General features: G+C 42.6%; 2 protein-coding genes, 2 long non-coding RNA genes, 1 other non-coding gene and 2 pseudogenes across 19 annotated transcripts; 4 read left to right on the top strand and 3 right to left on the bottom strand.

Annotated features, from left to right (window-relative positions):
• The first annotated feature begins 97,994 nt into the window (after nucleotides 1-97,994).
• LOC123785396 (large ribosomal subunit protein uL30 pseudogene) lies at nucleotides 97,995-98,583 on the top strand (annotated as a pseudogene).
• Nucleotides 98,584-202,069: 103,486 nt separating this feature from the next.
• On the top strand, nucleotides 202,070-202,966 carry TAS2R1 (taste 2 receptor member 1). The gene has a single exon (XM_045795950.1). It carries the CDS (start codon nucleotides 202,070-202,072, stop codon nucleotides 202,964-202,966), a length of 897 nt encoding a protein of 298 aa, XP_045651906.1.
• Nucleotides 202,967-249,737: 46,771 nt separating this feature from the next.
• On the bottom strand, nucleotides 249,738-251,252 carry LOC123791272 (uncharacterized). Its single transcript, XR_015726888.1, has 3 exons — nucleotides 251,120-251,252; nucleotides 250,995-251,033; nucleotides 249,738-250,080 (listed from the first exon to the last, which is right to left on the bottom strand). It is a non-coding gene; the product is annotated as an uncharacterized LOC123791272 (long non-coding RNA).
• Nucleotides 251,253-271,362: 20,110 nt separating this feature from the next.
• LOC148108882 (uncharacterized) lies at nucleotides 271,363-274,511 on the bottom strand. The gene is made up of 2 exons (XR_015726889.1): nucleotides 274,197-274,511; nucleotides 271,363-271,771 (listed from the first exon to the last, which is right to left on the bottom strand). It is a non-coding gene; the product is annotated as an uncharacterized LOC148108882 (long non-coding RNA).
• LOC123791276 (small nucleolar RNA SNORD123) lies at nucleotides 271,871-271,940 on the bottom strand. The gene has a single exon (XR_006779317.2). It is a non-coding gene; the product is annotated as a small nucleolar RNA SNORD123 (small nucleolar RNA).
• A 152-nt stretch (nucleotides 274,512-274,663) lies between the features above and the next one.
• SEMA5A (semaphorin 5A) lies at nucleotides 274,664-750,522 on the top strand. 14 transcript variants are annotated; one of them, XM_045795936.2, is made up of 24 exons: nucleotides 274,664-275,161; nucleotides 439,493-439,690; nucleotides 482,022-482,121; nucleotides 498,080-498,125; nucleotides 570,284-570,346; nucleotides 580,966-581,064; nucleotides 582,656-582,869; nucleotides 600,107-600,392; nucleotides 603,256-603,391; nucleotides 609,897-610,101; nucleotides 637,987-638,194; nucleotides 655,857-655,974; nucleotides 664,912-665,093; nucleotides 671,078-671,221; nucleotides 680,927-681,074; nucleotides 718,956-719,181; nucleotides 722,009-722,227; nucleotides 731,092-731,262; nucleotides 733,045-733,200; nucleotides 734,601-734,648; nucleotides 739,165-739,376; nucleotides 742,081-742,123; nucleotides 742,717-742,821; nucleotides 742,967-743,044. In XM_045795936.2, the coding sequence occupies exons 2-23, from the start codon at nucleotides 439,570-439,572 to the stop codon at nucleotides 742,806-742,808; spliced, it is 3,237 nt and encodes a 1,078-aa protein (XP_045651892.1). In that variant the 5' UTR covers nucleotides 274,664-275,161; nucleotides 439,493-439,569; the 3' UTR covers nucleotides 742,809-742,821; nucleotides 742,967-743,044. The 14 variants fall into 14 exon arrangements, with proteins under 14 accessions (XP_045651892.1, XP_087724112.1, XP_087724111.1 ...); XM_087867986.1 differs by having other exon boundaries at nucleotides 742,789-742,821; XM_087867985.1 differs by having other exon boundaries at nucleotides 742,701-742,821; nucleotides 742,967-743,028.
• Nucleotides 681,011-718,946, top strand: LOC123791269 (large ribosomal subunit protein eL31 pseudogene; annotated as a pseudogene). The gene is made up of 2 exons (XR_015726890.1): nucleotides 681,011-681,074; nucleotides 705,738-718,946. The product of XR_015726890.1 is annotated as a large ribosomal subunit protein eL31 pseudogene (transcript).
• Nucleotides 750,523-1,153,433: the final 402,911 nt, after the last annotated feature.

Genomic DNA, 1,153,433 nt, shown 5'->3' on the forward strand with positions numbered 1-1,153,433 from the left:
TGACTCATGTTCCCCACACATGGCGTCTCAGTGCTTCCCATTATTGGCTTTCGGTGGAGCCAGTTTTAGTGGATTATGCCTAATTCTGGTGGAAGGAAATGACAGCCACATGCCGTCATGTGTCCTCCTGCTCTGGTTCCCTCCCGTGGTGCGATTTTGATCTATTTCTCCCTTAGGAGGTGAACAACAGCTGACTTTAGGGCTCCTCTTTTTCCCTCCTAACCTATGATAGGATTTGAAGGACGTGGTATTCTATTGATGTTCAGTTTGGGGGGTAGAAAGGAGATGGCTTACCAAAAAAAAAAAAAAAAGAGGAAAAAAAAAAGAATAACTTTTATACTTTTATCTCGGTGGGAAATTCATGCTGAGTTCTGATACGTTAAGCGGTCCCTAGACAGAAATTTGAAAATACTTCCAGCTGCTTAATTTCCGTTGGCTCTATGGAGATGTGAGGCTGCCCAGAGCTCATGCATGTCAGCCATTCACCCAGAGGACAGCCGTTAACAGGCCAGATAGCCCTGCGCAGTGTGTCGGGGACCACTGTCACCGCCAATGACAGAATTAGTTCTTGGAAGCACCTCTAAGTGTATTAATCAGGAGACTGAATGTGTGTATTCTAATACCTGTGGCTATTCAAACAGTACAAAGAACCGAAAGGTAGAAAGAGGCCTATTTTGCATACATATTGAATTTTATTCATAGAGGCAGTATTAAAATTTACTGGAAAGTTGGAAATATTTCTAAAATTTCTCTTGTATCCAGAAAGAGGGAAAGAGAAGCATTAATCAAGAGTCAGAGGTATGGCTTAGTGAGAAACCCAACTACTTCCTACAAAAATGAGAGCATGCCTAACCGTTCAGTCCTCATGAACAGTGGATTTCAAGAGAGGCCAGTTGTGAAACTGTAAAGAGACCTCTGTGTTAAATTCCCATTTCAGGAGGAGACTAACATCTGGGTAATTATATTTGAATCAGCAGCATTTGCACACCGTGGTTTCCTATTCCTGTCTGAGGCGTTGTGCCCAAAATGTGGAGGATGGACTTTAAATGTGTATCTCTAGGACTCTATTCCTCATGGCATGTGTTGACGCATTTGGGAATAATTTGCATCCTGAGTTTGCGTTGCGCCTTTGTTCCTTTCCATTACCAGAGTAAATGCTTCGGAGCTGAGCACGTGTGAGGGCTCAGCCCACCGCGTTTGAAGACGAAGAATATTCCTTAGCATCTCGGCAGCTCTACAGCCTCCCTTTGGTTTCTGGACCCTGACTACTTCAGATGCGTCTTCCACAGCTGTCGTTACTGTCTTTTTTAGTCCCTCCTGGGAAGTGGTATCCATAACTTTTAAAATTAAGAAATCATTATGATGTTATGATTTGCATTTTTAGGTTAGCTCCTTCCATCTGTTTTCCATAAAAGATAATTCTGCAAAGTAAATTTGGCAAGGTTTTATTTAATAATAATATTTTTAAAAACCCACTAGCAAAGGCAATGATCATCACAGATAGAATGGGAGAAAGACCATACTGCTGGAATGTGACAGATTTTGCTTTAGGAATAGATGGAATGTTCCATGTGGCTTCTGTGAAGCATGGATTTCCGAGCCAGATTTGCAAGGAAACCATTATGGACATCAACAGTTATCACTAGAGGGAAAGGAGCCTGGCAGATCTGGAATTCCCATTTTAAGGATAATATAAAGAAGTGAATAAAGGAACAATCTCATTTGCTCTACTCTGGGCCTCCTCATATCTTCTGAGTGCAGTAACTCCACTGGTTTGCCATCTCAGAATATTGGCTGAATGTTTGAAACTCTCAAACAGCCTTGGGTGTCATCCTTTTCCCCCTACACTTTTCAGGGGTCAGCTTCCCCTAGCAGGTGGCTGGTTTCCATGAGTTCCAGGTTCCTTGTCCTTCTGGAGTGTCTGTGCAGGAAAGGATCCTTTCTTACCACATCTGCTCTTCCCTGGATGCTGGATTTCTGGTCAGCTCTGGGGGGTCCAGATGTCACCACCCCCTCTGGTGCGTCTCAGTAGATAGCTGGAGTGGGGCAGGGTCCCTTTCTTCTTTCAACCTGGCCTCTCAAATGCCCCAGGAGCCACCACACTGGTGATATAGTGTCTTCCCTGAAGAGTTGGGAGCAATTTAAGATGGGAATTACAATGCGGGAATGGAGAGGTTAAATGTAGGTTCACCATAGAAGAGTTGCCAGAGGTCTACAAGAAAGCATCTAAACGGTTAAACCATCTCCAAAAAAGTTCACCATAGCCATCCTGTCCCCACCCCAGGGCTCACCTGTTGCCCTATCCAGTATGTGCCAATCATTAAAAATCTCTTTCTTCTGGGGGCTCCTGGGTGGCTCAGTCAGTTAAGCAACCGACTCTTGATTTCAGCTCAGATTGTGATCTCAAGGTTCTGAGATAGAGCTCTGCATCCAGCTCCGCACTCAGTGGGGAGTCTGCTTGAGATTCTGTCTCTCCCTCTGCCCCTCTCATAACCCCTCCTTCATGTACTCTCTCCCTCTTAAAAAAAATCTCTTTCTTCTAGCCTACCACAAAAGAATTGCTACTCACTTTTGGGGAGTTGTCACACCCCCTGTTCCCATACATCCCCTCTCCCCTCCGAGCAGCCCTCATATCTGAGACATGGGGTCATGGCTGACATTGGAGTTTCAGCAGAATGGTCAGTGCTGGCTAGTGATGCACAAAGTTCCCCTTCTTCCCCACAATGCCCAACACAGTTTTCAGGGGGAGACTAGGGAATCTCACACTACGTGGTGGACCTATGAGAGCACAGGTCCTTGTGGCTCCCACAGCCCTGTGTATGCCCACATGCAAATCCTCTACTATTGTAGGGGCTGGACCAAGCTAACACATGCGTGTCTCCCAAAGACCAACAACACTCTTTCTCAGTGACCTAACAGTCTAGATCTGACGTAGCAAGCTGGCAGCAGGAGGCTGAATTCAGGTGACAACACAGAGTTAGAAAATATCTAAATTTGGGTTATATCTGTTGACAGGTTGTCCACTTTCCAGTTCACTATGGTCCTTACCAATCCCTGTTGACTCCTGCCTGCTCCCTTATTGATTTTACCTACCAGGGTCCTAAAGTCATTTCAGGGTGGATCAAATGGAGCAAGGAGATGATGTCTAACCACCTCCCCCTTCCATGAAGTCTGTAAAAGCATTGTGCACAATAGGTTTTCTTGCCCCTGTTTGGACTTCACCGACTCAGAAAAGAGCCACATCCCCCTTCATGGTGTCTCCATTAGCAAACAAGATGTTTTGGAAGGGTGGTTGTTGTCTGGACACCAAAAAGCCCAGGTCTCAGGGATAAGGGTCTTATGCTTGAAATGGACCGATTTGGTATCGAGACTGAAGTTGACAGTATCACCTAAAAGGTGAAATCAAAGTATGATCTTTAAAGATCTCTCACCTGGACTTAGAGATGGAAACAGAGAAAATGGAGGAGATTGAGTGATCGCTCAGACAGAGTGGAGATTCCATGTAGGACTCCAAGTCTGGTGCTTTCACTTGTGTATCAACAAAGTCTCCTGTCATGGAGATTCAGACCCAACATGAACCCAACTAAACTTGGGCCAGGAATAAAAATAATTAAAAAAAAAGATTTTAAATTTTAAAAAAGAAAAAAGAAAGGAAAGAAAGGGAAAACCCTCTGGCAGTGAGCTCTTTGTGGGACTTTGAGATTCCACTCTGGCCCTGATGGTCTGACCCAGAGCACAAAACAGGACCTGAGTGTCAGCCTGAGGGGTGGGTGCTCGGGACCCAGCAAAGAGAATGCAGTAGCTTCTAGAAGTCTAGACTTTTAGATTTTGCAAATTTGTTTAAAGACAATCACAGCAATAGTTTTTCCTGATGAGTATAACATTGTCAACATCTTTTTTTTTTTTAAAGATTTTATTTATTTATTTGACAGAAATAGAGACAGCCAGCGAGAGAGGGAACACAAGCAGGGAGAGTGGGAGAGGAAGAAGCAGGCTCATAGCAGAAGAGCCTGATGTGGGGCTCGATCCCATAATGCTGGGATCACGCCCTGAGCCGAAGGCAGACGCTTAACTGCTGTGCCACTCAGGCACCCCACATTGTCAACATCTTACATTGCCATATAGGTAAGCTTGAAAACCAAGTAAAACCAGTGCCACCTACTAGTTCCATAATTTCCTAGCAGCAAGGACTTTTAAAACCAAAGAAGTAAGGTGGTCATAATCTCAAAGTGAGAACAGTTCCTCCAAAGGAAAATAATTGTTCAATTTATACCAATAATGGAAGAAAAATGAAGGACATAGTTTAAAATATCATTACATCAAAAACTGGGGATGTACTGTATGGTGACTAACATAACATAATAAAAAATTATTATAAAAAAATAAAATAAATAAAACTTTGATATTCAATAAAAAATAAAATATCAAATGCAGAGAAGATGCATTAGATGACTTTATGTTGCGTATTTTGCTTTGACGATAATTTTGTCAATTTGGGAAGATATCGTTGATGCTGTAAAATAAGGTGACCCTGAATTACCCAACTTGTTCCATGTAGTACTTTGTTTTTATCAAAGTCACTATTGAGAATTGGGTTGTATGAGAGTTTTGATAATATTTGACATATTTGGAGTATTCTTGCAATGTGAAGGGAGGTTAAACAACCAACCACACAAAACAATGGCCCCTTTCCTCCAGTGACTTCTCTGGCTCTCCCTGTGCAGGGCAAGAAGAAAGTAGGCTAGATACTTAGGGTTATGTAGGATCCAAGGGGAGGCCAGGATTGCCAGTCTGGAGTCCTGAGGGCCCATCAGAGACAAAGAGAATCTGCTGGAGAGAAATGTTGGGGAAAGATAGGGGGTTGGTAGCACGGTGGGTTCCAGAGGCGAGTGCCACATTGACTTCAGGACCTCCTCTCATTAGTTTCAAACTCAGGACAAGTTATGTAGCCTTCTGAATTCTTTACTTTCTCACATATAAAATAAAAATCAGAATGGCCCTACCTCGTTGGGTTGCCGTGAAGATTATCTAAACGGTGACGTCTTTGAAGTTCTTAAGAGCAATCCTGACGCGCCATAAACCCTCAAAAGATGGTTCCATTTATAATTAGACCAGAACATTATCTGACAGATTAATGATTAATGAAATTAATGGATGACTTAATGATAACAGGGCACTGGTGAATTTAAGATTAGACGTGCTGTTTCCCCAAGTCAATATGGTTGTGCCTGACAGGTAGTGTGATTATGTTTTTTTGCCTGCATATATTAGTTCCCCAACTTAATTAACAAATTATTTCTTCATGTGCCAGAATTAAACTATTTAATTAATCTACCTAACTGATCTTTGATTAGTGGTCCAAGAGTGGGATACATTTACAGGTGAAATTTATTTCCAGACATATCTGTCTTTCTTTGCATTCATGCATTGTATTTCAGTTTTAGATAGAAAATCCCAAAGTTGCTGTAAGGGCAGTAGGAAATAAAAAGGGGGAGGGCCATTTGAAAGTACCTAATTGAGTGCCTAATTCCAGCCCACTCATTCTGCTACCCAGATTATAATAAGGGTTTTGATTTTTGAATTATTAGAGTAATTACACTGGCCCCAGTGGTGGACTTTTTCAAAAGGGGAAAATGATTATGAAAATTAGAACCTGTTGCCATATATATGATTCTCTCTTTGTTGACGTGAACTGTTCTGGGGGAATTCATTCTTCAATCCAGCTCGTGGTAACAGTCTAGAAAGTAAAAAGTTACATAGCTGGGTGTGAATTGCATTGCTATGTGTATATGCCTATTGCTAAGTTCTCTGAACTACATGGAATCTTTTGGGAAAAAATTGCAGGAAATATTTTCTTTCTTGTTTTTTTAAGAGCGCAATATTCTAAAAACTGTCTATAAGTCTGGAAGCAAAGATAAGTATACATAAATAAAGTTATTTTTTTGGTCTAGAGAAAAAGACTATATACTAAATTAGAATATTTAGACACACACACATATAATATATATATATATATATAACTTTATTATTTAATAAAATCTATAGTTTTGAAGTCAGCAATGAGTCAAGATTATTTGTAATCATTTTATTTCTGTTGATTTTTTTTCTGCCCTGAGCACGTGTCCGTATTGGAGATTTACTCTTCGATCCTTGTGTTTGCTAACAATAGACTAATTATAATACTTCGGTTGAACTGTTCATTTCCAGGGACGTGGGCAGAGATCATATCTTGGACATGGTAAAATGCTCAGTGCATTTTAGTATAGCCACTTACCCACAGAAAATGCTTGACAGTGGTTGAACTGAACAACCACTATCAACCTAGTGTTCTCCTTGTCTGGGCACCATTTTGGGCAGAGAAAGAATTTCAGGTGGCACTTTCTCACACATGAAGAGACAAAAATTGTGGGACAAAATTCCTCCCATAGGATATGCTTCCCCGGGCTGAGTCTGAGCAGTGAGGGAACAAGAAAGAGGGATTCTATTGTTGCTCTGGTGAGCTAGGGTCTGGAGTCCTTATGCCTGTGTCCAGGAATGTAGTTGGGTTGGGCAGAGTGGACACTGTGGTGTCATTTGAGTGCTGTGGGAAAAGTCTTTCATCATCCACACCTTGCCATGAGTAGTAACTGTGGCGTTGGCTACAGGAAAACATGATGTTGATATGAAGGCAGCCAACCTCTGAAATGACAACTGCTCTTTACCAGCCTGGGAAAGAACATGGTCAAACAGAAGTCCTGCTCAAGTGTCTCTGCTCCATCCAAACTGCGGTCATTGAAAATTGTCTGGGGAAGAGGTCCTGCCTCTCCAACTGGGATCTTTGGTTGGCTTCCTCATCTTAATTCTCTCCTTTTTAGGATTTCCTCTGACAATCCTTTTTGGTCTCATTCCCTTGGTTGTCTCCTAGAGTTTGAATTTGGCTCTTGTCTTTTACTCTCATGGAAGGGAGGATGCATACCAGCTGCTCTTATGAGATCTGAGAGACAGACTTGTCCAGAAACTTAATCGTTCAAACCTTGCATCATTCAGCGAAACTCTAGAAACACTAGTTCTTTCTTATTTCCTTACATTTTTCTCGTACTTGGGTTTTCAGATGCTTTCTGTTTTAAGAAAATTAATACCCTGAATTTTTAATTAGTTTAGTTCCTGCAACATCTTCTGTTGTGGCTTTCCATAGAAATAGTGACTTTGACGTGTCCCTTTCTGCCTACAGTGCATTTCATCCTCTCATCCATCCTGTCCTTATGGAGAAGAACCACTGAGCTTTCAAAATGTAGCTCAAGCAACTTTTCCTCCATCTTCTGGGAAATCTGATCACTTCCCCTTTTGTGGGCTCACAGTAGTCCTGACTTTGGTCTGTAATCACATGTATCATACTTTATGGTACTTATTTACTTGTATGTCTGCTATTATTTATTAGTCTATTAAGTCCTTGAAAACTGAGTCCATGTATGAATCATTTTCATATCTCTAGTGTCTAGCAGTATGTGTGTAGTAGACACTCAATAAAGTCTTATTGTCTGAGCCTAGAAAACATCATGTGATAGATAACACACAGGGGACCCAGGGTGCAGACCTGTTGAGGAACAGGAGGTGGGGAAAAGTGGAAAAGAGGAGGTGCACTGGGGCAAAGCACTTGGTTTTCGTCTTCTCTGAGAATGCTGGCATGGCCCAGCGTTTGAGGTAACTCTGAGATTCCTGAGAGATAGGCAGGCTGGTGAGGATCCAGTTATAGAGCTTGACAGGGAGAAAGAGAGATCAAGGCCAAAGCTGTAAATGTGAGTTCCTTTTCCCTAAGACGTATTTGGAGCCATAGGTGTGGATGAGATTGCCCAGGAAGAGAGGATAGAGTGAGAAGAGATGAGGACCCCAGAATCTAAAGCCATGGGCTTGCAAGTTTGTCTGAGGAAGAGAGTAAGAAGTGAAGTTGGTGATAGCTGTGTCACAAAAGGCAAGTATGTCATGTTTCTGCAAGGATGGATGGTCAATGATTTTGGTGATCAAATGAAAACCAAAGAAGGACTTGGTAAAATAATGAATAAATAACGGGACAAGTAAGATGAAGAGTACCTCAAACTTAATCTATCCAAATCTGAAATCATTATTTTCCCCAACACAGTTGGTCTGTGTTGAAAGGTCCTTAAGAACAGTGGTTCACTAGAAGGGCTAAGGGACATAGCATATAGTCAAACCTGTGGCTATGATCAATTATAGAGAAAGAATACCAATCAAAAGCAGCAAAGGAAAAAGCACATGGGATGAACTCTGGGGGAAAGCAGGTGCTAGCTTTCAAGAGTCCTCTCCCAGTGGAGCCACACAGGATGCACTTAATTTCTCCCAGCAATGAGTTATGACAACACGTGTGGAATGTTGCCATCCAGGGAAGCTCATTAGAACTTCAATGCCCAGGGTTTTTACTGGGAGCTGATCACATATGTACCCCCTGTCTGGCACATACTCAAATTCCAGACTCCAAGAAGGAAAGCAGATGTTCAGCATAAACCAATTGTTAGTAAAATAGTTTAGGCCCAGTGAGCCACTCTTATCAGTTAATGGCAGGAACCTGCCTGAAATCAAGTTCCCAGATGACAGCCGAGGGCCAACCTTGTAAACAGACCTTTCAAAGGGTAGCAGTCAGGCCTGCTATGTTAACTCTTTTCTGTACAGAGTCTTTTTCTAGGATTCCCTGTCATGATGAATGACACTACCATCAATTTTATTAAGCAAGTCAGAAGCCTAAGCATCATCCTTTGCCACCTTCTGCTTTTGGCTGACTAGGCAGTTTTGGATTTATGAGGAATAATGAAAAAACCTAGGACACACATGCACACACACAGGCAGACATGCATTGGAAGGCTTCAAAGAGCTACCAAAGCAGTGAGCATTTCTAGGACTAAGATACAGAAAAAATAAAAAATGAAGAGAGGTGTCTAATGTTTGGAGCTGCCTTTGCCCACAAGGCAAATGCAAAATCAGGAAAAAAAATGGGGGATCTGAGACGTTAAGGTTCTGAGCAAAGCTTTTGGGAATGTCACAAGGCTGGAGGGTGAAAAACTGTAGTGTAGGACTTTCTAAGAAGAAGAAGTCAATTACTTCAGGTTTTTGGTTGTTAAGCTAAAGGCTACACCCCCTCAGGGTAAGACTGGACTGGAAACACCAAACAAGTTGCAAAGATTAAAAACCAACTCCCAACCAGCTTAATCCCAAACAGGGATAAGATGATCTGCCAGAGGAAAAATTAAATCCACTCTGGAGGGTGAAAATGTTACCCAAAGCCTTGAATATCTATATAATTTTTCATATACAACATTGGCACTCAATTAAAAAAAAAGCCTTCAGATATACAAAAAGGTAAGACCTGGCCAAAAAGAAGAGAAAAACAGAGTTCTTGTACAGGAACACTAAATACATATGTGTTCATATGTTTGTTATGTACATACATAATGTGTTCAAGAAATAAAATGGCAAGGGGCACCTGGGTGGCGCAGTCATTAAACGTCTGCCTTCGGCTCAGGGCATGATCCCGGCGTTCTGGGATTGAGCCCCACATCAGGCTCCTCCGCTGGGAGCCTGCTTCTTCCTCTCCCCCTCCCCCTGCTTGTGTTCCCTCTCTCACTAGCTGTCTCTCTCTCTGTCAAATAAATAAATAAAATCTTTTAAAAAAAAAAAAGAAATAAAATGGCAAGATGAAGAATTTCAGCAGAGAACTAGGAACTACAAAAACAATAACAACAACAGCATTGGAATCCTGTAATGGAAAAATAAAAATCAGCGAAATTCAGATCTCAATCAATGGGCATAACATTATGCTGAGGTACTGTAGAAAGAATTGTGAGCTCGAAACGAGTCTGTGAAAGATGTCCAGACTAAAGCACAGAAAGACAAAAGACCAGATGGAAAGAAAGAAAAGTAAGGACACATGGAACGTAATGAAAAGGTGTAATTATAGTTCCAAGAAGAGAGGAGAAAGAAGAAATGGACAGAAGCAATATTTGAAGAAACAATGGCCAAGAATTTCACAAAACTTAGTTGCGTATAACACCCAGTTTTATACGCAACTAACGAATCATCGAACTTTACATCGGAAACCGGGGATGTACTGTATGGTGACTAACATAATATAATAAAAAATCATTAAAAAAAAAAAGAATTTCACAAAACTTTTAAAGAATGTTGAAAGACATCTATCCTCAAAATCAAGCCTGTGAGCCCCAAGAGGATAAATACAAAGAAAACTATGCCTTGGGCCCATCACTGTAATTTCTGAAGACCAAAGATAAAAGGAAATCTTAAAAGTAGTCAGAGGTGTTGAAAAGACAGTTCTTTGAAACAGCAAGACCAACGACTGACTTCTGATGGGAAATCATGGGAATCACAATGCAATTGAACAATTTCCTCAAAGCAGTGAATGAAAATAGCTATGAGCCTGGAATCCTTTACGCATCACAACACGCTTCAAAAATGAAGGTGAAATACAGACACTTCCAGAGAAGCAAAAATTAAGATGACTTGTGAGGAACACATCTGCACTAAAGGAAGTAACGCAGGGAGTTTTCATTTGGGAGGAAAATGATCCCAGATGTGGACCTGGAGCGCTGAAAGGAAGACCAACAGAAATGGGAATGTGTTGACAAAAATCCACAAAAATAATGTGTCGAGATGTTTAGCATACATGGTAATTACAAACATGAGAAGAACAGCATAAGCTTTGGGAGGTAAGTGAAGTTGAAGTATACTAAGGTCATTGCATGGGGAATCTACAGGCCGAGTGGGAAAATTGATCCTCCACAATGCATGACCTTGTTTTGTTGGTTTCGCATCCTGTATGTCTCTTGAATCTGTGTCCTCCTCTCTGTTCTTCCCCCCACACCTCAGTCCCGGCTGCCATTATCTGTTTCCTGGAAGACTGCAGCCATGTGCACCGGCCTTCTGCTTCCCCTGGGCACCTCACACAGTCTGTTCTCCACCCAGCAGCTGGACCCATTCTGCAGAGTTACTTCCCTTGGTCCAGCTCCTGCTCTTCCTTCATCCACCTGGAGGTGGTCCCCCCTGCAGAGCCACCTGACCTGAGGACAGGAGAAGGAACATGGAGGCCAACCATCATCCTCCTTTGCTGAGTCGCCGCAGGGTTGCACCTCACTGGTGCCCTTGTGATCACGGCCCCAGGTTGGCTCCTTGGTCATGGGGGCAGTTTGGTGTCCCTCTTTCTGGGGGGCCCTCCTATGGGTCTTGCTCTTCACCTGTGCCCTGTCACTTGCCATCTTTCTGGAATGCCTCACGGTGTCTGATGCAGCAAGGAATGCCTTCTTTACCATTACACTAATGAATTTAATCTTTTAGGTGTGTAGAAACTGGGTGATGATGTGGAGGCTGTAAGGTAGGCCACCTTGCCTTCCTAGAAAGGAAGGGAAACTTCTGCGGAAGCTACCTCTTCCTGTGAGGTGGGAAAGTTGGCATGAATATGCTCTGTCTCTTGCCTCTCCCTCTTGGGCAGATGGTGGGCCACTCACCAGCAGAGTAGGGCCCCCTGACTGCTCCCTCAGGTGTGTATTCAAGTACAATTGGCAGTCTGTGCCTTTGCCCAGAGGGAAACGCAGTAGGACCGGGTTTCCTCTTCCCACCCCTAGGGAAGTTGCCCTTAGCTTGTTGTGCTGCTGCTCAGTCTTGTGAGACCAGTTGTCTTCAACTGTGGGGGCGGAAAACTAGGGTTCAGATTAGAAAACCCCCATTGGTCTCAACAACTAGGCTCTAGCTTTGGCCAGAGAGCCCAGTCCTCCGCTGGTCACTGGGGGCTTGTTCAGCCATTCATAGAGACCAGACCCTGGACTCTATTAGGCTGACTGTTCTGTAAACACGTTCTTTATTGGCCAGAGCTTTTTGAAAAGGAAGAGTGGGTTCATATGGGCCCTTGCATACCAGCATCACCACCAAGGTGATGCCAACTGAGTGATTACTGTTTATATGAACATCTCCACAGTTTTCTCTAACTCATGGGCTTCCATGTTTGAAGCCATGGGTTTGGAAAACAGAGTATTGAGTACTGAGTGAGTACTGAGAGAGCAATCCTCAGGAAACTGCATCAGAAAACACAGGGGTAGGTCCCAGCAGTAGGGAGAAAAGGTCAGTGGCCATCTGTGGGCCCTAGCAGCTCTCTGTGCAATGTGAAAGGCTGAACCAGTTGAGCAACGCCTGCATCAGGCTCTCGCTTGGGGGAAAGTGTTTGGTTTGAAAAGTCTATTTAATATTGCACTATAGTTTTAATTTAGGAGAAAACTGTTCCTTGTTTCCATTTTACACTCTATAGAATATAAAGATTTAAAATCTATTGGCTGCTGGGAATATACAGTAAAAAGACTCTCAAGATGGAGGTGGAGTAGAGCTAGGAGCCATGTTGGGATCTTTTGAAGATGTGTACTTTTTTTTTCTTATTAAAAGGTGATAATGGTTTTAAAATAAGTCAAAGAGAAAGATGGACTACACAACTGCGAAGATTCCTCCTGTTAACATAGCGGATTCTTATTAATTTAATTTAATTTTGGAAAGAACACTTCACATGAGATCTACTGTCTCAACAAAATTTTAAAATACATTATCATTGACTATACGTACAGTGTCGCATGGCAGATCGCTAGAGCTTTTCGTCCTGCTTGACTGAAACTTTACGACCATCAATCAGTAACTCTCCACCCCCCACACCTGGCAGCCACCATTCTGCTCTTTGATTCTATGAGCGTGACTATTTCGGATATGTCCTGTAAGTGGAATCATGCAGTATTGCCTTTCTGTGATTGGCTTGTTTCACTTGGTATAACATCCTCAATTTTTGTCTATATTGCATTCCATTGTATGTATAGACAGAGTTTCTTTTCCTCTTTTTAGGGAGGGAGGGGGAGATGGGGAGGGGCAGAGGGAGAGGGAGAGAGAGAATCTTAAGTAGGCTCTGCACCCAGCATGGAGCCTGATACAGGGCTTGATCTCAGGACCTTGAGATCATGACCTGAGCTGAAATCGAAAGTCAGATGCTGAAATGACTGAGCCATCCAGGCCCCCCCTGTATATGCAGAGTTTCTTTATCCAGTCATCTGTTGATGAGCATTGAGGTTGTTTCCATATCTTGGCTATTATGGATAATGCTACAATGAATATGGGAGGGCAGGTATCTCTTTGAGATCTTTTTTTAAAAGTTAAAGTATAATTGACATATAACATTATACCAGTTTCAGGTGTCCAACATAATGATTCAATATCCGTATGCTATGAAATTGTCACCACAATAAGTCTAGTTAACATCTACCATGTCATGTAGTTATAAATTTTTTTCTTTTGATGAGAACTTTTAAGATTTATTCTCTTAGCAACATTCGAATGTGCAAACAGTATTATTAACTATAGTCACCTTGCTGTACATTACATCCCTGGGACTTATTTATTTTATAACTAGAAGTTTGTACCTTTTGACCCCCTTCGTCTATTTGGCCCATTCTCCAGCCCCCTCCTCTGGCAACCACCAATCTGTTCCCTGTATCTATGAGTTTAGTTGTTTTGTTTGTTTGTTTGTTTTTAGATTCCATATATAAGTGAGATCATATTGTACTTATCTTTCTCCGACTTATTTCATTTAGCCTAATGCCTTCAGCTTCCATTCATGTTGTCATGAATGGCAAGATTTTATTCTCTGTTAAGGCTGGATAGTATTCCATTGTATAGATACACCACATCTTTATCCATTCACCCATCAGTGGACACTTAAATTGTTTCCATGTCTTGGCTATTATAAATCATGCTGCAGTGAACATGGGGATGCATATATCTTTTCAAATTCTCATTTTTGTTTTCTTTGGGTAAATACCCAGAAGTGGAATTGCTGGATCGTAGGGTAGTTCTATTTTTAATTTTTGAGGCACCACCATACTGTTTTCCACAGTGGCTGCACCAGTTGGCAGTCCCACCAACAATGCACAAGGTTCCCTTTTTTCCCCAAATCCTTGCCAGTGCCTAATTCTTGTCTTTTTGGTAATGGTCATTCTGACAGGTGTGACATGACATCTCACGGTGGTTTTGATCTGCATTCCCTGATGGCGAGCGACGCTCAGCATCTTTCCATGTACCTGTTGGCCATCTGGATGTTTTCTTTAAAACTATGTCTGTTTAGATCTTCTGCCCATTTTTAATTGGATTGTCTTTTTGCTCTTGAGTTTGTATGAGTTCCTCTATGTTTTGGATATTAACCCCATATCAGACAGACGGTCTGCAGATATTTTTTTTTCCCCATTCAGTAAGTTGCCTTTGAGATCTTGATTTCAGTTCATTCAGGTAAATGCCCAGTGGAAGGCTTGCTGGATCATTTGGGAATTCTGTTTTTTATTTTTTGAGGACCCTCTATACTGTTTTCCATAACAGCTGCACTATTTTACATTCTAGTGGATTCTTTTTTTTTTTTTTTTAAGATTTTATTTATTTATTTGACAGAGATAGAGACAGCCAGCGAGAGAGGGAACACAAGCAGGGGGAGTGGGAGAGGAAGAAGCAGGCTCATAGCGGAGGAGCCTGATGTGGGGCTCGATCCCATAACGCCAGGATCACGCCCTGAGCCGAAGGCAGACGCTTTAACCGCTGTGCCACCCAGGCGCCCCACATTCTAGTGGGTTCTTTATAAACCTTCTTCACTCTTGGAACAGGGAATTACGTGACAAAAAGTATGCAAGGACTCTGTAGTCAGACGCTTTGAAAGTGCTCTGTCAGAGTCCCTGCCCTTTCCCCTGACTGATTTTCTGCATTTTCTGATTTCCCCCCACATAGCAAGTTGCCCAGAAGCAGAAGGTTCTAGCTCTCTGCCTTGTGTCAGGCTTTGATCCAACCTTGTTTTTTTAATAGCAGCAAAGTTGGGTCTCAAAGCACAAACCTCTATTCTTTTAGCTGGAAATGGATGCAGCAAATATAAGATAGTGAGAAATGAGATGAAAAACGGACTCCTTTTTTTAAAACTGAACATTGCTTGTGTTTAGCGGGTAAAATGGCCTTGAAGGAGCCCCATTTTCTCCTAATGGATTCGCCAGTCCCTCCGGCTAATCACACTGTGTGGGCCTGCGGGCCCTGGTCACCTGGTAGTCATTTTCTGAACGAGTGAGACCCCACGGGGGACTTGCCTCTGGCAGGCAGTTCTGCTCTGCTTTCTGCCATTTGTCCATGTGCTTTTTATGCCATTTGAGGCCCGCATCCCACATCATCACAGAGCCTGAGTCTTTCCATTCGCCCGAAGTGTGTGTCAGCTCTGCGGTGAGGACCCCTCACACCCGGGCCTCCCTGGAACGCGGCCCAGGGAGGATTTTGTAGCCATGCTTCAGGCCGAGCAGGGGCTGGGGCAGGAGCTGAGATAAGCACGGTTTTCCCGTGCAGACCGACTCCTTTCTTCTCAGCCTGGGGGAGAGAGAGAGAATTCCCGTGTGAGAGGACGGACGTGCAATCCTAGTTTCTGCTGCTGCATGCAGCCTCTTTCTGCTCCGTCGGGGGCTCTGTCCGTCCCCCACCCCACCGCCCTGTCTGGGGTCTCATCTTCTTCCCCAGCTGCCAGCTCGGCTGTGGGTGGGTTGAACAAGCTTACGTCCTGGCAAAACTCGGAAACAAGCTCTTTTTCGTCACCACTGCCAACCCAAGCGATTTCTTCCAACACTCTGACCGTAGCACGCCACTTCGTAGGTCAAATGCTTCATTTAGCAGCTACTATGTGCCCAGTACTGTTCCAGACCAGTGGTTGACATCAGTGATCCAAAGAGACAAAATCATGCCTCGGAAATGCTTGTATTCCGACAGTTACACACGCAAGTCAAAAGCTCACATGACCAGAGTGAAGGGAATGAGTGCATGGGCTGGAGGAAGCATGCGGGGCGGTAGGGGCTGTGGCCCCTGGAGCGTGAAAGGACACCTATGGGGACAGTGCTCTTCTACCAACATGAGGGGATGTCAGCCCCTTGCATTTCCTTTCAAGAAAAGCTGGAAATCTGGATTTTTAAAAAAAGATTGTGTTTATTTATTTGAGAGAGAGAGAGAGAGAGAGAGCACGAGCAGGGGGAGGGGCGGAGGGAGAAGCAGACTCCCTGCTGAGTAGGGAGCCCGATGTGGGCCCATCCTGGGACTCTGGGATCTTGACCTGAGCCGAAGGCAGATGCGTCACTTACTGAGCCACCCAGGCGCCCCTGGAGTTTTAACAGGTAAAATTTCTTGCTTTTAAAATGTTGGTAACTAGCTCAGAAGTTTTAAAGAACATTATTCAATCCTCAGATCCCAAACCAGACAGACAAAAAAATTAAAAACTGTTTTTTCCAGATTCTGCCCATTGCTGTCAGTTTGTGACCTCAGTGCTGTGGTTTAAGCAATAGAAGTGGGCTTTTTCTTGTCAGGTGACCCATAGAGAAAGGAACATGTTTCCTGAGAGGCATGTGGTCAGACTTCTCTTCTGCGGCAGGAAGAAGCAATCGACCAATGGCCGGTCTGCTGCCCCTTCTGATCTCCCCCACATTTCCACCGCTGGTCCGTCCTGCAGACCACAGAAGGCCAGTGCCTGGGATGACGAGGGACTGGGATGATGCGGGAATCCTCCAGTGGGTGACATAGGCCTCAGCATTAACCGTAAACTTGGCCAAACCTTTCTTCCTGCACTCTGAGATTCTTGCTCCCCAGTCCTTCTCCCCCCCGACCCCCAGTAACAGCCCCGCAGTCTCACGCCTCCTCCTGCCTCCTGCTCTCTCCCCATAAACCCCTTGCACACAATCCTTGGCAGACCCAAACTAACCCAGGGCGCCAGGAGCTCTGATTGCAAGGGAGCCTTCTTCTTAGTCTGGGTTCCTTAGCTTTTTAATTCCTATTAGTTTTTATCTGGCTTGTTATTTGGTGCCTTGGGCAGTTTCAAAGCCTCCCAGAGCCTGGGAGATGAGCTGCGCGGCAAGCGGATGGCTCACAGTCGGAGGGGCTGGGGTGAGGTCAGAGTGGCGATGACAAGCCTCCCGTGGCGGGGGCAGCACTGGCTAAGAGCACAGGGAGGGCAGGTCTGGACAGCGGGCTGCCGTGGCCGGTGATGTCTCTTCTGGCAAAGGGCAGCAAGGACATTTGCCACAATAACCAGCTTTGGCACCTGATTCCTCAAAGGTTCAGGGACTATTTGCTTCTTTAGTGGAAGGAAGGGTAGTTAGATCATGGTTTCTCCTGTATACGTTTCTTCTTCAGATTCCTTTCCTGCCTCTCTCTCGCCCCCTTCACTTAAAACTGAACACACACACACACACACACACACACACACACACACACACACTTTCTCTCTCTCTCCCTCTCTCTCTCTCTCTCTCTCTCTCTCTCTCTCGGATTAGGTCTCTGGGAATTCACAGCCTGCCAGGTAATGTGTTAGACTTCCGGGGCAGGCGATCCACCGGGAGTCTGTTGACTTAATATTCCACAACAGTACACACGGTACTTTTAGCTCCTTTTTACTACTGGTTTCAACTCATTTGTATTCACTCAGTTTTTCGGTGAATCCTGTGAGAGGTACGGATTACCGTCCTTGCTGTTCTAATTGTGAGTCAGACGTCCACCCACTCGTTCGGGTTCTCGGGGCCTGTCATCCAGACGGTGAGAATACTGTGTCGATGCGTGTTTGTTGACAATAGCTGGAGGAATGTATTCAATTCTGTGGAAGAAATAACCAGTACCTGAGGGTTCTAATGGCCAGCTTTTATCCGGTCCCTCGGCATTTTGCTTGTGTTGTGTGTGACTCAGGACAGAATTGCTTTGAAACCCAAACAACAGACACTCCCCAGTCAGTTAGATTCCAGTAGATCTACGGTTTGCAGGGAGCAGAGCACAATAATCAATGGGACGCTGTAGGCAAAGCATCCGGGGCCCTCACATCGACTTGAAAATCATGCACCTTCCAAAGAAAGCTGAATTTCCAGGTCTTAAGTGAGAATGAACTCACTATCTGAAAAACAAAATGCAGTTTGTGAATGGAAGTGTGTCTTGGCTGTAGAAAGTTCTTTTCGTTGCCCTTAATTCCCGAAGATTTCTCTCTACCACTGACATCTCCCATCGTTCTGTATCTTTGTTTTTGTTTGATTGCTGTTGTGGTTTCTTCCTCGACTGCCTTGACCACGTGGTGATTCCAGTCCCAGCTGGATAGGATTGGAGGTCGAGTCCAGGGGCCAAAGGGAGGGGCTGACAAAAGACCTTGGCCGCTGCTAGGTGGGGGGTTAATTGTCTCTGATAGACAGGAAAATAGACCATTATAACGAAAAGGTTCTTGAGCTTGGAGGGAATTAGTAAAAAATAAGACTATTACTGTTCTTGCGTCTGACACTTTAAACACAGCTATTAAATCTGTCTGCCTCTTGGTGACTGGGACGTGAAAACCAGCAGCTGACACCACATCAGACACCCAATTGGCAAAATTACACAGATTACCTGCTACCTACAAATTCTCGCTTTCATGAAGTCCAAGACTTCCTAGACACACTTTCTTTGTAAATTATTTTTCCTTGTTTTATTTTGAAATATAGCATACAGCAAGTGCATACAATCTGTATAAATTGTTGTTTGATGAACACTTATAAAGCAAACACCTTTGTAACAGCCACAGAGTCGAGAACATAGAGACTTACCAGGCTCCAAATATCGTTTTCAAATCCATCGCTCCCCCAGAGGCTAACTCCTGTATTTTTGATAATCACATCCTTGCTTTTTAAAAATATTTTTTGTCTCTTACAAATGCATCCCTAAACCATCTAGTTCAGATTATCCTGTTCTTGAATCAAACATAAATGGCATCATAGTGAATGTATCCTTTTGTCTGACATCATTTATTCAAAATTGTTTGTGAGCTCCATGAAGATGCCAAGGGTGACTGTCGCTCCTGTAATCTCATTATTATAGAATATTCTATCAAGTGAATATAGCACCGTTTCAAACAATCTAGCTGAGTTTTTTGCACATTAAATTGCTTCCAGTTCTACCTGTATGCATATATACATACTAGAAGTTTCTCTGGGTTTATACCTAAGAAAAAAGCTACCCAGTCACAGGATATGTTTATCTTCAACTTTCTTAGGTAATGCAAATTGTTTTACACAGTATTTGTACCGTGTGCACTCCCCTCAGCACTGTGCGGGATGCTCCTTCACTACACATCCTCAGTACTCAGTAATTACAAGACTTCAAGTCTTGCCAATTTCATTTGCATTTCCTGATTAGGGGGGAGCTGGAGCACCTTTTATTGTGTATTTTGGATATTTGATTTTCTTCTTTTTGAAGTTCTTGTTCTGGTCTATTGCCCTGTTTTCCCCCTTTTGAGTTGTAGAGGCCTTATGCATTGTTTTTTTTTTTTTCTTATTGGTTTGTAGAAATTCTTTTTATATTCTATATGGCAGTCTCTTGTAGGTTATAAATGCAACAAAAGCATTCTCTTCTAGTTTATCTTTTTATGAGGTTTATAAGAGAAATTCTTAAGTGTAAATCAAGCACATTTATCAATCTTTTTATGGTTTTTGCATTTTATGTCTTGTTTTAGCAATCTTTATCTACCCCAAGGTGTCTGTTATGCACTGAATTATGCCCCCCTCCCCAAGTTTATACCTTGAAGCCCTAACCCCCAGGAGCTCGGAATATGGCTGCATTTGGAGGTAGGGCCTTTATGGAGGTAACTGAGGTTAAATGAGATCTTATGGGTGGGCCCTAACCCAATCTGACTGGTGTCTTTATTAGAAAAGGAAAAGTGAGGGGCACCTGGGTGGCTCAGCTGGTTAAGCATCTGCGTTCGGTAGGGTCACGATCCCAGGGTCCTGGGATTGAGTTCTGCGTTGGGCTCTCTGCTCACTGGGGAGTCTGCTTCTCCCTCTCCCTCTCCCTCTGTATTCTCCCTCTCTCTCTCTTTCAAATAAATAAATAAATAAAATCTTAAAAAAAGAAAAGGAAATGTGGACAGACACCAAGCTACGCTGAATGCACACAGAGAGAAGATCTGATGAAGAGGCAGCAAGAGGGTGATCTTCTACAAGCCAGAGAAGGTTTCGCAAGAAACCAAGCTGCTGGCACTTTGATCTTGTCCTTCCAGATTCTCAAATTGCAAGAAAAAAAAAATTCTGTTGTGTAAGTGACCAGTCTGAGCAGACTAATATAGTATCAAAAATATTCTCCTATTTTTTCAACTAAAAGTTTTATTATATTTTGTGTTTTGTCACTTAGCATTTAAATTAAACTGGATTTTTTTTTTTCTGTTCTTGGTGTGAAGCCAGGGTTCCATCTCCTTTTTCTCCTATGGAGAGCTGATGATCTCTGCACGGTTTATTGAACGGTCCATCTTCTCCTACTTCTTGGCAATGCTACCCCTGCCATTTATCTACTATCCACACGCACATGTGTATGTTTTCAGGCTCTATATTCTGTTCCCTTTGTCACGTTGTCTGTGCGCACACCAGGTCCGATATGTCTTCGTTACCTGAGATTTATAACCAGTCTTGACATCTGAGGAGCACGTCTTAACACCTTGCTCTTCTTCTTGTGTGCCTTGGCTCTCCTGGGGCCTTGGCATTTTCATCTGTGTTCTAGAATCAGCTTGTCAACTTCCACTCACACTCACACCCATGTTAACCTGCTAGTGTGTGATCGGGGTTGCATTTAGGGTATCATTAACTTGAGGAATGGACATCTTTAAAAATCCTTAAAATATTGAAACTTTCCTTCCATGAACATGGTAATTCACTTATTTAGAGCTTTTAATGTCTTTTGATAGAGTTTAATGATTTTCTCCAAAGAGGTCTTATACATGTTTTGTTACAGGTTTTCTTTATATTTTTCTACTTTTTTGGTTATCGTCCATGGCATCATTTTTCAAAAGCTATATTTTTGTGTATTGTGATATTTGTGTAAAACTATTTCATGTGTATATAAAATGGATGTTTTACAACGTCACTGAGGCTTAACTGAAATAAAATAAGCCATATGTATTTAAGCTCTACAACCTGGGAGCGCCTGGGTGGCTCAGTTGGTTAAGAGGCCGACTCTTGATTTCTGCTCAGGTCATGATCTCAGGGTCATGAGGTTGAGCCCCCAGCTGGGCTCCGTGCTCAGCGGGGAGTCTGTTTTAGGTTTCTCCCTCTCCTCTTCTTTCTCTGCTCCTCCTCTCCCCCCCTTCAAAAGTGAATAAATAAATCTTTAAAAAAAATAAAATCTACAACGTGATCAGTTTGACGTATGTATACACCCATGAAACCATTACCACAAACGTGGTAAACACTTCTATCAACCCTACGAGATTCTCTGTGCTCCTCTGGGATCCATCTCCACCGGCATCTCTGTCCCCAGGCAGCCACTTAGGTTATTATTGGCCATTTATGTATCTTCATTGGTCAAGTGTTTGAATCCTTTGCCCCAAAATTGGGTTCTTTGTCTTCTTAAGCATTGACTTGTGGCAGTTCTTCATATAGTCTTTCTACAAGTCCTCCGTCAGGTAACAAGTCTTGCCAATATTGTCTCCCACGCTGACTTTTGCTTTTTACCTGTTAAATTACATCTAAGAACAAAAGTTTTAATTTGGATGAATTTTTTTCTTTTTCCATTTTATGCTTTTTGAGTTCTAGTTGAGAAATCATTGCCTACTACAGGGTCACAAAAATTTTTCTGCTGTTTTCTTTTAGATTTATAGTGTAGGCTTTACACTTTGGTCTATGATATATTTTGAGTCAATTTTTATTCTATATGGATATCCATTTGATCCAGCATCATTTCTTGAAGCCTTTCCTGTCCGCACTGAACTGCCTTGACAACTTTGTAAAAAGACCTATTAACATTATAGCTGGATCTGCTTCTGGACTTGCTATTCTGTTGCCTTTGTATATTTCTTTTTGTCAGTACCAAACTGTATTTATTATTATTGACTTACAGTAAGTCTTAAACCAGGTTGGGTAAATCCTTAAACTTTGTTCTTACCTCACAAAATTGTTTTGGTAATACCAGGTCCTTCCATTTCCATACAGACTTTAAAAAACCTGCTGGAGTTTGGGACATGTGGGTGGTGCAGTCAGTTAAGCGTCTGACTCTTAATTTCAGCTCGGGTCATGATCTCAGGGTGGTGAGATCGAGCCCTGCATCAGGCTCTGCACTCAGTGCAGAGTCTGCTTGAGATTCTCTCTTCCTCTCCCTCTCCCACTCCCACTCGTGCTCTCCCTCTCTCTAAAATAAATAAATCTTAAAAAAAAAAAACACAAAAACAAAACAAAAACCTGCTGACGTTTGATTGGAAATGGATTATATCTTCACAGTGATCTGGAAGAATTGGCATTTAACTGTATCGACTCTATTAACTTTGTTGAGTGTTACAATTTAGAAACATGGCGTATCTCTCCATTTATTTAATTCTTTGATTTCTCTAGGCTATGTTTGTAGTTTTTTTTTTTAAGATTTTATTTATTTATTTGACAGAGATAGGAACAGCCAGCAAGAGAGGGAACACAAGCAGGGGGAGTGGGAGAGGAAGAAGCAGGCTCATAGTGGAGGAGCCTGATGTGGGGCTCGATCCCATAATGCCGGGATCATGCCCTGAGCCGAAGGCAGACGCTTAACTGCTGTGCCACCCAGGCGCCCCTGTTTGTAGTTTTTACTGTAGAGATCAGGGTGCCTTTTTAATAGTGATTCCTAGGAATATTACGTGTTTTGATAAGTGAAATTTTTAAAAAATTAATTTTCCAAATGTTTGATGCTAGTACAACATACTAATTGTATTAGTACAAAAGATCTTATGTGCTTTTGATTTTTACATATGCTTTTGCATATTTTTATATGGCCCTCATTGAGCAAACTTACTAAACTCATTTATAATTTCTAATTGGTATCTTTAGATTATTCTGTGTTTTCTACAAATGCAATCATACTGCCTTCAAAGAAACAGATCTTTGAAACTCCTTTTAAATTTTTATGCATTTTTTAATAATTTTACCATGCTGGATAGAATGTAGAATACAACTTTAAGCAGATAAAGTGCTAACAAGCATTATTTTCCTATTCCTGATTATATAGCAAAGTTTCATCATTTTACTTCCAAGTAGGAAGTGGCTTTTAGATACCCTTTATCAAATTTAGGAAATGCTTTCCTATGCTATATATATATGTATGATTTTTTCATGACTAGATGTTGAATTTTGTCAGCAGCATTTACTGGGGTAATCTGTATCTACTTGAGATGAAGGACATTAATTTCTAATATTAAATCAAGCTTGCATTCTTAGAATAAACACACTGATGGGGAACCTGGGTGGCTCAGTCGGTTAAGTGTCCGACTCTTGGCTTCGTCACAGGTCATAATCTCATGGGTTATGAGATGGAGCCCCATGTAGGGCTCCATGCTCGGGGTGGGGGGGAGTCTGCTTGAAGATTCTCTCCCTCTGCCCCTCCTACTGCTCTTTCTTCCTCTCTCTCTCTGAAATAAATAAATAAATCTTTTTTTTTTTTTTTTTAAGAATAAACCCACTGGATGTATTCTTGAACATTTGGTACCCTATTTTAAAAAAATAAATTGCTGAATCAATGTACTGATATTTGTTTAGGATTTTTAATTCTTGATATTGGCCATTTGGGTTTTCTTGCTTTTAATTATTTTTAATCATCCTCAGGATAAGTTTTCCAAATAAGGTAGCATTTACCAGTTCTGGACATTATGATGGAGAAATATCTTTTTAGGAGCCGCCATTCAGCCCACTATAGGCACATATGAATTAAAATGTTTATGTATTCCCAATGAATTAAATCCTTTATAACTAAAGAGAACCCTCTTTATCTGTAGAAATACTTATTGCCTTAGAGTCTATTTTACCTAATGGTATAAGAGCCGTGGATTTTCAGTAAAATATTCTGTCTCTTTTTAAGAGCTATCTTAGAAATCACAACCTACATACTAATTTATCACCGTATAAGCTTAGTGTCTTTCCTTTTCAAAGAGTTGGTGTCTGAGGATTTGAGAAAGTAGAACTCAATTCCTGTTAATGTAGGATTCTCAACCCTGGTTGAGATAGGCCGTATATCAGTCCATAAAAGCATCAGTAGGCCTTTGGAGTGAGAAAATACCAAAACTTTAGTTTGATAATTGTACATTTATTTACCCTTCCCTGCTTTTTGTATATTTATGTTGAATCGAATTTTACAACTTCCTTTATTCTTATCTTAACTTTGATACTTGTTTCTGGTCCTTTTGGCTTGGCAACGCATCAGACTTTCTTTTTTTAGCTCATGGGTTTCTGATTTCCTTTTTGCTTCTGCAGTTTGAGCATGTCCCTGAATCTGTGGTCTTATATTACATCAAACAGCCTCTGTCCCTTATTATAACTCTGATTAGTGAGGCCCTGATCCCTCCGCCTGAGAAGGAAGATACAGACTGTTACAGAAATGTTACTTTAGGGAGTGTTACGAGTTGAATAGTGCCCTCTTCAAATTTATATATTGAAGTCCTAACCCTCAATACCTCAGAATATGACCTTGGAAATAGGGTTGTTGCAGATATAATTGATTAAGATGAGATCATAATGAACAGGGTGAGCTGCTAATTCAATATGATTGGTATCCTTATTGAAAGGGGAAATTTACACACAAAGACACACACACACACACACACACACACACACAAGGAGAATGACATGTGAACATGAAGACAGAAATCAGGGTGATGTTTCTTTGGCTGAGGAACACCAAAGATTCCATCTAGCTGACCTTCAGAAGCCAAGAGAATGTCCTGGCTCATAGCCTCAGAGGGAGCCAGCTCTGCTAACATTTTGATCTTGGATTTCTGGCCTCCAGTGCTGTGAGACAATAAATTTCAGTTGTTTAAACCACCCAGTTTGTGGTACTTTGTTACAGAAGCTCTAGCAAACTAATATAGGGAGATGGCGTGAGTTATACTGAAATGAAGAGTAATTAAAAAGAAGGAGAACCCTTTTAATTTAGGCCAATCGAAATGATCGGGACGTGGATTTGGGATTCAGTACTTGTTAGTACCTCTGACCTTCTCGTTGCTCTCAAACATTGTCTCCTATCGTGGTCCTCCATTATTGGTCACTCTGCCTCCCTTTTTCTGCCTCAAATATTTTTACACACCCATTTGCGTCCTGCCGGGAGCCTCTGTTACCCCAACAAAGTTATATTCCTGCAGATGCACCCCTAGTTCCCCCAGTTTGAGGACCTAGAGAACTCTGATGGCTTCATGTGTATCCAGGGGTACAACCAATTTTCCATTCTAGGATATCAAAGATTATGTGGACCAGGAGAGGCAAAGGCAGAGCTACTTTGTCTTAAATGTCCTACCTTCCCTCCAGGTACAAAGTAAAAGAATGGTTTTATTATGTATTTTCCAATGCAAAACATTTTCTGCACTAACTAGCTCAGTTAGAAAACTTTGAGATGGTTACCTGGGAGAAGTGTCATCCTCATTCATTGACTGGGAAAGATGCCAACGGAATAAATGAGACATGTTTTTGTTGCTGTTTGCCTTCAAGAAGGAAGCCAGAGACAGAAGCCACCAGTTCAAGTCAAGCCAAGGCTGAAAATCAGTGCCATCTGTCATCATCTGAAGCTGTGCAGGGGTGTCAGTGCTGTGGGTGAACCTACTAGTCCTCATGGGCTATTCCCTGGCTGTCTCATTTTAGAGAGGATTTATATTTTGGAGTCTTGCTGTAGATTACTTCTGAGACAGATGAAAGGAAACAATTTATAATTGTTTAACATGTGTGCACAGGTCAACATATCTGCCCAAATTATCTGCCTTCCTAGGAATCACAGTTCTCTGGAGATTTATAGAAGGCCCTGGGTTTCAATCACGGTATTAGATTTAGTGACCTTCAAGGGAAACGGGGAGCAAATTATAGCTTCTTCAACTTGTATATGCCAGGAGTTGGCCATTCATCCTGCTACCAGACAAATGAACATTGTAGTGACTTCCTGCCCAAAAGAGTAGTGAATGAAAAAAAAAAATTCTGGGCAGCAAAGTTGAGTTTGGACACACTTATGATCTAAAATTAAGTCATCCAAAGATCCTAACGTCAAACTCTTGGACTAACTCTAACTGAAAAACAAGTGAGTCCTGAATACTCTTGAAAATCTAAAAATGCATGTGTATCAGTAAATAAAATTAGAAGTTAATTTCTTCAGAACCTTTTATGTAAAACACCCCAGAGGCTAAGGCTTGACTCATTATTAAAAATATTTTTTTTCTTGCAGGAAAAGCTTTCGGGTACCACCGTGATGCACTGTAGGGCTGTATATTACCCTCCATTGTTTAAGAAATGCAACATCTCAAGCTGTCACAGTGAGATATCCCTTCTACTGTGATTGTTTAAACTTTTCTTCTTTTTCTCTCTTACTCTTTTTTAATGTCTCTAAACCGCCTTCACGATGGATACTTAATCCCCAGTCAGGCCTCTGTCTGGTGCTGTCTGGAAACAAAGAGTGACTTTTAAAAAGCAGACAGTAAGTAGACTGGATGGATTTTATCTACAGAGAAGCACCTGACACCCTTGTGTGACCAGCAGAGCTGAGGTCTTTAAGGCTCTCAGCTTCCAAATGGTGCTGCTCCGAATGAACATTTATAGCCCATTTCTGAGATTGAGCACCTTCCAGTACTGGGCGGCATATTGGTCCAGCAACTGGGTCACCTGCTAGCCATTGGATGGTTGTTTTGCCAGATGATCTGCTCTTCATTATGCGGCTTCCCCGTGGTCCTGTAGCTATTTGGCACGTTCTACAGATGACCGACTGGGAGATTCAAGCTGCACTTCTTGTGTTCCAAATGAGTCATGGGGACATTAGAGTTTGGAAAGGAAAAGCAAAAACGCAAATCCCAGCGGAAGAACTTACTTGTAAGATCTATCGACTAAGTAGATCAATACGGTTCCTATCTGTCTTTGGTGTCTCAAAGACCCCCCACAGCCAACCCAAACCAAAAAACAGAATTAAAGTGCTTTAGAGTTGTAGGTGGTATTATTTCTTTGTCAATGGCAAGCTTTTAAAATTGTAATGTCCTCCAAAGGCCACAGTGGCTGCTCCCACCACTGACTGTTTTGTCTAGCCAGCTCAGGCCATCAGACGATTAAGATAACCTCTGAGTCAATAAAGGTTTTCAGCTTGAGTTTGGACATGACTGCAACCAGGTTCTCAGTAAGGCGGGCTAGAGAGTGCCCTCTGCTCTCTGAACCCACACCGTTGGAACGTGGTTTACAGATCTTGGCTCAGATGTGAAGCATTTAAACTTTTATTCACCCCTGTGTGTGGAGGCCCTGAGAGACACCAGTCCCTGAGAGAAATGTCTCGTGTCCTGCCGCCTCGCTGGCAGCCACTGAAGTCTTAGTCGAGGATTTAGCTGCTGCTTGACAGTCTTAAATCTGAACTCCACCTGGAAAGAGAAAGCATCTCTCTCCAGCTCCACGGTGTCACCAGCCCAACCTTGAAAGGGAGATGGTCTTTTCTTTCAGCTCTTTCCCGTCCTCTCTCCCACTTCCGGATCTGGGACTCTTTAATTAATGGGTCCCAAAATTAGAGTTCGAGAGTAATTCCTTTGCAACACCTCATATGACACAGCAGTGTGCTTTGCTGTTTGGACGGGGTGATGCCATGTATGAGAGACAAATCTTTTATTGGGAGCTCCAACCGGATGCACATACTTGCTGCCCGGCGCACTTACATTTGTGCCCATCTGTTTGGGTGGCAGGAGGCCTTTGGAGGGTGGCACAAGCCAGTTCTGAGAAGGCTCATTTGCCAGTGGAGGAGCTGGCTCAGGGGCGCAGCCTGCAGAACACAGAGTGTGCCAACACTCCTGCCAAGAGAACCTTCTGTTTGGCAACAGCACCTGAACCAGGCCGCGTGCTGCTCTACAATGGGCAACATCTGCTGATGGGAAGCTGGTGGTGATGTGCCCTCGGTGATGGATCCTGCTGCACGCCGTCACTCAGCTCCCTTTAGAGCAAGCTCACAGTGAATACCTCATTTAAGCAAGCGAGTTTTACCATCACTTATGCATGGTGGAAATATTTATCAAATGCCTACTATTTGCAAGTCATCGTGCTAGCTGTTTCCGGATGGTCTAGAAGAATTTGACATGGATCCTAGCTTTAAGAGGCTGATAGCAACAACAGAAATAGGCATTCACAAAGAGCGTTGGTTGACTTGAGCGGAATGCTAAAAGCTAAACACAAACACACTGGAGTCAGAGATGTGTTGTTGAAGCCCGGAAGAGGGGTGAAGATGCTCAGCTGAGGGGCTGGAGGAGAGTGGTGTACAGACAGGGCCTTCAGGGTGGGAGCATTTGCACCTGTGGTTAGAGTGGAAAGGGCCACTTGAGCTGGAGGGAATTGCGTGTTCAGGGGTGAGAGAATGTTGTGCCTGAGTGGAACTCAGGGAGAGGAGGAAAAGGAGGTAGAAAAGAGATTCTGAGGACAGATCACAGAAGACCAAGACATCAGGATGAGGGCTTGGCCCTGGAGAGTTGGTTGATAAGACGGAGACAGAGCTCTGCTGCCTCTGGGGCTTGGGGAAGGACTGGGGGGGATGGGAGCTCAGTGGAGAGGCCACAGCTTGGTGCCAAGAGCCAAGTTAGGGTCTTCAGAGGCTGTCACTTAACCATTACTTATCAAACTCCTTTTCATAGGCTCCTCATGTGGACCAGGCCATATCTGGCCCCTCCACATGGCAGGGAGATATATTAAGAGTTCTTTACAACTCAGTACCATGGGATCAGGGCAAAGCTATAGGAATTCCTATGGAAATCTGGGAACCCAGGGAAGAGGGGACACAGAAGTAACCAAATGCCTGAAATGTTGCCCACAGAATAGAGGACAGAATGGCCTTCAGAACTAGGTGTCTTGGTTGTATCCCATCAATGTGGCTTTGGGCAAGTCACGTCGCTTTTCTTGTCTCATTTGTAAAACGAGCTGAATCATGACACCCATTTTGTAGGGCTGCTGTGAAATTACATGGGTTGGTGCATGTACTGTGCATACAACACGCTGGCCTCCAGCATCCGATCAGTACACACTGAGTCCTGTGGTGGTCGTGGCCGTGATGCAGCAGACTACCAAACGGTGTTTCACTAAGCATCCGTCCCCCATGGGTCTGTGGGCCAGCCGGGGCTCTGGTGGGCTAGATTTGCCACACTCAGGTTTAAGTCTGATGCACATGTCTCAGTGGTCCAGGTCCCAAGGGCACCTCCTACTTGAGACTTGCTCTCGTAGCAGAGAACAGGAGTGCTGGGGTCCGAACAGTGTGCCTTGACTTTGTGTACATCGCATCTCCGTCTGCTCCACAGCCAAGGCCAATGCCAAGGCCAGTGGAGCAAGGAGATGTAGTCTTCCCAGAGAGGTGGGGCAGAGATAGTGGATATTTGATAAATAAATAACACAATATGCCACATCTGTCATGGATATTTTCCTGGAGGAGGTCATGGAACTCAATTGAAAAATGTTAGGCAGGTGTGTTAATTGCAGCTAAAAACACAACAAATGTATAAAGGTAAAGCCGAGCAAGTTGTGACTAAGTGTTATAATGGATTCTCTTAATTTGGAGCGACGTTGGCAGAGTACATCACAAAAAGCATTAAACTTGCAATAAGGAGACCCACGTTCCATTGTATCATGTTGGTTAAGATGCTTATAATTTGGGGAAGGGGGCTCTGTCATTTCATTTGCAAAAAGGAGGGAGCTAGATTAATTAATCTCAAAGTTCTCTTCCAATACTCTGTGATTCTGTGAAAACTAGCCACAAAGAAAAAGGGGTGGCTGAGATAGGCTTTTGGGGGGACAGAAGGTGTCTAATTTGGTGGAAAGCCTTTATTGTTAACCTTGGGGGTTTGTTTCTGACATAGGCAATAATAAAGAGTTACTGTGGGCTCTCGATTTGTGGAGCAATACTCATACGGGGCTTCAGACATATTTACATGCTCTGTGTTGGACGATGTCGATGATTCAAACTTGAGTGTGTATCAGAATCCCCTGGAGGGCGGGCTAAACCACAGATCGTTTTGTCCCACCCCAGCGTTTCTGACGCAGAGGATCTTGGGTGGGGCCGAGGAATTTGCATGTCAAACAATTCCTGGGTGGTGCTGCTGCTGGTCCAGGCACCATACTTTGAGAACCACTGGTGTCCGGGATGTTGGTGCCCTGCCCCGATGCCCTCCATCACAGGCTCACCCATCCCCGTGCTGCTCTGAGGATGACCGTACCCCACCACTGTCCTGTCTCTGGAGAGCTGCCCTTGACTATTGGAACCCTCTGAAGGGGGGATGGGGTAAGTCACCCACCCCATTAGGTAAACTGACTGACAAAAGCTTACAAATGGCTGGTGCCTTCATCTCTAGATGGAATCAACTCAAGATGGAATCTATCTTGTCATTGATTCTCCAAAGCTTCCCTGTGTCATTGAGTTCCCAGACCCAAGCTGGTCTCTGGCTGGCAGTGTAATTTTTGTGAGCATTCTGCACCTGCTGATACAGCTGCCCCTCCTCCCCTTCTCCTGAGAGGACCCCTTCAGTCAGTCACATGAACAAGAACTCTCATCTCACAGTCTGCTTCTAGTGAATCTGACTTCAGACAGATGATCTCGAGCTCAGATAGCCCAGAGGCAAGGAAGCCTTGTCGTAGGTTGTAGGGGTCTTGACATTAAGTGTTGAGGATATAATTTTAGGGAACAAAAATGGACAATCCAAAGAACTTTTGTTTAAAAAGGTCTAAAATAGATCCACTCACCATGTGTAATGTTTTATGAAAGATTACACGTGGGGTGAAGGAAAAGATGTACAGATGTTTCCAGGTGGTTGAAACCTGATGCCTGTGACTATGATAAGGCTCTTTGTAATAAGGAATGATTCGAAAAGTTGGTTTTGAGAGAGGAAGATCAGCTTGGATTTCAGCTGACGAGATTTGTGTGTTTGGGAGAAATCTGTGGGCTTTCCGATAGGTACCTACACAAATGGGACTTGAGAGATGGTGAGTGGTTGTAGCTGGGCTGTCCCTTTGGGAATCGTTTGTAGTTAGACATTGGGGTTAATCATGCTGCTGGGACATTCAGCAGTAAAAAAGCAGAGGGTCTGGGACAGAGATTTTGAGGCCTCCCTCAGTTATACCTGAGGGAAAAGCCGACTTCAGAGGAAAGTAGATAGAGAATCTAAATAAGATGGAGGGTCAGTGAGACAGAAAAATGTGGCCCTGATTTTGTCTTCAGTTGGCCAACTTAGTTTGGCACATATTGAAATATTGGTGTTATGAAGTTCTGAGCCCTCAAGAAATGTTAGCCTCTGTAAGCGGTGTTCATTTTTGTTTGTTTGTCTTTATGTGTGTGTGTTTGGGGGGGGGAGATAGTGACTGGTGTAGACATAAGCAAACATTTTTCCGTAAATGCAGTTTCCCAGCAGAGTGAATAAACGTGTTCAGAGAAGGTAAATGTTGATCACTTGTGCAGAGAAGCTAGGCATGCACGGATGGAAAGATGTGGGAAGGTTACGGTCGTTGTTCTGGTCCTTTCACCTATTCCAAGAGGGAGGAGAGGCATGTGACGAGGCAAACCCTTTGAAGAACAGTGTCGGGGAGGCAGGATGGCGTGACTTGGGGTTTGTGGAACACGTATTGTGTGTGGGGGGGGCACTGGGCCAGCCTCTGAAGGAGGGTCCAGGATGCTTAAGGCGTGCTCACTGCCCTCCACAAACTTGGTTTCTTGTCCCGGAGACACAGTGTCCTGGGTACAGAAATGATGTACCAGAGGCTTCAGAGATAGGTGCTCCCAGTTTCGGGACTTTGTCAACTTTGCACCCTGTCTCTCTCCCCTTGCGGTGAACAAAGACCTTCTCTGTTCTCTCGCCCTTCTTTTGGAAATCTTCTTGGTTCATATAAATCTCATCTAATTATATTTATGTCTCCCCCCTTTTTTTTGCTCTTTTAAAAAATAGTTTTTTGCTTCCATTTTCTCGCTCCTTCCTTGTAGTAATTGGTCCCAGAGTGAAACATTATCCTCGAGCTTATGCTAATAAATGAATAATATTTTTTTCATTTCTTCTTTTAGATTTTATTTAGCATCTGACATTGCTTCTCGTGTTTCTGTTTGGTTTGGTTTTATTTTTGTTCTTGTTTTGGATTGTTTTCCCAGAACGTGCCTCTTTATTTCCCAGGAAATGCCCGATGCTGTATCAATAATTATTAAGTCCATTAATAAGCCAAATTAAAAAGAATAACAGTAATAATCCATTGCATTTGGAGGACACTGTCTAAGCATTTTCTCATTTCATCACTTGTTTTGGCCTTTAATTTAGGCTGGATTTGCAAATGCGCTCATTTCAGTTTGGCTTTAGCCTCTTTTCTTCCTCCCGTGTTTTGCTCTCCTGTGTGATGTCTCGTTCCTGTCTGTCACATTTCTCAAGTACGTGAGGCTCGAGTCTACTTCAATTAATGCACCGTCCTCGGCGCCTTGTGTCTTTTTCAAGTTTGACAGCTAAGACACATTGAATGTCTTTCTTACCCCTGGAGATGACACACATTACTTCTGCCTTCAATGGGAGCTTCTCCAGAAACTAATTTCACTTGCAACTAATTTCTTCAACCAATATTATTAAATGTGCACTGGATGGAAAGCATGAATCTAGGTTCTATGGGGGAGACAAAGCGGAATGGACTGAGCGTTCGATGTCATATTAATTTGGCAGACAAATGTGCCCAGGCTACCCAGTAAAGGCTGTCTGGGGCAAGGCTAAATGAGACGTACAAACTCCATGACCTAGAGTGCTGAGAAAAAGAAACTGGTGGAATTCATTGGCAGTGATTGTTTCTTTGCAAACAATGGAGGAATTCTGCTTGCTGTCTCTCTGGTCAACCGACCCAGCCCCATTTATATCTCGTTATAGACAGGGATATGCTCGTCAATGTTTAAGAGTTCGGCTCTCTGGAGCATGGGGAAAGGAGTTCCTATTGTGGTGTTTGTCCATGTCCATGGTGTTTGTCCATTTCTAGTATGGCTGACTTGAGGACACCGACCTTAGGCTACTGAACATGCGTGTGGGAGGAAATGCACAGAAGTGCTCTCTGGAACGAGTTGGAGTGGCTCCAGTGCACCACGGAACGTGGGCCAGAAATAGTCACTGATCGAATATTTGGAATTGTCTTCAAACTTTTCCGAATTCCCCATCGGTTCCCTATAGGAAGCAGTAGTCAGGTAGTTAAACAAGGAAAAGGAACGCTGTGATTTTTGTAGAAGGAAGGCCATTGTTTACCACTTTATATCCTGAGAAGTGGCCTGTGTGCAAACAGGGGCAGAAGTGAGGGCAGTGGACCTAATTTGGGGGCCACTGGGACTCCAGGAAGAAAAATCGATGCAGTGTGTGACACTGGTCTTGGGAGCGCGTTCTGGGGTGTAATCGGGCCCTAGATAACATTTGATGTTGGCCCCAAAAATGGATAAGATTTATTATTGTTACTTCTAAACATTTTTATTCTGTATTCAACAGTGGGGAAAAGAACAAAGTTTCATGTAAAATGTAAAATCCCCACTATGAATATCTAATGACAGTCTATTTTGACTTTTATTTCTCTATCATATACTTTAATGGTGGTGACATTCACGGAGAATATAATATTTTTGTGTTCCTTTTAAAAAATCAATTGCTGTTACTTTGCTTAGACGTTCCCAAGCATCCTCACATTTTGCATTCAGTTTTTAAGGATCGACGAAGGCCTGTATGTGTTTAATAGTGAGAAAAACTCTTCAGACATGGACACGAGTTGATAGAGATGGGAATGAGCAAAGACACCCAAATGGAAAAGCCCAGTTTGTGTGTGAGGAACAGTGACGTGCCCAGGAGAGCCTGGAATTTAGAGAAGTGTGTCTTATTCACCTGGGGCTGCTTTATCAAAACACCATCAACTGGGTCATTTAAAAGGCAGAATTTCATTTCCCACAACTCTGGGAAACTGGGAAGTCCAAGTTTAAAGTGCCGGCAGAGAGGGCGCCTGGGTGGCTCAGTCGACTGTTAAGCATCTGCCTTCGGCTCAGGGCGTGATCCCAGAGTCCTGGGATCGAGCCCCACATCAGGCTCCTCCGATGGGAGCCTGCTTCTTCCTCTCCCACTCCCCCTGCTTGTGTTCCCTCTCTTGCTGCTGTCTCTCTCTTTCTGTCAAATAAATAAATAAATAAAATCTTTAAAAAAAATTAAAAAATAAAGTGCCAGCAGAGTCAGTTCCTGGCTTGTAGACAGCTGCCTTCTTGCTTTGTGCTCACATGGCCTTTCCTCAGAGTGTGGAGAGAGACAGAGACAAAGAGAGACAGAAGGAGAGAGAGTGAGCCAGCAAGCACATAATAGGGATGAAGGATTTAATTAAGAATAAGAATTCTGGGGGAACACAAACATTCAGTCCATAGCAGAGTGTGATAGGAGACAGGTTTGGAAAAGCTGGTTGGGTCTCGATTATAGAGGGCCTTTCAAGTCCAATAGGGAATGTAGAAAAAATTTGAAGGTTATCAATGCTATTGAAGGCATTAATCATGAGGATATCATGATCAGACCTCAGCTGTGGGAAAATACCCCTGGCAAGAGGCATTTTCTTCTTGGCCTCTGTTTCATCCTGGGTCTGTTCTCAAGAACCAGCTGGCTTCGGAAGTACTCTGACTAGATTCTTTTTTGTGGAAAATTGTATCCACCGCAAGAGGCCTCAGGGATACACTGGACAGTTCCACAGATAACACAGAATTCATAGCCACTGAGGAAGTGGACCATGGTGCCAGTCAGATCTCTGCTGATGTGTAAAATGTTTGCCGCTGGTCTACAGTGAAGTAAGTATACTAATTGAGAGTAAGCATTTAGAAATCTTTATCTTAATTTGAGAGGACAATTTTATGTTTGCTGAATCTAAAAAAATGGATTCATATTTGGTATTATTTATTTTATTTTATTTTTTATTTAAATTCAATTAGCCAACATATAGTACATTATTTTTGATATAGTGCTCAATGATTCATCAGTTGCGTATAACACCCAGTGCTCATCACAACACATGCCCTTCTTAATGCCCATCACCCATTCACCCCATCCCCCACCCACCTCCCTTTCTGCACCCCTCAGTTTGTCTCTCATTGTTTGTCTCCCTCTCTGATTCCCCCCCTTCAGTTTTCCCTCCCTCCCCTATGGTCCTTTGCACTATTCCATATATTCCACAGTGCATGCCTGAATAGTGAAAAGAAATTTGGTAGAACCTGGATATTTTTAGAGGTGAGGTTTTCTTTGCAGAGATGCTCAAATCTTTCCCTGATAATTACCTCTTCTCCTTATTAGGTTCTTGTGAAAGTAACATCTGAAACGATAGATAATTAGGAGTTGAAACCCCACTGTATTAATAGTTGCACATACCTGATGCAGCTGTGGTAAAAGCCTGAGTTCATCTGTTGACCCAGTGTTCAGCAAATGCAAATGCATCCCGAGGGTGTCCTGCATGCAAGATACAATGGACCAAACCAGAGACAGCTCCTGTTTATGGAGCTGAGTCCCTAGAGGAGGCCGATGAAACAAAACCATGGTAAACAAGTGGGTGCTCTATGGGAAGTCACAAAGGAGATGTATCTGGGACCACGTAACATGGGATTTTTTTCCTGATTAGGAATGTCGAGGAGACAGACCTTCTAGAGGAAATTAGGCTTAAATGGAAACTTTAAGAACAACTGGCATTTGCCAAGTAAAAATAAAGGGCCTGTGCAAAGGCCCTGTGATAAGAAGGAACAGGGCAACCATGAAGGACTAAAACTGTGGCTGGAGTACTGATAATGAGGGGTGGCACAGCATGAGATGAAAATAGAGGGCTCGGTTTAGATCGTGTGGGTCTTTATAAGTCATCCTAAAGATTTTTTTTCCTAATAGCAATAGGAAGCCATTGGAGAGTTGTTTTTGTTTGTTTGTTTGTTTTAAGTAAGCTCCATATCAAGCATGGAGCCCAACATGGGGCTTGAACTCATGACCTTGAGATCAAGAACTGAACTGAGATTAACCCAGCTTAACTGCTTAACTGACTGAGCCACCCAGGAGCCCGAGGAGAGTTTTAATCTGAAGAAGCTAATGTTGTATAATTTGTGACCGGCAGACTTCCAAGATGATCTCTGCCCCCTGGTGTTACACCCAGTATAGTCCCCTCTCCTTGAGTGTGCGTGGAACCTGCAACTTGCTTCTAGCCAATAGAATGTGGAAAAAGTGATAAAATATCACTCTTATGATACCATTGTATCATACAAGACTCCACCTAAACTAGAGCAAGAAATTATCTTTGCTGGCTTGATAAAGTGTGCAGGCATGTTGAAGAAGGCCACATGGCAAGGGACTGAGCGAGACCTCCAGGACCCGAGGACCGCTTCTAGAGGTCAGCTAGCAAAAACCTGGGGCCTGCTGTCATCCAGCTGCAAGGAAACAAATCCCACCAACAATTTGAATGATCCTGGAGAAGTATTCTTATAAGTCAAACTTTCTGATAAAAACACAGCCCATGTGATGACTATACTGTGGCCTGGTGAGACCCAGAGTAGAGGACATACCTAAGCTGTGTCTGAATTTCTGACTCAGGGAAACTGTGAAATGATGCACTGTAATGCTTTAAGTCCCTAACTTCGTGGCAACTTGTTATGAAGCAATAGAAAACTAATACTTTGTTTTAATGTAACATCCCTGTGGTTGCTTTTAGAGAACAGATTAAGGAGAAAAGATTGGATGGGGACGCGTCAGTAACATAGGTAAGAGACAAAATGGTAATGCTGCAGGAGATGGAGAAAGTGGAATGATTGGAGAAACAGGAAGTATTGCTTTTAGAAGGTAAAGGAGAAGGGCATATCAGAAGTGACTCTTTGGTTTCTGGCTTGTGGCAGATCAATGGTTTCCTGAAAAATTGAGAAAAGACAGATTGAATATATTTTTAAAAATCCGACTAATGACACTGAAGAAATGCTAAAGCAACTAAGACGTGAAGGACAAATAATTCAGAGGGAAGGGACTTACCGAGAAATAAGCAGACTTTATGAGCCACTTCTCTCCTCAGAGCATTTACAGTGAATGAGGAGTTGAGAAACCAGGAACAGATCCCTAGATAAAAGGCAGAGACAGCAGCTGAACTTTTAGCATGAAGTTGCGGAACAAAAATTTGTAATTTGAAGTTGCCAAGAAAGGCAGAATAAAAGATGCCAAGGTCCTGGAAATAAGCACGGCATGGAGAAGCAAGTCCCACCTTTACTGGTTCTCCCCCTTCAGGTATTCGCCTGATGATTGAGCTGTGTTGGGCTAGATTTAAGAAGCGGAGTAGAAAGCTACTGAAAGCCAAGAGGAGGTTTCGGCAGGCTCAAGGTGCTCAGGAGACAAAAACTGGATATCAGGACTTATCAAGGAGGAGAGGCCCAGATACACAGTACATGCCCCTGGCTTCCACTCAGAACCCATGGAAAGCTATATCCCAGGAGCAGAGATGAACCAGAGACAACAGGGACTTACAAAAATTGCAGCTTTGCCTCAAATCTGTTTAATGTCTAGTTGGATTTAGGTGGTCTGCTTCAATACACCTTGGCCACCAGAATATAGGAAAACCTTCCCCGGAGGAAGATAACGTGTTCTAGAGCCTTTGCTACTTTTAATAGACAATGTCTGACTTTCAAGAAAAAATTACCAGACATATCAATAAAGAGGGACAAGGACAAGAGGACATTAGAAACATACCCTCAGATGATAGAGTTTCCACACATGTGGATCAAAATACCTTCGCTTGATTGTCTGGTCTCAAATCTGATTTTACCTTACTAACAAGGTAATACCATCATCTGCTGTGTTTCATGGATGCTGGCAGACGACATGAGGACATAAGGCTCCAGGGTCAGAGAAAGGACTTTATCGCACTGGCTCAGCAGGCAGCCTGAGCGTTCCGCATATTTGCATTGCTGCTTTGCTCCCAAGCTCCTCAGGGACAAGGTAACATGACTCAGAGGAATGCTACACACGCAGTGCGCTTGCACGGCCGCGGAACACTGGCCCTAGGGATCCACCGCTTTATCACCGTCAGTAAGAGAGCCTACTCTCTGTCCTGGACAGGGACGTGACATCTCCCCTGAAAATCGCTAGCTGTAAACACCATCTTGAGAGATAGCCCAGGTAGAGGGTGGCCAGTACCTTTCATTCTTGGCATCCCCAGCAAGAACAGAAAGGGATGCTTAAGGCCCATGAGAGATTGCCTCTCCCAGCAGGTTATGTTCCAGAAAATAAATGACAGAGCGGAGAATACTATTAAAAACCAAATCTGATAGAATAGAATTATGTGGAAACTCTAGAACTGCAGTATTCAATAAATAAATTATAAGCCCCTTAGATGAGCTTAATGACAATTATAAGCAATTAGAAGACAGAATTAGCAAATTCAAACTAAGAGAGTAGAAAATATCCAGTCTAAAGCACAGAAAGGCAAAAAGTTGAATGTACATAAATAAATTAAGAAACACATGAAATTAATAGATCATTGTTGTCCTGGAAGAAGAGAGTAGGGAAGGGACACCAACAGTATTTCAGGACGAAATGACAGGTGACACACATTCAGCCCATATTGAGAAGCTCTATGATTCTCAATCTGGACAAATTCAAAGTAAAATTTCAAAAACCAAAAGACAAAGAGAAAATCCTTGAAGGGATCCAGAGGGAAAAATTATACACGTTATGCTCAAAGGAGCAAAAATAAGGCAGCAACTGGCTTCTCAATGAATATGGTGGAATTCAGATGGTAAGAAAAAAAAATAACATCTTTAAAGTGCTGGAAGAAAATAAGGATCAACCTGGATTTCTGTGTCTTGTAGAAATGTCTTTTAAAAGCCTATGTGAAGGGGCACCTGGGTGGCACAGCGGTTAAGTGTCTGCCTTCGGCTCAGGGCGTGATCCCGGCGTTATGGGATCGAGCCCCACATCAGGCTCCTCCGCTAGGAGCCTGCTTCTTCCTCTCCTACTCCCCCTGCTTGTGTTCCCTCTCTCGCTGGCTGTCTCTCTCTGTCAAATAAATAAAATCTTTAAAAAAAAAAGCCTATGTGAAGTAAAGGCATTTTTAGATAAATAAGAACTGAGAGATTTTGTCACTAGCAGAACTTCACTGAAGGAATTCTAAAGGGAGTTCTTCAGGTAAAAGAAAAAGAATCCCATTGGAAACAAATACGGTTAGAAATGAAGAGCAATAGAAGCGATAAATATAAATGAGTATCGACTGTATGGAATAATAGCAGTGTCTTGGGATCTAAATTATGTGTATCGAGTTAAAATGCATGACAATAATTAAGACATTAAGGGACTAATGGAGTTCACATGTTGTAATAGTATTTGGATAGTGGCAGAAAATCATAATTCATATTAGACTTTAAAAAGTCAAGGGTGCATGCTCTAATATTTAGAATTGCCACTAAAAGATAGTGAGGTAACTAAAACTAGAGGGGAAAGAAGAAATGTGAAAAACAGGTTGAATATTGGTGCTATTCATTCAGTGGTGAACTCTGGAAAGTTTTAAGAACTGGGTGTTATATGCAACTAATGAATCATTGAAGATTATATCAAAACTAATGGTGTACTATAAGTTGGCTAATTCAATTTAAATTAAAAAAAAGAGGGGTAAACTTGCTGGCTGGATAAATTCATGTGGCTCTCACAAGAGATGTCAGAGCTGGAAGCAAATTCTTCTGAGGCATCTGCCTTCCAGGTACAATTGAAGAAGAGTGAGGAATATTCCATTTGTGCAGGTCAGTCCTTAGTTTTTCTCACTTTCTCTGCTGCTTGCATTCAAGTGATGACTAGAATAGGTAGCAGAGCCCCAGGAGGAAATAGGATGCAGCGACACAAGGCTGTAAGGACACAAGGGTCCCACGCTCTCACTGCAGAGCCATCTCGTCTACCAATAATCTTGGTCCTTTCAAAGGTGAGCAGAGCTCACCTGATAGGGGACAAATGTCATAACACATAATAGATCACATTAACTATCCCATATTAAAATGGCCAAGATAGGAATGCTTAATTGTTAAATATTGGAAAGCAAGAATAATGATTATGATTTTCAATATATAATGCTTGTAATAGTCTGCTTTTTTTTAAATATGTTTATCTTTACTCCTTCTGGCAGCCCTGTACATAAAAAAAATAACCATCTGTGGTTCAGCCTTGCGAAATGCTCAATACCTCTAATGTTAAGCCTGAGAAGAATTTTGCTCGTTCATTCTTTATTGACATCCGGGATGGAGCTTTGAGTCATTTTGCATTTATTGGGTTCCTTGAGCACAATTTCTCATGTTTCAATGTAGAAAAACACCCTCCCTGTTGCGAGATCGTCGAGGCTGTTGTGATAGTCATTTTAAGGAGTTTCATCACTCCGCTGAAAGCTTCTCCTCTTTATTTTGTCTTAAAGAGTAATGGAATGGATTTCATTCACTCATGAGATCTGCTTGGATTTATAACAGACTAAGGCTGGTCTTCAGTGTATTTCATGGTTTTGTAAAAAAGGACGTTATTTTATTGCTGACATTATGTATGAATTCTTACCCCTTGTCTCCTCATGGCAGCTAGAGTGTCAGCGACCTGGGAGTTCAGCCCAAATTATTTTGCCTTTGTGCGTATCTGCGCTGGATTTCCCTCGTCCTCTTCCACATTCACCACTGACCCCCTGCTGCTGTGACCAGACCCGGTCGTGACCTTCTGCTCAGGCTCCCCACAGCTGGCACACAGCCCCTACGGCCCCGGTGCCCGCGCAGCTCAGGCTCCCGAGTTCAGTGTACCACGTTATGTCTTTGCACTGGCTCCTGTAATCAGCATCCCAGCCTGCACATCTATAACCAGTAAGTCCAGATCAGAAACCCGAGCCTCCCAAGCTCCCAGTGTGGACTGCTGGGTTAGCCCATGGCTGAGGCTTAAATGCGCAGCAGAGAAAATGTTGAAGGTCAGTGTTCTCAACGTGAATTGTTTCCAGCTCTGCAGATGACCTCGAGGGACTGAGCTTCCTTCACAATGAGATCATTGCACCTTCCTCTCGTCCTAAAATATTCATATCAAAGAGGCCCTTCCCTGGGCTTGCTCTGACGTGATGCAGAGGAGAGCGATGCTTTCAGGATGAAACTCTTATTCGGCTCTTAAAGCTCTCAGAACTTCTGATTGATTCCATCTTGGGAACTGTGGATGGGAAAATCAGAGGCGAATGTCATTAATGACCCACAGTTGCTGAAAAACAGGAATCTCTGCATCTTGAGGTGTCACATCGCTTATGCATAAGCTGTCACACCTGCAGATGCTGGTTGCAGCTTTTTCTTTCTGTATTTAGGGCGAAAAAGAAAGCCACAGCTCGAGAGATGTCTCAGCTGGCACGATGGGTGGACTTCTCCAGGGACATTTAGTTTACTAATGCATCTACAGTTTAAGAGGAATATTCTGTTCTCTTTTCCAGTCTCCTGTGTTCCCAAACACTTTTGGTCCTTCTCAGACTTGGGCTCTGGGGAAGAAGAGGGAGCCCACTGACTCTTCTGGAAAAGAGCAAAGATAGAGTGAGGACGCCAAGTGTATGTGGGGTTCAGTGCTCTACTCTGGGTACTTTGATGGATTCCTGGACCCTATCCCAAACCGAGAGAGTTAGAATGTCAGAGAGCTATGCCCTGGGATCTGTGCTCTTTCAAAGCTCCCCTAAGTGATTCTGATCATCGTCTTGATTTGGAAACCACTCTGCCGGACCACTTGTCCCTGTGTTGTCACCCATGGACTTGACGGAGATGCTCATCATGACCAAGGCTGGGTCTGGGGTATGATCAGATTGAGTGCGCAAGGCTGAGACTCAAAGATGTTAGCAAGAAGGGGAAACCATGAGAGAGACAGACACTTTTCTCAGCTGGAAGCAGATGATCTAGTCATTCATTCAACACCTATTACTGTGCACCTAGGATATACCAGGTGCTTTTCTAGATGCTAGGGACACAGCCGTGCACAAGACAGACGAAATCCCTGCTCTCAAGGACAATACAATCAGGGAGCTATGTAATAAACCAGCCAAACACAGGGCTGCTCTACAAGGTGGGGATCTCGTTTTGTTCACTTACGTAATCACCCAAACTAGAACAATGCCTGGTGCGTAGAAGCTCATTGCTTCATAAAGGAAGAAAGTATTGCAGATAGAGCTAATACTCTGGAGGATAACAACACAAAGAGGGAGGTGAGGGGTCTGGGGTGAGGGAGGGTGGGAGGAGCCAAGCTTGTAGGCCCAGCTTCCTCGCAGGTCCTGAGCTTGGAAACTGGGTGAGGAGCTACCCCTCCATTCTGGCCACCATTTGCTCTAGTTCTATAGATCAAGGAACAATTTAGGGCACCGCTCATCTCTTTCCTCGCAAGGGATGCTCTGAGCCATTAGCCACCACCTTAGATTCCTGTGGATCAAACATGCTGATGACCGCCTTATCCTTGCCGCCCATGTGTACATATGCCCACATGTCTTCAAGTCAGTCACCTGGCCCCTGCTGTTCTGGATCCCATCACGCCCATCTTAGTCACCAGACTGGGCCCACAGAGAATAGCCACCACACAACTTTTTGAGGACATTGATGTTCTCATTTCTCAGTAACTAAGAAAGAGTCTTTGGACACTCTCTGTGGATGCAGTGATGTGTGTGTGTGTCTGTACGTGTGCTTGTGTCTGTGTATCTGTGTGTGCATGTGATGCATTCCAGTATATTCTATTTTCCTAAGCCTTTGGATGTATCCTCTGCAGTTTCCCAGGGTAGTTCTGGGAACTCAGCCTCATTAAGAGTAGTCCATGGTTGAGTTTAATTTTAGCCAACCCACAAAGTAAACCGTTAGAGCCACTTTCATCTGCATGAGTTATTATATTAAACCCAGAATCACTCATCAGTACACCCTGATTGATAAACTAGGACCAACCCAGCATTGTATTCCATGCTCCTTAGTCTCCTGCCATCAGAACCTGTTCTCATGTACACTCTGCAGGTGTCTGCTGATGTGAATGGGCAAAATCTTGCAATTCTTTTTTAGTGTAAGTCATTTCCTCCTGGCCAGACTTTGCTTGTGTCTCTGGAGCATGCTGAGGTCTGACCCCAGTTACGGGTCCAAGGGCAAGTGGTGGCTTTTTTGTTTATTTATTTATTTATTTATTTAGTTAGTTAGTTAGTTAGTTTTTATTTGAATTCCAGAATACTTAACATACAGTGTTATACTAGTTTCAGGTGTACAATATAGTGATTGAACAATTATATGCATTACTCAGTGCTCATCATGGTAAGTGTACCCTTTAATCCCTATCACCTGGAAAAGTTACTACTAACTATCAAGAAAAGACGATTTCCTGATTCTACTGCTACCTCAGTGTGTTTAATATGCAGTCTATAGGGAGCAAAGAATATTTTTTGCCATCACCTTCCTAACATCCCATGATTATCATATAAGGCAGTGATTCTCAGCTGGGAGCAATTTTGCCCCGCAGGGAACATATGGGAAAATGTCTGGAGACGTTTTGTGTCTGTCACAACTTGGGGGCAGGCATGCCCCTGGCATCCAGTGGGTAGAGGTCAGGGATGTTGCTGAACACCCTACCATGCACAGGATGGCCCTTCGCAACAGAATCATGTTGGCGAGGATGCGGAGAAAGGGGATCCCTCTTACACTGTTGGTGGGAATGCAAGCTGGTACAGCCACTTTGGAAAACAGTGTGGAGGTCCCTCAAAAAGTTAAAAATAGAGCTACCCTATGACCCAGCAATTTCACTACTGGGTATTTATCCCCACAATACAGATGCAGTGAAAAGAAGGGACACATGCACCCCAATGTTCATAGCAGCAGTGTCCACAATAGCCAAACTGTGGAAGGAGCCGAGATGCCCTTCAACAGACAAATGGATAAAGAAGATATGGTCCATTTATACAATGGAATATTCCTCAGCCATCAGAAAGGATGAATACCCACCATTCACCGTTTGCATTGACATGGATAGAACTGGAGGGGATTATGCTAAGTGAAATAAGTCAAGTAGAGAAAGACAGTTATCATATGGTTTCACTCATATGTAGAACATAAGGAGTAGCAGGAAGATCGGTAGGAGAAGGAAGGGAAGAATGAAGGGGGGGTAAACAGAAGGGGGAACGAACCACGAGAGACTATGAACTCTGGGAAGCAAACTGAGGGCTTCAGAGGGGAGGGGGTGGGGGAATGGGATAGGCCGGTGGTGGGTAGTAAGGAGGGCACGTATTGCATGGAGCACTGGGTGTAATACGCAAACAATGAATCATGGAACACTACATCCGAAACTAATTGTACTGTATGGTGACTAACATAACATAATAAGAAGAAAAGAATTATTCAGCTCCAGTTGTCAATAGTGCTGAGGTTGGGAAACTCAGTATAAAGGGATTTAATGATAATAGAATTTATTCAACGTTGAAGATCCAAATGACACAAACACACAACTGGCTTCATCTGGGCTCTCACGATGAATTTATTCTAGATTCATGTTGAACAAACATTTACTGGGTTCTTGCTGGATGACCCTTCCTGCATAATCATCCCACACCAAGAGCCTCTTTTTATAAAAAAGAACCCTAACTGAGAGAGGGCCTTGCCCAAGGTCAGAGCGTCAGCAAATGGGGAGCAAGGATTTGAACTCAGAATCTTTGCTTCCGAGACCCGACTCGGTAGGGAATGGCTGTCATGGTGGCACCACGGGTCCTTGCTTGGCAGTGCTGCTCACTCACGAAGCCTCGGCGGTGCTCAGGGTCTGGCCGTCTGATGTCATTCGTGGTGTCAGCATCCTTCTGAGAACGAGTGCTGAATTCCTGTCTTTCAGAATTGGCTCTCTGAGAGACTGAGTGGGTGACAGCCAGCAATTATTTCTTTCCTTCTTTTGCCTGTGTCCTCTGGTCTGATTCAGAGGCACAAAGGGAAAACCTTCTATGGGTGTGGAGTGCCAGCGCATGGCTGTGAATGGGTCTGAGCCACATGACGCGGGATGAATAGGGAATGGGCAGTTTCGAGGCGTTTCTCATGGGAGGCCACATCTGCTGGTTTCACTTCAAGAGTATGGTGACTGAGGGGCTCCCCCGGCCACCGTGGAAGGGCGCTCTGGGAGGTCCCGGCTTGCCCAGACTCTCGGAGCCCCAGAACATCACAAATTCCTGCGTGCACATGTTTCTCCTCCCCTGAACCAAATATGGCCCAGTGGGGCTCTGTGCTGACTCCTTGAAACTTGCAACTGCCTTGGAGAAGGAAACTTTTCATTTCCTTTGGCATCGATGAGCTTTAGCGAGCGGGGCAGATGTTTCTCTGAGCTGCAGCACTGCCCCTAGGAGCAGGCAGACGATCAATGTCTAACCTGTTGTCGGGCAGCTCAGGCATCATGAAAGAGACTTAATCTCCAACGATTAAACATTAAGTGCTTTCTAACATTTAAACATTAGGCTCGTTTTACGATTGTGAAAGCAGCAGTAAGCAAAGGGGAGAGAAGTTTACTGCTTCTTAACTTGAGCAGCAAATTGAATTTCTATCGATGAGGAGAAGTGCTTCTCCCTCTGGATGGAGAAGATGGGCAGAGGTTTGTGGGTTTAGAAAAAATACAGTAATAACGTTTATAGAGATGAAACTGTCAACACTACCCCTAATACTGCAGATGAATTTTGACAGTCATGTTTATAATGCAGGGGAGAGAGGGATCGCCGATGTCCCTGGGGAATATGTCTAGAGATGAAACTAGAAAAACATAAGTATATGCTGTGGTTGCTTTGCTGTATTTAATATTTAATTTTTTTTTCTCATTGTACAAACTTTCATCCATAGGTGCCAACACATTAGCATAAATGACTCTGTACTCTGGGCATATTTTTATGTATGTTTTTATGCCGGCTCACATCACAAAAACAGCTAGCATTGACCGAGTTTCTTCGTGTCCCAGGCACTGTTTGGTGGAGGGACTGGGTACGTGCAGACTCCCCCAGGACTCACGCAACCTCTGAGACAGGCTTTCTGTGGCTCTCTCCTCCAGGAAAGGAAGTGAGAGCAAGATGTTGTGAAGATGCTGGGCAGCCCAGCTGGACTTGAACCCCAGCAATCTGGCTGCTGGGTCTGCTCTTGTGAGCCTTGAAGTGGGTCATGCTCTCTGCTTGCTTCCCTCTATCTATGTGCGGGGGGGGGGGGGGGTCCATGCTCCTACAAATTGCTGGGCTCCCGGCCATGGGGTGGAGATGGGGTGGGGATTAGGGGAGAGGGTAGGGAGCCAAGTAATCTTCACACTGAACAAAGGAATCACCAGCCAGGAATCACTCACTTAAGATGTCCTGCTTTGCTGCTTTACTTGCTCGGGGCCAAGCGAGCCAGCACGGAGCCTTGTAGGTTGTCTTCACCCCAGGGAGTTTGGCGCTATAGCAAAAGGCTTCCCTTGAAGCGTCTCCATTCTTGCTCTCAAAGGAAGTATATACACCTCATATATTAATTTATTTGGTTGTATTAAACCCTTTTTGACCTCCCAAAACAGCAATTTCTTAGGGTGCGGTCATAGTTATGTTTCTGTTATATTGATATTTACTACTTAAGACACAACCACCTTTAATCAGATTTGGCAATTTGATGGGAGGGTTTTTCCTTTGTACCAATCCTTCCCTCATAGACGCTTGTTCCTGATCCTGTTTTCCTGTGTCAGGTACCCTAATGTCACTCCTTTTCATCTGATATACGCTGTCAGCCAGCTGTGCTCCAGTTTGCATTATCCATGAACATTTGTCCCCCTTTTGTCACCCTGCTTTATGGGTTTGCAATTTACAGTTTGTGACTTTGTCTTGTCACAACTCACCAAGAAGAATCTTACACAGTTGAGGATATTTCTAGCAGCAATGTTGGAAGAGTTAAAAAAAAAAGTTATAACACATCAAGAAGTGTTTTTAAAGCCCTTCAATTCTATTAACCATATTTTGGTTTGCTGTGTCTTTTCCACGTCTTTCAAATTATCTTATTTCGAAGTTCTGCAGCTTGCATAGAATCATTCCTTCGTTGACATGTCCTACTTTTGGCTCACTTTTGCTTTTTTTGCATGTATGCGATCTATCCCACAAGGGAGACCTTCTGACTCTCAGTGGTTAACTTTCTTTGCTTCAAGGAGTGCTTGAGAAGTGGGGGTTCATGCAGATTAAGGCCTGGCAGGAACCAGCCCAGGGAGTAGCTGCGGGGAGCACCTTGGCTAAGAGTAGATGTTGGCAGAAATGGCCAGCCTTCCACTTCCTCAAGAGTTTTGCTTTTTTGCCTCAGTTCATGATTCGTCCTTTGAGTAAAGTTGCTAACATCAATACATAGCTATTTTCAATCAGGAGTCTAAGACCATGTTTCAGGACAAGCACAATTATCCTTCAGATGAGTCACCTCCAGGATTCTGCCAAGCCTCATCTCTGCTCCTCTCCAGTATGTGAATAAGTGTGAGTGTGTCCAAAAAAATGGGAGGGAAATGGTGCTCATTATCTGATTGAGAACCGGGGGACTGCAAGATATGCATGTTTGCTTTATCCTCCTGTTCCATAAATACGTGAACGATGAGCATGAGACCCAGAGTAGGCTGCAGATCAGAGAGAGAGAGGAGGAGAAACCAACATGGTGCACTGGGCATGCTAACGGGTCAAGTAGGCAACAGGGTGAGAGGAGAGGCTGGCCGCGGTGCTCACTGGCTCTGGGAAAACACGAAAGGCATTTTGTTTCTCTCAGCCTCAATTTTTTTTTCATTAAAAAAAAATGTCAGAGTTAAATAGAAATAACTTTAAGGACTTCCTCGCATCTTAGAGATCCTTTGAGCTCTCTCATAATATGCCAGAATTTTCTTTGGGAAGTTCTTAAAGAAGGACCTGAGACCTTTTCAGAGAAGGATACCAAATGTAATTAATTGATTTGGTAAGACTGAGAAGAAAAGGTTTAAGGAGCAAGAATTATTTTGCCTTGGCAAAGGAGGGACGAGAGGTTGGTAGTAATTTTAAGATAATACAGTGATCGACAAAAAATGAATCTAGTAAGAACCCTAGCTATTCTTTAAAGTTAATGTGTTGTGATTTGAAAAAACAAATGCACTATGCTCATTAGAGAGAACTATAAATTGCCAACGAATTCAGACACGCAAAGGCAAAAACATAATTGTATCCCTCAAAATCACCTTTTAATCCTCCATTGGATTTTGTCTTAGGATTGTTCTCTAGTTTAAAAAAGTCTAAATGTTGTGTGTTATACAATTCAGTATCTTATTATTTTAAATTTATACTAAGATAAGCATTTCTAAATGTTATCACTTTTTGTAAACATTTTATAGCTTCTTCTTATTCTTTTGTGAGCTGATTCCATAGCTTAGACAGCTATAAAATCTTTTGCTTCTAGTCATAACCCTGCAGAAAACATCTTATATAACACTTTGCTCTGTATTTTCACTGTTTCTCCCTAACAGAATACGATTCCTGAGCTTCCCGGGTCAATGGAAATACCCATGTTCGAGTTTGTCGATAATACTGTCCAATTGCTTTTTGAAAGAATTCTGTCCAGTTGCGTTCCCAACAGCAGTATCCTGTCTCACCCATGTACTCTGTAGCAGTTATAATTATATAATTTTATATTATATTTTAATTATATAATTATAATTACAGGCTAATTTGATAAAGAAAACTATTACTTGCTTCAATTCTCTCTCTCTCTCTCTCTCTCTCTCTCCCTCCCTCCCTCTCTCTCTCTCTCACACACACACACACACACACACGAATACTTTTCCATGTGCTTGTTAATAAGGTTTGTTTCTTCTTTTTGTAAATGTCTCTTCATGACCTTGGTGCATTTATTTGTGAAGTCTTAGTGATTTTGACCAATTACCAGATGAACTTAGATTTTTCCAAGGACATGCAAGCATGGAATGATTTTTTAAAAATCCCCCTGCTTTGGAATGTGTTGGAAAGACTTGTGCCTCTGAGTGAATGCAGCCTCAGGGAAAATGCCACAGCTTGAGTGAGTCACTCGCTTTTCTACATCTGTGTTCGACTCTGTTAAATAGGCATCAAATGAGATTATCTTTATGACCATGAAAATATGCTCTTGGAGAAGAAGGAAGCAAGAGCCCTCAGAGCTAGTGCCCTGTTGGTCAGAGACACCAGAACAATGACCCTCACTACGGTGTCAGGTAGGCACCTCCAGACCCCTTCCAGCAAGTTTTCTGCAAAGGAATTTTCCAGCAAAAATTCAATAGTTTGATACTTACATGTGTGTCTTGCCTACCTCTCTCATCGTCTATCATCTATCTATCTATCTATCTATCTATCTATCTATCTATCTATGTATCATCTATCCATCTATCATCTATCATCTATCTGTCTATCTATCATCCATCATCTGTCATCATCTATCCAATCCCCTTCTGTCTTTACTCAAGAACTCTCGGGGCAAACCTAATGTGCACTTACTGGGCACTTCCCTCCACAGCCAAAGCTGTAGGGGGTCTGCATAACAGCCTTTGTGCCCTCATACCTGTTGCTCAGGTAAGCTCCCCTATCTCTGTCTCCTCTTCTGAACCCCCTTTTCCCTTCTGGTGTGCTGCTTCCGGTTTTGACTTACACTTCGATGACACCTCTCTGTCCTGATCTCTGAAGAACATCTTTCCTCAGCTAGTTGGACCATTCTGGAGGGGAAGGGACAGTTCCCTGTCACTCCTGGGGCCAAAGCTTGCCTCCTCTGCGGAGATTTAGCAGAACTAGGTTTCTGTCTTCTCAGCAGGGCACTGAGGCAGAAATTACTGGTGGTCATTGTTCTCCCTTGCAATTGAAATCAGAAAAAGAAATATATCTGGATTCTAATTGCAACAATCAGAGAAATTAATTGTTCATCAAAAGGAGATTTTTATTTTGAATCACATAAATGATTTGGAGGATGAGAACTTTCCTTGTCTGTGATTGCCAAGATAGGATAGAGTGTCGACACCCTCAGATGTTCTCAGAGGAGCAACCAGGTGGTCTGCGTCTCTTCCCCCTTCCATAATTCTTATCTCTCTTGCCACTTGCCATGGCATGGTGAAGATCTGGTATTTTTTGTTTTCAGTAAGAATTATTAGACCTCTGTATTAATAAAACAAAAGCTGGTGAAGTTAACATTGTAATGCTTTTGATTATTCAAAAATTTCTATTTCACAGCTTTTGCAGAAATTTTAGCCTCTAGCTAAACAATCATTACTTCGTGGTAATTTTTTCCCCTGCAGTATATAGCCTTATATTCACTGGCTTACCTTCCAACATAAATCCATTTATTTCAAGCTCTTCGCGCAGCTGAGGTTCTTTATCAGTTCCTAATTATCACTCACACTCTGCAGAAACACATTTGCTCTGTATTCATGACATAGCACTTCTAGAATCTCAGCCCCACAGTGAGTGTTCCGACAGAGAAAGGTCCCTATACCAGGTAGATGTGATAAAACTCTTCTCCACCAACCTGAAGTAAAATAGAAGGCTATGCGTTATTTGGGGGTCTTGTTGTTATTAAGAAGGATGTTTCAAGGCTGGTACATCATCTCTGATTTACAGCAGCTTGGGAATATGAGCATCTGATAAAGCATAATTTATAGCATTTAATTAAGAATGGGCAGCTGTTTACAATGGTCTGGAATCCAACTGTATCGTTCCGAATGAGTTACCCCCACTTACGTCTATATGATGCTGCAGGTCAGGACGTCACATGTGTTTTAGCTTCAAGGACACAAGAATGAGGATATGAATGAAATGAAATGAAAAGTAGTTGATGAATCAAATGCAAAGTAATCGATCTTAAGGATAAATTTTGTTTGGAGAATACCTTGTTACCCATGAACTACCTAAATAATATTCATAGCTCACAGTTATTAAGAGCCTACCTCATGTCAGTCCATCAACTTGGTGCTTTGGGGGCATTTAACATTATACTCTCAATGCCTAATTCCCAGGACCCAGATGTAGTAATTAGGATGAGACCTAAAGAATGAATATGAGCCAAGCATTTGAAAGAGGGGTAGAGGAGAAAAATTATACTCTAGGTAGGGGCAACAGCAAAAATATAAAAGCACTAGAAATGAAAGTTTAGCAAAGCTGAATTTAGTAGAGGGGCTATAATAACAAGGTTTGTAAGAGGATAAATTAGTTTAGGGGGTAAGTAGACAAAGTTTGGACTTTATTGTAAGGATAAGTTATTGGATTTTAATCAGAGACATGCTGAGATTTAATTTGTGTGCTAAAATGATGATTCTGAGTACAGTGTGGAGACTGAGTGAGAGAGGATGAGAACTGGAGGCTGGGAGTCCAGTGACAAGGGATTGGGGGACCCAGACAAGGGCTGATGCCCACCTGCCCCAGCAGAGGGGCTGGGTCAGGACGAATGGATGGGTTGGGGTGCTGTGTAGCAGTTGGGACTGAGAGCATTTGGGATCGGCATGGCCTGGAGGTGGGTAAGAAAGGAGGTGACAGCGGAAGGGAAGGCTGATGCCTGGGCCATTAGGCTGGCGCCTTGTCAAGAAGACTAGGGGACATGGGGCGCCTGGGTAGCGCAGTCGTTAAAGCGTCTGCCTTCGGCTCAGGGCGTGATCCCGGCGTAGCGGGATCGAGTCCCACATCAGGCTCCTCCGCTGTGAGCCTGCTTCTTCCTCTCCCACTCGCCCTGCTGTGTTCCCTCTCTCGCTGTCACATAAATAAATAAAATCTTTAAAAAAAAAAAAAAGAAGACTAGGGGACAGAGGGAGGGGGGCAGGAGGATGAAATCAGACTGGTGCATGCTGGATGTCCTGTGCACGTGGCTGTGGAATGGAGACAGCCCATGAGCCTTTGGATACATGTCTGGGGCCCAAAAGTTAGGTCATGGGTAAAGTTATAGAATTTAGATTCACTAATATATAGGTGAAGATCGAAACCAGGAGAGTGGATTAAATTGCCCAGGGAGGGGTTGTAGAGAGAGAAGCATGGAGGATTATGAAGAGCACTGGTATTTAAGAGGTGGTGAGAAGAGAGCCTTCAAAGGAGCCTGAGTATGGGGGCAGGAAAGTCAAGGGGTGTGTTCCATGGACATGAAAAAAAAAGTGTTTCTGAAAGGAGGGAAAAGCCAAATGCTGCCTAGAGCACGTGCTAGGGCTAATGTGTCCCTTTTTTTTATAATATTTTTTTATTATGTTAGTCACCATACAGTACATCCCTAGATTTTGATGTAAAGTTCCATGATTCATTAGTTGCAATACGTGCCCTCCTTACTTACCCATCACCAGCCTATCCCATTCCCCCACCCCCTCCCCTCTGAAGCCCTCAGTTTGTTTCCCAGAGTCCATAGTCTCTCATGGTTCTTTCCCCCTTCTGTTTACCCCACCCCCTTTCTTCTTTCCTTTCTTCTCCTACCGATCTTCCTACTTCTTATGCTCCATAAATGAGTGAAATCATATGATAATTGTCTTTCTCTGCTTGACTTATTTCGCTTAGCATTATCTCCTTCAGTCCCGTCCATGTTGCAGCAAATGTTGAGAAATCGTACTTTTTAATGGCTGAATAATATTCCATTGTATATATATGGACCACTTCTTCTTAATCCTAATAAAACAAAATTTTAAGTATGTTTTAAGGTCAAAAGTAGTACATGATCACTAAAAAAACCCCAAACTGATGCATAGCTATAAAATGATTGCTTGTATAGGTTTTAAAGAGATGCTAACTTACCTTTAATATATATTAGATGAAAATTCTGCTAACTAGTAAAATTAACTTTGCCAGAATAAGTAAGAGATAGTGTTATGTCTTATATACCTATTTGTAAAAACAAACAGTGGAAGAATAAACAAGAAACCCATGAAACAGTTACCTATTGAGACATTTCAGTGTGTTCCTTTTGCACTGTTTTGACTCATAGAGGTATTAGGAATTTTAAAGCAAATTGAAACAGATATAATTGTATGTCAAATAGGCGACGTGACAGAGAATGGATTATTTCAAGTGACTTCAGTATATTGTACTAAATGGAAATCTTTAATATGATACATCTCAAGATAAAGCATTATAAAAATCATAAACTTCAACTGCTGTTTTATTATTAATATTAGTCTCACTATTTAAAAATTATTTTATAAATATTGCAGGATAAAGCCAAGAACACTGTAATGGTAAAATTAAATAGAAAATATGTTACATCTGCATTATTTTATTTTATTATTTTTCAATTTATTATTGCAGTCCCGTTGACATACATTGTTATATTAGTTTTGGGTGTACAACATAGTGATTCAACAATTCTATACCATAGGCAGTGCTTAGCATGATAAATATAGTTGCTGTCTGTCACTATACAGTGTTATTACAATATTATTGACTGAATTCCCTGTGCTGTACTTTCCATCTCCATTTTTAAAGTACATTTCCTATTTCGGACCCCTGAAATGGCCTAGAAACAATATCACCTCAGCAGCAGTGAGCACCCCTCCCAACCAGCTCTTGGCCTTTAACACCACTCACCTCTGTAAGTAATTGTGGCTCCTTAGAGAAATGACTTATTTCAGGCCAGGAAAGATACAAGCCGAGGCTAGAACTCTTCGTGACTCTGGAAAGCGAGGAAGGTTCTCAGATTAGTGGACCAAAGGGCAGAGGATTAAGCTCAACAGTGCTCCCATTGGCCAAAGTCATAACAGCTTGAGCATAAGAGTGATTTTAGCTGCTTTCTGCAGAATGACTACGTGAAAATCCACGAGCCTCTAATACCGTTTATGTGGGAGTGGGTGGGGAAAGTCTTGTCCCAGTGTCAAGAGTATGGCCACGTACACATGTACAGTACACAAACAGGGACTCAGCACACCTGGAGTTTTCAAATTTCACGAGGAGGGGAGATTAGGAAGGAAAATGTCTGCAGTGTCTAAAACGGCTCCCTGTGGGGAGGATGATGAAAACAAGAGGGGACAGGTCGGGAGGCACAGTGACATACTGCCAAACTGTGGCCTCCTGGGAACCATGCAGAATTCTGCACTCCCACCAACAGAGGGAGACTCCTTTCCTTTCTAGCAGGTCCTCTAATCCAGAAAGATGGAAACATAGGTCTTATTCACCTTTTTTTTTTCTTTTCTTTTCTTCGTGAGGTCTTATGGTTATTTTTCAGACACACAAGTCCTGTACTGTTCCTGTTCTGTGTTTCCAAGGTCGGATCTTTGAGGGATGGAGAGGGTGCTTTTATTTTGAGAGAGGAGTCTGCTTTGGGCCGGCTCATTGCTGTGTGATTAGGTAGTGTTTCCCTGCCTTACAGGATTAACTTTGCACAGCACCCCGAATCTCCTGCAATCCTACTCAGCCGTTTCCCGTTTATTATCAGGCTCATGTTTTTCTCATCTCAGATCAGTTTCGCCTCCTGGATATTCTGCAGGTGTTTCAAGATAGCCAGGCCTTCTTTCGTTCTGTGGAAGAATCATAACTTCAAGGTTTGTCTGCCTAATGCAGAAGATTCATCAAAGATCTGTTCCTGTATTGATCTTTCTAGATTTGAAGTGGTTTTTTTCATTAATACTCACGATCAGACAAGAAGAACCTCTTCCAACTTAGTGTTTGTGAGGAGAGAAGGCAAGGTGGGGGGTGGGGATGGGGGTGAGAGGGTGTGCTTGAGACTTCTCTGCTCTCTTGTGAGATGGATGGCTCCCTCCTCCAGTCCACAGCTGTGTGGGGGTCCCGCTAGGATTCCCAGGCTCTGAGTCTTTCACCTAATGTCCATCTGTTCTCCCAAGACACACCCTCCCCTGTTGTTTTCTTGTAGTCAGACCCAATGAAGTACATGAAAAACTACAATTCTTGGCCTGTGCTGCTGTCGGGACCCCCTGTCTCCACCTATAAAGCTTGACCCCTGAGACATCATCAGCCAGGAAGCACCAAGATTCTGCTAGCATCCCCTCCTCCTTACTTCCTGCCAAATTGTTCCCTGGATTTGTATTTCTGCGTAGAAACAAGTTGACAATGGCAGGAGAGTGTAGTAATGTTGGCAGGAAGGAAAGTCCGTGTATCTCCCAGGGCTTCCAGAATGGGCTAGGATTATGGGCTTGAATGCTAATTAGTTCAGTGTTTTGGGACAGATGTTTGAAGGATGGAAAACGACTTCTTGTTTTGCTCTTTTGTTTTTATTTTTAGGAGGAATTCTTTTCATAAAGTAGAGTTTGAATTTGACGTGAACTCCAGCCTAGATGGATTTATCTTAATCATTCTTTATGCCACCTATGGTTATTGCCTTCAAGATTGGGGACTTGGTCTGTCTTTCAGTCTAAGTTCTTAGTGCTTTGGGTTTTTGAGCTTTATGGCTATTTAAGAGAGAAGGTGGAAGAGGCTAGACACTTTATTGAACTGAAAATGATTGTGTAGTCTCGGTAACCACCCTTTCTGATGATTGTATATTACTTTATTAAATTGATATTCATAATGACTTTCTTATTGTTAACCATTTAATGTTTTTCCAAATACTAACTATTACAATTGGCCCTTGAACAACATAGGTTTGAACTGCAGGGGTTCACTTATATGTGTTTTTTTAAAAATAAATACAGTACATTATTGTAAATATATTTTCTCTTCCCTCTCATTGTTTAAGGGTGAATTGTATTATCAACAATTCTACAATAAACACCTTTGTGCATAAAATATTTTCTAGGCTGTAAAAACAGGTTCTGGTTATGGCAGGGATTTCTTGTCCTACAATTTCTGTTTCTCCTTTTTCTGTAGAAATTCTCCTTTTTCTGTTCTTCCCATGTCAGTCTAGAATAGAAATTATATCTACAAATCTTGCTTTCTAGTGACTTTGTTTTCATGTGATTAAGTTCTGGCCAATGGAATGTGATTGGAAGGGTCATGTGTCAACTCCATGAAGTTTCTTTAAAGGGTGGGACTATCTGCTTTTTCTTTTTCATTCCCCCAGTTTCTGTTTGGGATGTGATGGCTGGAGCTCTAGCTCTACCCTTACACCATGAGGTTTTGTAATGGCAAAGTGGGTGAGGTGGGAGAAGTGGGGTCCCTTATGGTTCCATGGAGCTCATTTGTCATGATAGTGCTGGGCTGCTTACATGAGAACAAAGAACCTTCTATCTTGTGTAAGTATTCTGTTCTGCGGTTTTTGCAGCTGTATGCAGTCCTACAGTGCACTTGGGCTAACACGAAGGTCTTAGATTTTAATAAATGATCGGTAAATGGCAAAAGACTCAAAGTAGAGATCCTGGAAAGTAAGGTAGGAATGTGCCCAATATATGTTCACCTACTTCTGGTTTTTCCCTCTGTGATTGGCTGGGCTTATGGGATCTGCTTAAATGCATCTTAGATCAACATGCTACATCCATCCATGACTCCTGGGACATCCCTTCAAGCCACGCGAAGCAGAAGATATAATTTTCCCCATTTCTTACTTAATAAAACCAAACTCCCCCAAACAAACTGGGACACTTGTTAAAATTGCAGATTATCCCACTAAACCCCTGAACTTACCGAATCATAATGTCTAAGAGTGGAGCCCAAGAAGTAGTACTTGTAGTTAGTTTACTGAACAATTCTGACGTGCAGAGACATCTGGCAACTTCAGCTCTTCTTTATGTCGAGATTATCATTTTGTTTTCCCAGTTACTTGCCCTCGCTCTATAAAATTAAGCAACATGAAATAGCCCTGAGAAAACATATGACCTGAGCTGGTAGACTTCTCTTTGAAGGATGGAGAAGGCAGGTGCATAAATCGTTCTTTGCATGAAGAGCCATAAACCCAGCCCTTTCCCTTGACTTACCTCAGTGAATGTCTATTGACCATCTCCAGACCTTTCTCTCTGTAACCTTCATCTAAGATCATATGACAGTCCTCTTTCTGTTGGATCAAACTCCGTTCTATCCACCTGAAGCAGTAACTGAGGTGCTCTAAAGAGAAGTGGGTGGCATGTGGGGGGTGGTTTCTCTAGTGAAAGCACTCTCTTTCTCTGAATCACACATGGCTCAGAAGTCATTGAATCATCATGGTCCTCATGGCCCTCTGGGAAAATTAGCTGTGTGAGTTGAGAATCCTCAAATATTTATTTCCTTGTGTTCACAATTTTGGAGTCCCTGTTCCTAGAGCTGTGTATTAGGTTGTTCCTGAAAAGTGGCCACCATTAGTCCCCTTCCTGTATCCCACATCTATCAGTGTGACTCTGCGATTCCTCTCATGAGAGCTGGAGCCTCTTTCCCCACCCCTTGGGTCTGGGCTGGCCTTGGGACTCAGTTTGAACAGGACAATGTGGATGAAGTGGCCTCGCATGCTTGTCTTGTTCTCTCAGAAGGCTGCCCTGTGTGAAAAAGCCTGGGCTAGCCTGCTGGATGAAGAAGGACATGTGGCCCACTCATCCTGTCAGCCCAGCTCACAGCCAGTTAACCTACCTGACTGGCCACTGAACATGGACGCTGAATGAGCCCAGCTGAGCCTCAGCCCAAATGGCTGACTGTGGAATCATGAGCTACATAAATAATTGTTGTTTTAAGCCATTGCATTTGGGGATGGTTAATTATTCAGCAAGAGCCAGCTGATACAAGGCATCAACATGGCTACAGAGAGTGATGAAAGGCTTGGGGTGACCATGCCTCAGGGGTAATTTCACAAACGTCTCCAATTCCAAGCCAGTGAAGACATTTCTTGTCCCGGTGAGGTAAGAAAATGTCTTCCCTGAGAGTCTCCCCCTGAATATAGCCAAAGGTGTCTCCCTGTACAATGCAATTTGATTTCAAGAAAAGTCCTACTCATGGGTAAGATGGCCTTAGGAAAACAATGGTCTCTGCTGGTTGTCCCAAGCGTCCTGTGTCTGTCCCTCATCTTCCACTTTTGGGCTGGAAGGAGACACAGTGGTTATAGAGGAACAGTTCCAGATAATTCAGCCCTAAATCAATGCTACTTCCTCAGTGCTTTCTGGTTTTGTTTATTATTTGAGATACAATTCACATAGGATAGAATTCATAGTATATTTACAAGGTTGTGCAACCATCCCCACTCTGTAATTCTAGCACATTCCCATCACTCCAAAAAGAAACCCAATTCATTACCTCGGTGACTTCTTAAACTTTTTTTCAGTTTACAGAGTTTCAAAGATTAATTTTTTTCTGCATCAGTTCCCATTGTGCAATTGGAAAATGTGTGCATTTGTGAATCGTGTAGGATTTTCATTAAAAAGGCAAACTTTTTCAAGGAAAACAGGAAGCTTTTTTCTTTTAACAGAAATAAAAGCAATGCAGAAATAAAAAAAATAGTTATGTGTAAAGGAGAGAGTAAAATCTACTCTCACTCCCATCTCCATGGAGACAACCGCTGTTTTCAGTTTGGGGTATATTTTTCTAGGAGAAGAGGATGTTTTTACAGATATTAAAGCTCATCCACAGTGAGTTTTAATAGGACATGTTCCTTTGGCTTGGGACCTGTGGGTTGAAAGCAATTTTCATGATGTTCTACTTGCTTTTGTAGACCTCAGAATCTTATTGAAGACTTTGACTCACATAGATAAAGTGCCATATTTAGGGCAACACTCTTCAGATAGTGAAAATATTAGTAAGTTTGGAAAAATAAAATATGATGTGGAAATTTTTATTATAAAAATATTAACTACAGATTATAGAGAATTGAAGCTCTGGAGAAAAAAATAAAAAGACACTTAATCAGACCCGCCCTAAGTTAACCACTGTTCTCATCTTGATTATTTTGTAAGCATTTATTTTGCATAGTTTAATTTAAACTTCAACTTTGAGAATTATTATGGGCTTGGTAGAAAATTATATTTAAAATGCATAAATTATCAATTATGTTATTATTAAAATCATGAACTGCTTTGTTGTTTCTTGGTTCTCATACATACTTGTGGGATCTTTTACTAAAAACTTTTCAACAGATCAAGAGAACTCGATTAGAATGCCTCTAGTTATATTGCTTTTCATCACCCAATAATGAAATGTTTCTCCCTGAGTTGAATTATTTCCAACTACTTGTGATAAGCATCTCTCTTGAATGGTAGTATGACACTATCTTGAGAAACGTCTACAGAGAAAAGCAATAGATTCTTCAATTTATGCTTATTCGTGAATCAAGGCTGTATTTATTACAGCGGTTTTATATTGTGCCTTAATTCTGCTCCATTTCTGATTGTTGTTTCATGCTTATTTTGGTTTTTAAAACCTTATTTTAACAATAGAATGTTTCATATTCTTACTGTCTGTGTTTGAAAGACAATGAGCACAAAACCCAACTGTAATTGATTATCCTGCATAGTAATATGTTATTTCATGGGCAGAGTAACGTGGTATACTATCTTTTCAAAACTAATGTGCTTGAGTAAGACAACGTATTCATAATTGATCGTGTTGAAAAAGAGGAAAGCAAATAATCAAAACAGGGTAGAGGTGACAACTGGTAAATTATAGATTACAAAATATTCACTCTATGGAAACTTCCTATATTGTTTTACAATAAAGACATATAATCCTTAAGAGAGGAAATTTATACCCTGATCAGTTCATCTCCATTGACACATAAGAGTTAATTTCGTAAGGGCGCCTGGGTGGCACAGCGGTTGAGCGTCTGCCTTCGGCTCAGGGCGTGATCCCGGCGTTATGGGATCGAGCCCCACATCAGGCTCCTCTGCTAGGAGCCTGCTTCTTCCTCTCCCACTCCCCCTGCTTGTGTTCCCTCTCTCGCTGGCTGTCTCTATCTCTGTTGAATAAATAAATAAAATCTTTTAAAAAAAAAGTTAATTTCATGATCAACTTAAAGTAAGATTCCTTTATGTTGCTTAGTTGGAGCACACGTATATATTAAAAAAGGATAAAAATCCAGTTTCTAGGGGCACCTGGGTGGCTCAGTCGTTAAGCGTCTGCCTTCGGCTCAGGGCGTGATCCCGGCATTCTGGGATCGAGCCCCACATCGGGCTCCTCCGCTGGGAGCCTGCTTCTTCCTCTCCCACTCCCCCTGCTCATGTTCCCTCTCTCGCTGGCTATCTCTCTGTCAAATAAATAAATAAAATCTTAAAAAAAAAACCAGTTTCTATGATGGATTGACCTTAAGAACATTAATGACCCTAGGAGGGTGACCACTTCTCATATGTATACTTTCAAAGGAAGTGGAATTATTGAGTCCTGGGAAATAAATATTAGTTTCCTTTAGCTTGAGCTTCGTGAAGAGGGAAGAATTTTGGAACAAACACAAAACATGTTCATTTTGTGGAGTTTAGTAACTAGTTTGCTAATGTAACCTGACAGGAAGCTAACAATCTATGTAGGATGTTGAGTATTCATATTTATGGTTGTCCTGCTTCTAATAAGTTTCTTTTATTTGTTTGTGTGTTTGTTTTTAGCAGAGAGCAATGAACAATACAGACTTTTTGTGTCATTTTTAATTTCCGTGGATTCTCTGCTATCCCTGCTAGCATGCGTATGTAGCAGAAGAAATCTTTCCCTAGGGGTCTGCAGATGTGTACAGCTTTCTCTCTCCTTTGTGTGTGTGTGTGTGTGTTTTAAGATTTTATTTCATCTTATTAGAGAGAATGCATGTGAGCAGGGGGAGGAGCAGAGGGAAAGGGAGAGAGAATCTCAAGCAGACTCCCCACTGAGCACAGGACCCGATTTGGAGCTTGATCTCACAACCCTGAGATCATGATCTGAGCAGAAACCAAGAGTCAGACGCTTAACTGACTGAGCTACCCAGGTGCCCCACTTTTAGTGGTTTTAAACTGACATCTTGGCCTTTTACCATTAAACAAAAATTAAGCTGTATGTATATTTAATTGTATGTGTGTGAATAAGAGAGAGAGAGGGAGAGAGAAAGAGAAGTCACTTATACCAATCGTCATCACATCTCAAGACTTTGGACATGGAGTTTGTTTCTCGGTTGTTGACAAGCATCTTATCCATACTTCTGGTGCTTCTTCTCCATCCTATAATGTCTTTGGATTACATCGCATTAACTCTTTGGTGGAATCCCAGTGTGCCCTTCGTCTCCAGCGTCAAGGAATGTGATATACTACTTTGATCAGTTGCAACCTCCTTTTCCATTCCTTTTATAAGGGAAGTTTATTTGGAAGGCTTTTAGGAAGCTTAATTACCCTTCCTTTTTTTCCATTTCAAAATAAATTAAAGAGCGTTTCATTTACATCGCCCATGTGTTCCCCATTCTGCTTCGTCTCCTCCAACACGCCATGTAAAAGGGAGAAGGAGAAACACTGCATTAAGTTGTATATTTCATGCAGAAATTTCAAAATGTCCTGACAGATTGCAGAAATAAATGCTAAACAATAACAGTGTTTACACTCAGTAATGAGATAATTTATTAGTAAATTATGGGACTTCGCTTTCCCTGTTTTGCAAATGAGGAAGCAAAGTCACAGAAAGGATATTTTCTTTTCCCAAGGTCACACGCTCTTTCTCGGACCAAAGCCAGGGAAGGAGTATGATTTTTTCCATATTTTCTTTTCTGTATAGTTCACTGATACACTAAAATATTGTGAGTAAAAATGGATCATAGGGAAGGTAAGTTATGTCATGGTTGAATGATTCAAAGGTATCCACGTTACCCTTGATTCTAGAGTAAAACAGAATGTAGGAATGACTGATTATTTTACATTTGTAGACAAGTGCTTCGGTGAGTTTTAATTTTTATCTGGAATGTAGAACAGATCCTCTATTTGAACTTTCAGAGGCTATCTGCTTGAGAAAGAGGTCAGGAACAATGGAATGGATTGTAATAAAAACCCAGAAACAATCCATGTTTGATGTTCAAAATGTCCACTCATATAGTCCAGCTTATATAAAAGAAAATCCTTGCCATGGAGTTTCCTTAAAGTGAGATAGAACTTAATTAGCATTTTATACTAGTGGTTTTTTTTGCCTTTTTTTCTTTTATTTCTATTGATTAAGAAAAATCAAGCATATAGATACCAAGTAACAATGGATCTGAATTTTAATGACAACATTAGGCCAAAATGTCTAGCTAAATCCCATTGCCTCTGAATCCTACCTCAGGAAAAAGTCCCTCCCGTTTCAAGGGGATCTTACTGCAAAGGAAAAGACACAAGAGTAGAGGTAGACAAGTGTTTCGGGAAAACACTTACCTGTAATGAGGACGGCTGAGTCACATCCAGCTGTGCCTGGGTTGAAAAGAGAAGAAAAATAGTGCAGTGGCGGCCTTGTGTTCCAGAAAGCGTTTTGAACTTGAGAACCACATTGGAGTGAAATAAAGGGAACATTGTGGTTGAGGGATAAGAAGGAAATATCTTGGAAGAGATGTTTTGAGTGGTCTGCAAATGGGAGGGGCAGATGACAATGAAAACCAAGTCAGAGTTGATGAAATCAATGAGCCTGGAGATACAGGAGGAAGAGAGGGATAGGACACGATGCACTTTAAACTCTATAAATATGATGTATAATGTATAATAATAATGAGAGGTCAAGAGTAATTCACTTTTAAGCTTTCCTTGGCAGTAGTGTGCAAATCTGTTTACAGCTAGCAATGGCCTGTGTGCAAGATGTGTAAGTTAGGACAGTTAAGCTGCTATAACAAAGACAGCCCAAACACAGTGGCTTAGAGAAGATAGATTCTCTTCTGTAACCATCCAGAGGGGATCAGTCTTGGGTGCTCTGTCAACAGTGGTGTGGCTGTGCCAAATAACACGTGGCTTCCACCTCTGGATCCAAGATAGCTGCTCCAGGTGGGCAAGGAAGGAAATGGGCCAGGAAGTTCACCCACGTTCCTTTCTGGGGTCATGACCTGGAAGTGGTACTAAGTTTGCTAGAGCTGCTGTAGCAAAGTGCCACAGAGTAAGTGGTTTAAGCAGTAGAAGTTTATTCTTTCTCAGTGCTGGAGACCAGAAGTCCAAAATCAAGGCATTGGCATGGTTGGTTCTTTTGTAGGGCTGTGAGCAGGGATCTGCTACAGAGCTCTCTCGGCTTGTAGATGCCCGTCTTCTCTTACATCTCTTCATCATTTTCCCTCCATGCATCTATGTCCAAGTGTCCTCCTTTTATGAGACAACGGTCATATTGGATAAGGGCCTACGCTAGTGACCTCATTTCAACTTGATTACCTTCATAAAGACCCTGTCTCCAAATAAGTTCACATTCTGAGGTACGGGGGATTAGGACTTCAACATATGAATTTTGGGAGTGACACAATTCAGCCTACAATGGCATTCCTCACTTCTGTTCTCATCTTATTAAAACTTAGCCCAGGTCCACACCAAACTACAAGGGACACTAACACCTGTCCTAACTCATGGCCCTCGAGTTTATATATTTTGTCTCTCTCCCTTTTGATGTTTAGGAGGAAGACACCCACTTTGTGACCAGATCCCATGCTTTGGGTTTATGGGTGGGGCTTTTTAAAACATGGAAATGGAAGCATGGGATGGAAATTTAAATTTAAAACATGGGATGGAAAACAGACACAGTCTTGGGGCATGACTGGGTGAGTCAGTGCATGAGGTGCTGGTGTGGACAGAGAGAAATTCTCTTTTGTGAGGTTGTAGAAAAATGGAAGATATCCATGTGCAGATAATGGAAAGTTCTCCATGGAAAGAAGCCTGGGTGATTGTCAGGCAAGGTTCAGCTCTTGCAAATGCAGTGCTCCTTGCTGGGGGCTCCTGATGGGTTCACTTTCCCAGTGCTGCCTGGATTTTGGCTTTTCCCCCTTCTCAGCACTTCTCAGATATCAGCTGCTCCCTACTGTGGGTCCCATCTGGTAGCAATCTCTCCATTGCTTCCTTACCCCTCCACCAGTTCCCTGTGCTTCCCTTTCCACCCTCTTTACACCCCCTAACACCTGGAAACCTACTTTCTTCTTGCTCTTCATGGCCCATTAAACTCAGAGCCAGAACAAGTGAAGCTATGGATGACTTGCCTTTCCATGGAGAACAGGGAAGCCTAGACTTCCAACCTCCCCGGGAAGTGTGGGGAGGCATTCGTATTTCCTTCCTTTCATGCAGCATGAAACAAGCAGAGAAGAATGGTTCAGTTTCCATATTCATACAGGCTGAAACTTTCATAACCTGCCACAGTGGACTCATAGTAGCTAAGCGAGCAGAATGTTTTCAGAGATGGGAATGTGTCAAATGGTAATGGGAGATCAGGTAATATTCTCACTCATTTCCTCTGGATTTGGCAGATGAAGGTTTTGGTGACGTTGTTGAAAGAATTTTCTTTGGATGGTGGAAGCAGAAGCAAGATCGGGGTCCTTTGAAGATTGGTGGGAGTTTAGCTTCCTCTAGCACACATGCTAAAAGTGGGCTTGTTCTGTTGCAGAGACCAAGGCAAAATCAACCTGTGGTCCATATGGGTTCCGCACACATGTGACTCAATAATAAAAATTGGGGATGAGTGAAAGAGAGGGAAAGGGCGATTAGGAGAGGCTCCTTGGAAGGTTTGAGATCATGAAGCAGCCTGACTGTATATCTAATACCTTTAGCTTTTCAGTTGTGGGCATACCAGATAGTTGCTATCATTCAGGATTAAAGTGTGTGTTTTTTTAATCAAACCTTTTATTTTGAGACGTTATAGATTCACATACAGCTGTAGGAAGGAATACAGAGAGAGCCTGTGTGAGGATGAAGGTCCTGATAGGCATTGGTAATGAAGGGAGAGAGAAGAAAAGGATGGAGGATGAGATCGCGGTGGTGGTTTTTATCACTGGATCAAGGGCTCTAAGACAGACATGCAGAAAAGTGAAGAGTGTAGAAGGTCAGTGGATGAGGGGGCGTGAGAAAGACTGGATGTTTGGTACATCAAGAGTGCTGAGCAAATATCCTAGAAGCTGATCAGGAGGAAGGCAAATAATGGATAATTGAAATCAGGAGTTCCGATAGAAATTTCTGGCCATGGCAAGGCCTGACTATTGTGTAGGTGGCCGAGCTGGAGGGGAGAAAGGTCATTGGAGGTGAGGAGGTCAAGGGGCCAGCAGGCCAGGAGGTCTCAGGAGTAATCCACAGAGAGCAGCAGTCATCCAAGCCAGAATTTTGGAGGTCATTCTAGAACCTTCCTTTTCTTTATTTCCTACGTGCAAATTCATCAAGATTTTACCCTCTTGTTTCTTGTTTCCGAGTCATTCCCTCCATGACCACCACCTGTGACCAGTTTCTCTCTCCCCTGGAGTAACTGCACACCTGGTCTTCTTGGCTCCAAGCTTCCCCTTACATTCATTCTCCACCCAGGCATCAGGGTGATGACCTTTGACTCGAGACCCTCACAACGATGACCTGGTTGACACAACCCAAGCTTGGCATCCATCTGAAGTCCTGCAGGAGCTGGGCCTCCCTAAACCTTGCCTTCCACTCAGGAAGGCAGAGCTGCTTAGAGGTGCCCACACATCTGCTGATCCCTTCCCCCTCTCCTGTGTTTGGCCAGTTCTGACTCACCCACTGCAGACTTAAATTCTCTGACAAGCCCTTTCGTCGTCCTTGATCATGTCAAGTCCATTCCCCCTTGTTCTTGACAAGACAGAGTCTCCAGTACAGGGCTCCCTGTTTGGGAGAACACTTCTGTATTACACTGGAACTGTGTGTTTCCGTGTCTGCCCTAAGTAGACCGTAAGCTCAGCACAGGCAGAAAACATCTCATCTCAGTGGTATGAACCTACATCAAATTATCTTCTGTCTCTCCCAGGTCTCAGCCTTGATATACTAACATTTGGGGCGGATATGGCCATTGTTGCAGGCTGTCCTGTGCGTTGCAGGATGTCGAACAGCGTCCCTGGCCTCCACCCACAAGAGGCCATTAGCATACGTGGTTGGGACAAGCAAAAATGTCTACAGCCATTGCCAAATAGGACAGAATCACCCCTGGTCCAATCCTCGGGTCTAGGCTAGGCATATCAGGAGGAGGCTGGCCGGAAGAGGAAGGGAAGCAGGTCTGTTTTAAGGATCCTGGCCGGGTTAGTGAGCCCACGCTCCCCTGGGCAGTTTCTACCTTTCCCCGTGGCTAAATCTCATCCGTCTCACACAGGCCAACGCGTATGCAAAATGCTTGTTGGATTTTTTTATGATAACAATGTAATCTTAGAGAAAAACCATTTCCACGGAAATACTGTGTCAGGAAGTTTCTAATATCCTCAAAATGCCGTTGAGAGGAAGATGTACTCGAGAACAAACATCTGTTAGCTCGTGTGAAGCTGGGACCGCCCTCAGGACCCGGCAGTCACCGTTGGGCAAGAACGGGTCTTCGGTTTCTTTAAAGTTTAGCAAAAGATGCCACAAGATGTGTCTTTCTTTCTCCTCTTCTTTTTTGACTTCAGTGCTTAATTGGGAGAGTTATGCCCCCTGATTTAGTAGTGCGGTGACAGTTGCAAATTATTTCAGAGGAATCGTGAAGTCACATGGTATCAAAAGACCCAGCTGGATTGTTTCAGCAGAAGAAATAATTAGTTGTTTCCGAATGGGTTATGTCTTCTGAGTCTGTTGCTCTCGTTGAAACAACACGCTCGCTAGTAAACGTGGGCCACCTGCTGGTATAAAGGTTGGACCCTCTGGCTGACGAAGCCCTTAGTTTGGGCCTTCTTAGCGCGTCCTCCCGATTCGGTGCAGCCTGGTCAAGCGTCTGCCCTTGCTGGGGAGCTCTCCTTGGAAGATTAGCAGGTTAGATGGTGGAGGGATGTGATTGTCACTGATGCTTCCTTAAATAGTCTATGCCAAGTGTGATACGGGTGAATGGAATGTGGGAATGGAAGTGACTGTATTTTGGAAGATATTTTGAGTGCGGATGGCCCCCACTCTTTTTAAGGACCTAAAAGAGATACGAAGGAAGACCAATGCTCTTCTCTCTACGTAGTGAGAAGGTACTTTACAGTATGTTTGAAAAAATCAGATGTACAGAGCTCTCCTGGCTGCTCATACGTAAGGGCCAGAGAGACAAAATTGGGTTTCCAAAATTTCTTATGAAAGGATTTCATCTTTGGCATCATTTGAAATCATTGTAAGTAACTGGAGTGTGGGGCCCCTGGGTAGAGAGTCGGTTGAAGTCTGAGTCTTGATTTTGGCTCAGGTCATGATCCCAGGGTTGTGAGATGGAGTCCTGAGTCGGGTTCCCTGCTCAGGACGCAGTCTGCTTGTCCCTCTCCCTCCTCCTTTGCCCCCCTACCCTAAGATATATAAATAAATAAAATCTTTTTTAAAAGTAACTGGAGCTTAATGAGAACCACATGCATGGTGAAGGGAAGGGAAAAGCAGGCTTAGCAGGAGAGGCCCCTTTGTACACGGTTTGACTGTGAAGGTCAGGACGGGTGAGGCACCGTCTGAGCAGGGAGTGTGCGTGAGTGCGTTTTGAAAGGCAAAGGGGAGAGGGAAGCAAATTCTAGAGCATACTAGGGAGTCTGAAAGAGAGGGAGAGTCAGACCTGCTGCTGCACTGAGTTCTGGGAGGCTTTGGTGAATCCTTCTACTTCATAGGAAGCCTCAGTTTTCTCATCTGCGAAATAGGGAGAGTAAGATCTGTCCCGTGAGGTCCTGAGAGGATATCACGAATTGGAGATGTGTATCGAGGCCCGGCGAAGTACCCTGCCCTCCAGTCACAAGGGGGCCTGGTCTTATGTCCCTCTGCAGTATGAGGGGGTCTCAGGTGGACTAAGAGGCATGGTTTACTTGAAAACATTCACATGAGGATTTTTATATTTGACTGGAGGAGAAAGAGGGTAGTTTGGGACCACTCAGGTATAGGAGGAGAGAAGGTTGGGATGGGAACTGGATCAGCCAGGAGGTGTCTGGGCCCTGCTCAGCCATCAATCCTGAGGCAGCCGGAGAGGAGACTTTCGGCAGAGGGCAGGAGCAATCCTTCCTGAGGGTCCAGAGGACACTAGGGAGGGAAGATCTGATGCCTCACAGATATAGTGGTCAGCAATGTCCAGAGGTCCCCCGGTCCATACAGTGCCTTTGTTAAAATTAATAAAAGGTGCCCCTCCTCTGCGTGGCCATCATCCTACACAGAACTTAGCAAGCAAGGCATGGAATGGAGCTCAGCTTCTACTTCCATCCCCTTGACTGGGTTTCCTTGTGCAGTCAACAACCTGTGCAGCTGCATATGGAAGCTTTAGTGTCCTAGCCCACCTGATGAGACTTATTGGTGAGTGTGGGAACAGTGCTGCCTGGGGAGTCCCCCAGATACATGGTGTGGACATTTCCTGCTTCCTCATTGAGCATGCAGGCATAGAGCGATTGTAAGGGGGTTGTATTCCTTGAGGCTTTGGAAAGGTAGGAGTTCTCCAGGGATGACCCTGCTCGCTTGCCTGCACCTTCACTGGTCATCCCCTAATAAGATGAGCCTGGTGAGGGTGAAGCAGGCAATGGGGTCTGAGTTTATGATGCCAGCGGCCAGGCTGTCGTCCAACGTGGGTGAAGGGGCACCATGGCCTGACTTAGAAGCAGGAGAGAAGCCCCCCTGGGCATTTGTGTACCTGCTTGAGAATCAAGAAGCTCAGAGGATAGACCCGACCCTGGCCCTTCCCTGAGCCGTTGCAGACGTCCTCTGAGACTCTGTGAGATACTGCTTGGAAGGAGAGCCCCTCCTGACCGCTAACAGGGTGAACTTGGAAGAGAGAATACGTCAGCTATGCACATGGTCCTGGACTTGACTTCTACTGGCCCAGTCACTCACTCTCTATAAACCAAAGTGAACTTCAAATGTGATTTGATTATTGTAAAGTAATGACGCAGGCCCACAAGTCAAGCTGTAGCTGTCTGCTCTTCTATTGAAATACGAGTAGTCAGTTAACCCAATCTCACAGCACGAGGGACAGACAGTACCCGAGGCCTCTCAGCCACTGTACAGCTTGGGAAGCAGTCCTAGAGCACATCGGTGTCTTGTCTTCAGTAATGCAGGTAATTACAGGTAGAATCTGGACTAGGATATAATGTCCTCCCCCCCCCCAACCCAGGGAAGCGTTCTTTCTGTAACATTCTCTATCAAATACCAGGAAGAAAAATCCTTTCAAGTCTAATAGATTTTTTGGTAAGAGCTTTAGTGAGGTATAATTTACATACCATAAAATTCACCTGCTTGCAATATACAACTCGATGAGTTTTAGTAAATTTACGGAGCTGGGCATGTGTCACCAAATCCAATTCTAGAACATTTCCGTGACCCCAGAAAGACCCTGCATGCCCATTTGCAGTGAATCTCTGTTCTTGTTCCCTCTCTTAACTCTAGGCAACCACTAATCTGCTATTTTTGTAGATTTGCCTTTTGTTAAAAAAAAAAAAGACTTTTCATGTTAGTCGAATCATACAATATGTGGTCCTTTCTGCCTGGCTGTGTTCACTTAGCATCATGTTATATCCCTGTTGTAGCCTGTGAAAGGACTTCATCCCTTCTTATTACCAAATAGCATTCTGTTTTATGGACAGACCACGTTTTGTTTATCCCTTCATCAGCTGGAGGGCATTTGGATTTTTTGGCTATTGTGAATAATACTGCTGTGAACAGTTATGTCCAGGTCATTGTGCGGACATATCGATAGATTTTTTTTTTTTACAGCTAATTTGCAAAGTGTTCCAAAGAGAGTTCAGGGGGTGCCTGGGTGGCTCAGTCAGCGAAAAGTCTGCCTTCAGCTCAGGTCATGATCCTGGCGTCCTGGGGTCCTGGGACTGAGCCCCGCATCGGGCTCCCTGCTCAGTGGGGAGTCTGCTTGAGGATTCTCTCTCTCTCCCTCTCCTTCTTCTCCTCCCCCTGCTCATGCTCTCTCTCCCCGTCTCTCAAATAAATGAATAAAATCTTTAAAAACAAAACCAAACCAGAAAACCCAGAGTTCAGTATTGTGCTAAAAACTGTGCCCTGCACAACGTCCCTTTTGCTGTTTCTCTTTTAGTCACAGGGTAACGTACAATTATGGCAGAGGGAGGGGTTGCAAAACCGTCAGCGACATCGCTGACATCCTTAGCACCCCTGTCAACGGCCTTTACTGGGCTCTAATTCTTCCTGATACCTGGGGTGGCCTGGAGACTTTTTTCCCTCCATGGATGAGAATGTTTTGCTTTTAAGTCAGTTGCTCTTCTATCTCACTCTAAAAGGAAGGTGGTTTTCTCAGCCTCTGAAACAGCAAGAATTGTTATTAGAGAATGTGATAAAGGTGCAAGCTTTGGGCCATGTTGTCTTCAAAGTCCCCTAAGGGCTAAAGGACCAGTCCCCGAGAATGCCTTCCTTGCCCTCGACACTTCTGACATGGGATTCTTTGTTATGGGGACCTGTCCGGGGCATTGCAGGCTCTGTTCGCAGCATTCCTGACCCCCACCCACTAGGTGCCAGTAGCCAACCCCCTAGTGGTGACAGCGGTGTCTCCCAGCATTGTCCCTGGGCGAGGGGGCTGGCTGGAAGCAGGCATTAAGGGCCAGGTGTGAGGCCCACTTGAAGACTGCTCTTCATCTAGCAGGGCTGGGGAGTGTGAGCCAGCCGAGCCTCTCCGGGCCCCGGGGGAGGATCGGGGTGCCCAAGGCTCCTAGAGAAGGCATCTATAAATGGAACCGTGTTAGCCCGTGACTGTGGCAACGTGAACTTTATTTAAAATACAGAGTCTGCCAAGAGGAGAGTCTTGTGAAGGGACACATGTTTAGGCTAGGGGGAGGTTGTTATGGGAAACAAGGGGATGAAAACATCACAGCCTGAAGGGGAAATAACTTTTCCTTTCACTGATCTGAAGTCAAATACTGTTCGAATCAAACACGGCCTCCCACAAGATGACAGAATCCGCCACCGAGCAAGGGCTGCCTGCTGTGCCCCAGGCGGAGGGACGCTTCCCTCTTTTGCAAAGAACGGATTTCTGCACACAGAGGGTTTTGTGTTTTTGAATGACACGTTTTTCAAGGACTTCTAGGCCACTCCCTTCTTTTGGTTGAGGAGCTCTGAATACTCCCCCAGAAGAGGGAGATTCGGGGCTTTTTATTTGTAGGGCAAACAACCCTCCTGGTTTTCAGGGTTTGAGAGGTGTCCCAGGATGCAGGGCTTGCAGCGCGAAACCCCACGGGTAGTCGCCTTGCTCAGAAGAGACAGCATGCTGCATCAAGTCCTACCCCCAAGACTGGCTGGCCTTGTCTCCTTGAAGGGTCCCCTCCCTACCCCGAAGCTGCAGGTTCCTCTCAGGGAGGGTGGGTGTGGTGACACATCCCCGTGTCCCTGCGGGGGGCGGGCACATGGGTGGGCACATGGGTGGGTGTGAGCAGTGAGTCCCTACTGAAAAGCATTCCCGCTGTGCCCGGGGTGGGTCCTTCAATGAGGGAAGGCAGGTTATGCCTGAACCCCAAGAGCGGCCACATCTTCTAAGCCCTGGAGATGCCGTCCCAAGCCCTCCCAGGGCTCCTGCTTCCCAATCTTGGCCATGTACTTTCTCTCGAAGGACTAAGGCAGTGAAAGCTCGATGCTAGGGCACTAAGAACAGGGGCCATGGGTGTGTGGAGCCTACCTTGTGTACGTAGGGTTCTAAGCCCTTCTCATGTTAAAGAGCTTTTAGCTTTGAAGCCATTACTTTTCTCTCTAGCCCCAAGGGGGAGAAATCTCCTAGAAATGGAGTGGTCTTAGCTGTCACGTCCAAGGACACTTGACAATGATGTAAGTAAAACACCGTGTCTTCAGGTTTCAAGTGGACATAGAGAAGAGCCAGAGTATAAACTGCTTTTGGTCACTGTGTAGAAAACACTGATTAGACACGCCAGTGGACGTGCTTTTAACAACCCAACTGCTAACAACACCGTTATTGCATTGTTCTTGAGTGTAACTTGGACGTTTGCAACCTAGATGCTAGCCTAGAAAAGACGTCTTCGGTGTGCAGGGGCTTTAAAATGAGCTGCAATATTGTGATCGTTCTTTCTCCCTTCAAAGGGCTATTGGAGAAAATAAAACAACCCTACTTTTATTTCAAAGCAAAATGTGACCCTTTCTGAATCTATTTGAGGTGTATAGTAATTTAGATTTAAAAAAATTTTAGTAAAGGTTTTGTGTCGGGAAAGACTACTTAGAATAACTTTTGTATAAATCAGTGCTCAGTTTTTAAAGTTGAAAGTCTATTTTTTAAATATTTGTTTGATTAACTCATAAGTTAAATGAACGAGTTTCACCTAAATAACCAACCAAACTTAGAAACCTACTTAGTTAAAGTCCCTTAAGCATCTTAAAACTCTATTCTCAAAATTTAGTATGTCTGAAGCACTTTGTATTCCTGTCAGGACAGACTTACAAACACAACAAGCAAATTCCTTCTAAGCGCTTGGCTTAGAAATGTAGAGGTGCCTAAATCAAGTTCTCTTAAACTAGCAAACCCTCTCTGACAACTTCATCAAATTCTCTTACTCCTTTCAAATGAAAACCACAAGCCTACCATGGACTGAAAATTTCAAATCCTACCCCAGGGCTGATATGGCACATACTCTAATGTGCTGAAATCCTGTGTGTGTTTCTTATGATTTAAATGATACGTATTTTGTTTTAAATGGTGATCACATAGTTTATTCCTAAACTACACCGAAGTATTTGCACTGTGGGTTAGAGTTGCTTCATTATCTCTACACGTTTGATTCACGTTCCTGACGTCAAAGCGGCTCCGTAGTCCAGGGGGAGCCGATCAGCATCATCTCAGGCTCGGTTTGGGGATGTGGCTGAAGATCGAGGTTATGTTCCCAGGGTGTGGACCGAGACACAACATCTGGCCACGACGAGCGCTATGTGCTCGCAGGGTGATCGGATGTCTCCAAGCCTCGCTTTTCATACGTCCTGATGTTTTACGCTGTCTCCCTACCCAGTTTTTAAAAATAGCAGCCTAATTATTCACAACCTTTAATTCCCTGACTTAAATTGATGAGCCCCGGCTCCCCTTCAGGCTTGCATCTGGTTTCTCTTCTCTCTGATCACACGTGCATCCGAGGCCCCAGAGCTGCTCGCCCCCGGATTGCAGGCTTGCCGACATGCCGGACTGAGAACCCAGCAGCGCGTCCACACCACAGCTGTATATACGGGATTTGGGCTCATGTTATTGCGTCTTCCGAGGGCCGTTTTACTTGCCTACTAGCCTCTTGCAAGCTCTGCCTCTCCTCCATCTGTCCTTAAGGTTTTCCCATTTGCAGTATTTGGTTTCCTTTGAAGTGATCAAAGCTGAGTTTTCTCTTTGTTACTTGAGTTGAAAGAACTACCTTTTACTGATAATCCCTTCACACCGTAGATAGTATTGAGTTGTTTTGAAAACAAAGATTCCCTAACACGAATGCTTTATTCCCTTTTATCTTACTTACCTTATGTAACTCTTAATTTCTACAACGTAGCTCGAGACAGGTCTCGCCTCCCCTGAGCCCCTACCACTCCGCCGCCCCCCAAAACAAACCTACAAAGGAAAACAAGTGCTTTCATTCCTGTGATTAGCTCTACTTTCTCTTCTCTCTTTTCAGGATTTTCGCGTGCCGAGCGTGGTCCTCTGTGGAGTATCTTGCTCTCCTTCACGTTCCCCTGTAGACAGGACGGAGGACAGGGTGCTTGGTGAAGGCGCTCTCCGGCGTGTGCCGTCCCCACCAGCGCCGTGAGGACGTCTGAGCTGCTCGCTTTTAGCTCTGGGATCGTCTCTCACTTCCAAGAACATACAGTGGGATTGGAGGTAAAAATGGCTGTTTTTGGTCAGAATATCACTTGTTTAAAGATGAAAAGTGGAACTGGGGGGAGGAAGAAAGATCATAGAGGGACCTTTATCTTCTTACTTGCGGTGAATCCTATTTTTCATCTCGCAACGTAGAAGTCGAGATTCATGGACAGATGGGTTTTTTCACCGCACGTACCACTTTCCCCATGAGATGAATGATCGCTGCCACGCTTCCTCCCCCGTCATGGAGCAGGAGTAGTCATTGGGAACGTCGCGGAGATGTAGTATTGACACCTGAGCAAAGAAATATGGGCGAGCCAACATTCATCCTCCCTTTTGAATATTTTATCCTTTTGGATGAAATTTTGGATGAATTTTTTATCCTGTTGTCAGTGGCTTCAGTGCAAATGATTTTTTCACTTTGAAAGTCTGGGTGATTGTTGCTAACATTTGTAACCCAACCCGAGATGGTTAGATATTTCAAAGGGAGAAGACATGAAGAAAAGCCACTTGTTCAGTAATAATGCCATCCTCCCGGGTGTTTATATTGATGGGCGCCCAGATAGGACAGGTGGGTTCATTCTATGTCCATGACCTTGACAACCCAAGAGGCTTTGAAAAATGGCAGAAGTTCACCATCTCCTCAGAATTACTACTTGTGAATATGAGTCTTCATGAGTATATATGTGTATCTCCATATACACACACATATATGAAACTCTCTTCAATTGTATGGCTTTAACTGCCTGCAAAAGCGAGTATTACTATATATATATCTATATATAGATATATAGATATCCTTCCTGCCCATATATATATATATATATATATATATATATATATATATATATATAGTAAAAAGCCCTTAAATGAATTCAGAGAAAAATGATAACAATACTAAAACAAATTACATTCCAAATATTCTGCCCACGGGTGGCAATATTTTTACTGCTTATTTTCTAAGGTAATTTTAGGCTTCCCTTACATAGAACCACGTATGTCACCATAAGATGGAGGCATAATTTGAAAGTTGAAGAAGGCAAAGTAAATTCAGATAATATATCCTCTTGTAAGTTGGTTAAAGTGTGGAAATAAAAAAATCACCAAAACTACAACGAAAACCACAACCCTAGATGTACTTGAAAAATACTTTGTGGAACCCAAATTTAGTAAACCCCAGTGCCTCAAGGAATCCAATTTGAAACTCCTAATTTTGGCTTGTTTACCTACATTCAAATGATATAAGGTAAAAAGCAACCTCTTTTTTTTTTTTTTTAAGATTTTTATTTAGAGAGCAGGAGCAGAGGGAGGGCAGAGGGAGAGGGACAAGCAGACTCCCCGCTGAAAGCAGAGCCTCCCTGATGCGGGGCTCAATCCCAGAACCCCAAAATCAAGAGCTGAAATCAAGAGTCAGACACTTAACAGACTGAGCCACCCAGGAGCCCCAAGGCAGCCTCTTTTTAACATAAATAATCAGTAGCTCTTTAGAGAGATAAAATGAACTGAAAACCATTCTAAAAATGTGTGCAAAAATAACATGCCTCGTCTCTGTATGACGCCTTAGGAAGTTCCATTTCGTAAAGAGCATCTTTGTAAACCACAGAATCCCGGAAGTGTGGAGGGAAGACGGGTGGCAGTTACTACTTCTAAGCCCATTTAACAGAGAGCACTGAGGCTTGGGGCACTTAGCCGGTTTATTTAGGGGTAAAGAAGAGGTGATCCGGGTCTTTGGACTGGAAGTTAGTATGGTTTCCTTGTATCAGGTGTGTGTGGGCTGTTTACACGTGAACTTGCAATCAAATTAAATCCAGAGTCATTATGCGACTCTGATCCTAATTCCCGTCAGCTCTAAACCCTATGCAACACATCAATCTCCTTCCTACCCCTAATTTGGGAGCTACGTAGACAGGGTGCTCACAGGAGAGGACTCAGGTGCTCACAGGAGAGCTTGACAGCTCCGCTCCCAGCTCACACCCAGACCTTCCCTCCGGCCCCGCTGCTCCCAGCCCTCTGAATGGGAAGCCCCACCCACGCCGCACATCAGTCAAGTGTTTAAAAACCTTTGGTGCCCCAAACCAAATGAATCTCTGAGAACGAGGCCCAGGCTTCAGTATTTCTAAAAAAAAACTTCTCCGGGTGATTTTCACGTGTGGCCAGGCTTGAGATATCCAGTCTGTCCTTGTCACCACTCTGGTCTTGCTGAATGGGATAACCTCTGACACTCTTTCCTCTTGCCCCGTATGCTGGAGCTCCAGGATGCATGGAGGAGTGGGATGGTCTGCATGATCTGCGTGCATGCACGTGTGTGTGTGCGTGTGTGTGTGCACTCTGGTATGATGCACTTACCAGCTATGACACCGACGTCATTTAGAATACGACTTATCGTACTTAAGTGGGCATGAGGAACATCTGCAGATTTTGTTAATGTTCCGAGTCAGTGGGTCTGGGCTGGGGCGGGCAACTTTGCGTTCCTAACTGCTCCCAGGGAGCATGAAGAGCTCCGAACCAGAGGCTGCACTTTGAGAAGCAAAGATGAAGAACGTTCAAGAACTGATCAGCCAATCTCATTTTACACACACATGCCCACAAATATCATCTATCATTGATTTTAATATTCCTTTTTTTCACATTTCAACAAATGTGCAGTTGAAACGCATCTTCCAGACAATGATGTCTTTTGCTTGCTGTTGACCAGGAAACAGCTGACACCATTCCCATTGCCTGCGTGTGAGTAGACAGTCTGGCTGTCACATGGATGCTACTTCCATGAGTCACAAGTGTGTCGGTAGCTACATGACTGAGTTTAAGTGACACTTAAAAATCTCTCCAAAAATGACATATAATTTTGCATTTAAAGGAAAAGCTGTTAAATACGCAGAAAGGCACACCAACAGAGCAGTGGGGTATAAATGTGTTATTGGTAGAGCAAATACTGCTTTTTGGTAGAATGACCATATTCTCTATATTCTCGAATTTCTTTCAAAGTGGCCACCAAAGGCTTACTGACAGATTGCAATATTTGTTCAAAATATTCACTGCCCCTCCATTGGACCTCTCTCTCCCCGCAGGGCCCCTCCTTTCCGAGTCCTCCTGTGGGGGGAACATACTCCACGCCAGTCATGTCATGCTTGACCACGTGAGCACGAGTCACTAGCATGTGAGTAGACTGATACCTGTACTTCTGAGCAGAAGCCATGAGAGCCACCACGCTCTTCTGCTCTTTCTCTTTCCCTCTGACCTGAGGATGGTGGGCCTCTGATAGGGGCTGTTCCCTCAGCCTGGGCCCCGGGTGAGCATCTGGGGACCAGAGCCGCAGCCAACACGAAGCGCATTTAACACAAGTGAGAACGAAACCTTTGCTGTTTTAAGTCCCTGCAATTTAGGTGCTGTTTGTCAGCACAGCACAACTTACTGAAAGCTGACTGATACAAGGACCTAAGAAACGAAGTAGGTGAAAAGGCGTTAGTACTGAGATCTGTGCAGAAGGATTGCCCGGCGCAGGGCAACCAACACAAGCAAGGACAGGAGACATGGCCGAATCCCTGAGGAAAGAAGAAAGGTGCTCTGAGTAAGGGGAGACTGGGGTGATCATGTATTGAGCAATACATGCTGTAGCTTCATTTACAGATTGTTTTTCTCAGTCATTTGAAAACTAAAAGCGTGTCTTACAAGCAGTGTTGTCTGGGGATCATGACACAGTCACTGGTTCCAGCCCGGGCGCCATGTTGTGTTTGCTGTGTGGGGACCCGTCCTGTTCACATGCTCCTCACTTGTGACCATGTCTCAAGCATTTCGATTTAAAGTCTGTCAAAGGATTTGTTCATTTCAAGGCTGTTTAATGAAGAAAAGGACCACGGGTAGGTGTACCATCCAAATAAGGAATATATCGTAACTTTTTTAAAGCAAAAGTCAAACTCTTCCTGAAAGGGACAATCTGAGGCCTTCCTGGTTGCCTTACTTTGAAAATTACTTTGTATCAGAGGCCCCAGAAGACGCTTTCCTGGCTCATGTGTCCATGCTCTTTTCTTCTTTGAATGGCAACTCCTTTTTTTTTTAAGTTATTTATTTTATTTTTTAAAATTTGTGTATTTATTTATTTATTTATTTATTTATTTATTTATTTATTTATTTATTTATATTAAGTGTTTTTGAAGTTTTTTTTTTAAATTCCAGTTAACATACAGTGTAATATTAGTTTCAGGTATACAGTAGAGTGATTCGACAGTTCTATACGTTACCCAGTGCTCGTCACGCAAAGTGCACTCCTTGATCCCCAAGACCTATTTCACCCATCACCCGACCTCCCTCCCCTCTGGGGCAAACCATCAATTTGCTCTCTCTACTTAAGAGCCTTTTTCTTGGTTTGTCTCTCTCTCTCTTTATTTCCCTTTACTCCTTTGTTTTGTTTCTTAAATTCCACATATGAGTGAAACCACATGGTCTTTGTCTTTCTCTGACTTATATCACTTAGCATTATACTTTTTTTTATTATGTTATGTTAGTCACCATACAGTACATCATTAGTTTTTGATGTAGTGTTCCATGATTCATTGTTTGCGTATGATACCCAGTGCTCCATGTAATATGTGCCCTCCTTAATTCCCATCACCTGGCTAGCCCATCCCCCCACCCACCTCCCCTCTGAAACCCTCAGATTGTTTCCTGGAGTCCATAGTCTCTCATGGTTCATTCCCCCTTCTCTTTACCCCCCCTTCATTCTTCCCTTCCTTCTCCTACTGATCTCCCTGCTATTTCTTATGTTCCATAAATGAGTGAAACCGTATGATAATTGTCTCTCTCTGCTTGACTTATTTCACTTAGCACAATCTCCTCCAGTTCCATCCATGTTGATGCTAATGTTGGGTGTTCGTTCTTTCTTATGCCTGAGTAATATTCCATTGTATATATGGACCACATCTTCTTTATCTATTAGTCTGTTGAAGGGCATCTCGGCTCCTTCCACAGTTTGGCTATTGTGGACAATGCTGCTATGAACATTGGGGTGCATATGGCCCTTCTCTTCCCTGCGTCCATATCTTTGGGATAAATACCCAATAGTGCGATTGCTGGGTCATAGGGTAGCTCTGTTTTTAACTTTTTAAGGGACCTCCACACTGTTTTCCAGAGTGGCTGCACCAACTTGTATTCCCACCAACAATGTAGGAGGGATCCCCTTTCTCCACATCCTCTTCAACATTTGTTGTTTCCTGCCTTGTCAATTTTTGCCATTCTAACTGGTGTAAGGTGGTATCTCAATGTGGTTTTGATTTGACTCTCTAGCTCTATCCATTTTGTTGCAAATGACAAGATTTCATTCTTTTTTATGGCTGAGTAATATTCCATTGTATATATACCACATCTTCTTTATCCATTCATCTATTGATGGACCTTCAGGCTGGTTCCATAATTTGGCTATTGTAAATAATGCTACAGTAAACATCAGGTACATGCATCCCTTTGAGTTAGTGTTTTTGTATTTTGGGAGGTAAATACCAGTAGTGCAATTACTGGCTCACAGGGTAGTTCTATTTTTAACTTTTGGAGGAGCCTGAATACTGTTTTCCACAGTGGCTGCACCAGTCTGCACTGCCTCCAACAGTGAACGAGGGTTCCTTTTTCTCCACATCCTCACCAACACTTGTTGTTTCTTGTGTTGTTGAATTTAGTCTTCCTGATGTGACCTCATATTTTACTGTAGTTTTGATTTGCATTTCCCTGATGATGAGTGATTGAACATCTTTTCTTGTATCTGCTGGCCATCTGCTGTCTTCTTTGGGAAAATGTCTGTTCAAGACATGAACAATAAACATTTTTTTTAAAAGCCATTTTTATGTGGATTATTTGCTTTTTGGGTGTCGAGTTGTAAAAGTTCTTTATTTTTAGTTAGTATTTGGATACTAACACTTTCTCAGATATGTCATTTGCAGATATCTTCTTCCATTCCCTAGGTTGTTTTTAGTTTTGTTAATTGTCTCCTTCACTGTGCAGAAGCTTTTTATTTTGACGAAGTCCCGATAGTTCATTTTTGCTTTTATTTTCCTTGCCTCGGTAGGCAGATCTAGAAAGAAGTTGCTATGGCTGTTGTCACAAAAGTTACTGTCTGCATTCTCTTCTAGGATTTTTATGGTTTCAGGCTTCAGATTTAGGTCTTTAATTCATTTTAATTTGTTTTTGTGTGTGCTGTATGAAAGTGGTCTAGTTTCATTCTTTTGCATGTTGCTGTACAATTTTCCCAAGACCATTTGCTGAAGAGATAGTCTTTTTCTCATCGGATATTCTTGCCTTCTTTGTTGAAGATTAATTCACCATGTAATTGTGGGTTTATTTCTGGATTTTTTATTCTGTTCCCTTGATCTATGAATCTGTTTTTGTGACAGTACCATACTGTCTTGATGGCTGCAGCTTTGTAATAGAGTTTGAAGTCCGGAATTGTGATGCCCTCAGTTTTTCTTTTTCAAGATTGCATTGGCTATTTGGGGTCTTTCATGGTTGCACCCAAATTTTGGGATGTTTGTTCTAGTTTTGTGAAAATGCTATCGGTATTTTGATAGGGATTGCATTAAATGTGTAGGTTGCTTTGTTTTTTTTTGTTTTTGTTTTTTTTTTTTCACTTTTAATAAACGCAGTTTATTTATTTTTTTTTATTTTATTTTATTTTATTTTATTTTTTTTTATTAATAATGATTTTTTATTATATTATGTTAGTCACCATACAGTACATCCCCGGTTTTCGATGTAAGGCTCGATGATTCATTAGTTGTGTATAACACCCAGTGCACCATGCAATATGTGCCCTCCTTACTACCCATCACCGGTCTATCCCATTCCCCCACCCCCCTCCCCTCTGTAGCCCTCAGTTTGTTTCTCATAGTCCATAGTCTCTCATGTTTCATTCCCCCTTCTGATTACCCCCCCTTTCTTTATCCCTTTCTTCCCCTACTGATCATTCTAGTTCTTATGTTCCATAGATGAGAGAAATCATATGATAGTTGTCTTTCTCTGCTTGACTTATTTCACTAAGCATTATCTCCTCCAGTGCCGTCCATGTTGTAGCAAATGTTGAGAACTCATTCTTTCTGATTGCTGAGTAATATTCCATTGTATATATGGACCACAACTTCTTAATCCAGTCATCTGTTGAAGGGCATCTCGGCTCCTTCCACGATTTAGCTATTGTGGACATTGCTGCTATGAACATTGGGGTGCATATGGCCCTTCTCTTCACTACGTCTGTATCTTTGGGGTAAACACCCAGTAGTGCAATGGCTGGATCATAGGGTAGCTGGTTGCTTTGGGTAGTGTAGATATTTTAATAATATTTGTTCTTCCAATCCATGAGCATGGATGTCTTTCCATTTCATCAGTGTTTTGTAGTTTTCAGAGTACAGGTCTTTCACCACTTTGGTTAAATTTATTCTTAGATATTGTGTTATTTTTGGTGTGATTATAAATGGGATTGTTTTCTTAATTTCTTTTCCTGCTGCTTTCTTGTTGGTGTATAGAAATGCAACAGATTTCTGTACATTGATCTTGTATCCTGTGACTTTACTGAATTCATTGATCAGTTCTAGCTGCTTTTTGGTGGAGTCCTTAGGGTTTTCTGAGAGCTTTTCCCCTAAGGTCGGGAATAAGACAGGGATGTCCACACTCACTGTTTTACTCAATATAGTACTGGTAGTCCTAGCCACAGCAATCAGAGAAGAAAAAGAAATAAAAGACTTCCAAATCGGTAAGGAAGGAGTCAAACTCTCACCCTGTGCAGATAACATGATACTATACCTGGATGGCAACTCTTTGAAGATGGCGGATGCATTATGGAGGGTGGGGAAAGTTAGGCAAGAGGGTACCGTCTAGAAACTTGTTTTTGTTCTTTTTACTTTAGAGCAGAAGGGAAAAGGTAGTATCGTTATGAAATCATGATACATATAAGACATTGAGATTTAGGGTACACAGGTATGTATATAAATGCACGTGTTGTCCACACGTGGCCCTTGTGTATGGGTTGGGGAGGCAATCATTAATGAGACCACACTTCCATTTTTCTTTTCCTCTTTATTTTGTCTCTATTTGGTGAAGAAAACTTACCAAAAAAAGTTATTCTAGTTTTAGAACACAAAATATTTTTGTTTTTTACTTACAATTTCCACTCTGTATTCTTCTCTAAAATACCCCAATAGCTCTGAGTGAGTCGAATGATGTTCAGCTGAAATTAAGCCACTGCTAGACAAGACTCACATTTCCTTCCGAGATGTAAGGCAAGACAAAGAGAACTATGATGATGTTTCCTTTTGGTTTCTATCTCCTCCTTTATTCCTTTTTTTTTTAAAAAAAGCGACGAAGATCTCAATAGAAGTGCTTCTCTCACATACCTGTTGGAAACTCTTTAAATTCTAAGAACTGACTCTGGAGAATTTTTAGGTCAAAGATAAGGGTCGGCCAGACTCGGCGAGCGACAACAAACTAACTGGCTGCCAGCCCAGATTACTTGGTGGCTTTGAGCCATATTAGGGATGCAGAGCAGGAGCAACTGGACATGGACCATTTGTACAGCTCGGACTTGATTTGCCCAAGTTGATACAACCAGTCATCCTTACGCTGCCTACAGGGTGAAGAGTCAAATGAAATTCTGAAAATCAGCTGGTGTGTTTGGACAGGACAAGTAGCCAATCTCGATTGTGCAGGCAGAGGACCTCAGTTTCTGTCCCCACCTTTAGATTGGACATATGTATGCCCATCCGTGTGATTCTTCAGCAAGAACCACTGTGCTCTCTGGTCGTAGTTCCTTTGCAATACGAAGAGGCTGGACTAGATGATCTCTCAGCTCCCTTTGAATGCTGACCACCCCACAGTTCTACTCCCTCCTCAGCTGGCGTGGCTGTCTACAGCCCTCAGCAGGCTTGCCAATGCTTGGTACAGCAGAATCGCCTGGATGGTACCCCCAATAAACTTGACAGTGTACATAAAGCATCTGTCATCCAGGCACTCTTGGTCGAATTGCTGTCATCCTGCAAAGTCTAATTCAGAGGGACACACGATTGCAAGAAACCATGGACGAGAACTCCATCTTTAACAGTATATGTGGTGCATCACAGAAGTTTGCCCTTTGCTTTGTCACCAGCACCATTTGCTCCAATGCAGACGCTCTCCAGGGGCCTCTCCCAGACTTGACTGTTTGTAAGGAGTTCTGAGAGTGTTTCTTGTGAAGTCGCTGGAAAGAAGAGCCCCAGGGTTGCTTAGCACACAGGAGACGCTAGGTCCTTAATTGTCTGGGAAGACAGTCAAGGAATAAATTACCAGGTTCTGGTATTTCTGAAGTGTCACTGCCATTTGGCTACAGAGCTTGCAAGAAATTGATTAGGGTGGGCAGCTAACATTTGCAGCTACGTGTTACAGGGCTTTGCAATCTCCCAAAGGGAAGGGGTTTCTTCTGTAGGACAGGTTGCGGAGACGAAGTATCTTAAATTTCCATCAGGCTTGAAAAAAATAATGTGGCTACTAGGATACCTTTATGTTACTTGGCTTCCTACAATAAGGACAAAGGGGGAAAATGCAAATAGATTTATAAACACCATATAAGATGCAACTAGCTCTACATTGCCCCCTTTCCCCATAGTGTTCTCTTTTAAGCTTTTGGGCGCTATCATCAACAAAGCAATTTTTTTTCTCAAATGCGTATGACTGCCAAGGTTCTACATTTCTCACTATTATACTAAATGAGTAACTGATACATGCTTCCTACCCCTGCCCTTAATTCTCATTTACTGATTGTCTGTGATCACCTGCTGCTGGCCAAGGTGATGGGAACCCACAATGAATGGGCAGTCTGTTGCTTTTTTTTTTCTTTTTATATTTATTTTGAAAGAGAGAGAGAGCAAGAGGGGGGAAGGTCAGAGGGAGTGGGAGAGAGAGAATTTCAAGCTGATTCCATGCCGCGTGTGGAGCCAGATGCAGGGCTCAATTCCAGGACGCTGAGATCATGACCTGAACCAAAACCAAGAGCCGGCCGCTTAACTGACTGAGCCACCCAGGCGCCCCGCAGTCTCCGCTTTTATGGGTTTCTCTGAGGTCAAGTGGAGAAACACGCACCAAAACAGATCATTAAATGCAATCCAGTGGGTCCACACCTTACGGGATCATAGGGACGCTTCACTGAGATGGACCTCTTAGGTCGAATTGCCAAGAATGAGCAGGAGTCACGAAGGGAGTTTTCTGGCAGAGAGAAAGCATTAACAGAGCAACGGAGGAGACAAGTAGGGTGGGTTATGTGGAGAAAGTTCACTTCCCCTGCGGTAAGCAGGCGCAGGGAAGAACTGGAGGGCGGGCTGGGAGCAAGACCACAGAAGGCCGTGTTGCCACTCAAACGAAGTTATTTCTCATTCTCAATTTTATCTTATTTTGCAGACAGCCCTTCTAGTTTTTAGCAAATGTAATCCCTTCCAGTTGAATCTTCTAGGGACACGGGTCTCAGCCTCTGCTGAACGTGAGAGTCACATGCTGAGCTTTAGAGATGCTCGATGCTCGGCTGCGTCCAGCACCAATTCGCTGGGATGCAGGCGTCAGTCCTCGTACAGTTTCCCAGGCGGTTAAGATGCTTAGCCTGGGCTGAGAAGCACTGCACTCTCTGCTCTTTAATGAAGGTAAGAAAGGGAAATTCTAGGCACCGCTTACTTGCCTTTGGAATTCACATCCCTTCCTCACTGCAATGCTCTGTGGTCACTGGGGATCTGTCAGTTACTCATGAACTTACTGACGATTAAAGGAAACATGGGCTGCAGTGGAACTTTCATATGGGGTTTTTATCAAAGGCTCTCAATGATCTTTCTAGGAAGCAGGTTCCTAGAAAGGGTGGGCATGCAGAGGGGGGTCCTGGTATAATTTCAGGGGTCACTGCTGTTCTCCCCCAGGTCCATGCCTGACACCCCAGGCTTCTGCCTCTCTCACCACTTCCTGATGACTCACTGCCCAGTCACGCATGAGCTGATGTTTCTCTTATTTCCTTAGAAATTAGACACTTAGGCGTGACACATCGGACTCGGAAGTTAAGTCACGGATTTTAAATAAGCAACAGAGAGTTACAGCCATTCTTTGCAGGATGGCTGGGGTCGTGGGTTGCTCAAATTCTTTAATTTTTTGGTCTGCTTCATTGCTTTGTCTATTTGCAGTGGTCATGGAATTTCGGGGGGTGGATTTGGGAACAAGCGCGTCTAGACTTTCCGAGCCAGTTCTAGCAAAGGAGACCCCGTTTCTCTTACGAAAGCAAGTGTGGAGGAGAGAGATGGTCTTGGGGGATAAATAGATCAGGCTTTGAATCCTCAGCCTGACCAGCGAGCTGCATAGCTTAATGCTCACCCCTCCCAGCCCCATGCTCACCTGCAGGAGTATTTTAACACGGGGCCCCTAGGGTGACAAAATGTGACGGCTTCCGTAGAGCATTGAGCATTAGCCTCTGGGACACTGAAATGGCAGAGTCCTTTTTAAGCAGGAATAAGGGGATGCACGTGGTACCAGTTCTAGTTAAGAGTTTCTGGAGAACACGTCAGCTACGAGGCAGAGACACCCATGCTTATTGAAGAGCTGTCCTATCTCAGGTTCTGTGCTCGCCTCACACGCACAAAGATGGTGGACAAGAGCCCCTGTCCCCAAGTGTCTTGACATAATCACTGCTCATTTTCAGCCGTTGCCCACACGGCAGAATATATTATATCATCATTAAAAATAGTGATTTAGAGGCTTATGAGTGGCGTGGATAACTTCTGCCAGATGTTATTGTGTGAGAAAAGCAAGATTCAGAAAAAGCACATAAAATACTCTTTCTAAAAAAAACCAGGGACAAAACCTTCCCCCGGAGATGCACGTCCACGTGATGAGTATATGCCTACGGAGACATGTGCGGGAGCCTAGGAGTAAATAGAAGCGGATTGAAGGAAACCCACATTCAGGTGTCAGCATAGCTCACCCAGTGGGGGAGCAGGGATGCAAGCAACGCGACAGCAGGTGTTAGCACGGGTGACAAAGGCGTGAAGGGTGAACTCGCATTCAGATAAAGGGTTTTGTGTGTGTGTGTGTGTGTGTGTGTGTGTGTGGTTTCAAAAAGTGATGCAGCTGTTTATTGTTGTTGAACAGGATGGAGGCTCGGGACACTGGGTGGCTCCGTCAGTTGAGCGTCTGTGTTCGGCTCCGGTGGTAATCCCAGGGTCCTGAGATCGAGTCCCACGTCGGGCTCTCTGATCAGCGGGGAGTCTGCTTGTTCCTCTCCCTCTGCCCCTCCCCCCCATGCTCGCTAGCTCTCTCTCTCTCTCTCTCTCTGTCTAAAATAAATAAATAAATAAAATCGTAAAAAACAAAAGAAAAAGGTGAAGGCTTTTTAATTTAACACAAAGAGACTGTCGTGGGCTGAACTGTGTCTCCCAAAAAAGACACATTGAAGTCCTACCCTCCAGTACCGAGACTGCGACCTTTTTTGGAAATAGGATCATTGTGGATGGAATCAGCTAACGTGACTGATGTCCCTGAATGAAGAATGAAGATGTCCCCGTGAAGAGGACGCTCACAGAGAGGCGCCCCGTGAAGGCAAGGGCTGCAGTGACGCTGGCCAGCGAGGGGACACCAGGCGCCGGCACCCGGAAGCTGGAGGGGCAAGAAGGACCCTCCCCTAGCGCCTTCAGAGGGAGCGTGGCCCTGCCGACACCTTGATTTTGGACTTCTGGCCTCCAGAGCTGTGAGCAGATAAATTTCCATTGTTCTAAACCACAAAGTTTGTGGCACGTTGTTCCAGCGGCCGAAGAAACTCATAGAGACACCATTCTTGATTCTGTTTTATAACCTGGCTTTTTTATTTAACGAACTATTGTGAACATCTTTCTGTGTCATAAGCTTCAGCTATAATAGTCAGGATTAAATTTTCTTTCACCTCTGAAAGGATGACTGCATTTTGTATCCTGTAAACTGACCTGATAAAGGAAACCCAACCTTGCTGCCTGGAGATGGAGTTGCGGCCTTTGCACGGACATGTAAGCCCATGGGTAGGACTCCGTGCTGTGCCCACAAGCTGTGTTCTCATTTCTCCTTTGCCTGCGTTGAGTGCTGGCCGCTCTCCAGACCTTGTACACGGTACTGGGGATACCACACGTACCACAGTGTCAGATGTGTGTCCTGACATGTGGCTTCTTGGGAAACTTGGCCAGAGCCACAGGCCAAAGCCAGCACAGCAGCCCTGGACCCGCAGCTGTAGGGGCCTAGCAGGGGTCTGTGTGGACAGACCCGGACCCACAGACAGCCTAGCAGGTCAAGGACTCTCCCTTCCCCAGAGGAATCCCTGAAGACCAGAGCAAGTAAGTTTCCTGCTAGTCTGTTTGGAGAGATGCTCAGAATGAAAATCATATTTATTTATAGAAAATTAAGAACTAGGGGCGCCTGGGTGGCTCAGTCGGTTAAGCATCCAGCTCTTGATTTTTAGCTCAGGTCATGATCTCAGAGTCGTGGGATCAAGCCCCACATCGGGCTTGAGATTCTCTCTCCCTCTCTCTTTAATAAATAAATAAAATCTTTTTAAAAAAGAAAATTAAGAACTAATGTCCATAGTAGACTTTTTCTTTCCATTTCCAATCTGTATGACTTTTGTTTTTCTTTTTTCTTTTTTTTATAATAATTTTTTATTATGTCATGTTAGTCACCATACAGTACATCCCTAGATTTTGATGTAAAGTTCCATGACTCATTACTTGTATATAACACCCAGTGCACCATGCAATACGTGCCCTCCTTAATACCCATCACCGGCTTATCCCGATCCCCCACCCCCTCCCCTCTGAAGCCCTCAGTTTGTTTCCCAGAGTCCACAGTCTCTCATGCTTCATTCCCCCTCTGTTTACCCCCCCTTAACTCTTCCCTTCCTTCTCCTACCGATCTTCCTACTCCTTATGTTCCATAAATGAGTGAAACCATATGATAATTGTCTTTCTCTGCTTGACTTATTTCGCTATTATTTCACTATAAGATAATGCTTATTTAGCATTATCTCCTCCAGTCCTGTCCATGTTGCTGCAAATGTTGAGAAATTGTTTTTTTGATAGCTAAGTAATATTCCATTGTATATATAGACCACATCTTCTTAATCCAGTCATCTGTTGAAGGGCATCTCGGCTCCTTCCATGATTTAGCTATTGTGGACAATGCTGCTATGAACATTGGGGTGCATATGGCCCTTCTCTTCACTACGTCTGTATCGTTGGGGTAAATACCCAGTAGTGCAATTACTTGATCATAGGGTAGCTCAATTTTTAATTTTTTAAGGGACCTCCATACTGTTTTCCAGAGTGGCTATACCAACTTGCATTCCCACCAACAGTGTAAGAGGGATCCTCTTTCTCCACATCCTCTCCAACATTTGTTGTCTTCTGCCTTGTCAATTTTTGCCATTCTAACTGACGTAAGGTGGTATCTCAGTGTGGTTTTGATTTGAATTTCCCTGATGGCTAATGATTTTGAACATTTTTTCATGTGTCTGTTAGCCATTTGTATGTCTTCATTGGAAAAGTATCTGTTCATATCTTCTGCCCATTTTTAGTAATAGACTTTTCTATGGCACAAAATGTTTAGTACTACCTATATTCTTACAATTATTGGCTTATTTAACCTCATGATACGCTAGTGCCCTACATACTGTTATCATCCTCATTTAAAGCTGTAAAACTGAAGCACAGAGAGGCTGAGCCACTTGCCTGAGGTCACAAAGCTAATAAGAGATAGAACTGGGAATTTCAATATAGGCAGTCTGGCCGCAGAGGCTAGCTTTGCAACCACGTGGCTATGTGTACTTTTAACAGTATTCTGGGCTTTCTGATATGATGATATACAGTTTTGGTCTTCACATTTTCAAGTGGTAGAAATAACCAAGAGGAAAAAAAAAAAGAGAAAGAAGTGGAATAATCTCATTTCAACAAAAAGGTACAAACTACTTTTACTCTACAGGAAATTAGGCCAAAAGCTTGTTCGGTAATTTGAAGTGCCTTCCTGCAAAGAGGGAGGGTATGGGCTTGAGGAGTTCAGATCAGACATGAGGAATGACTAACTGGTGGTCCGGGGCCAACATGATTAAGTGGAACCCAGGTCCCCCCGGCTGAGCTCAGGTGGACACACTCGAGGCCATCTGGTTCTGGAAGGACGAGTCTGGCTGGGGCGTCCTCCAGCCTCCCTGAAGCTGACCAGATGCTCTCAGGAGCAGCTCCCGTTTCAAGAGGCAGTTCGGCCAGTTGACATTACTGCCTTTCTTACTAGCTAAGGAGTTCAAGTAGCATCACGGAGATCGCCTCTCCAGATGCCTGCGTGAGATGATTTAAGCATATGAGGAGCGACACAATGTCCTAATGGTTCCTTTAGGTAAAAGGGAGCTAGGCTAATGTGAGCATTTAAATAGCTGGATTTAAAAGTTAATGAAGTGCTCAGAAGCCACTAGGGTGGAGAGGAGGAGAAGGCAGCGGGGCTGCAGGGAAGGAATTGGACAGGGATGGGACAGGCCCCCTGTGCAGGCAGCAGGGAAGGGAGAGCAGTCGGCAAACCACACTACCGTCTGCCATCTATCAGCTCCAGCAGCACCCCTCGGTGAGGCGGCCGGCACCATGACCTCCTTGCCTAGAAGCTCCTGCCTCCCCAGCTGGCCTCGTTCTGAGAGGCTGTCCCAACTTTTATTGCAGCTTGTAAAATGCTAGCCCTTTTGCCCCATTGGTTTCCAGATAAGAATCTCTCCCTCTTTCCCCTAAGGATGTTTTTTTATAAGTAGGAGTTTTTTTATAAGTAGGAGTCTTTTTTCCTTGACAACGCAGCACGGAGTTCCGGCGTTAGAAAGGAGAGAGAAAGCGTACTGCCTCTCAGCGTGGTTGGGAGTCACGGCTGAGAGGAATGTGAATTCTGTTACACTAGCCTCCGGTTAATGTGCGCGTTGGTGACGGAAAGCCAAGGTCCCGGTGCCTGGAGACAGAGCAGCAGCGAGATCCGCGGTTCTACGTGCACGCCTGGCTTGGCTCCGAGTGGCTTCTCCGATGTGCTCTGACGCCCGAGTGTTCGGGTCGATCTCAGCAAGATCAGGCATCACCGTGCAGCTCGGTCCTCCTCCCACCCCCTCCAGGATGCCCGCCTGGGAGAAGTCAGATTACTATGAACATTCAGTTTTGAAGGGGAAGGGGCGGCGGGGTGGGGGACATCTGTGAACTGGTCACTGGTTAAAAACAGTGCTCATTTCAAAATCTTCCGGCAACCAGCCAAGCCCAGCCCCCACTGTGCCGGGGCAGGGGGGGGTGGGAAGAGGCTGATGGGTTAGTACAGGTGGCAGGAACCAGGCCCCCTTTCATCTCTGAAGACCCTCTGTGGTCAGAGAAGCTCTACTGTGGTCTGAATGTTTGCGTCCCCCCAGCATTCACCTGTTGAAATGCTACCCCCCCCAGAGGTGATGGTGTTAGTGGGGCCTTTGGGAGATGCTTGAGTCATGAGAGTGGAGCCTCACAAAGAGGGTTAGTGACCTTATAAAAGAGGCTCCAGAAAGATCCCTCCCCTCTTCTGCCGTGTGGGCACAAGGTGAGACACTTGCAGCTTAGAACAGGGTCCTCAGCCGACCATGCTGGCGCCCTGATCTCGGCCACCTGGACTCCGGAACTGTGCGTCGGTTATAAGCCGCGCAGTCTAGTATTTTGTTCTAGCCATGCGAACGCACTAAGACAAGCAAACACTGGCGCCTCCCTGTGTCGGGGCCTGTTTGAGGTGCCTGGATGAGAGAGACGGGTCCCAGTGCTCATGGAGCTCACCCTCGAGTGCAAGGTCGAGACCACGAATAAGCACACTGAGAAGACACATTCGCAGATGACTCGTCCGTTCCACACACGTGCCAGGGGTCCTCCTCCACATCGGGGAGACACCTGTGTACAGAACAGAAAGCCGACCACCTGCATTCTCCGGGGAAGGGCTAGACAGTGCCTGCAATGAGTACGCATCGTGCCATGGTGAGAGGCTGTGAACCCCAGGAAGAGTTAGAGCAAGATGAGCATGGTGGGGGACTGTGTTGGGGTGCGTGTGGGTGCAACCACATGCTCCGGGGGCCTTGCTGGGACAAGACATTCAGGCAAAGACTTGGAGGAGGCAGAGAGTTAGCATGTGGGGATCTGAAGAAGAACATCCCTGGCAGAGAGGACATTCTGAGGTCCAGACCCTGGAGGGTGTCTGCTGTATTTAAAGAACATGAGGGCTCAGTGTGGTGAGAGGGGCCCACGCGGAGGGCAGAAGGCAGCAGGGTCAGTGAGGAAAAAGGGAGAGGTTCTGGAAGCCTGGTGGGCCACGCCGAGACCTCTGGCTCTAATTCTGGGTGCAACATGGAGACACAGTGTGGTCCACAGCAAAGGAACGGCTTGGCCAGGGCTGTGCACGCGGAGGCTCACCGGCTGCTGGGTTGAGACAGGGCGCGAAGGTGGGAGCCCCGAGTCAGAAGCTATTGCAACAATCCGGGGGAGAGGTGATGGGACTGGAGGCAGAGGAGGAAGCCGAGGAGGGCAGAGGGAAGGGAGAGCCAATGGGACTTGATTGTGGGGTGCGAAAGGGAAGCGTTAAGGATGACTCAGAGGCTTTAAGAACGGGGGACTGGAAGGATGGAGTTGCCACCAAATGAGGTGGAGTCTGCCAGGAAGATTCAGCCTTGAGATCCTTGTGTTGGATATCCAAGTGGAGACACCAAGCAAGCAGGTGGATATACTAGTCTAGGGTTCAGAAAAACATGACCTGGATGAAAAATAGGAATGTGGGGGTCATGGCACACGACGGTTATTTTACATGTCACCTTGGCTACCCTGTAGGACCCAGTTATCTAATCAAACACTCACCAGCTATTGCTAGGAAAGTACAGTTAGATGTAGATGTGGTCAAATCAATTAACTTTAAGGAAAGCAGGGTACCCGGGATACTGTGGGGGTGGGCCTCGTCTGATCAGTTGAAGGCCTTCAGAGCAAACACTGAGGTTTTTCAGAGAAGAAATTCTGCCTCCAGACTGCAGCATCAACTCCTACCTGAAGGTCAATTGATTTTTTTTTTTTTTTTTTTTTTTGTCAGATGAGATGACTAACAGCAGGTTTCCGTGCTGATGGGAATGAGCTCACAGAGAGGGTGAAGTTGATGATATAGGGGAGGAAGGTGGGCTTTGCTGGATCCGGGCTCCAGAGGGTGTAGGTCGGCCTTTGATGGAAATGTGGCTTTGTCTCCAGCAAGCGTTGTCAAATTTGCAAGTGCATCGGAATTGACCCAAGGGCTTGTTAAAACCCAGAATTCTGGACTCCACCCCAGAGTTTCCAGGCCCTTGATCTGACCTGAGAATTTGCATCTCTTCCTGGTTCCCAGGGGCCCCGACGCTGCTGGTCCGGGACCACACTCTGAGAACCACGGACTTACAGTGGGTTGATGGGAGGCAGAGAGGTAAGCAGAGAAGCTCGACAGAAGAGAGGCGTGGTGGGGGCTGACATCTCCCTCGGGGGCCTTCTGATTTTCCGGAAAAGGAGAAAGCCAGGCCCCTTGCTGAAACAGGGGAGAGAAGAGAAGGCTGTGGGAACCTGAGGAGAGAGGAAAAGCTGGGGAAAGACTCACTGAGGAGAAATGGGAAAGAGAGTAAACCAGAGCGGATATATAATACACTTGACATCACTGCCGTCCACTGGAGTTTCTCCATCGTGCATTTCAAGTGAGCTCCGGCAACATGCTCTGTTTTCTTTCCCAGATACATTCAATGGGCAGGGGCTGGGTTTCAGGGTAGTGGTTTTGCTAAGTGAGCGTGAGTGGTTATGACAAAGCAGGAGGGCAAGAGCACCGAGGATACTGGCAAAGAAAAACGGCAGTGAGGGCCCAAGGAATGGAAGCCGAGTAAAGAAGGGGAGAGAAGGGAGAGGGTGGCGGTGCAGGAGAGGGGAGATCAGGACTGAGCCTGAGAGTACCAGCCTGAGCCCTCAACAAGAGGGGATTTCAGTCAAAGACAGTAAGGGAGGGTGGGCGCCTGGTTAAGCGTCTGCCTTTGGCTAGGGTCATGATCCCAGGGTTCCGGGATCGAGGCCCCATCAGGCTGCTTGCTCAGCGGGGAACCTGCTTCTCCCTCTTCCTCTGCCCCTTGCCCTGCTTGTTCTCTCTCTCTCAAATAAATAAATAAAGTCTAAAAAAAAAAAAAAAAGACAGTAAGGGGGTGCCAGCAAGTGGGAAGAAACTGAGAGCGGGCTGTGTGAACTCGTGGCTCTGAGCAGTCCACCGCACCCCCGGGGACTTGCTAACTCCCCATGTCCCTGTGCTCTCACCTCTGCCCTGAGTGGGCCTCTGAGCCGCCCAGCTGCCCTCACTGCCTCTCCGGCTATCGCCCGACTCTGGGAACAGACAGCAAGGACCATGGGTCTGAGTCTGCCCTGCGGGGTCAGCATTTGCCAGGACGGAAAGGCAACCCAGGCTCACCTAGAGGACGGCGTCAGCCACGGTGTGCCAGGTCTAGCCCACGTGGGGGAGGCCCCCTGGTTTTGTATTTAGCTGCCAGCTGTGTTACGGGGACACGACAGGCTGCAGGTGGATATCGATCCTTGATCATAGTCTTATCAGGGGTCACGAGACCCACTGCGCCAAGGTCGGTCCTGGTATCCTTTGGGGGACTCGGACCTGCCCTAAGCAGATCTGCCTGAAAAAAAAATCGTACATCGTGGGCTGCCTGGTGTTTATCGTTCTGTCTCCTACCTTGTTTCGACATCTCTATTTTGTTTCCAATGAGGAAATCCCCAGCGAGGAGGGCCTCAAGTCCGCTTTCGTCTTGAGCCTCAGCCAGCTTCAAACGTTCAACAATATTCTAGACCACTCTTTCCTACACATTTTGGCTTCACATAGAAGCTGATTTTGAATTTAAAGTAAGCATTTGTGAACATTTATTTAACATTCTTTAGTGTTAAAAATATTAAACACCTACATAGTCAAGATTATCTAGGTTTGTTGAAGGTTTTCCCCGACAAAATTTAAGTATTCCATTATGTTGCTTTCCTGGATGGATGATAATGATTTACTCGAAAAAATACATGACAAGATCTTTGGCTTTTGTACTGCATTCCTGCATAAAGCTTAACTGTGTTATCTGGAAACGTGGAAGAATAAATCTGAAGGGCCAAGTCGCATGCTGGCTATGAATAGCTCAGCCCTGTGTCATCACAGGACCCCAGACAACAAGAAATGCATTCAGATAAAATATTAATAGAATGAAATGAAAACACATTTCTCCTTGCTTTAGGCCACCTCCATGTGCATTTGACACACGGATGCTGCTGTCTTAGGGTAACCTCGTCTGTGTCCTTGTGGGACACGAAACCGCAGCTGTAATGATATGCTCTAAATTTATTCCAGAGGCACTGATGTGATAATTTGCTATTGAATTAGGTGCTGGATCATTTATTCTTGCTTTAGGTCTTCCGTTATTTTCTTGTCTGTTTGTCCTGCTGTCATGTTTCTGCTCCTGTCATGAAGGATCTCCTCAAGGCTTTCCATGCCACTAGCATCCATCAAGAGAAGGGTTGTTTCCTGCATTTGGAAACACCTTCCAGATAGAGAGGACAGTATAGATCAACCGTGTGGGTGTGATAGTCCCATGCCGGTGGAGAAGCAGCAACTGAAATACTCATCTGGAATGGGCTGGGGTTTTTTTCCTTTTTTTTTTTTTTGTCTGTTTTGTGTTGTTTTTGACAGATCATGGACTACTTCCGTTATACGTATTTAGATTTGGCTAGCGTGTATTCATAGCTGCTTTGTGCTAGCCTTGTATTTGGCACTTAAAATATGTCATTTTAATTGAATTATTCCATGTAATCTCATCCCAACCCAGGGGGCGTATATTGTTGTCTGAGATGCAGAAAAGGGCGATGAACTTGTCTCTGCAGATATAAGAATACGTGACAGTCTCAGTCCAAGTTCAGTGTTGTTCAAAACCTCATGATGGGCACTTCATTTATGTTTTATTTAAATAATTGAATACCATTTCTATTATTATAAAAGCTACATATGCTCATTGTAGAGAAATTTTAATGGTATAAAAAGTAAAATTAAAGTTGTATTTCTGCCACCCAGAGACAACCACTGCTAACTCATTTATGTGTTGACTATCAGGCTTTATCTAGGGGTGTGTGTGTGTGTGTGTGTGTGATTTTAACATGTTTGGGCTCATACCATAAATATATTTTATATTCTACTCTTTAATCACTTGATATTGTATTGTGAGCATGTTTTCCTATTGTTAAATTTCTGCAAAGCATGGCTGTTAAAAGTAACTTCATGGCTGTATCATGATTTATTTAACATTTCCCTTGCTGGTGGTTGTCAGTTTCTTTTTTGATTTTGAAAAGGTTCCATAAGCATATGTACACCATAAATCTTGGTCGAAATCTCTGGTTCCTTCGCTAGGCCCTGGGATTACGGGATCCCTTCCCTTGTGCTCTCGTTCGGGACATCTATAAAAATTGTTTATCACACAAGATACTTCTCTAAGTTAGGACAGAAGGGGTGTGAGTGATCTGGTGTTTTCCCATCTTCTTGGAGGTTGACAATGTTTACGTGAATGTTTATCTGTGTAGGGGACATCCGTGGTGATGAACAAGGGTAATTCTTCTCAGATCTGCCTTTTTCTTAGCAGAAAGTCTTTCTAGACCCAAGTCATAAGCTGACTGTGAGTCTTGGTTTCGTTGGAAATGCACGTTTTGTCCTATAGGTGGTCTTCACAGGTATTTTCGCAAGATGTCGGGAGCAGCCCAAAAATGGTAGCCAGAAATTATTTGAATCTTGAAAACCCCAATCCTACCAGGGCGCTTTAATCTGAAAGATACCTTTTGTAGGCGATCTTTGAAGCTTCTATAGAACGAAGCATTTTCCTAAAAAGCAAAGAAAACATGTGACAGAGATAAGTAAGTCCTATAGGGGGACAGAAAAGTGACTGCCACATTGACACACTTTTGTGAAGATTTCAGATACATAAGTGATTTATAATCCTTAGGGGATCAGGGGAAAACATGATGAATTTTTCAAAGCCTAACTTTGTCTCCCGTTCATTTTCTCTCATCCCTCTGTTCCCAAGGTCCCTTGTTGTCCTTCCTGTCTGACTGGTTAAACACATAACCTTTTAATTTATTTTGAACAGCATCCCTATGGAAATCTAGGGAGGAGAAAGGCGAGGAGGTCCTTTCAATTTTCTCTTCAATCTTTTGTGCCTTCCCTTTTATTCTCCCTAAATTGTGACGTAATCAGATTCTTGCATTATTTTGCTTTTTGAACTTCTACAAACATTCACTTTTATTTTCCATATTGTTTTGCTAGCTACACAATGCTCCTCTCAGTTGGTTAGGAGTGCACAGCAATTCGTGTGAAAATGGTCTGTTTTATGTTTATTTCCTCCTCCTTTTCTCCTTGCAGAGCCTAATGCCCCATCACTGTGGTTTTCATGGCTTTCATTGTTTGTCGGATGCTGGGGTTCCCCGTACTTTGCTCTTCCCCATGCTTTCCTTTGTTCTGACTCTCATCCTCGCTTCTCTTCCCGCTCTGCCCCTTGGCGGAGCACGTTCTCAGATGTTGTCGCACATCTGGTCCATTATAGATAATAACTTCCGACTGTTTGTTACCTTTTCTCGGTTTTCGATGCGATTCATGGAGTCATAGAGTGAATGCTGGTGTTGCCGTTTTCCCTCATACATAATATTTCTCACACCATTTTTTTGTGTGTGTGATTTTCTTGATTCTCCTTTTGCGGTTTCATTTTAAATCCCACAAAACGAATCCCCCCAAAGGGTAAGCTTAAGCCAGATTTCGATACGGGCATTACGCAGGGAGAGCAAAGGGAATGTATACTTGCATTCAGTGGCTACCTTCTGTTTTTACAAGTTCATATATTTTTTTCCTATGATTTGGCTACGTATAAAGAAGCTTCCTGGACTATTCTCTTTTGTTATCTTGGTGTGTGTTTCTGCAAGAGAATTCCAGTGAGAAAAGGCAACAGGACATTTTTTTTTCTTTCTTTTTGATAGGAATTCCCCGAGAGAATTCTTTCTGTTTCCAATTCAGACAAAGTTTCTCATCCCTGAGGAAATAGTTCCTATGTAAGGTTAGAGACAAGGAACTCTCACAAATTGCAAATCATTCTCCGTTCCCAGAAGGGTGTTTTTTTGAAAGAGATCCTCTCCCGCAGTGGTGTGAAGTTTGCCACTCTTTCTTTTCTGGGTTCCAACAAGTAGGTGTCAAGCCTAGATTTGTTAGCAGCTTTTGTGCTATCTTTTAAAAAGGAGGAATGAAAGGAAAAGATTTCAGATCATTGCAAACTCTCACACAGGAATGTCGTTTTGGAAAAAATGAAGGTTTTCAGGACAACTTACTGGCTCCGTGTTGCGATGTACTCAGACCTCACCGGCGTCGTCACACGAATGGTGTCTTTGTTCTGGTTGGGAAAAGGTGTATCACCAGCAACATAGTTTAGTTTGAAATGCTGTGAAATCTAGTATTTTTTTCCCCTGGGAAGCTGATGACATGAACCAGGCTTTAGTAACATTAATAACCCAAGATTGGGGTCCTTTGACTCTCCTGAAAGATGTAAAATGTACAATATCCTGTTTTCTGCCTTTATATGCAGACATTGCTTTGAATAGGTATTTTGTTCCTTAGGGTTCTTTTAAACGGGGGGCTGCGTCGGTGGGTGTGAGAACAGTGAACAGACTGGTGGACAGGCTGAAGACCCAACTCTGGCAGGTTCCGCGTGCTCAGTAAGGGCAGAAGGAGTTGAGACAGGATACTCTATTGTCGCCAAGGCGGGGCTCGGGAAGGGTCTCCACATTCTCGTAATGCAAGAGCAGGGCGTGTGCTCTGCTGTATGCTTTTCACTTGTCAAGGGCTCTGAGCACCCAGGAAAATGATGGTGGGTGGAGCAAAGCTCAAGGGGACCCACATGAACCAGCCCAAAGACAGTGTCATTTAACGTCATCCAGGCTCCCCTTGCTGTATCTCTCCAGAGGAGCACATGGGACTAGCCCCAGGATTTCAACATGTTTTCAGATTTCAGGGTTCTGGAAGACGGTTCAGTGGAGCTCCACGAGAGGCTGGATAAAGTGGACTGCATGAACAAAAACCGTCTGGAACCAGAACAAGGTGCAGCCTGAACATTTATGCCTCGTTTTATTGCAAAAATTACTGGCTGTCCAGTAACAGGGTAGTATTACTATCACAAGCTTTGCAGCCCTTGTGTTTGATCACACACACCCATCGTCAGAGAGCAGGCACGGAGAGTCACAGCCCACCAGATAACAGACAAAAGGCATTAAAAGTCTACATAAAAATATTTCAAAGAACAAAAAGAGTTTAGGGAAAATGACACATAGTTGTCCTTTAAAGTGAATACGTAGGAAGCCTATCTCTGAAAAAGCTAAGCATTGCCACAAGGAATATAGGCAGGTGGACAGAACTGAGATTCGAATGGCTAGCAAGAGGAGCTGGCAACTTCTCCATACCCATGGAACCCACCTCAGCATTTGTCATCAGGACCAGAGGTATCAATGGTGTGAGCCCAAGGGCTCAACAGGTATTGAGCTTCTTCGCCTTCACTAGATTTTCAGTGGCACCTTTGTTGCGCTCAGCATGGCTTCAGGTAACATGCTAAGGATTGTGGAGTCATGTATAGCTCAGTGGGACCCTACCTGAAGTCAGTGAACGAATTGATCTATAAGCATAGTTATGGCAAAATCGACAAGAAGCAGATTGCCCTGACAGATAACACACTGAGCGCTCGATCTCTTAGTAAATAGGGCATCATCTGCATAGAGGTTCTGATTCACGAGATCTATACCGTTGGAAAACATTTCAAAGAAGCAATTTTTTATGGACCCTCAATTATCTTCTCCACAAGGGGGAATGAGGTAAAAGACCACCCGTTTTGTAGAAGGTGGAGATGCTGGCGACAGGGAAGACCAGATCACTAGGCTTATTAGAAGGATGAACGAAGGTACCTACCAGGATTATTTTTGTAATCTGGTCAGTTAATAAATGACCACGTTCAAGTTGAAAAAAAAATAAAGTGAATACATAAGAAAGAAGAAAATTATCAAAATTATTTTGCAAAGGTATTAACACAATTTCCTCTACCCTGAAATTTTTTTATTATATATTAGTCATCATACATTATTAGCTTTTGATGTAGTGTTCCATGATTCATTGTTTGCGTTAACACCCAGTTCTCCACGCAATACGTGCCCTCCTTAATACCCCTGAAATTTTAAAGTGGCATAGCAATTTAAGTCTTCCATTTGTATAAAGGAAGGATAAGTTCCAATTTTCCTACATCAAAATGGTTTTTTCCCCCTGATACTAAAGTATAACCATCAAGACCATCACTTTTAGTTAGGCCATTTTCTTTTTGAATCTGATTCTCAGCCAGCATCCTTCCTATCATCCAATTGCCAAAAAAAACCAAAAAACAAAAAACAAAAACCTAAAATAATATAAAAAGAAAGAGCATGTGTTGTGCCACTTCTTTCAAAGGATTAGTAATTTTTCAGTGTATTTTCTCCTCAATTTGGCCACAACCTTCTCAGAGTGGCAGTGCCCATTTCTTTGAATTAACATTTTTCCACATTGAAAGAGAAACCAGTTCAAAGAAAGCAATTGCCTTTTGTGTATTAACCTTCTATCCTACGACCTTGTTATCTTCTCTTATTAGTTCCAGGAGTTATTTTGTACATTCTTTGGAATTTTCTAGATAGATGATCATACCATCCGTGAATAAAGACAGTTTTATTTCTTCCTTTCCAATATATATAACTTTTATTTCTTTTTCTTGTCTTATTACACTATTAGGATTTCTAGGATAGTATTGAATAAGAATGGTGTGAAAGAACATCTTACCTTTTTCCTGATCTTAAGGGAAAAGCATCCAGTCTCTCACCATTAAGTATGATGGTAGCTACTGGTGGTGTTGTTATTGTTGTTGTTTTGGAAATGTTCTAAAATAAAGTTGAGGAAGTTCCTCTTTCTTTTCAGTGTGCTGAGAGTTTTTATATGACTGGTTGTTGAATTTTGTCACATGCTTTTTCTGTATCAACTGACATGATTTTTTCTTCTTTAACCTGTTGATGTGGTAGATTACAATGATTGATTTTTTAATGTTGAAACAGTGTGGCATACCTGGAATATTTCCACTTGTTTGTAGAGTATAATTCTTTTTACATAATTTTGGGTTCTATTTGTTAATTTTTGTTGAGGATTTTTAAGTCTGTGTTCATGAGACATACTGGTCCGTGGTATTCTTTTCTTGTAATGTCTTTGTCTGGTTTTGCTAGTATGATAATACTGGCCTCATAACGTGAGTTACAAGTATTCCCTCTACTTCTGTCTTCTGGAGGCGTTTTCAGAGAAGTATTTTCTTCCTTAAGTGCTTGGTATAATCCACCAGTGAGCCAATCCACATCTGTTGCTTTCTGTTTTGGAAAGTTATTAATTATTAATTTAACTTTTAAGAACAAATATATGCGTATTCAAACTACTTCTCATAGAAGTTTTGGGAGTTTGTGTTTTTTAAAGAATTGCTCCATTTCATCTACGTTATAAAATATGTGGGCATACAGTTATTCACAGTATTATTTTATGCACCTTTTAATGTCCATGGGATCAGTAGTGATGGCCCCTCTTTCATTTCTGATATAGGTTTATGTCTTCTCTTTGTGTTGATTAGTGTGGTGAGGGGCTTATCACATTTATTGGTCTTTTCAAAGAAACAGCACTTGTTTTTATTGATTGTCTTTAAACCATTTATGAGAGAAGAAAGTACAAGGCAATGTGGATGAGCAAAGGGAACTACACATTTATTCACAACTGTTCTTTAGTGAGGCTGAGCATACAGTCCAAATCTTATGCCAGGTATAATGAGCCATGTATCATAGAAAACTACCATTTTTATTTATTTTTAATTTTTAATTAATTAATTTGTATGAGAGAAAGAGAGAGAGAGTGAGTGTGTGTGAGCATGAGTTGGGGGAGAGGGGCAGAGGGAGAGAGAGAATCTTAAGCAGGCTCCATGCTCAGCGTGGAAACTGACACAGGCTTAATCTCATGACCCTGAGATCATGACCTGAGCCGAAATCCAGAGTTGGATGCTTAAACAACTGAGCCACCCAGGCACCCCAAGAACTACCACTTTTAAAACAGTGACAACCTGGTTTCTTCTCAACATTATTTCAAATTTCAATGTGGATGACCTTTGCTTTGAAGGCAGTGAGTAGTGTACCATTTACCAGAACAATTCAATAACTATTTTTTAGTCATAACTGCTTTCTTCCCAGGAAAAAAAATCCATACACCAAAGTTTTCAAACTTCAGTTGTATAAGAATAATGTGGAGATTATTTAAAACGCACATTCCTGGATCCCACCCAAATTCTGTTTGGTGTGTCTGTGGAGGGGGCCAGAAAGTTATTAATTGTATAAGCACCTAGGCGAATACAACACAGTTGCCTGATGACCTTTCATTGACAACATTGCTGTTTACCTTGGAGCCAGAAAGGCCCTCAGAGGCCATCCATTCTGACCCTTCATTTTATGAATGAGATACTGGACCCCTAGAGTTGGCCATGCAGAGCTGGTCAGTGTCAGTGCTGGAAACTGAGCCCGCGATTTCAGCCTTCCAGTACAGTGACGCATTACTGCAGAGCACTGGTGATGATGATTCAACTTATTTAATCCAACTTACTTCATGAAACTTTGAATGTATTTTGACAATTATAAAAATCAAATTTCATATAATGAATGTTTTTAATTACTGTTGAAATTGCAAGAGCCTGTGATAGATACGATGTTTCATGAGAGTCAAGATTTTACGATTTGGATTATTCCTTACTAGTTCGGAGGTGCCGTTTAGATATGAAGATTTACCTGACAGGGGGCGCCTGGGTGGCACAGTGGTTAAGCTTCTGCCTTCGGCTCAGGGCGTGATCTCAGTGTTCTGGGATCGAGCCCCACATCAGGCTTTTCCGCTATGAGCCTGCTTCTTCCTCTCCCACTCCCCCTGCTTGTGTTCCCTCTCTCGCTGGCTGTCTCTGTCTCTGTCTCTGTCGAATAAATAAATAAAATCTTTAAAAAAAAAAAAAAAGATTTACCTGACAAACTGTGTTGCTGGAGCACGGTACACATCATGGACCATTTAAGCCTGTATGGGTTTTTACTTCGTTTCCTGTCTGAGTTCAAAGTGACTTAAACTTTACTATCGTGGATGCTCTGTTTTATTTTATTCCTTTTCCCTGATTCAGTGTTTTGTTTTTGTTTCTGGTTCACACAGATCGTCCACATGGGTGCTAACTTACTCCCCACTGGAGACAGTGGTGATTGGAAATTTGGTCCTAGCATCTACAGTTTGTTGATTTCTACAGGTGGAAGATAATGATCTATTCTCTGTTGGGCGACAGACAACAGGGAATTTCATTTTTTCACCCTTTGTGTTTGTCTATTCTGAGCTCTAATTCATTAAGACTTTTTGGGAAGGAGAACAACTCTTTGAGATCGAGGCCATAGAGTTTTTGTGTGGCTATGTTTATTTTAGACCCAAGGCTGATATTGTGGAACTGAAGCTACACATTCTCAACGTTTCTTCACGTCCACGTGTCCAAGTATGTAATTGAGAAAGGCTTCTTCCTCTCATGTTAGTAGAATTTTTTTCCCCGTCTCCAGAAGATATTAATGAATTAGGTTCTTACGTGTCTTAAAGTAAAAGAGCTCTCTCCCAATCATTTATTGAAATAAATATATACTTATATAAATAAAATATTTCTGAATCTTCCCCCAAAGTAATGAAATTGAATTTCTAATATTTAAGAGACTTATAGTAAAATGATTATTCTGCTGAATCAGAAACATTTTAAGAACCTAAGTTTACATAATTAAGATAAAGCTTTGGTGAATTGGACTGGTTTACTCATTATGGTTTTCAAAAATAAATCTATGTTTTTTCTGATTTGTCAGTGTTAAGTGTATATGAGCACACATGTTATTTTACTTAGTTGATTTTCTTATTCATGAGGAGAATAGTCAGTCTGAACCTCCTAAAATTCTGAAGGTTTCATGATCAAATAAGCTAATAATACTCCTACACATTGTTAAAGATTACAAAAAGTAATTTGTGCTCAACTAAATTGAGTCATTATTCTAACAAACTTTTTATATCAATAGTAATTATGTTTTGTAGTGTGTCTGCTTAAACATAATTTCCAAGGTCTTCAGGTAATTTAAAGTCTTAAACTAATATTAAATTGAGCTAATTAGTGGATAATTCTTGGATACCTCGATATTTTCTATGTAATATGGAATCCTGAAATATTAATGTCTAAGCATAATTTTAAGCTTCATACTTCTATATGCTATCTTTGGACCATATTAATGAGCTGGTTCACTTTTGCCACTTTAAGAAGGTATAAAAGGGACGGATGTGGGTGTAGAAAGCGTGCTTATCATATTCACCAACTATGTTACTCTGCTTAAACACTGCAAAATGACCGACAGTTTCGATCATAGACCCTCTAATTTTCTCTGTGAAATAGGAAATTTTCACGTTGGTCCAAGTTATATACATGGTTGAAACTATACTACAAGCAATAATGATAGAGAGATGCAAATGGAGAGGTGGCTTTGTTTTATAAAGAAAAAAATTTTTTGTCCTACTCCAAGAGTCTGTTTGTTCTAGAATACGGAAGCGCTTCATGAAAGACAAGACCTGGAAAATAAATTTTATTTGCCTTGATTTATAACAGCTGAATCTGAAAAGAAGGCTTAAAATGAGTTCACATTTTAGCTAAGTTGGCTCATTTTTGTTGGGTTTGTTTCCCTGGTTTGCTGATTAATACCATTATTTACAAGATGAAAGAGTATTCTTTACTTTCTGTAAAATCTGTCTACGTAGCAGAGAACCTGGGCCTACTAGTACAATTTTCTGTGCTTTATGTTGACTTTATTATGTCCTTGGTTGTTTAAAAGGAAAATCCAAAGAACAAAGTTCTCTCCCTTGTGAAAGAGCTAAGGTTCCTTAGGAGTGTATTACCTTTTATGTGTATTTCAAAATATTTTGTTGTCACTTTGCTTAACTAGGTCACCGTGCAGTTGGTTCTCAGGCACCTATGATCCAACCAAAATCAAGTGCCCCAGCTCTCCTCTGACAACTCTTTTGACTTTGCTTCACCAAGCCTGGATCCTGTATTTAGAAAAAAAATAAAAAAGAAAAGAAAAATTTCAGAATATCTTTTATACCTAAAACTATCTTTGAGATTTCCCAAACACCCAGAGCAATCACAAAGATTTAGATTTTACCACATAAAAAGAGAAATACTAGAAATAATTAAGTTTGTTTAATGTGTTAGGTCTCTCTTAAATTAGTTCAACGCTATTGCAAGAGCTATGGGGAAAAAGTCATCAAATTAGAAGAGACGTGTAGCCTTTGCTTGTGTTTGTTGATGTGCAGTGGTATTAATATAAATATTTCAGAAAGTCTGTGCCTTATGAGAAGACTCTGGGGGTTGCTTTTACTCTCAGGGGACACATTGATCAAACCCTTCTGAACTAATTATGCGTCGTACTCAGATAGGGAGTTATCCTGATACTTTCTGGTATTATGGATGACAGTAATAAATTAACCACAATCATTAAGTATTTGTCAACTGCAGATAATTTTTGTTTTATTCCAGGGCTTGCCTTCCGTATTCTAGATTTAGTTTCAGATCCTCGTGAGGACTATAGCAGGTACTTTGAACTATTGATGCTTCTAAGTAGAGAGACTTGGGTACCGGTTTCTGAACAACATCGTTTAGATACTGTCAGACTGTACCACTGGATTGAGGCAGGGTCTCCTGCGTTCTTCCTGGTCTGGAAGCAGATGGTTTCCTGAAAACAGTCTGGAGACCCATGATTCAACAGAACAAAAGGACAAAGAAACCAATGACAAAAAGTTTGTCATGATGAGTTGCTTGAAATTTTATTGATGTTTTGTTAATGCTCTATTTTTTTATATATATATTAAGAAGCACTTTCTCGGGGCGCCTGGGTGCGCAGCGGTAAAGCATCTGCCTTCGGCTCAGGGCGTGATCCCGGAGTCCTGGAATCGAGCCCCACATCAGGCTCCTCCGCTGGGAGCCTGCTTCTTTCTCTCCCACTCCCCCTGCTTGTGTTCCCTCTCTCGCTGGCTGTCTCTATCTCTGTCGAATAAATAAATAAAATCTTAAAAAAAAAAAAAAGCACTTTCTCTTTCTTTCTGAATCATTCCTAAGGACATTTAGTTAAGTACACTCTTCTTTTTTAAGGGGAAGGGAAACATTTAAAATGATATCTGATTCCCACCAATTCCTCCAAATTCACCAACTCTTATCAACTCCCTTTACTTCTCATGGCAAAATAGTTATTTAGCTAGGTTTAATATAAATCTATCCACCGTTTGACCAGAATATAATTGAACTGGGCAACCAAGGCCATTGAAGGAGTGTCATGTTTGAAAAAAATTCTGGTTTAATCAGGAACAACCACCAATTTTCAAGAAGAAAGGGTATCTTTTAGGGTTAACATGGCTTAGGGTCCAGGCCTCCTAGATGGTGAGGAAGGTCACTTCCTGGCAGGCCAAGGACCCTGGCAAGTTTGAGGGACCTCGAAGGGCGGAAGTCACCCAAGTTCGCAGGGGCCCTAAGTGACATCTGGTGGACAGTTTCTTGGACCTGGTTTCCTAGCTTCAAGATAGCAAATGGCACTGGCTTTAAAAGATAAAATTCCATCTCCTTATGAAAACTTCCACAGAGGATTTAATTCTGCGGCCTTGGTAATAACTCAGAACAGCACGGTTCTCAATTTACAAAGCAAATACATGGTTAACTAGCATTCCCGCAACAGCCATGGAAATAAGCAGGCCAAACCCAATGAGACTAGCATTTTTTTCATCGAGCATAATTCTAGGAGACGGTGTTTATGATCTCCAGGGCAAGCTTATTGGGAGAATTTTTGAAAGCCTTTGAAATGGGCAGCAGATTACCGATTGCCATTTTCACACAATTCTGGAAATTGTCTAGCAGCTCCTCTAAGGGTATCTCATTCTATAGGGGGCTGTGCCTTTGATTGTCTTTGACTAGGCTATGCTGTAGCTCTGTCCATGGTATGAAACTAGTAGAAATGCAAATTAATTTTGTCTGGTGGTGAGACAATTGATTTCTACCCTGCAAAAAGCAATGATCCAAGCATCATTACAAAGATTACATTTTGTGCCTAGTTTTCCATCTATCAGAAATTCATCTCAGTATTTTTGATGTTTTAGATCTGTTTTTCACATTCTTTTTTGAGTCAGTTAAATATGTCCATATAATATTGCTTTAAAGGTTTTATTTATTTATTTATTTATTTATTTATTTAAGAGAGAACACGAGAGTGGAGTGAGAGGCAGAGCGAGAAGCAGACTCCCGCTGAGCAGGGAGCCCGACGCCGGGATCATGACCTGAGCCGAAGGCAGACGCTTAACTGACCGAGCCACCCAGGCGTGCGCTATCCATTTAATATTTGTGCAACAGTTATGACTTTGTGAATTTGAAAGTGATCCTTTTGAAAAATCATCCTTTAACCCTTTATAAGTAAACAAGGCCCTACAGGTAATGGGCTGGTTGTTCAGGGAATCAGAGGCTCACCTAATGCCAACCAGCTCACTGAATTTGCATGTTAGTCCATGCTTCGAGTCCTCAGTCAATAATTCTGGTTTTTGAGGCATGCAGAATTGGGGTAAATTGGAATTAACCCACCTGACCAATCCGATGGCTCATCAAAACAACTTTAAAACGTAAGGTGGAAGTTACAGGAATATAATACTGGACAAGATTTTATAGATGATAGTTTAGCTAAGAATCCCCAAATGGGAGTCCTGTATTCAAGAAAAAAAAGTGTGTTAAGTGAAAGGCTCAAAGCTGTGACACAAAGGCCAACATTCACCTGGCGAGTAGGAAAATCAGGCCAGAGAGAAGAGAGTGTAAAGGAAAAGCATTTCCAGTCTCAAGTACATGCGTGTGGGTCCTAATCCTGTATTTGAGTCACTTTAAACCTTATCCTCTTCGGTTTGTTTCCATGGGAAACTACCAACCATGACATTCTGACATCTTAAGCTTCCCCAGATTGAAGGGAGGAATGAAGGCTTTGTAAGATTGTCTGCAGAGTTCTGCCAAGTATTTAATGCACAATTAGTCAAGGACCCAATTAGAATGCAAGCAAAACTGAACCTATGGTTAATTAAAGCAACTGGACAGTGACGCTGAGAACTGGCAGTTTAGGGACCTCAGAACATTGAAGCTAGACAATTTGGTCCATTAAGAGTTGTTCATAACCATTTTAGTTTGTTCTTTGGAGAAGAGTTTGTGCAGAAGAATGACTAGCTATTAGAACAGGCGTTTTAGGATCTTGGCTCAAAGTTAAGCTTCTTAACCAAAAAGTGTCCTCTACCTTCACGTATGGATTACTGTGAACTTCTTTTTTTTTTTTAAAGGTTTTATTTATTTATTCGACAGAGATAGAGACAGCTAGCGAGAGAGGGAACACAAGCAGGGGGAGTGGGAGAGGAAGAAGCAGGCTCATAGCGGAGGAGCCTGATGTGGGGCTTGATCCCATAACGCCGGGATCACGCCCTGAGCCGAAGGCAGACGCTTAACCGCTGTGCCACCCAGGTGCCCCTACTGTGAACTTCTTAATCTGTGTAGAGTCACAGGTGGAGAGGGTGGCAGTCAAATGGAAATGTGGAATGTAGAGCAAGTGAGGGACTCATTATTGAGTAAATAATTGAAAAAAGCCCAGGAAAGATCATTTATATCAGATGTTTCTATAACCTTCCAAAATGATATATTCAAAATTAGGACAAACGAGATGCAGATTCAGATTTATGCACCTCTATTGAGCACCAACTGTATGCTGAGTTTCTGTACTAAGATAATTTCATTGTTTTATGAGAATATATTATGTGTTCTCATCAGACCAATATAGTGACCAGAAATGACCATAGGATCACCAAATGTTGGGTCTGGAAGAACCACTGGAAGCCATCTAGCCCACTTCGTAAGCTTTTGTTTGAGTGGAGAGGTAAGGGATGTTTTGGGATCTTATGAAACCTGTGAATCTTTTGTGTGAAAAAATATTTATATATGCAAACATATTCCAAAATTTGCAAAGTTTTACCAGAACTCATGAGATCTATCCATAGACGTCAGGTTAAAAAGTCCTTGATCCAGTTGCTTCGACTTATATGTAAGAAACTAGCTCGATGTGGCGCAGGGCACCCAGCCAGTTACTGGGGAGCATACACTGGGAACCAGAGTCCAGCGCAACTCTAGTCACTCTGCATGCCCTCAGCATTTCTGAACCGTTTGGTGTTGGTTATGCTTACCTCTGTTGGGTTTTTTTAATCCATCAGCGGACAAAATATTTTAAAGATAGCATTGTATTTCTGCTCCTCTGTGACGGTTGTATAATAGCTCATTGAAAGCTACTCTATGGCATTTTGTATAGGACACATCCAATCAATATTGCATAAGGGCTGTGACTTGCCCTGCTTATTCTTCTAAAGAGCTAATGGGCAATCTTCTCTAACCTGAGAGGAAACAGCTATCTCAATCTGATTGCCAGTTGGGGGGTTAATTTGGTAATTTTGTATTTGATCACTGCTTTTGGAAGTGCTCCAACCGTCTGCAGTCACAGCGAGAAGGAGTTATGATGAGTTATGTGCCGTTTCTAACGATGAAAGTGGCAAAGTGACCATTTTCTCTCTAATTATCTCGTAAACCATGTTACATCTATTCCTGGGCCTCTGTGATAGAGACTTCTGGTCTTCACCAATATTTGGTTCTTTTTTCTCTTGGGTAATTGAGAGGATGAAACTTCCCAGTCCCATAGGGGTTAAGCAGGACATGTCTGGCCCATGATTTCAAGTGAAAGTGACGAGGGTCATTTTCAGAACAAAGCATGTCAAATCTGGGTAATGGAAAAGAGTTTACTAAAGGGTGGGCTGGATTTTAAGTTTGCAATGGTGTTTGCAAAGGTGCGGGCTGGGTTTTAAGAAAGCAACAAGGGATGGTGGTACACTCCGGGTCTGGTGGCACTGGGGAGGCGTTACAGCATCTAGGCTTTAAGGGGCAAGAGAAGGGGGCAGTTACCATAACACAGAGAGCGAGGGAACGAGAGATCAGTCTCGGGTGCCCAGAAGAGGGATGCAGCAGGCTGCCGTGACCCCATGGACAGTGAGTGGAGGAGTAACACCTGAAGTCACTCAGGTTCTGCCCTTGGATATCCTGGGGCGTTCCCCATCGGTCAAGTTCAATGAGGACACGATCACACAGATCAGATCCCTGTGACTCAGAACAGGCTAGAGAGTGCTGGTAAAGGGCTCTGGAAGGGCAAAGGGAGATGTCCAGCACAGAAACGCTTGGTGCTCTCTTCCCCTATAGCAGCCATCACGGAGGTCAGGGTCGCAGCAGCTGGAATGCTGAGCCCCCACGTGGAGGACAGGGGTCCTGAAGGATTGTTGGATCCACCAGTAACTTCGCATGAGCAAGAAATGCTCTTGTATTAAGCCAGTGAGATTTTGTTGTTGTTTGCACTTGACTGATAAGCCAACCTCTCCGAATTGGCACTTTGCTGGGGAGGAGTTTTGATGTTCTTCTTGTTAATATGCAAAGACGAGAATTCCTTCAATGCCTGGGTGGAGGAGGGAACTGCGTCTCCTTGTTTCTCTGTGGATTTACTAAAGCTTCATTAGCCCACACGGGGATTTTGTTACTGGCTCAGCGTCACCTCAAGTCCCCAGTGAGTCATGTGGTCAATATTCTTGTTCATGCCTTTTGGAACCTTTCAGTACCTGGAGACTTAAAGCCTAAAATATGCATATGCATGCGTGATCAATAAATCAAATTTTGTTCACTGTCAGCCATAGCACTGTGCCGTGGTCAGTCTTTCAGAGTTATTGATCACCCTTTTATCCACTTAACCCCTGTCCTTCTTTGGAAGCAGGCTTCAGCGCTGGGGTCTACGCTCTAGTGCAAGTGACTGTGCTGGGCTATTCGCCAACGTTGACATCCCATTTTACAAAAGCAGCTCTTGTTGTTTCGATGAGATGGCTGTCTCACAACTTCATAATGTGTGAGTTCTTTCTCCCTGTTCATTCTTTCTACATTCCTATCCTTGTCTTCCAGGAAAAATTCTGTACCTGTCAGACCTGTTTCTGAACCTTCCATGATATAGATCTTGGAATCTGAAGAATAGATAGAAGAAAGCTTGAGAAGTAGGGAAGAGAGAGAGAGAGAAAGATTTCATCCAAGAGCTTCGGTTTTTCTTCATGATAGAGAGCTGAAGGGCAGGAAATGGGAGGAGGGTAAGCAAAGTGGCCCCAGGCTGGATGAGGGGAGGCATTTTTAGTGTCGGGTATTTGAGAAGCTCCGGAGAAGCTATGGGCGTGAGAGATCTATGGAGGAGTAGAGGAGTTTGAGAATTTTTTCTGAGTATCACGAATGAGCTCTTCCATAATGCTGAGCCTCCCGTATGTTTGGAATCCCCTTTGAAATTACATCAAACCACTAGATTAGGGTTTTGAAAATTCAAACGTACACTGAAATGGTATCACCTGAGAACCTCGGATTTATTTGTTTTAAAAATGTGGTTTATATGCTGGAACACTTCTCTTTTCAAAATTAAGCATTTAGATAATTTCACGTCTACTTAACAGAAGAATAAAAAGCCGGCAGATAGCAACTGCCTCCATTTTCCTCCATCAAACCTGGAAACTCACCTGCAACCGCCTTCCTCCATCCTTTCCTCCCTACCCCCCCCCCCATTACAGTGGAAGACATGTCCTGTACCACCATCCATAGCATGTCTCTCTATCTCTGTTCCAGATTCATGTCAGCTCCATAAGGACCTTATGACACTTGTTGTCTCCTTGATGATATGAATGGCCACCCTTTTCTCTCTTCAAAACAAATTTTCTTATAATTCCCTACCATATCATTTCGTGCTTCTCTTTTTTTGTCCAGCTTCTTGAGAGAGGTGTCTCACTGGTTTTCCCTACTTCCTCACCTTACACTCACCCTTCCTTAACACACTTTCAGCTGATCTCTGTCCCCACTATTCCACTAAAATATTCTCATTCAGGTCCCCAATGGTATCTGTTTTGCAAAATCCAATGCTCACATTTCTACCTTACTCCACCTCTCAGCAGCCTTTGGCACCTTGGATTACACCCACCATCTGGAAATCTCTGTTCACTATCAAACATTGAATTCTCCTGGTTTTCTTTCTCTCTGACTATGGACTTAGTTTCCTGTGTATATTCCTCTGCTGTCCTGCCCCTTAAAAATAGTGTTCCTTGGAGTTCTTCCCTAAATTCTCAATCTATACACTTACCTTGGGTGCTGTCATACTCAAGGACCTCCATCTGTATTCATATATTGATGACTTCCAGATCTTTGTTACCAACAAAATCTCTCCCTTGAGATGCAGACTGATATATTTAATTACTTATTATTACCTACAACAATCATCTCCCCATTACAAATACAACATGTCCAAATCAAGACTCATTTTGTATGCCCATCTGTAAATATGTTACAGATGGGCATACTCAACCACAATATCTCATACTCACACTTCACTGAATGGCTCTCATCCACCTGGTTGTCCAAAGCCATTGTGATTCCCATTGACTGTTTCTCTCCCTCCTCCAGTTGCCAGCTCCTGTCAGTACCACCTTCTAATCTTTCCTAGAGTTCACCCACTTTTCTCCGTGCCCACTGTCATGAGCCAAGGCCAGGCCCCTGCCTCTCTCACCAGAGTTCCTACCTGGTCCGCCCACAGCCTTTTTCAACCAAGTCATTCTCTGTATTGTATCGGGAAGGAGTTTCCACTAACACAAATGTGATCATGTCACTTGCTTGGTGTTGCTTCAAACCTTGTAAGATAAAATTCCTTGTAGATGAAGTTTGCAACTTCTATCATTCTGGTCTCATCTCTTGGACAGAAATCTATATTTTGAACTTTGAACGAGTAGATTTATCCTTTATCTAGTGCAGACACAGATATCAAAGCTTCTCTGAAAATTCACCGTGACATTTTACAAGTATTTAAAAGACATAATAACAGGGTCAAAAAATGGAGAATTTAAACATGATAAGCACTGAATGTTGAGACGGGGCTAAAAACTGCGTTTGGGTTTCATTTTTGTCTAGCATGTAACCTGACCCAGTCACAGGATCCAGGGATTAGAACATGGACATCTTTGGGCATCATTATTCTGCCTGTCGTAGCTATGAACAATCAGACAAAACTGTCTTCCCTGATGGAGCTGATAATCTAGTAATACCGTGCGAAATTCAGCTGCTCCTTAATGTGCCCTAGCTTGTAATAAATAATCTCCTTGAATTCAAAGGTATTTCCCAGCCCCCATTGGCAAGTTTCAGTGGACACACTATGTTTTGTGTGTGTGAATGTATCTGGTTTCCAGGGTTGTGATCCCACCCTGCCGAAAAGAATACCTTTGCTTTATCCAACATTTTTCTAGTCCCATTTTGTTTTCTATAGGAACTAAAGAATCTGGCATTTAATTTAATAACTTTCCTTACACATATTGAAGGAGTGCCTCTGACCCCTGAGCCCTGTTTCGGACACTGAGAAGGAGAGGGTCTGCAGAAGTATGGAAATTGCAAAGGTGCAATTAATACAGACAGAACCAGTCTAATAGTCCTATCTTATAAAATCTAAAAAGTGTCAAAATGTGTGTTTTCCAGGATCCAGGCTGACGAAGTTCAAAGATAGGGGAAAGCAGTGTGGCTTGAGCTGGTCTTGGGCAGACAGGAAGAAGGAAGACCATCATTGGTGGAGGACTTCAGGCAACTGGGCAGCTGAGCGGTCTGGTCTAACATTTTCAGCAAAGTATTCAAACATGAATGATCCAGAATAGTAGGTGATAACAAATTAGATGCATTTGGCTTTAAACTCTGTTATTTTAAAAATACTTTCATTTGAAATTATATTCCATTTAAGAAAATATAAAAATGAAATTGCATGTCCTCAACATAAAAAGGCACTAGCAATTTTATGTATTTTAAAATCAGTTCCAAAGGGAATATTCTCCCTCCCTCTCCTCCTCACCTGCCTTCTAGTAACATCCATCCAGGATATCTTTCTAGAACCCTAAACTGATGGGGTTTCCTTAGTCTGGAGGAGAGACCTTTGGACCTTCTGGAAGGAAGTGTCAATTCCATGTCATGTACAATTTGTGACACTGCTTAGGTCGCGTAAAATATTCATATTCATGCAATTTTGTGGTGTATAATCCACACTCATTTATATTTCCATGACTTACTGGTAATGACACTAATTATGCAGTTGGCAGAGAGGCGTGAAGTGACAGTTATGATGATTTTGTCAACAGTGGGGTGTTTGACTGTAAACTGTTCCCGTCAAGAAATCCTCCACGTTAATTTGTTTTTTCCTTATTGCCAGTAGGAAAGTCTCAACGGAGACTGTGAAACTTAAAATCTCTGACTTCATTAGCATCCAGAGGGGAAATCCAGGGAGAGAGAGGAGAGGGAAAGAAAGCGAGTTGCTTCTGGCACTAATTACGGTAAAGACGAATAACATAGTTGGTAAAGTTAATCTGGAAATTTTTTGCAAGGGTAGTCTCTTCTGTGGATTTTCTGGTTGGAGAAAATGGAAGAGGAATGAGCTCAGGTAATGCTCATTACCTGATCCAGGATCCTGTTGTCTTCACGGACCCGTGAATGCCGTTCTCCCTTCTGACTGGTCCCTGCCAGGATCCTGTTTTTTGCTATCACGTCGCCCAGGCCATGCCCACAGTTGAATGTGCCCCTCTTCCTCTGTCTCTCTGACTCTACCTCACCGACTTCTTCTTTTCGGGTCTAATCTAGACACATATCCTTCATTTGTCTTTTGGGTTTTCTCCTCCTCTGCCATTTAGAGTTTACATGATAAAGCATTTCAGGCTCTTCTGCGAATGACATCTGGTGAGAGTCAGTCAAGCCTCCCCGGACTGATGGCACTTTCCTTTTCAAGTCTTCTCAGCCCGCAAGGTTATTAATGTGGCACAGCAGGAATCTGAGTTAAAATAAAGTCCATCTATAGAAAATAGAAGAACCCAAGTATTTTTGTGGTTGTTGTTGTTAATCAACACTAAACCTTGTGTAGTTTTTCTTAGCTGTAGAAGTGAGAAAAACTAGGAACTTAGGGTCAAACTCAAAGATATTTGTCCCCTCTGAAATATCTGCCCCCCTCCCCAAACTTGGTGTTTTCCTCTGTATTGGCATGGGGCTGGCAGTGCAAGCAAATGTTCCATTAGGGAGACTGAAGTTAAGTGTACGAGGATTTCCGGGGGAGTACAATTGTTTTGCGAAGGACTCACAGCCTGTGTTTCACATGCTTCAGGAGTAGGCCTGCGGGTAGGAGTGTATCTCTATGGCACCTGGCTAAAATTTCGGGAGGGTGATTCTCAGCCAGCGAGTGAGGCAGGTGAGTCCCCCCTTTCCATGCCTATTCATCAGAGTTCATGTGTTAGCAAAACACTGAGAAATTAACAGGAAGTCTTTTCTTTGAAATCTTGTTTGTGCCTCCATATGGTATGTGACACAGGGGAGAAAGCCTCATTAATAATGACATTTGCTGTGTAGAGAAATCCCACCTACAGGAGGGAGGGCTCAGAAGATGAGAGGAGTGCCTGCAGCCAGAGGAGCTTTCAGGGGTTGATTGACTTGCTTCCTCCCTGCCCCGCTGCATTCAAGTCAGAAACTGGTTGGCCTGTTTCACAGATGTGGAATGGAGACCCCGACAGGTGTGGCATTCACTGGGGATCCTGGACTGGGTAAGGAGAGATGGCAGCACAGGTCTCCTGTCTGCCCTAGATGCCAATCAACTCATAGTTCTGTTTTCCAATGTACACAAAATAAAATCACTGTTTTTTCATGTAGATCTTCCTTTTGGTAATTTTCTAAGACCCCACAAATACCCTCATTTTAACGCATGTATGTCAACATTAGCCATTAATAACATTTTTCATTCTAGGGAAAGAGTGGGTATCTTGCAGTAGATCAGCAACTTAGAATGGCCCGAATCCATTGGCAACTTCTAGGCACTGGTTTCAACAGGACACTTTGGAGGGCTGTGGGCTGAAAAATTCACTGGAGCAAGAGCTGGAAAGTGTGGGTCACACTGACCATCTGTGGGCCTTTGGGGAGTCTCTTAATTTACTTGGATTTCTGTCTCCATGAATAAAATGAGGATATTAAGGTAGATGATCCCCAAGATTTTCTTCCGATTTTAAAGTTCTATGAGTCCATGGATGCGGAAGGAGCGTGTGGTTGACTTCTGGCCACCCTCTGGGACTCTACATTAGCAGTGATTGGTGGTATTTTAGTGGAGGAAAAGATAATATGATCCTACCCAAGTGGCAGGGGCTGGTTGGTGAAGAATGGCATGGGAAGAGCGAAATACCTAATTCCTGTTCAGGATTTAATGAGAGGTTGCTTTGGGGCTAAGCTCTGTTTATAATAAGTCCCACCTGGGACTGATTGTATTGTTAATAAACGTGTTTGAGTTCCTCTGCAGCCACCAGGATGCATCAAAAGAACTAATTACTCAGATTTTTGTTTAATGGTGCTTATCTAAATAACTTAGGAGCTTTTGAGTGAAAACAATAAAAATGCAAATGATTATGGTGCAGTGCAGTGTAATAAGGATATTTTCATAATCAGGAGTGAAGGAGTCACAAAGCCAGTAGCAGTAACCCGCTGGTGGGTATTACTTCTCAAAAGTTTTGCCAGATTTCAAGGCACTAGGGACCCCTAGTAATGGGAGGTGTCTCTAACTGTCTCTTAGCTTCTGCCCCTTAACCTCCGCCCACTCCAAAAAGCGTGGCTGCTGCAAAAGCTGCCCTTGGGTCTTGGAAGTCAATTGGGTGACACATTGCTCAGATATCACATGCACTAAAAATTCCGTAACTTAAGTGGTTGTTGATTTCCTGTGTAAATTTGTCTTTAAGTTCCATTAACTTCTTAGTTTTGAGATTCTTGGAGAAGTGTGTTAGGAAAGAGACGGCTATACCATGGTGCCTTCCTAGTGTCATTGAAAAATAATGCATGAAATAGTGGGTCCATGAGGCACTGGTGCTGCAATGGGAAGACCCCAGCTGCATTGCTGGTTTTATTGCTTCTTTTCTGGGTCTTTGGGGCAAATTGCATAATCTCTCGGGGCTTCATTTTCTTGGCATTTCTATTCACCTTCAGATTGGTCCCAGGAAAAAGGCTTCGTGGTAGGGAAATCCTGAACGGGAGAGCACCCGGTTGACAAACGCCTCATTTATTTCAGTGTATCAAAGTGGCTGAGAAAACTTTGATACACTTCCCAAACTTAGTAAACCTTGGGACCTCTCTGAGGAACACGAGCTGGATGACCTCTCCAATCCCGCTCAGCGTCATGGGTGGGTCCCCAAGGTGCAATTTCTGCACATTTTGAGAAAAGCTACTGAGAGATGAATTAAATCCAATACCAAAGTTAACCTGCTTTTAAAAAGACCTTGAATTCTGGAAGGACTCATTGAGTTGCTGTATTTCATAGAATCTAAAATGCCACCGGTTATAAAAGGCACCATTATTTTATGTACTTCTAAGGGAAAAAATGCTGCTAGTTAAACTATGACATGGTTTTGGTTATAAGGCTCATCCTGATTTAGAGATATCTTAAAGTCCCCGAATTCTAGGAATGCTCACGGATTCAGAGTCAGGAACGCTTCTGCCACCAGGATTGAAAGGAGGACCACGCAGAGGGCATGGGACGGATCCAAGCACTGAAAGACCTTTATGCTCGCATCTCCTACATTACATTTTTGCATGAGTAAATTTCACCATAACTCTAAGGAATCGCTAGGCACCTTCCTGGCCTTTGAGGGATGAAGCCACTAAGATGTAACAAGGTCGTGTAGCACCCAGGGAGACAGAGTGAATTCCAAGGGTGTTTTGGATGCTGATATGTGCTGACATGGCTCCTTATAATTGTAACTACTTTAAAATATTATTTATTGCGGCACCTGGATGGCTCAGTCAGTTGAATGTCTAACTCTGGATTTCGGCTCAGGTCGTGATCTCAGGGTTGTGAGATTGAGCCCCACTTAGGGCTCTGCAGTGGGCATGGAGTCTGCTTGGGATTCTCTCTCTCCCTCTCCCTCTGTTCTTCTCCCTGCTCGCTCTCACTCTCTCTCTCTCTCAAATAAATAAATAAAATCTTAAAAATATATATCATTATTTATTAGTCCTTAGTTTTACTACTTCCATCTTTAAGTGGGGAAACGGAATCTGGCTTGGATTCCCCACTGTCCAGGAGATAGTCTGTCGTAGGGCAGGTTAGAGAACAGGAAACATTAACCGCACAAGCTGGGGAAGGCGCCTGGGGTCAGATGAGCCAGGAGGCCACTCACTGTTCTCTGCAAGAGCTACCACTTCACTCGGAAAAAGCAACAGAGGAAAGACAGCTGGATTTGAATGCATGGGGACAAGGGATTATGCACTCTACAAATGGGATTATCAGTTGGTTTCTTGGGAAAAGAAGAATATGGAAGTGACCAAGCTTCATTACCAAAGCAGCTAAAGGCAGTCTTCTGTTGTTTCTAATTTCTAGCGCTTTTTCTAGAAATAGACAGGCATTGAAGAAAATTTGGGTTTTTTTTCCTGAACTGAGTTAAAATAGCTAGACAAATATGACAATGTTAGATTGGCTTTTCCCAGCAGCTTGACATGGGAATTACTGCTGGAGCTTATCTCTACAGAGCGAGAAAAAAAAAAAAAATAAATGCAAGGCTTGGCATATGTGCACAGAGGGAGTGAGGTTCCTAGTGGCATATTTGAGGGTCTAAAGAGCCATCTGCACTGAAACTCCTTCTCTGAGGACCTGCTGCCGCTAGCATTTGGTTTGTTAGTCATTCTTTTCAATCAGGACATAAGATTTCAAGGCAACGTTGGTCCCACAAGGGACAGTGCATCAAGTATCACTCCCCATCGCTACCTTAGCCTGAATTGGTCGCCCGCTAGTGCCCTGAAGAAACAGAAACGAATGGTAAATTTGAAGAATATAATAATTTTTGCAAGATGGGCTAGTGACAGAAGCCATTCTCAACAGGACAAAACAAATGTGATATTATTACAATAACTGTGGATTCCATATGGGAACCCAAAGTAAGAAATGTACTTTGGCTTCAGGAAAGCTTGGAGCCAGGGACTGGAATGGTGGGGGGTGTTCCTTCCTCTGAGCTCCTGTCTCCCATCTGCCTCCTCCACTTCTCTGGTTCATTTAGCAGGAAACAAAGCCGCTACCAGGGGCCCAACGCTCCCTGCCGCAGCCCAGGGCACACAGAGACTAGCTTCTGCTCCCGCCGGGCCCTGCTTGGATCAGGTTCTCACCCTTGGACTTAGAAACTCTGACAAGGGGAAGGGGGTAAGTCCTGGAAAAGCAGTCATTTCCCTGGTAGCAAAAAAATGGACTGCTCAAACCAGATGCCGAAGAGAAAAAAACCTCGAATCTTGCAGGAGGAGAAACAAAAGACGAAAAAGGCAGAGTTGCGGGCTGATTGGTGTTCTTTAAACCACGAGAGTGGGAGCAGCGGGAGCATCGTGGGTCTGCCGCCGGGTGGGGAGATCGCGGTGAAGACTGCACTGTGCGTGCGCTTCTCTGCGCTTTCCTGGGCTCTGTGTAGTGGGCGGGGTGGGGGCTGTGGAGTAGGTGGGCCAGGCTTCCAGTCCCGGTTGCTTGGGCTTCCCACCTACAAACCCGAGATAAAGCGGTATGGCCCCCCTCCCCGGGATTCGGGTAGGGAGCACTGGGGGACACACAGCATAGCACGTGGTCGATGATAAGGGCACCACACATGGTAGATAAATCACCCAAGTTAACTGTATTTGACCAAGCATCGTGGGGGGTTTTTTCTTTCAGAAAAATTTATTTTATTTTATCCCGTGTCTGTGTTGACATGTATTTTCTTACACCTTGGTGATAAAAAATATCGTATCAACTTTCCTTTCAGTCGATACTTACACAGAAGTTCTCAAAGATTATTTTAGATCAGATACAAGGTAATGAATTGAGCTGTTAAAGTCAGTTCATTTCAGTGAAATTTATTCCAAACAAAGAAAGCTGTATGTGTGTGTGTGGGGGGGGGGGGGGTCCATTGATACGACAAAATGTTTCAAGATATCCAGTGGTAGATGAAATTTAGGAATAATTATGTGGCAAAACTACTTCATTAAAGGTTTAAGCTTCATAATATCCTCTTGCCAGAAAAACAGGGATGCAATTTTTTAAAAATATTTTATTTATTTATTTATTTATTTATTTATTTATTTATTTATCAAAGAGAGAGAGCACAAGCAGGGGAGCGGCAGGCAGAGGGAGAAGCAGGATCCTCGCCAAGCAAGGAGCCCGATGCAGGACTCGATCCCAGGACTCCAGAATCATGACCTGAGCCAAAGGCGGACACTTAACTGACTGACCCACCCAGGTGTCCCACAATGCAATGTTTTAAATTTTTTTTGTTTTAGCAATGCAATTTTTTAAGATTATTTTCTCCCCTTTTTGGAGGTGATGATAAGCTGCTTAAAAATGGGGTGAAAAGCTGAGGCCAATTGCTATTTGCAAGAGTAAGCAGGGTGGCTGTGGCCATTTGCGTGCAAATGCAAATCTCTGCGTCCTTCCTGTGAAATTTATTAGGGGTCGGGTTTATGTGCCAGAGGCCCCAAACTTCAGCTTTTGAGCAGCAAGCTAACAGTTGCCCGAGGGTATCGCTTTGAAGCCAAATGCAGATGTTTTGGGTTTCTTCTCCTTGATGACACGTTTCACTATTCTTTTAAAGTTTTCCCAGATCTTCACTGGGTTCGGATCTGCTAACAACTTTTTTTTTTTTTAAGTTGGCTCCATGCCCAGTGCTGAGCCTGATGTGGGGCTGGAACTCATGACTCTGAGATCAAGACATAAGCCAAGATCAACAATCAGATGCTCAACTGACTGAGCCACCCAGGTGCCCCCAGACCTGCTAACAATTTTGAATCCTGAATCCTTTCCACTGAGCCCCGCAGTTGCCTTGGTAGATAACTCCACAAACTTTCTGTAAAGGGCCAGATAGTAAATATTTTTGCTCTATGGGCATCCTTTGGTTGCTGTGACAACTACTCACCTCCGCCGTGGTCACACAAAAGCCACTGTAGACAATGCCCATATGAATGGGTGTGGTTGTGTTCCAGAAAATTCCATTTACAGAAATAGGTGGTGGGCGGGATTTGGCCCACTGACTTAGTTTGCTGACCCTTGATTTTACCGTTGGTAAAATGTAGTGTGTTCTATCACACAATTATGTGGACCTATGTCGATGCAAAATGAACAAACCTCTTAGAATTTCTTAAAAAAAGGAAGAGACTTTATCCACGCCCAAGTGAGGACAGCTGCCCAGGACACAATACTCACAAAGCAGAGCGAGCCCTAGAGAAGGAATGCTTAATATGGGTTATGCATGTTTTTTGTTACATCAAGAGCTGCAAATCATCATGATGAAGGACATTCCAGAAAATGACAAACTTTATCTTATGCTCTAGTACATGCAAGGTTGCAGGCTTCGGAGGTATGGCAATGGAACCTAGGGAGATTTTCAGTCTTATCTTTAGTTTGAAATGTTTCTTTTAGGTTATTTACTAACCAAGCAGATGTACAGTGTGTGCTTGGCAGAAACAGAGCCCATGCTTTGGAGTATGGTTAAGTCACTCTGACCTTGGTCAGTGTTGATGTGTAGCTTTCTTAGAAGCCGGAGAAGGGCCCACACACATAAAAAGTTGAAAATTTCCTTTATCATTTCCCTCTTTTGATCAATAATCTTTCCTCAGAAAGCATTGATGATCAACCTTATTTTTTATGTCCCTTGGTGCCAGGGTGACTGGCCTGGGACCATCAAGTCCCTTGTTGCTGGAGTTCAGCATTAGCAGCAAAGTAACACAAATGGTGGGAAGCTTAAAAAATAATACATCTTTTTCTATGAAGTCCAGTTGACAGGCAAACACAGTACCTGTGCTTGGTTTAGATTGTCTAGTTTTACATTTGATATAAAATTTATAATAAAGATATATGAACAGTACAAGAATTCCAAAAAGTACAATTTGAAGGAACCAATGTGATGCTGGAGTTTCCTTTATTGGCTGTGATGGTTATTTTTAGGGGTCAACCTGGCTCGGCTATTGTACCCACTTATTTAATCAAACCCTAGTTAAGTTTTGCTGGGATGGGCATTTTTTCTGTCTGATGTGATTAACATCTCTGATCAGTTCATTGCTAGAAAAGGAGATTAACTTCAATAATGTGGGTGGGCCTCGTTTAATCAGTTGAAGATTTTAAGAAGAAGGAAAAAAACAAACCAAAATGCTGAGGCCCCTCGAGGAAGAAAAATTTTGCCTCAAGACTGCAGTATCTGCCTGAGTTTCTAGCCACTGGCCTGCCCTAGACGAGTTAAGCTTGTCAGCCTCTACAGTCATGTGAACTAATTCATAGATATATCTCCTATTGATTTCTTTCTCCGGAGATCCCTGCCTGATATAGAAGAAATATGCCTAATGCATTATTTCTTACCCTGAAGACTCATTCTCCTTTACTGTGTTATTATCTTTATATATTTATTTGTTCATTCATCCAGCCACCCATCCATTCTTTTAACAATCTTTTCCATCTCAGTAAATGGTACCACCATGCACAAGTTATTAAAACCAGAATCCTCGAAGGTACCCCAGCCTCCTGTCTTTGCCTCTGAAGCGTATTTCCTTCCCATCCTCACCCCATTTCCACGACGCCTATTCCGAGCCCCCTCTGTGGTCTGTACCTCATCCGTTTATCTGCTTAGGTACAGGGCACCTGCCGGAATTTGCTGCTTTGCAGTTGTGTGTAAAAACACATTTGATCCCAGGCCTTGTGCTTTCTTTCCAAAAGATCATCTTGGGGAGATGGGGCTTTTGTCTTAATTTCCCTTTATGCAATGCCAAGGTATAAATATCTTCCCTGGGCCTACTTGCCAAACTTACTATGAGAGTCAAAGAGAGGGCCATGGTAGAGCAACCAAACCTTGGATAAAAGAACCTAAGGTAGAATTTTTGTCTGGCTTCCGCCTGAGCCTCTTCATGCCGCCATGACATTTGGAATCCATATGCATTGACATCATCCTTCTGCCTTTTGCAAAATCAATATCTAAAGATATACGTAGAAGAATAGCAGTTGTTACCACTGTAAGCTGTGATTTGATACTGGTATATCACACAATTGCCTTTTTTAAAAAAATAAAAATAAGGAGTGGGTATTTATATTTTTATACTCTAAATTTCCTCTCCTAGGATTTCCTCTCCTGAATTCCTGCCTCCTTTATCTACCTGCCCACCATTAGAACATTTGGCACAGGGGCGCCTGGGTGGCACAGCGGTTAAGCGTCTGCCTTCGGCTCAGGGCGTGATCCCGGCGTTATGGGATCGAGCCCCACATCAGGCTCTTCCGCTATGAGCCTGCTTCTTCCTCTCCCACTCCCCCTGCTTGTGTTCCCTCTCTCGCTGGCTGTCTCTATCTCTATCGAATAAATAAATAAATAAAATCTTTAAAAAAAAAAAAAAAGAACATTTGGCACAATTTCATTACATAAAATTATAAGACAAGGTCCATGGGTGTCACCATGAAAAGTGCAAAAAAGGGGGGAAAAAGAAGCTTAACTCTGCTCAATAAATTGTAACTCAAAACATGATACACTTTCCACTTTTCAGCAGAGGAGTCACTGAGTCAGCTCACATGTTAGCAGATCATCTCGCTCTTTCTGTCAAGTGAGTTGTTGAGGATGGAAGGGTCAGTGTTGTGTTCAAATAACAGGCAACCATCACTAACTTTTAGAAAGAACTGCTAGGTAAGCTAGACTTTCAAAGAACATTGGAAACAATGTGTGTGCCTGCTTGCTAAGTACCGTCTCTGGCGTTACTTACACGTACTCTACCCCACTTGTCTCCATTCCAGTGAAGGAAGGGCTTTTTGCCGACTTTTGGTTTCTAGAATCTTCTTTACAACGTCCCGAACATTCTCAGCAAGGAGAACTGTGGTGCATGTTACCACGCCCATGCCCAGGAATAAGTAGGGGCCCCTTATTAAGGGCAAAGGGGGGTCACATACAGTCAGAAAGGCAGAAATCAAAGTTGGCCCTGGGCATCACTTTCTCCAAACTGGTGTGTGGTCAGAAGGCAGAGGCCAGGCTGCTCTGCCTGCCAGCACCACCCTTGGGGCGACCCTCACTCACTCTTGCATGCCCACCCTGTGATGTCGGAGACCATGGGCTTCTCCCTGAGAGAGGCTGCCCGTTGGGCAAGGGGATGAGTTCCTTCTTTATTAGACCTTCTGTTACAGTGTCCGATGGCCCCCACTGCTAGCCAAATGCACACATGCCTGGTGAGCCTGGTCTGTGGCTCGGTCGGACTGGGTCCATCCTGGCTTCACCTCTGAGTGTGAGTTTTCGTAAGGTGGGATGAAAAGATGAGGGTCAGAGGCTAAAAGCAGTGGAGAGCCCTCTGTGCCACACGTGGGTGCTTGGTTTTCTCCTCCTTGCGCCTGAAGGGAGCCCTGGTCTGGTCTCATTGGCCAGCACTGCTCTGCCTCCCCCTCATGTTAGGGGAGCCCTCCTCAGTATAGACAGGAGTAGACCACAACGTCCCTCAGGGCCTCAGTTTCTCTGCTGGACTCTTCCTTCTCTGGGTTCCAGGAAGCCCCTCCAAGAAGCAAGTGTGTTGAGTCTTTCAAACTCCAAGCTCCCAGATCTTCCACTCAGGGCTGGAAAGAGCACAAGAAGAGGACACAGCTCTATTTTCAGATGCACCCCCTGTCCTTTGATTCCACTTCTTGGCCTGGGCCCAGCTGGGAAGAGGCTTCTCTATTCTTCACCCCCTTGTCCCCCAGCAGTCCCCACTCCACATTCACCCTTTCCTTTGCACAGAATGGGCCTCCCTGTTAGTGCAAGCTTCCGTAAGTCTGAGTAAATGAGTTTTGTGCAAACTTGACTTCTACCAGACTTCTTAAAGAGTCCTGATGTTTTTTCTCCCCTGAATGTTTGAAAACACAAGACACACAATGGCATTCTTGGGCAGTGATGGTATAGGGAAAGTTGGACTATTTTGTCTACAAGTTCTTGAATTTCAGGTAGTGAAAGTACTATGTAAACAGAACGCTGTATTAGAACTTTGTTCATTTTTCCTCTTAGTTTTTAAATGTCTCAGTTATGATACCACCAAAAGCTGTGCTCCAATCAGATTTGATGGACCTCCATTTGTATATTTCAGGCGACATAGTTGTTATCGCCATGTGGGTATATTCAATCAGCACTGTCTTCGTGTGCCAGAAATAGTATTTCTTTATTTTTATAATTTATCATTTAACTTTGTAACTCTGTTCCATTGAGGTGGTAGAAATGTTGTCAGCTGGAGGTGACCCTAACACTTCTGGTGTCGTATTTAAACCCTGATTGTGAGAGAAGATGGGGGAGGGGACCCTCCCCAGCATTTATTTGTCTGGGCTGCTCAGCATCTGCTCTTGTATCTCTGGTCCTTGTGTTTCAGCCCCTCCTCCCCACCCCACATCGTCCCCCCAATTTGCATGACTCATCTGTGGATCTAACGACTGCCTTACATCTGTGCCCAAAATGCATTCTGCTTCCTTGGCCTCTGCCTGGGGCCAGATTCAAACCCCCAACCATCAGGAATCCTTGTCAGCACCCCTGAGCTTGGTCTGAGGAGAGCATGGGTGCCATCCTCTGCTCAGAGCCCTTCCAGCATCGTCACTCCACTGGCTTTCGCTGACTGTCCCCCCGCAAGCCTGGGATTCCTAATCTTTCCCGGGTGGCCAGAGTAGACGGGCTTTTTTACTTGGAACCTCGACTTGGAAAACCCCAAAGCATTTCCCTGCTTTCTGCCATAACATGACTCTTACCTGAGCTCACACACTCGGCCCCTCCTGGTTCTCAAAGGGTCCCAGTGAACGTGGAGGGGTAATGTCAGTTAGTGCTGAAGAGGATTATCGGAGACAGTTTCTCTCCTTCAGCAGCTCTACCTAGTAAATGACGCTTTATTGATGTCTGCTTCCTGATGGAAATGTGCTAAGGTCTTAGAAAACAAAGGTGAATATAAGACCATCCTTCCTCTCTTTAAGGCTAACGATTCAGGATGAAAAAAAGGGCTGCCTCAGTGAGACAAGCTTGATAATAGGGTACAAACCGGCAGTCGGGGAGGCAGGTGCAGCCGCCAGCGTGCTCCGCGAGCGTCCTCACTGTTTCTTGAGTATCGTTTGGTGCTCAGGAGTCGATGTGTCCAGAATGTGGAATTACTGCTTTTACCACTGATGCGAGGCAACCGGGTCGTACTTACCGGAGCGATGGAGCAGCACAGTTTGCAGATCCCGTTTTAAACACAGCAGATGTGTCCCTCAGTAGCTTACGGTTTGCATGAAAAATGTTACCCGTAAGGACGTAGGTACAGCAGCCTGGAAATGGGTCTTGAACGCGCTGAGCAGATGAGGGCTTTCTTATCAAAGAAAACCTGCCCGATGAATCCTTCGTATGGAGCCTCTGTGTTTAGAAGTCCTAGTTTTACACTTGAAAATCTATGAGAGATCACACCCAGTAGGTTCTCGGCTTCCATCCCCCAGTTCACCCATCTGCTCGGGGGTCCCCCACCACTGTGTACAATGCATATTTAGGTAGCTCGGGGACCCAGGTGGCCCATGACCAAAATCACAGAGGCACCACACTGTGTTCAAAATGCTGCCCAACAGAATGCCTTCCCTACTCCCTGGGCTTAATACATACCTTTGCAGGATTCCGTAATTCTGAATGTATTGATTTTATCACTGCATCTGGAAGAATTACATTGCAATCAGTGGAAAGTCCTTTGAGAGAAGTGTCTCAGTAACTGTTTTCCAATTCTTTGCCCAGCATCTAGCCAGGTGGCTGCACGTGGTCCGTGCTTTGGACTTGGCCCTAAAGCCATACTAACAGAAAATACTTGCTCGTAGAACTCCCTCAAGGAAAAGGCATTTATGTTGAAGGAATGAGGTCATTCTTGTACTCGGCCCGATTCTATGATACCAGGGACTTGTCAGTTACTACCTGTGTTCTGTGCAAGGATATAATTTGCCTCAGTGGCTCACTAGAAAATGCTGTATCTTATTGACAGATGTGCTTAAGAAAAACACAAAGACTACATTTGTAGTCCATACATGGGGCAGAATTTAAAATAGATTTTTCCCTTGGAAATAACAATTCAGAAATAAATTTCTTTTTGCACATTGAGTTATTTATTTATGTTGTATCTCATTGCAAAGAAGATAGAAAATGGTTTAAGAAGATACAATATTTCAACACAATAAAAAATTTAGGAATTTCAAAGAGGCATTTTTAGAAAGCCAGATCAAGGATCAGGGGTCTGGAATTAAAATAGAGCCAAAGGGAGGGTTGCCTGGCAGGCCCTATAGTCCTACACATGGTGGGAACTGGACCACAAATTTGGCTCTAACCATGAGGCTGACAAAAAGATGCCAAAGAAATCAGCCATACAATTGAATTCCAGAAAATGCTTGAGTCAAGTTTTAAAGGATGCGTAGAGTTTGCCAAAGAGTCAAAAGCAAGGAACATGGTTAGTGAAAGGTAGAGATACTGGACTTTAGTAGAGGCAAGAAATGTGCAAACATCTTACAACTGAGAGAGAGAATAAACAATTCAGAGGAGCCCAGGAAGTAGGGATTAAGTACAACAATCCACATACAACACGTACACACTTAGTATGGTACCTGACAAAGAAGACATCTCATAGATGTGATGGTTTCACTGTCAGTGGTGGTTTTGGGCTTATTTGATGGTGATCATTCTGTTGGGGTGGTGATGGTAGTGGGTGTGTTGTTGTCGTGGCTGTTGGTGGTGATTTTGTTGTGGCAGTTGATGGACACCATGTTGGTTTTGTTGTCACTGATGAAGACCGTGGTGATTGTCGTTGCTACTAATGGTTTTGTTATTGGGTTCGGTGGTAGTCGTAGTGCTGGCAGTAGTGGTGATAGTGGTGGTGGTTTTGTTGTTGATTTTCTTGGTTTGGGTGGTAGTCATTGTGCTGTTGTTTTTGGTGGTACCACCGGTGGTGGTTTGGTTGTTACTGTTATTGCTACTGATGATGGTAGTGTAAGGAATTACCCATGCCTGGACCCTAGGGGACAAGAAAGGCTGGGGTTCAGCCTGGTTCAGGTCTTCAGTCTGATTGTCTTATGTTCATAAAAATGTGCAGTGGCCTATGTGACACGTTGTGAAAATGGGTAATAAGATTTTGTGCCTCAGCATCCACGATGGCCAGTGCCCTCTCTCCTTAGGAAAAGACTCCAGGCCCATAATAATTAGGTGGTAACGTCTTGGAGCCTCGGAGCTATAAACCTCAGCTGTTGTTTGATAAAGACTATGCAAAATCTTTGTGGCAACAACGGAGAACCATTGAAACTCTTCCCGAGGTCTAAGAAATTTTGAAATGTCAATCGATCTGCAAGCTGGATTAGCAAGCTTGGAGCCCTGGGTCGGCAGATGGTGACAAACTCCCAAATGCCAGTTTGACCCCAGACTGAAATATTTCTGTGCACACTCCTGATCTCCGCCGTACTTTCATTCACGTCCATCTGTTTCTGGGGCAGGCTGTTCACTCAGGAACTGGGCGCTGTCTTTGAAGTGCAGCAGAGGCACGGAGCGGCCTCTGTGGGGATCTGTAGGGCCATTTCACAGCGTGAGTGACAACGTCTGCGTAAGCAGTTTAGGGAAGGCAAAACGGATGGCAGCTGTCCAAGGCCTCATCCAGAGCAATGGTGCTAGGAAGATTCCAGGCACCAATTTTTCAGCCTTGGCATTGCTACGGGCTATGACTATACTTGTTCAAGTGCTTTTGGTAGTCTAAATACTAGGTGGCATTTTTCTGTGGTGAGCTTGGATGATTGTGAGAAGGATGAAAAATGCAGAAAACAGCTCAAGGAGGGGAAGAAAGGAGGTAGAACCATAGATAAAAACCATTTGGGGATTTAAACTTCTGCTTTGCTGCCTTGAGGCCCACCCATACTGCAGAAGCTCAGCACGCCCATGTTTCAGAAGAACCCCCCAGAACAGGCACTGCTCCAAAAGGTAAGCATGGCAAGTGTTTTGGTGTGAACATGAGCCAATGGGTTTCTCCAGGAAGCAGCAAACCTAACCTCGTCACGTCTTGGAGATTACACTCAAACTTTCGTATAGTACTTAGTACAATGCGGATGTATTAGTTATCTATTGTTGCAGAAAAATTACTCTTAACCTGGTAGCGTAAAGTGACAGCATTTGTTAGCTCACTGCATCTGTGGGTCAAGAATCCGGGCATGGTTAGGTGGGGTCCAGCGGCTCAGAGTCGCTCAACTGGGAAGGATCCTCCGGGGCTGCTGGTCTGAGGGCCTCAGGTCCTCTGCTGACGGGGCTCACAAAATGGCAGCTTGCTTCAGCACAGTGGGCAAGCAAGAAGAAACAAGGAGAAATAGTGGAGACAGGAAGAAGTCATAGTCTTTCAGAGCCTCATCTCAGGAGTGACACACCATTGTTTTGGGGGCATTCTCTTCTTTAGAAGCCAGGGATTGCTCGGCCACCCACAAGGGGAGAAGACTACCCAGAAAGGTGGGGACCTTGGGAGTCATTTTAGAAGCTGCCTAACACAGAAAAGGGCCAGTATTTGTGATTATTATGATTCCTGACAGATATTATTTTGTATAAGCTGAAAACACAGTAAAGCAGAATAGTAAAAAATAGTTTTTTTCTTGAAAAATATATAAAACTTTATTGAAATCATTTGTTGGACCTATTTGATAAATCTCCAGCTACATCCTGTTTCCTTCTCCTTCAGTTCCCTATCTCCTCCTCACCCAGGGCCAGAGGCCTTTAACCAGTGAGCATAAATTCTCCGTTAATTAGAAATAGTCACTATCCTTTGTAGCAGTGAGCTAAAAATATTCAAAACTGTATTTGTCAAAATTGAGTAACACATCTGTGGAAGATAAGCAAGAAAGAGAAAAAAAATCCAGCAACACTCAAAACACGATGATGATGGTGCCCTTTGTTCGACTTTTTTTTTTTAGATTTTATTTATTCAGTGCATGTGACAGGTTAGTCCAGACCCTTGGAGCTTTTACTAATCTTTTGTTTCACCTTGTAGAACTCTGCAAGCTTAGGAAGGGCCTTATTTTCTAGATAAAGGAGTGCACTCTCCAGAGGGTTAAGGTGACAAAGGTGGTTAGGAGCAAAGGGTTGTAACCCGGCCTAACTCCAGAGGCCCCTCCACGTTCTGGTTTGGAAACACACTTTTATATACAATTTCGTGTGCAATTTGCTTCTGGACCATTTTTTTTTTAAAAACAAATGCATTTAAAAATGTATGTAGCCTTGGTGTCAGATATGCTATTTTCACTAGAACCTTCAAGGAGCCACTTTATGAAAAGCTCCTTTGCTCTTTGCTGGTATAGGCTCTGCTCCTAGCCTGTCAGAGAATTTCTGCCAAAAAAGGCTTAATTAGTTATATAAATAAGCAGATTACTCATTGGTAGGAAAAAACCCCTCACAACACTCCTGGTTCTCGGCTACCACCTATGGCAGGTGGGAGGGGCCCCCAGTGGCCCCCAGCTGCGCAACCACATCCCACCCAGGTTCCAGAGCATCACAGAAGCCATTGCACCTGCCCAAGGGAATACGAAACGACAGCGTCAGGAGAGGTGGGCACAGAAGCCCCCCAAGTGTAGTGTAGCGCTCAGGAGGCTCCCCAGATACCTCCTCGAGAGTATGATATCAATTCCTCTGGCTGTATAGCCAGCGTGGGGAGCTCTAGCTTTAATTTTTTGAGGACTCTCCATACTATTTCCCATAGGTGTGAGATAATATCTCCTGTGGTTTTGATTTGCATTTCCCTGGTAATTACTGATGTTGAGCACATTTTCATATACCTGTTGGCCATTTTTATGTCTTCTTTGGAGACATGTCTACTTAGTTTCTTTGCCCATTTTTGAATTTAGTTATTTGGGATTTTTTTTTTTTTTTTTTGCTACTGAGTTGTAGGAGTTCCTTATATATTTTGTGTATTAAACCTTAATCAGATATATGGTTTACAAACACTTTCACTCATTCTGTAGGTTACCTTTTCAATTGCTGATTATTTCCTGTGTTGGGAAGAAGCTTTTTAGCTTCATGTAGCCCCACTTGTTTATTTTTGCTTTCGTTGTTTGAGCTTTGGTGCCATATCCAAAGAATCATTGCCAAGGCATGCCAAAAAAAAAAAAAAAAGGTCAAAAAAATTTTTCCTTTTATTTTCTTCTAGGAAACTTAGAGTTTCAGATCTTATGTTTAAATCTAATCCATTATGAGTTGATTTTGTATGTGGTGTGAGATAAGGGTTCAGTTTCATTCTTTTGCATGTGGATATCCAATTTTCTCAAACACCATTTATTAAAGAGACTATCTTTTCTTTATTATATATTCTTGGTCCTTGTCAAAGGTCAGTTGACCACATATGTGTGGGTATATTTCTGGGCTCTCTATTCTATTCCATTGGTCTGTATGTCTGTTTATATGCCAACGTTATACTGTTTTGATTACTGTAGCTTTTTCATATATTTTGAAATCAGGGAGTGTGATGCCTCCAGCTTTGTTCTTCTTCCTCAAAAATGATTCGGCTCTTCAGGGTCTTCTGTAGTTTCATGTGAATTTTAAGATTGCTTTTTCTATGTGTGTAGGAATTCCCATTAGGATTTTGATAGAGATTGCATTGAACCTATAGAGGATTTTCCAACTTTACATATTTTCAAATAAATTAGTTATATAAATCCTTTATCTTTTATGTATGTTATAAATATTTTCTCCCGGTTTGTCATTTTTTGACTTTGCTTATGTTGTATTTATGGCATCCAAAATTTTTCTTTTATTTTTATGTAAATTTATTTTTTCATTTTTTTATTATCATTATGATATATTAGTCACCATACAGTACATCATTAGCTTTTGATGTAAAGTTCCATGATTCATTGTTTGTGTGTAACACCCAGTGCTCCATGCAATACATGTCCTCCTTAATACCCTTCACCAAGTAATCTTTTCTTTTTTAATTATGTTCAGTTAGCCAGCATATAGTACATCATAAGTTTTTCATGTAGTGTTCAACGATTCATTAGTTGCCTATAACACCCAGTGCTTTATTGCTTTTAATTTTAAGTCATAATTAGCAAGCCTTTTTACTATACTCAGCTTGTAGGAGAATTTACCTCTGTTTTCTTCTAATATATGTATTTATTTTCTCATTTCGATCCCTGATCGATTTGGAGTTTATTTTTATGTATGGTTTGAGGAATGGATCTAATTTTACCTTTTTCCAAATGACTACCCAGTTGTCCCAACGTCATTTATTAAAGAGATTATGGTTGTCCCAGTGATTCGAGATACCTGTTGTGCAGCTTTTTCTTTGCTTTGTTTTCTGCTCCACTGTTCTGGCTGTTCACGTGCCAGTACCACACTGTTTGAATTGTATAGGATTTGTATTATGTTTTACCGTCCGGTAGGCTCATTCCTCCTCCCACTCTCCCACACCCATGGAGTTCTTTCTTCTCTGTGTTTTCCTGGCTATTCTTGTGTGTTTATTTTTCTAACTTGCCACGCTCCATTCAAAAGCTCCTTAGAAGTTTTACTGGAATTGCATTCCACTTGTAAACTAACAGGGAGAACTGACATCTGGAGAACATCGAGGCATCCCAACCAAAACCAAGAGATGTTGTTTCCTTTGTTCAATTATTCTGCAGGATTCTTCTTTTCTTTCTCTTATGTCCTTCTCTCCCTTCACTGCCTCATCTCCAAGGGGGACCGTGTCTTTTTCGTATGTCCGTTTTCTCCCACAAGTACTGCTTCTTCCAGGCTGGCCCCTCTGGTCCAACCCACTTGCACGTGTCTTTTCCACAGCAGGACGAGGACTTTCCAGCTCCTGACCGGTGTTCAGTCATTTCATGTGTATTGTTTCCCTTCCTCCTTCTGGGGGCGGTTTTGTCTGTAGTACTTCTAAGCCCTCTGGTCCCTCTGCTCTTTCTTCTGCTCTTTCCAGCCTCCCCTCTCTGCTCCTCTGCATTCAGAGGCTCTTAGCAGCCGTGAATGGGTGTGGGAGCTCCGTGGGAGTCTGCTGCTTTTTCCCTCTACGTTCAGGTAACACACAGATTGTGGCTTTCTCTCTCTTCTGGTAGTGCTGAAGGCGTGAGTCCTCTTAAGTTTCATTTGTTTTCCTTGTTGCTTTCATGGTTGTTTTGGGAGGGAGGCCAAGGTTCCAAGCCAGACCACCATTGTTCTCCCAATCATGAAGACTGTATTTTAACAAGCTTGATATCTAGGCAAATCTGGAGGTAGAGCTCACGTCAGAAGCTGTCATTTTCCCCATTAGAGAAAGGCCTGAGTATGTTCCTAGACTACGGTATAAAGAGAAGCACAATTTCCACTGAGGAAGAAGTTCTGTGCCCTGAGGGGAAAGGGGTTTGTCAGGGGAAATTTTAAGGGCAGAAGTGAGGGAACCCAGTTCCCCGGGAATCCACATTCCGGTGATGAAGAGGAAAAGAATCTTGGAAGTAAGTGTAAGCGAAAGCTATAAAACATAGACTGGGTGGAAATCTGGATTTGACTTAATTTGATTGCAATCCCTGGGGCTTTGTTCCACTATAATATAATAATTCAGACATTCTAAGTTAGGGTATGTTTAAATTAATGTGATAGTCACAAATTAATGGTACAGAGGTATTGGAGAGAACACCACGCCTCCCCCCATGTCTTGGTTGTTGGCAATAAAAGAAGTATCTGACCTCTGAAATTGGGTGTGCCTGTCCCTCTCTGGGGGCTGCCACGATAAGATAACAGTGTATTTGGGGGCCGGTTTATTGTGGCCTTTGAAGTTGAACTATACAAGGAGAAAATGGCTTTATTCCTCTCCCACTTCTATTTTTCGTACTGCTCTGTCGGATTTCCTGTCCCTGCCCATCTCAGGCAGATCCATACAGCTTTCTCAATGCTTCAGCTCGTGGGGTAGAGAAGGTTCACTGCCAGGCATTAAAAGTCTAGTTAGACTGAAAGCTTCAATGTCACATTGGGTGCAAAGCTGCTCCCAACCCCAGCTCTCGTTGCTTCTCCCCACATCTTCAGGACGGGGATGGGGAAACCTGATTGGAGGAAGCAGGACATGTCTTCCATGCTTGGCGCCATTGTGATCCACCTGTCTGGTCTGTGTCGTTGGTCCTCCAAAGCTGGAACTCCTTTGGGAGGTGCCTCTGTGAAGGTCTGGCAGCCCCACAGAGATCTCTGCAAATAGATCACGGAACTCTGTGGAAGATCTTTTGCAGTCCTCCGTCTGCTTTTGTTCCGATGGAACACCCGCAGCCTCCTGGCAACGGGACCCCTCACCACCATAGGCTGCCCTAGCAGGTGGGTGCTTCCAAACGGCTTGGCTTGACGGTCTTCTCTACATCCTTGCCGTTTGAGGGGTCATGCACAGGGGTCCCAAGTGGGTCCCTTCTCCCTACCTCCTACAGTGCCCTGCTCCAGCCAGCTGTCATTTTCAGAATTCTCAGGAGAGAAGCAGGCAACATGACCTTCAAATGCTAAGAAACACACACCTCCCTCCCCCAGGACTCCCCTTCATGATTGCTCAGCATGCAGTGCGTTGGCTGTAGGATGCCAATCTCTTACCCTTAAAGTGTGTCGTTTTTTTCTGTTATCTCTGCTGGAGCCTCCTTTTCCTTAGTTTGAGAGGGTGGCCAAGGACCGTACTTCCCTCTCATGATGGAGAATCCACAGTAATCTGCCCCCAGCTGGCAAATCTTGTTTTGGCTCCTTCCCTTCAATAAACTCATTTCTTCAAGCATTTGTATCTGTGTATATAAATATTATATATTTTTATTGTATACATACATTATATTCTGTATTATAATGATTATGTTATTACTGTAATATATTATACACACGTAGACATGTAAGTTGCATACTGCACACAAATTGCATACATCATGCTAGATACACAGTTGGGCTGCTAGACTGCCTGTTCCATCTTTTTTTTTAATTTAGAGTCAATTCACCGACATACAGTACATTATTAGTTTTTGGTGTAGTGTTCAGTGATTCATTAGTTGCATATAACACCCAGTGCTCATCACATCCCGTGCCCTCCTAATGCCCATCACCCGGTTACCCCATCCCCCCACCCACCTCCCTTTCCACAACCCTCAGTTTGTTTCCCAGAGTTGAATCTCTCATGGTTTGGCTCCCTCTCTGATTTCTTCCTATTTAGTTTTTCCTCCCTACCCCTATGATCCTCTGCACTGTTTCTTATATTCCACATATGAGTGAAACCATATGATAATTGTCTTTCTCTGATTGACTTATTTCACTTAGCATAATCCCCTCCAGTTCCATCCGTGTCGCTGCAAATGGTGAGCATTCGTCCTTTCTGGTGGCTGAGTAAATATTCCGTTATATATATGAACTACATCTTCTTTTTCCGTTCATCTGCTGAAGGGCATCTTGGCTCCTTCCACAATTTGGCTATTGTGGACATTGCTGCTATGAACATTGGAGTGCAGGTGCCCCTTCTTTTCACTACATCTATCTCTTTGGGGTAAATACCCAGTAGTGCAATTGCTCGGTCATTGGGTAGCTCTATTTTTAACTTCCTGAGGAACTTCCATACTTTTTCCCAGAGTGGCTCTACCAGCTTGCATTCCCACCAACAGTATAATCTCTTAATAAGTCCTGAAGGCATATGTTTAGAACTTTATTCTGGAACAGGAGGGGCTTTCCCCCAATTTGTTTGAAGCCTTAGCCAGAATCCTGAACTAGGGGAACGATGTCAACCATATTTAGTTACAAACACGTTCTACCATTTGTGATCATTTCTTGTGTGCCAATTCCTAGCCTAAATGCTTGAACTAATTTTCATCCTGTTCCTGTAAGGGATTTTTTCTTTACTTCCTTTGACAGAGTAGGGTATTGGGGTTCAGCGAAGCAAAACGTCTTGCCCAAGATCACACATCTGGCGAGGCCAAACGTGGAGAGGGCTGGAGCACTGTCTGATGGCGAAGCCTGCGTTCTGGGCTTCATCACGGCATCAGATGGTTAGACAGCATCAGATCCGTCTGTTAAACTAAAACAGGCCTCATTCTCCTGAAAGCGCTGATTAAAAAGTTCAGCTGGGACGTTGTGTTTGCTATCGTGAACGTTGGTGTGGATAACGCTATATCCCCTGGAAACCACGGAGATACTATCTACATCCCATTTACAGATGCGATACCAAGTAAAGATGGCAAACTACTGCTCCTTGGGGAGGAAAATCTGCCAATCCATCACTAGGGGACCTGCTCATATTTCTAGTGTCTCCGTGAATGTCGATGTTTGACATCAAGCTCTTTGTGCACACGCGGAAGATATTGTTAGAGGCATGTGGCCTGTGCAGCACGCAGGGCTCTGTATTGGGGGGAGAACTCTTTGGATGGGTAGGCCTGTCATTCCAAGAGCAGACCCAGCCACCGCCACGGCGTTTATATGGGGACATGCAACTACCCTTCCATTGGTCTTAAGTGAAATAATTTTTAAACAAGTAATTATACTTCCAATAGAGGGACAAAAGGAATTCTAATCCTGGATTTGTTATTTGTTCCGCCCTTTTGTGGATACACACCAGGGCTTGGTCTTTAGCTAACATGGACATTGAGCCATAAACCATTGGCCAGAAAGATCCTAAATGATCGATTTCCCCTGTTATTTTAACTCCCTTGTCTCTCCTAACTGTGCCACGCACATTTTTCCTCACTGACCTTCCAGCACATTCCCAGCTTTCATGAGCTTTGTACTTCAGTTATTAAATTACAAAAGAAATGGAGCAAAAGGACTAAAATATATTTCTCAGAAATACAGCTGTGCTAGCAACGGCCGCCACATGTGAAGTATGTCTCTTATCCCACTTCTCCTCATCACATTTCAGCAAATAAATCCGGCTCTCTGTGGAACAATTTTGGTGTTAGCACAAAGTAATTCGAAACAGTGGGGGGTGGGAGACACATAATTATGACCAGCAGAAGATGCGCTTGCAAAAGCCGTGCATGAAATGATTGAGTTAGGAAAAAGCTCTGCCAGAAGCCCAGAAAATCCTTCTGTTTCCCCCTAAATTACAAAGCATTTATTCTATTCCGTAGTGATGTACATGATAATTCCATAAAACTACTTTGTCTGAAATTATTCTGTTTGTCCTCCTCCGTAATAGTATGTTAGGGTTTTTCCACTTATTTATTCATAGGGACAGAGTAAGAGATAGTTCCTGCTCTGGTGGGCCACGGAAAGGAGGTCCTTATATTCCAATTTAACACATGAATTGAGAGGGGCTACAGAGCAAGCGTCATCAGAGAGGACCACGTAGCCCAGTCTGCATGGTCATGAGAAGCTTCCTGGACAAGTGATGGCTGGGCCGAGTCCTAGGGGAGTAGGTGGCATTGTTGAGGCTGAGGGAGGACAAGATGTCCCAGGTGTAAGGGAGTGGCATGTCCAAGGACCAAGGGCATGACCAAGAACATGGAAGATGGAATCAAGAAGTATAAGGAATGTGGTGAGTGGGGTCTCAGTTGGCTTGGGCTACCATAACAATATACCATAAGCTGGGTGGCGTCCACAATGGAAATCTGCTTTTTCACAGTTCTGAAGACTAGAGTCCAAGATCAAGATGTCATCAGGGTTAGTGTCTGGTGAGGTCCCTCTCCTTGAATCGCAGATGGCTGCCTTCTTACTACACCCTCACATGGCCCTTCTGTGTTCCTATGGAAAGAGAGAGATCTCCACACTCTCTTTCTTCCTCTTCTTAGAAGAACTCTAATCCCATCAGGAAGGCTCCACTCTCATGCCTTAATCTAACCCTAATTACCTCACAAAGTTTCCATCTCCAAAAAGTATCACAATGGGGCTTAGGATTTCAGCATATGAATTTGTTGGGACACAGTTCAGTTGATACTAGTGTGTATATTAGTTAGGGTTCTCCAGAGAAACAGAACACATACATATATATTGAGAGAAAGAGAGAGAGAGATTGAAAGAGACAGAGAAAGAATTGGTTCACACAATGTGGGGGTCGGCGAGTCCAAAATGTGCTGGACGAGCCAGCTAGCGGGAAATTCTAATATGAGATAACGTTGCAGTCTTGAGTGTGAATTCTGCATGGCCACCCAGGTGGGCTGGAAGCTCAGGCAAGGCTTCTATGTTTGGATCTTGAGGCCAAATTCCTTCTTATTCAGAAAGGCTCAATCTTTGCTCTTTAGACCTGCCATTGGATGAGGCCCATCCCCATTATGGAGACCAATCTGTATTATTCAAAGCCCGCCAATTTCAATGTTAATCGTATCTAAAAAATACCTTCACAGCAACATGTAGACTAGAGTTTGACTAAATAACTGGACACCATAGCCTGACCAAGTTGACACACGAAACCCTCACAGTGAACTGAGTGGAAAGAATCAAAGAGGGGTGAACGTGAGAAATTAATGGTCTGGGGCTGGATTCCAGAAAAGCTGGCCTATGCTGATGAACCAGCACTGCCTTATAGATCTGGGATCATAAACACAGATGTCTAAAGGACCAGGCAGGTAAGACAGATGAGTGAATTGAGACCTGCTTATATTTCTTATACACTTTGTATACACATCAAACACATGAGAATATTCTATTTTATAAAGAAAGATGTGTTCTCAATTTCTTTTTTAATGGAGCCCTTTTGATTTATGTTTTGTTTTCCCACTTTTGATAGGGACAAGGATACATACACAAGAATATGTCTCCGTTATAACCAAATAATGGTGCAGACAAGGATAAAAAATGGCAACTATCACGTACCCTTATTAGTGTTGAGGGAAGAGTATTGGAGGAAACGTGATATGTTGGAGAGGACCTGCTTTCTAATGGGGATGGCCAGGCCATGGGCCCAGCTCTTGGTACTCTATGGAGCAAGTGTGGCCAGGTGTTCAGATGTTTATGTGACATGTCCCAATTTTGAAACATCAGTTCAAAATATCTTAAAAGACTCTGTAGCCACACTCCTCTGCTGGAAATGCCAGGCCTTCCGCTGTACATGGTGGGGACCATTTACAGGTTTCAGACAGTATGCTTCACTTTCATGCAAAGTGAATTCGGTATCTATCACTGCATAAGAAATGATCCCCAAATTTGTGGCACAAAACAACATTTATTATCTCATGGTTTCAATGGATTGGGAAATGGGAGCAGTTTAGGTGGGCCGTTCTGGCTCAGGATTTCTTCCAGGTGCTAGTGAAGATGTCAGCTGAGGGCTTGACTAGGGCTGGAGGACCCATTTCCAAGCTCACTCGTGTGGCCGTTGGCAGGAGGCCTTACTTCCTCATTATGTGGACCTCTCCAAACGACTGCGAGAATCCTTAGAACCTGGCAGCAGGCTTTCCCCAACATGAAGGATGAGAGAGACCAGGATGGAAACCACAGTGCCTTTTATAGTCTAACCTCAGAAGTGAAATCCCATCATTTCTGCCTTCATCTCTTGGCCACACCGATCACCCTGGAACAATGTGGGACCGGACTACACAGCATGTGACTCTCAGGAGGCAAGGATCTTTAAGGCTGGCTACCACACTCGGTTTTGGGCTGACATCTGTGTATAGGATAGATTTGAGGTAGGGACCTTTTAGGAGGATATTGGTTTGACAGAATGTTTATGAGGGCATATGGCATTTAGAAAAAGGAAAAGAAAGTAAATTGACAAATACTTAAGGAATAAAAACATTGAGAGCTTGTGATGGATTCAATGACTCATTTCTGATCAATGGGGAAGTCTTATGGGAGGGAGTTCTGGGAGTTCTGTCTGAAAAGACAGAGCTGAAGAATAAAGTCATCCTCATTTCCCTGGCTTCTCCCTGAATTTTCCTGCCTTTGAGAATAACTGTGTGGGAGCACAATGTACAGAGTTGTTGCAGCCATTTTGTGACGATGAGGTGACAAAAGATTATGCTTGATGTGGTAGGGCCTGGCCATTTGGTAACGTTGCTGAGTTACTGATCAACCTTAAAAATGTCTCATCACGTTAACAATAAAGACCTTAAGAATTTAAGCCACCCTGAATGGGGCATTCTGCCATGTGCTGTTGAAACATTCTTGACATACAGGGTGAGAGACAGTGCATGAGCTCAAGCCCTAAGATTGAATGGTTTAGAGGAAAAACTATGAAGGTCTTTATTTCACAGATGATGTAGATGGGGCTGATGCTAGAGGAAGTAAACATGATGAGAAGAAAGTAGGTTCTAGGCCATGTGGGTCCAGGTGAGATGGGGCTGCTTGGGGGACATGCACACAAGAGATACCATCATGCTTCATTCCCCTCTGCATTCCTCGTGGCTGGCGTCACACATCACACATGCTAGGCCTCTGATAAATGTGTGCTGAGGAACGAACAAGTGAGTTGATGGAAGGACGATGAGGCCAACACAGAGGTAGCAGTCATGGGTCGGAGAAAAAAAGACTAGTTTTCTGTGCTCGGTGACAGACCCTCGGTGTAGATAGCATGTCACAGATTCTGGCAAAGCCTTTCATCAGTATATTTAGAAGTTAGATAGGGGGCGCCTGGGTGGCTCAGTCAGTTAAGCATCTGACTCTTGATTTCAGCTCAGGTCATGAGCTCAGGGTCGTGAGATCGAGCCCCATGACCAGCTCTGCATTGGGCCTGCTTAGGATTCTCTCCCTCTCCTTCTGCCCCTCCCCTCCACCACTCATGTGCGCACTCACACTCTTGTTCTCTCTCTCTTAAAAAAAAAATTAGACTGTATGGAAAGGGAGGCATCACTGCATAAGAAATGCTTCGAGAGGATGTTCATTTTCTTTGCCCTCTATGTACATATTTCTTTACGTGGTAAATTGCCTTTGAAGAAAATGCTGTCTCCATTTCCGCGAAGAAAACTATGTAGGAAAGAACAGCAAGTGAACAAAATCGAACCTGCCACGTGGCACAGGATTTTCAAGGATTCTTATTTGAGCACCAAGAGGAAGTGACAGTCTGCAGCCACGTGGCGTCTGCCGTTCACGTTACCCACTCACCCGTGTAAGCCGAGTAGCCCAGAAGCCTCAAAGCCTCTGTTGGTCAGTTATTTTCATTTGAAGAGTATCCTACGGGTCCTTCTTTCTTCTCCTTTGGGCTTTGAAGTTATTTCCGTCTTCTGGGCTGCCTTCAAATGATAGCAGGCCCTAGCAGAAGCACGCGCCACGAAGACAGGATATTTATGATCGCGTCCTTTGTGTGCCCTCATTTTCACACTAGAAATAGGGTTTCAGGCAGGGACCCCAGCGGGGAGCTCAGTCAGCAGCCACGGTGAGCAGCAGCTGTATCTGCGATGTTGGCTGGGGGCAAATACTGAGGTTTGGGCCAGCAGGTGCCATGGGATCTCAGCAGGGTCTTTGGAGCTAATCTGAGTTGGTTTGCATCGCTTCCTCCCATAGTCAGCCCTGGTTCCAGAACATTCCATAGTGCAAAAGCTCAGGGAAGGCCTGGGCCGAGAGCTCACTTAGCCTCACATGGTTCCTCCAGGTGGGCAGGCTCTCTGTTCAGGGTGTGGGCAAGTTTGGGGCTACCTTGGGTCCTATATGACAGTACTAGACTATCCTGCCATGGTTTCCTCTCCGTGTTTGGCAGCTGACTTGGGATTTGGGGTGCACTTGGTGGGTGGGGACACTGTTCTCGTTGTGCTCCTGTGTCCTCACTCCTGCCCCCGACTCTACCGCAAGCTGAAGGGAATCTTTCCCTAGTCTTGAGGAAATCTCTCTCCTTTCACGGTTCTCGGATATTTTGTCTCCGGATTCCTCTTGTGGCTTTGGAGGACCTATTACTCCTAGGGATAAGAAACTTAAAGGTCTTCAGGTCTTTCTGCCCTTCACTCTGTCACATCCCACCACAGAGGCGATAATAAAGAGAGTGACTCATGGATACCTGCTTGTACGGGGAGAATGGGCAAAGGGGGAAATTGAGTGAAGAAAAAACCCACAGGCAAGAAAAACAACACTGTTTAATATCTCCAAATAGTCCCCTACTGGAAGAGCCTAGTAGGCCTTGCCAAGCCTGAGGACCCCTTCCCACTGTAGCCAGGGTGTGGGACGAGCCTTCACCCTGTTCTCCTCTGGTTGCATGGGTGAGTTCCGAGCACCCACATGGCCTTGAGCCCTGCTTTCCTGCCTGCCTTCTCCCTGCTGTGCGGTCATGATCTCAAATACACTGGGTCTGAAGGGCTGAAGGGCTCCATTTCTGTTTTGGTTTTCAATGGCATGTCCCTGATGAGAAAAGTGATTTTCCCTACAGCCTTGCCTGGTTGCATGGAACATGGCCGTCACTAGTGGTCACTGGCCTGGTCCTCACCAATGCTTTGGCTTTTGCTCAGAATATAGCAGAGCAGATGGGAACCATGACCCTTGGAACCATGACCCAGTTGTCTGTGAGTCCAGGAGTTACTTAGACCTACCTGATGGTCTATCTGATGGCTCCTCCGTGGGCATGTCTTGGCCCCAGTGGAGCCTGACCTGGGCCTGGGAGTTTGGGTTGCTTGTCTTAAAGGCCACACCAATTTCCTCTGTGTTTCAGTATGAGCCCAGCTTGGCTGCTTTCTCCCATCTGGGTCATTCTGGCATCCCATCAGGGCGACCACATTTGAACTGTTAATGTGGAAAATGATGCTGGTTTGTAGCAGAAGAGCCCAGAATTATTTGTTGGGGGAATAGGGAAGGCTTAAAGTCTAACACTCATCTTTGGGGCCTAAGTTATGATACAGATCAAAACATTGCACATATTTCTTTAAAAAAAAAAGATTTTATTTATTTGAGAGAGAGAAAAAGAGCACATGAGCGGTGGGGAGGGGCAGAGAGAGAGAAAAGTACGGGGCTTAATCCTGGGACCCTGAGATCATGGCCTGAGCTGAAGGCAGACGCTTTACTGACTGAGCCACCCAGGCACCCCTGACGCTATGGGTTTCAAGACCATGTATGCACCTTCTTCATTCATGTCTCCAATCCGACAGCTGCGACCAGGCACCCCCATTACTTGTATTTCTAACAGAGCCAATTTTGGAGAACATGGCTTAAGTATGAAGCTGAGGGGCTCGCCAACTCCTTGCCTCAAACTCAGACATGACCTTAGGGAAACTCGCTCACCTACATCCCTGCATCTCACTGAGATGCAGGGTGGCCTTCTTATCCCTGGACTGTCCTGGTCTAGCACTGAAAGCCCTGTACCCCAGAAACCCCTGGGTCCCAGCAGATGGGGGGGGGGGTAAGCGCAGTTGGTCACCTTAGACCCCTAGACTGCCCTGGTCTCAGGACAAAGGTGATCAAGGTGATGATTAAGATGGGGGGAGCTTTAGACACTATCAATCAGCACCCAATTTCATTGTTAGGTTTCATTTCTGCCTCAGTATGTATGGCTTCTTTTCACCAAATAGTTGAATATTAGGAAAGCAACATATGCAGGCTCCCGGGAGATCATTTCAACAGCACAGACGAGTACATGTGGAAGTTAGAAGTCAGCCTCAGTTCTTGACCTTCCCTGTTTTATATCTTCTAGCCAGGGGCGGCCACTTTCAATGGTTTCCCGGTGTTAGTCTACAAATATTCAATGCATACACATGCTTCCTCATACACAGTATGCGTGCATTACAATCCCCCCCCCAACTTTTTTGCAGCAACTCTGTTTTGAAGTCCCACCTCTAAGAACACTTACACTTTTTTTTTTTATTTAGGTTTTAAAAAATGACTATAGTGGGGCGCCTGGGTGGCGCAGTCGTTAAGCGTCTGCCTTCGGCTCAGGGCGTGATCCCGGCGTTATGGGATCGAGGCCCACATCCGGCTCCTCCGCTATGAGCCTGCTTCTTCCTCTCCCACTCCCCCTGCTTGTGTTCCCTCTCTCGCTGACTGTCTCTATCTCTGTCAAATAAATAAATAAAATCTTTTTAAAAAAATGACTATAGTTTTCTTCCCACCAGAAATCAATGTCCAACTGATATGTAGCTTGGGCTCAGTTTTCTGCAATTTTGAATAATCTGCGACGAATAAACTAGAAGCACATTTGTGCACACATACCTGCTGGATAAATTGCTACAAGCGGAATGGCCACACCACGGGGTACGCACGTCTCACACTCTTACAGCTAAGAAATGTGTGCCAGGATGGGGCACCCAGTAACGTTTGGGTTCACAGTGCGTGAGAATGTCTACTTTCAAACTTTCTCTTCATCTCTGGGTAGCATAAAACTTTGCAACCTTTGGCAATCTGCTAGCAAAAAACAAACTACAATTTTATTTGCATTCTTTTAATTATAAATTGGGCTGAACCTCAGTTACATGTGAACTGGACACTTGTCCAGTTTTTGTGTGTGTGGACTAATGTTTCCTATCCCCTGTCCATTTTTCCCCTTCTTTTTTGAAATCTGCATGTTTCTGCTTCTTAAAAAAATCTATAGTTTTATAATGATTTTATTTGGTTTCTTCATCATGAATCGCCTTTTGTTGTTCCTTGAGGGTATTAACTATTTACATTTAAATATTGAAATCTCAGTGCAACTCAGGAGTAGCGAGCCTGTAGCTCATGGGATCTATTTCACATTACCAAATTAGATTTGTAATATCTAAATTTTTTTTCTCAGTGGAGCTGTTGCTGCAGGAAGTAGATAAAGAACAAGGGTCAATAATAAAAAAAGAAAAAGGAGATTCTCTGGGGAGGGGTAAGTTTTTGAGGGAAGAAATGGTAATGGCAAAAATTGGGATAAGCATAACATAAAAACCTAAGGCACTTTTAAGCCCATGGGGCTCAACACTTATGATCTGAATTCAAATTTCATCCCTCAGCTTTTTGAAATTTTAGGGAAATCGTTGCATTTGTTCTTGTCTCTTCATTTCTTCACCTGTCTTTCAGAGTGTTGATTAATATTTAATATTAAATCTAAATAGAACAGAGTGCAGTCAAAAAATTTCTAGACTAGGACTTCAGGGAAAATGAATATTTGTGTGATTTTTTTTGTCCTACAGATCAGCTTTATAACTTCGACCACTTGGCAGTCAGTTTCCATCATCATAAAGTTGAATGTCTCAGCCCTAAAATCTTGGTCTTATGGGAAATCAGCTGTTCTCAGAGCATGGATTTCATCCGGTGGCTAAGACACTTTGTCTCTGACAAATATGAACCATCTCTCCAATTATTAGCCGTGCCCCCTTATCCACTCACACCAGAAACAGGTAGTTATGGGCACAGACGCATCGTCAGTGAGCTTGGGGTCTTCACCCGGAGAGTGACACAAATGCCAAGTTTCCCCGAAGACCTTGTTCTTTCATGTTCTGCAGAAGGTTTCTTGGTGGCTGTGTGTGTTCTACTCATGGACTGGCCATTCTCGCGTTCCAAGGATTCGTCTACCTTCTCCTCCTGAGTGGGGTGACCCTTTGTGTATGTGTAGTTGGGTCCCTTCTGCTTGGCTGTCCCCTTCTTGTCTCCATGGGACCCTTGTTGCTTCCCCAAATGTTTGCTGTCTGAAGTGATGGCCCCCTAAGTGACTGTCCTGCTATGGGTTCCCCAATTTGGCCAGTCTCATGAGCTCCATTTCTAAAGCACTCATCACTGTTATAGACTTGTTTATTCATTTTTTTCCCAGCCTTCTCTTTGGAGGATGTTGGTTGGAAAGTTCCAGAGTCTATGTCCCTACCCAACAGTACCATCCCACAAAGCCCCCGTGCCACAGACGAACCATAGGCTCTGATAGAATCCCGGTGCTGCGTCTTCCTTTTGATGTCTTCCCTACCCTGAGGAGCTGCCCTCTTTCTGCTGGCAGATGGGTGCCCTTAATTCAGGTATTATAGGCACTGATTGACTAGAGTCCCAAATCTCTACTGACGTCTTCTCTCAGGAGGCCGGCCAAGTCTTCAGGGCCCACTCTGGTCCTTGGGGCTGAGACCCGAGTCCTAAGGTCTTGCTCTGTTTTTGCCTGAAGGCAACAGCTCAGAGGTACTGCTTGGCCCCTTTCACTTCTTTCCTTTTTTTTTTTTTTTAAGATTTTATTTATTTATTTGACAGAGATAGAGACAGCCAGCGAGAGAGGGAACACAAGCAGAGGGAGTGGGAGAGGAAGAAGCAGGCTCATAGCGGAGGAGCCTGATGTGGGGCTCGATCCCGGAACGCCGGGATCACGCCCTGAGCCAACGGCAGACGCTTAACCGCTGTGCCACCCAGGCGCCCCCCCTTTCACTTCTTTCCTGACCCATGTCTTGCATCTGATTGTGTTTGCCCCTTTCTTGAAACAACTTCACCTTCCCTTTTTCTTTCTTGCCTCTGTTAACCAGCCCCGCCCCCAGCTTGGTCTCCCTTGATTTCATGTCCTCTGTCCGATGCCTCCATCACTCGTGCCGGCTCTGTCTGTCTCTCCACCGTCCCTTAAAACTGCCTTTCTTTCACCTCATCTCTCGCGGCTTTACAAGGTCATGCGGGGCGCTGTCCCCCGGGCAATTTTAAATTACCAATTTGTATCAGGTAGCTCTTTCTGCCCCACAAATCACCCCCAAACTTAGTGGCTTGACATACTAGGTCTTTAACTCCTTGTTCTTCTGACCGGCCATCTAGGTGGGACTCAGCTGGGTGAGTTTCTGTGCACTTACAAATCTCTACTCATCTCTGAGTTTCCTTTTATTTCCAAGATTTTTCACCCCGGCACTATTGGAGTTTTAGACCAGATAACTCGATGTTGGAGGGGCTGTCCTGTGCCTTGTGGGATGTGTAGCAGCATCTCTGGTCTGCACCTGTTGGATGCTGGCGGCAAACCCTCCTCCTCAGTGTGACAACCCCAACTGTCTCCAGGCATGGCCAACGTCCCTCAGCGTGGGGTGGGGGAACGGCCCCTGGTTGAGAAGCACGAATCTAGCACAATACCTGTAAGAGTGAGAGCCAAAGGCATAGTAATGCATGAATGTTATTTTTACTCCTCCAGATGCAAAACTTTTAGAAGTTTTTGGCACTTATCAGACAGACCTTTAGTAAGTAGGTTCTCACCAGGGTGAATATTTCAAGGTTTAAAGGAAAGAAAGGAAGGAAATAGCCTTGCAACTGTCTGACTTGGAGACATGAGACCACATGTAGCTCTAACAGTAGGTCCCACGCTCGACATCCCTTCTAAGTTTTTCTTGAGACAGAACATCTACATGTCATTTGGTTGTCTACATAATGTGGCCAGTTTTGGCCAGTTTTGCCCTCTGCAAGTCAGAATCATGTCTCTCTAGCAGAGACTCTAATGACAATAAGGAAATAATCCATTCTATAAAAGGCTTTAATTTTTGTGCGATGTTTTATCATGAACAGTAGCGATGTGATTATGAGGAAGAAGAGGAATTATAACTATGATGTGTGAAACGTCTCACAATCTTTCAAAACATATGGAACAGGTCAAACCTGCTGCAATAAAAGTTGGAAAAAATGTTTCCAATATATGAAGACATAACTTTACAAAAGTATTAGGAGTCAGTACACAGATAGATAGGCTTCAAAATTAGTATTCGTCAAAGCGTCATTGATTCTAATTTCTAGCATTTAGATTTCCCTTAATTCATGTCTGCCTGTTGATCATTGTTTCCTTGCTCCTCAGAAACAGGCATCTTTTTTCTTTGTCATTGTACCAGGTTATACTTATTTGCAATATGAATAAGGCATTGAGGAGAACTTTTGAAACACCCAGTGTCACCCCGTCACATTTCATTTTACTTGTCAGAAAAGTAGTTTGCTCCATGCAGTAACTCAAAGCTATTCAACCTAGTCCCAGAAAAGCTGCCATTCATCTTGTTGCCAGACATATGAAGAGAAGGATTTCAGTCAAAGATGAGTTCAGGGAAGAAGCAGATGAATATCGTTATGGGACTCCCTATGTGATATGTCCGCCATATTGCTAATGAAATAGTAACCCATTTCAGCAAAAATTGCTCACCACCCAGGCACATGAGGAAACGCAATTCATTTTTCCCATTTCTACTTTTTAGAGACTAATTGGTCAGTGATGTTCAGCCCTATCAGAGGCTTCATCATTCCTTTGAGAAATACTGTAATGCTGATGCTTCCTATATGCTATGGACTGAATTATGCCCCCCAACACAAAAATTCATAGCCGTAGTCCTAACCCCCAGCACCTCAGAATGTGACTGTATTTGGAAATAAGGTCTTTACAGAGATAACTAAGTTAAAAATGAGATCACTTGGGTGGGCCCTAATCCAATACAACTGGCTTCCTTGTAAGAAGAGATTAGGTGTGCAGACATACACACAGGGAAGATTATGTAAAGATACAGGAAGAAGAAAGCCATCTGCAAGCAAAGGAGAGGCCGCAGAAGAAACCAACCCAGCCAGCACCCTGATGTTGGACTGCTTGCCCCTAGAATTGTGAGAGTGTAAACTTCTGGTGTTGACTCCGCCGAGTCTGTGGTGGTTCATTATGGCAGCCCAAGCAAACTCCTAGCTGAATTCCAAGTCTGCTGTGCAGTTGTGTGATAAAGATTTTAGTTTCTTAGAATGGCCCTCCCAGTCGTTGCTACTGCTTCCTGGCCAAGTACGCAAATCGAAAATAAGAACAAAGATAATGAAGGGCATCTCCATGGAGGCCTATATATCCATATCTTTACGTCTATGACTGGTCTGTAACTGACTTCTGCATTGCCTAGGATCACAATTTTCATTATTTGTTAAATTGGACCTACAGTGGAACTAGAGTAGACACAGAGTTTCCGGTCCAGAAACCCCATTATTTCAAAATTGTGAACTTGATGAACGATTCCATTTCAATGGTAGGAAGCATAAGCTGGATACTGAATCAGGGTCATTTTTAAAATGAACTCACTTAGAATCTCTCTCTCTCTCTCTTTTTTATTACCCAATTTGTGCGAAAAGCTCAAATCATTGCAAGAATTTTTTAAAAATTCCACTGTGGTTCACTTAGTCTGTAATGCAGGAGGGACCACTATGGTTCTTCAAAAGCAGACAATGTGACTGGTGATGTTAAAAGCCTCAATGTTCTATAAATAGAAATAAATTGTAGAATCAGAGTGGTGGTCAAGCTACCTTTTTTTCAGAGATGAGAAATCTGGACAGAGACAGGAGCTGAAGGATACCAAGATTTATTTCTTCTTCCAAGTATCTTTTTATAATTTAAAATTTGGAAGAAAAAAGTTTTCCTCAATACCCTTTAGGCATTTGCTTAATCTCTTCAATGCTCTTCAAATCCACAAAAGATAATCTAGGAAGAGTTGAGGTCAATCTATGCGAACACATTATGGATTCTAGTGACCTTCTCATACCACTTGCTTGTGTTATTAAGATAATTGAAATTTGCCCCCCCAAGTCTTATAGAGAAATAAATGACATACATCACTGTATTAAGTTTAAGGCACACAGGATAATGGCTTGGTTTACAGATATTATGAAATGATCACACAATAAATTCAGCTAACATCTCTTCTCATATAGATACAATAAAAAGAAGGAAAAAAGGAGGAAAAATTCCTTCTCGTGATTAGAACTCTTGGGATTTACTCATCACACAGCAGTATCAGCCACAGTCATCTTGCTGTACGTGATGTCCCTAGTACTTATTTATCTTCTACCTGAAGTTTGTACATTTCACCCCCTTCCTTCAACCCCCCCTCCCCTCACTCTTCACTTTTGGTAACTACACACACCTGATCTCTTTTTCTTCGGTTGTTTGTTTGGATTGCACATATAAGTGAGAACATAACTTTCTCTGTCTGACTTATTTCACTTAGCATAACCCCTTCAAGTTCTATGTTATTGCAAACGGTCAGATTTTCTTTTTTTTTTAATGCCTGAATAATATTCCATTGGTTATACATACCACAGCTTCTTTTTCCCTTTATCCATTGATGGACACTTAGGTTGTATCCGTGTCTCAGCTCTTGTAAACAACGCTGCTATCAGCATGGAGGTGCAGACATCTTTTCAAGGTAGTGTTTTCATTTCCTTTGGAAATATTCCCAAAAGGAATACTGGATCATATTGTAGTTCTATTTTAAATTTTTAAGGATCCTCAGTAGTGTTTTCCACAGTGGCTGTATGAATTTACAATCCCACCAGCAGTGCTCAAGGAGTTCCTTTTCTCCACATACTTGCCCACCTTTGTCTCTTATGTTTTTGGTGATGGCCGTTCTAACTGGCATGAGCTGATATCTCAGTGCAGTTTTAATTTTGCCTTAAAGACCAGAGATGCTGAGCATCTTTTCCTGTATCTGTTGGCCATGCATATATCTTCTCTGGGGAAATGTTTGTTCAAATCTTTTGCCCATTTTAATTGAGTTATTTGGTTTTTTGCTATTGAGTTGTAGGAGTTCTTTATATATTGTGGGTATTAATCCCTTATCAGATATGTGATTTACAAATAGTTTTTTCCTATCCTATAGGTTGTCTTTTCCCTTTGTTGGTGGTTTCTTTTGCTGTGCAGATGCTTTTAAGTTTGATGTAGTCCCACTTGTTTATTTCTTATTTTGTTACTTGTGCTGCATTGGTAACTGTGCATTTGGGTAATTGGGTTCTTCTTCTAGACTTTACAGGTTTGCTTTAGCAGAGATAGTTCTTCACCAGTTAGTTCAGTTTGGGTTTCTGGGTGTATCTGCTAGTAAAGTGCTTAGGCAGGTGGGCATAGCTATTACGGTCAATTTTGGGGTGAAGCAAGAATTTGAGTTCCAAGGTTGGGGAGGGGGATGTGCCACTGGCTGAGACCCTCTGGACAGGAATGATGGCTTTGTTTTCTACCCACGGGGGGCAGTGGGAGGCCTCTGTGGTTGCCTGGATTCTCTGACCTTACTAGATGGCCAGTGCTGGGTACTATATTCAGTAATAGATAGAGCTATGAATTAGTTTCCCTACCCTGGTAGGACAGCAGGACAGGACCCAGGGCCTGTATAACTCATTGTTGGGGGACTTGAGCCAGGCCAGAGTGTGCACTGAATTCCCTGGTCAGATGAGGCCACGAGCATTATTCTGCAGATGGGGGAGCTGTGGGCTGTGCTCTCTGTTCAAGTGCGTCTGTATGTATGGCTATTGAATTAGCTATGCAGCTCGGTGTGCGCTGGTTAGCGTCTCAGATCAGACAGCCTGAAGCCTGTTTTCAGCAGGAGCAGGGCTATGGGTGAGATTTTCTGCTGGGCACAGTGGGAGAAGCAGCTGTAAGGCTGGTAAGGCTCTTGGTTTGTGGTCTTAACCCAAGCTGACCTGCACCCCAAGTTCTCTGACAGAACAGGACCACTGGCTTTGCTCTGCAAACTCTCAGCTCTGCCCACCTGTCTCTTGGCTTGAGAGCTGCTGGGTCACACAGCCCTTCTGGTCCAATGGGGCCAGAAGACACTCTCCACAGCTGGCAGGCCTGTGTCTCAGCCACTTTGTCTGGCCAGGAGGTGAAGGGGTCACTCCTGACTACTCTCAAATTCTCTGATTGCTGGGGCTGGGAGCCACCCTCAGTCTTGGCTGTGAATTAATCCCCCCTGCCTGGCTTAGCATGGAAACACTCTATGCCTCGTACCAGCTTTGCTCTGGGAGCAGTCAGCTCTGCCTGCTCCCCTCTCTGCTTCTGGGAGTCCTCAGCAGCCCTTCTGATCAGAGGCTGCTGGAAGACACTCTCCACTGCTGGTGGGACTGTGATTCAGCTCTTTGCCTGGGTGTGGGCAACCCGGGATGTAGGGCCAGCAAAACCACTAATCTGGGGACCTGAATCAGGCAGATCTGCACCCTGCTGAGTTCCCTGGTCGGAGCTTGCCCCTGACTTGGCTCTGCAGACGGTTGGGATTACTGTTTGGGCGCTGCAGGTATGAACTCACCTGCCAAGATCTGTGTCCTGGTTCTTGCAAGCTCCTCTCCCTTTCTCTTATCACTCAGATTCCTGGTGGTTGAGTCCTACAGATTCCCCTGAACCCCATGGTAGATCAGAGTGGGGACTTCTGCAAAGTGATCCACAGTGCAGGGTCGGGGAAGGGACTGGTTGTCCCCCCGGGTTCTCTTTTCCTTCCCGAGGAACTGGAGGCTCAGGGGAGACCTCTCTGCCTGGTGTTGCGATGGCCTGGGGGAGGGGCAACGTGATCATCATGTAGCCATTTCTCCTCCCTTCTAGTAGTCCGGGCTTGGTATCTGTGGTGCGGGGGCAGTTCCTTCAGCCTCACCCCATGTTCTGGGATTTTCACAGTGTTGTCTTATTCTTGAATAGTTGTTTGTTGTGTGTGTGTGTGTGTGTGTTTAGACAAAGTCAGGAACAACCTATGTCATCATCTTAGCATCTTGATGATAAGACCATGATGCAAAAGTTGCAGGAAGAATCTCATTACGTTCAGAATTTTATGGGTGAGTTTTGTTTGTTTAAGGCAGAGAGAAGCTCTCTTTTCCACACATTGGCATTAGGATAAACAGCAGAATATCTTTGGCGTTAAAAAGACACCGAGATGGGTTACCTGAGAAATAACGGGATCTCTTTCTCTGAAGAACTTGGAAAAAATTTGTCTGATTCTTTTCTGTCAAGGACGTTCTGTTGTGTTCCTTCCTTGGGCTGTTGATGCCCCACAGACCCTACTAAATTTTTGTCAATATAAGAGAAGAGTGAATTATTACTTCAAAGATGCTACAGGCCTTGAGTTAACAATGCCTTTGTAGATGGCGCAGTCAAGAACCAGAAACAGCATGTTGCAAATAAAAGAATAGAGGCTTGCAGAGAGAAGAAAGGCAAGGTGGCCGATGGGCCGTCAGCTTGTAGCACACCAGGTTCCCATCACAATCGCCCACAAAGATGGCCGAACGGCAGAGCACTTGCTTTTCCCATGAGTAATTAAGGTCTTCAGGGGAAGTGTGTTTAGATATAGAATTTTCGATTTCAGAAGAAAAAAAAAATCACAGAATCCCCAAGACCATGTGAGTGTTGGTGATAGAATCTGACTTTGGCGTTTGGTATGAATCTGGCTTTTCGGTAGTGGTTCAAGGGCATTAGGCACAAGTAACAAAACAAGATAGTATCGTTTCAACTCATAGGAATCTTCACCAGAGGAATAAACGTCCTTAAAAGTCGGCAAGCTGTATCCGCCGCATATGAACGGGAGCATGAAAGCATCAGGGGGCGGGCTCATTCCGGAGATGGCCCACCTCTTCACTTTGATTTGGGTCCGTAGAGTTAATTGCACCTCTGATTGGACCACATGCTAGATCATTTAGTCTGTTTACATGAACTGGATGCTTCTAATCATTGTGTTTATTCTATAGTTTGAGGGTAACTGTAAAAACACATTTTTTTCATATGTCTTGGTCTATTCTCTTTGACTTCACAGTTTACCTGTATTATTTTTGAAAAAACAGCTTTGTTGAACTATAATTGATACACAAAAAGCTGCACATGGTGGATGTATACAGCTGGATGAGCTTGGACATATGTGCACATCCATGAGACCACCACCACAATCAAGGTAATAAACATATCCATCCCCTCCAGAAATTTCTTGATGACCTCCCCTTTATTTTGGTGGTAAGAACACTCCACATGAGATCTACCCTCTTAACAAATGTATTAAACATGCAAGACAGCATCGTTAACAACAGGCACTATTTTGCACAACAGAGCTCTAGAACTTACTCAACTGTACAGCTGATGAACAAGTCCCCATTTTCCCCTTCCCACAGCCTCTGGCAGCTACCATTCTACTCTCTGCTTCTGTGAGTGCGATCGTTTTAATTACCTCCTGTAAGCGGAATCATGCAGTATTTGTCTGTGTCTGGCTTTTTCACTTAGCACAGTGTCCTCCAGGTCCGTCCATGTTATTGCATATGGCAGGACTTCCTTCTTTTTCTGATGTCAAATAATATTCCATTTTAAGTATATTCTCTTTATCCATTCATTTACGAGGAACCCTTGGATTGTTTCTATATCTCACCTATGGTGAATAATGCTGCGATAACCATGGGGGTGCAGATATCTTTTCAAGATCCTGATTTTGGTCTATTCTTTTATACTGTGCCATCTGACATTTCTCTCGACATTCCCATAGTTAAGCCCTATGCACACTTGGGTAAGCCAGTACCTGTTTTCAGCTTAGTTCTTAAATGGACAAGTCTTTCTTATTATAAAACTCCTTTCCTGCAAAAGAGTAAGATGTCACTTCATTTTCACTAGATGTACTAAAACAATGTAGGATAGGATAGATACATTTGGAACACAAAGACAAAGAACATATATAAACTTTTTCTCTTAATTTTTCATTTGAAAAAAATTTTTAAATAATAGTCTTTCATGAAGTCTGTGAAGTCTGACCATATCTGCAAGCAGTGTATCCACTTATCACTGGTATTCAGAAGACTCACAAACTGCCGAAAATGGAGTTTCCAGAATATTCTCTGCCTTCATTACTAACTACTATATTAGTAACTACTAAAAATGTAGTATTGTTGTTGTTAAAATAAAATTTGCTGATTTCTCAGGTGTGTTTATGCATCATAAAGGTAACTATCTCCCCCACTCCCCACTTTTTTTTTTAAAGATTTTATTTATTTATTCGACAGAGATAGACACAGCCAGCGAGAGAGGGAACACAAGCAGGGGGAGTGGGAGAGGAAGAAGCTGGCTCATAGTGGAAGAGCCTGATGTGGGGCTCAATCCCACAATGCCGGGATCACGCCCTGAGCCAAAGGCAGACGCTTAACCGCTGTGCCACCCAGGCGCCCCCCCCCCTTTTTTTGAGAGAGAGAGAGAGAGAGCATGAGTGGGCAGGGGGATTGGCAGATGGAGAAGAAGAGAGAGAATCTCAAGCAGGCTCCACGCCCCCCATGGAGCCTGACTTAGGGCTTGATCTCATAACCCTGAGATCATGGCCTGTGCCAAAATCAGGAGTCAGATGCTTAACTGACTGAGCCCTCCAGGTCCTCTCTACCTCCTCCGTTTGATGTTTTCCTGCGACAGTACATTTTCTAACTTTGAAAGTCAATGGAAAAATCTGTCTTACATTTGCTAAAAACAAAATACTACAACTTTACAGAAAAGTGCTTTTTATACCACCATTTATATGATTAACCAGGAACTAAAAATAAAAAAATAAAAATAAATATAAGTTAACTAGGAATTTGGGGATTCCAATTTGGACACAATATTGAAAACATTTGAGGACGGCATGCATATTATTTTATGATATTGCTGTAGCAATCAAACATAAATAATTCATTTGAAAACTATTAATGTAGAATATACCTAAGCTATTTGTACAAGCTTATTCTTTCAGGGGGTTTTGAATCATATTTTCGAGTCCCAAGGCAAAAATCTATCGGGATTTCGATTAGAATTCCATTAGAAGTATATAGTCACTGAGGAAAACGGGCATATTAAAACATTCATCAGTGGTTCAGTTGGTTAAAGGTCTGACTCTTGATTTCGGCCCAAGTCTTGATCTCAGAGTCATAAGATCGAGCCTCACGTCAGGCTCCATACCCAGTGTGTGGAGCTTAAGATTCTCTCTCTCCCCTTCTCTCACCCCTCCCCCATTCTCTAAAATATATAAATACATATATATATATATTATATATATATTTGTCATATTCTTGTATATGAATATAGCATGTTGCTCCTTTAGTTTTTAAAAAATATTTTTTCACAATAAAATTCTTTCTTTAACAAGGTTATTCCTTGATGCTTAGTGTTATGAATGTGCTGAGAACAAGATCCCTACCTATTAAGATTTTTTATATTTCTGGGGCATAAGATTAATTTTTTCAACCTTATTGAGTTTCTTTCTTATTCCTTGAGATTTTTCTCATTGATTTTTTGTATTTTTAAATCTATTTTTTTGCAGTTTTTAATAAGTTTTGCCTTATCCTTCTTAATGGTTATATTTTTATTTTTGTTCCAGATATTATTGCATAAACCAGAACTTTCTGAATTATATAAAATAGCAACAGTGATGATTATTATGTTCCTGATTTTAACCAGAATATGTTTAGCATTTTAAATTTAAGTGTGATAGCTGTTGGTTTGAGATTTAAAAAAAAATCATACTAAGAAAATATTCTACTATTTGTAGTTTACTGAGCCTTTTTTTTTTTTTTAAACAGTGAATAGTGTTAAAATTCAATGAACTTTTTTTGGCAAATAGTATGATCCTTAGTTTTTCAAATTGGTTCTTTTAATGCATAAAATTATATTAACAGATTTCCTAGTACTAAGCCAGTTTTGCACTAGGGGGATCAACCTTCTTTTATGAGGTGAATAAATTTTTCGTGTATTATTGAATTGTATTTAATGTTCTATTTCCAAGTGAAATTGGACTTCAGTTTTAATTTATTGTGTGTTATATTTTTTATACATTGGTCTAATGCTTTTCTGTTAGCTTGATAAAATGAACTGGATAGCTTTGTCTATTTTCCTAGCCTATGAAATCTTTACATATCAGATGGACTACTGTCTTTAAAGTTTTGAAGAACTTGTTTGTAAAACAGTCTGGTTGCAAAGACTTTATGGTATGTAGTTCATTGGTTGGTTTGTTTGGTAACTTCTGTTTCATCCAAATATAAATAAAAAAACATACACACACGTGTACTTGATACTTTCTCAGAAAATATCCATTTATTAAAAAACAATCAGGCTCCATTGTAGGATATCACAGGCAGTATTTTTTGGTCCAGCTTTATTGAGATAGAACGAACACATAACATTTTGTAAGGAGTACAAGGTGTTGATTTGACTCACTCATAAATTGCGGTATGATCGCCACCATAGTATTAGCGCTAACACCTCCATCACCTCACATAATTATTATTTTATGGTGAGAACATTTAAGATCTACTCTCTTAGCAACTTTCAACTACATTATTAACTAATGAGTATTATTAACTGTCATTACTATGCTGTACATTATACCCCTGGAACTTACTCATCTGGTAATGGGAGGTTTGTATCCTTAAACAATATCTCCCCATTCCCCACCACACTCCCCTCCCGAAACTACCATTCCATTCTGTTTCTATGAGTTTGGCTCTTTTAGATCCACATATAAATTATATCATACAGTACTTGCCTTTCTCTGTCTGACTTACTCACTTAACATAATGTCCATATATTCCGTCCTTCTTGTAAATGGTTAAGATTTCCTTCTTTCTCATGACTAAGTAATATTCCTCTGTGTGTGTGTGTGTGTGTGTGTGTGTGTGAATATATCTTCTTTGTATATATGTCTTCTTTATGCATTCATCCTTTGACCAACATTTGGGTTGTTTCCATAGCTTGGATCTTGTAAATAATGCTGCCATGACTGTAAAAGTGCAGATATTGCTTTAAGATTTTGTTTTCCTTCCTTCCTCCCTTCCTTCCTTCCTTCCTTCCTTCCTTCCTTCCTTCCTTCCTTCCTTCCTTCTTTCCTTCCGTTCGTTTGTTCTATACACCCAGAAGGGAGACTGCTGGATCTTAGGAACCTATTTCTAATTGTTTGAGGAACCTCCATACTGTCGTCCACAGTGGCTGCACCAATTTACATTCCCACCAACAATTCACAAGGGTTCCCTTTTCTCCATATCTTTGCCAACACCTGTTATCTCTTGTCTTTTTGATAATAGCCATTCTAACAGGTAGGAGGTGATGTTTCATTGTGGTTTTGATTTGCATCTTCCTGATGATGAGTGAGGTTGAGCACATTTCATGTACCTGTTGGCCATTTGTATGTCTTCTTTGAAAAAAGGTCTATTCAGTTCAAACGCCCATTTTTAAATCATTTTTAAATTGTGTTCCTTTTGTTTTTTGTTTGTTTTTTTGCCATTGAGTTGTATGAGTTCTTTATATATTTTAGATATTAACCCCTTATCAGATATACGATTTGCAAATATTTTCTCCCATTCTATAGGTCGCCTCATCATTTTGTTGATTGTTTCTTTTGCTGAGCAGAAACTTTTTGGTTTCATGTAGTCCCACTTGCTCGTTTTTGCTTTTATTGCTTGTGCTTTTGGTGTTACATCCAAAATATCATTGCCAAACCTAATGTCAAGAATCTTTTTTCCTATATTTGCTTCTAGGAGTTTCACAGTTTCAGATCTTCTATGTAAGTCTTTAATCTATTTTGAATTAGTTTGTGTGAGTGATATAAGGTAGGGGTCCAATTTCATTCTTCTGCATATGGTTATCCAGTTTTCCCCGCACCTTGTATTGAAGAGAACATCCATTCCCTGTTGAGTATTCTTGACTCCCTTCCCAAATAATAATTGACCCTATGCAAAGGTTCATTTCTGGGTTCTCAATTCTCTTCCATTGGTATACATTTTTATGCCAGGATCAAACTGTTATGATTACTGTAGTTTTGAAGTGTAGTTTGAAATCAGGACGTGATACCTCCAGCTTTGTTCTTTTTTCTCAAGATTGTCTTCACTACACAGGATCTTTTGTGGTTCCATATGAATTTTAGGATTTTTTCCCATTTCTGTAAAAAAATACCATCGGAATTTTGGTAGGGATTGCTTCGAATCTATAGATTGCTTTGGGTAATACAGACATTTTAACAATATTCATTCTTCCACTCCATTAACATTGGATATCTTCCCATTCGTTTGTGTCTTCTTCAATTTCTTCCATCAAAGTCTAGTATTATTTTAATTGAAGAAAATCTTCTCTGTCTTGGGAGACAATTTCCTCTTTTTTACTTTCCTGATAGTATATGTTTGTTTTTTTTTCAAGAAGGCATCTTTTTTTTAAGGCAGCTTTTAGACTTAATATGTGTTCAAATATTTCTGCTGCAATTATATTTTCTTCACTCCTCTTTCCTTCCATCCTTCTCTTCCTTGTCTCCTCCTCTCTTTTCTGGTTATCACTCTTTTTGAGCCTCTTTAGTGGATGACTTAGTTCACTTACCTATGTTTTATCTCATTCATAATGAAAGCATTTAAAGCTGTGAATTTTCCCTGGATTACACACTTGCTTATATGCTTTGCTGTTTTATGTGTTCTATTCTCATTTTGTTATTGTATTTGTAGCTTATAATTTTGATTTTCTTTTTAACCATCAGTTACATAGAATATTTTATAATTTTGAAACATTTGGAAAAGTTTTATTTTCGAAAGTAATACTAAAATCTTTCCTTTACCCTGACTCCACTAGGTAATAGGGGTAAAATGTCAATGTTTTATTCTCTCCCTGCTTTTAATAATACATTCTGAGACTTTCAAAGCACATTATTGTCATAAAATTATTATTTTCAATTCATATATTTTTTATAAGATTTATTTATTTATTTGAGAGAGCGCATGCAAGTGAGGAGAAGAGGCAGAGGGAGAGGGAGTGAATCTCAAGCAGACTCGTCACTAAGCATGGAGTCTGACACAGTGCTGGATCCCACAACCCTGAGATCATGACCTGAGCCAAAATCAAGGGTCGAATGCTTAACCTAACCAACTGAGCCACCCAGGCAACCCTTGCATATGTTTTCTTTTACACTGCCAGTAGCCCCCTTAAATTCATCCACTGTAAAATTACTTTATTTTCCACCCTGTTAATGTGGGTTATTACTTTCTCTAGCGTGTGCTTTAATTTACCTCACTTAATTTTTTTTCATATAATCTGTCTTCATTTCATCCAGTGTTCCTTTCCCCAAAGCCTTTCTCTTCACGATTCTCTCTTTATTGTTCCTCAGAAGTGACGTCTTCTAGCTTCTTACCTGTTTTGCCTACCTCATACTCCATTTCCTGAACCATGCTTCAGTGGCTGTGGTAAACATTTGACTGGAGTATGTTCCCTCCTGCATCTTCAAGATGGTTTCCTCCTGCTCATCCAGAGGGATTTCTCACAGGCTCTGTCGAATGTAAGGGTCTTGCTTCCGGTGGTCATGGAGACCTGCCATTTCCCTCAGTCTGAGTCTCTGTACACCAGATGGCCTTACTCGCCATCCCCTTGGGTACACCCATGCAGCTTTGTAGATATTCAGATGGGGGTTTTGTCTATCTTCAGAGCTTCAATACCCAGCCTCTAGGCCGATCTTGCCCCAGTTCCCCTTCACTCATTCTGTAGAGAATATGAAAGGTCTTCCAAATTTTCCTTACGCTTGAATGTATTTCAACCCAGTTCCTCCTGCCTTGGTGTTGCTGCAAACCTCTTCCCAATGCCAGAAACAGAAGTGCGACTCTGTCAGGCCTGGATCTAGTTCATGGCTTCCATGGCCCCTGTTTCTTCATAGTTGTTTTATTAAGAAGGGTTTGAGGCTTTCTCAGGGTTGTGGCAAAATGACAACTGAAGCAACAAAAATAATAATAATGTTACTACTGGTTATAGTAATAATGGCAACAGGAGCAGTCTGTCAACTTGTTAAGAGCTTTCCCGCACTACGCCCCTAGGCACGAATTACCAGAGTGGACCCACTAAGTCACGCAGCAGGTGGGTGGGGGTGCTGGGAATTCACTGAACCGCTGTAACCCCCGAATCGACACTACTAACCGTGCACTGGAACTAGAACGTGTGGTACTTAGTCTGCTTCTAGAGCTGAAGAGTCAAGCTCTGAGCAATGCCATGGCACTGGGAAAGAGCCTTTAATGGGGAACAAGTGAAATAAAATGACGGAACATTGACAAATCAGTGAATTCTAGAGAAAAGTGAGGAAAAAGAGGGAAAATTCCTGGAATGACTCCCATGAGGTATTAGCCTAAGTAATCAGTATATGAAAAAGAGTGAAGGAGTAATTGTTTTACCAATTTTCAAGTCAGTTTTCACATACCATCCTCTTCAATGCTTATATTGTAGCTGACAAGGCCTTTCTTACCAAACATCATGACCTACAAAACTGGATTTAAATTGAGATAATAAAAGAGATTGAGAATGGAGATCAAACAATAGAAACCCATTAGAAAGAAATTGGCCTTTTAACATTTTCTTTTTACTGATTCGTGGGTGGCAAGAGGAGGCAACTCACTTCAAACACAAGCTGACACCTACTGGAACACAGACATGCAGGAAGCCAAAGTTAAGAAAACCTGTGTTTGATAAGTAGAGTAACCCGGACTCGTTTTTTATTCTTCTACCTTTATTTTGGGAAAACAAATGTTGTTTCCAAGACCCTGGTTTGTTGCCCTTAAGACAAGAAGTCACTTGGTGTTCTCTTCTCGTTTGATTTGCAACTACTGAGATTTCCTTTGACCTCATCTTAATGTCTTCCATATTTTTATGAATTAAAAACTTGTTTGATTTTGTTTTCTCCAATTGTTATAATTTATCGTAGGCTTTCTTGTTGTCAACAGCGGCAAACATCTTGTATGCTACACGAAAAAGGGTCAATTTTGTGATTCATTTGTGTCTTAATTTTAGCAAAGGAGCCTAATTAGTTATAACTCTTCCCTCATGAATTACTAAGAAGCCGTTTCCCTTGTGTGGTAACACTAGATCTGGAATAGCTTTGCTAAAATTGGATGCCTCTCAGGGGAAAAAATAAAAAGCTAGTCATTTCTTTGAAGATAAACTATGGTTGATTCTCGGAGATGGGGGTTATTGAGTTATAATAGTGAGTCTAAGTCTAGTGAAATGTATTCCATCCCAAAGTGTTGTTGAGCACAGCAACTGGCCGTGTTATTTACACTGCTGTCTAATGGCCGACACTAGATACGAACCAGTCTCTAAATGGATCCATGCATTGGTTAACTGCTGGCTGTGTAATAAAACATTTTTAAACAGGCAGTGTAGTTAGCACGCTCGGTTGGGGAACAGAAAGCATCATGCCAGAGGTCATGCTATAGTTTGGCAAGAAATACAGATGAAGAAGAACTATAAGAAATGTATTTGCCTCATTATGGTGGTTCTCTATTAAAAAAAAAAAAGTTTTGAGGAAGCTTTCAAAAATGCCTGTAAAAAGCCAAATGTTTTAACTAGTCACTGTACAATTTTTTCATTTGATATTTATGTATATTTATTTTTCACGTAGTAGGCTGAGGACAGCCAGCTGTCTCTGCATCACTGTAAACATTTGCGAGTGCTTTGCTCCTTTCGAGAGGTTCATCTAGTGATGAGCAATAGTCTTTGAAAGCTTTTCCTGTGGGAGGAGTTGGGTGGAGGGAGCAGTGAGGGGGAGAACAGTACGAAGAACCAGGGAGAGAGAAAGAGCTTCTGCATTCAATCAAAAAAGTCCCTACAGACAAGAGAAATGAATCCTCCTTTATTATGGGTCTCACAGGTCCTCAGTGAACATCTTTCTTAGTAAATAAGTTTTTGAAAAGTAAGTGAGAAAAATCGGGATGAAGGGAAAAAATAAGAGGAAGCCAAGATGAGGCTTCTAACCAGAGGTGAGCTGCAAAGCCAGTTCCATGACACTCAGGGGGGAGCACATTTTGTCATGTAATTCTTGGCATCCATACAACATAAACACTCATTCAAGGGAGGCATAGCTCTTTTTGGTAGGCAGACCTGAGAGAAAGTTTTCTCATTGTTTCATGAAGACCAGGCCCTTTGATGTCAGAAACTATTGGATCCACAATGGTTCAATGGTTCGATGACAATTTCAGCCAGAAATTGCAAGGCATTTTTGTTCAGGATTCCTTACCGGAAGTAGGTAGCATAGGGGCACCTGGGTGGCTCAGTCGTTAAGCATCTGCCTTCGGCTCAGGGCATGATCCCGGTGTTATGGGATCGAGCCCTGCATCAGGCTCCTCCGCTGGGAGTCTGCTTCTTCCTCTCCCGCTCCCCCTGCTTATGTTCCCTCTCTCACTGGCTGTCTCTCTCTCTCTGTCAAGTAAATAAATAAAATCTTTAAAAAAAAAAAAAAAGGAAGTAGGTAGCATAAAACCTCAGAGACACTTGGCGTGAGCCTCTTAACAGGTAACAAAATTATGTGACCAGGATCTTTAATGGGCTGGCTTAACACAGGAACAAGAACTTAATATATAGAACCTCTGGGTTTTATAAGAGTGGACCTCCACTGGGGGAGCTGTCTGTGAACCTATGAAACTGTGTGCAAAAATGTGAGTGTGTAACCTAGCATAAAAGTCCATAACTTCGGGGTGCCTGGCTAGGCTCAAGTTGGTTGAGCGCCTGGCTCCGGTCCTGATCTCGTGGGTCATGGGATCGAGCCCTGTATCTGGCTCCGTGCTCAGCAGAAGTCCGTTTGGCTATTTTCTCTCTGCCCCTTCCCCTGCTTGTGCTCTCTCTCTAAAATAAATAAATAAATCTTGAAAACTTTTTTTTAAAAATTAAAAGAAAATCCATAACTTCATCAGGTTCTCAAACAGTAGGTGACCCCTGTATTTAAGAACACCAATCTGGAGGAAGGGTTGTGTGAACTCTCAGGCGATCCTGTGTAAGTATTTTCCCTCTGAATTGACCTGCAGTTCACCGCTGGCTGGCAGTAGGTCCCAGGGGCGCTCTAGGCCCCGAGGGGCTGGATGATCTTTGACACCAACTCAAGAAGGAACACAAGCATTGGAATCACTGCGGCTGGGATTAGCATGACATGTAAACCAAGGAGCCACACAAGGATACAGCCCAGAGCCAAGGCCACTGTCCCTCTTCATGGAGGTCAAGAGAATAACAGAGAACAGAGCCCAGAGTTGCTGAGAATGGAACTCCACCGGCTGCAAACAACGAAGAAAGGAGGGGACATAGGCAGCCTCTCAGGAGGTGTCACGGAGTGATTCGAGTCCGGCGTGGGTTTGGAGGGAGGCTGCCCCTCACCCTTGCTTTATCCTCCTGGAAATGATCATTCGATCTGCTGAGACCTAGTTCTCAGCTTCGTTATTAAGGGATAGAAACTCTATAGACATTTTTTAAAGTTTAAACTGAGTAAGTTCTTATTCATTGAATCAGAAACTAAGACTCAAATAAAGCACTAACTATCCCACTTTGTTTCACCAAGCCTGTCACCACTTCACCTGTCCTACCTGCTGTTCCTTCACTGGAATGCTGCCCCCCCCCCCAAGTCAGCTCCAGCACCTGCTTTCACGTCACCTCCTCAGGAATCACGCCAGGGCTACATTCCTATTTCTCCTGGTGTGATCACCCCTGTCCTACAATACAACCTGGAGGTACATATGTCACCCCTCTGGAATCTTCCAAGAAGCTTGGAGGCAGCAAGTGCTCTACAGTTAGGGTGAGTGGCACAGGCAAGCCCCAAGCCCCATTCGGTCTGTGTGCGTGTGTTAGTGTCCCGTGGCTGTGGAACCACATGGGGGTGGCTACGGCGACAGACACTTAGGCTCTCACAGCTCTGCGGACCGGACGTCTGAATGTCAGGTGTCAGTAGGGCCACACTCCCTCCAAGGTCTCCGGTGGAGAATCTTTCCTGCCTCTTCCAGCTTCTGGTGGCCCCAGGTGTTCCTTGGCTGTGGCTGTGTCACTCCCCGCTCTGCCTCCATCTGCATGTGACCTTTCTCCTCTGCCCCCTGTCTGGCTGTCTCCTTTGCTTGTCTCTCATACTGCCACTTGTGATTGGATCTGGGAGCCACCAGCATATTCCAGCATGATTTCGTGTTGAGATCCTTAACTTAATTACATCTGCAAAGACCCTTGTTTCCAAATGAGGTCACACTTCCTGGCCCCAGAGATGAGGATGTGGACATATCTTTCTGGGGGGGCCATCATTCAACCCATTGCAGTACACAAACCCCCTACCCCCAGGACTGGGTTATCTGCCTGAGTCACACACAGTTCTGTAAAGAGTGAGCCATGGTGTTAGAGGGAAGGGCTTTGGCCTGGGTTTGAGTGATCTGAACTCAGACACACGCTAGACTGGGTAATGAGGAGGGTGTTTTTTGTTTGATTTGTATGACTTCCCTTCTGTCCCTTGACTGTTGTTGCTCTAAATGCCCTGGATTAGCAGGTGCAGATGTGATACATTGATGGTCAGGGCCATCTTTGCTGAGCATTTCTCCCCGAGTCCAGTTCAAACCATTTGTGTCCAATACCAAAGCAGCCAGTCCCCAAGCATGAGGCTGCTGACATTGCTAACATGCCAGCTTCTCCATTCTTGCCCTGCTTTGCCTTGCGATACCAGGGTCTTTACAAAGTGGTGATTCAATTGGGCTTCTGGAACTGGAAGGGATGATGACCCATGGCGCGTTCACTGGGCAAGGATCTTTACATTCCTAAACCCCATAGCCATTGATATTTTCCCCATCATAAAGATGTGGACGTGAAGCCAACCAGAACCCAGGGGACTCACCCTTGCTTGCAGGAGTGTGGGGAGGTTGAGCATCTACCTGACACAGGGTTTGTCTGTCTTTCCTCTGCATTTCTCAGTATACATTGGAAACACCTGCATCTAACTCCCTATGTAACTTGTCAAATATGCAAATCCCGAGCTTGTCCCAGGTCTATTTAATCAGAATCCGAGGGATAACTGGGAATCTCTATTTATTTTAATAAGCCCAACAAGTGATTCTTATATTCAGTAGACTTGAAGAATTCCTCTGTTTCTGAAAAAAAAAAAAGCATATTTTCCTATAACCATATGGGATTTTATTTAACCTGCCAAGTGACCCATCAACTCTGTCCATGGCAAGAATTTTGAAGCTTAATAAAGGTCGCTCCATCAGTGGTTTAAAAGGTTCCTAGATTTCTATGGATAGCTAATTAATATCACTTAGCATAGTCATCTCAGCATCAAATCAAAAATGATATATTTATTCTGAGGTTTCTCGTACTCAAATCTCCTGGGCAAGGAACAATACCTAATTTGCCACCTTAAAGTCTTTGGTTGCTTTTTTCCTCTATGCAAGAGTCCATCCTACTAAGTCGATGACTCCAGGGATTTTCTTGTAGCTCCTCTTCTTGAATTGGCCCTTGGCACGTGTAGCCCCAAATACCCGTGAAGTTACCATGGATTCCTATTGATAGAAGGACTCCCTCCTTCCATTCATTACCCGCCCCATTCAATTAGAGTTCCACAAAACAAATACTAATTGAAGATCTACTGCAGGCAGGACATCCCTTCAGGCACTGCCGAGAGCTGCTAACGAGGGGTGGGACACAAGCTCTGCCTTCTGGAAGCTTGAGAGAAAGGACACGGATGAAGCTGGTGACACAGGAAAATTTATTGTTGTAGACGAACATTTCTGTCCTGCTCTGTGCATAGCCTCTCAAGATACCCGGGGAATATGGGGCAGGTGCCTCTGGCTCTTTGGAGGCCAGAGGAAGTAGAAAAACAGAGAGTAAAAAGAGAAGGTCCATGGTAGGATCCTTAAATCGTCATCTGAGCACATGGCACGCTTTGCCTGACCCTTCTGTTCACCCTGACCATCTATCAGGCTCATCAACCATGGGGCTGCTCATGGGGCTGGCTCGCTCATGGGAGGATCACAAGATAAAATTGCATTGTAGACGCCAGAATTACCTGAAAGTCAAAAACATGTCCCAAGTCGGGTGAAAGCATCGCGTTTCCTTTTTCACGGGTGGCTCATTTCACCTGGCAATCATCTAGTAGAAGTAATAAAATCACGGAAAGACTTTTGGGGAACCAGTGAATATGTTTTAAAGGCTCATTTTTAGTGATGTGTTGTTATCGTAATGTGTTAGCTTCAGAGAGATCATTGGGTATGCTGGACGCTGTAAATACGCATACCAGATCAAGTTCCATTTGTTCTGTGTTCCTATTTAAAATATATCACATGTTGGGGCACCTGGGTAGTGCAGTCGTTAAGCGTCTGCCTTCGGCTCAGGGCGTGATCCCGGCGTTCTGGGATCGAGCCCCACATCAGGCTCCTCCGCTATGAGCCTGCTTCTTCCTCTCCCACTCCCCTTGCTGTGTTCCCTCTCTCGCTGGCTGTCTCTCTCACATAAATAAAAAATTTTTTAAAAAAATCTTTAAAATACATCACATGTTAATGACTCTTAATTAGAACATATCATGTATTAGAACATAGAGTTGAAATATGTACTAATAATTCAAGCTATCTTTCTGTCATCTATCAAAATAATCACAATTTTTAATTTTAATGGAAAATTTTACATGTGTTTAAAACTCACGCAAAAAGTAACTAGATATTTTGAAAATATATAACATTTGTAATTTTACTTTTAAATACATGTTAATTTGAAGGGCAATACAGTACAATAACTAATAGAGGAAAACACATAGAAGGAAATTAACGATAATCCACAAGAATTGTTACCAATATAGAATTATTATTAACATTTAGTTTCATATTTATAGTAATCCATAGTTTAAAATAAAATTGGAATTATTTGATACGTTCCACTTTAAATTCTACTTTTAAAATGTCGACATTTTAACTTGTAGATAATTAAGTTCTGAAGAGCTAATGCACAGCATAGTAATTACAATTCCGTATTATAAACTCCGAAGTTGCTAAGAGACTACATCTTAATTGTTCCCACCACAAAAAGAAAAATCCGTATCTGCCGTGAGAGAAGTGTCGTTTAAGAGCACATTGGTAATTATACTGCAATATATAAATGTATCAAATCCAGACATTGTACACTTAAAATTTATCTAATGTTATATGTCAATAATAGCTCAATAAAAATAAATTTTAATTTAAAAAGTTAACATTTCATTGAGAGAATTTTTCAATAATACTAAGTTTTTGAAAGGCAAATTTTAGCAGACATGTATTTCCTAACACATAGATATAATGTATTTTGCCCATTTCCTCCTATGATTTATTTCTTTTGATTTATTTTTTCCACTTCAATTTTCTTCTCTTTTCTTCTCTCTCTCTCTCTCTCTCTTCCTGGTAAATAAAGCTACATGGAGCATCAGATTACAGCCCTTGTGTGTGATTAATTACATGACAAAGAAAGTCCCAAGGAATTTCTTGGAATTAATGGCCACTCCATGTTCTCCATGAGCTGGACCTCCCATCTGCTGACCGAGTCTCTGGGAAATGCCCAGGATGACATCCTTACTGCTAGACCAACATTTTTTTTTTCCTTCCTCAAGAATAATATCTTTTTCAAAGCAAGATTTTCCCAGAGGCAACAGCTTTGTCATGTTAACGACATGCTGGTATTCAGGACAGTTTGCTGTTTTTGAGGTGCTGATAAATAAATCTACGGACTGAAGAGCTTATAACATAGATTTATTCAATATAGTTCATTTTTGAAAAGACTTTATTTGAGAGAGAGAGAGAGCACAAGTGGGGCGGGGGGCGGGTAGCAGGGTCAGAGGAAGAAGCAGGCTCCCCACTGAGCAGGGAGCCCCGTGCAGAGCTCGATCCCAGGACCCTGAGATCATGACCTGAGCTGAAGGCAGATGCTTAACCAACTGAAACACCCGGGCGCCCTTCTACTGTAGTTTAAAAATGGTTTTATCTGCCTAAAGAATTTGCTTACTTAACAATATTTAATTGTGTATATAACACAATGCACTATGCTTTTTGTTAAAATAATTTTTAGAAATAACAAGGCTTCTTCTGTGGCACTGTGGAGTGTGAATTATTCTGGAATATGTCATTTTATCAACAGCTATCGGCTCTGGCTGGGTAGTTTCCACAGGCACTACACAAAGTCCTCAAGACCTGTCGTTAATATGTAACAACATTGCTAATCTGAATAGACTTTGACACAATTATTAAATATGTAAATAATCACCCTGGGCTGGGGGTTCCAGTGTATCTGATATCCAAAGGATGTTTTGTCCAATTTTATTTTTATAAATATATTTATGATATACAATACAACATAATGTGATATTGTAATAAACACTACAGATATATAACTATATTATAAATACAGTATATATAAACATAAATTATTGTATCTATAGCTCTCCAGAAGTGTTTTCCCTTGACATATTTTAGTCTAGAAGTGATGTTTTCTATGCTTCTGCAGTGTTGTATTATGTGACCAATTAATCCTTTTCAAAGAGCAAAAGTCCACTTTTTTTCAAGTCTCCCCTTTGACTGTTTAAATAATAACACGGCTCTACGGTGCTTTCAGCAGGAGGAATAAATACGACTAGGTTATTTCCTACCTCACCTGTAGCTTTACCTGTGAACTTTACCTTGATGCCTCTCACATCCCCGGTGCTGCCCCAGACCCCCTTTGCTCTCCAAACCCATACACGCGGTGGCCTCTTGGGTGTCCCCTGTGAATTCATGCTCCATTCAGCAGAGAAGAACTGGGTATGAGCCATGAGCTGCTGAGCCTGTTGTGAATGACACAAAGCCTCTGTCCTGCAGGGTCCAGGCTGCAGTGGGTGACGATGGAGGGGGATGATGTGCCCTTACCTTGGACTCACTCAGTCCACACCTGAACTTCTTCCGAGCTGCGCCCAGACCTGCTCTTCTCCCCTAATCTCCATTTCAGTTTTTGGTGCCACCCTTCCCCTGGTCTTCCATTCTGATAACAAAAATTGCACCCACCTGGCTGGATGCTGGCCACACGACAGTAAAGAACACAGACCTTGAACAGACACCCGGAAAGACGACAGTGACAACAGAGTCTACTGAGGCAAATGCACACAGCTGTGTTTGCAGGCAAGAGGGGTGAGAGAGGAAGGGCCCCTCTCTGGGACATCAGGCAGTTTGCATTTCGTGCACAGATTCCAGTCACTTAATTGAGGCTGCCCTGAGCTCTCGGTTGAGAGGCTCCATTGAGGCGGAGGCAGAAGATTGCTGTGATCAATTAGTAATGTCTGCCACGGGCAGTAGCTAAAGGTATATGGTCATGAATGCTAAGCATTTCCATCCTATATTGCTAACGTGGGTTTCTATCTTAAAGAACCAGGGAAACCACCCGTGGATGCTTGCCCGATGGTTCGCTGGGCGTGTGTTTAAAGCCACCTATGCCCCACTCAGGAGAGCTCTGCTCCCCCTGGGTTCTTATATCAACAATCAAACCTTCCAAAATTGTGGCCGTTCACAAATTATACTGTGTGCGTTTTTTCATGTGACCAGTGAGTATCGTCACCTTAATTTCTTAGGATAATATACACGTGGGTCTTAAATCATATGTGTTAAATGGATTTCCAAGAGACTTAGAGACTTACAGTGAGTGGTATTCTGTCTGATGAAGGATTATAACATGAGATTATTGTGTGCATTATTATGAGTTGTTATTATGTTATATATATTATACATTGTATATTTTAATAATACGTATTATAACATAACACATATGGCCCCAAGATTTTTGGAGGAAAACAAATTGTGTGCATTTGATGGTACAGAAAAGGCAAAGAATAGATAATACTTCAAATGATGTGGATTTGAGCCCCTGTACTTTTGTCTTCATCTACATGAAAGGATAGCTCTTTTCATGTTGCTGGTCCCCTCAAAATGCTGCTTATTACTGCTGGTTTCTTAGAGTTCATCCTTATTAAGTGGATTAAAGATGCCATTATATTTCATCTTTTGTAATTTTCTGGTCAATAGAGGCAGAGGTTCCGGAAAGTAAGCCTGCCTGAAGGGAACAGTGGCAGTCCCCGTACCCTGCAGTTTGGTGTGGTCCAGCTGGGGCTGTAAGGCTGAGTTGGGCGTTTTCCACCACGCCTGGCTCACCTGGAAACCACGGGAAGCAGTTCAGATCAAGTTTGGTTCAGCGGGGCAGGTGCGAGGGTTTCATTGTAAAGAAGGCAAAATTCAGTCCGGTCAAGCCCTCTTCAGAATCTAATTGCAATGTCAGTCATCTGAGCTTTGCCCGAGGTTTTCGCTCTTCAAGAGCATAGCTCAAGTATTGTATTTCTCTTTTCTCCCTTAGTTCGTATTTGTTCCTTTTTCCCCCTGAGTTTCCCGCTGTGGGGGGGGGGGGGTACCTACCATTTCATCAGGATACCCTACTATCCACGCACCACAGGAGGGAGGGGACAGGGCTGCCTGGGGATTTGGGAGAAGACCCTGAGCACGTTGAGAGGGCGCCTCTTTATCCACTCTCTTTGGACTCTGCCTGGAGAGAGCGCAACACAGGTCTGTTCGTCCTCTCTGACATATGTCTTATGAGCAGATCCCCCCCCCACCAGGGAAGCCTGGATAAGCTTTATGTCTGTCTAATTCTGGGCAAAGTAAAAAGAAACTGCTTAGCTGTACAGCAAAACCATGTTCTCCCAAATCAGCTTTATCAGCAATAAATGGGATGTTTTGTACATTGTCTGCCTGACCATTGCCTGCCCCTCAGTTATTCCTACATTTTGGCAAGGAAAATGGAGTGCTAGGTATTAACCTATAAAATTTATATAATGTTCCAGTACAGCCTTTCATTTCATAAGTCCATTCAGCCCTATTTCCATGGATGTCCCAGATACGGTGAAAATATTGGAGATAAAGAAAAAAAGCAAATGAAACATGGCCCCTGTCCTCAGTGACTTCATAAATTGGCAAGGACACAGACAATTAAAAAATATCAGAGAACTACATGCAAAGGGCTTGGGGAGAACTAAATCCTAGTGCTTGAGTATTCCCAAATGTAATATGGCTACAAATCAACTGGAGATCTTGTTAAAATGCAGATTCTGATTCTGTAGGTTTGGGTGAGACGAGGGTCTGCATTTCTTTTGTTTTCTTTTTAAAGATCTATTTATTTGAGAGAGAGAGTGTACGAGGGAGCGTGGGGGGAGGGGCAGAGGGAGAGAATCTCAAGCAGATCCCACACTGAGCATAGAGCCTGATGTGGGGCTCCATCCCACAACCTTGAGGTCATGACCTGAGCAGAAATCAAGTATCACCAGGTGATACATAACCACCCAGGCACCCCAGGGTCTGCATTTCTAATGAGCTCCAGGTGATGCCTTTGCTGTCAGTCCATGGACCACACTGAGTAGTGAGTAGCAAGGCAATAAACTCGCTGGTAGCCATATTGCATGGAAAAGAAGCACCCAATCAATTTATTTCAGAAAGGCCCCGGAAGACTTCTCTGAGGAGGGGACAACTAAGTTGAATCTTCAAAGATGAGCCCTTTGTCAAGAAAGAGCTGGAGTAATGGAATGTCCAAAGGTGAGGAATTGTGGAAGGACACGATGGTTTGTTGTAACTGTCAGAGGAGCCATGAGAAGCCGCCACAAGTGTGCAATGGAGCGTGAGTTGGAAAGAGGAGAAAATTAGAGCTGGTATTCAGTGCTAAGGACTGAGTTTTGATTTTATCCTGCAAGTAATTGGGACCATTTAAGAACTTAAAGGAATTTTCAGCATCTGATTTTAATCTTTAACAGACTTTCATTTTTGAACAACAGTTTTAGAGTCACAGAAAAATTAAGACAATATGACAGAGGATTCCCATTTTTCCAATACCCACTTTCCCCATTACTAACATTTTACATCAGTATAGTACATTTGTTATAATTGATGAACCAAAATTGATACATCATTATTTATTAAAAAGCGTACCTTATTCATATCTTCTTCATTTGTTTCTAAAGTCCTTTTTATTCTTCTCTGGAATACACTAGATTTAGTTGTTATGTTTCCTTTGGTTCCTTCCAGCTCTGGCAGTTTCTGAGACTTGCCTTATTTTTGATGACCTTGACAGTTTTGAGTACTGCTCAGATATTTTGTAGGATGTCCTCTACTAGGGTTTTTCTGACATTTCTATCCTGATAAACCTGGGATTATGGCTTATCTGGAGAAAGGCCACAGAAGGAAAGTGCCACTTTCATCACATAATATAATATCAACACGACAGAGGGGAAGAATGAATGGATGAAGTACAGGGACTTTAAGGCAACAAAACTACTCTGTCTAATACTGTAATGGTGAATACAGAACATCATGCATTTGCCAAAATCCGTAGAATTTTATAGGACAAAGAATGAGCTTTGGTGTATGCAAATTAAAAAAAATCATTTGGAAGTTTGGGGGGATCCCCAAAAGAAAAGCAGATGAGACCAGAGAATCTAAATAAACTACAAATGAAAGAAATAACCACATTAAACGGGGTGAGGGCAAAGGTGCTGACCTAAGTCACTCTGGAAATAAACAGAGACTAAGACTAAAAGCAAAGGGAACCGCACCAAAAGCTTGTATTGTAGTTGATAAAGTTGTTTCCCACGGGGTGTGGATTAACCTGTAAATATGTTATCTTACCTGGAAAGGGGACTTTGAGATGTGGATTAGGATTACCAATCAGCTGACCTGAAAACAGGCAGATTATCCTGGATTATCCGGGAGGAACCAAAGCACTCACAGGAGTCCTTAAAAGCAGAGCAGGAGAGGAAGTCACAGAGATTGCAAGCACAATGGGCATTCAATGTGCCTTTGACGGCTTGGAGATGGAAGAGGCTGTTGTTAGGGAACCAGGGACCTCAGTCCTACAACAGCCAGCAACAAAGATGCGTTTGGAGGCAAATTCTTCCATGCAGCCTCCAGAAAGGAACCCAGCCCAGTCAACACTTTGCATTTAACCTTGTAAGAGCCTAAGCAGAGTAACCAGTGTGGTACTTCTGACCAAAGAACCGTGGGATCACGAATGAGCGTTTTAGGGTGCCCCGTTTGTGGAACTTGGTTCAGCAGCATCACCATCCCAATAGAAGGACCTGACACAAGTTCCTTAACCCTGCTTGAGTCGGTCTCCTCATCTGTAGAGAGGAGCTAAGGGCAGATGTGTTCCCTGAAGATTAAATTAAGTCACTATCTGACAATCTGGTGTGATTCATGGAACATGGAAGAAATTCCATAAATGTGCGCACATCTCCCGGGTGTACAAAATTCACCATGGGCGTGAAGAGTGAAACGGAGAAACTCTGTCTAGGAGAAGTGGCCTTTTCACTGAACTTTGAGGAACCAGCAGAGTTTTGATAGGCAGTCCAGATTAAAATCAGGCCAGTAAAGAATCGAGTGCAGAAAACCCCACGGTTTACACAAACCCATCACACATTGCATTGAAATATGAATTTGCATTTTAATAGGCAGAAGAAAATTAACTGATCTCAGGCTGTGGCAGCTTCCAGAGGCAACTTTCAATCCTAAAAAATAAAAAGGGAGCAAAAAAAAAAAAAATGCAGGCAGGAAATCAGTATAGAATACATACAGTGGTTTACAGCCCATATGCTCATCGAGCGGACTGGCAGGCCCAGCACCAACACAGGGCTAGTTTTGACTTCGGCCGTGCACCGTCCCCTCTGCGCGCAGAGCTGCAACGGTTCCGTGGAAAGCACACCAGCGCCCCTCAAGGCCACGGGGGCCACGCATTCAGGCTCGTGAACAGCCGATGCACGTGATAGAATCATCTCCGCGTGTCTACAGAACCCAAAGGAAGCCAGACGGTGACGTGAAACCACCGAGATTCTAAATAGTGTTAATTCAGAGATGACAGTCCTGCTGGCTTGCTGGGAAATGCCAGGGAGGGGGAGGCAGTCCCGAGTGACAGGGGAGGGAGTGGATTGGTGTCCTTGGGTTTTCACAACATAATCTCTCAAACTGGCTGGCTTAAGGCCACCGAAATTTCTTCTCTCATGGTTGTAGAAGTGTGAAGTCAGAAATCGGGGTGTTGGCACGGCAGCCGGAGGCTCCGCGGGAGAACCGGACCTCGCCAGGCTCCCGGCTTCTGGAGGTCCTGGCAATCCTGGGTTCCTGGGTTCCTTGGCTTGTAGATACATCACTCCAGTCTCTGCCCCTGTTTCCATGGGGACTCGTCCTCTTCTCTCTCTTGTCAAGACCTTGGCTGTTGGATTTCGGGCGGCTGGGTAATCCAGGATGATCTCATCACAAAATGTTCAACTCGATTATGTTTGCAAAGACTCTATCCAAATAAGGTCGCATTCACAGAGGGGGCGGTGAGGACTTGGAAATATCTTTTCTGCGGGTCACCATTCAACTCATTACAGGGACTATTACCTAAAACGTATGGAGAAACAGCATGTACCTGCATTATTGTGGAATTATAAGGGAAAATAAGACAGCAAGCCCAGTGTGGCTAATTTCCGTGGGTAGAATTTTAAGTTAAAAAAAATTATCTAATTGAATGTCAGGTAAATATTAGCATAATCTTCCACATGAGCAGAAAAGCTTATTCTTAGAAAAAGAAACAGAAAAGTTAAAATCTCTGAAGGAAGTTGAGTCATTAGAAGCATTTGGAATTTATAAACCTCTCCTCCTTCTCCATTACAGATTCCAGCATGAAAAATAAGAAATTTTTAAGAAAAACAGTACAATTTAAAAATATAAGCTATTTTTCTACCTCTATTTCCATTTTTTAAAAATATTGCTGTTAGTTGGGTCCAAAAATTCCAGCCGGTAGTTGGGGTGATTCAGTATTACTGCTTTAGCTTTCTCCCCCCACCTTTCTGTTTTAAGTACAAATGTGTTTAGAATCACCTTTATTTAGCAAAGTTTACACAAGAGTAAGCTACTTTCCAATTATTGTCTTTATAACTTTGTTATGAATTAATATAGGTAACAGTGCTTTATAATGTAGAGGAGCGTGCAGGTGTAAAGTGGAATTTCATTGGCTAAAGCAAATCACCTGACATTTCATTTTAAGTAGGTAGAGAGTAGCCAGGGCTCAAAAGGAGAAAGGGCCAGACCATCTGAGAACAGTCCAAACTACCCCACCTTGAAATCCAAGCTCCATGTCGTCCAAAGAAATGGCAATAGATTTTTGGATTCAGGATATGGATCAAGTCCACATTCTTCCATATCTAATCAAAGCTAATCTGGTCTTGACAAGGAAATTCAATTTAAATTTTATCCCTGGAACAAACAAAGATAGAATTAGCCCTCCTAGGAAAATTTCTTATGGAAGTGACGGAAGTACAACCTATCTTACTCTTCTTTCTTTACTGATGTCTATTTAAAGAATATAATTTTCACAACTCTACTAGTGTTCCAGGTAGCACAAATATTTGGGGTGTCTGGGTCACCCTACTAGGTTGATGGTGTGTGTGTATATGTGTGTCTGCAGGCACATATATGTGTGTGTGGCTGGTGGATATATGTTGTGCTGCTTGTTATCAAATATATTTGCTTGTATTTGAGTTCCCCTCTCTCTGGGCAGATAATACGACTTCGCCTCCCACTTCCCCGAGGGCAGGTGTGGTCACATAACTTACTTGGGACAGCGAGCTGGTTGGGAGTCGCATATGTCACTCTTGGACAGAAGCTCTTAATTGTCTTCAAGACACTTCACTGGTTTCTTTCCCTCGGTTATAATAACCGAACAGCATGCGCTGGGTGGAGAAATAAATCCATCAGATGCCATCCTGCGTTTCCGAATGAGGAATAATGTGGAGCTGAGCCCCTCGCAGACCGTGATGGACCTGTAGACTGAGTCAAAATTAAACTTTGGGATTTGGGGTTTTGCTAGATTATGAAAATAGCTGTAAGTTCCTTCATCAATTTTGCAATGCGGCTTGTTGCTCTTCCCAGCAAGGGGCAGGTTTCCCTCCCCCACCCCCTGAAACCGGGCTGAACATGTGGCTGGCTTTGATCCGTCAACAGAGGGGAGCAAACTGAGATGAGGAAGGCCTCTTGCTCGCCCCTCATGCGGCCCTCAGCCTGCCTTTGAAGCCGGTGTCCGTGGGGAGGGACCACGTGCAGAGAGACCTGGCCGATGGCCAGCGTCCACCTGCAGCCATGCCCACAGGCCCGCCGTGGACCCCTCGGCCCCAGATGACTGCACTACATGCGTGACCCCAGGAGAAACCCAAGGAAGAACTGCCAACTCAGCCCACTCCAAAAACCGTTGGACTGTGAGTGAAGAAAGTTTTGCTGTTTTGAGTCACTAAGTTTGTGTGGTTTGTATGTGGCAATGGATAACAGATGCAGCGAAAACCAGGCTTACCCTGATTAAGGCATATATGTGCGTGTGCCCGCGCGCAGTTGTGTGTCTGTGGAGAATAGAAATCTGTGCGTGTATTACATACATCTGCACACACACTGATATGTGAATATATATCAGACTGATTTTTATCAGCGGGCTGGGTCAGGAATGTGATCCCGTTTTTATTTTAAAAACAAAGAAATTCAGATGCTCACTCAAATTTTCCTTATTTCTGTCAACATAATTTCAGCAGATGGCTAGATTAAAGTGGCCTTACAAAATGGACTTGAGGAAATCAGTCTCTAATAGCCGATTCTTCTGGAGACAAATGATATTAAAACCAGATTGTGAGGTTAGAAGATCGGTATCTCTGTTTTTCCCTCTTTGTCCTGATGCATTCCAGAGTCTTCTATGCAGTCATTGCCAGACATGATTGAGACCACCTTCAGGGTCAGAAAAGATAGCACTCATTCGCCTTTTGGAGGTTAGGATTACATCACTCCTAACTGACACTGCTGTGATTAGTCAAGCTGGAATCATTTGGGCTAAAATCGAGCATGGAAATCCACTGATGTTTTTAATAGAGAAAGTTTTGTATAAAGAGTTATAAAGACCTTTCTAAATTATTTCATCTGAGGAAGAGGCTTGCTTTACAAGAAGGGACCAGAGTTCAGGCCGATCAGAGTCTGCAGCTAGAAAGAACAGGATTGGCTGAACTGGAAAAGTTTTAATTAAAAAGAAAATTTGCTTGAAAACGATGTATTCTATTGTTGCTGTAACAAGTGACCATTGAGTAAGGGGATTAAAACCACACAAAGTCGTTACCTTCCAGGTCTGGAGGTCAGTCCAGGGCGGGTCTCAGTGGGCTGCAATGTGGGTGTCGAAGGGACCCTTTCTGGAGGCACAGAGGAGAACCTGGCTCCTTGCTCAGTCAGGCACTGACGTAATTCAGGTCATCATGGTTGTAGAACCGGGACCCCCGTTTTCTTGCTGGCCATCAGCTGAGAGCCCTTCTTTCCTCCCAGAAGCCTCTCTGATGCTTGGACTCTGTCCCTACTTCTTGATCCTTCTCTTGCTGCTGTCTGATTCGCCCCCTTGCTGTCTTCTTCTGACTTTATGAACTCATGTAATTAGTTTGGACCCATTCAGATAATCCGGATAATTTTCTCATCACACGGTATGTAACCTTAATCATGACCTTACAGCCCTTTTGCCATGGAAGGTGGTATCTTCACGGGTTCCGGGGATTGGAATGTGGACATCTCGGAAAGCCATCATTCTGCTCCCCACGGCCTACAGAGAGGCAAAGGGATATTGGAGGTACATGTTTTGAGCATCTCGGGACCATTAGGTCTCACTTCTCGAGCTCAGGGAAGGAGCGCGTTAGAGATTCTGTGTACCTTGGTGACTGCTCATGCGTGTTCTGTGTGAGGACAGATGAAGTTCCTTTGTAGGCCTTATATTTTGTCAGTTTACTTGAAAATACTCCAGACTTTTCCATTATACCTTTTATTTATTCTTAAAAGGTATTTTTAACTACTTCTGACTATTTAGGGACTCCTTTATAGATGAAAATTGACTATTCATGTCCCAGTCTTGAGAAACTCACTGGAGAATCCAGGGTTCAGGGAAATGTGTGTCCTGAAGTTTGGGTGTCCCCCCTGCAGAGTGGGACAACCCAAAGGATATCACAGCCCCTTTTCTGACTCTGTAGGCAAATGGTTCTAACCCAGAGACATTCTCTTCTTTCATGGTGAGTATAGAGGATGAGAGGATGCTCACAGGAAGGGAACTCATTTGGGGCTGTCATATGGATGTCATCCAGAAGCAGGATGATATCAAAGGGAACCCAGTGTGGGAATGCAAGTTGGTACAGCCACTCTGGAAAACAGTGTGGAGGTCCCTTAAAAAGTTAAAAATTGAGCTACCCTATGATCCAGCCATTGCACTACTGGGTGTTTACCCCAAAGATACAGACGTAGTGAAGAGAAGGGCTATATGCACCCCAATGTTCATAGCAGCAATGTCCACAATAGCTAAATCGTGGAAGGAGCCGAGATGCCTTCAACAGATGACTGGATTAAGAAGATGTGGTCCATATATACAATGGAATATTACTCAGCTATCAGAAAGAACGAGTTCTCAACATTTGCTGCAACATGGACGGCACTGGAGGAGATAATGCTAAGTGAAATAAGTCAAGCAGAGAAAGACAACTATCATATGATTTCTCTCATCTATGGAACATAAGAACTAGGAAGATCGGTAGGGGAAGAAAGGGATAAAGAAAGGGGGGGTAATCAGAAGGGGGAATGAAACATGAGAGACTATGGACTATGAGAAACAAACTGAGGGCCTCAGAGGGGAGGGGGGTGGGGGAATGGGATAGACTGGTGATGGGTAGTAAGGAGGGCACATATTGCATGGTGCACTGGGTGTTATACACAACTAATGAGTCATTGAGCCTTACATCGGAAACCGGGGATGTACTGTATGGTGACTAACATAATATAATAAAAAATCATTAAAAAAAAACAAAAACAAAAACAAGCAAACAAACAAACAAAAAAAACAAAGGGAACCCAGTGGTAAAGTGAAGATCTTCTATTGGGTCTATTGGGCCTGACTCCTTATGACCTAACAAAAATGTTCATGTCATGTGTTTTCCCTTCTAATAGCTTTGGATGGTTGCACTGTGGGGCCATAGCTAGGAATGCCCGTGCCCCAGTTTCTCATTCATCAGATAGACCGGATGGGGACCCAGGTCATGTCATGTGATTGCGTCTACCGGCCACCAGCTTGCTGGTTCTGGGCTGCTGCTCCGGGCTGATTGTTCCCAGTAGAGGAGGGGTCAGCCTGAGATCTGCATTAAATGTGGTACCATCACCCTTCCCAGACGGCAGTCGTCTAGGTCTGGAGGTGAGTCACAATTAGGGACGTCGAAGTGGCCTTTCCGAAACCAACCTCCCTCGCGGCAGTCCCTGCGTCTTTAGTGACGGATGTTCTCCGTTTCCTGGGGCAGGAGTCCGGGGGGTTCCCATGTCTCCTTTGGTCGCTCCAAGCTGGGCTCAACTGTCCCCTTTGAGGGTCTAAGAACTGGTTTTATCAGTTGTCACAGAGGTTATCAAGCTTTGGGAGTTTGAGCCATGCAGGAAAATTAATAACAGGCAGATTTATTAAATCTGAATGCCGATTTGCTAATTTGCCACAGGGGATAGACTTTGCAGGCATAAGGATACTTGTATCCAAGGCAACCTCTCCTGGAAAAGCGGATGTAGACTGAGAGCAAGGGGAGGGTGAGGTTTTGTGGGATGCTATATTCATATCATGTCTTTCGTGACTTCTGAAAACGAGGTTTTAGTGATTAGAAGCCCGTGTTGTGCTGTTATGGTGGTTTTACAGTAAATGATACTCTTCGGTTTTCCATTGCCCTGGACTCCCAGCAGGCTTGTCACGGGAACGCGTTGCCTCATCCTTGCCGCGATATAGTTGAATAAGTAACCATTTTTAAATTGGATTATCAGCCAACTTTGCTACCAATTACTTCTATATCAATAGCAAGTCATTTGGGGTAAATTAATTTGATCCACGAGTAACTCATGCATTATTGATTGTTTACTAGATTTAATTCCAGGAAGAAGCTGGTGCACTTTATTGCAATACTTGGAGAGTGTCTGCAGCGCTGCTCGCGGTGTGCGGTCGGCACCGCCTGGGAGCTTGGCAGACATGCGCAGTAACGATTACTGAATCAGACTCCCTGAGGACACGGTTTTAAGGAAGCTTTCCGGTGATTCTTCTGTCCATGAAAGTATGAGAGCCATGGGTATAACGGTTAAGGGCATGGCTTCTAGGGCCAGATGGCCTGGGTTTGTAGTTTGGCTTTTCCACTGCCGGCTGGATACCCTCAGGAAAATTACTTCACCTCTCTGAAACGCAGGCTTCCCAGCTGTAAAATGGACCTAATTATGATTCTTCCTTCTCAGGGCTGTTGTGAGGGTTATCAGACTCCACACGTGTAGTGTGTTCTGAGGGGCCCTTGGCCTTGGGAAGCACGTTCCAAGTGTTTGCCGTTATTTTTGCCTTCGGTGGAGGGGTGATAGAGAATGTAGAGTGTCCGCTCTGCTTGCTCTGATGTGCTGAGCGCTCAGCATCTGAATGGCGGTGGGATGAAGGCAGAGGAGCCCAGGATGGGGCACAGGGAAGAGGGGACGTGCATCTTCGCCACTCGTCTATTCCAAGGCCATGGCCTGATGACTGAATTTATCCAACTCTGGTGTCTTCACCACTGCAGGCCTGTTGGGTTTTAAGATCACTTTTGTCTCTGAAACTCTGTGGCTAAACATCGTCCCAGTCTCTTGTCCTGCTGTGGCCACATCAGGAGAAGTGGAGGTCAGTCAGTGCTGAGACCAATCAGAGCAGGAAAATCTGTAGTAGAAGCAAATGGAACCTTTTGAGAAAAGAGTGGATTTCAGCCACCTGCTTTGGATTGAGATCCGTTGTACACTGAACCTCAAGGTGAGGCCCAGCTATTTAAGATAACAGGGCTACCAAAGCACGTAATGTTTTCTGTTTTTAAAATTACCCAAATGAGTCATGTCAACTGACATAAAAACTAGGAAACACCAGATTAGCAAGAGGAAAAAAAATCACCCATAATTCTGTTGCCCTGAGAAAACAGCAATTCATTTTTTAGATGTATGTTCCTCCAGCTTTTTCTATTTTAAATTAGAATTGGATTGTGCTATAATTCTGTTTTTAACTGGCTTTTAAGGCCTAACATATTGTGAATGAGTTTTTAATATCAATTATAGGTTATCCTATATCACTGTTAATGATTGAATTATATTTCATTGTAATTTATGTTTTATTTAATAACTCCTTTAAGTATTTAAAAAATATCTTTCCATCTTATAACCAATACGGAACGAGATCTCATGTACGACTATCCAACACTTATCTGATCATTTCCCTAGAGCACATTCTTAAAGGCTAAATTACTAGATCAAGAGGGTAAAGCACGTTAATGGCTTCTATGAAATACTGCCAGATCACCTTCTAAAAAAGTTTAAACCTGTTTCTGCCTCCACCAGTACATAAAGATGCCACAACTTAAAACTTTGCCAACACTGGATATTTTTCTTCATGTTAATCTTTCCCAATTTCACAACGCTGTCTCACCCTATCTAGAACATTCATGAAATATTTACTGAGCCCTTGAAGGTCCCAGGCACGGTGCGAGGCACTCGGGCTGTAGCCTCGTCCTTGCAGAACTCACGTGGCGGCTGTTGGAAGAAGACTGCCTCTTCGTGACAGTAGAGCGAGTGCTCTGCTAGGAATCATGGGTGGCACAGCATGACAGAGGTGGGGCTTCCTAATCAGAACAGGGGTCAGGAGTAACTACCAAAGCGCCGGCATCCTGGGACTCACCCGGACATCAGGGCGGGAAATGGTGCTGGAGGAAGAATGGGAACAGCAGTGTTAGGAGAATGCCCGGCAAGGTCAGGGTGCAGCATGCAGCCATTTTAATTTGTCTCTCCTTGAGTTCTAGATAAGTTGAACATTTTGAATGTTTATAGGTCTTTTTTTTTCTTGTGAACCATTTCTCCATATCCCTTCTCTGTTTAGCTATCCAAGTATTCTATGGATTTTGCTTTCCCAGTTCTAAGAATCCTTCGGTAGTAGAGATACAGTAACCCTTGGCCAACCGTGTGACACATTTAAAATCGTGTTTGGACTCTGAGAAACAAACTGAGGGCTGCAGAGGGGAGGGGGTGGGGGAATGGGATAGACTGGTGATGGGTAGTAAGGAGGGCACGTATTGCATGGTACACTGGGTGTTATACACAACTAATGAATCATCGAAATTTACATCGAAAACCGGGGATGTACTGTATGGTGACTAACATAATATAATAAAAAATCATTATAAAAAAAATAAAATAAAATAGTGTTTGGGGCACATGTACTTCTTTAATAAATTGCCCATTTTATAATCTTTGTTCATTTTCTTTTTGAGGTGCATAGTGGAGGTGGGGTTTTTTGGTTGTGTGTGTGTGTGTGTGTGTGTGTGTGTGTGTGTGTGTGTGTGTTTTGGTCTTTTTAGTTTTGAGATTTGTTTCTAAAATTAAGATAGTAACTCAGTCTCTTATACATAATGATTTCTTTCTGGTCATTACTCATCTTTCAATTATTGTTGGTGGTCTTTTGATTCTGCAGAATGTAAATTAAGTAGTTACATTTGCCGGCCTCTCTTGTAAATTTTAAGCCCTTCTCTACTTAATAGTTTTATGAAGATATAATTGTCATTTAAGGTTTGTAGTTGGATGAATTTTGGCAAACCCACACACCATGTAACCACCACTACAATCTAGACATAAAATTTTCCTCTTATCCCAGAAAGTGCACTACGATCTAGACTGTTCCAGTCAGTTCTCTCCACACCCCATGCCTGGACCACAGACCACCGCTGTTCTGATTTCTGTCACCACAGGCTCATTTTGCTTATTCTAGAACTTCATCTAAACGCAATCATACGTTATACACTCTATGTCCAGGTCTTGCCACTCAACGCCATGTTTTTGGTATTTATCCATGTTGGTGCGCGTAGCAGTATTTGTTCCTTTTAATTCTGAATAATAATTCATTGCATGACTACATTTCCATGTAGTTATCCATTTATCCAAATGTCTTTTGGTGGACATTTGGTTTCTTTTATGTTTTTGGCTATTATGAATAGAGCTGCTATGCGCATTCTTTGTATAAGCCTTTTTGTGGACATATGCTTTATTTCTCTTGGGTAAGTAGATAGGAATGAAATTGTTGGATCACAGGCTACGTGTATGTTTAACTTTACAAGAAGCTGACAAACTCGTCCATAGGAGCCATATCTTTTTCACTCCCACCAGCCAAATATGAGGATTCTAGTTGCTCTGCATTTTCACCAACACTTGTTTCATCTTTAATTAATTTCTATGTAAATTCTGAGATAGGAGGAATCTAACTTCGTCTTTCCCTGGGTGGTTAGCCACTTAACATTATTCATTAAATGGTCCATAATCTCTCCATTTCTTTAAAGACCAGAATGATTTCATATACTTTTTTCTTTTTATGGAGTATGGATTTACTCCCCTGGTTTTTCTGAGACCAGCATCACTTGGTTTGAGTTATTATTGCTTCATAATCTATTTCAATATCTGATAGTGGAAGTCATTCCTATTTATTTATTTATTTATTTTTGTTGTTGTTATTCCAAAAGATATCCAGCTCTTCTTATACATTTAATCTTGCTTGAAATTCAGGATTGTTTTCTTAAAAATGTGATTTTTATAAGTCAAGGAATAATGGAGGGGAATAGAGAATAAAATTGAGATTGTTCCAGTCTTCTGTACATTTTTGCCCAAGAAAATAACAACCCAAAGTCTTATTTTTTAAAAGGCATTAGGTATTATTCTTACACAACAAATGCAAAAGATTTTTTTTTTTTAATTCCATACCTAGCTGAAGTTCAAGAGTCCTTTTAATTACAGCTTCAGGCATGGAAATTCTTATGGAAAGTAATTTTAAATGTTCTTAACTTCCTACGATCTATTTTTAGAGGGGAATTTACATTACTTGTTAATCTGCTCCAGATATGGTTACAGTGCTCTCAAGGCTTGCCACTAAAAGTGACCTGAGCTGTCAGACTCAGACCAAAGTTTGATGTCCTAAAGTTACCCACTAATGGAGCAAGTTTGTTACCAGAAGATCATTTACTAACCACAAAGCCAACTGCAACCTTACCTTCATGCTCAGAAATCACTATATAACCACGAGCTGGGTTTTAGGAGAGAAAATGATTGTGGCTCCCATCAAGGAAAGACCAGTGGACTTTGAGTAGTTGGAAATTATTCTGCATTTGGAACTAATTTTCAGAGCTATTGATTAAAATTTAAGACAGTAATTGATGCAATGCCATTTGGTTTCTTTTCTTGACTTGTGCTGGGGGTTAAGATCGTGGGAAAATCAAAGAGGAAACAATGGGGCTGAGACTGTAGAGAAATTGGAACACTCGTGCCACATTGGTGGGAATGTCCAATGGCGCAGCTGTTATGAAAAACAATATGGCCATTCCTCAAACAATTAAAAATGGAATGATCATATGATCCAGCAATTCCGCTTTTAGATATATACCTAAAAGAACTGAAAGTAGACTCTCCAAGAGTTATCTGTACACCCACGTTCCCAGCAGCATTATTCACAATGGCCAAAATGTGGAAGCAATGTAAGTGTCCACGGACAGATAAATATATAAACAAAATGTGCTCTCTACATGCAATGAAATGCCATTTAGCCTCAAAAAGGAAGACATGACACATGCCATGACAGGGATGAACCTGGAAGATATGCCAAATGAAAAACTCGAAAGGCCTGATACCCAAGGGAAGCCATTTTAGATCTCTTCCTAAGTCAACATGACTGTATAGAAACTTTATGCAAACCAAAGCCTGTGTTATGGCCAACCACACACGCATTGTACATCTGCTTTGTGAAGGACTAGCCTAAAGGATCCATCTTGTCCTTGAGATATCGATCAATGTCCCTATTCCCTGCATTCCTTTACGATAAAACTTGTGATTCCTGCCCATAAGCTAATCTATAATCTTTTGAGGTTTTGCAAGAGGTGAAAAGTATGCAACCCTGTAAAAACTGTTCATTCTCCGGAACACTTTCTTCCCTGGGAAGGCAGGTTTCCCAGGCAGCTGTCCTGACTTGGGCTCAAATAAAACTCTCTTTCATGCTTTTAGAGATTCTAAAAGGTTTATTCCTTTTACATGAACACTGGTCACAAAGGTTAAATACTGTATAATTCTACTCATCCACAGTACTTAGAATGGTCAAATCCACAGAGACAGAAACTAGAATGATGACAAGGGTGTGGTGGGGATGGGAAGCTATTGTTTAATGGGGGCAGAGTTTCAGTTTTGCAAGATGAAAAAAGTCCTGGAGGTGAATGAACACACAACGGCGTGAATGTACTTACTGCCACTGAATTGTACACTTAAAAGTGGCTAAAATGGCAACTTTTATGTTATGTATATTTTAGCACAATTACAATTCATTTAAAAAAAGTAAATGGAACAAAAAAGATCCTGAGAAATTCAGATTCTGAAAAACCATGAAGGGTCATTATGTTGGTCAAGGTACATTAAGTGAAACAAGCAATCCCAAAATGTAGGTGGCTTAGTGCAATACAAGTTTATTTCTCACTCATATTTCAGTCCATCATGAGTTTGGTGAGGGCAGGTGAGTGGTGTATTTGCTTCATACAATTATTCGGGGAACCACACCCTGCCGTCTTGTGTTCCCAGCCTCCTCTAGCTCCTTGGAGTGTTATTTATGGGGGAGAAGAGGAGGAGGCTGAAGATAGTGCTTGTGTAGTTGTTATGGGCCAGGCCTCAGAGCGGCACACATTAGTCTTGGTTACATTCTCCTGGGGGGAACTCTGTCCCAGTGACACACATATTGCAAGGGACACTGGGAAATGTAGTTTAGCTGTGTGTCCACAAGGAAGAAGGGTCTTAGATATTTGTGACAACTGCAGGTCTCTGTTCTAGGTGAGTCCTACTAGAACAGCATTTTGATAAATGTCTTGTGAGAATAAGATCTGCAATATTCTTAGAATCCTGTAGGAAAGATATTTCTTATAGGAAGCAAAGAGATATTATGTCTATATGATTGGTCCTGAGTGCTTAGCATGACAGTATATAGTCATGTGAATATACATATAATTATTTCAGTTAATCCACATTTTGATCTGAAGATCCATCTCTTCAACAACAGACCTCTAATTTTTCTCCTTATATTCAGGCGAAGAGCGACTCTTACGGTGACAGTCATTACTAAGATCAAGTTCCAAGACAGGAGAGTATGGAGAGCTGGTTGGCACCACTGTTCAGATGGGAATATAGACACCCAGCAACTAGGGGCTCGTTGTGAGGTTCTAGACGACTTTTCCATCCTAGATGCTCTAGTACTAAAGTGAGTGGGAGTGGATGGGGGTTTCGGGGAGGCTACTGAGCCCCAGTCACAGCTTCAGTGAGCCATAAGTTGGCTTCTGGCCTCTGGAGTGTTCTTCATCCTCATACCTCCACCTGGGCCACTTCAGAAAGACCTATACAGGCATACTTCATTTCATTGCCCTTCATTTTATCGTACTTCACAGATATTCCTTTTCTTAGAAGTTGAAGGTTCGTGGTGCCCTGCGTCCAGCAAGTGCACCCGTGCCGATTTCCCAACAGCATGTGCTCACTTCATGTCTGTGTGTAACATCTTCATATTTCTTACAATATTTCTAAGGTTTTCATCATTATTGTACTTGTAATGGTAATCTTCGATCAGTGATTATAGGACTCACCGAAAGCTCAAATATGGTTAATGTTTTTTAGCAACAAAGTATTTTTTAATGAAAGTGGGTACATTGTCTTTTCTAGACATGATGCCTTTGCACAGCTAATAGACCACAGTACTGTACCTACACGGAGCTGGGGCTGCACTCCCTCAAATGGAGTGCACTACAAACTCGCCTGTATTGACATTATACGTATATTCATAAAACTTTGGGTTTGGTTATAATCTTTTTAAAATGAGGCCTTTAGGGGCACTTGGGGCGCTCAGTCGGTTAAGCGTCCGACTCTTGATTTTGGCTCAGGTCATGATCTCAGGGTCATGAGATCAAGCCGTGCATCGGGCTCCACACTGGGCGTGGAGCCTGCTTGAGATTCTTTCTCTCTCTCCCTCCTTCTGCCCCTCCCCCTCCCCCTCTCTCCTTCTCTAAAAAAGTAATAATAATTAAAAAAATAAAAAAGAGGTCTTTAAAATTTGTTACAGATTTTTTTTATTAAATATGCGTACATTAACTGAAAAATCTTCATGACATATGAATCACTTCCCAATTTACCTTGTTTGTCAGATCAGAATTCAGTATATTGGGTGATTTTTAAGTAACATGCATGCTATTGAATTATTTCACATTTTTTTTGCTGGAAATTCTTTCATTGATGATTTCTGGTTTGCTATCCTTCCCCAACTCAAGCCCTTATCTCCTTCCATACCAGCACTTATTTGAATAACGATTGGCTCCATTGTTTACAATGGAAGTCTCTGCCCAGATCCATCTTAATGAAATTCACTCACCAAATCGAGGATCAATTCAGTGGTGCCTTTATGAAACTGGTGACATTGTCCCTCCCACAGTTGGTGGAGGGTGGCCAATCGACCATCTTGAGAACACCTGTCTGATAGGGTCTGATGATGCAGTATGTTTAGTTCTCCTGTTTGGGATTTCTCCACCCCCCAGCCCGACACAGCCTTTGACGCTTTTCATACTATGAGTCTGTCAGAAGCACACAGAAGTCTTGATATTTCCTAAGTATTCAGAACAATAGCCATTATAGGAATTGTTTCTGAGCCAATCTGCAAGCTGCACTCCCTGTTGGGCCTTTCCTCAATGTCACTGTTGAACAGATGTATTTTTGTTTTAGTCACTTAATTATGCAGTCATTCAACAAAGATTATTGAGCACCTATATGTACCAAGCACCATCTAGTTCCTGGGGATACATCGATGGACAAAAATTGTCTCTGTTCTAATGGGATTTTAGATGCTGGAAAGAGGAACAGATAATAAAACTAGTATGTCCAGTAGCGACGAAGTGTTAGCCAAAAAAAAAAAAAAAAAAAAAGAGAGAGAGAGAGAGAAAAGAGATGAAGCTGGGGAAGAAGGTGGGGAGTGGTGGTGGAGGAATGAGGTAAGGCCTGAGGTGACACTTGAGCGGAATTAGGACAGGGCACAGATCTCGTGGCTACGAAAGAGTGCTCCAAGCATGCTAGACCTCAGGCTCCACAGAGGGTAACATGTACATCACAGGGTCCACCCTTATATTTGCACTGGACCCAGCAAACCCCATGTGAAACCACAGGCATAAAGTCACATGCTCACCAGTGTAACAGATCGGGAGCTCCACGGAGGATCTAGATAAGGCTGCAGAAATGCCAGTGTGTACGGGCACCTGGGTGGCTCAGTCAGCTGAGTGTCTGCCTTCAGCTCAGGTCATGATCCCAGAGCCCTGGGATCAGGTCCCGCATCAGGATCTTTGCTCAGTGGGGATCCTGCTTCTCCCTCTGTCTCTGCCTGCTGCTCCCCCTGCTTGCACGCTCTCTCTCTGACAAATAAATAAATAAGATCTTCAAAATTAAAAAAAAGTAAAAAAGAAAAAGAAATGTCAGTGTGGATTCATTCACCCTACGTGGCCAGTAGTGCAAGGGAAAGACATCACACACACACGTGCAATTTTTATCTTGCTTTCTTTCATACCATTTTTTGCTCATTGTTTTCTAGGGTAAACATGGATGCTGAATTAGCAAAAACCTAACTTCTTTAATTTGGAAAAAAAGTTTTCTTTAGTGAAGGCAACCATAAACGAGTTTAGCATGTACATAATAAGATTATAATTCTTAAGCTGTGTTAGAGCAGATTTTCTTTCTTTTATCTAACTTAGAAAAAGCAAATTTTCCTATAGCTATACACTTTATTTGTATATCTTGGGTAAGAATTGGCCGTCTCTACAACTCATTCTTGGAAATCACTAAATGTCTTTTATTCCTTTATTACTAATTTTATTTTTCATATAAAAATTTCCAGGACCAATTGCAGACTATATAACTATTTCCATTTAGGCTGTAAACTGCTTATAATTAAGTTTGCTTTTTAATTGCATATTTATGTGTAGGCCATTATACCTGGTTCAAAATGCACATTTGGTAAGTATTCTCAGTTTTAGATAAGAAATAAATGCCTACTATTTTTAAAATGCAGGCTTTTCCCCTAAATGAGGGGTATTAGCTCTTCTATTGGTCATGAATCTAACTTTAATAAAATTTTCTTTTGCTTGAAGGTATTGACAAGAGTGGATGCAGTTTGCATATTTTGACCTCTTAAATAACAAATGCAAAACAAATGTAAATGTGGCTCCACTTTTAATACACTTTTGCATCGGGCAGAACCCGCTGGAACATGTGTGTGCATATCCGTGTTCCATTAAAAATCAGCTTTGAGATAGAGCTTGCCCTAGGAAGTGTTACTGCTGACTTCTGATTGAATTATAGGAAACTGAGAAAATAGAAACTGATAACGTTACATTCCAGAGAGGTGATAAAGAAGCCATTACCTAGGAGTATTCTGGAAAGATAAGACAGAGCTAGACTGAGGTCATTAAGTCAGCAAATTTCTACCCAAGTCCTTTGCAAATACTTCCGACTCCTTCTATTATATTCTCCATATAATATTTGCCATTTTATGGCCAAAACACAGTGGCAGATAACTTGTTTCAAATGCAATTCTGAATATTTCCTTGAATAGACATATGAACTTTCTTAACATCCTGTGGCTTCCACACTTGGCTAACGATGCATACGCGTAAACGCTCAGCGTAGCGGGTGCCCGGTAGGTATTTGTTCAGTGGACAAAGAAGTGCAATGCCCCAGGTCTGGGGGTGCCGAGATACTTGATACATCTGCGGGATGAAGTGATGGGACTCGAAGATTGCTTTGCATGGTAAACATGCCCCCACGCTGTGGCTTTGGTCAGGTGCATTGATCAGGTGCATTGGCCATCGTGAGCCTCAGAATGCAGGCAGTGCTCCTAGCCCTCTTGCAACAGCTGGGGTTTGTGGACCTCGCATCAAACACCATCAGAACACAAGGCGGAGGAGTTTCACATCACTTGGGAGTGAGCTGGAGGGACGGGGGCGTTCCCGAGGAGAAAAGCTGAAGAGATCCTTCAGGGATGCCTTGGCGCGGGTGCTAATCCCTCGCTCCGCCTGAGCACGTGGGCCTTGCCCGGGCTGAATTTGGCTTGAGATCCAAACGCGTGCCAGATGTCCCGGGGCATAGATTGTTAGTCTAGATTCTTCCTAAGTGGTAATACAAATCCCGAACAGAAAAGGGCAGGGGTGCTATAAAAAATGGAGGTTTTCATTTTGGCAGGACCGTGCCTTGCAAACAATGGGTCATTCCTTGCTGCTGACTCCCCCGCCCCCCTCATATTAGCGAATGTGGGGACAATGGAAATTTAGCTGAGGTAAGTGCTTCTGCTTGAGATAACCACCTCATATCTCACAAGGCTCGGCGCACTGGGAACGTCATCTCACCTCACAGAGGGTGTGACTGTGGCCCTTCCTGTCAAACTTCAGGCCAACCAAAATAATGCAAGAACAATGCAGTCAACCCTGTTGTAGATCCCCTGGATTACTGGGGAGAAGAAACAAGGCATGAATATTGTTTTCAGAAATCAATTTTTAAAGTGGTTGGAAGGCAAAATGAGGCCTAAATGTCGGTTCCCAGCAATCTGGGTCAACAGGAGAAGTTTGAGCTGTACTAATTATCAGTCCATATAATTAAGATCATGTTTTTCTCGCCTGAGTTGGACGGTTCCCTCTCTTTCCCCCACTCCACACCGCCATGTTTCCACTGAAATATTTCCTTTCTCTGTTTCAGATCAAAGCGCGATGCCCTTTGAATATATCTGAGAACTATTACTTTGGGGATATATTTGATCTCATCTTGTTTTTATAGCCAAAATTGCTTATTTCGTGATTATGTGAATTCTGAGGAGAAAGTAGGTTTTGTAAATCACTGTGTTAAGTCACAACCAGAAAAAAGAGAGTCCACTGAACCCTGGAAAGACCCTACTCCTGATTGCTTAATTGTTAACATTATCCCAATCTGTGCTGTAGTCGGATCTGTGATCATCTAAATTGTGTTTCATACCAAGCAAGAAGAACGGATTTTTAAAATTGGTAGTATCTATTTAATTGCAACAAGACCAACACTCAGATTAGTGGATAATTGAGGAAGGATAATATTTCATAAAATGAAACTTCTATATTATCACTTAATATGCATGGAGGGAGCCTTAAGTGTATAAAGATAAGTATTACTGATGACAGAACATTGGAATTTAAAGTTTTCCTTGTTTCCCTTTCTATATATATTATGGTTGCAATTTAAAATATGTTGGAGTAAAAAAAAATATGTTGGACTAATTTCACTCTATACGAATACCTGGAAAGCCTTGGATACCATTGCCAGATATTCTTTCCTATTGTCACATTTTGAGGAAGGACTGCAGATTCCTGTGTGCATCCACTGCAATCAACAGCGGTGGGATACAGATACATGGATGTGGGGTTTGCCCATCTTTCCCCAAAAGCATCATCATTAGACATGTCTTGGGGGGACCCATAGGCACCATTGTCCCATCAGTTGACTGCATTTTATCATGCTCCCATGAAGGCTTCATTAGTCACACCCAGGTGCAGCAAATCCAGAATTTTCCTTCTTCTAGAATACCCAACATTTGAATATTCCCTGGAACAAGGCACAGGGTATTATGCATCCTTTCTGAAATTCTCTCTTCTTCCATACAATGAAAAGCCGGCACAAATAATCACTAATATCCTTTGCAGATCTGACATGATGTGGTTCAGTATTAAATTTACTGTATTGAATTTAAAAAGACAAGTTCATGGTTTTTGTTTTTTTTCACACCCTCTGAATTAGTGAGATTCACTTATTTCCTGGTCACAGACCTTATTCTTCATCCTATTCATTTGTCCCACAAATGTCCACAAAAGGATATTAGTTGATGGTAGGTAAATGGAATAATATTTTCTGCTGTAGGAAAGACATTATGAAGTTTATGTAATACTCAATTTTGAATAACAACATCTTTCTAAAGATGAGAAGCTTTATTCCTTTTTTTCATTGCTGTTCATTCAGCAGTGCTGATAGAGCCTCCCCATATGAATCCATACGTAAATATCTGTTCCTGGATGCAGGGAATAAAGCCAATGTCCCTAAACCACATGAAGTAGAGACCATGAAGCCTGGTCCCAGCCGCTGGGGAAACAAAGCAAGGAAAAACAATCTGGGTCTTCTAGGAATTGCTAAAATTATGTCTGGAGAAAGTTGGCTCAAGGAAGAGAACAGAAACCGGGTGCTGGACAGTCTTTTTTCAGGAAAACCTGGAATGCTCAGTCTTAGCAAAAGAGATCTGGCTCCTAGGACAAGTGGGAGAACCATTCAAAATCGGACCAGGGCAGAAATGACACTATGGGTTTCTTTTTTTTTTTTTTAATATTTTATTTATTCATTTGAGAGAGAGAGTGAGAGAGCACAAGCAGGAGGAGGGGAAGAGGGAGAGGGAGAAGCAGACTCTGCTGATCAGGGAGCCCGAAGTGGGGCTCAATCCTGGTACTCCAGGATCATGACCTGAGCCAAAGGTGGACGCCTTACCCACTGAGGCACCCAGGCACCCTTGACACTATGGGTTTCAAGACCATGTATGCACCTTCTTCATTCATGTCTCCAATCCAACCATTGCAACCAGCATATATGTAGATGTGTGGGTCCTGTGTGGTCCAGTAGCTGCATGGATCCATAGATCTACCAGACCACACATCCTCTGGGCAGAGGGCAGTCGGGCAGCGTACCAGAGATAGTCTGTGCAGTTCGGAATGAACGAAACTTCTGATGTCCACATGGTATCCTTATGCTTTGTAAACCCTTCTTACAGCACAATAAAGCTCCGAGCTGTCAGAGTGAGTATGTGAGAGGAAAGGAATAATTCAATGTATAAAGGAGACCCCAGAAAAGTAATCTGTATTTTTTCTAAAAAGTTCTTCTACTAATATGTTTGAGAAAACTCTGAGTTCAGCGAATGCAACAGTCAGCTCTAATTTAGAGATCACAGGTTCAGGCTCTAGGTATACCATTAAATGCCTGGCTTTGAGCAAATCACTTCTCTGGCTCCAGTTCCTAAATATGAAAAGTGGAAAGCACATCTCTGCCTTTCTATATAACCTGCAGCTGTTATATTCTAATACACCCAAAGTGACAAAAACCCACTTCAAGCTCACTTTCACAAGAGCTGGAAATTTATGGGTTCATTTAAATGTCAAGGCCAACAGGAAGTGAAAGCTGGCTCTGAGCCCTGGTCTGGCTGTCTCTTCTCTGTGCACTGCTGCTCTCTGCATAGAATCCAGTCTTCAGGCAGGTTCAGGTCTGCCTCTCATGGTGGCAAGATGGCTGCCAGCAGCGCCAAACACACTGTCTTCGACAGAGAGGGACAGTTTGCCGAGCCTGCTTCAGCAAAAGTTCTGGGATTACTGGTCAGGTGAATGGAAATGTTAGTTGGCACACCTGGGTTGTGTGCTTATTTCTGGATTTAGAGATGGGGAATCCCAAATAAGACACAGAAACAAAGATGGAGGAGAGGTGGTTCCTTCAAAGAAAGTCAGGGTAAAGGTGGGGGGAAATGAATGCTGAGCAGGCAAAAAAAATAGCAGTTGTCCAACCTTCATGTTAAACCAGGGAAAGGAATCTTCACCATCATTCAGTATTAACACAGGAGGCTGTGGTATTGACTGGTTAAGGACACACATGGGATTCGAAGTCAGATTGTGGTCCCCATCTTGGAAATGCTACTGTTTACTTGCATGACTGAGGGCAATTTCCAATCCTCTGTGCACCTCAACTGCATGATCTCTAAAGTGGAGATAATATCGATTTCATAGAGTTGTCAAGAGGTCAAACAGAGACTATGTCTGTCGATTGTTGAGCATTTCTTTTTTTTTTTTTTAATAATGATTTTTTATTATATTATGTTAGTCACCATACAGTACATCCCCGGTTTTCGATGTAAGGCTCGATGATTCATTAGTTGTGTATAACACCCAGTGCACCATGCAATATGTGCCCTCCTTACTACCCATCACCAGCCTATCCCATTCCCCCACCCCCCTCCCCTCTGTAGCCCTCAGTTTGTTTCTCATAGTCCATAGTCTCTCATGTTTCATTCCCCCTTCTGATTACCCCCCCTTTCTTTATCCCTTTCTTCCCCTACTGATCATTCTAGTTCTTATGTTCCATAGATGAGAGAAATCATATGATAGTTGTCTTTCTCTGCTTGACTTATTTCACTAAGCATTATCTCCTCCAGTGCCGTCCATGTTGTAGCAAATGTTGAGAACTCATTCTTTCTGATTGCTGAGTAATATTCCATCGTATATATGGACCACAACTTCTTAATCCAGTCATCTGTTGCAGGGCATCTCGGCTCCTTCCACGATTTAGCTATTGTGGACATTGCTGCTATGAACATTGGGGTGCATATGGCCCTTCTCTTCACTACGTCTGTATCTTTGGGGTAAACACCCAGTAGTGCAATGGCTGGATCATAGGGTAGCTCAATTTTTAACTTTTTAAGGGACCTCCACACGGTTTTCCAGAGTGGCTGTACCAACTTGCATTCCCACCAACAATGTAGGAGGGATCCCCTTTCTCCACATCCTCTCCAACAATTGTTGTTTCTTGCCTTGTCTATTTTTGCCATTCTAACTGGCGTAAGGTGGTATCTCAGTGTGGTTTTGATTTGAATTTCCTTGATGGCTAATGATTTTGAACATTTTTTCATGTGTCTGTTAGCCATTTGTATGTCTTCATTGGAAAAGTGTCTGTTCATATCCTCTGCCCATTTTTTGATTTGTTTATTTGTTTCTCGTGTATTGAGTTTGAGAAGTTCTTTGTAGATCTTGGATACCAGTCCTTTATCTGTAGTGTCATTTGCAAATATCTTCTCCCATTCCGTGGGCTGCCTCTTAGTTTTTCTGTTTCCTTGGATGTGCAGAAACTTTTAATCTTGATGAAGTCCCATAAATTCATTTTATCTTTTGTTTCTCTTGCCTTTGGGGATGTGTCATGAAAAAGGTTGCTTTGGCCGATGTCGTAGAGGTTGCTGCCTATGTTCTCCTCTAGAATTTTGATGGATTCCTGTCTCACATCGAGGTCTTTCATCCATTTGGAGTTTATTTTTGTGTATGGTGTGAGATAGTGGTCAAGTTTCATTCTTTTGCATGTAGCTGTCCAATTTTCCCAGCACCATTTATTGAAGAGACTGTCTTTTTCCCATCGGATGTTTTTTCCTGCTTTATCAAATATTAGTTGCCCAAAGAGCTGAGGGTCCATTTCTGGGCTCTCTATTCTGTTCCATTGGTCTATGTGTCTGTTTTTGTGCCAGTACCATGCTATCTTTGTGATCACAGCTTTGTAGTACAGCTCGAAATCCGGCTAAGCAATCTGGAAGAGATGGAATCCTTCCTGGAAACCTATAAACTACCAAGATTGAAAAAGGAAGAAATTGATTTCTTAAACAGGCCAATTAATTATGAAGAAATTGAGTCAGTGATAAACAACCTTCCAAATAACAGAACTCCAGGCCCGGACGGTTTTCCTGGGGAATTCTACCAAACTTTCAAAGAAGAAATAATACCTATTCTCCTAAAGCTATTTCAAAAAATAGAAACAGAAGGAAAGCTACCAAACTCATTCTATGAGGCCAATATTACCTTGATCCCCAAACCAGGCAAAGACCCCCTCAAAAAGGAGAATTACAGACCGATTTCCCTAATGAATATGGACGCCAAAATCCTCAACAAGATACTTGCTAATAGAATCCAACAGTTCATTAAAAGGATTATCCACCACGATCAAGTGGGATTCATACCTGGGATGCAAGTGTGGTTCAATATTCGCAAATCAATCAGCGTGATACATCATATCAACAAGAAAAGACTCAAGAACCATATGATCCTCTCAATCGATGCCGAAAAAGCATTTGACAAAATACAGCATCCTTTCCTGATTAAAACCCTTCAGAGTGTAGGAATAGAAGGTACATTTCTCAATCTCATAAAAGCCATCTATGAAAAGCCTACTGCAAATATTATTCTCAATGGGGAAAAGCTGGAAGCCTTTCCCTTAAGATCAGGAACTCGACAAGGATGCCCACTCTCGCCACTATTATTCAACATAGTACTAGAAGTCCTTGCAATAGCAATCAGACAACAAAAAGGGATCAAAGGTATTCAAATCGGCAAAGAAGAAGTCAAAATGTCTCTCTTCGCAGACGACATGATACTCTATATGGAAAACCCAAAAGAAGCCACTCCCAAACTATTAGAAGTTATAGAGCAATTCAGTAACGTGGCGGGATACAAAATCAATGCTCAGAAATCAGTTGCATTTCTGTACACGAATAACGAGAACGAAGAAAGAGAAATCAGGGAATCCATCCCATTTACAATAGCACCAAAAACCATACGTTACCTTGGAATTAACTTAACCAGAGACGTAAAGGACCTTTATTCTAGAAACTATAAATCACTCTTAAAAGACATTGAGGAAGACATAAAAAGATGGAAAGATATTCCATGCTCATGGATCGGAAGAATTAACATAGTTAAAATGTCCATGCTACCCAGAACAATCTACACTTTCAATGCTATCCTGATCAAAATACCGAGAACGTTTTTCAAAGAACTGGAACAAATAGTCCTTAAATTTGTCTGGAACCAGAAAAGACCCCGAATCTCCAAGGAACTGTTGAAAAGGAAAAACAAAGCTGGGGGCATCACGATTGTTGAGCATTTCAAGTACTAAATACATGGCAAAGATTCTGCCCCTTCCCAAAAGCCCCTGGCCTCAGATTCTTTCACTGTGAATTCCTTCCATTCCCCAAGAAACAGATAATTCCCATGCTATTTAAATTGTTCCGGTGCATAGAAAATAAGAAAAGCTGAACCATTTCTTGATAAATCCAGCATAACATGTATAATCAAATTTATCAAACAGAGCACCAGAAAAATCTACAGACCAATCTGCCTTATAAATAAAGAAGTAAAATTTCTAAATGAAATAGCAAATAGGATCAGCCACATATAAAGAGATTAGGGTACCATGACTAGCAGGGTTGACTTCAGGGAAGCAAGCATTAACTCATGGATTCTGCTTCATCAGGCTTCCTTCCACAAAGAGATGGCATCAGACGGGACAGGCAGGGTGACATGAATGCACAAAATATTCTGTTTCTTATTTATAGTGCTCGGACCCTCCTTTTGGCAATCTCTTTCCTACATAATCTTATCCAGTCTCGTGACTTTAAATACTCTTTATATGCTAGTAAATTCCAAATGTGCATTTCCAGTCTTTGTGGCCCCACAAATTCTGAATCCCTCACTCACTGCTTAATAACGCCTTAACCTAAAGTAGGCATCTCAGAACGTGTCCACACCAGAGCTCTTTTCTATTTTTAAGATTTTATTTATTTATTTATTCAACAGAGATAGAGACAGCCAGCAAGAGAGGGAACACAAGGAGGGGAAGTGGGAGAGGAAGAAGCAGGCTCATAGCGGAGGAGCCTGACGTGGGGCTCGATCCCACAACGCCAGGATCACGCCCTGAGCCGAAGGCAGACGCTTAACTGCTGTGCCACCCAGGCGCCCCACAGCACAGCTCTTGAATCGAACCTTCCTCCAGCCTCCTCCTTCTTGAAAAATGGTGCCATCACTCACCAGTGGATCACGCCAATGACCCAAGAGTAATTCTTATTTCTCTCTTTCCCCATCAAAGCCATCTGAAATCTCTGTTGGTTCTACTTTCGAAATATATTACAAATCCAGACACTTCTTTCCTCCCTGTACCACCAGTCTAATTTAAGTCAACAATATCCTTTGCCTTTGCCTTAAACCCTTCAGAGTGGGTTTCCTGTCTCTGCGCTTGCTCTTTCCTGACCCCCAAGTCTGTCATCCAGAGTAAATGTTGTTGTTTTTGGTTTAACAACAGCCAGAATAAATATTTTAGACATAGACCTGATTATGACAAATCCCCCACCAACACACACACACACACACACACACACACACATACACACACACCCCTTATGATGGTTTCCCATTACACAAAGGATACAGTTTAGTTCTTACTGTGACCCAAACCTCTCCGTGATCTGGCCATTCCTGCCCGTCCATTCTCTTCTCCTTGGGTTCTTTGCCTTGCTCAAACTGCTCCAGCAACAGCAAAGTGGTCCTCTGTTTTTCTGGAATAGTTCCAGCTCTTTTTTTTGACTCAAGAGGGCATTGCCGTCTCCTGCCCTCTCCACTTGGAATGTTCATCCCCTGGATATCCACGGATGATTCCTTCTCATTCAGTTCGCTTTTCAATGATCACCTCCTCTTGGGAGAAACCTACCTTCCCTGACCATGCTCTCTAAGATAGCATCCCTCTCTACGTTACCTAGAAGTATCTATTTCTCTACTTGTTTAATCCTCATCTGCCCCACCAAATTGCCAAAATGTAATTTCCAAGATGACAGAGACTCCGTCTGTCTCGTTCATTCCTGTGTCTTCCGTGCTTGAGTAGTGCCTAGTCTGTAATACATAGGTAAATACGTGTTGACATATGGATAAAAGGAGGAAGGGAGAAGGAGGAAAAGAGAACGGTAGGGATACACCAGGGGAGGAAGAAGGGAGGGAAGGATTTGAAGTTCCATAGCTCACTTTTGAGCTGAAGACAAAATCATGAGGGCAAGAGATTACCTGTGGGCTGGCCTTTCCGCATTGTCACTAATAAGGGATTCTTGTTTGTAAAGCACGTCGAGTTCTTTACGTGTAGGACTTGAATTCAATGTTATTATCACACTGTACCCTGATTCTACTTGCTGCCATGCATGTAAATTTTAGCATATTGGGAAGAGTAAGGAAAAGCCCAGAAATATCTTAAACCGGGATACACAGAGCAAGAGAAGGGACAAGTAAATGGGAGTGACCTGAATAGCAAAGGCAAAAATTATAGTCCGAAAGAGCAGCTGCAAATTCAAGTGGAGAGAAACAAATGAACGGATTCAAAGAATGATTAGTCTGAAAGGGTCTGGAGCTTTTTAACCAAAATGCTGTGAATTTGAGATGCAATAAATTCCACTTCCCCAGGCCTGAGCTCTGCTTCGGGGAAGGTTCGGCAAGGGTGTCTGTGCTGGTCTGCTCTGGGTCTATTTCTCTCTTATTCAAACAATCTTATTAAATATACAATAATGTTAATACATGCACACGCTTCTTAAAGCAGGAATTGTTCCCTCGATAACCAAGTGGGAAGACCCACTTGGGAAAGGTATTACAACTATCACTCACTTTCATGATGCTCTAATCTCAAAGTAAATGTCCGGGTGCCACTGGAAAGCAGAGAGATGATCATTGCAGCCCTCTACCTGGTGACAAGCTCTCCACTGTCAATTTCACTGCCTGTGAAAACCTCGTGCTTTCTTTTGAGGAGCTGAATGATTTGAATATAAATAAGCAACTCTTTCCGCCTGTCAGTTACCTCGAGAATATTTAGTGTTGTCTCTTTTAATGATTGCTCATTACAGATGAGTGCGAGTGAGCGGATTTAATCAGGGTAATATGGGGTAATCATCATGTGAATTTCTCCACATCAGGACTTGTTCCATCTGTTCCAAGCCATTTGTCCATGTAAAACTGTCACCGTTTCGAGCCGATGACTGACAGGTGAGGCCAGACATGTACGTTTTTCATCTCAGACCCAGAAATTCTCTGACATGTCCTTCTCACCGAAACAAACTGCTTAAAAGACGCAAAACGGTTCTGTATTTAGGACCTTTTTCTCTTTCATTGGTTTGTTGGGTGGCTCATTAAAACACTTAGCTCACTCTCGCTTAGCACAAGAGCATGGCCGAGGCCGTGGTTATCTTGATTGATGCGGTGCAATCCAGGGGGAAGGCGGGGAACACCACCTCGCAGGGCTCCCCATCACCACCGACACGCAGCACCCCCGGGGTTGAATGGGGCATCGCTTAGCAGCCACACAAATGCTGCGCTCCTTGGAACAGACATCTTTTATTCTGCCTTCCTCCCGTGTAAGAAGGGCGACGTGGTGGCCCTTGTCAGCAGCCTTTGTGTGTGCTCACTGAAGAGGCTGGTGATGGAAATTATTTAATGAAAAAAAAAAATGTAGCTTCAGCCTCATGAATTTTTATTTTTTCCTCCATGGGATTTCCGAGCCCGAAGACATAGGTGAACGAAAGTTCTCTGTGAAGGATTGCCTCTACTCCCCAAGCTAGCTCTGACAGACATTATAATAGAATATTTGAGAACCATGTATCCCCTCAAGATGCTTGAATCCAAAAGACAAACAACGGTCAATACACACGAGTAGACATAGTTCTTTCCTCTGTCTTTGGTGCACCGTGCGTGATCTCTGCTCGTTCGCTGTCCCTGCTGCAAGATTGGACTGAGGTTTTAGACTCAGAATCGAATTTTTTCCACTTTCCCCTTGTGTCACCATGACTTTTTTGCAATAGTGAAGTGCCCAGGCCATGCTGAAGGGCTCACTACGTGACTGTCGCCACGGTATCGGAGCAACAGGGAAGAACTAGATGGTGGGCCCAGGGCTCGATGTCTCCAGGAACAAATAGTTAGAAAACAAAAATTATCTTTCAAGGTGACTTTGGAACATTTATTTCTCTTTTCCTTTGTTATGAAAAGCCTTATGTAACCGGCTTTGGTTCTACTTCACAGAAGTACCCCATGCCAAACACTAAAGGAATGAGCGGAGCCGGGGATGAGGAGAAAGCCCAGCTATGGCCTCACAGAGCTGAGCGCCACAGGCCCCCACGTGACGGGCGCACGCGCGGGGCTTTGATGGAGAGGCGGGGAATAGTAGTTCTGCTCTCGCGAGAGTTCCCGGCTTCCTCTTTCCGTAGGTAGTGGGCATTCTGTTTTGCTTTTCCAGCCTGCAGAAAGTAAAACCCAGAAGTACTCTCTAAGTACGTTTTTCTTTCCACCTGGGGAAAAGAAACAGGACTGGCCTTGATTGTCATGCTTGAATCTGGATCTTTTTTGATAGAATCCACTCACAATAGCCGGGTGATAGGTATTAAAGAGGGCACATACTGCATGGTGCACTGGGTGTTATACGCAAGTAATGAATCATGGAACTTTACATCAAAAACTAGGGATGTATGGTATGGTGACTAACATAATATAATAAAAAAATATTATTATAAAAATAAAAAGAATCCACTCAAGAACTGCATTCCTCGGTGTCTCTTTCATGACGTCCTGCTCGTCCTCTTCGTCTCATTGAAGTTGTGACAAGAATGAAGTAGAGTCCCACACTTTACATATTTCAAGTCCCACAGACATTACATATTCAGGGAAGAATGATAAAGTCACCTAGAGATTTATTCTCACCACTAACGTTTTCATACGGTTTACTTTCCAGTTTTCTAATAGGAAGATTCATTCTAAGAATCCTTTATGACACCTTTGGACAAAGTGAAGTGTTCCCATAAGGACATGCCTCATTGAGGGGTTGGGGGGGGTCTGTTGGGAATGGTATGGTCAGGTGCTAAGCTGGAAAAGCTTCAGTTCCCCTGATGTGTAATAAATTATTCCCCACTTTGCACTCTAGTAGTGAACTGTCCAAAAACCTAACTTGGTTTTATGTCACACTATACATGCGGCTGGCCCTTAGTCTCTGAGCATCTCAAGGTCAAAAACCACATTCCATTCACCTTTATTCTCCCAATATCTAGGACAGTGGTGTTCAAATGGAGATAGTTTTGCCACTCAGGGAGCATTTGGCAATATCTGGGAGCATTGTTGGTTGGCACACCAGAAGAGTGGGGTGTGCTACCGACGTCTAGTGGGTAGAGGCCAGGCATGATAGACATCTCACAGTGCACAGGACATCCCCCCTCCCACAGAGAATTATCCAACCCCAAATGTCAACAGTGTGGAGATTGAGAAAACCTGGTTTAGTTTAGCACCTGGCACAGTAACATGTTAATAAATTTCAATTTAATTTTTCCCCAAATAGTCCGTTAGACAAGTATAACAACAAATTGAATCAGGTACTCTTTTTTTTTTTTATTACTTTTCCCCTGGAACAACCAGCTCATGTCATAAAAATCTCATAGTATTGAGAAAACAACAGGAAAAAGATGTCAAACCCACTGTCATCCCACAGACGGTTACAGGTAGGAACGGTGCTAAGTGATTCTCTCAGTGGCTTTGGCGTCCTTTAGGCTTTGGACCAATTCTATACACATATATGCAAGCTTCATTCTTGTGTCTCTGTCTTCTTTGACCCTTTCTGCTTATCACATATATTTTATTACATCACTGCTTTAAAATTTTCAGAGGTCCGGAATCCCTGAACCATTGCATGTTGGATAACTACTACTCAGCTGTACTATGTGGCTGACCCTTCTAGGCGGTTACCACAGAAGCGATCATTTCAAAGCCACATCTTTTTAAAGACTGCCTCACCAACATTAAGTAGAATTACAGCTGCAGGCACAACTCAGTCTTCATGTTGGGGATGAAGGATCGAGGAGTTTCCACTGACTATGCAGGGAGCCCTTCTCCCAGCCCTGAAGTTGTCTGGTTCCACCATTTGCTTGCGATGACGCTGGAAGCTAAGCAGACCTGGAAAATGCAAAAGCTGTCACCAGAAAGCAAATCGTTGCCGGGGTATCTCTTTCTTATTTGACTGCCTTGGAACCCAGTTGGAAAACAGTGATATTAACAAATGTACCCCACCTTCCTGCCTCGCTGCCTTTACCCTCAGAGTCACGTTCCCCAAAGGGCTTCTAGTCTAGCTGAAGAAGAAGAGAAAGTGCAAATAATCCAAACTGTCCCCAAATCTATGAAGACATCAATTTTTAAAGTAACTGATTTTTTTTTCTTCTCAAAATGCTAGAGTTTTACCTTATTATCCATTTTCTGTTTTCAGTGATACAATTTTTCATCGGGGTTTTAGCAAACGGCATCATTGTGCTTGTGAATGGCGCTGAGTTGATCAAGCAGAGAAAGATGATTCCATTGGCTCTCCTTCTTTCCTGCCTCGCGATGTCCAGGATTTGTCTGCAGTTGTCCGTCTTCTACATTAATTGGGCAATTGTCTCCTTGATTGAAGTCCCTCTACTTGTTGAGAATTTTTTAATTTTCATGTTTGTAAATGAATTGGGACTTTGGTTTGCCTCGTGGCTCGGCGTTTTCTACTGCGCCAAGATTGCCCCCATAGCTCACCCACTCTTCCTCTGGTTGAAGATGAGGATATCGAAGTTGGTGCCCTGGCTGATCCTCGGGTCCCTGCTATACACATCCGTCCCTTTTGTTTTCTACAGCGAACGTACATGGCTTCTCTCCCAACAAGTCCTGTTGGGCTTTTTCTACCCAAATGCAACAACTCAAATCAAAGAAACATCTGCTATACAGGTTGCCTTTTTTATGAGGTTATTTTTGCCGTTACTTATCTTCCTCGCTTCAGCCCTGCTCTTGATATTTTCCCTGGGGAGACACGCGTGGCAGATGAGAAACACAGCGATGGGCACCAGCGTCCCTAGCACAGGTGTCCACATGAGATCGCTTCTGTCCGTTCTGTCCTTCCTGGTCCTCTGTGTCTCCCACTACATGACAGCTGCTTTGCTCTCTTCTCAGATTTTTAAACCCAGGAGCCTCATGTTTCTGTTCTGCATCTTGGTGTTTGGGTCCTATCCCTCTGGACACTCTACGATCTTAATTTTAGGAAATCCTAAACTGAAACAAACTGCAAAGAAGCTCGTCCTCCACGGAAATTGCTGCCAGTGAGAGAGAACTTGGGTCCAACAAAGCCGTCGGCGCATAAACACACAAAACATCATCTAAAGGCCGTTTGTCCTACCTGAGGCATTTTTATGGACTTCTCCTTTTTCAAAGGATTCAATTGATTTTCAAAGGACCACGCACATGGGCGGATTCCATCAATGTCAATATCCTGGTGGTGATATTATACCATCGTCTTGCAAGGTGTTTCCTCACTGGGAAAGACCGGGTAAGTGGTACAGGGATCTTTCTGTATTATTTCTCACAGATGCATGTGAATCAACAATCTCCAAATAAAAAGTTTAAAGATAAAGAAAAGGATGTTTGAACTCATGATATCTGAAGGATGCATGAATCCCATGGGGTCCTTGGGTGTCCGACACCTCCTCTAGATGCTCTAGCCCGAAAGGACTGGCTGCTCCTTTCTTGTCTACTTGCAGATTATTTTTGCTCTCTTTGTTAGGGTCACGGACAATGGAATAATTCTTCCTCATCAGATCTGAAAGGAAGCCGAGGACAGGCTGGCTGTCTCTGTCCGTGTAAGCTTGCTTCCCGACTCCACACAGCTGAGAGGCTAGATGCCATGTTGACATGTCCCATCAACTGCTAAAAAAAAAAAAAAGGCAGCTGGAAGAGGAAGAGGAATCCAGGGCTGGATTTTCCATTTCCCCTAATTGGGCACACGGACCAGAAAATAGCTTGCAAAGATGTTTCATTTTGCATTTGTGTGCTGGGCTTTGGGACCTTTTCAACCGATGGTAACAAATGAGAACTCCTACCACATTGCCCGTCTTCCCAACGAAGCCACATCGGTAGGTGGGTGGGCTGGGGGTGTCTCCATCTGCTTCAAGTCACAGATGCCTCTTCTACTTGAGTGATGATTTTAGATGCTAAGATATATATGTATTTCTAAAACAGCTTCAGAACCCTTTTGCTTCCAGTGAAGTGAAAAATGTCCCTCAGTTTGGCTACAGCTTGCGGTTCACGTGTGATGATGGGAAGCCTGTTTAGGGTTGGGTTTGCCAGTCATCGGGGATGTAGATTCCAGGGTGGTTTACTAGCCCAAGACACGCAGGCTTGGTTGCACCAAACTAACAGAGGTCTTTGCTTCAGAAGGTGCAGGAAAGCATTTATGTTCTTGGGGGTGGGAACTGAACACTTCCTCTTTCCATGCATCCCATCCTTCATTCCCCAAGGAGCAAATGAACAGCCTCCATCTTCCTGCTATTTCATGTTCCTTCATCCCAGTAGGCGGGAGGGTTTATAGCGAATTGCGCACACGGGCCGCCGGCTCAGGGAACAGCGGTCATGCCCTGCAGGTGACTGCGGCTCCCCCTTTGAGAAGGGACAGTGAAGAGTGACTTCCATTTTCTCAAGTTCAGATGCCGGCTCTTTGAATCAAGGTGTGGACACCAGCAGGTGCATAGAGAGAGTGGGAGAGATTTCAAACATTCGGGAAGAAACTCGTAAATCTACAACTCTGGTGTGAATTTTTTCCCTCAGATACCAAATTCTGATTCTATTTCTTGCAACTTCTGCTTTAAAAATGCTAGTTAATGAGATGAAGATTAAGGCTCGACTGTTTGTATACACAAAAGTTACCAAGGAGTTCTAAAAAAAGAGAAGGCAGGCCAAAGAAAACTATTCTAGAAACATTTTCACAGTCTACTTTCCTCGAAATACTTCTTCCAGAAATTTTGCCCAGCTATCACATTGATGGATATTGTGTAGGACACTAACTGCTCCATTGGAGAAGCAGAACGGACTCAGCCTTTGGTCTCTCTCTAGCGGCCCTTGTCAGGACTCCTTAGCCCGGACATGTGGCTTTGTCCTGCCCATCTGGCCTGGGGAAGCATGCAGTTAGCCTCTGTAGTGATGTAGATTCTTCCACTACGCTAGCCCTGCATCTGGAGGGATGGACTGGCTTCTGTGGCCTCTGGGAGCCTTGGCTGGGGGTCAGATGCCCATGGGTCGGGCCAGAGAGCTGCTAACTACAGAACACAGCACGGCGCACTCTTCATCCCTGCGGTCTTCCATTGGAGGAGGTCTGGCGTCCCTGTTCAGTCAAGGACAAAGGAGGACGGGCTACCGGGCAGGCTTTTATGGAGAAGGGAGCCAGCACAGTACCCCATTCCATTTCAGGTAGGGGTTCAGTAAGCCCCAAGCCAGAACGCAAGACTTGCTACTTCGTGTCCCACTGCCCTTTCTGACATTGACTCCTTCCACCCCCACGCCACAGGGATTCTCTGTGGCTTCCAGTGACTCAACATGGTGGCCGACTGTAAAGGCTAAATTTAGTTGCTTCTATTAATACATTTTTTAAAGTATAAATGCTGGGATGCCTGGGTGGCTCAGTCGGTTAAGTGTCTGTCTTCAGCTCAGGTCATGAGCCCAGGGTCCTGGGATTGAGTCCCACATTGGGCTCCTTGCTCAGCAGGGAGCCTGCTTCTCCCTCTGCCTGCTGCTCCCCCTGTTTGTGCTCTGTCTCTCTATGTCTCTCTCTCTGACAAATAAATAAATACAATATTTAAAAAATAAAGTATAAATGCTATAACAATTTGAATATTCAAAAAATAAACACAACAGTTTTAAAAGTCTCACAAATTACAAATGTCTTTTAAATCCTCAGTCACTCACTCAAATATAATAACTGCTTGAAGATAGAATAATCTGGACCTGGAAGTGCTGGGAGCACATTAGCATTTAATGTCTACCAGTCTTCAGGATGATGACTACCCCTTCCAGAAAGATCTTAAGCCATGTCATATGCTGAAGTATAGTCATATTCGTCAGACTATGAATATTCTAATCCTAGGCTTGGGGAATATGGTTGCCATACTTTTGTCCACAGAGACCTACATCTCTTTGGGTAACAAGAGGGACAGGTAGTCAAAAATATCCAAGAGAGAAAGAAACCAGGCAGATCATCCAATTCGACTTTGGCAATCAACGGGCTAACAGATGTTACAAACAGATGGCAGCCATGCTGGAGAAAGTTCCAAACGACAGGGGCAGGGAGCCCCCACATGTTTGAAAAAGCGTCTTGCTAGGGTAGGAGTTCGGGAATCAGAGTAGAGATGGTGTTAACACAAACTTAGTATCAGTGGTATATTCTTATTTTAAAAATTATTATTTTGCCACCCAATAATTGCAGACTGTCTTCTGAAATCTTAACGCCAGGGGAAAGGGTAGGTACTGGGGAAATCTGTCCCAGTGAGCTGAAAATATTAAGCTTTGGGGGAGGGTCCACATGAATTCAGATGGCTGGTGGACACTTGCTTCACCGTCTTTCTATGTCAAGCCAGCATCTCTCTCTCTTTCCCTGATACACTAAAGTACCTGAGCAATCACTCCATACCTTCACAAGATTAAATACTGTTTGTTTTTAAGATGTGATGTGAATATTTGGCTTCCTATCTATGACATCTGGATCTGCTTCATCATTTTGGCTGGGGGTCAGGAGTTGGCAATTTTATCCTGTAATTTAAAATTGAAATCAATGAAGTGTGGGTTTCCTTTTTTTGGCATTTTATTAGTTTCTATTTTGAACAGTTCTCCCCAAGATCATCAACATAACATAATATTACATAAAATATCCACTTAAATGTCTGAAAATGTCCATTTTGAAACTATGAGAATTCATTTTGCATAAACCTCAACATTCTTGAGAAAAGAAATACATTGTGACTCTGTTTTTGAGGCTGGGATGCATGTTCCTAAGTGAAATCTTCAGCTTCTTATAACTAAACTCTCTTCTCAGAGTTTTGTATAAATAATGCATGTAAATTCCTGCTGATGTATAACTGGGTAGAATTTGAATTGGGGACTATCTGAGGTCCTGTAGCTAAACTGGGCTCAGCACTTGGTAGGCATGCTCTGGACACCTAAATTCCAGAACCACTGGGGAAACCAGATTCTTTTGAAAATAGGCAGGTGGAAAAGGATTTGGAAAATAAATAAGTGGCTAACAGTGGGATAAGATATTACATTACTAAATATATGGACTGCCCTCTGGCCGTAAACCCCGTCATTTAGAAAGCAGATGTTGTACTTGTGATTGTAAATTAATATTTTACTCCACTTAAAACCTAGGCAATTGGCTTCCAGAGAACATGGACCAGATATTGCCCTGCCAGGAAGCTCAGTTTCACGATAAATATTCTCCAGCACATTCACTGCTGCTTGTCTGCTTGAATGCTTGGAATTCTTGAAATAAGGACTTGTGCCTTTGATCATGGGGGCATGATGTTCTTAATGGCACTGGTTGATGATAGATCCGGAACACAGGCCCTATGGAAGGAGAGAAGAAATCGTGAGCATAATATTTAGATTCGGAAACCTCAGTGGATTTGTATAATGCCATATAAAGAGAGGTAATTCGTCCATACACAAGCCAAACCACTGCATTTCAAGGCCGATAACCTGGCTTTCCCTGTTCTCCCTAAAACCGCACCTGCTATTTTGGTCATTTGAGTGACTTCTGTGCAATGCAGAAGCATAGTCATGAGCTGATCCTGTCTTCCTTGATCTGTGAAACAGGGATAAAAAGAATGGATACCACACACTTAACAAAGTTCCAGGTACCTGACTGTGAACTCTAACGATGGAACTCCCAAGCCATGGGGCCTGAGGTCCAGACTCACACGAGGAATATCCAACAGCACTCTGGGAGAGGAGGAGAGCACCCTGGGAAGGAGCGTGTTGAACAACAGAGGGTCAGCACTGAAGCTCGATGTGGAATCCAGATCCACTGCCAATGAGCTGGGTGGCTTAAAAAACCTGCACATCCTGTTTCCCCATCTTTGAAGTGGGGGTGTGAGTAATTCTAAGCTTTATGAGAGGCGTCAACGAGCTAGTGGAATCAATGCCTTGTTACCGCTAGTGTTTTCGATTGTTAAACGGTATACACCTGCTGACATGTGACCATTTTTGACCTGCAGAGATGGCAGTTTCATATGTTTTATGCTAATCATCGATCCAAGAATCAGTCAGAGGGCTTGGAGGGGAGCTAATTCCAGGCAAAGGGAACAGCCTGTGCAGAGCTCCCTGGGGAGGAAGGGACATGCTGTTCCTGAGGCAGAGGGCGAGGAACAAAGCCTGGGGAGCCACAGCGTAGTTCTAAAGTTCTGCCATATCCACTCCCATGGCCAAGTGGCCCAACCCCATAGGAAGAGGAGAGAGACAGGATATCCCTTTGGAGAAGGCAGCAACTATCTGGGAATAAGAACGATTCTACCCAGCGGCTGGGTCATGGTAACTCTGCTGAGCAAAGCAGCTTGGTGTTTCCTCAAAAAGAGAAACATAGAATTGTCACATGACCCAGCAACTCCACTCCAGGGTGTATGCCCAAGAGATTGAACACAGAGACTTGAGCGGACATCTGTATACCAACATTCAGAGAGGCGTTATTCACAACAGCTAAAGAGTGGAAATCACCCAAGTGTCAAGCAATAGATGAACAGGTATATGAAATGTATGTCCGTACAATGGCCTGTGATTCAGACATATAAAGGAATAGAGTCCTGATACATGCTACATCAGGGGTGAACCCTGAAAATACCATAAGCGAAAATGACAGACCCAAAAGGATCAATACCGTATGAGTCCGATCATACGAGGCACCTAGAGAAGGCGAATATATAGAGACAGAAAGTAGAACGGGCATACCAGGGGCTGGGGGGTTCCCGGGGACAGAATTTCTGCTTGGGATGATTATAAAGTGCTGGAAACAGATAACAGTGATGGTTATACAACATTGTGACGGTACTTAGTATCACTGAATTGTACACTTAAAATGGTTAAAATGGAAACTGTTATGTGTATTACCACACACAAAAAATCTATCATAAAAGGAAAGAGGCAGGGGCGCTTGGGTGGCTCAGCCAGTTAAACAGCTGCCTTCAGCTCAGGTCATGATTCTAGGGTCCTGGGATCAAGTCCCGCATCAGGCTCCCCGCTCAGCGGGGAGTCTGCTCTCCCTCTGCCCCTCCCTCCCATCTCCTGCTCTCGCGCTCTCTCTCTCAAATGAATAAAATCTTTTTTTTTTTTTAAAGGAAAGAGGCAGAGACTGGGTGTGCTAATACAGCTATGTCCTGGTGCCGTTGTCGGGCAAACGCAGGTGCCCGTCTCCGCGGGGAAGTCACTCGCTAGTAAATCCTCAGTCAGCCTTCCCTGTTAGAATCAGCTTGCACTCAGGCTCACAGATAAACATTATGAACCTAGAGACCTTTAGAATCTAAATAGATCATACCCGTTCAAACACAGGCCCCTCTCCCCTTCAGAACCCACAAGGCATGTCACAGGCCACCAGACCTAAGAATGTGCCGTGGTTGCTGGAGTACAGTCTGGAGAACCCAAGTCCTTTGACATCTTCCTTAAAAAGAGGTTAGTTTGTGGAATTTAAGAAACAAAACAGAGGAACATGGGGAGGGGAAGGGAAGGAGAAATGAAATAAAAGGAAATCAGAGAGGGAGACAAACCATGAGAGACTCTTAACTCTAGGAAACAAACTGAGGGTTGCCGGAGGATGGGGGGGGTGGGGGGATGGGGTAATTGGGGGATGGGCATAAAGGAGGGCATGCGATGTGATGAGCACTGGGTGTGATATGCACCTAATGAAACACTAAACTCTACCTCTGAAACTAATCATGCTCTATATGGTCATTAATTGATTTTAAATAAATTTAAGAAAGAGGTTAGTTGATATTCATCTCAAAGATCAAACACAAGTAAACCTAAACAGTAGATTTTACCCTTTCTTTCCTCCTTCCTTTCTCTCTTTCTTTAATGGGTACTGACTGGGTGCTCGGGGAAAATCGTCAGGGAATAGAAATTCTAACCCCCCGGGGCATCGAAGTTGTGCTTGATTGCCTATAGTCAAGAATTTTGAAGACCAGCTCAATCATTGTAGCTAATTCAGAGGGAACAAACTGATTACGAGTGGTCTGCTTCCAGAATGTTAAAAATAAAAATGTCTCCCTGGATGGGACCAGGCTCTGTGGAGGCGAAGGCCCTCAGGGAGCATACTGTGGGCACATCTTTGGGGGACAGCCGTCCCTCCCAGATAGGAGTGTGACCCGAGTTTACTTCAGCTAGCTCAGCTGGGCAACTTCGCCTGAAAACAAGCCACTCTTTGATTCTTTCCATGCTCTGGGTCTTGTTACACTCCAGGGCTCCACCCCTGCAAATCACAGCGGCTTCGTCATGCTGAACCCCCAGATTGCCCAGCTGTGGTCTGAGGGGTGCTTATCAGGTTCAGGCTGAGTGCTAGGCCTCCCAAGAGCTCCCAGCGGGGTCCCCAGTATGAATAGCTCCCTGTCGCCCCATTTTTCCAGGAAGAGAATGAATGGGCCTCTTGTGAAGTAAGTCTCCAGCGTGCTCTCTTTGGGGTTTTAAATCATATCTAAAGAGAGCAAAAAAAAAAAAAAAAAAAAAAAAAGCGGAACAATGCAGACAAGCCAGCGGGGACCTCGTGGGGAAGGAGCCTCAGACCCATGGGGCTAAGTCCTCCCAAGGCCAAGGCCAAGCGAGACCTGGTGTTTTCTGCCCCTCAAGTACAGAGCTTCCCGACGGGAGTGTGAGCTGCAGAGAAGTCCAGGGGTTCTCTCGCTGGGCTGCAGGTGTGGCGATGTCGACATTTCTGATCAGATTTCTTCCTTGTTGCAAACGATGTAGAATGGAATAACAAACAATGAAGAAGAAAATCACCCAAAGTTCATCGTCGTAATAAATCAGCAGTTTTGATTTGCTCATGTTTCCATTCACGTGTTGTAAATAAAGATATTTAATTTCATATCGTTATAATCATGACAAAGCTATATTTTTATAAATTTCATTTCCCTTATTACGTTAAGCATTTTCTTGTTGATCATTTTAATAACTACAGAATATTCTGTTGAGCTGATATATAGCACAGTGCCCAGAAACAAGAGGCATTTAGTAAATATCTGCTGAAAAGATGAATTAATGTACTTTACTTATATCTACTTCCTTATTTGGGGAGCATTGGATGTGATTTCATTTCTACTACTAGGAATAGTGTTTAATAGAAATCTTTGTGATCACTGTTTTTCCTACCTTTTGCATCATTTCATAGGGAATACGTTCTCAGAAATAGGATTCTCAGGTCAGAGGCTATAAAACGCATCGGCAAATGGCTTTTTAAGGAGATTGTACGGATTTGCTGCATTGGCGGTTAGCAATGCACGAGTCTGCTGGTTTTTTCATATCTTGACCAGCACTGCTATTTAAGGTTTTTTTTTTAAGTTTACTAATTTAATAGGGGCAGAAAGGCTTCAGTTTGAAAACCTCTGTCTTCTGAAAGAATGATGGAGTAACTTTTGCTTTTCACCTTTATTTTGTAAGCCTTTTCCTGTGACCTGACACAGAGCCTAGCCAGCTTTCGATGTTTCTCAGCAAACCTCAATTCACTGAGTTAGACCCCTTCCAAGGGAGCCTGTGGGGCATCCGGCACTGGCTCTGTTCTGCAAAGAGGACAAGTTTAAGTCACGGGACTCTCCTGAACCACCCTGAGCACAGAGCCTGTCATTGCCAGGTAGGGAGGCTGCAGGGTGACAGAAACGCTCTGAGAGACCGAGCAGACACCGAAGGCTCGGGGCCGGCAGGGAAGGCTCTCGGGTGGGGGGTGCACCGAGGCCTCGAGGTTGTTACTGATGACCCTCGCTGAAGCCCTGCACCTCGTGCTTACTATGGGTCCGGCTCCAGCCTCCCCATGTCCCAAAGGTTAATTTATGACATCGCACCAGCAGTGTGGAAGCAGCCTTATTTTCACTCTGAGTTTCCAGATATGGAAACAGGGCCCTGGAAAAGGTAATTTGACTGCAGTGCCTCAGCTGTCAGGATCCAGGCTCGGGAGATGAGATTCCACGGTCCCTGCTCCGAGGGCTAAGAGGTGAGTCCTTCCAAGTCTTAACTGCAATAAGGTTTGCACAGATGAAAGGTACACACGTATTCAATGATTACACCCTGTCTTCCTACCTGTGTTGTTTTTTGTTTGTTTTCGTTTTTGTTTTTTAGAAATTAAGATTAAAATACCCATAATAAGGATGACGTGCACTTGACTGGCTTGATCCTAATTTTTTTTTTAAAGATTTTATTTATTTATATATTTATTTGTTTGACAGAGAGAGCGGGCATGCACGCACAAGCAGGGGGAGCGGCAGGCAGAGGGAGAGGGAGAAGCAGACTCCCTGCTGAGCACGGAGCCCAATGACAGCTGGATCCCAGGACCCTGAGATTATGACCTGAGCTGAAGGCAGATGCTTAACCCTGAGCCACCCAGGCGCCCCGATCCTGACATTTTAAAAACTGAGACCTAAGGCAGGTATTACTGATCCCATTACCAGTGAGGAAACGGGGACTCAGAGGCTGAGACGGGCCTAGTGGCAGAGTTTCTAACTCACCGGTACAACACGCTGGAGAGCAAGGCTGACCCCCGGGGGTGCGGAGGGCCAAGTGCAGGGCGAGGCCAGGTTCCCGGAGATGATGGAGGAGATGAAGGTGGAAATGGAGGTTAGGTCCAGGGACCGTTTGCTTCACAGAAGAGCAGAGACAGGAGGAGGAGAAGGAGCTGTGGGCCGGAAGAGGTTAGACCAACCTCCAAGTGCGGCTGGGCCCTTCTGGAATAAGAACAGAAGTCCGGTCCGGGGCCGGCTGGAGTTCACCTTGGCCAGAGAAGGAGCTGAGGAAGGAGGTGAAGAGGAGGCGGGGAGAGCCACCTGTAGGGCTCACCGTTCCCATGGGGCAGGGAGCTGAGGATGGAGATGGAGCCGTGGGGCAAGGTCAGGGTGTGCACTACAGCTGCCCAGCGCCCAGGAGCCGCCCAGGCCCCCACCCACAGACGGGCTGGAAAGTCCCCTGTGGCATCAGCATGGAGGACCCTAGAGTCACACTATGTGGGTGACCAGACCCAGGACAAGGGGCTGGTAGGCCCTTTAAACAGAGTTGATTCCCCAGGACCCCTGGCCCCCTACAATCGGTTTATCAATGGTCACGCGCCCCTGCACACGTGGTTTTCCTTTGCCACTCCGGGTTTCTTGGTTTCGGGTCAACACTTTCCGTGTTGGATTAAACTGGGAGAAAATCGGGAAGGGGACGTGGAGGATGCTTTTTCCTCATTGTGCTAGACCTGGTCTCCCCACTTCGACGCTATGGACATGTGCTGGGTGACCTTTGGGGGGGCTGTCCTGTGCGCCGTGGGACGCCAAGCCGGGTCTCTGGCCTCACCCACTAGAGACCAGCTGCGCTTCCCCTCCCCACTGTGACGTCCAGCTAAGTCTGCAGACATTGCCCAGTGTCCCCGGGGGCAAATCCCCCCTGGGCGACAGCCGGGCTAAGGGGACTGCTCTTTTCCTCTACAAAGGGAACTGACCACATCAATATGTAGACTAACAATTTGATAACTTTAAAGTCATCGGTGACTACTGTTCTACAGTCAAGTAATAGAGCACCCGCTGAGTTTCTGTGAATACCACCTTCCAGAAAAGAACTGTGAATTGTGTCATTCGAACCAGATTCAAACTCAGTCTGGTTTGGTCTTTCTCTCTGAAAATTGCTGGAGGACTTGTCCTCTCTGGCTTCCTATTCCAAACCATCCTTTGTCGTCTCTAAACAACAGCTGCTGGACCCCCAAAGTGAGGGCATCCCAGTGGTTCTGGGTACATCCCTGTGTCTGGGGGTATTGTAGGACTTAATACATTAGTGGGTACAAAAAAAATTTAAAATAAATAAATAAATCGATGGGTACAAAACTCAGTGCCGTTGGGACAAATCACAAGAGAAGGGCAACTTAGTACGTGGATTAAGAAGTCCGTGGATGAATAACCTCTCCCTTTCATTTGTGGTCCTGCTTAAGGAGGATGCCGTCCTTAAATCCCAACTACATTATCTGGTGATCAAGTGGGTTTTAGGGGTCACGGTCCAAATGGGGGTGACTGCGGAGCGGAAGGACGAGATTCGCAGCTCCTTTTCCAGACATTTGCGCGTCTGCTTCTGGGTTCACTGAGGGTGCCGACAAGCTCCCACCACGAGTTAAGGCGTCTCCAGCCCAGTCATCCATCATTGCTTTAGACACATGGGGGACGATGTCAAGGCAAACAGGCAGGGCTGCTCTTCAGCTCCTCCCCGAGAAGCCAGCTGTGGCCACTCCAGTTGTGGGGACAGCCCTATCCCCTAAGGAGGGCTCACAGCAAAGGAGCTTAGGGACTGAGCCCTGTCTGATGGGAGCCGTGGAGCCTCAGGGTGACTGCTCGGGAGACTCTGACCCCGTGAGGAGGGCGAGTGTGCTAGGAATGTTTGTGTGACAAGGAGGGCGAGCAGGTAGCATGACTATGTTTTACATTTTTTTTTTTTTTACACCAGAATGCCACTGTCACTGAGACAGCCAGCTGGGTTAAAATGTAAGCATAAGTCTTTCACCAACAGAAGATAAATTGCATATTCATGGAATTTGGGGTGGGGGAGGTCTTTCTGAGCAGAATATCAAAGTCAAAAAATCCATAGAGCTGATGACATAAGAATTTACAATATCTCTGCCGAGAAAACATCTCAGTGATAATCATCAGAATATTAGGAAACTCTCCCAACACATATAACAGAATTAATATGAACAGAGTAGGAACTCCCAAAAGCAACAAGAAAAAGACAAGCGTACTCAACAGAGTAGGCAAAAGATACAGAGTAGGCAACTCAATAAGAGCCAGAAAGTGCACGAAAAAGTCTTCACCGGGGCGCCTGGGTGGCACAGCGGTTAAGCGTCTGCCTTCGGCTCAGGGCGTGATCCCAGCGTTATGGGATCGAGCCCCACATCAGGCTCTTCCGCTATGAGCCTGCTTCTTTCTCTCCCACTCCCCCTGCTTGTGTTCCCTCTCTCGCTGGCTGTCTCTATCTCTGTCGAATAAATAAATAAAATCTTTAAAAAAAAAAAAAAAGTCTTCACCAAGATGCAAACTGGGACAACCATCAGGTGGCACGGTAGCCTAGCTGGCAGGTGAACCAAAATGGAAGAGCGTGGCGGGGGCTGGCGAGCCCCACATGCACCCAGGAGGGTCCGACAGCAGCACAGAGAGCTGCCGGCCAAGGTACCTTGAGATTTCACAGCATGGATGCCCTGCCCTCGCAATCCCGCAGCTAGGGACTTAGTAGCAGGAAATAATGAGATCAGCGCCCCAGATGAAAATTGAGAAAGCCTCATTTCATTGACATTCGGTGCTGGGCGGCTCACCCTTCAGGGGCGATGGAGGCTGTCCTGATACATGCTAACCACGTGACAGGGTTTTTGATGAAAGTGAAAATGTGGAAAACCCTAAATGACCACGAGAGTGTTTACACAAACCACGGCTGAACCGTGCAATGGAATACTCCCGCGTCTATTAAAAATATTTATGTTGACCTACATGGGGATGTTTGTAAAACATTACATGCAAAAATAGTCAGGTGATGCAGATGATGTTATTTATTTATTTATGGCTCTCTTTCTGCCTTCTGACCTTCGGCCTTACATTCAACGCTGGGCCTTGGTCTGAATTCCCCTGACTCTCATGGGGCTCTCTCGCTCTCATTTTTATCTCGTGCACATCCTGTGTTCACTCCTGCCCAGCTGTTCCCTGTGGGATCTTCTCCTTCAAGCTTTTGGTAGGACCCCAAAAACAAGTTCCCCAAAGCCAGCTTGAAAGCAAAAGAGGCCTATCACGCACCAGCGGCTGTTTTAAAATATGTAAATCTGGTTTCTCACGCTCCTGTTCAAATCCCTCCATTGTCTTGCTTTCATATTCAGAATAAAAGCCCTACTTTCTTTGTAGTTCATAAGATCCCATGAAATGTGAACCTTCTCTGAATTCTTTCTGATTTCTTTCCCTCTGTCTCTTTTCCTTACTTGGTCTGCATTGAGTACATTAGCCTCCATACTGTCCCTAGTTAACATACCAAGGCTATGTCCACCCCAGGGCCTTTGCACTTGCTTCCCTTTGCTCAGAAAATGCAGCCTGGTTCTCTCCCTTGCTCATTTAGGTCTTTGCTCAAATGTCACCTCCTTGAAAAAGCCTCTCCGGATCATCCCAGGTAAAACAGAACCTTCCCCCGTCTTTCTGTGTCCTCAAACTCAGCCTTATTTTCCTCCCAGCATATCAATTACCACTTGATAACAACATATGCACTCAGTTGTTCTTTTGTTTATTACCTTTTTCCAACCAGAACAAAAGCTCCATGAGGAGGAGGCTTTGGCTTGTTCTTCGTGGCATCCGTGCTTCCTAAAAGAACATCTGGTCCGTATTTATTGGTGGAAAGATAGAGAGGGAACAGGAGTAGAAATGAAAAGACCAGAATTGAATTTTATCAATGGTGACAAAGGAGGCAAAACCCACAAGGGAAAAGTTTTAAAAATTGTGAGAGACTGCCTTGACCGACCTCGTAACAACAAACTGGAAACCTCTGCTCAGGTTGGGACCCTGCTCTGCCCAGAAGCTTCCCTGGCAGGCCCTGTAAGCAGTGGGGACAGCACCGACCGGCTGGGGTGGGGCTGGAAGCGCCTACAGCAGAAATTCGTGACAGGAGGGAAAGAAACCCACAAATGTGCATGCTAAGAAGCTGACAAATGTTACAAACCCCATAAAATCCAGAAAACTAACATGAAATCTTTATTCGTAGCAGTAGCAGTAATCGACAGCCTGACACGTCTGCGACACTTATTTCCCTGGGTTTGTTCTCGGCACTCTTTTATTGCCTCCTCCTATGAAAATAATTTTGTAATATCATTTTCTGTAGAGAGAATAGAAAACTAATTCCATCTTTCCTCTAGCAAGGTTGACAGAAATTTGTAAACTATTATTGATAGTTTAGAAAAGTTTCTTTTGGCACCACCTCTGAGAAGGGGTAAGGCCACAAAGGGTGACTTTCCCTACAGTTTCTTGCTCTGTGGGTCCTCCCAGTGGGACTGGGGAGGTGTGCAGACTCAAGGGAAGCTCTCAGGGGCCCTGGGTCTTTCTGGGGACGGGCATGGGTGCAGGATCAGGCCAAGGCGTCGGAACCTTCATCCCCCAGTCTTTCTGGATAGGACCTCCCACGGCCACTGCCTAGGTGACACGTGCAGCTCCTCACCCCCAGGCCTTTCCTAGATCCCCCACCAGGAGGGCGTCAAGGTGACAGCTAGGCTGGAGCTGAGGAATCTTCCCTGCATCCCTGGAGCAAGACACAGCCCAGTGGAAGCCTCATTCTCTCACGGCAAGACCACCACTAAGTGGGAGCCAACCTTGGAGCGGGTGGGAGCAGATCAAGAGCCCGCACGAGGGGCAAATGGGACTGCCCCCTGGTCCAGGCTTTACTGCCGTGGTCTGTTTCTAGGTGTTCCTCCAGGTGTGTTCTCCCCCTGATGCTTGCTCACTGCAGCAGGTGTCCTGGTATTATTGGCCCTTCATCATCCGCATCAATCCTTGTACCAGGGACAAGAACGTTCACTTTGTTTTTGCATCTGCCATTTTACCATTTGTTTTTTATGTTTGATGTCTTTTTTGGTTCCTCTGTTCCTCTATGACTGCCTTCTTTCATGTTAAGTATATACACTGTAGGGTGCCCATTATCATTCTCTTTCCATTTATTCACTGTATATGTTTTAGCTACTTCCATTGTGGTTGCTCCGGGATTACAATTTATGTCTTCACACATAACAATCTAGCTTGGATTAATACCAATTTAATTTCCATAGTGCAGAAAGATTTTGTTCTTATGCAGTGCCTTTCCCTCCCTCTCCTTTGTGGTGGTATCATCACAAATTACATGTGTGTACAGACGCACCTCAGAGATACTGCGGGTTTGGTTCCAGACCACCACAATAAAGCACAAATTGCAATAAAGTGAGCCAAATGAATTTTTGTTTGTTTGTCAGTGCATATAAAAGTTATGTTTACAGTATACTGTAGTCTATTTAGTGTACAATGGCATTACGTCTTAAAAAATGTACATACCTTAATTAAAAATTCCTTTAGTGCTAAAAAATACTATCACCTGAGCTTTCAGCGAGCTGTGATCACTGACCACAGATCACCATAACAAATATAATAGTAATGAAGAACTTTGAAGTATCGTGAGGAGAACCAAAATGTGAAAGACATGAAATGAGCAAATGCGATTGGAAAAATGGCATGATAAAATTTGCTCAACTCAGGGTTGCCACAAACTTTCAATTTATTAAAAAACAACAATAGCAGGGAAGTGAAATAAAATAAGGTATGCCTGTACATTGCAAGCCCATCAACACACAATTATCATTATTTTTTTATGCTGCTGTCATTCAAATTGATAGGAGAAAAAGTTGTAAGCAAAATATACGTTTACACTGTCTTATATTTACATATGTTTTTACTTTTATTGGTGCTCTTTATTTCTTTTGTAGATTCACGTTGCTGCCTAGTGGCCCTGCATTTTGGTCTGAAGAACTCTGGTTAGTATTTTCTGTGGGGTAGGTCTTTTAGAGACAAATTATCTCCAATTTTTAAAGTATGGATGACACAGTCAATTAAGTGTCTGACTCTTGGTTTCAGCTCAGGTCGTGATCTCAGGGTTGTGAGATCAAGCCTTGTGTTGGGCTCTGCACTCAGCGGGGAGTCTGCTCAAGATTCTGTCTCCTTCTGCCCTTCCTGCTCGTGCTCTCTCTCTCTCTCAAATAAATAAATATATCTTTAAAAAATAAAATAAAATATGAGAATACATTAGTTTCACCTTCTTTTCTGAAGGGTAGTTTTGCCAAATACAGAATTCATTGTTGACAGTCCCCCCCCCCCAGGGAGGGGCTTTGAATGTGTCATATCATTGACTTCTGCCGTTCATGGTTTCTGGTGAGAAACCAGCCATCAATCTAAATGAGGATTACTTGCACAAAATCAGTCACTTCCCTCTGGCTGCTTTCAGAATTCTCTCTTGGTCCGTGGTTTTTGACTGTTTGATGATGATGTGTATGTGAGGATCTCTTGAGTTTATCCTCCTCGGAGTGCATTGAGCTACTTGGATGTGTAGATTTTAAGAGTTTTCGGCCACTATTGCTTCAAACATCTTTTCTGTCCCTTCCTCTCTCTCCACTCCTTTGGAGACTCCCATTATTCATATGTTGAGAATCTTGACTGTGTTCCACAGGTTTCTGAGACTCTGTTCATTTTTCTTCATTTTTTTCTTCTTTTTCTGTTTCTCAGACCAGATCATCTCAATTGGTTAGCTTCAAGTTCATTTATTCTTTCTTCTATCTGCTCAGATCTGCTGCTGAGCTCTCTAGAGAATTTTTCATATTAGTTATTATACTTTTGAACTACAGAATTTCTATTTGATTTTTTAAAATTATTTCTATTTCTTTATTGATATTCTCAATTTGGTGAGGTATCCTACTTTCTTTTAGTTCTTTACACATGGCCTTCTTTAGCTCTTTGAACTTATTTAAATAACTTATTTAAAGTCTTTGACCATTAAGTCTGATGTCTGATCTTCCTCAGAGATAATGTCTATCGACCATACTTTCTTGTTTCTTTGCAGGTGCTGTAATCTTTTCTGTTGAAAATCAGACACTTAATATAATGTGGCAACTCTGAAAATCAGATCTTTCTCCTCCTTCATTCTGGTTTGTTGTTGTTGCTGTTGGTTGTTGTAGTTATTGTTTGTTTAATGACTTTTCTGTGCTAATTCCACCCCCAAAAACTTGTGTTCTTTTTCATGTGTGGCTACTGAAGTCTCTACTCAGCTCGGTGGTTGGCTAAGGATTGGACAGAGATTTCCTCAAATGCCTGGAACCAATAAGCTCCCAACATTTGCCAAAGGCTCTGTACATGTTTGGAGACAATCCTTCAACACTCAGTAAGTTAGTTGAGAATATTGCCTCTGCCTTCCCTCCCTGCTTGTGCAAAGCTTCAAGGTCAGCCAAAGGTGAGAGCTTAGGACCTACTCAGGTTTTCCCGAGCATGCACACAACCCAAGACATGTGCATGGCTCTGTCATATACATGACCTTCTAAATTACCAGAAACACATCAGAGCTTTTCTAAACCCCTGTGAATTCATTTCCTGGGTTTTCCTCTTAGGTTTGGTCAGTCAATGGTTTATCCCCGCTGTATCCACCACCTTAGGCAACTAAAAGTTAAACATGTCCTTATAATGGATTTCAACAAATACCCTTGGAGAGAAGGCTCTTTGCACTGGGCAAGCTCTAAGTCAGGTCAAAAACAGATAGCTTTGCAAGTGAGATCTTTCACGGAACCACGGGAGGGGTCAAATAATGATAGTTCTTTGGAATTGCAAGAGCTTCAGCTGTGTTGTTACCTCTGGTGGCTGCCAGGTTCAGTGGGAATACAGGCTTCCATTTCACATGGTGATTGTAGATCTGGAGAGCAGAGGATGGGAGTAGGGCAAGTCAAATGCCACAGAGCTCACTGATCTTACTGAGATTTAGCCAGTTATTCCGAATATGTTCCTCAGATTAATCCACACCTTTGGTTAATTTCCAGAGTTCTGAAAAAGTCGACTCTGACACTTTTCGCCACTTTTCTCATTGATTTTATGAAGAAGAGAATTTCTGGCAAAAAGAATTTTCTACCTTTTCCATTGATGTCATTTAACTCTCTCTTGATACGTGAGATATCATAATCATGCTGCCTTTATGTAACCTCCGCCTGACCTGATGGCTCTGTTTCTAAAGGGGGTTTGCCCTGAGTCTTGGTACTTGTCTACTTATCTCTTCACCTAAGTTTTCACTGTTCTATAACATGAGTATATCCCTAAAATAAGTTGGAGTAAAATGTGTGCTTACTGAGGCTCCAAACTGTATATATATTAGCAGCAGTATTGTTTGCATACAGAGCTTCCACAGTGAAGGATTATTGCAGCCGAGGCTGCAACCACCCACATCAGCAACACCTGTGAGTTTATTAGAGATGCACGTTCTCAGGCCCTAATGAGATTTATTAAACCAGAAACAAGGAGGCCCAAGTAATTGTTTTAACAAGAACTTCAGGTAACTTTAATGTTCATTAAAGTTTAACAACCACTGGAATAAAGCAAAGCACATGATTTATACCAGTTAAACATTCTGATCACCTGTATAGCCCTTTAATCTCTACCTCCACAACTTGACTGAAATTGGATGAATTACTTATTCTCACTTATAAGCTTTATATCCAAATCTGTAAAGTGATGGAGCTTATTTATAATCAAAGACACCATGGGGTTGTTTTGTTTTGTTTTCTGTATGGCATCTGAATTATCAGTCTTGCTTAGAAGTACCTTCCCCACTCAATGGTTAAAAAACAAAGGATAGCTCCTATATCTTACTATGTCATTAAATGGATTTTATCTAGATTTTTAATCCATCCTAAAATCATTAATAATTTTGCATAAATGCACATATATGCCATTTAAAAATTTTTTAAACTGTTAGCTATGTGTCCAAGTATCATTTATCACATATCAAAAACTCAAGTATTTTTGGTTTGGTTTCTGGATTCTGTTCTGTTCTGGATTCTATGTTCTGTTTTGCTCAATTTATCTGTTCTCATGCCGTATCGTTTTGGTTAGAGTAGCTTTTACATACATTCTCAGAAATTGTCAAGTTTATTCTTCCATATAAAACATATAATCCATTTGTCTAATGCCAAAAGCAAGGTCAGAATACATAAACAACCATTAGAATTTTGATTGGAGTTGCTTGAAATTTATGCACTGATTTGAGAAGCATTTACAATGTTCAGTCTTTCCATTCAGGGATATGACATGTCTTCATTTACCAAAGCCTTCTTTTATGTCTTCTGCAAAATATTAATATGGAAAGATGTATTCTAGTCTTATGACATCCTTGATAAATTTACTTTTAGTCATCTTGTAGTTTTAGTAACTGTCATGAATGGAATCTTTTACCATTTCATTGCGAATTGGTTGTTACTAGTATCTAGGAAAATTGTTAAGTTTTCAAATATTTATCTTACGTAGTGACATCTTCATGTGGTTGGGTTTTTTTTTTTAATGCATTCAAAGATGGTTTTAGTTAAGCCTCCTGAGTTTTCTAGGTATAAAATCATATAAATGGTTCTGTTTTCACCTCTTTTCTAAAATTTACACTATTTAATTGATTCTGTATTATCATATTAGCTAAAACCTCCTAAACAAGATTGAATTTTAGTGGGAGGTACCCTGTGCCTTGTCCTGTTTCCCACTTGTGTAGGAATGCATTTAGGATTTTACAATTTCATATCAGGTTTTATAATGATCTCTGGTATCATTTTAAAATCATTTTAGGGAGTTTTTATTTTATTAGATGTACTTAATCAGTAATTTCATTTTACTTTAAGTCTCTAATCACACAATTTTCTTCCCAGTTAGATCAAATTTTTCAGGACCTGATGATAATTCTTTATGCAAATTATTTATTAATGTAATTAACTATATTGCTGGATTCCCTGATGTGGAACCATTCCGGCAAGTGTGGATTAAAACTTTTGTATAGAGAGTGTAGTAGAAGGTATCATAAATTACATTAAATGGTAAATGAGAGGCTCAGAGAAAACACTTGCAATACAGTGCATACAAATTGTATGCCGTGTAACGTATATATTACCTGTAGATACACACAAGACAGAGTATCAGGTGGTCTTTATTATTAATAAAAAAGTAGAAAATAGACAAATGGTGTGAATATGCAAAACACAGATGAAAAATACAAATGACCAGTAAATATGAGAAAATAAACTCAGTCTTGCTAATAATTTTTAAAATATAAACTAAAATGAGATGCAGTTTTGCTTTTCAAAATGGCGATATCTAAAAACACTATTCACATTCTTATTCTCCCTCTCCCTCTTCCCTTACCCCCACTCACACGCTCGCGCCCTTGTGCACTTCCTCTCTCAAATAAATAAATATTTAGAAAGACCATTCACATCAACTGCTAGAGAGAATGGGAAAAATTGGTGTCTTCATGCATATGTAGTGGGAGTACGAGTTTAGTATAACTTTTTAAAATATAATTTCATTTCCCATATTAAAATTTTTAATATGTATATGTGATAATCCAGCAACTTTACTCCTAGGAACCTATACAAAAACCATGATGTGAGTTTGTAAAGATAAATGTGTCGGAGTTTTCACTGCTACCTGCATATAAGAAGTAAAATAGGAAAATCTCTCAAATGTAAGTCAGTAGGGGGCTTGTTAAGCAAATTATGGTGAAGGATTCAAAGCTGTGGAATATTACGGATTGGTTCACAGGAAAGGGTGGGTCTAAGCTAACCGAGTGTGTATATCCAAGCTCCATTCTTTCTGTTGATTTGGTTTTGTTTTGATTTGGTTCCATTCTTGAACATAAAAGTACATCATTGCTTTTATACAGACTCTGGGACATGCTTTAATAAGGATTGGATAGCCAGGGTCAGACCAGGTGATTAGTTGCAAGTGACTTACGGTATGCAAGTAGTTAATTATGGTAGATTTAGCTAAAAAGAGTAGACTGAAGAACCCACAGTATTCTTGAGACAGCTGGAGAAATAAGCTCACTGCTTCCAGAAATTGTGCCCCACGCCACGCACGAGCATGGCCTGGCAGCGGGACCTTTGCTGTCACTGAGCTGGGCGTGTTACAGTTTGCACGGCCGCCAGGCTCCGTCACAGCTGCTGCCGCCCCGGGTCCCATGTCACTTTTGTTCCCAGGTCTAGCCAGGCAAATACTGCTGCCCCAGGAGCTAGATACCTCTCCTGGAAGCGGATTCCATTGGAGCCTCCTTCCTTGCTGCTCCTTCCCAAAGCAGAGCCTGTGTGTGTGGACCAGCTGCGTGGAGCCTGGAAACATTGGGAATTCCACTGCCAAGAGCTGGGACCCCCCCCATCCTCTTGGTTTTGCTTTGGGGAAGTGGGACTCACAGAAAACTCTACTTCCTTCTTCCCCCACCAATTCTCCAGCACCCCTCCCCCCACCTGCTCTCCTGCCAGATTGTTAGCTCCACAAGGAAAGGGACTGCTGTAGTCTGAATATATGTGTCTACCCAGAATCCGTATGTTGACATCCTAACCCCCCAAAATGATAGCATTTGGAGGTGGGGCTTTTGGAAGCACTTAGATCAATCACACCGGTGGGGTCCTTATGGATGGGATCAGTGCCCTTATAAAAGAGGCTCCATCCACAGAGATCCCTCACCCTTTCCATCACGTGAGGACACAGCAAGAACTGTTTTCAGATATTAAATGTGTATAAACTGCGAGGATATTCATATACAGGTTTCAATTGGTTTAAAAAAATGAATGAATTCTGGACATTTCTTTGTGGCTGATCTGAGGACCATACATCTAGAAGCAGATTACACTGGAAAAGGCAGAACCCACTTAGGAACCATTAGGAGCTATTGGAAGAAGGTGGGTGGATAGCGTGACCCCAGGTAGGCAGATAAAAAGGGTTTTGAGCCACCGGCAATGTTATGCAGAGATGCCCAGAGGCACTTATGATGGGTCTGCATGGTTGGTTGTCCTAAGCAGGTTCATTAGTGGGGTGAGGCCATGGGGGATGGGAGCACATTGGAAGAGACAGGTATGCAGAAAAGGGCCACAGGACCAACAATGCAATCAGCTTCCTTACACGTTTGGGTGATAAGAGTTCAACAGGAGGCGGATTCCACGGGAAAGAAGCCCGCCAAGGATTCCAAAGGAAGCAAATCTACTCGGTCCTGCAGTCCAGCTGGTGGTGTCACAAATTAACGCCAGCGGTCATCCCTCCAATCCCCGTTTACTGAAGGTCCGCCATGTGCAATCACTGGGTGATGCTTCCAACTGCTGTTGGAAGAAAGTGCGATGTCGTACAGCGTTCTTGCAGAGAAATTGCTCATGGGTTTGCAGACCTCTTTCTGACCACACCAAGATTCTTTACTCAGAAAACACTTTGAACTTTTCCAGCTTTGATCGAAACAAAACACTCCAAACACTTGTATTTCTTTGTCTGGTGTCTTATGCAGCCGAAAACATTAGGCTGCTTGAAAAACATACCCTGAGTCACTGTTGGATTCTACCACTGTGTCAATATTAGTTCAGAAGTTGGCATTCCATCTTGTTTCAGCCACCCCTTTGATTACTAAATCGAATGTCTTATTGTACCTTCACCTTTTGATGCGAATTGCTACAAGCCACTACAGTTCCATCAAGCATGGAAAATAAAGGTGAACATTGTTTCCATTATTCATTCTGCTCTTGACACAGGATGGAACATCACAGGAGAATTGAGAAATAAGAATCTTTGCCACAAAGAATGTGTGGTCAGGGAAATCGTGAGAAGGGCTGGATGATGTGGTTTATACTAGAGCACTGAAGGGAAACATGGTCACGGGACAGACCTTTAGACGCAGAGGACACCTGCTCTCTGTTATCCCTGCCAGGGACAGGAGCACCAGGGTGGAAAATAGAACACCGTGGACAATCATCGATCTGGCAGGGAGTGAATAACAGGACAGCGACTGCCACCAGGATTTGAGGGGATTAAGGTACAAAGGAAATATGATAGTCTGTAACGAGACAGCTTCTGCTCTTACAAGCTTCTACAGGTAAAGGCAAAGGAAACACGACCTATGTCTCCATCTTGTTTTAGAAATTCCACGACTTTTCCAGGCAACATGTGGGGCGGAGGAAAGAATGAAACCCCTGGAAGCCCAGAGGGAAGCCCGTTGCCCATCACGACGAAGCCATGCGGACATGGGGGTTGCTCGGTCTTATCGTTGAGTGTTGTTTTTAAGGCAAAGATATTCTGCCTACAAGGAGGTTTCAGGGCCCAACTTCGGAAGTTCCCGGTAGTGTATCAGGTGTGTTTCCTAGCTCAGGGCAGTGACGAGCTCTCACTCTTTGTGACCGTCCAGCATCCGTACTCGCCTTCTAGGCCCGGAATTGGCCTTCTGGGGTAGATGCTGTTTTCATGGCGGGTCCAGATGCCTTTCCTGGACCAGCGCGCCGGGCCATGGGCCGTGTGAGCTTTGGCTGCTCATGATCCACGGATGCCCCCACGTTCCACGCCCTCGGCTGTCTGCAACTTGCACTGGCTCCGAGAGCAGCCACAGCAAAGCACCACAGACCGATGACTCAAATGACAGAAGTGTATTTCCTTACAGTTCTAGAGGCTGGAAATCCAAGATCAAGGTGTCGGCAGGGCTGGTTTCCCCCGAAGCCTTGGTTTTGTGCTTTTTGGCTTGAAGATGGCCATCTCCCCACTGTGTCTTTAAACGGTCTTTCCTGTGTACCTGTCTGTGCCCTAATCTCCCCATCTTGTAGGAACTCCAATTGTGTTGAATGAAGGCCCGCCCCTAGGACTTCATTTGACCTTAATCACCCTTTTAAAGGCCCCAACTCCAAATACAGTCACATTCCAGGGGCCTGGGAGTTAGGATTTTAACATGTGAAAGGAGCGAACACAGTTTAACCCATAATACACCAGAAGCCTTTTTTTTTTTCTTAAGGAAACTTTCTAAAGCTATTTGGAGTCTGGTCATTAACATCCTCTGAGTATTTGAGGGCCCCCAAGGCAACTTCCTGGTCCCAAAACCTGCAACCACAAGAATTGTGCTACTTTTTCTTTTTAAGATCTTATTTATTTATTTGAGAGAGAGAGCACTAGAGAGAGAAAGCAAGCACGATTGGAGGTCAGAGGGAGAAGGAGAGGGAGAGGGAGGAGCAGACTCCCCGCTGAGCAGGGAGCCCGAAGCGGGACTCGATCCCAGGACCCTGGATCGTGACCTGAGCTGAAGGCAGACGCTTCACCCACTGAGCCACCCAGGCGCTCAAGAACTGCACTTCTACAACTATACCCACTCCCCCCACCTGCCCCCAGAGAGAGGCATTCTTCCCCCACGGTCACCGAAGCTGTGGCCAGGGAGAGACAGGACATGGACAAGGAAGCCCCACCCTTGGAGCAGAAAGGGGAGTCAGGGAGAGAGAGGACAAGAGAGACCCTCCAAGTTGCAGGACAGCGCTGTCCAAGAGCTCACTTTGCCGCCAGGAGGCAGTCCTCTCGCCCAGCAGGGGGCGGCACACCCCTTTCCTGAATCTGAGCTGAAGCTGAATCAGAAGCAGAGACTAGGGGGCGCCTGGGTGGCTCAGTCGTTAAGCATCTGCCTTCGGCTCAGGGCGTGATCCCAGCGTTCTGGGATCGAGCCCCGCATCAGGCTCCTCCGCTAGGAGCCTGCTTCTTCCTCTCCCACTCCCCCTGCTTGTGTTCCCTCTCTCACTGGCTGTCTCTATCTCTGTCGAAGAAATAAATAAATAAAATCCTTAAAAAAAAAAAAAGAAAGAAAGAAAGAAGAAGCAGAGACTAGATGGGACCAGAACAGCCCCATTTCCTGGAGCTTCCACAGCTTTTCAGCAATTCCTTACAGAGTGGAAGGTGGTGCCAAAGCCTAGGGGCTCTGCATGGGTGTTAGGCTGATTATGGGGCCCAAAGACGCCCATGTCCTGCTCTTGGGTACCTGTGAGTATGTTCCTTCGCATGAGGAAAGGGACTTAGCAGATGTGACTAAGTTAAAAAATTCTAAATGGGGAGGTGATCCCGGAATATCTGGGTGGGTGCAGTATAACCCCAGGATCCTGAGGGGGGAAGCAAGGGATGGTGGTGGCAGTCAGAGTCAACGAAGAAAGCAGCATAAGTCCAAGAAAATACCATCCTGCTGGCTGGGAAGACGGAAAAAGGAGCCCCAAGCTAAGAAATGTAGGCGGCTTCTAGAAGGCAAGCCTCAGATTCTGCCTCCAAAGAAACGCAGCCCCGCTAACCCGCTGACTTGGGCCCAGTGATGTGGGTGTGGGGCTTCTGACCTCCACACTGGGAGATCACCAGTGTCTGTTGTTTTGGGTCCCCGAGTCTGTGGCACTTTGTGACAGCCACCGTGGGAACCTGAAGCAGTGTGTAGCAGATCGAAATCTGTGTCGTGGAGCTTTGGTCCACGAACCATCGCATTATCTAACTTCCAAAATGCGCATCATATTAGAAATATAAAATGTCATCTGGGATTTAAACGTAGAGCTAACTGGGTAAGAACCGTCCTGCTGGGGAAATGTGTGACGTCATTACCTACCCCCTCGTCCTAGGATCCGAGCAGTACCCGGGGGCCGAGTGATCCGGAGACTTCACACAGGATCTCCTCACTTCCGGCAATGCTGGGAAGGGCGGCACGCGCGTTGTCTAAACCTGTAGTTCAAGCTAACAGTTCGGGAGTCCGCACCCTTTTTCAGTGAAGAGCCAGAGAGTTATATTCTAGACCTTGCCATCTCTATGTGTTCTCTGCTCTTGGAGCGTGAAAGCTGGTAAGATGTACACAGGTGGACATGGCCACGTGCCAGCAAAACTCGATTTACAATAACAGGCTGCAAGCGGTCTGTGGCCCGCCAGCCACAGCTTGAGGACTTACCATAGGCCCCCCAAAAGCAGGCAAACTGCTCCTCGCCACCTCCACACCCTGGGATGAATTTGGTGACTTGGGTCTTTTATGCAGCCTCAAAGGGCACAGGTCTTAAGGGTAGGTCTTCAAGCCACCACAAACTCTCTTACTAGGTGACCACCAGATGGGGTGCTGCCTGGGGTCCGGGTCTCCCAGCAGAGCTCGTCCCCTGCCCCCTGCCCAGCCCCAGGGACGCCTGTCTGTGTGGGTTGGTCTGCTCTCTAGCTACCCCTTCTTTACACCTCTTCTTCTGCAAGAAACCAGCTCTTTCCTTCCAAGAAGCCCCTTGGCCATTTGAGAAGGGAAAAAAGGAAATAAGCTTCTTTTCCTTTCATAACCTGAAAAAAATAATGTCCTCAATCAGATTATCCTTTAGTATCCTATTATTTACAGTCTATTAGATGAAAGGTTAGACTTAGGTTTATTGCTTAGTAAACTGTAGGTAGTTTTCAGTCTACGGGAATGCTCAGTCATTATCAACCAATCCTTTTGTTGCCTTAAAAAGTCACAAGTTATAGAATCCCACAGATAACAATGCACATAAACATCTAAATTGCAGGTCACGGAACTGACTGTGTTCTCGGGCTGGGAGCTGGGAGGCTACGTGACCGCTTTCCTTACATAATGGCCCCTTAAACAGGTTCACTCCTGTCGGAGTGTCCCACTCATGCCGTCCTTGACCTTTTCCTGCTCCTCCGCTCTCCTCCGCAGGTCCTCTGTCTGATTTTAGGAATCCCCGCGGTCACTGGTTCGGCGAGGAGGACAGCTGTAGATGTGAACAGAGCTGAGCTGAATAGGCTTAAAGGGAGGAGACAAAGGGACTGTCCTGGGTTTGAGCCACCTGCCTTTCCTTAGCATCAAAACAAAACAAAAATAAGCTCTTCGGGCCTTAGTAAATATACTTCTATTCTTTGGCTTGCCAGTTCATGCTAAGCTGATAGCTAATTTCTAGCAATGGGACAAATGTTTCCAATTGCTGCGTATCGGTCCTCATTATAATAAAGAAAATGTTTAATGGGTTCATCTTGAACAAAATGGCACACTTCATGGCAATTTTAAGAATATTTTTATTCAACAAAGCTTTTTATTTGAAAGAAATAAATTTATAGCTTCAAAAGAAACTTTTTAGCAAAGGTTGTAGAGATAGCAAAGTGTGCTATTTTCTTCCCCTTTTGTTCTCTTGCTATTCAGCCTTCCCTCATCCACCTACACTTGCCCAAGAAGAGCCCTTGCCTAACGACGTGCTAGCTTACCTCCCCTGGCAAGAGCTTAGGAATCAGCAGGAGGGGAACAAAGGCATCTGGGAATCACAGGTAGGCTTATCATCAAATCATATCTCTTGAGCATCCAGGAGGGGCAAAGCGCTATGCCAAAGAACGCATGAGCTGAGTGAATGGGAAAACAGCAGAGACACACAAGGGAGGCAAATTAATCTGTTGACCAAGAAAACAAGCTAACAATCACCACTTCTACAAATTTTAAAGAGACGCAGTACAAATGTCTGTGATGTTAGCAGAAAACGATTTTCTCATATGCTATCTAAGAATCTGCTTCAATTAACTTATCTGGAGAACTTGAAAACTTGAATGTTTGAGAGTAGGAACGATTGTCTGGTATTCTTTTCCAGTTCTCCATCATTATTCAATTTTTCTTTAAATGAACTCAGAACAGGACAATATGATGGAGCTGTGCTGACTTTGTTGACAGACTTTTGTCAGTTACTCAAATTAAGGAGGAAGATAAGTATTGATTGTCCCATAGAAAACACCAGGACTAAGTATCACACTAATTTTTGTTAATTTGGGAAATAGATTGTAAGATTTTCTCTTCATCTAGTAATTCGGAATTTGTACTCTGCCGAACACACTGATGCCCTCAATTTAATGTATGTTGTATCAACAATAACTGAACCAAAAGCTAGAACTGGAAAAGCAGACCCTGGAAAACAGTATTCATTCTTCACAAGGCACCTCCCTAGTCCTCTACAGAGAGTCAGACGTCACCTGAGGATCCTTTGTGTTTCTTCATAAAGTAGGAGCTGTGGGCAGTAGGGTGACTTATTACATGGGAACCGGCCAACTTCCTGGAAGCTGTTGCCCAGGTGAGGGAGAGAGACTGCGAGGCCGTTGAGGGGTGCAGAAGCAGGGGGGCGTCCGGGAGAGCCTACTAGGTGCTCCTCACCTTCTCAAGAGCCACTGGTCATCACAGAGAACTTTCATCCTTTTTTTGCCACACACAAGTAAAAAACAGTTTGTTCTTTGTTGCAGTGCAAATGCCCATGAGATTTCCACACTCCCTGAGAAAAATCAAAGACTGGGAGACTGACACTTAATAAATCAGAACACGAGAGGAAAAGAGGCAAAATGTAAAGTGAGAGGAAGAGGAAGAGAAAGCTCAAAGGGGACAAGGCAGATTTAAAAAGAGGGAGAAAAAGAAATAGGCATGTCTCAGTCCGTTCAGGTGACGGCAACAAAATACTATGCACTACGCAGCTCTACCAGCAGACATTTACTGCTCACATTTCCGGAAGCTGGAAGGCCAAGGTCATGGTGTTAGCAGATTCCGTATCTGGTGAGCACCCAATTTCTGGTTCATGGATGGTCATCCTCTTGCTGTGTCGTCACATGGCAGATGGGACAAGGGAGCTGTCTGGGGTCACTTCTATAAGGGCACTGACCCCATTCCCGAGGGCTCCACCCTCATGACCTAAATCACCTCCTGGAAGGCCCCCCTGCTAACACCATTGCGTTGGGGGTTAGGTTTAACATATAAGTTCTGGAGGGACGCAAGCAGTTCAGCCTGGAGAAAGGCTCAGAGGAAGGGTGAGAGGGAGAGGGAGAGTCTAAAGGTAGAGAAGCCAGCAAGTGAGGGCAGGAGGGTCACGAAAAGGGGAGAGTGAGCATAAGACAAGACAGAGATGCTAGTGGGAACTGTCCTTGAGGTACCCCTGCTCCCCGCCCCACCGTCTTTGGAGTAAGTTACAGCATGTTGTCATTAACAACTATCACATCGACTTCCACAGAGAAGTTCTGGGAAAACTGGTATGGTGTTCTGATTGATTAAGTATCCGTCTTATTCTTCTAGCAAATACTGATGCGGTGCCTATTCTTCACCGTGTGGTCCTCGAGATCCTGGGGTATATCAGTAAGGCTCACGGTCTTGGGCGGGAAGCTAGAAATGCTGCTTTCGTCCCTGGGAAACATGGTGTGTTTTTACCAGAAAATCTGGAATTTGTATTTTACTTTATTTTTCTATTTTATTTTATTTTTTTATTATGTTCAGTTAGCCACCATTTAGTACATCATTAGTTTTCGATGCAGAATTCAATTCCTTAGTTGCGTATAACACCCAGTGCTCATCACAACACGTGCCCTCCTTAATACCCATCACCCAGTGAAACTGGTATTTTAAATAAGGATTCTTTTATCCACAGGTTTCTTTAGCTTTCATATTCGTAAGAATGATGAAGCGTTCAAAGTTGTAGTTTGGAACCCTACAGAAGTCTAACTTTTGGTAAAGATGTAAAGTTTTCCTTTATATTCGAAAGCAGCCAGATGGGGTTGTGATTAGATTAAGGGTTTTCAGGGAGCGGTGGAGATGGGGACTAGGACCAAATCATTTCAGGAACCTAAAGGTTACCTTTGGAAAAATGCTCATTTCCTTGTCTTGGCCTTTTTCCCTCTGCAATCAAACCCAGATGTCTTCTGAGTCCGGGCGAGTGTCGGAAAGCAGCGCTCTTGGCACTCTTTGGCAGGATATTAGGAAAACCTTCAGGTGACATAAAGGAGTGAAACCCAGTTCTTAACTTTCCCAACTGCTCTTATCAAAATGTCAGGCTTCTCCGAGCTCCAGGCGAGGGGATGTCAGGCCATACCACCGTGTCCTTCTGACGGATGGGGTGGCAGGTGGGACAGCTGGCCGCCCCCAATCAGTGCAGGTTGTTTCTTTAGGTCTAACTCTGTGTGGGGGCAGGGCGCCCTGGGCTGTCCCCCTGGGGCTGGCTTATGGCCAAGGTGGCGGTTCCCAGGCAAATAGGGTGGCGTCACCCCCGAGACGCTCTGAATGGAGCATGCAGTGGGAACGTGGGTGGTGAGTGGGATTTCCACAGGAAAATCCCTATGATTTCCTGTCCCTATGCTCCAGAAGTTATTTTGATTAAAAAAAAAATACCGTTTGATAAAATCATTTGGCAACATTCATTTTCCCTGGGAAGCGAGATTTCTTTGAACTATTAGGAGCGTCCAGTCGGTACAATTCTGGAACTCAGCAGCGGTGCTGGTTGGCACACCCGTGGTGAATGTCCTTAACGCTACTGAATTGTACACTTAAAAAGGGTTAAAATGGTCCATTTTATATTATCTTGAATTTAGCACAATAAGAAAGTCAATTTGGTCAATTTTTTTTTTAAGATTTTATTTATTTCTTTGACAGAGATAGAGACAGCCAGCGAGAGAGGGAACACAAGCAGGGGGAGTAGGAGAGGAAGAAGCAGGCTCATAGCGGAGGAGCCCGATGTGGGGCTCGATCCCAGGACCCTGGGATCATGCCCTGAGCCAAAGGCAGATGCTTAATTAACGACTGAGTCACCCAGGAGCCCCTGAGTTGGTCAATTTTATTATGAAGCAAGTTGCAGCAATAGTTAGCCGTCAGAATAATAATATCCTGGTTTTAATCAATGGGAGGAATGAGGTAAAAGTTCACCGAATTTGAAACGATCTGCTCCTTGGCCTGTATTTTAGTATGATTTGATAATAAAGCCAATGAGTTCACAATGGAAACTGATTCCTTGGCAGAACCAGAGCTGCTACGTTCTTCTGATCAAGAATATTAAAATTGGTACGAAAACAAAGAGACAAAAATTACCAGGAAAAATCCAGGGCTAATCATGATATCGGTAACTCCGAAGCAAGCAACTGCTCTCCCACGAGATAAATTGCACCGTTTGGCATATAATCACTTTGTTTGGGAAATAGTACCTTCAGGGCCAAGGGTACCTGCTAGAGGAAAACATCCTTTTAATCTGATCAGAAACCGCGCCGCACCTGGGGTTTGGAGCCAGCGGTCCTCTCCCTTCATCAGAGGCTCAGCTTCACAGTGAGCAACTCCGTTTGAGGAAAAGCAAAGCTATTTACAATCAGGTTTCTCCCTTCGCAAGCCGAGACTGTGTGAGTGTTGAGAAGGAGCTCTGTCAGATCCCCAGGCAAAATGAGGGTTTCTTGAAAATGCAAAAACTTACTTTTATGGTAAAATAATTCACCCGATAAAATTAACCGCTTACGTTGAGCTACCATCTGCAGAATAAAATTCACTTTTATTTTGTTTTCTTTTAAGCTTTACAGATGTGCAGAGACCAGGCACATGCTCCGTGGACTCCTCCCCCGAAGAAGAGGTTGACTGTTACACCAGGAGCAGAGCCTCCCGGAAGGTTCCCAAGTTTGCCTGGGGGTGGTGGTGGGGAGAATCCGGAGATGAATTCAGCGATACTCCATTTACCAGGATCTTAACACCTCACAACCTCCTTAGGCAATGAAATGCAAAGTCAGCCCTTTCTCATGTTTAACCTAAGCTGGCTCTGCTATTAAAGAAATAGTTTCTTTTTGTCACCTCTCCAGGAAGAACCGGAAAAACTGTTTACATATTATCAAGTCACCCACTTAATGGCTGTTGACTCTTTCTTATCTTTAAGCTAATAAATCCAGAAGCCCTCGCATCTCCATAAAGAGATTCTTTCCCAACGTTCTGATTAGGTCAGTCTTCTCTAGGAGTCCTTTAAGGGGCTCCACTGGACAAGCAGAACGAAATAGAACTAAGTGACTGTGGATCGCGCAGAAGCCCCATTGAACTTGCAGAGTTCATTCAAATACAATTATCCCGATGCACTATTATTACCTAGTGTGACAAGAGTCCCCATAGAGGACCGGGGTTGAGGGCACTGACCTGGCTGCCTGGGTGTGCGTCCCGCCCCTCATTACTGAAGGTGGTCCTCTCTCAAAAGGACACCTGGGGAAAACATGTATGTGATCACGTCACCATCTGATGCTCCCCATTGCCCCCAACCCCATCTTCTCCCTGGAGGAGCCTGCAGCACACTCATTCGGTGTGCCCCACGGGGAGGACAGACCGTCCTTGAGGAGCCCCACGTGACTTGCCTTTGCCAACGAAATATGAGTGTTCCGGATGGAAGCGTTAAGAACCAGCATCTGCTCCCTTTTTCCTCATCTGTGATGATGGAAGCAGAGAACCCCTAGAAGCCTGGGTCCCTGAGTAATTGAAACGAGCAGAGCCTGTAATAGGAAAGACAGAAAGTTCGTCAGTTAGTCCCTGAGATTTTTCAGGTCGTTTCTATAGCATTACCCAATCGATCCTGTTGGCTACTTCACCATCTCAACTGGAAATAGTGGTTAGTTTTTCTCTTCGGGTTTCTATGGAAGGTCATGACCATCAGCAACTTTCAAGTTCTGTTAGTATCAATAACTATTTGTGACCTGCTGATTCCGTTGAGTGAGGAGCTGAAACGGGGGGAACGAGCGCAGAGAGCAACCCTCCATGGATCCGCGGCACAGATCCGGTTTGGTAGGTCTCTTGTTTGACGAGACAGTAGAGAAATTGCAAGTGTAAAATAGGGTAGGCACGAGGGCATCCAAAATGAAGTCGTATGTGGGGTAGCAGCCAGAATGGCTGCAAGAAGTTTTAGGGCAGGATTGCTATTCTAGAACTCATGAAAATTTAATGTGAGAATGTATTAGTCAGGGCTCTCCAGAGAACCAGAGCCAATAGTTGATAAAAATGATATAGACAAAAATATAGATTTATTATAAGGAATTAGCTCATGTGATTGTGGAGGCTCAGAAGTCCTGCTGTCTGCAAGCTGGTGACTCGGGAAAGCCAGTCTGAGTCTGAAGGCCGGAGAGCCAAGAGCGCTGATGATGCAAGTCCCAGTCTGAGGGCAGGAGATGACTGTGTCCCAGCCCAAAACGTCAGGCTCTAGAGAGAGATAATTGCCTTGTTGTCCTGTGTAGGCCCTCAAAGGATTGGATGATGCCCACTCACGTCTACCAAATTAAATGCTAACCTAATGCAGAAACACCCTCACAGAAACACCCAGAAATAATGTTTAACCAAATAGCTGGGCGCCCTGTGACCAGCCAAGTTGACCTATAAAATTAACCATTAAGAGATATTAGGACTATTTCCCAAGTCTGGTATTAATGAAACTGGGTGTGTATATGTGTACATATGTGTTCCCACCTACTGCAGTTGGGGGGCTAAACCTTTTCCTGAGGCACAACAGACACCCAGACATGCACACAAATCATAAGGATTCCGATCAGTGAATTTTCACAAAATGAACACACCAGGTAAGCAATTGTCAGAAGAAACAATATTACCAGCGCCAGAGGGTCCTCTCGTGTCTCCTTCCCCTGCGCAAGAGTCCTTACTTTCCTGACTCGTAAAGCAGATGACCTTTACATGCTGTGTGGACCTCTCTTTCTCCACGTTGTGTTTGTGACACTCGCGTGTGCGTAGACCGTTGTCACATAGCTTCCTAGCACTGCATATGTACACAAATACGGTAATTCATTTATCCACTCCATTGTCGATGCACGTTTCAGGAGTTTCTACCTGGGGCTCTTGCAGAGAGCACTGTTAGGGATATTTTTGTACATGTCTACTGATGAGCATTCAAGTCCAGTCCTATGGGGTGTGCAGCCCCACGGCGGAGTTCCTGGATCACAGGGTATATGGTACATCCGGTTTCAATGTTATTATCAAGCCACTTTCCAAAGGAGTTAGGCTCCCACCAGTGGTATTTACAAGGGTCTCACTTGTTCCACATCCTTTCTACCCTTGCTCTTTTTGTCCTCGTGAATTTGAGATCTGAGATCCTGAATCTTGATTTGGGCGATACCTTATTGTGATTTTAATGCACATTTCCCTGTTGCCTCCTGAGGCATCTTTTCATATGTTTATTTGCCATTGGGCGTATCCTTTTAAAGTGCCTGCTCCTGTTTTTTGTGCATTTGCCCTTCGGGTTGTCTGTTTTCTTGATGATTTGTAGAAGTTCTTTATGTATTCTGGATACAAGTCCTTTTTCTTATGTATGTTTGTAAAATTTTCTCTCATCCCCTGGGGTTCCCTTGCAATCTGTTCATGGTATCTTGATATACAAATGTTGTTGATTTTAATGTAGTTTCAATTTATCATTTTTTATGATTAGCATATTGCGTGTCTTAAAAATCTAAGTCTACTCCACAGTCATGGATATGTGTTCCTATAGTGTCTTCTGAAAGATTTATTATTTTATTATTCACATTTCTCTCTGTACTGCATCTGTAATTGATTTTTGTGTTTAGTGTGATATAAAGCTGAAGAATCATTTTTTCCAGATGGATATCCAGTTGGCTCAGTGCCAGCAATCAAAAAGGTCATCTTTCCCTCCTGCCTAGCTGTGTCACTTTGGTCACAAACCAGGTGATGGCAGAAGCGTGGGTCTTGTGTCTAGACTTTATATTCTGATGCATTGATTTATTCATCTAACCATCCACTGTGTTAACTGTCATAATTTAATAATCATGATACGTATTGCATTTTTAAATGATTTTCTTTTTTTTTTCTTTTTTTTTTTTTTAAAGATTTTATTTATTTATTTGACAGAGATAGAGACAGCCAGCGAGAGAGGGAACACAAGCAGGGAGAGTAGGAGAGGAAGAAGCAGGCTCATCGCGGAGGAGCCTGATGTGGGGCTCGATCCCAGAACGCTGGAATCACGCCCTGAGCCGAAGGCAGACGCTTAACCGCTGTGCCACCCAGGCGCCCCATTAAATGATTTTCTTAACACAAATTCACAGGAGAAGATGCACTGGTTCAAATGACATGGATCCTATTTTGGGAGCTGTTAGCATATATAGTCAGATGCCCTCAAAAGATTACATATCCCCTAATAACACTTATTATTATTATTATTATTACTATTATTATTATTATTATTATATTAGTATAATTACTATTTTACTTGTTTATCCCCCATCTTGTCCACTTTTAGTTCCAATGTTTAAAAACAATTGCACCAAACCAATGACATTGACAGCCACCATTTAGGCTACTCTGTGCCAGGTACCACGTTAGTGACTCTTTCAACAGATCTGCGTGCTTGGTTTTATATTCCCCATTTTCCACGTTAGGAAACCAAGGTTCTCGACAGTCCCCTGACTCTTCCGCAGCTGCCCAGGTAGTAAAGGTCGGAGAGGCACCATCTCCCTCTCTCCAGAGCTCTTTTCCCCACTGTCCTGTTGTATTAATTTGCAATTCTTTACTTTCAGGTAGATAGAACTGCTTTCTCTTTGTGGGTACAGATGTTCCATTCCCTCCTATTCTTCTGTCCTTTGATCCTTGTACCTTTCTCAGGAGGAATGACAATTCATATTCTTACAGACTAGGGGAGCTTGCATATTTTATCCCCACTCCACCTCCAGACAGGAAAGAATAATTATAAAGATCCCTTTTGCACGGGTATGCATTCCATGGGGGCTAGTGGTCTGAGGGAACTAGTGAAGGATGGATTCAGAAAATGTGTTGGCCTTCCTCATGTGTCAGTGAAGAGAAAGACATCTGGGTAACCAGTTTGCAGGGGAAGTTGAGAACATGTAGAGAGACAGCTATTCAAATAGCTGAGCATGGGATTTGCAAAGGCTTCTAGGAGAAGTGGGCTTGAGGTTGGTTGGTTGACCCCAGAGGGAATTCTCAACAGACAGCATTCAAATGGGGAGGGCCAGCAAGACACCTGGGAAGTTCAGAGTCATTGCCCCTGGAAACAGGCTCCAAAGGAGCACATAGACTCGTTCTTGGTCTAACACACATATTCTCTTTCTTTCACACACATGCATCCACAAATCTCTCCTGTCGCTCCCCTACACACTGACATTTGAGATCTCTGCCAATATTCTAAAAGGAATCTTGGCAAAAGAAGGCTCCAGCTCCTTCCGCAGCCTCTGACATATGTGCCTTGTTCTGAGCTGAGCTGTGCAAAGGCAGGAGGATGAAAGTGGGTAGAAGATCAGCAGAGGCGTGTGCCCTCTTTCCAGCTGCTTCATTATGTAATTGCCATGGATTTGTATATTTTCCCCAGCAAAATTAATGTCATTTTTAGAAGAAGGGTGTGATGTGTGGCTAAAAAATATGGAAAACATGGTTACTGGATCTGAGAAGAACAATATCTGGAAATCAATCCCTGTTCTTGGAGCAGATGTCAAAGCACTCTTTGATTTAAACTGGATCATGGAGTTCTCAGAACCATGTCTGCTAACTCAAATCCTTGAGCTCCTCCAGGATGTCAAGGGATGGGGAAAGACAGCAGCTACGGGGCTCCCATGGGTACCAGGACAGCTCAGGTTCCAGCTTCCTTAGATCTGACACCGACATTGAGGAGTGAGCAAGCACAAAAGCTGCAGATTGCTTGGAGGACAGAAAGTCCAGGAACCTTCTGAGTCCTGCATGGTGTCCTGAAGCTCCAAGACTGGAAGGATCGTTTACACCATTTTCAAGATGGTAGAACTAAGCCGCCGGCACATCTATAATCTCTCCCTCTCTCACAGAGTCCTGTGTCCTTGGCACCAGCCATGGTGGCCTTACATTTTCTTTCAAAGTCCACGAGATAAAGACGTTCCTCCAAAGAAGCAGAAGGAAAAAGCGAAGAGTGAGACCAAGTCTGGGCTCAGCCTGGGCTTGACGAGGTTTGGTGCTGCTTATAGAACTGGGGCTTTTATTTTATTACTTATACGTTTTACAGAAATTGGGAGGAGGGAGTCAAAGTTGTTCAGGTAAGGGCGTAAAATCGTGCCACCTGCCTAGAATGTGCTTCCTGCTTCTGCTGAATCAACTTCTGAACACAAAGGAAATACCCATTTGGAGAATTTATAATGTTCAAGCCTTGGTGCTTTCTCACCGACTAAGTCCTTAACCCCCACAACCCTGGAAGGCTGACGTTACTTCCATTTTATAGATGAGGAAGCAGACTTACAGAGGTCTTTCCTTCCTCCCTTCCTTCCTTCCTTCCTTCCTTCCTTCCTTCCTTCCTTCCTTCCTCCTTTTTTCTTTTTTTTTCTTTCTTTCTTTCCTTTCTCTCCCTCTCTCCCCCCTTTTCTTTTCTTTTCTCTTCCTTTTTCTCTTTTCCTCCCCTCTTCTTCCCTCCCTTCCCCTCCCTTCCCTTCCCCTCCCCTCCCCTCTCCTCTTTTCCTTTCCTTTCCTTTCCTTTCCTTTCCTTTCCTTTCCTTTCCTTTCCTTTCCTTTCCTTTCCTTTCCTTTCCTTTCCTTTCCTTTCCTTCTTTTCCTTTTGTTGACAATCACACAAAGAGTAAATGGTGAGGATAAGATTTATTCTAGGTCTGTCTGGCTCTAAAATCAATATACGGTGAAGTTGATTCTGGTCTCAAATGTCCTCAGGACTTGGATCTCCATTAACCGTGGGTGCAGTGTTTCACAAGCAGCTGTAGGCTCTCGGCAGATTGGTTTTCATGTTGGCCTTCCATATATTCCCATTTTTTACAGAACTTTTAAAATATTTTAAAGGATTGGTTTTCCAATCATGGAAATACAGGCAGTCTCAAAATTTCTGGGAGAACCAAAATGTTCTTAGCAGGCTGGTTCACGTTGGCATGAGTAGTTTTATCTACGAATTCCATGACAGTAGAGTGATTGACGATCCCACCGAATGTTTAAATGTGGCAGGAGGTCTGTTCTGAAAGAGAAGGCAGAACTCAGAGCGCACATTTGTGTGGCAGATGGAGATGCCCGCCTTGTGCCAGCCATGGGTAATCCCAGGTGTTTCTCATTCACATCTCACCCAGATCTGAGATTTGGAGTTAAACTTCCCAGAGCTCTGGTTGAACTCCCTCAGTCTTGTCCAATTCCACACAAAGCCTCCAGAGAAATCTGCCCCCCTCAGCTATGGCTGCAAATGGGTTAAAACAGGTTTCTTAAAAATGAGAGTCTATCTGAAGCCAAACACTTCCTTGAAGTTCTAAGCTGCTGTGTCTGCAGTTCCTTAGATGTCTGGACCCAGGAAGGCATGCCAGGAAAGAACATTCCTGGTGTGATGTCCAGAAATTACCTACAGAGGAAAATAGGGATGGACAGCGTTGAGAATGTGAGGACCTCCAGGGTTTTCACAGTGAATTCTCCAATACCTACCGTCTATGAGGAACAGATACCAAATGGAAGTAGCTGAGCTTTGTAGAAAGCAGATATAAAACCAAAGACTTTAAGTAACTAGCCTGTAGCCACACAAATCGATGCTGGAAACTGAGAATAGAAACCAGTCTTCTGGGGCGCCTGGGTGGCACAGCGGTTAAGCGTCTGCCTTCGGCTCAGGGCGTGATCCCGGCGTTATGGGATCGAGCCCCACATCAGGCTCTTCCGCTATGAGCCTGCTTCTTTCTCTCCCACTCCCCCTGCTTGTGTTCCCTCTCTCGCTGGCTGTCTCTATCTCTGTCGAATAAATAAATAAAATCTTTAAAAAAAAAAAAAAAGAAAAAGAAACCAGTCTTCTGACCTCTAGTCTGAGACTCTATCCATCATCCTTGTCTCCCTGGGGCTAAAATACACACTTCCCTTTAAAAACAAATGGAACCAGCATGACCCAATGAAATGGAGTCCTGTTGTTATCGTCCTCATAGCAACCAGATTTAGAGTTCAAAATATAAACTTTTATTTTGTGTGTACTTGGGGTGGGTGTGGGGGGCACTGGAGAGAGCATGGTCACCCCCTCTCCAAAGACATAAAGTTGAATTCTTCTAAGACATGATTCTTAATGCGACCATAAAAAGGTTTAGTGATTTGAGTTTTAGAACTTCTGGATGGGTAAATATAATTTTCTCTTATAGATTTTTTGCTAGTTTTTTAACAAAATAAATTTCAACAATGGAAAGTATCTCCACATTGCTTAGTGAGAATCTTATTTTAATTCCTTGTTAACTTTATAGTCGTCAAGGTTCTTTATAAGCTTGATGATTCAATATATAATTAGTACATTTTATAGGATTTCAAATACTTTCTAGCCAAGATGTAATTCTATATATCATCATAATGAATGGTCCAATGTTCTTCATTTATTTTGTTTCTAGGGTTATATGATATGATTGCTTTCAAAAAGAAAATTGTCCTCCAAAAGCAGTCCCTAATGCAAGTGTTTTATGTGGGAAGAGGATATAATCATATGCAACAGAAATTCTCAGTGTCCACTCTCCCATTTTCCTAGTAAGAAGAACCCCAATTTTTTCCTCATCTCTTTGCACCAAGCTAAATGACTACTTGGCCACGTCCATCGAAACTAAATGTAGCCATGCATTTTGGCCAAAGAAATGTAAGTCAGAGTGTTTGTGCAATTTCTAGGAAGTGTCTCTAAATGGAGGAAGGTGACCTTCCTCCCTGGACTGTGGCTGTGATGGCTGGAGCTCTGGCATTCAGCCGGGATGCTGAGGTTATGGGACATATTCTAGGGATAGCAGAAGTGTTGGCTGGACAAATCCTATGTCTTGAAGACTGAGGAGAGCAGGCCCGGGCCTACCCTCACTGCCCATCTCTGGATGGCTTTTATAGGTGAGACAGGTAACATTTCCATTTTGTATAAGCCACTGCCTGTGTGGGCATTCTGTCCCATGCAATGGGACCTAATCGTAGTGGATACAACATGTAAAATGATATTATCATTATTGATTGGATTATTCTGTTAAAAATCTAACTGCCCAGTGTTAAAGGAAGGAAGTAGTCTGGTCTTTTTTACACCATACTCCTCTCCATTCACATCACAAATGGTGCCTGGAATATACCCGATGTTCACTCAAGCCTCTCTGGGGCCATTTACTCAGGGAACGGGTAAGAGGAGTTTTCAACCCCCTCTGCAGAACGCAAACGGCCTTTGATGACAAAAACGTATTCCTACTACACTAGCTGTCTACGCAGTGTGGGGACAGCCAGCTCCTTCCTCAAGGGGCAATCTCCAGCCTGTGAAGCAATCTTGTCCTTTGTCCCCTGGCACCTCAGTACGATTAATTTACGACCATTGCTGAGCTCGAGTTCAGAACAACCACAGAAAGGGCCGTCTAGCGCCCGGGGCGGGGGGCATCCTGTGAGCACCGGCCCGATGCACTTCTCATCTGCTCGGCACGGCCACTGTCTGGCCTACATCCCCAAACAGGGCTGGAGGAGGCCCAGGGCTGGTGAGCCAGCTGTGCTGACTAGTCACGGTCCCTTGCCTTTAAGAGTTGAGCATTGTAAAGAAATACATTACCTTTATTAGATGACAAGTGACAAACAGACCTGCATTGTCTAAGCAACCTTATCAGGGAAACTCTCACCCTTCATGTCTGAAAGCAGGTGGGAGAAAGGGAGGCCCAGCTGTGACCTGACCTCTGGGCAGAGGTGGAGGTGACCGTCTGGAAGTGAAAGTCATTACTCACCTCGCCCAGTGGTCTCCGAATGCCAGCCTCACACGAGCAGTTGCCGGCATTGGCACAAACACTCCAGCATCCTCCAGGCACGAAAATGCCGATCCACAGCAAATCACAGATGATTGTTATCGTCAACACAATTCACCTTTAAGATGAGACCATCGAGAGGCAGGTAACCCTTCAGGTGTTTTTTAGTACGATAAAATTCAGCAGCAAGTTGACATATTTTTTAAACTGTGGAAACTTTCCTTATTTCAGAAACTGTCTTTTAGGGCAAAAAATATTTTATCAACAATACTACTGAACTATATGAGCTCCGCATGGACCTAAATACACATTATCCACAATGCTCCCGATGTTAACCGTTTGAGTGGCAAGACGGACACTCATATAGGAAGCTATGTCACAAATACAAATATTAACCTCATTTCTTCCTGTTAACTTTATTCACATAAAACCATAGCTTAAAATCTCAGCCCTTAACAACTTCTCTTTCAATAATAAGGGAGTGTTGTTCCAATTCAATGATCAAGCTGCCTGGTGTTTACATCTGACTGATTATTATAATCTTCCAGATGCGTCACAATTGTGCTTTTAGGGTTTTATGGGAAGAGATTAATATAGTTTCCTTGAAATCCTTTGGACTGTCCTGCTTTTATAAGAGCATCTACATTAATGAATACATGTTTTATTTTCTTAATAAAGGGAATTGTGAGCTCCTTAAGAGGCGAGCCAGGGAAATTGAACTGGCAGTTTGTTTGTTCCATAATTCAACAAAATTAATTGAGCAATATGTATTTTTATATCTGTGTGTTTGACTTCTGAGTGATTTTCATGAATACTCAATCGTCTTTGTATCACCTTGAGTAACTAATGCAGAATTTTGCTGCTTTATAAAGATTTGTGAAATGTATCGAATTTTGTTGGGAAAAAAGCACAAGTTCGTATATAACCTCCTCTCACTTGAGAAATGACTACCGGTTAGGTTAGGCAGCTCGGATGATGGTTATTCAAAACCATGCAGACCAGGGGTGCCTGGCTGACTCAGTTGGAAGAGGATGTGACCCTTGGGGCGCCTGGGTGGCTCAGTCGTTAAGCGTTTGCCTTCAGCTCAGGGCGTGATCCCAACGTTCTGGGATCGAGCCCCACATCAGGCTTCTCTGCTGGGAGCCTGCTTCTCCCTCTCTCACTCCCCCTGCTTGTGTTCCCTCTCTCGCTGGCTGTCTCTCTCTCTGTCAAATAAATAAATAAAATTAAAAAAAAAAAAGAGTATGTGACCCTTGATCTTAGGGTCATGAGTTTGAGCCCCACATTGGGTGTAGAGATTATAAATAAATAAATAAATAAATAAACAAACAAACTTAAAAAAAAAACCCAAAATGCAAACCACATTCTTGTGCTGCAAAGCTCACGTGTCTGGGTTTAAAGCCAGGCATGGCGATCTATTAGCTGTGTGACTTCAGGAAGCTTACTTAATCTTCCTGGGCCTCAGTTTCTTCATCTACAAGCAGAGGATGATTGTAGATGTGTACAGTATGGCAAAGGTGAGACACTGGAATCGTTGAGAATGACAGATTTCTACCCGTAGGTGTGTTTGGGCACACAGCCTGACGTTGGGGATTGCCTGAAGAGCAGAGAAGAAGGGTATCTCCTTGCCTTGAGGGAGTTCATGATCTAGTCTGCCAACAAGAAAAGGTACAGGGGCGCCTGGATGGCTCAGTCGGTTAAATGTCCGACTCTTGGTTTCGGCTCAGGTCGTGATCTCAGGGTCGTGAGATCGAACCCCGTGTAGGGCTCTACGCTCAATGCACAGTGTGCTTGAGACTCTCTCTCCTTCTCCCTCTGCCCCCACCCCACTCACGCACTCTCTCTCGCTCTCTAAAATAAATAAATAAATCTTAGGGAAAAAAAAGAAAAGGTACAAAAATAAGAAATGTGCCTGAGTGTGCAAGGATGACCATGAAGCCGCAGGGAAAGTGCGAGAGGTGTTTCAGTGATGGCTTTCTGGAGAACAGGGCTCTTCAGCTGGGTTTTAAACTAAGATTCTGATTTAAATTCACCATGTGAGTTGTATATATCTGTAATCCTAAAGTTCAAAATTCTCCAAAACCATTCTGTTCGTAACTCATGTGATTAACAAAAAAAAAAAAAAAAAAATGAGGGGCACCTGGGTGGCTTAGTTGGTTAAGTGTCTGCCTTCGGCTCAGGTCATGATCCCAGGGTCCTGGGATGGAGCCCTGTGTCAGGCTCCTTGCTCAGCAGGGAGTCTGCATCTCCCTCTGCCTCTGCCTGCCACTCCCCCTGCTTGTGCTCTCTCTTTCTGTCAAATAAATAAATAAATAAATAAATAAATAAATAAATAAATAAAATCTTTTTAAAAAATGGCATAATGTACTATCTAGGGAACACTTGACATGAACTGACGTGAGGCTATTTACCATCTCTATGATTCCACATTGTGACTATGTCTAGATTTTTCTGCAGAAATAGTCATGTGTTTGGTTACAGGGAGCTGCCCTAGACCCTGCTGGTAGCATAGACCAGTTAGTTCTTGTTATGCAATGACCAACTCCTAAACCTACGGCTTAAAGAAACAGCCGCTGTTCCTGGTCTCTTTCTCCTCGTGAGATCGAGGGTCAATGGGCACAGCTGGGTCATTCTTCTGTTCCACGGAGTGTCAGCTGTGACTTGGGGTCATCTGGAGGCTCACCTGGGCTGGGACTTCTCAGATGGCTTATTCACATGGCTGGCAGTCAAGCCTGAGTTGGGCCCTGGCTGAGATCAATCAGGTACTGAGCACAACCTTCTCCATGTGGCTCCTTCGGGCTCCTTCAGCATGGTAGTGGGATTTTGAGAGGGTGAACTCAAGAAGATTGAAAGAAAGCTGCAGCTTTCCTAGGGCACAGGCTCAAAGTTTACAGTGTCATTTACATTGCCTTCTAGTGACACAAACAAGTCACGTACTAGCCCAGACTGAAGGACAAGGGAAACCCACTACCTCTCAGCAAGACAAGTAGCAAAGAGTCTAGAGCTTATGAACCTACCACAGGGTGCTATGTACTCTGTGAGTAGGTACCATCTTACCTTTGTAACTTACGATACATCTCCAACCTCAGGAGTTTTGAGTGAGAGCTAGAAGATCTGTATGTCCCCCAACTGTGTGCTGTCAGTCCAATCTGGTGCATGCGAACTTGGAAATACACCAGCACCACGGCCGGCACCTTCAAATATGTTCCGTAGAAGAATGGTGAACGTATGAATGTTTCCGTTTGCATATGTTAAAGTTAATATCCAAAATTCTTATCACAAATTTAACTAATTGCAAGGCTATAGTTTCAAATGCCCTGTACACATTGGAAACTGAAAGTAAAACCTTAATATTTTCTCTTTTAAATATATCCAGTGGAATCTAAATTCCAAAGTGATTTGATATCCAGCATCAACTATTTTTAAACTAGATGAACAAACTCTTCTCTTACAGGAGAAGTTTTACATCATTTCTTTTGCTCATTAAATTTGCATTTCCATTATACTTCTCTACAATATAAATATGGGTATGTATTTAAATTTAATTTTCTAAAATATCATGTGATATTTTAAATACCCTGTTCTACCATTTGAATAATTACTTCTGGATTTAGTTATCATTACAATAATTACCATTGCATAATGGAACAAAAATGAAAATGTCTCACAAATTTTGATAATTATAAGAAAGAACATAACATTTTATTGAAAAATGCATCTTTAATAGGATGGATACTTTTTTCTTTTTCTTTTTCTTCTTTTTTTTTTCTTTTAGTTTATATGTCTCTGGATGAAAATCACTTATTGCTAAAATAAAAAAAGGATTCAGTATCAATTCCATTCCTATTTTTCAGTTTTATAAGTTCAAGTGCTTAGAGAATTCATCCACATAAATAGATGGAAATGGAAGAAAATTGTTGTAACAATGTCACTCAATTCTTTGAACTCTTCAAAGCTACCCTCCAGAAATTGTACTATCATCTATCATCAAAAATTACTTTTAATGTTCTATCAGCTGACAATTTAATTAAGTTCTTCTGCAATCTGGCTGAAAACAAAAAAAGATGGAAATCTATCTGACTTATTACCAACTCATTAGTATGGATTTCTTTCTCCATTTCTCAAAGTGTGCTCTCCGAGCCGGGCACGTGGGAAGATGAAGGAATGGTGAGAGGAAGGCTTTTGTTCACTAACATAGCTTTTCCTTCCCTCAAGGGCTGAAGAACTGGGTCTGTTGGATGAGTGGGAGTCACAAGGAGTTAGGAGGAGGGGGACGAGGAGTGTGGTCTCTCAGTCTGTGAGTCTCTGCCCCATACCAGGAAAATCAGCTTAATGTTTACACTGCATTCAATAGAGCACTTCTGGGAGAGTAGCTCCTTAGTTGACCAATAAGACCAGAGCATTTGGAGGAAATAAAAAAACAGTTTCAATGTATTGGAGGGATGCGTACAGAATCAGTTCATGCAATTTATTTCCCTTTGGAAAATTCTTAACAAATTTACATTAAAAGTTGCAGGTAACTAAATTAAATATTTTACACTAGCAGAAATGGGAAATGAGTCTTCATGCCTGGCATCAAGTAGCAGAATAATAAATGTGAATGAATGAATGAATGAATGAATGAATAATTGGAAATTATTTGGATTCTTTCTGGGTGAATAAATTTCTGCAGTCACCAGATTTAATATTCTTATGGTATCTGAAAGAAGGAGTGTGTAATTTGCTTGATACTGTTTGCTTTCAACCCCAAATCATGAGTATAGACAGACTCTTCACATGGCCCAGTGATATTAGATGAATTTTAATTAGCAAGTGTTACACAACAATGCCTTGAGAACCATAATACGAATATTGTGTATAGAAAGATGGAGTCAGATTGTTAACAATTCAATGCTGTAGGTAGATGTAGTCCCTTGAATTTTGAAGTAGAATTGACATAACATCGATACAAAAAGACCAATGTGTTAAATATACGAGAAAAAAACTTCCAAAACGTATTATCCTACAAGTTGATTGTAGCAGTAAAAGCCACCTATGCACCCAAAATGGTGCTCCGTCTTCCACAGTTTGGAGATGTTCTTTGTAGGTGGTTGCCCCACTTAGAACATTTTCCAGATCAACTTTATACCTAGGTCTGGCCATAAACCAGTTCTCTCCAATGAAGTATGAGTGGAAGTGCCGTGTGTCACTTCTTAGCTGGGGTATTCAGAGGCAGATGAGACCTCTCTACTGTCTTCTTGCACTTTGGCTCATTGGAAAAAGAATACTTTGAGTTATCACAGCACCCAGGTATGCTGGCCCCACAAGACGGAAGGTGTTAAGGTCTTTGAATCACAAGTTGGAAAAAAACTGCCTTCTGACGAGGAATTTTGCACTGGACTGTTATGTATACGAACAAGAAAAAAATCACTATAGTAAACAACCAAAATGTTGGCTTTATTTGTGATAGCAGCTAGCATTGCCTACTGAAACAGACGTCTAGATTGAATATATGTATATATAACCAGTTAAGTAAATTAATGCATGGTAAGTTTATATTTTCTATTTAAGAGAATATAAAGTGTTTACATTTAAGGAAACAGAAGGTATCTGTGTGCTTAAATTTTTCCTATTGACTTCAGAGAATTCAAACATGCCCGTTTACTCTCAGGACTCCGTTCATACACATTAACTTTCCAAACACCTGCAATTTAAAATATTGAAACTTGCAAAAGGTTGAAATTATGGATTTTATCACATTATGAATAATTATTTGGAAAATGTCATTACAGCATGTCTCCCAGAAAAAGTGCCAAGCAGCAGCATGTCGCATTGCCAAAACGATGAAGAGTTAGCAGCAGAAGTCAGAGCGATGGTGTTGAATGAGAGGAGGACCCGTGCTTCCGGCTGTGGCATCTGTTAATTGCACTGCGTGGTGTTCCCGCTGGCAAACGCATCAGCATCCACAATTGGCAGTGGAAGAGCCGGACTGGCCAGAGCCCACCACCCATCCGTCTTCATTCAGCCTTCCTTCCCAAAGGCCAAAGTTATTGATGCTCTAACAAGCACACTGACAGGATTTATCAAACTTCTGTTTAGAGTCCACTGATCACAGGAGGGCAGCAGCTCTCCCTGCAATTTATACAAATGACTTTGAGTATGGTAGTTTGAATGCTGACTTAAAAAAAAGGGGGGGGGACCTGTTGAAGCCTTCACATTTTTACTGAGCGCAAAAAGAGAAGAATAGAATAAAGAATACCAGTCTGTCCAATTCTCTGTAAAATGAACTTGAACTAAATAGGACAGAAATCACACAGCATTTGAATCAGTTGTGGGGAGACACTGCATTCTAAATTGACAGATATTCAGCTAACAAAACTACTGACGTTTGCTTCACCTTTGAAGAAGTCAGTTTTGATTACTCCCCGAGAAAGTCACACGCAGCATACATTAGAGTTACGTAGCATGCAAGGGAGTTCTAATTACTAAGATACCCCTAAATTCAAAGCCATTAAGAATTCTTATAACATCTGATTACAGTCACACGAGAGGAAGGCAAGCAACAACATCAACTCAGCCCAAACCTCAGTCTGTAATCCAGATGTTTTGTTTACATGCTGCCAACGTTTCATCTTTCAGATTTTTTTAACTTTAATTGATGTAAACCTTTGACCATATTGACCTGAGGCTTCACAGGCTTCGTTCTCCTTATGTGAATAATCAACTACACAAAGAGTTGGATGATGATAGAACCTCACCATCAGTTTTCACTATATTTTGCTGCAGAAACGACCCCCAAGTCTCTGGTTTATTTCTCGCTCATGGTCGATGTCATTGGTGGGTCAGCTTCGTGTATCTTCATTCCAGGACCAAAGCCAGAGGAGTGCCCCCCCCCCCACGTTGGGAGAGAACATGGTCCTGGCTGAAGGAAAATAAGGGAGGTGAGGCAAACACCCAGTGGCTCTTAAAGCTTCTGCCCAGACGTAACCTCCACCCTGCAGCTCACACGGTCTGGTGGCGGAGGACTCTCCCAGTGCAAAGAGCCAACAGTTGGGAAAAACACTCCCAGCTCTGGTGCATGCTCTTGGTCATACGAATTCATGGACACCCCCCACCCCCGCATAAAACAGACATCATCCTCTTGCAGACGGAAATACTCCCCAGGTCCCCTTCACTGAGTCCAGGATGTCATGTGGTCTCTCCATCAGCTCTGCATCTGGCAGCCCTTGACCTGGTTACCTGTGAACCACCACAACCACAAACAACAAAAGTTATATTTGGGAGGCCCCCAGGTGGCTCAGTCAGTGAAGCGTCTGCCTTCAGCTCAGGTCATGATCTCAGGGTCCTGGGTTGGAGCCATGCCCCGCTTCAGCCTCTCCCCCTTGCTCATTCTCTCTCTCTCTCTCTCTCTCTCTTAAATAAATAAATAAATAATCTTTAAAAAGTTATCTTTGAAGGAAAATGGCACAGTATTCAACCTCACTTGTAAAGGTGAGGCACTACTGTTCAGTACATGGGCAAAATTTGCCCTCCGCCGAGCCCGGGGCAGACTATGCGCTTCTTTCATCCTTTACAAGAGTCACTGATATTTACACTACATTGGAATTTATTATTTCTCTTCTCAGTGCTGTCGAAATGCAGATGGGTCCTTTAGCAAGTGTTACACCTGTCATTTACAACTCCTTAGTCTGACTTTGGGACGTCTCCCCCGTAGCTGTGGCCTAGGGTCTGCTGAAGCGGCTCTTCTCCTGCCAGTGTTAGGACGATATGGGAGACTGACCTCTCATGCATGGCACGACTGTCTCATTATGTAACCTTAAATGTCTAAGGGGAAAATTTGTGATCATTTCTAGGCAATGATTTCATTTTATTACGTTTCAGTCTCAAAGGTAGAAATAATAACTCCCTGGTGGGCCTGTCTTTCCACTTTGTATCAAGACTGAACTACAGCCATGTCCATAATCCATAGAGAAAGGAAGGAATCCAGAGCAGGAGACGAAAGACTGAGACTTTCCTCACAGTCAAGGGAATGCCACGTTCCAGAATCAAGACAGTCAGGGCCATGATTGACTCATATTTGGCGCATGGGCAAGAGTAGGGTTGGATCAGATGAACTGACATTATTTTCTGTTTTCCGTTTTCCAACTACTTACTCTTTTATCTTCTCCTGGCAAGCAGAGGTGAGAAGACCCCTAAGTCAGACATAATCTTGGTTTAGAATTCGAAAAATAAAGAAACACGGTGGGTTCAGTTCCGTGAAAGTGTAGGCAGAACTTACTCCGGTAGATCATAAAGGTCCGAGAGGCCACAGGATGCGGGTATCCGGAAAGGAACTCTTCCTGTGGCGTTTCCCCTATTGCTGAAGCTTGATAAACACAGACACCAGAAGAAAGACGAATGGATAGGAGACTGATTTTATCCATAAACCTGAAATGAGGTCCAAAGTCCATGCTTCCTAATTAGACTCAGGTGATTGGGCCTGGTGCCCAGGAGCCTGGGGGAAGTGAAGGGAACTGCTTTGAGGCCTCTCTTCTATGGTAACCGGGGTGCAGGGGTGCAAGAGGACCTGTCTCCGGGGCTCCCAAACAGACCAGGTTTGGCCGCTTGCTGCTGGCAAATTCCAAAGGCAGAGAAACAAGTGGCGGTAAAACAAGAATGACATGTATTTCAGAGAAGTCAGCACCTGGAAGACAATGGACGAGGATCTCAAAGACTGTCTCCCAAGTGCTGAAAATAGCTGCAGGTTTATCTGGGGCAAAGGTGGGAGGGTACGTGCAGGAAGGCAGGGAAGGTCAATCCATCATTATCTTGGAGTCTTCACAGTGGAGTCTTGCTGGCTCTGGGCAGGCCCTGTTGCTGGAGGGATAGTTTCTGTTGCCATCAGGGGAAGCTTCACCCTCAGGGTCTTCTACCTGAGCTGAGGCCCAGCAGGAAAGGAGAATCCAACTGGAAAGTCCAAGGTCAAAATGGAGGCAGCCAAAGAAGTCCTCCTGTCCTAGCTCCTCCATTCCAGCCCCTGGCATTTCCCCCTTAATGGCAGTCTTCTTTTTCACCACCACCTGCCCCCAGCCCTCATCCTTCATTCTGCAAGCACCCTGGTCCCTCCAGACAGCCCATGAATCTCGGGGTCCCTGGGGCAGACCCTCTTAGAGACAATTACTCTCCCCTTTAACAATCAGAGTGATAACTAACCGAGAGTTAAGAGTTCAAACCACACCCTGGGGTCTAATGACTTCTTTTGTGAGATTAACCTTCAAATGGTGCCTATTCTTCTGCTCTGTTCCCCTCTCACTTTTGCTGTTTCCAGTTTTCTACTTTCAAGGCAACATTTTCACCATTGCTTGCTACGTAAGTCTTTCTACCGTGTGGGGCCCAAAGCAGGAAAATGCTGACATAACCTTAGTGATAAATAATGTTCAGCCCTTGCTATGTTTGCATTTTAAAGGGGACCTCAGAGAGAGGAAGAAGCCGCATTCCCCTGGTGGAATTTAAGGCTCACACTCAAGAGGAGATGAGCTATGCTGCAGTCGGGGAGTTTTCCACAGATCCCTCCTATCAAGGCGGGTTTGTGAGGTCCTACTTTATCTGTCCACCCAAACCAAATATTACTGAGCACTAAATATGGACTAGGCACTGTTTTCAGGACCAAACAGATAAAAACTCCTGTCCTTACGGGAGCTTACTTTCTAGTGAAGGTATTATTTTATTAATAAAAGTAAAATATATAGTTTGTTATAAGGAGATAGGTGTCCTGGGGGTGAAGGGGGGCAGATAGCGCACAGCAAGGTGAACGAGATGCATGGGGAGAGGGGGTGAAATTTTAAATGGACCCATCAGGCTTGAAGGAGGTAAGAGCGTGGAATAAAAAGTCTGACTCCATTTCTGATGTTTGCTGACAGCTTCCAAGGCCCACCACCTCAGATCCCCCCCGTTCTGCCCCACATGTGGGTGGGACCGTGGTGCCAGGAGGTGGTGTAATCACATGAGCCTGGACCCCTGCTGGAATGGACTGTGCAACCCCCCTTCACATGATTCCAGCCCCAGATTAATGCTCTGCTGTTGACATCTTGAAATTCTTAATTATATTTGAACATGGGGCCCCGTATTTTCATTTGCAATGGGCCCTGCAATTTATACAGATAGCCCTTTCTCCCAGATCTGAAGCAGAGGTGGGAGGAGTTCAAGTATCCAATTCAAACCTGGCCTTCCAGGTTGTTAACAAAAGTATCACTTTTTAACTTGGGAGATAATTGTAATGATAACTTTTGAGATACATTCTGAGAAAATTGTAGGTTCACAGCTTGTAGGAAATCTTCAGAGAAATTCCCTGATATGCTTTACTTTGTTTCTTCTGTTGGTAACATCTGGCATCAAAAATATGTTTTTTCAGGATAGGAGGATGTAGCATCTTTTCCTTAACAGCTTGTTAGTTGCATTTATATTTTAAATATTTAGTCAAGTGGGCCTGTTTGTACTGTTCGCTCTGTCTGCAAATGTCAGGATTCCAGCCATGACCACGACCTTTTGCAGGAAAACTTCAAAGAATACTCTACGCTCCTCTACTTCTTCTCTCACCTCCTCGCAGACTCTTGCCCCTCCACTCCCAATAGCTGCTCCCAACCACACACAAGGTCAAACCCAGCAGGCGATTCTCATTTTTAGCTAACCTCTTGGTGACATCGATGGAGTTGATTTCTGTCACTTCTTGGACCTGCTTCCTTCTCCAGGCTTCCAGCACACTAAGCAATCTCAGTTTTCCTTCCTCCTGTCCGATATGACACCCCTCTCTCCATTGCTGGTCCTCCCCACCCCAGAAATCTGAGCCCCAGGGCTCACTCCGCACTCCACGCTTGCCCTACCCTGTTCTCACCCCGTCCAATCATCGCTGAACTGAAGACTCCAGACTCCCCTTGTGAATTTCAGACTTCTTATTCCAGCTGCCAGCAGGAGGAAAACTTTGTATCATCACTTTGTGCCAGGAGAATCGCATTTCTTAAACCAAGATTAAAGGCAGGATGACATTATAAAAAGGATGGAGATTATATTAAGCGGTACTTTCTTGACCCATTTGCTGATCATTGCCCAAGAACTGCTAACATGTTTTTGCTTTTGTTTCTAGATCACATCTTACTTTATTTTTCCACTTTGCAAACTCCAGGAGTGATTTGAGATGCATATTTCTTCTATTCCAACATGAAATACATATTTTAAAATTAGATTTTCTGTTTTTATGTTATTTCCAGTCATCGGCAGCTTTTAAGATTTGAATTAAAATTTGTTTTAAAATACCTTGCCAATCTAATCACTTTATAAAATATTGTGAAAGGTTTTTTTTCTTCTTCTTTTTAGGTTTATTGTTCTAAATTAAAGGCCAGAGGAAACTGTTCCTTTTTATGTATATGAGTCTATTTCAATATCAATTTCAACTCCAATTGGACCTTCTAAATTAATGGTTTAGATTAGTGGGAAGGTATCATTCTAAAACATTTAAGGAGTGGAGGGCCTGGGTGATTCAGTAGGTTAAGCTTCAGACTCTTGATTTCAGCTCAGGTCATGCTCTCAGGGTTGTGAGATCAGCCCCATGACCGGCTCCATCCTGGGCAGAGAGCCTGCTTAAGATTCTCCCTCTCCCCCTCCTTTCTTTCCAAAAAAAAAGAAAAAAGAAAACGATAACCAAAAAATATTTAAGGGATGCCTGGCTGGCTCAGTCAGAAGAGCATGCAGCTCTTGATCTCGAGGTCATGAGTTTGAGCCTGCCGTTGGGTGTAGAGATTACTAATAAATAAATAAGTAAAATAAACTTAAAGAAAAGCTCCAGCTTTTAAGTAAAATTTAACCGACCTGTGCTCATGTGAAAGCCTGGCTCAGAGCCTGTGTAGCCCTGTCGAGCACACCGCCCGCATAGGGCAGCCAGTTAACTAGAATTTCTAATCAGTCCGGAAAATGATTTTTCCAGTAAACAGGGAAGAGCTATAACTGAGGTGGGTGAGGCCAGTTGAAAGTGCTTTCTATGGAAGTGAAAAACTGTTAAATATTGGCACTCTCATCTGGTTTAACCTAATATATACAGGAAACTCAACATGACGAGTGATGGAATTGCTAACTAGCAGAAAACTCTGGAAGAGATGCTTCCAAGCAAAGGAAAAGAAAAGCAAAACAAACAAAACAAGAAGGAGAACGACTCAGGGGACACCCCAACCGGGAGCAGAGCTCCTCCAAACCCAGAGCCAGCATGGTCTCCAAGGACCCGCCTGGGTGGTGGCCGCCCTGCCCTCCCCGTGAGCAACTCTCCAGATGTGTGTGTCAGGGGAAATGGGAGTAAAAGCTTGAGAGCCACAGAAACCCAGTTGATAGCGACCATGTAATCGTAACACCAGCTTTTACCGTCCTTTACAAGGAACATGAAGATAACCTATGTGCCCTGTGACGAGTTTAGAAAATAGAGAAATTCGCCTTGGAGGAAGTGATAATCACTCACCTGTGTACGTATTCCCAGTTGTTTTCATGCGGACTTGTGTAAATAAACACCATTCAGACGGTGCCCTTCGCATGTTGTCTGCAACCTGTGTTTATCACCTGTGCCATAATTACGTTAGAAACAATTTTCGCAAGAATGTTGTAAACAGTTTTCTCGGCCTTGAAAGAGGCTTTGAGAAGAAAGTGAGATTCAGATGACTCCATCCTAGCTATGTAATGGTTGGGGTAAAATGTATTTGATTATTCTGCTATTGTGAGATATTCGTGTTTCTTGGATTTCTTTACTGTGCGTAAGAGAGCCACAGTGTCCCCAACTTTTGTAAGTCTCTCTTATTAGTTCTTTAAGTTAATTTAGAATGAAATGGTATATCCATTTTAAAAGCTCTTTCCTAAGTATTGGCCTTCATAAAATGTATACAAATGTACATTCCCATCAATCAAAGAAGAGAGCAAACTGTACATTTGATCCTCTTTGTTAATTTGGTAGGATGTGGATGGTATCTCGTGGTTACTTTATTTTTTAATTTTGTAGCAAAATTAATTTTCATGATTGATATCTATTTTACTGTTCCTTTTACGAATTATTATGTATTCATCGTTTATTTGGGATTTTCTGTTTCTTAAGGACTCGTATCTTTAGCATATTCCAGATCACCCATGTCTTGAAAGTATAAAGTCACCTCAGCTTTAGGGACCCAATCCATCAATGATGGGAGCTCAGTCACCCCTAGTCTGATTGCCAGGAATCAGCTCACTACAAAGAACCCAGTCCCCATTGCTTCTGAGAGACCTGCGTACCAATAATCCCAGCTAGTGAGCCACCGTCACTGCCTGTTCCCTGACTTCCTCTGTTCATCTTGCTCTGGCTCCCACTTGTCCATATCTATCATCGTTGGGACATCATTTTGGAAAGTCACTCTGCTGCCACCCATGGTCAGGAATGATTACTCTTGGGAATTAATAAAGAAACTGTCTTCTCTAGAATAGGAAAACAGTAGCCAGTCCTGTAAACTCTGTGGATGTCCATCCTTGGGGTGCAAGAATTTGCCAGGCTTCAGAGATGGGATGAGTAACCAAGGATGGGGGTGGGGTGGGGCATAAAGCCATTGTCTTTATCCAGCGGCATCTGGGATCCAGCTAAAAATAACCAAAAGTCCCTGGATATATAAACATACTAAGTTTTTGTCTATGACAAATGTTGCAAATATTTTCTTTTTAATCTGTTCCTTCCATTACAGTTTATTAGGTTGAAGTATGTAACTTAGTTTGCTTCTACGTGATTGAAATAAGGAGCTGACTTCTCTTCATGGAAACAAGGTCTAGTGGGTACTCTACAGCTCCTTCCACTACAGAACACCTGAAAAAGGCTGGATAAAAATAAAGTTCACTCATATGTGGAATATAAGAAACAGCACAGAGGATCATAGGGGAAGGGAGGGAAAACTGAATGGGAAGAAATCAGAGAGGGAGACACACAATGAGAGACTCTTAATTATAGAAAACAAACTGAGGGTTGCTGAAGGGGAGGTGGGTGGGGGGATGGGGTAACTGGGAGATGGGCATTAAGGAGGGCACGTGATGTGATGAGCACTGGGTGTTATATGCAACTGATGAATCACTGAACTCTACCTCTGAAACTAATGATGCACTATATGTTGGCTAATTGAATTTAAATAAAATAAAATAAAATAAAATAAAATAAAATAAAATAAAATGCACAGCTGAGCTCTCAAGAAAGTGCAGAGACTCCCAAACACTAAAATAAAGAGAACAGAATCTCACTTGGTTGCATTGTATGAACTGGGGGAGAGGACAAGTGGGGCATGCCTTTCTTCATAACCACTGATCAAGGGGCTCGGATTTTAATGGTCGCAGAAAATAAGGCGCTGGGACATGCAAGATAATGAGATAAAACCGCTCCCCCACCCAACCCTGAGAGCCAGCCCTATCGATTGGCCACATCCTCAGTGAGAGGGTAGGTAACCATCCACTGACCAGCGAAGAGATAAGAGGTCAGAGATACGAGAGCTGTCTCCTCCCAGGTTCATGGTGGGAGAAACTCTTCCCTTCCTTAACAGTTACAACCACGAGATTTCCTTCATAAAGATTTTGCCTGATGTTACTCTATTTGGGATCCCAAAGGAAGAGCTTGACAACAACAAAGGAGTCTCAGTCTCGATCAATCCGAGGATGCCCAACACCCTCTCCGAGGGACATAGTTTAATCCAGGACACTCAGGATTTTCGCAGATAAAGCCCCACTGAGCACAAACCCACAATCTAAACTTCAGAATCACAAGAACAATCTGCCATGTGCATGAGCCAGCAAAACACACAAACAGTAGATTCAGACCCTGGAATAATTGGGCACTGATAAGAAAATTAGCATACTCCAGAGGACTGAAGCCACAGAGGAAAACAGAAAACAAGCTCGCTATTTTTATAAAAAGACCATGTACATTCTAACAATGAGAATTACATCCATTGAAAATAAAAATAAGGAGTTCAGCCAGCTATCCAAAATACGAACTTTGAACAGTTACCTAAAGATTTCGTCACTCGATATGCTTTCAGGCATACAAAGAGTAGACACCCATTGTTTGGGAATAAAGGGAAACTCAAATGATAGTAAAGGATCAGCTTGCCATAAAGTTTTGGATAAGGAACTTCCCATAATTTCCTTTGTTGGCAATACCACCAATATTCTAGAGAGGGGAGACTTAGAGGTAGACAGTAGAGTCAAGCTGCAATTACATCTATAAACTAATTATAGGTTGTTTTCTAGATATTTATGTTTCACCTTAAACAGATTTCACAGTGTGGCAGAGACTGCTCATTTTTCCACAATATTGACTTCCCCTCCTTCCATAGCAATAAAAACCCAGAGTTTTGTCTGGGCACCAAGCCATACTGAAGAGTAAGTTTATTCTCAAGATTAAATTCTGAATAATGGGATTGAGCGAAATCTCCCAGTTGTGCTTAACAAGCAAGAACGTATCATCCCTCCTTCCGCCACCTTACTGGTGGATAGGATGGTAAGAAAGGTTGGGCCATGAAGGCAAGACAATCAGCAGGGCATGGCGGAACAAGAAGAAGGAGCCTGGGTGCCTGATGACCTTAGTGGAGCAGAGACCGAAATTCAGATCTTTCGTGAGAGAGAACAAAACTTCTGAGCTTATGCCACCAACGCTCGTGGAGCTCTCTCCCACTCCGAAATCTATAGGGAAGAATTAGGTACAAAGTTGCCTTTGTTAGAACCTAAAATGGATGTCCTTGGCTTAGAGAAAACATTTTGAGAGTGGGTAGCAAAGACCCAGATCTTGGTGGCTGGGAAGCTGGTGGTCCACGTTCTGTGCCGACAAAGCATCCAGGGACATGGTCATCTGCAATATCTTGGGAGGCAGAACACTAACCAACAGTTAGGAAAAGGGTCAGAAAATTCAGAACATTGGTGCGTCTTGCCTGCTACTTGACGCACAAGAGGTGAATTGAAACCGAAGCCAGCCAGACGTGAAGTAAAAATGGAGGGAACACAGCTCTGCTAAGAAAACGTGCTCTCTTGAAGAGCAGACTCACTTCCAGATAGTCACCTGAGTTGAGTAAGTGTCTTCTGGGGACTTTGTAAGGTTGATAAATCCAAACTCGACCCCAAAATGGAACAGTGACATGAGGCGGCAGAGTGAGACCACAGGGCAGGAGGCAGGACTATGGAATCAGAGATTGTTCTCACGTTCCTCAGATGAGAATTTTCCTGTCAGACAGTGGGACATCAGAGGAGGGAAATTTCCTTCCCATCAAGACTATCATTCCAGGCACTCTCAAGATAGTCACTATTAACTTGAAAGGAATTTCAGCGGAGCACGGAGGTAGAGACATAAAAAAGCCGAATTTAAAGGTTTCAATGGTGGTCACTGCTAAGTTTTTGAGGAAGCTGTGCTGCCAAAGAAGCCGCGGGTGAGCCTGCAGGAGGGTGCGATTGGCAACCACTGCCACCCTGCTGACAGCTTTGCATGCCCCAGCTGGACCCCAGAGGCTGAGGGACCAGCAACGCACTCCAGCAGACAGAGCCAGGGGCCATGGAAGACAATGGACGAGGATGTCTTTCCAGAGAGGTCTACCAGGGCTGCCAGACAGAGTGACCAAGGAATTGACTCCGCTCCTGGGCAGAGGCTCTTCCGAAGGGTCTATAAACCAGTAAGACCTTGTGTCTGCTATGTGTCTTCCACTGGGAGATGTTTCCTCATTGAAGTTCGGCTCCTGCTCCACTATTAAATGTTGGATGTGGCAGGTGGACAGAAAACTTACCTTTCAGGGTATAGCTAGTCTAAGGGGACTGAGCCTGTGGAGAATAGACCCAGAACTAAGGCAGAAAGCAAGAACCACTGCTTCTTCTGTAGTGTGTAATACTATCTACTGTTTCTCTGGGCAGGAGCTTGTTCAGAATCGAAGTCTGACCACGGGACTAAGCTCTGACCAAGGAAACATGTGTGTGGCGTCCAGGGCATGGCCATGTGGGAAAGAACGTTCTCTCCCCTTCCGCTTTCTCCCCTCCCTTCCCTCCTGGCTAGAATTACTGGGGTGGAGGTTAACCATGTTGGACCGTGAAGACACGGGAAGCCTTCTAAGAATGGCAGAGCGACGGAGACAAGGAACCAGGGCCCCGAGGTGGGTGTGAAGTATTATATGGTGCCCTCTCCACCTTTCCCTTTCACCTGGAAACCTCCAGCATTTGAGCCCCTGTGCTTTTGGGTGTCTGTCCTATACAACCCGGTCACATCCTCATTACTACTCCACATGGTGAGGCTGAGTCATTCTTGATTAATTCTGTTTGGGATTGTATTTGATGTTTTGTTACCAGATCAAAGGAAATTATGAAATAACTCAAAATGGTGGACTCAATGAAAATGATGGCCAAGTAACTATTGCAGATGGGCTCTCTCTCTTTCTCTCTCTCTCCCTCTCTCGAAAATATGTCCACGGGAAGGTGAAGCAGCAAAGAATAAGTTAGAGCCCCTTTCCTGTAAAGGAATTGATGGGGAGAGTGGGCCCCAGGAGTGGGAAGACCGGCGTACGTGCCAGGAGATGGCATTAGCTGAAGCTCTGTCCCCTACTGGCTCTGTGCGTCGGGGAAGGACAATCATCACTCCAGTCTCCCTGTCTTCATCTGTGTGATGAGGTTTAAGATCAATGATCTTGAAAATCCCTTCTGGCTCTCAAATCTTATCTTGACATTAACAAAGTAATATTAATTTTGCAGTTTCATAATCTGCAATTATACATTCTCGTCTTCAACTCCATCTGCTTGCCGACCTCGAGAGTGTGAGCCATTAAACTCGGAATAAAAGTGCTTAGAAGTTAAGTTTGCCTTTTCGTTATGAAATAAAATTAAAGTGCCGAGAGTGTTTTGTCAGTTCAAATTAACATTTGGACGCGGGAAAGCCTGGATGCGTGTGTACCAAATACTGCAAGCGGTCTTTTCACACTGTGGCTGTGTTCGGGTTTTTTTCAGAATTGGGGTTGGGGGGGAGAAAAGTCATGCTTTGAAGCTAAATGAGGTTCTTTTTTTTCACATTCAAATAGTTTGGAGGACATTTAATGTCCCACCCATTTTTCTAAATAAAGGGAACCATGGGGCTCTGATGCCTTTAGGGTTCAGCCGGAGCACTGAGATTTGTAAGGAGCTTGGTCCTCGCCTGACACCTGGCTCTTCACCCCGAGGGGGAAATCAATCCAGGCGGGCATCCTCAGCTCAAGTTATTTCTGGACGTGTCCAGTCAGCCTGATCCCAATCTTTTTTATTTTTTTTATTTTTTTTATTTATTTATTCGACAGAGACAGAGACAGCCAGCGAGAGAGGGAACACAAGCAGGGGGAGTGGGAGAGGAAGAAGCAGGCCCACAGTGGAAGAGCCTGATGTGGGGCTCGATCCCAGAACACCGGGATCACGCCCTGAGCCGAAGGCAGACGCCCAACCGCTGTGCCACCCAGGCGCCCCTGATCCCAATCTTTTAACCATAAGATCCTTTATTGCCTAGGTTGGTACTGCCTTGTGTGAGACCTCAAGCCTGCGCCTCCTTTGGAACAATATCTTGACAGGCAAGGATTTCTTCTGACGGAGAACTGTAACTCAGGGCAGGCTACATTTCACGTGACTTGGAGAAAACTCAGGACTGTCTTCAAAATGTAGATTTTCCTTAAATGTGTGAACTGGACAAAATGAGCAACTTGTTCCATACAAATGATTTTCCCGCACTAGGTAATGTCATTCTCTGAGTCAGAGCAATTTACCCAAATCCTTAGTATTTTTATCACATTTTAAAATTGTTGGAAATCATTTAACACAGTACAGTCCTTCATTTTATTTTCATTCTACAAGCAAACATTTTGAGCACCTGGTAACATAAGCCACTCTGCCAGGCACTGTGAATACCAAGATAAAAACCTGGTCCCGGTCTGAAGAGCTAACTTTCCAGAAAACCAAATTCCTGAATAAAGCCTGCAGAGAGAAGAAAATGATAGGAACTTAGGAATAGGAATGGCAAGAGCTTATACTAATTCTGATTTGTTTTCAGGAGGTAACAGGCAGGCTGTGCGTGTTAATATTCCTCTGGGCACCGGTTCTCAAAGTGTGGTCCCCAAGCCGATGGGATCAGCATCACCTGGAGACAGGCGGACGCTGTCAGGTCTTGGGCCTCACTCAAGACCTACGGAATCCAAAACTCAGGAGGTTCCTGGGCCTCAGCTTGATTTTAACAAGGCCTCCTGATGATTTTGAGGCATGCTCAAGTTCGAGCACCACTGGGCTGGAGTAGGTCCCAACGGCCGCCCCGGGGAGGTGGGGGGCAACGTGGCTCCCCTCCTGCTTTTGTAAATACAGTGTTATTGAAATTAGCTTATGAATCTGAATTCCAACAGAGACTGTATATTTACACGGAGCTTGATTATTTACTCCCAGGCCTTTACAGGCAAAGTCCTCAATTCCTGGTCCAATAGTGGAGGTGGGGAGGATCCAGCCTCTGATGTCCCCAGCAGCGCCATATGAATCCCATCTATGCCTCTACCAGGACATGAATGACACATTGCAAGACACTTCACTGGGCCTCAGATGCTTGGGACTCCTCCGATGCAGTTCCCACATTTGGGTGAATCCTGGGCCATGTACTGCACGAGGCTCTAGGGAGTGAAACAGAAGACAATCCAGCCCAGTCAGTGTACCGTCATTCAACTTGGGGGAGGTTGGAAGGTGTGGCACCATTTTTTAGGAACAAGGTGTCTGCTTGCCATTTCCTCACCTGCCCAAGAGCCTGACATGTTTTCCTGGGGTGAAGGGGAATGACATCATCTCCTGGGGGTAGGGAAAGGTGAAAAAAAGATTGTAGCTCTCCTTCTGGCATAATTAAATAATCATGTCTGTGTTGGTTGAACTGGGAAGTGAGGGCAGAAGGGAAATAAATAGTAGTTAAAACGGTTTTGGTGCTCTGTAGTGGGGAATCTTTTCTCAGTTTCTTTCCCTTCCATTCATGCACAAAGCTCGAAAATCTGATCTTAGCAGAAGAGAACAGTTGCGTGTGTGTGTGTGTGTGTGTGTGAGAGAGAGAGAGAGAGAGAGAGACAGATAGACAGACGGAAGAGAGATCCCCAGTCTCTGGGGATTGGCAGCCTCTAAAGTAATAAACTTGGCAACATTTTACAGAAAATATTACAGATCAGCAAAACATTTTCTAGAAATCCACTAATGAAAGTTGATATTTCAGTGAATCTTTAAGCAAGATAAGCAAATATTAAGAATGTTCTGTGATAACATAAGATTCTGAACAGACAAACATATCCGTTAATAGAGCTTAGTATGGAATGACTTGCAGTGTAGGATACTCAGAGCAAGAACCATAGAAATGGACAGAAAAACACAACTGGGCACTTAAGTCTTTGTTCTCTTAGATCCTTTCTTTCTCCGGACTATCAGGACCATTCACACTTTGAAGACCGGTGAGCTTTTGTACTGACGATAACCTGAGGTTAATGGTTGTTAAGTACCTGGGTATCAGACTCAACTTGGGAGCTTTTACAAAATCACAGGTCTGCACACATCCCCCAGACACTGAGGACTAGGTGTAGGGTCAGCCTGGGCTTGTGTATGTTGAAAAAACTCCCCAGATATTCCAGATTAGTCACACTGGCTAAGGGTCATGATGACCAGCTCCGTCCAGAGGAGGTCCGGGAAGATTAGCATCAAATTCCATTGTTCAGTTATTCAAGTTTACTGTGTTGAAACTTGTATGAGAAGATTGGTACAGGCGAAAGAGTGTGGAGTTTGGAGTCCAACCCTCCTGGGTTCCCCTGCTTATTCATCTGTGGGTTGCTACGTAGAGGCTCATTCTCCCTGGACCACATTTTCAAACTGTAAGATGGGCAAAGCAGTGCCCTTTTTTTTCACTTTCTGTGTCACACTGCTTCATTCACTCAAGATTCCTCTTGGGGACCTCGCCATCTACATTCCTCACACATCTAAGAGGCTGGCTTTCTTCCATGACCCATCTGCCCTGCCTGTCTGCAACGGCCATTAAGTTCTCCAGCTCAGGTCCCATTGTCATGGGCACATCTTGGACCACTGCACCTCCTTAACCTACCCTGCCCCATGACAACTTCTTCTGGTTCACCTTCTCTAGGCTCCCAGTGCAATGTTCTCCACTGACACCATCCTTGCTTTTGTTCCCATGTCCTCTTAGATAGCTTACATTGTATGACCACCCTTAAAGTCACTTCCTTGCTAACAGCCTCAGCTTTCCTGCTTCTCTCTTCTTCTGTTGCCTGGGAAACCATCTCCTGGTGCGACCCAGTCATCGGCCTTCTCTGCACTCGTGCCTGAGCTGCTGAACTCGGCTGGAGAAAATCCCACTATCATGCAGATGGAGTTCATTTTAGGATGAGGAGCACATGCCTCAGCTGGTCATTCAATGCACCATAGAGATTCCAGTAAGTTCGTTTTCTTGATTTCCAAGATGTTGATTTCATAGCTTCTCTTCTCTTCTCTAACTTTAATGCCCTCTCCCTACTCCTCTTCCGAATCCAACTTCATACGTCATTCGGAAAACAAAAGATCTCAGAGGGGCCCAGCCTTCGTCTGCACCAAGACAACTTCTCTTCCCACCTGGCCCTCTCTCTTATGACAATGTGAAGACAGCCCCTGCTCTCTCCAAACCCAAATTCTACTGCCTTGTCTCTTTCCAAGGCCTTTGTGCCTACAATTATCTTGTTTCTCTAGTACGTGGTCAATTTCTCTGTCCGTGAAGTTATTTCAGTCAATGTCTAAATATGCCTCAAATGACCCACTTTAAAAAATAGCCCTCTGTGCTCATGTCCCTCCAGCTGTTCCCAGGTTCTTTGTTCCTCTTCAGGACAAAGCTGCTCTAATGAGCTTCTTTCGCCTACTGTCTGTACTGCCTTCCTTCCCATCAACCACCCTTACTGAATTACGAAATCTTGTGAGCATACAGAAAAGGATAACAATCTAATGAACGCCCACCAAACCAGCTCTATCCAGTCTTAACAGTTCTCAATATTTGCTTCATATTTTTCACTTTTTTCATGGAAAACAGAAGCACAGATAAAGTTGGCAGCCCTTATCTTTCCATCATCTCCCTCCCACCCACCTGGAGATAAACAACCTGAATTTAGTGTTTATCAGTTCTGTGCTATTTAACTGCTGTGCTGGTGTCCATACATTACATAGGTAGGATTTTTGCTGTTGTTCTAATACTTTATATCAACTGGCAGTATGTGACCATAGTAGGTCCTGTGCAACTTTGCCAACTGGACTGTACGGAATGTAGATTTTCAACTTGACAAGAGTGCCCAAAATGCCTTCCCAAGTGATGGGACCAATTCACACCTCTACAGTTTCTCTTGCCAATATGTGATAACAGGTGGTACTGCCAGACTTTTTCACTATTGCCAATCTGATCGATATGACATGGTGCCACTTTGTTTTAATTACGCTTCTAGCAATATTGGGGGGCTTGCATTCTATTCTTCTGTTTATTGGCCACTGAGGGTTCTGTTTCATTTGTCCAGTATTCTCTGGTTTCCTCCTTCTCCAGTGGATTGGTAGGACTTTGAAAACATATCCTGTCTACCATCTTTTGTCATTTGTATGTCCCGAAATTCTCCCAGCTATGGCTTGCTTTTAAGTTGTATTTCATCATATGGAGGTTCTAAACTTTAATGTTGTTTGCTATATTGATTTTTTTTTTCTTTTCTTTATGGCTGGTCTTTGTATCTTATTTTGAGAACTGCTTCCCTACCCAGAGGTCATATATATAGCTTCTTATACGTTTTCGTAAATGTTTTAATGTTTTGTTTCTCACTTTGGCTTTAATCCACTTTGGAGTTATTTCTATAAATGGCTTGAGGGAGGTATCTAATTCAGTGTTTTTACATCAGGGGCCTCGATTGTCTTAGATTCATTTATGGAGTCACACCTCTTCCCAGTGGACCCCTTTGTCACACATCAAAGATGGCATATATGTGGGTCTGTTTATGGGCCCTCTGTTATATTGTTCACTTTGTCCCTGCGCCAATATCTCAATGTCTTAATCTCAATAGCTTTATGAACAATAAGGATTCCAACCTACCTTGTTCATTTTCTGCAGGAATTCTTTAATCACTCTTAGACATGTGCCCTTGCTTTGCTTATCACTCTTAGGACCTACTTAAGTTCCATTTAGCCAGTTGAGATTTCGATTGGATCTCCATTGTATTTAAGGATGAATTTGCAGAGTGTGGATATTTTTGAATGACTATTTCATATTCAAGATCTTATATACTGAATCACTCCACACATAAATGTGGGATAGCATCAATTTATTGTGACATTCTTTAAGATCTTTAAATTTAGTTTAATGAGTGTTCCACAGAGGTCCAACATACCTTTTGTCAAAATTACTTAGGTAACCTATCGATTTTTTTGTTAATGCTATTTTTTCTAAATTATATTTTCTAATGTTTGCTGTGGGTTTATGGGAACAGAACGGATTTATATCCTGAGATTCTATGTAGCAAACTTGTAGAACTTTCTCTATTCTAATTATTTATCTGTAGATCTTCTTTTTTTTTTTTAAGGATTTTATTTATTTATTTTAGAGAGAGAGAGGGAGAGAGCATGAGAGCCTGCATGTGTGTGTTTGTCAGTGAGAGAGAGGGAGATGCAGAGACTCTCAAGCAGACTCCCCAATGAGCATGAGCCCCTGAGATTGGGACCTGAGCCAAACCAAGAGTTGGAAGCTTAACCCACTGCACCACCCAGGTGCCCCTATCTGGAGATGTTCTTAACTGGCTTTGCTGGAGACAATTGCATCGCTTCCAGCTCAGTTTGTTTCTTCCTTTCCAAACACCGTCTCAGTGTCGAATTTGGAAGCGTGGATGTGTGCTTGCTTGTCTTAATCTCTTTCAACTGAACGTTCTCCAACTTTTCGTGATTAAATGCCAAGTTTTTTTGTGGATTTCGTTTCTTTCGTTGTTGTTGTTTTTTTATTATGTTCAGTTAGTCACTGTATAGTAGCACATCATTAGTTTTTGATGTAATGTTCAGTGATTCATTAGTTATGTGTAACACGCAGTGCTCATCACAACACGTGCCCTCCTTAGTGCCCATCACCTGGTTACCCCCTCCCCTCACCCCTCTCCCCCCTAAAACCCTCAGTTTGTTTCCTGGGGTCCATAGTCTCTCATGGTTCGTCTTCCTCTCTGAATTCTCTCCCTTCAGATTTCCCTCCCTTCGCCTGTGGTCCTCTGTGCTATTGCTTATGTTTCACATATGTGTGAAACCATATGATAGTTGTCTCTCTCTGCTTGACTTACTTTGCTTAGCATAATCCCCTCCAGTTCCATCCATGTCGGTGCAAATGGTGGGTATTCATCCTTTCTGATGGCTGAGTAATATTCCACTGTATATATGGATCACATCTTCTTTATGTGGATTTTGTTTTTGGAAGATAGTCTATTAACCTAGATAAATTCCCTTCTATTATTAGTCTAATAGCCAAGACACTTTTTTTTTAAATGATTAACACACATTGAATTTTATCAATGTATATTAAGTAAATATTGAAATGATCATATGATTTTTCTTCTTAATTCTGCTGGGGAGGTGATTCGTATTAGTATATTTTCTAATGATAAAACATCCTTGAAGTTTGAGGACTTTGCCCTATAGTTTTTCTATTCACTGGAATAAATTATAAAATAGGGATTAATTGTGCCTTGAATATTTGGGAAAGTCTTCCTGGAAAGTCATCATTTGGTAAGTATTTACTGATTCAGTTTCTTTAATGGTTATAAATGTGCTTAGATTTTCATTTCTTTAGTTTCCTAAGCTAAATTTTTCTAGTGAATTATGTATCTTGTCAGACATTTGTCTACTTTATCAATCTTTTATTATTTTTTTAAACAGCTTTGGTATTGTTCATTCCATTGTAACTTTATAGTCTATTTCATTAATATGTGGTATTTACTATGTTATTACCCTTGTTTTGCTCCTCGCTTTTGAGTTGGGCATTTAGCTTGTTAATTTCAGTCCTTCTTTCCTAAGTACTCAAGGCTAAATTTCTCTGTAAATACTACTTTAGCTGCATTACTTAAGTTTTAAATGTTGCATTTTCATACAACATATGACTTTTCCTGATTTCCATTACAATTTCTTTGTCGCATGTGCTATTAGATATGTGGCTTACAATGGACAAATGCGAAGTTTTCAAAATTATTTTTTAAATTATTCATTTGTAAACTAATCACATGATGCTGATTATTCAAAATTCACTGAGGCTTGCTTTGTGGCCCCAGACTTGCTTTATTTTTGGAAATCTTGCCTGGGCATTTATTTCCATTAGAATAACTTTGCTAATTGCTTTTCTTAGGATGTCTGAATTCTTACTATTTCCCCCCCCTGTAGGGATTTATCAATTAGTGACAGGAATGTGCTTCATCAAAGATTGTGGATTTGTTAATTTTTCTAATTGTTCTGTAGACTTTTACCTTTTATATTTGAAACTATTTTGTTAGTTGCATACACATTCGTATTCCTTAATGAACTGAATTTTTTTCTATGGTGAATATTTGTACTGAAAAAGATTTTCATCTTACAATCTGTTTTTCTGATACAGTGTTTGTAAACTAGCTTTATTTTGACTGATATTTGCCTGATGTATTTTTCCCATTCTTTTACTTTGCTTCCTGCTACAATGCAATTTTATATGATTACTAATTTCTACTAGTTCTTCTCTATATGTTTCTTCCCATTTTTGTTTTCTTTCTCTTTCCAGCCTTCTACTGGGTTGATCAAATTGTCTTTGTTTCATCTTTTTTCCTCTCTACTGTTTAATAAGATTGTACAGATTGCTATCCTTTTGCGATTATATAACTATCCCTGGCATTTTCACAAGTGTGTTTGAGTTAAATTCTAAAGTTGATATTTCCACTCTTTCTTGGATCTCACCGTCTTCGCCTGAAGGACCCCCCCTTCCATTTTCTCATTAGGCACTAATCATCCTTTAAATGCCAGCTCAAATGCCACCTTTTCCATGACGCCTGTCCTAAAAGGGCAGGAATCTTCTCTGTTTCTCTCCATTCTATTCTTAACGTACAGCTGAGGGCTAGGCAAGTGCTGTGCAGCAAACGTGGCAGAAGGTGGGAAAGCAGGGAACGAGGGAGGGCAGGAGGGAAGACAGCAGGGCTGGTGACGTGGAGATGACGCTGCAGGGATGCCGGATCTGGAAGAGCCTTCTATCTTCTGTCAGTCAGGAATTGTATTCTCTAGATAAACCCTGAATAGAAACAATGATGGGTAAACTAAAGGGAAAGTGATTTCTTTCTCATCTTGTGGAATCTGGGGATAGGCAATCCCAGGCTGAGATGGGGGCTCCCTAGGGTCACCGGGGATTTAGGCTCTACTTTTTAGCTCCACTACCTTTGTCTCATGGCTTGAATTATCAAGGTGACCTTACAGTTCAAGATGGGGGCTGGAACTTCAGCCACCATAGTCACGTTCCAGGCAGGAATCGGAAGTGAGAGGGAAGGGCAAGGAAGGTCATGCTGTTAGACGTTGGGCCCTTCTGTGCAACCTTTCTTGGAACTGCACCAAGTTAAATCTTGTTACAGCTAGGTTCCATGGTCTCACCTAGCTTCCAGAATTTTTTTTTAAAGTTAGCCATATTATAATTCAAGTAAAATCAGGGCGTCTGTGTTATCAAGGACAATGGGGATTGCTGTTTGGGGATGATTACTGTCCTGTATGCTATGGACCAGGAGTGGCGGGGAAACCACTATGAAGTGCTGGGATTTGGGGTGAGTGAAGTTGACATTCTGAATTAAGGCGACAGCAATGGGAATGAAGGGAAAGGTCTGAAATGAGATTTGACAGATGGGGGACAGGACCTTTGACAGCTCGTCTTCTCACTGATTTGCTTCAGGAGACACTTTGTCTATTGGCTTAATTTCACTTAATTTTCACTTAGTAGATATTCTTTTCATTGAACTCAAGGTTATTATGAGTTAATCTCCCTGGAATAAACAAAGGCAGACTAATTTGTATTTTATTCCTTAATCTACGTTGGACTAACATTATTTTTGAAAATATATTTCCAAAGGGACTTATTTCCCCCCAAAGCTCTATTTCCAAAGACTGAGCAATATGGAGGACATCGAGTACAGTACAGCCATTGTTTGCTTATAGACACTCAAGATATGTATAAGGCCCAATGTCAGAAAATGACACGTAGGAAACCATATGGATGTTTATTTCCATGCCACAAACCAGCTGCATTTCCTGTAGGTATTTCAAAAATCTTTTCAATCTAGCATTTTTCCTCTCTCCATACTATACTTATAAAAAGATGACTTGAGGTGTTTTGAGCATATTCTTTTTTTCCCCCAGAAATTGGGTTGCTAGAAATTTAACCACAAAGAAAAGGCAAAAACGCTTCCAGATTTCTAGACTACTTAGGTCTTCTGGATACATAGCTAAAGGAAAATGAAATGTCTTTTGTTAATAGGCCCTTAGATGAATTACTAAACTTTTCTAAGTGAAAAATAGGTGAGCACTTCTCGCTGATGTATGCCCTGGCTGTTGTATCCTTCAGTTTTGGCTCTGGGTCCTAGTGGGTGGGCTTTAAGCAGCTGCTCCCCCGAATGTGGCTATGAGGTGTTTTTCTTTTCTTTTCTTTTCAATTTTTTTAAGATTTTACTTATTTTTTTGAGAGACAGAGAGAGAGAGAGAAGCAACAGGGGGAGAGAGAGGGGCAGAGGGAGAAGCAGACTCCCTGCTGAGCAGGGAGCCCAATGCAGTGGGGGCTCAATCCCAGGACCCTGAGATCATGACCTGAGGCGAAGGCAGATGCTTAACTGGCTGAGCCACCCAGATGACTGCATGAGGTGTTTTTCACTTGTGGAATTAATTCAAGAGAGTTCAGGGGTGAGCAGAACTCACCTGGCTTGTGTGAGGGCTAGGTGGCTCCGTGTCAGTTCCCTTATACAACTGCCTTGGCAAAGCACGTCTCTCTGAGCAGACATGGGAAGCTGGCAGCAGGTTCTGGATGGACTTGGGTGGAGTCAGACTCAGAGAAGGGGAGAGCAGTGTCTAGTGCACAGAAGGGCAGAGGGCTGGAGTGCAGGTGCACATGGAGTTAACCCAGTCCTTCCGTTGAAGGCTCCTGCACTTTGCCCCATGCCCGTTTGTGCTCACTGTTAGGTGTGCCAGAAGTATTTTCTCTCTCTTCTCTCTTAGTGTCCAGGCTGCTGGTTTTGAATAACGCTGGCCTGCTTACCTCGCCAGGGGAATGGGCAGCTACACTAAAGGGGGCGGTGGGCCCTTCTTGGGTAAAAGAAGCCGCAAGACTTCTGGTAATGCTCAAGGGACTTGAGTCGGGGCTGAAGGCTCCCTGAACTCTCCCCACTTGGTGATTCTTCATCTGCCAAAACTTAGGTTTGCATCACCTGTAGCCATATTCACGGGTCTTTCGATACTAAAAATACATGAACAAAAAGCAGCCTAGGCAATTTTCATAATGGCACATCTTTTTATGGATATTTGGCCATCTAAAAACAAAAACGGATGGGGTTGTTGATCTAGCAGTTTTATTAATTCTTAAATGCCACAGATCTAAAAGAAGGAAAACCAGAGTAGAAGACCACTTGTAGCTGATGACTGTGATGTGTCCCTGGGTCATCTGTACGAAAATCCGGTTAAGATGTAAATGCCCAAAGGCTACGATTTCTGGACTGAGATTTTTCATGATGTTAATACAATCTCGTCCAGTCGTTAAAGATCACAAATACCCAGGGTTCCCTCTGAGGGCACCCCTGACCTACAGCGGTGTCTTCACCTCCTCCGGGTGGCCGTGGTGGTCTCTCCAGCCCCCTTCGGGCTCTGCTCCGATGAGCTGGCAGTGTCTCGAGCCATGCGGCTGGAATTCAATCAGAAGGGAGGGAGGGAAAGATGAGACAAAACTGGTTACTTATCACGGAGACATAAGAAATCCCTCCTATCTCCACACAGAAAATAAGGTGAATCAGGAAATGGATGGCGTTTTTCAAGTCACATGAATCAGCGACCCAGGGTTCATCCTTTTCACCAAGTGTTTGGCTAGGTTTCTCTTTTTGTTTACATGCTGTGCCTGGCTCATCAGAAACCGTTCAGGGAGAGCTATAATTTTATCTTGAAAAGAAGAGAACTAAACAGTTTTGTTTTGAAATTATCACCTCCAGTTTTGCAATGTGATGAGAAGCAGCCCAATGTAGGAGGAAGTCCTTCAGTGAGGGATGACTTCTCAGGGGAAGAAAAAAGTCAGAAATTTCACTTGGGAAAAGGAAACATCTGTGGATTCTTTAAAATAATTTTATTTGTAAAGAGCCTCCTTCTGTGCTGGGCCCTGGAGAGGGTCTTATCTCACCTCCTATCTCCTTCATGCTAAGAGAAGACACACTTGTCCGCAGATCAGTTCAAGCCCAGATGAAAAGACCAGCTCAGAAAAGTAAAGGACCTTTCCCCAGGTCACAAGGCAAAATCATGCCCTCAGTTTGGGTTCATTTTACTTTAAACTAAGGATGCGATTCAGTTATTATTTGGTTCCCTTCTCCCCATCTCATTCTTGTTATTAATTTGTTTGTAATTCATTATCAGGAAATATACAAATTTTAACAATGCTTCCTTATAGCCTGTAAATTGCCTGTAAAATTGACCCCTCTACCCCACATACGCATAAAGTTACATATTAAACATTATGTTATGATCCTTCCTGGGTTATGGTGGTAGAAAGCTATTTTCTTCCCAACGCTTAAGTCTCAATGTGCCAAGAACTTTTTTTTTTTTTTTTTGAAGTGTACATGCCTTTAAACATAATGTTGAGGGGCAATGACAAGAATTAGCTAAACACATTTGGGTCCTAATTTCTGCCTCCCTTTTTCCTGGTGGCTGGAAGCTCCCCAGGTCAGCCCACTCACTCAAGGGCTGCAAGGTCAAGCGTAAAGCTGTGTTCTCCCTCCCCTTCCCCCAGCTCTCCAGGGGCAGAGCAGCCAGGCTAGACCTTGGCCAGCCTCCTCCTCCCAGGGGAGGGGGGGTGTGCTCCCAGGCTCCTAGGCCGTTGTGCCACGTAGGCAGAAGGATCAATGGGAATGTCAGGAAGGAGCTAGTGTCCCGCGTGCCAGGCACATAAGGAGGAGTATTAAGCTTTTCATTAAGGCTCTAGGAGACAGGCAGCTGCCCTGCACCAGCTGAGTGCCCCCCCCCCCCCCCCCCACAACCCAGGGAAGAATACTTCTACAAAGAGGCCCTCCGCTGACATTTCCTCTGGATGTCTTACAGGAAATCCGAGTGAGGCTTTGAGGACCCACAGCAGCTCCATCACTAGTGAGAGAGAGAAGCTGGGGGCTTGGGGCTGGGCTTCGTCCCATGTAAACCTTCAGAAATGCTTTTAATTCTTTTATATAAGAATATTTCATCTGGAAATATTCTATAAAGACTGTAAAGACAAATCAACATCACTTCGTATTTCTATTATCCTCCTCTTGGAGGCTATTGGGTGAGCCATGACACCTTCCAGCCAGGGACCCGTTTTTTGTTTCACAGATGGGCTCAGTGGCACAGTGAGGGCACACTGGGCCCGTCCCGGTGTGACAAATCCCGAGAACCCGACACTGGAGCGGTTTTGTCAATGGGGGCCATAGGGGCACCCTGTGTCACTGCGGTAACAGAGGACAGCGGTGGGGGTGTTCATGCTTTTCCTTATTCAAGGGAAACTTTTAAAGCCACCCTCTGAGGCCGAGATAGAGAAAAAAAGGGCCGAGAGCTAGCGTTCCCCACCCCCATCCAGAGGGAAAGGGTCATGCGCGGCCCTTCAGGGTTCCAAACGGAAGCTCTGCAACAAAGTATGAAATTCCAGGCGTCTTGAAAGGTACTCTGCTTTCCAATTATGAATCTCTTCACTTTAATACTTGCTCCATAAGGCCGCAAAGATCCGGCAAAAGTGCAACAAGTAACACTTAGTCCAGAATTGGACAAGTTGACCCTGTCCGTCTGAGGGCTCCTTTCTGAAAGCTCAGCTTGGCTACGTGGGGATCCCCTGACTTGCCTCCCTCGCTTGGTCGGATTTGTTCACTTCTCTAATTTCTTTCCGCTGAAATCCAGCCGAACTAGCCGGGAGATGCACCCTAAAATAGCTCCTCCAAGAACCCGAAGCAACTCTCTCGGTCTTTTAGGAGTTTCCAGACCAGAGCACGCATGTGGATGTCACACAAAACGAACAAAATCACCAACTCGGAGTCCGGGAGGCCCCGGCGGTCCCTGCCCACCCCCACCACACGGCCAAATTCGGCCGGGGGACGCGCACGTACCTGGAGATGAGGCCGGCAGGGTGGGCGCGCCACGTCTCGGGGCTCGGCCCGCGCAGCCTCGGGCCCTTTATACCCCGCCCTCTCCACCCCCCCGCCCCCCAACAGCCACGTCTGAGCGGCCCGATGGGGGGGCAGGGAGCCACAGAAGGTCTCTGCGAGGTGGGGGAGAGGGAGTCCCCGAAAGTCAACGCTCGGGCGCACTCGCACTAAAGAAGAAGGAGTGGGGTAGGGGGGGCGCAGAGGGGGTCCAGTCCCGGGAAGGGCAGTGTCGGGGGCGGGGCCCAGGGAGGTCAGGCGCCGGGTGGGGCGCTCGGGTTTCACCCAGGCTGGGAGGGGAGTAAGAGGCTTGGCGGCGGAGGCGGGGCGGGGGCGGGGGCGGAGGCGGGGCGGGGGCGGGGGCGGGGGCGGGGCGAAGCGGCCCAGCGCTCCCGGCCCGGCGCTCCCCGCTCGCGCTCCCCGCGCAGCTCTACTCGCCGGGAAGGCGGCGCGGGCGGCGGCTGCTCTCGCTGCGCCCGCTCCCGCGCGCTGTCCTCCCACCGCGGGTGGGCTCCACAGCCCCCTGCCGGCCGCGGCCCGTGCCCGGCGGCGGCTCTCACCTTCCGCCTGCCCTCCGCCGGGGGCGGCCTGACCCGTGTGGCCCTTTCCGGGGGCTCCCTCTTCTACCCGTGGCTCCCTTTTGGAGCTGGCTAGGACACCTAACTTTGCCTTTCCTTGTCCGTCGCCGCCGCTGGGCGCGAACCTGTTCACCACCGGCCCGGCTGCGCGCCCGGGCACGGTGCGTCTGGCGCTCCAACCGACGTCCCCAGCCCGGAGCGCAGCGAGTGGCGGGTGGCTCTGGGAAAGTGGCAGGGGGCGGCGGCGGCCGCTGCCTCGACTTCCCTCGCCGGGCACTGAAGAGGACCCTCAGAGCTGCTCCGGGGCCCTAGGCGCTGGATGACTGGCATGAGGAGCGCGCCTCACACCTGGTGAGCGACCCCCGTCCGGTTCCCGCGTGGCCGTGGCCGCAGCTCCGACTGTGCCGCGTTGCTTGCCGCGACCCGGGGGCGGCAGTGGTCGGCGGGTGGGTCGTGTCAGGGTCGATCCGCAGGCACTGGGCGGGGGACAGCCGGTGGCTGCGCGTACAAGATTAGGACTACCATCCGTGCGGGGCACCCACAGTTGAGCTAGTGCACGGACTGGAAGTTTGTGTCCCTGTCTTTGCCGAGGTCGGAGCGTGCCGAGGTAAGGAGCGGAAGCAACTCGGTGGGCGACCTGGTGGTGTGCGAGGCGGGACCCCTACCCAGCACCTCGGGAAGGTGCGCACTGGGGCTTTGTGCGCGCACCCGGCGCGCGTCCAAGGAGCACAGTCGCGAGCGATGCGCGGGGTCCCGATGGACTGGGCTTCGCAGCCCTGCTGGCTGGGGCAGGTTTTCCTGTTCGAGTTACAGGGGTTTTGCGGTGCGCGTGAGAAACCGGGAGGCAGTGGGACTTGGGCTCAACTCCGCCAAGCGCTTTGGTTAATGAGGGAGAATGAGGCTGGGGCTGCTGGGGCTCGGGGCCGCTTGATGGGTTGCAGCCAGGCGAGGCACTTTCCGCGGGCACGTCTTCCGCTGCTGCACGGTCTCGCATCCCCTGGATCAGGGTTTCGGGGCCGGAGGTACATTTGGGTCCCGGAGGGAACTGGTCTTCTTGAGATGTGCGAGGAAACTGTCGCCAAGGAGTGGAGTGGGCTCGCTTCCCGCGGCGCCCAGTGCCAGACTTACCGCAGTCAGATCCAGATTCCCGGGGCTTTGGCGGGAAGCGCGTTTACCTCCTTGCTCTTTTCTTGCTTTGTACCTGGATGCTGCGGCTCAGAGTTGGGATTTAACTTTCCTGCGCCTGCGGCGGCCCAGGGACTGCCGGCAGGGGGCGCTAAGAGCGAGCGCTGGAAGTGGGTGAGAGGATGCTAAGAGCAGTTACTCTGTCCTGGGTGAGTGGGTGGGAGTCCTAGTCAGCAGACAGCGGGACGAGGCAGATCTTGCAAAGATTTCGTAGGGGTGGAGGGTAGGGGGAGCTGATTCGTTTACCAGAGGGAGCTGTCAGCCTTGCTAGACGGAACGGGAAAGGTGGTTGCCAAACACAGGTCGTCTAGATAAAGGCTCCTTCCAGAGACAAGCGTATCCCTGCAAACTCTTCCTGCCCATGCCTATGTCTTCCTCCTTGTGAGTATTTACTAAAAAATAAATAATAATAACAACAACAATAATGTGAGTTATGTTTAATACTGACAAGATTTTGCTCCTCAGGAGCATGTTAGCTAAAATGCCAGGAGTTACAAATGGGTGTTGCACCTTGTTTTTGAGAAAAACAATCGTATGTCTCAGCTTATCCAGAAGAGCTCGTCATAATGGCCAAGTTTGGAAACAGCAGATATGTTATTAATTTTACAGTTGGTCTTTTCTGTGTAGACACAGAAAGACAAGAGCAGTCTTTACTTAGGGAGGATTTTAACAGCTAATTAGGATTGCTAAGTTAATTGCTGACTGTGCCAGTTTTATTATTTAAGAAGGGGTAATGTTTATCATGCTACTTTAAGTGACCGTAATTTCAGTTCAAAGGAGATAATACCTCAAATTGTGTATTACTTAAACAACTTTAATAGACATGCCTGTATTTATACCAAAGGAAAAAAAATTTTTAAAAAATCTCGACCGTTTTTCATTTTTGTTTGAAAAGAAAAAGCAGTTCAAGATGTAATTTTTGGGCCACTTGAAACACAGATTTCTTTGTCCTTGAGTTTCTTTCTTTCTTTTTTTTTTTAAATAATAATTTTTTATTATGTTATGTTAGTCACCATACAGTATATCCTTAGTTTTTGATGTAATGTTCCATGATTCATTATTTGCATATAACACCCAGTGCTCCATGCAATATGTACCCTCCCTAATACCTATCACGGGCCTATCCCAACCCCCCACCCCCCTTCCCTCTGAAGCCCTCAGTTTGAGTTTCTTTCTTGTAAAAACTTTGCCACAAAATAGCAGCTGTTGCAAGGTCACCTAGTCATTTGCACACTCATGGACCCCAGGGGTGCTGAACTGGTACCTGCTTTTACATGCTTTTAGCCTATGCATACTTGCCTTAATAGGGAGAAGATGGATGATGCTAATCGTTTTATGCCTTTTGTGAATTGCACTAACTTGGTTGTTTTAATGGCAAACAGCTGCAAGATCCCTGCTGAGAGCAAAGACTTTGGTCTCCTGGGTGGTAAAGCTTGTCTCTGTCCAAAAGAAGTTTTTGAGATGTTCAGAATTTGGTAAAAATAAACCTGCCTTCTTTACTGCGGCTTCCTTTTACAATTAGTTCTTCACCATGTCCGAACAGAATGAAACACAGAAACATATAGTGCGCAGTGGCCGTTAAAAGTTGTTAGCTATGGGGCCATAATAAATGCACATTAATGTGAGTTTTGCTTTAGCTTAGAGGGTACACAAACGTTCTGAAGCCCTAGCCCATGGCTTTGCAGTGAGAAATTTTGCTTGAGAGGCACTTTAGACTCTTAATTCAGGGACAGATGTTACAACCACAAAACTTTTCTTTGTGTTGTACGCCAGCTCTTTGGGACTATGTTGAATGCTGCTGATGTTAGACGGAGCTGCTTAACTGAGCCACTGCACAGCTTTCATTAACTTGAGAATTATTTTGAATGATTCCAAATGTCTTTCTTGTTGGTTACGAAATCATTGAAATTGAGGCTTTGCTTCTGATAAAAATACAGCAAAGTGGGGGAGGGGGAAACAGAACTTTCCTAAAAGGCCAGCCAAAGGTATAAAGGCATCCCGTTATATAAACAAGTAATCGTGAACTCTAGAAATAACTGAGATAAGAAACTAATCCCTAAGAGAAGGGTTGCCTTGCAAATCACAGTTTGTAAGATACAACAAATTAATTAATTTATAACATGTCTGAGTCACGGAATTTCAGTTCTGTAACAATATATGTACCAGTGTTGGAGAAAAGTAGTCCTACATCCTGCAGCAAATCCTCCATAATTCTTGATTCTAAAATTATACCAAAGTTGTATTTAAAAATGCTTCTGAAATTGTTGCTATAGTTACTCAGACAAATTGCTTGGGGTATGATTATAACACCAAGGTGACAAATTTTTATGTTTAGTGTTAAATAATTTTCTAAAATGTAAATTACAGTGTCTAACAAATTGAGTTACACCGAAGTGCAAAGTGTGTGTGATGTGGAACCTTGTACATTTCTGTTCACCTGCATCTATTTGCAGATTTGCACAGAGACAGTGAACTGTTTTCCTGAGTACTAAGATGAATATATATAAGTGCTTGGAGTTGTTTGTCCTATCTTTGTGTACTGTTGTTGACAACACAGACATTCTCACATATGTTTCCGGCAACCTCTTAAAATTGAGATGCAGAAGTTTTGTTCAGAATTACTGGTTTTTATCACTCTGCTTGCTGCCTTGTAGCAGTGATCTGCTGTAGATAGGGGGCAATCTGCTGTCTCTAATCCCTGCACAAATTGGTAGCATCGTAATGATAAATTCAACAGGTGAGGAGTAGCTCATTTTGAAGAAGCAGCTTTTGGTATGCTTGAAAAATGTATCACTTATTTCTTTGATGAATTAGTTATCTGGATATATAAAATCAATTTCTAACAGCAAGACAAGAAGAAAAAAATTAAAGTGGGCTGGAATATATATAGATAAACTTTTCACTCTCAGTAAGCCTACCCAATACTTGCTTTGATTCAGAATTTAAGTCAAACAGAGTAAAGCAAATGAAAACTTGATCCAAGAGAAGATATTGAATAAGTGACTTATTGTAATGTACTAGTAACACCATAATCTAGGCCATCTAAAGGTTGTAGAGCTAAGAAATCCTGCCTCTGAATTTCAGAGTATTTTGAAGCCATGCAACTTCAAAGACAAGTTACATTTCACCTGGGGCATGACATATACAATAGGATTAACCCAACAGTGGGCTCAAGAAAACAGAAATTTTTTCAAAGAAATTGCTGTTTTCTTTTTCTTTTCTTTTCTTTCTTTCCCCCCCCCCCCCCTTTTTTTTGGTCCAAGATTAATGGTTTTCTGACAAGAGCAAAGATGGACATACTTTATTTCCCTTTCCTGAGTTTTAAAATATATTGGCATGGTTCTGTTGCATTTGGAAAAAATAAAATCGTTGCATTCTTTGCTCTTCTTTCCCACATGTGCTAGAATTGGTTTCCTGATGAATATTGAAAAACGCTGTAGTATGAAAGAGAATACATTTTTCTGGAGCTGAATATCTTTTATTTCTGGAAGACCGTGAACCCACTAATCCTTTATCTTCCCATCTTTCATTCCTTATTTGTCACTGTATCTCTGGAATTGGCCATCCTGTGGTTCGTGTAAAATGATGAGGAAGTGTATGTTGGAACAATTTTATTTTATGTTGCATTTTTATGTACATTTGCGAGTAGATCACATTACTGCAATAGGTAATTCAATTACAGATATGTATGATAAATAACCAGGAGAGTGATGATATCAGAAGCCAGCTCTACCGGAGAAATAATGCTGTATTTGCTGAGATGTGAAATTAAATAAGTTCTAGGCAAGTGACAATCAGGACTGAGCAAGGACAAATTGTTCACAGGAAATAGAGCCTCTTTCAATCAGTTCAAATTCACCCAACATTTGACAACGATTTATGATGTGTCTATGCAAAGAAAAGCAGAGTAAAAAAAGGTAATAAGAATTCTGCTAAGCGGTTTCTGTTGAGTTGTCTGCAAAATCATCAAACGGCTCATGCTTGGCTTAAACTTCCTGGAAGAAATGCGTTCCTCACAGACTGACTCCAGATAAAATTCCACACAAAGAGCTTCCCTTCTGTAACAACACTGGGGATGTGGCCACATCTGGGAGAGGGCATCCGACGCTGTTCTCAGCCGCCAACGATGCAGCCACTGGCTGCCTGCTCTGCCTGGCGTTCTGCGAAAGGAAGGCATTGGAGGCCAGGGACATCAATGGCTGAACAGCCTGTGACCGGGTGGATTTTAGAGTCACCGCTAGGGTCTGGGATTCCCGTTCCAGGACTGAGATTTTGATCGGCCGTAAAACTGTACCAAATTTAAAGCTGACCACATTGTAACTGGTGGCATAAAGCAAAGATGAGTTCTCTGGATATTAAACTTCCTTTGTCCAGCAGATGCTGGAGTTAAGCCAATGTTAATGTCCGTTGACCTACAGTATGAGCTAAATAAGGGCTGGCTTCTAAGACATCTGGCATGTAAGTTTCTGTGGGCTGTAGCTGTGGACTTGACTTTAAGAAAGTTGGAGGGAAGCTGGGTAGAAAATGACCAGAAGTCCATGGTTTAATAGAACTGCTTGCCTAATTGGGCAAGGCAGTTGGGAGAGGGCTCAACCTCAGAGGAAGTGCTTGCTGGCGCTGGAGAAGTCCCAAGGGGACTGGCCTGCCTGTGTGCGCGGGACACAGGTCTGCGGTGGTGCCAGGATTCCAGGCCAGAGTGGGCAGCTGGAGAGGGGTGGCGTGGATAGTGATGAAACTGTCCCCGTCCGACCCAGATGTTGGTCGAGGTTCTGTTGAAGTCCCTGCACGGAGTCTGCAGGTGCAATGTATGGATGGACTTGGAGATGGCCCAGCCTCAGTGCTGGGTCTGGGTCCAAATCCGACGTCTGCATCGGGTCTTTGGGTCCTTACAGAAATAGGTCCTCTAGAAGATAAAGGGGAGGAGGAGACAGGAAGTGAGGTAGGCGTTCTCTGTGGGAGTGGTTAGGGTGTTTGGTTACCAAGGTAGAGCCTCGGAATAATAACATGAAACACACTGCTAGAATCAAGTTATGGCCTAGAGGACGGGTCAGGGGGACAAGTCCTTGAATTTGCATGCAGTGATAGAAGGAAGCCAGCAGGGCTAGCTTCCTGCTGAGTGTGGGGCTGGGGCTTGTCAGATTGCAGCTGCCTAAGTGCGGGATGGGTCCCTGGGCATGGGAGCTGCAGTGGGCACTGAGTAGTCCCAGGTGGGGACAGTTGCATGCCCTTGGGGCTGGGAAGCTTCACTTGGAAATTGACATAAAAACACTTTATGTGTGTGTTTTAAGATTTATTTATTTATTAGAGAGAGAGCGCACATGTGCATAAGCAGGGGCAGAGGGGGAGGAAGAGAAGCAGACTCTGTGCTGAGCTTGGAGCCTGATGCGGGGCTCGATCTCATGACCCTGAGATCATGACCTGAGCCGAAACCAAGAGCCAGACGCTTAACCGACTGAGCCAGCCAGGCGCCCCAAACACTTTATGTGTTTTAAGACATATATTAAAACATAAAACATGGGAATTCAAGGATGTTATTTACTTATTTAAAATAGCACCACATACAAAAATTCCAGGGAACATGCTGTATCCTCATTACATAGCTTCACACATTTACAGAGATTTTAGAAATTTTAGAATATTTTAGAAACCATGGCAGCCTTTCTTATTTTACTTCTGAGATTAGGCCAATAAGCCTGGTCACACAGTTGGATTTATAGATTTAATAAGCTGAAAACAGATGAGTGGATAAGCAAAATGTGACATAACATGGACTGGTATTCAGCAATAAAATGAATTCTTGATCCATGTTGGAGTATGTGTGAGCTTCAAAACATTATGCTTAGTGAAAGAAGCCAGTCGCAGAAGACCATGTATCATATGATTCCATTTGTATGAAATGTCTAGAAAATGCAAGCCTATAAAGACATAATGCAGGTTAGCGGTTGCCCGGGGCTAGGGATGGGGATTTGGGAGGGACTGACAGTGGCCAGGCAGGTCTTAACTGGGATGATGGAAATGTTCTAGAACAGGATTGTGGAGAGACTCTTGCAGCTCTGTACATTTACTAAAAATCATTGACTTGTGCGCTTACCAGGAGTCAATTTTATGGTATGTAACTTCTACCTCAATAAAGTTGTTTTAAAAAGAAAAGGAATCTGGGACATAATCTCTACAGTTAGAGCGCCTTACACTGCCAGTGGCCTAAATCAAATCCTGCTGTGAAGTGGGAATTAGGTTCTGTGTTTCCATGACTTTCACAAAGACTAGTGCCGGGGCCTTAGGATGCTGAGGTTCGCTTCCTGGGACGTGCATCCGAATTGTGATCTCTTTTATGAAAATGAGCAAACCCAGGTTGTTTTTGCAAAGGAGGCCACAGAACTGAATTAAATCCCTCGATTAAACTAACCAGCCAACCTAGCTAGTCTCTGTTCGGTGCACCTCCGTTCCCAGTCATTTGTTAGAGGAGACTTCCCTTCCGCCGGTTTTATTCAGTTGCACAGCTCAGGGGGAAATCGTTCCAAATAATCTCCTGGTCTCATCAGAGCTGCAGGGTCTGAACTCCCAGCGTATTGCTCTGCTCAACAAAAGCGCTGCTTTCCTGTGACTGGGGAAAGCCTCACGATGCCTGCTTCTCTGTCCTTGTACGTTTTCTTAGCAGGGCATTCACTTTAGATGGTGAGGCAGGTAACTTCCAACAGCCAGATCCAGTGGCAGAACGCAGATTTTTAGATGCTCAGGGCCTGAGTACTTAAAGGAGAGTGTGGTGTTTTTTATTTTTTGTTTTCCCTCTTTTAGCAGGAGAAGAGTCATAGAATTGCTTCTAGCTCTTTCTATGCTGCTCTGACAAGTTGTGCAGTTAAAGCACAAGCTGAAATTAGGTTATGGGTAGAGATCCATATGAATTGCCTGTAATTTCCTTTCTCTTTGACTGTTGTCTCTGGATGAAAGTGTGTCTTTAACTCTTCCCTCTTGTTTATTACGACTTCCATCTGCTGAGTGCATTAAGATCCTCTCTACCTCCTGCCATGGGGGCTTCCTCAGCTCTCTCCCGGGCACCTTGCTCTCCCCACACCAGTTGGTCTCCACATGGTGACCTTCCGTGCTAGTGTTTACTTTGGCATAGACCGTCCCAGGTCCAGATATACCCAGGATGGCTTTCTGGAGCTGGCTGTGACTTGCCAGCCTCGAGAGCTCATATGCCTCTCTCCATTTAGTAATAAAGTATTTTTATCCAGCCCTGTGATATTTTGGGCAAACATTTTCCAACAATGTCTACTATCTTCAGTTCTTGTAGTTGTATGCAGAAACTGACATTGGCAGAAGTTTCAAATGCTAGTGCAATAGCTTTCTTGACCTTGTACCGATGTAATTTCTGATTGGCTCATTCCGAATTGGCCTCCTCCCGAACTTGCAGCCTAACTGAGACTCAAATTAAGAGTAATAGTTATAAAATGACCATGTTTTTCTATTACCAATCCTAATTTATGACTCACCCTTGGTGAGTGGCAAGGAATTATTTTTGCGATTGCTTTAGTATTTCCTTCTGCTTATTGGAGGGCAAAGGAGTGGGTGACACTTTTATTTTTTGACATTTTTATTTTCGATGTCACTTTTGATGGTTTTAATTGGTCAATAACATACTGTGGGTACTTTTTAGTGGTTGTTTTCTTTCATCTTCAATGAGCTAATGTTCTGCAGATTTCAAGGACAGCTAGTTAGGCATTCTGTTAAACAGATTGATTGGTTACATGATTGGAGCAATTTTCATGCTGCTAGGATGGATATTTAGTTTTGAAACATGAGGAATAAGAAACAATGTGATGTTCTCCTGGTTTAAGACCTCTTTTAGAATAACTGTTGATTTGTATTGGATCTGATAGCTGGAGGTGATCATAACGAAAGTAACAAAAAGTGTTACATAGACAATGGTGTGAAGACATTGTCCTCAGTGGGGAAAATGTATTAGACCTTTACTTTGGATGACTTTTTACTTTTTTCTAAACCATTTCCTTTTCTGGAAAGCATCCAAAGGGTAACATCACATATTGATTTTGGACACTAAAATGTATTAGATCCTAACTTTACTCGAGCACGGGAAAGAGCCTGGAATGTTTACTCTACAGCCTGGGGCTGTGCTGTCCCTTCTATCTGCTGGCTCCTCCTTACCTTACATCCTGTCATTGCTCTGAAGTTTCAAATTGGGGTATCTTTGCTAACCTGTCAGCGAAGGAAAATGCCTTTAAAAGTCGGAGCGAGGAGGCAGAGATAGGCAGTTCCATTATTTAAGTTTGAGATTTCTGGGCTGTTCATATAAAAGAGAGATCATGTTCTCAGAGCAGGGGTCCAGTGCCCAGATGCCCAATGTGGGAAGGAGAATGCTGGACTCTAGCTTCCACTCCGTTCCAACAGGGCTGCTCCTCAAATGCCCTTCTATGGCTTTTTCAATTTCTCTGCTAATCCAGCAGCCTTTTAATTATTATGTTTCTCCTTCACCAGAAAGTTTTGAGCCAAGCTGAGCTCATAACGTCCTCTGATTGACCCTATCCTTTCTAATAGGACTCAGCTCACTCTCTTTCCCTTCCCTTCTGTTTCCGTGCCCTCCCCCACGTGAAAGGGGTTTGGCAGGTTTTGTCCTGGGTCTGATATCGTCTGGCATCTCCACTACCTGACTCTTTCCCCGGGGGTTTCAGAGTTACTGTGGATGTGACCCGACTACGATAGACATGTTCTCTCACCCAGAGTCTTGTTCCTGCGGTGTTCCATGTTGGCTCATACAGATCAGACCTCATCTAGGTCAGTTACGAGTGTTCCAGGAATGTGTTGGTTGTTAAGTTACATCCCAACATTTGCTTCACATTTGATGGTGCTCTCGAGCTGGGAAAAACTTGCTTCTGCTTATCAGATAACTGTTGGTGGGGGGGAGAAGCATTTGCTCCAAGGCAGTAGGAACTCTTCCCTCCTTGGGTCACAGTCAGGATAGAAGGGATCTGAAGCCTTGGAGCTCTGCTCTCAGGCCCTCCCCCTCTCCACCTTGGTATCCCTCCCATTCCCTTGGCCGCTGGTCATACCGCCAAGATGGTACTCAGCAGGTGGGGATACCTAAACCCAGGTACTTGAGTTGAAAGTATTTCCCACTCTACCTACACACCCCTATTTTATTTCTTTTTTCTTTTTGTTTTTACAATGCACGTCTTAAATCAGTGTTTTCCTCCAACTTTCTGTACCTAAAAATGCTCCCCTTGGATGTAAATTGTGCAGTGGTCAGGGGGTGGGGCTGGGCGGTGGAGACGGGGCGGCGTGGGGAGGGGAGCCCTGTGCAGAGCTCTGCAAGCCCGGGCCATGATTCTTGGCTGTCTGCGCTTTCCAAGCAGACTCCAAAGTCAGGCCTGAAGCCAAATTTACTCTCCGTCTGCCAGCAGTGATGGAATTCCTAGGTCCTATCACCAGCTTGTGAAAAGAAATCATTCAGAAAACTGCAAGCTGGCGAGTAAGAATTGCAAAGATTCATTCACTCGAAAGCTTACGCCCGCAAATGTTATTTAACTTTGAACAATTTCTCCAGGCCCACCTGCTGGCTTTCCATCTCATTGAGGTTTCTCTTGGTGCCCAGGAAAGCCTGTGAAGGATTCACGGTGGGGATCTCATGGGACATGCCGGAGGGATGATACCAGCAGAAGGGCCTTGCCCACGTCCCAGACCTCGCTCATTCCTGACCCAAGATTCTGTGCAGTACGGTCACTTCCCTAGAACTTCATGGAGTAAATGTAAATGCTTGGACTAGTTGCTAAAGCCACAAAGCACAGGCCCGTAGAGGGGAACCTCAGTCTTCGTAGTGGTCAGGTACCCTGTCAGTTAAAAAGACATTTTTTAGAAGAGTATCCGTTGATGAATTAATTGTTTATTGAGGTAGGCTCGAGGAAATCAATGCTTTGAACTTGGGCCATGGCTAAGGAGAGGATGGACTTGACAGGCACGGGGAAGGGGCTAGACAGAGTCATGTACCGTGAATTTTTAATTGGGAAGTAGCGTATTTCCCAATGTCCACGTAGTATTTAAAGGGACTTTTTTCTTCTATAATGGAAATTATAACAAAAAAATCACACCCTGCAGATTCAAACACAATTAAGAAGTGTATTTTATCTATTTCTTTTGGTTGCTAGAGGGGAGTAGTTCAGGCTTTGGGGAGAGTTTGGGAAAGAGAAGGTCAGATAAACACTTTTCATTTGATCTTTGTGACCTTGAGCTTCTTGATAATCTTTCAGAAAATCCCAGGTGTTTGGTTTTTTTTTGTTGTTGTTTTTTGGTAGCCAATTACTTTGCTGTTTTCTCTGCAGAGGGAAAAGAGTCCTCATGACTTCTCAGCCTGGGACTGTAGATTAGAGAAACTCAGTATGGTGTCAGTTGGGCTTCGTAATGCCACAAAGTGTCACCTCACACACTTCTCCTGTTTTGGAACACCCGGCTCCACTGGTGGGTCGGTTTGGGGTCAACATGAAGAAGGGGCACAGCAAGGAAAGGATCACCCTGAATAATGGAGACCCTCTTCTGAGCCCCAAAGGATGTTGATTCCATTTAATCTTTCTTCCATTTAAAAAAGTCCACACTGGCCTTTTCTGTCTCCCCTTGTGTCCAAGACAGCAATCATTTGCAAAAGCTCTGATCCTTCGTGTTGTCGGTGAGCTTGCAATTTGTGGAAAAGCCTTGGAGCATTATGACACAGTTTGCATGGGAACACGGTTCCCATGGACTGGAATGCTGGCCAGGCTGCCCCTTGGGGTGGGCACCATTGGAGCCCATAAATCAGAGCTACGCGTTCACCCCATGCTGTGTAATCAAGTCTTGTTCATGACTGGTGGTAGAGCCTGGACTTGAAAGCAGTTTTGGACTGGCCACTAAGTAAGTGCTTTTCAAAGGGCTTTTAAGTTTTTGTTTTTCAATGAAAAGTGTATGTTCCCCAAAGAACTGGCTTTGGGGCCCAGATTTCCTGCCTTGGAATTGTTGGAGGGAGTGATAAGTGGGAAGAATAGGACCATGATTGGAGGCTTGGCTACATCTTCAGCAAGAGGCCTGGACAAAGGGTACAGATAGTGAATGGCTCACTTTGGGGACTGATGTGGGGGCCCTCAGGGCCAAGCGGCCTCTAAGGGTTCTTCTTTAATTGCTCTTTTGAATGAGCACCTGGATCAGTTAAGCCTGCAGGGGTGAATTTAGGAAGACAAACCAAAAGCACCTTTGGGAAGGTTGCTTGTTTCAAAGTGTGCAGGAATGCTTCTGTTTACTTTGTTCCTCTTAGGTAAGGGCTACTGTGTTTTTTTTTAAACCTAGTTCTTGGTGTTGACTTTGACTTCTGCCATTTAGCCATTTTGCCTGATAATGTTACAGTTTATACACACACACACACACACACACACACACACACACACACACACACACATTACAAATCTGTTATAGCTTGTATCAGATATTTACAAAGCTTTGGTGAAGGGGGCCATCAGTGCCAGCCAGGTCCATGTCTTGTGTCCTTCCTATGTGGGAATAAAAAGAGTTTGTAGGTGTATTTCTATCAAAGAGTTTGGCATTAGACTTTTAAGGATTGGTAGAAAGCTAAAAGAATTCATATAAAGACATAATTAGAGTATTCAGGGAACGTGTGAACTATACATGTTTGAAATGCTTTGCCTTTCTGAGCAATTGGGAGGTTGTTAGCTGTTTCCTTTTCTCACACTGGCTTCCAGATGATTAATTGGATTTACTTAATTAAATGCTCCACATTTAAGTGGAGTGGAGGCCCAGGGAGTATTCTGAAAATAGTATCAATTGTTTTTTATTGATCTACAATATACGACATGGTTTGCTTATACTTAGAGCAAAGACACTCAGTTCTATATTAATAATCTTTCTTTTTAAATTATTTAATTGTAAGTTCTAAAGTGAAAAATCTATTTAAAATATCTTATGGACGATCTCAAAAATTCCACATCATGAAATTCTATTCCTTTACTGCATTCCAGGGGAGTAAGCCAGCTTTGAAACTAGAAGCACGTTTCTGTTGCTGCCATAGTAAGTTGAAATGTTTGGAGGGGTAGCTGGGCTATTTTTAGCAAGTTCAAATGTATCCTGTGGTGGCTGATTTCCAATGATCCAAAATTAGTCATGGGATCTTGGACAGCACAGTGTCAAGGGCTCAGACAACCAGCCTGCTCCACATCTTTGCATTGTCAACCTAAATCTGACAGTAGGATTGATCGCTTTGGTCAAACAATGCATCATTCTTTGGAGAAAACAAAAGGATAACCTCTCACTGTGAACAAAGGGGTCAGAAGCAATGAATTAGGTGCTAGGCAAAGTGGGTGCTGAATAAAATTGGCAACAGTTCAGGCTATTGGAAAGATGACAGCTACTTGGTGATGAAGACAGCTAAAAACTTAATGGGGTATTTTTATTTTATTGGTAGGGGTATAAAGGTGAACAGCTGAGATTTTTCCCCCCTCTTCTGTTTTGTTTACATGAAAAGAAGGTCAAAGGGCAACCCCTCGGGCAGGAAAATCTTGCTTATCACAATGGCCTTTCGTCTGTGGAAAAAAGGAGAGATACAGTTACCCTCCTGAAAAGATCTCTTACACATGTTGCCCCCAATCACGTGAGAGCCAAATGACCAATTTGTTTGGAAAGAATTGTATTTCCATTTTCCCATGTTTAGAGAAACACTTCATTATTAAATATATGTGCAACATACAATCGTCCTTGGCAGTGATTGCTGATGACTGTTTTTCCTTAGGGTTTTGTTGTTTTGTTTGTTTGCTTGTAAAGTAATCCGTAGTTTACAAGAGGATGGGCTAATTTTTAATACTTTTTTTCTGACAAACCTTTTCTGTTGTTCCTTTTTTTTTTTTTTTTTTTTTTTTAGAGAGAGAGAGAGTGTGTGTAGACATTTTGGGGGGAAGGGGGAGGAAGGGCAGAGGGAGAGGTAGAGAGAGAATCTCAAGCAGGCTCCAAGCTCAAATCAAGAGCCCCCTTCTCTGTTGTCTTAATTCAACTTGACATGGCAGACAGGGAGGTCGGTTTGATTCAAAGGAAGGTCTGTGCATTTGGTTGAACCATAGCATCCTATTTGTTGAATGTTGAGGCCCTCCTAATTGATGTAACCATTCCATAGAATTCTAGAATTTAGAAGATAGTGCGGCTGTCCAGTGTTTGTCTCCAGGCAGGGCCTTTTCTAAACCCTCACAGAGAGATGGTGATCTATTATGTTCTTAGAGAAGGGCCTACCTCGGGGCGCCATTATAACGCCGACTATTTATTTTTACTGTTGTCCAGAGGAGCCCAAGGATGAAAGGTAGCATTTGGCCGGCTAAAAGGTGTTGACCATAAATTTCCTCTGTGCCAGAGCCCAGGCCCTGCCCTGGGGATACAGTGTGTACAGGACACAGAGAGTTTCTGTTCTCTTGGTGCGTGTTTACAAGAATCTGAACGATGCTTCAGGTTCATTCAGACACTGAGGATTGTCTGGAACCTGGCACCAGGAGGGCCGTCCCAGCAGGTCGAAGAGTCAGGTGTGGGCACAGTTGGAACAGTGCCCTTGTCTCCGTCCGTGCCCTGGCTGAGTTTCCTCACTTACTGGGACTCAGGGAGCATGGAGGTTTGGAAGGTACATGCCCAGACAGCCTAGACCCACGGTCGGTCCCCTCTGCCCAGGATGCCAGCTCCCCTGTCCCAGCACCTGCAGCAGGGGGTGGCATGGGGGGTGGGGGTCTTCTGACGTATGAGCAGAAAATCGGGAGCTTCAAGATAAATGAGGATCCAGGTGTTCATGGACTTCCTTTCAGGGTCTTTGAGAATTTTATAGTCATCCCCGTGGGATCGTCGGGGAGCAGGATGCCGAGACCCCTGTTTGACCAGCTCACCGTCTCGCAGGGCCGCAAACGTGCGGTGTGTTTCCTGATGTTTTCCAGGACAACTCCCGCCGCAGCACTGCCTTTTCCAATGTTTAACGCACTTTGCAGTCAGGCAAAGAAAATCAGCCTTTCTTGAAATGGAGGAGGCCCGGCATGTGGACAGGAGAGCTGGCGCTGGAGCAGAGGTAGGGAACAAGGCTGCCGGCGGGCAGCTCCTGCGCCGGCCCCAGCCGCTCACCTGCTGCGCATGCGGCCTTCCCGGCCCCGGAGCCCCCGAGCACGTGTCTGTGTTCCCGGCTGCCTCCCTGACTTCGCAGGAGCTGAAGCTGCTGGCTCTGTAGGGTTACACAGGCCGCTGGCCGTGTCGACACCCCACTGAGTCTGTTTGAACCTGGCACCCTTTGGGTTTCATGGTGCTTGAGTTCCAGGTAACTATTCTGAAGACCTCAGTTCCGGACGATCCAAGGGCGGGGGGGGGGGGGGGGTAAGAGCCGCAGGAATCTGGGTATCCAAGGAGCAGAAGGAGGTTTTAGCAATACATCCGGTTGCCAGAAAGAACTTCTATTTCTTAATCCCCACTTCCCCTCCTTGCTGAAGAGCTTTAAACCGAATGAATGATAATTGAAGGCTAACTTCATAGTTACTTTCAGATATACCCATGGAATTTTATAAGGGTTGAAATAGGAGGAGGAGGCCAGTGTTTGAAAGCATGTTACTAGTTTATAATTTGAAAAGAAAAAAAGAATTCTGGCTCCAGTTCAATAGGTGGCTTAATGATGTTGGCAGAGGCCTATAGGTCAATGTCTGAAATACCCCTGGCTTAAAGAGCTTGCATGTTTTATTTTGTTTTAATTGAAGTTTATTAGTGGTAATTTCGGTTCAGTAGTATAGAATGAAATGAAGGCCACGGTCCTATATCCTGAAGCTGGTGGGAGGAGCCGGGCCGCTGGTGGGGGGAGCAGAGAGGGGGAGAGGGGGAGAGGGAGCTCTCAGCTGCCAGGCAGAGGCAGACTGCTGCACGGGGCAGCCAAGTGGCATCCTGACCTCTCAGAAAGGTGCTGACAGGCCTGGCTGCGAGCGAGAAGGCTGCAGGGACTTTTGTTTCAGTAACGTGGGGTGGAAGCCATGAGGGCCGACTTGGCACACTGAGGCAGGCAGCTCTTCTCACCCAAGGGCCTGGCTGCCATCTTTAGGTGGTTCCTTAGCTGACAGCTGGTTGTGCTTTCAGAAGTGGGGGGAAGACTTAGACTAGCCAGAGCCATCTGGAGACTCTGCTCCAACAGGCTCAAAACTCAGAAAAGCTGCCCTTCTGCCTCTTTCTGGGGATTTCTGGAAGAACAGAGACTTGCAGGTATAATCATCGTATCTTGAGAGCTACCTAATCACAGAGGCTGGCCAGACGGCTAGATCTGGGTCCTCCTGAAATCCATAGGTGCCTGGCTCCCAGATTAAATTATTTTGATAGCTGGGAAAACATTCAAATACTGTGGTTCTCTTATTTCTAGGGCCCGCGTATCCTTACTCTCTTCTCAAAAGTAAATATAATAAGCCTCTGAACAATTGTGGGGCTTAGGGACAGTGACCCCACAGCCGAAAATCTGCGTATAACTTTTGACTCTCCCAAACTTGACCGTTAATGGCCTACCATTGACTGGAAGCTTTACCAATAACACGGACGGTTGATTAACACGTTTTGTACATTGTATGTATTACATACTGTATTCTTATGAGGAAGTAAGCTAGAGAGAAAAAAATGTTACTAAGAAAATCAGGAAGAGAAAATATATTTACAGTCCTGTACTGTAGTTATCAACAAAACTCTGTTCAAACCCATGTTTCAGGGTCACCTGTGGGGTTACATCAGTGCATTTGCTTGTTTCCACAATCGTTGGCCATGCAGGGTTTATCCCATAACTTAGTGGCCAAGGATGTTCATTTGCTCTTCTCTGCCTCAGTGCTCTGGGTGGCTGGGCTCAGCTGGGTGGTTCTTCTTGGGTCCCTCACGCGGTGACTGTCACATGGCTGGGGCCGGCATCCTCAGAGGCTTCCCAGGGCTGGATGCTCAAGGTGGATTCCTTCACTCATCTGGTGGCGGAGGGCCCCTCCGTGTGGCCCCCCTCCTCTTAGACGAAGACATGGGCTTCAGGAGGCAGGAAACACAAGCTTCCAGGCCATTTAAGGCCGTGCCCAGCACTGGCACCAGCTACGTGTGCTGTATTCTGTTGCTCACGGCAGCCCTCGGGCTCTGCCCGGATTCCTGGGTAGGAGAAATCGAGTGCGTAGCCATGGGCCCGTGCCAAGGCACGCTGCAGAGGAACACGTGGGAGGGGATAGTGTGTGGAGGCCATCTGTGGGAAAATACCATCTGCCACATCATTCCTCGTGTTCGGTGTATAGGAACCGACACAATAAATGTGTAATCACTTGCTAAGGTCAATCATACTTGACGTCATCTCTATACAGACAGGATTTGGAAGCTAACACATGGGTCTTCAACAAATACAACATGCAAATGTCACATTTACAAATTACAAAATGAGCGATCTCTTTTTTTCATTAAAATGTATTTTTTTTTTTTACTCCATAATGAAGATTAGTTGCAGGATATCCTTAAATATTGAGGTCTTGTAGATCTTTTCAATATGCTTATGAGGCTGCATGAATGTCGTGGTTACCAGAGTAGATTTTGGATCGAAGTGGCTGGATTTGTAGCTCAGTGCTGTGAGAGTTTGAGGGATGTCTCAGTCTCTGGGCCCCCCTCTCCTTGATTCTAAAAGAGCAGCTCCTGCCTGGTAGGCATTCTGTGAAGATTCCAGACTGAACGCATGTGAATTGCGTGCTCCATTGCGAGCACCCCGTAGTGTTAGCAAGTACTTGTGTTGTGAATAGAAATTCTCTTGACAAGCCCAGGTGTGGGTTAGCATCTTCCTCTAGCCAGAAGCACATTGCTCGATGCACTTGGCTCAGCTCTTCCGATAGGCCACCTGCACAGGAATGCCCACACAGAGCCGTGGGAGGGAGGTGGGAAGAAAACGGAATTTGCCAAAAATAAAAACAGGGCTGGGAATCGTTGCTTGACTTTGCAAAAAAGCAAATCCCTCTTGATGTTAGGAAAAAGTAAAACAAACAAACAAAACCACCGTTGGCGATTTCTTGTCTGTTTGTGCTCGGCATCTTCTGCTTTCCCCTGCAGATCTTTCTGGAGCTTTCTCCAGGCTCGGGAGTGTCAGCTGCATGAACAGCATCCTGGGCTTGCTAGCCTGCTTCTGGCTGGCTTCCTCCCATGGGAACCCTGGAGGGGATGAAGGAGGGCTTGTACCTTGAGGAGTGTGCATGGCAGGCCGCATCCTTCCACCAAGGCCTCGGTGCCCTCTACACAGCCCCTCGTGGCTCTCAGAACTGGAAAATGCTCCCTCATCCCAGCCCAGGAGGCGTAGAGGCGGTAGCTGAGCTGGCTCAGGCCTTGTGTTTCCCTCCCCTTTATCAATCTTCTCATTGTTCCGATCCCCAAGTAGAGTGGCCTGAGTCCCTCAGAACCCTGGCTACCCCACCCCCGAAAGATAGCCTTGACATCCCTTTTAGTTGGTTTGGTGATAGCTGCCCCTGCCAGCAAGGGGAAGAATGTGAGAAGTTAAGAACTCCATTATCTTTCCTAATGCCTGTAAAGAGCTTTAGAGATTGCCTTGTCTCCTTGAAGTCACAGACAACCCTCTGTAATCGGTTGTTGTACATTATCTGGGAATCACCAAAGTCACATGAAGCTCAGCGGGGGTGACGCAGATCCTGTGGCTGCAGATATGATCGTGTGCTGGAACCGGACCAGAATCCTGGCCGTCGGATTGCTCTGCCTCGCCGACCACCAGCGAGGAGGGACCAGGACGAGAACTTGCGGCTCGAAGTCAGCCTGCCCCCGGGCTTCCAGACCTTCCATCACTGATGGCTCTGTGGGAAGAGATTGCCTCTGGAGCTTAACTAAAGGCTGATAGTATTTCCATCAGAAAGTCAGGAGTCCCTAGGCTCGACAGTTCTTGGTACGCAAGCTGACGTAGTGGACAGCTGGTTTATGTAATTAAAGACACCTGTATATGCTATGAATCAGTTCTGATAAAATCAGTAAACGACAGTATCCTGGGGCAGCCCTCCTAAATGGGATCTGAGATATACTTAATCTCGGGTACATAAACACACAAATATCTGTTTACCTATTGGTTTATACGCCCACATTCCACTTGGCCTTCTAGCTTCATCCTGAACTTAAATGTTTGCTAGCCCAGTTTTTCTTGTGCTTTTAGTTAATTGATGTGCGTGGAGAAGAGGAGGCCTCTTCCGACTCAGGCACATTTCCCCTTCCTTTCAGTATTTATATGAGCTTGGGAAGCGTTTGGTACCAAGAACTTTGCAACTCAATGTACAAGTTTTATAGCAGGTTGTATTTTGGATGAGATGTGTGGCTTCTAAGGAGAAAAGAAATGCTCCTTTTGATTACTTTCCTAGTTATTAATAACCCCAAAGGGTTCCCAATTGTCAGGAACTCCCCATAATTTTTAAAATTGTAATTATTGCAATCCTTGGAGTGATTATTTTTCCATGATATGGTCCTATAAAGGACCACAAGGAAGGATATTCCAAACAGCACAGTTTTTGCTCTAGATTACATTATTTCGCATCTCTAGAACTTAGTCTTCCAGAAGCAGCACCTCTGTCCTGCTGTCGTCCTGCCCGTCTATTGATTCATGCTTATAGGAAAAAGATACCATTTCTCAGTCTGCTGTGCAAGGAATTGCAACCTCTCTGAGAACCTTCCCAAGCTTTTCTCATTCTCGTTCCACTTCCCTGAGGAGTCTCAGCAGAGACAGTGTCTAAAAGCAAATGGGGACATTTTGGGGTGTCTCAGTGACTGGGGGTGCTCCTGGCATTTGGGGCCTGAGGGCCAGCACAACCATTATTATCTGTTGCCCTTGCTTGAAGAATCCTGGTACCTTCCGGCTCAGAATGCAGCTCCTTCTCAAGTACCAGCTCAAGCCTGGGCTCCCAGGGAAGGCACTGCACTGGTCTTGCCCGCCCCTGGAGTTCTGTTGCCTTTGCTGTCTTTGCCAGTCATTTGATGTAATCACTAGGTTAAACGAAGGGTTGACAGAGTTTTCTTGTAAAGAGTCGAATGGCAAATATTCTAGGCTTTGAGGGCTACGTGGTCTGACTCCTAAGTGGTGCTGTTGTAGTGTGAAAGCAGCCATTGGAGCCTGCAAAGGAGTGGGCATGGCTGTGTTCCAATAAAACTTTATTTACACAAATAGATAGGGGGCCGGATTTGGCCCACAGGCCACAGTTTTTGACCCTTGGCTTAAAGCATACAACGTAGCTATTTTTGTAGTTCAAAAATGGTCAACTATTGGAAGTTTCATGTGATTCAATGTAATATATTGTATACCTTGTTGTGAATTTCCTTATCATCTGAATGTGTGTCTCATTTCAACTCCAAATACATCAGTATCTCTCTTATTCTCCCTCTCTGTGTGTTTAGTATTAGCTTGTTTTTATCCTTCTGTGGTGCCTAAGTCAAACCCTGGAATACTTTGGTCATGCAGTAAATACATGTTCAGTAAGTATTTGGAATGCAGAACCCTAAAACTCAAAATCCCTTCGCTAAAAGAAAATTCAGTGTTTATTATATAGTCTCTCAGGTCCCCTAGAAAGTGTTTATGTCTCTATTGATAATTATAGTAATAGCAGTTGAGATTTGCTGCGTCCTTATACTGTGTTCATTATTATTGTTGTGGTTGTTGTTGTTGCCATCTGTATCTGTTTCCTAGGGCTACCACAGCACACACTTGGGGGCTTGAAGCAAGGGAGATCTGTCCTCTCACTGTCCTGGAGGCCAGGAGTCTGAAATCAAGGTGTGGGCAGCGTTGCTTCCTTCTGGGGGCTCCGAGGCAGAGTCTGCTCACTGCCTTTTCCCAATTTCTGGTCGTTGCCCCAAATCCTTGGCGTTCTTGCTTTGTAGATGATCTCTCTGGATTCCACTTCCATCACCGAAGGGACATAGTCGCTGGATTAGGGCCCACTCTATTCTGGAATGATCTCCTCTTAATTTAGCTAATTACATCTGTGAAAAACTTATTTCCCAGTAATAGAACATTCTGAGGTTCCGGGTAGACACGAATTTTGGGAGGGCACCATGCCACTCTGCAGCCCAGTACAGCATCTGTAAGCGTGTGATGCAGAGTGCCCGGCACCGGGGTTCTCACCAGCTGGCATCCAGACAGAAGCTGACAGTCCATAGAGATCTTTCCTGCCCCTACGGGTGGTCCCCAGTTGCTTGCTTCCGACCTAGACTGGAGAGTTAAGTTTTTGAGTGCTCAATTAGCATTTGCTGATTTCCGTTTGCCTGGGAGCCACTTCTTCCAGACCCACAAGAAAGTCTCCCCAGGAGGTGGTTTGATGTGGCATTGATGACTGATCAGTGACAGTCCCCTTGTCTTTCGTCCCTCCTTCTATCTTTTTATACATTTGTGTAATAATTGAGACGCGTAACGTAGATTGTGTTTAACGGTTTTGATTTATGAGATTTTGTGAACAGTTTTACGTGATACAGAATGCTGGCAGTTACAGCTGAGATTTGAAGAATATGCTGTGAACGTTTCTCACGTTATAAACGCTTACAATTCCTGCATTTTTATGGGATTCGTGAGCATGATTATGTTTGTCATTTTAGAAATTGAAACCGCCTTCTTTTAAGAGAGATAATAGTATGGGAGCTTACATCTCTAACGGGACTGTGATAAGATAAGGCTCTGCAGAAAGAGGCGACGTTTAGACATTTAAAATAGTGAGCCACAGCCAGTGTGTCTCAGTTCCTTCTACTCAAATCATAATTGTCCTTTGTGGGGACTCAGTGTGGCGATTACACAGCTCCCTTATGTATGTTTCATTTATCAATTTCATTTTCCTCTTGAGTGGGAGAGTTAATTCCCGTTTTATCTAAATAAAGAACAGGTTTTTTTTCAGCTTATAATAGATTTTAAACATTCTTGTATTAGCTATATAAATCAAATCACCTTTATTGCTTACTAATTGCTTTATCTTGTAAAATTGTTTGTCTTTTATCTTGCTTAAGCTCAAAATATGCGTGTGCGTAATAGTTTGGAAAAGAAAAAAATCACCTCCAGGAGAGTTAGAAGCTGCATCTGTCCAAACTACGCAGAAGGCTGTGAGAATTCAGTTTCGGTTGAAGACCAACTCCATCAAGAACTGGGTAGAAAACTCTACAACTAAAACATAAAAAGGAAAAGCTGAATTATATTAAGACTTGTTGGAGGCCAAATTTAGATTTCACTTTTGCTAAAGCATGTTAATTTCATAGTTCTGATGAACCTCACGGTTTAACTTCCCTGGGCAAAGCTATTCATTTGGGAAGTCCAGGAAATAAAACCCTTTGGGAAAACGAGGCACCGTTCATGACCCACCTCCCTTTATTTGCTCCCTGCTCGTGGTCTTTGCCCCATTTTCTGTCTTGTTCATGTAACCCGGCTGCTCCAGGGGCTTGAGATCATTTCTCATGGTAGCCCAATCTCGCTTTTCTCCCTGAGTTGTCAGCACCCTTTATGGAGTAACAGTGCATGTGGATGCTGTGTGAGGCTGGGAAGGTGCCACAGGAGGGAGGAAGTGAGGTTTATTGGGAAGATTCCCTCCCCTTCCCTGCAGATGGGGTCACTTATGATGAGAGGCCGCCTGAGCCTGCGTTCGGGAGCCCCAGACTGTCTTGGTCCTCAGGGGACAGGTGGAACGCTCAGGGTGCTCTGGGGCCCTAGGAAAGGTGAGGGAAGTCCCGGGGACAGGTGTGGCAGCAGCTACCTGAGTGTCCCCTCAGATATCTGCAAGCCTGCAGGGACATCCCGCAGGCACTCTAACCTGTCACCTGCTTCCTGGAGGATGCGAGGCTCCCTCCTTGGAGAGGGTGACCACCATGGACACACCAGGGACACACCGACACACATCCTGGGTGCCGAGAAGTTCAGCGCTCAGCGAAGGCAAGGACGTACTTGAGTTGAAGATCTTTCTCACCAAAGACTGGATGGACGTTGACAAGGGAGGAAGGTTTTCTTTGTCGCTCCTGGCCCCTGAGCAAAGAACAAGGATCAGTGAGAGAAGAAACCTTAATCGTTTAGAGTTACAGAGAAATGGAATGGGCTGGCTTTGAGGCCTCCAATGGGATTGATAAACCACTTGGCAGGAATATGCAGAAAGGAGTTAAATCCTGAATAATTAGCCTCCAGCCTTGTTGCATATTTACCGCTATTTTTTGTTTTAGTTTGTATTCCAGAATCATTATTTCTAGACAGAGGGTCTTTGTGTATTTTAAGCAAAATAAATTAAAAAAAAAATTTTAGGATTGTTTTCAATGTACAGAAATGTTGCCAAGATACTGCAGAGAGTATCCGGATGGCGTGCACGAGGGTCCTTCCCAGGTAGCATCTTCCATCAGCGTGGTCCGTGGGCCACAGTGAGAAGCCAACATGGGTACGTTGTTAGGAACCAAAGCAGGGACTTCATATGCACTTCCCCAGTGTCCCCCATTTCCGAGTCCTTTCTCTATTCCAGGATCCCATCTAGAATCCCATATGATACTAAGTTGTCTCATCCTAGTTCCTCGTGGCTGTTCACTCTGTCAGTTTCGTCCTTGTTTTGATGACCTTGACAGTTGTGAGGAGTGCTGGTCGGGTAGCTTGCAGAATGTCCCTCAGCTTGGGTTTGTCTGATGTTTTCCTCATGACTAGGCTGTAATTTGTGGGTTTGAAGAGGAAGCCCACAGGTGACGTGCCATTCCCGTTGCACCTTGCTGGGTACGTGTTATCAACCTCCCATTGAGGATGCTGACCTTCAGTTACCTGGCTGAGGTCATATAAATGTGGCATAGCAAGTCCTCCAAAGACGGGAGGCACTGTAGGTCCTACGTGAGCCCTGCCCTGCCCTGCCCTGCCCCGGCCCCTCCCTGCCCGCTCCTGCCCACTCCACCCTCCCCATCCAACCCCCCCCCCCGGCTCCCCTTCCCCCTGTGCTGGCTCCAGAGGCCCCTTCTTCCAGAGGTCATATCCGTGCCTGTTTGCCTCCCCCCCACCCCACTTTTGCTGCCGTTTGTCCTGCTGTATTTTCCCCTTGGGCTCATCAACACGGGCATCGTGGGTAGGTTGGTCTATGCGCTTGATGTCTCCTTCCCTAGAGGGCAGGCCCCAAGAGGGTGAGGAGTGTGCTTTCTCCACTGGCTGCTCAGGCCTTGCAAAGGTGCCTGGCACATCGTAGGTGTTCAGAAACATTGAATGAAAAGCAAACGCACGAATGATTTGTGGGAAGAAGGATCACGGCGTTTAGCCCATGACCCTCATACCTCGGAGGTTATGGTTTTGGGGTGAATGAAGACCGGTGCCGGGCCGTGGGGATGGGCCTTCCCCAGGTACCATTGAGGGGCACCCATGGCTTTTAGCTTTTTTCTGCTCTCTTATAGGATTATGCTTTGAGAGCTATAGGGTTTGATGACACCCCGTTTCCCCCCAGCACTTTTCTTTTCAGAGGTCTGAACTTGCATTTTCTGCATGTGTTACTGTATTTGCAGAGGCACGTTGTGAGAGTTCAGATGGGTTTCAAGCAGGGAAATGCATCAGGGTCCATTAGAAATGTACCGTGACAGCAGAAGGAAGGGGGTCATGTCATCGAGGTAATGAATGATGTATTAAAATGCAACAATGATCTGATGGAAGGCACTGAAATTCAGTTGGACTTATGGTCCTGAGAAACCAGCCTGTGCTGGTCTTAGCCTGGTCTTAGTGTGGTCTTAGCATGGTTTTAGCTGTCCTTGCAGTCTTAGCATGGTCTTAGTGGGGTCTTAGTGTTAGGAGTTCGTTGGATAGTCATGGCCAGGGTTCCCAAGAAGAAGATACGGAATCAGGACAGCGAAAATAGAACAGCACTGACATCCTGCTTTTCAGCCTTTGGAGAAATGACTTCTGCAAAACGTCCTAAAGTAAGACAATGAACCACAAAAGCATTTGTCAATATCGCAGGCAAGGGGACGTTAAGACCTAAGCCCCCAGATGTCAGCAAAAAAAAAAAAAAAAAAAAAAGACCGTCGGCATGTGGATATTAACCTAATAGGTAGACAGATACGTGACCAAAGCCCTGATTGGCATGACTCAGCACGCCCTGATTGCTTAAGAAAGTTCCACAAAAGAGCTCAAAAAAACCCCTAAACTTAGAAATGCCGGGAGCAACCCTCTCAAGCCCCCCCTCCCTCTCCAGGAGCTTTAAATTCTTGCTCAATAAGCTTTGCTTTGCTGCCACCACTCTCTGTCTGTTCTACCCTCTTCATTCTTCCAAGTGATGTGACCAAGAACCTGGGTACTGAGGGGACACGAAATCCTGGAACATTAGCCCGATCTTAGCCCGATCTTAGCAGCCTTAGCATGGCTTTAGTGTGGTCTTAGTATGGTCTTAGTGTGGTCTTAGCATGATCTTAGCAGTCAGCATGGTCTTAGTGTGGTATTAGCTCTCTTACTGTGGTCTCAGTATGGTTTTAGTATGGTCTTAGTGTGGGTCTTAGCTGTCTTAGCCCCTGCTTGTTTCAACACTTAATTATGTGGATTTTGTGGTAGTCTGTAGTTCTCATTTCTAGTGCTTGGCTTTGGTACACGCATGACCATGGGAAACATATCTACAGACTTTTTCCTTCTTCAAAGACATGGAGTGCTGAGTAGTAAACCCTGAAAAGGCTTCTGTCAGCATTAATTATGTGGCTAGAGAAAATAAAAGAGCAAATTAGAGAATTAACACCAAACGAAAAGGACCCTGGTGTGGTCAAGCAACCAGTTTGCGATGTTCTTGCGTTTTGGCGTTGGGAAGCTTTTTCTCACTTTGCAAACAGAGTCAAACAATGGAAAGTTCAGGAACATTGTCTTTTTCTAATGCCATGCAAAATAGTATCAAACTTAAATTTTTTTGTGGTTATCCCATCAACAAGGTGCTATGTGCAACGTAGAATGCACATATGTAATTTGGAAATGTTTTGGAATTCTTTTTAGACTTGAGTTGAAAGTAGGACAGTAACTTAAAAAAAAAAAGCCACGACCAGGAGGGGCTGTGCAAACAATGTCAGCTTTTATTTGCACACTCTGTCAGTGCCTAATAACATGGTGATAATTAGCAGCGACATGTTTTGCAGAGAAAGGAGGGAAACCCAACACAGCCACACAAAATGAGGCAAAAACTCACATAAATACGCTAGGCAGAACAGAGCTCAACTTTATATTTATGTGTTTATAATATGCCATAGTTATTAATTTAACCCTGAGAGTAGTAATTCCAGTAGCAGCTGCCCCCAAATGAGCCTTCATTTATCAAGCTCAAAAAATATTTTCTCCTCTGGTGTGGAATGAAAAAAATAGGTGAAAGATAAACATGTCATTCTGGGCTATAAAAATATCATTGAGACTCATATTTAAAAATTTTTTTTACCTCTTGTGAGTCAGTATCTCTCTGTTTCTCTCCCTGTTTTTAGTAGAGTGGTCATTTTCTCCTTTTGGGCATCTGTTAAGCATCAGGCAGTGCATAGGCTGCTCTGAAAAAAAGAGAAAGTAATATTTGATCTGAAAGCAAGAGACGGCATCCAACAGATAAATAGAAAAATCTACAGAAATACATGGGGGGAGGGAAGCCGTTTACGACAGTGGAGGTGGGTGGACATGGCTAGGCAGTGGCTGGGTTGGCATTAGCGGTTTAAACTGTCCTGTTTTATTTTCTCTCTGTAAATAGTGTGGAAATGTATATTGATCTTTACATAGGAAATCTACAGAGGACTGGCTTAGTAAATATGTAATAGCAGGGTCATTGAGATCATTCATCTTCCTAAGGTGTAAATTGAATATTTTAGGAGTTAACATGAATTTCTTAAGCCTCGAAAATTGGTGAGAAGCCACTCCACTGACCTTCAGGAGTTGATAGGGAATGTGCCTTTCACCTGAGGAATTAGCTGACTCAAGGAAGGGTCATTACATCTTCAGAGTACATGAACATCTAGATTGAGTCACGTAAATAACTCAGTTCTTATAAGGTATAATTTAACAATTCCATTGCACAGCACACAATCGGCGATGGTGCTTGAGTGAAACGTTTGTGTTACTGTCTTCCGCCAATTCAGCTATTACTGGGAATTTTTTTGTGACTGAAATAGAGTTGCTTTGCCCTTTGTAAATTGCAAGTCATTTTTGAAGTTTTTGTCTGGTTTCTGTAGTAACTGCTTATGTTTCTTTTTTATGTGATGATGCAAATCACTGCTTTTCTTGACCTTTCTCACCTGTTGCTACCATAAACCATGACCAGAAGGGAAAAAACTCCTTTGTGTTAGTTTGCTTGCTTTTTGTGTGTGTGTTCTCGGTCTGCAAATTTGAGTTGCTATGGTTACAGGAAACTAGATTGGAGGGAGTCGGCTTATTGGTAAGGTGCAGCGCCTAGATTCTTTTGTGGTGTTATTTTCTTCATAATGAGCTGGGAAAGTAGACTTTGTAAATGTTATAGGATTACTGGTGCACGGAAACTGACCATTTCGCAGATTAATTAGATTAAACCCCTTCTGTTAGCCAGAGGATTCCGTCATTGGTGGGGTAGCTTCATTAATTATAGAAGTTAATTATGGTGAATGGTTTGAAAAGTGAATTACAACAAGTGCCCCTTTTTACTCATGGTTGCGTTCCTGGTGTTTATTCCACCGCTTCTCCTACCTAAAGGTATGGACGTGAAGAACATCTGGGGATTCTGTAGCGATGTGGATCCTGACTGTGGGACCAGGGTGAGGCCTGGGATTCTGCACTTCTAACGAGCTCCCAGGTGATGGTGATGTCGATGTCAGGGGTCTGGGGGCCCCACTTGGAGTAGCCAGGGTTATGCTGCGCGGAACTACAGAGCTGTTAAAAACCTTGGAGAAAATTCCTTGTTCTTCCTGCATAGATTTTAGTAAGCCGGCTAGGCAAAATTTCAGCTGAATCTCACTGTTGTTTATTTAGAAAAACACAGGGCAGTTATCAACAGGGGTCGAAGAATTTGTTTTTCTACTGGTGCTGGGTTACATTGTATGTATATGTCATATGTGAATAGTGTGTATGAGCGGCGTGTGTGTATGTGTGTGAATGAGGTATGTGTATGTGATGTGTGTGTGTGGTGTGAGTGTGATATATGTGTGTGGTGTGTGTGCGTGTGTGATGCATATGATTGGTGTGCGATGTGTGTGTGGTGTTTATGAGGGGCGTGTGTGTACGTGTGTGGTGTGAGTGTGGTATGTGTATGTTGGAGGGGTGTGTGGTGTGAGTGTGGTGTGTGCGTGTTGGAGGGGCGTGTGCGGTGCGTGTGGTGTGTGCGTGCTGGAGGGGCGTGTGCGGTGAGTGTGGTGTGTGCGTGTTGGAGGGGCGTGTGCGGTGCGTGTGGTGTGTGCGTGTTGGAGGTGCGTGTGCGGTGCGTGTGGTGTGTGCGTGTTGGAGGGGCGTGTGCGGTGCGTGTGGTGTGTGCGTGTTGGAGGGGCGTGTGCGGTGCGTGTGGTGTGTGCGTGTTGGAGGGGCGTGTGCGGTGCGTGTGGTGTGTGCGTGTTGGAGGGGCGTGTGCGGTGCGTGTGGTGCGTGCGTGTTGGAGGGGCGTGTGCGGTGCGTGTGGTGTGTGCGTGTTGGAGGCGCGTGTGCGGTGCTTGTGGTTGTGCGTGTTGGAGGGGCGTGTGGCGTGAGTGCTGTGTGCACGTGCGCACCTTCTGGAAGGCAGGGCTGAGGTCAGGTCGGGCCGTGCGTCCTCCGCGGCGCCTTGCGCAGGGTTTGACGCAGAGCCGATGTTTCGTTGGTCAGGCGGCATCCAGTGTGTGAGAGCCGTGTTGCCCGAGCAGAGCGAGCTTGTGGGTGTGGCGCGGTCACACATCGCAGATAGCTCGCGCTAGGACAGCAGCCCGTGGGTGATAAGACACCAGCACTCCGGTCCCCAGTTCTGCGAGGCCCCGGGGAGCGCGTCTGAGGGAGCGGGGAGGATGACTCGCCCTCGCACCAGCACCGCTCCAGTCGTAGTGTACCTTTTTTGGCAGGTGAAGAAATGAAATTCCTATGATTAATTCATTTCAGATTTTATATCGCCATTATGTATTTTCTTTCCCTCTCTGTCTGATCAGTTGTTGCTCAGGAATCTGACCTGACAAGTAGCACCTTCCTGAGAGCTAGTGATTCTGGGTTATTGTCTGCAGGTATTTTATTTATTTATTTGAGAGAGACAGAGCGAGTGAGAGTAAGAGCGAGTGCTAGAGAGAGAGAGAAAGAGATAGAGAGCGCGTGCACAGAGGGAGAAGCAGAAGCAGGCTCCCCACTGAGCAGGGAGCCCCATGCGGGACTCGATCCCAGGACCCTAAGATCATGACCTGAGCCGAAGGCAGATGCCCAACCCACTGAGTCACCCAGGCACCCTCACCCCCACCCATGAACTTTTAAAGAAGTTTCTGCTCCATGTTTGATTGCACGATGGACTAGTAGGTTCTGAGATGGTGTCCTCCCATGTACCGTGTGGGATACACATCTCGTAACAGGAAGTTTTAGACGTCCATCCTTTGGAAGTTGGGGGGCAGGAAAGAAGGACTCCATTTTGTGGGGTGTGTGGAAGGAAGGATGGGCAGCCCTTGTGGCTTGTGGCTGTCGTCCCCCTGGCTGGGGCTCTGAGCGTAGAGCCTGCTGGCAGCCTCTGTGAGGACCGGCTGTGGAAGTGGTGGCCATCTCTTGAAGTATAAGATGTCCTGCTCAGGTCTTGCGTTCTAGGCGAGCCCTCTTTGTCCTTGACCTGGGAAAGGCTGATTTAAGAGAGAAATTAAGTAGGAAATGCAGGTGCAGCTATCAAGGGTTCGGTCCAGACCACCACAATAAAGCGAATTTTGCAGTCAGCTGAGTCAAATGAAATTTTTGGTTTCATGGTGCATTTATAAGTTTTGTTTACACCATACTGTAGTCTATTAAGTGTGCAGTAATATGGCTAAAAATACTTTAATTAAGAGATATTTTATGGCTAAAAAATGCTAACCGTCACCTGAGCTCTTAGTGAGTCATAGTCACTGAGCACAGATAAATTAATAATCAGAAAGTTTGAAAATTTTGAGAATGACCAAAATGTGACACAGACACACAGAGTGAGCAAATGCTACTGGCAAAATGGTGCGAGGAGGCTTGCTGGATACAGTTGCCACAGACCTTCAGTTTGGACCAAGTGCGGGATCTGTGGAGCGCAGTCAAGTAAAGCCCAGTAACAGGAATACATGTGCCCTGGGAGAAGAGTGCCACGGAGGTCCCCTGAGCTTCTGCGGGGGGTTTCTACCCTTGTCTTGTACACGGCTTACCTCCCACTGTCCTGCCGTTTAGAGATGAGCAGATCACCTTGCATGTCACACTTGCTAGAGTTCCTGAGGTCAATGATAGGACTAGAAATCTGTAAGTAGCCACACCTGACATTAAAAATAATATGTTCTCCTTCAGAGTGTTTACACCATATTTTAAAAATTGAGTTAGAATTAAAATGTTTCTATTTCACATTATTTAAAAAACCCTGTTATAAATCTATGCATGTAGTGGATGTAATTTGAAATAAAATTTTCAGAGAAGAACATTTTGGAGTTTTATTGATTTTTTTAAGCTAAAATTTTGTATTGAGGCATTTACGGTTTTGTATTTCAATTTTGTGTACTAAGGATGAGTATAAATCTGTATCTGTAACTTTTCCTACAAGTGAATCTTTCCTCTTTTCTTACTTATTACTTATATTTCATTTCATTAGCTTCAACCCCTAGAATTTCTTTTGTGTGCCAATGCTAACTGTGGTAAGTAAAGAAAGGTTAGGATAGCACTTAAAAGCAATCATTCTGTACACCCAATTGTCTGGACCTGGCTCTGCCACTTACTAGCTGTGTGACATCGGGCAGGTGAGTTAGCCTCTCTGGGCTCAGTTTCTTTATCTTTAAAATGCAAATCATGCTTATCCTTTATGAATTTTTTTTAAGATTCAATGAATGGGTGTATGAGTTAATGTAGGAAAGCACATAGAATTATGCCTGATGTATGCTATGTATATGTTATCATTATTAATTATTGTCATCAACATTATTCATCTTATTAAACATTAACGAACACAGGTTACATAACATATTTTGGAGGAGGGGGACTCATTTCCTTTTGGAGCAGGAGTTATATTCTAATCAGTGTCATATATACTTTATAATTTCAATTAGTTGTCCCCTAACCTAATGACAATTATGTTATAACTTGGCATTAAGGTAAAAGCCAGAAACTTGAGTGGGATTCTGCATCTGATAGCTTTGTTCCAGGAACTGCAGGACAGGAGGGGTGCTCTGAGCAGAATGTATGTCTTCCGCCCTCCAGAGGTCACCGCAGAGTTGAAAAGATGAAGTTCTTGTTCCAGAAACAACTGAGGACCCTAGCTCCAGGACAGTGTGTCACCAAAGACAAGCAGAGCGATTTGAGGAGCAGGGACTTTTGCAATAACAGGATAAATGCCACCAGAAGGCTGTCCTGGGGGTCATGGAGAAGGGGGAGAGAGTTTGTGTGGTGGTCACAGGCTTTCAGATGCTCCTCAGCAGGTGGGGTGTGGGGACAGCTCAGCCATCAGCCAGAGCTGTGGGAGACCGGCTCCGGACCTTCTGTGTCTTCCCAGGAAGAAGCTGGGGGCTTCAGAGTGGGTCACACCAAAGTTGGTTGTTTCATTTGACCTTTGCTGAAATAACTTAAAATTAAAAATGGAAAATTTTATATTTGCTGACCTATTAATTAAAAATATGTTAATCAGCCCAGCAGTACCTTGAAGATAGCCAAGGGTCTGAGCTCAAATGTCCAATTACTTATTTTGCACCCAGAATAACCCATGATCACATTCAGGTGATTATTTTCCCTCTTACATCCCATGACTGTAATGTCTTTGGGCAGTGGGTTAATCAGTTTGACCGCACGGGCTGATGTTAAAGTAGCAAACTTTTAACTTTTTAAACTTGAGATATAAGACTAATTTCGAGTTAGAGTTTGGCTGCTGTTACACAAATACGATTTGAGTGTGGGAGGAACCCATTTTGAGGAATCTGCTTTTAAACTTTTCAACATCTCTGTTGTAAGAATGAAGGGATCACAGGATCCCATCCTGTAATTTTTCTCCAAGAGTTTCATAATGCACAGGGCTAATGTTTAAGTTCGAGCGGAATTTAAACTACCCAGGGGCACCTGGGTGACTCAGTTAGTTAAGCGCCTGCCTTCGGCTCAGGTCGTGATTTCAGGGTCCTGGGTTCGAGCCCTGTGTCAGGCTCCCTGCTCACAGGAAAGTCTGCTTCTCCCTCTCCCTCTGCCCCTCCCCTCTGCTCATGCTCTCTCTCTCTCTCTCCCAAATAAAGAAATAAATAAAAATCTTAAAAAAAAATAAACTAGCCAAAGATTTCAAAACGCTGATCGTTATGAGGGATTCTTAGAAAGCATATATCTATTTGCAAAGGTGATCTGGGAGTAGTTTGGAGTGCTGGGTATTGCGGGGTAAACATCCACTGCTGTGTAGGCAGAACGGTGGCCCAGTCCTGCTCCAGGCCCTGAAACCTGTGCGTGTCACTTGGCAGATGTGAGTAAGTGAAGAGTCCTGACATGGGAGATGATCCTGGGTTGTTCACGCGGGTTCCAGATGTCATCAACAGGAGGCCTTAGAAGAGAGCGGTGGCGGAAGTTGCTACAGTCAGAGAGGAGAAGGAGAAGGGAGGTGGGGCAGAGAGATGTCAAGATGCTCCTGTTCTGTCCTGGAAGTAGGTCCCAGCCAGGGGATGCACGAACACAGCTCTGGATCCTGCAAAGGCAAGGGAAAGGATTCTCTTCTAGAGCCTTCAGAGGGAGCATGGCCTTGCGGAGGTGTTGGTGTCATGGCAGAGAAACCCTTTTCAAATTTCTGACCTCCAGAAGTGCAAGGGAAGGACTTTGAGTTGTTTTAAGCCACCCAGTTTATGGTAATTGGTTACAGCAGTAATTGGTTTTGTAGGAAACTGACATGCCACTCCACCACTTAGTAAGCTTTTGGCCTGAGTGCCTTGTGTTTTTTAAAGGATGTGGAGAAAGGGGATCCCTCCTACATTGTTGGTGGGAATGCAAGTTGGTACAGCCACTCTGGAAAACAGTGTGGAGGTCCCTTCAAAAGTTAAAAATTGAGCTACCCTATGACCCAGCCATTGCACTACTGGGTATTTACCCCAATGATACAGACGTAGTGAAGAGAAGGGCCATATGCACCCCAATGTTCATAGCAGCAATGTCCACAATAGCTAAATCGTGGAAGGAGCCGAGATGCCCTTCAACAGATGACTGAATTAAGAAGTTGTGGTCCATATATACAATGGAATATTACTCAGCCATCAGAAAGAACGAGTTCTCAACATTTGCTGCAACATGGACGGCACTGGAGGAGATAATGCTAAGTGAAATAAGTCAAGCAGAGAAAGCCAATTACCATATGATTTCTCTCATCTATGGAACATAAGAACTAGGAAGATTGGTAGGAAAAGAAAGGGATAAAGAAAGGGGGTAATCAGAAGGGGGAATGGAGCATGAGAGACTAGGGACTCTGAGAAACAAACTGAGGGCTTCAGAGGGGAGGGTGTGGGGGAATGGGATAGGCTGGTGATGGGTAGTAAGGAGGGCACGTATTGCATGGTGCACTGGGTGTTATACACAACTCATGAATCATGGAACTTTACATCAGAAACCAGGGATGTACTGTATGGTGACTAACATAATATAAAAAAACATTAAAATAAAAAAAATAACTATATAAAAAAAGAAGTAAAACGAATATCCCAAAGTATAAAAGGCTTGTATGAAACTGTAGTAGCTTTAGTGATTCAAAGGAAGAATTAAAATGCAAAAAAAAAAAAAAATTTAGACATTGACTCTGGAGTATAGATTGGAAAAGCTGTGGGAATGGCTGGGACGGGTGATTCTTTACTTTCTTGGCATTTATGACACAGCTGTGTGCTGTACCATCTGTTTTGTGCGAGGAGCTGCTCCTGCCACGATGCTGTACAATCAAAGATGGTAAATTTTGCTGAGAACATGATGTCCTTCCCAGCCTTTCCTTCCTCTGCTCCCTCTCCTCCCGGACCAGATACGTGTTCTCAGTGGCTGAGGTTTTCTGGAAGATGACTCTATAGGGTGTGCATATTTTTTATTTGATTTGATTAAGATATTCTAGAAAGAATAGGAATTCATTTTTAAAGAAATTTGATGGAATGTCAAGGAGTTGACACCTTCTTGGATGAAACAGAGTGATCGAAGTCTCTCTGGCTTATTTATGTTTTTTTACCGTAAAGATAGTGTAATTCTCCAGCTTAATGATGTTCTAAGAGTGAATCGTTCAAGTCCTCAAATTTCCTAAAACACACCTTTAACCCAGGGGACTGTGATCTATCTTTCTTTCTTCCTTCCTTTCTTTCTTTCTTTCTTTCTTTCTTTCTTTCTTTCTTTCTTTCTTTCTTTCTTTCTTTCTTTCTTTCTTTCTTTCTTTCTTTCTTGTTCTCCAGATGGAAGATGGATTTTCCTAAAACATTTTGGTGGGAGAAGTCACATTGTCACCTTGACAACACTGGGCTTAATGTTAATCCTCACTTGCATATTTTTCTCTTGCATCTCATTTCGATGAACTAAGGCAGACAGTTTTTAGTACTTGAACTTGGCTTCATTTTATTCTTTGTTTTCATTAATGCTTCTCTTGCTTTGGCACAGAACCCTAGTTGATTCACAACACTCTAGGAAAAAATGCGTAATTACCGAAAAACTTTGACTGAAATTCAGGAAGCACATGCAGGGGAACATATTTGTTCAGGTTTGGTTTATATGACTTTCAAAAATAGATTAAAATAATCAGCACCGAAACCAAATTGGTGCTTTCATTGAAAGGATTTGATTGTGAGTGGAGCAGAAAGAGATAGCGTCTAAGGCTTCCTTAAATTTAAAACGCCCTAAAAGGAGAAGCAGACTGCATCACAGTGCTCCTGCTGGCAAGGGACCAGGGTCTTCTTGAGGTTTTTCCAGAATCCTGTACACAGTGTGGCAGAACTGAACGTGAACATTGCCTTTCAAATCCATTCTGTGTGCATTGAGACCACTCAGTTACTATGAACACCTAATTAAAAAAAAAAGAAAGAAAGAAAAAAAAAGGAAAGAAAAACAGGACTGGATTATGAATTGGAAGACCAGGATTTCTGCCTTTTGGATTCATCAGGATTCATCACTTCCTGCCCACGTGACTCTTGACAAGTCCCCTTAGTGCAGTAGGCTTCCAATTCTTCATTTGCACAGTAAGGATATCTGCCTTGCTTCCACTCAGGATTCTTTGGAGATCTGAAAAATTTGGGATGTGGAAACAGTTCTTAAAATGTAATTTCATATAAAAAGAAATGCTTAATTATGAAGGTGTTTCGATTCTGCTGAAGTAAGATGAAAGTAAACTCTTTTCATACTTGTTTATTTTTTGGGCAGCATGGGGAAGGGTCAGTTCTGCTATTAAGCTGTGAAACAAGGGTGGCAGAGGGAGGCTAAGTCAGCCCCTGTTTCTTCCAGGAACCACGGGTGTGACTTCCTCTAACTTTCATGCCAGGAACCCAAGACTGAGGAATACCCCTTAGCCTTCATCCACGTCCATACAATGAGGAAGGTTTCCAGATTTTTCCCAACTTAAATCCCTGCCTAAGAGAGAACAAGGTGTCTGTGGAAAGAAGAACAAATGGGAAGAGAAGTAACATTTTTGAAAAAGATTTATTTATTTATTTTAGAGAGAGAGACAGTATGAGCCAGGGGAGGGGTAGAGGGAAGGAGAGGATCTCAAGCAGACTCAACGCTGAGCCTGGAGCTTGGATGCGGGGCTTGATCCTAGGACCCTGGGACCATGACCTGAGCCAAAACCAAGAGTTGGACGCCCAACTGACTGAGCCGCCCAGGTGCTCTGAGAAACCACATTTTGATGGAAGATAGTGTTGTTTGCATTTGTGTTGCATACTGTGATCCATCATAATTGCCGTTCAGGTCATTGGATTCCTGGTTATTAGCAGGGAAATTTAGCTTTGTTTTTAGGTTATACCTGGGGCACAGGTACTGGACTAGAATATTTTCAGGTTACGGAGCTGGGTGTTCTTGTGTTCTTTCATCAGGCTGTTGTCTCCAGTACATCAGAGATATTTTTCCTTTGGATTCTGAATAGTGAGAAATGATATTGCATAAGTAATTGAAACGTCAGAGAGTTTTCACCCTTGACATTGGCTCCTGAGTCAACCAGATAAAAAAGTTAGTTCAGTTGTAAAAAGAATGTGTCTCCTTGATTTAGTGTAAACTGAGAACAAGACCTATTCCAATTTTATATCATAATGAGTAATGGAGATGAGAGGAATTAATCATTATTACCACATCAGAAGTCTCTTGAATGTGATACACTTCTGACTATCTGCAGGAGTATGTCGCACAGTGGGAAACCCAACTCTGATGGGCATCACCCCAAGAGTTAAGGAATCCATTATAATTATTTACTGTACATGAATTCCATAAGGCTTTGGATGAGTTCGTGAATTAAAGAGCCATCAACAGCAACTGAGAGAACTCAGAATATTCTATTTCCAGCTTTTAATATTGAAATGAGGAAGGACAGTATTTAATACTCATGGTCACAGACTGTGGAGTGACCTTTGAATGACTTAAGACAACAGCGGCTTCTGATTGTGTGTCTGTTGGAATTGGCATGGTGGACTGAATGGATTATGATTCAGTTTATTTGGTAATTTTGTGTGTTTGTGTGTAATGATTGTCCTCAAAAATATGTTTCAAAATTGTTTAACTTGGTGTCTTGAATTGAGACCTGAAACTATATTGTGTAGCATTTGTGTCCTGAGGGATCAGAAGGATAGTCCTAGGTTGAAATCCTAGTTGGGAGGTAAATGGAAGGGATTCTGATGTATACTGATACATGTAAAGTACTGTAAACGTTGCATTAAGTTGGAAGAAGGGTCTGAGGGATACATATAAAACCATACAGTTCCATTTATTTCAACCATTAGCTATAAATGGAACAAGGCTAACAAAGATTCCTTCAAAATATCCCATAACCCAGAGATGGGATTCCTTTGCAACTGAAAGTACGAGAATCTTGTAAGGAAGCATAAATGAGCGGTGACAAAGGACTTGAAAAAGCAAGTTTCTAAACCATGTTATTGACGTCCCAGTTGTTTGTGCTTACCAATGCAGAATTAAAACATCACATATGAATCATATGACATTGCCATTTTGTAGGTCAATATCTGTCCAGTATTGGAGAATTTATGTGTTCAGATTCACGTAATTCTTCCAACTCAAGCAACAACCATTTATTACATTATTATCATCTGCCACAGCACGTGGGGTCCTGTAAATCCTCAGTGGCCCTTTGTTGCAGGAATGAATGAGACAGTAAATGAATGGAAGATGGAATGAGTGAACGAGTGTGAGTTTTGGGCCAGGCATTGTGCTGGAGGGTATGGGGGGTAAAATGGTACGGCTTCTTCTTCTTTTTTTTTTTTTTTTAAGACTTTATTTTTAAGTAATCCCACACCCAACGTGGGGCTCGAAGTCACAACCCCAGGATCAAAGCTCACATGCTCTACCAACTGAGCCAACCAGCCGCCCCTCTTAAGGCTTCCTTTAAGTAGTTATTTTTGGATTTTATGGAATTAATTTTCTTTTTAATCATCCTGGTCCCTTGGGTGTTGCCTCGCCAGAGGGTCTGTTCCTGGATGTCCTATTGGAAAGAACCTATTGACATGCCCGTGAGAAATCTGCCGCTTCTCACTCTGCCTTTAGTTTCTTCCCCCCTCTTATCATATTTGAAATAATATGCTTTCTAGTATATATCTTGTTTGTTTTCTCTTTTCTCCAGTGAGGTCCATGATTGGAAGCACCTTGTCTTATTCAACAGTGTATTCATTTCTTGAATGAATAAATGGATCATCCGAAAAGAAGCCATCTAGTGAGATCTGCTGATTTGCCGAAAGGCTTACCCAGAAACTAAGTGTTAAGGTGAAGTTCTGACTTTTTGCAGAATTGAGGATATTAGAATGGTAAGGCCTTGGGCCCATGTGAGTGGACTGACCCCACAGTGCTGCAGGAATCCTGGAGCTCTAGAACCAATGTTTGTTTATCAGACAGTTGTCTGTTGAATGCCTACTAAGGGCTAGGCACTGGATATCAGTGGATCATGGAAGAAATCTAAAAGTGGACTTCTCAAGTCTCCTCCTATTTCTCCTGTCATCAGTTGCCATGGTCATCTGCTTTTGCAGCTCTGGGGAGTGGTAGCAGGCTTCTGCTTACACCTACCTGATACCCTCTGCTTGGCCAGAATTGGTACGTGGTTGCAAGATGACTTAGCTTCCCTTTTCTTTTCGAGGCATTGATTTCATTGCCACTCCATTCATTGTTGGACCCACAGGGGTTCTGATAAGCATCCTCTAGGGTTGTCAGTGAGACTCTGTCTTAAACCTTGGTTCTTCATTGTAATTCACTTTCCATTTGTTACATATCATTAAGCTCTTAGTCTGTAATATGTACCAGGAACATGGTGATGGACAAGACAGACATGGCTGTGGAATCTCACTGTACTTCCCTCATGCCAGTGAAGATGGGAAGTCATAAAAGTCACTGCAGTGAAGTGGGAGGAGGCTATGGAAAGTCCAGAAGGTTGTGGAGTATATACCTGGGGGAGGTGGTAATCAGGGGAGTTCAGGGAAGGCCTTACAAAGGAGGCTATTAAGGGGACACCAGGGAAGGTGAGGGCCTGGGTGGGCCGGTGGGAGAGGTTGTTCCAGAAAAAAGGAGCTGTGTTTTCAGGCCAGGGTGCAAGAAGGCTTGGGGCAGTGAAGAACTGGATGCCCTCTGTCTAGCCAGTATCGACCCCTCTGTCTGCGGTATGCCTCAGTGGGAGTTTTACAAACCACTGTTTTCGAAGCCTGGAGAATGGATTGGGGGAGGGCAAGATTGGATGCAGAGACCAGTGTGGGAGCCTCTTCAGTAGCCCAAGCCTGATATGATGGTGGCTGTTATTAGAGGCAACAGTGAGAGGGAAAGGGGTCCGTTTAACAGGAATTTAGGAGGCTCGGTGTATAGGATGCGGCAAGTGCTGGATGTGGTAAGAGGAGGGGCTTCATGATGAAGAGGGAGGTGACACTGGTTTCGTGCTTCATCTTTAGAAGAAGTGATACTCCATTCCCAGGTGAGAAACTGGAAAATGTGTGCTGTTGCTGGTGTTGGGGGTGGGGGATGAATTCAAATCTTTGGATTTTAAGACGACTCACAGTGACTCGTCTCTCCCCATTTGTGTCCGGGGCCTCATAATCCTCTTCCAGAAGTGCTTCCCCACACTGCCTTTCTCATGTTTCCCTTTGTACTGGAAGAACAGCTTTCCGTGGTGGACACTTCTAGAATGGACCCCGAGTCCTGCCTGGGTCACCATATGGCAGTTACAGGGCCTGTTTCCTTCCTTTGTAGGCCGACCGAGAACTCAAGAATAGAGTGTTGATAGGTGTTGCATGAACTGTGGAAGCCAAGGAATGAGGAAAGAGCTCAGGAGCGCATCCTGTGAAAAGTAGTAAGCATCTGTAACTGTATCGTGTAGGAGGCGTGGAAAAGGAAAGAGCTCAGGAGTGCACCCTGTGAAAAGTAGTAAGCATCTGTAACTGTATCATGTAGGAGGCGTGGAGAAGCACGTCTGACCAGGGGGCAGATGTGTTCCTGAACAAGGTGATGAAGGCATGCTGTAGGCAACACAAGATGGTGGCATTCGGGTGAACTGTGAACGAGAAGTCATACTGCGCCACATGGCATTGCTTTCTAAGACCGCGGACATCCCCTCTCTCTGAGGAACTGGTTAACGTGTAAATCTGCACCACGTATTGGTGACTCAAAGATAATGGAGATAGAGACCTTTGACTCTAGGGCGATGGTGAAAGAGCCATTGCTCCCTAATCAAAACTCGTGCTCTTTTGTTGCAGCAATAAAGCCTAATTAGATCTAATTGTGAAGGAACACACCCACATAACTTGTTAAAATTATTTTATTTCTAGTAAAATAACACCTATGCTACCTTACTAATTTCATCTCATCTCTAACAGGAATAGACATCGATTGTTCTATGAGAAAGTGACACCCATTTCTTATCAGTTGTAGCAAACTTAACAGTAAGATCAGCTTTTAATAAATACTCAGTAATTACTTAATTTTAGAGGTTATCTTGGCTCAGGCCCATGCTTCGGAGTAGTTACAGAGAAGGGTTTTCTGTAGGAACCATGGCGATCTGGGAGGGCCTGTGGAATGAGGGGCATGAGGTCAGCATGGGGGGATACTCATGGAGTTGGAGGCTGATTGTGTTTTAGGACCTCAGAGCTGGGATCTGTTCTTCTGGAAGCTCGCCCTTGGCTTCCACGTGGAAAGATTTAGTTTTGATGGATTTCATCACCTTCTCAACATGCCTGCTTGCCATATTTGCCCACCATTAGTAAGGGCACAACAAACACACAGAGATTTCCCACCCCGGTAGCCTCTCATCCTTTATTTTGATGCTGCAAGAGATGCAGGGCCTTTCCTTTCAACCCCGCCCAGTGGGGTGTACTTTGTTGTGCATTAGACCTGGCCTCCTGCTTAAATGGGATTCTTAACAGTTGTCGCTCTAAAAACTGGGTCACGTAAGATTGTCTGATGATAGTTATTTGCACCCCAAACCAAAGTTTTCAAAAAGAGACTTATATTAATGTTCTGTTTTAAAAAATTTTTTTGGGATGCCTGCGTGGCTCAGTCGGCTAAGAGGCTGCCTTCTGCTCAGGTCATGATCCCAGTGTGCTGGGATCGAGTCCCATGCCGGGCTCCTTGCTGAGTGGGGAGCCTGCCTCTCCCTCTGCCTGCTCTGCCTGCCACTCCCCCTGCTTGTGCTCTCTCTCTCTGACAAATAAATTATAAAATCTTCTAAAAAAATAAAAATAAAAAAATTATTAGAACTTTAAGTATTAATACATTTTATAACAGTTAAATGTAGATACGGACAAACTGAGGAGTCAGGTAATTTTAGCACCTTCTTAACCAGTGGTTTGAAGTTAAAACAGTATGTGTAGTCTGCTAAAGGAATGTCCTCATTACAGCTAATATAAAATTAAACTTTCACAGCTATATTGACCCTTGTCTAATGCTGGTTCCATCTTCAAATGATCCTAAAAGAAAGCCTGAATCATCTGATCCCTTCTATTCTTTCCTCTGTCTGTAGCCATCATGTAAATTATTCTGGTTGGATGTGTTAATTTAATTACACTAGAAATTTTCTCATGAGGTCGAGAGCCCCTTCCCTCACCCACCGCGCCATTTCTCTCGATATCTCCTTACACTTTTTGGTTTTATTTTTGGGATGTTTCATCTGGCTCTGTCCTTGATGAATGTGGAGAAGAGCTGCGAGGGTGACAGTTAGTCTGCTGGAGAAATTTCCAGTTGCTCATTTTGAGGCTCTTCTTATCACTGATCACTGAAATTTAAACCAGGAAGTCAAAGACAATGAAGAAAAGCATGCTCCCCAGCCAGGAGCCTGTGCTCTATCTTCTTGCAGCAATTAGAGAATAGACCACTGTCCTAGCTTTAGAAATCTGGTCTTCCCGTGGGGAGGATCTGCTGTCAGAGGCATTTGGGGTGCCATGGGCCAAAACGCTGCGTCTCTGGGGTCCTCAGGGCTCAAGGGCTGGGGCTCTGTGTGTGGGGGCTCTGGCCCTCTGACTGCTCTGCTTTTCTGAGGAGGGTGATGGAGTAACTCTTCTCCAAGGGCTTCAGGGAAGTCAGGGGAGTAGAGGACGTTTAACAGTCTCCACTGTGTCATCAAAAAGCATTTTGGTCTGTGTGCCTCCCCCACATGGGGGATATGAGGCTGTGATCGACCTGGCAGGCTCTTTCCTGTTCCCCCAAACAGTGAGGCTGTATCTGAGTCCTCCCCCTGGTAATTAGTGGAATAACTGATGGAACGAGGTTGTAATTTGAAAATTTGGGGGCGCCTGGGTGGCTCAGTAGTTAAGCATCTGCTTTCGGTTCAGGGCGTGATCCCGGAGTCCTGGGATCCAGCCCCGCATCGGGCTCCTCTGCTGGGAGCCTGCTTCTTCCTCTCCCACTCCCCCTGCTTGTGTTCCCTCTCTCACTGGCTGTCTCTCTGTCAAATAAATAAATAAAATCTTTAAAAAAAAAAGAGAGAGAGAGAAATGTGAAGGATAATTAAAAAAAATTTGCACTAAATAGATTTCTTCATTGGGAAAACCACATCCAGGGAGCGCTTTGTCGAAAGCGAGAAGCTTTGGTTTTTTGGGAACTAATGAAATGAGTGTGAGATCCAGGAGAGGAGGAGGAAAGTGGGCATCACATCCTTTCCCCCCATATTAGATGTTTCCAGAACGTGCTTCCTCCAACAAGTTGTATTTTTCTGCCTAAACAGAAGATGAACAGTGAAGCCAGACTTTTCATTCTTCAGCATTATGAACTTTGTTGCAGTTTTTGTTCAGGAGAAATTACGAGGTGATGAATTTTGATTTCTGTCAAGAATGCAGTTACAAGAATGCTGAGGATGGTGGGCATCAGGCTGTTACACCACGTAGAAGGGATTGGGAAAACAGAGAGGAAAGTCTAAGCCTTTGCACGAGGTCATAGGTTGAAAAACGAGGATAGGATAAAAAGGACACCCAACTAAATGTCCCTCATCATTCCCTTGGCACCGTGATGTCTTGCACTGATGGCCTCAGTAGCAATATGGCGTCTCTGCTCAGGACCCACCAACGACAGAGCTTCCCATGGCCTGGCCCTCGGCCCCTGTTTGTCTTCATTCACCACTTCTGCCCTGCTTCATCCGCCAGCACTGCTCACCACCATGCTCTTCCTTCAACTGCTAAGCGATGCCCATGGGTTTTGCCTTCCCTTCAGGAAGGATTCTGCTCCAACGTTACCAGCTCAGGAACATCATCGCTCTGTTTGATGTCACTCTGTCCCCTCACTGTCCTCTGTTCTTCTTCACACTTATTATCGCCTGCTGGTACATTCCATATCTGTATTTGTTGATTTGTTCTCTGTTCCCTCTCCTGCATCCATCCCCCAGGAGAACGATGACTGTGTCCTGTGCCCACTGCCTCTTCGGGGCTGGCAGAAGTTTCTGGGAAGCATCACAGACTCCAATGTGTCTAAAATGAGTCCTGTGTTTGTAAGAATAAACATCTTTTGTGGAAACTGTATTCGTGAAAAATAAACATTTGTGTTTCCTTGGTTTAGTAACACTGGGGAAGATTGAAATTCATAATCTGCGACCACTTCGTTTCCCATACTAGTTAGCAATGGCTGCCTTTTCTTGAGCACTTTCTCTGTGCCGGACAGAACTCTGGACCCTTACTGTCTTGAATGATACCAAGTGTTGGGTTTCGAAGAAATCTGTGACTTGAAGTTCATCTTTGTCCCATGACAAGAAGCAGTTTTATACAACCCCTGGGCTCTAGGCAATGGACTTTGCTGTCCTTAGTCAAGAATGATGCCATTTTAAGAGTGGGACCGCAGTGCTGACTTTCATCCATTCCAAGGTATCCAGTGTTGCACGTATTCGACGTACACAGTTTGAGGATGTTATTTACATCCATGGGGCTGGCCCCACGTGAACGTCAAACCACTCAAGGTTAGCCCCAGGAGGTGGGTGGCAAGTCCGCTCTGTGGCGTCTGGTAATGAAACAAAGCTGGGCGTCGTGAAGCCTGGCCCCCGTGTTGGCTCTGCAGTCCACCGATGGGAGCTTTGCATGGGATACAGGCTCCGAGGACACCAGCTCTCCCGTGCAGCACTGGCTTCACCCAACAGCCGTCTGTGTGTCCAAGAAATCACCTGGGTTTGGGCACCGGGGCTGCTTTCGTGTTCCCTTTGCTGCCAGAGCCCTCCCTTCTGCCTTCGATGTCTCTCTGTTTTCCCGTGGAGGAGGGTGGCTCTCCCGCAGATGGGCACCAGGCACTGTGTTGGGGAAGCCTCTTCTTCATGGGGTGGGGATGCCGGGAGTGCCATTCTTCCTGCACCGAGTCCTGCAAATGGGCAAGAGCATTCAAACCACTTTGAATGCTCTCTCTCTTGCCCCCTTCTTTGTTTATTTCAATCTTGGAGAGGCTGGAGGTGCTGTTTCCGTTCACGGACAGTGCTATCCCAGTGACTCACGTATCTCCCACATTATTATCGTCTGGGCATGTACCGTATGGAAAGCACAGTGCGAAATGGTCAAGGGAATGTCTTCTCTGGAGGAAAACTCTGTACCCCTGATTTTAGTTGGGATTTAGTGTTCTAGCGTCCGTTTGGGAAACTATGCCGGGAATCAAAGACCCCAAAGAGATCTGCTATCCCTGACACTCCCCTTTCCTTCCCCCTCCCATCTCTCCTTCTCCTCCCTTCTGTCTGCCCCTGAATCGAACACCCCCCACCCCCCAAGAGTTTTTCAGGATGGAGTGGCCCCTGTGTCCTCAGGCAGCATGTCTCTGGTGGATTTCCAAGACGTGCCCCGTTCCTCTCCTTGCAGTTGGGGACTGCAGCCCTGGGGCCTCCCACCAGGACTGTGCTCTCTGGTTTCACTGGGCCGGTGCCAAGGGACAAGCTCGGCACGCGTTCGCTGGTGCAGGAGCCGGCTGGCTGACACTTGAGGAAGCCGTGGAAACTGAGCCCGAGATGCAGCATGTGCAGAGGTCCTCGTGGCCGAGAGGGAGTCCAGGCCAGCTCTCTGCTATTTCTGGCACGCACTTTTACTGGGATGCTGTCAGTCCTGGCAGGCTTGGCATGGTACGGAGGCCTCCCTTACTTCGTATCGCACGTGCTCAGGAACGTTGCGGGCGCAGCCAGGCATTCTTACCTCGGGCCACATGGTGCCTCTGATACGCACATATTTCAAGGGGGGTGATGTCTCACACGGAAGGACAACCGGGTCTATGCTATGGAGAGGTGGCTGCTTCTGGGTAGATTTCTAAGTGTGCATGGACATTGTTCCTGTCCCCCCTCGTAACAGCTACGGAGCAATAAGTTCTACCCTCCAGGAAATATTATCCATGTTCGATGCAGGGAGCTGTTACTTTTCTTCATTTCTCATTGCAGACCCTTCAGATGCAAAATATTGTCATTTTAGGTAAAAGGAAAAAAAAAAGGTATTTAGGGGCGGAGAGTGAGCGTTTACTCAGAATGCTCCTGATTAGGTATTTGTTTATTTAGGTTTCTGTGGTGGCTTTGATCATTTTAAATACTGACCCTATGCCATGAAAAAAAAACGTAGGTGCCTGAATTCTGTTACATGTTAAGTAATTCCAGTGGAATAATCCAGAAATTGAACAAGTTCCGTTTCCTATAGGTGGATTAACAGAAAGTTTTAAGTCTTCCTTTTGTAGAAAAGTTTGGAAAATGTTTAGTTGCATCTACCCGAAGGCTCAATTTATGGCATATTAGCCATGGAAGACCTGTGTTATTGTCCTGTAGCAAGCTGTGTGTCCAGGGCTGGTGGGGTGCCCTTAGGGTGACCGTTGGGACCCAGGCTCCTTCTGTCCTTCCCTCAGCCATCCTTGGTGAGTGGCATTTGTCTGTATGCCCTGCTTGGCATGTGAAGGGTGCAAGAAGGCTGCTCCTGTCTCCTGCAGCTGAGCGCCTGTGTCCCAGCAGGAAGAGGGGAGGGTGGTGGTGTGAGGGGCATGCTTGCCAGTTCCTCCTCTGGAAGAAATTCCTCAACTTCCCCCCAGTGCCTGCTGTTTACTTCCCACTGGCCAGAAACCATCGTGGGTGACTTGATGGCACGGGACAGGGAGCTGGCCCCCAACTGCCCTAGTGCAAGAAATTGGGTGATGCTTGTATAGGGGAAGGCGGGAAGGGGTGCTGGGGGGCAGCATCAGTGTCTGCTCCTGTTTGCAAACTTCCAGTTCCTCATGAGGCTTTTGGATGCTTTCCTTTGTCCACTTACAATTCCTTTTTTTATTCTGCACATAGAGAAGCACCCAGAAGAATGTGTGGCTGTGTCTATATACTTTATAATAGAGTATTTTATACACATATGGTTTCTCTCTCATTCAGACACATATACATATATTTTGATACTTGTCTTTAGAGTAAAAGATAATTTATTAGCAATTTAAATTTTCTTATATCAACCTCCTACATTTGAAGATGTAAATATGCGTGGCTTTTATTTTTCTATGGTATATTAAAATTTTAATAACAGGTTAGAGCTTAAGTTGTGTTAGTAAACATTTCAACACAGTTCTGTGAAACTGCTAATGTATTTTGTGAATCAAACTGTTTTAATTGGAGAAAACCAGTCGTATTTAGAAGGTTGCTAATTAATTTTTTCCCTAGTCTTTGTATTATATCATCAGAAATATCAAGAAAATCAGTGTAAGAAATTCTAGTCTCACAGAGTGGCCATTAGATCAGTGTCTGGGTTTTTGCGTAAGGGCAAGCGTAGTTAATTCTTCTGTTAGGGATTTAGTTTGATGTTTGATGAGCAATTTAGCTTCTGAAGATATTGATGAAAGATTCTTATGGAGTAAAGATCCAGCTTAGAAGGGATGTGTTGGGGGCACCTGGGTGGCACAGCGGTTGAGCGTCTGCCTTCGGCTCGGGGCATGATCCTGGTGTTATCGGATCGAGCCCCACATCAGGCTCCTCCGCTAGGAGCCTGCTTCTTCCTCTCCCACTTCCCCTGCTTGTGTTCTCTCTCTCGCTGGCTGTCTCTATCTCTGTCGAATAAATAAAATCTTAAAAAAAAAAAAAAAAAAAAAAAAGAAGGGATGTGTTGGCCAGAGCCAAAAAGGCAGGGAGAGACCCATGTGGGAGCAAGTGTACTTGACCCTAGACCATGAACATGTGCGTCTCCTGAAACAAACAGTGTGGGTGCGGCCAGGCACCGACCACAGCCTGAAGCTCTGTGCGTAGGGTTGCCAGAGATAGCAAATGCATTAGTGTAAGTATGGCCCAATCATTGCAGGGGATGCAGTTATACGAAGACATTGTTCATTGGTCATCCGATAAGCAAATTGAACTGGGGGTCTTGGATTTTATGTGGCTCCCACGACTTGGGGCACCTCTGTGTGGGCCATTGTGCTCAGTCAGCCTGAATTAGCCCAGTGTAGTCCCTGGTGGTAGAAGGATGGTGTCTGGATCAGTCGAGAGAAAATGAGTCTTCTTGGTTGTATAACAAAGTGCACGTGGATGAAAAATGCACACATCAAGAGCTACCATGATTAAACCTTTGGAATGTTTGGTGTTTGGCCAGAGAGCTCTTCACATGTGTCTTATGAGCAGAAGTTTCCTTATCATTTGGAAGGAATATGGCTTCAAAGGCCTCGTGGGGCTGGCATCTGCCCCACTGTCATGATGAATATGTGGCAAATCTACAAACGATCGAGTCTGAACCATGTGTTGCATTTAATAATGTATTATAATAACTGAATTGAGGATTAATCAAAACTTTATAAACTGGTGCTAAATTGACTCTAGCTATTTGCAACTGGCTCCGTGGTCGGCCTGTTGACAATAACTTATTGAAAAAAGTTGCAATTTCTTAATTGCATATGTTGTGCTGTAGGGTGATGCAGAAGATATTAAAATATGAGTAACAGATGGATGCTTGCTGATGGAGCGTCACATCCCAAACATTTTCTCATTCTTGTTTTCCATTTATTTGTACACCTATTTCTGTAAAATATATCTTTCCTTTTTCCAGACACCACTAGCTTTGGCCTTTTCCTCATTTGCCTGCACTTTGTTATCTCAGTTTCTTCTTGCTACCTTCCTGTGCGATGGGAGAGTTTCTGTGCTCTGGAATCCATTTGGAGTTTGGTTTTTGTTCTAAGTGGGTGGAAGTTAATGATCAATAACTAAGTTGACTTTTAAGTCCAACACTTTTAAGATAATGACAATATTTGTGTATTGATGATGGTGTTTTTGTTACTTATCTGCTGTGGATGCAGCTTCTTTCTTTCGAGTGGTAAACAACTGAAGAATCCAAGTGTCCGTTCTGGACCATGAGATGCGAGGTCGGTTGTCAAACCTCATGCGCCCACACGAGCTTATTTGCAGGGTTTACTATGCATAAGACATTGACTGACATTTAGAGATTCAGGGGGTATTTCTCTGATTTCAAATAGCTTGCAGATATTGGGGGGAAGAGAAAACGTATCCGGACAATTAGATCAATGAGGCATTCTTCATGTTCCGTAGGGAGCAAGGCTGCTTCATGCCATTATTCATAGTTCAATTTCTGTGACTCTGTAGTGCATTCAATACCAAATACACCCATCATTTCTATCCATTTCTTGCTTTTTCTTTTAATGTGGCATTTGATGACTTTCTTTTTAGTAGTGAAAAGTTGACTCAGGTGGGGATAGAAAGAGAATATAGAACCGACACTAAACTACTTGACGTTTTTCCTGAAAAATAATTGTTTTTCAGTTGCCTCGTAAAGGTTTGCCAAATTTTAAGAGTAGTAACACTTTGATTCTTGTGAAGTCTCCTGATGGTGGTGTACATGGGGCAGGCATCATTTTTGGGACCAACTGGTATCCCGTCTCCCTTGCTCCCCACCAGGTGGCACCAGCAAAGCGGCAGCATCCTTCCCACCCCAGGGAAGGGCTGGGACCTTTCTGAGCTTCTCTTCACGCCCACTGCTTTGCGTTTACTCATTAGATTGTGGCATTATCATAATTGCAGCATGCTTACATTTTCATTATGTTCTTCTTAGCTCGCAGTAACTAATATATCTATTGATAGAGTGAGTTCTGTAATTGTTAATCATATACACAAAACAAATAGACAAAACACAGAACGAAACCACATGCTAACGTGCTCAACCAACCCAGCCCAAACCGTGGTAGACATTGCCTTTTATGCTCATGGTTCAAGTCCAACGCCAACATCCAGTCTTGGGTCTTCATGGCCCCAGGCCTGACCTGCTTATTGGGTCAGAGTTGGTTATTAGTACTCGGATGACACACCCACGGGAAATGAGCAGCCACAGAGAATATATGCTGACAGTTTTGGGATATGCGACCCATCTAGTGGTGCATGCTGTTTTGCTCCCCGGTGCCATATTGGGGGCTGAGCAATAGACCTTGTGAACCCCACATCTGCACAGTGGCCATGGCTTGGTGAGGATCCACATAGTCAGAGCTGAAGCATGACAACTCTGTCTTTTAAAATACTGTCTTTACTTCCAGAAAGATTTACTAAGGTTTCTAACATTTATTTCTGAACTGAAACAAAATATGGCAAGGTGTGTTGTAATTTTCTTAAAAGAGATGGGTGGATTGTGAAAGAAAGTCACATTCCTTTAGGGCGGCATTGGCCATATCTTAGAGTCTTTATGTTTGTTGATGATAATGGTGCCCTGAAGTGTATTGTCGTGATTGTGCTGTTATTCTAGAAACTCTTTGGTATATAGGTAACACGTACATCTTTTGAGTCTGGGCCCAGAATTTGTACTCTGAGGGCAATAATGGCGTCCAGTTTCAGGAAATGGTTTCTCAATTCTGGATGAATGGGTGAGAGGTTTCATCAGGGCTAATTTTGTATCAAGCGTGGTGAGCTGTGTTGGCTGACAGCAGAAAGCTGAGGAACACTTGACTCCTGTTTCAGAGTATCCACCATCTGCCAGGGTCTGGAAGGAAATAACAGTACAGAGGCCAAGGCCAAGGCCAGGTACAGGAGCACTTTACTGGGCCTAGCCTCTCCCTGCCAGTCCCCATTCCCCTCCACTTCCTCTCCTTCCACCCCTCACCTTCATCTGAAGCAAGAGTCAACATGTGTTGCTGGATCAGAGACTAGATCCCAAAGCAGGCCACGCTTTCTTCTTTCCCCATTTCCCTGCAAACCTCTGTCAGAATCTGGACCTGACCCCTTCACTGTGGAGGAAATGCCAACTCAAGAAAAAAGATCACCCCAGCCTACATAACAGAAGCCAATATGGGAGCGCTGAGGAGGACAAGCCAGGAACTCCCCAGTGCTCAGGACTTCCCTGGTGTAAGGGCTGACACTTGGCTTCTCGGGCTGTGTGAGTCCCGGCAGGCTGCCTGGTGTTCCTCTTGGTTCCAGAGAGGGGCGAGAGGGCCTGTGAGCCCGCTCCTCACCCTGATGACTCCTGCCCCTGTTTCTGCTTTCCCATCTCTTTACCTCTCTGACTTAATGGAAAAGACACACTTTCCTAGGACACAGTGAGGCATCTATTTCCTGGAACACACCTGTTCAAAACACCTTTAGAACTTCAGCACTCCCCTGCAGATTAGGAAGGATGGGAGGAGCTGGGAGTGTCCAGAGCCAGCCTCCATCAGCTTCCTCCAGCCTCTGCCCCTTCTGGAGTGAGGAGGCAGGGCTGAGGGACTTTTGACGTGCCCAGGACAGGTGTAAGGCGATCGTGAGTCTCCGGTGACAGGAGAAGGCTGAGAAGTGGTTCTCTCCAGCTACGCACGTTACATATTAGGTTTTTTATAATAGCAATAGGAAAATGTTTGTAGGCAATAGAAACAGCAAAAGCACGGAATTATACGATAATTTAAAAATCAGCTCTTTGGATGGCCTCTTTGTATTCAGTCCTGTTTCAAGCTTTGCCTGCCCTGGTTGTCCCCAACAATTAACATCCCACTGATCAAGTTAGAACACAATAGAGTGCCTCTGCCTTTGAGTGCTAGCCGAGTGTCAAACAGGCCGTGACACGATGAGGAAGGAGGGACCAAGTCTGACACAGACAGTTGTAGTGAGAAACTGATGAAGGCCAAGCAGCCCAGGGGTGACCAGCAGCAGCTTCCGAGAGAGAGGCTCAGGGCTGCATCACAGCTCCCCACTTATTTGCTGTGTGACCCTGGGCAAGAGACTGACTTCTCTGGCTCACCCCCCGCTTCTGTAAAATGAGGACAAGAACAGCACATCCTTTTGGGCTCTTCTGAAGATGGATCGTCACCACCTGTAACATGCTTAGAAGCCTGGTATTCTGAAGTGGCTGGGTGAATGATAGCGAACACAGCCTTTGCTGTGACCCTTCCTTCAAAGCTCTTTGTTACCAGATTGTGCTGTGACACTCAGCCCTAAGTCTTAAATACCATGAGGTGTGCCCTGTGATTGAGACGTCTGAGCTCTGGCTGCTTCCTCCATCATTGCTGCCCCACCAGACTTCATCCCGGAAGTAAGTGTGTCCAAACATGGTGGGCTCTGTCTTTGGAAATACCATGGGAAGGCAGCAAACCTCAAAATACGCAAGGCTTTATTATTATTTTTTTTAAAAAATAAATAACAAGATACTTGAGCATAATGGTTTTTGAGGCAGCACGAACAATGGTGATGATTTTCTAGAGAAACCACTGATGTTAAATATCTCTGGGCTGGTTACCATTAGGAGCTTGTCATTCTCTGTCAAGTGTGGAAGCTGATTGTCTCCATATCATTTTGGCTTCACTGGCTCCAAGTATTTCAGAGAGAAATATCACATCCCTGTAAGTCTCTAATACACTGAGTTAAAGGGGGAAAGAAAAATGGTACCATATGATACTCTCTTTAATAAGGCAGTGCATTTAGAAGACCATACCAGATTAACTAATTTAAAAGACAAATATTGGATTCGTATGCAAGGCTATTTTAAGGCCTTTTTATTCATGCATATTAAAACGCAAATGAGCAGTGATTATCTCAAATAGGCTGCTCGGAATATTGTCCTTCCTGGTAGCTGGTTACAGGGTGTGTGTGGTTTTATGGGCTTTAAAAATATCCTCTTGGACTAATCTGTAAATTAGGGAAAATGTATGCCCATCAAGAACGAGTGAAGAATCAAAGCAGTTCTTCTAAAGACCCAGCCTTCTTCAGGTAACTTACCAAATACTCGGGGACAATGGTTTTGGCCTGACTACCAGCAGGCAGGCGGGCATGTTGAGGGGACAGAGCATAGGCTTCAGATTCTAACAACTCTGAATTTCACAGTTGACCTTGCCACTTACTAGCTGGTTAGATTGGACATTTTTCCGATGTGAAAAATGCATATAATAATATTTCTTTTGGCTGGGTTCACTGCAACTGCAGTGTTAGAGGGAGCTGCTTCAAAACTGTCATGGCCTTTGCGGACAGTCTAGATGGAAGTTTCTAGTGCTTCCTTATGGGATAAGCTTTAGTAATTATATTATCCTTAAGCTTCCTCTAAAATGCGTTTTAGCAAAGCATGCAATTAGACATTCTTCATTAATGGACTTTACTTTTTTGCTCAAAAGTTCGTCGAAGAAATATTTATTGCCCCCTATGTTAGGGCAGCAAAAGCTGACCTTCCTCCGGAAGCTTTTATTCTAGTGTGTGTGTGGGTGAGGGAGGGGAAGCTGGTCATCAGTGAGTAAACAAATAAATACTCAGCATATCAAGAGAAAACAAATTCTGTGAAGAAAAGTTAAGGAGGCTAAGTTAAACCTTCTTAATTCTGGGGCGCCTGGGTGGCTCAGTCAGTTAAGCATCCGTCTTCGGCTCAGGTCATGAATCGAGCCCCACATTGGGCTCCCTGCTCAACAGAGAGCCTGCTTCTCCCTCTCTCGCCTCTGCTCCCCCTGCTTGTGTTCTCTCTCTCTCTGTCAGATAAATAAATAAGATCTTAAAAAAAAAAAGCCTTCTTAATTCTCTCTTCTCCCTTTGCCAGCACCGATGCTACCTGGGAAAATCCTGTGTTCCTAACTGTCCTCTTACCGAGAGGAAAAGGACACGGATGCTTTAACTGAATGAATTGTTGATATTTTTTGGTGGAAAAAAGTATTTGCATTGTGTAGGTTCAGAGTAACCACATTTGATTTTTGCCCCTGGGGAGTGTATTAGGGCAAGTATTGGGGACCGCTAAGCAATCTGGTGGCAGAAGTCTTTCTTTTGCCTATAAAACTGTGAAAGGATGGGACAGTGGAGCCGGTGTGGTCTTCATACATAGCTTACTTCTAACACAATGGTAGATTCGTTCCCATTAGGCAAAGATATCTTGGGAGCAATCTTATAAGTCTTATTTACATATTTCTTTTTTTTTTTTTTAAAGATTTTATTTATTTATTTGACAGAGAGAGACAGCCAGCGAGAGAGGGAACACAAGCAGGGGGAGTGGGAGAGGAAGAAGCAGGCTCATAGAGGAGGAGCCTGATGTGGGGCTCGATCCCACAACGCCGGGATCACGCCCTGAGCCGAAGGCAGACGCTTAACCGCTGTGCCACCCAGGCGCCCCTTATTTACATATTTCTCCCCCAGATTTCCCTCTTCCAAATTTGGTACAGTTTACAATGTGGGAGAATTTCAATTTTGACCAGATGTGGGTTCGAAGAGTTGAGAAGTGACGCATTTGGCACTCTGGCTCAGCTGGCCTCTCCCACTTGGTGTCATGCTGCGTGCGGGACCCACTCATCTCTGTCCTTGGAGCCACAGTGCCCTGAGTGGTCTGAGGGGTTCCTGTGTGGGGCGGGAGCAGAGCACCTGCTCTTACGTCGTCATTCTGGTGAAGACGCTCCCATGGACGTGACTTAGAGAAACCACGTGGATCAGCATGAGTTTTGCTAAGAAGGGAAACACTAGAGATGAAGCCCAAGGACACTCCCTTGTGGTGCTCTCTGTTGAAACCACCTCACCACTAGAATCTCTTGGAGAGCCCCAGCTTTCCAAGCCCCATGAAGATGATCGTAAGATGCAAGTCTGTTAAATGGCCTCTTGGATTTTTACACGAGCTGACTTCCTTCAAACTGGACAGCTTCCTTTGGTATCAAAAATGATGCTTTTATAGAGAGACTGTGTGGCACTTGGGTAGAAAATACATTTAGGGGCACCTGGCTGGCTCAGTCGGTAGAGCATGCGACTCTTGATCTCAGGTTTGTGAGTTCGAGCCCCACGTTGGGTGTGGAGTTTACTTAAAACTCCTTAAAAAAAAAAAAAAGAAAGAAAGAAAATACATTTAAAACCAGATTGGCAGCTCTGGCATTTTGGTGTAAAAACCAGGAATGTTTTGTGAACACCCACATCATTTCATTTTTAAGTATCAATGGGAATATATTGAGTTCCAAGGGAACACTGTCGAGAATGAAGGCTGCATTTTTGCTGACCAGCACTTTCTCATTTGGTCAACCTTATTTCCCTTGGTAAGGTATTGCTGTGCCCAGAAGAAAGGAGATACTATTTTTTTTCATCCTCAGTTTCTTCGCTCTTTTAAATAATTTTACATCCCTTATGCCATGGTCTGCATGCCTGTGTTCCCCCAGAATTCATATGTTGAAATCCTGTCCTCCAAAAGTGATGATAGCAGGTGGGGCCTTCAGGATATGATTAGGCCATGAGGGTGGAATCTCTCCCTCCCCCACCTTGAATGGGATTAGTGCTTTTATAAAAGGGATCCCACAGAGCTCCCTGGCCTCTTCCACCATGTAAAGATACAGGGGGAATTCTGCATCCTGGAAGAGGGTTCTCACCCCACTGTGCTGGCACTCTGATTTTGGCTTCCAGCCTCCAGAACAGTCAGAAAAATATTCCTGTTTTTTCTAAGCCACCTGGTCTATGGTATTTTGTTACAGAAACCTTAGCAGATGAAGACACCATAGGAAACACTGCATGTCTCAAACCAATTAGAAAGTCTAGAGGGTAGAGAACTGATTTGGGTTAGAATCTGATACTCTTCACCAGTTGGGCCTCCCATGTGGAAATGAGCCCCTAGTGCTAGTCCTTTGCTTAGTTTCTAGGAATAGAAATTGGTGGCAGTGGAATGCAGTCACTGGCTTTCTGTCAAAAACTGTGAAGGGTCTGGGTTTTGACCCTACTTGCAAGCTAATGGTTAACCTGCTACAGTTTCATGGATGCTGGCAGAAGCCATGAGACTCCTGGTTCAGAGACAAAGGACTTCATTTCTAGTAACACTGCAAGTGTTTGCACTGACTCCTGTTGCTGTCCCCCCAGACCCTAAGTCCCACAGGGATAGGCATGGAGGGCCCAGGTGAATTTTTATACGGGCGGTGGATAAGCCTCATGGCTGAGAAACTCCAAGTTTATGAACTCCATATTTTTGATAATGACTGCATGCAAATCCAACCAACGTTTGCTCCAGAAAGAGACATTCTCTTTTATTACATGCGACAGTGATCGAATATGCTCTCTGCTCTTGGACAGAGACACTCTCTCTGTCTTCCAAGACTTGTTATACAAACATCCTTGGAAAGATGGTTCAGAACAAACGTCGTGAGTGCCTCTGTTTTTAAGATGTTTAGAAACATGAGATACCCATGGTGGGTTATTTACTAACACTCACGTATATCCATCGACAGCCCTTCTTGGAATCTTAAAGGTTTGTGACTTTGTCCATTTTTGCCCTCTTTTTTGTTTTTTAAAGATTTATTTATTTGAGAGAGAGAGAGTACACAGCAGGGAGGGGCTGAGAGAGTCACAAGCAGACTCTGCACTGAGCATGGAGCCCGATGCAGGGCTCAATCTCATGACCTTGACACCACGACCTGAGCCGAAACCAAGAATCGGATGCTTTACCAACTGCAACCCCCAGGCTGCCCCCAGTTTTTCCCTCATGCAAATGATTATTCTTTTTATAACTTTAAACATTAACTTACTTTTTAAAAAGATTTTATTTATTTATTTGAGGGAGAGAGAGAGAGCACGCGCATGAGTGGGGGAGAGGCAGAAGGAGAGGGAGAAGCAGGATCCCCACTGAGCAGGGAGCCCGACACAGGGCTCGATCCCAGGACCTTGAGATATGACCTGAGCCAAAGGCAGATGCTTAAGCGACTGAGCCACCCAGGTGCCCCTAAAAATTAACGTCTTTCTTTGTTCTCCTCACACAGCTAACCATTCTCTTCTTGTCCTTATACTACAGTGTATTATTTATTTCCTTTTTATTCATACCCAATGATATTTTTCTGATTTTCTTATTAGGCCATGAACGTCCAGAGGATATTCATGTCCAGTGTCTAGTACCATGCTTGCTACCTAGCAGGTTCATGCAAATAAACGTCTGTTGAATGAATTGATGAATAAATACATGGTAGATTCTTGTTAGCAAAAAGAAACATTTGGGATATCTACTGTTTCATTATATTATTAATTCAAAGGACAAGTGAAACAGGAATATTAGTAGAAAATTATTTTGAAACACTTGCAACTATATTTCAACTACAAACCTTTAGTTGGACTTGTTAAGTTTTGAGAAATGGAGAGGTTCAGCTCCCATTATTGGTCCCATTCTGGTGATGTCACCTTGTCCTGCCCACCTTAAGGAGCATTGTCTACTCTGAGATGCTAGCCTTCTAATCTCTATTGATAATGGGGAGGGTGTGAAGAGGTGGTATCGGGAACTATTTAAGACCAATGGGCTTACCCCACACTGCAAACACCTATGATACCAGCTTCTGCAGTCCATGACAGAGCCATGGTCCAGAGGCAAGCAGGGTAGTGATGAAACAGTTTCTTCTTCTTTTTTTTCTCTTATAATAATTTTTTTAATGTAATGTTAGTCACCATACAGCATATCCTTAGTTTCTTTCTTCTAATGCATGTGCGACCTCCTACTGTACTTTATGCTTTACGTGCATTTCTTCCGTTTTCTCTGGGACTAAATCGTCAGCGAAAACCATAAGTAAGTACTCAGAAGAATCTTTGCAACTTGGGTTTATACTGTAGCTTTTGAATTGCATGGTGGAAATTTCTAGTAAGAAATAATTATTATATTTTCATGGTCAGATAACAAGTCACATATCTTCTACACATTAGCTGAAAAGCATAGAGATACGCAGAAATACCAACTAAGAAAATTACATTCAGAGTTTATTTCCTAGTTCTTGTAAGTAGAGTTTGGGTAAGATGTACAAATTGGTAATCAGTCAAATAGACTGATTCATTACTTACCTATTACTGTCCATTTTTAAATGTAAAAATACTAGTTTTTTCTGTCAACTTTACAGATTTCTGAATATCCTTTGACTGTCCCGGCTTGGACTGGCTCCGCTGTTCTCACCCTCTTGAGGGCACATTCTGTGTCGTGTAGCTTGTCTTGAGGAAGTAATGTCGTTTGGCTGGTTACTCAGCTGTGTAAACTCCCTCACTGTGGGCTCAGTCTTATTCCCTCATATTCCAGCCTTTGCTACAGGCCCAGGCACTTAGTAAAGAGGCAACAAATACATATTTAATGATGGAACACACAGATTCTATTTCTAGGCATGGTCCTTATTACAAATGTAGGCCTGAGTGTTTTTGCTTTGGGAGAGCGTGACGTTATGGGCAATAGAGCATCCTATAAGAGCCAGCTTCTCTGACCCAGAACATTCCCAGTTTCGGCTCATTTATTTGCTCTCCTGCGAGAAAGCTTCACCTGTAGCTTTTGAATTTGTTCTTTTGTGCTGTTGTTACCAGAGACCGCTGTCCTTGACCATGCCTACCTACTGATGCCTGGCAATGGTCATTTAATCCCTGACTCTGGGTAATTAATCATCTAGTAGGGACTTCTGTGTATTTCAGGTATGATCAAAGGTATCACAGCCCCAAGCCAGAGAAGGAACACAGATATTCGTTTTACCTAAAATACTGGCAGCCTCAAAGGGAATAAAGATTTGAAGCACTTCCATATAACCTACAACTACTTTGGTTTTGAGATAGGTCCATGCACACATAAGAACAAATCACTTCTTTTTCTACAATTCCTTGTTTTGAACCAGGATGAATATTTTCTTGTAAATAGTCAGTTCACCAGAATGTCTAAAGTAAAAAATGCCAAAGGGTGCATCTGTTATTTCTTAGAACTTAAGCATTCTAACCAGATACTTTTGTTTTTATTTTACTTATTTATTTGAGAGAGAGAGAGAGAGAGAGAGAGAGAAGGAGAGAGAGGGAACACACAAGCTGAGAGGCAGAAGGAGAGGGAGAAGCAGGCTTCCTTCTGAGCAGGAAGCCGGATGTGGGACTTGATCCCAGGACCCCGAGATCATGACCTGAGCCGAAAGGCAGCCACTTAACCGACTGAGCCACCCAGGTACCCCTAACCAGATACTTCGGAAAGGATGACTTTTTGTATTCTCTTAAGTGTGCCTAATATGTGCTGATCTATAGGACAAAATCTTGGAAATATATCTTGCATAATGTCTAAAGTTAACACTGTGATATCTATTATTAACTGGCTGCAAACAGGAACATATCATATAACCTGCATTTTCTCATTTAAAAAGATGGCAATAATGATCTCACACAAGATGAAAAGTTAGAAAGATCAAGGAGATTTTGCAAACTCTGAATGTGACGTTAGTGGGGGCATGGGAGAAGCAGGAATTGGTGGAAACTGACTCCCTGAAGACCTAATAATAATCAGAGAGTCAGGCATGGGAGTCTGGGAGCGGAGCGGATCTGAAAGCCTCTCAGGGGAATCACCGTGGCTCATCGGCTAAGTTGGGGAACCACTGGTTTAGCCCATCTCTACGTCTCCTACAGAGATTCTGTGCTCATCGAGTATCCAATCTTTGGAAACTCACTTGGAAAGCAGAAGGATTATATATAGAAGGAGTGGATTTTACTACTTTCATTTCATACTTGGTCAGTTTTAGAATGAATATTGTATTGCCTTTAAGTTCTCTTTCTGATTGTCCTGAGTTTGAGAATTTAAAGATGAACTTCTGTGTATCCTTTTGTCTTTCCCTTTGCCCCCATAAGAATGTGCCTTGAGATCAGGGTCTGTATCTTGAATTTCTTTTATTTATTATTATTGCTATAAAACCTGGCTCATTATGAAAAGGAAAGGGCTCTGTGGATAGTTGCTCATTTAATTTGGTTCTATTAAAAGGGAATAATTAAGCTCAGTCTTCATGGAGAATATGTGGACATACAGATTCAGATAAGAACATGGCCCACTCACTTTTCAAAATGTATTTTTTCAAAAGATTTAACCATAAATAGGCACAGTGTTTCGCACGTGCTTGCAATAGATAGTACCCGTTAAAGGTATGGTAACCTCACATCTGTCGCATCGAGCCCGGGCCCGTGGAGAGAGAAAATCAAAGGGATAATTTGTTGGCTCCCTGCTGGAAAACATTCTTTCAAACATTTTCGTTTCTATAACGGTCCATTCTGAGCCGCTCCTGGCGAGTGTGTCCCCTCACGAGGTGCTGGTGTCATGCTGACATTGCGTCAAAGCTGCCATCCGGTTAGCACGTTACATACTTGTTTCCTGTGAGTCACAGACAGCGTAGCATGGGCAAAGCTCCTCGCAAAGACTTGGCATACAGTTCTAAGAAGAGAAAACACAATAATATCGACTTAACTTTGCTTATGTGTAACGGGGAGGGAAATAACGTTAATTCCATTATCAAGGGCTGTCAGGCCCTAATGAGATTTTTCCCTCCTTGTTCCCTTGTCTCCATGGCTTCTAGTTAGTTCTGTTTTATAAATAGAAAGACTGTACTGACATTGTCCCCATAGAAATAAAGAAGTTAATAATTAATTATTAATGCTACCAGGAGCGTCATTCTTGAGGAGTCATGCAGGAATCAAACTAGGCATGCGTGGGTGAGATAGAGAGGAAGCCATTTTGGAAAAAAAAAAAAAAGATGTGTAAGATTCTATAACTTTCTGAATAAACATTAATAGTGGTCATGACAGTGTGCTTTTTAATGTTTGTTTTATATATATTTATTAATTGATAGACTTTAGTTTTTAGGTTCACAGCAAAATTGTGCACAAAGTCCAGAGTACCCATATGCTCCTTGGTCCCCCTACTATGTACACACAGGCTCCCCTGCCATCAACATCCCACACCAGGGGGATACATTCGGTACAACTGGTGAGCCTCCTTTGACGAATCATTAACACCGAAAGGTCTGTTGTGTACATTCAGGCTCACGGTTGGTGTTGTACATTCTCTAGGTTTTGACAAATGTGTAATGATGTGTCTTGACATTGTAACATCACACAGAATTGCTCCACTGCCCTACAAAATCCTATTTGCTCTTCCCTACACCCTAACCCATGGTAAGCACTCATCTTCTTATCATCTCCATAGTTTTGTCATTTCCAGAGTGTCATCTACTATAGTTAGAATCATACAGTATGTAGCCTTTGAAGATTGGATTCTTTCACTCAGTAACATCCATTTAGGTTTCCTTTGAGTCTCTTTGGCTTGACAGCTCATTTTCTTTTTGCGCTGAGTAAGATTCCATTGTCTGGATGGACCACAGTTTATTTACCCATTCACCTGCTGAAGGACATCTTTGTTACCCCCGTGTTTTGCATATTATGAATGACCGTATGCCTTTAGAGGAAGTCTCTTTTATGCTGTTTCTTCTAAATAAAGATTTATATAAAAATGAAAAGCAAATAGAATTAGGTTGTTGCAGACATCAAGGAGTCGGTGAGGAGAGCTTGAGTGTTGGGGAGGCCAAAGGGCATTGGATCATCTGATGTCCATTTCCCATGTGTTAACTTTTACCCCAGCTTGCAGTGAGTGTAAAGCCCAGTCTCCCCATTCAGGTAGTTAATGAGGTCTCTTTGAGGATTTCCCAAGAGTCCAGTAGAGTAATGATTAGACAAACACTCTCTGATGTTATGCAGATGTGCCTCTGAATCCCTGTGTCAGCACTTACCATTTGTGTGAAGTTAAGCATGTTTCTTAATTATCCTGAGCCTCAATTTTCTCTTCTAGAAAAGGTGTCAGTAATGCCTTACTGGTAATGCCTTACTGGTAATTTCTTGCATAGAAAAAGTGGTCAGCGGGCAATTACTTTTCTCCATTGGACTTACTGCATTCCAATTTATTAAGACATTTACTTATTATCTTGTTTATTCTTTTTCCCTTACAAAAATATGAGCCCCGTGGGAGCAGATATATTTATCTGACTTGTTACTGATGGGTCTTCAGTATCTCGAAAAGTGTCTGAAACACTTAATAAAAGGCTGTTGAATGAATGAATAAACTTTCCAAATGAACTGATGGGCTTCATAGAAGCTACTGTGTGCCTTTTGTCTGTATTCCAGGAACACTGGCCACAGAGTTGCCAATGAAAACTGTGAATATTAGCAAGTGGTGTTTTCCCGTGAGTTGAGGACCACTACTAGCAAATCAATTAATTTTACTGTGGTTCCTTCTCTCAATAAATGCGTTGAATTAGGATCTCTACTTATGATTGCAGAACTATCGAATTTAGCCATAAGAAGTCAAGGCACCGTGCCCTTTTCTGATGGGCAAAAATCACAGTGGGAATAAATTTTTTTCTTCTCCTTTTTTATTATTTTTCTGGTTTAGAAAGAAAAGAAAAGAAAAGAAATATGAACCTGCCTTGAATCAGAGAATTTGACAATGCTTATTGTCTATTCATAAACTTTTACTTTTTTTCATAATTACCTGCGTTTGCATCTGTTCATGACTTTGAATTATATGTACAATCTGGGTATATAAATATAAAAGAACTTCAAAGGCCCTTTTGTGGGTGAAGTGGCTGCCCTGGTCAGAGTGCTGCGATGGGCTTCTCAGGTGAGGGAAACTGAGGCAAAGGGGTGTGGGATATGAGCACAGCCCCTTCAGACCGAAGCTGAATGGGAGGGTGTCATGAGCCAAGTGCTGGTCACGTGTGGTGGACCCCTAAGGAGGATGGCCTGTCACTGGCTTGGGACAGAAGACTCCCAAGTTTCTCTTTGTTGATCAGCCACAGGTTCTGACACCTCTGGTGTCCAAGCCACTTCACGAGACTGAGAAAGGATGGAGCCTTTGCTATATACTCTGTTTCTCTGGAAGGGGACAGAGGGAAAGGCAGGCGGCGGGCGGGTGACAGCGGGCAGCAGGAGCTTCGGGGTCAGACCGGCTGCCACTTCTTACCCGTTCTGAGGGAGAAGCTGGAGAAATGTCCAAGTTAAGGCTTGGGTGACACGGGAGGTTATCGTCGAGGACACTGTCCCCCGGGTGGCATAGCAGCCACAGGCCCCCACGGTCCTGTGGGGTCTGTGTAGGTTCTCCCTGCTGAGCAGCGGGACCCGGTGGACAGTGGTGGGATCAGGTGTCAGCATGAGGTCCCCGTGGGCGGGTTATTTTGGGAGCCGCGCATGACCCTCTGTGCCAGCCCGTGTGAGTGTAGGCTGAACGAGGGACGTGGTTATTTCTGTATTATACATGTGTTTGAATGGATGCTTTTGAGCTAAGCTATGATAGCCAAGGCCCAATTTTACTGTAAAAATTATTTTCACTCTGTGCTCTTCTTTTTTTTTTTTTCTAATTCAGAGAAATTAAGGATGGATCACATGAAAGAAGAAAATGATCTACTTTCCTATCTGACTCGTTTCTAAAAATCTGACTTGTAGTCTCCAAAAGTTGTATTGTAAGGATGGGGTTTTTCTTGTGTCAGTTTAAATAAGATGTATTCTGCTTGCCTTGTTTCTCTTCTCTGCTGTGGGGGACCTTTAAGGAATTCAAATTGGGCCTTTCTTAATGTTCTCAAATTGCCAACATAGCTCTTTTTTTTTTTAGCAAATGAGCAGAAGAAAGTTGACAATCCTATTTGTTAAGTGCATTTGTTTTGAAGAAATGTGCGCAGACATTTTACGTATGTTGGATTAATCTACGGACACGTTCTCACCAAGGAATTCAATTTGTTTGGAGAGCAGATGAGAATCATTCCCTCCTTTAATTATAAATTCCTCACATATCTATTTCAAATAGACTGTGCTGAATGGCTCACTTGTGTAGCTTTTCCATGATCACGTAGCGAGAAGAAGAGTGTCAATGACACCACAGGAGGGGTTGGGGGGGGGGCAAATGAAGTTCAACATGACCTAGCTAAAAATTGGATATCTTGAGTGGTGCTTGAAGGCACTGGATTTAAAGCAAATAACCACTTGGGTAGCCTTATAGAGAGAAATTTGTGCTTTGAATTGTAATGGGTGATAATGTTAGAAATAACGTCTCCATCAGTCTTCGGGGTTGTAACAGGGCTTCCCATCGGGAGCTGCTCCTGCCCTCCTCCAGGCTCTCCTTCAAGGGCCCTTTCATTCTTAAGTGTTAAATACCTACTTCGCTTTTCTATTCTGTTTGAATTGTTTTCAACATGCTATTTGAAGAGTGGTTTTCCTCAAAATTTCTGATACTCAAATTGGAGCTGACAGACCAGACATATTCGTCATGTAATCTGCAATTTCTAGCACGTTCCATACAGTGGTGGCAAAATGCATTCACCACTGTCCTGCAGGTCCCCCGGCTCTCTTCCCAATGACGGTTTCTCCATCACCTTCCGTCTCACCAGACAGAGGGCCTGTGTCCTAGGAGGGCCGGTTCAGGTATATGTTTTATGAAAGTCTGGGGTTGTGTTCTTTTTTGCACAGTTTTAATTACAATTAAAGAAATTCTTATATTCTGGGCTGAGCATAGCACCTGCCATTTGGTAAGATCTCTGGACAAGTTTTGTGAAAAAGCTAACATTTTGGGCTTTTTTCCCCCAAAATTTTCTTTTGAACTGAAGGAAACCTGTTTTGTGCAGGTCACAGCCTTTCCATGGTAATGTCTCAATGCTATCAGCTAGAAATGCCTGGGTCACCCACCTGGGCCCCCTGAGCTTCCTACAGACATCTCGCCTTTCCAAACCAAGACTGGACCAGCCCTCCTGGCTCCTATTGTGATTGTAGGATGCCCTCCAGCAACAACCACCAGGAAACTTTGAAAAAACAGAGGTTGATTTCTTACAAGGGGAAATTACGCAGCACCCCTGGGGCCAAATGGTGAGGTCATGGGTAGACAGAGATCATGTGGGCCTAGGGTCCTGCTTTTACTGGGGTCCAGGGTGGTTGCCTAGGCTCACAGGGGCTCACTCTTTATCAGTGAATTTAAAGCATAAGAGAAGGGAATTTAAAGTGTGGGAAGAGAAATGACGAGTGGTCCAAATTGTAATTGAAATCACAAAGGACCCTGCCTGGGGGAAGGTGGCTGGCTCTTGATCTACTTGTGTGGCTGGTAGTGTGTGTTTATTCGAGATAGTCCTCTTGGAGGTGGATCCCTGGGCAATCAAAGCTCACTGTCAGGGCTTGCACTGCAAACCCGTTGCTGTTCCCTTAATTCTGCATTCAAATCTGGCTTTTTCTAGTTGGGCAGAAGCTGCTGATGGACAGACACTCTTTGGATGTAATGTCTGTATGTGTCACCTGCCTGTTTGGATCTCAGGAAAGCCTGTACGAAGATGGTGCGTGAGCCCTGCCCGAGATTTCAGGTTGTTCACAGTGGGCTGATCACCATGAAAATATTAAGTGGTTTCTCACTGGAGCTAAAGGCAAAATACATAACAACCAGAAACACCAACCAGTGAACATTTCAAAAAAGATGCTTTTTACAAACAAGTCTTTGTTGAGGTACAATGCGGAAGACACAAGAGGATAGTTCATACTAAAATGTATTTAATTCAGAAGGAATTTCATAGACGTCTAACATTATCTTTGCACAGTTTTTTAAATGGATGGTGGATTTCGAATAGACCTAAATATCTTTCTGTTTGCAGAAAAGACCCTAAAATGGCCAAATTTTATTCCAGAATATAATGAGTAAATATTGTACATAAATACTTACGATCAGGAGGCAACAAGCACCGCGGTAAAGAGCGTAGACCCGGGTGGTTTAGGAACTGAGTTAACTTGAGCACCTCGAATGCAGGTATGTGCAGGCGTCTGCCCCACATGGATGATGGCATTCGACAGACGCAGGGTTGATATTAGTCATTGATTTTCCTGACCCGAGGGCAGTAATGAATAATGTTGCAAAGAGCGGAATATAGTCACAGTAGAATACGATAGACCAAGACAGTCTTTCACAACAAACTTACCCGTGAGAGGCAGTGGATTGCATCTGAGTCATTGTATAAATGCCGCTTATACGGCATGCAAGATATAAAATTACCCGTGGTGCCATCTGGGAGCTCGGTCACTCGTCATCTCAGTCCACCTGCAGATGGAGATGCCCATCGAGGGAGGATTAGCCTGTCCAAGGGAGCACGGAAGAGCCGGCGATTCAAGCCAAAGTGGGGATGGAACAGACTCCCAGCTGAGCATTTGGTGGCGCTTTCCTGCGTTACCGAAGCAGAACACGACTCCAGAGGCCACGAGAGGAATGTGGGAGGTAACCCATTTCCTCCCACTCAAGGTGGGAAAAAGACAAGGAGGCTGGCTGCCCCAGTGTGGTCTAGTGCTAGACTAGAGGTTTCAGGCAGTGCGGTTCGATGAAAAGATAAGAAAATATGAAGATATAAAATCAATCCATGTTTTTGGCCCCTAAACACAAGTTAATCAAGTGTAAGTATCAGAAGAAGTAAGAATTTAGTCAGGTTACAAGTTACACAATAAAGAGTCAACAATTTCATGTTTACCATCAAAACCTGGTTAATATATAAGAACGTAATGTGATTCCATTCATGACGGCAGCAAAAATACAAAATATCTAAGAGTGTAGGAGCCGTGTGGCTCTTTGGTGCTGCCTTAACTTTTTTTTTTTTTTTAAGATTTTATTTATTTATTTGACAGAGAGAGAGAGCATAAGTAGGCAGAGTGGCAGGCAGAGGGAAGGGGGAAGCAGGCTCCCTGCTGAGCAGGGAGCCCGACGTGGCGCTTGATCCCAGGCTCCCAGGACCATGACCTGAAGGCAGACACTTAACCGGCTGAGCCACCCAGGTGCCCCCAAGAGCCTCCTTATGTTGATGTTGGTTGATCTGAGTTTCTTGGTCCTTAGATTGTCTTGAGAGGCTGCAGTCTCTTATCTGTGGCTTTTTCGTGGTTGGAGTTCAGTGATGGAAGAGGACGTGGTGGGCACATGGCTGGTCCTCTTCTGGTGCCTCCTTGGTGTTAGCAGTCATTCAGGGCACCCCCTGCTTCTTCTGCCCCAGTGCTCACACCGGTGGTTCTCTCGGGGGAGCAGGCACTCTGGCTGCTTGACCCAGGATGGGGGGAGCAGGCACCATTGGTTAGTGGTTCTGAATGGGGTTCCCCAGGTAATCCCCATGGATTTTGCTTTTCTTGCTCATTGCCTCTGTTGCTTCTGAACTTGGAGCAGCTCTGGAGGCACCATGGTGTTTACCAGCAATCTTTTTAGTTTATATTTGAAGCTGTGGTTTCTTTGTGTAGATGAGCTGGTTTCCTTCCGGTCTTTCAGGGATTCCTCAGGATTTCTGGCCCACATGGTAGTTTCTCCATGTCTTCCAGCACTTCCCTGAACATTTTTTTTTTAATTAAAAAAAAAATTTTTTTTTAAAGATTTTATTTATTTATTTGACAGAGAGACAGCCAGTGAGAGAGGGAACACAAGCAGGGGGAGTGGGAGAGGAAGAAGCAGGCTCCCAGCGGAGGAGCCTGATGTGGGGCTCGATCCCGGAACGCCAGGATCACGCCCTGAGCCGAAGGCAGACGCTTAACGACTGCGCCACCTAGGCGCCCCTAAAAAATTTTTTTAAAAAAGATTTTATTTATTTTTTTGAGAGAGTGAGTGCACACAGGAGCAGGGGGAGGGGCAGAGGGAGAGGGAGGAGCCTAATGTGATTCGGGGCTCATGATACAGAGCTTGATCCCAGGACCCCGAGATCATGACACAAGCGGAAGGGAAACACTTCACTGACTGAGCCACCCAGGTGCCCCAATACTTTCTTTTAAATGCAACCATCCTTTGTGATTTCCAGGGTCCAAGGATGGGAAGAGGAACCAGGTTCATGTGCTCAGATGGCATCTTGGCCCCACCCTGGATCAGGACCCCAGATTATACAAGGGTTCACACAGCTTCCCGAGGCTAGGGTTGCCAGATAAAATATATGGTGCCCATCTGAATGTGCACAGATAAACAGTGCATAATCGTGTCAGCATAAATCTGTCCTGTATTTACCCCTCGCCCAAAAGTATCCACTGTTCATCTGAAATTTACATTTAATCTTAAAAGCTCTGTGCTGTTCATCTGCAATTCAGATTCACTTGCCACATCCTGTATTTTTATTTGCTAAATCTGGCAACCCTACCCCTGGTGTCTGGTGTACAGAAGCCACACTACCTCTGGAGCTGCATGTGTGATGCGGGAGGGGAGGAGAGAATGACCGACACTCTAGGGACCCTGCAGCATGGGCTCCCTAGAGCCTGAATACTGCCGATGCATTAGTACCATCCACCACGGGAGCTGGGTCAAAGGAAATGCTAGCTGAACTGAAATTGACATACCTGGTATCCATCAGGTGCTTTTTTTTTTTTTTTTTAAGATTTTATTTATTTATTCGACAGAGATAAAGACAGCCAGCGAGAGAGGGAACACAGGCAGGGGGAGTGGGAGAGGAAGAAGCAGGCTCACAGCGGAGGAGCCTGATGTGGGGCTCGATCCCATAACGCCAGGATCATGCCCTGAGCTGAAGGCAGACGCCTAACCGCTCTGCCACCCAGGCGCCCCCATCAGGTGCTTTCTTAATGCCAACTTCCTCATTATCTGAGTTCGTTCGGGCTTCTATAACAAAGCACCATGCCGTGCTAGGTGGCTTATAAACAACAGAAATTTCTCACAGTTCTAGAGCCTGGAAAGTCCAAGATTAAGGCGCTGGCAGATTTGGTGCCAGGGAAAAGCCCTAGTTCTGGAACCAGACAAAACTGTTCTGTTTATGGACAGCCCTTACTCACAGTTTCTGCAAATGGCAGAGAGAGGCTGAGCGATCTCATGGGAACCTTTTCTGTATGGCCTAAGCCCACTCCTGAGGGCTCCCCCTCAGGACCAGATCCCCTCCAAAGGCCCTGCCTCCCAATGCCATCACCCTGGGGGTTAGGCTCCAACAAATGAATTTGATGAGGAGGGGACACAAACATTCAGACCCGAGCAATAATTAATTATATGAATGATCCAAATAACACGTAACAGTAAATAAATGAATGTCTAGCAGGAAATATGCCAATATATAAAAATAAATGTGATCATTTCAAATGTGATACCATAAAGTCTACTGATGTATTTCTACTACTTTGCTTGAAATGTGAAATAATTCTCCCACAGTATTATTAAAGCGTGCTCTTTAATGACAGCTCTTTTAGTGTTTTCGCTTAGTGTCATTAACTTCAAAGATAGTGGATGTTGACTGTGTTAGCCAACTCCTTGCCTGTGGCCTCCTGATGATACGCTAAGTAAGAGGCAATGTGTTACTAATGCAGAGATCACATATTTTTTATGTTTTCCTGACTGTGGGAGGCCAGTGAAACGATATTAGGGGCTAATTATTGTTGACATATTTGTCAAGTAATTATAAAAGCCACGAACATGGCTTTCCTCTTTCTCGAGCAAAGGAACATGGAGCAGCACGTGCTTTGCCTTCATCTTTGGAAAAAAATTTCTTATGAAATTGCCTGCATTTGAATGGTTTCAAGTTGCAAATCTGTTTCTTTTTCTTTCTGAAAAGTCTGTGAATATTCATAATTTCCAGTTTTCAGCTGTTCAGGGGAACAAGTTCATTCTCTCTTTTCCTTATTATTCTCAGGTGACAGAATTTTGATTCGGTCCTTCCTGGGACTCGCGCCTTGCCGAGGATGATTTTGTGAATAAAGAATTGGCTCCCAGGAACTGTCACGTGTTGAGTCCTGTTTCTTCCTATCTGTTCCTGCGCATGCTGGCAATACGGTCCATGTTGGCTGAAGCCATACTGGCCCTTGACATTATCTGTATCTTTAATAGATTTTTATTCTCTGTCTGATTCCTCTACAGCTGCTTCCTTCCTTCCCCCAAGTCTGTGAATATTTATTTATTTATATTTAACTGCACTCATTTTGTAACTGAAGCTTTGTAGTCATTGGGTCTGATTTACTTTTCTCTTCTGAACCTTTTGATACAGGAGAATGTAATTTAAGGGCGTGGCTAGTGCACACCTGGGTGAGGGGACACCTGGAGGTAAAGAGAAGTAACACTGAGAATTCTTACTGCAGCATTTTCAGCTAACTTTATTTAAGTGGTTGCTAATTTACTCATCTGTGTAAATTATAATAACCTTTTTGTCCTTCGGGACTTGTTTTTGATACATAGTATCAAGTCTGTAAGGGTACTGCTTACTTTGTTTTGCACTCAGAGCTTTGTTCAGGCTTTTGATATGGATATGTTCTGGTTTCATTCATTTACTGCTTCCTGTTAGCTCTGTCATCTGGCAAGTCACTCCTTTAAACAGCCTGGAAACCAGGGCCTGGGTTTCCAGGTAGCTTATGAGGATAGGAGTAAGGACCTTTGCCTTCCTGAGATTGAGAGAAGAGTGTGAGAGAGATGGAGGGGGGAGGAAAGAGGAGGGGAGCCGAGCTGGGAGGGAGACCAGAGTTGGGGAGGAGGACAGGAGAAAGAAGGGGGGAGGATGGAGGGAGAGGTGGAGGGAGGCTGAGGAGTCTCGGAATGAGAAGGTGAACCGCCTTTGTCCATAAAGGGCATTACTAAAGTGCTTCTGAATCCGAATTAGTGGCATGATAATTTCATGCAATATTTAATACAATAGGGTCACTACAGGAAAAATGACAAACAGTACTTTGAAGTTGAGGTTTCAAGTTAATATGTGCTCTTCATGAATTTTTAAATTCCTAAGAATTTTATAAAGGCAAATGGAAAGAGATAAAGGAAAGAGGCTCCCTTAATTTCCTAGAATAAATGATCATTATAGCCCCCTGTGCTGAAGTCCGGTTGAAGCCCCTTGCAGAGCAAATCCCAAACAAGGGAGGTGGGTTTCAGGGCCCCGCCAACTGTGTGCACCTCTGCCCGTCCCTCTGTTCATTGGCAGCCTTTGGTAGCATGGACATTGGCTCTCCAGCGTCACGTTATGAAACGTTGACCAGCACACACTGGATGCCCCCATGCCCTTCCAGTGACCAGTATCCACGTTGCTTGTTACAGGATACCCCGATGGGCCATTTTTCCTTTTACCTCCCTCTCATCCGGAATGTCAGGCCCTAGGGATGCCCACTCCAGGTTGTGTCTTGCGCTCTCAATCAAAATTTATTTGCCCCGAGTTCTTTTCTTGTAAGCAGCTGGACTGCCTCAGAGGATCTCCAGTTCCCTTGCTAGGACTCCCTGTGCTTGCATTGAATTAGTAGGATATTTTTCCTACTAATTGTGGCACATGGGAAAACATGGCAAGATGGTCTGGACCTTCCAGAGCCTGGTCTCTCCATGACCGAGGTGGAGGTAATGTGAGGTCCCGCTCAGCCTCAGGTCACAGCACCTGACCTCTGCATCTTCCTGTGTATGCCACTGGCCTTAGCGATCACAACCATAGCACATTCAAGGACAAGAGAAAAATAACGTTTGGGTTGACAAAGGTAATTTTGGGGCCAGTGAAATTTCATGAGGAGCAGAGACTATGTTTTGTTGACTGAGCCATCAGTTCAATTTTGGTGAAACAGAATGGCTTGGAAATGTGATTTCCATTTTGTGCCTTCCACAGGGGCATTTGATTGACCCTCGTCCCCAGGGAGGCTGAAATAGATGTGTCTATGCATTAGGATCTTTCACTGGGATGGGGGGTGCGGGCTGTGCAGGGCTGTGCTCTTTGTTTAGATGGGAGGACGAGTCAGTGATAAAAGGCACCTCCTCACCGGAGCCTTGTGTGTGGCCTCTCGGTGAGCCCCAGGTCTCTGTGGACATCTGGCCTTCTGGAACCTCAGAGCTCGCGGGCACCTCTGTTATGATTAAATCTGGCCTCTAAACAAATGAGTGGAACTGAAAGAAAGGTCAGGGAGAGAAAGGGAAGAGGAAGTGAAACATACACTAGAAAGGACTTGCTTAGGTTGTAAGTGACTAAAAAAAAAAAAAAAAGAAAAGAAAAGAAAAATCGCTCAATCTCTAACAGTTTAAGCGGAAATCTGTGAGCAAAGTGTACACAGGAATCATCTTGCGTGTATTATACCAGATGTGTATCTCATATGGCGCATTTCAGTCTCTTAGTGGTTAGGATTGTTCATCTCTAAACGGTAATGAACTGTGCCTGCCCACAGGTCAGTGGATCTAAATTTTACCTGGTGTGATTCATCCTGTCTTGCCCTGGATTGAGGATGGAAGGTTAGGAAGGAGCGGAGGGCTGATGCGTCTAATTGACAGACTTGTCATGCGTCTCTGTTTCCCCGGAGGGAGGGAGGTAGTTATCAGTCCGCTCTGCTTCTGAGCTGGTTTTTCCCCTCCTTCACAGGCTGGAGGACCACTTGAGCCTCACATCTTCCAGCTGAAAGCAATAGGAGCAGATTTGCGATGTACAATTTCCCTGATTAATTGAAGAATACACATGGCTTATTCATACTCACAAAAGCAGGGTTGCCACCAAAACCGAATCTAATTGGCTAAATAAATAACCCTCAGGTTTTATTGCCTGCAGCCTTTCCTTTATTGAATTATTAATGCTGTGTCCCCCTCCAGATCAGCGCCAGCTAATGACGGATTTGCCTCAGGCAGTTAATCTCCAATCGGTTGTAAATAGCCCTGATGACTTATTTTGCTAACTTATAGCTTATATCATTGGCTCAGCTTTCAAAAACAGCTTTGGAATCAGGAACAGGGTAAAAATTAAGCAATTTTCAGAATCGTATTTTTTTTTTTTTTTTTTTAATAAACAAGTATATCTGGTTGTTTTCCTATAGTCCAAACCTGGCGTTTGCAACTGGTGGTGATTTCTTTTGTCATGCCGGGATACAGTTGTAGTTGTCACAACTTGCTGGGAGAGCGTGTGCTAGTGGTGTTGTGTGGTGAGAGGACAGGATGCCCACGAACTCCATCCAAAGCACAGGACGCCCCCTCTTTCCCCACAAAAGAGAATTCTCAAACTCCAAATGTCTATAGTGCTATGGATGGGAACCCTTAGTTGAAACAGATTCAACAGGAGGGGGGAAAAAAAAGCAATTCGCAGGAAGCTTCCTGGTGGACATTTCATGCATTGCTTCACTTAAGAGGTATTCCGTGAGTCCAGCTCTACTGAGGAGCCGTGCTGGCCCCGGGGTAATGACGCGCATGCGCACGAACGTTGCGTTGGCAGCGCCATCTGCGCAGGACGTGGCCATCCTCAGGATGACGCCCAACCTGAAGTGCTGCTTGAGGTGAGTAGATTGTAGTCGTGATTCACAGTGGGGACAAAAAGCAGATACTGCTTTCGTTCTGTGTTCCTGGTGTGAAGTGAGAAATAAGGCCTGAAGAGGGATTTTACGGCTTCCCGTGGAGGCCCCGCTTCCTACTGCCAGTACTAAGCACTTGCCTCTTGCGCCGCGTGGGCACGAAGGTGCAGAGCCCTGTGCTTCCGTTCCTCTGATCCGTGCAGCCTTCCTGCAGGGCGGGTGTCATTCCAGATGGAGAAGCTGAGGCTCCGGAACGGGGAGCCGCGTGTCCTGCGCTCACCGCTCCCGAGCAGCCGAGGTGTCCCCTGCCTCTAGAGCTTGTCCCACCACCTCTGCTCTGTGTCCCCCTTTGCACCATTGGGAGGAGAAGCCGTGTTATTTTCTAACAACGACTGGTATTTTTATTTGGTCTTTATTGGTAATGAATAATGGAGGGTTATGGCAGCTGAATTAATAAACATGCATTAAAAAAATAATAAAGGGTAAAGGTTAGGGATGAGTTTGGGCTGATTCAGCCCAAGAGGCGGAGCTCAGGGTGGATTTGGGATGGGCGTGGACTGGACACTGATTCCACACAGCCGCCTGCTCAAGGGGGGCTGCTCCTCTTCCGCGTCCCGCTCAAGTGCTTAGCGTCTTGCTTGGCACGGATGCGTCAGAAAGTCTTCGTGACTTGGAAAAGGAATACAGAAGGCCGCTCACAGTATGAAAACCTGTTTAGCCTCACTCATAATGAAGGTAATTTTTAAAAAAAGATTTACTTATTAGAGAGGCAGAGAGGGCAGGAGTGAGATGGGATGAGGGGGGTAGAGAATATCAAGCAGACTCCACACTGAGCACAGAGCCAGATGTGGGGCTCGATCTCATGACCCTGAGATCACGATCTGAGCTGAAACCAAGAGGCAGATAATGACTGTGCCACCCAGGCACCCCCATCATTAATGTAATTTAAACTGTCACCTGATTTTCACCTATCAGATTGGCAAAGATTTTAAAAAAAATAGATATCCCCAGTATGTGCAAGGGTTCATGTGAATCTAACAGCCATTGGGTGGTTTAAGAAGTAACTAATATTAATTGATCTGGTGATCCCACCAGGAATTGACCCCGTATTCATGCCTGCCTAACTGTGCAGTGGTCGATGATGTTCATTGCTTTCTTATTTTTAATAGTGGAAAAAAAATCTAAGTGTCCTTAAGAAGGGACCTAGTTAAATAAAGCGTGAAGTAGTATATATGGCCTTTAAAAATGAGGGAGCATATCTGTGTTTGCAAACATGTAAACATATCCACAGTATATTTGGTGAATGCAGTAAGTTATGAAACAGCTCTGTAGTCCTCTTGTGTATGCGTTTTTGGTCTCAGTGCATGGAAAAATCAAAGAATATACGTCAACCTGTCCTTATCAGCTGCCTCTGTGAAATGAATTGTATTGGGGGATGGAAGGAAAGTTTTTTTCACTTTCTGTAATCCTATACTTTTAATGACAACTACCATGCATTAGTTTAAAATGAAAAAAAAAACTTTTAATTGAAAACACATTTACTGAGGACCTCTTAAATGCCAGGTGCTCTGCTCAGCACTGAAAACATAAATATGAATGAGACATTTTTTCCTGCTACGGAGTAGCTTCCACGAGAACTAAAAAAGAAAAGAAAAAAATCTAGTGATGGCCAGATTAACCCCATTTTCTGTTTTTGGGTCCTTAGTTACTTTGTTGCTCAGGACAGGTTAAAGTCTGAATAAAATCATTTGATACTGTGCAGGTGAATTATTTTTTGTGTACTTTTGAAGCAATTTTTGAGTTTTATGAAATAGAAATGTTTTCATTTTATTTTTTCAAAGAAATGTTATTCTAAAAGCTGCAGTTTTCATCAAAATGCATTCTCTATGTGTATCATGGTCAGATGTTTTCGTGGAGAATGCGTTCACAGGGAATCTGCTATGAGACAGGCACCGGGGTTATCTTGATGAGCAAGATGCGTGTGGCCCTTTCTTTTTTAAAGCCTAGTTGGGGAAACGGAAAACAAATAAGGAAATGAAGACTTGATTTTATCATTAAAGTTGAGATAAGGGCTGTGGAGCCCATGTGTGGGGGGAAGATCTTGACAGGGCTGTCCACAAAGGTCCCACTGAGGACGTGACATTTCAAGTAGCCGCAAAGAATGTGAAAGCACCAACCACACAAGAAGGAGGGAATGTTCTAGTATGAGAGCCCCGAGCAGGGAAAGGCTGGCCATGTTTCTGAATCCAGTGGCCGGGAGAGTTGGCCAGAGTGGGGCGGGACAGGAAGGCAGGGCTGGAATGCTCTTTCGCCGTGCAGAGTGGACCAGCCCTTTCTGCCCTGAGGATGGAAACGGCTCTGACATAGAGGGAAAATTCCAGGGAACTTGGAAGTAGAAGATGAGTCATTCCATAGCACCTTGCACCTGGTGGGTATTCCTTTCCTGATTACTTAGTAAGTAGACACCTCTTTTATTTTTTTACTCTTTTTTTAAAGACTTTATTTACTTATTTATTTGACAGAGAGAGAGAGAGACAGCTAGAGAGGGAACACAAGCAGGGGGAGTGGGAGAGGGAGAAGCAGGCTCCCCACCGAGCAGGGAGCCCGATGTGGGGCTGGATCCCAGGACTCTGGGATCATGACCTGAGCCGAAGGCAGACACCCAACTACTGAGCCACCCAGGCACCCCTGAAGACCTTTTTAAAACACATATAAACGCTTCAGATGAAATACCAGAATGTCCTAAAAAAATAAATTAATAAATAAATAAAGTGAATGTGGCTAATACTCCCTCATTGGACTCCTGTTTCCTGGTGGGAAGGTCTGTCCTTGCCTTTGATTCATGTCTGCCTCAGATGGTGACTGCATGGGTCTGGCTTCTGCCCCTGAACTCCTTCACTCAGGGGCGTTTTGGTTTAACCTTGCCTGCAGGCTCAGCCCTGCAGAGTGCGTCCCCTTCTAACTTGGCCTCAGCCTCGTGGGCGGGAGTGGCCTAAACCGAGCAGCTCTGACTTAGCTGAAAGTCACTTCTGCTCCCAGCCCCTGATCTTTTGGGAGTCAGCCTAGAGGGGCTGGACTCTTCACTGGGGGGCGAGCGGGGGGCTTCTTTCTTTCAACATCCACAACTTTTTATTTGCACACCCTTTATCACTTATGATTTTCCTATTATTTGAATGCTTTGGCATATCGTTAGTATTTTTTGGAGGGCAGACGTCAATGGGATATGTCTTGCATGCTGTGTAATTAACAGTTGCCATGTTGTTTGGAAGGGGCATGATGAGTGTGCTTTTCGTCAGCTCCTTTGGACTCCTTGGTGTCACTGATGGGCTTGTCACTCTGTCTTTTGATCACGGATTCCTGACTTTGCTGTTCCAGCTCCCAGCATCTGGACTCCTGCCCTCTAATCTGACCCCCTGCTCTCAGGCCATGAGAACGTATCGCTTCTCCACTCCCTGGCTGCCCAGTCCCCGGGACCGGTGTGCAGATGTTCATGACCTTGCCCCGTGCCAGCTGGCTAGGCTGGGCTTTCTGTGGGTGCCCCGTGCCGGCCCAGCATGTGCTGTGCACACCGCCTGCCCCAGCCCATCTCCCTGGCTGGCTTCGTCCACTCTCTTGTGCTTTTCCCACCCCCTCTCCTGCCTTCCTCTTCTCCCGTCTTCTCCTCTGTTCTCCCGGTCTCCCCAGTTCAGCTGCTGCACTGTGGGTTTGGCCAAAATTTCAGGGTCAGATCTTGATGCCCTGCCTGCTCCCTTTCTTGGACTGGCTACTTGATCTTGGACAGTCTGGCCCTCTAATGTCTGTCCCTGGAGAGTCAGAACCCAGGGCATGGCCCCCTGATGTTTTACTGGTTCTCACTGGGTCTGCTGGTCTGCTAATACTCTTCATTTTTACTACGGATTCCCATATTCAGCCAATAGTTGTATTAATGAAAGCCGTGCAATTCGCTGGTAAAACTGTTGCTTACAAATAGATTTGTTTTAGGTTCTGTTTATTCTTATTTTAAATCATTCAGGACTCGGTGACCTGGTAGTTCTTTCCCTGTTCACTTTTATCTTACTTATTAATTATGGGAATAGACAGAAAGAAACACGAAGAAGGGAACGCTTTAAAATATGGAGCAAAGGCCTGCTCAGCAGTAAGGACAAGAATGAATAATGCCGTATAAATAACATGAGTATTATGTAGTTGTTAAAAATCTTGCTTTTCCCAGATTTCACTGTGTGCAAGGAAATGTATCTTATCCAGTAAACATCCAGTTATATAGAAATATGTATTTTAGATCTATTACATATATATTTCTAAAAAAATAACTATGAATAGGTAAGAGGCCAGGAAGAAATGCGTGAAAGTGATAATGGTGATCAGATTATGAATGTTTTTTTTTTTTTGTATCTTTGTACATTTTCTGCAGTGGGTATGTGCAGCTTACCCACTGAAGGTAAACAGACCTGTGAAAACATTAAGTACATTTATGTGAGTAACCAAAAATTATTGTGCATTATTGTGTGTATTATTTTTGTTTGCTCGTTTGCTGGTTTTGCTGCTTTCCCCCCTCACCTCCAAGCCTCTTCTCCCCCTGGGGATCTGCTGTCTTAGTCCGTTCCTTTGGCTGTTGCCCCAGACTGTGCCGGGGATGATTTCTGTGCCTGTGCCAAAAACACGGGGAAAAATGCAACAAGGACTCACCTTCTTCTCTGAATGCAGGGCAGGAACTTTTCATTTCATACCTTATTCGCACAGCACAGAATTGATTTCCAAAGTCACATAATGCTATCAGGGGGTGCCATAAGAGAACAAAAATCAAAACAAAAACCTCTTCTGGAGCACCGTATGTTATCTTTTCTATGCTCAAAAGTGTCAAGAGGCAGACAGAAGGAAAAACAAAAATCAAAAACACAACCAAACACTGCCAAGCTTTTAGAGAAAAAGCGGGAGAAAAATTTCCCAAGGGAGGGATGCCTTTAGAAAGCATATGACAGGCTGTCTGTACTGGAGAGACAAAGGCAATGATTTGATGGCTTTTTTATTTTTTAATTAAACATGTATAGTTCTGTTTTTAATAATTTCATTATGGGTCTTAGATGGTAAAGAGCTTCACATCATTATACTAAGAGTTGCAAGTGGTTACTTTTCTTCATTTTTCCTTCAAGCAAAATTGACGTAAAAATGTACCACAGAGCATTTAATTTTGAGTGACTGAGTTTACTTGTAACTATATCCTTCAGGTAAGATTTAATGACTCTTAGCCAAGGCAATAGATCCAGACTAACTGAGAAAACGGTTAATAGCAACAGTTATTCAATATTATACACATGACTAATAAAATTGAGTTATGGTGCGTGTTTTGGATATTTACAAAAATCTCTCTCTTGCTTATTATTCTCATTGACCCAAAGACGTGTTACTTTGTCAGTCATCTTCCGCGAAGTCATGGCTAGTTCTCAGTGAAGCCTTCCTATGCTTACTTTGGGACTGAAGCATTGTCAGTTTTTCTGGTGGTTATGGACTTGGGGGGGCACATTGTTCTCCCCCCCCCCATTCACACAGGGACACAGAGACTTGGAAGGTAGCCATCCCACATGGAGCAGGGGGAAATCTGTCGTGTCTCGGTGCAGCTTCCCCTGTCCAGATCTCCCCCCAGGTGCCCAGCTGGGCAGTGCCGTGAGGAGACCCACACATGTGGTCCTGCAGGGATCAAGAAATTAGCCTAGTTGTTTTCAGACCCCATCACTGGTCCATCCTCAAGCATCCACATCACCCTTCCTGTAGATTTAGGGATGTGGTCTGTGGATGTGACTGAATTGGGTACAAGTAGGTAGAGTGACCCCAAATGGACATAATAGAAACGTATTTGCATTCATAAAAATCACAGGTCAAGCAAACTTCCAAATGCTACCCGAAAGCATTTCTGTCCACCACTGAGAGATCACTGTTGTCATCTTCTTTGTACTTTTTTGTATTTTCCAAAATGTGTTACAGTAAATACATATTCTGAAAAATATTGTTATTTATTTAAAGGAAGATTTAAAAAACCCTAGGGAATGTTTAGCACCCATAGCTGAACTTTTTAGGTTGCCATGGAAAGCAGTAGAATGTTAGGTAGGAGGCCTGGGGAAGCTGCCCCAGCGCTGGATGGGATTCGTCAAAATCATAGTCTTCGTTCCAAGAGTGGAAGGGTCAGCCAGCATCTCAAGTCAGACATTTCTAATTTGGCAGAATTACTGTCATTTACTGTTATTAAAGCGACAGCAGAAAACAAGGCCTACTCCTTTATTTTAAATAAAATCTAATCACAAGTTTCATTCTGAGTAATGAAAGACTCCTTAGCTGATCCTCCCTACGGTTTTAGTAACAGCATGAGTCAGTGGAGCGAGGGGCAGCCTTAGGCTCCGAATCTGGGCTCAGTGGTTACAGAGATGTGAGTAACACTGAGCTTCCCATAGCCCGGAGCAAAGTGCCTTACCTCTCTGCTATCCATAAAATGGGGATAATAATGCTTATTTGCTTACCTAGCTCACTTGGGTGTTGTTAGGATTAGTTGGATTTCGTTAGCAAAAAGGCTTTGAAGTTTTAGTGCCCTGAATGGTGTTATTACTAATAAACGTGTAAAACCTTCCTCTGCAGTGTTTCCCTATTTGTAGTGTTTAGTAATTCCACACAAGGAAGCAGCCTCCCGCGGGCATGGAGCCAGACCCACGCTGGGCCGGTCGGGCTCAGGCCTGCCTGGACCACACCGCCCACCTTGGCTCCCACCTCCCAGCACAGAGCTGCTGCTTACCTGCCTTGGCTTGATTCTGGCTTAGAGGCATCTGGCGCTTATTTACTGAATTCTGTCAAGGGAGAAAGCCACCCATGCTCACAGCTCTCCAGTCTGTGCCAGGAAACAAACTTTTCCCCCATGTGCTCACATTGCTAATTGTGAATTCTACAGAATAGCATGGCCAAACAGAGAGCCTGGGGATCGCCCGCAGCTGGGGCCCTAAAGCTCCCAGCTGTGGAGGTGGAAAGTGCCCAGAGTCCTCATCCGGGAGCAGGTGTATGCTTATGGGGTCTCAGAATGGTTCATGCAACTCACTTCCCTGTTCTTGGCCTCTGGGTCCTCTTGATCATGTGGCTTAGGACATGGAAGGTCTGCAACTTTGTGTCTGCAGACGAGATGGATACGGACAGTTGCCGATGAGGATGCCTTTGCCCGTTTTGTTGCCTTTGGTGCTCCCTAAGAATAATGAAACTCATCTCGGCACTGTGTCTGCCAAACCTCATTCTCCTTTCCGCTCACATCTGCCCACTCGTGTGATAAATCTGAGACACACCGATCCGAAAACACAGTCTCCCTCGTGGCAGTGACTTTGAAGAGTATTTTAGAAATGCCGGTCGGGGGTGGATGCCAATTATTTAATGCTGAGTGGGAAGAGGAGGAATGAGAAGAATCAGCCAACTACCCAGGTGAGACCAATCCCAGATCATTAACTCTGAAATATTTATGATAAACATTGAAAATAAGCACTTTATCGTAACATAAGAGCAGATTGTATTCATTTAATGACTCTTCGGTAATTGGATTTCCTTATCTTTCTCTATGAATACGTTTACCTACTTTCCCAAACTAGAAACCTCAGAATCATTCTAAATGCTACCCTTTCTTTCACTCACCTTCTCTCATAGTTGGCCGCCAAATTGTCTCATAAATACCCCCTAGCCCCCAGATACTCTAGCCCTTCTTTTCCATGCTCATTAACCACATTGATAAGTCTGAGGCATAATTCCTTCACTGGCCTCATGGCTGCTCTTAGTCCTACTGGGTTAATCCCTGTTTCCAAATGATCCCCTGGTAACCAGGTTTAATTACCTCTGTACACAGCCACTCAGATCCCAAGCTCTCAAGCCTCACTGGTTTCCCATTGCTCTTGAGATAAAGTAAGAAACAGACTTTCCTTATATGCAAGTCTCTTCCAGAATGTCAAGGGAAAACTGCCCTGGGGAAGTTCAAGAGTTAAGTAAGACTTCAGGGGTCAAGACTGTTGCAGTAGGGATCAAGAGAGAGTTGAACTCACTTCCACTCAAACAGAAAGTGGAAGTGTTTTGAAGCACTGGGGTGAGCTAGTGGGAAGGTGGCCAAGGATGTTGGGGGGAAGGTTGGTCGGTGGGATTGGGCCTTTGGTGTTTGCTAATTGGCGCTTATCAAAGGTACGCTCCCCCCTTCCACAGAGACTGGGAGACAGGTGCCCTAGCTTCCTTGATGATTACATTTCCCAGGCATGGCTCCCAGGTCCTTGAGAAAACCAGTCCTGGGTTTTAAAACTGGCAAGAGGCTGGGAAAAGATTTACTTCTGGACGGGGCAGGGAAGGAATTTACAAGGGTAAGTTTTTCTAAAGTAAATGCTCTATAAAGGGCCTACCTCTGGAAGAAATGGGCCTACAGTTTGGTCAAGAGTTGGGGAGAGGTGAGGGCTTCTTGATCAATAGCCTGGCATTACTTTGAGGGAGAATCTCAATTCCCCTTGAGGGCCCTCTGCATTGAAGCCACATGCAGCTTCTCACTGAAGCTGTCCTCTGCTTGCCTTCCCACTGCACTGTCTTGCACAGCCTTCTTCATGCTTCCAGAACCTGCTTACCTTGGCACTCCAGGCGGTGACGAGTGCTTCTGCCAAGGACCCCAAATGGTGCAGTGTGATTAAATATCTACATGACAGCCCCCTGGACTGTAATGGAGTATATGAAGTGTATCTTGGCACTTAGTGGGTGATTGAAACGCCCCCTTTTTAATGAGTAAATTTGTCCTGTTTCAAGATTGATACATGGAGACTTTGGGAAAATCCTTAGATTTTAGTCCTTGGGAAAGTCACTGTATTTCATATAAGAGCCTGACCCCAAAATCAGAGAAATTCACAAATAAGCAGAAGGTTTCATAGGAATCACCTGGTAACTTGTGAAAACCGAGACTCTGAGGCCCCAACCTAGGGATTCTAATTGAGGGAATCTGGGACAGGCCTGGAACCTCGCATTTTGACATTTCCTTAGTGATTCTGATGGGGAGCCAGAACCCAGAACCAAATGACCACATGTCATGAAGCTTTAGAGTGCGTCCCGATGACGGGCCTGGCAGTCCTGAGACTAATAATGAAAAGTTTTTGGAGAATACTGGGAAACACCGGCAGTGTGCAGCACCCCCCGCCCCGCACACACACGTGATACAGCAAACTCTGGTCGTGGGTGAGCGTGGAACAACGGGTAGCCCTTGCTGCCAGCATCTGTTCTAAACAAGGCCTAAGTCCATTAGTCCTAACGATCTTGTTTCAGGGCTAAGATGACCACACAGCAAGCCATCATTCCTGGGCACTGACGGCACTCCCCACATTTTCTTACGATTTCTGCTCAGCGTAGGCGGGGCCAGGCTTCATGCCAGGCCCGACTGAGGCCGCTCTCGCCGGACAGCATTGAGTCCTTGCGCCCAGTTCCCCCACCTGAGGCTTTGGGGGTTCCAGTGGTTTGGAGAGTCCCATTTAAACTCCAAAGTGACTGTAGAATAAAAAAAATAAAAGAACCCTACTTTCTTTACTTTTTTTTTGAAAACCCATCGAATGCTAGGCTTTTAAAAATATGAGAAGTTATTAAAATTATTTCAAAAACGGTTGAAAAGGAGTACTTGAGTGTAGCAAGCAATTCAAAACAGTCAAGAGTCTGAATGACCATCGCTGTTCCGAGGCAAGCACGATTCTGTGTTAGCTTGCCTTCCAGAGATTTTCTAAGCAGTTGGGAACATGCGTGGGTACACATACTCCGTAAGAAATGGGGGCTTGTGTATTCTGGCCTTTTTCCTGTAACTCTTTATCTCAAAGAGAGCTCTAGGGCAGCGTGTACATTTACCCTATCCTTTTCGATGCCTGCGTTTTTATACCATTATGTGGATCTAGCAGAGTGACTCTCAACCAGGGGCAGTTTTGCTCCCCAGGAGACATTGGGCAATATCTAAAGATACTTCTGTTTTCACGAACTGGGGTGCAGTGCTGGGTGTTACTGGCTTTCAGAGGAGGGGCTGGAGATGCTTCTCTTCACCCTATGATGCACAGACAACTCCTACAACAGGATTGGCTGGCCCCAAGTGTCGGTGCTGCCAATGTTGATAAAACCTGCTGTAGCATCACTAATTTTAAAAGACTCTGATGGATTTTGCCTTCAGAGTATAGCTTATCAACCAGTAACAACAACATAAAACCAAGTCACAGAATAAACACAGTGAAAACTCCTTCGGGGGTGAGGGGCACTGCTTTTCCAAGGAGAGCTGTGCGGGGAACATGTGCCGGTGTGGGTTCGATTGTTATGGCTGTTGGTTTGGAACAGCCTTGGTGGTCTCAGTTATGGCTGTTGGTTTGGAACAGCCTTGGTGGTCTCAGCATCTACTACCTGAATATTAAATATACCTTGCCATTTCCTAAGGCACAGTTCCAGTGGAGGAGAGCGAGCTGCTTTGGGACAGAGGAAGGCTGCCTTGGCAGCCCGGGCCTTGGTGGCTCTGAGCACCTGCCGAACATATAATTTCACAGGCAAAATGAGAGTATCCCTTTTTAGCCCCAGAGTTGTAATTTTTTTTTTAATTTAATTTTTTTTAATGGTTTGCATTCTGAATGCTTTATTTTTGTAACGGCTCAGGATAAAGGATCCTTTCTTTCCAGAATGATTGCAATGGACTAAATTTAGAAAAAAAACCAAACTAATTTGCTAGGAGAATCATGCTTTGTTATTAAAAATATAGCTGATCTCTGGCCCTTCCCCCAATGGGCTGTTGACAACCTTTACTATTTAGGCAATACCGTAAGCTTCTGTGTGGTTTTGTTTCCTTTCCTATCTAAATAAAGCAAGTCTTTCAAAAGAAGCTTATCATCAGATCTCCCTCTTTCTCTTCGGTTGTTTCAAGGAGCTTTTAGTGTTGGTTTTATCAGAAGCCTTGCTTTGTCTTTGAGATCCTTTCTCTGTTTTTTTTTCCCCCCAGGCCATGTCTTTCCCAAATAAGACTGTCTTGTCTAAAATAAATTAAAAGGGTTCCCGACAATCTGAGTCTTTGTGGGAGCTCAGAGGTAAGGTGTGTCCTTATTTCTCAGACGGTTTATCATCCATTAGTTATGAGGCTTGGGATACAGATGCTCCCAGCACTAGAGTAGGGGAAGGTCAGGCAGGTGAAGCCCATCACAGCAGCCTCTACTCTGTAAGCCAAGATTATATGTAGCAATGCAATCATCATAGCAATAGAAATATGTAAAGGAAGGATAAAAACATTTGTGTGTGAGTGGTTTGTTTGTTTGCTTTTTTTTTTTTTTTTTAACTTTTATGGTATCATAGTCCCAGTATGTTTTTGGCCTTTGGTTTCCTGGTTAGAAAGTCTAATTTGGAGATTATAGGATGGAGGGGAAGTCATTTTCTAGCCACATAGAATGGCAAATGCCAAGCATTTGGGTACTGCGTGCATGTGTGTGTGTGTATGTCTGTGTAAACACACCAAATTATTTAGACTACACTTTTGTAAATTATAAAAAAAAAAATTAGTTGCCTGCCTTTTACTTGGCCTGTGAAGGTCTACACTACCACAGTGTCCCCCACGGGTATGCATGCAGTTAAGTGTCCGTAACTATACCTCTTTCTAAAGGTGTATGTTTCAGGGAAGGGAGGTAGCCAGGTGTGATAGAATGGTATTGATGATCTGTATTTGATTCTGCTGTGAAAACCAGGTGACTATGGATGTTTACTGGGAAAATTTTCCTTCTCCGTGCCTTCGTACTGTTGCGTCCACCATTACTTGGCAGCTAAGAATTGCCTTTTTTTTTTTTTAAGCTTTATTTCTTTATTTATTTGAGAGAGAGAGAGAGAGAGAAAGCAGAGAGAGAACACATGAGCAGGGGCGAGGGGAGGCAGAGAGAGAAAGAGAAGCAGACTCCCCGCTGAGCAGGGAGACCGATGCGGGTTTGGATCCCAGGACCCCTGGATCATGACATGAGCCAAAGGCAGATGCTTAACCGACTGAGCCCCAAGAATTCCTTTTTCAATTTTCAGTTAAAGATCTTGCTTTCCCTGGGCCATTAGTAGTAGCAGGGCTAAGCTGCGGTTTCCGTGTGGCTGACTGCTACTGTTGTAGATGTTCCCTTATGCTGGCAGCTAAGCTGGCCCTTGGTCATTACATTTGTCCTAAGTCATACCTTTGCTTCTCCCATGCTATGGGACACTCTGGAAAATGTTGTGAGCATTCTCTATATGAACCTGAAGGAGAGTGATAGTTTGAAATAGCATCTAGGATTCAGCCTTCCCATCATTAGTTGAGATCTTCCTGGTTTACCCAAGTAGTTCCATAACCTTTAAATATCGTTTCTGTGCTAGGAAATTTCCATGGTAAATGCATGGTATAGGTGGGAGAAACCCATGACTAAAGAAATAAACATTTCCATGAATGCTGTAAATTACAGTGAGACGGTCTGTACTCAGGCTTCTTAGCCATCCTTGGGGTTAGGTCCAAAGAGAAGCCATATGCTACTTGTTCAGCAGGGTTCAGAGAAATCTAAGACAGCAAATAGAAGGAATAATTCGTAGCTACGCTTTATAAGAATGGCCAAATAGATAGTAGAAACAGCCATATTTAACTCTTAACGCCATAAATAAGCTAAAATGTTTCAAAACACAATTACAAAGCCTTATGAGTTTCTTAACAATAGAGGAATAGAAGGCTTGAATATAGTACAGGTGGCCCTTGAACAATGTGGGTTTGAACTGAGGGCCACTTACATGCAGATTTTTTTTTTACAGAACAGTGCTGTAAATGTGTTTTCTCTTCCTTCTGATTTTCTCAGGAACATTTTCTTTTCTCTAGCTTAGTTTATTGTAAGACTACAGTGTCTAATGCATGTAACATATAAAATGTGTTGACTGTTTATGTTATTGATAAGGCTTTCCATCAGTAGTAGGGTATTAGTAGCCAAGTGTTTGGAGATCAAAAATTATACATGGATTTTCAGGGTGCTGTTGGGGGTGGGGTGGGTCAGCACCCCAACCCCCATGTTGTTCAAGGCTTAACTGTATTTATTTTCATTTGCTTATATTGTATACTTTCAGTGACAAGAGAAGAATGAATTTTATGAAACAAAGTATTCTATAATTTCTAGGAGCTAGAAAATATAAACTGGGAACATTTGGTTCTGTTTCAAATTGATAAACATGTCAAGATGAAGAAAACATTTTCCTCCCTTTCCCCCAAAAATGAAGATGTGATTGGAAACATTCTGCTCTGTATATGTAGCAAATTTTCCTCCTTGGATGTTTAGCATACTGTATTTTATTACATGCATTTTTAACTGAAGGCAGAAAATCATTTATTTAAATGTACCAATCATGTTTAAATTAACTCATAATTATGCTTTTAAAAAATAGTTTGATATGTATTGCAATGGATTGTGTCCTCCCAAAATTTCCATATTGAAGGCCTACCTTCAACGTGGTAGGATGATATTTGGAGATGGGGCCTTTGGGAGGTGATTAGGGTTAGATCCCCTCCTGATGGGTTAGTGGCTTTATCAGAAGAGACACCAGACAGCTCGCTTTTCTCTCGCCATCATGGGAGGACACAGCAAGAAGGTGGCCCTCTTTAAGTCAGGAAGAGCGCTCTTACCAGGTAGCTTAATTGGCTGACACTCTGATCTTAGACTTCTAACCTCCAGAACTGCGAGAAAATAAATTCCTGTTGTTTAAGCTCCCCACTCTCTGATGCTGTGGCCGCTAATTGACTAATACATTTATATAATGTTTCATGTTCCAGAGTATATTTAATCTGCAGGGTATGTTGCAATAGTGAGATGTTTGCTCACATGTAAACGGCTTTGTTCTGTGTAAAATACAAATGTCTTCCTTCATGGTTTTATTAACCTGCATGCCTGTGAATTTGTTGACAGTTATTCTAACCTGTGAGCTGTTAACATAGCACAGCTTAGCAATACCTTGCTCATGTCTGTTCCAAATTCCACATGCTCGGGGTGCCTGGGTGGCTCAGTTGGTTAAGCATCCAACTCTTGATTTCGATTTTGGCTCAGGTCACAGTCTCAGGATGGTGAGATCGGACCCTGAGTCGAGCCTGCTTGGGATTCTCTCTCTCCTTCTCCTTCTGCCCCTCCCTGCTCTCTGTCTCTCAAAACAACAACAGCAAACACCCAGATGCTTCACTTATTCTGTTGCTGACATCAAAATCAGCATGTTCTTGGAATGATTTATATGACCTGTCAGGATTTTGAAAATAAGTTTAGACAGTACTTAATGGGACACTTTATAATAATTATAGGTCCCTTAATGGCTGAACTATCCATGGTTAGTAACTAATGATCAAATGTTGATATTTTGATCTTATGCGACCTTCTTTCTCTTACCTGATTAAAGCCTTGCTATCCGGAGAACAGAGTAGTGAAGGGAAAATGTGAATGAGCTATCTGCAGTGCTTGGTTTGTGTTGTAGTTAAAAGTGGTCATATTAAAGTCAGGGATTTAAAATATATAATTATAGTTTATGATAGACAAGTTCAGTTGAATAAACTATTATATAAGTGTATCTTAAGTGAAATTACTTGAGTCATTCTATATAAACAGCTTGAGTTTTAATGATGTGTATGACTTATCTATTTTTTTATATATTTTTAAAGATTTTATTTATTTGAGGCAGAAAGAGAGAGAGAGAGGGAACAAGCAGGGGGGAGGGTGAGAGGGAGAGAGAGAAGCAGACTCCCTGTTGAGCAGGGAGCTTCATTCAGGGGCATGATCCCAGGATCCCAAAATCATGACCTGAGCTGAAGACAGACACTCAGTGCACTGAGCCACCCAGGCACCGCATGATTTATCTATAAATATGTTAAAATATGACAACAAACTTAGTGACTTAAAAGAATGCACATTTATTATGTCAGTGTTGTTCTGGGTCTGGAGTCTGGATATGACTTAGCTGGGTTCTCTGTAATGCTGTAATCAAGGACAATTGACTGGGGTTGAAGTTTCATCTGAAGGCTTGACTGGATATGTGTGTGCCTCTAGGTTCATTTGGCAGAACTCATTTCCTTGTGGATGCAGGACTGAGGGCTTCATTTTCTTGCTGGAGGCTTCCTGCAGCTCCTTGTCATGTGGACTCCTCCTGCATGGCTGTTGGCTTTCTCAACGCCAGCCAGGGAGAAAGAAACTCCAGAAGGCAGGTGTGAAATGTTATAAAATATAATTATGTAATCACTCATATCTTGTCACTTTTGCTGTGTTCTATTGGTAGAAGCAAGTCATGGGTCGCACTTACCCTCAGGGAGAGGGATATTGGAAGGACAGGAACACGTGGAGGCAGGTATCCTGGGGACGACCGTAAATTCTCTCTGAAATGGTGTCCATCAGTAGTTTTCTGGGAGATTTCTAATTTTTTAAAGAGAACGATGTAATTATGGGCAAATTAAAAAAATAAGATTGAATGTTAGATATTAAGTTTATGCTACGTATAGCATGTAATAAGCAATATGTATTAATTGCAGCTAGCATTGATAAAAAGCTTCCTGGTCCATATTTTATCTTGTGAAAATACATCAAATCAGGGGCTGAGTCTTCACCAGTTTTCATCCAACAAACCTTATCTTCTCCTAAATGAAGGCACAAGGAGCCCGTGAGGACTGTTGGGACATTTAAAGGATGTCACTACTCACACCCATTTGATGGTAAAATGTGTACATCGCTGGGACTCCCTGCCCCAGCCTCTCAGCCTCTTACACCTGCCAACGAGCTGTCACTGGGTCCCCCACACACTGGTGCTCATGTGTGTTCCGTGTAGTTGGCCCTGCCCTCCACGGTGGTTCAGGGCTTCCTGTGATACAGTTCACAGCAAACTTGGCTTTACATGTGGAGATCCAGGCGTGTTTGGAGACTTTTCCCTCGTCCGTGTTGTGGCTTCGGCTTATGCACTTGTAATGCGAGCCCAGACGAGTGGTTTGATGGGCAGCCTGACCGTAAGCCATCTGAATTTGCATGCTGAGCGCACGGGGACGTGTGCCTGCTCTCCATCTCTCACTACCATGTTTATGATTGACGTGCTTCCACAGAGGGGCAGCTTAAAATTTGAGGAACGTGCATCAATGGCAATTGCTTATTTAGTTTCAGGCAGTTACTTGAGGCTCATACTTTCCATATTATTCTGAGATTTTGAGAGAGACCGCAAAACTGGTCAAGTCAATTTTTAAGACGTAGCTGACTTGAAGATTTAGAACAAAACTTCCATCTCTAGGGGAAAAAAAATGGGACCCATCTGTCAACAGCTCTTTGGACCTTTACACTTAACAAAACATTCACGAATAAAAGCAGACATGCTGGTTTTTAAAGAATAAGTTTTCTTTTTGTTTTGGGCTTTATATCAAAAAGTTGTCCTGTGACTCTTTTAAAACACGGTACAGAGGGCATCAAATTGATGTTTTTTAGTGTTTTTTCTTCCCCCCTGCAAAAGTTGCTAGGAGGGAAAAAATGTCAGGAGAGGCATAGAAGGAGCCTTTGGAGTTGCGAAGTACAGAAGAAACCAGATTCCCAGACAACTCAATTTTCTTTTCTTTTTTTAAAGATTTCATTTATTTATTTTATAGAGAGGGAACAGGAGCAGGAGGGGTAGAGGGAGAGAGAATCTCAAGCAGACTCCATGCTGAGTGCAGAGCATGACGTGGGGCTCGATCTGCAGACGCTTAACCGACTGTACCACCCAGACGCCCTGAGATTTTCTACAGCTGAAATGGGCACTGAAGAAAATATTTGACATACTAACTTTATTTTACAAATTCAGCCACAAGGCCCAGAAGGAAGTTGTCGATGCAGGCTCATAGGATAGATGACCTCAAACACCCTTGGATATCGAGACTCCTTTGGTGGAAAACCCAATTCTGTTTGTCACAGTGATGATCAGGTTGAGCCCACCTTGGAGCCGGGAACTTGACACACACAGTTTTGAAAACTCAGCTTTCCTGGGCGCCTGGGTGGCTCAGTCAGTTAAGCATCTGCCTTTGGCTTGGGTTATGATCTCACAAGGTCCTGGGATCGAGTCCCATCGGGCTCCCTGCTCAGCGGGGAGCCTGCTTCTCTCTCTGCCTCTCCCCCTGCTTGTGCTCTCTCTCTCTCTGACAAATAAATAAAATCTTAACAAAAAAAAGAGAAAAGAAAACTCAGCTTTCCTGTAACCTGGTTGCTGTTACAATCCTGCTTTTACAGCAGAAGAAACTTGGGAGAGTTAAAATAAAAAGAGTGCAGGCTACATAGAGAAAGTAGTGACAGGTTTTGAACTTGGGTCATAGGGCCATTTCTCCTCCTGGGGAGCCTTTTTAGAAGTTGTCACGAAAAAGAGCGCGAGTTGTCCATTTACTCACGCATAGCTGTCCCAGATGGATGACAAGTTCTGTGTCTTTTAAGTGACTTGGGAAGTTCTGGGCCAGAGTTTGCACTGGTGGGAATTACTCTCCGCAGCCACAGTTTTTAGCACAAACAGGGAGACCGCTTATTTTCCGAAAGCTCTGAAAGAGCTACCCAGCAGGGCTAATTTGCTGGGATTGATTTAGAAAATGTAGGGGTAACAGTATGAAGACTCTTGAAGCTTTCTGTGGCCTGGGGGCTTAGAGGCCTACTCTGGACTAAGGAGGTTTTCCAGGGGAGATAAAAGTCCCATTGAGTCTCTCTTTGAGGAACAGGGTCCTTCTGAGGATTTCTCTGTTTGATCCTATTCTCTTCCAGCGAGGTGGGCCTCTGTTGTCATTGAAACACCTCATTGAAAGGCAGTTTCCAAATGGTTTTGAAATTGATGCCTGGTGAGGTCCTGTGCTTCTTGAAGTTTCCCCTGGCGCTGGGTTTTCCCTTTGAATCACAACGTTTGTTTTTCGAAGCTTTCGTGGTTGGGCCCTTCTGGATTTATTATTGCAGCTGGACCGGCTTAGACCTTCCTTCTCTCCCCGTCCTTTTGCGGTTTGGGGTGGCGTCCAGCTGCTTTACGATCAGGCTGGAGGGACGGGGACCAAGACCTCGGACACACGCACTTTTTGGGAGCTCCCAACGTCGCAGGTGTCCCCAGTTGTGCTCTGCCTGCTCGCCAGAAATGTTCCTCTCTCCCCCCCTTGTCCTCTCGCTGCCTGGTGTTCTCCTTGAATTCCCTTGAAAGTTAGGGTTTTTAATTTTCTCCTTTTGTTATGTTTTGTTGTCTGCTTCCAATTACCCCTTCCCCTTCCCTAGCCAAATCCCGCTTCTCACCTGCACCTGGAGCCTGACGCTTGCCTTAACAGAAGCAATTATTTGCAGCCAGTTGCCGGAGAGAGATTAACCTTCCAGAAAGGCAGGAGGGCCGCTGTGAACACATACTTCCCTCCCCGGCTGGGCTGGGGGCAGAGCAGCTCTTTGTCAAGCTGGGGAGCCAGGCACTCAAACCCTGTTGAAGAATGAAGCTGGTGAGTGGAAATTCTGCAGGGAACCCAGAAAGATGTACTTTAATTAGAATTTATGCCCCAATCTAAGTCCTGTAACTGTTGGCTTCTGGGAAACAAAGGGCCGGCTCCCGCTGTAATTGGCAGACGGAGGCTTGCTTTTCTGTGAGCACCTTCTCCGCCTTCACCGGGCGCCTTTGATCTTGTCCTTCCTTAAGTGCTTTATGCGTTTCAGGCTCTCCAGAAAATGTGTCCCCTGCTGACCTCTCTCCCTTCCCAGAAGGGCCTTCTGTAAGTTTAGTCAAATACCAACCATTTCTCTGCTTTTCAGCTCAAGATTTTAGTGGAGCTAAGCCCCGTTTTCATGTTGCCACCAGATCTCTTTAAGGCTCCCAGTTAACTTACAGACACATGCGTCCTTATTTTAGCATCTCGTATTCTGAGAGATCGGGGAATTTTTAGAGCTGGATTTGGCTGAAAACCCAGATGGAATAGTCATTTCTTTAAAAAATTCTCACGATTTCTTACTACAGGATTGCTTGATCCCAGTTTGAAACCCCTTTTCCTGTCCTGGCCTGTTCTCGTTGGCACACAGCTGCCCTGTCTTGGTGGTTTCTCTAGAAATCAGCCAACAGGACGCGAACCTACCAGGAAACTCCGTGGGACGTGTGGTTAGTTTGCAATATTCCCAGCCGCGGGGTCTACGCAGGAGAAAGCCCTGACTGATGCCGGCGGGTTAGAGATTTTGGTGCCTGACTCATATCTGTAACTCGTGGGTGTGGTTTATCGCTCTTACACACTATTCTGTTTTCCTTGATGAAGGCGTTTGCGGAGCTTGCCAACTTATCTTTTTGAGATCATGGCAGAAACTACGCTTCTTGAACTTGGAAAACAGTCTGTTTTATCAGTATCTTTTCTTAGTCTGAAGACACATGTGAACCATTTCTGTTATTTTTACTCACTTTCTCGTGACGACTTACAGTGTATAGGTTGGAGTGGAGAGAGATGCTCAGGTTTTGGGTTTTTTTTTTTTTTTTTCAGTATAAAAGAAGGCCAGCAGTTTAGAAGGAAACCAGTCCCATTCCAGAAGGTGGTAGTTGTAGTTTCTAAGATTATAATGAAAGGGGAGTAGTTGCCAGCGAAGAGCTGTGAGGCCATCAGGAAGCCAAAAAGGAAGGGCTTTGGACCTTTTTATTCTCTGGCATTTATGGATTGCATTGCGTGTTTTATTTTTAATGTTGAAGATTTGAGTGTACTAAAAGTGACTCAGTTCAGTGAAGCCTTTCCTGCACTGGGAGAGAATGGGATTCACCGTTCAGTACCAGTTTCACTTGTTCTCCTTCATGTGCTCTGTAGTGAGGACACACTTTCCTATTTGACACATGACAGATGGGACTATGTCAGAGGGGGCCACGTGTGACATGTGCTGGTGTTTGGAAGTTCAAGTTAATAGCCTCGGTTGTCAGGAATATATTATCACAAGTGTAATGAGACACAATCAACTCTTTAGATGGTAATCATCCCTTAAATCTCTGGAGCAGGGGTCATTATCTGATGCAGAAGATGGGGATCTGGTTCGCATTATAGAGTGGGAGCTCTGAAGAGTCCTGGGAGCCAAGGCCAGAGCCTTCATTCGGCAAGTGACCTTGGCCACCAGCTTGTCATCCCTGATGGCCCATAATTGCCCAGATTTCTCTTTCTGAGGGGTCTAATTTTCCCTCTAAAATGACTTCAGAAAGGTTCTTGCCCACGGTGGTTAATGGCAGTCAGGCACCAGCGCTCCCATGGCTTACAGCTAGCTCGGTGAGTTATGTGCCCCTCTGAAGCCAGAGGGCCAACATTTTGCTTTTCAGGAATGATCAGATCGCTTTCAAGCTTCCATTGCCTCGTCCTCATTTCCCTCTACCAAGTGATACGCGCTCCACGTGCACAAATCCCACAGCCCACCTTCATGCCAGTCAGCTCCCGACATTTTTGGGTAGAGCTGGTGACTCTTTCAGGGTGTTTTTGTTCACGTCCTGCATTTACAGCCTGTGGTCCTTGTTCGTGGTGCTCTGCTCTGAAAGTTCATCGTGAACAGTGAGAATCGGTTAATACCGAACCATCTCTGCTAGGGGCCGTTCTCGGCTGGTTAGGCTCTTATAAGCTTCTGGTCACCACAGCCTCATCAGCCCATCAGTAAAGAACCTTGTTTCACGTGTGTTTCTGTTTAAAGACACCTTATTTAATATATAGTTAATTCATTAGCTTTGAACTCACGGAAAATGCCACATTTTGGGTTACAAATCAATTTTAGCAGATGGGTGAATTCACAAAAATGGAATCTGTGAATAATGAGTTTTGACTTTTTTTTTTTTTTCCCCCTTTCCTTTCGTGATTACCAGTTACCCTAAGGAAGAAGTAATGTCTGGAGTTATCTGCCTTCTTTTGGGCTCTGAGTCTGCAGGTGCAGTGTGGGTGTTTAGGCTTGTGGTGATGAAGCAGGATTTTCTGCTGCCATGTTTTCCGTGCTTGCAGCAAAAGTGATACAAGACCTCACCACCTCTGAAACTGCTCTCAGATCATTTCCTTCTTGCTGGGGGGGAATTAGACCCCTTTGGAGGCTGTCCTGCCTGGCCTGCTTTTGGCATCATTATATCTGGACCCAGTGCTTCTGCATTAAACTGGAAGAGAACAGTGATTTTGAAGCTTTTGTAATAAATCTCACCTTAAATAACCAGCTGGGTGAGGTTCGAAGATGGTTAGTGTACAGTTTAACACTTTACTTCCAGTTCTCTTTAAAGTTGGTTTAGGAGACTGGGGCTGGAAAGCTGAAGGGAAGTTTTGTTTGCTCTGCATTTAAAGAATGTGGCCTGATTTGACTTTTCTTTTGACGTGGTCATGAAACGTCCTTCTGAAACACAGCGCCGGCCGCCGTGCCCTGGTGGGAGCTGTGAGGCGCAGGTGGGGATAATCGGGAGGAATGCGTTCTGCTTGCGAGAGTGGGTATGGTCAAGTGCGGTGCCTGCTGGCTGCGACTGTACAGCTGCCGACTTCTGTGGACAAGCTGGGGCTGGCTTAGGAATTCCTGCCGGCCGTCTGGCTCAGGGAAGCGTGTGGCTCCTTGACAGCCATGTGTCTGTCAGAGCAAACTGGAATTGAGGAGAAGGGGGCTCCCTCTGCTGATTTCAGCCACAATGAAGATATCTTCTGAGCCCGGACAGTTTCCCAAGTGACTGTCCTCAAGGGAGGAAAGCTCACGTCCTCGTCACTTCTCCGCCCTTCCTTTCTGTAAGGGTTTGTCACTGCGAAAGGAGCCCTGGCAGGGCCCATGCCGACCTGTACGGCTGACAAATGGAAAGGAGCTCGTGGAAGAGGTGCAGAAAGGGGGTGAGGGGAAGATTCTGTTGACAGTTTATCATTTAAAGGCTGAGGGATTAGGTGTAGTGCTAAAACTAGTCAATTATTCGGATCTCCGTCATGATTATTCTTTTCTTCCCCTTTACTGAATGTGTCAGATAGAACCGTGGCTGTTACTTGCCGGTCAGGTGGCTTTGCCTGGCCTGTGAAGTGAAATCCTGTCTGCTATCCTTGGTCGAGCCACGAAAGATGGTAGGAAAGTTGGCATCTCCCAAGTTTCGCAGCAGAGGGAAATCAGTAAGCCTGGGCCCTTTCTGACCCTCCCCCTCTCTTGTCCTAGGATGGTTATAACCGACTTGTGTCTTTTCAACTTCTGTTGAAAGATCCCTGTGCACCCCAGAGTAGGAAAGTAGAAGAGACCTAATTTGAAGGGGGTGAGGAGTGTGTCTCTGTCGAGGAATGACACTAACACCACAACATTGCATTGAATCATGGTTTGCTGTTTGTTTTACCTTAGGAGTCTTTGAGAAAAGCACCCGTCACCAAAATTTCATGCCACTTTTCTGATTTATAGCTCTTTTGCAATCTTTGGAAATGGGGCACAGCTTGAAAATCGTCAGTCAATAATGACTTGCCATGCCCCTTCTTCCCAGTGCAAGCGGAAGCATGTGAAGAAGTAAATGGCCAACAGGGCAAGACGTTTTGTTCCTTGTACAATAACCAGTTTTACCGCCTTCCTCCTCTCCCACAATGCCATCAGTTTTCCATTCGAGTGAGGGGTTTTGTTTATGGTTTCATTTCCCTGATGTTCACAATGACTGTACATGGATAGGCAGTCCCTAGTTAGGTGATAATGTCTCTGGTGAGACCGATGAGGAGCTTGGCTGAGATGCTGGATGTCCGCCGGTCCAGGAGAGTGGATGTGGATGAGAAGCCTAACTTGGCAAGAGTGTCTTAGTCCAACACCTGAGTCTATATAGTTTGAAAAAAAAGAAATCCCAAAGCAAGGGCATGTCCATGTGCAGCTTGCTGTCACTGGACTTTATTTTCAGCATCATTGTTTCATCTTCTAGGCTAGAGTTACAGTCTTTACTTAAAGCTCTGGGTTCAGTTGTTAGGCTTATTACCCTCATGGAGTAGCATTGCTTCTACAGGCCTAAAAAGGGGTCATCAGAACTAGAAGTATAAACTAGCAGAGTCAAGAAACGTGATGTCGAGATTAAAATGCACATTTCGAAGTCAAGCATAAAATGCCCCCAAGAACATAGTGATTTCCCAGTGCTTCATTATGTAAAATCTGTCTTTTAAGTTTTTGATTTGGTCAGTTACATCATAATTGCATGTTCATGTCGGCCAGAGCACGTCCATGTTTTCTCAGGCCACATGTGAAATTGGAAGCTGGGCAGTAAGGAGGGAGCTCCTTGAAACGTGTCTTTTCTCTGCAGCTCCCTGGGGGAGCAGGGACCCAGGAGTGAGCAGAGAGGGGCGAGGTAGCCAGCCGGCCAGCCAAGGGTCAGGTGTTTCCAGGACACTGCCTGTGCGAAAGTGCCCGAAAGCCCTGGTTGGAGAGCGAGAACAGAAGCCCAGGAAGCAGAAGGTGGATCTCGTTTTGATCAGCACCTTCAGAATTGATCCTTGTTCAACCGAACATCGTTCATTCACAAACTGGAGTCACTTTTATTTAGTAATTCTCCTGATATTTATGAAAAACAGACTTACTAAGGGAATTATCAGTATAAGCCTGAGATTCGCAAAGATAATGTTCATATTATGGAGGAAAAGTATTTTCCTGGCTGCTCACCATTGGCCACTGGCTTGGCCTTGTTCTCCCGTCTTGACTGTTTACGGGCACCACCATCTGTCCGCGGGGACATCTCTGAGTGCACAGAGAGGTCGTTGGGGTGGAGGGGACTGTGGAAGGGTCCTCGCATGTGCCAGCTGGCTCAGTAGGCAAGAAGGGGGGAGATAGACATCGGCATGTTTGTGCAGCAGGGTCTGTGATAGATTTGGTTTGTACAAGAGTACGGACAGGCCTGGAAGCTGTGTGAATAGCATCAGAAAACTTCTTCTGAGACGTGAAAACCTTCCAAAGAGACGCGAGAAAAGAATTTTATTTTCAGTGAAGGTGGGATCAAGGCAAGCCTCGTGCCTTCTGGCCGGGAAGATGTGGTTTTCTCTCCTACAGACTTTGTCTCCTGCACAGCCTCCTACTTGGACACCTGCCGAGGGCCCACCGTGCTCTAGACCGGGGTGAGGAGCAGTGGCATCTGGGTTCTGGCCCGGGTTCACTTCTTGGGTGATTTTGATGGAATGGTGATGTCACATAGGAAGGATGTCTCTAGAAGCTGACTTCAGGGCGTGTGCCTGGTCTGTTAACATTTACACACACCCCTGAAGTACAGAGAAGGAGGCCTGCTCAGATGTCTTTCTTTTTTTTTTTTTTTAAAGATTTTATTTATTTATTCGACAGAGATAGAGACAGCCAGCTAGAGAGGGAACACAAGCAGGGGGAGTGGGAGAGGAAGAAGCAGGCTCGTAGCAGAAGAGCCTTATGTGGGGCTCGATCCCAGATCGCCGGGATCACGCCCTGAGCCGAAGGCAGACGCTTAACCGCTGTGCCACCCAGGCGCCCCTCAGATGTCTTTCTTGAACCTGCTTATTTACGGAGGCCTGGCCTCGGGGATTCAAAGTGGAGTGGGACACGATGACTGTCCTTGACATGGCGAGGCCGACAGATAGACAACAGAGCGTGATATGAGGTAGCCAGAGGCAGGGCTGAGTGTCCTGGTCACAGAGCCCGCAGGAAGGCACGAACAACTCTGGTTTGGGTGACGGCAGTTGACCAATCAGATATAATCTAAAGGCAAGAAAAACAGAGTTCTGGATTCAGATAAACTTCATATGAACCACACAGAGGGCAGTTAACTGTCCCAGCAGCCTGTACAATCGAAGGAGCAAAACACATCAACACCAGTGGTCCGTTTCATGCTGTTTGTTCAACAGAGGAGGGGTTTGTTTTCTTTTCTTTTTTTTTTTTTTTTGTAATAATATTTTTTTATTATATTATGTTAGTCACCCTGGTTTCTGATGTAAAGTTCGATGATTCATTAGTTGCGTATAACACCCAGTGTACCATGCAATACGTGCCCTCCTTACTACCCATCACCAGCCCTCCTGATGGGGTTTGTTTTCTTGATGCTTTATGAAGAGAAAACACAAACCCAACCCTGCTGCTGGGGGCAGGGCAAATACTCCCAGGCATGGTCCTTCCCACGGCACCGGTGCGGACACATTTGCTGGCGGAGCTTGTCAGTGGAAAATGAAACATCCTTTTGTCAAACGTGGTCTGCCTTTCCAACTGGTCCTGTTTGCCTTCGAGTTGCTTCAGTGGAATGGGCCTTTATTGAATGAGGCGGTTAGGGATGAACTGTGGGTCCTTTTGTAATCAGGAGGCTCAGAAACTTCCCTAGATGGTTCGGCACGGCTGTCTCAGGTTCGATCCTTGAGGATGTCGCTCCACAAGGAGGGGGACAAGGGTGCAGGGAAATGGGGCACCGTTCAGTCAGCCTCCCGGGTTGAAAATGTTAAGGCTGTGTTTGCACAGAAAACGGAGGAAGCATCTTGCCTCCTACAAAGCAGCAGCAGGCTTGCAACAGGACGCTCCCGGCCTCCTGGTTCCATTTAGTGAGTCCGATTTGATCAGACTGTCTCCTGATGGAGCTGCAGGATGGGCAAGAGCGCCTCATGACTAAATCTAAGGCAGCTGACACGGTTGTTTTTAAACATTAGGGAAGCTGCGCGGGCTCTTCATGGGGAGGAAGTTTCAGCACTGTTCGTCCTGAAATGGACAACATGACTCATGGCCAAATGTAAAAAAAGAAAAGCTTTTTTACTCCCCCGCATGTGTAAACACTCTAAACCCAGCCGTGTTTATAGGAAGGTAAGGCACCATCTGGTTCACTGCCTAGTAGCCTAGTTCTTATTTTTATCACTGATTTATATTGAGAGGATGACAAATAGAACAGAATTAGATTTTTAGTTATACAACACACCCAAGGATTCTTGTAGTGTTAAGCCTTCTGTTGTCTCAAAAACATGAAAGAGGTCGTTAGGTGGGATGAGTCCCATCCTTGACCATCCTGGCCAACGCACTCGGAGCCGCCTCTTCCTTCTGCAGCCCTTGGTGCCCCCCTCTGACACTGATGACCCAACAGGTAGTTGGGACTAATTTCAGCTGGATTTAAAAGTCTTTTATTCTTCATGTCTTCAGAGAGATGGTAGTTTTGAAATGACTTCAGAGTCCTTGCTGGGCTTAAATCAGAAAACAACACTGTAGTCTGCCTTCCAAGTGGCCCGGATCACCCTAGCCCATGTAAAGCAGCAGCCTTGAGCTCGAGGTACAGAAAATAGATCAAGTCACAGAAGACCCAGAACTGACATAGACCAGCGCGCATATTGGATTGGTTTGCGTGGGTCTCTACTGATCTATTACTCTTACTGAATTGGAGAACATCTTTCATTTCTCTGTCCTGAATTGGAGAGTCTGTTTTATGGCTAGCAACTTCTAAAACCTGCTATCTGTTCTTTTTTTTTTTTTTTTTTTTTTTAAGGAGAATATTTTTCTGAGTGATTGAACCCACTGCCATTTTGTTAACAGCTCTTTGTGAATCCCGTGGTCAGCCCTTTTGCAGGGATAAGCAGTCCGCTTTTCTCCATGCTCTTGCAGCAGACCTTTGTCTGCCTTAGTTCAGCTTTGTTCTCGGGAAGGTTCTGGTGCCCCTTGTGGATTTGATCTGTGGCAGACATTTCCCCTTCCTGTGGAATGACCAAAGGACCAATCTACAAACCCAAGCCCTTCCTGTCTGCTTTCATAGGAGTTAAGTAACACAAGTAATTCGATAATTTTTTTAAAGTTAAATTTGATCTAAGAATTACATCTTGAATTGAAATTTAGAATTCAATATTGGCTGTCTTTTGTGTGGGCAAGTTTCTGCTTACAGGGTAGGTCTTATTGGTTGCGTTGTTCTGAATAAGTAGGAATCGAGAGACCACATTTTTCAAAAAGCCTCAGACACCCTTCTCTTTCCGAGTGGTGAGATTTTTAGTCTACAAAGGATGGATCAATTTAGCTGTCAAAATGAAAGCTGAGAGGCCAATTGCCCATGCAAATTAGCCACTTGTGCAAGCCCTTCAAAATCGCCTGCGTGAAAAGCGAGCCTGCCCTTTGAAAATTTGGCACATAGTGGCAGAAATAAAGTAGTCACTCTTCAGATATGGTGATGTCCTTAGAGAGCTGATTTTAGAAATTGCTCATTTTTTAAGCAACGGAGCAGTTGCTTAGTTTTTGTCCACTTGTTTGCTTTAATAAAGAAGTCTTTTTGGCCCCTCTCTTTTTCCTCCCTCTGTTCCCATGTATATAGGCGGCTCAGAACACATCTCACTGTCTGATGTGGGAGTTAAGGGATGGGAGGTGTTTTGCCCCAGCTTTATTCCAGTCGCTCAGAAGTTGTATTCATTCCAGGGTCAGCAGCTCCTACCAGCTTTCAGTGCGCAGCAAAGGATGAGTCTGCACGAATGGGAAACAATTGGGTGGCTTTCTTCCCAAATGTTGTGAGAATCAGTCAGCCCTCGGAGAAATGAAATCCCAGTTTCCGCCTTCCATTTTCTGTAGGCTTCAGCTGGGTTTAATATTGCCACACCAGCAGGTTTCACAGTGACTGCCACCTGTCCGAACTAGGGAGCGGTCTCGGTGGCTCTGGGTGTGAGAGCTCCAAGTACAAGTACATTTCTCTTTGTCTTTGGAGTTAACTTTCGGAAATGCCTGTTCATCTGTTCAGGGAGGTAGGGTTTGCCTCTGCTGGTGTCAGAGCCGGGTGATTGCATCATTAATGACCCAGATGTGAGGCCCTGTGTCCCCAGGTGAGGACACACTGTCCACGAAGCCACAACCATCACTGGGGCCGGGCTCCAGGTGTGCCTACTTCGGCCCCAAGACAGCCAGGAATTTAAGCAAGGGAAATTGTGACATCTGCACTTGTCTTCTGAAAATGCACTTGAGACGACTCTCCCAGAGACTCTTTCTTAACCAGTATTGATCAATACGTGGCATTATTTGTATGGAAAATAATTAACTGGTGACTAAAGAGATCATGTCTGATTTGGGGAAAGCTCTTCCAAAGGGTGAATTCCTTGAGCTCCCAGCCCTTCTGGGCCACACTGGCTTTCTTTCTTTCTTTCTTTCTTTTTTTTTTTTTTTAATAATTTTTATTTTGTTGTATTAGTCACCATATAGTACATCCCCAGTTTTTGATGCAATGTTCCGTGATTCATTGTTTGCGTATAACACCCAGTGCTCCATGCAATATGTGCCCTCCTTAATACCCATCACCGGCCTATCCCAATCCCCCCCCCCTCCCCCTGAAGCCCTCAGTTTGTTTCTCAGAGTCCATAGTCTCTCAAACCCGGATTGAAGTGTTTTTATTTTCCTCCCTGTGTATTTGTTATGTCGCACAAGTTTGTGTAAGATCTCTAGCTTTCGAAAGCCCCAGCTGTTGGCCCTGATGCGGAGCTTACTGAGATACTGCTGACTTCAGGCCGTTTGCAGTTGCAGAATTTGGCGGGGGAGCAGCACAGATATCCCGGGGCGACGGAACAGCTTTCAAAGAAGGCAAAAATCCTGAGTTGGGTCACTTTCTCATGCTGCTCTCAGCATTTCCAAATCATCATGTCCAGCAATGTTTGGAGTCGAGGTGGCGATATTGAACCGAATAGCAGACCTATCTTTAAAAAAAAGAAAAAAAAAAACCCCGAACTGTTAACCTTTGAGTCCTGAGTCTGTCTTGAATGTGAAGCAGTCAGCAGTCTTATATTTGGGGAGATCAGGACGAAGCTGCTTCCCCAGCCAGAGTCTGGCGCCAGCCGACATCAGCCTGGAGTTCGTCGGGACGGGGCTGACACACCTGGGATGGTGCTGGACAGGCCACCGCCGGCACCACAGACCTTCTCTGTCATCTCGTGCTTTCTGTGCGTTTGCTTTCGATCTTCACGTGGTTTTCCTGAGTGGTGGGAGCTTTGCTTAGGAGTGTGGGTGCAGCTGGGAACAGAGGTTCTGCCCTCCTCCCTCTTGCCAGGCGCCCAGGCTGCCTGCAGTGCTTACGTCCTTAAAAGTCTGCACCTTGTCAGAGCACCCGGGTATCTGCCCACTGCTTCTTGGGTGCTTGTCCCTCCCCTCCTCCTTTTCCCACGTGCCCCTCCCCCTCCTGCTGCCCCTGCCCCTGCGCCACTCTCCTCTCTGCCACATTTGCCTCCTCAAGTCCTCTTTCTCTGTTCTTGCTGCAGGCACCTTCTTTTCTTTTCTTTTCTTTTCTTTTCTTTTCTTTTCGTTTCGTTTCGTTTCGTTTCGTTTCGTTTCGTTTCGTTTCCCTTTCCCTTTCCCTTTCCCTTTCCCTTTCCCTTTCCCTTTCCCTTTCCTTTCCTTTCCTTAAATATTTTATTTATCTGAGAGAGAGAGCGAGTGAGCACAAGTGGTGGGGAGGGACAGAGGTAGAGGGAGAAGCAGGCTCCCCACAGAGCAGGGAGCCTGGTAAGGGACTCAGTCCCAGGACCTGGAGCCAAAGGCAGATAGACACTTAACCGACTGAGCCATCCAGGTGCCTCTCTCCTTTTCTTTTTTGAATGGCTGGGGGTTTCCAACCCCCCCCCCCCCCAGCCCACAGGAGCCTCCCTTCCCTTCCAGCAGTATCTTTCTTTACCCTAAATGCCTACTGTTGATTTCTCTGGTGGGGCAAACGTATTTGAAGTGGACGACGGAGATCGTCCGAGGTGACTTCATGCAAGAAGAGCGGACTTAGGGATAGTCTCAGAAGGGGGCACCATGTGTACAGAGTTGGCTGATTCTCTTCAACCCCCAACCACCTCTGCCTGTGGATTGTTCTTCCCAACCAAACCAGTGGCCTTGGACTGGTGAGCCAACAACAATAATATCCTTTCTTTAATTCGTACTTTAATTCCCAGTGAGAAAGTTCAGATTCTCATTGATTATGTTATTGTCTCATATCCAGAGACATTCATTTATCGAGTCCACACTCAGTTTCTAGACTCTTTCTGTACAAGTAATAATTTGTAACAGTGGGCTGTGATTTATAGTTATGTGGGTTTTTTGGGTGTATTTTTGTTTTTGTCTTTAGTATGTTAAAATCTTGAGTTCTCAATGGCAGCTGCTCCTGGCCTTTGGTTTCTCCCCTTCTTGTCTGTCCCTCTGCAGAGCTGCCATATTGATCGTCCTAAATACCGCTGTCATTCTGGTACTTCACTGAGCCTTCAATGACGCCCTTCCTTTGGATGCAATCTCATCTTTTTCTCATGATAGCATTCCCTAATTGCCTGCTTTTCTAAAGTCTAAGAGCTCCGTGGAGTGGCTCCTTTGAGCCTCCCCCCACTTGGCCACGCTTGGCAGTGGCCTGCCACTCCTGATGCCGCCCCTTCCTGCTCTTCAGCCTTGGGTTCCCACTGGAATCCATTCTCCTGATTACTTTCTTGTTTTTCCCCACAAATGTGAGTAGAGGACAGCTTTCTGTCCGTGGTCCTAACAGCCCCTCCAGTTCTGCTTTCCACTTTAGATGAGTTGCTTTGTTCCCCCGACCCCATTCAGTCTCCTGTATGTTGGCCCCACAGTTGGGGTTTCCGCAATTCTCCCCGTCCCAAGGGTGGTACCAGACATTCATGCTCCAACCCAGCATGGCTCTGGCCAAATGGCTCTTCGTTCCATCTAGGATTCTCGGGTATTCCTGCGTCATCCCCCACCGGCTTTGCCTGTAATACACCCCACGCAAACACACTTCATCATCTCTTTGAATATCCTACCTCTCCCTTAAATCCCAGATCACATTTCTCTTCTTCCGGGAAGCTCTCCTTGACTCTTCTGCCCGGAAGCAATCACCCTTTCCTCCAATTTCAGTTTTACAGAATTGTGTAGACCAATTCTAGAGTGTCTTGGATGAGCTCCTGAATAGTTCTTGCTTTGTCTTCTGACCGCCTACCACACATGGCCATGGGGCCGTATGGCAGTTAATTAACTGATTGACTGAAGACAAGATGTCTCTTAGTTGAGCCACATGACCACTGGTAAAATTCTTGCAAGTTGGGAAACCCTGGTCCAACAGTTTATAGGTTTTCTGAGCCTGTTGCTGGTGGGGTTTCTTTCCACATCTTTATGATGCTAGGTGGTCTCATCCATTTTCATTTTATTTCTTGTGATTTTACTGTGGTACAATTTCTAAATTGAGCTTTTAAGACTGGCCTGAAATTTTAATTTCTCTCATGTATCTGTAGGAGAAAGGCCACAGCTCAGCTGACCTTTGGTTTCTAGAAGAATGTTTAAATCTACATTTTTCCTCATTCTGAGTAGGTCGGGCTGGGAAGGTTGCATATTTTAGCAGAAAGCCACGTGCTGATGGGTACTTAGTAAGTTATAATTGATGTTTAAATTTTATTTATGCATTTCAATTAAGAGACAGTTTTAAGAGCCTGGGAAGGTGGCCACAGGGTGCAACTTCTAGGGAAGGTCTATTGTTTGTAAATCACAAAGGGCTGCTGCAGGGACGGCTGGGCACACGGCTGGGCACACACGTGTGCAGGGACGCTGGGCGCCTTTGGGTGTTGACGCAATGTTTTTCTGGAGTGAGGTTCTCACTGTGAATTCTGATGCAGAGGACTTAGGATGTTGTTTCTACTAAAGTGGATACTAAGCTAAAAGAAAAGAATAAGGATAATATGGAATTGAGTCAAATGGGGACATTTTTGTTTTAATAAAACATAAACCATTTCTTATTTAATGGGTAGTTAAATATCCATTTTAAAATATTCCGACCTCCAGCCCAAGGCAACCCTTTGGGGCTTTGTAGTTTCTTTACCTTTTGATTTTCTTCTCAGTTTTCTAGAAAATATGTCAGTGATTTATGGTTTACACATCAGGTAATCTATGACCTTAGTGGGGAGAAGGGGAGCGCTCAGCCGGAGGACCTGAAGGCGTCTTTGTGACTCTCACTGAGCTCTTATACAAGGTCACAGCCTTGTTGCTATGGCTTCTGCTCCTCAGTCTACACTGCTTGGCACACACGGGTGTCGTGTCCAGTGTGGTGTATTCCTTTAGAGGGTGGCACGCCATCCTCTTAAATGGTCGACCTTGCAGAGTAGAAGGTCCCAGTGCTCTTCGCTTGGCCATCATCAGGCACCAGGGCGGGAAAATGTCTTTTTCGCTCTTGATGTAAACACAGGCAGAGTAAGAACCTTTCAGGGTGTATCCCCCCCCAATCCTGCTGCGGGAAGGAGTTTCCGGTTGAAGCGTCCAGTTCTGAAGGGAGTCGTGTTGCTCGCCAAGCCATGTGAACTCTGTGTTGGGCATTCTGCCACGGGAGTGTTGCCTTCTCACAAGGAAGGGGCTCGATTTCGAAGTCAGAAAGTTACATGAGAACTAGGAAGATCGGTAGGAGAAGAAAGGGATAAAGAAAGGGGGGTAATCAGAAGGGGGAATGAACCATGACAGACTATGGACTCTGGGAAACAAACTGAGGGCTTCAGATGGGAGGGGGGTGGGGGAATGTGATAGACTGGTGATGGGTATTAAGGAGGGCACGTATTGCATGGTGCACTGGGTGTTATATGCAACTAATGAATCATGGAGCTTTACATCAAAAACCAGGGATGTACTGTATGGTGAGTAACATAATATAATAAAAAAATATTATTATAAAAAAAAAAAGAAAGTTGGATCAGGAACATCCGGCTGTCCGTGCTGCAGACCGTCCTTGCCTGGATTGCGCTGGGATGTCCTCTTCCTGCGCTAATTGTCTCTTGGAGTCAATGATTCTGAATTCTTAACAGTGTCCTTTTTGGCCTCTGAGCCTTTTGGCATTTAAGGGGATGGCCGTCCTCTGCAGGCATGACTCTTGGATGTCCTAGCTGGGGGACCGCATCCGCTAATTTATGACCACACTGAGGGAGGGGAGGAGGGCTTAGCCTCCAGGCCTCATTATCAGCCCTGTTTTAAATTTAATTCTGACATGTGTGAGGCTATAGAAATTGCCAGGTATTCCTGGCAGTAATGAGTGGGTCTGTCCAACTTTGTCACTTAAATCTTAGCTATGAACTAAACAAATACCAAGAAATTTTAGTGCTAATTTTAAAACAGATTGTAGGGCTCAAGAGAGGATGCTGGTGTATTCAAACATGCCGTTTTATAACGAAGTTCCAACTAGCATGTTTGTTGCCACACCCGAAGGAGATGTTATTGGTGGTGTGAGAAAGGAATTGGCCACTCCTAGGAATTTTTCCTGGGCTGAGTATGCCTTCTTACCTTGGGGAGAGCTCCCTTACTCCTCTTTTGGCCTCAAGGATTTGCATCTGCACCTCCTTCTGTCCAAAGGATGATGTCACGGGCTTTCAAAGACTCAGCTGGGACCACACTGGACTTGGCGATGCTTCAGTGTGTGTGTGCACCTGGGCCGTGCGAGCCTTCCTGGGCAATTCTGAATGTGTTGCTTTGGATTGCCCCCTTGCTTTCCATGAACTAACCAAAGGCACCTCATGGAGGCAGGGAGCCTCATGGAGAGACAGTGTCACTTAGCCACTGACTGCCCTCTGGCCTCTGAACCTGAGGACTTCCAAAGAGCTGATTTCAACAGATATAAAATTTTACAAACTTCCAGATGCTGTAATTCAGTTTATTTTCTGCAGGCAGATGGCCTTTAGATAATGACTAAAGTAGACAGTGTGGGAATCATTGCAGAGAGGAATAGCCAGAATGTTCCAGAATGTTCTGGGAAGTTCTTCTTCCCTTTTTCTCATCATCATTCTAGCTGCTACCCAAGTGTATGTGTCAGAAAAGGCAACATCAGTGTGTTCCTGCTTTATTGGAAGCCAGAAGCTGGGGAGTAGAAAGAAACTATGTGAACTGGGACAACAGAACACGCATGAGCCCTAAAAGGGCAGGATTTGAAGTAACAGGCATCCCTCACTACTAATGGACACATTTCTTTATGAATCAGAAAGGAAAAGTAACCATTTCTTCAGTTTCTGGCATACATGGTTCTAGCGAGGCTTCTGCCTTGCGGTAGTCTTTCTGTCACATTAGAGTATTAAGTTTTCAGGATTTTTATGCTAAATTGAAGATATTGGGGGCGATTAGTTGGTGGAATGAGATTACTTGATTTTAGTGAAGTGAATGCTTTTATGGTTTACAGTTCTTTTCCTAATAAAGTCTCACATTGTGCACCAAATAAATTAATGTGTGAATAAAAATACAAATTTAAATTTTTGGTATAGTTTATTCTATACCTTCTGCTTTTACTTCTTTTTTTCCAAATGCATTACTTAAGGTACAATATATACCCCCAAACGGGATGGAAGAGCCATCATAAAATGGGTAAATTCACACAACCAATCTACATTTGATGTTCAAAATGCTTAAAGTAATTCAGATGGGTTTGAAATGATGGTCCTATTGGTTGTTTGTATACGTTAACAGCATTTGAATTTTTCTTTTTCTTTTTCTGAAGAAGGAAGCCCATCGGTGCATGGGCTATCCTGTTGTGATTTCCAGGCTGTCCTGGGTCACTTTGCTCTAGGTCTTACACTGCTAAAATAGCTTGTTGGTTGTGCCGGGCCTTAACGGAAGTTTCTGGAATCAATGAGCAATGACCACAACCTCCTTTAAAATGGATTAAGGGGATCTGTTTTTTTCTTTTCTCCTTTGGAGTGCCGGCGTGTGAGTTGGGCTTGAGTGCCCAGGTGTTGTGGATCCTTAGTGTGATACATGATCCAGGAAACGCTCCCCCCTTTCCCTCCTTGGTAAGTCAGACACCTCAATGGGAAATGAAGACACCAACAGTTTTGTAGATTGAGACCCTGTGATAGCTGATGAGTAACCTTATCTCTGCTGTTAAAAATGGCACTGAATGAGCAAGTTTTCAGAGAGGAATGGAGCCACAGAGGGGTGAGGTAATCTGCTCACAATTTCCCAGGTAGTCAGAGGCAGAGCTGGGATTTGAACCCATGTTCTTAACTCTAACATAATACCACCTCATAGCGCGAGGGAATGCTTTCTGAGAATAAAGCAGACATGCTTTTTAATTTCTTCCCTTTTTGGAAAAAATGCCCTTAAAGAGAAGCTTACAGTGAATATTAAGAAATTCGTTTTTCAAACAACAATGTAAATCAGGAGATGGGAGACTTCTCTGAAAAGGGTGAGGTAGTCAGTATTTTAGGATTTGCTGGCCGTATAATCTGTTTCAGCAACTCAACTCAACCCTGTGTTTTGGCGTGAAAGCAGCCACGGACAATAGGTAAATGAGCAAATGTGCCTGTGTTCCAGCAAAACTTTATTTACAAAGAGGCAGTGGCAAGCTGGGCTGGATTTGGCCCGCAGGCTGGAGTTTACTGAGCCCTGATCTACACACTTACAGTGCTCAGATCTCCCAATGTGGAGAATGAGCATGTTTTAGTGGCCCGTAGGTATAAGTCCTTTCACAAAATCTGGCTTGGATGCTCAGAATTTAATCGTAAGTGACTTTTAATGAAGTCTATTGTAACTGCAAAAACCTGCTCTTTAGAGTTAAGTGCATCTCGTGTCCAATGCTTGACATAAGTCTGTCGGCCCCCAATGTATTAGCATAAGGCAGGTACCTAGACTGCAGCTTTGCTCAAAGTAGGCTTGATACACATTGTTCTTTCAGTGTATTTTGTTAGTCTAGAAAGTATAGCTCTTTTATGAAGTAAGTTCAGATAGCATTTCCTCTTTTGGTCTCTGTATAGTTTCTAAATGTGACATTTTTATTTTGTACCCTTAAACAGAGTATTGCTTATACTTATTAGGGCAAACATGCGATTATTTTGGACTGTCTGATAATTGTGTTGCTCAAAAGGGTTCTGGTATCAAATCTTCCTCTTTTATTTTGAGCGAAACCAAATGTTTGTGAGTCAAGTTTGAACAAGGTTGATGTACGTAAATCATGGGATAACATGGTGATGCGATCTCCTTTGGTTTTTGTGCTTAACTTTTTCTTACAAAAGGATACTTCTGACACCTGAAGGCCTATCTAACTACTGTACTGGTTATCACCTAAAAAGAAGGGTGAAGAGGGGCCTCCTGGGTGGTTCAGTCAGTTGAGCGTCCGACTCTTGATTTTGGCTCAGGTCATGATCTTGGGGTCGTGAGATCCAGCCCAGTGTGAGAGCCCACTTGGGATTGTCTCCGTCCCTCTCCCTCTCTCCCTTCCCCCAGTCTCATGCCAAGGGGAGGGTAGCTCATACTCCTTTTTTTTTTTTTTTTTTAAAGATTTTATTTATTTATTTGACAGAGAGAGACAGCCAGCGTGAGGGGGAACACAAGCAGGGGGAGTGGGAGAGGAAGAAGCAGGCTCTTAGTGGAGGAGCCTGATGTGGGGCTCGAACCCAGAACGCTGGGATCACGCCCTGAGCCGAAGGCAGATGCTCAACCGCTGTGCTACCCAGGCGCCCCTATACTCCTATACCTGGAGTCCAGTCCTCTTTCCAGCTTCTCCTAGCTCACACTATGGCCTACTTTGTGAAGAGGAGACATTTGGTGCGTAAAGTATACGCTTCATGAGGACCACTATTATCAAGCTTTCGTTTATTGGAGGTTGATTCATTAGGTCACAATAGCTGTGACTTACTATTTCAAAACCAAGTTTTCGTTTATTGGAGGTTGATTCATTAGGTCACAATAGCTGTGACTTACTATTTCAAAACCAAGCATTTTCGGTAAGATTGCCAACTGGCTTTGCCCAAGTATTGTAGATATTTGTGCTTCACCAGTAATGTGTTAGAGAGTCTCTTTTGCTAAAACCTCACTATCATGGAGCATCGTTAATTTTTTTTGTCTATTCCTTCATTTTGATATGTTCCATTGTTTACTCATTATGTTATTTGAATTTTTTTTTAATGCGATTTTTTTTTAAGAGGGAGAAAGCACATGTGAGCATGGGGGAGGGGCAGAGGGTGAGGGAGAGGATCTTAAGCAGTCTCCACGTTCAGCATGGAGTCAAACTCAGGGTCCCAACCCACAACCCCAAGGTCATGACCTGATCTCAAATCAAGAGTCAGATGCTCAACCTACTGAGCCACCCAGGTGCCCCTTAATTATGTGATAATTAACCATTAACTTTGAGAAAGGTGAGAGAGAGAGAGAGAGAGAGAGGGAACATACATGTGTAAGATAATTGTTTGTCTTTATTTTATACTTGTTTAGCTATTGAGATTCAGCACTTTTCTTATAAATTTTAACAATTTGTTTTTTTTTTAAATTTATTTTTTATTATGTTAGTCACCATACAGTACATCGTTAGTTCTTGATGCAGTGCTCCATGATTCATGGTTTGCGTATAACACCCAGTGCTCCATGCAATATGTGCCCTCCTTAATACCCAGCACCAGAATTTGTTTTTAAGAATATTAACTCTTTGTTGTTAATATTTCCCCACTTCATTTGCTTGTTGACTTTATCCTTTTAAATTTAAAGAAGTTTATTACAGTGTTGCCAGATATTTTTTTTCATAATGAAATCCATGCTTAGGAATTTAATAAAGATTTTCCTTTACTTTCTTCTGATATTATTACAAATATTCATCTCTGGAGTTCAGAGAACAGCTCAGTTATTTAAAAATAGATCCTGTTCTTTGTAATTTCTCTCATAGTTATAGTCCACCTTTCTTTTTCCTCACAAAAATCTACCCCACCCCCAGTTTTACTCTAATGAGGATGTTCAGACAATTAAGATATTTGTATGAATGAGGGATCTCAGCTGCACATTGCTTCATTCTACAAGTAGAAATCTAATTTATGGCCGGACAACTGAAATTGTTTCATTCTTTCATTAATCCCCTTGGTTAGGGAAAGGTTAAGTTTTGCATTTTGAGATGTCCTATAGCTTTTACCTATATTTTTTAACAACTGTGTGTCAGTACTTTTTATATAATAGAACTTAACCCATTATGCTGGATATGATTAAGTCATTATCACGGTGCTTTTCCTCTTATCTCATGTTTGTACCTAATCTGGTGTTTGCGTTAAATGTTATGAGGTGTGAGTGCAGGACAGAGACAGTGCTGGGGGAATCATGTATGTATTGGTTGATGTCCTCACTCGTTGAGTTTCGAGCACTCACCTAAAATATTAACTTAATTATGAATTATCATGTGCCTGAAACAGTGGTTTCCTAGTTTATACATTCCAGAAGAGAGAGAATTGACTAGATTTCTCTTTTTGATTTGGAGATTAACCTGGCTTTGAACAGATCTGACCACAGCTCAGGTCTCTAGCTTTACTTTTCTTGGTTTTCTAGATTTCTTGGCTGTAAAATCAGGAAAATGAAAGAACACCAGTGGAGAGCGGGAAGAGGCAATGAGACACTTGATTGGGTTTGTGGAGACAAAGAGACTAAAGGAAAATAGACATGCTCGCTGAGTTGCCCTCATGTTTCAGTTGGTGCTGCTGTGCTGATCGGAATTTTATTTCGTGATATTTTTGGTACATTTTTGTGTATATTACTGACATAGGTGCATTACTTGCTTAAACATGCTGAGTGGTTGTATTTTGGGATAAAGATTGAGCCTGTCATTATAATGTGAGAAATATTAAAGCTGTGGACTCCACTCCTTATTATTCCTGTCCTGTTGCCTCGTCAGCCTGATGGAAAATCTCCAGGAGGCTATCTGGAGAGGCTCTTGCAGGTCTGATTTGGCTGGTCACATGCACTTCACTCCTCATTTCCCAAGTTCACTGACAGGACAATTGTCTAACCGTCCACGTTAGAATGTGTCGAATTCCCATTATGGAGCTGGGGAAACCTTGCAGTCTCTCCTGTGTGGGATTTTGGCCCTTTTCCTCATTTGTTTAGGTGAGTGTCTGCCAAGTCTGTTTTGTTCTGGCTTTACGACCAGTATAAATATTTGTGAATCACAGATGGGTGGTCAACTTCAAAATCCATTTTCTTTCCTTCACTTCATGTTTGAGTCCGGCTGGTGACGGCGTACGTGTGCTGTTCATTCTCACACACCCATTAGAGGGGCAGATGTGTGTGGGGTTAATTGCTTGGATTTGAAGATTAACATGTGCTCGTAAGGCAGTGCCCCCTTGATTAAACCGTGCGTACGATCTTTTTTGGCAGAAATTTTCGTAAGGGCATAAAAAATGACCCTGTGTTTGGATTTTTGCATTTCATGGGACTTGGGGTTTTCCTGTGTTGTGGCCTCCAGATCAGAGTGCTGGAGAGGCTTCTCTAGCTGCAGGGCTGCAAACCTCATCAGTTCATGTTTTATCCACTGGAGCTTTTCATGTGGTTTTCATGTGTGTTTGTGTCTCTTGTAGCCTTCCAGGCCACAAAGGGATCAGAGTCATTTTGTTTCATTTGCTTTTGCTTACAGCTTGGATAGTAACCATTATTGGTTAAGCCGAAGCAGAGAAAGCAAAGGTTGGAAAGATGGCCAGGAGATTCTGGGAAGTAAATACCACCATATTTTCATATAAGGGTATCTAAGAAGAGTGAATGTTTCTAGCATTCAGAAATTAGGTGGGTACATCTACGTTTTTACCAAGCTTATATTATTTTTTTTGGATTGGGGGGGTGACTGCCTTGTCAGGGCTCAGAGGCCATGTGTCTTTTGAGAACTGTGTCTCCTCCTCCCACAGCAAGCCACCTCTCTGCCACGGGGATGGGTGGCAGGTGAGGCACCTTCTCAAGCTGGCCAGTCACCTGGTGGTCACACAGACTAAGTCTAGTTGAGGCCATGCCTCTAGCTTGGGCACCAATACTCCGTTCCTTCTCTCCTACTCAAAGATAGTACTTAAATTGTTCCTCCCTCTCTTTCCAGCATCATCCAGTTTTCATTTTCCCCTTTCTGCTGGATCTTTCCAACAGGAATGCAAATATTTACCATCTTAAAAAAAAAAATAACCTGTTGATTTTCATTTCCCCTCCAGCTACAACCCACATCTCCCCCCCCACCTTTTTTTTAAATGGAAAAACTCCTTAAAAGCACTTGCTTATATTTCTTGTCCCTAATTCCTGCGTTTGCATTTCCTCTTGAACTCACTTTGACTACCCGTCTCCCAACAGTACTGCCTCTTCAGGTCACTGGTTAGCGTCATGTTGCTGACCCAAGGAGTCACGGCTGCGTCAGCATCGCACTTGGCAGTCAGTCAGTCAGTCACTCAGCATTCCTATGCTCATCCCTCTCTCTTCTTTGAAGTGCTTTCTTCATCTGGTTTCAGGGCACGTTTCCTTGGTGTGATTCCTAAACATCTCTGGCTATTTCCTCTTAACCTCAGCTGCTCATCCCCTTGCCCACTAGAGTCCCTGAGCGTTCAGTACCTTGACCTTGCCTCTTTGCCCACCATCCCCACCATTTGCATAATTTCTGCCCTCCCCCCAGTGTAAGCTCCACGAGGGCAGAGATTTTTGCCTATTTTGATCACCGGTCCATCTCCAGGCATAGAGAAGAGCCCAAGAAGTAAAAAGCTATCAGTAATTATTTGTTGAATGGGTGGATTTATAGAGGTATGAATGGTTGGATGTTTGAGTGGGTGGATGGATGGATGGATGGATGGAAGGATGGATAGGTCTTTTGGGGATTTTCCAAACTGGGTGAGAAAAACCCTATTTCTAATTTGGGTACAGGCCTGGAAGTCTATGACCTTGTCTGCATGAGGAAGGAATGGGATTATTCCCCCTCTACTTCCAACTATAGTTGGTGTGTTCGGTATAATTTTCCCCATATTGTCTGGCAGGTGGATATTTGCTACTTCACCTTTTCTCAGTTCGCATGTCACCTCTCTGGACCTTTCTGTTCCCTCTCCATAACCAGATGAATAAAGTTGCACTCCCTCTGTGTCCCACAGTCCTGTGCATGTCCCCACAATGGCAATTTAAAGTGGGATTCGCTGTAGTATTTGTGGTGTACATGTAGTCTTTTCTTTTTTTTAAAGATTTTATTTATTTATTCGACAGAGAGACAGCCAGCGAGAGAGGGAACACAGCAGGGGGAGTGGGAGAGGAAGAAGCAGGCTCCTAGCGGAGGAGCCTGATGTGGGACTCGATCCCGGAACGCCGGGATCACGCCCTGAGCTGAAGGCAGACGCTTTAACGACTGCGCTACCCAGGCGCCCCATGTAGTCTTTTCTATTCAGACTGCAAAGCCTTTGGCTTGATTGCATTTCTCTTCCCAGTACTTAACACTCTGGCACACAATAAGCACTCATTATGTATGTGTTATTTAATGAAGTGATTTAGACTGAAATTTTGTAAAACATAACTTACTCTAATGGTCCTTAAGAGTGCAATAAAAATGTGCCTCTCTAGCCTTCTGATTGTGCTGCATTTAAGATGTTTATTTCATGATTTTACAATAATTAAATAATTAGATTTGCTGAAGCCATTATAGCCTGTCCCCAAATTGTCCAGCAGAGGCCTGAATAATCTAGTCTCGAGCCTTCTCAGTCGTCGTTGCCATCTTCCAGTAGAAGTGACCATTCTTCATAGTGTATCTTAGAGAGGATAGAGTGTGCAGTCCCTCTGAAGCCTCTTTCTCCCTAATGGTTGTCTATAAGACATGAGGATGGCTGAAGAGGAAGGTAACAGTAGTTAAACAGCACGTGGAAGGAGACCAGCGGCCCCTCCCCTGCATGGCAGGATCAGATGTCAGTTCCTTCCTGGCATTTACATTTCTTGAATTCAGCATTTGGACCTCCTGTCAGTGTCACGAATTTCATCAGTATCATCTTCAAGGAGTAGATATTCTTAAACGTAAAAATAGCACAGCACAGCATGACTGTCAGGTCATGGAGCTGAGCCAGGCTCAGAACCCTGAAGTCCTATTTCCCGTAAATTACTTATTGAAATGTACATGTTCAAAAAACAACAGTGATGTATCTTTATGGAGTCCCTGCCATGCTGGGAGCGCAAATCCGTGTCAGTTGAATGTGTATATATATTTGTAGAGAGATAGATGTAGATAAAGCCATAAATGTAGATAGATGTAGGTAGATAGACACAAAGATATAGATATAGATGGCCATAGATATAGATATAGACATGGATCTAGAGATGTAGATAATGATACATGGAGATATACATGTAGACATGTAGGCATATAGGTTTATATATACAGATATAGAGAGATCATGCTATTATTAAGACTCATGATGGCCACTAGGTCAGGATTGCAATTAATGAAATAAATGTCTACAACAGTGTGGTGAAGCCCAGCATTGTGGCTTAGCTTTGCATTTTTTGGTAAAGTAACTGAGGGCTGCTAAAGTATCCACGAAAACCACAGCTATGCCGCACCTTTTAAATAAATGATCTTTCATGAACTTGGTGCTATGAGCACATGTGAGTGTGTGGGTGCATGTACACACACACACACACACACACACACACACACACACACACACGTTTTTCACCAGACAGCATGGACAGTTGCCCACCTTTTTATCTGCCATCCCAGAATATGGAACTGTGCCCTGCTGCCATTGTGTTCACAGGGCACGCACACAGTAGGCACCAAACAAGAAGGAACAACAACTGTGAAGCGTGTGAATGACCACACAGTTCCTTGTATTAGTGTTCATTCTAAAGTATCTTCATTGAACCAAGCATCTTTTTAGTGGCAGGTCTAGTTCTTTTCTCCCAGATAACTATGACTTTTCTCTATTTTTCTGGAATGCTCTCCTCCTTAACTTAATTTGATACATAGTTATCTGCTAGCTTTCTCATTCCACTGCCATATTTTCTAGGAGCTGATTACATGTCTTTTCATAACTTTCTATTTTATGTACTATATTATGCTCTTCTAAGATTATTTCATAATCTAGGTGTAAAAAAGTTCTGTGCGAAGGTCTTAGAAGTTTCTTCTGGGATGTCATAGTAATTATGAATTATGATGTAGTAGCTTTGTTTTGTGATTGTAATGTTCAGTGTCTTGTATGTATTCTAGCTTTGACTCTCTTCTTTTCTTTTCTTTTCTTTTCTTTTCTTTTCTTTTCTTTTCCTTCTTGAGAGAGAGAGAAAGTGTGCCTGTGATCAGGGGTGGGAGGGGCAGAGGGAGAGAGAGAATCCCAAGCAGCCCCAAGGTGGGGCTCAACCCAAACCCCGAGATTATGACCTGAGCTGAAATCAAAAGTTGGACCTTTACTTGACTGAGCCCCCCCAAACACCCCACTGACTCTTGTTTTCTTACTCACAGTCTGTCTCTACGGCAGAGCATTTACAAAGTAATTTTTGTTTTTTTAAGCCAATCCTAAATGGTCAGATACACCTACAAGGAACATTTCTACCCACAGATGCCTGGTTTGTAGAGATCTGGTTGATTTGGAGTAGTTTTTTCTCCTTTGCCTGAGCCCAGGCCAGTTCCCCAGGTGTAGAAAATGCACAGGGCCAATATTCGTAGGTCACCTCCACCTATCTGCAGTGCTCACCCCTGTTTGGGTCTGAAGAAGGTCTTGGACCAGTTCACCAGTGGACGTCATTCAACAGTCCTGCCTAATGTAGCGATGACAGTACAAATTTAATAAAGATTCTGCAGTGTTTCATAGTATGATACATTATATAAGCCACTGGTAATAACCTGGTAGTAATTCATAATATGGCTCACATTACTTGAACACTCACTGTGTCCTAGGCACTGCTACAACTGCTTTACTTGTATTGTTTCATCTTCTCAACAACCATACAGAGCAGGTGCTAATGTTATCCCCAGTTGAGAAGTGAGAAAACTGAGGCATGGAGAAGTTGAGAAACTCGCCAGGGTCACGCAAAGGTCATCTGGATGGCTGAGCCCAGCAGATAACATGTACTTTCTTAATCCAGTATGTGTTTCACCCCCTTTATTTTGTAAAGGTCACCAAGGGAGCTCCCCTGGCCGAATATTATGGCCAAGAACTGTAAAGCAGTAGAACCCACTTATTTTAAATGCTGCAAACTAAAGCTACTATAGGTTTCTGCAAATAGTGTCTTGGTCTTATTTCGCTAAGCTAGCAGATATTTTGAGGGCTAGAACCCACTCTCACTGTGTAATTTTCTTGCAGAAAACACATGATTGGTGGTTAATCTCAAACAAAGATCCCTCATGGATAAACATCTGTATAAACAAATGGTGACTCTCCTACATCTCTTCCTGTATATGGGGCGGTCATCGAGGACTAGCGGGCATCGCAATTAATGTCTGATTGGAAATCATGTTTCTGTTATTGATGTAAAACACTGACCCCTTTTCTTGAAAGTTGTAAGGAAACTGGCAAGGTGAAATAATCTGTATCCACCCCACCTCCCCATCTCCAAGCAGACATTTATGGAGCACATACAGTGGATAGGATCGTTTCAGGCACTAGAAATACACTGGTAAACAAGAGAGGCTCCCAGTTGTCGTGGAACATACATTTTAGGTGGGAGAGTTGGACCATAAGCAATAATTATATCACAACAAAGAAGAAGAGTATCGTGTAGTGGTGAGTGCTGTGCAGAGAACCCCGACTGGGTCATGTGATAGAGAGTGAGTAGCGGGCAACTTTGGATTGGCCTGTGTGTAGTGAGGAAGGGGAGAGTGGTGTGAAGTGACCACAGAGGTGGGTGAGAGTTAGAGCGTGTAGGGCTTTGTAGGACAGGACAGCAAATGCGGATGTTTATTATGGGCTTTGAGAAGCCTTAGTAGAATCTGTGGAGGAGCTGGATTTGTTTGCATTTTTCAGCTGTCATTCAAAATTGTCAGAGTTACCGTTGGGAAAGTGGATGGTGGGTTAGCAAGAGGGGAAGCGGGAAGACCAGCTAGAAGGCCATCGCAAGTGACCAAGTAAGGCGTGATGGTGGCACAGACTGGGGTGTGGTTGGTCAAGATGGAGAAAATCGGATGGTTTTGACATGTTTTTAGAAGTAGAGTCAATGGTACTCTGGCTTAGGCATTGGGGAAGAGAGGAAGAAAAACTAAGAACGAATTGTAGGTATTGGACTTGAGAACGTCAGTGGATGGTGGACCATTTACAGAGACAGAAGTCTTGGGGTTGGGGGAAGCACACGCTTTGGAGGGAAAAATAAGAATTTTCTTGGGCCATGTTAATTTTGGGTTGACAGCTTTCATTTCTCATCCAGTTGGAGAGAACAGGCAGATTTGTGAGTCTGGACTGTCTGCAAACGATTGGAACAAGGTAGTTTGGGGAGGCACAGACATATCCACGGTATTAAAGTCCAGGGCTCTTCCCTAGGATACACCAGAGGCAGGAAAATGGTGCTGTAGACAGAAACGCAGGTGCTACAACATTTGGGGGGGGGTTGTCCTAGCATCTGTTGGAGAGCTCTTCATAATACCTCACTTGATACTGTAGTGCTTTGGTACTTCAGAAGTGATCTTAAAAGTGACAAAAAGTCCCGAAGGTAATTCTGCCCCTTGAGAGAGATTTCATTCAACATCTTAGCCAAAAAAATCTTCATGGTTGCAACATTAAACGCTATTCTGGTTATAGAAAATAAGGTCAGATTCTCACAGTGAAGTGTGAGATGGGAGTTCTTGTCAGCATTTATTTTGCTTTTTTCCTCCCAATTAGCAGTTCAGGCTGTTTTTTGTAAATGCAGTCTCTCCCCAGTTGAGTCTTGGGAGGCGTGGGGCAAGGCAAGACACAGGTTTTAACGATCCAGCCCGTTTTCCTTGTTACCAAAATGCTGCCGTCTGACATAAAAATCTGCCCTGCTGTTTTCTCATCCTGCTCTTTTAATTATTGTATATTTTTTTCTAAGGACCTTGAGCTAGTGAAAGTTCAGTATCCAGGAGGCCGGTCGAGTATTTTTCCCAACCCATTTCACGTTCTCAGTGTCAGTGCCGGGAGCAGGCAGCGTATTTGTTGCCTAAATCAATCTCTATGAGCGTTTGCAATGTGCTGGGTAGGAGACTCTGACATGGTGTTAATAATAATGCGGCGGATAATGTGGCCGGCCGGAGAGCCACTCCGCGTCTGATTTCTTGCGATGAGTTGTTAACCCCACTAGCATTGTTAACACCTTTTATCAGAGGATCAGAGTGATGAAACTCAGGGTGTCACCAGAGTTTTGTCAGTGGCTTAGAACTTTGATTTTCTATCAAAGAGAAATGCATTTGGCTTATTCATGCAAAGGTGAAAGCTCACCTTTCTCTTAGTTAGTGAAAATAAGATTTGACACTGGCCATTAAGCTTCCCCAGGGCAGCTGTGTTCTGCAGTAAAGCAGGATGCAGGGCTGTGTGTTGAGGAGGAATGGGTTTGAGCATCAAGCATCCGCACAGAGACCTTTGTGAAAAGGACACACGTAACTTGTAAGGCACTGGGATCCAGCCCTGGTTAAAATAGATAAGCTGAACTGAAGAATATGTTATTTTTTTCCAGGGGATCATTTCGTGGGAAATATACCTGTGTATAGAAAGTAGTGTATAAATAATCTAAAAGATCTCAGTTTTTAAAAGCTACTTTGTTGAGGTACGATTGACTTATAAAAGCCAATAAAAAGAATATATTTAAACGTGTATTTACATACATTGATGAGTTTGTGAACCATCGTAAGCATCAGGGCCTTAAACATATCCATGACCTCCCCAAAATACTGTTTTCTTTAAATTTATTTTTATTTTTTAAAAAGATTTTATTTATTTATTTTTTAGAGAGCAAGCACAAGCAGGGGGAGCAGCAGGCAGAGGGAGAAGCGGGCTCCCCGCTGAGCTAGGAACCGGATATGGGACTTGATCCCAGGACCCTCAGACCATGACCTGAGCCAAAGGCAGATGCTTAACTGCTTAACCAACTGAGCCACTCAGTATTTAATCTAAGATCTACTTTCTCAACAGATTTAAGTATACAACACAGTATTATCATTTTAACTATAGGCATTATTGTGTATAATAGATCCCATTTAAAAAAAATTCGTGTTATTTTTAGAGACTGAGAATCACTTCTCAAGAATGCCTTTTGGAACAGCTCAGTTGGGGGTCAGAAGGAAGCTTGCAGCACCTTCACTCATAAGCCTGCATTTTAACGTGATGTGATCTCCGTTCCCTGCTTGAGCCGTGGTGTTCAGACCTCAGGTGTACAGCTAGTGCTCGTGACTCTTCTCAAATGAGTAATGTGAAGCTGACTGTGGGCAGAAAAATATAAAGGTGGAATTTGCCCCCAACTGATCAGGCCTTTTAAAACTCGCTCGCAAGCTGTCTGTGAGGCCAGAGAGCATATCACCCGTGCTTATAAGATTTCATAGTTGACCCAGGCTTTTGGTTGGGGTTGGTGAGGTGAAAGGGGGTTCTGTTGTCCATTTAAGACTAATTTTATTCCACCATTTTTGGGTTTAGAAACACTACAAAGTGTCTTCTTTATTGTTGATAGCAATAATGATCTGACTAAAATCCAACAGGAAAGGGATGCCTGGGTGGCTCAGTCAGTTAAGCATCTGCCTTCAACTCAGGTATGATCCCAGGGTCCTGAGATCGAGTTCTGCATTGGGCTCCTTGCTCGGCAAGGAGCCCGCCTCTCCCTCTGTGGGCCGCTCCCCCTGCTTGTGCGTTCTCTCGCTGTCTCTCTCTCTGACAAATAAATAAAAATAAAAATCTAAAAAAAAAATCCAACAGGATACAAAAAGCCAACAATACTAAAAGATGCCTGGGAGAGTCAGGTGGAATGATCAATGTATTTTATTTCCCTCTTTACCACCTAACATGAAAGCCTGTGACTTTATTACTTGGAAAATTCTGGAAGATGACAGAACTGGGTAACAAAAATTCATAATGACAAAGAAAGAAAGCAGTTCTTTGGTGGACATATCCTGTTGTTAGCATTCTTTTTGCTTTTTCTCTAAGGTGGAGAAAAAGATGACACATACCATCTTAAACGAAACAGAGAGTCAGCCCTTCTTCCAGATTCACCCTGTCTCACACTGTCCCCCTCTCAGGGCACTCGATTGTCCCATGCTGGAGATGGTTTTGGGCAAAGCATGTCACACGGGGTCTCTCTGGGTTCTGCTCAAGGAGTCCATCCTCTGGTCAGCACAGAGCAGGATTTGCAGCTGAAAGCGCCCCAGACAAATGCTTTGCCCAGATTTCGGAATTGTGGAGTGACACAATATGGCATCCACCGCAAGACATTGGACCAGCTACCTTGCTGACTTTCTGTGTGATCGAGCTCCTGTTAACCCAGGAAGGGTAGAGAGCACCTTTGTGCCAATGGCAAGGAATGCATTTTTAGACATGTAGTTTTATTTATACTGGATTCTGTTCAAGTTTATATTTCAGTGGATTTTTAGTCTTCATTTTAGCAGTTGCAGATCGGGAATTTTCTGCTTGTTTCTTTCTCTTTTTTTGCAACATAAGAGCTAGAATGTGATTTGGTTGTCATTATGAAAAATCTTTGCTAAAAGATAATGGAAACAATCTAACAAGTCAGATATGACATAGAGACAGTATTTGCAGCGCATGTGATAGACATAAGGTTCACATCCCTAATCTACAAAGAGGAATCAATTGATAAGAAAGATTCAAATAACCCACAAGTGAATGGGCAAAGATATGAACCGGCAATTCAAATATGAGTGAATTCTGATGTCCAGTAAGTAGATGAAATGATGGTCCATCCACAGCTGAAATTCTTTTCTTCTGACTGGCAAAACAAAAAACGAAACCCCTGATGGTAAAGATGCTGATAGAGAGAACTCACACCCATTCCCGATGGAAATGTGAATTGTTTTACATTTTTGGAAAAGCAGTCTGACAGTTCCTACTAAAAATACACAAACTCTCTGACCCAGTAGTACCCCTTCTGGGAATACAGATTACAAAAATAAAAATGCAAGCACACATAGAGAAGAGTATGTGTATTGGGTGTTTATAGTAGCTTTGTTTTCAGTGCCCACCCTCAGAGCCCTCAGAGCCCTCAGAAAACTACTTTGCATGTTGAGGATGCATCAAGAATTATAGGTTATGTATCAATTAGATTGTAAGAATGCCTCAGATATGGTGTATCCATTTAAAGATTAGTTTAAATCACACCTGGTTAATTTCAGAGATTTTTATAATATGAAGTGAGAAAAGTAGACCCTATTTTTCAGCAGGAAGACCCTCATCGTCTGAGTCTGTATACATGTTTGTATGTGATCACGTGAACATAGAGAAAGCTCTTAGAAGGGTGTCTGCTAGACTATTGACAGTGGTTATGTAGGTAGGGGGAGAAGCAGCTTCTAAGAAATGGCCCAGCAGTTGGCATTGAGCTTGCAGAAGTATGAAGGTGTGGGAATCTGGGGACCATGAGTTCCAACCCTGTTGTTCTGGTCTTAGCTGAGGTCTGGATACAAGTAAGAGCTTCGCAGAGCCTTTGCATTTCTTTCAAGGGCCTAAAGGAACTCCTGCAAGGGTTGTAGACTCTTCTCCACCCCCAACTATTGCTTCCTAATGTGAGGAATCCTTTGTGACTGTCTTCTGATGACATTCATTCTTCTTTTAAACTTCCTCTTCTTAGGAGATCAACGTTCACCAGCAGTGGATTAGACATCTTTAAGTCGGCCCTTAGGTATTTGATAGAAGATATTTAATATTTCCCCTTCTCTCCAACACACAAATAACCCCGGACAAGTAAAGAAAAAATGCTTCCTGTGTCTCCTTTTCTTGTGTTTCCTTTTCTCTGTGTGCAAATACCATAATTGCCTTGTGTGTTATGGGTAACGGCAAGGACTATAATTAAGGTAAATTATAATGGGGAACGCCTAACTTTGTCTTCACGAGGTGTTGTATAAACAGAGAGACTGAACATCATACGGCCTCCCGGCAGCACTCTGGGGATGCACGCCGCTGCTGCGAACAGGAGGGACGCTGGTGGCTGTGCGCGCATGCGCACGAGTCGGTGGCACAGGTGGGGGCTTCCGTGAGGTTCCGCAGCCGCCCTGGGCCACTGTTGGAAGAGCTCTTGTGCTTTGCATGTGGTCCGGGATGGAGCGCCGTGTGTGCACGTGTACCAGCAAATGGCACCACGGCGACAGGCCGTGGTGTTGCCTTGGAACGAGCCCCCTTCCTTTATTAGACCTGCATCTGGAATCCATGTGGCCACTGGGGGCCCAGCAGAGCGCATCCCGAAGCCAGCCATTTGGCTGCAGATGTGCAAATAGGGCTTTTGGGATGCACATCAAAAAGTGTCTATTCTCGTCGTCACTTTTCTCACCGTGACACCACAGACAAACAAAAGTTGTTCCTAATTTTCTCTTCCGAAAGCTTGATTTGTTTTTGCTGGCTATGGGTAGATCTCGTTGAGCTTTTCTGTATCTTGTCAGATGCTGATTCTGGAGGAAATGAAATGCTCCCTAGATGAATAAACAGAAGTCATTTGGGTGTCATTTCTAGACTTGTAAATCTCCGTGCACTAGCACACGCGTGCAGGCCCCAGGAAGAGGGTGGCACCTCCTGTCCTGTCCCTGCTGTCATTGCACTAGCAGGCTGGTCTGTAGGCTGTGTGTGACCCCTGGGGTTTGCACGGAGACAGATGAGGCTGTGTGGTTGTGCTTAAGAATATGGGGGAGCTAGGCAGTCAGCATCTGAACGCCATCATCGCCTGGTCCCCTCTGATCCTTGGGTCAGAGGTGCCTTTTTCCTCCCTTAGTAGGACCTTGCGGAGGATTTTGTACCTTCCTTTCTCTGCCTCGTCCTTACTTCCCAGGTGAAGCAGAATCTGGCCAGACATTCTCTTTGTCCTTTACTTTGACCTGAATGGTGAAGATGCTTGTTACCCACCTGAGTCCCTCTTAGCTGCTCGTCTCTGGGACTTTCTACCCCTCACTTGTTCTCATTGGCATCAGGAGCTGTTATTTACCACTAGTTTATTGTTCTCTGGTGTGGAAAGACATAGATATCAGAGTTCCCATTCCTAGGGAGCTTACAGCTTGTGTCTCCCCAGTCTCTGTCATCTATAATGGCAGTTGTCACATGCCAAGGATCAAGAACATTTCTGTTGGGTGGCAGGGATTGTGGGCAATGGCAAGTACATTGATTGCAGTCATCGGAAGGGATCTGATCATTACACCCTGAAACCAAATACCGTTGGTGTGGAGGCAAAGAACATGGACAATGGGAGGTGAGCCCTTATTTTTGCTCCGTCTTGCATATAGGAGGTGTTATGGACCGAGTGTTTGTGTCCCTCCAAACTTCATATATTGAATTTCTAACCCCCAGTGGGATGGTGTGAGGAGGAGGGCCCTTTGGGGAAGTGATGGTTGAGCCCTCACGAGTGGGATTCATGCCCTTATCGTGGGACATGAGAGAGATGGCTTTCTCCTTTGCTACCTCTCTCCCCATTCTGCCTGTGACAACACAGAGAGAAGACCGCAGGCTCTCACAGACACCAGACGTGTTCACACCTTGGTCTTGGACTTACCAGCCACCAGAACTGGGACAATAAATTGTTATTTAAGCCCCCCAGTCTGTGGTAATTTATTACCAAAGCCTGAGTGAAGACAAGAGAAATGTAATACATTTTAAAATGAAATTACCAATCAGAATGGCCAGGGGGCAGGGAATGTGTGGATCCTGGGATCAGTGGTGATTAAGATATGGTATAGAAGTGAAGGAAAATGTCTCAAAAGAGGAATGCAGTTATGGAATCAGTGGAACTCAACCTTCATGATCATTCTTACTCCCGTTAAGTTTGGAAGCTTCAAGAAGTGGGAGCCAGTGTCTACTTTGCGAATTACAGGCAATGCTGAGGAATAACTAGACTCCGTGGGGAATAGAGCACAAAGCAGGATCCCACTTAAGGCTTAAATAAATGCAGACTTATTTGAGAAAGAAAAAAAAAGAAATGTTGTAGCAAAGCAGATGATGTGCATAAGTGGAAGTGGGAGATATATTCTGCATATACAAGCCAGTAGGATGGCGCATTTAATTAGAACTTGCAGCTTATGATGTCGAGAATATGCTTTTTGAAAAACTTGTCTGTGAATCGTGTCCAACTGTTTTTATTTATTCTAGTGCAGCTTCTTACGGGTAAAATGTAAAAGCCACAGCATCTTAAAATAATACAGCGGAGAGTTGAAATGCTTGCTATAAATTGCCTCTCTTATTTTTTACACGGTGGAATAAAGAGTGAATCTGTATAGTATATAAAAGGTAATTATAAAGTTGTCCAGTGACTCTACCAGGCTTCCTGCTCTGGGAGCTGAGACAGGTTTCGGTGCTAAGGAGCTTGTAGCTCAGTGGTCCTCAGTATTTGTGGTCTATGGAGAGCAGATGACAAGTGTGGATGATAAAGGACATTTCCTGTTCCCTGGCAGGATTTTCCAGGACGTGGCTGCGCTTTGATCGGAATCACAAGGGGCGGGGGCGGGGGCGGGGGCAGGGAGGGGGCTGATGATTACATCTGGTCATGGGTCTTACCAATTCCTTTCTTCCTTACAGTGCATAATGCTATTTAATTCCATCTTTTTTTTTTTTTTCTTTTTAATGTCACTGAAAGCAGAGTTTCTCAACCTCAGCACTATTGACATTTTGGGTTGCATAGTTTTTTGTTTTTTGTTTTTTTTTGGTGGGGGTGGGGGTGGGGTGGGCTTTCCTCTACGTTACACGGTATTTATCAGCAGCCCCGACCTCGGTTCACTAGATGTCAGTAGCATCCCCCAGTTGTGACGGCCATTCAGAATTGTCTCCAGACATTGCCACATGTTCCCAGGCAGAGAGAGTAAATTCGCCCTTGGTTTTGAGCTTTTGGTCTCAACGCAGTCTACTAAATTAGAAACAGGACAAGTGTAAGTCTCGAAGACGTTGTGTGTACTTGTGTAACCATGGATCTGTGAAGGCCAGGCCTTGGACTTGATGCGCTGCTATGGTAGCAGGTGACTGGCAGGACCCAGCAGGGACAAGGTTTGCTCTCTCTTTCCTGGAGGCTCCTGCAGACTCGCCTCCACCTAGATCTAATTGGTGGGAAGTGTGGGGCCTGCCTTTGTTGAATAATGGCTTTGGGGTTTATCCTGTAGTTACCAGTGATCAGAAATGGGCCAGAGTGGACAGACATCGCCATCGGGTAGCCTCCATCTTCCCTGACCTCCCGCATTTCCAAGTCAAGCTTTCCCCCCTCATTTATGTGCTCCTGGATTTTTGAGTGAAACACTGGAGCAGATACAGTCCCCCTGACTGAAGGCAAGAGAAGAGCTTAGAGAATTAATTTATGGTATGATGACCCTCGACCATCATTTCATTTGTCTTCCTTATTTTTCCTGACAACTCTCCAAAACAACACAAGGATTAGAATAAAACATATACTTGGAATGACAGTGAGACTCTTTGCCATTATCCCTGGAACCCACATTGTTTATTGAGCTGTGTGAGTGTAGGTTAGCGTTGCCCTTGAAAGGATGCAATTAAAAACCCATTATTGTTTTGCTGCTCAGCTTTCTCAGCTGTGATCCAAAGAAGAAAGTTGTCGAACAATGGAAGACTTCACAGTCTGTATCTCTGAGCTAAATCAGAGATCCGGTGCCGTCTCTAGCACTGCAGAACATTATATGAATTCGAGAAACTCCTTGAAATAGACTGAGGCCATAAACCAGTGAGTGAATTATAACGATGCAGACAGTAGTCATTTTGATCTGATAGGTGTTCTGCAGGGCCTCTATTGCATATTTTTCCCATTTATTTAAAGGAAAATTCCACCCAATTTGCTTAGACCAACCATCTGGAAGTACTTTTTATTGTCTTTTGACACCTTGCCAACTGGGAAGAAAAAAGATAAAGGACAAAAATACTATAAAAATACTGAATTTAATGCAGTTAATGTTAAAGAAAATGCTAATTTTTCATCTTCCAACACATACATCGTGTTAAATTAAGTTCCAAGTTTTCTTTGGGGACAGTGTGTCCTCTGGGATGTGTCAGAAAGTGTGTGGATTCCTTTCTTTCCATCGTTTGACATCTCTGAGGCCCAGTATCCTTCCATGTGTCTGTGTTCAATGCTCATCGTCACCTGATTATGTAGAACTCTCATCCTAGACACTGAGCGCCCAAGTTCTTATGCTTGGTGCAGCTTCCTCTGTCCTGGCCAAAGGTTTTTTCATTCTGTAATGAAATTCTGGTTGAATAAAGCAGTTTTCTGAAAGCTGCATCTTCAAAGTAATCTCTTACGGGAAGCACTTACTGTATAAATCAAGTGTTGGTTGATTTATCGTCTGAAAAATACAAGTCAGGATTCATTTGGGTCCCATGTCTATTGACTTAAAGATCCCTCCTGTCTCATGGTGACCGGATCTACTGTTTATACCAAGTGGATTGAGCTTTGTGTGGTTAAGAGTCACACAAAATTGAGACCCACCTGTAAAATGGTGTAATATTTATCAAACTACCATCTATGAAATGCTGTTCTATTTAGAGCAGTCTTGCTTTGTGTCAGGCACTGTACTTGGGGTTTTTTTTTTTAATGTTAGGTCAGTTAGATAGAAACCTGCAAGGTTTTGGTCCCATTTAATATATAAAATTGAGACCTAGCAGTCATGTAACTTAATCAAGGTAGAATCGTGAAGCTGGGATTCATTCCAGGATTTGCTAACTCAAAACCCCATGCCCTGATTCTGGGAAAAATTCTTCTCTTGGTTGTCAATGATATCTGTGGTTGATATGTTTTCCTAATGAGTAGATCATTGGTTCCGCTGAGGTTTTCGGATGAGTTTCTGGTTGCATCTGTGTGAAGATTTCTAGTAAAGAATGTTACCAATGTTTTTATGTTACGGTTAGTAGACACTAAAAGTATTTATCTAGCCAATGACTTACAAACATCTGAAAATGGATGTATTTCCGTCTTAGTATTTATGCAGGATCCATGATATTTTGAGCACTGAATGGAGATCTGTGTTATTAAATCTAATCAGAAGGATGTTTTTAAATTTTATGCCCATTTAGAGAGAATATATTGGGTGGGCATCAGGCAAAGAGCTAGAGAAAAACTATCATCTTAGATGAAAGTAATGTTTTTTGTTTCTTGTTTTTTTACCCATAGTGAATTGCTAGATCTCGAATGCAGCTGACTAAAGTTTTCCATATCTTATGCTTCATTTGTTGTAAATGAAATTAATTTTATTTGATGGTATCCTTTAAAGTCTCAAATATTATTACAGTGAAATATGATGATTATAATGATGTCTATTTATGCATGTAATATGTGTTTTCCCCAAATAATTACACAATAAATTTTCATTTCACTGTGACAGGAGTGTTTTGGGTATCCTTTCGGCTCTCATCCAGTTAAAAAAGAAAGACAGTAGATGATAATTTTGAATCAGATCCTACTAGCTAGAAAAAAGTTGTTAGCAAACATTCTCTCCTAATTTTTTTCAGACGAGTTTTGCGTACTTTAGAGATTTTTACCTATGTACTTCGATGTACAACATGCTTGCATGCAGGGAAATTCATTTAAAGGAGGATTCATAAACTTTGTAAATGCTAGGCTGTTGGGGAAACTCAGAGTACAGGAATGTTTCAGAAACATCTGAGCTATTATGACTGTGTAATTTGACTTTTATTAAGCTTGTAGAGCTTCTGTTGTCCATGTATAACAAAAATGTGATGGAGTAATACCTGCTATCGTTGGCCTTCCCAGGTCACTGTGTAAACCAATCAGGGCAAACATATGTAGCAATTTAGTTTCTTTAATTTCTGCAGTGATTTCAAGCATTAGTCTTTTTTTTTTTTTTTAAGATTTATTTATTTATTTTTATTTGAGAGAGAGAGGGAGCCAGTGAGAGTGGGGAGAGTGGTAGAGGGAGAGGGAGAGAGAGAATCTCTAGCTGACTCCGAGCTGAGCGCAGAGCGTGACACAGGGCTCAGTCCCATGACCCTGAGATCATGTGACCTGAGCTGAAATCAAGAATCCAATGCTTAACCGACTGAGCCACCCAGGCACCCCTTCATTCATGCTTACCCTCTGGTCTGACTTCCCTTTTTCTATCCCCTTCAGCCACACAGGTCAACATGCCTTATCACTCTTTCCAATTCGCACTACTTGAAGGAGTATGCTTTCTTTGTTATGAAATCCCACGGAAGGTACTGGAAGGTTTTGCCCCAATATATCAACATATACCAGACTGTTTTATATGAGTCCTAGTTCCACTCTGCCCAGTACTGCAGGCATGGCATTTAAATCTTGGATATTGTTTGCCTAAACTTCCCAAATCCTGTCCAAGTCTTCAGAAGCTGGTTGAGCTCCTTTTTTCCCTTCTCAGGCCAACTTCCTTATGTCTAGTTAGTCCCATCTATATCTAGGGTATACTTTTACACTAGCGTATATGTGTGAGTAATGCCCTTTCTCCTTTTCCAGAGTACTCCCCTGATGGTTTAGGAAATATTTTGCACACTCTTCTGTCTCTGGATAACTTATTTCCCATTATCCTGGGGACATGCCCATCACTTCCAAAGTCCCTTTGCTCTGACTCCTTGCATCCCAATACCTGACTGACTGCCTGACCTTGTGACAGCTGGCTGGGAATGCAGATTCTGTTTTACCTCCTGCCCACAATCATTCTACATACATTGTACGTGGTGGGTTGTATGGAATGGTGGACATTGTTGATGGAACACCAGAGATTGCTGATGGATGGGTATATACATGCTGTGATTTGGTCGTGAAGTTTTTTAATACAAGAAAATACTAACGATGGGGACTGTTTAGTGTAGAAAACAGTAGCATAGTGCTAGAGGAATTACAATAAAAGCAGTTCACAGTTCCTTGTTTTATATGACTTTTTTTTTTTAAATTTTATGTGTTTATTTGACAGAGAGATAGAGAGCAGAAGTAGGCAGAGCAGTGGGCAGAGGGAGAGGGAGAAGCAGACTCCCCGCTGAGCAGGGGGCCCGATGTGGGGCTCGATCGTAGGACCCAGGGATCATGACCTGAGCCCAAGGCAGATGCTTAACCGACTGAGCCGACCAGGCACCCTGTATATGACATTCTTGTCTTCTCTAGACTCTGAACGTCTAAAGAATATTATTAGTAATTAAAATAGCTATTCCAAAGAGAAGTCATTTAAGTATAGACCAATCTAGGAAGTGATAGCCTCTGTTTTCTTTCCGAAGAAATAATTGTCTAGGGCTTAATTAGAACAAGCAGAAGAAGGGATGAGCAAACGAAAGAGCCCCTGGAATCCATGACAGGACTGATTTTCTGCCCATCGTTTACTGGGACAGGACACTGCCCTCTTGCAGGGGACAGAGTCTTTCATTTCGGAGTATGCTTTGCATGAGTTTAGCTAAGATCCTCTGTCTCGTTCTCAAAGAAAGTTCTAATACTGATGGTCACAGTCATATTTGGCCTTAATGAGCCTCTGTTTGTTGTCCTGTAAGTTATAACTTGTGATGTTTTCCAATCATGATCACATAGTTAATGTCAAGTTTTCCTATTTGGTGGGCACAAGATTAATTTTATTTCTCCCTTTTTCCGTCCCTTCCTTATGGGTAATTCACCAGTGCAGTTTCATTCTTTGGGCTGGCGATGAGCATCCTTCTAGCAGTGGGTTAGATGTGGTAACGATGTGACTCGATTCCCAGCCCGCAGGCGACATAAGGGAAGTGCCCCAGGCGTATTCTACTTGGAGATGCTATGCATGAGACTCAGGTGTGCCTTTAACGGTGTGCAGTGAGGGACCCTGTTGCTTGCCCTTGATGTTGCTCGGATGTGGGCTGGAGATGCATGACCCTTGAAGTGGCTGAATTCGGAGGACACCCACAGAACAGATAAGGCACAGAGTACACATCCACCACAGAGACTCGTCGTCTATTTGTCTGCTCTAGCCCAAGGCTAAGCTAAGTGTCCAATTAAGAAGATTTATTAAACTCCGGAGCCCCACAAGATAATCAGCAGCATAACAGAGAACATGCCAGAGACATGCCATGTTGTTTCTTCCTTTCCGCTGTACAGCTGTCTGACCCGATTTCTCTGGCCCGGGCTAGAACAAGAAGCTTAGCATGCACGAAGGTTCAGAATAATTTCTGGAGTGGTGCTGTATGCTCCTTTATTTATGGTTACACAGTATACAGTTTTTCAGATTATCACAGGATGAAATGAGAAATGCCTTTATGGAAAACAAAAGTCCAGATGGAAATTGTCATTTGCTATAATTCAAGAACAAATATAGTGAGTAGGTACAGAACGCTCTTGTGGAAATGTAGGCAGCTTGTATGTCTGTCTTCTTTCCTTGTAGACTGTCTTATTTACTTATTTATAATCTTTGAAAAGAATAGCTTGGATGCTCTGCAAAGTTAAAGACCAGTGAAATGGAAGTCCCAAACCTGGGGAGATTGACGACTGACTTCTCAAAGAAATCAGACGTGAAAACAACCCTAGGAAAATGGAAAAAAATGGTCTGAAAAGGTGAATAAAAGAAAGTCCTACCTCTTTGGAGTGCATGCTGTGTCAAAGAATGTTTATTAGTTGTACATACAATATTTTAAATAAGCATCTCTCTGGAGTTCCTTATTATAATTAATTTTTTAATTTCTTAGTAGACTTCCGACATCGTATGATTTCTTTTGTCCTATTATAGATGTAGGTGCTTATCTGTTATTTACACACTTTTCACTTTAATAAAAACAAATGAGAGATACTGGTGGATAAAACTGCTAGCATTAACTTTTATTAATTAATGGTTGCTAAAAGAATTCTCATGATAAAACAAGAGCGGGAAGAGATTTTTCCTGTTGAATTATTATTTTCATAGGAAGATACATAAAAGTTTTTATTAGGATTATGTGATGCCTGGGTATAGAAAAAAATGCCTAAGTAAAGGCTATAGCATCATACTTAATCTTAAGACGAAACCAGGGAGTGGTAGGGGGTCTTACTTGTTTATTAAAAACCATTTTTCCTTGAGTTTTTCTCTCCGTGGAGACTTTGGTTCAAGTAAGTGCGTGAATGGCCGGCAGAAGCCATCCTCGTAATGACCCAGCCTGGTAATGACCCTCTCTTGGCTTCCCTGTGAGGCACCTTTACCACACGGCCAGGCCAGGTGCGTCTAATAAGTTCTCAACACCTCTTCGGGGCGGGAAGTGCACTTTTCCACAGGGAGAAACTTAGTCATGGAAAGGTTTAAGATGTGAAGGTCTGAAGGTCAACCCATAAATCACTTACGGAGCTGCTGCTGAGGACCTCTGTGTCTCCACGCGCAGGTAATGGTGCGGGCCAGGAGAGCCCAGGGCTGGGTGTGTGCACTGGCCATGGATGGACAGATGGACAGAGGGATATGGAGCTTTTGTTCTTGCTTGGCCATGAACTTAGATCACCAGTAACTTGCATGCCCCGCTTTGCCGGAAGAAGGCTTTGAACCCCACAGAGGACAGGTTTAGCCCCAACCCCAAATTCCACACTAAGGATGTGGGTGTAGAGAGAGGCACATTTTGGTGAGTGATTATTGTTTGGCTTTTCTGGTGAATTATTTTCATGTGTTTTCAGCCATGTTTTTAAACTGATAGATATTCAACCATACTTTTATCTAGAACACTTATGTGGGGATTCCTTGGGGTGCCAGTGTCCAACTGAAGAGTGGCTGGTTGGGTATCAAGACCCCTGGGTCCTGGGTTCAGCTCTGCTCTTAGTGGTTCTGGGGCAGACGACTTTTCCTGCTGGGCCTCAGCTTTTAAATCTGTGAAAAGAGAAGGTGGAAATAAAATTGGTGGCTTTCAAACCATGTTTAAAATGGCCCCGGATTTTCCCTGAAGTGCTCTGAGAGAAAAGGGGGCTGGAGTCAAGGTTTTGGAAAATCATGGTCTGTTGTTAGAGAAAGGTTGAAAATCTGCAACCAGATGTTCCGGGAGCTCTGTTTGACGCTGACATTTATTTTTTAAAAAAGTAGCTTAAACATAAAGTTTGCCTTGGAATTGTTTTCAGTTTAGAGTGGCTGCAGAGTGGAGAGGTTCAAAGACCTTGGAGAGACTGCTGCCTGGGTTCGAATCTCAGCTCTGCCACTTATGCCAGACTATGTATTTGGGCAGGTTTCTTCACATCCCTGTGCCTCAGTTTCCGCATCTGTGAAAAGAATAATAACTTGAGTAATAATGGTGTGTCAATGTATGGCCATTGATTGTAACAAATGTCCCACTCTGGTAGGGAAGTTGATAATGGCGAGACCGCATTTGTGTGGGGGCAGATGGCATTGTAAGAAATCTCTGTGTCTTTCCCTCAGTTTTGCTGTAAGCATGAAGCGGCTCTGAAAAATAAAGACTATTAATAAAAAAAAGTTAGGATAATAGTAATAGTAACTGTTTCACTGGGTTGTTATAAAGGCAAGATAGTTAATGATTGTAAAATATTTAGAACACCTCCTTGGTGCCTATTAAGCACATAAGAGTTAAATATTAACTGGATGCTTATCCATTGGAAAACTTGTTTTGCAACATGAAGCAATTTCTGCATTGTGTGAGCAATTTCAGTGTTTTCTTCATGTCCAATGTGTTTCCAGCTTGACTTAATAAGATGGTAACCCATCTTTTGTGTATACAGTGAATGTTTCAGGCCAAGAGAACAACTTGTGCAAGTTTTGGAAATGTAGAAGTTCTAGAAGTAGAAAAGTGTAGTGTAGGTAAGAATTGTGTGCTGGGAAAGTTGTCCAAGGAGGTGTTAGATTATGCTAGAGCCCAATGCAGGGTTGGGGAATTCCTTGCTATAGGGGTGAGACTTCCAGCTAATGGTGATGATGATGATGGTGGAGGTGGAGGTGGTGGAGGTGATGGTGGAGGTGGTGGTAGAGTTGGAGGTGATGATGGTGGAGATAATGATGGTGGAGGTGATGATGGTGGGGGTGATGGTGGAGGTGGAGGTGATGTTGGTGGTGGTGGAGGTGATGGATGGTAGAGGTAGAGGTGATGGTGGAGGTAGAAGTGATAATGGTAGAGGTGATGGTGGAGGTGGAGGTGATGGTGGAGGTAGATGTGATGGTGGAGGTGATGGTGATGGTAGAAGTGGTGGTGATGGTGGTGATGGTGGAGTTGGGTTGGTGGTGGTAGTGGTAGAATTGGAAGTGATGATGGTAGATGTGGTGGTGGTAGAGTTGGAGGTGATGATGGTAGATGTGGTGGTGGTGGAGGTGGAAGTGATGATCATGCAGGTGGTGATGGTGGATGCAGCGGTGATGGTGGCAAGGCAGGACAGGAGACTCTCCCCTTTATCCCAGCTGAGCTTTGTGCTGGGTATTCCCTACCCAGAGCTTAAAGGTCTCTGGCAGACTGCTTGCCAGTTGATAAGGAGTGGCTCAATTGAGGAGAAGGAAACCACTTAGCAACAAGGTGAGAAGAAAAATGGGGGACAGACAGGGACTGAGGAATCCTTCTTTCCCTTGTTCTTCATGGCTGTCTCCGGTGAAGGACAGATAGCCTCTTCCACAGGTGCACACTTGGCTGGTCATTCCATTACCATGTCAAAGCAAAACAAGAGCAGCCAGATAGCTGAGAGACATTCGGGGTTCCTGTTCAGGTTTTTGATGGTTTTGCTTACAAACATTGGCAGCATTCATTTCATTTCCCAAACTGTGCCGTCCTCGTTACTGTGGTAACTGAAGCACACTCAATCTGGTTTCCATTATATAAGTGATTTGTAAAACCCAAGTTTCATTGTGGTGAAATTGTGTGTTGTAGTGATTCAGATACAGTTTTGATTAGTATGTGTAGCACTTTCTAGCTACAGAATCATTCTGACATAGTAAGTAGACGAGAGACTTGACGTATGGAAAAAAGAGATCAGGTGTTCCCTTTGTACGTGCAGTCTTTCTGTTATACCATAGCTCGACATTTCTTTGAGATTTAACTGTATCTAGCAATGATTCTCGAGGTGAGGGTGGGTGATTTGTGCTCTCCCCCCCCAGGACATTTGTCAGTATCTGGAGACATTTTGATTGTCAAGCCTGTTCTCTTGGGCTCCTGGCATCTCGTAGGTAGAGGCAAACGGAGCTGCTCAACCCCATGGTGCTCGTGCAGCCCCTGCAGTAATGAATTACCCCTGTCCACATGCCAGGATTGCCCAGATTAAGGAACTCTGGGGCACAGGGTTCATTCCATGAGAAATTGAATAGAATATACATTCATCGTTCTGGACTCTCTTCCAGTTCCCACATTCCATGACAAAGCCAGCTAACATTTACTTATGTTTGAAATCTCTGCACTGTGAGAACCCTACCTGCATCCAGCCACTTTCTCTTAATATCTTTTCTGTACATTCTCTTGATGCAGACATGTCCAGTTTACCCCTACAGATACCCTGGGTTTCTCAACATGGCATTTTTTAAATCACTTCTTACAAGGCAACTTCTGTGTGTGTTTCTTCTGCCTAAATTTGGTTTTAAGCTCCTTAATATTGTGTGAAATTTCTTTGAGGTATGTGGAAAATGTAGTTTAGTGCAACCCATGCTTTGCATAGCTAGTAAATACTTCCTGTTTAAATTTGATACTTGATGCGTTTGTATAAATCAAAATATTATTTTCTTGATAGCCATAATTCCTTTCACTGAAGAGAAAAAAAACCAGTGTTTCTTCTTTTATTTTCCCAAAGCAGACACATATTTAAATCTCATTGGATTTGAATACAGACATCAGAGCACTTTGTTCACATCTGAGAAAATATTTCTAGCTTTCTACTTGTCTAAGCTTCACTTGTTGTATTTATTTGTTAATAAATCTAGGGTAGAGTCTTTATGACACTTTTCTCTCTGGCCAGTGTTTTAAAAGCCTGTGTTATGCTCTCTTTTTTTTTTATGATATTCTAGATAGATATTTATGACTTTGCAAAACGTAATGGTGAGTAAGCAACCGCCATTAGGAAAATGTTTCCATTTGGACAAATCCTGCCCTGCCGTCGGGCATGCGGGGGCCTTGAGACAGCTAATTTGGTGGTGTCATTTTCACTGTGTTCTATTTATTTGATTTCTATCGGGTTCTTTCATGTTCATTTCTTTGACTAGATAAGGCAGGAGACGTGTATTAGCATCATTATGGGGAATTAGAATCCCAGAGTTCTTTTCTTCCTGGTAGGTGAGGGCAGGTCCCAGCCGTTCATCATTTTTGGGCATTTGGCTGGCTCGCCTCTCGTGGGAGTGCTTGAGATGCAGGCCCTGTGCTTACGTGGCTGAGTTGGGGTCCTCTCTTGTGGGCACAGATTAGCCACATGTCTTTTGGGTGGTCAGTTCAGTGATAAGGGGTAATAGTGATATGGAAGAGAATCTAGCAATGTCCAAGTCCCCCTTTAAAAGGCCATGGAAACGAATTCATGAATATTGGCCCATCAGCTGGACACTGGGCACCTTGGTGACCTTTGGTAGGTATTAGCTCATTCTCTCCTCAGGATCGTCCAGCAAGGTGGGTGTGAATATTCTTATTTGACGCACAGAGAAACAGCAGCTCACAGAGCTGAAGTAACTCAGCCAATGTTTTCATTTCCATATTTGACGGAGGTTGGCCCGGCTCCGAGTACTATTCTCACTGCGTCCCACTGGCTTTTATTATAAATCATCCAGTTCAATGTGGGTGAATGAAGATCACCATGGCTGGGTGGGGACACTGTCCTAGGCCTTCTGAAAACTTGACTTTAACCATTCCTTAAAATTTAAGAAAGGTGCTACCTTAAATTCGACAAGCCCTGAGGTGGAATATATGGCCACTGGATGACAGAGAAGATTTTTATTTTTTAAAGTAAAAAAAATATTTATTTGAGAGAGAGAGAGAGTGCACAAGCAGTGGGGAGGGGCAGAGAGAGAAGCAGACTCCCCACTGAGCAGGGAACCCGACTTGGGGCTCCATCCCAGGACCCTGAGATCATGACCTGAGCCGAAGGCAGACACTTCACTGACTGAGCCCCCCAGGTGCCCCCATACGGGGAAGATTTTTATGAGATCATGCAGGACAGTCCCCGCGTGGGATTCCTGGGGAATTCTGGATCTATGTCTAGGGGCTTGGGTGGGTGAGTCTAGTTTTCCATGAAGCCATTTCTGTGTTGCTCAGATTCTCAGAAGGGACAGAAATACTCTAACAAGCAGGGCATTTTGAACACCCTGTTTTGCTTCCTGACATGTACAGACACAGTCTCAGAGGACCTTCCCAGAGTTGGCTGTTTGGGCCTGTTGTTTCATGGTGGGATATAATAATGACTATCTTGCTTAACATTCGGTAACTCTGGAAGTTGCTTCCAAACCGCATGGTTTTTCATTAAACTGGGTGAGAGAACATGCTCAGAGAGCTGCTTACCTTAGATTCATCCCTTTGGGCAGCTGGGTAATCCATTTTGGAATCTAGTACCTGTTCAAGAAGAAAGAGACAGCAGAACAGCTCAGTGCTTATTGGCTTATGGTCGTAATTCCAGTATCTACCTTATATGACTTAACCTTTGGAGGTCACCTGAGACAGTCCACCTGGAAGGTCTTTGTGTTTGTGCATTCATTTGTGGCTACTTCCCTCCTCTGACCTCGAGAACTAGCTCTGGGAGGTTAGTCTAATCACAGTTTCTCCCCAACAAGGGGAGATTTTTTGTCATCAGATTGTGTGCCAGTGCGACACTGGAATGTTCCTTCGTAAGAGGAGCCTTCTAATCACCCCTCATTGCAAATACATTTCAAAATAATTTGATTAAATAAGGAATGTAGTGAAATAGCCTTAGAGACTTTGAGCTTATTATCAAGTCTTCTAAATGGTTTAGCCTTGGCTTATAGATTTATTGCTGATATTAGAGAGTTCTGGCACACAAGCAGCAATTTGAGTCTTGTTTTTCTCACATACACACTATACACACACACACACACACACACCCCTACAGTGGAGAGTGTATGTTGAAACGACTTGACTCTATGACTTTGATAGGAAACAAATCATTGATGTGTTCTTAACCGCATGGCAGGCAGCTAATAAAAGCATGTGTCACCATTGTTTGGGGAAATACGACAGTCCTGGGTTTCAGAGACTGCGAAATTAACATGGGAATCACATGTATGTCTTCTAAAAATGACTCCAGTAGCATGCTGAGCCTGGCTCGGAACTTGCATATAAACCCCATGTAGTTTTGTAACCATAACTTTGCTGTGTTTCTGACCTGCTCCAATGGCAGGAGAGCTATGTATATAGTTTCTGTTTCTCTTTTCTCTCATTGTCTTCTTAAATTTTATTAAGTTGTTTGTTTCTAAGGGTGAAACCTTTGAACACTGACAAGGAATACTCAGCAAAGCAGATTGGCCCATTTTTTATCGGAGTATGAGATGGCTTAAAATTAGGGGTTCCAAGTTTCATTACAATGTGACAGCAGGTACGTGTTAATCATTGCATGCTAGTCAGAGAGATGATGCATGTGGAGAATTCAATATTATAAAATTCACAGCAACCTGCGGGAAAGTATAATTAATATCCTTGTTTTGTAATGAGGCAGTTGAGCTGTGGAGAAGTTAAGTAATACTTGTCCAAAGTCACCCAGCCAGCAAGGGGCAATGCAGGGACTTAAATTCAGAAAGCCTGGTAGAGAAGCTGGGCTTCTTCACCCCTTCTGTACCTCCTCTTGATCTCGTAAACATTGGCTGGGTCTTCATGATGTTGAAGATCTAAGCTCTCTCTTGTGATGAAAAGGTGTCTCTGTCTATGGGTTTGTGTTGTACTGGGGGAATTAAGTTCATCAATAATTATACCACTTTGTAAGTAGAATGATAAAGGGTGTATACAATGGGTTTTGAATACAAGGTTGAAGGAAGAGTTCATTCTCATGAGGGATGAGAATGGGTAAATAACAGAGCTTTTGCAGGTGCATTTGAGGCAGGCCATCGCAGGGTGGGAGGGGTAGATGGTAATTGTAGTTTGCAGAAGGCATGGTGAGCATAAAGAGCAAAAGGGTATATTGACATCAAAATGCTGGTGTCTCAAGAACGCTGAGTCATGCCTAGTGCATATTGGAAGATGGGGCAGGGGCTCGCAGTGAGACCGTGTTACATCATGCAGGCCATGCTCAGGGACTGCCCACGGGATCAAGTCCAGAGGGTCCAGACAGAGGCATTTAAGCCCTATTGATGGTAGATGGAAGAAAGAGAGACTAGCCAGGGATGTTCATCCCAGGACACTGGTCAGGGCAGGAGAGAAGGCCATTCAACAGGTACCATTTTGTGGCCACTTAACACATGCCTGTGTTGGGGACATTAAAAGGACAGGTAGATGGTATTGGTATGTTAGGTGAGGAGAAAGAGTTGGCAAAGGTTAGTATACTTTTCCAGAGTCACCAAGCTAGGAAGTAGGGCAGAATTCAAAGTCACATCTACCTGACTCCAGAAATCTCTCCAAGGACCTATGGGACAAATCCTTTTGCATGATGGAATTGGAGATAAAGCCATAGCCTCTCTTCTGAAATTGGGGGTGAGGTTGAGATGTGTCCCTTCTAGAAAGCCTTGAGAGTAGTGTTGATAGTGGAGATTAGCTGTCAAAGCCCTTTTCAGCTCTGTGGTTATATACCTACAGTGAAACTAACTAGTCCTTGGCCATGAGCAAAATCACCTTATTTATGAATTGTATGAATATGTGGACATTTTGCCAATCCTTCTTTATGGGTTAAGGTTAAGAGAAAAGAGTGGACTAAGTACTGTTTAGACATTTGAGTCCAGTGTGTGTGTGCGTGCACGCGTGTGTAGTTGTTGTAAGCATGTGCTTATAGCAAATAAGGACACAGTTCTCCATGCTGTAGACCAGTACACACCACCGTCTAGAGATTCATATGCGGGGTCCACTTGGACTGCAACAGGCTGACATTTGATTTACCGTAGCATGCTGAAGACAGTGCGCTGGCCTGCCTGGGGACACTGGTCGGGAGGGAATGGTGACAGTCGGGAGAAGAGGCAGCTGTTTGTTATGACTGTATATTGCGCTTAGCTAGCAGCCCTAGGCCAATTCTCATCCTTGACATTTTTTAGTACAGCTCCCGTGGGATAAGAATCTTGCCCAGAGAATCCCCATAGGGTGAGTTGCTTGCTCTGTGGTCAAGGAATTAAGTTCTAAAGTTATGCTTGCTAAAGATTTATAGGATTGTGACTTGGGGAAAACATAACTATTTCATGATGTGAAATGCTAATTTGACAGTTCACAGCACACTTCGTTCGACCTCTTGCTGTGGGAACCGTGCGGGGAGGGGTGATTCTGATATTTAGGAGCTGAGAAGAGGACCATGAGAGACTGCTGACTTGGGGTCATTACACAGGTGTTGTGCAACAGAGACTTCACTAGGAGGTGGACCCTGTGATCCCTGGGGTAGTTCTGAGATGGCAGAAAAGCATGTTTAATAATGGAGGGTGGATATGGTGGGAAATGTTCTCTTTGGCTGACAAATGGCACTAGATCCTGAATCTTCAATGGAACTCCGTGCTTTGAGCAAACAAGTATCGGAGCATTTGTGGTTTATACATAGTTGGTGCCACGTGTCCGGGAGCTTGGGTACAGCTTCCGTGGACATTGCCCCTCTACCTTCATGCCCACTGGCTTTTCCGTCTTGCTCTTCTTTTGGAGAATGACCAATACTGGAAAAACTTTCCTTTAGCTATCTGATTTAATTGCTTTACCACTGGAAAAACACTGGGGAGGAATGGAAATTTCTGTCAAATGTGTTTAGCTGAAGAAGTGTGTGCAGAGTCTGTAGGGATTGTTGAAGGGTGTGCATGGAATGTACGTTGGAGATGACAGTGAGTTTGGGGGCTTGGAGAGACCTCCACCCGCACAATTCTTAGGTAAGTGTGAGTCATAAAATTATTTTAAATTGTTAAGTAGAATATAAGTACTTTAAACTATGAGGTAATTTATATTGATAAATCATATAAATTGTATAATAATAATTATAAATTGTGTAAGATATTTTAGGTTATTTTGGAGTCAGGGGCTTCATGAATATGTGTGTGGCAAAAAGCTATCTGGGTAACTAGTCCATAGATTTCAGCCTAAAATTGCTTTGGGCTCATTTCTGGGTTTTCTATTCTGTTCTCTTGATATATGGGTTTAATTTTGTGTCGATACTATACTGGTTTTTTATTCTTCTTTCTTTTTTTTTATTATTAGTCACCATGCAGTACATCATTAGTTTTTGATGTAGTGTTCCATGATTCATTGTTTGTGTATAACACCCAGTACTCCATGCAATACTTGCCTTCCTTAATACCTATCACTGGGCTAGACCATCCCCCCCCCCCCCAAAAAAGCCTTCAGTTTGTTTCCCGGAATCCATAGTCTCTCATGGTTCGTCTCCCCCTCTGTTTTCTCTGCCTTCTTTTTTCCCTTCCTTCTCCTAATGTTCTCCCTGTTATTCCTTATGTTCCACAAATAAGTGAAACCAAATGATAATTGTCTTTCTGTGCTTGACTTATTTCACTTAGCATAATCTCCTCCAGTTCCATTCATGTTGACGCAAATGTTAGGTAATCATCATTTCTGATGGCTAATATTCCATTGTATATATGGACCACATCTTCTTTATCCATTCGTCTGTTGAAGGGCGTCTCGGCTCCTTCCACAATTTAGCTATTGTGGACAATGCTGCTATGAACATTGGGGTGCATATGGCCCTTCTTTTCACTACGTCTGTATCTTTAGGGTAAATACCCAGTAGTGCGATTTCTGGGTCATAGAGTAGCTCTATTTTTAACTTTTTGAGGAACCGCCACACTGTTTTCCAAAGTGGCTGTACCAACTTGCACTCCCACCAACAGTGTAAGAGGGTTTGCCTTTCTCCACATCCTCTCCAACATTTGTTGTTTCTTGCCTTGTCCATTTTTGCCATTCTAACTGGTATAAGGTGGTATCTCAATGTGGTTTTGATTTGAATTTCTCTGCTGGCTAATGATGTTGAACATTTTTTCATGTGTCTGTTAGCCATTCGTATATTTTCATTGGAAAAGTGTCTGTTCATATTGTCTGCCCATTTTTTGATTTGATTATTTGTTTTTTGGGTGTTGAGTTTGAGAAGTTCTTTATAGATCTTGTATACCAGTCCTTTTTCTGTAGTATCATTTGCAAATATCTTCTCCCATTCTGTGGGTTGCCTCTTTGTTTTGTTGACTATTTCCTTTGCCATGCAGAAGCTTTTTGTCTTGACGATGTCCCAAAAGTTCATTTTTGCTTTTGTTTCCCTTGCTTTTAGAGATGTGTCACGAAAGAAGTTGCTGTGGCCAATGTCGAAGAGGTTACTGCCTATGTTCTCCTCTATGATTTTGATGGATTCTTGTCTCACATCGAGGTCTTTCATCCATTTAGAGTTTATCTTTGTGTATGGTGTGAGAGAATGGTCAAGTTTCATTCTTCTGTATATAGCTGCCCAATTTTCCCAGTACCATTTATTGAAGAGACTGTCTTTTTTCCATTGGATATTTTTTCCTGCTTTGCTGAATATTAGTTGACCATAGAGTTGAGGGTCCATTTCTGGAGTCTCTGTTCTGTTCCATTGGTCTATGTGTCTGTTTTTGTGTCAGTATCATGCTGTCTTGGTGATCACAGCTTTGTAGTACAGCTTGAAATCAGGCAACGTGATGCACCCAGCTTTGTTTTTCTTTTTCAACATTTCCTTGGCGATTCGAGGTCTTTTCTGGTTCCACATGAATTTTAGGATTGTTTGTTACAGCCGTTTGAAAAATGACATTGGTATTTTGACTGGGATGGCATTGAAAGTATAGATTGCTCTGGGTAGCATAGGCATTTTAACAATGTTTACTCTTCTGATCCATGAGCATGGAATGTTTTTCCATCTTTTTGTGTCTTCCTCAATGTCTTTCATCAGTGTTCTGTAGTTTCTAGAGGATAGATCCTTTACCTCGTTGGTTAGATTTATTCCAAGATATCTTATCGTTTTTGGTGCAGTTGTAAATGGAATTGATTCCCTAATTTCTCTTTCTACAGTTACATTGTTAGTGTGTACGAGAGCAACTGATTTCTGTGCATTTATTTTGTATCCTGTCACATTACTGGATTGCTGTATGAGTTCTAGTAATTTGGGGGTGGAGTCTTTTGGGTTTCCACATAAAGTATCATGTCATCTGCAAAGAGAGAGAGTTTGACTTCTTCTTTGCCAATTTGAATACCTTTTATTTATTTATTTTTTTTGTTGTCTGATTGCTGTTGCTAAGACTTCTACTCCTATGCTGAACAATAGTGGCGGGAGTGGGCATCCTTGTCGTGTTCCCGATCTTAAGGGAAAGGCTCTCAGCTTTTCCCCATTGAGAATGATATTTGCTGTAGGCTTTTCATAGATAGTTTTTACGAAATTTAGGAATGTACCCTCTATCCCTAGACTCTGAAGGGTTTTAATCAGGAAAGGGTGCTGTATTTTGTCAAATGCTTTTTCTGCATCAAGAGGACCATATGATTCTTGTCTCTTCTCTTATTAATGTGTTCTATCACACTGATCGATTTGTGATACTATCCCGTTTTGATCATTACAGCTTTGTAATATAACTTGAAGTCTGGTACTATGATGCCTCCAGCTTTGCTTTTCTTTCTCACAATTGTTTAGGCTAGTCAGGGTCTTTTTTGGTGCCAAACAAATTTTAGGATTGTTTGCTCTAGTTCTGTGAAAAATGCTGCTGGTATTTTGATAGAGATTGCATTAAATGTGTAGATTGCTTTGGGTAGTATAGACATTCTAACAATGTTTGTTCTTCCAGTCCCTGAGCTTGGAATATCTTTCCACTTCTTTGTGTCCTCTTCAATTTCTTTCATCAGTGTTTTACTGTTTTCAGAGTTGCAAAAGTTCTTGCCACTTTTTGGTTAAGTTTATTCCTAGGTACTTTATTATTTTTCATGTAATTGTAAATGGGATTTTTTCCCTTAATTTCTCTTTCTACTGCTTCATTATTTGTGTACAGAAAATGCAGCAGATTTCTGTATGTTGATTTTGTATCCTGAGAGTTTACTGAATTTATCAGTTCTAGTAGCCTTTTCATGGAGTCTTTTGAGTTTTCTATATATATTATCCTGTCATCTGTAAATAGTGAAAGTTTTACTTCTTCTTTACCAATTTGGATGCCTTTTATTTCTTTTTGTTGTCTGATTGCTGTAGGTAGGACTTCCAATACAATGTTGAATAAAAGTGGTTAGAATGGACATCCTTGTCTTGTGTCCTGACCTTAGCGGGGAAGCTCTTAGTGTTTCCCCATTGAGGATGATGTTTGGGGTGGGTTTTTCATGTAAGGCCTCTATTACGTTCAGGTAAGTTCTCTCTCAACCTACTTTGTTGAGGGCTTTTATCATGAATGGATGTTGTACTTTGTCAAATGCTTTTTCTGCATCTATTGAAATGATCATATAGTTTTTATCCTTTCTCTTATTGATGTGATGTATCACATTGATTGGTTGGCAAATACTGAACCACCCTTACAATGCAGGAATAAATCTCACTTGATCGTAGTGAATGGATAAAGAAGATGTGTGTGTATACACACACACACACACACACACACACACACACACACACTGGAATATTATTCAGCCATAAAAAGAATAAATCTTGCCATTTGCAACTACGTGGATGGAGCTAGAGAGTATAATGCTAGGCAAAATCAGTGTCAGAGAAAGATAAATACCATATGATTTCACTCATACATGGAATTTAAGAATGAAAACAAATGAGCAGTGGAAAAAAGAGAGAAAGAGAGAGGAACCAAGAAACAGACTCTTTCTATTTTAAAGATTTGAGAGGGAGAGAAAGAGAGAGAGTGAGCGAGCACGAGTTGGGGGAAGGGACAGAAGGAGAAAAGAGAATCCTTAGGCAGACTCCCTGCTGAGCACGGAGCCCTGTGGGGGCTTGATCCCAGTATCCTGAGATGACTTTAGCAGAAACCAAGAGTTGGATGCTTACCTGACTGAGCCACCCAGGCACCAGTAGACTCTTAACTCTGGGGAACAAATTGATGGTTACCAGAGGGTAGGGGGTAGGGGGATGGGTGAAATGGGATGAAGGAGGGCACTTGTAATGAGTACTGGGTGATGTATGAAGTGTTGAACCACTGTATTTTACACCTTAAACTAATATAAGTCTGTTACCTACACTGGAATGAAAATAAAAACTTAATAACAAATTTGCTTTGCCCTCCAAAGCAAATGTCAATTTCACCTTGGTTTCCCTATGGCTCTTTTACTTTTTACGTAGACCAGTTAGCTCATCCCTGCTCCCCATCTATGTCAGGCTAATGGGAACTTGGCCAATGAAAAGCTTGGTATACGAAGAGCCCTCTCCTTCCTGGCTCCCCAGTCACCACTATCACGTAATGCCACTGCCGAGGTCCCTCTTCCCCGAAACTGGAAAGATACACCAAAGTCCCCTCTTGGAATGAGCCATACCCCAACTTTCTTTTTTACCTTTAGCTTCTGCTACTGGAACTTGGTAGCCTGAGTTGGAGTTTAGAATTGGCTTTTTATAACAGCTTGATTTATAATTCACATACAATAAATTTCATCATTTTAAGGTTTACTGCACTTTTCATATATTCTTAGAGTTGTGCAACAGCCACTGCTTAACTTTGAATATTTTCATCACTGCAGAAAGAACACTGTACCTATCCATGAAAACTCCCCATCCCCCCTCCCCTTAACCCCTGGCAACCACTCATCTGTATTCCGTCTCTATGGATTTGCCTCTGGCAGACATTTCATACAAATGCAGTCAAACAATATGTGGCCTTTTGTGACTGGTTTTCCCCTTAGCATAATGTTTTCAAGGGTCATCCGTGGTGTAGCATGTGTCAGCACTTTGTTCCTTTTTCTAGCTGAGTGATGTTACACTGCAGGATATATCGCATTTCTCTATCCATTTAGTTGATGGGCATTTGGATTATTTCTACTTTTTTGGACCATTATGAAAAGCACTGCTATTACCATTCATGTACAAATTTTTGTGTGGACATATATTTTTATTTTTCTTAGGTATATACCTAGGAATGAAATTACTGTGTCATTAGAATTTTTACAGACACAAATACTTGAGTAGCATCTTACATTTGAGATATAGCACACACGTTACAGAGCTTAAAAAATGTGGTGCTTTCTCCATTGGTGTTGGTAAATTATGGTTGCAGCATCGTCAGCAATCTAGAGCACTGGGGACTAGGACTGCACAGTGGTTTTGAGTCAAACCCAAGTGAATTCAAGTTCTGGCACTGCTTTCTAGGCTGACGGTAACCTTGGGCTAGAAGGTTGAGATCTTTGAATCATAGTTTCTTGTCTGGATTAAACCCACGTCTGTGATTCTCAAGCTGTCCTAGTTTATTTCAAAAGGGTTTCATGTCATTGCATGCAGAAAATGGTAACGTTTCTGTGGATAAAATTGGTAAACTGGGGAGACTTTTCACCTGGAGGCTAAGGGGTTGGTCCCTGGCACACCTGACTTGGAGTTCTTCAGTATCCAGCCATGTTCAGTTCTTCTCCACTGTGACTCTCATCTGTTGGGAAATTGTTTCTTCAGTGTGTCTGCACTCAAATTTAAAAAAATATATATTTTATTCATTTGAGAGAGCGAGAGAGAGAGAGAATACATAAGCAGGACGAGGGGCAGAGGGAGAGGGAGAAGCAGACTCACTGCTGAGTAGGGAGCCTGACTCGGGCTCGATCCCAGGAGCTTGGGATCGTGACCAGAGCTGAAGGCAGACGTTTCACTGACTGAGCCACCCAGGCGCCCCAGTGTGTCTGTACTCTTGCCTCTTCCTGGAACCTCTCCTATTTTAATCTGTGAGAATCACCATTAACCACTAGAGAAAGATGTTGGACAACAAACTAAGCGTTTGAAGGGTTATGAATTCATTGTGTTTTATCTTCACTGTGGCGTGTGGAGGACACTCACAAGATTACTGAAGACTCTGGCAATGGTGCTTTTGAACACTTTAGCTCTGAGTTCCACGTAGAAAGGTAAGGTGGACCCCTACCAGCATTCATTATTTGATCTGGCATTTGATGCCACACTGTTGTCATATTTTTCCCTAGGCTTCGGAACATCATGTTGTTTTTCTTGATTTGTTTTATTTTGTGCTTGCTTAGTCAGTAGGTCTTTCATCAGCGTGGAGTTTAGGTAAAACATCGAATTTAAATTCTGGATTCCTGCTGTGAGTAAAATCGTTGGCTGTGTGGAGTTTCCTCTAGAGAATTGGGCATAGCATCTCTTTCGATTTGATTTTTCTCTGGGGATTATAGCTCTGATCAGCTCTCCCCTTAGAATAGGACCACCCATACACCACAGGAGTTCTGAGGGTGCTGGCCCTCTAGCCCTGATTAGAGAAAAGAACTCTGGTCCTTTTAAAAAGAATTAAAGGTTGTCTTTGACACCATCGCTCCGATTCTTGCTGGTTTCCAAGCACAACCACGTGTAACAAATGTGTCCAGGCTGGACTTAACAGATAGAACTTCTTCTGTCCTGGGGGGTGGGAAATGAATCAGTGAGGGGGCTTATGTCAATTCATCTTGATTCTTCTCTGTAGCATTTTCTTAGCAAATAATACATGTAATTTTTTTCTGATGATGGTAATCACACATTCCCATTTGCAGTAAACTTGCAGAAACCATCCCCCAAAGTAAGAAACAATTACGCAGACCCACATATCTCAGAACATGCTAACGATTGGGTGTGTTTTCCTCCAGATGTTAGTGGTAACAGTGAAGATCCGCATTGTCGTATCTAACAATTATTGAGCACGTACCGTGGGCCTGGCGTTGTTCTGAGTGTTTCATGTTGAGGAGAACAGTGAATCTTCACAGACCACAGAGCAAGGCACAGAGGTGGTCCCCACTCGAAGATGGAAACAGAGGGCACACAGCCACCAAGAGGCAGAGCTGGGATTGACATCCCGTTTACAGTCAGACACGGAGACCAGGCTGCCCGTGTTTGTTTCTAAGTTTACATTTCACTGTGAGAATGTGTGTGTGCAAGCCTGTGAGCATGCATCGTGGGTGTGCCCTTCCTCCACGTGTGTGAATTTGTTTATATGTGCCACACACAGTTTATTTTCTGCCAATACACTGAATATTATTTCTTGCGGCCTTGTCATTTCTTTTACAGATAGTCTGTCTTCCCGATGTAGTTAATTTGTAAGAAGCCATTTTCTTCTCTCCAAATAGAAGCTTCCATTAAATCATGATTGTGACACTTAACCATATATTTCAAGGCCAGTCTTTGCTGACCTGAAAGATGAATGCTTTTGGAGCAGGTTCGGCAAAGTGTATGAGTCCTTTTAAGGCCCTTAAGGTTTTCCAGTGTCTGTATGGGTGTGTTTTGGTGTGGCAGATCAGTAAACTGTTCAGTTAAACAGCCGTAGCCACCGCCAGCTGCCTCATGATTGTGTTTTAAAAATGGCCATCCAGCCAATCCTGGATTTCACCAGGTAGAGGCAAACTTTTTTTGGACTTCTCAAGCAGGCAGCTTTGTTCCACAACTTGCCAGTCCCTTGAGATCTGGGGTTAGTGACGGAGCTAGATGGCTCTGTGTGTGATTCCCTATGAGCAGGTGTCCTCAGCCAGCGAGCTCTGTGCCTGGAACATCTGATTTTCCAGAATGAGTGTTTGTGCATAAAAGCACCACCCCATCACCTCCAGTCTCATCTCCGTGGTTGATGAGCTGCTGTTTGTGGTGCTGTGGTTGTAACCAGAGAGAACTGCAGGAATTTTCCAGAACAGTGGGCTTAAGCATATTATTTGCCTCTCACATTGATGTTAGAGAGAGTACATCACTTTCTTCTTACTCTTAACCAGAAACACGACCTAGTGCTTCTCAACAAAACAAACGGGTGTGCTAGCTTTCCTGTAATGGATTCACAGGGATGTGTTACTCACCGAGCTAAAGTGGCGGATTAGAGGACAGAAACCCAGGACAGCCGCGTCAGGATGGAAACCATTTATCAATGCCTGTGTGACTGAGCATTTCTCTTCAGTGTAAGCAGAGAGCTTTGCATAATATGGTTTATCGGTCAAGGCTGATAAAACCAATTTCCTTAGGCAAGAGTGAAGTTTTTTTTTCCCCCTATGGAAAATGAATCTAGAAAGGAAAGGAGTGGGAGGTCCCAGCTGTAGAAATGTCTGTCACTGACTGCCAGTTCATGCCTGTGTGCCTAACTCTTCCTCCCTGGACTGTAAATGAGAATAGGAGTTTCCTGTGGTTGTGGTGAATACTCAGGGGAAGTTGGCCTCTGCTCTGTCAGCATCTGTGGCTTCTAACCATCCCTCCTTCACACCTGCACTGCCTCTGTCCTGCTGCCGCTCTCCCCACGATGTCCTCCCCCCTACACCCCCGAGTCAGCCTGAACGGAATCTAGATACGCGCATTAGGGCTCCTGTCCGTGAGTTAATCCATAAAGGTCATCTTACTACACTCATTTGTTTTAAACCTGAATGTTTTTACTCACTTTAAATTATTTAAAAAAATAAAAGTTTGTTGGAAATTCAAGTTACCTGGAAGCAAATGAAATACCTCCACTTCCTAGGACTAATGCAGGTTTCTTTGCATCTACAAACATACAAATGGAAATTATTTGGTTTGTTTGTTTGTTTGTTTATTTATTTATTTTTTAAAAGATTTTATTTATTTATTTGGAAAGAGAGAGCAGGAACAGTGCAGAGGGACCAAGGGAGAGAGAGAGAAGCAAGCTCCCCGCTGAGCAGGGGGCCCTGGGACCCTGGGACCCTGGGATCATGACCTGAGCCGAAGGCAGATGCTTAACTGGCTGAGGCACCCAGACGCCTATTTAGTTTATTTTAGTCATAGGTTGGTCCTTTCTATCATTTATCTCTGTATAGAAAAATAAATGTGCATACCTTATTATTTTTTCAATCAATGAAATTATTAGATTTTTAAAAATTGAAGTGTAATAGACATAGGCCATGCATACATCCTAGTGATTCTGGATTTCTATACATTATGAAACGATCCCCATGATAAGGCTGGTCATCCTCTGTCACCATACACAGTTTTTTTTTTTTTAAATTTAATTTTATTTAAATTTATTTAATTAACATACAGTATATTATTAGTTTCAGAGGTAGAATTTAGTGGTTCATCAGTTGCATGTAACACCCAGTGCTCATGACATCATGTGCCCTCCTTAATGCCCATCACCCAGGTACACCCCTCTCCCCTCCAGCAACCCTCAGTTTGTTTCCTATAGTTAAGAATCTCTTATGGTTTGTCTCCCTCTCTGATTTCATCTTATTTTATTTTTCCTTCTCTTCCCCTATGATCCTTGGTTTTGTTTCTTAAATTCCACATACACATGAGATCATATGATAATTTTATTTCTCTGGTTGACTTATTTCACTTAGTATAATACCCTCTGGTTCCATCCATGTCATTGCAAATGGCAAGATTTCATCTTTTTGATGGCTGAGTAATAGTCCATTATATATCTATATATCTATATCTGTATCCACAGATACAGATCTTTATCCATTCATCTGTCAGTGGACATCTGGGCTCTTTCCATAGTTTGGCTGTTGTGGTCATTGCTGCTTTAAACATTGGGGTGCAGGTGCCCAAACATAGAATACTATGTTTGTATTCTTTGGGTAAATACCTAGTAGTACAATTGCCTGGTTGTAGGGTAGCTCTATTTTTAACTTTTTGAGGAACCTCCAAAATTATTTTTTTTAAGATTTTATTTGTTTGGGAGAGCAAGAGTATGAGTCGGGGGAGGGGCAGAAAGAGGGGCAAGCAGAGTCCCCGCAGAGCCCAGAGCCTGATGTGGAACTCGATCCCAGGACCCTGAGATCATGACCTGAGCCGAATTCAGACATTTAACCAACTGAGCCACCCAGGTGCCCCTGACACCATACAAGGTTATTACAGTATTATTGACTATATTCCCTATGCTGTGCATTATATCCCCATGACTTACTTATTTTATAACTGCAAGTTTGTGCCTCTTAATCTGCTTTACCTATGTCACCCTCCCCCAACCTTCCCGCTCTGGTAACTGTTAGTTTGTTTTCTGTATCCATGAGTCTGTTTCTGTTTTGTGTTGTTTACTCATTTATTTTGTTTTTAAGATTCCCATACAAGTGAAATCATATGTTCCTTGTCTTTATCCATCTGACCTGTTTTGTTGGGCATAATACCCTCTAGGTCCATCCGTGTTGTGGAAATGGTAAGATTTCATTCTTTTTATGGCTGAATGATATTCTCTGTCTGTATCAGATCTTCTTTCTCCATTCATCTATCCATGGACACTTTGGTTGCTTCCATAGCTTGGCTGTTGTAAGTCATGCTGCGATGGACATAAGGGTGCATATGTTTATGTCAGTGTGTGGAGTTTTACTACATTGGGTTTACAAGCTGCGTCATATTTAATAGTATGGATGGGCCATAATTTAATTGATCTCATTACAAATAACTTGGTCTTTGCATTTCAGACAGGTAAATGCATTTGCTATCTTACCTCCATTCTCAGTAAATTCTACCCTGAGACATTATTCCGTTTCTCTGTGAAAAGTTCTATCTTTTTATTTCCAGTACATTCACATAATTCCTGTACTTTCAAAATTCACCTGCTGCCCAGTGTCCCTTCTATATTAGCCTGCCACTTCTTTCCAGTATTTGTTAATGGTCGGTTGGTGCATTCGGTCAACAAACATTAGATACTTTCTATGTGCAGATACTGTGATATCTTTGAGGGGCTACAGTAATGGCGGGGTGCTTTGTCCTTGCATGACCCTGCTACACCACAGGGATGCCATGTCACGAGGCAGAAGAAGCCAGAGTCTGTGGCAGAGTGACCTGAGGGCCATGGCTTTAGCAGCCTAAAGAGGTGTGGACGAGGTGCCCTTGCTTTCTCAGTGGGGAAATGGTCACATGAGTAGGAGCATTGGTGTTTGATCTGGAGCTCCGAGGGCCTTGAGGTTCGCATACAGACCAGGAAGGCTGTGTTTGAGGCTGAAGGGTGGATGTGGGAAGTGTGGGGCGCGAGCAGAATTAGTGAGTGCTTGAATTTGATCTGGGTGGCTTGATAGGGGAAGTCAATGAGGAGCAGACTGACCTCTGCGGCCCATTCAACATCCGTTCATTTTCCCGTTAGTACTGCTGTGAAGTTTCTGTGGACATTTCCTTGCTTTCTCATATACCTGTGACAAATTCAAAATATTATTCACTTTTTAAAATTTGCAGTAAATATGGATTTACTATATTCTAAATTATCCTTGACTTTTTTTTCCTCCCAGCATTATGTATCTAATATTCATTTATGTTGTGTGCGGCTGGTGTCCATTCGTGTTCCTTGTGATCTAATATGCCGCACAAATTTGCATTCTCTTAGTGGACACCTGTATTGCTTTCAGTGTTTTGCTAGTATGAACAATGCTGACGCGTCTCCTGGGCAGGTGTCGAATTATGCTCTGAAACAACTGACCTGCTTTTGTCATCCCCTGATAGATAGGAAGGCACTCATTTGATTTTTAGAGTTCTTTCTTCCTTTCTTCCTTTCTTTCTTTCTTTCTTTCTTTCTTTCTTTCTTTCTTTCTTTCTCTCTCTCTCTCTCTCTCTCTCTCTCTCTCTTTCTTTCTTTCTTTCTTTCTTTCTTTCTTTCTTTCTTTCTTTCTTTCTTTCTTTCTTTCAAGACTTTATTTATTTGAGAGAGAGAGAGCAATGTGCAAGAGGGGGAGGGTCAGAGGGACAAGCAGACTCCCCTGCTCACCAGGGAGCCCGACGTGAGACTTGATCCTGGGACTCCAGGATCATGACCTGAGCCGAAGGCAGTCGCTTAAGCAACTGAGCCACCCAGGCGCCCCGAGATTTTTATTTCTGTAAGATATCAAACACGTTTATCTTTTTGTAAGTAGTTCTTACTTGTTTCTATTGATTTAAACTTTTTGGGGGCTTCCTAATTGCTAGGGATGACTCTGTGTCATATCAGATGAACTCATCTAATTTTGAGCCCTGGTTTTGATCTCCATGTTACAGATGGTGGCACCTGAGGCCTGAGGCTCGTGTTGGAGCTAGTGGGGACCCAGGTGCTCTGGGTCCCGAGTGTGGACTGGCGTCCCCGCAGTGCTCTTCTCCTCCACCTGTTGGGGGGCGGGGCGGGTCACTGGGAAGTTGTAGGCAGTTCTTCACCTTTCGCAAGACAGGAGCAGAAATCAGATCTCCCGCAGCTCTGTCTAACCCCCTTCACCGCTGGGGAATGACTTGTCAAATTGATGCAACCTGACGTTCCTTTGTCTGGACTTAAACTTAGAAATCCTTGCTTTTGCGTTTTCACGAACACACCCACCATCGCTTGGCTTTTAATATTTTGAAATACGGGGCTTAAAACACTTAGAGATGACTTTTCAGTGATGGAGGCCTTTCTCATGGTGTCCTGGATGACCTTTCCACATACATCTCTGGCTAATGAACTGAAGAATAAAATACCATATGTTCACAGCACGTCTGCATTTCACAGCATCGCATTATGTGCTAATCATTCGATGCTTTTGTCGTCGTGAATTCAGGGTCTTCATTGACTTGTTCTTGTGAAATCTCACCTAACAGGCTGATTCCCTGCCAGTGAACTTGTCATTTTCCATAGAAATTCTCCTGAAACTTGCCATGAGCACTACTCAGTGGCACTGGCAGAAAGTGTGGGTCTGCACAGTGACGTTTTCCATCACTTGGACAAAGACCGTCTTGGATTCTATCCCCTCTAGTACCTAGTCCGTCAGTCAATAATATTTATTATGTGTCATACCATCTTCTAGGCCCTGGGGATATCAAATGAACAGAACTAATGCTTAGTTCAAGGCTTATATCTGAGTAGGTTAAACAGGCCATAAACAAATATGTCAGTTGAGTGATTTCCAGTAGCTTGAAGTGACAAGAAGAGAAAAATCACAGAATCTGGTGGAGAGTGAGACACAGTGCTGTAGCTGGCCTGGTCGGGGATGCCATTCAGTGGGTGACATTTGAGAGAATGAGAAAGGAGGCAGTTTGGAAGGACCTAGAGAAAAGACTTCCGGACCCACATGCCAACAGGTGCTGTCTGAAAGGTGATGAGATTGGTGAGTAAAAGGACCAGAGAGGAGGTCCAGGCATGTATGTGTGTGCGTGTGTGTGTGTGTGTGCGCGCACACACATTTGTGTGACCTGGGTATGGGACCCGAGGGTGCTGTCGAAGGTGCTGAAGTGGGTGGGGCCGACGCCAAAGGAATTCTTGGTTGGGGTCAAGGGTTTGCATTTGTGGGAGGTTGCGAACGGAGGTTATTTTGAGGCTTTAAACAGGGAAAACACCTAATCTGATTAACTCTTACCCCCTTTTAATATAGTCTTACTGCAGCTACATACATTCCTTTAAAAATACAGAGATTCTTTTATTACAGTTTTTTTCCCAGCTTTATTGAGGTGTAATGACAAACATGGAATATTTTTACGATGTGCAGTGTGATGTTTTGATATATGTATACAGTATAAAGTGATTCTCCCTAAGCAACACATCCACACTTTACATAGTTACGTGTGTGTGTGTGTGTGTGTGTGTGTGTGTGTGTGTGTGGACATTTAAGGTCTTCTCTCCTAACAAATTCAAGTTTACAATACAGTCTCATTAACCATAGTCACTGTGCTCTACTCGGGATGGGCAGAACTTACTCATCCTGCCTTGCTGGAACTTTGTCCCCCTCGATTGACTTCTCCCTGTTTCTCCCATCACCCCAGCCCCTGGCAGCTACCATTTTACTCTCTGCTTCTATGAGTTAGACTTTTTCGGACTCCTTACAAAGATTACTCCGGTTATAACATAGAGAATGGACTGTTGAGGCGGCGAGAGTGAAAAGCCCCAAGACTGACTAGAGGGGCTCCTGCTGAGTCCAGGTGAGAGATGAAGCGGTTTAATCTGGGACTGCAGCTGTGGAGACAAGGGAAGAGGACAGGGACGTGATCCAGTTGGCACAGTTCTTTGATGGTTTACAGTGTCCTGTGGGGAAATGAGGGAAAACTAAATGCCTCTAGCTGTGAACTGAGGCAGGAAGCAGATTTGGGGAGAGTCAGTGGTTCCTTTGGTCCATGTTGGGTTGGAGGTAATTCTTTGTCACTCAAGTAGAGGTGACAAGCAGATGGAAGTTGCAGTTTGGGGACAGGGGGAGGAGGCTGAGGGAGGAATGTCTATTCACCAGGTGATGGATCTTTCCCTATGTCATGAGTCCCCCAAGAGGGTGTGGGGTAGTGGCCAGAGGATGACACGGGACACCGGGAAGCCTATCCCTGATGTGCAGAGGCTGCGGCTCTTTATCGTTGGCTGGACTGAATCTTGCTCAGGGAGGTCTCTGGCTCTAGCATCGGTGAATCATGCTGCAGCAAGTTATTTAGTGAAATCTCTGTCCCCACGGAAACACATACATAGGCCGATCACGACGTTGGCTGGTAGAAATGAGCATCTTATGATCCTTTCAGCCAGGGTATCCCGCAGCTCCCAGTCCCTAGTCAGTAAGTGACCAGTGCAGGAACGTGGGCAAGATAGCGGCAGCATCTGCAGAACAGCGGGGTGAACCTGGGCTTCGAAGCCAGGGACTTACCTGCGAAAGTTTTTAGTTCTTCTATTTACTTGGGAGGCCTCCTTCCTTGAGTCTCCATATCTGTGAAATAGGAAGGAATGGTCATACTGATTTTACAGGTTTAGCTTAGCAAAAAAAGAGATATACTCTTACTGTGCAGAAGCACAGAACCTTCTCTGCAGTTTCTTAAATTTTCTTCTTTTCTGATTGGTGGAATCTCTGATTTTGATATGATATGTCTTAGTTTTTTTTCATTTTAGTGATGATTTCCTATTCTTGTTTTTATTTTACTTTTTTTTTTAAGAGAGGGAGAGAGAGAGAGCGAGTGAGAATGAACAGAGGAGGAGGGACAGAGGGAGAGGGAGAGAGAATCTTAAGCAGGCTCCATGCTCAGCGCGGAGCCTAAGACCCAGAGATCATGACCTGAGTCAGAATCAAGCGTCGGATGCTTAACCGACTGAGCCACCCAGGCGCCCCACTTATTCTTGTTTTTAATAAACTGACCCCAAAATCACAATTATAGTAGTCCCCCCCCTTATTTCTGGGGATATGTGCTAAGACCCTCAGTGGATGCCTGAAACCACAAATAGTACCGAATCCTATATATTCTATGTTTTTTTATAATACATATCGATGATAAAGTTCAGTTAGTAAATTAGGCATGGTAAGAGATTGACAACAACAGCTGATACTAAGAGATCAATTATAACAACATACTGTGATAAAAGTTATGTGAATGTGGTCTCTCCCAAAATATCTTATCTTCCTATACTCGGCAGTCTTCTTGTGATGGTGTGAGGTAAGGAAATGTCTGTCTGATGCGAGGAAATGCGGTGACTGGTGTAGGCACTGTGACGTCCTGTGAGGCTACTGTTGACCTTCTAACTGTATGTCGGAAGCGGGATCATCTGCCTCTGGACTGTTTGGCCGCAGGTGGCTGGGACTACAGACAGTGGAGCCACGGATGGGTGGGGAGGATGACTGCAGTGCTCCTGAGGCCTGCTTTGTTTTTTATTTTATTCAGATTGAAGATAGTGACAGATTTGAATAAACTCAGCTGTATCAACGTGACATATCGGATCCATTGGGCTGAATAGGTGTTGTTGGATATCAGATACAAAAGTCATTCCCAACTAAAATCTGAAAACAATAAATCAGGAGACTTTTCATTAAATAATGCTGGTTTTTTCAAGTGTACCAGCAGTCCATTTTATGTAAATATATTTGATAATATTTCAAGGTATTTTTCACCGTAGAATAATGAATTTGATGAATCATTTCTCCTATAAATTATAATATCCTCCTTTTTCTGTCCCCTGACTTTTCAAGTGTTTCCAAGGAGTTATGGTGTTCAGAGTAGCTTATTCAATCCCCTCAGGGTTCACGCACTTTGGTTATGTCTTCCATGTGCTTTCGTGTTTCGAGGCCCAGGAGACTTCCTCTTCTTGGCCGCTCTGCCTATAATAATCCCTTCATCCCTTTGACCATTAATTGGAAAATTATGACATTTAGAAAGGACATTCCTCAAAACCATGGGAATCCTTGTATTTGGACCAGATGTTCAGGGAATTTTAATAGAGGAATCAAACATCTGTGACAGCGACGAGCAGAGTCACGGACGAAAGGAGAGCGTGCGCAGCATATTGATGGGTGTAGACATTGTGAGGAAGGTGGAGAGGTGTACGTGGATTTGCATTATTTTTTTCACCATTAATTCATTTTTTTTTTTAAAGATTTTATTTATTTATTTGACAGAGATAGAGACAGCCAGCGAGAAAGGGAACACAAGCAGGGGGAGTGGGAAAGGAAGAAGCAGGCTCATAGTGGAGGAGCCTGACGTGGGGCTCGATCCCAGAACGCCGGGATCACGCCCTGAGCCGAAGGCAGACGCTTAACTGCTGTGCCACCCAGGCGCCGCCATTAATTCATTTCTTTAGCAGTGATTGTTTGTCTCTCCTATGTCTCGTAGTGTCCAGAGGTTGAGATTTTCCACAGCCTTGTTTAGAGTGAGACAGAAGTACAGGTAATGGTGGTTTCCAGTGATTAAGGCTGTAATCGAGATGAGTGTTGATGTACAGTGGGGCCAGGTGAGGAACGTGAACTCTGAGATGAAACTTAATGATAGAGAGTCAGGAAACCCATCAAGAAATATCTGACATTGGACAGGGGAGAAATAGAGGGGTTGGTTCAGGTGGTGTGGAGGGCATGACTGGATATGGGTAGGGAAAGAGTTGTCAAGATGTAGTGATGAGATGCCAGGGGAGCTTTGGGAAGATGAAGGAGGGAGAAGATGGCAGGTGAGTCCTCAGACGATGGGTCTGATATCTGAGTAAACGGTGTAGCTAACCGTGAGAGGAAATGGGCACGAAGGAGGCAGTTGGTAAGGACAGATAATGAGGTCACCTTTAGGTGAGGTACCTCTACCATATTTGTGTGAAAATGTATATTTTGATTTATGTATCTGGGTTATGTGCAGAGGTCTCGAAGAGAGTGACAGATTTGGAAGTCACCAGGTTTTGGAAAGTATGTAAAGTCATGTGAGTTTGAAGACACAGGCCCCTGGGAGTGTGCAGATGGAGAAGAAATGAATGTTCAGGGGAGATTGGGGTGTACCTTTATTTCAAGGGAAGACTGAGAAGTGAGAGTCCTGGATGTGCTCACAGGGAGACTGGCGTGTTAAGGAAACCAGGGGGGTGGGGGTTGGGAGATATTCAAGGGGATAGTCAGTGGGCGCAAATGCCGCGGAGATACCCAGCTGCATGAACTCGCTGGGTTGGCAGTGACGAGGTGACGGGTAATGCTGGTCAGTCATGAAGACACAACGGTGGGTCCTTCTCTCCTGCCACCATTGCATACTGTTGCATGTTGGCATACATGTTGCACCTTCTGGGTGACAAGGAAAAAAGTGGCACTCCAGGTCCTGCTTAGCTGAACTAAACACCAATGGGGGGGGGGTGCCTGGGTGGCTCAGTCGGTGAAGCGTCTGACTTCAGCTCAGGTCATGATCCCTGGGTCTTGGGATTAAGCCCTGCATGGGTCTCCCTGCTCAGTGGGGAGTCTGCTTCTCCCTCTCCCTCTGCTGCTTCTCCTGCTTGTGCTTTCTCTCTCTCTTCAATACAGAAATAAAATCTTTAAAAAAATTAAAACCTATGGGAGCTGTGAACAGTAATTTATCCACCATGAGTCATTTATCACTTGATTTCTTATTGTGTCCATATTGAATTTCCTGCCTTGGGGAAAGGTCTCTGGATAAATCTTTTAGAAATTGTTGATATAGTTGTGTTGCCTTGAAGGGCCCATTATTTTTCTTTTCTTTCTTCCCTCTCTCTCTCCCTCTTTCTTTTCTCCCTTTCTTTCTTTTCTCTCTCCCTTTCTTTCTCTCCCTTCCTTCCTCCCTCCCTGTCTTCCTTCCTTTCCTCCTTCCTTTCTTTCTTTCTCTCTCTCTTTCTTTTCTTTTTTTTTTTTAAAGATTGTATTTATTTACTTGACAGGGAGAGAGTGCACACAAGCAGGGGGAGTGGCAGGCAGAGAGAGAAGGAGAAGTAGGCTTCCCATTGAGCAGGGAGCCTGAAGTGGGGCTCGATCCCAGGACCCTGGGATCATGACTTGAGCTGAAGGCAGACGTTTAACCATCTGAGCCACCCAGGCGCTCGCTTCCTTCCTTCCTTCCTTCCTTCCTTCCTTCCTTCCTTCCTTCCTTCCTTCCTTTCCCTTTCCCTTTCCCTTTCCCTTTCCCTCTTCCTCTTCCTCTTCCTCTTCCTCTTCCTCTTCCTCTTCCCCTTCCCCTTCCCCTTCCCCTTCCTTCCTTCCTTCCTTCCTTCCTTCCTTCCTTCCTTCCTTTCCCTTTCCCTTTCCCTTTCCCTTTCCCTTTCCCTTTCCCTTTCCCTTTCCCTCTTCCTCTTCCTCTTCCTCTTCCTCTTCCTCTTCCTCTTCCTCTTCCTCTTCCTCTTCCTTCCTTCCTTCCTTCCTTCCTTCCTTCCTTCCTTCCTTCCTTCCTTCCGGGCCTCTGGTTGCTTTAGCTAGCACAGAAGTGGATTGAGTGAACTTTCACTTAGTTTGAAAACCTGCTGACAGATAAAATTAATATTGCCTTTGTGTAAATAATGATTTTATCTAATGGACTTCATTTATTTTTATGGTTCCTCCAGGCAATCTGGAGCTAAACAAGGGGAAAAAGGCAAAACGGTAATAACAGTTCCCTTTGAAGAGAGATATAAAACAAGGTCACTGGAGCTGAACCATTATTGAAATGTATAAAAATCGTTTAATGTTGTTTTTTCCCAATTTATATCATGAGGTCATTTTATATAGTCATAAAACTCCATCTTATCTCAGTTCAGATAGGATAACAGTCTGCGGAACAGAACCACCTTCTTATCCAGCTATCTGCAGGTGGCAGCCAGTGGTGCCCCCGGTACGTCAGCGCAGTCCGTGTTTGCCTAAACTGTTTCTCAAAGTCATTTATGGGAAATCTTTTTTGGCTGAAACTTGGCAGTCAAGGTACATGGGTTAAAATAACATAAAAAGGATCCAGTTTTTACCAAAAAAATGTATGTTAAAAATCAAAGATGTGGTATGTTTGGGGAACATGGTGATTCTCCCCATAGACTCAACGCAATAACAAGGAGGCTTTAATTTCACTTTATTTCCCAAAGAATAAAATGTTCAGTTATTGGTTTTGAAAAAGGTTAGAAGAATCTATTTACTCGAGCACTGTGCATTAACGTAAATTTATTGTTTTATTGATTCTTCGTTTAATCCCATTTCTTGTTCAGCACCTACAATAGTTGATACTCTCGTAAAGAAAGACTGTAGATTCATTCAAGATACGTGCCTTCCAGACCTGAACACAGCCCGTGCGTTGATCCTCCTGGATCATCTGCTCATTCCTTTTTTCTGAACACTGTCCCTGGAACGTCTTCAGAAGCCATAGCTTCTGTCTTCGTTCTCCTGTGTTTTCTGAGACTTTGCTCCGACTTCTGGTTGACGATTATCAAGAGGCAGACTTTCACTTGCTTGACTGTTCTTGCCTGGACTGTGGACTGTGCGTCTTTGCCCCGCTGTGTTGGAGGGCTGTCCCTTGAGCACAGGTGACCCCCTTCAGTGTGGTTGGCTTGAGGCCACCACTCCCTTACCTGGTCTCACCTTCATTCACCTGTAGGATCCTTGACCCTGCCTGAGCCTCTGCCTTCTCAGCTATAGAGTGATCTCACCTCTTCACCTCAAATTTAGTGGGTTGTTGACTCATTTCCTGTCTCACGTGCCAAGGGACTGCACAGAGCACCTCCTGGTGTTGTTTGCTCAGGGCAAGGGATGGGTGAATTCTAAATGCTAAGTAGAACGTTGGCTGTGCGACTCCTGATTCATGCAGACGGCCGAGTGAGCATGTTGGAACGCGTAGTCTTGGGACCGTAACGATGTGTTCAATCCATAATGCAATAAGTCAAACTCAGAAACAGGACAGGTTATGTGAGCCTCCGTGCAACCAGTGATGAGGAAGCAGGTACTGTAATTGGTAGCCCGTGGCTCCTGCGTAGAAGCCACCACAGGGGCTGGAGTGGGCGGCCACTGTGTGCGCAGAAGGAGGAACCAGCCTGAACCTTGGGGTCTTGGAAAGGCTCAGGCCAGCCTGGGGCCTGTGGCACCAACAGATGTACTGATGTGTGTGCGAGGCTCACTCTGAGGACCCTGGTTATGCTGGAGAGGCTGATGGGAAAGCCTTTGCAATGGGAGGAGTGGACATGGAATTAAGCGGACGGGTTGTAGGTGAAAGGGCACACTACTTTCTTTCTTTTTTTTTTTTATTGTTTTTTAAAGATTTTATTTATTTATTCGACAGAGATAGAGACAGCCAGTGAGAGAGGGAACACAAGCAGGGGGAGTGGGAGAGGAAGAAGCAGGCCCATAGCAGAGGAGCCTGATGTGGGGCTCGATCCCATAACGCCGGGATCACGCCCTGAGCTGAAGGCAGACGCTTAACCGCTGTGCCACCCAGGCGCCCGGCACACTACTTTCTTTGGAAAGCTTCGAAGGAATCCTGAGGGTTTTTGAATAGGGCAGGGCTGTTTACCTCGTAGCAACTGATGATTGCGCAACAGACACCGTATTTGGCCTTGTCAAGGGGTGCCAGGGGGTGCCGGATAGTGGAATGTTGCTTTCAGTTTGGGCGGGCCTTTAGTCTCTGGGTGAGCAGTTCATCAGATGTCTTGGAATAGGGCCAAGAGGTGGAAAGATCGATGACAACGTCAACCTTGCAGAAAGAGCTGTCTGTCCATCCCCCCCTACCAGTCGTGCCGTTTGTGTTTCTGATGTTTCCATGGACTGACTTCTCACAATGAAGAGGCACCCACGCAGCCTCAGCCCTCTGAGACAAGGACGGTTGTGCTGAGGAAGGCAGGCAGGTGTGCGCCCGGCTACCTGAGTCCCCTCGGGCAGCTCAGTGGCTCCGCTCCCTGCCCGACTCAGGCATCTTCTCTCCAATGAGAGTTCTTCAAGCTGGCAGGTAGGAGCTGGGTCGGAGGGTTTCTGTGGATTCTGAATTGCCCTGGCGGGTCTGGCCGCTTCTGAACATACAGTAGGTCTGGAGCTGAGAAGAAACACAGCCTCCCCTGCCCAGAAGTACATTAAGCTGATTTTAGGTCTGTTTTTATTAATAACTGGTTGGACTTTGTTCCCTAAGCAAAACTTCTCGTGTAAGCTTTCATTCTTTGGATTTCTTTTTTATCTGACAGCGTTTTTTTTTTTAAACTAAAAGGAACAGTCATTTTTTTGTTCGCCAAAGCCTATTCATTTGCAGTGTGGGTGTGAATGGGAAATGTTATTTATTGCACAAACACTTATATACAGAGTTTTGCTTATTTAGATGGAGCTTATAGAGGGTTCCTCCCACATCAGGAAACTCAAAGGAAGGCTTCAGGGATTTTGAAGTAGATGCCCCCAAAATGTCTTATTTTGTCGCCCAAACTAGCCTGTGGTGCTGTGTCTTCCTATTGGCAAAATCATTTTTAGCATTCAATCACCTAATATATTTTTAATTTTCCAGAGGTGCTAGGATGAAACCAAAACACCTTTTATTGAAATTGATCCTTTGAAAGTTCCTTCCTAATGTATTTCCCGGTGTAGCAAGTAGTTGTAATTAATGGGACTTCCATTTGTATTGGAATTGTGCTGAAATAAGGCAATACAAAGTCAGTTGGGTGATTTGTGTAAGTATTTTAAAATAAACTTTCAAGTGATGATAGCTTGTCTAATTTCTAAAGAGGAGAGGGATTATGATCCATATAAATCAGAAGTTCTCAACCGGGGGCGATTTGGCAATGGAGGCAATTTTGGTTGGCGCACGCGGGGCTGGTGGCGCTACTGGTGTTACGTGGGCGGAGACCAGGGATGCTGCTAAATCACGGAGCAGCTACCAGAACAAATAATTACCTGGCTCTAATTGTCAGTAGTGCTGAGACGGAGCACTAAAATCCCTGGTATAAATATGCTCCCCCAAGAGGTGAGAGATTTATCGTATTCGGGGGAAGTTGAAATTGCCAAGTCCAGGATGCAGGGACCTGCTTTTGAGATCAACGCTGTGCGGAGGAAAAGAAGATTCAAGAAATTAGCCTCACGGGTGGCATGCTGAGAAAAGCCCACTCTAAGTGAAGACTGAATGCCCTTCCCTGGCACCTTACGGGGACAGCTGTTTAGAGTGTCTTTATCTTGAGAAAAGAGGTAGCATGTTATAGCCTGAAAATTACAAACTTCTAAAAATCACCTGTTCTCATTAAATGCACTTTCCTTAGGTTAACGTGGCCAACGTGTAATTTTGTCTCCTCACTATCAAACTCCATGTTCCATTTTAGCTGCTCTTTCCCTTGACAGGGCACATCCCGCGTCTCTGATTGTCACTTTCTGGATCCCAGGGAAGGCATGTTCCAGCACTGGCGTGATTTTTCTCTCCCTTTCCTTCCGGAGGCGTCCGTGTCAGGCTGGAAATGGGAGTGATGGCTGCTATCAGTGTAGGGCGAGCCCGTGGGCAGTGGGTCTGTCTGACTGGGTTCACAGTTATCGGAAGGGGTTGGGTGTTGGCTTGGGTCTGACACATGGAAAAAGTACGTGCAAAGGAAGAATTTGCTCTTAATTCCTGGTAGACCTGAGCTGGGTCTCAGAGGCCAAGACCGGGCAGTGCCCCAGTCCAGTGGACTGGTCGCCCATGGTCCAGATCTCCTAGCCCCACCCAGGATGTAATCATTCCGAACCTCCTGAGCTGTCTCCAAATTCCTGTTTTTCTGAGCACCCAACCTGGATTTTCAGCAGCCTGCTGCCTTCCCTTGAAGATTCTCTCAGCATCTTAAACCCCACACACGTGAACCTGAATGATCATATTCTCATCTAAACAAAGTTCTTCTGTTGATTACGATATTCAGATGAGGGGCATTGCTGCTCTTGTGGTCATTTGTATTCTCTGTCTTGAGTCTGTCTGTGCCTCTTTGCTTCTTTCTCCCCAATTGTAGCAGATTCATACTTTGGAGGTTAGGAATTTGGGCAGGGCTCCACTGGGTGATTCTTTTGCTCTTGTGATGCTGAAGTTACTCGGTGGGTTTCAGCTTTGCTCACATATCAGGTGCTTTGGTGGGAATGGCTGGGAAGCTGGCCTCAGTGGGAAAGGACCCCGGGAGTCCCTGCACGCGGTCTCTGTAACATGGCTGTCTCGGGTAGTTGGACTTACAATCTGGTTTCTTGGCACCCCAGAGAATGTGCTCTAAGAGACAGGAGGTGGAAATTGCCAGGCTCTTAGGGTCTGGGCTTGGAAACTAGCATGCCATCACTTCAGTTAAATTCGACTGAACAAAGCAGTTAGAGCCAATCTAGTTTCAAGAGAACCGGCATAAAACCCGCTTTCTTGGGTTGAAGAAGCCGTGGCCATGTTTAATTTGCCCTACGTCCCCTTATCCATCACATGTTTGCCATGCTTGCGTGAATTTTTATTCACATCGATAACACTTGATGTCACAGCTTCATTTATTTTTCTTCTGTGTAGTTGCTGTAGGTTCAAATTAACTTCTCTATCTTTATGCTCTCCTCTATCCAATTTCCTGCATACTCTATTCTGAGAACAACCTTTTACGTCTCTTCAGCAGTAACTATACCATGGTGGCTTGTTGAATAGAAATGGAGAACTCAGACCTTGATGTAGAGCCCCTTCCAGATCTTAACCCAGCCCCCTGTCTAAATTGCTTCCCACTAACTCTCCTTTTTATCTCCTGGGATCTGGCTCAAGTATGGGAAACCATTCCCCAAACCGTTCCTGGCACCTCCTTCCTCAGGAGCACGTCTTCATCCCCTTCCCTTGGCATGAAATGCACTTCCAGAATCCTCCATCTGTTGAACCTCTTTATTCTTCAGTGTGGACCTCAAACGTGAGCTCCTACGGGACACACCTTGAGTTCCTCTAAATAGTGGTAGTGCTCTCCTAAGTCCTAAAGCACGCCTGCCCCTTTCCACGGCTTTCTAACAACTTAGCTTACAGTTATTTGTACAAGCCCATCTTATTTTAAAGCTTATGAATCTTCTAAATTATTCATAATCTTTAAAGTCTCCCAGCTCCCAGCCTAGCAATTTTGTTTTACCCTGTAGGTGCTCACTATGGAGTTTTAGTTGATGTAGCCTGGATGTCCAGCCAGAAACTTTGCAGCAGGTCATCTATAAATTTCAGTGGATAAATTCACCAAATATGGGCAGTTTTTAAGAGTTGGGTAGCATAGTATCAGTCAGGTCATCGGGAAAAGACAGTGGTCATGGCATTATTAAACGGGGACTTTGGATGTCAAAAAGGGAAGGACAGGGATCCTCAGGGTTTCCACATATAGGTCTGTACTAGATGGGGTGGCAAGGAAGTTATTCCAAGGGAAAAATCATTAGCAGTCACAACTATTAAACAGCTTTCTTCAGGAGTATTGACTCGGTGCAGCTTAAACTTGAACATTTCTCCTTTTATAATAAAAGGGTTATTTCATAAAACTATGGGCAGGAAGAGAGGTCTTACCAAGACATCATCACATGTATTTGAAATACCACCCAGATAAGGGTAGGTTGCCCAAGCACTTGGAGGCTCTCCTTTTTTAAAGATAGATGAGGCTTTACTCAAAGACCACCCACCAGAAAACCTGAACTCGTGGTCACCTAATTGTTCTCTTTTGTGTGTTTTAGGCACTTGCCCCACATGACAGGAAGACGGGCTTCTGGCTAGAAGACAAGTGCCCGGAGTCCAAGGCCATCTGCCCACCATGAAGGGGACCTGCGTCATTGCGTGGCTTTTCTCCAGCCTGGGGTGGTGGAGACTTGCCCAGCCGGAAACAGATGCATCTCAGTGCCAGACAACGGAGCACCCGGTCATTTCCTATAAAGGTGAGGGGCAGGCGCCCCCGGGCCGCAAGGGCACCACTTACATGCACTTCCCATGTTCAGTGACAGAGAGTACCACTGGTTATTGCTCTGTCGTTCTGTGACTGTTGTTTTAGACATCATTCAAAATATGAGCAAAAATACAGAATCCTCCATTGCAAGAATTTCCTATCCTGAACTGGTCACTTTGATCTTGAGAAGAATTCAAAATCGGAGTTACCACGGGTAGAAAATCCCGTGGTCGAGGCAGCCTTTATTTAAAGGTGCTACGAGCCTCATAGGCATTTGAACCAGGGACTAAAAATGTGATCTATAGAAATACCAACAAAACCAAGTAAAACAAAAAATTCTTCACTTCAGCATTTCCCAACAAAGGCTTATTAGTCTTACCACGAAACTTCCGCCTCGGTCTCTATCTGGCACCACATGGCAGACAGAATTGATTCAATGTCTTAAGAATGTCAGTGGACCTGTAGGATTAATTAATTAGTATGTATATCTGGTCACTTTTCTCTTTTATTTATCAAAATTTATTTAGGGCTCTCTATACCCTGGGTACTCTAAGCCTGCAGGATGAAAAATAAATTAGTCTTTGTTCCTGTCCTTAAGGAACTTACAGTTATATTATCAAGCCAACTATAATTGACATTATATTTTAATAATTCATCCAATAAACAGCTTTATGTTTTGTTATGTTTTAAACTTTATATGATGAAAAATTTCAAATATCTGCAAAAATAGAAAGAAGAGTCTAAGGAACACCCAACCCAACATTTATTAATTCATGGCATGCCTTTTTTTCTTTTAAATCCCCACACATGCTTCACTGCACGCCTACCAAATTATTTTGAAGCAAATTCAAAAAATCATAGAATTGGGTCTATAATGTTTCAGTTCATGACTCTGAAAGAAAGGGAATTTCCAGCACCATGATTGCATCAGACCAAAAATGCAAGACAAAAACAAAAAACAAACAAACAAACAAAAACCCGCCAAAAAAAACACCCCAACCCAATTCCATAAAATCATCTGACATCCAGTGAGTATTATGAGATTCCTGATGGTCTCATGAACACTGATGCGTCTCTTTCTGTTAAAGGTTGTGTTGACTGAGGATCTAAATGGAGCTCATACACTGCAATTGGTTGGTCTTCTGCTATTTTGTTGTTGTTCCCTGTGCAAATTAATTTCAGAAGAAATCCGAGCTCTGTGTCCTGTAGAGTTTCCCAGTCTGGATTTTGCCAAATGCATCCCCTTGGTATTCAAATGTTCTTCTGTCCCGAATATTTGTGTAAATTCATAGTAGTATCAAGAGGAGGCTTCGAGGGGCGCCTGGGTGGCACAGCAGTTAAGCGTCTGCCTTCGGCTCAGGGCGTGATCCCAGCGTTGTGGGATCGAGCCCCACATCAGGCTCCTCTGCTATGGGCCTGCTTCTTCCTCTCCCACTCCCCCTGCTTGTGTTCCCTCTCTCGCTGGCTGTCTCTATTCAGGTTTGGATCTTTCTGTCTCCCCTGTGGCATGGATGCTGCCGTGTCCTTCGTGGGGATGGCAGGTCCTTTCTAGGTGTGAAAGTGGCAGTTGGTGATGGTCACGGCCAAAATCTACCGATTCATTCAACGGTGTAAAGCTGGGATTTCCGAATTTTATTATCCTTTCTTCATTTAACAGCAAGAATATTTCTGTATAAAGTAACTTTCCCTTATCAACTATTTGAATATCCTGAGGCTACAGCTCATACAGAAAAGTCAGAATTAATGCTTTTTTCCTTTTCTTCCCTTTCCTAGTTTGTTTTTATTGTTGTTGTTATTATTGTCATTGTTTATTTTTGTTTTTTTGTTTTTTTTAAAGACTAGTTAGTTGGTTCTCTAACATTTTCCAAAGGGAGCAAGTAAGATATTATGTTTATTTTTTGTTTTGTTTCATTTCCTTATTTTGGTTATTAGAATCATTGTTAATATATGGATTTTAACATTTGAAATATTTCAAGCAATTGCAGTTTGAAATCATCTCATTTTAAGCCCATGGAAGCCTTTTCAAGAGGGCTCCTGAGCTCTTCTGACATAACCCAGGTCGCCTCTACTAGCTTGCTTACTCTGGGACAACAAGATGTTCTTGACTCTTCTAGACCACTTCCTTCTGTAGACCTGATTTAAGCACGGACGTCGCCAGTGGTAGGTCTTTTCAGGAAAAATGTTTTAAAAAGTATCATAATTTCGTCTGGATGCTTTCAGCTCATCTCCAGGATGCTAGGGCTTTTCCGAACCTCTTCCACCTTCTGTCTGTGTCGTTTTGTCCTGGTCACAGAATCCTGAGTCTCTGTAGCCAGCACGATCCTTCCTTTGCCTTTTCCTGCTGTAGACTCTGCATTGTTTCAGAGTGAGTGGCAAGCAGCTCTGGTCGTTTTTGATGACTGAAAATGCTGTAAGATGATCTGCTTCTCTTCTTTTAGTCCTCGGGCTACCAATGTCCTTGGGAAACTAAAGTGATTTCTTCACTTGGAGTAATTTCCTCTTTGGTGGTTATGCTGCCAACTCAAAACCTGGTTCATTTCATTTGTTTAATTTCCCTTTTGATTTTTAGAAATTTTAGAAATTTCTAGATTTTAAAAATTTACCTTATTACATAGTGTTGCAAAGTTTCATTAATGAAAGCAAGGAACGTTCAGAGAAACTGACTAGACTTGTGTGTTCTCCATCCTGTTCCCACTTTCTGCACTCAGCTAACCTTTTACTTATATATTATGGTCCATGCTTCTTTTCTCTGTCTAACATTTTTTGACATGGTGGTATAGCCTGGAGTCCACTCCCTAGTGGAGGACTCCCTGCTGCTCCTTTTCAGAGCACATAGCTCTCCACTGTGTGGTGAACCATGGTGTACCCAACAACTCCCCACTGGGAGATGTTGAAGGTATTTTCTGTCCTTTGTGGTCATGGGTAGTATTATGATGAGTAAGGCCTACTGCAGACATCTCTTAATCCTTTGCAAGGGTACCTTTGGAAGGGATTCCTAGCATGGGATGGTGAGGTCGAAGGGTAAATGCATATGTGGTTTTGCTAGATATTGCCCAATTCTCTTTCATGAAGGTTGCGCCATTTTGTGTTCTCATTTGCCCTGGGTATGAGGATCTGTTTCCCACCAGCCTCTCCTGTGGAGTGTACTAACACTCTTTGGGATTTGGACTAATCCCATAGTTTGTAAATGATCTCTCAGCATAATTTTAACTTGCATATGTTTAAGTTGGAGCAAACGTTTAATAAACATGTAACAGGTGCCTGCTAGGTACTCAGTCTGTACTAAATATTGAGGAGATAGAGCAAAAACCACAGTCCCCACTAAGGGTTTAGAATATCTCAAGGAATATAAACCAAAAGGAACATTTCATTACATTCTATTAAATGTCCTAAGAGGTGTCATGGCTGGGTGCTGAGGGAGCCCAGGAGAGGGAGATCTGAACTGGAGAGTCCAGGTTTTAGGAGAGCCATTACAGGTTTCTGGGATGAGGCAACAACAGAGCTGAGTCCCAAATGATTGTTAGAAGGTGTTTATGAGTCTGATGGATGGAGAGCTGTCTCAGGGAGAGGAAAAGAGCCAAGACAGAAGCCCTGAAGTGAGGGAGGGGAGCATAGCAGGCCCTGGCAAGTGTCCTGTACAGTAAGTCATGAAATCTTGGCTTAGGTTATGGAGAGGAGGTGGAGGGAGTTGAGGCTAAAGTACTTGTAGGGGTTCACTATTGTCTGGCATCGGAAGGCCCCTTAAGAAGATCCCCCCATCTGGATAGGCTCCGTGTTCAGAATGGCAAAGGCAGCAGGGAGAGCTGATCCTGAGGTTGCTACTGTGATCAGAGCGAGCAGTCATGAGGCACTAAGCTAAAAGAATGGTAGCAGAAATGTAAAGAATTAGGTGAATTCTAGAAATGCGTAGGTGGTGTTGATGATTTCATGGATGTAGGACAGGAGCGAGAAGGAAGCACTGAGTATGACCTCCAAGTTCTTGGCTGCTGATTCCATGTGGAATAAAGAAGGGGAATCAAAAAAGATGATTTTAGATTGAGAAAGCTGAGTTCCTCCTCACCATCAGATGGGCTGTCTAGCTCAGAGCAAGGCATCATGGGATCCAAGAAGGGAGAGGCAGCCCTCCGAGCATCGGATGATACAGAGTTCGAGGCAGACGTGGGCCAGGGGGCAGAGTGACAGACTCATCTTGGTTTGACCAGGACTTTTTTAGGGGTAGCCCTGAAAATCCTATGATCTGTGCATTAGTTTCTTAGGGCTGCTGTAACAGGGTATCACGAACCGGATAGCTTAAAACAACAGAAATATCTTCTCTCATCGTTCTGGAAGCTAGAAGAAAAACAAAACAAAACAAGACGTCAGCAGGCTCATGCTTTCTCTGACAGCTTTAGGGAAGAATCCTTCTTTGCCTCTTCTTAACTTCTGGGACTTGTCCGCAGTCCTTGGCGTTCCCAGGCTCGTAGACACATCCCTCCTATCTGAGTCTCTACCCCCGTGGCATTCTCTCGGCGTGGTTGTGTCTTTTTGTCTGCTCCTCTTTTTATAAAGACACTGGTCATATTGGATGTAGGGCTCACCCTCACCCAGCATGATCTCATTTTAACTAATTATATCTGAAAAGACCCTCTTTTCAAGTAAGGTCACATCCACAGATACTAAGGTTTGGCCTTCAATGGATCTTTTTTGGGGGGGACACAATTAAACCTGTAACCAGTGACATATATCAGAGCAGTTTCAGGGCAGTGCTGGGGGAGGAAACTAGATGGTAATGAGCAGAGAAACAAATGTGAGGTGAAGAAGGAGATATAAAAGGAGACAGTTATTGACTCAGCCAGCAGGGATGTGAGAGCAGGGGACAGCTTTTAAGAGAGCGTTACTTAATCATCCTTAAGTGGTGATGGGGAAAGGCCAGGTGAAGGAAGAGGCTGAAAAGAGGAGGAGAGAATTGATTTGACAGAGTCCCCGGGGCCGTAGGAGGAGATAGGATACTGGGCACAGGTGGAAGATTAGCTTACAGGAAGCAGACCCCACCTCCAGTGAGTCTGGAGGGAGGGAGGCTGGGACACCCAGGATGCAGGAACGTTAGCGGGTGGGGGTGGCTGCAAGGGGAGGGGTTCCCTGAGGACCTCCATGTCTCCATCTCGGCTGAGAAGCAGTAGACAGGCCATCGGCCAGGAGCGTGGGGGCTTTAGGGAGGAAGTGCTTCTCTGAAGAAGGGGTGAGGCTGTTAATCGCAATATACACCAGAGATTCCCTGGGCGCTGTCAGGAGCCCAGCTAGTCCTTGAAATGGCTCATGTTACAGCTGAGCAGGTGGCCTCTGGGGTGCTACGTGAACACTTGTGTGTAAAGTGCGACTCTACGAGAACGTTTGAGAAAGCAGGATGGAACGCTGGAGAAAGAAAGGCAGGACTGGATAATCTTGACTTTCAAAATCTTTATTTTGGCGTACACTTAAAACTCATGATTTAGTGTGACACATTGGATTCACTCTGCACAAGACGCTCGTAATGAAGAGGACCAGGTGCTACAGTCACGTCTGGATACAACGAAGCACGTTTTATTGAAGTTTTGCTTCGATTTACCTGGGTAGGCAGAAGGTGCTGGCAGGATCTTTTTTTTTCCCCCCATCCTAGGTAAAATATTTGCCACCGTGGGCTTCTCTTGTCTAGCAGAGTTCATTGCTCAACACACTCTAACAGCTTGCTGTGTTTGCAAGGTGACTCCCTTGACTGCATGTTCTGGAATATTTATCCTTGATTGTGGAGGGGCTGCTAAAACATCCTGACCCGTTGCAGACACACCATTTACACTTCTGTCCTTGTCGTTTGCTTAAATGTCTGTTCCAATAAAGAGGGAAAAAATAGTGAACCTTCAAGACTGCGTGTTTCTCAGCATGCTTACTGAGTCTCATAACCATCTCTGAAATGAGTCTTAAATGTTTAATGTCCACTTAAGGCAATGGTGCCACATTCTGCCTTTGTGTGTTTATTGATTAAAGTTTACCCAGCACGCTGGCTCTTGAGAGTGTGCTCCACTTATAGGAATTGGTTTATGGGGAACAATTTCACAGTCGGCAGAGGAAGACCACCAGTGGGGTGTCATGCCACACTTAGGCTTTCTTTGCCTCAGAGCCTGGATATCATGACTAATCTGGAAGCCTCTCTCCAGTGCCGTAGCTGGCAGGGCTCACAGTAATGATTACTGAGATTCCTCCTGTCGGCAGAATCAGGCAAGGCACTAGGAATTCCACTCTCGGGTCCCTGAGATCTTGATCTCTGACTGCTGGGTGCTCCTGTTGGTTGCCTTCCTACTTACCGACTCACCGATTGGCCAGAGATTTGTTTTGGAACTTCGGAAAGAGTTGTAGGAATGCTTCATAGAGGGTTAGCAACATTTGGCCCCTGATCTTGGGAGGGGCATTTGAGGGAATCAAAACGGGTGTTCAAGCTTGGGCCATCCCGGCACAGGCCTGGGAATGGCATTGGCCCTTGCCTTGAAACTACCGTCTTCATCGGCACGTGTAGTCCTAGGTGACTGAAGGAACCAAAATGGAAAGGGTACAACATAGGATTTTGAACCTGGGTTCTATTCTCATGTCACGGTATAAATATTTTTCACAAATCCTGCATCTTTATTTTGAATCATATAGTTATATCCCATTGTATTTGTGTGTGTGTGTGTGTGCGTGTGTTAGAAGCATTGCTTTGTTAGATGTTGGCGATGATAATCTAGGACATATTTTGTAACTGTCTTCGTTACCCTCACTTACCGGGAGCCGCAGTCTCTTCCCACCTCTGAGAGAGGCTGTCTTTCTACCCGTCTGTAAGGTGGCCAGGTACACATGTCCTTCCTCCCCATTAGCCACCACTCCTGCCCATCGTTGCACCAGTTACGCTCCTCCCATGGCTTCTCACCTTCCCTGAGACCACTGCCTTGCTCTCTATGCCATGTGCTCCCCATGGGGCCGAGGAAAGCGTAGCCTGGGCAGCCTCAGTTACCCTCCAAGGCCCAAGGATGGGGATGCCGGAAGGGAGCCAAAGGACTCGTTTCTGTGCCATGACTCCATGTGTCCCCCAGCCCTGTGCATGTCCCCCAGCCCATGAGTGTCCCACAGTTCCGTGGTGTCCCATGGTGCTCCATTTCTCCTCTGTAGGTTTTGGCATTCTGGGGTCCAGTGCCCCAGTCAGTCCTGGCTGGGTCGTACCCCTTCTCTGGGGCCTGGACCCTCATCCCTACAGGAAGGGCCACAGGAGATGAGTTCTGTTTCCCATAAGATTTTTGAGACTTCACAGTCTTTGAGTATCTAAGCTTGGATTAAAATTGCTTCGAGTGTTTCTCCCTGTTCATCTAGTCTCAGATCTGCCATTTGACTTTTATAAATAAATCAGAAATGTATGTGATGGTATGACAGTGGCGTACTTTCTCCAAGGAAGAATTAGGAAAGTTTATTTTAATTAAAAATAGATCGTATGAAATTCATCTTAATGTTTAGTTTCACTGTTTTCATATGAATCCGATCAGAGTATCGGTATAGTGAGACACTGCTAACTGTTGAAAACTGCCTTGAAGGCCATGCTTTTCTTTGTAAAATGTAAAACCTACATAAGCCAAGTGTGATTCTTTCTGGTTTCGTAACAGGATATGAGTTAGCCTCCTGTGAGTTTATTTGGGGAGGGAGAGTGTTCTTATGGATCCTTACAAGGTCTTGGTTCCATAAATAATTTGACTTTTGTTATGATGCGTATGACTGAATGGTTCATATAATGTACTGTCAGAATCACACGGGCAAAATATTCCAACCTATTTGCAAGCAGAGCCGCTAAGGCACAGGCACCCTGCCTGTTTTGTACATTAAAAACTGCGTTTGGGAATACATTTTTTATTTTCAAGTCTGTTGCTAGTGTGCTATCTGAAGAATGGAATATTTAAACAATGCACAGCTTTTCAACTCTAGAATGTAGGTCTATCATGATCATTCATGAGGGCACATAGGTGTTAGAAGAAATGCCGTGTAAAACCATGTGTTACTCACTGGGTGATTTGCTTCCAACACCTACATTGAAGTTTTGTTTAACTTTATTTCTTTATTTGAGAGCGAGAGCATGAACAGGGGGAGAAGCAGAGGGAGAAGCAGACTCCCCACTGAGCCGGGAGCCTCATGCTCCATCCCAGCACCCCAGGAACATGACCTGAGCCGAAGGCAGATGCTGAGCTGACTGAGCCCCCCAGGCGCCCCGCTACATTGAACTTCAGTGTCATTATTGGTCTTTGACTAATGAGAGCTGAGAGAGTCCCTGTAGTCGTTTTTTTTTTTTTTTTTTTTTTATAAATCACGATTGGGTTCTGATGAAAATGATTTATTGAGGTTTGAGAATTCTTAATAACCTCTGTATTATTTTTTGTGTTCTAAGGCCACTAATGAAATAACGTATAAGGTTGAACATCTATATTGTATCTCGAGATAGAATTTCAAGTTTTTTGATTGATTTGTCTAGACGGGGAAATAGTTTCTATTATTTTAAGCTACAAATGGAATACCTTGTAAGTGAGGTAGTGCAATGTGATTGCACTCAAACCGGGGAATAAGATTTTGTAACGTTATTGTCAGGATTCTGATTTAAAGCAGTCACTTCATTTGGCCTCATGGTATGTTACTATGTTTTATTTATCTGTAAGCATATTCTAGTCTTTTTAAGCATGAAGTGGGCCCTTCATTTGTTGTCACACTGAAGGCAGAGAAAAATCTTACCTTATTTTATATATGAAGTAACAGTTGATGAGTAAATAAAGAGTGAATAAAATTTTAATTAGGCAGTGTTCTTGGATCTTGGTTCTCTTGTCTTCCCGTAATATCAAAGGCAAGGGGAGCAGCCGCAGTTACGTTGGAGAGACGAAGCATTATGCCAGCTCCGGCCCGCAGCAGTGCTGACATTTTTCTGTTATTGATGACCTAGAATATTGATGACATGGAAAGGACTCCATCGAGGTTTCTAAATTTAGTTTGTTTACTAACTTAATCATCACACTAACCTTTTGCTTCCTGAAGCTTTCTTAGTGTGGAGTGAAGAAGGTCCAGAAATAGATGCTGGCTTATAGGAGGAGTTATTCCTTAACTTCCCCTTTGCTTTCCCATTTCCCTCATGGGACTCAGCGGAGGCCTCCCAGAGCCTGCTCACACGTGTCGCACAACATTGCGTGCTGTGTCGGAATGAATGCATTCCTCCGATCCGCGGGGCGACAAAGTTGTGGGGAAGCTGTTTGATCAGTCCCACCTTGAAAGCACCTCTGGGCTGCATGTTAGAGAGACCACAGACCCTATTAAATAAAATCAATGAAGTGGGACCCTGATGCCAGGCTCGCAGAGTGCTCGTGGTAGCTCCCAGATGAACGATTAACGGCTGTCATTCTCCTTTGTACTTTTGATTTTTGTGCCACTCTATTCCCTGGCTTCAGCACACAGAGCGTTTTAGCTTCTGCTTGTTTGAAGGTAAAAACAGGGTCCAGTTTGTTAGTAATTTGATCAGTATGTATGGAGCGCCTATTATGCGCTGGTTCCGGTCACTGGGGCTACCCCAATACACAAAACAGGTGGCAGTCTTGGTGTGCACGGAGTTTACGTACTATGAGGGGAAACAGGCAAGAATAAGATGGTATAATGCGGAGTGGGTGACGTAAGGGCTGAGGAGAAATGGAAAGCAGGGAATGAGTTCAGGATGGGAGGGGTCCTGAAATTTCATCAAGGTAACCAGGAGTGCCTGACATTTACCTCTTGCATCTCAGACACACACTTGCCCCTTTTTATTCTGCTCTGTGTGACTGGTCGGGAGTCTGAAAGATTTCTCAGGCTCCTGTGCCAGCGGGGCTCCTGTTGGGATGTTGAATGGGAAGAGGCAGCAGGAGCTGGAGAGGAATAGGGAAGGTCGCGTTTATGCCTCCAGTAGCTGAGTGCAGCCGAGGAGTGAGGCAGTGCTTTCTGGCAATTCCCACTTGGGTTTGAGCTGCTCATCTCTGTGGGTCATGCATTCTTCCTTTTGGCTTTCTCAGGTCCAATCCTTCATCCTTTTGCTTTTTCAGTTTTTGTATTATCTTTGCAATGAATTGCCTATGTTTAATTTTTTCTATTTGAGCTATCTGGGGTGGTTTCTGTTTTCCTCTGGATGGATTATGAGGCATACAGCTGGAGGCATTGAGTCTAGACTTAAAGGTTGTGAGGGCCAAGCCATGGGGATAACTGAGGAAACAGTGTTCCAGGTAGAGGGAAGGGCAAGTACAAAGGCCCTGGGGTAAGATCATGCTTGGTAGGTTTGAGTCATAGCAGGGAGGCTAGAATGACCAGAGTGAAGTGAATCTTGGGGGCAGAGTAATGGAGATGAGCTCAGAAGGATAATAGGGACCAGATCCTATAGGGCCTTTAAGAATTTTGGTTTTTATCTTGAGTGGGATGGGAAGCCACTGGGAGATTTGTGGTAGAGGATTGATGTGATCTAACGTGACTTAGAAGGGTTGTGTTGGCTGCTAAGGATGGAGCGAATTACAGGTCGATGGGTGGGAAGGAGGACTGGGAGACCAGATTGGGGGCTGGTGAATAATCTAGGTTGGAGGTGGCGATGGCTTGGAGAGGGTGTTAGCAGTGGTTGTGTTCTGCAAGTCAAGTTCAAAGTATTTCCTTGCAGAATGTGTATATGCTGTGAGAGAAAGAGAAAAGCAAGAGGGACTCCGAGGGTTTTGATTTGAATAACTGGAAGAGTAGATGATGAGGAAGGGTGAAAGGCGGGCACATATGGAAAGAGTATTGGAGCTCAGTTTGGGGCACATGAAGCTTGAGATGCTTCTTTGTAGTCCAGGTGGAAATGTCAGATAGTTGCATATACAAGTCTGGAGATCTGGGGAGCCGTCTTGGCTGGAGGGGGACATTTGGGAGTTATTAACATACAGATAGCATTTAAATCTATAAGTCTGGCTGAGCTCTCTAGGGGAAAGAGTGTATGTAGAAAGGAGAAGAGGTGTAATGAGTGAGCCCTGGAGTAATTCAGTACGTAAGGTTTGGAGAGACGAGACAGCAGATAAAATGGAGAAGGGAAATTCAGAGATGTCGTAGGAGCCAAATGAAGGAAAAGTTCTTTCCATGGTGGCCTAACAGGCTAAAAACTAGAGACGTGGCTCTGAACACCAAGAAGCAGGAGGCCAATATCAATATTAGCAGGAGAGGAATATGCAGGTGTTGAAGGGCCGCAGAATCTCTAAGCCTAGACTGGGGTCGGTCTAAGCAGCGAACTATTCGGTAGATGAATGGTCAGATACTTTGGAGGACTGTGGGGCATGTTGTATAATTTGAATATGAATATCCCTTGAACAGTGGCTAAGGAAAGAATTGCCCTAGTGACTTGTAAGAAACAGTACTGTATGAGGTTGCTATATATAAAAGGAGAAATCTCAGAAGTTGATCTTGCCCCCTTAATTGAGATCATTATTAGCCAGCTGTTGAGTAGAAAGAGCAGTATGCCCAGGAGATAAGATTTTGGGTTTGTGTCCTGTAACTTAGTAAATGTGTGAACTTGGGCACGTTGATAATTCTGTGCCTCCATTAGCGCTTAAAAGTATAGGGATGATAATACCACCTTTTTAAGATTATTGAGTAGGGGAAATGAGAGTTTGTGTGTGTTTGTGTGTCTGTGGAAGCACAAAGACCTACAGTGCCAGCTGTCAGTATATCTGACATTAAAGTTAGCTGCCTTTGAGCTTAAGGGTAGCACTCATATAGCACTCCTAACTATTAGCAAGCTTTGAAAACTCTTTGAGGCACAGTAATTTGAGGAACTAGCAGTGATGAAGTGAACAAGAAATCTGAATATTCGGTCTTCGCGACTTTTGTCTGGGTTTTAATGTTAATCACTGGATAATGCAAAGGTATGTTGAGAACGTCTCATTTGGAAGTTAAAGGGAAAATTTCAAAGCATTACATGAATGGTTCAAATCAGATTTAAACATTTTCTGAATCTAAAAAAATGGGCTAGAATAATGTAAGCACAATTCAGTAAAATTTAGAACTCATTTGCATGCTTTTATTTCTTAATTCCAAAGGGTCAGGCCTACTTTTAAGAAGCATATCTACAAAAATAAAGCCCCAGCATGGAAATCATAAATCCTCCATTTCATAGTGGGGAAACAAAAGCTTACATGATAAATTCATGAATCAAGGTATAAATCTGAAATCCAAATTCATTAGTTTGGGGGCTCAAAATGCAAACCAGAGCAAAACACATGAATGTGTGTGTGGCTTCTTCTTTCATGTTAGACTCTTTAACCATAATATCTAATACTAATTTTAGAAATTGTATACAGACTGTCAGAGAGCTTCTGTCATATATATCTATTGTTCGACCAAGTTGGTAAACAGATGATTTTAATTTTTAAGATGAAAAATGATATATGGGACTTTACCAACTAGCCATAATGGAAACATGGGATTTGATTTACCCTCTTGCTGTAAACAAGAAAACCAGACAAAATATTAGGAACTACATTGTCAGACAGTGGACAGTAGGCGGAGGGCAGAGCAGAATTGTAATTACTTAGACAATGGAAATAAATACAATGAGTCCTATTATAGCCTTAGCTCACTGGAAGTAGTTTCCAAGGCAGAGTACATTGATGGGGAATCCAAACATAGACCAGCATAAATCAAGTCTCAGTACATGTAAAAGGATTGAAATCATGCCTGTGTGATCTATGAGCACATAGGAATCAAACTAAAAATCAATAACAGAATGATATACGGAAAATTATGTTGGACTTTTAAGCAATATAATTCTAAGTGACTCACAGGTCAAAGACCAAATCAAGGGGGAAATTCTAAAATATTTTCATCTGAGTGACAATAAAATACAAATTATCTAAGTTTGTGGGATGCAGTTAAAGCAGAGCTTAGGGAGGAATTTGTACATTATTTGCTTGTATTAGAGGTAGGGGAAGATCTTAGTAATGATTTTGGGATCTTAGGGAAGTATAAAAAGAGCAAATTAAATCTATGATGAACAGGAAGAAGAATAAAATAAAGATAAGAGGATAAATCAGTTAAGGGGAAAATTATAATGAAGAGCAATTAAACTAAAAGCTAACACTTTAACAAGACCAACAAAATCAATAAGTCTCTAACCAGATTGCTTAGGAACAAGAGAGAAGACATATTTGTCAATATTAGGAATGGATGAGGAGACATCTCTACAGAGCCCACAGAACTAAAAAGGCTAATAATAGAAAACAGTGAACAAGTTTATGCCAGTACATTCGACAATTGAGATGAAATGGGCAAATTCTTTGAAGATTCAGTCTATCCCAGCTCACCTAAGAAGAGACAGATAATCTGAATAATTTAATGTCCATTAAAGGAATTCAATTTATAGTTAAAAATCTTACAACAAAGAAAACTTCAAACCAAGATGGTTTCAATAGTGAATTTGACAAATATTTAAGGAAAGAAAAAAAAGACACTCATTCTACTTTTCCAGTGTAGAGGAGGTTAGAACTCTTCCAGAGTAGAATGGGTTGCAACACTTTTCAGATTTTAAAAGAAGTCCTCATTACTCTCTTATCAAAACCAGAGAAGACATTCCAAAATATAAAACTACAGACCATTATCTCTCACTAACATAGGCACAAAAATCCTTAATAGCATTTTAGCAGTTGAATCTGGTAATTTGTAAGAAGGATAATATATCATGTCCAACTGGGTTTTATCCCATAAATGCAAGATTGCCTGGGATTTCAAAGTTTAACACTTGAAAATCAATCAGTGTAAATCAATGTATTAACTGACCAATTTAAAAAAAATTTTCTCAGGGCACCTGGGTGCCTCAGTCAGTTAAGCATCTGACTGTTGGTTTTGGCTCAGGTCATGATCTCAGGGTTCTGAGATCGAACCCCATGTGGGGCTCTGCACTCAGGGCAGAGTCTGCTTGGTATTCTTACCCTCTTCCTTTCCTTCCCCTTTGCCCCTCCCTCTGCTCATGCCTGTACTCTCTCAATAAAATAAATAAATAAATGAAATCTTGAAAAAAAAATACCTCAGTAGATATAGAAAAATCATTTGATAAAGTTTAACACACATTCATGATAAAAAAAAAAAACTAGGAGTAAAAATTACCTACAACCTGACGAAAGGCAACTTTAAAAAATTGAAATCTAACATGATACTTTATGGTGAAAGGCTGAATGCTTTCCCCTCAAAGATGTTCATTCTTTCAATTTCTAGTGTAATGTTTAGTTACCAGTGTACTAACTACTGAGAAAGGTAATAATAGATAAAAATTATAATGGAAGTAATATAATAAACAAATGACATACAGATTAGAAAGGAAGAGTTAAAGTTGACTTCTTTTTTTCTTCTTCTTTTTCTTTTTTGCAAACAAGATTATAAGGAACATCCTAATTAATGGTTTAAAAAGAACTGTTAGAACAAATAAGTGAGTCCTGATTTTAAGATACAAAGTGATTATAAAAATATTCAATTGCATTGTGATATATTACCAACTAATAATTAGAAATTGAAATTAAGTTTTATCATTTATAGTGGCATCTTAAATATGACATTTACATTTAGCTAAGTATGTGCAGGAGCGAAACATTGAAAGCTGCAAAAGCATTCCTGAGAATATTAAACAGACCTAAACAAATGCAGAGAAATATTCATAAATCAGAAATTCAGTGTTGTTAAGTTATCAATTCGGCTCTATCATATGCATTACAATCTATAGGGTCATGCAAATTGAATCAGAATCTTATTGTGCTTTTGTTGTGTAAATCAAAAAGCTGATTTTAAAACTTCTATGGAAAGGCAAAGGATTTAGAAAAGCTGAAATAATTTTGAGAAAAGATTACTATGTTGGAAGGCTGACAGTACCTAAATTCGAGACTATGTGATGTTTGCACGAGGATAAACATGTACATCAATGTAACAGAAAGCAGAGACCAGAAATAGATGCACGCATATATTGTCAGTTAATTTTCAACAAAGTAGCCATGGCAATTTAATGTGGAAATGATAGTCCCTTCAACAAATGGTGCTGGAAAAAATTGGACATCTCATATGCAAAGAAGGACTGAAATGGATCATTGGCCTAAAGTTCAGAGCTATAATTATAAAACTTCTAGAAGGAAACCTATGAAGAAAATTTTGAGACCCTGGATTAGGCAAGGATTTATTAGGATAAAAAAAGCACAGAAAGCATATACATATTTTTGTCTAAATTAGACCACATCAAATTTAAAAATATTTGCTCTTCAAGGATACCATTGAGAATAAGCAAAAGCAAGCCAGAAATAATTACAGAATGTGAATCCATGAAAGGTCTTATATCCAGCATATATAAGGCAATTCTTCCAATCTAATAAGAAAATAATCCGAATTTTAAGAAATGGCCTAGAGCTGTTAGACAATTTGAAAAATACTAATGACAGCCATGGTATGGTACCTCCACACGTGCAACAGAGAGACTACAATTAAAAGACTGATAGTTCTAAGCATTGGCAAGGATGTGGTGGAGCTAGACCTTTTACACTATGCTGTTGATAATTCAAGATGGCGCAGCCAATTTGGAAAAACACAAGGTTGCTTCAAAAGTTAAATGTACACTTACCGTAAATTCCCAGGAAACCTGCTCGTAGGTATTTGCCCAAAGGTAATGAAGTGTTGGATAATGTCTACAGAAAGATTTGCATGCAAAGGTTCATAACAGCTTCATTCTTACTAGCCAAGACCTGGAAACAACTCTTAACAGTCCGTCAGTGGCAGTGGACAAATTGGTTACGTGAACTAGATACTCCTGGGTAATGAAAAGAAACAAAATACTGATAGAGACGATGGATGAATCTCCAGGGTATTATACTAAGTGAAAGATTCCAGATACAAAAAACTACATCTTCTGTATTATCTCAGTATGTGACATTCTATAGAAGATAAAACTAAGGTCACAGAATATTTATTAATGGTTGCCTGGGCACAGGTAGGGTAGGAATTCACTGCAAAGGTTCACGAGAAATCCTGTGAGTTGCTGCAAGTATTTTATATCACAATTAAAGTGGTGGTGACAGAGTTTATACATTTGTTTAAAGTTGTTGGATTTAAATGAGTAAATTTATTGTGTCTCAGTTATACCTTAGTGAAGCTTATTTAAAAAAAAAACAAGTTCCAACTCTAATGGAGAAGCACGGACTTATCAAGAATGTAGGAGCCAGTAATCAAATTACCTAAGAAATAGCTTGAGTTTGTCAAAATACTTCTGCATTTCCTTGGCACTAAGGCCAAGCATTATGTGAGAACTTTACAATGAGAAAGATAATTATGAATAATATGTCATGCAACATTTAATAAAGTGTGTGTGTGCGTGTGTGTGTGTGTATGCGTCAGCAAAGCTACTTAAAATCTAAGATATGCAGGTCTTTAATGAAAAACCTGCTACATAAACTGTTTAATCATTAAGGTTTTTAATCCAAAGTTACATTAAGAGATAAGAAACCCATAGTTCTGGTTAACTTAATGTAAGAGAAGTAACTTATATAGAAAGCTTCTCTTTCAAATACTATTCTGCTCAATGGTAATCTTTGGAGGAATATATTTTTGACTCGTGTGTACTTTGAAAAGATGTCATCACATCTGAAAATTGCTGATTTATAGGTAACTTTTTAAATTAAACACTTCTTGGAATTAGCTATTAAAACCAGAGAGAAGAAACATGAGAAACATACATTTAGTACTTTTGGTTGTAATACAATCATACAACTCTTCTTTTTCCTTTTCAAGGTTGATTTTCTATACATGGTCATTTACTTCTCCCAACTTCTACAATAAGAAATGGGGCAATAAGAGGACCCATTAGTATAACAGAGCTCTGTGTAATAGAACTTTCTGTGATGATGGAAATGCTTATATTCCGTCCTGGAAAATATGGTAGCCATTAGCCATGTGTAACTTTCGAGAACTGAAATGTTACTAGTGTAACTGAAGTAATGAATGTTTAATTTTGCTTTATTTTAATTAGGTAAAATTAAAATATAAATAGTCATCTATTGGTGGTGAGGACTGTATTGGACCATCCACATATGGGCCTTTGGCCTCCAGCACTGAATAATATCTCCTGGTGTAGGCTGTCGTTCCCGCGTCTACTCAGGCTCTTGGGTCCTGGCATCCCATCCGAGTCAGTTTTTTGGAAAGCCTCATGGTTCATATTTTAAGAAAATGGGGCTGAGAAGAGGAGAACTGCGTAATTGTTATACTTCTGCTATTAACTACTTCTCTGATGTAAAAGGAATCTCTTACTGTCTTTTGTTTTGGTCTCCATTTCTTTAAGTGGAAAATGAGTGCATTGGGGTCTTCTATCAAAGACTTTACCACACTGGTGATTTTGTTGCCCATTAAAGTAGGATAATAGGGGAGGCCAAGGGACCTTTGGAACCTTCTTTATCTCCTCAAGGAGACTCCGTCTCTTAATCCTCAAGCCAGAACACACTAACATTCTGTGTTGCAAGAGCAAAATGGAAATTGAGATTTCTGTTGACACTGTTGACATTGACAACATTTTTATCACAAACCTGTAGCAGGAAACATTAATATATTTTATGTGACGAATGGTTTGACCTTTCATTTTTGTAATTAATTAACATATAAAAAGGTTAGATTCATATTCCACTAGATTTAGCAGGTTTTCTTGATACCTAGAAGCAAACAATTCAGAGATGAAATGTTAATAGACATTTTAGTCATCAATGCAGTGAAGTTTAGAAACTTACTCTGAAAGCTCGCTGTTAAGCTTAGGGCATCCACTAGAAATATCATGGCTTGCAAGGAACTGAAAACCGACCTAATAGTGACTTAAATTTGAAGGCTGTTTATTGCTCCCCAACTAGAAGTACAGAACTGGGCTGTCGAGGCTGGTTCAGGAGCTGGGCAGTGTCAGCAAGGACCCGGGCTCCATCATTTTGCTTAGTCAACCTGCGGCGATTGGCTTTCACTTTTGTTTATATTTCATGTTTGGATGGCAGCTGGCGGCATTCAAAGTCAGGCAGTGAGGGGAGGAGGCAGGATAACCAACTTCTTTACTCATGTGTTTCGTATCAGGAATCAGCAACAAAAGCAAGATCTTTCATGGAAACCAGTGTTCAGAATTGTTTACATGGAAGTGGCCAGAGCCGTGTCACAGGCCTGCCTCTAGGTACAAGGGGAGAGGAAGTGTCTGGCAAATGACAGTGGGAAAAATCATGATTTAACCCCTGAGTCCACAAGGCCTGGTAATAGGGGGAGGCGAGGAACTCACTTTGGATGCAAATTTAAGAAGTTAAAAAACTCCGTAGTCAAGATAAACACGGTGTGTGTGTGTGTGTGTATACATCTATATAATGCAATATTAAACAAGATCAGTGTTAATGACAAAAAGAATCCATGATGAGCACACTAAACGGATTTTGAATGAAGACAGGATTAATATAGTCTCCTGTTGAGTGAGCCCTACTAGAGCGCCATTGTCTTCATTGAGAATGTTGCTAGTTTGTTCATCATGGGGTTTTTTGGCATTAATGTGGACTGTAAAAACTATTACCTTAAAATATTATAGCACTGAGGTTTTTTTTGCTACCCTCTTATATTTGGTTCTGTATAGGAGATGTTGCTTCCCTTACTCTTGTCCCGGCCCCTGCTGTTGAACCCAGTTTGGGTTCCGTTGGCAACGAAGAACTGGTGGGCAGCTGCCCTTGTCTGCACAGCTGTGTAATTGTTTCTGGTGTGTCTGCCCCGTGAATATTCATATGCTTCGTGGAATATGTCTCTTTTTATTTTAAAACCCTGCTTGATAAACAGAGTGTGTGTACACTCTTACCTTGTGCTTCACACAGGGTTCTTTCTGAATAATGAACATTCAGTACATTTTTGATTGAGTAACTAACCGGACACTCTACTGATAAGAAACAGAAAATGTACCCCTAGCAGATTGTCCCCAGATGTGTCTGAGATACCATGAAGAAGAGCAAGAATTTCCCAATTATGTATTTTCTCATATTTTAAAAGAAATATTGTTGGATAACTTGAAATTTTAAAATGATTCATGAAAGTCTGAGAGGATAGAAAGATCTGTTGGTGCTTTTTTGAGTCTCCTGAAATGGGCGATTGGAACTGGACTGTCTTTGAGAATGACGAAGTATGTTTTCAAGGAACTCATGTCATAAAATTGTAGAAATTATCATTATGTAATATGAAAACTGGTACAAAAGAATTCATCCTTCCTATAATTTTAATCTTGCTCTATCTTTAGTCCTATTAACTGTGAGTTGATGTTGAAAAGCTGTTTATTTGAAACCTCTTACGCCCTTTTTCCCACGGGGGATTATAAAAACAAGCCATCTCTCACTGGGAAAGCTTTAAAATTCTATCAGGCTGTTCCTTGTGAATACAAGTAGTCCTCCTACAGTGAAAATTTCTAATGAAAAAAATTAATCTAGACCTGTGAAGCCTGACTGATATAGATATGTAGTAGGAATTTCATGCAAGGCTATAAAATAAGTTTGTATTAAGGTCCAAATGTATTATTCACACCATTTATAAGATATAAATTCTTCAATCTCAAAAGTGTCTGCGCAAAATTGTTCAATGTCTTGTCTGATTTAATTCAGCTTTTGAAAAGCTCTTGAGAGCAATGTTTGGAATTTAGGGGATAAAAAGGGAAGAACATATGGAAATAATAAATTTACATAGTTGGTTGTTAAAGATGTCTGCTATGAGAAAGTTTAATGTGCACAGCAGTGATAGAAAAATTGGGAAGGTTATAGTGAACTTTGCATGTGTTTATCATTACTGTTCTTATTTAAGACTTCCCCTTCCCCCCCGAGGCAAACCTGAACACCCCAGTTTTTTTAAGCAACTTTTTTTTTTTTTAAAGCAACCAATGAAAAACTGTGTCTCCTAGCCATGTCCTGCCTCACATCCTGACTACTTCCATATACCCCATGTTTTCTGGCCACTTGAGATGCCTTTTGAGTCTATGTTATTTTTTGATTTGACCATCCCATTGCATGAATGAAAAATTGTTTTTGTTGCAACCGAGCAATGACCCTTTGCCAGTCTGCATCTCTTGGCCAGAACCATGGAACCCCTGCTTGGCGTAGGGTGGGAAGCGGGGGTAGGATGGTTGAGTAATATTCCGTCCGCAGTATGTTTTCTACTTCTCGGACGCCCTGGGTTTCCTCTGCCTCCCTACCTATGTGAAGCTTCTGTTGCTGTTGCCAAGAATTTCACACTCCAAGTAAGAGAAGGATATCTCCCAGAGGATGTGTAATTCTATTATGCAGCAATAGCTCTTTCTGTGACTTCAAGCCAAGCAAAAATATTTGCTAGTGCTAGAGTTACTTTGCAGCCAATCCAACCATGTGACCTTCTAGAACTTCTCTCATCCCAGCAATTTGCTTTTGACCTTTCCTGCCCTACCATGTAATTGTGACCTCCCTCTAATGCTGCGGTAGGTGAGGGGAGCAGGCCTGTTTCTAAGTGCGGAGCCAGCACACGACCACATCTGCCTGACGGCTCTGTTTGCTTTTATCATCTGTAGTGCATTAACGGACCCATGTGTGTGGATGGGACAGCAACCCTCTTCAGACGGGGTAAAACAGAAAAGATGATATCAGCACTTTGCAATGATTTCCTGTGTGCTATATTTGCTCGTGTGTAGATTAGAAGGACTTATGCCTTTTATAGTCTGAGACCAAACGCCTCTGGCCACATAACCACACAAACAAAACGATATCTGAAGAACCTCATGTGATTATAAGATCTCATGAAAAATCCTGCTCTAATGAAATGTACTAGCAAGGCCTGGAATCTTGAATCGGTGGGGTGTTTTAGCCATGTGAAAATAAATAGAAGTGCAAAATAAAAAATGAGGTGCATTCCCAAATACCATGCCTAGATGATGGGCAGTCACTGAGGAAGCCTGCCGAGCACTCCCCAGGGGCCAGGTGAGGTGAAGAATGGTTTCTGGACAGCTCATCATCTCTCCTCTAAGCATTCACAGATGGTTTCGTACATAAAAATTATGATTTGAGTTGGAGACTGAAGAGTTTCTGCTTCAACCTCAGCTCTTAACCATCGAGATGGCCTCACTTTTGGGATTCTGCTAGCGTGGAGGCTTAGTAAAGAGATTAGGTTGCGTGTGGGCTGGATCCCAAAACTATGGGGCACGTAGACTAACTTTGTGTTCGTTTGGGTTTTTGTGTTCTATCTTTTTGGATAGATTAAGTGGGATTTACCTTAGTAGTTTAAATTCTGTTGTAAAATGTCAGATGTTAAGTAGAAAGTAGTACTTCAAATTACATACCTCTTCCCTGAAGATTTTAAATGTTAGTGTTTATCAACATGAAAATGTTGGGATAGCGTTCAAGCTAGTTGTCTCTTTGTGTTCACTGGGGGTAGTATTCCTAGTTACTGAGAATGTGATGTGAAAACGTAAAGAAGACAATTCTTACTAAAGATTTTCAGCAAAACACTGAGCGGATGGGAGAAATCCCTCGCCATTATATAATGGCATTAAAAACTACAGAGCTGCCCCAAAAGCAAGAGAGGGAAAGTCCCAGGGGACAGGTATCAAAAAGAGGAGCCAGGTCTGGAATCCATGTTGAAATGCCTGGGGGGCTGCGTTTTCAAAACATGCTGGAGGATGGGAGAAGTGGATGGTGGGGTACTGATCGACAGGGAGAGCAAAAGCTCAATGTTCTGTGTAATACTGTAAGCCACACTGAGCTGTCCTACCTGTGAAGTGGGAATCCAAAAGGGGTACATATCAGCCCCCTAAGAAGAGGGAAGAAGGCTGGCCATGGGGAGGAATCAGACTCTTGAAAGAGCAATTGGAACACCAAGCCTGCTCTATGGGCTCCCACAGGGGGTCTAAACAGGTACTGTCCTTGCAAGAGAGAAGCCCCATGTGAAGAAATTGACAGTGGACTCATAAACACCAAACCACAGACTCTGATAGGGCCTCCTCTCTTCTCCTGTCTTGTAGTGCCTCCATAGTTCTGGGTCATGGATTCTTGTGGGAATAACTCTTGCTGGAGATGAGCTCAAGAGTCAAAGAATACATACCAATGAGATGACGGGTGGCTCTGTGAGTCAGCAGACACAATCAAAGCAGAATTTAAGCCCCTAGACCTATATAATGGACTGACCCCCAACAGATTTCAAGGTGTGTAAGAGATACAAGTAGAATCCATATGGCCCAAGCAAGAGGCCACACAGAATAGACAAGACAGAGAACAGATGTAGTGAGGAAGAGTATTCTGAGTTGGAAAAAACATTCTGAGAAATCTGTGTTGAATATAGTGCAAAGAGAGGAAGAGATTAATCCATATTTGAATTCGGAGTAAGAAATTCATTTAAGTATTTATCTAGAACTTACAACATGTAAGAAAGAAATGGCTCACTCCTCCATCACAGAAAAGATAGAGGTTACAGTGGTCTAATGTGATCATTTTCTCTCCTTTCTCTCTTAAAAGAGCCACATGGTCTTCCTTTATTTTCAGTGCGTGAAGGAGATGATCCTGCATGGGGTTGGGTGTGTAGATGGTGAGCTTTCTGTTTTTCATTACTGTACCCCAAACCTGAGCTTTATAGATGTTGGTAGAGAGAATGTCTTCGTATTTAATTCTCTACTTTCAGGGAGCTTACTCTTTCCAGTAGGAATGAAGAACACAGAAAATGAAGCATTCAAATGATAAATTAGAGCGATAGAGAAAATTTTAAAATAAAGACTGTTCATCATTTGTGGTTTTTTTCTCTTCCTTGCCTTTTGGCTCTTAGAGTTCTAGTTTTCCTGCATGAATAATGTGGATAAAAATATCTGCCTTTTGGGGCTTTTTCAAGGATTCAGGAGTGTATCACCTTGTTTCCTGGCTTAGTACTTAGATTATTGTGGGCTATCAATACATAGCATCATCGGCATTATCATTTTCATGGCGGTTTTATTATATGCACCAACGCCTGAAATAAAATTCCTCAAGAGCGTGCGCTAAAGCTTCATTTCTTTGGAAGCTATGGTCTTGTTATGAAAAGCATAGTATGGGACATAATAAAAATTTATTTGTTTGGGGGAATGCTATTGAGAGAGTTCTTTTTTGGATCCCTATCTCTTAATCTAATCTCTCTTTAGTGTTGCCTTTATTTTATTAATAGATATATTCCGAAAAACATCTGTACTGATTTTTAGACTATTAAAATGTTGTTTCTCTTGAAATATATGCAATCTGTCAAGTTTCTTAAGATCTTGCTTCCTGGACTCTTAGAGTTTGTTAGGTTTGTTAAAAGATTCAGAATCTTATCCCAGTAGATAGTACCCTATATATTATCTTCAAGTATATGTGCCCATATTTGATGCTGACTTCTGATTAATGTCCAAACTACAGGTGGGATATGATGATCCACTACAAAGGTGAATGGTGGGTCATTTGGTGACTAGTTCCTTGACCTGCCCAAAGGTCTCCACAGGTCATTGCTGGAAGTTGATGTCACCGTTGAAATTCTTGTTTATCTTGAATTTAAAAGCTAAATAAAAATAGTCTCCTTCATTATCCTTCTATTAAATGAGGGCCACAAAAATCCTAAAATCTGTTATCATGACCTTAGGAGAATCAACCAGGAAATGTTGTGAATGGAGTCATTTTTAGATCATTACAGCCTTGGCTTCCGGATCATTCTGCCTCCCCTGCCTCAGTGGTTCTTATGAAACTACATGGATGTTTTGCCCTCACAGGGTAACTTTTTTCATGGTTTTCTTGTTTGCTTTTCTTCCCTTGCCCTCAAGAAAGTGGTTGAGTTATGCTAACGTGGGTACTTCATTGCTGAACAAGCCAACGTGATATGGTGCCAATATAAAGACAGAATAAATTGGGATACATGAAATTTTGAATTTTTCAAAGGAAGGGACGAAACTGGGTATAGAGAATAATTCTTGTCGGCATAAAAGTTATGTCATGTCCTCCACGAGAGTGAGCAATCATTTTAGATTCTCTGGATGTCAACTTTTCATCAGTGCAACTTCCATCTGAAAGTGGTGGGAAGACCCCACTCTGGCCACTGTGTTTCAAAGGGAATCCGTTGGAGGAAAACAGCACTGACCATCATGATGGGCTGTGAGAAAAGCAACATTTAAAAGCAGTCTTCAATTCCAGTCATGCCTCACAAACACCATGTTTGTTTAGTCTTTATGAAAGTTCTAGAAAGTGGCTGTGTCTCTGCCTTTTTCTATAGCCCAGGAAACTGAGTAGGAGGAGGGAAGTAACTTTGCCTACAAGCCCATGGCGCATGTGTACCAGAACAGGGGCTAGAGTTCTGCCGTGTCAGGCTGCAAAGGCCAGGCTCTAATATTTTACAGCCTCTCACGGTGATGGGAGGAGCTTCACCTGCTGCTCCTATCTCGTGTGCATGTCTTCGTGTGTGCATGTGTGTGTGCAGGCACATGTGGTTTTGGTGCTGAGCTGAGGATCTGGGGGCCTGAGTGGGAAGGGAGGCATGCTGGACCCTAGTCAACATGTTTCTACTCCCCTTCCTCAGGTTACCAGAAGCTTCCCAGAGCCCTTCTGGCTGTCATATTTACAAGAAGGCTCTGAGCCAATGATTTGCTCCTTGAATCCCCACGTTTTAAGCGATATCTCATGCGGTACCTCAGTGCCCAAAATAGGAGGTTCCTTTTCTAACTTCTGGTGCATTTATTAGACGGCAGAGGAGCAGAGCACCCCAAATTTAGCTGAAAGAACTCTAGTTTAACATCCGTAGCTTTGTCTTATGTTCTGGTTTCATTGTTTCATTATAGAGTTGGTCCCTAAGACATAATAGTCTTCATTCATTCATCTTTGTGTCCAACATTTTTTCCTTCAGTTATTCGTGCAACCAGTGTCTGTTCATTCCTTAAATACATTTTTATCAAGGCCGTACCTGCTTTGTGTTAGGCACTGGGTATACAGGAAGCAGAATGATGTGCAAATGGGCAAATTGAGCATGGGACTGTGGGTTCTGATAGGGCAAAGCTTGGGCAGTGTATGCTCAAGGCTGGGGTCCTTCATCTTATCTATGGAGACTCAGGGAGGCTTTCTGGAGGAGCTGTCGCCGCTGGCAAATGAAGGACAGGCAACAGAGTGACAGGTGGGGAAAAGGAGAGGGTATGGGGAGTTCTGGATAATCCCTGGCTCAAAGTCCCTGATACAGTCAGAGCGTAAAGTGCGTGCATGATGGATGGTAGAGAGAGCGATGGGGTTGGAGATTAGGACCAGATTGGTATGGTTTTGCTGTGGTTCTTCTAAGGATACTGATGTGGAGTCATAGTCTGGGGTCAGTGGCCGGCCGAGGCACTGAGGGAGAGACTGTTCGCTTAGCCAGGTGAGCAGTGGTGCAGATGAGAGATCGTGGTGGCCCAAAAAGGTCATGGCGGCCCAAAGGTCATGGCACAGGGGACAGAAGGAGGCACATTAGAGAAGTAGCAGCCAGAGGAGTCTGTGAATGGGTATGTGTGTGTGCGTGGGGTTATTGCTGCATTATATTCTGCGATGATCCACGGTCTTCATTCCAGTTTGATTGCAACCTGATAATTCCTTCATTTGTGGTTGAATTTCAGCACTGGACAACGCCTTCTCACAATTTCTGTCCAAATAATGTAAGTTAAACAACTTCAGTAAAAAAAGGGAGGTTAGAAATTTATCCATAAATATCCATCAGTATTATCCTATATGATGTGGAGATAAATAATTTTTGCCTTATATGTTTTAAGACATGAAAGTTCCAGATGGTCCCCTCATCTTTACATGGGGCATCAGATTATTCTTCTGTGGGTGTCCCTTCAGTATAAGCTACTGAGAGTCAAGAGATGTTTCTTCCAAGGCTTTTTCTCTTGACGTCACCAACTAAACGTGGGCTTCTTGGGCACTGGTCCCTCCCACCCTCCCTTGTCATCTCAGTCCTGTGAACAGACTCGATCTTTGAAAAGAGTTTTATATTTGTTCTAAGCCTTTATAAAGATACTGTCAGGCTCTCCTCTCCCTCTCCCTGGGTATCTAATATAGTAGTGTTTATGTTTTGGGAAGAACAAAAATAGAAATGTTTATAACTGGTGGGGCAGAAAAAGAACGAACTCAAGCTGGAGTCATCAACTTGGTCGTCCTGTTTGTGAAAACAGTTCTTGCTAATTGTAGCCCTTCCAGAAGGACAGCATTATTATACTGACCATATGCAATTAACTTGACTTTTCTTTCTCTACGTATGAAAATAGAGCGCACTGCCATTTCCCCTTGCGTATTCCCGAGCAAGGACTGTACATCCCTTCCTGGATGCGGTCCAGCATCAGTCTTTTCTTCAGGAGTTCTAAAATCTGTCTGGCATTAAATTTAATAGGTCTAGTATATCAAAAATAGAATTATAATTATGAAAAGTCAGTTAAAAGGAGGGTGAATGGTAAAATGAAATGAGATTTTTAATGGCTTGCCAACAGTTATAATTAATGAGATGGAGATCTGGCCGTGCGTGTGACCTTCAGGTAGGAAACAGACAGAGCCCCTTTTCCGTGGGCCCAGGAAGGAGGACGAGTTTTCAGAAGAACAGGGCTGTACATGCTGCCATCTACCACTCCCTCCTCTTGAGGGCTTCTTGAAGTCGAGCTCATTGGTGCGTTCAGGAGGCAACTTGGTGGGCATATCAGGTGCACGGGAACTTCACTGGAGGAGACGAAGCAAGCCACACCATGGAACCCGTGGAAGAAGTTTGATAGTTGCTGTATCGCGACTCCCATGTTTAATAGGACACTTGTTACCTTGCTCATCCCAGGAAGCTGCTTTTCACGACAGTGTTCATTCAAGGATTTGATCCACTTTAGTATCTTTTACACGGTTCCTTTTGAACACTAGCTGCAAAGAGAATAGTACGCACGTATGCTGGCCTAAGTGCCTAATATCAGCCAACTGTACAACTTCCTCGCACATCAGATGGGTTCCCGAGGCTACAAAAATTGTTTTTGTCTGATTAAACACAGGTCCCTTTGAACTCCGTGGGGGTTCTTTTCTGCGTGCACTTTCTTGTAACTGTCTGCAAAGTCCCTTTTTTTCTTTTGGGTCTGATTTGGAATCCAAAGAGTCAGCCCACTCCACCTCCTGTCTCCTTTCCTAGAACCTACATCTGTAGTTAGGATCCTATCAGTTACGTTCCATAGCCCGAGGCACAGTCAGGCAAAACTCAACTTTCCGCACACACGTATACTCGCTTCTTTTCCTGCTCCCGTCCCTGAAGGGGGTTGACTGGGAGGCAGGGGCAAATCAGAACTGATACCTAGTAGCCGGCTAGCACAGGATATGAGTTACGTATTTAATGACCACCAACAGAGCCTCTGACTTTCCTGGGAGCCCACGGAGAGGAAGTGAATCTTCAGTGAGCCTGGGATTTAACTGGGGCCATAAGCTGTCGCTTCCCGAGAAAGAATTGGGGCAAAGAGGCAGGTTAGAATTTATATTTATGAGACTGGAAATAGTATCCAGTTGGGAGACTCTTCAAAGCACATATGCAGATAAATGGCTTATCGGTGTCAGGGACGGGCTAAGTCGTCAAATGAACTGTAAGATCAGTACCCTCATGACTGTTAGCTCTGACTTCTGCGGTGAACTGTAGGGGGTGCAGATGAATGGCAAGGGATACCATGACCCCCTGAATGCAGAAAATGGGATTTGCTCCTTTATTGTTGCGTGTATTTATTTATTCCTTTGCTTAACATTCTCAAGTCTTTTTGCTGAATTTCATTGTGACGGCTATTTTCTTCTTGTTCTCAGCTGCTCCCTTTAATATCCCAATTAGACTTGTCATAAATACAATCAATGTGTTGATGTCCATCAAATTTTATCTTGACTTCAACCCCAGAACTGCCCTGCCTACTCATAACTCCACTGGGATTTCCGTTGGGGATCTCCGCTTGGGCGTTCATCAAAGAACCATTGGATTGTTCTCCACACGCCAAGCGTACTTCTCCTCCAGTCTCTCCTGTCTCAGAAATGGCCCCTTAGATTGAGTACCTCTCGTGGAAAACGTGGGTATCATCCTTAATTCTTCACATTTCCTCAGGGCCCCAGTTACTTGCAAACACTTAACTACATCTGCCCCTCAGTGTTTTTGGACTGCTGAGGCATATTCACTCCCTGCATTTCACATCCTCTGTGGTCCGTCCCCCACACAATAGCCCTAGAAGCTTTTAAGCATGCAAAGTAGCTTATGTTCCCCCCACCACTCTTCCCCACACCCACCTTGTCTTCTTAGTGCCATAGAACGGGGGCTGGTGAAAAAGACAGCCCACCCCCAAAGTTGGCCCACCTCCAGGTATTGTGAATATCGTCTTGTTGGAACCCAGCCACACCCACAAGTTTATATTTGTCTATAGCAACAGCACCCGAGTTGAGTAGTTGTGACAGAGACCATATGGCCTGCAAAGCCTAAAATACTATCCGGCCCTTTGCAGCAAGAGCTTTCCAATTGCTCCCATCGAATAGAATCTACACTTTTTCACCCGCTCCTGCAAGACTCTACCTGAATCTTCCCTGCCTCCCTCTCGGCTCTCCCCTCCCCTTGTCTCTCCCTACATACTTGCCTTGTTTCTGTTGCTCAGTTATCCTGCTTCATTGCCCCATCAGGCCTCTCCTGGGTGGGGCTCTCTCCTGGAATGTGCTTCTCCTGCATCTTTGTGTGATTTTTTGTTGTCACTCAGGTCTCAGCTGAAATGCCACCTCAGAGGAGCGGTCTTCCCCAGAAACTCTAGAACGTCGCTCCAAGCCACACTCTCAAAAGTCATTCTGTTTTATTTACCTCATGGTGAGAACTCACTACTTCATTACTTATTTTATTGAACCTGTCCTCCTCACTAGAATGTACCTTGAGTGAGGGAGGAAACTTCTCTGTGTATTTTCCCGCTGTGTCTTCAGTTCCAAGAACAGGAGCAGGCAGAGTTGATAAGTGTCTGCGCAGCAAAGGCCATCACGTGCCTGGTGGTGGATGGTCCAGTGAGAAAATGTGATGGGGTCAAGCAAGTGATTAGCGTTGGCTGTGGAAATTGGGCTCAGATTGGGAAAGGTCTCTGAAGTTGTGTGGGATACGTCAGGAAATGAGGGTATGAACTTGTCAAGAAAAATCGAAAACAAGATTAGAAACGTGACCGTTGACACTGAATTCACTTCTCCAGGGAATTCATAAATGTAGCTCTTAGCTTGTCCACGCAGCGCTTTGCTGCAGGCTGGGGACCAGAGCAGCTATTAGACAACCTGCTCACCATCGGGGTTGGGTTAGTCCCCGGAAGTGGAAACGACTATGGTTTCCCCGAAGTACACCCAAGTGGGCGAAACAAATGGAAAGCCAGCCTTGATTGCCCCGTCTCCTTGGTCTACCCCTTGTGAACTGGTCTTCGTCGAGGTCGGGTGACTCAGCGGTGTGGAGGACAGAGCTCTTTTCCAAAGGCTGGGCTGAGTCAGGAATCCACTTCCCCTGGAAACAAAAACCTTAGGCCGTAAATGTCAGCTTTGGATTCGCATTTAAAGCATACTTTTTTTTTTTTCTTTCAGTCTAACATCTTGAGTGACTTTGGGCTATTGGGACCTACGTGAGCCTGCGAGGGAGGGCTGTCAGTTTTCTGGAATCTTAGATAATAGGGAATAGGCCCTGCTAGGATTTCCAGAAGTTTTGCTTTTTCTCCTGGAGGAGATGGAGGTATCATAATTAGCTGGGGTTTCAAAATGATGTTGTGTGACTGTGCATAGAACCCTCAACTTTTTTCTATGTATCAGCTAATGATTTTCTGTATGCCTTTTTCATTTTAGTTGAAAGGTATGAAAGGCCATATGAAACTAATGGAATAAAATATCTTGGAAATGCTAGTACTTGTTGATGCCGTGTGATATAGGGTGAACCATGTAGGGTAAGTGACCAGGGCTTCTTTCTAGATTAATCTGTATTGATGTGTGACCGAGTGAATTTTGGCAAGTCCCTTTGCTCTTCTGGACTCCTGACTTCTCACTGTTGAAATGAGGCATCTTAACAAGTCAGTCCTGAGGTTTCTGTTCACTTTGAGATTCTGTATTGGTGTTTTTTTCTGTTACTAAAGAATTTTACTTAGTATCTTTAATTATCTGTAATCGTGTTTATTGAGCTCTTACTCTATCCTCTAGAGCAGAGGTCGGGGAAGATAGTAATTTAGGTGTTGGAGGCCAGACAGTCTGTATTCAACTCTGCCAATGTTGCGCAAGTGCAGTCCTGGACTGTAGGTAAACACCTGGGCAATGCTGTGCTCCATAAAAATTTATTTACAATAAAAGGCCATGGGCCTGATTTGGTCTGTGAGCCGTCATTGGCCAATCCTTGTTCCAGAGCCTAGACACTGACAATTATCCTGTATAAATGTTAACGTTAGCTTTCATTAATAAATTCACCACATTCTTTGGATGTAAACTCGTTCGCATGTAAAACAAGGAGAAGAATGGTAGAATATCATCCGTGACTGCGACTTCAATATAATCAGCAATCAAGCTGTATTATCGAGGCGGTGTCTGGTGGGCCAGAGGGATGGAGAGCAGCTACGGTAATTAAGGAGGGGTCAGGTAGCTTCTGGGACTGTGTCGTGCCTTGGAGTGTTCAACATTACAGCCAATGCAAGTTCATTGGAGGCCCAATGTAATGCATAGTAGAACACAGATACGCAGGCACTTACACCCCTCTCTTGAGTGGCTCCCAGCCTGTTCATAGTTCTGAGTGAGCAGGCGGGATCATTTGGAAAGATCGAGTCATGTTAGCGAAGTGGGGAGGTGAGAATGAGTTCAGCGAAGAGCTGGTTGTGGTGCAGTTGAGGTGTCTGTGCTGGGGACAAACAGAGGTGAAGAGCAGGGAGGTTAGAGAGGGGCTGAAGGCCAGGCAAAGGCAGTTGGCTGTGGCCATGGAAACTTGCAGACAGAGAACACTTTTGTGCAAGTGCGTCATGTGACTGCAGCCGTGTCAAAGGTCCTCCCATCAATCACTTTGCTGGCACAGACTATGTGGCAGGGCCCCTCCGGCCCCCAGGTATAAAGGCAGCCTTATCTTATCAGGCAGGATATTCCAAGGTCTTAGAGATTATCTCCAGGAGTCAGTCAAGGGTCAAACTTTTCTTTGGAATAGGCAGGGTTTGAACCCCCCAGACCTGCTGAGTCAACTGGTTACTGAACAATTTCTCACTTGTTGAATAGATTTCTGCCAGAGTATTACCTCTTCAGTTGGTTTTGAACAGTGTTGGTGGCCTTCCTTCATGTTCCAGGGCCCATACAGCCTTCACAGGTAGACTGGGACTTCCATGGCATTGCATGTCTTTCTGTTGGGAGGCTAAAAGTAATGGCAGATATTCTCCCCAGTACTCAGGATATTGTCACAAGATGCAGTAGGGCCATCCTCATGGTGAACTCATGGGGCAGGTGAAAACCATGCTTTACTGCGTGCAGTGGTGAGGGTGGGGACCCCTGGTTTGGAGACCCTTCCATGACTTAGGTGCTCTGCCTAAGGGAATTGGTTTATGCATTCTTCTCCACGCAAACTCTTGTGTTCCTTTTCTCCCTCTGTTAATATAGCTTGTTAAGAAAACATGAGGCAACTGCTTTTGGCTTCACTATCTCACCGGTGAAAGCTCAGAGTCTGAGATTCAAACCCAAGTGAGCCTCATGCCAAGGACCATGTCACTTGCATTAGCAATTGGGTGAACCGAGGACAGTTTTGTTGGAATCAGCCTCTGATTCAGTTGCAGAGTTCATGGCAGTTGGTTCTGAGAAGACCCAGAGTTAATTTGTTTTTCAATAATGGATGTAATGGAACAACACATCTGTATTACCAAGGAAGCCCTGTTCTTAATACCTTAGCTACACGCTGTCCAGGAGAGGAGCCAATGGCCACGTTTGGCTCCTCTGTTCAATGGCCACGAACACTCGAATGTGGCTAGTCCAGATGGAGATGTGCATCCGTGTAAAATGCACACTGGAAGTCAAAGGCATAGAACGTACACATGAAATCAAAATATCTCAACAACTTTTGTTTTGGTAACATGGAAATAATATACTGGATATACTGGGTTAAATAAACTATATTGTTGAAAATTCATTCTACCTGCTTCTTAGCATTTTTTATTTTTGTATTTTTAAAACTATTTTATTTATTAGAGAGAGAGAGAGAGCGCGAGCGTGCACATGCACACGTAGGGGGGAGGGGCAGGGGAGAAGGAGAAGCAGACTCCCCCGGAGCAGGGAGCCTGATGCGAGACTTGATCCCAGGATCATGACCTGAGCCGAAGGCAGATTCTTCACCGAATGAGCCACCCAGGAGTCCCTGCTTCTTAGCATTTTTTAATATAGCTACTGGAAGATTCAACATTACGTGTGCAGGTCGCATTATTTTCACTGGGTAGCGCTGTCTTAGAGCACTGACCATCGTGCTTTTTTGGTACCAGCTAATGTTTCTCTTCTTCAGTTTTACTCTCGTGTGTGTATATCTCACCTTTTCAGCTAAGTTATAAATGTCTGGAAAGCAGAGGTCTGTCTTCCATAGCTCTGTATCCTAGCCAGTCCTCAAGTGGGTTCTTCCAAGTAGCAGGGATTCAAGAATTATTCGTTGGCTATGTAAATGAATAATTGCGTTGCCGTTGCCCATTCTAGATGCGTATCACCCTAATGCTTAACCCTGAAGTTTCTGGAAGAATCTGGGTCAGTCTTGGGAAATGTTCTAGCTCTGGTGAATAGACAGAATCAGTAGTTTGGCAAAGAGACCATCTTGGGACATGTTAGAATGTGTTCGAGCAAGGAGACTTCCTTGCACAAATGGCTTTATTTGTACCCTTTCAGACTTCTGGTCATCCCTCCTTACACAGCAAGCACATGGCCACTCCTGAAATAATCTCAGTGTCTGTTGAATAGAAACGGTTCATTTTTATATTTTTAGTCACATTAACATCATTTGTAATTCTCAAGTTATAAATCTGAAGGAAATTACTTTTTAATGTCCTCTGGCACAACATTAAGATTTTGCAATTAGATTTTATAGCCTGTAGTCATATGCTGCAGGTCACAAGGCAAAATTAAGACCCTTCTGCACCAGCAAAGTTTCCTGTCGGGAAGCCACCCAGAGTTTAGGGGCAGGGCAGCCCTGGAACACCTTCACAGCCTGGGGGACAAAGCTGGTCACAGTCCGGGGGTTGGAAGGTCTTGCCTAGTTTACATTTGCATTTGCATAATCTTTTAAATTAAAAAAAAACCCTGTCTTGATGGATGGATGAATAGAAATTTCTCCTTGTGTGAGTTATCCAGCAATAAAAACCTGCTTCTTATCAGCTTGGTTCTGATCCCACAGCAGCCAGGAATAATTGCTCCAGATGGTTTAATGAACTAGGAGGTTTCCACGATCTTAAAAGTTATAAACAAAAGGGAAGGCAACGCCAGCCTGCCAGGCAGATTTTGAAACCAGTTCACTGACAACATTCCAGAAACTTCTCTTTATACCTTGCCAGGTGAGTCTCAGGTAACCCTTGGATGACTCAGAATTTCTTGGGGGCCCACTGGCATTTGGATCCTGAGATTGAACAGGTTTTCCTGGTATGGCCAGAAAATCACGGAAACACATGAAGATTTGGGGAAATAGTAGAAATCATGAATCCCACCCTTGATTCAGAAAGGGAGTCCATTTCAATTGGTTATGAAGGTGGTAGATGATTGTGATGAAATTTTGTCTCCTACGAGTTCTCTTAAAATACATAATCAGGAGATATATAAAAAATATTTATCAGTTCTATGTTAATATGCTATAATCTAACTTGGAGAGACAATGTGTCGGAAAGTCACAACAGGAATCTCAGGGGTGAAGCATGCTCTCAGCCGGCTGGGGCCAGTCTTTATCTACAATGACCTCCCAAGGCAGGCTGTCTGCTCCTGCCTTTACTGGAAGAGGGTATGCGTTCCTGCGTGTAATTTTAACAGATTCGTGGCTATTGTTCAGTACTTGTTTACATTGTAAGTCTGTATTATACTGGGGATTCCAGGCTGTAAAACAGAGCCGACATCGTGTTTGAGTTAAAGAAGACCCGAATCAGGGAATTCTGCAAGTAAAAAGTGCATGATCACAGCTCTTCGGATGCTTAAGAAACCTACCAGCCAAGCTGTCTGAGGGGAAGTAGTGAACTTTACAAGAACCCCATTCCAGAGCACAGATATTTTGTGAAACTTGAAGTTAGTGGATTTTTCTAATGGTGAACCGGTGAAAAAAGGATTAAGTGTTGAAAATGTCATATGAAGAGGCTTGAGGGAGCACCTGACCCCTGTTGAGTGGGTATGTGACTGAACACAGAAAGGACTGGAGGGAGCACTGTTAGCATTTTAAAATACTGTGTTCTGTGCGTCATGTTTACAAATAAAAATGTAAATGAAAGATGCTTTACACCTTCTTGGTCTACTGGATCCTTTTTGCTTTTACTCGTATAAAAATGTTTCACCAAAGAAAAATGTTTTACTTTTCCTAATTGGTTATTATTGAATATTTTTGCTTTATTTTAAAAAAGTCCCATCATTTGAACATTGTGATCATTTCCTGTAGCAAGCTTTTGAGATTTCCCCCCCTCTAATTTAGTGTCATATATGTATGTATATATATTATATGTATAATTATGTTATATATTATATATGTATTTTACATCTCTTATATTTATCCAAATACATATGTATAACAGGTATGTACATATTACACATATACACATATGTATATATACGAATAAACATATTGATGTCTCTAGATGTATATCTAATGTATATACATCTGTATCAGGTATAAATATATGTAAATATATACTTAATATACATATTTATATATCTGCATATGTATATACATGTATATATGTGCAAATAAACACACATGTATGCATGCGTGTGTGTGCATATATTTGTATATGTACATATATATATATACAAGGTATATATATATACACATACCATATATATAGGTGAGTATATTGAGATCTAAATCAAGATCTAGACATCTTGGTCCCTTGAAATACTATAATGTAGAAAGTTTTCTGTGCTCAGAGACCACACATTGTATTCCCACTTGGGTGGATATTCTACTAGTGCTGTGATGGAGAAGAGGATAGATTGGCAAAGAAATCACAGGGCTTGGGATCTTCCACTTCGTCCTCATTGGCGTGTAACTTCAGGCAGTCATGTAACTTCTTTGCCCTTAGTTTTATAAACTGCAAAGCCAGGGGGGTGGATTGCAGGATAGCCAGTGTCATGTCCTGCTATGCCTGCTTTGAGTCTATGAGGTCCTAGATAGCAGTTATAGTGAAAGTGATTGAGGTCTTTACATTTGGAGAAAGAAAATTGCCCTGGTATTTTTCAATCTTTCTAGAAAGCTAAAGCAAGGCATTGAGTATTGGCATAGTTCTGCATTAGCTGATAGCAGGATCTGTCTTGGAAAAAAATGGTGAAGATAAATATTCCACTGTTGGGATTTTCTCCCTCCGAATGCCTTATTGCCTGTGGGGGACCCTCATTTCTTTCTGCTTTTTTATGGGACCTTCCTTCTTCCAGCTGTGCCCTGCCCAATGGGTAGCTTGGAATGGAACATTCCTGTCCCGCATCTGAAAACTGCCACCTCTTCCTTTCTATCTAATTTTGCTCTCTTTTGGTGGGTGGCAACTACCATTTCCGATAGATTTAATCCATGCTGATATATTACTAGGTGCTAGGGATTAATGTACTTTATACATTCCTGGGAAAATTGATTTTTAATTTGGACCTTATGGAAATACTGCTTTAGTCCTATCCTGGGTTTAAATTCCAGCTTAGCCACTTACCTCTTATGTTACATTTGGCAGGATGTTTAACTTGTCAAAAACTCAGGGCTTTTAATTTAAAAAATTTTTATTTCTGCAAGAAAGATTATAGCTCTAGCTTCACAGGACTATAAACATTAAATGAAATAAGACATTGTTAACATTTAAAAGTATCTAACGTAGTTCCTGAAACTAAGTACTCACTGGTAATATAGATAGAAATGAAAAAATGTGTTAATAAGAGACGTAGGTTGTTCTGATGTATATTTTTTTCACAAGCATTAATGTTTGTGAACTTGCATCCTTCCTCCCTGGTGACGTGTTTGCCTTGGCGTGCCACTGGACAAACATGGGAGGCTCTGGAAGTAGAATCTATTATAATACCTTGAAGAATTCCAGGCAGGACTCTTATAGCTGAAAACCTGGATGTATTTTATTTTGGGGGTGAAACATGGCATGGGGTGCTGTGACTGCTGTCTGAAGTGCACTTGCCTTGCTTTGAGTGATTGGTGTTGGAGGAAAATGCCTGGAAAAGCAGATGGGAAAGGAAATGGAAAGTGGTAGCCGTCCAGCAACAGTGCAGGAAACCAGCACTGACCCTGCCATGCTAGTCTTCTTTGCATGGCTTCTTAAAAATTCTGCTCCTTTGTTTTCCAATCATATTTTAGCTCAGATTGCCTTGCTAGAATGGTTATGTAATGCAGCAAAGCTGAAGATGATGTCCGTGGAAGGGAGGTGCATGCCACCTTTGAAGAGGAATAGATATTTTTGATGTAAGGTGGTTTCTTTCACCACTCGGGGAAGGGTCAGGCAAGAACTTCTGGAATGCTCAGTGGAGAGTACACTCTCCACCACTCCTCTTGGCCTGAAGTGCCCAGCTGGGGGACCCAGCCCTTGTGTTTTCTCCCCACACATCAGAGCTGAGTGGCCTAGACTGCTGAGACATCTGGCTGTTCCGCTCTGCTCGCATCATCTCTGCCTTCTCCTTCCCGAATGTTCTTTGCTCCAATAAAGCAGATCAGTGTGTGGTTATTGACATTTTCTCCTCCCTTCGTTACACCGAGACGCTTGGAGCATAAAACCTAACTAGTGACAATGGGATTGTTCTTTTCTGTAGATCTTAACTGACATGTAGATCATTGTTATTCATAATCACAACACCAGAAACAATCAATGCATTATTTATTAAACTGAGTGGGTGGCTGTTTTTATTTGACAGTATACACCAGTGGGGATCGATTCACTTTCACAATGAAGAGGATGTTGATTTTTCTTTCTTCTTGTTACTTTCCAAATGGGTTGCATAATGTGTTACTTGGGAAGCTATCTGTTAGGTTTTTCCGATATGGGTTTTGAGTCCCCCAAAGAAGTTTCTCAATCCTGCTTTCTGGACTCCTTCAGTTGACTGACGTTTGGAGTGAAGAGTGGAACAGGTTCCCCATGGCCACTCTTATTTGACCCTGGGGGTTTCGCTGCTTGGATTTGCCTGCCAGTCAGCATGGTCTCTGGACTTAGAGGAGCCATCAGTCCAAGGGACTGTCCGATTTCGGGACCAGTGCTGGTCTTCCCCTGTGATTCTTACTTATTCAGGCTCTAAAAAGTTTTCTTGGCTTGCAACTATGACTACCTTCAATATCTTTACAGTGTTTGATTTTTAATTTAATAGTCATCTTCATTCTTTTTAAAAAAATTTCTGTTTTCTTCTGGGGGTTGGTAGGGTTGACTAACTTCAGTCTATAAGCTCAAGTCTCTAGTTTATATATACCATCATCTGGACCAAATTCATTAATACTGACATACGTTCCTAAAAGTTATTTCTTGAAATTGTAGCGCTGGGTTCTTTTAAAAATCCAATCAGTATACTTTGTATTAGAATATTTACAAGACGATCATAGGGGTGCTTATGTGGTAGTAAGAGAAGGCACACGTGTATCTTTGCAGCCAATTTTGCAATAGAAAGTCGTTGCCAGAGGCCATGTTTAAAAAGCCATATTTGTGTAATGAATGGATTAGCTAGAATGCTTACTCTCAAATATTAAAAATTATCTACAAAGTATTCAATTTGAAGTTACAGGTTTTATGTGACTACTTAACTTCCAAACAAGGTTGTGTTGGCTGCCATATTTAAGTTCCATTTCATCAAATGGGTTTTTTTCCAGCAAGATCAGAAGACAGAGAAGGAGAAAAACGTAAACCCATTGTTTGGTAGGAGTGAGAGTGTATCAAGAAAGTTAATGTTACTGGAAATTGTATCGCTCACCCTCCCGTGTGCTGTGTGCCATCCCCGGCTCTTTTCACTCGCCCTGACCTTTCTCTGGCATCTGCTGAACTTTTTTGCCACCATCTGCCCTGTGTTCAGACTCTGTCCTCACCGGCCTTACTTGACAGTGTATTCTTCTAGCTTTCTGTATTCGTAACGGTTCATTTTCCGATGCTTTCTAAAGCAGCACCAATAATTTCTTCATGCAACTATGGAAATCTGTTATTGTGATGGCAAATTCTATGGATAGAACTTCTTCTTCTTTTTTTTTTTTTTAAAGATTTTATTTATTTATTGGACAGAGAGAGACAGCCAGCGAGAGAGGGAACACAAGCGGGGGGAGTGGGAGAGGAAGAAGCAGGCTGTCAGCGGAGGAGCCTGATGCGGGGCTCGATCCCAGAACACTGGGATCACGCCTTGAGCCGAAGGCAGACGCTTAACGACTGCGCCACCCAGGAGCCCCTACGGATAGAACTTCTGACGTTAAGCTTGTTGATCCATTCTTGTGTTTCTGGAATAAACCCTATCCCAGATGAAACGGTGTATGTGTGTGAGAGAGAGTGATTTGCTAATACAGGGCTTTCCTTAGCAATGTTTTCAGCCATGTTTTTAAATGAGGTTAGCCAATGATTTTCCTTTCCCACAATGTCTTTGTGCAGCCTTACTGGCAAGATTATCAGGTTCACAGTCGCCTCAGAACTGCATTAGGAAGCTTTACCTCTTTGTCTGATCTCTGAAGTAAGCTGTATAAAGTTGGGATTACATGTTCTGTAAGGGGTGATTGAAACGTACATGTGAAACTGAGCCTACTACCTTCTTTGATGAACCGTATCTGGGAGTTTACTATACATTTTGTCTTGGGTGTTTCACACTGTCATAACAAGAGTGTAAGGAAAATGTGTTTTAAAAGGTTGGTTTTTTTTTTTTTTTTTTTTTTTTTTTCTTTTCTCAACGAGAGAATGTGCATATACTTTCAGACAGAGGGAAGGGGCCTGGCAACATGGGAGATATTAGAGGAGAAAACAGGTGATTTAGAGAAGGGCCCAAAGAGGAGGGAAGGGGTGGGATGAGCAGAGAAGGAGGGGCTGGTCTTGGCACAAAGGAGAGAGCCCCGGCCCCTGATCCTGCAGGGCAAGCGGGAGGAGCAGTGTTAGGACAGGTGCATTCTCGGTGAGAGATGGGTTGGTGCAGGACTGTTCTCCCAGGCCCTCATGGTGTTCAGTCGGATAGAGGGCCTGTGATAGGCCATCGAGATAGCCAGACCTGGATGAATGCACAGGAAAATCAAAAAAAGAAGAGAATGTGCAGATTACCCAGCTGTTATCTAGTGTTAACCATAGAAATACACTGCTTTAGTGGGGCAGCTTTTTGGAAATTTAAATAAGGAAAAGGGAACAATAGTGATAGAACTATAGGTTGTTCGCTTGTTTTTCCCTGTCTACATGCCTCCTGTTATGATTTGAGGGCATTTGAGGAAGCAGCGTAGCTCTTCTCATCGCTCAGTACAGGGACCAAAGCCTGAAGGGCATCTGCTTCTCCTGGTCCCCTTTGGCCACTCTCTTCCCGTTTGTCTGATCGAAAAGAGAGATTAGTGCATGAGAGGCAAGTTCACAGATTTTCTTCTGATGTCTTTTCACGGCCTTCTCTGGCCTTCCGTGGCTCCCGTGTCCACCCCTCCAACACAGAGGTCAGCCTGTGGCCCTCTGTTCTTGCCTCATGGAACCTCCCCGTTCTCACCACCTTGAGTCCGACACATGTGCCCGGCTCGGGAGCTGTGAGTTTGGGAGAATAGAATCCCAGATGGCACTCAGGAGCCGGGGACGTCAGTCCTGGCAGGACTCCCTGGTCACGAGTTCCCTGTCGGTGTGGTGAAGCTCTCGAGCTAAAACAGCTCTCCGGGCACCTCCAGGTCTTAGCCGTGCTCATCAACGGCTCTGGGGCCGTTCTTCCCACGTGACCTTCTCCACTGTTGCGCCTGAACCTATCCTCTTTCTCTCTCAGACCACCCTCACCTCCTCTTGCCTGTGTGTCACCATCATTGCTTTCCTCTTCATTTAGCCTCGGAACGACTTTGTTACCTTCACTTGTTCCCTGAGCCTCACCTGCAGTTAGTTATCAGGCCATGGGACGCCCCCCCCCCTTCCTTCCGCATTCACATAGCCGCTGGAAGTACAGCTGCCACCTCACGTGCAAATGGTGGTGCTTTCTAACATGTGACATTCCCGCCCCCATCCTGCCTGCCAGTGGCCCTCGCACATTCCTGGGATACCTGCTTTCATGTGTCAAGTACGTGCCTGAGAACTTTTCAAAGCCTCTCTGTCTTGGATGAAGCCAAGTCCAAACCTGGGAGCGAATCTGTTTACAGTTATATTTAAATACATCTGTCAGTTATCCACCTAGTGGTTTCTTGAGTTGCCGCTGCTTTTTCCTTTCTCTCTTGTGTTTTCCCTCTCGTATTTCGTTTTCCATTCTCCTTCTCTTGAATTCACCTGGTTGTTGCTCTTTCGTTATTCCTCCCACAGCCAGGGTCCTGTGCTGTGTGCTGCAGGTACCTCGGTGAGCTTTGCAGACATACGAGCCTTTGGCTCCATCTCCAGAAACAGAAAACTGCTGGGGCCTGAGGGGCAAGAGGGTGAACAACACCAATTATGGCCCTAGGGACACCATGGCATCCCGCGTGGCTCTGTTCTGTGGAACACATCTGCACTCTCCGTATGCGGTCAGATCTTTCCTTTCTTCTAATCTAGGGCCCCAGTATCTCTCCCTTCTATGTGTGAGAACTTCCTAGAACATTACAAATGCCTGTAAAGATCTTCTGTTCATAGACCCTGTGCTTAAAGAAGATCCTAGCTCTAGTTCCCTAACCGAATTATGAACTCTTGGAACACACCATTTATTAACAACATTTTATAGCTCCAGGGCCTTGTACATACTTTACTATAATTGTTTTCTTTTAAATGACTTGGCTATAAAATGAATAAATTTGTATAAACTTCTGAAAAGAACCAAGATACACACTAAAATTTCAAAGCCCAAATACAGGTCTCTATGGAACTCAGCCGTGGTTTCCTTCACGTGGAGGAGAACTTTCTGTTCATAACCTTTTCTCCCCCAGTAACCGGTAGTAGAGAAATGCTTTATTCATTATACAGAGCCGTTCCTGGAAAATAATCCATCTCGATCACATCAACAAAGGTGTTTGTGTGGGACATGTTATGGGATGTGGACATATTTCCATATTAAATCTGGTTTCGGCATCCGCTTTCTTTGAAAGACATTATTCCTTTGCTACACCAGGTGATTTTGTTGATGTGACATTTGTCATGTGCCTCTGTAGTCGGTGTGATACCACTTAAAATAGTAAATCCAAGAAAAAATGACAGTCAGATAACATGGCTAATTGTCAGGAATAATGGAGAAGGCGAGCCACGACTGGCAGGCAACTCCCAGAGCATTTTTGTGGTGTCAGAAATGTGCTAACAAAAGTTGCAAAAATGGCTTGTGGAGCAGCACTCTGTCCCTCTCCCATGCTCTCATGTCATCCTGAATGGACTCGACGCTGGAGGCCGTGTCACAGGAGTTACTAGGCTTCTGAAAAACCTGCCTCTAAAGAGTGGCTATTTCCTGGTTTCCCTTAAAAAAAATGCCAAGAAGGCCTAGAAGTAAGTGGATATCTTATTTAGAAAGTGCTGTATGTGTTTAACACGCCTGATAGAATAGAACTGAAACCCAAAGGACAGGGTTATAGAGTTCCCCTTTGAAGGAGGGCTCCTGTGTTTGTCCTGGGTCCCATGGAGGCTTTGTGCTTCTCCAGTCTTCAGTTCTTGCCGTGAGCACACACAAGAGGTGGTCCTGTTTGCGTTCAGTATGCCTTTGCTGAAGCGTGTGAATGCTGCGTGATTTTCTGCCCAGCCCAGAGCCCAGAGGAGAATGCACACCTGGCCTGTAAATCACACCTGAGCACGGATGCCTTACTCGCTCTTTATTGGGTGGCCGCCCGCTACGTTTTACACATCCTCGGTGTGGATCCTGTCACCTTCTGCTGGAAATCTCCATGGGCCCCTAAGCGATCACGTCAGGGGACCTCCAAATCCTCTCTGAAATGTAATGTGTGCTACGTGTTGTGCGCTTTTCTGTGGTCCCTGGAGGAAAAATCATTCATTTTTATCTTTTCATTTATTTATTTTTCCTATTTAGAAATTGGCCCCTGGTTACGGGAGTTCAGAGCGAAGAATGCTGTGGATTTCTCGCGGTTAACATTTGACCCAGGACAGAAAGAGCTTGTTGTAGGAGCAAGGTGAGAGATCTTACGTTTCGTCGCCGCAGATAATTTTGAATTTCGTTTGACGTCTGTGCAGCTACGTGTGAGCTTCTCTGCCGTAGTTGACGAGTGCTGAGGAATACTTCTAAGAATGAAATATGGTATAAGGTTGCCCATAAAGTCTGCCGCTAATAATAGGATGAAGTCTGCTCTTTATAGCAAGCGTTCACTGGGGGCTCCATGTGCTGGGAACTCTTCAAATGTGAGCTAATTCATTTTTTTTTTCCGTGAAAGCTGAGAGGTAGGTATTGTTAACATCCCTATTGTAGAGATGAGGACACGGAGGCAGGACATACTCTGATGTCCAATAAAAGCTGGACTCAGGTTTCAGACACAGGCATATGGATTCCGGAAACCGTGTTCTTAACTTCTCAGTACATTCTTCAGTAAAATTCTAGGGTCAAGGGATTTTGACATCCATTCCAATGCCCATCGTTACCTTTCTCTGTGACCTTGATTATACCATTTACCAGTCAAATAAGAATTCAAGGAAATTGTTATTTATCCCTCTTAAGGTGCACGTGGTCCTGTGTCCAGGTCGACACTTGATATTCCGTTTGACGACGAGGCTGCTAGAACACCATCGGAATAGATCTTGAGTTGTTTCCCTATTTATCATTCCTTCTTTAGAAAACAGGCATAATCCTTGCATTCAAATCACCTATCCTGCCAATGTATTTTGAGGATGATGTATAAAAATACTTCATATCCATCTCTTAGGAAAAATATTAATTTTGAAGAAAGAGACCATTTGGCCTCTTGGCATTCAAGGAAAACACTTTGGATGCCGGAGTGCTTCTATCTCTTTTGGTCAAATTTACTAGATTATAAAGCATACCTTTCATAGCAAGAGAGGATGTGCAGTTTCCACAGATACCTGGGTGAAGCTAAGTCTGGCTTATACACTGGGCACTATAGATAAACACTGAACAGTTTCTAGAATCATTGCTTTGGCTCTCAGATCTCAAGGAACCCTTGTGCATCCACCCAGCACTTGAAGACATTGAAATGTATGGACGCAACGTAAAGTGAATAGACAGAAGTTGGCTTAGGTCCTAGCACTGAACATGTCACCTGTATCTCTTTGGGTATTTTGGAGCAGACAGTGAGTACGGATTTGTTGGGCTTTCTTGGTGTATTTTTACGTGCTTCAGCACACGGGGAATATATGGGGTACTTCGGAGGCTGACTTCCATCGCATGTCATCACTGGGAGCCTGGACCGGATGTTGCAGGGGCTTTTAAGATTTTGTCCTCCTTCTGTGTACCGTGGCCAACACCTTCTTTATAAAATGCCCCCCCCCCCCACTTTGGTAGCTCCCTTTGGATAAATGCTGGCACTTTGGTGTTACCCCCCATACCCTTGTTGTGCTTTGTGGTCCCACATCCCTTACAAACTCAGCTCTTTTTCATTCTCTCATAGTCCAGGTACGTGGAGTTATTTCTATTGCCTGCCACTGTCCTATGTTCTCTTTCTCGCCTCTTGGTTTTGGTAACAAACTTCTTTGCTTTCCTGGCGCCTTAGCTACCCCCTCTCCCAAGTTCTCTACCTGGGGAGCTCATACTCATAGTAAAGAGAGCAGGCTCAAGAGTCCTCCCCAGGGCCTGAGCTCCTCCTTCCCCTGCTCTGCATGGTCCTGTCAACACACCTGTCATCTGTCTTCCTTACTACACTTGATGATTTTTGTCAGGTGTCACCCACAACTCCCCCCCCCCCCCCCCCGCTGCCACATTATCGGAGAGTGACTTGCCAGATGGTGGTGCATGTGCCTGTCTCTTCTTTGTTTCTCTAGAAGGTAGCCCAGTTTCTGCCCTGGCAGAAGCTCAAAGATAGCTGTTGATTGAACATATCTACTTCAAGGGTTTGGTTTGTGTAGGTGCCCTCTGCATCTGGGAGGACCCTCAGGGGAAAACGGGTTGGGTTTTGTAGCAGATTTACTCCAAATTCCCACATTTGGGCAAGGACACAGGACAGCCTCTAACCCCAGAGCTAACCCTTAGGGAAAATGACCTCTTACCCTTAGCCCGACGGGAAGGACCCACCTGCTGAGGTAGAAGGTATGAGTATGACCTCGGTTGGTGGAGCTGAGTCTTTCACCCTTCATTCAACTCTGAAGGACTTTGGACAAGGTTTGCATGTGAGCTTGACTTGAAAGACTCTCCATTGTTTCTGGAAGTCTGTGGTGCTGCGTGCATAGGACAGACCACCCACGTGTGTACACGCTGCAGGTGTTTGGCTTTTGGCGAATGACATTGATTCTCCTAATGGTTGTGAGAAGCTGCTGAGCAAATTGGCACTGGGAAGAGATACCTGGTGGTCCTGTCCTGGTGGGGTAAACAAGGAAAAGGAAGAAAGAGGTAGACTGGACTTGCTCCACTGTGTGACCTTGAGCCTGTTTCAGAGTCTAATTTTCTCAACTTTAAAATTGATGTAATTATTTCTACCCCTGTCAGCTGTTGTGAGGATTTAATAAAATGATCCATGAAAAGTGATCGTCACCGTAACTGGCCCGCGGTAAGCGGGCAGCGGTAGGGTAGCTCTGCGGATGTCTCACGATTTCAGCATCTGTGTACATGTGTGCTTCTGGCGGTCATCACCAAGCAAGGAGAATAGGAATCTTACTAGGAAACTTGGTGGGATTAGGCTCAGAAAGTTTGAGAGGGAGTTTGAGCCAGTTATAAAACTTTAAAAATAACCCAGCCCTCAGCTTCCTGTTTGGGAGGGCTAGACCTAGCAAAAGAAGTTGACATAGCAGGTGCATTTTAAGAAGTCTGTACTGGTTTAAATACGAATGGTGGGAAAATACGATGCTAGGCTTCCTGTTTTCTTATAGTTAGCGCTTGGCATTGTAAAGCCATTTATTGGATGGTTTCACTTTATGCCCGTGATGCTTTATGTTCTTGAAATTGAATTCAGTTAAAGATTCTGTGCACTCTTCACAAAAAGATGTTCATTGTGCTGCAAAGGGAAAAGCTCTCTTGAAGAGATTTGTGGTTAGATAGTGCCAGAAGTTACTTGCATCTTGAATTCATGGAACTTCTGGAAAGATCCCTAAATTTACTATTTCTGAGATGCACATTATCTTTTATATTATTTCAAAGGCATTGACATTCATATTTTGTTTCACCAAAGGGTTCTTTAAAAATTAAAATAACGTTTGTGCTTTCAATGATGAGACTAAGGCATTTGCATTTGAGAAAATGTGGAAAATATAGTTAAAGCATTAAGAAAAGAACCCCGCAATTTCAGGAATTATCACATTTAACCTTTTCAATTATTTCCCTGCATTATTTGAATTCTTTTTGTTTATATGATTGGGATAATATTTTATGAATGATTTATATATGTCTGTCAAAAAACCTACTAAAAGCAGTTTACATTTTATTTATTTATTTATTTATTTATTTATTTATTTATTTATTCATGACATTTTATATATAGGAAGAAAAATTCCAACGTGAAGAAATATTTACTGTGTAGAGGTTTGGTAGAGATAACTATAAAAGTATTGATACTAATACTAGTTCACAATGTTGTCGTAAGTGTAAGTTTCGTCGTGGATAGGATTGTAAAGCTGGATATAAGCAGGTGATTCTATTTTTATTCTCCAAATGAATCTCTCTGTCTTTAGTGTTTCAGGCTCACTGTAAGGATGACAAGTGATTCTGTGCTAAATTCAAATGTTATTCCAAATGGCAACTAACTTGGTTTACATTCAATGCAGTGTTTGGTTATAATCAAATAATACTTGGGGCATTTACAAGGTGAGCCGTATTTTTATTAAGTATAAAGCCATATAGTAGTAATGAAAAGAGCCTCTCATCAAAGAGAATGTGAGTTTCTTTTCTTTCTGTTTCTTTGTTTCTTGGTCTTTCGGTTGATTTTCTTTTCTTTTTTTTTTTTTTAAGATGTATGTATTTATTTTAGAGAATGAGAGAGAGACAGCAAGACAGAGAGAGAGAGCGTGCATGAGCAAGCACGTGGGTAGGGAGGGGCAGAGGGAGAGGGAGAGAGAATCTCAAGCAGACTCCGAGCTGAGCACAGAACCCGGTGTAGGGCTCGATCTCACAACCCTGAGATCACGACCTGAGCCAAAACCAAGAGGCAGATGCTTAACTGACTGTGTCACCTAGGCACCTCTCGGTTGCTTTGTGATTGTCTTACTCTTTTCTAACCAGCTTCAGTGCAATATAGATATATAAATTGAAGGGCATAGTCTCACAACCTATGATATTTTAATAAGAACGCTCACCCACAAGCTTTCACACAAGCACCTTTGAGTCCAGGAGGCATAACCATCTGCTGGTGATTAAGGTGGTGGGATTAAAACCCAGAGACTCAATATTTGGGTCAGGAAACAATCATAATTGATGATGACTATAACAATTTATGACCTTGGAAATGTCAAATTTTACTTCTATTAAAATTTAATACTACTCAATGGGAGCATGCTGGAGATATCCAGAGAAAGGGTAAACGGGGATGCATGAGTCTCCTTGCACGCCTGATCTGACATGAGGAGCAGCCCAGACCTTTGCACCTTGCACGAGCCCTTTGCATTGCCCGTACAGTCGATGGATTATTTCCATATGTGGGAAGATATTTCTCTACATATGTCTACACAACAAATAGTATAGATTCCTAGTCTGCATGTTTATTCCTAAAATCAAGAACTAAAACCCTAGTGCTTCCAAAACAGAGCTTGTTTTTCCTCATAATCACAAAAACCAGCCTTGAACAATTTTATTGTTTTATTTTCAAGCATTGTTCTGCCCTTGGTTTGAATCTGCAAAAATAAAAATAAAAAGGGAAGATGAACCGGCTTTTGTTACGCTGGCCCTGAATTTGCTTAAGTATTCACAGCATCTGTTCCCGTAAGATCACGTTGCATGAATGGGCAGGCGGCTACTTAATTAGACTAAGTTCCTCCTTTCAGAATGATTTTGCCACTGGATCTAAACAAAGAGCTGAATTTTAGATTCATGTAGTCATTTTTTTCTTTAATTGACCAATGTAATTCACTTTTTTTTTTTTTTTTTTGGTGGTGGTGATTTTTAATTGCTGTTTTTATTTTCAAGTCGTCCCTTAGAATTAATCTGTTGGGAGCAGTATATGATTAAAAGGAAAAATGGAGATTTTTAAAATAAGATCAGCAATTCTGCTTCCAGTAGCCACGAAGTCTTTCTGTTTTCCAAAGAAGACATATTAGTCAAGTTTACACAATTAAAGGTAACTCCTTCAGGGTGAAATGAAGTCAGCAATTAGGCGTGAATCCAGAAAGTGGTAGACCCCCATCGGGCAAAGAAATCCAGGGTGGTGATGATGTTTACCTTGTATTTATATGAATGATGAGTTAGGAAAAACAGCTCGTGATGAAAAAAAGGATGGTCCTTTTCATTCCTGCTCTTCACCTGGAATTTTTTGGTAATGATTTATTTATTTATTTATTTATTTATTTATTTATTTATTTATTTATTTATTTGACAGAGAGATATGGGGGGGTGGGCAGTGGGGAGGGAGGGAGAGAGAGACTCTCAAGCAGACTCTCTGCTGAGCACAGAGCCTGATGTGAGGCTCAATCCCAAGACCCTGAGATCAGGACCTGAGCCGAAATCAAGAGTCTGACGCTTAACCGACTGAGCCGCCCAGGAGCCCCCTGGAATTTTTTATCCTTGATTATTCCTTAAATATTTTCTCTTCTCTGTCATTTTCCTTCTCAGTGTTGGCACTGGATTTATAGATGTGTGTTTCTCTTAGGATTTTCTTTGTCTGTCTTCCTCCTTCTTTTTTTTTTTTTTTTAAAGATTTTACTTATTTATTCGACAGAGATAGAAACAGCCCGTGAGAGAGGGAACACAAGCAGGGGCAGTGGGAGAGGAAGAAGCAGGCTCACAGCGGAGGAGCCCGATGTGGGGCTCGATCCCGTAACGCTGGGATCACGCCCCGAGCCGAACGCAGACGCTCAACCGCTGTGCCACCCAGGCGCCCCTGTCTTCCTCCTTCTTATACCTATTAATCTCCTTTCTTCCAGTAGGCCTACTTGATTAATTACCTGATCTGTGGTAAAAAGTCCCACTCCTTGTCTGCTGGCTTCGTTACCTTTTGTCCAATATTTGCCAGACTTCAGTGTACCTAAGTATCACCACTGTTCGTTCCAAGTGAAGCTTCCTCTGTTCCTTGCTCCCAGCTCTGCTGATCGGGTGGGATCGAAGGTGTCCAGGATGAGCTTTTAAGAAACAGGTGGTCTACAGACACTCTTGTGGGAAAGACTTCTGCACATCGTGTTCCTTTTGCTGTTGTAAAAAAACAAAACAAAACAGAATAATCTCTGTACTTTTTCCCTGCTGGAACTGGGGAACAGAGAAGTCTAGCAGCATAGTTATTTATTTCGTTATAAAGTCCTTTTTTTTTCCAAAATGCATGAATGAGCCAGTGTAATAAAATTTAATCAGCCTCTTTACTTTGAGTGTATGTGTACAGCTAGTGTGTGAGTGTTGAGAGCTTTCCTCCCAGCAAGTCCCACATAGGGCCCATCAGAGTTTATTAGTTCACTTAGTTACTCTTTCATGACTGTTCATTCATCAAATATTTATTGAACCTACTTTATGCCAGGAAGTATCTAAGGCACTGGGGAAACAAAGATGAACTTTAGTCTCTACCTGATGAAGACTTCATAGCCTCACGCGAACCTAGCGCAAGGCTGGCAAGCTGAGGCTCCAGAGTTGGCCTCCTGTTTTTGTAAATAAAGTTTTATTGGCACACAGTCACACCCATTCAGTTGCATATTTCCTGTGGCTGCTTTGAAGCTTTACCTGCAGAGATGAGTAGTTGCAACTGAGACCATCCGTAAAGGGAAAACACTTGCTATCTGGCCCTTAAAGAAGTAGTTTGGTGACTCTTGGCTGGTGGCTATGGGGGGAAACAAGCAATGAGTGTTTCCTGGGGAGGCCTAGGTCACAGGCCCTGGAAACCCCAAGAACAAAGAAACATAATGATCTTTGGAGCTGAAAAGGGTGCACTGAGAAGGGAAGGTGCTCTTTAGGTGGGCCGTGGAAACACATTAGGAGTCTGGCAGATGGAAGAGTCTTCTTGCCAGAAGGACTGTACCTTGGGGAACATCAGAGATCCTGAGGAGGCTGAGAAGAGCTCAGCTTGACTGGGCCAGTTGGTGACGGAGAGCGGAAGCTGTTGCAGGGCAGGCGGGAGCTGTAGGTGGGGTCAGGTTAGGGAGGAGCTTGGACTTCATCCTCCCACCAGTGATTCCGATTCTGGCCCTCATGAGAGGCCTTAAAAGAATGCAGATGCCCACGCCTCCCTTCAGCTCATCGCAATTAGACTTTCTGGAAGTAATGTTGGAATCTTTAGTTTCATCAAGTTTCTGAGGATCGACTGGCCTGGCAGATTTGAGAACCTCTGCTAAAGGCATTAGAAGTTTAGGAGATTTCTCAGCTTACATAATTACATGCTCGGATTTGCATTAGGAAGATACTTCTACTGTACTGTGTGCAGAGTGTTCTAGAGCTTGAGGTCGGGGCTGTGGATCAGGTGACAGAAAGGACTTAGACTCAGGCAGTGATGGTGAGATGGGGAAGAGAGTCAGATTTGAGACATATTTCAGAGCTGGGTTTGACAGTGATTCATGGCAACTGGAATGGGGTGGCAGAGGGCGAGGGTCAAAGGTGAGATTTGGAGGAAGATTTGGGAGTGTGGCTTGTTGTGATGGTATTAGCTAGCCCCAAGCATGTGGGGAATAAACTGCAATTCTTTGATTATTTGAAGATTTACGTGAAAAAAAATTTCCAGCTTTTACTAACTCTAAGATAACCCAGAAAAAGAATTGTATGTGGAGATCTCTTGAGGAGTGAATATTCCTAAGAAAGCAGAGGTTAAGGGAATTGTAAGATGGTTCGGTTGGTATTTTTTCAGATGAAATATGATCTCTATTAACTGAAAAATGGGAAGGAACGAATCAAAAACCCAGTGGACCCACAAAAGCAGAAGTTGTGAGTTAAATTTGGAGCAATAAGTCATCATCTGTAATCCTTAAAGCACTGCGGGATTTGCAAGTCATATTTAGAGCATAATAAAATTCAAATTATCAGTGTGATTATTAACAATATTGATTAATAACTTTGACCCTAAATATGCTTGTGGGAAAAAGGTTTTTCTGACTTTATATAACTCTGCAGTTTGCTAACAGCATTGGTCTTAATTATTGCCTGCCTCTCAGAATCTATCTTTGTTATTTCATTTTACTTGCTAATAGCAAGAAGCTTTCCATCTATTTCTGTGCCTTTTAATCTTGGGGTTTAAACATACAAGAGTGCCATTAAAATGATTTGTTCTTGGTTTTGATGTATTCTTTGAAACATTCCTAATAACCGAGACTTTTAAAGGGTTTAAATAACCTCTTAGGGATAAGGAATGAAAAAAGCCAATGCAATTTTGGGGGGAGGACAACAATAATAAAATCCGAATTATTTTAAAATTTCCATAGCCTAACGTACATATATTTACTATTTTTGAGGAAGGTAGGAACAATTTTGACTGAGGAGGTGGCTCATTCTGTGAGTGTATTATTTGAAAACTGGGATCTAATGTGATCCAAGTGAATAATTAAAAAAAATGAATTAAATCCCCGAAAATCTGTGGAAAAAGCACAGGAAAGAGGTATTTTTGAAATGGTTAGCATCCCAGAGAAAGTAAAGGCTCCTAGAATTTGTTTGGCGTCAACCAGCATAATGAAGTCTCTGGAACAACAGTTATTTAGGTTGGTGAGCTACCTGAAACGGTTACAGGTTGAAATGAAATCTTCATATTCTTTAAGGTTATTGACAAGATTGCTCTATTATTTATTTACATTTAGATAATAAAATAATTTTTATAAAAGACATTTTTTTTTGCCTTAAGGGAGATAGTTTTTACTTTTCCTTAGCTTAGAAATCAAGAACTTATGTTCTAATATTCAAGTCTATCAGTGCAGTTGAAAATTGGGGTGTCATAGAGGATGTCGCTATTTCAGGCTCTGTGCAGTCACATGCTGACGACTGGTAAGATGGAATCCTGCCGTGAAGAGAAATCAGGGAGGATGGGGCTGGCCGGGGTATGGGCCTCTCCGTTGACGTCCACTCCCAGATGTCCCCACATGGTGATGATTTCTCTGCAGTGTGTGTTTTGTCTTCTGATTGTTTCATGATCGACCATGATCCAAGCTTTTATTAAGTGGAAAGAGAAGTCACTGTCATCATTGTTTAAAACATATTTGATAGATTTACTTGCTGTTTTGTCTCCATCTTCTCTTCGTGCAAAATGCTTATCTGTCTGTCTTAATTATTCGGTCTCCTGCTCCTCAGTTATGAGCAAGCCTCTAACCTACATATTCAATAAGAACCTGGAGTTTTCTTCTTTGATTTTATAGCTATATTCATCAGAGACCAATTGAGTTATTCTAAGAGAATGTCATTTTAAAACACCTGTGTCTTTCATAATTAATGGAGGTCAGAGTTAAGTTTTATAGTGTCTCTAGATAAAATGAGTCATTTAGTTAATATGCTCATGATGGCTCAACCTTTTCTTTAATGCCGGCTGAATTTTATTACTTTACACGAAGACACAAATGAACTTCGTCTATTAAGGCCCGCACTGCTCCCTTAGAGAATTTATTGTTGTGCTTAGTGATTTGTTGCTAATAGGCCACTGGGGAACATGAACGGACGCAGGAATGAGTTATGCAATCCTACAATCAATAAGAAATAAACTCCAGTGAGGAGCGAGAAAGCGCACTCAGACGTCTAGTGGGGAAGCTGTCAGTTTGTGTCTGCCAAATTTAATGGCTTTGTGATTTGAATTATTCAGTCTGTTGGATCTATGTATCCCTCATATATTATTACTCCTAAAAGTAATACAGTTATTACATTTGAATGCACAATGTCAAATTTTATTCCAAGACATGTGAAAAAAAGGAGATCCATACCGAGGGAAGAAAAACTCATACTTTTATTTACTGTCGTTGTAAAACTGAACATTTACAGCAAGGTACACTCTTGCTTTGTACTTCCGTAACGAGAGTGGGCAAATGGAAATACAGAATAGTTCCCCTTAAGCTGTGCAATTAATACATTCTAAAACCTCTAATCTCTTAACCTCTTTCACCACTGCCTTTGTCCCCGAAGAATGGCAATATTCCTTATTACTACCTATTTACATCTCAGGGTGTTAGGAAGATGAATGAGACCACTTAAATGCTTTGGATTGCTCAAAGCATTGCCCTACGAGAGACACTGACCCTATGTGAAACATTTGGTTAGCATTCCCTGCTGGCGGGGAGCCAGAACCATTACTCCTTCACGTTGGCAAGGTTGGTAGCCCTTCTCATGAACCTCACATGTATTGTTTTCCGTCCTCTGTGTGCTCACGATGGCAAGATAAAGTGGTTGCTCGTTCTCTAATGCCCCGGAGAACAGTCATTTCCAGGGACCATAGATCTCACTTTAGTGTGTGAGTGGCCCAACATCTGGGAATATCAATTTTTTATTCCCTTTAGAAGATTTTCTTTCTTTTTGTAATCTTTAACTTCGTAGGTCGTTGACCTCAACTGTGATGGATCAGGCTGTCTTGGGAGATTTCAGGTCCCTCATGTTGCTAGCTGGATTGGAATGTTTCCAATAGCAAAAATGGACTCGAAGTTGTACTTGGAACCAAATAGTTTGAGGAATAGTAGAATCCACGCTGTGTTTTGTCAGGTTCTTAGGTTCCAGGGAGGTGATTAGGGAATTCCACAAATATTTCGTTTCTGTTTCATTTTTTAAAATATCTTTTAAATCGTTGAAAATCGCGATAAAGTGAATACTGTAGGTGCCACATTACTTATTTATACTATTGAAAGATCCAGGAAGGCATTAAATTGCCTACTTGGGTTTTGTGTAGACGACAGTAGTGTAGTAAACAAATATTTGAAAGCCCCTACCAAATCTTTGTCTCTGAAATCAAGCAAAAAATAGCAACAAAAATGTGACCACCAACTGACGCAAAGATTGACCTTAAATAGATGTTGAGGCGGTGCAAAGTTACAGATAACGTGTTTCCAATAATTCGATTTTCAGAATTTTTAAGTTAGCTTAATCAATTGACTATATTAACAAATATTGTATGTAAGTACTCATTGAATGAGTTTTTGTTAATAAAGAATTATCCTTCCGGGGCACCTGGTGGCTCAGTCCATTAAACATCTCTTGATTTCTGCTCAGGTCACGATCTCAGGGTCGTGAGATCGAGCACTGCGTTGGGCTCTGTGCTGAGTGGGGAGCCTGCTTAAGATTCTCTCTCTCCCTCTCCCTCTGCACCTACCCCCACCTCTCCCTCTCCTTATCTAAAAAAAAAAAAAAAAAAGAGAGAGAGAAGAAGAAAAAAGAATTATCCTCCATCTCCCTCTTTTACATGCTGAGATTTCATTTAAAATTGTTTTGAAATATGGTACTGAGTTACAAACACAAAAACACTCAAAGTATTTCTCAGGAATTTATTGAAATATGTCAGAATAACGGGTCTTTTTTTCTGATGGTTACATATTCATGCAACTCTCTTGGCCATTTCATATCTAAAAAGGGTCATGGTCTTTAGGAATCTGTGTGACTTAAATATACTGAGAGAGAGTATAGCATAGCTCTCTCTTGTCATAAATGAAGAAACGTGGGCACTCTTCAAGTATGGGCAGGCAGTTTCAGGGAGAATTCATGGGAAATAAGGAGGGAGGAAGGAGGGACCATTTAATCAGCCAGACCAGTAGGATTAACTTGTTCGCCTAATGGGCAGACATATGTCACAGTCAGATCTCAGTCCTAGGGGTGAGAATCAATTACCTAGAATCAAAAGCTTGCCATTAGCAGTGTTGAGACTTGAATCCTCTCAAAATGATATGTAAATGCACCTGTGAATGAACAATGAAGACATGAAATAATTGTGCTGTAACAACTATTACCGTGTATTTCTGTGTGTGTGTGTGTGTGTGTGTGTGTGTGTGAGAGTGTGGGTGCTGGTGAAATTGGGAAGGGGTCATGGGATGACTGGCAGGTGAAGCTGAGTGGCATGGTGAGCCAAGGGACAGCGTGGTGTGAGAGGTCTTGATACTAATGCTGGGGCTTTATCTGATCCTAATAATCTTGAATAAATTATATCGTATCTCTTAATTTGCAGACTTTTCCTCTTTGGCAAATTGAAGGTATATAACCTGTAATGATGACTTAGCTTTAGAATTCTTGAATCTCTGCCTTTTTTTTTTTTTTAAAGATAAAAAACCCCACAAAACAAAAAACTGAGATGGTTTAAAAATAATGACCCGTTTGCCTCTTGTAACCCAGAAAATATCAAAGGAAAAGTTCCAGTCTTTGCTGGTGCTTCTGTCCATTGGGACACTGGGCATGGCGGTGGTGGTGGTGGCGGCATCTCACAATTAACTGTGGCTTTCTTTCTCCCCTTCCCTTCTGTTCGTCTCTTGCGTGTCTCCACCATACTGATGTATCCCTGACCAGATGGCAGTGAGGGCGCCAGAGGTGTCAGGTGTTACGGGAAGTAAGAGTAAATGGTTGAAATATACCAGCAATGGTGGGCGGGGGAGGGCTACTTGCAGACTGACACCTGACGGGCAGAAAAAGGATGGTTTTTTTGTGGAGTGAGTTTTGCTTAGGGAGATGTGGACCGAGAATGTGGCATGTTTCTTATCATAATCAGCGTCTTCCTGTCTTGTTCTGTTGGGGCTGCTAGAACAAAACTTGACAGACTTGGGTGGCTTGTAAACAATGGAAATTTATATCTCACAGTTCTGGAGGCTGGGAGCCCAAGATCAGGGAGCATGACTGGGTTCTGGGGAGGGCCCTCTTCCGGGTTGCAGATGGCGGACATCTCGCTGTGTCCTCCCATGGTGTCTGGAGCCTCTTTTATCAGGCCGTGAATCCCTCATGACCTAATCATCTAGTCCTGCCTCCTATTACCATCACCTTGGGAGTTAGGATTTCAACATAAGACTTTTGGGGAGACACAGACATTCACACCATAGCCCTTCCCTCATGGACACACCTGAAAACTGGACCCCGGAGTTTCAGAGAATGACTTCTCTACCTCCTCCAACCTACTCTCCAAGTAGAGAGAGGTCTTTGAACTTTTCTCTCCAGTTGTCCTGTCCAGAGCTCTACAGAGCATGGTGGATACTACCATCCTCTTTCCTCAGTGGTGTGGAGGAAATTCCAGCTCTTAGTTTGTGTATGGGATGTGCTTTTCTAGAAAGTTCCAGATATGGATGCATGTGTGTGTGTGTGTGTGTGTGTACCTACATGGCAGGGGGTTGGGTATATGAGGGGAAGAGAGAGAGAGAGGGAAGGAGAGAGGGATAGGGAGGGAGGTGGCCTTGTGACCTCATCAGAGCCCCTAGGTAATTAATTAACTAAAAATATGAATACTTTCTTTTACTGAAAATATTTACAGAAAAAGTCTTTCTTAAAAGAGCTAGTGAGTTGAAGAGTGTGATGACTGTATCCCGGAACCATAAGATAAACAGTTTTGTCTTCTGTTCTAAAAAGCCAACAGTGCCATACCGTCCCTACTGACAGCAGCCCCCACTCCTGAACACAATCATCATGGTGCCCTATGCCTCAAACCTGAAATGCCTGGAGAGCAGAGTTCTCTTTCCTTCTCTGTACAATGGAGAATATACTGAGAATTTCAGTGTCTCTGGAAATTTCAGTATTTTCCATAAACCATCTAGAAGTGGCTACAATCGATGGAGTGGTTGCAATGGATCAGAAACAATGCCACATGTTTTCCTTGGATGTAGCCCTCCCAACAGCTGCAGGGCGTAGGTAGGACTCTTAGCCCCATTTTACAGATGAGAAGACTGAGGCACGGAGTTGCTTAAGCTTCCTTCCTGAGGTTGTGTAAGTGGCACAGCTTTGGTTTTTGCACAGATATTCTTAACCAGGAGGTGATCCCACCTCCCGGAGTCAAGGCACGGTGACCGCTGGCGGCATTCTAGAGGCAGGAAGCCAATTACGAGACCGGTGTGAGGGTAGGGAGCCATGGTGCTCATAAAGGCAATGTGTGTACGGCCTGTAATTGCCCCTGGTGCCACTTGTAAGCCTCTCATCTGAAAGATTGATCTGTGCGTGCGTCTCGATTTCCCGCTTCTCTTAGAGGAGTCCTGCTGGCCTCTGTTCACATCAGGTGAAGGCTTGGCGCATCTGCAGATGCTCGCCGGCCTCCAGGGGTGCTTTCCTTGGCAGCTCCTTGCACGCGGAGTTCACATTCCTTCCCCTGCAGGAAGATGTTTCTGTTGGAAACCTTGCCTCTGCATGGTGCCCGACTAAATAAAAATAGACTCTGCCGTCACATTCCCTCGTCGGAGGCATCCTTAATCCGGGTCCGCAGAAAGGGCTGTGGGCCATCTGCAGTAAGCGAGAGGGGAAGTTCCCCCAAATGGCTTTGTGGCGGAGGTGGCATGTGCCAAGCAATGCTTCTGGGAGCTTCTCTGGCATTATTTCAGAGATAAAATTGGAGGTTCGGAAAGAGTGTGGTGAGGAGGCCGCTGAAGTGCTTTGGAGGTGGCAGTGTGCACTGAGTGTGGGATGACAGTGCCCCCGTGGGGGCTGACCTGGGAGAAAGTAGAGTGCCTGGGGGGGGGGCAGCGCCTGGGACACATGAGACCGCTCTGAAAGTGAACTTGTCCCTTTTCTTCTTCCAAGCAGTGTGCACACACATGCTGCTGGATGCTGGCTTCCCTCTCGGCTTTGTCTTCCCATCCCTACCCATTCAGTAAGGCTGTTTCTCGGTCTCCTCAAGGTCATGCCCTTGGCTTGACTTGGCTGTTACTTGTCACTCCCACCGGGACACCATTTCTGACATCTACCCTCCTCCCCAAATAATGAAAATAATCTACTTCTGACTGCCATCGGGAAACTTTCCTTACTCTCTTGGTGCCGTGGAAAGCATCTTGGAGCAGCCCCTTACGTGAAACCCTGGCGTCTTGGAGACCCTTCCCACTCTCATAGCGCCTGCTTTCCATAATATGCCTGTTCTCCTGCATTTCCTGCTTACACCTGGGCTAACTTTCTCCTCCGGGGTTCCCGGAGTGTGGCTCCGGCTGCACCAGCTCCTCATCGGCATGAGGTCAAGGGGGCGGTCGTGATTTGAGTCCGAGCCCAGAGCATCTCTCACGAGGGAGGCCAATTTTTTTCCAAAAGCTACGGCAATGAAGTCCAGAGCCTAATGGTGACTGATACCTGTGTTCCCCCCCTGCTATGCTGATGTCAACTGCATATTTCATTGTTCTTCCCCTTCACTGTTGAAAACAGAGAGTTTCCTTTTCTCTGCTTTCTTGCTTCCCACTTGGGCAGCCGGAGGGGACCCTCTCAAACCCTTGATTGGCAGACCGACAAGTTTATGCTTCTACACGTCCACACACTGAATCGGTCCAACAAGGGAGAACACTGTGATGCAATGACTGTGGTTGAATTCAAAAGCTGGAGGTGTGGTAATTGTAAATCGTGGTGAGTGTCGGTGATCTTTAAGAATGAAGACTCGTGAAGAATGGCTTTGTATTGTCTTACTTAACTTCAACTCAGTTTCAGAATCCATTGCCTACGTCCTTTGGTCCATGCCACATAGATCAAGAGAGTCCATTAATAATTGAGATTTACCTTAGTCACACACACACAGACCCATAAACACACACACCTTATTCCTTAACTTTCTTGCCAATCCCAAATGTGCACCTGTTGTCATATTGAGTGCCTCTCTGAACTCTGAGTTGCAAGGAAAACTTCTAAACACATTCTTAGCAGGAGAAGCAAAAATCGTTACTTTGTTTTCCCTCGTTATCATAATTTTTATGACTTGTAATATTTTGCATCTATTAAAAATAAAACTGTTCTCTTTTTGTGTTTTGTAGAAACTACCTCTTCAGGTTACAGCTTGAGGATTTGTCTCTGATCCAGGTAGGTGCAATTTATCTTTCTCAAACTTGCGTTTTCCATCCCAGTTAGCTTACTGTCAGAGGGAACGAAGACAGATGTCTGTAAAGGTACTAATCAGGACAGAGCGGGGGTGCACTTCCCCAGCGGGCCAGGCTGCGGGACTCCTGGCTGCCCTGTTTGTCATGACTCATCACCTGCTGTCATTCCGCATTGGCCCTTTTCTCCTTCGGGGCAGCCTCCCTTCCTTCCATGGGCATCATCCCCATTTATTCTTCACCAAATGGTAGATAACTCAAAAGACACCTTCTCAATATCTGGAGGACCCCCCCCCCCTCGCCGTTAGAAGAGTCGCTAATTATAAGTTCGCTCCCTTTAGCCATCAGATTTTTGTAAAAGTCAATTTCCTTAGAAAAACACCTCTGTTTCCTCTTTATCACTTTTAATGAAATCAGTATGAATAAAGGGGTTAAAAACCACATAGAGCAAAGAATAAGTGATGATAGATAAAAATGCAATTTATTTCCGGTTTTACCGTTTGAAGAAGGAGCCTGAGATCCTTCTGCCTGAATAGAGTATTTATTTTAATGGGAGTTGTGAATCACAAGGACCCACTTTTGCCCTGCAGGCTTTCTGAAGTGTCTGGTAACCAGGGTCTCCTTGCATAAGGGGAGAGTTAGGCCATGAATATCTCCTTGGCCGAGCATCTGGAACTCCCCATGGAACGTGCCAGAACTCCTGGGCGCTATGCATCTTGGGAAAAGTTCTTAAACCAATTTGAGTATCACCCTCGTGTACTAGAGCTCTAAGAGGTAGTGGAGAGAAGTTGATACTAGTTTCTTCTCTATGTAATGCTGGTATTTGTGAACATTCAGGAAAGTTTAGAGTGAGGGTTTAATACTAGACCTATCTTTTATTCACAAGGGCCTCAAAATAAGCCAAAGCTAATTTTGGTAAAAAGCAAGGGCTCTGAAGATCTATGGACCCGAGTTTGCGATATAGCTTCATGCGTCCCAGCAACTGTGTGTTTCCTCATCTGTGAAATGGCCACAAGGCACTATTACCGTCACACTGTCACTGCTAAAATTAGATGAAGGAAGGTGTGCAGAAGGGAGAAGGCATAGTGATTTCTCAACAAATGTTAATTGCTTTTGTTTTTAAAAGTGATAATGACAAATAATGACTTATCATAATCATTTCATCACACCAGGCAGTGAATTAGTTGTCTTGCCACTGCAATTTAGTATGTAAGTCTTTAAATGAGTTGATTTATTGGTAAAATAATGAAAGTATTAAGAAATCAAAATGATCAGCAGTTTAACCAAAATACTGTTTTAAAACTCCGATTTTCAATAATCTTTTATAAAAGGTATAGACCTTTTCACCAGATGAGAACTATATATTACGCTCGTGAGGTTCTCACGGTACATCAGACTGTCTGCCGCAGTGTGTGTGGGAAAAAGTGGAGAGCGTAGACGTGTGTACAAACATTTGTTTACATGCATATACTCATTTCCTTGTCTCCTAGTTGTCTTGGCTGAGAGGGTCTGGAAACATTGGCAGCCTAGTAGCAATAAGCACATTTAATATACAGTTCTTGGTTTCTTTTCTTTCTTTTTTTTTTTAAGATTTTATTTGAGAGAGAGAGAATGCACAAACGTGGGGGAGGGGCAGCGGGAGAGGGAGAAGCAGACTCCCCACTGAGCAGGGAGCCCCACTGGGGCTTGATCCCAGGACCCTGGGATCATGACCCAAGCTGAAGGTAGATGCTTAACTGACTGAGAGACCCAGGCGCCCCTACAGTTCTTGGTTTCTAAATTTAATTCTCCACTAAAAGGAACCAAAGTTTCTTGGAGAAGTAGCTGGTTCCAGGGCCTGGGCAGCAAAAGTTCCAGAGAAGCTGGGATATCTTGTTGTTTCCGGAATGAAAGAGATATTCAAAGCATGATGAGGGCAAGTCAGAAGACCTGGGAGCCAGCTGAAGCGGGCTTACTGAAGAAATCTGGGACAATTTGATTGTTAAAAAAATAATGATGGTCTCCGATTCTAACATGTTGAATAACCTAAGAATGAATGAGGATATACTAACATCAAAATAACTGAATAAGTACACAGAGGAGGCAGAAGGGCCATTCTTCCTTCTGTCAAATGCCAGCTGCCAAATATTGAAAGAATGATCTAGTTACAAAATTATTATTTGGCTACCATGATACTAAAAATTGATTCAGGCACAAGTGATCAATGGCTGTGAAAATGTATGGGTGAGACTTTGATGAGGACCAACATATTTATGTAGCCTCAAAGTATTTACCTATAACATATTTATTCATGATAAGAGGAAAACTGTTTCTTGATGGTGAAGAAACCCAGCCAGTCTCACCGTAACCTAGTAATCAAAGGTCCCTTTACCTTTAATGGGACAAAGAGCCAGCAAATGTGTCCTGATTCAGTGGACAGAGAAGGACACAGCAGGATTTCCTCGATATTCAAACTACAGATTATAACCAGTTTCATCAGGAGGAACCATCACACAGACCAAAACTGAGGGGCATTCTATAAAAAATTGGCCTCTACTCTTCAAAAATCACCAGACCATGAAAGGCGTGAAAAGAAAGAAGGGCTAGTCCCTCATCAAGGAGACAAAATGCCTTGGTAGGCAAATGAGACACTTGGTCCAACTCGTATCTTGGAACAGAAAGAAAAACTTTTTTTTTTCTTCTCTATCAAGGACACTGCTGGGAAAGCTGGCAAAATTTTAATGTCTGGGGACACCTGGGTGGCTCAGTCGGTTGAGCATCTGCCTTTGGCTCAGGTCATGATCCCAGGGTCTTGGGATCGAGTCCTGCATTGGGCTCCTTGCTCAGCGGGGAGCCTGCTTCTCCCTCTGCCTGCCATGCCCTCTGCTTGTGCGTGCTCTCTCTCTCTCTCTGGCAAATGAATAAATAAAATCTTAAAAAAAATTTTTTTTTAATGTCTGTAGATGAGATAGTAGAAATGTATTATTTTCTGATTTTGATAACTGTGATGTGATTGGGTAGGAAAGTGATCTTGTTCTTTGGGCAAACCTACTGAGATAAGTAGGGGTAAAGGGCATGGTTTTTCCAGCATATTCTGAGATCATTTAAAAAATTATAATACGTGCACCCAGAGAGGAAGAATGATAAAGCAAATATAAAATAATTAATGGGGAAATCTAAGAATTTAGGTGAAGGGCTTGTGGGAGTCCATTGTGTTTTTCTTGCAACTTTTCTTTAAGTTATTGCAAAATAAAGAAATGCAAAGAATCGGGCCATGCGTTTGCCGCCGACCTTGTATGCTGTTTCTGTGGGGGCAGAGAAACCAAGTTGCTCTTCCCATCATTGCTTCCCTTTGTTGTGATTGCGTTTTGGTGGAAATTAAGGTCAGGTCATTGATGGAGCTGAACTCTGGAAAACCCATCAGCATCACCACCTGGTAAGAGAGAGAGCACAGTCTACTGACAAAGGACCCAGCAAGAAGACCGTGACTTTCAGAACGGTGGCTTTGACGACACAGCCCTGGTGATAGCTGTTAGATGTTGCTGTGCCTTTGGTGCAAAACAGTATAATTCTCCTCTTGCACATTTTGTGGTTGTGTGTGCCGCTTGGGAGCCTACTGTTTACTCAGTGTGGAGAGAGAGAAAGCTGGCTGTTCTTCCCGACAGACTGGTCTTTCTTATGTGTCTTCAGTAAAACTGTCTTATTGATTTCTATGAATAATTTATTTTAATTTATTTAATTTAAATGATGATTTCCAAGGGTGGCCCAAAAGAGAGGCGTACTGATAAGGAGGGGGTTGTGCTGGTGTCATAAATGGCACTGTGCAATAGAAACATGGCTCATGCCTAGTTGATTGAAACTGGTGGTCCCATTGAAATAAGTACAGAGAAATGGGAATTGTTTTTAATAATATATTGGTCTTAACTCATTCTATCAAAAATGTCATTTCAATAAGAACTCATTATAAGAAATTAATGAGACGTTACATTTCTTCTTCTTTTTATTTATTTTTTTGGATTAAATCTATAAAATCTCAGTGTGGATTTTACACATAGAGCACATGGGGATTCAGACTAGCCCCCATTCAGGAGCTCAGCATGGCAAGTGCTCCGTAGTGGACTGTGCCGTTCTAGAGAATGCGTGCAGAAGCCTTTATGACTTGAACGCATTCGGTTATGTCATAGAAATGTTAGTTTCTATGAGGATCAGCTGGATTAACTTGAATATCTCAGGCTAATAATTGCCTTCCTCTTCCTCTCACTAAAGATAAAAAATGATTGTTTAAACATGAGAAAGTAAGGACGCTGAGATGAGGGAAAAACAACTTGCAGTGAGGTGGAGAGAATCAGAGTTGAGAATCTTCAACAGCCCTGGTTTCCCACTGGACAAGGCTTCATTTGATCTTGCTGTCCCCCCACCCCCCCCATGACAGCTGGGTCCAGGTCCAGGTGGCCTCGGGCGTTGCTTGCGTCTCTCCCCATCGCCTCTGATGATTTGTTTCTTTCTGACTGGCCAGTCTCCTGTCTGCTCAGTCCCGTTCTAACTCTTCCTCCGCCCTGAATTTGTCTCCTGCCTCAACAGTGTTTTAGGATCGGTTAGAAGAAGGAGGATGCTGGTTAATGTTCCTTCTTCTCCTCCTCCTGAGTTGTTACACTGTGTCCTACACAATGTTCCTTCTTCTCCTCCTCCTGAGTTCTAGAGGCTTTCCCCAGTGTCCACCCAATTCAACGTGCTGCTTTACATAGAGTAACCAGCACAGCTCTTGTCTGGAGCAGGAGCACAATGAATGCCTCTCAGTGGATCCTCTCCCTCTGCCCTTCCTCAGGTCCCCACGCTGGTGATCCCAGTGTATGTTGTTTGGTGAGAGGAGAAGGGAAGGGGCCAGGTGTTAGTCCTCCAGGAGCCATGAAAGAAGGATGGGCCACAAGGTGTCGGCATTACACATGGGAGTCAGAGCACATTACCCATCCCAACACGCTCATGCCTTGGGGCTCAGCTTGTGCCGAAATCCACTGGTGAGAAAAATGGACTTTGGTGCAGTGGCCTCAGAAAGGGAAAACTCAGATTGCCTGACAAGCCCGAAGCTGGAAGCATTCTGGAACCGGAGTCAACAGAACCCCAAATCAGAGTTCTTTTTCCCTTTGCCTCTCTAACAAGGGTGAGACATCACTGGCGGGGTTTCAAAAGCAGTAAAGATTCAAGCCGGGATTGGGTTGGGGCAGAATTCCTCTGTTACCCTGAGTGAACATGATCTGTTTGAGGAAAATCTCTTGGCATCACTACGAAAATATGCACCTATAAATATACCATGAGGTAAAATGCCTGTACACAGCATATTTGTTACGATTTTCAGTCAGGCATACCTTTTGTATTAAAGCGAGAGATCAGAGTTGCTTTAATTTAAGGAAATAAAACCTGTTTTTCATCAGTGCCTGGAGAATCAGATTATCAATGTGATATCCTTTCTAAGGCATCTTTCTACTGACAGGCTGTGGTAAGTTCCCCTGTGGCCCGCGAGTGCTGAAATTGAGCCGTGGCATCTTGAAAACCAATCAGGCCTAGTGATAGAAGACGTGGCGTTCGCCATGACGTGTCTCTCCTACTTCTTGTCATGATAACAGATTCAACTCTTCAACATCACTTTTCTTCCTGCCTTGATCAGGGCAGTTATTTTTCAAGAACAAAGACGGTTTTGAAAAATATAAAAATGCAGCTGGCCTCAGGACTAATTGACAACATGAGCCCATCTGGGATCGTGCCTCGGATGGCCCAAGGTAGACACTCCTTGAACGGCGTCCTGAGAACACAAAGGGGCTGCAGCTCATTTAGGTTCCCTAGCTTGCTAATATTCTTTTGGGAACTTGCTCAAAATCCATTTTTATATTGTTTTGTTACTGAGGGAAAGGAATTCACAGCCTATTTCTCACTTACGACTGCTGGAATAAGCAGAAAAATTGAAATCTGTGTTCCAATTTGCCACCTGCCTCTCTGCGATTTGTGAGTTAAAAACTGTTAAGTCTCTGACAACCTGGTCAATATTGGTAGAGATGTCTCTTGGAAGTTAGGGTAGGTGTTGAGTTTGTTTCCTGAAGCTGTAGGTTTGGGGAATTGAGTTTCAACTTGAGACAGTTTCTAAACCAGTGTTTCTCAACTGGGGGCTGCTTTACCTGCTGGGATCTCTGGCTTTCACCACTGGTGGGGGCCGCTACTGGCATCTGGTGGGTGGAAACCAGGGATGCTGTGCCATATCTTACAATGCGCAGGGCAGCCTCTCCCCGTTCCGCAAAGACTGTTCTGGCTCAGGGTGGTAGTAGCGCCAAGGTTGAAACCCCATGTTAGATCATTGCTGCCTCACTCCCACATGCTTTGAAGAAGTCGCTTTTCTAGTCTGTGATGTTAAGATTACTTGATTGAATCTGTGAGATCTTTGATGTGTTTAAGGAACTTTTCTCTTTTTACTTCTTCATATATTTAACCAAACACATGTGTGAATCCTTAGTGGCCATTTCTAAAGAAGCTGCTGGGATTCTTGAGTTTAGACGGCTTCCCTTCGTCAATATGCGATTAAATTTAAAAATAAATTCAGTCAATTTATAATGCCAGTATGTCTCTGATGGGTCATAACAATATGGTGTAACTACCCTCTGTTGGAGTTCTTTTGTGTAATTTAAGGAATGATGTATATTACTCAATAATTTAGAATAATTATTCAAATGAGATATTCATATGGACTAATTGTTTAAATCAAGTTTTATATTTCTATTGAATAAAGAGAGACCAGTCTCTACTGTAGTCCTCAGAAATCATAATTCTAAACTTTATTTTTGCCTTTATTAAACATGTTCCTAAAATCACGGTATTGTAGAAGTGGAAGGAATCATTGAGATCATTGTTATTAAAACTTTTCGGGGGTCTGCAAACCAGGGCTTGTGGCTCATAGTTAAAGTTTCCGTGGAACACTGCGCCACTCCCATTCATTTGGATATTGCCCACCTGGGATTATAGTTCCTGATGTTTCTTGGAGCGCACACACGCCCATGTGTCTCATATATTGTCTACTGCTGTGGTAGAGCAGGGTTGACCAGTTGTCACAGAGACTGCCCTGCCTACAAAGCCTAAACTATTTACTAAGTGACCCTTTAAGAAAAGGTTTGTTATGGTATCTGGTACATAGCAAGTTCTCAGTGTTTCCTGATTGGATGAGTGAATACAATATGAGGTAGTGTAATGTGTTTTGTTTTGTTTTTGGCTTTTCAGACAGTATTTGGTTGCTGTGTTTATTTTGAGTCAATGCACAATGCCTTCGTGGTCCCAGGTGCCCTTCATCCCTGCATTCTGGACTCTTGGTGAACGTTCCCTGTCAAGTGCTGTTTATCTACCCATGAATTCAAACATCTTTACTTTCCTTTTCTCATAACCTCCTGGGGGATTTATGGTTGTTTATGTGTATTTTCTAATGACGACTAGGATTTTATTAGTTCAGAGTCTTGGTGAAGTTGAACTAACTGCTGTTAACAGACAGTCTTGTACTCTCAGTGACTGAACACACACACACACACACACACACACACACACACACACACACACACACAACCTATTACTCACTTGTATGACATCCAGCACAGAGGCTGTGGGGGCCCCGTTCTATGCTGCCATCCAAGAGTCCAGGATGTTCTGCATTCTGTGCCCCCATCTTCAACCCACATCTGCAGGGGCAGCATGGAAGGAAGAATGGTAAACCACACAAAGGAGAGCATATGGGCCATGCCAGGAAGTGGCACACCTCCCTTGTGCCCAAATTCCAGTGGCCATCCCTTAGTCACACAGCCTTCATCAACTGCAAGGAGGGATGGGAAGTATAGTTTGCAAAACCAGGAAGAAGCAAAAAGCTGGGACATTAGGATAGGGGCATGCATTAGCATTTTTTCCCAGACAGTGCTAGGAAAAACAAGACTAGCCCCTAGGGTTGCTCTTACTGCTCCCTGTTCTCCCGTCTCCCCCACTGCCCTTCTAATTTTCTACTACACACAGACTTATTCATGCTTCCAACATTTCTGTGAACAACAAAGTGGAGATACTTTGAATAAACCACTTAGCCTCTTTGGACCTCAGTTTTCTTCATGGTGCATTTTGGAGAGAAGAGTCAAGAAGAAGGACAGAGTATCCCTGCCGTCCCTTTCGGCATTAAAATCTCAGTGTCCACCATCCTTCTGCTTTCTCTTTCTTCTGTCATTGCTCAAATGACTCCTGGATTCCTCTTCTTTAATGACAATTTTTCCCAGATTCGGAAACATGGCATTATGCTTATTTGAGGCAACTGCAATGATCCAATTGCCATACAGTCATGATGACAACAACAGTAGCAGGTGGCACTCACTGTTCCCTTACTCCGTACTCAGCTCTTTACATGCATCGTCTGTCTCGACTTTCACCCTCTCAACATCACTAAGGTTGAAGTTACATTATTTTTAATATTTTATAGTGGAGGAGTTGAAGTTTGGAGAGTTTATGTGATTTAACCAACACCACCCAGCTGAGATGTGGCTGAGCTAAGATTTGGATCTGGGTCTGTTGGGCTCCAAAGGACAGTCTCTTCATCACTAACCAATATACTACATTATCTTACTCATTGGTACTGACTGCCATACTGTCTGTGGTTGACAGCTGGCCTTCAGTGAATGTAGTAGTTAATTTATAATGATGAGTTAAATCTGGATTTTAAGTTGGGTTTCCTGGAAGTCAGAGAATCCTTGGGATTCCATGTGCTTGTGCTTTATTGAGGGCATGTTCTTAGCAGGTGGGGAGTGAGGAATACAGCAGAGAATGGAAGTAGGCAAGGATTTGCTCTCAGCTGGAGTCTAGTGTCAACTTCATCCCAAGGGGATTTTGGAGCCTGGATAGTATCTCAGTTGGTCCCCTTTGAGGCCAGGGGGATGATGATTTATACTCAACTCCTACTTGTCTTTACATCATTAGCTACTGATTTTCACGTTTGGGGGAGGTGTGGTGACATAGCCTCCTAGCGAAGTGGCTCTCCTCAACCAAGAGCAATTTTCAGAGAAGGGGGCAGGTGTGAGCTGGTATGGGCCAACCGCTCCCAGCAGCCAGTAGAAGGGCCACTGTTCTGTAAGGAGAGCCAGGTAAGGCACCAAGAAAACCCACTATGGTTTGTACTACTCAGTAGGTTTGCATATTTTACTTAGGCTTGTCCTGATATTCTAGACCTTGCCTGCGTAGGCATCAGCCCCTGCCACCAAAGAAGTGAAATATTTGTATGTCTTTGAAACAAGAAGGTAATACAAACTTGATTACTGAACGCATTCTCTTGTGTTGTGCACGCCTTCGTCTTTAATGATTTTCCCTATCCATTTCGGAATTTATGCCCCAGAAACTAAATAGAAGACACATGAATATTTTGCTTAGTTGTATGTCTCCTTTAGTTTCCTGAAATAAAGTCAGGAAGTTTCTGTGAGCCAGTAGCATATACTGTCTGACAATCGCAGGCCGGTAGATAAACGGAGGGGTCCGTTTCATTTATCTAAAATGCATTTCTACTGCTATTGCAGAAGTGGCCCCGGCCCCTGACAGGACTGCTGAATGATGGACCTGCGTAGATTCTCTGCCCTGCTTTCGGTTTCCTTACTTGTGTGCCTCTCCCCAAATGCTGACACAAATAGATAAGCCAACATACCAGAAGCACCCTTTGTTTCTGAGATAAGTAAAGGATTTCTTGTTTGAGTAAGAAATTAGCTATTCAGTGACCTAGGGGCCAAGTGAAAATGAATAGCAAGGGAGAAATAGAAATGAAAAACAAGTGAGTCACATGGGCCTACCATTCTCAACAGTGACTGGACTGAATCTCCTGATTGGTGATTTTTTAGCATGGGGCTGGTTGTCATCCTGAATTTATTCAGTGACTGTGATGGAGCTGGATAGAATAAGTGTGGGTAGAGCTGTGATGGGCATGGCCTTTGTTTAATATGTGTGTATCAGACTCTCCTTTTGCTGTTCTCTAATAGCTAACCTTCTAGAATTGATATGTTACTTTTTCATTAGGTCACAATGTTTAATCTGGGCATTGGTTCTTATGGGCCTAGGGGCTGGCCTCTTTCAAATGGTAGGATACGATCTCTGCTGTGACTTTATATGGGTTGATTGTACAGTTTAATTCTTGAAGTTCAACCCTGTGTTCAATTTTGGGGATACTCTATTATTGTTTTCGTGTTTTCTGGAGGGCCCAGTGGCAAAGTGCCCACTCAGATATTCAGTATTAGACGGAGCCTACTTAATAACAAAATAGGTATGGGTATGTATGAATTGAAGTCCAAAGACCTCGTAAAATTCTTTTCTGAACATTTTAAATCATCATTTGGGTAACGGAGCATTGAAATCAAAAGTAGTCTTCAAAGTATAGACATCCGTTTCTGGTTCAGGAAGGTAAGAGACAGCCCACATACTGCTCCCCCACCCATAGTAACATAGCATTTAAATGACAATAGACAGAAGTAAAAGGAAAAACTCCATGAACACTAGGAATGGGATCTTATATGTATCCCAAACAACTTGAAGATGTTTTTTGAAGGCACCCTTTATTTGGGAATTTGGAAATATCCAAGAACAGAGAATACCACAATCCAGAACATGGTAGTAAAAGCCAGATGACAATGACAACTAGTTACTTCAGATGAAATAGTAATTGTTCAAGGAACACAATAGGACATTAATAAATTCCAAGTATTATATAGTGAGATTCAAGAAAATATTACAGTTATTCAGTAAATATGGAAAATTCAATACTCATGATTACCTCAGCTCTTTCCTGACAATGTCATTTTGAGGACAGAGACAATATTTAAATGTTACAAGTTCACAAGAACAAGTAATATGGGAAAGAAGATCACTTGGTTTTGGGTTCAGCTAAAGGTTAAGCCTCCAGTAGATTGCTGCTCAGAATGAGAGAAACGAGCAGACATTTGGTCTCACACAGAAGTCTAGCCACAAATTAAAGACTCAGTGGGCCTCAAACACATGGCCATCCTACCCCATGAAGGCAGTTGTCAAAATGTGATAGTCCTATGGCTAAAGATCTAAGCTAAAACAGAGTAGAATTAATTTCCCACCATGTTAAAGGACCTAGGAGCTAAATACCCAGCAGGTTCCTGATGGAAAACTCTGGAAGACCATACTCTAGTAACAAAGATGAATCAGAAGTTCATTGAATCTCCCCCGACCGCACCTCAGCCCTGACTCAGCTCAGTCCCTGCCTGCACCTCCCCTTCCCCCCATCTGCTTAACAGAAAAACAAAGCAACTCTCTCTGAAGGAAGATTCTTTGGTGGCAATAGCATAATTTGGAGTCTCTGAAGTTGCCTTGCAGTAAAATATTCTAGATGTGTGAAAAGGCAAGACTTTGTGACAGAAGAATTAGGTAAAAACAGGCAACAGAATTAAACCCACAGATGATCCAGTTAGCACTGGGAGATAAGTTGTTGGAAAATATCTAGCCTGAGGTACAAAGAGGAATGAGGACCTGAGGTACAGAGAGGAATTAGGAGAGAAATGTTAAAGGTAAGAGGCACATATGAAACATTCAAAATTCTATCTCACATATAATTTGAGCCTCAAAAGGAGAAGAGAGGAAAGAAATCAGTAGCTATATTCTTAGCAGTTATTGCTAAGACTTTTCACAAATGATTAAAGACATCATTCACCAGGTTTAGAGGTTCAGCAAGGACTAAGAATGATAATAATGTAAGACCACATCTAGACACATTATGATCAAACTGCTGAAAGGCAATGGCAAAGAGAAATACCTTCAAAATGAACCAGAGTGGGGAGAAAAAGACACACAACCCTCAGTGGAGTAGAAATAAGATTGACAGCTGACTTTTCAGTGGAAACCAAAGAAGGCAAAAGACAATGGAGGGAGCAGTAGGATGTCCAGACCTTCCCTCCCTTTATACAGCAGCACAAGAGCTCCTGTGTTGCCCTGAAAGAAGATGGAGGCTTGGCTTTAGAACATGACAAACCTGGAGGTACATTGCACTAGGGTACCCAGAAATAGCCTAGATCTCTCATTTAAAAAATGGAAATTAAGTGTAAGTCTGTGCGATCCCAGCTCCTCTCCCCCGTATGTGGTGTTCATGCTGACATATACTTTTTTTATTATTATGTTAGTCATCGTACAGTACTTCATTAGGTTTTGTTGTAGTGTCATATACTTTACATGGATGTTTGAATACACATTTGTCAGTATTTAATAGGCTACAAGTTGTACCCTAAGGATATTGACATCAGTAGTCATTCCAACCCAAGAAGTTCACATCCAATGTAATGGGCACTGGTAACTTCTGGTCCACAAAGCAATTCATGTACCCAGCTCTTTTTTTTTTTTTTTTTTTTTTTTACAGTTCCCATTATGAAAAATAGGTGGTAAAACCAACTGAATGGGAAACTTGGAGGAAATAGAGACAAGAAGTTACCATTAATGTTTTCTGAAATTGGAGAAGATACTGCATCCATGAAACAAGGAGAATAAAATGTGTAGTCTATTAAAAAAAGTCCTTCACAGATTGTGTTTAAAATGATTGACAAAATGATGTCAGTGTTCAATTAGAAAATAAATTTGATGCAGTCTCCCAGAAAGTTGGATAGAGACTGAGAGATGGAACGTGATGGAATATATGTGACCAGTGCATGATGAGTACACCAGGCCCGCAGTAGAGGCTTCCACAGGAGAGAGGGAGACAAATCCGGTGAAGGCAAAGGGAGGTAGTTATGGGCGGTTGTGCTGCAGGCAGCAGGAACAGGTTGGAGTAGGTAGAATAGTGTCAGAAGGATTCCTAATGGAATCCCTGAGGTGTTAGAATGTGCTTGGAGAAGGGGTGCTGTGTGGCTCAGTTGGTAGAACGTCCAGCTTTTTATCTCAGGTCTTGATCTTAGGGTTGTGAGTTCAAGATCCGCGTTGGGCATGGAGCCTACTTAAAAAAAAAAAAAGGAATGTATTTGGAGAAAACACAAACTTATAGTTGGGCATTGGGAGACAAATCAGTAATAAGTACATAGAAAAAGAAACCAGACCTCTGCTATAGACTGAATGTTTGTGTCCCCCCCCACCTTCCAAATTCATATATTAGAACTTAAACCCCAATGGGATGGGGTTTGAACATGAGGTCCTTGGGAGGTGAGTAGATCATGAGGCGAGAGCCCTCATGAATGAGATTAGTACTCGTATAAAAGAGACCCCAGGGACCTCTCTTCCACCTTGTGAGGTTACAGAGAAAAGCACTCTCTGTGAGCCAGGAAGGAGACCCCCAGCAGACACTGAATCTGCCAGCACCTTGATCTTGGACTTTCCAGCCTCCAGAACAGTGAGAAATAAGTTTCTGTGTTCTATAAACTAGCCAGTTTACGGTATTTTGTTACAGCAGCCTGAACAAACTAAGACAAGACCATTATTAACTCCCAGAAAAACAAAACTGTTTTGGGAAACATTTCTCACTTTATGGCACATCTGTGAATAGTATTGACAAGTCATAAATATGTAAATGCTGACAATCCCAGCAGAATTACAATAAAACAACACTGAGAAAATAGGAACAGGAAGAGGTATATGTATTGATGGGGGTATTGATAGGATAGGGTGAAAAAGGAGCCAGTTAGTGATATTTTCAGCTGAAAAAAAATACTAAGAAATCACAGTAAAATTATATTAAATATATATATATATGTATATAAATATATACATAATATAAAATTAAATTAAATATATATAATATATATAACATATAATATATGAATAATATTTATATTATATATAAATAAATACATTATAATATATTTATTAGCAATGTGGAGATAAATGTCAAAATAGACCATAAAAGTGTTGAAAGTTCTTACTTTGAGCAATGTGTGAGACCCAACATAGAGGGCTTACTCGTGTCTTTTATTTTAGCTCCTGTAGATTTCTTTATAAATTAAGTGCATGTTTAACTTTGGTTAAAAAGTAATATCAACATGATATTCTATTTGTAAGGCATGAGATGGCTGCCATGGGAGAGAAAACAACAAAGATCAAGAAAGAATTCACAGAAATAAAGTATGAGGTCTCACATATACAACTCATCAGAATTATGCAAAATGAAATTAGAGGGTTTAATAAAAATGCCTTTAAGAAGAAAGTAGATAGTTTTAATTCAGATCACAAGGTTAACAACTGAAAAGTGGTTAATTGTATGAAGATTATTTTTATCAAAAGGAAAAGTAGAAATGCAATTAGAAATTCTATGGGGAAACCAAGGTAAATCGTAAGTGTATAAGCAAATGGTGCTCCAAATATAAAACAAACCTGGGATGATTTTAAGTATAAAAAAGCAAAAGCAGTAAATGTGGGTGGAACATAAGGGCTGCAGTTTTAATTTGTGTGTAATTTCTTAGGATTTATTTATAGTTCACAATACAATCAATTTTCAATGACGCTTAGTTTATTTTTCCCTAACAAGTTATTTGTCTCATGAATGGGATATTTTGCTGGATAAATGTCCATCTTCTCCCTTCTGGTTTCTTTGAGTATCATGGTAGAAACAAGCTTAGATTTCAACATTTGCTCCTTTTCAAAATATTTTATACAGGGCTTGTTAAGCTGTGTAATTGTCAAGGATTTTTTTAATGAGTTTTTATCTAAACTCCCGTTAGTTAACCTCCAGTGTATTACTGGTTTCAGGTGTACGATATAGTGATTCAGCACTTCCATACATCACCCAGTGCCTGTCATGACAAGTGCACTCTTAACCCCCGTCACCTATTTCCCGCCTCCCCCTACTCACCTCCCCTGTGAGACCTGAAACCATAAAAATCCTAGAAAAGAACACAGACAGTAACCTCTTTGACATAAGCCATAGCAACTTCTTTCTAAATAAGTCTCCTGAGGCAAAGGAAACAAAAGCAAAAATAAACTATTGGGACCACCTCAAGATAAAAAGCTTCTGCACAGCAAAGGAAACGGTCGGCAAAACTAAAAGGCAGCCTACAGAATGGGAGAAGATATTTGCAAATGACATATCCGATGAAGGGTTAGTATCCATGATCTATAAAGAACTTATCAAACTCAACACTCAGAAAGTGAAAAATCCAATTCAAAAATGGGTAATAAGGAGGGCACGTATTGCATGGTGCACTGGGTGTTATATGCAACTAATGAATCATCGAACTTTACATCAAAAAAATAAAAAATTAAAAATTAAAAAAAATGGGCAGAGGACATGAATAGACTTTTTTCAAAGAAAATATACAGATGGCTAACAGACACATGAAAAAGATTGTTTTTATTTGTTACTTCTGATTCTTCTTAAATAGCTGATCTAAGTTTTGCTACATGGACACATGAATGTGTTGTTTATTTTTTTTAATTTTTAATTTAAATTCAATTTAATTAACATATAGCATATTATTAGTTTCAGGGGTAGAATTTAGTGATTCATCAGTTGCATACAACACCCAGTGCTCGTCACATCACATGCCCTCCTTAATGCCCATCACCCAGTTATCCCATCCCCCACCCTTTTCCCCTCCACCAACCCTCAGTTTGTTTCCTATAGTTAAGCGTCTATGATGGTTTGCCTCCCTCTGTTTTCATCTTATTTTATTTTTCCATCCCTTCCCTTATGTTCATCTGTTTTGTTTCTTAAATTCCACATGAGTGAAATCCTGTGGTATTTGTCCTTCTCTGACTTATTTTGCTTAGCATAATATCCTCTAGTACCATCCACATTGTTGCATATGGCGAGATTTAATTCTTTTTGATGGCTGAGTAGTATTCCATTGTATATGTAGACCACCTGTCTTTACAGAACTGTAGTGGAAAACGAAACAGCTACATTGCCGACTTTATCCTCTACATGTTTACGACTTTTTTTTTTTTTTAATGGTACCTTTTAGGAATGTTTTGGGATTGTAAATTTGTTAAAGAAATAGGATGTCTGGGCATTCCTTCAGTTTGATCTCAACTTCTTTTTCTTTTTAATATGTAAATTAAATTTATTTTTTGAAATAATTAGCAGGGGTGATCTTCATGTGGTAGGTGGTTTGGATTTTCTTTTTTATACTTTATTGTAATTTTCCAGATTGTTGCATATATGCATTAATTTTGTTTTTATTAGTGTGGGCAAAAGCTAATGAATTTAAATAGACTCATGAAGAAAGCAAAAAAATAAAAAATTAAACTGGTTTCAAAACTTCTTTCCATAGTATAATTAGTGTTTGTTAAGCGTTCTTGTTCTGTTCTCTTGGCTTGAGCTGTGTATGAGTCAGGGAGGAAATGCTGGAGGAATGGGTGTACATCTTCTTTTTCACCATCCACACAGTTCCCTGCTATCCTAGCAGGTGCGCTTCAGATTTCTGGATTTGACAGTGGCTGGTTCTGTCTCAGTTTTTAAAGCATTGGGTTTGTCTACATTGGCTCCTATTCGTATCGTGGAACCTTTGATGTCTCTTTGGTACCTGGGATCATGCCTTGGTGATCATTGCACATCTACTCTGAGAAACAGCTGTGAATGAGCCAGGTTCATGAGCAGGAAATGAAGCACTCTGTTTTCATCACTATCTGCCCCATAGCCTCACTGTGAAGATAAAGCAGGGGTGAGATTCAGTTTGAACTCTTCTGTGTTCTCTTCTGCTCCTGTGGCAGTTCAGACGTGTGATGACGTCACTGTAGCCAGGGGATCCACAGCTGGGGTCATAGAGCAAGCCCAGTCTCTAGTCTGTAAGGGGCATCTGTCACTGCTCGAGTCTCTCTTTTCCTTAGAGGATTATCAGGGCCCTACTGTCTGTGATTCTGGAGGTATTGCTGGTGACATGGTGTGGCAGGTTAAAAACTGACTCCCCTTTAAAAGATGTCCATGTCCTAATCCCTGAAACCTATGAATGTTACCTTACATGGCAAAACTGGGACTAAGACTCTCTGGATGGAGAGATTGTCTTGGATTATCTGAGCATGTCCTAACTGTACTAGCACTGTGACTTTAGGAGGGGAGCAGACTGGTATTTGATGCCGGCATGGAGAGCAGAAATCCCCGTGGACATGGAGCAGAGAGAGACTTAAAGAGGCTGGCCTTGAAGACAGGAGTGATGTGGCCATAAGCCAAGGCATCTAGCACCCACCAGAAGGTGGAAAAGATAAGGAAAGTTCTTCCCTGGAGCCTCTGCAGGGAGCATGGCTCTCCCGACACCTCGATTTGCGTCCAATGATATGGATGTCCGACTTCTGACTTCTAGAATGGTGAGAGATTAAAGTTCTATTGATTTAAGCTACCAAGCTTATGGTGATTCATTACAGCAGCCACGGGGTCCTTATACGCATGGCTTCTAATGCCTGGATCTCATGGGTGGGCTGCTGACCCAGGAAGCCTAGTAATTGTATTCCATGTCCTTGCGCCAGCGTTCTGAAAATGACCAAAGTGTAGCTAATTAGTGGCCTTTCAGGATTTTGGAATATTCCCTGAGAGAAATGGGGATGATCTCTTTTCTTTGCAATAGTGAGCTGGAAGGATGATGTCAGCTATAGGCTACTGGTGGCCATCTTGTCACTGCGTGGGATCCACCCAAGATTAAGACCCAGCAGAGGCCAGGATAACTAGGAGTTGACACCATTGAATTCTTTGGGCATGCTCGGAATCTTTGGGCTAGTCTGTGGCTGAATCTGGTTTTCGTATCTTATACTTTCCAGTTACAAAATATTTGAAAACTTCAGCTCTAAACTGATTGGAGTTGAGTTTTTATCGCTTGTTACAAAGACAGTCCTGAGAGCTTGGTTAAAATGATTGTACTTCTGTCTGCTGCTCACATTAAACTTTCTCAGACAGATTTGAACACCCATGTACACTTACATTGAGACTCCTGATGCTTTTGAATTCGCTGCCTAAAATTTGTCTATCCTTTGGGGAAGAGGCTGTCTTTAGAGTGTTGGGTCTGATACATAGAACTAATGTGATTTTCTTCTGTTTAAAATAAACGTTATCATTGGTTGAGGGAGTCACTTAGCTCATGAGGCACATGCTTGGCTTATAAATACAGAGCTCACAAAATTCACTTGGAAGTCACATTTGAACCAGGTATTCCTGTCCATTAGAAAGAATACAAGGTAAGTCTGGCATATTATTCTTTTTGTAATATCTTAGTTTCCTAGGGCTGCTATGACAGTTATCCAAATTTAGTGGCTTAAAAAGTAAAAATTTCTTCTCTCACACTCCTGGAGGTCAGTGGTCTGAAATTGAAGTGTTAGCAGGACCACACTCTGGCCAAGGATTCTGGGGGAGTGTCCTTCTTTGCCTCTTCCAGCTTCTGGTGGTTACAGGAGTTGCTGGCTTTTGATCCAATCTCTGCTCCTTCCTATGGCCTTCTCTGTGTCAGAGTGTCCCAAATATCCCTTGCCTTTTCCTTATAAGGACACCTGTCTTTGGATTGAAGGCCTGCTGGATCATCTAGGATGATCTTGAGATCTTGAGATCCTTAATGAGATTTGCAAAGATCCTTTCTCCAATGAGGTCACATTCCCACGTCCCAGGTGGCTATATCTTTTGGAAGGCCACCAATGCAGGTGGTAGGTGGGGACCCTTTAGAGGAACATCTTCTCTAGTTTTTGCATCGTGATTTTGAAGGGTTCAAAACCACCTATTTGTGGTGCCACGAGGCTTCTTTTTGTGTTACGACTGCAAGATTTTAAAAAAATGACTCTTCTTCTTTATCTCTACCATAGGGTTTCCTAACTGGAACACTATTGCCATTTAGGTCAGATAATTCTTTGTTCTGGGGACTTTCCTGTGCATTATAGGATGTGGGACAGAGGCAGCAGCCCTGTCCTCTGTTCATCGAATGCCAGCAGTATCTTGCCCCCAAGTTGTGACACCGCAGATGTCTACAGATATTGCCCAATGCCCCTTGGGTGGCGAAATCACCCCCAGTGGAGAATCATGGCCCTATCCCCACATCACACAATGATGGCGATGAATGTTTTCTGACAAAAAGGCAAAGAGAGAAGTGAACGGGATCAGAGAAAACAGAGACAAATGTCAAGTCTGCCTTTCCCAAGTCAGAAGTGGGAGGAATGGGTTTTCTCTGGTGAAGCAAATGGACAGCGGTGTGTGGAAGGACCTGCCATCTGCCCACTGACCCTTCTCGAGTGCACGTAACCTTAGATGGACAAGGGGGTTGATGATGTCAGAGAGCTCCTTTGTCCTAATGCCATCTCAGTGCTGTCCTGGATCGCACCTCCCTGGGGCCACAAAAGGCGCTCGCAGCTCGGCGTGCCCTACTCTGCCGACAGGTGCTGCACAGTATCCCCAAATCCCTAAGGCAGGTAAGCGCATGAGCCTTTGGAAGTGGGGGGAAGTGAGAGGGTGGGATTGCAGTTTTCTTTCTGTTCACATTTCAGATGTTGTTTTAGGATGGTAGGTGAGCTCAGATGTCTCAAGGTGAGAGCATTGGGAACTTCTGGTTCTCCAGTGAGCTCGGCCCCTGAAGAAGGGCTTCCAGAGCACCCTGCCTGTTGCAATTCAGTGGCGTGAGGACATCCATGGTCCTGCCCTGAATGGGAAAAAGGAAATGTTCGTAATCATCACTGCCAAGTTTTTCTTGTAAATATTCTTTGGCTTTTTATAGTTCCCGATAGGAAAGCAGAGAAAGGTGTTACATATTTATGACCTCCTTCCCCAATCCTGTGCACAGAACAGGTGTTTACAAAGTGATGAAGTTTTGCCAAAGGCTCTGCCTGAAGGGGCGGTTACACTTGGCCCCTGAGCCTCCCTGCCAAGCGACCAGGGCCACCAGGGGCACTCCTCTGCCCTGCCTCCCTGCTTCCCGCCCTCCTGCCTTGCTCCACCACCATACCCAACCAGGGACAGGAAGTTGACGCTGACCCAAGGCCAGCTCTGAGATAGTCCCCAGGATGTGATGGCCATTAACTCACCATTCCCCAAGGTGTTGCACTCCTACAGTTGAACCCAAACCTCCCACTTGTGTCTTCACTGGCTGTTTGTCCTACTCTGATCCTTCGCTGCCCGTCCATACTCTCCCCCAGATCAAATGCTGGCATTTTTTATTTGAACTGTCCTCCTTTGTGCCAGGCTGTTTCTTCAACACTCTCCTGCCACTATTAACTTGTTTTCCTCCATCCCAATAGGACTAGACCAGATAGATAGATGATCTCCAAGGGCCCTTGCAGCTCCAAGAGGCTGAGGTTTCACGGCCAGTGGCTGTGGAGTTCCCTTCCTCTGAACAGTTAGGTTGTCTGTCAGTGTTTAATTAATACTGAGAATGCAGCAAATCCCGCTCACTCGTGCCTTCAGTGGCCCATTGACTGTGGGTTTGGCTTGTCAAGCCTGTCCAAATGACTAACTGGTTGATCCCACACTCCTAACAGCTCCATGAGAGAAGTATCTACTTAGGCTAATGGCCTCCATCCCGCAGTGGGCAGCGCTGAAGGCTGGGAGAGTGCATTACTGTGATATTCTGGTAATAGTTTGGAAGTCATACAACAATGGGACCATTTTAAAGTGTTTGAATATTACCATCCTTCTTCATGAAAGATGTCACTCCATTATTTGAAACTCCCCAAAATGTCAGCTACTCTCCCGGTCTTGAAAAATAACCTCAATCGCAGATATTTTCCTTTAAACCCCTTGTTCAAAATTCTGTTCCAAACAGAGAACAGATCTCATATTTAATATTCTTTAAAAAATGGAATCAGGGCAGCACTAGAAAATTAAACTATGGAAACATTTTTATTATTTATATGGTCATGTTTATTTAGGAAGGACTGTTCAACAGCTCTTCAGAAAAAGCTTGGGTTGTGATATTTTTCTTCTCACCAGGCTGCTGTGACAGAGTAACAGAAACTGAGTGGTGTTCCGGCAGCATACGTTTATTCTTTCCCAGGCCTGGAGGCCAGAAGTCTGAAATTAGGGTGTCACAGAGCCATGCTTTCACTGAAGGCATGAGGAAGGTCCATCCCGCCTCTTCCAGCTTCAGGTGTTCCCAGCAGTCCTTGATGTTCCCTTAGTGATAACGTCACCCCCATCACCTGCCTATCTTCTGTGTGTCCTCACACCAGCTTCCCTCTGTGCTCATCTGTCTCCGTTTCCAAAATTGTCTTTTTTATAAGGACATCTGTCTGATTGGATTAAGGCCCACCCTAAGGCCTTCATTTTAACTCAGTACTGGGGGCTAGGGGGGTCATTGTATCTTTTTTGGGGGGACACAATTGAGCTTCTAATACCATCAATGTAATTTTTAATCATAGGTGACATTTTGGTCATCTAAGTTCATAAGTATATATTCTTCATTTCCATGTGTGCGTGCACACACACAAGTAAATGTATTTCCTCTCTTTGCAGAACATTTAGAAAAAAGTATGTGTTGTTTTTTTATAGTTGAATTTGTCACTGTTCAACATTCAGCTGTCGTTAGATTTTCTTTTTCTTTTTTAAAACTTATTTATTTAAGAGAGAGAGAAGGCACGGGTGGGGGGGGAGGCAGAGGGGGAGGGAGAGAGAGAATCCCAAACAGGCACCGTGCCCAGCATGGAGCCCAACACAGGGCTTGATCTCACGACCCTGAGATCATGACCTCAGCCGAAATCAAGAGTTGGGAGCTTAACGAGCTGAGCCGCCCAGGTGCCCCTGTTGTTAGATTTTCTCAGGCGATGACCATGCCACCATGTTCTTCATCCTTTTCCTCAGCGCTCTGCTTTTCTCACGATGGAGCATCAGTGATGCTGTTTGTCTTCTCTGCACTTTCACTGCACCTTGTTCTTTTCCATCATATGTCACTTGGAGCGTGTTGTCTTCCAGAGGCAGATCCTGAAGGTTCTGCCATAACTCGATTAAAGCTCTCCGAGGAGAAGAGAGTGCTTTTACATGTTTTTTGAGCCCGTGCAGTATGGACCATGTCTTACACATAGAAAATACTCTGCCTTTCTCTCCCCATATCTCTCTTCCTGCCCCACGTTGTTGCTGTCCATAGTAATCCTGAAATTTAAACATATCAAGTATTACAGAAAATATTATTTCATAAGCTGATCCTTGATTTGAAAAATCATAAGGCAACACATTTGGACCAGGTTACTCTCTGTGAGATGTTCTGCGTTTCTCTTTGGCCCAAGACTTTCTAAAATGCAGATTTCCTTTTGTAATTAGAGAAAAACATGTAGCTAAATTAACCTTGAGCATAAAAGTTATAAGATATAAAAAATAGGCATTATAAAGATTTGACCAAGCACATAATATGATGCCTTTTGGCAGCTGAGTAGAAAATGGAAGGTACACATAACCATAAATGTAAATGTGTTCCCTGAGTCAGAAAGGAATTTATAATTTATTTACCTTGGTAAATAGAGATTTTACGTTGATGGCTTTTTTATTAGATTTACACGTATGGATAAAAGCATAGTTCTAATAATAGGTGATTTTCTTTTTCCCCCACGGAAATCATAATTAAAATGGGCTTATCATTTTGAGGCATGATTGAAGCAAATATATATAATTTGAAACTCATTGCTCATGGTCTAGGACACAGGAAGGGTTCCTACAAAAAGATGAGTGAAGGGGCGCCTGGGTGGCTCAGTCATTAAGTGTCTGCCTTCAGCTCAGGTCATGATCCCAGGGTTCTGGGATCGAGATCCGCATCAGGCTCCCTGCTCAGCGGGAAGCCTGCTTCTCTCTCTCCCACTCTCCCTGCTGTGTTCCCTCTCTTGCTGTGTCTCTCTCTGTCAAATAAATAAAATCTTTAGGAAAAAAAAAAAGAAAAGATGAGTGAACTGGAGCAGTAAACTTGAAAAGATAGTATGTACTTGAAGCTAATTGGAAAGGAGGGGGCAGCTGATTCAGTGTGAACAGAACCCTGTATCATCCATGGCATGTAGGCAGTAAGTGAATTGCTGGTGAAATTATTTAATATTTTACTGTAGCATTGTTGTCTTCCTATAAGTTCAGTTAAACTGTTTTTACTCATTTTTTATGAGGTCCAAAGTTGAATTCAGGACCCACATTTTTACCTTGTTTCCATAACATTCAAAGCGGGAATACATTTTGCCAGGAAAGGCACGTTAATTATTAAGAAATAAATTTGTTGAAAGTACAGTTTTACAAGTAGAACACAGAGACCTTTCTATTTTCATGCAGAAAGCATATTTTGTAGTTGCGGGGTGTGTACCATTATGTACGTGCCCCGTGATGCTAGGAGAACTCTGTATAAATGTACCACAGTTAGCTTTTTTAAAAAGAAAACAATTTTACCAGTTTTTGACAAATTTCATTTTGTCACTGCTGTTTAGATAGAGACAATATATGTGAAGATTCATAGATCAACCTCGAAGGCATTATAAGCCTATAAATCGATGTACAGAGAGTATATTACCTCTATGTGCTCTACACCAGTAACCTTTTTATCCTGACCTTCTCAAGTAGCTGGTGTTTTTCGACTGTATTCCTTTCTGCACGTGGGAGTCAGCTCTCTCTTTTCTTGCCCCAATTATATATATGCCCCCTTTTCAATTAACATGGTAGCATTTGAGGTTTTAAATCCTTAATTATCATTCATCACATTGAAATACCCTTTAGATGGTAAGTAGTAATCTGTTTGCTCCACTGGTTGAGCAGAGTTGGTATTTGGCAAATAGAAATTATATCTTCTGCTCATTCTACCTGGAATCAAAGGAAGCATTGAGTGATATTTGAATGAGTACATTGATTTCCAGCCAGATGTTTCAGACACGTGCAGTGCCATTCTCTGAAGATATTTAACGATAGAAAGAGGTTAAATTTTCCTAAATCTGAGTTGTAACAGTGATCTTAATATTGCAACATACACACACACACACACATACAGATGGATGTATATATATGTGTGTGTGTGTATGTGTGCGTGTGTGTGTGTGTGTGTGTGTGTGTATCCAGAGCATACAGGGCACACATTCAATCTTATCAGAGCTCCTAGGTGATAGGCTCCATCTTCATCCTGACTTTGCACATGAGGAGAGCTTGTCGGGGTCACAGTCTCTGACTGTGGCAGACTCCAGAATAGACCTCAGCCTTCTTGTCTGCAGCAGCCCTGCTGATAACCTTCTACCATAAATACTGAAAAGAGGTTGGGGGGAGAGCAACTCTTCCTCCTTCCCCATCGCTCATCTCTCTCCCTTGGAATTTCTACCTACCATCTGAACCATCATAAAATTCATTAGTAGGTCCAAACATTCACCATGGATTATCCGGTCTCTTATTTCTCTATGTGTTCACTTAATTCTGAAAACCAGATATCCTTAACTAACAAAACCATGTTATTTCTCTGTCCTGCCTTTTTCAGTAGAATGAATATTACAGATATGAGTCGGCACAAGAGGCTTACTGACTTTGTAGCGCAGTGGTTCTAGAATCTGATAGATCATCAGGTTCTCTCGAATAGACTTTTATAGACGGAAATCCCCAAATCCCTTCCGTCTCTACTGAATAAGGGGATCTCTGCTTTGAACACAAACACATCTCATGCTGTGTGGGGACAGATCCAAGCATGGACTGTGCAAACAGTGCCTCTAATCACAGACCTGCTGAGGGCAACGGGGAGGGGGGTTTGAGGAGCGGATGTTTGGGGGGATCGAGGGGATGAAAGACAGGAAGTTCTGCTCTGACCCTGGTGAGCTTGAGTGACGCTGAGGTATCCAGTTCACTGTCCAGTAGGTATTTGAAAAAGGCATTTTAAACTCTCGGTGGAGGTAGAAGAGGAGGAGAGACTGGAAGGAGGCAAACAGAACAAGTGGTAGTGAGAGAGCCATAGAGAGAATGAATGAATGAATGAATGAGGGGATGAATGAATGAGTGAATGTGGAACCAGGAAGGTTTGGGAACAGGGCTAGATTGTTGGCTCATTAGGAAGCCACTCCTGCATTTCAACCTCTCAATGTAAAGGAAGAATGGGTTGTCTGCTCTGTGGGGAAGTGTTTAGGAGGCCAGGGTCCTCGGATGAAGCAGATGTCAGGTGTGGGGTTTGGCGTTCGGAGAGGCGAAGCAGGTAGGCTGGTTGGGATCTAGGGAGCACGTTTTGTCAAGGTGTGTGGACGGCACCGGGCGTTGAGATATTCCAAGCAGGGAGTCCGGCACAGATACAGGTATTTGATATGAAGGAGGTGTGCTGCCAACTCCTGTGTGAGGAACAGCAGGAGGGATCCAGGAGAGAATGGAAGGAACTGAGTGTGAATCCACCTCCTGGTGTCTTGCAGATCTGTGGCTTTTGAGCCCAAGGCGAGGGTCCGCTGCCCCAATTTGGGACAAATGTGCTGATGTCAAGGGAGAGTATCTCTTGGGTGCGTGCAGCTTTCCCAGTGATGCAGGGAGCATCGCTGGTGCATAGCCCAGGCGACGTGCCTCCAAAGAGCCATGACGCTTGTCACTCTGCAGCCCTGAGTGGCTGCTGGGCAGTTGAGCTAGGCGGTGATTCCATGCCAGAGGGCTTGTACGTTACAGATGTGTGATGGGGAGCCCAGGTGCTGTCTGGCCACATTTCAGTGACAGACAAGATTTGGGGATTAGCTACCGTTGTCTATGATCTGAGCTTCTGTTGCCCATTTCATTTGCTTGTCTCTCCTCTCCCTTCAATTATATGATTAATTAAAAGGCAACAGGTTTTCAAACCACAGATACTTCTGTTGGCCAAGGTACTACCTGGTGATAAGACAGGAGGTTGGAATATATAGACCATAATTGTGATATTGCAAATAAAGGAATAAATGACTCTTCATTTCTTTTCTCTTTAGAGAACAGTATAGAGCTAACACAGTTAATAGAGAGCTAACATAAGAGGCCAATGGCATTAATCTTTGTATTTACTTCTTTATTGATTATTTGCAAAAAATACTAGCATCCCCTGCACCTGAATATCAATTACTGATTTGGGTGAACAGTTTCTCAATTCCAAATACGGGGTGTGGAGACCTAATGTAGTCATATGGCAGATCACTGACTGATCTAAAGAAACTTAAATTTTAGAGGAGGAGGAGGAGAAAGAGAAGTGAAAAAGAAATTAGATGAGCACATAGTATGGAAGAGGTAGACGTGAGAGAAAATTTCTATAAATGCCTACTGTGACAGGGGCGCCTGGGTGGCTCAGTGGGTTAAGTGTCTGCCTTCAGCTCAGGTCATGATCCCAGGGTCCCCGGATTGGGTCCCACATCCGGCTCCCTGCTCAGCCCGGAGCCTGCTTCTCCCTGTGCCTCTGCCACTCCCCCTGCTTGGGTGCTCTCTGTCTGTCTCTGTCTCTGACAAATAAATAAATAAAATCTTTAAAAAATGCATACTGTGACAAACTAAGATCAAGAACAGTGTAGAATTTAATGACATGCTTTAGATTTGCTATTATTACCCAAAACAAAGCCGCAATTACCGATGGTCCACACAGTGACTATAAAGCAGCTGGATGTTGGCACTGAGTGTCCAACAATTGGAGTTTGTGTTTCTCTGGTGATAACTTTCTCTTGCAATTTAAAATGAGAGGAAGTTTGTTTCTCTTGTGCCTGTGGATGGGGAGGAGGAAAGGACGGCGTCGTAAACCCTTAATGTCGTAAAAAAGACATTTAAGGAAGACATTGTCTCAGAAGGAAGAAATTAACCGGATTGCTTTGAGTCTTTCAAGAAATGGCAATTATAAGGCAAATCATATTGACAAGTAGATATTGGGTATCATTTGCTATGCATCCTGCTGGGAAAGAAAGGGACCTGAGAACTCACCAGAAGCTTATGCGCTAGGTGACAAGATAAGATTTATGCTCCTGAAAAATTAATCGTGATAGTGGAGCGCTGTCCCAGGTACTCTGTGATTAATGGCTGGTGTGTGACGGAAACCAGTGCTCAGGGAGCTCAGAGCTAGGAGAGAAGATGCTCCTCGTGGACGAGGACCATCAGAGGAGACAGAGCACCTCTGACTACCTGACCACCTTCTACACCACCTTCCACACCAGGGTTTCTCACACTGTTCGTAGTTTGGGCCAGATCATCTTTTTTTTTTTTGGATGCTCTCTGTGCATTGTAGGATTTTTAGCATCATCCTCGGCTTCTACCCCCTAGATGCCAGTGTCCCCATCCCGTAATTCTGACAGCAAAGATGTCCCCACACGTTTCCATATGTCCCCTGGAAGGAGGTGGCAAGATGGCCCCCAGTTGACAGCCAGTAATCTACACCAGCAGCAACAGCTTAGCGTTTTGAATTACCCATGTGATACACACAGTTGAATACCCGTTGTGTTATTTAAGGATTGCAAAGAAGTATTATTTGCCATGCTATTCTTTGTTTAATAAAGCACCAGAATACTGATTGTTTAAACTTACAGGGAATTCTAGAATAGTTCATCTTCCTGCAAATTCAGCAAAGTTTAGTTATCTGGCATTCTATCTACAACTTCCGGGTTAATAATTAGAGGTGGGGAAGAAGAGTTTTGGAAAATACTCTCTGGTTCCCACTGCCTCAGTTTCCCATCTGTGTGGCCTTGGGCAAGTTACGTAAATTCACTGTGTCTCACTTTCCTCTTGGGAATAATCATAACGTCTGCCATCAGATTTTCATGATGAGTAAACGAGTTCACGGGAATCACACTCGGTGAGTGCAGCCTGCTGTATCATTAAGCCAGGGATGAACGTCACTATCATTTTATTGCTGTAGTTGTGAACTTTACAGATCTCTTTCTTTCTCTCTCTCTTTCTCCCCTTCCCATATAACTCCTTGACCCTCCACTTGGCATTTTATCCTCGAGGGCCTCTCCTGCTGGTCAAAATCATTGTACTTCAAGAGGCAGGAGGCTAAGCTGATAGGCCAGTGAGGGCTGAGCATGGAACTAGCAGGGACACAGTCTCTTCTGTCATATTCCATTGGTCAGAACGGTCACAGGCCTGCAGGAGTTCGGAGTGGTGAATTAGACTCAGTTCTGGACCGGGGACAGGCATGTCACCCTATAGAAGGAGGGGAGAGGCAGTGGGGGCATGTTCTGTGACTCCACCTCCCATCGATTCTGACCTCCTTGACCAGGAGTCTTCGTTTTTAATACACACCTAGATGTGAGTCTGATGCAGGAAATCTGGAGTCAGAAGCAGAGGTTTCAAAAATGGATGGGGGGGGGGGGGAAACACTAGAATTTCTGTTTTTATTATTTTTATATAAAAGTTAGCATAAAATTTGCTAATACTAATATTCAGTGGATGCTGGCATCCTCACTTTCTCACTGTGTCAAGCTACTGCCACATGTCAGAGTCACTTCCTGGGCTATTTTGAGGGAGTCCTGGGCAGATGGGGACGGATTTTGGTTTATAAGTGCCACTGCGGTGGAATTTTGCATTATGTTATTTAATACAGTGGGGTCTTCATAGTGTTTTGTAATGAAGTGGAAGGGACTATTACTTCATGTTCCATAAGAAAGTTCTCTAGGTATCTAGTGGTAGCATAGTTTAAAAATCATCATATTTGGGGTGCCTGGGTGGCTCAGTCGTTAAGCGTCTGCCTTCAGCTCAGGTCATGATCCCAGGGTCCTGGGATCAAGCCCTGCATCAGGCTCCTCGCTCAGTGGGAAGCCTGCTTCTCCTTCTCGCACTTCCCCTGCTTGTGTTCCCTCTCTCGCTGTGTCTCTCTCTGTCAAATAAATAAATAAAATATTTAAAAAATTCATCATATTTGTTTAACATTGAAGAGTCTCTTTTTCAAAGAAGTGATCCAAATTTGATGAACTGTTGTAGTTTTTAATAGTATGATAAATAGTGGGTACTATTGGAAAAAAATAACGTTTTCATTTCAAGAATGAGTAAAACAATCTGTGTTTCAAAAAAACCTCATGCAATGGAAGTTCTTTTTTTATCGGACACTTCAAAATATTTCCATCCTTACACGAATTTGCTGCTGGGAATGATACAAGTGTCACAGTAATAATGCCTTAGCTATACTCTATGTTTGAGAATTTAGAAAATTTTTAACAAATATTTTAATATACACTTTTAACTTGGTGATAAAACTTCCAACTGGAGGGTTTCAGTGTGTTCTATGTTCGTTTTAAAACTTTTATGAGTTTTCAAGCATGAGATTTTGACACCAGTGAGGATGGAAAGGTACTAGGCAAATTTCAACAACAAAAAAAATTGTCTAATTGGAAGACAGGCTTGAAAAAAAAAGAGCAGATCAAAATTTCGTAAGAACAGTCAGAGATGCAATTGGATTTATGTATCTGTTTTTGATGTCTCCTTTAGCTGTAACACTTTTAAACCAAAAATCAAAATAAACTGAATGTCAAAACAGACTCCCTAAACAGATTTTTTAAATAATTCTTTTTATTATGTTAGTCACCATACAGTACATCCCTGGTTTCTGATGTAAAGTTCGATGATTCATTAGTTGTGTATAACACCCAGTGCACCATGCAGTACGTGCCCTCCTTACTACCCATCACCGGTCTATCCCATTCCCCCAGCCCCTCCTCTCTGAAGCCCTCAGTTTGTTTCTCAGAGTCCATAGTCTCTCATGTTTCATTCCCCCTTCTGATTACCCCCCTTTCTTTATCCCTTTCTTCCCCTACCGATCATCCTAGTTCTTATGTTCCATAGATGAGAGAAACCATATGATAATTGTCTTTCTCTGCTTGACTTATTTCACTTAGCATTATCTCCTCCAGTTCCATCCACATTGCAGCAAATGTTGAGAAATCGTTCTTTTTGATAGCTGAGTAATATTCCATTGTATATATGGACCACATCTTCTTAATCCAGTCATCTGTTGAAGGGCATCTCGCTCCTTCCACGATTTAGCTATTGCGGACAATGCTGCTATGAACATTGGGGTGCATATGGCCCTTCTCTTCACTACGTCTGTATCTTTGAGGTAGATACCCAGTAGTGCAATGGCTCTAGGAAGAAATTGATTATTTATTTATTTTTTAATTTTTTTCAAAGAGTTAATTTATTTATTCGACAGAGATAGAGACAGCCAGCGAGAGAGGGAACACAAGCAGGGGGAGAGGGAGAGGAAGAAGCAGGCTCATAGCGGAGGAGCCTGATGTGGGGCTCGATCCCCTAACGCCGGGATCACGCCCTGAGCCGAAGGGAGATGCTTAACCGCTGTGCCACCCAGGCGCCCCAGAAATTGATTTTTTAAACAGACCAATTAATTATGAAGAGATTGAAACAGTGATTAAAAACGTTCCAAAAAACAAAACGCCAGGGCCTGATGGATTTCCTGGGGAATTCTACCAAACATTCAAAGAAGAAATTATACCTATTCTCCTAAAGCTATTTCAAAAAATAGAAACATAAGGGAAGCTACCAAACTCATTCTATGAGGCCAATATTACCTTGATCCCCAAACCAGGCAAAGACCCCATCAAAAAGGAGAATTACAGACCGATTTCCCTATCCCGCCACATTACTGAATTGCTCTATAACTTCTAGTAGTTTGGGGGTGAATTCTTTTGGGTTTTCCATATAGAGTATCATGTCATCTGCGAAGAGAGACAGTTTGACTTCTTCTTTGCCGATTTGGATACCTTTTATCCCTTTTTGTTGTCTGATTGCTGTTGCAAGGACTTCTAGTACTATGTTGAATAATAATGGCGAGAGTGGGCATCCTTGTCGTGTTCCTGATCTTAAGGGAAAGGCTTCCAGCTTTTCCCCATTGAGAATGATATTTGCTGTAGGCTTTTCATAGATGGTTTTTATGAGATTGAGGAATGTACCCTCTATCCCTACACTCTGAAGGGTTTCAATCAGGAAAGGATGCTGTATTTTGTCAAATGCTTTTTCTGCATCTATTGAAAGAATCATATGATTTTTGGCTTTTTTCTTGTTGATATAATCTATCACACTGATAGATTTGTGAATGTTGAACCACCCTTGCATCCCAGGGATGAATCCCACTTGGTCATGATGGATAATCCTTTTAATGTACTGTTGGATTAGCAAGGATCTTTTTGAGAATTTTGACGTCCATATTCATCAGGGAAATCGGTCTGTAATTCTCCTTTTTGATGGGGTCTTAAGAATCCACCCCCAAACTACTACAAGTTATAAAGCAGTTCAGTAATATGGCGGGATACAAAATCAATGCTCAGAAATCAGTTACATTTCTATACACGAACAATGAGACTGAAGAATGAGAAATTAGGGAATCCATCCCATTTAAAATAGCACCAAAAATCATACGTTATCTTGGAATTAGCTTAACCAGAGACGTAAAGGATCTATATTCTAGAAACTACAAATCACTCTTGAAAGACATTGAAGAAGACATAAAAAGATGGAAAAATATTCCATGCTCATGTATCGGAAGAATTAACATAGTTAAAATGTCCATGCTACCCAGAGCAATCTACACTTTCATTGCTATCCCGATCAAAATACCAATGACATTTTTTAAAGACCTGGAACAAACAGCCCTTAAATTTGTGTGGAACCAGAAGTGGCCACGAATCGCAAAGGAATTGTTGAAAAGGAAAAACAAAGCTGGGGGCATCACAATGTCGGATTTCAAGCTATACTACAAAGCTGTGATCACAAAGACAGCATGGTACTGGCACAAAAACAGACACATAGACCAATGGAACAGAACAGAGAACCCGGAAATGGACCCTCGGCTCCTTTGGCAACTAATTTTTGATAAAGCAGGAAAAAACATCCAGTGGAAAAAAGACAGTCTCTTCAATAAATGGTGCTGGGAAAATTGGACAGCTACATGCAAAAGAATGAAACTTGACCACTCTCTCACACCATACACAAAGATAAACTCTAAATGGACGAAAGACCTTGATGTGAGACAGGAATCCATCAAAATCCTAGAGGAGAGCATAGGCAGCAATCTCTACCACATTGGCCACAGCAAACTTTTTCATGACACATCTCCAAAGGCAAGAGAAACAAAAGATAAAATGAACTTGTGGGACTTCATCAAGATAAAAAGCTTCTGCACAGCCAGGGAAACAGTCAAAAAAACTAAGAGGCAGCCCACGGAATGGGAGAATATATTTGCAAATGACACTACAGATAAAAGACTGGTATCCAAGATCTACAAAGAACTTCTCAAACTCAATACACAAGAAACAAATAAACAAATCAAAAAATGGGCAGAAGATATGAACAGACACTTTTCCAATGAAGACATACAAATGGCTAACAGACACATGAAAAAATGTTCAAAATCATTAGCCATCAGGGAAATTCAAATCAAAACCACACTAAGATACCACCTTATGCCAGTTAGAATGGCAAAAATTGACAAGGCAAGAAACAACAATTGTTGGAGAGGATGTGGAGAAAGGGGATCCCTCTTACATTGTTGGTGGGAATGCAAGTTGGTACAGCCACTCTGGAAAACAGTGTGGAGGTCCCTTAAAAAGTTAAAAATTGAGCTACCCTATGATCCTAAAGAGATTTAAATCACTGTATCATGATATCAGAAATTATTCAACCAGGATTTTTAAAAAACCCTTTCATTCAATTAGAATATAAAACAGCATTTATTCTATAGTATCCTTCATTTTATCTCTTTGCAGTTCTTTCAAAACGTAATTAAAGCATACATATCTACATGTAGAGCTCTATGTATAGATAACACATAAATGAGGACGTGCACGGGAGTAAATGCGGAGTCTTACTGATAAGTACATACAAGCAAAGCATTTTGAGAAATACTAGAAGAGGCATATCAAAGATGTCTTGTGAATACCACAGTAGCGGGTTTCCAGTCAGCTTAAGCAATTGAATAAAATATCACTGCAGCTGAGATTCTCTTTCTAGTAAAAAAAAAAAGGCTTTGATTTAAAAATATTTTTTGGAGAACGGAGCCTTTGTTTGGAGAACATGATGAAATGTTTTACTGTGCTTTGCTTGTCCTGTTTGTCATGTCTACTCTTTTCAATATCACATGATAAGAATTAGATGTAGTTTGGGGCGCCTGGGTGGCACAGCAGTTAAGCGTCTGCCTTCAGCTCAGGGCGTGATCCTGGCGTTATGGGATCGAGCTCCACATCAGGCTCTTCCACTATGAGCCTGCTTCTTCCTCTCCCACTCCCCCTGCTTGTGTTCCCTCTCTCGCTGGCTGTCTCTGTCTCTGTCGAATAAATAAATAAAATATTAAAAAAAAAAAGAATTAGATGTAGTTTAAAACTTGCCCATTTAGCTACTGCCTGGTGGACTGTTTGTGGTCAAGACGGCATTTTGATTCTAGCCACTTCATCATGCAGCCAGTTTTTAGTAAAATTGTTTTTAGTTTAATATTGGAAAAGAAGAATCTTCCTCCATCTTAACCTTGATTTTTAGAAAATAAATTTCATTCATGAGACTGTACTTGCTGGAAATATAAATGCCATCAAGAATGATTTTCATGTTTCTCTGCTCCTGTTCCAGCTCCCTTGAGAACACATGTTCCTGTGCTGGGCCACCTTGCTACTGTCTCCTAGTTACCCTTTCCCCTTCTCCAGGGGGCCCAGCTGCATGCACTGCTCCATGCTTCTGTGCCTTCAAGAGTCTAGTTGGCTGGGGCCAGTGGAGAAGGCACAGAGAAAGGCGGGAAGGAAGAGAGGGGACCGGGGTTAAGATTCCCTTCACTTGTGCTTACAAGGGCACCTCTGACTGGCTGTGGCCCTAGGTCAAAGGTCAGCTCCACCGAAAGACTTGGACTACAGAGCTCCATATGATCTGGCTCTGTCTTTATTATGGTCCCAGTCTTCTTCCACTGTCCATCTGGACTTCCTGGGAGCCACCTGGGACTCTTGTGTTTCCCTCCACCCACCCACCATCTCTGTTCACAGTCCTCTTATTAGGCCTTCCTTAAGTTTATCTTATGTGATGATGTTGCACACTGTTTCCTAGAGGACCATTGTTTAATAATGGATCCTACAAATTTATGATTTTCCTGGGCTTTGGAAGTATCTTTAATTTTATTTTAGAACACAGTATATATGTCATGTGTTTCTTTTAAATTTGTCTTATATTGCTTGCTTATACTCTTTACTCATCAGTGATTTCAAAAAGAGAGAGAGAGTTTAAGAATCCACATCTTTTTTTTTTTTTTAAAGATTTTATTTATTTATTTGACAGAGAGACAGCCAGTGAGAGAGGGAACACAGGCAAGGGGAGTGGGAGAGGAAGAAGCAGGCTCCCAGCGGAGGAGCCTGATGTGGGGCTCAATCCCAGAACACCGGGATCACACCCTGAGCCGAAGGCAGATGCTTAACGACTGAGCCACCCAGGCACCCCAGAATCCACATCTTTTAACTGAGTTTAACTGGCATTTTATTTATTTGTTTGTTTATTTGAGAGAGAGAGAGAGTGCACACTTGCATGCTCTTGGTGGGGGGCAGGCAGAGGGAGAAGGAGAGAGAATCTTAAGCAGGCTCCACACCCCACATGGAGCCCACCAGGGGGCTTGATCTCATGACCCTGGAATCATGTCCTGAGCTGAAATCAAGAGTCAGAAACTTAACTGAGCCACCCAGGTGCCCCACATTTATTTTTTTAAGTTAGAGTTTGAGGAAAGGGATTGTCAAACTGCTTTGCTGCGTTTGACTAGAGCAAGTATTAGCAAATTTGTCTTCTGGAAAGGACCAGATAGTAGACTTTGAAGATTTGCAGACATACGATTTCTGGTGCCAATGATGAGTTCTGCCATTTGTGGTGCAAAACCAGACACAGACAATATATAAATGAATAGAGGTGGCTGTGTTCCAATAAAACTTTATTTATATTAATAGGTGATGGGCCAGGTTGGCCTGCCAATTGTCGTTTGCCGATTGTTGTAGGAGACTCACACAATGTAAGAAAATGGATATAATTTCTTTTAAAAGTGTGGCATTTTTTGAGGTAGAAAGATTATAAATCTTTACAATGGATGAAATTATAAAATCTTTGACATTTAAATCATTATTCAAATTATCTTTATTTTTTATTGTGTTCAGTTAGCCAGCATATAGTACATCATTAGTTTTTGATGTAGTGTTCAATGATTCATTGGTTACATATAACACCCAGTGAGAAAACTTCTACTTATATTCATCCAAAAATAGTTATAGTGTAGAAAGAAATACTTGGCTATAAGAATTATATATGTATGAAAGAACTAAGCATCTAGTCTTTTTGAATCAAATAATATTTAGTGTATTGTGTGAAACCTAAGAGTAGTATTTGACACTTTTTCTGATGTCAAAACCCCTTAACAGATATTTGATTGACCCTAGCGACTGTTGAAAGAGATGGTATTTTCCAGATCATGCTGATGTCTGAGTTAAAATAAAAATGAGTGTCTTCATCGTTTTATACATGTGCACATGTGTGTTTGTGCATGTGTGCGAACTTCCTTGTCTTTGTGTGAAATCATGGTGGACGAGGAAACAGGAAAATGGACCAATCCATCCATGAGTTCTGGGTCTTCTCAGTGCTGGCTGGGTCAAGGCATGGGCTGTCCCCTCCTTGCATGGGGTGCATGAAGAACAAAATCAGAGGGCTGAAACTGGCTGTGATTGTTTTGAGTGCAACTGGAAAAGGAGAATGTGTTCAAAGAGGGAAGTGTCAGATGTCAGCGGGTGCCAAGAGGCAGGAGAGAGACAGACCCGAGACAGACCTGAGAAGACTCCTTTAAAATAGAGGAAGAGATAAAATATGAACATTAAATAAGTGATTATATGGGGGCACCTGGCTGGCTCAATTGGTGAAGCATGCATCTCTTGATTTCTGGATCGTGAGTTCGTACCCCCAGTTGGGCGCACAGCTTACCTAAAAAAATCTTAAACAAGAAGAATTCAGGATCCTTTATTTAAAAAAAAAAAAGTGATTGTATGAAAAGAAGTCCTAAGGAATATCTTATTTGGGTTGAAATGCGTTAGCTGTCCATCTCTGTTCCACCTGTCTATGACCAGGAGGCAGACCACAATAAGACTATGTCTTTTGAGGCCACTCCTTGAAGGGGGTGCTTCTGAAGCAGTGGGCATGGTGAGCTGAGGAGAGGCTCCCAGATGTCTGCTGTGTTGCCCAAGGCAGGAGGTGAGAATTCAAATCAGGCAGCAGAGAAAGATTGCTGAGCCTTATTAATATTTTGGACTGGGAGATAGAAGGGTGGGGTGAGCCCAGATTCTATGAGGAATATAGCTGTCAATAAAACGATAGGAAAACCCAGTTTGAATAATGCTTATCCTTGTTAAACCAGTGCCTTAAGCATTGTAACGATTTGAAAATTTGACTTTTTGTTGGTACAGTCGGGTGACGGTGACCCACCTGCCTGTAACACAAGTGCATCTTCAAACACAGCCTTATAAGAAATCTTTGTAATTTCTTTTTGTTATAATATTACAGATGGAATTGTAGTACCTTGATTTATCATCTGTATTTGGTCAACGTGGTGGAACAAAACCCTACTTTTTCTAGAAGCTTCATGCAAAGGGATCAGTATTTCTGGTACAGCTCTATAGAGGGTTTACCTCAAAGCCTGTGCTTCTTGCTCAATTTTCTTGGAAACATCCATACCTTTTTTTTTTTTTTAAGATTTTATTTATTTATTTGAGAGCAAGAGTGAGCAAGAGAGAGAGCATGGGGGGGGCAGAGAGGAGTAGAGGGAGAAGTAGACTCCCCACTGAGCAGGGAGCCTGACGTGGGGCTCCATCCCCAGTCTCCGGAATCATGACCTGAGTTGAAGGCAGATGCTTAACCGACTGAGCCACCCAAGTGCCCTGGAAACATCCATACCTTTTGACAGTATTTTTCGATTCGCTACGAAGCAGCCACCAGCAGAGCACTTGGGTCAAGGTTCATCGTAGCATGCCATCTCCACGGGGGACAAGCTTGCTCTGAGACCTCCCCGGGAGTGCACTCTTCCCCTGTGTACTCATGAATGGCTGTTTGGCTAGGAGATGGGTTGGGCATCTGGACACAGCTGTTGTGGAAACTTGGGAGCTCATGTTGAAGCTTCACTTAGAGAAGAAGAACCAAGCCTGACTGCTCTTGAGTCTCAGGACTCATGATTTGACCAGGGCGACTACAGTTTGAATTAAAGGACATATTTAATTTGAATATTAATATGGTGAGAGGCTAAGTCAAGAGTTCCTTGATAATCCTGTGCTTCTTTGGGGAGGAAGAGCTCTAGGCATTTTTGGCCCTTCTGGCTGACTCACAGAGGCACCGTCTTGGCCGGTTTCCAGAGCAGAGACTGATGCTCAGAATTTCTTGCGGGCTGGTTTGCAGAATGAGACCCCACACGATCCAAGTTAGGTCAGCTTCCGGAAATGCAAGTATTTTGTGGGCAGGAATGCTTTCTAACAAGAAACGTTCCAAATGCTTACTAGGATGGAAGGTATCCTGGACAGAGGATGGATGGAAAACGCCCCTGCAGTGATGTACAGATGCTTCTAGTCGGAGCGAGGGGTCCTGAACTGCGTTGGAGGCGTGAGGAATTTTGCACACACCGCAGAAGCTTCTCCCTCTCTTTCTCTACTTTGGTGTAGTTATTAGAATAGAAGGCTTTGTGAGGTGTCCTGCTGGGCCTGCTGCCCCAGACTGGCAGGGTTTATCTGGCTGGCCAAGGAGGTGCCCTCCTCCCCGTGCTGTCATCACTTTCCCCAGGGCCAGGTTCTGGCTGTGAAGACTGCTCCTTCCCTCCCCCAGGGCTGGGGTAGAACTATAATTGAAGCACCGTGTGGCGTGTTGGCACAAGGAGAGCTACTTATTAACGTGCATCCATTCTATCCTGCTAGGTTCCTCCAGCTGAATATTGTAAGAGCAAATAAGAGGGCTGTTGCGCATTTTACGCAAAAGCACCCAAGATGCACACTAGCTCGTGATTTCCATTTGCGATTTCCTCAAAATCGTACCCTGTGAAAGAGTTCTTGAGTTGGGATTTTAAAAAAAATCCCATCACTGGTGATTGTTAAAAATAATTGATAAATTGCATTGAATTTGAATCAGCCCAATCTGTCATAAAAACGGAATAGAAGTAATTATATTCTCGTCTTTCCTTATTCGCTGGCTCATTGTTAACTCCCCCATGACCGATTTCCCTTCATAATTCATTCAGGATGTGTCCACGTTGATACTTTTCAGGCAAGCAAATCTAGGTTTGAGTTTACATTATGAAAATGAAGGTCTTTTGCTTTCCCCTTGTCACTATTCGTTTCTTTCCAAATGCTATATTAGCTACTGTATTATAGTCCTCTGAAAATTATTACGTTGCTGGATATTCATTACAATGTGCTTTCATTTGGAATTGGAACATTCAATCAAGAAAGCCTCGTTGATATAGACAAATTCATTATATACGGATTTTTAGTAAAACCATGGATCATGTGCATTGAGGTGCATTGTAATTAATTCCATGAACCCCATGTTCTGCGTTAGGTATTATGGCCATGAAAATGAAGTGACGTTTGGGCATTCTTTGAGACAAGTAGGAGCTGGGGAACAACTTGGAGGCAGTCATGGACAGAGAGGGGCATGCCTGACGTTACGCGTGTTCTATGTAACGGGGGGCCTATTCAGGGCAGTGCCTACAACTCACTAACTGGCCTGCATTGGGGGATTTGGTTCAAGATAAGTTGGCAGGGGCAAGCTGACAAAGTGCTCAGTTTTCCCAACCAAGGAGTGTAGGAGACAGAATTCTAACATGGTCCCCAGGATTCTGCATCCCGGTGGACTTGTCCTATCTCATCCTCTCTTGTTGAGTGTGGGCAGAGCTGGTGATAAGGTGGGATTCCCTTCCATGATGGGGTTGCCTTACATGGGAAAAGTAAAGGGATTTTGCAGATGCAATTAAGAACACGAATGAATTGAGTATAAGTAATCGAAAAGGAGATTCTCCTAGTGGCCTTGACCTGATCTTGTGGGTCCTTAGGAGAGACTCCCAGCAGAAGCAGATGCTCTGCTGTTGACTTTGAAGAGGCACGTTCCCATGCTGTGAAGAGGGCCACATGGCAGGGATTGATGAGCAGCCCTTAGGAGTAGAGGACCTCAGTCCTAAAACCGTCAGGAACTGAATTTTGCCACAACCAATGAGCTTGGAAGAGGATTCTGAGCCTGAAATGACATTTCCATCTTAGCCAACACCTTGACTTCAGGCTGGTGAAATCCTAAAGAGAGGACCCAGCCAAGAAATGACTGAGCTCCTGACCCAAGAGAACTGTGAGCTAATAATAGGTATTGCCGTAAGCGTCTACGTTTATAGCAACTTGTGGGAATGCGATAGGAAACTGAAATTTCCTGTTGCTGCTGTAACAAGTGACCGTGTGCTTACTGGCTTAAAACAAAGTAAATTTATTACCTTACCCTTCCGGATGTCAGACATCCAAAATGGGTCTCACTAGGCTAAAATGAAGGTATTGGCAGGGCTGTGTTTCTTGTGGAAGCTCTAGGGGACAATGTATTCCTTTGCCATTTTCAGCTTCCAGAGGTCAACTACGCTGCATGGCTCCTGGCCCCCTTCCATCTTCAATGATAGCGATGTCATCACTCAACACTCTGACCTCTGCTCTCCTCATTACTCTCCTGACTTCCTCTTTTACTTATGAGGACCCTCGTGATGACATTGGACTCACTGGGTAGCCCAGGATAATCTCCCCATGTCAAGGTCAACTGACTAGCAACCTTAATTCCATCTGTAATTTAGATACCCTATGGCCAGGTAAGATAATGCGGTCACCAGGTCCAGGGGTTAGGACAGGGGCACCTCTATTCTGTCTACCACTAGGAACTCAGGTTTTATGTTTTGGAGTGGGGAGACGCCCGTGTGACACGATGGAATGTGTGTTACAGAAAGACCATTCTGACGGCATGGCTGTGGGCCTGGGTGGAAATCCCTTCCTCGCTCTGCTCAGATGCGGCTTCCAGGAAGCGGGGTTGCCTCAGTGGACCCACAGCGCTTGAGATTCCACTGTTCCTTTTCTTATATTCTAGAACTGGAATTAAATTCATTAAGTGGATTTCACCATAAATTAAGTATTGTGTCTTGTGCATTTCCCTTAGTGTCCATTTCACAGGGAGGGGGAGTGTGCCATTTTGTGCGTGTGTATTACTGTGATTGAGAGTTGTGGGGACACTGCAGTTAATGCTTGTCTACCTTCTGCCTTTGGGAGGTCCTGGGTCCTCTTCCCCTGCGTTACTGAAAGCATCAGAGATAAGTTCGAGGTCGGCTGACAGCCCGCTCACAGTCCCCTCTGCTGGTTATCAGTTCTGGCTCCTTGTTTTTCCAGCCTTTACTTCCTCTTTGCTTTGTTTTTCCTTCCTTCCTTCCTTCCTTCCTTCCTTCCTTCCTTCCTTCCTTCCTTCCTTCCCTCCCTCCCTCCCTCCCTCCCTCCCTCTCTCCCTCCCTTTTTTCCTGCCTTTTCTTTTCTTTTCTTTTCTTTTCTTTTCTTTTCTTTTCTTTTCTTTTCTTTTCTTTTCTCTTTCTTTTTTCCTTTCCTTTCCTTTCCTTTCCTTTCCTTTCCTTTCCTTTCCTTTCCTTTCCTTTCCTTTCCTTTCCTTTCCTTTCCTTTCCTTTCCTTTCCTCTGTCCAGTCTTCATCATTTTATTTGTAGTCATTTTGCTTAAAGGTATATCTGACATTACTCCATTTGTTCCAGAGAGTGGACCTTGTTTGATCTGAATTCTGCTGATGCTCTTATGTTGTAGTGGGAAGGAAATGAGATCTGAGCCAACCATCCCTCCCTTTACTCAAGAGACCCCTGTGTTCCCGAGATGTGTGGTGGCCTGACACTGTTTCTCTCCTGTCAGGGACAGTAGTATTTCTTGGTCTCTTTCAGGCAGGTTTCATGGTTCTATTTACCCTACCTATTTGGAAGTACAGATTTGGAAGTCTGGAGGATACTTCTCAGTATCCCTCTGTAAATCTGTCAATCAGTATATCAGTGGAAATCAATAAAATAATATGAATATGGAATTTACTTTTCATATAAAGTAGGGTTTTTCCAGTCTGGTACAGTAGACATTTGGGGTTGGATAATTCTTCATGGACGGACTGGTCTATGCATTCATTCTAAGATGTTGAGCGGCATTGCTGGCCTCCGTCCACCAGATGCCAGCAGCACCCCCCTCACCCCTCGGCGGTGTGAAAACAAAAAATTGTCTGTGGACATTGCCAAATGTCATCCCCAGTTGGGGCCAGTAGTGTACACATATCTGAGAATAGTAGGGAAGTATTTTTTGAACAGGAGCCAGGGCTGAATTGAATCCAATGTTTGAGTGGGGTGAAGACTATTTTAATTCTAGTAGAGAAAAGTTCTGTGCTGGAGAGAAGATGGAAGTGTTATTCTTATAGGAGTACATGTGCCATGGGGCCTCTGGCTGGCCCAGTTGAAGGAGTGTGCGACTCTTGATCTCGAGGTCGTGAGTTCAAGCCCCATGTTGAGTGTAGAGATTACTTAAAAAATAAATGTTTTAAAAAAGTAAATGTGCATTATCAAAGTACAATAATTGTTGATTTCTTTTAAGTTTTGTTAATCTTACTGGTTATTAGAAGTTAAATTTTTAGGAATCCAATTTACTTTAGTGACATTCGTGTATTCAGTTTTCTCATCTATAAAATGGAATGACAATGATACCTATCTCACAGGGTTATTGTGAAGATCATATGAGACTTACAGAGTGGCTTTTATGGTGCCTAGGTGCTCTTGGTTCATGTTAGCTAGTAATATCAACAAAGATCTGGGTTAGGTTGATGAAGGGATTATTTAAATGGTATAAACACAGACACGCATGCTGATTTCTTTATTTAAAAACAACTTTGTATTTCTTAGTATCTTCTTTCTAACCAGAAGTTCTAGATAAAGCAATATTGCCTCACCTTGGCTTGGAGAAATCTCTTTTCTATCAGATTAGAAGGAGTCCAGACCCGTGTTCTCAGGCATCCACTGCGAGTCACGCCAGGCAGCCCTCGGGCCAACCTGAGCAGGTGTTCTGAAGGGTGTGCTGCACATCTGACCGGCCACCACGTCCTCCTTGTCATTACTGCCTGTCACACTCTCTTTTCTGGCCAGAGTCTAGAGACATGTGATTGCTTCAGGCTAACTTGTGAAATCTTACACAGGTTTCTGGCCATCAGTTTCTGAAAATTTTCACTTCCATATACATTTGTAAAATGACCGTGTTGGAGTTGGGGTGGGGAGGTGGTCTTCAAGACCCTTGGGTTCCATAGTTCTCCAGAAGAATTTATAAGACTCACAAATGGTCTTGCTCATGGCTGTAGTTTCTTTTTTCTTTTACTTTTTTTAGATTTATTTATTTATTTTTAGAGAGAGAGCACATGTGTGTGCATGCGAGCACAAGCAGGGGGAGAGGAAGGGGGGAGGGGGAGAGAGAATCCTCACGCAGACTCCCTGCTGAGGGCAGAGGTGGGGCTCAATCCCAGGACCTTGAGATCATGACCTGAGCTGAAATCAAAGAGTAAGACGCTTAACGGGCTGCACCACGCAGCCACTCTTCATGGTGAAGCATATGAAGCCAGACTCGCAGAAGGAGAAGGCACATGGGGGGAAGTCCAGAGGCAACAGGTACAAATTTCCAAGAGTCTTCTCTCACAGAGGAGTCACAGAGGATGAGCTTAATTCCTCCAGCAACACATTGTGACGACACGTGTGTCGTGCTGTCTACCAGGGAAGCTCACTGAACTCACTGCCCACGGTGTTACTGAGGGTTGGTCACGTAGGCACCCTCTGCCTGGAACATTCTAAAATTCCAGACTCCTGGAAGCAAAGCAAGTTCCAGCATAAGCCACCTTGTTACATACGTGGTTTAGGTCCAGCAAGCTGTTCTTAACAGAAAATGGTGGAAACCCTCCCGAAATCCAAGCTCCCAGATACCAGCTAAAGGCCGACTTTACAAGCAGGTCCTTCTAGGGACCAGTCTCAGGCCTGTGCTGTGTGGACTCTTTTCTGTGCAGTCATTAAAGGAGGCTCATTTTCAGATGGGCTTTAATAGCACTGGTTTGCTGGGTCAGAAAAAACCCCTAGAACTAATCCTTTTTTTTTTAAACCGTTATATTTTAGTACTATAGAAGTAGAAGTCGGGAGTGTAATTTGAGAAATCCTATACACATTTACAGAAACCTCAAGATCCCCCTTTGTCATACAAAATCTTACGTTTTCTATTTTATGCCCTTTTTTTTGCTACCATTCCACCAATAATTATAATGGAAATGTTTCTATTCTACTTTAGTGTTAACAAGAGTATTTTCGTGGATGTTATCTCTTTGGAACTCTATATCATCATTTTTTGGTGATTAGGGTATTTATTTATTTATTTATTTATTTATTTATTTATTTATTTCCATTTTTCCAGAGGAGCAGACCAACTTAAGTGAGGTGATTTGCTCAGGTTGCATAGCTAATAAAAACAAATAGTGGGCTTGTTTTCCTTCATGAATTCCACAGCCGTCTCTAGTGTCTTATTACTGAGGCAGATGCTGTTACTGGCCTTGATATCCACTTTTATTGCTTCCATGCCCACAGCAGATAATATTCAACTCTCCCTTACGTGTTGTTGACCTGGCTACCCGCTGTCCTCCATCTGCCACCACGCCGTCTCTGATTGAGGGTGGGGATTCTCTAGTGTAGGGAATTTGTTGCAGGTGGGGAGTTGGGTGACTTAGTGTGGGGACAAATTAGAGGCACGAGGCGCTCAGCTTTCCAACCAACAGTTACTCCGTCAGTAGTCTTCTCCCCATATGGCTTTCTATGATGATTCCAAGGGATGCACTTCTGGTAGTCCCTTTAGTCTAAAGATCTGATCTTCCAACCTAAAGGAAAAAAAATGTATTTCTGCTTAATATCAGAAGATAACTGTATGATGCAAATGTTGTACTCCGTATAGCCTTATTTTTCATAATTGTCATCATTTCTAAAACAAATTGAAATATACCTATTTCAAAAATAAATTAGTATGTTTAAAACAGAGATAAATATAATTTATCCCCAAATTATTAAGCAATTACAAATCAAACAGTTGGTGCTGATTAATTATCTATATGCAAGGTAGCGTTTTAAAAATTCATGATAAATTGCAGCAATCTGTTGAAGTGTTGAAGGTGATTATTTATAAAGTGTGATGTAAATGGAATTTGTCACAGCGGAAGGAAAATAAATTCTTTATTAACATCCAATTATCTCTTTCTCTCACTTCTGGATTCAATGTGTCCTACCTCTACATCAACTCTTACAGCTCCGGGACAATGGTATTTATTAAGGTGGCATTTTTCATGCCATCAGCACTCGTGGTTTTCATGTCCAGATCAGTGTCACCCCATTGCCAACAAGTTCCAAACTTGACTGCAAAAAAAGGATGCAAAAATAAGCTTTACGTTTCCTTCCCTGAGAGCTCCACAACCTCAGTTTTTGGGGTTTTCTCAATGAGTGGATGGTCTTGTCACTGTTTGTCTGGTCATCCTTCCAGACTGAATTGCTAACCGTCAGCATCATCCACACACCGGAAATGCTCTGCAAGTTCATTCTCTAGGCTTTGAACCTCAGCCTGCCTCAGTATTTTTTTGTCAATGATTCAGGTTTGGATTTAAAGTCTATGCTAAATATATTTGTGAATAGTCCCAAGTGAATAAGTTGATTGACAGTTTTAGTGTCTGTTGGTTCTTTATAGATGAAATCTACCAATATAATATTTTCAAAGGCAAAATAATCTCTCCAATTGGAGCTAAATCCATCACCAATAAAACCAGCAAGAGCCAACTATGTTAATCAAGAATGAGAACTAGCTGAGTTGTTTCAAAAACACAAAACAACAGATTTCAGTGGCTCTAAAAAAAGTAATAATTTTTCATTAATCATTATATAATATTATGATTCAGAATGTGATGCCTCAGCTTTTTCTAACTAATCCTATCATGTCTGAAGAATATGCATGTTTTTGGAAGTTATACTTCTACGAAAATTTTATTATGTAAAATTTCAGATCTAGACAAGGGTAAAGAAAATTCTATGAAATTCTGTATTCAGCAGTGCGTCAATAAGTGTATCAATATTTTTGCAAATCTTGTTTCTATTCCCTTACCCACTTCCCCTGTGGCTACCCCAGCCCCGGATGATCCTGAAGCGAATCTCAGAAAACAGGTCATATATCATCTTTCAGGATGTACGTTGGATTCTATGCTTTCGAGTTATAGGCAATCATAAAGTAGAGAGAGGGGAAGGGCTGGAATAGTCGGAGGAATCAGATGCCATATTATCTGAGAAACCAGAAAAGGAACTTGAGCATACTGGTCTAGAGAGAAGAAGACCCAGGGGGACAATTTAGGGGTTCATAAACAAGAAAGGAGCAATAATGTGGAAGAAGGCAAAGAATTTATCTTGGTGTCTCTGAGGCATAGAACCAGAACGAATGGGTACAAGCTGTGGGATGAGAGATACGAGCTCAGTTTAAGGAAGAACTTCCTAAAGTCAAATGGGTCAAAGACTCGATGGTCACAAGAAACTGGTATTTTCAACCAGCCGGGTTTATCAAGCAGACAGAGCCATAGCTCTGCCACTGAGAGGGGGTGTAGGTGGGATTTGATGTCCCGTGGCTCTCTCTAAAGAGCCCCAGGAGGTGTGGTTAGATTCTCAGCTCACCCTTCTCTTGGTTTATATGAAATAAGAATCTAATTTTTCTGAGTAAGAAAGCCAGATAAGAGCCTCATTCATTTGTGGTATGGACATATAGGGCCATGGACAGATCCTAGTGTTTTGAGCCAACAACCTGGGGATCCACCTGGATCCTGCCACTTCCTGGCGGGGCAGAACTCAATGAGGTATTTACCTTTAGCTTGAACGTGAGACTCCTAAGCTGTAAAATGGGGTTTTTAAGGAGTTTTCTGAGAATTACATAAGGGCTCATAATTAAAGTCTGTTTCCTTTAATCTCTACTCCATTAGGTGCTTGATATTAAGTGTTTGACTTTACTGTTACAATGTCCAGAGCTTCCCAAACTTCCCTGTTAAGATTGTACTGATGTAGTTGTTTTTGTATTACTTTGTTCAGCAGTCTAGTTGGGAGTACAATGACGAGATGCACATGATCTTTCCAGAAGGAGGCTAGAATTTGGTGGGCATTCTAGGAGAGGTCAAGTTCTCTTCATTACTCTAGAGAAATAAGGATATTCTTAATTTAACCATGCTTGCTTCCTCCCATCAAAAGGGAATGGTTGCAGTTATTCCCTTGCTATAATCTTCCCACATTCTTTCTCATAGGGGTGGGAAGGAGTTGGTTTAAAGATAACATATTTTTTTCTAGTGCTGTCTTAAGAGACATGAAAAAGGTTTCCATTGTAGCCCCAAATTACACTAAACAAGAATGGCTTATTTAACCAAGAATGACATCATTATATTGGTAGAGACTTTGTTAATCAGCAATAGTCGTTTATGGAACCATCGCCTTCTAGAGATTGCCTCAAATAATAGGATGCTTCTCAAATCATGTTTCTATTCCTCCTCTTTATTAATAGTATTTACACATTGACGTTTGGCAATGCATTCAATTTATTGGATACCTAGAAAGTACAGAAATGCCCTTTGCTTTGTAATGTGCCCTTGCTAACTGACATGTCATCAGTTCATGGTATCTGAAACATCAAACCAAAACATAGAACTGTGGACAAGACAGTTCTCTCCTTGGAAACATCAACCTGTATTCGGAGACTTATGCCATCCGTGTGATCCTGAAATGCCCCGAGGGCAGACATATCGCCAGCAGGCTTTGGAGCACACCCAGTATGGAACTGAGCACTGATGGTCTTTGTTCCCAAACAGGTTGTTGGGAAATGTGAGATAAATGGATTTTTTTGTGGTGGTGGGAGAAAATGTAGGAGAGGCTTGGAAGGAGAGGGTGCTGTGGGGCAAGGAATGTTGAAACTTAGCAATGCCTCTTTGGTCTTCCTCCGCAAAACACTGCCTTTCTCCTTACAGCATTTTTCGGATGCCAGGCCCTCACCATGAAAACACAGCATGCCAGCCAAGCGCCTGAAATTCCCCATGAGCGTGGTATGGAGCCGGCCAGTGCTTGCTGCTCCCGTATCTGGATCTCAGACATTCAGTATGGGTAGAAGCTAGTCCTGGGATGGCCTGAAAGGAAGCCGAGGGGGCAGCTCCCTTGAACTTGGTTTAACATAACCCGGGAAGTGATGACTGTTTTAATTGCCCTCTGTTCACCTACATGGTGAGTCAGGAAGTCCTCTGACGCAGGGCTATGGGGATGCAGGCAGCCCGGCACTGGGCAGATAGGATGACAGCAGTTTATTAGACACATAGACAAAAAGCTAGGACCACATGGGGAGCAGAGTGAAGGACCCAGGCTGTGGGTACAGGCTTTATAGTATCAGGAGGTTGGGGTGCCCCTGGTTCCCACAGCAGGAGGTGCTGGGCTTGCTTGAAGAATTAATTACAGGGGCTGAGAGCTGGAGCCAGTCCTCAGGGATGAGCAGGAACTGTGCCTGGTCCCATGATAAGGAGGGTCTTTTGGCTTAGGGGACCTTATCCGTAGTGATGCAGCAGGGAGGGGAATGTGCAGTTTGGCCATTTGAGACCCTCCCAGTCCCCCCAGGTATGGAGGCAACACAAAATCGTAGGCTTTAATTTTAGACCTTACAGCATCGTGACTGGAAAAAAAGGGGGGGGGGAAGAAAAAGTGCACTCATTTGTAACCCCAGTGGGCCAATAGCTCATTGTTTCAGTCACTTAGCCCACATATTGATACTTTAGCCCTACCTTTCTTTCTTCTTCTTTTTTTTTCTTTTTTTTGAGAGAGAGAGAGAGAGAGTGAAAGAGAAAGAGCTCCAGAGAGAATGCGTGGAAGGTGGGGGTGGTTAGAGGGAGAGGGAGAGAGAAAGTCTTAAGCAGCCTCCACACTCAGTGCAGAGTCTAACGCGGGGCTCAATCTCACAACCCTAAGATCATGACCTGAGCCGAAATCAAGAGTTGAACACTTAACCGACTGAGCCAACCAGACACCCCTTCCCCCGAACTTTCTATTCCTAAATATTAATGTGCATATACATTATAGTAAAAAATTCCCAACAGTAAGATAGAAGGAATTTCAGATCAAAGACAATATTTATTCATCTTTTAGGGGGCTCAAAATAAGGGATAAGTTACTGAGTAGGTGAAGATACTTGATTCTTAGCCACATGGCACCTTCCCTTCCTCCACTTCGTGCACCTAACAGGCCACACATTACATCTTCTGGTGAATGTTCTTTGCTGTCATTGTCGTTCAGAAGCTATCCTCATTATTAAGAGGAGGATACCTTGCTTTGTCCTCTGGTAGGGTATACAAAATGATAGAATTAGAATTGTACTTCCTTTTGGTTTTCCATCCTTGGTCTCCAGGGTCCACTGAGGAACAGCTGGACTTTACTACCCACAGGTGACCTCAGAGGGAGTGTGAGTATGAGGGCGTCAGCCCCCTGACCAGCCTAGAATCTCACAGCTGAGAACCAGAGGCTGGGCTCCCCTCCACCAATTCATCTGACATCCAGTTGAATTCATTTTCTTATAAAATGTTTCCCTGAATGTGTGGCCATATTTTAATTTCAAATTCTTGGTGCCCTGCTCTGGGATTTGCTTTGAACATTATTGGAATACAACACATCCTTTCCTTGGAGGCTGGGTGGTTGAAGCTTTCCGACTTTCTCTTCATCACTGCCCCCGCCCCCCCGCCCCCCGCCCCCGCCCTGGCCTTCCTTCAACATACCAATCTCCCCTCTCCTTCCTGGCCTTCGTTCCCCTTCTTCCTTCCCTGCTTCATTGCTGCTGTTTGCCTGTCCCCTGTCTTCCCACTGCACAAGTGTCATCCCTCTTGGCTTATAGACATGTGTTGGGCAAATAAGAAATGCTCTTCAAGAGGAAATCATACACATAAACTAAAACTTAAGTGATCTGTTTTAATGGTGTTTTTTTGTTTGTTTGTTTCTGTCTATTCTTACAACATAATTCCCCCAAATAGACTTGAATTTGAGTTTGTTTACATCTTTCACAAGGAGTCCTTATTTCCTAAAAAGAAACTAGGCACAAAGCCCACCATTTGAGAGTTTCTAATCCTCCCAGTGGTTTAAAGACAACAACAAAAGTAGATTTACAAGCTAAATTCTTCTTATCAATCTCTGCAGGTGAGATAGCGAGAGATGAGGGGAGTGTGTGTTTGGGAAAAGATAATCATCATAGCGGTGGTGGTGGTTGGTTTCCGCAAGGAGGCACATTGAGAGACACCCAAGTGAAAGAGGGGAAATGTGGGCCTGGACAGACGTCTTTTAGAGTCGCTTTGTGTGGTTAACAATCCAAGTGTAACCGGTGAGAATATGATGAGGACCTAGCACAGGTCACAGGCATTAAAGACCATGTTTTGTTTTGTTTTGCAAGGACCTAAATTCAAGTCATAGAAAAAGGTTAATGGCAGTGTGCAGGTGTCCTTGAACCAGGAGAGCGAGGTTCTTGTCTCATGGTGTCGAGGAATGAATCTTGCAGACAAAGGAGAGTGAGTAAAGCCGTCAAGTTTATTCAGCAAGGATACAGACAGAAAAAGCTCTTGGGAGTGAGAGGGGTCCCGACAGGGTTGCCATTGAGGGCTATTAGGGTTGTTCTTTTAGTGAAGGCTAACCAGGGAACTTAAATCCTTTTAACGTCCCTACCGATAGCACAATTGAGGAAGGACTGGTGATAACACCTTTAGTGGCTAAGTACCTTTTTAGGATCTGTAATTCTTTGTTGGTCACAGGAGATGGTTACAAGACCCCACCTCTGATACCTAGGGCAGGTGGTCTGCTTTGTTTCCTTATCTCTGGTTTCCTTAAACCACTGCGTTTTGGGGATTTGTGTGAGCCTGACCCCACAGCCCCCTACCTACCTTTCCCTAACTAGCCCCTCCACCCATCTTTTACTCAGTAAGACCCTTCAGATGTATATCGGTGGGTCATATACTTGAGGGATGATCCTGGGGTGGGGAGGGGGGGAATTTCCAATTCTTATATGTTAAAGTAGATGTACAGGGTCCTGGGGATCAGGCTAAGATTGCCTTTTGCCCTTAACAAAGTGTCAGCATCTAGGCACTTGCATCCCTAGGGGAATGTCTCTGCCTGTTTCAAGGCATTTGTCAATGGGCTGTAAGTAGTAAGGAAATTTAATCATTTTTCTTCTGCCTTTGTTTCCCACATCATCCTGGTGGCTTCCAGGGCTCTGGCAGACGGAGTGGAAGAACAGGGAGTGGTTTTATTCCTTTCTTCATCCAATCTGCTTCTACTCACAACACTTCTCACAACAATGGGCGTTTTTCCCACACCAACCAATTCACCAGCAACCCGGACACCAACTGGGTGTCCTACATTCAATTTAATTCTGACGCTAGCTTCCTGGAATTCCTCAGACCCCACAGACTAGGAGCAATCTCCCCTTCAGATGCCAGTCACAAGTCCAGATGGCCTCCTGTGCTTCTGACCAGCCTGCTCTAGGTCAGGGCTTCTCTCTACCCCTCCTCAGGTTCAATAATTTGCTAGAAATGGCTTCTCTGACTCAGTAAAACACTTTCCTGAAATTTGCCAGTTTATTAAAAAAGATACAATTCAGGGGCACCCAAATGGAAGAGCTGCGTGGCCCAAAGTAATGGAGGTGGTGGTGGGCCCACCACCCTCCCAACACCTCAGTGTGTTCATCAGCCAAGAAGCTCTCTGAACCACGGCATGTACTCCGTTTCTGGAGGTTTCATTACATCAGCATGGTGAATTAAATCATGGTTATTGATGCGTGAACTCAATTTTCAGCCCTTTCTCCCTTCCTTGAATCCTGTGGGTGGGGCTTTAAATTCCAACCCTTGGCCCCATCCTGAAGCTGTCCTTGCCCCCCCCCCCCCCCAGAGAGTCATGCCATTAGTGTAAACTCAGGTGTGGTTGAAAGGACCTTGTTATGAATCACAAAAGCTGTTCCTCTCAGGAGTGTGTTCCTAGGGCTCCTGAAATTCCAAGGGTTTTCAAAGCTCTGTCTCAGGACCTGGGAGGGGAAAGGGACAAAGACCAAGGATATGTTCCTCCTGGTATCACACATTGATAACAAATTTTCAGTAATTCCTTAACGCACAAAACGGTTCCTTCCAGCTTTATCCAAATATTGCAGCAATCAACTTAACATTCTGAACAGATTTTGTAGTGGGTTTCTTTTTGTTGTTGTTTTTTGTTTTCTTTTTTTGGGCAGACACCTGTATCTTTTTTTTTCTTCCTGGCTGAACGGATGAAGATTTTCTAAATATTTGGAATTCCTTAGCCATTTACATGAAATTTTATTTTAAAATCTCCCCCCCCGGGGGGGGGGATTCTCATCAACACTCGTAGAAATATTTGTTACTCTGAACCTTTTTAAGACTATTAAGAGCAAACTTTGACCCCAAAGCTGTTTGTATTTCTCCCTTTCATTATAGCTATGTTTCCAAGGTACACAGAGATACCTGGAGGATTAGGGTGGGATGAGAAAGGGTTTTTAAGAAATAATCGCAATCATTAAACAGTAAACAGTTTTGCAGGCTTACCGTGTGCAGGGTGTATATTCAATGCCATTTCAAAACCCTCCTTCGCACCTGCCACAGCTCTTCGAAGCTGCTGGTATTTACTATAGGCGTGAAGCAATGAGGAATAATGAGGGTGAGAGAAAGGCAGAGATTCTCCTAAATCCCGGAGCAGGATTCAGCCCAGCTCTTCCCACCCCCAGATAAACCCAAGGGTGGCTGGAACAGGACATTTGTGGTCTTTACAAAGGAGGAGAGAGGGAGCTGTGACTTGGCCTTTGAGTCTGCAAGTGGCTCAGACAGACTGACAGCCAGACCTGCAGTCTCCCCTTCTGGGTCAGCTGCCTGGTGGCCTGACTCTCCGTCTGCATTAGGTCACTGAACACCGTCCCCAACACTGAGTAGGTTAATCAATACATTTTTAATCCAATAGTCAGGGTTTTTGTTGCACAGGAGAATTGTGCTTCCCTGAGCCTTCTAATTTCAGACTGAAATGAATCTGTAAAATTATGCCTCAGACTAGCTTTTGAGAACCCAGTTGAAGGGAAGAGGGTTAGACTTGTAACTCCTCTGGAGAGTCTTTCCAAATCAGCATGAATATTTCTATTTTATTTTCACGTCATGACACCTGACAGCTCTTCTCCCCAGGGTTCCTCCTCAGGCAGTTTTCACTATTCAGTCTAAATGAGCATCCAGGAGGTGTCAACCAGCCGGCTGCTGGTCTTCCGGCTCGGTGATGTCACCGTGACCACCCTGACCTTTGACCTTTGGCTGCACTTCTCTGCCTCCTGGGCTCCTCGGTGGCTGTGTGCAGAGCTGTCCAGAGGCCACCCCATCTCTGCTCACTCTTGTATATAACCGACTCATGAACCTTGCTGACCCACCGCATCCATGCCCCTTGACCTTGCCACTGGGAAACATCTGGAAGTCGTAGCCAGCACCAGGATGCCAGGCTGACCGTTCTCGTGCTTGGGTTCTGAATCACTAGGGATGCCTTACGAGTAAAGCGGTGGAAGGAAGAGGCTGGAGGGCTTCGTTTATTCTCAACAGTGTTCACTGGCCTCATCTGCAGGGAGAAAAGATAATTAATTTTTTAGAGCCCTAGAGCCTCCGTCCATAATATAAACCACATGTTTTGTGATGGAGCTGGGCATTTTGATGGCCATTTTCAGGTATAATACAGAAGCTGTGATTTCCTTTGACTGACTTTCAGTGAAATTTAATTTGGTATAAGAAAAGATCAGGGGTGTGTGTGTATGAAATTACATATATATATGAAATATGTATATGAAATATATAGTTTGTTTGCCAGGTGTGCTGGGCTTTACTTTTCCCCTTTAGAATAGTTTTGTGACCATCTCTCCATATGATAGTACATGGGCCGTGTATCCTATGGAAGCAAACAGCAACCTGATTTTCATCCATGGGGCAGATTGAAGGTCTTCAGTGCAGGCTGCTGTGCTGAGGTAATAATTGAGATGGTAATGAAGGAGTTTTCTCTGTGTTTCTTACCTGGTGGAGGAGTCATTTTCTGGATTGCTGCCAGATGCAAAACTCTTTGGGGCCAGATGTTGAATCCCACCACCCACTTATGCCTCACCGCCCTAATGGGTCAGGAAATCCATCAGTGATAAGAAATGAGCTTTCCAGTTCCTGATGAAGACTGAAGACTCCAAACCCAGCTACTCCTACTGGCTTACTTTGCCCTAGAATTTACGGAGAGCTTCCACATCCTTCACTTTGTTTCTCACAACAATCTTATGAAACAGGAAGCACAGGGATGATTGTTCCCATTATATGGATGCAAAGATTGGGTTTCAGAAATGCAAAATGATCTGCGTAAACTTCACTCATCTTGAACCCATGGTCTTAAAACCTATGGTGAAGTTTTGCCTTGAAATTGTTGCCCTCTGCTCAGAAAGTTTCTCAAGGCAAAGTCACTGTGCCTTTCTGAGCTTCTAGATTCATGACTTCTGTCAACACATATTTAATTAGGATGTCCTGTGTGGCGGTCAGACTTCTAAGTGCAGGAAGTAAAATGGTGACCAAAGAAAAGGACTTTCTTCTCTTAGAAGTTTGATTATAGTTGGAGACAAACATTTAATCAATTGTTACGGAAAGGGCTCGAAAATGATCAGTGTGCTGCCAAGAATACAAATGCGGTGATCCAGTAGACAGCATCATAATGGCTCCTGTACGTAAGGTGGGCAGCACCAGCCCACTCTTAGGGAGTGATGTCTGAGCTACCATCTGAGCAATGAGGCATGGGGCAGAAGTGAGAGGAAGAGATTTCTGGAGAGGAAGACCAGGAAATCCAAACATCCAGAAGACAGAATGACCTTGGTGTAGGCTAAAGGAACATAAAGAAGTTTAGAGTTGCTGAATCATAGTGGTCAAGGGGCAGAGGGATGATATTACTCATGGTCTGAGAAATGAGGGGAAGATCTCATGACATTCGTGAGCAAGGCTGAAGGCCCCAGATTATAAGTCCAATGCCAAGCCAGTGGAAGATATGAAGTGTGATCTAATATTCACGTTGGAAAGGCACTTTGGTTGAGGTGTAGAGAAATGGTGATGATGGAACAAGCCTGGAGAAAGAACACCAATCAGGAGATGTTTGCAGTGGTTCAGATGAGAGCTACTGGTAGAGAAATAGATGGGTTTGGGATTTTTTTGGTTTGTTACAGTCAAGAGGATTTGCTGGTGGATTGCATGTTGGCAGTGAGTAAATGAGGGGAATCAAGGATAACTTGTCTATTTTTTTACCTGAGTAGGTGGTGATACGAACAGAACCTAGGGGAAAAGCAAGCCAGAACACAGTGAGAGGAATCATGTGTGGTGATTTGGGTACTATGAGAATCCTTTTCAGCTATCCTGAGGGATGTCCCCAGAAGAGAGAATATTGATTTGTTGGCAGTGGACAGGAATGGAGGCACCGCATATGGATGGTTTTTACCCTCATGGGACCAGGTGATACTCCCCAAGGAGGAAGGGTTGAGAAGAACCACAGGAGTCTCAGGCAGATGTCAGAGGCATGCCATCTTTTGGGGAAGACCTAGCAGAGGGGGACTGGCAAGGAGACTGAGAAGGAGTAGCTAGTGAGTGAACAAGAAAACCTGGGCATTGTGGGCTGCAGACCATGGGAAGAAAGTGGTTCTAGAAGGAAGGAGAAGTCAAACGCTAATGCTTTTGAGAAGTCAGTAACAAAATGCTAGGCAGGTTGATGATTGAGCTATTGCGACTTCTTGTTCCATTCCCTTCCCAGAAAAGAGCAAAACAAAAGCCAAAATAAAGCATGTGAGCCACACTTATGTCACTACACACCCTTGTTTCCAAGCAAAGATGACTATAAGGGTCAAGAGAAACTGAGCTTCTTGCGTACCTCCAACTCAGCTTCTTCCCTGGACGGTAGAATACTTTCTCACACCACCAGCGCCATTGGAATGGAGCGTCTCAAACTGACGTCAGAGAACCAACTGGAGACCTTCTGTCCAGAGCGCGTGCAGCCTTCGGGAGTTCCTTTCCCAGCCAGTACCTACATCTGTGCCTTCTGCCTGTTTCTACCACTGATTCTGCCTTCTCAGGCTTCTCGAATGTGGCGTCTTTGCTTGCTCCTCACTGGGCTTCAGCTAGGTCACCTTCTTTCATTAATTGTTTATTTTCTCACCTATTTAATCCTTTTCCTTTAGGCTTTTTTTTTAAAGCTGCATATCTGATCATGGTTCAATCTTAGATCCTTCACGTTCTTTCTGACCTTGAGCAGTTTGTCATGTTCCATGCCTCAGTTTCCCCTTGCCTCTAACTATGGTTAATGTCTTAATGTAGGTAAACTACGATGTTACCTTAAGGCTTCAAATGCTTACGTGTAAAAAGTCCTGTTTTCAAACCGCATCATCTAAGAGGCTTCATGGTCTGTCCTTCTCTCCCTTTCCAGCTTCAGAGTCCGCTAATCCCCACCCTTCCCCATGGGCTTCAGCAGACACATCTCACGCAGATCCCTGACTATGGGATGCCTTTTCACTCCTAACCCACCTTAACGTGTGGTTACCTGTGTCCAGCAAGCACGTGCCCCTTTCCTCTGCCAGGAAAAGCTCCATCCCTGCTCATGTGGAAGCCCAGCTGAATTCGTTTGCATGGCTCTCCATCTTCGCTACCCAGGGTGTTCACTTCTCGATGTTCTCATGCTATATACTTTTACTTAGCAAATTGTATTATAATTACTCCCTTCCATTTCTTTCATCTTTATTTTGCTGAGAATTTCTAATGCGCAGGAGGCTTTAGAAAGAATCATGTTGTAACCCACATTCTTTCACATAATAAGGGCTCAGTAAATATTATGTTTACAAGTTAAGATGGATTACATAGAAATATACTGGATAATTAACATCCCCTGTTTTGGGGGTGTTTCTTTGGCATAGAACCAATTAAAATGATCACAGACATCCCTGGATGGCTTAGTCGCTTAAGTGTCCAGCTCTTGGTTTTGGCTCAGGTCATGTGGGGAGTCTGCCTGAAAATTCGCTCTGCCCCTGCCTCTGATCCCAGGGTCCTGGGACTGAGACCTGCCTCCCGCTCGCTGCTCAGTGGGGAGTGTGCTTCTCCCTCTCCGTGGGCCCCTGCTCCTGTGCTCTTGCTCACTCTCTCTCAAATAAATAAAATCTTTAAAAATAAATAAATAAATAAATATTGGAAAAAAATAAAATGATTGCATAAGCATGACATAGAGTTTCTGTCCATATTTCATATATCGTGACTTTACTAATATTAAACTCAGACAAGCCTCAATGACTCTCCTTCGTGTTTTTACACATTGGAGGAGAAACTTTACTTTTTCGTCTTAGGATTATTATGCGGTAACATTTTTGTTTATCACTGATGTAAAGGGAATATAGAAGCTATTCCCTAAAGTAAGAGTTTCTTTTTCCTGGGACTCATCATTATTTAAAAGAAAAGCAAACATTGGCAGAGAAGGCCTAGGGATGAAATCTTTTGGAAACGCCTAGAGTGTGGTGCCTAGAAAAGGTGAGATTCCGAGATTTTGTAGGTCACTTGTGGACTTGCTGCATCCATTTTTTAATAGGTTCAATTAAAATTGGGTAATTAAACATTATGTGTCAGCCGAATCACCCAGATTATGTATTAGTATGAACGCAAATCTAATTACGAATGACATTTGTCAAAATACCATAGAAGGTAAACCAATCAAAATAGTTATAAATAGACTGATAAGGTCTTTGAATATGCAACAAAAATGATGAACACATTGGGACAGAGATAGTTCTCAAAACCAGAAATCATTTCTAAATTAAAAAGCAATTAAATATTTTATAATTGCTATTTGGATGTATGTGTATGTGGCTTGATTTTCACAGCTACAATAATCCTAAGAAAATAATTAGGAGACCTAATTATCTATCATCATAATCCATTAAACCAGTTGCCCTTGAGAGCACAGATAGATGTGTATGGGGAAACGTTACCTTATTTGGAAAAACAAAGAATAAAATCTACTTCTCTTAATATTCAGCCTAATCAGACCTGTAGGTCTTAGGAAGTGAGGATAACTCTGTTAGCATGATTTATTTCAGAGATATTAGCACTCTTAAGGTATGACTATTCTAGAAAATACTACATTGAAAGCACAGTACTTCTCCACAGCCTACGTGATGACTTTGGAAAGAATGCTTGGCTTCCCTCGTTAATAGTGGTACTGTTTTCAGCCTTGAGAGCATTTAGGGAGACTCCAAAAGGCTGACTCCTCCAGTAGGAGGACAGCAGTGGGAATTGTGAGAATGTTTGGGGTCAACGAGTAGAGACTGGGAGGAAAGGTAGGCTAGCTCTCACTGAGGCTAAGAACCCAGGAGTGCACCAGGTCTCACTGCTCCTCGTCCTTGTCTTTCTGAGGACTGGGGGTACCTCTTCAATGGTCTGTCACACCTCCTCAGAGTTCCCCTGCCCTGTGCTATGAGAGAAAGGGGTTGGCCTCCATGTTACATGTGGGGAGGTAAGGACCCACCTTTCACTGGAATGGGAGGGACGTGGAATCTTAGAATCTCAGATTGGAAATTCAAGTGTGTTTCCTTGGTCGTACCTGCATAATGTGTGGGTGTCCTTCATGCCATACCCAGGACACTGGGCTCTGTTGACCGTGGTGCTTATCAACTCAACTTGCATGGTTTCTCTTTGGGACAGTGTTTCCTTTATTCTCCCAAATCGAATACATAAACTGATTTTGGGAATATAACCCAGAGTGAACTACCTGTTTGCAGTTCAGTATCTTCACCCCAGTGTAAGGTGCTGGAAGATGGGATTGTAGCCACACTTACTGCTCATAGATGCTCTTTGTCTTGCCTTCGATACAATTCCCCATGGGTTTGGATAATTCCACCGAACTGCGGAGTGACAGGCTAGTCTCAATTAAGTTGACTTTTGTGTCTTCAGGGCCCTTTCAGAGCTCAGGGTAGGAGGGGTTGCCAGCCAAAACGTTCAAATAAATGAGTTCATATGGAATCAGCATTGAAACCATAACGGTTTTGTCAAAAATCTCTGTAATGACAAAGTGAAGAGGCGTCATCTGTTCAGACAAACCATTTTATTTCTCTTTCCCACCGAAGGTCTTTTCCCTTTTATGAGCAAGAGAAAGCATCACATTTTATTTCCTCTGACAGGTTCAAACAAGCCAAATCAGTCTTTCAGTAGGACCCTGGTGAGGCAGGAAGGAATTAGGAGTCTGGGAGGTCCTGGCGCCCCACTCACTGAAAGGTGGGGCCCAAGCACGTGGGCTAAGACAATGGATGCTGAAGCCAGATGACCTGAGTTCAAATCATGCGTCATCCACTCAGTAGCTTGGTGACATTGGGTGAGTTACTCCCCCTGCCATGTGCTGTAGAGGGTGAATCTGATAGTGGTGCCTGTTTCTCGTGGCTCTTGGGAGGACGATGTGTATAGTGCTGCACAGAGAAGTAGCAGACATCATTCCCATCCAGAACTCTGGTAAATTTTCCCTGATGTAACTTGCTGGCGCTCTTTTAGGATATTTTACTGTCCCACATTGTCTGATTTCTGGTTTCTGCTGTGGCCTTGTTCCTCTGTGTACCTGTTATGCTTGGAACATCGTGTCAACTCCAGATTGAGCCCGAGCTGTCTGCAGTACAGGCTCATCTGCTGGGTCTCCTTGAACTCGCTGTGTTGATCCAAATGGTGGGCACTGCTGAATTCTTTCGGTCAACACTTGAAAAATCATAGACCCAAAGTGGTCCCGAAGAATAGCATTAGATTTCCTCTGTTGATTTTGAGAGTTATGAGACCCAAGTCTACCTGAAACTCTGGCATTAAGGCTGAATTTGGCTGGTTTGGAAGCAGAATAAATATTAGCTTTTTAATAGCATACTTCTTTCTGATTTTCCCACATGTGTGAAAAATCGAAGAGAAATGTAAGCCTCAGATATGAAAAACTTCATTTTTTTTCTTTTCTATTTTTCTTGTTTTCTTCCACTTACAAATTTCGACTTCTTTAGCTTTGCTAAATGTCCTGCACATTGAGGGTTATGCGTTTTCCCTCATTTTGCATTTCTGTTTTTCATTTAATCACATTTGCTTGACTCAGGACATAGAATTACAAGCAAATAAATCATGGTCCTATGACTTTAAAAGTGAAGTTCTTGAATTTCTCTATGTTAGCAGTACCTTTCATGTGATTGATATGATTTGCTTGATTGATTTGATTTTTTTTCCAGTTAGTTTTGAAAAACCAGAATGTATTACCAATGAACTTGATTCAAGAGTGCAGTGATCCAAATAGCTTATGAATCTGTTTTGTGTGGTTTTTGTTTTTTTTTGTTTTTTGTTTTTTGTGTGTGTTTTTTTTTTTTTTTTCAACTACTTTGCTATTTGGGAAATAGATTTATTTTCTTGTTATGTTTTTCTTCAACCAGAGTGGTAAAGGTAGTTTTATTTTCCTAAGACTGAAGTTACTTGCGGGGGTAGAAAGAAGGCAGTCCCGAATTGCGCATGGCACCTGGTCCAGCAGAGGAGTGGGTGCGGATGAGTTTCCTGTTACAGATGAGACAGACTTGGGCTGCTGATACCCACCCAAACGTCAGGTCGGGCATGTGGCATCCCCCTTACCTCAACATCTACTTTTTCAGCAGGTAGTGCTCTTCCCCCTGAGTCGTGGGGTTAGTCTTCCATCTGCGGCCATCCTGTTGTCCCTGCGTATATCAGCCTGAGCTCCCATCTGTCTGCTGGTGGCCTGCCACAGCCCCTACCCCAGTCTCCTGTTCATCCATCCTGGACCCTTTCTCACCCACCCCTGAGGTCTGTCTCACTTACTCATCTCACAGCGCTGGCGTCTTGCGGCCATCTTACCCATGGCTTTCCTTGGCTCATGAAAATCTCTAACTCAGTGGCAGGGTTCGTGAGTCCCGTCCTGAGCTGCATGCCAGCCTGTAAAGCCACATCCCTCTCCATGCTCTGCCTTAGTGACTCTGAGTCCCTCACGCAAATACACTTTCTCAACATTCCAGGCTCTGCACTGGCTGCTTGACTTGCTTGTCATAAACACCCACTCCTGCACCCACTGACTCGCTGGTCCATCCCTTCGTGTCCAGCTCACCACGGCTTCCCTGGGGACTGCCCTTGATCCATCTCAACCCATATCTGGGTCTGGTGTTCGCCTTCAGTACTCCCCACACCCCAGCATGTTCCCCTCCAGCAGCTCTTCAAGATCAGCGATGCGGCTTTCATATTTATAGGGACTAACTCAGATATTTGGCAGAAACATGGAGATGAGTTTATCTCCCTGCTGACATTAAAATCATTTGTCTGTGTGTGTGTGTGTGTGTGTGTGTGTGTGTGCATGTGTATGTGTGTGCATGTGTGTGCACATGTGCATAGTTCATGTATACATATGCCTGTATTATTTTTCTATCGCTGCTGTGACAAAATTAACACAAACTTGGTGACTTAAAGCAACGGAACTCCATGCTCTCACAGTTCTAGAGGACAGGAGTCCAAATTGAGTTTTATGGAGCTAAGATCGAGGTGTCTCGTTGGCCATGCTCCCCCCAGAGGTTCTAGGGGAGATTCTGTTCTTTGCCTCTTCTGGATTCTGGTGGCTGCTGGCTTTCCTTGACTTGTGACCTTACAATGTCTCACTCCGACGCGCACAAATGAGTGTTTCTGGATGCTACCAGAGCCGTAAAGCTCAATTCCTTCGTAGCAAGTTGGGTAAAGTTACAACGTTTGGCAATGAATTGCCAACGCTAGCTAGTCGGAGAGCAGAAAACTACTGACAGTGGACCAGATGGGGGAGGGGGACTGTGAGCAGTGTTCACCGCTATTTGTTGTAAAATTGTACCAAAAATTTTTCTTTTTCAAACCAAGTATCTTAGACATCACATGCATCAAAAAAACTCCTGCTCTTGGGCACCTCGGTTGATCCGTCAGTTAAGTTCGGCTCAGGTCATGATGTCAGGGTCATGAGATCGAGTCCCGCATCAGGCTGTGTGCTCCACAGAGTCTGCTTGAGATTCTCTCCCTCTGCCCCTTGTCCTGCTTTCGATCTCTCTCTCTCAAATAAATAAATAAAAGTCTTTAAACACACACACACACACACACACACACACACACACACACACACACCCCACTTCTTATTCTCATACTTGAAGCACTTTTGGACTTCTTTACTGGGTAGAGCTCTTTCTCATCTAAGGTTTTAGTCATAGTTGTGATAATATTTTAGGGCATTCCTCTGGTAAGTAAACTGATTATACTAGAGAAGAGAGACAAATGTGGGAGGAAATAAACGGCAAACTCACAAAGTACTGTTTAATGCTAACTTATTTGATTTAATAAGTTCCAGCAGATATTCTTAAAATTATGAGAATGTTAAATATTAACTGGAAAATGAATATATCAATAATGTTCATTAAGTTCTCATTTAACATTGTGAACATATTATAAATAATGTTTCTTGAACAGAAGTATGTCATCCTGTTTCACAGTGTATTTAAAATAAGAAAGAAATGTAACTGCCCAAATGTACACCAGAACACAAATTTTAATGTTCATTTCTCTCAGCTGCAAACAAAAACTTATGGAAATAATGCTGAATAAGGCTCATAAAAAGGGTTTTCAGTATATCCTGGGATTTGGCAAATAGATCGATATGTTCTGAAAGTGGGAGTAAAGTCAATCTTGGTAGTGGTAGGATGCATCTCAGGAAACAAGCATTTATAATGTGAATAATAAATTCTGAGTGGTTGGTTCAGCAGATATAGAGTAATTCCCCAGTAAGCATCTCTAATCTGGGCTTCCTATCTACTCCAGTGACTCTAGTGCACCCATTCTACCTCAGAACTGCAGAGAAAAGTAATCGGGTATGAAGTGGTGTTTGTCTTCCTAAAGCCAGTTTCAGAAAACAATAGAAAATATTGATGGAAAAACTAAAAACACTCATCTATTTAAATCTATATTGTCTGTTAAGCTGAGTTTATGTAGAATGTCTTCATTAGGATTCAGCCAGAATATACAATAATGAGACCAAAACTGATGACCACGACATAGGTGACCTTACAGTTCCAGCAACAGAAACCAAACACACAAAAAGTCCCAAGTGGTAGGTAAGGTGTGTAAAAATTATCCTGTCTCTGCATCTTCATTTACATTCATGCTGTGATTGCTGGAGTAGTTTTCTACATCTGTTTCATGTTGTCTCAAAATAAAGACCTTGGTCCTTCATATTGTTTGTGTGATATATTCCCTTTTAACCCTTTGACTGTATTTCCAATTGAAATCTCATTGTATGGCTGGGGCGCGCATTCCTGTATTCAGGCCAAAATTGTCTCTCTTCACTTGTCCCAATGGCTCTAGAGTATGATTGCCAGCCGTCCAGTGCTCTGGGTAGGAATGCTTTGGTCAAAGCCAAGCTACAAAGTTATCCGTGCAAAGACGTTTACAATCTCCATTTTCATTTAGTATATCCTGTAATTGTATTAAGACACCAGAAACTGTAAGATAAAACACATATTAAATATTTATTTAATAATAAAAAAAGACGTTTCCAGGACAGCCTTCATTATAGCAAATTGTTTGTCCCTAGAGTTGGTCTGTATCTTACAAATCATCCCCTACCAACACGCTGGTAATTTTTTTCTTTGTATTTCGCAAAGCCTCATGTCATTATCAAATAATTTTAATTTGATTGCGATGTATCTATGTAATTTCTAGCAAACATTACAATTTCTGTTGAGCATTACAGATATTTTGGTGTTGAAATGGCATCATCTCTATGATGTATGCTTTTAAAAAACACATGAGAGAAAATGTGTTAGAAGCAACAGTTTCCCCACCAAACACACTGGAAACTTAAATTAGGCAAGTCCTTGAAAAGTTGGTCCACTCTAATGGCAATACTTATCCCATGCCTGGTTGACTTTGAATTGAGTTTCTTATGTACTAATACTTGAGGAAATTTATGTATAAAAATAGACCTTCCTCTAGTAATTGGAGTTTTTCCCCACCATGGTTAGGCTAACAAATTGTACAAGATGCCATTTCTTTAAACCAGGCCCACTTGGATCCATGAAAATGATTTTTTTGAAACCCAAAGCAGCTTTTGGAACTAGGCTGGCCTTCCAGTACCACTTTCGTTAATAGCACGATTTTTAAAGTTAGCAATTGTTTGCTCCCTCAGTGTCTATCATAATTTTAAATATTATACCATATATCATAGCGTTCTTTGATGTTGGGCTCATTCCCAAGTTACTTTTATCACCGAATCATCCCAGTGGGGCTCATCTGTGTTCAGGAGTAGGGTTATTAGAGCTTTTCCTCTATTACTTTGTTTTTCTCCCTCCTCAGGGCCATTCCAAGCATTTAAATTGAGTATCAGAGGTGCCTGGTGCCTTAAAACCAAATATGTTAAATATGCTTCCTGGAACCCCAGGATTCTAGAGGTGCTCAGGGGTTTTCTGCATTACATATGTTCTAAGTCTATTATTTAAAAATCATTTACATGAATATACATAATATACAAAATGTTTAGGCATTGGAAACCCTCAGGGAGTTAACTTTTATTATAACATTACCTGGATTACTTGGTTTGTTGTAGGACATAGAATGAAGTGACTGCTGTTATTTCAGAATATACTCCACATTACCTGAGCTTCAAAGGTGGCCTTATTTATTACTACTTAATTTGTATAAGTCATTATTATTTCAAAAACAGACAAGCAAAAGAAAATACAGAAATAATTAGATACTGAGTGCTGTGACTCAGTGGTCATTTGCTCTTACATTTTACAAATGATTTGCTGCTGTAATCTTGCATTTATAAAGCATGCATTTGGTAAAGGCCACTTTTACTTTCTTTTATATGAGATTGTGTATAAGAATTAAAGAAATGAGCTCAGCCATAGCAACTTCTTACCAGACACATTGCCAGAGGCAAGGGAAACAAAACAAAAATGAACGATTAGAACTTCATCAAGATGAAAAGCTCCTGCACAGTGAAGGAAACAATCAGCAAAACTAAAAGGCAGCCCACAGGGTGGGAGAAGATATTTGTAGATGACGTATCCGATAAAAGGGTAGCGTCCAAAATCTATAAAGAACTTACCATACTCAACACCCAAAAAACAACCCAGGTAAGAAATGGACAAAAGACATGACTAGACACTTTTCCAAAGAAGACATCCAGATGGCCAACAGACCCATGAAAAGATGCTCAACATCACTCATCATCAGGGAAACACAAATCAAAACCACGATGAGATACCACCTCACACCTGCCAGAATGGCTAAAATTAACAACACAGGAAACAACAGATGTTGGCGAGGATGTAGAGAAAGGGGAACCCTCTTGAATTGTTGGTGGGAATGCAAGCTGGCATAGCTGCTCTGGAAAACACTATGGAGGTGCCTCAAAAAACTAAAAATAACACTATCCTACAACCCAGCAATTGAACTACTAGGTATTGACCCAAACGGTACAATTATACAGATTTAAAGGGGCACATGCACTTCAATGTTTATAGCAGCATTATCAACAATAACCAAACTATGGAGATTGCACAAATGTTCACTGACTGATGCATGGACAAAGAAGATGTGATATGTATACACAATGGAATATTACTCAGCCATCAAAATGAACGAAATCTTGCCAGTTGCAATGATGTGGATGGAACTAGAATGTATGATACTAAGTGAAATACGTCAATCAGAGAAAGACAAATACCATATGATTTCACTCATAGGTGGAATTTAAGAAATACAACAGATGAATATAGGGGAAGGGGGGGACAAAGGAGAAAGGGCAACAAACCATGAGAGATTCTTAACAATGGAGAACATACTGAGGGTTGCTGGAGGAAGGTGGTTAGGGGATGGGATAAATGGGTGATGGGAATTAAGGAGGGTACTTGTCGTGATGAGCGCTGGGTGTTGTATGTAAATGATGAATCACTGAATTCTACTCCTGAAACCAATATGGAACTGCATGTTAATTAAAATTTAAATAAAAATAAAAAAAAGACATGAGTCTTCTGCTGAAGAAGTATGGAAACCCTGCTTTAGTCTTCTCTTTGCCATTGTCGGGGCAACATGAGGTGCTTAGGGGAGGAATCCTTGAGCGTCATTAGCTGTAGAAGTGCAGTGCATCATGGGCTCGCCCAACCAACTCAAGGACTCCAAAGCCTCCCATGCCCCTTCCGCATGGGAGGCCCTATGAAGGTACCCTGGAGCCATTTCCAAGGCTGTGGGTATAGAGCATTCTATATTCATTTACTTATTTGACAAGTATCTATTAAGTTCTTGTTGAATGTGAAGCATTGCTATAGGTGCTGGGGACACAAGAGCAAGAGGGCCAGTTGCCTACTCAAATTCAGCTTGCTTTCTAGAGGGAAATGGGGAGGCAGACCACAGTTTTACTAAATACATATTATAAAAGCCCCAGTGAGGTGATAACACTTGGACATATATATGCAAGAGGCCAGGCATTAGCTAGGTGGATATCTGGAAGAAGAATGTTCCAGATAGTGGGACTAGCTTGTGCACAGACATATGGAACACTGTGGCATTGTCTGAGAACCACACCGAGGATCCCATGCCTCCCAGAACAGAGTGTGGGGTGGAGGGCACTAGGAAATGAGACAGAGAAAATAAGTGACTGGATGTGGCAGAACATTCCAGATGGCTTTGACTTTTACTCCAGTGAATGAAGGACCATTGGAGGGCTATTGCGGAGGGGGGATAGTATTTCCATATTTGTTTTTAAAAGTACAACGTTGCTGCTGTGTAAAGAACAGACTATGTTCTCGTATTCAATATGTTTAATTTCACAGAAACAACCTAAGCTTCTTGTATCATAACTTGACCATATAATTGTTGAACCCAGAGTTTCATTAATGAATCATGTCCCACTTAAGATCAATACTGGGATCATGAATAGGTCCAGAAACTTGAAAAATGAATACACTCATGACAAAGGAATCAGTCTTTTATGATTAATTCATATTTACTGAATGCCAACAGTTCTGAACTTAGGTATGCACAAATTTCTGTGATTTAGACATGTATTTTTCTAAATCGTGGGATGAAGAAAACATGACAATCAGTAACGAGGGTCACTTCAACAATTTCGATGATGGGAGAGCACAGGCTTCTGTGGGTCAGAGGACAGTGGTTTAGACCACAGGCTTCAATACAAGTCACCAAGTTCAAATTTTGATGTCCCACTTATTCTTTTTTTCTGGCTTTATGGTAAGTTATTTAGCCGATGTCCTCATCCAGAATATTATGGTAATGTTGTCTCCCACATAAAATTAGATCGAGACTTACCTTAGAGAATGTATACACAGCACCCAGCTCTGCAGTCAGCACAATGCAAGAGTTTGTAAATTGTTATCCGTATTTTGCCTAAGATTTGGCAGCTGATTTCCAGCAAAGCGATGGCCCTCATTAGTGTCCTAGCAATTGTCAGTCTCAAACTCTTATTTGGATGTCACACACTCTTGTACTGGGTTGAATGGTGTCCTTCCAAAATTCGTGTCCCCCCGGATTTCTCAGAAGGTGACCTTCTCTGGAGGTAGAGTGCTTGCATATGCAATGAGCTACCTGAGGTTTTCTTCGACTAGGGTGGACCTTAATCAAAGACTAGCATCCTTATAAGAAGAGGGTATTTGGACAAACAGAGGCAGAGATTGGAATGATGCTTCCCGAAACCCTACAACACTAGGGCTGCTAGCCTCCACCAGAGGCTGGGAGAAGGGCAGGTAGCAGACACTCTCCTGGAGACTCCACAAGGACTAACCCTGCTGGCGCTTTGATTTCAGACTTCTAGCCTTAGGAACTGCGAGGGAGTAAGTTTCTATTGTTTAAAGCCACCCAGAATATGGTACTTCGTAATGACAGCCCTAGGAATCTAATATACTGTCTACTCAATTACAAAACAACCCTCAATTTAAAAAGATCCAACGAGGGTGCCTGGGTGGCTGAGTTGGTTAAATGCCCAATTGTTGATTTCAGCTCAGGTCATGATCTCATAGTCGTGGGATTGAGCCCTGCTTTAGGCTCTGTGCTCAGCGGTGAGTCTTCTTGTCCCTCTCCCTCTGCTCCCCCCCCCCCCCCGCCGCTTATGCTTTCTCTCTCTCTCTGAAATAAATAAATAAAATCTTAAAAAGATCCACCGAGTAACAAAAGGCCCAAAAGCATTTAACAAGTCGGAAACTCTGCTGTGCAGCTGTCAAAGTACGTCTGATTCTGTATTCTGATGTGCAAGATGATCTTGGGCTTTCATATAAAGGTTTTAAAAATGGTAGTAACACATTTTTTATGGGATTCCCAAAGTAATCTCTATCTGTTATTTTGGATGATGTCAGTGTCATGAGAATTAAAAACCAGTCGTTGGATAATAAGACTAACACCTCCTCACAGTTCTCTGCTTCGGAGGTCGCCAGTAAGAGTGAAATGGACTTACATATTTGCCGTGGACGTAAATGTAGATGTACTACAAATTGATATTGAAAGCAACTATACAGTAGACGCCAGGAAGTAAATGCAGAGGAATGTGGAACAAATCCCTCCCAAGTGACTAAACTGTCCACCCCTTTGTGTCTTTTGTTGCACACCATTCCATCTCAAATTCCCCGTGTTTTGAACCTGTCACGTGTGGCCACTAAAGGTAATTTGCGACATGTCTCTGCTTCAGGATAACCGGATTAGCACCTTATTGAAGGTACATAAAAATCAGTTATTTCAAGTTCCAACTCATTTGTGTTTTGCTTCTGTTTTGAACAAGGATATGGTCTCACATTGCCTGGCAATCTGTTTATAGTTGCAACCCCGATTTAACATTCTCCGGCATTTCACAGAAATACATGACATAAGAATGTAAATGCAATGTATATTAAAAAAAAAAAGCCCTCAGGTGGTTGTTAATTTTTGGCACTGTGTAATTAAACTAGTTTTTTTAATGTTATCTTTTGCCAGTATCTAATTAGCAAAGCCATCTGCTGAAAGAGTAGCGGCCCATCTGCGTAGAATGTTGTTCTCTTCATTTTTATGAAAAGTATCTGCCTTTGCTGGTCCCTGTCTAATTAACTTCTCTCGCTGCGGAATGTGATAATACACAGCTTTGTTTATATACTTCTGAGAACTGTGGATTTATATGTATGTAACACGTACATAGAAAGAGCCAATCTTTTTTCTTCCCCACATTCAATTCACTCCCGAGATAGGAGCTCCGTTGATCCTAACTCGAGCATCTGTGTGTGTGTGGTGGTGAGGTATGTACTGTGTCGTGCTTCCTTCCATCCTGGGCTTCTGCAGGGATAAAATGATTTTCTGTAAACCTATTCTGTTTCCTCTTCTGTCTGTCTATAGCACCGTGGCTTCCTCAAAGTTGATGATATTGTAAGTTCCAGGTTCTCTCTGGATCTGAAATGAACATGGCTATTGGAACAATGGAAATGACTATGGTGAAATTCTCAGAGTTAGCAAGATTGTGTCCAGACTGATGGAAAACACGTATGCTTTATCATAAACTAATATCTGACGTGTGCAAATATCACCTATATGTCTGTTTCTCTTCCATCAAAATTATGTAGTGCAGTGTCTTACACTTGGTAGGTGGGTCCTTTATAACCATGTATGACATGAGAGAATGAATACAAATGCATAGAGCAAAGCTTCTGAAGATAGTTGAAGAACACAGATGTTACTGGTATATATTTACAGACAAAACAAAACAAAACAAAGATTCTACAAATGGGAATCTTCATGTCTTTTAAGATGCAGGTGCTTCACACTCTTTGCCTACTGTATACAGCCTTTGGATATCCAAGTAGCCACAGTATTACTGCTACATGTCTGCTGCCAGAAAATGTAATGAATATTAAATGCAGAACAGAATAGAGAATTAAGATTCTTTTTTTCCTCTGTGGGGCTACTGTGCAATAGAAAAATACAAGAGATGATAAAAATTAGATTTAAAAAAAACCACAGAGACTCAGGAAATAAGATCATGAGTGTTGTACTGAGATCTGAGATGTAGATTGTCAATGCCTTTGCATTTGTTTTGACTGTCATAAAGATAGGTTTGTGTAGCTAGAAAAGTGTCTTAAGAGGAAGTCACCTGGAAACATGGCTTCACAAATCAGTAGTGGGATTTGTTCCAAAATTAAGATGCATGAAAGAATAACAAGAATCTCCTCTAAGAATACAGTAAGAAGACTTGATTAAAAGAAATTTAATTTAGTAGAACAATTCTTGTGGAATAAAGAAAGTTATGACCAGGTTAAAACATAATATAATTTCAAACAGGATGAATAACTTTGAGAAATAAACTCTGCTACAGGAGGATTCTACTGATACTCATATTTCTCTCTAACAAAACTGGGTCTTCCCCCCCATAGTTGTGAAGTGCTCAGATGGGTTAAGTGCAGTTCATTGAGAGAATAGAAGGACACTATGGGATCAACATCCTATTTTAGGCCACTCTGGAGAAGACATGTTTTCCCACTGCATTCTTTGATAAATTCTGTGACATCCAGTAATATTTGTCCAGCCCTACAATAAGTAGTTCAGTCCATTCCTAATATGCGTCTTGTCTATCCTGATTCAGGTAGGCAGTGAATCAACAGAAAAGCTGAACAGTCGTGATCTTCAATTAATTCTGGATTTGAATATTATTGGAAAGCTGGTTATACTGTAATAAAAATGCCTCAGAAATAACTTTGCTTCTTTTAATAACTGTCTTCAGAAAAATCTGCAAGGTTTGTCCTATTTTCTATTGGTCTAATAAACTTGTGTGTGCAGGTGCCTTTTCTTGCTAAACTGGATGAAGTAATGAAATATTCTTGAAAACTCTCCTTTTTTTCTATTACTTTCCCCATCCAATCCTTGGCCTTCAATTATCTTGAAAACACACAGGCTACTTGGGCATCAGGCAGACTGGGAAAGCTATTTGCGATTTCGGCAGGAGGATTTGAGCAATTCTGATGGCGTTTGATCAGTGCTCTTGCAGCCCTGGGACTAACCATGCTCCTTATAGGCCTTATGTTTACTGAAAAGAGAACTACTGTTTAACTTTCAACAAAATCATTGGACTAACAAGGGCCCCTACAAATGCCTCTTTATCTAAGGCTTTTTACTTTGCAGTTGTCCTAGTAATTATATAACCAAATTCTCCTGGTAATAGGAAGTCAAAGTTGCAATAGGGGTCGACTTTGTAAGAGAATGTATTGTAGTGTATCAATTCTGTTTTGAGTTTAAGTAAGGGCAAAAATACCAATGTCTTTGTCTAAATACAAACAACGTAGTCCATTTTATAAAGAGATCTAAGAAAGGAAAGGTCCGTTTGGAATAATAGGAATGCGCTTATTTTATGTGAGTTCCGTGGGGACACACAGATCCGCACTACAGGTGAAGCCCTAATGTCTTCTCGGGAGGTGTCCTCCCTTGTCATGAAAGTATTTGTCATCCCAGCACAGAATTTAAGTCATTTGTTTGCATCACATGTTGACTAGCTGTGATTTTATTGCTGCCATTAAACATTATGAACAGGAAGACATCAGCGAAAGAATTAACAAATTCTCTTATCGGATGTTGACACTGACAAAAATTGCTAAGTCTACACAAGGGAAAGCAGTTAGGATATTGTTTCTATTTGAAAGACACTGAAGTGGTTCTCTTTAGAATACTTTTCTTATGGACTCCTATTTGCCAAGGAAGAGAAGTTATACAAGATGCGGTGTTCTGTGTTTTAATCTCTATTATGTAACATTCTTTGGAGGACGGTCGATACAAGATTATGGTGCCCCATTACTTTGTTATTCTCCTAGGTTTAGGAGAATTAAAAATTATCTTCTTCCTAGAAGTGAGAGTGAAGCCATTATTCTCCTTCGTAATATTTGACGGTAGCTCATTTTTGGCTTAGTTTAGTTTATCATTTAACATTAGTTCAAATTAGCAAAGAATTGTCCCTTGCTTAAATTATTTTTTCTGATAATAAAGCACCTGGGTGGCTCCGTCGGTTAAGTGTCCTACTCTTGATATTGACTCGGGTCATAATCTCAGGGTTGTGAGATCGAGCCCCACGTTGGGCTCCACGCTGTGCTTGGAACCTGCTTAAGATTCTCTCTCTGACTCTCCCACCCCCACGCCCCACTGCTGCTCATGCTCTCTCTCTCTCTCTCTCAAAAAAAAAAAAAAAATTAAAATTAAAAAAAATTTTCTGGTAATGATTTAAATGATCCTTCAGAAATCCTAAATTCTTTGGAAATTCAGCTCTAATAGGAAGATAAAACACAAATCCACATTCCATACAATAATACAAAAGATGAGCAACTCAAATTCTTAAATTGTTCCAAAAGTGATTCACAGTCTCAGCTTATAGATCGTTAATATTCGCAGGCATCATTTCTTCCCATGACGTCCGCGCTGTGTACTGTCTCAGCTGATCACAGGTGGCATATGGGAGACAGCAGCTGATGTGAAAGGAAGCACATCAACTTGGTCATCATGAGTTAGATTTGGAAAGTTGGGAAAACGTCCTCGCGAGTTGTGGCTGTAACTGGTCAGTCAGAGCTCCTACCAGTATGAAAATTACTGGTATTGGGTGAACTAATAGATGTGCTCTTTGCATGAGCTATTTCTTTTATTGACTATTCATCATTTACATAAACGGAGCTTGGGAGTAAGGAGGCGCAAGATCGTCCTCGCTCCGTTATCTTTGAATCTTGAGAAATGACATACTATGAACAGAAAATACAAATGTCTAAATGAGGATTTACATCATTTTGTTCCCAGGCTTGTCTTTTCAGCGTGTTATGGATCTATCCTGTGGTTCCACCGAAGGGACGGTTTCGGGAATTACTACAGTAGCCCCCAACTCCTTGCATGGGCCTTTCTTACAGTGATCTAAATATCACGCTGCCACTGCTGAACTACGGATACTTAGGGGCCAAGTCCTTCAAAATGCTTTGATTTCAAAGCTAAATAGGAGCCCCTATGAGTGAATTGCATGAATTTAGTGTAAATTCTATATTAGTATGAAAACATTGGTTCGATGGTGCGCCCACATTTCCTAATCTGATTACCAATGCCTTATTATTTATCCCCTTTTATTCAGTCAGAACCGTAACAGTCTCTGTCATTTTGGTGTTTCCTACAGGCAGTGGAGTGGGAGTGTGATGAAGCCACCAAGAAGGCCTGTTACAGTAAGGGCAAGTCCGAGGTAAGAGCATGCTGAAATTTGAAGGACTTCACGTGAAGCGTTTTAATATGAAGGCTATTCCTGACAATGGTGCCTTGCAACTTGAAAAAAAAAAAAAAAGCGAGATTCAAAATATACATCGGGCGTCTGGGTGGCTCAGTCGGTTAAGCGTCTGCCTTTGGCTCCGGTCGTGATCCCAGGGTACTGGGATCGAGTCCCGAATCGGGCTCCTTGCTCAGCGGGGCGTCTGCTTCTCCCTCTACCCCTCCCCCTTGCTCGTGATCTCTCTCTCACATGCTCTCTCTCTCTCTCTCTGAAATAAAATCTTTAAAAAACAAAAAACAGAAACAAAATATATGTTCAGTAGATTCTCCAGGTTTTACCATTAAATCAAGATTAACCACAGTTTCTAAAAAAGGATTCAGACTAGAAGAGCAGGTCTGATTTGCACCATTAATCGTTAGGCTAAGATATGGAATCAGTTGGCTGTGATATTGTTTGGAAATATATAGGCCTAAATTTTAAAAATAACATTTTAATTTCCCCCAATTATATCTTAGAGCTAATTCCATAAAGTGACTATGTGATAAATAAAATTATTATATCAAAAATGATGAGATTTCTTTATAATTCATCTTAACAGATCTATAAACTCCCCCTCCCTCCCTCTCTCTCCTCCACCCACCCCCTCTCTTTCCATATGAAAATCAGCTTCCCCAAGTTGCTAAAGAAAGCAGTTTCTAGTGAAGGTTGGAAATACATTTCTTGAGCAACTGTGCCCAGTGTCGACTTGTGTCCACACGGGTGGCTGGCTCAGGAGGAGCAGAATTCCCCCACCTGGGTAAATCTGGTTCTAAGAAAGTTATCCTGGACCACCTTGAGGAAATTCTTTTGCAGCTGATAGAGAGGCTCATTCTGTCTCGTTCTGAGAGCAATGGCCTTACTTCCTTGGAGCCTGGGCCTTTCCAATGTGAATCCCACTTTGGGTCACAGAAGAAAGCAGATCCACAAAGAACAGCAAGAAGGGCTCCCTGTGCAAATGTGAGCCCAGAGCCAGGAGTGTGGGGGAGAATCTAGCAAATGCAGTGAGTGAACACTGATAAAAGATCCTCATGCCGTCCGTTTGTGAATAAAAGATGTTACGTACTTTATTTTACCCAATTTCATTGACATGGAGGCTGGTCTCAGCAAACTTAGTCACTGGGTTTTCCAAAACTGAATAAAGAATCCGGAAGAACGAGAGGGGAAGGAAGAAAACGCAGTCTTAGCCAGGGAAGCACTTAGAGATGAAGAAAGGGGGAAAAAAGGCAGAAATTAAGGCAATTTACTGAGAGATCTTTAACCTCAGAGAATGCTTCCGAGATAAATCATCACAGACACAAGAAGATGTAAAGATAGCACCAGGTTACAAAAAATCGGAATATTGTCTCTGAAAATGCCCTACAAAATAATAAGTAAGTAATGAATTCCTCTTACTGAGTTTGGATAAATTATGTGTAAAATCCTGAGAAGGGGCTTTTCTCTGTGGTTTGCATTCACGTCCCTGGAATGTTTGCGTGTCTTGATGTAGCAGATGTGTTTCTTCCTGCTCACGAGAGCACAAGGAGTTCTTCGAATAAGACCACCTTCTTGCAGTGTGGAGAGACAGACTCGCCTGGGGCAGTGAGGGGGAAGGTTGTTTTTCTTTCTACCGGCAGAAAGCATTGACTTTCTTTCCATGCTTCTAATGCCTTCCTCGTCATCCCCTTTGCCTGATGACCACGGTGCCTTCCAGGGTCTGTGGGCATGCTTCCTCCTCCCTTTTGGCTTTTCCTCTCCTTTTTCTTCTGGTATTTTTCTTTTCTTTTTTTTTCCCTCGTTCTTTGGCTCATCCCTGTTCCCTTCTTGGTCTGTGTGCAGCCAGTAAGCATGATTCCATTTTGGGCAACCCATCAACAAACTTTGTGGATGCCGACCTCAGTGCCTGTTTCTGAACATGGGTATAACCCGGACCTGTGGGGTGGCCATGCCTTCCTACCCTTTCAAGGGGCCCCATCTCAAATGTTGCCCCCACTTTCAACTTGCCTACACTACCTCCTCCCTCCCCCAGTTATCACCCAGGGACTTCTGTCTTTCTCTGCAGGGATTCCTGCCCCTGCTGCACCCCCACATTGCACCAGTTACCAACAGCCAGCTGTATTTTCCCTGTCATGCTGCATTTTCATTATGCAACCCATGCCCCTGAGCTGGGAGCTGGGCCTGACGGTGTCCTCTTGAGCCCAGGACACAGCCAAAGCTGGATGTGTAACTCCACTCTCCTGACAGGTGACCAAACACGTGAAACCCACACCTGCGTAGTGAACATCATTAATCCAGGGTTTCTCGCCCTCCCCACTCTTGACGTTTGGGATCCAGTGACTCTTCGTTGTGGGGTCTCTGTCCTATTCATTGGGGATGTTTAGCAATGTCCCCAGGTCCCCAATAGATGCTAGCAGTCCCTCTCACCCAGTTGTGACAGCCAAAAATACCCAAAAATGTCTCCAGACATTGCCAGATACTGACGTGGTAAAGAATCCCTACTGTGTTTCTCCAAATGGTGAAAAGATGGGCAAATCTTCCTCCGTCCATTTCACATTGTTCTCATGTTTCCTCTAGATCACATTCATTCGTTTCACAGACTTTTTCGAAAATAACTATTTCCTTCCCCTCTCTGGACATCAGTCTCCTGTGTTCCTTATGTATTTCAGGAAACATCTGGTTATGTAGGTAACCAACGCTTCTCCTGCTGATAGTGTCTGAGTCAGTAATTTTATACGATTTAGTGTGGTAGCCTTTTACTAGTAGATCATTACTGCTTGGAGTGAGTGATTGCTTCTGTTGAATCAAAACTGACCCATGTTTTGCCTTAAGCTGTGACCATTTGTTGTCTGGTGCTTAGAAATCAGGCAAGTGAAAATCAGAAACAAAGAGGAAAGACCATCCTTCTTTCCATTAGGTAACGTACATTTGGTTGGCAGAAGGGATCAGTCCTTACTACCCTCCGCTGAGTTTTCTGAGACACAGAAGGAAAATGAACAAAACAAACATGGTCAAATAAAATCAGACCTTCACATTCCACGTGTTTCTGGTTTTAATGGGTTAAAAAAAGTGGCAAATCTCAGTTGTTATAAATCGATTCAAACTGCATTTGTCGATGGATTTTTTTTCAGAAGAATATATTAATGTACATGAACATGAATTTCAAGCCAATACTCGAAGGGGAGATTGCGTGTTCTCGGAGTCGCATTAAGTATATTGATAGACCCGTCTACACTTTTGGACAACCTGTGCTCGGTTGAAATGGAATTCGGTTTTGTAGCAGCGCCATGTATGGTAGATGTGTGTGTGCACAAAATGATGGGATGGGTTTACAGAGGCATCAGCCTAAGCCATACTGCCTGGCGGTCCGTGGGTGAGGAGCCCAACGGGACCTCCGGCGCTGCATCCTCCTTCTCTAGTTCCTTTTTCTTACTTAGCATCTCTGTTACGTTCTCAAAGTGGCACCTGACTCAGTAGCCGTCAGGGGAGAGGCTTGAGCCCAGCCTCTGGGACACAGAAGAGAAGGAAACAAGGCCACTTCCTATGAAAGGGAGCAGCCAGGCCAAACACCACCTGCCCAAGGGCCAGTCCCTGAATTCACAATTCAGACAACCCAGATTTCTCCATTCTGACAGTTCAAGGGGCCAAATCAGAAAACATTTTCACAGAGTCATCTTAACTGGGGGGGTCCCCTTATCCGTGGCTTTGCTTCTGGAAGTTTCCCTTACCCACGGTCAACCGAGGTCCAGAGGCAGATGATTCTCCTTCTGATGTCGCGTCAGAAGGTCAGTAGCGGCCCCATGCTGCATCACAGCACCTGTGTCATTCATCTTACATCACCCCATCACGTAGGCATCTCATCTCATGTCATCACTCACAGAAGGGTGAGTGCGGTAAGTAAGACATTTTGCAGGAGACAGCACATTCACAAAATTTTTACTACAGTGTATTATTAGAATTGTTCCATTTTATTATTTGTTGTTGTAACCTCACCCTGTGCCTAATTTTCAAAATAAACTTTATCATGGATACGGTACGTATAGGAAAAATCATAGTATATATAGGGCTTGGTACTGTCCATCGTTTCAGGCATCCCCTGGGGGTCTTAGAAGGTATCCTCATAGATAAGCGGGGGTGGCTGTAACATCTGTTTGTGGAGTGAAATTCAGGCTTTTCTTAGTAGCCATGAGTTTAGAAAAGAGAATTCAGCGATTTTATATTTTTTATTTGTACCATAGTCTTAGGACGACTTACACAGAATTACAAAGTTTTCCTTCTCCCTGGAATCAAAAGAATAATGCAGAATGTGACATCTCAAAAATGAAAACAATGCCAGTCATTTTGACTGAACTCATGTTTTTCTGTCCCCTAAGAACGGTGGTCTGTGCTGTCCCACATAATGCTGGGTGTGCAGAGCCAGGAATGCCGGGCGCGGCCGAGGGGGCGAGCCTGCGGGTGGTGCGCCCTGGGCCCACTCGCGGCTCTGATGGAAACATTCCTCAGCCGCCTGCGACAGGGGTGAAGATAGATGGCACGTTTACTCCTATTTCCCTGGTATTGCTGGGACCGACACAGGCACCGTTTCACGTGCAGTCCATTAAACTGACAGTTCAGGGATCAGGTCAAGAAAATGTCACGAGATCTTTGATTTGGGCCCATTTAGAAGAAAAAGGAGGTGCGGAGAATGCCAATTCCTTGCGAGGTTGAATTTATAAAATTTTCAGCTCATTTTGGGGAAAGAGGGTGACTTTGCCTACGAATGACCCAAACATTTCCTGCGTTAAACGGGGAAGAAACATCTGTTTTTATGTATTTTAAAACTTTTATAATAAAATCTGTCGTATTTAGTTCTTTTCGAAATACCATTACAGAAACCCACTTCAGGAATTATTTAAATGTCTTTTAAACAAATATTATTTTAAACACAAATGGCCGATTCTCCTGCGCGCGAACCGGAGTCCCTTGTCTGTTTGGGGTCATTGTGTCTGAGCCGCAGCCGTGCCCGCCGTGCCCTTTGGGAAACACACCCACTCTCAAGGGGGTGAAGGAGCTGCTTTGTGTGCCTGTTAGAGCTCTTGCTTCTCAGACCTTTCTTGCTCATGATCTCATTTTGGTACTTTTGAGACCAAGTTCCTAGAATTATTTTGCTCTTTAGTGGGAGAGTTTTGATTGGAATCCAGGGCTCTGTGTATTGTTCTGCCTGTGGTTCTCCTGGACTCCTGCTTGCCATGTTGTCCAGCTGGGCGAGGAGAGCGGCAAACTCCAGATGGTGGGGGGGAGCCACCATGACTCCATGCTTCCTGGGAACCTGGTGGCATGCGGCTGGGGGGTGGGGGGACCTGGACATGTTCACCGGAAGTGCCAGCATTTGGAATTCTTGAGTTAATGCATGCAGCACCCTGCAGACCTGAATGTATTCTCTATGATTACTGCAAAAGTTGAGGGTTCTTTAGATGGAACACTAACAGCCTGTGGCGATTCTGTGCAGGAAGTTTCAGTTTTTTTAAACTGTGGCGTCCCCAACAAGTTTTCCATGGAGTTCGGTTGAAAATCGTCACATTATGGAAATATATGCATAGTAAATACACTTTTATTTATCAAGGCACTATGTATTACATAGCATACAATAGATATGTTAATATACGTTCATATACATATGTATTTATATCTACATATTTTTGTAGATATGTACATCTATATATTTAGATATGACTATGACTATAAAAGCATGTCTATATATTTAAACTTATGTAATCTGGGGGCTCTTGGGTGGCTCAGTCGGTTGAGCATCCGACTCTTGATTTTGGGCTCAGGTCATGATCTTGGGGTCATGGGATCGAGTCCTGTGTCTGGCTCCCAGGCTCAGGGTGGAGTCTGCTTGAGATTCTCTCTCTCCCTCTGCCTCTCTTCCTTCCCCCACTCATGCTGTTGCTCTCTCTCTCTTTCAAAGTAAATAAATAAAATATTAAAAAAGAGAAACTTCTATAATCGGTATGCACATATATGCATATGTAATACACGTGTCTCTTACGCACACATATGCCTCATATGTATAGATGCTATATAGAGACACATTTACATCTGACTGGGTGATGCAGTGTCTCAGGATTCGCCTGGTAATCCTGACTTTCGCTAAGCACGCAGTCACCACGAGAGCACATGCAGTTACTGTAAATCGCTCTTCCATACTCTGGGTGCTCACAGAGGGATGCATCATCGAGGGAGACACGCTGCTTTCCGGTGGGAGCGCTTTCTACTCTACAGTCTTTCTTCAAGCAGAACATACCCGTTTGGGGGAAGAAATGATGAAATGCTATAAGGGAAAAACCAGTGAATTCATTAAGAAAAAGGTCCTTAAAAACATGTGTTTTCTGTCCTGGGGTCAGAGCCATGTGTCCTTGAGACCAGGTGGGCCTCTGTCTGGAAGCTCTTCTAGTGAGTCAGCAACTCTGCAACCCAGCTATCAATTCAAGTAAGAAGTGCTTCAAAGTCAAGGACGGGTGTCTGACCCGCCTGTGGGATCGCAGGCACACATGGGTCGTTTTAATGTTCAAGTGATATTATCAGAATGTAGATAGATGAGTCCCGTTATCAACAACAGAAGCCGTGCGATGGCACACTGCTGGCTGCCTTGGAAATGAGCACTGTGACGTCTTGGAAAACCAGAATTCATTAAATTCCCTTAAACCACTTTCAAGATACAGAAATGGGATAAAAGAAAAAAAATTCTGAGATGAGAAAAGGAAACTCAAAGATATTTAGATCAGTTGATTTATAAGACAAACCTATACCAGAATCTCCTAAAGGGACTTCGGCGGCATGCTGTACTTTAAAACAAGCGATCTCACTCAGTCCTTCCAGCACGTTTAGATAACCCGTGAAACAGCCGCGTTTGTAGCCGTGATGGATAACACGATCCACCAGGAGATTTTCCACAGGAGAATCTGGGTCTCAGGCTCATCACCAGCAGGAGACTGATGATTACAGAGTCGGGCCCTCGGGCCATTTCATTTCATTCTTAATTTTGACTCTCTGATTTCTACATTTATCTGCTGCTCAAAAGCTAAGTACCTCTACTTTCTTCTATCCAATACCGTCTACATTCTGTTTTGTCTGAACTTTTCCCAATTTCTCTTGAAAAACATTATTTTAGATGCATTTATTTGTTTAGGATTCACATCCAGCCTGCTTCTAGAATCAGTTGAAGCAGTCTGTGTATTAAACATGAGGGAACTTTTAAGGGAGTGAGAACGGGAAAGCTCTCAGATGAGCTGAGCCAGACTTTGGGCAGAGGAGTTTAGTTCTTGACAGTTAAGAAGAAAACACAGAAGTATACCCACCTCCGAAGGTTCCTCTTACAGGACACAAGGAGGGAGCGTGCCTTGTCCTGGTCTCATTGGTGATAACGCAAGCCTCCTCCTCTTCTCCTCCCCCAGTGCATCCCAGCACGCATACTGGACTCACCTAGAACATGACTCTGGTCAGGTCCCAAATGTTGCAAGCAACTCTGGCGTCCACAGGGCTGGATCTGTCCTCTGTCCTTGAAAAGAAGACTGCACGGGCCTCCTTGTCTGATCGTCCTGGTCCCTGACCTCTTCCTCCATCCTCCCCTACCGACTCCCCGAGCTGGGGAAGCTGATCGGAGGTCCATGGGCACGCGATCCATCTCAGATGGTAGCATGCTGAGTGTGTTCTCACGTGGTCCTGGTTACTTTGTTACAATTCTCTGTTCCAATTGAAATAACAGTGTGTCCTCCCTTGTTTACTTTTTTCCAAGTTTAAAAAAAAATAAAATACGAGTTGGGTTTGTCCTGCCCAGGTACACTTCTGCACCCTGGGGCTCGCATCCCTAACCATCCTTCCAGTTCTTCATCAAGTTTGTGATGGGCCTTTGTGTGTCTTTCTTTTGGCAGATAAAGATAAACCTCATTTTGTTATCTTGATTGTTTCCCTTACCATAACTGATGAGAGGCACTTGCTTTCTCTCCCCCGGGTCCATAGACATCATCTTTCAGTTGGGATCTTGGAATACCTTATCCTTACTGTGTTCATGGATATAGGATTGCTTCTAGCATGCTTCTACCTTGTTTCAGACTCTTGCTTTAAAACGACAGCAAAAAAGTTCTTTTACCTCCTGACCTCCCCTTGAAAGTATTCTAAAAGTACAAGAGAAAATAAGCAAAATCCCTACCTCTCTCCACTGCTTGTCATTTCCCATCTCCTATTGATTATAGCGTCCTTTCTGTGTCTGTTTTATGTGTTAAGGCATTAAGCCCTCTCAGCCCTGTGTCCTCCAAGACATCTTTTTGGAGTCTCCCTCAGACATGCTTAGTCTTCGGATTTTCATCCTCGCCTTTATCCGGTCTTTGCAGACCCCTGTGCCCCTGTGCTCCCTGACATGGCCGGGCCACCTCGCCCCTCCTCTGTGTCCTCCCTGTGCCCCCTGAGCCTGGGAAGGGGGAACCATGAGGCTCTTTGAAGTCTTGTTTTGTTCTTTCTCTTTTGAACTCTGTGCCCTTTCCCTAGTCATAAAAACAAAACAGAGCAGAACAAAACCAGCCTCCTCCCCATCTGCTGTACCTTTCTCAGCTACCTGGTACACTGCCTCCTGTTGACATTCATTTCTCCATCTTCTCATACTGAACTTAGAGCCTCATTCCTTTTGTTGTTGTTTTTCTCAACGTGTGTTCCGAATAGCAGCCCTTGATAATTTGTTAGGATTCTTGCTAGTTATGGTATTGGGAGAATTATCTATCCCTGACATTTTGCTTCATATTTAGAAAGCAGATCCCCAGACTTAGCTCTTTTCATCATCCTCACGGCCAGGCCAGCAAGCAGACTGAGTTACGGCAAATCGGCACTGCGTGGAGATCGGGGCTCCGTTTGATTGCAGGGAGCATTGCCGCGCCGTCAAATGCAGAGCTGCTTACCCAGGGCAGCGTGCGATTCGGACCGTCATGGATCATGTGACACTGCCTCTGTCCACTTGGTTGGCTCCTTACCATGTCCTGCTGGTTCACTGTGTTCTGGCTGTGCCCTTCCACAACCCCCCCAGCCGGTCCAGGAACTAAAGGACAAGGGACCCAGTTAAGGACGTGGTCTCCTTGTCGGTCTCCTTAACTGGGATCTCCCTGCTCAAGTTCAGCGTCTACACTGAGTGGTCCTTCAACATTGGATCAGGTCAGACTTCATGCAATGACAACAAATAACGGGTCCCTTCACATTCAAAGTCAAATTCAAATTCACTAGGCACAGTGGGCTCCTGTCTGACTGCATACTGTATGTGTGACCTCTTCCATACACAGCGAAAGCACCTCAGTCTCCAGCCACGGCAACTCGGCACAGTCCACTCCCCCCACTTGGGATGTCTTTTCCCTTTTTAGGTCATTAAATCCTGTAAGTGTCAGATGGCACTTCTTTTGGGAAGCTTCACTAAATTCTATCCTCCCTTTATTTTTTTTTAAGATTTTATTTATATATTTGACACAGAGAGAGAGCAGCAGAGGCAGAGGGAGAAGGACTCCCCGCTGAGCAGGGAGCCCTATGCGGAACTCAATCCCAGGACCCCAGCATCATGAACCGAGGCAAAGGCAGACACTTAACTGACTGAGCCACCTAGGAGCCCTCTATCCTTTCTTTAAAACATACATTAGATATCACTTCCTGGGAAGCCTTCCTCCATCTCTTCCCTTCCCCTTCCTTCTGAAGGTAGTAATATTCTGTTCTCTGGACAGCTCAATAGTAGTTGTTATGACCCTGTATTTTCATTTTCCGCTGAGTGCTTAGATTGTGACCTCTAGCACAATGTCTACCAAAGAATCTCTCATCAGTAGATGCTTGCTGAATGAATGAAGAGCTTTCTAGCTCAGAAGTCCATGCACTATGATGACAGTGTCCCAGATTCTCTCTGCATGCTTTGCAAGCACAAAACATACTCAACTCTGGGTCGTCACTCAGCATGGGATTTCATCCCACATGTTCTGGACACCCTTTCCTTATTAGTTATATTTTTACTTCTCCATCAACAATCAAAATGTTTATAGATTCTCACTGTGTATGGAATAGCAGTTTGAAAACTCTATGTAGAACTTATTCTAATTTGTATACAGAGCTTCACATGTGACCCTTGCATTTACGGAAGCTTTTGTAACATCTTTTTTCAACGTTCCAGAGAAGTTTTCTAAGATACCTTTTCATGAGGGGCATCCGGTAGTTCCCTTTCATTTATTCTCCTAACACATATCCAAGGCGATTTCGGGTTTGCACTGTTAACAGATACTATTCAAAATGAAACCACATTCATCAAAAAAAGATAAATGCTTTGAGATTTTAACTGAATGTGTATATTTATCTTCATAAATATCTTCTACTGAACAAGTGTGTGGATAGAGAAAGTCAGAATATTTAACAGTTTTATTGCTATTGAGAGGGTCAATATCTAAGAGGTTTTTTGTTTTTGTTCTTAGTGGTCAATTACCATATAATTTATTAGCCAGTCAAAATATATTTACATTCGCCATTCCTCTTATGTTCAGGCCTGTTAACACGTCTTGTGTGTGTGTGTGTTTTTTTTTTTTCCCCAGGAGGAATGTCAAAACTACATCCGGGTACTTTTGGTGGGTGGCGACCGGTTATTTACCTGTGGGACCAATGCTTTTACACCTGTTTGCACCAACCGCACGGTAAGTCTTCATCTTGAGCCTCGACAGAATTTAATACCAGGAAAACCCAAACATTCTGTTAAAGCTATACTTTTACATGTATTTCTCTTCTCCAAGGAGCTGTTTTTTAAATCAAAGAAAAAATCTTTTTTTTCAAATTGAATAAATATTTGATGCATTGATTTATTACTAATCACACTGCCTGGGATATAAAGAGCTGGAAGTGACTCTGGTTTGTTTAATTAAATTTCAATATGTGTCTGAACTGTTTCTACCAGCTTTTCCCCACCAGTGATCCTAAACACTAATCCTCAATGTACTCTTTATTTATCCTGGTTTACTTTAGAGATCCTGAGAAGTATAAATGGCCTTAAAATCGTAGTCCAAATAATGAAAATATAATTGACCAATTGGATAAGAGCAATGTCAAAAAAATGAAAGCAAGCCAACATATGAAGGCCAAGCCCTGGGCAAAGCGAAGTTCCAACCTGTCCTCTTTCTTCTTTTAACCTGTCCTTATTGGCGGAAGACTTTTCGGTGCCCGATTCTTACACCTCTAGGTCCGCGGGATTGTCAGAGCGCATGTGCAGTCTTCCTAATTCGAGATAGGAGTTTGATGTCCCGCAGGGAACATGATGAAGAAATACTGTTATGTTAATTTCCTGGTTATGTAACTTCTCTCAAAGCCTGACTTTATCATCTGCAATATTTTCAAACTAGCATTCCTTTATTGGAAAGACAGGGAGGACAAGGAGGGGGGATGAGAAGTGTTGCCCACAGAGAGAGCCCTCGGTGTCACGCCCTGTCCTCAGTGCTTCACACCCACTCGGGTAGTGGTTATCTACCCCAGGTCGTGGTTATCCTTTGGGTTCCTGTTGTAGTAAAACAAGAGTTTGAGGTATAAAGAATTTAAGTAACTTCCCCGGAGCTAAACCTCTGAGGGCAGAGCGAGCAGTGTGTCTGGATCCCTCATCCAGCGCTTCTGCTCTGCTACCATCCAGGTCAGGATGAAGAAACCAGTGGAGCTTTTCTCGTTCAAGGATCGATTGGGAATCCAGCATCCGAGAAGCTGGGTTCACACCAGGTGCTTGCAAGACCCCGAGTTTTCTGTCTGAAAACTGACCAAGTCTTGGAAATTTGGGCTACGCAGTCCGAAATAGCACGCATCCTTATCTGTGAGCACAGTTTGGGGCTATTCATTGCATTTTAATTCACTTGTAGTGATAAAATCGCACATCATCTATATTGTGGTTTGTGTTTCTCTAAATATTGAAGTTTTCTTTATTGAAGTGGAAGGATCTGCAGTGCCCATGCATTGTAAATGGGACCCATGTATAATCTTCTTATTTTGTTTTTCGTGAGACTTTAATGGTGTGAGGTCCAGCAACTCTGAAGGGGGATGAGGGAGCTGATTGGTGGATCCTCCATCCAAGTCCACCGCAGGGCGTTTTCATCAAAGTCAGAGTGCACACATCTGTCATGGCTGATCCTGAGCCCCAGAGACTTTACTGCACATGAGTCACTGGCGGTTGGGGCCGACAGAATCTGTGCACACTATTCAAGGGCTTTCATGGGGGATAATCGGTTTCGTCTCTCTTGTCCTCCCCTACAGTTGAATAACCTGACCGAGATCCACGATCAGATCAGTGGCATGGCCCGCTGCCCCTACAGCCCCCAGCACAATTCCACGGCTCTTCTCACGCCCGGCGGGGAGCTGTATGCCGCCACAGCCATGGACTTTCCGGGACGGGATCCCGCCATTTACCGGAGTCTGGGCATCTTGCCTCCTCTCCGCACGGCGCAGTACAACTCCAAGTGGCTCAATGGTGAGTCTTCCGGTCGCTGCCGGAGCCCCACCTCGTTTGTCTGTAATGCGTGGTTACTCGTGCTCAACAGCACACTGTCGCACTTCCCAAGAAAAACTATTTCTAAAGAAATCAAAATGTCGCCTGTTTTGTGTGTCTGTGTGGAAGGGCATCTGTGTGGGGCTCTTTCGGAGTAGAAGGGAAGAGACCACAATAACGGGGCTAATGTTGGTATGACCGTTCATGCAACTTCAGCTGTTTTTTACGCTGTTGTTTAAGTTCAGGAAATCTGATGTCCTTTCAGAGATATCTGGACATGCATGTGCATTCTTTCTTCCCTTCTCATTATATATCTAAAAGCAGGAAATTACTAGCATCTCATGAAATTTTCAGACACTGGGTAACAGAATGTGTTTGGCCACAGGTAGCTCCAAAGAGCTTGATCGATTTAAAAAAGTGTAAGTCATGTACCCGGAGCATTGGGGTGGGCGTCTTCGGAGTTACGTCCTTTGATGGTGGGAGCGTCCATGAGCTCTGTCACTGGTCTCTCTGCGACCCACATTCTGGCAGTGTGGTCCTCAGACTGGGTCTTTTGGGGGTATAGGTATGATAATATCCAGCAGAAGAAGAAGCCAGATTCCTTGTGTCTTTTTTTTTTTTTTTTAAGAAACCCAAAAGCCCCAGAAGACTTCCTTTCAGTCTTGGGCTAGAAATTGGTCATGTGCTCACTAAGCAGTCAGAAGGTGGTGCCAACCGCCTGAATAGAGGTTGGCTTTGTACAATGTCCTGAGTGAGATGTGCCAGCTGAAATCGAGCCCTCTGTCTACGTGTATGTTCATGTGAGGATGTGCCTGCACGCGCACACACGCATGCGCACACACACGCACAAGCACGCGCACACACGTACACAACGTTATGGATAGATACGTGGGTCACATGTCGTCCCTTCATTTGATATCTTGCACAACGATGAAATCTTGAAATTGCCCTTATAATATTTATTATTTCGAGCTTTCAACTTCTACAAAGATTTACTGGCCTTTTGTCAGGTACAAGCTAATTATGTCGACGAGAATTTCTCAACCTCAGCACTATTGACATTTTGGAAAAGATAATTCTTTGATGTGTGTGTGGTGTGGGGCTGTCCTGGTTATCATAGGATGGTTAGCAGCAGTATTTCTAGCCTATCTATACTCACTAGATGCAATAGCACCCCCCCACCTAGTTGTGACAATAAAAAAATTTCCAGACGTTTCCAAATGTCTCCTGGGGGAGAAAATGCCTCTGGTTGAGAATGACTGGCTTAGGCTCATTATATATGCATATTTATTTGTGTATGTATATATAAACACAGCACAAACATTTCTCCAAATAATATAGTCAAACCAGCCACCAGGTTGCCTTTAAAAGACTCCCTTGTAATCATTCTTTCTGATGGCTGAGTAATATTCCATTGTATATATGGACCACAGCTTCTTAATCCAGTCATCTGTTGAAGGGCATCTCGGCTCTTTCCAGAATTTAGCTATTGTGGACATTGCTCCTATGAACACTGGGGTGCATATGGCCCTTCTGTTCACTACATATGTATCTTTGGGGTAAATACCCAGTAGCACAGTTGCTGGATCATAGGGTAGCTCAATTTTTAACTTTTTAAGGGACCTCCACACTGTTTTCCAGAGTGGCTGTACCAACTTGCATTCCCACCAACAGTGTAAGAGGGTTCCCCTTTCTCCACATCCTCTCCAACATTTGTTGTTTCCTGCCTTGTCAATTTTTGCCATTCTAACTGACGTAAGGTGGTATCTCAAGGTGGTTTTGATTTGAATTTCCCTGAAGGCTAATGATTTTGAACATTTTTTCATGTGTCTGTTAGCCATTTGTATGTGTTCATTGGAAAAGTGTCTGTTCCTATCTTCTGCCCATTTTTTGATTTGATTATTTGTTTCTCATGTATTGGATGGGACTGAAGGAGATTATGCTAAGTGAAATAAGTCAAGCAGAGAAAAACAATTATCATATGGTTTCACTCATTTATGGAACATAAGAAAAAGCAGGGAGATCGGTAGGAGAAGGAAGGGAAGAATGAAGGGGGGGTAAACAGAAGGGGGCATGAACCATGAGAGACTATGGACTCTGGGAAACAAACTGAGGGCTTCAGAGGGGAGGGGGGTGGGGGATTGGGATAGGCAGGTGATGGGTAGTAAGGAGGGCACGTATTGCATGGAGCACTGGGTGTTATACACAAATAATGAATCATGGAACATTACATCAAAAACTAAGGATGTACTGTATGATGATTAACATAATAAAAATTATTATTAAAAAATAGAAAAAAGACTCCCTTGTAGAGAAGAGAGTATCCTCATCAACTTTCTCCGGTAATTTAAGTGACTCTCTACCCTTCAAAAAGGCAACACGAATTGTTTTCCTAAACTGAAGCTGTAACTAGCTTTCTTCATTAACATTATTTCTGTTGAACTGGTTTCAGCCCCCTTCGGGCCCTGAAGCTTTCATCTGTTTAGCTTAAAGTTCTTCTTTCTGTTCATTTGTTGATTTTTTTCTGACCATGCAAAGTTTCCAGTTAAAAATCAAAATCATCTTCCTCCCCCAACCAAAGACCTTGTAATTAGAGTTTGTCCAAAGCAAAGTAAAAAGTAATTAGGAATACCATCTCTCTCTCTCTCTCTCTCTCTCTCTCTCTCTCTCTCTTTTTTCCCCCCAAAAGTGACCCTCTGAAGAATACCCTGGAAAAACAATTGAGGTCATAGCATGAGTTATAAACACTGATTGTTTCTTTGCACGTGACTCTGATACCCACTGGCTGATCAGATGGTTTGATTCCATTAACCTCTGGGTGGAAGCTTTCTGTCTGAGAGTCAGGGGATGTGAGAAGGGCGGTGGGAGAGCTAACCCTGCTTACCACAGTCACCATAGGCATGCTGGCTTTCCTTATTTGTTGAACATAACGGATAATGTTTTGGGTTCCTAAAATGTGCTGCGGTTTATAGATGATAGAATCCAACTGCAGAAACTGAAAATCAGCCCAAGGTAAACATGGTGGAGTCAGCACTCAGCCTGCCTTGTCATCTTCATTCCGTGACACCAGATGGCCCTGCTGCCGTCAGCCCCACCTACCCTCACCCACCCACAATGGAAGGCCCTCACTCCCAGGGCAGAGAGCAGAAAGTTCTTGAGTGTTGAGTGTTTCTTCCTTCTCCTGTGCCCTGTTGGGGCAGTGACTTCTACTGAGCCCCGAGATACCATTTCTACTCCTGGTTGGCCCTGGATTTTGGCTCTGATGGACCATCCAGGACAGATTCTGGGCTGTGACCCCACTTAGTTCTGCTTCTCCCCCGCTGCTGAGCCTGGAAGCAGGGGCCTCTATTCTTCCTGACCTCATTGGAATTTCCACTTTGCATCCCATCTGCTCCGTGACCAGACGCCCTGGTCTCAGTTCCCCACTGTGTTCTGGAGTCATTTTCTTTCTTCACTTGAGGTTATTGCTGTATCTGTTATTCCTTCCCCTTTTTTGCCCTAGTCTCAGATTTCTTCCTTTCTAGCGATGACTGCCATCTTTCTATAAAAATGCACAGATGTCTTTCCCCTTCAATGAGACAAAAACAAATAAAGAAACCCAAACAAGCTGAAAACAAAGTTAGTTCTGCAATATCCAAAAAAGGGTCCTATTTCCTGTTGTGATTTTAGGAACCCATTCAATGAGGCACTTAGATTCTTCTCCAGAGTTTTCAGCTGATTGAGAATCAAGGCACGGAGTGAGCAAATGGAGAGCAGAGGTTTGGATTTACTCTTGAGAGAGCTGAGTGGGTGTGCTGGAAAACCCGGAGCTGGTGTGTTCAGTTAAGAATACTCAGCCTGTGACCTCTTGAGTGAGGAGACACGAGCCACCCCATGGGGTCGGCAGGCAGCTCCCCCCTCAGCATCCGAGGTCCCACATTGGGGAAATGGAAAGCCCGGGCCCTGCTGATTGAAAGTGTGGCTTCATGACACTCACTCACAGACGTGAACTCACGGGGTTCATTACTTACTCATCTCAGGCTGTCACTTAGCTAACAGCTGCTCACCTATGATCACAACCAGAACTCACTCCTTTGCTTTGAACATTTTTCGGGTTTTGCCAACAATTTTGTTTGACGAAAGAGAATTGTCTCAGCAGGAGAGGGGTCTGGAGGATAAGACCTTTTGACTATGGTCAGCACAATTTTTGTGTTCAGATCTGGTGTTTGTGATTAATTTGTGCATAGGACAATTTGCCTATACACAGGGGTGGCCCTTTCCATAATTCAATTAGTTACCTTATACAGGAAAAATTCAGTAGTCTTTGAAGATTATAGAAGAGGCCCCTTCCTTGCCTCTTCCAGCTCTGGAAGCCCCAGATATTCCTCGGCTTGTGGCAAATCACTATATTCTTTGCCTCTGTGTTCACGTGGCCTCCTCCTTGTGTATCTATGTCCTCGCTTGGCCATTTTCACGTAAGAACACTGGTCATCCTGGATTAGGGGCCCGCCGTACTCCAGTATGACCTTAATATTAATTCAACCTGCCGTGACCCCATTTCAAATGAGGTGCCGTTTACAGGTATTGGGGGTTAGGACTTCAACATATCTTTTGGGGATGGTGGGATATAATTCAATCTGCAGTGGTGGGCTGATCAAGAAATGCTCAAGGGGCGCCTGGGTGGCGCAGTCGTTAAACGTCTGCCTTCGGCTCAGGGCGTGATCCCAGCGTTATGGGATCGAGCCCCATGGCAGGCTCCTCTGCTGGGAGCCTGCTTCTTCCTCTCCCACTTCCCCTGCTTGTGTTCCCTCTCTCGCTGGCTGTCTATCTCTGTCAAATAAATAAATTAAATCTTTTTTTTTTTTAAAAAAAGAAATGCTCAAATGTTGCCGCCCTACCCTGCAGCACCTTATTTCTGATGCCAGCCCCACTTTTTGTTCTGTGCTGTGTATGGGTCAATCCTCTGCTCACTCCTCAGCCTCCTTGTCTCAATGCTAGCGTCTCATTCTTAGCAGACAGTGCTGTCTCCTCTTTGCCGAAGGCTCAGCTGGGTTTCACCTGTTTACTCCTTGCGTTCTCCAGACCACTGGTGTGGACAGTGTTCACTTAAACTGCCACCCTGACCGCTGAGCATCCCTTCTCTGCCCAGTAATCTCTCGGGAAGGGGTGCCCCTCTCCTAGGCAACATGCTGAAGAGCATTTCATCTCGCTCATTCTGTGTCTGAACTCTTCCCTCAGAGGACCATAGCGAAGGCTTGCCAGAAGCAAGCACACGGACACCCAGTCTAAGGGAAGCACACAGAAACACAGGATGTTCTTCAGGGCATGTGGACAGAGCACAGCAAGCCGGGGCCCTTTGGCCACCCCAGCCTCTCGGGAATCTCCATGCTTTGGGGGTAATCTTCAGGCAAATGGTAGCATTGGCCTGTCCAGGCTCACATCCCGCCAGGACACAGGGAGCCCTGAGTAAGAACCTATCGAGGCTCAAATGTCCCCAGGGACGCAGCATAAACACCTGCTCTAGTTCCAGCACGCTGCCTCAAGCAAGCTAAGTCCCTTCTGTCTAATAGCAGAGTTGCAGGTAGTTTGTTACTACCCCCGACTCTGTGGCCGAACACCCATAACTGGGTGCCCAGCGGCACTGTTGCACCTACTGTTGCAGCAAGACGCAGGTGGTGGGACGTGCCATCGGCCGTCAGCGAGGGCTGGCTACTGACACTGTCGTCGGGTTTGCTCTTTTCTCTTCCCTGCCCCTGTGGACTGGCTCCACCCGTTCTCTCTGCCCTGACTCCTGCGATGTCCTTGTGTGCACTGGCGGCGTCCTTGGAGGGAAAGTGTGCAGGGACACGCCTTCCCCACCACGTTTCTGTGCACACGCTCTTCAGGCTATCCTCACTTACCTTGATTTTGTTTTTTTTCCTCTTCCCGAGTCCTGCCCCCCTGTCCCCCATAGCTCCAGTTAGAGTTCCAGTTTCCTGGACTCCATGGGTTCTCCCATCCCTTCTTTGCATAACGTATGAATGTGCTTATCCCACGATACCGGAGCTCTCAGCCATTCTCCTGCCTGAAACCCGCAGAGTCCCCATTCCACCTGCAGAGAAAGCCGAGGCCCTACCCATGGCCTCCTGTTACCACTGTGTCCTCACTCCTTCTTCCCAACGCTTGCTCCCTCTGCTTTGGTCTCTTAAATGTTGCACAGGGCTGCTGGCTCTTCGCTGTCTCCCAGGGATCAGCAAAAGCCAGAGAATCAACACCTTAGGCTTTGCAGTCTGTGTTATCCCCATTGCAGTTTTGTTTTTTTAAAAGGTTTTATTTATTTATTTGTCAGAGACAGAGGGAGAGAGAGCAAGCATGCACAAGCAGGGGGAACAGCAGGCAGAGGGAGAAGCAGGCTCCCCACTGAGCAAGGAGCCTGTTGCAGGGCTCGATCCCAGGACCCAGGGATCATGACCTGAGCTGAAGGCAGATACTTCACCAACTGAGCCACCCAGGTGCCCCAACCCATTGCAGCTTTTCAATTCCTTCCTTGTAGTGGCCATTGTCAGTGCTCACCTGATCACTCATGGTGGCTGTGTGCTCATAAAACGTTTTTATAGCTAGTGGGTAGAATTGGCCAGCAGGCTGTACTTTGCTGACCCCCTGTTCTATCAGAAAAGCTCTTTCCCCCCAGAATCTACCCGGCCAACTGGTTTATCTCCATCCATGCTTTGCTCAGATGGGGCTTCTCAATGGGATGCCCCCCAACTGCCTTATGTGAAGTGACACCCTCTCCCATCTTGACCCACCTGGTCCCTCTTACCATGCTCAGCTTTTATCCTTAACTCCTGTGCCCTTTAGTGCTTGTCTCCTCCCTCCCCTAGAATGGAGGGTCCCCGGTGGCTGGGCTAATGTGTTTTGTTCACCGATGTGTCCCACATGCTTTCAGCAGTGCTGGGCATATCGTAAGCACCCGTCTATATTTTTTGAATGAATGAGTTACTACATGGGTAGTTGCTTCTTTGCTCGCCGCACACATTTAAGAATTCCTTGAGGGCAGGGATTATATATGAGCCTTCTTTGAGTTCTCAGTATCTCACTCAGAGTCTGAAACACAGTTGATGCCCATCCACGTTTGTTGAATGAGTAGGAGATAAGCACATTTTGTAAATAGTAGAACTATGAATGGTGTTGTTAAGCAAAGGGAATATGTCATCATTGTAACCCAGAATTAAAAAAAAATAGATTTGTATGTTCGAAAGTGATTCAGGTCCAAACATCAGAAAAAAACTCTTCCTTTGTCATCTCATTTAGAAACTCCTGCTCAACCATTATTATTCAGTTATCAAATGCAATGCAATCGATTGGATAATGTTCTGGAGGAATTTGAATCATTGAGTTATGTGTTTGGTAATGAATGTCAGTTTCAACATCAGATTTATCCCCCTGTGCCAAAATCACTCTGAAAACAAATTTATGTGTTTAGAGAAATACCTTAACAGCTTTAATGCATTAAAATACTCATCGTTAATAACCTTTATTAAATGATTACTGTAAGGCAGGATAATAAATGTTTAATGGTCAATGCTTAAAATAGGGAAGCTATAAAACTCGCCTTCAAGAAATTGGCAATCAAATTGGGGAAACAATAAACCCATGAAAAAGGGGAAAATGACATTTCCAAATTGATAGTATGCAAATTCAGTTTGTGGGTTCCAAGGGAACTACATGGTTTAACAGACAGAGGGAAAAAAAAAAACAAAAAACCCTTGGTGGGAACTTGGAAAAACCAATTTGTAAATGAGCCTTCATAAATCAGCATGGGCGTCTACGTGGACATCATCTTTTTTTTTTTAAAAAAAGATTTTATTTATTAATTTGACACAGAGAGACAGCCAGCGAGAGAGGGAACACAAGCAGGGGAAGTGGGAGAGGAAGAAGCAGGCTCCTAGCGGAGGAGCCTGATGTGGGGCTCGATCCCAGAACGCTGGGATCACGCCCTGAGCCGAAGGCAGACGCTTAACGACTGCGCCACCCAGGCGCCCCGGACATCATCTTATTAACATTCGGCGACCTGCTCATTGTCCTTCTCCGGGGGAAAGTGTTTGCCTGTCCACGGGGTTGTCCCGATGAGGTCCCCAGCTCCTTCTATTTCTGCAGATTCCAACCAGGAACTCATGTGGAAGCAGACAGACCTGAAATCAAAGGCCTTCTCATTTTAACAATATTGTTTCATATGAGCTATTATGTTTCTAGCCAAGAGAACTCTTTTGGTAATAATCTCAACTTCTGGTCCGAAATACTTTGATGGTGCTCCCCGTGCCTGAAATAGTCTTTTTGAGGTCTTTAAAGCACAATGAGTAACCTCCTCATGATTAAAGATAATTTACTTGGAGGGAGAAAACCCCCCTGTGCTTAACTCAAGAAGAAATTGTTTCTCCTCACACTGACGACAGGTGCCTGGTGGAGGAGCTTAGCACGTCTCCCTGAGAGCAGATGCCGCCTCTCAGAGCTGTAGGCATGGCCGGGTCAGAGTGACTCTCTCGGGCTGGTCCTGGGGACAGTGAGTGAGTTCACTTTTGGCAGAGTCTACACAGCACAGTCCCTAATGGTGTGAATCACGTGCTCTCAGGGCTCCCTGGGTGGACGGCACTTGCTGGAGCGGGAAATTCATCAACTGGAGGCCGCTTTCACAGGGCAAGTAAAATACAGACAAGTGGAGCCTAGGAATGAAGTATGTTTGTGTAGGAAAAGTCAAGTCTGTATCAAGGAAAAGAAGCTCAGGAAAGCAAAACAAAAATCATGATTGCCTAGTCAGCAGCCTAGTTTTATATTTTATTAAACGGGCATCTGGGGAGATGCTTAAAAGGGGCGTCATTGTGAACGGTGGGCTCTCTTTGGTCCTGCAGCTGCGAGGCTACAGCCTGACATCTAATGGGTGAAGTCTCAGCTCACTAGGATGGTGTGTCGTGGGCTTAGAGCATGTGAGCAGTTGGGTGACGTGGGACCCAGCATGAAGAGCCCCCTTTTCTAAGGCAGGCAGATTGCCCATCTTGTGTGGGACGCAGGTCTATTGAAAATTGTGCTGTGAACCCAATCTGATTATCTTCATAGGGTCGCAATAGCTCTTTAGAACCTGCCAGTCGATGGGAGACTCTGTACACGTGCCATCTGTAAGCCAAGGGAGATGACATTGTCCTTATTTTATAGATGAGCAAGCTGTGGTCAGAGGGACTGGCCCCCTGAACCAGAGCCTCTAGGCTGATGTGTACGTGAGCCGGGATTTGCAAACACACGCACTCCAGAGCTTGCATCCTGCCCCCTCCATGGGCTCCCTCCCCCACTTCGTGTTATCCACATCTTGGGAAACAGCAACATCGTAACCCACCTCCATCTCCCTCCTGAGGTCCACATTTTTTATGCACGAGCTACCATGGAAGAGGGATGGGGATGCTGGAGAAGGTGAGGAGGGTTTCCTTATTGGTACAAACTTGCAAAAAGAGATGAGATGAACAGGGATTATTAAACTCAAAAGAGCCTGTTGCATAATTTAAAACAGTCCTTCACGGGCACAAAAGTTTGTTAAGTGACACGAATGAATTGGTTCTTGTGGTGCTCTTTGCAAGCCGTGTCACCCACTGATCCGTCTCTGTGCTGAATGCCTGAAAGACGGGGAGCACAGAATCCCTTCCGTCTTGCAGTGACAGCTCTACTCGCCAGTCAGTCATTTGGACTTTCAATTTGAACATTTCAGGAGAGAATGGATGAATGAGCTATTCTTTTCCCCACCAAGGTATTGTGTGACCAAAGGCACCAGCTCTATATACTAAGTCATATGGAGACCTGCACCAAACATATGTCCCATCAGAGAGAATATAATATATTGTATAGACATTTTCTAGTACTTGGGGCACCTGGATGGCTCAGTCGGTTAAGTGGCTGCCTTCGGCTCAGGTCATGATCCCAGGGTCCCGGGATGGAGTCCCATGCCAGGCTCCCTGCTTGGAGGGGAGGCTGCTTCTCCCTCTCCTCCTTGCTCGTGTGCTCTCCTCTCTCTTAAATAAATAATTTAAAAAAAGAGAGAAATTTTCTAGTACTTACATCGCCAGGCAGGAAAATGGTTCAATGTATTGTCTAGAGATCATGAACCATTTCCTTGTGACAGCCCTAGGTCCCTCCTGCCACCCTGGCATAATTATAATATCGCTCCCTGTCCCTCTCAACAGTGCTCCCGTTTGGCTCATAAATCATATTGTCATCCTGTTTATAAGATCCCCAGGTCTATGTGTTTCAGTAAATTTGTCTCCATATTATTCTGTTAAACTCTTTTTATCCCCTCAGTGGCCTCTCACGTTTTATCATGCACTGCTACATATTGGATACTTGACTCTGTTCTTCGGCTTCTGCCTTGCCCTGGCCCAGGTCAGCTCAGGAGACAAAGACCACACGGTCATTCAGGTTGACGTATTCTAACCACATACTCATACAGCCCCGTATCTTTTTGCAGTGAACCTTCACATCTTTTCCTCTTCTTCTTTAAAACTATTTTATAAACATTAAAATATCTCTAAGATCTTTGAATTCAAGTTAATATGCCAATTAAAAAAAAAAAACCTCCTAGGTTTTGATTCACGATTCTGCAGGCTCAATGATTCATTCTTAAAAGAAGTGAACCACTGCATTGAAAATATAATCAAGAAAAATTGAACACAGTAAATGGTAACTTTCCGTTTTGAAAATGTTCAGAAATACGTATTTGTGAAATGAGTTTGATCAGATTGAGCCTAGGAACGCATGACATCGTAGATGCTTGCGGGAGAAAGGAAAGGTTGTAGAAGCTTTGTGCTTGGAACAGAGCAAGGGAGAACAGACAAGGGTGTGTTCGTCACTTTGCGCGAGAACATCTAGACAACAGCCAGTTAGGGAAGCTCCTAGGAAGACCTAGTGGGAGAGTTCCGGGGAGAGCTTTGGGCTTGCAAGGTGAGTCCTCACATAAGGACGGCAGATCTCACTCAGGGAGGGACAGCACAGGTCCCGTTGGTACTGGCTCTCCTGCTGGAATCAGCATATCCATGCAAATTCTACATTTTCATCAGAAACAAGAAGGTATCAAGTTGGCTGGAACTACGTTTCTGGTTTGATGCGATGGCTTTCTTTCTGCCAGGTGCTCAGTGAGTGAAGCACTTGGAGATCTGGGCTTACTGTGCTGTCAGTGACCACTCAGAACACACTCGGTGCCCCATCCCACCCTGACCACTGCCACCACCACACACGCAGGAACATGGATCGTAAACTTTTCTTTCAAACTCTTCAGTGACTCTCCCGGAGCAGTTGACATCCCAACTCCTGCCTGGATTGCCGTTCTGGACTTCTGCCGGGTGGATTTCTTCATTCCAATATGAGCTTCATTCCATTCCTGGCCACTCTTGGGGTCTCCTCTTAGCTGTGGTATCTCCTGGTCTTGGCCTGGTGGCCCCTCCCCAACCATCCTTCTGCCTTTTCTCTGATCCTCTCCTTTTCCAATTCTTGAATTCCCCTCACAGCTGGTGGTCTTCATTGTTTCTGTCACCACTGTGATTACTTGTTGGTCTGTCTTGTTTGTTTCCTTGCTCTGTCCCTGAGGGCATGAGCTCTGTGTGTCAGTTACCCTGCACCCCCAATGCCCCGCACTGCCCGCCCCTACCATAGGCGGTGAGTAAGTAGCTGATGATGGAGGGGGGCTCTGGCTGGCTCTCAGGGCTCCATCTAGAGCACCTCCCCCATGTTTACTGCCACATCTTCTGAGGGGAACAAAAACCCTAATTTGATATACGGAATGCAGAGTTTATAATTTAGCTTGTTAAATAAATCCTGATATGTTTACCGATATGTATGTTAATATTAATTTACATATTTTGTGTGCATATACATATATATAAAATCTCTATTTTAATTTGCATATGTAAATAAATGGTGATCTATATTTTGATGATTAGCAATTAAGTGCTAGGCACTTGTCACACATCGCCTTTGATTTCCCCGATGATACACACGAGGTGGTGTTACCACCATTCTGCAACAGGACAGGAATGTCTGCTGTGAAATAAGTTGACTAAGTCACACAGCCAGTAGGTGGAAGTATTGAGCCGTATATACATACGCCTCAGGAAGGTATGTGTGTATGTGACCCGCACACAGACACACGGACACACAGACACACCTACAAACATGTATTGTCTACCAGTCTGTCTGTCTGTCTTTTGCAAGAAGTCTTAGGGAAAGCTTTAGTACATCAATGGCTTTTAAACCACATTGTACTTACTTTAATTTAATTTTAGTGTAATTATCCATGCTTACTAAATACCCAGATGAAATTAGTTTACTTTGGAACACTCTGCAACAGATTTTCATGTAGGTGTAACAGGGAAAAAATGTGCACAGTGAGAGAGGGTATGAAATCTAGGAATATATATGGAAATGGTTTTGGTGGTGACTGATACCAACAAATTAAGGAATTAAAAATGCCTGGCGCACTGTGTCATGTCTAAAGATTGTGTCCATTAACTCCTTTCCTTTTTGTGGAATAGTTTGCAGTGAGCATGGCTTTATTTTTGTTTCTTAAATTTTGATCACCTTTAAGCTTAACATTTGCATGTTTGATTATTCATTATTATTATGTGAAGTTCTACTAAATATAAATTAAGAGGGAAATCAAGAGTAAATCATGAAATAATAATTATAGGCACTGTTTATTGGAATCCTACTGTGTACCAGTCTCTTGAATCCTTATAGCAAAGTAGGTCTTTTGTGCCCTGAATTGTCATACAGAAGGGAAGCATTTTCCAGATGCCCATGGTCCAGCCCAGGGTTTCAAGCTGGGATGAGCAGAGCCACAGACCACATGGGGCCCATGCCCAGCCATCTTCTAGTCAGCCTTTGGTGAGTGTATTACAAGGTGGCTTTTGATTGAAAAAGGATTCATGATAGATTCTGATTCTAGTAAGACTTTTGTAAAGTTGGCAAATTGGAATTCCTTTCTGTCTTCAATATCCATTGGCATTAATTTGTACAAATATTTCTATATCAGGAACCTATCGATGATTTGGTCAGTCATCAGACTGAACCACTGAACATGAGGCACCTCCAGACTGATGCAGATGTTACATTAGAAAGAATACAGAGTGGAAGGATCCACTTGGATGTGCAGCATTTGGTTTTACATGGTCAAACTCTTCTCAAAAATGTTGAAGCTTTTCTTCTCATTACTCATGTTTATTATCTTACAGGTCTCTTCTCTTACTCCTGTCTGTGTGGTCACTAATAAGTAAATGTATAAAGTAAGAGTTCCATATAATGAAACATATTTCCTCTTACGACACATTTCGTAAAATGCTCTGTAATCCATAACTCAATATGTTTTGCAAACACGAGAAAAAAGAGTTTCTCTGTGCATGTATTTATAATGAGCTGACATATACTCATGTCTTTTTTTTTTCTGAATTGGCAGCACACCTTCTATTCATGTATAGCTGTAATGACAATAAAGAATAAAGGACCACTCAGATCTCTCTTTCACGCACTCACGTTCATTGTGGACAAGAAGGCAGTGCCTGATTTATGACTTGTTCGGTTCACTCAGGAGTGACAGATTACTAGTTTGTGGTGAATTGCATTTTAACAAGAGACAGAACTTAAATAATGGAAGGGAAACACTATGCATCTTATTATACTGGCTGGTGAGATTCGAACATCCCCCACCTCCAGATTTATATCTATATATGCGAGGGATATTTGGCTGTCTGTCTAACAATTATTCCAGCTCTTTTATTGTCTTTGGAAGAGGAACAGGATACTGGCTGAGTTTCAAAAGGCTCTGCTTTCCAGGAAATGGAGCTCCCTGGTTTTACAGCAGGTCCCACAGTCAGGGACCCATCATCGTCCTAAAGGGCCACCGCGGGACAGCTGGATGTGTTTCCAAATGTCAGTTAGCTCCCTAAGTGGACCTACAATGTGTGGAGGATTCGAGAACAGCATACACTACACACTAAGCACAAATCCTTCCCCATTTTCTCAGTCAGAAAAAAACGTGTTTGAGCGTTTCTGTCTAAAATGTGCTTTGTCACTCCATCATACGGTTGTTTCAAGGGAGGTTGGAGAGCTATTGGAGGTTGTCTGTGGAGAGGAAGCCGTGGGCCTGTCTGCATGGCGTTAGCCAGTATCCCCCTTCTAAGACACATCAGAGTGAGGTTTCTCAGTGAGCAGATGATGAACATGGAATAAACAGTCACTCCCTGGCTTTCCGGGGCTGCGGTGGCGCCATTTGAAACGTGTCTCTGGAATTGGGCAAATGCTTCCCAGCAGTACTCTTGCCTAATAAGCCCTTGGATTGTTGGCTCCTTCTTCCGGCTTTTTCTTCTCTGTGTCATTCCTGATGTCCCTAATAGCTGCAGGGTAAGTTTCATCTGGGCATTTCAGAGTCAACCTCTTCCCCACTTTGGTTTCTAAAGCATCGTCCAGAATACTAAGTTTTATTCTTGAAAATTGTTAATATAGTCAATTATTCTCTTGCAGCCCATTGTTTTTTTCAGTGTAGTGCCTAGGCTCTGAGGTCAGACTGTCTGGATTCAGGATGTAACCCCCAGCCCATGCCTCCCCACGGCTAATTGTGTGAACGTGGACAGTTTACTAACAACTAATAACACAGCACCTACCGCTGTGATTCCTATGAGTTTAACAAGCATATGAATGTGAAGCTCTGAGTCTAGAGCCTGGCCCGGTAGCATTACTGCTCTGTAGATAACTTTTTATATTATAGACTCAGCTTTGACTGGAAGAAACCGTGATAGATCTTTTTATCTTTGCAACTTCTCATTTTCTTTTTTTTTTTTTAAAGATTTTATTTATTTATTCGACAGAGATAGAGACAGCCAGCGAGAGAGGGAACACGAGCAGGGAGAGTGGGAGAGGAAGAAGCAGGCTCATAGCGGAGGAGCCTGACGTGGGGCTCGATCCCACAACGCCGGGATCACACCCTGAGCTGAAGGCAGACGCTTAACCGCTGTGCCACCCAGGCGCCCCAGCTTCTCATTTTCTTGCTCAGGACTTCCTAGAGACATGCACTCTGGTCTCCATGCTGTGTGTCCTCAAATGAGTAGCAGGAACAGGTCTTTGTGAGGGTGTTTCATGGATCCTGTGGACTCTGCCCACACCTCATCCACGTGTGTTGGTGACCATAGCCCCAGGGGAGACACATCCAGTCCTGCACCTTCTTTCTTTGTTTTCTCCATCGTAGGGCAGCTCTGTGGTTGCTGGTGTCGTGATGATCGTGATAATTTTCGTAGTTTGTTTGTAGTACAATGATCGAACTACAGTCTGATTGTAGAGCCTCGGTACAGGACAGATCATGAAATGATTTAGTCTTCTCTTTAGAATTAGACATATAAGTGAATATTTTCTTTAGAAGCCAAATATAGTTTTGTAATTGTTCCATATCTTTGCTTTTGGGGTCTTCTTCAACAAGTCATTCTCTTTTGGAGGCTCAGTGAACACAGATTCAAAAATTGCCCCCTTATGTGGCTGTATGTCCCCAAAACACAGATCACCTCCTGTGTCTGCGAGCATCTCTCTCGGATATGGAAGCATACTGTACAGAAAATACATCTAACTTCCATCTCATACATTTCAATGTGATCTAGTTTCCTTTATACCCATTTCAGGCTAATGCAACGGTGATCTAATAGGATGTTTGATAGTTTATAAATGAAAAATAGTCATTATTGATGTCTTTATTACTTGCCATAATTAAATGATTTAAGAACAATATCATGGACTGAGAAGAACACATTGCATGTACAACCTATACGACCTAGAGTCATCCTTACACCTTCACGATGTAAAGTTGAGTTAAAATGAGGCATTTTGTGATGATATCTAATATGTGTGTTAATTGAAAATTGGCAACAGTTTTTTGGATAGAAGAGTAGTAGTCAACACCACCTCCATGTGTACATTTCAGATCTGAGGTGAGCCTGTTGTGTGTCTTCCTTTTAATACTAATGGGTTGTCTTTAGCCAAAACTACTTAATGGTAGTCCTACCATTAACACGTCTGTTGGTACAATCTGATTGGATCTGGCAAAATACAAGGCCAATTGAATCACCCCCCAAAACTAATTGTCCCTGAAATGTGTCCTTGTGGATATAGTGTTGTATGTATCTTTCCATTAATTTTGAACACAAAACATTATTGTGTATTATTGTAAAGACATCATAAAATTCAGACACTTGATAATTGAATAGAAAGCCCCTAGCAGTAGAGGAAAGGGTAAGAATCAAACCTGGTCATTAGAATTTTTCAAGATAAACGTTAAGGCGTATCCATGTCTGAAAGGGTATCGTCTCTATCATTAGAGAACTCAAATAAGAAGCTATGAAGTTAGCACTTCGAATGCTAAATGTGAAATTCAGTTGACAAACTATCAAATTCCTAAACTCCTAATGAGCTTGGTGATTAAGCAAAGATTTTGCCACAATTTTGTCATTTCTGAATCCCTATTTTTAAGCTAATTTTGAGACCAGAAGGCTGGAAGGCAACGACCCCATCTCCATACACTCCCCTCTTTCCATGTGGATTTCCCAGCCACCCAAAAATAAGAAAATAAGGGCTGGTCCTCGCAGTTCCATGGTCACCATAGTAACAGGAATTGCTAAAGTGAATTCGGGACACTAACCTGATAGTTTCAATGTTTGCTTCAGTTTTCACAAATGAAAACCGTCTTCAAGTTCTCACTAAAAGCACATAAATTATGTCAGTCATACTCACGTTGTACAAGTAAGATCAAAGAATTTTGTTGTCATCTACACAAACAAACATGATACTAGACTCCTATCTTCTGAATCCCATTGCGTATGTTTAATCTCATTTTCTCCTATGCTTTCTGAAGGTCACATGAGAATAGATAAGTAGTATGTGTTGCTTTCAAGTGTATTGCAAGTGCTGCTGCCCAGTTTTGATGGCGTTAACGTTCTGTGACTTGAGTGCTGTGTTTGTTCGGGATGCTTATATGTGGAATCATGTGGGCGATTTCTTCTCCCTTGGAACTTGTGTCCTGAGTTCTGCTCTTAGCACAGATCACTGAGCTGCTCACGGCGCTCCCATGCATCCCTCGAAACCTGGGTGTGTTGTCTGCACAAACCCGCGTCTCCTTGGATAACATACTGAGGAGGTCAGACATAAAGAAACATCAGATGAACGTTTACACTTTCCTTCTTTCCTCTGGCCTCCAGAACCAAACTTCGTGTCATCTTATGACATCGGGAATTTCACCTACTTCTTTTTCCGAGAAAATGCCGTGGAGCACGACTGTGGGAAAACCGTGTTCTCCAGAGCTGCCCGGGTCTGTAAGAACGACATCGGGGGGCGGTTCCTGCTGGAGGACACCTGGACCACGTTCATGAAGGCTCGCTTGAACTGCTCCCGGCCCGGCGAGGTCCCCTTCTACTACAATGAACTGCAGAGTACGTTCTTCCTGCCCGAGCTGGATTTGATCTACGGCATCTTTACCACCAACGTGTAAGTAACTGGAAAAGCAATTTCAGTCCCTGCTCCTCTGTTCATGGTGAATGAGTCTACTGTTCTTTGACCTTTGAGGTTGGAAAGTTGCTTTAAAGGAAACCTTTCTTATTTTACTGGGCTAATGGCCAAATACATGTTTGAGTATGAATTAAATATTATGCAACAATTATGTGATTTCTGAGACTGGTATTAGGAAAATAAAGTGAAGCAAAAAAGTTTCAATCTCTCCTTAGGTAATTGTAGCATCAAATTAATTTGACCATTAATTTCCCCTTCCTGATTTGCCAGTGTGTTCTGGGCGCTTTCTGAAATGCTGGTACATAATCAGCTGCATTTTTTTTTCTACATGCAAGTCATGCATTTGTGCATAATGAAGGCAGTGTTGTCTCAAGAGTCTGATCTTTGAGATACTGTCACTCAGGCCTGAATCTCTGCTCATATGTGAAATGCACATTCTCACTTTCCCGTAGCTATGTTTTAAACCATTGTTCCCGGACATGGCTAACTTGGGCAGGCATTTCTAAAATGATGATTATATGTTCAAAATATTCTTAAAAAAACAATGTCTTTTTTCTGGAGGGGAGTTACTCCTAGCTCCAGAACTGACAAAATTTGGACCAGGGAAAGCATGGGAAGTTTCCTGGTCTTTCTTTCACTCTTAGTCTGGAGGAGTGTGGCGTGACCCACACTTATTTCGTATTCTTAGCTGCTGTGCCCTGAAAGACTCAAGAGGATCATGCCCCACCCCCAGAGGCGACAGATCATCTTTTCCTACTCAGACTCCGGGTTCCCTTTTGCTGGTGGTCACGGTGGTCCAGAGTGTGGGCTCTGCTTTGAACCGTCTTTGAAATATTAATCTGGTGACCTAACAGTGTGCAGAAAACCTGAATCAGGGTGGGTTGAAGTGCTGGTAAAGGGTGGGGTGAACAGCCACCCTGGCTTGTGTGGGATTGTCCTGGCTTCGGAGTGGAGGGCAGCCCCATGTCCCAGGAAACCTCACAGTCCTGGGAGAATTGGAGAAGCCTACAGAAATTGCTGGAGACTCACTTCATCTGCTCTTCCTTCCCTGTTACTCTTTTGCTCTTTCCCCAACTGAGTTTAAATGTTAACAGCTGCTCGATAATAACATTTACTCCACGAAGAGTCTTCTTTCTGACATGAAGTTAGAAGAATAAGACAGAAATAGATGGCTCTCCACCCACCCCTACCCCATTGTGACCACCTTATTGTAAACCTGGTTTTCAACCCTAGAGGTTATTTTCCCTCCTTGATAAGTTTCTTTTAAAAAATCAATTTATAGTTTCTGAAGTTGATTTGCTTTCCAAAACCTGGTTTAAGAAATAGTGTTGGCCGCACAAGATGAATGTTCAGTTGCTGAGTTGACATCAGTTTTACACACAATGGGAGCTTGACTTACTTAGTTCATTCCCCTGGCTCTGGGCAAAAACGAACCATTTAAAAAGTTATATAAGTACCGCATCTGGGCCATTCCAGTGGTGAATGGTCAATTTAGATACTCGCAAAAATAAGTTTCAGACTGTTCCAGACGGTTTGTGTAGTGTTGCAGGTGCCCATCATGTTGGAAACCCCCCAGTATGTAGCGTCCGTACAGGCCGAGACAGAATGGCTAGATCGTCCTTTTCCCTCAACACTTACTGTCACCAGGTCTTGGGAACAACTGTCTGAATCATCCATTTCTAGTCCCAAAACAGAACCCGCCTCCTCCCTCTTGTATCTCAGCCTTGATCTTACCCTCTGGACAGATGACCACGTTCTCAGCAAGATTTGCCCCAAATTGAAAGAAAGCGATGATCCAAGGCAGCCGGTTAATTCTTGCCCGGCTCTGCGTTGGATGGCTTCCTCACGCTGCGGCTAAGCTCTCGGTGCTTCTGCGCACAGTTTTGGGTTGCCTCCTTGTATTCATCATGGTCTCTTAGTGCTGGGAGTGCAGACAAAGGTCACTGTTCCAGCTCCTTCTGCCCCAGGACTGGGTGGTTGTCTCAGCCCCTTGGCCGTGAGTCGGGCAGCATAGGCCTGCAGTGTGGGTCTCTGAAGGTTTGACCCTTTTGTTCCCGGGTGTCTAAAACTGGCGCCCCCCAGAGGCTGAAAACCAGAGCTGTGCTCGAAAATGCAGATTTACTTCACCAGACAATATTTCACTGTTGCCACACTTCGTAAAAGGGCACCGAGCTCCTGAGAGCCTCCCATTTACAGCTCCCTCTGCGGAGCTTGAGCCCAGATTTGAGGTTTCAAGATTTCCTACGTCAGGTTTTTCTCTCTGACTCTTTGAATTTAAAATGCTTTTTAAATTAAGAAAAAAAAAAAAAAAAAAGGAAGGGTCTCTGACAGGCAGTTTTTCGCAAAATGCTTTTAGTTGGTTATTTTTTGGAGGATTATAAACACAACTATCTGGGGGATTTTTAAAAAAGCAGCAGCAGCGGCAGCAGCAGCAGCGGGCCCCACAACCGTCTAGAGGAACCAGAGGAACGGTTGGGTCGAGAGCCACGCGGGACGGGGGAGAGGCTCCGGCCCCTGGAGGAGAACGTCTGCTTCCTCCAGAACTGAAAAGGCCTCCCATGCAGTTCTTCACAGTCCTTTGTCACGCTCGCTGTGGCTGAGTGAATTAATCCCGTCCGGCAGGATTAGAAGTGTCATAACTGCTAAATAGTCTTGCTTCCCACTGAAGTGCTTGGGCTTCCACAAAGAAACCACAGAGCCACACCAGTCACTCTTTCGACTTCATCCTTGGGGTGTTTGGGAGATGGCGATCTTGAAGTCGTCCGGAAGGTGTCTGCGTGGCACAGTGTCCTTCCAGGGCTCTCTGACCTGCCTCCCCTTCTCTCTTCCTCGGTCCCCCCAGGAACAGCATCGCCGCCTCGGCTGTGTGCGTCTTCAACCTCAGTGCCATCTCCCAGGTCTTCAACGGGCCCTTCAAGTACCAGGAGAACTCACGCTCTGCCTGGCTGCCGTATCCCAACCCCAACCCCAACTTCCAGGTAATTTCAGGGGGGCAGTGGGGCACTCAGTCTGGTAACAGCTGAACAGTCCGGTAGACAGTCTGGTAACAGCTGAAACCCCAGTGCATGCACCGTACAGCTGGGAGCTCCCCCAACCCTCACGACAGGCCCGCACTCGGCTCAGCTCATGGAAGTGGGCCGAGGCCTTTTGTCAACTGAGGTGCCTGGGCTGAAAAGGGGCCTTTTGTCGGCTGGGACGCCCGAGGCGGAACTGAAAAAGGCCAGCATAAAGCAGCAGGCTGGGAATCTAAGCTTCAATTAGTGCTAATGATGGTGGACTCTGTGTCCCCACAAGCTCTGGTCCCTAATGAATGACAGCATAGTGAATGGAGCCCAGGGCACAGAGCAGTGGAGACGCACAAACAGAATTAGAGCACTAATTGGTGACTGTGGCGAGATTTCCTGTCGGGGTGAGCGGGATGTGATGGTGCAGCTGGGGGTGGGGGGAGCAGAGCAGATGGTGGCCATTAGTTTATGAATCACAAAATTACAGGATGTTTGAGCTATAAGGGGCTCTGTACGTCATTTACTCTCATCTCCCAGTTTCAGAAGGAGCTGAGACTCAAGGAAGTTGTGTGATTTTCTCATGTTTGGTCGGCCAGCAGGTGTATGAGTCTGTGCAGGCCGCCATAACAAAATACTACCGACTGGGTGGCTTGAAGGAAAGACCTGTGTTTTGTCACAGTTCTAGGGGCTGGAAGTCCAAGATCAAGGTTCTGGCCGATTCAGTTTCTGGTGAGCACTCTCTTCCCAGCTTAAATAGGGCCACCTTCTCACTGTGTCCTCATGTGGCCATTCCTCAGTGAGTGGGGAGAGACGCTAATCCTGTGGGATCCGGGCCCCACCCTTGTGACCCCATTTAACCTTAATTATTTCCTTACAGGCCCCATTTCCAAAGAGCCACACAGGGGTTTGGGGCTTCAACCTATGTATTCGGGGGAGACACAGACATTCAGTCCACAGCAGCAGGCTTCCCTTGAGGGCTTCCCTTCTGCCCCGAATGCTCATAGGATCACCATTATCCTCATCAGGGGTGTAATTTTTGTTCCGCCAAGTTCTAACTCTGCTCGTCACGTTGCTTGGAGCAACAGTGCTGTGATCAGTAGCAAACTCTCGCACAGAGAGGGGGGCGCTGAGCCTCAGTGCAGATAATCAGGCCGAGGACACTGTCTCATTAGCAGCTGAGGCCTCCAAGTTCTGGATGGTTTATCATCTCAACACATTGGCTTTTCAGAAAACTGGGTGTATGGAAAGGTTCAATTATTTTATACTTGGACTTTGGCAGGAACCATTCAGCTCTAACTGTTTTGAAAGAGGGTTTTCTTTTCATTTTCATTTTTATTTAAAAGCATGGGATTGGGGATAGATGGGTGGTTTTTACATGCTCTTTACTATTTCCTGGTTTACTTGAGCATTCAGTTAGCATCTTCCATCACTCATTCTCGCCAATCAGACGAGGAGGGTGGGATACGGAGGCACAGGAATACTTCAGGGATAAACTTTGATAATATCAATTAATGTGCCTCGCTGACTGTAGAAAGTATTTGGAGAGGATGACTCTTAGGGGCCATTTATTGGGTGCCTTCTGGGTGTCATACATTGTGTTAAATGCTTTATCGTGTGCTTGTTGCTCTCTCTTCTCCCCAGTCTGTAAGGTGGACATCGTCATCCACCCTTTATAAGTCAGGAAACCGAGGGATCGGGTTTATGTGTATTACCCCAGCCCTGCTACTAAGAAAGCTCAGTACTAGACAAAGAAATTCCTATTATGGGTCAGGCGAGCTAACCGCTTAGCGGGAACCAAATCTCAAGTAGCCCCAGCTCCTCGCGGCATAGACCATTTATGTCATTATTAGCTAAACGCTGCCCCTCTGCTCCTCTGCTGAGTCTCTGCACCCGAATTCTACCCTGTCCCTGGATGCTGGGGTGCAACATAACTGTTTAGAAAGGCCCTTCGTAAAATCCTGAAGGTGAAATAGGTCATTCCCTTTAGAAAGTTCTTTGTAAAATCCCAAAAGTTAAAAAAAATTAACAAAGATGCCCACAATATTTATAGGGTACTTTTAATGCCTTGGAGTTTCTATTGCAAAGGTCTTGACAATGAACAGTGACTTAATAAGCCCGTGATGGCTTACCACCTCCAGGCAGTGATAACTTGTAGCCCCTTTGTCTGAATATATTTGTAGCACACCACAAACTCCCTCATTTCCGAAGGCCACGGGCGTCTGGTTCTATAATGCCAGTGTCACAGTGAAGGGCTTACTCACGTTTATGAGATGGGTGGAGGTCTGTGCCATAGAACCAGTGAAGCTTGAGGAGATGTGGCATACGTTCCAGGCAGGAAGCTTGCTTAGCTGGGCTGGACTTGTTTGGGTAGAATTTAAGATTCGCAGGGAACAAAAATTATAGATAATGATTCCTTCTATTATTTCTGGTACAAATATGTCCCAAGGATTTTCTTTCGGTTTACCATATTTGATAACCGTGTTGGCAGAGGCATCCTGACTGACATTCATGAGGCCATCGAGCTGGCACAGGGTGGGACTACATTTTGAACCAGGGATCTCTCCGCTAGTTATGTATGGACGTCCTTCTGTTTGCAGTAACTGGCAGTGAGAAGGGGTTCTATTTTTTTTTATTCTTGTGTGCCTACTGATGTTTGGAATTGTATGCAGCACTTGTAACTCGAACCAGCAAATTAGTTAGAGGAGCAAAAATATAATTCAGGTTTAGGAAGAAGAATGGGTTAGGAGGGACAGTGCATCATTTTTCAAGATTTGATACAGAAATTGCAATATTGAAAACAATAACAAAACAGTGAAAAATGTTTAGTATTTGTTTCAGTTGCCTTCTAGAAACTACTGTAGGCAGTGCTGGGAAAGCTACCTGGTTGGAGTCTACACTGCCCAAAGGCATCCCAGCCCTGAGCTTCACAAGGAAAAGCATTGGTCAGTCACAGGAAACACCGTCCAGACCAGTGGACAGACTCCAGAAGTTTCCGTGCCGTTTTGATAACTCCATCAGAAATGATGGAGCCAAAATGGAAAACAGACCCTTAAAAGTGCTCAGGCAGATGAAGAAACCATTGCTGGACCAGGTGGAGGGGTCAGTCGTGTCATCAGGACCCTTTGATACACAGTGTGCGTTTGCAGCAAGATGGGAGCAGGAGTGCCATTCAGATCAGGTGCTCTAAGCATGAGGCTGGGTGATTGTGGACTTGCGCAAAGCTCCGGCAAGCCGGGGTGAGGATGGGTCTATTGTCTCAGAAACAAACAAAAATCCAAATACTATTGCATTAAAAAAATTAGTAGAATGATAACCCTTATTACTTTCAGAAGTGTTAGCAAGACAGCCACTGTGGTTTGTAACACACTTGAGGACCATGACTCTTTGTATTGTTTCCCTCCTGCGCCAAGTCCCCAAGTTGTCACACAGACACTGCAGGAACCCAGTGTATAAGGCACAGCTAGAGAATTTGCAGCCCATTAGGGAGCTAGGTGGGTTACTTACGAGCCAATAAATATATACTATAAATCTAAATAGCTTTCAAAATAGTTGAAAAAGAATCCTAGGGTGAGATATTTATTATAGGCTGGCAAAATAAACCAAGACATTATAGAGTATAGTTCAAAATTAGTTCTTGGCCAATGATTTTGCTACCCAATTCCAATGTGTAGGAATTTTCTCCACACCACTAAGCAATTTTCCAACACCATCTGGGTGTCCTACGATTCAACTCAGTTCTGACACTGTTTACCAGGAGATAGCATCAGATCTCACAGGTGCAAGAAGCAATCCTGCAAGGCTCCTGCCCACCCCCTCGCCACTTCAGATGCTGATCTTAATGAAGTCCAGGTAGTCACCTGTGCTTCCGACCCATTGGTTCTCGATGGGAAGTTCCAGTGACCTCCCCCCTGGGTTCAATTAATTTGCAGTGGGGCTCACAGAACTCAGAGAAACGTTTTATATACTAAATGACCCGTTTATTATAAAAGGACCTAACTCTGGAACAGCCCACTGGAAGAGATGGACAGGGCAAGGTCTGGGAAAGGCACTCCATGCCCGCTCTGAGCACCACTCCCCCCAAATTTCTACGTGTTTACCAATCTGAAAACCACCTGTCCTTTTTGGTGTTTTATGGAGGCTTCATTACATAGGCATGATTGATTAAATCATTGGCCGTTGGTGATTGAATTGAACCTCTAGCCGCCCTCCCCTCCCTGGAGATCTGGGGTGGACTGAACGTTCCTACCCTCTACTCACATGGTTGGGCCTCCTGTCAATGGGCTTCCATCCTGAGATTACCAGGGGGCTATGGCCCAAGAGTCACTTCATTAACATAACAAAAGGCACCTTTACTGCTCTTTGCACTTAGGAGATTTCCATTGTTTAAGGAGCTCTGTGTGGGAAAGAGGACAAAGGCCAAATATGTATTTCTTACAAATCACAATATCACAGTGGCACTTCTGATTGATGACTTAAGATATGGGGACCAGGGTAAGAAGGACAAAGGCAGATCCATGGTCCTACAGCTCTAGCCCACCAAGGCCTCCCAGGTCTCCCAGAATTCCAGATTCCTCAAGAGCAGCAGGAGGTCCTCAGTTTTGTGTTAGGACTCCTGGTTTTTGTGATGCCATTTAAAAAAAAAAACACTGTGCACACAACACAAAGCCTGGTGTAAAACTTCCTCCAGCAAGTAGATAGCTAAGGGCCACCTGTGTTTCAATATTGCCCTTGATTTCAGGAAAAGGAAACTGCCAAATACAGAGTCACTCTCTGACGAGAGTTCACCTGCGTATACCTCAGACCAAGTCTGGGAGAGAGCTTTCTTTGTGTCACGCGTTTGCTAACAGGCACTGTCCCTATCTCTTAAGTGCTACCGTTAAATGTGATGATTATGGGAAATCTCCTAGCTCAGCCCCCTGCCCCACTGGCAACTGCTTGTGTATTCACCCACGGATCCCATCCTTTATTTATTCATGCATTTCCCGCTGGCCACTGCAGCTCAGTGGACCATAGAATTGCTGTCCTGCTACAAGACAAATTTACCATGGGTTGAATGGCTTCTCTGTGCCAGGCACACTGTTTTGTTCCTTGGCATTTCCAAGTGCTTTCAATTAATTTACAAATGCTTTCCACTGATGATCTCAGTTGGCTTTACCACTGCCCTGGGGAGGGAGCAGCGCAAGTGTTTTTCTAGCTACTTTATAGATCGAGACAGGCCGAGAGGCAATACCTTACCTGAGACCGTATGGCTCCCGGGGCAGCAGAGCTGACCACTCACCCGACTGCATGGGGTCCCATCACCTGGCAGATGGGCTGCCCCTGCAGGGATGTGTGACATTGGCGTTGTACTGCAGCGGACTTGGAATCCAGGTCTCTCTGATAATCTCTAATTTTACACCCTGCTTATCATTTTATAGCACGTAGAACACTGTATCCGGTGCTATAAAAATATCATCTATTTTAAAAAAGCCATTTCCATCGTACAGTTTTGCACCTCACACTTGTTATGAAACCAGGCATTTAATGGCGTGTGCCAAACGGTCGTCTCAGGTGGTACGGACAGAGAGATCCGCTGCCGAGGACCAGCCTTGTGGGCGCCGGGGTTTAAGCTTAGGAAAGAGAGGAGAAAGGTTGGTGAGGATTTTCTGATCATGTGCTCTGCCCCAGGAAAGCTTTTCTGTCTTTCCCACCCCTCTTTCTACGTCGCCCTTGCCAAAACCCACTCTATGCACCGCCCGCCCGCCTCTGCACACCACAGCCTGGCCTCACTTCTCGGAAGTGGCCAGGCCTGATCTTTCCCCCCTGCATCTGCTGACTCCTCTTCACGACAGTGCCTCTGTCTGAACGTCTCTTTCCTTCCCTTCTTCTCTTACCCTTCTCTTCCCCCATCTCCCTTCCTGCCTCACTCTGGCTTGGAGCGTGAGCACAAAGCAGCAAGGCCAGCAGTGTCTTGTGCCCAGGTGGAAAATCCCGAAATAATATTACATCATTTACAGGTAAAAATGGCCCAATTCTATCTCCATGGAACCCATATCTTGCTCATAGACCCACCATTCCGGTAGGGAAAGTATTCGAGCTATATGATGTTCCCGATTGCTGCATTTTCAATTTGAGTAGCTGATTTATCAGACAGATGGAATAGTGGGCACGTGGCCGGACAGCTCCCATGTGACACAACAGGAGACGGGAAGTTTTTCTGCACTGGTGTTCAAGTTAAAGTCAGCACTGACCCCCCCTTTATTTGTTTTTAACGGCTGACCATTGATGATGGAGTCAAGCGACTCCCCAAGTGCAATGAGTTCAAATCTGGAATGGGAGGGACACCAAGGACGGGGACTTCGAGGGAAATAGAGAAACGCGCGTGTTTGTACGAGGCAGTGACTCAGTTGCTGTGTCCCCTCCGGCTGGGTGGCCAGGATCGGCCATGGGTGTCCAGGTGGCCTGTGGGTGTCCCGTAACGGCCTGCTTTCCCTTGCAGTGCGGCACGATGGACCAGGGCCTGTACATGAACCTGACGGAGAGGAGCCTGCAGGACGCTCAGAGGTTCATTCTGATGCATGAGGTGGTGCAGCCGGTGAGCTTGGTGCCCGCCTTCATGGAGGACGACAGCCGCTTCTCCCACATGGCCGTGGACGTGGTGCAGGGCAGGGACATGCTGGTCCACGTCATCTATCTGGCCACAGGTAGGAGTTGGCACCGCCTCTGAGTTCTCGACCATCTTTTCCTTCCGTGTTTCACATTCCGAATGTGCACTGTCAGTGTCAGGCTGTGAGTCGGGGTTCTCTCCTCCCCCAGCAAAGCCCTGGGACAGTCCTGTCCCCCAGGAACAGCCTTGGCCTCATCATCCTGTGCTTCTCACAGGAAACTGCGTTTCACTTTCTTTATTGCATTACATCGGTCCTGATTTTAGTCGGGAAGACAATGCCTAATTTCTTCATTATTATTTCTTAACTACTCATAAAATAAGTCTTTTTCTTGGCAAGACCATTTTCATTGGCATTGTTTAAGACCTTGGAATTGGTTAGAGGACACTGCTGGGTGTGATATTATCCTGGGATTGTCATCATGATTTTCATTTGGTTCAAAACAGTGCTCACAAGATATTCCTGTTGTGGGATATAGATACAAGCATTTAAAGAGTATGTTTGGGGGCATAAACAACAAATTGTTTTAAAGAAAACATAGGCAACAGTGTTGATCACATTATCGATGACCACTAGACATATCCGGTTTCCAATGTCATCAGCTTATTGGAGGCAGTCCTGTCTTGGTTTATGGCACAGACAGGGCAGGGGGCCCGAGGCCAGCCTCCGCGACCGTGTCCCAGCTTTTCCTTGCCTTCAGGTCCTCCCACAGGCTCCCGCACCACGGCGCCCGCCCCCACGCCCACATCCTCTGTCCAGTGCCCTGTGGAATGCCCACTTTCTCAAAGAACACAATTTCCGTTGTCTTTTATAATATTTTATATCCATCACTTGGTTGGTTTTATTCATAAAGTCCCAAGATTTATTGAATGTTAACTATTTTGTGGATCATAGGAGCAGTGATGGGTCAGATGGTGAGCAGCAGACTGGTGACGTCCTGCTCTCCTGAGGACAACACATAATCAACCAGCCACTGCCAGAAGTGACAGAGAGGTGTGACAGGCTTACGCAGTGGATGTGAATAGGGCCATGGGCTAGAAGAGCCAGGGAGGCTCCTGTACTTGACCTCTTGGTGAGGGTTGGCCTCTCGCAGGAGGTGATGTTTAAGCTGAGAGTTTACTAAGGAGCAAGACCTGGCTTTGCAGGAGGAGGGACATGGCGGAGGTGAGGGAGTGGCCAGCTGTGGGCGGGGCCATCATGTTGTCAGGTAAGGTAAGGACAAAGACGTGACCTTGGGATCCCCAGAGGAGGCCATCGGTGCCCCTGAAGGTCCGTCTGAGGGAGGAGCAGGGAGGAAGTGAGGTGGAACGTCCACGATGAGCAAGGCTTCGGAGAGGATTGGTGGGAGCCTGGGGGGGTTGCGAGCTTACGTTTGTTGTGTTTTAAGAGGAGACAGAGAATTACCATTGCAGTGTGTGTCTTGTTCACCAGAGCATAAGAAGGAATCATGGCTTGTTTTCTGCCATTTTTATCCTCAGTGCTCACAGGGTGCCTGGTGTGGGGTAGACTGAGGAATGAGTGAACTGGATCTTTCCAAAAGTTACCCTAGTTTTTCTTCATCAAGTTCTGGTTGGTGCCACAGAGAATAGAGACCTCATGGAATTCCAGGGGGTCTATGAGTCTCTCACCGGTACCGGGAGTGGGGATGGCAAAGGGGAGATGAGGTGGTCCTGAGCAGGCCTTGGAGGGTCCGGGCAGGGCAGCCTGAGGCCTCAGCCTGAGAATTCTGCCCTCTTCTAGAACCGAGGCTGAAGGAAGGTGATGTTTGCTTCCTTGTGTTTATAAGGATTTGTAGTGAGCTTACAAGGATTTCTAACGGCACTGTCCTGGCACTCTAATTTCAGTCAGTTCAGGCTGCTGTAATAAAATACCGTAGACCAGGGGGTGGAGGGTACTTTAAATCTCAAGTCCGTTTCTCACCATTGTGGACGCTGCACGTTCCATGGCAAGGTGCCAGCCAGTCTGTCGCCCAGTGAGAGTCCTCGTCCTCATTCGTAGATGACCATCTCTTTGCTGTGTCCCACATGCTGGAAACAGGTCATTTCTCTTGTGTCTCTTTTATTTTTTTAAGGTCTACTTATTCATTTTAGAGAGAGAACATGAACGGGGGAGAGGGGCAGAGGGAGAGAAAGAGAGAGAGTTCTCAAGTAGATGCCCTGCTGAGCAGAGAGCCCGACTCGGGACTTGATCCCAGGACCCCAAGATCATGACTCGGGCTGAAGGCAGATGCTTAACCGACTGAGCCACTCAGGTGCCCCTTCATGTATCTCTTATAGCCCTGATTAATACATTTTGAAGGAAAAACCTTCTTTTCTAAGTTTTTATTTAGAATAAAATCTATTTTAAAAGGATATTATTGTTAATGATCCAGCATATAGGTTTCTTCTTTATTTCCAAGGAATTGAAATGTGAAAATGGAATATCGGAAAGAATAGTCCAAAATGCCAGTCTACTTTCACTAACCCTGTGAAGAGCTGAACAACTTCCTGACAAGTAGGCACGACAAAGATTAGAGATTCTGACTTAAAACTCTAAAGGCTCACGTTGATGGTGTTTTATTTATATCTTCCCAGTAGAGTTCTGTCAAGACAAACCAGGAACATTCCTTCTCTTTGATATGAAAGCCAATGCTGAGCACACGTGACCGGGGTCCTTCCAGGCCCCGTTGCAGCACGGGCTGGGCCTCATCCAGGGATTTATCAGTGCTCAGCTGGTAGAGCCTGAGTGTAGCACTCCTCACGAGGCAACACGAAGCACAGTGCTTTCTAACTTGCTAATAAAATCAGTTTGCTATCTTGGGTTTGGGCATCCACGTCTGGGGATACGTTTATTTACTCCCCCTTGATTTTACTTGAATTAACAGGAACTGGAGAACACCTGCCAATGGCCATTTGAAATTTGGTTTATTTTATTTGTCAGTATTATCTAAAAATCGAAGTCAAATAGACCTTGTTAATAGTGCAATTCCTGGTGCTTCCTGCAGCTCAAATGGCTTTTCCCTGCTGGCCGCCACCCCCCTGAGTCAATGGGCCTTTCCCGGACACGTCCCCGGTCTGCTAGCTGCTGCTCCTGTTTCTCTCTGATTGGCAGTCCAGCCAGGGCTAGGCTCATGATCTGGGCCACGACTGTGCTGCTGTTTTATAAGCTATTTCTTTGAAGGTCTTCTCAGAGCAAGAGGCAAAATGGCAAATGGTAACTCCGTTAGAATATATATACCTGGGGGTGCCTGGGTGGCCCAGTGGGTTAAGCATCTGACTCTTGATTTCCGCTCAGGTCATGATCTCAGGGTCCTGGCATCCAGTCCCGTGTCAGGCTCTGTGCTCAGTGCAGAGTCTGCTTGTCCCTCTCCGTCTGCTCCTTCCCCCACTCATGAGCTCTCTCTCTCTCTCTCACTCTAAAATTAATAATAATAATAATAATAATAATAATAATAATAATAATAATAAATAAAAGAAGAATATGCGTGCTGGACTTTGTAAGTGACTGAGTCTCACATCCGTACAGCTGCTCTGCTCCCCTCGCAAAGACAAAACTGGAGGCGCTTTGACAACCCGTGTGTTCTGCAGTTCTTCTCCTCACTTGATGGGCAGATTGCCATCTCCCTGGCTCTCTGCCTCTGTCGTGTTCCTGGGCTGGCTCCATCCTGTCCGCTGGCCTCCAACGTGTGGCTGGTACTCAGGCTCTGCCCGTAGTCACGGTGCTTCTATTTCTTGCCACCTCCCTGGAAATATCGCTCAGTTTCAGAGTTCCTACGATCCCTTCCAGGATGAAGTATAGTACTTTTATTTTTACTTTGTCTCCATTCCAATGTGTCTGTAATCGAATGTGTATCTTTACTGCACAGATCTGCTTCTGCTCCCCTATTCTCTCTTGTTCTAGTGCAGGCAGCACATCCTGGAGATTTGAACCCTCCGCCACCTCTACTAACCATCCGTTTTATTTTCCCATAACTATTAATTCCCTTATTTGCATCTCTGACTGTTCTACAGTACTATTCTAATGCAGTGTTTGTTCAGCTTGAGAGTGGGTAAGACATGGATTCTGATTTGGTACAGAGAGCTGGGATTTTAGAGAGAGAGAGAGAAAGAAATATGTATTTAGAACAAGAAAAGAACTAAGAACAAATTAGAAATTTTATTTTACTTTTAAATTTTATTTTATTATTTTTTATTGACACATAGTTCATACACAATGTTACATTAGTTTCAGGTGTACAACATACTGATTTGACAAGTGTATACATTATGAGGAATGCTGGCATTTTACAGGCTCCCAGGTGAACTTAGCGCTGTGCAATTCTGGACCATATTCAAGTCATGCTGTTCTGGATGAAATAAGAATTTTCTTGACCTAGAATCTCTCTATAACAGATGTACTTTACCTTTCTCTGTGGTTAGGCACTGACATCGATGTGATTAGTTCCTAACTGTTTGTAATGCAGATATGAAATCCATTATCCAGCATGAGCCTAACAGATATGTTTAGTGTTTGTTTCAGTAGCTACTGATATGATTTGCTAACTAGTTCATAAAACATCTGGGACTTGATTTGAAAGAAAATGTTTAAGATGCAGCAAGCTAGTACAGAATGATTAAAATGTATCGGGCAATGGGGCTCCTGGGTGGCTTAGTCGGTTGAGTGTCTGACTCTTGTTTTCGGGCTCAGGTCATGATCTCAGGGTCATGGGATCGAGCCCTGCGTTGGGCTCCATGCTGGGCATGGAGCCTGCTTGGGATTCTCTCCCTCCCTCTCCTTCTGCCTCTCCCCCCACCCTGCTTGAGTATGTGTGCGCTCTCTCTCTCAAAAAAAAAAAAATATGTATATATATACACATAAACACATGCTTACACACACATATGCCAAAAAAAAGAAAAAAGAAGAAGGTCAGAAATTATCTCTAATAGAACTTGGTGGTCTGGACAAGGGGCAGGCAAAGGTACCGGGAATGATTTCTCTGAAATAAAGGAAGATTGAGTCTGAAAATTTCAAAGCACACCATGTTTGAGCTATATTGATTCAGAATAAATGAACACCACATGTAGCCAGGTTAAGTTTTTAAATTCCAAGAATCGATAAAGCATTGGCATTCAGGAGAAAAATAACCCTGATGGAAAAAAGTTAGGAGGCCCCAAAATATGATCCAGGTGCATAAATCTATGAAACATGGTCTAAAATAGTCTGAAGAAAAGAAATGTGAATCACAAACATTGTGGTCAACCAGGAATAAAGAGTGAATAAGCAGACACTCCCCCAAATGAGAAGATCTCAGGCATCAGAATACTGGGGGGTCTTTTTTACAAGTACGAAACAAGACTAATTCCTGTCTAGATGCAGCCAAACAAATGATGGAGAAGGTTTGAGAAAGAAAGGAAAACAAAACAAAATTCAGCAGCAGACATCTCAAGAACAGATTTCAAGCCAAACAACATATATAATAATTGGAGGAAAATGAAGTGTGACTCCAGGGCTTTATTCTAGGCTAATCTTTCCTTCAAAAAGAAAAGCGCGGGGAGAATTCAGGGATACAGCATCTGTGATTCCTCCCTTACAAACAGAAAACCTTCATGACTAGCCAAAGGCAAAAAAAAAAAAAATCAGTACAAAAACCTCAGGAAGGAAGTTCTGGAAAGAGGATGGGTGTTGGGATGAAAATCCATTTTAATTTCAGATAAAGAGGAATGAAGGTGCCCTGTAGAACACGACGGTAAGCAAGTGCTCTGAGAGTTGGTGGAGCGTAGTGTGTTCAGAAAACTTCGAGCTCAGAGAGGGCCTGGAATCAGACCAATCTCCAAGCATGTCCTCAGCTTCTCTTGTCCTCACTCTGTGCCGGACCCTCAGCCATCGGCTCTGGCTCAGTCGCCACCATGGCTGATAGATTCCTGGCAGGACTGTGGGATTCTTCCAGCTGATGCCTACCAGCTGTGGCCAAGTGCCTCCTGCCACCTCTGGACTGGGTTCCAACATTGCACCGCTGGCATGGGATCTGGCTTCTCATGCAGGTGCAAAAGGCATGGGGAGCTGCACCCCAGAAGTGAAGTGGGCTTCACTCCCTGCGAGGTGAGCTTCAGCCAGTGAGATATGCAGGGCACGGGAAGAAGCAAGCTAATGCATTTCCTTTCTCGTTTTCCCTCCAATGGGCTGTCCGAGGCAAGCAGCCAAGCAGACATCTCTCTGTGGTTCGATATGAAGGAGCAGTCCCATGGTGGCATCTTGAATGGCATTGCTTCCTGTTCTTTCCTGCTTCCATACACACACACACACACACACACACACATATATATATATATATATACACAAACTAATATACATATATGTACATATATGTATATTAGTTTCTAGTGTACAATATACCCTGCTTCCTTTCTTCCCTCACTCATGCAGCCCTGGGATTGTACCCCTAATAATGTATTAGCTCTTATCATGCTTCATGCTCTGTGTTCTTGGCAATCACAGTAAGAGAGTATTTGCTCCACCCTGTAGAGCTGCATGGCTACAAACATAGGCACAGATAGATGATGTGTGCTCTATAGACCACGTTGAGATACTCAGATTTCAATCTATAATCAATCAATAATAATAATACTAATAATAATAAACGGGCACCTGGTTGTCTCCATCAGTTAAGCATCCGACTCTTGATTTGGGCTCAGGTCATGATCTCAGGGCCTTGAGAGTGAGCCCCATGTCGAGCTCTGTACTGGGCGTGGAGCCTGCTTAAGATTCTCTTTCTCTCTCTCCTTCTGCCCCCCCCCCCCCACGTGTGCAAACTCTCTTTCTCGAAGAAAACATTAAAAAATAGTAATAAAACTGAAAATTTTATTAAAAAAAAGTAACATGAAGCAATAAATATTTTCAAAGTTTACGGTCCATAATTCCTAGAGAGCGAATTGGAGGGTAGCCCTAAGGGTAGAAATGGTACAATTTGGGTCTACGATATCACTGTGATTTCGCTGCAAGTTTCACTGATCGTATGAAAATAGTCCTAGTGACATGTCATTTCGCTGCAATTGTAAATGAAGACTAATCTGTGCCCAGGGCTGCTTCATTCAGAAACAAGGTCAAGGAGGACATGGTTGTGGTGGGCGTGGCTAGCAGACAGGCAGTGATGGTGTCGACTAAGGCCTCGCTCTTCACCATGGCGATCTTGCCCCTAAAGGGGCAAAAATTGACTCCCGAGGGACAAAAATATCTTACTTTCAGGTATAAAGCACAGATATACATCCACTACATAAACATAGATATAGTCTTTAGTATTAAATTCTCAGGTCCTGGAAGACAAATATAGGAAAAAAGAAAAAAAACTGTGAAAAGTCTCTTTCCTGGAGAGATAAAGAAAAACAGTTTGAGAAATATTGCTCTTGGGTATTTTCATAGAGATAAGTTAACAAACTCAGTGTATGTTCTGGAAGTATGGAGGGGTGAGGAAATGGGTAAGGTCATGAATAACTCCTGGTTTGTTTGGTTTGGACCGTTGAATAATTGCTGACAGCCTTCTCTGAGAAGGGAGAAATGGAGATTTGGGGGTTAGATTCCCTGGAGAGGTTTCATCCGTAAAGACGACAGGCTCCCTGCCCTTAAGAAGCTTATATTTTAGAGACAAACAACAAAATAAACAGTTATATGAAATGTTGCTTGGGAAAAAAAAATACAGCATGAAGAAGGAATGCAGAAGGTCAGGGTTTCGGGCTGAAAAGTCATTTCTAAGGGTAACGAATTGTGTTTACTGATTATCAGGAGGTAGAAGGTAGAGACTGAAATCGTACTTTCAAGGACTTCTGTGTTTTGGAAGGCACCATCTTGACTGTTCTCAGTAGGGATTAAACCCTATGAATCTGACTTTTATAAAGTTTCCAGTGACTGATGGGAATCATCTCACTGAGAAGGCCCACTGAGCAGGAGAAGGGATCACTGAATGGGTGACAGTCTGAAGGCTACCAGAGGTTGGGGTCCCATAACCCCAGGGAGGAGAAAGTAGATGGGACCCCAGCACTCATGGCTTCCCATGGCTTTTCCAGGAGTACCATGGAGAAAATAGAGCCAGTGGCTCTGTCCTACCCTCCCTTTCTTTTCTTCCAAGTATGTGCATATTTTAAAGGTTTTATTTATTTATTTTTAGAGACAGAGAGAAAGAACGAGCATGTGAGTGGGGGGAGCGGCAGAGGGAGAGAGAGCAAGAGAGACTCTCTAATAGACTCCCAGCTAAGCGTGGAGCCTAGTGTGGGGTTCGATCTCATGACCCAGAGATCGTGGCCAGAATCAAAATCAAGAATGTTCTTTTTACTCTAGAGTTTCTCCTGTAAGAGTAACAGTTGGCAACTGGCTTAGCACATGCTGAAATCCCATTCCTGACTTTATCCCTCTGTGTGCAGTTTCTTCCAGTACCTTCTGTAGCCCTGCAGAGAGGAAGATGAGGCTGCTGAGTGCAGGATGGGCCCCAACATTCGCTTGGACCAAAGTACACAAAACTTGAGAGACTCTAGGGGTATCCCTGTGGGCACCAAACATTGACCGATACACTTCTGTTACCATTATTAATAGCTGTCTCCCTTAATATTTAGAATCGATTTGCAAATACTTAGGTGAAATGAGCAAGCATAATATTGTGCAGATTGCATGTTGGAAAGATTTTCCAACAATCACTCCTAATTCTGCCCATCTCACTGAACACTGGAAATCCAAACCTAATCTGAGCTTACTCGGTTTGCGTCCATTTGTGTAAGGGATTCTCTCCTGTAGGCTGGAAGGAAGCATTATGTAGTTCGAGTGTTCATTAGTTAAAATTTAAGAAATTTTGTATTTAATGATAAAATCATTGTAGAGAATGATAGCAGTGTGGGAAAATCCCAATGACCTGGTGTTATGGGTAGGATTATGTCCCCCGCAGAAGACATATTGAGGTCTCAACCCACCAGTATCTCAGAACGTGAGCTTGTTTGGAAATAGGGTCTTTGCAGATGTGAGGAGTTAAGATTAAGTCACACTGGAGTAGGGTAGACCCTTAATCTGATGGGCCTGGTGTCCCTTTAAGAGAAGGAGACACACACACAGGGAGAAGGACATGTGACAACATGGGTGGAGACCAAAATGTGGGGCCACAAGCCCAGGAACACCAATGATGGACAGCCACCACCAGGAGCTGGGAAGAGACAAGCAAGGATTCTGCCCAGAATCTCAAGGGAGCACAGCCCTGCTGATACCTTGATTTCTGACCTCCAGCCTCCAGCACTGCAAGATGATATATTTCTGTTGCTTGAAGCCGTCCAGGATGCCTTGGTCTTCCATGACTGCAGCCCCAGGACGCTAATCCACCCAAGGGCACTTGGCCACTTCGCATGCGGTCTTGCAAGCAGACTTAAAGTGTAGCCTGCCTTTCTCCTGTTCCCCTGACATTTCTTAGTGACTAGAACTCAATGAACAAAATCAGTATTTTACTATTAGTTTATGTCAGGCCCAATTAAAATGAAAAGTGTCCTGTTGAAAACAATTTAATATATGCCAAGCCGCTTCAAATGGCATAAGAACTACCAACTGGTTGGTTTTACTAAATACTTTAGGAACATTCATTATTGTATTTTAATGCATTTTGTTTTTAAACATGTTTTCTGAATAATTTGAGTAGCTCACGCCTAGTTCCCCATCCGCAAAATAAGAGGGAGTTCTGTGCTACAAATGAGTGGATCCTCTGAATGTGGGGCAGGTGGCCTCTGTGTCTCCGGAGTAGCCCATTTTCCCGCTCTCTTCTTCTCTGCCTTCTCGTGTCTGAGACCCTGCTCAGTCTTCCAACCTTCCTCTTGCTTGTTTCACATGATCCGTATTGATTGAAAGTTGCCCCAGGTAATAAAGCGCGGCAGTCTATGGACAGAAGAAATACAAACCATTGCTCTTAACCACGTCTTTTCATAGAAATCCTGGCGGACGCTCGTGGCTGACGTATCTCATGAGGGTTTCATGGTGGTTACTAGAGTTTAAGTACAACAGTCTCCTGTTCCCAGACCTGCTGTCCTCCTGTTTATGCAGAAATCTGGGTAGGATGTCATTGTTTCTGTGGGAAATGATGTCACAACTCCAAAGAAATATTAGTGATGTCCACCAAATGCCCTAAATCTCCACTCTGCAGAGGAAGCCTTTCTTGTGAAAACTTTGCAAAGTGGTGACATCAACAATGAGCCATCTCTTCTTTCTCTCTCCTCTGTCCTTTCTTTGTACTGTGACCATGATGCATGTTCTTTTCCTGACTTGAGGGACAGGGACACACACCCCTGCAGGAGAATCCTCCTGTCATCCTACCTTCGGTGAGGTGGCCGTGTCTGTTCCCCAGGGGCTGCCACCTCTCAGACATTCGGTGGTTCCAGGACCCCTGGGGAGCATTCAGGAGTCTCTCAGGAAGGTACTGTCCCTGCTCCGGGGTTGATGTGGACCTCTGTGAACACAGAGGATCAGGATGAGGTTTTGTGTTTCCTTTGAGAATGCAGGGAACAGAATTTTAGATCTCCGCCATGTCCACATTGCAGGTGGGCATTCGATTTAGGTGAAATTGCTGTCAACGGGCCCAACACAGTCATTGTCTATGCTGTTAAATCAGAAAAGTAAATTGTTCTTAGCACCATAAAATCTGAAATAATTTGATTCTTTTATGTTTACAAATTGAATCTGTGCACTAGGAAAACTCTAGTTCCACTCAGTTGGCCACAGTGCTGTTGTCTCTTGGCCATGGAAAGGGATATTGTCTTCAGAGTAAATCTTTCCATAATGATTTCATGTAACATGATGTTGACCATGGTAACCGGGGCTTGGCGAGGTGGCAGGTTGCTTGGACCTCAGTGGAGCCCCATCCTATCAGGCAGCCAAATCACTCCTCGGATTGTTTATGCCTTGGTTTTGAATGTCTGCCTTCTTCATTCTTGACCTAAGCACCTCCTCGCTACCTTGTAGATATGATGCTTGCCTGGCAATGATGACCAGCCTACTGAGCACATTTAAGCCTTGGCCTCTGGGTAATTCAATTGTAAAGCAGATAGTAGGCATTCAGAAGGACAAGGAAGGAATAAGTACAATCCCTACTGCTTGATAAAAGGTCGTGAACAACGACATTATATAGGCTTTCATCCAAAAGTGGTTACACTGCTGAGTAGCAGGAAGAAAACACACCCCATCATTTTTTTGCAAATAAGCCTTCTGAAGAGGAAATGCGGATAGAAAAATCCCTAGTGTAGAAGGGATTTGACAGACCTGGGGGGAAGAGAGTGCCCAAGTTAGGGAGCGAGGCGTACCGATGAATATCATAGTTCCCACCTGGAACGCATTAGAGGAAGCAGGCTCTCCCCAGATCATCGCGGCAAATGAGCACAGCACACTTCATGCACCAGGATGCGGGCAGCATGCTGTGATTTGGGTAAACAGCCTGCTGCAGGGTGCAAATAGCGACAGTGCGTATGTCTCCAAACAGAGCGGTTCGGGATGGAGGGAGATAGTATTTGTCATGTGCAGAGATGCCAACATAAGATTTTCTTTTCATTTTTGTCTTTCAAAAAATAGCATGGTTTCACAGCCAGATTAAAAGACTGTTGAATTACTGGTTGGCTTATAAAATTTCCACCCCTCTTTCCTTTTGAAACGTAGAGATAGCCACATTGATGTTCCTTAAATAGGGTATTTTATGGCCTCTCAATAGAATTGCCTGTACAAAAAGATGTGGCAGGAGTTCTTATCAAGGAAGCATACAATTCTCAGTGTTCAGAATGGGAGGATGTTCCAAGTAATGTTCTCAGGGGCAAATGCTGCCCTGACCTAATTCCATCTGACTTACCCATTCAATAAATAAGTATCTTCTTGGAGAAGCTGAGGACTTGACTTTTACTGATGATACCTTCTACGAAGAATCAACACAGCCTGCACCTGACCAACCCCTAAATCAAGAATACCTGGAATTATAATTCTAGAGGCGGTTACACATGTAGACCAAAGAAAAATCAATGTGAAGTAAAAGTTCCTTCCCTTATTTTGCATCGGCTGACCTTAACATATGCTAAATAATTGCCAAATGTATGAGCAGAAGGGAAGTGGGAAGCTTTGTGTCCGTCTGTTCATCCAGCTATCCTTCTCATCAGCCAAGCCCCACGGTCATTATTTTAACCCCAAATATGAAAGAAAAAAACTCTGGGTTTTTGGTTCTATCTCATTCTTAAGGAACATTCAATGCAAATTAGTTAACTTTCTGACTAAGGGTATAATTATCATCACTTTTTGGATTTCTGAAGACTGCAGAAGCTTAACTCAGTTTGAAATTTTTAAAGCGTTTTGAGATTAAAACACGGTCCAGGAGAGCAGTTCTTATCTGTTTTTAGTCTATCTCTTGTGCTCCGACTGGGTATAAAGACACTGATGGAATATATGATTTGTTTTTTGAGGAATTAGACTTGAGTTGAAAGAAAGGAAAGGAAAATTTGATCAAGGAAAATTTGTTGCTTTAACTAGAAAACATGTGTGCAGCTTTCTGACCATGTGAGGCTGAAACACTGAGATCTGTCTGCAGTCTGTAGAAGTCCCTTACAATGTCCCCGGGTGGTACAGTCGGTTAAGCGACTGACTCGGCTCGGGTCCTGATCTCAGGGTTATGAGATCTAGCCCAGTGTCGGGCTCCATGCTCAACACAGAGTCTGCTTGAGATTCTCTCTTCCTCTGCCCCTCCTGCTCGAGCACTCTCAATCTCTAGAATAAATAAATTAATTTAAAAAAAAAGAAGAAGAACCCTGAGTTAAGACAAGTAGAAGTTGTTTTTCATACTTTTAGAACAGATAGGAGGTTTTAGAGGCCTCCATTTTCATGTATATGTGCCAATAATTTAAAAAATCCAATAATTAGTTGTCTAAGTACTCAAATACATTTATGGGATTTTAAAATAATAATAAAAAATCCACCCTTAGTATTGAAAGTGACCTCTAAGATTAATTTCAGGGTAGAAGCTTCATTTAGGTCCTCATTGATATGATCACTTAATTAATTTTTAAAATCTGACCTCGTCCTTAGCAAAAGAACACTGGTTCAACATGAAAAATAGTGGCCTTGACTTGTCCTTGATAAATTGGGTCTTTAAAGGCAATCTTCACAAGGAGTTGCTGCTTTTTGAGTTAAACAATAATTTTTTTCTTTCATTTAGAAATTTCATTGATTATACAATGTTGGCATTTTTTTTTAATTTAAATTTAAATTTTTTTAAAATTATTTCTGAATGGACCGGATAAGAGCCAATTGTCTTGGTCTTTATTAAATTGCTGTCCTGTGATTATTTGTCGGGAGCTTATCTTCAGGAATCTCTAACTTTCAAAGGTGGGTCCTTAACCTGCACCTGTGGCTTCCTCAGATTCCTTCCTGGCCTTGGGCACAGAGCATGCTGGGAGCAGGAGGGCGTGGGCTCCTTGCCAGCTCATCGTGCTCTGTCTGGGCTCTGACCTCTCACTTAGTTTTAGTGACAGAGCCTTTGACATCTTCTCTCTTGAGTGCTGTTCCAGTCTTTTCTCCAGTGTCTGAGTTTTGTCCGGCCTCCTCTGACACATTCCCCTCCCAGGAATCAGGGGACTGTTCAAGTGCCCCGTGGTTGGTCCTGCTCTGTCACCAGACACTGACCTGTTGCCCCCCCTCCACACCGGCCCCAGTCCTCTGTCTCCTGCTGTGTGATTGGGACCCTCGCTGTGGCCTTCATGGTTGGACGATGTATCAGTGGTGTTAGGTTTAGGCTGTTTCTCAAATATTCAGATCCTAGTTATGGAAAAACTGAATTTTGTTAAGACTCATAATTCGCCTTCTGTGTGAGTAAGAGCTGACTGGGGTGCCACAATGATCACAAACTAAACCCACAAAAGATTCAGGGAGCCACACTGGAAAGTCAGCGTGGAAGCCAGCAAGCGGAAGGGCCTGGAAGCTTCCCATCAGTGTGGGACCCATCATCTCAGAAGTATTACAGTGGAGCCTGTTTCTCTGCACAGGAACATTTGAAAACACGTGTCACACCTGCCTGGTGGGTCCAGCTGGGGCTGTCCTGCCCCTCGGATATTTGGTTCCTTATTTCAGATCCTACTTTCATGCCTTTAGACATCCACAGTTTTCCCCATAATTTCTGTTGAGTAATCTCTGGTCTTAGGCTCACAGAGTCCTGTCTATGCTCAGGTGGGATGTGTTTCTTATGCACTATCAGCACATCTTGAAAGATAGGGAGGTTACTGCCTGGTGGGGAAGGACGGATGGATCTTCCTAAGAGAAGGCGCAGGATATGGAAAACTTAGGGGGCGTTTGAAAGGTGAGAAATTTAAATTCTCTGGAGTTGTGGGTGGAGAGATAGGAAATGGAGCTGAAAAGATAGGATGTATCACATTGAAAATTTTATCCTAACAAATGAATTCAGGATTTCAGATGCATGGGCAGATTTGAGCCAAAGGGGAGCAGACAAGCTCAGTTTTTAATATCCTGTATTCCAGTTGCATGTGGGCAGTCTGGTAGTTGGAAATCCCTTTTAGAAGCTGCAGAGAGAGGTTTGGGTCAGTAATAGAGACCTTGGCTCAGGTTTGAAGCCATAAGAATGGATAAAGTCCTACCTAAAGAAAGCACGTGAAAATTGTAGCTACCAAAGAGCTTGGAGCATCAGCCCCTTGTTCATAATTAGTAGAATTCGGAGGAATGACAAAATCATTTTCTTGTTCCATTGAGGAGAGAGCTCTCCTTTCTCTTTTAAATTAATGTTGGAAAAGTATAAAAGTGCTTAGCATAGATTTTTCTCAGCCATCCCAACTCACACTAATGGGACCAGACGCCGTGTAAATTTCACCACTGGGGTGACAGGCTGATTTAGACTCTGTGTTCCCCGCTGGTGACTGTTAGGGAAGGGCTGCCGGCTCTGCCAAGTGGGTGGCTGTTTTGTAACTTAGATACAATAAATCCAAGGCAAGTAATTTCCTACTAGGAACTTGAATTGCCTCCTTAGTGGAACGATGAGAGTTAGATGTAAGTGGTGTGGTCAGATGAGAGCTTCAAGAGGACGCCCAGAGGACTCGATTGATTGTTCTCATTTTAATTGTGATACTGTTTTTATTCACAGGAAACACCAGTGATAAACTTCCTAGAAGCATCAGCTTATGATTTTGCATAAAGGGGTGTTTGGTTTGGTTTGGTTTTTTGTAAGGCGGTAGAGGGTGTGGGAACCGAGGTGGCATCTGCCCTCCAGCTTCGGGTGCGGAGAGGACTGACAGAGTCAGCAGCCTGCTTTTTTTAGACAGAACTTGAGTAGGGCTTATAATCCATAAGCCTGAAGTAGTAATAAAATAATAATAGTGGGTCCTTCCATGTGCTGTGTGCCAGGCACCGGCCCAGCCCTCTGCCTAGAGAAGCTCACTGTGTGGCCACCAGCCTAGGAGCTGGACCCCAGGGCAAAGGAGACACAGAGGTGTGACCGGCCTGCTCTTGGCCAAGTGGCCTGTAAGTGTTGGAGCAAGGAGTCTAACCTGGCCCATTGGGCTCCAGAGTCCACATTCTGAACCCTGGGCTATGCTTGAGCACCTACTGTATACCAGACACTGTTTCAGTGCCAGCGAGATCACGATCAACAAGCCAGGTTACATCCCCCAAGCCCTGCCTCCCTGGAACTTCTATACCAAGGGCAAGGATGTGGGAATATGGCTTAAAGTAATACTTTGGGATAAAAGAATGTTACATGCAATTTATATGAAGATGCTTAAACAGAGTAACATATTCCTTTTTTTGGGGGGGGGAAGCCATTAGTTCAATCTGATAAACTGAGTTGATTAAAAGCTCCATTTTAAGCATGTAGTAACCACAAAGAACTGTTTTCCTCTTTTAATTCCCTTTTACTTATATAAAGGCAATGCTGAGCTCCCAGTGCCAAAACCAGCTTAATTCATTTACCCAATTAGGAGTTAAAAGAAAGAACTTTCATAACATATTAGCTGTCTGCTACTTTGGGATAATGACCAGCTGAATTGATGAACTTTATATAATGATCTGTTGCTATGGCAACATGCTGCCCAGTGAGTGGAAGAGGGCATTTCATCATTACCTCACTGATAATGCTTGGAACAGTAACGGATGCAAATACAAAAGGTTTCCTTTTACTCTACAGTAACTCTGGGTCGATGAGACAAACACTAAAAATGCCTCCTGGATACAGCGGCAGAGAATCAAAGAGAGTCAAATGCACAATTGGAAAGAAAATAATTTAGCTTCCCCGGTTCGTGGTCTTGGTGTCCACAGTGAGTCTCCAGCCAGGTCACAGGAAACCATTTTCAGAATTTGCCATGTGTCCATTTCATGGGTTTAAATCTGTACTGGATTCAGCACTGGGTAAGCTCAGTAATACTCCTAAAATATAATGAAACATAGAAACATAACAAGAGGAGAATGGAGTCAAGATTATGTTTAACCATCCAATGCTTTGCAATAATCTCTGCATCTTTATTCCACATTTTTCTGAACCAACCTCTTCTTTGCTTCTTAAGACTTTTTTATAAGACACAAAATTTTATTTATATATATATATATATATATATATATGAATGAATATATACATACTATATATAGTCTGTTACAACTCCACCCTCTAAGTTTTTTTATTGCACCTTAGAGGAAATATACATTTATTGCATGCTTTGGAAGTGCTTCCAGCTGCTGTTCTTCAGAAGAATCAATTTTTCTCGGTCTTTTCTCATTGTTCGGGGTTTCTCAAGTTCATCGAATTAAAGCCACTGCACACATAGAACATAAGGAATTTTACTTTAAGTATTGTTTAAGTTTAATTGTTTCATTGTCCAGGCTTTTAGGAATTGCAGGAGGCTGTCTGATCATATGCAAGTATGAAAATTCAAAAAGTATCATTTTTAATCACAGCAATGTACCTGTTATATTGAGCTGACCGTGTTCATTTTTCCTTCTCTCTCTCGTTCTTTCCTTCCCTCTCTCCCTCCCTTCTTCCTTCCTGCCGTCTTTCCAAAAAGAAAAAAAAAGAAAAGATTTGTTTTCTTAAACTTCTAAAATTTTGGTGAGACTGAAATTCTAGAAATCCTCCAAAAAGAAATTCATTATAGTCAGCGACCTTTTCCTCAGATACCTGAAAGTTCATTCTTGAGTGCTCATTCAGTTTTCTCTGATGTTCCCCCAAAGAGCAGCAGAGCCATTAGCATAAAGGTCTTGAGCAACAGCACCATCTCTATGAATTATTTTATAATGCTTATCAAAATGCATCCATTTTTCACAATGTTACATGTCCTGCATCATCTCCTGCTGCTTTACTAACTCAGGAGCGTCTATATAAGGGATTAACTGAAACAAATGACAGTATTTGAAAATACTAGGCTGTTACTAATATGAATCTTACATTGTGATCATACAAGGTAAGAAAAAAAATGGAGTCAAATCTATAATTTATAGTGTCTTTGCCTTTGAATTTGAGTCATGATATCTTAAAGAAACACGGAGCAATAATTCATGGTCTCATTTTGAAATTGCTTGATGGCTGACAAAATCTGTTTTTTTGTATTTCCTATTCTTTTTTTTTTTTTAAGATTTTTATTTATTTGACAGAGAGAGAGACAGCCAGTGAGAGTGGGAACACAAGCAGGGGGCGTGGGAGAGGAAGAAGCAGGCTCCCAGTGGAGCAGGGAGCCCAATGCAGGGCTCGATCCCAGGACTCTGGGATCACACCCTGAGCCAAAGGCAGACACTTAACAACTGAGCCACCCAGGTGCCCCATGTATTTCCTATTCTTGACATGGAGTCCCTGTGCTAGCCTGCTAGAGCACCATCACAAAGATCACAAGTTCCACAGACTAGGTGGGTTAAACAGAAACTTATTTCTCACTTACTTCTGGAGGTAGAAGTCCAAGGTCAAGGTGTTGGCAAAATTGTTTTTCTTTTTCTGAAGCCCCTCCCTTTGGTATGCAGATGGCCATCATCCTGATGTGTCCTCACATGCGGGTGCATCCGTCTGCATCCTAATTTTCTCTTCTTGTAAGGACACCAGTCATATGGGTAAGGGACCACCCATATGATCTTGTTTTGTGTTTGTTACTTAATGGCCCTATCTCCAAATACAGTCACATTCTGAGATGCTAGGAATTAGGACTTCAACATGAATTTTGAGGAGACACATTTTAGCCCATAATACTCCCTATCTTATTATAAGGCTTATTTTCATAACAAATGAGAGATTGTTATACTTAGCCATCTCTATCAAGATGCAAAATTGAATCTAATTAAAACGATTCAGTCCATATTAGTAAGCAAAGTGGAAACTGAAAATTAGAAAAATATCAGCTATTCGCCTCCAAAGTTAAAAATATGGCGAATTTTCAACCAGTAATAACTGAATGACGTATAATAGAGCTTACATTACATAGAGTTAACATTACATACAGCAGATGCTGGTTTAAGGGTCTTATTTTTATTGTAAGCTTTTTTGTTTAAATATCTTTGGGCGCACCTCAGTGGCTAAGTCGGTTAAGCATTCAACTCTTGATCGCAGCTTCTCAGCTCAGGTCTTGATCTCAGGCTTATGAGTTCAGGCCCTGTGTTCGGCTCCACCTTGGGCTTGGAGTCTACCAAAAAATTAATTAGTTAATTAATTAAAAAAATAAATATCTTTTGTCCCCTTAAGTCCTCTTATTTTAAAGATAGCACTGAAATGGGAAGCATTTTTTTTTTTTTTCGTCAGATTATTCTCTTGTTTGCTTCCTGAGCTCTTGGAAGTGAAAGCCGCAAGCCTGATAGAGAAGTCAGATCACTTCTGGGCCTGGCACCACGTATACATACTTACCTGTCTAGTGAATTCTATGGTAAGACAAGCACATGTCCATCAATCATAGCTTCATCTTTGTCTTGATAACAACTATCGCTTTATACATCCTTTATCAGTCCCTCTGATCCTTCAGGAACTCATGAGCACTATTATGAGGATGGCGTATTACCTCTTCCATACTTTTAAAAAAGAAATTACCAGCACTTGATTGGTAAGAAGAGGTAAGAAGAGGATCTAAATTCTGGCCCAAGAGTGTGAACTTTGGCACGCATTTAACTTTTCTGGGTTTTGCTTTTTTTTGCCTGCAAAATTCAAAACAATGTTGTACCTCCCCTCCGTCTCTAATGTCCTGTGACCATTTGGAATTTTCATTCAGAAAACATAGTGATGATAGACCATTTGCAATTAGAGGTGAACCTTCCAATAGGATCTATCATATTGTCCCCATGGACTTGTCTTGTTGGATTCAGAAAATGAACTGAATTAGGAAAGAAAAGGTGGTCTGTATTTTCCTATTTATACAGCAAGCTATACACTTGTACTTCTCTTTCATTGTTAGCTTAATTTTGGTTACTTTATTTTTTCTTCTTTTTAACTGTAACATGTTGATTGTTCACACTGAGGATGGTAAAAGATCATGTCACCCTAACCCTTTCTGTTTGGGAGGTCCTCAGGATCATTCGTTTTCTCAGAAAAGTGATACTTTTCTCAGAAACTACCATCCGCAGAAGAATAGGGACTAGCTTGAGCTCTACTTAAGAGGAAAACTCTACAGAGCAGATGAAGAACAGGAAGGAACCTTATCTAATAATTATGATTGCTTTGTGGCAATCCATAAGTTTCTGAAATGATCTGACAATGATTGAATTCTCTCTCACAGGACATCTGTCACTTGCCTGTAGGCAGACTGTTAGAGGGCGATGCCAAAAGGGGAGATGAGGAGTGTGGGCCAGGTTTAGTCCCAAGGCTGCACTCACTGGCTAGGTAATCATGAGCTATTAGTTAACCTTGAGGGACCTGGGTTATTTTTCCTGCAGTGGGAAACAATTGGACTAGTGCGCTGGTACGGAGGGGAACACTTTATTCAAGAGAAATCATATGGCAAGTTTTAAAATGTGTAATGCAGTCCAATGAAGCTTGTCATGCTCCTGGTGAAGTGAACCCTCATGAACTTACTGCCTGTGTTTTGTGGGGGCAGATGGACAGCTGGCTCTCCAGGGCAGCACCAAGGACAGCTCTGTGCATCTCCAGGCTGTCCAATACTATAGCTGTAGCCTCAGGGGGCTACTGGACACCTCAAGTGTGGCTCGTCTGAATTGAAACTGGATTTCCAAGACTTAGTATTAAAAGAAAAAGAAAATATCTCAATATTATATTAATTACATATGATTATTTTACATCTTATAATATTTTGGGTACATTGGGTGAAATAAAAATAGATAATAAAAATTAACTCATCTGTTTCTGTGTTTGTTTTTTCTTTTTAAATGTAGATGCTAGAAAAATTTAAAATTCCATGGATTGTAATATATTTCCATTGGATGGTGCTGGTCCAGACAAACTCTGTCAGCCCCCACCAGCAGGCATAAGTGCTCTCAAAGGTTTTGTGGATTTTAATCATTGTTGCTGCTTCCCCACGTGCCATGAGCGAGTCATCCTGTCCCCCAGGAAATGTGCTAGGAATTGGTCCTGGAAGCTCTCTTTATTGCCACACCCTACTCTAAGAGTGGTTTTTTGTTTTTTTGACTGAAGCCAAAATACTTGTTGATTTCCTGCTAAAAAACACATTTCTTTTTGTTCATTTTTGTTCTCATTTTATTTACTCTTCCCATGGTGTGCTCAGTAGCTCATCTGCCCTGGGACATTGTCTTGTAGGGTAGAGGTTGGGGGGGGCAAGATTCAGGGTTTCATGGATCATTTCTTGTGGCTGTCATTTGGGGGGGAATTTCTTTATATACTTTTGAAGTGACACTTTAGTCTTTTGATAAATTTTACATACATATTTTCCCCCAGCAGTCCCTCATTCATTTTAAAATTGAATTGATTACTCCTTCATGTGATGATGTTCCAACTTTTAAACCATTTTATTTACAACCTTTGCTTTGTCCTCTGGTCATTTTCCTAAGGCTCAGAATATTGAGGTTGAAATGACTATCTCTGTGATTGTAATAATCCAGCTTTACCTCTGCGTTTTCTACCTGCCATCAGAGTCACTTCTGGTCTTCCATGACTTCATTAGTCACCAACAAAAATCAATATCAAGAACTGTTTGGATGTGCATTCTGATGACTTATGCCCCGGAGAGTTCTCTTACCACTGGCAAACGTGTTAGTGAAGCCCTTTATTTGTGTGAGTTCTGGTCTGGTGACGGTGCCTTGCATGGTCCTTGTTTCTTGGGGTAGTTGTCTCTTTCATTTTTCCCAGAAATACCACTTTCTAAGTGTCTGTACAGCTTCTGCCCATCTGCAGGCACATATTTGAATTTGGCTCTGCATGCCTCACTAGACAGACGGCGTGCAGGAGCTGGGACGTGTGTCATTGTGTTTGCCCGACGCTGTCTGCATCTGTGTGGTACATAGGAGAGGTTAGTGTGGTCTCGGTGACCAGGGGACCACATGCCTTCTGAAGCAGGTGCCTGCTGTGCGTGTCCTCCGCGTGGGCAACAGATGGCAGCTCCCCTTGGATCAGAGTGTTGATTTCCTTCTTGTTACCTCCCAGCCGCTTAAGTATTATGACTCTTAGCTGAGTTCATGGAATGAACAGGGAATGCCAACAACTTCTGCAAAACTGCCTCTTCCTATGCACGACACTGCTCCCTCAACAGGAGGGAGCTTTTGAATTAACGTTTACTTTGGAATTCCTTGTTACCATCTTTGATCCCCATTCATTAGCATTGAAGTGAACACTAATTTCATGTCTGGATCCCTTACAGGAAAGTGCAGCTTATCAGAAAGATTTCTCAATTCTTCTGCTCTCTGAAACTCAACTTTCTCATCTACGAAGTGAGAATAATTGCGCATGTACACTTGACCCTTGGATTACAGTGGGCTAAGGGTGCCCACACTCTGCACATTTGCAAACCTGCGTATGACTTTTGACTTCCCACAAACTTAACCACTTAGAGCCTGTCGTTGCCTGGAAGCCTTACCAATGACCTAGACAATCATTAACACATATTGTATTCTTATAATAAAGTAAGTCGGAGAAAAGAAAATGTTGTTAAAAAAATCATAAGCAGGGCACCTGGATGGCTCATCCGGTTAAGCATCTGCCTTCAGCTCAGGTCATGATCCCAGGGTGCTGGGATCGAGTCCCACATCAGGCTCCCTGCTCAGTGGAGAGCCTGCTTCTTCTGCTCCCTCTGCCACTCCCCCTGCTTATGCTCTCTTGCTCCCTCTCTCTGTCAAGTAAATAAATAACATCTTTAAAAAAATCATAAGGGAGAGAAAATATATTTACAGTATTGCACTGCAGTTATCGAAAAAAATTCACGTGTAATTGAAACTACTCAGTTCAAACCCATGCTAATCAAGGGTCAGCTGAATTTGCTACATCTTAACTAGCTTGCTGAGATGATCAGATGAAATGTGGGTGTAATAGGGTTGCCAGATTTAGCAAATAAAACACAGGATGTCCAATTAAATTTCAGTTTCAGATAAATATGAATAGTACTAGGACATACTACTATAAAAAATTTACGATTTATCTAAAATTTAAATTTAAGTGGACAGCCTTTATTTAATCTGGTAACCCCCTAGGATATAAACATATTGCTTGTCCTGCTGAAATGAGGCCAGTTTAAGTTACTCAGTACAACGAGAATGAAATGTCCATGTGATTACAACTATTCATGTCTTTTAAATAACAACCATACTATCAGCTTTGATCAGTCTTACAGATCTTGCAGTATCTCTGTCTCTTCCACAGTGTACCCGGTTTTCAATTGGAGAGATAAGCTACAAAAATGCGAGTCTCACATTTGTGTCCACGGCAGACTTAGTAGTTGACACTTTGAAGACAAAGCAGCTGCTAGGCGGGTTTGTGCCGAAGCTGCTCCAGTCTCGTGTGTCTGCTCTTAGCTCCTGGGGGACCTGAAACACAGTTGACAGAAAGTGCCAAACTCTTCTCTTCTTGCTAATCATCAGAATTTTAAAGAACGATTGAGAAAGACGTATGTAGTTCTTCTGTTACGATAAAACAAAACAAAACAAATGGAACCTAATCTTGAAAAGGCCCTGAGCAGACGAAACTAGGTTAGTCATACAAACGGAACGTACTCTGCTTCTTCTGCAAGGCTGACTTGTCCTGGGTTGTTTCTTGTTCATCCCTCTGAAAATCACAGGAAAAACTTGAGCTGTGTCCCAAGGTTGATGTGAGGCAACCACTAACCAATTGCCTATTACTTAAGAAAATTCTAGTATTATAACCAATCACCACGAAGAACAAAGTCACTGGCTTCCCGCGACATAAGCTGCTCTGAAACAGCACATCCCTGAGCCTCCTTCCACGTAATGGTCCGAGCGCACTCGGTTGCACATCGTCCTGTTGGTGTGTGCACAGTGAACGTTTGCTAATTGCTACATCGATGAATCATTGGTTTTACTTCTGCTATTTCTGAACTTTTGACACTGGCATCTTTTGTTCTGTTTTGTTTTCCCCCTGCAACTCACTTTGAATAGAGGATTGAATTGTCGGTCTATGGGAAGTATATATGGTTTTATTTTTAATGGCAAATGTTCAGAGTTAATATTTTATCAGATGAAACCAATTAGAATGATCTTAGCCACGCCTGTTTAGTGTATGACACTTTGAGCTGAAATCCATGCATAGTAGGGAAGCGATGTGTCTTGTTTCACCTTCACATTGACTCATGACATACCTCTCGTTGAAGACCATGATGGGAAGAATATTAACCGGGACTTTTTCTAGCAAATGCACAGATGATAATGACGTTCCTGTTCCCATTCCTTCTTTTTCCCTTTTTGTTCCTCACTGGTCGGTGAGTCTCTCACCCAGCGTGTGTTTATTAATCTCTAGAGGCCGTAGCAACGGCCACTCTGCATGCATCAGAGCGCAGGACTGACATAGTGTCTGCCCCCTGGCGCTTCAGGTCAAGCATAGAAGCCACAAAACAAGTAAATGAGTAATTAAACTCTGATAAATGTTATAAAGCAGAAACAACAACAAAAAGTTAAGCGCTTTCTGGGACCGACCAGGGTCCTACTGTTTTTTGAACGAAATCGATGTTTGCCCACTCATCTCTTTTATGGGCAGGCTCTGCTTTCCTGCCACAGAAAGAGACGAATGCCTTTGCCAGATCCTAGTTCCAGAGCAAGTGTTTCAACCAGACGTCGAGTAACTGGGAGAGAACATTCCACTGGAACTTGAGGGAGCATAAAAGGTCAATTGGCCACCTCCCAGGCCAGTGGTGGCTGGTGGGGATTCTAGAGTCCCTGATTAAACTGCTTAAAATAGTGGTGTCACGTTAGTGTCGTGGGATCCAGAAATGTCGTTCCTTCAACCTGTCCCTTCTCTTTTCTGAAACGCAGGATTACTCGAGCTTTATTTTTCTTTGTTTTAATGTACTTCAAGGAGAAATAGATTCCTTGGAATTCCAAGGGTATTTCGTAGTTCAAAATGTATCTGTTTGTAGCAAAACTCGGTGACAGGATAGAAGTGTCAGGTGATGCTGTGCTACAGTGGAAATCATATTGCAGTGGTTAAATATATCAGATCAACATGCCTGTGCCTTAAACTTACACAGTATTCCATGCCTCAGTAAAAAAAAAAATTGGAATATAACTATGCTGCTCAGTCATTCACTTAAAAAATGAAAAGATGCCTGAGTGGCTCAGTCGGTTAAGCATCTGCCTTTGTCTCAGGTCATGATTCCAGAGTCCTGGGATTGAGCCCTGGATCAGTCTCCCTGCCCGGGTGGGGTGGGGGGGAAGCTGCTTCTCCCTCTCCCTCTGCAGCTCCCCCTGCTTATGCTCTCTCCAGTGCTCTCTCTCTCAGATAAATAAATAAAATTTTAAAAATGTTATTAAAAAATGAAAGTAAGTGGCCCTGAAAATGAAAAGAACAAGACCTAATTGGGCTCGCAAGAGAGGGCTTCCCCTGCAGGCAGAGAGGGAGGGCAAAAGAGGAACGGTGAAAGGATGCCCTGACCTGGGCATCACAGACACCCCGGGAGGAAGCGTCTGCCTGAGGTTGTGCACAGGGGCAGAGAGGAGACCCCCCAGTTGTCAAAGCAAGGACACAAGGACAGCAGTCAGAGCAAAGTGGCCAGGCGGCCCCTTCAGGCAGAGAGCCTATATGTGCTGGGGCCCCTCCCGAGTTCTCAGAGCTTCAGGTGCCCCTGTGACCAGCGCAGAGAGAGGTGGAGGTGGGAGGGATCCCTCGGGTGACTTGGGACCATGGTGGCATCTATGTAGAGGGTCTGCCCTGTGGCCACGTGTGGGTCCTGACGCTCACTTCAGACACAGGAGCGTAGAACGAGTCTTCTGGAGGCATCCAGGCGAGGAAGGTGTTCCAAGGCAGAGGCCGGAAAAGGAAAAGCTTCACTGAAACAGAGGCTCCTACAAGGTCACCTCGGGTCTGTATGGGCTGGTCCTGGTGCCAAAGGCAGGGGGAGCTTTGAGAGGCTCCTCTCGTGACCAGTCACTGCGGAGAGGGGAGTCCCAGCAGAGGCTCAGATGGTGGACGAGCACACGAATCCACGCTGAATTCTGTTGTCTGAAATGCTAAGCCCACAGTTGTGTTCCATCCAGTATGCTGGAAAGCGGTACACGGCGTGCACAAGGATGCGTTGCAATGTTTTGATCAACACTGGCTTTCTTTTAAATCAAGCGATTAAACATCTTTTAAAATCTGTTTTTCCCTGCAGTTGCTTAACAATTTGACATGCTTGTAAGCATGTTGACAGTTGAACTAGTATTCATCTGGGTAGGTTTCTCAGACTAGCAATCCATCAGCAATATAAGTAATAAACATCAAGGTCTTTGTTCAACTGTTGAAGAGCATTTTGTTCTGTACCCCATATTTCCCATGAATACAGGGTGCCAGTAGTTCAAAGATGACAATCTTCCTGCTGGACTCGCATCTGCTCTCCCCCGCCCTGCCCCCACCCCCATCCCTGCATTGTTAGAAAATGTCCTTATTTCATCGCAAGGGTCTCTCACTTAAGCCCTCACGCGAGCCTTGCTGCCCACTGAGTGGTGGCAGTTCCTGGCTCCCCTCCTGTCCTCTGGCTCAGACGATGACTTCTGTTGTCACAGTGTCCCTAAGGGTGACCAGGGCTCCGTGCGTGGCACTGCTCCACAGGAAGGCTGGCACTTCCGTCTGCTGGCTGGGGACCTCCTCTCGGGGTGTTGTGCCTGAGACATCTGCACTGAAGTCACCTTCCCTGAAGCTCCCATCTTGCCCCCGTCATGGCTTGGTGCTTGCCTGTTTGTTGATGCTTGGCTCTCTGCAGGGCAGGAAGACCCCCGAATCACTGAACTTGAATTACCCACCAGCTGGGATCTGTGGTCACCAAGTCCAAATTAGGTTGGCTTTTGTAGTGAAGACATACAAATTTTCTTGCACACTGAAATCTGTGAGGTGTTCATTTGTTAGAATGTCTGCTGCCTGCCGTATAGGCTGTCTCTCTCTCTCTCTCTCTCTCTCTCTCTCTCTCTCTCACACACACACACACACACACACACTTTCCTCAAAGACAAGCACTACGTTTTTCATCTTCCCAGCATATAGCATAATTCTGTTTATGCTTGAAGTGTCTCAAAAGTAACACATTTGCCCAGCCAGCAGACGGAAGTGCCAGCTTCCGTGTACTAATACTGGTTTACCAATACTGCATACATTATTATGAAGTCAATTCATAATCAATAAGTATTCACTGGAGATGTGGTTCACATATACTTTTAAAAATAAATTCAGGATGATATACGTCTGCGCATGTATTTTTCTCTTGAAATGAAACATTCTGAGTCTCTGAATGCTTCCATTAGGCATGGAAAGCTGAAACATGTTCCTGTCCAAAGTCTTCTTGAGATTTATGGATTGATAGGGAGCCTCGAAGCCAAAGGTTCTTGATTTAATTCTGGTTTTGGAATGACTCCGTGGCCTCCTTCTCTGTATTTACAGGAAGAGAATTGTACAGTTGTAGAACTCGGGTTTCTCATGGGTTGATTGGAGGAGCCAGATGATGGCTTTAGGAGGTGCTCCTCCTGGGTTTGGTGTCTTGCCCTGAGTTTGTAGGTTGGCAGCAAGGGCCTCGCCCTAATGCACTGGGGACATTAGCGTGTGTTTCAGGTGTGTCCCTGACACATGGCGTTGGCCATGCTGTGCCTCTCACTGGCTGAGGACTCTTCTCTGTGCCCTTCACAGCCAGTCCGAGGAAATGCCTGGTTCAGAGGCCGTACTTAGAGCCGTGCTTATATGTAACTGAGTACAAACACGTGGTGAGCGGAGATCCCAGGGCAGGGAGGAGACCAGCCTGGGACCAGACGTTCACCTGTATGGGAGAGAAGAATTCAGGACTTTGAGACAGAGAAGGGCATCCCAAAGAACACGCATTCGAGAGAAAGAGGAAGGAAGCATTCTAGACAGAGGAGGAAGGGAGACAGAGAAGGATGAACTTCCGAGGCACAAAGGACAAGGTCAGCCTTTGCTGTCCTGCATCCTGGAGGTGCCCATCATGTGGTGTCTGCCCTGGAGGGGTGGCAAAGTCAGCACCTCTTTCTGACACTAGGACTCCAAGGTAGTCCACTGATGACTCCTCTCCTCTGATGTTTTCCCTGGGATGGAGCCAAGCTGGCTACTTTGAGCCTCGGGAAGCTTTACTGAGCTCTGGGTGTCTGGACTTGGAACTGGGTGAGGCACATGGTAGCTGAGAGGTTCTCGTCTCTGGCTGTGTGCTCGCCCTGTCCCAGATGCTGGCACCAGCCCCACCTCCAACACTGATCATTGGACAGGCCTGGGGTGGGATTCGGGTATCAGCAATTGTAAAAGCTCCTCGGATGATTCTGTGTGCAGCCAGGCTGGAGAAGCACGGCTTCTTAGGGAATGAGTGGCTGCGAGACCCGCTCACCTTGTTTCCCTTTTCTTCCTTCCCTGTTGCCTCACAGGTTATGGCACCATTAAAAAAGTGCGGGCGCCCCTGTCTTCGGATGCCAGCGGCTGTTTGCTGGAGGAGATCGAGCTCTTCCCCGAGCGGCGGGGGGAGCCCATCCGGAGCCTGCAGATCCTCCACAGCCAGAGCGCCCTGTTTGTGGGCCTGCAGGAGCACATGGCCAAGATCCTGCTGAAGAGGTGCCCGTTCTACCGCACCCGCAGGTAGGGCAACCCCGGCGGTTTATGGCGTTTATCAGGACCTTAAGATTCTTGTGAGCCCTGCATCCCAGGGTGCAGATTTTTGATGCAAAGTCATTTCCTGTGATGAGAATAACCCACCAGTATCTACAGAGGAGGAGCCACACTATGACATCTGTAAACAGTTGTCAGGGTTAAACTCTGGTGCATGATAACACTCGGTGATAATGCTGATATTTGGTGTTCCTTCATTAATCTATATATCTTTATAGGAGTATGTGTAATATTTGTACAGAGCAGACAGAGAATAATATGAAGTGCATCATCTCCACCCAGAGCTCATCCCCTGAGAAGGAGCGATGTGGCATCCCCTCCCTGGGGCAGTCCTCACAGTCCTGTCCTCAGCACCAGCTCTCTTGGGACACTGCCTCTCTTCTGAGGCTCCAGGACCCTATGGGCCTGGGAAGAGGGAGGAACAAGGAAGCCCTGCAGGTGCAGGGCACCCCAAGTACCATCACCTTCCCTCACCCCTACTCAATTCTCATTGGCCATGGGGTGTCCTCTGTGGACCACAGTGGCCTTCAAAGCTCAGTTTGGGAAAGTGCAGGCCCAGGGGCTCTGGAAACTGAGTACACACTATACACTTGACCAGCACTTGAATGTTAGAATATTGCACAAGTGCTCTGACCCCCAACAAAATATTGCTCTTGGGAAAATCATAATCTCAGATGTTCTTAGGGATCTGTGATCTCAGTAACTCCATCCTCCAGCATGGCGCATAAGGGCAGATTTGGTGTAGAAATGGACTGTTTAGGTATATCGCTCACAGATACCATTCACAGGTCATTTTTTCTCAAACAAGGTGCCCCATGGCACGAGCTTTGGGGCTCAGAGACTGGCAGTCACATGCCAGACTGCACGTACTATTTCTTGACCTGGTTGGTCACTAACGTATTTTAGACCTCACTTTCTCATCTAACACATGTGAATTGCTATAGAATCAAATAGGGATGGTGCATATAGTTTAAAATTTAAAGCAGTCTGTGACGTGGGCATTCTCTTGTAGAAGGAAGGTTTTTACCTATGATAAAAATCATTACAATATTCCCTTCTAGATAATTCTACATAAATGAAGTATATTATATGGTGCCTCCATTGGTATCAGGGTGTTGAGGAATAACGTAAGGGACTTTCTTCCTGACAATGATGCTGTGGTGAGCAGTAATAACAAGGAGCGGTATTTCTCAGCAACTCTCTGTTATATAACACCTTTTTCCTAAAGTTGACCGATGGCTGCTTGAAATTTGTTCTGTTTGTGTTCCCTACAAGACTGACCTAGTGCAGGAATGATTCTGCCCAGTTGCTGATGGTCAGTGGGTGACAGGGAGGCTTGGGGTCTTGCCAACAAGCATGTCACAAGTTGGAATGCCCCTGGAAGGGCCCTGGTCTTCCAACCACAGCTCAGCGAGCTCTGAGTTGTAGTGGACTTTTGGGGGCCGTGACGCAGGATATCACGCAGGAAGACACAGGCCTGTGCTGTCTGTGGGGAGTTTGTGGGGCCAGCATGAGAGTTCATGGCTTGCAAAGCAGGAGTCAATTTATCCTTCCCCTGGTGCTTTGCCTCGCTGAGTCAGGGTTATAATAGCCCAGCTCCTTGCGAGTGCGACCTGAAAAGCTAGCTCCTGCATCAGGTCGGAGAAGCGAGGTGTCACGGTGCCCACCTCATCTCCTGCACAGCTGCACGTGGAGCCCAATCAGGAAGCCACAGGAACCGGCCGCCACCTGCAGCAGCCCGGGAGGTGCTCACAGTTCCCCTTTATTCCTGCAAGGAGAATGAGGCCACTTGTCTGTCTTCATCACGCTTGTGAGAGGAGAAGATTATACAGTTATATCCAGAGCTGAATCTCCCTGCTGTTTACTTGTCCACCCGCTCGGAGAAAAGCCTCGAGAGATTAGAACTTTATTGTAAACTGATGCACTGTGGTCTCCCGTGTCCCCACACTCAGAAAGGGTTAGACCGTGTGTGACCCTCAGGTATTCCATTTGAGGAAAGAAAATCAGAAGACTTAAACCTCAGCGTTTCTGTGGATTCTTTCCATTATGTTTCTTTGCCATTGTTTTCCTATAGAAAGACAAGAAAACCTCCCTCATTAACACGAACTGGAGAAAAGTATCCATTTTTTAGAAAAGAATATCTACATGACCAGATGACCAGATTTTTTTGATGAATTATGGGGAAAGATTTTTTTTTTGACAACAGCAATTTTAATTTTTTAAAAATATGACTGAAGAAGTACACTGAATAGGAACAGGATAACAGTTAACAACTGAGAAGTAATTTCTTCGTTAAATATACTTTCCATAGTAGAATATAAGTAATTTCATTCCTTATTAGAAAAATTGATTTTAGAAATGAGTTTTGAAATGTTTAACAAGAGAAACTGAGCTTCACTAAGGTACCTGTCTCCTTCCAAATCATATTCACATTTAAAAAATAATTTTTAAGTATCCATTTTTCAAAGGCCATACACAGTTTGATGTTTGTTGTTTATAAATGATAACAGTTGATACATTCCTATGAGTTTCTTTCACATATCTGACTCTCTGCCACCTGCTACCATCATTTCCTGTCCCCACTACATCCTGAGGTCAAGTCGCCCATCATCTCCATTTCTAGATGAGGAGATGATGGCTCAGATGTTTGGCTCCTGCCCAAGGTCACATACCTCATACAACATGAAACCCGGATTCAGGGTTGGACTCTGTCCCCAAGGCCCAGGCTTTCTCTTTGGTTCACTGTGCTGTCCCTGATGAAGACATCAGCCCAGGGGTCAGGTGTCAGCAGGGACGGGAACGAGCTTTGCCATGACCCTGACCACATGGGTCTCTGAGAGCCAGAGCTGGTGAGCCCGAGGACAGGCAGAAGTGGGGTGTGTCCACTGATGACTAGCATGGCCTCTTCCCATTATTTCTCTTTATGATGCTTGCTACCAGGCTACACCCAACACGCCAGAAGGAGGTTTGATACCCTCTTGGTTATTCTATAGTTCTGGAAATGATCCCAGAGCCTCAGGGGAGGCTGAAAAAAATGCTTGTGTGTGCGTTTTATGCTGTGCACACATTGTAACTTGCAACAAACAGCACTGTGCTTTTAACTAGACATAGCCATTTCCCTTGCAAAGTTATTTTGGAAGAACAATATTTAAAAAATAGATTTTAGTCACGTGTGACCTCAAAAAATGACTGAAAAGATTTCGTTTTAATTTTGGCATTTTTGGCATAACTATTTTATGAATAGTGTGGGAAAATTATGTGAATGGTAAGTCTAACTCATCAGAATGGGTGGTTACCTCTGGGGGTATAAAGTGCAAGACACACTTTCCCTTTCCTGGTATCTCCTTTTGTACTCCAGGACTTATTTACCATATATATGAATTTGTTTCATAAAGTAAGTTGCCATTCACTGAATTTTGAGGAACGTGGGGATCTTGACAGGCCCAGATGTCGGTACTGCATCTGACAGTGGAAGGTAGGTAAGCAGATGCCATCCCACGGACCACATCAGATGCACCTGGCACAGGGTCAGGACTCCCCGAAAGCAGCATGAGGCCTTTAAAGTGGGGAGAGATCTCTACAGGGATGCAAAGGTTGGAGTGGCCAAGACTTGCACTGCCTTAATTCCTGCCTGATGGAAATATGAATGCAAAGTCATAACCTGCCCCTTGAAGGAAAGCAGACTCTGGGCAGCAGCTGATATAGTCCCCATCTCACTCCTTGAGGATGGAAGGAATGATCACAGGATCTGGGCTATTACCCTTCCCCAGGAAATAGGGTAGCCTTCCAACTGGTCCAACTGGTTGAGGTCCTTCAGCCTCAGAAAGGGCAAATAATGATGAAAAGGCTTTTTTTTTTTTAAATATTTTGTTTATTTATGCATGAGAAACAGAGAGAGAGGGAGGAAGGCAGAAGGAGAAGCAGGCTCCCCACGGAGCAGGGAGCCCGATGTGGGACCCGATCCCAGGACCCTGGGATTGTGACCTGAGCTGAAGGCAGATGCTTAACTGACCGAGACACTGAGGCTCCCAGGAAAGCTTTTGATTCAGACTTAAAATCAGCTTGTGGATTGTGCAGTAATTAGATCAGTGGGTCAGCAAACTGCCTCTGTAAAGAACCAGATAGAAGATGTTTCGGGCTTCTCAGACTACACAGTCTCTGTTGCGGCTACTCACTCCATCTTTGTAGCATGGGAGCAGCCACTGACCATAATGAATGGGTGTGGCTGTGTGTTGGCAGGGGTTACAGAACGGATTCGTCAGGCAAAGGAACAATTCACTTTTAGGTGCAGACACTTTAATAGACAACAAATTACTTTAATAGACAACAGATGTTAAGAGCAAAAGTGTTAGCTACGCATGCCTCTTGTCCCACAAGATGACGCCAAAACACGCAGCATAGAGCTAGGGTGCCATGTTGCTGAGCAGCCGGCTCTGCTGCAGCTTAGCGGCCTCATGCCTGTAGCTGTACCGTAGTGGGGGTGAGGGTGGGGGGCAGAAGGCCTTCAACCTCATCAGAAGCTGGGAGGCGATGAGAAATAATCTTATGACAGCCTCCTGGACATAGGGTGGTGGGAGGGAAACAGCCTTGTAACAGCTCCTCAGAGTCCTCCCATGCGCCATGATTGGGGAGATCTCTCAGTGTTCTGCCAAAGTTAGGTCAGCTGTGGTTAGGTCACCAGGGTGCCAGGGCAGAACATTGCCCTACAATGTGTTTCAGTAAAACTTGAGGTGGCAGTCTGGACTTGGCCCATGGGCTGTCCCTTGCTGGCTCCTGAATTCAAATTTTATCATATATGCCTTTTGAATGAATGAAGGTACCTTCAGTCATCATAAACTCTGATTTATAAAATTAGGTGTTAAATGTATGACATTAATTATTAAATTATATGAATTGACTCTATACCTTACTATTTTCGGAATAACATGGCATTTTCTTCTCTTCAGACACTTACATATTCTTTATTTTTTGATACCCACCACAATTATGAGGTGAGGTAAACCTCTCAGGTTATAGAGTCAACATTGTATAGATGAGGGATTGGTCTGAATCGGAGAGAGAATGTCCTGAGAATCATCAGGCCTAGAACAGAAACTAGAATTCCTTTTTTTTTTTTTCACTTTGTAATAATTTTTTATTATGTTATGTTAGAAACTAGAATTCTGAGCACTGCATGCCGGGCCACGTTTCATTCAGCCCATCAGACCATGAGCCAAAATTTGGGCATTGTCTTTCCAGGTCTGTGCAGCCTCCGGTATGGTGCCCAGCCCAAGACAGGGTCAGTAAACATTTATCACATTTACAAATGGACACTACCTTTCCCCTCTCTGCTATTTCACTTCACGATCTATAAAGTAAACCTAATTCTCATGAAACAGTAAAACTCCCTTTACAGAAAAGTGTAGTGATAGAAAACATTAGCTAAAGGATCAAACACCGCTGGGCCTTAGGTGTTTGTTGTTTCATTTTTGCTTTATTATAAGAACTAATTGTGGAGAGAAGAAAAGCTGGAATCTGGGAGAATCATAGTCTACATATAAAACAGAGGAGACGTGTCTTTTAAGTTTTGCTTTATAAAACTGGAAGGGACGATGGAACCATTAAGAAAGAGATTGGCTCCATTTGTGAATGAATGTCTAGCTGTTCTTGATTCATTTAGCTTGTAATAATGTCATTTAGTTAAAGAAATTAACACTCATTAAGAAAATTACTATGGAGATTAGGTTACTGCAGAACATTTATTGCTTGCAAGAGCAAAGTTTCAAAACGTGAAGTTAATATGTCGGCACCTTTCTTAATTAACTATTGTCTACAGACAGCGTCTGCCTGGTGAGAGAAATGTAATGTATAGAGAGAAATCACAGGATCCCCATAAGGTCTTCCAGCTTCCAGCAAGACAACCTTAGCCATTTATTATGAATCACATAAACATTTGGAAGGAGTTTTGACGTATACTCCATTTACAAAGTAAATATTCTCCCTTCGAAATGAATTTAATATTTTCCAAATCTCAATGTCTTGCGTTTTTGTTTGCATTGACTTTGGATTAGCTTCTAAAGACTGACTTTTCCTTAGTTAATTCATTCACAATATATTTATTGATCTTAATATGTGCCAAGCACCAAGCGAGCCCCTGAGTGTAGGATGACGGATGAGGCATCCCTGACCCTGTCTTCATGGGGCTCAGAGTCTAATGAGTAATTCTGGCATAAATAAAATCTCCTGAATATCTATCGTGGATTTGAGCCAAAGGACCTTAGAGTTACCCTAGAGTTTATCCCAAAATCAATTTATCATTAAAATCTGATCCTATACTGTGCTAGGACCTAATCTTCCAGCCTGACATCCCTGTCCAATTATTTTTTAAGCTATATTTGAATCACAACCAGTGTTCCAATTTTAAATTTCTAATAGTGAGAGAATTAATCACCAGGTTATAATATACTTATTCAATGGAGTATTCACTCTGTGGGTTATTCTGAAGCCAATAAATGATGATTATGAAGACATATGCGTGATATGATAGTAACTGAAAAAAAAACAAAAAGCAGAAAAGCAGGGGCGCCTGGGTGGCACAGCAGTTAAGCGTCTGCCTTCGGCTCAGGGCGTGATCCCGGCGTTATGGGATCGAGCCCCACATCAGGCTCCTCTGCTATGAGCCTGCTTCTTCCTCTCCCACTTCCCCTGCTTGTGTTCCCTCTCTCGCTGGCTGTCTCTATCTCTGTCAAATAAATAACTAAAAAATCTTTAAAAAAAAAAAAAGCAGAAAAGCAGTATGTGTAATGCCATCATTACAACTTCAAAAAATAGGATAAGACAAAGTACATTCACCAACATCTAATTATTACTATGAAAAGCACACTATAAGAGGGGCTTGGCTAAAATACTATTTTTCAGTGAAATCACAAGTTAATACCCCCGGGTCTTGGGCAGGTTGGAAAATGAACAGTTGAAATGTGATGGGTAGAGGATGAACGTACATAAACTTGACTAGTAATTTAAGAAACATAAACTGTACTACTGTTTGTTCTGTAATAGGGAGAAATACAGATTTTGTGGGGTCTGAAGCTTATCTAATTTGGTAGGGGGTCTTGCTAAGGAAAAGAATGTCAAAATTATGAATACAAAATGACGAGGACCAGTCTCAGCTCCTTAACGAATCTCACGAAGTAAAGAAGTTTAAGCTTCCTTAGCTTCATGGCAAATCCATCTTCGACAATGATGGAAACACGTACTTTGATTTAGGTACACAATAAAAGCAAAGAACATTTGTGAACACCATCTTGTAGAGATCCCATGGTCTGCTTTTACAGCCATAGGATTATGGGTACATTTTTTTTTCCTCTTTCTTGGTCAAACATATTTTTTAAAGATTTCTTTATTTGAGAGAGAGAGCAGGAGGAAGGATAGAAGGAGAGAATCTTCAAGCAGACTCCCCGCCAAGTGTGGCGTCCAATGTGGGGCTCGATCCCATCACCCTGAGATCCTGACCTGAGCCAAAACCAAGAGTCAGACAGTTAACTAACTGAGTCACCCAGGTGCCTTTCTTGGTCAAATACTTTAATGTAATCAGATTATTGTAGCCGTGGAGAGCACAATTTCTGAGAACAAGCAAGTGCACTAAAAATATTCCATAGGTCGAATCTACTAGTATAGGCCCTCAGCTTTCTTTGGTGATACATTAGCCAGATAACAGTTTTGGTTTCAGCTTTCTGTTCAGTTTTGTCAAAGAGCACAATGTTTCTCTTTCCTACATGGCAATCTATGTCCTAGTCACTTGGATAAAGTCAGATAATCGGTGTCATTACCGATCTTTCGTGCCTCAGTTGAGTTTGAGAAGCACAACCAGAGACAGCTCACAACGTGAGGTTTTACTATTTAGTGTCTACTGCACAAGCCTCCTGCTTTTGCACTCCCTAGTTTAAATCTGCATAGAGAGCTCCATTTGTAAGCTTGGGCTGCAGTGGTTTTCTCAGCTCCAGGTCCTTGCAGCTGAGTTATCCTGGCTGGCAGCACCTTGGCTTTTATACACCAAGCTTCCCTTAAGATTTTTATTTGCAGCATGATCCAATGAATTAATGATTCTTAAGGACCCCGTGTGTCTGCAAAACTGCTTGCATATGGAAAGATCATGAGCTCTGGATTCAGGTGGATCCTAGTTAAGCCTTTACGTGGGATGTGATTATGAGCAAGCCACTCAGTATGTTACTGGGAGCACAAAGACAAAGTACATAATGGGTCTGGCACATAAAAATAATTCAGTAGAAGATGGTTCCTTTCCCTTCCTGCTTCAGTAGTATAGCCAGCTCATGTATGTTCTGCTGAGCTGGCATTGCTCGTGAATGGTATTTCTTCACTCCTTGCATATTTCTGTTGAAGGCTTAGTTTCAAAATTTCTCTCTATCTCAAATGGAAGTAAAAATCAAACATAAGAAAGGAAAGAAAGAGAGAAAAAGAAAGAAGGAAGGGGAGGGAGGGAGGGAGGAAGGAAGGAAGAAAGGAAAGGAAGAAGGGGAGGGAAGGGAAGGGAAAGGAAAGGAAAGTGAATGAGGAAGGAAGAAGGGAAGAAAGGAAGAAAAGGAAGGAAGAAAAAAGAAAGAAGGGGGAGGGAGGAGGGAAGAAAAAAAGAAAAAGAAAGAAAGAAAGGAGGAAAGTGGGAAGGGAGGAGGGAGAAAGGTAGAGGGGAGGGAAGGGAGGAAGAAAGAAAGGAAGAGAGAGAGAGAAAAAGGAGAGGAGAGAAAAGAGAAAAAAGTCAAATAGCTCTCGTATATGTGCTTTGCCTTCTTTGCTGAGGTATACTTCACATTGCCTCTGGACCAATCAGTCTGGACCTGTCAAGAATTTGCTTTTCTGCCTTTAAACCACTTCACTTTATCTGAGAGGTACAGGGCCAATCAGGCCAAACTCTGCTCCTTGTATTATATTATGTACCTGGCTTTGGTCTGTCTGGCAATAAATTTTCTGGAAGTTTGTGAGACTCTACCCTGACTGCATTCTGTCAGTATGGCTCCATTCAGTTGGTGGGAGCATCTGTCAGTGGATATTGAGTAATTCCTTGTCCAGAGCCCCTCATTGTTTCATATATCTAGCTATCCAAGAGAGGCTGAGATTCAGGTACTGATGGAGGGAGGTTGGACAGGGCCAGATGTGAGGAGAGCCAAGTGCTTACCCTCCTTGCTGCTGTCATCAGGTTGGGGAGGGCACCAGGGAATCCAAATTCAGGGTGGATGCCACCCTTGCCATAACTGTTCCACTTTCACGGACAGAATTTCTTCCCTTGGCCTTGGCTGTCATGGGAGGATTCTCTGGCATTTGAGCTTCATTCATGGGTTGAATGTTAAGTTGGGTGAATTATAAGGAGTAAGAGTAATATAAATGTATTCTCTGGACTTCTGTCCTCTAAAGTTTTGTGTAAGAGTTAAGATGTATTACTTGACCTCTTGTGCATTCTTCAAGTGTAACTGACAACTCTTCATGTTCTCCTTTGTCTTCTGATTCTGCTCATTAAACCCTCATCCACTCATCCACAGAAGGGTTTCCCTTGAAGAAACATGAATTGGACAAAGAGTAATTGTGTCTTCATTTTTATCTCTGATTGGTGGGGGAGGACAGGAGACTGGATGTTTCATTACCTCTATTTTGTAGAGTAGAGAACAGAATACCAAAAGTGCAGGCTTTTCCCTAAATGAAGTGACCAGGGATTCTTTTCTTTCCTTCTTGCACGGCATTTTCTGGTTCTCACTCTCAGCAATGACTTCAACATCCCTGAGCTGGGAATGGTTCGTGTTGAGTCACTGGTACTCCCAGTGTCCTCTTTGTCCTGGGTTTGGTCCCTGAGAACAAAACTGCCTTCCTTGGAGAACTTCATCCTGGGGGCAGACTTGGCCTCTTCAGAAAGACATTGTTTGTAAAAAGATGAATTTCACAATGATTGAGATCCACCGGGAGGGCAAGAGAAACAGCTCAGGGTTGTGTGCGTGATGAGTGGGGAAAGTGGGATGGTCTGTGTCATGTCAGAAAATAAAGCTGATGTCCCAAGTTGAACACAATTGTTAGATTCCAGAGAGCAGTTTTGTGTTGCTTATTTCCAATACTCTCTACTCTTTTAACTCTTTCTTTTTAACTATCGATTTTCCCAAAATGCTTCACTATAACATGTGTGTCAGTCTTATTCAGTTTTAAAACAGATTTCTCAGGAAAATTTGAGTGCTATATCCACCTAATAAGATTTTAATGAAAAACCACTCTCTTAGTATTACTGGCAATACATATCAAATATTCTAATTGAATATTAAAAGCAAATTTTAATGTAAAAAAATCCTCATTGTATTTAATCATTGTCATTTAATGATAAGCCAGTAGTGAATAGTTTTTAATGTATTAAAACATAGTGACTAATTGATATTCCAGATCACTAATTTCATCTACAAATTGTAATATGTAACATGAATTACTATTAAATGTCTTTAGCAAATGATGCATAATGAGTATAAACATGTATTTTTACTAGTAATTCTATCTTTGTTTACTTGGCATGTGTCCTAAATTTAAAAATGTCATTATATTGTAGCTGTATTTCAGTTCTTCTTGGGAATTATAAATTAATCTTCTAGTAGATTTCACAACTTGATACGTGCTATCCACCACTGCCAGATTTTTCTTGCCTAAGCAAAACCCCAACGTTTTATTCACATCAGTATGCTTCCTAGGAATCTTAAGGACACCTCGGCGAGCCACGCTGCTCCACTCATCATCCTGATCATGCCTCAGGCACATGACTCTCTCATCCTTCCTGGGGCCTTCATGACCAGGGAGGCTCCTCTCACTCAGCTAAACTCCAGCTTCATTCAGAAGCCTGCTACACATGGCATCTTCCTGGAACCCTTCTGGTCTACCTCTCTCTCCTCCGACTCTCATCGCACCATCGCCTGAGCTTCTCACTTAATAGTTATCCCTCCTTATGTTGGTAGACAACGTTCATGAACACATTCTTCCTCCCTCACAAGTCTGCAAGTTCATTCCTGGTCTTGGTGTCTTCAACACACGGCATCCTGCCAGGTAGTCAAAAAATCCTTATGAATCTATCCAAACATGTAGTTAAAATAGTTTTCATTACTTAATAGGGTGCACTGTGGCGTGTCACATTACCTGCTTAAATAAAGAGCCCATGGCATTTCCAAATTTAGTATTTTTGGTGTAGAATATTTCCAAACACCCCAGAAGTTGATATCATATTGTAATATGCAATTATGTTTAGAGATGAATTAGAATATATGTGTCCCATCCACAAAAATAACTTTTTCTTATTTACTACATGATATATAACTTAATTCTCAAAACAGTCCTGTGAGGTGATTATTGCCTTTCCAGTTTCATGGGAGCAGAAACTGAAGAAAATATGCATTTCAGGTGGATTCATCAACTGAAGGACGTGTAGATGTCTTACAATGCATTCCTCAAGCACTTTATTGTCCTATTAGAATTTTTTCAGTCTTATTTCTAGTAAGACAGTGTTTTTAATGCAAATATTAAAATAAAAGCAGATTCTGAGATACAGAGTGACATTGGTCATCAGGAATAAGACACCTCAGATCGTGTTAGGAATTAAGGCAAAGATCGTTCATGAACAGAAATTCATCTATCCCACTACTATCATGATGATAGTAGAAATATGTTGAATAAATAGACACATGGTTTTTGCACAGTATTTTGAAGTTTACAGCACTTACTAGGAAACCCTAAATCTTGAATGGGGCTCCAGGGCTCTGCCCATTCCAACTCCTCAAGCTTCAACCAAAGTCTGGCCTCTAATTATCTCGTCCAAGTTCCCTCCCACCTAACCACCTCCCCCATGTCCATCTTGCTGCCAGATGTTCTGTTTGTCCTAAGTCATGTTGAATGGATCACTTCTCTTCATCTCACTGATCCCAGTTTAAATGCCATTCCCTGGGTATTTCCTGACCCCAGACCTATCCATCTTTTTTTTTTTTTTTAAAGATTCTATTTATTTATTTGACAGAGAGAGAGAGCGAGAGAGGGAACACAAGCAAGGGGAGTGTGAGAGGGAGAAACAGGCTTCCCGCAGAGCAGGGAGCCCGATGTGGGGCTCGATCCCAGGACCCCGGGACCATGACCTGAGCTGAAGGCAGACACTTAACAGCTGAGCCACCCAGGCGCCCCCAGACCTGCCCATCTAAACAGGGTTTCCCTCTTTGGGTTATTCTTTTGGAAATGGTTGTTGCTATTTATCAGTGTTTATTTCCTTTGCTAAAGGGTAAATGCTGTGGATCCCGTGCCTGTGTCTGCTTTGTGGTCCATGGCACCCCCACTGTTTTCAGTTGAGCTCATGGCAGGTGCTTCTAAGTAGGCCCCAAATGAATGAATGATTGAAACGCTTTAAGTCCCATATTTATGAATGCATTTTCTTAATATGGCAAAAATTCTTAAGATCAAAAATAAGCTGATTTAATAACAATTAGTTGACAGAAACAAGTCAGACACTCGATAATCTAACATGCAAGGGGATCGTTTTCAGAATTAGCTCCAGTGAATGACCGTGAAAAGATTTTAATGAATATACCTGTTTCCCCTGCTACTCAAATTAGCAAATAACATAACTGTAAACTTTAAAATTTAAAGGAAGCCTTTAGTTAAACATTTAATATCGCTGTCCTGGAAAAGGGAAAGTAGTTTATCCTTCTTCTAGAATTAAGGCCTGTCTCTAAATAGACATTTAACTCTAAAACATGTTCTCAATAAATGTGTTTTTAAATTAAACTTTCAGATTCTGACCAGCATATTTTCTGAATTCAGATACGTTCAAATACCAAGGCGATATATCAAGTGAGAGTAATCTAAGGTTATTAACAAAATGGGGAAAAATTTTTATTAAAAAGATTCATCATAGAAAGAAAAACATTTTCAAAGTGCAGTGAAGTAAAAGCCCCTTTCACGATGGCCACATTAATAAGAAATCTGTGATTTTCCACGCGGTCTCTTTAAAAGACCCACCTTCCCAGAGCAGTAAGTTATGATGATTGGTTTTTCTTGAAGTAGACTTTAGAGTAAAGGTAGGGCTCATCAGAATTTTGCCATGGCCTGAAATATTTTGACTGAGGAAAACATATTTATCTATAAATGGAATTTTTAGTGAATGGGCATTTGTGCCTGTAGAGAAGTTTTAATAGTTGAAGGGTTAAGTGGAATGTTAAGAATGTACAAAGCCCTCAACATTTTGGGAAGAAAGATGTTTTTACAAGAAGCCTTTCATTGAAAACAGCTTAAAATATCCTGTGTACATTGTTTTGGTCCTGTAGGCAGATTTGCAAAGAGAAGCTGGGGCAAAGTGAGGGGGGTGGTAGAATTTTCCTGTTTTGGGAATTTTAATTTTGTCTAATGGTCATATTGCTTTAGTAAGAAACATTAAAAGGAATTCAGGCCTTTTGAATCATTCTGTAAGGGTAGCTTTGTCCTGTTTGCTCACCAATGTGAAAATGGGTTCCTGCACAGAGAGGATCCCCATGTGTGATGTACGCTGTGGAATCAATATGGCCAGTCGGTTCAGTAAGACACAGACACTGTGGGTCAGATATCTGCTGTCACAGCCAAGGGAGGTCATAGCAGAAAGCAGAAGAGTTCTTAGTTCTCATTTGTGCCCAGATCTGTCTCACAGTTGCGGGATCTTCAGATTTCCAGAAACTTCCAACAGAACACCTGCACAGGCAATATTACTCAGGGACCCTGAGCTTAGTGACAATATGTGAAATATCTTATTTTGTAGATGCAAACATGCACACTTTCCTGTCTTACACAGTCACTGTGTAAGGTTTATTTTCATCTCTCTTATTCCCTAAAAAAAAAAAAAAAAGTTATTAAATCAACTGTGTGTTTTAAAATGATGAGTTCTTAAAATTGAGAAATGTGGGATATGCTTTATATACTATAAATACAGGTCAGATTCTACTCTATGGAACTGATCATTGAAATGAATTTTTATTTAAAAGGTACTAAAAAATTATATTCCCAAACCTCAAGAACTAGAGATTTTCAAAAGCTGATGCTCACACTCCTTGTTGTAAACTTGTATTTAGAAAAGTTGTTGTCTGAATTCAGTAGAAAAAGGAAAAAGAAACCGTGTGCAGCTTCCTTGTTGTTACTTCTAAGTCCCAGATCTGCTTGTGTTGGAATGAGGATTGAGAAGTTTAGGTCAAAAAATATATGCATGTTTGTTTGCTTGTTTGTTTGTTTTAATTCAACAAATGGAAGGAGGAAAGGAGAGTTGCTAGAAATACATTCCACATGGATCACAGACAGGGAGGCAAATGAAGGGTACTGTAAAAGGACCAGAAGGAATTCTGCATAAATGTTTTCATGATTTTTAAGTGTGGAAGCTCTTTCAAAATATGGTACAAAATTCAGATGCTGTGAAGATAAAGATTCATAAACTTCACAGCATAAAATTTTAAAACATTTGTATCTCAAGAAAAAATATTTAATGACAAGTAGGAAAATTATTTGAAACATTATTGACAGAGGGTTAATTTTCTAATACAGAAATTTTCACTTGCAATGACTATATGAAAACAGCGAAACCGTTAATCAAAAAGAAGCAAAAAGCAGGAATTGGTTACAAATAGGAAATTTATAGGAACAGAAGTACAGTTAATCCATCAACGCGCACACACACACACACACACACTTAATTTTAATCTCAAAACTGAACAAATAGAACAGAGGAGTAGAAGAGTGTTTTTATCTATCAGAAAGGGTTAAGCTAAAACACACAAAAAAAGGCAGCATCCAGCATGAAATAGGGAAAGGAGACAGAGTTACTCTCCGAACTGTTGACTGGTACAAAATCATTAATACCTATAACTTCTGTCTCGTCAACGCCATGTCTAGAAGTTTGTCATATAGAAAATACATACAAAGGTGTGCATTGCAGCCTTGCTTCTAAAGGATTTAGATAAATGTTGGTTCATCTAGGTGACAGAATACTATACAGCCATGTAAGGAATCAGAGCTTTATATACTGACAAGAAAAAAATGTCACAATGTATTTTTACGTGTAAAAAGCAAAACAGGAGGCTGTGTGTACCGTCCCTTTGTGTGTGTTCTAACTATACTTATAAAAAACCCAAAACTATATATGTATATATAGACATATCCATGCATGACTACTGTTTGTGCAGAGACTATGTCCCCCAAACAAATAAAAGTGAGAACAGTGCCTACTTCTGGGGAAGGAAAGCATGTACTTTGTTAAAACTGGTTTGTTTGATTTTTCACATGCCAGTACTGTATGTGTGGTAAGGTCATTCAACAAGAGGCCCTTAGACTGGGGTGGCCCTAAAGCCTCGGTAGCTGACCTAAGCAGACCAGAACCAAAGCCAGAGTCTCTGTGCTTGAATCTGGGAAAGGGAAACTTTGGAAGGAACAATCCCAGTCAACCAGGCTTTCCCAAATATGGCCACAGCTTAAGCTGTCGCCAAATAATTTCCTTGGTTTGCTTCCGAGTCTTCTCTGTAAAATTCCCTCTCCCTATTTCCTATTAGGGGAGCCTCCTGAGCACTTTTGATTTGGTGCTACCAGATAGTCGAAATTTTAGTGTGCCTCAGTTTCTTTTAACTTGTGCATGGTCACTTACCCACAAGTTCTAATGAGGCTATGGTGACAGGCAACTAGCTGTTCCACGCCCCTCTCCACCCAGCCTAGTCCTGCTGGGAAGAGCACCGGTTTTAACCATCTCTGTTTGAACTTCCTTGGGTGGTAAATGAATAATAATTCTATGGTAACAATACATAATAGTTTTATACCATTATTGCTTGATTTCTTGTCTTTAGAGCTATCTTGCCCTGCCGTGGGACTTCAACTTCATCTTTCTCTGCTTGGGTTTCTGCATTTTAAAGTGACTACACTTATTTCATTTAAAATAAATGCAGGAGCTAATCGAGGGATTATATTTGTAAGGTTCTGTGAGGTTGGAATGAATGGACATACGCCAGGTTCTTAGAACGTGCTTGTTATGTGGCAATCATATTTGATATGTTAATTAGGATTATTTTGTATCATTAATATTAACAATTTAATATTATTTATACTACACCCGTGGCCCATGTTTGGTAGTTAGACTATGATTTCTAGACCTACTCTTGGTTAACTGGAAATCCTCTAACAGGTTCTCCCAGCCATAAGGGGCCCCTTACCTGAAGAAGACATTAGCACTTTTTTGCTGCACTAGCTTGCCTTTCCTCTCTCTCATTTCCTGCACTTCTAACCTCTTGGCCCCCTCAGAGAGAGAATTCTCAGGCGTTCAATGCCCTGCTTGCCTGTGGGGTCATCTTTTGTATAATTCTGGCTCAGTCACTGTCACTCTGTCTGCTGCCCTCCACCCTCAAACACCTTCTCTTGTATTGATAACACAGGGGCCAAAATCTTCATCTAATGATGCCCCTTTGGTGTCTGAACTCTTTCATTGAGACAAAGCTAAAATAAAGTATCCACCATCTGCAATACTTCTGACATGATGTGTTGAATATTGCAGTTGGAGCTATATTAAGCTACTATTACACTGAAAAATTTAATTCATTTTGAAGCTACGGAACCCAAAAGGAAGACTTTCCTATTTTATTAAATTCAAACTAAGCATGTTGAAGAGTTTTGGGTGTGTTTGCTTGTCCTTGGGCCAATTTCTTAACTCTTCTGTGCCTCAGTTTTCTCATCAATAAAGTAAAAGCAATACTACCTCCCTCATTAGAGTCAAGTGTCTAAATGATATAATGAATTGATATATTACAGTAGGTGTTCAACAGATAACATCTGTTATTAAGGTGATGATGATGGCAATAGTGGTGGTGGTGATGAGGGTGATGGTGGTGGTGGTGATGGCAGTGATGGTGGAGGTGATGTTGGTGACGATGGTGAAGGTGGTAGTGATGGTGATGGTGCTAGTGGTGGTGTTGATGATGGTGGTGTGGTGGTGGTGGTGAGTGATGGTGATGGTGGAGGTGATGGTGGTGGTGGTGATGGTGATGATGCTGGAGGTGGTTGTGGTGATGGTGGTGATGATGGTGATGGTGGAGGTGATGGTGATGGTGATGATGGTGCTGATGGTGGAGGTGGTTATGGTGATGATGGTGATGATGATGATAAAGTGAAAATAATAATGCATCTTATAAAAGTTGTGTCTGGAAGATATAACAGGTTTTTAGCAAATACTACCTGTTGCCAAGGGGATGAAGATGGTGGTGATGGTGGCGATGATAGTGATGATGGTGTTGGTGATGATAGTGTTGATGATGGTGATGGTGATAACAACATCTAGTGTTTCTGAGCATTGCAAAATTCTGACTAGCTTTATTCATGATACCAAAAAGCTCATGTTGGCACAGACAGTCCTTTAGTCATCTGCCCTGTATCTTAGGAAAAATACAGATATTTCAACCAAAGTGAATTGATTTAATTAGGTACTTACAGATGTATGCATACGTTGTTCTCTAGTGTGCAGGCTAAAACTTGGTTTCTCATAACTAGTCCCCGTGTCAATTCATTAGGGCCAGACTTGCTTAAGTTTGCATCTCCTGTAGTGTGGCTAAGGCTGCCTCTCTGTTGACCTTTGGGTGTGTGTTTGCAGCGCCTGCGTTGGGGCCCAGGACCCTTACTGTGGCTGGGACATGGTGATGAAGAAATGCACGAGCCTGGAGGAGAGCCTGAACATGACGCAGTGGGAGCAGAACACCACCACCTGTCCTGTAAGTGTGCGGGTTCTCCAGCCTCAGAAAGATCAGTCCATGGGAACCCAGCTGTCCTAAATCCTAACCCACGTCCTGTCCGCGCATCTGGAACCTTCCTCGCAAACAAAGTCTGTGTCTCAACTCATTCCCCTCTGAGCTTTTGCTAGAGCCACACAGGATGTTGCCATAAGATTTCGTCTGCTTTGAAGAGGCATGTCTTAAAAGAAAATACTGATGATTTGAAAATGGGGTGTAATATCTCTGTTTTATTCTTGGATTTTCTCTCCAGAGGTTGGTATGGACTCTTTTGCCCTTTTTAGCATTAATAAAATAGTGACTTCCACACCCATCAATTTCCCATGGGAGCTATAATTCTAGAAACTGAGATAAGTAGAGATTTTAAAAGAATAAAATAAAGGATATTACTATTGGACCCCATGTGGGACAGTCTCCTGGATCCTGCTGAGGGTCGCAGGAAGGCCTGGGAGAAACAGCATGACGGCCATTCCCACTGTGAACTCACAGAATGAAGAGACTCACTTCCGTTTGGAGCCAGTTCTCTGAATCTAGGAAAACAATTTCGTTTGCCAGTTTTTTTGAGGCCCCACGTGTAGGAGGCAGCTTGTTTTCCTTTGTCTTTAGAACTCTTAAAGCAGTGGTTTCAGATTCTTCCTTCTGTCCTCAGAGCATATAAGCAATAGTTATTAACTTCCACATATTTGAAAACTGATTGAGTCACTGTACCGTCACATAGCTGCTGACCTGTGTGACTGTCATGGGGTTTGCTGCTCGTCCTCTGGATTACATAGCTTCAGGTCTCTGAGTTTAGAAGCAAGCTTTTCTTCGATGTTTCTTGAAATTGATTAGAAAAACGCCAGTATTTGTGCAGGTTCTTTCTCATTTCTGAAGAATACCTTAAAAGCACAAAGATATGCACCTTAAAATCTTTGCAGCTAGAGAAAACATAAATGTAGCTCTAAATTATGGGCATGTACTTTCCAAGAATCAGCGCATCTTCTTATAGATGTTTGACCTGGCATTTTTAATGGCAAAAAGGACAGACGAATATAATAACAGTTCTTCTTACGCAGTAAGGCCATTGGGCTAAGACCTGTAGTTTTGTGGATATCAGAGGCATCTGCTTGTAAAGATAGCTTGTAAGATATCTACTTGTAAAAAGATAAACTGAGGCATATTAAAAATTTTAAGAGTTTATTTAAAAAAAAATCAGGTCCAATCAGGCAACATCATGGCAAGGAGCTCTGAGGAGTTGTACAAAATCGAAGACTTTCATAGGCAGGAGTAAGTGGGAACACAGAAGTTATACTAGGCAAAAAAGCAGGTCGGTTATTGCAAAATTACTGTCCTTAGCGGATGACAGGGGTCTGTCAGGCAGATGACCTAACGACTGCTAATTTGGCATTTCCTAATTGGTTTAAGATTCCTTTTCTAGGAGAACCAAAACTGTAATTTAGTCAAGTCTCAGTTTAGTGACATGGGGCTTAGCATAAGAAACTCCATTTTGGGTCTGTAGGTTTTGTTGTTGTTGTTGTTGTTGTTTAGGATTTATTTATTCGAGAGAGAGAAAGAGCAAGCGTGAGTCAGGGGAGGGGCAGAAGAAGAGAATCTTCAGACCCCCCCCCCCCCCCCGCTGAGCTTGGAGTCTGATGCCGCCGGATCTCACAACCCATAAGATCATGACCTGAGCTGAAACCAAGGGTCAGACACTTAACCAACTGAGCCACCCAGGCGCCCCTGTAGTTTTGTTCTTTAGCAACTATATTAATTGTATATCTCTTTCTAAAAATCTCTCTTAGAAAGAAATGAGTTCAATGAAAATTATTAGCGTTATTACAGAGCAGTCTTAGAAAGGTATTTTTAAAAGCTATTAAAATACAGTTTTGCTTCTATGTTATTTTTTTTATTTTGACTAAAAGGGAAGAAAGGTTTGATTTTATTGGCCAAATCTGCTGTATTTCGTCATTTCTGATGTGCCATTGTTGTTTTATAAGGGAAAAAAAATGCTGCCATGGATTGCAAGTTGCAAACTGATTTCAGAGATGTATACTATATTTACAGTATACATACATACACACATGTATATTGAAAAATCTTAGTTACATAATTTTCTTTACCTACATATCTTTATGCAAAGGAAATTAAGCTTTATAAGCTGAAGGATCTTTGAATGAGACCAGGGCATCTTATATCCACATAAAAGCACAAGTTGAATAATGAAAGTGGAGATGCTAGTATGTGGAGTTCAGTGGGTATTAGACAAACATGGAGTACGATGAGGGTAAAGCAGACTCTGTGGGAACCTACCAAATAAATGTTCATGAACTTCAGATCAGTGACGTGGCACAACCCAGTCCCCCAAAGTCGATGCTGCAGCCAGAACCCAGGCAGATCCTCGGCTGTCTGGAGAGTTCCATTGGTGATGGACCCTCAGAAACCCTCCCAGGGACTTAGTGCCTGAGAAGACCTATTTTCCACTAAAAGGTCCATATTTTAAGATATTTGTGGATTTTTATTGTCCAGGAGACAAGGCAATAGTTGACTGATGTATAGATTAACATTCTGGTGGCTTATATAATTGTCATTGAAAACATTATTCTCAGTTTAAGATATTTAAAGTGCTCAAGCAAGATCTGAATTTACAGGTCTAGAGTGGTTTGAATATTGTTTATGTCCTGCGTAACTTGCAGTCTTGTTGCTTAACAAGAGTAGCATTGTCTTAAGAATCTCCCTGGGCTGTCTCCCAAATGCCATCCACATCCTTTCCTTTTCGGGTACATGATCACTGGTATGCTATCTCATGCAATGGCTCCCCGTTCCAAAATGCATCATGTGATAACTAGGAAAATACATAGGCTACATAAGCACCTCGATGCCTTACAATAATTGGCTCTTTCCCAGGATACAGTGTAAGTAGTACCTTTGCAATGAAAAAATACTTTAGCCATGGTGGAGCCCAGAGCCCTCCATTTAGATAGAGGCACATGGAGCAGAGTCTAAAGGGTTTATAGAAGATTCTAAAACTGCATTAGGAAAAAAATCAGGACTTAAATTCAGTGCTTCTGACATTATCCCCAAGCTACATGACAATGGCATTTTCAACTGTGGACATCTCCCCAGAGCAGTGGCTGATGGGTACACCCAGCAATAGGTGATCCAGTGCTCACCTTGCATATTATGCTCAGTTAGCAGGTGACACATTATTTCTGGATTTTGTAGTGAAATCTACCGTGAAGAACAAAGAGGGAGCTAAGGTTAATTGTGTGTCTACACCATGTGCTGAGTGCCGTGTTAGGCTGTTTCAGTGGAGTTAATGTCATGATCACCCTGGGGATAAGCGTTCATGCTTCCATTTTAAAAACTGCCCCTGTTCGCCCATCCTCAAAGCGGCTGGCTTTCCCTTGTGCGGTTTGCTCATGGAGAGAGATTTAGGGATATTACAACATGACACAGTCCTTTCCAAGGAGCACATCCAATATCCTGTTGTGTTACAATCACTGACCAAAAGGACATGAAACTTTGAGAATAAATGAAGATCTTTTGACTTCTGAAAAAACATCCCAGCAGAAGATAGAAGACTTTATTTCATTATGAGGATAATAGTTGGAGTACAGAAGAACTTCAGAATATACTCCAGGGATCTCTGTACCCATCAAATGCATCTACCTCCTTGGTTTCTTGGGAATTAATGAACGTGAGTGAATCAAACGTAGGATTATAGATTATGCTTGTTAACAAGAACTGAATCTTCCTTAGCTGGCACTTGGGAATCCATTATTTCCTAGGTGAAGGGAACGTTGCTATTATACAATTAGGGATGAAAGTGTGCGGTGCTGGTTTCCATGAGACTCTCATCAGAGAAGGATCTATGAATCGTGTTACGGAATGAAGTGGCTGAGATCACAGGCTCTGGATTAGGTTGTTTAGACCAATTCTTGGGTCTTTCACAACTAGTAAGACTCTGAGTAAATTGAGCCTCATCTGAACCTCAATTTGCCTTTCTGTGAAATGGGATGTAGGTACCAGCAACATTGTGAACATTGCAGAGTTAAGACATGGAAGTCACTCATCACAGTGCCTGGCATACATTAAACTACCTGTATGTGTATATGTCTTACTATGGTTTAATACTTAATATTTAATAAAAGAAAGCACTTGCCTCAAATAGAAAGTTGCTTGGTAGAAACCTGGAGATGGCACAACCACAAATAATATATTCTAGATAGCTTAATTTCTGATTTCTAAGGAAAACTAACAAAATATAAAAATACTCATGTGGGAAAAAGGAGCACCAGAACCTACCCCATTATTCACAGATCACAGATCTGTTCCCTAGGCAGATTCTCTGATATATTTAGCGTCAAAAGGAGGGTGTAGTTAAATGCATGAGAGTTTGACTGCCCACGTGCCTTTCTGCATGTTGCAGGTTCTTCTTGCTCCGAAAGTTAATGGAACCGACTGCAGTGGTCCTTGGTGGAAAATACTGCCCCTCGAAGTCTGAAGCTACCCCACCCCTGGCCAAAACAGAAAGCCCCCCGCTCTAACCTGCAAATTACAATCACTAAATACTGTTACTCACTAGTGCCCATATGGTTCCTCTTCTTTCCAGTGTTTTTATTGCAATAACTGTTCTATGTTTTTCTTTTTCTTTTTTCCTTTTTTTTTAAAGATTTTATTTGAGGGAAAGAGAGTAAGAGAGAGTGGAGGGTCAGAGGGAGAAACAGACTCCCTACTGAGTGGGGAACCTGATGAGGAGCTTGATCCTGGGACTCTTAACTGACTGAGCCACCCAGGCGCCCCTGTTCTAGTTTTTCTACCTCGTTCCACAACATTCTTTCATTTATCGTCACTTATTTCAGGTTCTTCCTCTCTTTCTCTGTCTTGTTAGCTCATCTTTTGCTCACCCAGACATTTGCACAGAGAACATGCATAGCATCTCTTTGCCTAGAGACTGTTGTCTTACACCAGTGCCCAGCGGTTGGGGGGGATGTCTGGTGCAGTGGGTTCTTTCTTTCCCTGTGCGTTTTACCGAGATACCATTGACAGCACTGCATGAGGCGAAGCGCACAGCACAGTGATGTCACTTGCCTGTACCGTGAAATGATCATCACAGTAAGTTCACGTAACCCCCATCATCTCATATAGATACCCCCCAAAAGATTTTTCTTTTCCTTGTGAAAAAAAGGATCTCCTCTCTTAGCAACTTTCAGATGTCCCATCCAGCAGTGTGAATCCGCTCTAGCCATCGTGTTGTACGGGACATCCCCAAGACTTATTTATCTTAAGACTGGAACTTTGTACCTTCCAACCCCCTTCCTCCAGTTCCTCTCCCCACCCCACCCCCAGCTCCACACCTCTGTTAACTCCGAATCTGATCTCTTTTTTTATGAGTAAGGGTTCTTTTCAGATTTCACATGTAAGTGATATCATACCGGAATTTGTCTTTCTCTGTCTGACTTACTGCATATAGCATAATGCTCTCCAGGTCCATGGCAAGATTTCCTTCTCTTTTATAGATGAGTAGTATTTCAGTGTGTGTGTGTGTGTGTGTGTGTGTGTGTGTGTGTGTGTAGGTATATATATGACATTCCCTTTATCTGTTCATCCATCGATGGCTTGGTTCCACGTCTGCACTATTGTAAGTGCCATTGCAATGACCGTGGGCCTGCCCCTAGCTCTTCAGCAGAGTGATTTGGTTTCCTTCAGCTATAAACCCAGAAGTGCAATATGCTGGATCCTATGGTAGTTCACTTTTAACTTCTTGAGAAACAATTGTTCTTATTTGGAGGAAATTTTGCCCCCAGGGACATTTAGCAACGTCTGGAGAAATTTTGGTTGTCACAACCAAGAGCAGTAGCATCTAGTGGGTGCAGACAAGGGGTGTCACTAATGCACAGGGCAGCCCCTACAACAAAGAGTTACGCAGTCCAATATCAGTAGTGCTGACATCTTAAAACCCTGGTCTCATGGAAAGGAAGACTGTGAGTTAGGCAGTCCTTGGCAAGTTATAAAGTTTGCTTTTTATGTAAAGATAGCATATAATGACTGTGTCCAGTGGTACAGCACTGACCTAAACGAATTGAATTCCCTGTGAGTAGGGTCTTAATAAGGACCAGTGTCATCCTGTAGTGAAGGGGAGGTAGCAGTTTTAGGGCTCATTCCACTGCCCGCTCTGGAGAGGCAGTGGGGGGCCGCTGTCTTAAATCCTGGGTCTTCTCCTCTTGATCACAGGAGCCCCAAGCAGTGAGCCCTCACCTAACAGTGTCCACAGCAGAGAGAGTGTGCTCCTCTGATCTGGAGGGAAATCATTTCTGGAATTCTCTTTCAGTCTCCTCTTGAGTCTCATTGACCAGAATCAGGTCATATGTTGTTTCTTGGATCCAGCAGTGGCCCCATGAGTGGGGTTCCCATGACAGTCTGAGGCCCTCCTGTGAAGGGCATGGCTGTCACGTGATGCCAACCCAACCCTGCCGAGGGTGCCTACTGTCTCCCAGGAATGGTGAGGAATAATTCTCATGGTGAATGCCAGACCTTACCCTGGCTGATGTTCTTGCCCCTTGGGCTGAAAAAAAGTGGATTCTCAGGTTCCCTCCAAGACTTGAGATCTATTTCAAGAGAACATATGAATTGGACAGGAAGCAGACAGTGACTGTGTCTCCTTCTCTCCATGTCTGTCTGTCTACCTGCCTGCTTCTGTCTCTCACTCCTGGTGTTTCTACTTGTATCTGTCCTATATTGACTTCTTTTCTAACCACCCTACTGATAAATTTAGCTTGCACGAAGCTTACTCGGCTGTGAATTTGACTCATGACCATGCAGTCTAAATATGTTTCTATCATAAACTGTCCTCTTTCAACAATCTGGATGATTTCTGTTTCCGTCCTCATTCGTTTGTCATCATCGTGGTATATTTCTCCTGGCCTCACAAATCCTCAATTTCTTTGCACTCTGTGCTTCCAGGGGTTGCAGATTTCCTCAAAACCTCCTGTAGCTGAAGAGATCCTAACAGTCTCCATGCACATTTCCTTTCTATGTTAGAGGAAAGAACAGATGCCAAGGGGGTTTGAGAGAATCTTCGTTGCCCCAATCCTCTAATCTGTCACCAAACAGTCTGCCCTTTTTAAAGTTTGTGGTTAATATTGTGGGGATTGGTAAACCTTCAAAAATCACAGCGCCCTCTCCCTCCTGTACCCCTCACATTTTCACACAGAAGAGAGGCAAATGGAAAGGACCAGATGTCTCACAGTATCTCTCCTGATAATGCTCTGAGCTGGTTGGTCTTCATCCCCCTCCCCATCCACTCTCTGCCCCATGGTCCTGACTTGCCCCACTTCCAGCTTGCCCTCCACCCAGGTTTCCCTGTTGTCTTGGGTTTTGACAACAGGAGGCGTGGGCAGGAGCAGAGAGACTGGGGTCTTTCTTCCTTGCCCTCCTCCAGCTTAGGCTGCAGCTCTGACGGGGGCTTCCTGCCCCCGTGTCAGCCACGTCAAGCCACCCTTCCCCAGGCTCTGTCCCTCACTCAGCCGCCAAGGCCTAGGATAGTTACAGGTTTGGATTTAAAGGCATGTGAGGCTTTGTTGGCGTGGGTTCCGTGTTCAGTCACAGTGAAGGCAGCAGCTGATCCTCCCTGCACAAGAGCCCTTTGGGCCAGAGACGAGAGTGGGTGGAGGATGGATCTGGGAACCCGCAAGTGGCAGGACCTTTTCTGCTTGAAGGATACTTTCATGTGAGGAATTAGTGACTTGACTCTGTCATATATGCATGGCTCAGTTCTCCAAGAAAACACTGAAGGCTCCAGGGACTCTTAAGGTCAGAGTAGGAGCTGCGTTTTTATCCTGGCTGGACGGGGTTACAGCGACCTTGGAAACGGGGATATTTTCATCTTGGGGAAAAACCTGCGTTTGTGCGTTCATTCCCACTCTGGGTCGGGTCCAGTGAGTCCCCTGGAATCCCGCTCCGTTCCCTCCTCTGCTCCTTGTGGAAAGAGCCCGGCATGGCAGGGAACTCTGGGCTGTCACCCACCTTGGTGCGTATAAACGCTTAGAGTATTGACAAGCGAGGAGGAGGGAGAGATGTTCCACCAGCCCCATCAGAGCTCACCCATGTGTTTCCTGTGGACTCTTTCCCGCCGTCTTTGGAGAAATAACAGAACAGAAGTAAAGCTCACCTGTGTTTTCACAGGGTGTTGGCATTTTTCTGAAATGCTCAAGTGCAGGTATGGTTTGTAGCCTCAGAAGAATGAATCGCTTTGTCCATGGAGTCCTCTCTTGTGAGGAGGATGGGTCCTTAAAAGTGCCTTCCCCGATCCCGCTCCCTATCCTGCTCCTGATCCGATCCCACGGGGTTGCCAGCCCCTCGCGTGCCTCAGAGCCCCTCTCGGGACTCCCTCCTGGGGCGCTGGCACCAGCCTCCACCGGCCCGCGGGATCAGTTGCACGCCCAGCCCTTCCTGGCCCCCTGGCCAGCACTTGCAGGACGGTTCTCGCATGGCCCCCCCGGGAGGTGCCTACCAGCTAGCACAGTTCCGGTTGCCTAAGTGGGCTCTGAATGAAGTGTTGTCAGTGTGCCGTGACATGTGAGCTAGGCCAGGTCTGACATGCAACTGCTTGGAACTTTCTTTTTTTATAAGGGATGTAAAAATGCAACAGAGTTGCACATCTGTGGTTTTCAGTCCGGTTCTGCTTGTTCTTGGGTTTCTGACATCAGTGGACAAGTCTGCGGTGACCTGATTGCCAAGCCGTTAGCATTCTTCACTCCCCTCCCCCTCCTCCTCCCCTCTCCAGCACTGTCTCCACCAGTGACCTCTGCTGCGTTATTCTCTTTAATGGTGACATTAAAATATTCTAAATGTGTCCTGATGGTGCTGTGAGAGACCTTTCAGGTTTCCTGTTTACAGCCTTAACCCTTGCTGACATCCTCACTTGTCTCCTCTTCCTAGACGAGGAATCTCACCGTGGACGGGCACTTTGGCACGTGGTCTCCATGGACGCCCTGCACGCACACGGATGGCAGCGCCGGGGGGTCCTGCCAGTGTCGCACCCGCTCCTGCGACAGCCCGGCCCCCCAGTGCGGCGGCTGGCAGTGTGAGGGCCCCCGCGTGGAGATCACCAACTGTTCCAGGTGCGTCCCCCGACACTGGTGCACCCCTGTGTGTAGGTGCAGACTGGAGAGGGGTGGGAAATCCTTCTCAGTGCACCTTCCCTTTTCAAGAGAGATGTGGCAAAAGACAGGGACACTTATCACATAAAATTACGTGATCTACGGAAGGAGATTTTAAATTATAAACCTAAACCTGTGTAATATGTTTATCGCTAGATTAGGAAAAATATTTTTAATGGGCACGATGTTATTGGGCTTGTTTGAGAGAAGCGTCCATGTCAGTCACAATCCTCTTCTAGAACATCCAGGCTAATAGTCCCTACTGGTAGAACACCTACATTTGTTGTGAACTGGCCACGTGGACTAGACGTGGCTCTTCACGACTGCCTTTTCCTTTTGCCAGCATCAGTGACCCCAGGGTGTAGAAACACATGAGTGCTATCGACCCTCCACCCTGAGCTCAGCATTAGGTGGTTCATGAGAATGAAAGCCAGTCTGAAATCAGATTGGGCCACACCTAGAAAACTGACACAGCCAGTTCTTGCAAACGATGGAGTCCCAGCGCCCCGTCCCGGAGGCGTGCTGACATAGTGCACATGGAGGCTTATGGAGAGCAAATGAGATGCTTCTGGCGGCACATCAGCCAACCTTTAGTCAGACTGGGGAAAGGGAGCCTCGGCTATCAAGGCAGACACTGCATGGAAGAGAGCCCCCCGCCTTGTGCCCAGCAGCAAGATAGTCTCAGAAGCTACCCATGGAGTCAGTATCCCCAAATCTGTAAAGGACAGATCTGGGTAGCAGCTAGAGCTCGCATGTTCACGCATACCCATGCCGCATTCACCGTGTTTGTACTTGGACAGTACAAGTGTCCTGGGGCCATCGTCCTCATAGCAACTTGCTCACCTGCCCCCTACCAGAATATTGCTAACCTAAATACCCCTCAAACACTTATAGATTGGCATCCAATTTTTTTCACCAAAAGCTTTAATAGTTGCAAAGATATAATCTCGGTTACATCACTGTTTAAATGTGTAATGGGATCTCGGTGCCTTAGTGACCTCATAGCTACCTGCCCATTTAAAACATCAATGAGCCGGCTCCACATTAACATTTAGAAAATTTATGTTTTTTCCTTCTTTAATTTCCTATTTCTATTCTCTTTCCCTCATCGAATCTGATCCTAATATATTATGTTTCTATGTTTAAAAGTCTTATATTGGTCACTATATCATACTTTTCCACAACTACCACAATAACAAATTATATGAATGGAATTTGAAAACAAAATTTTTATTTCTGATAACCAGAAGCTTTATATATATTTTTTTAAGATTATTTATTTATTTATTTATTTATTTATTTATTTATTTATTTAACAGAGAGAGAGAGACAGCCAGCGAGAGAGGGAACACAAGCAGGGGGAGTGGGAGAGGAAGAAGCAGGCTCATAGCATGGGAGCCTGACTTGGGGGCTCGATCCCATAACACCGGGATCACGCCCTGAGCTGAAGGCAGACCTTTAACGACTGCGCCACCCAGGCGCCCCTTGTTTTATTTTTTTAAAGATTTTATTTATTTATTTGTCAGAGAGGAAGAGAGCACAAGCAAGGGGAGCAGCAGGCAGAGGGAGAAGCCGACTCCCTGCTGAGCAGGGAGCCCGATGCTGGGCTCCATCCCAGGACTCTGGGATCATGACCTGAGCCGAAGGCAGACGCCTTGCTGACTGAGCCTCCCAGGCGCCCCTAGGCTTTACATTTTAAATATATATTTTGAAAATTAGCATATAATGAACCTAAAGATCATGAATAGTACACATTTTGACTATTTTTTAACACTAAAAAGTAAGATTTTACTGGAAACCCATTCCTTCAGGTAATTGTTTTTATTCCCAACTACTTTTCCTATTGAGGCGTCAACCTCTTGCCTGATTCAGGGAGGGCTTAGCATCAATTCCATTCGTAGGTTTTTATTTTTCTAGTTACAAGCAATGACAGGTATGACTCCCATAAGTCAATGGAAATGTAAGATTACAGCATTTTCCCTCACTTCTCTGAATTCTTTCGAAATCATCTGCCAGAAGCATGGTAATCTAACGCCAGAGATTGTTTTCATTGCCCCATATCAGTTGATAACCTGTTTATGTTGGCGTTCAATTTTGTCGGAAGCAAAAAAATTGCACCCCACCTCACCTGCAAGCTGACTTTTTTGCTCATTCAGTGCGGACAGATACTTCCTCAGTCTGTGCAGAGTGCACCAGTAAGCCTTTCAGAAGGCTGATCAGAGGATTCCAAATTAAACCTGTTATTCTTATTTATAGGCACCTTGTCTAACCCAATACACTCAGAAAGTGTTGGGAAATTCCAAATATTGCCAATTCAATACATTTTGCAAACATGTCTTTGAATTTTTTTAGGATTTACTAATTTATTTGGGTAAGGGAAGGGCAGAGGGAGAAAGAGGAAAGCAGACTATCTGCTGGGCGCAGAGCCCTTCAGACCCTGAGACCATGACCTGAGCCAAAATCAAGAGTCAGACGCCCAACCGACTGAGACACTCAGGCGCCCCACAAATATATTTTTGATTAAATGCTTTATCACATCACATCATTTAAATATGTTTTCTCAATATCCTGGAGCAGCAGATTGAAGTCATTCAATGTATGAAATGAAATCCACAATGTAAAGTAATTAGCTAAACCAGACTTTCTAAACAGGGCCAAGTCAGACTTACTATCGATCAGAAAAATCTGGTTTTATTTTATAATTAAAATGAACATTTGAATGTGCATCCGCATGACATCATGTCACTCCTGAATTCTAATTCGTAGGGAAGGAAGGAGGGAGCCATGGGGAGAGGGAGGAAAGAGAGAAATATCACTAGCCAAATAGGAAGGGAGAACTTCAGGGGAAGGGAGGACTGATCTGTGCTGTAGGCCTGATTGCACAGGGAGCCCTCTACCTGGGACAACCCTTGAGGACAGTTGGATCCTCTCAGCGACGGGTCCTAGCCACCGGCCCTCCGAGCAGCTGGAGAAAAAAGGGCCTCTGTCCTTGGGGCCCACAGTGGGGCACAGCATCCGGTACTGTGTGCTTTGACAGCCGGGGGGTAGAAGCAGCCCAGTGCTTAACAAGGCTGGGCTCTGCTCTGTAGTATATCTGAGCCCAGAACACCCTAGCTCAGTTAACGTCCTGGTACTGAGTAACCTGGAGAACGGTTCCAACAGTGATTCATCGAGTTGATTTCCTATTTCCTCTGCTTCTTGATCTGTTGTCTCTTGGTTGTTTTACCACACTCAAGGTGCTCCTCCCCTGCACCTGTGTGCCATGACGACACAGTATCTCCTGTCTTGAAACAAGCATCAGGAAAGCTGCTCAGATCAGTCTCCAGGCGCTCTCCTCACTGGCTTGTTAATTTACAGTATTTTTTAAAAGTATTATCTTGTTTCCACGAGCCTGTTTAGAATGCAGAAACCTCTGGGCGGGTCTTCTATGACATCCCTAACACTGCAGATCCGACCGGGCGATCATGCTCTGTGAGAGCCCAGAGGGCGAGGGCACTTCCTACCCAAGAGGAGAGGCGGGTGGGATGCGGAACCTCAAGGTGCAAGGACCCACTCTGCCCTCTACTCCCCTTCTCAGCTAGCCCAGCTCACTTCACAGGTTGAAAGGAGTACAGCAGGGCTATGCAGATGAGACGATTTGTGTGATTACAGAAAACAGAGGCATATCAATATTGCATTATGCACAGCATTCTTTCTATAAAACTGAGACGGTTGCCATCCAGGCGTGGGAGAAACTTTATAAACGTTACAGAACTGTTACTGTTTGAAGGTTGTGATCAGTGAGGAATATTCTCTTTGGTACTGTTTATGGAAAAGAGGACAGTCAAGTGCATGCCTGCAACTTGTTATTGATACGTCTTTGGCTTTGGTTCTAGTCGAAATGTCATCCTCTGGGCAGACCCGCAATATCGTTAGTGCTTATTTGAAGATTAATAATTGAATAAACGAACCCATTTTAGTGATGACTTAAATGCATAAGTGGGTGATTGTGGACTGATTGAATCCTCGAAATGATTTGTATGCTGATACATGCTTACTTGGTGCTCCATAATGGCTGCCTGCTACAAAGTCTGCTTCATTCCAAGACCGCAAACCCAGGTCCGTACAGTAGACACACACATAGACAACAGCACTCATGTCGTTCTTCACTTACTATGTTTCTGTTCTTTATATATACCTCCATTTACCCACTTCTCTGTCTACGACAGATTCCCTGTATTGTAAATAGATGATATCACAAGATGTCATGTTTGTTAAATTTTTAGGAAATTAAGAATTAAACAAATTAAAAAATTAAACAATTTTGGAAGCAGTGTTTCCTGCACTATCTAGCAATTTTGCCAACATATAAAGAAACTTTAAAAGTAAAAGGTCATTTTATTTATGTTGAAATGGCTATTTTTTAGAAAATTCAGTGAGTTACTTGGATAATTTTTTAAACTGTGTAGGTAACAGAGTATAAGATACTAGCTAATTACCTTTTTGAGCAACTTGGGAAGATTTGTCTTATTTTGTGATTACTTGGTTAAATTATCATAAAGTAGCTTTTGATAATATTAAAGTATCACTGTGTATTTTATTTATATCATGAAGAAGTTTCAGAAAATAAATATGAAATATACTAAGAATTTCTCAGGAATTTTCACTTGACGTCACTATAGAAATTATATATTCAAATTATTGTTTATACCTTGAGCTTCAATGACACAGTTGCAGACTTGGATTTTTTTCAAGGAAATGTGTAAAGTAAAAATAAGAATTAATGTTAGTTGGTTTTTTCCAGTGGAAATGAAAATCCTCTGAGGATAACATACTATAGAAATACATATGTGATCCGAGAAGTATAAACATATTCCAGCTGCAACAGAATGTTCACCTGGGAGTTTGGATTCTGGATTTAACAGATATTTTGATAGTTAAAATCTTTAAAAATGCTTACAATTTGTTTGTTAATAGCAGGAAGGAGATATTTAAATTATGAGCATTCTGAATACAGGCATTTCAAGGGAGAAGTACAATATTTTAAAAAATTCCTTTAGCTGTCAGTGGTGGTTCGTTTTACAAACCACTTTTATACAAGCTCTTTATGTTATTTTAATTTTGTTTTATATGCCTATAGTATATTTATAATAACATAAGTACAGTTATGTACAATTTACATTATGTGTTTATATTCTATATCTTTGTCCAATTGTACGAAAATAGCCAGGAATCTGAATTTGAAGTACCCTGCCTTCATTTTTAATAAAGTTAGTTTTAAAGCTTTAGACATTGTGATGCTCTTTATCAAAAGAAATGCTATCAAGAGAATTACTGATTTTACTTGATATTAATATATTTTAAAAGTAAGCATGATAGGTAGTTTCAGATGCTATCTGTTCAGATGTGCTCTTTTTATAGATTCTAAATGATATAGTACAAGTCAAAGCATAAACTCTAGAGGTTCAGGGATTTATCTCTAATTGCTTTTCAAGAAGATAAACTTATTTTTCATTAGTTTAACATTTTCATAACTAAAATTTTTAATGGCTTCTAATATAGAATTTTCTCAGAGGAATTTTCTGAAATTATTATAGAAATTATGCATTCAATTATTATAGAATTTTTTGAAATTATCATAGAAATTATATATTCAAATTATTGTTGATACCTTGATATATAACAAATTATCATTATACTTTATTTTTAGTGCACTTTAAGCATTACTCTCCATGGTCCTACCTGGACTCTAAAATCAGATAGCCAGGAGCAGAATCTCACCGGAACCGAGAGTCCCGTGACACAGCACATCCAGTCCTGTCCTATGGCTCCGGTTCCCTTTCCCTTCCCAGCTCACAGTCCCAACAGTCCACACGCGGGATACATGAAGGTCGCTGGATGGGGGTGCACACGGGATGAACTCTGAGCCAGTCTGACTCAGTGACCCCAATGCTTCCTCTCCCCAGGAACGGAGGCTGGACCCTCTGGACCTTGTGGTCTCCCTGCAGCACCACCTGTGGGATCGGCTTCCAGGTGCGCCAGCGGTCCTGCAGCAACCCCACTCCCCGGCACGGGGGCCGGGTGTGTGTGGGACAGAACCGCGAGGAAAGGTAGGCACGGCTCTGTCCCCAGCACCGCCATCCTCATGCTTCCTGCCATTCCAGCGCACCCGCTTTCTCTGCGGGTTTAGTTTGGGATGTCGCTTAGCTTCTCTGTGGCATCCTTTCTGTTGAGCCAGATTGTCCTGTTAACATCCTTTAGTTTTGATCAAAGCCTCGTGTTGACAGCATCCCTGCACCAGCCAGAGTGGTGCAGGCAAGGTTGGCTAGCTGGACAGTTCCCAAGGGAGCAGAGCCGCAGGGACAGCGGGCACCTCTGTGCTGGCCTCCCTGGGGACTCAGAAAGGCAGTCTGCCGGAGAAAATTTGTTCTCATTAGAATTCAACTAGACCCGGTCTCAAAAGCTGCAGTTCCAAGTAGGACCTAAGGCAGCCCTGAGTCCAGACAGGAGTCGTCGGATGAAGTAGAGTTTCCCATCGTAACTAACTAAATCAAGCAGCTGGAGGAAGGTGAGAACGTAGTCAGGGGCTGGGTGTATTTATAACTACACACTCCTTTATTAACTCCTACCCTCGGGGAAGCTGCAGTAGAACCCAGAGGGGCATCGTGTTCCGCGTGCACTGTAAGCTTTCAGCTCCAGGGGTGGGGGTGGGGTGTTTTGGTCCAGTCTCCTGTTGAACAGGGTGTTGCTTTTCATAGAATCAGACATTTGGCTTTAGCTTTATAAAATCTACAGTTGTGATGGTTGGCTCTTTCTTGCATATGTAAAGTACGTTCTAGTTTATGATTGTTGGGAGAAAATCCAAGCAGGTGAATTTCACATCACCCAGGATTTTGAGTCTGCCATACTAATATAAGTGTGTTGTATTGATCTGTGTGAACAAAATGGCTTTCGATGGCTTTTAATTAAAATGTAGTAAGGATTGTATCTGGTCATATGGGTTCAGTGAGAGCCTCTTATATAAATACCATATGCAGTTATTTACTATGGGATTAATGTTTATATAGCAAAACCAACACATTTACTGTACAAATTGTTCCCTGCTAGGTATTTATTACGACCTCAAAACAACCTGGGAGAATCCTTCCTTTCTTCACTGTGTTCCTAAATTGCCAATTAAGATTTCATTCCTTTTGACTCAGGAAAATGAAAGATGATTTTTACAAAGCAAGGTTGGTCGTTTTTGAAGTAGTCCCCTGAGACGGTCTTGTGCAAGGCGATCATTTCTGATCCAACACCAGTTGATAAGTGGGAAAGCCGATTATGGGCAAATTGTCTCCCTGCTATTTCTAAACTTTGTAAGACTTAAAATTGGTTAGATGTTTTAAAATTCTGTACATTGTAACATAATACAGCCCATTCAGGCAAAGTCACCTTCATCAGTGTGACGCTGCCCTATGGACCCAGGACCTCTGCAAATCTAACACCTGTTAGCACCTTTCCCAGGCTGAGCGCACAGGAGGGAAGATGCTATTTAACTCTGCAGCTAACAGATATGTACATTCTGTATACACTTGTGATTGCTTGTATGGCTACCTTTTCAGGGAAAAATCAGGATGGCTAGCGTGTTTGGGGGACTTACACTTAAAATGTTCCCTTTTTATAGAAAAAAAAAAAACCTCACTGGGCAAGATAAATGTTTTGTTAATGGAGGAATATTTGAGTGTATATAACATGGGTGGATGGTAAGAATAGGAACTCTGTAAGATTTTTATAAAATTGAAGCTTCCCCATTGAAGCCTTTCTAGGGGGTTATCAGGCTATCAAGAGGTTAATGAAATCTAGAAAAACCAGAGCATAATATCTGTTTCTTCATCTTCACAAGCAAACCGTTCTGAGATTTCTTTGTTATGTTATGTGGGTGGTCTCTCCGCCTGCGTAATGTAAGGGAACACCATTCCGTAGATATATTTGAGAACGAAACTCAAGATTCGAGGAGACAGAAGAACAATGACTAGACACGTACAGAGTAATACCATTGCACCCTGCTGCTCTAAACACCTTCAACCCCGAAGGGCTCCTGAGTGACCTCCAGTGAATAAATTGATTCCACCAGAAAAGTCCCCAGCTAAGGCCAGGATGATAGTTAGTGACTTTATTTGGGTCAAAATGTCCAGGATGTGGAGTAATTCAGTGGGAGCTTTATGGCAACAAAAATCTCAGAAGTATTCACACCTTTTTTTTCTGAAGGGCTGGATAACGAAAATAATCTAACTTTTACATGTACGTTAGAGGGTGTGAACACTGTTTTTCTGTTCTAAAATTTGCTGGCACGTGATGTTCTTGAGTACCAAGAACCTGATGAAGCAGCAGTTCCCGAAGAGGCCACTAGCAAGGATGAAGCAACGGACCTTGTGTAAATACTATCAAAACGCAGGTGTCATTATCAGTGTTCATTTTCTCTTCCTGTGTAACCGTAGTTCCCAAAACTTTGTGGCATAAAACAACACACATTTATTATTTCACAATCTTAGTGGATGACGAGTCAGTATGACTTCCCTGGGTTCTCTGCTCAGCCAGAGCTGTGGTCTCATCTGGGCATCGACTGGGGAAAGACCTACTTATAAGATCATGTGGTTGTTGTCAGCATTTAGTCCCTTGTGGACCGTCAAATTGAGAACCTCCATTTCTTGCCAAATGAACTTTCCCAGCACAGTCGCTTTCTTCCACAAATCTAGCAAGGAAAAATGTCTCGCCCCAGGATGGGCGCCATGGCGTTATATAGTGCAATTGCAAAGTGACATGCCACCACCTTTCCATATGGTATTGGCTAGAAGTCACAGACCCTGCCTACACGCAAGTGGGGGACATTACACAGGGTGTGAATACCAGGAGGCAAGGATCGTTGGGGTCACCTTGGAGTATCTGCCTCAGTCAATTATATGTCCCCCAGTCATTTGTGGCCCTTCCATATGCAAAGTGTATTTCACCTATTCCCAAAGTCCCCGAAAGTTTCATACCATTAAATCATCTCCCCAGATTCCAGAACCTTAATGTTTAAATCAGGCTCAGATATCAGTGAGGCTTTCTGGGTGTCATTCCTCAGTCTGTCAGCCTCTAAAATCAGAGTCAGGGTATCTGCCACCAAAACACCCAGCACACGATGGTGGGAGAGGCAAAGGGTAACAGCTACAGACATTTCTGTTCAAATGGAGGGGGAAATGGAAAGTATAGAGGAATCACTGCTCCGTAGAAATTTGAAACCTAGCCAGACAAGTGTTGGGAGTTGTTCGATTAAGTTTCAAGGCCTGTGCATAATTCTGCATGGTTCTTGGCTCTGCCTTCTGGGCTCTCATTTCTGCTTCCTGAATCATCTTTCCTTTTTCATGAAAGTTAGCATGTGCTTGCGGCTGGGTAGTTGTATCAACCTGTTTCCTGCCAGCGAAGTCTGGATTCTCGCAGCCTCATTCTGTTCGTACTGTCTGCGTACATTTCAGTGCAAGCTGGTATTTGGCTGAAATAAACTTTATGGGTCTTCTGTGGATTTCCTGGAGGTTTACTCTAGTAAACAAGTCCACACCCACAGATCTTTTTTGAGATAGCGCTTCTCTACCCGGGGATCCCCCTGAGGTCTGGGGGACCACACCCTGTGGCCGGCTTGTGATGGAGACCATCTGTGAGGCACACCCTTGCTCCCGGCCTCCTGGGAGACCCTCTGTGTAACTGAAACTCCTCTGTTGTGCCCTCACACCTTCGGCTTTTTCCTCTCCGCCAACCATTCCTCACAGCGCTCATAAGCTATTTATTCATTGTAGCATATTTGCCATCAGGAGAGACTCAGAATTTCCAAAATTAGTCCATCCATGTCCCTCCTGTTTGTTATTCCATCCTGCAATTTTTTTTTTCTCTCCTCATGCGTTGTACCAGAAGCAGCAAGAAGACGCTGGGCAGCAGCTCCAACGCTTTGCCTGGAAACGTCCTTGGCAACATAACTCACTTCACACCGACATGTCCCGCTTTCCATAGAACTGCAGTGACCGCCTGGAAGCTTTCTGCCTCGTGTCACAAGGCTCTTCCTGCCCCCGGTTCCCAATCCAGGGCTTCTCTTTTCTTTCGAATTTTGGTGGTGGTAGAATATAGTTAACCTAAAATTTGCCCTTTAGCCATTTTTAAGCGTTCGGCTCAGTGGCATTAATTACATTGACTGTCTATTTCCAGCACTTTGTCCTCACCCCAATCCTGTAAACAGTAAGCAGTAACTCCTCATTTTCCCCTCCTCCCAGCCCCTGGTAACTTCTAACCTATGTTCTTTCTCTATGATTTTGCCAAGTTGAGATAGTCCATGTAAGCAGAACCATATGCTCTTTGCCCCCTTGAGTCTGGCTGAGTTCACATAGCATGATGTTTCCAAGGTTCATCCATGCTGGACCCTGTGTCAGAGCTCCATTCCTCTTTCCAAGCTGAATAATACTCAGCCGTATGGTTATCTCGTATTGTATTTACCTCTTCACCCATCAGTTGACAGATGGGTCACTTCCACCTTTGGGCTATTGCGAATAATGCCGCAGTAAAAACTAGCATATGAGTGTCTGTTCAAGTCCCCGTTTCAGTTCCATTGTGTATAAACCTAGAAGGGGACTCGCTGGGTCGTATGGTAATTCTGTGTTTCATTCTTTGAGGAGCTGCCACACCATTCTCTGCAATGGCTTCACCATCGTACATTTCCACCAGCAGTGTGTGAGCCTTCCAGTGCCTCCACACCTTGCCAACACTTGTTCGTTCGTTCTTTCTTTCCATCCTAGTAGGTTTAAAGCAATTACCTCATTGTGGCTTTGATTTGCGTTTCCCGAAGGACTAATGATGTTGAGCATCTTCTCCTATGCTTATTGGCCATTTGTCTACTTTTTTGGAAATGTCCGTTCACAACCTTCGCCCATTTGCTAATTGGGTTGCTTTTATTCCTGAGTTTTAGTTCTTACCCTATTTCCTTCTAAAGCCTCACCGGCAGCATCCTCAAAGTCTCTCTGCCATGATCCTCAAAATTCTCCTTGCATCTACACATCTCCTGGTCCCAAAGCCACACTCAAATTTTTAGGTATTTTCTCCAGGAGCACTGCATGTCAGGGTAGCAAAATCTGTTTCAGGAGTCATTACATAGCAATGTTACCACTGACTCAGGGCCTGAAGGACTTCGTGTATATTGGCTCACAGTTTCTGTGGGATTGTAGCCTGGACACAGTTGACCTGCGTCCTTTGCTTCGGGATCTCACAAGGCTGCAGCACGTCGTAGACCATGGCTGTGGTCTCATCTGAGGCTTGACTGGAGAAGGCGTGCTTCCCAAATCCTATGGTTTGTCGGCAGCGTTCAGTTCATCGGATGCTGTCAGACTGAGTCTATGAGCCAGAGCTCCCTCGGTCCCTCGCCACCCAGGGCATTCAGTCTGACTGCTTCATTCTTCAAAGCAGTGGCGCAGGGGATGGGAGAGTTTTCTTGAAAAAAAGCGTATTGCAGTCTTATGTAGGTCTAATCATGGAAGTGATATCCTGTCATTTTTGCCATATTCTGTTAGGAGAAAGTCAAAGATCCTCCCCACCCCCCACCAGACACACTGAGTGGGAGGAGATCACACAAGGTGTGACTTCCAGGAGGTGGGAGCATAGGGACCACATTAGAGTCTGCCCCCACTGCATTATCAAAATTAAGAGTCCCAGGAACCAAATGGGGGCTTATTTATGTGATTTTTATTATTTGATTATTTTTTATCATATGATTTTTTATATTTTTCTCTGTCTCCATGGAGTGTGTTTTTAGCAAGCCAAAGTGCTGCTCCTTTACATGTCATTCCTCTCCCCTAATGGATTCTCTTAGCTCTCTCCTGAGGTAAAGGTTAATAGTAGGGGGAACTCAGTGTATGTACAGTTTCCCTGGTACCACAGAGATTTGATTATTTCAGTATGGACCAGGAAAGGGACAGTGGCTTGAGCCAAGCCAGGAGAAGATGGCTCTGACGGGGTCCTGACTGGTTCAGGATTGGCAGGGGCTGCAGTGAGAAACTAGCACGGACCAAACCAGAGGAGAACGCAGCGTGTAGCATGAAGAGATACGACCAGACACGATACAGGGTCGAGAATCTAGTCCACATGGGCTTATGAAAGGCAGTTCTTTTTACAGAGATGAGGTTTGTGGAAAAATTGATAATTTATGGAGAAATATTGCTGGGTTATTAATTCACTTTTAAATGCAAAATGAGAATGAGCAGTCATGGGCAAAATTAAAATCTTAATTTTTAATGCATCACAAAATACATCTGTGACTCTCAGTGCTTTAAGATACTAGAGATCCAGGAGAGCCCATAAAGCTTCAGCAGTGTTCAGCTGTTATGTGGCAAAAGCTAGCTATGTGTGGAGAACTAGAGAAATGAAGAACCACTGGCTGGTCCATGTAGATATTTTATTGATAAATAAATAAAAATCCTTGAACAAGCAGAGTCGCCAAGGTAACTAACTTCTGATCCCTGTTGTTGTCTGTGACCAGGAAAGTTGCTGGAGATTCAGTTGGGTAGTTTAACAAGAGGTGCTCTGTCGGGAGCACGTGTTGGTAGGGGTGGCGGAGCAAGGGGGTCAGAGGGACCCTGCTTCCATGAAACTGCAGGGAACCCAGTGTTTGGGGCTTGCAAGGAATTTGCTTCTGAGCAGACTCTCCTGGGTGGATTTGTGAGTGAAGACCTAGACATGAAGGGGCAGAGCTGGCTAGTCTAGCGATTTCTACTTCCCTTCTGACCTGCCTTGCAGAGGGTGACATAGTCACATGTCTTGGTGTAGCTGTTTTCCCGGGACTGCTGTAACAAGAGAAAGAGAGAAAAATGGAAGGCATGTGGTGGACAACTTTAAAATGCAGCCAAATATATCAAGTTATTGATGCTGCTCGCAAGTTCTATGCTACACGCAGTTGTTAGGCTCTCCTGCAAGACATTCAGCTATACTGACATGAGTGTTTTCAGAAGTGGCCTGCCATAGGCAAATAGGAAAGCACTTGTGTGCTATGATGTATTTTGCTATGGGAACATGGTAGCTCCTCGCTGTGCTTTTTATTAAAAGTCAAGTATTTTATAAGCATCTTTAGCAAGATTTTCCTTTGCCCTCCCTGTTCTTTTATTGCTGGTTTTTGTTTCTGAAAGCTAAAATGAGGGTAAGGAGTCCTGGTCGTCTATACCTTTTAAATGTCGGTGAATCGGCTTGGAAACGGGAGGTGGCCTTCTACTTCTCGGTCTGTCCACAGTGAGAGAAGGTACCCATGGATATTTCAAATCAAATGCTGCGAGTTCTGATGTTCTGAGTTTTCTCTTCTCCCAAACATGTACTTGAATGGCAACTTCCTCTTGGACACTCTGTGCCCCAACACATGTGTTAGTAATCCCTGGGTAGTCAGGATGTTTTCCTTCTTGGAATTCCGTGGGTTTGCACATGCTTCCTGAGGTCCAGTTCTTTTCATCTGTTGTCTCCTCAGTTTTGTTTTGGCTCTCCTCCCTAGAGGCCACACTCTCTTAATTAGAAAATTCCTTCCCCTTCTCCCCTACACGTAATTGTGTCCATGGCCCTGAACTCTGAGAGTCAGAGCGCTGGGAGGCTGTGTATGAGTCTGGAAGAGGAAAACCTATTGCTTTTCTTTCTTAAAAATTAAGAAGATGAAAGAGAGAGAACTATTCAGTTCCATTGACTCCTCTTCTATGTGACCATTTAGAGAAACTAAACCATGCGCCTTAGTGGTTCTTGCCTTTGGAGGCATCTCTGTCATGACATTCCAGCTCTCTCTCCCCAGAAGGACGCGTGCCTCCCATGTTCCCACGAATGAGAGGCTGACATGTGACGCTACTGTCCATCTCTTTGTTTTTCTCTGCACTCTCACAGTTGCCACACCTTCGCCCCGCTCTGCCAAGCCCAAGCGTGTCCCTTTTCCTCCTCTTTCCACTACCATCTTGTTTGTCCAGCTTGGAACATCTCTCCCTTGCACTGTTGCAATCAGTTCTCTCCTGGTTGGCATTTGCTCCCTCTGCTCTTCCTGCTGCTGGGCTCTTTGGAGACTGGACCTCACATGTGTGCATGGAGAGCTCCTGAAATACCAGGGAGCTCCAGACCACCAATGGGATGAGGCAGAAAAACCCCCGGAGACTTGTCTTCACTCTTGAACTCAGATGGTGCTATTTCATCTCTCGAGCTCTGTGGGACTTTCTTGATTCCTTGTAAGTAAATTTCAAACTCTTCTTCCCTCCTCATAAAGGTAGGTGATGCTACTTCCCATCACCTTCTTCTGTTTTCTCCTCCCTGGTCACCTTTCTAATTTCACTCTCCCCATTTCTATATTCTGTTCTTTTCCACAATGGCGGCCATTGCTCACTTTGCCTCATCCTGTGGACTCGCCTCAGCGTGGCCTGGCTCTGACTTTTCATCTGTTCCTGCCTCTGAAGCCTTCACATTCTCCACAGAGTTTTCCTGGTTTGGTGGAAAAACACATGAATCTTATCAGCATTTGCCCTCTGGAAACTGCACTCTCCAAATGACTTGTCCTGGTTTCTGGAAACCAGCTACCATGTGTCCTTACTTTCTACTCATTAAGATAGTATTTTCTGTTCTGGGCTTGTGTCCATTTCCCTGTATTCATCTTAGGCTGTAAACACCTGTCATATGGAAACGCTCTTTGTCATGCCCTTTGCATAGTGCCCTGCAGGCTTTAGCATTTATTAATAGCCATGACATTACAGGTGACTGACTTAGCCTCGCAGATAAGCGTCTCTGCCTTGTGTCTGAATCCAGATGGACTGGGGGAGAGATGTCAGAAAAAGTCTTGCACGCTACCGTCCTCTAGCAGCTAAATTTCTGTTTAGAAGATGGAGAACTGATCTTGAATAGTCCTTTCAATTGCCGTGTATGTCTCACGAAGTCTGCTTATGGGCAGAGCAATCTCTTCCTTCCTAGAAGCAGTACCCTATAGCACACCAGGCTGGTTCCTTCTTGTTTGGGTTTGTTTGTTCATTTGTTTCTCTCATCTGGCTTCATTTCACTTGCAGTGTTAAAGGCTGAGGAGAAACCTGACTCATCTAAGGCTGGAGAAGGTCTTGCATAGCTGGCTAGTCGTTGACAATATGAATGTATAGTTAGAGGTACGGAGTGTATGAATAGAACCAGTGTTTTTCACTAGTTATTCAACTTTTCTGGAATAACTGGTGGTCTTTTAAATTAAGGGTGTTTGACATAATTTTGAGAGTCTACAAATAAATTTAAAAATACAGTAGCCTAAGGAGTGTATGGCATCCGGCTTCCTGCTAAAATCAGGCTTTAACTTTTCTTTAATTTATATTAACAGGATTATGAGCCTTATTTGATTCAAGAATGAGAAATGAATTCCGAATACACTTTTGCTGACTTTGTGTCCATAACCTGTTTTTTCTCTCAGTGTTATGTTTAGAAGATAAATGCCCTACCTAGATATTCTCTATATGTTCTCATGTTTGGGTGTCTACTTGAAGGGTTTTGTTTTGTTTGTTTCTCCTCCAATTGGCTGCACAGGAAGCTCCATCCTGCATTGTGAGTTTAGCATTTTCTTCATTGTGTCCCGTGCATCCCGTTGTCTGTGCCCTCACAGCATGGCCAGCACCACATCTGCCCCCTTAACCGTGCCACCACTCGGCACACACAGAGTCCCTCCACGCGGAGCATGCCCATGTATTCAACATCGATGCAGGGATGGACCGTGGAAAGGTCTGTGGCTTCATGTTGCCCTGAACAGTTTCCTTTTCCTCTTGGTTTCCCCAACACAGATACTGCAATGAGCATTTGCTGTGCCCCCCGCACATGTTCTGGACAGGCTGGGGTCCTTGGGAACGGTGCACAGCCCAGTGTGGGGGCGGCATTCAAGCCCGCCGCAGGACCTGCGAGAATGGACCTGACTGTGTGGGCTGTAATGTGGTGAGTACGGCCCTCGTTTCCAGCCCACAACCTAGAGGCTGGGCGTCCTGAGTCAGCACACACTGGGTGCTCTGCACACACTTGATACACTGTGTTAGATGCTCTGCAAACACTACTCGGTGTTCTGCAAACACTACGTGCTCTGTAAACATGACATGTCTGGACACTGATGTTCTGTACACAGTAGATGCTCTACAGATACTACATGCTCTCACATACCAGATATTCTGCAAACATTAGATTTTCAACAGGCACTAGATGCTCTGCAAACATGAAATGCTCTGTAAACATGACATCCCCAGGCGCAAAATGCTCTGCATGAATTATGTGCTGTAAATCATGTAAGTTTCTGTAGTTAATGAGAGTATTTGGAGCAAATACTGGAAATTCATAGTAGCTTGAAGGCTTCTTGAATTAAATATTCACGTCTGGGATAAATTGCCCCCGGAGTTTCTCAGTTCTGATTTCTGAGCTCTGACAAAAGCTTCAATCTGCTTACCTCTGGTCACTGTATTTGGTTTGGGAAAATGGTCTAAGGTCTTCACACCGAACCTCACTAAGGTATAGAATGCAGAACGAATGTGAGACACTCTGAGGATTGGAAAACGTCACGGAGCTGTTGTGGGAGCACACTGGGGCCCATTCAGAGGGAATCAAAGACAACTTATAGTTTTGTTTTTCTTCTGCCTTAGCAGGTCATATTTCCTTTAACACTCTAAATCCTTAAATAAATTTCCACTTGTGCAAACACCTTTCCAAAGGCCCGTTGTTAGTCTTCCTGTGCCACCTGTAAGAATGACCGAGTGCTGAAGGCCGCTGGGCTTCCGCCTCGTTCAGCATCCCCGGCGCTGGCACCGCAGAGTGCTCGCGGTGGGCGGACGTGTGCTGGGGGAGACGTTCCGCACGGGAAGGTCTGGCTTGGCATCCTTCCTCGCTGATCTTTCCAGTCGTTCTTTGCGTTGCTTTCATAACCTTGGTCCATGAGGCTGAGCGATGTTTTTGTGCTGCAGTAAATCTTGTTTTCGTGACATGCAAAAACCACACACTCCAGAGAGCCTTGGGAGATTCAGAGGGAGGAAGAGGGCATGGGCATTTTTATCAGATAAGCCCAACCCAAGGAGATTTCTGTTACTGGGATTTGCAGTTAGATTGCTTCCCCTTCCCGCTGGCAGATATTGCCATAGCCTTAAAAGAAGCTCTTATTGGTTATAGCAGCACTTCTTTCCTGGTTGGCCTGAACTCAGTTTTGGCCATGAAGAATCTTAGCGCCAGTTTAGAATGGTGTATTTATTGATATTTCAGATGCTGAAACTTAAAATTACTTATTAAAATGTGCAAGGCAAATCCGTGAACACTCAGTTGCTCTAGGAAAACAGTTCAAATGGGGTAGCTGTATTCTTTACTGAAATACATCATTTCCTGCTTCTGGTGGCTCAGCAACGGAGACCAGGATCCCCACTCACATATCAGGGTTTGTCTCATCAGCTGGGAATCCGCAGGGATGGATGACCTGAGTCCATCTTGCGCTTTAGTTTCTAAAACTTTTCAGTACCAAGAACTCAGAAAACATTTCAGGTCATTCATTTTCTTACTACAAATTGACTTCAATAATTATATTTATAAACAGTTTAATGAAAGAAAGAACTGTATGAAGGAAAGTGTACCAAATCTCCTGTGTGGTCACTGGAATGTGTGTGTGTGTGCGCGCGCACACGTGTGTGCACGTGTGTGTGAGATACATCTGATTATAAATGTAAAAACTGAATGTCTTCTTAAAGTGTTAACGTGTTTATTACTTTGTGTCCAAATTTACAAAACTATGGTTTGTGAAACAAATATAACATCAGTTATCAAATCCAGAAAAATGTCATGCCTGTCTCCAATGAGCCTAACTGACAGTTCTTAGATATTTTAGAGGGGTTGTTTGGTGTGGGGGGGGGGAGGTGTTTTTGCTTCTTGGACATGTACTTCCAAGAAGGTATCACTGTGGTACAGTGGAACAGTCTGCTTTTTTTTTTTAAGATTTTATTCCTCTGAGCACAGAGGGAGAGTAAGAGGGAGAAGCAGATTCCCTGCCAAGCAGAGAGCCCAACTCGGGGCTCGATCCCAGGACCCTGAGATCATGACCTGAGCCAAAGACAGACACTTAACTGACTGAGCCACCCAGGATCCTGAGCAGTCCGCTCTTTTATGATAGAAACACAGTTATTATTTTTTTCCTGTGGCTTTTCCCACTTACAGTTCCTGTCTCTTCGAAGGCACTAAAGCCAACTGAGCAACAGAAGCAGGATGAAGGAGGGGCTTGGCTTTGTTGACTTGCCGAGAAAGTGTATCCCATCAGTTAGATCCCTAAGTTTATTTTAAAATGATCATTATTTAAAGAAAGATGCTGATCGTCAGATTCTTGCTACAGTTTATAAATCTTGAGCCACAAAGTAGGTTCGTTTTTTATGGAGGTCATCTGTAGGATAATAGCTGTTAAGCATAGCTAACATTTTGGTTTTGGAGTCTTGAAGTTGATTGTCCATCCACTTGCCATTATCTATATGGATGACAAGTCAGGTGCCATTTCTGAATCAGTCTTCTCCTCCAGGAAGGGGACAGCAGTCCCTTCCCCCCCACAGGGCAACTGTGCGTATCAAAGGTGGTAATGTCTGTGAGGTTCTGGCACTTTCCTTCTCACCCTTGTTTCTGTTTGTTATTCCTGGACTCCAGCTGCTTTACCAAGTTCAAGCTTACTGAAAAGGACAGTATGCTAATGAAATGCTATTTACACAGTGAAAGACATGTCTGTGGAAAGGATAAGACCTCGAATTTCCTGAGGACTATAACAGTTTATAGGAAAAGTTGATTTCAAGTTCAAGTATGAACAAGATATAAAAGACGAGACTCTATTCTTGCTCCACCATGTTAAAATTGAAATACTATGGAAAGATTTCCCAAGTGTCACCTGTGAAATTCGTATGTTCTTGTCTTTGAATAAATCTCCAAGCCTTTATGTAAATCTCAGTAAGAAGTTGAGTTCAGACAAGTTAAGAGCCCTCTTTGACAGCTATGATCTTTTTCCTTGAAACCCGGCTCTTAAAATTCCAGATGTTGACACTTCTTCAAAATCTTAATTTTCAGTTCTTTTGAATAAACATGTAGAAATGGGCTTGCTGGATCACATGGTAGTTCCATTTTTAAGTTTTTGAGGAACTTCGATACTGTTTTCCGTAGCAGGTGCACCATTTTGCATCCCATCAATAAAGTGCCAGGGTTCCAATCCTTCCACATCCAAAAGAACCGAAATCAGGATCGTGAAGAGATATCTGCACTCCTGTGTTCAGGCAGCACTATTCACAAGAGCCACGTGTGGCAACAGTCTAAATGTCCATTGACTGATGAGTGGATAAAGAAAATGTGGTGTGTACAAACAATCGAATACTATTCAGCACTTACAAGCAGGAGATCGCGCAGATGAGTCTGGAGGACGTCATGCTACGTGAACTTGGGCAGTCACAGAAAGACAAGTACTGCATGATGACACATGAGGTATCTAAAATACTCAAATTCGTAGACTCAGAAAAGGGAATGGTGGTGGAATCAAGGAGTCCCCCAGGGATTAGGGGAGAGGGAAATGGGGAGTTTCTGATCAATGAGCACAAAGTTTCAGTGAAGCGAGATGAGCAAGTTCTAGAGGTCCGCTTGTACAACATTGTACCTTCAGTATCGTACACTTAAAATTTGGGGGGTAGACTTCATGTTAAATGTTCTTACTGCAGCAAAATAAGATAGAGTGAAATAATAAAAAAATAAAGTTCGGGGGAACGTTCCGGAGGTTGAAGGCTTGGTGGCTGTAGGACCTCGGGTTGTTTGGGGAGCTGACTGACACAGAGTGGAGACCTGGCTCTTGTGCAGCACCTGATTGTGTGAACCGGGGGCCTGCCATGGGCCTGGACCTCTGCCTGCCTCGGAGCAGTTCGAGGCAGAGCCATCTGGTGTTCAGGCTCCCAGGGCCCTGACATTGCCGAGTCTGTGATCCTGGTATCTCTTCTCTGGACTTGGGGGCCCATGTATCCAGGGCACCTAGTGGCCACTTCCAGCAACTGTCCTTCCCTAGGGCCTGAGCCCTTGGCTGAGTCTATAATGAGACTCTTGATGACTCATCAGGACACTTAAGGGACAGATGTTTCCTCTCCACTTCCAAGTAAGCTTCTCTAGAGCCACAGGGCAGTCTGGGCTTCTCTGGACCTCCCTGCTCCTCCACGACATCCCCACACACACGTGACCTCACAGCAGTGAGGGCGTGGGGCGGGGTGGAGAGAGGTGGAGTCACCAGAACACTGCAGATGCTGTTGTACATGTCCCGTCCATGTCCCTGACTGAAACAGGAGGCATGGACACCCAGCAGTTCGGGTGGTTACACGTAGTCTCGCCCAGTGGCAAATCTAACACGGGCATTCATAAAATAGAAATTATCATCACCACCATTATGGAATCCATGAACAGTTTCTGGGGGAAAATGTTCTGGTCTTGAGTAATATAATAGCATCAACAGCTACCATTTTATATGTTATATTTCATATCTCTGTATATTTTTATATACAGATATTTATATCAATATTAGGTACTAATAGATGAAGGTTATTGATAATTTACATTAAATATAATGTTATTTTTTAAATATTTTATTTATTTGAGAAAGAGGGAGCACATGAGCAAGAGAGCATGTGGGGGAGCAGGAGAGGGAGAGGGAGAAGCAGACTCCCCACTGAGTAGGGAGCCCCACGTGGCGTCAGTCTCAGGACCCTGAGATCATGACCTGAGCAGAAATCAAGAGTCTAGTGCTTAACAGACTGGGCCACCCAGGTGTCCTGGTTCTTTCATTTCTAACCTGTTTTGGTACTATCTAGTAACCACAGTGATAATCATTATATCAAGTCTTACAAATCCTGACTGGGTAACATCAAATGAATTATTGAAGTGAAATTGTAATTAAACATACTGGAGTTACTATTTAGTCATGTTTTGATAGATTGAAGTCTCGTGTTACATGACAGAATGCTCACAGTAACCCTGGATGGTGGAGGAGAAAAATCAGGAGAAATGAAGATGTTTAATGCATAGCCACCAAGAGCCAGGTGCATTCTGTCTGTCTTTGGTTCTCTGACAACAGCTCTGTGAGTGTGACTTTATACTAATGTTTATGGATGAGGGAAGTGAGACAGCCCAGGTAGGTAACCTGCCCGAGGGTACTGAGCCTGTCTTCAGAGAAGCGAGGCCCCCGGGAGAAGCTGTCACCATTATGGTCCCCTCTCCCTCCCATTCCACGCGTTAGAAATAAGCTGAGGGGAGACAGTGCCTGTGGGAGTTTTGTTGCCCAGATTTGAGCCTACATCACATCAGTGCCCTGACAATTCAAAGTGATAATTACTTAATTTAAAATTGTTAGCTAGATCACTTTAGAATAGCTGTTTTGGGGTTAATGATCTTTGGCCTATTTTTGTTTCATTTTTAACCTTTTCTGGATAATCCCTTGTAACCATAGTGATAATCCCTTGTAACCATAGTGATAATTGTTAAGTCCTTATAAATCCTAGCTGACTGCATAATGTCTGATGAAATACTGAAGTGAAATTATAACGAGGCACACTGGAGTTGTTATTTAGGCGTGTTATGATAGTCTGGCATTCTGTGTTATGTAATAAAATAAGGAAATTTGAGCACCTACTGCATACCGTAAACTACACTAAGCAATGAAAATTTGTTATATTTGTTCTCTCTGTATTCCTGCTAGGCAGTTTTCACTAGTACCTCACTTGGAGATGGAAGACTCAACTTGAGAAAGATTGATAAACCTGTCCAGTAGCAAATGGCTGGTGGGTGACTGGGCCAGCATTGTGAGTACTGGCTCACTGGCACACATTGAACTAAATGACCTGACTCTGTTTGCCTAATTTCTTTGCTGGATGTTCAGTAATAAATGACAGGACTTTATTTTTCTTCCCTTTTATTGAGTACAAAGTGTATCTTAAAAGAAAGAGAGGCTTTTGTCCTTCTGTATACTTCTCCGTCCGTTAGCGCCCTTGATTTTCAGAAGACTGTGATCGTGTTCTTTCGGCCAACCATGAGCACACCAGTCGGAGATTCTCGTGACCATGGAAATTAACTGAAGATAAATGCAGAACACAAGTCTTAATTCTATGTTTTGGCTGAAATTTACAACACGAGAAAGGAAGAAAGACATATCGATGTTATGTTTTATAAATGGAATTGCTTCCCATATTAATGTAACTCAGATTTCCTCAAAGGTTTCAGCGTACGTGTGAAAGAATAGAGCTAAAGACGGGGTCAGATACAACAAGGATAATTCAAAGACGGGAACAGACGTCATGCTGCCAGGACTGTATTTATTACCGAAATGTCACACAAAGTGTAAAACCGTTGACCAAACGCTGTGATCTGTGCTCTCAACAGGAAGCATAGGAGAGTATCCGTTTCCTAGAAACAAAAGAGGCAGCTTACAGAAGACCCTGAAAGGTCAAGAAAAAAGACAATAAGATCAATATACCCTGTCAAAGGGATTCTGTGAAGGTTAATCAGAGTTGACAGAACATACTGAAAATTGTTTGGGTCAAATAATGGCACTATAGATAAATTTAGGAGCAAGCAAAACCTGGCAATTGGAAGTTTATTTATTTATTTTTTAAAGATTTTATTTATTTGAGACAGAGGGGGAGAGAGAGAGAGAGAGAGAGAGAGGATCATGAGTGGGGGGGAAGGGTAGAGGGAGGAGCAGACTCTTTGCTGAGCAGGGAGCCCAATGCAGGACTCATTCCCAGGACCCTGGATCATGACCTGAGCTGAAGGCAGACGCTTCACCGACTGAGCCACCCAGGCACCAGGAAGTTTAAATAGGTTGTTACAGATGAAAATAACAGCACTATCACAAAATACCTGTTTTGTGTAGCACATTGGCACTTGCAAAATTTTGAAAAATGCCATCTCATGCATCCCTGATTTTCCAAATGGGAAAACCAGGGTCCCGATAAGATGATTTTGGCATCTGGAGCCCTGCCGCTGGCTGAGCAAGACCCCGCTCTAGGTCTGTTCAGCACTAGGTGCTGGAAGGGTCTGATGCTGTGGCCTCCTCGGAAAATACTGGGGCAAGAGCTGCGAGATTAACCGGCAGAAGCTAATCTTCCCCCACCCACAAAACTAGGTAGATTCAAAGACACTTAGCAGAAAGACTCATTTCCTTTCCTCCCAGATTAATACAATGATCTCTAGCGCCCCATTTCTTTCTTGGTGCTAAACCACCTGCAGGAGAATGTCAGCCTCCTTGCAGTGGCACCTGCTTCGATTCAGATGGGCAGCCGGTACCTCCTCCGTGCCCCGAAAGTCATCGCAGGCGCTGGCTTGTCCCCTGGGTTCCCTGCGTGGGCTGCTTACGGAACAGTCTGGAAGCTTTACTCACTTTAACGAGCCAGTTGGCTCTTCTACAAGATACAATCAGTTTAGATACAACTAGTTTTGTGCATTGTTTATGAAAATACCAATTTATAGTCCTAAAAACCCCAATTTTCTTAAAATGTAATAGGTGAAATTAGATAAAATCAAATTCTTGATTCTAACTCAATTGAAAACATATAGAACTTCTACAGAGAAAAGTAGTATTTTTCATCATCACCATTATAATTTTTGTGGGCCAAGTATTGTTTGAAAAAGTTCTTATGGATTTTATTATTTATTCCTGCCAGTGAACCAGGGATGTGGCATTATTATTAGAATAACCATTTTATAAGTGTGGAAACATGACACGAAGAGATGTGACAGCCCAGCTCACATGAGGGGCGGCCAAACTCCAGGCCAGGCATTTGTACTCATGGCCTGGGTGTTTCCAGCTACATTCGGTAGCCTTATCTGATAATTTGGAAAATAATTTCAAAGGATAAAGTTTAAAAGGCTGCAGTTCTCCTGATGTTACAATAAACACAAATGTGCTTATGGAAATCTGTTTTGCCCAACTGGCTATGATCCACAGCAGATTTGATAAAGTGAATCATTCCAGCTAAAAGCTGAAAAGAGGCAAACAGTTATCACTTACTGAGAACATCAGATGACCCTTGGTGGCTTGGTAATTGAAGAGCCAGGGGGACTAGAAGATTCCTGGGGGAGGCCTAGATATCCAGATGCTCTGGGAGGGGCACCTGCCAATACCTATCCTCCAAAGCCACTATATGCAGTTGTGCAGGTTGTGTACTGCATAAATCTAAGAGGTGTTGAAGATCATCTAAATGTGAGTAGTATCCCTATAGAAGGACAGTGCACAGCCTGGGTGCTGTACGTGGGACTGTGGGGCCACCTTAGCCCGGGGCTGAGTACATGAAAACGATAGTTCTTAAAAGCCTCTGAAACATATGGGACAATTGCCACCCGTCATTTTGGACTGAGTTCTACTTCATGGAGGTGTAGGAACTGAGACAGGCAAGACTCACATCTTAGCTTGAACTCCATTTAAAATAGAGCATGATCACATGGTTTATCGTGGAGCTGAAGCTACAGCAGGTGATGAGACAGATGAGGGGAGCAAGGCAGGGAAGAAGAAAAAGCCCATATTAGGGTTGGTTTCCAAGGCTACTGCTGTGAACAACAGGGCAGATACCCTCCAGGATGGCTGAGAAGCCTGTGGAATGGCTGTCATAAGACTCGGGCCTTGTGGGCTCCCCTTATTTGGGGGATGCTCCTGGCTGCATAGTTCCTGGGGCCCTCAGAGAAGACCCTAATGGGAAAGTCACAAGGAGTGAGACCTGAGCCGCTGGGGGATGAGACTGGCACACAACGACCACCACCGTGCCTGCAGCGGGGATCATGGGGCGGGGGCTCAACATGGGGCCCCAAAAGCACTTGCTACACCTGGCTTTGTGAAACCAAATCCTGAGCATGCTACCACGTGCTAGTGAGCACGGGAATTCCGAAGTCCAGTAACTGGAGCTCAGCCCTGCCTTCAGGGTCCCGTGGACTCCTGAGCTCGCCAGCCATCAGATGGCTGTAGATGCTTATTACTAGGCAGATGCACTTTTCTTCCATCAGACATTTTTATCTAGCTCAGTGGTTCTCATCATGTGGACCGGTTCTTCCCTTGGGAACAGCTGGTAGGGGGTCCCGGGAAAGGTCTCTGTGTTCCGTCAATACGAGATCCAGGAAAGGTTTCCTTTTCTCCTCTGGATACTGGTGTGTCAGCAAGTGAGGCTGGAAGGTTGCTCTCCAGCTGCTGACAGCCTGAGGGGGTCACCAGGTTGGGGCCGAAGGAAGACACTAGCACAGGAGAGAGGCAGAGAGAGGCACCTGTCTGCCTGGGGCGCCCCTTTGCTAGGGACTGTCTGCGCTGTGAGATCCAAGTTCCCCATGACTTTAGTTGGTTTGAGTCAAAACCATCTTAACTTTATGCCTGTTCTCACCTCTCCTCTATGCCTGTTCTCGCCTCTCCTCCTCCTCTGAATCCCCTAAAATCCCAGCTCCTCAAGGATGGGGAGTGGGATGGTCACCCCCCTCCCCAGCTTTCTCTCTCCTGCCCTGTTTCTGGAAGCTGCCTCTTAAAACCACTTCACCACTCATATTAGAAGGCATGCTCTTTCTTGATCGTTGTATTTGTTGCAGGTGGTCTAAAATTTTCCTGTGATCCACAGGAGCCCCACAGCAGCTCCACAAATGACCTTGACCTTCATGAAAGGTCGCAGCATGAACTCTTCTGTTGCACTGTGCTTGTAAAATGCATTCCCTTGTATTTCCAAATATTCTTGCACAGAGAGGGGATTGATTTCCCTAGCTGAAACTTGATATGACACCTTCATTAGCATGGGAATGCAAAAATTGCTTTCTTTTGTTATGAACTATCTCAGTGAAGGGCTTGCAAATGTGAAAGAGAGTCAGAGTAAAAATGCCGTATTTTGTTAGGAGAGAGTTGAGCATTTTGAAGAAGTTAGTATCAGTACACAAAATCAGGTGGCATGCTTGGTTGGCCACAGAAGTGTAAGCTTGCTGAAATGTAGCCCTGCGAGTTCAGTGATCAAGTTTAAGAATGGGGCACGACACAGATGGGGAGAAAAGAAAAATGATGGATGGTAGGAATTAATCTATCAAAAGTCTGCCTCTAGGACATATGAATTATTATCTACAATCTCTAGAAATTGCAGTTGGTATGGAGATCTGGAGTATTTCACAAAAATGTTTTATTTATGGGGTTGGAAGAGTCTGTGGAACAGATTTCTTTGACTTTATAAAAAATCAGGTTTGTTGCTACCTATAATAATTCAAATGCGGTGATTGCAAAGTTAATTGAAAGGAGAAGCTTCTTGAAGAGAGGTTTCTTGCTGTAGAAGTGACTTAGGTGAGACAAACACACAGATTTTTATTTCTTTGCAGTTTACCAATAAATTCCATGATAAAGATTTTCCAATACCTGACATTAAAACATCTGTAATTTACTTATGGAAACACAGTAACTGAGTAGGTGTTCTCAGTTATAAGAATTTCCACTAAACGGCCATGAGTCTAAAAATCTTTCTAGGCCTGTGAGTGAATACACACAGAACAACTGACTTCGGAAGGCATCACAGATTCTCAGCTGTAGGAAACCCAGGTCTCTTGCAAATGATGCCAGATCTTTAACTGAAACAAAACATGTAATTAAATGTGACTTTCTAAATGTTAGCCTTAGTAGAAGTTCCTTGAAAACAGTCAGCGAGTATCCTTTTCCGAACACATCTTCAGTCTTTGACGGCAGCCCTGCTGACACTTTTGGACTAATCATGGATTATCCAGAGAGAAGCCTTCTGGGGTCGCTTAGTCAGTTTAGTGTCCTTACATGTGCTCAATTTCCATAGCTCACCTTGTCTGCTTCTGGGTGCATCAGGCGTTTGCTCTGCAGTTAAAGAGAATGTTCTCTTGGAGTATGAGCAAGCATTGCTTGCACAGAGTTTTTAAAAAGCAACTGCCTTGTCCAGCCAGATTGGCCTTTAAATGATGGGCTGTGATGCTGTCTCATTTGGAGACGAGGACCTTCCAGCCTGATGTGCAGTTTGTAGCATCAAGGATGGGCTCTGGCATTTTCTGCATTTTTGGGTCCTTCCAGGTACCCTCCACTTTTGCTAACTTGTATTTCAGTGCACACCTCCCTGCACAGGCTGGGGCTGTGGGAAGGGTGCATGAGAAGAACATTCCGCATGTCCCGCCATCCCTGTCTGAGGCCTGTGGGTCTACTCCACCAACTTATGAAAGAACTGGGGCAGGGTGGGGATCTGACCCATCAGAGGTCACAGTTACAGTGGCGGACATACTGCCTCAGAGGCCTCATTTCCAAAACACTCTAAAATCCAGTAAATAAGCAAGCCAACAAAAACCGGGAGAGAAATTCCTTCGATCAAAGACTTTTGTCATTTACTGAATTGATTGTACTTGTGTGTGATCTTCATCCGGTTTACCCAGTTTGGCAAAGCCCTGCACACGTCACGGCCTTAATGGAGGTTTGTCCGAACTCACACTGATGTGACTGGACTCTAGGCATCTTGATGTTTTCCCCCCAGTTTCATTCCTAGTGATTGAAAGACTATTAAGCTCCTACCCCGTGATGGGCTCTGGGGACAGCAGGGGGAATAAGGGACCCATGATCCCTGCTCAGAACTTTGGAATTGGGCTTCCCTTGTGAAGCTCACCCTGAAATGGTCTCTGCACTATTACCTCATTGTCTCACTCTTGCTCGTGGGTGCTGTCGATACCCGCGTTCACTCACAAGGACGGGGCGTGTTGTAGGACTAGTTCACACATACACAAATGCAGTCAGAGGATTCTAACACGAGTTCCGATCCCACTATCCTTGTCATTTGGTTTGGCTCCCGGCAGGCAGGTCTTCCTTTTGGAGAAATAACATACATGTTTAATTATATCAACAATATGTTTTAATTTGTGTTTTGCTTAAGAGTTGCATTTCCCATTTTTTTATTATTTCATCTGAGCGCCCTCAGTGGAATTATTAAACATGTATAATTTTGGTTGTTAAAACAATTCACATACATAGTAATTTTCAAAGCAACTTGTAATTAAGTAAGGAAGGGAAGCAACAGAAGTTGGAACATGAAAAAATGGTTTTAAAAACATTGTTTTTCCCAGATGCCATGGTTGCCTCTTTCCCAAGTGCTACCCCTCTGACCGTCCTAAAATGTGTAAGCACTAGGGCCCCGTTCAGAACCCTTTTATGTGAATACAAGGAAAACGATAAGAGGCTCCTGCTACATTTAGACTTTTTTTCCTTTATTTTTTTATTTATTTATATTTTTAACAAATTAAGTGTCAATTTTATTACAGAACTTGGGAACAAATCAAACTTGAAACTGAAAATTTTAAAGATACGTATTTACAACCCAAATCCATTTGAGAATCTGTGCTTTTTTTTTATTATGATATGTTAGTCACCACACAGCACATCATTTGTTTTTTAATAGTTCCAAACAGAAATACAAGGTGATGTGTAGAAGCCTTCGAGAATTGTCAGGGGGAAAAAAAGTGTAATTATTTTGCTCTGTGGTCTCATGGTGTGCCATAAGAACATTCTTCGAACAGTAGTGTTTCCGTTTCTCTCCCTGGCATGGTTTTTCAAGATCCCTTTGACTTGCAGAATCTCAGGAGGCTCTGGTTTGAGGGGAGGAGTTGCAGTAAAGTCCCTTAAAGATAGAATTGGCTCATAGCATGCCACATTCTTGCATGATTTTATAAGCCATGCTGCGTGAGAAAGTCCCATCCCACACACGACCATTTGGCATCTCGCTTCTGTCATGATGTGAAACATTTCCCACATCTGTTCCGGTCTATCCTGGTCCAGCGAAATTGCCCCCGTGTGAGGCTGTTGGAGAGCAGTCCTCGAAGGAACTTTAGTGTCGTCGTGTGGGAGGAAGGAATGGCTGTGGCCGAGAGAAGGAAGTTGATTTCTTTCTCTTATCTTCACAACTGCTAATAGCTTTTAGTGATAAGACCTTGCCATCTGTGCCTGTTATATGCGTCTTCTCTGATAATTAATTTCTCTAATGGTGTAATCTCCTACGATATTGTTAATTTCTGAATAGTTTAACCATGGAAGGAAAGAAAAGTCTCCGTGACTTCAGTCCCTGATTCACGTCTGTCATCCCATCGTGTGTAGAATTTTCAGAGCTTTTCATCTGTAGACCCGATTGGCCAAAAATGTTGATGATGTACTGTGTGTAAATCAGTACATTGGGTAGTAGGGAAGATATGCAGATACGTGTAATAAAATTCCTAACCTCCAAGAGCTGACTTCCTGGCCTAGGAAGAAAAATACAAATCATGTGGCTGGAATATAAGGAAGTAATCAGGAATGCCAGTGGAACAATGAAGAGGAACTAAAGAGCCCAAAGGAGGCAGAGGTTACCTCTGGCTGGATGGACCAAGGGCCCCACAAGGTGCGGCCAGGATCTGGCCACGTTGAGATGGAGTGGGAGCTTCTCGGTGAACGGAACAGGCTTGAAGGGTGTAAATCAGAGGATATGGGGAATTCTCCAGGACCTGAAAGTAAGACACTGAGTTGGAAAGTACGTTGATTCGTTCCTACAGGGTCGTCAATACCAGGCTGAAGGTGCCCGCCACTCACCTCTAGTTAACTTGCTGTTGGAGTTCCGTGATCAGAGAGAGGCTAACTTTCTTAGGTTAATATTGCCAGTGTTCTTAACAACAGTGTCCACAATAGCCAAACAGTGGAAGGAGCCGAGATGCCTTTCAACACATGACTGGATAAAGAAGATGTGGTCCATATATACAATGGAATATTGTTCAGCCATCAGAAAGGATGAATACCCACCATTTGCATCGACATGGATGGAATTGGAGGCGATTATGCTAAGTGAAGTAAGTCAAGCAGAGAGAGACAACTATCATATGGTTTCACTCACATGTGGAACATAAGCAACAGCACAGAGGACCATAGTGGAGGGGAGGGAAATCTGAAGGGGGAGCAATCTGAGAGGGAGATGAACCGTGAGAGACTATGGACCCCGGGAAACAAACTGAGGGTTTCAGGGTGGGGGGGAGGGGTTAACAGGGTGATGGGTATTAAGGAGGGCACCTTTTGTGATGAGCATTGGGTATATACGCAACTAATGAATCATTGAACACTGCATCAAAAACTAATGATGTATGTTGGCTAGCTGAACATAATAAAAAAAGATATATTGCCACAGTACAACTCCACTACTGACTTCAAACATTTAACCTACATCGTGTTTTCAATTACTTTTGCTTGGCAGTGAAAAAAAAAAAATGTTGGTCTTACTGAAAAGATAGACGCTATCAAATCCAAAATGCAACGTAATGTGGGTGCAAACACCTGAGGGTCCGTATGTGTGTGGTCCTTACTCTGAACTACGCTCCTTTCCCACAATCGTTGCTTCAACCTTAGCAGGTAGCTTGCTCCTTGACCTAAAAAGCTTACATTTAAGGTCCGCGTTGCTCAAAAATGGGTCATTTAAACTTGGGTTTAGTCCTATTTCAGAGAGGAAAGTCCCATCACACGAATAAGAGATGAACTAATTTGTTTTTGTACTAACTAATAACAACAAGAAAAAGGGTTTTTTAAGATTTTAAAGTCAGGGACGTTCTCTGTTTTATTCACGGTTGTATCCTCGACATCCAGCAGAATGTGGAATTAGGGAGTAAATAAACCTAATTATTAAATTCATGGATTAATTTTGTTAAAGATGGTGGCAGTTTGGGGAAATACTGTCAACATCTTTTCAATTGAAGTGATTATCCTCGCGGATTATATGGCCCGTGTCTGCTTTGGGGTTTCTTCTTCGTCTTTTACGACCGAACATATTTTTTGGCTGATCTTCTCTTTCACAGAGATTCTTCACACCCCAGTGGAGTGGCCTTTCCTTCACATTTAATTTTTCTTCCCATGATGTTTGCTTATGAACATTTTATTTCTTGTTCATATTCTTAAGTTATTTCAAATTCTTTCTAATTAGCTTTACAAGGCTGCTCCAAGTGAGTCTAGTTTAGCACTGAAAACCAGTGCGCCTGCAGTAACAGTGTATGAAGTTCATTAAAATTGGTTTCGATATTAGATTATACTTGGCAGTGACCTTCGCAGACCTTATCAGATCCCCACAGGCAAGACATGAGTACATAGAACTAATGCAGAGCACCTAATTAGAAAAGAAAATCTGAATTTACTATTTTAAAGGGGCGCAGATTCCAATATTTGAGCTCCCTTCTGTAAATAAGAATCCCATGTACTAGTGACCCTGAGCCCTTTTTAGACCATCAACCTGCCTGCTGATCAAATGTCTTATTTCCCTTGGTGCACTCCGTACACACCAGCCCAAGTCTCGTCCATCTCTGTCCCCATAACAAGACTTGAGTGACTGAGTTTGAGCACTTGGGATGTGGGCCGGGTGGAGTGAGAATCTGGGTAGGTTGCTGTCCTCAAGAGCTCTCAGCCTGGGAGGAGAATGATACTAACCCAAGTAGCATTGACTTCAGGTAGAAAGTGCCATCGTTGAATCCAAGCGACAGGTGTCCAGGGAATGGAAGGAACCAGTTAGTCTCCTCTTCATGGGATGGCTTTTTCTGGAAAAGCCCCCATGTCACTATTTAGCAGAAGTTTTTGGGTGTTTGGGGGGTCACTGAGACTTAGGAAGACCAGTGTTCAGTGGGACTTTGAATATAAATGGTGTCCCCAGCAGGTGCTGGCTCTGGACTTGGCAGAACGCCTGGTGTTTCTTGGGAGGTATGTGTGAGGGTGGCTTGCGTCTGGCGCAGAGCGCTCTGAGGATGCCCCCCACCAAGTCCATCGAGGACCCCTCGGCATCTACCTACAGGAGAGAGATTTGCCTGTAGACCCAACAGCTTCGTTGTTTTCTGTCCACTGTGAATATCACTAAGACAAATGGGTCATTTAGCCTGCCATCCGCTAACCTGCAAATGTAAATACTTCTGGCCTGTTGGGATTGATGGAGTATTTTGTAAACCACAGTTTCTGGGGCTTTCTGGGAGATGTGATTCCATGTGTGCGCCTTCATGAAGGGGTTTGGGAGGCTTTTGCTTGGGTGCCCATATTTTATATTATCTTCTCGGGGCTTCTCATGCTCTCACATTGTCTTGTCACCCTTGGCACTCAGAGATCATATTGTTCTTAGATGGGCCCCGTAAATCGCAGCAGAATGAGAGGATTCTGACCAAATGAAACCCTGTTTCATGCTGATATAAATAGTTAATTTTTAAAAATTCTCTCATCTGATTTGTACCTTTTACCTGAGTCTTTGAAAAAACAAGTGTAACTAATGGATAACTTTTTTCCCCGCAGACATGACTTCTTGTTTCTTAAAAGAATTTGTAACCCCTTTTGTTGCTTTTATGCTGATATTTGCATAGGGAGGCCCCTGACCAAGTGTGGCTGTGAGTTTACCATGAACTTACTGGGTTTGCCTCATTTGTTTGAAAGGAATCTGAATTAATCTCCAGCCTAAATACTCACGTTATAAAAGATAGACTTCCTACATAAATATGTACAGCAGGACTGGTATTACAATAAAAAAGTTTTATAATCCTGGCACTGATATTTGCTTGGCATGGTTTTTAATTGTAAATCATGTTCTGTAACCATTTCAGGATGAAACTATTGGTGAGGCTGAAGGTAGAGAAAGCAGGGTGATGCTTATTTGCCTTAGTCTCCCCACCATGCGACATGGGAATACTTTGTGGAGGATACCGTGAGATTCCAAGCTCCCAGTTGCAGACGCCCTGTCTCCGTGGCTCTCCACTGCACCCCGAGCACCTTCTCAGTGCCTGGCACGAGGTAGCTGCTCAGTGAATTATGTGAAAGGCGTCGGTGGCATTCAGATCAAGGCAGAACTCTTATATTTTTGAACCAGTAGCAGAGAGGAAATGGTCTCTCAAGAAGGTCCTCGTATTTGTTGAAATGTGTGCAGAGAAGAGTCAGTTCTTCAACATGTTAAGTTTTATTTGTGCCTCTCACCCCCAGTTCAACATCCGGGTGGCTTTTCTCATGGCCGCATCTCCAAGTAGAGGAAAGGCATTCGAGGTGACAGAGCTAGTAGCCCTCGCTCACAAATAGCAGGGATTCTCAGCACAGACAGAGGGGTGCGGCTGTTTCAGGGCAAGGACTAATAGAGCGAGTTTTCTCAGGATAACATGTCCAGTGGTTGAGTCACTTGGTAAATGGTGTTGGCTCTGAGGATTAGAAATGGTTGAGAGCCGAGAGCCCTGTTCACCTGTAAGGTACCTTTATGTGAATTTGGGGTGTGTGTGTGTGTGTGTGTGTGTGTGTGTGTGTGTGTGTGTGTTAAGATTTTTGTATTTATTTGACAGAGAGAGGGAGGGAGGCAGAGAGAGCATAAGCAGGGGGAGCGGCAGACAGAGGGAGAAGAAGCAGATTCCCGCTGAGCAGGGAGCCTGATGTGGGGCTCGATCCCAGGACCTGAGCCGAAGGCAGATGCTTCACCAACTGAGCCACCCAGGCATCCCCCCCTTTGTGTGAATTTCAACAAGTTTCCCCTTCCAGGGGTCACAGTACCCCAGGCTCGGTTTTGGGCCCACAGACAGTATGTTTTTATAGGAAGAACGGTGCCTCTTCCTCTAAGTACAGACAGCCCTGTGCCAAGGCTCATGGCTTAGGAGAGATGCAGGCTAATTTTCAGCCCCCCACACCCCCTCTGCCAGGATCGTCCTTTGGGCAGTAGGCGTACTGTGCCGTCTTGTACATTGTCAGCTCATCGAGCTTTAAGTATAAATATGCTCGTATAAATATTTACATTTCACTTATATTCATATGTTCATACTCGTGATTTGACATGACAGTGATCAAGGGGAGAATCTAGTAAATAAGACATTTTATGCTAATGAGATTAACAGAGAAAGAATGCTAAAAGCCATTTCTATAGATGCAGAATAAATGTTTGATAAAATCTAACACGCATTCATAATAGTTAAAATAAAAGTCAACGCAGCGTGGACAAGAGCTTCTTTAACCTTCAAGGATAACTGTAACCTGAAGGATGCCTCTTAAAACACTGTAGCAAAACATCATCCTGCTATGTGGTAAAAGATTAGAAGCAATTCCATTAAAGTCGAGAAAAAGCTAAGGATTCTTGCCAGCCCTGCTAATGTTCGGTATTGTGCTGGAGATCATAGCCAAGTCAATACAACAAGGGAAAAAAAAACGAAGAGTTGTAAGGTCAGGGATAGAAAGAATGAATCCCAAGGATTCCTGCCAGCTCTTTTACCTGTGTCTCAGAGATCAGACACTGGTCATTACATGGAGGGTGACAGTCACTCACTGCTGTGTTTGGCAGATGGTGCCACGCTGAGCCCCTACAAATGGCAGTGGCGTGGGGGTGCTCAGCTGGAGGGGCACCTGGCCCCTGCCCCACTCGAACCATAGCCACTTAATCGTTACCTGTTTATATGTTATTTATTGATTGAAAAGTTATTCAGTATTTCTAAAGATTTTGGACATCAGTGAGGAAGATTTATGGAAAATAATTCTGGCCCTGTCCTGTGCTGTGATGTGTGGAGCCCGTTCATGCCGTGTTTGCCTGAGAAGTGCTGGCAGGTCTGATGCCGGCTGAGCACCTGCTGAGTGACAGATGGCAGGTGTCCAGTGCTGGGCGAGGAATGGGAAAACGAGAAATTGGTAGCGGCCCTCTTCGCCAATCTCACAGACCCGTGCAGACATGTCATCGGGTTCTCTGTCCTTTGTCTGTTCCTTCCCAGGGTCGGGGAGAGCGGTAGCCCCACGGAGGGAGTAGTATTTGGGGGGTAAATTGAGGAGTACAGGCATCTTAGAAGAAAGGCGTAGGGGCCTGAAGCCACAGCGTATGTTTGTGGGTCTTCAAGACAGTGCGACGGGGCTGGGATACAGGACACGGGGCGCAGGGGTTGGGACAACGTGGTTGGCCTGTTTCTGAGTATCTGGAAGACCAAGGACTCTGGCTTTACCCTTGGCTAATGTGGAGCCAAAGAAATACAATTAATGCTGATCAAGTCCCTGTTCTTCTAGGTGGGCACGTCGGCCCGCCCTTCAGAATCTCTTACGCTAGAGCCCCTCGCATACTAATTTGATTGCCATTTTGTGGAATTATATATATTTTATATGTAAGTATATATTAGAGGTAATAAAGAGATATTTAGGCTTCCAGCTGCAGATGTCATTCTCGCCTGCCCACATGTGTGAACGATCCTGACATCTCCCTCCCCTGCCTGAGCATTCTGTCTGAACGCGATTTAGGACATTTCATGGCGCAATAAAGCCAAATAACCTTTAATGTTCTAAAAGAAGAAAACTAAAATTATTCCTGTCACCGTATAAGAGAAAGTGTAGATGTCTACATTTACCCCAAAGTATCACCTATTTTTTTATTCTATATACTTACATTTGTAAGAAAATCCAGCAATTTAGAGATGCTTTAGTCGTATTTTGAAAGGGCAGACATTTTTATTCTGCCAAGCTATAGAATCTTTTCGCCTAAATGAGTAGAAATTGAAGCAGAAAGCAGTCAATGCTCTTGCTTAAATTTTGCGATGTTTTCTGGAATAGAAAAATGAATTTTAAAGTCATCCACAGTACAGAATTCCAAATATTTTAACTGGGGCATTCTCCCGAGGCCTGAATGATGGCTTTGAATAAGAAACACCCCTTCCTTATTAAAGAAGCAACATTCTAGAATGAGAGTTGCAACTGCATTTGTTGGTTCAATAACTTTCAAGTAACTTCTAAATAAGGGAGCTCCATCATGAGTTTTTATATTTTCATGTATAAAAGTGTGTCTCTATAGTGCCGATAAGGGGGAAGGGTTTATTTAGATGCCTAAAAACTAAGGAATGAGTATGGAACATGCATCAGGAGAAATACATACCTGCGGCTTAAAATATGGATGTGGGAGAAGTTTACCTACTTCCTGATTCAATCACCGTTTTCTATTTTAGGAATTTCCAGCAGAATGATTTTCTAATCATATTTAAGCAGATGAAAATCCACAGTGTTGTCCAGTCTTTAAACATTGATTTGGACAATTGTTTTTTATAGGACACTTCCAGATTAATCAACTGTTTTATGTCATCGCCATATGTTAAGTATATTTGAGTCCACAAGTGTTTAACTTCTAAGTTTGGTTTCAACACCTTGAATATTGAATTCCACTGCAGTCCTCTGTTGTGGGCAAGCAGCCACACTGAAGCCGGTGGCCAGAGCAAGGCCAGGTTTAGAAGGCAGGTGAGTTACAGGCATTTTGCTGTCCAGCCTTGTGGCAAAGACTCTGATGTCCTCACAAAGTCTGACGATTCTCGACGCTTGTTCAAAATAAGCTTGGTCATCTGCTGTCTACCCTGTCACAGAAATGGAAGTAGAGAGAGACCCATGAGAAGTGGGGCACAGAAAGTAGCAGAATTGTGTCCTAAAACTTAGGGTATAGGTAAGAAAAACAAACAAAATATAAGCAGATGTGAGAAATGTTTCTAGGCTACTGTAAAAAAGAAAAAAAATTCTACTGCATCAATAGTATGTCAGTAATGAGTAGATTTAATTATAACCCCAAGAAATCATGAAGCCATTAAATTAAGATCTGAGAGACAAGGTTATAAATCTTAGAAATCTATCAATAGCGGTCATAGACAAATTACTGTTTTATGATGTTGTCACTTCATTTAGACAGAATATTCACTTTTGTGATAATTTAGTTGCAAAGGATCATATTAAAGTCATTGTGGGTTTACATTACTTCACTAGGATGGTGATTCTAGCAGATAAGAAAGGACAAAGCCTTTATCCTCAGAAGGGAAACGCATCTCTTTTGCTGAGAGACTGGGGGGCTTCTTGTTAATATCGCTCCCAGCTTTGGGAGGAAAGGCAGTGGAATGATGATGGAGGACAGGGAGCCCAGCCACGCCTTGGGTCTTGGAATGAAAGTGGCCATCACTTGTGACCACATGTCCTTGGCAGGCCCTCCTTGTACTTTACTCTTTTCATTAGGATTATTGCAGGGACCCTGTGCATATATTGTGAACATTTATAAAACCGAGGCACAAAAACTTAACTGTATTAAGAAAAAAATAGGAATAAATACCCCATATTTTGACAACTTATATTTTAACTAGTGGATCTTTTTATTTCCTGTGATCAAGACTTTAAACTTTTTTTAAGGCAGCTAAGATTGCACGTGGGTTTTCATTTTGTTTTGTATTAGCAGTGACATGCTACTCTAAGGGCATGGGTAATTTAGCCAGGATTGGTTGCTCAAGGCAACCAAAGCGTTGTGTGTGTCCCTCCTCTGGTGCCATAGTTGTGAGGACAGCACCCCTTGGTATGGAACTGATGGGTCAGACACAGGATCCCATGCTGAGTAGCCCATGGGATTGGCCACAATGCAATTAGTTACTAGATGCTCGTGTTATTTCCAGTTAGTTCCCTCTGCATCTTAACTCCCATAACACATAGTCGATATCGGCTTAAACTCTTGCAGGTGTCTCCCTTGGACTTTCCCCGTTTGTTTCACCAGTAACATCTAAAATCCTGAAGATCTAGCTTAGTATCTTGTACATGGCATAAGTGCTCCAATAGCGATTATTGAAAGATGGATGAAGGGATGAGCAGATGGATGGATGGATGGATGGATAGATAACATGGAACTTCTATTTTCATAACTATGCTGTTAATTGAAAATGTCATTTGGACAATATTACAGTGACTCTTAATTTCAAAAATATAAATGCTTTAATTAAGATATGTAGGTCATTAACCATAAGTTCTGGCAGGAAATATTCAGGAGGTAATAGGAATCTCATTAAACAATCTGAATTATAAACAGAAAGTCATTTAAGGATCTTTATTTGAGGAACTAATTATTTTCCCCCAATAAATCAGCCAAAAGAAGAGCAAAAAAAAAAAAATAATAACTATAATACAGTCACTTGTGATTTAAATTATTAGCAAAAGATGCTGATAAGACATGTTTTCCATTTCCCAGACCCATTAATGATGGGATCCTAGCTTTGAAAGCCCCAACAAACCCAAGTGTTCTATTTCCATACTGGTGAGATGAAACGACAGAAGGACTTTGGCCCTAGCAGTGAATGTTCCAAATATATCATTCATGATGTAAGGATTTTAGATTAAATGAAATTTAGATTAAATTTCTTACTACTATTTTTTAGGGCATGAAATCTTAGATGATTATTTAAGGAACATGAACTGATAAAAAGCCAGCTTTATGTAAACGCAGATAAGAACAAATTTTGAAGTTTTCCACTAGATGACCACATTACAGAGGGAGGGAAATGATATATATATATATATAGAAACTTGGATGCAAGTTAAATTTAAGCTTGTTTTACCAGTTAGATAAATCCATTCCCCTGAGTATGACCTGCTAAGATAATTATGGGTTACTGTGATCATCCACACTGAGAGAGGATGATTTCTTGATTGCTAATGACCAACTTTGGAGAGCCTCTAATATTTTCAGGTTCTGTATCCTGACCATCTTTGAAGAACTCCTACTATTTTCTTTTTTATTTTTAAGATTTTATTTATTTGTTGGGGAGAGAGAGAGCAGAGAGCACAAGCAGGGGGAGTGACAGGTAGAGGGAGAAGCAGTCTCCCCGCCAAGCAAGGAGCCCGATGCGGGACCCGGTCTCAGGACCCTGGAGTCATGACCTGAGCCGAAGGCAGAAGCTTAACCAACTGAGCCACCCTGGCATCCCACTCCTACTATTTTCATGTTCTGCAACCCGTTTTCAGTTCCAGGCCTCTGTGCAGAACAAAGATGCCCCACAACCTAGACCCTCTGCTAACCACTGTAAACGTATTATCTCATTAACACTCCCAGATCATCACGACTTGTCACTTTATATGCCCACTTTACAGGGGAGAAAGCTAAGGGGCTAGCTTCAGGGATTGATAGGAGTAGACCCCCTGGACGGGCCTGCTGGGCTCTCCTGGTTATCACCCAGGGCCGTGAACTTGGAAATGAAGAGAGTTTCACAGTAAGAATGGACTAGCCCATGTATAAATGAACTCAGAGAAGAGATTGCTTGAGGAGCATAACTAATGGCACGCCAGCTCCCTACATCATATGCTCACTGGAGAGCCATCCGCCAACATTCTTGAAGGAGGGAGATATTTTAGATGGCTTTCCCCATGAGAACATGGAGTCAAATGGGCTAAATAACGATTTTATGAACATAAGACTCCATCCACAGTCTTCCCTATCCTAGTTAGGTTTGGCAGAAGAGGGGTGACTTCCACATAGGATACACCCCTATTTTCAGTTTTGAATCAATGAAGTTAATTATAGAATCAATCATAAACGGAGGGCTTCAGAGGGGAGGGGGGGTGGGGGAATGGGATAGGCCCGTGATGGGTAGTAAGGAGGGCACGTATTGCATGGTGCACTGGGTGTTACACGCAACTAATGAATCATCGAACTTTACATCAGAAACCAGGGATGTACTGTATGGTGACTAACGTAATATAATAAAAAAACATTAAAAAAGAAAAGTAAGATGAAAGTAAAAATATCAATATACAGATAAAAACAAAACCAAAAAAAAAACAAAAACAAAAAAGAATGTTTTGAAATGTAATACAAAAGAAATGAAGGTAAAAAATATAATTATTCAAAAGAGGAAAGTGGCTACCATTGTTAAAAACAAGACTAGAAAACCCATGAGAATCACTTGCCTAAAAGTTTAGGAGAGTGGCTAGTTATGAAATAAATTAAATATTAAAAAAAAGAATCAATCATAAATGATGCAATTGCTCTCATCTTTGAGAACTTTTTTTTTTTTTAAGATTTTATTTATTTATTTGACAGAGATAGAGACAGCCAGCGAGAGAGGGAACACAAGCAGGGGCAGTGGGAGAGGAAGAAGCAGGCTCATAGTGGAGGAGCCTGACGTGGGGCTCGATCACGTAACGCCGGGATCACGCCCTGAGCCGAAGGCAGACGCTTAACCGCTGTGCCACCCAGGCACCCCCTTTGAGAACTTTTTTGATTCCAGGTAGCTTCTCCCCCAAAAGTGTTTGGGAATGTGTGCTCCCCTCAGTTCTGCTTCCCCAAAATGAGCTCGGAGTACTCCTGACTTGAAGAAACTCGTTTAACTTTGTTGAACTCGTGGCCTCTCTCTCTCCTGACAGCAGATGCTTTTCTCTGTGGCGCCCATCAGCATCCTACAGAGAACCACTTGGGGAAAAGCTCATTTGCAGAATGAATAGAACACCATGTTAAATTCTGTTTATGCCCTTAAAGCAAAAGGCATTAACCCAATATATTTCTCTCAAACATAGTGGATTTTCACTAAATCTACAGCTTTAATGGAATTGGTGAAATTGAAATACAGTTTGATTGTCAACACATGTATATTCATTCTGTCACTATTCTGTAAAGTGGATTTAAAATTAACTCTGGATGGTATCGGGTGTCTTTAATAAAACATGAGTTGTAACAACCAACCTGAACTTAGTACATAGCCTGCAGGTCCCTCATTCACACCTTGCCTTTCCTAGGTATTATTAATAAGAAGCAATGGTCACTTTTTAAAAACTTTTACTTTGCTTTCCCTCTCCCACAATACCTCGCGCTCTTCCTTTCCAACCAGGGCCCGGCAGAATGGCTCACGCGAAGAAGGGTGGCGAGAAGAAGGGCCGTTCTGCCATCAGCGAGGTAGTGACCAGAGAATACACCATCAACATTCACAAGCGTATCCATGGAGTGGGTTTCAAGAAACATGCCCCTCGGGCACTCAAAGAGATCCGGAAATTTGCCATGAAGGAGATGGGGACTCCAGATGTGCGCATTGACACCAGGCTCAACAAAGCCGTCTGGGCCAAAGGAATAAGGAATGTTCCATACCGTATCCGTGTGCGGGCCAAAGGAATAAGGAATGTTCCATACCGTATCCGTGTGCGGGCCAAAGGAATAAGGAATGTTCCGTACCGTATCCGTGTGCGGTTGTCCAGAAAACATAACGAGGATGAAGATTCACCAAGCAAGCTCTACACACTGGTTACCTATGTACCTGTCACCACTTTTAAAAATCTACAGACAGTTAATGTGGACAAGAACTAATTGCTGATGGTCAAATAAAGGTATAAAACCGAAAAAAAATAAAAAATAAAAAAATAAAACTTTTAAGCCAAAACTTTCTCATAAAAAAAATTGGGAGAATATCATAGCAGGAAAACAATGAGTTTTCCATGAAGGAATCTAATCCTTCCAATTTCTTGCCCTGGGGAGATCAGATTAAGAAAACTCAACTTCATTTGAATCATCAGTCAAATCCTCGGAGTATTAGAAAAAAAGCAGGGTCACGGAACAGATTCCCTCCTGTGTACAGATACCAAGTAAATGTATATTTACATAGGTGCGTACTAGCTTTCTGTTGCTGTGTAACGAATGAACACAAATTTAGTGGCTTAAAATAGCACGATTAATTATCTCACAGTTCCATGGGCTGGAAGTTCAGGCTCAGTTTAACAGGTTCCTCCGCTCAGTGTTTCAGGCTGAAATCAAGGGGTTGACCAGAGCTGCAAACATTTCTGAGGCTCGGGGTCCTCTTTCAAGCTCTCTGGTTGTTTGTAGAACTTATTTCCTCGTGGTTTGGGGACTGAGGTCCTCATTTTTTTTTTTTTCTGACTCTCGGCTGGAGGACATTGTTAGTTCCTAGAGGCTGCCCCTGGTTCTAGCCACGTGCCCCCCCACAGCATGGCAGCTAACTTCTTCAAAGCCAGCAGGAGCATCTCTCTTTTGTCCACTACAAGGGGTCTTGGTTAGGAGGGATCTCATCAAGGGAGCCGCTATCCCATTAGCTTCAAAAGACCCATCCATCCCCATTCACGGGGAGGGGATTACACAGAGCGTGACATCCAGGCGATGGGAATGTTGGGTGCTTCCTGTCACGGTGCTCTTAAGATCATAGCTCTGCCATAATTGAGGTATCAGAGTACAGATGACTAATGGAAAATGGACCAGGTATTCCCAAGGCTCTAAGTAGGACGACTCAACCCGTGGGACCTGAACACACAATCGCATATGCCTGATGAAATGCACAAGAGAACGGAGTGCTCTGGAATTCTGTAAGATAGCTTTAGGAATTTTGCCAGTTGAATAAGCAGATAGCAGGTGTTACAACAACAGTGGAGGAATGGAAGTAAAGGGCGGGCGGGCTCCTTTGCTCAAGGTCACCTATTTCCGTTGTTGATTTGGGAAGGAAACCTTTTCCCTCAGATATAGGTTTTCACTTCTAGCTAAAAATAGTCTTTCCTCTCATTGCACGGTATTTGCCCAAAAAGCTGTCTGAATTCTTGATGTTCGCTCTCAGAGACTACAAATTTAAAGGCATTATGGTGATAGAATAAAATAAATAAATGGATCTTCTCATTTGAGATATAAGTTTATAGATTGCCTACAAATCACAGCCTCCGTAAGAAAGATTTCCAACGACAGCAGTGATTTCCTTATTCTCTTGGGCTTTCTACAGTGTTATAAAAAAGAATGCCTAAAATAATGTGTAAGGAGGAAAGCCAGTTCCATTTATATACACACACACATATATAATCGAGTACATACACAAACACATATCTTTTTTAGTAAGACAGCAGAGGAATATTTGCTTGCTTTCCTCCACTTAAAACAAAACAAAAAAACACGCAGGACGACCGCTTGTTGAAAGCAAATGCATCCATTTGAAAGCCCAACATGTTCAGCCCAATCCTCTTCCTCTTTAGAGCCAAAGATAGTGCCAGTCACCCGGTGAGGAAGAAAGTTGCATCAACCCCAGACTTTACCCTGGAGAAACTCTCAGGCTGGGGAGACCCCATGCGAACAACTGGTATACCAAGGGTTTCTAAGAGAACTGTAGCTGACTCAGAGGACGCTCACTGAAATGGAAAAAGGTACTGCCTGGAACGGTACAATTTTCTATTTAAAATACTCAATACTTTTTGTCACAGTGTTTGTGTCACATTTTTAAAAATTCCATTTTTATTTCGCTGATCCTTTAATGACTAGTAATAGTAATGGGAAGAAATGAGGAATATTCATAAAAATCCTTAAATCACCAGACTGTCTTCACAGTAGCGAGTGTAGACTGTGTGTCAGGTAGCATTGGCGTATCAGATCTTTCTACCTTCTGTGAAACAGATTCAAGTGTATGCACTGAGTATTACTTGGGGCCGAGGGACTAACCCAAAACAGGACTGTGGAGTCCAAAATGTGTGCAGTGTCTTGAGATCGCCTTATGTAACTCCTGATTTGGCATTTGTTGGGATATGTCCTGTAGGCTGAATGTCAGTGTCCCCTCCCAGAATTCATGTGTTGAAAACCTGATGCCTGAGGGGATGGTATTAGGAGGTGAGGCATCTGGGAGGTGATGAGGTCGTGAAGGTGGAGCCCTCATGGATGGGATTGGTGTCCTTATAAAAGAGGCCCCAGAGAGTTAGCTCATCCCTTCTGCCATGTGAGGACATAAGAGAAGTTTGTAACCCGGAAGAAGGCCCTCACCCCACCATGCTAACACCCTAACGTTAGGCTCCCAGGCTCCAGACCTGCGGGAAATACATTCCTGTTGTACCTGTCTGTCATGTTTTGTCATAGCCGCCCCAGTAGACTAACACACCTTCCAGGTGGTTCCCGATTTGCCATCCGGAACATACACTTACTGTATTACCTTGGTTAGAGAGTAAGAAGCTGGCCTTGGGGCCGTGTTCTTCCATCAAGCCATCCCGTGACTCCAGAACTTACCCACATGCCATGGAAGATGATTCTAACTCCTTCACATTCAAAAGCCGGTACCAGCATGAAAATGCACCGCAGCTGAAGAAACGGGTTATAAGAGAAGTAAGATTATGAAAGCGTGCAGTTGAGACACGTGTGTGTGTAGACTCTGCAACAGGCAGTTGCTCCATTGGCTGTGGAGAAAAAGGAGCATTTTGCAGGAGTGTATGATGACAAGTACAGTTGGGCTCCGTGGTGCCCATTTGCATTTATAAAGCATTTATCTACAAGTACTCAGTGGTCACATTCAGGTGCCAATACTCCAGCATGAATGCTGTGAAGAACAGAACTGTCATTTTAATGTGCTCAGATAGGTGCAGAACAGCTGTTTTGAAGATCGCTTCTCGTCAGCAAGGTAACCACCACTTATTAGAAGGAGACGTGTTTTCCTGTAGACATATCATTTTTAATGGTTTTAGTGAGGTATGATTGGCATACAATAAACTGCATGTTTAAATGTAAAATTTGGTAAGTTTTGACAACTGTGTACATCCATGAATCCATGACACCATCAAGGTAATGAGCATGTCTGTCAACCCCGGAGTTTCCTTGTTCCTTTTGTAACCCCTCCCTCCTACACCCCCCGAACCCAGGCAACCACTGATCTTTCTGCCTCTACGTTAGTTTCCAGTTTATCATTTTATGTGAACGAAGTCACTCATTCTGCGGGCTTCTTTCATTCGGCATTATTTTCATATTCTTCCGTGCTGTATACACCAACAGTTCATTTCTTTTTACTGCTGAATAGTATTCCCGTCTATGGACCTAAGATGATTCATTTAGATACTCACCTCCTGGGGTGCCTGGGTGGCTCAGTGGGTTAAGCATCTGCCTTCGGCTCAGGTCATGATCCCAGGGCTCTGGGATTGAGTCCTGCATTGGGCTCTATGCCTAGCGGGGAGCCTGCTTCTCCCTCTGCCTGCTCTGCCTGCCGCTCCCCCGCTTGTGCTCTCTCTGACAAAAAAAAAAAAAAAAAAAAAAAAAAAAGATATTCACCTGCTGATAGACATTTGGGTTGTTTCTCTTTTTGGCTATTACCTGTAAAGCTTTTAAGAATATCTGTGTACCAGTATTTGGGTGGACATCTACTTTCTTTTTTCTTGGGTAAATTTCTAGGAAGGAGATGGCAAGGTCATATGGTCAGTGTATGTTTCATTTTTTAGGAAAGAGTCAAATAGTTTCAAGGGGATTGTGCCATTCTCCATTCCTACCAGCAGAGTGTGAGAGGGGGTTCCTGGTCCCCACAAGCTCACCAGCATTTGGTGTTTGGGGTTTGTGTTTAATTTAGCCATTCTAATAGATGTGTGGTAGTTTCTCTATGGTTTTAATTCTTTTTTAACAAATGATGTTGAGAATCTTTATATATGCTTTTTTGCCATCTATCTTCTCTTGTGACATGTCTGTTCCTATCACTTGACAATTTTTGTATTAAGTTTTTTATTGTCGAATTTAAATTTTTTAAATAATATGATGGATATGAGTCTTTTATCTGATTTGCAAATATTCTTTCTCAGGGTGCGGCTTGCCTCTCTTTCTCTTCACAGCATCTCTCAAAGAACAGAAGTTCCTGATTTGAATAATTCTAATTGTCATCGTTCCTCTTACATGAGTAATGTTTTTGGCATTGTAGCTAGGAAATCTTTGCTTGACCGAAGCTCACAGAGAGATTCTTCTAGGTTTTCTTCTAGAGATTTTATGGTTTTAGATAGTTGGTCTATGATCCATTTGAGTCTATTACCAAACAGGGAGTAAGTTATCATTCAGAGGTCTTCTTTTCACAGATGGCTATCCAATTGCTACAGCCCCATTTGTGGAAAAGTCTCTACTTTTTCTGCAGAATTGCCTTTGCTCCCTCATCAAAACTGAATAAACCATGTATGTGCAAGTCTATTTCTGGACTTTCCAGTCCAGAATTCCTTTGCTCAGTCTTTCTGTCTTGATGCTGACACCACAGAATGCTAGTGTAGTTCTGCAGTGAGTCTTGAAGTCAGGCCGTGTAGTTCCTCCAGCTCTGTTCCTCCTTCCCAAAATCTTTTGGGTATTCTAGATTTTTTTTTTACTTGTGTATGAATTTTAGAACCAGCTTGTCAATATTTATCCCCCAAAAAGCCTTCTAGAATTATGATTAAGATTCCATTGATTCTTGGGTCATTTAGGGGATTTGATGTCCTTTAGTGTGCGAGTCAATCATACATTTTGTGAGATGTATTGCTAAGTATTTCATATTTTTGGTGCTACTGTAAATGAAATTCTCTTAATTTCTTCTTGCTCATTGCTAGTATGTAGGAATGAAATTAATATTTTCTATTGATCTTGTATCCTGACGCGTTGATAAATTAACATTACTTCCAGTAGCCTTCTGGTAGGTTCTATAGCATTTTCTACATATAAAATCACAATGTTTGTGAATAAAGACATAATTATTTTTTCCTTTCCATTATAGATGACTTTTAATTCTGTTTCTTTCCTAGCCCTCCGAGGTAGGACTGTCAATATAATATTGACTAGAAGTGGTAGGGGCAGATATTCTTGCCTTGTTTCTGGTTTTAGGAAGAAAACATGCAGGCTTTAACCAGTAAGTAAGATGTTGCTTGTATATTTTTAATACACGTCCATCAGATTTGGGGAATTTTCTTTCTTTTCATAGTTGATGGAAAGTTTCTATAAGGAATGAATTTTGAATCTTATCAAGTGATATTTTTCATCTATTGAACTGATCATATAGGTTTACTTTCTAGACTGTTAATAAATGGTGAATTACACTGATCAAATTTCAAAGGTTAATACAACCTAACATCCCCGACATAATCCCCACCTAATCCTGAGATATTAAACTTTTTATACAGTTTGGAGTTTTACTTATTAAAATATTGTCAAGAATTTTTGTGTCTAAGTCCATGGGACATATTCAGATGCAGTTTTCTTTTCCTGTAATGCCTTTGTCTGGTTCTGATACCAGATTAAAGGGCGCCTCATAGAACGACTTGAGATGGGATCTGTCCTTTTCACTTTTCCGGAAATGTTGTGTGTGGTTGGCTTTACTTCCTCCTTATGTCTTCCTGCCTCTGCTTACCATGCAGTCTTCTAGCTTCTCGAACACATGGAACACAGTTATCATGGCTGCTTGAATGTTCTTGACTACAAATTCTTTCATCTGTCATTTCTGGACTGATTTCAGTTGACTGATTTTTCTCTTCATAATAGCTCACGTTTTTCAGCAGCTTCTTTGCATATCTGGTCATTATAAATTAAGTGCAAGACCCTGTGATTTTTTTCCTTGTGGTGTCCTGGACACTTTTGTGTTCCTGAAATTAAGCGAGAGCTCTCCTTTGGGACATGATCAAGTTGTGTGAAACCAGTTTGATCATTTCGGCTTTTGCTTTAGGCGTTAGTTGAGATTAGAACGGAATTTGGGGTGATTTTTCCCACTGCGGAGGCAAGACCCTTCTTGGTCCTTGAACGGTCGCCTGGTGAGTTGTGAGGTGGTTCACTCTTGCTCTTAGGAGCGAATGCTACGCCCGGCCCCGTGTGAGTGATGTGCACTATTCCCTCTAATCCTTCAGGTGGGTTTTTCCCCACCCTTGTGGGTTCCTCACATTTCACGGATTTGTACCCAACTGAATACTTGAGGCAGGATCTCGGCATAACACTGGAGTTCCTTCTCTGCATCTTTAACCCAGCACCTTTGGCTTCCTCCCCTTCACAGTCCTGTCTCTTCAGTCACTAGCCTGTAAGCCTGGGTTCCTCCTTCCCCCACCAGGGCCTGGAACCCTCATCAAGGTGGTAGGCTGGGTCACTTGCAGGGCTCACCTCATGTTTCCCCTCACTTGGCGATTACTGTCCTTCACTGCCCAGCATCCAATGTTTTAAGAACTATTGTTCCATAGTTATTTTGGGGGTGAGGGTTAATCCCGTTTCTGTTTCTCCATCTTGGTCAGAAGCAGAAGTCATTCTGTGGCCCTATAATTCTGAATCCACCATCTTCTTTTAGTTCTCCCTTACTGGGTACCACTAAGCTCATTTCCAGGACGCTCTGTTTGCCCCCACGTGCCAGGGATCACAGGCCCACTTCTGTGCACTTGCAAGAGCACTTTGTCCCTTGGCAAACACAACCGCATTTCTTGCTTGTTCTGTGCAGAATGGCTTTCTGTCTCAGCAGGATAACCTTTGATGCTGAAAGAGAACTTAATAAATGCATGTAAAAACCATGAGTATTCCATATGAGAATAAATTTAGTTCCTATATTTAGCTATTGGTGGAATGATTTTAAGGGTAATTTTCTTAGTTTGTGCTGAGCACACGCTCTCAAATTTTGCTTCAATGGGCACCATCTATTTTACTTTCAACCTATGAAATATAGATATTTCAGTGTTTTTCAAAGGAAAAATAAACAGCAAAACACAGAGCCCCTCTTAACCACCTAAATTTCTTCCCCAAATTTATGCACATCCCCTCAGAATGCACGTATTTGTGAATTGATCAATATGATTTATACATTCACCAAAAAAATACTGTACTCGATTGGTAATATAAATTAAACGTGACGAAATTCCTGCTCTTGACAAACTTGCAGTCTGTGGGTGAAAGCAGACTTACAGATGGACAAACTTCAATGAAATCCATGCTTTGATTCTGTGAACCAGGCCTGAGGTGATGGTGGCCTGTTCAGATGGGAGGAGAGAATGGACCCCAAAGTCTATTTCTATAGGTACCTCCCAGCTTCTGGGTTAAACTTTATTATTTTTTAAAGATTTACTTCCTTTTTTAATTTGAGAGCGTGAGAGAGGGAGGGGCAGAAGGAGAGAAAATCTCAAACAGACTCCATGCTTAGCGCGGAACCCGATGCAGGGCTCGATCTCATGACCCTGAGATCATGACCTGAGCTGAAACCAAGAGTCAGACGTTCAACTGACTGAGCCAGCCAGGCGCCACTGGGTTAAACTTTAAATGGATGGTTCTTTTACTGTTGACTGGGACAGAGAAAACATGGGGAACGTATCTGGAGAACTGGGCAAAATTGGTTTAATAACCCTTAGGGGTATTTTTGTTTTTCTTTGACCCTTTATGTTTCATCCTTGCGTCAGTGGTTTCCTTTATTTATTTTTATATATTTTTATTTTTTTTAATTAAAAAAAATTTATTATTTATATTTTATATTTTCCAGCTTCATTTTTTCCAGAAATAACTGATACGTAACTTTGTGTAAGTTTAAAGTGTATCTCATGTTGATTTGATACATTTATATATAGTAAAATGATTGCCACCAGAGTATTAACTACCAACCCTTCCCATCACATAGTTACCATTTCTGTTTTGAGGTGAAAACGTCTAAGTTACCCTTTCTTGGCCGTCTTCAGTTACATGATACGGTATTATTGGCTATAATTGCTATGCTATCCCTTAGATCCCCAAACTCGTTAACCTCGTGACTGGAAGTTTGTACCCTTTGAGCAGTATCTCACCATTGTCCGTACTCCCCGCCGCCCCCCCCCCCACCACGACCCCTGGTAACGACCACACTTCTTCTCTGAATCTGTCTTATGCAGATTCTACATGGAAGTGATAGCAGAAGTTGTCTTTCTCTGCAAGATTCCTTTCACTTAGCATAATGCCCTCAAGGTCCATCCAAGTTGTCGCAAATGGTGGACTTTTAAAAATTTGTTGTTTTTTTTTTTTTAATTTATTTGAAGATTTTATTTACTTATTTGACAGAGAGAGAGAGAGCACAAACAGGGGGAGTGGCGGGCAGAGGGAGAGGGGAAGCAGACTCCCTGCTGAGCAAGGAGCCTAATGCAGGACTCAGTCCCAGGACCCTGAGATCATGGCCTGAGCCATAGGTAGACGCTTAACAAACTGAGCCACCCAGGTGCCCCTGGTAGATTTTTTTTTTTTTTAAAGAAGGTCATTGTCACACATGAGTTTTGACTCCAAACAAGGCTTTTATGTTCTGTTTCCTCACCCACGTGGCTTCAGAATATCCTTGATTCATTCATGTGGAACCAGCATTTGGAGCCCATGTGCTGTCATTCATGAAACATCACCTTTCTGGCGGTGGCAGCCCCAGGACAGTGCTGTTCCTGCCCCCGTGTTCCATGTTCTGGGGTCCAGCTTGCTCTCCCTGGCTTCTCCTCTCAGAGCGGCCAATATGCCGCCATTGAGTAGAGTGGCCTTCTCCCCAAACATACCTGCTCTTCTTCGATGAGAGTTTGCTGCCCCGACTGCCCTTCAAGTTTATGATGTCACTGGAACACAAGTTGACGGTGGTGGAATTGAAGTCGGTATTTCAACAGCTATTTTCCGAGGGCTAAGCTAAACTGTGATGAGAGAGTCCCTCTGAACATTCCCACTTGCTCTTTCTTTTCTTTTCTTTGCACAGAAAATATCATTTACTCTTTCCACTTATTGCAGGGATTTTCAGAACCAAATAAGAGATTTCCATTCTAAATGGTAATATTGGGCCAATCTGTTTGCTGAGATAAATTGAAAGCAGTACTCAGGTTTTGGGATCAGTTCTTTGCTTAAGGATTTTCTCAGTGGCTTGGCGTGAAGAAAAGTGAAATGGGACAGAATGTCCATGTTAGACTTTGGCTTCCTCATAGAGTGATAACAACGACTTACATTCCTAGAGCTTCTCATGGTTTACACAGTTTTTGTCTACTAATAATTTCATTTGACCTTCATAACCACCTTGTGATGTACGCAGGAAAGGTTTGTCATGGGAAAAAGTGGGGACGACCTCCAAGCTTGGGTGCTGTGCTCTTTACAGTTTGGATGAAGTATCATGACATTGCCTGTGTGTGCCTGTAGGAAAATTAGATTTAAATATAAGATGGCTAACAACCTAGTAACTGTGTTCCTTCTTTGTTCTTCAGGAAAGCCAGAGAATGTTCTAGAATGAAATGTATCCAGAGGAAAATAACTTTTATCACTGGCCATAAGCCTAGACGGCCTCATAAGACCCAAATAATCTAACCTGAGCATAAAAGCCTGGATCTATGGGGATATTTCCTATTTATTGTTAAATGGCATATATTATAGTATATATTGTACATTATTATACATTGTACGTATATTATGTATTATGCTCACACACATACCGCATCTTGTTTATCCATTCATCTGTTGGCGGACACTTACTTTGTGGCCATACCTTGGCTACTGGGAGTAATGCTGCAATGAACTTGGGAGTGTAGATATCACTCTAAGATCCTGATTTCAGTTTCTTCAGCTATATACCCAGAAGTGGAATTGATATTAGTGACCACTGTTACCTAATATTTTCCAGCAGAATATTAGGAATCCTACGTGACAAGCAATAATAATTGGCTCCCTGAAATTTCTTTGAAAATAATTTCTATCTTTAGCATTGAAGGTAATGTTGTGCACATTGCATTCAAAGCTGGGCAGTTACTGCCGTGGGTCATCAGTACATTGTAGCATGAAGATTCGACTGAGCCAGAGAACTACTTACCATTGAATCAAATCGCTCCATAAGTCTGGTCACTGGTATAAAACTGATTGGTCGTACCATTTCTCAGCATTTCATAATTTGATATTTTAAATGAATGCAGCACAATTAAACCTCAAGAAGCAGGCGAAAAGGGAAGTTCTGGGTCTCAAGGTAAACTTTGTACGATGAAAAGACAATGAATGGAAGAGCAAACTTTATTATCACAGGCTAGGTCTAATTAGCCCGAATCGATCTTTGTCCCTGAGCTGTGCCCACCTCTGCCCCCAGCACGCAGAGACCCATCTCGGCTACTTGAGCCAGCTTTAAAATATAGCTGCTATCCATGTGCTTCAAAAATGAAACTTCACCTCCGTAGAAAAGGTGACATTTCTAGTGTACAGAAGCGAAGAGTTACTGGGAACATCCTGTAGCTTTGTTTCTTAAGATGGGGGGGGTCTTACTGACGAACCTGGTAATGCTTAAAGACCCGCACTTTTGAAGCAGGGGTCCATAAGCCGCGTCTGTTCAGTCCGTTTTAGCAAGGAGCCCCGGACACCTGCCCCCCCAGGCTGAAGTGATGAAGGCGAGGACAGTGGCTTGTGGCATTTTCAGTCGGGGGTTGGTAGTGCCATCACACTGTAAGCCTGGAAGACCCCAGATAAGGGTTTAATGCATTCCTACCAGGTGGCCTCCGTTTCAGGAGAAGATGAGAGGGCTCTTGCATGTTCTGCCTGGTTTTTCACACAATTGGGTTTATGACATTCGTTGGGGCTATTTTTTTCATTTGGGAGGCAGCATCCAAATCATATCATAATAAAAGATGCTATAAACAGAGGGAAATGAAGTCATCAATCTTCCTGGTTCGTGTTGCTGTGGAGATGAGGCACATCGGTGTGGGCCGGGAAGGAATGACGAGAAGATACGAAGTCAGAGAAGTGGGGGTGACCACCTTCCATAATTCCTGCGGAAAGCCTGTGATGTCACAAACAGAAAGAACCCCTGAGTCTTGTTCCCTATGGATTTTTTAAAAAATTGAACTACTAGTAAAGAAAAGCAGTTATAATACTTAGAATAATTACAAAATACATATTTTAATTGGTTTCCAGATAGAGCAGGTGGTGTGGACACACATGGCCACTCTCTATCCTACTGGAAACGCACGACTATCATATTAAAGGAGCACTCTTTCAAAGCATAAACGCACAAGGACAGTTCTTACTATGACTAAGTCCCTGATTGGAGGGGTTTGAACTGGTGATGAATTCATAGAATCTAAACGACCACCCCCAAAAACTTTGGTGTGTGAGGGACCTGGGTAAGAGTAGTAGCCCATCAGTTTATCACATCTCTCCCCTGTGCATGGTGTGCCCTAGTTATGAGTGCAAATGCTGGATTTGGGTCTAAGCAAAACAGCAGTGTAACTGTATTAAGATGATGGGAGATGGGAAGTCTTCATCAGTGTTGTAGACATGGGGCTGGGGGAGGCAATAAAGGGCCAAATTCTTTCTTTCCGTAGTGCACAGTTAATGGATAACACCTGATCCTTGAAAATTCTGGTTGTTAGATCTAGGGGCTAAATATGCAAATATTTAACGAAAAGATATGGGGGAAAGATAGAATGCTTCTCTTTTTCATAAAAAAAGCTTAGATGGCTATTTAACATTTGCTTGATATATATGTTTAACATTGATAAAAATCATATTTAAAGTATAGTCATAATTGGGTGAATTATATGTTGTTGTGGGTTTCCATCTAATGAAACAACCTTTATGGTCCAATGGAAGAATGAACAGTGCTGTGTCCAAGTCCAACCTTGTGCTCTTCATCTGTGGTGCTTTTTATGAAGGTGCCGTGTTTAGAATTCTTGACAAATAAATCTTTAAGAATCTTAATCAGTTCCACACCCCCCCCACCTCAGCCCACGCCCCATTTGCGAGACCTTCAAACGTACGCTGCTCGGTAACCGGGACGCTCCCACCTGTTCTTACAAGGGAGGAATCTGGGGGCGAGGGAAGGGACGGGAGGAGAAACTGAGAAGTGCTATCCCGGGATTAACCAGGGAAATGCTGTGAAAACTTACACACTAAAAGTTGCTACATATTGTATGTGTTATTTGGACACTCTACGACCCTAACACTTACAATCCATGATCCCGGAGCTTAAAATACTCATTCATCTCAAACTGAGTATTATGTTGTCCAAAATAAAATGGTTTGGTTCCATCATTTTAACTTTAAGCCTTTAAAAAAAAAAAAAACGTTCAGCTTCGCATCGGAATAGTCAGCGGTTTGGGTTATTTATCAAGTGAGAGGAAGGTGATTTTACGGGCTCACCATTCTCATCCGGTCACAGTTACTGTCTCCTTCTCCTTGTTGACCCCGGAGAAACTGCACATTCCTTCTCTAGTTGACCTGAACACTGAACATGCTCTTAAAGGCCCAAATTGAACAACACTGCGGTTTTCACTTGGCAGAGTAGCGGATGGGTGTCAGGACATGAGGTTTTAGAGAGCCCCGTCTTCCGGTGAAGGAGAAAGCCCGGACTCTGTTGATGCTTGCACGATAAGCACATGCCGTGTCCTTTCCCGCCCAGGAGTACCAGCCTTGCAACACCAACCCGTGCCCCGAGCTGAAGAAGACCACACCCTGGACGCCCTGGACGCCCGTCAACATCTCGGACAACGGGGGCCACTATGAGCAGCGGTTCCGCTACACCTGCAAAGCCCGCCTGCCTGATCCAAATCTGCTGGAAGTGGGAAGGCAGAGAATCGAGATGCGGTACTGTTCCAGTGATGGAACCAGTGGCTGCTCCACAGACGGTGAGCGGTGACCCCCCAGCACTTACCCACTCCCACAGACAGGCATTTGATCCGTCTCTAAAGTCATAGAAGAGCAAGGGGATGTTCTCCCTTTGATTACTTTTGGTTCCTTGGACCCAGGGTGGGTGGCCTTGATGAATGACAGAGGTAGTAGGCCGCCATGTTGGGCTGCCATGGGTAGGATAAACTCATGGGGGTGTGATAGACGTCCTCCTGCCCTGCCAGAGGGAAGCTGTTGCACAGAGTGGCTCTGACTGCGGGCCACCAGTTAAACACGTGTCACTGAGCTCTCTGCCTCCTCTGGGGAGCTGCTGGACAGCAGGGGCAGCTGGGTTGGCCAGCCTGCATGCTTGGAGGCCTGGCCATTGCCATCAAGAGCCACTCCTAGTTGTACGTCCTGACATTAGCCATCTCCTGACCTCAAACCACTCTGCTCACTGTAGTTCAGCCACTATATATAAGATTGTTCATTGTTTCTTGAAAAAAAAGTCTGCTTAGTGAAAAATTTTATGTGACTGGGTCTACAATTTCAGTAAATCAAACACCCATACATGTAGAAAATCAAGCAAAATGATCTTCATTCCTACTAATTTTGTAAAATCCTGCTTTAGTAAGAAGAAAAGACATACATATGCTGGAATACAGAGGGAACCGAGGACCCATTGTAAAGATTTACATTCCGCAAGGGACGATCTTGTGATCTCACGTTGGGATTGTGACATAACATACAAAATTCCCAGTTAAAGATGCATTTCTGATATTTTTCAGAATTTTTTTAGTATAAGTATGCCCCATGCAATATTTGGGACATACTTATCCTAAAACATTATTTGTTGTTCGCCTGAAATTCATATTTAACTGGGTTTCCTCTATTTTATTTGCAAATCCTGGCAACCCTGTCTCCAGTTCATACACTTAATTTTCTTACTTCAGGGCAGGCGGTGACCTGTCTTATTTCTTACGACATCGGGTGAAAAATAGACAATGAGTGGCAGTATTTCCCTACACAGGAATATCATTGTCTCTTCTGAACTTATTTTTTTACCCTTTTTTTCAGAGATTTTATTTATCTATTTCAGACAGAGAGAGAGTGCGCATGAGCAGTGGGAGGGGAAGAGACAGAGGGAGAAGCAGACTCCCTGTGGAACAGGGAGCCTGACCCGGGGTGGGGTGGGAGGTTTCCATCCCAGGACCCTGAGATCATGACCTGAGCCAAAGGCAGATGCTTACCCAACTGAGTCACCCAGGCGCCCCTATTTTTTACCCTTTTATTCTCAGATACGTACAAAAACCAAGGCTGATGTGTTTTTGATGATAGTAATATAAACTAAGAAAAAGTTTGATACACATTTATAAAAGATATCCCATATTTCCTCCAAAATATATCATGAGCAAGGCTTTAAAAGTACTTCATTCTTCTTGCATCTTAAGGGCTCCAAGTTCTAATGACCATCTGCATGTTTTGGTATTGACATCTTGAAAATACAAAATTGGACTTCTTTGCCTCTGACCACACAAAATGAGGCTGACCGGTGCCTAGCTGTTCTGCATTGACTAACCACAAGTATTGGTTCATCGTAGAAAGACATTTCAAATCCATTTTCTCTAAAGAGCATCCTACCGAGGTTTCTGAGCCAGAGTTATAAGTAAACAGCAAAGGAGCTCAGTAGTGGACAGGACTCTTGCTGTATTTGCCTTCTCGCGCTTCCCCAGAACTTCATGAAATACTTTGAGAGCTGTTCTTTTTTTTTCTTTGTAAGATCTTATTTGTTTATTAGACGGAGAGAGAGACAGAGCACAAGCAGAGGGAGAAGCAGGCTCCCCACCAAGCCAGATGCGGGACTCGATCCCAGGACCCTGGGATCATGACCAGAGCCAAAGGCAGATGCTTAACCCACTGAGCCACCCAGGCAGTCCCGAGAGTTTTTTGTTAAAACCTGAGTCACATTGCCAGCTTTTGAGAGAATTAGAATATTTGTTAATATTGTAAGTGAGTAGCCGTTTTCATCAAAGCAGACAGGAATTTTGGCTATGGCTAAGTAATTAAATGACTTAGCAAGCGCAGAGCGCTCAGAGCAGACCAGTCACATGGGAAGTCTTCAGAGCCTGTTCTGCCAAGACAGCTCCCGACTGGCACTGCTGCCGCTGCCGCCACGCATGTACGTGGGGAACACTGCTGCGAGCAAGCACGCTCTGGACCTCACGGGTGCGTGGGCCACAGCGCACTGTCGTTCAGGGATGTGTTCAGTTCTGGGTCATGAGCTCCACCCCCTGCATGGTTCCTGACAGACACCTGTCTCTGTGGCCCGTGATTCCAAAGTGGTGGACTCTGCGTCTTTCAGCAGCCTGAATTCACCATGGAAAGGCCCACGGGGAGAGGGACAGGTTTGGAAAACTGTCTGAGCCATGCTTTCCTCTGCAGAGGACTGTCTCCGATGGTGACCATCACTTCGTCTCGTGAAGCACCGTTTGCTCTAGAATTCCCAAGGGAAGTGAGGGAGTTGTGTTTTCTTTGTGAGAAGTTTCTCAGAACAATGAGTGACCTACAAACCTCAGACCTGATCCTTGCATAAGGATGTGACCACATTTACCAGTCAGGTTCTGTGTTGCATCCTACGTAAGAGCAGCCGCAGAGAAGGACGCTTGAGTTAGAGGAGGTTTTCATTCACCGCAGCTCTTTCCTTCGGAAGTAGAAAACATGCTCAGCTGATTTGGGGGATGTAGTTTCAGAATGAAGCAGGCAGCTGATACACAGTGGAAGTTAGTTTGGACTCCGGTTACTCTCAGAATTTCTAACAGGACTGCACTCGGGCCGTTTCGTTGGCAGGCCTTTCTGGTGATTTCCTGCGCGCCGGGAGGTACTCTGCCCACACCGTCAACGGGGCTTGGTCGGCCTGGACGTCGTGGTCACAGTGCAGCCGCGACTGCAGCAGGGGCATCCGGACCCGGAAGCGTGTTTGCAACAACCCCGAGCCCAGGTATGGGGGCATGCCGTGCCTGGGCCCGTCCCTGGAATACCAGGAGTGCAACATTTTGCCCTGCCCAGGTGAGTGGATTGAGTAATCTGGGAAGCATCTGGAAATTCAAGGGCCTTAGATGACCTTGTAATTCAGGGAGGCTTGCTCGACTTCCTTGGCTTTATGCTTGAGATTATATTTTGTAAAATCACAGATTATATTTTCTAACTGCCTTGGTAAAAAGACAGCTATAACCTAGGCTGGGTAATATTCATTTATTTCTCCTGATTTTTAAAGAAACTAAAACATTCTCGTGAGCCCCTATGAGGCTCCTGGGCCCTCAGCACTGTGCCTGATGGAGCAGTCGGCCCTGCGGTCCTGGCCTAGAGAGATGGGTTGTGTCCTCGAAACTGGAGGCTGGCCTCCTCCCAAACTGATGGGCCCAGCCCTCCAGGGACTGCCCTCCCTTCATACCACAGATTCCTCCTCTAGGCCAACAGCTATCAAGAGTGACCCACCAGGGACCTGCCGAGCCAGCCCCTAGTGTCCTCAGTCAGCAGGGCTCCATTTTGTCCTGAGTTCAGTCCTCTGATCACACGGTCTTCTCTCTTGGAGGCTGACAGGCTGTGTTGTCTGGGTCTTCCTCCTGAGACCCAGCATTTCAGCCCACGGAGTTCCCAAATGAGCACAGGGTTAGTAAATGAGCTTAAAGAGCCTCTGTCTTCCTGGACAGGACATTGCGTGCAGACCCAGTCCTGAGGGCTGTCTGTCGTGGTCAGTGCTTCAGCCCTCTCTATGCTCCCCCTGCTGAGCTCTGGGGGCAACCCCGGCACCTGGATCACTTCTACCTGACATTCCCATAACCAAAGGATCTTTCGTCGATACCTCACGGCCCCCCGGACACTGCCTGTGGCTGTGCACGCTGCCTCTGACTCTGCCCAGTGAAGGTTCCAGAACAACAGGGACTCCTGTGATGGTCCCTCTCACCGTAGTGCCCCCAGCACCCTGCACAGGCCTCGCACACACAAAACAGCCATCAGGGATCTTTCACTGAATGATGAGGAAACAAGCACTGGGTTACTTGGTCTTCCTTCCTTCCTTCGTTCAACTTTGTCAGCAAACGTGTGGATCGCTCACTGTGCACCGTTCACAGGGTATATGTGGGTCAGTGATATGGTCCAGGTCAGAAAGGAGCCTAGAGTTTGTGAGGAGGCATCCTGTGAATAATGTCAACCCAGTATGGTCACTGGCTATTGGGTTGGTGACCAGATGTAGTGGCTACATCAGCCCAAGACCCACTGAGCTGGAGTCATGGAAGCTACCCCAATCTGGAAGCCCCTGAGCTGACTTGTGAGGAACAGATAGGAGTTGGCCAAATAGAGGAGCAGGGATGGGGAGTGGGGGAGGGGTCATTCCAAACGCCAGGTACAGTGTTTTTAGAGATACAGAAGCCTGGAAGCATAGCATCTTTTTTAGTAGGTACAGATAAGTTTCTGAGTTCCTTAAGCAAGAAACTGGCTTGTAACAGTGTTCAGTGAGTATTTGTTGGGTGGGTGAATGGATGAATAGATGGATGATTGGGTGATGGATAGATGAATGATGGATGGTTGGATGGAGGGATGGGTGGGTGGTAGGTGAACTGGTGGATGGGCGGTGAGTGAGTTGGTGGATGATAGATGAAGGATGGATGGATGGGTAGGTGGATGAATGGTGATGGTTGGATTGGTGGATGAATAGATGGGTGCATGGATGATGGATAGATGGGTGGTGGATGAATTAGTGGATGAACAGATAGGTGGATGGATAGATGGATGATGGGTGGATGAATGTATGAATAGATGGGTGGATGGATGATGGATGGGTGATGGACGGGTGATGGGTGAATTAGTGGATGAACAGATAGGTGGATGGATAGATGGATGATGGGTGGATGAATGTATGAATAGATGGGTGCATGGATGATGCATGGATGATGGATGGATGGGTGGTGGATGAATTAGTGGATGAACAGATAGGTGGATGGATAGATGGATGATGGGTGGATGAATGTATGAATAGATGGGTGGATGGATGATGGATGGATGGGTGATGGACGGGTGATGGGTGAATTAGTGGATGAACAGATAGGTGGATGGATAGATGGATGATGGGTGGATGAATGTATGAATAGATGGGTGCATGGGTGATGCATGGATGATGGATGGATGGGTGGTGGATGAATTAGTGGATGAACAGATAGGTGGATGGATAGTTGGATGATGGGTGGATGAATGTATGAATAGATGGGTGGATGGATGATGGATGGATGGGTGATGGGTGAATTGGTGGATAGATAGATAGTTGGATGGATGGATGAGTAAATGTACATTAACCTGAAAATACACAGTTCTCAGCTTTGAGTAGGCGGAGCCCAGTAAGGCCCTGCTCCCATGGCTGCTCCACTCCTCCTACGCTGACTCTGCCTGAATTTCTCCAGCCTCAGGAGGCTCTTCCCTCCAACCACTTGACTGTCCCAGCCAAGTGATGCTGAGGGGGTGGGAAAGGTCACAGAGCCAGTTCTTTCCCACAGCCCCAGAATAGAGAGTAGGATTCCTCCCTGGCATTGGGAGAGAATTCGTTGGTGACATCATTAGACTAGGATCTGTATTATAAACTGAAGAGGGAGGGCAACAAGGGAATGTTAGGATCTCTCATCCACCCTCGCCTCCCCAGGCTCCAGACATGGGTCCTCATTGCTGTCAGCAGAACATGCAAACTCCTCCAAATGCTTGGATGCCACTTTGGTTCTTGAGTGCAAGACGCAGACCAATCTCAGATACACCCCTTAACACGACCTGGTGGCTATTTTTATTTGAGTTGATTTGATGGTCAAACCAATATTGTGTATACATAACCTTAATGTCTTGAAATAGCTCCATCCTCATATTCTTTCTGAAAGCCAAGATTCCATGGAGGGTTGTGGAAATATTTAGAGTCACCCCTGTCACTCTCCACTCCGGAATGGGAAAGTTCAGGGGACTGAGTTGGGCAAATATGTATCTTCTCTCCCACCTTCTAGAAAATTCCTAAACACATGACAGGATGTAACTTGGCAAGGAGGGGTTGGAAGCGCTCAGGGATGTGGGTGCTGAGCTGCTCTGCCAGTAATAGGGCTATTTTCGCCTCATTTAGGATGATACTGTCGTTCCTATGAATTGACTCATCCTTTGTCCTACTGGGTCCATAAAGAACAGTTACAAGTGGGCACTGTATCTTATTTAAAAACCAGTTTTCTTTTTAAGGGACCTCCACACTGTTTTCCAAAGTGGCTGTACCAACTTGCATTCCCACCAACAGTGTAAGAGGGATCCCTTTTCTCCACATCCTCTCCAACATTTGTTGTTTCCTGCCTTGTCAATTTTTGCCATTCTAACTGACGTAAGGTGGTATTTCAGTGTGGTTTTGATTTGAATTTCCCTGATGGCTAATGATTTTGAACATTTTTTCACGTGTCTGTTAGCCATTTGTATGTCTTCATTGGAAAAGTGTCTGTTCATATCTTCTGCCCATTATTTGATTTGTTTATTAGTTTCTTGTGTATTGAGTTTGAAAAGTTCTTTGTAGATCTTGGGTACCAGTCTTTTATCTGTAGTGTCATTTGCAAATATCTTCTGTCATTCGTGGGCTGCCTATTAGTTTTTTTGACTGTTTCCTTGGCTGTGCAGAGCTTTTTATCTTGATGAAGTCCCACAAGTGCACTACTGGGTATTTACCCCAAAGATACAGATGTAGTGAAGAGAAGGGCCATATACACCCCAATGTTCATAGCAGCATTGTCCACAATAGCTAAATCGTGGAAGGAGCCGAGATGCCCTTCAACAGGTGACTGGATTAAGAAGATGTGGTCCATATATACAATGGAATATTACTCAGCCATCAAAAAGAAGAATTTCTCAACATTTGCTGCAACATGGACGGGACTGGAGGAGATAATGCTAAGCGAAATAAGTCAAGCAGAGAAGGACAATTATCATATGGTTTCACTCATTTATGGAACATAAGAAGTAGGAAGATCGGTAGGAGAAGAAAGGGAAGAAGAAGAGGGGGTAAACAGAAGGGGGAATGAACCACAAGAGACTATGGGCTCTGGGAAACAAACTGAGGGCTTCGGGGGGGGGATGGGATAGGCTGGTGATGGGTATTAAGGAGGGCACGTATTGCATGGTGCACTGGGTGTTATATGCAAGTAATGAATCACGGAACACCACATCAAAAACTAGGGATGTACCGTATGGTGACTAACATAATATAATAAAAAAAATTATAAAAAAATAAAAATAAAAAAATTTTAAAAATCAAGAAAAAAAAATAAAAATAAAAACCAGTTTTCTCTTTATGATTAAATTTGAAAATAAATCTAAGGCTAGATGAACGTAAAATCTTTTAAATCGATCAATGAAAAATTTGATCTCCAATTCCAATGTGTATAATAAACTGCCATAAAGGTTTAAAGTCAAGATCTTGTTGAAATGGTCCTTTTTCCCCTTCTGTGGGTTGATCTAGTAGTAACTTTACCTACATAATTTTCCTCCAACGTTGAGAAATAGCTTGGTCTTTCTTCACTCCTTTTTTCAATCCATGTTCGTTTCAGAACTAAGGATTCCAGACCTTGGCCTACAAAGGTGGAGACAACGGGTAGTTCTTTGTTACTGAGTAATATTCAAGTTCAAGTAAGATTACATATATATGAAAGCCATAAGTATGAGGGAGGAGGGACACTGAGTGACAGTCTAATGGAGGGGCAGACTCTGAATGCAAATGACGAGTTGGGGCAGCTGTGTGTTCTGTAGTTGGGGAAACAGAGCCACATACACCCACGTCCCAGAGAACTGTAAGGGCAGGACTTTGTATCACTGACAGCCCCCAGGAGGCCTGACACTCAGACATCAATCATTTCGTTTCGCTCTACTCTTCAGATGGCTAATAATCGTACTTTCTGGGGGTGTCATTCTTGTTTTACTATGGTGGGGGGAGTATTCAGCCAGAACTAGACTTCTCATCCTCTTCTATCAAGTGTACCTCATCCATGAATTTCATCTGATCAGCAATAATTCCCGACAGTTAATTGCCTTGATCCTTGCAGGAAACATGGATCTGAGCTTTTGTGTATTCGTCTGATCTTCCTCTCAACTGGTCTTTCTGGGCCAGGAGGAGATTCCCACAGGGCTTGTAGCGACGTGACCGGAGTTCCATGAAGCCCTAAACTGTGCCTGGTCCTGGGCTCAGCCTGCTGGTCCCGCCCCCCACTCATCACCTCTGCACCCTCACCCCTCTGTGCTTCTATCCGTATTTCTAGAACATCCCCGTGGTGGTGGTGAGCACAAGGGGCAATACCGAGTGAGTTAGTATTTGCACTAGTGTGATTACTCTGTTAGTCCAGCACGGTTTACGCAGCAGACTAGGAAGCTTTAAGGTGCACAGCCTGGCTCCATTCCCCCGATGTTCCACCCCTCGCATGGTGGCTACATTTGTTTTCTTTCCTTGGCTTCCAAGTTCCTGTTTCCCAACCGAGTTCTGCATGTGCCCTGGCAGTTAAGGCTATGTCGTAAAGCTTTTTAATACTCTGTAATTTCTATTTTGGAAATACTTTAGCCTTCGTACTTCAATATTCAGTATCCTTTTTCATCCAGTACAAAGCACCCTCCCCCTTGCGTCCAGAGTCCATACTCCAAGAAGAGGTGGAGGTCGGTGCTGGGAGCATGGGGTTGAGGTGGCAGGAAGTGAAGAGCAAAGTTAAACTGGTCTGGGGGTGTCCAGTGTTTACAGAACAGGGCAACTGACAGAGTAAAGTGGCTGGAATTTTCCTCTGATTTCTCTTTGTACTGGAAGCAACTCTTACCCCAGTTCTGAATATATCCCTTAGGACAGTGAAATTACAGCTGAAATTGGTAGAGGTAGATGTGATCTTATGGTTTAAACTGGCAAGTGGGAATGTTTTAGTGTCTGGGTTCTGTTACAAATGCTCCCTCGAACTGTTCGCATTTCGAACAAGAACTACATTCTATTAAACAGCAAACAGTTCTGCAGGGGAATTTTTCAGGATACCAAGAGGACAGTTGGTGTGAATGGGGTGGGTAGCATTTATTAGACTAGAAGAGATAATGCTTGGAATATTAGTTGAAACGTGGATAGGAATGAATACTATTTGAAATATCACAAGGTGGGTTCTAGACATCAGCTTATCAGCTTCCTGGTGTGTGACTGTGAGTGCTGCATGATTATAACAGGATTGTGAACGAAAAAAATCTATCTTTGGTTTAGTTTTAAACTTTTTTATTATAGTAAGGATATTTAACATGAGAGCCACCCTGTTAACAAATCTTTATTTTTTTAGAAAATTTATTTATTTACTTGAGAGAGAGCAAGAGAGCAGGGGGAGGGGCGAAGGGAGAGGGAGAGAGAGAATCCCAAGCAGACTCCTTGCTGAGTGCAGAGCCTGACACGGGACTGGATCTCACGACCCCCCGAGCTGAAGCCATCTGACTGTTGAGTCAGATGCTCAGTAGACTGAGCCACCCAAGGGCCCCGGTAAACAAATCTTTAAATGCACAAGACAGGACTATTATCTGTAGACACAGAGCTGCACGGCAGCGTATCTGGGCTTCGGTGAATTATACTGCAAAGGACATGGGAGTGCAGATACTTTTTGAGGTCTTGATTTCAATTCTTTTCAATGTCTGTACCCAGAAGTGGGATTGCTGGATCAGACAATAGTTCTTTTTTTTTTTTTAATAATAATTTTTTATTATGTTATGTTAGTCACCATACAGTATATCCTTAGTTTTTGGTTCTATTTTTCATTTTTTTGAGGAACCACCATACTGGTTTCCCTAATGCTACGCCAGTGTGCATTGGCACCAACAGCGTGCCAGGGCTCCGTTTTCTCCAAATCCTCACCAACATTATTATTATTGTTGTTACCTATTGTTTTTCTTTTTATAATCTCCATCCTGGCAGGTGTGAGGTGATGTCTTATTGTGGTTTTGAATTACATTTCATGGATAATTAGGGATGTTGAGCATCGTTAAACATACCTATTGGCCACTGGTCAGCAGGTCTGTTATGAGGTACAAAAATGAAGAATCCTCAAATCCCACGGTTGGTTCTAAGTCAGGTTCCAGCACCATCTAGATGAGACAAGAGTCTTTCTGAGCCAGACTGTCTTGTGTACATTCAGACACCCAACCTCTTTGGCACCTGTTATTCTAAGGCACTGTGACATATGGGCACCTTCCTTTGGGGGGTGCAGGCACATGTGCTTGAGACCAAGCTTCGGCTCAGGGTGTAGACAGAGAAAACTGCCAGCAAGCATGTTCCCAGTAAGGATAGATATGGAAGAGGATTTTTGAAACGTTTACAATTCTGCCTCCTTTTACTGGTATTACAACCAGTGGCAGATAACTGACTGGCTCCCTGGTGCTTCCCGATCCAGCTTATTGCCTATTAGGGAAAATGTATAAACTTCTGAATCACAAACTCAATTTAAAATTGGGTTCAAATATTTCATTTCTGTTTTGTTTTTACTTTTTTGCAGATAAAAATATCATAAAAATGAAATTTCTGCTCATGTTTCTCGAAAGCACTTTTTTTTTTACCTATGCCTAGATCTAAAGGAAAATATTACTCTACAAAGATGTATTCAGTCATGGTGGGTGTATTAAAATACAAACATTGTGATTTTAGCCAAAACAACCTTGCGTCCTGAACGACTTTGGCATTGCTTCTCATGATTGCTTCTGGTTTTTGTTTTTCAAGATTTAATTTATTTATTTGTGAGAGAGAGTGAGAGCACAAACGGGGGGAGGGGCAGAGGAACACGCAGACTCCCTGCTGAGCACAGAGCCCCATGAGGGGCTCAATCCCAGGACCCGGAGATCATGACTTGAGTTGAAGTAAGATGCTTAACTGAGTGAGCCACCCAGGCGCCCCGTTCTGTTTTCTTTTTATGTAGTATACAGAGGAAATAAGCCATGAAACTACGTACATAAGGTAACAGTGAGTCTCTCATCAGCTTTTTAATGTCCTGAGCTGCGGTGATGGCTGTGTTTGCCCACCGATGAGTCTCATGGCCATGTTGACTGCACCTTTGCTCTGGGACTCAGCAAGAAATGGGGCTGGCTAGCAAGAGGGAGCATCGTTCAGGAGGTAGATAAATAGCGGGTCAGATATGACAGTATCAGAGACCGCAGCCAGCGTGAGGGGCCAGTTTCAGCAACATCAGCTAACACAGGACAAGCACCGGGGTCCCGCATCCAGGCCGGCCACCCGCGCCGGCGGTCAGGAGGCCCGTGCGCAGGTATCAGGAGCCCGGGCTGGGGCAAACGGGAGACATGCTCCGGGTGCCCGGCAGTCATGCAAGCCTCATGCCTCATGTGCACATTGAAAAAACTCAAACTCTCCTCTGTAACCATCCCGGTCTGGCTGTGGATATCGGGGTTCGTCTCTGTAGTCCCTGCTATAAACCCACTGCCAGGTCAACGCGGCTCATGCTCCGTTTGGCTGTTTGGTGCCTACATCCCCAGAGCGCCTTTCACAGTTCCTCCCAGAACCTGTTAGCTTTCCTCTAGCCCCCTGTCGTGGAGAGCATTGTAATCCAGGTCGGAAGGAAGCCCGTGAATGACACACAGCGTGGCTCGTGGTCCTTCCCGGGGACTGGGGCGTTATATTACATACCTGGCACACCTCGGCTCTCTGCATGCTTGCCTGTTATATGTTTAGAAGTAAGAGGAGCTGAGAAAGCATAGGGAGAAATAGGCGAAGCTGGTTTCGTCCCCAGGAGGAAGAGCCCAGACAGCCCTGTGAGCGGCCAGGGGTGTGCATCGAGGCCTTCGTGTAGGGCACGTTCGGTCCGCGGCCGCATCGGATGGGTCAGATCGGGGTTTCAGAAGTGCTGTGACTTTGTGTCCCTTCCCAGTGGATGGCGTCTGGTCTTGCTGGTCTTCCTGGTCAAAATGCTCGGCGACGTGTGGCGGTGGGCACTACATGAGGACTCGCTCGTGCACAAACCCAGCGCCAGCCTACGGAGGGGACATCTGCCTGGGGCTTCACACGGAGGAGGCACTCTGCAACACCCAGCCCTGCCCAGGTAAGCGGCCTGCCTGCTTCCACGACTCTGGGCTCACCCCGCCCCTTCCCTCCCTTGATTTACAAAGGGTGAAATTGATGAGACCCCATGACGGCAAATACCGAAAGAGGAAACACCTCAATCCTGCACTCTTATCCTTGAAATGACATCATACCACATTGGTCTACAGTAGAATAAATAGTTCTCGCCGTGCCGAAGTGTTGCAAGTAGTAACAGACACGGGGCATCACAATGCATTAGTAAAAGGTTTAACCTGGTAATGGGATCTGAAAATCTGGTTGGGGAGCAAGGGGAGCCCTTGTGGAGGACTTGGCCTCAGGTCCGGGGGCTCGAGGGGATCCAGGCTCCGAGGCTAGGTAACACAGGGGCCCAGTGGGTACACTGTGGCAACGTCCTCATCCAGTAATCTGCTTTGTCCTGACACGCAGAGGCCACTTGGAATGAAAATGAGACACCCTCTTCTGAGTCTAACTTTGACATGAAAACACTCAAACTTTTTATTTTTTACCTTGCTCCTGCGATTCTTTCTAGATGGTTCCATTTGTATTGAAAAACTGCCTAGAAACCAGATTCTTCACAGTTATCCCCAAACCTGGTACTTTACATGTTTTTAAGGAAAAACGTAACCTCTTTACTTAACGGTGGATCCAGGCACACGTTTGATTTCCAAATTTTCCCTGTAATGCAAAGACAAGGCTGAAATTTAAGAAGAAAAAAGCAAACTGCATTAAAAAAAAAAAAACCTTTTTAATTTGTTCGATATTTTCAAATAATACTAAGAGCACATTTTTTTTGACCTCCTTACTTAAAATATGAGTGTTGTTTTCTTTTCACACATCCATAAGCCTGGGTGAATTTAACGAATCAGAATGAATTTTCCATTTCAGGGTAAAGTGACCTTAGATCACTCAGCTTTGGGCCTTAACCCAGACTCGTGCACGGATCTTAGGCACGTAGGCCACAATAAACCTGGGATACGATAAATTCTCCCTCACGTACAGCCTGACGTTGGCATATCGAGTGCGGAATTGTTTTCGTAACAGAAGGGAAGGTGCTTGTAGGAGCTGGAAACCCCTCTCAGCAACCAGGGCTCTCTCATTCCTGCACCGTCATTTCTCTTGCCCGAGCTCGGAGGCCCATAGGAACTTAGGCGGGAGAGCGTTTGAGGACTGCTCTTCAGAGGGGCATGGCCCGGTGGGAAATGTGGTCTGCACTGACGATTTCTCTCTCCTGACCACTGACCGTCTCTGCACAGCTGGACCTCAGGAAGTAGCGTATTGAGTGTCCCCTTACAATGACTTTAAAACATTAAAACAACATGGATTTTTAAAAAGTGCATTAGGGGCGCCTGGGTGGCGCAGTCATTAAGCGTCTGCCTTCGGCTCAGGGCGTGATCCCAGAGTTCTGGGATCGAGCCCCACGTCAGGCTCTTCCGCTGGAAGCCTGCTTCTTCCTCTCCCACTCCCCCTGCCTGTGTTCCCTCTCTCGCTGGCTGTCTCTGTCAAATAAAGAAATAAAATCTTTAAAAAAAATAAAAATTAAAAAATAAATAAATAAAAAAGCGCATTATTTTTGATCAAAGGTCTATAAGCTCTTTTATTCATGCCCACATGTAATTTATTGACTGGAGTACCCAGAAGATACATGTCCATCTTATTTATACACAGCCCCGTTACAAATGTAATATGAAAATTTAAAGTCGTGTGTGACCTGTGGTGCTTCCAGGTGGGTTGATCTCAGGAGACGTTTTTATCACTCGTTCCCCACTTCCTGTCATTTCAGAGAGCTGGTCGGAGTGGTCACACTGGTCTGAGTGCGACGTGTCTGGAGTCCAGGTCCGTGCCCGCCAGTGCATCCTTCTGTTCCCCGCGGGCAGCCAGTGTTCTGGAAACACCACCGAGAGCCGGCCATGTGTTTTTGATTCCAATTTCATCCCAGGTAAGGGCAGAAAGGCCTGTCAGTGTAACCAAATCATTTTCATCATTTAGAGAGGAAATGAGTCATAGGTGGGAGTTATATCTGTCCTTTGAGGTCTAGTTTGGTGAAACAGAGATGATTCTATCAACTCTTGTGGTTTCAAGGTAATTAGACAGTAGATTTGCAGATAACTGTGGGTGTAGGCTTGAATTTAAGCCATGAGTGTTAAGAATTTTTTTAGCACAATATCTCCTACAATTTACTGACTATAACACAGTGAGATGATTTTGCTCAAAAAATCAAAATAGATTATCTTGTTATTTTAACATTAGGTTAAATGCCTTTGCAGTGCTGTGTGCATGTGTTTGTACAGAGGAAAAAGGCCAATTCTTTATGCAACCTTGGTTTACTTGGGAAGGTGGAAATGTCCCATGGGTCTCATCTTGGAGAAGAGACTGGCTGGCCCTTGGGCTACGGGCTTTTCCATGTGAAACTGATGTTCAGTTACTGATGATAGCAAGTCACCTGCCATATGTAGGCATGGTGTTAGATACTTCCAAGTCATTTTGTGTATGTCCACTGTGGATGTTAGGGCAATGATGTGGACCAAGGCAGAGACCGACCTCCTACAAGGTAATAATAGGTAATTACCTTGTTTTCTTCTACGTATGGAAAAGGTAACCATATTTTAGAGAAAATTATTAGCATTCGTCTTACAAAGTACCTCCATCATGTATGGTATAGAACTGCAAGTGTTTATTGTGTTGTTTTCCTTTTTGACCACAGGCGTATTGCTAATTCTTGTTACCCACTGAAAAATCAAAACAGGAAAGAATACCATCTCCGGTCTCCTGAAATGGTGTTTGATCCTTGTAGGTTAAAACATTTCCAGGATCTGTTCTCTCGTTGGCATTTTACTTGGGTATTTAATGTGTGTCATGGCCAAAGGCATGAGTGGGTGCTGAATGGGGGCTTTATTTGTTCTGGCAATTCCCTTGGAGCTCGTGGATTGGTGCCCTCTGCAGGGAATTTGACAACACTGACTTTGCTCAGAGGCGGGAACACCCAGGCAAACACTGTGGACTGTGGGGTCCACAGCTGGCAGAATATATGGTAACAGAAAATCAGCACATATTCTGGCCTTATTTTGAAATCATTGCCCTGGTTTCAACCCAAAGGATCGTAGCCTTTTCTTTCCATGATAATGAATCTCACTCCTTCCCAATACAGATGATCTTGACCAAATATATCTCAGGTTGGTTAAAACAAAGAAACATAATTTTTTTTTTAAACAAGTAATCAGGCTTTTAGAGCTTTGACTCACATAAAACACAAAATCATTAGACATTCTGTAAGTGACTCATTGATGTGCTCTTTCTTCCCAACACCCTTTACACATCGTGATTTATTTTTTTTTACAGAAGTATCTGTGGCAAGATCCAGTAGCATAGAAGAGAAACGGTGTGGGGGTAAGTTCCTCTTTTTAACTAATTTTTAATTGATTTCTGAGATTTTTCCCATCATTTCTCTTCCCATATGTTTCATCTGATGTTTGGCCCAAGAAAAACAGACTGGAGAAACCCTTGACCCAAACACCTTACGCTGCGGTGGTGTGAATGCGGGTAGTCAATATTTGACATCTGGATGAGTGGGTCTCGGGTGCAGTATCTACCAGCCTCATCAGCATCACCGTGGCAGGTGGGAGGAGTGCAGATCCTTAAGCCCTGCCTCAACCTGTACGATCAGAACCTCTCTGGGTGGGGCCCAGCACTCTGTGGCTTAATAAGCTTTTCGGGGGATTTTGGTGGATGCTAATCAGCATTAGCACAGCTAATAACCAGTGATCTTGATATTAGCTATAGTTAAATTTCTCATGAGTAAAACTCAATTCAAGCATCTTCTTTATAGTGCAAACACATGGCAGCCAGCCTCAAGCCCCCAGACTGTTGGAGTGACGACATCGTAATGGGGTATAAGGTTATACCTACATCTCTCGAGGTGGTTTTTAAACTTTCTGCAAACCTGAATGACAAAACTCACCTTCTCTGGTTCCAGTTCATGCTAAATTTGGACTTGACTGCCCGTGTTTACCTTGTCTGGGCAGGAGGGACTGACTGTCCACTGGTCAAAGCCCATGTTCTGTCCACCTTGGGTAATCGGAGCCAATATCCACACCAAGACCACAGATTTATCCGTGTGGCTGGTGACCTAGAAATGCCCATTCCTACCATAATCCATCCCACCAGGGAGTTGTAGAAGCTCAGCCAGAGGCTCCAGTCTTTATGTTCAATCCGAATCCAGAGCTTCGTGGGCATGTTTTAGGAACGTACTGACTGTTACTAATACATTAATTAAGAGCTCACTCTCTGATGCATTCTGTTTAGTTAGTTGTTAATCTGTTCATTTAATAATCTTTGCGGAGCGCCCACTCTGTGAGCTCTGTGAGGGGCACTGAGTTGACCGTGGGGACACAAATAGCCCCAGCCCTTCTGGAACCAGCAGTCATATCATAAAAGACCCCAGTGCCTGAGAAACACAGTGTCTGGTGTCTGCCCTACATCGGTTCAGCAAGCTCACGGAGGGGCAGTCACTGACTTGGGATCCAGCTGGAAGATGAACAGTCACTAGTTCCCATAAAATAAATCCTAGCTGTAAGTGTCCCTTAATATTTTTGGATCAGTCACTCTATACCACTGTATTAAATGGCAAGAAGTATCCTATTTGATCTTCACAAAGAGTGTTCGTGTAGGTGCCACGGCCCACAGTTCCTTAGTGTAAAACCTTTGGAGATACAGGAAGGTTTTAGAATTCAGCGTTTTTCAGATTTCAGTTGGGTCATAGGGGGCTTTTGGTGTCTATTATGTAACACTCTGCAGTGCCCAGGTCTACATTCTGTAACCAGTCTCTTTCATGATACTTTGTGAAGTGTGGGCACAGAGAATGCTAATGTTCCTCCTGCCGTTCTAGTTAGTTCTGCAGCTGAAGGGTCGGGTCAGGTCATGCTTTGCTGCCAGGTGAGTGATGAACAATCCATTTCCAGAGATTTTGGTTTTGTGAATTGCAGCCATGCAATGTCATTGGCATTAAGGTCGGTAAGAGTCAGAGAGATGAGGCCACAGGCCGAAGTTCGCGCAGGTAGTCAACAATGGAGCCAGAGTTTGGCTCCAGGCAGTGGGATCTGAGTGGGAGCTTTAAGGCCAGAGTACCACAGGAAAAGGATCTTGGCAGTGGGTATCTGGGAGGATTGTGTCTGGAGGGCTGGAGCCACAGCAGTCCTGGTCAGGAGACAGTTTTGGACAACACTCAGGGTCCAGGGACACCTGCTGCCCTCGGAGGCAGCAAAGGTCCAAAGTGAAGCAGTTTTTAAGAGTGTCCATGTCCTATGTGAGGCCAAGACAGAACTTGGCCAAGACTATCAACCAGCTGATACCTCTGCAGAGTTGATTGGCCCTCCATGCCTGCCAGAGATTGAAAAACCATTTTCCCCAGCCAGCCCTCTCTGGGTTAGGATATAGGAGACCTTCAAGGGCCTTGAGCACCTGGGAGAACATGGTGCAAAGTCCATTCCCATCCTAAAACGCTGCTTCTTGTGTCGGAGTCAGATGGGCTAATTGGCTACCCAACCCCAAGTCAAGCCTTGACATGCTGTTGATTAAATCATAGAGACATTCCTTACTCTGTAATATTCAGAACTGATGTTTTTCGATGTTTAGGCTGCTCACATTGACACACAGGCAAGTCAGAGGTCATATGGGTCTGGGTGTTGGGCTGATGGGTAAAAAGAACCCCTAGCAAAATGTTTTGGGATGTTTAGGGAGACAACACAGATGTCTTTTTTGGTTTCCATTTGAAGAGAAATCAATCAAATTTTGTACAGGAAATCATCCAGTTGAGCCAACTGGATCGCTGGTTTCTATTCCAGCTTTCCTGACCAAAAACAACAGGAAGAAAAAAAGCATGTTCAAAGCAAAGAGCCACACTAAGCAAATTCAAAAGAGATTTAATAGACACTATTTCTCCCTATGCAGAAAAATGTACGCCTGTTGAAATTTTTCAATTTAGCTATTTTTAGTTTCATGAGACACAAAGACTATATAATCCTCATAAAGATGTCAGTTGGCCCCGGCCTTCCCCGGGCACCTGCAGGCATGATTCATTTGACTAATGACAAAGTATCTGCATATGGCGGGCATCATACATCTTCCACATGTTATAATAAACTGTTATCAGTGCGACAGAAAGGACTTTTATCAGTAGATGCGTTGACCCTGGGGAGTCAAAATGGCTGAAGTATAAAACAGTGACAGCACGTGTGAAATGTGCTCTCGCTCCCCTTGAGCGTAGCTTCAGTGTTACAGTAGACACTTCTGGCGGTTGCTGGTGGGATGCCCCCTGGATGCTTTGTCCAACTGGCCCAGGTCGGGTGCTGTCCAGCTCTGGAGGCTTCAGACAAAATCAGGAAAGGTCAGAGATTTATGAATTGCTTCCATTTTGTTAAACCATGGACCAAAGAATCAAGAAGTGAAAAACCAGTGGATGTGGGGGAGCAGGTGATGCTTGTGGAATATTCTAGTAACGTCTACCTGGATTATCCAGGGCTTGATGCTGAAGCCATTGGACGCCTGCGTTAGGAATGGAGTAGGAGTGAGGGGGTAGCAGCTCACAGTGAACCCAGCCTCTATGTATGCCGGCTGCTTACCTGGGGAAGCAGTGCCATCTCTCAGGAGTCCCGGGAACGCGGCATCTGGGAGCAGCAAAGGGACGACGTCAGGGTGTTGGGGGACAGTGAGGGTACCCCATCTCTGCTGCAGATTCAAGCAGGAGCCAGGGTAGTTGAGGGGCAACCATCCCAGGGCCTGGGTGCAGGGGACAGACTTGCAGGCCTTCTCTCCCTGAGAGCCTGGGGACCTCTCTCTGTGGCTGTGTGATTCGCCTGATGTCTCCAGTGTGCCTGGCAGGCATTTCCAATGGTTCTATTTGGGTGCGGGATGGACAGACAGATCAGTGAAGAGTGTGGGTGACACTGCACCCCCTGGTGGTGTATGGATGGGACACCATGGGGGAAAGCCAGTCCTTGGGATGTGTCCTGTGCTGGGATAAGACCAGTAACCACAGGCGACAGGTTAGCCACATGGCACCAACACGGAGTAGAAAAAGTAAGGTCATGTTCTGCTTCACCTGATTTCCACTGAGCCCAGCTTCGTGAGCATTGCCCAGATATTGTCTTTATTCCTTGAAAGGCTTGAAACCTTCATTGTACGGTATTCCATCAGCACGTGATGGACATCTATTTGCTTTGCGGTTGTGTCTCAGACATTACAAAGGTCTTTGTTATGTTACCTTGATGTCCCTCAAGCCAATCCCATATTAGAGATATAAATCCACGTCTGCTCATTTTTTCGACATCTTGTATGCATAATTCAAGGAAAATAACCCAAAGATGCTATTTAATAGAAAAAAAACGTAAAAGAGGGTTGTTTCATAAACATTAGAAGATCATATTTTATTCCCTTGGCACAAACCGTTTATTTCTTTGGTATAAATCATTTTCTTTATAAGGTCTCCAAAATACAGTCATTTTGAGCAAAATTGGAAGCAGTCAATGCGTTCTCACTTTGTTCATGTATGCTAAAGGCTGGGATGTTCCGCCTGTTAGGGAGCATGGAACAAGTGTTCTCTAGGAACCCCCCAGACCAGAGATCACGCTGCACTTGAAACACATGAGCCGACTTGTACAATCCCTTAAAGAAAAAACTGCTTCTGCTAGTACATTAAGGTGACCTCCGAAAGACTGACTGTAGCCCGTAAGAGCATGTGCTGAAAATATGCCGTGCTCCCTGCAGGGGAGCGTGTTGGCGGCCATGACATTTCAAAGGAAGGTCACGGGCCTTTTATTTGGTCTTGCTCTTTTCATCCAAGTGCGTTGAGCTGTTGAGTGGTGTGTTCTTTTCCAAAGTAGCGTCGCTTTTGATGCTGTCTTCCCAGAGTTCAATATGTTCCACATGATTGCCGTGGGGCTGAGCAGCTCCATCCTGGGCTGCCTCCTTACACTGCTCGTCTACACCTACTGCCAGCGGTACCAGCAGCAATCCCACGACGCCACCGTCATCCACCCTGTTGCTCCCGCCCCTCTCAACACCAGCATAACTAACCACATCAACAAACTGGACAAGTATGACTCGGTGGAAGCCATCAAGGTAAGGGATCGGCAGACAGACGGGCAAGGAACGGCCCCTGGGAGCTGTTGGCAAAGCTCAGGGGTGGTGGCTTCAGTGAAAGAGTGGAGAGCAAGGTACCAGGTGCCTCTCATGATGAGTTGCCATCTTAGCTTCGCTTTACCTGCAAGAAAGATGGCACCTTCTATTGGGAAGTAGGTTAAAAATAGGACTTGGGGGGCGCCTGGGTGGCATAGCGGTTAAGCATCTGCCTTCGGCTCAGGGCGTGATCCCGGCATTATGGGATCGAGCCCCACATCAGGCTCCTCCGCTATGAGCCTGCTTCTTCCTCTCCCACTCCCCCTGCTTGTGTTCCCTCTCTCGCTGGCTGTCTCTATCTCTGTCGAATAAATAAATAAATAAAATCTTTTAAAAAAAATAGGACTTGGAAACAGCAACAGTACAATGCTGGAAAATACTGGGTCATTGGCCAATGTCCAGCTCTGCCTCCACTGTGCCTTCCGTGTCCAAAGAGAGGTCTTGCTAAAGGGAAGAGCTCCAGGCTGAAGACCTGTACAGACCCGACAGTGGTAATGAGGACCAGGATGGGGTAATCTGATATCCGGGTTCATTGCAGGAATCACCAGGATCGCATCCTGAGAAAAATTGTTACATTATTATAAAGATTATCTTCAAATAATTTTTATGCATAATGAAGGTTTTCAGCTTCGCGTGCTGTGTGACTGGTGTGGGACGAAGTGTTCTGTTACGTTTTCTCAGTGGGCGATTAATTCAGTGCTCGACCCAGAAATAGAGAGTCGATGGCCTGTCTCCTCATTCTGAGGAAGAAGGAGTGGAAAGGGCATGAGCTCTGGACCAGGCAGACCTGAGTCCATGAGCCACCAGCTGGGTAAACATAAAGCCAGTTACTCACCCTCACTGAGCCTCTGTTTTCTCCTCAGTAAATTGGAGATCATGAGAAGCAAATGAAATAGTTACACTAAATGCCTTGAATAGTGGCTGGCAAAATAAACGTGGTTTTTATCTGAGGCACTGTGTGTCAGGGTTTAGAATACAAGTTAGTTAATTCTTTGAACCTCAGTTTCTTCATCTTTAAAATGGGTATAGCAAAATGTACTGCCGTATCTCTGTTGTGAGGATTAAACGGGATAACATACAGGAGTCGGGGGTGTCGCTGGAAGGGCATCCAGGGCTCCTGTCGACTTCACCCCACGTGCCCTACCACCCACGTGAATGAAGGACGTTCTCATTCTGATATTCCTCTTAAATTGGTGGTTCCCCTTAACATTCCCAGGGAGCATTTTGATGCTCTTTCTGCTATGTTGGTTTCCTTTGAAATTTGATTTCCTTCCCATGTGGGAGGATGGAACGTCTTCAGCCCTTGCAACTTCAGGTGGTTGGAAGGTCTTGTGTCCTGGGGACCATAGTGTCCTCTCTTGTTTCCCTCCTACCACGAGGCCCCCTTCTCCACCACCTGGACAGAGACAGAGCCAGTTGGCCTTTACCCATGGCCCTTGCTTACACCGGGATCCAGAGCCCATCAGCACCTGATGCTAATCACGTGCTGGGGCCAGGGAAGGAAGCACCAGGCACTGATAACACGCCCCTCATACCCTCTCAGCACTGAGCGCCCAGAGTATGAGGGGGAACATGAGCTCCTTTTATGAACAGGAACCTTTCAAACAAGCCTTCAGAACCCAAGAATGGAGCTCCTCTAAGTGTGATTCCAATCTATCAACCTGTGTTATGTCAAGTGTCTCAAGATAATTTAGCTGGTTTTCTGATCTCACTTGAGGTCACTTCTGATCTCACTTGAGGTCACTTCTGATCTCAGAGGACCCACACAAGATAATAAGAAATGTCATTGCTATGAGGGCAGAGGGCTCTGAGGGCACTGACTGCTGCCTAGTCTCTAATGATCTTTCTGGAACTTTCTTCTGATACCTTGCCCTGACCAGTCCTGGACAGTTGGCCTCTGCCAACCTTCTGACATCTTTATGTCAGTCCTTCTAGTATTTACCGTCAACCTGGCATAGTTTGCATTTTGAAAGTGTTGGTGGGTGCCTTTAATGACTTAATAAAGAAGGACATCCGTGTCAGAAGTGGCTACAGTAGCCTGTGTTGGGGGACCCATAGCTGTGCCCCCCCAATAATATGCATATTATGGCCTGCTGAATAAGAAGGTCCAGGCCACATGGGATCAGCGGGCAGCTGCCCCTCTGGGGAAGGAGAAACCCCAGGGTTGTTTTGACGGAAGGCACAGTTTCAGTGCACTCACTCAAAGGAAGTCAGGTCCCAAGGATTATTACTCACCCATCCCAGTGAGCCTGGGGAAGGGCAGTCCTCCATCCCTGGTCAGCAGTGAGCAAGAGACAGAGAGAGGGCAGCAGGCACCTGTTACTTATAAGGTGGTTGGGGCAGACATCACTCAGATTTTGGAGGCTCAGCTCTTAAGTGGCTATTTTACTTCTTAATTTTCTTCAAGATTTTATTTATTTATTTAGAGGATGTGCAAGTGGAGGAGGGGGAGGTGCAAAGGGAGGGGGAGAGAGAGAATCTCAAGCAGACTCCCCGCTAAGTCCGTCTCAGGACCCTGAGATCCCCGAAATCAAGAGTCGGACACTCAACCGAGTCACCCAGGCGCCCCTCTAAGTGGTTATTTTAAAAGATGTCCCAGAATAGCTCTATTTTTAACTTCCTGAGGAAACTCCATACTGTTTTCCAGAGTGGCTGCACCAGCTGGCATTCCCACCATTCCCACCAACCATGTAAGATGGTTCCCCTTTCTCCACATCTTTGCCAACATTTGTTGTTCCCTGTTAATTTTAGCCATTCTAACTGATTGTGCGGGGGTGGGGGGGATGGGGTAACTGGGTGATGGGCATTAAGGAGGGCACGTGATGTGATGAGCACTGGGTGTTAAACGCAACTGATGAATCATTGAACACGACATCTGAAACTAATCATGTACTATATGTTGGCTAATTGAATTTAAATAAAAAAAATAAATTAAAAAAAAAAAGGGATGCGCCAGGAAAGCAAACCAGGAACTTATGGTGGGAACACTAAACTGGGGTCCTTAGGTAAACGTGCAGATGCTGGGTCTGAGCGGGCTTGCCAGGCTGCAAAATGCCCAGGTGGCTACTTGGAGTGGCTGCTCTCTCATCACATGCTCACCTGCTAACAAATGTAGACAATGAAAAGAAATCAAGCCATTTGAAATTCCATGCATTTACTTAAATAAGCTCCTTCAAAATCTCTTATCATTGTACCTGTCCGTGATAATCAGGAAGCTGCTTAAATTTTACTCAGTTACGTAGCACTCAAAGTGTCTGTTGATTTGAGATCGTTGGAGTTTTAGGTTTGTTGAAGGTTTGGATTTCTCAAGATCTACTTACCAAAAACTGCCAACCTCATTCTGGTCATGAAACAGGTCCTCAGGAAGGCAAATAAGGTGAAGAAGCAAGTAAGTGAGAAATCACACTTAGAACAATCGAGCCTCAGAAGGGAGTTCATATTCAACGTAATTGTTCCTTCATTATGTTCTCTTTCCGACGTACTGCTTATGGAGTATTCTTAAATCTTTTTTTCTATTATTTTACTTTTTATAGGCATTTAACAAAAACAACTTGATCCTAGAGGAAAGAAACAAGTATTTCAACCCACATCTTACTGGGAAGACCTATTCTAACGCCTACTTTACAGATCTCAATAATTACGATGAGTACTAATAGCTGTGATATTTTTGGCTTCTTGTAACCCCCCAGTTCCTCAAGGCCTGCGCTCCATGACTGCCCATGTTTCCAAGACTTCAGAGATGAAGTTTGAATACATTTCAAGTGCATTTCAAGCCGTGAGTGTCCCATTGCTGCCAAAAACAGACATCCTTAAAAGCAACAAAAATCTAAATACGATGTCGTGAAAATCTGGTCTAAATGCTTGATCATTGTTGAATGAGCCATGGCGTAAAGTTTTGTTTTGTTTTTTTATTGTGTTCAGTCCATTTTTCTCACAAGTCAGTTGTTTTCTTGAGCTTTTTAATAAATGTACGACCCACATAGGAAGGAGTCTTTAGAACTAGGAATGTCTTCCTTCTCTTGAGCATAAACCTTCATGATGTTTTAGTTCAAGAAAATAGACGCTTCCGCTGAGAGTCTGCCTCCCTCCACAAGGAGTGTCAGGTTCATGGTATTTGATAAAACGAAGGATATGAATGTGGCTGTACAGTTATCCACCATGGATTTCCCATCTTCCCAACCTGGATAATTCTGTGGAATCCTTGGAAGCAACTTGTGTGTTTGGACTTGGAATGGTTCTCGCCTGGGCAGGGGCAGGGATTCACCCTGGCTTGTGTCTGCAGAGGGGATGATGGTATGTGGTGTGACACAGTCATTCCTCCTTTGGTCTTGATGCAGTTCCTGTGTTATCCCTGGTGCAGTTGAGCTTAAAGACCGGAGGTTCAGACATGATGAAGGGGCCAGCGTTCGGTGCAATGCTGCAAGGCCAGCTGCCATGTTCTCACTTGTGGATTTCCTAGCATTCCAGGGAGCTCCTTGTCACGTGGTTGGCCTGGAAGCCCACCTGTCCGGTGCACAGTAACATCCTGAAGAGCCATCTGTAAAACCACCACTCGTTCACCATTTGGATATCTTCCTCATCCTCTCTCTCCCTGCAGGGAAAGAGCATGAACATTGGTGACACCAATGAGGGAACGTATTGAAAATACTTTGAAATATAATTGAAGCCAACTTTTTAAAAATTTTCCATGTTATAGAAAGGATTGAAAGAACTGACAGTGAAGGAGAAGCAACTTTTTATTTTCTATCTCCTGATAAAACTAGTGTCTGGCAATCAGCCCCTTCCCAGAGCATTACGTGGAAAGAAAACTAGCTTTCTGCAGCCCATCCATGGACATACTGAAGTGCGCCCCGAGTACCCAGCAGTCATTTGGGGCCTCCAGGTCAGGTGAGGAGGAGCCGTTTCGTTCTGGTGCCTTGTGTCTCTCTATCTCAGTGCTGCCCTCCCCTCCGCCCCCTTCCACTTCTGCCTGCACGGAGGCAACAGCATTTCAAGATGTACCTTGAGAAAGCAGGGAAGTAAGGTTTTCCGTGATCCCTGTGGTTCTGAGCATTGATCCCCACTAAGCAGTTCAGAGCGCTATCATGCTATTTGTAGAAGTCCCTGCAAAGGAAAAAAGTGGGAGAAACTACTCAGAAACAACTGATAAATAATACATGGCAGTTGGTTGAATAATTTTTGAAAGTAAGAACACGATCGGAACTGTTCATCTGTTGCCGGTGGGTGTGGCGAAAAAGACCTACGTGGACAGTAAGGCACGTTCTCCGGCAGCGACCCTTCAGATCGGTGGACACACGCAGCGCGGGCTTTGAGGAGCACGGACTTACTAGCACACGTGTTTTTACCTATCCAGTTCAAAGGAACAATTTCAGAAAGCGTTGGGGGAAATCCCACGTGTAGTCATGAGTATTGCTGTATTGAAAATATCCTCACACACCCAGATGTTCAGAAGCCACTCTACTAAAATTCCAGCTGAAACGGCAGGGGGTCTCTGGGAAGTCAGAGACATTGCACCTGAAAGGTGTTCTGGGTCCTTCCAGCGGGGAGTCCTCGGGTGCCGCTGCCGCACGGCGTGTCCGCTGCGGGAGACCGCTCTGCTTAGACACGCAGAGCCGGAGGCTGTGGTGAGGAGCTGAATTCTGCCGGAGGGTTTCCTCGTTGGTCCTCAGCTGGATTCGGGTTGGATGCTTCCCCTTGTGTTACCACTCTGCTTTAGGAAGAACGTCCACGAAGCACATTATGATTGATTTTGAACGCTTCCCCCAATGTTTTCTAAGCTCTAAAGGTCATTTTCTCTCCCCCGGAAAGAGAATACTAATATTTTGAAAAACATCACTGGACCCAATTAGAATCTTCCTTTTTTTTTAATGTTTTTTTTATTATATTATGTTAAATGCTGTCCACGCTGGACTTCAGTCCTCCTGCAGTGCCTGGGGGCAGCCCCCACCCTCCACGCGGAATTTTCATGCTGCTGATTATAACATCCTGGAGCTTATCACTGCAAAAAAATGCTCTCGCCTTTGTTCCCTGACACTCCACTCAAAGAAAAATTACTCTGGCTTCTCTCTCTGTCTCTCTCTGTCTCTCTCACATTCTCCATATTTCACAGAATTTCAGTTGGTTAAGAATAATTTTAACTGTATATTAACTATTTTAAGCAGCTACAGAGTAACTTTTGCTTTTCCATCCTTCTGTGGCTATTGCTCGTAGGTGTGTGCCTCCCCTCCGTACCCCCGGTTGTTGCCTGAGCCCCAGATGGGCTTTCACGGGGTGCCTCCCACACCCAGGGGGACCTCCTAACTAAAGCAGCTCTCCTGGAGGCTGCCACGTTTGCCATTCCCCGTGGGTCACATTGTAAGTTGCTGAGTGACTTTTTCTTTATCTTTATCTTTTTTTCCTTTTCCTTCCTTCTGTTTTCCTTCTTCCTTCCTTCCTCCCTCCCTCCCTCCCTCCCTCCCTCCCTCCCTAGCACAAGCAGCAGAGATAGGGACTCATATTTTTCAGCCGCACCCCCTCTGAACCTAACATCAAATGACACTAATCACAATTTAATCTCCAGTGTTATTTCTGATATGGTTGAAGTTTGCCTGGTTCTCATTAGGAAACTGGCTTTCGTGGGGCTCACATTAAATCTTTGGAAGTGATTCCCAGCCGCAGGGCTGCGCAGGGTCCTTTCTCCAGACCGGACTAGGCCCCGTCCAGCGCCGTCTGCGGAGGCCCACGTCCTAGGAAGGAGAACACAGCATGGCTTTCCCCAAGGAGCACTGTGGACCAGTGGCTGGCATGAGCCAGAGGACTTCATCACCCCTGAGCCATGGGACTGTGACTTGGGAGGAGCTCTGCCCCCCGGAAGCCCCTCTGCCAGCAGACCAGGTGCTTCCTTGCACGGTTGCCCAACTCGCTGGAGGCCTGTGTCCCTGCTGCCTCGGGGAGGCCACTGTGCCCCACTCCTGCGGGGACGTTCAGCAAGCCCGCTCAGGTGCGTCCTGCGGGAAGTGGCGCTTCCTTGTGTGTGTGCGGGGTGGGACTGCGAAAGAGTGGACGGTGGGGGACACGTGTCCCTGCCCCTGAGAGGCCCCTGTCCCTGGGAAGGGGCCGCCCCGTGCTTGGGGTGGACCAGGGTCTGGCCCCACGGACTCACGGAGAAATGCCAAAGAGAAGAGAAGCAAAGGTGGGAAAAGGTCAGTTAGTAGGGGACCGAGAAAATGGGGACCCGGTGGCTCCCGAGCCAGCGTGAGCACCGGTCCCAGGTGGGGAGCCGGGATGGGTGGACGCATGGTTCTGTGGGTCCGATGCCAGGACTCTTCCAGGACCGACAGTCCAGAAGGCTGGAGTTTCAGCCGAGGGTGGGCTGTTTCCTTCTCTGTCTGCACCAGAGCGAGAGTCGTGGGCCTCAAAGCCCAGGAGGGTGAGTGTTCCCACTGGAGGCTTTGGTAGAATCCGTGGGTCAGACCGCCTTCCAAGTTAGGGACAAAGTGTCAGCGGGGGAGTTCTGTGTCCCCAGGGCTACCTACAGGATGCGTGAGTGTGTAAGGGCAGATCAGAGGAGATTTCATGCTAAATATACATCCAGTCTGCACTTAGCTAATTTTGCATAAACACCCCCTTAATGTGCACGGAAGGGGCAGTCTTGGTAGTGTCTGAATTCAAGAGTATCTTTATGCTTCTTTATGCCATTTACTTGTTTTTAGAATAAATCATGGACATGTCCCCGACACTGTCAAAGAACCTTCAGCAGGATCTTTTACACTCCATTGGGGTTTTCTGGTGTGTGGCATTTGGGGGCAACTCCATTGAATTCAGCCTTTCCATCTCCAAAGCTAGCTCTGGGACACCCATCCAGGGGCCACGGTACCAGTGGAGGGGGAGGGGCATACAGTGAACTGCTTCTGCCTCAAAGCGGCCATTCTCCACAGAGCAGGACTGTCCCTGAGCCTCCAGCTCCAATAATCAGTGTTCCCGAAGGTGGAAACTATAATGAGAACCTTAAATCAACTCATACCCAAACTCTTTGCTATTCTTTTTAAGATGAGGCAAAGTGGAGTTCGTGGACTGTGTTGGCATGCCCGATACCTTCATCCCTTCTCATGTCTCCATTACATCATGGTCATTCTTGTCACCCAGTGAGAGTATGTGGACATAACATTGCAGATTTGATTACCTATGATTATCTGTTATCAGAAAACAAAGCCATTGCTAAGCGCCTTGCTTCTCTGGACAATGGGGGTGAAAAGGGATAACGTAAAATAACAGTCACTTTGACCAGAGGAATGCACAAAAAAGAATGCCAGTTACTGCACAGTGTATTACCATGTAAGATAAAAGATTTGGAATTTATTTCTGCTGTTCTCTCCTGTTGAGGTCATTAATAATAATTGATTGAAAGATGCTTTGTAACTCTATAAATACTGACTCAAGGTATTCCTGTTCTCTGTTTTGATAACCTGATAAAATACAGGGAAATGCTGGAATCCTTGCTTTTCCCTTTGGAAATTGAAAAGTAATGAACAAGATGCAATGTTGGATTATTGGCAGGGATTTCTATAATGACTATTCTGTACTCCTTTTTTTATGGACTTATATTAAAGATCTGTTATACGTATTTTGGGGAGCAGAGGGATCAAGGTTTTTTTCATCTGTCATGTTTTGCATTATCAAAAATTTGATACATGTTACAAAAGCATCAGGGATGGAGATTGTTCTCTCTTGAAAACGTAGTTTACGCTGCACAGGGACTTAGAACATCGTCAAAACCAAATTCAGAGCCTACAGCAAGTGTAGTAAGCTGCCTCATAGTATTTGCAAAAGATCATATTCGTTCTGCCATCAAAAGCAGTCGAGCTTATTACTCATGACCAGAGTCAGAGTCAATTTTTGCTCAAGCAAACAGGTTTTCCTGTACTGACATGATGAGGCTAAGTAGCCAAGGATATTTTAAAAACTGAAAGGAACAAAGTAGAGAGAGAAAACCACTCTGTGGCACTTCTCAAACCAACATTTTGGACAGCCAGTGCCATCCATTCCATCTCTTTATACGTAGGAAGAAATCTGAGGCCAGTGGTTGGAACATGACCCTATTCTTTTTCAGCTTCATGGGAACTTAATGCCAAATAGTCCAAGTGTTAGGTGAATGGTAGTTCAGACTGGTTCAAATGCTCGATAAATACAAGCTGGGAGCAAAATCTGGATTCTGGAAAATCCCAAACTGTCCTTCTCTCGTGTCTCTGAGAAGAAAGCATGGTTAGCCTTTCTCTGTAAGTGCGGATGGTTTAATTTCCCATGAAAAGTTGCCAGTGCCTTGTTTGAGATGGTGATTTATCATCTCATCTGGATATTCTTGGTTCCAATTCAAAGCGGAGGATCGATTGGCTACACTTTGAAGAAAATCATTCTTCTATGTCTCTTTGAACTCAGGAATGGAAAATGACCGAGGAGCACATCCTAGACATGATGTTGCCCCCCACTGGGTAGGGTGTGTGGCACCGGAACAGGGGCAGACGTGTGTTCAGGGTTCAGGTTATTCTGGTCTCAGTCCTCCAGAAAGTGACATCACTTTAGTTATACATCTTCCACAAAACACCTTAGAGTTTGGTCTCTAGTAGGGATGCCGGTGTGCTGCCAGTCGAAGTTAGTGTTTGTTACTGTCCCTCTTCAGGCAAGTCCACAGATAGAGGAAAATCAGGCTGCTGACAGCAGGCACAGATACACTGAGTGGAATGAGAACCATCCAGAACTTTGTGTACTTTTTTTTTTTAAGTCAATGTCAACACTGCTTACAAGTACACAAAGTTGTCAACTTTGATTTGGATTAAGAAAGCTGATGGTGTTATCTCTGCTGAAGGTGTTTCTTCTTATACCATGACTGTTGGCCAACATTGAACTTGAACTTCTGCCCTTTGAAGGAAAGCACAGTTTGAACCTTCATCCCCAGCACCTCCATTCACCACCGAAACTCTACATCATCTGAAAAGAAAACTCACAAACTTGGTCCATTGTAGGATTCTTCAAAAGTGGGTAACAAAGCTTGTGTGTTATGCCCCTTGACGTGGCTTATGAAGATGTTATGAAATTAAATGCCTCGTTCTGTGTTAATTTGCTGTTGCTGTTCTGTGATGCAAAATAAACTTACTTGGGATTGTTTCATTTTTATTCACTGAACCTTCTCCAAAGCCAACTTCAGCCCTTGGGAAACTTGCAGAAAGTTATTGACCTTAAAATTAATTTTTAAAAGACAATATGTATTAATCATAATGACACTCTTTAGATGAGGAAGCATTGCCTTTCCCTTCCTTTGAATGAGGAACCCGTTTCGATTGCCCTGTTGGAATCCTCGTGAATTGCCAGAATTTTCTTCACTGGGCCATTGGGTGCACTTCTTTTCTGTCCTTACATTCAGGTTTCAAGGTTTCATTTGAACAAAAACTTTGTTGTTAGAAATGTGTAATACAAATTTCCAATAGTCTTCCCTTTTATGTTTTCTGTTCATGAGTTCATTGGTCTTAAATGCTCACTTGAGAGCTGTCCAGGTCTATATCCAAGAATGTTGTTTAATGACACCTGACAGATACATTGCTTTCAAAACTCAGTTTGAGATACCGACTGTGGCATCCCAGCCAGGGAGCTCATGAGCTGCTGCATTGGATCAATTATGGAAATTCTGAGAAGAGGTGGGGGGGGGGTTACCCGCAGATCAGCAGAAACCAACTCACACCTGCTGCAAGTCCCAACTCTGAGGAAAGCAAACATATCTATAAGATAAAATGAGCTGTTATTACAGAAGGGGAAATGCCGTGCTCACTCACTGCTCTCGGTGAATTGCCAGTTTCTATAATCCAAACCAGTTCATCTTTTTTTAGACCATGAATCCGTGAAGAATGATCCTGAGCGCCGCTAAGAGTACAATCTTCCCTCCATAGCACCCTCTCTGCACCTTCTCTATCTGCCAACATTTTTGGGGACAAAATTAGAGAATCCTGATTATGTACAGTATAAAGTGTATTATATTTTTTGTACTTATGTTTTATGTAAATAGTTTGTCTCATTCAATTGTATGTGAGCATTGAAATAAATCCTACCATTTAGGAAATGGTTTAGTGGAATTGTTCTTTGCCTCAATATCCCTGTGCCCCCACAGGTGCTAAGGCATGACAGGTCTGTGAAGAGGGTTTCATCAGAATAAGACTGGACAGCCTTCTGGGCCAACCCCCTATCAAGGTCCTGTTCGTTTTTCAGATCCCACGGCCTCTTGAGTGGTGGCCAAGATCGGCCCCACCACCTTCACGATGATTCTGCAGTGCAGGAAAGGAGTGTTAGAAATGTTTCTATGGGCAACAGGACCTACGTGACCAGGAAAGCCAACCAGGGTTTTAATTTACTAGAAGTTGGTATCAGGTACTGTTGATGGCTCATGAACACAGAAGATGCCAGACCCAGGAAAACCTCGTGGAGTGAGAGCCACATTTTATATCTCAGCATCCATGATCCCCTTACCTCTTTCTCTCTCTCTCGACTGTTCAATACACAGTTGAACAGTGCAGGAGATAGGGGTGCTGACGCCTGCAGTTGAAAATCCCCGTATAACTTTTGAGACCCCCCCAAAAAAAACTTTACTAATAGCTTACTCTTGACTGGAAGCCTTACCAGTAACAGAAATAGTCGATTAACAATGTATTTTTTATGTTGTATGTATTATATACTTTACTCTTACAATCAAGTAAGCTAGAGAAAAGCAAATGTTATTAAGAAAATCATGAGGAACAGAAAATTTGCAGTCCTGTATTAATAAAAAATAAAAATCCGTGCATAAATGGACTGCACAGTTCAAACCTGTGTTCAAGGGCCAACTGTGTGTGTGTGTGTGTGTGTGTGTACGCTCACATATGTATATATAAAAATGTGTAATTTCATATGTATATAAAATTTTTAATTGGCTAAAAAGCTGAGAGAACCTATTTAATATGAAGGCCACAATTAATAAAGTAAAAATATATAGTGAAGCATGTTATAATGGTTAAACTGTTTTTAACCCCAAGGAATGAAATACTAATTTTTAATTTTTTTAAGATCTGTATTTTGCCCAGATCACACAGGCTGTCTACACCATTTAAAGACCTCTCTTCTATTAGAAGGTTGGGAGGTTGGCTGTTCTTTGGTGCTAAAAGAGTCCCAAAAGAATAATTTCTTTAAGCTTCTTAGAGACGTTTGTTCTCTCCCAGTTGAGCACATTGACAATGCAGGAGGTTATTAGCTCTGGCTGCACATTATCTGAGGAGTATTTTGTTTTGCTTTTAAATATTACCCAGATCCCATCCTTGAGCAATTCAGTTTGGATTCTGAATACCTCTAGTTTATGAAAATTAGAATTTTAAAGCGTTCCACGAAGAACCTACGTTTGGCTGTCAGTTTAGAAGGGGCATGAAATGAGTAAGTGTTGTACCACAGTTTTCTTTCTTGTGATTGTTTCTCAGAATCTTTGTATGCACAGAGATCCATTCTGCTACTTAGACACTCTCACACAATGCTTATGTAACCAGCTCTTCTTTTTAGAGTCTACTTCATTCTTAAAAAAAATAAAATTGAAATACGATTTAAAGTATTTTTTGGACCTATTTGAAATATATAATGTAAATTTCCATTTAAAGTGTCTCCTGGCGCCCAGCTTGTGAAGAAAGCAGAAATGATTGAGCGTCCTGACTGCGCAAATGCAGCTATTTAATGTAAAAGGAAATTGTCTTTAAAATAGTATCTGAAATAGTATTATTTTTCTGGAATTACCCTTGGTTTATCTTTAGAGGAGATATGATTTTGTTTATATAACAAAACAGAAAACCATGCTGACAGGCTATTCTCTCATTAATCAGCTTGGCATACATTTTCTTGGGAAGAGTCGGAAGCTCTCACCTCACCCCTGCGATCGCAGTCAGGGCCACGGCTGAAATGAGACGGCATTTGATAAATGCTGGGTGTGTGTTCTAGGTGGTGCCGAGCTCTTAGGACTAGCTACCAAAAGTGTAACAGAAGAAAGTCCGAAGGGAACCCTTGTAAAATATTCCTCATACAATACACAGAATTGTAAGTGCTCATCTCTCGTTTGAAAAGCTTCTATTAATATTTTGAAAATGAGTCTCACCGGAGAGCAGAGAAAACTTTGCTGAATTATGACTTTCCGATCGTAATGGATGTGGGCTTGATTTGAGATGGTCAGAGTCAACTGCTCATCCCAGTAGAGCTGTCAGAGGCCATCCTTCCTCCGAAAGTCAGGAGGAGGGTGACAGTCCTGCGCTCAGCAAATGCCAACCAGAGTTCTCTTCCTCTTCAGTTTCCTCCCTCTCCTCCCCCTCAGATTTGCTGTCCTTCCCTTTCTTGCTTACAGTAGATGCTCCTTACAGGTCTTAGTGCCCTCCGAGGTCATGCACCCCCTGGTGGCCACACCTCACCCTTCCCTGAGAGAAGCATGGTGGCGGCCACATCAAGCCACCAGGAAAATCCTGTCGCAGGGCAGTGATGGCCAAACAGCCCTTCATTTTTTTTTTGTTTTGTTTTTATTTATTTTTTTAATAATAATATTTTTTATTATATTATGTTAGTCACCATACAGTACATCCCTGGTTTTTGATGTAAAGTTCCATGATTCATTAGTTGCGTATAACACCCAGTGCACCATGCAATACGCGCCCTCCTTCCTACCCATCACCAGCCTCTCCCATTCCCCCACCCCCCTCCCCTCTGAAGCCCTGTTTGTTTCCCAGAGTCCATAGTCTCTCATGCTTCATTCCCCTTTCTGATTACCCCCCCTTACTTTATCCCTTTCTTCTCCTACCAATCTTCCTACAAACAGTCCTTCAGAGAGTGGATGCAAGACAACCCCACTGCTCACAGGGCCCCCTTCACCCAGCACCTCAAAACACACCATTCTCCTTTGTGACCATCTCCATATTTTTATCCTCCTTTCTCTGTTTCCTTCCTTGCTGGAAGTCTCAAGAATCTGTTTTGTTGAAAGAGTGGAGTTTTTGAGTGTGAAGTTAAGTCTGAGAGAAAGTGGTGAAGTCCCCTACTTTTACAGAGAGGGAAGGACCCTTGAAGACCCCAGGAGGTGCGTCACAGAGGCAGGTTCAAACCCAGCTCAGCAAACCCCCACCGAGAGTGCCCTCCTTTCCAGCCTCCGTGTTGCACGCTTCCCTTCACCTGGAGGAAACACAGGGATCTTCAAACCCCTGCTGAGAATCTCAGTCATCATTAATCTCTTTAATGTCTATGAGCTCTTTAGAAAATGTTTCATGATAATCATTTATCCAACTCCCTCTGCTCAAACACTGTCCTAGTTCTGCATTTAGGAGGTTTTCCCACTCTTATTCTAGAATCTAGAGATAATATAAAAATTAATGAGACAGAACAAGACATTCACATGTTGACACACAGTTGGGGACCCCACAGTATTCCACCATGGTGCCCAAAGGTGGGGATGAACTGACAGGCGGTGTGGTTCATGTCCATATCTGTTCCCTCAAGTGCTCAGAGTCTTCTGTGGAGATAAAAGTTGAAGGGAGTAAATGCATGAGATTGAAGAGGGCACGGGACACGCACAGTTCCAAAGAGATCGTCATCACCTTGTGTTAAAGATCATCTGATGACCCCACATTTGGTTAGAAAATGGAGCACAGGGAACGGCACTTACAGGCTTCACTTCCCATCTTGCTTCTCCCCCACACAGCTGTTGGGGTGAATGTAGAGCATGAAATCAGCCATCATACCTGTCTTGCTAAAATGTAACACGGAGGCCGCTGAGAGCAGGGAAGGTTTCCGAGAAGGGCGCAGGCCTTTGGAATGTCGAGGCCTGCGTGACCACTCTGCTGTTGGAATGCTGCAAGGAGCTAACTTCCTGAAGCTTTCTTGGCCCAAACAGCCTCCCTGTGATCTAGGAGATGTAGGCATTGTCCCCGAGGCTATGTTTGCAGAACTCGCAGAACATGCAGATTAGCATATTGTATCTTTCCTGTAAACAGATCCTCCCGGTTCCTAAGATCCCTGGTCACGCATCACGTGCTTGAGGAACAATGATAAGGATTTGTGATGATCCTGAAGGACCAATAAAAGTGGGAGCAAAGAAGAGCAAAGGGTCTTCGTCTCTGAGCATTTACCCGCCCTTGCCTTCTCGTCTCTTTCACATTAAAGTTTGGAGTAATCTTTCACCTGTTGGTATGGGGATTGCTGGCCATTCCCGGCACCCAGCTTCGTAGATCTTCAACTCTCCCTCAGGAAAAAAAAAAAAAAAAAAAAACAACTATCATTTCCGGTTCTTCTCTTTCCTAAGACCAGAATACATTATGAGATCCAGGCTTGGTGGGCCGTTCTCAGAAGAAAAAAGAGGGTGTCCTTTCACAAATCTTCGCAGTTATAATTCAACATAATTAATTGAATCAAGTTCCATCTCTCTCTCTTTCTTTTTTTTTTTTAGAAGAGCCCAATGCGAGGCTTGGACTCCACGACACTGAGATCAAGATCCTGAGATCCAGACATGAGCTGAGATCAAGAGTCAGACATTTAACTGACTGAGCCACCCAGGCACCCTAAGTTTCATCGCATCTAAGTCTGGATAAAAACAACCTGGTATTTTAAGCCAGTTAATCCTATAAACAGGGAAAATGCTTATTCTGCTTGAAGAAAGACAGCCTATTTTTAGCAACAGTTAACCTTCTGATGGAGAACAATACCATTACAGCTGAACATTACTGTGCTGAGTAACTAATAAGATTTGTGTAAAAGTTATACAATTTGGGCTTGTCATTCTCCTTTTTCTGTAAACAATGTTGTTGCCCGTACCTGAAACTAATTAAGGCATAACTCTTTGGAAACATTCATTAAATCAGGCACTTTTAAAGATTGAAAAATTATGGTAAATCACAAATACGTTGCTAGAATAACTGGTATACTTGGGGAGGAAGTGACCAGGATGGGTGTGAGAATTGGAAAAAGTGGCTGTGAAGATTCTAACTGAAGCAGGTTTCCTTTGTTCTTCATGGCAAGGAAGGCAGGTGGGAAACAAAGACAGGACTGAAACTAGCCCAAGGATCATTCTTTCATCTCATTCAGTGCATACCAACCTTTAGTTATTCTGCTTTTCTTTCTGAAAAATGCAATACCTGCTTCTGAGTCCCTTTCAAAAAATCAATAAATTGCTTTGTTTTTCTAATTTATGTTGAAGGTACAAAAAACATGCTCGGTTATCAAACCAAACGTGGAAATGAGAGATGGAGATTGTACCAGTATTCCCAAAGCAAGAATTCTACATCATTCTATGTAATTTTTCCAAAAGTTTTAAAGTATTATTATACCTCTTTTAAATAGATTTTATTTATTTATTTTAGAGAGAGAGCATACAAGTGGGGGGAGGGGCATTGGGAGCGGGAGGGAGAGAACCCCAAGCAGACTCCTGGCTGAGTGAAGAGCCCCATGCAGGACCTGATCTCATGACTCAGAGATCATGACCGGAGTCAAAATCAAGAGTCAGAAGCTTACCTGAGCCACCCAGGAACCCCAGTTATTATATCTCAATGATAAAAATAAGTGAGGTTGAGATTATTTAGTTCTATTTTCCTCAAAACACACAAAGGGCTGAAAACAAGATTAAGTAGTATCCAGTCCAGGGTGGCACGATCCATTTCTGTAGGATCTGTAGTTGTATTGCTTTTAAAGGAGGTTATTGTGTTTGAAGACTTTGAGCACAAATTTCCTGAATCATAAAGATGATATAGGCTCTGCTGATTTTCATGCTTATTAAAAAAATCAGAATTCAGAAATTATATGATGCTATACATTTAGCCCTAATTGATTAGATAAATCCAAAGAACCAAACCTATATTTCAGAATTTAAATATATGTCATTTTGATTTTCACTCTGATAACTGAGCCAAACTATGGAAAACACAGTTCACTGTTTTTATCTAACATTTCAAAGACCATCAACTCCTGGTAGAAAATTGCTGAAGAAGTTTAGTCTGTCAGTTCCAGAAAGATGTGAAAATAGATGTTGACTTTCTTCCATTACGTAAACAGTAGTTCTAAATCATTTATACACCTTCTACTTTTTTTTCTATTAAAGATTATGTTCTTTAAAATTTAATAAGGCTTGTTATTTATCTCCCTTGGAGTTTCGGCTGCATGGGAGGGAAGGACACTGAGGCAGGATGGTGCTGACCCTGGTAGGTAGTGGAAGGGATGCACCAGGATATCTGAGCTGCATAGGGAAGGAGTTAGCAACAGGCAGAAGCTGATGGGAATAAAAGAAACAATGAATGCCCAGAACTGAGGGCTCCCACATATCACTGTATTCCACTCCCCAGGATTCCCCAGGTACCATTTAGGGATTGTCTACTCCTGAAACCTCACCGTCCTTCCCACTCTTTCCCCTCATCCTTGCCCTCCTCCCCTCTGGCTTCATCTCCTTGCCTGCCTCCTCACCCCTGTATTCCCCATGTTGAAATCAACAAATGTGTTTATAGTAGGTCAGTTCAGTCAGGGAGCTATGTTATGGTCATCAAATCTGGGATGAAAATGAGGTGGCCTCATCTCCTCCAGAAGGCTCTCCTAACTGTCAGGGTCATGAGAGACAGTCTAAATTTGACCTGGTCCTCTCTGGGGTGCCCCTCTCAGGAGCCTTCCAAGCAGATCAACTTCCTTCTGTCTTTACTGGTTGTGCTCTCCTGGTCACCCCTAAGCTGAGACCATCACTAAGGACCATCCTGGTGCTGATGTTTTTCTTGTTAAGTTTAGAACCAGAAACCCAACTTAGGAGGAGGGGAGGAGCATGCCTGACTAAGGATTCACCTGTACGCCTTAGAACTTGTGAGACTTGTGTCCAGTTGCTGTCAGGTCAGGCGGTGAGGGCAACAGCTCCTTCTAGAGCAGTCCAGCATGCTATATGTACAGTCCAAGGTCTTTTCTAGCTGTGCTGGAATCCATTATGGATTCCAGAGAAGGACACCACCATGAGGGATTGTATTCCATCATCCTCATCCCACACCTGTCCTAAGGCAGCTCCACATGGAAGTTACAGCCTGCTGGATATGTCTTCAAGACACACAGACCACAGAGAAAGTAATTTGAAATTTGCTTGATGGGTATTTCCCAATTTAACAGCCCCCAGTACATAAGTTTACACAGTGAAATGTGTATTTCATGTCTTGGGCAGGAAATCAAATGAGTCTTCTTTAATCTCACTCCAGGACAAGTTTTCAGCATCATAGACATGATTCAGCTGAACGGCAGGGTTGTTACACACCAGCTCTGTGTGCTGGGTGACCAGATGTCCATCTAGCCTACAGGTGTCCTTTTATGAATACACTTTAAAGACCAACATGCATGCCCTGGTAACTGTTCTACAGATCTTGAAAGGGGCATCCAAAGGTGTTACTGTTTGTTCGAGGATTGCAAATTCAGTGAGGAATGAAATACTGTAAAAAAGGAGAGTCTGCAATGAGCATGAGTCCAGGGGACAGGTCAGTCTTGACCCCTAATATTAGGAGGGACAAGAAAGAAAACCAAGTAAAATCTCACACAACACAGATTAAATAAAGTGAAAAAAATGAGAATGTGATGTTTATAAAATTAATGTATCACTGAACTTCTGAGGTTGACATAATAGGGCTGAAGGAAGCTCAGGAGACAGACTGTCTTCAGACATGCAATATTTTCTGGATTTGAAAGGCTTTTGCTAACTCCCTCTCAAGAGACTAAGGAAGATGCCGTCCACAGAGCGATAGGCAAGAAAACCATTTGTTTCAGAAAGATGTGTGAGGGGGAAGCTGTGTCTGACTGGATGGCCAGTCGCTAGAGCAGAAAGTTCACAGTGAGAGGTCACTGGGGTCAGCATGACAGGTGGTGTCAGTGCCTTCTCTGATGAGCTGAGACAAGGGACAGGTTTCAGGTGGTCCAACCTGTTGAGGGCACAAAGCTGTTTAGACCAGAAAGGACCAAGGGGAAGAACAGAAAGGCTCCCTGAAACCTGATAGGTCATAATCCAGGGAACTGATAGGCGATTGCAAAGTAGCCATGTGGGCATTAATGCTCCTGGAAGGCATCCTGTAAGCTGTGTGCCAGGCTGGGGCATTCTCCATCAGTTCAGCCTCCCGGTGGAAGCTGTAGTCTTCAGCCTCACTGAGCTTGGCACACGGCAGCATCTGGGAATGTGTGTCTGTGGTTGGAGGCGGGAAGAGGACTAGGTTGTATTGAGAAAAGAATAATGTAGAAAAACGTCAAATACTCAGAGCGAGACCACACCCATCAGTTATAAGGTCCATGCCTGGTTCTGCTGCTGGGTGGTCTTTTGACCTGAATGACGCTGGGGGAACTGCAAATCCAGCTCGTACCAGCAAAGTGTGGGGAGCAGTGGAAATGAGGACACACATGCAAGACTCAGCTTGATGTGAAAATAGGACTTTGTGTCTGATTCTGCCAACTTAACTGTTATGGACCGAATGCTTCTTCCTCCCCCACCCCCGCAAATCCATTTATTGAAGCCCTGACCTCCAGTCCTCCAGTCAGGCTGTATTAGGAGATGGATCCTGGAAGGAAATAATTTATGAGGTCATAAGTGTGGGGCTCTGACCCCATAGAATTAGTGTGGTTATTAGTAGAGATGCCAAACAGCTCTCGCCCGCGTGCTCTCTCTGCGCATTCACTGAGGAGACCACGAGACAGTGGGGAGGTGGCCAGACAGCCAGGAAGAAAGTCCTCACCAAAACCAAATTTGCTGGTTGGTTTTGGACTTGATCTTGGACTTCTGACCTCCAGACTGTGAAAAAATGAATGTCTGTCATTTAAGCTGCCCATCTATGGTATTTCGTTATGGCAGCCCAAGAAAGGTGATTGGCCACACTGGAAAATGCCAGAAAGCTCTAAGCTTGAGGTGTGTCAAGCAAGGAGTGGCAAACTGAGTCCATACAAATATGCAAATTTCTTAATTCAGGAGTAACAGTGATGAAAGAGGGATAGATTCAATTCTCTGCCCTCAGAGGTTCACAATGCAGGGAGAGAGGGACTCCACGCATTAAATATAACACAACATGGATGAAGTCACACCACCATGAGAAGCTCAGCTCAGGAGGGATGGGGCCACCTGATGCCTATGGTAATTTACTAAACAGTTTGTTCATAGAGATGACTTCAGGTCTTTGGAATATTTCCTATTTTAGTAGTTTGACATTATTCAGATCACCTGTTCTGAAGCATTTTTCCCAAACTTTTGTGATACATATTTGTTTCTCCAAAATATTTAGTTCACCATTCTTTGTTTAAATTATTTGGGAAGAAAAAAATGAAAATTTTTTTGCATGCCTTTGATAGCACTCAATATAATTATAGACAGATGATATGCAGATGGATGGATGGCTGGCTGACAGATAAAGAGACAGATTTTTAAACCATTCAAAGTGCATGCTTATCTCTTAGGGAATGGAATCGTTAGAGTAGCCTGACGGTTCATGGAAGGAGGTGTGATTGTCCCCTTGAGGAATGAAGATTATTTGGTGACATTCCTAAGGTCACACAATGAAGTCAAGGTGGCCTTGGGCTAGATCAAAGCTTTCCTACAACTGTCTGAGCCCCTGAATGCTACACAATCCCAATATTTAAAAGCACATAAAATGCTTTGAAATGTCAGCCCGAGAGGAAGAAAATGGGAAGAGGTGGAGGGAGGCAGAAGAAAAAGTACAGAGAGAGAGAGAGAGAGAGAGAGAATGAGAGGGTAGGACAGACAGACAGATGGAGACTCAAGACAATCTGGGCCCCAGGAATGAGAAACTTGCTCCAGAGCGCCAGCACTGGAAGGTGATGTCTGGCGGGGGGACAGGATGAGGAGAGAAGGCTCACATGGGTGTGAACACACACTCACAGGTAAGCACGGCAGCTGGCAAGCCTCTGTTCTGAATCCAGAAGGTGCTCCTGTTTGCTGAAGGGACAAAGGGAACACACACTCGCTCGTGTAAGCATGACACCTAGAGGGACTCATTCTGAATTTGGAGAAACATCTTTCATGGATTTGTAGTCATTTTCACTCGGTGAAATACACATTTTTTAAGCACATACCTAGGGACATATCCCATTTTTAAAACATCTGAAGCATACATAATTCAGGGGGCCTTTTGAAAGTAAAGGAATACAAAGTTCCCGGTACGAAATCAAATATGAAAAGAAATATTTATTTAGATTTAGAAATCACTACAAACTTCAAATGTAAAAAATTCTGATAGAAACTACATATCTACTCAAGTCGAGGAAAACAACAGAGCACTTGGCTTCATCAACTTCACACAGATAGTTGGAGAGTTTCCCACAAGTCTTCTTGGCACGTAGTGTGACTCGCCGTGTGAAAGCACTTTTGTGGTATCTTTCTGCGTTGTGAGAATAGAAAACAATTGTTAATCGAGGTTAATTTATCTTTATCAACAACACCTTGTTATATGGAATCATATGTAAAATGTTAGGATCTCTAAATTTTTTCAAAAAATGTCTAAAATTTCTAAAGTGTCCAAATTTTGGAAGGCCTCTATCAACTTTCACTTACGGGCAAGCTGAGATGTCAGATGATTACTTACCCAGACCAACTCTTCCTCCTCCACGACTGAGACCTCAGGGGCCGTGCCCAGCAGGACAGCGCTCCAGCCCTTACCCCTCTGTCAGCACGTGGAGGACACGACGACGGAGGGAAGTGACATGGAGGTGACTGGCAGCCACCTCGACACATTTTCCCTAAGTCCAAACTATGTGTATCCCCACCGCAGTCTCCCGGTAGGGCCCCCAGCAACGCCCGCGGCCACTCCAGCCCCACCTGAGAGAAGCGGAAATGTGATGGAGAGAGAGGGAACCAGAATGGAAAGACAAAGGAGTCTCAGCTGCAGTGGAATCACTGATCGGACCACAGGCTGCACGCTGGTGAGGCCCCTGGTGCGCATGCGCGCTGACTCCCGGAGCCTCCACCTGCCCCCCGCCCCGCACCCCCACCCTCACTAGCTGTGAGGTCCAGGCTGGATACTGGAAAGGCAGAGTGTAGCTCCCCTCCAAAGGACCAGGACCCCTGACGGCAGGGAGACGGTGTTGGGCTGGGTTCCCACAGCACCTCTGCCCCTTGCTGACTGGTGACCTTGGGGCTGTTCTCTTCTCTGGGACTCATTTCTCATCTGTAAAGAGGATAATACCCTTATAATATAAGGTTATTTTTATGATTCCTTGAGTTAATATAAAGAAAGCATGTAGCGAAAGGCCTGGTCACATACCGATTGTTCAACAAATATGTCGCTGCTATTATCGCTTTTATTACAAATGGGAGAATAATGTGAATAATATATAAAGAATTTTACTAAACACTCTTTGTGGCAACTGGGATGTTGTACAGTTAAAAAAAAAAATCCCACGGCATCGGAAGAGGGGAAGTGTGCTTTCAAACCAAGGGTTTGAATATCGAAACAGATACGTGTCCATCACGGGGAAACAGTGGATCGGTTCGGTCACAAGCATATTTAAGAGTTCCACGACACATAAATAAGTTATGATTATCCACGTAGAGGTGCCCGCGGGAAGGGAAATGTTTAGAGTCTCGACTGTTCTGTGGAATACAGAATAAGCTGGTAGAACAGAGCTGTTCTCCATCCTCCCATCATGACAGAAAGACTTGTTCAAACACATACTATTCTTACAGCTCTTAGGAAGGAAGGCTTTCTTTCTATCTAAGGTAATATTCTCCTTTAGTATGTATTATGCAAACAGAGAGTGTGTGGTGCTTTAACTTGTTCAAGAATTACAGAAAAGATAGAGTTTCTGTGGTCAGGGTCAGCAGCTAAGCTTGCTGATTGTCTTGGGCTGTCTGTCAGCTCTTGACATAATCAGAGAAAGAAGAAGGTTTTTTAAAAGACAGGAGGTTTGACTGCTCTTGTTTCTAATCTTTTTTATTGTCAAAAGAGATGAGGATGGAAAGCCCCGAGGTTAGGTAAAAAAAAAAAAAAAAAGCCTAAAATCCAGCCTTCAAACTTCCCTTCAGAAAATGGGGACCAAGGTCCTCATCGCCTCATCTAACTGCTCGAGAAGATGATGGAACACCTGCCGATGAAACCGTATTTTATGGTCAGGCTGTACGAATTCCCATTTGATCTTTTAGTTCGATTTTTCACTGTTTCATATTTTCAGAAGTTTTCCCGGAAATCAGGATCGGGAAAATTTGTAAAAGGTACCCAAGTTCAGACATCACGGGTCCTGGAATTTACCAGTAGGGACTTGCTGGGTTGGAGGGGCCCACGAGGAAGAGGCAACATGGGAAAAGATAAAGTCAGCTGGAACGGAGGGGTGCGCGTTTCTCTCCCAGCCAGACTAAACCCATTCGGTGGGCTTTTCCCTGCACACACTAACGGACGTACAAAGTCGCCTTTGCCAAATTCTGGTGTTTGAGAGCAGTGGAAAAAGAAAATTTCTTCGAAAACAAAATTAAACATAAACATGCGTTTTTAGTTGTTGTGATTCAGTCCAAAGGGGAGCCAGCAACAAAAGAATCAAAAGTCTGGAGATCTGTGATGGGCCAAGAGCGAAGCAGGTGGAGAGGTTCACCGCACTGATGCCGTCCCCCCAAAACCCCCACCCCCCAGGGACAGAGCCGGGTCCAGACGCAGCACCAGCTTCGGGCCGCAGGACCCAGTGGTAGAGCCTTTGACAAACGGCCAGAACCTGGGAGATGAGATTTCTTTAGAAGGAGAATGAGAGTATCTGCTGTCCAGGTGGTGGGGTCAGTATAGGAACGTCAGTAAAACCCCTGATCTTGTGCCTAGAAAGGGGCTCAGTGATTTCTCTGAAAGGAACATGGAACAGGGATAACCCTTTGAAATAGCTTAGTTTGCATTTTTTCTTCCAGTTATCCTGTGGTGTTTTCTTTTTCTTTTTTTTCTTGTCATTTATGCTCTTTGAACTAGGACAGGCCTGTGAGTCCCGTGGCCCCAGCCATGTGCAAGCAACAAGAGGCCAGAGGAGGCCAGGGCTTCCCTGTGTCCAGGGTGACAGAGGTCCCCATGCTCTTTCCTGCTGCAGGAAGTGGTGGAGGCCCCAGGGTTCTGGGCCTGCCAGGGTCAGAAACCAGGTGACCCCAAGGTGGGGACAAGATGAGCCACGACAGAGAGTCCGAGGGGCCAAGCAGGTGAGGAGGGCTGCAGGTAGGGGTGGGGAGGTGGAGAGGGGGTTGGATGGTACATTGACCTTGAATCTCCTGTCAGTCTCCACAGGATCAGAGGCCTTGGCCCCAGATCAACAAGTGGCTCTTCTGGGTAACTGTTTCGGTGGGGGGGTTATACATTTTTAAGGGTTTTAAGGAAAGGGTAGATATGCCTTGAGTCTTGGCTGTGTGCAGGGTGGGCCGGATGGGGATGTTGGCAGGAGAGGGCGGGAAGGAGGGAGACCTGACACAGGGGTAGGTCTGCCTTTCCCCGAGTCCCGGAACAGAGACCCCTGCTCCGTGCGGCCACCAGGCGGGCTCTCGGGGGAGCTCTTTTCCATGAGAGATCTGGGAGTCTCAGGGGAGTTGAAACACCGGTTTGCTATCGCAGCGAGGAATGACATGAGCTGGGGAGGAAGCTGTCTCCACTTCTTTGTGGAATCCCGAGCTCTCTGTCCCCTAAGACCTGTGGACTAGGTAACAAGGTCAGCCCCCTTAGTGACACCGCTGGCTTTCTCAGACGGGCGTGTGGAGCGGTACAACTCCCAGCAGGCGTAGGGGCAGAAGTTACTGAATTTAGGGAGGAAAGTAGACCCAGGTGAGGAGAACAGGGGCCCTTCCCGTGAAGGGCTGTGAGGTGGCTCCTGCCCATGAACACAGCCCTGGGGCTCCCGATGCCTGCGTGGCACATGGCAGCCGGGCCGGAGACGCGTGGAGCATCTGGGCAGGCACCGTGCAGCAGCTGTGCGACATCTGAGCCTCCCCCGCGGAGGGCCCACAGAGCACCCGTGCAGCACCCACTGTGCACCTGCCGAGCAGCTGTGCGGCATCTGAGCCTCCCCCGCGGAGCACCCACAGAGCACCCGTGCAGCACCCACCATGCACCTGCCGAGCAGCTGTGCGGCATCTGAGCCTCCCCCGCGGAGCACCCACAGAGCACCCGTGCAGCACCCACCGTGCACCTGCCGAGCACCTGTGCGACATCTGAGCCTCCCCCGTGGAGCACCCACAGAGCACCCGTTCAGCACCCACCGTGCACCTGCCGAGCAGCTGTGCACCACCTGTGCGGCATCTTCGGGGCGGGGGGGGGGGGGTATGACGAGGCGAAGCTACTGGTGTCCGTCAGCGGCCTGAGCGCACCTGCTCCATCCCACCGGCTGCCTGCCTCGCCCCCTAAGTAACCGGGACAGAGAACGTTCACATGTGAGCTCGAGGTGAGTGTAAATGCGGGTGAGTGATCTCTAGACTCACAGGGAACAGCATCACTTCGCTGCCTGCAGTTCTGCAGTGAATGTGGGTGGGTTTGTCCATAAGCGCAACGACACAATCACTGCACAGGTGGGGAAGGGTCCGGAAAGCCCCTTCATGGACGTCCGGCACAGGTGGGGACTGACAGGAGGGGCGAGGGTTTAGCACTTGCCTGTGCAGAGACGGGACCCGCGTGCATCAAGGACACCAAGTAAAGAGCTGTTCCTTTTCTTTTCTTTTCTTTTCTTTTCTTTTCTTTTCTTTTCTTTTCTTTTCTTTTCTTTTCTTTTCTTTTCTTTTCTTTTCTTTTCTTTTCTTTTCTTTTTTGTCCTCTGCTCAATCTTGGCATCTTCACAGAATGGAGGCCACCTGCCACACATCTTCCCTGACTGCATCCAACTCCCTCACCAGGGAGGAGGGACCTGCACCTACTTGGATAAACATAATTTAGCAAAAACCAACCTTTTCACAGCAGCCAAGTGTAAATATGAATCTCTTGTTGGGGAGGCGTAATCTCACAGGAAGATGCCTTTCTGAAAATTCAAATCCTTATGTGAAATTATGTGGAAAGAAGACTTTGTGAGGTTGGAACGAGTTGTTGCATAGGGATGGTTACTGGTTGGCAGCGCACTGGGCTGGGCGTGCTGGGTGCCGGACTGGCTGAGGAGGCATCAGTGCCCGGCGCTGGGGACCATGACCGGGGGGCGGGAGCTGTCCTGGGCTCTGCGGGGCACTGCTGCGGGGGTCAGGCCAAAGGGAGGTCCCTGAGATGGGAATTGGACTGCTTACCTGGGAAGGCAGGAATGGAGAAGATGAAGGACAGAGGTTGAAAACCAGTAGTGGGACATTTTTGGCAAAGCAAGAGCATGGTCAGCGAGAGGAAGTGAGGGTGCTGGAGGGTGGTGCAGGGAGGTTGGGGGCGAGGGGCGTCTGAGGGAGCAACACGTGTGTGGGGAGGGCCGAGGAGCCTCGAGGAGTCAGGTCAGGAGGAGCCCCACAAGGAGGGGGGGGGCTTTGTGTATCTTTGTCAAAACACAAAAACCACTCTTACCCTGGGGACAAGTCCCTTTAGTCTCTTGTTGTCAGTTGTGGGGACCCCTTCTTTTTTTAGGTGAAACAATCATGTGAAACATGGCTGTGTAGAACAGCGAAGGGGGGCAGGTCTGGCTGAGGTAGGGGGAGACCTGCTTCTGCTGAGCTGTTACCCAGGCTAAGGGTGCTGGTCCCAGTCTCACTCCGGGTCAGCTTGCTGCTGTGGGAGGACTCTGCTGGGACAGGATGGTGCTTCCGCAGAGCCAGAGGTGCCCAGGTGGAGAGGGGTTTGCAATTCCAGAGAGACAGAGAGGAAGAAGGAGCGAGGGGAGGCCAGGAGAGAATGGAGGGCCCTGGGCAGGGCTGGCGCTTCCGTTACGGAGGGGCCTTGGTGCAAGGTTGGCAGTCAGCAGCTGTCTACCTGACAATCTGGAGAGCAGGATGCAGGGTGAGCTCAGGGCTTAGAACATGGCCAACTGTCCTGTGCATCCTCACCGATCACTGTTAGCTTTCCAATGTAGTCGGCCTATTTTCTGGAAGTTTTTTAGAAAACAAGTTTCAACAGTGTAATAAAATTAAATTGGGGCCTAGGTAACAATAATTCTTATTGTTGGGCTGTATAAAATTTTGGGGGGGCTTGTGAAGGTCATCCTTTTTGAGACAAAGATCATTGTCCTTTGAATGTGTTTCTAGTACCCTGAGGGGTGACAGCTCACCACCTTGCCAAGTTCAATGTGGCTGATGAACGGAAAAGGATTAGATGTTGGAAACAATGGAGAGGAAGGGACTTAGGGGGGAAATCCAGGCATGTCTCACTCCTACATCCATACTTATGCCATAACTGGGCATTGTTATTTGCAAAATTTTGACAGCTTGAAGCAAGTTAACACAGGAAACTCACAAATGGGCTCATTACAGAGAATACTGCCAATATTTGGTTTTTCTTGAAAAGATATTATCATGTTTCTTACATTACATTGGAAAAGCTGCTCTGCATTGCCCTTAAAATGCCTTAAAAGTAGTGTGACCAGTGTATCCTAAATCCCCTATTTTCATGCTGTCCACTCTGGACATACTCAAAGAGTATCTCTAAGGAAATGCAATAAATTTACAGAAAAAGTTGTCATACTTAAGACTTTACCATCCAGAAAGTTCTACCAAAGTGCCTAATGTCCCCTCAACTAAATATTTTATTAAAACAAGATTGTGCAGGTTATAACCGAGGTGGTAGATATCCTTGTAGAGAAGGGAGGGGATACAGTTGAAACCAGATGATGCTTCTGCAAGGACTGTATCTTTGTGTTGGAAGGAACTGGAACTGAACCTCTTGCCTGGGTCAGGAACTGGGAAGGCAGGCTTATCCATGACAGAAAGAGAAACAGCCTGTGCTCACTACATAGGAGCCCCAGGCCTATGTGGGAACTGGTTCTGCGCTATGGTCAGAAAACAGCAGTCCATGAGAAAGAAGAACCCATAGCCTGTGTGATGTGGAAAAATCTAATACAGAAGTAAAGGTCGAAAGCTAGTCTATAATGATAAAAATCTCTGTACCCACCCTAACAAAACTTAAAAGCAAATCCTGAAATGATTAAGCCCATCTGAGACCAGGACAGGTGCCAATACTCTATGCAGTACTAAAATAAAATTCAATATAAACAACACAAATTTGCCATTTTCAGCACCTATTAATAAAATATCGAGTATACAAAGAAGCAAGAAAACATGACTAGCAAGGAGAATAATCAGTTAATTAAAAATAAGCCTGGAAATTATAGAGATAGATAATAAAATTAGCAGATAAGAAAAATAAAACAGTAACTATAAATAAGCTTTTAATTCTCTAGAGTAAAAAGGAAAACAAGTCCATGATGAGGAAAGTAATATAAGGTATAGTCACAATTATATGAACAAGATAGAAATGAAACTTCTACCAGGAATAAAAAATATGCTTCAGAAAAGAGTAGTGAATTTAAAGACTTAGCAATAGAAAGCATCCAGAATGAGGAAAAGAGAGAAAAAAGACAGGAAAATAAGCAAAGCACCAGTGGCTTGTGCATCGCACCAAGTAGTCTCACACATACAGAATTGTTGCCTGAAAAGAATAGGAGAGAAGGGGAAGAAAAATATTTGAAGAAATAATGGCCAAAAATGTAACACCTTTGAGGGAAATTATAAACCCACATAGGAAGATCAACAAACCTTTTGTAATAGAAACTTGAAGAAAATGACAAGACACATCATAACCAAGTTTCTGAAAACCATTAATAGGGACAACATGTTAGAAGCACCTAGAGAAAAATAAGACATATAGAGGACCAAAACTAAGAAAACGACAGACTTCTTGACAGAAACTATGCCAGCAAGGGAAATGGGTGAACCACTGGTAAGAAATCTTGTCAACTGGAAATTCTATTTTTAGGAAAACACGTTTTAAAAACAAAGACAAAAAAAACCCCAATTTTTTCATGCAAATAAAAGATAAGAAAATCCATTGCCAGCAAATCTTCACTATAGGTAATATTCAAGAAAGATCTTCAAAAAGAAGAAAAGATGATACTAGATGGGGAGAATGGTTCTAAGCAAAGGAATGTTAAGTCCTGGGAATGATAAATGTATGGGTAACAGAAAAGACATTTTTAAAATTTATCTCTCTAAAAGATAAATAAATGGCTGTTTAAAGCAAAAATAGAAACAGTGTATTATATGTTCATTGCATGTGTAAGAAGGGAGGATGGGACATGTGAGTATATTATTCAGGTCCAGAAATAGACCCCTAGTTAAGGCCTTTTATGAAACAAAATTGTATAGAACTTTCCAAAAATGATTCCAGGGCAATTGGATATATCCATATAGAAAAATAAGTCACAAAAATTAGCTATACTTTATACAGAAATTAATTCAAAATGTATCAGACCTAAAGGCAAAAGCTACAACTATGAAACTTCTTGAGTAAAATGTTTCATGACCTTGAGTTAGTCAAAGATTTCAGGACACGAAAAGCACAACCTATGAAAGAAAACTACAATAAATTATACTTTGTCAAAATTAAAAACTCACTATTTGAAAGACATTTGTTAGCAAAATAAAAGAGGCAAGCCATATTGTGGAAGAAAATATCTGCTGAAAAAATCTAAGAAGTAACTTGTATCTAGACTATTAAAATTTTTTTTAAACTCAATATACCACAACAAATAAGTCACCAGATTTGAACATGCACTTCGCCAAAGAGATACAGATGCAAAGAGACACATGAACAAACGGTTGATGTCTTTGTCACTAGGGACATGCAAATTAAAGCCATAATGAGACACCACTACACACCCACTGCAGCATCTAAAATTAAAAACACGGACAATATGTGTTGCTGAGAACGTGGAGCAAAGAGAACTATGTCATTGCTGGTGAAAATACAAAATGAAATAGCCATATTGGAAAATAGTATGGCAATTTTTTTATACAGCAAAACATATGTTTATTACAAAACCCCAAAATCCACCCTAGATATTTACTCAAAGAGAAATGAGAACATATGTCCATGCAAAGATTTGTATGCAAAATTCCCATAGGATTTGTTCATAGTAGCGAAACAGTGAAAATAGCCCAAATGTCCGGCAATTAACTAGCAAATGAAAACAATAAATAAATAAATAAATAAATAAATAAATAAATAAATAAACAAACAAACAAATAAATAAATAAAGCAAATATACCTATAAAATGAAGTAGGGCTCTGTAATAAAAGAAACTACTGATACAGCTGACAACATCAATGAACCTCGATAGTATCAGACTAAGTGAAACAAGCCAGACACGCACAAGGGACTTCACATGATCTACTGTTCTAGTACATGAAATTCTAGAAAAGACAAAATAATAGTGACAGAAAATAGATTTGGGATTGCCTGGAGCTAGGGGTTGGGGTGGAGAGAGGATTGTTTCCAGGGAAAATTTCAGGTGTAATAGAAATGACTTTTATGGTTATATTAACGTGTATACTTGTCAAAGATTATCAAAGTTTACCCTTAAAATTCATTTTGTGTTATTTGTATACTTCAGTAATGCTGATGGGCAAAATTTTAATCTATAACTGATAAAATATTGCAGACCCGGCAGAGAGAAAGGTAAAACTGTCTCACTACGAGGTCTCACAACTGGAGGCAAAGTGTGTCTCCCTGAAACAGCCCCCCCGCCATAAGGAAAAGAAAGAACGGACGCACGCAGAGAACATCCCTCTGGGAGGGATATGGTTGTCGGTTGGTGAACATTTGGGTTATTTCTAGTTTGCAGCTATTTCAAATCTGTAGAAAGGATTTGAAAACCAGTATAATTAATATGCTTGAAATGTTAATAGAAAGGCTAGAATCTGTAAGTCAAGGGTAGGGCATGGTGCACGAAGAAGAGGGAAATTCAGAGAAACCATCAAAATGAAGAAAAAAAACTACGTGGAAAAATATATCAAAGGGTAAATGGTAAATTAGATATTAGTGACAGGAAGTCAGTAATTAGAGGATAGAAGGGGACTTAAGGCGGAAAGAAACACAGAGGTGAAACACACAATGAGAGTTAAGAGTCCTGACGTAAGGAACGGGAAGATTTAATGTACGCCTAAGGCTGAAGATGGGAATAGAGAGAAACGGTAAGAAGCGAGATCTCAAAACACCGTCAGGTACCAGTTTATACTCTCCTGCCTAGATTGAATGATGTTGATAAAAATGAAAGCATGAGGCACTTGGAAAAAAGAGAGACGGAAAGATTAAGACCTGCCTGAATGTCCCAGTATATTCTAGAAATCAAACAAATGACAAATTCTTTGAACAATAATTTGTGAAACAGAGCTTCCTGTCTATCAGAGATTGCTGTCCCCCATCTATAGGTTGGAGCTGTTCCCAGGCAGGCAGGGGCTACTCTGGGAAGGACTTTATTTCCCTATCCTGGTGCCTTAAAGCAGGGCCAGGTCACCGGCCAATGGAATGTGAGCAGTGGGAAACGGTATGTATCACTACTGGTGGGAGTCTCTCCTAGTCTCGCTCATGGGCTGGTTGGAGGTGCACCGTGAGTCCTTAGAAGTCAGCGCCAGCTCAGGCACTGGTGCTGCCACCAGGGACCCTAAAAGACTCAGCATGATCAGTCAGATTCATTTGTGTCGCTGATGTATCAACACTTCCTTCCCCGCCCCCGCCCCAGCCCTACCCCCTCACGGATCTGGAAGGGTATATGCGTACACCAAACTTCCATGGTGCTTGACTCATCGTGCAATGTGAGGTCTGTTTGTTAAATCAGCTTATCCTAAATGTGACCAAAATACCATTTAAAATGTTTCTAGGGGCACGTGGGTGGCTCAGTCGGTTAAGCATCTGACTCTTGATTTCAGCTCAGGTCATGATCTAAGGGTCATGAGATGGAGCCCTGCCTCAGGCTCTGTGCTTAGTGTGGAGTCTGCTTAAGATTCCCTCTCTCCCTCTCCCTCTGTCCCTCCTTCCCCCCTCCCTCACTTAAAAAAAGGTTTCCAAAGTTCTATAGAAATATGCTTTCTGTGTGAGGAGTTTACCTCTTAAAACATTACTGCAGTATTTTTCAAGACTGTTGTTTGTTCAATAAGTTCCCTCCGCTGAATCAACAGGGATAAATGAGGTGAAAAATGGCTCCTGTTCATAAGCAGAAGTTGAACTTATGCCTTCTATGTTTTCCAAATGTCTGCCAAAAATAATCAAAGTCGATATCTAGTAAAGTAGACAAAAAGATGTTATTTTCTTGAATGGACAGAGATTCTACATTATGGTTTTGAAATGCTCAAGGTCGCAGAAACTATACAGAATTCCAGTATCTAGACTGTCAAACGTCTGTGAAAAATCATGGTTGGGGTCCCGGGAAGAATGCAGTGAGGAGAAATGGAATACAGGAGCATTCAGCAGCTACTAAGAAGATACTGTAAGTCCTTTCAAGGAGAAAAATCTTCTAAAGGTCGAAGCCACGGCTTGAGATTTTAGCAACATCAATTACCAGCTCTCCCAGAGGCTCCTACGTCTCGCCACGTTTCTGCTGCCGCTGGCTGGGAAGCCTTCGTGGCACCTATCTGTCCGTCTCACTGTGTTTCTCCAACTTGGGCAAGAGAGACATGATGCTGAGTCATGGATTTAGGAGATGAGAAGGTGCTGATGCCTAGACGTGGAAATATACTAAAATAATAACGAAGGCCAGTCATTTTCTGACCTTCATCCAGTAGAGTTATGTGAAAATGTTGGGTGAGAGTGCCCGTGAACATATTGAAAAGTAAATTTAGGAGAAGGTAATTTTGAAGAAAGATCTTTGGACTAGCCATCAGCAGATCCAGCTCCAGTCCTTCATCAACCCTTGTGCTATGGGAATGCAAATGGTACAGCTTCCGGGGAGAATGATTTCTCATTTTCTTATCAATTACGTATGTGTTTTCCATACGACCCAGAGATTGCATTCCCAGAGAAATGAAAGTATGTGTTCCCACGAGTACCTGTGCACAAATGTGTCTAGCACCTGTATCCAGAAGTTTTCTACTCTTCTTAGCAAGTGGTCTTTCCCTTTCTGCAACTCCAACCGCTGTCTCTACTCCAGACAGAAAGAAGGTGAGGGGGTGAGGAGGGGTGGCTGGTCCGCCAGGTCAGCCGTTCACAGCCTCCTACACCGCTTCCTTTGGTTAAACCTGTAGGTGCAAGAGCTTTTGGAAAACGTTCTTCACCTGGTCCCCTGGTCCAAACAAAGGAAAGATTCTTCGGGGAAGCAGGGCAGAATCAGAAATATGCACATAAAGAGCAGAGCCTGCTGTATACACCTGTCATCCAGAGATGACTGTTAACATCTGTGTGCATTTTGGTAGGAGTGAACAAATATCTTTATAAACACGGATTTGAATACCATTTAAACTGTTTTTCCTCTCTCGACATGGGGCATGGGTATATTCCACGCAGCTAGCTGTTTGCTTCTGCATCATGTTAATTGGCTCCGTAATTCCCCTGTCAAGAATGTATACTGTTTGGGGGAACTTAGGTGGTTTCCAAGTGTCATGAGAAACAAGGCTGTGATGAGTATTTTCGTAAGTATGTCTCAGGGTATTTCCTGTAAGTGAAGTTACTGGGTCAGAGTTAGGCACGTATTGGAGGCTTTTGATTTGATTGCTAAATCGCCCTTTCGAAAGGTTATTCTGATTCATATTTCCATCCTGTTTCCACACTGGTCCTGGGATGGAGGAATCATTAAGAAAAAAAAAAACTATTTGGTGATACCCTTCTAAAATTGTGAGGCATGCTAAAAAAGATACAGGTACTCAACTGGGAGAAGCTGAAGCCCATTGGTACGACTGGTGTAAACCATCCCAACTAAGAAATTATAGGAACCTCTCGTGGGGCAGTGTAAGCGATGAATTATTTATATAGTTGACAGCCTTTGGATTGCAGAGTCCTGGCTATATTAGTGATGAACCATCACTCCTTCGCTCCAAAGACCCTCCCCACCCCAGTGACTTCTGGAAGTCCTTCGAGGACTTCCATGCATCCCCACAAATAAAGGAGCCTCTCCCTTTGTCCTCCTGTCTGGGCAAATCCCCACTGCCCCATAAGCTCTTGCTGGAAGACTCCCCTTGCTGTTTCAACCTCACGAGGACACTGAGGATTTCCTGGCAGGTCTCAGAGCTGTAGGAGCTCCAGGCTGCAGGCTGGTGCAGGGCACAGGCTGGGAGGGGAGAGGGATCTCTTCTGTTATTCTTCAATCTGCAACTCTGGACAGAAGGTTAGCTGCTTGGCAGCCCAAGTAACCAAATACTTTAGACAGGTCAGTGATCTGAAGCAGGTGAAGCTCTCTCTCTCTCTCTCTCTCTCTCGTAGGCTTAAACCAGCATAGGAGACCCCAGGATGAGCAAGTGCTCCCCATTCCTTAAAGTTCTCCTCTTCCCACTAAATTTCTCCCTCACCAGAACCTCTCCTTTCCCCTCCCATTTTTCAAAATCAAGCACCATGAATGCGGATGGAAAAGAAAGGATCCTAGTGGGGGCTCAAGGGGGTACCTGGAGGCAAGTGCTCGCCCATGTGTACTTGCCCGCAGCTTGCTGTGTTTCCTGCTTCTGTAAATTTCTCGGGCGTGCTTGGCAAGCGCTCAATCCCAGCATTTGCTTGGCAAAGGAGCAAAGTAAAAATGGTGAACCCACAATAAATGGAATAGGTTTTAAATAAAAGAAGAGATGTGACTAGTGTTGCCATTTCACTTTGGGGCTACCTGGAGGCATAATAAAGCCAGTGAGAAGCAGGGAGTCATGGTAAGAGACACAGTGCAGCAGAATGGTTACAAGAGGGAGGTGGCCCTCTTTTATTTTTTCTTTCTCTTTTTTCTCTTTCTCTCCTTCCTTCCTTCCTTCCTTCCTTCCTTCCTTCCTTCCTTCCTTCCTTCCTTCCTTCCTTCCTCTTCTTACTAGCTCTATAATTTTGACAAATTTACTTAACATCTGTGAATGTTTCCTTATTTAAAAGATGAGGATAAAACTATAAGCTGAGTCACAATGTCTTTGGGAGGATTCGATGAGCTAATGCCTATAAATCTCCACACACAGTCTGACACCTAGAAATGTCAGTTACTAATAGACGTTCTTATTTTTAGCTGACTTTCTACAGAAAAGAATCGGTAAACCCCAAGTTTTCTAGCCCCTCTCTCTCCTGGCTCATTTAGCACATGCCTCAGAACTTCTCACTCTGGGTCCCCAAACTTTCCTCTCATAAGGTCCCACCTCCATCAAAAGTCAGGTGGGCAGTCCCCACTTTTTTCTTTCAATAGTTGCCCACAAGCTGCACACAGCCTTGCTCCCGTCCGTCCATCCACTTCCTTCTTTCTAGAGGTTGTGGAAGGAGCCCCTTCCCTTGGGCTGCTCCAGGATATTAGCCTGGAATAAGGGGCCCAGGTGTAAACATCTGTCAGGTATTGGCAGTTGAGTGGGCTGGGTATAAAAGGAGAAGAACCAAAGCTGAGAAATATTCGCCCGTCAACTGGGCGGCTTCTCTTCAGCTTCTGCAGTTGTCAGCTTGCAGGAAGACAGGCCAGTATTGTCAAACAACTATCACATGATGTTTGCCTGCAAAAACTCTGAAATTCCTGATTTTTCAGTATTAACTGATTTAAAATTTTGAAAAAAGAGACAAAAAATCATTCAGGGAGAAGAGAATTTCTCTACATGTCTTCAGGGCTAAAATGGCTGATGGGCCACCAGTTTGGATCTTTGGCCAAGTTGGACCCACTTATCTGTCCTATAATCTAATGTCTTTTGGACGATATAAAATAGTTAATGCTATCAGGGTTTGAAGGCTGAGATTTTCGTGTACACTTATCATTTCTTCTCAAGCTATAGGCAGAGTGGCAGCTCAAGAAGTCTGATGATGATGTGTTCTGTTGGTTATTTTCTTTCTCTTTTATTTTTATTTTTAAAGTAATCTCTACACCCAACATGTAGGCTCAAACTCACAACCCTGAGATCAAGGGTCGCACGCTCCACCAACTAAGCCAACCAGGTGTCCCTCTGTTGGTGCTTTTCAATTCCACAGTTCAGAGGTCTGTGAGAGTGATTTGTCTTGGAGGTATCTAATCAACCAGCTGGTTCTTTTAGAACAAATACTACAGAGATGAAATCATAAATCATCACCTTAAACGCAGCACTGTAGTTTTTTTAATTAAAGAAATTCAAAGTATCTTCACAGTGAGTTTGACTTAACGTTACATTCGATAGTTTGTATTATCCAGATGTGGTAGGCAGGATATTGACATTCCCCAAAATATGTGCATATCCAATCCCTAAGACCTATGAATAGGTTATGTTTATTGAAGCTTCAAAATATTAAATAGCTTTCTTGAAGTTACATGGTTAATAAGTGAGGGGTCCAGGGTCTCTACCCAAAGCAGGTCTGCCCCATAAAGTAAGTGTGCTAAAAACTTACAAGCTTGTTCATAGCATTAAAACACTCCTGATCTGTCTGCTACTAGGCTGACAAAGACCCTCATTTTCTATTTTTTTTGTTTCTGTGAGAAATATAGACTCCTAAAATATGAAAGTTCGAGAAACATTATCACTAGCCTGAAGCCATGTCTCTACTTTAGCATGGTATGGTAAAGTGGAGTTAAGGTTGCGGATGGAATTAAGGTCTGTTAATCAGTTGACTTTGAGATGGGATTATGCTGAGTTATCCAGATGGCCCCAAATAATCACAAGAGTCCTCAAGAGTGGGAGGAAGAAGGAAGCAGAGGAGTCAGAGTATGTGATATGAGACTCAACCATCTGTTGCTTGCTTTGAAGATGGCTTAAGAGGCCATGAGCCAAGGAATGTGGGTAGCCTCTAGAAGCTAGAAAAGGCCTGGAAATAGATTTCTCCCCTACAACTTCCAAAAAGGAATGCAGCCCTGCTGACAGTTTGATTTTAGCCCCATGGAGACCATTTTGGATTCTTGTTCTCCACAACTGTAAGATGGTGTGGTTTCAGACATGAAGCTTTTGGTTATTTGTTAAGCTGCAAAAGGAAACTAGTACACCAGATGTTCCTCCCATCTTGTTCTGTGTCTAATACTTGAGGTTTCTGATCCTTTGAAACCATTAGTTTTCTTATCTTTAAAATGGGAATAATTTCAATCTTCTGGTTTATAAGAGTATGAAACGAGGTTATGTTCCAGGAGAGCTTTTGCTAAAAACTTACAAACTCCCTCATAGCGTTAAAACGTAAACTCCTGATCTGTCTCTACGAGGCTGACAAAGACCCTCATTTTCAATTTTTTTCATTTCTGGGAGAAATATAGACTCCTAAAATACGAAAGTTTGAGAAACTTTATTACTAGCCTGAAGCTATGTCTCTACTTTAGCATCTAACAAACGGAGACAATAAATGTTATATGTGTGTTTGGTAAATAAAATTGAATTGGGAATTACAGAGTACCAGGCTATAAGTTATTTCTCAATGTTAGAGATTTATTTACTTATTTTTGAGAGAGAGATAGAGCGAGCGCATGTATAGGTGTGAGCTTGCAGTGGGAGGCAAGGAGCAGAGGTGGAGAGAATCAAGCAGACTCTGTGCTGGGCAAGGAGCCCAATGTGGGGCTCTAATAACCCTGGGATCAAGACCTGTGCAAAAATCAAGAGTTGGGTGCTTAACCAGCTGAGCCACCCAGGAGCCCCAGTTTCTCAATATTAACCCACATATCTAATTTAATCCTAACCCACATATGCTTAATAATCTAACCCACATATGCTTATTTAATCCTTCCATGATGCTTACTGAGATATGTCCCCTTATTATCCTCACCCACAGATGAGAAAACTGAAGCTCCAAAATGTTAAATAGCTTTCCTGAAGTCATGTGGTTAATAAGCTAGGGGGCCAGGATCTCTACCCAAGCAGGTCTGCCCCACAGTCGGTGCTCCTAGCCACAGTACTCTGATCCTTGTAAATGAGATGTTTTTCTTTATTCCTCAAAGTTAATTACATTCCCCTACTACCCAGTGCAGAGTGCGTTTCCCAACCAGGCAGCTGGAGTGGGTCTTGATTAGGACTAACATTCATGGTCACCCATTCATTTCTCTTGCTGGGTATTGATTCAAGCTGGGCCAAGCCAATGTGTGCCATTGTGATGGAATTGATTGTATTTGATTTCTCATCTCACAAAATGGGATTAATAATTGCAACTATTGCATAGGGTTGCTAATGAGGATTAAATGAGTTAATTTAAAAGAAAGGCTGGCTCTAGATAAATGTTAGCTCTTATTTCATCTGCAAATTAATAGTCATTGACAATTACAATGGACTGAGCTTCGAGCTATGTCTGTTTCAAAGAAATATTTTGATAAAAAAGTTACTTCAGGTAATGAGTGGCACTCCAGAAACATGCTTGGGTAGGAGTATAAAACACAGGTTTTTGGAATTCTCTGGGAGAAACCCAGAAAGGGAACAGAGGAGCCCTGAGACCCAGGACTATGAAAGCCCAGATTAGCTGGAAAAACTGCTAGAGTTAAGTATGTGGAAAATGGACTTGGATCCTTAAATAGTACATTTAGGGGATTTCCTTGAAAATTTTCTTAATTTTAGTTTTATTCGAAGAGATTGGTCAAAATGAATTTGGTGACCATTGAATGAGCTTACTCTGTGTCGGGGTGCACATCACCAGACCAGGAGCAAAGGACAAACAGGGTCATGGACAGGATTTAGGAGAAAATAGGAAGCTTGGAGCTTTTTCATTACAGAAAAACTTCATTAGGATATTGTCTCTGATTGAGGATGTGTATTAGTAATGGATGACAGGGAAATGCATTATTATGAAAGCCCTGTAAAATGGATCTTAGGAAAAAACAAAGATTGTCACCCAAAGTAAACAGAGAGCTAGTGGCGTATCTGGAAGAACCAAGTTCTAGTATATGCATTCTTCACTTAATGAGAAATCCTTTTATAACATCAATATTAAAATTATGATTATGCTAATCGATTATACATTTGCTTGGGCACCTGAGTGCCTTAGTCAGTTAAGTGTCTGCCTTCGGCTCAGGTCATGATCCCGGTGTCCTGGGATCAAGTCCCACATCAGGCTCTCTGTTCAGCAAGGAGTCTCCTTATCCCTCTCACTCTCCCTCTGTGTTCTCCCTCTCTCTCTCTCAAATAAATAAATAAAATCTTTAAACAAAGATTATATACTTGCTCAATCAACAAACATTCATTTACACACTTTATGCCAGGTGCTGGGGAAACACCGATTAACGAGATAGTGTCTCTGTTCATGGCCAGGTCACACCAAGCTACTCTCTAGGAGAGGAACAGCACAGTGTGGTCAGTATAAAGGGCTGGGAGAACAGCTGGCCTCTCAGAGAGGATGGCCTCAGTGGAAAGGTGGCATTTTTGCTGCACCTCGAAGAGGAATTCCCCTGTAAGTAAAGGACAGTAAAGCTAGTGTGCTGGATATCCTCCATTTGCGACCCCCAGACCTGTTCTTCTCCTTCTCCACTATGCTGTGCTTTCTTGGGCTGACATTTATGGATTGTTTCAATGGGCTCCCTTGTCCTCAAGCTTCCAGTTGAACTCGTGCAATGGAGCAGATCATGGTCTGGGAGAAAAAGTTTTGAGTATTTACTCCTACGGTTTCCTGCCTGCTGGTCTGTGTGGTGACAGTGACCGTGATCCTTCACCCAAGTTCACTGCTTTTGGGTGTCCCTTTTCTATAGCAGCTCTCCTCTCTCCCCATGTCGTATGCCTATGTTTGGTCACAGGTCCTTGCAGTTGCTAAATTCAGGATACTAAAACACCCCTTTTGGCTTTATCTTAACCTTGCGCGCATTATTATAAATATCCCATCTCAGTGTGAAATTGGATTCCTCTTGGGACACCAGCTGGTACTGCAAGTACACACCATGACTCCGAAACGTACAACTTACACATACTGGTAATTTGTTGATTTCCTCGGAAAGGTGTGTCCTCTGATTACATCAGTCTCGAAAGCTCTATCACACGTAGTCTTGTACTCCATGCCAACTATGACTTAGGTCTTAAAGGAGGTGAACCTGCAATAAGCTAGGACTATGTAGTATCTTTTTATTTCTATTCAAACTGTGTACTTCCTACTCTATGGTTTAAGGAATAACTTATGCTCTGTTCCTAACTGAGCAAACTCTTATGATAGAGTTTGAAGGGAAAAATATAAGCATATTCTCTAAGCAGTAATGCAATTTAAAAACAAGAATATTAACTAGGATATTAAAGAAACATTTGTAATTATTAAGTGTGTTTACTAACTCTTAAATTATGCCAATATAGAAAACCAGCTCAGTTCCTGTATCACATAATTAGTGATTATGCATCATTTAAAGATGAGGGGAAAGTGGCCATTATTTAAGTTTACATTACATTTGAATAACATTTCAGGAAATATTTTATATCTATGACTATATTACTTTTACTTATAAGAAATAGTATATTAATGGGTCTTAGTTTGTGCATCATGAGAAAGATTCTCAATTCTTACCACACCACGGGAAGGGTTATGTACTTTCTATTAGGAGATCATCGCTTCTTTTGCTTTTGATATTTTCACATTTTATGGAAGCAGGTATGAGTCTGTAAACAACAAATGGATTAAGGTCCTGGAGTATTTAAAGCAAATTATTGGATGATCTTCTGTTGACCCTTTGATGCGTTTCCTTTAAAGGAAGGCTAAATGCTACGCGCTTTTTCTGTTCAACAAGAGTTTGAATGAGTTATCCGTCTATAATTTGTGTGTTGGGAGAATGGAGGGGAAGGCAGGGTGTTGTGTGTTCTCATCAGATCTAAAAGGAAGTGGTTATTCTGGGAAAAAATATCTGGGACATAGGATACCATCTAATATACAACCATCTTGTACACTAAGGTTACTATTTACTTTTCTCTCATATAAACTCAGGCAAAGCTGTAAAGGAAGATAGCTAAACTCTGAGCTCCCGCTTATATAGGTAGAGAGAGCAGAGTAAGACAAGACCTCAAAAGGGACTGATGGTGGATAGCATGTTAACCAGAAATTCCCTGAAGGTAGGACTGTTCTGAGAAATGTCTGGTTTCTTGTTTCTCTTAAGAGAAACCCAGGCAAGTGCTTCTGAACCTTCTATAATAAAATTGTTATCTTTTTATTGCTTTCCCCCCTCTCTCTTGAATAGGCAAAGGTTTTTCCAGGGGGAAATTGGAAACATTTGATGGATCTAACCACCAGTTTGTAGACCTGTTCTCTACCGTTCTTTGTCTTGAATTGTCTACACATTTAGAGGAAAACAAAAGCACAGCATCTTCACTGTGAAAACTAATCAATGAGATCTTTTTATGAGATTGGCAAAGATGAAGGCCAGCACTCAGCGAAGTTGAACTTTGACATTCCGAAGTCAAAGAAAAGGCTTGTGGGAACAGTCTCTTCAAGCAGAGCAAGGAGTGGATCTCGTATAGGATTCTGAGAACTGCGTAAGACATTGGTGGACTTTGAAAGGTGGAGCCAACAGCATTTACTTGGTTTTATTATCCAGGTAATCCATGTTAGTTCGTGATGTGTGTATGGTGCTGACGAGCTGGCTTTCACAAGGGTGTCTCCTGACACGTCTGTGCTGCCAACTGGTGGACTTTCGGAAGTGCATCCTGTCACTTATTGGCTGCCTTTAAAAAGTGATGTCATGACGCTGAGTTGTCATCGATCCTAGATGCACGTAAAACTGGTTCCGTTGGTTATTTGTAATCGCAGTTACAGGATACTCCGTGCTTTCCAGAGGGAAAGAGAACTCTTAGTCAGAATCTCCCTTTTTGGTCCTCTTTTGTCCAAAGTTGTAGCCAGAGGTGCTGATTGTCCTTGGTGTTAAGGTTTTATTTACAGAAGTCTGATTTAGAGTTTGTGGGCTGACATTTCATCCTGTGTTTGCCTTTGAATCATGACTGGATAATTTGGTGTGGCAAACATATTTTTACATCATTCTCTAGTTTTCTTTTCTTTTTTTTAAAAAAGATTTTTATTTATTTATTTGGCAGAGAGAGACAGCAAGAGAGGGAACACAAGCAAGGGGAGTGTGAAAGGGAGTAGACTTCCCACCGAGCAGGGAGCCTGATGCGGGGCTCCATCCCAGGACCGGGGATCATGACCTGAGCCGAAGGCAGATGCTTAACGGCTGAGACACCCATTCTCTAGTTTTCTATAGGCCTGACCACATTTTTATATTTCTGTTATAGCAAAAGATGTGGTTGCAAATGTTGGAGTCTTTGGGGATTTTGATTGGTAATATTGTCACAAAAGAAACACCATGAATAACCACCAAAGGATTGTAAGAAACAGATAAAATTGAAGGATCAGGTTGAGTTATGCTTTTTATATAAGTAAGTTTATAGCCACCTCTCCTGAATGTTAATCAGCCTACCATTTGTTAAGAATAATTAATAATGTGACTATCCTTGATCGACATGTACTTTAACAACCTTTCCTGAAAGTATAACCATTATTTGAATTTTCCTAAGAATTGGCAAGGAATAATATGCCTGATAATTTTTAAGAGCGTTTGTGCTGGCAATAGCTTGTGAAACTGAATTTTAGAGTTAGGGTGGTGATTACAGGAAAACACAGACTTAGGTAAGTTGCTGTTGTTTAAGTCAGGGGTGTGTAACATGAACTGTTTCAAGCCTATGTCCAGAGGAAGTGCGCAGAGGAGACTGTGACAGTCAGTCGCTCCAGGAATCCAAGAGAATCTGTCCTGATAGTCTTAGGCAGAAGCTGACAACTTCATCCAGTTGCTGGCTTGTTCTGAAGGTCCTATGCCATCATTAAACTTTCATGGACCATCTGCTTCTAGAACTCCTTGGAGCACCTCAGTTTAAGATCTCTAATTTTCCCACTTTAGTCATTTGAGAAGGGGTGATATCGTTTTCATTGGGAAACAACTTTAAAAATGAACTTGCAATTTAATCATTATTACACGAGGCAAGAGTACAGGATGTGGTGCTTACCAGAGAGGTCGGAACATCGACTCATCTACTTTTAGATCATTCAGGGGCCTAAGTAAATGATGGGTGCAGGAAAACAGCCTGTGTGAGTCCACGAGAGGACTGAGCATACAAGGTGTTCCTTCGCAGTATTCCGCCGCGTCAGCTGTGAAATATAGGAGCTGAGGGCCAGTGGAGGTATTTTTCAGACATGGGCCTGCCAATGCCCAGTTCAGAGAGAGAAGATACATAAATTCTGGAAGGGGAGTAAGGCAGGGCCCTGAAAGGTAAGGGTAGTATTTTAGGCCATGAGATTCCAAACGTGTCTGAGAGTTTAAATAATTTGAGTTTCAAGAATCTATTTGCTTATTCCACTTTGGCGGGGACTCTCAGGTAATAGGGACAGGGGATTTTCTGATAAATGGGGGAAGCTTTCACTAAATCGCAAATCGGTTTCCCAGAAAGTGATTCCCTCTGTCACTGCACAGTGATAGTCTAAGTTTCAATGCTCGAACTGGCGGACACAGTGTATTATCAGTTTTAACCACAATGAGTTCTAAGGCTTTTCTTTTTTTAGATTTACTTATTTTGAGAGAAAGAGAGGGCGGGGCAAGGGAGAGAGAGAGAGACAGTCCCAAGCAGACTTCATGTTCAGCATGGAGCCTGACCCTGGGCTCCATCCTAGGACGCTGAGCTCACAGCCTGAGCCAAAATCAAGAGTTTCAACCAACTGAGCCACTCAGATGCCCCAAGGCTTTCTTGAAAATGGATTTTTTCAATCTATCTAAGAAAATAAATATATTATGACTAGTCTATATCCCCAGCCCACAGAGGGAGGCAATTGTACGAAACCTATTTGAAAGTATTTGCTGAAAAGATCCCTTAAACTGTGATTCCTTACAATTTTTCCATGAATGTCTCTTTCTGTTCTATAAAAAGTCCTTTAGTCAGAAGAGCGTGTTTAGCGTGAAGGTCAGCTAAATAATTTCCTCTTCCTTTTTTCCTCTTTTTTTTTTTCATTGTGGACCTCTACCCTTATGATGACAGGTTTTGGGGACTATTATTGAACATCAAGGAATTCTTATATTTTTGGGGCATTTTCACAGGGGTGCCAACGGAAGTTAAGAACACTGTTTCCACAGCCTTCTGAAGTCATGAGCTATTCCCAAAGCATATAGAGTATGAGTGTATATATTTAGAGTTTTTATTTTTAACATTTTAACACGCCCCAGGAAAGGTGATAGGTTCAGTCATTTGAGAGTATTTGCAATCTGGTAAAGGACTGATTCCACAAAGGAATCAGGAGTATTATAGCAGAATAAGCCTAGTGTTATCTCCTTTCATTTGAAAATAATACATAAACAATATTAAGTTAGAATTTTTTATGGAAACATCTGATGTATCTGTTAGGGGAGTGGGCACTTCTCAGATTTCAAAACCGTAATCACAACCACGAGCTTTCCATGTTGTGCAGCTCACACCCCCAGAGCAGAGTGCCATCTTCCATGGGCTATGCAATGAGAATGGTCATTTATCTTGGAAAAAATCAGTCTTGTGTTCTAAGGACTTTCTTTTTTCTAAAAGTTTTTTTTTTTTTAAATAATCTCCACACCCAATACAGGGCTCAAACCCACAGCCCGGAGATCAAGACTGGCAAAGTCCATTGACCGAGCCAGCCAGGCACCCCGGATGTCCTAAGGACTTTTACAAATCATTCTGCCTAGGTCTGGAGAGTCTTTTGCGTATAGGGCTTCTGGGAATATAACTTATTCTTTTTTCTATTTTGAATCATACATAATGTTGTTATATTAATATCTAGATCATTTATCATTTGACCAGGTGTAGGAGAACTTTCAAATACTTCTAAAATTAGTCCATCTGCCGTACATTTTATAGGCTGTTCCTTTTGCAGGGTAGAGCTCTACTTATTAAATTTTATAGAGGTTGTACTTCAGGAAACCCTGTGTTTGTCTGATGATCCCAAAATAACAGTTACAGTTTGTGTCGTGTAGAGAGACAGACCTGTTAGAAATTGCCACTACTTGAGTGATTTTAGAATTCTAAGGGATCCGATTGTACTAATCATGGGTTTTATTTTCTATATGATACAATGTTTTGACATCTCTGGGGGCCTTCTTGCTGGAGAGATGCCGCCTCTCCAGGGCTAGCTGATTCCTGGAGACAGTAAACCACTTGTCAGGAAGCCTTTCATACGCAGAGCCCCAGTTCCAAGAACAGAACCCCAACCACCTCCCTTGTCTGACTCTCACACTCCAAGCCAGTATTATCCCTGCCCTGAATGGACCCAGCACCCATACTAGACAACTAAAGACAGCCCTCTAACCCCAAGCCAGCTGGAATTATTCAAATTAGCAAATCCTGAACTCCTTACTCTTCTTTGCCTTGCCTTTTCCATGGAAACTGCAGTAAAGGCTCTGGTCTATGCCTTCCCCTCTCGTCTCTGCCTCCTGGGTACCCCTGGTGCTTCCCACAGTGGCTTACATGACATGCCTGCCACACCCTTCAATGGGAACTGTAATATTAAACTTTTCCTTTAATGGCATTGACCTCTACATATCATCACTAAGTCATTTTTATGAATTAAGAACTAGGCACAAATCAGGGATGCTCTAAGTCATCGTTGATCATGTACATGGTAGGTATAGAAGCACTTATACCAACAGAAAGTCATGTTATTTTACACTTACATTTATATATGATTCAACATGAGGTTTTGGGAATACAGACATGGAATCTGGAGGTGCTGATTTTTTTTTTTTTTTGGCTTAGAATGTTTGGAAAGATTTTGGAAAGTTGTCATTTGTTTCTTATTGTGGGGCATGAGTCCTTCCAATAGTCCTTGTACTTATGTCTACAAGTGTCCTGATTCATAGCCTCCTAATTCTTAAAGAGCAGAGGACCTTCTGATCTCGTTTTTCTTTTGGGATCCAGGTTTTTTTTAATATAGAAGGCTGTACGTTTGTTTCCCAGCTTACTTACTGTCTAGGGCTTTTTTATATCTTTGTTTTATCTTGTAAAAAGTTTTTATTAATTTCTTTGCGGGAGAGAGAGTACGAGTGGGAGGGAGGGGCAGAGGGAGAAGCAGACTCCCTGCTGAGCAGGGAGCGGGCCCCACCCTAGCACCCAGAGATCACGACCTAAGCTGAAGTCAGATGCTTAACCAACTGAGCCACCCAGGTGCCCCCTTTTTTAATCTTTAAAAAAATTGTGGAAAGTATACATGCTATAAAATTTACCAGTTTAATCTCTTTGAGTGTCCAATTCTGTGTCAGTAGGTACATTTCCAGCATCGTAAGAACACAGGCAGGGGAGAAACGAATGGTCAGCTGATAAAGAGCGCAGTCAGGACAGGAAACTCCACTCTAGTTTGTAACTGTCTTCATGATTTACAAGAAGAACACAATCTTCGTAATAGCCAGACTTCCAGGAACCTATAGACTCAATTTCCTGGAACCTTAATGTCACGTTCACCTTCATAGGATAGCAAACCCTGTCGAATCCGTCACTCCTCACAATCGCAATGCAGCTCTTCCTGCCCGTGAGTCCTGTCCCTGCACTATAATAAAAACACCTTTTTGCACCATAAACTGTCTCCAGAATTCTTTCTTGAATGTTGCGTTCGATGACCCCACATTACTGGCCCCTAGTCTACTTTCCCTCTCTATAAACGTGACTATTCGGTACACCTCATTAAGTCAAGTCATATAATATTTATCCTTTTGGCTTATTCCACTTCTCATGATGTTTTCAAGTTTTATCCATTTAGTAGCATGTGTCATAACTTCATTCCTTTTTGAGACTGAATCATATTCTGTTGAATGGATATACATTTTGTGTATCCCATTCACCTGTCGACGGACGTTTGGATGCTTCTGCCTTTTAGCTATGGTCGATAATGCTGGTGAACACTGGTGTGCAATTTTCTGTTTGAGTCCCGGATTTCAATTCTTTGGGATGTGTAAGTAGAAGAGGACTTGCTGGATCTAATGATAATTCTGTTTAATTTTTCTTGAGGAACTGCCGTGCTGTCTTCCACAATGGCCGCACCATTTTGTATTTCTAGCAGGGCTCCAATTTCTCCATATCCACACCAACTCATATTTTCTATATTTTGGATAATGGCTATCCTAATAGGTCAGAAGTGGTATCTCACTGCAGTTTTGATTTCTATTTCCCTCATGGTTAGTGGTGCTGAATATCTTTTCATGTGTTTATTGGCTATTTGTATGTCTTCTTAGGAGAAATAGCCATTCAAGTCCTTTGCCCATTTTTGACTTGAGTTATTTGTCATATCATTGTTGAGTTTTAGGAGTTCTTATATATTCTGAAAACTAACGTATTATCAGATAATGATTTGCAAATAATTTCTAAGGCTTTTAGAAAAATATTATCTAAATGTTCAAAATCGTCTAAATGGGCAATCTCAAATTCCATTTTTAAGCATCATTAATATTTGAACACATTTTTATTTATTTATTTATTTATTTATTTATTTATTTATTATTTTTTTAAGATTTTATTTATTTATTTGACAGAGATAGACAGCGAGAGAGGGAACACAAGCAGGGAGAGTGGGAGAGGAAGAAGCAGGCTCATAGCGGAGGAGCCCGATGTGAGGCTCGATCCCAGAATGCCAGGATCACGCCCTGAGCCGAAAGCAGACGCTTAACGACTGAGCCACCCAGGCATCCCTTAACACATTTTTAAAGGAACACCTCTGTCTTGACTTCACCTCTTTCTGTGCCCCAGAATATTGTTTGAAATATTTCTGAAGTCCATCTTAAAAAGATATTGATCTTTATTTTGTTTATAATTTTGTGTCTCTGCCCAGTCTGAGTGTAAGGGAAAGACTTCAGAACTAACCTTACATAATATGCTTCTTTTTTTAACATCGTTTTTTTGAGATATATTTTTTAAATTTTATTTATTTATTTTTATTACATTATGTTAGTCACCATACAGTACTTCATTAGTTTTTATTTTTGATATAGTGTTAACACCATTTTTTTTATTTATGCACAGCTAGATGTTTTTTTTTTTTTACATTTTATCTAATAAAAGCAGTGAGTTTATTATAGAAACTTCTGGAAAAAGTTACCGAAAAAGAAGTAAAAATTTCCTAGAATGTTCTAGCCACAGATAGAAGTTTTAAATGCATTTATTTTACATAGTTGTAATCCTACTAACTACATAATTTTTTTGTTGTGGTAAAAAACACATTAAATTTACCATATTAACCGTTTTAAGGATACAGTGCGGTAGTATTTTTTTTTTTTAATGATTTTTTATTATATTATGTTAGTCACCATACAGTACATCCCCGGTTTCCGATGTAAGGCTCGATGATTCATTAGTTGTGTATAACACCCAGTGCACCATGCAATATGTGCCCTCCTTACTACCCATCACCGGTTTATCCCATTCCCCCACCCCCCTCCCCTCTGAAGTCCTCAGTTTGTTTCTCATAGTCCATAGTCTCTCATGTTTCATTCCCCCTTCTGATTATCCCCCCTTTCTTTATCCCTTTCTTCCCCTACCGATCTTCCTAGTTCTTATGTTCCATAGATGAGAGAAATCATATGATAGTTGTCTTTCTCTGCTTGACTTATTTCACTTAGCATTATCTCCTCCAGTGCCGTCCATGTTGTAGCAAATGTTGAGAACTCGTTCTTTCTGATAGCTGAGTAATATTCCATTGTATATATGGACCACAACTTCTTAATCCAGTCATCTGTTGAAGGGCATCTCGGCTCCTTCCACAATTTAGCTATTGTGGACAATGCTGCTATGAACATTGGGGTGACAGTGCAGTAGTATTAACAATACAAACATTTTTGTGCAACATATCTCTTAGAACTTTTTCATCTTGCAGAAGTGAAACTCTGTATTCCTTGAAAAACAAATCCCCCTCTCCCTCCGTCCAGTACCTGGAAACCAGCATTGTAACTATTGTTTCTAAGAGTTTGACTACTTTAGATACCTTATATAAGTGGAGTCATGCAGTATTTGTACTTCTGTGACTGTCTCATTTCACTTAACATACGCCTTCAAGGTTCATCCATGTTGTAGCTTGGAGTAAAGAATTGCCTTCTATAAGGCTGAAAAATATTCCATTTTATGTATATACTACATTTTTTTTTAATCTTTCATCTGTTGATGGACATTTAGGTTACTTCAACTTCTTGGCTATTGTGGATAGTGGCTGCAGTGAACATGAGGGTGTCTTTTATTTTTTCTAGGATTCTAATAGTTATCTTAGACTGTTTGATGTTATTCCACAGATCTTAGATGCTTTCTTCTAATTTTTTCCACTCTTTTTTTTTTCTGTTTGTGTTTCAGTGTGGGTAATTTCTGTTGACCTGTCATCAAATTCCCTGATTCCTTTCTCTTCTATAGTATGTCTACTGATGAGGCCACAGAAAGCATATTTTTGTCTCTTTACTAGTTTTCATTTCTTTTTTTTTCTTTTTTAGATTAAATCATCTCCTGTCATTTCCCACTGTGCTTCTTCTAACCATTTTCCCATTTTCAGGGCCTAAGATGAAAGGAACTGGTTGGTGCAGAAATGGTCATCCAGGACAACAGTTATCTAACAAAATCCTGAATTCTGTCCCTGATTTGTCTGTCTTCCTGAAACAGGCAGAAATACTTTTTAAAGTCAAGAAAATAATTTTAAAGCCCTCAACTCCTCTCTTGACCAGGGTTTGTGTTCACCTTCTATAGATCTAGAAATTTTAAGGGGAAATTATTCAAAATCAATTTTTTCCTGCTTCAAAGTAAAAACACACACAGAATCCTGAGAGAAATGTAGACTTTAAGAAGGTCATGTGGAGGAGCAGAAGGGATGGAAGTGGTGTGAGTGGGTGGTGAAGACATAGCTGGATATGGAGGGGTGTAGGGAGAACACTTTCAGAGGCCTTGAGTGGCAGGGAACGCTTCCTCTTGATTTTTCCTATAGAATCTTTGAGGGAGACTCTCCTGGAGTCTTTATTTTTGTTGGGGCTTCAGCACCCAATCAGAGAACGCTGAGCATACTATGTTTCACATTTGTCTCTTTTCTAGAGTTCCCCTTAAATGTCTCCTTTGTATATCAGAACACCTCCAGAAGGCCAATTCTGATTCTAAGTCTTCCATAGTGAACTATTGCCAGTTACCAGGGTGGTCACGAGGCTCTCACATTTTGAGAGGTCATACAGGAAACAGGTGTTCTGTTGTGGCCTTGATGTAGACTAATTCATGACAAACACCAATGAGGTTCTGCTCTGTCAAAAGTCTGATGCTGTCTTAGGTCTTCGAAGAATACAGATTAGGAAGAAGCCGTATGACATACAAGCTATACAAGGGGGCAAACTGACCACAGAATATGTAGTTAGCAAAGTTGTCTTTCATGATTTGATAAGGTAAGGAATGTCATCACATATATGTGATAGTGGTGGGGATGGGGACAGAAAAGACCCGAACATTACTGACCCATCACCTTTGCACAGGTTGGTTGCCATTCTTGCAGACCTCCTACTATCAGTCCACGGGGTTCACTTGAATGGAGGTTTATTTGCCTACACCTCCCTGTCTCCATGTGGATCATTCCCTTATATGTGCAACGGACATAATAGAGAACAAAATGGGAACACACAAGATAAGACTTGGTACAGAGAGAGCAACAAAAACTGAAAATGAAGCAAGCAGTAGGAAATAGGAAGATTAATAGTGACAATATTTATCAAATGTTGCACCCCCCCAAAAAAACCCTTCAAATTCTTTTTTTCAAAGACCTATTTTTTAAACAAATCACAGAATAACCAAATACATTCGACAATGCCAACATGATGAGAAAGTCAAAACTGATACTATTGTTTAGAGAATCATGAGCAGTTTGAGGCCTGTCAGAGTGTGGGGATAAAGAGCACCCTCTTAGATCTCCCACTGTTGCAGGATTCTCGAAATGATACCAACTGAGGTTCATCAAAGAATTCTGGTGGAACCTCCAGTTGTCTGAGGAAGAGATAAAATTAATATCCATGCAACATCGGGATAGGCTGGTGACGGGTAGTAAGGAGGGCATGTATGGCATGGAGCACTGGGTGTTATACGCAAGTAATGAATCATGGAACTTTACATCAAAAACTAGGGATGTACTGTACGGTGACTAACATAACATAATAAAAAATTATTATAAAAAATATCCGTGCAATATCATATATATCTTATTTGCTTAAGCAAGAAAGGCAAATGTTTGTTAAACTCAATTTCTCCAGCTAGGATTGGCCAATTTTACCACTGGAGTGGTTAGGACATCTAGCTGTAACTAGATATGACTAGATGTGTCTGGATGTATCTAGACATAGAGACGTAAAAGTGGAGCTATTGTTGAGTTGCTACTTGATCTCAATTGAGTTTCTTACCCTCCTTGCCCATTAAATCCCAATTCACTCCAACCCCCTCCACCAGCTAGATTATTTCAGGGTGAATCTATGAAATGCCTCCAAGTCACTCTTCCCAGATCACCCACTGATGGATCACTGGCTTGCTGAAATCTTTCCAGTGATTCTCAATCTCCGTGGAATAAATCTGCACGTCCAACCTCGACCTGGCATTCCAAATCCAACACGTTACCTTCTTTTCCATACTTATTTGTCACTGTTCCTCCCCAAATACCCCACACATCGGTCAGTGGCTTGCTGGTAAGTAACCTAAGTATCCCTTTAAACTTGATCATGTGTGTCCTTTTGCCCTTGTTCCTTCCTCCATCTGAAATGTTCAACACCTTCTGGTCACACTCTTCCTTCTGACTCAAATCAAAAGCTTTCTGTGGTTACTAATTTGACAGGGGCGTATAGTAACCATCCTAACCTCTGAGTTGTAAGTATAGCTCGGTGTCCTGGCAGCAAGTAAAACCCTGCCTTTCTTAATGACTGACTTGCCCTTGGGTGACTTGAGCTTACATCTTCATTGGTAAATTTGGAACAATATCATCCAACCTTTTGTCTTGTGCAGATTTATAGAGAAGATTCATAAAGTTAATGATTACGAACGAATAATGTAGACCAAGAAAGACCATTATATGTATTCATCTCTCACTGCATTGTTTTGTGGTAAGTTGTGGGTACAGTATCCCTCACAGATTGTAATAACTCAGAAGAAAGACTGAGGTAGCAAGCATCCTCAAGTCACGTCACACAGCAGTGTCCTGGACATGTAAATGCCTCGTAACAATCTACTGTATCAATAACTGAACCATAAAAGAATCTTAGGAAAATACCTGCATCGTATCCTGAATAGCACTTAGGTTTTACATATGATATGTGCTAGGGATTTGTATGTTTAAAGGAAACCGAATTCCACAGTATAGGTTACAAAATTTCCATAATCATTAGGAAGGATGACATCTATAGCTAAATCAATGTGAACTGTGTCTATGCTTTAAAATGACCAAACACACAATAAACGTATTTTGATAGTGCTTCTTTGATTTCTGTCACCTTGTAACTTTTCACCTGGCTTTTGAGGTAATACAATGGAAGTGGACCAGGAACCTTTCTGTTCATTAACAAAAAACAACAAAAAACAAACCAAAACCAAAACAAAACACCCCCACGAAAAAACCCACAAAACTTCCCCCAAATTAAACTCACAACTTCATTTCAATAACTACTTAATAGATCAGATTGTTTGCTTTGGGGCACACCCCTCCCTTTTGTCTGACTTGAGAATAAAATCTACGGGTCTTGGCTTCTGTAAATTCTTTGGAGAAAAATAGAAATCCAGGTACTCTCTGCCTTTTGTGTCCCCACAGTCATAAGATCCTTCACGATCATCTCTGCGCTTCTCGGTCACAGGAAAGTGCCAGCCGTGGCTGGACACACCCGGGTCCTCTTTTCCTGTACGTCATCGACAGTCAAACCTCTTGGACGTCTGATAGGATTAAAGATGACCTGCGTTTGCTCCTAATGTTTGAATGAACGAAGTACCAAAGCTGGCATTGCCTTTCGGGCTAATTTACATAAAGTCCTCTCATTGCACCCTTGAGGAAACTGAGGCAGGAGTGGCAAAGTGACTTTCCAGGTCACGTATCTCACCGGGGCAGAGTCAGGGCTGGGACCCCCCCATCTTCTCACATTCAATGTCCTGGGATGGGTTCCCGAGTGTGTATTTGTCCTAGCACACGGAGCAGCTTGTGTGAAGATCCTCGTGGGCCGTCTCCTTTCAGTGTCACCCAGGTCGTAAGAAGGTCCCCTCTCTGTTCAGCCAGACAGAGGGCATGAAGTGCCCCAAGCCACATGAAGCCGCAGATACTCGTGACCTGGGCTCGGCACTGTCTTTATTCTCACCCTCGTTGCCTGTACACAAGGCTGATGTTCTGGTTAGGTTAAGGAGATGTATCAATACACCTATCTCCTTGGGTCGTTATAAGTTCATGGTACTTTGCTACATTTAATGTGGGTTTGGAGTATTCTAGAGAACCAGGAGTGCTGAAATAAGGAGCATGCCTTCAATAAAAGCCGGTAGACTGGGCAAAGCATATTTTATCAACAAAGCAGAGAACAGATCTTTATGGCCCAATTGTGTATTGTGACAAGTAAAAATTTTTTTTCATGTCCTGGAAAAATTTTATTAAATACAAGGGAACTGTTCGCAGGCTGCTATTGCCCTGGTGAGGATAGAGATGGGGATTAAAAGCTTCTGTGAGGATCCTGGAACCAATCCTCTCACATTCAAGAAACCACTGTGGGGAGTCAACCATGGGCAAAGCATTGTCATGGGGGTTGCTAGGGATCCGAGATGATCACAGACACTGTGCGCTTGAAGAGCCATAATTCATTATGTGTTTATGTAAGAATGCAAGAGAGACTTTGATAAATTCCAAGAGAATGGTAAAAAGTGATAGCCTAATGCAGAGAGGGGCAGTCAGCTTTCCATGGGGTCCTATAAAAGGAAAGAAAGAAGACCCTTTCTTCACATCTGATCTCAACAAATTTTACAGAAGAGGCTAACCACACCATGACCTTTCCTGAGACTCAAGTAAGGAAGAGAATTTCACCTGAGTGTTCCAGTGTCAAACAAGAAAGCTCATGACAGTTCTAGAAAGTCATCGCTTCACTTAAATACTCACTTCTCACCTGAAAATGGTGGTCCCAATGGGCATCTTATAAGAGACTGTGAATTAGAACACTTCGAGACAAATAAACACATCGAATCCTTAAAATTAGGGAGTATATTTGAATAGATTTAAGAGATTTAAAAATATATTTTTTAAAGATTTTATTTATTTATTTGAGAGAGAGAGAGCACGAGTTGGGGGTGGACAGAGGGAGAAGGAGAGGGACAAGCAGACTCCTCACCGAGCACAGAGCCTGACGCGGGACCCAGAGACCATGACCTGAACTGAAGTCAGATGCTTAACCAACGGAGCCATCCAGGCACCCGAAGATTTTTTTAATTTTAAGATTTTACATTTTAAGCTGGATTTTAAAAACGATGTCTTTGTTTTGGCTTCTTTCATCTTCAAGGATAATCCTCTCCCCAAGCTCCTGTGATGACCTCGGTCCCATTTCCATTACAGATGGCCCATCACATGAGATGCAAGGCCAGTGCTGCTACAAAATTTGGGCAAATGAAAGAAGGGCTGCCTGAAGAAGGGAGATGACATAAGGCAGCTTTAGCCTGAGAATTATTCTCTCTCTAGTTAACATCTACTTTTTGCTCTTTTAGACTCTGTTTGTACGCAAAGATTTTATCTTATTTTTATTTCCTTCACATCTAATGTGCCTCATATAAGACACAGCAGGTCTTCTCAGAAAGCTAGGTGCCCTGGGTGTTATACGCAAGTAATGAATCATGGAACTTTACATAAAAAACTAGGGATGTACTGTATGGTGACTAAAATAATATAATAAAAAATATTATTTAAAAAAAGAAAGCCAGATAAAAAGTAAAATAAATAAATAAGTGAATAAATAAATTAATAGAATATTCATGGTTTCCATTGAATAATAATGGTCCATTCAACGCTAAATGGTCCATTCAACGCATTGAAATTGTATTATAAGAATCCCTGACAATATGCAACTTGAGCTCTACTCAACGCTGCAACAGCTCTAACTGAGCTCACTGCAGATGCGGGCCACTGAGTAGCCAGTATTACCACTGATATACGTCCTGCCTTTTGGTAAAGAAGATGGCATAGAGTCCTGATATTTGAAGTCTCCAGATTCTTTTTAATTAAAGAAAAAGACACATGGCAGCAGAAAACAGGTATGAAATAGAGAAGGTTGGAGAGAAGTTTAGCTCTCTTTGCAAGAGCGACACAACAATGACGTGGGTAACTTGTGGGGGAAAATACATGATTTCCCCCCACTGAAGACAACAGCATAACCAGTCACAACAGGAGAGATACTATCAGGCATCCGAGAAAAATTTTTCTCCCTCAAACTGGGGAATTAAATGTCCAAGCTTCGTTAACACCAAGGGCAAGTTGACTCACTTCATCTTCATCCCCCTGATTAGACACCCCAGGTGCTCAACCAGATCCTATTTTATATCACTGTTTCATGTAAATTATGATGCCAGTGAGATGAAATTGGCCTCAGCAGAACCCATAAGAACCATCATTTTAGCACAGCACTAAAATTTACCTCCTGAAGTCGACTCTGAAAGGGTCTGTGTCTCGTGTTACCGTCCGCAGAAATGCATGCTGGACAGCGCAAGTGAGGAAATCAAACCGACATGATATGTCAAGTCAGTGAATTAGAGAAAAATCGGAGTCTAATGAAAATACTAACAAGATACAGCCACGAACAGCCGCTGACGAGCAACCCCAGTCACGCTCTTTGGGGTGCCACTTAGGTGACTGCATTGGCTTCGGAATAAAGGGCATTATGATAAAAGTGCTTAATGACTCCCAAAATATTAATTTATTCATAGAAATAAAGCTATCCGAAGAACAGCCTGCAATGTCTTTTTATGACTCTAGAATTTCTATAAAAGCGTACTTTCAAGTAAATTAAAAAAAGATTATGTATTCAGACTTGAATTCACTTTCCACATACCTTCTGATTTCTGGTTGATATGGAAATTACTTAGACTGGATCTTAGAACTCTACTTCTTTTGAAGACAAGATTTTCTGTGTGGATGGAGGCAGAGCCGCGCCAGTGTGCTGAGGGCATACGGCCAAGGGCTCATATGGGCACCAGAGTCCAATTAAACCTTGGACTTGGGGGGGGGTGCAGTCTGAGAGCAGGTGTGAGAAAGACGTTCTCCCCACCTCACCTGCACCTAATAGATATAATAAATCTTAATGGAAAAAGGTTCTGAAAACCCTGGATATGGAAAAATACCTATAATTCATTTATATAACGTTAAATAGCAAATATGTATTTATCTGCTTACATTATTCCCTAATGAAAAGAAAATGTTGGGAGGAAAACAGTAAATCATATTCTTGTCCTGAGCTGTGGAGGGCAAAATAATCAACATTAGGTAAATTATAAAGGGAGAAATTGTGAATGGTTACTACAATTGTGTAACAAATACTCTCAAACCCAACAGTGTAAAGCAGACATGTACTATGCTGATAGAGTCTGTGGGTCTGGAATTTAAATAGCGACAGACATCAGGGACAATGGGCCTCTGCTCCACAGTATCCAGGTTGGAAGACCCGACAGGATCTTGAGGATGAATTCACTCAAATTGCCTTCAACGGGTCAGGTGTCCCATGAGTAAATGACTGATAGGCACAGCATAAATGACAGGAGTAACGCCTAGAAGCAGACCTCGTTACAGCAAAAATTAAATGGGTACCTTTTTTTTTTAATATTTAGTTTTATTTAACTTCTTTTAGATTAACAGAGGCAGAGGGATAACACATTAGGAAAACCAACAAATGGAATTCCTCTATAGGAATTGAAAATTATAATAATGTATTTATCCATTGATTCAATGAGACAGACAGCTTCCAAGTCGGCAGATATGGAGAGCTTCCAAGAGAGAAGGGCAAGTATAGATTGAAGACAGGGACCTCCTCGATCAGGAATGTACCTCTACCCCCAGGACAATTCACGGCACCTAGGAGGCTTGTGATACACATTGTGTTCAATGTATTAATCAAGTGATTGATCAGTGGAAAATGCCGAAGTGCAGAGAACACAGCGCTGGGAATCAAGACGTGAGGTTGTGCGGGTGCAGTGCTGACACTACCCGGCTGTCTAACCTTGTGAATATATTGAACCTTCCGGGACTAATTCTTACAAGATGAGGATAGATTAGATGATCTCCACGGCCCTTTAGCTCTTACAAAGTGAAATTAATGAGGCAAGTAAAAAACACGGCCCAGAGGTAAATGGAGCTATTTCCATCTTTGACAGGCACACAGTAGCCTCCTCTGCTCGGTCCCACAGAGGTTCAGTAAATGAGCAAGAGTCACCATAGCTCAGGAGCTGACCTCCAGCGGCTCGCACACAGGTCTTGTGTCCTCAAGCCAGAGAAAGGAAAGACAAACTTACCAACTGGGAGAAGAAGCTGCCTTCCCTCGTCCTCCCCTCTCTCCCCACTTGGGCTATCCTTGTCCTTCACTCCAGTGACAAAGCATGATGTGTTCACTGACGAGGGCTGAAGTAAGGGCCTTGGAACAACGGCCGTCTGAAAAAGAAAGCAGAATGTCATGGGCACTTGGAGGCAGAGGGCCCTGCCTAGCTGGTATGCTAGGGATCCCCAGAATTTTAGCTGAGGCTTTGCTTCCATTCACTTTCTTTGCTGAAAGCTGCAGGGAATGAGGTGCTGGTGGGTTGCCTTTCGTCTAGCATGTGTTTCTCTGTACATCTGCTAATTTTGGATTGTATCCTGGATATTATGACCGAGACATCATAACAACTATGAATTCTTGTATGATTCCCTCAAAAATGTTCATTTAGTTTTCTGTTTGGACTCAATTCAAATTCTCCACACTGTCTCCCTGAAAGTAGGCAGCAGCTGAAATCTTCATTCTGTTCTTTGAGCCTTAGCTGAGCTGAGCTCAGTCTACATGCAGAGCTCCATGGGAGTAGGTCAGGTGGCAGCCAGGGCTGTGGGCGGAGCTGACGCTCAGAATTTGCGGCTCCTCCACTGTGGTTTCTCAGCATTTCCGTCCTCTCTCTCCAGCTGCCATGTTCACTTTGGAGTCTGTCCTCCCGTTTCTCAAGCTCATAAGACCTTGTGTTTCTCTCTGAGTTTTAGACACGCAGCATGGCCCTGACTGAAGCCGGCCCTCACCTACCAGAGGTCAAAATGGAAGCTCAACCCGCAACCAGTCCCTTTCCCTTTATCTGAGTTTCTCTTTACTGGTACTGGGTCTTTAGAGAGCTCAGCCACTCACAAGTGGATGAAAGCTAAGAACTGAAGCAACCGGCTTTCCTACAACTAAGTATTCATGGTCTATATTTTTCTATCTCACAGATTTAAAAAAAAAACTTATCCCTTCATAGCAAGATGCTATTCACTCTCTCTCTTCACTCTCCCTGCCCCTCACTCACACCCCCTTAAGAAGGGGGCACTTGGAATTAAAGATTAACAGAAGCTGGCTAGATGCAAAGCAAAATACTTTCATCCAAATCAGGTCACTTTTGAGAATTAAGGAATGTTATTAAAAACTGTACCAAGATAGCCAAAGTCAAACGTCAATGTCTTGGGCAATCGTATTCATGAGGTTCATCTGTAGTTCTTCACTTCGTCTCCCCGGGCCGCCGTGACAAGGCGCCCCACAACTGAAATGTGTTGTCTCACAGTTCTGGAGAGGAGAAGTCTGAAACTGCAGTGGTGGCAGGACCATACTCCCTCTGAAAACTGGAGGGGATCCTCCTTTGTTCCCTCCTAGCTGTGGGTGGTTTTCTGGCAATCACAGGCATTCCTTGGCATGGAAACACATCACTCCAACCCTCCATGTGCACATGGCCTTCTCTGCGTGGCTCTGTCTACACTTGGACAACCTCGGATGCAATCGTACCACTTTTTGTCTCCTTTTTCCATCTTCAGTAGAAAACTGGTATGAATTCATGCAGTCAACATGTTTTGCTGATGTAAGGTATAGACAAAAGCAAAAACAAAAAAACCAGTTGAAGTCCGATTTTAAAACGCCCCACCTTCGAAAACAGTGATTCTCAGAGGCAGTTACGTTGCGAGTGATCACGCTGGTGCATCCTAATTGCAGGTCTACATAGACGCTGCACCCTCATATCGCCCAACGACGATAAATATGATCCCTGGTTATCTTTGACGCGTCACCAGAATATCATACAATTTAAACAAAGATGAGCTGTAGAAGTGAGAAATCTTATTTTCCTCGGTAAACATGCCACAGAATAGGGTAAAATGCTCAAGGAGTTTGCGTGAGTTGGATATTCCATTTTGGCATAACTAGTTTTTCATTTTTAGCAACTGAAGCTCATTCTCATCAGGTAAGAACAAAGGACTTTAACCTCTGCAAACTTAGAATTCTGGAGCAGTAACAGCATTAAAAAAAATGCTTCTCATTAGAATATTCATATGACCTAATTATTATTTCACTACCCATCAGTATTATGGCCTGGTTTTATCCTTCCATTCTAAGAGTTTCTCTTCTCAATCTAGTGAAAGATTATCTATGTACATTGTACTTATTTAGAACATTCAAACGTACCTCAAGGTCTGAATCTTCTTCACTATCTATGCTTGGAGCAATATTTTAACTGAGCAGTTTTACCAATTTATTTTATGGCAGACATCAGATCTAGGGTCACAAGCCCCTGCCCACAAGAGCAATCTGGATGGCAGAAAACTTTTCTTTGGTCAGTGTAGTGTGTTATTAAAGTATATCTGAATGCTTGGCCAGTGTGTGCGTGTGTGCGTGTGTGCGTGTGTGTGTGTGTGCTGGCCTCTTCACTCCTGTAGCTCCTTATATTCAGGAACTCACACATACAGGTTACCTGCCTGGCCCTGTGGACACTTACTTTAAACCAATGTTACAAACGTTGATTTAAACATCTTGAGAGAAAGACACTCAGAGCGAGGATTTTCTACAATTATACAAGTCCAATAAACTTGCTTTCAAGATACTTCTCAATGTTTGAAGCCTAGGTAGGGGCATATAGGTGCACAGAGCTTAGATCCGGGGTCAGGCGGCCTGACTCTGATCATTGTCACCACCCACCATGTGTATTTTGGACATTTAAAGGAACTAATAAAGTCTTGGATACTTCATCTGTAAAATCAGAAATTGTGACAACCTCATTACTGTGATTAAGTTGTGTGTGAAATGGCAGATGGTAATATTCCTTCAATATTATTAGTAATAATAAAAATAACAAAGTTATTGATTGTCAACTAAAATATAAGATGAATGAAGATGACTAAGTCATTAAGAAGATGGAGATGTCCCAAGAGAGTTATGTTAATACAATTTACGTTTTTTATTTTGCTTGATTTCATTGCAAACATTATTGAGAAAGTCTTCTTAAATAGTATTATTTTGACCAATGTTGATTTTCCTAGTAAAGAGTTGATGGGAATTATATCAGGTTTACAGTCCCAACTTATTGGCTTGCAGTACTAGTTAACTTTACAGTAGGTTTGTGTTTCATTTCTAGGTTCTTAAGGGTCAAACTTTCTAACTTCTGTTGGATAGGGAGCCATAGGAGGGAGCTATGATTTTCTTAAGAGCCTGGGTCCTGTCTGCTGTTTCCCTGGGACAGTCTTTCCCAGATTTGTCCAATATACCAGAGTGAATTGGTGTGGGCTCCTTGGATACATTCCTCACAAAGCTCCATGGATTTCTGAACTGAGGCCCCTATGATATTAAAAGTACATACAAATTGATCCTTTGACAATTCATTCTAGTATTTTTACGTGTGAATTTGTCTATGCATCGATTTTTTGAAGGTTTTCCATTCAGCCATTTTTTTTTCTTTTATAAAAGAGTATCTTTTTCCATGCTTTAGCAATCTCGTGGATCCTACAGGCTTTTCCAAAAATAATTGCTGGAGACCCCACAACTATGTCTTTATAGCCACATTCTTGGCAACCTCACAAATAAAAGTTTGCTTGGGGCTCACAGATTTCTCAAGCATCATGCGAATGAAACCTTAATACACACATTCGAGATGATTTCCCAAGAGGGACCTTTTCCACTCTGCATATGGTCGACTTCACCTGTATCAAAATGATGTTTCAACTCAGAAACAAGCTACATGACCTCTGGGACTAGCCATATGACCTCCACACCATGCGGAAAGAAGATCAAAGAACAATTTGATTGTCATTTAATCTCACACACAAACTTTTCTACTTCTTGAAGCTCCAAAGAAAACAAGACAAATCACAGAATGTGGCTTTAATACTTGGCTCTAATAGTGTCAATTTAAGGTTGATACTTTTCAACAGTAATTTAGTTAAGTGGTTCTTAAAATCTGGTGCAGAACTAGTTAGAAGTGGAAACCATATGGCCGGTAAATTAGCTGTTACTTTTGGATTTGAGGGATGCTAAGTGCCAGCAGAGAGGGAAGTCTGGTGAGATGGGATACTGTCCTGGTCAGAAATAAATGCTCTAAGAAGTGGTGATACATTTGAGAAGATGAACAGAAATTTAAGCTTGCCCTGGCAAATACAGATGTGGGAAGGAGAGCAGGGGAGGCTTCTTTCATCAGATTTAAAGTTCTGGGACACAAGGAAAATAATTTAGGAAAATTATTCAAGGAGTAAAAGAGCTCAACATTTATTTTGAGATGTGTAAATTTGCTTGTCCTCAATTTATGCTACTAAATTACTTTCTGGCAATTTGTGTATGGAATATGGAATACATATACATCATATAATCAGGCGCTTTTCTTGTCAACGTGAAACATAGCCAATGAATTCCAAAGATCATAAAAGGTTTTGAAAAGGATGTTTTAAACATAGAATAAATTGGTTGTATTTTAAGGTAACTACATGCAAAGCCATCGTGAGAAAGATGAGTTCATTCTCACAGTGGGACAGAAAAGAGGGAGAAGCCTTCACAGTGAGCCAAGTGGGAGAGAAGTGTTTCTTTCAAGATGCCACCTCCACCATTGTGGTGGGATGGACCATAGCTGCCATGGGACCCGATCGCATCAGGACTGCCATATGAAAGAAAGATTCTGTGTGTTACCCTAGATGGAGGCTCAGCTAATTTTCCTGATGCAAAACTAGTTAATGTGATCTGAGAATATCAACTATTCTAAGAATCCAAATTTGTTTCACATCGACAACGAACACCAAGACAAACAGATAAACAAAGGGAAAGTGAGCAAATTTTCCAGATAAAAGGAGTATAAATCCATTTTCCAAAGCATGACTTCAAACTAGCTATGCAGACCCCTGCAGGCGTAGTTTTCTGATGGCTGAGGACTGTGGGTTAGTGAATTTATGCACATTTTGTTTTTTTGTAATAGTGGCACTTGGCCTGTTCTTTCTTTCCCCTACATTGGGGATGGTCCATGTAGGCTGAAAGAAGCATCCCTCAAAGGGAAGTGTGCACAGCTGGTTATCCATTTGGCAACTGGGAAAGAAGAGGCACCTGTTAAACAGAGTTTAAACTAGCTTAATATAAAATGAGAGCTTAATGCCTCCCAGAGCAGAAATAGCATCAGGCATCACTAAATCAGGGGTTCTGACATTGTCAGTGGGTCCCTCTGTCTCCCCATCTCTCCCTTCCCTGCTTTCTCGGTGGATATATACACACATATTCTGTACATCTCTCCCCTCCACACTACAATTCGCAAGCCACTTCTTTCTCAATTCACCCCTGCCATCTTCCTGCCCCCTCCAACCTACTCTTGCACCATGGTACTCAATGAACACAGAGAGAGGATGGAAACCTTTCCCAGGGCTCACCACTGACCCTGTGAGCACTTCCACACACTAGTCAGCCCCCTTTTGAGGATTCCCTTCCAGATCACAGCTCCCTCTTCACCATAAATATTATGCATCTTAGCGTTAACTATGAAGTTAGTTATGAATTTTTAATTCATGTCCAGTGTCAATTATTAAGTAAAAATGAATATAAAACTGCATTCTAACCACAAAGGAAAATGTGAAAGATATTATGATTGCTTTACCCAGTATTTATTACCTCTCTTCTTCCAGTTCTAAGGAAAGTTTTATATCACTTGAACAGACATGTGTTCATCTAATGATCTCAATTTTCCACATTCCCTTCTACCTAGTGGTGACCAGATGACATAATTTTGTCCAATAAGAAATAATCAGACTTTTTTGGGGGGTAGAGGGGACTTCTGGAAAGCCACTATCTTCTCAGATAGAAAGGGTCAGACTTAGCCGGCACACTCTTTTGGCCCCTTCTCCGTTTCCTTTTTGCTGCTTGGAGTATGGATGTGATGCCTAGAGGTATCGCAGCCATTCTGTGAGCATGAGAATGAAAGTCATACATTAAGGATCACAGATCAGAAAGGTAGGAGGAACGTGGTTCCTAATTCAGTTTGGCGATACTCTTCTCATTCAGAATGTATACCTCTTCCCTTCTGTTGCCTGTGGAGAAAATGTATTTGGTTGAATCACTTCATTCAGTTTTGTATTACCTGCAGCTGAAGGGAATTCTGATACAATGTACAAAATAATCTGAGGAAAAGTGGAATTCCAGACATCTTAATTATCATCATGAAAGACAGCAGCCAAATATATCCATAAGCACTTCTTAGAAGATAAATCAGGAAGGAACCACAGAGCTACATAGATACAGGGTGGTCACTACCTACTCAATTTTTCTTCAAACTCACCCTGATTGCTTTTAGCCTTTTATATTTCACACACACACACACACACACACACACACACACACACACACACTCATCTTATTAAAAAAATATTTAAATTCTATTAGCCGAGGTATAGAACATCACTGGTTTTGATATAATGTTCAATGATTCGTCAGTTCAGGGGCGCCTGGGTGGCACAGCGGTTAAGCGTCTGCCTTCGGCTCAGGGCGTGATCCCGGCGTTATGGGATCGAGCCCCACATCAGGCTCCTCCGCTAGGAGCCTGCTTCTTCCTCTCCCACTCCCCCTGCTTGTGTTCCCTCTCTCGCTGGCTGTCTCTGTCTCTGTCGAATAAATAAATAAAATCTTTAAAAAAAAATGATTCGTCAGTTCAGTATAACACCAGGTGCTCAGATATTCATCTTATTTTCTATTGATACAATGGTTTCAACATATTTCACTGGTCATTATAATTACAAGTTTGGTGAAAAAGATCTTAGAAGAAAACAGTCAACCTTTACCCCCATTCTCTTTTAGAGAAATCAAAGAAGAAAAGACATGCCCAAATCAGAACGAGCTAACATTCTCAGGAGTTATCTTTATTGTTACATGGCTAGACTGCATAATTTTCTCTCATCTTCTTAAACACAAATTGTAGAGATCAGTGAACATTGATAATCGAGGCATAAAATGGAAGCCATTTTTACCTGAATTATCTATTTCAGCAAATTACCATCTTTGACAGTAACTGCATGATTACAAAATTTCTTCCTCAATTTGATCTAGATAATCAGACTTCCTAAGAAGTCAGTATGAATTGATCTGTATGAATATAAACTGTTCTAAATGTTTAATATCTTAACTCATAAACCAAATATTTTATCAGTGTTTTATGTGCTACAATCACATAAGATCTAATCAGAGCGGCTTCGGTACTCAAATGAGGTAAGCAATTTTTTCCATTCTCAAAACAACGTGAATCAGGCATCAAAGAAATTTTTGCCATGTGACCTTTTGTTTTTTTCTCATACCTGCCTCCTCTTCTCTTAGAATTGTGCGGGGGCTGAGGAGGCAACCTGTACAGCAGCAAAGTGGGGATTTTGTTTCTCTCCTTTTTGTCTTGGAATCCCAAACTCCAACTTGTTCATGAGAAATACATGCGAAATAACCTCAAGGGTTGAAGAAGACAAATAGGTAATGAACAACAGCAATGAAGTCTGTGTCGTACTTCGGAAATGCTGCCTGTGTTGAAGTGTCCCCAAAAAAAGAATGTCATTCCTTACACGATTACAGTTGACTAAATATAAAGTTGGAGGTTTGCTTAATTATCTGACACAGACACAAAGAAAACAAACCATACAACAGTATTCCTGTTTGTAATATAGTGTCACAGGCAATATAAAATTTTATGACAGCATGAGCTCCATTGTTGTCAACTTGGGTGAGGAAAGTAAGCCCATGGTGGCAATCACTGCTTTGCCTCCCCGATACTCATTATTCCCTTCTTTCTTATTAACAGGAGTCTCTTGTCTGGAGTGAGGGATATGTGTGACATGTTCCCAGCTAAAATACTCATGCATTCTTCCTGTGTGAGCCGGAGACACCCATCCAGACTGTCAGGCAGTCATGCCCAAAGGGAGCCACCAAAGCTCATGGGAAGAAAACTATTCCTTTGTGCTTTTCCTTGCCCAGAATGTGAACCGGCCGCTGTCCTGTTACCCGACGCTGGAAGCCACGTGCTGGAATGGAAAGTCAGAAGGACCCTGCGTCCCTGAGCAACTGGACTACACCACTGGACTTCGTATCACTTGAGGAAAATACACCGTACTATGTTCACACCAATCTTAGGGGTATTTGGAACTCCCCGCAGTGACAGCTTGCTTCCGCCTACCCTTCCTCAGCAATGAGGCAGGAATGGCTTCACTAAAATAAATCGTCTTAGGTGGATTGTAATCCCAAGTAAAAGCTGAGATTTCCGCGTTGCTCCAGTTGTATTTTTTAATTGTATTGTCGGGTACAGGAAGGAGTCTCAGAGAAAGGCAGCTGCTGTGATTTCTGCTTCTTCGAGCTACTGCCTTCTTCCACACCCAGGAGGTGCTCAGTGAAGGCAGGTGGCCCCACCAAACCCCTTCTTCTCTAGAAGTCTCAGAAACCCCGTGGGTGGGCCCCTGCCTCAGGGGGTGATCTAGATAAAGCCTGTGTTTACTCATCATCTGGAGAGCAGTGAGCCCCAGGCTGGGCTCTTGGTTAGGTCAGGGCCTCGTATGGCTGAGCAGGATAGAGCCACAGACTGTGTGGGAAGATGGCACCTAGGCACCCAGAAGGGATGTGAGGGAATCCAGCTGGGAGGTGGTCAGCCACAGCTCCAGGTGAGACAAGGAAGCAGCCGTGAGACCTGTTATCCGTGAGGCTGAGGGATGGGGTTGGGGACCTAGTTTTTGATCTGTGACCAGTGCCCAGGCCTGGAATGCCAGGAACAAAGGGAAGGAGGTGGTCTGCAGAGAGCTGCCCTTCTGGCAACTAGTTAATAAAACACAGACAACAAGGGTCCAGTTACACACAGAGAGTGGATATTGTTAGATTCTGATCCAGGGTCCAGGGTCACAGCGGCACTGGGCATGCGAGGTCCTCAGAGCTGCAGGGCTGGAGGAGAAACAGAGTCTGAATGTGGGAAGAAGAACACAAAGGGTTTTCCCAGCCTGGAAGGTGAGGTCCCGGTGAGCAGCCAGGACTCTGGGAAATGCTGAAGGTGGAGCTGAGTGTGGGTGGGTGGGGACAGGTGGGCGTGTCTGTGAAAGGGAGGCCAAGATATGTCTGGGGTGGAAGGCCCTTGAAGAGGGTGCAAAGATGCTTCAACTCCCTGTGTAAAAGAGAGGATTCACGGAATTATTATCTTAAAAAGTTTGGAAAAGGAATGCTTTCTTTGTGGAATAACCACAGCCTAAACCTACCCTTCTTATTCTTTAGGGTGTGTAGAGTGATAGGCCAAAGTCAGGGTTTAGGAAGACTTCCCAGATGACTTTGAAGAGGCTGGGAGGGAGTGTGGAGGCAGGGAAGCTGGGGGGTCAGCCGCCTCTTCCAGGCAGGGGTGGAGAAAGCTGGGGTGAGGGCAGCTGTCTGACAAGAGCTCAAAACAATCCCTTGTTTGGTTCAGATTTCTGCGTAACATTGCTTTTTAGCACTTAGGTTATGTAATTGTAAAGAAAGAGTAAATGTTAGGTGGTCATGGGCATTGAGGGCTGATGAGACAGCCCTGCTGTTCATTTCTGCACCCTGCCCCCCACCATCCAATACTGTCCCCACCTGAGATCAGAAGAAGGAACAGAGGGACCCTCATCTACGTGACAGGTCTGCCCAAGTCGGAGAGACTGGAAGCACCTCACAGTTCACTATAAAGTAAGACCACAGTCTCCTTGAGTTGAGTACTGACTAAAATCAGTAACTCTGAGCTTCACTGAGAAGCAAGAGAGTGTCTGTCCTAGAACGAACCAGTAACAGACTTAGTCTGAGTTAGACCAATTCTACCTAGCCCAAAAGCTCGGTCTATGATGATGCTAATATTTTTTTAGTGACAATATTGTGATTTTCTACTATATGCTGAGCTAATTTTATTTATCTATATATACGTTTGTAGACTTAAAACAGTGTATATTTCATTGGTAAACAAAATATTCAAAAGATTCATATCAATTTTTAGAGTGTTTACAAAACAAGAAGTTGACACAAAAATAAGGAAATGAATGAAGTATAAAATGTGAACACCCAAATATACAAAGTGGCGATAGCTATGTGGAAAAAGAATCAAGTCTTACAAGGATTCAAAAAAAAAAAAAAAAAAGGAAAAAGAAAAAAAAAGAAGACCATTTCTCCATTTTCTCACACACGTGTTGGTCGAGACAATAGAGACTGAAAATATCCTGACATCAGCTTTAGCCCCTTTGAACACTTCTAGAATTATAAACGATTACAACATTGTCAGAGATAATTGGCAAACTATTTTAAAAGCCTTAAAAATGTGCTTGGCATTTACCCCATCTCTGAAGCATAGCAGAATTCCAAGAGGAGTAGGCAGTGGAACAGGAAGATATTTACTCCCATCTCAATGGCGCTCCTCGCTGGGTTTCTGGCTCCGACAGCTGCAAAGAACATGGCGCCACTGGGAAAGAAGGATCAAGGTTGGGGTGGAAGGAAATGTGATGTACTCACTGGGTACAGCTACATCAAGCTAGCAGGGCCTCACATATGGTATTTTGAACTGTGTGTTGGGAGAAAAGAGAAATATGAGTGATTGGGGAGTAGTGGTGAAGAAATGGAGGGAACAAACATTGGCACGTTTTTGGTGGGAAATGAGAAGTAGTAATGGGAGGAATATAAGAAAGCCAAGGGTTATTTTTTTAAGGATAGGACACTCTTAAACATTTTACATGCTGATGAAGAGACAAAGAAGGCGAGGTTGAATACAGAGCAGAAAGAAGATACTTGCTGGATCAAGGCTGCTGAGCACTGAAGAGGTGGCATAGATGAGTCTGCAGGATGGCTACGTGGGGAGGAACTTGACTTAGGCCAGGAGCACCTGCTCCCATTCGACAGGACAGAAGAAAGAAATGGTGTATAAATAAAAGCAACTCTGTATTGAATTGATGATATCTGACATAGATCCAGTAATGGCTAAATTCCCAGTGATGGCAGAAAGAAGAGCCTCTGTAGAAATGGATGTAGAGTCTGAGGAGAAGGAAAAACACCCCAAATAATCCAGAGAATGGAAAAGTGAGCTTGTTATGGTATAGAGATTCAAATGGCCTGGAAGGGAATAAAATCTCATTTTATTCTGGGATGTTTATTTAATTTAATTTATTTATTTAGAGAGGGGGGAGGGGCAGAGGGAAAGGGAGAGAGAATCTTAAGCAGGCCTCACGTCCAGTGCAGAGCCTGATGTGGGGCTCGACGCAGGGCTTGATCTCACAACCTCGAGGTCATGACCTGAGCCAAAATCAAGGGTCAGATGCTTAACCACCCAGGTGCCCCGATGTTTATTTATTTTATTTATTTTTTCTTTTTTTGGTATTTGTTTTTCATCTGTTTTCAATTTTTAAAAAATGTTTATGTTCAGTTAGCCAACATCATTAGTTTTTGATGTTTATTGTAATCTAAAGATATCTTCTGCTAAATATTTGCCTTCTTTACTGTAAAATGCACCATTTATTTAAATTCACAATTTTAGCAATGATTTTGAAAGAATATAGAAAGAAACTGTCCTCTGAATATAATATGGCCTCTGTATCCACCACAGACTATTTTTGTAAGAATCTAATAGAGTTAGATTTCTGTCCTGACGCGTAAAGCCCAGGGGTTTCATAAGACAGACACATACGAGACCAAAAAAATGAGCAAAAGAACAAAGTCATGATGATATAATTCAACCCTTACCTTTGATTTGGAGGAAAAGCTTTCAGTCATTTCTATTTCACATTCTTCCGTATTTATAAAGGGCAGAGAGAAAGATGTTTAAAAGAATAAGGAAAAAGCTAACTTTAGAAAAGCATTACTCATACTTTTATGAGCACGTATTCTCTATTTTATATCTTACTAGAAATAATCTCAGTGGTTGATTTCTGATCTTTTAATTTAGTTGCTGATGAATTGGAAACTCATTTCAACTGTCTTATACTGTGGATATCGTTCCTGGGGAAGTGAATTTATAAGTGAATGATGCTACTATTGTTATAAATATGAGTCACACTCTTCTCATTTATAAATTGAATTCTGAAGCATTTTACTTAACATACCCAGAGTACTCTAACTTGACTGCCTTATAAACCCAGCACTAGGCCAGTCACGTGGGGGGTCTCCGCTATAAGGCTCACACGCACGGCGATCCTATGCAGGTCCTGTTGCTTCCTGTTCACCCCATCCCTCCTTCCCTCAGCACCACAGGAAAGATAAAATTCAGCATGGGGAAAACACAAGCAAACTTGCAGGCTGGAGTTTAACAAAAGGAGAGATTTCGGTGCAGCAGGGTTTCCAGCCTGGTACAAATACCGTGCCTTTTGGAAAAGGACACTAGATATTACTCTGGCAACCAAGGGCCTCAAATTTTCATTAGCTGCTCATTTTCAAAGACATCTTTTTTGTTTTTTTAAACTGGAGTATACCATATGTACAGAAATCACAAGTATTCAGTTTAATGAATTGTCACAAAGTGAACACAGCTGTGTAAACATCCCCCACATCCAGACAAAGCGCATTGCGGCACCCCAGGGACCACCCTCTGCCCTCCCTAGCGCTGACGCCTTTTCTCTTCCCAGAGTTGGAAAACACGACCTTCACCTCCCATACCATAGCGAAGCTTTGATGATTTTTGAAACTTTTATAAGGAAAATGGTAAAGGATGTGTTCTCCTGTGCTTTGCCTATGTGCGAATGAGACTCATTCATGTTGGTTTATGTCCATTCTTCGCTGTATAGTTTTCCAACTGTATGAATAAATAAACTATACTTTGTTTAGACCTTCTACTGTTGATGACCACTTGGGTTGTTTTCAGGTGTTGGTTTGTTTTCTCCTTTTACAAATAATATTGCTAGAACAGTCTTACACGCGTCTCTTGGTGCCCCTGTGCACACAGGGCTGATGGGTATAAATCTAAGTTGTAAGCTTGTCAGGTGATGGTACATGCATCTATCATCAAGTTTTTCTCTAATCAATAGAGAGAGCAGGCTTCTCAGCCTCAGCACAATTGCCATTTGGGCTTAATTTTGTTGTCGTTGTTTTAGGGGACTATTATTTGCAATGTAGAAGGTTTAGCAGGATCCTTGGCCTCTACCCAGTAGATAGCAGAAGCAACCACACTCCTTCCAACAGGGTCAGCCTCAGATGTCTACAGAAATTTTTATCTTCTGGGAGGCAAAAATCATCCCTGGTCGAGAACCACTACTCTAGAGTTTGCAACATGAATCTGTGATTTCGACTTTTACTATGTCAAGGAACTTAGAACAATTTCCTCCCATTTACCTTCCTTTTCTCTTTTGTGCTATTGTTGCAACATATTTCAATACTCTAGATATTTAAAATTCAATAAAACACTGTCATGGTTTTAGAAAATTAATATTTATTTAGAATTTTTCCCACGTATTTATTCTTTCTGTTGCTCTATTCTTACTGGTGTCTCTGTGATACATAGATCTTCAGGGTAATTTTATTTAGTATGCAGCTTACAAATTCTACCCGTTTTTGTTTGTCTAAAAATTTCTTTATTTTGCCTTTTAAAAAGGAATGGTCTTTCGGGTGGATGTGGAGTTCTAGTTTGGCATTTATTTGATTTCAGCAAGTTGAAGATTATATTTTCCAGTCGTCTGGCTTGCATTGTTTCTGTTGACAAGTCTTTGAAACTTTTTGTCCTCATTGAAGGTTTTATGTATTTTTTTCCACTGGCAGCTCTTGCAATTTTCTATTTGTCTTAAATTTTTAAAACTTTCATGTCAGTGTGTGTGTTTCCTCCATAATTGTTTTCTTAGTATGTATTTTACATTGTGAATCTGTAGTTTGATTGTTCTCATCAGATTTTGAAAGTTCCTGTCATTTCTGTCTTTCTAGTATTGCCTTTTCCCCATTATCTTTCTTTGTTACTTTCTGAGACTCTAATTAAATATGTGTTAGGGGTTTTATATTTATTAGGTACCATGTATCTCTTACACTCTTAACTTTGTTTACCTCATTTTTAAAATTATTTTTTACCTGTCTTCCAGCATAATAACTCTCTTTTCAGCTCTCAATATCCTGTTGTCAAATCAATCTATTATGCTCTTAATTATATTTATAGTATTTTTAATTTTCAATTTTTCGTTTGATTCATTTTTATGGTTTCAATTTCTCTGTTGATAATGTCCATTTCTGTCATCCAATTTCTTGATCATATTAGTATGTATATGTATATAATTTAAAGTTTGTGTCTGATAACTTTAATATCAATATTTGGATTTTCCATGAGTCTCTGTTTTTCTTTCTCTTTTTTCTTCTGTCATCTGGTCTTATCTCCTGGTATGTTAAGTAATTTTTAATCTAATGCCAGTTGTATTTTAAGACATAAAGATAATTTGCTATCATCCTTAGAGAGTATCTATTTTTATTTCTGATAGGACAATAACTCATCACTAAGCACCAGTTTCCCCTGGAGACATTTGTGAATTAAAATTTAGAGCCCAGTGGCTCGGAAGCCAATCATAAATTAAATCTGACCAGGTTGTTTCTCATAGTCCATAGTCTCTCATGTTTCAAAAAAAAATAAATAAATCTGACCAGGGATTGACTGATTAGAGGTTGGGCTTTATTATCTTGACATTTGGTCCATTTCTGTTTGTTCTTAACTCATGTATGTAGCCCTTCAGTATTCCCACTGAATGCCTGGGCTAATTGCCAGGCATTGTCTTCTGTGCTGGGACCATGAACTCCATTCTTAGTCTCCTAATGCAATGAGACTTCTGGAAGCTCTGCTCAGCTTCTTCACCTCTCACATTTAGTTACCTGATTGGCTTCAGAACCAGTGTAAACTAACCTTTTAGTTCACAAATGGCTGAAGGGGAAAATAGTGCTTTATAGTGAATTCAATTCTCTGTACTTTGTCTCTGGGATCTTGGCTTATATTGTCTTGGTAGTTCTGCAAAGCCTTCAAACAGGCATTTCCTTATCTTTTGTCATTGTTTCCAGTTGTTCTTGGTGGAAGGGTTGGATTGCAACAAGCTCATCTATAATTATCAGAAGAGTTAAAGTCCACTGATGACTGTTGGAAACAGCCAAGTCAACACAAAGTGAAAATAGGCACTAATATAATTTACATAAATTTGTGATTGTCATGTACCTTTATCCCTTAATCCAACAGAATTTACATGAATCCTCTGCCCCAAAGCACTGTGAGCCAATGGGGCTAAGGGGTGGTGAGGCAGCTCATGTTACTGTGGAAAGAGAGCAGAACTGGGAGTCAGACATCTAGGCTTGAATCTGTCTCTGCCTCTTCCAAGCTTCTAAGCCCTTTAGGAGATCACACAAATTTTCTGTCTGATCTTTCTCATCTGTGAACCAGAGCCAGTAACGACTCTACCTTCTTCATAGTGTTGTGGGGTGGATAAAGAAAAATGAGAGACTGATGAGGTCTATACCATCCTTCTAGAATTATACATGGGTTATTTTGTATCTTTAGTAGAAGACAAACCACATACAGTATCCCCTTATAATTGTGCTATTCAGCAGAGAAAATAAAACCATGAGAAGAAACAAAATCAGATTTATTTTGGGGGGTAATTTCATATTATCTATAGAACCAAGGCTCCTCAACATACTCTGTTTTACCTCCAGTATTTGAAGTTACCTGAATTTAAAGGGTCCAGAGGGAAGATAAATACGCTTGGCATCATTGAGCCTAAACAGAGTGGCTTAAGATTTGCTTGGTTCCAACCAATCTGAAAACATGGAAGAGAAGCTGAGATAATTCATTCTCTAGTTCTTCCTTTCTCAAGAGTGCCCCTCAGGGTGGGCTAAGCATCCCAACAAAGTCAGCCTTGGGAATTTGGAAGCCTTATTCCTTTCACCTTAGGGGGGTTTCATGAAATTCCTGGTAAGAAGGAAAACCATGAATCTCCACGGAATTTATTGATTCTTAATTATTTGCTGTTTCGGCCACAATTTGAGATCTTAAGACACATGAAACTGATCAGAAACTTGCCTAGTGCTGCTGCTAGTATCAATACATGCATATGAACTGGCTGTCGGGCAGCGTCTTTGGTGGTAGCACGTAGCAGTAGCAGTGCTCCTATTACTGATGTCATAGAGCAAACTATAAGTTATTTTTATGGGCGCCTGGGTGAATGCAAGATACATTACAGCAAGAATCAATCACAGGATAAGTTGAAAAGGAAGGAGTATATGGAAACATTTACTAGGAGAAGATCACCAAGAGGACAAGGAATTACAGATGGCTTAAGCACCTCCTATAAGAGAATAGGATCCTTCCACCCTGTCCAGCTCCCTGGAAGGGAGTACCATGAGCACAGATAAAGCTGGAGGAGGGATTATTGGGTTTCTGTTAATAATGCAGAGGAGATAACAAGCTTAAATGTGGTGATGACTAAAACCTGAAGACATTTATCGCAGACTTTGCTCGCTGGCCAATTTACTTTAAAATCCTGCATGATTTATGCATATAATTTATGCATCTATAGAGGAAAGTTCTCTTTCCTCACTCCCTTCCTTGGCAAACTAATCATAATGCTATTATTAGTGTATCAAGATTACATAGAAATATCATCCTACAAAACCCTTATTTTCAAAATGGTTATGAAAACCTGCCATTTCTTGTAATGTTTTTCCCCTAAAAGTGAATAATTAACAAAAGAAAATAAGATAAAAATACAAATAGAGGTGTGGGTAATATAACTATGGGATATTTAACATATTGGAAGACAACATGTGAACCCCTCTACAAAATAAATGTAGGGAAACTAGAAAAATAGAAGTGGCCATTGAAAATGTATGAAAATCCTGCTGAAGTGTAAATTACAAAACCTTATAAACTAAAAATTATTACTATAGAGTTATGCTGACAGTAATTCATGTTTGAATCAATGAAATGATAATATTGAGTACAATAATTACCAATAACCTCTCTTAGCATCACCCAATACTTTGCTTGTATTTGTTTTTGAAAAATTGTCGGAATTTTGTTATTTTTTCCTATGAGGAAAATGGAGAGTTATCCAATCATTTCAAATATATTTGCAAATGATTGCCAAAGGCATTAGTCCAGCAGAATCTTTTCTTTGCAAAGATTCATGTTATTTCCTCTTGCTTATTCCTTATTTTCTTTTTCCCTCATTATAGGGAGGTGACCCGTGCCGCCTGGCTGTTATTTAAGCAAACCAACCTGGCCATTCTACCTTGAAATTAATCTCTACTCCACCTACTTCCTTCCCTTTCTCTGGGTCCAGTCTTTCCTCCTCACATCTCTGTGGCCAGAATGCTATTCATCCCCCTCCCCTCCCAGCAGTGAGATGCTGTTCTCCCTCCTCCCCTCCCAGCAGTGAGATGCTGTCCTCCCTTCTCCCCTCCCAGCAGTGAGATGCTGTCCTCCCTCTCTCTCACACTGGTATCCAGGAAGCCGTCCTCACTGATCCACCTTTACCCACATGCTCCCCTCCTGTGCCCTCTGCGCAGAGCAGCTGAGTGACTTTGCCACCCTGTGACTGGATCCTGCCATTCCCCTATTGTGAGCCCTTCATGGATTCCCATTGCAAGTGTGCTAAAATAAATAATCCCTCAAGGCCACAGATGAATGGGCCCAGCCCTCTCACTGCCCCCAAACTCTTGACACTCCCTCTTCTGTTGTTCCCTCTACCTATATTGCCCCTGCCTGCCCCCACCTGCTTCCCTTCCATGCATCCTGCCCATCTCGGGGTAAACATCATCCTGGCTGAGACTCCCTGAGCCTGGCTATTCCTTTTCATAACTGCCTAGAGTTTTCATTTATAAGACTTATCACAATGTACAGCTAAAAATTTGTTTCTTTTCTTGTTTGGTCAATGACTGAGGGTTCTCTGAAGGCAGGGTAATGTTCTTTTTGTTTATACAGGTGGCCGTCCTGCCTGTCCCCCAGTCCAGAGTAGAGTCTGCTAAACAGTGGGTTGACAGAACACACGACAGAATGCATATCAGTGATGATATCCCAGATTCCTCAAGAGAACCCATAGAAAATTATGAAAAGTCAAAGTATTTTTACAGTTTGCTGCCTACTTTTCATTTACATTAAAATTTCTCTTTGATTCTCAGAATAAAATCAATATCTTTCATGTGCATACATGTGTGTGTATTTAAAAGTGCTTTCGTTCATTGCATCTTACAAATATCTGTGGGAAAAGAAATGGACAATTATGCCCATTTCATTGATGTGTTGTGGGTCCATGTGCAGGAATTTTCTTTACCGCAATGACCTGCAAGTGAGTAAATACTGCTGATTGTTTAGTTCATTCTTTGCCTCCAACATCAATACCATATTCTCAGTGCCTGAATACAGGAGGAAGTGGGGTCACCCACGAAGCCTCCACAATGTCTGAGAGCCTAGAAGTCTACAACATTCAAAAAACAGAAAAAAAAAAAAAAGGAAAAGAAAAAGAGTGGTTGCTCTGCTGGGCACTCTGAATACTGTATTATGTTTCGTTCCCTCACCAATGCAAAGAAGCAAGTAATCTCCTCCTTTTAGAGATGAGAAGAACCAAGTCAGAGGAATGACTGACATTGCCTATAGTCATGCATGTTAGGGTTAGAACGGGAAGACGGGTGTCCATGACTTAGTCCAAAGCCAATACTTACTCCTTTTTTAAAAAAAAAAAATTAATACTGTATTTTATTTATCTGTTTATTTATTCATATGTAATACATCCAAAATATTGTCATTTCAACATGGAATCAGTATAAAAAATTATATGAGCTATTTTATACTCTTTTTTCATATTTGGTCTTTACATCTCATGTGTATTTTATGCTTATGTGCACATTTCTTTTTGAACTAGGACATTTCAAGTGTTCAATAGCTACATATGCATGGCGACTTCCTTACAGGACAGTGTGGGTCTGTTGTGCAAGAGAATTCATACAAACTTCTAAACTGTTATAAGTAACATAATGTCAGGCCTATGATAGTAAGCTTTTCATTCATATAAATCATTGAGTTGAACCAAATGCGTTCATAGTGAATCAAAGAATGATTACAAAAAACACTTGATTTCCACATGTCCTGTAGCTATGCCCCTAGATTTTTTTAGCGGTTCTTACTGGTTTATCTGTATATTAATGAAGATAACATATTTTACTTGAGAGAGAATGATCGGTTTTGATACGCAGTAAAACAGGCTTGAATTAGGCAATCAGATCACATCTTTGGTTGACTTGTTTTTATCTTTTTATATATATGCAATGTCTGGCCTTCAAAGAACTACTGACCTTGCAGGGACCGGACAAAATGTAATAATCTGATAAGTTAACAAATTCAGAAAATGCTTCCATAAATATTATTGCTTTTTTAATGCTTTAAGAGTATATATTTGTTACTGGTTTCTTCTGTTGTTATATTGAATTTGCATCAAAAGAGTGAAATGACTCTTTACTCCAATATTTTCCCATATTAATCAAAAAAGCAATATCGCTGGTTGCAATGTCTTGTCGTTTGGTATGGCGCCTTTAAATACCAATGACATGGCTATCAGGAGATCATCTGATGATATACCACTTTATTGGGAAAATTTTCTCAATCAATCCAGTTCAGGAATAGTTCTAGGTGTCAAGTATCAGAGGGGCATGTCCGTTTATAACAATGGCACGTGTGATAACAATTCTGTAACAAAGGACTCACACAGGGCGGTGATGGATCAGAAGCTGGGGCGCTCATTCGGGCTGTAAGCCAGGCTCTTGATGAACTCATACAGCTGCTGCATTTTAACTGCAGGGGGGAGGGGGGAGGGCAGGAGCTGGGGAGGGAGACAGCCAGGCAGAGGATTCACCAAGTCTGTTCAGACCATGGGGGTGCTGGGAACTTAGGCTGGAAGAGAGACGGGCACCAGATTACAGGGAGCCTGGCGTGTCCTGTGGAAGGTGCCAAACATTCAAGTTTGAGAACCACAACTGTAAGAAAATGCCTCTGCTTTGGTCCACTCCAGCCACTGAAATGCCACTGAGAGAAAGCACTGATTACGTTTCTCTCTGTTTCAGGTGCTCTTGTCAGAACATCGCATTTCATTGTCCTACATCCCCGTGAATTAAGTACTGCTGTTTTCCTGACATGAAGGGAGGGAACTGGCAGTTGGTACAACTTGTCCAAGTCACAGAAGGGTTAATGGCAGAGCCAGGACGCCAGCCAGTGTAGATACCTCTTATCCCAACATTCGTGCTTTCGTCTGCCAGGACACCTAAGTCCCTGGTCAGTGTGGTTCCCTCAGGCCGGACTGAAGTCACATTACATGGTAAGAACCAGTTTCTCTCAGGCAAAGTTTACACTGCACTGGGCAATCGTATTCACCTTGAAATGGCTCCATATAAAAAAGAAGCTATTGGTTATGATGGAATTCTATTCCCTCCTCACTATGATGCTGGTGAGAACCCTTAGCCAAATTGAATTAAAAAATTGTCTCTATTCTGGTCATCTGACTGGGGTTTGGTTTCCACGGACCCTCTTCTGTTTCCGCTGTGAGAGTATGTTACCCAAATTTTGGATTTCCAAATTTTGGAAATCCAATGTTTGGATTTCAAGCCCACTTCATACTCCTAAAAAGTTAATGGATCCTCCCAATCGGCTTTTGTTAATGAGCCTGGTATCTACTGATAGTTGCCAGGTTATGAATGTAGCACAAATAATCACATTTGTTAATATAACTATCAATCTTCTAAGAATGTTTTTTAAACATTGGGAAATGATCAAGTTCACGATGGCAGACACAAAGTTTTCCAAAATTCTAATTTTCACTTGAAAGCTCAAATTCTATCCTTGGAAACAAATATTGTCAGCTGTTTCTTTTGGAGCAAATGTCTCATTTTATTTATTTTAAAGAAAATATCTGCCAAATATCTATGTTTGAATAGCCATAGTTGGTCTGTCAGTTATTTCTTCAAATATAAAAGGTGTTCTGTGGAAAAAATAGCTACCATGTAATTGAGTTTGTAATTAAAATAATAACACAAGTGATTTTTCTTGAGATAACCATTGCATTTCTCATTTTAACACCCAAAACATTTTTAAAGAAGATATATACTAAAGGGCTGAGATTTGGTAATATTAATAATTTTGACTTCTTCATTTAGGACATTCTTGAGTATAACCTTCTACATTCAGTGGGACCGTGCGGCAGGGAGAAATACACTATCCGCTAGCACGGTCGCCCGCCCTGCTCTGATGTGCGTGTGTGCTTTCACATCCTCAGTGAAAATCCCAACACATTTTTTTCTGAGATAACCTATGAGGTTAAAAAAGTCATGCAATACTTTGAATATCTTAGCGCCATGTAAGTTGCATGTCGAGAATTTGCGTACTAGGGAATCCCGCAGTAGAGAGTTCCCTTCGAGTTCTCTTAACGCACGCACCCAAAGAACTGTATTCCGTTTAACTGTCTCCCCAGACAAGCCCTATCTGCCATGCCCAGAAACGTCATATGACCTAAACTCCTCAGCTTCTGCTTCAATGAGTCAATGACCCAACTGAACATAGGGTATCATAAGAGCAAGATGGAATCACGTGTTTGATCTAAACTTGACATTTGCTGGGGTGCAGTCGAGGGAGTCCTCAACTTTATTTTATGATCTAGTTTTATTCAATTTGCTCTCCTCCTGAGTGCATTTTCTGCTAATTCATTATACCACACTAGTGCTCTGAACAACTGAAACTCTTTGGCAAATATATATATGAAACTCTCACTTTTCTTCCTAGATGGCAGGGAGTCATTTCTGATACCACCTCATTAAGCCAAGTCTCAGGTCCTCTGCTCCTCCTGTTGCTGACTTGTGCCTTTTTTTCATTGAGAAATCCTGAAGACGAAGGGCAACATCCATGCACAATCCTTAGCGCTGTGCCTGGTGTATGCTCAGCGTGTAATTTTTATGCACCGTTACTGCCTCTTTTTCGTGAAAATATAAAGATGGCTGCTCTCATCTCTCCATGGAGTCAGCAAAGCTTCGTGACTTCTACAGAACGGGTCCCATGTTTTGTGTGTCTTAGCTCTGCAGCCCTGGACATGCGTGTAGCTGTTCTTCCTGTTACCCGGTATCATGCAACGTAGATTAATATTTAAGTATATAAACTCCAATGTCATACATCTTGCTTTATTGTATTCAGAATTTATATGAAGCTATAAATGTCACCTCTGAAGAATCACAGTGTTCCAAAAATCTATTAAAACATTTATGCCATAATATCCAAATTGTCTAGTGTTTTTCTCCATTTATGAGAAGTGTTCTTCAATGTACGCAACTGAAAGGCATTTAAATCAAGAATTCAATTATAAATGTTTAATAGTAATAATATATGGATGAGACAATTGCTTGTCAGCTTGATTTGTAAACCATTCTGAGGCCCAGTTTCTAGCCACATCGAGACTTTGATTGCATCTCACTAAACCAGGACTCCTGAACTTGGCTAAGTTACAAATCATTATATTCTTGGGTTGAAAGACTTTCATTGCTGCCAACAAATGCATTCTATATAGAAGGTAATTTCAACTAGAAAATAAATTTTCCTATAATAGTGTCCTCTTGCAACATCCAGAATAAATTTAGTTGTTCTATGATAAATGTTGAAGTAAATTTTATTAAATTGGCCAATTTCCTGTCCCATTTTCCATAGTTTCAAATTCCCTAAACGAATATTTCTTTTGTTCCTTTCCAACAATGAGAAAGAATCTCTCATGTAAAGGCATGCATGTATGCTGGCCAAGAAATGTATTGGCAGACACTAAGAGCCGACATACGGTGAAGAAGGGGGCATTTTACCAGGTGAGTGGTTTGACCGAGAAGCATTTCATCAAAACCCTTCCCTCTGATGGGCCACCTGTCAATTCATTCTGAGCCACAGGGGCTGGGCATCCTTCTGTTGCCTCCAAGCTACCGAGGAGAAGAATGATAAAGACCTTGACAGGAAGAAAGGAGGACATCCTTTGCCTGTCCCAACAAAAGGTACTCTCCCCGATCCCATGTGCCAAGTTCTTCCAAAAGATCTAGTTTGAACCCAGCCAACCAGGAGTAGTGTACACTCTCTGTGTGACTGGGAAAAGCACTTATCTCTTCCAATTTCTTCTTTTCAGGAGCCACTTAGAGGGCTGTTGGGGAGGTTTAATGGGAGAAGGAAGTGTCTGGGGATTACAATTCTTTTCCATTCCCCTCCTGAGTCTCTCCTACACTCTCTATCTCCCCCTGTGGGGAAAGATGGAACTGCTCCCCAGTCTGTTTTATGCTGGACAAACCCCAGGAAGGCCCTTCTGCCTGGTGTTCTGTAGGCTTTGCGATACATAAAAGACAGAAGCCCTGATGGAAAACACAGATACAGAAAGCACATTTTTTCATGGCAGACGTGACTTCTGGCGCCTCCTGTTCCAGCACAGGGCATCCTGTCTAGTCCAGGTGGCTGCAGCCAGGCAGTGTGGGTGTGTCCAGGGAGGCACTGGGAAAAGAGAACCCAACCACAGATTCCCATGACACTGAATTCTCATTTCATCCTTACGGCAGTGCTGTGCAGGGTGGTCCCATCATGCTCATGTCACAGAGGAGCAGCAGGGGTCAGGATCCTAAACAGCTTTTCACCCGCATGGTGACTCCTCTCTGCTTCTTTCAACATGGACAGCTTGTGAGCAGCAGAAAGTAAAACAACACTGCTTCTCTGTGTTTTCATCATTTCCTGTCTATGGCCCCTGCTCACAGCAGGTACAGAGGATCGAACCACACTGCCTCAACACTCCGGCTATTCTGGTACGCCATGAAGGGAAATGCTGCTGGGCACAGGAAGCTGGAAACGGTAAGGAGAGTTGAAGATCCAGAATCATGTACATTCTTTTTTCCATTTAAACAATGGCTGGATCACTCTTTTCTAGCAGAAGCATATGTCTTTTTTTTTCACGGATTTTCCAGAGAGCAGTGAAGTATGCATATATGGCTGTGTGTCTTATTCCAACACAAAAAACACAAATCAAAAGTGATTCATTAATATTTAGCTTAAGGAAATTTGAAAGGAGAAAGCCCCTTTTCAGCCTAGTATGCGGTTTGATTTAAATGTGAATTCCAAAAGACAGCATCATAACTAGACTAAAGTCATAACCCTTTGCTCTGTTTAAACTTTGAGTGGTTGACCCAGTGAAAATCTATCACCAGCAACATTTTAATTTAAACATATTGGGGTAAATTCAGCTCTCTGGTAGACCTTTGTGCTTCTATTGTAGTTCAAAGTTCTCACACATCTTTCATGTAAATTATTCCAGTCCAAACTCTCAATAAATGCGTGAAATAGTGAGGGCAGCTGTTGAGTTTGTGTTGTGTTCAATAAAGACAATGAGCCTCCTGAAGGAAAATTACTTTTTTAAGGTCATGTGGCCAGTCACTTTTCAAGCAGGATTTAGAGTCCAGGTTAATATTTTCCTACTAAACTATGTTGTACAGACTAGGTAATGTAATTAAAAGTGGAAGTAGCCAGCTTACTTTTTAATTAATTATAAATTTCTGAGTGTTCTGGAGGAATAATGTTGCTAATTAAAAATATAAGCTGATTTTTCTACATTCCACATGTAAGTGAAACGTTATGCTATCTCTCTCTGTGACTTCTTTCACTTCCTCTCAGTCCATTCATGCTGCAAACAGAACAAACAAAAAATAGAAACAGACCCATAAATACGGAGAACAAACTAATGGTTGTGGGGGACAGCGGGCAAGACAGGTGGAGAGGAGTGGGAGGTACAGGCTTCCGGTTATGAGAAGAATAAGTCATGTGGGTAAGAGGTACCGTATAGGCCAATTAGTCAAGAGTATTGTGTAGCGTTTTATGGTGACAGATGGTAGCGGCGCTTATGGTGGAAAGAGCGTGATGTATGGAGTTGTCCAATCACTATGCTGTCCACCTGAAAGTAATGTAACATTGTGTGTCAACTATACGTCAACCAAAAATACACTAAATGAAGTAAAATGTAAACTGAAAGAAATCAAGCCATATCACATGGGATATAGAAAACATAAGGTATTATCTTCAATCTCCATTGTTTTGTAAACCTATTTGCTGTCAATGGTGGACAGCTGTGGTATTTTGCTTATACCAGGAGGTGCCCACTTCCAGATCTTTCCATCCCGTGTCCCTGTTTGAGTGCCTTGGGGTAGGTCATCTGTTACCTGCTCCCTAGTGGAGAATCCATGTCATTGCACAGTGCAGGGCAGTGATGTCCGTGAGCACCCGCCACCTGCAGGGCTGTGTTCTAAGAGCTTCAGGTGGGTTCACTCATTTGATTCTCGCCCACAACAAACCTAGGAGGTACATACTGTAATCACCACATTTTAGAGATAGCGGTATGAGACTCATCAATATTAATTAAGGAACTTGCCCAAGTCACTCCATTAGTAAGAGCTTAGTTTTAAGCCAGGTGCTCTAGATCCCCAGGCTATCCCATATCCTGGGATGCTATCCAGCCTTGCCATCACAATAAAATGATGATGCCCGCAAATGCCGGGAGTTACAAAAAAATTCAGTTTCTCTTCATCATTTTGAAAATAGTTTCCGAATATGTTCTGAAGTCAATGAACAATTTTGATTTTAGAATTTCATTTTGTGGCTCATAAAATACAGAGATCCAAATTAAGAAAAGTATTGTTTTCTTCAATTCTGTCATGTTTAACAAAGAATGTCTTGATCAATTACCAAAGCAGAGAGAGAGAGAAAGAGAAAGAATGAAAGAGAGAATGAATTAATTTGTCCAGTCTCTGGGAATAAATAAGGAATGAAAACATTAGTGACTAGACACACCCCAAATACCTGCGGAAACTGTGTGAGAGAGGATATTATATTGTTCTTCCCTGCTCTCAAGAGACCTAGTGTGTAGTCATCTAGAAAACAGACCCGTGAAGTTGAGCCACAGCGTGGGACCGCAGGAGTGAGCACAGACAGCCAAGGAGGAAGAGCAGGACTCACAGAGAATGCTCAGCTTTGCAGGCAGACCCAATGGACAGCTGCTGGGGGTGGGAGGAACCTTCTGGAAGGAACAGGCTGGAAACTGGGTTGCCAGGGTCCCTGAGCCAGAGAAGAGGGAGAGCCTGCCAGGAAGGGAGAGTGGTGAGGGCAGAAGCATGGTTGGAGGTGGTAACCCACAGTGAGTAGAAAATGGTATCCAGAGATGGTTCTGGAGAGAGCGGAGTTGAAGGCAAAACTGGAGTTGAAGGCAAAGCTAAAGGTTAAACTGGAGCCAAGTTGAGGACCGACCTGACTACTGGACTGAGTGGCTGTTAGTTTTGGAAGTTTGTGAGCAGAAAAGAAGGCGAACACAAAGAGCAATTGCACACCTACTGTGAGACAGTCGTGGTACTCTGTATTATAACTATGATCTTATTCAGCTCCCATAAATCTTGGAATTGACAAGTTTTGTTCCCCATTATATAGAAAAGGCAACTGCAGCTGAAAGATGATCAGTAGCTTAACCCTGGTTCTTGCCAACTAGGAAGAGCCGTGTATTTTGAGCTGCATTGTTCCCTGACTTTATTTTTTTTTTTCCTGCTGGAAGTTGAGAGGTTTCATCCTTGAATTTGGGAAGATATGTGTTAGTTCAATATGTTTGTTAGAAACATGATCAGACAAGGATCAGCCGATTGGGAAGCTGAAGTTTAAGCACATTTTTAAAAAGCGATTTTGCTGATATACAACGTGAAAGAGGCCAATGAAAATGCCGAGTTATTTCATTTCCTCTTACTTCTGTCAGGGAGCTCCTCTAGCTGGCTTCCAAATGGAATGCATTTTAATCACAGCCACTGGCTGATTGTTAATAGTGTTTTAAGGGAAGGAATTGGAAACCAAAATTCTGTTCTAGAATTAATTCAAACTTGTGTGAAAACTTACATTCCATAATGAATCAGACCAAGCATGATAAATTTAATTATAATTGACTTTGTGTGAGTATTGACATTCATTTGCATGTTCACCAAGTCTCATGGAATTTTTCTTACCTATGAATGTTAACACTGAGGAAGAGTCAAAGCACAGACAGGGGAAATAATGAATTTGCCTGTAATGAAAAGTCAAGCTAGTTTCAGGGAGCAGGTCTCCTATTTAGAGCAAACTTCCCGGACTCGGTCCATTGGGCCCTTCTGTTTATCAATGTACATTGTCCGCTTAATTAGAACAACCTGATTCTCTCAAGTTGGAGGGCCTGTGAAACATGTTGGGGTGTGTCAACCGTTAAAAAGCAAAAGTCACCACTAACTGCTCAGCAAGAAAGTCAGAAAGCCCCCAGGCTCCTTCCCAGGAGGGTCAAGGAGCTGCTGGCCTTGGTGTTGATGGGTCCCCTGGCTCGGAGGAGTTACAGGGCACCCAGGCTTTCTGTCTCTCCAGTCCCTGGGCCACAGTCCAGCTCCTGCCAGGGTCGGGTCCCTGAGGATGGAATCACTAGGCTCTTTCACACCCGCAGATGGAAAGGGCTGCTCCTGGGCATTCCCCAGGAGAACAACAGGAACTGCCTCTGAAGCTAGCAGCAAACCTGTCCCTATATTTCACTGGTCTAGGGGTGCCACTTTTCCACTCCAGATCCCAACAGTGGCAATGGGAATGGGCTGAACCTGATTGACTTGGATTAGTCAGGGGGCATGTCTGCAAAGGGGGATGAGCTATTGAATTAATTTAAAAAAAAATCTGGAACAACATAAGGACTATGGAAGAACTTATTCAATGAGAGAATGATGAATGAATGGATGATGGTTAGAATAAGTTTCTGACAAATCACCTGAATATAATGACCGCCTGAACAAAATTAAAGTTCTGGTAAAAAGGACTAAATGAAGAAATAGATGCCTGATATGAAGTACATTAAATGCATTTACATGTACCCATCTCTATATGCATGAGACCAACTGAGTTACCATAAAGAAAGAACACTAACTAGTGCTCTTTATTTAATCACTGGTGGTGGTGGTATTCAGGGAGCTGGGGCTTCACCAGGGAATAATAAAGCAGAACCAGCCCTGACTCCTACCTTATGATTTAAAGGCTTCCATTTGGGTTCTAAAGGTCTGAGGTTTGGAGGGTAGGCAGTGGGGGAATAGCTTCAGTGCTTCTGGTCCATTAAGGGCCATGATCCTGGATTTTTCTAGAAGTAAGATGCCTGCTTAGCTTTGAGGCAGAGAAGTAACCCTGAGTCAGGAAGGGAAAGGTGGCCATCCTGAACTTGGGACATGAACTGAGCAAGCTGGGATGTATTGAGGTGACAGACGCTGTGATGTGTGGGAGAACTCTGAAGGCTGTGAGGAAAACCCATGCTTGGGGAAGAGTGAAGGAGCAAATAGACTCCATCTGTGCCCATATCTTCAAGAAGCCATCATGGACTTAGCATCTGTCAGCAAGCCTCGCTTACAGTAACACAAACTGGAGATTCTGTGGAACCTGTACAGGGAAGGATCAGGGACAAAGAACACTAATAGTCACTAATAGTGACATGGCAATAAGCAGCAGGCTGAGCATATTTCACTTAAGTGAAATAGAGAAATGTGACTTTTTCTGTCATTCCATGTTTGCAGGGCAAAATGCACATGGGGTTGGTTTTCTTCTTGGTCTAATAGACTGATGCCCAGGCACTGGAAAGAGAAAAATGAAGGTGTTCAGTGATTAAGTGTGCACACTCCCAACACTGCCTTCTGACAGCTGACCATCATTTTCCCAATATTCTCTCCACCCCCTTCTCCCTGCTCCTTCTGCAGTTCCTATTATGCGTATGTTGCTCTGTTTGACGCTGTCCCACAGGTTTCTACAGTTCTGTTGATTCCAATTCATTTTTTTTCTTTCTGTGCCTCAATCAAACTCTCCTCGAGTGTGCCCCTTCTTTCTTCTGCCTGTTCAAGTCTTCTGCTAAGTCCTTCTAGTGAATTTTTAAAATTTTGGTTCTTGTTGAATTTCAACTTGAGAATTTTCGTTCAAAGTTTTCATCTCATTATTGACCTTCTGTATTTGGTGAGACATATCCCCATTCTTTCCTCTATTACTTTATTTTTTTAAGAAGACTTTACTTATTTGCTTGACAGAGAACACAAACAGGGGGAGCAGGAGAGGGGAAAGTGGGCTCCCTGCTGATCTTGATCCCAGGACCCTGGTATCATGACCTTAGCTGAAGGCAGATGCTTAACCAACTGAGCGACCCAGGTGTCCCTCCTTTATTTCTACAGGCACAGTTTCCTTAAGTCCTTTAAAAATATGTACAATGGCTGCTTTAAAGTGTTTGTTGAGAAAGGCCAGTGTCTGGGCTTGCTCAGGGGTGGCTTCTCTTGGTTGCTGTTTTTCCTGTGTGTGGACAGTACTTTCTTGGTTCTGTCCATGCCATTTTTGTTTAAACTAGGATGTTTCAGATAATATAATTTGGCAACTCTAGAAATCAGTTTCTCACTCCTTTCAAGGTTTGTTGTTGTTGCTGTTTGTTGTGGTTTTGTTTGTTTATTGACTTTCAAATCTACTTCCGTAAAGTCTGTCTCTTTCTTCGAGTCTTCATTCCATCAGCTCAGTGGTCAGCTAAGGATTGTAGAGAGATTTCCATAATTGCCTGGAACCCCTAGTTTTTCCAATGAAACACCACTCAGATCAGGTAATGATGCCCAAATTCAAATGGAAATTCTCAAATGGAAGATTTCCTGTCGTGCTCTTCTCCCTCTGGTACTGGGAGATTGGGCTGACATGGAGCTGGGCAGCAGGGGATGGATGGGAGCAGGTAAGTTGAAATGTCACAAAGTTCACTGTTTTCCTGAGATTTAACTGTTTTTTTGAGTGAATGTTCACTGGATTACTGCAAGCTATTAGTTAATTGCAGAGCCTTGAAAAAGTTGATTTTGACAATTTTTGCCAAGTTTTTCTTTGCTTTAATGGAAAGGCAAATTTTTGGAAGTCCTGACTCTGGCATTTTTGCTGATATAACCCTTACACTGTTTTTATGCCTCCATATTTTTGACATGCTGTGCCCTCGTATCCATCCACAAGGAATGGTGAAATTGGATTAACATCCAAAAGGGATAAAGAGAACTTTAAGGCATATAAGAATAAGAGATGTAAATTGCAACCTCTAACTCTAGGACTAAGGGAAATAACCTAAGGAAAGAGGTAAGTTGGAAGAGCCTAGGCCCCCAACCCCCAAGGCTGAGACTTAAACTTTGAAGAATGTGTCTGATCTGTGGTCCATTATCTCCTCTCTCAAAATGACAACCAAAGACAGCAAAATTACCTACAACAATGGCTCCATAAGAATAAAAATAGAAAGAAAGGGAGAAAGAGAAAATATTTAACATATACAAATAATATGAATATATATATATATATATATATATATATATATAATATAAGAAAATATGCAAGTATATGATAATCCTCATTTTAAAAATTGATCACAAGTCTGTAGTTGATATCTCTGGCTTTTTTCTTCCACTGATAATGTCAGACTTCTCTTCCCCTCAGCTATAACATAAGCTGATCAGGGTTCCCTGTCTATGGAGTGGTCCAAACTTTCATCCTTGTATAGATAGTATTGATACTAAAAATTTCTACTATGTTGATTATTGTCATTTTCCATTGTTTTACTGTGAGGCATGATGGTATTAAACATTAACCCAGAGAATCCCTATGGGTTCTAAACACGGTCTTCCCTGTCTACCATTGTGTAGCAGCAATCAAATTTCCCCCTTGATAATGACAATCAATTATTTCACCCAGTAGAGTAACTCCTTTTATCTCTGTTGGTTCAATGTCATAAAAAGACCAAAATGGCCAGATGGCAGGCTCATTTTCCAATTCAATGAACCATTGTTGTTTCTCCTGGTGCTACCATTACCCTTTGGGAAATAAGACATCAAAAGTAACAGAACTCAATATCTCTGAGACAGAAAGTAAAACTTTTGTGAGTTGGGTATTAGGAATGACATTGGCAAGAAACACACCGACATCTACTCCTTGCTTCCCAGACTCATGTATTCTAATTATGGGGGAGAAAGTACCATACAGCGATCTCTGATTCAAAGAAAATACTGCATCCTGTAAGACAGACGCAGTTTCTTAGGGTATTGTGTTCAAACTGCTGCCATAACAGAGGCCCCAGTTAACCCCTCTGCCATCCAGATAGTCCATCTGCTTCCAGGTGATGAGTTATTTGATAAGATCAATTTATTCCATGGACGGGGCCCATTGTTGTACTTAACTGCAGTGAAGTGAGTTCCTGTTTAGATGTGTCATTGTGCAGAACACCATGATAAGTTAGGGTTCTGTGAGTCTGTGTGTGGTGGTGTTGACAAGGCAAATCCATAACAAGAATGTGTCTTTTCCAGTGAGGAATATGTATGCTATTGGATGTATATACATATTTTTATAAATATGGAGCTCTTTAACCCATTTTTCATCTCTTAACATTGTATATGAAAATGTTTCTGGGTGCCTGGGTGGCTCACTAGGTTGAGTGTCTGACTCTTGATTTTGGCTCAGATCATGATCTCAGGGTCATGGGATCAAGCCCTGAGTCAGGCTCTGCACTGAGTAGAGAGTGTGCCGGAGAATCTTTACCCCTCCCTTTTCTTCTCCCCTCCCCATAAACAAACAAACAAACAAACAAACAAACAAATAATAAGCAAACAAATCAAATCTTAAAAAAATGTTTCATGCAACACAAGCTGTTAGGTATTCTTCCCCATCATGTCACATGTCTTCATAGTTCCCATGTCAAGAATGTGAGATCCTTGCTTATGGGAAGTGAGGTGGTTTCCAAGTGTCATTACTACAAATGAGACCAAGATTACTAGCTCTGTGGTATGTCTTAAGATATTTCCTGTAAATGCAGTTATGGGGTCAAACCCAGGCAATATTTGAGGCCTTTGATTTGATTGTTAAATTGCTCTTTGGAAAGGTTATCGCAGTTTATATTTCCACCCTTTTTCCAAATGAAGAGAAAGTGAAGCCCATCTGTATGAATGGCTCAAACCAGCTCAACTGACATCGCAGGAACTGCTCATGGAACAGTGACCTGACCGTGTGAAATCATGACATAGTCAACAGCCATTACCCTGTTAAATTCCTTCTGTTAATGATGGAGCAGCAGTCCTTCCCCCTAAGCATCCCCTAGTTCTTTCTGGAAGTTCTTAGGGGATGCCTTATGTGTCCCCATAAACACACAAGGCTGCCTCTTTGTCCTTCTCTCTGGGGAAGTTCCCACTGGCTGGAACCCTGCTTGCAAAGGCCCCTGAGGACTCTCCTGCTGCCCCAGCTTCATGAAGATACACACAGCAGGTCTCAGAGCTGCTGGATGTCCAGGTAGGCTGGTGCTGGGCAGTGGTGAGAGAGAGGGGTCCTCCCGCAGCACTTAGAGGTGACCTTAAAGGGCAGTGGTAAAAGGAAATTCTCCAAGTGGAACTGTAATACTGCAGCTGTGATTTTCAGGTGTTACCAGTTACAGTAGTGTGCAGATCCCCTTGTAAACGAGGTTTGAGTCTTCACACTATTGGTCAACTGGTCATAAGGAATTCCCCAGGAAGCTGTAGGAATGAATTGAAGGAAAGGAGGCAAGTCAACAGTCAGTAATGAAAGATTCTGAGCCACCTGCTCACAGGACAAAACTACTGTAAAAATTTGTTACAGAAAATCATAGGAATTCATTGATGAAAATGATGCAGATTAATTACTCTCTAGTCTTAAAAAGGAACAAATGAGGAATCTTCAGGTCAATTAAAAAATGAGTTAAAACAGCCTATACAAAACCAGCTTTTCTCTTTGAAAACTAATTACCCAAATAAACTCAATTATTAAGATGAAAAATATCATATTTATTCATGGAAGAAAAGAAATGCACACATTTTCTATTATGCAAAACTGGTTCTTTCCTTCTTTGCTGTGCCCCCTGGTCCTGTCAACACTGTGACTGGGCAACATTTGGAGGAATGGCTAATTGTTCTTCAGGAAGAGGCAAAGGACTGTTACAGATCAAAGATATAATCATGGTGTCATCTCATAGATTTCCTGGGCAGGCTATGCCCTTTAGCACCAGGTCACAGGACGTAGAAAGGTTCATCTGAATGGTTCATCTAAATTAGAGAATCACGAGGAACAACACCAACAACAGAATAATATTATCCCGGTAGATAACCATGTCCAAGCACTGGATTAAGAAGAAAATGTGATTTAGTTGAAATGGTAGCAGAAAAATAAACAAAATGCAGGGAGACAAAATAAAGGTTCAGTTGCTCAGTATGAAGAATCGTTCACTTTACGTATTTTCAGAGCAGTATATTTTTGCTAAAGAAACAAGATGATATGATCAAGCTCTATCCTTCATAACGCAGGCTATCTAGAGGCAGAATGTTTGGTATCTCCAAATCAAGACTTGAATTCTTGGCAAAATTCTCATTTTATGTGTTCTGATGGTTTCCACACAGGGAATGGTCACATCCTCCTTGAATACCTTTTCAAGGCCTTGTGATGCATTCTGGTGTCCTTGCTCTCCTTCTGGTTGGTATAGAAACTGCACCAAAATTCTCCTATGGTTAAGTCTCTGGTTTTGTAGATTGCCTGGGATGCACCCAGCGACTGACTGTTCCTTATATACATTACATTATCTCCTTCGGTCTAGGCAAGAATATCCAGCTGGTTTTCTCATGAATCTGATTTAATTGACCGTCAGTGTTTTGGTTCTTTCTTTTTGCCATTTTATCTTCACTGGATTTCATTGTATTTGTCATGGGGTTCCCCCATCTTCATGAAATTGATATCAAAGGACTTAATTTAAAGTACACAAAATTATATTTAAGACTGCCATTACCCATGCCATTGTTTATCTACAGATTAAGTTACTGCTTATTTCAAGCAATTCACTCGACTTGAATTTTCAACTTCAAATGCAGTATGTGTTCTATTGATATGTCAATCATCTTGTTTCAGGGTAGAAAGTACTTTAATGGACTAAAATCTCTTTCAGAAACCATTAGCTCAGAGTTCACAGTAGTCAGGCATTCTGTTGCTGAATGTTACTTACAGCCTTCGTGAGGAAAGGAGGCCCTGAAAAAAATAATAATGCAAACAAAGAACATTTTCTTCAAGTCAGTAATGACATCATACAAGTATTCTTGGCTTTGCTTCGGAAGTATCTTAAATTCCAACATAGAAGTGTAATGCAAAATAGGATTAAGTGCCTAACAGGAACAAACTCAAATGTCTACAAAGAATTTATAATATTCTGGGTGCTATTCTAAGCACTGGGAATACAATGGTAAATAATATGGTGTCCTTAATTTTGAAGAGCTCATATTCTAGAAGGTAAGACAGATATGTATATATGTCATTAGTTATAGTAAGGATGCTAAAAGAAAGTGCTGCAGTTTACAAAGAAATGATGGATGAAAAGGCATCGCAGATGATAACTGAGTTGTGTCTTTCAAAATAGCTTGAGATTTAAAAGGAGCACCAGAGACATTTTTTTTGAGTTTTTTTTTAGATAGAAGGATATATGCGGATGTGCATGGTGTGCTCAGATGAAGGTAAAATACTGTGAAGGCGCCTGGGGTAGGACACACGGGGCGAGCAGAGCAGGGAAGCATTCAAATACTGTTATTATTCCTTTGTCAAAACTCTAAGATTTGCCATATTTAGTCTGTGTTCAGTAGAGAGCCACCAGAGCATTATAAGCAGAATGGTGATGTCCCCAACTTCATATCAGAAAGATGTTTCTGGCAGCCAATTGGGAGTTGAAAGGAAGCAAAGGTAAGAGTCTGGAAGACAGGTGATCTGGGCAGAGACTCATGTGGTGAGGAACGGAAGTGAAGGCAGAAGGATGCAAGAGAGGAATTTGGGGAAGGGAGGAAAAAGAGAGATCAAAGGCTTAAAAAGCTGAGTGGAAGGTGGAGAAGGACATTGGCAGGCAGACAAAGTGGGTTTGGTGTGGATATGATGAACTTAGTCACCTGAGCACGTGCAGGTGGTGGCTGGAGTCCAGAGGAGGGCTGCCGGGTCTTGATGACTGGGGTGCTGTCTGATGCCATGGAGAGTTGCATGTGGACATTCAGGCAAAGAGCACTGACCAGACACCTAGAAAGTTAGGGGCAGAGCTTGCAAGAGAGCCTTTGTTGGGGGCCAGTTACAGAAGCAAAGCCTTAGCAAGAGTCCCAAACACACAGAGAGGGCTCAGACAATGCAGCAGGGGTTGAACTCGGGGTAGAATTCAAGTCTTCCATGACATGGATGAAGGAAATGAGGTATAAAAAGATTTATTTTAGGAAATCAAAGGAAATATTTGAGCATGAAAGAGGCATGGAAACCAGGTTGCCATAAACTGAGTTGTTAATGAAGGAATATGGAACCTCACACTTGGAATGGTGGCTTCAATAGCTTTGGTGTGAATCCAAGCAGAATTGAAGGTGGATGGGACTCTAGGGTCAGAAATACTTGGAAAAGTGGATAAGCCAAGTAAAAGAGTATGGAGAGAGACAGAAAGACAGACACAGAGAGAGGGAAAGAGAGAGATATGCTTTTAAAATAGGAAGCAGGAGATTTTAATAACCCTCTCTCCCTTTTAAGGAAAGGAGATCATGGTAATGGGTAGCTCTGAGTAGATGATTCGGGAGTTCATAAAACGATGCCCAGTGTGCCAGGCAGAAAAAACTGAATAAGGAAAGCCTCCAGGCAATGCCCATCCTGTGTGGCAGAGGAAGTCCATTGGCACTGGTGAGCCACAGGATGGGTTGGGTGGTTAGGCATAGGGGGAGGTCGGTGAAAAGTGTCAAGAGATGAGCTTGGGGACTTATCATTGATAGTAGAAGTCCTATATATTTGATCTTTTTTAAAAAATTTTTATTATGGGAGGAATATTCTGATGGACAGTGTGATGGTTAATTTTACGTGTCCGATGGCTGAGCAGAGAGCTGGTAGAACATTATTTGTGGATATATCTGTGAGCTTGTTTCAGGAAGAGATTAGCATTTGAATCAGTAGACTGAGTAAGGAAGATCCGCCCTCACCATTGTGGGTGGGTCTCATCCAATCTGTTGTGAGCATGAATAGAATAAAATGGCTGAGCAAGGGCAAATTCTCTCTTGAGCCGGGACATCCATTTCGCCATGCCCTCAGAATCGGGCTCCTGGGTCTTAGGCCTTCAGACTCTGGGTCTTACATCACTGACCCCCCCCCCCTTGCCTTCAGTCTCAGACTAAATTAATAGCACTGGCTTTCCTGATTCTCCAGCTTGCAGGTGGCATATTTTGGCATATCTCCATTTCTATAATCACATAAGCCAAGTCTCATAATAAATATCCTCTTATATATCTATATACTCTGTTGGTTCTGCATCTCTGGAGAACCCTGACTGATACAGTGAGCAGTCAGAAAGCAGAAATACCAAGGAGATTCTGGTGAGAGATGCCAAGGACTCAGAGTAGGCAATGATGAGGAGGAATGAGAGAAGGAGCTGGGCACAAGACATACTTGGGGGGAAGAATCCACTACAAGTGGTGAGTGGCTTTACTCTGCGAGTCTGATGGTTCCAGGCTGACTTCTAGATGTGTGGGTGGATTGTATACAGAATGAAGAAACTGAAATAGATTGAGATGGGGAAGGAGAAGCAGGCTCAATTCTGGACCTGCCAAGCCTGAGGAGCCTTTGAACCTGTAGGGGAAATGTCCATGGGCGGCTGGCTCTGTGCACCTGCAGCCGTGAGCTGGTTCAGGTGACTCTAGCTGCTGCAGCAAACAAAAGCACACAGATATATCTGAAGCCTGAATTATTTTTTTTTTAAAGATTTGTTTATTTGAGGAGAGAGCAGAGGGAGAGAGAGTGTTAAGCAGACTCCGTGCTGAGCGTGGAGCCCAACACGGGGCTCAATCTCACAACCTGAGACCATGACCTGCACTGAAACCAAGAGTCAGACGATTAATCAGCTCTACCACTCAGGTGCCCCCAAGCATGAATTAAAAAGCTAGTTCTTATTCATGTAAATCCCAGAACTGATATTCCTGATTGGCAGAGGGCTCCCCTTCAACAGGTGGTTTAGGAGCCTAACCTCCTTCCTTCTTGTGTTTCTATTATCACAAATATTGGATTTCCAAGGTCCATATTCTTAGTGATGGGGGGGAACAGACATGAAGGATCAAATGAGAGAGGTTCCTATGGGCCATTCCTGTAAGCCTCAGTCATTAGACACATGTACCATTGGCTGACGTCCAGTTATGTGACGACACCTCATGGCAGAGCAGGCTGGGGAATGCAGCAGATAGAGTCAAGAGAGCCATTAACTTTATTTGGCACTGTGGTTTGTGTAGGGCAGAAGAGGGCTTGGGTTGGGAGAGGGGGGCCTTGGTCATGTTCTTTATGTTGTTCTGGGTGCTGATTTCATACGATGTTCATTTTCTGAAAATTCACTGAGGTGCGCACTTAGGATTTGTGCAATTTTTGTATATTACATTTAAATAAAGCTCTTAACAATACATTTTGTACATATTTTACAATTTCTGCTCAAACATCCTAATAAAGAAATTAGTTAATCACATCCTAATTAAGAACTCTCCCTAATTAGGAAATATTGATATCTGCTCCCTTTTTTCTCTCTCTATTCACATCCTATTACATTTTATTTATTGCTCTTCCCTAAGAGTGGAAATTATTTTATCCTCAAAACAAGTCTTTCTAGAATATTATTTTGCATAATGTAATCTAATTATTCTGGATATTTTGATGTTCAGGGCAAGCATTTTCTGGTTTGGACCCATGAAAGAACTTAACTGCATTAATAGTCTTGAAAATAATTTCAAAGAGTACTTTAAGGTCTAGGATTGAGACAGCTCTCCGGCCACCAAAGACTCATGTATCTCTTCGGTAATGTAGCTATTTTTACTGGCCCTTTTTAAAATTTAAACAGGGCCACTGACTTCTAGCAAACTGAATGTGGTCAGATGTAATTTATGTTTCTTCCAGTCCTGACCCTTAAGAGCTTTTAGACAGACTGTCCATTCTTTCTCTTTCTCCATCAGCCGGGAGGTCACCAATACAGCGACCTGGGGATGCTTTCACGTGGCTGAGCTTCCCACGGCACGGACGTCTGAATGACAGCATGAAGTTGAACACATCTATTGTACTTTACAGGAGCAAGAAATAACTTTCCATTATGCTGAGTCACTGCGATGTCAATTTCATCTGTTTTTCCTCTAAATATTTTGCTTGTCTGGAACGAGGTACGAATTGCTCCATGGGAATATCCAACCACGTCTCCTTGCAGGACCATTGGTTCCCACAGCCCAGGATCTCCATCCTCTCCATTAGCCAGCTGGGTGGTCTCTCCCTGAGTCAGTCATGATCATCTGCGGTAACTTTCCGATCTGCCCAATTCGTGAGAAGTCCTATGTTAATTTGCTCTGTAAGGAGAACAAACAAGCCTATCTGAGTGGAGAATAGCCTTGCAGTCATTTAGACCTCGGTCTTCCTTAATTTGCTGCTGCTTTGAATATTTCTTTTGAATGCAGCATCAGTTCAAGGTGGAAGACGGTTTCTCACAGACAGAACTGGCGTCCAAAGGGTTCCACGATCCATAGTGAACCTGGTGATTAAAAATCGGCCAGCACATACAACCTGCAAGTGGGGTGCCCGTGTTAAGTGGTGTCTTCTGCCCTCCCAGAGTGTGTGGCTGTCATAAATAAAGACGGACGCAGCGTGCTCCTGGGCACACGGCCTGTGGACTCAGCAGGTGGTGGTTACACCTTTCAGCAGAACCCCAGGCCTGGGTTGTGGGGCCTTTTATTGATGAGGAATGACTTTATTTCTCTTCTCATTAAATTGGATCCCACATGACCACTGAACTGTGTGATGAGGCAAAGCCTGCCTGCTCCTTAGTCCGTTTCAGATCTATTTGAAAGAGGAAAGATTCTTACAGGAAAATAAAATATTTCCAAATTTATTTTTGTGTTGTCTCTCACCCAGCATATCTGGCCAGAGAAATGCTCCCAGACTTTTTCTTTTGCACTTTCATTGTGGGAAACATGCATTGAGTGAAGTGCACTAATGCTCAATTCATTCTCCATCTTTACTCAGACTTGTAACCTGAGAACCCAAAGCACCCTCCCCCCAAGCCCCATACTCTTTCCTGCTCAGCATCCCCTGCAGGCAACTCCTATTTTGACTTCTATCCCTACAGATTCAGTCCAAACCAGTCTCTAAATATTCACTGCACATTCATCTCACATCTGCCTGTATCTCCACTCACGGCTTTAGAAAAATATTACCAAGTGTGTTCTTATTATTCAGTAACCAAATCCTACTTTCTTTCTTTATGTCTTCTTCTTCTTCTTCTTCTTCTTCTTCTTCTTCTTCTTCTTCTTCTTCTTCTTCTTCTTCTTCTTCTTCTTCTTTTTTAGTTTTATATGCATAAAACATGCCTCTGCAATTTTTAAAGGAAACTATTTTGAATTCGGAAAATTTTGAAAAGGCTCCCAAGGGCAGGTGGAAGAGATGGGCAAAGTAAGGCTAAAGGATGTTTAGCTCCTTAGAAGCCCGCAGGTGTCCAGGCTCCAGGGGTCTCTGTGCCTCCAACTCTGCCCCCACTGTCCCTGCTGCAGCCCGGACAACAGGGGAGCCACAGCCATCACGGCACTCTCAGATGATTCCCAGTGTGTCATTGGCTGAATCCTGAATTCCGGAATCTTGATTTTAAAAATCATAATTCCTGCAGTCTCATGGCTACAATGTAGCTTCATGGGGGTTCATCTACCTTGTTCCCGATCACTGGTCAATGCCTTCTGAAAAGCTCTACCGTAAGTCTTTCTTTTATTTAAATTCAGTTAGCCAACCTATAATATATCATTAGTTTCAGATGTAGTATTCAGTAATTCATCAGTTGCGTATAACACCCAGTGCTCATCACATCACGTGTCTTCCTTAACACCCGTCACCCAGTTACCCCATCCGCCCACCCACCTCCCCTCCAGCAACCCTTAGTTTGTTTCCTAGAGTGAAGACTCTCTCATGATTTGTCTCCCTCTCTGATTTCTCCCCATTCCATTTCCCCTCCCTTCCTCTATGATCCTCTGCCCTGTTTCTTATGTTCCTCGTATGAGTGAAACCATATAACTGTGTTTCTCTGATTGACTTATTTCACTCAGCCTAATACCCTCCAGGTCCATCCATGTCGATGTAAATGGTAAGATGTCTTTCTGATAGCTGATTAATACTCCTTTGCTTATAGTTATATACCACATCTTCTTTTGTAAGTCTTGAAACAAAGTCGTGTAAGTTGTCGAGTTTGGTAGTCCTTTCTAAAAATTGTTTGGGCTATTATAATTTATATGCATTTCCACATACATATTAGAAATAGTTTATCAAATATATAGTTTCCTTAGAAACCTGCTAGAATTTGATTTGGAATTACCTTGAGTCCACAGATCGCTTCATGGAGCATCAACATTTTGACAATATTGGGCTTTGAATCAAGTGACAAAATATTATCTTTTCATTTATATAGGTCTTTAATTTCTCTCACCAAGGACTTATAGTGTTCAGCGTATAGGTCTTTAATATTTTCATTATATTTGTCCTTGTTTCATGTTTCACATGTAATTCTGAATGATTTAATTTCTTTTTTTCCAAGTGTTCACTTGCTTATCTCCCTATATAACGTATTTTTGTATACAATGTATTCATTTTGTGTGCTGGCTTTATATCCTGCAACTGTGCTAACATCCTGTATTAGTTCTGCTGGCTTATATGCAAATTCTTCAGAATACTCTAGGTGATGAGTTCATGTCATCTCAGAATAAGGACAATTTTATTTCCTCTTTTACATTCTATATTGTAAAAATGTCTTTTTCCTGCATTATTCCAATGGATGAGGTCTTCAATATAATGTCTAATAAAGCCAGTGAGAGCAGCCCTGCTTGACTTATCGTCAAACTTAGAGTGGAAGTATTTATTCTTCCATAATTCTGTATTAGGTAAGGTATAAAGTGTTTTTTGTTTGTTCATTTGCTTTTTGTTTTTTTTGTAAATGACCATTCTTAAGGTGAGATAGTTCACTCTAATTATAGTTTTTGGAGGGGTTTTTTAAATCGCGAATGGGGTTGGATCCTGACAATTTTTTCTGCCTCTACGGAGATGATCATACAGTTTTTCTTCTATATTCTGTTCATATAGAGAATTTAAATAATTGGTTTTCGACTGGTAAATCATTTTCACGTCTCTGGGGAAAACTTCATTTGGCCATGATGTATTAAGCTTGGTTATGTATTTCTGCATTTGTTTTGCTAAACAATAATATTTTGTCAAGGGATTTCGCATACATGTTCTTGAGAATTATAGATTTATTTATATGTATTTATCTCTTCTATTTATATTATTTGGCTTGGAGTCATGGGTCTTATAAATTGTTTTGTTCTTTATTTTTTTTTAATATTGAGTAATATTGGTATTATTTTTTGTTAAATATTTGATAGAATTCACCAGTAAGACCATCTGGGGCTGCTGTGTCTTTGTAAAAAGGTTTTTAGTTACTAATTTAATATATTTAATAGGTACAGGGCTATTCAAATGTTCTTCTCTTTTGTCAATCTTATTTTTATCGTTCGAGAAACATACCCACCTATTTAGGTTGCCTATTTTTTGGTATAAATGTGTTCGTAGTATTAGCTCACCTCCTCCTACTAGCTGCAGGATCTTTGATGCCAGCTAACACTGATGGTGATCGCTATGGACTGAACTGTGTTTTCCCCAAATTCCTGCATTGAAGCCATACCCCCAGTGTGACTATAGTTGGCCAATCTGTACGTAACTGAAGTTAAGCAGAGCCATAAGGGCGGGGCCCAAATCCCATTAGAGCTGGTGTCCTTAGAGGGGCGGGAGAGATGCCAGAGATGTTGCTCTCCGCACATGCCCAGAGGGAGGGCCCGGAGAGCGCATGATGCAGAGGTGGCCGCCTACAGGTCAGGAAGAGACGGTCGTCAGAAACCTTGACCCTGGACTTCCAGCACCCAGAACCGAGAGGAAATATAATTTTTTTGTTCAAGTGCCCCTGCCCGTGGTGTTTTGTGATGGCAGCCCAAGCAAGACAAGACAGTGCTAATCCTTGTGTTTGCTCGCTTTTCTTTTTCTTTAGTATAGCTTCCGTTTTATAAACTAGACTGCTGTATTCTGAGACCCACCTTTTAGTTTTATTAGTTTTTCTCTACTGTTTCTATTTCATCGTTTCAACTCTTGGTTATGTCCTTCCGTGTACTTATTTTGCTTAAACTTGCTCTTTTTTTTCTAGTTTCTCAGGTGGAAGCTCATGTCAGTGACTGTGAACCTTTTACATTTAATACCGTTTCTGATATTGTTGGGCTTCTATGTGTCTTACTGCATGTTTTCCATTTGTGCTGCATATTTATGTTTCCTTCTTTTTTTTTAAATTTAGATTCAATTAGCCAACACATAGAACATCATTAGTTTCAAATGTAGAGTTCAACAATTCATCAGTTGTGTGTAACACCCAGTGCTCGTCACATCACATGTCCTCCTTAATGCCCATCACCAGTCACCCTGTCCCACCAGCCACCTCCTCTCCAGGAACCCTCAGTCTGTTTCCTAGAGTTAAGACTCTCTCGTGGTTTGTCTCCCTCTGATTTCTTCCCATTCAGTTTTCCCTCCTTTCCCCTATGATCCTCTGTGCTGTTTCTTATGTTCCACATATGAGTGAAACCATATGATAATTGTCTTTCTCTGATTGACTTATTTCACTTAGGATAATGCCCTCCAGTTCCATCCATGTCAATGTAAATGGTAGGTATTCATCCTTTCTGATAGCTGAGGAATATTCCATTGTATATATGGACCACACCTTCTTTATCCATTCGTCTATTGAAGGACATCTTGGCTCCTCCAGTTTGGCTACTGTGGACATTGCTGCTATGAACAATGGGGTGCTTGTGCCCCTTTGTTTCACTGCATCTGTATCTTTGAGGTAAAGACCTACTAGTACAATTGTTGGGTTGTAGGGTAGCTCTATTTTTAACTTCTCGAGGAACCTCCACACTGGTTTCCAGAGCGGCTGCCCCTTGAGTACACCTGACTCATCCTTTTTCCTTTTTATCCTGTCTTTTTTGAGAATAAATGAGTCATTTTTAATACTCTTTTTTATCTCCACTTTTGGACTATCTGCTAAATCTGTTTCATGTATTTATTTTTAATAATGGCTCTAGGGTTTGCAGTTTCTATATTTTCATTGTCATGGGGTGCTTCCAAATTATATTTTGTTATTTCAAATATAGCGTGAGAGCCATACACAACTTTCCTGTACTTTCTCCTTTCAGTGGATGTGCCCACGCTCTCAAGCACTTTATCTGTATGTATGTTCAAACCTTCAAGCTGACCGTTGCAAGTGTTCATTTAAAAGAACAGTTCACAAAGTGTAGCCTGAGGTCCCCTGTGGTCCACAAGGTCCTTTCAGGGTATCCATGAGATTGAAACTGTTTTCATGATTATAAACCAGTGCTTCCCCTTTTCACTCTCATTTTTTCATAAGGAGAATTTTCCAGAAATTGCATTATGTGTCATATTGCAACAGAATGAATGTGAAAGCCGTTCTGATACTCTAGCTGCCTTTTATTAAGTTAGGCATTAAAACGATCTGCGAGAATGTAAAATAATGCCACCCTGCTCACTCATTTTTTTTTTCCCTTTGGGAAATGTAGTTATTTTTCTTAAAAAAGATATTATTTCTGTTAACATAGCATGGATTTACATGTAATACTTTAAAACGAATTAATAAATAAACATTTTCATTAATGTGTATTAATACATAGGTCAGTTTTGATTTCCAATATGGCAAATATTGATAGATACATAATCCACATTAACAGAGCTCTCCGAGGTGCTCAATAATTTTGGAGACAGTAAAGGTGTTCTGAGACAAAAATACTTCAGAATTGCTTTTTAACTGTTAATTATATCTTAAATACATTTAAATAAATCTCTTATTTGCTCCTACGTGTCCTATTTCCAAGCCTCTTCACTCCTTTGTGTAGATACAAGTCTATGTAACATTTTTTCCCCATCCCCCTGAAGGAATGCCTTTAACGTATCTTGTAGAGAAGGGATACTTGCAAAACCTTGTCTGTTCTTGTTTGACTAAACATGTCTTCATCTTGCCGTCAGGCTGGGAAGTTAGCTGGGTATGGATTGCTGGGTTGGCATACCCCCCTTGTAGTTTGTAGGTCCACTGGTCCTCTTCCAGCTGCTGTCAACAGTTATGGGAGAAGGTCAATGTGAACTGAGTGTCAAGAAAAGAAGGCAGTTGGAACAGGAGGAGAGATAATAAGCATTAACTTCACATTTAATTCAATGTGAAAACTGCCCTTTTTACCAATTCCGTGCTCCCATCAGCAGAAGCTCGGGCGTTTCAAGTTGAGTTGCATTATTAAGTTTATAATTTTCACCTAACCTCAAATCTTTGAAACCTTTGTTCAACGGTCCAAAGGAATTTTTAGTTAAATTAAAAATTCTACCTTAAGTCAATGGTATTATGTGTTTTGGGGAAGAATATATAAAGAAACAGTTGGGTGACCTTTCTCATTCCCCCCCCCCAGAATTTATTCTGCTGAAGCGATATTAGTAAGCCTTACTAGAAAATGACAATCCTTTATAGAATGTCACATTATTATTATAGAGTTGGCATTTGAACACGGGTATTTTCTCAGAAAATTTAAAGAGAATTAATCTTTTCTTCTTTGATGCTGACAACTTTGAACTCATTCTATGCAAACTCCAGCACTCTCAGAAGAAAAAGCAGAAGTCTATGTGCTAGAAGAGAAGAGGTGACATCAAATCCGTTACCATCAAATACCAACCAAAAATTATGAGGAATGTTTCAGAAAATGCATCCTTTTATAGTAAATGAGCACTTAATCATGTTTGTATGTGTAGGTGGGGCTCAAGACGCCCCCCCCCCTTTGGAGGAAGCAGTGCATTTAAAGAGAGCTGGAAAACCGCTGTGAAGAGAAAAACAATATTCTAAAGGGTCTTTGGTCTCCTTCCGCTCTGTGTTCTGGGATTCCCTAGTGACAACTGTCCTGCAGATGTGGGCGATCCTAGGAGGGCGGTGGCACAACTCACGGAGGTTTCCTTCTGCGAGCCCTTTGCTCCCTGGGCAGATACAACCCACGGAGAGCACATACCTCCGAACCCTGCAGGGCTCTTGCCACCCAAGCACCTCACACTCCTCCCCAACCCCTGTCTTGTCCCAGAGGCCTCATCCCTGATCTGTCTGAATCCTGCTCGGCCTTCAGGGCTGCACTCAACGACCACGTCCTCCGTGAAACCGTCCTCAGACCGCGGATGGGCTTAGTCCTCTCCTCCCTGCGGCGCACAGAACGCTGCTTGTAGACAGTTTAACTCTCCTTGGTGGGTTGTTTGCTTGTCTGCACAGCTCCGGGGCGGTGCAAAGGGGTTGCTTTCGGACAGCAGGAGCCCGCGGTGCAGGTGGAACATGGGGTTTCCCGGGGAGACTTTAGGCGCTCCAAAGAACACACACACCTGATTTGCCACGCCCCACCCTGGTGTCCACCATGACCAACCTGTTGGCCTAGTGTTCCTGTTCCTCTGATGCTTTCCGCGTTTATAGGGAGGAGGGAACACTCATGGGACTAGTACCAGTGCACGCTCGCTACTTGGACAAGCTGCCTTGTCAGGAAGGGTGAGTGAGGCTGGCTTCAGCCTGCTCTGTCGAAATAACGCAGTCCAGTTGTTATCCCTCTGCTGAGCTCCCAAAGACAGGAGAACCGAAGCCACAAGGGCGACCCAGATTTGTCTCTCTGAAAAAAAAAAAAAAAAAAAAAAAAGGCCTTGACCTTGTTTATTTTTGTAGCCTCAGTAGAATTCCAGCACACAGACACACAGTAAAAACCCATGATGAACTGAGTGAACATCCCTGTCCAAAGTGCCCTTGATCTTCTGCCGCCCTGGAGAAAAATGCTGCATGCAGGACAGCACATGAGCTCGTGTTTGAGGGCTATAAGAAAATCCTTGACGTAAACTTCCAGAATGTTTCAACAGATTTCTGTTTGAATAACAAACCAGGGGCTGAGTGGCATCGGGCCAGTGTGAGACTCCATAATCGGCTGTCCTTGGGCTGAGAATTATTCCCGACACTTCAGCCTTCCCTATCTGGCCAGGATCCCCTCATTGGCTCAGCTGGACTCTCTGTATTGGGTACTTCTGCCTCAAATAAAACATCCCCAGTGACTGTCATTTTGTTACTATTTATGTTGTACTTATTTTCGAAAGATCTCTTGGGATATCAAAAATAGATAAGTTTTTCTGCCATTTTACCAAGTATTTCTCTAACACAAGTCCACCCCATCAAGTGTGTTGCAACAGAAAAATGCACTTCCAACTACCAGACAAGTTATAGGCTCTGTTCCGACGCTGGCAGCTAACAGTATTTTAGTCTCTTCAGCACAAGAAACAGAACAGTTTTGCTTAATGTGTTTGCTGCTGTCACTGCTGTTATTCTGAAGTTTGAGCACTGGTATTTCAGTGCCCTGTTTTGGAATGCATGAACCAAGAGGCGAGACAGAAGAAAATGCATTTTAAAATGGCAGGAATACTGCGCAAACTACACTGGCAATTTCAAATTCAAGTTAGTCCAGGATGCTATCAGCCCGGGGAGCCTCGAGTCCCCTTTCCAACCATTGAACTTTCCATGTAATATCTGACATTCCGCAAATGGCTCACTAATGTTTAATTGGGAATAATTCCTCCTGTCTCTATCTTAGTTTGCTCATCTCTTCTGGATTTTCAGAGCCTCAGGTGGAAGTCCCCATTAGAGAATAAATTTCTTCATTAGTCATGTGTCTTCATTAGCAAGCAGCTGTGCTAAATGAACCTTGATATTTCAATTTTTCATGTAATTTTGTGCATATGATCTCAGCTGAATGCCATCCACCTAGTTCATTGCCAGGAGTATAAGCTAATAACAAATCTCAGGTATGGAATTAAGTTAAACCCAATAACATTAAGTCTCAAATGGAGAAATTAACTTCCTTTGAAGGTTCTCATACAGAGTTGGTGGTCTTCGATGTCTAAATCATTGACCACTACGTTGCAGAGAGAGCTCTCGCTACATCCTTGACATCTGTCACTTGGAGTCAAAATCTTTAAGGAACATAATCGTAAATTTAGCCTCAGAATCTGAAATCCCTGGGTCACGTTGGCATCTGTAAGTCACACTGACCCAATCCCAGAAATTGGCAAATGAAGTCATAAACATGTTTTATAGCTGTCACGCATGAAAAGTAATCTCCTTTTTTTTGTAAGTCAGGCTGCTGTATCAGAATCGGGATGATATCAAGTACTTAAGTCATTCTCAGTAGATCACAAAGCATTTATAAAGCCCCCCTGGACCTTTCAGAAGTTAGGATGTATTGTTTCAGTCAGAAGAGCTAAGTGATGGTAACAAGTAAGCTGCAGTAATAAACAACCCCAAACCTCAGAGGTTTGAAACAGTTAAGGTTTGTTTCCAGTTTATAAGAGGTGAATTGGCAAGGACCCGCTGCCCAGGGTCATGGTCTGATGTCCACACCAACAAAAGCCTCCCCTCTCTGCAGTCGCACAGCAGGTGAGCGGAAATGTGTTAAATCTCACACTGGTTCTTAAAGCTTCTACCCTGCAGTCCTGTATTTCACTTCCATTTGTATTTCGATGTCCAGAACAAGTCACACACCAGCCCCCTTTAAGGAAGTTCAACCCTGACACGGGGCGGGGGGGGGGTGGACAAGACACTTATAAATATCTGGGAGATGGTGACGCGGTTAAGTTGTTGGTAGAAATGCAGATTGAGAAGAAACTTCACGGTAGTGCAGTTTAACTGCTTTGGTTTACAAGTTGAAAAACCAAGAGTGCTGGAGAAGAAGGCTCCGTGGCCAGCCCTCAGACAGCCTCATCACTCCTGGTGATGTCATTCACTTCTCAGGGGTCCGTGGCTTCCCTGGGTGTCCTGCTTCCTGGCAAGTAGCAAGGTCACTCCTGGGGAAAAGGAAGGGGCTAGGATGCAAAAGAACATCCTATTGACCCCCGGGAACTTTGCATTTATCCAAAGCTAATTGGGAACCTGGAGAGTATGTGTGAACAGAACTGCCTATTACTATTTTTTAAATGTTTATTTATTTATTTGACAGAGAGAGAGAGCACAAGTGCAAGCAAGTTGGGAGAGGAGCAGAGGGTGAGGGAAAGAAAATCTCCAACAGACTCCCTGCTGAATGCAGAGCCCGACCAGGGCCTCCATCTCACAGCCTTGAGATCATGACCTGAGCCAAAATCAAGAGTTGGATGCTCAACTGACTGAGCCACCCAGGTGTCCCTACTATTTTTAAAATCAGTCTTCAAGTCTCAGAAGAGAAAAAGAGCCTTTGGAACAATTGCCCGAGACTCAACCCTCCTTGCCTGATCATCAGGGATCGATAATCCTGACTAAGTTTTTATTATCCCAGTGTCCAGAGTGGACAACAGAACAAGCAAACACAAATTTCTGGGGGTAGGGCCGAGATGTAGGAATACTGTATCCCAGTAAGGATTTTAGCTCTGTAAACTCCCGCACACAAATTCTCTGTGATGTCTACCCAAGGACTAAAAGTACAATAGCAACAGTTAATCTTAATTGTCACAGGTGCGCTTTGGGAGAGAGGTGGGTGATCTCCATGGTAACCGAGTCTCCAGTTCTGGGACTTCCACGGTGGAATGCGTTAGTGTTCTTGGCTCCTGTGCATTCCAGGCCAGCACAGAATGGGCTCAGTTGACAAACTAATAAGAAAGCATCCCTTTTCAAAAACATGTTTTTCCTGGAATGTAATTTAGCCTTTGGTGAACAATAGGCCTAAACTATTCAAATAGATGAGGATCCTCTCAAGGAAGTTCCCTGAGGATGCTGACGCAACCCCCACCCTCCGCAATCACATCGAAAACAGATTTCCAAAAGCAAAATCAAAATAGTGGGGATTTTTGTTCAAACTGATCAGACACTGCTGTGAGCTCCTCTAGGCTAATGTCTACATGAAAAAATGTAGGTCTGAACCACTGTCCAGGCATGACAGAAGAAGCAAGGCTTTCTGACCTCAATTCTTGTCCAGCTTTGCCATTATCTCTAACGAATGAGCAGAGGCCAGGTCCAGACAGAGCAGCAGCCGCCATGCCACCATTTGTTTTCACATCTGTCACCAGATACATCAGACACAGCTGTCTCTAGAAATGCCAGGAAGGGATGAGCACCTGGACTCCGGTGTCACCAGGATGGGGACCTTTTGCAGCCTCTGGAAGTAAGGTTCACAGCCATTGCCCAGACTGGAACCAGTGGCCTTCAGGCAGCCAGGGAAGCTGCAGATGAGCTGGGGTCCGGAACCAATGTCTGTGCAGGAACGAATCTCCGCACACAGGTGTCTGTGCCTCACAGCAAGCTGGGGCAGTGCTTGTAACACGACCCCCCAACACGACACCTGTAACTACAGTGAGCCTTTCCAACCCCACGTGGGCCACCTGGCTCTCAAGCTAGTTCTGCCCTGCTGTCATGGCTGCCTAAATATTTCATTCCAGACCCCTTCCCTGCAGCCCCACCGAACACTGCAATTGGCAAGGTCTTCTATTTGATACCAATTTGGTAGCATCGCTTCCCTGATGGGAAGCCCATGTTGGATTTCTAGTTCTTGTCACGAGAAAAGATAGAAGTGCTGCTTTCTCCACCCTGGCAGAGGCCAAAGATACATGAGCGTTGGCAAGAAGTCAGGCATCCCTGGCCTGTGGTCATCTCGAAGCTCTGACCAGGTTTCCTGCACGTGAGAGAGTGACCCATAAGAAATAAATGGTCCACAGAAGCCCTGCTTCTTATCCCTGGCCACACAGAAGGGCACAATGTGATAGCATAGAATGAAGAAAACAATACTTATAACTTACTTAATAATTTGAAAAAGTATCCACTGTCAGAGACATAGCCATGAAGATTATAAAAGTGAAAAAACAATTTCGGTTACCTTTGAAAATTATTTTTGACAGGTGTGCGTCTGTCTGTGTGTGTGTGTGTGTCCCCGTGCACATCTGTGCATGCATGTGTGTGCATGTGTGTGTGCCTGTGATCTAAGTCATCACTCACCCTCTGAGCACTCAGGAGCATGCCAGGACCCAAGCTCACACTGGGTTAGCAGCAGAAATGAGGGGCTATGGACCCTGAAAAGGGTGGACAGGGATTATCCCTGGCAGCTTTGCAATCTTTTGCTGTAGTTGAAGCAATAAAGCTCTTTCTGGAACATTCTTAGGCCCTGGGATGGCAAAGGCCATCCTGGAATCAGACTTTGATGTGTAATTCTGGGAGTGGGGAATGGATTATTGGCCAAATCCACCCCCTGTGAATTTTGACTTCCATTTCTGGAAAGGTGGGTAGAAACCATTCATCACAGGCTTGAGGTGGTGCCCTTTGTCCAAGAGCAATGGGCATGTGAAGAGGAGGAAATGCAGTATTAGGAATTTGGGTGTACCCTGACCTGCCTGGGGAGCCTTGGGTAGGGTCCTGTTACAGGGCATAAAGGAAGAGAAGTCAAGGCAAGTGAGGCCTCCCCACTGTTACTCATACAAAGGAGTAACCTCTCACACAGGCTCCATCCCTGTGGGGAAGTTGTGGTTGGGGGAGGGAAGGGAAGTGTAGGGACAGATGGGCAATAGGCAGGATGTCAGTGGAGGGATGGGATGATATGGGGGGGGGGACAGTTAAAAGCATGGGAAGGGTCCAGGAAGGGACCTGGCAGCAGAGAGAATGGGTGGAGATTGGCGAGGTGGTAAAGGTGAGGGGTGCAGCAAGCTGGGAGGGACTGGGAGAGAGTAAGTGGGCCTGGAAACAAGTCCAGAGCCCCAAACTGGTGGGCTGTGAAATAAATTCTGTCCTCTCTCCATTTATGACCTAGAAAGATTGACTTCTGGAAAAAGTGGAGGAGGACACGTAGATCATGGGTCTATTGAACAGTGTGGTCTTCCTAGAAAGGCTGTGAAGGCCATTTACAGCCTGAGTTCAATGGATGTATTTAGCTCCTACTACTCTCCTACACATACCCGATTCCAGCTGAGTTAAAAACCAGTGATTTGTCTTAGGATGATGAAAATCCAAAACACAGACAACACCAAATGCTATTAAGGACATGGAGCAATAGGAACGCTCATCCATTGATGGTAGGAATGTAAAATGGTACAGCCACTTTGAAAGACAGCTTGGTGGTTTCTTATAAAACTAAACATACTTTTACCTTATGATCCAGTAATGTCATCCTTGCTATTTAACCAAATGAGTTGCAACCCTGTTTATACAAAAACTCACAAGCAGATGTTTATACCAACTTTATTCATAATTGCCCAAAACTGGACACAATCAAGATGTCCTTCAGTAGGTGAATGGATAAACTGTGGCCCATCCAGACAATGAACTATTACTCATCACTTAAAAGAAATAACCTATCAAGCCATGAAAAGACATGGGAGAAACATGAATGCATATTACTCAGTGAAAGACGCCCATCTGAAAAAGCTACGTATTGTTTGATCCCAACTATATGACATTCTGGAAAAGGCAGTAAAAAAAGCAGTGAGGACAATAAAAAGATCAATGGTTTTCAGGGATTAGGTAGGGGGGTTGGAGAATGCATAAGCAGAACACGGAGGACTTTTACGGCAGTTAAATTATTCTGGATGATTCTATAATGATGGGTACATGCCAGCATACATTTGTTAAAACTCATCGATTGCACAACACCAAAAATGAATCCTAATGTAACCTGTGGACTCTGGATGATAAGATGTGTCCATGTAGGTTGATCAGTATTAACAAATGAAACTACTCTGGTGGGGGATGTTGATAATGCGGGAGGCTGTGCCTGTATGAGGACAGGAAGATATTTTCTACTAACACCCTCTTAGGAAACATCTAGCAAGCTGCTTTATACTAAAAGGGAAAGCAGCACTTCTATCTTTTTTCGTGTAATTGACTGATAAACCATGCCATGATCTGCCATGGAAGGATTCCCAATAAAGAAAAAGGAAAAATCATAAGCTTTTAATTTTAAAAATGGGACCCACAGATGTGAGGGAGAACAGAAAGCTATTTTATAAAGATTGTGAATTTTTGAGTAGAATTAACTTCACTTGAAGATGTGCTACACAAAATATTATTTTTCTAAAAAGTGAGTGTACAGTGGCACGTGGTACAAAATTCATGAGGCATTTATAGATGAAACATGAGGGTTCACATATGAATTTCAGTTTTTCTGATAGCCCCAGTATTTACCCCAATATCTCTCTGGCCTGAGATTTGGGTCTGGAAGATTTTGAGAAGTATTACCTTTACAGAGAAATTGCTCTCTTGCAGAAACTGGCTAGAAGCAGGGCAAGTGCTTATTTTTTGAGTAGGTGGAATGGGAGCTGAGTTTCTGGGTGATGCTGCAGTCCCCTCACCCCGTTAACAGCCAACCTTGCTCTCGGGGAAACGGGGAAATATGCAAGAGTCACCGCGCCCTGGAATGATGATGCGAGGGAGTGCCGAGGAGGGAAAGATGTCATCTCTGCAAACGCTCAAAGACAGGAAGGACTGCTCTCCGGAAACACTGTGTTTTAGGGTTCAAGGTGTCTCCTTATGGCTGATCCACTCTAACGATAATCCTGCTGCAAGGAAACAGGTGTTCAAAGGAGAAGTCTTGAGTAATGATGGCAGCTTGGAAAGTCCGCAGTATTACATCCATCGTTTCTGCTCAAAATGAAGCTGAGATGTCTTAAATAACACACGACAGCTAAAAACAGAAAACAGGAAAACAGTAGTTCACGTCTAGCAGCGTCTGCAACAAAACACCCAGATGAACCATAAATTCACCTGCAGCAGAAGAAAGTTTCACTCTCCTGCACATTGCTCCTCTTGTCTGGCCTTCTGAGAAATGTACTGAGCAGATACAGAAGGTCCGGAAAGTTTGGCCAACCTTCTTGCAGCTGCTTTTTGGCAATGCTCCAGCCTGAGTGCACGGCTTTCCTTTGTCCTTCACCCCTACGCCAAAGCTCATGTGTGGGGTCCTTAAGACGTCTGTGCTGTCATCCCAGCTGGTAACAGGGCACCCCTCTCCTAAGAAGGGATTCGGGCAGGGAGATGCTTAAAGGTGGGGGGTTTACACTCTAGCTTTGAATTGACTTCAGTCCCTGAATTCTTTTTCTTTCTTTTAACCTGTAACATTCTGCCTGATTCTCTGACCCATCAGGAAGCTGGCTACCATGAGAATGTGGCTGTCTAAGGAAAAGAGAAAAGAAGGCATTGATTTCTCTCTCCTTAGGACCCAGGATTACTTTGCTCCATCCCTGGCAGGGGATGTCTTGAATTAAAAGTTATATAAAATGATACTAATGAGAATGGTATATCAAAATATAGAATAAGTCTAAGATGTGATTTAACAAAAACATTATAATTGTTGTGCTATAAATTGGCAAAGCCCTGGGCTAAGAGCTTTACATTATTATCTCATTTAATGTTTAAAGCATTATTTTGGGCAGAAATTGTCACTCTGGATTTTACAGATAGGGATATTAAAAAAGGTAGAAAGTAATATCAACGATGTTAAAACAAAGAAATAAAGTTTGAAAAATAAGTGTGAATTGAAAATAAGATTAGAAGAGATTAATATATTTAAACAAATCACTGGTTAATTTAAAGTAAAGAATTAAAGCATGGATTAAATTCGTATCAAGATGATATTATAGCAAGCAACTATGTACATTTCTACGCTAATAGAATTAAGAGATTCAGTGAATGAATGAATGGCATTATGAATATATGACTCTAAGATAAAAATATTGCCATATTTATCGCAAAAAGTAGAAAACCTTAGAATACCAGCAGTCATGAGAGAATTCTTGAAAATTGCCAAAGAATTCATCAAAAACTTCCTAAGAACTTTCTCCTCGGAAGGGTATGTAGTAAATAGTGACGAACTACCGCCCCCTACCGCATAAACCAGAGAAAAGGTGGACTCCTTAATAAGTCAAATTTTTCAAGATGAAGGAGGGTCAGAGAGAGGACTAGTTAATAAGCTAACATTCTCTATGGAGAAGAACCCCCACTCAGTAGGCTGAGTTACTGGACATTTATCTTCCTGGAGGCATTTGAGAATTTTTGGAGGGAATAATCATGGGTCTTGGCTCAAAGCACTGGACTCTGCAATAGAAAGAAACCGCAGGGTCCGTCTGGCTGCGCAGGCTGCAGGGATGGACGTGGAGGGGACCTCGTGTGCGAGGAGGCTCCTGTTTCCCACGGAGCATTTGCTGAGCCTGGGGCCGACAAGGGAAGGTAGGGAGCTGGGCTGCCCAGTCTCGGTGTCCAGGAGACCAAGTCCTTCTGTTGGGAGGGGCCCGCAGCAAACAGAACAGCGGAGCACAAGCACAGGTAGGAGACGCCAGATGAGGACTGAGTATTACTGAAGTTGCCACTGCCTGGACCGTCTTCAGCTCCTCATGGAACCGAGGTCAGCCCCTCATCACAGCTGCCTAACAGGAGAGGAATCATCTTCTCTAGGAGAAAGCAAAACAAAATAAAACACATAAATCCTAGAGTCTACGGTCTTTTTATACAGAACTAAAGACATACAGGGAAGTCACCAAACATCCCATATTGTTATTAATTATCATGAATTCCCCTCTAACAGATCCATGCATTCAAAATCACAGTGGGATTTGTTGATGTTGCTGTTTTTATTTTTGGTGTTGAAACTCTCCAGTCCACTCTAAATTTTCTGTGGAAATGCAAAAGATCTAGAATACAAAACCACCTTGAATGAGAACCACCAGATTCTGGGGCACCTGGGTGTTTCAGTTGGTTAAGCATCTGCCTTGGGCTCAGGTCATGATCTCGGGGTCCTGGGATCAAGCCCCTCATCCGGGCTCCCTGCTCAGCTTCTCCTTCTGCTGCACCCCACCCCCCCACCACTCCTGCTCTCTCTCTCTCTCAAATAAATAAATGAAATATTAAAAAAAAGAACCACCAGATTCCAAGCCCTATGATACAGCTATAAAGAATGTTTGATAAAATTCAACGTCATTCATGATTTTTAAAAAATTAGTGAATAAAGTAGAAATAAAAATGAAATTCTGTTACCTGATAAAAGTCAGCTATTAGAGACCTATGGCAAACGTAATACTTTTGGGAGATACTTTAATAGCCATTCCATTAAGCAGAGACACAAGTCAAAGACACCTGCTATCCCCTTATTATCCAATGGATGTTCAGAGCATATGCAGTAATGCATGGGAGGCTCTTTTCAATGCAAGGAGATGGAAAAGAAAAAGTACATGTGTTATGGGGGTTGCAAAAAAGGAAAAAAAATTACTATGGATACGATAGTCTACCTAGAAAATCTACTGGGAAAGTGCTGTATCAAACAGATTAGAAGAAATTGTGCTGAAGAACGCCCGAATCTCAGAAGTTTAACACTGAAGGCTTCTTTCTTGCTGATTCAGTGTCCATTGTAAGTCTGATTTTATCTCCAGGTCAACTACCCTAGATACCCATTTTTTACCAACATTCTGAGCCGGAGAACACACTCTTTCAATAGCTGCCATGTGTAACATGAGCAATCAATCCTTGATTGTTAATTGCAGCCTTATTTGAAATAATTTTTAATCTAAAATTCCATTGAAAGAGGGAAACAGGAAACAAAAAAAAATGAATGAATATTATACAGCATTAAGGAAGCATTAGAATTTTTTAATAGCATTAATGTTTTTGCATCCTTATCTGTTAGAGGTTCCATGGTGGAGAATTTATGGGTAAAATGTTAGGATGTTTGGGATTTGATTAAAATACGCCAAGGGATTAGGGAGTATAGAGAGTTGGGGTACAAATAAAGCAAGACTGACTGATAATTTTTTTTTACAAGGACTTTATTTTATTTATTTATTTATTTATTTATTTATTTATTTATTTATATGATATGTTAGTCACAATACAGTACATCATTAGTTTTTGATGTGGTGTTCCATGATTCGTTGCTTGCATACAACACCCAGTGCTCCATGCAATACATGTCCTCGTTAATATCCATCACCGGGCTAGCCCATCCCCCACCCCCCTTCCCTTTTAAAACCCTCAGTTTGTTTCCCAGAGTCCATAGTCTCTCATGGTTCATCTCCCCTTCTGTTCCCCCCCCTTCATTCTTCCCTTCCTTCTCCTACCCATCTCCCTGCTATTCCTTATGCTCCTCAAATGAATGAAACCATATGATAATTGTCTTTCTCTGCTTGACTTATTTCACTGAACATAATCTCCTCCAGTCCCGTCCATGTTGCTGCAAATGTTGGGTAGTCATTCTTTCTGATGACTAATAACTTCTAATTCAGAGACAGTCAAAAACTGCCTGTGTACACATACATATGTGTGTGTGAATATATACATGAGTGAATGTGTATTTCACTGTTTTGCTGAAAATATATGTGTGTAAATGGGTGTGTGTGTACATACATGTATACACATGCATTTTATATAATTTTATTTGCGGGGGCGTCTTCACCAACACTCACAATACATACCTGTTATCTATCAACCATCTGAATGTTTTGCTGAAGAAAAGATTAAAATTTAATAATGCTGAGATTGTAATAAATTACCAGTATATATATATATTGCTAGTGGGAGAATAAATTCAAGTAATTTTTCTAAGATATTATTTGACAGTAATCAAGAGTTTAAAGATCATTATTATTTTTAATTTCATAGTCCTACTCTATGCATTTGTGATATGGAATTAATTAAGTCATGTCAAATATTTATGCAAATATTTCATTATACTACTATTAATAGATTAAAGATAAAATAATAAGTTACTCTTCATTAGAACAAGGTTGACATTAATTATGCTATAACAGATGCTAAAATACCTCTTTGGTGGCATAAGAGAAGACTTACATAAATGGAAAGGTGCTTTATGCTCTTGGAGAGGACAATTCAATAATCTAAATATGCCTATTACTCTGAACAATTTCATATGATTAATACAATTCCCCCCAAAATCTAATAGAATATGATTAAATCTGGCTAATTATTCTAAAATTGTAATACATACACATATTATCTGTGGAATCAGTCAGGATAAACTAACTTTGCTACAGGAACGAGTGAGACTCACGTCCTCATTGATTCAAGCACCAAATGTTTCGCTCTGATCATTACAGTTCTTTGCTTTGCATGGTTGTCATTTTCATGCCAAACTCAGCCCGATGAGACTTCAGCTTCCTGGAACACTGCTGGACATCAAGGCGGTGAGAACAGAGAATATGATGAAGGGTGCATGGGCTCCAACAGCGATGTCTGGAAGTGTCACGTGTCACTTTCACATTTCATTGGTGGAAGAAAGATTGCTGGGTGTGAGTTCAGGAAACTGAGGAAATATAATTCCGCTGAGAGAGGACAGTGATAACTGATTTCATCTGCCAGTAGATAGAGGAACTAAGTCTCTGATATATAAAAATAAAGATTAATTTATGATATTTAAAGCAAAAATAGTATCCCAGAAATATGTGCGTACATATGGTTACCTAACAACATCGGTATTTATACAGTATAAATATAGTTTTATATATCAAATATTAAATATATAACATATATATTAATTTGTATATTTATTTATAATATATTTATATATTATGTAAAATAGTATATATACATTATGTATAATACATAATAAATATTTTATATATGATTATATATAATATGTAATATATGGTATATATTTATTTTAATTTATATTCATATGCGATACGTTATACATTGCAATATAAATATGTATTTTATATTTACATATTTAAGAATAATTGAATATATAAATATATAACATATTATTTATATATTAAATGCTTATATAATTGATATAAGATATATTTATTATATATTCTGTATATTATAGTAATATGTAGGATACAGTTGGCCCTTAAATGATGCAGGGATTAAGGGTGCCCACCCCTGTACAGCAGAAAATCTATGTGTAACTAATTTTTGTCTCTGCCAAAACTTAACTACTAATCGCCTGCTGTTGACTGGAGGCTTGACTGATAACATAAACAGTCTATTAACACATATTTTGTACGTTATATGTATTATGTACCATATTCTTCCAATAAAGTAAGCTAGAAAAAAAAGATTAAGAAAATCATAAAGAAGAGAAAATAAATTTATAGTACTGCACTGTGTTTATTAAGAAAAAGTTGTCCTATGCAGTTAAGACCTGTGTAGCTCAAGGGTCAACTGTATATATAATATGTAAATAATGTATATAAAATTATATATATAATATATTTTACATATGATATGTAATCTTATATATTGAATATTTGTTATAATATTTAAGATACTGAAATATACAAAATATTAGATACATAATATTACAATGTAAATTTAAATATAGAAATTTTCCAATCTGAAGAATAGAGAGAATAAGCAGATCTTCAGGAAGTTGTAGGTCATATCAAATGATCTAGCAGACATGAAATTGTCCCTCACGAGGAGGGCATAACATTGGAATAGAACAAATATTTGAAGAAATAATAGTTACAACATTTGACCATTTGAAGAGAAAATTCACTTACGTGTGCAAGAATCTCAGCGAGACTCAAGCAAAAGAAACATGAAAAGAACCATACCTCGCTGCACCATAATCAAAATGCTTGGAACCAACGTTCAAGGACAGGGGGGAAAAAGCCCTTGAGAGCAGCCAGAGAAGAGAAGCCCATTATGGACAGGCACGCAAGAGAAAAGTAACTGCTGATTTCACAGAAGCTCACAGAAGCACATTTTCTGAAGCACCCGAAGTTAAAAAATAAAAGTTTACCAGCCAAAAATACCCTTGAAAACTGAGGAAGAAATCCAGATCTCTTCTTGGGAAGGAAGGCTGAGCTGCCTTGCCTCCAGCAGCCCGCAGCCTGCAGCCCAGGGGATGCTAAGGAGGACAGGACATCTGGGCTGCAGGACCGAGGCCAGTGGGAGGCTCAGAGCTGGAGGGAGGGTCGAGGAGCACCATAAATGGTCAGTGGGTCATTAACTGTAAAAGACAGGTGTGCTCTTTCTTTTTGTATTTAATTTCAAAGAAAACTGACTTTTAAAAGAAGAAACAACGGTATGAAACAGGTTTTCAGACACTTACAGGCAAACAATCCTATGAGGCAGGTACTTCCTTATCTCTATGTTGCAGAAGAAACAAACAGTGGGCACCGCGGGTCGATGGCTTACCTAAAATCCCGTAGCAGGTGAGTAGGGTCAGGACCGGAGTCTGACCTACCACCTGGCACTATTTCTCCCTGTTATCACACTCTCTGTTAAGTAACAATTTATAGCAATTGTGTAATTAAATCCTCGCAATTATGTTCGTGTGGCGCGCATGAAACTGTCAAAATATTGGATGTCATTAAAGGTATTTAGTATCCTATTTGGTTATATTTTATACAGCATTACCCAAGGAAAGGAGTGATATTTTTCTTCTGTTTCACTAACCGTTTCCAATCCTTCGGAATCCTTCAAAATTCACTCAGATTTCACTATAATATCTGTTCCAACTTGAATTTCATCCTCAGAAACCATTCAAGCACAGAAAATCCTATAAGCCATGGAAGACTTTGATGTGAAATATTTATCTACTTTTGTAAATCGTACGCAGTGACTTCCCACAATAATAACTCATTGGACCAAAGGAATTGTAAAGGGAACATTTGCTCTCTTATAAATATATAACCAGCAGTTTTATGGCAGTAGGTGACCAATTTATATTATAATAAAAATAGGAAATGATCCTTCTATTTATAATATCTATATCCAAAGAAGAGCTTAAATGTATTACATAAATCCAAGTCCTTGGACATTTTTTCTCTTTCTTTTTCCTGAATATCCTTTTGAAAATGGAACCTTTTTAGATCTAAGAAACAACGTGGAAGGTTGTACGTAGAGCTCCTATATGCCTCACCCCATTTCCCTTATTATTAACATCTCACATTAGCATGGTGCTTTTGTTACAGTTAATGAACTGATATGAACAGAGATAAAGTGTCATTTTCATCACATGGTATCAAAGGCATATACTATCAACATGACGAATCACTATTGATGTTAATTTTGATCAGCTGGCTGAGGTGAGGCTTGTCAGCTCTCTTCACTGTGAAATTACTCTTTTTTTCCTTTTTCAGAATTATACTCTTTAGAAGGCAGATGCTATATACAGCACGCTCTCAAAGCGTAGGAAGATACACTCCACCTCCTTGGGGGTAGCGGGAGCGAGGGGATGAGTCTTTTTGGATCTTGAGCATTTCTGGAGACTGAGGAATATGCCAGGCAAAATTAAACAAACAACTATAAATAAATTAAATAAATAAATAAATAAATAAATAAATAAATAAATAAATTTGTGTGTGTGTTTGTGTATATAAATTTGTTTATCTTTCCATATGTGTATAAGAGGATGAAAGTTATTTCATTCAGTTGAAGAACTTCCTGTTTTTGAAAGGTAATATTAAAAGAATGAAAACAGACACTGCATATGGGAAGAAAGGATTTGCAAGACACATGTTTAATCCTATGCTTGTATCCAGGATATGTAAAGAACTCTCAAAATTCAATCACAAGGAACTAACCTAATAAGGAAATGGGCAAAGGATTTGAAAAGACACTTCACCAAGGAAGATATATGGATGGCCAATATGCACTTGAAAAATTCTCAACCTCGGTGATTAGGGAAATGAAAATTAAAGCCATCATGAGATGACTACACACCAGTTTGAAGGGCTAAAAGTAAAAAGATGCCCTATCAAAAACATGGTCGGTGATGCGGAGTAAGTGGAACTCTCATACACTCCTGACGAGCACCTGAGATGGTACAGCCACTTTGGAGAACAGTTCGGCAATGCCTTGCGTGCTAAACACTGACCTGTTGTACGACCTAGCCATTCTGCTCCTAAGTGTTTAGACAATCTAAGTGAAAGCTTATGTCCTTGCAGAGACTTCTATGCCTGCTCATGAAAACTTTATTCTCAATAGCCCAAAACTGGAAACAATCCAGATGTTTATGAACAGGCGAATGGATAAACAAACATTAGTATACCCATGTCATGAAACGTTGGGAATATTGCTCAGCAATCAAAAAGGATGAACTACTGTATTGACACACGCCAACACTGATAAATCACAAAATATGCCGAGTGAAAGAAGTGCTTTCTCCGTCTATCTATCTATCTACCAACATCAACATCATCATCTATCTAATTATATAGAATTCTAGAAAATTCAGAAAGTAGGTCACTGCTCGGGAATCAGAGCGCTGAAGGAGGAAGGAATTACAGAAGACATGAGGACTCTTACGCAGTTGGTGGGTATGTTCACTCTCTTCATTGTAGCTAGAGTTTTCTGTTTATGCACCTGTTTCACAGTTTCACTATATGTGGTCTCTTGTATGTCGATTATACCTCAATAACATTTAAAAAATACATGTGCATTTCAAAATGTAAAAGTTAGTCATCTTTCTTTAATGTTTTTTTCTATGATTTAACTTTTGTGTATCAACATATCTCTGTGATGGATTTCTAATGAAGCCCAGAGTTGAAGCATCAGTGATTGCTTGAGTTGCTTGCAAATATTCTTGTTAGTTTTTCCCTTTATCTCTCATGTTTAACCTTTAGTTAGGCCTAACTTACAAGAGATAACTAATTGTTCAGAGTGTCCTGCCGAGTAAAGCATGCTGTTTAATCTAGTGCAGGTTGCAGATGTTACGCATTGCTTTGTCATCACGCTGGATAATTGAATATTGATAGTGGTTATTTATGAAAGAACATGCCTTTATCTAGAGTCTTTGGTTATAACAGTTTATTTAGTGTAGTGACTAAGAGCTTAAATTCCCACACTATTTAGAAAGGAAATCCAAATCTGCAAGTGGAATCCCATAAAAGAACCTGCCCGTTTTATAATATTTCATATATGTCATAATAAAGATTTCTACCCCCAGGGCTTAACATTAGTCATGAGCAATGGAAACACTATTAGATGAAAATGACGAGGGGTTGAAACTACAATAATGACTGATTCTTAACACTTTCTTAAATATATGGATGACTATTGTGAATTCACTGCCTGTTTAACATGAGCTAAGCTTACTTTATTTTTATTTCCCAGTTCACAGATTTAGATTTGAATGTAATAGAGTATCTCTGATCTGGTATACCATTGACAATGTTCTCACCTGAATATGCCCAGGGAAAGAGAAAAAAATTAACACTTAGATACTTCCAGTCATTTGGATTTTTAATGAGCATTAGGTTTTTAAATGCACATTTAAATTTACAATAGTTTTAGATTTCAAAAAATGTTGCCATGTTAGTTTGGAGAATTCCTGTGTACTTGACACGCTTTCCTCTATGGTGAACATGTCACATTCTGTGGAATATTCGTCCCAACTAAGGAACCAAAATTGATGCATTTATTATTAACTTCATACTTTATTTGGATTTTCTTAGTTTTTTTCCAAATGACCTTTCTGTTCCAGGATCTCATCTAGGATAAAACATCAGATTTATTCATCTTTTTGTTGTTGTTGTTGTTTTTGGAAGGCAAGCTCTTTCTAGGGTTGAAGGAAAACCTTCCTCCCTGAATTCCAAACACCATCCTGGTTTCCAAACACTTCCTAGTCAGGAGATTTGCAATGCAAATGTCTGACTACTTTATTATCTTAGTATAATAATCATTGTTGAGCAGAATCATAAAATTTTAGGGACATTTAAGACCAGAAATCATCCAGTCTAATACCCACCCCAAATCATACATTTTGAATATTTCAAATATATTAATATATTCAGAGTTAAAGGTATCTTTTTTCTCCATCTATATTCAAGGGCCAGTGTTTATAGCTTAGGGCATCACAAAACAGACCATCCTGCCCTTCCAACAACAGAGTCTTTTAATCTGTGATGTAGGCTATGAAATTCATTTTCCATCTCTGCTATGAGCGCACCATCTCCTGTTGTAACTGGTTTACTCTGCTGAGACTTCCAGACCCACCCACCCCAGGTGATGTCCTGCCCACCCACCCCAGGTGATGTCCTGCCCACCCACCCCCAGGTGATGTCCTGTCCACCCACCCCCAGATGATGTCCTGCCCACCCACCCCAGGAATTGTGGTTGTATGACCCTCTTTTATACGGCAGAGCTGTCTTCCAGGCACATTTGGTTTTTAGCTTATAGCTCTTGTCCCCATAAGAGCCTACATTTCTGCTTTGCCCAAATGGCACAGCCCGCAGTAGCGAATCTCTTGGAGCACGTTTATGGGTTTCTTGGCCACACTGAGGTTTAGAGTTAAGACTCTGACAAGCAGTTTCAGACCCTGGCTCAGAAGTGGCTTGTTGAAGCGCCAATGATTAATCTGGTCGTAGAAGCCCGAGCACGCTGTTCAGCATAGTAATACTATACGTGGCCAACCAAACGCACGTGGAATGAGAAAGCAGAGAGATTATATGTGGAGAGAAAGACCAACCAAATGAGAAAAGCAAGGCTGTTTTTTCAGCCCTTGCTAGAGCAAGGGAGTCGGCCACTGTCGCTTGGGTTTTGGCAGAGACTCAAAGGCAGGCAGAGAAGAGGGAAATTTTATAGGAGGAGAACGGGATGGCTTCAGGTGTGCTCTGAATGGAGGCCGTTTGTCATGGGGATCCTGCAGGTGGGCTGACTGGATGCAGGCGACCTCCCTGGCTAGTTAGGGCGCATCTCTGGTTCTCCTGTGCTGGTCTCAAATTAGAAGCAGGGACAAAAATTAGGGAAGCTGTCAGTTATTAATCAACTTCCGGCCCTTTTTGGGCAACTGTTACAGGGGTGTTTGGTTGGCTTCTGGGATTAGTCAGGAGAGATAGCGGTCTGACTTCTTACGAGTCTGACTGACAGAGAGCAGGCTGGCTTCTTGGCCTGGGTATGTAGATAATGGGTTGGTTTGCTAACTGGTCACTGCCCACTGTGGGTCAGAGTTCCATTTTCATATCTGGTCTGGAATTGTGCCTTTGTATATTCAGTCTTTCCCATAATTCATTTCTAAAAATGTTTTTGTGCCCCTCTTAAATTCTGCTCAGAGCTGCGGATCATGGAGATTTGTCTGGCTCTCCCGTGACACCGCAGATGCCGAGGCGATCCCCACGACATCACTCACAATCTGTGATTCGTTAAGGTTTGCTTCATGCTGTAGCATTTCATGAAGGACGCAGGTTACAGCTTAGATTGCAGTTGGCTTTTAAATGAAATGAAGCATTGTTTTGCGTGGTACACGATAAGTCTATGGAATATCAAATGTAAATGTATTTCTGCTTTGGGAACTATTCAGTGAATTGGAAAAAAAAAGAAACATATAATGTAGTCAATATTAAAATAGGTCTTGCTATATTGCTGCTCTGGTACTTGAAGCTCAGTACACATTTATCTCCTGTATGATAAATCAAATTAACATAAACACATGGATGTCAGTCCCCCAGTAGCTGTGAGAAGGCAAAGCTTGCAGCCAAGCTTAAGGAAGTCAAACAGAGTCCATAGTCTCCTGAGAAACAAACCGACGGCCTCAGAGGGGAGGGGAGTGGGGGAATGGGATAGACTGTTGATGGGTAGTAAGGAGGGCACATATTGCATGGTGCACTGGGTGATATACGCAACTAATGAATCATCGAACCTTGCATCAGAAACCAGGGATGTACTGTATGGTGACTAACATAATGTAATAAAAAAACATTAAAAAAAAAAAGAAAGTCAAACAGAGGATGAATAGAACAGATTTGCAGTAAGAGGAAACTCTCAGGAGATAATAAGTATTTACGCAAAAATCACATTTCTGTGTTCTTAATGAGAAATGACCATGGGGTCCTTCCTTCCTCGGCTGGATACATAAGCGGTTGCAGAGCCTGGTTGGAGTCTCTAGTGATTATTTGTTTACCCTCTTCTGCAATTGAATCTGAGCTGCTCAGAAGCAGAAGCTCGTTTTGTGGCTGCTGTTGCCTTCTATCCCCATCCACGCACCTCTAATTCCTCCTCTGTAGAAAAAAAGGAGAATTTCTTTTTTTTTTTTTAAGATTTTATTTACTTATTTGACAGAGATAGAGACAGCCAGCGAGAGAGGGAACACAAGCAGAGGGAGTGGGAGAGGGAGAAGCAGGCTCCCAGCAGAGCAGGGAGCCTAGTGCGTGGCTCAATCCCAGGACCCTGGGATCAGGCCCTGAGCCGAAGGCAGATGCTTAATGACTGAGCCACACAGGCACCCCAAAAAGGAGAATTTCTGATTTATGGAAGGTGCTAGTAAATGTTTGTTAAACAAATGGGCTCATGAGGAAATGAATGGAGGAATGACTTTATTGCCTTTCTCTGGTTTGTTCAAAGCATTAATAAGATGTTTTGCATTCTAGAGCTATTTTATCCTTGACATACCTTTGTTTAGAATTGATTATGTACTTAATACTTTAGATATCCTTCTAGTACTAAGTTCAAGGAATGATATTGCTGAAATACTATATCCAAACTGAAACAACAGTGTATATTTCTAATTGGGGATGTTTGGCCACATGTAATTTATCAGCAAGGGCCTAAAAAACAACAACAACAGAACCATTTTGTGTGTTTAAAACAGAGACAATTTGCACAACATTGCTCATACATATTATGGAAACATTGAGAATCCAAACAAGTTGGTAAAACCATCCAGAGATGAGTCACACAGGATACCACCATCTCCCAGGCCGGAGGCTCAAAGAAAGGGTTGGGGTCCCCCAGAGGCAGAAGTAAGCACAGAATCCTGTCTGTATACAGAGATGAGAAGTAGCCATTGCCAAAGACTCCATCAAAGATGAAGGGAGGGGAAGAAATACCTTTACCTTCCCATTTCCTTTTGAAGCCTCCTATTGGCAAGATCCTGACAGAACAAAGCCGTCATGGGATAATGGGAAATACAGCTTTCAGGGACAGACTCTATGATGGAGAGTAAGAGACGAAAGGGTGAAGAATGAATGGGAACCAACAAGTCCAGAAGCAGTCCAAGGCGAAGGAGAGGGAGACGTTCATGGTGAGTATCCCTGAGACTAACATGACTCAGATAGCTATTGTGATCAAGTTATTAACTCAGATGAGGAAATTCACTGTGAAAGTTTTCCCTACCTCCTAATCAGAAAAAAAGTTGATTCCAACTCTCTTTCCAACAACTGTGGAACTCTGAAAGCACCTCCCAGATCTGTCCAACTTTCACCAGGTTTACACTTTCCTTTCTTTGTTATCAAGGTATTACCTCTATGAATTAAATTGTCTTCTATGTTTTAAGATCGTCCTCATATCATTGTTCTGGTATCATTCCAGACTCAAGAAATAATCTCTTCTACCTTATTCACACATCTAAGTTTATTCCTAAATGTGAGTAGAAGATTCTTTACTGGAGAGCTGGGCAGGCTCACCTTGCCCGCTGCATGAGCTGGGACTTAAGATGACCTGTGCCTCCTTTCAGCTACCCTGACACTCATAGTCTTTTACTAACCTCTCTTTACCAGTTCAGACCCGACTTCATTGTTCTACCTGCTCTTTTCTCTTCTTCCCCACTCTTACATTAACTCCTTATTCTCTTTCTCTGGGATAGTACCCAGGCATTAAAATTCTTGCTTATGTCAAGAATTTAACTCGCTTCAGCTTTCATTGATAAACTAAGCTTCACATCTACTAAAAGTGTTTTGTTGATCAATAAGAACTCTTTTGTCATGGGATCTTCTCTACAGAAAAATGGTAGTGGTTTTAAATGATTAATGTACCATTATTAACCAAACCATCTTGGTTCCATAAGGGATATAGGATGAGTGTGTTTAGATAATGAGATCAGGTTTTAGAAGTTTAAATTTCAATTGCCTTTGGATGTTTTCATGATATTGTTCTGTATATAGCTTGGAAATGTGGAACTAAACCTCAGAAAAAGGTCAAAGCATTGAAGGCTATTTAAAAGTTGTCAGTAGTAGCTAAAGACATGGGAGTGAATAGTATTGTCTGCAGATGATATGGAGACTGAGAAGAAATTGGGCTTCCTGTCAGACTTTTGAGTAACAGTAGATAATGGGAGAGAGTGGGGGAGGAGGGGCGGATGTAGAAGGCCAAGAGCTGAACTGCGAAGAATCACTGTCAGGGAAGGCGTGAGGGACCCGGTGAGGATTGTGAAAGGGTAAGGAGCCTCCTAAACATACTTTAACAGCTGACTTTGAAAATGTCCTTTGAGGGGAGCCTGGGTGGCTCAGACAGTTAATCATCTGCCTTCGGCTCAGGTCATGATCTTGGGGTCTTGGGATTGAGCCCCACGTTAGGCTCTATGCTCAGTGGGGAGTCTGCTTCTCCCTCTCCCTCTGCCCCTCCCTGCTTCTCATGTTCTTGGTCTCTTTCAAATAAATCATAAAAAAAGAAAAGAAAATGTCTCTTGAAAGAAAAACAGTTTCATTGAACATGGCAAATTACAGGCCAATGTTGACCTTGGCAAATGCAATTTCCAGAAAATAACAAAGAAATCAATTTGATAACTTTGCACCTTGGCCAGTGAATGGGAGGTAAGGAATTAGAGTCAGAGGCTCTAGATGGCTCTCTGTAGGAGTTTGGAAGTAAAGGGAAGAGCGGGGATAGGTCAACTGCATGAGAGGGGGAATTGAGGGGAAGATTTGGAGAGATTTCTTTCAGAGATGATGATGGATTGAGCCTGCATTTTGCTGAGGGAAGAAGGCAAGCAGGAGAAAGGAGACACAAGAGATAGAAGTCATGCTTACTGGTGTAAGGTAACATAAAGTCACAGGCACGAGAGAGGGATTGGCCTTTATCAGGAGGCGATGCTATTCCTGGTGTCTACCTAGAACCATGTGGAGAAATGAGCAGGATGCAAGATCCGTAAAACCCCCACTAGTTGTCTGCCTCCCACTTCTATAAGGATCCGAAGGAGACTATCAGAGAAGATTGAGCAAATATTCAATTAACGTATAGCTTTCATCTTTGTTGTTGGAGCCCAGCATAGAAGGCTTGTCCCTCATGGGTCAGTCTGGACTGGATGTTAGGTGCACATACATGGCTGTAAACTGGACATGAATGAAAACCGCTCATCTTTACCCTCTTTCACACACCCAGGCACACCCCTCCTTTCGGTCCTCCATAGTTTTCTCACTTTAGCAAGGAGAGGAAGGAGGACAAATTTCTCATGGGAGTGAGATGCTGATTTCCTCAAGTCCTATGAAGCTGGTCAAAGCCTTACATTTTTTTTCCTTTTCTTCTCTGGATTCTGCCTGTCCATTCTAGAGCTCCAGATGTTGGTTTTGTGCCCATGTAGCCAGCTTTAACTGGAAACCGACAAAGGCCAAAAGAATGTTGAAGTTAGCCAGGCCGAAAAGAGAAGGAGGAGTCTGACATGCAGAAGGAGTGACTACAAACATAGGATCTAAAAGAAGACAAATCAAAAAGGAAGAAACCTTAAGCAAAAAGATGCGCAAAGAAACTCCCCAAGTGGATTCTGCCACTTTTAATCCTTACACTGAGAATCTACTGATTGCACAATTTTGTCACATGGTGACCTTGACTTTGGGTGTTATGCTGGTCATTTCAGATAAAGAAGTGAGCGTCACTAATTAAAGTAGGGGTTGTGGAATATACAGGATTGTAGTGGTTCATCTATGGAGTGGGAAAGGCAGAGACTGGGACAGTAGGAATACTGAATGCGGACAGAGGAGAGTCACTGAAGTAACTCATCTCATCTCATTCATTCACTCAATCATTCCTGAATCAATTGGAGAAATGTTAATTCAATATGTGCCTTGGGCCTGGCAGTGAGAATACTCATGAAATAATTTGCCCTGGTTCTGGAGGAGTATCCACTCTAGTGGGAGAGGCAGCTAAAAATTAAGTTATAATATAATGTGAAATATGAAATTATGGCTCGAACAGTGCCTAGTCTAGCTTTGGGAGGTCAAGGAAGGATTTCCTAAGAAAGTCATGCCTAATCTGACGACTGATGATACTCACTTATGTGAAAAACTAGAAAAGTCAGGCCAGAAGAGGAGGGTAGTGTGTAGATGAGACAATGCAAAGGTCCAGAGGGTGGGCACAGTGGGAAAACTGCTCCAGCCTAAAGGCATGGATGGTTGGAGCCCAGGATACCAGGAGGTGACAATGTTTGACAAAACTGCAGAGGGAAGCAGAGCCTAGATTTTGTCCTGAGGCAAAAGGAAGTTCTTGAATTGATTTTTAAAAGAATGACTCTCAATTAGCTGTCGTAGAAATGACAGTAAATAGATCAGTGACCAGGAGCCTGTGTAAGAGGACAGGTGAGAAGTGCCTGCACCAAGGTTGCTGCGGGAAAATGGAGAAGAGTAAACAAAGCTAAGTCCTATTAAGAAGGTAAAACTGACAGAAGGATTTTTTTTTTTAAATCAGGTATCTTAGTCTAGGTAGGCTGCTGTAACAAAAATACCATAGACGGGGTAGCTTATAACAACAGAAACTGATTTCTCAGAAGGCTGGGAGTCCAAGATGCAGACATTGGAGGATTTTGTGTCTGGTGAGGCTGCTTCCTGGTTCAGAGGTGGCTGTCTTCTCACTGTGTCCTCAGCTGGTGGGAGGGGTGAGGGTGCTCCCTGGAACCTCTTTTATGATGGAATTAATCCCATTCAAGAGGCCCCACCCTCATGACCAAATCACCTCCCAAATACCCCACCTCCTAATACCACTACATTATGAATCTGGCATCAGCACACGGATCCTGGGGAGGCGCAGCATCTGGTCTGCGGCATCTGGCTCTAACCTGGCTTCGCCTTGCTGCCCTTTGATTGAAGATATTCCATGATTTTTGTTCAGGATGTTCTGATTTCTCTCAGAATAGCTACAGACAGATGGAGTGGACTGGCATTGCGCTGTAACTGTAACCAGTCAAATGTTGATCTATGAATAACTATCAATTAAACATGACTGACCAACCACACATTTGGCTCAGAATGACAATATTTATGTTAGCTTCCATTACTTAGGCATCTGCCACATATTTTATGGATTGATCTCATCTTACTTAATGCACATATTAAACTGCATCTGCATTTATGTATGAGGAACAGCATCCCAAGAGAATCGGGCTGCTTGCCCACTTTATGGGCTGGTAAGTCTTGGGTCCAGAATCAAGGCCAGGGGTGCCCCACCCTAAAGTCCTTGTGCGGGGAGCAATGCCTTGACCAACCCTGAATCTTCCATCCCAGCAAAGGTGCTCCCTTAGTGTGATCCCTGGCTTCTCTCTACTCTCCTCACTGCACCAGGAAGAGAATGAGCTGAGCTCAGGCTTAGTGCCATCCTGTCCCCTGTCCCCTTTGGGGGTACCTGGCTGCCCTAGCATGTCTGTCTCACAGGTCTTGCCTTTGGCCCAGGCCAGAGAAGGGAGAGTCACTTGTCCTTGGTTTGCCCAGCCTCCTTTTCTAGGGGCTGGTGTCCCCCACCCAGTCTTAATCAGGAATCTGCATCTGCTCATTACTTCCCAGTTGATGCAGAGCCCAGGTGGGGGAACAGGTGAATTGTGCAGGGCCCCCCTGACACCCAACACTTGGGTCTCCCCATCTCCCTGCTGCCTGTCACAGTGATATAGAACAGCGTGTACCACGACCACACTGCTTCATTTGCCCTTGGTCCTGGGGGCGAGGTTGGAGCCAAAGACCCACCCTCAACATGGGTGACATCACTCGCTGGTGGCTATAGCTCACTGACATCACACCCTTGTGTGACAGCAGAAGAGGACCTGTGGAGGGGCAGAGAATTGGGATCTGAGGCCATGATGCCATTTCTGGTGCCAGTGCTGAGTGCCATAGCTTCCACTGGTGGGTAGTCCTCTCAACTCTACCTGAGTCTATTGAATTCCTTTGAAAATATGAAAGGCAATTTGTAAAACATTTTACAAATGATACTGGAATGCTATAAAATCAAGACATCAATGTACAGTATCTGCTCAGGGCAAGTTTCTCATGTTTAATACTTCCTCTCTGTCCTTTTCCTTTCATGGTTCCTTTTCATGTAACCTCCAGTGCTGCAATTTTCTCTTTGCAAGTCTTCGTCTTCACTAAACCATGCGTTAGAAGAAATGAAATAAATGTATCTTGTTCCAAATTTACCTTACACTAGAAAACTTCCATGACAAATGAGTTAAAGTCAGCATTTTGTTTTGAAAAGAAATTGGGAGCTGTTGTTTAAAAATGAGTTTACTTTTTATAAAAAAAGAAAGGAATGTAATCAGTTATTGGTAATGTGGTGACCTGAATTTCCCTGCTTTGTTTAGAAACGAGGACTAACATAAGCAAGGTTTCTCCTCTCTGATGCTAACTGTGACAAATTATTAGGGCAATGAAAATCACTTTGGCTTTTGAGGGTTTTGGTGTATTTTCTCTGTTGCCTGAGAAAAGCCAAAGACTTCCTATATGTGCAGGTGTCCTGGGTGTCATTGATTTGGAATGAAGACTTCTGAAGCATTGTGGATTAGCACCTGGCACTGGTTTGCCACCATCCATCCTCTGAGGAACCATACTGGAGTATGTTTCTTAGAAATCAACCCTGTTTGCAATTGAAGGTTAAATATTTTATTCTAATAAATATGAATGCAAAAAGTTAATGCCCTTAAAAAGGAAGTGACTCACCGTAAAATAAATAAAATGCAAACCATAATCATTTTAGTTTCTTTTATTAACTTAAACTTCCCCTATTAATAATTGTAGTATGGGGGTTGAGAGGTAAGACATTATATTGTGGAAGATCCCTAAAAGAGTTCATTATATTACAGGGGAAAATATATAGAATAAGAGAGCCAGATCTGCTTTTATTTATCGAGCAATTATTTTCCCCCCAGTGAAATGCCCTTTAAGAATTTTTACTAATGGGGGCACCTGAGTGGCTCAGTCAGTTAAGCATCAGACTCTTGGTTTCAGCTCAGGTCATGATCTGAGGGGATCAAGCCCTGCATGGGGCTCTGTGCTCAGGGAGAGTCTGCTTGAGATTCTCTCTCTCTGCCCCTCCCCACTGTTTATGCTTATGCACGTGCTCTCTCTCTCTCTCTCTAAAATAAATAAAATCTTAAAAAAGTTTTGCTAATGATTTAGATAACAAATGTTAATCATTAAAACAAAAAAGAGCAAACATCGAAGAACATCTAAAAAAAGAAAATAGGGGCACCCGGGTGGCTCAGTAGGTTAAGCGTCTGCCTTCAGCTCAGGTCATGATCCCGGTGTCCTGGGATTGAGTCCTATGCTGGGCTCCCTGCTCAGCAAAGAGTCTGCTTCTCCTTCTTCCTTTCCCTGGCTTGTGCTCTCTCTCTTACTCTCCCTCTCAAGTAAATAAATAAAATCTTTTAAAAAATAATAAATAAGAAAGAAAGAAAGAAAGAAAGAGGGAAGGAAGGAAGGAAGGAAGGAAGGAAGGAAGGAAGGAAGGAAGGAAAGAAGGAAGGAAGGAAAGAAGGAAGGAAAGAAGGAAGGAAGGAAGGAAGGAAAGAAGGAAGGAAAGAAGGAAGGAAAGAAGGAAAGACAAAAATTACTAGAAATTGAAATAATCAATACTGATATGAGAAATCCAGTAGCCATCATTTCATACCTTTAATATGATACATTAATCTATTCAAATACCACATATATGGTATTTTATACAGAATACAAACTTACAAAGTATGCATATACATGGAGTAAAGAGTATAAGCAAATGGAACCAATAGGGGACATATATTCTCACCGAAGTATTCAAATGCTGTAATTCAGTATCAACCAAATCCAAATAATTTAAGCTCAAAATTCTAATATTTGATTCCCAAATAGCAGATACTTACATTAGGACAATTATTAAACCTTCTGTATTATTTGAAAACTTTCTGAAACGGAAGGAATATCAACCCCACAAAGATGTCCATGTCCCAGACTCGGAGACCTGTGACTTTGTTACATTACATCTTGTTTAGATGGCCAGGATTATATTTCTTTTGCTTAGCCTGTCCTCTTGGGCTCTATAATATCCCTATAATTATGTAACAAGAATAGTGTTGCACTGTAATCTATCATATAGAACTATCGTTTTGGAAAAAAAAATGTGTCATGATCACAAAAGCACAATATAGTTGCGTCTTATGGACTATAAGCAACAAAGATAACAATAAACTTAGTGAACACAAACTATATTCATATTCTCAGTTCATTTGTTTTTGGAAACGTCTAGCATATCGAGGGGTTTTAGGGACTTCATTTTAACTTAAAAAAATTCTGATCTATTTAACAGATAGCTTTCAGACTGATGTAATAGAGTTTTAGAAAACTGTAAGAAATGCTTTGTTAATGTGCATATTCTTATGTAAAATACTTAGCTTCTCTTGTGTATTTTTTTAAAAAGAAGCAATGCATATTTTTAAAAAGGGATTTACCAGATGTACATTTATGGACCTTGGATGAGGTGGTTATCCTGGATCATCCATCCGGTGGTCCCAATCAGATCACATAAGCCCTGAAAATCAGAGAACTTTCTCCAGCTGAAGTAGACAGGAATGTCAGGGTGTTCGAGCCCGAAAGAAACTTGACTTTGACTTTGAAGATGAAGGCGTCATGAACCAGGGAATTCAGGTATCCTCTAGAAGCTAAGATGGACCTCTGGTCAGAAGCTGGCAAGGAAATGGGGATCTCAATGCCACATCCACCTGGAGCTGAATTCTGCCATCAACCAGCAGGAGTCTAGCAGTGGTTATTCCACAGCCTCGAGCAGGAACAGCTCTGCCAGCATCTTGACTGCAGACTTGTGAGGACAGGAACAAAGAAATCAGCCAAACCATGTGGAGCCCCATGTGGGACTCAGACTCACGAACCTGAGATCAAGACCTGAGCCGAGATCAACAGTCTGACACTTAACGGACTGTTACCCAGGTGCCTCCCATGTGGATTTCTGACCAGAAATTTCTGATCAGAAATGACAGATAATAAATTGACTGTTTCAAGCCTCTAAATTTGTGATAATTTGTCATGGCAGCAATAGAAAATGAATACAATACTCACATTGTTTTTATTTTTCATTTCTCCCGAAGCAAATAAAATATCTAAGCAGAGTGGCCCATCTTCCACTAGGCCATCTTGTATTCTTGTCTAAAAAATGCAGCAGCATGAAAAAATGTTTAGGAGTAGCAAATATATCTCAGTGGCAATAATTTTTCTGAGTTGTAGGAAGGGTGGTATGCTCCACAGGCTTTCAGCCCAGCTTCTTGTTTCAGAATAAGGAGAGCCAGTAGCAAGTCCTCTGAAATCATATGGAGACAGGATGCAAAACTGAAAGAGTTACAGTACATTTAGAGTAACAAAAAAAAGTTTCTATTCTTTTTTTAGAATGCAACTTTCAACTAACATCCTGTATTATTTTCTTAACTTAAATTCAATTAGCCAACATATAGTACATCATTAGTTTTGATGTAATATTCAATGATTCATTAGTTGCATATAACACCATCACATTGTGTGCCCTCCTTAATATCCATCACCCCGTTACCCCATCCCCCCACCCACCTCCCTTTCTGCAACCCTCAGAAATATTCTTATTTTCTGTTCTACTTAAAAAAATGTGCCTCTGTTGAGATGGGTGTTTGATTTATGGCTAGTTGATTGGCAGTTTGATTGCTTTGTTTCCCTTCAGGTGCCTTCTCTCTTAATGTCTAAACTGATTAATCTGAATGCGATCTTTCTCTTTTTCTTCATTTTTCTGGCCCCTTTGTTAGTAAGATAACATAATACTGTGCTTCATTTTCCATGCACTCCCCCTAATAAGATCTTTTCAATTAAGCCAGCATGCACATTTTTAAATTTGGCTCTAGTTTTCACTAAAAGCCCTTCACTTCTCCTAAATTCGGTGAATCCTGAACATACCATTTTGGAAGTCTGACTTTTTTTTTTAAATTTAAACTTGACATTGATTGATTTCAACATTTTCTCAGAACTGGCAACCTGGTTTCTCTTCACTGAATAATAAATCAAAGCAGCTTAAACTGAAGAACTTACACTTAGCTTCATGGAAGGAGATGCATTTCTCATTGGGCACAAAGCCTGGTCATCATAAAGCAATGCAGGAATTGTCATCATCTGGCTGTATTGACCTCATAATTAAAAAATTCTAATGATCCCTGTGGAATCTTGCTTTTGTCTTCCTTGTCTCCTTCTCAATTCTTTGTAGCACATGCCGAACAGATGAGAATATTGGATTGCTTCTCTGAGTTGGAGGAAAACCAGGGCCTGTCCACTGGTATTCCTGTAGAAAGATTAAGACAGGCCTTCCACGGTGACCCAGATAATTTTCCAGGGGTGTCATTAATATGTAGAACTGCACTCTCCCTCACCTGCTTCAATCAAGAGGTTGTGAAATCCTGCCAGGTCTCGATTTTAAGTCAGTAGGAAAAGCTCACAGGCAAGAGTCCCTGACGCAGGTGCTGTTCTCGGAAATGAAAGTCTCTTGGCTTCCGAAAATGTTAGAAATGATGGTAAAGTGTCTTTTGCAGTATTTCCAGGTATTTTCCCTTTGGTTCTGGGTGTACTCTTAAAACCATGCAGGTCACATAAATGAAAATCCATAAAAGAAAGCAAATTAGGAGAAATATTCTTCCAGTTGGCTCAACCATATCAATAAACAGGAAACATGTACTGATATGAATAAAGGACAGGCTTTACTTGCATTTTTCAGGAAGGAAAAAGCAGCTAGGACCCTGTGATAACTGTGTGGGGTCACAGCTTCTGGGAGTGATGAGACCCCTGATTTAGTTCTGGCTCTTCTCCATGAAGGTCATCCCCGGCAGAGCAGCAGCAGTGGTCACTGCACGGAGCTGCAGAATGGACCAGAGACAACGTCTCCATCCCTGTTTGCTCGGGGCCACAGCTCAGCGTCACTGTCACTGGAGCTCACGCACGTTAGGGTGCTACCATGGACAGCTCTTAGTCAGGGTCTCCAGTCAGTAGTAGTAAACAAGCTTCCTAATGTGATCTTTGATGCTCACGGAATAAGACGAGTTTTCTCAGATTAATCATTGAATGTATCTATATGGGATGTCAAGATTTTTTAACGTGAACATTTAGAGATGAAAGCCTAAAGACCAAGACCTGCGTCTTGACTCCTTGCCCCAGGTTCTCATCCATGGAAGGTTCCAACCGTCTGTCCTCTTTCCTTGTTACGGCATCTTTGGCTTCTCTCTAAGTGAATGTTTCCTTCTCCTGGATTGGAAGAAGCTGATCTGGGACATGTGAGCTGACATCACTCATTTTCTCAGAGAGATCTGGTGGAATAGGGCAGTGATGGCCATCGCCCCCACTCCACGGCAGCCGTTCCAAGCCTCCTGTGCGAGGCAGACCTTCCCCTGTGGAAGAGGAATGTTCTTCCTGCGAGGGAAGATGGTGCAGCCACGAGGGTTGGTTAGGACTTTCAAACAAGCTCTCAGTGCCCAATTATGGGGATTCCTTCAGGGCAAAACAGAAACAGAAAATTCAGAAATCTTTCTGTGCTCTTCTGCTGATTTTGTTATTTAAGTTGCTTTAATAGGTGTATGGAAGCAGATCTAAAATTAGCAAGAGACTTTTTCCAAATCATTTCTCTTGGAAAGTTATTGACCTGAAGTGATCAGCCTCATATGTTCTGAACGTCTGAGGGGATTGAAGGACAGGCTGAAAAAAGAAGTAACAGGGAAAGGAGCTCTATCTGCACAGTGATTTCTGGCGGATTCTCTCTCCCCTGATACAGAAAACCCACCTGAGAAAGCACAGCGACCGCCCGGACGAAGGCACCGAATGGCAAGGGTAAGAGTAAACAGTGAGAACACTGCATCTACAGGAGATCTTATTTTCCATTTTTTTAAAAAGACTTTATTTATTTATGTGACAGAGAGACAGCCAGCAAGAGAGGGAACATAAGCAGGGGGAGTGGGAGAGGAAGAAGCAGGCTCCCAGCGGAGGAACCCCATGTGGGACTCGATCCCGGAATACCGGGATCACGCCCTGAGCCAAAGGCAGATGCTTAACGACTGTGCCACCCAGGCGTCCCTTATTTTCCATTTTGAAGGGCTGCCATGTCATTGTTCCAGCTCCTGGGGCACTGTGACGTGTCAGCAAGACACGCGTGAGCGGGGGAGGGCAAATGCCAGTGTCCCTGTTTTCCCAGGCAAGTGCTTCAGACTCTCCATGTCCCTCTTCGCGCCCATCCCCAATCTCCCTACACACAGACACAACCATCTGTCCTCATGAGCACGCTAACCTGACACTCCTGCTCCTAGGCACTCACATGACACACACGTGTATTCACACGCACACACAACATACCCACAGATGTGCGTTTACAGTCACAGTCACACAACACACCCACAAATGGACACTTATACCCACACACTCTCACACACATTCACAACCTGTCCCTCTCCTCCTCTCACACTTGCACACACATACACGCACACTCACACTGGCCCTGCTCCGCTGACTCACTGGCCTGCAGACCCACTGTGTCACTGCCACGGAACCGAGGGCAGCTGAGACCCCACTCACTCCCCGTGGCCACACTCCCTGCGCCGAGCATCCCCCGAGGAGGGTCGGAGACGACGTGTGTCAGCTGCATGTGCTTGGCTCCCGTGTCAGGCATCCGGGGTGTGTATTTGCTGGCGCACCCTAGCATGAAGTGGCTTGTGCGGTTTTGTCTCGGGTCAGTGTTTGGCTTTCAGTTTCAAGTGGTCCTGCCCTCACAGGAAATCCGTGGTATGAGGTGGCGAAGGGCTTTTCCTCAAGGACCTCTGAGAAGCTCAAGGGCACTTTCATGGATAAACATTGTCATTCCAACCATGATGGGGGTGTGTGTGGAAGAGCCAGGCACAGGGTCCCCGGGAGGTCAAGAGGAGCCATGCGTCAGGGTCCAGCTGCCCCCACCAGCTGGATGGTCACCAGCATGTCCCCAGCCCTCCCCTCTTGTCTTTCCCCTTGTGTGTTAATAATTGGGGGGGAGAGGTTGAAAGCCTAGCAGAAAAACCCCAGCGTTCCTTCCTCCCTGTTTATTGCAAGTCTGCCATTCTCAGATCTGACCTCAAAGGGGCACCTATGACTGCCCTTGGCATTGGAGTTCTCTCCCTGGTGGTCTGATAAACTGAGAGCGCTGATCTCTGTGAAGTGGGGTCTCTCTCTAGACCTTTGCCCATGGGATTGAATGGTGGTCACTGGAGCTCACTCTGTGCAGACAGCTGGCACGTCATAGAGCAGAGCAAGCGCACGCCCAGCAGCGAGCAGCTTACAATCTGGAAGTGAAGAGAAGGCAGCACGAGGCAGAAGCCATGAGGATGGGAAGCTGCGAACATACCCACCGAGGTGGCTGCCTTGAGGGACTCGGCTGAAGTTTGTCACAAGAAGCCACTCTGCTGTGACTCACCATCAGAGGGATTGATGGCACACGGCCGACATAGTGCACCCCAGGGTAACATCCTTCACTGAGTAAAGCCCACGGAGCAGTTGGCATCCTTCGTTTCAACAAACGGGACAGCAATTCCAACTGCAAGAAATTCATGGACACCATTTACCAGCGGAGAAAATTTGAGAAGATTAGCTAAAGTCCCAGCACCTCGATTGTTCCGATTTGTGCATTTTACACGTCTGTGCGGCGATGGAAGGCAATGCTGCACGTGGCAGTGGCTGGGGACAAGCTCTGTGTCATTGGACTGTTCTTCATGCTTTCATTACAGTCTCAGTCTGGGGGATCGTGGAGACATCTTGATTTCTGAGTGGAACCCTGGAGTTGTTCAGGGCTGGAGAGCCGGTCAGAAGTGGGGCAGAGGAGGGGGCAGACTGGAATCTGGCCGCTCAGCTGGAGTGCCGTGTCCTTGAGCTCCCGGCGCTGTGTGCAGAGACACCTGCTCTCACTCCTCCCCTTGTGATAGTGCTGTGGGTGTGGGGAACAGATGGATGTCCCATTAAGAAGTGTCATTCTCTTTTCCAATAAACGTTAGATCTTAACTACCTTTACTATGTCAACATCATCCAAGGCCCTCGTGGGTCTGGTTCTTCACGTGGTGGGGGCTGCCTGGAGACCAGGGCTGCATTGTATCCTTTCCGTTATTCCTGCATTCTGGCATCAGGCTTTGAAGACACACTTGGAATAAGCCAGTAATGCATGAATGAAACAGACAATATTCTGCCGATGCTCTGTGATCAATCATGGGCTCGTTGAAATGCCACTGAAGGTCGGATCTGCTAGTCCGAACCCCGTGCTTTGTGTTGAGGATGAAACCCAAGCAGATGGAGTTAACGCCCAGGCTGTAAGTCATCGAGTATCTGAAACCAGGTAGGGAGGCTCCTGGGGCAGTGCCGGGTGCTAGCCCACACTGCATTCTTCTGGAATCCTGGAAATCCTGGACACTTGGCTGCAGTGACATCATGGGGAAAAGACCCTGATTTGGAACAGCCGGAGGTCGTGGTGCCTGTGTTCCCTGTGGGCCTCCTCGGGGCTGGGACCCCTCCTGTGTTTGCAGAGGGAGCTCAGAGCCACCCTCAGGGTGTGTCCTGGGCCTGCGGTGTCCCCAGAGGTCCAGTTGTGCCCGGATGGACCATTCTCCCCCCCAGGCTCGGGGCGCTGGTTGAGGAATGGAGGTGGTGACCCTGAAGGCACGTTGGAACTCGGCGCATCTTCCCTGGCAGGTGACACAAAGCATCCCCTTTATCCACCCAAAGAGGACTTTAGGGAAAAGTCCCTATGTGAAAGTCCCTATGTGAAAAGTCCCTAAATGAATCAGTGCGTCCCAGGGCTGCCTCTGGCAGCTCTCCGTGCCCTGCAGGTGCAGAGGCGAGGACCTGCCCTCAGGATCCAATCCTTTTTGTTAAACTCCCTCACCATGGCGAGAGGCGGTTAGAAATGCGCCCCATGAGAACACGACTCTCCTAGCACGTCCATAAGCTGCAGACCAACACCCACCCGAAGTGTGTGGTGTGTGGGTCTCTCATGATTCCATTTCTTCATCTGTGTTTCCAAATCCATCCCAAGTCCCGTCCCTGAAACCAGGCCATGGGGAGAGCACCTGGGGCAGGTTCACCTTCTGTGAAGGTTCCTAACCCTCCCCTGGTCCTGTGCTTGTCACGCATCTCTGGGTCTCAGAGAAACAGGGGTCACCCGCGTGCCCCCCACAGCCCAGCGCGGGTAGGCGGCTGCCGGGGCCCAGACTGAGCCTCTAATCCTTGCTCCTCCCAGGTCCTCGGGGCTCCTTGGCCCTTCCCCAGAGTTTGACACTCTTCCTGCTGCCCACAGAGGTTCTCCTTCCTGTGATTCTTTCTCAAGGGGCACTTGCCTTCCTGGTTTACACTCTGGCCTGGGGGTGCTCCCCCTTTCCCTGAAAGTGTCACTCTGGTTCTGCTGGACACAAACTGTTTTGTCAGGCAGCCAAGTTAAACAAGGAGGTGCTTTTAGACCGTTTTTGGAATTACTCTTTTTCTCTTGGCATTCAGTTTCATGATAATAAGACTTTAGCTACCCTTGGGGTTGAGCACAAGGCCACGGGACTTTTGAGGTTTCTGGAGAGATTCCAGTGTCCAGTTAGAAGGTCAAAGGGGAGAAACAGGTCTGTCCATTGCAGATAATTTATATAAGGCGACACGTTTTACAGTATCTCAGATAGACACCTTTCTTATCTGTGATGGAAGTGAAGTGACATTTCTGTTTCCAAATAAATAAGTCAGTAGTTTCCCTGATTTCTGGGACTATCCAGAGGTCTGATAGGGTCTAAGCACTGGTCTGGTCCCTCATTTCCTGACAATAAATCACAGTTCCTGAAATTTCTATCTTCAGACTCCAAGTAAATTTAACCTTCAGACTCCAAGAGACAGTTCAGTTATTGAGTCTTTTCCTGGGAGCAAGAAAAAACAATGCTCAGTACCCACATCACTCTCTGCCCTGTTTCCTCCCCAGATATCAACAAAAGTAATAATAATAGCTGAATTCTCTCTTTAATTAAGCTGGCTTCCCGGGTACTGTCTGTTCAATGAGCGATCACAGCACTGATCTGCTGTGTAACGTACAGCCCTCTTATCAAAGGAACTGGGCTGAAAACCCTGAACTCCCTCACCGTCACACACTCTTCTTTCTGTTTTACCTTTAGTACATGAGTGTAACCTCCTAGTAACTAGTTTCTCAGATGGTTCCATGAACCTTGCCTCCTTGTATGCATGGTCTTAGGTCACCCCTTCCCACAATGAATCAGGCTGGCCTGTGTAACCAGCAGAATGTGGTATTAGTGATGCTGTGTGTTTTTTTTTTAAGATTTATTTATTTATTTATTCATTCATTTGAGAAAGAGAGTGCGTGCGTGTGTGTGTGTGTGTGTGTGTGTGTGAATGAGGGGAGGGGCAGAGGAAATGGGAGAGAATCCTAAGCAGACTCCCTGCTGAGTGCAGAGCCCAATGTGGGAGTCGATCCCAGGACCCTGAGATCATGACCTAAGCTGAAATCAAGAGTCCAGATGCTTACTGAGATGCAACTTACAGTTGCGACTGAGCCACCCAGGCGCCCCATGCTGTGTGATTTTTTATTTTGAGACTTAGTTATAAGAAGCCTGAATGACATTATGGAACTTTGGCCATGATCTCTCGGCCCACTTGCCTTAGGGAAATCCAGGTGTCAGGTAAGGGGTCTGTTTACCTTGAGACTGCTATGCTGCAGGAATCCCAAGATGCTTTGGCACAGCAAGAGAGGGGCCCAGTCTACCCCAGATTTTCCAGTTATCCCAGGTCCAGATCCAATGCCAGGCACGTGAGCTGAAGAGGTCTTCAGGGGTCTCCAAGCCTCAGCCCCGACCTGCCTGAACTGGTGGAGACTCCAAGAAGGAGACGACCAGATGAACTTCCAGGTGCCAGATCCATGAGTGACACTGATATATTGTTTTAATTCAGTAGTTTGGGGATGGTTCGTCACACAGCTACAGGTACCCAGAACACTGCTTTACAATTCACTGAGTGAGGGGAATGTGCATCTGAGGATCAACAATGTCACCCTGAGTTTGGTCCACAAAAGTACTAACTTTGTTCATCCACTCCGTCCTGTCCTTTTAGTAAATGACCTCTATTGAAATTCTTAGTTTCAGCAAATGACCTATATTGATCACCGGGTCATAAAGTTCTGACAGTGACCTACAATACAGTACCGTCATTGCAATTGTCCCATAAACTTTTCGCAAACCTTGCCATCTTGAACGGCATTCAAAACAGCATATAAGTACCCTGTTGGATGTAGAATTTGTTGAATATACCCTGTTTGAATTTGTTGTTGGTCTCTTAGAATTTCTGATGTCTTACAAACTCAAAGCTGGTCTGTATATCTTTGGAGAACTTAGTATCATTCTTTGAAGGGTTTTCACAGAATGTAACTTTTAGTCAACTTCATGTGACTCATACAGAATGGAAGAAAGACTGTCTGAGACTCTCATGTTAGAATCATGACATTTAATGTCAAAGAGAGACATGAAAATAGTCTAAGCCAACAACTCAAGCATTCCTGAGCTCTAATCTATTTTCTGTACTGTATGGGGGATAGTATTTTGGATTTAGGAGTAAATCTAATCATGTCTTTCCTCTAATAAAATTTTTCAATGATTTTTTTAGTACTTATCGGATAAAAAGAACAAATTCTCTAATATACACATTATGAGGGTCTCATAATATACCTATTATTCAATAAAAATATTGGACCAATTCCATGTTCCAGTGGGAAAAATATCTACCTAACAGCATACAAAAATAATTATGCATAAATTAAAAATCCAAATATTGTGTTCTCCCATCTCTCATGTTAACTTTCTGTTTCCCAGCTAGTAATTTCAGAGTAAAATACGGGCTTTTATTGGTGGGCTCTGTTCTCTCAAGGAGGCTGGCTCAAGTTTTGTTATATGTAGAACTTTGCCTTCTGTTATATCCTGTATATGCTTGATTAGATACCTTTTATGTGAAGTTTTGTGATTTTTTTACACAATAGGCTGAGAAATAGATGTGTAGGTCAATAGCATTCCCATCCATCGTTCATGAGCTAGTAACTCACAGTCAAGGAAAGCTGGTCACTGCTCTGATATTACACCTTTGCTCACTTGGGTTTGGACCAGAGTCCATGGGGGCATCACTGCAGAAAAGGGATCCTCTTATCACCTCACCTGGAAACCAATGAAAGCAAGGCCTGGATAGCTCCGAAAATGACTGTCATCATGAGCGAGTTGGCCTCCCTGCTGTGAGTCTCAAAGAGCCAGATGTTGGAGACTTGTAAACTTATGTGGCTTACAGACTTTAATGAAGGAACAGCATCTTAATCATACAGGTACAAGTGCACCCTGGTTGTTTTACTGGACACTTTTAATCATCCTTTACCCCTTGTCAGTGTCCCTTTCTCATGCAAACCTCGGTTTCAAACACCCCAGGCTCTCCCTGCAGATGTCTTTTTCAGGTGGATCTCTGGACTGGGGTACCTTACACTTCCCACCATCACTGATAGTATTCAAGGCAGAAACTTGCTTGCACCCACATGCAGTGTGGGGGCCAGACTGGAGCCCCAACTTTTATGTGCCCCTGCTCCAGGTCCTGCTGCAAAGTTTGAGACCAGCTAACATTCCACACCCTCGGAGAGGGTAATGAGCACATGCACCAAAATAGAATTGAGTGTTTAGTACTCAGGGTTCACAAGACTGAGTCATGATGTGAGATGCCATCAATACTGACCTGCATGAAAAAGCCCATGTTTTTAAAATCCATCACAACGCATAGCATCTTGTTGCAAAAGGCATCATCTCTCTTTGCTGGCATTGCTTCCAAACCCTTGCATTGATATCTGGCTTTTTCTTAGGGGGTCAATGTCTCCTAGTTGGGGTTTTAGATGCACACTTGACAGCCAGGAGAGGACTCCGCACAGGAGTGTGTTCATTTGGCGCACTCAGTGACACATGTAAACATTTTCACTTGAATAACCATAGCACAGAGACATAAATATTTCTTTTTAGCTTAGATTTCATCTTGTAAAGTTTCTCTTGATGTTAATTCCTAAAATGATTTTACTCAGCTTCTATTGTAGCTCTGTGAACTAGGACTCTAATCTTGCTTTATAATATGAGTAAAGAGTGCCTTTTTTCCAATTCAGCAGGAAAACAGGGTAGACATGGCTCCCAAATTAATCTACATGGATTTAATGGAAGCAGTGAGTAGTTCTTTAATTTACTCTATCTTTTCCCTCTGGTCCTTAGCCTCCCTTGAAGGGGGTCTGTAAATATTTGCTTTAGGCATTTGCTCTTGAATTGCTGTAACATTTAACTTGGGTTTCTTTCACCCTTCTAGCTATCTCTGTGTTCCGCATGGGCAGTGTTGGGAAGCATCTGGAGTCAGTGTACAGATGGAGCTATTATAATCCAGCTGAGCCAAGGTTATGTTTCTGTCTTCACGTGTCTTGAGGACGTATTTTTATTTATTTATTTATTTATTTATTTATTTATTATATTATATTATATTATATTATATTATATTATATTATATTATATTATATTATATTATATTATATTATATTATATTATATAGAGGACACATCTTTTCCATAGAACTTTCTTCCTCCTGGTCCATGAGTGCTGGTCAATCAACTCCAGATTGGACAATACCTGTCAATTACAATCTGGCATGAGGTGCTTTTCAGGCCACTTGGGACTAGTTAGAATCCTCTAACAATACCCCTTTGTTTATTACACACCACAGTGGATTGAGTGTGACCCTTAGGATACGAGGCTCCCTCCCTCGAATTCTGATGCTCTCTCCTGAGTGGATAGTAAAGGGTTGGTGTGGAAGTCAGCACATGCCCTGATGGTAGCAGAAAGCAGGAAGGGCAGGAGTTCAATTGAGTAAAAGCTTCTCCAAACATCAGTTGAAGATCCATTTTGCCCCAGGATATGTGTTCTGTGCCAGGGAGATGAAAATGGAAGGCTCAGTCCCTGTGCTCTAGTTCACTGCTCAGAGGCACAGAAGAGCAAGATAATGAAGACACAGTGTGATAATCCCCATCGTGGTGGTTTGAGCGGGTCTCCTGTGGGAGGACCCCCAACCCTCTCCGGTGAGGCTCAGCGAAGTTGTCTTGGAGGGAGTATACCTGAACTTGATGTTGGGAAACAAAAGGAATGAACCAAATCAAACAAACAAAAAGGAATGAGCCCCACTGGGCTGAGGAGCAAGGAACAGACCAACAGGACAGTGCGTGCATGGGAGTTAAACATCGTAGCAACGGCCTGGGATGTAAAGAAGTACTGTGTCCCGGAAATGGGGGCATTTGACGTTTGGGATTTGCATATCTGGGGTAAGTGATACATTTTCATTCAAGCCCCACTTAGCTCAGGAATCCTACTCAGGAAGGCCAGCCTTGCACGCACTCACTCACTTCCTCCCACCCTCAGCTTCTAGGTACCCAGGGAGTAAACTCTTACTTCCTTGGAGGCAAAAGGAAAACTTTGACTTTTAAAGGGCAATTCTGATGCATCTCTTATTCCTCATCCTGTCGCTACTTGCCAGTTCTATTTAGAATACTCTTGGTAAGTGTCCAGAATGAGAACTAGACCGTCCAATTGCAACTATTTTCTTGGCATCATTGTCTTTGTGTGTGTTCTCATGCTTGAGAGAATTTTTTAAAGAATTATTTATTTATTTATTTGAGAGAGAGAGCAGAGGAAGGGGCACTGGGGAAGGCAGAGAGAGAGAATCCCAGTGTACCCCACACTGAACGTGGAGCCTGATGTGGAGCTCAATCCCATCCTTGGACCCTGAGATCATAACCTGAGCTGAAATCAAGAGTGGGAAGCTTAACCGACTGTGCCACCCAGGTGTTCCTTGAGAGTTGTTGTTGTTGTTGTTGTTGTTTTTTTAAGCCTTTTTTATCCGAAGAGTTCAAAGGGCTGTTGAACCCAAAGGGTGATGGCAAAGTCCTTTCCTGTGACATTTATAGACTTGTCACAAGTCGGTATGCTGTGGAGGGTAATAGTTTTGATGATAAATAACTTTGATGATCTTTCTTTAGGCTGAGATTTATGAGATTTTTATAGACAAGTTAGTGCCTCTTTTCAATGCGGAACAGTTGGTAATAAGTAATTCTTCTTGCTTTCCATCACAGGTAGAAAACTAGAAATAAAATAAATGAGTTATAAGAGAGAAAAATAAGCAAAAATATCCCATTAGAATGTACACACTGCCAGCCTGGTCTATTCTCTTGACTTTCCTTGATGGTTTTCAAATAAATTTGCCACTTGGATTCGGAAAGAAGAGTCTATAGAGAGAGGTCACATTGCTCTGGAAAGTGCATTGATCCAGCACTGAGTTCCATTTTTGATTCTAGCCAGGTCCTGCTGCTAACTCACCGAGGGCATGCCATACAAAACAAATAATTTCTTCCTTGTTCAGAAAATGAGGAGCTTGGATCAGATAGTATCCAAGGCTTTTTCTGTCCTAAAGTCATGTGCATCTAAATCAATGCCTTTTAATTGGCTGCTTATGTTTTTCCTCCAGATTTTTCCCTTTGAGATAAATGTCAGGAGCTGTAACTACCATGAGAAAAATCATAATAGCACCACTAGTCTAGTGGTCCTAACTCTATGTTCACTATTATCTTAATACTATTCTAACATTAACTTACCTAATTCTCGTGGTAAACGTAGAAGGTAGATACTACTTATTATGCTGATCTTAGAGACGGCAAAGCTAAGGCACAGAGAGGCTCAGTACGTGGCCCAAGGTCATATCCAGAGGTGATCGGCAGAGATCGCAAGCCTGGCATAGCTCCAGAGCCTGCGTGGGATCCGCTGCAGTTCCAGCTTGGGTAGCACGAGGGGAATGACAGAGAGGACAGTGGCTAGGCTGACATATCAGGTTAGAAGGGTAGTAGGTCATATCACTTTCTCCTGGCAGCTTTAGACTTCAGACATTGTTCCTACACTCGCCAGGGTCCCCAGGGGCCACCTGGTCATGGAAAACAGACTGGCTCTTGACTCTTTCCTAGTGAGGGAAGGAGGGTTTGTGCTAAGGTCTTTCAAGACTTTCAAATCTTCCACAGATTCTCTAATCCAGAGGAGCCTGACTTGGGCTTCTGGTTTTCTCCCACAAAGTGCAAGTGGGCTCTGAACCTCATTGTATGCCTATCAGGACTCTTTCTAGTTGTCACCTTTACCAAAGCTTGCCTTCAGGGACCGAATCATGCTGTTCTGTCACCTTCAACATCTCCACAGCCCAGATGACAAGGGTCATCCATCCTAGTTAGCGTCATTGGTGTTGAGGCCCCACAAGGTCCACTGTATAGTAATTTGTAAAACTTTGTATTTTCTTGCTGCCTCAATGCCCACAAACAGACTGTGAATACCCCTCCCACGGGACCAGAGCACCATGTGGTAAGGGTGTGACCCCTGCCACAAGTCCTCCTTTTGCCTTCCCCTGACTGTGACCTGGTGACATTCACATGCACCAGGAAACCCCCTCATGCCTGGGGCACTTCCTCTGACCCCAGTAAAATTGCTTGCCCAACAGGCCTCTCTCTGAGCTCTCCCACTAGTGAGGCTGAGTCTGTTCCCTTGGCGCTCCCTGCACATGGCCCCTCATGACGTGCAGTGACAGTCTCTGCAGGATTTGTTAGTGGAATAAATTTTCTTTTCCTGCATCTCTCCTGTGTCCCCTCTTTGGCCATACCTGACTGAACATCTCATGAAAAAATACAAAACGCCCTCTCTCCATCTTCAAGGCCAGCGACGCTGTGTCTTTATTACTTGTTTTCTGTGGTCACGTATTTCTCCAACCACAGCCATGGAAGGTTCTCTAGGCTTTCAAGGACTCATTTGATTAGATTGGGTCCAATTGGGAAATCTCGGATCATATCCTCATCTCAAAGTCTTTAACGTAATCCCATCGGCTCAGTCCTTGGTTTGCCATGGAAGGTGACATTCCCAGCATCCAGGCATTAGGACGTGGACATCTTTGAAAGCCATTATTCTGCCTATCACACAAATTCATAGTAAAAATAAAGCAACTCCTACCAGTGGTGGGGTAAGTGTATATCACACCTTAAATTTGAGGACAAGGTATCAGTAACAGCATAAATGATGGCCCCAGATCACCTGTGATTGGAAGCCCTGGTGGCTAATTCTTGGTTAACAACAATGTACCTTCAACAGTAACGCAGTGTCCCTGGAATGGCCACAAGCTGTGTGCCGGTTTGTTATACTGGCCTTGGGGGTGACAGTGCTCTTTGGACCACATCCCCCAGCTCAGTAAGTTAGACTCCTGTGTCATTGACTTAAGGGGATCTTGGGCTGAAGTCTTTGTTAGCACATGGCCTGTATCAGGTGAGCTCATGGATGGTGTTCCCAGAGGCACTGGATTAGAAAAGACTTGAAACATAGAATGGGTCCTGGGTCAGACCCAGTGAATTCTTCCAGAATAGAGACAAATGGTGGTTGGAGCATGCACGCAGGTGACAAGTGCATTGTAAACATGCGAGCAAAGACAAGGGGATGTAAACAGGCTATCACTATGTACTCATTCTTGCTGCACTATATTCCAGGCTTCATAGCCACAGTGCGAGCAAAGAAATCAGAGGCTGCCAGCCGAGAATTATAGTTAGAAGTCACTTTTCTTTCTAAGCTTCCTCTAGCTTCTTTCTCTGTTGAGGAATGCCCTGCTCAGCCCAGAGCCCACCCTCCAAGGGGCTTATGAGGCTCACTCCACACCACTGCTCCCATCCTTCCTGTGTTCTCTGTCTTTCATAACACACAGCACAGTTTCTAATTATGTCCCTATTTATTTATTTATTTCCTTGTTTAGACTTTCTCCCCAGTGAACCTGGAGTTTCATGAGCACCTACAGCAAGTTAGGTCCTGTTGGGCTTTATATCTCTGGGGCCAGCCCTTGTCTAGCACATTCTAAGTGCCTAGTGAATAACCATTGACTGGAGATCTGTCAGGATGAAGGAACACAATAGAATTCAGGACAAACACAGAGGTCTAACGAAGTGTTCTGGGCTTCACTCATGTTACCAGTCTTGGGAAAGAGAAAGGAAAACCACTGATTGGTCAAGATGGACAATTTCTATCCTGTGAAAATTTTCATTGTGTCTCTTTTGAGACCTGGCATCAATACACATTTATGAAGCAAGGAAATTTACTGAAGGAATCGAGAAGTTTATCAAAAAAATTGTGAACAGAATTTCACTGATTATGCTCTTAAATGCTGCGTTACAGAACAAATCAAGTAGTCGAAAGCAGCCATTAATGACCCTAAATTAAGCTCCATTTGAGTAGTCTTGTGAGAGAGTAAATGCAGTAGTGGGCCGGGCCAGGCTCTGGGCCTCCTCCTGCATTGCTATGGAGTTTATGGGACTTTCTCTTGGATGGCCATCCTGTGCCAGCCCCACAGCAGGGAATGTTTCAGCATTTCAGTCAGCATTTCCCAAGGCCCCACAATAGTTGCATCACAAATGTCATTTCTTTTGTCTTCTGTGTGAGCTTGTGGTTAGGAAGACAGCATCTTCACTTTCAGAAGCAACCCAAGTCTACAAAGAGGTATAATGAAAGAATGGTTAGGAGGTCTCACGTAAAACATCCGCCAGATACATAACTGCCCAAAGTCCAAATCCACAAGTCGGAAGTCCCATGGTTGAAATTCTAGAACATTCCGCACCATGTAGCTAGAGAAGATTGGATTCTCTTCAGTAGGACCCTCCTTTATTTTTTCCTCAGAGAATAAGGGTGTTTGACTAACACTGTGTGACATACCGAGGAACTCATAAGAACCCACATGTGGAAAAAGAGCCCACCGTCCAGATCCAGTTGAGTTTTAATCATATTTTATCTTTACTACACTGTGTGCATTAATGTGAACTTCCTTGAAGCCTTTCTGAAGGTAGATATTGCATGAATCAACCAATCGATCGATCAAGGAAGCTATAAACAACGTGCAGCTCTGTGTGTCCTGTCTGAATTTGAATTTTTTATGATATAAGCTATTTAAATGAATGACTGAAGTGTAAATATTGTTAAGCTACCCTTGGGGAAAAATATGTGAGTAGGAAATAGTCCAATTGCATCAGCATTTAGCTCTGTAATTAATTAGTGAGGAAAAAAAATCACTCAGGAGGAATTTTCTGGATGTGTTCCCTGTTACAAATGATAATTACCAAGAAGTCCACATCATGAGCCTAAAGAAGTATTTGGTTTAATAATAATATGATCTTCTGCAAAAATTTTTCTTAATGACAAAATGCTTTTGCTCTAACAATTGTTATTTTATGGTGTGTTTCTTTTTAAGAGATATTGCAACTGACTTTATAGCCTTAAACATAATAAAAATATAACTAAGTGCAAAAAACAGTCTTAGAGAATAATGTTTATATGTGTAAGTGAACTAATATTCTAAATTTTGTTTTGTATATTAAATTGTATTTACATATTTTAGGGTATATTGATGAAAAGGTAGAATCAACCAGAAAGATAATTTTATTCTTTATATGCTTTGGTGAAATATCTTTGCGACATAAAATTTTGCAATTTTAATAATAGGGAATTTCATCCTGAACTTTCTATATTTTGTCTGTAGAATGATAATATAACTATTCTTCCTCCCAAGCTTAATTCTAGACAAAGTTTTAGCCCAACTTATTCTCAGGTTTTTAAATATTTTTGTATTAAAAATTAAAAAACTTAAAAACATCTGAAATTTTTTTGGATGATACAAATATAAATAATTTAAAAGTCACATTTCATGTGTATTTACCGTGTGAAAGACCAAATTAAGGACTTCAGGTGGAGATCAATGCATTGTATTTATCTTGTACAGCCAAGAATACAGTAACGTGATAAAATTAAATTAGATTATAAATAAATTTAATTAAATTTAACACAATATAATTAGAAAATAATGTGTATTTTTATCTAAATAACTTGGTGATCAGCATATAAACATTTTATAAGTTTCTTTCTGTTTCTTACTTCTGAACAATTAATATAAGGTGCACAAGGGGATGAAGTTTGATTATATTTTCTTTTTTTTTAATGTATTTTTATTATATTATGTTAGTCACCATACAGTAAATCCCCGGTTTCCGATGTAAGGCTCGATGATTCATTAGTTGCATATAACACCCAGTGCACCATGCAATACGTGCCCTCCCTACTACCCATCACCGGTCTTCTAGTTTGTGTGTGTGTGTGTGTGTTAGAGAGAGAAAGAGAGAGAGAGAGAATCAAGTAAAAAGAGAGCAATGTGAGGTGGATGAAGGATGAGGACATTGATTTGCATCCTGCCTTTTAAGTTCAAAGATGTTTTGGGGGAAGTCATAATGATGTACCCACATATGGCCATCACTTTTAAGAAACTCTAAATAAATCAATAGTCTGATTTCTTTATATATTGCACCAAAGTTTTCTTTTTAATTTTTTTAAACCATTTTTTGGAGGATACATTATTTCAAGTTGTGGCTAAATGAGACAAAAACTTTTAAAGAGATGGTATAATTGGGAACTACCTTTTTGGAAAAGTTCCTTTGACTCGAATTAAGTCCACAGCTAAGAGCGGCCTGGTATGGGAAATTCTCCTTTTCCCCTGGACACAGGGCTCTACAGAGGCACTGTCCGTAAAGATATATTTCCCCAATTTAAGAAATGTCTTCCCTTCCTACACCTCTTTCTAAAATTAGCATAGTTATCTATTAATATTGCTGATTATTAATTTGATGCCTGATTTGAAGAAACGCTGCCTCATAAAGAGAATCAAGTTTCAAAAGGGATCCAGATTTTATAGCCTCCATTTCTGCTATAGTGGGATTCTAGGTGTGTAAAGGCTCTAAAAACGATAAATACATTTTATACATATTTTATAATATGATGCTGGATATAGTCCTATAAGTTACTCTTCAGTGTTGGCTATAAACATAATATAGTGCTCAATGGAACGCATATTCAAAACCAAGACTAATAAATACTAAATTGCATGGGTTTTTTTCAAATCACATATATTACACTACAAAATAAAATAAAATAAAAACAACCAAGAAACCTGTACATGCATTTTATAGCTCTTCAATAACAATATTTAAAACCACAGTGAGTCTATATCTTAATATCACATTTCTTGTGTAATAATCTATGAGGTAGCATAAAAATCAAAACTGCATCAGAGACTTTTGGTTTCTAGCCTGGTATATAAGGAACTTGGAAGTCACTACTCTTTAACAACCAGTGAGAAGTTGAACAATCTGAAAAATTGACAACTCTTCTTAGATCCTTCAGAGAAGCGAGGTCCTTGGGCAAACTTTTGCCCTCCAAGTCAGAGAGACAGATAGGCGGACACAGAGCTCTCCAGAAGGCAATCTGATACCTGATGGGGGAGTACAATGGGGAAGCGTGAACTCAGGTTTCATCTCAAGTGTTAAGTATGCAGAAGGCCTTCCTAGGCCATCTTTGCTAAAGCTCTCTTTCATCTTCATGAATCTCTGGCACAATTTCCATTTTATTTCCATTATGCTCACCAATCTTGTCAGTTACACTGTGTTTGTTGGTGTTTTATGCACCCAACTGGAACATGAGCCTCTTCAGGTAGGATCTGTGTTTGAAGATCTTATACTTATGGTCTGGAATGGTGCGAGCCACAGAGTAGATGTGTGATGAATACTGTGGAAGAAATGACTGAAAAGACAGTCATATAACAGGAGAGGCATGTGAGCTAGAGATAATGATTCTGGAACAAACGATATATAGATGGCAATTTAAAAACTTGAAAAAATGAGACCCTCTGGAAGTGATATGAGAGTAAGATCCATGCAGTATCTATCCTGAGAATACCGTCCTCTAAGTGATAGGCAGAGGAAGTAGATCTTCCTTAGGAAGTGGAGAAAAAGCAAGGAACCTGAGGAGAGAACAGGAAGTTTCCTCCATCATCATTTTGGTTTGAGTTTTCCCAAGAAATGAGCCTGAATCAAGAATTTGGTTCATGCAGTATATCTGAAGGTGATCCCAGGACACAAAGAAGGAATAGGGAAGGCATGCAGAAAAGGGAGGATAGCCAGTAAAGGGTGCTTTAATGAGTGCCTGATTATTACTGGCCACAGAATAGAAGGATATCACTGGGGAGCATCTCACAGCATATAAAACACAGCTCAGAACTATTCTACTGAGGAACAAGGACACTGGGGTCCTTATCCACTATTCTCCATCACTCCATGGTAGGGGGTTGCTTTATGGAACATTAGCTCCCTGTCACTTTTTTTTTTTAAGGTTTCATTTATTTATTTGACAGAGAGAGAGAGAGAGAGAGAGACAGCCAGCGAGAGAAGGAACACAAGCAGGGGAAGTGGGAGAGGAAGAAGCAGGCTCCCAGGAGAGCAGGGATCCTGACATGGGGCTCGATCCCAGGACCCTGGGATCACACCCTGAGCCGAAGGCAGGCGCTAAATGACTGAGCCACCCAGGCGCCCCAGCTCCCTGTCACTTCTTACCCACCTCTTATGCACGTCTAGATGCTTCTGCACCCATGGACTGCCCCTAAGCAGAAGACATGGGTTCATGAGGAATGACACTGTAAGTATATTTGGAAACTATCTTCCACAGCCATAGGTAAGTTTTGGGTGGGCTTGGTTATCTTGAAAGGTAGTAATAGAGAACAACCCAGGAGTTCTGAGACTCAGAGACAGGAGAGGTATCTTTGGAATGGATGTTTCAGGAGGATTATTTTTCACTAGAAAACATTGCTATATGTATAGAAAATTATAGATGTAGGTGGAGGAGCAGATGCTTGGAAGCCAGACTGAGTTCATTTTTAGCTCTTTCTTATCCTGTGGCCTTGGGCAAGTTACTTTTCTACTTGGTACCTTGGTTTTCTCACCTATTAAATGGCAATAATAATGCCACTCACTTCATAGTGTTATGAGAAAGATTCAGTGAGATTATATTTATTCTCTTGTATGCCAGTATCTCCAGGCATTCCAGTTTTACTCTATTATTTCATATTAAATCTTGAATTTTAAATGTTATTTTGTTATATTCTATCAAACAAGCAAGTATCAAATACAAAATATTCCAGGATGAGTGGGATTAAATTTCTGATTAATAATACTTGCTATATATGTTAGATGAAGATTATCAGAGAAACAATTTAACAATCAAGGTATAATAAGCATCTCTATTTAGCGAACTTTGTCAGTAATCATCAATCTTGTATGCACATTGTCACCACGGAAAATGTAAAAATATTGATGTCTAAGCCCCATTTTCAGTAGATCTTATTTAACTGAGACCCTGAGGGAACTGACAAGTTAAGAAGCACTGATTTACCTAAGAGTCAAGATTTTGCAGGGTCTTAGAAACAGCCCTGTGAATATCAATTGCCATGACATATCCCCTGATATATTTTAAAGAGAATTTTATATAAATATAAATTTACTACAATATGCTACATATATTATTTTTCGAGATAAAATGTATGCATTAACTATGTTTTTATATTTTGGAAAGTCAAAAGAATTTGTCATCCTCCCAAAAGAAATGGTAAATTTTCTGCTTTATAAATATAAAATATTTCCAAGTATTAATTGAATAGGAGGAATCTGGAAGTTATTACATTTAAATTCCATTGACTAAACTTAAAACTTATGTCACAGGAGAGAAGAATAATTACTGTTATATCAAGGCAGACACACTTTGACAATGTACAGGCATATTTCTAATAACTGCCTTAGGAGTATTAGGAAGAGTATATGTAATTTCTGGATAGTGCAAAAAAAAAAACCACCTATTTTCATCTTATGCATAGTAATGATAGTTATAACCATGAATTTTATTATCATAAAGCACTTTAGGAATCAGTGAAGAACAAAACAATTAAAAACAGTTCAAAATTTTAATCATGTATTAAATTAATTTTCTATGTGGCTGCTTATGCAAAATGAGAAATTCAATGGAAGGCTAAAATAAATAAAATTGTTTTCTTTAATTCTCCTTTCTTTAATTTGTTGAAGAACTTACCTTCATTCCTAGTCCAGTTGTTGTATCTTTCCCCAGCAATAGCCCCTCACTCTATAAACTTTTAAAAAGTACAGACATATTTTCCAACATTTCCAAAACAAAAAAATACATTTGGAATATTCATGAGTTATGTTTTACAGAAGTAGATTCAGATAAACGGAAAGTCAATTCCGTTTACAAAATTATCATTGCACTCTGCTGCTACATTACTTGTCATCAGGAGGGGCGCCTGGGTAGCGCAGTTGTTAAGCGTCTGCCTTCGGCTCAGGGCGTGATCCCGGCGTTCTGGGATCGAGCCCCACATCAGGCTCCTCTGCTATGAGCCTGCTTCTTCCTCTCCCACTCCCCCTGCTTGTGTTCCCTCTCTCACTGGCTGTCTCTGTCTCTGTCAAATAAATAAATAAAATCTTTAAAAAAAAAAAAAGGAAATCATCAGTTTGCTCTTCCTTTACTAACTCTCTTGAAACAAACTTTTTATAATACACTTGGTAATAGAATATTCTTCCCTAAAAAATAAAACATCATGAAGATTTCTGCCTCAGGTAATAGCGGAGTAGCTCATATTGGACTAACTCACCCTCAAACAGTAATGATAAACTCTTGGGGAGAAAATGAAAAAAATCCAAAGGAAGAGCAATCTCAAGCAAGTCACAGAGAAGTTGACATTTAAAAGAAGATAACACGGGGTAAGTTTCCAAGTTTCTGGCTTACTATAGTTTTTCCCATGTGGAGTGCTAATGTCCTGGTAAAAACCTACAGTTTTACTGGTTGAGAAATCAGAGCACAAAGAGGAGAATACAGACAGCAGTTGGAAAGTGAGAGGATAATTCTTTTTTTTTTTTAAAGATTTTATTTATTTATTCGACAGAGATACAGACAGCCAGTGAGAGAGGGAACACAAGCAGGGGGAGTGGGAGAGGAAGAAGCAGGCTCATAGCGGAGGAGCCTGATGTGGGCCTCGATCCCAGAACGCCGGGATCACGCCCTGAGCCGAAGGCAGACGTTTAACCGCTGTGCCACCCAGGCGCCCCGTGAGAGGATAATTCTATACAGAAGTTAGCCAAAGAGAGGGCTAACAACAAATTCTCCAATTTCTGACCAAATCATTGGTTGTTCCCTTAACTAAGTTTGTAAGAAATAGACTCCAAGTAACCCAGAAAATGCTAAAGAAACATAGCATATGTTCATTTCTGATGGTTGTAGGGGAGACAGAATTTGGAGTTTGAGTCCAGCTGAGGTAAAAGCTTGTTATGGAGGGGAAAAAAAAAATCAATACTCTTTGGAGGAATGTAACAGAATCCAATCTCTACAGGCTGTCATTCACAATATCTGGGGTCTGATCCAAAATTAATGAACATAAAATAAAAGAAAAAAATGTAATTCATAGGAAAGAGAAAAACCAATCAAGGGAGAATAAATGAGACATGTCCCAGATGTTGGAATCAATGAATACGAATGTTAAGGCATCTATTACAACTATGCTCAAGGACATAAAGAAAATATATTGTAATGAATGAACACATGGAAAATCAATGTGGAGAGATTGAAATTTTATTATGGCTATTTTAAATTTGTTCAAAAACTTAATGGAAAATAGTCAAAGAACTGAAGAAAAATATGGTCTCCAGGAGAAAACAAATATAAATTTCAGTAGAGAAAGAGAAAGCAAAAAAAAAAAAAAAAAAAAAAAAAAAAAACCTGATGAAATTTGAGAAGCAAATAATACAAAAAACTGAAGTAAAGTCACTAGATGGGCTTAACACCAGACTGAAGAAGAATAAAAAGAATCAGTAAATTTTAGGATAGACCAATAGAAATTATTCAACTTGGAGATGGAAAGATGGATAAAAAACTTAAACAAAAATAAATAAAGCCTCAGTGATCTATGTGGCAATATCAAGTTGTTCAACATATATAATATTGCAGTTCCAGAAGGAGAAGAAAAACTGGAGTAGAAAATAAAATTGGGGGGGGGGGGCGCCTGGGTGGCACAGCAGTTAAGCGTCTGCCTTCAGCTCAGGGCGTGATCCTGGCGTTACGGGATTGAGCCCCACATCAGGCTCCTCCGCTATGAGCCTGCTTCTTCCTCTCCCGCTCCCCCTGCTTGTGTTCCCTCTCTCGCTGGCTGTCTCTGTCTCTGTCGAATAAATAAATAAAATCTTAAAAAAAAAAAAGAAAAGAAAAGAAAATTGGGAAAATAATAACATTTTTGTGAAATATATAATTTATATGTTCAAGACACTAAGTAATCTGCAAGTAGAATAAATAAAAAGAAACTAATTGCCTTGGGAACAAAATAGTTAAATTGATGAAGACCAAAGTGAACTATAGAAAGTAGACAGAAAAAAAAGTATGCATACCATTCAAAGGACTAAAGATATGAAAAAGAGCTTATATCTCATTCAAAACAATGAAGAATTTGTCAACAGGAGAAAACTACATTCTAAGAAATGCTAATGTGAAGTTAGGCTGAAGAAAAATAAAGTGAGATAAAAAGTAGCATTTTCCAGAAAACATGAATAACACTGAAAATGTGAAAATATGATACATGTAAAAATTATCTATTGCTTCTCTTTACTTCTTTAAAACACATGACTGTTAAAGCAAAAGCAATGACATTGTGTTTGAAGGTCATGTGATATGAACATGCCATATCTATATCTATATCTTTATCTATATCTATATCTATATCTATCTATCTATATATATCACCTGAAGCATAACAATTCAGGCATGGTAAATGAAACCTTCTATTCCTAGATTATTGTATTTATAAGAAGTGAAGGCATTGTATGTGAAGGTCTCTCACAGTATGAACTCTAAGATGACATGATACTCAATGTGGAAAACCCAAAACACTCCATTCCAAAATTGCTAGAACTCATACAGGAATTCAGTAAAGTGGCAGGAAATAAAACCAATGCACAGAAATCGGTTGCATTTCTCTACACTAACAATGAGAGAGAAGAAAGAGAAATTAAGGAATCAGTCCCATTTAAATTGCACCCAAAACCATAAGATACCTCAGAATAAACCTAACAAAAGAGGCAAAGAATCTGTACTCAGAAAACTGTAGAAAACTCATGAAAGAAATTGAGGAAGACACACCGAAATGGAAAAACTTTCCATGCTCATGGATTGGAAGAACAAATTGTTAAAATGTCTATGCTATATAGAGCAATCTACACATTCAATAAAATCCCATCCAAATGCCATCAACTTTTTTCACAGAACTGGAACAAATAATCCTAAAATTTGTAGGGAACCAGAAAAGACCCCAAATAGACAAAGGAATGTTGAAAAAGAAAACCAAAACTGGTGGCATCACAATTCCTGACTTCAAGCCCTATTACAAAGCTGTAATCACCAAGACAGTATGGTACTGGGACAAAAACAGACACAGAGATCAATGGAACAGAATAGAGAACCCAGAAATGGACCCTCAAGTCTATGGTCAACTAATCTTTGACAAAGCAGGAAAGAATATCCAATGGAAAAAAGGCAGTCCCTTTAACAAATGGTGTTAGGAAAATTAGACAGCCACATGCAGAAGAATGAAACTGGACCATTTCCTTACACCATACACAAAAATAGACTCAAGATGGATGAAAGACCTAAATGTGAGACAAGAATCCATCAAAATCCTAGAAGAGGACACAGGCAGCAACCTCTACAACCTTGGATGCAGCAACTTCTTGCCGGACACGTCTCCAAAGACAAGGGAAACAAAGGCCAAAAGAAACTACTGGGACTGCATCAAGATAAAAAGCTTCTGCACAGCAAAGGAAACAGTCGACAAAACCAAAAGACAACCAACAGAATGTGAGAAAATATTTGCAAGTGTCTTATCAGATAAAGGGCTAGTATCCAAATTCTATAAAGAACTTATCAAACTCAACACCCAAAGAACAAATAATCCAATCAAGAAATGGGCAGAAGACATGAACAGCCATTTCTCCAAAGAAGACATAAAAATGGCCAACAGACACATGAAAAAATGCTCCAGATCACTTAGCATCAAAGAAATACAAATCAAAACCACAATGAGATACCACCTCATACCCGTCAGAATGGCTAAAATTAACAAGTCAGGAAATGACAGATGTTGGTGAGGATGTGCAGAAAGGGGAACCCGCTTATACTCTTGGTGGAAATGCAAGCTGGTACAGTCACTCTGGAAAACAGTATGAAGGTACCTCAAAAAGTTGAAAATAGAGCTATCTTATGACCCAGCAATTGCACTACTGGGTTTTTACCCCCAAACATACCAATGTAGTGATCCAAAGGGGCGCCTGCACCCCAAAGTTTATAGCAGCAATGTCCACAATAGTCAAACTGTGGAAAGAGCCCAAAAGTCTGTTGACAGATGAATGAATAAAGAAGATATGGTATGTAATACTACTCAGCTATTAAAAAAATAAAATCTTGCCATTTGCAACAATGTGGATGGAACTAGAGGGTATTATGCTAAGTGAAACAGGTCAATCAAGGAAAGACAATTATATGATCTCACTGATATGTGGAATTTAAGAAACAAGGCAGAGGATCATAGGGGAAGAGAGGAAAAAATGAAACAAGATGAAACCAGAGAGGGAGACAAAATCATAGGAAACAAACCGAGGGTTGCAGGAGGGGAGGTGGGTGCGGGGATGGGGACATGAGTGATGTGCATTAAGGAGGGTGCAAGATGTAATGAGCACTGGGGGTTATGTAAGACTCATGAATCACTGACCTCTACCTCTGAAACTACTAATCTATTATATGTTAATTAATTGAATTTAAATTTAAAAAATCACTGCAAAATATGATGCAAAGCAGTATGGCTAGCAAGTCAATGGATATTCATGCCTCACGCTACATAAAAATGAACTAAAATTGGATCAGGGACCTCAGCGTAAAACTTAAAAATAGAAATTTTCTTTAAAAAATAGAATAGAATCTTAATGACTTCAGGTTAAAGATTTCTTATCAAGAACACAATATGGATGAGCCATAATAGAAACAAAATTGTATTAATCAATTAAAAATGTCGGTTCTTTGAGTTTTATGAAAATAAGAACCAAAAAGAGCCACAGACTGGGAGAAAATATTTCCAAAATATATCCCTGATAAACAACTGGTAACAGAATATGGAAAGAACTCCCAAATTAGAACAAACAAACAAAACAGATACAACAAAACGATGAAAACAAAAATGGTGATATAGGTGATAAATTTGCTTTACATTGTTAGTCTTTAGAGAAAAGCAGGTTAAAATCACAATGAAAGAATCCCGCATGCTCGTAAGATTAATCTTGCACTGGGTGTTATACGCAGTGAATCATGGAACACTACATCGAAAACTAATGATGTACTGCATGGTGACTAACATACCATAATTAAAAAAAAAAAGAACAAACTTGTACCTCTGAAAACAAAAACAAAAACAAAAACGAAAACAAAGAAAATTGACTGCAGGCAAAGCTGGACCAACTAGTGCTCAGACTTTGCTGATTCTCTGAGTTCCTTTCATGTCTCCTGTCATCCAGGATAATAATACTAATGAAAGAAACATACTTGGAAAAGAATGTTGAAATTTTACCAGTGTGCTTACCATCCATATTTAAATTTATCTAGTTGAAAATGTGTTTCAAAAAGTAATTTTACATTCTTTTTCATACATATGAATGTTGAGATAAAATATATTTTAAGTTAAAATGACATCAGCAGCGCCTGAGTGGCTCAACCAGTTGACATTTGGTTTTGGCTCAGGTTGCGATCTCAGGTTGTGAGATCGAGCCTCACGTCAGGCTCCGTGCTCAGCGCAGAGTCTGTTTGAGATTCTCTCTCCCTTTCCCTCTGCCCCTCCCCCTACTTGGGCGTGCTCTCTCTAAAATAAATAAATCTTAAAAAAAAATTAAAATGACATTAATACTACTGCATTTTTCCTACATAACTAGGTATTCCCTTTTTATTCTTGGAACATACTGGCTATTACTTTATATTTCATTTTTGTATGATTGATATATTCACATAATTTAAAATCCATAAATGGATATACAATGAAATGTGATTTTGTTACCTTTAGTATTATGTATATAATCTGTTTACTTAAGCAGTCCCACTGGGAATATTTAGGTTGACCCCACATTTTGCTATCCCAAGCAATGCTTCACTGAGAATCTTTGTAAATATATTGTTTTACATGTATGCAGGAATATAAAGAGAATGCTCTTTAGAACTGTTAGATCAAAGGGCACATGCATTTGCAGTTGTGATACCTATATTTCCAAATTACCCTTCATGGAAGTTGTACCAATTCATATTCTTATCAACAATCCACTAGAAGCTGGCTTAATTTCAAAAAAATGTCTTGATTCTCCATAGCAAGAATTTCTGTCGTTCTTCGCTTCCAGCAGATCGCAGCAAACTCAGTCCAGTTAGGACAACTTCCAGCTCCTCTGGTACATATAGATTTGCTGTGAGGGTACAAGGCACCAACTCCTATGCGAGTTTTAAAATTCTTGAATATGCCACGATGAGGCATGATGCCCCCAGCAGCATGGTCTTGGGGGGTTTTCCCTGGCCTGTTGCCATCTCAGCTGTGAGATGAAATCCAGACTTTTTGCAGGGGATCCATCAGCATTAGAGTGTGAGTGGAGGAGAAGGAAAATGAGGTCAAAGAAGACTGTTCTAGAACAGTAGTCTCAGTTAATAAGAGCTGCAGGCAGTTTTATTCGGCACAACTCTAGGGGGAGTATGCTGCTAGCATCTGCAGGGTAGAGGCCAAGATGTGCTAAGCAGCCTACAGGACAGCCGTCCAAAGCAAAGAATGATCTAGTGCCAAATGTCAATGGCATGAGGTTTGGAAGTCCTGATATTTATATATTTATACACACACACGACACCCAGAAATTATTAAAAGTGGGTGCTTTGTTTGTTTGTTTTTAGAGAAGGGACCAGAGTCACTAGCAGTGGTTGGAAATAACAAGTAAGGAGAGTGGCTTTTCCTTGTTTAGAGTCTATACGTCTATATCTTTCAAAAAAGTAATAAATGGCATATTGGCATCTTACTTTTGAAAATAAAAAAGAACCATACCCAAACCTCATATAGTATTTTTGAGTTCAGTAAAAGTATTTTATTGATTCATATTGTGGTTGACAAGCATTTATTTTTGCAGCATTAACTATTAAATCCTTAAACAGTTTAGTCTTTAATAATGTTTCCCTAATGCAGTAAGTTGCCCAACCGTTTTTATTTCTTTTGGCTACTGGGTTAATATTTACCTTTCTTTTCCTTGTATGTTTCAGGATTTACCTCCCAGGTCCATTAGGTAAAGATGCTGTCCTGCTTAGTTTTTAATTATCATCAAATTTGTGGACTGAGTTGCTATGGCAACAACATAAAATCTCCAAAAGGGGAAAGGTGATGATAGAATCAATTTGCTTTGTTTTCCATATACTGACAACTGAATAGCCTTGGAAAATAAAGCAGGTCTTCCACAGGTGATTCATTCTGGGTTTACTTGACGTATTTATACAAGCAGGGCGTAAGAGTGATTGGTAATGTGCTTCCCTATGTTGTAAGATGCTTTCCAGAATAGGGCTTCCTCACCTCAAAGGAGAGATAGTGGACCTTCTGGGAGCAAGGGGACCCTGAGGTTTCAGGGGTCACTCCTTCCAGAGGCCCCCAGGATCAAGGGCGTTCCCCACTGGCATTGTCTCCATCACCCCAGGACCTAAGACAGCTCTCCACCTTTGCCCTCATTCTCACCTTTGCTCCAGCCCCAGTCTGTGGGCTCCCTAGGGCTCCACCTGCACTAGGCAGAGGCAGGTGTTTTTTGGCTCCACTGGCCAGGGCTTCCCAATGTTGCCCATAGAATCAATGTTATTCCAATCAAACTCTCAGCAATATTATTTTATGGGTACTGACAAGCTGATTCTAAAGTTTATATGGAGAGGCAAAAGACCCAGAATGCACGGGCAATACTAAGAGAGGAACAAATTTGGAAGACTGATGACACCTGACTTCAAGACTTAATATAAAGCTACAATCATCAAGATAGGGTGATACTGGAAAAAAAAAAAAGACAAATAGATCAGTGGAATAGAATAGAAAGCCTAGAAATAGACCCTCGTAAATATAGTCAACTGATCTTTGACAAAGGAATAAAGACAACACAATGGACAAAAATGGTGCTGGAACAAATGGACATCTATATGCAAAATATGAATCTAGACCCAGGCCTCACGCCTTTCCCCAAAACTAACTCAAAATAGATCATAGACTTAAATGAAAAATGCAAATCCATTAGGCTAGAATAGAACTTGGAAGAAAACTTGATGACCTTAGGTAGGGTGATAACAACATCCAACAGCATTTCGTTTCACCAAATGAAAGAAATAATCGATAAGTTGGTCAAATCAAAACCTTCTGGTCTGTGAAAGACAATGCTGAGACAATGAGAAGACAAGTCATAGACTGGGAGAAAATATTTACAAAATACACATCTGATATGGGACTGTTACCAAAATATACGAAAACTCTCTTAAAACTCAACAGTAAGTAAGCAGACAACTCAATTAAAAAGTGGGCCAAAGACCTTAACAGACCTCTCACCAAATAAGATACAGAGATAGCAAATAAGCATAAGAGAAGATGCTCCACATCATATTTCATTAGGAAAATGCATATTAAAAGAATAAGATACTGCTACACGCCTATTGCAATGGTCAAGAAGGGGGGGTAATCAGAAGGGGGAATGAAGCGTGGGAGACTATGGACTCTGAGAAACAAACTGAGGGCTTCAGAGGGGAGGGGGGTAGGGGAATAGGATAGGCTGGTGATGGGTAGTGAGGAGGGCACGTATTGCATGGTGCACTGTGGTGTTACATGTAACTAATGAATCATTGAACTTTACATCAGAAACCAGGGATGTACTGTATGGTGACTAACATAATATAATAAAAAAATATTAAAATAAAATAAAATAAAATAAACACCCCCTCCCCCCCAAAAAAACATAATTAGGCTAAAACCTTAGAGAACTTTTTAATTACCTGATATGTTTGTAATAAAGAGGAAGGTTTAAAAAAAAAATCCAGAACATTGACAATACCAAATGCAGACAAGGGTGTGGAGTAATAGGAACACTCATTCATTGTTGGTGGAAATGCAAACTGGTACCACCACTTGGGAGATAGTTTGCTGGTTTTTTATAAAACTAAACACACTCTTACCATACAATCCAGAAACTGAGCTCCTTGGTAACTACCCAAATTTGTTGGAAATTTATGTCTACACAAAAACTTATACACAGATGTTTATAACAGCTTTCTTCATAATTGCTAAAACTTGGAAGCTACCAAGATGTCCTTCAGTAGGTTCATGGATAAAAAAAAAATGGTTGTACATCTGGACCACGGACTATTATTTAGCACTAAAAAGAAATGAGGTGTGAAGCCATGAAAAGACATGGAAGAATCTTAAAAGCATTTGCTAATAAAGAAACCAATCTGAACATGCTACATAGGGTATGATTCCATTTACATAAAATTCTGGGAAAGTCAAAATTATGGAGACAGTAGAAAGATAAGTGTTTGCTAGTGGTCAGAGGTTGGGGATGAGGGATGATATGCAAAATGCAGAGGATTTTTAGGGCAGTAAACATCCTGTGAATGATACTATCGTGATGGATGACGTCATTCTACATTTATCTCCACCAATAGCATGCAAAACACTGAGAGTGAATTGTAATGTGAAATATGGACTTTTGTGTCAATATAGGTTAATCCTTTGTAACAAATATACCATTCTGGTGGGGCATATTATTAGCAGGGGAGGCTATGTATGTGCGAGGGCAAGGTGCATATGGGAAAGTTCTGTACCTTCCCTTCAATCTTGCTTTGGATTTTATACTGCTCTGAAAGAATAAAGTCTTAATGAAAAACTACATCATAATCTAGTTGAGTCCAAATAAAGACTTTTTATGAGTACAGATTAAGGAATGGTGAAAATCAACTGATAAAGAAAAACAGAGACATAAGATGGTGGCTAACTTAGGTGATGGGTATGTTAATTAGGTGATGGGTATGTTAATTAGCTTGATTGTGTTGATCACTTCACAATGTATACGTATATCAACACATCAAGTTGTATACCTTGTATGCATGCAATTCCTATGGGTCAATTATACCTTAATAAAGCTGAAAATTTATCCAAAAAAGTCTTTAATTAATTTTTTAATTTTAATTTTAATCTTATTTTATTTAAATTCAAGTTAGTTAAAGTATAGTGTATTATTAGTTTCAGGGGTAGAATTTAGTGATACATCTGTTGCATACAAGACCCAGTGCTCATTCCATCAAGTGCCCTCCCTAATGCCCATCACCCAATTACCCCATCCCCCACCTCCCCTCCAGCAACCCTCAGTTTGTTTCATATAGCTAAGAGTCACTTATGGTTTGCCTCCTTCTCTGCTTTAATCTTATTTTATTTTTCCTTCCCTTCTCCTGGTTTACCTGTTTTGTTTCTTAAATTCCACATGAGTGAAATCACATGGTATTTTTCTTTCTCTGATTGACCTATTTCGCCTAGCATAATACCCTCTAGTTCTATCCACATCATTGCAAATGGCAAGATTTCATTCTTTTTGATGTCTGAGTAATATTCCATTACACACACACGTGAGCATATATCTATCTATCATCTATCTATCTATCTATCTATCTATCTATCTATCTATCTATCTAATCACCTCCTCCTTATCCATCTGTGTTTTTTTAAAAGATTGTTTATTTATTTATATTATTTATTTGACAGAAAGAATGAAAGAGAGAATGAGAGCATGGGGGGGGTCAGAGGGAGAAGCAGACTTCTTGCTAAGCAAGGAGCCCAATGCGGGACTCAATCCTGGGACTCCAGGATCATGACCTGAGCCGAAGGTCGTTGTTTAATCAACTGAGATGCCCAGATAACCCATCTTTTTTTTTTGGGGGGGGATTCTTTTTTTTTTTAATAATAATTTTTTTTATTATATTATGTTAGTCACCATACAGTACAACCCTAGTTTTTGATGTAAAGCTCCATGATTCATTACTTGCGTATAACACCCAGTGCACCATGCAATACGTGCCCTCCTTAATACCCATTACCAGCCTATCCCAATCCCCCACCCCCTCCTCTCTGAAGCCCTCAGTTTGTTTCCCAGAGTCCATAGTCGCTCATGGTTCATTCCCCCTTCTGTTTACCCCCACTTTCTTCTTCCCTTTCTTCTCCTACCGATCTTCCTACTTCTTATGACCATATGACCCATCTTTATCCATCCGTTGATGGACATCTGGACTCTTCCCATATTTTGGCTATTGCAGACATTGCTGTTATAAACATTGGGGTGCATGTTCCCCTTCAAATCATTATTTTGGTATCCTTTGGATTAATACCTGGTAGTGCAATTTCTGGTTCATAATGTAGTCCTATTTTTAACTTTTTGAGGAACCTCCATACTATTCTCCAGAATGGCTGCACCAGTTTGCATTCCCACCAACAGCATAAGAAGGTTCCCCTTTCTCTGCATCTTCACCAAACAACATCTGTTGTTTCCTGAGTTGTTAATTAAAAAAAAGAAAAGAAAAAGTCCTTTAAAATTCTTTAGGGGCACCCAGGTGGCTCAGTCAGTTAAGTATCTGACTCTTGGTTTTGGCTCAGGTCATGATCTCAGGATCCTGGGGTCAGGCCCTGCTTCATGCACTGCGCTCAGCATGGAGTCTGTTTGTCCGTCTCCCTCTGCTCCTCCCCCTGCTTGTGTGCTCCCTATCTCAAATAAATAAATACATAATAAATAAATAAATCTTTAAAAATAAATTAAACAAAATTCTTTAGCAAGACTGACAGATGGTAAGTTATTTTCACTGTTTGATAATCTGAAATATATCTCACCTTCATTAATAAAATGCAGTGTGGCTGCATAGACAGCTCCAGGATGAGATTTATTTTCTCTCAGCACTTTGGTGATGCAATTCTCTGCTTTATGGCTCCTGTTTCGGTGCCCAAGGAGCCATTCTTTGCATTGTTTCATTAGGTGATTCTTCTATTCTCTTTTTATTCTAAGATATCTCTCCATCTTTTCTTTTGTTTGTATCTTTCATTATAATATGCAAAAGGTATATTTCTTTTTTTTTTTTTTTTTTTTAAGATTTTATTTATTTATTTGACAGAGATAGAGACAGCCAGCGAGAGAGGGAACACAAGCAGGGGGAGTGGGAGAGGAAGAAGCAGGCTCATAGTGGAGGAGCCTGACGCGGGGCTCGATCCCATAACGCCGGGATCACGCCCTGAGCCGAAGGCAGACGCTTAACCGCTGTGCCACCCAGGCGCCCCGCAAAAGGTATATTTCTTTAAAAAAAACCCTTGTTGGTATAGATTATGATTCCTGAATTGGTAGATTGATCTATTCCATCTTTTTTTAATTACTTTTTTGCCATTGTCTTCTCCCTTTCTGGGATTCTGGTTGTTTATATGTTAGACTTTTTCAATCTCCTCCATGGATTTTAACCTCTTGTGACAGATCATGTTTCCTAAAGATGACACACAAGCTTTTGTACAATGTGATCTTGACATTCACCCTACCCAGTGGTGGGATGTATGCATGCTTCCTGCCTTTGAAATCGGGTGGATCTTTGTGACTGTCTCAGCCGTAAGACCATAGCAGTCATGGTGTTAGCTGACTTCCAAGACTAGATCATGACAATGACACACACTTTTAGAATACTTGCTTCTGGAGCCTAGCCTCCGCAACATGGGGAACCCCAAATATGTTCTCATATTTGGGTGGGCAGATAGAACCCCATGTGTGGGGGCCATATGTAGCTGTTCTGGTTGATGGCCCAATTTAGGTACAAGCTTATAACCATTATTACCCATCAGCCATGTGAGTGAAGATGCCCCAGATAATTTCAGCCACCAGCTAAAGTCACCCTCCTTTATGAGTCTGTCCTGATGGAAGCCCCAGACATCACTGGTCAGAGACAAACCACCTCTGAACAAACTACTGACCTTCAGAATCCATGAGTATAATGAAATAGTTGTTTCAAGCTGCTAAGTTTTGGGATGGGCTATTAACGTTACAATAGAATCTGGAATACTTCTGTGACATCTGTTACTACGCCTTGCCTCACTATATTCTGCATAATATCTTCAATTCTATCTCCAAAGACACCAACTGCTTCTTCAGCCTAGCCTAATGGACATTAAATGCAGCAGCTGAAGTTTTATTACTACTGACTACATTTTTCATCCTGATGTAATTTCATTATTTTTCAAAACTGCTTTGCCATTTCTAACAGTATACTGCTGCTTAATATTTGATTTCATATCCTATTTTTTAAAGATATGTTATACATAGCCCTTTATACTAGCATTGTAATTTTGATATCTGAAGCCTTTTGAGAGAGTTTATTTACTTTGGATTGTGTCTACTGACTGTAGCTCCCTTGTGGCTTGTTTCTTTTTGCAGTTGGTGGTATAAAAGTTTCCCCTGTTGATTAAACTTAATCACAGAAGTGCTGAGGGGCCACAGTGTGTCACTGTCATAAGGGACAGGCGGGGCTAGGTAGGGAGAGAGAGTGCGCTCCCTGATCAGGCTCACAAAAATTCAAAAATTCTGGAGATGAAAGGACACCAGAGATGAAGGAACAAACCAGACCATCCTGTCCTAGGCGTCAGAGGTGGGGTCTTGTTATAACAGCTACTTGTGACCAACAAAATTGTGGACCCTAAAAAGGAAGTAAGACATTAAAGATGTTATCGCTAATCCTTGCTCAATGGTGATATCAGTAGAGATGTTAAAAGGATTTGAGTTCCCTGGTTAGCTTTCTTTAAAAGACCAGCCCTGAAGGCCCTGAGTGGCAACCCTGTGGGGAACTCTCTCCCTCCTGACTTACTAAAATTCTATCGCTTTACTCACTCTCCTTTGTCCACGAGATTCGTTCTTCCACTCTGTGAGACAAGAACCTAGCTCTCCCACTTCAACTATACTCAGAGAGAGAGTCAGATGTAGGTCTTGACCTTTCACGGGTCCTGGCTTAATTTCTAAAACTAGACCTAGGGTTGGCATTTTTCCAGGGCAAACCCAGGCTTTCTATTTTATATATGATAAAATTATATAATATATATATCCTGAAATTTTAAATTTCTTTTTGCTCTTTGGATATTTACTTTACATCTCTAGGAGCTCCAGAATACATTTAAAGTGTATGTATTTCAATTTATCCAAGAGCTAATCGTGTCATGGTTAGTCTGCCATATTGCCAGAAGCAGAAGTCCGCGGAAATCATTAGGCACAGACGCAGATATAGTTACAGACATAGGTTAGTTATAGAGAGAGATATTTAATACAGAACCTTCCCCAGTGAGTGTTATTTGCCTGGCTCACATCTGTGCATCAACAAGGAGCACATAGAATGATTTGCAGTTGCATTTAGCAACAACAAAAGAGAGATCAAAGGCTTGTTCATGTGGATTAGTAAAGAATACAAGTTTTGATCAATAAAAAGGGCAGAAGACTGAAAGTTTGAAAGCCCATAAATTAGAAATGTGATACTGGCTTTATTCTTTAATGACTCTTGATTCTTTTCTCCTAATTTTCTAATTGTACTTTTAGGAGAATTTGAATTGGAGAATAAAAAATGGATTATAAAACTCACTTCAGATGTTCCTCTAGTTCTAAGTACATGAGAGCTGAGAAGTTACCAATAATTATCCTCCTCACACACAGGCATTAAATAATTCTCTTTTAGTTTATATTTTGAATTTATAGATTAGCTCTAACTATGTATCTTTCTATGTAAGAGATTAAATGATTTTTTAATTTGACCTTTTCAATGGCACAGGAACTTAAATATTTGCATTGGTACTGCTGCTTTGGGATATATTTCATTTGTTATTATATAAAATATTGTTCTGTCCATTATCTGTAGTTCTGTAGAGTTTAGTTTGTTTTCTGCCTAAAATAATAAGGAATACACTGTGGCAGTCATGGTTAGATTTTCTTTGCCCATTTCAGCCTTCCAGAGCCACTTGCGAAAGAGAAGGACAAGGAGAGTTATTTTGCACTCACATTAAAGATTATACGCAGCTTCTAGGATAAATTGGAAGATGGAATTCAAGCTGTTAGAACTTGTTGGGTGCTGGTCTCAGTCTATCAACAACCATGGGTGTGGTTGGACCAGCCCTTGTGGTCCTTAGGATTGCAAGATATCCTCAGCAACAACCATCAGGAAATGTTGGGAGATGTTATTCACAGGGCCTGAAACTTACAAGGCGGCCCTGAGGCCACACAGTGAGGTTGATGGTAGAGAGTGCAGATCTGGGGTTTTGCTTTTATTAGTGTTGAGGGTGAAGGCCTAGGGTCTCACAGACCCACGCTTTGTTGGTAAATTCATTTATTTATTTAAAAAGGCTTTTATTTATTTAGATTCAATTAATTAACATAGAGTGTATTATTAGTTTCAGAGGTAAAGTTTAGCGATTCATCAGTTGCGTATAACACCCAGTGCTTATTCCATCCAGTGCCTCCTTAATGCCCATCACCCAGTTACCCCCCCCCCCACCTCCCCTCCAGCAACCCTCAGTTTGTTTCCTAGAGTTGGGAGTCTCTTATGGTTTGTCTCCCTCTCTAATTTCATCTTATTTTATTTTTCTCCCCCTTTTCCTATGATCCTCTGTTTTGTTTCTTAAATTCTACCTATGAGTGAAATCACATGATAATTGGCTTTAAATCATGAGAGAGAAAATTAAAGCATGGGGAAGAGAAAAAAGAAGTGGCCCAAAAGGTCAGTTATGGAACTTAACCAAGATCTCTAAAACAAAGGAGCCTGTTGGTGGGGGAGGGCATGGAGGTAGGGTGGGGGAGTGGCCTGGCTCTTTGCAGTGTAGCCCTCTTTGAAGTGGGTGCCGGGCAATCCAAGCTTACTTAAGTCAAGCACTTACACTTCAGAAAGGAAAAATCCTACTGTCTGGGTTTACAAACCAGAATTAATCAGCTCCTTTCAAAAATCACTAGACTAGTTTTTAAAAGACACAGAACACAAATACGGTAAGTATAAGAGAAGTGACAACAGTAAGAGGGTTTGGGAAACTAGAGGAAGACATTAATAGCTGACTGACCTGGGACGACTTGTGGATTATAAAACTGAAGAAGGGCTCCGCTGTAAGAGGGTGGGGAGAACAGCTGGGAGCCCTGGCTGACTCCATTCTCATGGTACACTCTTCACATGACACACCTGCACCACCCAGTGCATCAGAACATGGGGCCCAGGAGGCCAAAAGAAGGAAAACTTCTGATACGTTGTCAGTATCCTATAAAATCTGACCCATGGTTGGGGGCAACAACTTCAAGATGAAAAGTGAATTAGAAATGTGATGAAAAGTGAATACAGCTGGACTGAAAGAGCTATTAAGAGAGGGGGACAGAGGGAGAGGGAGCAGAGGGGGAGAGCCAGAGAGGAGGGAGGGACAGAGGGAGGGACAGAGGAAGGGAGAGAGAGATGGAGGAGGGAGGGAGGGTAGGGAGAGTGGGAGGGAGAGAACACTGGTCTGATTCCATAATTAAAAACCAAGAAATGCCTTTTCATAAGGAAAGACTTACACTGTGGTCTGGTTCCATGGAGAGACTGTGAGGATCCACACGGAATTTGATGTTTATACGGAGAGGCCGCAAAGGCACTAGGCAGCCATACCAAGGCCCCTACTCGCTTTGACTCACCTGGATGCAGGTATGGATAGAGAAAATGTTAAAAAAAAATTCAGACAGCAACCATGCCAACTTGAGGACAATTCAGTGGGAACCTTTTCAGACTACCCACAAACAAAAGTGTTTAAAAGTTTTCTCTCTCGCTCTCTCCATGCATTAAGAACCACGTTGCTTTAAATATTAATAACTGAAAGGAGTTGAGTATTCTTCCCCCTCAAGCTTTTCAAATAAAATTCACTGTTGGCTTGAAAACAGAGAGAGAAATTTTAGGCCAAAGGCTATTTTTTTTTTCAAGAAGTTATCAGTGGCTAAGAACAAGAATTTAGTACAAAAGTCAGTCCCCAAACATAGCTAATTGCAGTTCACAGGCTTTTTATGCACTTTCATAACAGAATGCAAGCAGGAAATTAAACTATAAAACACTCTAAGGGAGGAAATGGAGAATTTTTTTATAATAAGATGAGTTTTCTCATTCAAACCTAGAAGTTGAATTTATTTGCCAATATATCTAAACTGACGAATGCTTCTATGTTCCAGAAATCATATATTTATATAATTTTATAATTTATAAATTATGTAAATTTAGTTATATAATGTTTCTTTATATTTCTGATGATAAATAATAAAATTCCAATCAACACAGAGAAAGTAACAGTCTCTCATAAACAATGCTCCCAGGTGCTCAGACTCCCTCTCTCTTCAAGCTCTTCTATAATAGGATTTTTCTCCCAGTGCTATCATTACATAGGGATCCAGGAGGTGCCTAGCACTACATTTCATTGCATAAATGCACTATATATTTTTTTGGTGTGGGGGAGGGCAGAAGGAGAGGGAGAGACTCTCAAGCAGACTCCACACTGAGTGCAGAGCCTGACACGGGGCATGATCTCACAATCCTGAGATCAGGACCTGAGCTGAAATCAAGAGTTGGATGCTTAACGGAGTGAGCCACCCAGGCACCCCCACACAAAATATTGTTTGATCAGTCTCTTATGGAAAGACTTTTAAGTTGTTTCCAATTTTTGATGTGATGGAATACGTTGCAGTGAAATCATTTTGGAGCTTCTTTGGGTACTTTTTCTATTAAGAGACAGGAAGTACAATTTTTGAGTCAAGGGGCAAATGTGTTTTCTATAGGATTACTATTCATCCTGCAGTTTCCTTCCCATCTGCTGCCCTGACCTTACTAAAACGCTCTGGGCACCGACCAGCATTATAGTGGCCTCAGTGGGGCTCAAATGAAAGGACAAAAAGGGAATCCATCAGAAGCCCCAGAACTCTGTCTCTAAAGTGTCCTCTATTTTGATAACTGGGGCAATTTCAGGATAGGCGGAGGTCGGGGGCAGCCAGGGAAAGTGAGGCCAGGGGCAAGGCTAGAAAAGACAACAGGGATGAGCACGTTGCGGTTCTTCCCGGCTACATCACAATACTGGACTTGACTTTGAAGTCTATGCAGGGGTTTTGCAGGATTCTGGACTGCCAGGGATGTGATCACATGTGTGCTTTACACATACCACCATGGCAACAGTGTGGCCCAGCATCTGGGTAGGATAAGATGAATGGCAGTGAGGTGGAAGGAATCCATTGCCCTGAGAATTTCTGAGGGATGTAAGTTGCCTAGAGGAGCTTTGAGGAGAAGACTGCCCTACATGGCTGAATATAAACTGAGGTAGTTTTAAAGCTCTAAACTTTGGTCACCCCACTGCACAGAAGTGATACCTGAAATAGTGTTCAGGGCATATTGGCTTGGGTAGCCCCTTTTGTTGTCATGGAGAGCAGAGCGCTCATGTTAACAGTCCCACCAGCAACAATGGAAGGGGAAGAAATGAGTTCCCCTAGAGAGATGGCCATTGCCATTAAAGATGGAGGAAGGAGATGCTGGATGCACAGAACTCTTCACCACCCGGTGGAAGGAGGGAAACAGAAGCTGGGGATCAGGTCTCACACCACACCAGTGCTTAGGTGGTAGAGACCAAGAAAACATTGCACATACAGTGGCTGAGCTCAGAAAACAGAAACCCTGAAAGAGAAAGAGAAAATTTTAGCTCCTTAAATTGTGTGTAGTGGTATATCCTGATCATATCCCTCATCTGGGACTCACTTCCTTGTCTGTCAATACACAATAACAATTTATTACAGGGAGTCATGGGAAGGTGGGGATGGGACCCATACATGAAGGTGGCAGGAATTTTGCGTGTACTTTCAGTAGACTGGTGGATTGAGTTGAATTAAAACTTGCTTTCTAAAGACAGATGTGTCGGTAAAGACTGAAAACATAGATTAATAGAGAAACATCCTCTAGGACATCTTCACTGTGAAATAATTATCTATGTTTCCAGACTTTATGGATGCCCTGAGATGTGCAAAATACGCCATAACAGAAATGCCCTTAATAAATGCAAGGGAAACACTGTGGTCAAGAAGTGTTAAGGATCTCAAGCAAGATGATATAGGAACTGGATATAGGCCCACAAAGGATAAGATTCTAAATCCCATGGCGAGACAAGTTTTGTGGGCTTGAGTCTACCCAAGAAGAGGAAACAGAGCTGATTCCCTGACATACGACTGGGATCTTTCAATGCTACCAGTCTAATCATGTCAGGAAAACCACTGCCCCAAAAGAGTTTGCTCCTTCCTGTGCCTCCATGATAAGAGGCCCACTGTCCCCTGGAGAACAGGGTTGTTGACTCTAGTTCATTGCTGTATCCAGCCTAAAGCAGTGTCTCACGCATTGTAGGTGCTCTGCAAATTGTTGAATTCTGGAACACTCTCTATTGAGTCCTTGCCACACAGAGGTGTGGAGTCTGAATTTGCATTGCCTGCATGGATCAGGAATCCTAACCTGAGACAGTACCATAAAAAGCAGCCCTGGATTGACAAAAGCAATAACTCTAGCAGAATCAAGGTAAAACCTCTCTGACTTGTTCACTTCCATGGAGCACACCTTAGTAAAAAGAAATCACTGCTAAATCCACATAAAGAATATGATGATAAGAAAGGAGATCCAGTTTGGGACAAAAGACATAAAACAAAGGGAGAAAATTGTTTGGGTTTTGTATTATGTACCTGGTTTAAAAGCCAGTAAGTAGGAAGTGAGGGACAGTGGAAGGTAAAGATACAGATCTTTAGATGAAGACATGTGGCCGTTGAAAGTAAGGTGGGTAGGAAATTTACATCATATGGGGGGGGGGGCAGGAACAATCTGCAACAGAAGAGAAGGGAGAAGAAATACGAGTAATTACCACTGGTCACCAAGGAGCTCCCACTGTGAGGGAGGAGCAGATATTGAAGGCTAGAGGAATAGGGGAGTCTCAGAAGCTCCTAACACATGAGGTGGGCACCTTACATGGGTTCAGTATGGGAAGATTTCCTTGCAGGAGTGTTTGCGAGCAGGTCGTGGAAGAGTCCCTGGGGTTGGCCAAGATAGGAAAGAAAGCACAGCTTGGAGGTGGATGTGTGTGTTGGAGCTTGGGGTGGGGGCAGTAGGAAGGTGGTTTTATTCATCATAGGGCTTCTCAAATGTTTTGCTGAAATCCCTGATAGTGTTGGGAACTGAATGGCAGTGGGGACACTCCACAGAGGTTCTGAGGACATAACCTAAGCAATCCTTATGCCTATGGGATCAAGGGATCTCTCATTACAGTTCCGTCTTTTATCACATGTGCAGATGCATTCTACTTCCTAGCATTCCTGGTATTATTTTAGTTTAAAAGATGATGTTCTTAATATTTGCAAGTTTTACTGCCTAACATTTTATCAAAAATTTTGAGATAGATCAGTGTTCTAGTATCATAAACCATGTTTAGCCTGTGGCTGCTGGCCACATCTTTGTACTCTTGGACTCAGAGGCCCCAGCTGGGAGATGATGTTTTCAGCACTATCTGTTTCCTCTCTCCTCCATCATCCCCCAAACTTTGGCAACATATTTAAGTCAGTCTAATTGTCTGTGGATCATTTGGGAGCATGAGTGAAATGGAGTCGATTTGATAAATGGCTGGTTTAGTGAGAACGGATTTTGTTATTCAGGCCAAACTAACATTTTGCTTTTCTTGGGGAAGTAAAGGAATCTTATCTACCTAGTTTACACATTTTTTTTCTGAAATAAATTGATATTGTGGTCCATCTACAAATATGCTGCTATCTTTCTAATAAGACTCCATCTTTTAGTGTGAAATGTTCCCCACAGAGAAGGAAATGCCTCCAGTTGAAGAGAAGTCAAAGCTTCTTTTGATGATGGCAGGTGCACTAATCTCCATCCTGAGGCAAATGGGACAAATGGTTTTGATTCATGGGGGATGGTACCCTTAGTGACTATTTTTAACAATATATGACAAACTGGGTTCGAAATTCCTGAAATAATACTTCTCAACTCAAAACGAAAGGAAAGTTTTTGGTATATTAGAGTTGCTAACAGACAGTTGTCACAGAGGTATTTTGATGGAAAGATTAAGAACACTACTCGTTACTCCCTAAGTAAGTGATACAGCAAAGAGAAATGAGGCACTTGGGTGATTCTGGAGTGTCATTTCTTACAAAAAACATTAAAACTTCAAAACCTTCACTGAACATCTACTTTATGCCAAGTACAATGGCAAGGTATTGGGGAAATAACAATTAATTCATTCAAATGTGTTGTGAGTTTCTAGGTGTCAGACACTGTCCAACTCGATCAAAGAGAACAGAGCCATTTTTCATGTACTTTAACTCCACTTGGGAGAGGCAGCCCACAAATAACAAATTATCAGTAATCATGCCAGTGATGATAACCATAATGAGAATTTCAACAGGGTTATAAGACGCAGTGGCTACTTCATAGTGTGTGGACAGAGAAAATTTCTTTGAAGAATAACATTTAAACTGTGATTTGAGAGACAGGAAGGGACCAGCTACGTAGAGATCAGGCAGAGACAATATTTATTTCTTAGGTCCTAAGAATGGGCTCTTTGAGGAGGCTGAAGGGGATAAGAAGGCTCTCATGCAGGGCAGCAGCAGGAAAGAGGAGCGTGGTGTGGCCGGAGGGTGGAAGAGTGGGAGGACCAGGCATCTGGGTCCTGGATAAGCCAGGGTGTGGCACTTCCCCCAAGTCTGATAGGTATTCCGCGGAGGATTTTAGGCAGCAAATGATAGGATCAGATCAGCATGTTCAAAAGATCGTGCTGCTGCATGAGGAACGGAATATGGAATAGGAGAGCAAGAGTGGATGCTCAGGTGAAAATGATGGCTCCGTGGGAAGTGGCTACTGAAGCAGGGGAATGTGGAAGGATCCAGAAGACGTATCAGAGGTAGTGTCCATCAGACCTCCTTGTGGATGAATGCGGGGGATGAGGAGTGAGGGAAGCTACCTGCTCACTCCCACTTTCCTATAGCACTTCAGCATTCCCCTCCCACCTTCCTCCACCAGACCCTACACTCATGCAAGTGGGTTTGGCTCAACACCCCAGCCTTCCTTGGTTCTCTCTTTCGTGCACCCCATCACGTCTGCTTTGGCAGCACATCTCGTTGGCTCTACATTGGGAATGTGTTCACCATCCAACCACTCCTTCATTGCAAATGCCAATTACGCGGTCCAGACCAGCATCACCTGGTGCTTGGGGCTCTTTCAGCTTCCTAGCATCTCTGTGCTCCTCCATTCCTGTGCCCCTAGGACCTGCAATCCAGGAGGAAGCATTAGCTTCCTAAACTGTAAATTAAAACTGACACACTACTATAAGTTCATGCTGCAAGTTGAGCAGAGAGTAAGCGTCTTTGCGTGGTCTAACAGGGCTCACAAGGGCTTGCCTCTGTCTTCCTTCCTGACCCTTCGGATGCCATCCTCCCGCCTGCCACTACCTGCCAGCACTGCTGGCTTCCTTCCTGCCTTCACTCATGCCAAGTTCCTTCCTGCCTGAAGGCTTTTGCACTCTCCATTCCTTCCAATGAGGTGCTCCATCTCCAAATATCCACCGTGCCCTCTTCTTTCATGACCCATGTTGCTTGTGCCCCACTCTCTGATGGCTGTTCCTGAATCACCCCGTGGAAACATTTCCCTGTGCCTCTACATATTTTGGTTGCCGAAGGGAGTGCATCTTTGGGACTCTTATTCTTTGCTCTACCAAGGAGCTGCCTCAAAGGCTTTCCTCCAATAACTTTCCCATGATAACTTTATAGAATTGTAATACACAGATAGTAGCTCTCAAATAATTATAAGGGATTTAACCAAAATCATCCAAGATGCCTCTAATGCATAGCCTGTCCCTTCTTCTTGAGTAGTTATCAGAGAAAAGATACCTGGGAAGACCAGTAGCTCAGAGCAGTCAAATGAAAGGCCTGGTGCCTAACGTGAAAAATAATAGTTTTCTGATTTTTTTTCACTTTGGACTGATAAATGAAGTACTTTAACATAGGTTCTGTCCCTCCATACACATTGCAGTCATCTCGCTCCCTGGCTGAGCTGTGTTTTATTTTTTCTTGGTAACTTGACTGCCTTGTGTGTTGAACTGAGTGAGATTCTCCAGGTGGAGAAAGTCTGCTTCTAGAGAATTGGGGGAAAGACTCAGGGGACACCAGGCCTTCACCAAGGTTTTCCAGAGTGAGATACAAGGCAGTAGAAGAGCTCGGCCTCTGGGGTCAGATGCATCTTGATTTGGGTCCTGCCCAATGTGGGCTCTTAGCTGAATGATATGGGACAAGCTGCTTGGTCTCACGAATCTCCTTTCCTTTATGGTCAGAGGCAGATGATAAAGCTCACTTCTCAGCACAGCAGTGAGAGTTAGAGGCAGAATCACAACCAAGTGTCTTTTACTTTCTTGAACATGGTTAAGAACTAGTGTAATGTTAGCCTTCTTTTCTTTCCTGGCGGGGCAAACTCATCTCCTAGTTTGTGCAGAGTGTGAATTGCCCCAGGCTTGCCGACACCCCTCATATTCCTGGTGCAGTTGTCAGAACTGCAGGGCGACAAGCCAGCGTCCCTCTCTTTGGAAGGCAGGCCCCTGACACCCATTGGGATCCTGGAAGCGGGTGCAGACACCACGGCCCAGTCGGCTCGGATGCTGCATCCGGGCCCTTCCAGTGGATCCCAGCGGTGGAGGCTGATCTTAGGTCCCCTGGGACTAGAGTCCATGCCTGGTTATTAGGCAGCGGCCTCCGTGCTGGTCAGGGCACAGACTCAGGTGCAAAGCGCGGACTAACGCTTCCACTGCCATGTGCGTCAGGGACGCTGCTGGGTTCTTGGTGCCCGTTATTCTCCGCAGCTGGAACACTTGAAGGCTTTAAGTTCCTCTCGCGGCCCCTCCGGGGATTCAGCAGGTGCCTGGCCGGCTTCTTTGGGAGAAGCACCACCGCTGGAGCCTGCGGCGGCCGTGTCCTCGGTCCCTCCGTGCGCAGGGCGGCCTGATGACCCCCTCCCGCCAGCTCCCCGCCGGCCTCGTGAGATGAAGCCCAGTTCGCCCTTCATGCCACCTGTACCTCCCTTGCGTCTCTAAGATTCCTGATTCCAAGCAGGCCGTGAAAGTTGCCCGCTTTTTTAAAATACAGAATTTTAGCCGAAAGTCTCAAAGGATTCCCTTTTTCGGTTATTATCTTTTGATGACTCGTAGTGGTTGGGAGCTGGCAGTTTGCAGAATGATGATTTGGATGTTTGTAATAGTTTTTCATCACATACGATTTATTTTTCATGCTGTTGTGGAACCTCTGCTTATTAAACTTTGTCAGATTAGCCCAGATAGCACATCAGTCCCATAGAAAGAAAAACTGTGGACTTAATGATCAGTCACAACAATGGCTAATTAACTCCCTGTTAATGTTCTCCACTGAAGTTGTGAAACGGTGTCTTAGGAGACTCAGCAAACAGTTATGTTTCATGGCATTATCACTTTGCATTTTTTCTTTCTATTTTTAAGTGGGGGGCTAATGGTAGCTCAAGCAGCACCTGCAAAAAAAAGGAAAACGCCCAGGGCTTTACTGGGGTGGGTCTAGATGCAGCCTGCTGCTGTCCCGCTGGGGACGTTCTGGGGGTGCACATTGGGACCAACGATCTCCTGAGCAGATGTTCGGTGTCAGAGAATGATGGCAGTGAAAATCAATGATAAATGAGGGAGAGGAGCTCACGCTTCACAGCCCTCTGATTTTACTGTTCTGTGCAGAACGTCTGTAGCATGCGGCATTCCCAAATCAGACAAAGGGAAGCGTCCCTCCCACAAAGGAACACGACACATTTTCTGGGGCGCCATTTGTTCTCTAGGTGGACTCTGATTGAAGGCCACAAGACATGCCAACATCATTTTGTGGAAAAAGGAAAATATCTTAAATCCATTTCTTTCCCCTCCACCAAAACCTTGACACTAACAAATTGAATTGATTGGGGTGACTTTGTTCTTTTTCCTTGAGTGAGCGTATTTCCTTTCTGTTGCTTCACAAACCAGATTGCTATAACAGAAAAGAAAATGATAGTAAAGCTTTACTTGTATTGAATATTTCCTAAGTACCAGCAACGTGGGTATTAATTTAATATGGAAAATGGAATATGATTGTGGGAAAGGAATCTATAGAAAATACATAAGAAAGACTTTTGGAGCCTTCCTAAAGCAATAGCATGAAAGTGATTTAATAGCAACACAGATTAATTCATAAGATCAGTGATTTTATTTCTAATCATTGCATAGGGTCACCACTTGGAAGGTTTACAAAGTAAGAACCCCCTCCTACTCCCACTGAATCATTAACAGAACTTCTTTGCCTATAAATCAGAAAAGAATAGGATGTTCACAACCCGCACACAGCAAACTTTTCCAGAAACAATCTATTCAAATCTAAGATAATTTAATATGCTAGATACAGGAGGAGAGTGACTTCTGATTCAACGTAAGGTACAGAAGCAAAGCTCTGGCTGAAGCTGCAGCAGCCTAACGGATCACCTTCTGCTGTGGCCTCGCACGTATCACCCCCCAGGAAAATCAAGGGCCAGCCACAGTCTGAACGATGGCATCAGGAAAACGCGAACTTCAAAGTGACTGAGGATGAGAGCTAGAAATCTTCATTGCTTTCCACCTCTTCAAACTTCTCACCCCAGCCCAGGAACCTGTCAATCCTTATGGCAGGTCTCCCTTTAGGAGAATCACGGAGAGACCAGACCTCATACAAAAGACACGTTGGATGTGAATATTCACATTCCCATATAGTGTTTTGTTTCCTTATTTCCAAAGGGCAGCTACAATTGATGAATTTCAGTGTTGATTCAAGTCAGAGAAAGTGGTATTTCCACAGCCCGTTGGCAGAACACTGTGCTTAACAAAGGAGTGGGCTCGTATTGGTTTCTAAAACGTTATGAAATTTATCCAGCATCTGAGTGAGTTTCAGAATCGATTTAAATAGAGCCCAGGAAAGCGGAGACAGGTGACAAACTGCATCTTGTTCAGAAGGTGAGCTTTTTTTTTTTTTTATAATGATTTTTTATTATATTATGTTAGTCACCATACAGTAAGAAGGTGAGCTTTTGAGACGCCCAGCTAGGGGTTCAAATCTCACTCCTGCACATTAGTTGGTTAAATGCTCATGCACAGAATAAATTAATTATATTCCTCTGTAAAAAAAAAAAAGATGAAAATAATATAATATTCAGATCTCAAGTTTCTTGTGAAAATTAAGAGTAACAATACGCAGGAGGCATTTTTCATGGTGCCTGGTAAATACCAAGACCTGTTAATGTAACACTTTTAGAATTTCTTTTTACAGTGATTCTTGGAAGCAAAGAACAATGCCAGGTGTTACTCTGGGTCAGATGCCGTAGTTGTACAAACTCCTAGGGAACTTAGTCCCCCCCCCTTGGGTGGGGAGGAGATATTTCTTCCTAAATAAGTGACCTCATTCTTTTAAAACCAATTTCGTGACTACTTGGGATTTGAAACTCTAAGCCCAAGATGAATCTGGTATAGTCATCTCTCAATATTAATAAGATCTCCTGTGTAAATTGGGATTGATCATACCAAGGGCAAGCCCTCAATGACATTCTCCATTTAAAAAGGTGGGACAAATTTCTGGAAAGTGAAAATCTTCCTTCAAATAAAGATTATTAGAACTGAAAGAAATTTTAGAAGTCAGCTTTTAAACATTGCATGTGTTAATTAACATATGGTAAAATTTGCTTTTTTCCTACATTTCTGACAAATGTATAGAGTTGTTCTGTTCAACCACCATCAGGGTAATCCCTGCTAGTGAATTGCCTATAAATGGCATATGACACATTTCATTGAATGATCTTCCTCTCAATACAAATAAGTTTCTGAATATGTATCTAGAAGAAAAGGAAAAAAGAATATTAGTAATGACTTTGTGAGAGGTGATAAGAAAGGAAAACAGACACATTACTAGCATTCTCAGAACAGCAAATCCTTTTGGTGCTTTCAGTGGCAAAACGTGCTTTAATATGGGATATGCAGAACAGATTCGTCTAAGTATTGAGACTTTGGACCCTCAAAATCCTAAGAGTCTGGTCTTCCAGCCACAGTATAAAGGAGAATAACGAGGCCACTTAGAATCATTACCCAGTGCCACCAGAGGCACAGATCACATCCTTTCATCTGGTCATGTAGCCTCTGCTTGAGGCTGAGAACATATCACCTGAGAACATATCTCCTCAAGAAGTAACCAACTCAATGTCAGAATTTCCAAAAGCCATGATCTTCCTGAAAATGTCTTCAGTTGTTACTAGGCTTATCTTTGTAATCACAGTATGTCTGTGTTAACTGAGTGCCTTTGCTATATGCCCCTATTGAATTTTTCCAGTTCCTTTATTTTTTTTCATATTAAACAACCTCAAGTATATATTTTTTACTTGCAACAGAAAGATGTAAGGGGGTTAGATAGCATCTGCACACCCGTGGGTTTCATTAAAGGAGAGGAATCCAGAACTTAGGGAACCTGAATCTTTTATAATATGCAGTAAACATGCCTACTCTTTTTTTTGGAGGAAGATACTCTATTTATTTTTCTAGGCAGTAAGTAAGCATGCCCTCTATCACTATCATCCCAACTGGTTTGCTACCCAAACATCCTTGGAAAGATAGTCCAGAATAAATTCAATTATTGTTTCTGTTCATGGACTTGCAGAAACTTGAGAGACACATGAGGAATTGTCTCCCAACACTTTGGTTTAATTCTAATGTCGAAATGGATTTCCAACTAATTAACTGGATTTATTTAAAAAATAAAATGGCAAGGACATACAATCCCACCTTGCAAGAAGCTAACTGAAGAATCTAAGGGCCTATTTTACAAAAAGATCCTTCAACATACACTATCAATTTAAAAAGAATGGCTTTTCTTAATACATAGGGGGAAAAAGACTCTCAATGAGATAAAAACACAACCTGATAAAGAAGGATTTTACAGAATTCTAGTACCTGAGAAGATGCCATGCACCAACAGAAACATATAAGCCGCAGTAGTACTATGATTTACCATAAGAAATATACATTTGGTCTTCATCTCCATTCCTGGCACAAAGCTCCTAAAATCCTTGGACTTTATAGTCATAACAAATTCCTTTCAACCACACTTGAGTTTATGTTGATGAGGTGACTTTTAGAAAGCAAGTAGGGATGGGGTGTGGTGGCTAGGAGAACCAACTATGTGATTGGAGAACCAACTGAATAGTCTGACCCATTAACCTCTAGGGAGTGGAGAGGGGTTGGAGATTGAGCTCAATCACCAGTGGTCAGTGATTTAACTTATCATGCCTATGTAACAAAGCCTCCACAAAACCCCAAAAGAACTGGGTTCAGAAAGTCTAGGTTGCTGAACACGAGATTTGGAGACAGTTGTATCTCATGGGGCACGGAGAGTCCCTGACCTTACACTCACCATCCCTTGTTCTATGCCTTTCTTCCATCTGGCTATTATAACCTTTTAAAATAAGCCAGTAATCTAGTAAGTAAGGTGTTTCTCTGAGTTCTGTGAGCCACTCTAGCAAATTGATGGAACCGAATGGGGGGGGGCATTGGAAACTCCAGTCTGTAGTTGGTAGGTCAGAACACAGGGGACAACCTGGACTTGGGATTGGCATCTGAAATGGAAGGAGGGGCAAATGACATGGAATCTCTGATGTTAGCTCCAGGCAGGTAGTGTCAGAATTGAGTTGAATTGCAGGCCACCCAGGTATTCCAAGAATTTCTTGGTGTCTGGAAAAACTCCACACTTCAGAACTGTGTCCAGAATTGTAGCCACACTTTGAGAAGGTCTAGAAAAAGGAGTTCAAAAGCATTTCTTCTTCTTCTTCTTCTTTTTTTTTAATGGACTGTAAGGTAATCCTGATCACACCTAAAACTGGTTCGTGTAAACTTCAACAGGCAGATTGCCACTTTAGTGCAGACAAAACTGTGACAGGAGGAAGGTTGCCAATAACACAGTGAAGTTTCAATGCCCATGTCTTATATTGCTGTTTTCTGATTGTGGCCACTTGTGTTTGCCCAAGTCCCAATCTGAGTTTTTTGTTTTCATTTTCTTATGCCATTTAAAAATAAGAATCAAAGAACCGACAAAAGGGAAACAACCTTCTGCCACCCAGATCTTTTTGTTACTAAGATCACATGATGGGTAGATAATTAAAGCTTTTAGAATTTCAAAAATATCTTTCCTATTATAATAGCAAATAACGCACATTCTATGCAAAGTATGAGTTACCTGAAGTGTTTTATTTTAAGATATCTGAACTTCAGCTCCTTAATTTTGGTTTCCCAGCAGCAGTTGGCAAAGCTTCTGATCAGTGCTTTTTCCAGAGTGAAAGTGTGATTTGCCAAGTTTCACACAGCAAGGGCAGGAATATATGCTGCTTGAATTAGGGTCTCCATCAGCCTCCCCCTCTCCCATAACCCTGGACCTGCCCAATAATCTCTATTCAACCGTTCAACAGTCTGGATGTTCTCAAGAGTGTCATGCATGGAGTTAGGGAAATGAATTATCCATTTATACCTCATAGCCTCCGTATTCTGAGTTCAGAAGGAAAACCTGCTGTGATCCACTTACCCTTGGGAATGATCGTTCCTCCCACCCCTGGTCTGGTTGTCATGGTAGGCAGAGCTCACGGAAGCATCCAGACATGCAATATTCTGCTCTGTTGTCCCCAACTGCTTCACTTTGGACAAAGTAATAGCTTATTTCCTGACTGACACCTGAAAACCTATTTATGATTTATTCTCCCACAACTCATCTTCTGAAAGAGCTCAGCATTATTGACAGGATGGTATTTGCCTTACATTCTTCAAATAACTAACTCTGGCAGCATCCTCCCATGGGGCCCCCTGGGCCCAGGTTATTACCTGCTGTTTTTCTTTGAGGGCCTTTTAACCCCCACTATATTGGAAATGTAAATAATCCTCTCGAGGACACTGACATCTCCCTTTGAGAGCTTCCTCTCAATTCAGGAACCAGAGTGTGGAGGAATCATCCAGCAAAAAGAAAATATTACCTGTGGAATTGATTTTTAGTCCAATGTCTCAGTCCACAGGTTCTGCCAATTATTCAGCATTTAGTGAGCTTCTACCATGTGAATAAAACAAATAGAGAGGTCTGTAATCACTCAGAATCTTTCACGAGTCATTAAATGCTGGATACTCTATATTTATATGAGGTCTGCTGGCATTTTACTCAAGATAAATATATAAATTAACAGACATTTTGGATCATTGTGGGAGAGAACACTGTATTTTATGTATTTTAAACAAAATAAATTATTTTACTTGATTTATTTTTATCACTGAGTTAGTCATATTTAAAAAGAAATGCAATTATTATACTGAAGATTTTTCTATTTTCCCCAAATAACTAACTGGTAGCACAAATTACTGAATGGCTTAATGACTCCCAAGACCAAGGAGTCCAAACTTCCCCCCACTCTCTTGGCCCTCTTTTCTACCCCTCCTCTCACTTACGCTTTGGGCATTCTTTTTTCCACAGTGAAACAGTACATACTCCAACAAACTCCTTGAATACCAATTAGGAGGCAACCTTTCTTGGGAGGAGTGTAGAAGTTTCATTTATTACATAGATTATGGCAACTCTTCACATTCTTCAGCACATTTTCAGAGGATTCCAACCCAGGGTCTTGTTTGGATAAAGAATTGTTGGCTTATGTGGTGAGCTTATCTCAATAACTGTGGCATTGATTCTGATAGGTGAAGTTAAGACCATCTTTCATCCTGTCCTCTCTAGCCAGGGAATAATAACTATAAAGATAATGCCCTGGCATTACCAATGAAGAATGATCTGGGTTTGGTCACAGTCACAACTAGACAGGGAGGTGATTTTCAGTGTATTTGGCACAACCAGATTTGATCACTAGTTTTATGAGAGTGAAGTGTTACAGTTTTCAATTTGTAAAAATAATTTTTGACATTATTCATATTATGAAAACCTTCTGAGAGAGAAACAAGGTTTACTTTATAATAATGAGCTCCCACAATGTGAGGTAGAACATTATTCATTGCGATTATAACCAACTTCCCATGTGTAGAAGTATTGATTTTACATGATTCTGTTCCTTGTTCTTAAAAATTTGTTCTTTACAAATATTGTTAAAATGACTCTACTACCTAAAGCAATCTACATATTTAATGCAATCCCTATCATAATACCAACAGCATTTTTCACAGAACTAGAACAAACAATTCTAAAATTTGCATGGAACCACAAAAGACCTCAAATAGCCAAAGCAATCTTGAAAAAGAAAAGCAAAGCTGGAGACATCACAATTCCAGACATTAAGTTGTATTACAAAGCTGTAGTAATCAAAACAGTATGGTACTGGCATAAAAATAGACACATAGATCAATGGAACAGAATAGAAATAAATCCACAGCTATATGGCTAATTAATCTTTGGCCAAGCAGGAAAGAATACCCAAAGGGAAAAGGACAGCCTCTTCAACAAATGGGTTGGGAAAATAGGACAGCAACATGCAAAAGAAAGAAATTGGACTGCTTGCTTACACCATAAAAATCAATTAAAATGGATTAAAGACCTAAATGTGAGACCTGAAACCATAAAAATCCTAGAAGAGAAAATAGGGAACAAATTATTTGACATCGGCCATAGCAACTTTTTTTCTAGATATGTCTCCCAGGGGAAGGAAAACAAAAGCAAGAATAAACTATTGGGACTACATAAAAATAGAAAGCTTCTGCACAGTGAAGAAAATAATCAAGAAAACTAAAAGGCAACCTAGAGAATGGGAAAAGATATCTGCAAGTGACATATCCAATAAAGGGTTAGTATCCAAAATAAAGAACTTACAAACTCAACACCCAAAAAACACATAATCCAGTCAAAAAATGGGCAGAAGATATTTACAGACATTTCTCCAAAGAAGACATATAGATGGCCAACAGATGCATGAAAAGATGTTCATCATCACTTACTATCAGGTTAATGCAAATCCAAACTAGAATGAGATATCACTTCACACCTGTTAGAATGGCTAAAATCAACAACATGAGAAGTAACAGGTGCTGGCCAGGATGTGGAGGAAAGGAACCCTCCTGCACTGTTGGTGGGAATGCAAACTGGTGCAGCCACCATAGAAAACAGTACGGAGTTTCTTCAAAATTTTAGAATAGAACTACCCTATAATCAGCAATTGCACTACTGGGTATTTACCCAAAAAATACAGGAACACTAATTCAAAGGGATACATGCTCCTCAACGTTGATAACAGCATTATTTACAATAGCCAAGATATGGAAGCAGCCCAAGTGTCTATCGATTGATGAATGGATAAAGAAGATGTGGTGTATATTATTCAGCCATAAAAAGAATAAAATCTTGCCATTTGCATGATGGATAGAACTAGAAAGTATAATACAGAGCAAAATAAGTCAGAGAGAGAAGACAAATACCATTTGATTTCACTCATATGTAGAATTCAAGAAACAAAACAAATGAGGAAAGGGTGGGGAGAGAGGGAGAAAAAGAAAGAGAGAGAGAGAAACCCAGGAAACAGACTCTTAATTATAGAAAACAAACTGATGGTTACCAGAAGAGAAGTGGGTGGGGGGATGGGTGAAATCGGTGATGGGGATAAAGGAGGGCACTTTTTGCGATGAGTACTGGGTAATGTATGGAAGTGTTGCATCACTATATTGAACACCCCAATGCAATACTGCATATTAGTTAACTGGAATTAAAATAAAAACTTAAAAAATATCACTTTAACGTCTGATCCCTTTTATACCAAGTATGATGTTTACTCTTTTCCCTGACAGCCTGACATTTACAAAACACAGAGGTGTTGTTGAGCAAGTGAACTCTGTGTCCGATTTCTTCTCATTCACAGGTATACACCGCATCCTGCTTCCTTCACTAAATCGTCAATCCACTTGCCACGTTGTAAGTTCACAGTTTTGATGAACCAGTCCTCAGTCTTTTAGTGCTGAGGTGCACCATCACCAGTCAGACTTGAGTATTTTGGAAGACAGAAAACAAACAAACAAACAAACAAAAAAGAAAATATATGAGCCAATAAAACATATGAAAGACAATGCCAAGAAGTCAGTTGTGCCAGTTATCAATTTATTGCCACTCCTCTCTAAATAGACCCTCATTGTCTAGCTCTTTGATAAAGAACAACCCAACTATGTGTTTCTCCTCTCTGGCTGGGAGGATGTTAAGGTAGGTCAGGAGAGGGGATGCTGGAAGGACAGGGCATGAGAAAGGGACTTGGTTTTGATTCCAGAGTGCTTCCCTTTCTGCTTGCTTCAAGGCTGCCAACGATACACCTGCAATACATACAATGGTGCTCACCTTCTCGACAGTTTGTTGCCACTCTAGCAATTCTGACCATCAGTCCCTCCCCCTCCCATGTATGTCCGTAGACCAGCTCTCATAGGGACTGGCATCCAGTGGACTGAGTCCTTGCTCCAACCGGGTCCAAACAGGCAGTGGGGAGGGAGAAGGGGAGAGAGAAAGAGAAAAGCTGAGAGGTGTTCAGGCAGGGAATTGGTGGTCAACAAGAGGTTGGGGTGGGAGCTGATTTGGTCATGAACTTGTGAGTTTGGAATTAGGTGTGTTGAACTAATATGACAGTAAGAACTTCCAGAGTCCTACTGTGAGTAATGCTGCAATCAATGTGGGAGTTCAGATTATCTCTTTTGCAATCTAATTTGAATTCTTTTAGGTATAGACCTGGAAGTGGGAATGCTGGATCATGGTGGTAGTTTTAATTTTTTGAGAGACCTCCAGACTGTTTTCCATACTGACTATACCATTTTGCATTCCCACCAACAGCATACAAGGGCTTTAATTTCTCTACATCTTCACCAACGCTCAACTTTCAGTGGGGCGGGGTGGAGGGTGATAGCCATTCTAACAGGTATGAGGCAGTATTGTGTTTTTGATTTCCATTTCCCTGATAATTAGTGCTAGTGAGCATCTTTTCATATATCTGTTGGCCATTTGTATGTTCTTGGAAAAATGTCTGTTCCGTCCTTTGCCCAATTTTTGATTAGGTAAGTTGTTTTGTTTTTGTTTTTGTTTTTTTTGCTCTTGAGTTGTCATAGTTCCTTGTGTATTTTGAATATTACTCCCTTATCAGATAGACGGTTTGCAAATATTTTCTCCCATCCTAAAAATTGCCCTTTCAATCTGTTGCTGTTTGCTTTGCTGTATGGAAGCTTTTTAGTTTGATGTAGTCCCGCGTGTTTATTTTGCTTTTGTCACCTATGCCTTTGGTGTCATATTTAAGAAATCAACCTAAATGTCTATCAGTGGATTAAGAGATTAAAAAAATGTGGTAAATACACACAGTGAAATATTATTCAGCCTTTAAAAAAGGAAATCTTGCCATATATGACAACACGGATGAGACCAGAAGATATCATGCTAAGTGAAGCAAGCCAGTCGCAGACAAATACTGCGTGATTGCACTTAGATGGGGTGCCTAGCATGGCCAAACGCATAGAAGCAGAGAGTAGAATGGTGGTTGCTAGGGGATGATGAGTGCAGGGAGAAATGGGGAATGGCTACTCATGGGGTAAAATTTCTATTATGTAGAAATAACATCTAGAGATCTGATGTACGATATTGTGCCTATAGTTGACAACACTGTATTATGCACTTAAGAGTTTGTTAAGAGAGTAGATCTCATGTTAATTGTTCTTAGCACAAAAAATAAATTAAAAAGAAAAATGGAAACAAACACAAAGGAGTAGGAGGAAGGTTCTGGAGGTGATGGATATGTTTATTACCTGGTTATGGTTGATTTCACAGATATATATGTATGTCAGATTACCTGGGTTGTATACTTTAAATATGTGCCGTTTCTTGTATCTCAAGTATACTTCAACAAAGCTAATTATGAAAAAAATGGCCTCCCAGAACCATTCCCTTGGTTCCAGTTTAAAATACTAAAACACAAAGTTTACCTCTAAAATGATTTAGTGTTTTATATTACCTAATTTAAGTTCAAAATTCCATGGAATACATTAAATATAAATACTTACAATAAAGGGTCCTACTTTAACAAATTAAATTTAATTCTATTGGCTTGGAGGTCTTCAGTCCAAATCATTTTTTAACTATACAGTCAAGATGTTACCTGAACAAATTCTCATATTAAATAGCCTGTAGCATTTTTTAAGTGATTATTGCACATTATTTTTTCAAATACTTTTATACACCTAGGGAAATAGACAAGCCATGGCACGTTCCTGGTCATGCTAGCAGTTCATATCCCTAGATTAGAGAGTGGTATTGCTTCTGTTATTTCAACAAATTGTAGAATATATTAAACATATTATCATAGTGACCCAGTTAATGCTGTCTTATGTTAGGGCCCAGAGAATGCTAGGTCACCAACTAAGGGTAAGGTAGAGTGGAAACTGAAGGAAGGTGGAGAATTAGATGAAATCCATTTGATATTGGCTGATAATTAGAGTTCTTCTCAATCTCTCTGTCTCTCTCTCTCCCTCTCTCTCAGACACACACACACACACACACACACAGAAGAATCTGCATCATTTGGGGTTTGGAAGACAGCCCCAGGTCTTGTCTGTCAGTGAGCACAGGGCGAGCTGCCCTGAGTGGTCCAGCAGAGGACACGCACATCCTGTGACATCAGATCTCTAAGCTCGGGGATGGGAGTGGGGAGGGGGGTTGGTGTTATGCTTCCTGTCCACCTCTGCCAGGGCACCCAGATCAGCGGGAGGAAATTATCTTATTGTTTTGACACTGTTAATGAAGGAACAATTCACAGCTCTGCAGTCCGGAGATGGCTGTCAATCATCGTCATACACTCCCAGAACTTCAGTTCAGGATCAAGGTCACACACTGATAGATACAAAGGAGTGAACTGAAAACACACCTGCCTTGCTACCAGTAAGAAACAGCAACAAAAACTGAAAAGAAAAAAAACAAAGCAAAACAAACAAAAAACCCAAACGAACAAATAAATCACTCCAGCATCTATTCTCTTCTGAAAACATCTCCACAAATATGAATTTCCTATCTTTATGAAGTTTTATTTTCATTTCTCTTTTCCTCCCTCTCTCCTGAACCCCCTGACTCGATGGGCTTTTTCGTCATTTGGAGACTCGTTTTTTTCCACATAAACAATTAGCAGCTTCACGGAGTTTAGCGAATTAAACCTTCGTATCCATCACAGAAGTTTTGCTCTCAGGTAGCTTGAGACCGAGTCTCCTCTGAAGTCATTCATGCAGCTGGCCCATTCCCCTCCTTCCCACCGTCTGTGCCTCAAGACCCTTATCTCATCGAAATACATCAGCACAAGTAATACCTAGTGATGAGAGAGCGTCTCCCCTCAACATATGGCGGCCCCCTCTTCATCATCCAGGGATGCTTGCTCATTCTGAGCACAGGTTCCTCTTCCTGTTTTCTGTGCGGACAAACTACGTGGTACTACAGCTCTCCCCCTAAGTAAACCACCTATCACCTCAGTAAAATTTCCAAGTGGTGTGAGGTGTTTCCCTGATGTTCCTCACTTGCAACTGGTGTCTACACTTCCTACGGCATGATCCAATACTCTCCTTTCATAGTGTGGCCTTTTCAGCAACGGTATTTGCTCATCCCTTCTTCGAGTTTGGCACTGGGGCCTGAACACGGCTACCCACACAGACCTACACGTTCATACTCAGCATCACAGGTGCAAACCCCAGTGTTAGGGGCCCCACAGGGGTTATGGACTCTTCTGGGTACAAACCCCAGGCGTGTCTTTACAGCTACTCTAGTAGAAACTCCTGGAAAAAATAGAGGATATATCAACAGAGAGAAAACACACAGAACATTATTTCAGAGAGCAAATACTCAATAAGGTAAGGAAAACACCAATGAAAAGTCAAAACAATCACATGCTCTTTCAATATTAAAGTAAACTATTTAGTGAGTGTGTTGACTTTAGAAGAGCAATTCTCCATAGAAACACTGACTCAGACTCAGGAAATGCCCTAGGTTTTTCATAACTTTATTTTTTTCAATGATACAAGCCTGCAGCTGCATCGTGAACTCCCCTGTCCTCTCCTGGGCAGCTGGCAACACTGGCCTCATGCGCCTCCCTCCTGCCCTGCTCCCGGCTTGCCCTGTTCTAGGGTCTTCACACTCTCCCAGGGCAAGTTATCACCCCTTGATGGGTCTCCATCCTCGTTTATAAAATGGGAATAGTACCCAGTGCTCATCACAACACGTGCCCTCCTTAATATCCATCACCCAGCACTGGGTGTTAGACACAACCAATGAATCATTGAACACTACATCAAAAACTAATGATATGCTATATGTTGAACATAGTAAAAAATAAAAAATAAAAAAATGGGAATACACCACCAAACTAAAGGGGTTCTGGTGAGAATTTAATAAGACAATATATTGAAAATATAATGGTAGGTGGGTAATCACAAAGCTAGTGACGGTTCTCCTGTCGCTTTCTTTTTTTTTTTAATTAATTTAATTTAATTTTTTTATTTTAATGTTTTTTTAATTATATTATGTTAGTCACCATACAGTACATCCCTGGTTTTTGATGTAAAGTTCCATGATTCATTACTTGCGTATAACATCCAGTGCACCATGCAATACGTGCCCTCCTTAATACCCATCACCAGCCTATCCCAATCCCCCAGCCCCCTCTGAAGCCCTCAGTTTGTTTCTCAGAGTCCATAGTCTCTCATTCTTCACTCCCCTTCTGATTACCCCCCCTTTCTTTATCCCTTTCTTCCCCTACCGATCTTCCTAGTTCTTATGTTTCATAGATGAGAGAAATCCTGTCGCTTTCTTTGCCTTCTTTCTTATCTTCTTCTTCTCTGGCTCACTCTGTAAAACTTATCTTTCACTCCTTCAAGCCTCCCTCCACTTTCCTCCTGCCCTGAATCATTCTCTCCCTCCCTGCTTCTCTCCTTCCTTACAATGAGACACTACTAGCCATTTAAATTTGCATATGGCTGAAATATTTGCTGCCAAATTTGAATTTCTTGAGCCCAAATCTCAAGATCATCATCCCAGCTGCCTGAGTAGAAACCAAGAAGCTGTATGTTTAACAAGCCTCTCTGGAGATGTTGATATAATTGCTCAGCTATTTGCATTTTGAGGGGGGAAATACGGCCTAACATCTACACTATAAAGCATTACACAAAACAGCTTCCCTACTTTGGCTGTACATTGAAATCACTGGTGAGTGTTTAAAAATCCTCTTGTCTAGCAACACACCAGAGCAAATAAATTAGGATCTCTCAGTGAGGGATCCAGGGATAGGTAGTGCTGTAGGGAAAGCCAACATACAGCCAGGTTCCCAACTTTTTATAAGAATCTAATAGACTCGTGATGTGATGAGCACTGGGTATTATATGCAACTGATAAATTATTGAACACTACCTCTGAGACTAATGACATACTCTAAGTTGGCTAATTGAACTTAAATTAAAAAAAAGAAGCTAATAGACTTTAGTGATTCTCATACAAATTTAAAGAGACAAATTATGTAACACTCTCAATAAACAGTAGGGGGGTTTAACACACTCAAATATTATGAAATAAACTGTTGGTTTTTATAATAAACTTTTTATTTTAAGATGGTTTTAGACAAACAGAAAGAGGCAAAGATAGGGGCGCCTGGGTGGCACAGTGGTTAAGCATCTGCCTTCGGCTCAGGGCGTGATCCTGGCGTTGTGGGATCGAGCCCCACGTCAGGCTCCTCCGCTGGGAGCCTGCTTCTTCCTCTCCCACTCCCCCTGCTTGTGTTCCCTCTCTCGCTGGCTGTCTCTATCTCTGCCGAATAAATAAATAAAATCTTAAAAAAAAAAAAAGAGGCAAAGATAGTACAGAGGGTTTCTGTATACCCCAACCTAGTTTTGAGTGGTGCTAACATCTTCCATTAATTCATCATCACTAATGAACCAGCATTAATAGATTATTCTTAACTGAAGTTATTTCATGCAGATGTTCCAATTTTTTAAATTTTCCTTATTTTTTATCCAATGTCTTTTTGTCTCCCAGGATTCTATCTAGGATTCAATAGTTAGGTATCATGACTCCTTAGGTTTCTTTTGGCTCATGACAGTTTCTCAGACTTTCTTTGCTTTTGGATGACCTTGACAGTTTTGAGGAGTACTGGTCAGGTAGTTTGTAGAATATTCCTCAGTTTGGGCTTATCAGACATTTTCCTCATGGTTAGATAGGGGTTATGGGTTATTAGGACAAAGACCACAGAGGTAAAGTCATCCTCATCACATCTTATCAAGGGGATATAATATCAACATTATTTATGGCTGTTGATGTTGACTTTATTCAACTGATACAGTCTGTCAGATCTACCTTGTGAAATCACTCTCTTTCTAGACTATACTCTTTGGAAGTAAGTCACAATGGGAAACCCATGTCTAAGGAATGGGGAGTTATGCTCCATCTCAAAGAGAGCAGAAGATCAACATGATTTATTTGAAATTTTTCTACATGGGAGATTTTTTTCTCCCATTTACTTACTTATTCAATCATTTCTTTATATTAATGTGTACTCGTGGATATGTATTTTATATTTTGGGTTATAATTCATTACTTCCTTATTTTGTTGCCCAAATTGTTCTATTGTTCACGCTTTGGCTGTTAGGGGCTCTTTTGATTGGTTCCTATGCTCCTTTGACAATGAGTTTTTTGTGTTTTTTTTTCTTTTGAGCACTTTCTTACTTTCTGGAACTACAAGACGCTCCCAGCCCTTTTCTAAGAGGCTAGATCTAACTTACTTTCTTCCTGTACTTTTAGATTGTTCATACAGCTTCCCAGAACAGAACTGATACACCACTGAAAAGATCCCTCAATAGAAAAATATGTTTGATGCCAGGAAATGTCAGTGGAGAGAAAGAGGTGAAAAACTATAAAGAGCAAATGTAATAACTCGAAGATCATGGGACCAACAACCCCTGGGACTGGTTTTGTATTGCAGAAACCATTCAATATTTGATGTCTGTCTTGATATCCCTGAGCTTTCAAAGGCTAGCATGTTTGACCAGTTCTACTAAGAATGCATTCACAATCACTTACAAAATACAATCATTTACCAAAAAAAAAAAAACCAACAAAAAACCCTAAAAAACCTATTAAAATTTTTTGAAAGGTACCCATTAGAAATTTTAAATGAAAAAATGACTTTGTTTTTTGGAGAATAATATTCCTTATATTTTAACAGCTGACTGAATCCAAAGAAGACATACAGATGGCCAACAGATACATGAAAAGATGGCCAACATCACTAGACGCCAGGGAAATGCAAATTAAAACCACAGTGAGATATCACTTACACCTGTCAGGATGGCTAACATCAAAAACCACAAAAAATAACAAGAAGGAAGGCTCCCGCACTGTTGGTCGAAATGCAAATTGATGCAGCCACTGTGCAAAACAGTGTGGAGGTTCCTCAAAAAAATTAGAATTACATATGATCCAGTAATTCCACCACTGGGTATTTACCCAAAGAAAATGAAAACACAAATTCAAAAAGATATACACCTGTATATTTAGTGCAGCATTATTTACAATAGCCAAGATATGGGAGCAACCCTAGTGTCCACGGATAGAGGAATAGATAAAGAACATGTGATATACGTAATGGAACGTTACTCAGCCACAAAAAAGAATAAAATCTTGCTATCTGGAACAACATGGATAGACCCAGAGGGTATAATGCTAAGTGAAATAAATCAGAGGAAGGCAAATATCATAAGATTTCAATCATATGTGAAATTTAAGAAATAAAACAAATGAAGGAAAAAAGGAAAAAAGAGACAAACAAGAAAGCAGACTCTTAAATGCAGAGAACAAACTGGTGGTTGCCAGAGGCGAGGTGGGCACGGGGAGGGGTGAAATCGATAAAGGGAATTAAGAGTACACTCATCATGTTGAGCAGGGAGGAATGTAGAGAATTGTTGAATCACTATATTGTACACCTGAAGCTAATACAACACTGTTTGTTAACTACACTTGAATAAAAACAAAACAAAACAAATCAGTCAATAAAAGCACTGGGTGTTACATGCAACTGATGAATCATTGAACACTACATCTGAAACTAATGATGTATTATGTGTTGGCTAACTGAATTTAAATCAAAAAATAAAAATAAATAAAAACATAGACTTCATAGCCAAAACAAAGTCCAACAGCTTACTGAATATGAATGCCAGAGTTAAAATTTCCTACCAAATAAGAACAATGCCTGGAGGCTGTGACATTTTACATAACCGTTGTTGTCGGTAGACGTGTGTGCCATGTTCCAGTGTCTACTTACATTTCATCTTAATATACATATTTTCGAATTAACCATTAACTGATGGTGAGCTCAGATACTCAGTGTATTGAAGCCAAGCTCAATGTCCTTGAAGACAGAACACAGCCCCTGCGTTCTCATGGTCTCTCCGTATGAATTAAACACATTGCATAAAACAAACTCCTGGAATGAAGAAATGTAAATATGAACTGGATGTAATGCATTTTAATATATCAATCACAGCCCATAATATGTATTCTGTAATCTATGAAACTATGATGTGCTTATGCAAATTTGTCATATATCCTATTGTTTTAAATGTTCAATATCAAACACATGAATGTGTTTATAAACTCACTCTACTTCCTTTGAGCATATTATACAAGACTTCTATACTATGAGCACCAAGGTTATTAGCTTAATAATGTGATTAATGTGTAACAGTCAAGAACATTTTTATATTAATAAAGAAAATACCGCTTTTGATTTTTCTTGTTCCTGAATAAATGGACTCGTTTTCGTTTCTATATTTTAACCTTGGGTAGTTAAAAAGTTGTGGTTTATCTTTTGGGGATCTTGTTGCCTGAAGACAGTATGAGGTAACGATTTTTGGTTTTAACTTGGTGTCGCCTTGCGTCCGCTGTTCTGCAGAAAGGTAAGGAGATGCCACATCTCCGCAGGCTGATGGGCACAGCTTCCTCTTTTCTTTGTTAAATTACTTAACTTGCTCTCATCTTTACCCCATCAGAGAAACTTCTGTCTTCCATCCTTTGAGGCGGACTTATTCCCTTATTCCTAGCCTGGCGATACTTAATGTCCAGGAGCACAGTGTTATGGTTAGCTGGATGGAAAAGCATTTGGAAGGTCAGAACAAGTAGAGAAAGAGGCAAGAGACAGGGTTGGAGGAACAGTCACGGGGAGGGAGGGAGAAAGAGTGGGAACACTAGAGTTATCCGACATATATTCTTAATAATGAAGCAAAGAGGTCAATGCACTGGTGGATAATGAAGCTCAGATTTCCCAGTGAAAAACACCAAAAGTTTTTTTTACAAAAATCAATCTCTCAAGGCATACAAAATATAAACTACACCCTTAATAACAATCATTACAACTAGAAGTCAATGACAATACTCATTAATAAAACAAATCCTTTCTATTATTAGCATCACAGTGAATTCTCCTTTGCAAAACTGTTATCCAGGAACAGAGAAAAGATTTGCAAATTTTTAGTATTTCTCTTCATGTGTGCCTTTCTCCCCGATCACTCTCACTCTGAGAAACCAAAGGGCAAAGCATCTGCAAGATAAGAACATAATTTGAGTCTTGTTTCCAAGAAGGGGGTGAAAAAAAAGAAACAGTGTGTCCTTAGAAGCCTGGGCCATGAGTCTGCAGATTAGATTAAATCTGCTGTGAACTGGGGAATGGTGTAGCTGCTGAGCAGAAGTGACAGTGGAAGTTGTAACAGCATTTACCTTCCAGTAAATTCTCCAACATGGCAGATGCTGACGAGGGACCCAAGTTGAACTGTGAAGAGACAGAATTTGCCATTTAACTGGACCATAAACAGTTATTAGAAAAATGACAACTCGGGGCGCCTGGGTAGTGCAGTCGTTAAAGCGTCTGCCTTCAGCTCAGGGCGTGATCCCGGCGTACCGGGATCGAGTCCCACATCGGGCTCCTCCGCTGTGAGCCTGCTTCTTCCTCTCCCACTCCCCCTGCTGTGTTCCCTCTCTCTCTGGCTGTCTCTCTGTCACATAAATAAATAAATAAAATCTTTAAAGAAAAAAAAGAAAAATGACAACTGATAGAAATATTTGATGGAGAAATAGAAAATAATATATGGGAAATGATGACATATACCCATATGTATGGAAGAATAACATCCTCTAGGGTTCGTTTAAGTTTACACACGGTTGTCCACATGCACGTCTAGAATTATGCTGCGTCATCGGGTAGAAAACACATCATGATTGTATGATACTTCTCTACTGGACAGCTGAGGTAGGCATTTTTCCTTTCCTTTTTTCTCATTCATTCATTCATTCATTCACTCATTCATTCATTCACTCATTCATTCATAATTTCAGAAACATGGGTGACAGCACCATCCAAATATGAACTAGGAAACATGACTGATTATTTAAGGTTAGAACTGAAATGAGAAATGGGGCATCCTTGCACATCAAGGATGATTACTTCTCTTTGATTATGAACTATGTGTGAGTGACGATGATCTATGCTATTTGGCTTTACGATATAATGATATTCATTGCAAAGCTAAAATTAAACTGGGTTGAAACATAATACGTTTAATCAGAGCAAAAGCCTATTATGGGATAAGTTCGGACTTTGAGATGGCACACTAATGATACGGTATGGACAACAAAGTGTTTTTCAGGGTAGGCAGACTGCGCCAAGTCCTCCATGCAAACGCACAACAGTGATTGACGCCTTTTGGTGATAGTGTTTATTTTTTGGTCAGTTAAATGTTGAAGTAGAAACATCTCACACACCTGGAAAATCAAATAGTTTCTTCCACTTATGAAAATTGACTTTGGGATCCAAACTTTTCTAATGAAAAGACAGTAAATTTTTAAACGAAGACAACATTTTTAAAAAATTCAGACAATTATGGAGCTCACTGTTGTAAAACTAGTTTAACCTCCCACTTAGGGTCTCATGTTAAAAAAATAACCTAAATAGATTTTGGCTATGAAATGACAGAAATAGAACAACAAACATTCATCCGTTAGAGTGCCAAATTAGTGTGAACCAAGTTAACGTTTCATATGCCTGAAATGGATCATAACAACTGTTACAAAATTACTTCTAGGTGTTGCCCAAGATAATGATCACAGATCCTTACGTGTACGTGCCTCTTGCACAAATTTATGAGAATAAATTCAAGTTTATGAGAATAACCTTAAGCAGTTCTTCCCAGTTTCCCTCCTAATATTTCAGATATGCTCAGTTCTAACTTACAGATAAATTACAGTCTTAAAAACTCCAAGACACATACTACTGGAACAAAATGTAACAGGGAGTATAAGAGCTTTTTTAAAAATCTAACCTAACATAATCTTCATGTTTTCTGGAATCTAGGCACAGTGACCAGAGCACAAGGTTTGGATGAACTTAAATTTCTCTCTTCACTCCAAACATATGCTTATGAACCAGTTCCTCATCCTCCACAACCCATTTCTTTATTTGCACCAAGTGCTCAATACATAAGAAATGGTGTTATTCTGGGACAGTCAGTTTATTCCCATGTCTTAATTATTTTGGGGAGTCCGAAAAGTTTAAGCATTGCAGGAAAGGAGGGCTTCGTTTATTGTGGTGTCTGTTGTCCCAAAGTTGGGGTGCACCCTGTTAAATCAATTTGTAAAAACACAGAGATATAAGTGATAAACTCAAATATTGAGACTTGGAGGGTACAGAAATTAAAGCAGAGTGTAGAGAAGAGAGGAGACCAAGAAGAAAATATTTTATTAGTTTATAAGAGATAATGAGTAAGCGTAGTACACAGTCAGAGGAACGCATTATACTGATGTATCCAAAAACATACCAGTGTAGTTGTTATTCAAAGAACTTGGAAATATGAGTTTCAGGGGGTGTTTACTGAGGGACAACTGAATGCCCTTTTAGCCTTGTCACCAAACTATCTGCATTAGTCCAGATACAAACTCTATGAAGCCAATATAACTTCCCCCATTTTACAGGCAAGAGCCCAGGATGAAGGAGCTGCTCCGCAGATGTGTCAGACTGCCCTCGAGAGATCGAGTGGGAGGAGAACCTGATCTATGATAGCGAAGGGCACTCCTTCTTTTTGTGATAGTAGGGTTGGAACCCAAGCCCCTTGATGGAATGTACGACCGACTTGTCACCTCATTTCTTCCGTTTCACCATTTTATCAACTCCCTCTCTCCCAGCAACCACTGCACGGTATCACCTGGCTGAGTGTCTACACTGGCGAAGGCACAAACAGTACCTCTTGTGATGCTTGTAGGAGGTGGGTCTCTGCAGAGGTGGTTGTGTCATGGGGGTGGAGCCCCCTGGGTGAGATTAGTGTCCTTTTAAGAGAAGGCATGAGAGTTTGCTCTCTTTCTCTGCTCTTCTTAACCGTGGGAAGATAGACTGAGAAGACAGCTGTCTATGAACCAAGAAGAGGCCTCTCACCAGAACCATGCCGGCACCCTGACCTTGGACGTCCAGCCTCCAGAAACGTGAGAAGCAAGTGTGTGTTGTTTAAGCCCCCCCCTGCCCAAGTCTATGGTATTCTGTTAGAGTGGTCTGAACTAAGACACTATTCCATGACATCAAGTGCTACCTCTGTGTGGGCATCAAATACCGTCTCCATAGTGCTGACTTCTAAATGTCAATCTCCAGCCTCGACCTCATCGGTGAGTCTGGACTACAGAATCGCGTTGTCCCCTGATGTCTTCACTATGATGTCTAGCAACAACTAGAATGGCCGTGGTCTCAGTGGCGTGAGATCAGAACGAAACAAACATACAGAAAGATTGATTATATCACCTTACATTTGATAAAGTCGTGATTTGGAAAGCAAATCCACGTAACTTGAGGATTCAGTTTGGTGGTGGGGAGGTTGAGAATATGGGCTGAAGCAGCTCAGAGCAGAGGTAAACACAGGCTAATGAGAACTGGGGCTTGTTTGAAAATCCTACAGCTCTCAGGACATCACAAAACCTGAAGGTTCATAGCAACACCCCGAAGTCAATAAGGAAGGAGTGAATTATGTTTGCTCTATTTAATTTAAGCAATTAACCTGGCAATGCTTCCGGCACTGGTAACGCAAAGAGGGTATGTTTTCACTATATTGAAAATGATCAAAAACACCTTCGTATATAAAAATCAAGACAATAGAAGCACTCCTGCTTTTCACCAACTTTCACTTAGCAACCAATTTATTAATCATGTTTATTAGAAATTGAGTCATATTATCTTCTCCATCAGCTAGAACAGACCAGTATCTTTCTAAATCGATTGCTTACTAAATCCTCTTTTTGGAGGGTCTGGCTGGGTTTCTCAACCATTCCACTCAGTGCCTCCCTTTTGCTTTCCTGTGATACCATGATATAAAAGTGGCAAAGAAATGTAGTTTTTCTTAACCCCCCCCCCAAACCAAACCTAAGTAAATATTTAGGAGAAAGTTTATAGTAAGATAGTTGGGTGTAGCTTTTGATAGGCTCAGTTAATGCATATTTCTTTGGGAAATATATGAAGGGTATAAACATATTAAATTGAGCCCTCAAATGTTCTCCAAGCACTTAGATGTAGCAGTGGCCTAGCAGAGCATAAAACTGTAACATCTCCCTTTTGAATGCATGCACAAGTCACCAGGAAATCTATAAAATACTTATCTGCTACATATGCACAAAATCCTGCCCATTCCACACTAATCAGAAACACAGTAGGTTCCTGAGGGTGTTACAAGCCTTGGGACACCAGACATCCGTTCTACCAAAGAAGAGGAATTCATACCCGGTTAGTGGAATACAGACTCTCAAGAATTCAAATAAATGACATTACTCAAAGCGACATGCTGGGAAATGACTGTCTCATGATAAAGTGTCTCTGTAGTCTGACAGATGGGCTGCCATGACTCACCCGGTCAGCTGGACTTCATGGATGGCCCAGGGCTGGCGGCTGAATGTGAAAGAATCTAGCATTCTTGCTTCTCACTGTCAGTGAAAGACAAACAGGCTGTTCCTCCTCTCCCTCTGGATGTCCCTGTATCTGGCCTGTCCTCCAATGCAGACCCATCACCACAGCGAGGACTACCATCCCTTCCATTACAATGCCTGAGACATTTTACATTTGGAGTGAAGGAGGCTTGTGGGGATTTCAGGCAATGACATAACTCTATAGATCAGATTGTGAAGTGACATTCATTTTACTGTATTTGATTAATAAAATAAGATTTTTATTGGAAGTATATGCAGAGCAGAGAACTGGTACATTTATCAATATTTTCCTACTGAAGATTGCTATTTTTATGCCACTAACACAACCATATATAGCGATGCTCCAAACAGCCTCAGAAAAACATTTGATCTTAAAAATAGTTAACACTATCTTGAGTATGCTGGAAAACTTCTATGGAATACAGACTAGGAAGGAAATGGACATTCATCAGGAAAATTTTCTAACTTCAATGAATCGCCATTGGGACAGCAGTTACGTTGGACATCTGAAAATACATTTATCACCAAACCGTAATGTTCAAATAGCAATTCTACAGTCTTTAATGATGGAAGAACAGCTCTTTAACTCCTAGAACTTTGACATAAAGTATCTTCAAAATACATGTTATTGTCATATATATATATATGTCATATATATGTCACATATATATTTTATATATATATATTATTTTTTTTTGAGAGAGAGATAGTGAGAGCCAGTGAGCACCCATGCACAAGGAGGAGTGGAGGGGCAGAGGCAGAGGGAGAGAGAGAATCTTAAGCAGGCTCCACACTCAGCATGGAAGCTGGACACAAGACTCGATCTCACAACCCTGAGATCATGACCTGAGCCAAAATCAAGTGTCCGACACTCAACCAACAAGCCACCCCTTGTCATATTTGTTTTAATACCATAAGTGACTTGCTTAAAATGTGACACAGAAATCCAGTACAAAATTCAGAAATCCCGTAATCTTGACTTCTAATTCTTTGTTCTTTTGCTATACGTACCATTATCTCTAAATATGGAACATTTCTAAGAAAATATCCTTTTAAATGTACTTTTATCTTTTTAATTTTATAAACAAGTTTACTAATAGAAAACTGTCTGCAACGAGTATATTAAACAAAGAGATATTTTTGATAAGTAAATTTGAAGCTGGTGACTTACAGAGGCTCAGGCCAGGAAATTAGAAGAATGGGGAAGTATCTGGGTTTAAAAACAAACTTGCATAGACCGTATGTATCCAGTGATTGTGCCTTGTACCTGATTACTTTATCCTGTTTGTGTTTCTGAACATGTTTACTAAGTTCTTAACTGGAAGAATTAAATGATTGCTTACCAATTTAAGTAGAGAAAATATTTTATATGTAGAAACATTTAAGAATATCTCCTACATCAGTGGAGAAATTATGGAATAAGACCAGGAACCATGGGAAAATCTAATGTATAAATAAGAGATATATTCAGGTTTCAAAAGAATTCCATAAGCTCCCTCCAGAAATTAAATATAGAACTACCATATGATCCAGCAATCCCATTTCTGGGTATATATCTGAAGGAAATGAAATAATATCTTGGAAAAATATTTGTACTCCTATGTTCATTGCAACATTATTCATAAAGCCAAGACATGGAAATAACCTAAGTGTCCATGGATGGATGAATGGATAAAGACAATGTGGTATGAATGTGTGCATACGTATAGGTGTGTGTATGTGTGTGTGCATGTGTATAAACGGAAGTAATATCATGCAGCCATAAAAAAAGAAGGAAATCTTGCCATTTGCAACAACATAGATAGGCCTTAAGGGCATTCTGCTAAGCAAAATAAGCCAGAAGAGAAAAACGGACATTGTATAATCTCACTTCATGTGGAATCTGAAAAAGCAGAAATCGTAGAAGCAGAGACTAGAATGGTATTTGCCAGGGTGGGGGGTTGGAGAAATGGGGAGATGTCAGTCAAAGGGTACAAACTTCCAGTTGTAAGATGAGTCAGTTCTGGGGATCTAATGTTCAGCATGGTGTCCACCGTCAACAATTCTGTATGCTTGAAAGTTGCCAAGAAAGTAGGTCTCAAATGTTCTCAGGGCATGCGAACATGGAGTTATGCAAGGTGATAGAGGTGCTAACCAGCCATATTATGGTATCACCTTGCAGTGTGTATGAAATCATCACACTGCGTACTTTAAACCTATACGATGGTATATGTCAAATACGTATCAATAAAGCTGAAGGAAAATAAAAGAGTACTCCACACTTTCCCAGCTACTGAGTCAAATATTTGAAATGAACCCTTGAAAAATCTGTCCCTCTCGGTGTTTGGCATTGTTTATCTATCTTACCTATCAACTGCTTCACCGAGAGAGAGAGAGAGAGAGGAACACCATCCAAAGGTAAAGGACTTCGCAGAGGAACGAAAAGAAGTATCTTTTTCAGTGAAGATTTTTTCGGAATCTTTTTCAGAAAAGATTTTTCATTGAAGAAAAAAAATCTTATACTTATCTCATGCAATCATCACTGAAAGATCTTTTTCTTTTTTTAAAGATTTTATTTATTTATTTGACACACAGAGAGAGAGACAGCCAGCGAGAGAGGGAACACAAGCAGGGGGAGCGGGAAAGGAAGAAGCAGGCTCCCAGCGGAGGAGCCTGATGTGGGGCTTGATCCCATAACGCCGGGATCACGCCCTGAGCCGAAGGCAGATGCTTAATGACTGAGCCACCCAGGCGCCCCTGAAAGATCTTTTAAATACTCACACAGGTAAAATAGTGATTTTTTGGGTGGTCATTTACATATGGATAACGTCAGAGTTGAAATTCAATCTTTTCCTTGGGCCCTCACGCTTCAGATAGAGGCTCTTAGGAGACAGGAGCCACTTTGATGACCTTCGTGTTACATAACTGAGAAGCTAAAGCAGTGACAGAGAAAACATCAAAAAGCCAAATAACATGTAATTCACATGTGGATTTTTATATCTATTTTCATAACCACCAATGTACTTACATTAGAATACAAAATTTCCTTTTTACTTCTTTTTGTTTGTTTGTTTTTGTTTTGAGCTCTATCCTTTCCTGAAAAGACTTAAGGAACCTCTGGCATACTGTGAAATTGGCCAGAATTCTTCATGTCTCCCTGTATCCGTGAACTCTCCAACGTAACTTTCCACACCCTTCCTCAGGAGGTGGACTGTACTTCTCTACCTCTTAAATCAGCTCTGGTCTTACAGCACACTTTGGTGAATGGAACTAGTAGAATGAAGGTGTGTCGGTTCTAGACCCAGGCCTCAAGAAATCTTGTACGCTCTCCTCATTCTCTTGGAAGACACCACTTCCATGTAAACAGCTCTGACTCACTGTTGGATGATAAGAGCACACGTCCCAGTCACCCCTTATTGGCCGACCAACAGCCAACCATCAAGGGTACAAATGAGATCACCTGGCCCAGCCAGTACCTAACCACCATTGTAGCTGAACACAGATGTGTGTCAGCCGGTCCAGCAAAGAGCAACAGAACCACCAGAATGAGCCAAGTCTCAATCGTTCATTCACAGAATCATGAGCCAAATCAATGATTGTTCTTGTTTTAAGTGGTTCTTATTATATCTGTGAATGTGTGTGCGTGCGTGTGTGTGGTTTGTTACACACAGGCAGCCAATTGTTTCATCAGTTTACAAAGATACATGCAGTGCAACAAGATGGAGTACTGTAAAAATAAGCATTATAAATGAATGCTAACGAAAACCAGCATAAAGAATCTGTATCATAAAAGTTTGGGTCAGTTTTTAATGAGGGAGGTTATCAGCATTATTTTAAAGTGTGACCCAATGTATAGTAACCAAGATTTCTCATCTCCTGAATCACATACAAACAGATCTTGCCTCTTAATACTAGGTTTGCTCTATGTGGTTGTACAAGTACAATGAATCTGAAATTATTTTGTGTATGTTGCAGAGTTGAGCAAATGAGTCAACGATGTTGTTATTACAAGTCAGAGTTCTCACTGTGGAAACAAGAAGGGAAAAATAGTTAAGTATACAGTGGAGAAAACAGGTAAGATCTCGACCAAACGGTCAAAATTCCGATGACCAATGTGAGTGTGGGCACAGCTTTGTGGGCGTACCGTCAGGTCTGCTCCAGCCGGTGATGCACAAACTGAGGCAGGTCCCAAGGCTTATCCGACAAACTCAGGTGGAGAAGAATTTTATAAAATACTTGGCCTGCATTCCAAAGATCAGTCAAGAGACAATAACAATCTGAAAAAGTAAAGGAGTCAAAAGAGAGATGACCAAAGCAATTTATAATTGTAGACTAGATCTGTCCCAGAGAAAAACAGAATATTAAAAAGGATATTTGGGGGGGGGGCAAATGAAGGAATTAGAACATGGGATATAAATTTGATGAAATTAAGTCAATATGACCTTTGTTGAAGTTGATAACTCTACTGCGGTATGGATGAGAATATTTGGTACTTACAAAACACACACTGAAGTAGAGAGAAGGACATGATCTTAAAAACATATTTCCAAATAGTTCGTAAAAGTAAAACACACATAGTAGCATAAATAAATTAATAAAAGATGAGGCAACACAAAAAATGAATGAGATGGTCTTTATAGATCTGTTCCAATTATCCAGCACTACTGACGCCCTAAGACCTCATACTAAAAATCAAACAAACTTTATATAGTAAGATGTGTATAGTGTGCATAACTGAAGTTAATAAAAGAAAATGTTATCTACTCACATAAAATTAACAAATTTCAGTCATTTGAACAGCTATGCTCAGCTTCTCAGAGAATACATTAATATTCTTGGTAACATTTTTTAATACACTGCAACATACAGATCTCTTTGACTTCTTTCTATTCTATATACTCTCTATAGCTCATAGCTTTGTATTTAACAGGTGCAAAAAATATTTTTTGCTAAAGGTGCATCATTGTACTTTTTACCTGCTGTGGTAAAATACTTTCCAGTGATAATTTAATTTTACCTGGTTGAGCAAAGGAGTAAGCAGTGATCGAATCACTGAGGCAGAAACCATTAACCCCCCAACATTGTGGAGTTAATTTGCAAGAGATTATCCCAGAAGGCTTGCCATTATTTGACCTTAATTCTGCAACATGCCTATATTTGGGAAGACACTTTATCCGTTGGAACATGAAGTTATTGAGAATTTTAAAGTTTTAATCTCATTAAAAAATGAAGTCGGGGCCCTTTAAAATCATGACTGTCACAAAATATTAAATACTGTCATTTAAAAGTTTTAAGGGATGACACTTTGATGAATAGTTTCCTCCAAACCTTGGGCTCCGTTGCTCTGTAAAACGTTTGCTCGCAGAGAACATGTGCGAGGGTGAGCCCGAAGCTCTGCAGACAGACGTATTCAGTCCAGGGGGTGAACGGGGCCACAAGGCTGTCACTGTGGCACAAGGAGAATCTCGGCTAAGCGATATGAGTGAAGCAGTTGTAAATACTTCTTCAGACGGGGGGACTCCACTGTAGGGGGCACATGTGGTCCGGGTCCTCATGTCCACATTTATAGATCCTGGTCGTACGAGGGCATACATCATGAAAGGGCCAGGGTCTAAGTCTTAGTTTTAGTGTTGTAAAAGTAACAGTCCCTTCTGTTTTGGATACTAGCTGCACTAACAAGAAAAGATTCTGGAATTTTAAAAAATATAACAAAGTACGTCCAACAGGATAACTGAACTCATGAATTGTAGGACTTTCTTTCATCAGTGTTGACCTCCGGTGACTGGTTGGGGCATCTCCATGCCTGGGAGGCACTGATAAATTGTTTTGACCAAGAGAAGAGGAACCTATTTGCTCCTCACCAAAGATATTTTAGAAAAAGGCAAATCTGGTGTCGTAGTTTAGGTTAAAGATTTTTTGGATGTCCTGAGTCCACAAACTTTGAGAAAGAGCCATTCAACACGCTTTCATTAAGTGCCCACAATGCGTCAGGTGCCATTACACGTAAACAGCAAGGGGTAGAGTCCCATACCTCAGATCATTGTGAGTCGATTAAAATGCATAAACTATTATTTATGCCTTGATGGGAAAATAGACACAAATTGGGAGAAGGAAAGGCAAAGTCTTATCTCTTCTCACAGGTGAGTGAAATTATAAATTCTCTGTAACATTAGCCTTTGATATACTGTCTAATGTTAAATTTATAGTCATCTCTATATGATGCTTGGAATTCACCAAGGAAGAGCCATTAGTTTATTTTCTCTTATTAAGCTGAAAAGAATTCTCTGCTACCACATTTCCCCTCTTACTTAGGGAAGAATTTTCTTATAGATGAAACCACTCCTTCAATTTTGTTCATATTCATTTATTGCCTAGATCGATGTAAGAGGCTCTAGTAAATAATCACTTTACAGGTAGATATACTTTATGTCATACATTCTGGTAAGAGAGTGAATTGATTCAATCTTCGGGAAGGACAATTTAGCAACACACGTCAAAAGTTTCATTAATGTTAAGACTTTTTACTCAACAATTGCTCTTCCAGGACTTTATGCCAAAGACATAATTGGAACCAAAATGGTAGACAATTTGTGTTAGAGAGGACAAAATCCTAGAGAAAAAGTGCTGAGGGGTAAGCTGGCACTTTGTTGTAGGCCCCCCTAAACATTTGGAAAATTCTGGCACTGCACCATGAGGAACTAGGTAGACAAAAGCCAAACCCGAGGGGGTAGCTTTCAGTAGGTTTCCAGCGTGCAGGAGGGAGATCGGAGTCGGAGCTGAGCACAGGAGACGGGTTGGTCACTCTGGTACCACCACATCCTCCAAGTTCGATCTTTCGAGGGGGGGGGCAGTTTGCAGGAGCAGCAGAGGAGAATCAGGGGTCAACAGAGGTTTCAGAATTTCAACCCAAGTTTGAGTCAGCTCAGACCTACCGGAAGGAAATGATTTGCTGCACTCTAGCTGTCTGCTGCAGGCTAGGCTGAAACTTCCCTAGAACCAGATGACATCTAGAGCTTTCAAATCGGGCGCCGAGCCAAAAGTTCTGACTTACATATACTTGGGATCCCAGAAGAGAAGGAGACACTGAGACACAAGTGTGATCATCAACCCAAACCCAAATCAATAAGGAAATCACTCTACGGATTTAAGAAGTTGAGTAAATAGAAGCAGCTTAGATGCAAAATGAGCACACCTTGACGAGTCCTAGTGAGAACGCTATGACTGTTCCTACAATCACTAGTGCTCTCCTGCTGCCACCACTGCTGCCGTTACTCCTACTCCTGCGAGGACTGCCAGCACTATTACTCCTCCTCCTGCTACTGCTTCTACTCCTACTTCTATTACCCTCATAATGACTCATTACAATTACCACTGCTCTCCTGTTACTGACTACTGCCGCTGGGAGTCCCGCTGCTACTGGTACTCCTGTTACCACTCTCCGCACTATTGCTCATAGGACAACTACTGCTGCTGCTACTATTACTACTGGTACTGGTACTCCTGCGATCCCCACGAGTACTATTACTGCAGCCATTACTGTTGTCGCTGCTGCTGTGACCAATATTACTACTCTTGCAAACATGACCATTGCTACTATCTCAACCACTCCCACCGCCACTATTATTACTACTAATTAGTGTAATAATTATGAAAGCAGACAGGTTTTGGTGCTTACTATGTGTCTGACCCTATTTGCTTTACTCATGTTAACTTATGTCATCCTCACAGAAATCCTAGGAAGTAGGGGCCGTAAAGTATTATTCCTCTTCTAGAACATAACCAAATACAGAAATATGTTAAATGTTACTATGGCTGAGCAATATGCAATTGTGCCCCTGAGGCGCGAGAAAGGCTGCGCACCACGGCCTCTAGCTGAGCCACGTGTCTACTTTTAGCCAATGAGGTGCAGCCCGGGACAGCTGGCTGCCTTGGCTAGTGTGGCCTCAGCCGGTGTAAGATCACCACGCTTTTGCTCTGCCTCAGTGACTGTGAAGGTCTCGTGTTCCAGACGATGTGGCCAGAAAATGGTGACGATGAGTGACTCTGGGTTAAAGTCCCTGAGTGACTTTGTGGAACAGAGGCCCCAGCTCAACAGCTTTGCTGTCCGTACTTTCAGCTACAAATCGACCCTTCTGGGGCACCAGCGGGGCACAGTTGGTTAAGCGTCTGACTCTCGGTTTTGGTTCAGGTCATGATCTCCAGGTCATGAGATGGAGCCCCGTGACAGGCTCCAAGCTGAGTGCAGAGTCAGCTTCAGATTCTCTCTCCATCTCCCTCTGCCCCTCCTGCTCGTGCTCTCTCCCTCTCTCTAAAATAATAATAAAATAAAATAAAACAAAACAAAATAGAAAGTCAACCCTTCTTGGTTAAGCTACTGACACTGGGGAGTCACTCGTTACTCCCACATAGTCCAGCCCCCCCGAGACTAACATGAGCTAGCATTGAAACCTGAATTTTTATCATAGGAAGGAAAGCTATAGAGCAGTTTATGAATATAAATACAAGAATCCTTTAAAAACCTTTAAAGTGGAGTCCATAAGACATTAAAAGGGCACTGCATAATGACAAAGTAATGTTAATTCCAGAAGCAAACGTGGTCCAATATTAATAAAGCTATGAGCGCCAGGCTAGAGTTCACAGTGTGAAAAGCATTTCCTAGAACTCCAGGTCCACTCTTGCATTTGACACACAGTAGAAAGCAAACAAACAAACCGCTAAGCCAAGGATTTAAAGGAAACAAGAATGCCACGCTAGAATCTATGCAGCCTGCCTTCGAAGGCCTTCAGGCACAGAAGGGAAGCACAGGTCCGAACCGCTGGGCTGCAAAGCTGCACGGAACATTCATCAGAAAGCATCTATTCTCAGCTAGTACATGAACTGAACTGCACACCAAACGCGAATGTAAGAGCACAAATCTGCATCCATCCTAAATGAATAAGACATCGCCATTTCCCTAAACTGAACCAGAAACGACAATGAACACCTCACTTAAAATCAGGCGTCTACACATACCATGTAAGAGTTACATTTATTTATTTGTTACTTATGTGTGGATAACTTTTATATGCCAAATATTATACTAAATTCCGGAGAGGTAAATAGGAATATACAACAGTCCCTCAAAAGAAAATAACACAATAGCCTTGGCTGGGGGATAGAGGCGAAACCAAATAAGCAGAGCAGGATACCCCACGGGGGGTCTGTTGAGGTTACTGTGGAAGCATGGAGGTGTCTGTCAGCTCTCCCCCAGGAGGATGTTAAAAATGGCTTGAAGAAAACATGCCGTTTCATGTCTGTTCTTTCCTGTGAAATGAGAGATATCTTTCAGCGTCCTTGTGCTGAAATGACAATGAGGCCCCTTTGAACAATCGCCCAAAGAAACTCGAACCTGAATTGACAGCACTGGAAAGATGCGCTGATCTCGTGGATTTTCTTAGTGCCGTTTCATCCTGTGAAGGGCTTGCCTTTTTCCAACAAGAGTAGTTACAGATCACAAAAGTGTAATTAATGTCAAGTTTCTTCATTCGATATGACAAGTGCCAAAGACAAAGCTGGGTAAGAAGTCAGGGAATATGGCAAGTTATTGTCCAGCACTTAAAATCTATTTTCTCCTCCCTCCACACAAGGGTATGTTGGTCTTGTCAGCAGGCTGCTGGCTTTTGGTGAGTAGAAATATCTACAGCATCAACCCAAGCGGCACCGGTTTCCATGTAATATCAGGTTATATGAAGACTCTGAGGACCCCGTGAATTAAGGAATACAATCTATTTTATAAACTATTTGGATAATTTTCAGAACTTCAAGCTTTACATGTGGATTTATGTCCTCATCCTAGCAAACATAATACATAGTTGGATAAACTGGTTTCCGAGTAATTTGAGACCCCAGTGGCATGCTGGCTGTTCCTGGACTCAGAGGTTATGGGGAATGGAGGTGTTTGGGTGAGTGATGGAGGTGTTTGCCCTAGAGGTGGGTGTCCAGTCATTAGGGGGTAGAGGTTTAGATCAGCCTGGGTGTGAGGCTTGTCACAACAATTCAGACCAATACAGAAGAGTCCACGAGACAGTGAGCCATCAACTGAAGACCCCATTTAGATGTTAAAGTTGTGCCTCCCATGTGGCAAATACCAAGTCAATACTTGGTAACTGACTGACTGGATGATGTAACTCAGATGAAAAGCCCTTGGAAATGCATCTCGTGAAACAGAATTTGCCTATAAGCCAGACAATCCAAGAGCAGAACTCTTTGGATTTGACAGCTTTGCTAAGATACATTTTCAAAGCACTAAAATCTCAAACTAGATTGAGAAGACAATTCCCAGATCATTTTTTCAGTTAATTTATGAAGAAAATATTGAGAAGAGTCATGGATTTCGAATGGCTCAAGGAAGCCATAGGGGGCTCAAAATCTTCAGAGAACCCAACACTTACATAATAATTAAGACACAATATCGTGCCATTTTCACTGTAATACATGAAAAACCACTTTAGGCATGGACTCCATGAGTTTTGGAGTGTTCGTTTAACTTTCCTCTTGGTACAAAATACTCAATGGGATGGATATCAGAAGTGGGTAGTACTGTTTTGGGTGATTTAGTTACTTTATTTTAATAGCAGATTTAATGCATTAATAATGTATTTGTGGCAGAAGCATGAGGGGAGAAGCATGTTTGCAAATAATGAGTAATTTACAGTGTTGCTGCTGAGAACATTATTACCTCCACTACAAAAATATCCATTTTAAGTGCTGCATATTTTATTAAGACGCTGAAGTGCATCATAAGCTTTATTGGGAAATCAACGGCCATTAAAGAAAATTAATTTCTATGAGTTGTTGATACTTCATAACTATTTAATAGTCCAATCACTATAAACTTTATATCCCGCATATAGATAGGTATAAATATTTTAATAAATCTCATGAATAAATATGCAACTTTAGGAATAAATCAATTTGCTAGGGTTGTAGACATGTTACACCATTCATGGTCCACATGTATTATAAATCATTGGTGATTTACTTTCTTACTGTTGAATATAATCAATAGATTGTTAACAAAAGAGTGTGCAAGTCATACTCATTGACGCTGTAGACTCTCCTTAGTTCTTTACCATTTTTGGCAGCACTGACATTTGAGGGCTGATGTTTCTAAAGAAAGGATGTGGTGGGGAGTGTTTAAAAATACCAAACGGATGATTTGTTAAACTGCTATATTCCATACAGGTTTACAAACCTAAATCTGGAAAACTATCTGCCTGTAATAAAATGAATTTATTTTTCAGGAACTTTAACATTCCTCAAATCTATCTTTAATTACTCTTTTAAGAACCTTGCAAATAAAATGTGTTTTCCACCTTGTGTTCATTTTCACTATAAATATTTGTCTTTATCTCATGGACTGCGGTGTCCACATGGAGGAATATACTGACGGCAGGGTTCCTTGTGCCGGGGATGTTGATGTGAGGGCAGGAGGGCCGCTGCTCTAACTGCCATGCTGGTATGTGAGGCATTCTGACTACCAAAGGCTTCAGCCAGAGGCGAAGGTACAGAGGGAAGAGTCAAGTACTTTGGAGCCCTGTCAACTTTGTGGAGCTGTTCTCGAAGCCCCAGACAGCTGACTTCCATGGCCCTTTAGTGTGAGGGAGGGAGTCCTCTTGAGTCCAGACCTCTGGAGTCAGGCTTCGTTACTATGAGCTGAAACAAAATCCTGGTGTAGAAAGGTCAGAACATTATATATAGAATTCACATACACTGTGACCGTAACTGAGACGAATTCAGGATATTTTTAGCTCGAGAAAAGAGAAAAATTGGAAGCTAACCAAATAAGTCTTTGTAAGTCACTAGTGAACGTGGCTGTAAGTCACTGAAATCATCAAAGTAAAATATTACCTTGTTGACCATAAAACGTTATGACAAGAAAATCTTAAATAAGTATTCCTAAAAATCATCTTCACTCTGAATTTATAGAGTGTAATGATTTTATAATGCATTTGGTAGTTAGATAGTTTCCCTACATTATTTTGGAAAGCTATAAAATATCTGTTTGAAAAAGCATCACTCATTTATTAGTGAGAATTTAAACTACTACTCCATGAGAAAAATATACAGTGAGAGACTTCTGCATTCACAGCCCCTTGAAAACACCAACTGTATTAGAGAATGATTTTATGGATGTTTATTTTCTTACCCAAAAATATAGTCTAATTACCACTCCTGTGAAGACCGTCCAGCAATGAACAGCGTTGGAGTGTGGGAGGGCGGGTGTCTCCACATGTGCCTTGAAACACAAATGTAAGGCAAATGGTGTTTTGACATCACCCCAGATTTCAAAAGTATGTAGACTGAAGAAGGTTTTTCCTTCAAGTCCTAGACAAATTATTTATGTCCATTCTTTTTTTTTTAAGATTTTTATCTATTTATTTTTAATTTTTTTTATAGAGAGATTGAGAGTGTGAGCTTGGGGGAGGGGCAAAGGGAGAGGGAGAGAGAGAATCTTAGGCAGATTCCACAACCAGCATGGAGCCGGATGTGGGGCTCGTTATCAGGATCCTGAGATCATGACCTGAGCTGAAATCAAGAGTTGGACACTTAGCCGACTGCGACATCGCAGTAGTCCAAGATTTTTATTTTTAAATAATCTCTACTCCCAATGTGGGGCTGGAACTCACAACCCCGAGGTCAAGAGTCAACATGCTCCACTGACTGAGCCAGCTAGGCGTCCATATTTATGTCCACTTTTAAGCCTCTCTCATTTTGCCAATAAGGTGATTCGGGGGCGGGGGGAGGTAGTTAAAAGGAAGAGCAAACTTTTATGACAGCACACAGAACATGAAATGTCATGAGGGAGTGCCGTGCAACAACCTACAACCCCACTTGAGTATGGAAAGCTGAAGTGAAAAATGCCAGCAACGAGACACTAATTGAAAAATTCATAATCCAACCATTTATTCTAATTTCAGTCATTTTTGCATATTGATCGCATTTTTACTGAAGTAGCAAAATGCCCCAAAACAATAATATTCACAGAGAATTTTTAAAAAAAATCTGATTAACAAAATGAGAAAAGGACAAAATTTGAGAAAATGGTATGAAAGGAAACATCTTTATCTGAACATAAAACCTGGGTCAGTCATCAGGAGAGTAAGAAATTTAGTTTTTTATAATTCTTCTTGATTGATCCTTCCACATCGACTATTTGCTGGAATCAGTGTTCAATAATTCTTAAATAATATAGCTAATTTAAGGAGAGAATACCGAAAAACCTACAATTCCAAAAATGCGTGAAACGTATTGAACATTTCAGTATATTTGTTGATAAGGAAAACAAACAGAAAATAATGGTCTAATTCACCAACGTGTTTGGGTTTCATTTTAAACATCTTCACTGTCGCTCAGTAAATACATTATTTGTATTCAGTAAATACATTGTTTTCTTATTACAATGGCAAGACTGATCTCTGAAGAGATCATTTTGAAAATAGAACTAAATTTTAGTTATCTTGGCAAATCATGTGGACTAGGAATCTCTTTATATAAGAGCCATTTGGGGGGCGCCTGAGTGGCGCAGTCATTGGGCGTCTGCCTTCGGCTCAGGGCATGATCCCAGCGTTCAGGGATCGAGCCCCACATCAGGCTCCTCTGCTGGGAGCCTGCTTCTTCCTCTCCCACTCCCCCTGCTTGTGTTCCCTCTCTTGCTGGCTGTCTCCGTCAAATAAATAAATAAAATCTTTAAAAAAAAAAAAGATAAGAGCCATTTGGGAGAAATTGTTTCAAATACCTCTAATAGGCAAAACTTGTCTCACAAAAATAACACAGGCTAGAGTTGGAATAATGATCTAATTGGGTATTACAGGAAAACAGTGAACTTTTGGAAAAACAAGCAAGCCCAACCCTGTCATTTACTACAGGTGTGCAGAGAGAAAAACTACATTACTAGCTCTTTTAAAAGTGAACCACATTTTGGGAAGATAACAGCACTAATGCTGGTCATGGGCTGGCACGAGGACGCTGGAGAGAACAGGTGTGTTCAATCGGAGCAAGGACAGAGTGCTCTCCGGAAGGACGTTTGTCATCCAAATTATCAAAAATCAAGACATAATGCCGCCACATCTCTTCCTGGCTCCTTTCATTTCTGTGTTCTCTCTCTTTCCTTCTCTGCTCCCCACCCCATCCCCACCTTGTGCCCCTGTCTTCTGGCTTTACCAGGGCTATACTAATAAAAATGACTGTCAGTCCAAAGTCATCATGGGTCCCTTCTTTGTGTAAATAATGTAAATTCTGCCATACGTAAGCACACGACTTCGTTACTAACTAAAACCTATAAAATTAATAAGTAAAACGCAAATGTTTGAAATACAAGGAAACAAAAATAATGTTTTTAAAAGTTAATTCTTATCACCATCAATAAAAAGTTTAACTTTAGGCAAAATTTGTGTGTTGTCTGACAATGGTTGGCATTATTAGAATAATTCACAGCATTTGAAATCTCCACTGTTCCTGCAAGTTGAACTCTTATACTGACAGGTACTAATGCTGCTCAGTACTTTTTAGCATAATGTCCCTAAAGAGTTTTACATTCAATTTACTTCATGAAAAAAATTGTTCCTATGTAGATACACTAACAAAAACTGACAAAAACATACATTAGAAAATAAAATGCATGCATAAGGAGGTATTAAACACTGGATAGCTCATCCATTTGCATAGTAGCTTTTTTTTTCAATTTCAGTTTGTAATGATTTCATGCAGACCAGAGATTATACTGGTATTGATTTTGCTAGAATACTAAAAATCTGAGTTGCACATTCTATCTAGATTTTTCTTTTGACTTTCAATCATTTGAATTGATTGTTTTGAAGTAAGAGACTTTACTACTTTGCTTTATTGCCATAGGAAATACGGAACTATAATAAATGCTAAGCTAGTATTTCATTAATCTAAAAATCTACCAAAGAACAGAAAGTTGGCGTACTGTTCTTTGTATAACAGAGTGAAGCATAACTGTCAGTGATGTTTTAAACATCATAAAAATATAGATAAAAAGTAAACCAACAATTTAGGGTACAAAAACATCAATTTTCATGTGTTCATCAAGCCAACATTATTGTTTTCTGTATGATGTTACATGGCTGCATAAAGCAAGCTATTTCCTTGGTGGACAAATGTCAATTCACCATGTTTGATTAACAGATGTAACGATCTATCGTAACATTCTTTTTAATAATATCTATTGTTATTAATATGCAATTTAGTTCTCAAAATGTTTAGTCATCTATGAGATAAAATGACAAGACTTACTTATTACTGCATATCTTACATAACAATTTATTTCTCCATAGTTAGAGAAAAAGCATAGCTATCTCACGTAACAGTGAATTTACCTTCTCTATCAGCATGGAGGTCTAGTGCCAAATTAACATGCGTGCCAGTGACAGAAAATGTTATCCATTAGACGTTAGATTAAAATAACAACATTAATTCCACTCAATTATATATTTTCATTTACTTAATATGTCACACTCCTTTGAAGATGCAAAATTTGTTGCATGACCCAAACAAACACGGCTATAAGGAAAATGCGAGAGCTGATTAGGACCAGCTGCAGTCATGCCGAAGATGCTGCCACCCATCCCGAGAAGCCACCTCTTTACCTGTAAGTCACCATGGAGAGTGCGCTAGGGGGTCCAGTCTACCTGCAGCACCGTTCTGAGAAGGCTGAACGGCGCACCTGCTCTCCAGGTCTATACACAATACACATCTCATGTTCCTTTTTGAGGAATTCTACTCCATTTACTTTTTTCTTTTTTAATTTTAATTTTTTGTTAATACACTTTTTTTTTTAGTTTTTGATGTAGTGTTTCATGATTCATTATTTGCATATAACACCCAGCACTCATTACAACATGTGCCCTCCTTAATACCCATCACCCTGTTTTGCCCTCCCCCCCCCGAAACCCTGTTTGTTTCCCAGAGTCCATAGTCTCCCATGGTTCATCTCCCCTTCCCATTCCCCCCGCCTTCAGTTTTCCCTTCCTTCCCCTATGGTCCTCCACACTATTCCTTATGTTCCATGTATGAGTGAAACCATATGATAATTGTCTTTCTCTGATTGACTTATTTCACTTAGCATAATCCCCTCCAGTTCCATCCATGTCAATGCAAATGGTAGGTATTCATCCTTTCTGATGGCAGAGGAATATTCCATTGTATATATGGACCACATCTTCTTTATCCATTTGTCTGTTGAAGGGCGTCTTGGCTCCTTCCACAGTTTGGCTATTGTGGACACTGCTGCTATGAACATTGGGGTGCGTATGGCCCTTCTCTTCACTACGTCTGTCTCTTTGGGGTAAATACCCAGTAGTGCAATTGCTGGGTCATAGGGTAGCTCTATTTTTAACTTCTTGAGGAACCTCCACGCTGTTTTCGAGAGTGGCTGTATGAGCTTGCATTCCCACCAACAATGTAAGAGGGTTCCCCTTTCTCCACATCCTCTCCAACATTTGTTGTTTCCTGCCTTGTTAATTTTTGTCATTCTAACTGGCGTAAGGTGGTATCTCCATGTGGTTTTGATTTGAATTTCCCTGATGGCTAATGACGTTGAACATTTCTATTCTTATCTTTCATTCTCAGTTACCTTTACCAAAACAAAGGTAAGTGCTCAGTGCTTCGCAATTTCCATATCAGCTAAGATAGTCCCTGACATCACCATTCACAAATCCTATCTGCGCCACTTCCGTTGGGCACTGTGATCGGCACAACACAGTTACATGCTTGAAAACCCCACATATGAAAAGTGGCTCTGCACAAATGAAAAGACCGCTCTGAACCTTGAACTCTACAGGAATGTGCTTTGTATTATCTCCTGGTTTAATGCACTTTTAAATAGTTTGCCTAAAATCGTTAGGTGCTGCATCTACAAGGTGAGACCTTTGCACAAAGCTTATTTTAGCACAAGAAAACTGTCTGAAAATACATGATCTGTAAAATATCTCTGTCAGAGCTATAATTATTGCCTAGCATAGTGCGGTGTTTCTGTTAATTGTTCTCCAATTTTAAACAAATTGCAGATAAACCCTGAAGAAGCTATAATTCAGGCAGCTACTAGTGGTTAAACTATTTAGGTAATAACTGAGACGACCTGGAGACATTGAGTAAAACTCTTCTTATGCCTTTAACACAGTGATGCCACTTGGGGGAAACACAGCATATCTATCTTCGTGAACCTTCTCTTCCTGCGGTAAAAATGCACGTGACATTGCCAGAGCAGGAGACTGGGTAATATGAATAGTGTGAATTTCATTAGAGTTTCAATAGCATAAGGGGACATGGCGTAAGGGAAGAACATTGCTGTGATGTGAATGCACAATTAAGATCCTTCTGCACAGAGAATTCGCATTTTCATTTCAGAAGAAAAGGGCTGATGGGGCACATCTGACAGTAATTTCCACTTCTACTCATTCACAAAAATTAATGTGGCAGGTATTGTTAGGTGCAGGCAATAAAAATAGCCGATTTTAAGAGCCCTGAATAGAGACAGAGAAGTAAACATGCTGCATAAATAATTCACTTCATTCGTTCATTCGGAGACTATTCCATGAGATTTATTTAGATGAATAAGATGTATAGCATGCTCCTAGCTTAAGGGACTCCTCAAATGACTTTCCAGACTGCACTTCATAGAAGGTGCTTCAGAAAACGTAAACGTTCATTTTCTTGTTGCTTACTACAAGTTTCCAATAGAAATTCAGGTAGCCACTAATTTTTTTCACAATAGTGAGTGCAAGCCAAGACTCTATTTTTTGCCAAGACAAGGTTATAAAATGCACATATTTGCAAACTGTCACATGAGCTTGTTATGTGTGATAGAGTAAAACTCAAAAGGGTCTCCTCTAGGTTCATACAATAATTGCTTTCCCAGAAAACTTCAGAAAACTCATAGCATTTTAGTAGATGTAGATTTTCTGCAAATTCCCAGCAATGTGACCATTCACTTCAGGACGAGGACCAGTGTGACTGTCAGGAGAGCAAAGTTAATATATTAGTTCAAGCTCTCCTACAATAAAATTAGGGATCATTTTGCCACCAATATTTGTATCCTCGGAAAAACCCTAGCCTGCTTCAAAGGTATTGAAAATAATCAGTCAATAAATAAGAAAATCTAAGGAGTCAACAATATAATTTGTGTTGATAAACTACGATTTCATGTTACACCCCAGACCCAGCATTAATTTTTTCAACTGTAAAGGTTAATTGAATCTTTTCTGGAAATCATTTATTTGTGAAACTGACTTTTCATCCATATTAATGCTCCTCTTTCCATCATACAGGTAACCATTGAAAGGCAGCGCCTCTCACAGCCTCGTGGGCCATGGGATCTGCCCCTGTCAATGGACAGTGAATGCGGAGGGGACAGGAAGTACCATCTCCATCCTCCCAACTATGAGACCCCACACCCACCAGGATTGCTCACGCACTTCCCTTTGCACTGCTAGGTGAGTATGCATCCTTCTCTGCTGTCTGCCACCCGCTTGCGCATTGCTCAAGTAGAGAGTTCCCTTCCTTGTCTCGGTCCAGGTTAGAGTTTGCCTGCGGGAGAATGCGTGCATGATTTGGCAGGTGGATAGAGGAGAAGCCATTATCCCCAGAGCTGGCTGCAGGCAGCCTCCGGCAGATGCAGGGTTCACTATGACTCCTTGGGGAGCTATCTCCTAGCTGCCACTGACTGCGACAGCCCACAGGAGCTTCTCAGAGATTCCTGAGAACTTCTGCAGCTTCCAGGTGAGTCTGAGAAACACTCACTTCAGCGCATCAGGCTGACTGAGATGCCTATGGGAGCTTCCTTGAGCATGCGCGGAGCGTCCCTGAGCTCCGGAAGTCACCTAAGATGAAATGCATGAACACATTTCTATGGTGAGCTGCTAACATTTAGGTGTACTGGTTATCCCCGGGAGCATTAATCTAATTAAAAGACAACATCATGTTTTTGGAAAATTTCAAAGAAGGTTTAGAAGTAAAATAAAAATATTCACCCTCATAATATTCAACACATCTACTTTCTTTTAATTGTGTCGTTTTTCAATACTCCACATTAGCTGATACATATTTGAATTTGAGTATTTCTCGAAGATATGTACTTAAACAATTTCTCCTAATTGAAATGATTCATATTAAGCCAGGATCTATAATTCACACATACGTAGTTTTAAATTCTTAGCACATACGAGCCCACTTACCGTTCTTATGTTACCATCTCTAAATTTTGACTGTTTATAAGATAAGGCACTATGCTATGTCTTAATACTTATGTGAAATCTCTCTTGAACAATCTTAATTATTTTAAGAGAATTATCTTCTAAATTCACATAAGATTTCTTTGAAATAGAGAAGAACTCACAAAGGGCCTTAGAGGAGGGCAGCAGGGGAGTCAGGTGCATGCCTAGCACCTACCCAGGCAGATGAAAACCACATCACATAATTTGGCTTTGCCTAGAGACATCCCCAAATGAAGTCAATTTAGATTTAGGAATCTGGGAAGAATAAAATCAGGTGTAAAGTTAGAAGCCACCGTCTTTGTAGAAATTCAAGGAAATGAGAGGCCATCAGGAGCTGAGATTTCAAAGAAAGACTGCAAAGAAGGAAGGGAGGCATCAGATGGAAGCATGAAAGTGTTAAGGATGCCCAGAGAAGAAAGGACCAAACCTCGTGTGTGTGCTTGCAGGAGGGGCTGGGGAGCGCTTGATGATAGCCAACAGCATAGAAAGTATGTTCTTCGCATGCACTGACCCATTTCATCTTCTCACCAGCCTTGGGAGACCAGAACTATCATCTCCTTCAGAGTTTGGTTAATACTTTGTCCACGGCCACACTGAGAGTGACTGGGCCAGACCCTACATCCGTAAGAAGAAGTAGCTCATGATATCATATCAACAATTTTCAAGGTTGGGCCAAGGTGGGAGCGTGGTGGTGATGAAGACCACATGAGGGCACAACGGGGAGAGCCTGGCATGATGAACCACCCACATCAACCCCGATGAGGCCAGAGGGCAGAGAGTTGGAAGAAGAATGACCAAACTGAATGATAAACAGTAAGATCCCATTGCAATTTGATGAGCTTCCATTCCTAATGCCATCCTAATTCACCGCATGTTTCATTCGTACACGGGGTGAGAGCTTGGGAGCACGCGTGACAGTGCCGGTGGTGAAAATGTTGAGAAAATAAAGCGGAAGAAGGGGGTGCACGGGGTGCATGACTGCGACAGGCAACTGAGTATTCGCGAGGTGGTGAAATTGGGATAATACGCCTGGTTGACTCCCTTCCTCTCAGCTCATTCAAGAGAATTAATAGTATCAAGATGAGCCGAGTAGCCCATTAAGTCTGTTTTTTTACTAGAATATTCCTCTCAGCAGTGAAACAGAATCACCAGGGAGAAGTGTTTGTAACCATTATACTGCTTACCTAGTTTATTTATTTACCCTAGCTGACTATCTTGGGGTGGAGCTCCAAATTAATAGGGCATTCTAAGTACCATTTTCTAGCAAAGTCAGAAGTGTAAGAGTGATATTATGCATTTAGCTTCATTCCATGTTTGATTAGGAATTAATGCTCCCAGTTTCTCGTAGACAATTGCTCCCTAGCAAGGTGAACATGCTAAGGGTAAGTCACATAATCTGATTTCACTCAGCGGGTTCATGTGTCTCCAGTTCTATTGACTGGAATTCGGTCTTAAAAAGTAAAACAGGGGGCATTTGGTACTTCATTTTCCATCCTGCTTTGTACTATACCCCATATTTATTTGCTTTCCAAGATCATACCCAAAAAGAAAGTGACCTTTCTGAGTCTGCAGAGTCGAAATGTAGACTTGACGACACAAGAGCTTGACAGGAATAGTCAGAAGAGTTCATTCCATTGGGAAGGGTCAGCGTTGCTCTGGGCCCTTCGGACTGCCTCTGGATGATGAGGCTTATTTCCTGCCTGACTCTGTCTCATCATCAGAGCAGTCAGGAAGACCCCCGGCTCAGGGGCAGGTCAAGATGGAAAGGTGTGCAAGGAGCAGTTCAGTCCCTGGGCCCACCCAGCTCTGGAAAATGCATCATCTACATTTTCAGTTCTGAGGGGTCGGCACTGGTGATGTTATTGTGCTGTGGAGTGACCTCTGTGGGTCCGCACCTCTCCACATCTTCAATTGCCATGAAGAGAAGAGGGTAAGATTCAGGAATTGAAGCTCTCCCTGGCCGTCTGCGTCCTGCACTTCTCATTCCCATCTAGAGCATTCACTCGCCATAGCAGGTGCAGCAGGACGAAGATGAACTCCCATGTCCCCCGACGTGGGCACCCTTTCTAGGATCCAGTTGACCAAAAATCCTACAGCATAATCAGGAAGCTCAAACAAATCCTTAGGGATAGAGTCAACATTCATAGGTCTCTCATCAGCTCTGAAAATTCCCAATCTCCTGGGTCTTTTAATGTCAGGAGGCCCAGACTATCACCTGGTTTTGTTTTTACTACAGAATTGAAGACTTTCATTTTATTAGAATTGAAGGTAGGGAAGTGAACAAATCAAATGTCAAATAAAGTTCCTAAAGATTCTCCAAAGCAAAACTGAAGCTCTACATTTTGGCAACTTGATTTGAAAACAGAGTTTGAATGAACTTTTTCATAGAAAAGTAGTGAAATCGGAATGCTGATAGCTTATCAGAACTTTTACCTTGCTGCCTCAGCCCCTTTTATCTTGGGTATGATGTTCATATGTTTCTTATCTTTTCAGAGTTGCTTTTAATATGTTATAGAGGAATATCTGATAAGGAAAGCATAAATTTAGAAGATGGCACCAGAAAGGCTACAATGAACCTGACTTACTGTAACCTTGCCGAGAGTCCCCCACTTGTGAGCCACAATTCAAAAGCTTAAAATTACTCATTGAATTCCTTTTTAATCATCTGTTATAGTAGCTGTAAGAGAGTCAGCTCTGAGAAATGGTGGCGTACTGCAACATTGTTAATGTCTCTAGGGGACTTAGCTAAAGGTATCCATACTTAGATATAATTAATTATCTGAATAACCTAAATGGGAAGAAAATTTCATTTTCTTCATTTGAGCACAAAAAAAATACTAAGAGAAATAGAGTGAAAGTGGGTCTACATTTCTACTTTTAAAAGCTGATTAATTTTGACCTTTGATTCAATCACGGTGCTTGAACAGATATTCACTGCAGTAACATGATTGTATTTGTAGCAATCCTCTGTGTGTGTGTGTGTGTGGGGGGAGCGTGAATCTTTTTGTGAGGGATATACAGCTGATGTAATTTACTTTTAGTTACTTCAATAATGAGTAAAAAATAGCTAAATTATAAAGTATTTTCAAATATTAGTCTTTAGTAATCTGTCACTTCTACAGATAATTTTACCCATACATAGATTTACAGTTTAAAATAGGTACAAGTACAAGAGATTAATTTGAATCAACTTGAATCTCTCCTCAGTCCCAGAAGTTACCCTTGGCAGTGAATACTCATTCTCATTCAAAAGGATACAGGTATATTTGTATGTAAAATAGTCCAGTGTAGTCTTTTGGCCTATGCCATCCTCTTGTGGGAGAATTACGAGAAATATCAAAGATACCATACTAGTAAATAATCAAGGTAATTCCAACATGCTCATGCATCAGTTCAAATAACTTGAAGGGAAAAAATAAGTTGTTTAAATGTCTCTGAATTTTTACTAGTTCATGACTGTACTGATCAAACACAAAACAAGCAAACAAAAAAGGAATAGAAATCGAGGCAAAGAAGCATCACTTTTTTTCCCCCCATAAAGCAAGACTTAGAAATGGCCACCACCACTTAGAGGAAAGAGAGGATTTGGGTTGCAGAAACGTTCTAACAGGAAGAGAATTTTGAATACTTTTTAAAAACAGATGAGCACTGATAGTATTTCCTAATGTACTTCTACAGATATTAACCTTTTATGTCAGGTGATATTTCTACATATAGTGAAAGAGAAATATAAAAGAAATAAATGGGTTGATAATTCTTCAATTACAGATGTCCGATGTTGTTTAAGACAACTATTACATATGTCGAAATGCGAACATCATACCACACTTTGGCGTCTAATTGAACTGCTATGTAAAATGTTAAAAGGAAGTTTTGAAACTTTGAACCGACAGGGCCATCAGACATGGGGAAAAGGTCATAGTTCTTGCAGAAATCAGTGAATAATGGCTTCTGCTTTTATCATATTCTTGGTATATCAACTTACGAGTCTTTCTAGTCTCAGATGTTGGCCTTGTTGATGAGAGGTCATGCTGGACCTTTCTACTTCTTTGCGTTGGTTGTCCAGCCATGAGCACAGAGAGACATTACTCTTGTTTATTATCCACTGACTCTTTAGCTGGCTCAGCCTCGGCTCAGAAAATATTTGGTAAACAAGTGAGGCTCCTTATCGAGAATGACTCTATTTTCTGCGATTCCTATTAAAGTCTAGTAACCCCTCCAGGGCAGTCGTTAATAACACTATTTTTTTTTTAAAAAAGCCCTCAGAAATCATCTTGATAGAGATCTTATTTGCTTTGGTTTTAATCACATTTTGGCTACAGAACACATTAAGTTACTACTCACATATAATCAAATTTTGTTCTATTGCCTTAGATCGGGGGTAGGCAAACTATGAGTCATGGGCCAAATCTAGCCACACCCGTGGGTTTATGCATTGCCTAAAAGTGCCTTCATGCTGCTCTGAGAGTAGCTGTAACAGACACAGTATGTGACTCCCAAAGCCTAAAATATTTACTATATCGGTCTTTTCATAAAAGGTTTGACAAACCCTTCCTTAGACTACAATGGAATTATAAAGTCGCTATCTATTACTACCACCACCGCTGCCATTTCAAAGCGAGGACAAGGGAGAGTTCCTATTCTTCTTTGTGTTGTTCATAATGTTGGAAGATCAATAGATATTTCTGATTTCCTCCCCTACACATATACATATAAGTTAGTTGATCACTGAGTCGTGAACTACAGGGGTACTGGCTTCATGGTATATGGTGGGGAAATCATGACAGACAATCAGGAGTGAACTGATACAACTAGAGTTAGTAAGAGAGAGTGAATGAAGGTAAAAACACAGAAAAACAGAATATGTCAGTATTTTAAAGCCTTTGATTTTTTTCCAGGCCAAACTACTTTCAAGTGTCCTAACTTTTTACTTAGACTTTTTGGAATAAACATTTGATTTTTTGGATGCATTTAACAATAGCTTATGAGTCAATATCAGAAAAATAATTTGAGATTTTAACTAATTCTCTGAAAACAGCATTTTTTGCCCTTTTTACAATTGTATTTATTACCCAACTTCTTTAGATTCACAGTATGTTTGAAATTTGTGATGTAAGTTAATTTTTCTTTAATAATATAGTTTCCACTGGATAAGATTAAAAGTGATTTAATGGTGCAAGTTCAACAAAGTTATGTATTGGGATGTGGAAGAATTTAATAATTTTTAAAACTTTCAAGATAGTAGAGAAGAAAATTAGGACTCAAGGAATGGTGTTTTGCTTTAAAGGTAAAAAGTAGGGTAGTTCTATTTTTAATTTTTTGAGGAACTAGGTAGTTACTCAAAGAATACAAAAATACTAATGCAAAGGGCTACATACACCCCCAATGTTTATAGCAGCATTATCTACGATAGCCGAACTATGGAAACAGCCCAAGTGTCTATAGACTGATGAATGGATAAAGAAGTGTGGTATATATAAAATGGAATATTACTTGGTCATTAAAAAGAATGGCATCTTGCCATTTGCAACAACGTGGCTGGAGCTAGAGAGTGCTATCCTAAGCAAAATAAGTCAGCTAGAGAAAGACACATGATTTCACTCATAGGTGTAGGTGGAATTTAAGAAACAAAAGTGATGAACATAGTGGGGAGAAAAGAGAGAGACAAACCATAAAACAGACTTTTTTTTTTTTTTTAAGATTTTATTTATTTATTTTGACAGAGAGAGACAGCTAGAGAGGGAACACAAGCAGGGGGAGTGGGAGAGGAAGAAGCAGGCTCCCAGCCGTGGAGCTTGATGTGGGGCTTGATCCCAGAACGCAGGGATCACACCCTGAGCCGAAGGCAGATGCTTACCGACTGTGCCACCCAGGCACCCGCATAAAACAGACTCTTAACTATAGACAACACACTGAGGGTTGCTGGAGGGCAGGTGGGTTGGGGGATGAGTTAAATGGGTGATGGGGATTAAGGGGGGCACTTGTGATGAGCACTGGGTGTTGCATGGGAGTGTTGAATCACTAAATTGTGCACATGAAACTAATATTACACTATACATTAACTGCATTTAAATAAAACCTTTAAAAAAAGAATAAAAAGATTTAGATTAGAGTTTTTAAAAGATTTTATTTATTTATTTGAGATAGAGAGAAAGCACGAGTGGGGGCGAGGGGCAGAGGGAGAGGGAGAAGCAGATGCTCCGTTGAGCAGAGAGCCAGACACCAGGCTCAGTCCCAGGGCCCTGAGATCATGGCCTAGGCTGAAGGCGGTCGCTGAGCATCTGAGCCACCCAGGTGCCCCTGCTTGGATTGGATTTTTAAGAATTCAACTTCTTACTGATTACAAGTGATGTATTCAGTAAAACAATGCATTAAGTTAGAAGATAAAGGAATTTAAAAAGATATGTTTGTTAAATATAAATAAATCAGAGGCAGTTATGATAAAATTCTATAGCATTTAATGTTAAATAAATGGATATATTAAAAAGTAATATTAATTGAAATACTGAATAAAACAAGATTATTGTATTAAAATAATAAAAGTAAAAAGTAATTTCCCAGAGAAAAAAAGATAAAGAATAAGTTTTTTTAAAACATATATGCAATTTGTTTTTTGAGGGACAAGGGATGCTCTTTTTAGGGAGAAAGTCATTTTGCCATAAAATGAAGCACTTGACATGATATATAAAAATTTGCAAAGATCTCTCTGTTCCTCTCATTTGCATCCTCAGTTCCGCCGAGAAGAGTTTATTGCCTGAGTCTGGAAGAAGGGTTCTTCTCGAGCTGCATCTCGTAGAAAAGTTTCACATCACTTAGCCATTCATCATAGTCTTGGTGTTGAGTTTTCTGCCTCTAATTGGTTCTGACCAATTCATCATTTTACTAAATGACCACCGCAATTTGTTTCACTCTAATTACCATACCTATGGCTGTAATACTTTGGGAAAAGTAATTTATTATATGTATATTAGAAAGCACACAAGAAAGTCTGAGGAAGACATTCAAGTCTGAAGAGAGGGGCCAGTTGCAAAGGTCTTAAGTCGACTTTGTCTAAGCTGTCCTGCGGAAGCAAGAGTAATGTATGTACAGGCCCAAATAAATCAGCTGTTCAAGTCCTGCCATATATATGTTAATTTCCCTTTCCATCTATGAAAACCCAAAATTTATTTTGAAAAGCCTGAAATGAATATAGGCTATCAAAGGATACCACATGTTCCCACTGCCTTTGGACATTTCTTTCAGTAATTCCTTTTGATTTCTCATTGCTTAATTTTTTTCTCTACCTGAATAAAAACCATATGTCATTTTGTTTTTGTTTAACAAAGCAAAATTTCTAATTACCACGGCACAGGAAGGCAGTTTCATTCCATGGTTCCAATCTCCTTGAATTGCTTATGTAGACAGATGTCTACTCATACCTTCTTCTGGTTTTAATTTTAGTTTTACAGTGTTAATAAGAATCTGAGCTTATTTTGATGTACTTCTTGAATACTGCCGGAGTCATTTGACAAAATCTTGTGAGTGTTATTCATCTATCAGGGCAAGAGTGGTTTTTCTTCCAAGATCTTGAAATAATGGAATATTCCATCTTGCTAAAAAGTGGGAGTAGCATGTAAGGTGTGTGAGATCTCTGCTAGGTTTCAGTAGGAAGGAAGGAATGACCCGAGTAAAACGTGTCTCTGCAGAAGGCACTTATCTTGTCACTTCTGTAGATTGAAAGCTGTGTCATCCTTAAATTGGCCTCTAGTAAATCCACCTGGCTCCGTGTGTCTGCTGTCTGAGATGCTCAGATGAAAACTATGCCTGTTCGTCTAGTTCGTGGCGAGCCTGGGCTATGTTGCCTGTGCCTCTTTGGGGTAGACCAGTGGAGTGCTGGTTACAGGCACCTTCCTTCTGCTGAGGCCCTTCGATCAACAGGAACATCAGCAACAAAGGTCTACGTGGTAGAGAGAAAGAGGAAACCCAGGAACTTTGCATACCCCATGTGAGGAGTCAGATTTCTCGCACCTCTGCTGAGACCCCCTTCTGGGGAGAATGAGCAGGAAACCTAGAGGGCACGTCACAGCATCATTGACTCAGCCCTTCCCTGCCTCAGCGCCCATGAAGCTGCTGGCATCTTTTGTCTGGGGGCTTTTTCAAAAGTAAAATGACCCCCACATCTCACTGACCCACCTGAATGGGGACTGATGTGGGGGAAATGAATCACGGGGAGTGAGCACTTTCTCTGGTTTTAGGCACTTGCTTTACCACGCCAGGAAGTGATGAAAGGCTTGCCTCATTAATTTTGGGCTTCCTGCTGGAATCAGCTACGCCCACACCTGACAGCTTTGTTCTCTTTCTACCAGCTCTGCTGAACCACTGATACCATGTTTGCCACCCACTCTCTTCCCCGGCTTCTCTTCCCTCCTGCTTCTTGCTGCATATTTTATTTTATTTTATTTTTTTAAAGATTTTATTTATTTATTTGACAGAGATAGAGACAGCCAGCGAAAGAGGGAACACAAGCAGGGGGAGTGGGAGAGGAAGAAGCAGGCTCATAGCGGAGGAGCCTGATATGGGGCTCGATCCCATAACGCCAGGATCACGCCCTGAGCCGAAGGCAGACGCTTAACCGCTGTGCCACCCAGGCGCCCCCTTGCTGCATATTTTAAATTCATTTCCTATATAATGTGTTTATCATTTATCCATCTATGGACACTTGTTTCCACATCTGAACCTGGAGGACGTTCAGCTAAGTGAAATAAGCCAGACACAGAAAGACAAATACTACATGATTCCACTTATAGGTGGAATATAAAAAAGTTTAATTCATAAAAGCCGAGATAAAATGATGGCTGCCAAGGGCTAAGGGTGGGGGAAATGGGGAGACGTTGGCCAAAAGGGAACAAAGATTTGGTTATGAGGGATGGGTAAGTTACAGAGATTGTATGTACAGCATGGTGACTATAGTTCGTACTGTATTGCATACCTGAAATTTGTTAACAGATTAGATCTTCAGTGCGTGTATTTATACCACAAGTGTTTCTTACAGCTTAATTCGATTGGTGCCCTTTGTGGTGGGGGGAGTCTGGCTGTCATACACGTTAGAGCTACCACTGCATCAGGGAAATTTCTTACTCGAACAGAGAAAGGAAGCAAATGAAAACAAAAGATAATTCACCTTATTTAAAATAGGGATGGGGGGAGCCTGGGTGTCTCAGTCAGCTAAGCATCTGACTCTGGATTTCAGCTCAGTCATGATCTCAGGGTCCTGAGATTGAGCCCCGACTTCAGCTCCATGCTCAGCATGGACTCTGCTTGAGATTCTTTTTCTCCCTCTGCCCCTCTCTCTGCTCACGTGCTCTCTCTCACATAAATACATAAAATCTTTAAAAAAATAATAAATAAAATAGGGATGGGGATCCCTATTATTTTTGGGTTACAAAAATCTGAGAGAGAATTATCAAGGAAAAAAGTGGTAGATGAGAGAAAAGACAAAAGATAAAAGGACACTGAGGGCTACAAGATCATAACTGATTAAAACTTCGTGGCTTCTAGAATAAAACAGGAGAAAATTGACTTTATCTCAGAAGTAAGGATTTCTTAGATGCAGTACTACAAGCATGATCCGTAAAATAATACTGATAATTGGACTTCATCAAATTAGGAGGAAATATTTGCAAATCATTTATCTGATAAAGAATTCATAGCCAGGATATATAAAGCACTGATACAATTCAATAATTTAAAAAATAGTCATGTTAGAAAATGAGTAAAAGATTTGAAAAAAAAATTCACCAAAGAAGATATGAGAATAACTGATAAGCACATGAAAATATGTTCACCATCATTCGTCACTTGGGAAATGCAAATTAAAATCACAGTAAAATACCATTATGTCCACACTAGAGAGGCCATAATAAAAAAGATGGAATATACCAAGTGCTAACAAGGTCTTATACAAACTAGATCTATCATTGGTTGCTGGTAGGAATGTAAAATGGCACTCTGGAAAACAGTTTGGCAGATTTTCAGAAGATTAAACATACATTTATCAGATGACCTAACAATCCCATTCCAGGAATTACTCGAAAGAAATCAAAACCTATGTTCATACAGTGATTTGCAGGTGAAAGTTGATAGCAGCATTATTCATGACAGCCAAAAACATGCCCATGCATCAGTGAATGGAGGAACAAATAGAAAAAACAAAACCCATATATGGAAATACTGCTCATTAATAAACTAGACTAAACTCCTGAAATGTGGAGGGGCCTCAAGATTATGCTAAGGGAAAGAAGTCAGACACAAAGACTATCTACTGTCTGATCCTATTAATATGAAATTTCTAGAAACAGCACAATTATGGAGACAGTCACCAGATCATGGTTATGTGGGGCGGGGGTTAGCGGTAGAGATTAACTGAAAAATGGACACAAGAAATCTTCTAAAACGGAGCTGCGCTGAAGATTGCATGACTCTCAGAATTTTCTGAAAATCATTCAATGAAACATTTGCAGTGGGTAGAATTTTGGCATGTAAATTACAACTCAAGAAAGTGGTTTAAAACCATAGCTCGGACAGTGTAATTCAGGAGAATTAATTGCATGATAGCGGGGATCTGTCTTCATCACCTTTGGGTCCTCAAAGCACCGTCATCGTGGGGAAATGTCTGGCATTGGCATTACCATTAAGCTTGTGCTCAAATTACTTCATTTATCCAGTGATTCAGTCAACTGGTGTTTTCGAGCTGCTCAGTACCAGGAATGTGACAGTGGACCAGAGATAAGTTCATTTGTTCATTCATTCATTCACTTATTTGTTTGTAAATCTGAAATAATGCAAATATTCCTCTTCCTGTTACGTTGTATTTCCTTCCCGTATATATGTGGAGAATTATGAATGACAAAAATGGCATCCTGAGAGAAGCAGGGTGTTAAAAACATGTTCCGTGGGGATTTGGGTAGCATTCTAGGTGTGGGCTGGCACTCAGCTCTCCTGTAGAAAGCACCCCAGTGCTGTGCAGACAAATGGGAGAGTTGGGAAATGGACTTTTCACCCCAAGTTGTCCTTGGCCCAGCCCAGGTTATACCCCAGGACCACTGAGTGCAATGGAGTGGGTCATGTGGGAGGTCACCCGGCCTTGCAGAGGGTAAGAAGTGCCACCGTTTACCAAGAACTGTCAACCTAGGTGTTGTCATAGAGCAGAATTCTTCTCCCTTGAGACCAGGGTCACCCTTCTACAAGGTGTGGAGATGGGTGGCCTCTGGTGGTTTTCTGAGGACTAGGGAACTCTGGAGTGTGACTATCAATCCAGAACTGAGTTATGCGAACTTTAGATTTTACTAACAATTGGCCCTCAGATGACAATGAGAGTCTTTGTACTTGAGCCAGAGAAAAGCGTGCGCCATCCTAACCATAAAGTCCAATTCTGACCGGGCACTGTTAAATGATCTCCACCGTATATGGACTGGCAGGAAGGGATGCATGTACACATACAGTGAAATCCATAAAAAAGCAGATTCTCATGCAAGGAAACATGCAGCCATCTCTGTCCTCTTTTCATCCCTGGGGTCAGAAGTGGTCTTGCTCTTGATTGCAGGGAACTTGGGAAGGAGGTGACTGCCCCCGACCTTGAGGCTTTCTTCAGGTCAGAACAAGTTCCACGCACGCTGTGTGTTTTACTGTTTTTTCTTTTGAGCTTTTGGTGAGGATATATACTAGCAGAACAGTTTCTTTTTCTTCTAATCTCACAAAAATACAATCTGCATTTTTATATGATTGAATTTTGCTGGGCTCACTTAATGAGTGATGGTAGATGCCTTTACTTGCTCCTTAGGGTAGGGATATGCTCTTCTAAGTCAGGCCATTTTTAATGAGTTTAAGAATGATCAAGTAAGTCATTCATTCATTTGAATATTCTAATTAGCTGGTAGGTGTAAACTCCATGTCCCTGAACTTCCATCCTGTAAATGCTCCATAACAAAGACATTTATTCCACTAAGAAGTTTCTGCACGAACATAATAATGTTGGGTTGATGCCTTAGGGTGATGATCATTTTCTCCCCAGAGCAATAAACCAAGTCCTGACTATGACTTGTGCTTATATTTACTAAGGACATGGAGCCATTTTCCAAATGCTTAAATTTTTGGAATGCTTTTAGAAAGCGAAAGTATCAACGAACTGCCATTATGAATATATTTATGAAAGCCATTAAAATGTACATCACAACATAGTGTGCGATGTGGCCACTTGAGAGGGTAGTAAATGTACTTCCTTTGGTCAGGAATTTGCTCATTATCTGAGCAAACATTTATTGAACATCGACTTTGCGCAGTGACTACCTCTGAGTACTTTGACACGTGTATTGTGTTGTTCAGCTAGTCTTACAGCAACCTTACCAGGAGGCGCCATCATTTTCTCTGTCTTTTAGATGAAGAGCCAATGCTCAGAGAAGAAAAATCATGGGCCCAAGGGCATATAATGAAGTTGTATTACAGCAGATCCGAGGCCAGTGTCTTAACCATTCCAAGAAACCAGTTCTCAGTAATTATGAATTTTTGTCCACCCAGTTTTTAAGCTTTATTTCTTTTTTTTTTTAATGATTTTTTATTATATTATGTTAGTCACCATACAGTACATCCCTGGTTTTTGATGTAGAGTTCGATGATTCATTAGTTGCGTATAACACCCAGTGCACCAGGCAATATGTGCCCTCCTTACTACCCATCACCAGCCTATCCCATTCCCCCACCCCCCTCCCCTCTGAAGTCCTCAGTTTGTTTCTCAGAGTCCATAGTCTCTCATGCCTCATTCCCCCTTCTGATTACCCCCCCTTGATTTCTCTCATCTATGGAACATAAGAACTAGGATGATCAGTAGGGGAAGAAAGGGATTAAGCTTTATTTCTAAATTTCAAATTCAGGAAAGTTTTATTGTCCAGAACCAGCCCCAGTTCCACATGTTGAATGGCGCATGGGTTTTGAATTTTAGAGTTTTTTCAAGATTTCTCTACAATACGTTTTCAGTAGCTCTTACTTACTTTTACTCTTGATTCTGAGAATATTCCATCTCGGGGGGCATTTCACGGTGGGCAACACACGCATCCCCTTTTCCCGTGATAGTGCCTCCCTCTGTTGTACTGAATGACTCCAGGACCCTGTAGCTCAGTGAGAGCTACTGACTTGAGAAAAGAGCCCATCTGTTCCTCCGAAAATTCCCATTTAAAGCAGATAGGCTACTTTAATTCATACTCAGTGTGCTCTAAATTGCTGGCTTTCATTTTAATTATCTTCCAACATTTCTAGATATATATTCTTCATGCTGAAACAAGTTTGGGTGATTGCAAATGATTTTTTAAAAATCTGTGTGACAGATTGTTAAAGTCTAGGCATATGGAAAGCTGTAAACAAAACTCAAACCATGTAAGTAAAGGCTCCACGGGCTTCCTTCAGCTAAATGTAAATTTTCTTCAAATGACCCTGTGACTCATTATAAGCATATGTGTGGAAACTCTAGTGTAATAAATGTATAAACCTCGATATTGTGGTTCTGAGAACTAGAACCAGAAAACATCTGACCATAGACAAATGGCAAATTATTCAGAGTTACCAGTGTTATGCCTTACTATTGGGATTTCCCATAGGGAGTGTAAGAAGCAGTACTTCTTGCAGGATTTTTAATTTAAATTAAAAAAAATAATTAAGTTTCTTTCCATTATACCCACTTCTGAAGAAGGCAAATCTTGTGTATTTAATGATTACAAATCCTTTCCTTTGCTGTAATTTTGTCTTCAGCTAGGATGGATGAGGATGCCCCCGGGTCTAAATTCCATGGTTTGTGAAAGTCCAAAGCTTCCTAAATTCCCCCAAACTTTTAGGCACCCCCATTATGATGGCCAACACTGACTGTGTTCTTGCTTTGTGGCCATCTCTGACCCTCACCATGGTGACTCAAACTTGAAACTTAAAACTCTTCTGAACTGAGCAAAAAGATGCTATTTGAACAGAAAACTTTAGCATAAAAGCAGGCTTTAATGCAGATTTGATGGGTCCCATATAGGAAATATCTATGCCATCTAGCCACAGAAAAACACAAGTTCCATCTTAGATATTTGAGCTTGCAAAGTACCATTCTGGCCACCCTGCCGCTGGGCAACATCTTGGTCCCCACTATCAGGAGAGTTCCCCCACTACCACTACCTGCCCTCAGGGCTTCTGCCGGAAGCTTCAAATGCTTGTCTCTCTTTCATCCTTTAAATCACCAATTTGAAAAAAATAAATAAATAAATAAATAAATAAATAAATAAATAAATAAATAAATCACCAATTTGTTTATATGAACTCAAGGTCTTCAACAGAAAAAAAACAAAAAAACAAAAACCAAAACCCTTTTTAAATATGCTCAACTTCAAGGACAATTGAGATAATAGATTTTTATTCACTTTCTGATTACTTTCAGATGTCTAATCAGCAAGATGACACAATAATTTATACATTCATGCATCCAATTACAGAGCTGTAGAAGGGAGAGAGACACATCCACAATTATAGTCGAAGACTTGAACATCCATCCCCCCAAATTTGATAGACCAGGTAGACAGAACAGCAGCAAGGACAGAGAAGATGTAAAGCAAAACTCTCAACAAACTTGATCTGATTGACATTTCTAGAACATTACATGCAACGTTAGAATACACAGTCTTAGTGAGCACAGAATACTTAACAAAATAAATCATGTTGTGAGCCAATATCAAGGATCAATAAATTTGTAAGGATTTCAATGGTACACAGCATGCTTTATGACTCAAATGCAATTAAATTGTAAAATACTAATAGAAAGGTATCTGAAAAACATCCCCAAACATTTGGAAACTAAATAGCACATTTCTGAATAACCCATTGGGCAAAAAGGAATTAAAAGGGAAATTAAAAATTATTTTGTACTGAAAGAAAATGAAAACACAATATACAGAATCTGTGAGATACAACTAAAGCAGCATATATAGGGAATTTTATACTAATAAACTCTTTATTGAAAGAAAGGCCTAAAATCTACAACCTCAGCTTTTACCTTAAGAAAGTGGAAAAATATCAAATCAAAGAAATCAAACTTAAGTAAGCAGAAAAAAATAATAAAGATAAAGAGCAAAAATGATGAAATAGATAACAGAAAAACAAAGAGATTCTCTATGAGATAAAAATCTGATCCTTCAATAATATCAATAAAATTAATAAACTACACAGTTTGGGGAAAAATAGAAGATGGAAAATTATCAAAATACTCATTCAAAAAAGGGATATCACTACAAAATCTTAAAATATTAAAAGAATAATAAGGGAATAATATGATTAATTTTGTTACAATAAATATGTTAGCTTATCGGCACCTCGGTGGCTCAGTCGGTTAAGCATCTGCCTTTGGCTCAGGTCATGATCCCAGGCTCCCGGGTTAGCAGGGAATCTGCTTCTCTCTCTCCTTCTGCCCCTCCCCCCAGCTCATGTTCTCTCTCAAATAAATAAACGAAAGCTTTAAAAATTTTTGTTAGCTTAGATAAAATTGAACAATTACTGAAGATAAATAACCAAATATATTCAAGAAGAAAAAAAAATGAGTGAAACTTTATCAAAGGAGTTGAATTGGTAGTTAAAATTCTTCCCATAAAGTAAACCCCGAGGTCCAGATGGGTTCAATAAAAATTCTATGAAGCATCTAATGAAGATATAATACTAAATCTACGCAAACTGTTCTAGAAAATTGAAAAGGAGGGAATACTTCTCAACTCATTCTATAATGCTGAATACTCTGATATCAAAACCAGAAAAAGAAATCACATGAAAAGAAAACTATCAACCAATATCCCTTTTACACAGAGGCAAATATTCTAAAAATTTTAATAAGTCAAATATATACATATAAGTATATATGTATATACATATATATCTACACACACATACATACATATATATATATATATACATATATATGAAGCTTCTAAAATATCTAATTAATCTCTGACATTCTACAGATAAAGAAGCTGAACTTCAAAGAGCTGAGTGAGCTGCTGATTGTAAGGACCCATTAGTTGAAAAGCCAATGGCTCATCCAATGGTGCCGCTTTCTAATGGCAGGTGAGCCTTGTCTATCCTGCCCCCTGTAGATGGATTGGCTACCTTTGCTCATAAGTCATCGTCCCTACTTCTCAAATAACAGCCACTAGACTTGTTCCAACGTTTTTCTATCTTGCCTTTATCAGACCATGTGAGTCCACTGGGACTCCTGAATTTCTGCTATTACCTCATCCTTCTACATGAGTTCATTTCTTGACAGTTTTCTATATCTTATCTTAGTTTTATTCCTTGTATATTGTGGGGGGCCCTTGAGGGGGTATAGATAAATGCTGGTGACTACAGTTCCACTTCCACGAAGTACTTATAGTTAGAAATTTTAGTATGGGCTAGACCCTGGGCTAGGTCTTCAGCAAACTCCTGTCACTAATGCAGAATGACATTAAGAAATAAAATGTAATAATAATAAAGTTCACCGGAAGAAAAGGTTACTAAAGTTATTTGCTTTATGCTTGAAAAATAATGACTATCTAGATAAATAATTTTTTAGATACTAATGTCCAAACGCTATTTGGTAGGGGTGGGGGGGTAATTTCTATGGCACAATGCAAATTGATAAAACTGAATATTTCCAAATTAGAGTTTCATACATGTTTGTAGTCTCAAGTGTGTTTTCATGATTTGGCTTTTGTGTTGGGGTTAGAGCTTTTAATTAACTAACAATAATTTTACACATAGCAAAGACAGTTAAAAGATGTTTTGAACCTCATATATTCCATAATATTTTTGAGATGAGAAAAATCTGTTTGGAAAGTAAATACTGCAGGAATTGGTGTAGTGCAGTGGAAACAGCTTTGAAAGGTCACTGTATTATACTTCTTCACGCTCCACAGACATTCTTGGAATGTTAAACTAACCCGTTAGCTTTCCTTGTCAAAGCAATTGAATGTAAGTGAATATATTGCATTTATATTTTATTTTTATTCATAGATTTGTGGGTACATACACAGAATATACATTATGTGGCTATAAAATGGATGATCTAAAATGAATGATCTTTATATATGCCTCGATAAAAAGATACTGGCAAATGTTACTGCATTAAGAAGATTTATCTAGTTGCATCATGTCAAAGAAATATGAGACATTGTCAAGAAGGTGGGACTGTATTCTTGGAATAGAGGGCTTTGAATTCATTAAAAGTATGAAAATATCTTTTTGCTTCTTTTAGTGGGAGAAAATAAAAAGGCCATCTGATGGACGTCTCCGCTGGAAGGCCTCCTGGTGAGCTATGGAAGATGTCCTTCTGACAAATTTGTAGTTCTTTTGTCTTCCGTCAGAATGGAGGGAGATGGACGTGTTTTCCCATCCCTTCACTAGAATTCCCATTCCTTAGTATCGTAGTGCAAATCCTTCAATTTGGAAAACTTCCTCTAGATTATCCTTTATTTCCTTTCATTTTGTTAGTACTTTAAGATTCATTTTTTGGCAAATTAAATTCAATATTTTATTTAGCACTTAATAATATCTACTCTCATTTCCTATTATAATGAAAGGATGCTCTTTTTTGTCTCTAAACCAACCCTTGCTTGTGAGCTCAGTAGGAAGCTCATTTTTCCTTAGTCAGGGACTAGATCTCTTGTCTGTCTTTCCTAAGTCTTATATTGTTAACCTTTGTCTCCAGAGTCCTCCAGTAAAGAATGTAAGCATGCTCAAGCCTGTGCCATCTTAAAAAAGAGCAACATGAAAATCAACACCTTCTTTTGGTTTCATACCTGCTTGAAATTGTGGTTTTGTTCTCAACGTCATAGCTAAAATCTTGACTTAGCTATGCTCGTTGTCTTTATTTTTCCTATTTGATTAATCCTTTAACCCACTGGTCCTCTTGGAAGTCCATTTAAGGGTGCCTCACCAAGGCTAACAAGAGCCTAATCAAAGTGGCTGCAGTTTTTTCCTTCTTCATTGTTGTAAACACCCAGCAGCCCTTGATGCTCATCGCTGAGCACTTGCCTGTCTGGATAATGAGTGGAGGGTAAACGTAGAAGGCAGGATCCAGGATTTGCTTACGAAATTGGTCTCAGACGATCCTTAAGGGCTATATCTCGTCTCAATCATTATCTGAAAAGGAAAAGACGTAATTATTTTTAAAATGTAAACAAAAGTTATATTTTATTGGAATTAAACATGTTCAAAGCACAGAAAAAATTAGTAACTTCACACTTAGCTTCTAAAATAGAAATTATTTTGATGTTCACATAGGTACTCCATTATCGATTAGAAATTCGTTTAAGTAGATATGGGAGAAAGAGTGGGCAAAAGGGACCTGTGGTGTCAATGGATTAATTAGGTTCTTGAGAATGTATTTTACTATACATTCTATGTATAGTATAGATTCTATGACTGCAAAACAAATAAACACTTACTGGCATATAGCTATCATCTTTGATGCTTACAGGCTCTGTGAATCAGGAATTTGGACAAGGAGGAGAGGATAAGGTCATCTCTGCTAAATTTGCAGTAAATATGGCAGCCTTGAATCCTGAGGCTGGAAGGAGCTGAAGAGGATTGATGCCTAGACAATCAGCTGGGAACTGCTGAACCTGGGGCATCTATCCCATGTGTCCTCCTCATGAGCCCTCTCAGGCATGGCAGCTTTCAGGCAGACAGGGTGCTTCCTGTAGGCTTAGGCCCATATCTAAAGAGGGAGAGAGGACCACACAAAAGCAGCATCATTTTTTCTACTTACCCTCAGAAAAAAATGCAATTTTATTTTTTGCTTTATTTTTTTCATGGCAAGTGTCCACAATCAAGGGAAGAGAAATTAGACTCTGCCCTTTGTGGAAGGAGCTTCAGAGACTCTACAGCCATGTTTACACTTGATCTTAGCCAAAAGGCCGAGAAGCAATCTACAGCCATGTTTAAAACTATCACAGTGAAAGAGCCACTGACACTTCTAAGACAGCAGCCTTCCTAGGAAGAAGAACAATGAGCAGGGTGATGAAGAAAGAAACACCAGATGTTACATGTTCAGACCATTGTTGCTCAGGAAGACCAGACTCGATATCAAGGATATTCTCCAGAAGAATCTCATGGTGATGATGGTAATGGGAGTGGGGCAGTGACCCAGGATTTCCAGGTGTCCTCTGTTTCTGTAGTTCAATATTGACACATCAGTTCCAGATAGAATTTTTTCAGATACAATTAATGGTTGCCATAAAAATTTTATAATTTTTTGAATAGTCCCTGAGTATATTGGTACGTACCAAAGTATTGAATTCCAACAAAGCAAGAAGTGTTATCTTATGCTCTTGTTAAATGTCAGAAAAATACATTTTTACTTCACTTATGTGCATGGATAGAGACAGAAGCACTAATTAAAGGAACTCAGCGATAGCTTTGAATTTAGCATGCTTCCCTTTGAGCTGTCATCATGGAAAGGTCATTTTTTTCTAATACCAAAAAACTCCCAAATTCCAATGAAAAATTAAAAATGAAAACTATTAACTCCTGTAACAAAAAAGAATATCCATGGTTTATCCAGTGTTCACAGATCTTAATGGCACAACGACCTGGAAAAGTTCTAATGGATACCATAACCACAACCACAGAACTACAACAACCAAGACTAACTCCATCAAAAAAAAAAAGGGTAATATGTCATTCATGTCTGTAAGTAATGGTTTTCTTAACTGTAAGAATAAATACTGCCCAGACATAACTAATACAAATGTAAAGCCAGCCAACTCATAGCTGTTAATACTGTGAATATTGACTTGATATACTTACTATAGGAGAGAATTCAGTGTTCAAATAATGCATAAAAATTAAACTATTTCAAATAATGTTGGTGAAAAATTATGAAGCAAATATATATAAAATTATATACTGAATTAATTCCAATAGGCTTGCTTCTTCTTACATGTTTTTTTTTTTTTGGCGGGGGGGGGACAAAAAGTCAATAATGGTAGGCAAGCAGAATAAAATCAATTCTGGAAAATAAAGTCATATAAGATTCTAAACATCCAGGAAAGTAAAAAGTGGTATTAATGGCTGAAGTTGAAAACATGATGATATTTCATGCAGTTTTAGTTTTTTATGAACACTGGGCTAAAAAGTACAATAGTAGCATGTACAGTGAATTATACATACTGACACATTTCCAGAAAAAAGTGAGGATTGATGACGTGAATAAATGTTTTAAAAAAATCATGGGAAACAGCATTGTTAGAGTGGTGTTTCAAGAATATAGAAGCACATTGGTTTATTTTGTGTAAAACATTTGCTCAAATAAATGGTTCATATTATTCTGTAAATGGATTTAGTAAACTTCTTTTCCGAGTGATAGGAGGTGCCACTAACTGGATCGATTAGGCGATCGCGAACGTGTAGAGCCAGATCTTGCTTAGCTGGTTCATAGGTTGTTGTTAGAACTTATGTCATGTAGGCTCTTAATGCCCCTTCGTAAAGCCAGCTCTCTCTGTTTTATTTAAATATTGAAATGCAATGTGTTTCCATCCATAGCCTCTGACTCTAGCAAACTACAAAACATCTAGACTTAGGGTTCTCGTTTGGAAAGACTGTGGTCATCCTTCTTGACTAATACCTTCCCTTTCAGCTCTGAGACTGCAGATAAATCCATAAATAGATTTCTAAGTAAATTCAAGAACAGAAAAATCCATAATGGGTTTCCATGGGAAGACACACATGTTGAAATTTTATTTACAGATTAGAAAAGGAAAATATCACGATCTCTGCTTAAGGGCAAAAACGCGAACCAAGCCTTTTAATAACACACATTAGACTCTGAACACCCCTTGCTAAAATTGTCCTCCCTGGCAAATGTTGTACTGGCCATTCGGCCTAGAAACAGCTATGCCAAAGAACTCAGGTGGTTATCCACTTAACAGCTTGTTCTGCTCACTGGTTTCATTCATGCCTTTAGTCCTTCCAAATTTCTGCACCTTTGACAATTTGGCAATAGAGCTTGGAACTTGTATATATTTCTTGTTTCTCAGGTTTATCAAGAGACAATGGCCATACTACTGATTATCAGGGAAGCACAACTCAAAACCACGAAGAGATGACATTTCACACCTGTATTTGGTGCTAGTCTCAGCTTATTGACAACCCATGTAGTCAATGGACTGTCCCTTATGGTTCTTATGACCGCAAGATGCCTCAGCAATCACTGACAAGAAACTTTGGGGAAAATAAGTAATACACCTTAGTTTTCAGGGTATGGAGATACACAGCCCATCTTGGGCCACACAGGGAGAGAGAGCACAGACCTGGGGCTCTGTTTTCACCGGGGACAAGGGTAGGGGCCTAGGGATTTGCAGGCTGGCTCTTTATTGGTGAATTTAAAACATAGAAGCAGGAATTAAAGTGCAGGAAGAGAAGAAAACAAGAGTCACAAATGGTCAGTTATCAAAATCAACTAAAGTCTCTAAAACAAAGGAACCTCAGAGCAGGGAGGCAACCTGGCTCTTTATCTAGCGTGGCCGGCGGAGTGCTTAGTCAAGGTAGTCCTCTTTGAAGTGGATGCCTCAGTGATCAGAGCATAAATCAGGCACTTGGATTACAAAACAGAACACCTAGCTGTCAGACCGGGAGCGTACTACAACCTGTTAGGAAGGGCTATTACAAAAAGAAAAGTGTTGGCCAGGATGTGCAGACATTGGAGCCCTTATACATAGTGGTGGGAATGTAAAATGGTGCAGCTGCTATAGAAAACAGTAGAAAGATTCCTCGAAAAAACTAAAAAGAAAAAATAGAGCTACTGTGTGATCCAGCAATCCCACTTCTGAGTATTTATCCGCAAAGAAGAATTTGAAAAACACAGCACAATTTAGAATGCGATCAATCCCTTTTTGGAGAACCTATTCGGAAGATGAACTGGCAGAAAATTAAAGATGTGTACGTAGAGCTGTTTATTGCAGCCCTATTCATGATAGCAAAAACTATGAAAAGTAGGTCCAGGTGTGGCATCAACGATGGTGTATTCTCCCAGCGCCGAACTCTGAAGGCATGAAAATGACCGAGAAAACAGCTCTCCATCCTGCGAAGCCATCAGGTGTGCAAAGCAAGGTGAACAAAGTGTCTGCGGCGTGGTGCCACATATCTAATAGGAAAGTGTGAATAGAGTAGATACGTTTTAAGCTTTGTCTCAACCATATTAATGAAAAGTAAGGGCTGCATCACTCTGAAAGCCTTGAAACACTGCGACTCGACCAGGCAATTCTCATTGGACTTCCAAGATAAGCCGAGGTTAAGAAATGCCTCAAACACAGCTTTTAAGGAGTTATCTAAATGAATAATGTGAATTCACTTAATAAGGTAAATTTTACCAGAAAAAAAAACTTTTAGAAAACTGATAGCAATTTTTGTAGCAGATCTGGAAATGAATTAACATGCATTCTTTCACTGATTCGACCAAATAATATATTTGAGTGAATGTTCCTGTTGATAGAAAATTGTTATTAAAGAGAGTAACTACTGGGGATGGAAGGATGTTCACAGAATGAACCGTGTCCTCAATGAATAATCAAGAACATTAGCACATACATGAACTGTAAGAACATAGGATGTCATGTGGTATACCCAGTAATAAAATATAGATAAAGAGAGATAAGAGCAAGCGAGTTTTGACCCCACTCAGTCTAAAAGAAACAGTACTGTGTCAAAGTCTTATTTGGGTAATTTGCAAATTTGTTCTGAAAAGATAGATGTTCTTTAGACAATGTAGATATCCGCATGAATTTTGATCTCTAATAACAATGTCATGACCAAAAGTAATAAATTTTTCCTGCATAAAAAAGGTTTTATTACTTTCAGTTAGGCTTAGATGTCACCCATATACCTAATTGTAATAGTTTAGTTTAGTTTTTTTTTCTTTTACTTATTACTCCTTACATTTTATTTTTTTATTTTTTATTTTTTTAGATTTTATTTATTCATTTGACAGAGACAGCCAGCGAGAGAGGGAACACCAGCAGGGGGAGTGGGAGAGGAAGAAGCAGGCTCCCAGCGGAGCAGGGCGCCCGATGCAGGGCTCGATCCCAGGACCCCGGGATCACGCCCTGAGCTGAAGGCAGATGCTTAATGACTGAGCCACCCAGGCGCCCCTACTCCTTACATTTTAATAAGCCAGTTGCAGGTATAATCCTACTGCTTTATTCAGTAACCTAAAGGACAATTTAGTCTCAAAATATGTATTTTAGTTGTCTATTTTATCAGATAAATCATATTTTGGCAATCCAATGATTTACATGCCTATATGCACCTGATCCTCAGAAATTTCCCAAAAGGGGAAGGGAGTTTCGTTTGGTAAAAAATATACAGCATGGTAGAATTCTGTATGTTTCCATATATCCAATATATGTTACATATTTTTAAAATTCTACGTAGTACACTAGAAGTCAAGCTAACCAAAGCAAATTGCTCTCAGTGGACACTCCCTGTCCTCAAATTCTTCATGCTTATGGACTTGTGAGCTGGCAAATGCATGTTGTAGCAGGCTGTTGAACATTTTTCTTATAATATATTTTTTTTGATATAGCACCAATTCAGAGCATAGGGAAATATTACAAAATTACAAAATATCACCTTTGCCCTGTTCCATCTTAATAATACAATTACATAATATGTTAGCAATGTGTGTGTGTATATATATATATATATATATATATATACATATGAGTATTATTAGATAATACTTTATTATAAGTATTTTAAAAATATGTATAGGTTCTAGCGTGATAGCTCCATTTCATTTAAAAACTATCTCACCACTTTCTGTCTGGGACTAAGGTCACTGACCCTGAATTTCATCTCCAATGCTATAACTTTCTATAAACATGCTGTTAATCTGCTCAAGAGTAGTGTTGCCATAGTATAACTAAATATGGATTGTCTTATAGATAACTCAGGAGCTATTCTAAGTATAAGCCAATTTCCAGGTAGCAGCCTCAGAGGGCTCATAGCAGAGTCCAGTTCATAGGCCTGGTTGGGTGTGTGGTGTTTAGGTGTGTTCCGTATCCATGGGAAGCGAACGGTAATAACATTCAGATGTCGCTGATTGCATTGTTCAAGTGGCTCCAGCATTATTGCCCTTCCCACATCCTCTGGTGCCAGGTGACCCTGTCACTCTTTGCAGCAAGAGGTCGAGTTATGTCTCCTTCGCTTGAGTCTGAGTGGGCTTCTGTCTCCTGGGACCATCAGAGTACCATGGATGGAATCAACACTGTGAATTTTGAGGCTAGGTTAGAAAAAGTCATGGGACCTCTACTTGGTGTCATTGGGAAGCTCTTTCCTGGGGCCCCACCTAAACATATGCTTTCTCAGAGTCCATTTATTATGTTGAGAGAAGCCCAAGTCATGGGAAAAGGGTGCATTTGTGTTTGTTTGTTTGTTTTTAAATAAACCCTACACCTAATATGGGACTTAAACTTACAACCCTGAGACCAAGGGTCACATGCTCTACTGACTGAGCCAGTCAGGTGCTCCGGAGAGGCATTTGTATACTCAGAGAAACATCCTCAGTTGTGCTAGCCTTCAGGTCATGCTAGTCCAAGGTGTCAGAACCGTGGGTGGAGACATTCTTGGAAGGGAGTTTTCTCCCCAGGTTTTCCTTTCCCAGCCATGAGAGTCTTCTCAGCTGTGCCCCAAGCCCGTAGAGAGCCCGGACAGAGATTGCCATCCGTTCTGTGGACTTCCTGAATCTCTGGGCCATGGAATCCCTGAGAATAGCAAAATAGTACTTCTGGGCAACAAACTTTGGAGAAGTTTGTTATACAGGAAAGATGATGAGGCGAACAAGCAAAACTAATTGGACCTAATTTTTATTATCGTAAATTACTGTGGAGAAATCAGCTGGGGTACGTTATCACACCATTGTAATGCAGACATGTTTGTCTGTTATTTAGTTTTGGTAGACGTGAGGCTCACATTGAACTATGCGATTTCAAACAGTACATATCATTTTGTTTTCTTCTCATTTGTGTGGTCTGAACTTGAATTTATGACGATTAACGCTTTGACTTCGAGCATCGTGTTCAAGTACTGAAGTCTTGGTCGTGCTTAGTCTTCACTTCAGATACGCACGCTCAAGGCACACAGAGCCCCTGAGTTAAAAGTTACAAACCAGGCAACTGAGAGTCACCAAGAAGCAGGGGGAACTTTTTTTCCAAAGCGAAAGCTAAGAAACAGGCAGCAGCAACAGCAAACAACAACAACAACAACAAAACAAATATGAAACTTTAAAAAAAAAAGTTAAAGACCATTATGATCTTCAAGTTTATTCATGATTTAGAAAATGTATTCTTCAAGCGAAAACTAAAAATAATTTAAAATTTTATACAATAAGACATTGATATAAATGTGCAGACTGTTTTCCTGTTTTAAACGTAATGAGTTTTAATGATAATTAAGTTTTAATTACAGCTTCATTATGTCCATGTGTCTTGGATATAATGTATCAATTAAACACTCAGTTTCAAAATTTAAAATCACTAGACAAAAATTTTGACTACACAGTCTCAAACTCCTGTTGGTTTATCCATAGTGATCTTGCCAAAAGCATCCTCATTTTGCTGTAAAATTATGTCGCACAGTGAAAAACCGTACACACTACAGCCAAACGATCAGCTGTCCAGGAGACTTGGGTAGAAATAATTGCTATCATTATATTCTCAAACTTGTTGATTTGGCAACAGCAACAACAACAAAAAATAGAATAAATATTCTCACTCAAGGCAATAAGGTTGAAAAGAATGATTCATAAGTTGAAAAATAAAAGTGGCATTCCACATAATCGAAAAACATTATTCCGTATTTGGGAAAGAATGATAAATGAGCATATGCTTATTCAGTGGAAGTTAGAACAAAAGAGGATTCATGAGTACTTCTGACTACGAAAGCAGCAGTAGGACCTTTTGCCAAGTGCATTATCTCTGGCCAAGAGCTAGAGAGGTTGGCCCCAAAGCAGCAATCTGTGGTCAGCGTAGACCACAGTGGATGGCACCAACTTAAAGGTTTGGTATTGCAAGTGGATTTATAGACAAAAAACTATTATAGAATGGTTGTAGAGATATTTGACTATCAATAGAACAAAAAGGAAATCTCACTTCTGGAACACAGAAGCTTTATGGCCAGATAACAGTGTGGCTTAACCCCTCCAAGCTATGCTTCTTACCCCTAGAAAGAGTAATTTAAAAACAATATCAAAAGAACCCAGTGACCATTCATTGTAACAACTACTATACCATTAATGTATGTTAAAAAAAAATTGGTAATAAGAATGGGAGCTATGAGCATCCCTCTGGCTCTAGCTGTGGATTGAAGAGAATCTAGCTATCAACCACGTATCAGTGACAGATCCTAGGTCATTCTGATAATACCACCAAGTTTGGTCACAGACACCGTACCTTCTTTTAAGAGAGCTGAGGAAAATGAGAAAAAACAATTTTCTCAGAAGGGGAAGACCAACAAAAAGATAAAAATCTCTGAAAATAAACTCTCAGAGAGGACAGACTCTTTCTCAGAGCTGCTTGGCATCTCTACTCAAACACACGCCACTCTGCAAAGATCAGAAGATTGAAGGGAAGGAGTAAAACCAGAGATGAAATTAGTCATAAACGAAAACAGTAAAGTTATATTCTTTCTGCATCATACATCTTTTAAATTCTTGCCCCTCTCTTGCTCTGCTCTGCAATGCACCCATACAATTGATCAGGGCTGGATAAACATGCAAGAACCCCTGGCTGGTGTCCCCTCTAATTCGTGATCACCAACATCAGCTGGGCCCTCAGTGCTACCTGCTGATCTTACTACACATCCTTTGCCACTTACTTTCCCACACTCCCAGGTGACCATTTCATACCTTATGCCCTCTTCTCGAATGTCCCACTTCTCCATTTCCACATGGACTCAGCAGATGACTGTGACTCTTGATGGATTAAAAAAAAAGAACTTTTAGATACCTACCAGCAATTGCAGCCATCAACCGCCATCTGTACCCACATGCTCCAACCTCCTATTGGAAATATAAACCCTGCAACTCCTATCTAAGAGATACCTCCACTGGTACATTGTCCTTATCCTCTCCCACCCATGCCAGGGCAGAACTTGATCAGTCTCCTCTTTCCCCTTTCTTATATCAAAGTTTCTGTTTCTACTGGACCATTCACATTATTACACAAACATGGTGTTCTGTCTCCCATCTTAAAACATGTTCTCTTTACTCTGCTTCCCCACCAGCATTTGCCCCTTTCCTTGCTCCCCATTATAACAAAATTCCTCCAAATAATTTCCCACACATGCTATCTTGGATTCTTATGCTCTTATTGTCTTTTAAACACCCTCCAAGTAAGGTTTCCCTGACCACTCCAACAGGACTGTTCTCCCAAATCAGCAATAAACTCTATCTTCTGAAATCCAAGGATCAATTCTCAGTCCTCGCACTATTCAGCAGCTTTTTTTTTTTTTTTTAAAGATTTATTTATTTATTTATTTGACAGAGATAGAGACAGCCAGTGAGAGAGGGAACACAAGCAGGGGGAGTGGGAGAGGAAGAAGCAGGCTCATAGAGGAGGAGCCTGACGTGGGGCTCGAACCCGGAACGCCGGGATCACGCCCTGAGCCGAAGGCAGACGCTTTAACCGCTGTGCCACCCAGGCGCCCCTATTCAGCAGCTTTTGATATAGTTGATCGCTCCTTCATCTTTAATGCTCTTGGCTTTGAGGACATCACAACCTTAGTTTCCTTGTTCAGTATCTCTTGATGCTTTTGCCTTTTCTCCTTGATGTTTAATTTGGAGCAACTCCAGGCTCCAAGACTTGAGTTCTTTTTGCTTTCCTATCAATAGACCCTCCCTAGATTTCCTCTACTCTCCTGACTTTAAATACCATCTTTATACTAGATTACACCCCCCTCGAACTCCCAAAATCATATTACTGGGTCCCTGTTCAACATCTCCACTGAAATATCTTATATACATTTTAACCTTAATGTGTACAAAATGAAATTCAATTACACCCCGTATCTCCTCTGACTTCCCAACTTCTGTTGGTGATAACTCCATCTCTCCACTTGCTCAGGAGAAAAAGTCTGATACTCCTCTTTGACCCCTCTCTTCCTATAGCACTCCACATCTGATCTGTCAGGATATATTCTTTGGCAGATCTATCTTCAAAACACATCTTGGATACGACCACTACTCAGCACCTTTCCTATCATTCAAGGTCAAGCCACCATCACCTCAAACATGAACTACTGAAATAGTTCATATGACAATAACAGCAGTGTTTGTTTCCAACTGCTCGAGTCTACTGTCCACATAGCAGCCAGAGTGATCCTCCAAGGACTTAAATGACATCATATAGTCCTCTGCTCAAAGCCCTCCAAATGTCTTTGAGTTTTGCTTAAATCAAGAACAAAATTCCTGGCTACAAGATACTATTTAGTCTGCTTATCTTCAGTACTCTCTCACCTAATTTTTTTCTACTCTTTGAAATCTACACATATATACTCCCTTTAAAGGGGGCGCCTGGGTAGCGCAGTCGTTAAAGCGTCTGCCTTCGGCTCAGGGCGTGATCCCGGCGTACCGGGATCGAGTCCCACATCGGGCTCCTCTGCTATGAGACTGCTTCTTCCTCTCCCACTCCCCCTGCTGTGTTCCCTCTCTCGCTGGCTGTCTCTCTGTCACATAAATAAATAAAATCTTTAAAAAAAAAAAAAAAAGAAATGATAGTGATTTTGAATATTACCAAAGAATTATCATATGATGGTTTCACTCTAAATTTCTGCTAAATAGATTACCACTGTAGGTTAGAATATCAATTAAGTAAAGAAAATTAAATCCAATTTACACCCTTTTTTTCCTGGATTTTATAGAGTGACTTGCCTATTTTTTTTTTTTTGTAGCCTTTGAAATGCATGGCATTCTAAGATACTGCAATTAAAATGGTCAGGTTGTCCTCCTCAAAGCTGTACGGTAGAATTATGAGCCCGCTGCACTTGTTCAGGAAGCTCCAGTTTCTTTCATGGTTATCAGAGGTCTTACATACAGCTAGAAAAATCTCTCTCACTATAAGATTTTTTTAAGATTTTACTTTTAAGTAATCTCTACACCCAACGTGGGGCTCAAACTCACAACCCCGAGATCAAGAGTCGCATGTCCCCACCAACCGAACCGGTCAGGCGCCCCTATAAATTTGGATTTTTTAAAAATATTTTATTCATCATTCTACAGATATTTGCCATTCAAATCCTTGTTTCCTACAGCATACTTGACATTGTGGAATCTCATACATGTTTCATAGGGCAATTTTTTTTTGAAAAGAACAATTTTGGACCAATAAATTAAAATATACCAGAAATGACCTAGAACATAGGCAGCAAATACTTAGTTCTTAGCGGTTTTCAGATCCTCCCACATTCTTATTTCTAAGTGTTAAGCAAATCCCACTCTGATCCTGAATGGAATGACAGAATCCTACTCCACCACATTCAAGACCCTTCAGCCAACCGACTGGATCAAGGGGGCTCTGGAGAAACTAGTTGGTAAGCCTCAGTCCAGTGCTTTAGCTGGAAGGTCGGTGGCATGAGGGTACTTTGCTAACACTAATCACAGACTGCAATTTAATTCAATAATAATAACACAAGTACTCCGTGTATATTAAAGAAGACTGGGTGGGTCCTATGAACAGCACTATTTTTTGAATATTGTAACATTTCTGAATGTCAACAACTGTCAGATTTTACTCTACTTTCAAAATACGAAACCTTCTCTCAGACACTTAGTTTATGAGCTCAATGGTTTTTTTAAGCCCCTCATATTTACCCGTATTCACCTACATTTAACTCCGCGAGGAAAACTCACATGCTGCGTAATCACAAACGTTAAGTTCAATTTTACCAACCCACACAGTTTTCTTTCACCAGGAGATTGAATAAAAGTTTCAGCCTTTTAAGTTTACTTAACAAAATTCTAAATTTTTTAATTCTTTTCTTACTTCCATTTTTCATATCTGTGTGGCTAAAAATGCCACACACTGTCTTTTCTGGTATATTTCTATTTATTGGTCCAAAATTGTACCTTCTTGTTCTTTTTAAATTAAAACTATATTACTTTACCTCATGAAATGCGTATGAGATCACACAAGTGAAAACATCAACTCATTCATGCCCTTATTTTTTTATCACTCTCAATATATTATAGATTTATTCCGATTCAACCACAGAAATAAATTATTCTACATATTTTGGCATCCTTCTCTGAACAACAAAAAATATAAAAACATTGTAGATGGCTTCATCCGAACCAAATACAAGTCATTTACCTTATTTATCGGACTATTGACGGTAACCTCACAATATTTGCCTGGATATATCTGTATTGAAAAAGGAATGAAAACAACATCTTGTCTATATTACACACATTTTGCTTCATAGATTTATTTTTGTTTATAATTTATGCTGAAAATCACTGACATGTTTCTTTTTCCTGGGTATTAATGAATGTTTACGATAAAGAGGGTGAACATAAGTATTCAGTCTTCAGTAATGACTAAGTGCCTAATCCAGGACAGTAACTACCCTGGCATGAGCGGGTCGGGATGCGCAAGATGTGGGCCAGCTGGTCTACCTAAGAAGAAGGCTGCATGTGTGTGTCTTACAAGAAAGATGCCAAGCTAGCAGTGGTTACATGACACACAGAAAATGGTCAATTCTGCCTGGGGCTAGTGAGACACGAGGAAGTCTCCATAGAGGAGGAAGCTCTTAGAGATTTGGGAATTCAGTTGCGGCTGCACAGGAAAGATATTCCTGTGAGGGGGAGGATTTTTCACAGAGACCTGAAGCGATGCAACTGTCTGGCATATTCAGGGGACAAGGAGCAGTTCGACATGACTGATACCAATAAGTGGGTCATAGGGATGAGCTCAGACTCCATGAGCAATAAAGTTAGAGATATGGGACCTCCTGAGATATGTCAGAAGACTGTCATGCAGGGAGCTTTGGGAGGGCTCTGAAGGGAACATGCCATGACTATATTGGTGCCTTCCAAGAATTATTTTGGAAAAAATATGAAAAACTGGCTATACGCAGACTAGAGCCAGAGGGTCGCAGATGGAGATTCCTACAACCACACCAGGGAGAACATTAGGACCAAGCTGAGATAATAGGCAGGCAGTAGTAAAGAGAGAAATGAGCAACGTTTAAGAAGTAGAGTCATCTACAGAGTTATTTTGAGGATGGAAAGACAGGAGTCAGGGAGGCAAGTAATGATGGTCTCCAAAAATAGAAACATAGGAGGTAAAATAAAGATTTTTGTTTTAAAACTCATGTTACTTTCCTATGGTAGCCATTTAAGTTACACATGATGACAAAGGAAGAGAAAAATAGAATAACATGTAGCTGGTTTTCCTTTCAGTCCTTCCTTATTTGTCAATAAGCCCAAAGCAGAGAATGGTGGTAAAACGTACACACGCGAAGTGAAAACATTAATAATAAGCAGGTGATTTGGTGTGTGTAGTGTTTCTACTCTCGTAAGAACAAAACATGCATGTGTGTATGAGCTCTATAATGTGAGTTGTACGAGGTTGGTGATTTTACAAGTGAATTAAGTGCTTTTATATTAGCATTTAGCGCTGCTATTACCTAATATGAAAATGAATGGTAAGATTCCTCCTAACAGTTTATAATATTTCTTTTCATTACTTAGAATGATATTAAATACAAAAAGCAGGGGTGCCTGGGTGACTCAGTTGGTTAAGCATCTGCCTTTTGGCTCAGGTTGTGAGGTCCTGGGATCCAGCTCAAAGCTGGGATCCCTGCTCAGCAGGGAGTCCACTTCTCCCCCTCCCTCCGCCCTTCTCCTCCCTTGGGCACGTGTGCACGTGCTCTCTCTCTCTCTCTCAAATAAATAAAATCTTTTTAAAAAATTAAAAAAATAAATAAATACAAAAAGCGCCAACAACTGTCAGATTTTACTCTACTTTCAAAATACTGAAGAAAAAAAAGCCTACATTTTAATACTTGGCATATTTTTTCTCTGCTTTTTGAACAAGAAGCCTGCATTTTTATCTTGTACTTGGTCCTACTGATGACATAGGCAGCCAAATATATTTTTTATACACTTTCTCTGAAATGCCAGAACTCAGATAGTAGATAGGTGTTGAATATAATACATATCTTGAGTCAAAATAAGACCTAATTTCACTGTTGCACATTCTTTATTCTAATACATAATTTCTAAAAGCACTCAATATATTTTTTTAATTAGACTGGTACCTTATAATTGATATATTATTTGTAGTGTATTTCTCCCAACAAAGGGTTGATTAAATTAATGGCAGATCCTAAAATCAGTCTTACACATGAGAAGATCCACAATATTGCCAAATTACTTCCCTCAATTAGACAAAGCAGTTGAGACCATTATAAATATGTGATTTCTCTGTGCATCAGGTATAAAGCTCCTAACCAGCTCATTCCCCAGCCTTCCCCCATCCCACCATAGCACTGATGTGGTAAGCAGAATTAAAGAAGAATCAGAGAGGAATAAAATCCTGTTCCAATTAACTGGAGCACTACTTTGAGATGGAGGAAGAATGCAGTGTGTACCATGGAAAGGGGGAGCCCCAACCTGGAAAGCCATGTGGGATTCATAGAGAGTGCTTCCCGTTCATCCAGGTAATGCATTAAGGCCAAATTTCCCTTCAAAACTCTTTTCCCTAATGACCAACATAACCAATTCAAAATTGGGATATAAGGTGGTCAAATCTTGTTTTAGCAGTTGTGTAATATCCTGTTATTGGTTATACCATCATTGCTAGGAAAAACACACAAGTCATGAAATTATTTGGCCTTATGCCCATCCCTGCACCAGTCATGAATACTTGTCGTTAAAGAGGGATTACTTTGTTCAAAAGTAAAAGCAGGCTGCTGAGAATGACCAGAGAATATAGCTAAATATCTGAAAATAATGCAGAAGAAACCACACAACAGTAAGCAGTCAGAAAATCATCTAATACCGACACATGGTTTTGAAGTCTGATAACCTGTGAGTTTCTAGATCACAAACAGTAGAGTAATTTAGAAAAAAAAGGGTTGTGTATGAAAAGGACATGCAAAGAATTAATTCTGGCCAATGTGATACAAGCAGCAGCAACCCATCCATGTTTCTTCTGAGCTTAAACATTTAAGACCTACTGAGTGACACTCTCTCTTCCTTCAAAGCCATAGGTTGAGGATAAGTAGCATTACAAGATGGAGAATGCCTGGACCATTGGGTCAACAAATGCCCTGGGGTGTTGTTCTGACCAATGGTGAGACTTTATCGTGCTAAGCCGTGAGGTTCTGGATTCAGTATCATGGCAAAGTCTGTTCAAATTTGTCCTTGACACCTCCCCCCTCAGGGAGTGCCCTCTTGCTACTTCCTGTCATCCCCTCTGACACCCTGGCCCCTCACACTGCTCTCTGGTGAGTCACGTGAGACCCCTTTTGGGTTTTTAGAAGACAGTATCTCTCTGCTCCCTTAGTTCCCTGCCACAAAATCTCAGATGGTATCACTACAGAAATGTGAACATTATTTCCCATTTGACCAGTATGTGCATTCTTCCTAAGCATGAGTGAGCCCTTCACCCCAAATCGTGCCTCTTAATGCAAGAGAATGCAAAGGAGTGGCTAATAAGAGCCTCCATTTAGTAAAAGAGGAGAATGGGGCCAGTGACTTTCATCCTACCCCCAAAACCAGTCTTGCTGTTCAGTTGACTGCAGGAATCCTTGTATTTTGGGAACACAGAGATTTGGATTGGTTAAGGCAGCCAGATGGTAGGAAACTGTATGAGAATGAATATGCCCCGTTCAACCAAGAGACTCCGGAGGAATAATGTGCCTTTGACTGACATTAATTAATCTGCTTGAGGAGGCTCGTATACATTGTAACAACTTTGCTTAATTTAAGAAAAAAAATCCCGGATCATATATATATAAGTGTAACATATATAATATGTCATATATGTTACACATAGAAACATCTCGCCTCCTTGATTCAACTACTTAAATATGAGTAGATTTTTGTTTTGAATATCAAAAACTTCCAACACGGGGAATGAAAAATTACCTTATATTCCATTTTATGGGGAGATGAAATCCTACTGTTTCCTGTCAATTAGAAGCAATTATTATGGGGTGTAGAGCCATGAAGTGACTCTGTCCGGTGACTAGGGCTGACAGCAAAAGGCTCCTTATTCATATGCAAAATTTCACAATAATGATGCTGACATTCCATGCACAAAAATGCATAAAAAAGCCAGAATCTGAAAAGAATTGAAATGAACAATTTTCCTAATAATTAGGCAACAACAATTGCATCACCTTATCTGCTAATTATTTACGATTAGTTTTCCCATACACTATCATTAAATACTCTCATTTCTCTCAAACTTGGCCAACTAACGTATCAAAACAAAAGTTCATAGATACTGCAGGAGAAAAATAAAGAACAGAATGGGCCAGTTTCTAGAAAATAAAAATAATTGATTGGACACTATGGTGTCTCTGAAGGCTCAGAAGGAATGTGCGGATTCTGTTGTTTTATCTGCCATAGGCTAAGGTGTTTGTATGGAAGGGTCTTTAACACCAATTGAAGAAATGTTCTTATCGCAAGAGAAATCAGTGAACTCACACTAATGAAGAGGAGGACTTTGCAACCTGGTTGCCATATGAAAGGACGCCAGCATGTGAGCCTGACAGGTGGTGCTCCAGGTGACTGAAATGCCAAACGCAGACATGTTGGCTGCTTCCCAGCTCATGGACCCTCGTGTGGCTGTACCAACACAAACACAGAAAATGAACCGTGCAGAAGACCCTCAAATTCCCTGGGCCGATTTAATACCGCAGCTTTGTGACAAATGATGAAGGCATGCATTTGAGAGAGAACGAATTATTGCAAAATCTTCCAGAAAAAGAAAATGGCGTGGAAAACAAAATGTTTAATCTAGTGGTATTTAATTATATGGGATGACTGCTTTAGGACCTGTGATAAATAAAGAATTAGATACAGTTTTGTCAATTCTAACATGAAAATTCCCTGTAAATTCTCCTCATGGAAGAAATCATAGATTATTCAAATTATTTTTTTCAGAAGTGTTGTGTACACTGTGGTCATAAAATAATCTGTAAAGCTTTTTAGCTACTTTTCCTTGGAAACCCTCATTCCCTGGATAATTTCCTGAGAGGATAAATATAACATTTATAATCTCTCTTCTTTTAAGTCAGTACTGAAAATACTCAAAATAGTAGTTTCTAATTATAAAATTGTTTGATTTCTATTTATAACTGATTTTTGCTGTTTCATCAAATATAAGAATTTTTTTTTTTTTTTGCTACTGTAATACTTCAGTAACTAAATATCAGAAAATCCCAATGACATTACCAAGCTCTGGAATAAACTTTTAAAAACCTCATTTGCAGGATCCCCTGGGTGGCTCAGTTGGTTGCGCATCTAATTCTTGGCTTGGGCTCGGGTCATGATCTCAGGGTCTGGAGATCTAGCCGTGCGTTGGGTTCTCATTCAGTGCATGCTTGTATTCAGAGTCTGCTTGAGATTCTCTCTCCCCCTCTGCCTCTGCCCCTCCCTCCCACCCTCTCTCTAAAATAAATAAGTCGTTCAAAAAATAACTTTATTTGCAATAGTTTAAGACTCATACTCTTTTTTTGCAAAAAGAGTACAGAGTTCCTGCATACCCTTACTCTACCAAAGCATCTCCTGTATAACCATAGTGCATTGTCAAAACCATAAGGATGAGGTGGGTATTACACAGTTAAAAACTATGTAGACCTTCCTGAGATTTTACCAGTTTTTTTTAACATGCCCTTAGGGTTATTTTGGGGGAGAGGGAGAGGATGGATAGCTCTAATATTTTAGCACATGTATGTATTTGAGTCATGGTCACCAAAATCGAGAGAGAGAGAGACCTAGTGCATCACCTCAAAGAAACTTCCCTGTATTATCCCTTAAAGGCCATCAGCTTCCTACGGCTCTAATCCCTGGCAGCCACTGCCCTGTCATCCATCTCGGTAATTTTGTCACTTTAAAAGTGATACATCAACAGAATCACACAGCATATGAGCCATTGCTAATGGCTTTTCCCCCCGCTTGGCGCAACTCGCTTGATATTCGTCCAAGTCGCTGCATCAGTATTGATGTGGTTGAGCATTCCTCTTTGCCCAAAAAGTTGACATCTGTTTTCAAGCCCGCATAAAATTAAAGCTAGGAGGAACCAGGTCTTGATTCCATAGAGGAGAATTATATACACACAGGATGATATGGATTTAGGGAAATCAGTCTTTGCTTGGAGAGCAAGCAGGGAGAGAGGGAATGGTTGAGAATCACGCAGCACCCTCCAGTCAGGTCAAAGGTCTGGGTCTTCATCCTCAGGTAGGTGGAAACGGTTTAAGCAGGCGAACATCATTATCAGGTTGGCGTGTTAGGATCCCTGTCATGCAGAGGAGAATAGTTGGGAGGGAGATCAGGGAAATCAGGAATGGGAGAGAAGCCACCGCTGGCAGGTAGGTAGCGTGTATCCTCCCTGACAGAGCTCTCTGTCATGATGAGTATCCAGCGTCCTTCTGGTCTTGGAAGACTGTGTGGTTAGTGATGTTTCCCATGTGTTCACGCATTTGCTGTCTGTTTGTCATTCCTGAACGAGGAAAGCCCGTCCTCTCAGATTGCCATGGTTTCAGTGGAGTTCTGGTCAATCAATGTTGATAAGATGAAGGAATAAATATGTTAAGATCTCCTGTCCTTGAGTTCTTGAGGACATGAAAAATATGAAATTCTTTAGTTGTGTGTTATGGCAATTCGGAACAATTTCTTTAAAAAAAAAAAAAGATTTTATTTATTTATTTTTGCAAGAGAGAGAACAAGAGTGCACGAGCCGGGAGGAGAGGCAGAAGGAGAAGCAGACTCCTTGCTGAGCAGGGAGTCTGGTGCAGGACTTAATCCCAGGACGCTGAGATCATGACCTGAGCCAAAGGCAGACACTTAACCAACTGAGCCACCCAGGTGCCTGGAACAATTTCTATTACACAGCAGGAAAAGCTTATATGAATAGAAGAACACTTTAGGATAAATTTAGTGTCTAAGCTCTTAACTATTAAACTCAGTTGCCACCTGTTTTTGTTTTGTTTTGTTTTTAATTTTCATATTGAACCCTTATGAAAATTTGATCGGAGCCAACGGCCATCTTCAGTGGAAAATGCTTACACACCCATGGCTTTGTGCCAAACTGAACTTAGATTCCGTGATGGCCATTCATGAACACTCTGCGGTTTTCCATGGACTCAAAGTTGAGAATCTCCATATCATAGAGCTGGAACTATTCTAAGGAGGTTTTTAGGCTGACTTGCTCATTATAAACACCTTACATTTTTTCTTCTTTCCTCACAAGATACTTTTAATTCTTAAAATCTTTAGAGAATAGGTTTATACACTGAGAGAAATGGAACAGAGATTGATGAACCCATCTATATTTTCTCAATGTACAATACAGAGAGACTGCGGAAGACTACAGACGTCAAAGGCAAGCAGCAAAAATCACCATGAAGACGAAGAAGTTGATTCTCCATTGTGGGACCATTTCAGAATAAAAGCCCCACACAGGGCGATATCCTCATTTGGGAAGATGCTTAACACATACAAATAAATTTGTATTCTAAGTCTACTTTTAAAGAGATTTAAATAAAGTTATTAATAAAGTGTACTTTAGTTCTTATAAGTATGTTTAAATTTCATAATTTTTGCATTTTATAACAGTATTTTGAGCTAAAATAATGTGTTCATTGTTTAGAACTGACCAGGGCTTATGGACAGAAAGAGAGAAGTATTAGGAGAATATTATTTAAGACTAAGCTAAGTGACTCTCTTTGCTTTAAACATTACACAGAGCAGTCATGTTTGCCAGGGTGCAGGAGACAGGAGGATATCGCCCTCCAGGGAATCTTTAACGATGTCTAGAGACACTTAGTGGTCGCACTGGGGGCAAAGGGGTACTGCTATCATCTACTGGGTAGAAGCCATGGCGAACCATCTACAAGGTGACTCCCTACAAAGACATATTTGACCCAAAATGCCAATAATGCCAAAACCCCGACCTAGGGTGACATAATATCCCTCTGACCCCACTTAGGATTCAGGTTATCTACACAATCAGCAGCTGTAGCACTCTGTTCAAGCTGTCATAACAAAAGACCGTGGACCGGCTGGCTTCCACGATGGATACTTATGCTCTCACAGTTCTGGGAGCCAGAGGCCCCCTATCGGGGTGGCAGGATGGGTGGTTTCTGGTGAGAACTCTCTTCCAGATGGTGCCTTCAAGGTGTGTCTTCACATGGTAGAGAGGGAGAGCAAGAGGTCTAGTGTCTCTTCGTACACGGGAGCACTAATCTTATCGTGAGGGCCCTAACCTCATGACCTCCTCTAAACCTAACTACTTCCTGAAAGCCTCATCTCCAGATACCATCACAAAATTAAATATAGGAATTGGGAGTCATGGGGGTAGACTATTCAGTCCACAGCAGTGATTAAATGTATATAAATATATATAATACATATAATAATATATATAATAAATGTATATAGTATATATTTAAATCAGTAATGGGGCACCTGGGCAGCTCAGTTGGTTAAGCATCTGCCTTCAGCTCAGGTCATGATCCCGGGGTCCTGGGATCGAGTCCCACATCAGGCTTCCTGCTCAGCGGGAAGTTTGCTTCTCTCTCTCCCTTTGCTCCTCCCCCTGCTCGTGCTCTCGCATGTTCTCTCTCTCTCTCTCTCAAAAAGAAAAAATATATATTTAAATCAGTAATAATGATGCAGTCAAGAAAATCTAGAATACCTTGAAAATAATAAATTAATAGTGAATATCTAATACGTTCAAGCATAAGTATGAGAACTACATAACCCTCAGTAAGACTACGTTAGATTTTCAGACCTTGAATAATGAAGATAACAGACAGGTTAATTAGTCTGTGAAGAATGTCTTGAAGTTTGTTAAAACAAAGATCCTGAGAAATACAGGTTATCGATCCCGGATTTTCTATATAATCTAAGAGATTTTAAAGTGAGCCATAAACTTGAATTTTTTAAATACATTTATAAGTATTTCCAATAGGGTCGTCTTGGCTACCAGGCTATGGATGCATATAGCAGAGAAGCTTTCTTTTACGAATCCAGCTACTGCTTCGAAATTCAGCTCTAAGATTTCTATAACTAATTTGGTATAGGATTGATATTCCCTTCCTCCTATATGTACGTATCACTATTTGCTTTTCCTGTACCACTAACATTAAAATTTTATAAGCCACCGAACAGGTAAATTGAAAAGGGAAAGAGAACTTTCTCCAGAAAGTGTTAAATAGTAATTGCATTAGGGGAACATATAAATTTTCAAGATGTTTCCCGAAAAATTTCTTCTCTGAATATCTTTCTGTATCAGTTCATAGCCTTTTGATCTGAGCTAGCTCAAGTGAAACAGAAATGAGTAGCGTGTGGGATAACACGCTATTATGACACAGAACAGTATGTATCTGCTTTGACAGGAAGCTAATTGCTTCAACTTTGCTTGCTTAACCTCCGAAAAATATATTACCCTTGTGTTGCATTTTTAAAGCCGTACTTTACTCTGAACTTTCCCTCTGCTACTATCCTACTCCCCTCCCATGCCCTGAACAAAACCACACGAAAGAGTAGTCTACGCTACCTTCAAGTCATTACGGCCTGGATTCTCCCCTCTCCCCAGTGATTCCATTCTAATTAAGCCACTCTTGTGTCACTTAACCTCCTGGACACTTTCCCTTTTACAGACTCAGCTACTTGGCCCCTTCTTTCCTCTCTTCCATTGGAACCTTTGTCACTAGCCTTCCATGGTTTCTCAAGTTACAGCCCCCACCTCCTCATCCTGGGCTTCTCCCTTAGCAATAAATGTTACAATCCCACCGGTTCTTCAGTGCCTACACACTCTGGAATCTCAGGAAACCCTCTTGTTTCCATCATCACCTGAATGCAGAGATTTCTCAAACATACCGTCAACCCAGTATCCCGAAGAGCAGACACACACACACACACACACACACACACACACACACACACGTGACTAACATCTGTCTCCGTTCAGATGTAAACTGCTTAGCATTTGACTCACCATTTCCCCTCTTGACTGCTACCACTACCCACTTACCAATCAGAAACTCTGATTTTCCTCCTACCGGACAATAAATGACACCGCTATTTCATTTGCCCAGGACAGAGACCAAGGCACTCTTTCATCACTGGGCTCTCAGGTTCTACCATATGGCACAACTCCATCAAGAGCCTTTCTTGTAGAGGTAATGGCAATGACACCTCCAATTTTCTCAGTGCACAACCTGCACAGCTGTATGGGCTATGCAGGAATTCTTCTCTCATTGTCAAAGCTCAATCACCAAATATGGTTAGCTCTACTGCTGGAACATCTCTTGCATCTACCCATTTTTCCCATCCAGTTCCTAGTAAGACCTATAATTGTTTTTCCTGGACTATGGATCCAGTTCTGACTGACCTTCTGGTTCCAGTTCTGCCTTTCTAAAATCTGCAGCCACAGGGAATTGATGGATGCAATGATGGTACTTAAGCTCTTTAATGGCCTCTCATCACTGCAGATTATGTACAAACCAGCTGGCTCTCAAGTTTTCCAGATCTTGCCCCTCCTCCCTCCTAGTCACCACTCTTTCCTCCAGGGGATGAATTTGCCGGCCTCCTTCATTTGTCCCAGAGACACCATGTTCTCTCTCACCTTTGCCTCAATCCTCCATCTGGAACAGTGTTTCCCACTTGTATCCTTCACCCTTGGTTCAGGTCTCAGCTTAAATATCCCTTTATTAGGGTCCCTTCCTCCGACCCCAGACAGGCTGAGTCAGCTCTACTTACGTCCCTCAGTTCCCTGTGCTTCTCCCATTATGACAGGATTGAGTGTTACAGTGATTACCGATTTCAATGTCTGTCACCCGGGAACATGGGAGGCACTCCGCACTAGCATCTAACACAGCACTCGGCACATAGTAGCCACTTAACAAATCACTACTCCTGAGTGATTATGTTCTATTATTTCCTTAGAATCTCAAATATAGGTGAAAAATGCAGAAATTAAAACTTGTAAACGTAAGTGGGAATGAAGCACGAGAGACTATGGACTCTGGGAAACAAACTGAGGGCTTCAGAGGGGAGGCGGGTGGGGGAATGGGATAGACCGGTGATGGGTAGTAAGGAGGGCACATATTGCATGGTGCACTGGGTGTTATACGCAAACAATGAATAATGGAACACTACATCAAAAACTAAGGATGGTGACTAACGTAACATAATAAAAATTAAAAAAAAAAAGAAATAAAAACTAGAAAGATTTTAGAATGTTGTCATTTCTAAAATATTCTCAAAAACATAGGGTGGCTTTTGCTAGGAAAATTCTAGAATAACATTTAAAACTCGAAAATAGTTTACTTTTAAAAAAGTTAACATTTTCCACCTGCAAACTCAAGTCTGCCCTAATAGAAGTGTTTTTGCTCATGTAGAGAACCCAGTGACAGCTTTTCTGAGAAAGATAAAGTGGTGTCTTTTTTATTTCAAAATGTGTTTCCCATTGAAATCTGTGAGATTAAATTTCCCTGAGGGAGGAAAATCTAGATTAATAAGTGAAAAGACTCATCATTTACAAACGTTGTGAATTTTCACATTTTCCTGTAGGCTGTAGACACCTGACGTTATGGTGACGCATATGGCATCTTAGCTCAAGGTTGTTTGGTTTGGTTTTCCTGTCCAGGGGGGATTGCTCATCTTTTCTGACACTTTCTCTTTCTTCCTTCATAAACCACGCTCAGAATCTATAAACGAACAAATATAAAATTGCATGCTTGCTGAATACTGGATCATAAAAGGGACATAACGCACCTGCCTCAAACTGTAATAAAACCTTTCTCAAAGAGAATGCTCTCTTTCTTCAAAGCTCTTGGGTAATCGTTTTGAACCGCAAACTCGTGAACAGGGACTACAGCCAATCACATAGTACCTAAGACAAGTGTGTATATATTTGGATGCCTTGTTTGGATTCTCACATTTTATCTCCTACATTTTGATGAGAAACTCGTTAGATTGTCGGCTAAGTGAAAGCTTCTAGCTCGGACTCCTACTGCCCGTGATACTGCGCGGTGAAGACCGGCTAGTACGCAGAGGCCCCCGGCTGTGTTCACGGCCACAGGTACCCAGGACACACAGGGACCCTGGCCCTCCCCTCTTCTAGATGTGGTCTAGCCACTAGACTAGGTTGTGTTGGGTAACTAAATACTCTAGGAATTCATAAAAAGCAGGGGACTTCCATGTTTAAAGTTTGCTTTAACTCGCCAAGAACGTTGGGAGCCCATTTTCAGGTGACTGGTTTGGTGTGTGATGGTGGGGGCAGCGAAAGCTAAGAAGCAGCTTCAACCTCAGCTCGGAGAGTGGACACAGGGTCCCTGGAGAGAGCCAGGAATGAGGTAGGAGGACAAGAAAATAAAGCCGTATGACATTGTTGCTTCCTACATTTACCCAGAACAACTGGGTCGTAGCTCTACTGAGTGCTCCCAGTAGTATTTGGAGGTAGGCAACTTTGTGTAAAAGTTCTTTTACATTAGTACGAAGCAAAATTCCCGAACTCCATCTCTGAATTCATTTCCCAGAGTGGATTTTGGAAGGGAAAACAAAGCACTGTTTTTTTATAACAGAAAACTAATGAGTTTTTGTAAAATGTTTAGATATAAATAGATGCAATGTAATTTAAAGATTTATTTTTATTTTGAGAGAGAGAGAGAGTCATCATAAGTAGGAGGGGCGTAGGGAGATGGAGAGAGAATCTCAAGCAGACTCCATGCTGAGCAATGGAGCCCAATACAGGGCTCGACCTCAGGACCCCTGTGATCACCACCTGAGCCCAAATCAAGAGTCGGAGCTTAACCAGCTGTGCCACCCAGGTGCCCCAATCCAATGTAATGTAAATGAATTCATTTGAAACTTTAAGAGAGCAGTAGTGTTGAGGGTACTGCTGGGAAGAACACCAGTCTCCCATCCACAGGACTGGGTGCTGATGGTTTCAGAGCAAGAAGCTAGCTCTTGAAGGAGGCCAGTTTAACTAATGGCCTCTCAAATTAAAAAATAAAATTATATTAAAACCAATTTTTTTGAGCCAATCCTATTGAGGTATCCAAATTCTCTCTCTCTCTCTTTTTTAAGATTTTATTTATTTATTTGACAGAGAGAGAGAGACAGCCAGCGAGAGTGGGAACACAAGCAGGGGGAGTGGGAGAGGGAGAAGGAGGCTCCCAGTGGAGCAGGGAGCCCAATGCGGGGTTCGATCCCAGGACCCGGGGATCACGCCTTGAACCGAAGGCGGACGCTTAACGACTCAGCCACCCAGGCACCCTGAGGTACTGAAATTCTAATACAAGTTCAGTATTTCAACAGATTTACGAGTGGGTTGTTATTAATAAAATAATGAATTTGGGTAAATATGTGGGTAATACATGAGAAATGTTAGTTTACTGCAGGCTTTTAGAAATATTGTTCTTTCTCTTACTCACCAGGCCATGGGTGACCCTAATAGTGGCAATACTTGGCTACAGGATATAGTCATTTTGGAAGGTTCAGGGCTCTCTAGTTATTCTCATATCCCCCGTAGCATTGGCATAAGCCTTACAAGGAGTGCAAGAGAACTCAGTGGAAATCATGTAATGACTTAGAATACAAGGCTTACTCCCAAACTAATCAGGCAAATTTAACTGGCTGCAAAGTTGATAAAAAGTAGCTTTCACCTCTGTATTCTGTATAGTTACATGCCATTAACACCTGCATGAGAAAGCCTATGGTTAAGGCCATTTATTCCTATAACTTAGCTATTTGTGATTTCCAATTTCTGTGAAATTGTCATTAACCATTCTATCCTTTTTACTGTAGAAAAAATATATATATATACGTACATATATATATACTAATATCAATTTTGTAAAGCTAACTACTGAAACTAATTAATTCTATATTTCTATTTTGGAAATTAAATATATGAGCATAAAGATTTATATTCCCAACACCTAGAATAGTTTTGTCATACTGGCTTCCATTTTTCTTTGTTTAATATAATCAATTATTGAAGTGCTCTGTGATCATTACAGAACATTCACATTCCAAGGCTATAATTTCTCAAGCTTTGTAAATGTTCTGTAATTTCGTGTTAATTTTAACTTTATTTTCCGTGGCTTTTAAGATAGCATGGACTATATTCTAATGCCATTTTGAAATGAATTTATTATTCAACTTTTTATGATTTCTCCATCTCTAAGACATTTATTGTGATTTCTCCTTAAGTGAAAGAATTTCATTGTTAAGTCATTTTGTTTTTCCAAGGGTTTCTAGAATAACATTTCCTGAGCTATTTCCGACTTGGCTACACAGAGTATCTTCAAGTCACACGTATTCACAACTTACAGATATTGCCCCCAGACCAATATTTAAATCTAGACAATAAGTCCAGCCTAATGGTCTCCCTGGATGCATCAAGAATTTTTTCCTTGAACTTTAATCACTTAACTCAATATGTACGAGCATTTAGCATTTTATTTTAATTTTTAAATTTTTTATTTTTTTAAGATTTTATTTATGTATAAGAAAGAAAGAAAGAAAGAAAGAAAGAAAGAAAGAAAGAAAGCAAGCATGAGTGGGGGAACAGAGGGAGAGGGAGAAGCGGGCTCCCCACTGAGCAGGGAGCCTGACATGGGGCTCAATCCTAGGACCCTGGGATCATGACCTGAGCCAAAGGGAGACAATTAACTGACTGAGCCACCCAGGTGTCCCTATGTTTTATTTTTTTTAAGATTTTATTTATTTTTTTGAGATCAATAGAGAGAGCACACGCGGGGCAGCAGAGGGAGAGGGAGAAGCAGACTTCACTCTGAGCAGGGAGCCCGATGCAGGGCTTGATCCCAGGGCTGAGCTGAAGGCAGATGCTTAACCAACTGAGCCACCCAGCTGCCTCGCCTTTAGCATTTTATATCAAAATACCATGGAGCATATTATTAACTGACTTATTGATTCAGTACTTCAGAATTTCTAGAGAAAATTAATATATCTTTAAGTATAATTCTGTTTCATTTGCTGAGATTCATAATTTAGGAATAACAATCACCTGAGGTCTTCCATATTTATTCACGTTCTAAGTTTGTTTCATATATTTTATTGTCTCAGATCTTTTCTCTAGGTTATTAATTTTATATTTCATAAGACAGTTCTGTTCCTTGATCTCACTCATTATTTGGCCTATCATCACAGTGTTTGAAATTTAATTTTATTTTCTTGTTGGAAATCTCCCTTTGCATTTCATTTTGCTATTATCTTATCTAAGCTTGTTTTAATATAAATATTTTTGAGTTTCATATTTGGAAATAATTGTGAGCATTTTCCTTCCATTCTGAGTTAAGTTTTCTTCTTCTTCCTTTTTATTTTATTTTTTTTTCTGTATTAAGTTTTCTTCTAAGTGGTTGCCTCCTGTCCTCTACGATTCCTATTTTTGGAGCCCTACCTTTGCAAATTCAGCATTCTATCTTGTTCATGATGATCGAAGCTGGGCAGACCAGATCCCATTGGTTCTCTCGAGGTAGCATGCTGACTTCATGACTCTTCCCATCCAGTTGGGTAGTAGTTTATTTTCTCTCCAGAAATGCAGTGCACCTGTATGCACTCTGGGGGAGTGACTGGGGCACTGGAGATCAGGGAGCCCCCCGTGGTGGTCCCCTCTTCATGTAGGTCACTTGGCCTTAGTTTGGAGTTTGTTAAATGTCCTAGATTCAGGGGCGCCTGGGTGGCACAGTGGTTAAGCGTCTGCCTTCGGCTCAGGGCGTGATCCCGGCATTATGGGATCGAGACCCATATCAGGCTCTTCCACTATAAGCCTGCTTCTTCCTCTCCCACTCCCCCTGCTTGTGTTCCCTCTCTCGCTGGCTGTCTCTATCTCTGTCAAATAAATAAATAAAATCTTTTTTAAAAAAAATGTCCTAGATTCAGGTCAACACCACACATGGTGCTGTGTTTGTAAGTGAATGTGTGTGTGCCCATGGTTAATACCCTAATACTTCAGATCATTTCTCCATTCTCCTTGGAGCAATGGAGTCTCAAATCAGAAAGAGGAGAGTAGTCTTGTCCACTCTCCTTATTTTCATTCATTTCCCCCCCCCCAAATAGGAAAAGGTTAATTGTGAACCTTCAATTTGATTATTTCCAAGTCTGAGGTATTAGCAAGCACTGCAGGGATTAATAAATAAACTCAGAGTACAGCTCCGCAGCCCAAATGGGATACGCCCATGTTGTGTTATCTGCTCTTCTCCAGAATGTTTTTCTTTCCTTAGCCATACTTGAAAAAGTTATTATCATCGACATGAGGTTATGTCCCTTCTCTGGTTCAGCTGCTGTAGGTGATATTTTTTTTCTCATTAACCTTATCTCACTTCAGAGACATCCTTCATAAATAGCCCAGCACAGAGAAGGAACCATAAACCTCGTCTTAAGGATTAATAATACATACTCTGAAATAAGGCAAGGCTCAGTAAAAGCAAACGAGTCTGCAGAGATAGATTTATGCCTAATAGAATCCCTTTTTTGTACAATCATGAAAGCTCATTGAAGAAAGCTTTCAAACTTCAATATTCCCAATATTCTTTAAGATGAAAATTGCTATTTCAGTAGAGGTGAAGTCTTATGCCTCTGTCTCAAATGGGTTCTGTAAACCCGGAGAGTCTCACTATGATGATAGATGTTATTGACTGGTGGCTAAAAAGAATGGAAACTTTGGCCGAAATAAGCAGCCCTACAGGGGTTTTGTGACAGTAGTTAGCAGCAAAGCACACAAGAAAGCCGAGTCATGAGGCAGAGCAGAATCTTCACAGGGGATCCACTTGCAGTATACACTTCAATACGCAAGGCATAAATCATGAACTACAAGGCACAAGTTTACATTCATGGATCCATCTACTGGGATTGCTCGTCATGACCGACAGGAATGGAAGGTGTGTTACCCGAGACAATGATTAGCATAAAAACACGTCCCACATGGGTACTTAGCTCATCTCCTGAAGGGAGGAAGAACAAGTTACACCTTGGCTCACCAACCAACCAAGGCACAGTCACTCGCTGAAGCTTTGAAGGGAAACATGGAAGACTATTCCCCAAGAGACAACATAATGACGTATAAGGAAAATCTGTGCTCTGGACAATATTCCTAAAACACTTAGTGTTTTAGGAGGCTAAGTGTTTTAGAAGGCAGAGGGATCTCAGGGCTCTGGGATCTTGGCTGGTAACCACTGCACTCAATGTTTCCAGTTTTTCATGGAAGATTAGTATACATAGTACTTCATCAACGGATTTTGTAGTTTGAGCTGTTTAAGGAGTATTTACCATTCCCAACTCCAATGGCTGGGGAATCTCCAACATTTCACATTGAGGATACTCAGTAATCTGAGCTGAGTCTTCAAATTAGAACATAATACGATAACGTGAGTAAGTTTTCTACTTGTTCTTTCATTCAACATTAGTCATAGCACTTAAAACCAGAAACAATGGACCACGAAGACCGTGGGCTCTGGAGGTTGATGTACTGGATTCAAACTCTGGCCCTGCTCTATCCTCAGCAAGCCCGTGCCCGTATCTGCTCTTAGCTCCCTGCTCTGTAGGTGATTTAACGTAACAGCCTGAGCCATGTCCAGTCCATAATAAACACTCAAATATATCCACTTTTCTGTGTCCCATGTGACCGGACCCATTCTAAGCAACAGGGTTATAATAAAAAAGGACAGTCTTTGTCCCCATGAAATGTGATTCTAGTGGATTAGAAAGACCACAAACAACCTTAAAAAGTAAACACAATAATTATGATTGCAAAAAAAAAAAAAAAGGAAACATAAAAAAAAAAAAATCCAGGCAATGTGAAGCCACTTGGATGTGGGAGAAGGGGGTATGAGGGTCTTGCCTTGGACTGGTTCTTTGGAAGACCTCTCTTCAAAGGCAGCATTCGAGGCCTGACAACTGAATGGTAGGCCGGTGTCCCCTGGGTAGAGCCACAAGGGAAGGGGCTCCCAGGCAGTAGGAGCTTGAGCAGCTGAGCCACACAGCAGGACAGTAACGTGCTGCGTGCGCCTGGAACAGAACATCAATGGAGGCAAAGTGAACAAACGTCAGCACGTCACACAGTGGCCAATTGATATGGACTTGCAATTTTCCTAGGAGGGAATTTGTAATTCTTTCTGAATATGATCGGAAGCCCTGGGAGGCTTGAAAACTGGAGAATGTTGTAATTTGATGATGATTTTTCAGGGTCATTCTGAGTACTGCAGGAAGGGGAGACTGCCAGGGAGGCAGGACCATTCCCAGTCAGGGGTTCGAGAGAACCAACCAGAGCCACAGCAGTGAGAAGGCAGAAGGATGGGTAATTCAGGACCTAATGGATGGGACAGGCAGCCCATGGGTTAGAAGTGGATGAGTTAGGAAAGATGAATCAAGTGTGGAATCTGAGCAACTCCACCGATTCGAGTACTTAAGATGGGGAAGCACGAACTCTACACGGGACATGCTAACCGTGACGTCCTTCTCTGACATGCAAGGAGAGACGTCAGGTTTGCAGTGGTCTGTGCGGGACGAGGGCTCCAGAGCAAGTCTGAGCTATAGAAAGAATGTGTGAGTCACCAGCATCTGACGGATTTAAACAATGGCACGAAGAAAGCAAACAGATGGGCAGGAGAAGATGGAATAGAGAACAGAGGCCCCAGGCAGTTTTGGAAGAAGGAAAAGAGCCATCAAGTGAGAGGGGAAAAGACACACAGAGGGAGGTGGGTGGGGTTGGAGCACACACACTCCAGGAGGGTGTTACGTGGCAGAATGCAAGAGAGTTAAGCATCTCGGGAAGGTGATCTGCCACGTCAAAAACCCATTAAGATGAAGACGGGGAAGTAACCATTGAATGCGACTCTACGGAGGTCAGTTGAAATGCTGGTAAGAGCTGTCCGGACTCAAGAAAGCACGTGCCTCTGCTGTTCTCAGATGTTATCTTAACATTGAGGAGTCACGTGACACACCACATGCCTAAATTGCAGTTCTCATTTCATCTACTTTTTATCTTCATCAAGTTATGAATTGCTACAAATGTCACAAGTATTACCGTATTTGTCCTCATCTAAGTGGGCCCAAATCTTGCACGTGCGCTAGCCTTCAAGTACTGTTACTTCTGCCATTAACATCTAAAGTGACCTTGTTTCTATTTAGAGTACATTTTTGTTTGTGTTCTCATAAATTCAACTCGCTAGATTAAAATAGCTTCATTTGATCCTTACCCTCCACGCATAGTCTTGCACTTGATCTATTTCGCACGCGGGTAGATTGCTTAAATTCACATATTGTGACCTGCTTGTCCTCACTGGCATAGAATTGAATTTATGCTATCAATTATAAATCTCCGTATAGGATACCCTGTTATCTATCAGTCCATCCATAGACAGCCTTACTTTTTGTCCCTTCATCTGCATCTTAATTTTATTATTCTTTCTACAGGGAGAGCAACTTGAATATATTTAATCCTAACATACTTTACATAAACTATATACTTATAAACAACTAGTGTTCCTATAAAAAGCTCATGTAAGAACCCTTCATAAAAAAAAATGAATATAAATCTAATTTATTATCTCTATGAACTGAATTTTTGTCCCCTCACCCAAATTCCTGTTTAACCCTAACTTTCAATGTGACCATTGGTTTTCATTAAGTAATTAACATTAAATGAGGTCATAATGGTGGGATCCTAACCCAATAGGGTAGGTGGCCTTATGAGAAGAGGAAGAAAGAGCGTTCCTTCTTTACACTCGTACATGGAAGAAAGGCCACGTGATCAAACAGCAAGTCGGCTACCATCCACAAGCCAGGAAGAGAGCTCCCATCAGAACTTGACCTCACTGGAACCTTGATCTCGGACTTCCAACCTGAACAGTAAGAAAGTAAATGTCTGTCATGTAGAGCCTCCCAATTGAGGGTATTTTTTAGGTCAACCCAAACAGACTAAGATATGATGCATATGTAACTGGTGAGAAAATTGTGTTGTTTTTGCTGTTTATTACATAAATGTATAATCACATACATTTTTTCATTCTAAATTTGCTTCTGAGATAAACCTATATGGATATGTAGATAACATATTACTTTGGACTGTTCCATGATATCTCAAGATATTTGTATACCAGAATTTATTCGTTCGTTATTTTGGTAGACCTGGACTTTTCCATTTTTCACTATTATAGACAATGATGAAATTAGCATCTTTAGAAGTCCTTTTGAACTTGCATGAGATTTCTATGGGGAAGGGTACCCAGCTTTGAGTGGGGAGTCATGCTGCTGTAGACCAGATATTATTTATGACTCCCTTTCATTCTACTATGCACATGGATTATTCACTGAGAGCCCCTCCTGAATATGTACTTTGGTGATGGAATCATTGGATTCTGAGTTAAACATATACCCCAGTTTATTACATGCTTGAATTTTTCTTCAAAAGTGCTGCATTGTTTCAGGCTCCCACTAAGACTTTTTTTTTCATACTCCCCAAAATTTTGTATCTAACTTTTTAAAACTTCAGCCATTGGGAGACATAAAGGGGTATTTCAATTTTCAATACATTATCTTATTACTAGAAAACATATAAAAAGGTGCTTATACTTATCAAGTAAACCAGAGTTTTAAAAACCATGCATTGTCTTTTCAGATTCATTGACAATTTATCTACTGGATTGTGTTGCTTTATCCATGTTGATTTTAGGAGTTAGTAGGACATTTTATATAACAGTTATTGGTCAATTATATAACAAATACAAATCCTTGGTTGATCACTTGCCTCTTTTTTCTTCAAACGTAAATGTCATTTTTTCAATTATAATGTAGCTGAATCTATAAATATTTCCATTTTAGATACTTCTCCTCGATACCATTATTGAGTAACATGTGACATAAGGATGAGATGAAAAGAGGCAAACGCTGTCATTATCTGCAGGGGACGCTTAACTATACATATGAAACTCAGAGGAATCAATGGCAGGGTTAATGATAAAATGTGAGTACAAAGTGACTGTAAAGATCAAAAATCTAAGGAGACGAATAAAATGTAATTAGAAAAGACAAAAACATACTATTTGCACAAACGTTACATTATCACATAGCCAGGAATTACCCTTGGTATATTGGCTCCTCAGAGAGTTAAGTTTTAATTCAACTAGTGAAACAGAAGAGTAAATAAAACGGTCAGGGACAAACATCAAGATATCCATCCTTCCCAAACCAAACAAGAAAATTTAATGTGACTCTGGATGAGTCACATTTGGGGATGGGGGATTGAGCAGTTTTCAAAATTTATGACAGTACATATCTCTCAATATTTATAAACCGATTCTGAAAAAGAAAAAGAAGATGTATCCTTCTCTATTGAAAATATTATGAAGCTAGGGGCGCCTGGGTGGCGCAGTTGTTAAGCGTCTGCCTTCGGCTCAGGGCGTGATTCCAGCGTTATGGGATCGAGCCCCACATCAGGCTCTTCCGCTGGGAGCCTGCTTCTTCCTCTCCCACTCCCCCTGCTTGTGTTCCCTCTCTCACTGGCTGTCTCTATCTCTGTCGAATAAATAAATAAAATCTTAAAAAAAAAAAGAAAGAAAATATTATGAAGCTAGTATCTGGCATCCCCAAAGATGTAGGTAAACAGGCCAAGAGGAGAAGCCTAGATTGTGAACCACAGCCGTCTGGAGTCTAGTCACCACAAACCAAGATCACCAGGCCGGGAAAACTTGCTCATCATGTGAAGAAAATAAAATTAGATGAATCCCTCAATTTAAAACTGTTAGAAAAACCATCAGAGAGAATATGTTGTAGGAACATAAACGGCAGAGCTGTGGAACACTCGTGAAAAATTATAGGACAGTATTTGTAGGAAACCTTCCCCATCCGAATGTGATAAACAAGTTGCAAATCTCAGAACATAGAGAAATTGGCTGATAGTAAAAATGTCATTTATCTTGTCACTTCACTGAGAATAAGGCTTTAAAGGTATCATATTTCCTACCAGATTAAGTAAAAAAAAAAATTAGCCTATTTCTACTGAATGGACTAACATACTAACATCAAAACAAGCCATCAAGTCTACTCTGCCCCCTTGACCTGGTGTGGGGTCGGTCCACAGAGACCTCTAGACACTCTGTGCTCCCCCGGCACTTACCACATCTCATGGACCTTAACAAGTGCTCACTCCCATCAGAGAGTGCTTCTCAACCACCATTTGACCTCCCAGGGGACATGTGGCAAACTCTAAAGACATGTTTTTCATCACAAGTAGGAGAGAGCATTGTAGGTGTTGGCCAGGGATGATGTTGAAATTCCAACAGTACACAGGACACAATCCACCCCCACAGAGAATTACCTTGTCCCAAATAACACTAGTGTTGAGTTTGAATAATGCCATATGGACTGAACTAAGAGCTCCTTCCGGGCACAGATGGTGGCCTTGATATTTTTATACCCAGCAGTGAACACAACACACTTGAAACCCAACTACATTTTATTGAATAAAGTACTAAATTCATTAGATTACTACTGCCAATGAATCAAGTGTTTTCCCCTGATCCTTTTACGTCCTTCACAGACCTGCTATTATGATCATTTATGTAAACTTCATCAGATCGATTGCACTGAAGTTTATTTCTACCTCTCACTTATCAAGTCCGATTGAGATTATCACACTATGAAGCTATTAATATGATTATTCTAACAAATGACAAGGGAACTAATCTGAAATCAACGCAATTGAAGGATGCAACCTTGAGACAATAATCCCACAATCAAACAACACTTTAACAACATTAAAGACACTTCGCAAAATAGCAGAAACCAAGACATTCTTAAGGGAAGAGCTTTTAACTCTTCCTCAGATTTACTGATGCACAAAGACTTTCTCATAACTCCCTTATCAAAAATTATTCTTCAGAACTTCACCTACCTTCAATAGAAGAGGTATAGAAGTAGATATTAAAAGTGACTTTTCTCCTTGAGATAGCTTATACAGCAAGGTATCTATCCTTGTATAAGGATGATTTGTTTCAAGATTTATACCTTTGAAATACAAAATGTGAAGTAGAAATGCATTTTTACATCTAGAATCTCCAGTAATATTTGTAAACAGAAGTGTCTTTCCTACAAGCTTTGGTCTTACTGTACAGTAAGGGGGGACAGCTTTTTTAATGACCTAAAAGCAGTCTTCGTGGCTCAAATACATAATGATCAGTGTCACTGGGATAAGGATAAGGACTTCAAGGCTGCTAGTTAGGCATCAACTCTTCCTATTTTCGAGTGCACAGGGTCTTTGCAGCACGAGCTCATTTAGAGACCAACCAGCATTTTATACTCTCCTGAACCTCTGAGCACTTAATTTTACCACTACAGATGCCAGTCTCCTGTCTATGAAATGAAGGTGACAGATCATGAGTCAGTTTTATTGGTGGGGATGGAGATGAGAATCACAATGGTGCATCTAATTCCCTTGAAATACCAATTGTCTGTAGAAGCTCTCTTTCTTGCTCGTTTTTCAAGGTGCACACCTTGAGGATAGGTGTTAGAGATTCCAAGAAAGTTTGCTCAGGCCGTTTAACAGGGATGATCTATAGGGCCAGGTTGATGGATGGGAAGGTCATTCTAGCAAATTTAGCTTCTGGGGACTTTACTCAGCAAACTGCTGGTAGTTCAGCTGTCTCACACAAAGGAGATTTATGGAGCAGGTGGGAAAAGGTGAAGAGGATCTCTGGGCAGACAAGAAAAGACTTAGAGAGCACATGGGGTAGGGTATGGGGTGAAGGCTTCTTCAGAGAGAACAGTCTCAAGCACACAGCCTGGGGTCCATCACAGACCACAAACTACTCCAGTTCTACTTGTGAGTGAGATGAGGCCCCGCACATCGCTGAACACCAGGGGTTAGATTTTAGGCTGTTTTATAGAGGAAAATGTGTTTATGAAAAGCTCTATAGGTCAAATTCCACACCGTATTTATCCAGAAAGTCTAGTCATAGTATTAGTAAAGATAGTGATTGACACATCTTACAGTGAATTTTTTTAATTGGAGACACGAGGGGAAGTGAATCCTTTCTCACTGACTTGTGGGGAATTGGAAGACAGAACAAGAGAGTTCATGTCACTGCCCTGGGGAAGGAGAAGGCCAGCGTCGCCCACTAATGAGGCCTCGACTCTTGTGTGAGCCATAAAGGGGGAAATGCACATCCAGCATCGGAGCCTGAACACAGCAGCCTCCTCTAGAGAGCCAGGCAACCCCACACCAGGACAGTCAGCCTGAACTGCCAGTCAGCGTACATGCAGTGTAGCATCAGGAGCGAAGCCTGTCTGCAATCTTGAGAGGAGACCATCGCTCACCTTGAAGACTGTGAACAAGGGAAAATGAAGTATCTTTCAGGTTGCTATCTCTCTACCAAGTAACCCCCTGCTCAAAAGGTCATTTCAAAATAAGTAAGCCAGTGGACAATTGGAATGATGTTGGCCTCACCCACACTGATCCACTGTCTCCCATGTAGGCAGTGCACTTATGTTGCACCTGGGGCACATCCACACCCAGTCCTTGGGGAAAGCCACCGGCCCTCTGGTCTTGTCCGTCTTTCCTCTCACCTGCTACCCGTCCAATATCTAGGACCACTTCTTTATTTTTGTTTGTTTGTTTGTTTCAAGTTTTTATTTAAATTCTAGTCAGTTAACATGTAGTGTAATATTGGTTTCAGGGGTAGAATTTAGTGATTCGTCCCTTACATACAACATCCAGCACTCATCACACGTGTCCTCCTTAACAGTCATCATCCATTTGGCCCAACCCCGCTTGCCTCCCCTCCAGCAGCCCTCAGTTTGTTCTCTATAGTTAAGAGTCTCTTATGGTTTGCCTCCTTCTCTTTTTGTTTCCTTGCCCTATGTTCATCTGTTTTGTTTCTTAAATTCCACATATAAGTGAAATTATATTGTATTTGTCTTTCTCTGACCAACTTATTTGGCTTAGCATAATACACTCTAGCTCCAACCACATCATTGCGAATGGCAATGAGTAATATTTCATTGTAAATATACCACATCTTCTTCATCCACTCATCATTGGACTAGGACCACTTCTTTAAAACCCCAAATGTGTGAGCTGTTTCAGGTGAAAGTCTATATATTATGGTTGGCAAAGTTAACCTTGTAGAGGATAGAATCCCTAATTTCACCTAGTTCAATCTTCATGGGTAAAAACAAATTTGAGAAAATAAAAAAAGAACCCACATATCTGCTTCTCCTTCCCTATGACCCCCTTAATGCAGGTGAGAGACAGATACAGCCGCTGACCCCCAGGTCAAGAATGAAAGTTAGTGTCTGCACAGGTGGGGACAGAAGGGTCTGGGAGGGCATCCAGGCACACAGAGTGTGACTTCTCCTGCCTGAATGGAATTGTGGATTTACAGAGAAACAGAGATGTCTGGAGAAGATAAGTGTCAGATCTGAATGTACTTTGGGGATCTACTGTCCAGTTCCAGCCACCTAGAGGACAATAGAGAACCTGCTTTATGGGAAGAGAACCCATGATTTACTTTCCAATGAGTGGTCCAGGGAAGAAGACACACCTCAGACAATTTCACTTGAAGCTACAGAGGAGCATAAAACAGCTTCCTGAAATTCCCAAGGGTCTCAGAAAGGCTATCACATTAGCAGAGAAACAAAAACAATGTACTGCCCCTCACTGCTGAGATGACGAGCGGCGTGTGAAGGATGCTATTTGGAAGGAAGGTACGTGTAGCTTGAGGAACTGTGATCCTGGAGCCTGGCAGGTGTGAAGGCCGTGCTTGAGGCAGCACCAACGGGACGAATCACCAAGCAAGAGGCTAGCTGAGGCCAAAATGGGCATGACCGGCATGGGCTCCCAACACCCCCTCTGCCTGATCTCAGGTCCAGCCCTTCCTCCCAGCTCCACTTCCCTTGAAGAGACGACACAGAAAACACCAGGGCTGTTACTATGAGTCCTCCCCATCCCCAGCAGTGCCCCAACCTTAATGTGAACAGTGGTCACTTGAGGACCTCATGCAACGCAGAGTCTGACTCTGTCATCAGAGAAACCCTAAAAACAATGTTGTTTCTATAAATTATAAAGCAAAGCCACTGGGGTACCCTAGGCTTAGGAATAAAAACATTAACAGATGTGCCAAAAATGAAACGGATCGCCCGTAGTCTCAGTATAGCAAAACAATTTTGGCTGAATAAGAAGCCAAGCGTCATGGTGGCCAAACTCCTTCTCTACTTGGAGCCCACACTTCCGTATAGGGCGGAGGGCCATCCACACCCCTCTGCCGTCACACTTCACACTTACCTGAAGCCCACCTAACCACCTGATCACTTCCAGATGCAGCAGCTCTGAAGAGACCTAATCCTCTCCTTGTGAAACTCGTCCCACCCGAAGCAGGCTGTACGATAATGAGGCGCCCATTCTACCCCCACACGACTCACCTGCATGCATAAACAGCATCCTTTACTGATGGGAAAATCCACGGAAAATGTTCAAGACCTGACCCCCATCTCAGCAAGAATGAGATCATGGCGGTCCTGAAACTCGGAGCCCAGAAGCTTCATTTCTACACCACGCCAGCTAGTTTCTTTATTCCCTGAACCATATGCTCACTTCTTAGCTGATATACCGTGTGAGTGGTTGTCAAGAGCTAAGAATTGCTAAATTTGTGTATTTTTGCTTTTCTCCTAGCTCAAAATTAGAAACATATGTTCATCACCTCTGCCCATGAATAGTTCAGCATGAACTGTTTTTCTCATTTTATTCAGAGTAAATCAGTCAAACAGTTATCACTTCAAAGTTGACCTGCCAAAAAATGCGACACGCACAACTTATTTTATTAATTGTGTTTCTTTGCAAACAAGCAAAGGAACTCAATTAAGTGAAATACGGCCGTGCGTCTTAGTGCCTTAATTAGGGCTGCCTTCAGGTAGGAGATGCTAATGGCGTCATTAAACTGCAGAAGCCACATGAAGAGCCTTCGAGACCTAGAGTTCATGTTTGAAGTAGGGACTGATAATGGGATCTGGGACTTTTCATCTCTAGAGCTCTGTCTTTAATGGGGCCATGACTGCAGCTGAGAATAATTGCCATCCGAAGACAGCTCCTGGCATGGTCGTGGGGGGGGGGGCAGAGGAGCTGATGCAAAAATCATTCCTGGGTCAGCACAGTGGGCATGGAGCGTTGGGCATTGAGCGTGATGTGGAAGCAGGTGCTTCTCTGCAGGGGCAGCGTTCCTGAGCACTGAAGGTTATCAGAAGCTCGGAGGTCACTTGGGGGCATTTAGGAAGGCAGATGGCCACACCCTGGCCCAAAAGTGATGTTATGCATACAGTAGTCTTTACAAAAGCTGGGACTCAGCTGTCAACAGAGTTAGACAGTAGTTATCACTGTTTAGGAGTTGAGAAGAAAATGAAGAAGATAGGCCAAATTCGCCCATTATAAGCCAAGATCAATTTCAGGCACACTCTCTCTCTGTCAGCCACGTGAGGTCACAGTGAGAAGACGGCCATCTGTGAACCAGGAAGAGACAGATACCAGATCTGCCAGTACCTGGGCATGGGACCTCAGAGTCTACAACTGTGAGAAATCACCGTTTATTGTTTAAGTCACCCAGTCCATGATATTTCGCTAGAGCAGCCCGAACTAAGACAGTGTGTGAATCTACAATCATCTCAGTAGTTGAAGGAAAGGAGAGGGATCCTTTTTCTGGTTTAGGTTCACTACACTCCCCTTCCCCCAACACACCCCCACCCACAGGAGTCCCCAGGTGATGGGGAAACAAAGGCAAGAGAAATGCAGCTTAAATTCAATCTCCCCACAGCTTGCAGTCCACTGATAGATCCCGGAGCATGCAGAGTGTGGTCTTCCTCAAGGAACTCATGGCTGCCCTAATGCCTTAATGTTTGTGCTTTAGTAAAGACTGAAAGTAACCTTGTCTCAGCAGCAGCTAGCCCCTCAAGGTCCTGGAAGCCTTGCTTCCAAATTCCTTAGACACTTGTGCTATCCCTAAGCCCCACTAACTAAAAAGTCTAGAATCAGTCACTCCTCAAATCCCAGTGCAGCTCTTGCTGCCCACAGCTCCTGCCCCCGTGCTACAATAATAAAGGCACCTTTTTTTGCACCAAAAATGTCTCAAGAATTCTTTCTTAGCTGTTCGCTTTCGAATCCAAAACTTTTAAATTTCATCACCAGGCACATTTGTGGATCCCTAGATTTATGCACAGGTTAAGATCCAATCCCCGTTCCACAAGCCATGATTGCAAAGCACAAGAGCATCAATTACAGCGCCGTGAGATGTCAATTTAGGAATATTTGATACGATCTAATTTAATTAATATTATCATAGTGTGCAAACTTCTCCAAGAAAAGGTCATTTTGACTAAAAACCCTATAAAGTGAGACTGATAATTCTTACTTTACAGTTGAGAGAACAATACTAGAAAAGTCACAGGGCTGCCCAAAGCGGCACTGTGGGGAAAGGGAGTCTAGGACTACCTGGGTCTTTCGTCTCCTGCTTCCCTGCTCCTTCCACCAGCAGAGTGGCCCATCACACAGCCATATGTTACTTTAAGTGTGTGCTGTGCACGTATTCTCAATCAAGAAGGAGCTGCGGTAAAGTTGGCCAGGTCGGGAACTGAGATGGAAAGAGACCTGGAGTCCTTTGATTTCCTGGAGCTTCTGCCATTGACACACCATGATCAATTACTTTATCTCTTCACTTTGATACTGTCTTGCGTTGTACTCTATGCAGAGGGTTGTTTCTTAGAAAAATCTACAAAGCCAATGACAAATCTCTCTGCAGTGCTCATATGTTGTTTAAATTATTTTCTCTCCTCCTTCACATTTCTCCTGATCACTCAGGGTTATTGGAAACATATGCAGGACTTTAAGTCTGACTGCTTCTCTGTGGTCCTAACTGAAAGAATCTCAAATATACTGATTAATAGATAAGCATAATTCAGGGATGGCTGGGTGGCTCTGTCAGTTAAGCGTCTGACTCTTGGTTTTGGCTCAGGTCATGACCTCAGGCTTGTGAGATCAAGCCCCGTGTCCAGCTCCTTGCTGGGCATGGCGCCTGCTTCTGATTCTCTCCCTCCCTTTCCCTTTGCCCCTCCCCGCTGCTCTCTCTCTCTCAAATAAATCATCTTTTTTAAAAATTAAAAAAAAATAAAAATAAAAAATAAGCATAATCGAAAATTACATGCAAGGCATCTTGGCAAGCATTGGAAAGAAAGTAACAATATCAGTGCTGGAAGGAGTGTCAGTTTAGAAGTATTTCCCCTCCATTTTATTTCATATGCTATGCCTTGATTAACAATGTTTATCGTGTGGTTAAATAAAAGAATGAAATGGACTAAAATAAGTAAATGATTGTGTTCTCCTTTTTGGCTTCAATTTATAGAAAATCTTCACTAAAATAACTGTATTTGTTATTTTAGGCATAAAGCAAAATTTCCAGCAGGAAGCTTAACAATGAAACATACACGCATGTGAGGATAAACATCGAGTCCATTTCCACTCTTTTCAGGTTAACCTGGGGTAAATTAATTAAGCCAGAGTCCTGCTGGGCAAAGTCCTTCCCTCATTACTCTGTTTTTGCCCTCTCCTCTTCCTATTGTCACAGAAAGACCTCAGGACCGAAAATAGATACTAATTATTTTCCACCTTTACCCCCACTGTTCAAAGCAGTGTGTGATGTGTTGACTGTGACATTAACACAGAGCTCATTAAAGCTGCACAGACTGAATGAACTCACAAGAGTAAAGATTTTGTGCTCAGGGTTAAAGCTGAATAAATAACCTTATCTCCACAAAATAAGAATTTCAGGGCCAATATCAGTGTTAGCATTAATATTAATATTGGTGAAGTCTAATGACAAAGTGTAATAACAGTACTCTACCACGAATAAGCAACATGAGCAAATAAACATATCAAATAGTAAATGAACATAAGCCTCTGTCATATCATGAAGAAAGTACAAAAAGGCAGCTTTTAAAATATTGCTGCTAATAGTAGGAAGAACGGTATTAGAAAAGAAAGCCACAGGTCACTTTCTTCATTGAATGTAATTACAAAAATTCTAAACAAAATATTAACAAATGACGTCAGCAAGTTGAAACACACAAGAAGCAAAATGCACATGACCAATTATGGTTTATCTTGGGAATTCAAGTTTGGTTTATCAATTAAAAAACTAGTCCACGCAGACACAAGCACACATACGTGCGTGCCCCCATGTGGACAGACAGACGCACACTCATACAGCTATACACCCACCATCATTCTCCTGTAGTCAGTTAGTCTCCTTATGGTCAATTAGTTGTTTTTAAACCAAGATTAATACAAATAAGAAAAATGGTATGGGTTATTATGGGACTATCTCCACAACCTATTAATAACTAAAGAAATACAAATTATAGAACAATACAGTTAGCAGGGGCCCATGGATGTCTCAGTGGGCTAAGCGTCTGCCTTTGGCTCAGGTCATGATCTCGGGGCCCTGGGAATAGACCCCCGCATCGGGCTCCCTGCTCAGGGGGGAGCCTGCTTCTCCCTTTCCCTCTGTTCCTCCCCCTGCTTGTGCTCTCTCTCAAATAAATAAACACAGCTTAAAAAAAAATACAGGTAGCAAAATGTCTTGTTTAGAGAAATACATACAAAGCAAAATTATTATATATATAACCATTTGTATATATAAATGTTTACATGTATATACTTAAGTGTACATATGTAAATTTGTATATATGCATATGTATCTATAATTTCCAAACAGAAAACTGGAAAAGTTCAATTACAGAAACCACACTTTAGCAGGGTTACCTTTGAAGAGTCTGGCGCTGAGAAGAGCTGACCCAAATGGAGGCAGGGTAGAGTAACCATTCTCTAGGAGATGAAAGTCATGGTGTTCCCCCCACAGCCCCTCACCCCACGTTTCAATAAGTAGAAAGGTACACAAGAGAAGTTTTGTGACTATGTTGCTTTTTCCCATGTGAGTATGTTTTAAGATTTGATGCTGAGAAGTAACCAAGTGTCAAGAGTGAAGCACATTGATCACTTCAGTAAATACTGACAAGTTGTCCTTCCAAGACTGGAATGATCCATCATCAGTGAAAAGACAGTGACTGTGCCCTACATTGCCCACAAAATTAGATGGTGCCATTCTTCTATTTTCCAGTCTTGAAAATCTTGTAAGAGAAAAATTATGTCCTAATGTGATTTTCATACATCCTGGGGTTTCCTCTCCTCTGAATTCCCTGTCTCTAACCTTGGTGCCCTGGTCTATTGGATTTTAATGTTTTCTGAATATTTATAGATTTTTAAATATGATCTAAATATTGATCCTTCATTGTTATACATGCAGCAAATACTTCTTAAGTGTTTAGCATATATTTTAATTTTACAATGACTTTGTCATATTTTTATGATGTCAGAGTTACCATGATTTCTGTTATGGTTTTTGCCATAAAGGGAAAAACTCTCATTTCATGATTTGGTGGCAAGGTTATTTCTTTTTTGGGGGGGGATTTCTCTCTCTTTTCTTTTTTTTATTATGTTATGTTAGTCACCATACAGTAAATCATTAGTTTTTGATGTAATGTTCCATGATTCATTGTTTGCGTATAACACCCAGTGCTCCATGCAATACGTGCCCTCCTTACTACCCATCACCGGCCTATCCCAATCCCCCACCCCCTCCCCTCTGAAACCCTCAGTTTGTTTCCCAGCAAGGTTATTTCTGATCCCAACGAAAAAATACATTTTTAAAAGATGTCCCTATAATGCATTTACAGCTTTGTTTTGTGTTTAGCATTTAGAAGTTTCTGAAATTTATTTTTGTGATTCCCTATATTCATCACTGATTTGAAACGCCACCTTTATGATAAATTGTTTCATATATATATTGTCTCTTAATATTATCTATTGTGTCTCAGTGACTCAACATTTCTATATCTATATGATATTGTTCTAATTACTCTGGATTTATAACATGCCTTCCTTCTTGATAAGGCAAGTTCCCTTACTGTTCTACATGTCTTTGGTTATTCTTGGGGATCTTTTTTCAGATGAATTTATAACTAAATTATCAAGATAAATAAAAGTGCTCCTGGGAATTTTTTCATCAAAATTAGCTGATTGGATGTTGTAATGAGCACAGGATTGCTCTTTTCCGCTCTGGAGTCTGCCCGAATGGAAAGACTACTCGCTGTGTGTTCAGGGAACAGACAACTTTTACATAATTCGTGTTTGTCTTTTGTTTAAAGAGCTCTCGACATACCCTGCTGGGATTCCTTTTAGATATTGTGTAAGCTTTTTTGGTAGTTATAGTTTGCAGAATTGTTTCCTTCTTATAATACCTAACTGGCTATTCCTTTAATAAGACAGTGCTGTCCCTTCCACTCCTAATTCATGCTGAGCCCCGCAAGTTGAGTCTTAGTGGGTGAATTATCAAACTCACAGCTGTAAGTCACAGGGACTTGATGACACTAGGACCTCCTGAGAAGTGTACAAAAACCCTCTTTCATTGTCCTCCTGAAATACAGGAGGCTGAGTTCACGCAGATCTGGTTACAACCAATCCTGGACTGAAGGGACACAGTTTGGGCACCAAAGATGCTTAACTTCTCCCAGGAGTGAACTTCAAAAACTCTATTGTCTGGCCATACATACACACCTGCCTAAAAGAATATCACTTAGTTTTGTGACCACTTAGTGTCCTAACATTACGGGGCTAACATACTATTTGTAGTTTTCCTATATTTGCCTTTTTCTTTCCTTGATCTTGTTACAAAATTTAATTCACACTATTGCTCATAGCTGTAGTAAGCTCCTTTTCAGAACTGCTGAATATTACGTCGTGAATCTGTTATCCCATTGCCTTCTGAATTGTTCGCTCTTATGAACGACCTCTTGAATATTCTTAACTCCTGAGCTGAAGTTTATATATGGATGTAATTACTGGGCCATAGAGTATGCAAAATTTCAACCTTACTGAAGACTGTCAAAATGTATTTAAAATACATTTTAAACATCTTTGTACCAAATTACCTTCACAATAGCTATCAAACAGAGATTACATTACAGCAAATTATCCCCAACATTAGAGATTTTTAGACTTCCTCAAAGTACTTAACAAAATTATTTTTGAAATATTAAATACTTAATGCTCAATATTTTAAACAGTCAGCCCAAGTTTCAAAATATTCTATATTTTTCCTGTTTTGATCCTTATGTAGAAATTTCTTCTTTGAATTTCATTACTATGTAATCTCAGATTGAAACACAGTAACATCGAGATCTTGAATTTGCCCTTTTAATCACAGTCACCTTTTGAAAATATCAACAGGAATTCCACAAAATGTTATATTTGATAGAAAATTGTGTACTCGGTTTCTTTGAGAAAATTTATATTTGTGCTCCCCTGTAGCCTCAAAATGCTAGTGGAATTTGATATAAAACAGCAAATTTTGGAACATATGACCATATTATTACTCATATCACTGAAGTATCTGGAAATAAATGTCACGCTTTAACAGCTGGGGCTTACAAGGCAATGTCCATCACTTTTTCAGAGACAGCTTGAACTCATTTCACTTTTCACAACTTTAACGTGTACTACCATTCTGACCATGTCCTGTAGAAAACATTCTTAATTTTGCCCAAATAGATACAAAAATAATGAAATACGTAAGAGTTTGTGCTGGCATTGTATTTGTGTGAAGTGTTTTTATAAAAGCAATCCTTGCTTGCTTTCATTTGCCTGCACGAGACAATTACAGTAAAACAAGCAAAACAAACATATAGTTGAACAGTGAGATGTCTACATCGTGGTCCTTGTCTTGCACGAACAGCCTGTATTCTTCTCTGAAGGGTCCTGGCAATGACATCAGCCTGTTTGCCTAATATCTTTGTTATTACAAAACATTTAAACGAAACATTTAAAATGATTTTTCCCTTGTGTATGTTCCTTCATTCGTGTTGTGTCAGTTTATTGTGAGAACTTAAAGTGCATTCTGATTTTTAATTTCTGGTGACACGTGACAGCTTTTTTCTTGATCTTACGGGTATCTCAGCCCTATCTACTTGGTTTCTGCTTCCTCTGCTGGTTCTTTTCCCTTTGGAGCCCTTCAGCTTCTCAACCCATTTCTCATCTCCTCTCACTCTATCTTCTGGTCCTACCTACAGGCTGAAGACTCCGTATTTCTATTTTCTGTGTCTATCAGTTCCGTGATCAAGAAAACCCAACTTACCTGCAGGCAGGGGGAGAGGAATGGGGATAACAATCCTTCTACCCTTGTCCATGTCATGGTTTCACACACAGGATTATGGTCATTCTTGGTTCATTAGATCTTGAATATTGGCATCCTTAGTTCCCATAAATGTTTATTTTCATGCATTAATGAAGACGATTTTTAAAATGAGCTCAGCATATCATTACATTGCTTCTGTGAAGTAATGACCGGATTGTAGGTGGGGGAGCTGCAGTGGGTGGGAGAGGTTCCTGCCCATATTCACAGTGAATGTACTGTTTGTAACCTGCTTAGCAAAGAGTACGGGATGTTGTCAGAAGTGAGGCGGCCATGCAGAGAGGAGCAGACCCCCCATTTCAGGGCTGCTTTCCTTGGCCATGGAGGTCCTGACGGGGGTGGACTCAGCAGTGACACGGTGGGAGCAGGGGTTTGATGACATCTGGGAAGTCCCATTGTTGCTACAGCATAGGTGCCTTTATTCAGGGCTTCCATCCCCGTCGGGGAATTCACACAAAACACCCATGCACTTCATTTAAGAGGTTTGCAAATGTTGGGGTCTTCTGGAGTTACAAAATAATATCCTCAGGGGCACTCGGGTAGCTCAGTCATTACGCGTCTGCCTTCAGCTCATCAGGCTCCCTGCTCAGCGGGAAGCCTGCTTCTCCCTCTCCCACTCCCCCTGCTTGTCTTCCCTCTTTCTCTGTGTCTCTCTCTGTCAAATAAATAAAATCTTTTAAAAAAATAAATAATAATATCTTCATTTGGTAGAGAAAGCAGAGTCAGTATTAGGTGTCCTAAGCATAGCCGCTGAAAATCTGGGTATTGTCTTCCCAATTTATTCCTTGATTTAAAATAGAAGCAAATTATTTCAATTCTTTAAAAGAATTTTATTTGATTCAATTTAATTCACATATAGTGTATTATTAGTTTCAGAGGTACAATTTAGTGATTCATTAGTCTTATATCACACCCAGTGCGTACTACATCACGTGCCCTCCTTAATGCCCATCACCCAGTTACTCCATCCCCCCACCCACCTCCCTGCCAGCAGCCCTCAGTTCAGTGTCTCTTATGGTTTGCCTCCCTCTCTGTTTACATCTTATTTTATTTTTCCTTCCCTTCCCCATGCTCATCTGTTTTGTTTCTTAAATTCCACATATGAGTTAAATCATATGGTATTTGTCTTTCAACTCTCTTGTATGCCTTTTGCCAGCCAAAAATTTAACTAGGTTTGAAAGAGAGTTGAAAGATTATCATCAATCTCAAAAACATTCATTCTAAGGACAGAACGGGAGTCAAGAGGCTGAATTTCTAAATAAGGAAAATGTGTCCTTGCCTTAACAAACATATGAGTGACAAATCTGCTGATGTCTATCCAAAGAACCATATCATTTCCAAACCTGGGATAATGTGAACGAAAGAAAAATGTATGTGGATAGAACCTGAGGTTAGAGCTATGCTGTTGTGATGAAAAAATAAAAATCATACCACTGAGACTTGAACTCATCCTCTAAAAAATAAAAACAAATAAGAAAGGAACTGAGTTGCAAGGTCAGTTGGTTGAATGATGGTGGCCCCCCAAAACAAAAGGTCTGTGCCCTAATACCCAACCTGGCCCCTGTAAATACAGACTTATTGGTTAAAAGGGCCTTTGCAGATAAAATTAAATTAAGGGTTTTGACATGAGATTATCCTGGATTATCCAGGCAGATTCTAAATCCAATCCCAAGCGTCCTTGTAACACAGAGAAGACAGAGGACAAAGCCTCATGGAGACTGCGACAGAGTTGGAGTGAGGCTGCCAGGACCCACAGAAGCATCTGGAGCCCCCAGATGCCTGAAGACATGAGGAGGCCTTCTCCCCTCGAGCCTCTGCAGGGAGTGGGGCTGTGCCAGCAACTTGATTTGGGACTTCTGGTCTCCAGAACAGGGAGAGAATAATTATCTCTTGTCTTAAGCCCCCTCATTTGTGGTCATTCATTGAAAATCAACCATAGGAAACTAATACACAGAGATTAATCAGTAGCTTTGTTTTTTAGCCTTAACTATATCCTAAGCATTATTCCAAGTGATTTTTCTTTTCATAACACTTAGAGATGTGTAGTTGTGATTACCTCTGTAGAACGGGGAGAAAAGCGAAGTACAGGGAGTGTATTAGTCAAGGTTCTCCAGAGAAACCAGGGAGAGAGAAAGGAAGAAGAAGAAGGGGGGGGAGATGGAGGAGAAAAAGAAGAAGAAGGGGGAGGAGGAGAGGGCAGGGGAGGAAGGGGAGGAGGAAGAGGAGGGCAAGGAGAAGAGAAAGGGAAGAAGAGGAGAGATTTCAAGGAATTGCTCCAGTGATTGTGGGGACTAACAAGTCTGAAATCTGTAGGCCAGGCTGGCAGGCTGCAGGGCAGCAGGGGGAAAACTCAGGTAGGGTTTCTGTGTTGCAATCTTGAGGTAGAATCCCCTCTTCCTCAGAAAACCCCAGCCTTTGCTATTAAGGACTTCAACTGATTGGATGAGGCCCACCCACATTAGGGAGGGTCATCTCTACTATTCAGTCTAGTGATTTAAATGTCAGTCACATCCAAAAATTACCTTCACAACAATATCTAGACTGATGTCTAACCAAACAACTCCGCATCATAGCCTTGCCAAGCTGAGGCACGAAATTAACCGTCAGTCACAGAGACATGAAGTAACTTCCCCCAGGTTGCACAGCTAGAAAGTCCGGAGCCATATTTTGAAGCCAGTCAGCCCCCCGTGGAGCCCACCCACCCAGCTTCTGTTCTAAACTAGTCTGCTGTTGTAGTGATGTACGAGCGGGTTGCCCTGTGTTCTGGTGTCTGAAACCACATTTCAAATACCAAAAAGAACACAAAAAGAAACACAAACATGAAAAGTGAGCTAACCATGGACATGCACAAGGTTAGAAGAAACCCGAACAATTTGAAAGCGGTGACTGACAGCTCCCAGCCGCTAATGAGCAACAGGTATTCAGAGTGTCGATTTTCTTCAGTTAAGGAGCAATACAGTGGCAGAAGCGACGCGGTGTCGCGGGGGAGCAACAGATGGGCGGCTGGGACTCCAGGAAGGCTCTGGATAACGTTTACCGCCTCCCTTCATAGGATTCATAGGGGATTTAATTACTGCGGCCTTTTCTCCTTCTTTTTACATTTCATGAGTTAGACATTGAGTTTCAGCAACCATTCTCGAGTCTCCTACAAGTCTCTGGCTAGAAAGTCTGCTAAGAAAATATCCGTGTTTATCATAAAAGTAAACCTAGAGGACACTTGAGTCCCCTCATGGCTTGTGTACGGTACACACTTAGGTATCTTTAGCGGCATCGTATGTTTCAGATAAAGGTGGTGTCGCTCTGTTCTAAATCTTCCTGGAGAGCTGTGTGCCCCATAATGAGGCCTGGACAGACGGGGGGTAGTAGGTGTCTTAATAACAAACCTTCCACCTAATAATGCAAGACGAGACGCCTCTGGAGGTTCTGTTGGTTATTAATATTGTAGAAAATGGAAGCATTGGTATCAATCGGGAAAAGCATAAAGAAACTTTTCCGCTGCGATGAGCAGCACATACACACACACACACATGCACGCACACGCACGCACACACGCACACACACACGCACGCGCACATACGCATGCACATATGCGTGCACACACGTGCACGCATATGCACACACGTACACACGCACACACATACGCACACGCACACACGCATACGCGCACATGCACGCGCACATACGCGCACACACGTGCACGCATACGCACACACGTGCACACACGTACACACGCGCGCACACGCACGCACACACATATGCACACACACGCACACGCACACATACGCAAACACACGCACGCACATAAAAACAGATTCAGAGCTAATCATCTTGGATATAAATTTTGTCTTCCTCTCACTGAATAAAGGACTTTGTCATTTTCTGGTGGACAACCAGAAACAGACAGAGTTGAAATCAGTGGAAAGGGAGATAAGGTGAGAGAGAGAGAGAGAGAGAGGGTGCTCTTTTCTGTTAGTTTGTTTTGTTTCTTTATGTTGGAGTTTCATGACTGATGTTGTAAGAGCTTCACACGCTCTGTGTGCACAGAATTGCTCAGGAACCCCAGGACCCAGAAGAGGCCTCCGGGAGGTGTGCACAAGGCCACTGCCACCCCCGAAGTTGTCTGGTACTTGAGAGCGCAGGACTTGGGGTCTGTGGGTCAAGGGCTTGTCCTCCTTCCTGGCACACCGACTCCAAAGCATCCAGGGCGGCCCCTGAGAGGACAACTGTCCGCGAGCAGACCCTTAGTGGAGGGGTTGCGGGGAGGAGTCGGGGATCCTGGTCGGGGACTTCCGGACACAGGTGGATGAGGGGAGTGGTCAGAGGTCCTATTGGAGTGGGGAGCACTGAGATAGGGGCCAGGGTGAGATGCGGCAGCCAAAGAAAGGGGGGCCGCGTCAGGTCGCTTCAAAGGAGGGACCCAGGCCCGGTAGAATGAGCAGCTCCCCACATGCAGCCCTTCCCTCTCTCTGGCCCCAGGGGAAACGCATGTGTCCTGGCATTCAGGTCCCTTTCTCCCCGAGAAGCAGGCAGCTTGGGGAGGGTGTCCATGGTCCAGGAGTTCCCCTACCCCCCCCCCCGGCCTGGTGCTCCGGGGCCTGGGTCCCGCAGGGCTGGTGGGCCTGGTCCAGGGCTGCAGGCAGGGGCTCTGCACCAGCGGCTCCCAGGGGCCTTCCCGGCTGTCCTGAGAGGGACACTTGAGGCCAGGCCCCGGATTTGGAAGGTGCAACACAATTGATTGGGTAATAGAAAGTGTCCTGGCTCAGGCAATACTCAGCTGGGGCCGTGTGTGGGTGGGAGGCAGGAGAAGGAGGCACGTCCTCCTCTAACTGCCCCAAGGCCAGGTGTTGACCATCCTCCTCCCCCTTCTAGGGGTGTCCTCACCGTCTGCTCTGTCTTCTCCGAGCGAGAAGAAACCTTCTTCTTGCTCGGGAAACCATGAAGGAGAACTCGAGAAAGCTTTCCCATGTCACAGGCAGCTTGGTGGTTCCCAGTCTCAAACCTTGAGTCTTCAGGGAAAAATGCCCCCTCCCCACAAACACCTCTCCCCCCCACACACATCCACACACAATTCAGTACTCTATGACATTCCTTAGAGACTGCAATTGTTTTATTAATACTCATTTGGGAGTTTTAAAAACACAATTTGTAAGTATGAGTTTTATTCTTGTTTTTGTTTTATTTTATTTTGCTTAAGTAGGACTTCAGCAGATGTTGGTGGCGGGTAACACATCACAGCCACCAGGCCCTCTCCAGCCCATCCCAGCATCTGTCGTACACACCCTAACACTAAGTTTTGGGACAGGAAAACCCCATCTCACACCATTTCAATAACGTCTAATGATTCAATATTTCTTAAACTTCTTTATCTCCCCTTAAAGAAACCCCATACGCATTTGTGGTGAGTCCCCACTTGTCCCTCCCCCAGCACCTCCAAACACTAACCTGCTTCTGTATTTATAGGTAGTGTTTTCTGGATGTTCCATATAACTGGAACCATACAGCGTGTGACTTGTCGAATCTAGCTTCTTCCGTTTAGCATAATGTCTTAAAGGATCATCCATGTCATAGCGCGTGTGTATCACAGCTTCTTATGGCTGAATATTTCATGTGTGTATAAAGCAACTTTTGTTTATCCATTTATCAATTGATGGACATTTGGGTTGTTCACATTTTTGGCTAGGATGACTACTGCTGCTGAGAACATTTGTGCACCTGTGTGGACCTAGGCTTTCAGTGATCTTGCGTATGTAGCTAAGAGTGGCATTGCTGTGTTAGAACATGCATACAGTTGCCATGTATGTCGACGGTTTGCTCAAGGCTCTGACGGCTGTTGGCATTCATTGGCTTGTGTCCACACCCCTCCTGCCTCTGTCTTCATATGACCTTTTTCTCTTTATGTGTGTGTCTCTCTCCCTTATTCAGATATTTGTAATAGAACTGGAGGTTCATACTGATAATTAAGGATAATCTTGTCTTAAAACGGTTACCTTAATCACATCTGCATGAACTTTGCCGAGGAAGTTAGCACTCACTAGGTTGCAGGGTTGAGACTTCAGACTCATCTTGGGTGCTGTACTCAGAGCGTCTGTCAAGGAATTGGTCCCTTTTATCCAGGTTATGCAATTTGTTGGAACACATTAGTCAAAGTGCTTCCTTCTAATCTTTTTAAATTATTCAACAGTCAGCAGCAATGTGTCTTCTTTTATTCCTGAATTTAGAAATTTGAGTCTTTTTTTTTCTTCATCAGTCTGGCAAAAGGTTTGTCCCTTTTGTTGATCTTTTCAAAAATGAGCTTTTGTTTTTATTGATGTTTTCTATTTCCCATCCTCTAGTTCATTCCCTTCTATTTTTACCCTTATTATTGCATTATTCACGTTGACTTCCATTTACTTTGTTGAGCTTTAGTTTGTGTACTTTCAACTCTGCAATTCCACTTGGTTCTTCAACTGCTGCCCCTCCCCCTAACTTCTAATATTTCACTGATACTCTGTTTGGGAAGACGTTCTTCCTACCTTATTTCCGTTCCTTAGACATAGCTTCATCTAGTTCTCTGAACACAAAAATAGCTAATTAAAAGTTTTTGTCTACTAAGTGCAACATCTGGGCTTCCTCAGGGACAATTTCTAGTTTCATTTCATAATTTATTGTTTAAAGTTGGACATTTTATTTATTTATTTATTCATTCACTCATTCATCCATTCACTTATTTATCTGAGAGAAGGAGAGCGAGAGTGTGAGAGTGTGAGTGGAGGGAAAGGGGCAGAGAAAGAGGGAGAGAAAGAATCTTAAGAAGGCTCCACACTGGGCGCCTGGGTGGCACAGCGGTTAAGCGTCTGCCTTCAGCTCAGGGCGTGATCCCGGTGTTATGGGATCGAGCCCCACATCAGGCTCCTCCGCTATGAGCCTGTTTCTTCCTCTCCCACTCCCCCTGCTTGTGTTCCCTCTCTCGCTGGCTGTCTCTATCTCTGTCAATAAATAAATAAAATCTTTAAAAAAAAAAAAAGAAGGTTCCACACTGAGCACAGAGACCAATCCAGGGCTCCATCTCATGACCCTGAGATCATGACCTGAGCTGAAATGAAGAGTCGGATGCTTAACCCACTGAGCCACCCACCAGTCCCTGAAAATTGGACATTTTAAATAATATAATGTGGCAACTGTGAGGATCAGATCCTTCCCCTTCCCAGGGGTTTGTTGGTGTTTTGGGTATTGCTTTTTGTCTGTTTACTGACTCCCAAACTAATACGAAAGTCCATAGCCTTTGTTGTGTGTAACAGCTGGTCTCTGCTTAGTAAGCTTGGTGGCCACCCAATTATCCAACAGAAATTTCCTTATATGCCTTGAACCAGTGAGTGTCCCAACCTTTGCTGAGAAGCTCTGTGCACATGTTGGGGCATGCTGCTTTAACTCCTCCAGCAGACAGTTTGCAGCTCTGTCTTGCTCTTAACACCTGCTTGTGCAAAGCCCCAAGGCAGCCACAGCAGGAGATCATGGCCTTCTCAGTTCTTTCATGTGCATGCAGAGAGCTGCTCCCATGTATGCAGACGTCTGGTTCCCCAGTGTTACGGGAAACCTTTCAAAGTCCCCACGGGCATCTTATTCCACAATTTTTCCTTTTAAATTTTTGGCCAATTTCTTGTTTGCTCCAACTGGATCATCTCAGGCAGCTGCAGTGTTTAACAACTATCGCTGATTGTTGTCCAAACAAAACAAAACAAAAAACAGGGGAAAGGCTGTTCATACTGACAGAACTCTTGGTCAGGAGTATGTCTATGAGATGGGGTGGGGGGATCCAGGGAAATGACAGGTCAAATAATAACAATTCCATGGGATAAGGTTTTGGGGAATTCCCAGACTGATCTGCCCTTTTGAGTGGCTTCCAGAAGGCTGTTTTTCATTGCTACCATGCTTGTCAAGCTATTGGTTTTCAAGGCTGTCATGAAGTTTCATGAAGAAGGTGGTAGGGATACAGCAAGCTGAATCATTATGTATATCACTGCTGTTACAGATATTTAGCTATTTTCCAGAGTAAATGCTCCTTGACTTTGTGTAAAGAGTTTGCTTAATGTCCAGGGTTTTGAAAGTGTTGGTTTCGGAAATTATTGCCAGCGCTCTTATTGCTTATGTAAACGAGCAGATTTTAGAAAGACACTGATTGCCATTACAGAAGTGGACCTTACACCTGATTTTTAAAATGCAGGATGCATTAAATTGTTTGAACACCACCTTCCTAATGGATCTCCAGCCACAGATGAAGAGTAAAGAAGAAGAATCACAGCTGTACAACTGTACATAGTGTTTACCTTCTGAACATCAGCAGGTGAAAAATCTATGGCCTGTATTGGTGGAGGTGTTATCACCTTTGAAAAACCTTGCAAATTTGCAAAAACATACAGCTCAATATTTTTCTTCAGTTCTCGCTGTCAAAATAAAAGTTTCTGTAATCATTTCTCCAGTGCCTGTTTTCTTTTCTCCTTATCTGTGAAAAGAATTTTGTCAAAAATATTGTGAAATGTCTGAATTCTGGAGAAAGGAAGCTGACTTGTAATATTTTTATAAAATTTACAGAAAGTAGAAGGATCCTTTATATCTACAGAGACACAGCTGCATTCTCGTAGGGGAAATTTTTAAATTACATGAGCCATTATTCTTTCTAAGTTCAGCAGTTAGATACTGAAGAGATATGCTTTTTGTACTACAAAATATAGGCTTTGTTTAGAAAGCTTTATATACTTGTTTTTGATCAAAATGATAGGTATTTATTTTCTTTTTCTTACATGTCATGCACGACAATCCCTTGTAAGTAAAGCTCTTTCTGAAATAAATTATGATAAGCCTGTCAGATAGATCAGCACTAAAGCCAACTTCGGAAAAATTCAGCTAATTTTGGAATGAAATCCAAAGTTAAAACCTGGTTTTATCTCACTCCATTTACTGATCAGCCCAAAGAACGTCAGTCGGGGTGGGGGGAGTGTGTTTTACCCTCTCATCTAGATAAGTGCACGTGATTTCAGTTTTCCTACCAAAATTTACAAGAAAGGGTTGCAATCTTTTCTGGGCCAAAGGGTAGCTCATCATCTTCCTGGGAACTCAGTATCTTCTTTTTCCAGAAAGTTCAAAAGACTTGCCTCCAAGGCTTTGAAACACAAAAGTGTTAAATACATTGATGTTTGTTATTTTATTTTATTTATTTGTTTTTATTTATTTACTTTTTATTTATTTTTTTATTATGTCCCGTGGGCCAGCATAGAGTACATCATTAGTGTTCAGCAATTATTAGTTGCCTATCACACCCAGCGCTCATCACGTCCCATGCCCTCCTTCATGCCCATCACCCGGATGTTTGTTATTTTAAGTCATTCTGCAGTGCAGGCTAGAACATCTGGCTTTTTCTCAGGTATCTGTCAGAGTGGCTGTGAAAGAGCTCTCCAGAAAGCAGGACCTCAGGTGGACAACCTTCTCAGCCACGTGCACCCAGAAGTGAGTGGCAGTGAGATGTTTGTTTATTTTTGCTTGTTTGTTTCTTTTAACTTCTTTTGAGAGAAAAGACGAACTGGCTGGGAGTGGGGGGTGCGGGGTGGGAAATGCCCAGATGAGAGTGAAGGCCAGTGGGCACGAGGGAGGAAAGGGCTTTGGCCACTGGGAGAAAGTTTTTGAAAGTACATCTGATTCCACCGGATCACAGCTTCACTGGCTGTGCAGCCCCCACGATGCTGCGTCGGACTTTAAAATCGTCCGTACTTGTAATAGGGCTTCGCTGCAAGTGAATTGAGAGGCAGGACATACCGTTTTCATTTTGTTTTTTGTTTTTTAAATATTTTATTTACTTATTTGTCAGAGAGAGAGAGAGAGACAGCACAGCAGGGAATGCTACTGGCACAGGGAGAAGCAGACTCCCAGCTGAGCAGGGAGCCCCACGTGGGACTCGATCCTAGGACTCTGGGATCATGACCTGAGCCAGAGGCAGACGCTTAGCTGACTGAGCCACACAGGCGTCCCCAGAACATTCTGTTTTCCACTTCGCACAGGAAGTCCTAGCAGCCACGGTGTCTGTGATGGCAGGAGAGTTTTGAGGGTAGGAGAAGGTCATCTGCTCCTCATGCAATACCTTGATTTGGTTGGCAAAGGGCAGGGTGGGCACATTTTCCAGCAGCGAAGTGGTGCTGGCAACATCTCTCGTGCTGAAAACTTGTCAGGTCACATCATATCAACCGTGGTTTCCCTGCTGCTTGTCATATACAATGTCTCAAAGTGCTATGTTTTGACACTTAATGTGTAACAAAATGCCAGCGTTGTGTCTTTGTTAGTCCCACTGAAAGAAGTAAGTTCTAATTGACACAGAGCTTAGTGCTGTTTTTGCTGTTGTCATCTTAACTTGGAACCACTGTGTACTCCCCATGATTTATGAGACGTGGTCACTTACCTCTGAGTATGAATATGATAGTCCCCTCTTGGACGACACTGATAGATCTCAGAGAAGTTAGTAGTTGGTAAAGTAGGAGAGAATATTCCAGAAGGAAGGCTTATATTGGCAGGAGACAGATGGAGAGATCTGATAATATAGATGGCTTGATGAAGAGAAAGAACATTGTGCTCAATGTCATTTACATTACCTTCTGCCCAAATTAAGGAGTCTCCTGCCTTCTTCCTGAGTCAAGGTCTCATAAAATAACACTTTCCCGTATGCAGAATAAAAGTGCACACGAAGACACATTCTCTCCTTTGCCTGAGGCATCTTTCTTTGGCTCCTGAGCTGTGTTCCCCCCGCTGCCTGCCCCTGAGACCCCCCTGGCTGCCCATCTGGCCCCAACCAGCCGTGTTTTTTGTGCTAAATCACGGTGAGTCTGATCTGGCCTGCTGCACTATGACAGGGGTGACAAATCTATGTCTTTAGGAAGAATAAACTTTACTAAGACAAAAGGGCAACTCTGTGAACAGCTCTCCCAGGGAGAGCGTAGGTTATAAAGAAGTGGGAAGTATTGATGCCAAAGATAGAAAATTCTCCAGTACACATGTTTTCCTGTCTTTGGAAGAACAGTAATTCAGCCCTACAAGAAAAAAGACTTCAGAAAGACAGTTCTAAATACAAGGGGAATCATTGGTATTTAACAGACACTCTTTTGAAGTGTGGGATGAAACAGGAGAAAGAACTCTCTAGAAGGAAAGCAGATGCAATGACAGTTGAAGTCCCCCCATGATCCTGTACTAACAGATGGAAGCGTCTTCTCCGTCTTTACCAGATATCTTGTTGTTCTCAGCCCTGGCTCAAACTAATCCAAACATAATTTGTATTTACCTTTCTAAAAGGTACTGGTGACTTCTGATGTGTATACAGTTAGGGAAGATGAACAAAAGACAGGCTGTGTGTCCAGTGATCTATCACACCTGAGTTCCCCATGAAGGCAAAACACCACAGAGGTGCCATTCTGTCCCACGGATCCCCCGGGGAACAGACCATCTTCCAGGAGAAGCAAATGAGGAGCTCTTGTCCCCTCCTGGTGACAACATGTCTGCAGTGTTTACAAATCTCAGGATGTTTCCATGTCTCTGCTGCCAATGTCCCCAGAGCAGAGAAAACCAGGGATGACCTTCATGTGTCCCTGGTTTTCAGCAGGAATTCAAACTCCAGTTCATTCGTGAAATATCCTACTTAATGAAACAAAAGCTTTGCTGGTTCTTTATCTTAATACAGAAAATTCCACTTTCTAGAGACTCTTGCTATGTAACCAAACTATGTTCTTAAGTGTTTCCCCACCCCAGATTACCAATACATAAAAGGACACCTTGAAATCCAGTCAAAGGGGTGCTCACAGTGTAAGAGACTCCTCGCTGAGCTCCACAGAGCAGCTGTTCTAACTCCCACTTTTATTACTAAAATCCACATGAGACATGGCTGAAACTTGAGTAACCACATACAGAAATGTCGTCTCAAAAATACCTGCAATATTGTTTAGCCAATTTTGATCTTGATTTTGCTGAACCAAGAATTATACAGCTGTCTAGTTCCTGAGAGAAATATCCTGACTAGAATGAAAATGTGGCCAAGCTAATAGAAATAGCCACCATAGAGAGCGATTTTTAAAAAGAACATATCCCAAAGTGATTGAATGCTACTGTTTCCCTGGAAGCCAATATGGTACTGTATTGTGCAGAGTTTATATTTAGGAGTTGTTAAAACATATACTGGCCTTTAAACATTGAGCTTAGGTCCAATTTATGGCCCAAACAAGAAAACACTTTCTATGGTGTGGTTGATCCTGGAAACTCTTCAACCCTGTAGTTCATGGTTAGGGTTATAGGCGATCAGTAGGATTTGGGATGCAATAGATTATGAGATGTGGATAATGGTAATCCATAGGTTCTTCCTATAAAACAACGTGTCAATTCTTGTAATTAAAGAATTAACTGGTGTCTAAAGATGCAAGTGCTTTTTCCAACCAGAAGTTCTTGGGCACGTGGGGGCAGCTCCAGTGCATCCGTGGGGTAGCTGTGGCCACCAGGGTGTTCCCTTGGTGGCATCCTTCCAATGGCCCTTCCCTACAGCCCTGCCTCCAATTGCCATGCCCCTTCCTGAGCCACACTTCCCTGGGCAAGGGTCTTCAGAATTCCTCAGTCCACATCAGCCACAAGGAGATGACGAATTCCCATACGTGGTCTGATTGTCATGAGGAACAAACAAGATAATTGAGGGGCTTCTCTTTGTAAACCCCCCAGTTCTCCCCTGGACCATCAGGTCCCATGTTTGCCTCTCTGACTCAGCACCCACTCTCTGGACCAATTTCAGGTCTTGCAGTGGAAATGTCCGCCTTTGTAACAGCCCTCTGACTTCTTCCTGACCCACACGTCTCCTTCCTCCACCTGAAATGTACGTAACCCTTCTGGAATTGTAGATATTTCAGACAGAAATACCAAGATATTTATTTAAAAACAATTTTCATCTTTCCAATAGTTATGAATTTCAATTCTTCTAAAACAACACACTAGAAACAAAAGAGGAAATATTGGGTGGAAAATTCAACACCTATTCTGTTAACGTTTTTTTAACATCTTCCTCAAAGAACTGGAATTGACCTCTGCTCTAGGATATACGGCCACAAAATGGTCCAATAGCTTTATCAGCACCTCTCAAACTTCACTGTAGAATCAAAAACCTCCATATAAACATTAAATTACTGCAGTTTACCTAAAATTTACTATCCAATGAAATAACGATCCAGTAGGTTCTAGGGTCTACTGTGTATATTCGCGTGTCAGGTTCCATCTGCCCTGCAGATGGGCTGTGTGAACCTGGGCAGGATGCCCGGCCTCTCTGTGCTGTTTCATCATCTGTAAGCTGAGGACAGCAAGGGTATTTGTCCCAGGGCTCACACGCAGATTGAACTTGTCATCGGACATGGAGGGAACAGGGGAGACAAGACAGGCCATAGGATGCACGGGGCACTTCTTTTGTCTTGTCAAGATAGACCATCCCAAGACTTTGGGCTCCTATTCATGTCTCCTTATTGACCTCTAACTCACAAAACTTTGATGATTCATTCACCTTCCTATCTCTTTTTCATGACTCAGTTTCAAGAGACCAGGAACTATGACTTTCTTCCCTTTGTTCTAATGCATGTTGCTGGAGAAATGTTCAGCAAATGGTCAGCAAATGAGGAATGAATGGATGGATGGAAAAGGGTCTCCCAATAAAAACTCTCAGTGCTTCCATAACTGACAACAAAATCAGGGACTTAACATGTAAAATCTTCTCCAATCTGTCTTGTAGCCCGCTCAAAGGGCCAGCTTCCTCTAGCAATACGTAGTAGAATTTAGTCTTGAGCCCAACTGAAGTGCTCTGGCTCCCCAAACATGCCTTGAGTTTTTCTGTTTTTGATTATTCTTTCTTCTCCATGATCACGTAGCTTCACTGAAAGCAGTCACTAAGATTTAGTAAAATACATCTGGACATTTCCCTTAGGAGTGATTAACTATATTTTCAAGATTAAGTAAAAGTCTAGATACAATTTTTAAGATGTTGATTGTTTCCTTTGCTGTGCAGAAGCTTTTTAAGTTTGACCATAAGAGACTATGGACTCTGAGAAACAAACTGAGGGCTTCAGAGGGGAGGGGTGTGGGGGAATGGGCTAGGCTGGTGATGGGTAGTAAGGAGGGCACGTATTGCATGGTGCACTGGGTGTTATACGCAACTAATGAATCGTCGAACTTTACATCAGAAACCAGGGATGTACTGTATGGTGACTAATATAATATAATAAAAAAAACATTATTATTTAAAAAATAAATAAATAATTTTGACCTAATCCCAGTTGTCTATTTTTGCTTTTGTTGCCTGTGTTTTGGCATCATATCCATGAAATCATTACTGAGACAAATGTCATAAATGTTTTCCCTTATGTTTTTTTTAGGAGCTTTATAGTTTCAGGTCTTGAACAATCAAAATCACAATGAGATATCGCATCACAAAGTTAGGATGGCTATTATCAAAAAAACAGAAGACACCAGTGTTGGCAAGGATGTGGAGAAGTTGGAACCCTTGTACACAGATGGTGGGAACGCAAATGGTGCAACTGTTTTGGTAGATAGTGTAGAGGTTCCTCAAAAAATTAGAAAGAGAACCACAACAAGATCGTGCAACCCCATGTCAAAGTACTTAACCAAAAAAAATGAAAATTGGGATCTCGAAAAGATGTTAACACTCCCATGTTCATTATAGCACTATTTATAATAGTCAAGAAATGGAAACAGCCTGTGTCCTTAGACAGATGAATGGATAAAGAAAATGCAGCTTGTGTGTATGTGAGATAATAGAAAATACATATATTGGTCTCTGCCCCCAGTTCCTGGCACAGAGCTCCTAAAAACCCTCTGAATTCTTTTTTTTTTAAAGAGTTATTTATTTATTTGAGAGAGAGAGAGAAAGAGAGAGAGAATGAGAGAGAGAGCATGAGCAGGGAGGGGCAGAGGGAAAGGGAAAGAGAAAGAATCCCAAATAGACTCCCTTTTGAACACAGAGCTCAATGTGGGGTTCCAACCCCTGACCCTGAGATCATGACCTGAACTGAAATCAAGAGTCAGCTGCTTAACTGACTGAGCCACCCAGGTGTCCCAAACCCTTGTGAATTCCTAAGTGATCATAATATTAAAAGCATCTTCTGGTTTAACAAAGTGACTGCATAGGCTTCTGGATGGCTCCTAGATTGGGGTTGGTCACCAGAAAGATCAAGCCATGATCAGAAGCACAGATTTTTCAGTCCCACCCCCACTTCTCTAATGAGAACAGAGGGGCTAGAGATGGAGTTTACAACTGATCATGCTTACATATGGAAACCTCCATAAAATCCTAATAGTAGGCAATTCAGAGAGCGTCCAGACTGGTGAACACATCCACACTGGGAGAGTGATGCCCCCCATTCCATGGGGACAGAAGTTCCCGCAGTTGGTACCCTCCCAGAGTCCCCCTGTGTATCTCTTCCTCTGGCTGTTCATCTGTATCCTTTCTCCTATCCTTTAATAAACTGGCGAGAGTAAGTGAGTGAATTCCCTGAATTCTGTGAGTGGCTCTAGCAAATTAATTAAACCTGAGGAGGGCGTCATGGGAGCCTCCTATTTGTAGCCAAATCATACAGAAGTTGTGTGCAACCTGGGGACCTGCTATTTGCACATCTGAAGGAGGGTGAGGGCAGTCTTTAGAGATTGAGCCCTAAACCTATGGGATCAGACACTATCTTGACAGAGACAGTGTTAGGGTTAAGTTAAATTGTAAGATACCCAGCTGGTGTCCCAGAGAATTGCCTCATGTGGGGAAAAACCTGTATACATTTGGTGACCAGAAGTGAAGTATCTTGGGTGGGCGGTAAAGGAGACACACAGAAGGGAAAGACAGGAGGAAAGAACTGGGTTTTTCCTACTCGGATGGAAAGAAGGTAGCTTTTTTTCTAATACAACATACAATGGATTTTACAAAAAGAAATTCTGCATAATGTGCTAACATGGATGAACCTTGAGGACATTACACTAAGTGGAATAAACTAGTTATAGAAAGACAAATACTGCATGATTCCACTTATATAAGGAATCTAACATAGTCAAATTCATAGAATCAAAGAGGGGAATGGCAGTTGGCAGAGACGGGAGGAGAGGGAAAAGGAAGTTCATAATCAACAGGCATAAAATTTCAGTTAAGCCAGATGAATGTACTGTAGAGCTCTGTCTCACAGCATGGTGTCTGTAGTCAACGATACTGTATTATACACTTGAAAATTTGTTAAGAGCGTAGACCGTAAGTAATGGGTTCTTACCACAGTAAAACAAAATAAAAGATAAAATAAAATGTGATTTTTAAAAAGTGATTTGGAAGTCCACCCCAAATGTGAAGATGTTTTAAGAATGTGTTCATCGATTTATTTTATTTTATTTGCATTTTCTTTTTTAATTACTGATAATAATATATGACAATGATGTATAAATAAATCAAATGTATCTTTTATTTTTTTTTATTTTTTTAAAGATTTACTCCTTTTTTAGAGAGAGAGAGAGTGGGGGAGGGGCAGAGGGTGAGAGAATCTCTAGCAGACTCCCTGCTGAGTGCTCGGCTAGATCTCATGATCCTGAGATCATGACCTGAGTCAAAATCAAGAGTCAGTTGCTCAACTGACTGAGCCACCCAGGCACCCCTAATGTGTTCTTTTAATAACATGAAGATTTAACAGAAAACAAACAAATGAAGTTGTTGTAATCAAATGTTTTGACCACATTGCTTTTTCTCCTCCTTGGACTCTTGAACGGGACGCTTTATTTAAGCGCAGGCACCGAGGAGTCCATCTTGGTAGTTCCACTGGCATATTAGGATATGACCAGAAATGGCAACGGAGGAGAAAAAAATAAACATCAGAAATTAAAGAATATCTTTACTCTAAAAACAGAACAAATCTCTATTTCCAACCCCACTTTCTCTGTCCAGCTCTTCCTAATCTAATTAGTTACCTTCCTGTTTGGAAATAAAATCTATTTCTCAAATGCTCTTGTCTGGTTATTGTCTAGTCCTGAAGAGTTCACGTACACGTGGGTCTAAAAAGTCCCTTTCATTCCCTTAGTCTTTATGGGACCCTGAAAAACGTCTTCACATTAGTGTGCTGTTTGAGACACTTTGCCATATCCTTACTGAGTTAGAGTCCCTTCCAGTAATCTGAGATATTAATCTATAATCAGTACCAGAGCTATTCCATGACTGTATCAGAAGGAAAACAGGCAAATGGGCTGGGACATCAGTGAATCCATCAGGACAGTTTAGAAAATCTAGAAAGTTTAGACTGATGATCAGATATTCCTTTCACTTCAATTTAAATAGTTTCCATTGGGAACTGGTACATTTTAAGGAAACTATTAGAACTTAGAAGACATCCTGCTGTACAGTAGGCATTCAAAACAAGTTATTGAATGAATGAATACAAGTCAAGAGAAAAAATTGCCACTCAAAATTCCAAAAGACAACTTTTAGAGACAAATACAAAACTTTCCAAACATCCTACATCACCCTTCAGAGTTACATACATAGAACTTCTTTTTGTTCATTGGAAAACTAAAAATAAATAAGATCCTTTATTTCATTTCAGATATTCACCTATAAATTGTTTTCATCAGAATTGCCCAGTTTCCCAATCCCAGAGCCTGTGGTAACAGAAGCTCTTCAGAATACCAAAGAAACTACAGAATTAATTATTGTTTGTCAAAAAAAAGACAGCTATTGGGAAAGAAAGGGCATGTGGCAGCCTTCTCATTTTAGAAACTCCTGGAACCACTTTAAAGGGAAAACAGCTCATGCTCACAGACTTGAACAAACCCAAGTAACATTTTTTTTTTTTTAGCAATTCATTTATCCAGAGGTCAGGTTAAAATGGTTAATTGACTCTGAACAGTGAAGTTATTATACACTAAATACCCAGGATTTTAAAAAATTCTAAGTAGTAATTGATTATAAATTACTCTAAAGGTCAGAAAGAGAGTATAACTCAGACGTGATTAAATTTAAAAACCTAAAGAAAGTAATCTACAGCACATTATCACTTACTACTTTTCTTTCCCGTGGCCCAAAACAAGCAAACAAAGGATCAACGAATTACACCAACAGTCAGTGAGGCTGTTTTCAATGTTTGTAGCACGTGTTATTTAAAATTCAGTTTGGCTTCTATTTGTTTATTTATTTATTTTTTACCTAAAAACATCTGCACGATTTAAAAACTGGTTGTTTTATAGACAATGAACAACTGTTTAGAGAATCTTTCCAAATGTGTAAAAATAGCTACATGACCAAAATGTTATAGGAATTTGAAAAAAAGAATGAAAAAATAAAAGCTCCTGGGCTGCCCTCCTTCCACCTTATTGTAGGCGACCTCGAGCATTATTGCCCATTATCGTCTTCGCTCTGAAGCGCATATGCCAAGTACCTTTCCTGCGCGCTACTTTTGCTATTTTCCGTTTTATTCCTTTTCCTCCTTAATTTTCCAGTGATTTCCTGCTTTTTGTAGCTAATCTTAATTGTCTATATTTAGGAAATGTGGAAAACTTGGTTGAAGGAAAAAAATAGGTGTGGGGACTGCTCATCTCTGTTACTTTAATTTTTTAATATTTTAAACGATATTTATTTATTTATTTATTTATTTATTTATTTATTTATTTAGAGTATGTGCATGCGAGCAGGGGAGGGGCAGAGAGGGAGGGATTGAAAGAGTCTCAAACACTGCCCCCTGAGCACGGAGCCTGATGCAAGGCGATCTCACAACCCTGAGATCATGACCTGAGCTAAAACTGAGAGTCAGAGGCTCAACTGACTCAGCCACCCAGGCCCCCCATTATCCCTGTTACTTGAAATGAAAACCCCATGAATGAGCATATAGCGATTGCTAACGTAGAGCCGATTGTGATTCTCATTTCTCCAGCTTATTCTTGCTCAAGCATTTCTGAGCCCAAAGGCTGGACAAAAATGTAAACTTGAAATCCAGAAGATAAAGAAGAGATCAGCCAGATTAGGAAAATGTAAAGAAGTATTAGAGGAATACGATGGTAAGCAACATTCATATCAAATGTATCCATCTTTAAGTTCTAATTAGTTCTGGATGTATTTCAATTGTATATTAATTAAAACATGAACAGTTAAGTTAAACGTTCTAAAAATGTTTTGTGTCACACAATTTAATATGTAGGTTGTAAAATCATTGTCTGTCCTGCTGATTTTCTTAGCAAACAGCTTAGAAGAAATGGTGGTTACTGAGACGACAAATTCCATTCTCTGCTTCGCGTTGAGAAGCTGAGTGGCTGGTTTTCGAGAGCCGGATCTAGTGAGTTGGTCTCCTAGGACTGGCCTCACCAAGCACCACAGACGGGGAGCCTTGAACAACAGAAATGCGTTTTCTCACAACGTAGAGGCTGGAACTCTGCGATGGAGGCTTCCACTGGGTTGTTTCTTCTGAGACCTCTCCAGGTGGCACGGAGACGGCCATCTTCTCCCTCATCTTATGTCACCTTCCCTCTGTGCCTGTCTGAGTCCTAATCTCTACTTGTAAGAACACTTGTCATATTGGATTAGGACCCACCCTCATGGCCTCATCTAACCTAATTACCTCTTTAAAGCCCCTAATCCCAAATTCAGTGAGAGGAACTAAGGAGTTAGGACTTCTCCATGTGGGGTGGGGGTGGGGACACAATTCAGCCCATCATATCTATTCACATTTGAATGTCTAAAATTCTCAGTACATTTATTTCCTTTATCTATGTCATTGGTTGTATGGATATCTGAAAAATTAATTCACTCATTTGCATATGATAAAAATAAAATTCAACCTCAGTAAATTACAACTAAAAAATATACGTCCACACAGAACTATGGTCTGCCATGCAGGGGCTATGCCACGTTTCCCACGAATTTTCATAAGAATACTAGCAAGTCCAGGGAACTTGTTTCTGAAAACTTCATAAAATTGGTGACCCCAATCATCTTTCTTTTCATTAATATTTATAAGAGCAGTATCATATAGCTTACTGATACATTCTTAGTTCAGGCAACAGCAGCGTGCCGCTCTCGTTGGAAGCACCAGAAACACCACAAATACCAGTGTTTCCCGAACATGGGATGTATATGGAGCACTTCAAGAATCATTATTTTAACCAAACATAAAGAAATGCTAAATTTCTGTAAAAATACAAACAGAGTACATTATGGCAGGAAATATTTCCCACTGGTTTAATTCAACATTATAATTGAAAAGTCAGGGAACTACGACACACTCACCATAATCATATGCAAGCCTGAAGAAGCAGCTGATTTATCCCATATTTTATGTTACACAGAGGATTACGTTTATTTGGTAAATTTCTTCAGGCTTTCTATTTAAATATATATATATATATATTTTTTTTTTCATAAAGAGGGAAACACAGGGTGGGAGCCTGTGGTTGTGTCTATAGTACTGCGTGTGGTTAGAAAGGAAAAAAACAAACATTTCCTCAAAGCTAAGAAGAAAGTACAGTATAGATTTTGTCCTCATTTGCCTGAGAAAGCAAGTGCACGTCAATGCAATAATCCACTCATTGATTGACGGTCTGGCTCTCTGAAGAGGGCACCGCTCAGAAATGCCCAGACAGGGTGCCCCAGAGCCTCCCCACACCCAGATTTTAGGCTCCTGGATTATTATAAACATCTGTGAAAGCCAACACGAAATTTCAGAGCACACATGTGCACTTGCATGTGCACACACACACATAGAATTATTATGTATCATTGGAAGAAAAGCTCAGGTTAATTTTTGGGCTTTTGCACCCACGTTCCCCTGTCAAGCAGCCTCCTACCTGTGCCCAGCCCCATGGCCCCACGGGCTCAGTACTCTCGCTGACCCCTGGGGACAGACTCACTCAGCGCAGCCGTACCAGCCCATTACTGGAAAGCTCCAGTTTCATCGAGCCTGGCACTGTTCCTGGGTGCTTTTACCTTCTTCGTTGGATTGCTTTCTTACAGCTGCTTTAACAAATTGCCACAAATCTGGGAGTGGAAAACAAGGTAAGTATATTTTCTTACTATTCCGGAGGCCAAAGCTCTGCGGTGGGTCTCACTGGACTGACATCAAGGTGTTTGCTGGGCTGGTTTCACCCCGGCGGTTCTAAGGGAGAACACTTCCTCTCTCTTCTGGCACTCGAGGCTGCCCGCATTCCTTGTCTTGTAGCCCCTTCCTCCGCCTCCAAAGCCTGTGATAATGTGTCACGTCCCGGTCGCTGTCCCATCTCTGTCCCTCTAACTCCCATTCTCCCTTCCTCTTCAGCTTTCGAAGGCCTGTGTGATTACACTGGGCCTACTAAAATAATCCAGGACAATTTTATTTTAATCTACTTTAAGATATAAGTTTATTAGCAACCTTATTTCAATTGCAACTGTAATTTTCTTTTGCTATGTAACATATCATATTCACCAATTCTGGGCATTTTGACATGGAGATCCTTTTTTTTTTTTTTTAAGATTTTATTCATTTACTTAGGGGAGAGAGAGAGAGCATGAGAAGGGGGGGAGGTGCAGAAGAAGAAGCAGGCTTCCCTTTGAGCAGGGAGCCTGACGCAGGGCTCAATCCCAGGACCCTGAGATCATGACCTGAGCTGAAGGCAGACGCTTAACCGACTGAGCCACCCAGGAGCCCCAATGACATGGAGATCTTTAAGGCAGAGGGGGACGTTGTTCTACCTATGTCACTCTTCTTTTTTTTTTCATTAAAAATAAATATATAGGGCAATGACTATCATAAATACTAATTAATATATTCAATAAACAAATAGATTATGTGAAGTAAGTGAACTTTGGTGCCCTGGGTGGGATGGCTCCAAATCCAGGGAGAAGGGAATAAAATTGATACCTGGAGAGGTGGAGATGTGGCACTGTGATGTACAGAGCTCTTCCAACTCTCTCTCGGTCTCTCTCTCAGTCTCTGTCTCTGTGAGATCTGGGAGTACCCTTCAACCACAGGAAGAAGTATCCACTTTCAGTGGCAAATAGTATTTTATAGAAAAAATAAAATACATGGAGATGATGAATAAGCAGGGCAGGAAGAGATAAGGCAGGAAAATTTCCCACAGACAAATACAGTCAAAATGAGTCCTACTGAGTTTTTCAAATCTTCTTTGCGATAACGAGAAAATAAAGGTTCCAAAATGTAACAGCAAAATTCAAAGTTCATGTGTTGTGATTCATTACAAAATAAATGTAGAAGCAGTGTTGTTTATTTCCTTAGAAAAGAAAACACAAGACAGTTGGAAGTGGTGGTTTGGCTTCCTCTGACTTTCCTTACACACCAATCATCCTGTGATATTCTTACGAAAATGCGACAGTGACAAGTGAAAGAAAATTTCTCGATGAAACATAAGGACGTGAATTCATTGTGATTAATGCAGTGCTTTCCTTAAAATCAAATCTTCCTGAGCCACTGGCCCTTCTTCCCGGGACCCCGCAGGCTGATGCTGGAGCTCCTGGCGTGCACAAACCCTGACAGCTCCCGCCCTCACCCCAGGTTCTCCAGAGGAAGGTAGAAGATAGCTTGTTGCAGCCGGGGTGGGTCACAGGAGTGGGAAAAGGAGTTCTTCCCAAGCCTGCTGAAGGGTTTTTGACAAGTGGTCAGAGGTCCTGAGTTCCCTCAGACAGCCGCTCAACTTCTCTGATCTGTTTCTTCCCCTAAATGTTGGGATAACAATAAGATCTGCTCTGTGTCTGCCTGTCCCTGGAGTCAGATGAGACCAGGTAAGTCAGAAAAAGTGTGAGACACAGTGTTAGGGTTTCTACAGAAACAAGACCAATTAGATATATACACATATACAGGAGGAGATTGAGTATAGGAACTGGTTAACATGGTTATGGGCGCTGAGAAGTCCCACAATCTGCTGTCCGGAATCTGGAGAACCAGGAAGCGTAGTGTCATTCGGCTCAAGTCCGAAGGCCTGAGCACAAAGGGAACCAATAGTACGTGTCCCAAGCGGAGCCCATAGGCCTGAGAATCAGGGGGCGGGTGATGTAAGTCCTGGTCAGAGTCTGAAGGCTGAAGACCCAGTAGCACTGATGTCAGAGGACAGGAGAAGATGAACATTCCCACTCAACAGAGAGGGGAACTCACCGTTCCTCCCACCATGTTTTCTCTTAGGCTCTCAACGGCTTGGACCACACCCACCGTCACTGGTAAGGGTGACCTTCTTTACTCAGTCTACTGATTCAAATGCTCATCTCCTCCTGAACCCCCCTCACAGATGCACCCAGAAATCATGTTTCACCAGCACTCTGGGCATCCCTAAGCCCAGTCCAACTGACACATAATTAACTACCACAGATGCAAAGTATGATACACATGTGGTTGTTGATTTGAACATGATACGCGCCTTCTGGTAGGTAGGACAATTTTGTCGGAGTGTCAGAGCCTGCTTACACCTCATCATTACCACCCTATTTGTGTGGAACCCCAGACACATTTCTTAATGCATCATAACTTAAGGCGACAAAGATTTTCTGTTCAGGGAAATGACATCTCTCACCCTTCAATTTCAGTCCCCCCACACGAACATGCTAGCAGCATGTGCTGTTCCCTAATTACCAAAAAACTAGCCTCACATATCCAGGCCTATGGTAGCAAACCTGGAGAACACTAAGCTGAATATTTATAAGCAAGAAGAGCAGGGGCCAACTACGCATTACAGCATCATTAAATATATTTTCTCTAAACATTAAATATTTTGCAGGTAATTAGTAGCTGTGAAAACATGAAAAATATCGGCACATGCCATACAATACTAAAAAGAGAGTGTGTACATGCATAAAATCATGATTTCCAGGACCTAGCATTAACTTAAGGAAATAAATATGAGAATGTGGTCATAATTATAAATCCAGGCTTCCTAAACCATAAAAATGTGATTAATTTTTCATTCTTCTTGCTGCCTAAAACCTTTAAAAATTTAACCTTGTTTTCTGGAAGATGGATGCTTTGGGTGGTGAACTTGTTTCAGGGAAATGAGTCATTCATGTCTCCTGTTTATATTTCATTTACATCTGGATTGCCACTGACATCTGCCTCTTTCAATAAGCAATGGAAAGTAATTCTTGAGTCCCCAAAATCACAGGTTTGAGTTTATATTCTGGGACTAGACTCATACTCTCTGATGATGCCCAGTGTCCCTTGAATTCTCACTGTGCCCAAAGATAAGTGATTTCTTTTTGATCTTCCTCCCATATCACCCCACAGAGTTGCCTTCAGAAACTAATTTGAATTCTTGTTCAGAGTCCATCACCAAAATGCCAAAAAACAAAATCTGGGCCCCCCAGTCAATGGTTTGGGAATTAAAATAAAATAAAACAATATAAAAACATATCGAGGAGGAAATTCTTCAAGTCTGGGACTAATTCTCTATTTGGCATTAAATTTCCTTTGTTCCGGTGTCATAGAATATGTTGTTGAACCTCCCTGTGCTCTGATGTAAGCCTTGTTAAGTTTCTGATTCCCTTTCCAACCACGACTTATCACTGGTGTCCCCTCCCCCTTGGTGGGGAGTGGAGGGTGAGGGGTATGGGAGGGGCACTTGAAATGGTGTTTCCCAGAGTGGGGCTCATCTAGTGCCCGTCGAACTCAAGTGTTGGGAGTGCAAGGGATCAGATGGGCAGACGGCAATGGAGTCATCAGAACATGGAGAGAGATGTGTGCCTTGCAAGAGAATGAAAGTTTGGGTGCATGTTCATAAGCAAAGCTTGCTTTACTTATGACTTTTGCCTCCTCATCCACAATGGTCCATGTCTAGGTTGGCACACGGGTGTGTTACAATTAAGGTAACTGTCCAGCAGCCATGATCCAAGAGCCATTTTGTCATAATTCAGTGAATCATTGACAGGAAAATTGGTCCCTTGTCTGTCATTGGTTTGTTTGTTCTTAGGTATTCTTCACAATCTCAGCAAACACGCATTTTAGGACCAAACTGAGAAACAGCTATAATGACTCCAAATGTAGTACAACACAGTTCATGACATGACCCCACAGAGGCTGTCTGGCAGCCATGCTGATCTGTGAGTCAAAGCTAGTAGCACGGATGGTGGCTTGAAGCCCACAGGTACAATTCATCCTTTTATGTCAAAGACAGAATGCAGTCCCCCCACCCTCAAAAGAACAGGCCATTTGCCCAAAGCATTAGTGTGAAGAGCTGATGGTGAAGTTGTTACAGATGGATGAAGCGATGGGTTTTCAGCTTAACACGGAACTCCATTTGACAAATTCATCTTTCTGTCTTAGTGTGGTTTCTTCAGAATGAGAAGCTTGGTTGAGGTTTGAGGTATACATTGAAAATACGGGCCAACACCTATGAAAGGAGTGGAGAAGTAGCAGCATTGGGTGGAAGGAGAGATGGAATGGCACAGCTGATCAATGAAGCCTTGGTCAGTCTGGTGAGGAACTCCGGCGTGAGTAGTGCTTATCAGACCAAAATGGCGGGCCATTAAACACCTGCCTTGTTCAGTCTCCAGGGCTGTGGAAAAAGGCAGACACAGATGGAGGTTTCTGTCTGTCGCTGAGGCATATCCTGAAGGAGCTGACTGCAGGTCCCTCTCCCATGCACAGTCTTTGCAGTGAGGCAGCAAGCCCTTCCTTGAAGGGAGATCTAGGAAGTTATATTAGTCAGGGTTCTCCAGAGAAACAGAAGCAATAGGACACATATCTGTGCTAGGACACACACACACACACACACACACACACACACACTACCTTAAGTGTAGGTTGGCAGACCGGAGACCCAGGAGAACCCACGGTGCAGATAAACCTGGAGATGCTTGTCGTTTTCGTTCTATTCAGCCCTTCAGCTGAGTGAATGAGACCTGAGATTATTACGTTATGGAGAACAATTTGTTTTCCCCAAAGTTCACCTATTTATATGTTAATCTCCTCCAAACGCACACTCCAAATGGACACATAAAATTATCAAAAAGATGCATCTCTCTGTTGATGACATTCTCCCCAAACTCTCTTCCTGAGCATTCATATGTCATTCCAAAATTTTCTGACCAGAGGCCAACTCAGATCTGAGAAGGGGTTTTTATATTATCTGTAAAGACACTGCCCTTCTGCTTACAATCCCAAGCACTATTTGTCCATGACTCCAACAGATCAGCTGCGGCCACCAAGCATTTTCTCTTGAGTGTATACACTAAAGCCAATGAATGGCCTGAGAAAACCATAAGAAATGCTGAGCCGAAGAACTCCTTGATTTTAGAAAAAAGAGATGAAAAGGATAATCTGATCTTACTCTGTTCCAAGTGGCAGATAAATAAAGAACTAATATATCCTATTACATATAATAGTCAACTTCAGTTTCACACTGGGATGACTTAGGTCTCTATGTCATCTGAATGTGTCCATTTGGGGAAGTCAAGAACCCGAGAAACCAATCCTAAATAAAGAGAGATTCTGAACAAGTGTTTCAAAGCTTTGATAACTGAAGGAGATCTATTCTTAACTCTGATGTAGGACACAGTGGAAATAATAGTGAGGCCAAAGGATAGAAAAATAAGCCAAAGAAATAGAGTGTCCCCAGATAAACCCACGCATGGTTTGACAATAGTTTGTTAACAAACATCTCAAAGACATACAATGGGGAAAGGTAAGTTTTTTTAATTAGTGGCAATAAATAAATAAATAAATAAATAAATAAATAAATAAATAAGTAAGTAAGTGGCCACAGTCGTTCTGCCTTCTTTAGGGCTTCACTTTCTGCTGTTTCGGTTACCTACATACAACCAACGCCTCCCCACCCCAGGGGGGGCAGATAGGTGATGCTCCTGCTGACGCAGCGTCGGAGAGTCAACAGGAGCCTCATGTGACGTCATAGCGCCGACATCATTCACCTCACGTCACCTCATCACACAAGCATCTTATCAGCTCACGTCATCACCGGAAGAAGAGCCTGCAGTACAGTAAGATATTTCCAGAGAGAGACAGAGACCACATTCACAAAACTTTTACTGTAGTCTATTTTTATCATTGTTCTATTTTATTATTAGATATTGTTGAGTCTCTTAGTGTGCCTAATTTATAAATTAACTTTTATCATAGGTATTTATATATAAGAAAAAAACCTCATAGTATATATAGGATTCAGTACCATCCATGGTTTCAGGCATTCATTGGGGGTCCTGACACACAGCCCCCACCAATAACGGGGACATGACTATATCGATACGGACACACATGACCTCACATGATATATATGAGAATTAACTCAAGATAGAGCAGGTACCTAAATGTAAGAGCTAGAAATTAAAAGCTTTTGAAGAGAATATTAGAGAATGTCTTTGTGACATAGGACTAGGCAAAAGTTTCTTAGAAAATCTACAAAAAGCACAAATTATAGACTTTTTTAAAAAGACAAATTGGTGCTCATCAAAGCTTAACAGTGACCATCGCACATCTTGCTAGCTCTCTGGTCCCTACATGTTTGCGGGTCCTGCTCCATGAGATTCTCCTCCGTGAGGTTTCTCCTCCTGTTGCTTCACCCCTCCCTGTCACCTCTCAGACCTGGTTCCTTGCTGAGCTATTCAATCGATTAATATTCTGATCAGGGAAAAGTCTTTGGAAAGACAATTGGTGTACAAATCACAGATAAATGAATTTCCAACTATCTATCTAAGGACAATGTGACTTTAGATGGTCTCCCAAAGGCAGCTGCCAATACATCTCATTTAGCCAGCTCGCAAAATCCCGAGATACTTCCGGTATGTCTCAGAAAATACAAATTGCACATCCTGACATGTGGATATTACACTTACAAACACTCTGTCCTAGAAAGGACAGCAGCATAGACTCCAAATCATCATGTGGTTGAGTCAAGATTGTGAAAATTATTCATGAACTTATACGTGGCGTCTAATAGGCATCTGCAACGCATACTGCTGGTGCGTTCTTTTTGATCATATTCTGAAGGCAGGATCCCAGCCTAGGGAGGTCAATGTCAGGTCCCTGCCAGATCTCCCTACACAGGCTCACAAAACTTCGGCCTGTTTCAGTGTCTTCTGCCCAGGTAGGGCACGCAGAAAGCCAGACAAAACAAGCCAGTAATGAGCACCATCAAGACCGGGGTCAAACATTTGGTCAAAATGCCAGATTCGTGAGCTTCAGCGTATCGGTGCATAGACAAAGCACACTGATTGGTATGACAGCTAGCAAAATGAGCAATGACCTGCTATTTCCATAGTCAGGAGGAAGAATCACTTAATTACATACGTAATGGGATTAAGAATTCGGGTGAGGTGGGGAGGCTCTAAATTGGAACTCGCAAACCAACTTTATTTCATTTTGCTAGAAATGAAGTAAATCTGCTCTTCATTGACAAAAACTGAGATTTCGTTGTCAATTTGAATTAAAATATTATCAGTAAAATCATCAAAGGAAAGAGAATTTTTGTCTTCCCTCTTTCCCATCTGTCGGTAGGTTCAGCATTTGAAGAAACAAATCTCTCCTCAGAGAAACGCCTACTTCTCCAGGGCGATGTTTTCAGACTAGAGGGAAAGACGTTCTGGGATATTGGCTTGTCAGTTTGCGGAGCCCCAAACATTACTTGGAGCATCCATGGCAAATGGGAGGCAAAGTGAAGACACCTGCCGTATTTGACATATATCCCGGACCCCAATCCTGTGCACAGCCAGACAACAGCTAGAACATACTCAAAGCTAGAACTCTGGGCCACAATCAGCTGCCATGAGCCCAGGAAACCAACCTGTTATCTGTGTAACCAGCCCAGGAAGCCGGCTTGCTCTCTGTAAGTCAGACATGTAGGAAGTCAGACCACTATCTCTAGTAATAATCCAGGAAGACAAACAATGACCCCCGTAACAATAGGCCCCACGTGGCCAGGACTTGATGAATAGCTGACAGCTTCATTAATTTTTGTCCCTACTTCCAACTTAGGACCAACCAGAGGAAGCCAGATATGTACCCCTCGCCAGTCACACAGGGTACCCCACTTCTAGTTAGCCCTTCTCCAGCTTCAGCCTCCAGCCAGGGTCCACCTGCAGCCAGACCTGTTTCCACCATAAAACATTCTGCCAAACGCAAGTGATGGTGACGGACTCCCTTGCTATAGCAAGCTCTGAATAACAAGTCCTTGTGTGTTCTCACTGGGTGGTCTTTGTTCCCGCAACTCTGTCCCTGGCTGCCCAGAACTCCTTGCTTCATTCAGGAGAACCCACCAAAGTCCAGTCACTTTGTAACCTGCTAACACCCCTGGCCACATACACGTCTGGTCCATTTAAGTTTGCCTGTCCTCATGTCCAATTATTTGGGACTTGAATGGGAACCAGATAGACTCACTGAAGGTGAATATGAGACAGCTATCTCTCTAGAGAAATTGTAAAGACCCAGTTCCACAAGCTAGCAATCAAACAGCTGATAGTAGTGTTGACCCCAGTGTGGACGGGCTGATGGAGAGAACATGAGAACAGGTGGCCCAGATCAGCCCCTTCACCCACATTGCTCTGTCTCCACACCCTTGATCTAAGCAGACTCCAGACCGATAAAGGTATATTATCTGTGCCTCCACCACCAACTCATTTTTTTTTTAATTTTGTCTCACCACTGAGAAAATACAGTGTTTCTAAGATCGAATTAAATTCATTTGAGTAATACAGTTAATATGAAATGTCTAAGAAAATATTCAGCTTCTGAAAATTAAAATAATAGTTTGACTTATAAACATAGAAAATATTAAAATGAAGATATTGTTAGTGACAGTGAAGTAAAAGGGAAATGCATATATATATAGTTATAAAAATTTTTAATATATTCAGGCAACATGTTTAGTTGCCTAATTTTTTTTCACTTTTTGGTCCAGTAGTTTTGTTCGTGAAGCTAAATCGAAGAATCATTTTTGAAAAATTAAATTATTTATACACAAAGAAATTAACAGAAGATAATAGGTCACAGCGATGGAAAAATGCATATGACATATCGTTGGTAAGTGAAAATCAGTGCGCGGAGCAATTTATGTAACACACACACGCACACGATATACACATGCACTACATACACGCACTCTCTGATCAATAGCAACACTAATCAATACTGCCACGGCATACGGACTCATTCCCCCTCACGGTTACCCAGTGAGGAAGGTATTATTTCGTCTCCATTTTACATACTAATAGAAATTAGGCAACTTCCCGGAGAGTATGTTTTAGCATGAGTTCCTTAATACTGTCTGTATTCATTCATGCTAATCTACTTAAGACTATAGTTTAAGATAAAAGTTAACATTCATAAATCAGAATCTCCTTACAGGTATTTCCCTCAATTACAGTTGTAATAACTTCAGGATGGTTTCAGCTAGCAACAAGTACATAGTTATTTCATTTTATAATGAACGCTTCCTTTTCTCCTAGCAAGAGTTTTTAAGGAATTGTATTTATAAAAGAAATCCTTTAAAGTAATTATTGACCTCTATGTTATTTTGGTAAACTAGCAAACCTATTAATTAAGCACTGCTCTGATGTTTATTTCCAATTACCGGGTAAGTACGTTGTATATTTTTTATGAAGTTAAATGCTTTTGTTTGGACTAAGATCCCAATTCCTCTTTCTTGTCTTCTTTTCACATCTTATGTGTATCTAATTTAATTCAGTGGTTTATCAAATGGATACAGTAACTCAAAGCAAAGCAGAACTCTTCAAAATATTTATGTTTTATATATGTCAGTGCCATTTATTAGCGATAACAAAAAATAGTTTACACAAGTTAAATGCTGCTGTGACCTTTTAAATTGATTTTCGAGTTACTCCAAAGGAGCATGAAATATCAAATAATGATGCCAGGGGTCATGCTGTATCGTGAGACCCAGAAGTTTAAAGGGTTGTGACCCCTCCTCTGTGTCTCTGCACAATGTGAAACTGTTCTAAGCTTGAAAAGTCATGTTCAGGGTTGGGAACAAACAAACAAAACCCACAGAATTGTGCATATGCTCTGATGGAAACGGGTAGCAAATGGATATTGTGCTCTAATCACAGGTTGCAAAATGAGAATCCAAACGACTCCCCTGACATCATCGTCTGAGAAGGCCACCGTCACCCATGGCCACAGGTGACCAGCCAGAGTTTAACCGAACCAGCCAGTGTGCTTGTGGTGGAGGGTGTTTGGCAATGGAGTACGGGGGGTGGTATTGTCACCCTCTTTGGGAAATGTAGCTTGACAGCCTCCCCCTGCCCACCAGGGGCAGGTAGGGCAGGGGGCAGTCAGCATTGTGCAGCCATTGTAAATTCTCTAGGATTTTGGGTAAAAGTTGGCTTGGTGCTTAGAAGATTAACGAATGCTGTCTGGTCAACATTTGATTTGATACTGTCTGGTCAACATTAAATGCAGTTTACTTTTCTAAAAGTATAGCTTTCACTATAGACATAAAAATATTCACTTAACGGGCACCTGGGTGGCACAGCGGTTGAGCGTCTGCCTTCGGCTCAGGGCATGATCCCAGCGTTATGGGATCAAGCCCCATGTCAGGCTCCTCCACTATGAGCCTGCTTCTTCCTCTCCCACTCCCCCTGCTTGTGTTCCCTCTCTCGCTGGCTGTCTCTATCTCTGTCGAACAAATAAATAAAATCTTTTTAAAAAAAATATTCACTTAACCACAATTCAGTTTCCTCATGGAGTTCTCAGAATAAATTTTTTTCTATTATTGGTCTCTAGGAAACAACACGTCACATTCTCAAATTTCAGCATGCTTCGTGTTCTGGGTTACCCCGAATAAATACCAGATCGTATTTAAAAATGACACTCCCAGTTTAAATATATATGCTATTTCTATAATCATAAAAAGTCACTGTATTCTGGGCCTGATATTTCCCTTTTATAATGGAAGGAGCATAAGAAGATAATATCTAAGTCCTTCCTTGAGGTTTCCCAGATCTGGCTGTGGGAAAGAAGGAAGGTGGGGGCAGGGTGGGGGGGAGAGGACAGAGGAAGGAAGGAAAGAAGTGAGGGAAGTTAGTTCAGTACCCAGAATATTTCTAATTATTAAATTTTAATTTACTCAATGAAAGACATAGAAGTTGATTCCATATCCTTCCCAATTTTTTCAGAGTACTTAATGTAATGCATTTGCATAAAATGAGGTGAGAAACGCTGGCTAAAGTCTCTTATTCCTGAAGGAAATTTTATGGTTAGTTTACAGGACCCCAGGGCAGATGTTAATATTAAATAATGAGAGCATATGGTGGAAAGACTGATTCATTGTGATCTACTTGTCATAACATCACTGTGAGGTTAAAAAAAAAAAAAATCCATGCAATAATTTAAAGCAATGCCCCTAATAGTGCCAGAATCTCTTAAGCCTTACACTGTTTGATTTATCCTCAAATTCTCTTTCCAATTAAACATACTGATAGTTGGAATTTTAAAAAGCCTCAGAGAATAGGAGATGCTCTTGTCTTTAACATAATTTTAAATGCAGACGTCCCTGATTTACCAGTTACCACTAATGCTCTCCTAAGATCAAACACATAGCACTTTTGACTGAAAGAGAAGCAATTTCATGAAACTGCTGTGCAAAACTGAAGAACAATTACCACCAAGAAATATAGACTTGAGACCAGACAGCCGTAAAGTACAAGGAAGATTTCTGTCTTTTGGAGACCTACAGGAGATTTCAGAGCAGCAGAGACAGAAGCAACGATGTAGGACTCCCACCCTTCCTCTTTCCGCCTCCAGAAATGGTTCCTTAATACATACAGGAGCTAAAACTACAGTTTGCATAATGGTTTGTTGTTAGGCTTTATCATTATAAATCTACATCTTTTTGAAATATCCTACAGTCTGGGAAGAGGTTTACAATACAGTCATTATTTTACAGTGTCTACCACCGCAGGAAATCAGGGCTGCCTTTTAGGGATTCCATCTGCTATCATGTCATTTAGCTGTGCCAAAACACCCACATAGTTGTTGTGCACTCTCTTCTCCAAGAAATCTACCACATTGTGTTTGCATTTGCATCCCCAGAAATACACCCGGTGTCTACTTTGAAGCTGGTGATCTCTGCATAATGGCAGGTTTTGAAGATGAGGTGTATTCATTTCCTTGGGCGGCCGGAACAGAGTACCAGACGCTGGATGCCCTAAATGACAGAAGGTTATGGTCTTACAGTTCTCGAAGCTAGACATCCAAAATCAAAGTGTCAGCAGGGCTATGTTCCCTCTGAAACCTGTAGGGAAGAATCCTTCCTTGACTCTTTGGCATCTGCTGGTGGCGACTGTCAATCCTTGAATTTCCTTAGCTTGCGGCTTTACCAAGAGTGTCCTGCTGTGTCATCACAGGTCTCTGTGTGTCTGTGTGTGAGTTTCCCTCTTCTAAGCACACCAGTCATATCGTGTTAGGGCCCAGCCAAATGACCTCATCTTAATTTGATTACACCTGACAAGATCCTATTTCCATAGAAGGACACAACGCAGATTCTGGGGTTCAGGGCTTCAATATCTTCTGGGAGGACAGAACTCCTCCCGTAACACGGAGCACTGTGTCCCACATGTTCGTTACACCTCCTTTGTACCAAGTCGTGTACTGAACACGCATGCGCCCCACAGAACTGTGCTGCGTGATTGCTGGTCCTGTACACTCTTCTTATGTTACGAATCTTTGTTCACTAGAACGCAAAGGAAACAGAATATGTCTTTCACATTCCAGTTTATCAGCAAGACTGTGCTTAGCATTTGCATGTTCAGGCAGAGTGACGGCTGTAGCTCCTGCCTCAGTTTCTTAAGAAGACATGTATAGAAGATCATCATCTTCCCCAAAACGAAAGTTAAGACAATTGTACAAAAAAAAATGTGCCGTTTCCCTTTTTAAGAGGTTGTCCATGCCATGTGTTTTGAATGCTGAATAATTGGACTCTCTGGTTAATCCTGCTGATGCAGAAAATAGTGCAAATTGGGACGCCCTACACATTTGGAATGTGCTTGTCTTTAGGAATGAAATATGTAAATATTATCATAAAATGATCTATTTTACAACTAGGAAGCATCTGGACTAGGCTAATTCACACACGAACACAAAAATCAAAACTTGAAAGAAAAATGAGTAAATTCTCTTAAGCTTAAGAGGAATAGCTAAGGATGTTTCAGTTTTTATATTCCCCAATCTTCACCGAGTAGAGCATAACTTAAGGGACATGGATGGAGCTAGAAAGTGAAACAAGTCAGCCAGAGAAAGACAAATACCATATGATTTCATTTATACGTGGAATTTAAAAAACAAAACAGATGAACATATGGGAAGGGGGGGGAAAGAGAGGGAGGCAAGCCACGAGAGACTCTTAACTATAGGGAACACACTGAGAGTTGCTGGAGGGATGTGGGTGGGGGATGGTGCCCTTCTTCATTTGTGGCACTTGTGATGAGTGCTGGGTATTGTACGGCACTTGTGATGAGCGCTGGGTATTGTACGGAAGTGATAAATCACTAAATTCTACTCCTGAAACCAGTATTACACTGTATGTTAACTAACTGGAATTTAAATACAAACTTGAAAAAAGAAAATAAAAAAAAACACAAAGAAGTCTTTTAAAAATGTGGCTTCATTACAACAAAGTTCAGGTATTTTGGCATCATCCCCAGTGTAACTATTACAGTTGTACCTATTACAATATAAATTTCTGATACAATAGGAGAGAGACGGGAAGCAGGACTCTGATGAATCGTGGAGTTGATGTACCATTCAACACTGATCACCCATTTGTCCTAAAATTTTAATCACGGTGTAGAAATTACACTTAATCCTGCGCCATATGTACGGAGCAGTCCACATTCACAGACTGCACTGAGGAGAAGGAGAGTTCTAGAAAACTCTCAGAAGAGGTGGCAGATTTTCAATGACCCATGGAAACACCTTCCTCTGGATTCCTGGAGACTCACGGGAGGGAGGTTTGCAGCCGGCGGGAGGCAGCGCCTGTGGCCTTGGAACTCAGCCCAGTTAACTGATCCCAGGAGAAATTGCTCCCTTGACGGAGCCCCTTGACAACACGCCCCTCACAGGTGTGGTCTAGATCTTGGTCATGTGTGCAACTGCGGAGGATTTTCTGGGCCTGGTACTGAGTAAAGGTTCCATTAGAACTTGTAGAGCCTGAACCACTGGCAGCGTAATGTGGTCAACATGGGATCTGTACATACTGTCTTCCAGAATTCATGATGTGGAAGGACATTGGTTTTGGAATCAAAAATATATCATAATGAGAGATCCAAGGCAAGAGGCAATGAGAGTGCTGTGACATTCCTTCTTCATTAAGGAATCCTTGTCCTTTAAAAGGACTCCAAGGCTCTTAGACAAGGACAGAAAACCAAATCCACATATTAGAATTCCCATTCTCTGCCATATTTCCCACTCTGGGGTCCAGTAGAATGTAGAAAATCATTTACCACAACTAGAACCAGAAAGGACTGAGAGAGCGCCCGGGTGGCTCAGTTGGTTAAGCATCCATCCGACTCTTGATTTTGGCTCAGGTCATGAACTCAGGGGTGTGAGATGGAGCCCCGTGTCAGGTTCTGCACCGAGCTTGGAGCCTGCCTAAGATTCTCTCCCTCTCCTCTTCTCCCCCACCCCTCCATGCTAGCGTTTGCGCTCTCCCTCAAAAAGGGCTGATGTCAGTACTTACCTTTTTGAGATAATGGTTAAATTTTTTCAGTCATGGGTATTTACTGTTTTAGGGCAGTGACACCTTCACCTTGTCTTTGGTCATTATGCCTCAGTTTCCCTAAGCCCTTTTTAAGATGAACAACCTACTCCACTTTTCATGAACCTGAAGGGGTTCTTAGATAATTTTCAGATTAAATTGAAGAGGAAAATTACCCAGAGCAGGCCCAGGCCAGGAGGTCCCAGAAGATGGAAAGTTACTAACAATAAACCAGAGATAACCAGAAGCCCTACTGGGAGCAAGAGATAAGCAGCCCTTTCTGCTTCTGTAAACAGGCTTCCCACCACAGGCCCCCTGCGCTACTGTTCCCACCTAAAGCAGCCCCCACTCCCCCAGTTCAAACCCACCTACCAGCAGTCAGCATAGCCCTTGGAGCCTGACTGCCTGCACTCCCCTATAAAAGCCCTGTAACCCCGTTGCCCAGGGCCCAGAATTTTGTTCACAGTTCATCTGGGTCTGCTGGCATAAGATAAATCCAAGTTCTCCTACTTCTCCAAGTGTCACTTGGTCTCTCGCCGGGATTTTTATTTTCCTACAACATATACAGCGAGATTATCTATCCGACTGCCTCCTCCCTAAGCTCTGGCCCCATCAAGGGAGGTAGACATGACCCAAACCAGACCAACCAGAATCTCTCTGTGCTGGAGCTTGAATCTTGACTGGGAGAGAGAATCAAGGATAAAACATCTGAAACTCTGTACCCTGAAGGTGATCGTGTCTCACTTCCCAGGACCTGTGTTTGCTGGCTCCGGACCTTCTGAAAATCACCTGTCCGGCTACCCTGAATCATGCCAGCAAATGTCCCCTGTGCTCGAGGTAGCCAGAGTGGGGGCAGGTTGTCACACGAGAAAACTCTCACAGGTGCCGAGAGTGGCCCCTGGAGTCGAGGTGGGCCAAGGAGACACGCTCTCTGTGGGGTCCGCCGAGGCAACATCAGTGGAGGAGGCACGAGTGCTTCTCTTGCCCTGCTTATCCCGAGGACGGAACAGGAGCTCCTGCTGCAAACACCGCACTTTGTTCACGTGCTTCCGTTGTGTCCTGTGACTCACACCGACGCCGATGGCGGACGAACGTCAAAGGACTTGACGGAAGAATGTTAAAGCCTCAGAAATGAATCGGGAAAGGAGGAGAGTTTTGCCCACGTGGGAGCTTTCTCCCAGGGCCAGGACTCCAGCGCGACCCTGGGGACCACCGTGTTCAGTGCTGGAAAAGCCCAGCTCCCCGCCCCAAGTTGGCGACGGCTGCGCACAGATGCCAGGCGGCCGGAAGCAGAGCCGAGGAGCCCAGGGGACCTGCGCGGGCCTGGGTCCCGCAGCACCGCCCCCTGTCGGGCGACTGTGGGATTGCACGGGCCTCCCCTGGGATTCCTCCTCCAGGCAAAGGGCAGCCTCTCCGTTGTTCTGAAGGGCCCGAGGGCGGAGAGAAGCACACAGATTCGACTGGACGTTGTGGAGCTGGGCCCCCGCTCAGGTCTATTCTAAGAGGCAGAGAATCCCAGACTGGACCTCAGTCCAGGAACAATATCTCGACATTGGTCCCCATCTAATCAACTTGCCCAAATGCAAATCGACAGGAAGCCAGCCGCCCCTTCCCAGGAGCTGTCTTCTCAAGGAATTGGGGTTGCTTAGCCCCCCCTGGTGACCCGAGGCCCACACCTAGGGGACGCAGGTTTCTAGGTGGCGCTGCTCTGGAAGGGACAGCCTCCCACTGCATCTCTCCAAAGGGTCCTTGGAGAACAAGAGACAAAGGAGGGGGTGCAGGCGGGCAGAGGTCCCACCTCCAACCCCTCCTCTGCCAGCGCGGGGAGTCCTGCTATTCTGACGCAGCCGGATGTGGACATTGCTCAGGACCCATCACTGTCACCTGGCTCTGCGGGCTGCATCTCTTTCTCCTCCTCCTCAGTGACACCAGAAACAGTGCCTGGGCTCCTGAGGGCTGTGGCCTCTGGGAAGGGTAGGAGAGGGAGGAAACTGGGAGAGGTTCCAATACACTTGCTTCTATCTTCAAGGAGAGGTGATTTGGCAAGGTGGAACTAGGAGCCTGCCTAAATTAGGCTCCTCCCCTCCCACAGAGGCTGGGAGCGGGAGGCAGAGGACTACATTTGAGAATGTGCTTCCCAGGTCCCTGAGAAAAGTGTTCCTGCATTGCAAAACTTGCAGGAGACTTAAAAAATTTTACATCTCAAAGAGTCAGAGAAATAATTTACAATTACCAGCCTTCAAATGCAAATGCTTTAGGAAAAGGGAGGTCAGACCTGGAGTTAGGAAAAAGCACATCTATCTTGAGTCAAGCTGAAAGAAAAATTGAGGCCATCTTGGTCACCAGTGTTGATAAAGAAAAAAAATATATATATATATATAATATATAATATACATATATATTATACACACACAAACACACACAGATATTAATCTCCAAGCTGGAGCCATTTGCCCCCCACAACAGCCAACTAAGACTTTATTACAGTATCAACCTATCCCAGATATGTGACTGCACCTCAAACAATCCTTTCTTTTCTTTTGCTAATAGCTTCTTCTTGCCCCACATCACCATTAACTCAAGAATTTTCTGAACTGGAATTGCAGTAAGAAAATTCCAGACTCTTTTCCTGATCCTGCTCTTGGGTGAGCAAGGCAAGATGGTGAGGCTGGTGAAGGTTTGCTTATAAGCTTGTCCCAGTCAAAGATGGGAATATTCTTCTAGTCTCCTTAATCTTCTGGAGAGATTTTTGGCATGATTTCAGCGATAAGGCTCAGACAGAAATCAATTAACAAACAATGCAGATCAATTTTAAACTAATACAAGATAACCCACTGCTAATTTTGTGGATAATAGCAAAAGCCAGAGGATTTTAGAATAATCAAGACCCAAGGTGCATGAGAACATTTGCAAGGCCACACAAATAAGACAAAGTCATGAATTTCATTAGTATGAAGAATTTAAGATTTGTAAATGCATGAATTACTAAGATGGGCTGTAGTATCAGCACTGCTGTGAAAATAGGAAGCATATATTTATTTACATTGTTGGAAAGCCTCAGCTCGCGGGTCTTGTGTCTACGTGGCCACTGCTTTCTTTCAGTAAAAAAGTTGCTCTGCTTACATGTAGACAGAATGGTAGAAAACTCTATCCAAGTGTCCTGCTCATTGTGTCCTGTGGAAGAGGGGCAGCCTGCCTGAGCAGGATTCATCCTCCGACCCTTGTGCCTGCTCTTAAGGAGACTCAATCACATCTGTTACCATCGGTTTATAAAGCATGGATAATACTCTAAGGTCCACCAAGGACACTGTGTACTGAATTTTCTATAAGAAGTCTGGGGCTGATACTGATTGGGTTAGTCTAAGAGGCCAAGATAGCACCGTACCAAACTCCCAGATGAGGAGAAGGAGGGTCCAGTCCCAGCCCTGCAACTTTATTAGGCAGACAGCCTCTCAGGGACTCAGGTGCTCACCTATAAAAGAGAATGACAATGCCTATTGAATATAGTTGTATTACTAACACATAGTTGTATAATCATCAAATGGTTGTGTTATCATGCACATGTAAAAACCGGGGCTCAGAAGAATTAAAGGATTTGCAGGAGGTCTTGGAACCTTAGGAGCAGGCCTGGGGTCAGAGTCAGACTGTTCCGTCCCCACAGATGGGTGACCACAAGCACCCAGTGTTACTGGATGGTTCAGTCAACGAGACAGCACGTTGTTAAGGAGGATACAAAGTTTATAGAACACTTATGTGACTCAGATATAAAATAAAATTTGTCGATCTACGCTGAGAGCTGCTCTGTGCTAGGTGAGGGAATAAAATTCGCAAGTATTTGTAGTTAAGAGCAGGTTTTAACCTCATTCAGACTTCCGTGGCTGGCTTCTCTTCTGCAGGTTTGATCTATGTTCAAGGGTTTTACTTGCTTTCAAATGGTTGCAGTAAATTTATTGAAATGTTTGAGCTAAAAATCTCTTTGAAGAAGACCATTTATGTCTAGAAAAAGAAACTTAGGAGCGCTCTATAACCCCAGTAAGCTATTGCAAGAATCCTAAAGATCAGAATTCTCAAAATCTAGCAGAATAGAAATTGTTCTCTTGGGCTGACCTCCGTGCAAATTTCTTAGGTGTTGAATTCTCCAAATAGTGTATGGTAGATTTGGTATGTCTTCCCTAATTCAGAACATCATAAAGAGGAGGGAAGAACCACCCTAAATCCGTTTCCAATAGATACACTCTATTAATATTTTCCTAGGCACAATCACATCTACTTGGTTAAGTAGGACTGTATTAACCGTGCTGGTTCTTCCCATCCATCTTGTATTGACCTCAATGAATATAAAAGAAGACTTCTATTTAGTTACTTCAATATAGTGGTAGCTATTCCCAGTGCTAAGCTGATTGAATAATATGTAGAATGTCTCTGTATATTAATGAATACCCTTAGCATATACATGCTTTGTTGAAATAAATAATTAATTGCAGGCATAGACAGTAGAATGCAAAGAATTAGTAGCCACTGACAAATAAAATTAGGCTTGGGTATGATACATATTTTATATATATTTAAGATGTATTTAAAGATTTATTTATTTTAGAGAGAGAGCACAGGGGAGGGGCAGAGGGAGAGAGAGAGAGAGAATCTCAAGCAGAGTTCCCACTGAGCTTGGAGCTGACATGGGGCTTGATCCCACAACCCCGAGATCATGATCTGAGCTGAAATCTAGAGCTGACACTTAACCAACTGGACCTCCCAGGCCCTCCTTGTGGGTGATGTATTTTGAATCACATAAGGGAAAGCAGTAACACAGAATGAGAATCGACATATTAGACACAGGACTGCTGCTATACTTACATTACGTATTTTAGGGAGAGGGCAATGCACGTCAGACATGAAAGTTGTTCCAAGTAGAAGTTCTTTAACTGTTGTCAGAGGCCCTGTGTGAGCTTCTGGCAGATTCAGGTTTTATATTTCATCCTGGAAAAGCAGGGGTTCAAACTGCTTTCCCTAGATGTTGAAATGGATTGAGTGAAACACAAATTAGCAGTTGGAGCAAAATATACAAAACATTTTGCACAAACAAGACACTCAATAGATGGCAGATGAAACCAACACTACAGTTAGAGATTTCTATCAAAAATACTGCAGAGATGGAAGAAACAGATGCCAATTATAAAATAAGGGATTTTTGATAGAAATTCAATTTGATGGCCATGACCATGAATAGCCTCAGTACTGACTATAATATTACATGTGGAAAGGACAGAATATGAAATATGGCATTTTCCAATGTAGTAAGAACTGAAAACATTGCTTGGAAACAATTTCTGTGATTCCATTTAGCTTTACTCTTATTGACAAAGAATTTTATCAAGGCTCTCAGTGCATTTTTTTAAAATTAACAATTTATTTTTCAGATCAGTTTAAGTTTCACAGAAAAACTCAGTAGAATATATACAAATTTCCCACATTCCCTTCCTCTCACACATGCATAAACTCCCTCGTTAAAAACACTGCCCACCAGAGAGGGGCATGGGTGGCTCAATTGGTTGACTGTGGGTCACTTGATTTTGGCTTGGGTGGTGATCTCTGTGTCGTAGGATCGAGCCCCGTGTCAGGGTCCATGCTGGGTGTGGAGCCTGCTAGGGAATCTCTCTCTCTCTCTCTCCCTTCTTCTGCCCCTTCCCCCACCCCCTACTTCCCTACTCCCTGCTCATAAAGCTATGCTTTCTCTAGAAAGAAAGAAAGAAAGAAAGAAAGAAAGAAAGAAAGAAAGAAAGAAAGAAAGAAAGAAAGAAAGAAAGAAAGAAAGAAAGGAAGGAAGGAAGGAAGGAAGGAAGGAAGGAAGGAAGGAAGGAAGAAAATATAGCCTGCCAGAGTGGTACATTTGTTATAATTGAGGAATCTACACTGACTCATCATAATCAATCCGAGTCCATAGTTTATGTTATAGTTCACTCCTGGTGTATATTCCACGAGTTTGGACAGATGTTGAATGCCATGTATCCATCGTAATCATATCACACAGAGTATTTTCACTGCCCTAAAAATCCTCTGGGCTCTTCTTATTCATCCTTCCCCCCCAACCCCTGGCAACCACTGATATTTTTCCTGTCTCCATGGTTTTAACTTTTCCAGAGTGTTACATAGGTGGAATCATACAGTAAGTAGCCTTTTCAGATTGGCTTCTCTCAGATAATAACATGCATTTCAGGTTTCTTTACGTCTTTTCATGGCTTGACAGCTCATTTCTTTTTAGTGCTGAAGAATATTCCATTGTCTGGTCGTACCATAGTGTATTTATCCATTCACCTACTGAAGGACATGTTGGTTGCTTCCATGTTTGGGCAATTATGAATAAAGCTGCTATAAACTTTCAAGTATAGGTATTTGTGTGGACATAAGTTTTCAACTCCTTTGAGTAAATACCAAGAAGTGTGATTTCTGGGATCACCTGGGTGGCTCAGTCATTAAGCGTCTGCCTTTAGCTCAGGGCATGATTCCGGGGTCCTGGGATCGAGCCCCACATCAGGCTCCTTTGCTGGGAGCCTGCTTCTTCCTCTCCCACTCCTCCTGCCTGTGTTCCCTCTCTCGCTGGCTGTCTCTCTCTCTCTCTGTCAAATAAATAAATAAAATCTTAAAAAAAAAAAGAAGTGTGATTTCTGAAGCATAAGATAAGAGTATGTTGAGTTTTGTAAGAAACTGTCAAAATGTTTTCCAAAGTTATGGTACCATTTTGCATTTCTACCACTAATGAATGTTCCTGTTGCTCCATATCCTTACTAGCATTTGGTGGTGTCAGTGTTCTAGATTTTGGCCATTCTAATGGGTGTGTGGTAGCGTCTTACTATTCTACTTTTCATTTCACTGATGACATATAATGTGGAACATTTTTTTCAAATGCTTAGTTGCCATCTGCTTCTTCTTTGGTGAGGTGTCTGTTAAGGTCTTTGGCCCAATTTTAATTGAGTTGTTTCCTTATTGTTGAGTTTTAGGAGTTCTTTGTATATTTTGGGTAATGGTCCTTTATCAGATTTGGAAATCTTTTTTTCGATCTGTGGCTTGTCTTCTTATTTTCTTGGCATTGTTTTTAATTTTAATGAAGTCCATATTATCAGTTATGTCTTTCATGGCTCATGCCTTTGGTGTTTGGTCTATAAAGTCCTCACAGTACTCACAGTCACCTATGTTGTTTCCTATGTTCTCTTCTGGGAGTTTTATTGCTTAGCATTTTACATTGAAGACTATGATCTATTTTGAATTAATTTTTGTGAAGGGTGTGAAGTCTGCGTCTAGGTTGATTTTTCTGTATATGGATGTAATTTCTTCTGGCACTATTTATTGAAAGACCATCTTTGCTCATTGTTTTGCTCTAGTCTTTTGCCAAAGATAAGCTGATTAAATTTACTTGGGTCAATTTTTGGGTACCCTATTCTGTTACAGTGATCTATTTTTCTATTGTTTCACCAATATCACATGTCTTGATTACTGTAGCTCTATTGTAAGGCTTGAAGTTGGGTAGTGTCAATTCACCAATTTTGTTCTTCTCTTTCAATATCATATTATCTATTCTGAGTCTTTTGCCTCTCCACATAAATTTTAGAATCTATTTGCTGATATCTGTTTGTTGCTGGTATTTTGATTGGGATTGCATTGAATCTATAGATCAAGTTGGAAAGAAGGGACATCCTGACAATATTGAGTGTGAGTATGAGTTCTATCTGTGAACATAGAATATCTCTGCATTTGTTTAATTCTCCTTTGATTTCTTGCATCAGAGTATTATAATTTTTTGCATATAGATTTTATACATATTTTGTTAGATTTATACCAAATTATTTCATTTTGGGGGATTATAGCAATATAATCCAGAAAAAAATGGAAATACCAGTTCAAAATCGAAAGCTTCCTAATTTGCTAGGTGACCATTTAGAGAATGATCACAATGGACTCCACATTTTTTATGAACTTGGTAAATATTACAAAATGCATTATAGCTCTTTTAAGTCACAACCTATACAAATGTAATTTTATGAAGCAAAGGTCTTTCTGCAGGAAATATTGTTGACGTATTAGTTTTTGAGGGCTGCTGCAATAGATACTACAAATTGGGTGGCTTAACACAAATTTCTTATCTCATAGTTTTGGGGATTAGAAGTCTGAAAGTTTCTGCACAGCCAAGGAAACAGTCATTAAAACAAAGAAGCAACCCACAGAATGGGAGAAGAGATTTGCTAATGACACTACAGATAAAAGGCTGGTATCCAAGATCTCTAAAGAACTTCTCAAACTCAGTACATGAGAAACAAATAATCAAATAAAAAAATGGGCAGAAGACATGAACAGACACTTTTCCAATGAAGACATACAAATGGCTAACAGACACATGAAAAAATGCTCAAAATCATTAGCCATCAGGGAAACTCAAATCAAAACCACATTGAGATACCACCTTACGCCAGTTAGAATGTCAAAAATTGACAAGGCAGGAAACAACAAATGTTGTAGAGGATGTTGAGAAAGGGGAACCCTCTTACCCTGTTGGTGGGAATGCAAGTTGGTACAGCCACTTTGGAAAACAGTGTGGAGGTCACTCAAAAAGTTAAAAATAGAGCTACCCTATGACCCAGGAATTGCACTACTGGGTATTTACCCCAAAGATACAGATGTAGTGAAAAGCAGGGCCATATGCTCCCCAATGTTCATAGCAGCATTGTCCACAATAGCTAAATCATGGAAGCAGCCAAGATGCCCTTCAACAGATGACTGGATAAAGAAGATGTGGTCCATATATACAATGGAATATTACTCAGCCATCAGAAAGAACGATTACCCAACATTTGCAGCAACATGGAGGGAACTGGAGGAGATTATGCCAAGGGAAATAAGTCAAGCAGAGAAAGACAATTATCATATAGTTTCACTCATTTATGGAACATAAGAAATAGCAGGGAGATGGGTAGGAGAAGGAAGGGAAGAAAGAAGGGGGGGTAAACAGAAGGGGGAATGAACCACAAGAGACCATGGACTCTGGGAAATAAACTGAGGGCTTCAGAGGGGAGGGAGTTGGGGGAATGGGATAGGCTGGTGAATGGGTATTAAGGAGGGCACGTATTGCGTGGTGCACTGGGTGTTATATGCAAATAATGAATCATGGAACACTACATCAAAAACTAAGGATGTACTGTATGGTGACTAACGTAATAAAAAGTTACAAAAAAAAAAAAAAAAGAAGTCTAAAACTAAGATGTGGGCAGAATTGGTTCCTTCTGAGGGTTGTGAGTGAAGGATCTAGTCCAGGTCTCTCGCCTTGGCTTGCAGATGCTCATCTTCATGCTCACATGGGGTTGTCCCTGTATCAAATTTCCCCTTCTTAGAAGGAACAAGTCCTAGATTAGGACCTGTCTTAATGACCTCATCTTAACTCAATTCTCTAAAGCCCCTCTACCAAATAAGATCACATTCTGAGGTACTAGAGTTTAGGACTTCAAAATATGAACTTAGGGGGAAACAATTCACTTATAACAATTAGTATAGTTAATTCAGTTGTCTGTTATTAAATGAGTCAAATCCTATGAATATTCTACAACTAAAATACACAATTTTTAGTTTTTAAAATATTACTGTAAAGAATCATGTTCATTATTAGTGCTAAGAAAAAATTTAGAATATAAGATAGATGTTCCTGAGACTAATTCCACACAGTTCACTCTACTAGGCAGGGGCCTCTGCCTCCACCCAGAAAGACACCCCAAACTATCATAGTCTTCCCTTCCCTCTACTCTATCACTCTCAATGAACCAGGTATAGAGAAAGAGGATGATAATTTATGTAGTATTTTTCATTGTAAAGCAGGGGGTTTTTTGCCCAAATCTCTCTCTCTCTCTTTTTTTTTTAAGATTTTATTTATTTATTCGACAGAGATAGAGACAGCCAGCGAGAGAGGGAACACAAGCAGGGGGAGTGGGAGAGGAAGAAGCAGGCTCATAGCAGAGGAGCCTGATGTGGGGCTCGATCCCATAATGCCGGGATCACGCCCTGAGCCGAAGGCAGACGCTTAACAGCTGTGCCACCCAGGCGCCCCCCAAATCTCTTTTCTTCACAGCTGTTCTGAGGTATACAATTCATATACAAAAAACCCTGCACATAGTTAATGTATACATTTTGAGGAGTTTGGACACATGTACACACCCATGGTACCTTTATTACCTTGGTTGTGGTGATGGTGCATGCGTGTGTCCAAACATCACATGGTAGACATTAACCAGTTTTATGACTAATTGTCTACCCAACATCTGCTTTCTCATCCTGAACCTTCTGATTTTGCCATTCTAACAGCTCAGCCCTTTCTCTATTGACAATTTCCATCCTCATTCTGCTCATTTACCTGTTCAGTGGCTCCAAAGCCCCAGGGCAGCTGCCGTGCTCAGCCATGGCAACTCCTGCCATTTTGTCCACCAAAAGCATTTTAAAATGTCCATTTTGATTTATTTTAATGCCCTTTGTGGAAGTCCTTTGTGATTTCTCTTATCCCTGGTAGCTTCTGCTTCTTTCTCTCAAAGCTCTCATGGGTCATTCATTGGTTAGTGTCTGAACTAGGGGAATTGAGCAAGGTGGACCTTCCAAGCTCAGGTGTGATTCAAGAGCTAATGCCATCTTCTCTGATGCTGGTAACAAAGAATCAGCAGCCATTCCCACAAGGAAAATTAGTAGAAATGTATGGGAAAATATTGATAAAATAGCATGTAAGGCTAGGCTCATGGCAGCAATAACTGTAAAAATATACTGTTTGATATTTGGCACCAACAATAATTGCCATTGACTACTTAGGAAGGTAATGGAAAAATTACAGTCCTTCCAATTAAGAATATCAGAAACATCATCTTTTATTCATGGGGAAAGTTCAAGAGGAACCAGGGAATTCATTGAAATTTTCGCACTGATAATGATTTAAAAAAAAAAAATCACTGTGTGTAGCAAGCTTAGACTTGGGTTTTACTTGACTTCCTTGAGATACGCCCAGTGCCTATAATATGTCTGAAGAGGTTTTTATTCCGGTATTCAGCAGGTGTTTATTAACACTCACTAGGAGCTAGAGCCTATTCAGAGAGCTTTGTTATAGGAGAAGCTTCCTCTCATGATGCTTACACCCTATGAAGGGTGGAAAGAAGAAAATAAGCAAGTACGGAAACACGAAGACATTAGATCAGAGCTCTAGAGGGTCTGGAGCTCATACTGCACCTTGCAGGTAATCTGATATAGTTAGTTACCTATTTTTGAAAAATGTAAATGCCTATTACTTAGCTGATTGAATTCATTTTAACTAGAGTGGAGAAACCATTCTCTCTTCTCAGTGAGAAGGCTGGTAATCAAGATGAACTCTAAGGCAAGTAGCTCATAAATTTAAGAGAATAAATAGACTTCTCCATGACAAGCGTTTGTGCAAAATTGCTCCACAACATTGATGTTACAAATCAGCAGTTCTAGTCTACAGAGCAGTGTTAGATATACTAAAATTAAACTTAAAGGGGCACCTGGGTGACTCAGTCGGTTAAGCATCCAACTCTTGATTTCGGCTCAGGTCATGAGCTCAGAGTCGTGAGACCCAGCCCGTGTCAGGCTCCATGCTGGACATGGAGCCTGCTTAAGATTCTCTCTCTTCTTCTCCATCTGCCCCCACCCCCTGCTCTTGCTCTCTCTCTCTCTCTCTCTCTCTCGATCTCTTTAAAAAAAAAAAAAAAGTTTAAAATTAACCTTACAATATTATAGGAAATTTCTTTAATTTTTTGTAAAAGATATAGACAGAATTTCAGCATTATAAAAACAAGAAGGGCACCTGGCTGGCTCAGTCGATTAAGCATCTGCCTCTGGCTCAGGTCATGATCCCAGGGTCCTGGGATCAAGTTCTGCATTGGGCTCCCTGCTCTGTGAGGGGGCCTGCTTCTCCTTCTCCCTCTGCCTGCTGCTCCCCCTGCTTGTGCTCTTTCTTTCTCTTTGTCAAATAAATAAATAAAATGTTTAAAAAAATAAGGGTACATAATGATAATAAATAAAATATGGTGTATATATATATGTATATATAATGCACACAATGGAAATATTATTCAGTTATAAAAATAATGAAATTTGCCTTTTATGACAACATGGATGGATCTTAAGGACATTATGCTATATGAAATAAGACAGAGAAAGATAACTATCATATGATCTAAATCTAAAAAAAAAAAAATCATGGATACAGAGAACAGATTGGTGGTTTCCAGAAGCAAGGGGGTGGAGGTGTCGGTGAATGGGTGAAGGTGGTCAAAAGGTACAAACCTCCAGTTATAAAATAAATAAGTCATGGCAATATGAATTACAGCATGGTGACTATAGTCAATAATACTGTATTATATATTTGAAAGTTGCTAAGGGAATAGATCTTACAAGTTCTCCTCACAATAAAACATTTTTTAACCATGTGTGGTAACAGATGTGAACTAGACTTATTTCAGTGATTATTTTGCAATATGTACAAATAATCATATTCCATGCCTGAAGCTAGGATAATGTTATATGTCAATGATATCTCAATTTAAAAGAAAATACTACCTTTAAACCAAAGCCTATAATGAAAACAGGACTTGGTTTTTTTATTTGTTTTTAAATAAAATAAACTTTACAAAATTAATTAATAACAGCAACAAAAAAACAAGATACAGAGAAACTAGGAATTTAATGTGTTTTGTTATGAAAACTGTTAGTCTCTGTGTGTCCTTACCAAGCCATATAAATTTAATGGTTAACTCAGCATTTTGTATTCTAAAAGCTCTTCCATTGGTTTCTCTTTTTCCAGTTCCCATTTTCATTGTGAAATGTTTCCTAAATTAAAAAAAAAAATTATATAAATTTCATATGCAAATAATACATTAACATAATACAAGCTCACATACCATCCATCCAGCCCAATGGATGGAAAATCCCCCCACCCCAGAAGCCTTCTGTGACTCCCCAGTCTTATCCCCTTTCCTGCCTCTGGAGGGAGCCACCATTCTGAATTTTATGTTTTTTTGTGTGTGTCTGTTGTTTAACTGTCAGGACCTGGTAGTCATATAATATATGTATCTTGTAGGTTTATGTAGCTAAACAATATTTGAAGGTTTTTGAATTTTACACACATATTCTTTCGGGGTTTGCTTTCTTCCTTCGATATTACATTTGTGAGACTATGCATGTTGATGTGTAAAGCTATAATCAGTCCTCTATAGAATTTCATACATGAAGAAATAAAAAACATTTGTATTTTTTTCTATTTTACTGATAATTCAGGTCATTCGCCATTTTCGTTTGTTTTTGCCTCCCCAATGCCCATGTGATCTCGTGCAGGGGTGCAAAATTGGCCAGGCTATCTACCTAGGAGGATGGCCGGGTTGTAGGCTTTGTTTCCCTTCAACCTGACCCGGTAACACCAAACCCTTTAACAAGTGGTTGTATCACTAACACCTGTGGTTATGCACAACCCACATCGGGACTCTTCACCTCCCTTCCATCGCTCAGAGTTACTTTAGTTTGTTTCTGTTTATTGGTAATGAGATGTCATCTTGTTATACTGTGGTTTTAATGAATATTTAAAGAGGGTTAGCACTTAGTCAAATATATTTAGTCCACTCTATTTCTTGAAATTGAACCTTGATAGCTTTTACACCTAGCTTCCCTCAAGATTTAAAAAAAATTATTAATAACAACTTTCTGTTTACAGTTTCAACTAGAATTTTAACCAAGGCTGGATAAGAAATAGAGGTCTTACCATTTGTTTCTGGACCTCTCAGAACAATGAAGGAAACAGGGTGCTGTGAGAGACAACATTGGGCGACTACTTTCTGTGGAAAAGGGGCTCCCCTCTCTGAGGAGGTCACCTTTCGTTTGAGAACCACATTAGGAAGAGCTGACCTTGAGATTTCTGGGGGGCACGCTGGGAATGAGAAACACTCAGAGAGAAACCCTAAGGCAGCAGTAAGCTTGGGGATTTGAGGTTCTCAGTGGAGGCCCCTGGAGTAGGAGTTTCATGAGCAAAAATAAAAGCGGCTGGAGTTTGAAAAACTTGTACCTAGTGCAGGGGTTCTCAGTCAGTGTTTCTTTCCTCACTTTGACTATTCCCTTCAGAAACTTCCAACTCCTGCAATTGTATTGTTCGTCATTTACTGACTCGTCTACAATCAGCTGCCTCTACACCCCTGTGACAGCAGGGACTGTGTCTGCCGCCTTGACCACAGTGTCTCTCCCCAGAGCCCATGTCCGTCCCGGCACATAGCACTTGTTCAATAATTATTCCCAAAAGAAGAAAAGTGATGGGAGCCTGTGGCGCCTGTCTCCCTCATTTGTTCGTTTGTGAAGAGTTTTGGGTGAGTTCCTTCCAGGAGACTTGGTTTTCCAAAGATGGATGTGGTTCTCCTGGGCTCAGCAGGGGCTCAGCAACACCCTCCTGTCAGCTTCCCGTTGGAAGTGTCACTGGGCAGGGTGACAAGCCGGCTCGGACAGGAGGCATGGGAATGGCCCCAGGTGGGAAGACCACAGAATGAGCGGAGTCTGGGGCATCATGCAGAAAGTCAGCCCCAAGCCCTGGCTGCTGAGAAGCGCCCTTGGTGCCTCTGGTCACCGTGCTCTGGGCTCACAGAGGTCTTCCCCAAGGTAGGCAGCCCTCGGGTAGAAGGTCTTTACTGATTATCTCTTTTGTCAGGGACTATGCTGAAGGACAGGTGAAATGTGCTAGTCAGGGAAGCCACAAAGAGGAGGCCTAGCGAAAGAAATGTATACTAACTATTCAATGCTACTGTGTTTCTACACATGAGAGACTCGTTGACCAACTCTTGGCCTTAATGTTCTTTTCTGGGAAATAGGACTGTGACAGATTTTGTGAAAGTCTCTTTCCACTTGAGCCTTCTAGAACTGAAGGGAAGTGGTCTGAATGGAACTTTGGTATGCTAAAAAGCCAACATACCTGCTGTTAGTAACTGGTAAATGGTCTCTGGGATGTTGGTGTTCATACAAAATAGAAAGGTACAAGAATGGGGGTATGAAGGATGGTCCCATATGATAGAAAAAGGAGCTGCATGGTCTGTCTTACTGGCTTTAATGCTAGACGTTTGTGGATAAATGGAAGACACATACTAAGATCCAACCAATATGAGGGGGTGGCTCTGATAAAAACAGCACTTTTCTTCTGTTTCTCAAGATAAAGTGTTATGTGGTAGAGATGCGACACATTTTGATAGTGGAAATTCAGCTGCTTCTGACCAGGAAGATTATTTTCTATATATTTAATGTGATCTTACATTTTCAAATAATGAATTTAAATTACATATTACACTTTGCTGAGAAAGGAAATCTATTTGCCTGTCGGTGATATACATTCTTGGTATTTGCCAGACAACGTCTTGTGGACAAATGATAATGGATTCAGACAGGCAAAATCGCATTAAATAATTCCACCACTTAATTGCAATGAATTTATAGCAGATTCGAATCAAGGAGCACATTAGCAGGAACATTAACTTATGATGCAAAGCTCCATTTTACTTCATACTCATACTTTTAAAAACCTTCAGTTTTAGAGATCTCAAAATAACATCAGCTTAGCTGGTTTGGGGATAAACAGAAATAACGAATGTGCCTGTTCTTAATTTTTTCTACTCAAATGTATATTAGATTAAATTTCCATTTGACCTACTCTATCAATAAATGCATAAGTCTGGAGATATCTCCCACGAGAAGCCATTAAGTTGGATTATTTTCTAATGTGAAATGTAGATTTGCGGTGAAAGGGACAAGAAGGGAAAGGGCATGTTTATGTTTTGTCCTCAAAGGGGCCAATAGATAAATGTGAGAGCTTCCCAGATGAACTTGGGCCTGCCAAGTTCATGTCCACTAGTGTTAAAGCCAGGTCAGAGAGTCACACCGGACTTCATTTTAGCCTGTTTTGTTGTTCTTGTTGTCATATCTGCGGATTACTGTTAGTAGCGTTTCTCGTTTCTCATAACTTTATTTATTTATTTATTTATTTATTTATTTATTTATTTATTTATTTATTTTTAAAGATTTTATTTATTTATTTGACAGAGAGAGAGATAGCCAGCGAAAGAGGGAACACAAGCAGGGGGAGTGGGAGAGGAAGAAGCAGGCTTCCAGCAGAGGAGCCTGATGTGGGGCTCGATCCTGGAATGCCGGGATCATGCCCTGAGCCGAAGGCAGATGCTTAACGGCTGAGCCACCCAGGCGCCCCTCGTTTCTCATAACTTTAATTTCGTGTTCCTTCACGGTGTAAGAGCATGGGGTTTATGCCTGTGAACGCACGTGTAAGTACCCAGCTGAGAGATGGTGCGTTGGGAGTCGGGGGGAAGGGGGCGTGTGGCTGGAATTATGTACACAAGACCGTGTGTGTGAGACTAGGTAGGTTTACCATTTATTTAGAAGATTTAGATCTTCCATCATAAAATCTATGCAATTGTGTAAATTTTCATTTTTAACCATAAATTACACCTCCAAATCCCTTGGTCTTTGCAGAAAATATACAACCTCAAAAGCAGATGGGACTCAGCCCCCGGTGACCTTTAGGCTGGTCCTCGTTGGATACCATTCATGTGTAAATGTTCATAGTTAAGAGATTACAAGCTGATTTTTGTCCAAACACGCTTATTAAAAATCATAATCAGTCTAATTCATCGTGAAACAATAATTTAGTCCCAAATATGCAACCCAGTTAACAACATAGCTTTAGAAGCTGGAGAGAAGCCACGGGGAATTCTTCGTAAGATGGAAAACAAATACTGATATATCTGAGTTCCAGGAAAATTTTCACAAAATGTTTTTACAGTCATTGGTCGTTCTATACCAGCAACACAGAGACAATTATAATTCATTTATTTCGAAGGCTAGTTTTGAGTAATGCAGGTGTGTGTGTTTTGCTTCATTGACTTCGAAGAAGTAATGATTCTCTGACCATCTACTCAGCGTCAAGAGAGGACCTCGCCCTGCAAAGTCAGAGTTCAGTAGACGGGACGGAGAGAGCCTCAGTACACCTGGTGTCAGACTGGAAGGATAAAAGTAACATTTCCAGTTTTGTCACTGACTAGTTATACGTGTTGAGCTAAGTCTTTCCCTCAGTTTTATCATCTACTAAATGGAGATAGTTATGCCAATTTTTCTAGAATTTGCATTAATCAGGTGAATAGCAACTATTAGCAAGCCTGTATAAGCGTGTGTGTGGTTGGGGGAGCAGACTGGGAAAGTTCAGAGCCTGTAGGGAGACTGGACCCCAGAGCAGCCAGTGTACAGACAGGGCAACAGCTGGTAAGCCAAGGAGAATGGACAGTGATAGGCCAAACAAGGAAACCTCTGGGGGAAAGAGAGCTACCTAGATAAGACACCACCCCACCCCACCCCAGCCACCACACACTGGCTCTAGGTAATGGTGCAGGTTGTCCGTAATACCTGCCGGGGCAGGAATATAGTGGCCAGGCAGTTGAAAAGTTTCTATCAATATTCAACCAACTACACTGTAACAAAATGAGATTGCTTAATAATAGATATTACCTGCAGATATTAAGAAATTTTAAAGTGGCAGACTGGGGCACCTGGGTGTCTCAGTCATCTTCGGCTCAGGTCATGACACTGAGCCCCACGTTGGGCTCCGCACTCAGCACGGAGTCCGCTTGAGGTTCTCTCTCCTTCTCCCTCTGCCCCTTCCCCTGCTCATACTCATGCTCTCTCTTTCTCTAAAATAAATGAATAAGTAAAATCTTTTCTAAAAAGTGGCAGACTCACGCCAATTAAGCATATATAACTGATTTAATGTAACTTTAGACAAATTAAGATGAACCTCCCTTAGACCACAACGTCTTCACATGCAAGGAGCTCGGAACCGCGTGAGGTTTGTCTCTCCCTGGCCGCAGAGATGGGCTGTGCTCTTCTAATCTGCACTGTGGTTCTCCTGCTCTTTCCGGATGGAGTCACCCGCCATTGCTCTCCCTGCGTCAGAGGTGCTGGGGCTCACGGGTGCCGCTGGGATTCCCTCAGTCAATGCTTGTTTCTGGCGGGAGTGGCTCCTTTGTTATCATGGTTTTTTCTCCTCTTGGTTTTTTATATGATTCTTCACTGATGAAACATTTAATGACAGTCTGTGATCTGCAGACATAGAGTAGGGCTGTGCATATTCAAAGGCATATAAAATGGGGTTTCTGCCTCAAGGGGCTCACAGTCAGTCCGCTAAGGCAGACAGACCAGTAAACAGGTTTTCAGACCATGTGATGACAGACGTGTGCAGGGGAGCTGCAGTTGAACTGGAAGAAGACCCCAACTAAGGCTTGGGTGCACAGGCCCTGAGGTCTGTGACCTTTGAGCTGCCCGCCTGAAAGATTAGAAGATGTTGCCTTGGTGAAGGGAGGCGGGTGCTCAGGCAGAGGGAGCACCCCTTGTTCAGAGCAAGGAAGGCGAGTGCTTTCTATCCTAGGAAGTGGAGGTTCTGTGCTCCCCCCCCTCCTCCTCTCTGTCTCTCTCTCTCTCTCTCTCTCACACACACACCCCAAAGAAATTTTACCACTTTTGTGGAAAGAACCAGCATAACCTTCACCCTCAGTGGCTGGCAAACTACCCCTCAAGAAAACAACAAGAGTAACAATAACAACAACACGGATTTCTGAGTCCGTCAGTCTCTGTGGTATAAACACTTCCCCCATGGCTGATTTCAAGCTACCAGTGACGTCACAGCTGGCTTGCCAACTTCGATCTGTAACAATCAGGGCTGAGCTGTTATTCAGCCCAGCCCACCACTGCCCCCAGGCCAACAGCCTCTCTCTCTCTCTCACACACACACAAACACACACACACACACACACACACACACACACACACACACAGAGAAGCCCCTTCTCTGGCATGTTTTGGCTTCTTTTCTTTGAAATATCCCCAGTGGTCTCTGGATGCTGGCCCTTCGGTCTCTGAGTTCCCATCTGGCAGGTGATCGTGTGCGGCGGAGGTTGCTGGGAGGCTCTGCAGAGCTGGCAAGGACAGAGGGTGCACGGCTGCGACATTTGGACACACACACACCGAGAAACCCTCTCTCCTGCTTGACAGGAGGGATGGATATGCTAACGGGGTGAGTGGTGAGGATGCCAAGAAGTGTAGCAGGAAAACATGGAGCAGGTGAGAGCAGACTGAGCAGAAAGTGGACCCCGCCCTCTGGGCATGGACTCTCTCCCAAGCCTGCAGGAAATAGGAGGGGTGGGCCTGGGCAGCAGCAGGGAAACCCTTCCCAGAGGAGATATGTGCTGGAGAGTTTGCAGACAAACATGAGGCTCGCTTCCAAGAAGCTACACGCGGGGAAGGCCGGATTATCAGTTTGATTAATTAATCCCTAAGAACATAATTACTGTAAATCTTATTCCTGGGAACAAGATATCTGAACCGAGATTTGTGTCTGCAAAGAAACCAATATTAAGTGGGAGGTTTCTGAGATAATTAGAATCTAAAACTTTGGGAAAAAGTGAGTGGGGATTCCATATCTATGCCTGAAATCCTCATTCCCTCCAGTGCTGAAACACAGACTGTAGGAAAGGTTTAGACGGGGAAGCATGACCAGTGCCGGCATAACAATGGGGTTCGGCTGGGAAGAGTGGAAAACAGAACTTGCTCGAAAGCAGAGCATAGAAGTGACATTGCACATGCTTTCCATGCAGAAACAGGAGTGTCAGAGCCCTTATAGCCCATGGCCAAGAACACGTTGCAGAAGCAGTCATGTGCCATGACATTTGGGGAACAGCGTCAAGGGGGAGGAGTGTAAGGACCCAATAAGCGACTTTTGAAGAGGGAAGCAGATGGCACTAACCCCCAAGCGAGCAGGACGGGAGTATCTTCAAACGACTCACAGCAAATACATAGCTGGGGTGGTTTAAAACAGACCTAAACTGGTAGCCAACTGGAGCCAGCGAAGCTGCATGTGCCCCCAAACCAGGGACGCTGCCTGGGGAGTGGGGTAGATGAGGAACATAGAGTCCAGGCGGTTGGAGGGGGGAGGGAAGCAGAGGAGAAGGAGACAAGTTAGAGACGGGCAGGTGTGATGAGAAACAGCAGGGAGATGCAGGTTCCGGGGCAGGAACAGGGAGTGTGGGCTCTGCAGCTTCCCAGGGAAAGGGATTTCCTGGGCTGGGGGGGCAGGGGTAAGTAGGTTTAGAAATGATAGCTAGTGCCTGTCTGATAGAAATGTTCGCAATTTGGTCATTTTATTCTGCTTTGATTTTTACGAAAATATATGACCCAATTGCTTTTGGATTAAAACTGGTAATTATAGATTTTACCCACCAAGATAAATTTGGAGGAAGAGAAAATTTCAAACCCAGAATAATAAGAAATAAAAATAGTTGTAGGAATTTTTAAAATTAAGTTAAGAAAAGATCAACTTGAGGCAAAATTGGACTGAGAAAATTTGTCCTGAGAAAAAATTTGACTTTCTCTCTCATTTCCTCCTTATTTCTGTTCGAGAATCATGCATTTTAATGCACTCTACATCTTGCCTACTGTGGTACTTTATGTTCATAGTGAAGTAAAAAATAAACTAACTATGCTGTTTGATCATTGATTATGGTTGAAATGGCCATCAGTCCGTATGCATGAAAATTATAGAGTGACAAGTGTGTCTTTTGCCTAACGACTTTTTCACTTAGCATAATGTTTTCAGAGTTCATCCACGCCATAAAGTGTATAGGACTTCATTTCTTTTCACAGCAGAAAGATCATCTTTTCTACGAATACACCACATTTAATTTTCTACCTATCACTTGATGGATATTTGGTTTCTTCTACTTTTTGGCTCTTACGAATAATCCTACTGTTGACTTACATGCACAAAGTTTTGTGTGGACAGATATTTTGTTTCTCTTGAGTGTATACTTAGAACTAAAACTTCCAGGTCATATGGTAACTGTTTACATTTTTGAGGAACTTCCAGACTATATTCCCAAGTAGCTTCAACGTTTTGCATTTCCACCATCCCTGTGGGAGGGGCCCAGGGTTTCCCCATCCTAGTCAATACTTGTTATTAGCTGTGTTTTCTGTTTTGTTTTATTTTGGGGTTTTTTTTGCATCCAAGTGGGAGTGATGTAATAATTGTGATTTTGTTCACATTTCCCTGATGACTAATAATATCGAGGATTTTTTCATGTGCTTATTGGCCATTTGTATATCTTCCTTGAAGAAATAACTATGCAGATCCTTTACGTTTTTTCCCATGTGTCATCTGCCTCTTTACTGAGTTGTGAGCGTTCCTTATATGTTCTGGATATAAGTCGTTACCAGATACATGTTTTACAAATATTTTCTCCCATTCTTTGTATTATTTATTCTCTTTCTTAATGGCATCATTTACAGCACAGTTTTTAATTTTGATGAGGTCTAACTTAGCCATTTTTTTCCCTTGTGTTTCTTGTGGGTTTGGTGTTGTATCAAGACTGCCTAATGTAAGGTCACAAATACTTACTCTTACACTTTTTCTGGGAGTTCTATAGTTTCAGATTTTACATTTAGGTCTCCGACCCATTTTCATGAAATCTTGTGTGTGGTGTGAGGTAGAGATCCAAATTGGAGACAATTCTCTCTTTCCTTAGTACAACTTGTGTTTCCCTTGACTGCTGTGTCGGTGCTCTTGGATTTCAAATCTGTCAGGCCAGGAACAAAATATCATGCAAAATATTAGACAAGAGACAAACCATGATAAGATGACAAAGGAGGCTATTTTTTTTTTACTTTAGGGTTGCCAAAAGAAGTGATAAAATACAAATACATACAACTCAATGCAGTATTTGGATGCCCAAAGCACATACTGTCAGTAAATCTCTTCTTGTCACTGCTTGAGGATTTACGTGTTTGACACGTCTGTGTGAGACCACACAGCCAGTCTCGCGCCTGACCACTGCCTTTGAGGGTTTCCCCATAGTCATCATGCTATTCTTCACCTCTGTCCCTGCCAATGGATTGATGGTGCAAATTTGAGTAAGAAAAAAAAAAAACGTGCAAAAAAATGTTTATCTTTCTTTGTCCATAACTTACCTTTTTGTCCTGATACGCTCCATACCCTAATGGCTTAATCTGTGCCCAAAATGGCTTAAATCTTCATCTTAACAACCACTTAATGAGTTCATTAATTAGTTCAGACAGAAAGTGCTCGGTCTCTCTGAGGGCGGCCCCTCTCCATTTGTCTGTCTCACAGAAGCCCAGAATCTAGGACAGAGGATATTTGATTCCCACATTTTGTAGTGTCGGAGAAAGAGCTTCCTTGCTTTGCCTTTCAAAGTGTGGGAGAACTGATACCCTCTTCTCCCTCTCTCCTTTCCAAAACTCCTTGGCCAGAGAAAGATAGACTTCTTTTTTATTTCCACTCTCGTAAGTGGGAGGAGGGTTATATTTTCAAACTAGAGGGAAGTTCTATAGATTGGATTACCCAAATTTATGCCTTAAAATTTCAAAAGAGGAGTTTCACAGAAATATGGAAAATTCTCTTCTAAAACAACATTGCCAAACCGTAATACTGCTGCCTAAGCACATTGAACGTTCAGAAACTGAATTTTAACTCATCATTTTTTTCTTTCTTCTATTTTGCATCAAATCCTTCCAAGGAGCAGATTATTTTCAGGAGAATCAGTACTCAGACTTGCAATGGAGAAAAGCGGTTTACTTAGTTTTCAAATCTTACCCTGTTACCCTAATGCCTCTATCCCCACATGGGAAACATCCGCTGCTTCCCTCCCAGACAGTTTCCCTGGTTTCTGGGCTGAGTCCAGAGCAACAACCTGGACCCACTGTTGAGTTTGTATACAGTGCCAGGGGCTGGGCTAAGATAATCACCTTCGTCTTCACAGTCTTCCTGTAATAGAGGTATTGTTAATTTCACCTTACAGAGGAAGGGACGGAGCACAGATACTAAGTGAGGTAGAAATAACAAATGATAAAGCAGAGATTTAAATCTAGATGCATCAGACCCAAACCCATTATCACAGTACCTGGCTAAATTGTTTCCTCATTGTTGTGCTTGCTTATTTTTAAGTGGGCAGTCATTACTAGATCGTGAATGCCCTGGGCCCAGGGGGGCTGCTGTTTTTACTGTGTAACTCCACTGCCCAGCAGAGTGACTATCCCACAAGAAAAGCCTAATACCTGTACGCTGAGCTAAGGAAGCAGCATAAATCGGTGATGATGGAGAGTGGAGACCACATTGCCCAGCCCTGGATGGAAACAGCACAGTCAGAGGCCACCCATAGATGCAGAAAATCTCATGTGTAGTTCTACAGAAGCTACGAGAACACAGGGGCATGACTGAAAAGGCCTGTTAACATGGCAGACGATTATTAGAGCTTAGAAGAGGAGGACAGTGGATAGCTGGATCGTGAGAGCTACTCAAGATGGAGAAACTTTTGGAGTGTGAACAAGATTAGGTAAAAAAATAGTAAGAGAAGAAAGATACCAAAGACTAGAGAAAAGAATGAACAAAAAAGTGCCTGGTGTACTTTAAGTACCACAAATTAATCAATGAGCCTGAAGCAGTGATTTGGTGGAAGAGCCAAGAAAGAAAGAGAAATATAAGGGCTGATGTCATGGTGTGAATGGTCCTAAATCCCTTGACACGCTGATCATAGTGGATCAAGGGAACTGTAGCAGGTTGGACAGACTGAATTAAGATGGGGGCTGAGGGCTAAGAGGGGGATGGGAAGAGAGCTGGAGGAATAACAATGAAGTGGGGGCTAGTTAAGGAACAACTACAATGATCAGGGTAGAGGGTAAGTGTAGGGTGTGGGGGAGGGACAGAAATTACAGAAGGGAAGGAGAGCATGAAGAATTCTCTGAATGTGGAGACCGTAAGTGCAGGGAAATGCTGAATCAAAGTTTCACTCCTATGAAGACAAACCGTGGTCATGTACCAAATCCTGACACCCAGAGGAGGAAATGAGTACGCAGTGGCAGATGGGGCTGGTGGGAACAGCTGGGTTTGGCCTCCGACACATGATGTGAGGAGGGGGTGAGGCTCTGGCCATTCGCCCTGCAGGACTGAGCTCGACCCCGCTGGGGTCAGGAATGTGCTGGAACCCGTGACTCTGTGCACAAGGATCAACTGCCCCGGGGGAGAAAAAGAAACAGGAGGGGGTCTTGTCTCTGCCACAGAGATGTGCAACTACACGAGGCAAGGGTTTGAAAAATATTTATAGAATGATTACATAAATGCAGTTATTTCTAAATGCAAAGTCTTTCAGTGTGTTAGGTTTGAATAAACAACATCAGTTGGGACTAGTGGGTTTCCCCCTTCTTTACAATTATGGTCATAAACATCGTAAGGACCAGTCATATCACTTGTAATTTCCAGCTTCCACCACAGTCATTCCTCTGGAACTTTCCATGCCATGCAAGGCAGTTTTCCAAAAGGTGGGAGGGGAAAAACAACTTGGAGGCCATGGGGAGAAAAAAGGTCTATTTTAAAATCTTGAGCTGCTGTGGAATTTGACAATTGAACTTTATAGACAAACAATGAGTCAACTTTATCTGGTAAAGTTATTACCTGTAAAGGTTGATTCGGCCACAGTCCTTTATCAAAATGGCAGTTGGTAAGGTTGCAATATTGAAAATAAATTAGGTGAAGTGCGTGCTCTTTGAAAGGACACAGCAGAGACAAAGCCTGAGTGCTGGAGGTGCGGCTGGCCCAGCTCTTGACCTTTCCCAGAGCTTCTGCGGAGGGGCTTCCCCTCCAGGCTGGCGGGGCAGGGCCTGCGGGCTGAGAACCAGGAGCGCTGGGGACACTGCGGGCCAGCGACCCCGTGGGCTGTGCGCATCTCAGGGTCCAGAGGAGAGGGCTCAGAGGGAGGCGGGGACTGAATCACTGGAATCAAGACACACATCGGACCCTGCACGACTTTCTCTGTGTAATTAAAACGCATAAAACAGACCTGGGGCAGCCATTCCCACAGCTGAAAGCCTTACAAATCCTCTTTCCCCCCAGTTCTGGGGACCCGGTCTCAGGGCGCTGCAGCCACAGCCGAGTCAGAAAGAGACCGGCCTTCTGCCAAGGCCACACCTGGCCTAGGGAAAGAAGCAGATGCTGAGTTGGCGGGATCTGCATGTCAACCCTACAAGTGTGCACACGTCGGAAAAATCATGCTATCTACGAAGATTTAAGTCCCCCTTCTGTATGTCTGCTCTCCTATTTGGCCAGCCGAGGGCCAGCGTATTTCAAACCAATAAAGAAACTTCAGGTTTGTACTCAAAGCTGGAGGTCTGTGCCTACACCTGCCATTAGGCGGCCCAGAGCGCAGCCTCCACTGGTTTCAGCAAAGTGCGATACCCAATGTTCCCCACAGGGGGCGCAGTCCTCCAGAGCGGCGCTAAGATGCAGCAGCTGGGCATCAGGATGTGTTTTATATATGCATTTATGTAAACCTTAGCCACCAATTTATTTCTTTGGTCCTATTTTTTTAAAAAAAAGAAAAAGAAAAGAAAAAGTTTTGTTGAGTGACTACCACATTCACAGAAATCGAATGGAGATTTATAATTCAGCCAGCGAGATGAGTCATAAGAAGGTTGATAAGAAAATAATAAGAAGTGGACTGATCCGCACATATGAAAGTCCTTACCGTTATTAGCACTGACTTGTTCATTCCTGAAACAAATAGAGGTTCAGTATAAATTAACTTGTAAGAGCAAGTATTGGTTAGTATGGGAGCAATTACATGCATATTAGGGAAACCTGATAAGAGTAAAAATTTCAACTATCCTGGGTATTACCCTATTGATAAGATAATAGAATAAAAACACTCAGCACTATTCCTGAAACATAATTAGCACATAATAATTGTTCATGTTTTGTTTGTAACCTGTTTAAACGTCTTACAGATGCCAATGTGGAAATTAAAGAAAATGTCCTAGGAAAGGGGATAGACTATAAGAGGCAATGACAAAAAAGAAAATTCAGTAAAGGTCAATATGACTTTGGGAAAAAAAGTTAACCCCCTAGTAAAATGTTACAAATTTTAAACAATAAAATATCAGTTCCTTCTTATTGGGTAGGCGATTTTTAAAAATTGCAGCACGCATAATGAATTAGGAAGCAGTATAAGGACATGGGGAAACTCACGCACAGCCAGTGTGAGGTGAACTATCTAAACTACCCGTGGGCCATTTACCACCATACACCCAAATTCTCAAGCAGTATGTATCCTACCATTCAAGCACTAATAATTTATGCTAATAAAATTATCAGGAAGTTTTAAAAGATACTGTGTCCATCTACACTCCTCCACAAAAGGGCAGTTATGGGATCTAGAGTCTTGAAGGAGGGATTGTGTTTATTTATTTATTTTTAAAGATTTTAGAGAGAGAAAGAGAGAGCTAAATCAGGGTGGGGTGGCAGAGGGAGGGGGAGAAGCAGGTTCCCCACTGAGCAGGGAGCCCGATGTAGGGCTCGATCCCTGGACCCCAACATCATGACCTGAGCGGAAGGCAGAGGCTTAACCGACTGAGCCACCCAAGCGCCTCAGGGATTCTGTTTAGATGGCAAGAAACACACGTGTTTCATGTACCAGGAGGAAGAGGTGTGGGTAAGGGTGGGGGCAGAGCAACTGAGGGTGTTCACTTTGGCTGGTTTCTGGTTTCTCTCTGGGCTGAGAGTGAGGGGAACAGAGGGGACTGGAAACGTTTGGACATAGATTCTCAGGGAAGGAGAAGAGAGAAACTGAATAGCTATGCAAAGTAAGTCATGCAGTTGTGGTGATGGCTTTGGTGAGCAAGCATGATGGGGGCATCCCAGGGGTCAGGGGTTTCCTTACGGATCACCTCTTTAAAGAAACACGACTTGAAGCGGAAGCCCTTGTTTCCCAAGTGTACAAATCCTTTGTGAAACTGAAACAATTCAGAGGATTTTTAATCATTTCTACAAATTGACAAAACAAGAAGCACTGTTTTTCATGTATTTCCATTGAATGGTGGCCCGTCATGCCAAGGATTTCTATCTGCGCTGGACGATGTGCCCGCACTGGAAATGAGGTGAGGCCTGGAGGCGGTTGGAGGATTCACTGTCATTTGTGCTCCTTTGGGAACATTATGAGGAGCAGCAGGTTAACAAGCTTATATGTTCCTGTTGGTCTCAGATCACCTGCGTTGTCCAGGGACTGGCCGGAAAGGGAATAATGCAAGATGAAGAAAAAAATTGCAAGTGTATGTCTAAACAAGTTTAAGGCATGTGTGTGTTTAGTTCCAAGGGTCAGAGCCTGGGATGAACGAGGGTCTGACATCTGGATCCCATATGGAACAGTTAATTTCTCAGAATGTTCAGTAGTCCAAGTGCTAATGGAGAAAGGGGCTCCTCCAAGGGTGGGGTTTGTCAGGCAGGCACTGCCAAAGGACAAGTGCCACTGGGAAAGGAATGGCTCCAGCATGGCCTTGTGGAGAAAGGTAGAGGGGCCCCAAGGCCTGAGTCCTCCACGGTGGTAAAGGACTAGACCCTGGGGAGTAACAGAGCATGTGAGAAGTCTGCCATATTACGTGCAGCCTGTCCTGTATCTAGCTTAGAACTAAGCCCTGAGAAATCCCGGGTGGACACCACAGTTCTACTGGAACTCAGAGCTAGCGACAAAGAGACGGCTGGGTGCCATGTTTGCGCACCTCACAGACTCACAGACGTGTTCCATTGTGAACGGTCCAGGAGAATTTTCAACAGAAGAAAAATGTGTTACTAATATATCATTTCAAGAAATTATACTTGTGGTTCTTATTAAGGTGGACTGGATCAGCTTTCTCTAGCTCAGGGGCTCTGAGGAGGCATTTCTGGAAGGACAGCTTGCCTCTGTGTTGCCTTCTGGAGACATGCACCAGAATTTGCATCTCTGAGAGGTTCATTGATCCATATAAGGTTCTGATTTCAGAGCCCTGTTAGTGCCAGGCTCTGACCCGAGATGCTATGACATGACTAACTTGCTCAGAACTGTACTTGGAGTGTATTTCTCTATCTCATTCCACTTCCTGTCAGCCCCTGCGCGATTCAGGGGATCTGAGACCAAGAGAAAATTACAAGCTTGTTCAGCTGCTGCTGGGCATAATGTTCCCACATGAGCACAAATGAGAGTGAATCCTAAAGCCAGATTTCCAGTGTGATCCCATCATATTGCACACGCAGAAAGGCCCTGGCATGAAGGATATTATGGACTGAATCGTGCCCCCGCCCCTGCCAAATTCAGAGGTTAAAGCCTAAACCCCAACCTGATCGTGTGTGGAAATGGAGCCATTAGAGATGTAATTAAGGTTGAATAAGGACATAAGGGTGAGGCCAGTAGGATGAGTGTCATTACAAGAAGAGGAAGAGACACCAGGAGTGTGTGCTCACAGAGTAAAGACCACGCGAGGGCAGAGCAAGCAGGGAAAGTGGCCATCTAGTAGCCAAGAGGAGAGGCCTCAGGAGAAACCTCGAACCTGGACTTCCTCCAGAACCGGGAGAAAAAAAATGTCTGTTGTTTAAGCCCCCGTGTGTGGGATTCTGTCATGGTTACGCCGAGCAGACTAAGACCAGGCGCCATGATTGAATGGGGCATACATCAAACATGATTTTTCTCCTTTTGTTAATTTATATACATTAGTAAAAACTCTCTGAATTTTTTTCAATTTCATAAAGGATTTGTGCACATCTGAAATGAGCCACCTTGGCCTAGCATTTTCTTTTCTTTTCTTTTCTTTCTTTCTTTCTTTCTTTCTTTCTTTCTTTCTTTCTTTCTTTCTTTCTTTCTTTCTTTCTTTTTTATTTTATTAGAGAGAGAGCTACAGAAGGAGAGGAAGAGGGAGATGCAGACTCCCCACTGGGCAGGGAGCCCGAAGCAGGGCTTGATCCCAGGACCCCAAGATCATGACCTGAGCCGAAGGCAGATGCTTAACTGACTGAGCCACCCAGGCACCCTGCATTTTCTTTTCCTTATGGGATTTTCTTAAGAGGATGCATAAGCTTAACCCTGGGATGGCTCACCCATCCTGAGTCATATGAAGCTTGTTCTTCATGAAGATTAAAAGTATTGCTGCATTCATTTTTTCCCAAGGCATTGGTGAAAGAATGCATCATCTGGAGGATGGTGAGAAGAGGCAGTCTTTATTTCAGGAAAATACTCTCATGATCTCAAGACACCAATGGCACTAAACCCTCAGGGTCTTGGTCCAGGCCCAGAACCCAGAAATCTCCACGGACCACTTGGGGTCTGCCTCTCTGTGCCCAGGGGGGATGATGCCTCTCAGATCTGGGCTGGCTATAGTCTACATGAGGTTTAAGGCTCAGAGTGGCCCCACGTGGTGGTTACTAGAGACTAGGTTCCCAACCTTGGCGGGAGTCCAGAGGATTAGCCTAGGAGAAAAACCGGGAAATTTTATAGTGACTTTTTTTTTTAAATGATTCTTCTGAAGATTAAAAAGCAAACCACCATGGGTTGCGTTTCACATGACGACTCTGTAACAACTACCAATATCGATAGGTGGAGGCATCACTGCATGTTGATGGATTATCAAGGTTAATAGACTATGAATATTGATTGATTGATTGATTGATTTTGAGTCATCTCTACACCCAACATGGGGCTTGAACTCACAACCCTGAGATCAAGAGCCACATGCTCTCCTGACTGAGCCGGCCAGGTGTCCCCATGGATATTTACATTGCTGTTGCTAATGTGGCCAAGAGGCTATGGGCAAGTGGGAAATTGGTGACGATTTATGGAAAGGATCCCATGTCTCAGTTCCAAGGCTAGTTTTGTCACATCACAAACTAATCCATATCCCTATAGCACCCCAGACCAAACCAATTGTCCAGCAGTGTGACTGCCTTCCAGAAAGCGCTGTGACCTGCCACCAAATGGGGCTCCAGAGGTCTTCATTCTTCTTAGCTGGATCACAGGTAAAATTTGATAGTACTATAGCAAAAGGTGTCTCCTCCTAGCTTCAAACGATTCAGGGAAACAAAACTCTTTATTACCAAATTCCACAGCTATTCTCCTCAAATGTGATTTGGTCCTTCATTGTATCTGCTGTCTAAAGAAGCCAATAAAGCAACCCAAACTCATGAAGTCTTATTTTAACTTACACTGTAACTCTCTTTTATGCCTCATGTCAGATGTTATCTGTAGTCTTTGAAATCACTTTTATAAGGAAACAATTTAATATGAAACTATTGGCATTCTCTGTCCAACCTCTCACACTTCCCTACATAATGACATTAGTTGAATTTCCTCCTCCATGAAGACATCATGTTCCCCAGAACATTTCTAGCAGTTTTACCAGCCCTCAAAACCCAAGTGTTTTGGGGTACCTTTTAGGTTAATTGAATGACATAGTATACGCAATTATTTGCATGGATTCTAGAATGTGAATCTCTAACAAGCAAAGAAACTGATGGGGATTTGAGATCACATCCCAGCTTTGCAGCCTTTCCCACCAAAGGGGACACTTGCAGGGATGGGAACTGTGCCCTGTTACCTTATGGACTAACAATAATTGTGTACAACTATCTCTGCAGGCAGCTTGCTCCTGGACAGGGTAGAAGGTACTGGAGAATATAGCTTCGATGAGATAGCAAAATGGGCTATATTGAACTCCTGAATTAGGTAGAATTTCCCACCCAATTATGAGAAGAACTGAGCCTCCATATGGTTGTGGGTTGAGGGAGAAGGGTAGAAGGGCCTGTCTCCTTAAGCATTTCAACCTTAAGCGGTCTTGTCTTAGGTGCACCTGCTTACTAAGCCCTCTGGGGGCCACCAGTGTTTATTCAGGTTCCCTGTGGGCCAATGCTTTTGCTCTCGTAGTTCACAGTTAGGCAACAACTTGCATGTCCACCTTGCTTATGGCCACCCTCAAGACATACCCAAATGCCATTTTGGTTTTACTGAGAATAAGTCGTCTGTGCTTGGCCCCACACCTTTGTAGCAGCCTGTGAACCATGGTTATAACCCAAATACATGGAGCCAGAGCCTGTAGGGACCCTTTGAAATAAAATACAATGTAACCCATGGCTTTGGATCTCTTTCCCAGAGGTTCTAAACCAGCATGGTCAAAAGATCTACATGGCCTGGTCCCATGAAGAACCTTAATCCCAAGCATGGCTAATACTCCTCCTCTATGGGATACCTGGAAAAGTGCAGAGATATTTTGGTTGTTACAATACCTGAGTGGGACACAGTGTACTATTATAGAAAAGGAGTGGGCTTACCAAAAATCCTACAACGTGAGGGACAGTAACCTACAATGAAGAAAGTACCTCTCGAAATGCCAACAGCACTCCCCCTGATTCCCACGATATCCTAACAGGCCTACAAATTGAGATCCCCCCCCCTCCTGAACAAGTTACAGTTAGAACTCATGCTTTCTCTGAGTATAAGGGTAGCTTTTTCTAGAAGGTAACCTAAAACAGCTATCAAGAAATGCTAGCCCCTCAGCATGGACAATAAGGACCACTCAAGGCTGAACATCTCCAATGCCTGCAGTGTGCTCTATTCTCCCAAAGAAGAAAATAACCAAACTGATTCCCTGCCCCCGTTCTCTTGGTAGATTAATGAAACCACCTACTCTAAATTAAATACTATGGCAACAGAGCCAATACTGCTTCACACTGAAATGGAAGGGTAATCAAAACAGCTAGGAAATGTCGGCTTAGGAAAGTTCAGAATCAAATTAAGTTTTTTAAAAAATTGTCAAATAATGGAGAAATCAGGAGTTCAGGGCTAGATAATAAACCTTGTGATCTGATGGTGTCCAAGATTTATAAAGGGTCTTTTGTTTCCCCTTCTTTCCTTCCTTCCCTCCCTTCCTTCCTTCCTTCCTTCCTTCCTTCCTTCCTTCCTTCCTTCCCTCCTTCCTCCTCTCTCCCCCACCCCTTTACAAAAATTCTACAGTTTGGGACAGTTGTTTTGCATCTATTTAGATTAAAATCTCTTACTTAATTCAGTGTTTGTTTCCTTTTGGATTAGCCGTATTTGGCACAGACTATCATTACTATTGGTTCTCTGTTTGTTCCATCTTCCTTGATCTTAATGTCAACTCTGACCAAAGATGGTTAACAATCGCTCTACCAAATTTTCTCATTAAGAATTGTATCAAGTATTAGTGTTCACAGCATCAGAGGACAATATGTCCAAATGAGAAGGTCATTTTCCAAATTGTTTCAAAATCCAAATTAGCCAAAGAAGCTTCTGTTCCTTCTGACTCACAGCCCTGTTGGAGCTGCTGAACTCTCTTCAGACAACACCCGGGACCACCTGGGCAACAGAGCAGTCAGTCCCAAATGGCCGATGGCCTCATCAGTGGAATGTGTGACCAGGAAAAGTATCTGTCACGTGGACACTGGTGACCAAGTGACCAAGTTTCACTTTCCACAAGTGAAAGACTGAGAAGGAGTCCCAGCTCCTTTCTGAATTAGAAGATGGCCTTTTGGACTAATTTATGAGACAGTTTCATCTGTTTTCCCTCATAAAGTTCTAGAAAGTATCTAGTGCTAGCCTTTAGATAGACTTTCAAACAGGAAAAATCATGTCCTAGTACTTCTTGTGTCCATTCTTACTTCCCTGACCCCCACCCCAGACATACCCTCAGTTAAGGGTCTGGTTGTTCTCCAGCACTGATCTTATTTATTAAAAATGCCATCTCAGAGGGATGGGGAATACCCTACCCCAGTAAAACTTGCTAAAAAGTCCCAGGTCCGACCCTAAACTTTGTAAATAACTCACACCAACATGGCCTTTTGTAAATTATAAGATTACAGAGCTGATACACTAAGGATTCAAGGAATGGGGAACGAAGAGATTGGGAGGAGGGTGACACAGCCTGCCAGGGCTGGGATCATACCCGCGAGGTGGCCATTGGGCACAAGGCCAGCCCTGACATGGAAGCGTGACATTCACAGCAGCACAGACCTCAAGTCCATCACCACGACATCTGAAACAGCTATGGGGCCAAGCACAAAATGAATTCCATGTGTTCTCATCCAGAATGTGTTAGAGTTTTCTGCCTGACATTTTCTTTTCTCCAAGATGGTTTTGGCTGGCAGGGGTCTAATTCTTGGCAGCCACTTTTATGGGGGTAACAGCAATCCTGAGTTTCTGCAAAATATATCACTGCAGCTCAAGAAAAGAAGAAGGAAAAAAAAAAAACCCAAAACATGAGCATGTGGGATATTTAAATTTGAATTTGAATTTAATTTTAAATTTGTATGTTTTAATTCCCCAGACCTAGATTTGTGATATTTATATTTTTATCAAGTAGGAAGGCTCCAGGTTTTGTGGAACCTAGCCCTCACTGTCTCAGGACAGTAATAATGTCTGTTTAGCTCCGTGTGAAATTCCCAAATTGAGAAAAATTAGAGTCAATCTTAACTGTACTTCACAATTTATTTCGTGTTTACCTTCAAGTACACTGGGGGGATGTTTGAAATGTTCTAAAGTATACACATGCTTTGTATCTCTCTCTCTCTCTTCCTCATCCAATATAAGGAATTGTTTATGTTAGAGGTAGAGAATGTGATATAAATATGTAAGAAAGTATAAATACATTAGCATAAAGCATACATTATTTCGTGATGATTAAAGTTATAAAGACAGCCCATCTCAAGAATCAGGACAGCAGACGGTGTTTAAAGGGGTCACCAGCCAAGAGGATGACGGGGGCAGATGGGATCAGGACGCATCTCCAGACAGTTAAGCACACACACGAACACTTTTTAATTAAGATTCTGAATTAAGGTTTGAATTTCAATGTATTAAATGTATATTTTAAATGTTGGCTTGCTTTTCAGAAGGCTGTGATTTCTTGTGGGGATATTTTTATACGTTCTGCTTTTGAGTGTCTCCAAGCCATGTCAAAGTCCTAATTGAGCCAAGTTTTCTCTTACTTTAATTGCTGAGCATTTTATGATTACTAATGTCGGAAGACTGCCTGGGTTTTCAGATCAGTATCCAAGTGTCAGGATTTCCCAGTTTCGTGACTCTCTCTGCATGCATTGATGACCTGGGACATGATCTTGCTGGACGTATCTTCCTGCCTTTTTAGAACATTACAGTTTATCAGGGCGCCTGAGTGGCTCAGCCGGTTGGGCGTCTGTCCGACTCTTGATTTCAGCCTGGGTCGTGATCTCAGGCTCTTGAGATGGAGTCCTGCCTCGGGCTCCCCCTCAGCTCGGAATCTGCTTAAGATTCTCCCTCTCTCTTCTTCTGCCTCTCCCCTGCTCTCATGCTCTCTCTTTCCCTCTAAAATAAATAAATAAAATCTTTTTTTTTTTTTAAGAATATTACTGTTTATCACGGTAAATTGCACTCTTTAGCAAACCACCTGATGCTTGGTCTAGAAATTTTATTCAAAAACAGAATTCTTTCATCTCATGAAATTCATCAGACTTTAAGCCTGAGGCTTCTGCTGGAAAATGTTCGGTGCTTTGTATGTATCATTTCTTTAAAAACAGGCCATCGGGGCTGTGCCAAGCATGGTACCACTTGCTTGGGAATGGGTTGTTTGCTGTTCCCCAGCTGCCTGTGCAAGCCCTGTGTTTTTGCATAAAATGTCCGATCTAACCTACCTTCACCTTGTTAGTTAAATATTTCCTGCTGCTTTCATCTATGAGGATAGCTCATTTTATAGATGGAAAGAGAATCATCTTCATTCTACCTGGTTGTCTGCCTTTGAGAGAGTGACACCATATTATCTTTCACTGTTTGGACTCAAGCACACAGCAGAAAGGAGAAGTTAAGTGCAGAAGGAAACATGGTCTTCTCTTCTGCCTGCAAAGTAGCTATGTTTATAAGAGGAAGTGGCTGAATCTAGAAAAGGATGAGGCTGTCAAAGTCTGTTGGGGGCAGAAGCCAATGCAACGCAGGTGAAGGGACAGACCTTCCCCCAGTGAACCTGACCCTGAACCACATCTGCTGGCTATGTGCACTAGCTGAGGACACTTTTCCAGGCCCCTTCCCTCTCCCCTACGCTGCTGCTCACTAATGACCTTCTGTCCATAAGGTGCTCTTCTGGGTGGGTTGGGCCCCATCAGTCACTTGAGGCCCAGGCATCCATTGTTTTCCCAATAGGAAGCCCCATAGCAGCCTAGGGGGGTTATGCACCCCAGAGAAGCCTTTCCCATATTGTTCTACAGAAAATCATTGTCCAAGATGCACCCTAAAGAAAAGAATCTTGGGTCCAGAGACTCTGGGTAGCTATCAATATTGTGTCCTGCCCCCTCAGAAGTTGATTCTGTTTTCTGAACTTGTTGGTAGGAATGCAAGTTGGTACAGCCACTCTGGAAAACAGTGTGGAAGTCCCTTAAAAAGTTACAAATTGAGCTGCCCTATGATCCAGCAATTGCACTACTGGGTATTTACCCCAAAGAAACAGACATAGTGAAGAGAAGGGCCATATGCACCCCAATGTTCACAGCAGCATTGTCCACAATAGCTAAATCGTGGAAGGAGCTGAGATGCCCTTCAACAGATGACTGGATTAAGAAGCTGTGGTCCATATATACAATGGAATATTACTCAGCCATCAAAAAGAACGATTTCTCAACATTTGCAGCAACATGGACGGGACTGGAGGAGATAATGCTAAGTGAAATAAGTCAAGCAGAGAAAGACAATTATCATATGGTTTCTCTCATCTATGGAACATAAGAACTAGGAAGATCAGTAGGAGAAGAAAGGGAAGAAGAAAGGGGGAGGTAAACAGAAGGGGGAATGAACCATGAGAGACTATGGACTCTGGGAAACAAACTGAGGGCTTCAGAGGGGAGGGGGGTGGGGGAATGGGATAGGCTGGTGATGGTTATTATGGAGGGCACATATTGCATGGTGCACTGGGTGTTATACGCAACTAATGAATCATGGAACTTTACATCAAAAGCTAGGGATGTACTGTATGGTGACTAACATAATAAAAATATTATTAAAAAAATAAATAAAATCATAACAAATAACTTGTTTTAATAATTTCCCAAATATGTTTAATATTTGGGGGGGCAATGCCTATGAATGCCCTGGTAAAGTAGGATTTTATAGAACTGATGTGGGGAAATAGCTTGTAAATGGAAACTCCTGACCAAATGGATTTATAAAACCAGTCTATTGGGTAAAATATAACCTAAAATATAATCTAGGGAATTAGATATGTAGGAAATTTTACTCATTCTTTTAACCTAGAGACTATCGCAGGTTACATTATAGGGAGCAACTCTACGTTTACTAGCAACTGATGTGTTTTAGAGCTCTACATTTTCCCGTGATGTAATCGTTCTAGATCACATCTTTGCTCAAGGTTCTGAGAACAGAGTTGGATAATTGATCTGTGTTTTGGCAGTTGTTCAAAATCTATTGGTGATTTTTCACTACCCATGGTTTTTTGATAGTTTAAATTGAGTGAGTCCCTAAAACGTGAGAATCGAGTTATTAGTACCTACTTCAACAGGTAACTACCCATCACCATCTCGCCCTACCCCCAAAACACATATACTAGCGCACCTAGACACACACAGGCCACACCAGAAACAAACCATAGAGAATTAAATTGAAAAGATAAAATCCAATACACTGTGAAGGGTAAAACTACTACGGAATTTCTGATGTCTTGAAGAAGGAAGGCACATACACGTTTTGGAGGACCTCTGTCCAGGTGATAAAGAGAGAACACATTTAAGATGAGTTTGGTGCTTATAGTCAACTAAGCCCAGATTCCTGCTCATTACACCTTGATCAAAATAGTCACTCAGAATCCAGCCTAATAGTCATACTCTGGTGCGGCCGATCGGATTACTTGTCTCTATTCACTACTGTCCCATGACATTAGGATTATTTATAGAAGTAACAGTGCAGTGCCTTTCCCTGTGGTAGAGTGTACTTCTCCCCCCAGTGAATAATGGAGTTGGTCACGTGGCTTACATTAGCCACGGAACAGTTAGTGCACCTGACTGAATGAGGTTTTAAACATACCTGTGAAGTTTGGCTTGGCTCTTGTCCACTCTGGTGGCCCATGCCCCATTCAACCTGTGCTCTGGAATGAAGAAAGGGAAAGCATACTTGAAACCTTCTGGAAGTTTGGAGCACATGACACAGCCAAACTCAGCTCAAATCAGTTTAACAACAGCTTACTTGCAGACCCATGGCCCTTGTAAACTATAGAAATTTTGAAGATGTTTTTTATATGAAAAAGAAATGACTAATACAATGATTGACTTATTTTTGAGGCTTAAGAAAAACCTGAAATTTAATAGTACCGCAAGGGGCAAGATGAGTAGGAGCAGCTGTTGATTCCCAACAGGACCATGGGTCTTTGAGATTTGGGATGCATGAGCACATCCATGCCTGTCCACCGTGGAAAATGGGCACCCACCCTGCCTGGGGTTCCTCACTTTCCAAAGAAGATGCCCAGGCCATTTCAAGCTCAAGTAACTGTAAAGAGGCCTGAAATTAAACAACATAGAATATCTGCCCTCCATTATGTGCCAGAGAGCATAACCTTGAACCCATTGCCACGTGATAGTCTGCAACATTGAGCTATCCCTCATCATCATTCCTATCAAGACCCTCCCTGCCACCACCTCCCTAACAAGAGCTGCTACAGATTAATGCCAAACAAAACACACACGTGATTCAAAATTGTTACACCACCATGCAAGATACCCATTGTTATTCTCAACAGATGAGTAAACTGAGACTCACGAACCGGAAGTGGCCTGGACAATTTATCCAAGGGGGTGGCATAGCTGACATCTGAAGAGATCTGAGGGGGAACGTTGGTTCTAGGAGGCCACCAGAGCCATGAGTCTCTAATGCGTTGGCTGGCCCTTGTTGGTACCGCTGATATGGAAATGACTTTGCCTTTAAGAAGAAAGGGTGAAGACGAGATCGGGGGCGTTCAGAGTGGTATGGCCGTAGACTAACGTTCATAGCAGCATTGTCCACAATAGCTAAATTGTGGAAGGAGCTGAGATGCCCCTCAGCAGATGACTGGATTAAGAAGATGTGGTCCATATATACAATGGAATATTACTCAACCATCAGAAAGAACAATTACCCAACATCTGCAGCAACATGGATGGGACTAGAGGAGATTATGCTAAGTGAAATAAGTCAAGCAGAGAAAGACAATTATATGGTTTCACTCATTTATGGAACATAAGAAACAGCAGGAGGATCGGTAGGAGAAGGAAGGGAAGAATGAAGGGGGTTAAGCAGAAGGGGTAATGAACCATGAGAGACTATGGACTCTGGGAAACAGACTGAAGGTTCAGAGGGGAGGGGAGAGGGGGATTGGGATAGGCTGGTGATGGGTATTAAGGAGGGCACGTATTGCATGGTGCACTGGGTGTTATACGCAAATAATGAATCATGGAACATTACATCAAAAACTGAGGATGTACTGTATGGTGACTAACATAACATAATAAAAATTATTAAAAAGAAAAAAGAAGAAAGGGTGAAGAAAGGGTGGAGAAGAGTCACAGGAATTGTGTCAGGTACTTGTAGTGTGAACACTGACAGTTGGGATTTTGTTTTTGTAAGGCAAGTCAAGGGCTTGACTTAAGCTTTGATTGTCAAGGTATCCACTTCAAAGAGGGTGATCTTGAGTAAATAACTGCTAGCCACAGGACTGGAGAAAGAGTAAGCCCACCCCAACCAGGATCCTTTGTTTCAGAGATTTTGGTTTATTTCAATAAATGACTATTTGGGCCACTTGTATTTCTCTTCACCCAACTTTAACACCCTCCCCACGACCCCTGCCTTTATGTTTTCTGGGATCTAACTGTCAGTGTGGATCCTAGCTCTGGGCCTAAACTCACAACCCTGAGATCAAGACCTGAGCTAAAATCAAGAGTCAGTTGCTTAGGGGCGCCTGGGTGGCTCAGTCGTTAAGCATCTGCCTTCAGCTCAGGGCCTGATCCCAGGGTCCTGGGATGGAGCCCCACCTTGGGCTCCCTGCTCCACTGGGAGCCTGCCTTTTCCTCTCCCACTCCCCCTGCTTGTGTTCCCTCTCTCACTGGCTGTCTGTCTCTGTCAAAAAAATAAATAAAATCTTTAAAAAAAAAAAAAAGTCAGTGGCTTAACTGACTGAGCCACCCAGGCGCCCCACCCCCACCCCATTATGTTTTAAAATCACCAATAAAGAGCAAGCCCATGAAACCTCATGGGCCCCCATCCTCCACCCCCCAAAAAGCAGAGCCCAGGCCCTCTCTCCCTAATCCCCAAGACTTCTCTGCGTGGCCCCAGGTGTGCCATGCAATTTCTAGGACTTGAAAGTAATAAACCTTTGTCATCTTGCAATCCTAAGAAACGTAAGGGCCTGTCCAACCACTACACTGGTTATGGACAGGTTGAGACCGGTGCTCGACAGGATTTATTGCAGAGATACCATTAAGCACTTTATTCAGGACTTTGAACCCTTGAGAGAAAAGAGTCTCAGGATTAAGTACCAGAAACAGACATGTTTCTATTACATAAATTATATTCTTTCTTTGGGCCATTATAAAATGGGTCTCATTTCCCTCTCTGCTTAAGCTAAGAAGTTCAGAATACTATTCTCAGCCCACCTTTGCTGAACTGTGTTCATGCCATGGTTACATAAGATGTTTACATTAGGAAAAATTGGATGAAACTTACACTGGAACTCTGTATGATCTTTACAATTTTTCTGCAAATCTAAAATTACTCTAAAGTAAAAAACTTATTTTCTAGAAAGTTCAGACTTCACATTAAAAAAAAAACAACCTAAAAACACAGGTATGCGGACACACACATCTCAACCTGATAATATTGATGTGGAGAACAAAGGCAAAAGGAAATGCAGATAAAATTAAATTTCCATTTAACCTGCAGCCCATTGTCAAATACTTGAGACAGGCAGAGCGAGACATTCCTCCAGGAACTCCCAACTCTTAATACTTTGCTAAAGGGAAAAGCAACCTTAGCCTAACAATGGCAAGGCCTCCAGGATCTTGTAGGTCTTCTTTAACATATGGAAAACCTTCCGGAAACTTCCCTTTGTCTTTACCTCTTCCATCTCCGAAGTCTATAATGAGTTGCTCTCACAATCCTAAGTGCAGCCCTTTCTGCCCAGGTGCTATAATAAAAACACCCTTTTTGCATCGAAGACATCACAGGAATTCTTTCTTGAGCATTCTCCCAAACCCCAACATTTCCACATCAACATGACTGTGGCTCACCCCTTTATCCATGTTGGAATCACCCACAAACTTCAGATCTGACCACGTTCCCCAGAGCAACAGCGCCCCCATGTGCAGGTTTGTTCCCACCACTTGCACCTTCCTGGACTATGCAGAACTCTTCTGAACTTCTAGAAGCACAATAGGCAACCATAGAAAATCGTCCATGCTCTTCACTCCTTGATGCAGTCCTCATGCCTTCGTGCAGTCCAAGCTCACCCCGAATCAGAGCCAACCGTGTGTGATCAGTAAGCTCTCCGGAAGTGCTGGCGAGGCCATAAAAGGCAAGAAAGCCTTGTATATTGCTTGCTGTCTTAAAGCACTTGCCCTGGGGTAAATCAGACACTGTTCTGTAGGGACACTCACGCAGCCCCCTGAGAGGCCTCTGTGGAGAGCAACGGAGGTCCCTGGCCAGTAGTCAGCGGCCATTGAACATCAGGGTCAAGGAGACATCTCAAAAGAGGATTCTCCAGCCCCAGCCGGCATCTGACTACAGCCTCACAAAACACTTCAAGTCACAAGTTCCCTACCACGCTGCTCCTGAATTCTTGACCAACAGAGACCATGAGATAATGAATGATATGAATTTGGGGTGGTTTGTCACACAAAAAAAGGGGACTGGTACAGATTTTGGCACAAACAAATGAAGTGATGTGATAAGAAAATTTCCAGAACAAGTGGGATTATCAGCGGGACCAGCAGTGAGTAGAAGCTGCAAGCACATTGGGAAGAGAGTTAATGAAATCCGAAACCGCTTTGAAGAGCTTGTTAGCAGAGCCTGATTGCCTTCAAGAAGTCTGCCAGCAGGTGTTTCACGTAATTTGAGGAAAATCTGTGATTTTTCTATACATTAAAATAAGTCAATTGCATGGTTTACGAGAGAGTTCGTGTCAAGAGCACACTATTTTTTAGCATGAATTTGGTTATACACCCATAATATCATTAGGCTTTCCTGCTTTCTTAAATTATAGCAATGATTTTCTGGCATTTCTGTATTTTCTGTTAGCAAACTTGAATCCATGAGACAATACAAATAAAATCAGATACTCTAGCTTATCCAATCTGAATCTACTTAGCATACAGTTTGCTAAGTCATGGTATTCTTTCAATTCTAGAAGAATCGTGTGCCTACAGAAACATGGGGAAGCAGAAGGTCTATCTTCAGCCAGGTTTTTGTTTTTTTTCAATGTATTTGAAAGGAGTCATCTTACCAGTTTAACGTTTTACTGTACATGTCACATCCTAGAAATACCTAGTGAGGCATCTGAGTGTGTGGTTTACATTGTTCTCTGGCTGGTTTTCAGTTATAAAGCAACCCACCCACAGAGCCACCACGGGCAGGACACTCAAACTGTCTAGTAACGAACAGTCCTGATGATGAATGTAATTTTACCATGAACATGGTGACAACTATGTTTAATTGAATTAGAATTTTGTAAGCGATTTCCATCAATAATTAATATGTCTTTGGGTCAATAAGGTAGCTGGATTCTGATCAATATTACATCATAAGAAAGTAATTGCTCAGCTTTTCAATATCATTTTGAAAAAATTTGAAATGGATTGCAATATTTTATTTTCCTAAGGAGCTAAGTCAACATTTTGCTGAAGAGATGAAGTTGTATTTGGAAATGCTTACTGCTTTACTCGGGACTATGGAATAAATTAATTGCAAAACTGGGAATACAATCCTTATCTTCTGGAACGTAATTAGGCTTTCAATCAACAGAGTCACACTTTTCCAGTTTAAATTCCAGAGTCTATCAGCTTCTGGAGGGTCTGATGAATGCCTAACAGGAAGTGATGAAACCACCGGGAAAGAAGGAGACTCCCCATGGTTTTGACTAACCAGTGCTTCTAACATCACTTAAAAAATAGAGTTTCCTTTCCCAGATAACACTCTTGCGAATGCAGTCTAGTCCAGGTCTTTTCAAGTATTCAGTCAACAAGGCTGCCGTGGCCTCTCCTCTTACTCCCTCTTGTGCTTCTGTAGAATTTGTGTTCTAAAAGCAAAACATATGAAACACATAGTCACATAAGGTATTAACTAAGATCATAATAAACTTTGTGAAGTAAAACTAGAAAATTTCATCAGAATCAATAATGGCCTCAGGGAATTCAGATGTGGGAACATGAGGAAAGTGACACTTAGTTGACACATGAAGGATGAATAGGAGTTAGTTGGGTGAGGCATGGCAGAGAGCAATCTGAGTAGGGGGCAGGTATGAAGGCTCTGGGACATGAGAGGCCATGTTGGATTTTCAGGAAATAGAAGATACACGTGGGGTATAATGAGCAAATAATTGAGTGGTGGGAGATGAAGCAGTAGATAAATGTCATTAACAAGGCCAATTAGATAATGTAAGTGATTTGGGATTTTATTTTCTGAAGAAGGCACTTTATAGAGATGAGAGGAACTGATCCATTTGATTATTTGTTTGCTGTTGTCAACATCAAGAGCACTTAATGATAATAGGAGAGGAGAGTTTTATCAACATAATCATATGAGTTTTAATTTTCCAAATTGAAAATTGGAAATTGGAATTCCAAATTGTGGTTAATAAATTTGAAATTGTTGTCAACTTTAATGGACTCTTTTCTGTAGCTCATAATGCTTAAATAGAGAAAATACGATTTCTCTAAGTGCTTTCGTACCTGCTAAGCTGAAAGCAAAGTCCATTAAATGGAGAATATTCTCAACATGAAAATATTTTAAAGTGAAATGTGTAAATATTTTCCATATATTGATAGCATCTTCAGTTCTTCAGGGTCCTACTTTTAGTCTTTATGATTCTTTTGAAAGTTTTATCAAATCTCGATGCTGAAAATTCACAGGTATTTTTGTATAGTGCTATTGTGACACAAAGTATAAATATATCAAATTAACTATGGGGGTGTCACCCAAAGTCTCTTCTTACAAGGTGATGCATTCCAAAGTGCAATTTAGAACTTAAACATTAAGCTATGCACACTCGAATTCCTATTGCATGTTTTAGTTTCTCTCTTATTTTTGTAGGGATAAATGTTTTCTGCATGCAAGCTTTTTTTATCACTAGCTGGAACTCACTCACTTTTTTCAAAAGATCATAGGGGAAAAAAAGACAGGCAAACCAAGAAACAGACTCCTAACTACAGAAAGCAAATTGATGGTTACCAGAGGGGAGATGGGATGGGGGAAGGGCTAGATAGTGATGGCAGTTAAGGAGTGCTCTTGTTGTGATGAGTACCACGTACTGCATGTAAGTGTTGAATCACTGAATTGTACACCTGAAACCAATTTTACACTGTATGTTAACTAGCTGGAATTTGAATAAAAACTTAAAAAAAATTTAAAAAAATAAGTTTATATTTTTAATCCACCAGTTAATTTTATAGTTGATCAAATATTTCCAATTAGGTTTTAACAAAAACAAGCAAAACCTATAGGACCTGTGCTTAAAATAAAGTCTAGTGTCACTGTAGGACATATAGGTTTATTTATGTGGTTAGATGATGGCCAGAGGATGAGCTGGATGTGCAATGCGGAAATCTGGTTCAAACACCCCAATTTATTTCATACAGTGATAAATAAACTTTTTTAAAAATGAAAAACTCGAGGCAAATCCGAAGTTGGACAAGTTGATTAGACATTAGGCAAAATGAGCCTGTATTGAATAAATCAGGATGAAAGGCCACTCTGTTTTGACTTGATAAGAAGATGCGACATATCCGTTCACTGTGGTCTCTCAGGTATGAAGTAGTCTAACCTATGAGCTAAGCAGTTACCCCCACTTCCTTCTTCCTGTGCCAAACCACAGAAGGTGGGTTAGACTAATCTCTGCAAGTTTTTCCTGAGACAAATGTATTCCTAAAATCCATAGGATAATGTGAAGTTGCTTTTCTCCTTTCAATGATCTCAAATCCTTTCATAAAATGAGAATAAAGAGTGAGCCTTATACATTATGAATCCGCTATCACTGAAAACAAATCTAATATAACCCACCAAAGGTTACAAGTAAAGTACCTCAGACGAGTGCTTCTGGCTTTGGAATTGGCAAAATAATATCAAGTTTGCACGGTTTCTTCCAAAAAATAGAAGCAGACAGAACACTTTCTAACTCACTAAGTATAGCATTACTCTAATAACAAAATTGGATAAAGACATTATAAAAAAAGGAAAACTACGAAATAATATTTCTCATGAATAAGGACAAAATGGTTTTCAAAAAATATCAGCAAATTTTATTCAATGATGTATACAAAATATTATATATTATGAGCAATGAGATTTTTTTTCCAAGCGTGCAAGACTTCTTCAACATATAAAATCAGTCAGCGTAATTTACAATACATAAAAAAAATCATATGACCTTACCAACTGATGCAGAAAAAGCATATAACAAAATCCAACACACACTTCTTATAACAACTATCAGCAAACTTAAAGAGGAATTTTCTCAACTAGATAAAGAAGAACTACAAAAAAAAAAAAAGATGACATCATATTTAATGATGAGAAACTGGGTATGCATCCTTAAGATTGGGAATGAGACAATGTCCTCTATTACTAGTCCTATTCAATATTGTGCTGGAAGTCTCATGAGAGCAATTAGACTAATAAGAGAAGTAAAATTATATAGACTGGAAAGGAAGAAATAACTGTCTTGATTCACAGATGACATGACTATGTATGTGTAAAAGCTGAAAAAAAAAAAAAAAACAATCAAAAACCTGAAGCTAAAGAGCGAATGTATTAAGGTCACAGGACATAAATCCAATATACAAAAGTCAATTGAATTCCAGAAATTAATAATTAGTATTTGAAATTTTAAGAAAGCAATAGCACTTCTAAGCTTGCAAGGAAAGAAATACTTAGATGTAATTCTAACAAAATATGTACAGAATCTGTACACACAAACATATAAGAAATGAAAGCTCTAAATAAATGGAGATATATTTTATATTCATAGGTGAAAATACTTGATACTGTGGAAATGGCAATTCTTTCCAACTTGAACTATAGATTCCAAACAAACTTCCAGAAAGCTGTTTTGTACATACTGACCAACTAATTCTAAAACTTTATATGGAAGGGTAAAAGACTTAGAATAGCCAAAAGAGGATGGAGAAGAAATACTGGAGGCCACACCCTATCCAATTTTAAGACTTACTGTAAACCTACAGTAGTCAAGATATCAAGGTAATATAAAGAATAGACACAGATTAAAGGAATAAATTAAGGCCCCAGAAATACATCCCACAAATATAGTCAATTGCTTTTTGAAAAAGGCACTGAAGCAATTAAATGGAGAAAAGATAATCTCTTCAACTAACACAGAAAACAACAAAAACAACAATAACAACAAAGACCTAGACATAGATCTTATACCTTACACAAAAATTAACTCATGATGGATGAAAGACCGAAAAGTAGAATACAAAGCTATAAAACTTCTAGAAGAAAATATGGGATAAAATCTAGGTCACCTTGGTTTTGGTGATAAGTTTTAGATATGACACTAAAACACCAATAATGAAAGATAAATTTGATATGTTGAAAGTACTAGAGTTAAAACCTCTCAAGGAAAATCACTGTTAGGAATAAAACAGCAATCCAGAGACTGTGAAAAAAATATTTATAAAATTCATACTTGAGAAAAAGATCTGCACCTCAAATATATAAGACACTCTTAAAATTCAACAAGAAAACAACTAACCCAACCAAACACAGCAGAAATATGGACACCTGGCCAAATAAGGTATACTGATGTTAATTAATCTGATGAAAAAATGCTCTACATCATTTGTCATTAGGGAAATGCAAGTTAAAACAATAGTGAGATAGTGCTACACACCTATTACAATGGCTGAAATTAAAAAAACCCCTACAATAGCAATCGTTGGCAAGAATAAAGAGAACTAGGAAATCTCATTGATCGCTGGTTAGAATGGAACATGACACTGCCACTTTGGAAGACGTTTTGTTAGTTTCTCACAAAGCTAAGCAGGGTCATTCCAAATGATCCAACAATTATTCTGGCAGGTATTTACCCAACATATTTGAAAATTTATGTCCTCCCAAAATAAGCACGTCAATATTTATAGTAGCCTTATTCATAGTTACCCCCAATTGAAAGAAACCAAGATGTCCTTCATCAGCTAAATGGATAAACAGAATGTGGTACAGAAAAACAATGGATGCCAGTTAGAATGGCAAAAATAGACAAGGTAAGAAACAACAATTGTTGGAGAGGATGTGGAGAAAGGGGATCCCTCCTACATTGTTGGTGGGAATGCAAGTTGGTACAGCCACTCTGGAAAACAGTGTGGAGGTCCCTTAAAAAGTTAAAAATTGAGCTACTCTATGACCCAGCCATTGCACTACTGGGTGTTTACCCCAAAGATACAGACGTAGTAAAGAGAAGGGCCATATGCACCCCAATGTTCATAGCAGCAATGTCCACAATAGCTAAATCGTGGAAGGAGCCAAGATGCCCTTCAACAGATGACTGGATTAAGAAGTTGTGGTCCATATATACAATGGAATATTACTCAGCTATCAGAAAGAACGAGTTCTCAACATTTGCTGCAACGTGGACGGCACTGGAGGAGATAATGCTAAGTGAAATAAGTCAAGCAGAGAAAGACAACTATCATATGATTTCTCTCATCTATGGAACATAAGAACTAGGATGATCAGTAGGGGAAGAAAGGGATAAAGAAAGGAGGGGTAATCAGAAGGGGGAATGAAACATGAGAGACTATGGACTATGAGAAAAAAACTGAGGGCCTCAGAGGGGAGGGGGGTGGGGGAATGGGATAGACCAGTGATGGGTACTAAGGAGGGCACGTATTGCATGGTGCACTGGGTGTTATACGCAACTAATGAATCATGGAGCCTTACATCGGAAACCGGGGATGTACTGTATGGTGACTAACATAATATAATAAAAAATCATTAAAAAAAAAAAGAATGTAGTTGAGTTGAACAAAAGAAAAAAAAAAAGAAAAACAATGGAATACTATCCAGTGATTGAAGAGAATGAGCTTCCAATCCATGCAATGACATGGGTGTATCTTAATGCATAGTACATACAAATAAACAGCCAATTTGAAATAGCACATACTATATCATTCCATTATATGACGTTCTAGAAAAGGCAACACTATAGATATGGTAAATGGATCAGTGGTTGCCAGGAGTTTGGGGTTGGGGAAGAATTGATTAGGTGAAACCCAAGGGACGTAGTACTGTGAAAATTTTTTCTATTATGTTTTAATGATAGATACATGACACTACGCAGTTGTCAAAACCCATAGAATGTTATAACACAGAGTAAACCTTAATATATATTTGTTTTAAAAAAAATTCCCTTAGCGGGGCGCCTGGGTAGCGCAGTCGTTAAAGCGTCTGCCTTCGGCTCAGGGCGTGATCCCGGCATTGTGGGATCGAGCCCCACATCGGGCTCCTCCGCTATGAGCCTGCTTCTTCCTCTCCCACTCCCCCTGCTGTGTTCCCTCTCTCGCTGGCTGTCTGTCACATAAATAAATAAAATCTTAAAAAAAAAAAAAAATTCCCTTAGAAGGTTAGGAGATCCCAGGATGGAATGTAGACAGTGACAAAAGAATCTATTGTATGCAAATGTGAGATACAACCTCACCGACAGGTGGGAGCAAACAGTGCTGACCTTCATAATGTTGGGAATTAGTGGAGTCTATAACACTAAATAAGGGCAAAGCAAACTACATATAAGTGTTGTACTCTAGTTGGTAAAGTTGCTCCCGACAGGTTAAAAATATGGAACCATCACCATATGTACTAGAACTAAACGATGAGTAATAAACAGCTAAGTGAATAGATGGCAAATCGTGACAGCCAGGTTTCTAACCGTTGGAATGAAAGATCACAAACAATCACACAGATAAGGTATCAATGATCCATATGGTCATGGACTAGAGTTGGAGACCTCGGTATGAACTTATGTCCAGTATGTGTGTGTGTGTGTGTGTGTGTGTGTGTGTGTGTGTGTGTGTGTGTGTGTATGTACAGATGGATACACAGAGGTGCTTATGGACATGTGCATAAATACATGTCAGTCTACACATGTATAGTTCCCTGCTCCTAGCTGAGAGGGACTAGACACAATGACACCCCAGTAGCAACAAGCACACCCATCAACCAGCTCTTGCTTTCTGTGACCATTCTCCAAGGAAAAGAAGCAGAGGTACTTGAAAAATTTGCTGATTCGAGATAATCCTGGAGCATGGTACAATGCCAGAAAGGAAGGAAGTCCTTGAAAAAGCCCACAGTGATGAGAACATGTCAAAGAGACCCAGGAGACAGCTGACGGAACACCCAGCTGGTATAAGTGGAACAATTTAAGCAGCACAATTAATAAAGAAGTATTGTATTCTATCACAAAGTATAAACTAATTTCCATGAGTCCATACTGATAAAAATTAATGGTTGTATAAGGAAAAATATTTGGATAATAGAGAAATTTTCTTTCAGACGAATTTCAAATAATATACGTAGACACTTAACCTCCAGGGGTTGGAGCCTAACTCCCCACTCCCTAAGTGCAGATTGTGTATAGTGACCTCATTTTGAAGAGGATGGTGTGGAGGTCGGAGGGGGATAACTTCACCCAACAAATGCAACCTCAGGCGGGCGATCAGGGTTAACAGCCACAGTGGGAGTAAGACGTGATGGTGACAGTACGTACTCTAGAAATGACATAATGAAAGTGACTGAGGGATTGTCACAGCCAAGAAGAGCCCAGAGAGAAAGAACAACTCGATGGAGTATGGCATCCTGGACTAGAAAAAGGACATTAGTTATACATGGACTTTAGCTAATATAAAATGATCAATACTGATGGATTATGAAAACTGTACATTACTAACATATTAATAGGATGTAAAAAAATAATAAAATATTAATAGGAGAAACTGGGTATGGGGTACATGGGAGCTCTGCTATCTCCACAAACTTCCTGTAAATCCATATCCATTTACTATAGAAATTTATTTAAAAAGATAGGCTTAGAATTTGTTTCTATCAAGCAATTCAAATTGATGACTTTAATAAACAAAAAAACATACAAAAGAAATCCAGAAACCCAGTGGGGAAAATTTTTGGACAGCTTCCAGATTGCATATAATTGTACCTTTCAATCTCTGGCTTACTCTTATTTTAACTTCCATTTGGATCTTATTACTTTCCAAATCACATTGCTTAATGAGATAAGAACTGACGCTTGTTTTCCTTTTGCTAGCATTGTGAAGATGACATTCACTTTCACAGGGATTCCTGGACCACCTGCTCTCTACAGGCTCTTAATGTGGAGTGCTACAAGGAAGGTGAGGGGAGCTGCCCAGAAAGCTGACTCATAGGTTTCTCACACCGAGAGCAAGCTCTGCACTGAAACACAGTATAAAGGCTCTTCCTGGACATTTCCTATGATCCGAAAATTATAAAAATTACTGCATATATTGGAGGAACATCTGGTGAAATGAATATAATTTAAAATTTCCACTAATAATGTCAGCTATTTAACCCTCCAGAGCATTCACTTGATTATTGATTTATTGATTATTAATTATTCACTTGATTGGGAGTCTGTTCTGGGTTGGCAGCTTTAGAGAATGTAGAAAAAATGTCCTCCTTTGGAGATGGAGGAGTTCTGATTTCTCAGTATCTCAGAGAAACTGGACAGATATGGACAAAAATTTTGCAAAAGGCATGAGATGGAATAAACCACTTTGCAAGTGTCAGCTTATAAGCATTTGTGTTCACAAGCTGTTGAATGCATATAGTTGATCTTGAAATTGCAGAATCTCCGCATTGGAAGGGATCTTACTGCATTCGCATTTTATTAAGCACTGGCAACCCATGCAATGTCTAGACATATTTCTTAAAAGAACAAATATAATTTTGTATTATCAGTTTTCTAAGAAATAGAATTATCATTCACAGTAATTTACATCTTAAAGATTTCACATACTTTTTCCTTTCTCCAGTTGCTCTTAAACCCCATGTGGGCAGGAAGGCAGCATGCATTTCCAGAAGCACAAGGAATACCACTCATCTGGTTGGGCAAGGGCTAGAGCTCTGCCCATGAGCATAAACGGTGGCATTTCTGGAACAGCCCATAGAGGAAGGGAAAGGAGGTTCATTCCTTCTTGCAAGAATATCCAGGACACACTCTGGTTCTGTTTCTCAGATTCCAGGTACTTCTCTGAGAGTAGGTTTGACTTATTGGGGCCCTCACCTTCCATCAGAGAACAGATTACTTTTGTGAAGTCATTGTGCGGGGATATTTACTTACCGGTTTATAGTCTTATTATCTTCCTCATTTGACTGCTTCAGCATGTAGTCTTCTAAATAGAAATTTCCTTTGGTTATGTAGTAGTCCCCCCGTAGTAGAGGGATGTGAGAAATCTTAAATTTTCCATCATGCATGTATAATGTATTACCTGGTTATGTTACCTGGTTAATTTACATTAATAACTCTCTTAAATTTCGCTTGTTAATGTAAAATAGATGGAGAGAAAACTGAGACAGTAATTTATTCCAACTACATAGCAATAGGCTGAAACAGTCATGTATCCTAAGAATAGCAGTTGAGAAAATAACTAAGATTCTCAGTGATGGTTTGCAACAGAGCCTGCTAGACTGAGAGCTTCAGAAGACAGGAGATAGGTTTTATTTTTATGTTGTTCAGCCTCCTTTGTAGTAGATGTTTAACAGAAACGTGTTGAATTGAATCGTTCACTAGGGTCGTGCACGTTTTTCCACTTTGATGCTATAAAAGTACACAGCATCTTTGAGGCTGGTTTCATTTTATAAAATAGAAATGAGGTCCAAAGGGATAGGTGATCTGCAACAGATGTATTCAGACCAGACCTTCAGACCTGCTGGTTCCCAAGACACAGTGAGAGGCCAGTTTTTGAATAGCTGGACTCTTGATCTAAACCAAGAGTCAGCAATTTTCCTCTAGGCATCCTTCTGACCACCCTTTGTGATTCTGTGCTACTTGGCTTCAAAGCGTAATCCTAATATCTATGTGTAATAAGATTCTGGGCTGGTGGTAGCTGGTGGCTAAATTTTTAGGAGCTCAGAAAAATCCAAAATCATCTATGGAAGTACAATTAGTAGACACTTTCAATCCTATGAATTATAATACTTCCTTTCTTTATGGGTTTTCTTTACTCGATTCTTAAAATTTTAGATTCTTCATGGAAGAAAACAAATAGCCAGAAAAGTTCTCTGTTCATATGGTATATACAAGTTTGCAGTTGAGAATGACATGGCATTGTCATCACTGACCTCATTAAGAAGTTTCTCTTTCCTCAGTGAGATGGGGATGGAAGCTGGGGAAAGGGGGAGCTTCCTATTTTCGGTGGAATTGGTACAGAGTATTCCAATGGCTGTTAAAGTTTTTTTTCAAAGTAACAAAATATTCTAATCCATCAGCTAAAGAGCTCTGCAGGTTTTAAGGGTTATTTACAAATGCTTTCATTAAAAAGTTGGTAGTAAAATGTTTCGCAAAAATGCAGTCTTGGAAATTTTTGCCATCATGACATCAAGCTGGAGTTTGTTCTTTCCCCCAACTGAAAGCCCAATTACTCCCTGAATTTAACTCTATTTAAGTGAGACCTTGTGCATAAGAATAAATGAGAAAGAAATTTGATTGAGAACTGTCTGGGTCAACAAGCACCAAAGCTTGCCATCCCAGAACCATTAACCAAGATCCAAAGTTTTTTTCACAGGGCCTGTCACTTTCATCCTGAAGGTACAAGTAGAAAGAGATACTGGGATACTAAAATCTTATTTGACTTTTTCTTAGAAGGCGATGATAATTATTTCCAATCTGAAAAGACCCCGGTGGGAATCAAAATTACAGAGCCAGATTTACAGTTTACTTGGGTCCCTAGAACTCTTTAAAAGCCTTAGTTCTTCTGCATGTTTTAATGGTGTGTGTAGGACATGTTATTTGCCAAGAACTCCTAAGGGTGAATAATATTAAACCCGTTGATATAAACAACACCAACAAAAGCAAAACTCTTTGATACTAGAAATTCCTGGAGACCTCTGAATATAGTGAAATTGGAGCAGGATGCAGGGCTGACTGCCTAATGAGACTAATCTTACTGGAACTGGTGGGATTATTTTAGACATAATTCCTGCCAGGAAAATGAATTAAGAAACTACACGAGGACTTTTATTTTGAAGATTGAATTTGAAGGCAATTAGCCAAAAATGAATTTTTCCAATTTTTCCAATTTTCTAAAAAACTGCTAAAAGTATCCTGCTTAATGTCTTCCTCCTGCAATGGGTACCCTCGGAAGTATTTCTCTTGATAAGGGAGTGAAGAAATCCTAAACAGGGACAAAGAGAGGAGAGATTTATTGTCAACACAGGTGAAATTTAATTAGCATGACTTAAAGGAGAAGATTGGAGGGAAGAAGGTGACAGAAATTTCACCAGCAGGCTGAAGCACATGGATTGGAGAAGGAAAGGTCCTATCTGATGTGCCAGGCAGGCCTGGTTTCCAGAGTTTCCCCCCCGAGGATGGGAGTTGGAGCTGGAAAGTATGGAGTTTATTGCTGATGAAGTCACTTGGGCTGAGCTCTCAGAGGCTAAGGTGAAAATGCATAAAAATGATTTTCATTTCTGCCTCAGAAATCTAAGGCCAGAGAAAGTTGTGGGTAAGTGGGAAGTGTTTGGGCAGAAACCAAGATTTCTGGGTCAAAAAAGAGAAAAAAGCTGGAGCCAAGGTCTTGCTAGTCAGCCAGTGCCCTATGGAGGATGTAGAGACTGAGCCCCAATCTTTTGAAACTGAAATTGTCATGAATTCCAGAGGGGGATCTCCTATGTGTGGCAGCAGCATGGGACGAGGGGGAAAGTGTTTGGACCATTTCCAAATATGACAAGTAAAGACTACTATGACTCACGAGATGGCAACTCCGGGGGTGGGCAGGGTACCCCTGTTCTCAGAGAAGCAACAGGAGCAGGACAGAGGAAAACACTCCACTTGTGTCTTAACAAGATGTAGCTCTGAAGCCAGATCCAGCCACTTTCTCCTCCTTCGAGTGCGTCTGCCTTTATGCCAATTGATCTTAGTTATCAAAGCTTAGAAACAATTCTATGTTGAGAGATGTTTCCATTGCTAAGACGTCACATTGAGAGACCACTGCCCCAACAGAAGAATATGGGTTCAGAATCTGTGTTGAGAGAAAAACATGAAGGTCATGTTACATCCATGGGGGTTTCTGGGGATGGAGTGATGCTGAAGAGGACACCCCACTGGCCACGTCAGGCAGAGCCATGCAACTCCCATACTTCATACGGTTTCCATGGAAAAAAAGTTGGTTCATCCCAGCTGACCAAGCAAGCAGGGAGGATTTCAACTCAACAAAATTTCAAGATGGAGAGAAATCAGTGCCAGTTTTGTCATTTACACAGGATTAAGGCTAGTGGAATTGCTAGATTTCTCAGAATACCTTCTTGTGATGGGTGCATTCATTCAGGAGACGAAAATATATATTTCAAGGGTATTTGGTGAGCAGCAAGAGATCAGAAGGAAATTATCTTCTTAAGGGATACGTCCAATAATCCAGGAAAATTTAAGCAGTATTTATTCATCCACATAGTCAGTAAGAATTTCCTGGAGTCAACTTCCCATTTCTCTGGGATGGACTGGATAAATTTGAGAAGATCATGACTATTTTTCTAAAATATATTCAATTCACTAGATAACAAATCACAGCAAATATGGTCAACTAGTAAGAATCGTGGCAGATATATTCCAAGGTGGTGCTCAAGGGTGCACACTCTTGGATAATTCCCTTCCCTTGAGTGTGGCAGAAACTGTGACTTGGTTTTGACCGACACATTATGACAAATGTGATGGATGTCACTCCTTTGGTTAGCCTATGTTATTTGGCAAAATAAACAGATTTAACTCCCTTCATTAAGTTACATTTTATGGCAAAAGTGATGGGATTTTGTGGATAATTAAGGTGACAAATTAACTGATTTTTTGAGTGAAGCAAAAGAGAGATTATCTTGAGTGGTTCCGACTTAATCAGGTGAAAGTCCTTAAAAGAGAACTGAAGATCTTATGAGGAAACAGAAACAGTCTTTCCTTTGTGGAAGAAGTAGGCTGCCATGTCATGACTTCATGTGCAAAGGGCCATATGGCAAAGAAACTGGGAGCATCCTCCCTTCAGCACCCAGTAGGAGGTCAGAGTCCTCAGCAAGGCAGTCCAAAGAGATGCATTCTCCCAACCTGAATGGGATTGACAGGGATTTGTCCCTTGTCAAGCCTCCAGATGAGACCACAGGCAAACAGATGTCATCGTAGTATGGAGAAACCCTGAACAGAGGATCCAGGTAAGACATGATAACTTTGTGGTAATCGGTGACACATCATTAGAAAATGAATACAAGAATGCCATAAATTTTAAAAACCATCTTGTTCTCCTGATTGAATTCCAAGACACTCTAGTTTCATCAGCAGAAGTGAAAACCACCTCTGGGAAATTTCTTCTACTGCTGGCTGAGCTCCTTCAAGTGTATAATTCTTGTTTCAGTTCCAGAGGGGAGTTTTTCTACACCCATGAGTCCCCAGGATCTAAGAGCACCCTTTGAATGCTCCATCTATGCTAAATTTAGGATACATTTCACTGACAATCAACAACATTTTCAGAGTAAAAACAGTGTAGCAGTGCAGCAACAAGTGATTCGTTAATCATGACATTACTGCCAAGACTGTCAATTCATCAAAAGCTTATCTCCATAACCCATCCTTTCAGGGTCACTGTTGGGTTTTTTTCTTCTTAGCTTTCTGCTCATTTGCAGTATTATCACCTATTTTGCATTTGGATGAGGCACGGATTAATTCTGAAATACTGGAATGAACAAGATGTAATAATGACAATCTCAAAGTAGCAGAGCACCTCCCTGTAGGGATGATGTATGGGTCACCACACACACTTGAACCCAGCAATTATCAGTCCACAAATAGCAGTCTTCACTGTAAATTTCTGCCAGAAACCCTGAAAGCAAGAGAGACCCAGAGGCTACGCAGCCAACAGGCACACATTCTTCATAACTGAACTGCTCAGAAAGAGTCATTATGGGGTCCTTCATCTTCAAGCATTAACTAGCCTTAGAAGCATCCATAGGGGTTTCTTGAGATGTATGTAAATTATATTTCCCATGTAAACAATCCCGAGGAACACTAAGCAATTGGAGGTCAAATTACGCTTGACTCAGTAGAGACAGTTGTGTTCAGCGGCAGATGGGTTGCGCGGTTTGGTTGACTATATTAACAAAAAAACCTTCATTGGGCTATCCCCACACCCCCTAATAGCATCCCTCTACACGTCTCCATGTGAACAAGTCGAGATTTTTTTTTAATTCAACATAGTGTTAAATTACAACCTGTATTATCTATCAATAGGGGCTAAGTTGGAGGATGTAGCTTACGGGGGAGCTTGCTGAATTCCAGAATTACACACGCACTGCCATCCACTCTCAGTTAGCATGGGGTTGGGGTGGGTCCGGCTGGTCCGTTCCCAAGGCAAAGGACAGAGATCAGCTGAGCATGCGCAGTTACTCTCCCAAACTGACCAATAAGAGGCGGTCCTCCTTTACCTGGTGGCAGAATGCTGAAGAGGTGGTTTTCGGTTCATGAGGCACTTTCTTGACGGGAAGCAAACGGGTCCCCCAGCAATCCCCATTTGTTTAGATCACATTTAATAAACTTTCTCTTAAGAAACCCAGACTTAAAGCTATTACTAGACAGAGAGACTCTGTTATCAGCTTAGAGAACTGAGTAAAAGATATTGTCATACATCTTATGTAATAAATCAAAGCTAAGCAAGATAATAAAAGATGATATGAGAGATTTGTTACAAATAAATTATGCATGGTGTGTAGTCAAAGGAAAGACATCGGCACTTCTTAGCTAAAAACCTGAAGTTAATCATCCAGTGCAAAGAAAAGAGTGGCAGTTATATCTTTGGAAAATACTGAGATTTGTGAGCAGACTGCCAAATCATGTCTGGGAGGAAGGCCAGCCTCATGCTGAGCTAACACGGTATGGTCACGCTGAGACCTCCATCTCTGTCGAGCTGCCAAGGAGGTACCAGGTTCTTCCCCTGGGCCTGGCCCCAGAACCTTCCACATCACAGAGCACCAGGGACTTACACTTCTGAAGAATAGCACCATCTGCCTCCATCCCTCCCACCAGTCCTATTCCCCAGGATAGTTCTAGAATTTCTGTATAGGAGACTTAAGACAGCTGTCTGGATGGAAGGAGGGACCATTCTCTGCTTTTTACTTTTCTTATATCACAGGTTTCTTTGGCAGGACTGGGCTTGGGAATGAGTGTGAGACATGGAGAGACTCAGGTCCCTCAAGCTACTCTTAGGACCACCTCTCCCCGCCCCCCCCCCAACAGTACAGTTTAAATTCAGAGATAGCTATCCATTCAAGAAAGTTCTATATCACATAGCAATGCATCTCTCCTCTTCTCTTAAAATAATAACAATAGTAATTCATCAGAATTTGTATTAACTCACATTCTGAAAGGTTGGTTGTGGAACCCTGTCCATATAGTGTCTCCGTGCCACCCCCGAATAGCCATGTTGCAGAATCAGCCTGTGGCAGATTCTCTCACAATTCAAAGGGACAATGGTGTCTTCTAAGGATGGCGGAGGCCTGTTGTGACTTAGAAGGCCCACAACTGGCATCTGCTGCAGGCCAGGGGAAGCTGAAATCAAACGGTATTCAGAGAAGTTCTCCATTTCTTGGCCCACAGACTTCAGAGGAGAACTCATTTGGGGTGCCCAAGAACCAGTCCTGGGGACGGAGCAGAGCTACCCCTCTGCAAGTTCATATTTAAACTGGGAATTAGGCCACACTCATCTTCCAGTGATGGGCTCAGAGCCCCTCTATTCACTGTGAGGGAGAGATATTCACAAACATGAACAAATAAATTAAATGGTGACAGTCTCCATTAGACACAGTAAAGCACATAGAAGGCTGGAGGAAGTTTACAAATCATTAGACTTGTTTACTCTACAAGCCTATGCAATCAATTCAGAGTAATTAATCTGAAAGAGGGTATTAGTTAGAATATATTAGTGATGTGAAGAAAGCCAAGCAGCTTAAAACTACCTCTAAAGGAAAAGAAAATAGATTTGAGATAAACAAATACATATATTCTGTGGACTTAATATGCTTATAAGCAGAACCGGCTACATAATTTGTGGAGCTGATGCAAAAATGAAAATGTGAGCCACTGTTCAAAAGAAGGGGAAAAAAGTTAAGTTAAAAGTACTAAGAAATAGACTCTTTTTATTTAGAAATATTTTATTATTGATGAAATATAATAGGAGTAATTTTACACATGAGTAACAGCTCAAACTTATAAATTACAAAACTTATTCTAGCATAATAATTTTATAAAATAAATAATAATAATGCTTCATGCATCCGATATCTTGATTGGGAGTAGGATTTCTTTGGCTCACTTTTCTGAAAATTCATATCCTAAAATCATTGAAATGTGAACCCACAGCAACTTTATCTTCTATTGATATGATCAAAGCAACATCACTTGCTCTTGGCAAATGTAAGATCACAAGTGATTTTTTTTTTTAAGATTTTATTTATTTATTCGACAGAGATAGAGACAGCCAGCGAGAGAGGGAACACAAGCAGGGGGAGTGGGAGAGGAAGAAGCAGGCTCATAGTGGAGGAGCCTGATGTGGGGCTCGATCCCAGATTGCCGGGATCACGCCCTGAGCCGAAGGCAGACGCTTAACCGCTGTGCCACCCAGGCGCCCCCAGAAGTGATTTTTGATAAATTTTAATTTTGAATAGAATCTTTTTACTTTCTAATGAAGAGTATTATATATACTACAACAACGTTGGGATACATTTCTGCTAAATTATGTGGAAGTATAAGTTTTACTACATCTAAAGGTAATGATTCTTGTAGAACAATTTCTCTAAAAATATTTAACTCTTCATACAAATGAACTTTGTGTCTGAATTTGTTTTGATATATTTTTAAATAGACTTCCTATAATATAGCAATTATAAGTTCACAACAGAATGTTTCCATACAGCCCCGCCCCCACACATGCATGCCTCCGCTACCACCAAAATTACCCACCAGAGTGGTGTGTTTATTACCATCAATGAGCCTACATTTACACCTCATAGTCACCCAAAGGCCACACGTAACAGTAGGGCTCACTATTGTATTTTCTATGGCTTTGAACAAACGTATAATGATGTGTTTCCACCATTATGGTATCTCACAGAATTGTTTCGCTGCCCCAAACATTTTCTATGCTCCACCTGTTTATCTGTTTCTTCCCCTGACCCCTGGAAACCACTGACCTTTTTACTACATCTATGGTTTTGCCTTTTCCAGAATGTCATAGAGTTGAAATCCTATGGTGTGTAGCCTTTTGAGATTGGCTTCTTCCAGTTAGTAATACGCATTTAAGGTTCTTCCATGTCTTTCGATGATTGATAGCTCATTTCTTTTTAGTGTCTATTCCGCTGTCTGGATGGACCACAGTTCATTTATTCATTTACTTACTGAAGGACGTCTTGGTTGCTTCTAAGTCTTGCCAGTTATGAATAAAACTGCTATAAACATCCACGTAGAGGTTCTTGTGTGGACTGATTTAGTTTTAAAGGTAAATGTTCAGGGCGCCTGGGTGGCTCAGTCATTAAGCGTCTGCCTTTGGCTCAGAGCATGATCCCGGCATTCTAGGATCAAGCCCCACATCAGGCTCCTCTGCTGGGAGCCTGCTTCTTCCTCTCCCACTTCCCCTGCTTGTGTTCCCTCTCTCGCTGGCTGTCTCTCTGTCACATAAATAAATAATTTTTTTTTTTAAAAAGTTAAATGTTCATGATCCTGTTTTAATGACTCCTCTGGCATTTCCTACAACTTGCGGATATAAAACAAGAACTCAAAAGTGGATTCATGATTTGTACAGAATTCGAAACAACTGCTTTTGTAGTCGATCACTGTTTCTTTGATAACTTTGCAATTAATTTTAAAATGGTCTTCCTCATTAATAATAGATTCATCCAAAGCTTCATGTGAATATAATGTTCTTTGCCATCTAATGTGATGATCTTCAAATTTAATTTCTATTTGTAAGCCTGTGGGTATTTTCTTTGAAGATTTGTAAGAATTCCCTGATATGCTTTATCACGATGTCTGTACGAATGCCTTTATTTTGTAATAATTTACTGACAATCTCTCCTTCCCGAGCTCCAGCAGTTTCAGTCTCAGGCTGGAGATTGTGCAGACGCTTGTAAGTAGATGCTTCAGGCAGCAGCTCTCCTGCAAATCCCAGTCCTGCCCCCACTCCCAGCGGGGCCCTGGGCTCTCCTGCAGCCCTCACCTCTGCTCCCAAGGCTACTGCTTCTGCTGCCCCCTCACAGGCACCTGCAGTACCTTGTCTGCTCTTGTCTCTTTGCTCAGCTAATTGTCACTCTCTCCCCTTTCTTCTCTTTCCAGGCAGTGTGGATGTTGGGGAACAGTCTCTGCTTGCCTCTGTTCAAGGGCCCCCCAAAGCGAAAGCTGGACTCTCATCTTCTCATGGGGGGAATTGGATGTCACTCTGTTTTGCTGCCTATGTCTTCATAGGAAGCTCAGTCCATTAGCCCATTTCCCTGTGTGCCCTTCTGAAATTCTAGTGATCTGTGCACCGCTGTTGAAACCATGCTGTTCTCGGTTTCTTTTCCCCGGGTGATCAGCAGCTCTGCCCAGTGAAGACTCTCAGGTGTGTGAACCCCAGTCTCCCCCCTTCTCCAGTGCATGCTCCTGATGCTCCCGGCACACAAATTGCTTCATCAAAGGTATTTAAACTTTGAAAGAAGAGAGCAAAGGAAACGAGAGATGCGTGCGTATGCTAGTGTGGGTTTGTGTGCACGTGCAAATTAGCCAGATTGGCTCACAAAAGTAATTAAAATTGGTTTCTAGGTCCTCCTTCTTCTTACTTCTTTTTACTTTAACAATGAGAGGGGAGGCGAAGTGAAAACACCAGATCACCATTTTTGTGATGGGGCAGCGACTGGTTACAAAGAAGAAGGAAAAACTACAGAGCAAGAAGAAAATGTTGTCTGTATCTTGCATGTTTACCATTTCCAAGCCTTCAACCCATCACAGTTGGTCTTTCCTCAGATATACAAGAAATCTTGGGTCTTTTCATTTTTACATTACTTCACATGCACCACAAGCTCAAGGTGACTTGTGGGGGATATTTAAGGGAGTGTAGCCGTTGGCAGGTGCTAATTCTCTTACCAAGTAAAATGAGAAGAAATTGATGATGCTGATAATTATCTTAGGAGTACAGTTGAGCTTCTTGGAAGTTTAGAAGCCTGGGGAAATTTGGGGTCCATTTGCAAGGCTATTTTAATTGACTAACAATCTCTCTCTCTCTCTCTTTCTCTCTCTCTTTCTCTCTCTCTCACACACACTTTTTGGTGGTTGACATCTTTATTACTTGGGAGGTGGGGGACAGGTGCTCACGAGCTCTTGGTGGGGGCAGGCTGCTCGCTCTTCACCATCACAGCCTTAACTTCGCTGATTAATACCCATGATGCCATGTAACCCTCGTCCTCTCGGGTGAATTTTGACACCCCTCCTCCCCCACCCCCTTTTCTGACTTAGGATTCAATGGAGCAGCTACATATTATAAAGATATAACCCTTCCTGATTAGAAAAATAGCTGAGGCATGAAGCAGCAAAGAACAATATTATTGGCCTCCAGCAAAAGCTAATTTAAAAAAAGAAGTGTGATAAAAGCACGAGGGAAGGGACACCTGGGTAGTACAGTCGGTTAAGGGTCCAAGTCTTGCTTCCGGCTCAGGTCATCTCAGGGTTGTGAAATCGAGCCCAACATTGACTCCATGCTCAGCCGGGACTCTGCTTGGGTTTTTCTCTCCCTCCCTCTCTGCCCCTCACCCCCACTCCCCCTCTTTCTCTAAAATAAAGAAATCATTAAAAAAAAAAAAAAAGATGAGGGAAGACATAAACCCCACCATCGAGACATCTCGGTTACTATGAGTTACAAATTAAGGTAAAACAAGGTTGTCTCTATGTCTACTTTTAAAAGAGGAGACACAATGTTGCTGAGGCCAGCAAGTGGTGTGTTTGAGGAGAGAGGAGGTGGGAAGAAGGCTTATGTGCATCTGGAGAATTATGACTGTAGAATAATTGTTGGCATCCTGGCTTTGCTGGCTTGTCTGCAGCTTTGTCTCCTGTTAGCGCAGAAACCCACGAAGAACAGGGCAGGGCATTCGCCATATTAAAGCCTGACTTCCCCCATGTGGCAGATGGTGTCCACAAAGGGTCCACGACGATATCTCTCATCATATATGTCCTTTTGCAACAGTTCTTGTCTCCCCCAACCCCATCAAAAGGTGGGATTTATTTCCCTTCCCCAAGGAACTGGACTTGCCCTCGAGAGCTCTAAACAACAGAGGGGGTGCAGAAGTGATGTTCTGGGACTTCTGAGCATAGGCATTAAGAATATCTGGCAACTTTCACTCATGTTCTGGGGTAAGTCAGCTAGCTACCAGTCAGTATTTCCAGTTTCCTCAGGATTGCCATGCTGTATTCAACGGGGAGAGGCACGCAGAGGAAAACAAGGACTCCACCAATATCAGACGCCAAAAGCCAGAACCAACTTGTGAGCCATGTGAATCAGACCATCTTGGAAGTAAATATTAAAGACCATCAAACTACCCAGGTGACACCACACAGAGCAGAGGACTGTTTTCCCCCCTAAGCCCTGTCCACACTGAAACATCATCTGCACGTAAGTAGTGTTTTAAACCATTAAGGTATCGTTTTGTTTAGTTTGGTTTTTCTTGTTTTTTTGATAGGGGGTGAGGGGCACAGGGAGAGGGAGAAAAAGGGAGTCTCAAGGAGGCTACATGCCCCGTGCAGAGCCCCACAAGGGGTTTGATCTCACAGCCCTGAGATCATGACCTGAGCTGAAATCAAGAGTTGGACGCTACACTGACTGAGCCATGCAGGTGCTCCCTAAGCCATTAAGTTTAATTTTCTAAGAGCAATAGATAATCAAACCCTGATCTCATATACCTTGAGATTCCCTACGCTCATGATACTATCTGCACAGATGCAGGCACATTCCTAGGAAGGGCCAAAATTCCACTGGCTCTGACCTCCACTTGGTTAGTAAGTGAGTCTTCAATACAGCACCCCGTACCAGTCACAACCCCAGCAGTTGAACATAAATGATGCCGGTTATTCTAAATTTAGGGAGTTTAATGAAAAGATTTGTTGCTTAGGTGATGGGAGGGTCCATAAGCATAGAATTTAGTGTGGCGACTTAACTGGATGAAGGCGCTACCATGGCAACCATGGGAAGGGGTCGTGTTTGTAGTACCCAAAAGCAAGGGGCATCCTGACGAGCTAGAACGACAGTGGGACAGCCCAGCACAAGGTGGAGTCCTGGTGCTAAGGGGTCTAAGGCAGAAACAGGGTCGGGCGAGGATAGGAATACCGTGGTGTCTCCATTCTTTTTCTGTTCCATCTCCTGGCTGTTCCTTCTGTCAGTCAAACTGAAACAGAAGTCAGATGACGAGAGAACCCAGTAAACAGAACTGTTGTGACAAGTAGAACAAGAGAAGAGCAGTTCTGAAAGCAAACATCTCTGCAACCAGCATAGCCCCCCAGGCATTGGTATGTATTCGTGGGGAAGAACAGCATCCTCCTGACACAAGCAAGCCTGCTTCCCCATCATTAAAATGATACATTCCTGTCTCAAAAGCTTCCCAATATTTTGAGGAATAGACTTTGTTATGGGCTGATCAGTGTCCTCTCAAAGTTCAGATATTGACGTCTTAACCTCCAGGACCTCGCAATGCAACTGCATTTGGAGACTGTGTCTTTAAATGTCATATTATGTGCAGTGTCACTCTTCCTGGAGCTAAACCAAAGCTCGGCCTCTCGGTGCCCCTGCAAATGTGGGCCATGAGGAAGTGCTTCGAACATCGGCTAACCCTGTCAGGCTAGAGCATCTGTGGGGGGCCAGGGTAAGGCCACCCTGAGAAGGAGACCCTGTAACTAGATTTACAGATTGTCGTTGAAGACATTTGAGCCTTGTCAATTCTCAGAGTGAACCTTTCATCCTTTGGTTCTTCATGCCTTGTTTCTCTGCGGCCACATGTCCTCCCTGACTGTCCTTTTTAAACTCCCTACCTCAACTCAACTTCAAAGAATATTTCTTAAAAACTGCCTTTTCTCTCCAGCACATACAACTTTTTCACATTGATTCCAAGGGTATGGATATACGTCCTGGCTGGGAAGACAGCAGATGGAGAAGAAAGACAGTGTAACTTGACCCCAGGAGTCATTTCACAGCACCCAGGAAGGGGAGTCACCTCTTTGCTACTTTCAGGGTTTAATGATCTCGGCGAAGAAACTACAGTGAATGAGGAACATGCCAGGAGTAAACCTTGTAAACCTTGGCCCCCCTAACTGCAATTCTAAAAATGCGCCTCCCTGAGGCAGATTAGAGGGTTGTATGCCCCGCCCCCATACGCACATGGCACCTAAATATAGGTCAGTCAATGAGAAGAGCCTTCCAAACAATTAAGTCTACTAGTCTGAAGTCTGCTGGGATATCAGAATCTTCCAGAGCACATATTTCATTGCTGACTTGTAGCAGTAAGGAGAATAGGAACGTTATGAATCTGAAATACAGAAATACAAAATGACAAACAATGGGCTCGGTGACCTTATTAAGATGGAGTGAGTTGATTTAAAGCAGTTTCTGCACCAGCCTCTTTTCTGTTTCGGTGGGAAAATGACATCGTGTCAAGAATTATAATTTTTTTGAGATTTTGTTACGAGGTTTTTCAAAAACACAGAAAACTGAAAGACATTTATGATGAATACCCAAATATCCCACCACCGCGATTTTACCATTGTATTATTACATCTGCTTTATCACACACCCATACACCCATCTAGCTGCATATTCATTCCTTAATCTGTTTTCTGAAGCACGTCAATGTAAATTGCAGACATCAGTACACAACCTTTTAAATGCTTAGGTATGTAGCCATTAATTAGATTTACGTAGTTGTTTGCAGGTACTATGTAAAACGTATATACAATTAAAGGCACACATAATAAGCACACACTTGATGTTTTCCAAATGTATACTCTGTAACCCAAGCCCCTATCAAAATATGAAGTATTAATCTTACCATGGGAAGTTCCCCAACCCCTCCCAGTCTGTGCTCACTTCCTCACCCAAACTGGCAGCCATTGTTCAGATTTGTTTTCCAAGATCAGCTGTGCTTCTGCAGAATTTCATGTAAATGGAATGAAACCATATACTCTATTCCGTGTAAGGCTTTTTGCCCAGCACGTTTAGTGATTCATCCATGTTCTCGCACGTATCACGCATTTGTCCCTGTTGATCATAGGGTTCCGTTGTAGGAATACACCATTGCTTATCCATTCATCTGTCGAGTGATACCAGGGATGTTTTCTAGCTTTTAACCATTATAAATAAAGTTGCTATGGGCATTCTTGGGCGAATCTTCTTGTACACGTGTTTTTATTATCTTGAATAAAGAAATAGGAGCAGAATTCTGGGTCATAGAAAAGATATGTGTTTGGCTTCCGAAGAAACTGTCAGAATGTTTTCTGTGCCTGAACATCTCAAAGTGATTGTATCACGTTGCATTCCTACTGACGTTGCATGAGAATTCCAGCTGTCCCGTTCCTCACCAACATTTGGTATTGGAAGTCTTTTAAATTGTAGCCATCTTGAGGATCATTTTTGGGTGTGAGATTTTATCAAATTATGGATTTAGTTTAGATTTCCCTGATGACAAATGAGGTCGATAATTTTTTAATGTGTTTATTGACCATTTGTATGGATTGCTTTGTGAAATGTCTATTCAAATCTTTGGTCCATTTTTTTAAAATTTATTGTGTAATGCAAGTAAGAGCTGTATCTTGTCTTGTGCCTGATCATAGTGAGAAAGCATTCAATATTTGATTATTAAATGTAACGTTAGTCAAAATTTTTTTATATATGCCCTTTATCACGTTGAGAAAGTTCTCTTCCATTCCAATTTTGCTGAGAGATTTTATGGTAAATGGGAGTTGGATTTTGTCAAATTATTTTACGCATACATAACAAGATTTTTTTATTGTCATAAAGTGCATTGATTGATTTTTAAGTCAGCTTTAGTTTTTAGAACACTTTCAGATTCACAGAAAGTTTGAGAAGGTGTTAGAGATCATATCCCTTGCAACCAATTTCCCTTATTATTAATACCTTATATAAGTACAGTTTGTTACAATCAATCAATATTGATATTTTATTTTTAATGAAATCCTATGTTTTATTTAGTTTTTTTTTTTTTTTTTTTTTTTAGTTTTTAACCTGATGTCTTTTTTTGTTTGTTTGTTCTAGGAGTCCATCCGGAATAGTGCAATGCATTCAGTTGCCATTTCTCCTTAGGCTCCTCTTGGCTGTAAGAGTTTCTCAGATTTTCCTTGATTTTGATGAATTTAACCATTTCAAAGAGTCCTGGTGAGGTATTTTATAGAACGTCCCTGTTTTTGAACTTTCTGGTATTCTTCTAATCATTAAACTGGGTTTATGGATTTGGGAGAGGAAAACTCCAGAGGCTAAGTGTCATTTTTATGACATCATATCAACATGGGCACATATTACCAACATGACTTATCACTGTTGACTTTGACCTTGATCACTGGTGGAGGTCATGTTTGTCAGGTTTCTCCTCAATAAAGTAGCTTTGCTCTTCACTTTCCATAATGTACTGTTTGGCAGGAAGTCACTGAGCACGGTCCATATGTAAGGAAGGAAGGTCATGTTCCCCCTTCTTGAGGATGGAGAATCTATATAAATTATTCAGCATTCTTCTGCATGTAAAATTGGCCCCTTTTCTCTCATTTATTTTTTCAGTTATCTATTTATATTAGTATGGACTCATGAATATTTATTTCATACTTGGGGTTACAGTTTAATGTTATTTTATTTATTTACTTATGTCGTGAGACAGATTGATCCAGTGTTGGCCATTGGGGCTCATTTACTTGGCATGTGCACCCTTCAGCATGTTTGTGATATGAGCTGCAGGATTTTTATGGATGCTGGTGAGCAAATTCTTTCACTTCTAGGCTGTTGCTGAGATTGTTTTTTAAGTCATGAATAGATGTTCTATTTTACCAAATACTTTTTCTCTGTTAATTGATACGATCATGTGGTATTTCTTCTTGAGACTATTAATATGGTAAATTATATTGATTGATTTTTTAAATATCGGACTAGCCTTTTGTCTCAGGAATAAACCCCCGCTTGATGCTAGTGAGTTTTAGGTAGATGGCTAGATGGCTAGATGGATCGATGGATGGATCGATAGATGGATCGATCTCGATCCAGCTTGCTAATATTTTGTTGAAGATTTTTGTGTTTATGTTCCTGAGGAATATTGATCTATAATTTCCCCTCTTTTTTATATAGAATAATGTCTTTTGGTATCAGGGAAGTACTGGGCTCAGAAAATGATTTTGGAGTTGTTGTTTTGTTTGTTTGTTTTTTCTATTTTCAGGAAGAGATTACATACAGTTGTTACTTCTTCTCTGAAGTTTGGTAGGCTCTTCAGTGAAACCATCTAAACCTGATAATTTCCTTTTTTCTTAGAAGGTTTTTAACCACTAATTAAACTTTTATTTTATTACTAGAGGACTATTCAGATAATGTGTTCTGTCCTGGGCGAGCTTTGCTAGTTTGTGCTATTCACGGAATTGGTCCATTTTGTGTAAGTTGTCTAATTTGTGTACAAAGACTTGTTTGTAGTATTATCTTGTTGTCTTTTTAAGGTCAGTGAGATTAGGAATGATAGTCCCTCTCCACCCCAAGTGTTTGTAGCTTGGGTGCTCTCTCCTTTCCTTGTCAGTTTTGCTAGAAGTGGATCAGTGTTGCTGATCTTTTCAAAGGACTGGTTCCAGTTTTTTGATTTCTCTCCACTTCTCTGTTTTCATTTTGACTGATTTTTGCTCGTATCTTCTACTGACTTCCATCTTGCTTTCGGCTTGCTTTGTTCTTGTTCTTTTTGGTTCCTGTAGTGTAGGTCAGTCACTGACTTCAGATTCCTCCCCATTTCTATGGGCTTTAACTTTCTCTTCCATCACAACTTAACTTACTTTCCACATATTATGATACGTTGTATTTTCATCTTTATTCCATTCAATATGCTTTTCAAATTTCCTTGGAGACGTCCCCTTTGGCACACAGATTATTAGGTGTATGTTGTTTATTTTTTGAGCACTTGCTGATTTTCCTCTCATCTTTCTGGTACTGATATCTCATTGAATCACATTTTGGTTAGAGAACATATTTTTATGATTTCTTATAGTTATAACCTGTTTAGGTTTGTTTTATGACCCAGAATAAAGTGTATCTTGGTGACTTTCCCTTGAGCACATGGAAGAAATGTGTATTTTGCTGTGAATTGGACAAATGTCAGTTTGATCCCATTTGTCAGTGCTGGTGTTCAGTTTTTCTGTGTACTTTCTGATACTCAGTCTAATAGCTACATACGTCAGTTCAGAGAGGGGGGTTATTAATGTGCCCAAGTATAATTGTGACTTCATCTATGTCTCCCTTCAGTTCTGTTAGTTTTTCCTTCATGTATTTTAAATCTCCATTGTTTGATGGATAACCTGTAAGAATGGTTACATCTTCTCAGTGAAGAGCACTTTCATTGTCACTTAATGTCCTTTCTTTCTTGAAACATTTTTTCTCAAAAGCCTAATTGGTCTGAACCTCAGGTTTTGTTTGATTTTTTTTTTTTTTTTTTTTTTTGGTATGGCATTAAAAAAAATCCCTCTCTTTTTCTTACATGTATCTTTATATTTGAAGTGAGTTTCTTATAGACGGCATACAGTTGGGTCATTTGTTTAATTCTGAGATTTTCTGTGTGTCTAGACCTTTGCTTTTAATGTAGTTATCAGCATGCTGCATTTAGGTCCGTCATTTTATTATTTGTTTGGATCATTGACTTTTAATTAGTATTTGCTGGTATATCTAGAAACTATACTATACTAATAGAATTAACAGATGATATCTTCTTTCATGGATCTTAAAATACGTATTTTAGTAATGGGACAAGTGCTGACAGTAATGAGTACAGCTGGAATAAAATATTAAGAGAACTTGGTAGACTACTAATGAGTACAGAGCTTCCCTTGGGTTGATGAAAATATTCTAAATTTTTGGGATGCCTGGGTGGCTCAGTCAGTTAAGCGTCTGCCTTTATCTCAGGTCATGGTCCCAGGGTCTTGGGATCGAGTCCCACATGGGGCTCCTTGCTCAGCGGGGAGCTTGCTTCTCCCTCTGCCTGTTGTTCCCCTTGCTTCTGCTCTCTCTCTCTCTGACAAATAAATAAATAAAATCTTATTTTTTTAAAGAAAATATTCTAAAGTTTGATATTAGTGATGGCTGCACAACACTGTGAATATATTCAAAACCATTTAATTGTGTATTTTAAATGAGTGAATTTTATAATATATGCAAAGTATGTCTTAATTACGCTGTTAAAATCCAAAGGTAAAAACAAACAGGAACACTTTGGTTAATCATCTTGGTGGTCCTGTTTTACTAGCTTTATTATTGAAAACTGACCACCCCCCCAACACACACACAAAGTCTCATCCTGTATTTGATAACAGATATGAAGGAACTTTAATAAAATGGCAAGTTCCGTCTCAACTTCCACAAATTAATTTCACAAAAAAATAGCTCCGGGCGGTGTTCAGCTTCAATAAAGTCTTCTTAGTGGATCTTTAATTTTGGGGTATTTTGAAAACATCCCCACTTGAATTTCTCCTCTGTGTAAATAAAAGTGAAAGAAAGAACAAAGAGAATTTGATAATGCAGAGAGATAAAAATATAAGAAATATGCAAACTACTACAGAGCTGAATTGTCTTGGACTTTCCACTGAAATGTTCCATAGGCCACTTAGACTGTGTCCAAAATATGCTCCAAAGCAACGTCCACTCCTACAACTACTCCTTCACCTGTTAGTGGCACCCACTTGCTCAAGCCAAAAGCTTGCATCATCCCCGAATCCTCCCTCTCTCACCCCGACAATGGACTGTATTTGTGAATTATCTCTTGGCCATAATTCAAGCTCATGATAGATAACTCAATTTACCCTTAACTACTGACCACTCTCTAGTTTGCAAAATCTTATGTCGTTCATGCTGAGATCCACTCACACTGCCGCTCCTGCACTTCAAGTGATGCCAGACAATCCCTTGATCACACCATGCATTTTCTAAAAACAGCATTTTTTTCTTGGCACATGTGTCCCTGTCTTCCGTACAAACTTTGAATAAAGTTTATTTATTTATAAGCCCAGAAAAAAAATCTCACCTTCTCTCTGAAGCCTTAGTTGGCCACGTTGGCTCACCCAGCTTTCTGCCACTTATATGTTTAATATTATATTGCAATGAACCCAGCCTTCTTTTCTTTTCTTTTGTTTTCTTTTGTTTTCTTTTCTTTTATTTCTGTTTCTATTCTTTTCTCTACCCTTCCCTTCCCCTCCCTCCTTTCCCCTCCCCTCCCCTCCTCTCCTCTTCCCTTTTCTTCTCTTCTCTTTTCTCTCCCTCCCCATCCTCTTTTTTTCCCCCTCCCCCCTCCCTTTTCCCATCCTTATCCTCCTCCTCCCCTTCCCCCTCCTTCTTCTTCTTCTTCTTCTTCTTCTTCTTCTTCTTCTTCTTCTTCTTTTCTTCTTCTTCTTCTTTTCTTCTTCTTCTTCTTTTCTTCTTCTTCTTCTTCTTCTCCTTCTCCTCTTCCTCCCCCTCCTTCTCTTCCTCCTTCTTCCTTATTTTTCATCTCTTCCACTAAATTGTGAGGTACTTGAGGGCATGCTTCATGTTTTGTCTATCTCTGAATCCCTACTTAGTCCAGTTTCCAGCATCTGTTGGACCCAGTAAATGTGTGTCAAATTTGATTTAATTTATTTTAGTATCAATATATCCTTCTCGGCCATAGAATCCTTGAGGTAGGAACTTTTCCTAAACATTGCGCATCTCCAAGACTGGTATACAGTGCCTTATTGACAACAGTTTCCTAAAGAAATGTTTAATGTATATTAATATATGAATTGATTCCTAAAGGCCAACAAAGTATCTAACTATGGAATGGGACACTTGGATTCAAGTACCATAACTGTGACATAAGTTTTTAACAAGCTTTTTTTCCTCTTAGGTAGTCTAATGCATGTTAGGTGTCTTGATTTCAGAATCCAAATGCTTGGGTTTATTTATTTTTGTTTTTATTTTTTTTTTAAGGTTTTATTTATTTATTTGTCAGAGAAAGAGAGAGAGAGAGAAAACCCAAGCAGGGAGAGTAGAAAGCAGAAGGTGAAGCAAGCTCCCCATTGAGCAAGGAGCTCAATGCAGGACTTGATCCCAGGACCCTGGGATTATGACCTGAGCTGAAGGCAGATGCTTAACCAACTAAGCCACCCAGGTGTCCCAAATGCCTGGGTTTAAATCCTGGTTCTGCCACTTAACAGACATGCGACCTTAGAAAGTAATTTAGTATAGTAGACCTTACTACAGTTTGATGATTTCCAGTGTTTTCCATGTGGAGCGCACTGAAGACCACAATCCTTAGCCTCATGCAACTAGACAGGGACTTGAGACAAGTTCTGGCCAGTGGACTGTGTAAAGCAGTTTGTCTGTTTTGGTCCAAGACATTTAAGAATTGATGCATGACATTTAGCTCTCTCTTTCTTTCCACAGTGATAAGAAAGACATAAAGAAAAAAACTCCTAGAGAGATTTAGACAAATCCTAAATGGTCAGGTTTCTGAATTATCACAAAATAAACACAACTGTATAACTACGAAGCAGAGCAAGAAATAGAATATCACCAGCATCTAAACGGCTCCTCATGCAAATTTCCAGTCTCACCCCCTTTCTCTGCTCTGAGTTAATTATTATCCCAGCTTCTAACACTTTGGATTCACCTTGCCTACTCGCCTCAACAGTCCATGTGTGCCCTTTCGTGTCTGGCTTTTTTCACTCAGCAACGCATTTGTGAGATGCACCCACGTTGCTGTACACAGTGGTAACTCACACATTTCTGCTGATGTGGGGTGTGCCGTTGTATAGCACTTCAACGTTTTTGTTCATAGCAGCATCGTCCACAGTAGCCAAAGCGTGGAAGGAGCCGAGATGCCCTTCAACGGATGACTGGATTAAGAAGCTGTGGTCCATACATACAATGGAATATTACTCAGCCATCAGAAGGAACGAGTTCTCAACATTTGCTACAACATGGACGGCACTGGAGGAGATAATGCTAAGTGAAATAAGTCAAGCAGAGAAAGACAATTATCATATGGTTTCACTCATTTATGGAACATAAGAAGTAGCAGGAAGATCGGTAGGAGAAGGAAGGGAAGAATAAAGGGGGGCTAAACAGAAGGGGGAATGAACCATGAGAGACTATGGACTCTGGGAAACAAACTGAGGGCTTCAGAGGGGAGGAGAGTGGGGGATTGGGATAGGCCAGTGATGGGTAGTAAGGAGGGCACGTATTGCATGGTGCACTGGGTGTTATACACAACTAATGAGGCATCGAGCTTTACATCTGAAACCGGGGATGTACTGTATGGTGACTAACATAATATAATAAAAAAAATTAAAAAATATTTCTAATTTGAGAGATGTCGCTAGCCTTCAAAATTATTATTCTCTTCAGGCTGTTGATGTATTCAGGCCAGAGGCCACTCAGTTCCTCCTCAGGCTGTCCTCGTCATCAGCATGAGCATGCTAGACAGAGAGCAGTGGCAAGACAGATGTCACAGTCTTTCATGACCTAAGTTTGGAAGTGACATCCTATGGCTTTGCAGTACTCTAGGTACTCAGTCCAGCCCACACTCAGGGAGATTGGACTCCTGGTACGTGGCTGCTAGGAGGTGGGGACCATTGGGACTCATGCCAAAAAGAGCTTACTACGTTATCTATAGACCGCAAGTCAAAGAATTTAAGAAATCATCAAGCATGAAAAGTGCTGTTATTTTATGTACCACTGAGAAAGCAAAACTGTCAACAAGTGTATTTTAAGATACAATTGGTTGGAGGATCACCTTAATTTTGAAATTTAAAATGTGAGGAAATACACATTTTAGATTCAGTAAACTATGACCCTGGGGTTTTCTTGGCAGCTCCGTATGAAACAAAGGTTTAATTTCCTTACACCACCAATGTGGCACCTTAATCACGTCAGTCAGGGGGTCAATATGAAATCCCTACGATGTGGTGATAAGTTCAAAGAATTACTTATTAAGGTTCTGCCTCATGCAACTGCACATCAGTAGTAATATTAATGCTTTTTTAAAAAAAATCACTGGGCAAGCTAGATTAACATTTTCCTGATTGGCCAAAGCATCCAAAGCATCTTGAATTTCCTGTGACACCAAACGTGATCTCATCGACTAGGATATTAACCCCTCAGCCAAGGGACATGGAAAATGTGTGTGTGTGTGCGTGTGTGCATGTATGTGTCATCTTTGAAAAATGAAGCATAAAATTATTGTAATAATGTGAGAATGGAAAATAAAGATGGTATCCAGAGAATATCATAGAAAGAAGTAGGAATGAAAACATATTCTAGATGAGGCGCTCATGAGGGACTTTCAGTATTACTGCCATTTTCTTCCAGCAAGGAATGAGAATATGATTTTCGTCTTTATTTCACACTTCTGAAAGTGGTGATCCAAATATGAGAAATGTGTATAGAAAAGTGAGGAACTGTTTAACTAAATTGTCCCATATCCACACAATGGAATGCTATGCAGTCATTTAAATTACTGTTGCAAAATAATGTTTGATGGTGTAGAAAAAAAATTGTCCGTCATGTTATATTGAGTGGAAAAATTTGGCAAAATAGTCTGCACAAATATTCACATTTAAAATATAAGATGTTTATATGTACAGAAAGAGGAACGAAAATATCTATAAAATATTAATACTGATTTCCTAGTTTGGGAGATTATTATTAATTTTTCTTTTTAACTTTGAATATAGAAAAATTTTAATATGCGTTTTATGTTTATAACTTAAAAAAATGAACTAGCTTACGAATAAGACTCATTAGCAATATCCAATGAATGATGAAGACAGACAGTAAGATTAAGATGTAAAAAGTAAATCAATGTTATGACTCACTTACTGTTTTCATTTTAAAAAAAGAAATGATTCTCTCTTTGAAATAATGAAGTGACATAGAAATTATCATGGAGACGTTTTATTTAAATATATCACTCAAATCCAGGGGCGCCTGGGTGGCACAGTGGTTAAGCGTCTGCCTTCAGCCCAGGGCGTGATCCCGGCGTTATGGGATCGAGCCCCACATCAGGCTCCTCTGCTATGAGCCTGCTTCTTCCTCTCCCACTCCCCCTGCTTGTGTTCCCTCTCTCACTGGCTGTCTCTATCTCTGTAGAATAAATAAATAAATAATCTTTAAAAAAAAATAAATAAATATATCACTCAAATCCAGATATTTCCTATTAAATGCAAAATGCCATTTTGTACAAATCACATATTTCCTTCAGTTCATATTTGGTTTTGTTCTCATATTTTGAGATATGCATTTTGTCATATATAGAAATTCAATTTCATTGAGAACTCCAGAGAAAATGGATAAATAATTCCTATATAAGAAAACTTTCACATCTAATTAATAGATGTAAAGATCTTGTACTTTAATGGGCATCAGAGACTTACAAACTCAGCTGAGAAACAGTTTCTCACCCAACATTTTGGCAGTATTTTAGAGGTCTGACAATATCAGGCATTGACAAGGTGTCAGGAAGTACAAGTCGGGGTGTAAATCAGTGTTGCCAAGGAGGCAAATGGTCATGATGTCTCGTTTACACATGCGTTTTCTGTGCCCCAGCCATGGTCTACACTACAGAAGCTCTGCACATGGGCCCAAGACCTCACACACAAAGATATTCTTTCCAGCATTGCTTACAAAGACTCAGAACCAGTCTGAATGTCTGTTAACATTAAATTAAGGCATGTTTATACAATTCAATGTTATACTGTAGTTAAGATACATTGGCTAGTTCTAAAGGTAGCCCCAAAGTGTATCTCAAAAATATTACTAGGGATGAAACAGAATTATAGATTCTTAATTAAAGATGGCTGAATGAACAGAAAAAAAAAAACAGGAGAAAATTAGTAGTAAGATGCTTTAAAAAAAATTGCTCAGACTTTAAAGACAAGAGTCTCCAAATTTAAATCCACTGCTGCTTGCTGAGAACAATGGCTAGAAATAAAACTATACCAGGGATAACATTGTGAATTTTCAGATCACTGAGTGTAACAAAGAGAATTTCAATAAGCTTCCATGGAGGGAAATAGTATTTGTTGTTTTGTTTTTATAAAGAATTAAGCAAAAAACTAAAAGATATAAAAAGAATGCTTTACAGATTGTGAAGAAAAGTTATTTGCATCTTAGATTTTTTTTTTTTTTTGTAAAGTAGACTTTGCGCCCAGCATGGAACCCAACACGAGGCTTGAGCTCACGACCTTGAGATTAAGACCTGAGCTGAGATCAACAGTGGGTTGCTTAACCAACTGAGCCACCCAGATGTCTCACATCTTAGAATTTTGCAGCAAGTCAAATTGTGTATCAAGTGCATGGGTGGAATAAAGACACTTTAGACAGGCAAGTTCCCAAAGACTTTATGTCCCTTGCATCTTATCCCAGGAAGCTGCTAGTAAACGTGGTCTACAGAATTGAGGCAGTAATCCAAGAAAATATAAGAATGGACAGGGAAATTCAGGGAACGGGGTGTCCACTATTTAGAGATGAAGAGCGTCCCGGACAGGGGCCTGGGCAGCACTCCTGGAGAGGAATCAGGTCAGATGGGCTGGAGACGGTCAGAAGGCTGGAAGGATGATGCTGATAGTGGCTCAGAACATACTCACAGCTCATTTATGCAACAGGAGACTAGTCTGGGGCAGAAATAGTGATAAAACACGTAAGGAAGAAAGGAAAACTAAATCATATGCAAGAAAGAAAACATAATTATGATGTACTGTGCAAACACCTGTGAATAGCAGGCAGGTAATGTGATGGAAATATTAAATATCGATCTAAGAAAAATTATGACAGAAGCATATTTGGAGGATTAAAGCAAGGAGAATACATGCGTGTGGGAACGGAGAGGTCAGTGTGAGGCCACGCGCAGCACAGCCCAGCTCAACCATCACAGTGGACATCAACAGATTGTGACGAAAACCAAAGACTAAAGAGCAGCAATAGCAGCGTAATCCTTAGTGACGTGGAAACCAACGTCTAAAAAACCAGCTAAAAGTGCTGACTGTATCTGCCTTTGGGGAGGCGGGTTTGGGGTGTCCCTTGTGCTGGGGAGCTCCCAATGTTTATAACAACTTTATGAGAGTTATTGGACTCTTTAAGAGTGGTGCGGTATGACTATTTTAAATATTGCAAATAATTTAAATGTTAAAATAAATGTCCATAAATATAAATAAAAAAACTTTAAAAATTAAATATTTTAAATAGTAAATTTTAATTATTAAAATACATGTCAATATTTCAGTGTTAAATATTTTCATATTTTAAGTATTAAAATACATTTAAAATAAGTATAAGTTAAACATAAAAATAAAGGTCTTATGTATAATTTTTAATTATTAAATTACGAATGTAACCCAGCCTGCAAGAGCACACTCACACAAGCTCACACCGAGGTATGACTCATGGTGTATCATGAAGTAAAGGCATAGCACAGAAAGCAAGGAGCACACAGCCCTAGGAGAGTGGGTGGGAAGAGCACCGGGATAGGGAAGAAGAGCACATGGTATGTCTTTTCCAAAGGAGCTGGGTTTTTTTTTTTTTTTAAGATTTTATTTATTTATTCGACAGAGATAGAGACAGCCAGCGAGAGAGGGAACACAAGCAGGGGGAGTGGGAGAGGGAGAAGCAGGCTCATAGCAGAAGAGCCTGATGTGGGGCTCGATCCCATCATGCCAGGATCATTCCCTGAGCTGAAGGCAGATGCTTAACCGCTATGCCACCCAGGCGCCCCCCAAAGGACCTGGGTTTTGAAACAATTTTGTAACTCGTGCCCTCGGTCAGAGAGTAGATAAATCAAGGTGGGGTGGGAGCCGTGGCCGAGTGGCCTGCACCTGCCCACTTGGACGTGGTGGTTGAGGGGATCTACTGCTGTCTCTAGAACAGGAATCTCTTTCCTACCCAAACCTCGCATGTTCACGCACCCCTTTCCGCTGGAGTCTCATCGTTTCCATACAGTCCTCTGAGTCCTGTCTAGGAGAAATCAGTAGTCACTGGGCAAACTTAAGAGTATCCGTCTTTAGCAGGAATGACCTGTGCTAGACCTTCTGCCCTCCGTCCTCAGCTACAGCTCAGAGGATGGTTATTTTCCATCTACCACTGTCACTCTGTAATAAGGCAGAGTCCCAAACACCTCTTTTTTAAACCAGGGTCTTCACCCAAACTTTAACATGAAAATGTATGAAAAATAGCCACAAATGGAATGCCTGTGAATCAGCCTCTATTACCTTATAAACAAAAATGCAGGATGTGGGGCACCTGGGTGGCTCAGTCGTTAAGCGTCTGCCTTCAGCTCAGGGCATGATCCCGGAGTCCTGGGATCGAGCCCCACATCGGACTCCTCCGATGGGAGCCTGCTTCTTCCTCTCCCACTCTCCCTGCTTGTGTTCCCTCTCTCGCTGGCTGTCTCTCTCTCTGCCAAATAAATAAATAAAATCTTTAAAAAAAAAATGCAGGATGTGTAGCCCAAATTTCAAGTATCCTCTTCTATGCTTAGTTGATGACCACAGGCATCCAGAAGGTCCATCCTTTCTTGGGACGTTTTCTAGAATGTCCCCCGGCCCCTTGCACTGCAGGGATAAGAATATCAGCTTTTACAGACTGAAATTCTTGGAATTGTTCACATTAGTATTCCTATCAGAATAGTTCTGTCTGCCGGCCCAGTGCCAATCACTAGCATTCCTCATACTCACAGGTTCTAGACTATTTACTGGGGGTGTCAGCATCAGTGGCTATAGCTGAATCATTCACCTCCAAGATGATGGTGATAAAATATATCTTTTTAGAAAAAAAATGGGACGCCTGGGTGGCTCAGTTGGGTAAGTCTGATTTCCACTCAGGTCATGATCCGAGGGTCCTGGGATCGAGTCCCACATCGGGCTCCTTGCTTAGCGGGGAGACTGCTTCTCCTTGTGCCTGCCACTTCCCCCTGCTTGTGCTTGCATGCTCCCTCTCTCTCTCTCTCTGACAAATAAATAAAATCTTTTTTTAAAAAAGTTTTTAAAAAAGCAGGACAGGTGTAGACTAGATACCTTTTAATATCCATCAACAAATGGGGTCTTGTGAGAAAAATTCACCCTAAATCTCTGACTCAATTTTGGATGTTTGCTGATGGTCGCACCTTCTTGCTTTCCCTCTGGCTCTAAATCTGGGTAAGCCAACGAGAAGCCCATGACCTCCACGCTGGGCTTGCCAGGAAGTTCACAGTACTGGAGACTTAGCTGCCCTGGCCTCAGCCCATAACCACTGTTCATCCCAAGGCCACTATCTCTCCTGCTTTGTCGAGCTATTTCACACCTGCTTGAGAGCCTGTCCTGCTCTCCCCAGAAAACATCATTACTGTGGCTAATATGTCCTTGCATCTCCTCTTAGTACATGTATAGAATCATCCATCTTGGCATCCTAACCAAATTGTCTTGGGGAGAGAGGTTTGCTAGCCCCTACACAGGTGACCACAAAGCAATCTCCTTCACTGGATGGCACTGGCATTAAAGAAAAATATTTTCAGGAGAAAACATTTCGTTGGAAGAACACAAAAAAAGTATTCACGTGTATTTGGATTGATAGAGCGACAGTAAATAAAAACAGAGATTTATTTCCCAGAGCCCTACGCCCTGCTCTCCAGCAGGGCAGGAATGATGCTCTTCACCTGCACGGAGCTGGAACATGCGCCATGGAGGGGTGAGGCACGTCTCCACCCGGTCAGGTGAGGAGGCCCTAGGCTGCCGTCTCCACCACGCGACAAGCCAGACCTGGGGAGACAGTGTTCTCAGGGAGCCGCAGTCCATTTGAACCTGACCTTTGGGAATAAAGGGACATACAAGCACTGACGGCATTTTAGGTGAGGGATCTCTACGCCACTATGCACATCTGGATTCCCTCATTTATCATCACAAACAGGCATCAGGCAGCAGATGTTCTGAGAAACGGCCACCGTGGACTGAACCGAAGGGACGCCCTGCAGAGGTGGGATCCACAGCCCTTCCGGGGCCGAGCAGGGTGCCTCGGCACCACTGCTCTGCTTTCTCTTAAAGCACAGATTCAACTTCGAAGGGGGCAGATTGCAGTTTTACTGAAATCTAAGCAAGGGACATTCACTTTGGGGACACTAGTCTCCTTGGTATTTTTACAAGCTTTTTGAATTTCCAGTTCAGGTTAAAGAAAACTAGAACAATATTTACAACCAGCACCCTACCTCAACTTCTAAATATAAAGAAAGGCAAATCTATAAATATACCTACATGAGAAAGTGTATTCCCTAAACTCAAAGAATTTTAATCTTTGCATGCATGCATGTACACAGTCTCACACATACACACCCACACACACACACACACACAACCCACACCATAACGAAAGAAAAAAAGAAAGAAAGAAGAAAGAAAGAAAGAAAGAAAGAAAGAAAGAAAGAAAGAAAGAAAGAAAGAAGATTGATTCTGAAAAAATTCTGAAAAGTGGAAACATCTAGTGTGATTCCATTGTTTATTCAGAGAATATACTGGCAAGTGTAAATTCCAACAAAGACTTACCTGCTTCCGTTCTGGGTGGGGGGTGTGTCCATGGATAGGAGTCAGGTTTTCTGAACTGTATTTTTTTTTTAACTTTCAGAGGTAGAATTTAGTGATTCATCAGTTACATACAACACCCAGTGCTCATTGCTACAAGTGCCCTCCTTAATGCCCATCACCCAATTACCGCATCCCCCCACCCACCCACACCCCTAAATTCATGTCTTTCAATAATTACTCTGAATGTAAATGGACTAAATGCTCCAATCAAACGACACAGGGTATCAGACTGGATAAAAAAAATAAGACCCATTGATATGCTCTCTATAAGAGACTCATTTTAGACCCAAAGACCCCTCCAGATTGAAAGTGAGGGGGTGGAGAACCATGTATCATGCTAATAGACTTCAAAAGAAAGCTGCGGTAGCAATCCTTTTTTCAGACAAACTAGATTTTAAACCAAAGACTGTAATAAGAAATGAAGAAGGACACTATATCATAATAAAAGGGTCTATCCAACAAGACAATCTAACAATTGAAAATACTCATGCCCTTAACTTGGGAGCAGCCAAATATGTAAACCAATTAATAACGAAATTAGAGAAACACAATGATAATAATACAATAATGGTAGGGGACTTTAACACCCCACTCACAGCAATAGACAGATCATCTAAGCAGAAGATCAACAAAGTAATAAGGGCTTTGAATGACACACTGGGCCAGATGGCCTTCACAGACATAGTCAGAGCCTTCCAACCTAAAGCAACAGAACACACATTCTTCTAGAGTGCCCATGGAACATTCCCCAGAATAGATCACATACTGTGTCACAAATCAGGTCGCAACTGGTACAAAAAGATTGAGATTATACCATGCGTATTTTTAGACCACATGCTTTAAACCTGAGCTCAATCACAAGGTTTTCTGAATTGTAAGAATGGCTTTACACCCTTGGTTTCACGCACTGGAGGTCAAGATCAACCAAAGACTGTGTGATTAGAGTCCCTCCTCACCTAGATGTCTAGAATGGCTATATACCTTGCCTTCAATTAAAATTCCACTTTCCTATTTTGTCGATACAAAATTTTCCTACTGATATAAATAAATTAAGCTTTCTGCTGATCATAAAACAATATGAGAGTATTTAAAATATAACAAGAATGAAAAACACTTAGTTTTTGACAATTAATAAAAAAAAAGCATATTAAAAAGACAATGGGGCTCAACAAATGAAAAAAAATTAAAAAAAAAAAACCCGCCCACGCCAGAATTGATATGAATGGAATTTTATGATTTACCAAGCCAGGAAAGTTTAATTAAATAAAAGATAAAAGTGATGGGATGCTGCATGCCTTTTAAATTCTATTTTTATTGCAGCTTATTAAAGAAACATATGGACAATCCGAATGTAGAATATGAATTTTTAAAATTTCATAATAAGGTTGCAAATCAAAATGATGTATTTAATAAAATTTCCCATTAAATTTTCAGCTTTCCAAAGAACTCTTTTCTTTTGTAATACAGTTATTGTCAGTTCAATTAATTAGACTTCAGCAGAACATCCAAAATAACTTTTTCAGGATTAGTGTTGCAATGCCATGACTCCCCCATAGCGTGTCGCACGGGGACTCAGCTTGTCCCTTTTGGTGCCCAACACGGGCACACCCCTGGCTGGTGGAACCCTAAGGCTGACATGCCGAGGTATTTCTGATGTTCAATATATAGCTGATTTCTCAAGTGCACGCAAGCTTTTATGCAGGCATTCAGTGGAGTAGCTGAGATTAATTTGTCAGTAATGGTACACTGCAAAAAGGTTTTGTTCTTTCCTCAAATTTAGTGGATTTTAAAACTTAAGAAATATATCAGAGTGAAAGCCCCTGACATAATAAATGAAAAATGGCCCCAAACGGCACAAACTATTACAGAATAACTTATTTTACAATGGTCATAGAACACCCCTTCAGTCTGAGACCGACCGGTGGAAAAGCCACTTAGTTTCAATACAGAATCCCTTGGGAGACCCAAGACATCATCATTTTGGATGACTTTTAAATCTATTAAAATTATATATAATTTTAATATATATAAAATGTTTTTATAAATTTGTAATAAAATTTTAAAATAAGAATTATATATATTTAAGGTGTATACCATGATAGTTTGATACACACCTACACAGCGAAATAATGACTGCAGGGAAGCTCATTAACATATCTGCCTCCTAGCTTACCCTGTGTGTGTGTGTGTGTGTGTGTGTGTGTGTGTGTGTGTGTGCGTGTGTGTGGTAAGAGGACCCAACCAAAGTCTATTCTTAACAGTGGATTAAGACCAGGGGTCCTTTGAGGATGGATGGCAACTCCCACATGACTGAACGTCACTCTATGTGGTGGTATCCTGTTCTTACCTTGCATTTAGCCTGTCCTTTCAAAATCTTAGTTTTTCCTAATATTGTTTAGCAAGCTCTATTGACGACATCAATTAGCCATGGTTCCTGCAAACAGCCTACAGATAGATACAAGCCAGTTTGCATAGATCACAGAGCAATGTTTTTCTGTTTGAATTGGCTACGTCTGACCATCCCATTCCCCACTGCACATTTACGTTCACCCTGTGTCATAGGATCAGGCACATTGTCTGAATGCAAAGACAGTGGCTTATTGTGCCATGGGGGTTCTCAATGTGCCATGGGGGTTCTCAAATAGTCACACTAAATAAAACACTATATTCAAACTTCAAAGTGCTCTTCTGGTAGTTGCAGTTGTAGAAAGAGGTCTTATAAAAACAAATCTAATGCTAGAACATACGAAAACCTGTCCCTGTTCGTACCTTCCAGAGTCACAGCTCACAGACGGCTAGAGAAGGAGCCTGAGCCTGAATATGACTCGTGGACTTCAGAGCTGACTGAAGATTCCAGATCTCATGGTGGACTCCGACAACTGCAAAAAGACGTGAATAAGATTACAGTTAACGATTCCTTCTGTCATAAACCTAAAGGTTAAAATATGCCTCACGTGGCCTTTCAGTGGCTAAATTACACACAAAACGCACTACATCCATTTGTGAAAAAAAATTTATAATAGCAGAGAAAGACAATTATCATATGATTTCTCTCATCTATGGAACATACGAACTAGGAAGATCAGTAGGGGAAGAAAGGGATAAAGAAGGGGGGGTAATCAGAAGGGGGAATGAAGCATGAGAGACTATGGACTCTGAGAAACAAACTGAGGGCCACAGAGGGGAGGGGGGTGGGGGAATGGGATAGGCTGGTGATGGGTAGTAAGGAGGGCACATATTGCATGGTGCACTGGGTGTTATACGGAACTGATGAATTATCGAACTTTACATCAGAAACCAGGGATGTACTGTATGGTGACTAACATAATATAATAAAAAAACATTAAAAAAATGTATAATAATGACATCTCTACAATTTTATATTCAGATCTGTCATTGCCTGGGCTTCAATCCTAAAAGTTTGAAAATAGAACTTTTTTCGTCTGAAATTTGATGCTTTATGAATGATGTTAAGACATTTATTTTCAAAGTTGTATTTAAATTATATTTCCTTCCTTCTGAGTTCAAAAAAATTTGGAAGTTTAGAGCTATAGGAAAATATTTTTCTTTTTTTTTTAAGATTTTATTTATTTATTGTCAGAGATAGAGAGCAAGAGAGCAATAGAGAGTAGCAGGCAGAGGGAGAAGCAGGCTCCCCACTGAGCAAGGAGCCCGATGCAGCATTCGATCCCAGGACCCTAAGATCATGACATGAGCCAAAGGCAGACACTTAACCATTGAGCCACGTAAGTGTCCAATGGGAAAATATTTTTCTTGAGTCAATCTTTTTTCCTTCCAAACAAAATTGAACTTTTATATTGAATATTGGTTCCTTGGATTAAAAGAGAAAAATGTGAGTATATCCTTGTTGTCTTTTGCCATGGAGTGTCAGTAATTAATATCTCAATCTTTTGGGTAGAGAAGAAGTCAATCAGCAGAAAAAAGACAGGAGAATCTAAGAGAACTTGAGGATCTGCTTGCATTTCCTAGAAGTAATGCTGAAGTCCCCTCTAGCTAGCCTCTGGGTGCCCCACAAAGAAAACCATGCCTCCTTGTTGCCCACCAACCAACACAGGACACAGAATATGGCAGAAGCTCCCCATCATTTAATGGAACCATGCATAAATAAATAAATTAGCGGGCACATAAATGAATGAACACTAATGATAATTCTTGTATATCAAATGACTAACTTTCAGTTAGCTCTTAGAAAAAGACTCCTCTTCTAAACCAAAAAATCACAGAAGAAAATGCATCCTCAAACAGAATTTTAGTCAATCACATCTTAAAAATGTGAACTTGGGGTAACTGATGGCATCTGGTACTTATGTAAGGCTCTCAATAAATGTATTTAATTTTTAATTTCACTGAGTCTCTCACATATGCTATTTTCATTCTTTTATCAAGTTGGAACACCAGTAAAAGGCTATTTTCCATATATATGTGTATGTGTGTATATATATATATATATATATGTAAAATCCTGCTGTCATCCAGATAATGGCAGTCACTCATGTCACAGTGGAAACCCCTTTGAAACTCTCTTCTGATTGGCTGCAGAAGGGCTGGGGGCTGGGGGTAGCCTCCGGGGGTCTGAGCTGGGCGGATTAGCAAGTGGGTTTGCTGCTCCCTCGGGAGAGAAGCATGGACCATGACACGGGGTTCTGGGGTCTCTAACACAGCAGCTCTCAGGCACTCCGCATGGTTTTGGAATTAGGGTCTGGATGCAGAGTCGTAGCTGTCCCTCGGAAACCCCGGTGCTCTTCGATGTCCGCGGTGACCTTGTAGCTTGGTGTATTGATCGAACACCTTGAAGCAATTGCTCTTACTTATGCCTCAGAGGCCAGACAGCAGGTCGGCCATGGTTATTCATTTACGTTGACATCAACATCCCCTTGGTCTGTGTTATATCAAAACGGATCTCCCCTCTGCTTCAGCTTCTGGGGGGGGGGGTGTATGGGACAGAACCTGGCTGCACGGCCTCCAGGACGTCTGGGGAAATGCTCAGAAGTCTTGACCTTGTTGGCAGCGCTCTTCCAAGCGGTTGTCTCATCTGGATACAGAAAAGAGGTCCCAAATCAATTACGCGGGATCAAAGCTCCTAGCCGTTTGGTCTGATGAGACTTGGCAGGGTCACAGATCTAAACCCCAAGCGGGGGAAGCCTGGATGCTGAGCTCTGCTTTCCAGAAGGCTGTGGGCTACGCAGGGGGCAGGAAGCCCAGAGATGCAAGTGGTCTCCCTTCCTCTTGCTGCAGACCCAGCTCTCCTGCCTCGGGGAATAGCTTCCTTCCCCACCTGCCCTTGTTTCTGGGTGGCTTTCCTGTCTCTTTGATAAGATCTAGGTAATAATCAACGTCTGGAGGAAGGTGGGAAGTTTGGGGTCTCTTTATTTTTACTCTTGTTTCTGTGAAGCTGAGAAGATTGGCATTTCTCTAAATGTTTGAAGCTCTATAAGAAAAGAAGACCGAAAAATCAGGCTGAACAGGTTCCATCACCATACTGAAATTTCTGTGTTCGCGTACTGCAGGGATGAAGAAGCAAAGTGTAACTTGATGATTATCTAGGTGAAGCTGTTGTGTTTTTCAGATTTACTCCCTCCTTCCAGGGAGTCGACACCCCAGGTGCTGTCAGGACGGACCTGGACTCACTCCACGCCACGTCTCGCAGGAATGGACGACAGGGAAATGACTGCGTTCCCCAGTCCTATAAGTACATAGATGGGGGTGAGGCTGGCCCCGTTTGGGAGTGGAATAAAATCCACCCCATTATACACTTCGGAAGGACAATTTTATGATATACGAACTATTCCTCAGTTCTAAAAGGATATTACATTAAATTGCTCTCACAAAGTGAAAAAAAAAACATTTTTAACATTTTTAAATAAATTAAAATATATTGAAACATGGTGGGCGGTGGAGGGAGAAGAAAGGAAAAGTTCCAGAAATTTCAAACTCTTAACAGATAGGAAATGAGAGGGGAAAATCATTCAAAGTCATAAATAAGAGAAAGCCTAGTGAATACACGTAATGTCACCATGACAAACATTAGTCCAGTAGCTCCTTTCCAATCCCAGTCCTGTCAACCCGAGGGCTAAAATCTCTGAATTCATGTCCCTTTAGTCTGTGTTGGATTAAAATGATCTCTCTCATGCCCCACTTCTCAGTGGAGAGGTGATCCCCAGAGTAAAGTCCTGCAAAATCATGGTGTTTTTTGAACAATGCAACAATTTTTGATGAATTACTCCCTCTTGCTCTTCATACCCGTTTTCTTTATGCCTTGAAACGCCGCCCAGGGCATCGCAGGGCAGATACTAATATTCCTGTTGTGAAGAAGTGTCGGTGTGGCCCTGGGCTTTACAGTAACAGACAAATTAGAAAAGCAAAAAGCCCTTAGAAGTGTGAATTATACATGCATCAGGTCTGGTTCTATGAGATTTTCCTTCTCACATAAATGGCTTGGAAATGGAAAGGCTTGGAAACGGACTATGGACAGGATGTAAGGCCTTGCTGCTCCAGCGAGAGCAGGTGTCAGCAACCCCGGGGGGCTTGTTAACACAGATCCCCTGAGAGACTCTCCTGGGCTTCTCATCCAAATGGCCTGGGGCACAGGTACAGAGTTTGCATTCAAACAAGGTCCCAAGTGATGGTGTTGATCTGGGGACCACACGGCATCAGAACCACTAATTTAGGGAAACAAGGGCATAAAATGATACACTATTCATTTCAAGAGACATGGAAAAGAGAATTGCTATTCATTAAAGGACAGTATCATGCTTTTCTCTGTAGATAGGTTTTATTAGTTCAGGGTTTACATCAATGATGAAAGCATCCCTAACGATAAGGGTACCATTTGCTTGCTAATCTGGACAGCGGCTAGGAAGAAAACAGCACTTCGGGATCCCTGTCTCACTTCTCTTTTGGAAGTGCTTCATCTTTCTCTCAGTAAAACCGCTAAATCACCATTTGGAGGTTGTGTTATTCTTATTCTAGCACTATTACAGAAGAAAAAAAAAACAATGTCGGGTTTTTTTTTTCTTTCCTTTTTATTTTTTTCTGCAACCCTCTGCTGTGTGCTGGTCTCAGCCCATCAATATCCAGTGTTGTGGTTGGACCAGCCCCTGTGGTTCCTATTATGACTACAAGATGCCCCCAGCCACAACCACCAGGAAACTTTGACAAAATGGAGGTTTATTACTTACAAGACCTGGAAATTATCTGGCACACTTGGGGCCACGCAATGAGGTCACAGGTAGAGAGAGGGGCTGTTGGCCTGGAGTTCTGCATTTATAGGGGTCTAGAGTGGGGGCCGAGGGTCTCACGGGCTCACTCTTTATTGGTGAATTTAAAACAGAAGAGCGAAACCCTTCAGAGTGTAGGGATAGAGGGTACATTCCTCAATCTCATAAAAACCATCTATGAAAAGCCTACAGCAAATATCATTCTCAATGGGGAAAAGCTGGAAGCCTTTCCCTTAAGATCAGGAACACAACAAGGATGCCCACTCTCGCCACTATTATTCAACATAGTACTAGAAGTCCTTGCAACAGCAATCAGACAACAAAAAGGGATCAAATGTATCCTAATCGGCAAAGAAGTCAAAATGTCTCTCTTCGCAGATGACATGATACTCTATATGGAAAACCCAAAAGAATCCACTCCCAAACTATTAGATGTTATAGAGCAATTCAGTAATATGGCGGGATACAAAACCAATGCTCAGAAATCAGTTGCATTTCTATACATGAATAATGAGACTGAAGAAAGAGAAATTAGGGAATCCATCCCATTTACAATAGCACCAAAAACCATACGTTACCTTGGAATTAACTTTTCCAGAGACGTAAAGGATCTATATTCTAGAAACTACAAATCACTCTTGAAAGGCATTGAAGAAGACACAAAAAGATGGAAAAATATTCCATGCTCATGGATCGGATGAATTAACATAGTTAAAATGTCCATGCTACCCAGAGCAATCTACACTTTCAATGCTATCCCGATCAAAATACCGAGGACATTTTTCAAAGAACTGGAACAAATAGTCCTTAAATTTGTATGGAACCGTATTCAGAAAAGGCCGAGGACATTTTTCAAAGAACTGGAACAAATAGTCCTTAAATTTGTATGGCACCGTATTCAGAAAAGGCCCCGAATCTCCAAGGAACTGTTGAAAAGGAAAAACAAAGCTGGGGGCATCACAATGCCAGATTTCGAGCTGTACTACAAAGCTGTGATCACAAAGACAGCATGGTACTGGCACAAAAACAGACACATAGACCAATGGAACAGAATAGAGAACCCAGAAATGGACCCTTGGCTCTTTGGGCAACTAATCTTTGATAAAGTAGGAAAAAACATCCAGTGAAAAAAAGACAGTCTCTTCAATAAATGGTGCTGGGAAAATTGGACAGCTACATGCAAAAGAATGAAACTTGACTACTCTCTCATACCATACACAAACATAAACTCCAAATGGATGAAAGACCTCGATGTGAGACAGCAATCCATCAAAATCCTAGAGGAGAACACAGGCAGCAACCTCTACGACATCGGCCAAAGCAACCTTTTTCATGACACATCCCCAAAGGCAAGAGAAACAAAAGATAAAATGAACTTGTGGGACTTCATCAAGATAAAAAGCTTCTTCACAGCCAAGGAAACAGTCAAAAAAACTAAGAGGCAGCCCACGGAATGGGAGAATATATTTGCAAATGACGCTAAAGATAAAAGACTGGTATCCAAGATCTACAAAGAACTTCTCAAACTCAATACGCGAGAAACAAATAAACAAATCATAAAATGGGCAGAAGAGATGAATAGACACTTTTCCAATGAAGACATACAAATGGCTAACAGACACATGAAAAAATGTTCAAAATCATTAGCCATCAAGGAAATTCAAATCAAAACCACACTAAGATACCACCATACGCCAGTTAGAATGGCAAAAATTGACAAGGCAAGAAACAACAATTGTTGGAGAGGATGTGGAGAAAGGGGATCCCTCCTACATTGTTGGTGGGAATGCAAGTTGGTACAGCCACTCTGGAAAACAGTGTGGAGGTCCCTTAAAAAGTTAAAAATTGAGCTACCCTATGACCCAGCCATTGCACTACTGGGTATTTACCCCAAAGATACAGACGTAGTGAAGAGAAGGGCCATATGCACCCCAATGTTCATAGCAGCATTGTCCACAGTAGCTAAATCGTGGAAGAAGCCGAGATGCCCTTCAACAGATGAATGGATTAAGAAGTTGTGGTCCATATATACAATGGAATATTACTTAGCTATCAGAAAGAATGAGTTCTCATCATTTGCTGCAACATGGACGGCACTGGAGGAGATAATGCTAAGTGAAATAAGTCAAGCAAAGAAAGACAATTATCATATGATTTCTCTCATCTATGGAACATAAGAACTAGGAAGATTGGTAGGGGAAGAAAGGGATAAAAAAAGGGGGGGTAATCAGAAGTGGGAATGAAGCATGAGAGACTAGGGACTCTGAGAAACAAACTGAGGGCTTCAGAGGGGAGGGGGGTGGGGGAATGGGATAGACTGGTGATGGGTAGTAAGGAGGGCACGTATTGCATGGTGCACTGGGTGTTATATGCAACTAATGAATCATCGAACTTTACATCAGAAACCAGGGATGTACTGTATGGTGACTAACATAATATAATAAAAATAAATAAATAAATAAATAAATAAATAAATAAATAAATAAATAAATAAAAATTTAAAAATTAAAAAATAAAAATAAAAAATAAATAAAACAGAAGAGCGGGGATGGAATGTGCTGGAAGAGGAAAAAAGCAAGCAGTCCGAATGGTCAGTTAAAGTCAACCAAGATCTCTCAAATAAAGGTGCCTCAGTGGCGGGAGGCTGTGTTTATTGGGGACAGCTGGGGACAGCCCTGTTTGAAATGGTCTCCTTAGGCACCAAAGCTTCAGTCAGACACTGGCATTACAAAAAGCAAACACAACACCCAACACAACACAACACAAAAAACTGTTGGGGCTGATACTACAGGATCTAAGTGTTCCTATTAAGCGAACGCTTCAGGCTACCTAAAATTCTTCCTCTATCGTGTCCAGCGGGGCTGCATTTAGTTTTTCTTTGTAAGTGGTCAATTTGTGATGTGCTCTCTCTACAGAGTAGAGCTTCCCCATCCCCCACCAATTTTGTGTGCTCTGACTTGCTTTAGCCAACTCGCCAGGCCTTTTCCACAGGCAGAAAGGAGTCTTTCTTTAGTCCCAGAGCATAGCTTGGAACACGTTCAAAGTCAGGTAGGGAAATGAATGCTCGCGGATTTATCTAGGTCTTCGAGGAGGCTGCTCCTGGTGCTCAGGGAGATAATAGCACCTTATAAATGTATGTACAGTATCCATTTCTGCATAAACCACAGATGACTGCCTGCAAATACACAGTCATCCCCATTTCTATCAGGCCAGCGATAGTTGGATGCCAATGAAAAATCTTGGAGAAACATAATGGACAATTGTGATCATTTAGGGTCTGCGAAGGCTCTGTGACCCTGAAGATGGAGATGGAAATGAGACAGAAGTCTGCCCCCTGCTGGACGTTGACTCCTCTCTTCCTCACTGCTCTTGTAACTCACACTTTCTCTCCCTTTTTCTCTTGTTTTTGTCTGATCTCTCAGCTTCCATGCTCCTTTTATTCCCTTCTCCCCACTGCTATTAGCTCATATTCTCTTGAACTCATCATAGTCTCTCTTTGTATGTGAAATCTACAATAAAGCCAAACAATCAAGTATTTTCTGAGAATATCTAAAAAGAGAAAACTACTATGTTTGGGTGAAAAATCCAAGGAAAACAACTATAAAAACCTCAAAGAAACAACTACTTTTCCTCACCCATCCCATCCAGATGCACCTTCTGGTTGTCTTTTCAAAATCATTTCCAGGCTCAAGGTTGCTCTCAATGTCCTCCTGTGACCATCCCTTACTTGGTTGGGGAATGGAATCTAATTTGATAATACAAGAACAGTTTTCTAATTATACAGATAGAAGAAAGAACACATTCTTATTTGTACTTCTTTTCTCCCCCTGAGTGTGCCTTAGCGCTCAGAAAACAGGCTCAGTGGTTCTGTGGGAAAATCAGGTAAGCTTAGCCCCACCTCCAGCCACCCCCATGCCTAGCAGTTACTTCATCAACTTGTGATGCTTGCCCTGTACGTTCTCCAAACCCTCAAATCCAGGCAATATATTCTACTCACCGTGAATGGGATCACAATGAAAGAATGAATGACAGTTTACAAGTCCTATGCCTGGGAATAAGAAGATGACCAGACAACATGGTGGCCTGGGTGGCTCACCTCCTGCCCACCTTCTTTATCTCAGTGCACTGGCGTGTCATGTCATTTTACCCCATGTCCTCAATGTTCCTCATTCCCCACCTTTTGATGCTCCCTTTGCTGTTGGAAGAACTCTGCAAATAGTTCTCATTGATGTAATATATCCTGTCCAGGCTGAGATGTTTAAAAGCAGCCTATTCTCATACGGTTTCACTCATATGTGGAATATAAGAAACAGCACAAAGGATCATAGGGGAAGGGAGGGAAAACTGAATGGGAGATCATCTGAGAGGGAGAAAAACCATGAGAGAGACTCTTAACTCTAGGGAATAAATAGAGGGTGCTGGAGGAGAGGTGGGTGGGGGGATGGGATAACTAGGGGATGGGCATTAAGGAGGGCACGTGGTGTGATGACCACTGGGTGTTATATGTATAAATTATTGAACACTACATCTGAAACTAATGATGTACTTACTACCAGTTGGCTAATTGGATTTAAACTTAAAAAATTAAAAAAATTTTAAAAAAAGAAAGCAGTTTATTGTCTCCATGCTCTCTTTCCCGACCCCTAGCTGGATGACAGTGCCCAATGGGGCCTTGGAAACCATGTATTACAGAGGCAGAGCCATCATCAGGCTGCATCTCAGACCCCCACCTCCCGCCCCAAGGACCATGTATTATTCTGTGGCTGAAATGTGGGGACTATCTGTTACCATAGCCACGGATTTTAGTTCAAGTCCTAATTAATTGTGACGTACATCCTGGAATGCTCCACTAGGTGACATTAGGACTCACTGAGTAGATCAAGGAGGAATTGCAGGAGAGAGAAGGGGAAGGGAGAGAGAAGGTCCATCCCGTGCTTCTGGACTTATCCTGCTCCTCCCCACAGGAAACATGGCACTCAACAGATGATTTTACAGTTCCATTTTTGGTCTTTATAAGGAAGTGGTGGGCAATTATCCAATTGACTCTTTCTTTACTTTTCCTCCTATCCAGGTGCATCCTGGAGGATGGAAGGAGGGGGCAGTTTGATGGAGAAATTTGGAAGTAGAAGTCTGGGATTTGTCAATCCCCTCCTCCTGAGGAATGGACTGTGGCCAGCATGGTACAGAGGCATACTTTGCCTTTCCCGCATTACATCAGCCTTGAAGACATGGATTTCCATCCTGAAGGCACATAAGGTAGATTGTGTGAATGTATCATGGTACAGAATCAAATTCTGATTCACTCTGAGGCTATCCAGGAGGACGCAATACATCTCTCCCACGTGGCGTATTTCTTTCTAACTTGCTACCCCCTCTTTACTGATGTCTATAACATCATTCATGCCAGACTTGTAATAAACTCATGGAGAATACAGTCTGTATCACCTACACCATGTTCTGAGGATTCTCAAGGTCACATATCCCACTGGAACCTCTTCCCTTAGCCCCAGATTTGCAAATAGCACTGCCTGCTTGACTCTCCTCCTGGATGGCTGAGACATGAAAAGTTCAAAATGGAGCTCTCAGTCTTCCTCGGCAACTTTCCCACTCCAGTCCTCCCATATCTGGGGATGACAGCTCCACTCTTCCAGTTGCTCAGGCATCCCGAACACTTGGTGTCACCCTAAACACTCAGATGTTTTCTCAGATTGAACATCCAGACCGTTATCCAATCCTGCCGGCACCATCTTCCAAACACATCCCAAACCTGACCACTTCTCACTGTCTCCACTACTGCCACACTTGTCCAAGCCACCAGCATCTCTCACTGGATTTTAACCACACCTTTTCAGGATGGTTGGTGTCTCTGCTTCAATTCATCTGCCCTGCAGTCTATTCCCGACAAAACTAAGACTCACTCATGGTTTCCACTTCAATCTGAATAAAACAAAGCCTGATAACGGCTTTGGAGGACCCCTTCACCTTGGAGTTATGCTGCTCTCCCTCTTGCTTTATTGAGCTAGAGACACTCCCGATTCATGGCCCTGATCCTGGCTGCTCCCTCGGCCTGGAATGCTCTTCCTCCAGACATCCACACACCACTCCTCTTCCTCCTTCACGTCTTTGCTCCAATGCTGACCTCACAGGTCATACTTTCCTGTCCACCTTCTGTGGGTCTCATCCTCCTACCCACACACACACAGACCTAACCCCTGCCCCACTTCATCTTCCTCCTTACAGCTACCATCCCACATACGGCATATTTCATGTTTCCATCTTTCTTTTGTTTTATCTTTTGCACCCAATCTGGGAATGCAAGTTGTGTGGTGGCAGGAATTTTTATCTGTGTGGTTACTGCTGTATCTCCAGGGTTGGAAACAATGCCTGGAACATAATATATGCTCAATAACTAACTGATAAGCGTGTATTTTACTCACAAAAGAGAGGTTAGTGGCATCAGTATCAAGCTTAGGACCATTTCAAATTAATAGTAGTAAGAGAAGAGCCAGCTTTTTATACTTTATATGTAAAATATCAATCTGTAGTTCCCTTAGACCAAAGAATAAGCTGCTTTTCGATGAAGACACTGAGCCTGGGTAAGGCTGTGGTTGCTCCAAGGTTTCAGTGGAAACTGGTGGGTGCTGTCACCAAGGAGCACGGATTACTGCACCGCTCCCTTTTCTGAAGAAATCTGAAAGCTTGGAAAGCATCCATTTTGAAGTCTTATCTTTTCTCCTCTTTCTCATCTTGGATTCGTTTGGTCCTGGTCACTCAGTCGTTGGATTTGTTGGCCATCTTTCCACATGAACTGCTGTGCAAGACCCAGATGGAAGTAAGAGTAGTTGCCAGGGCTTCTGTGCTCCCTGGACTCAATGGAATTCTGGTCAGAGAAATTACCTTGTAGACATGTCCCAGGAAGGGCAGAGGTAGAGAGCAAATAGATTTTTCTCTGAGAATACTGATCAACAAATTGTTCCCCATACATTAGTCAGCAATCTTCCAAAACTGGGTCATGAGGTGGCGGCAGACATGGGATGAAATTTCGTTTCTGTCAGCAAGTCAGTGACTCTCAAGTCATGAACTAGCTAGATGATAAAGGGAAAATTCATTCCAGGAGCCTCCATCTGAATGTGTAATCACCAGCATGGATTTAATAAATAGATTATTTAATTATCAGATAATTCAGGAAATAACTGTGATCTGATGGGATGAAAACCCATGATACACATTGGCTTTTATTTATTTATTTGTAAAAACAAAAGCAAAACAGGATGAAAATCCTGGAGGGCGAAGAATTCCTAAAACGGAGATGGGGTGAGCCACCCTCCAAGTCTGAGGAAGCAGAGAGGGAACAATTTGTTCAGAGAATGAGGTAACTGTAAAAGTAACTTATCCATGCATCCTCACCCAGGGAATTTTCCCTGCCACCTCCGAATGTAACTTTTGGGAAGTAGAAAGCTCACCCCTCCACCGGCATAGGGACTAATTTACAATTGTCCTCAAGTGTAATTCTAATTTCCGGGTTTTTTTCAGCTTTAGTGGGGTATAATTGACAAATAAAATCTCAAGATATGTAAAGTGTACAACATGATGATGTGATGTATGTATTCATTGTGAAAAAAATCCCACCTAAGTTACTGAACACACTCATCACCTTGCCTATTTACCATTTCATGTGTGAGAACGTTTAAGTTCTACTGTCTTAGAAAATTTCAGTTATATAATATGGTGGTATGCACAATAGTCACCAAGTTTTACATTAGACCCTCTGGTCTTATTCATCTTATAACCAAGAACACATTCCCTTTTACCAACCTCTCCCTAACTCCACCACCCCCAGCCCCTGGTGACCACCTTTATGCTGTTTCTGTGAGTTTGACTTTCTCTTAGATTCCCCATATGTGTGATGCCTGGCAGAATTTGTCTTTTTCTGCCTGGCTTACCTCATTTAGCATAACGCCCTCCAGGTCTACCCACATGGCCACAAATGGCAGCATTTTCTTCGTTTTTAAGGTTCACCAATATTTCATTACGTGTATTCCACATTGTCTGGAGCCGTCCATTCTTTGACAGATACTTAAGTTGTTTTCATATCTTGGCCATCTTGAGTCATGCTGCTATGTTTGCTCTGTGACAGGAGAGGTCATTTGTGAACAGTCAAACCGAGCCTGTTGACTGGTCATTGTGCGGCAATGGAGTCAAAAGCAAGGCTTCCACCTTTCCTCCGACTCCGGCCCTCCCCACAAAGAGAGCACTGAGGGTGCTCTTCACTGAGGCAGCTCAGCGGAGGGTGCTGCCAACCTCGTGCATGGATATGATGTACGCTTACCAAGGTTAGGGAGTGGAGAAAAATGTACACAACATTTACGAAGTGCTTCATGCATGAGAGGTTCTGTTAATGCACA

This window comes from Ursus americanus, chromosome 15 (assembly GCF_024610735.1).
Source record: "Ursus americanus isolate L20-20 chromosome 15, mUrsAme1.1.p, whole genome shotgun sequence".
Lineage (NCBI taxonomy): Eukaryota > Metazoa > Chordata > Mammalia > Carnivora > Ursidae > Ursus > Ursus americanus.

Coding starts and splice junctions, on each gene's coding strand:
- TAS2R1 (XM_045795950.1), top strand. CDS start 202,070: ATGCTAGAGTTTTACCTTATTATCCATTTTCTGTTTTCAGTGATACAA.
- SEMA5A (XM_087867978.1), top strand. CDS start 439,570: ATGAAGGGGACCTGCGTCATTGCGTGGCTTTTCTCCAGCCTGGGGTGG. Junction 610,102..637,986: donor CGTCATCTATCTGGCCACAG/GTAGGAGTTGGC, acceptor GTTGCCTCACAG/GTTATGGCACCATTAAAAAA. Junction 719,182..722,008: donor CAGTGGCTGCTCCACAGACG/GTGAGCGGTGAC, acceptor TTTCGTTGGCAG/GCCTTTCTGGTGATTTCCTG.